The sequence below is a fragment of the Odocoileus virginianus genome, unplaced genomic scaffold (genome assembly GCF_023699985.2).
Source record: "Odocoileus virginianus isolate 20LAN1187 ecotype Illinois unplaced genomic scaffold, Ovbor_1.2 Unplaced_Scaffold_1, whole genome shotgun sequence".
Classification (NCBI taxonomy): domain Eukaryota; kingdom Metazoa; phylum Chordata; class Mammalia; order Artiodactyla; family Cervidae; genus Odocoileus; species Odocoileus virginianus.
Genome location: NW_027224263.1, coordinates 4,878,522 through 6,031,954, shown reverse-complemented (window position 1 = coordinate 6,031,954; position 1,153,433 = coordinate 4,878,522). Strand labels below are relative to the sequence as shown.

Sequence of the window (1,153,433 nt, the reverse complement as noted above, 5' to 3'; positions counted from 1 at the left end):
TATTTATTTAGTTAGTGAAGGCTGCACTGAGTCTTTGTTGCTGTGCATGGGCTTTCTCCAGTTGAGGAAAGTGGGGACTAGTCTCTAGTTGTGGTGCATGGGCTTCTCATTGGGGTGGCTTCTCTTGTTGTGGAGCGTGGGCTCTGGGCATGTGGGCTTCAGTAGTTGCAGTGCGTGGGCTCAGTAGTTGTGGCACAGGGGATTAGTTGCTCTGCAGCATGTGGAATCCTCCAGACCATGGATTGAACCCACATTCCCTGCACTGGCACGTGGATTCTTAACCACTGGACCACCAGGGAAGTCCCAGGGCAGGGCATATTTGAAGAACAGTGTCCAAAGCAGAGAGCTTCACAGGTGGCTCAGTGGTAAAGAATCCACCTGCCAATGCAGGAGATGCAGGAGATGCAGGTTCGATCCCTGGGTTGGCAAGATCCCCTGGAGTAGGAAATGGCAACCCACTCCAGTATTCTTGCCTGGGAAATCCCATGGACAAAAGAGCCTGGTGGACTACAGTCCATGAGGTTGCAAAGAGTCAGACACAACTGAGTACACACACTGGTCCAAAGCAGAAGTCACTTACAGGGAGTCTTACATGCCACACACAGGGATTTAGACTTGACTTTCTGCAGAGTTAGAGGTTTTAAAAGCAGGAAAGGGACAGGACCTGCTCTGCAATTTAGAAAAATAGCTGCGGCAGCAGCCTGGTGGATGGATTGAAAGGGTTAGACTTGAAGCAGATTGTTCCCATAGTTAATTTTTTTCTTTTTTGATGAGTAATAAGTGCCAGAACTAGGGCAAATACTAGAAATATGAATGGAGAGGAGGGGTGGGTTTCAGAGATAATTAGGAGGTGACGTTCATAGGACATGAGGGAGTGATTGACTATGTGGGAGAGGTATAGAGGGAGGAATCTGAGATGAGTCCCAGGTTTTTGGTCTGAGTGTCTTGGGGAACAGAGGTGCCATGCAGTAAGGCACCCCTATTCTTCTACCTTCTTTTCTATAGGAAGAGAAGAAGGTTTGAAGGGAAGGAGTAGAGATAATAGGTCTAACTTGGGACATGTTGATTTGAGGTACCTTTGGGGTATCCTTGCTATGGTGATGATGAATATGAGTCTGAAGATGAATATATGAGTCTGAAGCTCAGGAGAGAGATCTAGACTAAGGATAAAGATTTTTGGATTCATCAGCCTGGATGCTGTATTTAAGGCCACAGGAGTGGTTGAGATTGTGTAGGAAGAGCGCACAGAGTATGAATGGAAAAGGAGCAAGAAAGAATTTGAGGTCACAGCAGCATGTCAAGGGTGGGCATAAGAAAAAGGGTTCATCATGGAACCTGGGATAGAACAGACCAAGAGAAAGAAAGAGAATGAAGAGAGAAGGTTTCTGTTAGGAATTGGGGTGAAATTTTGTTCATATTTAAATGGCACATGTCTATAGTACCTGCGAATGTTGAAATTTCTTTGTTGCCAATTAGCCTTTATCCTCATGAGATTTCCCAGGGAAAGATCTGCAAGAACAGTAGCCAAATGGGGAACAAAACATCACTTTAATAAAAAGGCTTAAAATTCACTGCTTGGTTCTCTAGGAAAGTTGGGTTGAATGACATAGCTTAGGTCAGAGGTTTAACTAGGGCTTCCAACTCCTTCTGGGATCCCCAAGTGGCTTAGTGGTCAAGAATTCGCCTGCCAATGCAGGAGACATAAGAGATGCAGGTTCAATCCCTGAGTCAGGAAGATCCCCTGGAGGAGGAAATGACAACCCACTCCAGTGTTCTTGCCTGAAGAATCCCATGGACAGAGGAACCTGGTGGGCTACCATCCATGGGGTTGCAAATAGTCGGACATGATTGAGCATGCACGCAAATGCAACAAAAAAAAAAAAAAAAGAAGAAAGAAGGAAATTCAACCCCTTTTAGAACCTATCCCTCTCTTGGTAGAACCTGAAGGATGCTGCAAGAACAGAGCCAAGGGCAGATTCTGTGACCCAGATGCCTAAAAGAGTGGCGATAGGAGAGAGAGGACCCCGGTTTAATGGGAGAGAGAAAATGGACGAGAGAAGAGGAGCCAGAGAAAGAAACAGTAAAACAGGCCAGTGATAGAGGAGGAAGTGTGGAGAGTTCCAAGAAAAGAATGGTCGCCAATGTTTAAGGCCACCAGAGAAGTCACATAAATAAGGCAGTAGAAGGATGTGCTGGACTTCTCTCCTTGTTTTCATTTCTAGTCCTCACCCTTAAGTCCTGCAGCATGTGCAATGGAGCAGGCTATCACTATGAGCTCACTTGTCCTTTGCCTGCATCCTTGGTTTGCAAGGATGGTGGAAATGTGGGGCTCTGACTTTTACAACCTGAACTTGCATGTTAGAAGTCCTAAAAGGAGTTGTAAACTGGTAGCTGGAAGATAGGATATATTTGACCTGAGCAGTGTTTGTCAACATAAACCAGGAGAGTTCACATAAAAATCTGGATTTTCTGTCTTCTCTTGAAAACTTAAAAACTTTGGCAAAGCTGAGTCTGCACCATAAATGATCGCAAGCCTGGTTGTCACCTTGACATAGACACTGTGCTCTCAACCTTCTCTATTGCTTGATGTCCAGGCAAGTTCATTCTTTTATCTCAATAGCCTGGCACTTGCCAGGTATAGAATTTGGGGATAACACTAACAATTAATAGATGGGAATGCATTATAGCAAGGGGTGGCAAATGTTTCTCTACAGGGACAGATAGTAAATATTTTAGGCTTTGCAAGCCATGCAGTCTCTGTATCAATTACCCAACTGCCACCATGTGCTCTGCACCATGAGTGCAAAAGCATTCATGTAAACTAATGGGTATGGTTGTGTTCCAATAAAATTTTATATATGGACTCTAAAATTGGAATGTCATATAATTTTTATGGTTATGAAATATTGTTCTTTTTATTTTTTAAACATTAGGAAATATTTTTAAAAATTTGTAGTTCACCGGCCACACAAAAACAGGCTGCTTTAGCAGATTAGACTTAAATGCTGTAGTCTGCCAGCCCTTGGCCTAAGGAATCAATGTTTAACATGATAGGTAGCATGTGGATCAGAGGCCCCCTTCCCCCAGTCAGAACATGTAATCATGCAAATCAGCTGGGAAAATATGGTTATGGCCATAAGAAAGACAAGACTGGCTTGGAGACATAATTTTGGATGGATAGAGGTGGGGTTTTACTTGGACCTGGCTTTATAAATAGCCTCCACTCTATGAAGTCCCCAAAGTAAGGCAAGCATAAAGAACCCAGAAAGAGATATCCATCTGAAACCACTCAGGAAGAAGAAAGCTGGTGGCAGACAACGACTCAAATTGGGCAGATTCTCTTGTTAACTTCTTTGGTTTTCCTCCTCCTGATCAATGGCATGACTCTTCTCCAAGTCTTGTGTGCATACGTGCTAAGTCGCTTCAGTCACATCCAACTTTTTTGCAACGCCATGGACTGTAGCCCACCAAGTTCCTCTGTCCATGGGATTCTCCAGGCAAGAATACTGGAGTGGGTTGCCATGCCCTCCTCCAGGGGATCTTCACAACCCAGGGATTGAACTTGCATCTCTTATGTCTCCTGCATTGCAGGCAGGTTCTTTATCACTCATACCACCTGGGAAGCCCTTCCCTAGGTCTTAGGGGACTTCAAGTGGACAAGCATATGAGAGAGAGAGATGCCACCCAACCCTTATTAAAATTATACAAAGAATGAAAAAGCTGTTAAAATGATTAAGTAGTCAACCTGACTAATCTAAACTAGAATAAGTCTGAAGGGTAGGTATGTGTGGAGCCAGGGATGGGAAGGAAAAGGCTTTCTGAGGAAGGCATGATTCAACCAGGGCTGGGGCTTATAAAATAGTTACATGACAGAGCATACTATATGGCTAGCAATGCATCCTGGGGAACTTGAGAGAATGCTCTAGGATATCAAGTGGAGGAAAGTATGAGCAAGTACCAAGAAATGTCCCTATACTTCCATGTGGAGATGAAAATGACAATCCTTCCCAATTTAGAGTAAATGTGTGCATCCCTTCAAAATTCATATGTTGGGACTTCCTAGTGGTCCAGCAGCTAAAACTCGGTGCACCTAATGCAAGGACCCCGGGTTCAATCCCTGTTCAAGGAACTAGATCCCAGATGCCACAACTAAAGAACCCCAGTGCCACAACTAATACCTGATATAGCCAAATAAATAGATATTTTTAAAAAAAAAATTCATATGTTGAAATCCTACCCCCACCCCACGTGATGGTATTAGGAATTGAAGCCCTTGGGAAGTGATAAAGTCATGAGGGTGGAGCACTCGTGAATAGGATTAATGCCTTATAAAAGAGACCTCAAAGAGAGCCCTGGTCCCTTCCACCATGTGGTGGAAGACACAGAGAGAAGGCACTGTCTTTTGAACTACAAAGTAGGCCCTCACCAGACACTGAATCTGCCAGCACCTTGATCTTGGACTTCCCAGCCTCCAGAACTGTGAGTAATACATTTCTGTTGTTTACAAGCTACCCAGTCCATGGTATGTTGTTATAACAGCCCAAATAAATGAAGATATTTTCCTTCTATCTGATTTTAGGTCTTAATTATCAAAATAATATAAACTCCCTATAGAAATGTAATAAGCATAATATAGAAAAGTGTTTCAAAGCAGATAAAAAACATTCTGATTATTCCTCCACCTAGATGTAGACATTGTTCCTGCTTTAGTCCAGTGCCTTTAAAACACCTCTAGATAACTGGGAATTGTATATGTAACTTTTACCTTGCTTTTCTCTCCACTTGATCTTAAAATTTTCTCTAAATCATTTTGAAAACTTCAGCAGGATTCAGCGTTTAGACATTCTTAAAGGTTTCCTATTATGACTACTGTTCCAACTGATATTTTTATTCGTAAAAATCTAGATTTAAAATACTTTCCTTAGGGGAAAAAAAAAACAGCTAAGAGGTGGCAGTATAGGGTTGAATGGTATGCTATTTTCAAGTTCTTGCTACATATTTTTGCCTGATTTTTAAGATCTATGTGAGGATCTTCATGACCATGGTCATTATCTCATCTTTTTCATTATCTTTATTATTTAAAAAATATTTACTAGCACTATATGTCAGAGCTCTGAGGTGGATAACAAAGAACTTAAAGAAACAAACTCTGTTCTTTGGAGCTTGCAATTTACCCAAAAACCCAAGATCCAAACACATAAAGGTATACTGAATTCTATTGGTAAGAATCTCCCCTACAGATAGACTGTAAAAAGTTCATTAAAAATATGAAGAAGGATATTCCCTGCAACTTTGTAATTGCAATAAACGCCCCCCAAACACCAACACAAAATCAATCAAAATCAAAATCCCAAAGCAGAATATTACCAAGATGTCCATCAGCAGGGGACTTGATAAGTAAATATTTGTGCAACCATACCTTGGAATATTGGGGGATAAAAAAAAGAATAAGTTAGATCTGTATCAGCTGAAATTTAAAATCCCCTAATATAAGTTATTCAGGAGAAAAGGAGGCAAGGGCAGAATAGTATGTATATAGTACCCTGTGTGTGTGTGTGTGTGTGTGTGTGTGTGTGTTATGAGAGATAGGGAGAGACAGAGAATGAATATGAATATAAAGACAATCCCCAAGACTTCCCTGGTGGTCCAGTGGCTAAGACTCTGTGCTCCCAATGCAGGGGCCTGGGTTCAATCCCTGGTCAGGGAACTAGACCCCACATGCTGCAACTAAGATCCTGTCTGCCACAAGTAAAACCCGGAAAAGAAAGTGAAAGTGAAAGTCGCTCAGTCGTGTCCAACTCTTTGCAACCCCATGGACTATACAGTCCATGGAATTCTCTAGGCCAGAATACTGGAGTGGGTAGCCTTTCCCTTCTCCAGGGGATCTTCCCAACCCAGGGATCAAACCCAGGTCTCCCACATTGCAGGCAGATTCTTTACCAGCTGAGCCACAAGGGAAGCCCAAGAATACTGGAGTGGGTAGCCTATCCCTTCTCCAGCGGATCTTCCCGACCCAGGAATCGAACTGGGGTCTCCTGCATTGCAGGCGGATTCTTTACCAACTGAGCTATGAGGGAAGCCCTAAACTATGAGGGAAGACCCAGTGCCACCAAATTAAAAAAAAAAAGACAATCCTTTATCTGCTTTTCCTTAAGCCTAAAGCCTCTGAAAATAGAACATTCCCCATCATACCCCAAAACTTGGCACAAATTCGTTTGGGATAGAACCTGATATTAACTGACATGGCTATTTGTGATCTTCATTTATCTCAAAATAGTGCGACAAGGCTTCAATGTGTTTAATATTGAACATGTCTAATCTAGGTCTTTGATCTCCCCAACCCCACTGTGGGAGTGACGTGCTAAATGTCGCAAGCACAATCTTACTATGTGAAAAATCTTAAAAATTTTGAATTCCAACATACTTCTGGCCTCCAGGGTTTAGGATAAGGGATTATGCTCTGTAATATAGATATACATATGCATGCTGTATGGGAAGCCTAGTGTACTGCAGTTCATGGGGTTGCAAAGAGTCAGACATGACTTAGCAACTGAACAAAACAAATGGTATATTGCTTTCCTTTTCTTATGAATGATATCATTTGGAATATTTTATAGTGATCTTGGGGAGAGACACCAGGGCAGCTTGGGAGAGGATTTTGCTTTTCATTTGGTAAAACCTTTCCATAGTTTGAATTTTCTAACCTTTATATGGGTACTACTTTTACCAAAAAAAAAATTAACAGATTATGGCTCATTCCTGTTTTCTTCTTTGCATCTCTCCATATTTAAAATCAATATGAAAGTAATGACATTTTAAAAGAGAGTATATTTAAAATTATAAAAGTAAGGGTGGCTAAAATGAAAGAGCAGTCTATGATAAGAATTAAGAGGTGATATCTCAGGAGCCAAGACTTTGTGTTTATGTAGGATTTGGTTGGGCTTCCCTGGTGGCCCAGATGGTAAAGAATCTGCCTGCAATGTGGGAGACCTGGGTTCAATTCCTGAGTTGGGAAGATCCCCTGGAGAAGGGAATGGTTACCCACTCCAGTATCTGGGGAATCCCCATGGACAGAATAGCCTGGCAGGCTATAGTCCACGGGGTTGCAAAAAGTCAGATACGACTGAGTGACTAACATACACACAGGATTTGGTTGGCAGAGATGCTAGGGAATTCAGGTGGGGAAAGTGAACTACATAAAGGCAAGAAAGTTCGTGAGATCTAGAAAGTTTATGAGACTGAGTTCATGCAATCTAGAAATTTGGGAGATTGAGTTAAGTGATAGATACCACCTACCCAGAAGGTACAAAGGATAGAGGAGTGAAGGGCTGGCTCCATTTCCCACTTGTATTTAACTCTGAGTGTTCTTCCACCAAACTAGAGGGTAAAAAGTTATAATCTGTCTCCTACTCTCAGTTGTCCCCAACCCACCACTTACTTCCCTTTTCCCACTCCTTTCACAGACCTTTCATTAAATAACCTCTTTTTAAAATCTCAGGATGCCAGCTGATGCTCTAGAAACAGTTACCACTGACATTTCTGTGCATACTAAGAGATATGCACAGAATCATTTGGGGGGAGAGAAAAACCTTTGGATATCAGCTAGCCCACTCCCCCACCTTGTATACTAGGAAGGGACAATGAGGGGGTCATGGAAGCTGAAACATCTTGCTAAGTTACATAGCCCACTAATGCAGAGTTTCACATAAGGTCTTCCACCTTATAGACCAATTTTAGCTTACTTTTCTTCACTTTGTGTTTGCTGGTGGTACATATGTTTCCCAGACTAGCCCAGACTAGATCTGCTAAGAGTCCAACATGTTATTTACATCCAGAGAAGGTGAAACCAAAATAAAAGCTAGGGAACTGGTGGTCACTAGAGAAGCATCATGCTTGTGTAGATGGAAGCCTGAGTACCAGCAAGTTACCATAGCAACATCTGGGCATGCATTTCAGGCTCAAGGGAGAAGATAGAATTCTCACACACTGCCTGTCCTCATCAAGATGAGATCCAACACTCCAAGAAAATGGGCCTCCAACTGTCAAGTGTTGGGGTGGGGGAGGGCAGGGTTGGGGGGCAATAAGAAGGTGGACACTCTCTTTTCTTCCAGTTTGCAATGTCCTCTGTTTCAAAGGTGAAGGAAGGGAAGGAAGGAAGAAAGAAAGGAAGGGAGGGAGGGGAGAAGCTTCTCTTTTCATTGGCATTTTGCTTGCAATATAAAACACTGTGCTGCCACTAACACTGGACTGGAAAAAGTTGTTCTGGCTGTATCTCCTTCCTTAGAAATCCAACTCTCCTTCCTGTCTCCTGATTCTACCAACAGTCTGACATGACTGATTCACAGGTTTTGTAACAAAAACAACTATTATTTTTCTTAAAGATTCTCCCTACCATGGTCAGCAGTGAAGCAAGAAATTTAAATGATGGCAAGAATAGGGGTGGGGTAATATTCTGGCATGGATTTGAATTGCTTTGGGATCCTAAGGTAGGGAGTAGATCCACTTTAGCTCTGACTTCACAAGGCTGAATCCCCTGACCTGGCCTATACATCTTGCTAAATCTCAGTGGAGCTGCTGAGAAGGAGAGATTTTGGCCTTGGACACTCATGTGGCCATGGATCCCATGGCAGGGGAAGCGAAAGCCTGATCATCTAAAGTGGATAGATGAGGGCAGAAAAGCAAAAGATTGCTGCTTCTGGATTCTGGTGGCTGTTTCAGGACCAAGGCTCAGGTACTCAATCTGTGAGTTGGGAAGGCTAATGCTATCAGCCTGAGTTCCTGTCTTTGTCCATCACTGGCTTCTGGACCAGTCAGAACAGTCTTTTCCCTTTATACATGCCAGGGTCATGTCCACCTTCCATTTCATTGATCTCCTCTACCTGGATTTCTCCCTCCTCTTCCCCTTTGCTTATCTGAATGATCTAGGGATCTGTGATCCAAAATCAGAGTTCTGTCTCCTCCATAGAGCATTCCTTTGTTGCCCCAGCCTGTGACAATCACCCCTTGCACAAATCTCACTTATATTTTATATTACATAGTTATTTCATCTCTCTGTGCTTGGATGGGGTAGGTGAGGACAACAACAGTATCCAGATAATGTTATGTAAAGTGTTTAGGGCAGGGCCTGACATGTAGTAAGTGCCCAGTAAGTCACATCTGTTTCTATTAATGTGGCGGGGCAATGCACAGACCCAAGTTCAGGGCATCACACATTGCACTATATCAGTGGTTCCCAAACTTTTGACACTGGTTTTGGGATTGGTTTTGTGGAAGACAGTTTCCATGGATGGGGGAGGGAGGATGGTTTTGGGATGATTCTCATAAGGAGCACTCAACCTAGTTCCCTTGCATGCGCAGTTCATAGTAGGGTTCACACTCCTATGAGAATCTAACGCTGCCATTGATCCTGACAGGAAGCTGAGCTCAGGTGGTAATGAGAGTGATGGAGAATAGCTGTAAATACAGTTGAAACTTCACTTGTTCTCCTGCTGCTCACCTCCTGCTGTGTGGCCTGAGTGGGAATGGGGGTTGTTGGGGACCCCTGCTCTATATGGTACATAGCAATGGCCTTGAAAGCAGCAGAGAAGGTATCTATTTGTGCTATGGATACACAAGAGGATTATTTGCCTCCCAGAATAGGTAGAGAATAATAGCTAACATTTTGATGAGTGCTAACTATGAGACAGGTGATGTTCTAAGTGCTTTACTTGTGCTAACTCATTGAATCCTTTTAACACCAAGAGTTCAGGGCGATAGTTGCTATCTCCATAGTAACTCTACTATACTTTCTACTGAGGAGGAAAAAGGCCCAGAGACGTTGGATAACTGGCATCAAGCCACACTATTCAGTTAGCAAGCACTAGTAGAGCTGGATATGAAGCTAAACAGCATGGCTCCAGAGCCTGAATTCTTTACCATCATATTCTCCCCTTCCAAACTGGAAGCTGAAACCCTAGGGAAGGCTATGGGGGGCAAGAAGGTCATTTAGAAGAATAAAGGCGATTTAGCTGGACACATCCAGACTTAAAGAGAACACAGGCTTTGTGGGTGGCCCCTCTGTGTGGAGAACGAGCAAGCTTTGTATGTGAAATGGGTGTACTGATGCTCTCCTTGCTGCCTGCTCCAGAGTACTTTCAGTTGCCCTCAGAAAGCCCAGCCTGAGAGTCTGGGGCCTTCATGACTCACCATGAGGAAGGGGACAGGAGGTAGGGAAAGGGAGAGTGACGTTCCAAGGTTGTGGGCACCAGAAGAGCCCTGGAAGACTCTAGGATGGTGGCAGTGAAGCTGGAAGACAGAAGTCTGCCGGCTGCCACCAGGTCACTGCGGGGTATGAGTAGCCTTCAGAAACTCAACTTCATCAGTCAAACCTCACGGTCTTATCTCACCTCTTTTGGGGCTCCTTGTTGGCCACTATCCTGTTGTTTATCTGGAAGGAATTTCAAGTATTGCACAAAGTTAAGCGGGAACATCAATACTTGGTTTCGATGAAATAGTGCTCACAGGGGGATTGGAAATCTCCTCAGAGCCAGGGCTGGGTGGAGGATTTTGGAGAAAGGGAAGCTGTCACAGCTCCCAGACTTTGAACCACAGGAGCTGGCTGGTTAGAAATCCTGGCCTCCCTCAAAATTCACAACTCTGTGGTGAGCTTTCATTCCTAGCTTTGCTTCAGGCTGTTTTCAAATCTTTGGTGACTTCACAAGTACTTGAAATATGAGGTTACACCTGAGGAACTGCTACAGTCCTACAGGTCTTGCAGTAAGACACATGATTTTCAGTCCCTAAATTCCTGGCTGCCTCCATGTCTGTCATCTTACTGTTGGTATTTAACATTTTTGAGTCTTAAAGTTTCTTCCCATCTTCAGGAACACTCATCTAAAAACTAGAAGGGCACCTGGTCAAAGCCAGCTAACCTCTATTTTTTTTTTTTTTATTTAGTAAGTGCTTAGTTCTTCATCTTGAAGAAAGTAACTTCAAGCCTCAATGTCTTACATTCTTAATTATTTGTTCGGCCAATGTGAATTTATTTTTTATTTGTATTTTATTTTATTTAAGTGTGACGACTCTTCGAAACAGGTAGCACATAAATTAACGTGAGGTTTATGACTTCTCTGAATTCCCTGAAATTGTAGGCAAAGCTGCCTGTGCATGTGTGCATATTTTTCCTTTTCCCCTTGAATAGGTCTTATCAGGCCTAAGTGTCAGTTGTGCTGATGCTTGGGTCAGTGTGGCACAGTGGAAGAAGACATGGGCTTGAGAGCCAGCAAGACCTGGCTTTGGGAGAAGGAAATGGCAACCCACTCCAGTATTCTTGCCTGGAAAAGTCCATGGACAGAGGAGCCTGGTGGGCTGCAGTCCATGGGGTTACATGACTGAGCATGTGTGCACGAGGGTGGAGGGAGATGGGTTGGTAGCAATAAACTGGTAGAACTGAAAAAAAAAAAAAACCTGGCTTTGAATCCTGGCTCTACCACTTAAGAGCTGGAAGATCTTGAACAATGGACATACCCACTCTGAGTATCACCTATCTATAAAATGGGGAAAGCACTAGTGCCTAACTTGAGCTGCCAAAATAGGTGCTCAATATTCAATCATTCAACGAATATTTATTGAATGTTTACTCTGTGCCAGTTGCTCTTGTGTGTTCCAGATCTACAGCAGTGAACAAAACTCCCTATTCTCATGATTGTTGTTGTTATTATTGTTTAATTGCTAAGTCATGTCCGACTATTTTATGACCCCATAGACTATAAGCCTGCCAAGGTTCCTCTGTCCATGGGATTTCCCAGGCAAGAATACTGGAGTGGGTTGCCATTTCCTTCTCCAGGGGATCTTCCCGACCCAGGGATTGAACCCACATCTCCTGCATTGGCAGGCAGATTCTTTACCACTGAGCCACCAGGGAAGCTATTCTCATGGTTCTTATGTTAAAACATCAAAGGAGTGTAATAGGGAAAACTATGATAAGGGCCTTGCAGGAAGCAAACAATAGGAACTGAGAGGGAGAAAAATGGGCATGCAGAGAAGAGATTCATTTTTAGTAGGATGGTCGTGCTTTGAATATGCTGACATTTAAGCTGAGATCCAAAAGATGGGAAAGAGACAAGCATGAAAAAGGAGCGATGATGCATTAGTCTTCTATCATTGTTCTAACACATCACCACAAACTTAGCGAATGAAAATAACCCTGATTTATTGTCTCACAATTTTCAGAGGTCAGTGGCTCAGGCAGAGTGTGGCTCAGCTAGGTTCTCTGCCCAGGGTGTCCAAGGCCAAAATAAAGGTGTAGGCTGAACTGCATTCCTTAGTGGAGACTCTGGAGAAGAATCCACTTCCATGCTCATTTCCCTTTCATGTTTCCCACATGGCCCCTCACCATCTTCAAGTCAGTAAATGTGGCTTGAGTCCTTTTCATGCATCCAACTCTCTTTCTTTTCTGCATCTGTCTGCTTTTAGGGTTCAAGTGACCACATTAGGCCTACTTGGATAATTAATCCAGGATAATCTTTCCATCTTAAGGTCAGCTTATTAGTAACCATAATTATATTTGAATAATTTCTCTTGTTATGTAACATTACATAACCACAGATGTGACACCAGGGGCTAAATGGTCTAGGGGCCCAAATTCTACCTACCACAGATAGAAAGGATATTATAGGCAGAGGGAACAGCATGCATAAGTTCAATGAGCTTGGCAATGAGTGTGGCATATTTGAGGAGCTAAAAATCATATATAGCTGGAATAATGTGAGCAAAGAGGACAGTGGGACAAGAAAATAGTGGACAGGTGGGCAGGGGCCAGCTCTCAGTGGGGCCGTGGTCAGGAGGCTGTATTTTAGTCTAAGGGCAATGAGAAGCCATTAAAAAAGTTAAAGCTGGGAAATAACCTTATCTGGTTGACATGTTAGGAACATCATTCTCACTACTTTATGAAGAATGAATTGGAAGGGAGCAAACATGAAAGGGAAAACGTCATCATGCAAAATAAAGACAAGGATCTTAACCTTTAATTTTAGAGCCTCTAAACCTGTTTTAGTGACAGCACTGAAAATTATAGAGCTCTTTGTGGAAAATCCAAAATACTTGTATCTAAATCATAAAATATCTACCAATATAACCCCATGCTACCTTTTATGTTGTAGTACAGGCAACAAGGATGTCAGCAAAATTTATGGGAACATATTCTATCCATCAACTTATTGCTCTTTCTTAAAAAATTTGGGGGAAAGACTATTATTTTTTTTCATCTTCAGTGACACAATACTCTGGTTTTGTCCATAGATAGATTGAAAAACACTGTTAAGAGAAGAGCAGTTTATTGGGGCCTAGATAGACACTGATGCAGGTTAGATTCAAAACCAGGGCTGTTCCTGTGTCCTTTGAGTCTCCTGGGGTTCTCATTGCCAAGACTTTTAGCTAGCTCTTTGAAATGCATTATTACGGTGGGAAGAAATACAAGGTTCAAATGTTAAACATAGCAAAAGCCTAGGTTCACAGTCCAGCTTAACTAATTAGTGGGAAGCCAGATCCTTTCAGCCTGATTCCTAGGTGAGTGCTAGGTCCCATGTTGAAACTGTTCAGAACCTACCTGACAGCCTGTTCATTCCCATGGCCTGTCCTGAAGCTCTTTGAGCACACAAAGCCTCCAGCTTTAAGCAGTTCCCCACCCAGGCTCCTCCCCTGCTCTCTGGCTTTCAAGAATTCTCTGAACTATGCTCCCTGCAGGCACTCAGACTTCTTTCCCCACTTTCTCATGCTGTCTGTCCATTGACACACCTCTCACTGGGTCCTTCAAATGTCCCATTTTTTCTAAATAGCCCTTATGTTTCCTTTCATCATTTCTTGGTCCCCTCCTCCCATCACACATCTGGGGCTCTGAGACTTGTCCATCCTGACTTTGTTCATCTCATCCCTGCTAGGAACATACATTTGCATGTCTAAAAGTCCCATTAACATTATGATTATGCCTTCCTCATTCATCCTGCAGTTCTCTCAACATCACATACATTGAGAAGAGGGAAGGCGTTTCTATAGGAGCCAGGATGCAGGTGTCAGAATTGTGAGTGAGGCCTTAAAGGTGGCACTGTTGGATTCCTGAGAGCCGGGGCTCAAGTAGCTAGGAGTGGGCTGAAGAGGCGCTGGAATGTCCACTTCAGGATTTCTGGGAGATTCTAGGGTCTGAGAAACAAAAGCAACATTGTCATCCTTTTTGGACAAGTCTCTCCTGCTTCAAATGAGACAAGGCCTGTGCACTGTCACATCTTTATATCTCTTTGGAGCACTGGGGACTTCTTTGGTGATGGTGGGGGAGGGGGTGAGCATCAGAGAGCGTGAGAGAGCCTGAGAGGGCACTAGGGCGCGCGCGAGAGGAATTGATAAAAGAAAAACCTTTTTAGTATTTTGAGAAAGCGTTTGAAAAAGCGTGGAGTTTATGGGCTAGTCCAGTTCTGGCAACCACTCTGCATGAGACAAGACGTGTCTGCGAAATATATGGCCCAGGTGGCAGCTCTTTCTTGTTCCGAATTATGAGAGTCATGCTGAACATTTATGGAGTGCCTGTGACTATGTGCCAGGCCCCGCGCCAGGCCTCTGATGTGTTCTTATCCATTTAATCCTCACAATAACATGAGGAGATGGAAGTGATTATTATGTTTACATGACATGAGAGAAAACTGAGGCACAGAGAGGAAGCAAAGAGTTCAAGGACACGTATCTGGTAAGTGGCAGAAGCAAACTTCCAGCCCAGCTTTGGCCAACTTCGGCGTCAATACTTTTCACAACTACACTATCCTGGCTTTGTTGTCCAGTCAGGGAACCACTGCAGAGGCCAGGAAGTCCCTTCTTATCCAGCTCACCTCAGTTTTGAATCTCTCTCCCTTCCTCTGCCCCCAGTCCCAGGATTTTCAATACCTTCTAAGACCACCCCCCACAAAAAGAAAAAAAAAAAAAGCCCCACTGGGAATGGGAAAACCTTGGAGCAGGAGTCGAGTCAGTTCATGGCAGACAAACATCCTTTGGTTTCTGTACTCAGACAAACACTGATGACAAAAGAAATCATAAGCTATCTTCCTGGGAACCAAAGGCCTATTTTGTATTCTTCACAGAGGAAATTAAAAATTTGTACACCCTTCCATGTCTGCTCCAGGTCAAGCATCTGCAGGATGTGTTAAAGCCCAAGACTCCATCTGGATTTCTTCAACTCCTTGTCCTTCACCTTGCCTTCTGCCTCTCTGTTTCTTTATCTGTTTCTGTCTCCCACTTCTCTCACTCCCTTTTCATATTTACTTGCTAAGCCTGTAGCCAGAAGAGAGAGTTGTATTTTTACTCTCCAGGGTGATTTCCTGGCTGGTCACATTCTCCTCTACTGAGGCTCTGATCATCATATTCTCTCAGCAACCACCCAGACATATGTTTAAAATTTAGGAAGTGAAGGGGGCCCATTTCTGATCAGCTGAAAATTAATCTCTTCATTGAAAAATGGTGTGAAGTGCCAATTAAAAATAATGGTGTCACTTTGGTAAAATACTGCTTTCAATTTCTCACAATCTTTCCTCAGTATTTAATATCACAAGGCAGAGTCAAGACTGTGGCCTACAGCACCAACTCTAGAACTTTCTGTTTGTAATACTCTCTCTCTTTCAGGTTATGACTCTGTCAGTGACAAGTATGATTAACCCCATATACCTCCAGGCAGGGGGCGTGCCTACAGTCATACTGCTAGAGAAAGGCAAAGATAGGACTCAGAGATCTCAGACTCAACTTTAGAGATCTTTCCACTCTTCCAAACCCAGTGGGCATATTCCTTCTCCCATGCATTCTGGATTTTGGGAGGTTGTAGTTGGAAGCAGCCCGTAGATGGTACTCTTGAGTGCCAGGAGACAATAATAAAAGCACTAACATTGTCTAGAAGTTTCCTGAACTTTACATGCACTTTTTCCATTTAATTCCTCCCAAACCAGATGTAATAAGTACTACTATTGTTTTATTTTATAGTAGAGAAAACTGGACTATAGAGAGGTTGAGAACAGGGGTACTTAGCAAAAGTACTCCTTGACTAGCTGATACTCCAGAGACCAGAATGCCTTATGGGATGTGTCAATTCCCACTTTACAGACAGAAGTACCCCAGCCCCTCACCTCTCAAAAATCAAATAAGAAAATTTTACTCAGATTGCACATTTCCTCCAGATGAATTGCAGAAACCATGAAGTGTACAGTTTAATAACAATACCAACAGTCTTACCTTATATAATGTAGGAGCTAAAAGCTCTGGAGTCAGTACAGCTGAGTTCAAATTCCTCCACTTATTGGCTGTTTGACCTTAGCAAGTCAATTTGTTTATTGTCTAGTTTCCCGATCTATAAAATGAAACGACAACAATAATGATGATAATCACTTTGAGTTTTGCAGGGATTAATGAGAAAACGTGGGTAAAGCTTCTAGAAGAATGTTAAGGCTACTGTTATGATATCTGTCAGTATATTTTCTCCTGTTACTTCTCTTAAAAATTTCACTGTCCATTTTGTGAGTCAGAAGCTGGGACACAGAGTGAAATGACTTACTCAGGACCACACGTGCATGCATGCTAAGTCGCTTCAGTTGTGTCCAACTCTTTGTGACCCTACGGACTGTGGCCCGCCAGGCTCCTCTATCCATGGGGTTCTCCAGGCAAGAATACTGGAGTGGGCTGCCATTTCCTTCTCCAGGGGATCTTCCTGACCCAGGGATTGAACCTGCATCTCTTATGCTCCTGCATTGGCAGGCAAGTTCTTTACAACTCAGAGTCCTGTATATCCTCCTGACTGACTGGCATTGGCTCTGGGGGCAACAAGAGCTCCACCTCAGGGCTTGGGCTCTCAGCTGCCTGTATATGTTTTAAAGGGCTCCATTGAAAACATATGTACTATGTTCCCCAACCCCCACTCCTTTTTCCTTTCCTTTCCTTTTCTTTTACTCCTTCAGAGAGGAGAAATGAAACCAGATGCTATAAGACCAGGGGAAAAATCCTAGGAAAGTCTTGTTTGCAGTTAATTTTGTATATTTTATTGGCACAGTTTCTGTCTCTCTTCTTCCCCCTTTGCATCTCCATTGCCTTCATGCGCACTTAAATGGCCCAGACCAACAGTGCAGTCAAAAGGCAGTGGGGGTGGGGAGGCCTCCTCTGGGATTCCAGGTCAGGACTGGGATAGATTCTGTGTCCGTGGAGAGCTGCTTTATTTTCTGCGAGGCTTGAAAATCTCTCAGTCTCTTGGGCTTCACAGAGTCTCGGGTTCCTTCCCTCAGATGCTCTGGGACTCCTCTGGGGGCAAAGAACCTGGCCAGCCCCCCTGCCCTGGTCCCCTCTTCCCCTCCCCCAAACACCCACTTCCTTTATAGCAGCTGCAGCTGCGCGGGGTCAGCCTGGGCGCTCCAACCCCTCCCCCACACCCCTTTCCCCCAGGTAAAAATAAATAAAATGTCAGTGAACTGATGGCTTTTTGGATTGCACCTCACCTCTTTCTTCCTGTTTTGAGTTTTCTGGTTTCTTAGTGGGAACTACAAACCTTGCCTGGACTCTGGTGTGGGTGTGATTTCCTCCTTCCAGGCTCTGGTCCCACTCTTCCCCGACTCCCTCCTTTCCTGGCTTGACTCTCTTATCTTTATAATTGGGGTTTCTCACCAGCAAAGGTTTCCATCTTCTCCAAAATTAATAAGTGTCTGGAAGGGACGGCGGAACTAAGTTTTCTGTAACCCAGCAATTGCAGCTAAGAAGTGGAAACTTCTAATTTATCTTTTACCCAAGACTCACTAGTGACAATGAGCTGTTCTCAGTGACAGTGCCATTTGGCTTGTGGAAGGGGATATTAGCCACCCTCGTTACCCCAAATCAGTTTACAGAAAGTGTGCTTGCTTGCTTGACAAATACACCTTCAAGGCAAATCCCTTAATCTTCACTAGCTCCAGCAAGCCCCTTCACAGAACAGTGAACAGAACAGTGTGTACACACACACACACACACACACACACACATATAGGATAATTCCCAGGTGTCTCAGTGGTAAAAAATTTGCCTGCCAATATGATCTGTGGGTTAGGATGATCCCCAGGAAAAGATAATGGCAAGCCACTCCAGTATTCTTGCCTGGGGAATCCCCTGGACAGAGGCGCCTGGCAGGCTACAGTACATGGGGTTGCAAAAGAGTCATGACTTAGCAACTAAACAACAACTATATATATATAAACAACTATATATATATGCATATATGTATATATGGGGGTAGGGGGCCAGCTTCCCTGTGTAGAAATTCTGGAGCCATCACTGGCCATTCACTTTATAAGCTGCTCTCCTTTTTAGGACTGTAAAACCATACCAACATTTAACATCTTTGGAATGGACTGTGATGTTTGTATAGTTTAGCTAGTGTGTATAGGTCCCGGATTGTGGCCCAGACATATCAATCAGGATAACAGCCTCTGTGGTGCATTTGCAGTTCTGTTTGTAATCATTGTAAAACTGTATGCCATAAAACAGTTAACAACCATTGACTGAAATCCTTATGCAGTGTAGAACCCCATTCTATTCACCTGAAGTGCACACGGGACTTCTCAGGTGGATCTGGAATGAATTAAAGGCTTGGAGGCAACCTGAAGGGGCAAAGAGGCAGCTGGAGACAGGCTTAGAAATGTAAAGCACGTTGTTGTTTAAGGTCAACGTGGTGGCTGAATAGCAGGGGGCCACTGATGGAGGCAAGGTAAACTGATGGTTGCTTAAGCAGAGTTGAGGGCCTGAAACTGTGTCCCTCTCTCTCTGGATCAGAACTGAGAAAGTTAGAAATTGTGAGTCTGTTTTTAGTTCCTGTCTTAAAGGAATGTATGTTTAGGAATGGGAAAAGTGTGCACAGGTGTATTGGGTTGGCCAAAACCTTCCTTCAGATTTTTCCATAACCTGTTACAGAAAAACCTAATAACTTTTTGGCCAACCCAACATAATGGTGAAGAGGGGCTTCCCTGGTGGCTCAGAACCCGTCTGTCAGTGCTGGAGATGCAAGTGACTCTGGTTCGATCCCTGGGTCAGGAAGATCTCCTGGAGAAGGAAATGGCAACCTCCTCCAGTATTCTTGCCTAGAGAATCCCATGGACAAAGGAAACATGGGATTGCAAAGGGTTGGACATGACTTAGTGACTAAACAACAACAATATAATGGTTAAGAACATGGCTCTGGTGCCAGGTCACATGAATTCAACCAGATCTTCCACTAATCAGCTGATGACCTTGAGCCAGTCATTGTCTCCTCTGACTATTGTATCCTCATTTAGAATAAGGAGGCGATAGTTGTTATCTACCTCATGAGGACAGTGAGATGAGCTCATGCCTGTAAAGTACCTAGCACACAGTGAGAACTCTACTGATGGCATGTGTGTGCTCAGTCATGTCTGACTCTTTGCAACCTTATGGATTGTAGCCCACCAGGCTCCTCAGTTCATGGGATTCTCCAGGCATGAATAATGGAATGTGTTGTCATTTTCCACTCCAGGGGATCTTCCTGACCCAGGGGTTGACCAGCATCTCTTGTGTTTTCTACCTTGACAGGTGGATTCTTTACCACTGCGCCACCTGATGGCAGCTACTATTTATTCAGTGCTTACTAAGTGCTACACTCTGCACTACATGCTTTCCTTGCATTGTCTCCTTTTAATTCTTACAACTATCCTATAATGCAGAAGCTATTATTATTCCCCAATGCCCAGATGAGGAAACTGAGGCTAAGAGAAGAGGATGATGGTAATTGAGTGTAGCAGGTGCTATAATATGCTAATGCTCAGTTGCTCAGTTGTGTCCAACACTTTGCAACCCGCCAGGCTGTAACCTGCCAGGCTCCTCTGTCCATGGGATTTCCCAGACAAGAACACTGGAGTGGGTTTCCATTTCCTCCTCCAAGGGATCTTCCCGACCCAGGGATTGAAATTGTGTCTCCTGCATTGGCAGGCGGATTCTTTCCCACTAAGCCACCTGGGAAGCAATAGGTAAGTGTGATACGAACACAAAGATGGACCTGTCTAATCCCTCCTGGGGAAATCTGGGGAAAGCATCCCAGAAGAGAGTTTATATAAGATGGGCTCTGAAGACTAAACGAGGATTCACCCAGAGGCGCAGAGTATACAAAGGCAAATGCACGGTAATTGAGCATAGTTGAAGTGCAGATGTGGGCAAGGTGGGTATCAGCAGGAAACAGGCCTGAAGGTTGACTGAGGACCTTTTATGTCTGCCACTCTGAGGAATTTAGACCTCACCCTCGAGAGAATCATCAAAGATGTGGAAAGGCTTCATACAGGGAAGGAGTTCAATTTAGTGATAATGAGGGTCCGTACTAACATAGTAGCAGTGTGAACAGAGATAAGCCCAAGTGCTATGTAGCCTCTATTCTCATCTCAAGGGCCTCACAATATAGTGCAGAAGACAGTTCTCAAATCAAAGGCAAACCAACCGTTCCAATACAATGCAGTATGCTCAGTGGGAGCACCCCACATGCAGGGCGCTGGAGAAGCACAGAGAAAGAACATTCTTCGGGTGTGGAGAGAGGTCAGAAAAAGCTACTCATAAAAGGAACCTCTGGAACTAAGTCTTGAAGGGTGGAAAGAATTATCCAAGCAAAGAAAAGATAAGAGGATTGTCATTCCAGTCATAGGAATAACACAATAAAGGTACAAAGGATTGTCATTCCAGTCATAGGAATAGCACAGTAAAGGCACAGAGCGTTGTCATTCCAATCATAGGAATAACACAGCAAAGGTGTTGAGATAGACAACAGCATGGAATGTGAAGGCCTGCGTGAATTTCAGTAGAGATGGAGCAGAAAGTGCATGAAGGCTAAGGGGCAAGAGGGGTAGGATATGGGGTTAGGAAGACAGGCAGAGGCCAAGTTTAGAAGACTTTATGTGTGCCATGTTAAGAAGTTTCAACTTAATCTAGTAGGTGAATGGGGAGTCATTAAAGTAATTTAAGTAATTTATTTATTCTTTTAAAATCTATTTTATTGAAGTATAGTTGATTTACAATGTTGTGTTAATTTCTGCTGTACAGCAAAGTGATTCAGTTATACATACATATATTTCTTTTTCATATTCTTTTCCATTATGGTTTATTATAGGATATTGAATATAGTTCCCTGTGCTATACAGTAGGTCTTTGTTGTTTATCCATTTTATATATAATAGTGTGCATCTGCTAACCCCAAACTCTCCGTTCATAACTCTTCCTCCCCTCTCCCTCTTGGCAACAAGTCTGTTCTCTATGTCTGTGAGTCTGTTTCTGTTTCACAGATAAGTTCATTTGTGTCATATTTTAGATTTCACATGTAAGTGATATCATATGGTATTTGTCTTTCTGATTTGTTCCACTCAAGTATGATAATCTAGGTCCATCCATGTTGCTGTAAATGACATTATTTCTTCTTTTATTATGACTGAGTAGGATTTCATTGCACATTTATACTACATATTTATCCATTCATCTGTTGATGGATATTTAGGTTGTTTCCATGTCTTGGCTATTGTAAATAGTGCTGCTATGAACATAGTGATGCATATATCTTTTCAAAGTTAAGAGTTTTGTCCAGACATATACCTAGGAATGGGATTGCTGGATAATATGGTAGTTCTATTTTTAGTTTTTAAAGGAACCTCTATACTGTTCTCCATAGTGGCTGTACCAATTTACATCCCCATCAACAGTATAGGAGTGTTCCATTTCACTGAATTCATTTAATTAAAGGCCAACCAGATGTACTGATGCACCTATTAGACTAGTAGTAGTGTAGAGCATGGGATTTGTGGTGGTGAGATTAGAAGAGGCAAGACCAGAAGCAGGAATACCTGGTAGGAAATTACTGTAACAGTTCATGCTAGAGATGATGAATGGCTCAACAAAACCGAGGTAGGTGTGATAGGAGGGGAGTGATGGGGGAATTAAAAGTGGCAGTACTTGGTGACTGATTTGATATGGTGGTTGATGGAAAAGGAATTAAGGAGGACTCTTGGGTTTGGGACCTTAATGATGAGTAAATTTTGGTTTCACCAACCAAGAAGAATAGAGAACAGAATCTGGAAGAAAAATGATGAGTTTAGTTTTGAACATATTGAGTTCCAGATGGTTGTAGGGTATCCAAGTAGAGAGGAGATGTCCACTGGAAATGTTTTGATATATGAGTCTAGAGCTCTAGGGACATGTCCCTGATGGAGATTTAGATTTGGAAAACATCAGAATATGGATGATGGTAAAAATCATTGGAGGAGATGAGATCACCTAGAGAGGATGTATAGTGAGTATAGAGGAGGGCCAAAGAAAAAACCTTTTGGACTATCAATATTCAGTAGGCAGACAGAGCAGAGGGTTCAGGAAGGTTGGTGCTTAGCCTGGACTCTACATTTTAGGAATTGTGGGGTTGAATGAGAAACCCCGACACATAACCCCAATCTTTCCTTCTTGGAACTTCTAAAACCTTTTTGTGGCCTATATAATTGAGGATTTTAAATTTTAGGGCAGCACAGTTTTCAATGTCTATTTTAGTAACTTTTTCTGAATACTGTTGCAAATTGCTTTGCAAAAAAAAAAAGGTTCATTACAAAGTTTTACAAGTTAACTAAAATTCTCTCTAGGCAGAAAAATTGTTTCTATTTCCTTTGTCTCATTTACCTAAAAGCTTTGAAGTAACACATCCCTTTGCCCCAGGAAGAGTTGCTTCCTCTGTTTTAACCTAGGTCAAGCACCAAGCACTGTGCTTAGGAATATAGTAGGTGGCCAAAACGGTTCAAGTGGCATTATCTGTTGTTTTTACCTAAATATGCCTACACTATCCTGTAACTACACACACACACACAACTAAGTTAGGTCTTTGTAAAATAGTGGTGGTTCAGTTTCAATCTTGCCTTTCAGGTTTTTGTTTTAATTTTTTTTTGTACTGAAGGGCAAGTCAGGAAAAAAAAAGTCAGTATGTGGCTTTCAGGGGCTGTTTCCCTTTAGATTATTACAGCATGTTAAAAACTGACCACAGTTGATATACAGCAGCTTGCCTGAGTCTCTGCAACATGCCTCAAATGCAAAAATCCTTCGTGATGGACGATTGTGGGTAAAAACATACATGCATCAGATTTCTCTTCTGATAGCTTCCAGACCTCATTTTAGTGGGTTTGGCTCTTAAGGCAAACTCCACTGGACTACACAGGAGTAGCACTCAGTCATTTCTCCCACACTTGGCCTCCATTCAGTGGGCGGACCTGACTAGCTGCTTATATCCTCTCCCTCCTAAGGGAGAAGGGAAGTTAGAGATCTCCCTGGTGAGTGTTGAGTTGCCATCTGTGCATAGGGTTTTATAGCGGAGAACCAAACACCCTGCTTTCTCTCAACTTCATTGTAATAAATCTTGGCAGAGACTCTTTCAGAGAGAGGAGAGGGAAGGGGGAGTGGAGAGATAAAGAGACAGAAGAAAAAGAAAAAAGAGGAAAAGGAAGAGAGTGTGAGAAAGGGAAGAGAAGGGATACATTGCCATTGCTATGCACTACTTTCCTGTGTGTGCTTTGTACTTGTAATACATGTGTCCTAAATGCCACAAAGCTATTTCCTTACCAATGACTAGTAGTAACAATTTAATCCAAATGCGACCCCTCATTTGTTTATGAGGGGAGCATAGGGTCTTTTGTTTGTTACCTACCTGGTTATTTTTTTAAGTGAATTTTGAGTTAAAAACAACAACAACAACAACAACAACCAAACTCTAGTCAATGTTCCAATAACCTACTCCTTTCTGCCGCCCGCTGCCTTTCGCTGCTCCACAGGTGAGCTGTGCTCTCATCCACAGCGGGGGCTTCCCAAGGCAGGGTCTTCCCTGATGGCTCCGTGGTCAAGAATCCGCCTGCAATGCAGAAAACCTGTGTTCGATCCTTGGGTTGGGAAGATCCCTTGGACAAGTTAATGGCTACACACTCCAGTATTCTTTCTGGGAAAATTCCAAGGACAGAGGAGCCTCACAGGCTACAGTCCAAGGGGTCGCAAAGAGTCAGATACTACCACCGAGCACACACGCACGTACATGCACACATCCAAGGTGGAGCCTTTGTCATCAGTGAGGGTTGTTGTGCCCTGGTCAGGCTATAGTGACCACACAAACAGGTCAGCTTTCATCACCAAGCCTCTCTTGCTGTTGCCACTTTCTTGACCTCCGTCTCCAGCAGATGAAGGTAAGGGAATTTTTTTTCAGCCTTTGGTACAGAAAAGGAATTGTAAGTTAAAGAAAGAAAAGAACAGGAAAAGAGAAAAGGAATATGAAAGAAAAAAATAAGAAAACCCCTGTAACAGTTGTCCCTAGGCTCCATCCCTAGCTCGTGTGAACTTCCCTGCTTCTCTGCTCAGAAATTCATTAAACAAATGATGCTCTGGAGGGAAGATGGGGGCTGACATGTATACACTGCATCACTACCTGCGCATTAAGTCATTTCAGTCATGTCCAACTCTGTGCAACCCTATGAACTGTAGCTTCCAGGCTCCTCTGTCCATGGGATTCTCCAGGCAAGAATACTGGAGTGGGTTGCCATGCCCTCCTCCAGGGGATCTTCCCAACCCAGGGATCGAACCCATGTCTCTTACATCTCCTGCATTGGCAGGCAGGTTCTTTACCACTAGCGCCACCTGGGAAGCCCATGTATACACTACTATGTATAAAATAGATAACTAATAAGAACCTACTGTATAGCACAGGGAACTCTACTCAGTACTCTGTGGTGACCTAAATGGGAAGGAAATCCAAAAAAGAGGAGATATATGGGCTTCCCAGGTGGTGCCAGTGGTAAAGAATCTGCCTGCAATGCAGGAGATGCAAGAGACACAGGTTTGATCCCTGGGTTGGGAAGATTCCCTAGGAGGAAGGCATGGCAACCAGTATTCTTGCCTGGAGAATCCCATGGACAGAGGAGCCTGGCAGGCTACAGTCCATGGGATCACAAAAAGTCTGACACAACTGAGCATGAATGCGTGTACATATGTATACATATAGCTGATTCACTTTGTTGTATAGCAGAAACTAACACAACATTGTGAAGCAAATGTACTTCAATTTTATATTATTATTTGTTCAGATGGTAATACTCTGGATACATTTGATTAAATATTAAATTTCAAAAAAATTAACTTTATTTTTTTTTAAATTTTTTATTTTTTTATTTTTATTTTTTTCCATTTATTTTTATTAGTTGGAGGCTAATTACTTTACAGTATTGTAGTGGTTTTTGTCATACATTGAAATGAATTAGCCATGGATTTACATGTATTCCCCATCCCAGTCCCCCCTCCCACCTCCCTCTCCACCCGATCCCTCTGGGTCTTCCCAGTGCACCAGGCCCGAGCACTTGTCTCATGCACCCAACCTGGGCTGGTGATCTGTTTCACCCTACATAATATACATGTTTCAATGCTGTTCTCTTGAAACATCCCACCCTCGCCTTCTAGTGGACTCTGGGAGAAAAATTAACTTTAAAAATGATGACTTGTTTTGAGGCATAGCCTTTTCATTCCTTACTGTGGTGTCAGGAAAGTATTGATATATGATATGATGGAGAGTGGACAGGCAGTGGAATCAGATCAGCCTGGGTTCTCATTCCAGGACCTAGCCCAGTGTCTGGCCCATAGTGCCAAATCACCTCCCTTTCTTAAGAAGCTTGTATTTGAGTACCCTGTAGCAATGCCACTGTTCCTGGACTGTTCAGAGTGTTCTAGCGCTATGTGATATGCCAGTAACATCTCATTGGGAATCCACTTTTCTCAAAGGTGTTTGGCTATGAGGGAAATAGATTCCCATTAACAGGCAAAGTATGTTGCTTCACATGCACATATGGACACAATTGTACACATTCATTGCGGTAAACAACCCAAACCTAATGAAAGGTATTCTACCCACTATTCTACAAGAAGCCTCAGTTCCTTGTCCAAAGGTAACTGCAGAACCACTGTTAAGTGATCCTTGTCTCACAGGCAAGCTTTATTGTGGAAAGGAGGTGGGTTCAAGTTGCTCCTGGTTTGCACAGGGTGCTGAGGTAGAGGGTCCTCAGTAGTTCAGGGTGGGAGGCATCAGGCCTTGGGCTCTCATGGGGATGATAGCTCTGAAAACAGGTACGAGGAGAGGATGGGAAGCATCACCTGCTTTATTATAGTCTTACCTCTTTTGGGGTGTGACGCGGATCCTGGAATGGAATTGTCCAATGAAAGGAAAATTTGAGGTCCAGAAAGGAAGGTCTTTGTCTGAGGTCACCCCCCCCCAACACACACAACCACACCACACACACATAACCACAATACACACATACACACACACACACACACACACACACACACACACATATCTTTAGAGGCAGAGCTGGAATGCTAGCCCCTTGGTCTCCAGCTTCCCAAGGACAGTGTTCTTAATTTCCTAGCATCTCCACCAGTCGAATGAGCCAGGCTAGGACCTCTGCTCCTGGTACCTTCCACTGCTACTCTATTCCCTGTGTCTGGACTATGAGCCTTCCAGATCTCAAGGATCCCTCGAAGAGAGGATTTTTCCTCTCCTTTTAGTGAAAAGACGATAGGGTTTGGGGGCCTGGAGAGAGAGTTTTTCAAACTGTCAACTGCTCTGAAACACCTGAGGTGATAATCACATCAGTCTTTCCCAGCTGTTTGTTACTGACAAAGTCTACGCTTTTGAGAAAGGTCTACAACTCAGCGGAATTTTCTGTTTACATGATGGCTTTCCTTCCAATGCAGCCCTAAATCCAGAGGGAAAGCACTGTCTTGTTTTTTTTTTCTTATTATAATGTTTCTGTTTTATTATAACTTTCATATACATTCCCTGGCAAAAGTGAATATTGTGGAAGAATATTAGGGAAAATATAAGTGAACAGATGCTGTACTTAAAATAAATATGTATGTATAACCGAATCACTTTGCTGCACTCCTGACACTAACAGAACCTTGTAAGTTGACTATACTTCAATTAAAGTGTTAGTCGCTCAATTGTGTGACTCTCTGTGACCCCATGGACTGTAGCCCGCCAGGCTTTTCTGTCCATGGGATTCTCCAGGCAAGAATACTGGAGTGGGTAACCATTCCCTTCTCCAGGGGATCTTCCCCAACCCAGGGATGGAACCCAGGTCTCCTACATTGCAGGCAGATTCTTTACTGCCACCAGGGAGCCATACTTCATTTAAAGAAAAAGTTAAAAAAACAAAAAAACAAAAAACTTTTGCCAACTGTTAAGAAATCCCTTTTCTAGACACAAGAGGGAGCTTTTACCTAAAATGAAAATAAAAGCAGTTTAATGCAGATTCTACCATTTTTATTTTCTTTTCACTTAAAAAATTAAATTTGTGATCTTGCAAAACACATTTGTTAAATGATTGTGAATACATATAACCCTAGAGATGACAGGCTCCTAACTGCTGTGACCTCTCTTCAGCAGTTGATATGGTTGTCTATTCCTCTCCTTAAAGGTTCTCCTTTCTTGGCTCCTGAGACACAACTCTGGCCCTGGGTCTGCTCATAACTTTTTTGATCATTTCTCTCTCTTCAGTGCGGGTGCTTCCCCGATTCCCCCAGCTCTGTGCCTTCTCATTCTGCAACATCTACACACTTGCCTTGACTGACCTCATCCATGAGCCGTGGTTTCAATCCCCATTATGTGCTGATGAATAAGTCACCACATGTACCTCCTGCTATTAAGTCCATGCTGAGGTCAAGACATGCATATTCATTTACCTACTGAACACATCCAAGAGCACAGAAGCTGCCAGAGGAAAATCGGTTGGCCTGACCCAAGACTACAGAACAGTTTGGTTAGGGAGTCTCTGAGTTTTCAGGGTCCACAGGTCCACCTTGGATAACTGTATGAACAGTGATATTTTTTAAATGGAATAAACAGCAAAACAGCAGCAACAACAGCAACAACAAAAATCCTTTAAATACTTCAGTTCAGTTCAGTCGCTCAGTCGTGTCCAACTCTTTGCGACCCCATGAACCGCAGCACGCCAGGCCTCCCTGTCCATCACTAACTCCCGGAGTCCACCCAAACCCATGTCCATTGTGTCAGTGATGCCATCCAACCATCTCATCCTTTGTCGTCTGCTTCTCTTCCTGCCCTCAATTTTTCCCAGAATCAGGGTCTTTTCAAATGAGTCAGATCTCCGCATCAGGTGGCCAAAGTATTGGAGTTTCAGCCTCAATATCAATCCCTCCAATGAACACCCAGGACTGATCTCCTTTAGGATGGACTGCTTGGATCTCTTGCAGTCCAAGGGACTCTCAAGAGTCTTCTCCAACACCACAGTTCAAAAGCATCAATTCTTCTGCACTCAGCTTTCTTTATAGTCCAACTCTCACATCCATACATGACTACTGGGAAAACCATAGCCTTGACTAGACGGACCTTTGTTGACAAAGTAATGTCTCTGCTTTTTAATATGCTATCTAGGTTGGTCATAACTTTCCTTCCAAGGAGCAAGTGTCTTTTAATTTCATGGCTGCAATCACCATCTGCAGTGATTTTGGAGCCCAGAAAAATAAAGTCAGCCACTGTTTCCACTGTTTCCCCATCTATTTGCCATGAAGTGATGGGACCGGATGCCATGATCTTAGTTTTCTGAATGTTGAGCTTTAAGCCAACTTTTTCACTTTCCTCTTTCACTTTCATCAAGAGGCTCTTTAGTTCTTCTTCACTTTCTGCCATAAGGGTGGTGTCATCTGCATATCTGAGGTTATTGATATTTCTCCCAGCAATCTTGATTCCAGCTTGTGCTTCCTCCAGCCCAGCGTTTCTCATGATATACTCTGCATATAAGTTAAATAAGCAGGGTGACAATATACAGCCTTGATGTACTCCTTTTCCTATTTGGAACCAGTCTGTTGTTCCATGTCCAGTTCTAACTGGTTGTTTCCTGACCTGCATACAGGTTTCTCAAGAGGCAGGTCAGGTGGTCTGGTATTCCCATCTCTTGAAGAATTTTCTACAGTTTATTGTGATCCACATAGTCAAAGGCTTTGGCATAGTCAATAAAGCAGAAATAGGTGTTTTTCTGGAACTCTCTTGCTTTTTCAATGATCCAGAGGATGTTGGCAATTTGATCTCTGGTTCCTCTGCCTTTTCTAAAACCAGCTTGAACATCTGGAAGTTCACGGTTCACATATTGCTGAAGCCTGACTTGGAGAATTTTGAGCATTACTTTACTAGCATGTGAAATGAGTGCAATTGTGTGGTAGTTTGAGCATTCTTTGGCATTGCCTTTCTTGGGGATTGGAATGAAGACTGACCTTTTCCAGTCCTGTGGCCACTGCTGAGTTTTCCAAATTTGCTGACATATTGAGTGCAGCACTTTCACAGCATCATCTTTTAGGATTTGAAATAGCTCAACTGGAATTCCATCACCTCCACTAGCTTTGTTCATAGTGATGCTTCCTAAGGCCCACCTGACTTCACATTCCAGGATGTCCAGCTCTAGGTGAGTGTGAGTGATCACACCTTCATGATTATCTGGGTTGTGAAGATCTTTTTTGTACAGTTCTTCTGTGTATTCTTGCCACCTGTTCTTAATATCTTCTGCTTCTGTTAGGTCCATACCATTTCTGTCCTTTATTGAGCCCATCTTTGCATGAAATGCTAGAACACAACAAAAAGGATTGTAAAAAGCAAAAAGGATGATGTTTCCCATCCTCTTTTTGTACAAATACAAAAAGTATCACTTAAGCTGAGTTGTCCAGTGTAGTAGTCACTAGTTCACAGGTGGCTATTAGGCACCCAAACTGAGGCTGGTTTGAATTGAGATGTAGAGTATATGTAAAATCATATCACATTTAAAAGAAAGCAGAGTATCTCATTAATCTTTTTATTTTAATGTTCATTCTAGAACAGCTCCCGGCTCATATGAAGTGCTCAATAAATGTTAGCTGCTACTATTACTAGACATTAATTCTAATCATTCTAAATTTCTTGATGACACCAAAACCAACCAGGCACTTTGATGCTTCTCTACCTTTTTGACTGCTGTTTCACCTGCCTGGAATCCTCTATCTTAAGTTCTTTTCCTATTAAACTCTTACTCATCTTTCGAGACCTAGCTTCAATGTCTTTCACCCAGTGTTTGAAGCCTTCCTCATTACCAGGGGTCATTTTCTCCTCTGTGGCATAATTTACATGTTGCTATTATTGCACATTATTAGATTACAATTACATTTGTAGTGTAATTGATGTGCCTGTTTCCTCCATTAGACTCTTAAACTCAATAAGCACTGGGGCTTGTTTGCTTTCTCTTGCTATCACCAGAGTCTAGGACATTTGCCATGTAGTAGGTACTCAATGGGCTTCCCTGGTAGCTCAGCTGGTAAAGAATCTGCCAGCAATGCAGGAGATCCCAGTTCAATTCCTGGGTTGGAAAGATCCCCTGGAGAAGGGACAGGCTACCCTCTCCAGTATTCTTGAGCTTCCCTGGTGGCTCAGATGGTAAAGAATCCGCCTCAGACGGTAAAGAATCGAGACCTGGGTTTGATCCCTGGGTTGGGAAGATCCCCTGGAGGAGGGCATGGCAACCCACTCCAGTATCCTTGCCTGGAGAATCCCCATGGACAGAGGAGCCTGGTGGGCTACAGTCCATGGGGTTGCAAAGAGTCGGACATGACTAAGTGACTAAGCACAGCACAGATACTCAATAAATGTTTTCCAAATTGAAAATTAAATTAGCTGATCAAACCATCTGTCTTTACACATGAAAAAACTGTAGTTCAAGGAGGTAGTGCAACATTTTACATGGGTTACACTTTTGATTCCAGTGGACCAGGGGACCTTTCCCCTTGCCTCTGAAAAGAATAGGCAAAAAGTGATCTCAGAATACAAGTGCAGCAAGTAGAACTTTAGATTAACCTAGATCCTTCAGTTTCTCTACCTTTTAAGAATATATCGTATAAAAGAGAATCCAAAACCCTGATACTGAATTGAGCATTTTGTGCTAAGTCGCTTCAGTCATGTCTGACTCTGTGTGACCCTATGGACTATAGCCCCCCAGGCTCCTCTGTCCAAGGGGATTCTCCAGACAACAATCCTGGAGTGGTTGCCATGCCCTTTTCCAGGGAATCTTCCCGACCCAAGGATCAAACCCTCGTCTCTTATGTCTCCTGTGTTGGCAGGCAGTTCTTTACCACTAGTGCCACCTGGGAAGCCCCTGTATCAAAACTCCTACTAGTTTTGGATCTTAGAATATTGATTAAGAGTGTCATTTTCACTTATTATCCCACTTTAGCTGGCTAGTCAGCAAGATCTGCAAGTGATTGAAGAGTGTAGGGTTCAATATTGCTGTGCCCTTGATAGCAAGAATACCATAACCCAAATGGCCTGGATGCTAATTCTTGTTGTGCTGCTAAACTACTTAAACTTTCAGTAACTGTTTTCACATCCATATAAGAGGGTGTTGGGTCAGATGATCTCTAAGGTCTAACAAACTCACCTGTGACTGTGACTATGACATGAGCCTTCATAGACAATGAGAGTTATTTTTAGAGCTTCCTAGAGAAAACATGCATTTCCCTTAGGGATACCTTTAGTTTTCTTACATCTCTGAGGTTAGCAAATAATTATGAAAATACCTGATTGAAATGGCATTTGTAGATTTACTTTCACATGCAACATTTCAGTCTGTAAAACCCCTGTGAGGAAAATAAACTGGTTGTTATACCAATTCTGCAGATAGTGATGGTGATGATGGTGAGGATGATGATGATAAGAGCTAATATTTTTTACTGAGTGTGCTATATGTTGTTTTTAGAATTCTGCATGTATCAATGCTACCATCTTGTTACTCTAGATGAGGATTCTAAAGGTCCATAATATTAAGTAATCAAAATTGGTAGTGACAGAACCAGTACTTGAATCCAAATCGACTATCCTTTCTGTATTCTTATACTAATTACTCATTTTCCTACAGTATACAATTTCACTTTTTTGTACCATTGAAATACATGAGTAAATATCACTTTTCATGATAGCCATTCACAACAGGAGGCTACTGCTCTTTATCCTTTTAACTTTCTCTTCTTTCCTAAATGAATTATATTTCTGGTCACAGAGCTGGAACTGGCTCACCTCGTCTCATGAAAGTTAATTTTGTGGACCTCTTTCTGACTCCCCATTCAGTGATATCACTTTGGTGGCTTGAAATAGGCCATAGTGGGAGATTTTAATACCATGGAAATATATAGATGCTACAAATAGAGACCACTTTCCCCCCTGGAGAGCCAGTTGTTAAAATTTACCAGCACATGTCTGGTTCTAAATGAAAGAGAGAAATGCTTCAACCTTGTTCTGGGTTCCACTGAACAAAGTGGTCATCTGTATTTGAATAAAGATAGCAGTGTAGACTACAGCATCTGTCTTAGTCTGGAGAAAGAGAGGAGTTATTCTTCCTTTGAGATGCCTTCGCTATATTTCCAGATATGTCTAGACTTGAAGAGAGCTAGTAGAGCTCAAGAAACAATTTGCTGCTCTAAATCGTTACTATTCTCCTTTCTGTTGACTCCTAAAAACTGCCAAGGTGGAGGCTCTGATCCACTGTGGAATTGGCAAAGATTTTTAGATAATCTGCTTTAAGCTATTTATATCAATTAGGGTGACACGGTCAGAAAATGGTAATGCTTAGGTTTCTTAATGGCCAGTGTACTTGTACAAGACATGATTTGAAAATATTTCCAATATGTAAGAGGGTTCCCTTTTCTCCACACCCTCTCCAGCATTTATTGCTTGTAGACTTTTGGATAGCAGCCATCCTGACTGGCGTGGACTCTGGGAGAAGGCGAGGGTGGGATGTTTCAAGAGAACAGCATTGAAACATGTATATTATCTAGGGTGAAACAGATCACCAGCCCAGGTTGGGTGCATGAGACAAGTGCTCGGGCCTGGTGCACTGGGAAGACCCAGAGGGATTGGGTGGAGAGGGAGGTGGGAGGGGGGACCGGGATGGGGAATACATGTAAATCCATGGCTAATTCATTTCAATGTATGACAAAAACTACTGTAATGATGTAAAGTAATTAGCCTCCAACTAATAAAAATAAATGGAAAAAAACAACAAAAAAAAAAATCCTCCCTCAAATTAGTCTAGACTTACTCCCTGGAAAGCAAAAGCCCTGGATCCCCCAAGATAGCCTCAATTCCAAAATCTCTGTCTGGCTCTAAGTGCTTACACTGGAAAATAGGCCCTACTTTTTGGTTCATGAAAATACCATCACTGTATGCACTGGGAATGGGACTGTTTTGCTGGAAGAGGAGAAAACTATTCATCATTATTTATATATTTAATTTGGGTATTATTTGGGGGAGCTGGTCTGGATGAGTGGGCAGAGTTTGTGAGCTGGAGAGATAGAGACATGAAGGAAATCAGAAGACAGTCACTTGAGCTCATGCCTCAGGCAGGCCTCTTCTCAGCAGCTCCTCCTCAGAAGCTGGGTCTGTGGCCTCCTCCCCAGGACTTGCATATCTGGCCACATGTGTGTCCCAAGGGGAGGTCTGCCTGTTGAACACAGCGCAGGCAGTATCCATGAGGCCCCTCACTCCAAACCCAACTCTGTTGTTGTAGCCCCTTAGCAGGTTTCCCTTGGGACCTCGTCTGGGCCCAAGGCTCTGAAGAAGAAGCCAGATGACTTAGCCTCTGGAACCATGAGAAGCTTAATCAGGAGTGCTTATGAAGACTTTGTTGTTTAATCACTCAGTTGTGTCCAACTCTTTTGTGACCCCATGGACTGTAGCCTACCAGGCTCCTCTGTCCATGGGATTTCCCAGGCAAGAATATTAGAGTGGGTTGCCATTTCCTTCTCCAGGGAATCTTCCTGATCCAGGGTTCAAACCTGGGGTCTCCCACATTGCAATAAGATTCTTTACCATCTGAGCCATTGAGGAAACCCTTGTGAAGCCTAGTTACAGGAAATATCAGGGGCAGGCTCAGAACATGATTGATGGAATGAGAACTGAGTAGAATTCCCCTCTCTGGGAATTTTTACAAGGGCAGGGGCACGAAGACATTTAGGAAGAAGCAAACAGTGAGGTGGAAGGTCAGATGTGTTTGGATGAAGAATAGCTGAACTAAACCCCTTCTCCCTTGAGTGTTTCTCTGAAGGTGGAGGGATGAGGACCGAACTTTCTGGAAAAGAGCTGTGTGATAAAAGGCAGAACCTATCAGAGGGTTTTCTGATAGAGAGACTGATTATCAAATACACTCATGACTCTCAAGATTATAGAGAGTGGATGAAGTCCTTTTTTATTGAATTTTCTTTTCTACATCAAAGCTGGAATTATTCAGCTCTTTCTAATTGTAAGCCACATTATAGGACCAGCTCGTTTGTACTCTCTTGCTCTCCTACCGCTTGTCCTTTCTCTCTCATTTTACTTCTAAACATGGGCTTTGTATATCCAATCCCAAGGCTAAAATGTGTCAGCCTCAAACACTCCTTAAGCCAAGCAGTCAGGTGATTTATAGATGCCAAGTTGAAGAATCTTATATTCTTATGAGGTGGAGAGGTGTGACATAAAGTGCTAACTAGAGTGAAAAAAGCAAAAACAGCACAAGAAAAAGGCAAGGCTTGAGGTTGGGAATAGGCAAAGAAACAGACAAAACCCCAAAGCCCAGGGGAAAGCTTACGCTGTAGGCAAACACTGAAATTAATTCCATTGATATTTGAGGATGGATGAGATAGCTGTGGGGTCTGGTGAGTGAACTTAAATACTTACCTGAAGGAAGAGAGAATTAGGAAGTTGTTGCCAAAATTACACCCAGCAATGTTTGTTTCTCTCCTTGTTTTCTGATTCATAGAGGTAAATGCTTGTTTGAAGGAAGAGGGAGGAAACCATCATCACCAGAATTAATCCAAGTGATACTGGATTCTGAATGAATTATAGACATGCTATGTTTTATTGTGTTTCACAGATACTATACTTTTCACAATCTGAAGGTTTGTGGCAATCCTACATCAAATAAGTCTATAGGCACCATTTTCCCAACAGCATTTTCTCATTTTGTGTCTCTATGTCACATTTTGGTAATTCTCAAACTTTGTTTCAATTTTCATCATTATTATACTTGTTATGCTGACCTGTAATCAGTGATCTTTTACGTTACTATTGTAATCATTTTGGGGTGCCACAAACTACAGTCATGTAAAACAGCAAACTTAATAAATATTGTGTGTGTTCTATTATCTGAGACTCTGAGTCTGAGACAAAACAATATTGAAAATTAGGCCAATTAATAATTCTAAGTGTTCAAATGAAAGGAAGAGTCATCTGTCTCAAACTTTAAACCAAAAGCTAGAAAAGAAAACTTGATTAAGCTTAGTGAGGAAGGCACGTCAAAAGACAAGATAGACCAAAAGCTAGGGCTCTTGCACAAAACAGTTAGCCAAATTATTAATAACAAAGGAAAAATTCTTGAAGGAAATGGGAAGTGCTACCCCAGTAAACACTTGAATGTTAAGAAAGTGAAATAACCTTCATTGCTGATATGGAGAAAGTTTTAGTGGTCTGGGTGGAAGATCAAACCAGTCAGAATATTCCCTTAAGCCAAAGCCTAATCCAGAGCAAGGCCCTAACTCTCTTTACTTCTGTGAAGGCTGAGAGAGGTAAGGAAGCTGCAGAAGAAAAGTTTGTAGCTAGCAGAGGTTGGTTCATGAGGTTTAAGGAAAGAAAGTGTTTCTGTAACATCAAAGTGCAAGGGTAAGCAGCAAGTGCTGATGTAGAAGCTGCAGCAAGTTATCTAGAAAACCTAACTAAGATAATTCAGGAGGGTAGCTATGCAAAAAACCAGATTTTCAATGTAGATGAAATAACCTTCTATTGGAAGAAGATACCATCTAGGACTTATATAGCTAGAAGGAGAAGTCAGTGCCTGGTTTCAAAGAACAGGTTAACTCTTTTTGGGGGCCAGTGTAGCTGGGGACTTTAAGTTGAAAAGCCAATGCTCATTTACAATTCCACAAATTCTATGCCTTCAGAATTATGCTAAATTGATTCTGCCTGGGACCTATAAATGGAACAAAAAAAGCCATAATGACAGCATGTGTTCAGAGTATGGTTTACTGAATGTTTTAAGCCCGTTGTTGAGACCTATTGCTCAGGGAAAAAAAAAAAAAAGATGCCTTTCAACCTAGTACTCAGTTCAGTTACTCAGTCATATCTAACTCTTTGCAACCCCATGAACCTCAGAATGCCAGGGCCTCCCTGTCCATCACCAACTCCCGGAGCTTACTCAAACTCATGTCCATTGAGTCGGTGATGCCATCCAACCATCTCATCCTCTGTTGTCCCCTTCTCCTCCTGCCTTCAATCTTTCCCAACATCAGGGTCTTTTCAAATGAGTCAGCTCTTCGCATCAGGTGGCCAAAGTATTGGAGCTTCAACTTCAACATCAGTCCTTCCAATGAACACTCAGGACTGATCTCCTTTAGGATGGACTGGTTAGATCTCCTTGCAGTCCAAGGGACTCTCAAGAGTCTTCTCCAACACCACAGTTCAAAGCATCAATTCTTTGGCACTCAGCTTTCTTTTATTTTTCCATTTATTTTTATTAGCTGGAGGCTAAGCACTTTACAATATTGTAGTGGTTTTTGTCATACATTGACATGAATCAGCCATGGATTTACATGTATTCCCCATCCCGATCCCCTCTCCCACCTCCCTCTCTACCCGATCCCTCTGGGTCTTCCCAGTGCACCAGGCCCAAGCACTTGTCTCATGCATCCAATCTGGGCTGGTGATCTGTTTCACCCTAGATAATATATATGTTTTGATGCTGTTCTCTTAAAACATCCCACCCTCACCTTCTCCCACAGAGTCCAAAAGTCTGTTCTGTACATCTGTGTCTCTTTTTCTGTTTTGCATATAGGGTTATCATTACCATCTTTCTAAATTCTATATATATGTGTTAGTATACTGTATTGGTCTTTATCTTTCTGGCTTACTTTGTATAATGGGCTCCAGTTTCATCCATCTCATTAGAACTGATTCAAATTAATTCTTTTTAATGGCCGAGTAATATTCCATGGTGTATATGTACCACAGCTTCCTTATCCATTCGTCTGTCAGCTTTCGTTATAGTCCACCTCTCACATCCATACATGACTACTGGGAAAACCATAGCCTTGACTAGACAGACCTTTGTTGACAAAATAATGTCTCTGCTTTTTAATATGCTATCTAGGTTGGTCATAACTTTCCTTCCAAGGAGCAAGCGTCTTTTAATTTCATGGCTGCAATCACCATCTGCAGTGATTTTGGAGCCCAGAAAAATAAAGTCAGCCACTGTTTCCCCATCTATTTGCCATGAAGTGATGGGACCAGATGCCATGATCTTAGTTTTCTGAATGCTGAGCTTTAAGCCAACTTTTTCACTCTCCTCTTTCACTTTTTTTTCTTTCCTTTCTGCCTAAAGGGTGGTGTCATCTGCATATCTGAGGTTATTGATATTTCTCCCAGCAATCTTGATTCCAGCTTGTGCTTCTTCCAGCCCAGCATTTCTCATGATATACTCTGCATATAAGTTAAATAAGCAGGGTGACAATATACAGCCTTGATGTACTCCTTTTCCTATTTGGGGAACCAGTCTGTTGTTCCATGTCCAGTTCTAACTGTTGCTTCCTGACCTGCTGCATACAGGTTTCTCAAGAGGCAGGTCAGGTGGTCTGGTATTCCCATCTCCTTCAGAATTTTCCACAGTTTATTGTGATCTACACAGTCAAAGGCTTTGGCGTAGTCAATAAAGCAGAAATAGATGTTTTTCTGGAACTCTCTTGCTTTTTTAATGATCCAGCGGATGTTGACAATTTTATCTCTGAATCCTCTGCTTTTTCTAAAACCAGCTTGAACATCTGGAAGTTCATGGTTTATGTATTGCTGAAGCAAGAGAATTTTGAGCATTACTTTACTAGCATGTGAGATGAGTGCAATTGTGTGGTAGTTTGAGCATTCTTTGGCATTGCCTTTCTTTGGGATTGGAATGAAAACTGACCTTTTCCAGTCCTGTGGCCACTGCTGAGTTTTCCAAATTTGCTGGCATATTGAGTGCAGCACTTTCACAGCATCATCTTTTAGGATTTGTCAAATAGCTCAACTGGAATTCCATCACCTCCACTAGCTTTGTTCATAGTGATGCTTCCTAAGGCCCACTTGATTTCACATTATAGGATGTCTGGCTCTAGGTGAGTGATCACACCATTGTGATTATCTGCATCATGAAGATCTTTTTTGTATAGTTCTTCTGTGTATTCTTGCCACCTCTTCTTAATATCTTCTGCTTCTGTTAGGTCCATACCATTTCTATCCTTTATTGAGCCCATATTTGCATGAAATGTTCCCTTGGTATCTCTAATTTTCTTGAAGAGATCTCTAGTCTTTCCCATTCTGTATTTTCCCTCTATTTCTTTACATTGATCACCGAGGAAGGCTTTCTTACCTCTCCTTGCTATTCTTTGGAACTCTGCATTCAGATGGGTATATCTTTCCTTTTTTCCTTTGCTTTTCACTTCCCTTATTTCCACAGCTATTTGTAAGGCCTCCTCAGACAGTCATTTTGCTTTTTTTGCATTTCTTTTTCTTGGGGGATGGTCTTGATTCCTGTCTCCTGTACAATGTCACGAACCTCCATCCATAGTTCATCAGGCACTCTGTCTATCAGATCTAGTCCCTTAAATCTATTTCTCACTTCCACTGTATAATCATAAGGGATTTGATTTAGGTCATACCTGAATGGTCTAGTGGTTTCCCCCACTTTCTTCAATTTAAGTCTGAATTTGGCAATAAAGAGTTCATGATCTGAGCCACAGTCAGCTCCCAGTCTTGTTTTTGTTGACTGTATAGAGCTTCTCCATCTTTGGCTGCAAAGAATATAATCAATCTGATTTCTGGTGATGTCCATGTGTAGAGTCTTCTCTTGTGTTGTTGGAAGAGGGTGTTTGCTATGACTGGTGCATTCTCTTGGCAAAACTCTATTAGCCTTTTCCCTGCTTCATTCTGTACTCCAAGGTCAAATATCCCTGTTACTACAGGTGTTTCTTGACTTCCTACTTTTGCATTCTAGTCCCCTATAATGAAAAAGATATCTTTTTTTGGGTGTTAGTTCCAAAAGGTCTTGTAGGTCTTCGTAGAACTGTTCATCTTCAGCTTCTTCAGTGTTACTGGTCGGGGCATAGACTTGGGCTTACTGTGATGTTGAATGGTTTGCTTTGGAAACGAACAGAGTTCATTCTGTCATTTTTGAGATTGCATCCAAGTACCGCATTTTGAACTTTTTTGTTGACTATGACAGCTACTCCACTTCTTCTAAGGGATTCCTGCCCACAGTAGTAGATATAATGGTCATCTGAGTTAAATTCACCCATACCATCTTAGTTCACTGATTCCTAAAATGTCGACGTTCATTCTTGCCATCTCCTATTTGACCACTTCCAATTTGCCTTGATTCATGGACCTAACATTCCAGGTTCCTATGCAATATTGCTCTTTATAGCATCAGACCTTGCTTCCATCACCAGTCACATCCACAACTGGGTGTTGTTTTTGCTTTGGCTCCATCCCTTCATTCTTTCTGGAGTTGTTTCTCCACTGATCTCCAGTAGCATATTGGGCACCTACCGACCTGGGGAGTTCATCTTTCATTGTCCTATCTTTTTGCCTTTTTATACTGTTCATGGGGTTCTCAAGGCAAGAATACTGGAGTGGTTTGCCATTCCCTTCTCTGGTGGCCCACATCCTATCAGACCTCTCCACCATGACCCGTTTATCTTGGATGGCCCCACACGGAATGGCTTAGTTTCACTGAGTTAGACAAGGCTGTGGTCCATGTGATCAGATTGGCTAGTGATTGTGGTTTCAGTCTGTCTGCCCTCTGATGCACTCTCTCTCAGAGCCTACCATCTTACTTGGGTTTCTCTTACCTTGGATGTGGGGTGTCTCCTCACGGCTGATGCTCCTGACCTTGGACATGGGGTATCTCCTCTCGGCCGCTGCTCCTGACCTTGGATGTGGGGTATCTCCTCTCGGCCACTCCTGCGGCTCCTGCTCCACGTAGCCACAGACCTAATACTGCTTATTAACAGTTCTCCATGGTCACCCAAGAGCTCTGATGGAAATGTACAATGTGATTAATGTTTTCATGCCTGTTAACACATGATTCTGCAGCCCATAGATCAAGGAGTCACTTCAACTTTTAAGTCTTGTTTAAAAATATATATTTGTTAGGCTATAGCTGCCTTAGATAAACTTCCCAGGTAGCACTAGTGGTAAAGAACTGGCCTGCCAGTGCAGGAGACATAAGAGATGTGAGTTTGATCCCTGGGTCAGGAAGATCCCCTGGAGGAGGGCATGACAACCCACTCTAGTATTCTTGCCTGGAGAATCCCATGGACAGAAGAGCCTGGCAGGCTACAGTTCATGGGATCACAAAGAGTCAGACATGACTGAAGCGACTTAGCACAGCACAAACAGCACAGTTGCCATAGACAGTGATTCCTCTGATGCATCTGGTAAAAGTAATTGAAAGCCTTCTGGAAAGGGCTCACTATTCTAGATGCCAGGAAGAGCACTTGTGATTCAAGATAAGAGGTCAAAATATCAAAGTAAACAAGAGTTCGGAAGAAGTTGATACCAACAGCATGAATAAGTTTGAGGGGTTCAAGACTTCAGTGGAGGAAGCAATTGCAGATGTGGTGGAAACAGCAAGAGACCTAGGATTAAGATTGGAGTCTGAAGCTATGACTGTATTGCTGCAATCTCACGAAAAAACTTGAATGGATGAAGAGTTCTTATCTATAAGCAATGCAAGTGGTTCCTTGAGATAGAATCTACTCCTAGCAAAGAGGCTGTGAAGATTTTGAAATGATAAAAAAAAGGATTGAAAATATTATACAGACTTAGTTGGTGAAGTAAGAGCATCTGTTCAGTTCAGTCGCTCAGTTGTGTCTGATTCTTTGTGACCCCACGGACTGTAGCACGCTAGGCTTCCCTGTCCATCACCAACTCCCGGAGCTTACTCAAACTTATGTCCATTGAGTCGGTGATGCTATCCAACCATCTCATCCTCTGTCGTCCCCTTCTCCTCCTGCCTTCAATCTTTCCCAGCATCAGGGTCTTTTCCAATGAGTCAGCTCTTCACATCAGATGGCCAGAGTATTGGAGTTTCAGCTTCAGTATCATTCCTTCCAATGGACACCCAGGATTGATCTTCTTTAGGATGAACTGGTTTGATCTCCATGCAATCCAAGGGACTATGAAGAGTCTTCTCCAACACCACAGTTCAAAAGCATCAATTCTTCTGCACTCAGCTTTCTTTATAGTCCAACTCTCACAACCATACATGACTACTGGGAAAACCATAGCTTTGACTAGACAAACCTTCATTGGCAAAGTAATATCTCTGCTTTTAAACATGCTGTCTAGCTTGGTTATAACTTTTCTTCCAAGTAGCAAGTAAGTGTCTTTTAATTTCATGGCTGAAGTCACCATCTGCAGTGATAAAAAAGTAAAAAAAAAAAAAAAAGTAAAGTGAAGTTGCTCAGTTGTGTCCGACTCTTTGTGACCCCATGGACTGTATGTAGCCTACCAGGCTCCTCCATCCATGGGATTTTCCAGGCAAGAATACTGGAGTGGGTTGCCATTTTCTTCTCCAGATCTTCCTGATCCAGGGATTGAACCTGGGTCTCCTGCATTGTAGGCAGACACTTTACCGTCTGAGCCACCAGGTAAACTTAGTGATTTTAGAGCACCCCCAAATAAAGTCCTGTAACTGTTTCCCCATCTATTTGCCATGAAGTGATGGGACCAGATGCCATGATCTTAGTTTTCTGAATGCTGAGCTTTAAGCCAACTTTTTTACTCTCCTCTCACTTTCATCAAGAGGCTCTTTAATTCTTCACTTTCTGCCATAAGGGTGGTGTCATCTGCATATCTGAGGTTATTGATATTTCTCCTGGCAATCTTGATTCCAGCTTGTGCTTTCTCCAGCCCAGCGTTTCTCATGATGTACTCTGCATATAAGTTAAATAAGCAGGGTGACAATATACAGTCTTGATGTACTCCTTTCCCAATTTGGAACCAGTTCCATGTCCAGTTCTAACTGTTGCTTCCTGACCTGCTGCATACAGGTTTCTCAGGAGGCAGGTCAGGTGATCTGGTATTTCCATCTCTTGACAAATTTTCCACAGTTCGTTGTGGTCCACACAGTCAAAGGCTTTGGCATAGTCTATAAAGCAGAAGTAGATGTAGATGTTTCTCTGGAACTCTTTTGCTTTTTTGATGATCCAGCAGATGTTGGCAATTTGATCTCTGGTTCCTCTGCCTTTTCTAAAACCAGCTTGAACATCTGGAAGTTCATGGTTCATGTACTGTTGAAGCCTAGCTTGGAGAATTTTGAGCATTACTTTGCTAGTATGTGAGATGCATGCAATTGGGCAGTAGTTTGAACATTCTTTGCCATTGCCTTTCTTTGGGATTGGAACGAAAACTGACCTTCTCTAGTCCTGTGACCACTGCTGAGTTTTCCAAATTTGCTGACATATTGAGTGCAGCACTTTCACAGCATCATCTTTTAGGATTTGAAATAGATCAACTGGAATTTCATCACCTTCACTAGCTTTGTTCATAGTGATGCTTCCTAAGGCCCACTTGACTTCGAATTCCAGATTGTCTGGCTCTAGGTGAGTGATAGAATTGACTCGAATTTTGAAAGAAGTTCTACTGTGGGCAAAATACTATCAAACAGCGTTCCATGCTACGTGGAATTCATTCATGGCAGGAAGAATCAATCAGTGCAGAAAACTTCATTGTTGTTCTTTTTTCCTTTCTTCTTTTTTATAGATTAAAATGCCTTATTTTTTCAGAATTTTATTATTTTGTTGAAGTATAGTTCATTTTCTATACCACAAAATTAAAAGACACTTGCTCCTTGGAAGAAAAACTATGACAAACTCAGACAGTGTGTTAAAAAGGAGAGACATCACTTTTGCTGACAAAAGTATTGTTAAAGCTATGGTTTTTCCAGTAGTCATGTACGGATATGAGAGTTGGACCATAAAGAAGGCTGAGTGCCAAAGAATTGATGCTTTTGTACTTGCAGTGCTGGATAAGACTCTTAAGAGTCCCTTGTGCATCAAAGAGATCAAACCACTAAAGGAAATCAACCATGAGTATTCATTGGAAGGACTGATGCTGAAACTGAAACCCAATATTTTGGCCACCTGATGTGAAGAGCCAACTCATTGGAAAAGACCCTGATGCTGGGAAAGATTGAGGACAGGAGGAGAAGAGGGCAACAGAGGATGAGATGGTTGGATGGCATCACTGACTCAATGGACATGAGTTTGAGCAAACTCTGGGAGATAGTGAAGGACAGGGAAGCCTGGTGTGCTGTAGTCCATGGGGTCACCAAGAGTCGGACATGACTGTGTGACTGACCAACAATAGTTGATTTACAATATTATATTAGTTTCAGGTGTACAACATAATGATTTGATATTTTTACAGATTATACTCCATTAAAAGTTATTACAAGATAATGGCCATAATTCCCTGTGCTATACAATATATCCTTGTTACTTATCTATTTCATACATAGTAGTTTGTATCTCTTAATCTCATACCCTTGGTTTGGGATTAACCACTTGTAACCACTGGTTTGTTCTTTATATCTGTGAATCTGTTTTTGTTTTCCTAGATACATCCACTTGCTTTATTTTTTAATATTTCACACATAAGTGATATCATTACAGTATTTGTCTTTTTCTGTCTGACATTTTGCTAGGCAGAATCTCTAAGTCCATCCCTGTTGTTGAACATGGCAGAATTTCATGCTTCTTATGGCTAAGTAACATCCCATTGTGTATGTGTACATCTTTTTTATCCACTCATCTGTTGATTGGCACTTAGATTGCTTCCATTTATCTATTGCAAATAATTCTGCTGTGAAGATTGGGATGCATATATCTTTTTGAATTAGTGTTTTTGTTTTTTCTGGATATATACCTAGGAGTAGAATTACTGGATCATATGATAGTTCTATTTTTAATTTTTTGTGGAACCTCCATACTGTTTTCCATAGTGGCTGCACCAATTTACATTTCCACCAACAATGTACTAGGGTTCCCCTTTCACCACACCTTCCCAAACATTTGTTATTTGTAGACTTTTTGGTGATCACTATTGTGAAAGATGTGAGGTAAATATCTCATTGTGGCTTTTATTTGCATTTCTGTAACAATTAGTGATGTTGAACATCTGAAGAAAGTGGGGGAAATAAAAGATCAGATAAGCAGTATTATCTCCAACTTGCTTATCAAAAAGACTATGTGGATGTGACTGGTATTGTTTTTTGTCCCCAAGTACAATTTTGATGAAGAAAAATAATCAGGAGCATGAAAGAGTCTCCTAATGTGGTAGAAGAAAGCTATAATAGAAATAGTGAAAGTCTTGTCTCAGAGTCAGCAGGACACTCTAGAATCCTGGCAAAACATCATCCTGGGTCATGGTGGAAAAGAAAATAGACAATTATAGTGGGCCAGAGACTCCAGCTACAGTGGTAGTAGACAAGAAATCTGTCAGTGGATAGGGAATTCCAACTACACTAGCAATCAAAACTGGGCAACTACAGAGACAGTGGAAAAGAACATAGGCAACTGGTAGATGGCAGAGAATTCTAGGTAGCTGGAAATCATAGATCTTCAAGTTAGTAGAAATGTGTGCAGAAATAGCTAGCCAGCCATTAAGGTCAGCAACACAGAGGCAGAAATCTGGATGACTGGATCACTGGACTTTTGAGAGAAGTGCCAGTAAGTGGCAGAATCCTCCACCCTCATTCCCAGTTAAGAGCAGCGAGAGAAGAATCAGAATCTGAATTGAAATCTGAAGAATTTATCCAGTTAGGTAAGACATCAAAAAGGAAGTTGAACTTATATTAATTTAGCGAGCATTAGAAGAGAATCAGGAATTGTGTTTTGCTGTTTGGAGTGATGTGATCCCATGAGATGGTAGTTGCAATGCACTAAAGGAGAACATTCAGAGTGAGGTTAATCATGCTCTAGACATTTCTCATAGTGGTAGGATGACAGGTATGGGTTTGGAATGTAATTAATGCCAATTAGTGGTTAATAACCATTCTCAATCCAGAGGTTTTTTTCTTATTAGGAAGAATTTTTGCAATCAGTACGTTTCTAGAACTGACCATGCCCATCATAATTTGAATGTAGACATTATTATTACCAGATGTTAGGATCAGGGTAAAAATCTGGCCCTGAAATTTATCTGAAACAGAATTCTGGCTTAACATGCTTCTTCCCTCCCCATCTCTACTTAGGTGAGTATTTCATTATGTAGCAAGTCAATGCTTTTACAGCTCTTTCGAGACCAATGTGTCTTCAAAACTGTGCTAGAAAAACAATTTTAGAAATAGTGGCTTCTTGTAATACCAGTAATTGTATATTTAACTAAAACTTATATTTTAAAATATTTCTTGAAGTGCTAATATATCTTAAACCTTATTTCTCTTAAAGAAGTTTATAGCTACAGTTAAGCCATTGTGAAGAGCTTTAAAATTTTATCTTCTAACTCCACAGAAAGATACTACTAAAGAATTAATTTATTAAAAATGGATTTAGAGCTTCAAGAAAATTTTGGTATCACTTATCTTCTGAAAAGACGGGCTCAAATTTTAAGTTAGGAAACCAGATCTGAAAGAGACACGTGCACCCCAATGTTCATCGCAGCACTGTTTATAATAGCCAGGACATGGAAGCAACCTAGATGTACATCAGCAGACGAATGGATAAGAAAGCTGTGGTACATATACACCATGGACTATTACTCAGCCATTAAAAAGAATTCATTTGAATCAGTTCTAATGAGGTGGATGAAATTGGAGCCCATTATACAAAGTGAAGTAAGCCAGAAAGATAAAGACCAATACAGTATACTAACGCATATATATGGAATTTAGAAAGATGGTAACAATAACCCTAAATGTAAAACAGAAAAACAGATACAGATTTACAGAACAGACTTTTGGACTCTGTGGGAGAAGGCGAGGGTGGGATGTTTCGAGAGAACAGCATCGAAACATGTATATTATCAAGGGTGAAACAGATCACCAGCCCAGGTTGGATGCATGAGACAAGTGCTCGGGCCTGGTACACTGGGAAGACCCAGAGGGATCGGGTAGAGAGGGAGGTGGGAGAGGGGATCGGGATGGGGAATACATGTAAGTCCATGGCTGATTCATGTCAATGTATGACAAAACCCACTACAATATTGTAAAGTAATTAGCCTCCAACTAATAAAAATAAATGGAAAAAAAATAAAGAATTAGTTACAGATCAAAAAATAAATAAAAATAAAGTGTAGCTGGTCCACAAGTCCATTCTCTACGTCTGCATCTCTATCTTTGCCTGGTAGATAGGTGCATTGGTACGCATTTCTCTAGATTCCATATGTATGCTTTAATATATAGTATTTGTTTTTCTCTTTCTTATTTATTTAACTCTGTATAACAGGCTCTAGTGGGGGAAGGAGAGGGTGGAATGAGTTGAAAGTGTAGGATTGACATATACACACTACCATGTGTAAAATAACTAGCTAGTGGGAAGCTGCTGTTACGGCACCAGGGAGCTCAGCTTGGTGCTCTAAGATGACCTAGAGGGGTGGGATGAGGGGCAGTGGGTGGGAGGGAGTCTCAAGAGGGAGTGGGTATATATATACACACAGCTGATTCACTTTGTTATACAGCAGTAACTAATACAACATTGTAAAGCAATTATACTCCACTTAAAAATTTAAAAAAGGGGGGAGAACAAGATGGCAGAGGAGTAGGTGGACGTGGAGTACATCTCTCTCCACGGATACATCAGGAACACACCTTCAGACACAGAAGTGCATGCAGAACACCAGCTGAGAGCAGACAGGAGTACCTGACCAGTGGAAAAGAATATATAGAACCATGCAAAACTTGGTAGGACGAAGGAACTAGGGGGAAAACAGGAGTGTTAGTAGGACTGGACCTGCCCTTGGCAGGTGGGGGAACTGAAGCAGGGGTCTGATCCCCACATCGGGGCAATTGTCTGAGTCAGAGGAGAAACATTTAAGGCTGAGAGTGAAACAGCTGATCTGTGGCAGCCTAAATGGAATGAGAATCAGACAGTCCTTGCCACAGCCATACATATGCTGGGCAGGAACATGGGTCTCCTGGAAGGGGCAGCGGCTGGGAGCTATATATCTAGATAGAGATATATTACATATTAGAGATCTATTAGAGATTGTGGAGCAATCCCAGGGCAAGGGCTGCTGTTGACTGCAGAGAGGGGATCGAGGGGATGTGAGGGAGGAGATCATGGTGGGAAATGCCTGTGGAGGAAAGCCAGGCAGCCATGGAAGCAAGGCGATACTGCTGAGTCACGCATAGGGGGTGGAGCCATCACCATAGCCTCTCTCTCTCCACACACCAGCATTGGCAGCTGAACAATAGAGAGGCTGGCCCATCAAATGCCTGACACACTGAACTACAGAGTAGGACCCCACCCAGGGTGCCCCTTTAAGTGCCTGATGCGCCAATCTACAGAGTAGGACCCCAGCCAAAGGGGGGCCCCTCTATGTGCCTGATGCATGGAACAACAGAGAAGGACCCCAGGCAAGGGAGCCCTCTAAGTGCCTGAATGGGCAGAGCTATGGAGAAAGACTGGCCAAAGAGGCCTTCTGATCGCCAGCTACAAGAGGCTCAAAAAAAGACTCTGATAGGGCCATAACTCCTGCAGTGGAGGCAGTCTGTGTCCCTGCACACTTGGTGCTGCCAGGGTCCCCGCAAGCCAAGCAGCTGCATTAACTTCACGCTCAACTCTCACTCTCACTGGGGCAGAGCTGCCACAGGCAAAAAAAAAAAAAAAAAAGTCTTGTGTTTATGTGCGCAGGGTCGCTTTGGTCCTGTCTGACTCCTTGCGACCCTGTAGACTGTGGCCTGCCAGGCTTCTCTGTCAGAGAGGGGTTCTCCAGGCAAGAATACTGGAGCATATTGGCCAATACTGGTTGCCATGCCCTTCTAGAGCACTGTATTTCCTGCTGCCCTAGCCGCCAACTCCCCTGAGTACCTGGTGCTGCCAGAACCCCTGTGACCCAAGCAGCTGCACCACCTCCACACCTGGCCCTCACAGGGGCAAACCCAAGCCCTCCAGGGCAGCCTCAGGAGCTAAACCCCAGTGGACGACCCACATGCAGAGGTGGAAATAAAACCACAATTGAAACCCAGGGGCAGTGTGGCTAAGGAAGAAGACCCAAAACCTTCCCACCAGCTATACAAGCTGCAGATTAAATCCACACGATCAACTAGGCAGACTCTGTGTCTATGGAATATATAAAAGGACATTGAGAGCTCCCACAAAAGAAAATGCACTTTCTGATAGCTGTGGACATTGCAGGCAAGAACACACAGGAGTAGGACCAGATTAGAATCTGAGCTGCCCCCACAGCAGGTCCAGAGATCAGCAGTGTTGGAGGGCATCCTAGGGAGGGGAGGTGGACTGACAGCAGTGACTCAAGAAAAACATTTATTATTCTTATTTTTTGACTTGTTCTGTAGATTCTTTTGGATTTTTTATTTTTCTTTTTTTTCCCTTTTCCCCCCTCTGTTGTAGTTGTCAATTTTATTGGCACTAAGAAATCCAATTAAGCTTTTGAGCTTTTTTTTTTTTTCCTCAGTCACATTTTTTATTGTTGTCATAAACCTCTGCCTCTACATTGGGCTTTTGCAGTTCTGTGGAGTTTTCCTCTTTTCTCTCTCTCTCTCTTTTTAATTTTAATTTTTAACTTTTTAAACCTATTATTATTTTTTCTACATTTATTCCTTTGTTTGCTTTCCCTACTGTTCTTTTCCCCTTGCAGTTAATCTTTAATGTATATAAATCTTCTTTATCTACCTCTATTTAACTTTGCATATCTATTCTTTCTTTCTTTCCTTTCCTCTCAACATATTTGTTAGTTTTATTTTCATTGCTTTATTCCCCAATTGGCACCTTGCTTTAGTTTTGTTTTCCAGTTTGTGCTTTAATTAGTTTTGTTCTGGTAGATATAATTTTGGTTTCCTTTGTTCACTGGGTCAATCTATTGTACTTAATTTTTGTTGGACTGTTTTGATTTTGCTTATGGGTGTATATGTATATGTATATATATATTCAGTCACACTTTCTATTTGTTATAAACCTCTGCCTCTACATTGGACTTTTGCAGTTCTGTGGAGTTTTCCTTTTCCCCCCTTTTTTCTTTCTTCTTCTGTTTTTTTTTTCTCTTTTTTTTATAATTTTAATTTTTTTAAACCTATTATATTTTTTCTACATTTATTCCTTTGTTTGCCTTTCCTACTGTTCTTTTCCCCTTGCAGTTAATCTTTAATGTATATAAATCTTCATCTACCTCTATTTAACTTTGCATATCTATTCTTTCTTTTTTTCTTTCTTTCCTTTCCTCTCAACATATTTGTTAGTTTTGTTTTCATTGCTTTATTCCCCACTTGGCACCTTGCTTTAGTTTTGTTTTCCAGTTTGTGCTTAAGTTAGTTTTGTTCTTAACTGGTAAATATAATTTTTTATTTCCTTTGTTCACCAGATCAATCTACTGTACTCTTTTTTGTTGGACTGTTTGTACTTAGCTCATGGGTGCATATATATATTCCATTATTTTAATTATTATTTTCCTGATTTTGTAACTGCTATTGGTTTAGAGTTCAACTTTTGTTTCTCGATTTTAGATATTTATTTTACTCTCCCTTAATGCCATAACAAACCACTTGTGGAGTCTTCATTCCTGACCAGAGATCAAGCCCTGAGCCTTTGGAGTGGGAGCATTGACTCCAAGACCCTAGACTACCAGAGAACTAACCCTAGGGAGTATCAAATAGTGAGAACTCACACAAAGGAAACCACTTGAATACAAGACCCAGCATCACCCAACCACCAGTAGCACCCTGTGCAGGACGCCTCATCTAAACAACAAACAAAACAAAAATACAAACCCAATCATCAGCAGACAGGAGTACCACCTCACTCAGCCTTGCCCATCAGAGGAAAAAAACAAACAAACAAAAACTCAGCACAAATCTCACCCTATATGAAGCTCACACAAACCACTGGACCAACCTTAGGAGGGCAGAAACCAAAAGGAAGAAAGAATTCAACCTTCTTCAAGGAAAGAATTCAACTTTCCTTGAAGCCTGGGAAAAGGAGACCTCAAACACAATAACTTTAAAAAAAAAAAGGCAGAGAAATACTGCACAAATGAAGGAACAAACTAGAAACACAGAAGTCCAAATAAATGAAGAGGAAATAGGAAAATTACCTGAAAAAGAATTCAGAATAATGATAGTAAAGATGATCAAAAACCTTGAAAACAAAATGGAGAAAATGCAAGAATCAATTAACAAAGACCCAGAAAAATTGAAGAATAAATACAGAGATAAACAGCACAATTACTGAAATTAAAAATACTCTAGAAGGAATCCATAGCAGACCATCTGAAGCAGAACAAGTCAGTGAGCTAGAAGATAAAATTGTGGAAATAACTTCTGAAGAGAAGAATAAAGTAAAAAGAATAAAAAGAACTGAGGACAGTCTCAGAGACCTCTGGGACCATATCAAATGCACCAACATTGGGGTCCCAGAAGAAGAAGAGAAAAAGAAAGGGTATGAGAAAATTTTTGAAGAGATTATAGTTGAAAATTTCCCCAACATGGAAAAGGAAATAGCCAATCAAGTCCAAGAGGCACAAAGAGTCCCATACAGGATAAACCCAAGGAGAAACATGCCAAGACACATACTAATCAAACTAACAAAGACTAAACACAAAGAAAGAATATTAAAAGCAGCAAGGGAGAAGCAACAAGTAACATACAAGGGAAACCCCATACACTTAACAGCTGATCTTTCAGCAGAAACTCTGCAGGCCAGAAGGGAATGGCAGGATATATTTAAAATACTGAAAGGGAAAAATCTACAACCAAGATTACTGTACCCAGCAAGGATCTCATTCAAAATTGATGGAGAAATAAAAAGCTTTTCAGACAAGCAAAAGTTAAGAGAATTCAGTACCACCAAACCAGCTTTACAACAAAATGTTAAACAGACTTATATAGTCAAGAAATACAACAGAAGAAAAAAAGATCTACAAAATCAACCCCAAACAATTAGAAAATGGCAATAGGAACATATATATCAATAATTACTTTAAATGTAAATGGATTAAATGCTCCAACCAAAAGACACAGACTGGCTGAATGGATACAAAAACAAGACCCATATATATGCTGTCTACAAGAAACCCACTTCAGACCTCAAGACACATATAGACTGAAAGTGAGAGGATAGAAAAATATATTCCATGCAAATGGGAAGCAAAAGAAAGCTGGAGTAGCAATCCTCATATCAGACAAAATAGATCTTAAAATAAAGATTACAAGAGATAAGGAGGGATGCTACATAATAATCAAGGAATCAATCCAAGAGGAAGATATAATAATTGTAAGTATCTATACACTTAACAAAGGAGCATCTCAATACATAAGACAAATACTAGCAGCCATAAAAGGAGAAATTGACAGTAACACAATAATAGTAGGAGACTTTTAACACCCCACTCACACCAATGGACAGATCATCAAAACAGAAAATTAATAAGGAAACACAAGTCTTAAATGATACATTAGATGAGATGGATCTCACTGATATCTTCAGGACATTCCATCCAAATGCAGAAGAATACACCTTCTTCTCAAGTGCACATGGAACATTCTCCAGGATAGACCACATCTTGGGTCACAAATCAAACCTCAGTAAATTTAAGAAAATTGAAATCATATCAAGCATCTTCTCTGACCACAATGCTATGAGACTAGATATCAATTACAAGAAAAAAAAAAACTGTAAGAAACACAAACACATGGAGATTAAACAACATGTTTCTAAATAACCAACAGGTTACTGAAGAAATCAAAAGGGAAATAAAAAAAATTTCTAGAAACAAATGACAATGAAAACATGACAACTCAAAACCTATGGGATGCAGCAAAAGCAGTTCTAAGAGGGAAGTTTATAGCAATACAGTCCTACCTCAAGAAACAAGAAAAACATTGAATAGACAACCTAACTTTACACCTAAAGCAACTGGAAAAAGAAGAAAAAAACCCCAAAATTAGTAGAAGGAAAGAAATCATAAAGATCTGAGCAGAAATAAATGAAAAAGAAATGAAAGAAATAATAGTAAAGATTAATAAAACTAAAAGCTGGTTCTTTGAGAAGATAAACAAAATTGACAAACCTTTAGCCAGACATCAAGAAAAAAAAAGAAGAATCAAATCAACAAAATTAGAAATGAAAAAAGGAGAGGTTACAACAGACAATGCAGAAATACAAAGGATTATAAGAGACTATTATGAACAACTATATGGCAATAAAATAGATAACCTGGAAGAAATGGACAGATTCTTAGAAAAGTTCAATCTTCCAAGACTGAACCAGGAAGAAATAGAAATTATGAACAACCCAATTACAAGCACTGAAATTGAAGCTGTGATCAAAAATCTCCCAAAAAACAAAAGCCCAGGACCAGATGATGACTTCACAGGAGAATTCTATCAAACATTTAGAGAAGAGCTAATGCCTATCCTTCTAAAACTCTTTCAAAAAATTGCAGAGGAAGGAACACTTCCAAACTCATTCTATGAGGCCACCATCACCCTGATACCAAAACCAAAGACAACACAAAAAAAGAAAACTACAGGCCAATATCACTGATGAACATAGATGCAAAAATCCTCAACAAAATTTTAGCAAACAGAATTCAGCAACACATCAAAAAGCTCATACACCATGATCAAGTTGGGTTTATTCCAGGGATGCAAGGATTCTTCAATATACACAAATCAATCAATGTGATACACCATATTAACAAATTGAAAGATAAAAACCATATGATAATCTCAATAGATGCAGAAAAAGCCTTTGACAAAATTCAGCACCCATTTATGATTAAAACTCTTCAAAAAATGGGCATAGAAGGAATCTACCTCAACATAGTAAAGGCCATATATGATAAGCCTACAGCAAACATTATTCTCAATGGTGAAAAACTGAAAGCATTCCCCCTAAGATCAGGAACAAGACAAGGGTGTCCACTTTTGCCACTATTATTCAACATAGTTCTGGAAGTCCTAGCTACAGCAATCAGAGAAGAAAAAGAAATAAAAGGAATCCAGATTGGAAAAGAAGAAGTAAAGCTCTCACTGTTTGCAGATGACATGATACTGTACATAGAAAACCCTAAAGATAGTATCAGAAAATTACTAGAGCTAATCAGTGAATTTAGCAAAGTTGCAGGATACAAAATCAGTACACAGAAATCACTTGCATTTCTATATACTAACAATGAAAAATCAGAAAGAGAAATTAAGGAATCAATCCCATTCACCATTGCAACAAAAAGAATTAAATATCTAGGAATAAACTTACCTAAGGAGACAAAAGAACTGTACACAGAAAATTATAAGACACTAATGAAAGAAATCAAAGATGACATAAACAGATGGAGAGATAGTCCATGTTCCTGGGTAGAAAGAATCAATATTGTGAAAATGACTATACTACCAAATGCAATCTACAGATTCAATGCAATCCCTATCAAATTACCAATGGCATTTTTCACAGAACTAGAACAAAAAATTTCACAATTCATATGGAAACACAAAAGACCCCAAATAGCCAAAGCAGTCTTGAGAAAGAAGAATGGAGCTGGAGGAATCAAGCTTCCTGACTTCAGGTTATACTACAAAGCTACAGTCATCAAAACAGTATGGTACTGGCACAAAAACAGAAATATAGACCAATGAAACAACATAGACCAGAAACAAACGCATGCACCTATGGGTACCTTATTTTTGACAAAGGAGGCAAGAATATACAATGGGGCAAAGACAGCCTCTTCAATAAATGGTGCTGGGAAAACTGGACAGCTCCATGTAAAAGAATGAAATTAGAACACTTTCTAACACCATACACAAAATAAACTCAAAATGGACTAAAGACCTAAATGTAAGACCAGAAACTATAAAACTCTTAGAGGAAAACATAGGCAGAACATTCGATGACATAAATCAAAGCAAGATCCTCTATGATCCACCTCCTAGAGTAACAGAAATAAAAACAAAATAAACAAGTGGGACCTGATTAAACTTAAAAGCTTTTGCACAGCAAAGGAAACTATAAGCAAGGTGAAAAGAAAACCCTCAGAATGGGAGAAAATAATAGCAAATGAAACAACTGACAAAGGATTAATTTCCAAAATATACAAGCAGCTCATACAACTCAATACCAGAGAAACAAACAACCCAATCAAAAAGTGGGAAGAAGACCTAAATAGACATTTCTCCAAAGAAGACATACAGATGGCTAACAAACACATGAAAAGATGCTCAACATTGTTCATTATTAGAGAAATGCAAATCAAAACTACAGTGAGATATCACCTCACACCGGTCAGAATGGCCATCATCAAAAAGTCTACAAATTCTGGAGAGGGTGTGGAGAAAAGGGAACACTCTTGCACTGTTGGTGGGAATGTAAATTGATATAGCCACTATGGAAGACAGTATGGAGATTCCTTTAAAAACTAGGAATAAAACCACCATATGACTCAGCAATCCCACTCCTAGGCATATACCCTGAGGAAACCAAAATTGAAAGAGACACATGTATCCCACTGTTCACTGCAGCACTATTTACAATAGCTAGAACATGGAAGCAACCTAGATGTCCATCAACAGATGAATGGATAAAGAAGTTGTGGTACATATACACAATGGAATATTACTCAGCCATAAAAAGGAACACATTTGAGTCAGTTCTGATGAGGTGGATGAACCTAGAACCTATTATACAGAGTGAAGTGAGTCAGAAAGAGAAAGATAAATACCGTATTCTAACACATATATATGGAATCTAGAAAAATGTACTGAAGAATTTATTTACAGGGCAACAGTGGAGAAACAGACATAGAGAATAGACTTATGGACATGGGGAGAGGGGAGGAGAGGGTGAGATGTATGGAAAGAGTAACATGGAAACTTACATTACCATATGTAAAATAGATAGCCAACGGGAATTTGCTGTATGGCTCAGGAAACTCAAACAGGGCCTCTGTATCAACCTAGAGGGGTGAGATGGGGAGGGAGATGGGAGGGAGTTTCAAAAGGGAGGGGATATATGTATACCTATGGCTGATTCATGTTGAGGTTTGACAGAAAACAGCAAAATTCTGTAAAGCAATTATCCTTCAATAAAAATAAATTAATTAAAAAAATTTAAAAAAAATGCTAAATTTTAAAAATAAAATGTAGTTGGGCTATTCCAAATCTTGCTTCCAGGTAGATTCTGCTTTCATTATTCATATTGTTGAATATTAAAATACAGTTATAGCATTGTAAACATAAAATTTCATAAGATATAGCTTCCAGACAGAGTTGCTGGTTTTGTTAGCTTTGGTCTTCTATAGGCAACTGTGCTAAGTAGCAGTATTTGCCTAAGTCTTTGTGCACACTGATTTCTTAAACAGTTCTCTGTTGCTTGTTTGTTGTAAACATGAGGAAACTCCACTTACAACAGAAATAATGGAAATGATGAGACTTCTTATAAATAAGAGCAGGACAATGTGTTTTATGGTGTCCTTTCCCCTTTCTGTATCTCCCCTCCTCTCCTTTTGTCTTTTCCTCCTTCCCTCCCTCCCTCCTCCCCCCCATCTCCTCTTCCTGTTCCTTTTTCTCTTCTTCTTTTTGCCTCAGGAGTTTTCACAAACCCTAAGTCATTCATTATCTTCTAAACAACTAAACCTTTCTAGACCTGCCCTGCTGTGTAAAATTCTGTGTATTTGGACTGGCTATTAGTGCATCAATGCTCTAACATAAAAGTATAATCTATATGAAGCAATATATAGTTATTTTTTAAAATAGTTTTTTTTAGTATAATATCTAACGGATATAAGAAATTCCATAGAACAAATGTATAAGTCAACCAGTTTTTGTGAGGCAGACAACTTTAAAACCACCACCTAGGTTAAAAAATAGAGTTTTGCCATCTACCTACCCTACCCACAACCCCTTTCCTCTTCTCAAAAGTAATCACAGTTCTGACCTTCATAGCGATTACTTCTTTCTTTATAAGTGTATCACCCAAATGTTATTCTTGAATTGGGAAGATCCCCTGGAGGAGGAAATGGCAACCCACTCCAGTATTCTTGCTGGGAAATCCCATGGACAGAGGAGCCTGGCAGACTATAGTCTTTGGGGTTGCAAAGTGTCGGACACACAACTGAGTGAAAAACACTTAACTTAAGCACTAGTTTAGTTATACTTCCCTCTCTGCCAGAAGTCTCTCTCTCTCTCTTTTAAAATCTTTATTGAATTTGTTACAATATTGCTTCTGTTTTATGTTTTGGTTTTTTGGCCATGAGGCATGTGGAATCTTAGCTCCCCAACCAGGGATCAAACCCAGGCCTCCTGCAGTGGAAGGCTAAGTCTTAAACACTGGACCACTAGGAAATTCACCATATGCCTCTTTTATTCCAGGGACTATCCTCCTATTATTTTAATTTATTTGTTGAAGAAATGGTGTCCTTTGTCTCTAGAGTTTCCCACAGTCTTGATTTCACTTGATGACATTCTCTGTTGCAGTTTAATATGCTTCACATATTAACTTCACAGACCTGAGTTTCCTGTAGATTAGTAGTTCTACAGGATTATTCAGATTTGGTTTTATTTGTGTTTTTATTTTGGCTTCTTAAGTAGTGGTGTGTTCTATTTGGAGGTACACGATGTGGGTTGTCTCTCTTTTTTGTCATTTTAGCTGCCATTAATGATCAGTGTCATCAGTCTTTAGGTTGATAATATTTCTGGATGTTTTGATTGTTAAAAGATAGTTCTCTAAAATAAGGAGAGAACTGTGGGAACAAGATTTCCTGATTTCTCACATGTTGATAAATTTGTTGCCTTTCTATTTGAAAATCAGACTGGGTATAAAATCTTTGGCTCAGCTTTTCTTTCCTTGAGTATATGAAATATGCTATTCCATTTCCTGCTGGCATAATGATTGTTGTCAAAGTCTGACAACAATCTGGCTTTCTCTCCTTTATGAGCAATTTTGTCCTTTCACTGACTTTTTTCCCCCTTAGAGTCTAGCAATTTTACTTGAATATGTCTCATTGCTTTGACTGGGTCAATTTCCTTTTATAATATGCAGTTTCAAATTCTATTTCAAATACATTTTCATGAACTATACTTTTTTGAAATTGTTCTGTTTCCTTCCTTTGATTGTCTTCTTTGAAGATTGAGAGCCTGTGAAGAATGAAACAATTTTGAACAGCTGCTTGAGGGACATCAACATAGGGGTGAAGAAATAAAGAATTGCCAATCAGTATTTAAGGCTGAACTGAGATTAAATGGCATTCACTTGTAGTGGAGCCAACTTTGTATTGCAGAACTCAGCAGATATAAACAAAACAGATGTTTGGGTATGGTAACAAAGCAGATAGCATGGAAGGATAAGGGATTGAGGGATTCTAGGATGCTACTTAAAGTAGAGCTGGAATTATTACCAACATATTCATTGCACAAATAAATGAAAAAATACACCTAGGTATTTCTGGGAGAGTTTCAACTTACTGCTATTTTACTTTATTTTTTGTTTTCTTAAAATGATTTTCTATATATTATGACTCTGAAATATTTATTTATGGCTACACTGGGTCTTGATTGCAGTGTGTGGGCTTTTCTCTAGTTGTGGAGAGTAGGGGCTACTCTCTAGTTGTGGTGTGCAGGCTTCTTATTGTGGTGGCTTCTCTTGTTGTGGAGCACAGGCTCTAGGCATGCAGATTTCAGTAGTTGTTGTACATGGGCATAGTTGCCCAGCAGCATGTGGGATCTTCCCGGACCAGGGATCAAACCCTGTGTCCCCTGCATTGGCAGGTGGATTCTTTACCACTGGACCACCAGGGAAGTCCACTGTTTTATTTCAAATGAAGGGAACATAAATGTGTGACTCAGTGGGGGTTAATTCTTACTCATTTGTAAGAATGTTCATAATATATCAACAAATCAGAAAAGATAAACTTGATAAACAATCTGGATTTTTTGTTTGAAACAAAAATATTCCATATCTGTATGTTATATCAGCTAGGTCACAAAAACAGTCACACATGGATTTTTGTTAAACAGTAATAATGTCAATGAAAACAGTGCCTGGGAGTCAGGACTTTTTAGTTGAAAATTCCTTCTTATAAGTCACATTGGCAGATGTCTCAACAACATTATTTCTACTAAATTTTAGGTTTGTGGCACCGAAACTATCAGTCACTTAGAAAGTGAGCAAAGTTGATCTTTGTTCATAGGCTACACTTCTGAAGTACGAATTCTTCCGTTTCTGGTTATTTCCTACATTTACACTTACCTTGAAGTAATACTAGACATAATTGTAATGTTAGAAGTGTATTACTTTTTGGCCTCTCTTTTCCTCATAGTAGTGGTAAAAGGGCTCCTTGGTCAAATACCTTTTCACTCTCCTGTAAGACTACCGGTGTTCCTCTTGTCACATCTGCACAATAAGCACCATTGATGCTTATTGGTTGGCTTTCTTTACCACTTTCCCCTAGGTGCCTGTTAAATAAGAGTTAAGATACTGATGTCATCTCAGATAAAAATGTTTATGTCCACATGGTCTTGCCCTGCATGGCAGAGGAGGGAGGAGCAAGCTAGATATACATCAAACATATATCCAAAGGAATTCTGCAAGCAAGTTTAGAATCTCACATGAAGTTACTTCCAACCACAAACTGTTGTTCTTTCCATACCTACAAAGTCTATTCTTTCTTGATGCCCTCTCTTGCAGTTGTCCAGGCAGTAGCCTTTTCTTGCTTGCTTTGACAAGGATGGTGAAATGCAGTTAGGATGCTTCGCAGTGAGCTGAATAGGATCTTAAAGTGAGCTTCTTGACTAATTTGCTCAGCCTGCAACAATCTCCTTCTAAAAGATCTCAACCCATTTCTGTCCCTATTCATTGTTAAGATGCATTTTGTGGCTACTCTCCACAGATGGCTTCAGGATGCAGATACTTTCACCAGGAACACCAGTGCCTAAACTCTTTGTTGGACCAAGGTGACATTGTAGATGCTGAATTCTTTGTTGTGACAACCTGAAGATACTTGCACTTAGAGTACTGACACTGTATCAGAGGTCGTGCATCATGTTGCTGCCAAAGCTGTTGGCACCAATGCTATTGATTCTTTTGTTTTCAATGTCCTATGGAGATTTACTGCAGTAAATCAGCCTCTTTGCTAAAGGGTTCAGACTTTAGTCTCCAAGACCTCGCCTAAAATACAATCTGATATACACCATGCTATAGTTAAAGTCCACCTCTCCTCATCCTCAGATACTAATTTATTTCTGTTGAGTCAGATTTGCTCACTTTCCCATACAACTGTTTCCCAGAAGAATCCTTAGGTCCTAGAACAATATTTTTTCCAGCCTCACCAATGATCCTGATAATGCTCAGATTGTATCTGGAGTCCCTGTTAACATTCTTCCCCTTCCCATTAACCCCAGTAAAAAGTTTGCTGTCTTTATTTAGAGTCTAACACCACCCAATAACCAGCCTGAGAAATTGACACTCCTTCCAGTGAGAGCTTACACAACACTAAGTCATTGAGAAGAGAGAAAAGTGGAGCCATCTGGTCTTGTTTATTAGCTCACACAAGTTGCCACAGCCCTGTTGATACGGTCCCTGTCTGATGACTCATGGGACCCAGCAGGAAGCTGCTATTCAGTGCCTGCTTGGGACATGGTAATCTTTCTGTTGGGACATTGGTATATTTTATGAGATGTCTAATGGTCCTATCTTAGACGCACATCCCATATCCATTTCCTTTTCGGAGTCATGAGACCTCACTATCCACATTGCCAAGAATCAGGATGCAGGCCTTTGTTTGTGTTATCCACATACCTCTTGCTTTTTATTTCCATTGTCTCTTAGCTCAAGGAACTATCCAGACTATAGGAAAAAACCCAATGGCCCCACCATTCACAAGCCTTACAAATTAATTTAACATACTTCTCCCATGTAGTTTAGCTAGGGTCAGGGTAGGGTGAGGCTCACAGGAACATTTTAAATATCTGTTAGAAAGAACTAAAGAGCCTCTTGATGAAAGTGAAAGAGGAGAGTGAAAAAGTTGGCTTAAAACTCAATATTCAGAAAATTAAGATCATGGCATCCAGTCCCATCACTTCATGGCAAATAGATGGAGAAAGAGTGGAAATGGTGTCAGACTTTTTTGGGGTGCTTCGAAGTCACTGCAGATGGTGACTGCAGCCATGAAATTAAAAGACACTTGCTCTTTGGAAGAAAAGTTATGACCAACCTAGACAGCATATTAAAAAGCAGAGACATTACTTTACTAACAAAGGTCCATCTAGTCAAAGCTATGGCTTTTCCAGTAGTCATGTATGGATGTGAGAATTGGACTATAAAGAAAGCTGAGTGCCGAAGAATTGATGCTTTTGAACTATGGTGTTGGAGAAGACTCTTGAAAGTCCCTTGGACTGCAAGGAGATCCAACCAGTCCATCCTAAAGGAGATCAGTCCTGAATATTCATTGGAAGGACTGATGCTGAAGCTGAAACTCCAATACTTTGGCCACCTGATGTGAAGAACTAACTCATTTGAAAAGACCCTGATGCTGGGAAAGATTGAAGGTGGAGGAGAAGGGGACGACAGAGGATGAGATGGTTGGATGGCATCACTGACTCAATGGACATGAGTTTGAGTAAACTCCAGGAGTTGGTGATGGACAGGGAAGCCTGGCGTGCTGCAGTCCATGGGGTCACAAAGAGTTGGACATGACTGAGTGAACTGAACTGAACTGAGAAAGCCTTGGAATAGGTATCTAGCATCTGCTTGAAGTTTTTTTTTTTTCCTTCTTTTTTTTGTATGTATGGATAGGTAGCTCCTCTGGTGGCTCAGATGGTAGAGTCTGCCTGCAATGCAGGAGACCCATGTTTGATCCCTGGGTTGGGAAGATCCCCTGAAGAAGGAAATGGCTACCCACTCCAGTATTCTTGCCTGGAGAACTCCATGGACAGAGGAGTCTGGTGGGCTATGGGGCCGCAAAGAGTTGGACATGACTGCGCGACTAACACTTTCAGTTCACTCTTACTATCTTCAGCTTTGAGATTTTTAATTGAAATTGTGACCAAAAATTCCCATTTGTAAGCCTGTAAATTTTCTCTCAGTAAATGTCAATCTTCCCCCTGAGTATAGCAAAGTGCAGGTACTTCCCTAACTCTTACCTGTTCTCTTAGTAATAGTCCTCTTCCAAGGCTGGAGAGGGCCCTCTCTAGCATCCTGAAATGCAGGCACACTTAATGTGCTGGGGATGGAGAGCATTGTGGGACTACCTCAAGGGGAGTGCTGGTCAGAGATAATGAGAAAAATAAAATAAGGAAGCATTTTATTTATTGTATCATAGGACAAACCAAGGCTATGTACTTTAATTGCTCTCATTTACATATTTACTAATTAGTATAAATAAGTCAATTTTTAACATAAAATTCCAGGGGAGATAGCAAGCTCCTATATCCCAGGGATGAAAACACCTTATTTAATATCTTGCGAGGGATAGGTAAAGAAGGGCATGAGACTGGCACTGTGGGGAATACAGGCAATAGAGTGCTTTGTAAATAGCAAGTTACTGCAGCAGGCTACCTTGCTCATTATATATTACTAGATAGAGACCATGCTCAGTCCAACTTTGGGATGCTATGAAGCACAAAGTTCATAGAAATTATGGGAATTAAAAGATTTGAAATGTGTGTAACAGACTTTATGGGTAAGATCCAATGACAGGTGTGTATGTGTATGTGGCAGTTTTGCAAATTTTTGAAATTTTACAAGAAGACAAAGGTGTCTGATAAACACTCAGAGAGGAGATGGTGTGAAGAGGTGTACTTTCTCAAATGTAAGGTGACCATCTTATTATCGATCGATTGATTGATCAATTGGCAGACTTTCCTTTTCTCCAGCATCACCTAATGCTGTATGGTAACCCAGGGTGGAGACTCCCTGACTGATGTCTAACTGTGCTGCAATCTTTTAATGACAGTGCCCTCCAGCCCTTCAGCCCAGATGACTGTCTCCTTTGGACAGTCTCCTCAGTTTTTGGAACAAAACCAAAGGAAGCAAACCCCAGGGTTTTCAGGGAACCCTTTGGTTCATTCAACCAGGAAGCCCCACACCAGGACAGTTTCCAGGTGTCACACATGTGATATGGTCACAGCATTCAGGGCAAAGCCAAGAACACATTTAATCAGAAGGACAAGTGAAACATGGATTCAGTGGAAGGAATAAGCCAAGACATTGAAACAAGGCTGTGGAGTGCACATCTATCAGTGAGGAAACATTTAAACCTTCCAATGATGTATGATGGGTGTTTGGTCTAATGAACTATGAGACATTATTCTCTGTTAAACAATAGGAATTCTTTCCACTTAGTAAGAAAAGGAGGAAAATAAAAACAAGTTTCCACATGAATCACTCCCAGCTGTATATGGTGCCTTGTAAATGTCTAGTTAGGTAGTTCCCTGAGGATTCATGGGGATTTTTCCTCTTAAGGTGAGATCTTCTTAATTAGGTGGCCTAAGAGTGTGAAGGTTACCAGGAGGAGAGTCAGTAGTCTTGATCAAGGGAGTAATAAGACAGATGATAGAAAAGAAGTTTCTGACTTTTCAGGATCCACAGGGGATCGATCACCTTGGCTGAACTCATGACGTGCTGCTGTCCAAATTGAAGGAACAACAAAGCAAAAAATAACTGTGAAAACTAAATAACAGGCTAATGGTGTCAAAAATGGCAAAGGACATTTGAGAATTCTCTCTTCCACAAAAGCAAAGAGAAAACAGGTAAAATGTGTCAGAATCAACTTTTTCAGAGCTCTGGAAATTAACAAAAATTTATGGCAATTTTGGAAATGTTTATTTAAGAAAAGTGGCTAAATCTTGATTAAAACAGTGAGCTTGTGGTGTTTTAACATCTCTTATTTACACTGCATTCTTTCCAGCTCTGTGGTAGTCTTGAAAACCAGTAGTTCATAATCACAATAAAAACCAACATAATGGGAGCACTGGAGGGAGCAGGACAGTTTTGGAGCTCCTTCAAAGCCTCACTCCAAGAGAACTGCTTTTATTTGACTGATCCTGGAATGCTCCTACTTGCAAGGACATAGTCAGAGCTCACATAGTCCTAAAAGCCTTTTTCTTGAGGATATTTGTCAAAAAAATATACAAGCATTATTTAACTTCAGTATTGCCTTAAGTGGTGGATAATAGTTAGGTCGAAAAAAAAAAAAAAATAGGCTAACCAAAATCTTAAAATGAAAAGCTGGGGAATGAGATGTCCAATGGACTTTAGAAAGCTCTTATGTATTCCTGAGAGTCTAGATGGCCAAACACATTTTTAGACTGTGAGCAGCTCATCAAAGGACTGAGAAAGCCCTAAATACTGAAAAAGGTAACTATATAGGTAAATATAACAGATAATTAAATATATTTTTGTTTATAATTTTTCTATATACTTTGAGACATTTATAAATCAGTTATTATAAATCTGTGTTGATGGGCATACCATCAGTTCAGTTCAGTCATTCAGTTGTGTCCGACTCTTTGCAACCCCATGGACTGCAGCACACCAGGCTTCCCTGTCCATTGCCAACTCCCAGAGCTTGCTCAAACTCATGTCTGTCAAGTTGGTAATGCCATCCAACCATCTCATCCTCTGTCATCCTCTTTTCCTCCTTAGATCTTTCCCGGCATCAGGGTCTTTTCAAATGAATCAGTTCTTTACATCAGGTGGCCAAAGTATTGGAGTTTCAGCTTCAGCATCAGTCCTTCCAATGAATATTCAGGACTGATCTCCTTTAGGATGGACTGGTTGGATCTCCTTGCAGTCCAAGGGACTCTCAAGAGTCTTCTCCAACACCACAGTTCAAAAGCATCAATTCTTCAGTGCTCAGCTTTCTTTATGGTCCAACTCTCACATCCATACATGACTACTGGAAAAACCATAGCTTTGACTAGATGGACCTTTGTTGGCAAAGTAATGTCTCTGCTTTTTAATATGCTGTCTAGGTTTGTCATAGCTACCCAGAACAAATGAGAACATATGTCCATATAAGAACTTGTACACAAATGTTCATGACAACATTATTCAATAGCCAGAGAATGGAAGCAACTCAAAAGTCTATTAACCAATAAATGGATACAACAAAATGTGATATATCCATACAATGGAATATTTTTCATCCACAAAAAAGAGTGAGCTTCTGAGACAAGCTAAAATATGGGTAAACCTTGAAAACATTATGCTAAATTATAGAAGCCAGACACAAAAGTCCACGTATTATATTTCATTTACCTGAAGTGTCCAGAATGCAAATTCATAGAGAGAGAAAGTAGATTAGTGGTAGCCAGGGGCTTGGACAGGACAGAGAGGTGTGCGTGCTAGTGGGTGAAAGGTTTTTTTTTTGCATAAATGAAAATGTTCTGAAATTAGTCACTCTTTCACAACTATAAATGGAGTATAACCTTAAAAATTTTGAATCATTGTATTGTATATCTTTAAATTATATAATGTGGTGGTGGTTTAGTCACTAAGTCGAGTCCAACTCTTGCAATGCCATGGACTATAGCCTTCCAGGCTCTTCTGTCCATGGGATTCTCCAGGCAAGAGTACTGTAGTGGGTTGCCATTTCCTTCTCCAGGGGATCTTCCCAATCCAGGAATCAAACCTGGTCTCCTGCATTGCAAGCAGATTCTTTACCTACAGAGCTATGAGGGAAGCCCAAATTATATAATATTGTACATCAACTATATATCACTTTAAAAAATAAAAACAAATCAAACAAAAGTAAAGGTGATAGAATAGGTAGGTAGACATTAATGAGGGTGAATCTTTTAGGACAAATGATTTCACCTTGGCTAGCCACATGACTGAGGTTCTGATAGTTAAAAAGTATAACACTTGAAAAATATAGTAACTATTAGTATCCCTTCATGGGATAACACCTGAAGGGCACCATTCCTCTGTGTGGTGCCAGGACACTCAGAATAAGATTTTATGGCTTAAGTGGATAATGGAGTGATAATCCTGATTTTTGTGGGGGTACTAGGAAGAGGTTTACCAAAATTCTGGCTTCCAGTCAGAAAAAAAAAAAAAAAAAAGCCAGAATGCAGAGAGCCTTCTGGAAAGGTAAACTCCTTGTTTAGAGGTACCATTGGCTAGACCTGAAGTTAGGGTTCAAGAGGAAGCAGAATGCTCAGATTAAAACATTTTGGGACTCCAGAGTATATAATCATAAGAGGAAATCTCTAGGTCTTCATGAGAAAATCTCTCAATGCATAGTGCACATTTCCTTTAGTTAACTACGTGGTACTATTCTCTGTCTTAAAGATAAGAAAATTCATCCCTTTGCCGAAAGGGGGAAGAATTAAGACAGAGGAATCTACCACATTGAGATCCCCAGTTGTTCATAATCTAAATTGCGAAGCCCAAATGCCAAGTCTGCTCCTAAGGGAATCACTTGGTCTGACCTAGGGGGTACAGTATGCTATTGAGTGATAGTTGCTCAGTCATGCCTGACTCTTTGCAACCCCATGGACTGTAGCCTGCCAGGCTCCTCTGTCCATGGAATTCTCCAGGCAAGATTACTGGAGTGGGTTGCCATTTCCTTCTCCAGGGGATCTTCCTGACCCAGGGATTCTGCATTTTTTAAACATTAAAGAATAGGTAGACACTGGTGAGAAAATCTTTTAAGTTTTTAGGACCCACCTTGGCAGATGAAACAGAATTTTTTGAAATAGAAGAAAACAACCATTTTCAAAACTGAAAAGTAGCAACAAAAGTATTGATTTCAGGGAACACACAAGAAGGCCACCACTCCTTTGTGTGATGCTAGGACCTATAAGAGAAAACTTTATGGTTTACATGTTTTACATAGTGAGGTCTGAGGAGTATTGATTACTGTGTGTATGTGGGAGGGAAGGGGGTTGATGAAATGAAAATCAGCTAATAAGCTAGCAAAACTCAAGACACAGAAGACCTCCTGGGAAGGCCAACTTCATATTAGAGGATCCATTGGCTAGACCCAAGGACAAGGTGAGCAGAGGGCCTGGAATAGGTAGTCACCAGTGATACAGTTTTTTCATCTTTCTGATCTGTCCTGAATGTTTGCTTTAGCAAAGCTGAAGTGGTCATCTTTTATTAAAAGATAATCATATCTTCCTCTCACTAAAAAAGAAAAATAAAAATGTAATTGAGCAACAAAACAAAAAACACATGCACAAACACTGCACACTACTAAAAACTCACTAAAATGGGGGCTTCCACACTGAAACCTACCAAAGATGTTTTTATCTCCTTAAGATGTGGTTAGTTTGTCTCCTGTGGAAAGCCTAACAAAACTTAGTTTTCAGTGATAGTGTTTTTATTGAAGGCTCCCTTTATTCCCAAGGGGAAACATTGGGAAGTATTCCTTACCCCTGCCTCCCTGGTGGTCCAGTGGCTAAGGCTCCATGCTCTTAATGCAGGGAACCCAGGTTCAATTCCTGATCAGGGAACTAGATCCCACATACTGCAACTAAGAGTTTGCATACTGCAACTAAAAATATCCTGTGTGCTGCAACTAAGACCCAGCGTAGCCAAATAAATAAATAAAAAATAAATATAAAAAGTAAAAGACAGTAAGAAGAGCTAGGGGAAAAACCGTGAGCTTATACACAATGGTTCAATAAACTATAATTTGTATGTACTCTACACTTTTTAATACTTTGATGTATACATTGAAAGGTCAATTTTTATGGAAATTACATAGAGTAAGAAAAAGAACACCTGGAGCCTCCATATGTGGTAATTTCACAAAGGGAAAATCATGTTAAATGCATCAAATATCAGTTGCCTTCTTAGGAATAATGAAAAAAAACTGATGCAAGCTTCAGTTAAAAGTACAATCTATGTGTGGTTCAAAAATTTGATTGTCTTCTCTTATTCTGAGCTAAAATGGAAGCTCTGAAGAGGCAGCTGTTGCTTTGTGTAACAACCCACATTTTAATAATTTCTAGCCAAGCTTGGACCAGATGACCTTCAGGACAATTGGCCCATTAATCAGCAGGATGCCTCATGATTATTTGATGTCATTCAGCTCTCTATTTTCACACAAAACTCTATTATTAGCCTTATTTCTTTCAAAGAGCCACAGGCACAAAGCCAGCTACGGTCAACCTGAATATTTGCATTTACAGGAAGATGTTGTTCTGCAAAGGATGGAAGTCAGTGAGAACTGAAGCTGGCTGTGGTATGGGAGATAAAAGTGCAAGTGCATGTCATTGGTAGACTTATTGCTGCAATACCTAGTTTTCTTGCCATTGCACTGGCTTGTAAGTGGTCTTCCCTTTAGGTAGTCCTCTCAGAGATTACTTTGAAGGGTTCCACTCAATAAAAGGACTCAGGAGCAGTCTTAGAAACTAAGTACTCAGATGTGGACAACAAGGTTCACTCTGAAAGCAGAGAGTTATGTTAGTTCAGAGAACCTGAATTTCAAAAAAGTTAATTACAGACATAACAAGAATTCTCATTTTTGTACTTTTCATTTTCCCTCACAGAAAAGACTTCAAAGGCCTCCATAAGCCTTGAAAACAGCCAACTCTGGATTTTAAGGTCACAGAACACTCTTGGCAAAAGATGAGATGAAGGAGGCTCAAAGGGCTGAAGTTCCTTTATGCTCCATTCTATTTCAGTGGTAAGCAATATCACAGACCCTCACAAAAGGACTTGAGTTGCTGAAGTACCGTCTCATTGGTCAGAGGTGATTACATAGGAGCAGTGGGAGATTTTAGAGAAATGAACTCGTGAATGTACAGGCAAGACTCTCTAGTACTCTACCAACCTCCTCTGAGGGGGGCTAGTCAGACCCATGGATGATTATAGAACTTGCTCTTTATTTTTTTTTTCTTTTTTATTTTTTTTTTTTTTTCCCATTTATTTTTATTAGTTGGAGGCTAATTACTTTACAACATTGCAGTGGTTTTTGTCATACATTGAAATGAATTAGCCATGGATTTACATGTATTCCCCATCCCGGTCCCCCCTCCCACCTCCCTCTCCACCCGATCCCTCTGGGTCTTGCTCTTTAGTCCATTCATTTATGGGAAAAATAACAAAATAGCTTAGTAGCACACACCTAACTTCTAGGAGGAATTCAGGTCATCCTCTCTCACTCCACAAGAGGATACCTGAAGGGAGACAATGGAGTGTAGGGTGGGGTGGATTGGGGTGTGGCCAAAAGAAAGGGCTATGATGCAAAAGGTAAGCTAAAGAGATCAGGGATGGCTATACTAATATCAGACAATAGACTAAGTCAAAAGCTCTTACAAGAGACAAAGAAGGACATTGTATAATGCTAAATGGGTCAATTCACCAAGAAGATATAGAAATTATAAATATTCATGCACCAACCTCAGAGCTTCTAAATATATGAAGTAAATTTTGACAGAATTGAAGATAGAAATAGATAATAGCACAATAATAGATTTGAATACCCCACTTTCAATAATGTAAAGTACAATCAGGAGATGAGTAAGGAAATACAGGACTTGACTAACACCAAAGACCAATTAATTGATCTAACAGACATGATCAGAACATTTCATCCAACTTAGCAGAATATACATTCTTTTCAAGTACGGATGGAACATACTCTGGGATAAATCATAACTTAGGCTGCAAAACAAGTCTTAACAATCAGAAAGAATGAAATCTTACAAAGTATCTTTTCTGATCATGATGGAATGAAAATAGGAACCAAGAGTGTAAGAAGAACTGGGAAATCCACAAATATGTGGACATTAAGCAACACATTCTTAAACAACCAATAGGTCAAAGAAGGAGTCACAAGGGAAGTTAGAAAATATCTTGAGACAAGTGAAATGAAAACACAACATACCAAAATTTATATGACACAGCAAAAGTAATAAGAGAAGTTTAAAGCTATAAACTTCATGTATAAAGGTGTACATGAAAAAGAAAGATCTCAAAATAACAATCTAACTTTACATATTGAGAAATTAGAAAAACAAGAGCAAACTAAGCCCAAAGCTAGCAGAAGGAAGATAATAATAACATTAGAGACAAAATAGAGAACAAAACATAGTAGAAAAACAATGAAATGAAGTTTGTTTTTTGAAAAGATCAACAAAATTGACTAAACCTTACCTGATTTAACTTAGAAACAAAGAGGGAAGATTCAACTAACTAAAATCAGAAATGAGAGAGGAGATATTAGAGATGATGGCAGAGAAATAAAGAAAAGTTTATAAAAGAATACTCTGAAAATTATGTACCGAAAAGTTGGATAACTTAGAAAAAATGGATAAATTCCTAGAAGCACTCGACCTACCAGGACTGAGTTATTAAAAAATAGCAAATCTGAACTCATTGATAACAAGTTAGAATATAGAATCCATAGTCAAAAACTTCCTAACCAAAAAAGTCCAAGACCAGATGGCTTCACTGCAAATTCTTACCAAATATTTAAAGAAGAATTAATACCAATCTTCCCAAAACTCTTCTGAAAAACAGAAGCAGAGGGAACACTTCTAAGCTCATTCTATGAAGTCAGCATTACCTTTATACCAAAGCCAAAGACAATACAAGAAAGAAAACAGATCATTTCTGATGAATATTGATGCAAGAATTCTCAACAAAATACTAGCAAACCAAATTCCACAGCACATTAAAAGAATTATACATCATAATAAGGTGAAATTTATTCTTCGAACACAAGGATGGCTCAACATACAAAAATCAATAAATGTAATAAAACACATTAGCATTATGAGTGACAACTACATGATCATCTGAATTAAGGCAGAAAAAACACTAGACAAGAACCAACATCGTTTTATGACAAAAAAATACTCAACAAACCAGGAATAGAAGTAAATTACCTCAGCATAATAAAGACTATATATGAAAAACTCTTAGCTAACATCATACTTAATTGTGAAAAACAGAAAGGTTTCCTTCTAAGATCAGGAAAAAGGCACAGATGTTCACTCTTATCACTTCTATTCAACATAGTACTGGAAGTTCTAGCCAGAGCAATTAGGCAAGAAAAATAAGTAAAATTCATCCAAATTCGAAGAGAGAAGTAAAATAATCCCTGTTTGTAGATGATATTTTGAATGTAGAAAATCCTAAAGATTAAACACAAACACACACACACACACACACACACAGACACACACACACAAACTGTTAGAGCTAATAAACTATTTCAGCAAAGTTGTTGGATATCAACTCAACATTCAAAAATATGTTTCATTTCTGTACATTAACAATCCAAAAAAGCAATTAAGGAAATAATTCCACTCAGAAATAATAAAATAATTTAAGAATAAACCTAACCATGGAATTGAAAGACTTATATACTGTAAACTACAAAACCATGATGAAAGAAATTTCAAAAGGCACAAATAAATGAGAAGACAGCCATGTTCATGGATTATGAGACTTATTATTGTTATGATGTCCATACTACCCAAAGCAATCTACAGATTCTATGCAATTGTTATCAAAATCCCCATAGCAAATTTCCAGGAAAGGAGTCAAAGGAGTTCATTACATATTATAGTTATTAACTCTTTATCACATATATGATTTGCAAATATTTCTCCCATTTTAGAGGTTGCCTTTTCACCCTGTTGTTTTACAAAAGTTGCTAAGTTTGATGTCCCATTTGTCTATATTTGTAGAAAAAAAAAAAGTTATCCTAAAATTCATGTGGAATTTCAAGGGATCCCAAACAGCAAAACAATTCTGAAAAGAACAAAGCTGGAGACCTCACAATTCCTGATTTTAAAACATATTACAAAGCCACAACAATCAAAAGTGTTACTGACATAAAGACAGGCATATAGATAAATGGAATAAAATATAGAGCCTAGAAATAAATCCTCATGTATATGGTGAAATAACCTTTGACTAGGGTGCCAAGACTATTCAATGGGGAAAGGATAGTCTCCAAACCATATTTGGAAAACTGAGTATCCACATGAAAAAGAAGAAAGTTGTACACTTATCTTACACTATATACAAAAATTAATTCAAAAGTAGATTAAAGATGTAAACATAAAATCCAAAACTATAAAGCTTCTAGAATAAAACATAGGGGGAAATCTTCATGACATTGGATTTGGCAATGATTTATTATATAAGATACTAAAAGCAAAATAGTCAAATTGGGCTACACCAAACTTAACTTTTATACATCAAAGCACACAATCAGAGTGAAAAATCAATGTATGGGATGGCAGAAAATATTTGAAAATTGTATGTCTGCTAAGGGGTTAATATATATAATATATAATTAACTACTGCAATTCAAAAATATCAAATAACCTAATTTTAAAAATGAGCAAAGTACTTGAATAGACAATCGTCCAGTGATGATGTACAAATATCCAACAAGCATACAAAAAGATGGTCAACATTTCTTTTTCTTTTCTTTTTATTAATGTAGGTATTTTTTTCTTCTTTTTTGTCCTTTTTCTTTTTTTTTTTTTTCATTTATTTTTATTACCTGGAGGCTAATTACTTTACAATATTGTAGTGGTTTTTGCCATACACTGACATAAATCAGCCATGGATTTATAAGTATTCCCCATCCCGATCCCCCCTCCCGCTTCCCTCCCCATCCCATCCCTCTGGGTCTTCCCAGTGCACCAGCCCTGAGCACTTGTCTCATGCATCCAACCTGGGCTGGTGGTCTGTTTCACCCTTGATAGTATACCTGTTTCAATGCTGTTCTCTCTGAGCATCCCACTCTCGCCTTCTCCCACTGAGTCCCAAAGTCTGTTCTGTACATCTGTGTCTCTTTTCCTGTTTTGCATATAGGGTTATCGTTGCCATCTTCTTAAATTCCATATATTGTATTGGTGTTTATCTTTCTGGCTTACTTCACTCTGTATAATGGGCTCAAGTTTCATCCATCTCATTAGAACTGATTCAAAATGAATTCTTTTTAATGACTGAGTAATATTCCATTGTATATATGTACCACAGCTTCCTTATCCATTCATCTGCTGATGGGCATCTAGGTTGCTTCCATGTCCTGGCTATTATAAACAGTGCTGAAATGAACATTGGGGTGCATGTGTCTCTTTCAGATCTGGTTTCCTCGGTGTGTATGCCCAGGAGTGGGATTGCTGGGTCATATGGCAGTTCTATTTCCAGTTTTTTAAGGAATCTCCACACTGTTCTCCATAGCAGCTGTACTAGTTTGCATTCCCACCAACAGTGTAAGAGGGTTCCCTTTTCTCCACACCCTCTCCAGCATTTATTGCTTGTAGACTTTTGGATAGCAGCCATCCTGACTGGCGTGTAATGGTACCGCATTGTGGTTTTGATTTGCATTTCTCTGATAATGAGTGATGTTGAGCATCTTTTCATGTGTTTGTTAGCCATCTGTATGTCTTCCTTGGAGAAATGTCTGTTTAGTTCTTTGGCCCATTTTTTGATTGGGTCATTTATTTTTCTGGAATTGAGCTTCAGGAGTTACTTGTATATTTTTGAGATTAATCCTTTGTCTGTTGCTTCGTTTTCTATTATTTTCTCCCATTCTGAGGACTGTCTTTTCACCTTGTTTATAGTTTCCTTTGTTGTGCAAAAGCTTTTAAGTTTCACTAGGTCCCATTTGTTTATTTTTGCTTTTATTTCCAATATTCTGGGAGGTGGGTCATAGAGGATCCTGCTGTGATCAACATTTCTAATTATCAGAGAAATGCAGTGCAAATCAAAACCACAATGACATTGCAATCATTAGGATGGTCACTATTATGAAAACAAAACCACTTTTCCAAAGAAAAGTACAGATAGCCAATAAACACATGAAAAGATGCTTCATATCACTAATTAGTAGAGAAATGCAAATCAAAACTACATTGAGATATCACCTCAAGCCAGTCACTATGTCCATCATAAAAAACTCTACAAGCAATAAATTCTGGAGAGGATATCCCTTGCATTCCTATACACTAACAATGAGAAAACAGAGAAATTAAGGAAACAATACCATTCACCATTGCAACAAAAAGAATAAAATACTTAGGAATATATCTACCTAAAGAAACAAAAGACCTATACATAGAAAACTATAAAACACTGATGAAAGAAATCAAAGAGGACACAAACAGATGAGAAATATACCATGTTCTAGATTGGAAGAATCAATATTGTCAAAATGACTATACTACCCAAAGCAATCTACAGATGCAATGCAATCCCTATCAAACTACCAACGGTATTTTTCACAGAACTAGAACAAATAATTTCACAATTTGTATGGAAATACAAAAAACCTCGAATAGCCAAATAATCTTGAGAAAGAAGAATGGAACTGGAGGAATCAACCTGCCTGACTTCAGACTATACTACAAAGCCACAGTCATCAAGACAGTATGGTACTGGCACAAAGACAGAAATATAGATCAATGGAGCAAAATAGAAAGCCCAGAGATAAATCCACGAACCTATGGTCACCTTATCTTCGACAAAGGAGGCAAGGATATACAATGGAAAAAAGACAACCTCTTTAACAAGTGGTGCTGGGAAAACTGGTCAACCACTTGTAAAAGAATGAAACGGGAACACTTTCTTACACCATACACAAAAATAAACTCAAAATGGATTAAAGATCTAAATGTAAGACCAGAAACTATAAAAGTCCTAGAGGAGAACATAGGCAAAACACTCTCTGACATAAATCACAGCAGGATCCTCTATGACCCACCTCCCAGAATATTGGAAATAAAAGCAAAAATAAACAAATGGGACCTAATGAAACTTAAAAGCATTTGCACAACAAAGGAAACTATATGCAAGGTGAAAAGACAGACCTCAGATTGGGAGAAAATAATAGCAAACAAAGCAACAGACAAAGGATTAATCTCAAAAATATACAAGCAACTCCTGCAGCTCAATTCCAGAAAAATAAATGACCCAATCAAAAAATGCGCCAAAGATCTAAACAGACATTTCTCCAAAGAAGACATACAGATGGCTAACAAACACATGAAAAGATGCTCAACATCACTCATTATCAGAGAAATGCAAATCAAAACCACAATGTGGTACCATTACACGCCAGTCTGGATGGCTGCTATCCAAAAGTCTACAAGCAATAAATGCTGGAGAAGGTGTGGAGAAAGGGAACCCTCTTACACTGTTGGTGGGAATGCAAACTAGTACAGCTGCTATGGAGAACAGTGTGGAGATTTCTTAAAAACTGGAAATAGAACTGCCATATGACCCAGCAATCCCACTGCTGGGCATACACACTGAGGAAACCAGATCTGAAAGAGACACATGCACCCCAATGTTCATCGCAGCACTGTTTATAATAGCCAGGACATGGAAGCAACCTAGATGCCCATCAGCAGATGAATAGATAAGGAAGCTGTGGTACATATACACCATGGAATATTACTCAGTCATTAAAAAGAATTCATTTTGAATCAGTTCTAATGAGATGGATGAAACTGGAGCCCATTATACAGAGCGAAGTAAGCCAGAAAGATAAAGACCAATACAGTATACTAACACATATATGGAATTTAGAAAAATGGTAACGATAACCCTATATGCAAAACAGAAAAAGAGACACAGATGTACAGAACAGAATTTTGGACTCTGTGGGAGAAGGCGAGGGTGGGATATTTCGAGAGAACAGCATCAAAACATGTATATTATCTAGGGTGAAACAGATCACCAGCCCAGGCTGGATGCATGAGACAAGTGCTCAGGTCTGGTGCACTGGGAAGACCCAAAGGAATCGGGTGGAGAGGGAGGTGGGAGGGGGGTCGGGATGGGGAATACTTATAAGTCCATGGCTGATTCATGTCAATGTATGACAAAAACCACTACAATATTGTAAAGTAATTAGCCTCCAACTAATAAAAATAAATGAAAAAAAATCTACAAACAATAAATTCTGGAGAGGATACGGAGAAAAGGGACCCCTCTTGCAATGTTGGTGGGAATTTTTTTATTTGTGCATCATTTATTTTTTTTAATTAATCTATTTTTTATTGAAGGATAATTGCTTTACAGAATTTTGATGTTTTCTGATATAGCCACTATGGAGAATAGTATGGAGATTCCTTAAAAAACTAGGAATAAAACTACCATATGACTCAACAATCCCACTACTGGGCATATACCCTGAGAAAACCATAACTGAAAAAGACACATGTACTGGAGTTTTCATGGCAGCACTATTTACAATAGCTAGGACATGGAAGCAACCTAGATGTCCATCAACAGATGAATGGATAAAGAAGATGTAGTACATATATACAATGGAATATTACTCAGCCATAAAAAGAATGAATTTGAGTCAGTTCTAGTGAGGTAGATGAACCTGTTATACAGAGTGAAGTAAGTCAGAGAAAAACAAATGTATTAATACATATATATATGGAATCTAGAAAGATGGTATTGATGAACCTATTTGCAGGGAAGGAATGGAGACTCAGATATAGAGAATGGACTTGTGGACACAGTGGGGGAAGGAAAGAGTGGGATGAACAGAGAAAGTAGCATTGACATATAAACACTACCATGTGTAAAATAGATAGCTGGTGAGAAATTGCTATATAACACAGGAAGCTCCATGTGGCACTCTATGATGACCTAGAGGAGTGGGATATGGAGAAATCTGGACCCTTGTGCACTGTTGGTGGGACTGTAAAATGTTGAAGCCACTATGAAAAAACATTATGGAGTTATAGAATTTCAATTTTTCAAAATGAAAATGTTCTGGAGATCTTTTGTACAGCAATGTGAAAATATTTAGCACTGTTAATATTAGTCACACATTCATGTCTTTTTGTGATGCTGTGGACTGTAGCCTGCCAGACTCCTCTGTCCATGGAATTTTCCAGGCAAGAATACTGGAGTGGATTACCATTTCCTTCTCCAGGGAAATCTTCCCAATCCAAGAATCAAACCCAGTCTCCCTCATTGCAGGCCGATTCTTTACCATATGAGCCACCAGGGAAGCCCCTTTTAACACTGTTAAGAAGTGAAGTTGCTCAGTTGTGTCCGACTCTTTGCGACCCCATGAACTGTAGCCTGCCAGGCTCCTCTGTCCATGGGATTCTCCAGGCAAGAATACCAGAATGGGCTGCCATTTCCTTCTCCAAACACTGTTAAGATGTACACTTAAAAATGGTTAAGATGGAAAATTTGATTTATGTTTTTCTTACCAAAATTTCTTAAAAAAACTAGAAAATCAAGGGCTCTGAGATCTGACTGACTGAAAACTGGCCATTGGTTTGAGTATGTTCATGAGCTGAGAGATCTATGACGAGTATGTTATAGTTGTGTTTCAGTATTTCCAATTATTAAGAAAGAAAATAATGTAGTACCTCCTACACAAGGTTGCTGTCAGAAGCAAATGAGATAAACTATGTCAAAGCACTTAACCACGGTACTTACTAACTAGTAAATGCTTAGTATTTGTTAGCAATGGTTGCTAGTTCAGGACACCTTTAGGCTACAATTCTAGAGTAAGGGTTTTTATGTGATGAGGGAAGCAAAGTCTGAACTCTGATGACCAATGTACTCTTTTCACACAGGCCTTAGGTGAGTCAGAGAAGCAGGGTCATGCAGGTGCACAGATAGGATATTTCTGATACTCTGCCTATCTCCTTTAAGGCAGCCAGCTACATCTCTGGTTGGCCAAAACTTTATCTGTTTAATCCTCTGAATTTACCAGAGAAAGAATAAAAGGTTTTAGGAGCATACCCCTAACTTTTAGAAGGATCTCAATGCTCCCTCTTCTGCCTGCAATGCGGGAGACCCAGGTTCGATTCCTGGGTTGGGAAGATCCCCTGGAGAAGGAAATGGCAACTCACTCCAGTATTTTTGCCTGGAGAATTCCATGAACAGAGGAGCCTGGTGGGCTACAGTCCGTGGGGTTGCAAAGAGTCAGACATGACTGAGCGGGTTTCACTTCACTTCTAACTCCACAAAGAGAAGCACTCCTGAGGGTCAGATGAGACAGGGAGTATGGTGTGGAGCTTAAGAGCAAGTTTAGATTGACAGAACTTGGGTACTGCCCCTTATCTATGAGATCTTAGGCAAGATTTTAACCCAGCTATGCCTCAATTTCCTCACTTGTTGAACTGGTGTTACAAATGTGTGAAATCCTCACTAGATTGTTGTGTGGTTCAAATGAGATAACCTATGTAACACCTAGCATAATGCCTGGCACAGATAAGCATTTAATAAAATGTAGCTGTTAATGTTAGCAAGGTGATCCTTGGGCCACAGTTCTGGATAGTAGAACTTTTGATGTTATGTACTTGGAACCATTGAACTTCCATGTCCTTGGAACAAGGATATCGTATCCTCACTCCATTGCGTCCTTAGTTGTATTCATGTCTCTGGAGCATTTAGTGGGGATTGGATGGAAACTCATACCCTGAACAGGACTAGAGAGAGTAGTTGGACTACCTCTGCTCTAGATGCAAGGAAAAGTACTTTCTTTCCCTGAGTTAGAGGGTTCCCTGATCTTTGATTTTAGAGGCCCTGGGCCTAGCACAAAGAGGCCAAGAAAGCTGCTTAGCATATATTTAACATTATAAGCCTTAGATCTACAAGGAGCCTTAAGAAGATGGTATCCTTAGGTAATTTCCATCTTTGCCCTTCTATTACTTTCCCTCTTTATTTTCCTATGAGATTAGTCTGCTTTTTTGTGATTACAACTTTGGTTGGTTAGTTGGCTGCTAAGTCGTGTCTGACTCTGCGACCCCCATGGATTGTAGCCCACCAGGTTTCTCTGTCCATGGGATTTTCCAGGCAAGAATGCTGGAGTAGGTTGCCATTTCCTTCTCCAGGGGATCTTCCCAACCCAGGGATTGAACCCAGGTCTCCTGCATTGGCAGGTGGATTCTTTACCACTGAGCCTTATTGACATATAATTCAGATATCATTCAATTTACCCATTTATTTTTTTTTAATCAGTAAAATCCTTCCCCTCTCAGCTTAATTGAGATATATAAATTCACCCATTGAAAATGATTTTCAGTATAATCACAAAGTTGTGAAACCTCACCATTATCTAATTTGTAATATTTTCATCATTCCTAAAGAAAACACTGTACCTATTGAGCAATCCTCTATCCCTCCCCTTCAGCCCCTAGCAAACAATAATCTTTCTGTCTCTGTAAATTTGACTATACTAGATATTTCATGAAAATTAAATTATGATATATGGCTTTTTGTGTCTGGCTTATCTTATTTACCATGTTTTCAAGGTTCATCCATGTGTCAGAATTTCATTCCTTTTATATGGCTATACTATAACTTGTTTATCTGTTTCATCAATTGATGGATATTTGGGTTGTTTAAAGCTTTTGGCAATTATGAAAAGTGCTTCTGTGAATTTTCATGCACAAATTTATAGTACTTGTTTTTATTTTTGGGGAGAGGGCATACAGGTAGGATTATAGACTTGCTGGATCATATGGTAACTTTATGTTTAACTTTTTTGGGGAATTGCCAAGCTGTTTCCCACAGCAGCTGCATGATTCTATGTTCACACCAGCTTATTGATCATTTACATATCTTCTTTGGAGAAATAGTCACTTAAATCCTTTGCCCATTTTAAAACTGGGTCATGTGTCTTTTTTCCCTTGAGTTGTAAATGTTCTTTATATATTCTGGATACTAGGCCCTTACCAGATATATAATCTGTAAACATTCCCTTCCATTCTATGCGTTGTCTTCTCACTAACTTGATAGTATCTTTTGATGCACAAAAGTTTTTAATTATGGTGAAGTCCAGTTTGTATATTTTTCTTTTGTTTCTTGCTTATGCTTTTGTTGTCATGTCTAAAACACACTGCATAATCCAGAGTCATGAAGATGTATCTTTAAGTATTGTTCTATGAACTTTATGTTCTTTAGCTCTTATATTTAGATATTTAATGCATTTTGGGTTCATTTTTGAACATGGTGTGGAGTGAAGTAGGGGTTCAACTTCTCTCTTCTACTCTTGGACATTCAGTTGTTCTTAACCCACTTTTAATTCCTTAAACATTCTAAACATTTTTATGCCTCTTAATTTTCTATGTCTTCTGCCTCTGCTTTCCCTATGGGGAAGTTTCTTACCGTGGTTCTTTGCATGCCTGGATCCTTCTGATCTTTTAGGTCTCATGTCAAATATCACCTCAGAGCCTCTCTGAACTACATCTAATCTAAAGTTGCCCTTATTCATACCTCAACACCTTATCTTATGACCAAATTTTATTTTTGTTTTAGACATTGTCATTCTATTTTATTAGTTGTTCACTTTTTTTAAAAAATTTCTTCTTCACTAGGATGTGAGCTTGGTGAGAGCAAGGATCTTGGATTTCTGATACACAACACATGGTCAATGCTTCATTGTAGAATGAACAAAATGGTCCCATCAGTAGTATAATACTGACAACTATGCCCTCTAGGTAATTTTGGAACTTAATAAGTGATCTGTTCCCACTGTGTATGAGGCTGGTTTTTAATTTTCTAAAATCTTTCCCTAGATAGGAAAAGTAAGTTCTGGGAAGGATGTAAGTGACTCCCCAAGGTCGAACAGAGAGTCTTTCATTTGTGGAGTGATTCCCACAGCATTAATTTAGCTTGTGGTATCCCACAAGAATAGAGGAGGAAGGCACAGGAGAGACTGTTCAAGGCCAAATCCAAGGTGCTTGAACCTGCTTTCAGCCTCCCTGCTGTTCCTTGAAATTTTTCTAAACTCAAGGAAGAAAACCAGGTGGTACCGGAGTTCATGACTCTTTGCCAAGCACAGCAAGCATCAGCTACTGAGTGGCCCCTTAAAACTCATTAAACATGAAAGAGACTTGTTAAACAACCTGGAAATACTGTAGTGAGATTGGTTTCTCACAGCTCATCCCTGGTTACCTCAGGACAGTGGTTGATCAATAAAGCACTTAACACTGAAAGATTTTTAACCACTCTGCTGCCTCAGCCTCCATATCCCCACATCCTTCCTGAGCCAGTTCTTCCTGAGCCAGCTCTGCTCTTGAGAGGTTGTGGTGTGTGGGAAGCAGGATGGTAAGGGGAGGACTGAGCAATTTGTGTCTCCTTCATAGGTCCTTGTCTCTTTGTGTGCGTTCTCAGTCGCTCAGTCCCGTTTGACTCTTGTGACCCCATGGACTGTAGCCTGCCAGGCTTCTTTGTCTATCGATTTCTCCTGGCAAGAATACTGGAATGGATTGCCATGTGCTTCTCCAGGGCATCTTCCTGACTGAGGGATCAAACCTGCATCTCCTGCATTGCAGGCAGATTCTTCTTTACCACTGAGCCACCTGGGAAGTGCTCCCCGCCACCTTCTCTCTTTGTGAAAGTTACTCAGTTGTGTCCAACTGTATACAACCCCATTGACTGTATTGTCTCTTTACCCATTCTTTTAATGTGGAGATAAACTTTATCAGGGTTATTCATGTCCTCGGCCCTCCTATTTGACAAACACCTTGGTCTTATAATCTACTCTTGGGACTTCTGTCTTCCACATTTGAACTTTCAGTATAGACTTGCCTCTGAGCTTCAGGCTCATATAAACTATTTACTATGGACCAGTATACTCCAGAGATGCTTTGAACAGCCAAGATGAACTCAGTTATTTCCAGTTATTCACTATCCATCACCAAAGAGAAAGGATGTAGGGAGGTCACAGTGCAATCTGCCTTCATCCTTATTTTAATGAAGGATGTCTCCATGCACCTGGTTTCTCAAAGCAGAAATGTAGGGTTCATGCCATGCTTCTCCCTTTCTCTCATACTCCTTTTGACCTATCCCCTCTGTTCCCACACAACCTGTCTTCTGTATCCAAGTCTTTTTCTGAATATACTACTTAAGAGCTCCCTGGCTTTGGGAAAGTCATTTAACTTTTATTTTTTTAAATATTTTATTTATTTATTTGGCTGGGCTGGGTCTTAGTTGCAGCACATGGAATCTTTGATCTTAATTGTGAGATCTTTAGTTGCCACATGTGAAATCATTTTAGTTGTGGCATGTAAACTCTTAATTGTGGCCTGTGGGATCTAGTTGCCTGACAAGGGATCAAATCCAGGCCCCCCGCATTGTGAGCATGGAGCCTTAGACACTGGATCACCAGGGAAATCTCCCCCATTTAACTGTTCTAAGTTCCAGTTTTCTGCCCTGAAAATGGAGGTAATGTCTACTTTATAAGGCTGCTGTGAGGAACAACTTTACTATTCAAATTTAAGGGTCAATTACTAAGTAAAAGGCAAGTTCTTCTTGTGAAGATGAGGCAATGTCTGCCCCTAATTCCCAGCAAATATCCATGATGACAGCCTTGGAGGCAGGTTTTCTAGATAGAAGGCATTTTAGTTTTAATTAAGTTTTTTTTTTTTTTGTAGTTCTTCTTTACCTGGTGGTTCAGTGGTAAAGAATCTGCCTGCGATGCAGAAGATGCAGGAGACCCAGGTTTGATCCTGGGTGGGAAGATCCCCTGGAGAAGGGCGTGGCAACCCACTCCAGTATTCTTGCCTGGAGAATCCCATGAACAGAGGAGCTTGGCGGGCTATAGTCCATGGGGTCGCAAAGAGTCGGACATGACTGAAGTGACTAAGTACACACATGTGGATAAAATTTTATTTTCATATTTAAAAGATATTATTTTATCCTTAATAATAAAGCTCTTTTTTCTGATTTTATTTATTTTTTTAATTGAAGGATAATTGCTTTACAGAATTTTGTTGTTTTCTGCCAAATAGATGAGTCTATGATGTCCCCAGAAAGCAGATACATTCCAGGAAGAGAATGAGCAAAGTTTTTTGGCTGCCAATTGTGTTTTACCCACAACTGTCAGGAAAACATGGTATATACTGCAAGTCTCTAGGCAACTGCCCAAATATGCCCTCAGGTGGTCTTACCCCAGCACCCAAACACTCACCCAGAGAACAAAGCCAAGGTTCATAGAGCAGGGCCTTTCTTATTGTGTGGTCCTTCCTTCCTGCAGCTGTTGCTTCATGGGATTTTGTGGGCAAGTAGATTGGCTCGTAGCACTGTCTCTGCTGGCCAGCCACTAGCCCTATCAGACTACCCCTATGGAAAATGCTGTCATATATTTCCTGAGCTCTACATCTCATTTCCTGAGTATTTGGGGGTTATCCTGTAACCCTCACTTTCCCTGCAGCCTTTAAGACTGTACTGAACTGGCAGGCGGCACACTCATTGTTTCAGTTCTTTTCATGTCCTTTTGGAGTATGATAGCCCAGGTGTTTTGGAGCAGTCTGGCTGGCTACACCGGTCAGCAAAGCCAGGGAAGTGTAATAATGCTGCGATAACCAATGGGATGTCCAGAAACTAATCTTGGGAGTGAGGTTCCCAAATTGCCAAAGCTCCGTGACTTGCTTCAGGGATCAGAGACAAGGATAATAAGGATTTCTTGGTTCTGGAATGCTGCTTCTCTTGTTTCATCAAAACTCTTATACCTCAGATCTGGGAAATGAATCAGGGTAGTTAGAAAATCAGTTATGCTATCAGAAGACACTCCCCACAAGGTTTGGCTGTCTATGAAGACAGGGGTTTACACTGATGGCTTTGCAGTGAGAGGTGAGATAGAGAAGAAGGACAGAGGAAATATTGTCGAGAGACTTGGAAGAAGACTTTCTTTCTTTCTTTTAAACTGTGTTAGAACATTGCCCTAGGAATAGAATTCTAGTCACTTTTTGATTGACTGATGCATGAGAGTAGACCTTCTGTTCCTAGGCAAGACAATTTCATAATTAGTCAGCATTGGGGTACCTTGAATGCAGAGGCTCAAAGGGAAAAGAAAAGTGAAGTTTGATGATTATAAATGTAAGATGATTACCTAGAACAGATGAAAGCTTTGAGAAAGACCTGGACTGCAAGGAGATCCAACCAGTCCATCCTAAAGGAAATCAATCCTGAATGTTCATTGGAAGGACTGATGTTGAAGCTGCAACTCCAATACTTTGGCCACCTGATGCGAAGAGTTGACTCATTTGAAAAGACTGTGATGCTGGGAAAGATTGAAGGCAGGAGGAGAAGGGGACGACAGAGGATGAGATGGTTAGATGGCATCACCGACTCAATGGACATGAGTTTGAGTAAACTCCGGGAGCTGGTGATGGACAGGGAAGCCTGGCATGCTGCAGTCCATGGGGTCGCAAAGAGTTGGACATGACTGAGGGACTGAACTGAACTAGAAATGCTAATATTGCATTTTTTTTTTAAGGAGAAGACAGTTTTCAAATATAAATCAGATAATTGCTTAAACCAGGAAGTGTATTCTCATTGGTCTGATCTGACCAGACCAGAAAATCAGGTCAAGGGTCAAAGACTGATGAAGATAATGACTTAGACTAGGTCAAGGCAGACTAAGTGATAAAGTACTAAACCTCTGTTTACTGCTAATAATCTGTGACTAGTAGTACCTCAGAAGCCCTGAGATAAAAATAAAATGATGGTTACCATTTCCTTGTAGCTGCTCCTGTTTTTACAACAGTACATATGAAGTTGTGTGGTCTTAGAGACCTACTGGGCTTCCCTGGTGGCTCAGCTGGTAAAGAATCCACCTGTGATGCGGGAGACCTGGGTTTGATCCCTGGGTTGGAAAGATCCCCTGGAGAAGGGCATGGCTACCCACTCCAGTATTCTGGCCTGGAAAATTCCATGGACTATAAAGTCCATGGGGTCACAAAGACAGACACAACTGAGTAACTTTCACTTTCACTTTAAGCTTCCCTGGTGGCTCAGATGGTAAAGAAACTGCCTGCAATGTAGGAGACCTGAGTTTGATCCCTGAGTCAGGAAGATCCCCTGGAGTAGGAAATGACAACCCACTCCAGTATTCTTGCCTGGAGAATTCCGTGGACAGAGGAGCCTGGCAGGCTACAGTCCATGGGATCGCAAAGAGTCAGACACAATTGAGTGACTAACACTTTCACACTTGCACATAAATCCTTGCAGCATCTGCCCTCTGCTCACCTCTCCACCCTTACCTGGTACCACTCCTGCTGGGTTCATTATGTTCCAGTGCCATTGGCCTTTCTGTTCCTTAACATGCCAAGATCCTTCCGCAGAGCCTTTCCATTTACAATCTTCACTCAATTTCTTCCACCTCTTCTCTTACTTCTCATTCTTAAGCTTGTATGCTCCAAGCCACATGAGAGAAGCTTTCCATGATTCCTCTATTTAAAGTAGGTCTCCCTCATTTATTCTTTGTAGATTTTTTGATGATGGCCATTCTGACCAGTGTGAGGTGATATCTCATTGTAGTTTTGATTTGCATTTCTCTAATAATTAGTGATGTTGAGCATCTTTTCATGTGCCTCTTGGCCATCTGTATGTCTTCTTTGGAGAAATGTCTATTTAGGTCTTCTGCCCATTTTTTGATTGGGTTGTTTGTTTTGATGATGTTAAGCTTCATGAGCTGTTTGTAAATTTTGGAGACTAATCCCTTGTCAGTCACATCATTTGCAAATATTTTCTCCCAATGGTTGAGTCCCTTTGCTATCCACCTGAAATTATCACAACATTGTTAATCAGCTATTCTCCAATACAAAAAGTTCAAAAAAAAAACTAGATCTCCCTCAACCTCATTACTCTTTCAGTATAACTACTTTTTAAATTACTCAATATTCATCACTGTTTATTATTATCATGTTTTTTTCCACTTGAAACTATCACATTGTTAGTCAGCTATACTCCAAAACAAAGTAAAAAGTTAAAAAAAAACAAAAATAAAGTAGGTCTTCCTCAACCTCATTACTCTATCAGTATCACTATTTTTAAATTACTCAGTATTCATCACTATCTATTATTATCATGTTTGTTTGCTTGTTTAATCTTTCGCATCTCTTTGAGTCGAGTGTAAACATCACAAGGGACCCTGTCTATCTTTAACTCTGTGTTTCCAGCACTTAACACAGAGTCTGGCACACATGAGTGATTAGGAAGTAACTGTCAGGTAGCCTTTCTCCAAGAGGGAAACAACAGCATGAGTGATGGATCTCCCCACCTAATATATAGGACTTTTTAAGAATTTTGTTTGCTGACATTTTCCATATTTTTTTCTTTTTAAAAATTAATTTCCACATAAACACGCTTACAGAAAGATACTCATAGTAGTCAATATAATACAGTTTAGTTTAATTTATACTGCACAAGATGGACTAAAAACATTGTACATTATTTAAGCTTTTTAAAAAAGGATTGCAATCTGTTTTTAAAAAATTTATTATAAATATAGCAAAGATTCTCTCTCAGAAGTTGTTAAAGCAGTCAGTAAGATCCATAAACAATTTATCTTTGGCTTACTTCTTACTAATACACCCATTGCACTCCAAAGGCTCTAAGTTGGCACAGTAAAAATTTTTGATATGCTTCAGTGTTGGCTGAATAGTGTGTTGAGAGTGGGGAGACGTCTGTGTGCAACACATAAGCAACTATGGTAGCTATTGTATTTTGGTTAATATTGTTACAGCTTATAAATCTACACAAAACAAGACTGAAGTAATTCCCTGAATCTGAATTCCAGTAATGTGTGGGAATTGGATTGTACCAGCTCATGAGAGTAGACTGTGTATGTATCTTTCCAACTCCACTTTCATTGACTTCAAGTTGGTAGCTTGAAATTGGCCATGGTGGGAGTATTTACACCATGGAGATCAGCAAATGCCACCAATCAGGGCTCTCTTGCTCCCCTGACACCCAAAACCAGTTATTAGATTAAGTATTTACCTGCCCAGCACATCACTCAGTTCAGTTCAGTCACTCAGTCATGTCCGACTCTTTGCGACCCCATGAATCGCAGCATGCCAGGCCTCCCTGTCCATCACCAACTCCCGGAGTCCACCCAAACCCATGTCCATCAAGTCGGTGATGCCATCCAACCATCTCATCCTCTGTCGTCCCCATTCTCCTCCTGCCCTCAATCTTTCCCAGCATCAGGGTCTTTTCAAATGAGTCAGCTCTCTGCATCAGGTGGCCAAAGTATTGGAGTTTCAGCTTCAACATCAGTCCCTCCAATGAACACTCAGGACTGCTCTCCTTTAGGATGGACTGGTTGGATCTCCTTGCAGTCCAAGGGACTTTCAAGAGTCTTCCAACACCACAGTTTTGGTTAACACTAATAAGGTAATCATCTGAGGGTAATAAGAAAGTTCATCAAAGAGTTGTTAGTTCTAATTTTTATGCAAAAAGAAATATAAGTTTCATCCACACTGTGAAAACTCCACTAATAGTTGAATGAATAAAGAAGATGTACGTGTTTATATACAATGGAATATTACTCAGCCATTTAAAAAATGAAAGCTTGCAATTTGGGACATCTTGAACAGATCTAAACAGTGCTATGCTAAGTGAAATAAGTCAGATAGAGAAAGACAAATACTATATGATTTCACTTATATGTGGAATCTAAAAACTAAATCAAATAAGCATACAAAACAAAACAGAAACATACTCAGAAAGAACAAGCTGGTGGTTGATAGAGGGGTGGGAGAAGGGGTAAGTGTTGGATGAAATAGGTGAAGAGAATTAAGTGGTACAAGGGTAGGTAATATACAGCATAAGGAATATATAAATAATACTATAATAACTTTGTATGGTGATGAATGTTTGCAAGACTTATGGTGATCATTTTGTATTAGATTTAAGTGTCAAATCAATATATTGTACACCTGAACCTAATATGACACTGTACATTAACTATACTTCAATAAATTTTTAATCTCTTGGTAATGTAAAAAAAAAGAAATATAAATTTCATTTCTAGGTTTTCAGTCTAGAACTGAAAATATAGTATAAACAAGATGTAGCTACCATATCCAACCTGCATGAGTGACAGGTCATAGAGTCTATGTGGTTTTAAATTTGTATTCACATAATGCAAATTCTCCCAAGTTCAAAGGCAATGGGACTCTGGAAATAAATGGTCCCTTCAAGTAAGACTAGAACAGAGCATAGAACCAGAGTAAGAAGAAAGTTTATTTAAAACTTTTAAAAAAGTAGCCCCTAAAGAAAAAGCAGCTCTGACAAAAGAGGAAAAATAATTTAAGTTATATGCTAGTAATTATATGGTTTGGTTTTGGGGTGGTTAAAATATTCTGGAATTATATTGCAGTGATGGAGTGTACAATTTTGTGAATATACTAAGAAAACCATATTCTATACTATTAAAGGGTGAACCTCATGGTATGTGACATATGTCTATAAAATTGTCAGTTAAAGACTTAAAGCATATTGGAGAAGCACGTAAACGCAGGTTCAAAGAGTAGCCAGTTAACAGAGAAATACATTTTTGTAGACTTAGCGAATATTTGACTTATACTGATCTCTAGTGCATTCTTAACTTCACAGATTGATTCTAAAGAACTGGCGAGGGTTGACTGGCCACCTTCACAAAGCTGAAAGCAAGCAATGCTTCTCTTAATTTCACTTTCCCTCCCTCTTTTTTCAACACCTTTCTTATAACAATTAACATAATGTCTCTGCTATAATCTATTGGTGTGGATTTAAACCAGTAGTCAGAATTTTTTTTTAAATAGCCAGAGCGTAAATATTTTAGGCTTTGTGGACTGTGAGATCTTTGTCACAACTACTCAACTCTTCAGTTGTAACATGAAAACAGCCATAGATGATACATAAATGAATAAGTTATGTCTGTGTGCCAATAAAACTACAAAAACAGGCAGCCTATTGAATTTGGTGCATGGCACAGGCTCCAGCTTGCTGACCCCTTGTCTAGACTGCAAAATGTTGTGGGAGTGTTGATTCTGCTTGGGAAATTCTATTGTACAGAGCAGTGTTTTGCAAACTAAGAATGGGGGTGGAGTGGTGCTATGTATCAGAATCACCTGTCACCATATCTTATCTTTGCAGGATCTCTTGTTTCATACTGATCAAAGGCAGAATGTAGGTATTCCCCAGGTCCCTGACCAATACCCATTTTAGTAGTATTAAAATATTACATATCACCCTGTCCCCTAAATGACTAATAGGATGTGTTCCCTTCTCAACCCTTCCCATATGATATTATGGAAGCGGGGCTGAAAAGCCTTTTCAGATGTAAATTTACCAAGAGCTGCAAGATGCCAGCAAATTTTTTTTCCAAGGTCACTGCTGCTGCTGCTGCTGCTAAGTTGCATCAGTCGTGTCCGACTCTGTGTGACCCCATAGATGGCAGCCCACCAGGCTCCGCCATCCCTGGGATTCTCCAGGCAAGAACACTGGAGTGGGTTGCCATTTCCTTCTCCAATGCATGAAAGTGAAAAGTGAAAGTGAAGTCGCTCAGTCATGTCTGACTCAGCGACCCCATGGACTGCAGCCTACCAGGCTCCTCTGTCCATGGGATTTTCCAGGCAAGAGTGCTGGAGTGGGGTGCCATTGCCTTCTCCTTCCAAGGTCACTATCAATTGTTAAATTAAGAACAGGAAACAAAACTTTACCCAATAAATTTGATTGTTATTTAGCATACATTTAAGTTTCCATGGTATTCCACTCATGGGAACTGGAGGCACAGGAAAAAGAGGATTAAAAAAAGGTAAGTAAAAATTAGCTCTTAGAATTGCAAATAGTGATGTTATCCAAATGTCAGGTGTAGCCGCTAAGCAAAAGGCAACCTTTATCAATGCATAGCACAAAATCACTATCTTTCTGATGTCAAAATTTTCAGCCACATCTCACACACAGTGTCTGTTAATATGTACTTATTTTTAATGAGAAAGGGTCAGCATTTTTCTTTATATAGTCCCATATCTGAAGCAGTAGTGCTTAAGAGGACATGAACAGGAAGATTATAAAACTTATCTTGGGAGTTTATACTGCTAAAAGTCTGACATTCAACCTATGGGGTCACCCCTTCCTCCCCCAGTAACTGCCTTAGTAAGCCATTATTACAGATGGGAATGTGGTTTATCAGTGTGCTGGAGAAGGAAAAAAAATGGTTAGAAAGTGCTGGTGGGAAGTAGCAAGATAGACAGAGGCATACATTCATGAATATAAGGCTATATCACTGATGAAAGACAGGAATGCCCACGGGAAAAATTTCAACAACTTCATTAAATACTCAGGCTACAATGAATGTGCTAAACTGCTAGTTCATTTGCTCTCATATTCTGAATCATAACAGGCCTGATAACCTCCATAGCATTCTGAGAAGGTAAGTGGGACATTATGGAAGGCAAGTTTCTTTGGATCAGTCTAGTATGCTCTGTTAGGGCTTCTCTGGTAGCCCAGATGGTAAAGAACCCACCTTCAATGCAGAAAACCCCAGTTTGATCCCTGGTTCAAGAAGATCCCCTGGAGAAGGGAATGGCTACCCACTCCAGTATTCTTGCCTGGAGAATTCCATGGACAGAGGAGCCTGGCAGGCTACAGTCTATGGGGTTGCAAAGAGTCAGACACGACTGAGCAACTAACACACAACAACACAACAGTATGCTTTATTAAGTTTAACTAGTTACCATTCCTTCTTCTAACTCATTTTGTTCAGCCAAGTTCCCTGTTCACAAGGCAACTCAGAGGTGAAAGGAGACATATATGCAAAAAGTTGATACAAGGTAGAAGGTAACAAATTTCCTGAAATAAATATAGAGTGCCAGGGACATTAGAGGTGGGAGAAATGACATCAGCTGGAGCAGAGTGTCAGGCAAAGCTTCATGAATCTCCAGACTTCTCAACTCTTTGCTCAAACATAAGAACAGTTATTGGTGCTTTGGGATATTAAACATTTACTTTTGGTAGTGCTGCTATTATTTTTTGATAGTACTGTTATCTTTTAAAAGAGTATTATTTAGCCTTTTCAATGTGTGATTTTAAGTTTTTCAGTGTAAACTTGCGACACCTTGGAGTCATCATATAATGGAAATCAGTTTGGGGAAGAGTTTATTCTGTCCTACTCCCTTCAGGCATGTGTCTACTGAGTTATTTCCAACCACGTAAATCTGCTATGTAATATACATGGTGAGATTACTTAGGGTTTGGGAAGTTGGGGAGAACCTCTATTCCTCGGCAGGCATTTGGGCAGCAGGTGAGGAAGTGAGACAGCTATGCAGTTCAAGTGTGGTCATACCTGCACACGCTCACACACACACACACACACACACACACACGCACACACTCTCACTTACTCACGCACAGCTGACTTGGCATCTGTGAGGATGGATGTGGGGAATGCTGTGCCCGCTACGCTACTTCAAGTGCCTGCATGTCTGAGGCTGACTTTGCAGCCTCCAGCGTGTTTGGAGTTAATTCCCATTAGGTTAGACTCCGCCTCTCTCTACCAAAGGTAAAGCAAGTTTTTTTCAGGCATCACTGCAAAGAGCAGCTGGAATTCCCATCCCCTCTGACAAGCTGTGAGGAGAAGTTGTTTCTCAGATGTGAGTCCGAAGAGAGGGAACAAGTCAATCAGCCTTCGTGGTCAGAAGGTAAATTTGCAACTTGGGCCAAATACAATTGAAACAGCTGGATAAGAAACTGTTTGCTCTCCCTTTGCTCAACCCCCCTTCTCCCCTTCCTTTCTCAGGCTTCCTGCCCTTTCATCTGACAGCTCAGAGAAGCTGTTTTCTTCCCAAAGGCAAACTGGTTCATTTTTACTTCCTCAAGTCTGTTGTTTACACAGAGGCTAAGAGGAATCGGGGCTGGATTCCTGTTTCGTGTTGACACGGTGTGAAGACCTAAGAGTTAAATGCTGGTTGGTTTCCCCAGGAGAATTGGTAACTTGAGTAGAGGAAGTCCGGGTCTCTGGGAGTGGAGGGAAGGATTTTGTTCTGACCTGTCTATAGAAATAAAAGTGGATCGGGTTTGCTGATGTGCTGGGTTGACTTCTTAGACTTGCCAAAATTGGAGTTATGGTTCTGAATTGGGGTGCTGGGGTTAAACTGAAATGCAGATGTTGAGGTGAGTTGGACTGGAAGTAAAAGATTGCATTTGCTCAGTAAATATTTGAGTTCCTACTGTGTGCCAAAGCATGATGATTTCCAGAAAAACCTGAAATAGTTTAGCTATAAATCCATTCTTGAAAGGAACACTGGGCCAAATGATTCTGTTTCATGGTAGGAAACAAAGCAGAAAGAAGTCTCATGGTGAGGAGAAATCACTGAGAGACTGGTTAGGGGAGAAAAGGGAAGAGAAATAATATTCCCCTTCTTGAGTGACTCTGAGTCTTCTCTATTACTTAATGGGACGATATTGTCTTCTCTAGTAGGTGGGAGAATTACCTATCCTGTTGTTAGGATAACATAGCACAGATGATACTTCACTTGAACTCTGTGTTCCATCATCTTCATTTTATAGAGGAAACTCAAACTCAGAGGTTTTGAGTGAGGCTTTCAAGTTCATCTAACTTGTAAGGGGCAGACCTCAGGACCCTATTCCAGATCTGGATTCCAAAATCTGGACTCTTGTCCATGAAGATGCTATTTCTCAATCATTAGTTTCCATCAGAATCAACTGAGGATTTTTGAAAAATGCAAATTCCATAGATTCTAATTCAGTGAATTAGAGGTCGTAGTCTACATTTTCGACAAGTACTGATGGTGATTCTGATGCAGAGGTGTTAGGGGACCCCATTTGAAAAACACTCTTCACATGCCAGACTGCCTCTCATGTCTGCTGAAGTAGTAGAAGCATTCAGTGCACCTTCTTCCTACACTGGCTAGATTCACTGAATGGAGGAGGTCAGCTGTGGTGGCATTTTATTCATTACTGGAGGTCATGGGTAGAGGGAGTACTGGGCAACAATAGCAGGGCTGGGACTATTAACTTAAGGTTGTAGGGAAATGCTTTACCAGTTAATCCATTGTTGATAGAACTTAATGGTGTCTTGCCAGAGCAGGCTGGTTGGAGTAGTTCCTAACCGGTGGAAGGTATGAGATAGGTCTCCTAGCCAACCAATTGAACCAAAGGTGGTGGCACTGGTCCAGGCAGAATAAGACCTGGGGTGAAGATCTCTGATTGATACCCCACTTTCCAAAGCAAAAGACAGACAGGGAGCTCAATGAGCAGTATTTTATTTTATTTTTACAAAGAAGGGAGAAGCTCATATAAAATTTAGGAAATCATTCCAATTTTCACCTTTCTAATCTCAGACTCAGGAGAAAGGGAATAGCCCAGGACGTAACATGGAGGTTCTTTTTATAGGCTTTCCCTGTCTCTCCATGGCCAACTTGATTATTTAGAATTGACCTGCTAGGTTATTGATGACTTGGTTGGTCTTCTGCACTAACTCCCTGGCTTCCTGCCTTCCAATATCTTACCTCCTAGTGAACATCTTCACTTCAGGATGGAGAAATGCAAATAAATGAACAAACAAACCCAACACAGCTACTTTTGCTAGTCTTTCTACCCCAGATTAGAAGAGGATGAGAGGAGGGAGAAGGCTTAGAAAGACAATCCACAAGCAAGAAAGCTGAGAATTTGAAAGACAAGATTTAGACCTAAAGTGAGGTCTTTATAAGCATAGAGTAGAATGGTGGTTGCCAGAGGCTGGAGGAAGGGGGAATGTGGAGCTGTTTCTCAGTAGGCATAAAGTTTCAGTTACACAAGATGAATAAGTTGTAGAGATATTCTGTACAGCTTTGTGCCTGTGGTTAACGATATGGTGTTGTGCACTTCAAAAATGCATTGCAAGGATAGACCTTATGTTAAGTTTTTTTAACACACACAAACCCACAAAACAATACAAGGAACTTGTTTTTTCAATTTGTTTATTTATTTTTAATTGGAGGATAATTGCTTTACAATGTTGTGTTGGTTTCTGCTGTATAACAACATGAATCAGCTATAAGTATACATGTCTCCTCCCTCTCCAAACTCCCTCCTACCCCCACCCCATACCACCCGTTTAGGTTGTCACAGAGCACTGGGTTGAGCTGCCTGTGTTATACAGCAACTTCCCGTTAGCTATCTGTTTTACATATGGTAGTTTATGTTTCAGTGCTACTCTCTCAATTCGTTCCACCTCTCCTTACCCTCTATGTCCACAAGTCCATTCTCTAGGTCTGCATCTCTATTCCTGCCCTGCAAATAAGTTCATCAGTACCATTTTTCTAGATTCCATATATATGGGTTAATACATGATATTTTTCTCTTTCTGACTTACTTCACCCTGTATAAGAGGCTCTAGGTTCATCCACCTCACTAGAACTGACTCAAATTCATTATAAGGAACTTTTTGAAGATTATGAATATATTCAGTGCCTTGACTGTGGTGATGGTGTTACAGATGTAGGCATGTGTCCAAACTCATAAAGATATATACATTGAATATGTGCAGATTTTCATATACCACGTGTACCTCAATAAACCTTACAAAAAGTGAGGTCTTCTTCAAGTTACCATGATATGAATGGGAAACAAACACAATTCTGGGGGTAGATAAGTCATGAGATGATTTCAGGCATAGGAGAATCTGGAGAGATGCCCATTGTGGAGATGTATAGAGGAGGAAATTCTGGGGGAACTCAGGTGGCAGAAAATAAGGCGAGAAATACTTGGAAAGTGGTTATAAATTCTTTTTGAGGCTGTGTCTGAAGCAGATGGCACTTGTGATAAAGAATCCACCTGCAGTGCAGGAGACCAAGTTTCCAACCCCGGGTCGGGAAGATCCCCTGGAGAAGAAAATGGCTACCCACTCCAGTATTCTTGCCTGGAGAATCCCATGGACAGAGGAGCCTGGCGGGCTACAGTTCATAGGGTTGCACAGAGTTGGACACGACTGAAGTGATTTAGCATGCACTGAAGCAGAAAGATCTAGAATGGTCAGGTTGCTTATATACCCAATTCAATACAAGAGCAAGAAATTTTTCTGGAGTAGGACTCTATTTACCCACTGAAGCCATATGCCTATGCCTATTAATTATTTCTTAAAGTCTCAACACTGAGTATGATGAGTGAAGTGAAGTGAAGTGAAGTGAAGTCGCTCAGTCATGTCCGACTCTTTGCGACCCCATGGACTGTAGCCTACCAGGCTCCTCAGTCCATGGAATTTTTCAGGCAAGAGTACTGGAGTGGGTTGCCATTTCCTTCTCCAGGGGATCTTCCTGACCCAGGGATCAAACCCGGGTCTCCCGCATTGCAGGCAGACGCTTTACCGTCTGAGCCACCAGGGAAGCCTGACTATGATAAATAGGGTTGGCCAAAAAGTTCTTCCAGGTTTTTCTGTAAGCTGTTATGGAAAAAGCTGAACAAACTTTTTGGCCAACCCACTATTTGTTAAAGGGTTGGCTAGTAGGCTATGCACACTGTCTGGGGGTGTGAGGAGAAAGGCCTATTCATATTCCCTTGCCAATAACAGTGCCAACAAAGCTGCTTCTCGCAAACCAGTCCAAAACCAGTAGTGTTTTGAGTCCTTTTCCATGGAAACTGGGGAGGAGATAAGGTGTTGGAAGAATTTGCTTTGTTTTTCTCCACCAAGAAAAATACAAGAGCAATGTTTCCAGTTTCATTAATACTAAGTAAGTGCTCACATATAAGTAGGGATACGCAGGAGTGAAAAGTTGAGAACAAATGATCACAGGCTTGGGAAGGAGACACCACAGGGAGAGGTAGAGTGCTCATTTGGGGAGGGAAAAGTCCAAAGGTAAGGTACCAGCAGGGCTTCTCCTGTGGCTCAGATGGTAAAGAATCCTCCTGCCAATGCAGGAGATGCAAGAGACACAGGTTCAATCCCTGGGTAGGGAAGATCCCCTGGAGGAGGGCATGGCAACCCACTCTAGTGTTCTTGCCTGGAGAATCCCATGCATAGCAAAGCCTGGTGGTCTACGATCCATGGGGTCACAAGAGTTTGACACAACTGAGCAACTAAGCACAAGATACCAGCAATCTGAGTTAATCTGTGTTGATGAAGGGCTCTTGTCAGGATGACAGTGGCCAATCTGTCCTCCATTTCCTCTGAGGACCTGACCAAAGGAATTGACCTTAAGTTGGTAGTTGGTGATGGACAGGGAGGCCTGGAGTGCTGCGGTTCATGGGGTCATAAAGAGTCGGACACGACTGAGCGACTGAACTGAACTGAACTGTATCAGAAAAAAGTTTAAAATGAGACATAAATTATTTATTGACAGTGAGAGTCATCAAGCTACTGAGAAAAACTGTTGAGTCCTCTTTCCTCTAGAGTTCTTTAAAAGCAGTGTAGATAATCATTTGATGTGTATGGCTTAGGAGGGTTTCCTGCATCTTATAGGTTGAAATGACCTCTATCCATCAGTCTATGTTAGAATGACCACTGTATCCTTACTACTAGTCTCTAGTAAGGACAATAAATTTAGGGCAGCCTTCATGCTTCCACCCTGGTCATTATAACTTTCTAGCCACATTCACTGCATCTCATACAGCCACTCTCAGAAACAGGCATGTAATCCACTGAGGAGATAGAGCAACGAAGGGGGAGAGACCATGTGATAAACAAAGAGAGAGTGGCAGTAGCCAACCTAGCAATACCTGGTTACTGGACCATTTAGCAGGAGCACCAGGGTGAGTTCTTGGTTTCTGAAATCCAGTGTGGCTGTGTGGTGAGGCCTTCCAGGACAGGGAAACAAAGTGATTGCTACATGAAATATACAAGAGAAGTAAAGTGAAGTATAGCATTGTGTGTGACTTTTATTTATGTGAATGTAAAAGAGATTGGCTAGCTCCTGGGAATGAACTTGATTGCTTTGGAGGGCTATCATGAAGGGAGGTTACTTCATGACAGCTGGTGCAGTAACTCAAAGCACTTGGTTGAATGCATTTCTCTGTGTGAAGGTAGAACAGTGTACATGCAGACCCCACATGGCTGATTGCCATAGGAGAAGCTGGACTGGAGCTTATTTTGTGCTCAGAAAATATTGAGCAATGGGATCTCTGACCTCCCTTTCTTGACTGCATGAGGTCAAGCCTATGATTCAGAAAGATTTTACCTTCAGGATATAAAGATTTCATCTCTCCATTATTTAATTCCATGGTCGCTTTTCACTTCATATTGTTTGAGTCCTAGAGAGAGAGCAAGAGAAAATTATCTGTGGCAGTGATTCTCAACCTGCTGTCCATGGATTGTGCTGGCTCACCACACTTCTAGTCCTAGATAGAGTGACTAACTCATCCATTTTGGGACTTTGTTATTTATAGTTTCATCCCTGACAATCCCACATCCCTTAGTCCCAAGTTAACTAGCATGGTTGGACATCCTAGTTCTAAATGAGATAAGGAGAACGAGTTTTCCCTGAAGTTGAAAGTATTTAAATTCTGAAAGCCAATGAGTTTTTCTAAAGCTAAACATATTTAAACTGAATTTTGTGATTCCACCTTCCTATCTCTTGGCTTCAAAATGGCATCTTTAAAATGAAATGATGGTAACAGTGGTTGGTAGTCTTATAGTTTTTTAAACAGCCTAACTTGGCACAGATGGTGATTACCTTACATCAGAAGCCCTCCTCCTATTTTAGTATAGTCTAGGTACCACTCACCAATTTAGTCCCTTTCTCTGCCTTATACTCTCTGCCCTTCTACTGGATTTTGTACTGAGACTTGATCTCAAGATGATAAACATTCATGGTGGACATATGGGGTTAGTTCTGACTACAAACTTGAAATAGCTAATGCCTTGGTCTTGATGGTGACATGCTGGGTAGAGAAAGTCACCTTCCTCCTGCCTTGCTTGTCCTTCCTGTCTGATTTTTTTCATCATCCTTAAACAGATTTGCCATTGTGGGTGGGAAACCATGGAGGCTTTTCATCAAAACACTTGGTGTGATGAGGAAGAATATGGGGAAGGTGAAGTGAGAGGTGAGAAATGATGGTGCTGCTATTTGAATTACTGTGTAAATTTGGGCAAGTTCCTTAGCTTTCTTTTTTAAATTTATTTTTAATTGGAGAAAAATTGCTTTACAATGTTGGTTTCTGACATACAAAATGCAAACCAGCAGTAATTATACATATATCCCCTCCCTCTTCAGCCTACCTCCCCTTCCCCATCTCACCCTTCTGGGTCATCACAGAGGACCAGGCTGGGCTACAATAGCTTCCCACTAATTATCTACTTTACACATGATAGTGTATATATGTCAGTGCTACTTTCTCCATTCATCCTGCTCTCCTTCCCCCACTGTGTCCACAAGTCCACTCTCTACATCTGCATCTCCATTCCTTCCCTGCAAATAGGTTCATCAGTACCATTTTTCTAGATTCCATATTTGCTCATTTGTAAACCAGGGGTACTACCTTTCTTACCAATCTGAGGAGATTGTTTGGCAGAGCACATGAAATAATGGTCTTGGAAGGGGATATGATGGTGCACCCAGCAGTTGTTTATCAGCTTGTTTCCTCTCATCCTCTGGCCTGGGCTTCTTCACCAGGAAGTGAGCTCATAAAAGAGAGCTGCTTGCATTTTCCATAATCTTACATGCTTTAATATAGCAAGCAGAGGCATTACCTCATTGCGGCCAAGCATACCTGCTTTCTAACAGCAATTACTCAAGACTAGTTTCACTTCTCCTGTTGGCTTTCAACCCTGAGTCACATCTTTCTTTCATTCCCCCAACTCTCAGGCACAAAGCCTCATTCCCTGGGGCCCAGCTCAGGGCACTTTCTTCCCAAGCCCTAACATTCCAAAGTAAACACCTGCAATTTATAGTCTCTGCTCCCTTCCTGCGCAAAACACACAGCACACAATATATCTGTATTGGGAGGGGAATTGTGGTGGAGCAAGAAAAGAGCATTATACTAAGAATTGGATAACTGGACTCTGATCCAGCCAGGGTACTTCACTAGTTCTTTACCCTTGAGGAAATCATTTCCTCTCTGTATTCCCATCTGTAAAGTGATAGAGGAGGAGGGTGGTTCACACTGTGGAGTACAAAAGTACTGGCCTAGGCATCTGTAGATTGGGTTTCTTATTCCAGTCTGGCTGCTCGCTAACTTCTCTGTGATTTGGGGGAAATCACTACCCACTTACAGGGCCACACCTCCCCATATGTAAAAAAAAAGTTTGAATTAGGTGATTCATCAAGATTTCTGCCAGGCTAGAAATTGGATGCTTCTCTAGAATGGGTTTCATTAAACATACATGGATGGCAGTGCCTGCTTCATGCCAGACATTGTTTGATGATAGTTGTGACAGGGCTCATGGCTGGGCAAGGTCCTTGAGACCCTGAGTACAACTGCTACTTGTTGCTGGCCATGTCTCAACTGGCAAGGTGGTGACCCCATGGACAGTTCCTATAATTCCCCTGCCTTTGGTCTCCTACCCCCTCTCCCCTTTCCCACCACCTGTAACTTTAAGCAGTGGTGATGAATCATGGAGTTTCTGAAACAGATTCCACCATCTGTTTGCTGGAGATGTTCACAGGGCTGTCAGCAGGCTGCAGTGTGGTCTCTGGCTGCCTTCATTGAGAAACAGGCCAGAATGCAATGGCAGATTAATGTAGTTGGGAGGGAAGCAGTTGATTTTTGACAGTGGGGTCTGTGAAAGCCATTTGTGAGCTGGGCTGAGGAGATTAGATCTAAAAAGGCACTCAGCATCTTGAATCTGAGACGACTTGTTCCAAAAGGCATCTTGAAAGGCCCTTACAGCTCGAGATCTATGTTCCTGCAGCCAGGCAGGGGGAACCGGATCTGTTTCAGAGAGAGGAGAAGTTTTCATGATTATATTCAGCAAAGGACTGGGCAGTTTTTCTTAGTAAACAGTTTAGTGTTAAACAACCCTCACTGCTTGGGAAGGTGCCTCCCATTTTGTTCTTGGGGAAAAGTGACTGAACAGAGCTTGCTCAGTGATGAACATAGGGAATGAGACTAGGTGCCCCTTATTTTATTTACCCATTTAAACCTAACTGATGCAATACTGGGAAAGCCCAAGTTAATGCTCTATTGGATATCCTACTAAGGTCAAATAGGCACTCCACTGTGAGCGCTCCTTCCCTCTTCTCCCTTGGAGTGTGGGCAGGCCCTGTGAGTGATCTTCCTTCTTCCTTCACTCTCTGAAATCACCTTGGTTCCTGGCCCTCTTGAGGCAGTACCTCCTTCTAGGCCTCAGGCAAACAGGTTTTTCCGTTGGAAATTGGGGGCTCTCTGGAGAGCCTAGGTTTGATTCAGGCCTCCCTCCTACCCGTTGTTCCATGCTAGATGTCAAGAACTAAAAGTTGTCTGTTTGGGTTGCATTGGGCTTCCCAGGTGGTGCTAGTGGTAAAGAATCTGCCTGCCAATGCAGGAGATGTAAGAGATGTGGGTTCAATCCCTGGATTGGGAAGATCCCCTGGAGAAGGGCATGGCAACCCACTCCAGTATTCTTGCTTGGAGAATCCCATGAACAGAGGAGCCTGGTGGGCTATAGTCCATAGGGTCACAAAGAGTTGGACACAACTGAAGTGACTTAGCATGCACACACTCAGGCAGGCTGCACTGGAGTAGATGGAACAGTCACTAATTCACTTCTGTGGTTCTTCCATTGCAGCCTAGAGACCATAGAAGTCTGAACCAGGTGGAAGGAAGGGAAGATGGGAAAAGTGGTGGAGAGCAGAATCCCATAGGGACCCAAATGGTCCTCGAGACAATAACCTTATCCAGAAGTAAGGGCCAAGAAGCACATGACTGAGCCCTGGGGCTGGCCAGGCAGATGAAAACTAGGCTGGTGGAGCCTACATGACAACTTTCTGCATTTGGTGCTGTGAACCGACTCATCTCCCCATCCCCGCCAAGAAACCTGGGACCATGAGGAGCAGCCTGACCCTGGTGGGGACCCTCTGGGCCTTTCTGTCCCTTGTTACCGCTGTGGCCAGTTCTACCAGTTACTTCCTGCCTTATTGGCTCTTTGGATCTCAGCTGGGGAAGCCAGTGTCATTCAGCACATTCCGGAGGTGCAATTACCCTGTGAGGGGAGAGGGGCAGAGTCTGATCATGGTTGAAGAGTGTGGGCGCTATGCCAGCTTCAGTGCCATCCCCAGCCTGGCCTGGCAGATGTGCACAGTGGTGACAGGTGCTGGCTGTGCTCTGCTGCTCCTGGTGGCACTGGCTGCTGTCCTGGGCTGCTGCATGGAAGAACTCATCTCCAGAATGATGGGACGTTGCATGGGAGCTGCACAGTTCGTGGGAGGTAAGACTGTGTGGCTGAGATTGGGGAGGTTGGGGAGCTTTGCAGGAGTGGGCATAGAGGGCATATTGCCTTACAGGGAAATCCACTCTCAGCTTCTCTTTGTCCAACTCTAAGGCTGTGAATGGGCTTCCCTGGTGACTCAGATGGTAAAGAATCTGCCTGCCAATGCAGGAGACGCAGGTTCGATCCCTGAGTCAGGAAGATCCCCTGGAGAAGGAAATGGCAGCCCACTCCAGTATTCTTTCCTGGGGAAATCCCATGGACAGAGGAGCCTGGGGGGGCTACAGTCCATGGGGTCACAAAGAGTTGGACATGACTTGGCAACTGAACAACAGCAACAAGGCTCTGAATGGGGGATCCTTTGAGATACCTGGTCTGGGACTCCCCAAAGTGCAATCTACATCAGGGTTTTATTCACAGCAAGACTGGCTAGTAGGCAGAGTTGATATCTGTTTTTTTGGCCCTGATTTTCATCACATTCTTTTTCCTGCAGAGTGCCCATTTAACATATTATCCAGGTCTGCTTTGCAGAGGAAGCAACTCTAGTATACTACTAGTATGGTATACAACTCTATACTCCACTATCGCTACTGCTGCTAAGTCACTTCAGTCGTGTCCGACTCTGTGCAACCCCATAGACGGCAGCCCACCAGGCTCCCCTGTCCCTGGGATTCTCCAGGCAAGAACACTGGAGTGGGTTGCCATTTCCTTCTCCAGCGCATGAAAGTGAAAAGTGAAAGTGAAGTCGCTCAGTCGTGTCCAACTCTTAGCGACCCATGGACTGCAGCCTACCAGGCTCCTCCACCCATGGGATTTTCCAGGCAAGAGTACTGGAGTGGGGTGCCATTGCCTTCTCCGATACTCCAGTATTACAGTTCCCAAATAAACTTGACCTCTAAGATCCCTGATCGCTGGTAGTTATCTGAGGACCGTGATCTGATTACCACATACACGAAGGTTCTAATTACTAAATGAGGTTAATATGCAGTCCTCACCAAAAAAATACATCTCTAATAGTGAAATGCTAGCTACCAGGCAGACTGCAGTTGACCACTTATCTGGCAACATCTAAGGCTAGCCCTGACTGGTAGCCATCAACAGTCTATTCAGGTTTCCTCTGGCCCCGACTCACTCTACTTATCTTTTCTCTCATTCAGTCTGCCTCTAAATTTAGTGCAGGAGACCTGGGATGCTGGCAGTGTATGGATGGGCTAGGAAAGGACAAAATGCAAAAATGGCAGACAGTAGGAAAGCAATGGGAGTGGTTTCATTTGAACTGAGAGGAAAAAGGCAAGTTTAGACACACAGGCAAATATATGTGTGAATGTATGAGCTATTTTTTACACCTGGATGGGGAAATGGAAAAAAGTGCTGGTAGAATCAACGGCTGAAGTTTGTTGTTGTTCCTGAAAAGTTTTAGAATTCCTATTCATTATCACTGTCATCTGCATTAGCAGCACAGTGTGGGTGACTGGGGCCAGGAAACTTTGATCCCACTTCTGGCTCTTTTGCTAAGTTGCCCTGTGGCTGTAAGCAAATGACTGACCTCTCTCAGGTTCACTTCCCTTCTTTCCTTGAATTGGTTCATTGGCAAGATAGCCCAGATCCTCATTTTCTTCTTCTCTCCGATGACTGCATTCAAGTAGCCTTGGGGTGCAATGGTACTGATGACCTAAGACAGTGCTTCTCATCAGGGACTGATTTTTTACACCCCTCACCCCCCCCCACCAGAGGACATTTGGTAAAGTCTTTGAGACATTTTTGGTTATCACAAATTGGGGAGGGTGCTACTGACAATCAGTGGATAAAGATGAGGGATGCTGTTAAATATACCACAACGCATAAGAATAAAACAGTTGCCTACTCCCCAAAACAAAGAAATATCTGGTCCCAAATGTCAATAGTGTCAAGATTGAGAAACCCTAAGCTAAGATATGATTTCCTTGCCTTCTTATGAAACGTACCGGATTCTCTTTTTGTGCCAGTTAAGGTGATGTTAAGATGTTTCCCTCTTTCCTTAGACTCATTGTAAAAATTTTAAATTTGAATTAACATACTAATCTCCCTTATGTGTGAACTTTCCCATTACTAATGATTTTCTGGCCACATTGGAAAGTCATTACATTAATTTCTCTCTTCCCCTTGAAAACCCTGGTACAGAGCTAACAGGTTACTAAGGCTGGTCTAAACCAATGACTTTAGCCCCCCTTTGTGGGCTTCACAGATATTACAAATGAATCTTAAGTAGGCTCACCTTTCACCTGCTTTCTTGGGCTTACTATGACTAGCTTGTACTTCTATGGGCTCATTAATTCAGGAAGTGATACTTAGCTGGCAGAGAAAGGAGTGCTTCTTACGACTCATATTTATAGCCCAGGGCCCAGCTCAGCACCTGGCATATAGCAGGTATTCAGTAATGGTAGAAAGAATGAACATATGGCTAAGGCAATGTCTGGTATATTTTGGGATAAGTTGGTCACATGAGAGCTGGCTTCATTCACATCCTTTCCTTTCTTCCAGGCTTTCATTCAAGGGTATTAGCACCCTGAATTCTCTTCTCTTCTGACTTGAGAGTGACAACTTAGCTTCATTTGCTTTTCTAAGAGTTTCCAGCAGAGAGTGAGGAGGGGCTAACTGGTAGGAATAAGAAAGACAGTAGCAACAGTCTACATCTGACTCTAAGAATTAACATTGGCTCCTACAGCCACCTTGCCTCCTACCTTGGGCTTGAGTGAGACTTTCACAAAACCTCTGTGGGTCTCCATATAATACATTTTGGTTGATCTCACCTTAGAGGTCCAGAAACTCAAAGGACATTGTTGAAGGAAGATGTGACTAGGTAATGGAGACTTGAGCTTTCTAGGTGGTGCTGGTGGTAAAGAATCTGCCTGCCAATGTAGGAGACACAAGAGATGCAGGTTCAGTCTGTGGGTCGGGATGATACCCTAGAGAAGGAAATGGCAAGCTACTCCAGTATTCTTGCCTGCAGAATTCCATGGACAGAGGAGCCTGGAAGGCCATGGTCCATAGGGTCACAAAGAGTCAGACATAACTGAAGTGACTTAACATGCACATGCATGCAATGGAGACTTAGACACCCATGAACTGAGTGGGGAAGAACTTTAACTGAGTGGCAGATGTCATGCAGAGGCAGCAGAAACATCAGTATCGTTTTCATCTCATATGATTCTGCCATTTTATATTCCCCATTGGCTATTGCTCATAGGAACATAGTCACAGTGTTTATGCTTAGATGAGGGTCTTTAAAACTCAAGAATAAAATGCCATTTGACAGTAGTCATGGAAAGAGTTAAGACCCAAGGTGTGCTACAAGGTTTATCCCTGGGCAAGGGAATAATACTGGACAGATGGCTGAATTTCCACAACTTCCCCATCTGTAATACCAGCCAACTAAGAGTCATTTTCATTTACTTTTTAGAAACTGGAGCCTGTCAAGATTATGTCAGATGTGAAGGAATGGTAAAACCTGCTTGAATGTATCATATTTTCTAGGCACCCCTTGGCATACAACCATTATCCAAGGTTCTTCAGAGATCTTGTGCCTCACTCCTCAGAGATGGACTCTGTTAGTGGCAGGAAGCCAAACCTGAAGAGCATTTTGAGCTGCACGGATAAAAGACATATGAGAAAGAGCTGTGGGGGTTAAGTTGAAGCCTGTTGTTCAACCGAGGGAAATTGATTTCATTGCTCCAGGCCAGACTGCTTCTCAGAGCTAGTGCATTAACCAAAATATATCAGGGGGAGGAACCCATTTGTTTCAGGTTTGGTTTATCTCTGCCAGACCCCAAACCACTGAAGAGATGGAGTATCCATTAAGAACTACTCCCTCCCCTCTGCCTGACTTTTGTTCCCCAGTTTGGCGGCTGTCCACAGAGATGAGCGGTGGGAAGTGGGAGAGACAGGAAGAAATAAAGAACTGCTGGCCTGAGTCAGATTCAGCAAGGTGACCTGATGGGGCCCTTGGGTCCTATTTGCTCCACCTGCAGCCGATCCAGCTGGACAAGTATAGGGTCCAGAGAGCCTTCCACTGGGACCTTCATGCCCTCCTCTAACCGGGGAAGGAAACATCTGGTCAGGAGATTATTTCAGCCCCGGGGATGCTGAGGTTTCCAGCCAGCTGGCCCCTGATCCCTGAGAACAAGGTCATTATTTACATTCCCCTGTGTATACACATGCAACATGCTTGTGAGTTATCCTCTACCTTCAGTGAGGGCTAACCGAAGAAGAAATAGGTGAGAAGTAAATATAAAGAACTCCTGGCAGGAAAATGTGTAAGATCTTGGATCAGGTTACTTGAGGGAGGCCAAGAATCTTTCTAGAGCAGGGAATGTATCAGAATCACCTGGAGTGCTTAAAAAAGTGGTCTCTCTCCCTCTTTCTCATACTAATATACATAGCAACAGGTGGAAGGCTACATGTTTTTAAAAATCTCCCCAGTGACTCTGATGTGTGTGCTGTGTTCCCTTTCTCCAACCCAAGTAAGAACTACCACTCTGGACTTTTTTTGTTTTGGTTTAGTTAAGCAGATAGAATTCAACACATCCAGACAGGCACTAATGTTTTGCTCCACCTAAGGTCCTAATGCTACATGCTTCAAGCTGAATGAAAATTGCCATTGGAGACAGATCACTGAGAATGTGATTCAAGGAAAGGGTGGTGTTTTTTTTTAAAACCATTATCTTCTCCGCAAACCAAGCATTTCCTGGAAAGTCTTCCAAAGTGTCGTCAGTCATCATTTAACTTATCTTTACCATGTTGAGCAAGGATTATAAAAGTGGCTTTCTGTTTGGGAAATGGTGTTTAAAGGAGTTAACCTATTAACAAAGACTCATGTAGAAGATTTGAAGCAGAGCAGAGAATATGGTAGAGGCCCTCTGACTCTCAGCCTCGGGCTTTATGCACTGGTGTCATTGATTTTTCTTTATCTCTTTAGAGAGGAAGTTCTATCATAGTGTTTCTCAGAGTGGTCCATGAAGCACTTATATAAGAATTTCCTGGTGTGCTTATTAAATGCAGATTCCTTAGTGCCTTCCTAAACCTCCCGAATAAGAGCTGATGCCTGGCACTCTGGATTCTACATAGCCTCTCAGGCTGACTGATTTATTTTTGAAAGTATAGTATGAAATATTTCAGATATATGCATCCTAAGGCTTAAGGAATAGACTATTACTGATGTTGAAGTCTTCATACCCTGATCGTATTCCCTTGTCTCCACAGCAAAGGTAACTACTGTCTTGGATTTGTTATCTATTTGTTATTTTCCCATCATGATTCCAATACCCACTAACATTTGAGAACCTCTGCTCAGTTTCACTCACAGTGTTGCTTTTTTCTGGAATTCCCTTTTCTTCCATCTCTGCCTGCAAATATCTGTCTATGTCTAAAAGGCCAGGTCAAGTACAGCCTCTCTATGAAGCTTCCCTGATCTATTTTAAAAATCTCTAGGAGAGGTGAACTGTCTTATAACTTGGAGAGAGAATATGCAGTGAAATGAATGGGAGAGTTGAGTGGGGGAGTTCCCTGGGAAGGGAAAGCTGAGATATAGTTGGACGGCAAACATAAATTTTCCACTATGTTTGAGCCGAAGTTGCTACAAGAGCCATAAATTGAACAAATTAATAACAAATTAACCCAGACTAGACTTCTGCTCAAGGTAGTAAATTCAAACTACCAAATAGCCATATTTGGACAGATATTTGAGAGTGGAGTGTGAAGTGTAACAAAATGACTGCTCACCCGATAGTTGCACTTGTGATTGGGAGGGATGATGGGCAAAGGGGGTTCATAACAGCCAGTTGAGGAGGCTTTCTCTGCCCAGAGACAAAGACTAGGCATCCACCTAATTGAGAATGTCCAGTTGGGAGGGGATTACACAGCTGTTGAAATATGGGGAAGTTGTAATTCTGGCAGCAGGGGAAGGTTCAGGACAGCTAGGATTGCAGCAGAAGAGAGGGTTCTGAGGTCTGTCCGAGATAATATGCACAAACATTTGTATTGGCGTTGAGATTCCACAAGGGCTGAAGTCAAGTAAAGTGTCTAATTCCAGACCTCGGCTTGGTCAGAGCAATGATTGAAAACTATAGCAACCATGTTTGGGGAGGACACTTGGTACATTTTGTGATGGGATTCTTGTGGAAGGAGCTGTTGAAGAAGGGAAACAAGATGGCCACCCACTGGTCATCTGCACATGAGCTGTGGGGGAGTAAGGACAGTAACACACTCTAAAGGGCTTTCCCTTTCTAGAAATAGGTGAGAATAGGGAAGTACCCAGCTGAGCATGTGCAGTTGGGACAGACTTCTCCAAGGGGCATACGTGGCTGGAGGAGCAGTAAATCCTTAGTTAGGAATGACACACAGAAAAGTAGGAGCCAGGGCTACAGCTCATACATGGCAGGGCTGAGATTTAAACTAATTTTCTCTACCACCAGAGCTCCTGCTTTTCATATTTTTAGTGGTGTTTTTCTCAAATGTTGGTACCAGAGCCTGAGGCATCAGCATCATGAGGGTGCTTTTGAAATGCATATTCCTGGGCTACAGTTACTGAATCAAATACCTGAGGGTGAAGTTCAAGAATCTATATTTTTAGTAAGCGCCCAGTCTTCCAGAAGGTGGCAGGGCTTGTCACTGGAAAATGACTTCTATGTTACTATTTGAAGCACATCTTCACATCCCAAATTGATTATAACTGTTGGAGACAAGTATGTGTTTAGTCACTAAGTTATGTCTGACTTTGCAACACCATGGACTGTAGCCTGCCAGGCTCCTCTGTCCATGGGATTTCCCAGGTGAAAATATTGGAATGGGTTGCCATTTCCTTCTCCAGAGGACAGGTATTCAGTTCAGTTCAGTTGCTCAGTTGTGTCCGACTCTTTGCAACCCCATGGACTGCAGCATGCCTATCCATGGATAGGCCTCCCTATCCATCGCCAACTCTCGGAGTTTACTCAAACTCATGACCATGAGGTCGGTGATGCCATCCAACCATCTCATCCTCTGTCCTTCTCCCCCAGCCTTCAATCTTTCCCAGCATCGGAGTCTTTTCAAATGAGTCAGTTCTTCCCATCAAGTGGCCAAAGTATTGGAGTTTCAGCTTCAGCATCAGTCCTTCCAATGAACACTCAGGACTGTTTCCTTTAGGATGGACTGGTTGATCTCCTTGCAGTCCAAATGATTCTCAAGAGTATTCTCCAACACCACAGTTCAAAAGCATCAATTCTTCAGCTTTCTTTATAGTCTGACTCTCACATCCATATATGACTACAGGAAAAACAATAGCTTTGACTAGATGGACCTTTGTTGGCAAAGTAATGTCTCTGCTTTTTAATATGCTGTCTAGGTTGGTCATAGCTATTCTTCCAAGGAGCAAGCATCTTTTAATTTCATAACTGCAGTCACCATCTGCAGTGATTTTGGAGCCCCCCAAAATAAAGTCCCTCACTGTCTCCATTGTTTCCCCATCTATTTGCCATGAAATGATGGGACTGTTGGAGAAGGAAATGGCAACCCACTCCAGTATTCTTGCCTGGAGAATCCTGTGGATGGAGGAGCCTGGTGGGCTGCTGTCCATAGGGTCGCACAGAGTCAGACACGACTGAAGTGACTTAGCATGCATGCATGCATGGTGGGACTGGATGCCATGATCTTAGTTTTCTGAATGTTGAACTTTAAACCAGCTTTTTCACTCTGCTCTTTCACTTTCATCAAGAGGCTCTTTAGTTCTTCTTCACTTTCTGCCATAAGGATGGTGTCATCTGCATATCTGAGGTTATTGATATTTCTGCCGGCAATCTTGATTCCAGCTTGTGCTTCATCTAGCCCAGCATTTCACATGATGTACTCTGCATAGAAGTTAAATAAGCAGGGTGACAATATACAGCCTTGACGTACTCCTTTCCCAATTTGGAACCAGTCTGTTGTTCCATGTCCAGTTCTAACTGTTGCTTCTTGATCTGCATACAGATTTCTCAGGAGGCAGGTCAGGTGGTCTGGTATTCCCATCTCTTTAAGAATTTTCCAGTTTGTTGTGATTCACACAGTCAAAGGCTTTGGTGTAGTCAATAAAGCAGAAATAGATGTTTTTCTGGAACTCTCTTGCTTTTTTGATGATCCAATGGATGTTGGCAATTTGATCTCTGGTTCCTCTGCCTTTTCTAAATCCAGCTTGAACATCTGGAAGTTCACGGTTCACATACTGTTGAAGCCTGGCTTGGAGAATTTTGAGCATTACTTTGCTAGCGTGTGAGATGAGTGCAATTGTGTGGTAGTTTGAACATTCTTTGGCATTGCCTTTCTTTGGGATTGGAATGAAAATTGATCTTTTCCAGTCCTGTGGCCACTGCTGAGTTTTCCAAATTTGCTGGCATATTGAGTGCAGCACTTTCACAACATCATCTTTTAGGATTTGAAATACTTCAACTGGAATTCCATCACCTCCACTAGCTTTGTTCATAATGATGCTTCCTAAGCCCACTTGACTTCACATTCCAGGATGTCTGGCTCTAGGTGAGTGATCACACCATCATGGTTATCTGAGTCATGAAGATCTTTTTTGTACAGTTCTTCTGTGTATTCTTGCCACCTCTTCTTAATATCTTCTGCTTCTGTTAGGTCCATACCATTTCTGTCCTTTATTGTGCTCATCTTTGCATGAAATGTTCCCTTGGTATCTCTAATTTTCTTGAAGAGATCTCTAGTCTTTCCCATTCTATTGTTTCCTCTATTTCTTTGCATTGATCACTGAGGAAGGCTTTCTTATCTCTCCTTGCTGTTCTTTGGAACTCTGCATTCAGATGGGTATATCTTTCCTTTTCTCCTTTGCCTTTCACTTCCTCTTCTTTTCTCAGCTATTTGTAAGGCCTCCTCAGACAACCATTTTGCCTTTTTGCATTTCTTTTTCTTGGGGATGATTTTGATCCCTGCCTCCTGTACAATGTCATGAACCTCCGTCCATAATTCTTCAGGCACTCTGTCTATCAGATCTAATCCTTTGAATCTACTTGTCACTTCCACTGTATAATCGTAAGGGATTTGATTTAGGTCATACCTGAGTGGCTTATTGGCTTTCCCTACTTTCTTCAGTTTAATTCTGAATTTGGCAATAAGGAGTTCATCATCAGAATCACAGTCAGCTCCCAGTCTTGTTTTTGCTGACTGTATAGAGCTTCTCCATCTTTGGCTGCAAGGAATATAATCAATCTGATTTCAATATTGACCATCTGGTGATGTCCATGTGTAGAGTCTTCTCTTGTGTTGTTGGAAGAGGGTGTTTGCTATGACCAGTGCATTCTCTTGGCAAAACTCTGTTAGCCTTTGACCTGCTTCATTTTGTACTCCAAGGCCAAATTTGCCTGTTACTCCAGGTATCTCTTGACTTCCTACTTTTGCATTCCAGTCCCCTATAATGAAAAGGACATCTTTTTTGAGTGTTAGTTCTAGAAGGTCTTGTAGGTCTTCACAGAACCGTTCAATAATGAGGATAAATTACCTTGTGACTTTGTTTTTAAAATAATAAGTCTCCTTGGAAATCTTTATCTATCTATGATCAAATGTGATATAATCCTCTGTTACAAGTGCAGTAAGGTATGCACTTGTATGTTACAAGTCCATGAAGTATGTTTATAACCTATGGTGTTCACCTGTATGAAAGGCATGAGGGAGAATGGGGGATGGGAGGGGTGGTAGGGCAGGTTGAGAAGAGCATGTGGCCACCTACACTGGGGCAGAACACATACCTGGCAGATTCCTACTTTCTGGCTTGGTGACTGAGAAAAATTGCAAGAAAACCACTCCAAGCAGGTGACTTTAAAACCAAGCCTTGTTCAGCTTTTGACTTTTCAGCTGTTATGAGGACAAAAATGTGAGGAAGAAATTACCATGGAGAATATAAGTAGAAAGGGAAGAGCCAGAGGAAGAGGCTGATGTTTAATAATAGTAATAAATCTTTATTGAGCACATTCTGTGTGCCTGGAAACTTTATAAGTACTACTTTTTGAAACAGCCCTGTAAGTTACAGTACTATTATTCCCATTTTAAAGATGAGGTGACTGAGGCACAGAGAGATTAAGTAACTTGCCCAAGTCACACAGTCTCTAGGGGGCAGAGCTGGAATTTGAAATTAGGTCTAGGGACTACAGAACCCAATCTCTTTCTCTCTCTCTTTTTCCCCAGCTTCATTGAATACAATTGACATAACATTGTGTAAGTGTAAGGTGTACAATACACTGATTTGATGTACTTGTACATTGTGAAAGGATTATCACGATAAGGTTAGAGAACACATAAATCGCCTTACATAATTATTTTGTGGTGAGAACATTTAAGATCTACTCTCTTAGCAACTTTCAAGTATATAATATTGTATTGTTCTCTTAAGCCATCGTGCTGTTTCTCTGACTCTTAATGCCCATAATATTCCTAGTGCCTACTATAGATACTGTTGCCAAAAAGTGATCATTTCTGGACACCTGCCTCTAGAAGAACAGCACTTCTAAGGATCTCTCTTATTGGTAAGAAAAGCATTGCCAGCAACTGGCTTTGCGACCTTGAGTAAATTGCTTTCCCTCTCTGGGTCTCAGCACCCACATCTGTAATGGAGAAGGGTTGGAGTAGGTACTCTCCAAAGGCCTTTCCTTCTCTAAAATTCTGTACCTGTATTGAGTGTCTAGGATGACCTCTCATCTCTACCATGGAGATCCTTTCAGAAGGCTCCCCCCTTGGGAAGTGGGAGCAAAAGAAGCTGTCTGTTAGATAGGCAGAGCATACTCTGACACAGGTACAGTTATTGAGCACTTATTACATACCAGGTAATAAGAAGGTAACAAGGATACATAGTTGAAGATAAATATGGTACCTGCCTTCAAGGAATGCACAGTCCAGTAATGAAAGCAGGCAGCAGTTTTAAAGGCTTATATCACAGAATATTCTGATCACAGAAGTAAGCACAGGGTATTTCTGGAGCAGAGGAAAGGAATATGTAACTTTGCTTGGGGTAGGCACTGGGGATGGTGAGGAAAGGTTTCCTGGAAAAGGTGATCTGTGACTTGAACTTCTCAGCATGGTAAGGTCTAAGGAGCAGGAGGGCTGAAGAAGGTGGAAGGTTCCTCCTGCCATGTCAGGAAAGGCATTTAGCTAACACACACCCCTGCTTGAAAAGTCAGAGCTCATGCCTGTCCCAGAGATCTGAGTGTAGAGGCTGGAATACAGAACTGCTGTTCTTTTATAAACATGTGTTTTTTTCTTCCTACTCTGTGTGGAAAACCTGATTTTTTATTAACTCTTCTCTCAAAGGGTAGACTCTGAAAGCAGGAAAAGGCTGAGGTTTCGTTTCCAATTCTGTCCTTAACACATTGTGTATACTCTGGGATCACATACTTTGGTGCATACCGCTTCGTATCATATCATTTCAGTTTATCTGTGGTAAGAAAAAAATGAGTGCTGTTCCATTGCCACTGGATAAATTCCAGAGCCTAGAAAAGTCTTTTGAGTGACCAGTTTCATTTCCTGTAAGACTATCAGACAGATAAGAATGTCTTCTAGTTTTAAGCATTCCACTGAAGGGAATTTCTAACCTTAATTGGTCATTCTTTTTAGTTTCTAAACCCTCTCTCACCATCAGAAAGTTCCTCCTGTTTAGCTCATATTGCCATGTTGCCAACAAGCTTAGCGAGTATGTTAAGACCTTCTTTGAAAAGGCTTCAGGTGAAGGCAAAGTGGGCTTATTAGCTTCTCAGAGTGTACATAGAATCTTCCTCAGCGAAGAGAGAAGCAAAAGTGAGGCTAGCAGTCCCTGGAGCAGCCTGCCTTTCACTGTCTGGAACCTTTCTGGAACCTCTAGATATGCCAGTCAGTCACCCTTAATCAAATATCTGCTTTGTGGGGGCTCTATACTATGCTAGGTTCTGCATCCACACGCGTGGTAGGTGACCGTCCCATGACCTGTGATGTAGCACTCAAGTATAGTGTTCTTGTAGTTAGACTCTCTTGGTTGTAAGTAGCAGAGACTTGAGTTCTCCAATGAAAAGGAATTTATTATAACATAAGAAAAGTGGAACTGGAAAGCCATTAACAAGGACTGAATTCCCTAACTCTTTCAGGAGCAGTATGGAGTTTCCCTTCATGGTGTACCTGATTTCTGCCACTGTGTTCTCTTCTTTTACCAATCAGTTTGCTCAGCTTACCCAGAACTGACGTCTATTCATAACTTTGGGTTGAACTTGGCTTCAGCTTGACACAGACTTGATTTTACCTCCTGGTGTTTTTTTCCTATCTTCTGCTCCATCTGCTAACTAGCACAACGTTTCTGTATTCCTTGATTAAAATTTCCAGAAACAAGAATCTGGCCCAGCTACTCTCTTCAGAGCATGCTATATCACCCATTACTGGCCAGCCAACGAATTTGGTTGCTCTTGTGTCAGATGCCAATGCTTAGTCCAATTCATGATCGCCAAAGGCAAGGGCGAGTGGGTCACAGGTTACAAAATGTAAACCTAGGCAGCAAATAAGAGCTGTAGTTGACGCAAATGTCCTTAAAAGGCAGTGCCAGCAAGTAGACCCAGATTTATATCTCTAAGTCAGAAGAGTAAGGTTATCACTAAGATCGCACAGAGTTGCCCTCTAATAATTAAATGACCTCAACAAAATGAGATGAAGGCAAGGGGCACAGTGGAAGGTTTTGAAAGCTAAAGAAAGTAGGAATGCTTAGCATGAAGCTGGAATGTTCTCTCAGAAGTGTTTCTGGAGGAGGGAGTGTGGTCCCCTGCTCACCAGTAGATGCCTACATAATGTGTATGCTTTGTGTAGATCTCAGTCTGGCAACTGACTTCAAGTTACAGAAATCATGACCTATCTTCAACTAGTAGAGACTGACCTGACTCTAGAAAAGGCTGAATTGTAGGGACAAGTACCTGTCTCTACCTTGTTGCTCTTTGTAAATCAGACCAAGATAGAAGAGGAATCTGGTTGGAGAGGCCAACTCAGCTTTGTGAATCATTGGCAAAAACATTTTGGCTGTAAAAAGTACATTGGTTGGTCTCAATCCCTAATACTGTCCTTTTTTTAATGAGTTGGCCCCTTTACTATCTGTTGCAGCTCATCACCCATGACACAGTAAAGACATCCTGTTGAGTTGATAGTGTCATAGATATCTAGGATAAAAGAGAAAAGGTAAACTCTGAATGGAAGAGGCAGAATTTGAGCTGAGCTAATCCAGAGGGGATGTTGGGATGACAGAGGCCTGTTATATTTTTTTCTGCCTGTATGTATTTTTTTTTTCCAGGACTGCTGATAAGCTCAGGCTGTGCATTATACCCCTTAGGATGGAATAGCCCGGAGATAATGCAAACGTGTGGGAATGTCTCCAATCAATTTCAGTTAGGTAAGATGGCTTGTGCAAGATGGCAGTGATGGGGAATCAGTTTCTCAAAGTGCTCTTAGAGGGGTCTGTACTTGCTAGTGGTGCTTGCCTGACCCTTTCATTGTGCTAGCTTGTGGGAAGTGGTATCTTGGTTAGTCTCATGTGGCCTTGCTAATTTACAAGGATTGAACATAAATTCTGCTTCTTTAACGATGTCTTACCACACCCTTATGTACTTTTACCCAGAGTTCTGTGACCGATTTAGGGCAACCCTGTCTACAGAGAGCTTCCCTGGTGGCTCAGATGGTAAAGAATCTGCCTATAATGCAGGAGACCTGGGTTTGATCCCTGGGTCCAGAAGATCCCCTGGAGAAGGAAATGGCAGCCCACTCCAGTCCAGAGAATCCCATGGACAGAGGAGCTTAGTGGGCTACAGTCCATGGGTTTGCAAGGAGTTGGACATGACTGAGCGGCTAACAGTTTCAGTTTTATCTACAGAGAGATTCTAAATGCTTAGAGGCTGCAGATCTGTCATCCTTTGAATAAGTCCTAGACTCTATTAGTATTTCTTTCTAGGCAGCTATTTTCCAAATACAAATCAATAGTAGCTCTTCTCACTCTCCACTGAGCATAAAGCAAGAGATAATTTGTTTTATATCATGCATTAGGAACCTAAGTTAAACATTGGGAATTGTTACTGGCATTTTTACATTGTTACTGGCATGTTAATGACAAGAGGTGTTAAATATTAAAATGGGTGACAGAAATAACTTTGGACTCTTCTGTGGTTGCCAACTTCTTTGAGAATGACTTAAGTTCATTATTGTGAATTAGGAATAGATTAGACTCTACATGGAAGATCTCAAAATACTTGTCCAAACTACCAGGATGGAATGTCTAGGTTTCCTTGAGTATTTTCAATTGTAGTAGAGGATTTTGGAACAATGAGGACACCCATTCACTGGAGCTTATGCTCCCATACTTCCCTTTTCTCTCTATTACCTCAGACTGTTTTTTGAGCCTTACCTGACTCATTTTCGGAGGGAGTTGTTTACTGTACAAACATAATATAAGGAAAGGACTGTAGAGAAGATGTGACAAAATGAAGACCCTAGCATGTCCAGTGTTCCTGGCTCAGGGTGGGGCTGACTGTTAAACACAATGATTCTACCATAGGTGAAGGAAGGAGTAAAGAAATTCAAAAAGAAACTTTGGGGGCAGGGACTGAAGAAAAAAGAAGCAAGACACTGGTGCTGCTAACCAGGGTAGAGAAAGCTGAAGATTTAGCACACATCTCTTACTGGGTTCTTACTCCTATAATTCTACTTAAAAAAAAAAAAATAACGGCTTTAACAGAGCATTTTTAGGGCAGTGAAACTGTTCTGTCAGACTCAGTATCTACTATAATGGTGGACACACCCAGGTGGCTCAGTGGTAAAGAATCCACCTGCCAATGCAGGAGACGCAGGTTCAATCCCTGGGTCGGGAAGATCCCTTGGAGAAGGAAATGGCAACCCACTCCAGTATTCTTTCCTGGAGAATCCCATGGACAGAGGAGCCTGGTGGGCTAAAGTCCATGGGATTGCAAAGAGTTGGACACAACTGAGTGACTAAGCACCTTTGTCCAAGCATATTGAATGTATGATACCATGAGTGATTTGTAATATACCCTATGGACTTTGAGTGGTTATGATGTGTCAGTGTTGATTCATCAACCATAAAAAATTTTCCACTCCACTGTGGGATGTTGACAGTGAGGGTGGTCATGGTTGTGGTGGACAGGGTGCAGAGGAGAAATCTCTGTAACTGTCTGCTCAACTTTGCTGTGAACCTAAGACTGCTCTAAAAAGTAAAGTTTATTTTTTTTAACTGAAAAAAGTAACAGTTTTATTGATATAAAATTTGCATAGTATAAAATTTGCCTTTTAAAGTGTACAGTTAGTGGGTTTTACTATATTCACATGGTTGTACAATCACTACTATCCAATTTCAGAATATTTTCAAAACCCCCAAAAGAAACCCCTTACCCATTAGCAGCCACTTCTTATTCCTCCCTGTGCCCAGCCCCTGGCAACCACTGTCAATTTAGATTTGCCTGTTCTGAACATTTCAGATAAATGGAATCATATAACATGTGGCTTTGTGGGTCTGACTCCTTTTACTTAGCATAATGTTTTCAAGGTTCATCCATGTTGTAACTTGTATCAGTACTTCTGCCTTTCATAGATGAATAATATAACATTGTATAGATATATTTTATTTATCCACTTATCAGTTGATGTATGGAGAAGGAAATGGCAACCCACTCCAGTATTCTTGCCTAGAGAATCCCGTGGACAGAGGAGCCTGGTGGGCTGCTGTCCATAGGGTCACACAGAGTCAGACACGACTGAAGCAACTTAGCATGCATGCATGCATTGGAGAAGGAAATGGCAACCCACTCCAGTGTTCTTGCCTGGAGAATCCCAGGGACAGAGGGGTAGCCTGGTGGGCTGCCGTCTATGGGGTCACACAGAGTTGGACACGACTGAAGCGACTTAGCAGCAGCAGCAGCAGCAAATCCTTTGCCAATTTTTAACTGGGTTATTTGCCTTTTTTTGTTGAGTTGTAAGAGTTCTTAATGTATTCTGGACACTAGACCCCTTTCAGAAATATGATTTGCAAGTACTTTCCCTCATTCTGTAGACTGTATTTTCACTTTCTTGATGACATCCTTTGAAATACAAAATTATTTAATTTTAATGAAATCTGCTTTTATCTAATTTTTCTCTTGTGGCTTGTATTTTTGGTGTCATATCTAAGAATACAATTAGTGGTCCCAAATCTAAAATTATGAAGATTGTTTTGGCTACTTTGGCCCCCTTGTGTTTCCCTGTGAATTTTAGGTTCAACTTTTCAATTTCTGCCAAAAAAAAAGTGAGCTGGGATTTTGATAGAGATTGGATTGAATCTATACATCAGTTTGGAGTGTATAACCTCTTTAGTCATTTTAAGTTTCCCAACCCATGAACACAAGATGATGTTCCTGTGAATCAGGTTATCTTAAATCTCTTTTGATGATATTTTTTAGTTTTCAGTATACAAGTCTTACAATTTGTTTGGTGACATGTATCCCTAGGTATTTTGTTGTTTTTGATGATATTGTAAATGGAATTGTTGTCTTAATTTTATTTTTGGATTGCTCATTGTTAGTGTATGTGTGTGTGCTAAGTCACTTCAGTCATATCTGACTCTTTGCAACCCTATGGACTGTTGCCCACCAGGCTCCTCTGTCCATGGGATTCTCCAGGCAAGAATACTGGAGTGGGTTGCCATGCCCTCCTCCAGGGGATCTTTCCAATCCAGGGATCAAACCTGGGTCTCTTGCATCTCCTGCATTGGCAGGTGGGTTCTTCACCACTAGTGCCACCTGGGAAGCCCATGTTAGTGTATAGAAATACAAATGACTTTTCTGGATTGACCTTGTATCCTGCAAGCTTGTAGAACACCTTTGCTAATTCTAATGATTTTTTAGTCGATTGCTTAGGATTTATTATATACCTGATCATGTCATCTGAGAAGAGAGAAGTTTTACATCTTCCTTTCCAATCTTTTCTTTGTGTAATTGCCCTGGCTCGAACCTCCAGGACAATGTTGAATAGAACTTGTGACAGTGAACATCCTTATCTGTGATCTTAGGGGTAAATCATCCAGTTTTTCACCACTAAGTATTGATGTTGACTAGGCTATTTTTGGACTTTCCCAGTGTCTCACCAGTAAAGAATCTGCCTGCAATGCAGGAGACACAGAAGACATGGGTTTGATCCCTGGGTTGGAAAGATCCCCTGGAGGAGGGCATGGAAAACCACTCCAGTATTCTTGCCTGGAGAATCCGATGGACTGAGGAGCCTGATGGGCTACTGTCCATAGGGTTGCAAAGAGTTGGTCACGACTGAAGTGACTGAGCATGGAAGGATAGGCTATTTTCATAGATGGCATTTATTGGGTTGAAAAAGTTTCCTTTTATCTATTCCTAGTGTTGTGTTTTCATCATGAAAAGGTGCTGAATTTTGTCAAGTGATTTTTCTACACCTACTGAGATAATCATATGTTTTTATTGATTGATTTTCATATATTAAACCAACCTTGAATTGGTTTAATTCAAGGAATTAAATTGGGAATTGAATTGAATTTCTGGGACAAATCCTAATTGATCATGGTGTGTAATCCATTTTATATGTTGCTGGATTTGGTTTGCTCATATTTTGCTAAGGATTTTTGCATCTATATTTGTTAACCTGTAGATGTCTTTCTTGAGATGTTGACTGGATTTTTGTATGGGCGTAATATTATTCTAATAGAGTCAGTTGCTGCTTTGATTAAAGTAGCAATAAAATGCCAGAGAGAAAACTGGAGATGTGAGTTGCATGTAATCATTTGGCAATTTTCTGCACCAATCACCACTAAGGACTTAGTTCCCAAAAGGGCAACTTTGTTTATGGCTGTCTCTTTCCCAAGTTGACGGCCTTCAATTGTTTACCATAGGATCATGACTTTTCTCATCTCGTTTATTTACCCTTCTCTCATGCACCATATATTTGCCTAAAGACAATAGTGCCCCTCTTCTTAGTGCACTAAACACTGTGCTCTGTGAATCCATAGGGATGAAGGAATTACAGAATTTTGCTTGAGTCAAGTCCTCCTAGTTCCTTTTTGATTCACTGTTTCATTCTTCCAATTGCTCATGTCTCTTATTCTTCTGAGGCTTGCATTTGCCGCCCATATTCTTCAATAACATGCCCCTATATTAGGACCTTCCTTCAGTTCAGTTCAGTTCAGTCACTCAGTCGTGTCCGACTCTTTGTGACCCCATGGACCACAGCACGCCAGGCCTCCCTGTCCATCACCAACTCCCAGAGTTTACCCAAACTCATGTCCATTGAGTCGGTGATGCCATCCAACCATCTCATCCTCTGTCGTCCCCTTCTCCTCCTGCCTTTAATCTTTCCCAGCATCAGGGTCTTTTCAAATGAGTCAGCTCTTTGCATCAGGTGGACAAAGTATTGGAGTTTAAACTTCAATATCAGTCCTTCCAGTGAACACTCCTTTAGGATTGACTGGTTGGATCTCCTTGCAGTCCAAGGGACTCTCAAAAGTCTTCTCCAACACCACAGTTAAAAGCATCAATTCTTCAGCACTCAGCTTTCTTTATAGTCCAACCTCACATTCATACATGACTACTGGAAAAACCATAGCCTTGACTAGACAGACCTTTGTTGGCAAAGTAGTGCTTTTTAATATGCTGTCTAGGTTGGTCATAACTTTCCTTCCAAGGAGTAAGTGTCTTTTAATTTCATGGCTGCAGTCACCATCTGCAGTGATTTTGGAGCCCCCCAAAATAAAGTCAGCCACTGTTTCCACTGTTTTCCCATCTATTTGCCATGAAGTGATGGGACCAGATGCCATGATCTTAGTTTTCTGAATGTTGAGCTTTAAGCCAACTTTTTCACTCTCCTCTTTCACTTTCATCAAGAGGCTTTTTAGTTCTTCTTCACTTTATGCAATTTGGTGTCATCTGCATATCTGAGGTTATTGATCCCGACAATCTTGATTCTAGCTTGTGCTTCCTCCAGCCCAGCATTTCTCATGATGTACTCTGCATATAATTTAAAAAGCAGGGTGATAATATACAGCTTCCTGGTTAATACTAAAAACATGAGATAACCTGTGCCATTCTTGACACATTTCTAGTCAACTGGCCAAGCATACATGACAATGACAATTCTATTAGCAGTTGTTCCCTTGTAATACAGAGGTGCCAGGAGCAATGGTAAAATATGTAATAGAATTTAAAAGAAATATTTTATGATGTGATGGGAATGCCAAGCTTGGGAATGCCAATGCTAGAAGTATAGCCTTTTTTCTTAGACCTTTCTTTAATACTCTGGAAATTCAGATAGTGTGGAAGCATCCTCACATACCTTAGATATTGTGAGGGTGGATGATAAACTAGAAGAAAAGTACCCTGAGTGTCCAGTCTCCAGGCTTTTGTTCTCTTTTCCTCCAGAGGAAGCGTGGTATACTGGAAGATCATAGAGTTTGAAGTCAAACGACTTGGTTGGTATCCAGGCTCTGCTACCTATGGGGTAAAGTCAGTTGATGTTTGTGTCTCAGTTTTCTTCTCTGTGAAACGGGGGATACTAATGATACCATGGGGTTTTCCATGTGGCTCAGCGGTAAAGAATCTGCCTGCCAATGCAGGAGATGCAGGAGATGTGGGTTTGAGCCCTGGGTTGGGAAGATCCCCAGGAGAAGGAAATGGCAACCCACTCCAGTATTCTTGCCTGGAAATTTCCATGGACAGAGGAGCCTGGTGGGCTAATCATGGAGTGTCGTTGTTGCAATGAAATAAGAAAAAGTGTATTGAAGGACCTAGAACAGTATTTGACTTAAAATAGGTGATGGGTTTCCTTACAAAGTAGAATGTGCTGGGGAGTAGAGAGTCAAATGATGGCATTACATTGATTCTGCTCTAGGCTCTGCACCCTACTATGTGCTCTGTATTTTGGGAAGGGAAAGACTCAGAGACAAGAAAGACATGGACCCTACCCAAGGAACAAAACTTCTTACCCTGACTGGTTTGAGAGAGATGAAGGGGATAGGAAGGACAATAGAAGCAGAGATTTCAGTTGATCTCAACTGATGTCCTAATATACATACTTCAGCTTTGCTGTGATATTCAAATCCTCTTAGAGCTACAGAACTATTATGGGATTCCTTCATACCCAATGGCCTATAAGTATTGGGTACACAAATGAGTCCCATTGAGAATTTAGAGAAGCTAGATACTTCTAAGGTCAGATCACTGTTTTCAAGCAAGTTTATAAAACCATTGTGTTATCTGCAGCATGTGATTCTAAGGTAAGGTCTCTTTGTACTTTATGTACAAAGGTCTTTTTGTACTTTATGAATGGATCACATCTGCAATGTGTTCTCATAAATATGAGCTAATCTGATCCTCAAAAGTGCATGCACAGAAAATGGCAATATGCCTATTTTATAATGAGGAAATCCTGAGATATAGAGAGGTATGGCAATTTGTATAAGGTCACACAGCAAGTTAAAGTCAGAACTATGAGTGGAGCCTGTCTCCTGATTCAATTTCCTGGGTGTACTACATTGACTCTCCCCCTCTCTATTGGTGAGTGTGTGTTTTGAGTCATTTGAGATTTTTCCCCCTTAAAATACACTTTAGCTCTATTGTTTTCAGAAACAAATGTCAGAAACACCATGGAAAATACCCAGTATTTCATCCTGTCTCCTCCACCCCCACCACCTGGACTCAGCCTGAGTTCCCTATCGATATTTTAGTGTAACCAGAGTACAAATAAATAAGGCAGTGACTGGACCTGATGGAATTCTCAAAAGAGTTTCAGTGGAATGAGTATTCATGGGAAATTTTAAAGTGCCTTTGAGTTTGACTTGCATTCATAAAGGCACCTAAATGGTCCTGTAAAACTTGATCATAGAAGAAAGGTATAAAGATACATAGAAAAGTTTTTGTGTTCCAAATTCTAAGATCACATGCAGTCTACCTAAGCCCTCTATCTGGTCTTCTAGGATATCTACTCCTTATGTGTGTTTTATCTTCTTGAGGGAAAGAGATTGTGTGTGTGTGTGTGTGTGTGTGTGAGATAAACAATCTGAGGCAGAGAGGGAAGATATAGGTCTCAAAATAAAAACTTACAGTTGCAAAAAATATCTCAAACCCCTTGCCTTCCAAAAGTTTGAACTCTTTTTTTCCAACCTTCTCCTGTTTCTAGGATCTGCTCTCCTATTTCTCAGTCCATCTTCCAGGTGTCCTGGGGTCCCAGTCCTCCCCTAGTGACTGCTCTACCCCCCTGGAAAATCACTTACCTGGCTCTTACCCACCAGTCAAGCTTAGGGGATTGACTCTCTTCTTCTTCTTCATTTAAAGAAAAAAATAACTTGTATGGAACCACATGACACCCTGAATAGCCAAAGCAATCTTGAGAAAGAAGAACAAAGCTAGAGGCACCATGCACCCTGATTTTGAACTATATTACAAAGTTATAGTAGTCAAAAGCAGTATACTGTTGGTGTAAAAACAGACACATAGATCAATGGAAGAGAACACAGAGCTCAGAAATAAACCCACATGGGTCAGTTAATCTGTGATAATGGAAACAAGAATATGCAATGGGAAAAGGGTAGTCTCTTTAATAAATGGTATCAGGAAATCTTGATGTCCACATGCAAAAGAATGAAACTGGACCACATCTTACACCATACATAAAGAGTAACTCAAACTGGGTTAAAGACTTTAACATAAGACCTGAAACCATAAAACTCCCAGCAGAAGAACGTAGGCAGTAGACTCCCTGACATGGATCTTGGCAATGATTTTCTTGGATTTTACCCCAGACACAAAGGCAACAAAAGCAAAATTAAACAAGTGGAACTACATCAAACTGAACAATGTGTGTACAGCAAAGGAAACCATCAACAAAATGAAAAGGTAACCTACCAAATGGAAGAAAATATTTGCAAGTCAGATATCTGATAAGCTGCTAGAGAGAGAGAAGTCATATAAATCAATAATTTAAAAAATCTAATTTAAATATGGTCAAAGGATATGAATAGACATTTTTCAAAAAAAGATATGCAGATGACTGATGTCCAATAGGTACACAGAAATGTGCTCAACATCACGAATCATCAAGGAAATGCAAATAAAATCCACAGTGAGATGTCACCTCACACCTGTCAGAATGGCTATCATCAAAAAATACAGGAAATAACAAGTGTTGGTGAGGATGCAGAGAAAAGGGAACATTTGTACACTGTTGGTGGGAATGTAAATTGGTATAGCCACTATGGAAAACAGTATGGAGGTTCCTCAAAAAATTAAAAATAGAACTACCATATGATCTAGCAATTCCACTTCTGGGTATTTATTCAAAGGAAACAAAAACTTACTTGAAAAGATATTTGCACCCCTATGTTCATTGCAGAATTATTTACAATAGACATGACATAGAAACAACCTTACCATGTCCACCAATGAATGAATATATAAAGAAAATGTATACAATGGAATATTATTCAGCCTTGGAAAGCAGAGCCTTAGAAAGCAAGGAAATCTTGACATTTGCAACAACATGGATGGACCTTGAGGCCATTATGCTAAGTGAAATATCAGTAAGTCAGACAGACAAATACAAGTACTGTGTGATCTGAAAAAAACAACCAATGACAAAAGATAAAAATAAATTCTTAGATACCAAAAATAGGTTGGTCATTGCCAAAGGCCAGGAGTGGGCACTGGGTGAAATGGGTAAATGGAGTCAAAAGGTATAAACTTCTGTTTATAAAATGTGTAAGTACTAGCCATGTAATGTATGCATGGTTATTATAGTTAATGATGTCTGCTTAGTCACGTCTGACTCTATGACCCCATGGACTGTAGCCCACCAGGCTCCTCTCTCCATGGGATTTCCAGGCAAGAATCCTGAGTGGGTAGCCATTTCCTTCTCCAGGGGATCTTCCTGATCCAGGGATCAAACCTGGGTTTCCTGCACTGCAGGCAGATTCTTTGCCACCTGAGCCATCAGGGAAGTCATATTTTATGATACGATATTGTATATTTGAAAGTTGCTAAAAGAGTAGATCTTAACATTTCTCATCATAAGAAAAAAATATGTGGTGATGGATGTTAACTAGACTTACTGTGGTGATTATTTCATAATATATGCATATAGTGAATCATTATGTTGTACGTCTGAAACTAATATAATTTTATATGTCAATTGTATCTCAATAAAAATAAATTAATAAATCATATTTTAAATAGAAAAAAAGAATCATGAGCTTGAACTGAAACTTACAAGGAGAGGGACCGTGCAGATCAATCAGTGGTCTCATTTATAGCTAATAAGATCCAATAAGCACAGTGACTTTCTCAAGTCCTCACTAGGGATTTGAGACTAGTTCACTGACCCTCATATATACTACTAAGATGTTGCTCAATGGCAATCCAATATCTGTTTGTTAAATGTATCACCTATTCAGTAAGAAGGGAAAAGTCAGACAACGGCTGCCAGCAATAGCCAAGTGCAAATTTCCTCACACTTAAATTTGACTAAGTAAATGAAAGATATAAGCTGAGAAAGGTGTTTTGATGGTTTTTAATTGAACTCTAGATATCAAATAAAGATTTCATGGACTTGATCCATACAAATGAATCTATCTTGGTTCAACTTTAGCTTTGATGCATTTAATGCCGTCTTCACCAAGCCTTTAATTGGCTTCACCAAGAGTAGGAGCCAGAGAAGAACCCATGAGAGGATTGCCTACTGGTAAAAGTGGGCTTTATCATCACTACACCCTTAGTTCTGTGATCTTGGGCAAATCTTTTAGCATTTGGGAGCTTATTGCTACTTCCTGGGGTTGTTGTGAGGATCAAATGACGTTACACATGCAAAACACCTAGCACAGGGTTTTGAATATAGTAACCTGTCAATAGTTGTTGTCTGGTATCATCATCATCATCATTATAATGATACCAGTTGTTGAAATGAAAAGGTTCCCAGTACTTTAGTTTTCAGAAAAAGCCTCTATTACAGCAAGGAGCCACTTGTACAAAGCATGATAAATAACAACACAGGCTAATAGTATAAAGACCTGGATTCAAATGTGAGCCCTGCCACTTAAATAGTTGTGCATCTCTGGGTGCACTACTCAACCTCTCTGCATTTCCATTAATGGAGATGGATAAAAATATGTTTTTTCCTAAGGTTATTGAGAAGGTTAAGTGAAGTAAAACATGCATAAAAACATTTAGTACACTCAGTCAGTCAGTTCAGTCACTCAATCATGTCTGACTCTTTGCGACCCCATGGACTGCAGCACACCAGGCTTCCCTGTCCTTCACCAACTCCCGGAGCTTACTCAAATTCATGTCCATCGAGTTGGTGATGCCATCCAACCTCTGTCGTCCCCTTCTCCTCCTGCCTTTAATCTTTCCCAGCATCAGGATCTTTTCCAATGAGTCAGTTGTTTGCATCAGGCAGCCAAAGTATTGGAATTTCAGCCTTCAGTACTTCCAATGAATATTCAGGACTGATTTCCTTTAGGATGGACTGGTTGCTCTCCTTGCAGTCCAAGGGATTCTCAAGAGTCTTCAACAACACCACAGTTCAAAAGCATCAATTCTTCGGCGCTCAGCTTTCTTTATAATCCAACTCTCACATCCATACATGACTACTGGAAAAACCATAGCTTTGACTAGACAGACCTTTGTTGGCAAAGTAATGTCTCTGCTTTTTAATATGCTGTCTAGGTTAGTCATAGCTTTTCTTCCAAGGAGTAAGTGTCTTTTAATTTCATGGCTGCAATCACCATCTGCAGTGATTTTGGAGCCCCCCAAAATAAAGTCTCTCACTGTTTCCATTGTTTCCCCATCTATTTGCCATGAAGTGATGGGACCGGATGCCATGATCTTAGTTTTCTGAATGTTGAGATTTAAGCCAACTTTTTCACTGTCTTCTTTCACTTTTATCAAGAGGCTCTTTAGTTCTTTGCTTAGGTTGCACTAAATATAACCTGCTATTAGTAGGTGATCAGCCCATTTCTCAAGAGCCTCTTTGGAGAGGATGTCCCAGGCTTGACTTCTGGGAGAGCGAGTGGGAGGGACCCAGTCAGCTTGATAAAGACCCACAACAGAGGCTACCTAAAGGCCTTGTGTATGCTCCCTGTTTCCTCTCTAGAGGCCCATTTCCTCTATTTTCCCATCATTTCCTGTCATTCTTGCCAGTTCAAAGCCTTTTACGGTGACTCGGAGTTTAGCTTTTATGGTTTCAGTTTACAGGGATTTCCTGTTACCTTTCCTCTCTGCCAGTTTCCTTCTTTAGGAACGGAGTTTTCTGGTGCTCACCAGAGCACAATAGAACAGCTTAATACATGCTCATTGTCCACAGAGGGGCAGCAGAGTGTGGTGGAAATAGCCCTTGCCTGGGTATCAGAACAGTTGGGTTTTAATTTCCTGAGCTTGCTTGGGCATGTCACTTTCCCATCCTGAGCCTTGGTTTCCCTGTTTTGACATAGAGAGCCTTGGACTAGCTGAAGAACAACCAGAGGCCCCAAATACCTACTGAGTTCCTTGTCATGACCCGCCTACCTTTTTTTTTTTTAATCTTCTATTTTATGTATTTTTAAAAAATGTTACATGACATTATTACATGCTTTTATAAAAAAGAAAACCCACAATTGTACATATAGCTGCTGATGTAAAGAATCAATTATCCTGCTTCACACATGCTTCATGTGGGATGAATTTGACGAGTTAAATAATATGTTTTTATTTTTTTATCTAAACCTTCCTGCCAGCCAGACACACTCCCTGTTTTTCTAAACAGTTTCTCACTTTCACATGAGCATTAGCACAATCCACAAACCTTCATGGCATATGGGTGCAATTATCTTTTCTCCTGAGGAGGTAAGTCAACCGATTTGGAGAAGTGTTTCCCTAGGCCTCCAATGGCGTCAGCCACGGGAATGGTGTCTTAGGGTTTCAGTCATGCAGTGCTGGCTATCCCACCTACATTTGTGTGGAGACACTTGATCCAATTTCATATTTACTTTGTTCTTAAAAAACCAGAAAGATAGTGATGAAATAAGCCAATCTACTTAAGGCAACCCTCCTAGAAGAGAGGAACTTTAGTATCAGTCACCCATGGCATCACCAATTTCAATGGACATGAATTTGAGCAAACTCTGGGAGATAGTGGAGGACAGGGAAGCCTGGTGTGCTGCAATCCATGGGGTCACAAAGAGTCAGACATGACTTAGCAACTGAACAACAACATGGGGGTGGAGTCCAAGGATTGGCCAAAGGCATTGCCAAAAGCATCTCATTGATGAGCAGCATCAACTAGAATGCCCTGGGCAACCAGTCCTTCCAGAAAACTTGTGGTTCAGGTGTTGCTTAAGGTTTTTCAGTTGCCCTCCTAGTTCACCCAGAGAGGAGTCTCCACCCAGAGAGGAGTCTCTACCCAGAGAGGAGTCTCCACCCAGAGAGGTAGCTGAGCTAAGCTGGGGGAGGAAGGAGGGAATCAGTGGATGAGGGAGAAACTTAATTCAACTGTGGATCCCTGGTACCTGGCACGCTCTTGGCACTCTCTAAATGTTGCATTGAGTAGAATGAACAAATTGTAGAGTGGTTCTGTTGCCATCTTACTGTGTGACCATAGCCAAGTGATTTAGTTCTTTATTTTTTGGGTGTTTCAATTGAAATACATTTAGTATATAACATTGTATAAATATAAGCTGTACAACATGTTAGTTTAATACATTTATATATTATAATATGATTGGCATTGTAGTGATCACTAGCACCTATATTACATTGTGTAATTATAATTTCTTTGTAGTGGTTGTAATAATTATGTTCTGGTCTCTTGGCAAGTTTGGTGACCATAATACAGTATTGTTTTCTATATTCACTGTACTGTGTATTAGATCTCAAGGTCTTATTTAATATTTGTTGCAAGTTTGTATCCTTAATATCTGTCCTCTTCTCTCACCCCCAGCCCCTGGTAACCATTTTATTCTCTTTTTTTTTTTTATGATTTTGGCTTTTATAGAGTCCACATACAGAGTTCAGTTCTTTACACCTATTTCCCTATGGCTGAAGTGAGGATAATTTTATCTACTTTCAGAGATGGTTTTGTTCATGAAATGACAAAGTCTACCTGAACCTGATTTATGAAAACAATGCCCAAGTGTAAGTGATAAAACATGAGAAAGCTGCTTTGTTAACTTCTTCCTCCCTCTCATTTCAGTAGCTAAAATTCAGGGCAAGTTTTTTCACTGACCATCTTCTATTAAAAATAGAGACAAACTTGAAGTAATGAGGTTCTACACATCTCATGGAATGCTAAGCTATTTCCATTTTGAATTTAATAGAAAAAATAATGGTTCTTATAGACATTTCTGTCTTTCCTGAAATTCCCCATATGAGAGGAGGGTGCTTACCCCTGGAGTAGTTAATCTCTAGAGTGATGTCTAACCTGGTGACTCCAGAGTGAGTGTCATATGTGCTAAGTCACTTCAGTCGTGTCTGATTCTTTGCGACCCCATGGACTGTAGCCCACCAGGCTCCTCTGTCCATGGGATTCTCCAGGCAAGAATACTGGAGTGGGTTGTCATGCCCTCCTCCAGGGGATCTTCCTAACCCAGGGATTGAACCTGTGTCTCTTATGTCTCCTGCATTGGCAGGTGAGTTCTTTACCACTAGCGCCACCTGGAGGGAGACAAGCTCTAAAAAGGCCCCAAGGGCAGGTCCTCAGCTTCACTTGGCTTTATTTCCTTACCCAGTGTCCTGCAGAGGGTCTAGTAGGCTCACGGAAACAATTATGAACCAGTTGTCTATACATCAGACCACCATGAGGTGGCAGTAAAGTCAGGCGGATTTCTTCTGTTCTCTGCCGCTTTCCCGGTCCTGCCTCTGGTCCTCCGGTCAAAGAATATTATTCACGCTTCATTTCTTTGTTCCTGTTTTCCTCCACTTGATTTCCCTTTATAAACCTCAACATTGGCTTTCTTTGTTCCCCTCACCTTTAATGAGTGTTGTCTTTCCCTGCTACTCAAGGATTATACTGTATCCTAAACCTTTGTTTTAAAATCAGAAACCATTTTTTAATTCAGTTCAGTTCAGTTCAGTCGCTCAGTCGTGTCCGACTCCTTGTGACCCCATGGACTGCAGCACGCCAGGCCTCCCTATCCATCACCAACTCCCGGAGCTTACTCAAACTTATGTCCATTGAGTCGGTGATGCCATCCAACCATTTCATCCTCTGTCGTCCCCTTCTCCTCCTGCCTCAATCTTTCCCAGCATCAGGGTCTTTTCAAATGAGTCAGTTCTTCCCATCAAGTGGCCAAAGTATTGGAGTTTCAGCTTCAGCATCAGTCCTTCCAATGAATATTTAGGACTGATTTCCTTTAGGATGGACTGGTTGCTCTCCTTGCAGTCCAAGGGACTTTCAAGAGTCTTTCTCCAACACCACAGTTCAAAAGCATCAATTCTTTGGTGCTCAGCTTTCTTTATAGTCCAACTCTCACATCCATACATGACTACTGGAAAAACCATAGCTTTGACTAGACAGATCTTTTTTGGCAAAGTAATGTCTCTGCTTTAAAATGCTGTATAGGTTGGTCATAATTTTTCTTCTAAGGAGCAAGCGTCTTTTCATTTCATGGCTGCAATCACCATCTGCAGTGATTTTGGAGCCCCAAAATATAAAGTCTATCACAATTTACACTGTTTCGCCATCTACTGGCCATGAAGTGATGGGACCAAATGCCATGATCTTAGTTTTCTGAATGTTGAACTTTAAGCCAACTTTTTCACTCTCTTCTTTCACCTTCATCAAGAGGCTCTTTAGTTCCTCTTCACTTTCTGCCATAAGGGTGATGTCATCTGCATATCTGAGGTTATTGATATTTCTCCTGGAAATCTTGATTCCAGCTTATGCTTCATCCAGCCCAGCATTTCTCATGATATACTCTGCATATAAGTTAAATAAGCAGGGTGACAATATACAGCCTTGATGTACTCCTTTCCTGATTTGGAACCAGTCTGTTGTTCCATGTCCAGTTCTAACTGTTGCTTCCTGACCTGTATACAGATTTCTTAAGAGGCAGGTTAGGTGGTCAGATGGTATAATTTTTAAATTAGGGGTGTTAATACTGCAGCAACCATTTCACTGGATTCTTGTGATAAAATGAAATTATATACCTAAAACATTTAGTACAGTGCCTCCACTCATTAGGCTGACCCAGAAGGAATTTTTTTTAAGTAAAATGAAATGTGTTTTAAAGGTGGGAACCAGAAAGAAAACTGGGGACAACTTCTGCACATGCTAAAATAAATTCTCTGGCAAAGTTAATGATACAGGGGTGAAAATATATGTCTGTGTATTGTGTCATATGACTTTTCCAAACTATCTTCTCCAAGCCCCATCCAGGTGAACTGGAAAGAATTGTGTACAAATATATCTTTCAAATGAAAGCCCCTACCACTGCACTGAGCATACCGTAGATTCTCAATAAATGTTGATTCTCTCCTACTTTTTACCTAAAAGCTCTTAATATGATCTGGTTCAGGTGGTTCCCCAGTGCACTGTACATAACAATCATTTGGGCCCTCTCCCCAAAGATAACAATTCTGTACATCTGGAGTGGAGCCTAGGAATCTGTGTTGTAAAGCTCTTTTGTAAAGCTCTTCCTGGACACTTTTGGGAACTAGTGAATTAGTTGAAAAGTGTTTAGCTGAGAGAAAACAGAGCTGAGAAGTATTGATCATTCTAGGTGCCATGCTAAGTGCTTTGTATGTGTCATCTCATTTGATCTTCACAGCTGCTCTGAGAGGTAGGTGGTGTCACTTCTATTTTCCCCATGGGGGACCTGAAACTCGGAAAGGTTAAATGCCTTGCCTAGAGATTCAGCAAATGACAGGGCATGGTTTCAAACACAGTTACTCGTAATCCTCATTCCAGGTCCTTCTCCCTGTACCACAGACTTTCCAAGCACACGTGGGCCTGGTCCTGTCTCTACCCTCTGACCAAGTGAAAATCTTGGTCAAACACTTCACCTGGCTGCTCATTTCCTTCCTTGATAACACTATTCTTGCCTCTGACTTGGACTTGATGAATGAATAAAACAAAAGAAAGAGAATTAAATGAGATAATGAATGGAAAAACTAGTTTGTAAAGTGCTATACACATATTGTATTATTTGTGGCATTGGTTATTATTTAATCTCTAAGTCATGTCAAACTCTTTTGCAACTCCATGAACTGTAGTCTACCAGGCTCTGCTGTCCATGGAATTTCCCAGGCAAGAATACTGGACTGGGTTGCCATTTCCTCCTTCAGGGGATCTTCCCAAACCAGGGATCGAACCTGTGTCTCCTGCATTAGTAGGCAGATTCTTTACCACTGAGCCACCTGGGAGATAAGGCATTGGTTATTGCTTAGGGATCCTGGATCTCAGGAAAGTGCATATGGCCTATATCTATTGACCAATGGAACCTGGAAGGAAATAGCTGAAACACAAAGCTGGCATTGCTGGTATGGCATGAAGTCAATAGCTGGAATGAGGGTGCATTCACTCCTGAGTTCTGAGGTAGGTCAGCTTGCCAGGTCTAGCTTTTTAGCACTTATAAGTATTTGAATATTATGTCAAAAATAGATAACAGTCACTCAATAAGCATATTCTGGACACTTACTGTATACAAGATGCTGAATGGAGCGCTGTACATAATTCACAGAACTCAGGATTACAGTCTTCAAGGAGCTTGTAGTTTATTTGAGGAGACATGATATATATATATAAAACAATGGCTATCTAATGAATGTGACCATAGTAATATCAACCCCAAACTATAAGGATGCTGGTCATCAGAAGGAATAAATAGTGCTAACAAAGGCATACAGTGAGAACCCCATAATCTATCTTCTTTCCCTTAGTATCAGTTCTTATCTGGATTACAGAAAATAGCCCCTGACTTTCTCTCTCTCTCTATTCCTCAAGATACTACACATGACTGCCCTGATCTGTCTCCCATTCTGTGTCCAAAAGTGATGTTTCAAAACTGCAAATCTGATGTCATTCTCACTATTTGGCAATGGTTTCCCCACTGCCTTAAGGATAAACCCCAGACTCCCTTACATGGTCCACAGGGACCCCGACCATCATTTCCATCACCACCCAAGCTTATCTTGCCCAGCCACCCTGAAAATATCGTGTTCTTTCAAACTTTGGCAACCTTGCATGTGTTCTGCCCGTTGTTCAAAAGTACCCTTCTCACCTTCCTCACCTTGTTGTTGTTGTTGATCAGTCACTCAGTCGTATCAGTCTTTGTGACCCCATGGACTGCAGCATGCCAGGCTTCCCTGCCCTTCACCATCTCCCAGAACTTGCTCAACTTATGTCCATTGAGTTGATGATGCCATCCAACCATCTCATCCTCTGTCATCCCCTTCTCCTCCTGCTCTTTTATCTTTCCCAGCATCAGGGTCTTTTCCAGTGAGTCGGCTCTTTGCACTCAGGTGGCTAAAGTATTGGAGCTTCAGCTTCAGCATTAGTCCTTCCAATTAATATTCAGGGTTGATTTCCTTTAAGATTGACTAGTTTGATCTCCTTGCAATCCAAGGGACTCTCAAGAGTCTTCTCCAGCACCACAGTTTGAAAGCATTAATTCTTCAGTGCTCAGCCTTCTTTATGGTCCAACTCTCACATCCATACATGACTACTGGAAAAACCATAGCTTTGACTATACAGACCTTTGTTGGCAAAGTAATATCTCTGCTTTTTAATATGCTGTCTAGGTTGTCATAGCTTTTCTTCCAAGGAGCAAGCATCTTTTAATTTCATGGCTGCAGTCACCATCTGCAGTGATTTTGGAGCAGCCCCCAAAAATAAAGTCTCTCACTGTTTCCATTGTTTCCCCATCTATTTGCCATAAAGTGATTGGACCAGATGCCATGATATTTGTTTTTTAAATGTTGAGTTTTAAGTGAGCCTTTTCACTCTTGACTTGTTCACCTTCATCAAGAGGCTCTTTAGTTCCTCTTTGCTTTCTGCCATAAGGGTGGTATCATCTGCATATCTGAAGTTATTGATATTTCTCCCAACAATTTTGATTCTGGCTTGAGCTTCATCTAGCCCGGCATTTAGTATGATATAGTCTGCATATAAGTTAAATAAACAGGGTGACAATATACAGCCTTGATATACTCCTTTCCCAATTTGGAATCAGTCCGTTGTTCCATGTCTGGTTCTAACTATTGCTTCTTGACCTGCATACAGATTTCTCAGGAGGCAGGTAAGGTGGTCTGGTATTCCCATCTCTTTAAGAATTTTCCACAGTTTTTTTTGTGATCCACACAATCAAAGGCTTTAGTGTAGTCAATGAAGCAGAAGTGGATGTTTTTCTGGAATTCTCTTGCTTTTTCTATGATCCAATGGATGTTGGCAATTTGATCTCTGGTTCCTCTGCCTTTTCTAAATCCAGCTTGAACATCTGGAAGTTTCCAGTTCATATACTGTTGAAGCCAACTTGGAGAATTTTTAGCATGACCTTTCTAAATGTGAAATGAGTGCATGTGAAATGAGTGCAATTGTGTAGTAGTGAAAAATTCTTTGGCATTGCCTTTCTTTGGGATTGGAATGAAAACTGACCTTATCCAGTCCTGCGACCACTACTGAGTTTTTCAAATTGCTGGCATATTGAGTGCAGCACTTTCACACAGTATCATCTTTTAGGATTTGAAATAGCTCAGCTATAATTCCATCACCTCCACTAGCTTTGTTTGTAGTGATGCTTCCAAAGGCCCACTTGACTTCACATTTCAGGATGTCTGGCTCTAGGTGAATGATCATACCATCGTGGGTTATCCAGGTCATTAAGATCTCTTTTGTATAGCTCTTCTGTGTATTCTTGCCACCTCTTCTTAATCTCTTCTGCTTCTGTTAGGTCCATACATTTCTGTTGTTTATTGTGCCCATCTTTGCATGAAATGTTCCCTTGATATCTCTAATTTTCTTGAAGACATCTCTAGTTTTTCCCATTCTCTATTTCCTTGCATAGTTCACTTAGGAAGGCTTTCTTATTTCTCCTTGCTATTCTTTAGAACTCTGTATTCAATGAGTATATCTTTTCTTTTCTCCTTTGCCTTTCATTTCTCTTCTTTTCTCAGCTTTTTGTAAGGCCTCCTCAGTCATCCATTTGCCTTTTTGAATTTCTTTTTGGGGATTATTTTCATCACTGCCTCCTGAACAATGTTATGAACTTCTGTCCACAGTTCTTCAGGTACTCTGTCAGATCTAATCTCTTGAATCTATTTGTCACTTCCACTGTATAATCATAAGGGATTTGATATAGGTCATACCTGAATGGCCTAGTGGTTTTCCCTACTTTTTTCAATTTAAATCTGAATTTTGCAATAAAGGGTTCATGATCTGAGCCACTGTCAGCTCCTGGTCTTCCTCACCTACCTTATTTTTCTTGAAAACACCCTGCCCCATTCAAACTGTATTTGACCCCCCTCATCTGTACCCTTTTGTCATTCTACGTCATAACACTCATCACATTAATACTGTATTTCTTTGTTCTGCATCTGTCTCTGGTACCCTTTTACTCATCCGATTTGTTGATCTTGCATATGTGAGAACAACATGTTTAAAGAGCTTAACGCAGTGCCTGGCACATGGAGGCATTTGACCAATATTAGCTATTTCTATTCCAGTTACAGACCTAATTAGCTGAGAAACTTCAGGTGAATGCAAGAAGAGGTCTATTGAGCAGATGTTAGAGAAGAGGAGCTATTTTTTAAATTTATAGATGTCAAATATCCTAGAGAGCTCATACTGAGTCAGAGGTCCAACACTTTCTTAGCTGTTTTTTTTTTAAACCTGTCTCTTGGGGAGAGTACGTGTCTAGGCTCTTTGGGCTGCGATGAGAGATACCAAAGACTGGGTAGCTTATAAACAACAGAATGTTTTTCTCTCAGTTCTGGAGGTTGGCCAGTTCAGGATCAATGTGTCAGCAGATTCAGTGTCTGGTAAGGAAATGCTTCCTTATTTGGTACATTACCATCCTCTTACTGTATTTCACATGGCAGAAGGGGGCAAGGGAACTCTCCTCCTTTATAAGAAGACTAATTCCATTCATTAAGGCTCTGTCCTCATGACCTGATCACCTCCCAAAGGCTCCACCTTCAAAGGCCATCACACTGAGCATTAGCATTTAACTTAGGAATTTGGGGGACACAGACTTTTAGTCTACAGTAATTCCCAAAGTTCTTGTGAGGAGGTGCTCCAAGTGTCCTGTGTGTGCTCGATTGTTTCAGTCATGTCCAACTCTTTGCAGCCCCATGGACTGTAGCCTGTCAGGCTCTCTGTCCATGAAAATTCCCAGGTAAGAATAATGGCATGGGTTGCTATGTCCATCTCAAGGGGATCTTCCTGACCCAGGGATCAAACCTGAGTCTCCTGCAGTTCCTGCATTGGCAGGGAATTTTTTACCACTGAGCCTCCAGTGAACCCTAAGTGTAGTTGATGGAGTATACAAAGGACAACACAGAGTGACATGGAGGTCTTTTTAGGGGTAAGTAGGGGGTCAATCTTGGTAAAGACCCAGTAGCATAATTTATATTGGTCTGAGACATAATTCCTTCTCCTCACTCCCGGTGGAATAAAAAACATGAGCAGAGTAGCTGGACCTCAGGCTAGTGATGCAAGAAATGATATAAATAGGAAAAGCAGGTTGGCAAAGTATGAGGATAGATGAGAATCAAATGCTCAGTAGTGGTGGGGCAGATTTCAATAGAACTCAATTTGTTTAGCAGAAGTTTGTGTAAAAGCAAGAAAACAATCAACCAAATGAGGACATCTCTGTCACCATGAGGACTTGATTCTACAGAGTGCTACCCTGACTTTCTAGAAAGCACTCTGGTCTTCCCTTGCTTTTTAGAACATCAGGTTGGACAAAGATGGGGTTGGCAGCTCAGAATGTCCTATCTCCCTGGCAGACCTGACTGAGCCAGCCAAATAGTGGCTACTAGCAATAATATGGTTACCTGAACTACTGAAGTTTTCAGAAGTTTTCTTGTTTGTTTGCTTTGCCTTCCTCTCTAACAAGGGAGCCTGAGAGGCTCCTGGAATCTTCCATAGGCTTCCAATCTAAGCTCCTACTGATACTCATATTCAGTGAAGCAAGTGAGAAGAGAGCTATTCTCATGGCTTGGGTGTCTTCACTGGGGGCTGTGGTGGGTGTGGTTACCTTTGAATTCACTTGGCTTTGCTTTATCTTTGACAATTATGCATCTGTACTGAATCTAGCAGAGAAGGTTCTCTACTCATTTAACTTGGCTTTGGCAGCATTAAAAATGTTTTTATGCTGCTACCTATGGCCTTCCCTGGTGGCTCAGATGGGAAAGAATCTGCCTGCAATGCAGGAGACCTGGGTTCAATCCCTGGGTCAGGAAATCCCCTGCATAGGGAATGGGTATCCACTGCAGTATTCTTGCCTGGGGGATCCCACGGACAGAGGAGACTGGCAGGCTACAGTCCATGGGATCATAAAGAGTCAGGCATAACTGAGCGACTAACACTTTCACTTTCATGGAGACCCTGAAGTCAGCAGTATGCTTAGCACTAAATTCAGGTCCCCACGGAAAAAAAAATTTGTTGAGTAAGCAAGTAACAACCTGCCCTCTTCCTCACCGCCTTCCTAGTCCACCAACCGCACACACTAAGCAGCGACTGGGGCAGTGGGTTGGAGATTTGGTCTCATAAGCTTAGAGGGTTCTGCAGTGATGGAGGGAGTACCTGTTTTTCCTGGGCTGAGTCTGCTTTAGAAAAAAAGGACCCTCGTGAGGAAGAGGTCTGTTGAAGATCTCAACTCAGTGTGCATTGTATTCTCAAGGGTTCTGATCTTCTCCTAATGTTCTCTCAACAAACTCCCCCTGCCTTTCTTCTCATGCTCTTTCACCTTCCCCTTAAGTCTCATTGTCGTATTTAGTCTCACTGTCTCCTTTGATCTCTCTCTAGTCCTTCCCCTCTCAATCTACTCCTTGGAATTCCATAGGAAATTTAGGTATCTCTCTGTAGCTGAGGGTCTTTCACTCAGGGCCAGTGTTGGCAGCCTGATTTGATATGATGAAGGCTATGAAAGCCCCAGACAGACATCCTGCGTAGTTCATATCTATGCCACCCCTCTACTCTGGGTACTGAGGTTGATAGCACTATGCTGGTTCCCATTGCAGGCCCTTCTACATCCTGCAGTCACTCCTTCCCTTATTTTGCCTACCTAAGGCTTGAGCAGTGTTTTTCAAATTTCCTGGTTATTGGACTAAATTAGACCAGAAAAAAAAAAAAAGAATATGGTTCTCTTTGCATTCTTCATCAACCACCTCCCAACATTCTGACTCCATGAGTTGCTGGAATTTGTATTTTCTCAGTCCTCTCTCTACACCCCTGAGCTGCTTATATTCTCAAAGCAAATTTATTCCTTCTTGCCCTACCTCAAGGCTTGCCTCCATCAGCCTCTCCTCTACCACACTAATATCTAGGTCTTCTTCCCACTGATCTCAAGTCACAAGCAAGTCTTTTTCTGAAGTATTAGCTCTCAGAACTTGACTTTTGCCAACTCTTGTGTCAAATCAAGGGCTTCCCATGTGGCTCTAGTCATAAAGAACCCGACCTGTCAATGTAGGAGACATGAGATGTGGGTTCAATCCCTGGGTTAGGAAGATCCCCTGGAGTAGGAAATGGCACCCCACTCCAGTATTCTTGCCTGGAAAATTCCATAGGCAGAGGAGCCTGGTGAGCTACAGTCTATGGGGTTGTAAAGAGTTGGATACGACTGAGTGATTGAGCACATATGCATGTGTGAAATAAAAACTTAATTTATCTCTAAATTCCATTACATTTCATTTAGCCCTCATCAGTTTTCAAGGTGTTAGTGGTTGCTGTATTCTTTCTATATCTCTGCTTCTCTGTCTCCTCCTCCAGCCTTTCAGGAGCCTAGCATCTCATCAAATGATTCTAAAGTGGAAGACTTGAAAAACTGAAAAGACAGACTTCCCTCAGTCTTTCTCTCTCATTTTATTAAGACTTTAATAAAGAAGTTTTAGTTCACAGCAACACTGAGGGGAAGGTACAGAAATTTTCCACATACTATCTGCTCCCACACATCCATAGTCTTCCGCCATTATCAACACCCCTACCAGAGTAGTACATTTGTTACAACTGATGAAGCTACATTGACACAACACAATCACCCAGAGTCCATAGTTTACCTTATGCTTCATTACTAGTGTTGTACATTCTATACATTTAGGCAAATGTATAATGATGTGCATCCATCATTATTTTGGGTTGGACAAAAAGTTCATTTGGGAAAACATCTTCTAGAAAAAAAAAAAAAACCCAAACGGAATATTTGGCCAACCCAATAGTATCTTACAGAATATTTCACTGCTCTAACTATCTTCTGTTATTAAAAACAGCAGAGACAGTACGGTACCGACAAAGGTCTGTCTATCAAAGCTATGGTTTTTCCAGTAGTCATGTATGGATGTGAAAGTTGGACTATAAAGAAAGCTGAGCACTGAAGAATTGATGCTTTTGAACTGTGGTGTTGGAGAAGACTCTTGAGAGTCCCTTGGACTGCAAGGAGATCCAACCAGTCCATCCTAAAGGAAATCAGTCCTAAATATTCATTGGAAGGACTGATGCTGAAGCTGAAACTCCAATACTTTGGCCACCTGATGCGAAGAACTGACTCATTTGAAAAGACCCTGATGCTGGGAAAGATTGAAGGCGGGAGGAGAAGGGGACGACAGAGGATGAGATGGTTGGATGGCATCACCAACTCAATGGACATGAGTTTGAGTAAGCTCCGGGAGTTGGTGATGGACAGGGAAGCCTGGCGTGCTGTGGTCCATGGGGTTGCAAAGAGTCGGACATGACTGACTGAACTGAACTGAACTAAACAATCCTCTGTGCTCTGCCTAGTCATTCCCACACTCCTGCAACTCATGGCAACCACTGATCCTTTTACTGTCTCCATCTTTTTTCCTTTTCCAGAAGGTCATATAATTGGAAATGTATACTATGTAGTCTTTGGGGAATGGCTTCTTTCACTTAGTGATATGCATTTTTTAAGGTTTTCCCATGTATTTTCATGGCTTGATAGCTCATTTCTTTTCAGCACTGAATAATATTCCATTGTCTGGATGTACCACAGTTTATTTATCTATTTACCTACTGAAGGACATCTGGGTTGCTTCCAAGTTTTGGCAATGATAGATAAAGTTGCTGTTTGCAGGTTCTTCTGTGTCTGTAAGTTTTCAACTCCTTTGGGTAAATACCAAGGAGTGTGATTGCTGGATCATATGGTAAGAAACTGTCTTCCAAAGTGGGCACACTCTCTTTTTATGCCTTTCTTCTCTTCCTCCAAGGAGGACACTTTTCTTTGGATTACTTCACTGGCATTATTGGCTTCCAAGCTGGAACTACAACCATGCCCCCTGCAGAGAAATATTCTCCATCAGACTCATTCCTACTCTTATTCCCAACTCTGACACCCACACCACTGTTGGGCCTCATGGAAAACATTAGCTTGTGGCTAACCCTTCCTATTTGCTCATCATGAACCATTGACATTTGGCCTGACAACAAGTCCCTGAAGAGCATAGGACTAGATCTCTAGGGAGCAGGGTCAGTTTAAGTAGCAGACAGTGATAATTTGTTCTCTAAACAGTGGAGATGTAATAACATAACTTAATGCTGAATCAAAGGAAATAGAGTCAAACTCCAAACCAATTTGATTTGCAGCTTGAAATAAAAGGCAACATGTCTTGATTTAAATGTCAGGCCCACTGCTGAGTGATGATTTAATAACTCTTATGAGGGATCTTGTCACAGCAAATGCAACACTGGAATAGAATGACTCAGAGATAGAGTGTTAGAAATGATACAGAAGAGCACTAAAAGAAACAGGCTTATCTCAAGGCTTATCTAGAAGCTTTGCATAAAGCTAATTTGCAGTTAGGACCTCTTCTTTCACCCTATCTTGCCACCCAGTCTGTCTTGTCACAGATAACTATGCATGTATGTAGACACAATCCCCAGGTGTGATGTCAGCTCACTGCAGTATTTTCTGGGGACACAGGTCCTTGAACAATTCCAGCATGCAGGTTCAGTCCATGCATTCAGTCTGAAAGGCTAGGCACCTATGAGCCTGGCTATTTCTGAAGGGGATCTCAAAAATTCATCCTATTGCTCTATCTTTACAAAGGTACTTAATTATTTTATCCCATTTTAAGGGTGAGAGAGTTGAGATCCTGTAGGGTTAAGAGATTTCTTCAAAGACTCCAGTTTCTTGACTCTCAGGGAATCAGTAGTTCCTTCTCAATACGTTATGAGATCTCTCTCCTTGACCTTCCCCATCTTCCCTGGGCTAGCACACTAGAATGCTCAAGGCTGACCAGGCCCCAGCTTCAGCCAGTTTGCCAGGTCAGTGAGGAACCATGCATAGCTGTTCTTAAGGAAGAAGAATCCATTCTGCTGGGGTAATCTTTCAGTCATCAAGATTCATTTTGGAGACAATGCAAAGTATATATATGTGGTGTTTGCCTCAATGACAGTTTCTCAATCTTGAAAATATGAACATTTTTGTCCAGATCATTTTTTTGTGGTGGGAAGCTGCTTTGCATATTGTTGGATGTGTCACAACATCTGTGGCCTCTGGTTAACTGGTCTCTGCCTATAGCACAGGAACTTCCGATCCCTTTTACATAGAGCTTTTAGGTTAATCTCCCAAACTGTACTTCTAACTCAGTGGTTCTTAATACCTCCACCCTGGGGACATAGCCAAGTCCGTCAATATTTTTGTTTTTCACAGTTCAGTGGAGCAGGGATGAGTTGTAGACATCTAGTAGGTAGAGGCCAGAGTGTTACAATTCACAGAACAACACTACCCACCCCCATTACGACAAAGAATTCTTTGGCCTAAACTGTCAATATTGCCAAGGATGAGAAACTTTGTTCTATCATATCATTATCTGATCAGAAATTGCCATTGTTCTCCACTCCTGGTGGGAAAGATGACAGAGTCATGATCCTTCCTTGTCTAGATTCAGCTCATTATTTGCCATCTACAGTTTCTTTTCTGAAATGACTCTGAATGGAGTGCTGTTTCTGAACCATGTGGTTTGCATTCTCACTTGTATAACTTTGCCCACACCAACCTCTCCCCCTACCCAGAATGCCCCCTTCCCATGACTAAAGTCTGGTTGAAATGCTAGCTACTCTATAAAACCCTACTTGAACCTAAATCCTCTCAGTTACAAGCAATTCTTTCCCTGGATATTACATACATTTTTTACTTGTATGTCTCTCAAAGCATTTATCATATTCATAATAGAATGGAAAATTTGAATTGAAAGCTGCCTTTATAGAAATGTCTTTAGTAAAATTCCCTTCACTTTAGAAAAAGGAAATTGAGACCAAGAACAAGTGAATTAACTAGGTGAAGGTATCATGCATGTGTGCGTGCTAAGTTGCTTCAGTTGTGTCCGACTCTTTGTGACCCTATGGACCACAGCCCGCCAGGCTCCTCTGTCCATGGGATTCTCCAGGCAAGAATACTGGAGTGGGTTGCCATGCTCTCCTCCAGGGGATCTTCCTGACTCAGGGATTGAACCTGAGTCTCTTATCTCCTGCATTGGCAGGTGGGTTCTTTACCACTAGCACCACCTGGGAAGCCCAAAGGTATCATACTTTCTCATAAAACTTGGACCGTAATAACTTGTATTGTTGATTCCACTCTCCTGGCCTGGTTGAAATGGATAACCATGGACTTAGTCCTGGCATTCAAATTTCAACTCTGACACTTGTAAGTTGGTAAAATAATTAAGTTTCTGAGATTACTAAATCTTCAGCTCTAAATGGAAATAATCATGGCTGTTGTGAGAATCAAATGAGGTGATGTATTCAAAATGTATGGCACATAGTAGATACTTGATAAATATTTGTCAGATGAATAGAAGGATCAACTGTATTTCAAGAAATAGAATTTAGGGATTGGTGATGTTCCATGGGGCTTCACTAAAAGGTGATTGGTGGTAAAGTGTGGTAGCTTATTCCCATGGCTTCCTACTTTTGCATCCTTCCACAGAAAACACGAGTTCCTCTGTAGGCCATGAGACCAGTGTCCAAGCTTTCTGTGGAATACGTGAATAATGACAGTAGCTCTCAACTTGGAAATGTAATTCTTAAAAGGTTTGCTCTTTTCCCCCATTTGCAATGCTAATGTTGTAACCTCTCTGTTCTCTCAGGTAGATAACAGGTAGGGTTGGGGAAGAGGATTGGATAGGAGATATATTTCCTCTATTTCTCTTTGATTTCCTGTGTGATAGCAGCCTTGGGCTTAGATGCTGTTCAGCGGCTTAACTGGCATCTCTGTGAGAGGAAATTCTGCACTTCGGGTGGCAATGGGGGCACTTTGGTGTTGGCTTTTAGCCCAGGGATACCTGGCTCTAACTTGGCTTCAATAAGGTTTATTAAGACCTTTCTAGCTAGCTCTTCACTCTGAAGCTGCCCACTGTCAGCTTTCTTCCTGCTTAGGGCTTTGGAGTAATGGCATGCTATGCATTTATTCCTTTCATTTACAGAAACAAGTCTTTCCCTGGCCCCAGGGTGCATGTACCTAATAGAAAAAGCTCTGCCCCTCCAGTTGGGGTGGGGGTGACCAGACAGGAAACTGAAGCAGCAGCTTGGGACTTCTGATGCCTTTCTAGACTAGATTGGGAGCATTGCAGAGAGGAGGAAAGTTTCCAACAGTGGCCCCTCCCCACAAAGCTGGCTCCTGCCTACTCTGTCATGTGAGCACAGGAGATTTTCATTTGAGGGGTTAGGAAAGAAGCTCTGGTGAGTGAGTCTATTGCAAATTGACACAGGATCCCCCTCTGTAGGGCTTACAGATTAAGGGTCCTGTAAGAGGCAAATGGCTTTGGGAGGATAAGAAAAACAGTAGAGGGCAGAGAACCAGATTGAAAGTAAAGATACTTGATCTGGATCCCTGCCTGTATCTGCTGCTTCTGAGAGAGTTTCTTAAGGCTTTAAACTGAGCCTCACATTCCTGTCTGTGAAGTAGGTACAATATAGCCTATAGCCTTCCTTGTAAGGATGGCAAAACTGGAAGGTTTGCCCTTCTCTAGAATTTTCACTCTGTGAAACCCAAAGCATATAAAACCTCCTACTTTTACTGAGTGACTGAAAAAGTGAATGTCTAAAGGAAGGTGTGACAAGGTTGGAGTGGGGGATCCAGATCTATTGTCTGCTTGCCTCAAGATGGTATTTTTCACTTTACTCTTCCCAGAGTTCTACTGTCATTGTTCATGTTGCAGTTACTCAAGAAGTTGGATTCCTTTCTTCTATTTCATATCCAGAGTTGAGCTCTGAAGAATGGTTGAACATTGACTACACAGAGTAGTGCGAAGTATATATGTATGTATGCACATGCAATAAGCATTTTAGGCAAAAGGAACAGAATACGCATATGCCTTATAGCACATTCCAGAAACAAATAGAATAGCTGGTTTTGTCATTTTAATTCAAAATTTAAGTCATAGTTTTGGGTGTTGAGGGTTGAAAATGCAAATATATCTATCTTTGAAGTATTGTTAGGCTAAATCATACTGAGCATCCACTGTTGACAGAGCATGGGGGGCATTATCAAAAAAGAAACAAATACATTTACTCTATTGAGCCAACAATCTGGAAGGAGGTAAAGAGTAAATGAAAAATACATGATATGAAAATCTTCATTCCAACATTTTGTCTAACAGGTACACTCATGTAAGTGGTATATAGATAAATTCCTGGAGGGCTACTTGGTTGAGGTGACTTGAGTTCACTGGGGTTAGCCAGGGAAGATTTCTTGGAGGTGCTGAATCCTGAAGAGTATTCTTAGGAAGATATGAATTGGTGAATAAAAGGAAAAGCTATTTATAGCAAGAGAGACAGCATGAGTGATGCCTTGGTGGTAGAAAGATTATTTCTAAGGTGTGAAATTAGGGATAAATTAGCCTGGCCCTAATGGAAAAGCAAAGCAGCCTAACTTGGGGGCATCTTAGACTCTTTATATATATGCCAACCAGACAATTAAAACAAGGAAAATTAAGGGTCAGTGGGAACCATGTGAAGAGAAATAATTGGTTATGAAAAATAAATTGTCATGAGGGGAGAGCGATCAAGACGGTGGAGTGAGAGGACTTGGGGACCACATCCTCACCACACAAACATCAAAAATGTATCTATGTGTGGAACAAGTCTCACTGAAAGTCTTCTGGAAACTGGCAGAAGGACTCCTGCACAAGCAAGTCTATATGAAAGATACATATGTAATTTGATAGGAAAGAAGAAAAGGGGACTCATAGGAAAAGGGACAATGCAAGGATGGAGACAGTGAGAGTTATAGATTGGGTCCCCAGTCCTGGGGTCCTATGTATAGGAGACAAGCCATTTTGGCTGGTTGGAATACCACAGGGATTATCGGGCGGTGGTGGAGTGGGGCTGTGGGAAGCCTGGACTCTGCTCATGTGCTTGTGTACACATGCTTGCTTGCCCCCTAGGCAGGGCATAGAGAGCTCTTTTCTGGTGACTGCCCAGTTTCCCATGACTGCCTTGCTGTGCCCCAGCCCAAACCAAGCAAATGCTCCAGTCCTACTCACTCCATATCACAATGCAGCACTGAATCTGGGGCAGCCACAACCAAGGAGAAGACTCAACCACGGGATACAGAGGTGATCAGGTCCTTGGGCAAAGTCTCGGTAGAATAGCAGTGGCTATCATGGGTGCTTATTCAAGCAGTGTATCAGAAACAGCCTAGACCTCTGAGGGTAGCCATTCCACTATAGCTCAATCCCCAATTTACGTGAGAGTTCACATGGGCCCTGCCTGCCTTGTGATGTGGCATGGTAGCATGGGTGGCAGAGGCTTGAGCAATAGTCAGCTATGAGGAACAAAGGGAACTTGTATCTGAGGCTTTGAGCAGAGAGGAAACAGTTGCAGGCACCCGTATTGGCAGTTTATTGGAGACAGTCTGGATCACTGTCTGCAGCTAACTTGGGCAGAGAGCCTGCATGAGTCCCCCTTACTTTAGCACTCCCCATCTCTGGGACAAGGGTCCTGGTTTAGGGAGAAGGGAAAATACATGCATAAAGGCAACAGAGCCAACTTGAACTCAGACTTCAGAGCTTTTTCTCCAGCAACATGGGATCAGATCCAGTCTGTGATAGGGTGGTCACAGCCACTGAGCAGAAGTCCCACCTCACACTGGCTCCAGCTCTAGCCCCTCCATTTCCATCCCAAACAAATGGAAGTGAAACAACATGCTACTAAAAAATCAATGAATCAATGAAGAAACCAAAGAGGAAATCAGAAAATACTTGAGACAAATGGAAATTGAAACATAACACATAGAAATCTATGAGACTCAGCAAAGGCAGTTATAAGAGGGAAGTTTATAACAACAAAAGCCTTCCTCAAGAAAAAAAAAATCTTGAATAAACAACCTAACCTACCACCTAAAGGAATTAGAAAACAAAGAACAAAATAACCAAAGTCAGTAGAAGAAAGAAAATAATAAAGATCAGAGAGGAAATAAAGATAAAAAAATAAAAGATCAATGAAACCAAGAGCTGTTTTTTTAAAAAGATAAACAAAATTGATAAACTTTCACCCAGCATCACCAATAAGAAAAGAGAGAAGGGCCAAATAAGCAAAATAAGAAATGAAAGAGGAGAAATAACAACTGCTACATCAGAGATACAAAAAATAATGAGAACACTAGGAATAGTTATATGCCAACAAATCAGGCAGATTAGAAGAAAGAAAATTTCTAGAAACATACACTCTGCCAAGATTGCATCAAGGAGAAATAGATAATTTGAACCAACTGATCACTAGTAGTGAAATTGAATTTGTAATTTAAAAAAATCTCAGCAAACAAAAGTCCAGAACTAGATGGCTTCACAGGGGAATTCTATCAAACATATGAAGATAAGGTGATACTTACCCTTCTGAAACTATTAAACAAATGAAGAGAAGGGAACACTCCCAGATTTATTCTATGAGGCCACCATTACTCTTCCCTGGTGGCTCAGATGGTAAAGAATCCGCCTGCAATGCAAGAGATGCAGGTTTGATCTCTGGGTCAAGAAGATCCCCTAGAGAAGGGAATGGCTACCTACTCCAGTATTCTTGCTGGAGAATTCCATGGATAGAGGAGCCTGGCGGGCTACAGTCCATGGGGTTGCAAAGAGTCAGACAACTGAACAACTAACACTTTCACTTTACCATTACTCTTATACCAAAAGCAAAAAACGATACTGCAAAAACAGAAAATTACGGGCCAATATGTTGGATGAATATAGATGTAAATATCCTCAACAAAATATTAGCAAACCATATTCAACAAAATTAAAAAGATCATATACCATGATCAAGTGGGATTTATTCCAGGGATGCAAGAATGCTTCAGTATTTACAAATCAATCAATGTGATACACAGATTAATAAAAGGAAGGATAAAAAGCACATGATTGTCACATGATTAATAGATGAAGGAAAAAATTTTTGACAAAGTTCAATATCCATTCATAATAAAAACCCTTATCACAGTGGGTGTAGAGTGAATGTATCTGAGTATAATAAAGACCGGTTAGAGCAAACCCACGGCTAACTTATGCTCACTCAACAGTGAAAAGCTGAAATCCTTTCCTCTAAATTCAGGAAGATGACAGTGATGCCCAATCTTGCCATTTTTATTTAACATATTGAATATTGGAAGTATTAGCTATAGTAATCAGACAAGAGAAAGAAAAAGCATCCAAATTGAAATGAAGAAGTAAAACTGTCACTTTTTACAGATGACACAATACAACATATAAATAAACCTAAAGTATTCACCAGAAAACTATTAGAACTAATAAATGAATTCTGTAACATTGCAGGATATAAGATTAATATATGGAAGTCTGTTGCCTTCCTATACATTGTTAATGAACTATCAGAAAAATAAACTTAAAAAATCCATTTTAAAATTGCATCAAAAAGAATAAAATTCTTAGTAACAGACTTAACCAAAGGTGAAAAACCTATATTCTGAAAGCTGTAAAACACTGATGAGGGAAACTGAAGATTATACAAAGAAATGGAAAAGCTAGCTCATACTCTTGGATTAGGAGACTTAATATTGCTAAAACAACTATACAAAAGAAAGAAAGAAATCTACAGATTTAATGTAATCCCTATTAAAATACTAAATATTAAAACCCTAGCCCTAATAAAATACTCATAATGTTTGTCACCAAGCTAGAACACATAATCCTAAAATTCGTGTAGAACCACAAAATACTCAAAATTGCCAAAGCAATCTTGAGAAAAAAAGAACAACTGGAAAAAAAAAGAAAAAAAAAAAAAAGAACAACTGGAGATATAACCCTCCCAGATTTCAGACTATACTACAAAGCTACATTAATCAAAACAGCATGGTACTGGCACAAAAACAGACACACAGATTAATAGAACAAAATAGAGTGCCCAGAAATAAACCTACACACTATAGTCAATTAATCTATGACAAAGAAAGCAAGAATATACAATGGAGAAAAAAGTCTTTCCAATAAGTGATGCTGGAAAAATTGGACAGCTACATATAAAACCATAAGATTTCCTCATACCACATACAAAAATAAACTCAAAATGACTGTATCTTACTGGCACAAAGACAGAAATATAGATCAATGGAACAAAATAGAAAGTCCAGAGATAAATCCACGTACCTACAGACACCTTATTTTCGACAAAGGAGGCAAGGATATACAATGGAAAAAAGACAACCTCTTTAACAAGTGGTGCTGGGAAAACTGGTCAACCACTTGTAAAAGAATGGAACTAGAACACTTTCTAACACCATACACAAAAATAAATTCAAAATGGATTGAAGATCTAAATATAAGACCAGAAACTATAAAACTCCTAGAGGATTTTGTCATACATTGACATGAATCAGCCATGGAGTTACATGTATTCCCCATCCCGATCCCCCCTCCCACCTCCCTCTCCACCCAATTCCTCCAGGTCTTCCCAGTGCACCAGGCCCGAGCACTTGTCTCATGCATCCCACCTGGGCTGGTGATCTCTTTCACTATATGACAAAACCCACTGCAATGTTGTGAAGTAATTAGCCTCCAACTAATAAAAATAAATGAAAAAATATAAAAATAAATAAATAAATAAATAAATAAAACTCCCAGAGGAGAACATAGGCAAAACACTCTGACATAAATCACAGCAAGATCCTCTATGACTCACCTCCCAGAATATTGGAAATAAAAGCAAAAATAAACAAATGGGACCTAATGAAACTTAAAAGCTTTTGCACAACAAAGGAAACTATAAGCAAGGTGAAAAGACAGCTTTCAGAATGGGAGAAAATAATAGCAAATGAAGAAATAGATAAAGAATTAATCTCAAAAGTATACAAGCAACTCCTGTAGCTAATAAATGACCCAATCAAAAAATGGGCCAAAAAACTAAACAGACATTTCTCCAAAGAAGACATACAGATGGCTAACAAACACATGAAAAGATGCTCAACATCACTCATTATCAGAGAAATGCAAATCAAAACCTCAATGAGGTACCATTACACGCCAGTCAGAATGGCTGCTATCCAAAAGTCTACAAGCAATAAATGCTGGAGAGGGTGTGGAGAAAAGGGAACCCTCTTACACTGTTGGTGGGAATGCAAACTAGTACAGCCACTATGGAGAACAGTGTGGAGATTCCTTAAAAAGCTGGAAATAGAACTGCCATATGACCCAGCAATCCCACTCCTGGGCATACACACCGAGGAAACCAGATCTGAAAGAGACACGTGCACCCCAATGTTCATCACAGCACTGTTTTATAATAGCCAGGACATGGAAACAACCTAGATGCCCATCAGCACCCAAATGGATAAGGAAACTGTGGTACATATACACTATGGAATATTACTCAGCCATTAAAAAGAATTCATTTGAATCAGTTCTAATGAGATGGATGAAACTGGAGCCCATTATATAGAGTGAAGTAAGCCAGAAAGATAAACACCAATACAGTATACTGATGCATATACATGGAATTTAGAAAGATGGTAACGATAACCCTATATGCAAAACAGAAAAAGAGACACAGATGTACAGAACAGACTTTTAGACTCTGTCAGAGAAGGTGAGGGTGGGATGTTCAGAGAGAACAGCATTGAAACAAGTATACCATCAAGGGTGAAACAGATCACCAGCCCAGGTTGGATGCATAAGACAAGTGCTCAGGCTGGTGCACTGGGAAGACCCAAAGGGATGGGATGGAGAGGGAGGCGGGAGGGGGGATCGGGATGGGGAATACTTATAAATCCATGGCTGATTCATGTCAATGTATGGCAAAAACCACTACAATATTGTAAAGTAATTAGCCTCCAACTAATAAAAATAAATGGAAAAAAAAATAAAAAAATAAAACAAAATGGATCAAGAATCTAAATGCAAGACCTGAAACCACAAAATTCCTAGTAAAGAACATCAGCAGAACACTCTTTGACATAAATTGTAGCAATGCCTGTTTTGGGTATCTGTCTTCCAAGGCAAAAGAAATAAAAGCAAAAATAAGCAAATGGAACCTAATTAAATTAAAAGCTTTTGCACAGCAAAGGAAACTATCAACAAAATAAAAATAGAACCTGTGAAATAAAGGAAAATGCTTGCAAATAACATGACCTACTGTGATTAATACCCAAAATATTAAAAAAAAAATAGCTCATACAACTTAATACTGTTAAAAAAAACCAATTTAAAATTGGACAGAAGATAGGAATAGACATTTTCCCAAAGAAGATATACAGATGGCCAATAGGTACATGAAGAGGTACTCAATATTACCAATTATCAGAAATTCAAGTCAAACCAATGAGATATCACCTCACACTTGTCAGAATGGCTATCATCAAAAAGTCTACAAATAACAAATGTTGGTGAGGATGTGGAGAAAAGGGAACACTTGTACACTGTTGGTGGGAATACCAGTTGCTGTAGACACTATGGAAAACTGTTTGGAGAGTCCTCAGAAAATGACTGTATGATCTAACAATTCCACTCCTGGGTATATATCTGAAAAACATGAAAACACTAATTCAAAAAGATACATGCACCCCAATGTTCATAGCAGCACTATTTACAATAGACAAGATATGAAAGCAACCCAAGTGTCCATCAACAGATGAATGGATAAAGAAGATGTGGTATATATATATTTGTGGAGAGGAGTGGTTTGCCAAAAAGTTTGTTCAGGTTGTTCCATATGATGTTATGGAAAAACTCAAACAAACATTTTGGCCAACCCAATGCAATGGACTATTACTCTGTCATAAAAATATTGATAATGTAATTCTGCCATTTGCAGCTATATGAATGATCTAGAGAATATTATGCTTAGTGATTTGTCAAACAGAAAGACAAATATGGCATGATATCACTTATATGTGGAATTTAAAAATATAATACAAATGAATGTATATGGCGAAATAGAAACAGATTCACAGATATGGAATAGAAACTTCATTACCAGTGGGACTAGGAAAGGGGGGAGTGACAAGATAGGGGTATGGGATTAAGAGATACACACTACTGTGTATAAAATAGAGAAGTAACAAGGATATATTGTATAGCACAGTGAGTTATAGCCATTGCCTTATAATAACTTTTAATGGAAGTATAATCTGTAAGAGCTTCCCTGGCTCAGGTGGTAAAGAATCTGCCTGCAATGCGGGCGATCTGGGATCAATCCCTGGGTTTGGGTTCAATCCCTGAGTTGGGAAGATCCCCTGGAGAAGGGAATGGCAACCCACTCCAGTATTCTTGCCTGGAGAATTTACCATGGACAGAGAAGCCTGATGGGCTACAGTCCATGGGGTCTCAAAGAGTTGGACATGACTGAGTGACTAACACTATAATTTGTAAAAGTACCGAATCATAATGCTGTACATGTAAAACTAATATAATCTTGTAAATCAACTATACTTCAATTAAAAAATGTAAATTGCCCTGAAGATCAGTCTTGACATCACCACTGACTGACTATAGTCAGGACTTGCTTTCTATAGGACTGTGATGTACGTGAAAGCCACTTTGTTTCTCAGGATTCCTCTGCCATTTTGTATCACTGGGCATCTACTCCAATTTCTGGAGTCCTATTCGCTTAAGGACTTGATTTCAGCAGTTATTTATTACTCTGATCCCTTGTAATATAATAGCTCTGTTTCATTGGGCATTGACTTTTTCTGATGGATCTCTGAAAAAACTCAAAAACTTTAAAGGAAAGAATCTACCTGTGCTAGAATAAATGATGGGTGGGGTGGATGTTTGTGAACAGGTGACTTTTCCCATTATCTTTCAGACTGAAACTACCCCTTAGAAGCTTGGCCTTGATTCCAGTGCATATTTCTTCCCTGGATGTTGAAAGATTAGGTAGAATAGAGACACATGGCATGGAGCAAGTAATTTGATTTTGCCTGCAAATTTCCCCATGATACAGGATATAGTTCTTTGAAAACAGTTCATGCAGTGTAGTCTATCAGTGTGGTTAAAAGTGCAGAGCTACAGATTTAGGATGAGCAAGTGTTTATATCCTGATTCTACCACTTCCTATCTGTGTGATTTTCCACAAACCTGTGCCTAGGTTGCCTCTTCTTGTATAAAATAGGTAGGGATAATAAGAGTAACTAACTCCTATAGTTACTATAATGATCAGTGAGATATATGTCTAAAGAATTTAACATAGTTCTTGACACTTGATCAAGTTGTTCTTGTCATCACTATCATTAGCATCACCACCACTGCCACTACCCACACCACCGCCATTCTGTTACAGATGTGTAACAGAATAGCATTCCTCTTGCTAAAGCTAATACCAGCCATCAGCAAAGGAAGAAAGAGAAAAGAGTGAGCCCAGTCTCATTCACTGTTTCCTACTCTCACTTTAACTCTAACATCTCCAAGAGAATGTATGAGAAGACAATCTAACCCTTATGTCTCTATCCCTGTTTCCACAGGCACCTGTCAGCTTGGCTGGGCCTATTACTGTGCTGGAGGTGGCGCAGCTGCAGCCATGTTGATTTGCACCTGGCTCTCTTGCTTTGCTGGAAGAAACCCCAAGCCTGTCATGTTGGTGGAAAGCATCATGAAGAACACCAATTCTTATACCATGGAGTTTGACCACTGCCTCAAACCTTGAGATTTGGCAGAATTGGAGAGGGTGGGAAAGAGGAGGGAAGGGAGCCTTGAAAAGAAGTACTAAGACTAGGCCAGTTGCTACCCACTTGCCAGTCATGTAACCCAGTGTTTGTATGCTTTTTAACTCATCATTCATTTTCACTTTGCCTTAAACCAGTGGGTCAGTGGCTATTTACAAAATTCACCAAGGACAATAATTCTATCAAATGTTTATCTAGCTGGCGAGTACCCACTAGCCTCCAAGTCCCAAAGTGCCCTTTCATACAAAATAATAAGAAAGATCCTCAGTTGAAAGCTGTACAGTCAAGCAGTTCTTCAGAATTCTGCATCTCCTGTCACTTACCCCAAAGCTTAAAGGTTGGGTAAAAACACTTATGGGCTTTCCAGGTGGCTCAGCAGTAAAGAATCCGCCTGCAATGCAGGAGTCAATCCTGAAATGGGAAGATTCCTCTGGAGAAGGGCATGGCAACCAACTCCAGTATTCTTGCCTGGGAAATCCCATGGACAGAGGAGGCTGGCAGGCTACAGTCCATAGGGTCACAAAAGAGTCAGACACAACTTAGTGACTAAACAACAGCATCAGCAGCAACAACAAAAACACTAGTGCAGGGAAGAGCCATGAGATGAGCAGGGCTGGTTCCTACTGCTCCATTCCTTTGGTCCTCCCCTGATATTTGTTGCCATCTGCAAACATCTATGAAGTGCCCCTGCCCATTTTTTTAATGCCTCTCTCATGATTGTGCCTTGACTCTTCCTCTTTTTCCTGCTTCTCTTCCTTTCTGGTTGTGACGAAGCTTGTGGGGAGAGTGACTGCCAGTGGAAAAAACAGTAATCAAGGGTGCTTGCGTGTAGTCTAAGACTCCTTCCTCATTATGCTTTAGAAAATATTCATAAGAGTTCATTTTGTGTTCTGGCTGGGTGACTGGCATTAAAATAGTGGCAAGTATTCCCTCATCCCTTATAGTACAGGAATGGTTTTCATCAGATGTTCTGAGCAGAGACTAGCATTTGTTGTGTGCTCAATAAATACTAATTCAAAATGATGATGACAAGGATGTTTCTGCTGGTTCCTTATTGAAATTCTTACTAGAGTTCATTTTCACTGACAAGGAAATCCACAGTGGCCTTTTGCCCCTATAGTCATTCCCAGCATGATACATGTTTCTCTGCCTGTTTCAAAGACTTTCAAGTGCTTTCCCTTCCATCTGGGGTGAATTAGACATAAAAGAACACAGTCCTGATGTCACCTAGGGCTGATGTATTTTTAGGCCTGGCCTCCATCCCATCTGTGCTCAAGGCTGATGGATGGTTAAGAACTTGGTGTTTCTCAGGAACAGAATTTATCTCCCCTACTTTTTCTTAATTAATTCAGGCTAGCTCTATTGTTCCATAAGTACAGCTTTAGGGACTAGGGATGGCCTGTGACTCAAAAGGCCAGTTCATCTCTTTCTATTCTTAATCACTCCAGTGTGGTTTCTATACAGCCCAGTATAGCCCTACCTGGAAGGAGAGAAATGGCAAAAAGTGTTCTTATTAGTTACAGGCCATCCTAAGAAGGGCCAATCAGGGTCCATATATTGGCCTTGTGGAGGTAAGTGAATTTAAGCATATACTCCATTTATGAGCTCATTCATTCATTTAATCACTCATTCAGGACACACTTTTTGAATATCCATCTATATGCCACTTTCTATGTACTGGGGGAATAAAGATAAAGATACAGTTACCCTAAAAGTGATAGGATATTGACAGACATATAAATAAATAATTGTCAAACCGTGTGTTAAGTGCTAATAAGTGAAGGGGTGGGGGTTAAAGGTTCACACAGAGGGGCTGTTATACCAATTTGGGGGTGAAGGAGTTCATGGGAAAGATTTCTAGAAAAGATGATGTCTAAGAAGAGTCTGAGAGATGAATAGGGAGAGTTAGCAAAAGCTAAGTGTGTACCATACAAGGGAACATGGAAAGCAGGGCATGGAGACTTGACAAGACATGGCTCCATCACAAGAATGATGAACAAAGGTGTGAAAAGGGAGGTGGCAAAAGCTGAGGCTGCAAAGGGAAATACTAATGGGATCTTCTAAACCAGGATAAGGAGCTTGGATTTTATCCTAAAGGAGGGCCATTGAAAGGGAAGTGATGTGAACGTATTTGTGTTTTTCAAAGATCAGTTTGACTAATGTGGGGAGAATGGAAGAAAATGGGGAGAGACTATAGATATTTCAATAATCTAGGTGTAAGATGATCAGGTTCTGACTGTGGAGCTGGAGCATATGGACTTATTTGGATGAAGATATTTAGAATATTTTATTACATACCAGAATTAAAATACCTTATTAATAATTTTATACTGATAAGAACAGATACTATATTTGATTTTAGACAAAAGGCCAAGTAATGTTGAAATAATAATACTTGGGGAATATTGGGTTAAATAGAATATATTAAAATTTTATAAAGATATCTAGGAAATAGATCCCATAACACTTGATGTCTAGTGGTTTTGTGACGATGAGGACAAGTGAAAATTTTAGTATGATCACTCTGGGATGTAGGCTTTCATCAAGATGGAGAATAACATAGGAATACCAGATAGTAGGGAACTGATATTTGAATTAATGGCAAGCATTTTCCCTATGAAACTGAATTAAGTGTTTAAGGTAAAGAAAGTTGGGCATACCTCACTGGGAGGAAAACAATGTAATTAGGTTTGTAGCACTCCCTTACCCCAAGAAAGATGACTAAGAACAGGTGAAATAAAAATGGAACTGGCTCAAACTTCATTTCTATTGTGTAAGCACAATAATGCAACCTTAATTTAGGAGAGCTTGGTGTATGGAGAATATGTCTGTCAATTGAGAAAATGCAGATCAGTTTCTTTAGAAAAGGCAGTTGGATCAAGTAATCTTTCTTCTCAGAAGTCTAGGGAACCTTTTGGAATTCTGCAGGATAAAATTTGTGAAAGTGATATAAGTGCTTAAGTTAGGGTATTGGCGGGAAACAGATGGTACACTCAAGGAGTTTTCCTAGCTGAGCTTAATAAAGGGGCTATTTATGGTGGTAAGGGTAGAATTCAGGGAATCTACCGTGATGGTGGGGCATGCAGAGGCAATGAATGGTGGAGAGCTGATATCACCCCAAAGACTGAAGGGACAAGGGGAAGAAACTGTTATTAGAACCCAGCCAGAACTCTAGTGGTGCAAGAGGGGTTACCTGATAGGAACTGTGTCTTTAGGTAGAAAAGTTGAGTGACAAAAAATGTTAATCTCTCAGTCATGTCTGACTGTCTGTGACTCCAGGGACTGTACCCCACCAGCCTCCTCTGTCCATGGGATTCTCCAGGCAAGAATACTGGGTTGCCATGCCCTTCTCCAGGGGATCTTCCCCACCCAGGGATTGGATCCTGGGACTCCTGCATTGGAAGGCAGATTCTTTACTGTCTGAGCCACCAGGGAAGCCCACTGCTTAAATGTAACACACCTGGGAGGGAGGCAGGGGCACAAAATCTTTATTTCCCTCTCTTCCTGCTCTCCGATCTCCTACTGTTGCCCACCATTAGCCAGCCCCAGCCAGATGCCAGCTGACAAAAAAGCCTGTTGCTACAGTCCATTGAGGTCAGCCTCCTTTGGCACAGAGCATGGCAGAGAAGGTTAGAGCATGGACCTTGGGGATTTGAGAGGCAAAAGGAAAATAACAGCTCAGTGAGTGTTCTCAGCTCCCGATTTCCTTCCACATTGCTTCCCCAATGTCTCGCTGCCCTCAGTGGCTCAGATACCTGAACACACTGTGAAGTAGCTATACCCTAGAGAGGAGACTGAGCAGAAAGGGGTTAATTCAAAAGAACCATTTAAAATGACTGTCATCTTGTATAAGGTATTAGTTTGTTGGCCAGTTTCCTCTTCTTTTCCAGGGAAAGGGGATAGGATTTAAAGGCGATTTTTTTTTCCTGTGAAGAAACCAGGCCCACAGGGGCTTATATTAAAAGAGGGATCCAGCCCCTTGTTCAATGTGAATTTAAATTCCTCACTGCCAGTGTCTGGTTTCTTTCCTGCCAAGCCTTGTTTTTTGCATAGAATAGACATCTGCCTAGCCTGCTTGTTGTTTTCCCCCTGTGGCCTAGAGCAGACTCTGGATGCTAAGCCAGCCTTGTCTGTCCCTGTTCGGTAGAGAGGAAGGTGAGCCCATGGATTAGGGGAGGGTTGAAAGAGCAAAGGGATGATCTGAGAGACAGGGGTCTGTCCCACGCCTGGCTGGCTAACATGCTCCCTTCCTGTGCATACAAATCGAGTGCCTAACCATGAATCCTCTCTGACTCTCAGAACCACTTAGATCTTGTGTGTAGAGGGGTGATGGGTGGCAGGCTAGCTCAAAACCACCTGAGTATTTCTCAAGAGTCTACTTAGCAGGATATTCCTTCAAGAAGGAGTGTCAGATTGACAGCACCTACCCAATTGACATGTCTGTTCGGTTCAGTTCAGTCGTTCAGTCGTGTCCGACTCTTTGCCACCCCATGGACTGTAGCACTCCAGGCTTCCCTGTCCATCACCAACTCTAGGAGCTTACTCAAACTCATGTCCATCAAGTTGGTGATGCCATCCAACCATCTCATCCTCTGTCCCCTTCTCCTCCTGCCTTCAATCTTTTCCCAGCATCAGGGTCTTTTCCAATGAGTCAGTTCTTCGCATCAGGTGGCCAAAGTATTGGAGTTTCAGCTTCAGCATCAGTCCTTCCAATGAATATTCAGGGTTGATTTCCTTTAGGATTGACTGGTTGGATCTCCTTGCAGTCCAAGGGACTCTCAAGAGTCTTCTCCAACACCACAGTTCAAAAGCATCAATTCTTTGGCACTCAGCTTTCTTTACAGTCCAACTCTCACATCCATACATGACTACTGGAAAAACCATAGCTTTGAATAAACAGACCTTTGTTGGCAAAGCCTTTTAATATGCTGTCTAAGTTGGTCATAGTTTTTCTTCCAAGGAGCAAGTGTCTTAATTTCATGGATGCAGTCACCATCTGCAGTGATTTTAAAGTCCAAGAAAATAAAGTCTGTCACTGTTTCCATTGTTTCCCCATCTATTTGCCATGAAGGATGGATGCCATGAGCTTACTTTTCTGAATGTTGAGTTTTAAGCCAAGTTTTTCACTCTCTTCTTTTACTTGCTATAGGGTTATAATTTCTCCACCTTAGGTGTTCCTCAGTATACTGCAAGTGTCAAGTCACTCAGGCCTGTCTTGAATAATCCTTCTCCCAAATGTCACCTCTCATTATACCAGTCCCAGGGGAGTAGCTGCCTCCATTGATTTTCTGATGCTGGTGACTTCCAGGCAGTGGGTCCCCACCTTACAGGAGTATGTGCCCTGAACCAAGATGGACCAGCTCTGGTTTATGAGTTTCTGCATGAGCAGGTTTCTGCATATGAGGTTTGGGTTGGATGAGGAGAAAACCTGGGAAGATGAAGGCATGAGGAAGCTGCTGGCAAGCAGAGATTTTATAAACTGTCCAACAGTTTGCACTAAGGCAGAGGTCTGGCCCCTTCAAAATGTGATAAGGACACTTTCTTCAATCAGGTATTCACTCTTGGTAGAAATACTAGTGTGGAGAAGCTTCTGGATTGTATTTAGTCCCAGGAAGTCTGTTGGTGAGAAAAAAAATGGAAGTTTCCAGAAAACTAATGATGCATGCATTTTGTAAAAGATGGAAGGTAGCACGCTCGGTGGCCCTAGAGGAAAGTTGTATGGTTTCTAGAACTCACAGTCAATCTCCAACCAGACCTAGTAAAGCTGTTTTAGCTAGGAGACGGAAGGAGTCATCTCCTTACAAGGAGTCATCTCCGCTGTGTGTCACTGATGTAAAAGCATTTTTCTGAGCCGGAGAGGGGCTGAATTGAAAAATATTTATTGCTGGCCTTTCTTTCAGATATGCAGGGGTGCATTTTTGGCTTTGCTTTTCATTTTGTCTACTTATGAGATTAGACTCTCCCAGTGTTGATCTCTTCTCTAAATGTATCAAACCCCTACTGTGTCCTCAAAGCTAACAGCAAATAAACAGTTGCTATGTGTGCACACAAATGATTTAGAATTTCATTACACAGACCTGCTGCTATGTCAGGAGGCAGAAGTAGTGGGAGACAGAATGCCTGGTTTTGACTGCAGCACTGTATCCTGCTTCTTCCTCCCTCTCCAGAAAGGAGGCTCCAGGGCACAGTACTTGGGGAAGGAGGACATCAAAGCTGGCTGGCCTCCATGAGGGCAGCCTGCAATGTTGGCTCCTTTTCACGTAGTGCCTCCACTTCTGAAAGAGCTAGTGGCAACTACAGAAAGGAAACAAAGCTAATGGAAAGATCAAAGGGAAGAAAGAGGGGTAGATGGAGAGATAGACATGGGGATCATTCCAGAGACACAGTGCCTCTTGCCAGTATGGACTATTAGAATCTCATTTGAGGAAACATTGCATTTTCCCCCCTGAGATATCTCTATGTATATTGTCAGTTAAAATACTGACCCCCTACACAGCATGGTAAAGTGAAGACAGTTCAGGTTTTGGAGTCAGATAATGGTTGGGTCTTTTCCTCTCTTTTTTGGCCACACTGTACAGCATGTGGAATCTTGTTACCCGACCAGGGATCGAAACTGCATCCCTTGCATTGGAAGCATGGAGTCTTAACCGCTGGACCACCAGGGAAGTTCCCAGACCGATCAAGGTTTGAATCCCAGCCCAAATATTTGTGAGATGCGTGTTCTTGGGCAAGTTACTTCTCTGAGTTTACAAAGCTTTCTGAGACAGCCTCTCCTATCTGCCTCTCAGTGTCCAGGAGCTATAGGAGGCACTTACTATCCAGTGGCCCCATACTTTTCAGTTTGTACTGATTAACAGTAATTTTGAATCCTGGTTCACGTTGGAATTGGGCTTCCCTAGTAGCTCAGATGGTAAAGAGTCTGCCTGCAATGCAGGAGACCTGGGTTCAGTCCCTGGGTTGGGAAGATCCCCTGGAGAAGGGAATGGCTACCCACTCCAGTACTCTTGCTTGGAAAATCCCATGGATGGAGGAGCCTGGTGGGCTGCAGTCCATGGGGTCTCTAAGAGTCGGACACGACTGAGCGACTTTCACTTTTCACTTTCATGCATTGGAGAAGGAAATGGCAACCCACTCCAGTATTCTTGCCTGGAGAATCTCAGGGATGGGGGAGCCTGGTGGGCTGCCGTCTATGGGGTCGCAGAGTTGGATACGACTGAAGCAACTTAGCAGCAGCAGCAGCAGCAGCTCAGATGGTAAAGAGTCTGCCTGAAATGCAGGAGACCTGGGTTCAGTCCCTGAGTTGGGAAGATCCCTGGAGAAGGGAATGGCTACCCACTCCAGTATTCTTGCTTGGAGAATTCCACGGACAGAGGAGCCTGGTGGGTTATAGTCCATGGAGTTGCAAAGAGTTGGACACAACTGAGTGACTAACACTTTGTTTCATACTGTTGCTACTCAATGTGTAAGCTTTAATCCAAAAACTTGGGTGGGCATTAGAGATTCAGAATCTTGGGCCCCACCTCAGGCCTACTGAATCATAATCTGCATTTTAGTAAAGTCCCCAGGTGACTCTTATTCATTAAAGTTTGAGAAGCACTGTTCTATGCCAGTTGGTCTCAGCTTTGATTGCAAATTGGAATCAGCTGAAGAGTTTAAACTCTGCAAATGCCTAGGCCCACTTTCAGAGGTTCTAATTTAATTGGTCTAGGGTAGGGCCTTGACATATGCAAGTTTTGTAAGTCACCGTGTGATTTTACTGTGCAGCTATGATGGAGAATCACTGATTTAAACATTGATGACTCCCAGAGCAGTATCTTTAGGCTAGTGCTGACTCACTAGTGGGTGAAGTCCATGTCAAGAAGAGTTTGGCGCTGTTCCCCACCCACTGGTGGATGAAGCCAGGTCCTGTGGTTAGTGCTAGACTACTAGCAAGCAGAACTGGGTCCTAGAATCTGGTTGCAGGACCCAGGGTAACCAGAGTAGGTGTCAGATCGCTGGTGGTGGGGAATGGGCAGTTCTTGACACAGCTGGGTTTGGGGTCTGGAGTGTCCCAAAGCCTGTACTGGCTTGCTAGTGAGCAGGGCCAGGACCCAGCTGATCTAAGAGAAGGGTCTGGCCTACTGATAAGTAGGCTGGGTCCACAGGCTGCAGGGCTGTGGTTTTCTTGGCATCTGATATCTGCCCCCTGGTGGGTGGAGCTGGTTCAGAGGCTAAAACAAGCTTCTTGGAAGGCAGGGCTGGGGCCCAGGGCATTCTGGGGCTGGTGGGTGGAGCTGGGCCCCCTGGTGTACAGGGCCTTGTCCAGAGGCAGCTGTGGGCTCAGAGGGTCTAGGCAACCTGTGTGCTGCCTAGTGGGGCTGTGTCTCTGGCGAGCTAGTTGGTTGGTCTAAGGTGCCCCAGCAGTGGCAACTGCAGGCTGTTAGGCCAGGGCAGGACTGGGTCCTGGGGTTAATAAGCTAGAGGGGGGAGCAGCAGTATCCCTGTGGTAGAAGGAGATCCCCAAATGGCTGCCGCCAGTGTCTGTGATTTCAGAGTGAGCTGCACTTGCCTCCTGCCTCTTGGGGAGACCCTCCAAGACCAGCAGGTGGGTCTTACTCAAGCTCCTACTCAATTATGGCTTTTGCCCTGGCTCCCAGAGCCTGTGAGATTCTGTGTGCACCCTTTTAGTGAAGTCTCTATTTTCCCCAATCTAATGCCATGTTTCTGTCTCCACTTCCTTGCCCCTGCCCCCAAATGCAAAACCCCTTTTGGCTGAACTTTATATGCTTCATCTCTCTTTTCTAGGTCAGACTTGCCCTCATTATTTATACAAAATTCTGACTCAGTAGTAGCATTCCAGGATCCTGAACCAAACTCTAAACTCTGGAATATAACCTAGGAAAAAGGACCTATTTCATTATTATGTGAGCTTTAAGCTCTTTCACAGTTTTGCTTTCTCAGCCAGGGCCAGCTCATTTCTACACCATCCTTTTAGGTCTGAGTCAGCAGTAGTGTAGAACATTAACTCATTAACAATGAAATCCTCTTTCCTAACTCTTGCCAGGCTAAGGTTGTTTTCAATTAGCAAATTTGGAGAGAGAGGTTCCCCCCACCCCTTTATTGCATAGCCCTTCCTTTTACAGGGTAACTGGAAACTCTGAACTCTACCACAACCACACAAGCACGGAAGAGAGTCCTGGGCTTCCACACGAAAATGCAGCTCAGCTGACAGCTTAGAAGACCCTGAGTGGAGGTTCCTATTACACCATGATGCATTTGTGACCTACAAAACTGTGAATGAATAAATGGGCAATATTTTAAGCCACAAAGCTGATGGTAATTTGTTAGGCAGCCAGAAAAACTAATACATTACTGAATTAATTCTGTCCCAAGATCATGAAGCTCCTGAAAGCGTGGATCATGTCATCTTCATTGAAAAGGCCCACAGTCCCTAATGCAAAGTCTTGTGTCCAGCAAGTATTCCAGAACTGCTCACTGATGATAGATCAGCTCACTAGTCCAGGTGCAATTGCTCAATCTGCTCACAGGACTTAGAGTATCATTGAGCTGCTTCTCTGATGCCCTGCCACTATTAAAATACTGGCTGGAAGACGAGGGCCAGAGAACCAAGTTACTCAGCTTCGGTTCTCTCTTCCTCTACAACAGATAGGAAGAGTCCTTCAGGCACACATGAGTTTAATGACAATGTTGTGTGGTCTTAAATAAGACAGGCTGGGCCCCTCTGGGATCTGGGAGGTGATGGGAGTGGCTTATAAAAATAAACCACGAGGCAATTGCTGCCCTCATTCTTGGGCTGATGAGCCTGATGATGAAGTTACACTTTAAACATGATCATGAGAATGGACCACTCATCTTTCAGTTCCCATTAGGGTCTTTGTCCAGAAAAAGTTTGTCTATGTAGAGGTGCTTTGCAAAATGTGAGGAGGGTATAGCAACCCACTCCAGTATTCTTGCCTGGAGAATCTCATAGACAGAGGAGCCTGTTGGGGCTACAATCCATAGGGTTGCAAAGAGACAAACTACTGAAGCAATTCATTAGGCATGCATGCATGCAAAATGCAGCTCTCTTCCTGTTCCTGGCAGGAAGGGCAGCATGGTGCTAGAAAGGCTTGGCTTTGCCTTCCACCTTCATTGCTTTCTTTGCTTCCTTCTTCCTTCCTTTCCCCTGCCCCCTATTCCTAATTTCACTTTTTGCTATTGAGGTGTTTGGTGGGGAGAGTGAGAGCCCCAGAGCTGCAGCAGGCAAAAACAAACAAATAAACAAACAAACAAAACCACAAAAAGACCTCAGCCTCTCAGAGTGAGATAAATGTCCTTTATTCTTATTTGAGTTTCTCACTGCCTAGAGTGTAAGGATAGAAAATAGAACTGTCTAACAGAAGCAGAGAGCAAGACCTTTTCCATGGCGTTTGGAAAAGACTGAAACAGGGAGCAGAAAGGAGGATGAGGTGACCCTGTTTCTGTCCCTCGGCAGTCAGTCAACATTTCTGGAGTGCTGTGACATTTACTGTCATTTCACGTAATGTCATTAAATAGGGCATAACGTGGTTTTAGTACATGTGTCCCCTGTGTGCCCAGACGTTTGCTACCTGTTCTGGTACTCCTAAAGAAAAAGACGATTTGGGCTATGCCCTTGAGGAGCTAATAGGGTTTCTTGAGAGCATAGAACCCATGGATGAAAAACACATGCAGAAGATAAAGATAGCCTCAGGACCAGGCCACAAAACCGGGGACAGGTTGTTTGGGGGCTGGAGTAGAAGGGATGTGACTTGAGGAAGCAGTAGTGATGGTTATAGAGATGTGTGGGAAGGGTCTTTGTGGAATGGGGTTGGGAACGAAGATGGAAATGCAGTTGCATAGAGGCAGGGAGTGACTTAGCAGCAGCAGCAGCAGGGTGAATGAGGATAAACATTCTTTGTACCCAGTTGTTACAGTTTTCATGTTCTTTTGGACTGATCTTGTTGTTGTTCAGTTGTGTCCAACTCTTGCAACACCATGGACTGCAGCACACCAGGCCTCCCTGTCCATCACCAACTCCCAGAGCTTGCTCAAACTCATGTCCATTGAGTTGGTGATGCCATCCAATCATCTCATCCTTTGTCATCCCCTTCTCTTCCTGCCTTCAATCTTTACCAGGATCAGGGTCTTTTCCATGAGTCAGTCTTTGCATCAGGTGGCTGAAGTATTGGAGCTTCAACGCCAATACTTTGGACTGATCTCTGTTCCCTCAAATATGTTGAAGCCCTAACTCCCAATGTGACACTCTCTGGAGACAGGGCATTTAGAGAGTTGTGTGGGTGCTAATCACTTCAGTTGTGTCTGACTCTTTGTGACCCTATGAACTTTAGCCCAACAGGCTCCTCTGTCAGTGGGATTTCCCAGGCAAGAATTCTGGAGTGGGCTGCCATTTCCTTCTCCAGGAGATCTTCCCAATTCAGGGATCAAACCTGCATCTTCCATGTCTCCTGCATTGGCAGGTGTGTTCTTTACCATTAGCACCACCTGGGAAGCCCTCTAGAGAGGTAACTGAATAAATAAGGCCAGGAGATGGGACCTGAATCCAATAGTATTAGTGTGTGTACAAAAAACAAACAAACAACAGACACCAGGAGGCATGTGCATAAAATAATAGGCTATGTAAGAACAGAGCAAAACATGGTCATCTGCAAGCTAAGGAGAGGGGCCTCAGGAGATCAATCCCACTGATGTCTTCATCTTGGGCTTCTAGCCTCCATAATTGATAAAATAAATTACTATTGTTTAAGCCACCCAGTCAGTGGTATTTTGTTTTGGGAGCCCAAGCAGACTCATACATATATGAAGGAAGATTGTTTGCAATCCCCTGTTCTCAGGGCTGGATGCCAGTTGCTGTAAGTCACTTATTCTCATGATCAAACATTTAAGAGGGCCAACAGTGATGGCTATGTAAGCACTTGAAGAGACAGGCAGCTTCTGGCATGGTTCTCAGCTAAGTGACCTTTTGTAGGTCATGTTACTTATCTGGGCCATTTTTGTCTCTTCAGTGAATTAGGAAATTAATAAGAGTAACTTGCTAATGCATGGATATAAAGTTAAAGGTAAGGATCATAATAACCTTGGCATATTTTTCATAATAGTCATGCTCTACTGCTTGGCTCCCTGTTCCTACTGAGAATCCTACTGGTTTTGATATTACAGGTCAGTAAAGTTTGCAGTCTTACCCATACATCCCTACTTCTTGTAATTGATAAGTTCTTCGAATCTTAAGAGAACCAGTATCATCTGCCTTTTCTCTGGGTAGAGTCAAGAACTTAATCCATCCTATGGTACCACCATTAGGTGCTAAGAGTGAGGAAAATGCCTCTTCTGAGGTGAAGGTTGAGGGGAACCTGAGAGTGGTGAATCAGGGCTTGGGAGCTCTCAAATGGTCAAATAAGTGTGACTCAGGTTAGGAAACACCAAAGCCTTCACCTCCTGCTTTATGTTCACTCTTAGAAATAGTGTCTCCAGCTCTGGAGGAGGTGGCATAAAGTAGTATGACTTCTCATGGGCAGAGAGGAGCCCCCCATCCTTAGCAACCTTTGCTTCCCACTCACCAGGCATGTCTTAGCTGTAGTTCTCATTCAAACAACCTGAATATAGGTCTGTTCACAGAGACCAGGGGCCTGGGTACAAGAATGAAGCTTTGAACCACAGGCACAGACCGCCTGGTTCTCCCCTGCCACTAAAACTAGGAACCTCTCCCACTGTGTTTGAACCTCCACTTCTCATATACACCTGCCACCCCTCTGAACTTGGGAGGACCAAAGTCTCCTGAAGCCCATGCTAGAAATTCTGAGTGCAACTGAGTAAGTGCCAGAATGAGTGAACATCTTTTCCTTCAGCTTTGATGAGCTTCTAACCCAGGCAGGAGATTTATTTCTGTTGTCAATGTTATTTCAGGGCTCAGGAACTAGTTGTCTACCTGGCTCCTCAGCCAGTCACAGGCAGTGGTAAAGAGAATGGCAGGCAGCAAGGTCTGCTGGGGATAGTGCAGGTTATTTTAAGCTTATCTTATTCTTAGCCAGCAGCCTGGGGTGTTGGTGTCTGCACATGATTCAGTTTTGCCTGGTGGCGGTGGCAGCAGGACACTTTGCTTCAGGTGACTGGTGTGCAGGATTACAGAGATGAATTATGGGTAAAGCAGTTTCCTGATGCCAACTCAGTCTCCCGGTAGACCTAGAGGGTCAGGAGGAAGATTTCAGGCAGGCAGCCTGCTATGTGAACAGACGCAGAAATGCCAGTGCCCACAGGGGAGCCTGGTGCTTAAAACAGAAAACAACCAATTTGGCACCACAATCTGTCTGGCCTGATTCTGAGATGCAAGAAACCAAGGCCCTCATTATTCTGATGTGGCAAGACTGGCAAGGGACTGGGCAATAGGAGAGGGGCTGGTAAAATGCACAAGGAAAGGGATGCCTTATTCTTTGTGTTCCTCCCTCTTTGGGAACAGGATGGACAATTAATACCCATGTCTTCTCAATACATAAAATACTAGGTGATGAGTTACTCTGGTTCCCAGAAAGTCCCTCCCTATGGCCTTAGATTTCCAAATCCTTGGTGTGCAGAATCCATTAATAACTCCCAACTCTTTCCTAATTGCACATAGAAATGCTTAGCATAGTGCTGGCCACATTTGCCTTCATTCAACACATTCAATAAATGGTCTCTTTTGGTGGTTTTCATACTTAAAAAGTTGACAGAACCCTGTTTTCCAAATATAATCTTACTCTGAAACTGAATACACAGAATGGATAAAGGAGAACCACACTATTATACTGGTCCTGGGGGAAGGGGAGGGGCAGAGCTATGCCTCTGTCTTCCCTTCACTGTTTTCTATGGGACAGAGTCAAGAATGCTGATTCCCTCAGTGAGGATTCATTAAGTATCTATGGCTTTCTCAGCCTCATATGCATTCTGGAAGATTTAAAATGAGTAGAAAACTTTACTATGGATAGGACACAGTTTAAGATGAACGATAAGCAGATGTTAGATGCTGTTATTAGCAAGCCTCATTTTACAGCAGCACTGGACACTGAAAATAGTAGAAGAAATCAGAGACGTTAGGGTAGATGTGTTGAGGGGATGTAGAAAGGGCCCCTATTAGAAGTAATAAAAGTGTTACTAAAATGGAAAAACTGACAATAAAATGTATACATGAAAGATATATGGGGTAACCAGAGAAACATGAGGAAGGAAATTCATGGGCTGGATTCCACAGAAAAGCTTGTCTTTAACTTAGGCCCTAAAAGAAATGAAAGGTTTCAGTTTATACCAACAGGGGAAAGTGCTGCAGATTGAGGCTACAGGGCAAGCAAAGACACAGCAGTGGGAATGAGCATAACAATGGCACCAGGATGGAAGAAAGGGACTGATAGTGGAGCAGCCTGACTAAGTAAGTGGAAGAGATATGTGTGTGGTGGGTGTGATGTTGTATTCAGAAGGATAGGATTTACTAGGCATCAAAGTGGAGTCAGATGATGGTGGTCTTTTAAAAAAATTTTGTTTTATTATTTTTAAATATTTATTTTAATAGGAGGATAGTTACAATATCATGATGGTTTTTGCCTACATCAAAGTGAATCTGCCACACATATGCATGTGCCCCCCACATCCTGAACCCCCCTTCCATCTCCCTCCCCACCCCATCCCTCTAGGTTGTCCCAGAGCACCAGCTTTGGGTGCCCTGCTTTATGCATCGAACTTGCATCTTATTTTTTAAATTTGTCTTTCAGTTGGAGGAAAATTGTTTTACAATGTTGTGATGTTTTCTGCGGTACAACAACACAAATCAGCCATAATTATACATATATTCCCTCTCTCTCAAGCCTCCTTCCCCTCCCCTCACCCACCCCTCTAGGTCATCACAGAGTGCCAGACTGGGCTCCCTGTGTTATATAGCAACTTCTCACCAGCTATCTATTTTACACATGGTGGTGTATACATGTCTATTATGCTTTCTCCAGTCATCCCATTCTCTCCTTTCCCTACTGTGTCTGGAATATTACTCAGCCATGAAAAGAATGCTTTTGAGTCAGTTCTAATGAGGTGAATGAACCTAGAACCTGTTATACAAAGTGAAGTAAGTCAGAAAAACAAATATCATATATTAACATATATATATATATATGGAATCTAGAAAAATGGTATTGATGAACCTATTTGCAGGGAAGGAATGGAGATACAGGTGTGTATATACATACATATATATATATGTTTATTTTTGGCTGTGCTAGGTCTTCATTGCTGTGTAGAGTTTTCTCTAGTTGTGGCGAGCAGCAGGGCTACTCTCTAGTTGCAGTGCACGGGCTTCTCATTGCAGTGGCTTCTCTTGTTGTGGAGCATGGGCTTCAGAAGTTATGGCTCCTGGACTCTAGATCACAGGCTCAATAGTTGTGGTGCATGGACTTAGTTGCTCCACAGCATGTTGGATCTTCCTGGATCAGGGATGGAACCTGTGTCTCCTGCATTGGCAGGTGGATTCTTTACCACTGAGCCACCACGGAAGCCCAATGGTGGTCTTGAAAGGCTGCCAGAGGAATTTAGGAGCTGGTAGGCTATGAGGAAGCTATGGGAGGTATTTAAGCATGTGACTAGCTCAGTAAGAAATTTCTCTAATAGTAATCTAGAGAACACATGCATGGAAGAGATGAAAGTCCACAAGTTCATTTAAGAAGTGATTGCATTAACCTAGGTCAGAGGCATGTCTCCTTCTTTTTCTGTTTAATATGACTTAGTCCCTGTTGAGTTGGGTCAGACCAACTGATCTAGAAGATGACTATTTGCATTCCACTTCAGGCTATATGGCCTGCTAAAGTGATATCCATTTTTAAAGCAAATAATGTCCTTAGTCTACAACAAACTGGTTATCTGAATGTTTCAGATTGTTCAGTGAGTTTCTGAACAAGAGAAATAACCCAGGGAAAGTAGCTTCTAATGACATTGTCTTGAACCAACACAGGTCTACTTTGAAGCATTAAATTAATGTCACATCATGTTGGATGGCACTCAGATTGGACACGCAATGAGGATTTGTTTTGAAAGTATCTGGAGAAAATTACACAGTACAATTGGATTACAAGCAGCCTGGGAATATTTATGGAGTTACAAGTTCTAGATAATACATTTAAGCAGCCCAGTCTATGCACAAGCAGTGAGTTGGATTTGCCTAGAGGAGTGTGACAAAATGAGGCACTAGTGCATTTATCCCCTTTTACCTCTCCAGGCAGACTTTGCCACTTCTCAACCCAACCTCAAGTCAGATACTCCCATGAGAATTTCAATTGTACAAGTCCTCTCTAAGTTTGGATAATAGGGTAAAGAAGTGGAAATGGTGGTAAGTAAAAAAGTCACAAGGCCTACCTAGGCAAAAGAAACCCATAGAGAAGGAAACATCAGGAGAGGCAGATGTGACCAGATAATTACTTTCCCTGGAACTTGGAGATGCGATGGCAGTTGTTATGAGTGACTAATGCTCCTCATAAGAAAACAAAGAATAAAAAAAATACTGAATGGGAGAAGGTATTTCCAAATCATATATTTGATAAGGGGTTAATATCCAAAATATGTAAAGAACTCATACAACACAACAATGAAAAAAATCAAATGACCTGATTAAAAAATGGGCAGAGGACCTGAATAGTACTTTTCCTAAAGAAGACATACAGATAGGCAATAGGTATATGAAAAGAAGCTCAACATCACTAATTATCAGGGAAATGCAAATCAATACCACAAAGAGATATCACCTCACCCCTATCAGAATGGCTATTGTAAAAATACACAAGAAATAACAAATGTTGGATGTGCTGAAAAGGGAACCCTAAGCACTTTTTGTGGGAATGTGAAATGCTGTGGCCACTATGGAAACAGTATGGATACTCCTCAAAAGATTAGGAATAAAACTACCACATGACCCAATTATTCTACTTTTGGATATTTACCCAAAGAAAACAAAAACACTAATTCGAAAAGATATTTACCCTTATATTCACTGCAGCATTGTTTGCAATAGGCAAAACATGGAGACAACCTAAGTGTCCATTGATGGATGAATGGATAATGAAGACACAATATATGTACACAGTGAAATGCTACTTGATCATAAAAAAGAAAGAATTCGACCATTTTTGACAACATAGGTGGACTTTAAAAATATTATGCTAAGTGAAATAAGTCAAATGAAGAGATACAAATGCTGTATAACTTCATGCATATATGGAATCTAAACAGAGCAAATGAACAAGTAAACTCAAAACGGATTAGCAGTTACCAGAGGGGAAGGGAGTTGGAGATAGGGGAAATAGGTGGTGGATGATAACTATACTTGTGGTGGTGATCACTTTGTAGTGTATACAGATGCCAAATTATAATGCTGTTACCTGAAACTTATATAGTAAAAAAAAAAAGAAAGAAAGAAACAAGGAATAGGAGGCTAGAGTAGGCCCAAGTGTCACCTATTGAGAGGTACTGATCGGGTAGAGAGGGAGGTGGGAGGGGGGATCAGGATGGGAAATACATGTAAATCGTGGCAGATTCATGTCAATGTATGACAAAACCCACTACAATATTGTAAGGTAATTAGCCTCCAACTAATAAAAATAAATGAAAAAAAATAATTCATTTTGTATGTTCAATGAATTTTTAATAAGTGAACAAATATAGGCACTAAAGAATCACCAGTAAATAGAAATACCTGCCTCCATGGAGCTTACATTCTAATGTGGGACTAGAGTAGGCAAGAGACAAAATAAACAGACTCCCTAGATGATTTCATCCAGATTCATGGTTTTATTTACCATCTATATTTTGATTCCTAAATGTACATATCTAGCCCTGATGTCTTCCCGGGACTCCAGATTTATTTACTTGATTGCCAATTCAGTGTCTTCACTTAGGTCTTATAGGCCTATCAAGTAGAATATGACCAAAACAGAATTCTTGTATCCATCCCCCCCAACATCTGTTTCTCCTATCACATACTCCATCTTGATAAATGATGTCCTTCAGTTGCTCAGATCAAGACCTGAGAGTCATTCTTGATTGTTAACTTTTCTTCACCCTCCAGTCTATCAGCAAATCTTGTAAGTTCCACCATCAAAATACATGTTGGATCTCTCCATTTCTTGCCACCTCCATGACTATCATCCTATCAAGCTGTTATCTCTCACCTGAAAAACTGCAAGCCTAAAAAACTTACTACTTGGTCACTCTTCCTCCACTTTTTTCTTCTTATAATTTATTTTCCACACAATAGTCAAAATGATCTTACATACAAAGAATTATATCACATCACTCCAGCACTTAGAAACTAAAGTATTCCCATGAATTTGAGAAGTAAACAAAAATACTTTTTCAAGGCCTCCAACAGAGTCTGGTCAAGATCTGGCCCCAGCATCCTTCTACAGCCTCATCTCCTAGTAGTCTCTCTTACTGTTTTGATCAGTAAGCTCAAAGTACTCCGGTCACCTTTCTTCTTCTTCTTTTTTAATTGAAGTATAGTTGATTTACAATATTGTGTTAGTTTCAGGTATACAGCAAAATATTCAATTTATACATACACATATTTACAAATATGTATTTCACATTATACATATAATCCCAAAGAAAGTCAATCCCGAAGAATGCTCAAACTACCACACAATTGCACTCATCTCACACGCTAGTAAAGTAATGCTCAAAATTCTCCAAGCCAGGCCTCAGCAACATGTGAACCATGAACTTCCAGATATTCAAGCTGGATTTAGAAAAGGCAGAGGAACCAGAGATCAAATTGCCAACATCTGCTGGATCATCAAAAAAGCAAGAGAGTTCCAGAAAAACATCTATTTCTGCTTTATTGACTATGCCAAAGCCTTTGACTGTGTGGATCACAATAAACTGGAAAATTCTGAAAGAGATGGGAATACCAGACCACCTGACCTGCCTCTTGAGAAACCTGTATGCAGGTCAGGAAGCAACAGTTAGAACTGGACATGGCCCAGGAATCCCGCTGCTGGGCATACACACTGAGGAAACCAGAATTGAAAGAGACACATGTACCCAATGTTCATCACAGCACTGTTTATAATAGCAAGGACATGGAAGCAACCTAGATGCCCATCAGCAGACGAATGGATAAGAAAGCTGTGGTAAATGGTACATATACACACTGGAATATCACTCAGCCATTAAAAAGAATACATTTGAATCAGTTCTAATGAAGTGGATGAAACTGGAGCCAATTATACAGAGTGAAGTAAGCCAGAAAGAAAAACACCAATACAGTATACTAATGCATATATATGGAATTTAGAAAGATGGTAATGATAACCCTGTATGTGAGACAGCAAGAGAGACACAGATGTATTGAATAGTCTTTTGAACTCTGTGGGAGAGGGCGAGGGTAGGATGATATGGGAGAATGGCATTGAAACATGTAAATTATCATATGTGAAATGAATCGCCAGTCCAGGTTTGATGCATGACACAGGATTCTCATTGCTGGTGCACTGGGATGAAGCAGAGGGATGGGATGGGGAGGGAGTTGGGAGGGGGGTTCAGGATGGGGAACGCATGGACACCCATGGTGGATTCAAGTAAATGTATGGCAAAACCAATACAATATTGTAAAGTAAAATAAATAAAAAATTTAAATTAAAAAAAAGAATGATCAAAAAAAAAAAAAAAAGAACTGAACATGGAATAACAGACTGGTTCCAAATAGGAAAAGGAGTACGTCAAGGCTATATATTGTCACCCTGCTTATTTACCTTATAGGCAGCGTACATCATGAGAAATACTGTGCTGGAAGAAGCACAAGCTGGAATCAAGATTGCTAGGAGAAATATTAATAACCTCAGATATGCAGATGACACCACCCTTATGGCAGAAAGTGAAGAGGAACTAAAAAGCCTCTTGATGAAAGTGAAAGAGGAGAGTGAAAAAGTTGGCTTAAAGGTCAACATTCAGAAAACTAAGATCATGGCATCTGGTCCCATCACCTCATGGGAAATAGATGGGCAAACAGTGGAAACAGTGTCAGACTTTATTTTTGGGGCTCCAAAATCACTGCAGATGGTGACTGCAGCCATGAAATTAAAAGACGCTTACTTCTTGGAAGGAAAGTTATGACCAACCTAGATAGCATGTTAAAAAGCAGAGACATTATTTTGCCAACAAAGGTCCATCTAGTCAAGGCTATGGTTTTTCCAGTGGTCATGTACGGATGTGAGAGTTGGACTGTGAAGAAAGCTGAGCGCCGAAAAATTGATGTTTTTGAACTGCGGTGTTGGAGAAGACTCTTGAGAGTCCCTTGGACTGCAAGGAGATCCAACCAGTCCATCCTGAAGGAGGTAAGTCCTGGGTGTTCATTGGAAGGACTGATGCTGAAGCTGAAACTCCAATACTTTGGCCACCTGATGCGAAGAGTTGACTCATTGGAAAAGATCCTGATGCTGGGAGGGATTGGGGGCAGGAGGAGAAGGGGACGACAGAGGATGAGATGGCTGGATGGCATCACCGACTCGATGGGCATGAGTTTGAGTATACTCCAGGAGTTTGTGATGGACAGGGTGTCCTGGCGTGCTGCGATGCATGGGGTCTGAAAGAGTCGGACATGACTGAGCGACTGAACTGAACTGAACTGAGTTCACTGCTCTGAACTTTCATATTATCATATTTAAATGGAAAAATGACACCTGTCCCATAAGGTAGTAATCGTTAAATACCAGAAACACATATTCTATTTTTTAGAAATGTGAAATTCAATGAGTATCATTAACACAGCACTGAGCACAGTGTCTGACATAAGCTGATTATTCATTCCTTTTCTCTAGATGCACACAAAGCCAGATTTTATGCCCAAAGGGATGAATCTTCTACTCATAGGAAAGCTTAAATTCTACAGGGTTTTCCTTGTGAAAGTAAATGAGGTGGCTGGAATGCAGTCATAGTTGGCTTATCACTGAGATGGAGATACAACAGAACCAGTTCCATGTGAGGTGTGTACCAGAAATCAGTGAGCAGGAAGCGGGTTCTAACAGACTGCAGAATAAAGTCAAAATCAGAAGCAATTCCAATGATTTAGTGCATGACTATTCAAAATTATAGAGGCAATCAATGACTGGAAAGTGTGGTCCAGATACCAAGTTAGTTCTGCTGATTCTACTAAATGGTATAACTCACTTCCAGGACTTTTGCTTGTAAAGTATGGGCAGTGACCTTTGTACAAAGGTGACACTGAAGATTCATGACGCAATAATCCATTGAATGTTATTCCATTTTCCTGGCCAGATGAAGCCTGAATATTCACAGTGAGGGAAGGAAGCATGAGAAGGCTTTACAACGGAGAAGGCTTTGCAAATGCAACACGTGCTTCCAGAGCTCTCCCAAGGGCATGAGGTGTTAGATTTTGCCAAGATGCTGATATATCTTAAATTCTCTATTTTGTTTCAGCGATGTCTGTCATGGTCATAGACAAGATGGTGCTGGTGAAGACATTCCAGAGCCCACAAAAAGGGTGACATTTGCTTTAAACATCATGCATAGAGGGGAAGGCAGTGACATAGGTCTCATGTGTTGCAAACTGAACAGAATGGAGGTGGGTGAGAATTAGGTCAATCATACCATCTTCTCTTTCTAAAGGTGTACATCAGGGTCTCATGCCTACAGTCATGTGTTGTGTCTTCATCCAGGGCAGTATACTCTGATGGTTACAATTAACTATGTGGTATTAAAAGAAGCTATTACTTATGCTATGTACCATGGTACTGGGTATGAGTGGAAGGAAGTACAGGAAATGAAAATCATAGGTCTTTAGAAATGTTATTAGAGTTGTGGACAAACGAGAGAGAGAGAGAAACAGGGAGACTTTTGAGACAAGGTTCCAGGGAGGACAATCTTCAGTGAATTCACTGCAGTTCACACTGTGACTTCTGACATTGCATGGTGAGAGTCTTATTTTGTTTCCAGTGTGCTCAGAGGTGATTAGGGTCTGGAGGGTGGATGATATTAAAACCACAGAAACTGAGGTATAAACCAAACACCTATTTAATCACTTATAATGAGAATTAACTGCAAAGGAGGCTAGAATACTTCATGTCAACTAGTTAGCAAGTTTCCTCCCTGTAACTAAGTTTATGTGGGAAAGTAATTATAATCAGGTTAATTCTTAGAGCATGGAGTCAGTTAGGTTCAGTTCAGTTGCTCAGTCATGTCCGACTCTTTGTGACCCCATGGACTGCAGCACACCAGGTCTCCCTGTCCATCACCAACTCCCGGAGTTTACTCAAACTCATGTCCATTGAGTCAGTGATGCCATCCAATCATCTCATCCTCTGTCGTCCCCTTCTCCTCTCGCCTTCAATCTTTCCCAGTGTCAGGGTCTTTTCAAATGAGTCAGCTCTTCGCATCAGGTGGCCAAAGTATTGGAGTTTCAGCTTCAGCATCAGTCCTTCCAATGAACATTCAGGACTGATCTCCTTTAGGATGGACTGGTTGGATCTCCTTGCAGTCCAAGGGACTCTCAAGAGTCTTCTCCAACACCACAGTTCAAAAGCATCAATTCTTTGGCACTCAGCTTTCTTCACCATCCAACTCTCACATCCATACATGGTTAGTGAAAAAGCCATAGCCTTGACTAGATGGACCTTTGTTGGCAAAGTAAGGTCTCTGCTTTTTAATATGGAGTCATGGAGTGTTAGTTGACAATCTTAATGGCTTAGCAACCTAATGCCATTAGGCACAAAGTGGGATGACCGGTGCCTCTATCCCATTGTATATGGACCTGCCAAATTGCCTGTGGGTTAGTGTTCCCTCTCTGACACGAGAGATTACTTATATCCTATGGCTCTTTAATTACTCCCTCCTACTTCTATATCCCATGCAAACCATTCTCTTGTTAACAATTCCTTCTTCATACTTGTAAAATGATTAGATTATTTCTTGCTTGCTTGCATCAACCATGTAGCACATTTGCCCCCCTCTGAAACTACAACCTTGATTGGACCTCGGGGTTCCCCAAGCCTTTGCAATTGCAGACTGAATCTTTGAGTAGGGTACATGTCATTTGCTCTCTGTAGATTTTAATTAGTTTCACTCTGAGATAAATTCACTTAGGTATAGGAATCATCCATGTAACTTTATGCTAACTCATTCTAATTGAAGAGGATGGTATCACTACCACAGCTTGTTTAAGTGGCAAACAAAATGGTCACTAGCTAGTGGGCAGGAAAGCATTGACCTAGCATCCTCTTCATATGCTCAGTCTGGCTGTTGGATTACCTCACACAGAGTACAAGAAGTCCCTGATTGGGAAATTCTCAACAAGTGGCTTCTAGGAGTAGGAGGTGAACTGAACTTCATAGCCCACAGGTAACTGTCTGTTCTTAGAGGCTATGAAATCTGGAGAAGAAGGTAATGTTGCTGCAGAAGGAAAGTCTTCTGCATAAAATAAAGTGTGTGTGTGCTAAGTCGCTTCAGTCATCTCTGAATGTTTGTGACCCAGTGTACTCTAGCCCACCAGGTTCCTGTGTCCAGGCAAGAATCTTCCAGGCAAGAGTACTGGAGTATGTTGCCTTTTCCTCTCCAGGGGATCTTCCTGACCCAAGGATCAAACTCACATCTATTGGCTCCTGCATTGGCAGCCAGGATCTTTACCACTAGTGCCACCTGGAAAGTCTGCATAACATAAAGGGACATTTTATATGTCAAAAGTACATGTACATAAAAATTAATGATAAATTGTGGTTGTCAATGTTTAGTTGTTAAATCATGTCCACCTCTTTGTGACCCCATGGACTGTAGCCCACCAGGTTCCTATATCCTTGGGATTTTGCAGGCAAGAATACTGAAGTGGGATGTCATTTCTTTCTCAGTGGATCTTCCTGACCCAGGGATTGAACCCATGTCTCCTACTTGGTAGGCAGATTCTCTACCACGGAGATACCTGGGAAGTCTGTGATAAACTGTGGCACTAAGATAAAGAAAGATTGGTGGTTAAGTCAATTGAATGCTCCTATCAACATACCAGGACCACACTGGAGTCAGTAAGGAAAGAGACTGGAGGCCATTGGGTTAGTCCTTTATGACAGAATTGGTGGTGCTAGATCAGGATACCTGCAGGTAATGCCAGAATCACTTAAATTTCAAATAGAGCTACCTGTTAGAGTCTCTCAAATAATCCCAACACTTGTGGGAATTTCTCAGCACAGGGGAACTATGTGCATTCAGGTCTCCTTGTTGTGAGAACATATGCAGTAAGGTGGATATATAGCAAGCTATTGGTAAAGCAGACTCCGTGCAAATACAAATAAGAATTGCCACAGTGGTTAGTAAGGCGCTGATAAGTGAAAATATCTGTTTGCTAGTGCTTTAAGCTAAGGGTAATAAGGTCCTAGTTGGATCTAGGTACTGTTAAACCACAATTTTCTAGGACAAGCTACAGCGATGCTTCAAGTTCTGAGTGGCCTTGCTGGATGCTAGGAAATACTGATTAACTAGTATTACATCAAGGAATCCATTATGGGAACATACTCTAGCATGAAGAATCAGGGAACAAAGAGCAGATCACTACCAGAATACACCAATTATCACTGCATAACCTTAACATCTTCAGGGATTTTTCCTTTTCAGCCTAGCCCTGCTTTTGTTCAGTAGCATTAGGAATCCATACACAGAGTGGAGCTATGCCAAAAACACAGTACAAACAATCGCACCCTCATTTCATGGGTTTTATGGACAGATGGTGTTGATGTATGTGTGCTGTATGCTTAGTTGTGTCCAACTCTTTGTGACCCCATGGTCTGTAGCCCCCAGGCTCCTCCATTTATGGAAATTCTCCAGGGAAGAATACTGGAGTGGATTGCCATGCCCTCCTCCAGGGGAACTTCCCAACCCAGGGATTGAACCCGGATCTCCCACATTGCAAGAAGATTCTTTACTGTCTGAGCCAACAGGGAAGCCCATTGATGTATATACCCCAGGATCTTAAACATGAGATGGTTCAGAAAATTGTCTGCCATTAACTACTCTTTAAGATCCTCAACTAGTTAAGGGGTCCCCAGAGGTTATCTATAGGGGTAGAGCTTAGCATCAAGGGGCAGAGATCCTAGATCATGCTGAGGCCTCTAGAGTCAGAAACTACTGAAGCGCCTGATCCTCAGTGTTTAGTGAGATTTAGTCAGCCAGGTCCCCTATATCCGGAAGCAAGGACATGCTTCAGACATAGTCATTATGATGTAACACATTCTCCAACTCTCACTAAATAGTTATGAGAGGTCATCATCCCAGAGCATTTTGACTTGGACATAAGGCATGCTGGAACCTGAAGTAGGTTTGAAGCAAAAGGGAGGCAGCTAGGGCTTGGCTAAAAACATGCACCAACCTGAAGGGCTAATTCTCAAAGAAGTGTACCCAAAGTTCCAAGCAGAGAACTTGGAGGTCAATACCATCAAGTCTGTCAATAGCAAAAGTTTCAGGTGGTTGGGCAAGCAGAAGCATTTAAATAGTAATAAAATAAATTATCATATGAAATGGTGGCAGAACTGTGTTTCCATGACAGTTGGTTTATTTTAAGGTATAACCTAGTCAACAGGTGGATCAGGATTCAGCTTCTAGTAGAAAATGTTGGTAGGATATGGAAATGCAACTGGGACTTCAGCCAAGAGTCCTAAAAAAAAACAAACAGGGAACTAGCATACAGACCCATGAGAGTGAGGGTGAGAGGCTTCGGGCCAAGTGTAGGCATAAAGACTAGGGCCACAAAACTCAACCCTGGTGTCTATTACCCATTGGTGAGGATGAAGTTTTCCAATGCATTGCCAGAGTGGTTTCCATTGGGTCCGAATGAGCAGACTTTTTCCTTCAGGCTTTCAGTACTCTTGGAAAGTTAGTCCCAGGTGCAGAAAGTGCATGGAAGTTGTTTTCATCATTGTTGGATCAGGTCTGGTGATGGGTCAGCAAATGAAAAAGATCTGGTTGTTGAAATTCTCAGAAGCATGAATTTCCGACTGTCTGTAAAGTGGTATCAGTTCCCCACCTGTATTTTAAACGTTAATGCAGGCTATCAAACAGTAAGGCTGGAGGTGAGAGAGTATGTTAACAATGTGACTTGCCTGGGTTCCTCTTACTGATGAGTTGGGTTGCTTATCTTTGCTGGGGCTTGAGAACTTTCGGCAAGGCAATCAGTTGTGAACTGGCCACTGTGGCTGCAGTAGAGGCATGGCTGAACTTTTTGCAGGCGGGCTCTTTTGATTGGAATGACAGGTGTCTCACTTCCTTGCAGCTGTGTAGGGTCTTCGTTGGATGCTGGCTGTGTGTGGTTGGAGAAGCTTGGTAGAAGATCTGGCTGGTCACTACATTTCTTGCTGAACTGAATACACTGAGTCATGACATGTTTTGGGAGATTGCCCATCAGATCTGCGTCACTAACTTCATCCTGAATGGAGTCAGCTAGTTCTTCTTGGAAATGATCCCTCTGACTGGATTCATCATATCTTAGATTCTCAGGAAGGAGCTGAAAAGTTGTGTCATCCTGCTGAGAAACGTTGTCTTCTTTGTCAACCTTTGTATTCACCAGGGGGTTCATTTTCTCTTCTGTGGGCTCACCAAATGACTGCTGGAACTCAAGAAGAAAGTTCTCATACTACTTCAACAGCAATAGGGTAGGAGGTGATTCTGAGTAACTCTCTATTGCATCTTCTGGAATAAAATGGGACTAGGCAGAATTGAGTACCAGAACTGGATACCAGTGGCAGACAGAGGTTTTGCTCTGTGATCAGAGGGACAGCGTCACGAGCAAGTAGCCAAAGCTGTTAGCTGTTAGGTCACAAAGGTATGTTGAGAGTTCAGAAAAGTTCAAAACTGTTATCCACTGTTCAATGTTGCCTCTTCTTTAGAAAAATGCCAATATTATCCCCATTTAGAAGAAATAAATTACCTGAAGGCACACAGAAGATTTGGAATTAAGAAGATAAAGGAAACAGATATAGTAGATTACTTTCATCATTCCTTTGATAATATAGGGGCATTTTGCCCTCAGACTAAGCCTTTGGTTCTACATTTTCCTTCTTTATAAGAGAATCAAACAAGTTTACAACCCAAACTGATCTTAGAAATCATCCAGACTACATTCATAATTTCACAGAGAAGAAAAACAGACTCAGAGAGGTAAAAATATTTATCCAAGGACACACAACCAGCTAATATCAGAGATGTCATGTTCATCAGGACTGCTGTCCAAAACAGCACTTCCTCTGGGACTCCAAATGAAGTCGTGCTTACATTACTTTGGCATAATGACAGTTCTTGGCCCTGGTCATGCCATAAACTCCCAGGGAACCAGTAGCTTTGGCATCTCTAGGGAGGTTGTTGGAAATATAGACCCTAAGACCCCATCCCAGACCTACTGGATGAGTATTCCATTTTAACAAGATTCTCTAGGTGATTTGAGTATTCACTGAAGTTTGAGAAGTGCTGCTCTAGAGAACAGTCAGTCAGAAATGGAATACTTACTGGTTGAACTTGATCCTCAGTGCTCCAACCATAGTCTGCAGTTCTGAGGGGATCTGGTTGCTGTACTGGTTGTTAATTTTTTCTGGCTTTCTAGTCTGTCTCTGAGGTCACATGGTTGCCATGGAGATGATTAAGACATCACAGGCAAGGTGAAGAGGTGAGATTGAGAACCTAGGCAACAAGAACAAAATATTCTTAAAGTATAAAGTTCACAATGCTTAGTCTTCCCTGCATTGATAACAAGAGTTAAGAAACCAGGAGGCACTTAAAACACACCCCAATCATTTGTATATTGGTTGAACTTTTCTGATACATATTGAATTCCCTTTATTGTCCTTTCCTTGTGCCATGTAGCATTTAAATTGTCCCTTTGTGGGCAAAAAATGTGTATCACTGAATGCAAGATTTGATTCCCTAGGTTTTATGTGATGGCACCTTGTCTCTAGACCTGTGGAAGATATTATTGGAAGAATTAATTAGTTAAACAATCCTGGCAGAAACTTGGGCTGGAAACTTACCCAAATCATCAGCTGGATGATTTGATTGAAGACTTGTTTGCCACTCAATTTTCTCTTTCATGTATTAAGAATGACTATTTTGTCTACCTAAAAGGGGTGTTACGATGAAACAATGACTGTTGTTGTTAATGAAACAACAATGGTGTTGTTAATGAAACAATAGATAGGTGCTCTGAGTAGCAGCAAAAAATGAGTGATTTGCTTTCAAGTTTGTTCCAATGTATGTGTACAATGACAATGGTGAGGATCTTCCCTCATTGCATAATACTGAAGTAGGAAGAAACTGTCATACATCCTTTCTTCTTTTCCATATCTCACCTACCTATTTTCTTATTTACCTTTGAGAGATCTTTCACTTTCCAGGGCCATCCACGAGTTTATTACTGCCTACCCAGCTAGGTATCAACAAATAAAAGATGTTAATTAATTATCGAAGGTTAATGATTGACCTTTATCAAGGCATTCCATTTGTGTGTGTGTGTGTGTGCAATTTTATTCTGGTGAGGGTACAGTGGTAGCTCATTGTGGTTTCCTTTACATTTATCTGATTATTAGTGAAGTTAAGACTTTTTTCATGTTATTGGCTATTTTTTGGAATGTCTATTCAAGCCTCATGTCTAATATTCTGTTGATTTATTTGTGTCTCTTTCTTTTTGAACTCGGTTGTTGTTGCTTAGTTCCTAAGACATGTCTGACTCTTGTGTAAACCTTATCAATTCTAGATACAATTCCCTTATGAGTTATATGAAATGAAAATATCTTCTTCCACTGTAGGGTTTTCATTTCCTTAAAGATGTTTTTTGATGAGCAGAGTTTTAAAATTTTAGTATAACTCATTTAATCAGCCTTTCCTTTAACAGTTGATTGGTTTCTTCTGCATTTTCTTTAAGAAGTCTTTGCCTGCCCCAAGATTATGAAAATGTTTTTTTTCTAAGTTATCTTCTAAAACCTTTCTTATTTTTAAACTTAGCTTTATAAAATGCTTGGAGTTGCTATGTGAATATGGTTTAGAGTACAAGTTAAAGTTCATTTTTGTTCTATATAAATATCCAGCTGACTGAAGATTATTCACTGAAAAGAGAGTCCATTTTTCATTGCTCTGGGGTGCCACCTATATGATGCATCAAGAAAAAAAACTATCCCTTGGAGCTCCAGTTATATATTTTAAAAATATTCTGTATATCTTTTATGGTGTTTTCTGTAATTTCTGCCCACTGTGTTTGTGTCCTTCATTTATTTTCTTCTGAGTTATCTTCTGCCTTATTATTTCTCTCTTCAACTGTGTCTAATCTGCTATTAAACTTACTCATTGGGATTATTTCTGTTATTATATTTTTTATTGCTACTTTCCATTCGGTTCTCCTTTACATTTTCAACTTCCCTGACCAAATTCTCTATCTCGTTATACAAATCCTTTCACATATCAGCTATTTAACAACCACAAGACATTCCATTTTTTCTCTCAAATTTAATGTGTATAAGAATCCTCTTGATCCCAGTCTATAGCAACTTATTTTTCATTTATTTTTATTAGTTGGAGGCTGATTACTTTACAATATTGTAGTGGGTTTTGTCATACATTGACATGAATCAGCCACAGATTTACATGTATTTCCCATCCCGATCCCCCCCTCCCACCTCCCTCTCTACCTGATCCCTCTGGGTCTTCCCAGTGACAAAATGCAAAGGAGAAAAGGAAAGGTGTTCCCATTTGAATGCAGATTTCCAAAGAATAGCCAGGAGATATAAGAAAGCCTTCCTCAGCGATCAATGCAAAGAAATAGAGGATAACAATAGAATAGGAAATACTAGAGATCTGTTCAAGAAAATTTGAGATACCAAGGGAAGATTTCATGCAAAGATGGGCTCAATAAAGGACAGAAGTGGTATGGACCTAACAGAAGCAGAAGATATTAAGAAGAGGTGGCAAGAATACACAGAAGAACTGTACAAAAAAATCTTCATGACCCAGATAATCACAATGGTGTGATCACTGACCTAGAGCCAGACATCCTGGAATGTGAAGTCAAGTGGGCCTTAGAAAGCATCACTATGAACAAAGCTAGTGGAGGTGATGGAATTCCAGTTGAGCTATTTCAAATCCTGAAAGATGATGCTGTGAAAGTGCTGCACTCAATATGCCAGCAAATTTGGAAAACTCAGCAGTGACCACAGGATTGGAAAAGTTCCATTTTCATTCCAATCCCTAAGAAAGGCAATCCCAAAGAATGCTCAGACTACCACACAATTGCTCTCATCTCACACACTAGTAAAGTAATGCTCAAAATTCTCCAAGCCAGGCTTCAGCAATATGTGAACTGAGAACTTCCAGATGTTCAAGCTGGTTTTAGAAAAGGCAGAGGAACAAGAGATCGAATTGCCAATATCTGCTGGATCATCAAAAAAGCAAGAGTTACAGAAAAACATCTACTTCTGCTTTATTGACTATGCCGAAGCCTTCGACTGTGTGGATCTCAATAAACTGTGGAACATTTTGAAGGAGATGGGAATACCAGACCATCTGACTTGCCTCTTGAGAAACCTGTATTCTGATCAGGAAGCAACAATTAGAACTGGTCATGGAACAACAGACTGGTTCCAAATAGGAAAAGGAGTACCTCAAGGCCGTCTATTGTCACCCTGCTTATTTAACTTATAGGCAGAGTACATCATGAGGAGTGCTGGGCTGGAAGAAACACAAGCTGGAATCAAGATTGCCAGGGGAAATATCAATAACCTCAGATATGCAGATGACACCACTTTTATGGCAGAAAGTGAAGAGGAATTAAAAGCCTCTTGATGAAGGTGAAAGAGGAGAGTGAAAAAGTTGGCTTAAAGCTCAACATTCAGAAAACTAAGATCATGGCATCTGGTCCCATCACCTCATGGAAAATATATGGGGAAACAGCGGAAACAGTGTCAGACTTTATTTTTTTGGTCTCCAAAATCACTGCAAATGGTGATTGCAGCCATGAAATTAAAAGACGCTTAGTCCTTGGAAGGAAAGTTATAACCAACCTAGACAGCATATTGAGAAGCAGAGACATTACTTTGCCAACAAAGGTATGTCTGGTCAAGGCTATGGTTTTTCCAGTGGTCAGGTATGGATGTGAAAGTTGGACTGTGAAGAAAGCTGAGCGCCAAAAAATTCATGCTTTTGAACTGTGGTGTTGGAGAAGACTCTTGAGAGTCCCTTGGACTGCAAGGAGATCCAACCAGTCCATCCTGAAGGAGATCAGTCCTGGGTGTTCGTTGGAAGGACTGATGCTGAAGCTGAAACTCCAGTATTTTGGCCACCTCTTGCGAAGAGTTGACTCATTGGAAAAGTCCCTGATGCTGGGAGGGATTGGGGGTAGGAGGAGAAGGGGACGGCAGAAGATGAGATGGCTGGATGGCACCACTGACTCAATGGACATGAGTTTGAGTAAACTCCGGGAGTTTGTGATGGACAGGGAGGCCTGGCGTGCTGTGATTCTTGGGTCGCAAAGAGTCGGACACGACTGAGTGACTGAACTGAACTGAACTGGGTATAATTCTCCGTACTATACAGTAATTCCTCGATGCTTGGCTATTTTATGTATAGTAATTTGTATCTGTTAACCTCATATTCATAATTTATCCCTTACCCCTGCTCCCTTTCCCCTTTGATAACCATAATTTTTTTTTCTGTATCTGAAGTGTGTTTGTGTTTTGTATATAGATTCATTTGTATTATTTTTTAGATTCCACATGTAAATGATATCATATAATTGTCTTTTTCTGTCTGACTTACTCAGTATGATCTTCTCTATGTCCATCTATGTTACTAATTAATTATTTTATTTTTTGTTTTTATGACTGAGTAATATTCCATTGTATGTATATAGCACATCTTCATAAGCCAATCATCTATTGGTGGGCAGTGGGGTTGATTCCATGTCTTAGCTATCATAAATAATGCTGCTATGAGAATTGGGTTGTGTGTATCTCACCAAGTTAGAGTTTTCATCTTTTCTGGATATATGGATCATGGTAGCTCAAATTTTAGCTTTTTTAAACAATCACCAGATTGTTTTCCATAATGGCTATACCAATTTATTTTCCTATCATCAGTGTAGGAGGGTTCACTTTTTCCATACTCTGTTCAGAATTTATTATCTAAAGACATTTTGATGATGGCCATTCTGATCAGTGTGAGGTGATACCTCATTGTGGTTTTGATTTGTATTTCTCTAATAATTAGAAATATTGAACATCTTTTCATGTGCCTGTCTGTCTTCTTTGGAGAAATGTCCATTTCAATTTTCTGTGCATATTTTGATTGGGTTATTCAGGGATTTTTTTGATATTGAGTTGTATGAGCTGTTTGTATATTTTTGAAATTAAGCCCTTGTCAGTTGCATTGTTTCCAAATATTTTCTCCCAGTCTGTAGGTTGTCTTTTTATTTTGTTGATAGCTTCCTTTGCTCTGAAAAAGCTTATACATTTTATTAAGTTCCATTTGTTTGCTTTTGCTTTAATTTCTTTTGCCATGGAAGACTGGTGTAAGAAAGTATCACCATGATTTACATACAAGCCTATTTTACCCATGTTCTTTTCTAGGGGTTTTTTAGTGTCATGTCTTATATTTAGGTCTTGAACCACTGAGTGTATTTTTGTATTTGGTGTGAAGAAGTGTTCTGATTTCATTGAGTTACATGTAGCTGTCCAGCTTCCCCTACACTGCTTATTGAAAAGACTGTCTTTTCTCCATTATATACTCTGCCTCCTTTGTTGTAGATTAATTGACCTTAGGTGTGTGGTTTATTTCTGGGTTCTCTATTCTGTTCCATTGATCTATATATCTATTTTTGTGCCAGTATCATGCTATTCTGATTTCTATAGCTTTGTAGTATAATCTGAAGTCTGGGAGATCGTACCTCCAGTTTTGTTCTTTTTTCCTCAGAATTGCCTTGAAAGTTCTGGGTTTTTTATGGTTCCATACACATTTTAGGATTATTTGTTGTAGCTCTGGTTAAAATGTTATGGGTATTTTGATAGGGATGACTAACTTTGTAGATTCCTTCAGGTAGCATGGCCATTTTAACATTAATTCTTCCAAATCAAGAGCATGAGATGTTTTTCCATTTCTTTGAATCATCTACAGTTTTCTTTATCAGTATTTTATACATTTCAGCATATAGGTCTTTCACTTCCTTAGTTTATTCCTAGGGGTTTTTTTTTAACTCAATTTTAAGTGAGACTTTTAAAAATGTTATGATATTTCATTGTTAGTATAAAGAAATGAAACAGATTTTTATATATTAATCTTATATCCTACTATCTTATTAAATTGATTTAATCTAATAATTTTGTGCAGAGACTTTAGAGTTCTCTATATACAGTCTTCTGAAAATAGTGACAGTTTAATCTCTTCCTTTCCAATTTGGATGCCTTTCTTTTTCTTGTCTGATTGCTGTGGTTAGGACTTCCAATACTATGTTGAATAGAAATTATGAGAATTGGCATCCTTGTCATATTCCTGAATTTAACGGGAAGGCTTTCAGCTTTTCACTTTTGAGTATGATGTTGAGTATGGGTTTATTGTAAATGGCTTTTATTATGTTGAGATATATTCCCTCTATACCCACTTTGGTGAGAGTTTTTATCATGAATGAATATTGAATTTTGTCAAATGCTTCTTCTGCATCTATTGAGATGACCATGGATTTTGTCTTTCCTTTTGTTCTCATAGTGTATGACATTGATTTTCTGTGTGTTAAACTATACTTGCAACCCTGCAATGGCTCCAAAGTTTCTTGGTGTATGATCCTTTTCATATATGGTTGGATTTGTCTTGCCAATATTTTGTTAAGGGTTTTTATATCTATATTCATCATAGATATTGCCCCATAATTTTCTTTTTTTGTATTGTATTTTCTGGTTTAGGTATCAAGGTGATGGTGACTTTATAGCATGAATTTGGCAGTGTTTCCTCATCTTCTGTCTTTTGGAATATTTTGAGAAGGACAGATATAAGTTCTCTGTCTGTTGGGTAGAATTCTCCAGTAAATCTCTCTGGTCCTGGACTTTTGTTCGCAGGGAGCCTTTTTTTTTTTTTTTTTTTGACAGAGTCTATTTCACTTTTGGTGCTCTGTTTGTTCAAAGTATCTGTTTCTTTTTGGCTCAGTTTTGGCAAGCTGTATGTTTCTAGAAACTTGTTCATTTCTTTAGGTTGTCCAATTTAGCTGTTCACACTATTGTTTTTTTTTTTTTAATTTCTGTCTTATCAGTTATTTCTCCTGTTTCATCTCTTATCTTGTTTATTTTGCTCCTCTCTCTTTTCTTCTTTGTGAACCTGGCTAGAGTTTTGCAAATTTTGTTTATCTTAACAAAAAACCAGATCTTGGCTTCATTGATTTTTTTCCCTATTTTTAAATTTCCATTTAATTTTTTTCTTCTCCATTTATTTTCTTCCTTTTTCTGAGTTTGGGTTTTGTTTTTTTTTCTAACTTTTTAGCTGGTAGATTAGGTTGTTCATTTGAGGGATTTTGTGTGTGTGTGTGTGTGTGTGAGTGTGTAAAGCCTTTGCTGCTGTGGAATTCCCTCTTAGAACTGCTTTAGATGCATCCAGTAGATTTTGTAAGGTTGTGTTTTCATTGCCATTTTTCATGAGGTTTTTTCTGATTTCTACATCATTTTCCTATTGGCTTTTTAAATAGAATATTTTTCAGTTTCCATTTGCTTGTTCTTTTCCCATTTTTATTCCTGTGTTTAATTTCTAGTTTCATATCATTGTGGTCAGAAAATATGCTTGAAATAGTTTCTATCTTCTTAAATATATTGAGGCTTGTTTTGTGACTTAGTATGTATTTTTTGGAGAGGAGAGGATGTAGTGCCCTGTAGATGTGAATTGAATTCAACTGGTCTATTGTGTCATTTAGGACCTCTGTTGCCTTATTGATTTTCTGTTTGTAAGATCCATCCATTGATCTCAGTGGGGGTATTAAAGCCTCTTACTATTCATAGTTTTGTATTTCTGTCAGTTTCATCCTTTATGTCTGTTCGTATTTATTTTATATGTTTAGGTGCTCCTATGTTGGTTATATATATGTTAACAAGTGTAATATCCTCTTCTTGAATTGATCCTTTTATCATTATATAGTTCTTCTTTGTCTTTCTTTATGGACTTTGTTTTAAAGTCTATTTTGTCTGATATGACTATTGCTATCCCTGCTTTCTTGCCATTTCCATTTGCAGAAAATATCTGTTTCCAAATCCTCACTTTCAGTCTGTGTCTTTGACACTGAAGTGGATCTCTTGTAGGCAGCATACTGCAGGTTCTTTTTCTTTTTTAAAATCCAATCTGCCTATATATTTTGATCAGAGCCCTTAGTCCCTTGAAGTAAACTGAGTTCCTTTCTTTTTGGTTTTTGTGAATCTATTGTGTGTTTTTGATTTTCAGCTACCATGGAGTTTAAGTATGTTGACTCATAATTATATCTACTCCCTTAATTGATAGTCATTCAAATTTGAACACATTAAAAAGATTTTTAAATTCCCTCTCCCATATTTTGTGATTTTGATGTCCTATCTTACATCTTCACACTTTTTTCCACTGTTTATTGCATTAATAGTTAAAATAGTTTTTACAATATTTTATTCTTTTTTTAATCTGTGTACTGGCTTTGTATTTAAGTGATCTTCTGTTCTTTTATACATTTGACTTTCCTATTATGATTTTCTTTTTTCTAAAGTTGTAGCTTCTTTTCTATTTATAAAATAACCTTTAATATTTCTTTTAGGGTAGGTTTAGTATTGCTGTATTCTTTTAGTTTTTGCTTGTCTGAGAAATTCTTTATCTCTCCTTCTATTCTAAATGATAATTTTGCTGGATTGAATACCCTAGATTGCATGTTTTTCCCTTCAGAACTTAGAATATATTTTGCCATTCCCTTTTGGCCTGCAAAGTTTCTGTAGAGGAATCAGTTTATGGAGTTTCCCTTGTAAATGACTCTTTGTTTTTCTCTTGCTGTCTTTAAATTCTCTGTTTAACTTTTGCCATTTTAATTATGATATGTCTTGGTGTGGGTCTGTTTGGGTTCATCTTGTTTGGGACCCTCTGTGCTTCCTGTACCTGGATATTTGTTTCCTTCTTTAGTTTTGTGAAGTTTTCAGTCATAACTTCTTCAGATACATTTTCAATCCCCTTTTCTCTCTTTTCTTTCTAGGACCCCTATTATGTGTAGGTTGGCATACTTTATATTATCCCATAAATTTCATATGTTTATTCCTTTATTATTTTTTTTTCTATTTGTTTTTTGTCTGCTGTTTTGATTGGGTGGTTTCCATTATTCTATCATCCAGGCCACTTATTCATTCTTCTGTATTATTTAATCTGTTATTCATTGCTTCTAGATTGGTTTTTATCTCAGCAATTGAGTTGGCTAATTTTTATTGGTTCCTGTTTATAGTATCTAGTGCCTTGTTACAGTGATCTGCATTTCTATTGAGAATCTTTCTTAATTCCTTTCACATTTTTACTACCTCCTTTTTGAACTTGGGGTCTGTTTCATTATTTGTTCTTTCATGGGATTTCTCATGTTCTTTTAATTAGGAGTAGTTCTTCTGCTTTTTAATATTACTTAAATCTATCCCCGTGAATTTAGGAGAAACAGCTATCTACTGGGATAATTTTATGTGGGAATGTCTCTGTGTAGATTGTGTGAGTCCAATATTATTGGTGCTGCTTTCTGTGTGGATGCCAACCATGTCTTTCCTGAGAGTCTGCTGACCATTTAACCTTGATAGGTGATGTGATTGATGTTGTGGTGTCCAGAGCCTACACTGGATGTTGACCAAGGCTTCCTCATTGCTTCATGACTGTCACAGCCTTGTCAGGGACAGGGTCTGCTCCCCAGCTATTGGAATAGAAGCACTGATGTTCAGTTTTGATCAGTCTACATTGCCCTCTTGTGCATGCCCTGCCCCAACAGAGGTGACTGCTGAAGCAAGTGAATCCCACCCATATGGTCACAGCCAACCTATTCACTGCCTGTGCAGACATCCGCAGGTCTGCCCAGAAGCAGCCCAAGGTCATGTCCCTTTCTCTGTTATGTTCATCTCAGACCTAGCACTAGGCTATAGTGTGGAATGGGCTGGTATTGGGGGCCCGGGTGCTGGCTACAGGAGCTTAGGTACTTGTGCTGCTGCCTGGGACCTGGGTTGCCTCTGGGGCAGACCTCTCTCAGAATCTGTCCACCCCAGATCCAGCTCTAAGCTGCCATGTAGTCAGGGCAGAGCCGGAGTGCTCCTGCCAGGAAATGAACCACTATGTATTTTCTCCAAGGGCTGTCCACCTGAAAGTTGTGTTTCTGTGATGCCACTTGTGTGCACACCAAAGTCTACTCCAGCCAGACCAGTCCCTGCCATGAGTTGATTAATAGTGAGCTCCACAGTCAGACCCACCCCCACCATGTACACACTGACAAAGGGCTCCATGGTTCTGGCTGGACCAAACCCCAGGTCTTCCATGCTGTCCCCATGTAGCTAGATGAGTCCTTTCCTAGGGCCTGTCAGTCTGAGATTTAGTGCTTAGCAGCTCCGCATAGTTGTGGCCCCACTTAGTGTGCCCTTCAGATTGGGAAGTGGGGGAAAGTGGTAGCTGGTGCTGGTATCTCTCTGCCCTGATTGTTACAAACCCAGCATGTGCACACTCACAAGTAGATTTTGGGCTACTCCAGCCCCTCTATTTGGCCCAATGGATTTCTTAGGAGGCAAGGAAACTCCCAAGGGTCAGGTTATGCCCCTATAGATTTTCTGCTCTTTACAGATACTTCCCAGGGGCACTGATCCTGTCCTGATGACTTTTTTTCCTCTGTCCTACTTGGTTATAGGAAGATGTTTCTTGCAGGTTGGTTGTTTAGGAGATCATGTGCCAGTTTCCAGTTGGTTTTCTGTGACGTTCCACATGTAGATGTATTTTTGATGTGTTTGTGGGAGAAGGTGAGCTCCATATTCTTCTACCCCTCCATCTCAATCCCCCTCCTGCCTCACTCCACACTGGTCTCCTTTCTATTGCTGAACTATCCAAACCCTTTCCTCCTGCCCATTGCCATTTCTCTTCCCTGTGTCTGCTGTGCTCTTTCTCTGGCTCTTCACACGACTAGATCCTTTCTCTTTCCAGCTTACTACCTCAGAGTGACCTTCCTTGACAATCTAAAATAGACCCACTTCTGTTTTTCTCTGGCAATAGCTCCCTATTTGTTTCCTTCATCATACTTATTACTTGTATAAGCGCATGTGCACATGTGAGTGTTGTCTGCCTCTCCCATTAGGCTGCAAGCTTCATTAATGTCAGGGTAATGGCCATCTAGGGCCCAGCTCAGTAAAAATGTTTTGAATAAATGAATGGGTGGAGAAGGGTTTTTGGATATAAGCATCATGAAGGTCCGAAGAAACCAAAACTATGAATGTTCTGGGTTCTAGATCTTCATACCAAAGACTCTTGGGATTAGGCACAAACTTTCAGGATAGGGTCAAAGCCAGAGATTATCATGGCTAGGGTGCATGATGTGGAGGTCGGAACAGTGATTGTATCTATACTAGGTCAATAATACTGAAATAACAAATTCATGTGTAGTGTGAATCTGCCCTGATAACTTGTGTCCCAGGGACACAGAACTTTCTTTCATCAGAGGCAGAATATTACTTAGAAGAAATAAATACTTTGGCATCAGATAGGCCTGGGTTTAAATATCTTCCCAGCCATTGACAAGCTGGGTGACTTTGGGCAATTTATTTAACCCATCCAGGCATAAGTTATCTCATTTTCAAAATGGATATGATAACACAGTTACTTCATGGAATTATTGTAAGGACTAATGAGTTAAAATGTAGAATAGGACCTAGAGCATAATACAAACTAGCAATGAATAAGAGAGGAAGAAGAAGGAGAAGAAGAAAAAGAAGAAATGAGTTCTCACAAGATTATACAGTACTTGGATTCTCTCTGTCTATATCATTGGTTGGCCTGGGATCTCAGGAAAGTGACTGTGATGATCTGGGCATGATTGCATGGGTTATAATCTTGAGGGCTATGGTCATAGCTCCATAACTGTACCAAAACCCAGTCAATTAAATCAGGAAAAATTAGAATCATTCAAGCTATTATAATTGTATGTCCCAGGGCTCAGACTATGGGCCATCAGTGGTTTACTAGCCCAACAGTTCCATGCCACCTGTATCCATATGGGTCCCTATAGACTGACTCCTCCTTGTACTTTGAGGTAGAGATGTACTGATGTAGCATGGAGTTACAGATGGCCAGGGAGCCAGGAAAAGCTTCAGTATGACTTCCTTCAAAGAATGCCACAATGCAATACAATAAAAAGAAGTCACTTATCTCCTGAATGAGGGCATACATTCTGAGAAGTAATACTTCTAGTTGTTATTGGTGCACAAAATAGAAGCAGCAATAAATTGTCAATCCTAAAATTAGAAAGGAATATTTTCTATGAATATTTGTAGTTAATTATTGACTTTTGAGGCTCATTATATGGGAAGTAAAATATGGAATTTTGTGATTACTTTGTATAATTATGTATAGACAGAGGGAGCCAAACTCCCTTTAAAGTCAGTGGGAGATATGCATAAAGAATGAGAGCTAAAATTGGCCCCTCTGTATCTTTCAATTTTGCTGGATGTAGAATTCAATGTTTTAAAATGAAAAAAGATTCATCTTGTTTTCAAATTGACTATAAAGCACAATAACAATAATTTATTTACATAGCTGTGTTCTAGGAGCTTATAGCATTTTGCAGCTGTTCTCTTAGTTATTTTCATAATGGAAAGAGTAAGAACTCTAAATCTTTGCTTTTTTCCAGCTATGGAAACTGAGTCAGAGAGTTTCCAAGTCATTTACTAGTAATAGCACAGTAGATTGTTGATACTTTTAGAATGAGAGTAACAATAATGCCCACCCTATCTTATAGTGCTGCTATAAGGGCATGTATAGGGCACTTTTTGTGTAGTATCAAATCATCTCGACCTTACCTCCTACCCTAGCCACTCCTGCATTGTTTATTTCCTCATAGACTTTCAATTTGACACTGCTTCACATTGGACCCACTGCTCCTGTCTATTGTTCCCTACTCTGGTTTTGAGGACATCTTGGAATTGAATGTTCTTGGAACCGCCCTTGACCAATGGAAGTCATAGTTTATAGATAAATGCTTCCCTGGTGGCTTAGACAGTAAAGAATCTGCTTGCAGTGCAGGAGACCTGGGTTTGATCCCTGGATCAGGGATCAAGAAGGGAATGGTTACCTGTTCCAGTATTCTTGGTGATAATAGCTACCCACTCCAGTGTTCTTGCCTGGGAAATCCTATGGACAGAGGAGCCTGGCGGCTACAGTCCATGGGGTCCAAAGAGTTGGACACAACTGAGCAACTAACACTTTCACTATCTTTTGCTCATTTTCCTCTGGGCTAGTAGTTCTGAGACACCCTCTTTGAGTTTCCTCAGCTTCCCAATTATTCATGAGGATAGTCAGTTCAAGAATGTATCATTTTTCTCTCCTTTCCCATTTCACTACCCTCTCTCTCTCCTTCGAATTGTTTCTGTAATATACTACCTGCACCCAAACCTTTCCCTTAGTCTCTGTTTACAGATTAACTAAGGCCAAAAAGAATGACATGAAACAGTAACATATATGAGAAAACTTGAAAACCCCAAAATGCTATGTAATATAAACTATTACTCTGACATATAATAGTAGTAATATTTGTACATATTATAGTCATTATAATTAATTTTCAATTTGAAGCTATGGAAATAATGAAGCAAAAATTGTCAGGTCTTTCTGAAACCCTGGAATCATCATAAAAAATTAAGCAGTATTCCTTTCTTGGTGGGGGGAGGGGCACAAGGACCTCCGAAGGGATACACAGACAAAAGAAGTATTGAGAATCAATTTTCAGCATCATTTCAACTTCCATACATATAATTCTTAAAATGAATCTGGGGGGAGGAGCCAAGATGGCGGAGGAATAGGACGGGGAGACCACTTTCTCCCCTACAAATTCATCGAAAGAACATTTGAACGCTGAGCAAATTTCACAAAACAACCGTTCTGATCGCTAGCAGAGGACATCAGGCGCCCAGAAAAGCAGCCCATTGTCTTCAAAGGGAGGTAGGACAAAATACAAAAGATAAAAAGGGAGACAAAAGAGCTACGGACGGTGACCCGTCCTGGGAAGGGAGTCTTAATAGAGGAAGTTTCCAATCACCAGGAAACCCTCGCACTGGTGGGACTGGGGGAAGTTTTCGGTAATCTAACTGGGAGGAAAAATTAAATAAGGCCCACAGATTACGTGCCTAAAAGCAACTCCCAGCAGAAAAGTACCCCAGACGACCGCACCCGCCAGCAACAAGCGGGGGCGGCATTGCTTAGGGTAAGGACCGGCCTGAAGACCCTGAGAGCAATTGGAGGGAGATTTTTTTTAAACGGTGGGACAAAATTAACCGGCCGGAACACACTGCCTGCGGTTCGCGAAGCAAAGGGACTGAGAAAGTCCAGAAAAGAGCCGGCCCATCCCCGCCGGAGGCAGGAGGCAGGGGGAAGGGGAAAAGGGCAAACTCAGCCCCTGAGAAGCCGCCCCTGAGAAGCCACCCCCTCCCACATTGCAAACAGGCCCCTGGTTCCTATTTAAAGACTTCCTGAGATCCGACTGGCGGCGCGCGCTGGGGTCGCGGAGGGGAAAAGCGCGCCATACCAGGAGAGAGGGCGCCCAAGCCTCTGGCTGCCTGGGCCGCTCAGGCCAGGAAAGGCACAAAACGCAGGCGCAACCGAATCCTCGCTTTTGTGGAGTACCAGAAAATTGGAACTGCGCTCAACGCAGGGCCCGCTCCATATAGAGCAGCCGGGAGCCTGAGCAGTGTAGACGGGGAAAGCACTGACACCCGTGAGCGGGGCAAACCCAGGGTGGCCGGTGAGTGCTAGCCACACGGAGCGGTATCTGTCTGCAGCGCCCCGCCCTCCCCGTAGCAGGACTGAACTGAACTAGCGAACCTAAATAAGAGATCACCTCCGCCCGCCTGTGTCAGGGCGGAAATTAGACACCGAAGAGAAGCCAAAATAAACAAAGGGAACCGCTTCAGAAAGGACCGGTGCAACAGATTAAAATCCCTGAAGGTAACACCGACTACACCGGAAGGGGCCTATAGATATCTAGAAGTGTAAGCTGGAAAGAGGAGCTATCTGAAATTGAACTGAACCTACACTGACCGCAACAACTCCAGAGGAATTCCTAGATATATATGTATTTTTTTTTTAATTTATAAAATAAAAAAAAATTTTTTTCTTTCCCTTTTTTTTATTTTTTATTTTTTCTCTTTTATTTTCTTTTAAAATTCCCTATTACTCCCCCATTACTCCTCAACTTTCATTTTCATATATTTATATGATTTTTTTAATTAGGAAAAAAAAATTTTTTTTCTTTCCTTTTTTTTTTTTTAATTTTTTCTCTTTTATTTTCTTTTAAAATTCCCTATTACTCCCCCATTACTCTTCAACTTTCATTTTCATGTATTTTTACGATTTGTTTAATTAGGAAAAATAAAATTTTTTTTTTCTTTTTCTTGTTTTTCTCTTCTATTTCCTTTTAAAGTCCTCTAATACTCCTCTATTATTCCTTAATTTTCATTTTCATTTCACTATAACCTTGCCAAAAAAAAGAGAGAGAGAGAAACCCTATTTTTAAACCAAACTTCATATACATTTCTAATTTTTTTTGTGTGTTTTTGTTTTTGTTTTTAAATATTGTATTTCAAAGAGTCTAACCTCTACACTAGATTTTTAATCTTTGTTTTTCAGTATGTGATATAAATTTTGGACATTTAAGAATCAAATATTCAGTTCCCATTTCTATACAGGAGTGTGGTGATTACTCTCCCACTTTTGACTCTCTGTTTTCTACCTCAGAACACCTCTATTTCCTCCTTTCCCCTTCTCTTCCCAATCCAATTCTGTGAATCTTTGTGGGTGTCTGGGCTACAGAGAACACTTTGGGAACAGATAACTGTGTAGATCTGTCTCTCTCCTCTTGAGTCCCCTTTTTCTCCTCCTGCTCACCTCTATCTCCTTCCTCCTCTCATATTCTTCATGTAACTCTGTGAATCTCTCTGGTTGTCTCTCACAGTGGAGAATCTTTTCACCATTAACCTAGAAGTTTTATTATCAGTGCTGTATAGTTGGAGAAGTCTTGAGACTATTGGAAGAATAAAACTGAAATCCAGAGGCAGGAGACTTAAGCCCAAAACCTGAGAAAACCAGAAAACTCCTGACTACACGGAACATTAAGGAATAAGAGACCATCCAAAAACCTCCATACCTACACCAAAACCAACCGCCACCCAAGAGCCAATAAGCTCTAGTGCAAGACATACCACGCAAATTCTATAGCAACGCAGGAACATAGACCTAAGTGTCAACATACAGGCTGTCCAAAGTCACACCTAACACAAAGACCCATCGCAAAACTCATTACTGGACACTCCACTGCACTCCAGAGAGAAGAAATCCAATTCCACGCACCAGAACGCTGACACAAGCTTCCCTAACCAGGAAACCTTGACAAACCAATCGTCCAACCCCACCCACTGGGTGAAACCTCCACAATAAAAAGGAACCACAGACCTCCAGAATACAGAAAGCCCACTCCAGACACAGCAATCTAAACAAGATGAAAAGGCAGAGAAATACCCAACAGGTAAAGGAACATGAAAAAAGCCCACCAAGTCAAACAAAAGAGGAGGAAATAGGGAATCTACCTGAAAAAGAATTTAGAATAATGATAATAAAAATGATCCAAAATCTTGAAAACAAAATGGAGTTACAAATAAATAGCCTGGAGACAAAGATTGAGAAGATGCAAGAAAGGTTTAACAAGGACCTAGAAGAAATAAAAAAGAGTCAGCTAAAAATTAATAATGAAATAAATGAGATCAAAAACACTCTGGAGGGAACCATGAGTAGAATAACAGAGACAGAAGATAGGATAAGTGAGTTAGAAGATAAAATGGTGGAAATAAATGAAGCAGAGAGGAAAAAAGAAAAAAGAATCAAAAGAAATGAGGACAACCTCAGGGACCTCTGGGACAATGTGAAACGCCCCAACATTCGAATCATAGGAGTCCCAGAAGAAGAAGACAAAAAGAAAGGCCATGAGAAGTTACTCGAGGAGATAATAGCTGAAAACTTCCCTAAAATGGGAAAGGAAATAGCCACCCAAGTCCAAGAAACCCAGAGAGTCCCAAACAGGATAAACCCAAGGCAAAACACCCCAAGACACATATTAATCAAATTAACAAAGATCAAACACAAAGAACAAATATTAAAAGCAGCAAGGGAGAAACAACAAATAACACACAAAGGGATTCCCATAAGGATAACAGCTGATCTATCAATAGAAACCCTTCAGGCCAGAAGTGAATGGCAGGGCATACTTAAAGTAATGAAAGAGAATAACCTACAACCTAGATTACTCTACCCAGCAAGGATCTCATTCAGATATGAAGGAGAACTCAAAAGCTTTACAGACAAACAAAAGCTGAGAGAATTCAGCATCACCAAACCACCTCTTCAACAAATACTAAAGGATCTTCTCTAGACAGGAAGCACAGAAAGGTGGTGTAAACGTGAACCCCAAACAACAAAATAAATGGCAACGGGACCATACCTATCAATAATTACCTTAAATGTAATTACCTTAAATTCAATTACCTTGAATGCCCCAACCAAAAGACAAAGGCTGGCTGAATGGATACAAAAGCAAGACCCCTGTATATGCTGTCTACAAGAGACCCACCTCAAAGCAAGGGACACATACAGACTAAAAGTGAAGGGCTGGAAAAAAATATTCCACGCAAACAGAGACCAAAAGAAAGCAGGAGTCGCAATACTCATATCAGATAAAATAGACTTTCAAATAAAGGCTGTGAAAAGAGACAAAGATGGACACTACATAATGATCAAAGGATCAATCCAAGAAGAAGATATAACAATTATAAATATATATGCACCCAACATAGGAGCACCGCAATATGTAAGGCAAACACTAACGAGTATGAAAGAGGAAATTAATAGTAACACAATAATAGTAGGAGACTTTAATACCCCACTCACAACTATGGATAGATCAACTAAACAGAAAATGAACAAGGAAACACAAACTTTAAAGGACACAAGGGACCAGCTAGACCTTATTGACATCTATAGGATGTTTCACCCCAAAACAATCAACTTCACCTTTTTCTCAAGTGCACACGGAACCTTCTCCAGAATAGATCACATCCTGGGCCATAAATCTAGTCTTGGTAAATTCAAAAAAATTGAAATCATTCCAGTCATCTTTTCTGACCACAGTGCAGTAATACTAGAACTCAACTACAGGAAAAAAATTACTAAAAATTCAAACATACGGAGGCTAAACAACACGCTTCTGAATAACCAACAAATCATAGAAGAAATCAAAAAAGAAATCAAAATATGCATAGAAATGAATGAAAATGAAAACACAACAACCCAAAACCTATGGGACACTGTAAAAGGAGTGCTAAGGGGAAGATTCATAGCATTACAGGCCTACCTCAAGAAACAAGAAAAAAGTCAAATAAATAACCTAACTCTACCCCTAAAGCAACTAGAGAAGGAAGAAATGAAGAACCCCAGGGTTAGTAGAAGGAAAGAAATCTTAAAAATTAGGGCAGAAATAAATGCAAAAGAAACTAAAGAGACCATAGCAAAAATCAACAAAGCTAAAAGCTGGTTTTTTGAAAAAATAAACAAAATTGACAAACCATTAGCAAGACTCATTAAGAAACAAAGTGAGAAGAACCAAATTAACAAAATTAGAAACGAAAATGGAGAGATCACAACAGACAACACTGAAATACAAAGGATCATCAGAGACTACTACCAGCAGCTCTATGCCAATAAAATGGACAACTTGGAAGAAATGGACAAGTTCTTAGAGAAGTATAACTTTCCAAAACTGAATCAGGAGGAAATAGAAGATCTTAACAAACCCATCACAAGGAAGGAAATCGAAACTGTAATCAGAAATCTTTCCAGCAAACAAAAGCCCAGGACCAGATGGCTTCACAGCTGAATTCTACCAAAAATTTAGAGAAGAGCTAACACCTATCTTACTCAAACTCTTCCAGAAAATTGCAGAAGAAGGTAAACTTCCAAACTCATTCTATGAGGCCACCATCACCCTAATTCCAAAACCAGACAAAGATGCCACAAAAAAAGAAAACTACATGTCAATATCACTGATGAACATAGATGCAAAAATCCTTAACAAAGTTCTAGCAAACAGAATCCAACAACATATTAAAAAAATCATACACCATGATCAAGTGGGCTTTATCCCAGGAATGCAAGGATTCTTTAATATCCGCAAGTCAATCAATGTAATACACCACATTAACAAATTGAAAGATAAAAACCGTATGATTATATCAATAGATGCAGAAAAACCCTTTAACAAAATTCAACATCCATTTATGATTAAAACTCTCCAGAAAGCAGGAATAGAAGGAACATACCTCAACATACTAAAAGCTATATATGACAAACCCACAGCAAGCATCACCCTCAATGGTGAAAAATTGAAAGCATTTCCCCTGAAATCAGGAACAAGACAAGGGTGCCCACTCTCACCAGTACTATTCAACATAGTTTTGGAAGTGTTGGCCACAGCAATCAGGGCAGAAAAAGAAGTAAAAGGAATCCAGATAGGAAAAGAAGAAGTGAAACTCTCACTGTTTGCAGATGACATGATCCTCTACATAGAAAACCCTAAAGACTCTACCAGAAAATTACTAGAGCTAATCAATGAATATAGTAAAGTTGCAGGATATAAAATTAACACACAGAAATCTCTTGCATTCCTATACACTAACAATGAGAAAACAGAAAGAGAAATTAAGGAAATGATACCATTCACCATTGCAACAAAAAGAATAAAATACTTAGGAGTATATCTACCTAAAGAAACAAAAGACCTATACATAGAAAACTATAAAACACTGATGAAAGAAATCAAAGAGGACACAAACAGATGGAGAAATATACCGTGTTCATGGATTGGAAGAATCAATATTGTCAAAATGGCTATACTACCCAAAGCAATCTATAGATTCAATGCAATCCCTATCAAGCTGCCAACGGTATTTTTCACAGAACTAGAACAAATAGTTTCACAATTTGTATGGAAATACAAAAAACCTCGAATAGCCAAAGTAACCTTGAGAAAGAAGAATGGAACTGGAGGAATCAACCTGCCTGACTTCAGACTATACTACAAAGCCACAGTCATCAAGACAGTATGGTACTGGCACAAAGACAGAAATATAGATCAATGGAACAGAATAGAAAGCCCAGAGATAAATCCACGAACCTATGGCCACCTTATCTTCGACAAAGGAGGCAAGGATATACAATGGAAAAAAGACAACCTCTTTAACAAGTGGTGCTGGGAAAACTGGTCAACCACCTGTAGAAGAATGAAACTAGAACACTTTCTAACACCATACACAAAAATAAACTCAAAATGGATTAAAGATCTAAATGTAAGACCAGAAACTATAAAACTCCTAGAGGAGAACATAGGCAAAACACTCTCAGACATAAATCACAGCAAGATCCTCTATGACCCACATCCCAGAATTTTAGAAACAAAAGCAAAAGTAAACAAATGGGACCTAATGAAACTTAAAAGCTTTTGCACAACAAAGGAAACTATAAGCAAGGTGAAAAGACAGCCCTCAGATTGGGAGAAAATAATAGCAAATGAAGCAACAGACAAAGGATTAATCTCAAAAATATATAAGCAACTCCTCCAGCTCAATTCCAGAAAAATAAATGACCCAATCAAAAAATGGGCCAAAGAACTAAACAGACATTTCTCCAAGGAAGACATACGGATGGCAAAAAAACACATGAAAAGATGCTCAACATCACTCATTATCAGAGAAATGCAAATCAAAACCACAATGAGGTACCATTACACGCCAGTCAGGATGGCGGCTATCCAAAAGTCTACAAGCAATAAATGCTGGAGAGGGTGTGGAGAAAAGGGAACCCTCTTACACTGTTGGTGGGAATGCAAATTAGTACAGCCACTATGGAAAACAGTGTGGAGATTCCTTAAAAAGCTGGAAATAGATCTGCCATATGACCCAGCAATACCACTTCTAGGCATACACACCAAGGAAACCAGATTCGAAAGGGACACATGCACCCTGATGTTCATCGCAGCACTGTTTATAATAGCCAGGACATGGAAGCAACCTAGATGCCCATCAGCAGAAGAATGGATGAGGAAGCTGTGGTACATATACACCATGGAATATTACTCAGCCATTAAAAAGAATTCATTTGAATCAGTTCTAATGAGATGGGTGAAACTGGAGCCCATTATACAGAGCGAAGTAAGCCAGAAAGATAAAGACCATTACAGTATACTAACACATATATATGGAATTTAGAAAGATGGGAATGATAACCCTATATCCAAAAAAAGAAAAAGAGACTCAGATGTATAGAACAGACTGGTGGACTCTGTGGGAGAAGGCGAGGGTGGGATGTTTCAAGAGAACAGCATCGAAACATGTATATCTAGGGTGAAACAGATCACCAGCCCAGGTTGGATGCATGAGACAAGTGCTCAGGCCTGGTGCACTGGGAAGACCCAGAGGGATGGGGTGGAGAGGGAGGTGGGAGGGGGTACCGGGATGGGGAATACATGTAAATCCATGGCTAATTCATTTCAATGTATGACAAAAACCACTGCAATGTTGTAAAGTAATTAGCCTCCAACTAATAAAAATAAATGGGAAAAAAAATAAAATAAAATTAATCTGCCTGAGAATGTGCCTGCAGTTAAGGTGTCCTACTAAGATTTTTTTTCCCACCCGTCCTTTCAGAGTTGTCCTCCTACTACACAAAATAAAGGTAGAACATGCATCCTGAAACTTCTGATCATATAATTCATCTTCTGACTACTGCTTAGAAACAATAGCAACATTCCTGAGGAAGAGTCCTGTGAGAGAAGACCAAAGAGAGCACAGGTAAGAAATATCTTTTGTCAACCTCTTCTTGTTTTTAAAATTTATTTTATTGAAGTATAGTTGACTTAAAATGTTGTGTTAATTTCTACTGTACAACAAAGTGATTTTTATACATGCATACAAATGTATATTGTTTCTCATATTCTTTTCCATTATGGTTCATTGTAGGATATTTTTATAACATTTATTTTCCTTATTATAGAATACTGAATATAATTTGCTGTGCTATACAGTAGGACTTGTTGTTTATCCATATATATAATAGTTTGCATCTGCTAATCCAAAACTCCCAAACCATCCCCCCCTCACCTTCTCCTCTCCCTTGGCAATCACAAACCTGTTCTCTATGTCTGTGAGTTTGTTTCTGTTTTGTAGATAAGTTCATTTGTGTCATATTTTAGATTCTGTATGTAAGTGATATCATATGGTATTTGTCTTTCTCTTTCTGATTTACTTCACTTAGTATGATAATCTCTAGGTCTATCCATGTTTGCTGCAAATGGCATTATTTTATTCTTTTTTATGGCTGAATAGTATTCCATTGTATATATGTACCATTCTCTTTATCCATTCATCTGTCAATGGACATTTAGGTTGTTTCCATGTCTTGGCTATTGTAAATAGTGCTGCTATGAACACTGGGGTGCATGTATCTTTTTGAATTATAGTTTTGTCCAGATATATGCCCAGGAGTGGGATTGCTGGATCATATGGCAACTCTATTTTTAGTTTTTTGAGGAAATTCCGTACCGTTTTCCATAGTGACTGTATCAATTTACATTCTCACCAACAATGTAGGAGGGTTCCCTTTTCTCCATAGCTTCTCCAGCATTTATTGTTTGTAGATTTTTTAAATGATAGCCATTCCGACTGGTGTGAGGTGGTACCTCGTATTCATGTACCTGTTGGCCATCTGTACGTCTTCTTGGGAGAAATGTCTATTTAGGTCTTCTGCCCATTTTTGATTGAGTTGTTTGGTTTTTTGAGATTGTATGAGCTGTTTGTATATTTTGGAAATTAAGCCCTTGTCAGTTGCATCATTTGCAGATATTTTCTCCCAGTCTGTGGGTTGTCTTTTCATTTTGTTTATGGCTTCCTTTACTTGTGAGCTTGATTAGATTGTGGACCTCTCACTTCTTAATGGTTCTATAACGTTTCTTTCATGTGCTGTTAATTTCTATGTGTAGATTAAAATTGCCCTTATAAAAGTGAGCATTTGCCTCTGTACAAGTGTAGGACAAAAGATTTCTAAAATGCTTTAGAATGTGATAGCCAGGACTTTAGGAAACCAGTTGCATTTAATTAGGAAAAAAAAACTCTTTTCTCAGCTTATATATGTCTTTCTGATTGTCAAGTGAATAATTTTAAGTAATAATTTCAACAATAAAATTACTAATCTATATATAAAATTCTTAAGTATCTTTCTCTCTGTCTACCAATTTTAAAGGCATTTCTAGGATAGCTTGATTATCCTAGAACTGAAGTAGAGCATACAAAATATGTATGTATATGTTTATGTGTTTGTAGCCCATGAGACAAATCTTAAAAGTACACAGTTTCCAAAAATTTATTTTAAACTTTTTACGTTGAAATAATTTTAGATGTTCCCTTTGTAGTTAATACATATCTTGGGAGAGATACTTTGAGACTGCAAATGTCTAGGTCCTCCTTAAACTTTTGCCCACTATTTTTAGCATCCATTGGTAGATGTTGTCTGTTACAGTTTAGTGTACTAATAATGTTTTTATATTTCCCATATTCCTTCTATATTTATTACCTGGAATTCTTTCTTTCTTTCTATCAATATGGGCTTAACAGATATTTCTTGTATTCAATGGGCTATAATCCTGCACCATTATTTATTTTCCTCAAATTTTTCTAGCTTTGACCATTGGGATTTCCAAAAATTGGGAAGGAAATCTGTTTGTAAGTCAGATGGTTTAAATTATTTACTTTCAGCAAAATGGAAGGATTAGTTAGTTTATGAGCTGATTGATCATTAAAAGGAATGTTGATAGAACACTGTGAAATTTAAGTCTTTTTTGAACTTTAAAAAAAGCAGTTGCACAGTTTTATAGGTTACTTTCCATTTATCATTATTGCAAAATATTGACTCTATTCCTTGGGTCTGTATAATACACCCATGAACCTTACACCTAGTAGGTTGTTCCTCCCACTCTCAGAACCCTGTATTGCCCCACCCTCTATTCCCTTCTGGTAACCACTAGGTGAACATGGTGAAACTTTTTACATGTAATACAGACAAGCTTCAAACAATTAAGTGACACTGTAATAAGGAACCTTTATTCCCGTATGCCTATCCTGTGGCCCAGAAGTTCCAGTCTTCAGTATTTTTTCAAGAGAAATGAGCACATATAGTTACCCAGACTTATAGCAAGTGTTCATAACCATTTTGTTCATAAGAGCCACAAACTGGAAACAACCCAAATATCCCTGAATAATAGAATAGATAATGAAATAGTAGTCTTTTCATAAGGTGGAGTAAAAGACAGTCCTTTTTTGTAAAGAACAAACTGCCTATATACCCCAAAACATTGGTGAATGTCAAATACATTATATAAAGTGAAAGAAGTAACACAAAAGAGTATACACTGAATGTTTTCATTTATATGGAACTCAAGAACATGTTAAATTACATTTAGGGTGATAGAAGTGAGAACCATCTTGGGGGCAGTATTGTTTGGGGAAGAGCACAAGGGAAACTTCTGGTGTGCTGTAAATGTCCTCTATCTTGATCAGGGTGGTGGTCACAAGAGTGCACACTTTTATCAAAACTCAGGTTTTGTTTACTTTTTTGGTTTATAAATTAATCCCTCAATGAAAATAATAGTGTGTGAAAAATATCAACTGAGAAAAAAATGTTTGATGCATATAGGATACAAAGGGGCTATATGCAAGACATCTAAAGAGCTCCTGAAAAAAAAAGTGTCCAGTGAAAAAGTGGCTAAAAGCTAGAAATAGGCCAGTCACCGAAAAGGAATTGTATGTCATCAAAATGCCTATGAAAAAATTCACTAGTAATCAGATATATGCCAAATAAAACACAAAACTATACAACTCTATTTTTAACCCCAAACTGGTAACTTTGTTGGGAGGATAGTAGGGGACTGTAAACAAATTCTCCCTTCTCTCTCTCCCGGAGAATTATTACAATGTTATAAATAGTATTTAATAAGCACTTACTATGAGCACTATAATAAATGATAATAGAATATATAACAAAATTGTTTTGACCTAAGCTTCAGTCATTAAGAGCTGAAATTGGGTCACAATTCTTGAATCCATATAGGACACAAGATAATCTCAGTTTTCTAAATCCAAATATCTTATTGGGCCTTTGACAGTGGGGTGGTTTTCACATGTAGATGACATAACTTACCTGACATCCCTGCACTGGTTTGGAGAGCAGGAAGAAAGCATGTACCAAGCCTTCTTGGTTAAAGCTGCATGGTACAGGTAAACAAGAAACCCAAACTCGTTGGTCCCTGAGCTGATATATTTTGTTTGGCTTTCACAGTGTGCTGGTTTTACTTGAGACCAACATTTAAAAATTTAAGAAGTTAACAAAAATCATTCATATTTATCTAAATCAGCTAGAGCTGTGTAGCAGTCGACTCCCCAGTCAATGTGTTCTCCAGTTTACCACAACGCCCATGGCCATATTTTGTGCTCTGACATAGAGGCTGGTGGCAGGTTTTCTGGTGTCAGACCTATATTACTTGTTTATGTTACCCATCTTGTCCATATAGGTAACTGAGTTTGTGACCTGATGTAAAATACCATGGAGAAGCAATAACAGATTTTAAGTTTTAAAGACTATCATTTATTAATAATGGACATGAATGAGAGAGAGAGAGAATGAATGAATGAATGAATGAAGTCCTCAGATGGACTGATTTACTTAGCTATTTAACACCTTTAAGTTACAAATGTCCTTCTATACAACTTTACATGGAATAAATATGCAGGTATGCAAAACTGTCTTTAGAAAATTTAACAGTCTGAAAGAGGACCATGTCCCTTTCCCATTCACTGTTATTCTTTTATATTTGGGGGCAGGAATGCATTGTGACATGGAGTTTTCAAGAAGATTTTCATGTAACATAGGGGAATCTGTGGGTGCTTCTGGCAAGAGAGGTATGAGTGTAGTCTTTTTAAAAAGTACATGGATTTTACTCTTGGGATTCACTGTCAAAGGGTTTCAGCCCTTTCTTGACCCAGTTAAAAGTGGCTTATCTCCTCTGTCAGCGTGGCTGAGCTGGCACCCTTCTTAAATGTGGAGGAGATCTACAGTAGTTCAGTGTCCCTGAAGTACATAGATGTCAGGTTAAAACTGAAATAGCTGGCCTCATCCCCAGAGTTTATACTCAGTAGGTCTGGAGTGGAGCCCAAGAGTTTGTATCTATAACAAGTTCCTATTGGCTTCCCTGGTAGCTCAGCTGGTCTTCTGCCTGCAATGCAAGAGACATGAGTTCGATCCCTGGGTCAGGAAGATCCCCTGGAGAAGGGAATGGCAACCTGCTCTAGTATTCTTGCCTGGAGAATCCAATGGACAGAGGAGCCTGGTGGGCTACAGTACATGGGGTTGCAAAGAGTTGGACACAACTGAGTGACTAAACAATAACAACAAGTTCTCAGGCCATGCTGATGCAACTGGTTAGGAAACTACACTTTAAGACTCCCTGGTGAAGTCTTCAACCTCTGATAAAGAGCGATAACTCCTGGAAGTCTGTATGAATGATTTATGCTCAGGAAGATCAGACATAAATGATAACCCAGTAGATTTAACTGCATGTTCTTTTTAAAATTTTTTATTAATTTTTGGCTGTGCTGAGTCTTCATTGCTGTGTGGGCTTTTCTCTAGTTGCAGCGAGTGGGGGCTACTCTCTAGTTGTGATGTGAGGGTTTCTCATTGCAGTGGCTTCTCTTGTGGAGCCCGGGCTCTAAGGCACATGGGCTTCAGTACTAGGGGCACATGAGCTCAGTAGTTGTGACTCCTGGGCTCTAGAGCACGTGATCAATAGTTGTGGCACACGGTCTTAGTTGCTCCACAGCATATGGGATCTTCCCGGATCAGGGATGGAACCCGTGTCTCCTGCACGGGCAGGAGGCAGTAGGCAGATACTTTTACCACTGAGACACTGCGGAAGGCCTAATTGCATGCTCTTAATACATGTTTCCTGTTACTAATTGCCCTCATTTTTTCTTGCAAAGATTTCAGGAAATGGAATTATTTAATTGTGAGATTGTTTTTGGAGGCATCAAAGCCATCAGTGGAGAATTGATTCAGTTAAACCCGAGATCTGAGTCCTTCATTTCTCCCTGAATATTTCCTCCAATGGGCAGCCATAAACACACTGCCCTGTGGTTTTGTTGCTGACAATTGGAAGTTTTCACGATAGATCAGGAAGTGCTGGGCTTGCATGGCATCGAAAGAGAAGACCATTAAACAACATGACCAGGCAAACTTGAAAACTAAAACTGGCATGCTGGGAAAGTAACTAAAGGAATGATTTCTCTCCTGATGTGTTTAAAGGTAGAATCAGATGTTCTGGCAGTTATTGGTTCAAAAGCCTCTCCCCTAAGGCATGCTCTCTTTCTCCCTGTCTTTCTCTCTGTCTCCTGTCTTTATTGCAGCCAACCATTCCAAGAGAAGCAATACACTTTTTTTTTCTTTTTGCTTGTGTGTGTTCATGCAGAATCTGTGTGGCTTTCTGATATACATAAATATTGTTCTGGGGCTTCCATTTGGCTCAGCTGGTAAAGAACCTGCCTGCCAATGCAGGAGACACTGGAGATGTTGGTTTTGATCGCTGGGTCAGGAAGATCCCCTGGAGAAGGAAATGGGCAAACCACTGTAGTATTCTTGCCTGAAGAATCCTGTGAACAGAGGAGCCTGGAGGGCTACAGTCCATGGGGTCGCAAATAATCAAACATGACTGAGTGTGCACACACAAAAATGTTCTAAATCTCACTGCTGCCTGCAGCTTTTCCCACTCAACTATAGTATTTTTTGATTCATCTATGTTGCCAGTAAGTGAAAGTCGCTCAGTCATGTCTGACTCTTTGCGATCCCATGGACTATACAGTCCATGGAATTCTCTAGGCCAGAATACTGGAGTGGGTAGTCTTTCCCTTTCCAGGGATCTTCCCAACCCAGGGATCGAACCCAGATCTCCCACGTTGCAGGTGAATTCTTTACCAGCTGAGTTCAGCAGGCATCAAAGTTATCAGATGATGTTAAAATAGAGATTGCCATGTTCCAATCCAAGAGATTCTTGTTCAAGAGGCCTTAGGTGATGCCCAGGAATCTGCATGGAAACAAATGTATTGTGGTATAATTTATTTACCATAAAATTCACCTATTTAATACATTCAATTTTTAGGAAATGTGTAGAGTTGTATAATCACTTCACACAATCCGGTTAGAAATGTGCATTTTAATAGGCTCCCTGGGAGTTTCCAACACAGCAGGGCCCCAGACTGCACTTTCAGCATGGCAGAGATTAAGAGTAGATTTTCTGGGACTCCAACAGCTCTGTCACTTTTTGCCCAGCCTTTTCATGGCCCCCACCTCTCTCATGTTCTTACCCCTCTCACTCCTGATGGCCCTTCAGGCTGTCCTTTGATATGATGTGAGCTGTAGTCCTGTCTCCCACCCCTCCTGTTTATCCTTGCCCTTTTCACACACACTGATATTTTTCTGTAGAGGATTCCCGTCTGAAAGGCCTATGTTAACTCAGGTTATTCTTCAGGCAAGAATACCCAGTGGGTTATATGTGTACATGTATCCCCTCCCCCATGAGCCACCCTCCCACCCCACCCCTCTAGGTCAGTGACTGAGCACTGAGCTGAGCTCCCTATACTATACTGTAGCTTGTCACTAGCTATCTATTTTACACATGGTAGTGTATATAGGTCAGCACTACTCTCTCAATTTGTCTCACCCTCTCCTTCCCCCACTGTGTCCACAGATCCATTCTCTATGTCTGTATCTCTGTTCCTGCTCTGCAAATAGGTTCATCAGTACCATTTTTCTAGATTCCATATATATATATATATGCATTAATATACAATTTGTTTTTCTCTTTCTGTCTTCGCTTTGTGTAACAGTCTCTGGGTTCACTACAACTGACTCAAATCCATTCCTTTTTATGGCTGAGTAATATTCCATTGTATATATGGAATACATATATAGGTATCACAACTTCTTTATCTGTTCATCTGTTGATGGATATCTAGGTTGCTTCCGTGTTCTACCTCTTGTAAATAGTGCTACCAGGAATGTTGGGGTGTGTGTGTCTTTTCAAGTTATGGTTTTCTTAGGGTATATGCCCAGTAGTGGGGTTGCTGGGTCGTATGATAGATTTATTCCTAGTTTTTAAGGAATCTCCATACTGTTTTCCATACAGGTTGTATCAATTTACAATCCCAGCAACAATGAAAGGGGGTTCCCTTTTCTCCACACCCTCTCCAGCACTTATTGTTTGTGGATTTTTTGATGATGGCCATTCTGATTGGTATGAGGTGATACCTCATTGTAGTTTTGATTTGCATTTCTCTAATGAGTGATGTTGAGCATCTTTTCATGTGTTATTGGCCATCTGTATATCTTCTTTAGAGAAATATCTGTCTAGGCCTAAAACTATGCAGAATATTATATGAAGATCCTAGGAACTTCATGTTACAAGGCAGATCCATCAACCAGGTAAAAAGATGTTGCTTGGCTGCAGAAGATGGTGTTTCTCTATGTAAAGCAAATAAGGATGCCCCAAAGAATGCAATGACCAGAATCAATTTTGAGGAAGAGGCTGCCATAAGTCTTAGTCAGTCACCTACTATCCTCAAGGATGAGAAAGCAGTAGGATCAATAATTAGGATTTTGTGATTTCATATGTAAAATGCCACTTGTCAAGACAGAAGCAATAGCAAGCACATCAAGTTTTCTGGAGCCTAAACAGGGAATGAAACCCAAACATCACTGTTTCCAGCATTGAAATAGATCTTAGAGATGAACATCACTAGTAGGTACATCACACTCTGGGTCTATATGCAGAACTCAAAGTTCCACATGACTATAAAATGCAACCTAATAAACTACTGAAAATTATCTAGAGTTTTCCATTCAAGGAATATTTATTGAGCAAATATAATGCCCCAGGCACATTAGTTTCTGGGTCACTGGTGCATATAATTAAATTCACCAGTGAAGATGGCAAAAATATAATACAAATATTCTGACCTTGGTCTTGAAGCTCTGATTCAGTAAGTTTGAGGTGAGACTATAGCCATTGCTGAGGAGAGACTGCGTTGAAAATCAGGACTGTACATGTATTCCCCATCCCCATACATCCATGGCTGATTCATGTCAATGTATGACAAAACCACTACAATATTGTAAAGTAATTAGCCTCCAACTAATAAAAAATTTTTAAAAAAAAGAAAGAAAATCAGGACTGTAGAAAAGGGGCTCTGAAACTTCTCTTTTCTCAATGTCAAAACCACAATGCAGAAATGCTGGTTGCTCTTCACTTAATACTAAACTTACCCTTGCTTATTAATGTAGGATGTTAGTTTTTACTCCTTTTCCTTCAAGTCCCCTGTTATGGCATGACCACCAATCTTACTCCCTGGAATAGGTGTTGTATGATTGGAATTCAGTATTCTGATAAATATGAGGTCCCAGAGGCCCCTGTGTGTTATGTTGTTTTGGGTACTCTCAATACAAAATTGAGGGTACCTGTGTTTTTCAAAAAGGTGATATAGATGACTTGTAGAGTAGGCAGAATTCTGAGATGGCTCCTGGTATGGGCAGAATTCTGTCCCTTCCTGCCCCAAATTCATATGTTGAAGTTCTAATGTCTAGTATCTAGCTATGGTACAGTATTTGGGGGAAAGTTTTTTATAGTGGTGGTTAAATTAAAATAAACACATTAGGGTGGGACCCCTAATCCAGTATGACTGGTGTCCTTGTAAAAAGAGAAAGAGACATCAAGGGTGCACACAGATTAAAGTCTGTATGTAGAGCAACCAAGAGGTCAGCCATCTGCAAGCCAGGAGAGAGGTCTCAGAGGAAACCAAACCTACTGATACCTTGATCTTGGACTTAACAGCCTCCAGAACTGTGACAAAATAAATTTATGTTATTTAAAACACCCATTTTATGGTATTTCATTATGGTAGCCCTAGAAAACTAATATAGCTCTCAAAATTTCTATCCTCTGGTATAAAACACCTCCCGGTTATGTAATCAAACACAAACCTAGGTACTGCTATGACTTTGCTGATGCAGTTAAAATCTCAAGTCAGGACTGTGCGCGATCCTTCAGCCCAGATGGGAAGGGAGATGCTGTGAGCTCCTGGATAAGGGTGAGGGTTATTTTGCAAAACTCTCTTGGTCTTGTGCTGGTGGAGTATTGCAGGCAGTCAGTGAGAACTCAAAATTAAATTCATCGCTCAGCTGTCACTGCCACTGCTTTTTCTCTCATCACATCTCATCTAGAATGCCTTGGCTGCCTTCTAACTAGTGTCTGCTCTGGTTTCTTCCACCCTCAAACCTGCCTTCTGAGGGATGTTTCTGGAATACAGAGCAGTGTGGATGGAGAAGTCTTGAGGCTACTGTAAGAATAAGGCTGAAAGCCAGAGGCAGGAGGCTTAAATAGCAAACCTGAGAACACTAGAAAACTGCTGACTCCAGGGAACATTAATCAACAAGAGCTCATCCAAAAGCCTCCACACCTACACTGAAACCAAGCTCCACCCAAGAGCCAACAAGTTTCAGAGCAAGACATACCATGCTAATTCTCCAACAATGCAGGAACATAACCCAGCATTAAAATACAGGTGGTCAAAAGTCACACTAAACCCACAGACACCTCAAAACCACTACAATATTGTAAACTAATTAGCCTCCAACTAAGAAAAAAACAAACAAACAAACAAAAAAAAAACGCCTCACTACTGGACACTTCATTGCACTCCAGAGAGAAGAGATCCAGCTCCACCCACCAGAACACAGATGCAAGCTTCCCTAACCAGGAAACCTTGACAAGCCACTCATCCAACCCCACCCACAGGGAGCAACCTCCACAATAAAGAGGAACCACAAACTTCCAGCATACAGAAAGGCCACCCCAAACACAGCAATCTAAACAAGATGAAAAGGCAGAGAAATATTCAGCAGGTAAAGGAACATGATAAATGCCCACCAAACCAAACAAAAGAGGAGGAGATAGGGAGTCTACCTGAAAAAGAATTCAGAATAATGATAGTAAAAATGATCCAAAATCTTGAAAACAAAATGGAGTTACAGATAAATAGTCTTGAGACAAGGATTGAGAAGGTGCAAGCAATGTTCAACAAGGGCCTAGAAGAAATAAAAAAGAGTTAATCAATAATGAATAATGCAATAATTGAGATCAAAAGCACTCTGGAGGGAACCAACAGTAGAATAACTGAGGCAGAAGATAGGATAAGTGAGATGGGGGATAGAATGGTGGAAATAAATGAATAAGAGAGGAAAAAAGAAAACAGAATTAAATGAGGACTTCCTCAGAGACCTCTGGGACAATGTCAAATGCCCCAACATTTGAATCATAGGTGTCCCAGAAGAAGAAGACAAAAAGAAAGGCCATGAGAAAATACTTGAGGAGATAATAGTTGAAAACTTCCCTAAAATTGAGAAGGAAATGGCACCCAAGTCCAAGAAACCCATAGGGTCTCAAGGCAAAACACCCCAAGACACATATTAATCAAATTAACAAAGATCAAAAACAAAGAACAAATATTAAAAGCAGCAAAGGCAAAACAACAAATAACACACAAGGGGATTCCCATAAGGATAACAGCTGATCTTTCAATAGAAACTCTTCAGGCCAGAAGGGAATGGCAGGATATACTTAAAGTGATGAAAGAGAAAAACTTACAACCCAGATTACTGTACCCAGCAAGGATCTCATTCAAATATGAAGGAGAAATCAAAAGCTTTACAGACAAACAAAAGCTGAGAGAATTCAGCACCACCAAACCAGCTCTTCAACAAATGTTAAAGGATCTTCTCTAGACAGGAAACAGAAAAGGTGTGTTTTCTGAAAGATCCAGGCTGAAGGATCACACACATTCCTGACTTGAGATTTTAATTGCATCAGCAAATTAAACGGCAATGGGATCATACTTATCAATAATTACCTTAAATGTAAATAGGCTGAATGCCCCAACCAATATACAAAGACTGGCTGAATGGATACAAAAACAAAACCCCTATATATGCTGTCTACAAGAGACCCACGCTGAAACAAGGGACACATACAGACTGAAAGTGAAGGGCTGGAAAAAGTTATTTCACACAACTGGAGATGAAAAGAAAGCAGCAGTAGTAATACTCATATCAGATAAAGTAGACTTTGAAATACAGCTGTGAAAAGAGACAAAGAAGGACCCTACATAATGATCAAAGTATCAATCCAAGAAGAAGATATAACAATTATAAATATATATGCACCCAATGTAGGAGCACTGCAATATGTAAGGTAAATGCTAACAAGTATGAAAGGGGAAATTAACAGTAGCACAATAAAAGTGGGAGACTTTAATACCTCACTCACACCTATGGATAGATCAACTAAACAGAAAATTAGCAAGGAAACACAAACTTTAAATGATACAATGGACCAGTTAGACCTAATTGATATCTATAGGACATTTCACCCCAAAACAATGAATTTCACCTTTTTCTCAAGTGCACACAGAACATTCTCCAGGATAGATCACATCCTGGGCCATAAATCTAGCCTTGGTAAATTTTTAAAAATTGAAATCATTTCAAGCATCTTTTCTGATCAATGTGGTAAGATTAGATGTCAACTACAGGAAAAAAAATGATTATGAATACAAACATATGGAGGTGAACAACATGCTTCTGATGAACCAACAAATCACAGAGAAAAACAAGAAAGAAATCAAAATATGCATAGAAATGAATGAAAATGAAAACACAACAACCGAAAACCTATGGGATTCAGTAAAAGCAGTGCTAAGGGGAAGGTTCATAGCAATACAAGCTTACCTCAAGAAACAAGATAAAAATCAAATAAATAACCTAACTTTACACCTAAAGCAACTAGAAAAAGAAGAAATGAACCCCAGGGTTAGTAGAAGGAAAGAAATCATAAAAATTAAGCCAAAAATAAATTAAAGAGAAACAAAGGAGACCATAGCAAAAATCAACAAAGCTAATACCTGGTTCTTTGAGAAGATAAATAAAATAGACAAACCATTAGCCAGACTCATCAATAAAAATAGGGAAAAGAGTTAAACAACAAAATTAGAAATGAAAATGGAGAAATCACAACAGACAACACAGAAATACAAAAGATCATAAGAGACTACTATCAGCAACTATATGCCAATAAAATGGACAACTTGGAAGAAATGGACAAATTCTTAGAAAAGTATAACCTTCCAAAACTGAACCAGGAAGAAATAGAAAATCTGAACAGACCCATCACAAGCACAGAAATCAAAACTATAATCAGAATGCTTCCAGCAAACAAAAGCCCAGGACCAGATGGCTTCACAGCTGAATTCTACCAAAAATTTAGAAAAGAGATAACACCTATCCTACTCAAACTCTTCCAGAAAATTGCAGAGGAAGGTAAACTTCCAAACTCACTATGAGGCCACCATCACCCTAAATCAAAACCAGATAAAGATGCCACAAAAAACAAAACTACAGGCCAATATCACTGATGAACATAGATGCAAAAATCCTTAACAAAATTCTAGCAAACAGAATCCAACAACATATTAAAAAGATCATACATCATGACCAAGTGGGCTTTATCCCAGGGATGCAAGGATTCTTCAATATTCACAAATCAATCAATGTGATACACCATATTAACAAATTGAAAGATAAAAACCATATGATTATCTCAATAGATGCAGAGAAAACCTTTGACAAAATTCAACACCCATTTATGACAAAACACTTCCAGAAAGCAGGTATAGAAGGAACATACCTCAACATAATAAAAACTATATACAATAAACCCACAGCAAACATTATCCTCAATGGTGAAAAACTGAAAGCATTTCCCTAAAGTCAGGAACAAGACAAGGGTGCCCACTCTCACCATGACTATTCAACATAGTTTTGGAAGTTTTAGCCACAGCAATCAGAGCAGAAAAAGAAATAAAAGGAATCCAGATTGGAAAAGAAGAAGTAAAACTCTCACTGTTTGCAGATGACATGATCCTCTACATAGAAAACCCTAAAGACTCCACCAGAAAATTACTAGAGCTAATCAATGAATATAGTAAAGTTGCAGGATATAAAATTAACACACAGAAATCCCTTGTGTTCCTTACAATAACAATGAGAAAACTGAAAGGGAAATTAAGGAAACAATTCCATTCATCATTGCAACGAAAAGAATAAAATACTTAGGAATAAATCTACCTAAAGAAACAAAAGACCTATACATAGAAAACTATAAAACACTGATGAAAGAAATCAAAGATGACACAAATAGATGGAGAAATATACCATGTCCATGGATTGGAAGAATCAATATAGTGAAAATGAGTATACTACCCAAAGCAACCTATAGATTCAATGCAATCCCTATCAAGCTACCAATGATATTTTTTAGAGCACTAGAACAAATAATTTCACAATCTTTATGGAAATACAAAAACCCTCAAATAGCCAAAGCTATCTTGAGAAAGAAGAATGGAACTGGAGGAATCAGCCTGCCTGACTTCAGGTTATACTATAAAGCTACAGTCATCAAGACAGTATGGTACTGGCATAAAGACAGAAATATAGATCAATGGAACAAAATAGAAAGCCTACAGGTAAATCCACGCACCTGTGGACACCTTATCTTTGACAAAGGAGGCAAGAATGTACAATGGAAAAAAGACAATCTCTTTAACAAGTGGTGCTGGGAAAACTGGTCAACCACTTCTAAAAGAATGAAACTTGAACACTTTCTAGCACCGTAGACAAAAATAAACTCAAAATGGATAAAGATCTAAATGTAAGACCAGAAACTATAAAATTCCTAGAGGAAAACATAGGCAAAACACTCTATGACTTAAATCACAGCAGTATCTTCTATGACCCGCCTCCCAGAGTAATGGAAATAAAAGCAAAAATACACAAATGGGACCTAATTAAACTTAAATGCTTTTGCACAATGAAGGAAACTATAAGCAAGGTGAAAAGACAGCCTTCAGAATGGGAGAAAATAATAGCAAATTAAGCAACTGACAAAGAACTGATCTCAAAAATATACAAACAACACCTGCAGCTCACTTCCAGAAAAATAAAAGACCCAATCAAAAATAGGCCAAAGAACTAAACAGACATTCCTCCAGAGAAGACATATAGATGGCTAACAAACACATGAAAAGATGCTCAACATCACTCATCATCAGAGAAATGAAAATTAAAACCACAAAGAGGTACCATCTCACGTCATTCGGAATGGCTGCTATAAAATTGTAAACAAACAATAAATGATAGAGTGTAGATAAAAGGGAACCCTCTTACACTGTTGGTGGGAATGCAAACAAGTACAGCCACTATGGAGAACAGTGTGGAGATTCCTTAAAAACCTGGAAATAGAATTGCCATATGACCCAGCAATCCCACTCCGGGGCATACACACCGAGGAAACCAGAATTGAAAGAGACACATGTACCCCAATGTTCATCGCAGCACTGTTTACAATAGCTAGGACATGAAAGCAACCTAGATGTCCACAGGCAGACAAATGGATAAGAAAGTTGTGGTACATACACACAATGGAATATTACTCAGCTATTAAAAAATGCATTTGAATCAGTTCTAATGAGATGGATGAAACTGGAGCCTATTATGCAGAGTGAAGTAAGTCAGAAAGAGAAACACCAATATAGTATATTAACACATATATATGGAATTCAGAAAGATGTAACAATGACCCTCTATGTGAGACAGCAAAAGAGACACAGATGTATTGAACAGTCTTTTGGACTCTGTGGGAGAAGGTGAGGGTGGGATGAGCTGAGAGAATAGCACTGAAACATGTATATTATCATATGTGAAATAGATTGCCAGTCCAGGTTCGATGCATGAGACAGGGTGCTCAGGGCTGCTGCACTGGGATGACCCTGAGGAATGTGAGGGGAGGGGGAAGGGCAGTTCAGGATGGGGAACAAATGTACATCCATGGCTGATTCATGTGAATGTATGGCTGATTCATGTGAATGTATGGCAAAAATCACTACAATATTGTAAAATAATTAGCCTCCAATTAAAATAAATAAAATAATTGTAAACAATTAATAATAAATCTCAAGTCAATTTTCTTTAATTGAGGTTATTTTCAGTGAGCCTGACCTAATAAGGTGACCCTGTAAAAGGCTCTTCCTAGAAAAAGTGATTTCAAGTGTAAGAGCAATTCAACTTGACAGAGATTTTCTGCTGCTGGAATAGGTTATGTAGTCAGGAATGTGGGTGGCCTATAGTAGTTAAGAGCAGACTCCAAATGACAGCAAGGAAATGGAGACTGCAGTCCTGCAACCATAAAGAACCAAATTCTGATACAATCACACAAACTTGGAATAGGAGTCTGAGCTCCAGATGAGAAAGCAGCCTAGCTAACACCTTGATTTTAGTCTTGGTAGACCTTGAACAGAGAACCCAATCACATTGTGCCTGGACTTCTGATCTACAGAAATGTGACCTAATAAATGAATGTTATTTTAAGCCACTACTAATTATGTAGTAATTTGTTATGCAGCAATAGAAAATGAATTAACATTTTTTATGGACAAATTCTCTTTAGTGTTTCTAAAACTCAAGTATTCATTAGAATCTACCTGGAAGGTGATATTCCTGGGCTCCACCCCAGAGAATCTGATACATATGTCTGGAATGGGTCCTAGGAATCAGTCTATTTAATAAACTATCCAGGTGATATTGATACTGTTGAGTTGTGAACCATGATGTGAGAAACAGACTGATCCTTTGGTGTCCACATACTACTGAGATGCCTCATGGACTCCTTAGAAGTAGGAGAGATTTGGGTGGGGGGAGGGTCAATAGAATACTAGAGTAGAGTTACTAGGTTCATACTCTTGAGTTCAATCAGAAAATTCTTTTCCCGTACTTTACTTTTTATATATTAGTGTTTACTTTCTTCCCAAGCCCTCTTTCATTTGTTTGATATATTAGGCTTTCATGCAAGATTTCTTTTTGAAGAGTTTCATTATTTAGAAAAGAATTGAGAAAAACTTCTAAGTCAATTATTTCATTTATTTGCTAAGAGCTATCTTTGTGTGAGGCACTGTGTTGGATATAAAGCAGGAGACACACAGATATAGACAGTGCCTCTTATTTTTCTTGCTCACCATTGTATACCCAGTACCTAGCACAGAGCTTGGCTCATTAAATGTTTGTTGGAAAAAATGAATGAACAAATAAATAAATAACACTAGTTATACTGAACTGTAATTATCCATTTATCTGCTTGATTTCCCCATTAGACGGTGAGCACATCAACAGCAGAAACTATGTTTTATTCATCACTGCATCAATGGAACCTCCTACATAACCCGATGCATTGTAGGCATTTAATGTTTGTTGAATGAATGAATACATAGCAGGTGTAAAATCTTGGCCATGACAACAAAACATAGTGTATCTTTAAATAGAACTGACAGTTACTGTTTTTTTATCTCATACATACTGTACAAAACCATGAGGCCCCCTCTAAGAAGAATAAGACATTTTCAGTATTTGGGGACTGGCCAGAGTGGTGAGCTACAGCAACTACCTTCAGACTGTGATTTTATCCTTGCCCGTCTTGCCTCTTTGGCAAGTTTTATTGTCAGGGCTGCAGAAGAATTTGCTAGGCTGCTGTTTTCTACTTAGCAAGCAGTCAGAGGAAATGGAATTGTAGCTTGCATCTGAAAGGGACCCTGAAAAGGCCCTATCCTTCTCTCCAGATGCAAATATCACTGGAAAGGTGATGTCTCAAGTCACCATTTCTCCACTCACAATGAGTAACTTAGATAATTAGGTACCTTTCACCTGCTACCTGGTTTTACCTTGCTTTCATTGGAGACCAGGATTTGATTGAATTGTCACTTGTTGCAGAGGTAGGTGGGAAAACAAGGGACAATGGGCAACAGGAGCAGAGTCGGGGTCCAGAGGCAGTGCTAAGGAGGGCTTCACATAAAAGGTACCAGTTCTGAATCCAAGCTTCTGTTACTTCACGTTTTACCAAGAGTCTATGTGGACTCAATCAGTACCTCAGCATGCCAATTTTCTCATCCAGGCTTTGACTGCCCTGATTGAAGCTACAAAGATAAAAGGCAAGACTCTACTATCTCTACACTTTCTCATCATTTTAACCTACAGAAGATTTTCCCACTCTTTGGGGTTTGGGGTTTGTATGAATCTAGCTCCGGAATCAAAGGGCTAAGCATTGAACTGTATGTAGCTGACCCTGTTAACTTTATGCTGATTATTTGTCACATTAGAATTGAACATCTGTCCTATGTATAATGGGGAAAGCAGAGAAGTGCAATTGGGGAAAACACAAGATTAGAAAACAGGAACCTGAAATCAGCCATTTATTAGCCTCAGGAAAAATAACCCTTTTTGGCCTCAGTTTTCTCATCTGTTAAAAGGGCAAAGACACCCATTTTACCCATCTTATAAAATTGCTTTAAATATTAATAGAGATAATGGATGACAAAATCTACTGAAAATTATAGTGAACTATAAAAATACAAGTTATTTCTCTTTAAAGTAATGAACTTGATAGAATGACCATGTAGTTTACTCTCTGAATCAAATAAATTTGGAAGTGAAATAATTAACTGTTACTAGTCTACAACAGGCATAAAATGAGATTCTCTTAGACATGTCTCCAGAATATGGTCATCCTTACATTGACTTTTATTTCATCTTGTCCACCCTTCCCACCTCTTCACTTGGCTCCTCTCCCACCCCTTCATTCTAAAGTGCTCTGTTTTATCTTCTAGTACAGACATCCTATTCAAGGAGAGCAAGAAATTGTATATGCATGATTGTGTGTGTTCTTTGAAATATCTGACCTAGAAAAAAGTTGAATAAACACATTGTTATTACAACCTAAAGAGTCCCATATAAATAACTTCAATGCTTAGCTTCAGCCGATGATTGATTACTCAAATGGTTTCCAATTTTTCCATGGGCTCTTTTTGTTTCCTCCTCTCTAGTACTGTATATATACAGTATATACTTGCCTCTGACACATTGCTAAGTATAGTACAAAGCAGAACCACTCAGACTGGCCTGGACAGCCTCCCCAGCTGAGCAACCAGGGATAGTGGCCTGGAGCACATCTTGGGTTGGGTACTCAGTGAAGAAGCTAAGAAGAACTTTGCTTCCTGGAACAGAATAAGCAGGTGGACAGCTTTGCTCAGGCTCTTGGCTTATGGGGTGGCCTTGTCCTTTCCTGATGGGATCTACTTTAAAATTTCCATCCAGGACAAAGAAAAAAGCTCACCTCCCTTTGGGGATTATAAAAAGCTATGCTCAAACAGAAATGGGTGAGATAAAGTCAAAAATAAAAAATAAAGTCAAAAGCCAAATGGCTGGCCAAGTTTCTCCACTCTCCCTTTTTCATCATAATGAGCAACATATCCAGAAGACAATTCATTGGTTAAATTGAACTAGAATTTACAGCGTAATTAATCTGATACATATTTAACAGTGAATGGTTATTATGCTGCTGACTTCATTCACAGAAATGAACATAACTGGAATTGCTTTAGACAGTAATATCTGTTTCTAACCTATTTCTGAGGTCAGCTAGAGACATCTGTCTCTTATTCTGCTTTAAAAAAAAAAAAAAAAACCTCAAGACTCTTAATTTGATCACATATTATGGCAGCACAGACTAGTATAACAACCACTTGAAAGTGAAAGTGTTAGTCACTCAGTCATGTCTGACTCTGTGACTTCATGGACTGTAGCCTGCCAGGCTCCTCTGTCCATGGAATTCTCCAGGCAAGAATACTGGAGTGGGTTGCCACTTCCTTCTCCAGGGGATCTTCCCAACCCAGGGATTGAACCTGGGTCTTCCACATTGTGGGCAGACTCTTTACTGACTGAGCCATCAAGGAAGATGTTGTGGCATATTATGGCAATCTAGACTAGTAAAACAATCACTTAGCTGGTCTCTTTGCTGAATTGTTCCTATCTTCCATGGTACTTAAATTGTAATACTCTTTTACTCAAAGACTGTGAATGGCTTCCCTGTGTCTTCTAAAATCTGACCCCATCTGATGTTTCCTGCCTAATCTCTTTTTTTGGTAAATTTATTTTTAATTGGAATATATTTGCTTTCAATGTTGTGTTGGTTTCTGCCATACAACAATGTGAATTAGCCATAATTATACATATACTCCTCTCCCACTTGAGCCTCCCTTCTACCTTCTCCCACCCCTCTAGGTCAACACAGAGCACTGAGCTGAGCTCCCTATGTTATACAGCAGCTTCCCACTAGCTATCGGTTTTATGCATGGTAGTGTACATGTGTCAGTGCTAATTTGCCCCACCCTCTCTTTCCCCCACTGTGTCCACAAGCCCATTCTCTATACCTCCTACCTGATCTCTTACCATCTCCCTGCTGACACCCTTTCCTCTATACACATAGACAGATTATTATTTTATAAGCATATTTTTATTTTTCCAAATTTTGCATAGTATATCTGTGCACCCACCTAGAATCCCAAAGTGCAGATCCAAAAGCCTCCCTATAAAGTGGAAAGAATTCTAGGCCAGCAGGTAGTAGGTTTGGATATTGGTTGTAGTTCTGCCATTAACTTGCCATGTGTAAGCCAATTCACTTCTCTGAGACTTACCTTTCTAGGTCTCTAAGTTTCTTTCCAATTTGAAAAGTTAAAAAAAAAAATCATTGAGTAACAAATATAATCATACCTGTTTTCAAGGTCTAGTTCAAGCTCATGACTTATAATAGGCTCTCCCTGATCTGAACTCCCACAGTTCTTCCTTGCCCTCATAATTACGAGATGGCTGTTTACCTCTAGTCTCACCTGCCCTGCCAAAGGAAGAAGAGTAATCTTTGTCTCAGCATTCCCAGTAAGTCCTGAGATTTGCTCTGATTGTACCAACCACTGAACCAATAACTTTGGTCAGGGGAGTATGAGGAACTTCTTGGCTTCAACCCTGGTCACAGGTTTGACCCTTTAAGGCTACATGTGAGCTGAAGTTGAGAAGCTTTGCCAGAAGCTTTGCCAGTAGAAGTACCATTGCCAGAAGAAGGGCAAATGGATCCTGGAGAGGCAAATGTCCACAATTCTATCCCATTATATTTGTTCCACACTGCATTGTATAGTGGTTACTTGTGTGTGTGTGCCTTATCATCTCATCTCATTCATTCAGCACATATTTTTGAGCAACTATTGTATGTCAGAGCCTCCCTGGTGGCTCAGTTGGTAAAGAATCTGCCTGCAATGCAGGAAACCTGGGTTTGATCCCTGGGTTGGGAAGATCCCCTGGAGAAGGAAATGGAAACCCACTCCAGTATTCTTGCCTGGAGAATTCCATGGACAGAGGAGTCTGGCAGGGCTACAGTCCATAGGGCACAAAGAATCAGACACGACTGAGCAACTAACACACACAAACTTTGTACGCCAGGCATGGCATTGTTAGGGATTTGATGGTGAAAAAGACTCAGTGCCTAACCCTGTGGCATTTACACTGCAGTGGGGAAAACAAGCAGACAATAAATTAAACAGTCGTCAGTTGTAATAAGTTCTCTGTGTTCTGCCTGTAGTCCGAGTCCCCGGTCGGGAAAGAAGACTCCTCGAAACAATGCAACTTGCAATAGGGGAATTTATTACTGACTCGAGCCAGGGCCTCCCGCCCTCACCAAGGGTGTGAGGACGAAAGGCCCCGAGCCCCAGTTCTCTCGGGTATTTATTAGGTCAAAAAAAGCAGCAGGTAGTTGGCGCAAGCGGATTGGTTACACAGCAGGTAGTTGGCGCAAGCGGATTGGTTACACAGTTGCAAGGCAATTTTTGTTGGTTAAACATGGGACTTTCAGCTTTCCTTTGATAGGTTCCCTTTTTTCTTGCTAGGCATATGTTGATTGGCTAGCTCCAGGAGGCCTGATAATTATGTTACCCCGGGAAACCAGGCCTACTCCTAATCTAGGCTGCCTGTCATGGCGTTAGCCGTGACAGCCTCACATTTCCCCCCTGTCTTTGTACTTTTGTAGAGGAATCTTTCTCTTCACCCTGTGAAATTGACTGATATTGTTGTCTCAATACCATAATTTGGATGGTATTTAGGCGCTCTCTAATAAATGAGACCAGACGGTTTAAAATGCATGGACCAAAGGTCAGTAACAATATTAATATTATGAGTGGACCCAGGAGGGTGGAAATCAAAGTGGTCAACCAGGGGGAGCGCTGAAACCAAGATTCAAACCAGCCTTGTTGGGCTTCTCGTTTTCTCTTCCGCTGGGCTAGTCTCTCTCTTACTTTCTGGAGAGATTTTTGTAAAAGAGTCAACTCTCCCACATTTTTCAATTTGGTTCTGATCCTTTCTTCCCCCCGGGCAGACATAGACAGGCACCTGTTCGTAGTACTGTGGGCCTTTTCGCTCACAGTTACGGGTGAACAGACTGAAAGAGCCGTGGGCAAAGAACTTGGTCAGTTGGTGGGGACCAAACCCATTACCGTCAGCCGCCAGCACGCACAAATCAAAGGTCAGTACTGGCCACCATGTCCCTTTGGGGGCCACGTTGGAGCTCGAATTAAGCACTTCTCCAGTCTCAGGATTGTAGATCACCCAAGTCAGGTTAGCCGGCTGATGGGGGTTGTGGCTGGTTGCTCCTGGGCCGATGAAAACTGTTATCAGCAGGAGAGTTAAGAGGGCTCTCGTCGTACGAGTTTCAGTTTTAAAGGATTTGACGGGTGAGGTCTTGCCTCCCATTCTGCTTGCGCCTTCTCCTGTTCTTCCGGGGTGGCTTGCCGCACGTGATTGCAGTGAACCTAGGGCCCGATCCCGTCGACCTTAACAGCAGTAGGAGTGGTAAGGAGAACAACATAAGGGCCTTTCCATCTAGGTTCTAATGCTTTAGATTGGTGTCGTTTTACCCAAACCCAATCACCCGGGCCAATATTATGTGAGGGGATGGTCCCCTTGCTTGTTCCCTTGTAACAAAATGGAATCTAAGAGGTCAATGAGGCCTTGGGGTTTCTCCGAAAAAGGAGGATTTTGGGTTTTCCAATTATACAGATCACTCGTGGAAAAGGGCCAGTACTGATAGGTTCGCTCTCCGTCCGGGTTAGCTGGTCCCACTCGGACGGGGAGTGCCTGTACAGTAGATGAAGGTAACTCTGGGTCCCCATGATCTTGCTCACTCCTATTTCCTCTATTCCTTCTCCGGGGTCGGGGTTCCCTTATCCCTTCTGATTCATCAGGGGGCGCTCTTCCCCCTGGGGGAACTTGCAACGGAGGAGGGGCATATGGCGGAGGCCTAATTTCCGTCTCCAAGTCAATCAGGTTCCGGTTCGAGGATTCCTGCAAGACCGGTTTTGGGCCCTTATTCTTCTTGGCTTCCTCTGGGGGAGTGGGGGTTTCCATAACCAGGGCCTGTACATTAGGAGAATCAGGGAGTTTGTGAACAAAAGGTTTTAACCATTTGGGCGGATCTTCTATTAGATCTTGCCAGACCATAACATATGGGACTTGGCTCGGGTGGCCCCAGGGATCAGGAGCCATAACTTTCTCTTTCACCGCCCGAATAATAGAAGGTTGAAAAGTTCCCTCTGGAGGCCATCCAACTTGGAAGGTGGGCCACTCTGCAGAGCAAAAGGTTATTAATTTACTCTTTGTAACCAGTAGCGACAGATCATACGCTCTAGCCCTGACATCCGAGAAATGATCAGTCATGAGAGAGAGTGGGGTAGATTCTCCTTGCCCCATAGCGAGAGTCAGAAGAAGGTCACCGAGAATTACCACCAAAAAATCCTATCGGGAGTGGTGGCGGCCAGGAGGTTGGGCTTGTGGTATGCTTCGTGGAACTATTTGAGTGCCTTAGTCGTTGCACGGAAGTTTTCTTGTTGGGGGCGGGCACCCTAAGGGTTTCTAGCCCGTTCCGTGACCCCCTTATCCTTTCACGGGAGTCTTCCAGTGGCAGGCGCCCTATCGGCTCTTAAGTGCCTGTCCCGTGCCCACACAGACGGGTTTTTATTTGGCCAGATTCTCGGTTTAGAATACGAGAAAAAAGAAAAGAGTTTCACCCTCTCGGGCTCCCGTTACTGGGGCTGACTTGTTGGGAGGCCTTCAGAATCCGCCAGGGAGTAGCCCTGGCCGGGACTCGTCAGTTGCCCCGACAACTGTCTGCCTGTTCACTGAAACTCTCAGAAACAGAAATGAGGCTCCAAGGCTTTATAGGAGGAAGTAGACAACGACACACCAGAGAACAACGAGACAGGAGACAATGCCGGCAGTTATACAGACGCGAAAGAGCATAAAAAAACACATAGACACACATCGGCCGACAACACAGAACTGGGGGGCGGGACCCCCTGAGTTTTCTCACCAGATAGAAAGCTTTCTCCTGCGCCAGACACCTTCCTGCTTCACAGCAGGGCCCCGGATTTACACTGGACTTCCTGCGCCAGACACCTTCCTGCTTCACAGCAGGGCCCCGGATTTACACTGGACTTTCTGTGCCAGACACCTTCCTGCTTCACAGCAGGGCCCCGGATTTACACTGGACTTTCTGCGCCAGACACCTTCCTGCTTCACAGCAGGGCCCCGGATTTACACTGGACTTTTCCAGACCTGCCTGAGCACCGGTGCTATTACCTGTCCTTTTTCCCCTTTGTTCCAAAGAGCGTTCTTCCCCGGTCAAGGGATCCCGGACGAGCCCCCAAATGTTCTGCCCGTAGTCCGAGTCCCCGGTCGGGAAAGAAGACTCCTCGAAACAATGCAACTTGCAATAGGGGAATTTATTACTGACTCGAGCCAGGGCCTCCCGCCCTCACCAAGGGTGTGAGGACGAAAGGCCCCGAGCCCCAGTTCTCTCGGGTATTTATTAGGTCAAAAAAAGCAGCAGGTAGTTGGCGCAAGCGGATTGGTTACACAGCGGGTAGTTGGCGCAAGCGGATTGGTTACACAGTTGCAAGGCAATTTTTGTTGGCCCAACGTGGGGCTTTCAGCTTTCCCCTGATAGGTTCCCTTTTTTCTTGCTAGGCATATGTTGATTGGCTAGCTCCAGGAGGCCTGATAATTATGTTACCCCGGGAAACCAGGCCTGCTCCTAATCTAGGCTGCCTGTCATAGCGTTAGCTGTGACAGCCTCACTCACATCTGAAGAAAACAAAACAGGATGCTGAGAAAAAGAATAAAGGAAAGATTAAGTAGGAGGCTCAAGGTCTTTCTGAACTAATAATAATGAGAAGGAGCCATCTAGAGAAAGACTGGAGTTAACGGCATTCCAGGCAAAGGGAAAGGAAGGCAAAGGGAAGGGAAAATGCAAAGGAAAGAACAGGTTTGGTGTGTTGAATGAATAGAAAGAAGATGGGATTGCCAGTGTACAGTGACAAGACTGGCCCAAAATGAGTTGGGAGAGGCAAGCCAAGTAATGTAAAGCCTTAGGGGCCATGGGATGTCCACTGGTCTGCCAACATCTTGAGAACAAGAAGATGTCTTATTTATTTCGGTAACTCACAACCCCCTTTTCAGTGCTTGGTATGTATAAGTGTTTCTTAAAGGCTTATTGCAAACCAGAGTGAATGTTGTTTGGGACTTTTTTCTCTGTGTGGTTTGAAATAGGGGTGTTTGTTTCTTATTGTAAATCCTCAAGCAAGAAACACTTTAAGTTATTTACCTTGGCTATTGCTTGGAAAGAAGCTACTTTTCAGTCTTCTCTATCATGGTCTCCATGCTCTTGGCTCTTCCAAAAGTCTCCCCAGTCAGTACTCTGTTTCTTGGGAATCGTGTTTTGCTCTTGGAGGTTTTAACCATGAAAGTCTTTGATAAAGTATCATTGGCATTTTGGTGTTAAGAAGTAGCCAGTGATACAATCAGATAAGAAATACTGTGGTAGTTTAAAAAATACCAAGGGAAACATTTAAGACAGAACATAAACTAGTGAGGATAGGGATGTTCGAGAAAGCAGGCTTGAGAAAATTCCCATGAGCTTGAGTAACCAGGGTGGCATACGTTCCTTCATGCGAGTCCTTCAGAAAAAGAATACTCAGTGCAGGTAACATTCCAGAAATCATTCAGAAAAGCTGTAGTTGCTCTCTGCTCAGGGAAGTTCAGCTCTGGTAAGGACATCTGAAAGCAGCCATGGTAGCATGGCTCTTAATTGATGCCTATGTGGAATTAGGAAATTGAATTTCACAGTTTCTCAGGCACAACCTGACTTATATTTTCTTCTATAACATTGTAGCTTTAACTCTCTTTTGTGTCTCTGGCTAGGGGTATTTTCTCATCCTTGTTTGGTGGAAAAGACTAGGTTTCTCCTTAACCTGGAAATTAGATGCATATATATTTCTCCTTGTCATTTACACATAGGTATTTCTAAAAAGAAGCTCTTTTTTAAAAATTCAGGAGTCCCTCCAAATTATAAAGGCCTTCCCTTGAATTGCGATCTGTGCTCCCAAATTAGGAATTCAAAAATGTGGTATCTGTAGTTTGTGAGTTTGGGGGTATGTGGGTGTGTGGGGAGGGAGAAAGAAAGGCTGTAAGAAGGAGTTCATAGAAGAAGCAGATCCATTCTCTAGCCCTTTCTATCACCTATATGCTCCCGAGAAGAAATTATACAGCAAATGAGGAGGTGGCCGTAGAGGTTCCTTCAAACATTTCCTCTAATCATCAAATGTTCCTTGAGTGCCTACTATGGGTCTTCAAATGAAAAAAAACAGAGAGGATTTGTATGAGCAGCAGGAAATATTTACCTACTGAGAGAAAAAAGTTGATGTCAAGTTGTTAATGTAGCTAAATAAAAAATGGCACCCTATTTGATTCTACTTGGAAGGTTCCTATTGTGATGTATGCTTGACAAAGCATACTCTCAAACAGTCGATCTGGAGCTATTGTTAGCCATATCCCCACATATGCATCCAACCAGCTAGATGTGGAGAATATATTGTAATATTTCAGAAGAATTGCCAGCATAAATGGGCCTCCTTACCAAGCTCAACTCTAAGGGATTCCACCAGCAGTGCATGTAATCATGGATGGATGGTTACTAAAAGGCCCAGATGAAGTCAAAGGGATAAAGCTCTACCCAAAGCTCTGGAGATAGAGCTCTTCCAAGATTTGCGGTGTCTCTTTGGAGATGGGAGTAGTGACTGCAGAAGAAATGGACCTGGTCCTACCCAGCCACAGGAAGGCTGCAGCTGAGCTATATTATTTCATTCATTCATTTCACATAAATTGGTCACTCATTATATGCCAAGCACTGGGCTAGGTGCTAGGAATGCAGAAATGGATAGACATGCTACACTTACAAATGCACTTGGGAGAAATGGTTACTTGAATACATCATTGCAATGTGATATGTCAAAAAGTCAAAGACCAGTGACAATAGGAGTAGGGAAAAGGTGCAAGGATGAGATGAGGAAAATGACCAAATACAGTGGTGATTTAGCTCTGTGAGGAAAGAAAGGAGTCCAGTTCTGTTTTATTCACCATTGTACCTCTGTCAATTTCCAAGAATGATGTTGAACTCCTCTGTAGTTTATTCATTCACTTATCCATCCATCTGGCCTATTCTGTGCCAAACTCTACACAAGGTATGAGTGATTTAAAGATAAATATAGTCTCTGCCTTTGGAGAACTCAGAGTATAATGAGAAAGAAAAGCTACTGAACAAATATTTAGACAGATCATTGAGATAGTATTGTAGATAATGAACTACAGACATACCTCTGGAGATGATTACAGCAGGTGAAAGATGCTAATGTCCTAAACCTAGGCAGAATATTAAGAATGAGTATAAGGGAAAGATAAACAAGATTCTTAGAACATATAATTGATGTGGTGAAATGAATGATTGGAGTAGTTGTAGGGGATGGTGAGAAGGAAAAAAACTGAGGTTGAATGAATTCTAGGTTTCTAGCTTGGGTGACTGGATATTGTTATTAATATAGAGAGAAATTATTATAAAGGAAAAACAGACTGGATCAAGAGATAGGAGAGAATGTTAACAGTTCAATTACAGATTTTGATGTTTTCATAGGATAACTAGGTGTGCTGCCCACTAAGCTTTTAGATATTTGAGTCTCAATCTGAGGAAATGCATCTGAACTAGGGATAAAGATATAGGAATATTTAGCCTACGTGTTATAGTTAAAGCTGTTGGTGTGAATGAGATCACCCAAGAAGGTTAGGTAGCATGAGAAGGAAACCTAAGGAAATAAATAGCAACACATAAATGTTGAGAAAAAGGGAGGACACTAAGAAAATCTCCATATTCAATACTCTCCACAAAATGTTTTTTTCACTCTGGAAAAAAGAGATAAGGTAGTATAGCTAGTGGGAGCCATTGATTTTCTGCATAACTTGGGATTCAGCATTGCTGCTAATGTGCAGCTCATACCTCAGTGTATGCCCAGTGCTTCAGTCCTCCCTCATAGTCCACCATGACTGACTCTGACTCCCAGCATCATAAATTTTGTGGGGAGGCTGGTTGAACCTGGCGTCCAGCCCTGAAAATTTTTCATATTGAAGGTTTCTTTTTTCATGCCACAAATGTTGTTTTCCCCCGGAAAATAAATCTCAAAAGGGAGATGATGGAAAGAAGAAACCATGACTCTAGCAGAAGAGGGATGGGGCTGGGTGAAAGGTAGGAGTCATCTGGATGTCTGGGAAAAAAACACTTTAATAATTCAAAGCCTGAATTACACAGGTTTTGGTTGCAAAAACTCTAGTGAACATGTAAACAATCAGATGTGATATAATCATTTCATGCATTTCTATCCTCTCTCTGAATAATTGATCACTTCAGTTCAGTACTCAGTCATGTTTGACTATTTGCAATCCCATGGACTGCAGCACGCCAGGCTTCCCTGTCCATCACCAACTCCTGGAACTTGCTCAAACTCATATCCATTGAGTCAGTGATGCCATCCAACCGTCTTATCCTCTGTCGTCTCCTTCTCCTCCTGCCTTCAATCTTTCCCAGTATCAGGGTCTTTTCTAATGAGTCAGTTCTTTGCATCAGATGGCCAGAGTATTGGAGCTTCAACTTCAGTATCAGTCCTTCCAATGAGTATTCAGGACTGATTTCCTTTAGGACTGACTGGTTTGATCTTGCAGTCCAAGGGACTCTCAAGAGTCTTCTCCAGCACCACAGTTCAAAAGCATCAATTCTTTGGTGCTCAGCCTTCTTTATGGTCCAACTCTTACATCCATACATGACTACTGGAAAAACCATAGCTTTGACTATATGGACCTTTGTCAGCAAAGTAATAATGTCTCTGCTTTTTAATATGCTGTCTAGGTTGGTCATAGCTTTTCTTCCAAGGAGCAAGCATCTTTTAATTTCATGGCTGCAGTCACCACCTGCAGTGATTTTGGAGCCCAAGAAAATAAAGTCTGCCACTGTTTCCATTGTTTCCCTGTCTATTTGCCATGAAGTGATGGGACTAGATGCCATGATCTTCATTTTTTGAATGTTGAGTTTTAAGCCAGCTTTTTCACTCTCCTCTTTCACTTTCATCAAGAGGCTCTTTAGTTCCTCTTCACTTTCTGCCATAAGGATGGTGTCATCTGCATATTTGAGGTTATTGATATTTCTCCCAGCAATCTTGATTTCATCCAGCCTGATATTTCACATGATGTACTCTGCATCTAAGCAGGGTGACAATATACAGCCTTTATGTGTTCATTTCCTAAATTGGAACCAGTCTGTTGTTCCATGTCTGGTTCTCACTGTTGCTTCTTGACCTGCATACAGATTTCTCAGGAGGCAGGTAAGGTGGTCTGGTATTCCATCTCTTTAAGAATTTTCCACAGTTTGTTGTGATCCACACAGTCAAAGACTTTAGCATAGTCAATGAAGCAGAAGTAGATGTTTTTCTGGAATTCTCTTGCTTTTTCTATGATCCAATGAATGTTGGCAATTTGATCTCTGGTTCTCTTTAGCAAACTTGGGTCTTTCCCAAGTGAAATTTTTCCATTGCAATTTCAGTAGAACATGGTTATATTCACATCCTTTTCTTCAGGAAGGTAGTATGGGTTGAGACAAATCATTTGAATGTATTTGTTTTAACTTATTGAGGTATACTGTATACATGATAAAATGCACAATCCTTAAGTGTCAGCTCAAAGAGTTTTGACAATTGTGTATACCCAGGCTGGATGAACTTTATCACCTGCTCCCATTTCCCTGAGGTATCTTTGCATAGGGCTCCAAGGACCATTCTTCACTAATTAAAGTCTTCCCATTGGCTTGAATCTTTGACTCAGTTCTCCAAAATGCAGAGGTCAGGCTGTGCCTAGTACTTGACGCATCCTCTTCTAGACTGTGTGCCTGGATTACCTAATCTTAATGAGTTCAGTTGTCAGCCTTGCCCCACTACAGCCTTTGTAATTCTGCCCACAGCAACCACAGTGCTTTTTTAAAAAAATTGTGTATGTGGCTTGCATACTATTTCTATCATCATGCTTCTATGTAAGATAGGTAGTCCTTTCTTTTTCTCTTTCATAACACCCTGTCTCTTTTCTTCATAGCATTTAACACCACTTAAAATTATCTTGTTTATCTTTGTGTATCTAACACCTAGCACAGTGGCTATCACACAAGAGTCTTTAAATAATTACTTGCTGACTGAACACATGAATTCAATAATTATTTCATTAACAAGTTGACCTGTCTGTATCAACTCTTGCCCTCCTCCTAGCCAGTCTCGACCCTGCAGTCAGAGTGATCTTTGAAAAATGTGTAGTTTATCCTGTTACTTATCCTGTCAAAATCCTTCAGTAGTTCTATGTTTTAACAAACTTCAAATATGTTAATATTACTGCTTTACTTAGGGTAGATCATTGCATTGTTGTTGTTGTTCAGCCGCTAAGTTGTGTCCAACTCTTTGTGACCCCATGAATTGCAGCACACCAGACTTCTGTGTCCATCACTATCTCCCTGAGTTTCCTCAGATTCATGTATATTGAGTTAATGATGCCATCCAACCATCTCATCCTCTGTTACCCCCTTCTCCTCTTGCCTTCAATTTTCCCAGCATCAGGGTCTTTTCCAATGAGTCAGCTCTTTGCATTAGGTGGCCAAAGTATTGGAGCTTCAGTATCAGTCCTTTCAATGAATATTCAGGACTGATTTCCTTTAGATTGACTGGTTTGATCTCCTTACAGTCCAAGAGACTCTCAAGAGTCTTCTCCAGCACCACAGTTTGAAAGCATCAAATTCTTTGGTGCTCAGCCTTTTTTATGATCCAACTCTCACATCCATATGTGACTACTGGAAAAACCATGACTTTGACTATATGGACCTTTGTCTGCAAAGTGATGTCTCTGCTTTTTAAACACTGTCTAGGTTTGACATAGCTATTCTTCCAAGGAGCAAGCGTCTTTTAATTTTGTGGCTGCAGTCACTGTCTGCATTGATTTTGGAGCCCAAGAAAATGAAATCTGACACTGTTTCCACATTTCCCCCATCTATTTGCCATGAAATGATGGAACTGGATGCCTTGATCTTAGTTTTTTGAATGTTGAGGGTTTTTTTTTTTCCATTTATTTTTATTAGTTGGAGGCCAATTACTTTACAATATTGTAGTGGTTTTTGTCATACATTGACATGAATCAGCCATAGATTTACATGTGAATGTTGAGTTTTTTTTTTTTCCCATTTTTATTAGTTGGAGGCTAATTACTTTACAGCATTGCAGTGGTTTTTGTCATACATTGAATTAGCCATGGATTTACATGTATTCCCCATCCCTATCCCCCCTCCCACCTCCCTCTCCACCCCATCCCTCTGGGTCCTCCCAGTGCACCAGGCCTAAGCCAGCTTTTTCACTCTTCTCTTTTACCTTCATCAAGAGGCTCTTTAGTTCCTCTTCACTTTCTGTCATTAAAGTGGTATCATCTGCATATCTGAGGTTGTTGATATTTCCCCCGGCAATCTTGATTCCAGTTTGTGCTTCATAGAGCCAGTTAAATAAGCAGGGTGACAATATACAGCCTTGATGTACTCCTTTCCCAATTTGGAACCAGTCCATTGTTCCATGTCTGGTTCTAACTGTTGCTTCTTGACCTGCATACAGGTTTCTCAGGAGGCAGGTAAGGTGGTCTGGTATTCCCATCTCTTTAAGAATTTTCCATAGTTTGTTGTGATCCACACAGTCAAAGGCTTTAGCATAGTCAATGAAGCAGAAGTAGATGTTTTTGGAATTCCTTTGCTTTTTCTATGATCCAGTGTATGTTGGCAATTTGATCTCTGGTTCCTCTGCCTTTTCTAAATCCAGCTTGTACATCTGGAAGTTCTCAGTTTACATACTGCTGAAGCCTAGCTTGAAGGATTTTGAGCATAATCTTGCTGGCATGTGAAATGAGTGCAATTGTATGGTAATTTGAACATTCTTTGGCATTGCTTTTCTTTGGGATTGGAGTGAAAACTGACCTTTTCCAGTCCTGTGGCCACTGCTGAGTTTTCCAAATTTGTTGGCATAATGAGTACAGCACTTTAACAGCATCATCTTTTTAGGATTTGAAATAGCTCAACTGGAATTCCATCACTTCCACTAGCTTTGTTTGTAGTGATGCTTCCTAAGGCCCACTTGACTTCACACTCCAGGATGTCTGGCTCTAGGTGAGTGACACATCATTGTGGTTAACTGGGTCATTAAGAGCTTTTTTGTACAGTTCTTCTGTGTATTCTTGCCACCTTTTCTTAATCTCTTCTGCTTCTGTTAGGTCCTTGCTATTTTTGTCCTTTATTGTGCCTATCTTTGTATGAAATGTTCCCTTGGTAACTCCAATTTTCTTAAAGAGATCTCTAGTCTTTCCCATTCTATTGTTTTCCTCTATTTCTTTGCATTGGTCACTTAAGAAGGCTTTCTTATCTCTCCTTGCTATTTTCTGGAACTCTGCATTCTGTTGCACTGTGGTAGCAGATTAACCCCAGTTCTCAACAGTAACCTATTTATTGATCACTCTATGTTTCTGTTGTAGGTTTGGGAAAAGAGAAAGAGGCACATGTCATATCACACAATCATTCAGGGAGCCAGGAGGCTGGAGGCATCATCTTATAGCTGAACCATCTAGAGTATAAATATATTATATTTCAGATACTTCATCTGTTCTTCATAAATAGTTTCTCTACTACTGGCCTTTAGTAACCCTCAGGCAACTAAGCAGTAATGCCCCAAGGTAATGGTTGAGTATATAATCTATTAACTTCTTTTATATAATTTTATTTTTTTAAATTTTTATTTACTGGTTGCACTGGGTCTTCTTTGCTGTGCATAGGCTTCCTCTAGTTATGGCGAGTGCAGTCTTCTCATTGCAGTGGCTTCTCTTATTGCAGAGCATGGGCTCTAGGGCATGTGGCTTCAGTAGTTTCAATGTGTGAGCTCAGTAGCTGTGGCTCCTGGGCTCTAGAGCACAGGCTCAGTAGTCGTGGTGACAGGACTTAGTTGCTCCATGGCATGTGGGATCTTCCTGGACCAGGGATCAAACCTGTGTCCCTTGCATTGGCAGATGCGGACTCCTATCCATGGTGCCACCAGGGAAGTCCAATAATCCATTACCTTCTATGCATCTATAAAAATGTTATGTACCATCATTGGGAGAACTGAAAAAAGAAACATGCAAATCTTCTTTTGTGATCTGTGGTTCAGGTAAGGAATGTTGGTTAAGAAAAGCTGAAGTCTAGGAGTATTCCTGGCACATAATATGTGGTGGATCTATGTTTATGCCTTTTTAAAATAAAGGTTAGATCTACAAGAGATCTGATATGAATAGATTTTTGAATCTAATGGTTCTTAACCCTGGCTATGCATCAGAATCATTTGAAGAACTTCTTAAATTGTTAGCTTCTTGAAGTCTATCTCTAGAAATTCTGATTTAATACATCTACCTAGGAGTGGGGAGGTGGGGGTATATGTATTTTTAAACAACACCTTCAGGTGATTTAGATGCAGCCATTTAATTACTGCTTTGGCTGATGGGCAGGCATCTGAGTGTCACATTTCATTTTCATGTGGCGCAACTTTGTCCCTTAAATGCCGAACACAATTCAGAAGTTCCCTCACCCCTCGAAGTGCAAACACTCTTACCCTTTTGTTTTAAAAACAATTCATACTGAAATTAAATTGAGTCGTAAGGAGGCTAAATGTTTTGTAAGGCCTTTGGCTTTAATATTCTGGAATTTTGTACTTTTAAACCAGCATTACTTTCAAGCAAAGGAAAGCAATAGGGCAATTGCTCTTAGGAATTATAATCTTTTCAAAATAGAGGAGACTAAGAGCAAGACTAAAGTTGGCTGCATTGAAAAACACTGTATTATTATGTTTATTTCCAAACTCAGATGAAGCAAGAGTCCTGGAAAATACATGGAAGCCCTTCAGAAGTCACCAAGACAGCATATTCATGTAATGGTCTCTTCAATATGACCAGATCAACTGTAAAATTCTTGGGTTTTAAGGCTATATTCCTTGGCCTAAGACTGGTCTCTTATTTATGCTTATGTCTTTCAAAACACACCAAGTCCAGAACTTTAGCTGTGTTCTAAAGCTTCCTGGGCTATTTGGCTTAATAACAAAGCATAATCTGTAGTTGTTTAGGGACATTACACAGGGTTTAGAATGCATGCTGGGGTAGTTAGGTGCCAGCTTGATGGAGAGTTTAAGTGTTTGGCTCACTTTTTCAAACTTCATTCCACTCCATTTCACCAGTAGTTAGGGAAAAAGTCTTTTCCTTGCTATTGGAAGAAAAACACACATTTCCCACACAGTTGCAATGGGCAATTCCTTCCACCAGTCCTTGCACACTACAGCTTTGACAAATTCTACATATGTTTGGTACAATATTTTTCTCCTTTGCTTCAGTTTCCAAGATTGAAGGCACATCTATTAATATAATAAGTTTATAAAGCACATTTTATTTAGTTCATAGACCAAAAGTTCCCCAATGGTACTCTGATGTACACTAGTCCCTCAAGATGCTCTGAGAAAAGCAGATTCCATCATAAAATAAATTTGGTATGGCTGCATATTTTAAATCTTATCTTGCATATTCACTTTGTATATAATCTTACTAAAGGCTCAGAGAAGTTCTATAGTTACAAAACCCATTTATCTTTGTTAAACCCATCATACCCTTATATAAGCATGACATCTTTTCTTTGAGGAACACCTTATGATATATAACAGATCACCATTTGAAAAATGTTTCAAAAGACTGAGAGACATCAATGAAGAAACTTCTGGAAGTCATCCAATGCAACACCAAAGCTGCATTTAGGGCTTATTTGTACTTTATACTTGTAACCATTTCTGCCATTCTGTAGGTCAGTAAGGGAAAACAAACCTTTCATTATTTAAAGTGTCATTACAGCTATACAGGAATGAACATTGACATTTTTGTAACACTTTTCAAGTTATTTCTGAAGCAACATGAAATTGTTTTTTTTTAAAGGTAGTGGACTGGGAGTCCAAAGACCTGGTTTCTCTACCAACTCTGCCACTAACTAGTTTTGTGCCTTTATACCAGCTGGTTAACTTCCCTGCGTATAACTTTCTTTATCCATACAATAGGAATAACAATACCTGTCTTAATCACCTCAGAGGGTTGTTATGAGGATCAAATAACCAAATACAATGGGATAATTATTTCTAAACATTGTGGCAGAACACACATGACAGTGGGGCAAGGCAACTAAGGTGAGAGGTAGGACCAAGAGAACACCAGCATTGTATCAGGGTCTGTGATGATGTACATAGAGCACAGAGCCATCATTACTCCAGAAAGACTGGAAGTCAGAAACAAGGGTGAAGAAATGCATAATTTCAGGCTTGAGTTTTTAAAATCCCTTTCACTGTCTCCCTATTTTGTTTTAATTGGAGTATAATTGCTTTATAATGCTGAGTTAATTTCTGCTGTACAACAATGTGAATCAGCTATATGTATACATATATCCCCTCCCTCTTGAGCCTCCTTCCCACTCCTGCATCTCATCCCTCTAGGTCATCATAGAGCACCAGGCTGAGCTCCCTGTGCTGTATAGCAGCATCCCACTAGCTGTTTTCTACATGGTAGTATGTATATGTTGATGCTACTCTATCAATCCATCTCACCTATCCTCACTCAGAAATGTCAGAACTGAGGATAGCTGGAGCACTGGTAATGGAAGCACATGGGTGATGTCTTAGCTCTGACTTTCATCCTGCCTCATATCACCTCACAACCTCTGTCCCAGAAAACAATGAAGCAGTTTCAGTGGCTATTTGTAGGTGACTCTTCCTTCCTCTCACCATCCTGCTCAGGTTAATAGTCCCCCTTCCACCTTGCAGTTGATTTAGGTCTCTGATAAAGATAGATGCCTGGGCTGACTAGACCATGAGAGTGACCTGGTGTCAATTCTTTTGGGCTTCTGAACTCTGGCTCTTACTTGAAACTTCCTTTTCTGAGTCCTTGATTCTGCTTCTATTATGTGTCACTGGTAACAGTAGGACAGGGGGACTTGGATATTATTTTTCAAATAGTTCCTTCTCCTGCTGCCTTGTAATAATCAGTACAGTGACTTAATGTTTGTTGTTGTTGATCAGTCGCCCAGTCGTGTCCAACTCTGTGACTCCATGAACTGCAGCATACCAGGCTTCCCTGTCTTTCACCATCTCCCAGAGTTTGCTCAAACTCATGTCCATTGAGTCAGTGATGCCATCCAACCATCTCATCCTCTGTTGCCCCCTTCTACCTCCTGCCCTCAATCTTTCCCAGCATCAGGGTCTTTTCCAATGAGTTGGCTTTTTGCATCAAGTGGCCAAAATATTGGAGCTTCATGTTCAGTACCAGTCCTTCCAATGAGTATTCAGGACTGATTTCCTTTAGGATTGACTGGTTTGATCTCCTTGAAGTCCAAGGGACTCAAGAGTCTTCTCCAGCACCACAGTTCAAAAGCATCAATTCTTTGGTGCTCAGCCTTCTTTATGGTCCAACTCTCACATCCATACATGACTACTGGAAAAACCATAGCTTTGACTATACAGACCTTTGTCAGCAAAGTAATGTCTCTCTGCTTTTTAATATGCTGTCTAGGTTGGTCATAGCTTTTCTTCCAAGGAGCAAACATCTTTCACATGGCTGCAATCACCATTTGCATTGATTTTGGAGCCCCCCAAAATAAAGTCTGCCACTGTTTCCATTTTGTCTCCATCTATCTAATGTTTGATGCCACTTATATTCTCAAAATGTTATAGAGCCCACTTCATCTTTCGCCTTTTGATGCATGAGCTCAGAAGCTGCTTTCCCTGTTGTATTAGTTATTCATTGCTGCATAACAAATGACTCCAAATGTTAGCAGCTTACAATGTCACACATTTATTACTCCAAGCTGTCTGTGGGTCAGGAATCTATGGATAATTTAGCTTGGCTCTCTGGCTCAGAGTATCTTACAAGTCAGCAAACAAGGTGACTTGTCCCCAAGGTCAAAGTCACCTCTAGGTTCCACTGGGACAGGATGTATTTCCAGGCTTACCTAGAAGTTGTTGGCAGGTTTCAGCTAATTAAGGACTATTGGACTAAAGGCCTCAGTTCCTCACTAGCTGTTGACCAGAGGATGCTCTCTCCTCCTTGCCACATGGGCTTCTCCATAGACCAGCTCACAATATGGAAGCTGGCTGGCTTCATCAAAGTGAGCAAGTGAAAGAGAGCAAGAGATATGGAGTGTGTAAACACAATAGAAGTCACAGTGTTTTATGACCTAATCTCAGAAGTGACATTTCTTTTTTTGCTTGTTTTCTGTTGGTTAGAAGCAGATACCAGATCCAGTCCACAAACTAAGGGAGTAGAATATACAAGGGAAGGAGATTCCACAAGATTATGAATACCAGAAAGTAGTTATCATTGGAGAGAGTGGGGGAAATCTTACAAGGCTACCTACCACAACTGTCCTGTAATGGGTATGTAGAAAATTCTGGGTTTTGGGCTCTCTTCCTGAAACATCCCAACTCAGTGTAGTTTCTGCTCATTGTCTCTTAAGACTTCTGTTTCTTCTCGACCATCAATTTCCTCTTTAGGTCAATAATACAACAGCTCAACTCATCCCATCCCCAGATGTCTTAGGTTCTTAAATCTGGCAGGATTTCTGATCCTTCTCTTCACAACTTTTATTTTCTGGTCTCCAATTCCCTTGCAGGATTTCTTCTATCCCCACTTTTGATCAATTGCTCTCTTAGAATGACCTACTCCCTTTACTTGCCACCTTTTAGTACTTTATCCCTCTATGGCCTCTGACTGTTCTTTGAAATAAGCCAGATTTCTCTTATTATTGTTTAGCAACCAAAGAACATTGGATCTAAAGTTCCTTTGTAACTTTTAATCCTTTTCTCTTGATTAAAGAGAAAACACAAACCATTAGTCATCTCACTGAGGAGCTTTATGTCATTTATTCCAATTTCCTGCAATAGAGGTAGGTACACTTTCTGTTCTTTAATCATAACAGACTTGCTGTTCCACCAGGCAGTGAAACACAATCTCCAAAGGGAAACATGCCCATTTGGCATGAGATGGACCTAACTTCATATTTAATGAAGCCAAATGAAATCTGTTTCTACAGGAGAGGGACCGTCTCCAGTTTTCTGCAGGATTTGTTTTCTATTCACCATAAAGCAGGCAATCAACGAACATTTATTAAGTGTCTATCACGGGTCCAACATTATTCTAAGTACTGAGAGGATCCAGAAGGAAAACATAAGACTTGGTGATTGCCATAAGCGAGCGATACCTGTGGTTACCCCAAAGTAGGTCTCATTTGGATTGAGACCAGGCACATGACATGAATTTCAACTATTTTGTGGAGATATGTGGAACTGGGCCTTAGAATATGGATAGAATTTCATAGGCAGTGGGAAGTAAGAGGGGAAAACAGCATGAAAGCATATGCAGAACCAAGCAAGGGGTGAGATGATATCTTCCTTTTCATTGTGTTTATCTTCAAGAATGTCTTCCCATTAAAAAAAAAAAAAAACTCATTGGTAGGCCACAGGAGTGGTTTGCATTTTCTTATGATTCTTACTGGGTGGGGCAAGACCACTTTCAACTCATATGCTGGGCAAAGCTGTAGTTTGCCCATTTTTATAGTTTTTTATTTCCATTTGTTCTACTGTACAACTGCTTTTGTCTAGTTTGGGCTCAATTGCTGATGGCAACCCCATGGACTGTAGCCCACCAGGCTCCTCTGTCCATGGAATTCTCCAGGCCAAGAAAGCTGAAGTGAGTAGCCATTGCCTTCTCCAGGGGATCGTCCCAGATCAGGGATTGAAACTGGGTCTTGTGCATTACAGGCAGATTCTTTACCATCTGAGCCCCCAGGGAAGCCCTCAACTGCTGATATTTGGTCCCAGTTTGAAAGTTCTCCTACATCCCTCTTCTGTTGCTCATCTTTCTGTATTCTACTGTAAACCAGGCTTTGTGCTATGTGCTACAAGTAAATAACAGAAATGAATAAGACATGGCCCCTAGACTCCAGGAGCTCTTAGTCCAGTGGAATATGGGGACAGCTAAGATGACACCAATGACTCTCAGTAAAGACAAATTGTCCAGTGCTATTGGAAATGCTAAAGCACTTTACTATGAGGAATGTGAGTTCTGACTTCCTCAAATATGTTATTTGTTGTCACTTATGCATTTGTAGACCTCAATTCTGCCACATGCTTTGAAATACAAAGTATATGTGTGTGCTTTTTTCCTGAATGGCTATTGTGTGGTCTCCATTGTCTCCTACCAGCAGCCAATTCATCTTTGGAAGGGCTGGAATGTCATTTCATAATAAACTGAAGCTAAACACTCTGGTTGATTCTCCTTCAAAGGGTTTTGCTGGTTCTGGGAGCAGGGGAGGAGGGAGGAAGTGGAAACAAAGCTGTTCTTCTTGCCCAGGAAGCATCCCTTTGACACTGCGCCTGGGATTGGTGGGAGGAATTAGCAAATGAACCGAGACATTGGCAGCCGCTTTCAGTCAGGCCTTCCCATACAAAGGTGTCCCTTTCATCCTTGCAGAACTGAGAACTAGTCTCATCAGAATAAGTAGTTTCTGACATTTGGGTCAGAAAGAAAGTGAGATAAGGCAGGAGGTAGTCTGGCTGTGCTGCCCTGATAACAGTCCTGAGCAAAGACTGCTGTGTGGCTCTGGAAAACAAGACCTGTAAACACAGCTCACGTTTGACATGATGGCAGTAGGGGAATTTTCAGAATATGTTCCTGTTAGGAAAACTGACATGGCTTTCCACCCAGTCTCCTCAGAGTGGGAAGCATTATTGCACATTAGTGCCTACTGAGGCCTTGCCAATGGCCACAGTGGTGCAAGGGTTTATAGAGTCGCTTACTTACCATTGATGCAAATGGAGGGAAGAGCCTATAGGAGAGGAGTGGAAAGAGGCTGGCTGGGTTGTAGTGAAGAAACCTATTATCTGCTGAATCAAAACCTATTATCTGCTGAATCAGGATAGAGACAACAAGAAACAGTAGCGACATTTTATAATGGCCTATCTTTCTGTTTTATTTGCAGTTTGAAATTCTGTGATAGTACTTCCCATTATGAGGGTGAAGGGGGCTAGAGTAGGCCACTCCCAAATATGCCACTTTGTATAAGGATTATTTTGAGCTGAAGGCAGTTAAGAAGCAGCAAACATAGGAAAAGTTCTTTACCTTCCCCCACCTGCCTAAAAGAAGGACATCAATGTCCCTTTATGAAGGGGTTCCTCTTCCCTCTTCCATACTAGTAGAACAAACCTCATCACCAGAGACTTTAACAAAGAAATTGCTAAAAAATCCTTTGTCTTCCATTAGTGTCTCCCAGGCTTCCCTGGTGGCTCAGATGGTACAGAATCTGCCTGCAATGATGAGAGACCTGGGTTCGATCACTGGGTCAGGAAGATCCCCTGGAGAAGGGAATGGCTATCTACTCCAGTATTCTTGCCTGGAGAATCCCATGGACAGAGCAGCATCTTCCATGTATTGGATTAGTCAAAAAGTTCATTTGGGAGTTAAAAAAAAAATGTTTGGCCAACCCAATATATACCTTCCCAAATTTCCCATGCCTGGAAGCCCAACTCTTTGACCTTTGTCTTGTCACTTCTTCACAATTTGCAGGCTCAGGTACAGAATCTAAAAGAGTAGAGGAAAAGATTTTTCCCTCCCCTAAAGGGGCAAGGAAGTGGTATTGGAGATAAATTCAGATGCTTTGGAAAGTCATTCACCCCCGACTTTCTACCAATGAGCACCATTGCTCTAGGAAAACCCCAAAACCTGGGGCCAATTTAGAGTCTTGGTTGAATGACTGAAGTCACTTGCCTTAGTCTTCCTGACTGACCCTGCTTCTGCCCCAGTGCTAGTGCATTAGGCACTCAGTTTTTTCTCTTTGACCAATCCTCTGCTTCATACCCCTGTTTCAGTAACTGGGTTCTTTCACAATATCCCTGATATAAGCTCTTGGAAAAACTTCCCAGAACCCACATTTCTCTAAAGGATGGGTCCTCTAATTTTAGAGTATATTGGAATTAGGTATATACTCTGCCAGACAAAATTCAGATTTCAGATAAACAGCAAACAACTTTCAGTGTGTGTTGTATGCAGTATTGAGGATGTATTTGTAAGAAAAATGATTTGCTGTTGATTGGAACTTCAAATTTCACTGGGCTTCCTGCATTTTTATTTTCTAAATCTGACAATTAATAATAATCTGGGAACTTTGTTAAAGTGTAGATTTCTGGTTCCCACTCCCAGAATTCTAATTTGACATGACTGTGGTAGGGAATTTATTAACAGGGCCATTAAGAAAGGTAGTCAAAGAACACACGTTCTGAAACCCTAACCTGTACTACAGATCTGTGTGCAGCCCCTGAAAAAAAAAAGTGAAAGTGAAAGTTAGTTGCTCAATCATGTCCGACTCTTTGTGACCTCATAGACTGTAGCCCACCAGGCTCCTCTGTCCATGGTAAGAATACTGGAGTGGGTTGCCAATTCTTTCTCCAGGGGATCTTGCCCCTGTTCCCCGGTTAATTCTGGAACCTGGATTCTTTCCCCATGGCCTGAGTCCTGTACCTGAGTCCTGCTTCAATTCCAGACAGCACAAATGCCTAGCATTGTTGAAAGTGTGTCAGCCGCTCAGTCATGTCTGACTTTACGACCCCATGGACTGTAGCCTGTCAGGCTCCTCTATCCATGGGATTTTCCCAGGCAAGAATACTGGAGTGGGTTGCCATTCCTCTTCTCCAGAGGATCTTCCCAACTCAGGGGTCGAACTTGGATCTCTTGCATTGTAGGCAGATTCTTTACCATCTGAACCATGGGGCTTTGCATTGTTATGTTTATGCAAAGAAGCAACTTATTACAGAAACAGTTCTCAAAGCCCATGGCTCTGGGGTGTAGAGAGGAATAGTGAGCATGATTCAGAATACTCTCAACTGAAAGTAATAATTATAGAAATAACAGCAACAATATCTATCACTTATACAGCACCTACTATGTGCCAGATGCTATTTTAAGTGCTTTTACATGAGGTAACTCTTTTAATCCTCACAACAACTCAATAACATAGGGAATATTATTATCCCCATTTTAAGATGAAGAAACTGAAATACAGAGATTGTAAGTGACATGCCCAAGGTCTCACAGCAATTAAGTGACAGAGGCAGGCAGTTGGATCTATGTGAAGTCACCTTAAATCAAATTCTTCGAGGGCAGTATGGGTGGTCTGTTTCCTTACCCCCACCTCTCTTCTGGTCACCTTTTCCCAGTCCCTAGTCATTTTTCATTTTTGTATGTTCTCTAATTTCCTCTTCATGTCCAACAACCTAACTCAGCTCTCTGTTTTCCCCAAGCATCACTAAAAAAAAAAAGAAAGAAAAAGAAAAAAAAAAGAGGAAATATTTACTAATAAGGCTGTTTTTTAATCTGAAAACTACTGCAACAATGACACCTTCCTGAGCAATAGATAGGGAAGGGGAGCAGGAAGGGGGGTCTGTGTTCACAGCAGTTTGAGAGGTTGTACCCAAGTAAAAGTTTCTAGGTAAATGTAGGCAAAAAAAGAATAAGAATGACCTTTTACATCTGAAATATTAAGAACTGATGCATTGTCTTTTTGACATGATCTTTGACACAGTGACCCATGTTCCTGTGAATTCTTTGCTGTGGCCATCTTTGGAAATCATTAGCTTCCGGTGTGGGTGAAGAATTCTGAAGGGTGGTTGCTCCAGATTTCAGTCCTTGAGTTTCAATAGCATTATTCTTTTGAACTGAGATCTCTTCATTTCAGCAGGAATTTTCTGCTGTGTCAGAAATACGGTAGAAGTGGCAGATATGCTCTTGAGCAAATACTTACCATTTCATTATTTAAAGTTTAGCTACATAAACACACAAATATTTGTTGAATGAATGAAATTTGAAGCATGAAATCAACTGAATGTATTAACCATGGTCTTGAAAGGACAGATCTTTTCTTAAGGCAAAATGGCGGAAGGATCTTCTTTCTTTCTCCCAGTGAGAGAATAGAGTGTGGTGGACTCACCCTTGATAGAGATAGGTTGGTCACTTAGAAATGAATCAGGGACCATGGGGAAGAGATGGTTGCACTATAAAATACCAATGTGAGGCTCCTTGTTCAAAAGGCAAGAACAAAGGGCACTAAAGGTAGTAAAATATAGAATGTTTTCCTTTCAAAAAAATAAATGTAGGCAGCTCTAAGTAAATTCGTTGTTCAGTTATTATTGTCACAGTGAAGTACCTCTGACCGCTAAGTGGAGTAAACATGAGGCTTGTCCCTTTTTAAAAAATGGAGGTAAAATTGCCTGTTGACTATAGAATCAAGCCTGATGCTATTAAACTGAACTATATCTCTTCTTGTGTCGCTGGAAACAGTCCCTGATGCAGAGAAAACCTGCCCTGTTAACTGCAGATCTCTGAATGGAATATATCCTGTCTGTGTCCTAATTAATACCTCAGTTCTGCAGAGTGTAATTGGCCTGGAATGTAGAGCTGTGTTCAGTGTCTCTTGGGCTGGTTGCACAATAGGAGTTGAACTGAAGCTACAGAAGAACTTGTCAGCAGCAAGCTGGGAGCCTAGGAAATGAAGCTATTTCACAAAGGGTAAGAGAGCAATAGAGTACTTTTGGAAAAGGCAGAGCAAGAGAAAAATTAATTTGGTGAAGCTAGGCAAGTTTTGTTTTTTATTTTTTGTCTTTTTCCAGAAGGAGAGAGTGTTGGAAAAGTTTAATTAATTTATTCATCCACGTATTCAGCCATTCATTCAACAAATATTTAATATGGGTCTACTTCCCTGGTGGCTCAGATGGTAAAGCGTCTGCCTACAATGTGGGAGACCTGGGTTCGATCCCTGGGTCAGGAAGATCCCCTGGAGAAGGAAATTCCAGTATTCTTGCCTTGGAGTAATTCCACTCCAGTATTCTTGCCTGGAAAATCCCATGGACAGAGGAGCCTGGTAGGCTACAGTCCACAGAGTCACAAAGAGTTGGACACAACTGAACGGCTTCACTTTCATGTTTCAATATGCATTAACCACCATTTAACAAACTAGTGATACAAGCTTGAAAAAGAAAAATTTCCAGCTTTTATGGAGCTTACATTCTAGTGATGAAAGATCTAGTGCAGAATTCTGCAGTTTGGATTCAGTAACATGGATCAAGATGATGACCTATTGATTCATTGAGGTTACCACAAGCAGTGAGCCTATGGTCATGACTGGCTAAAGTTCTAAACTAGGAGGTTAAGCTGTCATCATTTGGATGTCCTTCTCCCTCATTGCTTCTGGATCATCCTTCTCCACAGGATCTTCCCCGCCCAGGGATTGAACCCACGTCTCATGTCTCCTGCACTGACAGGCAGATTCATTAGCACCACCTAGGACCCCCTCTATAATGACAACAGTCCACAATAGTCTCCTTTCCTTGCTTTCCACATCTGCATTCTTATACTTGATTATGCAAAGTCCATTTCCTAGCCACTTTTTGTGTGTTCTTACCTTGCTGGTGGTAGGCGTAGGGTGATGGAGTTGTAGCTAATAAAAAAAGACAGAGCCTGATTCTTCCCCACGGGGATCCAGGATCCCTCAAAGTCTTCTCTGTCAGCTTCCCGGCAGTATCGAGGGAGTCAGAAAGACAATCCACTCTTCCAAAGGAGCCAGGAATTTCTTATAAAGTCTTGTTTTCTTTCTGTCCCAATGGGAGGTACTAATCTCTGTAGTCCTGGGAACTGGGGAGAGGGGCAGAGGATATGCACATCAGTTGGGGTTCTTAGTTGTAAAGAGCTAAAACCTAAATGTGACTACTTTAGGCAAGGAAAACTTACTTGAGGCTTGTTAGAAGCTTATACAATCCCAAAGAAAGCCAGAGAGCCAACTTGGAGGCAAGGGAGTAAAAAAATAACACTCAAAATCATAAAGCAAAAATGGAGATCCCCCTGCCACTGCTGCTCGGTACAAATACCATAGTTTGAATTGTGAGAAAGAGAAAGGCAGACCTTGATGTGAAGGAGCTGGCCTGATGCTCTCTCCCAGGCCTTGGTGTTGCTAGGAGCTGGTCTGGCACTCACAGTTGGGTCTTGGTATTCTCCTGTTAAACATCAATTTCACAAGACAGGCACATCAGACAGGTTCACCCTGTGATGGTGATGGCTCAAGACATAAATGTAAACATTGCCCAAAACACAGAAGTGACCAGACATCCCTCCCCCCTCCACTGGCTAGTGGAATGACTGCTGTTTCTTTACCAATTACAGCTTTAGCTTTGGGACAGCACTCCCTCCTCCTAGGTAAGATTTATTAAGATACCCAATCATGGAATTACATCTGCTTCCTAATAGCATCCAATTCAGAACAAAGTCCCACTTCCTCAACAAGCCCCCACCTCAAATCACCTAGCATAGTGTTAGTCGCTCAGTCATGTCCAACTCTTTGTGACCCCATGGACTGTAGCTCACCAGGCTCCTCTGTCCATGAAATTCTCCAGGCAAGAATACTGGAGTGGGTTGCCATTCCCTTCTTCAGGGGATCTTCCTGACCCAGGGATCAAATCCAGGTCTTGTGCATTGCAGGCAGATTCTTTGCCACTGAACCACTGAATCACATAACACAAATCCAAATCCTAAAATGCTGCTGCTGCTAAGTCACTTCAGTCATGTCCAACTCTGTGCAATCCCATAGATGGCAGCCCACCAGGCTCCTCTGTCCCTGGGATTCTCCAAGCAAAAATACTAGAGTGGGTTGCCATTTCCTTCTCCAATGCATGCATGCATGCTAAGTCGCTTCAGTCATGTCCGATTCTGTGCAACCCTATGGACAGCAGCCCACCAGGCTCTTCTGTCCATGGGATTCTCCAGGCAAGAATACTGGAGTGGGTTGCCATTTCCTTCTCCAGTAAATCCTAAAATATGTCCTCTCTAATATCCTCCCTGTGGTATGCATTTTCTCTTTTGACAATGAGTGATAAACTCTACTTGCTAAACTATGAGATGTGCTCCTGGTAGTCTTTGTCTGGAGGACATTGACAACTGCCAGTATCATTCACTGCTGGCACCAGACACTTCTCTTGGAACCTTTGCAACTGCTGCCTCTGAAAATGAAATGGAACTGCCCTTGCCTTAACCAGAATGCAGTCAATATAATATCCGCTGCTTTGCATCACTAGCTTTCAATTCTAGGTCTGAGTAGGAAAATGTGCCTTTAAAGAGCCTAAGTCACATGCCTTTACTGGAGCAGTAAGGAGGCTTAGAAAGCAAGTGTCTTCTTTGGGGGAGTCTGGGACTTCTAAGGTGAGGAATTCTCAAAACATAAAAAGGGTGTTCAAAAGTGGTGACTAGTTGTTGCAGACACTGTAAGTTCTCCATTCAGATCCCCAGGGATTATTTTTGATGGTTTGGTGCATCCATGCCCTGGCTACTATGAGTGCTGCTGCAAGCTCACATGTATAACCTTCTCTGTGGGACTGCTCTTGGGCAACCAAAACCACCTCACCTAGGAGTTCTCTGTCTTCTAAGACTGATCATAGCCAATGACTGATTGAGGTAGCAGCAGTGAGAAATCGCTACCCACTTTGTCTCAAGGTAGAAAGGACCCTTTTGAGCCATTTATACATACCCAGAGCTACCTGTGTGACCAGGTAATGGTAGATTTCATGTGAAGTAACATCCTTGCTTAGCTTTATTCCTCACTCTCCCCTTTTCCCTTCACAGTTTTCTCCCGAAAACATTCTCCTAAAAATATCACTTGCACAGGAATCCATTCTGTGGAATCAATTTTAAAATGACATCTAATGTCCATACCTTTGGCTGCCCAATATCAACATATATCCTTTTCCATACATAAACTTCACAACAACAAAAGCCTCTGTGTAATAGGACTATTTTTGATATAAATGAAAGCATGACAAGGAGTGGCATCTCAAACTCTGATTAGTTACTGTATATTCAGTTCTCGATCCAGGGTCTTTGGGTGATGTGCATTTATCCTCTGGTTCCGTCACACCTTGATATTCTACAAACGAGGGACTCTATAATATTAACCACTATGTGTAGGAGAATTGGAGGGGTGATGAAATATGTCACCTGAAGGAAGAAACTCTGGGTAGATATTACAGTCTACTTTCTGAAACTTTACCTGTTATACTCAGTCTATATTTCTTTTTGCCCCTCCTTAGTCAGCAGTTAAGTTGATAAAGTTTCTTTACCTCATGACCTAGACCTTCATTGCTGAGGCGTTATGGTTTTTTGGGGCCTGCCTGTATGTGGTTGTTTAAGTCTCCCTTTTTAACTTTGGCACTGAAATGGCAGCAGGAGTGCCTCAAAGGATCCTCTGTGTGTCCCAGAGATACTCCTACCCACTTTCACTCTATAGTGGCAAACCTACATCATACTATCTAGCTCTGAAACTCCCATCTTAGGTGTTATTCTGGTGACCCAAACAGCCCAAAATATCCAGATGGCTGTCTCTTCTTTTATGTAACAGACACGCCATTGTGTGTCTGTCTAGAAGAACTATATCTTTCTCAAGTTCTGAAACTTCTAAACCAGCAGAACCATACAATTTTGTGAGGAGGGTAGCAGATGTCATGGTGGGATGAGCCACTCCAACTTCCAGCCCTTGGTTCCTAGGGTACTGGATCTAACAGCAGCACTGTCTACTGGTCACTAGTTCAGAGTATATGCCACATCCTATAGGATAACATATCCAGTGTTCCAATCTTGCCCAGTATTCACAGATCCTGTGATTGAGTTTTTAATAGACCTCTGCACCAGTCTACCAGGATAACTGCTCCTGGCTTGTGGTGTTTGTGGTAAGATCAATGAGTCTTGTATTAGTCCATTACTTTCACTCTTTCTCCATAAAATGAGTTTCTTGTGAGCAATGCAATGGCAGTGAAAAGAACATTCAATAAATCTATTAGTAGTAGAGCTGGCCGAACCATTGCCAGCTGGAAAAGCACATCCATGTCACAGTAAGTATCATTTCCAGACAGGATAAACAGCTTTCTCTTCCCTAATGGAGGAAAGCAAAAGTAACCTACCTGCTACCAGATCTCTTTGTGGAATGGGACCCAGTCAGGCACTTAGCCTGGGCCTCTGCTGCTGACAGTTTGGGTACTCAGCAGATACAGTAGCCCAGTGAGCGTTGGTGATGGGGAATCCATGGGATTGATGCCATGTATCACCTCTATCTCTGCCTTCATGGAGCTCACCACTTTATGTGAGTCCTGGAGGGACAGGGAAAAGAGGCTGACTGACATCCCTATGATAGGAACGTTTTGTTCACTTGATCATTGAGAGATTTCCGTAGAGTGGTGGCCTTTTGGTAAGCCATCATATAGGATGTAAATACTCATGAACTAGAACTTATACCGGTCCTGTAAAGTTGAGATGATGCTGGGGGTCAGGAGGCACAAAATAAAACAGTGCAGGGGAAGCCTCCAAGTGAATTTTAAAGTATGGTTAGGACATCTGTACTCAGCTCCTTACAAATGGTTAAGCCAGGAAGCTTTCAAGTGGTGAGTGAGGCCTAACACCTGCCTGATGAAGTTATACCTCTGAAGAGAGGAAGCTTCTGAGAGGCATTTCATTGACAGAGAGGTAGAAAGAGCCTAGGACTTAGAATCTGAAAACCTGACCTTGACTTTCAGCTCTGTCATTTAAGCTGTATGACCATGGGCAACATGCTTTGCCTCTCTTGGTTTAACCTTCCTTTTCTATAAAACAGGGTTAATAATAGTTTCTTTGCCAACCTCATGGAATTTTAAGGTCCAAAATGTGATGATTCATTTGGAAGTACTTAACAAACTATGAAGTTCCATAAAAGTATAAAACAAATTTTTCCCATAAAGGAAGGACTTCCACAAATTCTGTTGAACTTGGAGGAGAAAGCACAAGGACAAGGTCAGATGCTGTGACTTCCTGGGAGCATGGGCCAGGATGATGGACAGGTCCATAATTGCCAATCCCATTGGCCCTCTGCTTTAGACCAAGAGGCCTGTGGAGCAGGCAGACGTACTATAATCTGGAAGAGCCCATCTGAGAGATGGCTTAAAGTAGTAAGCCAGAAAGACCAATACAGTACACTAATGCATATATATGGAATTTAGAAAGATGGTAATGATAACCCTATATGCAAAACAGAAAAAGAGACACAGATGTACAGAACAGAATTTTGGACTCTGTGGGAGAAGGTGAGGGTGGGATGTTTCGAGAGAACAGCATCGAAACATGTATATTATCTAGGGTGAAACAGATCACCAGCCCAGGCTGGATGCATGAGACAAGTGCTCGGGCCTGGTGCACTGGGAAGACCCAGAGGAATCGGTGGAGAGGGAGATGGGAGGGGGGATCCGGATGGGGAATACATGTAAATCCATGGCTGATTCATGTCAATGTATGACAAAAACCACTACAATATTGTAAAGTAATTAGCCTCCAACTAATAAAAATAAATGGAAAAAAATAAATAAATAAAATTGCAAAAAAAAAAAAAAAAAGTCGATTTCCAGCTGTGCCTTTTGAATCAGTCTCAGAAACAGAGAAAATCAGCATGTATGCACATGTTCTAGGCTAATAACTCCCTCGATGGTTGATTTTGAAAACCATGGGATCAGATAATAAGGAAGCCACAGAGAGTTTTTATTGGCTCAGGAGCCAAAGGAATTACTTCTGGGGAAAAAAAGCAAAAAACAAAACAGTGATGTTCTGAAACAAACCCCCTTTCTTTCCTACCTAAACCTTGGAATATTCCTCCAGAGTACAGAATGAAATGGATAAATGATGAGTCTGTTTCCTTAGATTCATGTAGATGATCAATTTAAATAATCCTCAAAAATAGTCCACTTTGGGGCTCAGTGTATGCGTATGTGTTTGTAAGTAATCCACACTTTGTGTGCATTCCCCATCCCTAAAACAAAACAGACTGCTATACCCTTGTCGTGCAACGTTAATTGTTAGATGAGAAAGCAGAAGGCTCCAGGGAACAATGGGAATGAATGATCCTGCAGAAGAAGGGAGGCTTGATCAGAGATGCATAGAGCCTATAATGTGTTAGTCACTCAGTCGCGTCTGACTCTTTGTGACTCCATGGACTGTAGTCCTCCAGGCTCCCCTGTCCATGGGATTCTCCAGGCAAGGATACTGGAGTGAGTTGCCGTTTCCTTCTCCAGGAGATCTTCCCAACCCAGGGATTGAACCCACATCTCTTATGTCTCCTGCATTGGTAGGCAGGTTCTTTACCACTAAGGACTTCCCTGGTGGCTCAGATGGTAAAGCGTCTGCCTACAATGCGGGAGACCCAGGTTCAATCCCTGGGTTGGGAAGATCTCCTGGAGAAGGAAATGGCAACCCACTCCAGTATTCTTGCCTGGAAAATCCCATGGACGGAGAAGCTAGTAGGTAGCTTCTGTAGCTGGAGGCTACAGTCCATGGGGTTACAAGAGTCAGATACGACTGAGCGACTTCACTTTCACTTTCACTTTATCACTAGTGCTACCTGGAAAACCCTGGATGAGCCTAAAGGACAAAAATACCTTTGGCTAAGACTGCAGGTTTGCTGTTATGTTGGTAGCTATAGGTAATCTTCCTAATAATACAATGCTGAATTCTGCACAACTACAAAGTGTGAGGGGAGAACACTTGTTTTGGCACTTTATCACATGTCCTTGACATGCCTTTTTCAAGGTCGTGGCTCCCTGGCAGCTTACAGTGAGAGCAGCAGATGACATTGTCATACATCTCAGATAATAGAGGCTATTGAGCCAAAGCCCTCTGTGTTCCTAATGTCAGCATCTGCTTTCTGATTCTTCACTTCTTCTTTCCAAAAAGAGATCACATAATTATTAAGTGGCAGAGCTAGGATTCACACACTGGCTGACTAGTTCCAGAACTTGAATTTAGATGATGACACACTCTCTGCTCGCTGGGATTGCTGACACGGTATGGACTGGCAACCTCCTCCATTTGGCAAACCTCTCCACCCAGGCTTATTAAAAAGCCTGAAACATATTTTTTCTTAAATAGACCATCCCTTATTACTTAGCCCCAACCAACCCTATTCCCTCCCATTTCCTATACCCATTTCCTGACTCCTATATCCAGATCCTGAGGTGTTTCCATCATTTTTTAAACTCTTGGAATTACATTTCAGAGAATCAGTACCTTGTACATCTAGCTAAGGGTCATTGGAGTCTAGATGTGCAGGTTTTGTGTGCAGAAGATTGAATTCTCAATTACATTCTGTTCCCTGAATACTGGAGAATCATGAAGCATAGGCCATGAAGCAAGCCACAGAGCTCCTGGGGATTTGGTTATTAGTTGTCAGGGCTGGAAGCTTTAATATGACTCTCTGTAGAGCAATGGGAGGTGATGAAGACCTTAAGTTATTTTAAAAGGTGCTAAGGATTCTTTCTGACTTCCATTGCCTGATAGCGTGCAGTTTCAATACAAAAGGATTGGTTTGGCTAGTACTCTGTGCCCAGCAACATGCTAGATGTTATGAGAGATTGAAAGCCCAAGAAATGGTTCCTGTTCCTAGGACCTTTCAATCTAGTTGAGAACATGATACATACTTAACAGATCAATACATAACTTTGTATAATTATGTTAAAAATTACATGTAATCTAGTACCAGTATGAAAAGTGAAAGTACCAGTTGCTCAGTCATGTCTGACTTTTTGCAACCCCTTGGACTCTATTCATCCAGGCTCCTATGTCCATGGGATTCTCCAGGCAAGAATGCTAGAGTAGGTAGCCATTCTCCTCCAGGGGATCTTCCCAAGCCAGGAATCAAACCTGGGTATGAAAGGTGTTACAGAAAGTCAGAAAAAAAGTGAAACAAATAATATAATAATACCACCTAGTATTTTATTGAGCACTAAATATGTGACAAGTATTTCCTAAGTACTTAAAAGAATTTTATGCAAGTCAGGTAACTTGCTCATGGTCACACAGCTAGTGAGTGGCAGACCTGCGTTTCAACCCAGGTGGTATGGAACCACTGTTACCTAGTGCTCTATTCTGCCAACATTTCAGTTATTGGAATAGTATTTATGAATGCTGTGAGACTGACTTTTAGCTCTAAAATCTACACTGTGGCAAGGCTTGAGGGATGATGTAGCTTTGGAAGATCATGGAGTATACTACAGTTTAAAAATAGTATAATGCCATCACATTGGTTGTAACTTTTCATTGAGCACCTATTTGACAGTTTTCTTTTACAGTGCAGTGGATTGCTTGTATGTTCAGAATCCTATAGTGATAGTATGGCATAATAAGAGGAACATGGGCTTTGGAGTCAGACAAACCTGAATTTCGGTCTTGGATCTGTCTGTACTAGCTGTGTAACTGCAGCTTAGTTTCTTTCTTTCTTTTTTTTCCCAGTTTTATTTATTTATTTTTTTACTTTACAATATTGTATTGGTTTTGCCATATATTGACATGAATCTGCCATGGGTGTACATGTGTTCCCCATCCTGAACCAGCTTAGTGCTTAGTTTCTTAACCTCTCTGAGTTAAATACAGAATCACATTGGTTTTTCTTTTCTGTCTCCATTTATCTTAAAAAACTTTTTACTAGGCATTGGGGTATGGGCTTCCCTGGTGGCTCAGATGTTAAAGAATCTGCCTGCAATGCAGGAGACCCAGGTTCAATTCCTGGGTTGGGAAGATTCCCTGGAGAAAGGAAAGGCTACCCACTTCAGTATTCAGTATTCTTGCCTGGAGAATTACATGAACAGAGGAGCCTGGTGGGCTTCAGTCCATGGGGTCACAAAGAGTCAGACACCACTGAGCAACTAGCACACATACACATAGCTGATTAATAGACCATGTTGTGATAGTTTCAGATAAACAGCGACAGACTCAGCCATACATATACATGTATCTATTCTCTCCTCAACTCCCCTCCCATCCAGGTCACATGACATTGAGCAGAGTTCCAGAAAATCATACTGGTTCTAACCAGCTCTCTTTCATTGCACACTTAATAGAGACCATGATCTTTATATGCATAACCTCATTTAGCCCTCATGGCAACTCCATGAGCTAGGAATTACTATCCTGATTTTACAGATGAAGGAACTGTCCTAGGTCAACTGATTAGTAAATAGTAGCATAAGGATTCCAGTCCTGGCTTGTGATTATGTTCTGTAACTGCCACCACTACAGACTAGGCCATGATTTTAGCTGGATGTCCTAAGTTAAGACTCAATTTAAACATGCAGAACATTGAAACATATTCTTAGCTGATCCCCCAGTGCTTGGCCATTTTATTGCAATCTCACACAAATTAAAAGAACATCAAGAACATGATACTCATTAAAGGTTCTTAAGTACTTAAATATTGTGAAAGTGTTAGTTGCTCAGTCGTGCCTGACTCTTTGCAACCCCATGGACTGTATGGACTGTAGCCTGCGAGATTCTTCTGTCCGTGGAATTCTCCAGGCAAGAATACTGGAATGGGTAGCCATTTCCTTCTCCAGGGGATCTTCCCAATCCAGGGATTGAACCAGGGTCTCCTGCATTGCAGGCAGATTCTTTACCGTCTGAGCCATCAGAGAAGCCCTCTTAAATATTAAATAACCTTATTGGTGGCTCAGATGGCAGTGTCTGCCTGCAATGTCGGAGACCCAGGTTCAATCCCTGGATCGGGAAAAATCCCCTGGAGAAGGAAATGGCAACCCAATCCAGTACTGTTGCCTGGAAAATTCCATGGACAGAGGAGCCTGGTAGGCAGTCCACAGGGTCATAAAGAGTCGGACGTGACTAAGCGACTTCACTTTCACTTTCATGCATATAATTATTAATTTGCAAGAATAAACAGGTGATAATGCAGTGACAGAGATGAGGGAGAAGAGTAGTGAGAAGCAGCCTGTTCTACCAGATATTAAAACAGATGTTGTAAGGTGACAAGAGTTATGTGAGAGAATAAGCAAATCAACAATAACAAAAATACATAACACTTGAATAGGTCCTTGTAGAAAAATTACTAGATATATGATCGTAGATATATGCTGAGATATTCAACAACTGTCTATTGAACGAATGAATGAATGAAGCATTGCCAATCAGTGAGGTGTTAAATGCCTCCATGAAAACTTCATTGTATGTGTTGAGCATCTTTACACGTATTATTGCCCATAAATTTCACAACAAACCTGTGAAATAGATAACACTTTCACTGTGTGGATGAGGAAACAGAGGCAAAGAGGTGTTAAGAAAAAATAAAGGCCAAATTCACACAGCCTATGAATAACAAACCAGTACATGAACCCAAGTTTATCTGATCCCATATCCCATTTTCCTCTATTACATCTCACTGTTTCAAAATTAGTAGTAGTGTTCATGTAACGGAGGTTGCCTTATGGATTTTAATTTGGAGTTTTTTGCTATTGCCTATATATGTAATTAAAACATCTGTTGTATACAAAATAATAAAGAGACAACCAAGGTGACAGAAAGAGAATGTTTTCCATCTATAAGAAAGGTTCTCAAGGACTATAACCATGCCTCACTAAGCTGATACGTTAAACTTGATTATTGGAATCTCAACCTTAGGGCAACAGAGCTTGCATTGAAAGTGAAAGTGAAAGTTGCTCAGTTGTATCCAACTCTTTGACCCCATGGATTATACAGTCCATGGAATTCTCCAGGACAGAATACTGGAATGGAGAAGCCATTTTCTTTCTTTTTTTTTTTTTTCTTTTTTAAATTTTTATTAGTTGGAGGCTAATTACTTTAAAATATTGTAGTGGTTTTTGCCATACATTGACATGAATCAGCCATGGATTTACATGTGTTCCCCATCCCGATCCCCCCTCCCACCTCCCTCCCCACCTGATCCCTCTGGGTCTTCCCAGTGCACCAGCCTTAAGCACTTGTCTCATGCATCCAACCTGGGCTGGTGATCTGTTTCACCCTTGATAGTATACTTGTTTCAATGCTATTCTCTCAGAACATCCCACCCTCGCCTGGAGAAGCCATTCTCTTCTCCAGGGGATCTTCCCAACCCAGGGATCAAACCCAGGTCTCCCACATTGCAGGCAGATTCTTTACCAGCTGAGCCACAGGGAAGCCCAAGAATGCTGGAGTGGGTAGCCTATCCCTTCTCCAGCAGATCTTCCTGACCCAGGAATCAAACTGGAGTCTCCTGCATTGCAGGTGGATTCTTTACCAGCTGAGCTACCATAATGAGTGGTTAAAGGAGCCTATTTAAGGTAGCCTAACCTTGCTTTGTTCACTGCCCAGACAAGAGTCTCAGGATTTTACTCAGAGCCTGGAAAGATGACAGTATGTACCCCAGCTAACAGCACACCTATTCATGAGTTAATGAACCAACTTTTTCAAGTATGCCATCAGAAACAAGTTTAATAATGCCCCTTGGCCATAATCCCTCAGAAGGGACACTGGGAGGTAGTTTATCCTACACACACATTCTAAAATAGCAGGCCAAGATTTATATGCTCACTCTGCATGGTGAAAATGTAGTCTGGTTCAAATAATTGATTGGTTGGTAATTTTCAGCATAAAAGACCAATACAGACCTTCTTCAAAGCAAATCATCTTAATGTTAGCATCAGCAGCAGCATAAACATATGTTGAGTAGGTAATTTACATGTCATTTAAGCATTACAACAAATCTTGTAATGTCAATACTATTATTATCATCCTCATTGTACAGAGGAGGAAGTTGAAAAACCAAGGAACTTGTCAAGGGCACACAACCTCTTAGTAAGTGTAGAGAAATTCCTCCTTCTACCTTGATCACTGATAAAGATTATTTATTACCTTACTGCATCTGAATTAAATTTGAGAGGAGGATTTCCCTCCTCCTCACTAGTCCAAGCCTGTAGAATTGCATCTTATCTGCAAAGAAATGGTGGAAAAAGGTATGAGGACTTAAGATTTAGACTATTGAGTATTAGCTGGTCATTCTTGTTTGTGCTGTGTGCTTAGTCGCTCAGTCATGTCTGACTCTTTGCAACACCATGGACTGTAGCCCACCAGGCTCCTCCATCCATGGGGATTCTCCAGGCAAGAATACTGGAGTGGGTTGCCATGCCCTCCTCCAGGGGATCTTTCCAACCCAGGGATTGAACCCAGGTCTCCCGCATTGCAGGCAGATTCTTTACTGTCTGAGCCACCAGGGAAGCCCAAGAATACTGGAGTGGGTAGCCACTCCAGTAGTTACCTTCTCCAGGGTAACTTCCCGACTCAGGAATTGAACTGGGGTCTCCTGCATTGGAGGCAGATTCTTAACCAGCTGAGATGTCCGGGAAGCACCTTCTTGTCTGATCCATGTCTAAATTGATGCTACCTGCATACTTCCTACCTGGCTCGTGGGGATGTTCTTCCACAGATGGTTCTCTGCATATATCATAGTCTATTTCATCTCTTGAAAAGACTAATTATCGGTTATGATCACTGCCCTTGAGATGCTTACCATCTATACAAATGATAATGTTGTGTGTGGGTAGCGTCACTGCTGGTTTGGTTAAAATTTTTGAAAATGGCACACAGATTCAATCCTAAATGCTTTGTAGCAAAGAAGGAACATTTTACGTAAATCAAAAGCTTTGTGGGAGTGAGTGTGAAGGGGGTTTAATCTGTTTGTAAAGTACTCAAGAAGATTTTGCACTAACTTTTGACTGCATGGAGGTCAATTGTAGGAGCTATTTGGAAAATAGGAATGGATGGGGGTGAACATGGTGCATAAAGGTATAAGAGAAAAGCTTGATATTGGTAATGTTGAGAGAAGGCTTGAAAGTAGAAATGGAAAGTCTGGCTCTGGGAGTATTCAGGGGAGAACACATATAGCTCTGAATTCACTGGATAAGTAAGAACTTAGGTTTATGTAAGAGAGAGAGCAGATAGAAAGTGAGGAACAGTTATATTTCTCCTACTCAGGCTGGGAGGTAACTATGGATATTGGATATTTTATAATAGAAAGAAACTAATGTGGCTCTCTGGACTGAACAGATCAGTGGTATTATTGCCTCTGAGTTCTTCTTGCAGGTTAAGGCCAGCTTCTTGTACTGAACATAACTAGCATGTATTGTCTACTTTTCATGTGCCAGAATCTGGCTAAGCCCTTCACATATATTATCTCCTGTCATCCTCAGAACAACTTCACAAAGTACAGTCCCTAACAGATGGGAAATGTAAGGCCCATGGAGATGAAGTGACAAGTCCAAGTTCACACAGATTGTAAGTGGCTCAGCTCAGGCCTGCTTGACTCCAAACCACACGTGCTTCCCCAGATGCTCCATCTTGGGCAGTGTACCAATCTTTTCATCCTTTACAATATGGGACAAAACTCAAGAAACTAGCATGGCTGGCAGGCAGACTAGTAGCTCTCTGATGAGTTGTCTCGTAAAGGACATATGCAGTCATTTGTGATTCCACCTGCCTCTATTGAAATCTACACATAATATGAAGTAACAATGTTATTCTCCTCTCTCCACTATTAAATTTCTTGCCAGGCTGATTGATAAGGGATAATCAGTTATCAGTGTCAGTTCAGTCATATCCAACTCTTTGTGACTACGTGGACTGCAGCATGCCAGGCTTCCCTGTCCATCACCAACTCCTGGAGCTTGCTCAAACTCATGTCCATTGAGTCGGTGATGCCATCCAACCATCTCATCCTCTGTTGTCCCCTTCTCCTCCCACCTTCAATCTTTCCCAGCATCAGGGTCTTTTCCAATGAGTCAGTTCTTCGGCATCAGGTGGCCAAATTATTGGAGCTTCAGCCTCAGTCCTTCCAATGAGTGTTCAGGACTGATTTCTTAGGATTGACTGGTTTGATCTCCTTGCAGTCGAAGGGACTCTCAAAAGTCTTCTCCAACACCACAGTTCAAAAGCATCAGTTCTTCAGCACTCAGCTTTCTTTATGGTCCAACTCTCACATCCATACATGACTACTGGAAAACCATAGCTTTGACTAGATGGATCTTTGTCAGCAAAGTAATGTCTCTGTTTTTAATATGCTCTCAAGGTTATTCATAGTTTTTCTTCTAAGGATCAAGTATCTTTTCATTTCATGGCTGCAGTCACCATCTGCAGTGATTTTGGAACCCAAGAAAATAAAGTCTGTCACTGTTTCCATTGTTTCATAAGGGATAATAGTGGATAAGGGATAATAGTGATCAATTTTTGCTTATCATTTCTCTTGGTGGAAGAATATCTGTGCAGTAAATCAGTCGATAAACAGAAAACAGGAAGAAGGGAGGCAAATAAAGAGTCCATCCCGCCATTAACGTTCCATTAAGCAGTTAACACATAAATTCATCCATGGCTCCCCATTAACTACAGGAAAATATAAATATAGATCTAGAAAATTTGGGGTACTTCCTGGTCCCAGGTAACATTAGTAACATGGGGTGAGACAACTGACTTTTCTTCTAAGAGATTATATCACAAGGTTTTTTTTTTTTCTTTAAGTAAACATGTTTTTAAAAATATATAAATCTGTAGTAGTGCCAGAATCTCTAGGATTCCACCCCTCAGATCCCATATATTTATATGTTGTTCAAATGTGGTGAAAACACATAGCATAGAATGTACTGTCTTAACCATGTTAAGTATACAGTACTGTAATGTTAACTATATTCACACTGCTGTACATCAGATCTCTGGAACTTTTTTATTTTGCAAAACCAAAACTTTGTATGCACTAAACAACAATTCCATATTTCCCCTCCCCCAGCCTGTGGTAATCCCCAATCTACTTTGTGTCTCGATGTGTTAGACTAGTTAAGATACTTCATATAAGTGGCATCATACAGTTCTTGTCTTTTTGTGACTGGTTAACATCACTTCCCTGGTGGCTCAGAGGGTAAAGCGTCTGCCTGCAATGTGGGAGACCTCGGTTCAATCCCTGGGTCAGGAAGATCCCCTGAAGAAGGAAATAGCAACCCACTCCAGTATTCTTGCCTGGGAATCCCATGGACAGAGGAGCCTGGTAGGCTATAGTCCACGGGATCGCAAAGAGTTGGACACGACTGAGTGAATTCACTTTTTTTTTTCCACGTCACTTGGCATAATATCATCAAGGTTCATTTAGATCCTATATTAAAACTTCTTGAAAGCCAACCTTGTATAAGTGAGAGTTACTACTTTTTTTCATTGTAGTGAAATACATATAAAATTTAACTTTAGTGACATTTAGTATATTCACAACATTGTGCAATTATTACCACTTTCTACTCCCAGAACATTTCACTACCTCCAAAGAAAACCCCATTACTATTAAGCAGTCAGTCTCCATTCCTCCCCCACTCTAACTTCTGGCAACCACTAAACTGGCTTTCTGTTTATATGGATTTACCTATTTAGGATATTTTGTATAAACAGAATCATATGATATGTGGCCTTTGGGGTCTAGTTTCTTTTACTTAGCATAATGTTTTTAATTTTCAGCCATATTTTAGCATGTGTCAGAATTTCCTTCCTTTTTATGGTTATTAATATTCCATTGTATGGTTATATTACATTTTGTTTATTGACTTATCATTTGGACATTTGGGTTGTTTCTACCTTTGAGCTATTTTATTTTTAAATTTATTTATTTATTATAACTGAAGACTAATTACTTTACAATATTGTGGTGGTTTTGCCATACATTGACATGAATCGATCATGGGTGTACATGTGTACCCCCGTCCCGAAACCCTCTCCCACCTCCCTCCCCATCCCATGCCTCTGGGTTGTCCCATTTCATTGATTTTGAGTGCCCAGTTTCATGCATCGAACTTGGACTGGTCATCTATTTCACATATGGTAATATACATGTTTCAATGCTGTTCTCTCAAATCATCCCACCCTCGCCTTCTCCCACAGAGTTCAAAAGTCTGTTCTTCATCTATATCTCTTTTGATGTCTCACATATAGAGTCATCATTACCATCTTTCAAAATTCCATATATATGCTTTAGTATACTGTATTGGTGTTTATCTTTCTGGCTTACTTCACTCTGTATAGTGGGCTCCAGTTTCATCCATCTCATTAGAACTGATTCAAATGAATTCTTTTTAATGGCTGAGTAATATTCCATTGTATATATGTACCATAGCTTCCTTATTCATTCGTCTGCTGATGGGCATCTAGGTTGTTTCCATGTCCTTGCTATTATAAACAGTGCTATGATGAACATTGGGGTGCACATGTCTCTTTCAGATCTGGTTTCCTTGGTGTGTATGCCCAAGAGTGGGATTGCTAGGTCATATGGCAGTTCTAATTCCAGTTTTTTAAGGAATCTCCACACTGTTCTCCATAGTGGCTGTACCAGTTTACATTCCCACCAACAGTGTAAGAGGGTTCCCTTTTCTCCACACTCTCTCCAGCATTTATTGTTTGTAGACTTTTTGATTGCAGCCATTCTGACCAGCATGAGATGACCTCATTGTGGTTTTGATTTGCATTTCTCTGATAATGAGTGATGTTGAGCATCTTTTCATGTGTTTGTTAGCCATCTGTATGTATTTTTGGAGAAATATCTGTTTATTTCTTTGGCCCACTTTTTTTTTCACTTTATTTTTTTTTAAATTTTTTTTCCATTTATTTTTATTAGTTGGAGGCTAATTACTTTACATCATTACAGTAGTTTTCGTCATACATTGAAATGAATTAGCCATGGATTTACATGTATTCCCCATCCCAGTCCCCCCTCCCACCTCCCTCTCCACCCGATCCCTCTGGGTCTTCCCAGTGCACCAGGCCCGAGCACTTGTCTCATGTATTCAACCTGGGCTGGTGATCTGTTTCACCCTAGATAATATACATGTTTCAATGCTGTTCTCTTGAAACATCCCACCCTCGCCTTCTCCCAGAGTCCACAAGTCTGTTCTATACATCTGATACAGAGCGAAGTAAGCCAGAAAGATAAAGACCATTACAGTATACTAACACATATATATGGAATTTAGAAAGATGGTAACGATAACCCTATATGGCCCACTTTTTGATTGGGTTGTTCTGGTATTGAGCTGCATGAGCTGCTTGTATATTTTTGAGATTAATTCTTTGTCAGTTGCTTTGTTTGCTATTATTTTCTCCCATTCTGAAGACTGTCTTTTCACCTTGCTTATAGTTTCCTTTGCTGTGCAAAAGCTTTTAAGTTTAATTAGGTCCCGTTTGTTTACTTTTGTTTTTATTTCCATTATTCTGTGAGGTGGGTCATAGATCTTGCTGTGATTTATGTCAGAGAGTGTTCTGCCTATGTTTTCCTCTAGGAGTTTTATAGTTTCTGGTCTTACATTTAGATCTTTAATCCATTTTGAGTTTATTTTTGTGTATGATGTTAGAAAATGTTCTAGTTTCATTCTTTTATAAGTGGCTGACCAGTTTTTCCATCACCACTTGTTAAAGAGATTGTATTTTCTCCATTGTATATTTTTGCCTCCTTTGTCAAAGATAAGGTGCCACATGTGCATGGATTTATCTCTGGGCTTTCTATCTTGTTCCATTGATCTGTATTTCTGTCTTTGTGCCAGTACCATACTGTCTTGATGACTGTAGCTTTGTAGTATAGTCTGAAGTCAGGAAGGTTGATTCCTCCAGTGCCATTCTTCTTTCTCAAGATTGCTTTGGCTATTCAAGAGTTTTTGTATTTCTATGCAAATTGTGAAATTTTGTTCTAGTTCTGTGAAAAATACCGTTGGTAGCTTGATAGAGATTGCATTGAATCTATAGATTGCTTTGGGTAGTATACTCATTATTCACTATATTGATTCTTCTGATCCATGAACATGGTATATTTCTCCATCTATTTGTGTCATCTTTGATTTCTTTCATCAGTGGTGTATAGTTTTGTGTGTATAGGTCTTTTGTTTCTTTAGGTAGATTTATTCCTAAGTAGTTTATTCTTTTCATTGCAATGGTGAATGGAATTGTTTCCTTAATTTCTCTTTCGGCTTTCTCATTGTTAGTGTATAGGAATGCAAGGGATTTCTGTGTGTTAATTTTATATCCTGCAACTTTACTATATTCATTGATTAGCTCTAGTAATTTTCTGGTGGTGTCTTTAGGGTTTTCTATGTAGAGGATCATGTCATCTGCAAACAGTGAGTTTTACTTCTTCTTTTCAATCTGGATTCCTTTTATTTCTTTTTCTTCTCTGATTGCTGTGGCTAAAACTTCCAAAACTATGTTGAATAGTAGTGGTGAGAGTGGGCACCCTTGTCTTGTTCCTGACTTTAGGGAAATGCTTTCAATTTTTCACCATTGACGATAATGTTTGCTGTGGGTTTATAATATATGGCTTTTATTTTGTTGAGGTATGTTCCTTCTATGCCTGCTTTCTGGAGGGTTTTTGTCATAAATTAATGTTGAATTTGGTCAAAGGCTTCCCCTGAATCTATTGAGATAATCATATGGTTTTTATCTTTCAATTTGTTAATGTGGTGTATCACATTAATTGATTTGTGAGATATTGAAGAATCCTTGCATCCTTGGGATAAAGCCAACTTGGTCATGATGTATGATCTTTTTAATATGTTGTTGGATTCTGTTTGCTAGGATTTTGTTGAGGATTTTTGCATCTATGTTCATCAGTGATATTGGCCTGTAGTTTTCTTTTTTTGGGGGGGCATCTTTGTCTGGTTTTGGTATTAGGGTGATGTGGCCTCATAGAATGAGTTTGGAAGTTTACCTTCCTCTACAATTTTCTGGAAGAGTTTGAGTAGGATAGGTGTTAGCTCTTCTCTAAATTTTTGGTTAGAATTCAGCTGTGAAGCCATCTGGTCCTGGGCTTTTGTTTGTTGGAAGATTTTTGATTACAGTTTTGATTTCTGTGCTTGTGATGGGTCTGTTAAGATTTTCTATTTCTTCCTGGTTCAGTTTTGGAAGGTTATACTTTTCTAAGAATTTGTCCATTTCTTCCAAGTTGTCCATTTTATTGGCATATAGTTGCTGATAGTAGTCTCTTATGATCCTTTGTATTTCTGTGTTGTCTGTTGTGATTTCTCCATTTTCATTTCTAATTTTGTTGATTTGATTCTTCTCCATTTTTTTCTTGATGAGTCTGGCTAATGGTTTGTCTATTTTATTTATCTTCTCAAAGAACCAGCTTTTAGTTTTGTTGATTTTTGCTATAGTCTCCTTTGTTTCTTTTTCATTTATTTCTGCTCTAATTTTTATGATTTCTTTCCTTCTACTAATTTTGGGGTTCTTCATTTCTTCTTTCTCTAGTTGCTTTAGGTGTAAAATTAGGTTATTTATTTTATTTTTCTCTTGTTTATTGAGGTAAGCTTATAATGATATGAACCTTTCTCTTAGCACAGTTTACTGAATCCCATAGGTTTTGGGTTGTCATGTTTTCATTTTCATTTGTTTCTATGCATATTTTGATTTCCTTTTTGATTTCTTCCATGATTTGTTGGTTATTCAGAAGCATGTTGTTTAGCCTCCATATGTTTGTATTTTTAATAGTTTTTTTTTTAATGTACAAAGAAGGACACTACATAATGATCAAAGGATCAATCCAAGAGGAAGCATAACAATTATAAATATATATGCACCTAACATAGGAGCACCTCAATACATAAGGCAAATGTTAACAAGTATGAAAGGGGAAATTAACAGTAACACAATAATAGTAGGAGACTTTAATACCCCACTCACACCTATGGATAGATCAACCAAACAGAAAATTAGCAAGGAAACACAAGCTTTAAATGATACAATGGACCAGTTAGACCTAGTTGATATCTACAGGACATTTCACCCTTTTCACTATTTTAAATAGTGTTGCTGTGAACATCTGTGTACAAGTGTTTGTATGAACACCTTTTTTTCAATTCTTTATTGTATATACCTGACGGTTATGACATTTTGTTAGGAGATATTTTTTTCCTGACTGCCTTGTCAGAAAACTGTATAACTTTCTATATCCTTTCACTCTCAAGATAGTTGTTTATATGTCCCTAAGGGGATACTCCAGCATATGGTTTTAAGAAGGTAATTCTATAAGCCAATTTAGAACAATACTAAAACTATAATAATCATAACTACAGATTATCTAACAATTAGATAATCAACTAATAACTATGATAATCAGTGATAACTTCTGTTGTTTACGGGGTCACAAAGAGTTGGACATGACTGAGCGACTGAACTGAACTGATAGATCATCTAAATATTAGATAATTAATAATGATGATAACAAATACCTACTACCTCTTAAATACTATTCTTAGCAGTTCCATGAATCCTCCTCCCATAGTACTAACGTAACATCCTGTACATTCTTATGCCTAAACATAGTGTATCATATCATATGTGGATACCTAACTTTTGAAACTAGAAGCCAATCAATTCCTTCCATAGCCAGAATTAATTATCTTATCTCTCATATGTCCTCAGATGCACATAGACTAGTATCTTGCTCAAAATATTATGTAAGAACATGAGTTTCTATCCCAACTTCATCACTCACTAGCTGTGTGACCTTGAGCAAATTTTTGCTTAACCCATCTGAGTCTTGGTTTCTTCGTCTATAAACTGAGGATAATATTAGCATCTATCTCATTGGGGTTTTTGTGAGAACAAATGACTTAATGCAAAAAAGCTGGACATGACTGAGAGACTGAACAACAACAAAAGTTCTTTAGAATAATACCTGGGTCATGGTAAGTGATCAGCAAACATTAGGTTTTATTATTATTAGTAGTAGTAGTATTTAGAGTCAGGTGGGACTGAGTTAAAAATCTCACTTTTGTCAGTGATTAATGCTATGTATGACTCCCACTTGCATACTCTGTCATTGCAAGCTCGTTGGTTACAGTACACATATGTCTATACTAGTGCAGGCTCCTGTGTTACATCTCTGTGACAGAGACATGCTAATTTGTCACCAGCTGTCATCTGTATTTTCTCTTGTAAGACTGAATCGATAGCTCAGTTGGTAAAGAATCTGCCTGCAATGCAGAAGACCCCAGTTGGGCGATTCCTGGGTTGGGAAGATCCCCTGGAGAAGGGATAGGCTATCCACTCCAGTATTCTTGGGCTTCCCTTGTGGCTCAGCTGGTAAAGAATCTGCCTGCAATGTGAGAGACCTGGGTTCGATCCCTGGGTTGGGAAGATCCCCTGGAGAAGGGAAAGGCTACCCGCTCCAGTATTCTGGCCTGGAGAATTCCATGGGCTAGTCCATGGGGTCACAAAGAGTTAGACATGACTGAGTGACTTTCACATCACTTTAAGACTGAATTGTATTCTGTCCGATGGAATGTGGAGAGAAGTTGTGTATATGATTTACAGGTCTAGCCCATAAAATTTCCCCTGAAATCCTCACATTCCTCTCCCTTTATCTCCTGGTTGAATGTGGAGTCTATAGCAGGGGACGCTAAGCCACTAGAAGATGATGGGAGGATATTGGGTCTATCTGCAAAACACATTATTGGATTATAGAGTGAGTGAGAAATAAACTCTTTTACTATGTCAAGTCACAAAGATGTTGATGTTCTTTGTTACAGCAATTAACCTCTAAGACAAATATAGCAATCCTCTACTTTGCATGCTCAATACTCAACTAGATTAAAATGATAGCAACCTCAACAGAAGTGCGCAAACTCAGGTGTAAAATTCATTTCCAACCTATGGCCTTTTCTCCAGTTCTGCACAGACTAATTTATCCAAGTTGGACTATATTGATGAAGAAGCAAGTGGGTTGCCCAGGGCTCACACTTTAAGAAAGCTCTCACTGCTAGCATTGTGCAAGTGCAGAGTCCTCACTTAAGAGTGGTGCCTCCTTAAAGTTGGCACCCTAGGCACCTCACTTGCCTCACTTGAATCTTGATTCTGCATCCCAGTCCAGTACCACTAGTAATGATGTCACCCTATATTCTGCTCCACTTCCTACCACTGATTCTAAGCCAGGCATCTTACTGAAAGCTGAATTGGCCACTAATTTACTGTTACTGAAAACAAGTTAATTGACTTCTCTGGGCCTCAATTTCCTCTTCTGAAAAGAACACCTGGTTCATAGTGTACAATAAGTGGTACAATTGATACTACTGTGGGGTTTTTTTAATGTAGTACATATTCATTGAAAAAAAATGCATGTAAAGTGGACCAGTACAGCTCAAACCTGTAGTTTTCAAGGGTCAACTGTAGTTTACTTGTGATGCACTAGTTTTCTTCTGAGTCTTGTTTTGTAGGAACAGTTCCAGATTACATCTGTTTTGTGGTATATGGAATGTATGTTTTGGACTTTGAGGATATTCTTAGGTAGTCTGTGGCTTCGACTCTTTGTAGTTATTGGCTATTGCCTCATTATTTTTGAACATTATCCTGCTTGAAATACAGTCATTCTTGGTTCACTGCTATCTTCCTGGTCCAAAGAAAACTGAACATTCTGTTCAATTTTGATCTAATGCAAAGATTTGTAAACCCCAAATGATATGACATTGAGAAGGCACAGAGGGCTTTCATTTTCTCTTTTAGAAAATAAGATACACACCTGCATAGATGTTTAGAGAAACCCGAGGCTATGACAGATTCTGAGAATCCCAAGATGAATTAGTACTATTTCAGAGTGGAGAAGCATCAGGCAGCTTATGGATGCATTTTCTCCTGGGTAGCTTCTCCAAGTTACAGAAGTGCACACATTAAAGATGAGCATTTATGTATAGGCTATGTTGCCAGTTTGGGTACTAGTAGAATCCTAAGCCTGAATTTAATTCCCCCTTTTCTTTTTCACTATTAGTATTGTTATCCTCACAATTGCTGAGGAGAATGAGTGAATTCCTTTGCTCACATCTTCAGTAATTCTCTGCTCCCACGACTGCTTCCCTCTGGCTCTTCTGGTCATCCCTTGGCATCTAAGTGAGCTAGGACACATATGCCCATGGATTCCTTAAATGGGAGAGCCATGGCTACAAATCCAAAGAAACGTTGTTTGGAAACCCATGTGATTTTCAGGGCTAACCAGACAAAAGAAGCTTGCTAAGCAAACAAAAGCAGCCCACGTGTTTCCGTCTCCACCAGCTGCTTTCCTTTGCTTAGCTGGCTGAGCTGTCCTGACCTCTCCATGAAGATAGTCTGCCATGATTCCTTTGCGGAATTAACTTGCCCTTTGCTGTGGTTCACTGGCTGTCTCTGTCTCACGGACATGCGTCTCAGGACGTGTGTGTCTCAGGGACCCAATTTGACCTTGGAACGGGCTCCACATCCAGCCTTTCAGGACTGGTGATAAAGCAAACATAGGGAGCTGTAGTCGTCTAGTACTCTCCACCCACCACATGGCCCCAACCCACCCCTCTACACATAGTGCTTCATGTGCCTGTTGCCAAAATGTAACCTGCACAGGATTCCAATAGGAGGTACTTCCTAGATTAACTCTTGCAACTCCCCCACCTCATATTAGTAGTCTAAGGGATTGGGTTCCCATCCATCCTAATTTGAAATAAGAGAAACTAGAAATGGGGAAGAGGAGAGAAAGCATGGAGGATGGTGATGCTCTGCTACTAAAAAATAATGTTAATTATGAGAGAGAGAGAGACAGAGAATGGGAAAGAGAAGAAAGAGACACTGTTATGCCAGGGGATATGAAATCCATGGTATCAATAGAAAGGAATGGGAGATACTACAGTGGATGAGAACAGAAGGAGAAAAGGAAAGAAAAACTTTGTGACACAAAAAGAAAGGGAAACATAAATAGAGATATTAGAAGGAAGAAATTTGAAAAGTAGCAATTGGGGAATAAGAAGGTGACAACCCAGGAGCCAGTGGGGTGAGGGTGGGGAGAGCGGTGGCAGAGTTCATGCCTCAAAGAGCCCAGATAGTGCCAGAGGAGAAAGGCCAGTTCTGCCATGGTGAGCCTTAGTGTAAACTTAGTGTAAACCCTGGTCTTACCACTTACTGGCTCTGAGTCTGTTTCTTTGGCTATACCATGGGCACAGCAGTACATACTTCATTAGTTTGGGAGCCTGCTCTAAGGCTATGGTGACCCACCTGGGACCATTTCTTAAGTGTTCTCAGATATTTTAAAGGCCCCATAACAAGCTTGATACAGCTTTATCTCACTCAATATCTGTCATGGGTGCTAGTTCAAATGAGCAAATAAGGAAAACAAGTGTCCCTCACTGCTGCTCTCCCACAGTCTTTGCTTCAGGCGCTTGAGATTTTAGACTCTAGTCTCATGACAATAGTGCATGAAAGGAGGGAACTATGAAAGAAGTTAATGGCTACAGAAGGTGTTCTGGGTCAAATTGCCATCCATTTCAATGCCTCCTTTGTTGCTCCAAGGGATTCATGTAACTGATCATTTAGGACAAAAGCATAGCATGAAGAAGAGAGGAAAATAGAGCCAGGACACCACGGGGAGCCATATTACCCTCCCCTTCTGGACCTCCTCTTGGTGATGCTGGAGGCAAAGAGGAAGAACGTGTTGGTTTGGAAAGCCTGAGAGACTCCTCTTCTGCCTTGGCCAAAGCCTGCAGCCTCCCAGTGTTGATGCCAACTCCTCAAGGCACAAGGGTCTCCCAAAAACATAAAGCCTGACCAAGCTGCTGATAATCCTATTTTCAGGGTGACTGTGTAGAACAGGTAGGGCTGGTGAAGAGTTGTTGGGGACCAAGGGTGAGTGGGGAGCATTGTAAGGTAAATAACAACCCCTAAATCTCCCCACTTCTTCAACATTTTCTGTCTCCCTCCCTATCCCTCTTCCTCTTTTTTCTTTCTTTTCTTTTTTTTTTTTTACATTTGGTACAGTTGGATTACTTATATATTCCTTGGTTCATGATATATTACCATCATTGGTACTCACATGACTTCATATATTATTTGTAGATTTTTTGATGATGGCCATTCTGACTGGTGTGAGGTGATACCTCATTGTAGTTTTGATTTGCATTTCTCTAATAATTAGTGATGTTGAGCATCTTTTCATGTGCCTCTTGGCCATCTGTATGTCTTCTTTGGAGAAATGTCTATTTATATTTTCTAAATGTCTCCATTTTTAATTGGGTTGTTAGTTCTTCTTAACATTGAGTTGTATGAGCTATTTGTATATTTTGGATATTAACTGTTTGTCTGTCACATCCTTTGCAAATATTTTCTCCCATTCTGTAGATTATCTTTTTGTTTTGTTGATGGTTTCCTTTGCTGTGCAAAAGCTTTCAAGTTTGATTAGATTCCATTTGCTTTATTTTTCATTTTATCTCTTTTGCCTTGGGAGACTGACCAAAGAAAATATTGCTATGATTTATGTCTGAGAATATTTTGCATTTGTTGTTCTCTTCTAGGAGTTTTATAGGGTTATGTCTTATTACTATATAACTGTCTTGTATTCTGTTTATTGTTTCCATGATTTCATGATTTCCATTTTCATATATATATGTGAGTGTGTGTATACATATGTATAGAGAGTATTTATGTTTATATGTATGTATATGTGTGTGTGTTTATATATATATATATATATATATATATATATAGAGAGAGAGAGAGAGAGAGAGAGAGCACATTATGTGACCAAGCTGTGTGACCTAAGGCAAGTTTCTCAATGTCTTTAGGTTTCAGTTCTCTCTTGCATACAACAACAATAATAATATCTAACTTGGAGGGTTGTTGTGAAAATTCAGTGCCTTAATGTATACAAAACTCCTAGAGAAGCACTTGAAATATGATATGCTTATGGGTAGTGGGGGTGGTAGTAGTAGTAGTAATAATGGTAGTAATGCTCTTTACTCCTTTGCTAGCTCATGTGCCACCCCCTCTAGGAAGACTAACCTGATTTCCTCTGTTGAAAGCAATTATTTTTTTCTACATTTCAACAGTACCTATTCACACCTTTATTCTGGCCCATGTTTTATACTAGGTCTATTAGTAAGTCTGTTTCCCCTTAAAGCAGCCATTCTTAATATTATCAGTACATTAAAAACATCTGGGAACTTTTAAAGAGTCATGATCTAAGGCCTATGCCAGACCAGTTTAAGGATTTCTGAGGATGTGGTGCAGATGTTAGCATTTTTTAAAGCTCTCCAGGTGATTGTAATGTATAGCCAAGGTTAAATTCCACTCTTTAAGGCAAGAGTTGGCACACTCTGGCCCACAGGTCAAATCCAGATCACTGCCTATTTCTGTAAATAAAGTTTTATTGGTCTATTTGCTTCTGTTATCTATGGCTAATTTCACACTATAGTAGGAGAGTTGAGTAGTTACAACAGAGGTCCTCAAAGCCTAAATCAGGTACTATCTGGATCATTGCAGAAAGTTTGTTGATCCCTGCCTTTAGAAAATAATCTCACTGAGTATAGGGATCATGTCTTATTCATCTCTCCTTTGTCTACATATGCCTAGCACAGTGCTTTGCCCATAGTCACTTAATAAGTGATTGTCCAAGGAATAGATAGAAATAAGGTGGGAGGTTCTGTCTGCCAAATTCTAGCCTGAGTTTTATTGGGTTGGCCAAAGAGTTTGTTTGGGTTTTTCTGTAATGAACTTTTTGGCCAACCCAATATTTTTCTAGTAGCACTGACATTAGCCTGTGCAATTGTCCCTCAGTATCTACAGGGGATTGGTTTCAGGGGCCCCTGCATATACCCAAATCCACGGATCCTCGAGTCCCATAGTGGGCCCTCACATCCATGGTTCCACCTCCACAGATTCACTGAGCTACACATGGTGTAGTACTGAATGTATTTATTGAAGAAAATCCATGTATAATTGAACCCATGCAGTTCAAACCACTGTTGTTCAAAGGGCAACTGTATTTGAAGGATGTGAATTCCAGTCTTCTTTGAGGTAGGGAGAAGATGACCTGGAGAGAGCACTAGAAACAGAAAGTTAGGAAAGCTAGCTTGCTTTGGTCCCTGCATGGATTCTAGCATAGCACTGGCCTCCTGGTCATAAGCCTATTTCATTTCTAGAATCTCTAATTGGTTTCCATCTCTCCCAAGTCCCTTTAGGTTGAGAAACACTTGAATTGATTGACTTTTGGAGATCTCTTCCAAATATGTCTTATGGGATGTCTTGTGGTTTAATTGTTTAGGTCACAGTGGTTAAAAGTTGGGGCTTTAGAGTCAGGCACAGTCGGGTGTGAGTCTTGGCTTTGTGACCCTGGTCTTAACTGCTTACCGGCTCTGAGCCTCTTTTTCTGCAGGTATAAAATGGCACAGCTGTACATACCTCATAGGGTTCTTGGAGTAAATGAGTTAATGCCTGTAAAACTCTAAGCATAGTATTGGGCAAACACTATGCACTCAGTTAAAGGGTAGCTATTGCCATTTTCATCACAGCTGTCATCACCAAACAGAGGTCTCATCGGCCCTGCCATGTTACAAAACCCCCTTGTAGGAAAGGGCCATATCCTAACTGATTCTGTATTTCTGCCACACCTGGTACATACACAGTGGGTTCTCAGTGCGCATCAGTTGTTTGAATTGTATTCTAACTGTCAACCCCAAATAAGACTTGTGGCAATGATGCAGATGACAAACTCCACCTTACCTCACACTCTGCACTGCCTTCATCCCTAGGTATCTGTGTACTAATCAAGGCCATATATCAAAAATAGGCACTGATACATGTGGTAATTTTACCAGCCTTGAGGCTATCAAAAATCCATTTGTCTACATTCTCCAAATGAACAGTAACTTTATTAAAATTCCCACCTATAAACAACACATAGCACATTCAGTTCAGTTCAGTACAGTCGCTCAGTCCTGTCTGACTCTGCGAACCCATGAACCGCAGCACGCCAGGCCTCCCTGTCCATCACCAACTCCTGGAGTCCACCCAAACCCATGTCCATTGAGTCGGTGATGCCATCCAACCATCTCATCCTCTGTCGTCCCCTTCTCCTCCTGCTCTCAATCTTTCCCAGCATCAGGGTCTTTTCAAATGAGTCAGCTCTTTGCATGAGGTGGCCAAAGTATTGGAGTTTCAGCTTCAACATCAGTCCTTCCAATGAACACCCAGGACTGATCTCCTTTAGGATGGACTGGTTGGATCTCCTTGCAGTCCAAGAGATTCTCAAGAGTCTTCTCCAACACCACAGTTCAAAAGCATCAATTCTTCTGTGCTTATAGCACATTAATTTTTCTTTAAGAAAGGAACTGCTGTTGGGATGGTGTCATCAAAATACTTGTCTCAACAAGTCTAAATTGCTAAGATAGTGCTTATATTCAAAACTCAAGGACATATAAAGGGCCAGATTCTCCATCTTTGACAGGACAAAAGTAGAAAAGCGTTTTAAAGCTGGAGACCATTTTTCCTGCCTCAACACCAAATTGGGCTCAGGGACTGCTATGTTAGCCTGGGAATAATGCGCTATGTTTTGGAAATGTAATTGTTTGTATTAACAAAATGCCACTGAACAGATTCTCCCAGGCCAGCATGTCTGAACTTGGCCATTTCCATTGATTTATTTAAGGCTGTCCCCAAGAGGATAAGTGGGGCAGACACCTCAGCCAGTGAGAGATCGCTGTGGGGCAGCATCAAAACACTTGTCAGTTCAACAGCAAAAAGCGCAAGATCTGGGGTCTTCATTAAAGGTCAAGCCTCTGGGTACTCAGGGCCAACAGCAAAACCCATGGGGTGGGGATAGGGGAGTTCATTTTTCCTAGCCCCTGCCTCCTTTTTCTGTGCCCTTTGTCTGACTACCACCCCAATTCCACAGCAGATGGTACATTTCTTTACACTCAGTCTTATATTAATGGCAATTTTTTAATGTGGCCCCTTCCCAGGGGGGTTGCATTTGTACAGAGGTCAATGAACTCAAAAGAATAACATGCTAGTAGTAAATAAACCTAAAGAGAGGCATGCCAAGACACATCTTAGTCACATTTCTGAAAACTGAAGTCAGAAAAAAAATAATGAAAGTGATGAGAGAAATATTTTGCCTAGAGTGGGAAAACATAATTCAAGTTACAGTGGATTTTTAAAATCAAAACCTATGCAGGCCAGAAAGATGTGGCACAAGATTGTTAGAGTGTCAAAAAAAAGAGAACTGTCAACCATAAATCCCACCTCCAGCAAAAATATCCTTCAAGGAATTAAGGGGCAATGAAGACATTTGTCCCCCATGGGTAGGTTATTTTATTTAATTATTGTTTTTAATTCTTTTAAGTGATTTTTGAAATTTTATTTTATTAACATATAGTTGATTTACAATGTTGTGTTTCTGGTGTATAGCGAAGTGTTTCATATGTGTATATATATATTCATATTGTTTTCCATTATGGTTTATTACAGGATATTGAATATAGTTTTCTGTGCTATACAGTAGGATCTTGTTTATTTTATATATAATAGCTTGCATCTGTGAATCCCAAACTTCCAATCCTTCCCTTCCCTACCCACACTCCCCCTTGGTGACCTCAAGTCTGTTCTCTATGTCTGTAAGTCTGTTTCTGTTTTATAGATAAATTCATTTGTATCATATTTTAGATTCCACATAAAAGGAATATCATATGGTATGTGTTTCTCTCTCTCTCTCTTTTTTTATCTGCACCTTTGTCATGCAGATTAGTTCCCTGACCACGGATCGAACTCATGTTCCCTGCAGTGTAAGCGAGGAATCTTAACCACTGGACCATGAAGGAAGTTCCTGTCTTTCTCTTCTGACTTACTCCACTTAGTATGATAATCTCTAGGCCCATCCATGTTGCTGCAAATGGCATTATTTTATTCTTTTTATGGCTGAGTAATATTCCATTGTATATATGTATCACATCTTCTTTATCTATTCATCTGTTGATGGACATTTAGGTTGTTTCCATGTCTTGGCTATTGTAAATATTGTAAATAGTGCTGCTATGAGCAATGGGGTGCATGTATCTTTTTGAATTATAGTTTTCTCAGGGTATATCCCTAATAAGTGGGATCACTGAGTCATATGACAAACAAGACAGTCTTAGATGAAGGCAAACTAAGAACACTCACTGCCAGCAGACAGTGAATGTCTACTACCTTAGAAGAGAGTTAAAGAAGTTCTTGTAGGAGAAAGGAAATGATAAAAGAAAGAATTTTGGAACATCTGGAAGGAAGAAAGTTGACATCACATTCGACAGTAAAAACATCCTTGATTCTATAGTGAAAGGAAATGGGGAGAGGAGAGAGAAGGAAAGCCTGGAAATGACTCTTTATAGAATAATGCTAACTAATAAATATAGAAGGAATGGTAGAATTAGTGAGCCACCATTTTACATCCTCCAGTGTAATAACAAGTGCAAACATAGATCATTATTGGAGAGTAGAACAATTGGGTAAAAAGTTTTTGGGAGCTGATAGTCAAAAGGACTCAGGATATCACTGTATAGTTAACTTTAACTATGAAGGAAAAAAGGTACATTTACAGTGTGGAGAGCTGATAGCCCCCTAAGGTGACCATAAGATTAAACCCAGCATCATCAATAGAGGGACAAATTAACATGCCTGCTGAGGTTGTGCATTGGGAAGTCTACAACATCATCTAAGTGGTGTTTTTTTTTTTTCAAAACGTTTAATCAGAATATAATGATGGAATATCAGAAAACTCCAGAATGTGGGAAACTCTATATGACAGAACTGACCTGGACTCTTTGAAACTCTCAGTGTCATGAAGAAGAAACCACTAGCAACAGAATAGCAAGGAACTATTCAAACTATTCAATATTAAAAGAAACTAAAGAGATGTTACAACCCAAACATAATAGAGGACCTTGCTTGAATTCTCAGTCATAAATAAAGCTTTGCAAGACAATTTTAGGAGAAATGGAAGAATTAAATATGGACTACATACTATATGATACTATTGAATTCATGTTAAAATTTCTAAGTGTCATGTATAATGTTTTATTTTCTTTATTTCAAGAGATGGCTGCTGAAGTATTTAGAGCTAAGTGCCATGCTATTTGCAATTTAGATAGAAAGAGGGAGGGGGAAAGGGAGAGAGGGAATGACGGAGAAAGGAAGAGGATGACAGAGAAAGAAAAGCTGATGAAATATTTAAAATTGGTTAAAGGGTTGTAGTTGATTTAATAGTGCACCCTCACAAATTATGTCCAAGCCCAAATTCCTGATACATGTGAATGTGAGCTTATTTGGAAAATACAGTGTTCACAAATATACTTAGGTCAAGACTTGCAAGGTGATAACTTACTAGGTTAGTGTGGGCCCTAAACCCAATGACTCATGCCTTTGTAAGAGAAATGAGAGGACATAGGGGTACAAAGAATAAATGCCTGTAAACTGGAAGTGTTACTAGCACAGTAGTGTTTGATTTATTGTGATTCAAGGACCATAGCCCTCTAGGCTGCTCTATCCTTGGAATTCTTTAGGCAAGAATACTGGAGTGGGTTGCCATGCCCTCCTCTGGGGGATCTTCCTGATCCAGGGATCAAACCTGCATCTCCTGCATTGCAGGCAGAGTTTTATTATCTGAGCTACCAGGGAAGCCAGTCCTGTAAAGATGGAGGCAGATACTAGAGTTACCACAAGCTAAGAGTCCCCAGGAGCCACCAGAATCTGAAAGTGGCAAAGATTCTTCTAGAGAGGGTGCTTGGCCCAGGCACCACATTGACTTCAGATTTTTAGCCTCTGGAATTGTGAGAGAATAAACTTCTGCTGTTTTAAGCCATCCAGTTTGTGATCATTTGTTTCAGCAGCCCCAGGAAATTAATACAAGGGTGTTCAGTTTTGCATCATGCTTTCTTTCAGGTTTTCTGTAGGTTTTAAATTTTTCAAAAGAAAAAAAAATTAAAATACCATCCTGACAGATCAAGAGAGACTGCACAGGAAAGAGAAAGTGTGATATATAATACCTTTCACGACACTTTCCTGCGTTTTAAACCAGAGGCTTCACATCTTCATTCTGTAGTTTGCCACAAATTCTATAGCTAGTCCTGCTGTTGAATAAACTCTGGGGTTAAAATAGATCTTCTTAAACCATTCCTGTCATGGTGGTCAGTTCACTAATGCCAGGCTGAATTTGCGAGGGCAAGGAACCCCAATAGGAGGAGGGCCAAGGGCTGCAGTGCCTGGGAACTGAACAAGGCCTGACAAGGGACTGTGACAGCCTTGAAAGATTAGAACCAAATCAGCAATCCTGTGCATTGTCTGCTTTATTTCCTACTTATCACCTCAACAAGACTTTAAGATATTCAAGTGCCAAGACCTCTCCTTCTGCTTCTTTGAATCACTTACACCTCATGGCATTGTTTTAGGTCAGAGTTAGTTAGATCTTCAATGATTACTCGAATTGGGATTTGTGGTAACCTAAAGGAAGTTTGGGGCTTTGCTAAGTGTCCATAAAAATGAATGGATAAAGATGTGGTATAATCTATAATGGAATATTAGCCATAAAACAGAATGAAATGTTTTTCCATTTGTAACAACATGGTTGGACCTGGATGGTATTATGCTTAGTGAAAGAAGTCAGGCAAAGACAAATACTATATGTTATCACTTATATGTAGAATCTAAAAAATAAAACAAATGAATATAACAAAATAGAAACAGACTCACAGATACAGAGAACAAACTAGTGGTTACCAGTGGGGAGAGGGAAAGTGGGGGGGGTGCTTAAGATAGGGGTATAGGATTAAGAGGTACCAACTACTGTGGATAAATTAAATAAACTATAAGAATGTAATGTACAGCACAGGGAAATATATTGAGTTAGTCAAAATGACCATTTGGGTTTTTCTGTAATGTTGTATAACCCAAATAAACTTATTGGCCAACCCAATAACTTACTTTGTAATAAATTTAAGTGGAGTATAATCTATAAAATATTAAATCACTGTGTCATCTATCCAGTCATATAAAGCAGACACAGTGTAGGTCAGATTTCTCAAGGAATTTTCTACAACTATTAGAAACACAAATGAAATCTCAAAGTTCTGGAAAGGCATTGATTTGCTATGTGCTTCTTTTATAGACTGTAGTCCAGAACATGTATTTCAATCAGTTGCTATGTGAATACCAGTTACTAGAATGGCCTTTCTCTACTGAGTGGCTTTGGGAGGTGTAATAGGGTCAGTTAGGCTGGTCATGAAGGGTGTGACTTAACAGAGCTTCCCTGCTCTATCAAAGATCAGCTCTGCCATTAGCAAGATACTGCTTTCAAATCCTAGCCCTGCCACTTACTAGCTATGTGTGAATTTAGGGCAGATAAGTTAACTGATCCAAACTTTCATGTCATCATCTTTAAACTGAATAATAACACCTGCCCCATAATGTAGTTAGCATTAAATGCCAGAAATGAATATTCTATTTTTTAGTAATGTGAAATCCAATGAGTATCATTAACAAAACCTGAGCACAGTGTCTGGCATAAACCAATTATTAATTCCCTTTCTTTAGATGCACACAAAGCATCCCTTTGGACATTTAAAAATGTCCAAAAGGATGAGTCTTCTACTCATAGGTAAAACTGAAATTCTACGGGGCTTTTCATGTGAAAGTAAATGGGGTGGGTGGAATGCAGTCACTGTTGGCTTATCAGTGAGGTGTAGATAGAAGAAAACAAGTGCCATGTAATGTATATACTAAAAATCACTGAGCAAGAAGGAGGACTGCAGAATCAAAGCCAATACCAGGGAGTAATACCAATAATTTAGTGCATGAGTACTAAAAGTTATAGAGGCAATCAATGACTGGAAAGTGTGGTCCAGATACCAAGACAGCTGTATTGATTCTACTAAATGGTGTAACTCACTTCTAGGACTTTTGCTTGTGAAGTGTGGGCAGTGACTCTTGCACAAAGGTGACACTGAAAATTCATGACAGTATAGTCTGTTGAATGCTTTTCTATTTTCCTGGCCAAGTGAGACCTAAAGATTCATAGTGAGGTAAGAAAGCATGGCCATCAATGTAGAAGGCTTTACAGATGTATCAAGCTTCCAGAGCTCTCCCAAGAGCATGAGGTGTTAGATTTTGCCAAGATGCTGATATATCTTAAATTCTATATTTTGTTTCAGCAATAACTATATGGTCATAGGCTACATGGTGCTGGATGAAGATGTTCCAGAATCCCCCAAAAAGGTTGATATTTGTTTTAACCATCATGGATACCGGTGAAGGCAATGACATAAGTCTCATGTGTTGCCAAATGAACAGAATGGAGGTGGTGAGAATTAGGTCAATCATACACTCTTGTCTCTCTAAAGGTGTGTGTCAGGGGCTCATGTCTACAGTTATGTCTTGTGTCTTCATCCAGGGCAGTATACTCTGACGGTTAGGTTATACTCTACCTGGTATTATAAGAGCAATTATTTATGCCAGGTACCATGGTGCTGGATATGAGTGGAAGTAAGTGCAGGAAGTAAAAAACCATAGGTATTCAGAAATATTGTTAGAGTTGTAGACAAATGAGAAAGAGAGAAACAGGGAGACTTTTGAGCAAGGCTCCCAGGCAGGACAATCTTCAGTAAATTCACAGTAGTTCATACTGTGAATCTGCATGGTGAGAATCTTATTTTGTCACCAGTGTGCTCAGAGTTGATTAGGGTCTGGAGGGTTGATGCTATTAGAACCACAGAAGTTGATGTATAAGCCAAGCTACAATTTATTCTCTTTTAATGAAAATTAACTGCCAAGAAGGCCAGAACATTTTATGTCAATTTGTTAGCAAATTTTCTCCCCATAACAAAGTTTATATAGGAAAGTAATTAAAATCAGATTATATCTGAGAACATGGACTCATAACAAGGGGGTTAGGTAGCAATCTTAATGGCTAATGGTGCAAATTGAGATGACCCGGGGCCTCTGTCCCACTGTAGATGGACCTGCAAAATCATCTGCTGGTCAGTATCCTCTGTCTGATTCTGGAGAGATTACTGATGCCCTATGGCTCTTTAACTGCTCCCCCCACTACATCTAGATCCCAATCAAATGATTCTTATGTTAACAATTCCTTCTTCAGACTTGTAAAATGATTAGATTCTTTCTTGCTTGGTGGCATCAACCATGTAGCAGATATGCCCCTCTAAACTACAACCTTGGTTGGACCTGAGGATTCCCCAAGCCTTTTCAACTATAGACTGCATCTTTGAGTAGGATACATGACACTTGTTCTCTAGAGATTTTAGTTTCACTCTCAGAGAAATTGACTTAGGTTTAGGACTCATCCATGTAACTCTCTTTATGCTAAGTAATTAACTGATTCTAATTGAAGAGGATGATGTCACTATAACAAAATGTTGAAGTAGTAAACAAACTGCTTGCTAGCTAGTAGGCAGTAAAGCATTGTCCCAGCATTCTTTTCATACACTCATTCTGGCTGTTGGATGGTGCAAGACAGAGTACAAGAGATCCCTGACTGGAAATTTCTCAACAAGGGACTTCTAGAAGTAGGAGGTGAACAGAATTTCATAGTCCAGGTTTAATTATCTGCTCTGAGAGGTGATAAAGTCTGGGGAAGAAGGTAATATTGCTGCAGAGAGAAAGTTTTCCTCATAACATAGAGTGTGTGCATGCTAAGTCACTTTAGTCATGTCTGACTCTTTGCGACCCTATGGACTGTAGCCTGCCAGGCTCCTTTGTCCACTGAATCTTCCAGGCAAGAATACTGGAATAGGATGCCTTATTCTACTGCAGGGGATCTTCCCCACCTAGGGATCAAACCTGAGTCTCACGTCTCCTGCATTGGCAGGTGGGTTCTTTACTACTAGTACCACCTGGGAAGTCTGCATAAAATAGTGAAATTTTTATATGTTAAAGATATATGTACATAAAGTGTACATAATGATAAATTGTTGTCATTGTTTAATTGCTAAGTTGTGTCCGACTCTTTTCAACCCCATGGACTACAGCCCACTATGTTCCTACTCCATGGGATTTCCCAGGCAAGAATACTGGAGTTGGTTGCCATTTCTTTCTCCAGGGCATCTTCCTGACCCAGGAATGGAACCCATGTCTCCTACTTGGCAGGTGGATTATTTACTATTGAGCCACCTGGGAAGCCCATGATAAATTGTGGCCCTAAGATAAAATTGATGGTTAAGTCAATTGAATGCTCCTATCAACATACCAGGACCACACTGAAGTCAGTAACAAAAGTGACTGGAGTCCATTGGGTTAGTCCTTTATGACAGAATTGGTGGTGCTAGATTAGGATACCTGCAGGTAATGCCATAGTCACTTAAATTTCAAGTAGAGCTACCTGTTAGAGGCTCTCATACAATCCCAGTACACTAGTGGGCATTTCTCAGCACAATGGGAATTTGTGCATTCAGGTCTCCTTGTTGTAAGAGCATATGCAATAAGGTGGATATATGGCAAGCTATTGATAAAAGAAACTCCTTGCAAATACAAATCAGAACTGGCACATTGGTTAGTGTGGCGCTGGTGGGTGAAAAGTGCTGTTGTTAGTGCTATAGGCTAAGACTTATTAGTCCTTATTAAGTCCTAGCTGGGCCTAGGTAGGGTCAAAGCATAATTTTCTAGGACAAACTACAGTGGTGCTTCATGTTCTGAGAGGCCTTGGTGGCTGCTAGGAAATACTGATTTAATGATTTTACTTCAGGGAATTCATTACAGGGACATACTTCAGCCCCAAGAAGCAGGGAACTAGGAGCAAATAGTTACCAGAAAACACCAATTATCCCTGCATAGCCTTAACGTTTTAGGGATTTTTACCTTTCAACATAGCCCTAGTTTTGTTCAGTAGCATTAGGAATCCATACACAGAGTGGAGGCATGCCAAAAGCATAGCACAAGCAATGATACCCCCATTTCGTGATTTTTTGTAAAGATGATGTTAATGTATATACCCCAGGATTTTAAACATGAGATGGTTTAGAAAATTATCATTAACTGCTCTTTAAGAAACTCAACTAGGTAAGAGTCCCCAGAGGTGATCTATAGGGGTAGAGCTTAGCATCAATGGACGGAGATCCTAGATGGTGACCATGCTTAGGCCTTTAGAGTCAGAAACTACTGAAGGACCTGATTCTCAGTCTACAGTGGAGGTTTAGTCAGCCACCGCCGCCCCTCCTCCCCCATCTAAGGTAGCAATGACATGCTTCAGACATAGTCATTATAATGTAACATATTCTCCAAATCTCACTAAATAGTTATCAGAGGTCATTATCCTAGAGCATTTTGAATTGTCCCAAGACATGCTGGAACCTGAAGTAGGTTTGGAGCAAAATGGAGGAGACTAGGGCTTGGCTAAAAACATGTTCCTGCCTGAAGGGCTAATTTTAAAAGAAGTGGACCCAAAGTTGCAAGCAGAGAGCTTGGACGTCCATACCATCTAGTTTGTCAATAGCAAAAGATCCAGGTAGTTGGGCAAGTAGAAGCATTTAAATAGTAATAAAATAAATAACCATGAAACGGTGGCAGTGCTGTAGTTCCATGAAAGTCGGTTTATTTTAAGATAAACTCTAGTCAATAGATGGAACATGAGTCAGCTTCTAGGATAAAATGTTGGTAGGATATGGAAATGCAACTGGGACTTCAGTTAAGAGTCCTAAACCCACAGGGAACTAGCATACAGACCAGTGAGAGTGAAGATGAAAGGCTTGGGCCCAAATGTAGGCACAGAGACTTGGGCCACAACTCTCAACCTAGGTGTCTCTTACCCATTGGTGATGATGGAGTTTTCCAAGGTATTGCCAGGGTGGATTCCATTGGGTCTGAAAGGGCAGAGTTTTGCCTGCGGGCTTTCAGTACTCTTGGAAAATTAGTCCCAGGTGCAGAAAGTGCCTGGAAGTTGTTTTCATCATTGTTGGATCAGGTTTGGTGATGAGTCACCTAATGAACAAGACCTGGTTGTTGAAATTCTCAGAAGCATGAATTTATGACTGTCTATAAAATGGTATCACAGTTCCCCATCTGTGTTTTAAATGTTAATGCAGGATATAAATCAGTAAGGCTGGAGGTGAGAGGGGTATGTTAACAATGTGATTTGTCTGGGCTCCTCTTATTGATGAGTTGGGTTATTTATCCTTGCTTGGGCTTGAGAACTTTTGGCAAGGCAATCTATTGTGAACTGACCAGCGTGGCTGCAGTAGAGGCATGCCTGAATTTTTTGCTGGTGCGCTCATTTGACTGGAGTGAGAGGTGGCTCACTTGCTTGCAGCTGTATAGGGTCTTCTTTGGGTGCTGGCTCTGTAGAGTTGGAGAAGATTGGTAGAAGCTCTTGCTGGTCACTATGCTTCTTGCCCAACTGAATACACTGAGTTATGAAAAGTTCTGGGAGATTGTCCATCAGATCTGGGCCACTAACTTCATCCTGAATGGAGTCAGCTAGTTCTTCTTGGAAATGATCACTCTGATTGGATTCATCATATCTCAGATTCTTAGGAAGGAGCTGAAGAGTAGTGGCATCCTGCTGAGAGAAGTTGGCTTCTCTGTCAAACTTAGTATTCACCAGGGGGTTCATTTTCTGTTTTGTGAGCTCACCAAATGACTATGGACCTCAAGAAGAAATCTCTCATACTGCTTCAACAGAGCACTCTGGCAGGTGATGATTCTGTATAATTGTCTATTGTATCTTCTGGAATCAAATAAGACTAGGCAGAATTGAGTACCAGGACTGGATACCAGTGGGCAGACAGTGATTTTGCTCTGTCTTCAGAAGGACAGAGTCATGAGCAAGAGGCCAAATCTATTAGCTATGAGGTCACAAAGGTATGCTAAGAGCTCATAGATGCTCAAAACTGTTGTTCACCATTCAATGTTGCCTATTCTTCATGAAAAATGCCAATGTTTTGCATATTCAGAGGAAATGAATTACTTTAGGATACATAGAAGATTTGGAATTAAGATAAAAGAAAAGTTATAGTAGATTACTTTCTCCACTCCCCTTCTTGATAATACAGGGGCATTTGCCCTCAGACTAAGCCTTTGGTTATAAAGTTTCTTTCTTTATAAGATAATCCATCACTTTTGTAGTCCAAAGTGATCTTAGAAATCATCCAGGCCACATTCATAATTTCACAGAGGAGAAAAACAGACCCAGAGAGATAAACATGTTTACCCAAGGTCACATGACTAGTTAATATCAGAGGTGGCATGTTCAGCAGGAATGCTGTCCAAAACAGCACTTCCTCCAGGACTACAAATGTGCTTAAACTACTTGGGCATAATGACAGTTCTTGACCCTTGCTACTCCAAAAGCTCTCAGGGAACCATCAGCTTGGGCATCAACAGAGAGGTTGTTAGATATATGGACTCTAAGGCCCCATCCCAGACCTACTGGAACAGTATTCCATTTTAACAGGATTCTTTAGGTTATTTGAGTGTTCACTGAAGTTTGAGAAGTGCTGCTCTAGAGGATACTTAGCCAGAATTGGAATACTTAGGGGTTGAACTCGATTCTCAGTGCATATCCTGCAGTGCTCTGGGGATCTGATTGCTGTGCTGGTTGTTAATGTACTTTTTCTGGCTTTCTAGTCTGTATTTGAGGTCACATGGTTGCCATGGAGATGATTAAGCCATCACAGACAAAATGAAGAGGTGAGATTGACAACCTAGGAAACAAGAACAAAATATATACTTAAAAGTACAAAGATCAAAATCGTCAGTCTCCCCTGCATTGATAACACAAATTAAGAAGCCAGGTAAAGTTTAAAAGACATCCAAACATTTTATATTGGTTGAACTCTTCTGTTACATATTTAATTCCTCTTATTGTCCTTTACTTGTGCAGTAAATTGGCCCTTTGAGGGCAAAAAAAAAAAAAAATGTGTATCACTGAGTGTAAGAGTTGATTCTCTAGGTTTTATTTGATGACACCTCCTCTCTAGACCTATGAAAAATATTATTGGAAGAATGAAATTGTTTAAGCTTGGAGGCAGAAACTTGGGCTGGAAACTTACCCAAATCACCAGTTGGATGATTTGATTGAAGAACTTGTTTTCTTCTTAATTTCCTCTTTTATAATGAGGATGAGTATACTGACAAAAGGGTGTTGTGAATATCAATGAAACAATAGATAGGTGCTCTGAGTAGCAGCAAAAAATGAGTGATTTCCTTCCAATATTTTTCCAATGCAGCTGAACAATTCCAATGTTGAGACTCTACCCTTATCGCATAATACCAAAGTAGGAAGATCCTGCCATAAATCCTTTCTTCTTTTCTATATCTCATCTATATATTTTACTATTTACCTTTCAGCGATCTTTTACTTTCCAAGGCCCATCCATGAGTTTATTCCTGCCTATTCAGCTCGGTGTCAACTGATATAAGATATTAATTAAGTTTTGAAGGTAAATGATTGGCCTTTCTCAGGGCATTCATTTTTCCTCCCTCAAACTTTATTGTGTATGAGTCTGCTTGGTCCCAGTCTCTAGCAATTTTGGTTCAGTATGTCTGGAGTGGATACCAGGAACCTGTACCAGTTAACTAGGAGATTTCTTTTGATGATGGTCCTTGTGAGAAAAGCCATACACAAACATCATGGAATAAAGCCATATTAGTTACATCTCACATTAGGGATGGGGAGGTGAAATTTGTAGGTAGGAGGTTGACCCTCACATGACATACAATAGATGGTAGCCTATTCTACCTTCATATAAAGCCCACAAAGAGCCCTCACTGTCCTTAACAACTGTTCATCTCTTTCTGGTAGTAGAAAGCAAGAGTTCAGCATGTTCTAGAGTCATATTAATCTGGGTCCAAACCTTGGCTTGCCAAATGCCGTGTGACTCTGGACAAGTTATTTAACCTCTGTGATAATCAGTTCCAAACTTTAAAATGGAGATGATTTTAATACCTACCTCATGGTATCATTAGGATTAAATGAGATGAAAAGAGATTATTAGTAAAGCTCCATGTAGATGGCAAATGCTTCATAAATGTTAGTTATCATTATTCTAGGTCCATAGTCTATGTTTTAAAATTTAAATTATTTTCAGGTTTTAGACTGTAACACAGAATATGTACTGTTTATTACATAACACCCCCAAAAGTGTCTGGGAAAACATCCCATAATTTATTCATTAACATTTCTGCAGGAAAAAATGTCTAAATATTCAAAGACTAAGTTCATGTCAGTTTAGGCCAGGTTTTTGTGCCAAATAAATTTTGGCACCAAATTAATAAAAAAAAAATAGCTTCTGTTGTATACAGCATTTTAATTTCAAAATTGAATATAAGAGTTTGTGCATCTCTATCAAATTCTTTTGGGGGAGATGTGCAATTATAACTTTTCCTTCTCTGTCCCTGCTTTCTGCCCTTTCTCTCTACCATCAGAAGTTTCAGAGTATCTGTTAAGTTCTCCTGTTTATTTACAGAATTATGTATTCAAAATGGCAGATCAGTTACTTTTTCTAATTAATGTGGCACTGGTGAAATGCTTGCTAAAATTATAAGCCTTAGCCCAAGTGCAAATCACACAGTGGCACTGTTGTCAATGGCAATTGCTTAATCGCTCAAAGAAAATCTACCTTACCTTATTATTTTGGAAATTTCTCTTCCTCTAGATGTCAATGGCCTTCTATTTGATTGTCCCAGCAGATCCTTTTGGGCCAGGCTGACAGTCTGGAGGAGTTCCAGACAACACTCTTTTTGAGATGAAGTAGAAAAAGAACTCATAACTCAAATGAACAGGCTTGAGAGATCCAACTTGTGAGCCTAGACTAGGTGTGATAGAAAACTGCATGTGTTTAAACTTTTCCTTAAAGACCCTGATGCTGTGAGGGATTGGGGGCAGGAGGAGAAGGGGACGACAGAGGATGAGATGGCTGGATGGCATCACCGACTTGATGGGCATGAGTTTGAGTAAACTCTGGGAGTTGGTGATGGACAGGGAGGCCTGGCGTGCTGCGATTCATGGGGTCGCAGAGTCAGACACGACTGAGCGAGTAAACTGAACTGAACTGATGAGTTTCAACTGTGAAAACAACAGCATGAGAATAGGCTCCGTGAATTATTAAAGGTTACTTGGATATTTGTGTTCAGTTCAATTCAAAGTGATAGTTAAGAGTTTGCCCAGATATATAATTACTCCACTCTGGGGTTCCCTGTGATTTATTTGGAGAAGAGCCCGTCATACCCTGCTGCTTATAAGAGAGCTTTGATACCTTACCCTACTTTATTTTCAGGCTGTTCTACATAACCCATTGGTAGTTGCATTCTTATTCTTGGTCTCCAGATCTTATAAGGGATGATACTAATGGGAGATAAACGTGTATGTGTTAGTCGTTCAGTCATGTCCAGCTCTTTGCTACCCCATGGGCTATAGTCTGCCAGCCTCCTCTGTCCATGGAGTTCTCAAGGCAAGAATGCTGGAGTGCTTACCCATTCACATCTCCAGAGGACCTTCCTGACCCAGGGATTGAACCTGGGTCTCCTAATTGCAGACAGATTGTTTAAGGTCTGGGCTACCAGGGAAGTCCATAGGAGCTAAACTGATACACAGATAACCCTCATAAAGTGAGCACAGGGCATACCGTTAGGACCTATCTGAAGACTTGGCTGTGACCCCCAGCTCTGCCACCATCTATATTTATAACGTTGAGCAAGTCACTTCCTCTCTCTGGGTCAGTTTCTAAATCTGTATAATGAAAGGATAGGGTTTTTCTCAAAGTTTATCAAGAAAAGAAATCATGATTCAGAAGGGTTAGCAAGAGACCTCAGAATCTGAACTTTTATGTTTGGCTACCCCAAAATTATTCTGTATCAAGAATTCTTCACATTTTACCTTTGGAATATTGGGTGACTGATTACTGCAAAATTCAGACTTAAATTGAAGAAAGTAGGGAAAACTGCTGGACCATTCAGGTATGACCGAAATCAAATCCCTTACAATTATACAGTGGAAGTGACAAATAGATTCAAGGGATTAGATTTGATACACAGAGTGAAAGAAGAATGATGGACAGAGGTTTGTGACATTTTACAGGAGGTGGTGATCAAATTCATCCCCGAGAAAAACAAATTCAAAAAGGCAAAAGGGTTTTCTGAGGAGGCCTTACAGTTAGCTAGGAAAGGAAGGAAGCTAAAAGGCAAGTGAGAAAGGAAAGATATACCCATCTGAATGCAGTGTTCCAAAGAATAGCAAGGAGAGATAAGAGAAAGCCTTCCTAAGTGAACAATGCAAAGAAATAGAGGAAAACAATAGAATGGGAAAGATTAAAGGCCTCTTCAAGAAAATTAGAGAACCAGTGGAACATTTCATGCAAAGATGGGCACAATAAAGGACAGAAACAGTATGGACCTAACAGAAGCAAAAGATATTAAGAAGAGGTGGCAAGAACACACAGAAGAACATATAAAAAAGATCTTAATGACCCAGATAACCATGATGCTGTGACCACTCACCTAGAGCCAGACATCCTGGAATGCAAGGCAAGTGGGCCTTAGGAAGCATCACTAGGAACTAAGCTAGTGGAGGTAATGGAATTCCAGCAGAGCTATTTCAAATTCAAACAGATGATGCTGTGAAAGTGATGCACTCAATATGCCAGCAAATTTGGAAAACTCATGGTGGCCACAGGACTGGAAAAGGTCAGTGTTCATTCCAATCCCAAAGAAAGACAATGCCAAAGGATGCTCAAACTATGGCCAAGTTGCATTCATCTCATGTGCTAGCAAAGTAATGCTCAAAATTCTCCAAGCAAGGTTTCAACAGTACGTGAACTGAGAACTTCCAGATATTCAAACTGGATTTAGAAAAGGCAGAGGAACCATAGATCAAATTGCCAACATCTGTTGGATCATAGAAAAAGCAAGGGAGTTCCAGAAGAACATTAACTTCTGCCTCATTGACTATCCAAATCCTTTCATTTTGGGGGTCACAATGAACTGTACAAAATTCTTAAAGAGTTGGGAATACCAGACCACCTTACTTGCCTCCTGAAAATCTGTGTGCAGGTCAAGAAGCAAAAGTTAGAACCAGACATGGAACAACAGACTGGTTCCAAACTGGAAAAGGAGTACATGTCAAGTCTGTATATTGTCACCCTGCTTATTTAACTTATATGGAGAGCACATGAGAAATGCCAGGCTGGATGAAGCACAAGCTGGAATCAAAATTGTTGGGAGAAATATCAATAACCTCAGATATGCAGATGACACCACCCTTATGACAGGATGTGAACAGGAACTAAAGAGCCTCTTGATGAAAATGAAAGAAGAGAGTGAAAAATCTGGCTTAAAATTCAACATTCAAAAAATGAAGATCATGGCATCCTGTCCCATCTCTTCATGGCAAATAGATGGGGAAACAAAGAAAACAGTGACAGACAATTTTTTGGGCTCCAAATTCACTGAAGATGGTGACTGCAGCCATGAAATTAAAAGATGCTTCCTCTTCGGGAAAAAATCCATGACAAACCTAGACAGCATATTAAAGAGCAGAGACATTACTTTGCCAACAAAGATCCATCTAGTCAAAGCTATGGTTTTTCCAGTAGTCATGTATGGATATGAGAGTTAGACCATAAAGAAAGCTGAGCACCAAAGAATTGATACTTTTGAACTGTATAGTTGGAGAAGACTCTTGAGAGTCCCTTGAACTGCAAGGAGTTCAAACCAGTCAGTCCTAAAAGAAATCAGTCCTGAATATTCATTGGAGGAAGAACTGATGCTAAAGCTGAAGCTCCAATACTTTGGCCACCTGATGCGAAGAACTGACTCACTGGAAAAGACCCTGATGCTGGGAAAGATTGAAGGCACTAAGGGAAGGGTACAACAGGGGATAAGTTGGTTGGATGGCATCACCTACTCGATCAACATGAGTTTGAGCAAGCTCTGGGAGTTGGTGATGGACAGGGAAGCCTGGTGTGCTGCAGTCCATAGGGTCGCAGAGAGTCAGACATGACTGAGCGACTGAACTGAACTGCATACACAAAAACTCCTATATTTATTAGAGTTTTTCAAATTTCAGGATATATCAGAATCCCCAGGAATTTTTAAATTCACGTTTTTTTTTTTTTTTTTTTTTGTCTCATCCCTTGGCAATGTGATTTAATGGGTCTAGGATGCAGATAATTTGCATTCCAATCAAAGTCCATAGATAATGTTGCCATGGAAGTTTCCCCATAAACACTTTCTACTTTGGCACTCTTTTCATTTTTGACTGTAGAAAGTATTGGGCTCCAAAAGTAGCTCCTGACATGTGTGAGATGTGGATTGTTTCGTTCCTGGACTCTGCTTGAGGCTGCATGGTCACCTTTAAACAGTGGGCTAGAACAGACCTGGCTCAGGCTTGGGACATGTAGCTGACTCAGAGGCAAGAGAGGATAGCAATTGAGTTAATTCTGTTCTCAGGACCCTCCAATTTCTACTGGGTGTTATGCAGTATCTTACTCTGCTCTGTCAATGAGTGAGGTAGAAAAAGCATCCACATATACCCATGTAAGAGACAGAATAGTCCAGCTGGGATCAATTTGCCTATTGCTATGACTCAGATCAGGACAGAGAAGGCAATGGCAACCCACTCCAGTACTCTTGTCTGGAAAATCCCATGGATGGAGGAGCCTGGTAGGCTGCAGTCCATGGGGTCGCTAAGAGTCAGACATGACTGAGTGACTTCACTTTCACTTTTCACTTTCATGCATTGGAGAAGGAAATGGCAACCCACTCCAGTGTTCTTGCCTGGAGAATCCCAGGGATGGGGGAGCCTGGTGGGCTGCTGTCTATGGGGTCGCAGAGTTGGATACGACTGAAGTGACTTAGCAGCAGCAGCAGCAGCAGCAGCAGCAGTAAATCAGACCACAAAACCTCCTTTAAGCTTAAACCTTCCTCTGGCTCAGTTGGACCCATGGCCTAGCTGCATATGAAGTTCAACATATCATGAACACTCTACATGTATTCATTGTCAGTTTCCCAATTTTCCTTTCTAATGTGCACAGCACTATTATGGAGCCTCAGCAGCTTTCCTGCTCAATGGCCCTATTTAACAATCCTCTTAAGGTCGTGTTTCTCAGTCTCCTCCATCGCTTAGCTTCTCACCTTTGCCTACTCTCTGCTGGCAGCCACATCACATGTCTGAATGATTATACTCAGTCACCAGCCAGGATAAGATTATCCCTGGAATACATGTCCAATAACATGGTCCTCTCAATACATGACCCACTTGCACTGTTCTTTTCTCTCTGCCCAACAAAGAGAAGCCCTAGAAGCAATGGGAGAGTTTTTCTAGGTAGACAAGGATCTGGATGTCTAATTAGATCCAGATAGGATCTGCCTAATGGCAGATTAGGCAGACATCATATCACTAGGGTTGAACATAGAGCATTACATGGTGTCAAGAAGAAACCCTAAGACAGACTCTATTGCTTCTTGGTTGTCTTTGCCTATTTGATTCAGGCCCTGAAGGATTCCAACATTTCTATGGGTGGTAAATGAAAACATTAGGGAAAGTAGCCATGTTCTTGAGGTTTTTCCCCTCCTAAAGATCAAGGGTGCTTCTACTTACAGCTCATAAGAGATGCTACAACATATGACAGATAACCTTTGTAGCAGGATTGGGTCTCAGTCTTATGGCAGATCTTCAAGGGCTGAAGACGAGGCAGGCCTCTGACACACTGTAAATACAGAGACTTTCACTTGTATTTGCAAGAATAGGAAGGACAATTTCTGCACTCTTTCAGTTGTACCCAACATTTCATGGGCCTCAGGGGTTATAACACTTATGACTTCTTGAGTACCTAATTTATGCCAACCGCATGCTCCAGTTGGTACTGGCTGCCTGGAGCTGTATAGAAGAGAATTCTGGGCCTGTGACTGGCCTCACTGGTAAAATGTTGTAAAGGACTGTCAGTGTCTGCCACGGGCTCTGGAGGAATAATGATACCATGCTGAATATGTATTTGTTACCTCTCTCTTAGACCTTATAATCCTCACAGTGGTCTTACAAAGTAGGTATGATTATTTGCATTCTACATTTAAAGAAACCAAGCCCCTACCTCAGAACCAAGCCCCAACTTCAGAACATGTAGTCATGCCCACTCCTGCTTTTAATCTCTCTCTCCCCTCAACTAAAAGCCCTTTTCTTCCCATGTTCACTTTAAGCCTCCTCAATAGTCTCCTCTGACTACACATGGGCTTCCCCAGTGGCTCAGTTGTTAAAAATACCTTGCAATGCAAGCAACACAGGTGACCTGGCCTCAATCCCTAGATCTGGAAGATCCCCTAGATGAAGAAGTGGCAACCCATTCCAACATTCTTGCCTGGAGAATCCCAGGCAGAGAGGACCCTGGCGGCCTACAGTCCATGGGGTCACAAAAAGTCAGACATGACAAAGCGTGCAGAGCGAGTTTAGGGAATGTGGGAGAGAGCAGAAGAAATTTGAATATCTTGAACCTGGTTTTTCCTAGGTTACCAAAATGAAGCAGAAGTACACCTCTGAAATTGACTTGTGTCATTTTGGGGATTAGGTAATGGGAGAGAAGCATAAAGGCTTCACTAGTTGGGAAAGGGAAAGACTATATATGTTGAGCTCACTATTGACTTCTGTCCATATATAGCTTTCAACCAAGACATATCTGCAATTGTCCCAATGGGAAAAAAAAAAAGAATTCAAGATATGGGATTGTGAGTAGCATAGGATACAATAACCTATCCTATGTATCAGATTTAAAGACCTTTTCTCATCCAGTGATATCTGTGTTGTGTTTCCATCATGTATCATATTGGTTTGGGACCATGTATTATTTGACAGATCATCTGAAGATATCTCAAATGTTTTTAGAACTTATATACTGTTTATTCATTTTTGTAGCAATACTTCTATAGTGGTTATTTTGTGTGTGTTAGTTGCTCACTTGTGTCTGACTCTTTGCAACCCCATGGACTGTATCCCACCAGGCTTTTCTGTTCATGGGATTTTCCAGGCAAGAACACTGGAGTGGGTTGCCATTCCCTTCTCCAGGGGATCTTCCCGACCCAGGGACTGAACCCAGGTCTCCTGCATTGCAGGCGGATTCTTTAACATCTGAGCCACCAGGGAAGCCCAGTTATTGCACACAAGGTACTATTTTAAATTTTTTATAAATATTAATTTAGATTTATAATCCTATGAGTTTGTTAGTTGCTCAGTTGTGACTTTCTTTTTGACTGTAGCCTGCCAGTTTTACCTCTGTCCATGGACTTCTCCAGGCAAGAATACTGGAGTGGATTGCCATTCCCTTGTCCAGGGGATCTTCCTGACCTGGATCTGCTGCATTGTAGGCAGATTCTTTACTGTCTGAATCACTATGGAAACCCTCATAATCCTATACAAAGTAGGAAATTGAGGCACAGAGAGGTTACAGAAATTGCAAAAGTTCATCTGGTTAGTGAGAGATAGAGTCTAGCATTTGAACACAAGCAGAGATCCTCCCTCTTAACCCACAGTACTTTACTGTCTTGCTTTGTACACGGCAAAGGTGCAGGTGTTGATGATGGGATAAGAAGTCCTAGGCCACAACCTGTCCCCCAAATGTTAAGCAACCATCTCAAATTTAAGTAATGACTGAACCTTGGAACAGCAGTTTGTACTTGGGAAGATGATGGGTTTACACAGAATGAGTCTGCATGTGCCCTGTAGGCCAGGCAAAACTCATGAATCCTTCACCATCTCCCGAAGCTTGCTTTAAACTCATGTCCATTGAGTTGGTGATGTCATCCAATCATCTCGTCCTCTGTTGTCCCCTTCTCCTCCTGCCTTCAATCTTTCTCAGCATTAAGGTCTTTTCTAAAGAGTTTGCTCTTCACAAAAGGTGGCCAAATTATTGGAGCTTCAGCTTCAGCATCAGTCTTTCAAGTGAACTTTAAGGATTGATTTTCTTTATGATTGACTAGTTTTATCTCCTTTCAGTCAAAGGGACTCTCATGAGTCTTCTCCAACACCACAGTTAAAATCATCAATTCTTTGGTGCTCAGCCTTCTTTATGGTCCAACACTCACATCCATACATGACTACTGGAGAAACCATAGCTTTGACTAGATGACCTTTGTCAGTAATCTAACGTCTCTGCTTTTTAATATGCTGTCTAACTTATATATAGAGTACATCATGAGAAATGCTGGGGTGGAAGAAGCACAAGCTGCAATCAAGATTGCCGGGAGAAATATCAATAACCTCAGATATGCAGGTGACACCACCCTTATGGCAGAAGGTGAAGATGAACTAAAAAGCCTCTTGATGAGAAAGAGTGAAAGAGAAGAGTGAAAAAGTTGGCTTAAAGCTCAACATTCAGAAAAATAAGATCATGGCATCTGGTCCCATCACTTCATGGGAAATAGATGGGGAGACAGTGGAAACAGTGTCAGACTTCATTTTTTTGGGCTCCAAAATCACTGTAGATGGTGACTGCAGCCATGAAATTAAAAGACACTTACTCCTTGGAAGGAAAGTTATGACCAACCTAGGCAGCATATTAAAAAGCAGAGACATTACATTGCCAACAAAGGTCCATCTGGTCAAGGCTATGTTTTTCCTGTGGTCATGTATGGATGTGAGAGTTGGACTGTGAAGAAAGCTGAGTGCCGAAGAATTGATACTTTTGAACTGCGGTGTTGGAGAAGACTCTTGAGAGTCCCTTGGACTGCAAGGAGATCCAACCAGTCCATCCTAAAGGAGATCAGTCCTGGGTGTTCATTGGAAGGACTGATGCTGAAGCTGAAACTCCAATACTTTGGCCACCTGATGCGAAGAGTTGACTCATTGGAAAAGACCCTGATGCTGGGAGGGATTGGGGGCAGGAGGAGAAGGGGATGACAGAGGATGAGATGGCTGGATGGCATCACCGACTCGATGGACATGAGTTTGAGTAAACTCCGGGAGTTTGTGATGGACAGGGAGGCCTGGCGTGCTGCGATTCATGGGGTTGCAAAGAGTTGGACATGACTGAGCGACTGAACTGAACTGACTGAGATTTGTCATAGCTTTTCTTCCAAGGAGCAAGTGTCTTTTCATTTCATGGCTGCAGTCACAATCTGCAGTGATTTTCAGGCCCAAGAAAATAGTCTGTCACTGTTTCCATTGTTTCCCCATCTATTTGTCATGAAGTGATGAGACCAGATGCCATGATCTTAGTTTTTTGAATGTTGAGTTTTAAGCCAGCTTTTCACTCTCCTCTTTCACCTTCATCAAGAGGCTCTTTAGTTCCTCTTCACTTTCTGCCATTAGAATGGTATCATCTGCATATCTGAGGTTGTTGATATTTCTCCTGGCAATCTTGATTCCAGCTTGTGCTTCATCCAGCTTGGTATTTCTTATGAGGTATCCTTCATGTAATTTAAATAGCAGAGTGGCAATATACAGCCTTGACATACTCTTTTCCCAATATGGAACCAGTCCATTGTTCCATGTCCTTTTCTGAGTGTTGTGTCCTACCCGTATGCAGGTTTCACGAGAGGCAGATAAGACAGTCTGGTATTCCCATCTCTTAAGAATTTTACACAGTTTATAGTGATTCACATAGTCAAAGTTTTATTGTAGTCAATGAAGTAGAAGTAGATGTTTCTCTGTAATTCTCTTGCTTTTTCTATGATCCAACGGACGCTGGCAATTTGATCTGTTGCCTTTTCAATTTGTTCTTCTGCCTTGTCTAAATCCAGCTTATACATCTGGAAGTTCCTGGTTCAGGTACTGGTGAAGCCTAGCTGGAGAATTTTGAGCATTACTTTACTAGCATGTGAAATGAGTGCAATTGTGTGGTATTTTGAACATTCTTTGGCATTACCCTTCTTTGAGATTGGAATGAAAACTGAGCTTTACAACTGCTGAGTTTTCCAAATTTGCTGGCATATTGAGGGCAGCACTTTAACAGCGTCATCTTTTAGGATTTGAAATAGTCTGCTGGAATTCCATCACCTCCATTAGCTTTGTTTGTAGTGATGCTTCCTAAGGCCTACTTGACTTCACACTCCAAGATGTCTGGTTCTAGGTGAGTGATCACACCATCATGGTTATCTGGGTCATTAAGATCTTTTTTGTATAGTTCTGTGTATTCTTGCCACCTCTCAGAGCTATCCCCAAAGCATGAGGTGTTAGATTTTTACCTAGATGCTGGTGTGTCTTAAATTCTCTGTTTGGTTTCAGTGATGACTATTATGGTCACGTGCAAGATGGTGCTGGGAGAATATGTTCCAGAGTCCCAAAAATAGGGTGATATTTGTCTTAGCCATCATGGATGGAGGTGAAGACAGTGATATAAGTCTCATGTGTTACCAGCTGAACAGAATGGAGGTGGTGAGAATTGGGTCAATCATATACTCTTCTCTCTCTAAAGGTGTGTGTCAGGGGCTCATGTCTACAGTTACGTGTTGTGTCTTCATCCAGAGCAGTATATTCTGATGGTTAGATTGAACTATGTGGTATTATAAGAAGCAATTTCTTATGCCAGGTCCCATGGTACTAGGTATAAGTGGAAGTAAGTATAGAAAGTGAAAACCATAGGTGTTTAGAAATGTTATAAGAGTTGTAAACAAATGAGGTAGAAATAGGGAGGCAAGGGAATAAATAGAAATGTTGAGGCAAAGCTCCCAAGCAGAACAATCTTCAGTGAATTAACTATAGTTCACACTGTGAATGCTGACGTTGCATGGTAAGAATCTTATTTTGTTTCCAGCGTGCTCAGAGGTGATTAGGGTCTAGAGGATTGATGCTATTAAAGCCACAGAAATTGATGTATAAGCCAAACACTAATTTATTCACTTAGAATTAACCGCCAAGCAGGCTAGAACACTTCACATTAAGTTGTTAACAAAATTTCTCCCCATAACAAAGTTTATATGGGAAAGTAATTAAAATCAGATTATATCTTAGATCATGGAGTCAGAGGATGGGGATTTAGGTGACAATCATAATGGCTAATGGCAAACATTGGGATGACCCATTGCCTCTATCTTACTGTAGATGCTCCTGCCAAATTGTCTGCTGGTCAGCATCCTCTCTGTGGAGAGATTACTGATGCCCTATGGCTCTTTAATTGCTCCCACTCCCAATTCTATATCTGATTCAAACCATTGTCTTGTTAACAAATTCTATAAAATTTGAAGATCTCAAAAAAAATCCATTGTCCATCTCTGAGTAGAGTACATATCATTTGTTTTCTACAGATTTTAATTAGGTTCACTCTCTGAGAAATTCACTGAGGTATAAGACTCATCTATGTAACTCTCTTTATGCTAAGTAATTAACTCAATCTAATTGAAGAAGATGGTGTCACTATAACAACGTGTTCAAGTGGTAAACAAAATGGTTACTAGCAAGAAGGCAGTAAAGCACTGACCTAGCATCCTATTCATATGCTCAGTCTGGCTGTTGGATTGCGCTACATAGAGTACAAGAGGTCCCTGATTGGGGATTTCTCAACAAGGGGCTTCTAGAAGTAGAAGGTGAACTGAACTTCACAGCCCACATTTAATTATCACTTCTGAGAGGCAATGAAATCTGGGGAAGAAGGTAATTTTGCTGCAGAGGGAGTCTTCTGCATAAAATAATGTATGTACTAAGTTGCTTCAGTCATCTCCAATTCTTTGTGATCCCAAAGACTGTAGCCCGACAGGCTCCTCTGTCCATCTATCTTCCATGCAAGAATATCAGAGTGGGTAGCCTTTTCCTATTCCAGGGATCTTCTTGACCCAGGGATGAAATCTGCATCTCACATCTCCTGCATTGGTAGGCAGGCTGTTAACCACTAGTGTCACCTGGAAGTCTGCATAAAATAAAATGACATTTTTATATGTAAAAATTACATAAAGAATACACAATGATAAACTGTTGTTGGAATTTTTTATTTGCTAAGTCTTGTCCAAATATTTGCAACTCCATGGACTATAGCCCACCAAGTTCTTCTGTCCTTGGGATTTCCCAGAAAAGAATACTGGATTGAGTTGCCATTTCCTTCTCCAGGGGATCTTCCTGATCTAGGGGTTGAACCCATGTTTCATGCTTGGCAGGCAGATTGTTTACCACTGAGCTACCTGGGAAGCCCATGACAAATTGTGGCCCTAAGATGAGGAAATTGGTGGTTAAGTCAATTGAATGCTCCTATCAACATACCAGGACCAACTGAAGTCAGTAAGGAAAGTGATTGGAGCCCATTGGGTTAGTCCTTTATGACAGAATGGTGGTGCTAATCAAGATACCTGCAATTAATGCCAGAGTCACTTAAATTTCAAGTAGAGCTATCTGTTTAAGGCTCTCATACAATCTAGTGGTAATTTCTCACACTAGTGGTAATTTCTCACCACAATGGAAATATGTGCATTCAGGTCTTCTTGTTGTGAGAGTGTGTGGAGTAAGGTGAATATATAGCAAGTTATTGATAAAGGAGACTCCTTGCAAATACAAATAAGAACTGGCACAGGGGTTAACGAGACACTGATGGGTGAAAGATCTGTTTGTTAGTGCTATAGGATAAGATAATATGGTCTTATCTGGGTTTGGGTATTGTCAAAGCATAATTTTCAGGACAGACTACAACTGTGCTTCATGTTCTGAGAGGCCTTGGTGGCTGCTATGGACATACTGATTTACTGAGTTTACTTCAGGAAACCATTCTGGAGACATATCAGCACTAAGAAGCAGAGAACAAAGAGCAGATAATTACCAGAAAATACTGGTTATCACTGTATAGTCTTAATATATTAGGGAATTTTACCTTTTCAGCAAAGCCCTATTTTGTTCAGAAGCATTAGGAAGCCACACACAGAGTGGAGGAATGCCAAAAGCTAGCACAAGCAAGCATACTGCCACTTCATGAGTCTTATGCACATACGATGATCGTGTATATGCCCCAGGATTTTAAACATGAGATGGTTCAGAAAATTGTCTGCCATTAATTGCTCTTTAAGATCCTCAACTAGGTAAGGGGTCCCCAGAGGTGATCTATAGGGGTAGAACTTAGCATCGATGGGAAAAGATCCTAGATGGTGACCGTGCTTAGGCCTCTAGAGTCAGAAACAACTGAAGGCACAATCCTCAGTCTTCAGTGGAGATTTAGTCAGCCAACTCCTCTATCTAAGGCAGCAAGTACAAGATTCAGACATGGTCAATATGATGTAACACATTCCCCAACTCTCACTAAATATTTATCAAAGATCATTATCCTAGAGCATTTGGACTTGGCCATAAGACATGCTTGAACTTGAAGTAGGTTTGGAGCAAAATGGAGGGTGCTAGGATTTGGCTAAAAACATGAACTTGCCTGAAGGGCTAATTCTCAAAGAAGTGTACCCAAATTTCCAAGCAGAGAGCTTGGAAATCCATACAATCTAGTTTGTCAATAGCCAAAAGATCCAGTTGATTGGGCAGGAAGAAGCCTTTAAATAGTAATAAAAGAAATAATCATAACAAACGGTGGCAGAGCTGTGTTTTCATGAACATAGGTTTATTTTATTGGTCTTTAGGTGGAAGAGGATTCAGCTTTTAGTAGGAAAAGTTGGTAGGATATGGAAATACAATCAGGACTTCAACCAAGAGTCTTACAACCACAGAGAACTAGCATACAGACCACTGACAGTGAGGGTGAAAGACTTGGGCCTAATTGTATGTACAAAGACTTGGTCCAACAAAGTCAGCCCAGGTATCTATTACCCACTGGTATGGATGAGTTTCAACACACTTCTGAATAACCAACAAGATCACAGAAGAAATAAAAAAGAAATCAAAATATGCATAGAAACGAGTGAAAATGAAAGCACAACAACCTAAAACCAATGGAATTCAGTGAAAGCAGTGCTAAGAGGAAGGTTCATAGCAATATAAGTCTAACTCAAGAAACAGGAGAGAAATCAAACATATAACCTAACTCTACACCTAGGCAACTAGGAAAAGAAGAAATGAAGTACCCCAGAGTTAGTAGAAGGGAAGAAATCGTAAAAATTAGGGCAGAAATAAATGCAAAAGAAACAAAGGAGACCATAGCCAAAATCAACAAAGCTAAAAGCTTGTTCTTTGAGAAGATAAATAAAATAGACAAACCATTAGCCAGACTCATCAAGAAAAAAAGGGAGAAGAATCAAATCAACAAAATTAGAAATGAAAATGGAGAAATCACAACAGACAACACAGAAATACAAAGGATCATAAGAGACTACTATCAGCAACTATATGCCAATAAAATGAACAACTTGGAAGAAAATGGACAAATTCTTAGAAAAGTATAACTTTCCAAAACTGAACCAGGAAGAAATAGAAAATCTTAACAGACCCATCACAAGCACAGAAATTGAAACTGTAATCAGAAATCTTCCAACAAACAAAAGCCAGGACCAGATGGCTTCACAGCTGAATTCTACCAAAAGTTTAGAGAAGAGCTAACACCTATCCTACTCAAACTCTTCCAGAAAATTGCAGAGGAAGGTAAACTTCCAAACTCATTCTACGAGGCCACCATCACCCTAATACCAAAAGCAGACAAAGATGCCCCCAAAACAGAAAATGACAGGCCAATATTGCTGATGAACATAGATGCAAAAATCCTTAATAAAATTCTGGCAAAAAGAATCCAACAACATATTAAAAAAATCATACATCATGACCAAGTGGGCTTTATCCCAGGGATGCAAGGATTCTTCAATATTTGCAAATCAATGTGATACACCACATAACAAATTGAAAGATAAAAACCATATGATTATCTCAATAGATGCAGAGAAATCCTTTGACAAACTTCAACATCCATTTGTGACAAAAACCCTCCCGAAAGCAGGCATAGAAAGAACATGCTGCTGCTGCTAAGTCACTTCAGTCGTGTCCAACTCTGTGCGACCCCATAGATGGCAGCCCACCAGGCTCCCCCGTCCTTGGGATTCTCCAGGCAAGAATACTGGAGTGGGTTGCCATTTCCTTCTCCAATGCATGAAAGTGAAAAATGAAAGTGAAGTCGCTCAGTCGTGTCCGACTCTTAGCGACCCCATGGACTGCAGCCTACCAGGTTCCTCCATCCATGGGATTTTCCAGGCAAGAGTACTGGAGTGGGGTGCCATTGCCTTCTCCATAGAAGGAACATAACTCAACATTAAAAGCCATATATGATAAACCCACAGCAAACAGTATCCTCAATGGTGAAAAATTGAAAGCATTTCCCCTAAAGTCAGGAACAAGACAAGGATGCCCACTCTCACCACGACTATTCAACATAGTTTTGGAAGTTTTAACCGCAGCAATCAGGGAAGAAAAAGAAGTAAAAGGAATCCAGTTAGGAAAAGAAGAAGTGAAACTCTCTCTGTTTGCAGATGACATGATCCTCTACATAGAAAACCCTAAAGACACCACCAGAAAATTACTAGAGCTAATCAATGGATATAGAGAAGTTGCAGGATATAAAATTAACACACAGAAATCCCTTGCATTCTTATACACTAACAATGCAAAACAGAAATAGAAATTAAGGAAACAATTACATTCACCATCGCAATGAAAAGAATAAAATTTTTGGAATAAATTTACCTAACAAAACAAAAGATCTATATATAGAAAACTATAAAACACTGATGAAAGAAATCAAAGATGACACAAATAGATGGAGAAATATACCATGTTCATGGATCAGAAGAATCAATATAGTGAAAATGAGTATACTACCCAAAGCAATCTATAGATTCAATGCAATCCCTATCAAGCTACCAACGGTATTTTTCAGAGAACTAGAACAAATAATTTCACAATTTGTATGGAGATACAAAAAACTTCAAATAGCAAAGCAATCTTGAGAAATAAGAATGACACTGGAGCAATCAACCTGTCTGACTTCAGGCTATACTAAAAAGCAACAGTTATCAAGACAGTATGGTACTGGCACAAAGACAGAAATATAAATCAATGGAACAAAATAGAAAGCCCAGAGATAAATCCACACACATACGGACACCTTATCTTTGACAAAGGAGGCAAGAATATACAAAGGGAAAAAGACGATCTCTTTAACAAGTGGTGCTGGGAAAACTGGTTAACCACCTGTAAAAGAATGAAACTACAACACTTTTTCACACCATCCACACATAAAAAAACTCAAAATGGATTAAAGATCTAAATGTAAGACTAGAAAACTCCTAGAGGAAAACATAAGCAAAACACTTTCTGATATAAATCATAGCAGGATCCTCCATGACCACCTCCCAGAGTAATGGAAATAAAAGCAAAAATAAACAAATGGGACCTAATTAAACTTAAAAGCTTTTGCACAATGAAGGAAACTATAAACAAGGTGAAAAGACAGCCTTCAGAATGGGAGAAAATAATAGCAAATGAAGCAACTGACAAAGAATTAATCTCAAAAATATACAAGCAACTCCTGCAGCTCAATTCCAGAAAAATAAGCGACCCAATCAAAAAATGGGCCAAAGAACTAAACAGACATTTCTCCAAAGAAAACATACAGATGGCTAACAAACACATGAAAAGATGCTCAACATCACTCATTATCAGAGAAATGCAAATCAAAACCACAATGAGGTACCATTACACGCCAGTCAGGATGGCTGCTATCGAAAAGTCTACAAGCAATAAATGCTGGAGAGGGTGTGGAGAAAAGGGAACCCTCTTACACTGTTGGTGGGAATGCAAACTAGTACAGCCACTATGGAAAACAGTGTGGAGATTTCTTAAAAAGCTGGAAATAGAACTGCCATATGACCCAGCAATCCCACTGCTGGGCATACACACCAAGGAAACCAGATCTGAAAGAGCCACATGCACCCCAATGTTCATCGCAGCACTGTTTATAATAGCCAGGACATGGAAGCAACCCAGATGCCCATCAGCAGATGAATGGATGAGGAAGCTGTGGTACATATACACCATGGAATATTACTCAGCCATTAAAAAGAATTCATTTGAATCAGTTCTAATGAGATGGATGAAACTGGAGCCCATTATACAGAGCGAAGTAAGCCAGAAAGATAAAGACCATTACAGTATACTAACACATATATATGGACTTTAGAAAGATGGTAACGATAACCCTATATGCAAAACAGAAAAAGAGACTCAGATGTATGGAACAGACTTGTGGACTCTGGGAGAAGGAGAGGGTGGGATGTTTCAGGAGAACAGCATTGAAACATGTATATTATCTAGGGTGAAACAGATAACCAGCCCAGGTTGGGTACATGAGACAAGTGCTCGGGCCTGGTGCACTGGGAAGACCCAGAGGGATGGGGTGGAGAGGGAGGTGGGAGGGGGGACTGGGATGGGGAATACATGTAAATCCATGGCTAATTCGTATCAATGTATAACAAAAACTACTGTAATGATGTAAAGTAATTAGCCTCCAACTAATAAAAATATAAAAAAAAAAAATAAAAAAAAATACAAAAAAAAAAAAAAAAAAAGAAAACTGTGGTACATATACACAATGGAATATTGCTCAGCTATTGAATGCATTTGAATCAGTTCTAATGAGGTGGATGAAACTGGAGCCTATTATACAGAGTGAAGTAAGTCAGAAAGAAAAACACCAATACAGTATATTAACGCATATATATGGAATTTAGAAAGATGGTAATGATGACCCTATATGTGAGACAGCAAAAGAGACACAGATGTAAAGAACAGTCTTTTGGACTCTGTGGGAGAAGGCAAGGGTGGGATGATTTGAGAGAATAGCATTGAAACATGTATATTATCATATGTGAAATAGATTAGCCAGTCCAGGTTCGATGCATGAGACAGGGTGCTCAGGGCCAGTGCACTGGGATGACCCTGAGGGATGGGATGGGGAGGGAGGTGGGAGGGGGTTCAGGATGGGGAACACATGTACACCCATGGCTGATTCATGTGAATGTATGGCAAAAACCACCACAATATTGTAAAGTAATTAGCCTCCAATTAAAATAAATTAAAAAAAAATAGAAGGGTGGGTGGAGGGAAGAACTGTTTATCTCTCCCTGGTAGTAGAGACCAAGAGTTCAGCGTGGATGTTCTAGAGTCATACTGACCTGGGTCTAAACCCTGTCTTGGGCAAAAGCTATGTGACTCTGGACAAGCTATTTAAGCTCTATGAGAATTAGTTCCAAACTTTAAATGGAGATGATTTAATATCTCCCTCATGGTATCATTAGGATTAAATGAGATGAAAAGAGATTAGCACAACTCCATGCAGATGGCTGGAGAAGGAAATGGCAACCCACTCCAGTACTCTTGCCTGGAAAATCCCATGGACAGAGGAGCCTGGTAGGCTACAGTCCATGGGGTCGCAAAGAGTCAGACATGACTGAGCGACTTCACTTCACTCACTTCACTACTTTATCACTGGAGAAGGAAATGGCACCCACTCCAGTACTCTTGCCTGGAGAATCTCATGGACAGAAGAACCTGGAGGGCCATGGTCCATGGGGTCACAGAGAGTTGGACACGACTGAAGTGACTGAGCATGCACGCATGCATGCAGGCAGCAATTGCTCCATAAATGTTAGCTATGATTATTCTAGGTCTATAATCTATATTTTAGAATTTATATTATTTTCAGATTTTAGAAATGTAATCCAGAGTATGTACTGTTTATTAAATAACAGTCCCAATAGTGTCTGGGAAAATATCCCATAATTTAGCTACTAACATTTCTGCAGGAAAAAATGTGTGAATTTTAAAGACTAAGTTCATGTCAGTTCAGGTCAGGTTTTTGTGCCAAATGAATTTTGGCACCAAATTAATTAAAAGAAAAAAAACAACTTCTGTTGTATACAGCATTTTCATTTCAGTATTGAATATAAGGGATGGTGCACCTCTAACAAAGTCTTTGGAGGGATATGTGCGATTATAAGTTTTCCTTCTTTGTCCTTGCTTTCTGCCATTTCCCTCTATGCTCAGAAGTTCCAGATATCTGTTAAGGTCTCCTGTTTCTTTACAGAATTATGCATTCAAAGTGGCAGATCATTTAATTTTTTCTAATTAATGTAGCACTGGTGAAACAGTTGCTAAAATTATAGGCCTTAGCCAAAATGCAAATCATACAATGGCACTCTTTCAATGGTAGTTGCTTAATCCCTTAAAGAAAATCTACTTGCCATATCATTTTGGAAATTTCTCTCCTTTTAGAAGTCAGTGGCCTTCTATTGGATTGTCCCAGCAGTTCCTGGGGGCCATGCTGACAGTCTGAAGGAATTCCAGAATACAATCTTTTGGAAATGAATTAGAAACAGAGCTCATAACTCAAATGCACAGGTTTGAGGGATACAACTTATGAGCCTGGATCAGGTCTGATGGAAAACGGCATATGCTTAAACTTTTCCTTAATCAGTTTGAGTTTCAACTGCGAAAACAGCAGCAAAAAATTAGATTTAGTAAGCTATTGCAGGTCACTTTGATATCTGTGTTCAGTTTGACTCAAAGCCATAGTTAAGTTTCACCAGATATATAATTACTCCCCTCTGGGTTTCCTGAGACTCCATTTGGAGAAGTGCCCGTCATACCCTGCTGCTTGTAAGAGAGCTTTGATACCTTACCCTGCCTTATTTTCAAGCTGCTCTATATAACCTATTGGAGGAAATGCTTTAAACTAGGGTTATGCAACTCCCTAGCGTAGTTGCATTCTCACTCTTGGTCTCCAGATCTTCTAGTAAGTCAGTAAGTTCAGTCGCTCGTTCATATCCAACTCTTTGTGACCCATGGACTGCAGCATGCCAGGCTTCCCTGTCCATCACCAACTCCCAGAGCTTGTTCAAATTCATATCCATTGAGTCAGTGATGCCATCCAACCATCTCATCCTCTGTCAGCCCCTTCTCCTCCTGCCTTCAATCTTTCCCAGCATCAGGGTCTTTTCCAATGAGTCAGTTCTTCTAATCAGGTAGCCAAAGTATTGAAGTTTCAGCTTCAGCATCAGTCCTTCCAATGAATATCCAGGACTGATTTCCTTTAGAATTGAATGGTTGGATCTCCTTGCAGTCCAAGGGACTCTCAAGAGTCTTCTCCAGCACCACAGTTCAAAAGCATCAATTCTTTGGTGCTCAGCTTTCTTTATAGTCCAACTCTCACATCCGTACATGACCACTGGAAAAACTATAGCTTTGACTAGACGGACCTTTGTTGGCAAAGTAATGTCTCTGCTTTTTAATACACCGTCTAGGTTTGTCATAGCTTTTCTTCCAAGGAGTAAGCATCTTTTAATTTCATGGCTGCAGTTACCATCTTCAGTGATTTTGGAGCCCCCCAAAATAAAGTTTCTCACTGTTTCCATTGTTTCCCATCTGTTTGCCATGAAGTGATGGGACCAGATTCCATGATCTTCATTTTTTGAATGTTGAATTTTAAGCCAGCTTTTTCACTTTCCTCTTTCACTTTCATCAAGAGGCTCTTTAGTTCTTCACTTTCTCTCCATAAGGTGGTGTCATCTATATATCTGAGGTTATTGTTATTTCTCCTGGCAATCTTGATTCCAGCTTGTTCTTCATCCAGCCCAGCATTTCACATGATGTACTCTGCATATAAGTTAAAAAAGCAGGGTGACAATATACAGCCTTGATGTACTCCTTTCCCTATTTGGAACCAGTCTGTTGTTCCATATCCAATTCTAATTGCTGCTTCTTGACATGCATACATATTTCTGAGCAGACAGGTAAGATGGTCTGGTATTCTCATCTCTTAAAGAATTTTCCACAGTTTGTTGTGATCCACACAGTCAAAGGCTTTGGTGTAGTCAATAAAGCAGAAGTAGATGTTTTTCTGGAACTCTCTTTTTTTTCTATGATCCAGCAGATGTTGGCAGTTTGATCTCTGGTTCCTCTTCCTTTTCTAAATCCAGTTTGAACATCTGGAAGTTCATGGTTCACATACTACTGAAGCCCCACTTGGAAAATTTTAAGCATTATGTTGCTAGCATGTGAGATGAGTCCAATAGTGCAGTAGCTTGCACATTCTTTGCCATTGCCTTTCTTTGGGATTGGAATGAAAACTGAGCTTTTTCAGTCCTGTGGCCACTGCTGAGTTTTCCAAATTTGCTGGCATACTGAATACAGCAGATTTTCTAAGGGATGCTAATATAGGAGCTAAATGTGTAAATGTTAGTCGCTGAGTCCTGTCTGATTCTGCAATCCCATGGGGTGTAGTCTTCCAAGCTTCTCTGTCCATGGAGGTCTCCAAGCAAGAATAATGGAGTGGATAACCATTCCTTATTGTAGGGGATCTTCCAGATCTAGTGATCAAATGCAAGTCTCCTACATTGCAGGCAGATTCGTTACCATCTGGGCCTCTAGGGAAGCCAGTAGCAACTAAACAGATACACAGATAACCCTCATAAGGTGACCACAGGGCATACTGCTAGGACTTATCTGAGGATTTGGCTGTGACTCCAGCTCTACCACCATCTATACTGACAACCTTGGGCATGTCACTTCCTCTCTCTGGGCCACTTTCTGAATCTGTATAATGAAAGGATTGAGTTTCTTAAGGCTTATTAAGATAAGAAATTATTATTCAGACAGGTTAGCAGGAGGCCTGGGAATCTGAATTTTTGTGTGCGAGTACCCCCTATTGTTTAACTTATATGCAGAGTACATAATGAGAAACCCTGGGCTGGAAGAAACACAAGCTGGAATCAAGATTTCCAGGAGAAATATCAATAACCTCAGATATGCAGATGACACCACCCTTATGGCAGAAAGTGAAGAAGAACTAAAGAACCTCTTGATGAAAATGAAAGAGGAGAGTGAAAAAGTTGGCTTAAAGCTCAACATTCAGAAAACTAAGATCATGGCATCTGGTCCCATCACTTCATGGCAAATAGATGGGGAAACAGTGGAAACAGTGTCAGACTTTTTTGGGGGGGGGGGCTCCAAAATCACTGCAGATGGTGATTGCAGCCATGAAATTAAAAGACACTTACTCCTTGGAAGGAAAGTTATGACCAACCTAGACAGCATATTAAAAAGCAGAGATATTACATTGCCAACAAAGGTCCGTCTAGTCAAAGCTATGGTTTTTCCAGTGGTCATGTATGGATGTGAGAGTTGGACTGTGAAGAAAGCTGAGTGCCGAAAAATTGATGCTTTTGAACTGTGGTGTTGAAGACTCTTGAGAGTCCCTTGGACTGCAAGGAGATCCAACCAGTCCATCCTGAAGGAGGTAAGTCCTGGGTGTTCATTGGAAGGACTGATGCTGAATTTGAAACTCCAATACTTCATGCGAAGAGTTGACTCATTGGAAAAGACCCTGATGCTGGGAGGGATTGGGGGCAGGAGGAGAAGGGGACGACAGAGGATGAGATGGCTGGATGGCATCACCAACTCAATGGACATGAGTTTGGGTAGACTCCGGGAGTTGGTGATGGACAGGGAGGCCTGGCGTGCTGTGATTCATGGGGTCACAAAGAGTCAGACACCACTGAGCAACTGAACTGAACTGAACCCCCTATTATTCTGTGTTAAGAGGTCTTCAGATTTTACCTTGGGAATATTGGGTTACTGCCCACACAAAACTCTTCTATTTATCAGAATTTTTCAAATTTCATGATACATCAGAATCCTATGGAATTTTAGCATTCAAATGTTTGAGCCTCATGCCTATACAGTGTGATTCAGTGGGTCTGGGATGAGATCACATTCTTTTCGAGATCCATGGATAATGTTGATGTGGAAGTTTCCCCATCAACACTTTCCAAAAAACTCTAGGCTGAATAGTCTGAGGCACTTTCTGCTTCAGCACTGTCTACATTTTTGAACATAGAAAATATTTTACTCCAAAAGTGAACCCTGAAGTGTGTTCGATGTCGATTGCTTCCTTCCTAGACCCTGCTTGGGGCTGCTTAGTCAACTCTAAACAGAGGGCTAGAACATACCTGGCTCAGTCATGGGACATTCAGCTGGCTTGGAGGCAGGAGAGAGGATAGCAGTTGAGTTGACCCTTCTCTCAGGACTTTGTAGTTCCTGCTGGGAGTAATACAGTAATTCACTCTGCTCTGTCAGAAAATGAGGTAGAAATACTGTCCTCATATCCCCATATCCAAGACAGAGCAGCCCAACTGGGATCAATTTACCCATTGTTATGACTCAGATAAGACCTCACAACTTCCTTTAAGCTTCAACCTTCCTCTGGCTCAGTTGGACCCATGGCTAGCTGCTTATGGAGTTCAATATGTCATGAATACTCTCTCCAATATTCCCTGTCAGTTTTACTTCCTATTGTATACAGGACTATTAAGGAGTCTCATCAGACTTCCTGCTCCATGATTCTCTTTAATATTCCTCTTAAGGTCATATTTCCCAGTCTCCTCCATCACCTACCTACTCTCCTTTGCCTAATCTATGCTGGAAGCCATACCACATGTCTGAATGATTCTGCTCAGTGACCATCCAGAATAACATTGTCCCTGGTATACACATCCAATAACACAGGCCCCTCAGTACATGACCCATTTGCCCTGTTCTTTACTCTCAGTCCAACACAGAAGAAGGCCTAGAAACAATATGAGAGTTTTCTAGGTAGACAAGGATCTGGATGCTGGATGGAAAGCAAGATGGTCTGCCATTAGGCAGACATCATATTACTAGGGTTGAACATAGAGCATTACATGGACTCAAGAAGAAACCCCAAAGACAGACTCTATTTCTTCTTGGTTGTACTTGCCAATTTGATCCAGGCCCTGAGAGATTCCCCCATTTCTGTGAGAGGTAAATGAAAACATTAGGGAAAGTAGCAATATTCTGGAGGGTTTTCAGCTCCTAAGGTCAAGTCTGCTGCTACTTACAGGTCATAAGAGATGTTACAACATATGGCAGATAACCTTTGAAGCAGAATTAGGTCTGAGTCTCATGTCAGACCTTCAGGTGTTGAAGACATGACAGGCTTCTGACACACTGGACTTCCTTGTCTGGCTAAGATGGTAAATAATCTGCTTGCAATGCAGAAGACCCGGGTTCAGTCCTTTGGTTGGGAAGATCCCCTGGAGAAGGAAATAGAAACCCACTCCAGTATTCTTGCCTTGAATATCCCATGGACAGCAGAGCCTGGTAGGCTGTAGTCCATGAGGTCGCAAAGAGTCACATATGAGTGAGCAACTAACACTTTCACTTCACTTTCTGACACACTGTAAATGCTGAGACTTTCACTTGTGTTTGATAAGAAGAGGAAAGACAAGTTCTGTGGTCCTTCAGTTGTACCCAGCATTTTGTGGGTCTTTGCAGGAAATAACACTTATGACTTTTTGAGTACCTAATTTATGACAACGACATACTATGATTGGTACTGGCTGCCCGGTGCTGTTTGTAACAGAGTTCTGGGCCTGTGACTAGCCTTGCTGGTAGAATGTTATGAAGGATTTCCAATATCTGTCATGGGCTCTGGAGGAAAAACTGCACCATACTGAATATGTATTGTTACCTCTCTCCTAGACCTTATAATCCTCACAGGAGTGTTACAAAGTAGGTATGATTATTTTCATTCTACATGTATCTAAACCAAGCCCTTACCTCCACTTCAGACCATGTAGTCATGCCCATTCCTGCTTTTAATCTCTCTCTTCCCTCATCTAAAAGCCCTCTTCTTCCTATGCTCAGTTTAAGTTAAGCTTCCTCAATGCAGTCTCCTCTGACTACACAGGGGCTTCCCAAATTGCTCAGTGGTTAAAAATCCCCATGCAGTGCAAGACACAGTAGACCCAGGCTCAATCCCTGGGTCTGGAAAATCCCTTGGAGGAGGAAATGGCAACCCACTGCAGTATTTTTTCCTCAGAAATTCCATGGACAGAGGAAACTGGTGGGCTACAGTCCATGTGGTCTCAAAGAGTCAGATACGACTGAGCCACTAACACTAATACTACTAGAGTGAAAGTGTTAGTCACTCAGTCATGTCTGACTCTTTGTGACCCCATGGACTGTAAGTCTGCCAGGCTCCTCTGTCCATGAGATTCTCCAGGCAAGAATACTGGAGTGGGTTGCCATTTCCTTCTCCAGGGGATCTTTCCAACCCAGGGATCAAACCTGGGTCTTCAGAATTGTGGGTATATTCTTTACCAACTGAGCAATGAGGAAAGCCTGTCCTGTAAAGATGGAGGCAGAGATTGGAGTTACTTCAAGTTAAGGGTCCTCAGGAACCACCAGAAGGCTGAAAAGGCAAGCAAAGATTCTTCTGCAGAGGATGCTTGGTCTGGCCACCACATTGATTTCAGGTTTTTAACCTCTGAATTGTGAGAGAATAAACTTCTACTGTTTTAAGCCACCCAGTTTTTGATCATCAGTTGCAGCAGCCCCAGAAAATTAATACAAGGGTGTCCAGTTTTGCACCATGCTTTCTTTCAGGTTTTCTGTAGGTTTAAAATTTTTCAAAAAAAAAAAATTAAAATACCGTATTTATAGATCAAAAGAGACTGTACAAGAAACAGAAAGTGTGATATTTTAGTACCTTTCATGACAGTTTTCTGCGTTTTAAACCAGAGGCTTCACATCTTTGTTTTGCACTGTTTGCCACAAATTCCATAGCTAGTCCTGCTGTTGAATAAATTCTGGGGTTAAAATAGATTTTCTTAAACCGTTCCTCTCATGGTGGTCAGTTCACTAGTGCCAGCCTGAATTTATGAGGGCAAGGGAACCCAACAGGAGGAGGGCCAAGGGCTGCAGTGCCTGGGAACTGAGCAAGGCCTGAGAAGGGACTTTGACAGCCTTGAAAGATTAGAACCAAATCAGCAATCCTTTGCATTGTTTGCTTTGTTTCTTATTTATCTCCTCAACAACATTTTAAGATTTTAAGTGCCAAGACCTTGCTTTCTGCTTTTTCAAATCAGTTACACCTCATGGCATTGTGTTAGATCAGAGTTAGTTAGGTCTTCAATGATTATTTGAATTGGGATTTGTGGTAGGCTAAAAGAAGTTTCCTTGCAGAAGGAAATAACAATCAACTCCAGTTATTGTTGCTTGGAGAATCCCATGGACAGAGGAGCCTGGTTCATAGCAGATCATAGCAGTCCATGGGGTTGCAAAGAGTTGGGCATGACTGAGCAACTAACACTTTTAAAGGGAGTTTGGGGCTTTACCAATGACTCAGTGGTAAAGAATCTGCCTGAAATCGAGGAGACACAGGTTCACTTCCTGGTTCAAGAAGATGGCCTGGAGAAAAAAAAAATGGCAACCCACTCCAGTATTCTTGCCTGGGAAATACCATGAACAGAGGAGCCTGGTGAGCTATAGTTCATGTGGTCACAAAGAGTCAGACATGACTGACCATGCAAGGGAATTTAGAGAATGTGGGAGACTGCAGAGAAATTTGAGAATCTTGAACCTAGTCTTTCTTAGGTTACTAAACTGAAACAAAAACACATCTCTGGCATAAACTTGTGTTGCTTTGGAGATGAGTTAAAGGGAGAAAAATACAAATGCTTCCCTAGGTGAAAAAGGGTAAGACTGTGTTGAGTTCCCTATTAACATCTGTCCATATATAACTTTTAAACAAGACCACAGCTACAATTGTCACAATGGATTAACAAAGAATTCATGATAGGAGATTATGAGTAGGATATGATAGAATAATGGATTCTATAAATAAGATTTACATATCTGTTCTCATCCAAAGATATTTATGTTATTCTTTCCATCATGTATTATATTGGTTTGGAACCATATATTTTTTGACAGATCTTCTTTTGGATCTCTTTTGACAGATCCTCTTTCAAATGTTTGTAGTACTTGTATGCTATTTATTCATTTTTTTTTTGTTATAACAAATATTTCTATAGTGGTTATTGTGTATCAGGTGCTATATTTGTTTTTAAAAAATATTAATTTAGTCCTCATAATCCTATACAAAGTAGCATACTGAGGCACAGAGAGGTTAAGGAAACTGAGAAATTTCATCTAATTAGTGAGAGATACAGTCCAGTATTTGAACCTCACTTTTTAAAATTAATTTATTTATTTTAATTGGAGGCTAATTACTTTACAATATTGTAGTGGTTTTTGCCATACATTGACATGAATCAGCCATGGGTGTACATGTGTCCCCCATCCTGAACTCCCCTTCCCACCTCACTCCCCATCCCATCCCTCAGGGTCATCCCAGTGCACCAGCCCTGAGTGCCCTGTCTCATGCATCAAACCTGGACTGGCGATCTATTTCACATATGGTAATATACATGTTTCAATGCTATTCTCTCAAATCATCCCACCCTTGCCTTCTCCCACAGAGTCCAAAAGTCTGTTCTTTATATCTGTGTCTCTTTTGCTGTCTTGCATATAGGGTCATCGTTACCATCTTTCTAAATTCCATATATATGCATTAATATACTGTATTGGTGTTTTTCTTTCTGACTTACTTTGCTCTGTATAATAGGCTCCAGTTTCATCCACCTCATTAGAACTGATTCAAATGCATTCTTTTTAATAGCTGAGTAATATTCCATTGTGTATATGTACCACAGCTTTCTTATCCATTCATCTGCCAGTGGACATCTAGGTTGCTTCCATGTCCTGGCTATTATAAACAGTGCTGTGATGAACATTGGGGTACACGTGTCTCTTTCAATTCTGGTTTCCTCGGTATGTATGCCCAGTAGTGGGATTGCTGGGTCATATGGCAGTTCTATTTCCAGTTTTTTAAGGAATCTCCACACTGTTCTCCATAGTGGCTCTACTAGTTTGCAAACCCACCAAGAGTGTAAGGGGTTCCTTTTTCTCCACACCCTCTCCAGCAATTATTGTTTGTAGACATTTTGATAGCAGCCATTCCGACCGGTATGAGATGGTAACTTATTGTAGTTTTGATTTGCATTTTTGTGATAATCAGTGATGTTCAGCATCTGTTCGTGTGCTTGTTGCCATCTGTATGTCTTCTTTGGAGTAATGTCTCTTTAGTCCTTTGGCCCATTTTTTGATTGGGTCGCTTATTTTTCTGGAATTGAGCTGCAGGAGTTGCTTGTATACTTTTGAGATCAATTCTTGTCAGTTGCTTCATTTGCTATTATTTTCTCCCATTCTGAAGGCTGTCTTTTCACCTTGCAGGTTGATTCCTCCAGTTCCACTCATCTTTCACAAGATTGTTTTGGCTATTCGAGGTTTTTTGTATTTCCATACAAATTGTGAAATTATTTGTTCTAGTTCTCTGAAAAATACCGTTGGTAGCTTGATAGGGATTGCATTGAATCTATAGATCACTTTGGGTAGTATACTCATTTTCACTATATTGATTCTTCTGATCCATGAACATGGTATATTTCTCCATCTATTTGTGTCCTCTTTGATTTCTTTCACCAGTATTTTATAGTTTTCTATATATAAATCTTTTGTTTCTTTAGGTAGATATATTCCTAAGTATTTTATTTTTTTCTTTGCAATGGTGAATGGAATTGTTTCCTTAATTCTCTTTCTGTTTTCTCATTGTTAGTGTATAGGAATGCAAGGGATTTCTGTGTGTTAATTTTATATCCTGCAACTTTGCTATATTCATTGATTAGCTCTAGTAATTTTCTGGTGGAGTCTTTAAGGTTTTCTATATAGAGGATCATGTCATCTGCAAACAGTGAAAGTTTTACTTCTTCTTTTCTAATCTGGATTCATTTTATGTCCTTTTCTTCTCTGATTGCCATGGCCAAAAATTCCAAAACTATGTTGAATAGTAGTGGTGAGAGTGGGCACCCTTGTCTTGTTCCTGACTTTAGGGGAAATGCTTTCAGTTTTTCACCATTGAGGATAATGTTTGCTGAGGGTTTGTCATATATAGCTTTTATTATGTTGAGGTATGTTCCTTCTATTCCTGCTTTCTGGAGGGTTTTTATCATAAATGGATGTTGAATTTTGTCAAAGGCTTTCTCTGCATCTATTGAGATAATCATATGGCTTTTATTTTTCAATTTGTTAATGTGGTGTATTACATTGATTGATTTGCAGATATTGAAGAATCCTTGCATCCCTGGGATAAAGCCCACTTGGTCATGATGTATGATCTTTTTAATATGTTGTTGGATTCTGTTTGCTAGAATTTTGTTAAGGATTTTTGCATCTATGTTCATCAGTGATATTGGCCTGTAGTTTTCCTTTTTGTGGCATCTTTGTCTGGTTTTGGTATTAGGGTGATGGTGGCCTCATAAAATGAGTTTGGAAGTTTACCCTCCTCTGCAATTTTCTGGAAGAATTTGAGTAGGATAGGTATTAGCTCTTCTCTAAACTTTTGGTAGAATTCAGCTGTGAAGCCATCTGGTCCTGGGCTTTTGTTTGCTTGAAGATTCCTGATGACAGTTTCAATTTCTGTGCTTGTAATGGGTCTGTTAAGATCTTCTATTTCTTCCTGGTTCAGTTTTGGAAAGTTATACTTTTCTAAGAATTTGTCCATTTCTTCCAAGTTATTCATTTTATTTGCATATAGTTGCTGATAATAGTCTCTTATGATCCTTTGTATTTATGTGTTGTCTGTTGTGATTTCTCCATTTTCATTTCTAACTTTGTTGATTTGATTTTTCTCCCTTTGTTTCTTGATGAGTCTGGCTAATGGCTTGTCAATTTTATTTATCTTCTCAAAGAACCAGCTTTTGGTTTTGTTGATTTTTGCTATGGTCTCTTTTGTTTCTTTTGCATTTATTTCTGCCCTAATTTTTAAGATTTCTTTTCTTCTGCTAACCCTGGGGTTCATAATTTCTTCCTTTCCAAGTTGCTTTATGTGTAGAATTAGGTTATTTATTTGCTTTTTTTCTTGTTTCTTGAGGTAAGCTTGTATTGCTATGAACCTTCCCCTTAGCACTGCTTTCACTGAATCCCATAGGTTTGGGGTTGTCGTGTTTTCATTTTCATTCGTTTCTATGCATATTTTGATTTCTTTTTTTATTTCTTCTGTGATTTGATGGTTATTCAGTAGCGTGTTGTTCAGCCTCCATATGTTTGAATTTTTTAATAGCTATCCTCCTGTAATTGAGATCTAATTTTACTGCATTGTGGTCAGAAAAGATGCTGGGAATGATTTCATTTTTTTTTTTTTAATTTACCAAGGCTAGATTTATGGCCCAGGATGTGATCTATCCTGGAGAAGGTTCCATGTGAGCTTGAGAAAAAGGTGAAATTCATTGTTTTGAGGTGAAATGTCCTGTACATATCAATTAAGTCTAACTGGTCTATTGTATCATTTAAAGTTTGTGTTACCTTGTTAATTTTCTGTTTAGTTGCTCTATCCATAGGTGTGAGTGGGGTATTAAAGTCTCCCACAATTATTGTGTTATTGTCAATTTCCCCTTTCATACTTGTTAGAATTTGTCTTACTTATTGAGGTGCTCCTATGTTGGGGACATATACATTTACAATTGTTATATCTTCTTCTTGGATTGATCCTTTGATCATTATGTAGTGTCTATCTTTGTCACTTTTCACAGCCTTTGTTTTAAAGTCTGTTTTATCTGATATGAGTATTGCTACTCCTGTTTTCTTTTGGTCTCTATTTGCATGGAATATCTTTTTCCAGCCCTTCACTTTCAGTCTGTATGTGTCCCTTGTTTCGAGGTGGGTCTCTTGTAGACAACATATATAGGGGTCTTGTTTTGTATCCATTCAGCCAGTCTTTGTCTTTTGGTTGGGGCATTCAACCTATTTACATTTAAGGTAATTATTGATAAGTATGATCCTGTTGCCATTTACTTTGTTGTTTTAGGTTCACGTTAATGCACCCTTTCTGTGTTTCCTGTATAGAGCAGATCCTTTAGTATTGTTGGAGAGCTGGTTTGGTGGTGCTGCATTTTCTCAGCTTTTGCTTGTCTGTAAATGTTTTGATTTCTACTTCATATTTGAAAGAGATCCTCCTGGGTACAGTCATCTGGGCTGTAGGTTATTTTCTTTGATCACTTTGAGTATGTTCCGCCATTCCCTTCTGGCCTGAAGAGTGTCTATGGAAAGATCAGCTGTTATCCTTATGGGAATCCCCTTGTGTGTTATTTGTTGTTTCTCCCTTGCTGCTTTTAATATTGTTGTTTGAGAGGTAAATGGGTTTGGTTGACTTTAGTCAGCCTGTATATTGAGGCTCAGGGTTATGTTCCTGTGTTGCTGGAGAATTTGTGTGGTATGTCTTGCTCTGGAGCTTGTTGGCCCTTGGGTGGTACTTGGTTTCAGTGTAGGTATGGAGGCATTTGATGAGCTCCTATTGATTAATGTTCCCTGGATTCAGGAGTTCTCTGGTGTTCTCAGGATTTAGACTTAAGCCTCCTGCCTGTGGTTTTCAATCTTATAGTAGCCTCAAGATTTCTTCATCTATACAGCACCAATGATAAAACATCTAAGTTAATGATGGAAAGTTTCTCCACAATGAGGGACACCCGGAGAGGTACAGAGTTACATGGAGAAGGGAAGAGGGAGGAAGGAGATAGAGATGACCAGGAGGAGAAGAGGGGGAATCAAAAGGGGAGAGAGCAAGCTAGCCAGTAATCACTTCCCTGTGTACTTTCCACAGTCTGGATCCCTCAGAGATGTTCATGGAGTTACACAGAGAAGAGAAGAGGGAGGAAGGAGACAGAGGTGGCCAGGAGGATAAAAGGGGGAATCAAAAGGAGAGAGACAGATCCAGCCAGTAATCAGTTCCCTAAGTGTTCTCCACAGCCCAGAACACACAAAGAGATTCACCGAGTTTAGCAGAGAAGAAATGGGGGAGGGGGAGATAGAGGCAACCTGGTGGAGAAAAAGGAGAGTCAAAAGGGGAAGAGAGCAATCAGGCCAGTGATCTCACTCCCAAGTAAAAATGGGTACTGAAGATTGGGTTCTTAAAGGTACAAAGTTGATAACAAATACCAAAAAGCAAAGATTAAAAATCTAGAGTAGAGGTTAGATTCTCAAAAATACAATATTAAAAACAACAACAACAACAAAAAAAACAAACAACAACAAAAAAAAAACAAAGTCACAAAAATTATAATATATATATATATATATGAAGTTTGCCTTAAAAATAGGGTCTTTTAAATCAAAAAGGACACAAACAGATGGAGAAATATACCATGTTCATGGATTGGAAGAATCAATATTGTCAAAATGACTATACTACCCAAAGCAATCTACAGATTCAATGCAATCCCTATCAAGCTACCAATGGTATTTTTCACAGAACTAGAACAAATAATTTCACAATTTGTATGGAAATACAAAAAACCTCAAATAGCCAAAGTAATCTTGAGAAAGAAGAATGAACTGGAGGAATCAACCTGCCTGACTTCAGACTACACTACAAAGCCACAGTCATCAAGACAGTATGATACTGGCACAAAGACAGAAATATAGATCAATGGAACAGAATAGAAAGCCCAGAGATAAATCCATGCACCTATGGATACCTTATCTTCGACAAAGGAGCAACAATATACAATGGAAAAAAGACAACCTCTTTAACAAGTGGTGCTGGGTCAACCACTTGTAAAAGAAAGAAACTAGAACACTTTCTAACACCATCCACAAAAATAAACTCAAAATGGATTAAATATCTAAATGCAAGACCAGAAACTATAAAACTCCTAGAGGAGAACATAGGCAAAACACTCTCCAACATAAATCACAGCAGGATCCTCTATGACCCACCTCCCAGAATATTGGAAATAAAAGCAAAAATAAACAAATGGGACCTAATGAAACTTAAAAGCTTTTGCACAACAAAGGAAACTATAAGCACGGTGAAAAGACAGCCCTCAGATTGGGAGAAAATAATAGCAAATGAAGCAATAGACAAAGGATTAATCTCAAAAACATACAAGCAACCCCTGCAGCTCAATTCCTGAGAAAAATAAATGACCCAATCAAAAAATGGGCCAAAGAACTAAACAGACATTTCTCCAAAGAAGACATACAGATGGCTAACAAACACATGAAAAGATGCTCAACATCACTCATTATCAGAGAAATGCAAATCAAAACCACAATGAGGTACCATTACACGCCAGTCAGGACAGCTGCTATCCAAATGTCTACAAGCAATAAATGCTGGAGAGTGTGTGGAGAAAAGGGAACCCTCTTACACTATTGGTGGGAATGTAAATTAGTACAGCCGCTATGGAGAACAGTGTGGAGATTTCTTAAGAAACTGGAAACAGAACTGCCATATGACCCAGCAATCCCACTGCTGGGCATACACACCGAGGAAACCAGATCTGAAAGACACGTGCACCCCAATATTCATCACAGCACTGTTTATATTAGCCAAGACATGGAAGCAACCTAGATGCCCATCAGCAGATGAATGGATGAGGAAGCTGTGGTACATATACACCATGGAATATTACTTCAGCCATTAAAAAGAATTCATTTGAATCAGTTCTAATGAGATGGATGAAACTGGAGCCCATTATACAGAGTGAAGTAAGCCAGAAAGATAAAGACCAATACAGTATACTAATGCATATATATGGAATTTAGAAAGATGGTAACGATAACCCTATATGCAAAACAGAAAAAGAGACACAGATGTACAGAACAGACTTTTGGACTCTGTGGGAGAAGGTGAGGGTGGGATGTTTCGAGAGAACAGCATCGAAACATGTATATTATCTAGGGTGAAACAGATCATCAGCCCAGGTTGGATGCATGAGACAAGTGCTCAGGGCTGGTGCACTGGGAAGACCCAGAGGGATCGGGTGGAGAGGGAGGTGGGAGGGGGGATAGGGATGGGGAATACATGTAAATCCATGGCTGATTCATGTCCATGTATGGCAAAAACCACTACAATATTGTAAAGTAATTAGCCTCCAACTAATCAAAATAAATGAAAAAATAAAAACAAATTTAAAAATTAAAAAAATAATAATAAAATAAATAAATAAAAATAGGGTCTTTTTTTGCAAAGTAATAGTAGGTTATAAAAATGAAAATTAAAGAAGTAATGGGGACTTAAAAATTTTAAAAAATTAAATTAAATTAAAAAAATTTTTAATTTAAAAATGATAATAGAAAAAATATATCTAAGACTTTCTCTGGAGCTGTTGTGGACAGTGTGGGCTCAGTTCATTTTCAGATAGTTCCTTGGTCCAGCTTGTACTTCTCAAGGTCTATAGGCCCCTTCCTATGTAGTTGGTGCTAACTACAGGGTTTTAATCTATCGCACCTGTCACTTCCAAAGCTGTTCCCTCTGTTGATTTTAGCTTCTTCTGTGCTGGTCTCTTCAGTGTCTAATTCCGCTCTGACACAAGGGGCGCAATGATGGTCACTTTTTTTTTAGGCTCACTTGTTCAGTCGTGCTTTGGGGAGGGAGGAACACTGCGAACAAATATCACTGGCGTGTGCTCACAGTGATTCAGCCACACTGGGTTTGCCCCCGCTCACGGCGTGTGTGCTTTCCCAGTCTACACTGCTCAGACTCTAGGTTGCTCTGCTGGGAACTGTCTGATGCAGGCCCTGGTTTGCATGCACTTCCCAGGTCTAAGCCACTCAGGTTCAGGTTCTCGGGTACTCCACAAAGGTGCAGACTTGGTTGGGCCTGCGTTTTGCACCTTTCCCAGGTCTGAGCAGCTCAGGTGACTAGGTGCTTGGCGCGCGCAGTCACCCCCAGTTGAAGGCTGTGGCTTATCCACTCCCCTGTCTCAGCCGCTAGGTTTTCTGGGTGTACAATGGGCATGTGTGTTTCTTCTGGGAAGCTGATCTCTGGCTGCGACCTCCCGGAGGATGTCAACCATCCAGAATCCCAAGAAGTCTTGGTTAGCAACGAAGTCTGCTTGCAGTTTGGTATCGGATGCCTCTCTGGGGCCGCGATTGCCCCCTTCCGGCTCTGGCTGCCCTCGCCTGCCTGTCTCCGGTGGGGGATGGGCCAGTCTGCAGCCAGCTAGCTCTGCTCAGTCCTTTGTTCTGTGAGCGTGCCTGGCGGTGTCTTAGGTTAGGGCTTTTCATTGGATAGCTATCCCACAGTCTGGGTTGCTATCTCAAGCTAGTTCCCTCAGATTGCCCTCAGGGCATTCAGGCCCAGTCCTTACCCTAAGCAGTGCAGCCTGCTCCTCCCTCCTCCCTCCCCCACTTGCTAGTGGGGGATGCGAGCGTCTGGGCTGCTGCTCCTCTGGGAGTTGCTGTTAGGCACGTAATCTGTGAGTTTTAATTATTTATTTATTTTTCCTCCTGGTTATTTTGCCCTCTGAGATTCCAAGGCTCGCCACAGACCTGCCGGAGAGAGTGTTTCCTGGTGTTTGGAAACTTCTCTCTTTTTTAAGACTCCCTTCCTGGGATGGATCTCTGTCCTACCTCTTTTGTCTCTCTTTTTATCTTTTATATTTTGTCCTACCTCCTTTCAAAGACAATGGGCTGCCTTTCTGGGTGTCTGATGTCCTCTGCCACCATTCAGAGGTTGTTCTGTGGAATTTGCTTCCATTCAAATGTTCTTTCAATGAATTTGTGGGGGAGAAAGTGGTCTCCCCATCCTATTCCTCTGTCATCATAGGATCGCCTCTGTTTGTATTTCTAATAGTTTTTTTTTTTTTTTTTCCCGTAGTTGACATCTATCTTACTGCATTGTGGATCAGAAAGGATGCTTGGAATGATTTCAATTTTTTTTTAATTTACCAAGGCTAGATTTATGGCCCAGGATGTGATCTATCCTGGAGAATGTTCCATGTGCACTTGAGAAAAAGGTGAAATTCATTGTTTTGGGGTGAAATGTCCTATAGATATCAATTAGGTCTAACTGGTCCATTGTATCATTTAAAGTTTGTATTTCCTTGCTAATTTTCTGTTTAGTTGATCTATCCATAGGTGTGAGTGGGGTATTAAAGTCTCCTACTATTATTCAGTTCAGTTCAGTTGCTCAGTCATGTCTGACTCTTTGTGACCCCATGAACTGCAGCACACCAGGCCTCCCTGTCCATCACCAACTCCCAGAGTCTACCCAAACTCATGTCCATTGAGTCGGTGATGCCATCCAACCATCTCATCCTCTATTGTCCCCTTCTCCTCCTGCCCTCAATCTTTCCCAGCATCAGGGTCTTTTCAAATAAGTCAGCTCTTCACATCAGGTGGCCAAAGTATTGGAGTTTCAGCTTCAACATCAGTCCTTCCAATGAACACCCAGGACTGATCTCCTTTAGGATGGACTGGTTGGATCTCCTTGCAGTCCAAGGGACTCTCAAGAGTCTTCTCCAACACCACAGTTCAAAAGCATCACTTCTTCAGTGCTGAGCTTTCTTTATAGTCCAACTCTCACATCTATACATGACTACTGGAAAAACCATAGCCTTGACTAGACAGACCTTTGTTGGCAAAGTAATGTATGGGCTTTTTAATATGCTATCTAGGTTAGTCATAACTTTCCTTCCAAGGAGAAAGCGTCTTTTAATTTCATGGCTGCAATCACCATCTGCAGTGATTTTGGAGCCCCCCACAATAAATTCAGCCACTGTGTCCACTGTTTCCCCATCTATTTGCTGTGAAATTATGGGACTGGGTGTCATGATCTTAGTTTTCTGAATCTTGATGTTTAAACCAACTTTTTCAATCTCCTCTTTCACTTTCATCAAGAGGCTTTTTAGCTCTTCTTCACTTTCTGCCATAAGGGTGGTGTCATCTGAATATCTGAGGTTATTGATATTTCTCCCAACAATCTTGATTCCAGCTTGTGCTTCATCCATCCAGCGTTTCTCATGATGTACTCTGCATATAAGTTAAATAAGGAGGGTGACAATATACTGTCTCAACACAGTCCTTTCCCAATTTGGAACCAGTCTGTTGTTCCATGTCCAGGTCTAACTGTTGCTTCCTGACCTGCATACAGGTTTCTCAAGAGGCAGGCCAGGTGGTCTGGTATTCCCATTTCTTTCAGAATTTTCCACAGTCTTTTGCAATCCACACAGCCAAAGGCTTTGGCATAGTTGATAAAGCAGAAATAGATATGTTAGTGTTAATTTCCCCTTTCATACCTGTTAGCATTTTCCTTACATATTGTGGTGCTCCTATCTCGGGTGCATATATATTTTTAATTGTTATATCTTCTTCTTGGATTGATCCTTTGATCATTATGTATTGTCCTTCTTTGTCTCTTTTCATGGACTTTTTTATCTCATATGAGTATTGCTACTCCTGCTTTCTTTTCGTCTCCATTTGTGTGAAATATCTTTTTCCAGCCCTTCATTTTCAGTCTGTATGTGTCCCTTGTTTTGAGGTGGGTCGCTTGGTTGACAGCATATATAGGGGTCTTGTTTTTGTATCCATTCAGCCAGTCTTTATCTTTTGGCTGGGGCATTCAATCCATTTACATTTAAGATAATTATTGATAAATATGATCCCATTGCCATTTACTTTTTTTTTTTTTTTTTGGTTTGAGTGAATAAAACTTTTCTGTGTTTCCCATCTAGAGAAGATCCTTTAGCATTTGTTGAAGAGCTGGTTTGGTGGTACTGAATTCTCTGAGCTTTTGTTTGTCTGTAAAGCTTTTGATTTCTCCTTCATATTTGAATGAGATCCTTGCTGGGTACAGTAATCTGAGTTGTAGGTTTTTCTCTTCCATCACTTTAAGTATGTCCTGCCATTCCCTTCCTGCCTGAAGAATTTCTATTGAAAGATCAGCTGTTATCCTTATGGGATATCCTTGTATGTTATTTGTTGCTTTTCCCTTACTGCTTTTAGTATTTGCTCTTTGTGTTTGATTTTTGTTAATTTTATTAGTATGTGTCTTGGGGTGTTTCGCCTTGGGTTTATCCCGTTTTGGACTCTCTGGGTTTCTTGAAATTGGGTGGCTATTTTCTTCCCCATTTTAGGGAATTTTTCAACTATTATCTCCTCAAGTATTTTCTCATGCCCTTTCTTTTTGTCTTCTTCTTCTGGGACTCCTATGATTCGAATGTTGGGGCAATGAACATTGACCCAGAGGTCTCTGACGTTGTCCTCATTTCTCTTAATTCTTTTATCTTTTCCTCTCTGCTTCATTTATTTCTACAATTCTATCTTCCACCTTACTTATTCTATCTTCTGCCTCAGTTATTCTACTGTTGGTTCCCTCTAGAGTGCTTTCGATCTCAGTTATTGCATTATTCATTATTAATTGACTTTAAAAAATTTTTCCAGGTCCTTGTTAAATATTTCTTGCATCTTCTCAATCCTTGTCTCTAATGTACTTATCTGTGACTCCATTTTTTTTTTCAAGATTTTGGGTAATCTTTCCTATCATTATTCTGAATTCATTTTCAGGTAGACTCCCTATCTCCTCCTCTTTTGTTTGGTTTGGTGGGCATTTATCATGTTCCTTTACCTGCTGAATATTTCTCTGCCTTTTCATCTTGTTTAGATTGCTGTGTTTGGGGTGGCCTTTACTGTAGGCTGGAAGTTTGTGGTTCCTCTTTATTGTGGAGGTTCCTCCCTGTGGGTGGGGTTGGACTAGTGGCTTGTCAAGGTTTCCTGGTTAGGGAAGCTTGCATCAGTGTTCTGGTGAGCATAGCTGGATCTCTTCTGTCTGGAATGCAATGAAGTGTCCAGTAGTGAGTTTTGAGGTGTCTGTGGGTTTGGTGTGACTTTGGGCAGCCTGTATTTTAATGCTCAGGGCTATGTTCCTGTGTTGCTGGAGAATTAGCATGGTATGTCTTGCTCTGAACTTGTTGGCTCTTGGGTGGAGCTTGGTTTCAGTGTAGGTATGGAGGTTTTTGGACGAGCTCTTGTTGATTAATGCTCCCTGGAGTCAGGAGTTTTCTGGTGTTCTCACATTTTGGATTTAATCCTCCTGCCTCTGCTTTCAGTCTTATTCTTACAGTAGCCTCAAGACTTCTCCATCCATACAGCACCAATGATAAAACATCTAGGTTAATGGTGAAAAGATTCTCCACAGTGAGGGACACCCAGAGAGGTTCACAGAGTTACATAGAGAAGAGAAGAGGGAGGAAGGAGATAGAGGTGACCAGGAGGAGAAGAGGGGGAGTCAAAAGGGGAGAGACCAATCTAGCCAGTAATCAGTTCCCTAAGTGTTCTCCACAGCCCAGAACACCCAGAGAGATTCACAGAGTTAAGTAGAGAAGAGAAGGGGGAGGGAGGAGATAGAGGTGACCTGGGGGAGAAAAGGGAGAGTCAAAAGGGGAGAGAGCAATCAAGCCAGTAATCACACCCCTAAGTGAAAATGGATACTGAAGATTAGATTCTTAAAGGTACAAAATTGATAACAAATACCAAAATCAAAAATTAAAAATCTAGAGTAGAGGTTACTGCTGCTACTGCTAAGTCACTTCAGTCGTGTCCGACTCTGTGCGACCCCATTCCTGGGATTCTCCAGGCAAGAACACTGGAGTGGGTTGCCATTTCCTTCTCCAATGCATAAAAGTGAAAAGTGAAAGTGAAGTCGTTCAGTCATGTCTGACTCTCGTGACCCCATGGACTGCAGCCTAACAGGTTCCTCCGTAGAGGTTAGACTCTCAAAAATACAATATTAAAAATACAAAACAAAATCAATCACAAAAATTATAAAAAATATATATATGAAATTTGCTTTAAAAATAGGGTCTTTTTTGCAAGGTAATAATAGTAGGTTATAAAAATGAAAATTAAAGGAGTAATAAAGAACTTTTTAAAAATTTAAAAAATGATAATAGTAAAAATATATCTAGAAATTTCTCTGGAGCTGTTGAGGGCAGTGTGGGTCAGTTCAGTTTCAGATAGTTCCTGTTCCAGCTTATACTTCTTCTCAAGGTCTATAGGCCCCTTCCAATGCTTAGTCAATGCTAACTACAGGGTTTTAATCTGTTGCACCTATCACTTCCAGAGCAGTTCTTTGTTTAATTTGGCTTCCTGCGTCTGCAAGTCTCTTCAGTGTCTAATTTCCACCCTGACACAAGGGGGCAAAGGTGGTCACTTATTTAGGCTCACTTGTTCAGTTGTGTTGTGGGGAGGGAGGAACACTGCAAAGAAATATCACTGGCGTGTGTGGGGAGTGCTCACAGTGTATGGACCACACTGGGTTTGCCCCAGTGTTGGTCCTTTAATGGACCAGAACCTGGTGGTCTGGAGTCGATGATAAGAAAGTAAGAGAGAGAAAGAGGCTGATAGCGCTTGTTGGTCCTTTAATGGACCGGAACCTGGTGGTTCCGAGAGTAAGAGAGAGAAAGAGGCTGATACCCCCTGGTTTACGCAGAAAGCCAATAGAGTCCTGTTCTTAGGGCTCGCGCTGCTGCACGGAGGCACCGGGCGCCCTCTCGAGTGGGTGAAGGCGCAGTGCACCTTCTCGAGAGGGTCTTAGAAGCCCAGGCAAGAAAGTGAGCTCAGCGGGCCTCCGCGCTCCAAGGAATTAGCCAGAAATAGAGAGAGAGAGAAAGAGAGAAGGAATAGAAAGAAAGAAAGAAAGAGACACGGGGACCAAAGCTCTGATGGAGCAAAGGTGTTTTAATCAACATGGTGTGGGCATATATACTGTCTTACAAGGTGGTTATTCTCAGCAAAGATAAAGATTAAAATTCCAGACTTACAAAACATAAGACGATCCCTATCAAAGAGAGAGAGTTGCAAACAATCACCTTTTACCGTATGGCTCATAAAAAGGAAGAGGGTACTTATCACTGTAATGAGAAATGCCTGGATTCCTCAGCCCCGGGAAAGGCGTGCCTCTCCTCTTAATTCCTGAATATTCAGGAATCAATAAGGGCCAGAGGGTTCCTGACAGATCCAAAACAGCACACAGGAAGCCTCTTGTTAAATGCTTCCTGACACCCCAGCTCACAGCACATGTGCTTTCCCAGTCTACACTGTTCAGGCTCCAGGTTGCTTTGCAGGGAAACTGTCCAAAGCAGGCCCTGTGTTGCTTGCACTTCCCAGGTCTAAGCTGCTCAGGTTCAGGTTTCTCGGGTACTCCACAAAGGCACAGACTTGGTTGGGCATGCGTTTTGTGCCCTTCCCAGGTCCAAGCAGCTCAGGCGACCAGGTGCTTGGCAAGTGCACTGTCCCAGGTGGGCTGTGCGTCTTAATCACCTCCCTGGTCCCAGCCGCTTGGTTTCCTGGGTGCACCGCAAGAGTGCCATCTCAGGTGTGCCGTGTGTCTCCTCTGGGGAGCTGATCTCTGGCTGCGACCCTCCTGGCAGATGTCAACTGTCCAGGATCCCAGGAAGACTTGGTTAGCAACTGGGAGCCTGCTCACAGTTTGGTGGAGGATGCCATCTCTGGGGCCAAGATTGCCCCTTGCCTTCTGGCTCTGGCTGTCGTCCTCCTGCCTCTCTGCCTCTGGCAGGGCGATGGGCTGGTCTGCAGCTAGCTAGCTCTCCTTTGGTATTTGCTCAATCCTTTGTTCTGTGAGCAGGCCAGGCTGCACCTTAGGTTAGAGCTTTTCTCAGCTCCCTCACAGTTCTCACTCCCTCTCTCTCTCTCTTCTTTTTCTCTCTCTCTGGCTATCCCACAGTTTGTGTTGCTATTTCATAGCTCCCTTAGATTGTCCTCAAGACATTCAGGCCCAGTCCTCACCCTAAACATGCAACCCACACCTTTCTGTTCAGCCACCACTCGCTGGTGGCAGATGCAAGCGTCTGGGCTACTTCTCTGCTGGGAGTTGTGGTTAGGAGCATATTCTGTGGGATTTTTTTTTTTTCCTCCCAGTTATGTTGCCCACTGAGATTCCAAAACTCCCCACAGACCTACTGGTGAGAAGGTTTGCTGGAGTTTGGAAACTTCTCCTTCACGGCCTCCCTCCCCAGGATGGGTCTCCATCCCTAACTCTTTTGTCTCTCTTTTTGTCTTTCATATTTTGTCCTACCTCCTTTTGAAGAGAATGGGCTGCCTTTCTGGGTGCCTGGTGTCCTCTGCCAGTGTTCAGAAAATGTTTTGTGGAAGTTGCTCAGAATTTAAATGATCTTTTGATGAATTTGTCAGGGAGAAAGTGGTCTCCCTGACCTATTGCTCCACCATCTTAGGACTGTCCCGAGTTCCCCACTCTTAACCCACTAAACTTTGCTGTCTTACTTTCTACTTGGCAAAGGTGCAGGTGTTTATGATGGAAAAAGGAATCTAGACCACAATCTGTTCCCTAAATCTTAAGCAACCATTTCATGTGTGTTTAAGTAATGGCAGAACTTTGGGGCTGAATTTTGTATTCTTTTTGGAAGGTGATAGGTTTACACAGGATTAGTCTGTATCTGTCCAGTAGGCCAAATGAAACTCATGAATCTGGAAAGCTCTACAAAGCTTCTGCTATCAGAAAGGCTGGGACTTTGTATATTAAGGGGTTAAACTTGGGACAGAGTATATAAGTCTGTTCTTTTCCCAGTACCACCACTGCAATATAGAAACTTTTTTTTTTATGTTACTAGGCATTGACTCCTCAAAATGATATAAGAGACTGAGCTAAAAATAGCATAGTTTTGTTGGGAAAATCATTGTATCAGAACTCTTTGTGCTTCTGTAAAATGATTTTATTAGCTTCAAGGCTAAACACCTTCAAGCTTAAGTGGATTTAGTGAATCAAAAGCTATTATCACATGCAGGCACCCAAGTGTTCATAGCAGCATTATTTACAATAGCCAAGATACAGAAGCAACCTAAGTGTCCATCAAGAGATGAATGGATAAAGATAAGGTATAATATATAATGGAATATCCATCACCCATAGAACAGAATGAAATGCTTTGCCATTTGTAGCAATATGGATGGACCTGGGCAATATTATGCTTAGTGAAAGAAGTCAGACAAAGACAAACACTATATGTCATCACTTACATGTAGAATCTAAATAATAAACTAAATGAATATAACAAAACAGAAACACATGCACATATATAGAGAATAAATTAGTGGTTAACAGCGGGGAGAGGGGAAATTGGGGGGTTAAATAGGGGTATAGGATTAGAGGTACCAAGTATTACATATAAAATAAAAAAAAAAAACCAAACTACAATTATGTAATATAAAATACAAGGAAATAAATTGAGTTGGTCAAAAGGTCCATTTAGGTTTTTCTGTAACATTTTAAAACCCAAATAAAATTATTGGTCAACCCAATAACTTATTTTGTAATAACTTTAAGTGGAGTATAATCTGTAAATATATGGAATAACTATGTTATCACTTAAAACTAATATCATAAATGAACTACATTTCAATAAAAATTCATACTTAAAAATCATAAGGAATTTGTTTCTTCCTCTCTGCCTATAAAGTCTATTTCCCAGGAAGCCTCCACTCTTAAATGATCTCTCCTCTGTTTGTCAGAAGGGCTGTCAGCAATCATCAGGTCTCTATCCGTTTACATCTGATTCCTGTGGGGAGAGAAATAGAATACTTTTCTAACATTTCTAAGAAAGTCATAAAATTCACTCTTTTTAGATACATTTAAGATAAAAGCACACACCTGAAACAGATAGAGTAGCCAGGTAAATGCCATGGGATTATTGGTTTAGGCATGGGACTAATGCTCCGAGGTGGAATGCCACCCAGGAAGGTACTCTGAAGTGGGAAGGAGTTGTATCTATACATGAAAATAAGAGACCATTGCCAAAAGTAAAATGGCTGCAGGCAGGGCATGTGGCTGGGAAGGGCCAGAGGCAAACAGTAAATGTCCCATATAATCACACATGGACAGCCTATTAGAGTTGTTTGATGCCTAAAGTAAACATTTGATAATGGATCACCAGTGAAATTTACGTAGGCTACTAAAAACATCATATGTTCAGTTCAGTCACTCAGTCATGTCTTTGTGACCCCATGGACTGCAGCATGCCAGGCTTCCCTGTCCATAACCAACTCCTGGAGCTTGCTCAAACTCATATCCATCAAGTCAGTGATGCCATCCAACCATCTCATCTGTGTCGTTCCCTTCTCCTCCTGCCTTCAATCTTTTCCACCATCAGGGTCTTTTCCAGTGAGTCAGTTCTTCGTATCAAGTGGCCAAAGTATTGGAGTTTCAGCTTCAACATCAGTCCTTCCAATGAATATTCAGGACTGATTTCCTTTAGGATGGACTGGTTTGATTTCCTTGCAGTCCAAGGGACTCTCAAGAGTCTTCTCCAACATCACAGTTCAAAAGCATCAATTTTTCGGTGCTCTTTCTTTATAGTCGAACTTTCTTTATAGTCGAACTCTCATATCCATACATGACCACTGGAAAAAGCATAGGTTTGACTAGATGGACCTTTGTCGGTAAAGTAATGTCTCTGCTTTTTAATATGCTGTCTAGGTTGCTCATAGCTTTTCTTCCAAGGAGCAAGCGTCTTTTAATTTCATGGCTGCAGTCACCATCTGCAGTGATTTTGGAGTCCCCCAAAATAAAACCTCTCACTGTTTCCATTGTTTCCCCATCTGTTTCTACATGAAGGGATGGGACCAGATGCCGTGATCTTCATCTTTTGAATGTTGGGTTTTAAAGCAGCTTTTTCACTCTCCTTTTTCACTTTCATCAGGAGGATTTTATTTCATCTTTGCTTTCTGCCATAAGGGTGGTATCATCTGTGTATCTGAGGTTATTGATATTTCTCCCAGTAATCTTGATTCCAGCTTGTGCTTCATCCAGCCCAGCATTTTGCATGATGTACTCTGCATATAAGTTAAATAAGCAAAGTGACAATATACAGCCTTGATATACTCCTTTCCCAATTATGAACAAAGCTGTTGGAGATGATGTGATTCCAGTTGAGCTATTTCAAATCCTAAAAGATTATGCTGTTAAAGTGTTGAACTCAATCTGCCAGCTAATTTGAAAAACTCAGCAGTGGCCACAGGACTGGAATTGATCAGCTTTCATTCTAATCCCAGAGAAAGGCAATGCTAAAGAATGTTCAAACTACTGCACAATTGGACTCATCTCACACTCTAGCAAAGTAATGCTCAAAATTCTCCAAGTGAGGCTTCAATAGTACATGAACTGTGAACTTCCAGATGTTCAAGCTGGATTTAGAAAAGGCAGAGGAACCAGAGATCAAGTTGCCAACATCCATTGGATCATAGAAAAAGCAAAAGAGTTCCAGAAAAACATCTACTTCTGCTTTATTGACTACACCAAAGTCTTTGACTGTGTAGATCACAACAAACTGTAGAAAATTCTTAAAGAGATGGGAATACCAGACCACCTTACCTGCCTCCTGAGAAATCTGTATGCAGATCAAGAAGCAACAGTTAGAATGGACATGGAACAAAAGACTGGTTCCAAATTGGGAAAGGAGTACCTCAAGGCTGTATATTGTCACCCTGCTTATTTAACTCATGTGCAGAGTACATCATGCAAAATGCCGGGCTGGATGAAGCACAAGCTGGAATCAAATTTGCCAGGAGAAATATCAATAACCTCAGATATGCAGATGACATGGTCCTTATGCAGAAAGCAAAGAAGAACTAAAGATCCTCTTGATGAAAGTGAAAGAGCAGAGTGAAAAAGTTGGCTTAAAATTAAACATGCAAAAGACGAAGATCATGGCATCCGGTCCCATCACTTCATGGAAAATAGATGGGGAAACAATGGAAACAGTGACAGACTTTATTTTGGGGGACTCCAAAATCACTGCAGATGGTGACTGCAGCCATGAAATTAAAAGACGCTTGCTCCTTGGAAGAAAAGCTATGACCAACCTGCTGCTGCTGCTGCTGCTAAGTCGCCTCAGTCGTGTCCGACTCTGTGCGACCCCATAGACGGCAGCCCACCAGGTTCCCCATCCCTGGGATTCTCCAGGCAAGAACACTGGAGTGGGTTGCCATTTCCTTCTCCAATGAGTAACCTAGACAGCATATTAAAAAGAAGAGACACTACTTTACCTATGGTAAAAACATTACTTTACCATAGTCAGAGCTATGTTTTTTCCAGTAGTCATGTATAGATGTGAGAGTTGAACTATGAAGAAAGCTGAGCAGTGAAAAATTGATGGTTTTGAACTATGGTGTTGGAGAAGACTCTTGAGAGTCCCTTGAACTGCAAGGAGATCAAACCAGTCAATCTAAAGGAAATCAGTCCTGAATACTCATTGGAAGGACTGATGCTGAAGCTGAAGCTCCAATACTTTGGTCACCTGATGTGAACAGCTGACTCATTGGAAAAGACCCTGATGCTGGGAAAGATTGAAGGTGGGAGGAGAAGGGAACGACAGAGGATGAGATGGTTGGATGGCATCACCAACTCAATGGACTTGAGTTTGAGTAAGCTCCAGGAGTTGGTGATGGGCAGGGAAGCCTGGCGTGCTGCAGTCCATGGGGTCACAAAGAGTCCAACATGACTGAGTGACTGAACTGAACTGAATTGAACTGAAGTTGTGTCATCAATTACTTCTCAGGAAAGAGAATAGAAGCTTTTAGAGAAAGGTCTACAATGACTCTCTCCTCAAGATACTGATGAAACTCCAAAAGGTAAAAAGTTACTGGATATGATTTTTAAGATTTAGTAATAAAAAAGAAAATGCTGTTCAGATTTATTTTGTGTCCACCCAATGGATTCTGGGTAAGTGTGGAATTATTATTTTTTACTGGAGAGTAGGGATAGAGATTATTTGGATTGGGTGTGCCCAAGAGATTACTGGCCTGTGTAAAAGATGAAGACTTGCCAGGCTGCGATGTCAATGTGAGAGGAACATGTAGCATAGTGGTCAAGTAGATGTCCTCTTCTGTTTCATAGACCTGGAGATGAATCCTGGCTCCATGACTTATTAGACTCATCTTGGGACAAATTTCTTAAACCTTATGAGTCTACATGTTTTCACCTGTAAAATGCAAATACTGATAGTGCTACTGTAAGGATTATATCAATAAATCTTGTACTCAGCACATAGTAAGCATTCAGTGACTGACTATTATTTGAAGCCTCTAAAATCATGTGTGAAGTGATCAGCATCAAGACAGACTCTTTCATATCCTTAAACAATTTAATATTTAAGGGAATGTCTTTAAATTATACCTAGATGAAGCTAATGCAAGTAACGGGAATTCTGACATAAATGAAAGGTAGTAAGCCAATGGTATCTATTGCCCCATGAAGCATTAGAGACAAGGACTGGGAACATATTTAATAAAGGATACATATATGACACCACCCTTATGGCAGGAAGTGAAGAGGAACTGAAGAGCCTCTTGATGAAAGTGAAAGAGGAGAGTGAAAAAGCTGGCTTAAAACTCAACATTCAAAAAACTAAGATCATGGCATCCAGTCCCATCACTTCATGGCAAATAGATGGGGAAACAGTGGAAACAGTGGCTGACTTTATTTTGGGGGCCCCAAAATCTCTGCAGATGGTGACTGCAGCCATGAAGTGAAAAGATGCTTGCTCCTTAGAAGAGAAGCTATGACCAAACTAGACAGCATATTAAAAAGCAGAGGCATTACTTTGTCAAAAAAGGTCCATCTAGTCAAGGGATGTTTTTTCCAGTAGTCGTGTATAGATGTGAGAATTGGACCATAAAGGAAGCTGAGTGATGAAGAATTGATGCTTTTGAACTGTGCTGTTGAAGACTCTTGAGAGTCCCTTGGACTTCAAGATCAAACCAGTCAATCCTGAAGATATGTCTTGAATATTCACTGGAAGGACTGATGCTGAGCTTCACTCCAATACTTTGGCCACCTGATGGGAAGAACTAACTCATTGGAAAAGACACTGATGGTGGGAAAGATTGAAGGCAGGAGGAGAAGGGGATGACAAAAGGATGAGATGGTTGGATGGCATCACTGACTCGATGGACATGAATTTGAGCAAGCTCTGGGAGTTGGTGATGGACAGGGAAGCATGGCATGCTGTAGTCCATGGGGTTGCATGGGGTCAGACATGACTGAGAAACTGAACTGAACTGACATACATGATAGACTTATTATGAGAAACTAAGGGAACAATGTTTGATAATTCTTACTACTGTGTGTTTGTTCAGTGGTGTTTGACACTTTCAAACCCCATGGACTGTGTGTGCCAGGCTCCTCTGTCCATGGGATTTTCCACGCAAGAATACCAGAGTGGGCTGCCATTTCTTACTCCAAGAGATCTTCCCCTGGTGGCTCAGTGGTAAAGAATCTGCCTGTAATGCAGAAGATGTGGGTTTGATTCCTGGGTTAAAAAGATTCCCTGAAAGAGGAGCTAGCAACCCACTCCAGTTCTTGCTAACTTCAAGGTTAATATAAAAGATAACATGGTTATTCCCACAAATGCTACTTAGAGAGAGATTGTTTAACTTGAAATTCCCTGTGGTTGATATTTTGGGAGCAGAACTCAAAATTAAATGGCCAACTAACTACTGTCAAAAGTAATCAAACTCTTGTTTTAATTTTGACGTTATGATGACAGTAACAGATAGCAGTTATCAGAAAACTTCAAAGTCCTTATTGTCTCTTGGCATTGTAAAAACACTATAAACATCATTGAACTATTATTCAAAAAGACTCTATAGCTTTGAATGAAAATCTATAGAAATACAAAGGTGTTGTGATAGCCAGAAACTTTTGTTAGAAACCTGATTCAAGAAGCAAGAGCCTATCCCATCAAATGAAGCAGCACAGTGTATATTCAGGATTCCTCAAAACACAAATGAAATCACCAAGTTCTGAAAGGCATTGATTTGCTATGTGCTTCTTTTGTAGACTCTAGTCCAGAAGATGTATTTCAACCTGTTGCAATGTGAATACCAGTTAGTAGAATTGCCTTTCTCTACTGAGTGCCTTTGGGAGGTGTAATAGGGTCAGTTAGGCTGGTCATGAAGGGTATGACTTAACAGAGTTTCTCTCCTCTATCAGAGATCAGCCCTGGTATTAGCAAGTTACTAGTTTCAATCCTAACCCTGCTACTTACTAGCTATGTGTGAATTTAGGGCAGATAAGTTAACTGATCTGAAATTTCATGTCATCATCTTTAAATTGAATAATAACACCTACCCCATAATGTAGCAAGCATTAAGTAAGTAAGTAAAGTCCCTCAGTCGTGTCTGACTCTTTGCAACCCCATGGACTGTAGCCTACCAGGCTTCTCCCATGGGATTTTTCCAGGCAAGAGTACTAGAGAGGGTTGCCATTTTCTTCTCCAGAGGATCTTCCCCACCCAAGGATCAAACCCAGGTCTTCCACATTGTAGGCAGATGCTTTACCTTCTGAGCCACCAAAGAAATCCATAGTAAGCATTAAATACCAATAATGGATATCTTACATTTAAATAATGTGAAATTAAATGAGTATCATTAACAAAGCACTGAGTAAGTGTCTGGCATAAACCAATGATTAATTCCCTTTATCAAGATGAGCACAAAGCCAGATTATTTGTCCAAAGGGATGAGTCTTCTACTCATAGGGAAAACTGAAATTCTATGGTGTTTTCGATGGGAAAATAAATGGGATGGGTGGAATCCAGTCACAGTTGGCTTATCACTGAGATGGAGATATAAGAGAACCAGTGCCATGAAAGGTATGTAGTAGAACTCTCTCAGGAAAGAGCAGGTTGAAATAGACTACAGAATCAGAGCCGATACCAGGAAGTAAAAACAATAATTTAGTGCATGACTACTCAAAGTTATAGAGGCAATCAATGACTGGAACGTGTGGTCCTGTAGTTCTACTGATTCTACTAAATGGTGTAACTCACTTACCAAACTTTTGTCTGTAAAGTGTGGGTAGTGACTCTTGCACAAAAGTGACACTGAAGATTCATGACACTATAGCCTATGAATGTTTCTCCATTTTCCTGGCCAAGTGACACCTGAAGATTCATAATGAGGTAAGAAAGTATGATAATCAATGTAGAAGGCTTTACAGATGTAACATGAGCTTCCAGAGCTCTCCCAAGGGCATGAAGTGTTGGATTTTGGCAAGACACTAGTATATCTTAAATTCTTTATTCTGTTTCAGCGATGACTTTTATGGTCATAGGCAAGGTGATGCTGGGTGAAGATGTTCCAGTGTCCCAAGAAAGGGTGATATTTGTTTTAACCATCATGGATAGAGGTGAAGGCAGTGACAGAGAACTCATGTGTTGCCAACCGAACAGAACAGAGGTGGTGAGAATTAGACCAGTCATACACTCTTCTCTCTTTAAAGATGTATGTCAGGGGCTCATGTCTACAGTCATGTGTTATGTCTTCATCCAGGGCAGTATACACTGATTATACTGAACTACACGGTATTATATGAAGCAATTACTTATGCCAGGTACCATAGTGTTAGATATGAGTGGAAGTAAGTGCAGGAAATGAAATCCATAGGTTATTAGAAATTTTATTAGAGTTGTAGGCTCTAATATGAGAAATGAGAGAGAAACAGGGAGATTGTTGAGGCAAGGCTCCCAGGGTGGACAATCTTCAGTGAATTCACTATAGCTCACAATGTGAATTCTGACTTTCATGGTGAAAATCTTATTTTGTTCCCAGTGTGCTCAGCAGTGATTAGGGTCAGGTGGATTGATGCTCTTAAAACCACAGAAATTGATGTATAAGTGAAACACTAATTTATTCACTTATAATGAGAATTAACTGCCAAGAAGGCTAGAATGCTTTATGTCAAGTTGTTAGCAAAATTTTTCCCCATAACACAGTTTATGTGGGAAAGTAATTAAAATCAGATTGTATCTTACAGCATGGAGTCAGAACATGGGGAGTAGGTGACAATCTTAATGGCTAATGGCACAAATTGGGATGACCTCTATTGTTGCCTCTATCTTACTGTAAATGGAGCTGCCAAATTAACTGCTGGTTAACATATCTTCTCTGACTCTGGAGAGATTACTGATGCTCTATGGCTCTTTAATTGCTCCCCCACACTTCTAGATCCCATGCAAACCATTCTCTAGTTAACAAATCCTTTTCAGACTTTGAAGATCTCAAAGATTGCAGTCTGCATCTTTGAGTAGGGTGCATGTCATTTGTTCTCTGTAGATTTTACTTAGTTTCACTCTCAGAGAAATTCACTTAAGTATAGAGCTCATTATGTAACTGTCTTTATGCTAAGTAGTTAACTCATTCTAATTGAATAAGATGGTATCAATATAATAACATGTGGCAGTGGTAAACAAATGGTTGCTAGTTAGTAGGCAGTTCAGCATTGTCCATATTCATACACTCAGTCTGGTTGTTGGATTGCATCACATAGAGTTTAAGAGGACTCTGACTGGGAATTTCTCAACAAGTGGCTTCTAGAAGTAGGAGGTTAACTGAACTTCATAGCACAGGTTTAATTATACCTGTTTAATAATCTGAGCAAGAAGGTACTGTTACTGTGGAGGGAGTCTTCTGCATAAAATAGAGTGGGTTCCTGCTAAGTAGCTTCAGTTGTCTCTGACTTTTTGCAACCCCATGAACTGTAGCCCACCAGGCTCCTCTGTCCATCAAATCATCCAAGGAGGAATACTGGAGTGTGCTGCCCTTTCCTACTCGGGTATCTTCCTGACCAAGGGATCAAACCTGTGTCTCATGTCTTCTGCATTGGCAGGTGGGTTCTTTACCACTAGTGCCATCTGGGAAGTCTACATAAAATAAAGTGACACTTTTATGTGTAAAAAGTACATGTACATAAAGAGTACACAGTGATAAATTGTTGTCATTGTTTAGTTCCTAAGTTGTGTCCGACTTTTTGTGGCCCCTTGGACTGTAGTCCTCTGTCCATGGGTTTTCCCAGGCAAAAATACTGGAGTGTGTTGGCATTTCCTTGTCCAGGGGATCTTCCTGTACAAGGGATTGAGCCCATGTTTCTTGCTTGGCAGGCAGATTCTTTACAACTGAGCCACCTAGGAAGCGCATGATAAATTGCAGCCCTCAGATGAAGAAAGCCTGATGGTTAAATCAATTAAATACTCTAATCTGCATACCAGGACCACACTGGAGTCAGTAAGGAGAGTGACTGGAGGCCATTGGGTTAGTCCTTTATGACAGAATTGGTGGTGCTAGATCAGGATACCTGCAGGTAATGCCAGAGTCATTTAAATTTCAAGTAGAGCTACCTGTTAGAGGCTCTCATACAATCTGAGTACACTAGTGAGAAGTTTTCAGCATGATGGAAACATGTGTATTCGGGTCTCCTTGTTGCAAGGGCATGTGGAGTAAGGTGGATATAAGATGCAATTGATAAAGGAGACTACTTGCAAATACAAATAAGAATTGGCACAGTGGTTATTGAGGCACTGATGGGTGAAAAGATCTGTTTGTTTGTACTACAAACTGAGACTAATAAGGTCCAAGGTGATTTTAGTTATTGTCAAAGCATTATTCTCTGGGAGAAACTACAGTGGTGCTTCATGTTCTGAGTGGCCTTGATGGCTGCTAGGAAATACTGATTTACTGATTTTACTTCAGGGAATACATTATGGGAACATATTTCAGCACCAAGAAGCAGGGAATAAAGAGCAGATTATTACTAGAAAACACCAATTATCACTGCATATCCTTAACATTTTAGGGATTTTTACCTTTTCAGCATAGCCCTACTTTTGTTCAGAAGCATTAGGAATCCATACAAAGAGTGGAGGAATACCAAAAGCATAGCACAAGCAATCATACCCTCATTTTGTGAGTTTTATGTACAGATGGTTTTGATGTATATACCCCAGAATTTTAAACAAGATGGTTCAGAAGATTGTCTGCCATTAATGGCTCTTTAAGATCCTCAAGTAGGTAAGTGTCACCAGAGGTGATCTATAAGGGTACAGCTTAACATCAATGGGAAGAGATCCTAGATGGTGACCATGCTGAGACCTCTAGAGTCAGAAACTACTGAAGGGCCTGATTCTCAGTATTCAGTGGAGATTTAGTCAGACAAGTCCCTTATCTAAGGCAGCAAGGACATGCTTCAGATATAGGCATTATGATGTAACATATTCACCAACTGTCACTAAATAGTTATCAGAGGTTATTATCCTAGAGCATTTTGACTTGACCATAAGACATGCTGGAAATTTAACTAGGTTTTGGAGTAAAAGGAAGGAAGTTAGGGCTTGGCTAAAAATATGTACTTGCCTGAAGGACTAATTCAACAAGAGGTGGACCCAGACTTCCAAGCAGAGAGCTTTGGGTCCATGCCATCTAGTTTGTCAATAGCCAAGAGATCCAGTTGATTGGGCAAGCAGAAGTCTTTAAATATTAATACAATCAATCACCATAGGAAACGGTGGCAGAGGTTTGTTCCCATGGACATTGGCTTATTTTAAGCTTGACTCTGGTCAATAGGTGGAACAGGATTCAGCTTCTAGTAGGAAAATGTTGGTAGGATGTGGAAATACAACTGGGATGTCAGCCAAGAGTCCTAAACCCACAGGGAACTAGCATGCTGACCTCTGAGAGTGAGGGTGAAAGACTTGGGTCCAACCGTAGACACAAAGATTTGGGCCACAAAACTCAACCCAGGTGTCTCTTACCTATTGGTATGGATGAGCTTTCTGAGGCATTGCCAGGGTGGTTTCCATTGGGTCAGACTGAGCAGAGTTTTGCCTGTGGGCTTTCAGTAATCTTGGAAAATTAGTCCCAGCTGCAGAAAGTACATGGAAGTTGTTTTCATCATTGCTGGATCAGGTTTGGTGTTTTGTCACCTAATGAACAAGATCTGGTTGTTGAAATTCTCAGAAGCATGAATTTCTGACTGTCTGTAAAGTAGTATCAGTTCCCCACCTGTATTTTAAATGTTAATGCAGATTATAAATCAGTAACACTTCAGGTGAGAGGGGTATATTTACAATGTGATTGCCTGGACTCCTCTTACTGATGAGTTGGGTTTTTTTCATCCTTGCTGGGTCTTGAGAACGTTTGGCAAGGCAAAATATTGTGAACTGACTGGCGTGGCTGCAGTGAAGGCATGCCTGAATTTTTTGCTGGCAGGCTTGTTTGGCTGGAGTGAGAGATGGCTGGCTTCCTCGCAGCTGTATATGGTCTTCCTTGGGTGCTGGACCTGTGGAGTTGGAGAAGGTTTGGTGGTGGATCCAGGGAGCCAACCATGGGATCTGGACCTCTGACTAGAAAATCTGGCCAGTTACTATGTTTCTTGTCCAACTGAATATACTAAGTGATAAGGTCAGGGAGTTTGTCCATCAGATACGGGCCACTCATTTCATCCTGAATGGAGTCTGCTAATTCTTCTTGGAAATGATCACTCTGATTGTATTCATCACATCACAGATTCTGAGCAAGGAGCTGGAAAGTAGTGACATCCTTCTTAGAGAAGTTGTCCTCTTGGTCAACCTTAGTATTTACGAGGGGGTTCATTTCCTGTTTCGTGGACTTACCAAATGACCACTGGAATTCAAGAAGAAAGTTTTCATACTGCTCTAACAGATAACTCTGGTAGGTGATTTTGCCTAATTCTCAATTTTATCTTCTGGAATATAGTGGGCCTGGGCAGAATTGAATACCAGTACTAGATAACAGTGGGCAGACAGTGGTTTTTGCTCTGTGATTAGAGGGAGAGTGTCATGAGCAAGTAGCCAACACTGTTAGTTATGAGGTCACAAAGGTATACTGAGAGCTGAGAAATGCTTACTGTCCTACATTCAGTTTTGCCTCTTCTTCAGAAAGAATGCTAATGTACTGCACATTCAGAATAAATTACCTTAGGACACATAGAAGCTTTGGAATTAAGAAGATAAATACAGAAGTTTTAGTATATTGCTTTCCCTACTCCCATTCTTTGTAATATAGGGGCAATGTGCCCACAAACTAAGGCTTTGGTTCTAACCTTTCCTTCTTTATCAGAGAATCAAACACTTTTACAATCCAAAGTGATCTTAGAAATCATCAAAGCCACATTCATAATTTCACAGAGGAGAAAAACAGACCCAGAGTGGTAAAAATATTCACCCAAGGTCACACAACTAGTTAATATCAGAGGTGGCATGTTCAGCAGAACTGCTGTCTAAAATAGCACTGCCTCCAGGACTACAAATGTGTTTACACTATTTGGACATAATGACAGTTCTTGGCCCTTGCTACTCCAAAAGCTCTCAGGGAACAATCAGCTTTGGCATCACCAGGGAGGTTGTTGGATATATGGACTCTAAGGTCCCATCCCAGACCTACTGGATGATTATTCCACTTTAACAAGATTCTCTAGGTGATTTGAGTATTCACTGCAGTTTGAGAAGTGCTGCTCTAGAGAATACTTAGCCAGAATTGGAATACTTACTGGCTGAATTTGATCCTCAGTTCTCCAACAGCCTGCAGTGCTGTGGGGATCTGATTGCTGTTATGGTGTTTTATGTATTTTTCTGGCTTTCTAGTCTGTGTCTGAGGTCACATCGGTTGCCATGGAGATGATTAAGCCATCACAGGCAAGATGAAGAGATTAGATTGAGAAACTAGGAAAGAAGAACAGAATATTCTTAAAAATATAAAAATCAAAATGTTCAGTCTTCCTTGCATTGATAACAAGAATTAAGAAACCAGGAACAGTTTGAAAGAAACCCCAAACATATTGTATATTGGTTCAACTATTCTGTTACATATTTAATTCCTCTTATTGTCCTTTCTTTGTGCAATATAGCATTTAAATTAGCCCCCAGTGGGCAAAAAATATATATCACTGAATGCATGTTTTGATTCCCTAGGTTTTATTTGATGGCACCTCCTGTCTAGACCTATAGAAGATATTATTAGAAGAATGAAATAGTGCAAGACGGAGGGCTGGAAATTTGGGCTAGAAGTTTATACAAATCATCAGTTGGATTATTTGTTGGAAGAAAATATTTGCTTCTCGATTTCTTCTTTTATGTAATGAGGATGACTTTCTTGTCTTCCTCAAAAGGGTGTTGTGAGTATTAATGAAACAATAGATAGATGCTCTGAATAGCAGCAAAAAATGAGTGATTTTCTTCCAAGTGTATTCTGATGCAGCTGAACTATTCCAACGGCAAGACTTTCTTCATCACATAATACCAAAGTGGGAAGATACTGTCATGCCTCCTTTCTTCTTTTCCATATTTCACCCACCTATTTTCCAATTTAACATTCAGACATCTATATCTTTCAGACATCTTCTCCCTGCAATACACGTCCAATAACATGGTTCCCTCAATGCATGACCCATTTACACTGTTCTTTACTCTCAGTCCAACAAAGAAGAGTCCTAGAAACAATGGGAGAATTTTTGCAGGTAGACAAGGAACTGGATGCTGGATGGAAGGCAAGGTGATCTGCCATCACGCAGACATCATACCACTAGTGTTGAACATAGAGCATTATATGGACTCAAGAAGAAACCCCAAAGACAGACTCTATTGCTTATTTGTTGTACTTTTTTGTTGTATTTGTAACAAATACTTCTGTTTTGGTTATTGTGTCCAGGTACTATTTTAAGTTTTTTATAAATATTAGTTTAGACTCATAATCCTATGTGTGTTAGTTGCTCAGTTGAGTCTGACTCATTGCAATCCCATTGACTGTAACCCAACAGACTTCTCTGTCCATAAAATTCTCCAGGCAAGAATACTGGAGTGGATTGCCATTCCCTTTTCCAGGGGATCTTCCTGACCCAGGGATCGAACCTATGTCTCCTGCATTGCAGGCAGATTCTTTACTGTGTGAATCACCAGGGAAACCCTCATAATCTATACAAAGTAGGAAATTGAGGCACAGAGAGATTAATGAAACTGAGAAAGTTCACCTAGTTAGTGAGAGGAAGAGTCCAGTATTTGTACCCAGGCAGAGTTCCTCATTCTTAACCCACTATACTTTCCTGTCTTTCTTTGTACTTGGCAAAGATGCAGGTGTTAATGATGGGAAAAAAGTCCTAAGCTACAACCTTTCCCTCAAATGTTAAGAAGCCATATTATATTTGTTTAAGTAATGGCTGAACTTTGGGGTAGAAGTTTGTATTCCTTTTGGAAGGTGATGGGTTTACACAGGATTAGTCTGTATGTGCCCAGTAGGCCAAACAAAATTCATGAATCCTGAAGACTCTACAAAGCTGCTACCAGAAAGGCTGGTACTTTCTGTATTAGAGTGTTAAACTTGGGTCAGGGTACATAAGTCTGTTCTTTTTCCAATACCACCACTGCAATGTAGAAACCTTTCTTTTTTTTTTTTTTTCTGTTACCAAGCATTAACTCCCCAAACTGATATACGAGATTGAGCTAAAAATAGTGTAGTTGTAGAGGAGAGTGAAAAAATTGGCTTAAAGCTCAACATTCAGAAAACAAAGATCATGGCATCTGGTCCCATCACTTCATGGCAAATAGATGGGGAAACAGTGGCAGACTTTATTTTTGGGGGGCTCCAAAATCACTGCAGATGGTGACTGCAGTCATGAAATTAAAAGATGCTTACTCCTTGGAAGAAAAGTTATGACCAACCTATACAGCATATTAAAAAGCAGAGACATTACTTTGTCAACAAAGGTCTGTCTAGTCAAGGCTATGGTTTTTCCAGTAGTCACGTATGGATGTGAGATTTGGACTATAAAGAAAGCTGAGCGCTGAAGAATTGATACTTTGGAACTGTGGTGTTGGAGAAGACTCTTGAGAGTCCCTTGGACTGCAAGGAGATCCAACCAGTTGATCCTAAAGGAAATCAGTCCTGAGTGTTCATTGGAAGGACTGATGTTGAAGCTGAAACTCCAATACTTTGGCCACCTGATGCGAAGAGCTGACTCATTTGAAAAGACCCTGATGCTGGGAAAGATTGAGGGCAGGAGGGGAAGGGGACGACAGAGGATGAGATGGTTGGATGGCATCACTGACTCAATGGACATGAGTTTGAGTAAACTCTGGGAGTTGGTGATGGACAAGGAGGCCTGACATGCTGCAGTCCAAGGGGTCACAAAGAGTTGGACACAACTGAGCGACCGAACTGAACTGAAATAGGGAAAATCATTGTATCAGAATTCTTTGTGCTTCTGTAAAAGGATTTTATTAGTTTCAAGGCTAAACAACTTCAATGATAAGGGGATTTAGTGATTCAAAAGTTTTCATCTCATATGTGCACCCCAATGTTCATAGCATCACTCTTTACAATAGCCAAGATATAGAAGCAAACCATGTGTGCATCAACAGATGTGTGGATAAAGATGTGGTATAATCTATAATGGAATATTTGTCAGCCATAAAACAGAATGAAATGTTTTGAAATTTGTAACAACATGGACAGAACTGGATGGCATTATGCTGAGTGAAAAAAGTCAGACAAAGACAAAGAGTATATGTTATCACTTATATGTAGAATCTAAAATATAAAACAATTAAATGAATAAAAGAAAACAGAATCATACTGACATGTAGAGAACAAACTAGAGGTTACCTTTGGGGAGCAGGAAAGGTAAAGCAGTGAGACAAAAGTATAGGATTAAGAGGTGCCACAGAGAAGGCAATGGCAACCCATTCCAGTACTCTTGCCTGAAAAATCCCATGGATGGAGGAGCCTGGTAGGCTGCAGTCCATGGGGTCGCTAAGAGTCAGACATGACTGAGCGACCTCACTTTCATTTTTCACTTTCATGCAGAGAAGGAAATGGCAACCCATTCCAGTGTTCTTGCCTGGAGAATCCCAGGGACGGGGGAGCCTGGTGGGCTGCCATCTATGGGGTTGCACAGAGTTGGACACGACTGAAGTGACTTAGCAGCAGCAGTAACAACAAGAAGTGCCAACTACTATGTATAAAATAAATAAACTACAAGGACATCATGTACTGCACAGGTAAATATATTGGGTTAGCCAAAAGGTCAGTTTGGGTTTTTCTGCAATATCAAAACCCAAATGAACCCTTTGGTCAACCTAATAACTTATTTTGTAATAACTCTAAGTGAAGTACAATCTATAAAAATGTTGAATTACTATATCATCACTAAAACTAATATTATAAATCAACTATATTTCAATAAATAATTTATACCTAATAATCAGTAGGACCTGATTTTTTCCTCTCTGCCCTTAAATTCTACTTCCCCAGGAACCCTCCACTCTTAAATGGCCTCTCCTGTTTGTCATAAGGGCTATCAGCAATCGTCAGGGCTGTATCCTTCTACATCTGATTCCAGTGGGAGAAAAAATAGGAGTATTTTTCTAACATTTCCTAGAAAGGCCATAACATTCACTCTTTTTAGATACATTTAAGGCACAAACCTACACCTGGAACAGTCACAGTGGCCAGGTTGATGCCGTTAGGTTATTGGTTTAGTCCTAGGTCTCATGCTTGTAAGTGGAATGCCAACCAGGAAGGTACACTGCCCTGGGAAAGAATTTGGATCTCTATATGAAAATTAGGGACCATTGCCAAAAGTATAATGCTTATTGTTGCTGTTAGGTCGCTAAATTGTGTCTGACTCTTTGTAATCCCATGGACTTCAACATGCCAGGCTCCTTTGTCCTTCACTATCTCCTGGAGCTTACTCAGATGCATGTCCCTTGAGTTGTTGATTCTATCTCACTGTATCATCCTCTGCCACCACCTTCAACATTGCTTGGTGGGAAGTGGGGCAAACCTTAAACATGCCCTTCAACCATATCTGGACAATCTATTAGAGTTGTCTCATGCAGAAAGTAGGCATTTGACATGGACAACTGATGAAATTTAATTAGAATATGGAAAACATTCTATGTTAAGCCTCTACAAAAATCCCATTGTTTCATCATGTAGATGAGACTAGCTAGTTTAGAGGCAAGAAACAAATAATAAGGATAAATGGGGCATTTGATACAAAAAATATAAGCAATGAAATGTTCCATGAGCTGGTCTGATTTAATACTTTAATATGTTTAGATCAGGGGTCAAAGTTTCTTCTGAAAAGGAACAGATAGTTAATGCTTTTGACTTTGTGGGCCTTGCATGTCCCCGCATGAAAGCACCCAAAGGCAACATGTAAATGAATGGGTATCACTGAGTTCCAATAAAATTTTATTTTTAGAAACAGGCAGTAGGCTGGATTTGGCCCACAGGTGGCAATTGGTTGACTCTGACTCTAGATGGATAGTAATGTACTGTGTAGGAGTCTGGACTCTGCTATTAGAAGTATATAGATTTGAGTCTTGCCTTTTGCTTACTAGTTCTATGCATAATTTCCTTTACTACTCTAAGCCTCAATTTTCTCATCTGTTTAGTAGGGATAGAAATAACAGGTGTCTATGAGCATTGGTATAAGAATTAAAAGAGAAAATGCACCTAAAGCATGAAGACTGGCATGTAGTAAGTGGTTAGTATTTATATGTGGTAGTATTGTAAAGTCAATGGAGAAAAAACTATTAAAAACTTATGATAGTGAAGAAAGATGAGTTTCAGTTTTGTGAAGAGCTTCAGTGTTGCAAGTGCTCTTTATCTCTAGTGCCACCTGGGAAGCCCAGTGTTAAGGATACCTCTTTATTAAAATGTTCCAACTATGTTTTTAGGGTAGTGGGATTTGTGTCATGAACTACATCTCAGGAAAGAGAATAGCAGCCTTCAGGGAAAGGTCTATAAATGACTATATCCTCAAGACACTGATGAAACTCCAAAAAAAACAAAAAATTACTGGACATTATTTTTATTTTTATTTATTTATTTATTTTGTTGGTTTTTTTTTTTTTTTTTTTTTTTTTGGTTTTATTAGTTGGAGACTAATTACTTTACAATATTGTAGTGGTTTTTGCCATACATTGACATGAATCAGCCATGGATTTTCATGTGTTCCCCATCCCGATCCCCCCTCCCACCTCCCTCTCCATCCCATCCCTCTGGGTCTTCCCAGTGCACCAGCCCTGAGCACTTGTCTCATGCATTCAACCTGGGCTGGTGGTCTGTTTCACCCTTGATAGTATACTTATTTCAATGCTGTTCTCTCAGAACATCCCACCCTCGCCTTCTCCCACAGTCTAAAAGTCTGTTCTGTACATCTGTGTCTCTTTTTCTGTTTTGCATATCGGGTTATTGTTACCATCTTTCTAAATTCCATATATATGAGTTAGTATACTGTATTGGTGTTTATCTTTCTGGCTTACTTCACTCTGTATAATAGGCTCAAGTTTCATCCATCTCATTAGAACTGATTCAAATGAATTCTTTTTAATGGCTGAGTAATATTCCATGGTGTATATGTACCACAGCTTCCTCATCCATTCATCTGCTGATGGGCATCTAGGTTGCTTCCATGTCCTGGCTATTATAAACAGTGCTGTGATGAACATTGGGGTACATATGTCTCTTTCAGATCTGGTTTCCTCGGTGTGTATGCCCAGGAGTGGGATTGTTGGGTCATATGGCAGTTCTATTTCCAGTTTCTTAAGAAATCTCCACACTGTTCTCCATAGTGGCTGTGCTAGTTTGCATTCCCACCAACATAAGAGGGTTCCCTTTGATGTTGTTCAGATTTTTTGTGTGTCCTTACAAGAAATTCTGGAATAAGTGTGGAATAATCATTTTTCACTGAAGACAGAGTGGGGATACAGAAGGTTTGGAAAGGCTGTGCTGAAGAGATTACTGGCCTGCATAAAAGACTAAGACTTTTCAGCTTGGGATGTCAGTGTGGGAAGGACAGGAAGCATAGTGATCAATTATGTGTCATTTTCTGTTAGATCTGGAGGTGAATCCTGGATCCATGACTTATTAGCTTCAGTCTTTGGAGAAATTACTTAAACCTTATGCCTTTACTTGTTTTCATCTATAAAATACAAATACTGTTAGTGCTACTGTAAGGATTATGCCAATAAATCTTTTGTTCAGCACATAGTGAGCACTCAGTGACTTATCATTTGAAGCCTCTAAAATCACGTGTGAAGTGATCAGCATCAAGACAGACTCTTTTATATCCTGGAACTATTCAATGGGGAGGGGAATTCCTTTAAATTGTACCTAGATAAAGCTAATGAAAGTAAGGGAATTCTGTATACACGATAGACTTACCATGGGTTAGTAAGGGAACATGATGTTTTATAGTTCTTGCTAGTGAGTGTGTGCTCATTAGTGTCCGATTCATTGGGACCCCATAGACTGTACCCCATCAGGCTCTTCTGTCAATGGAGTTTTCCAGGCAAAAATACTGGAATGAGTTGCCATTTCCTTCTCCAGGATCTTTCCCTGATGGCTAGGCAGAAGTCTCAGGAAATGGGAGCTCGATCCCTGTGTTGGGGAGATCCCCTAGAGGAGGAAATAGATACCCATTCCAGTTCTTGCTAACCTCATGGTTAACGTAAAAGAGAACATCACTATCTTCCAAGAAATGTTCCTTAGAGAGAGATTGTTTAACTCGAAATTCCCAGAGGTTAACATAGTAGGGGAAGAATTCAAGTTTAAGTGGCATACAAATTACTGTCAGAAGTAATCAAACTCTTGTTTTAATTTTGGTATTCCTATGACAATGGCAGGTATCAACTATCAGAAAACTTCAAAGTCCTTGTTGTCTCTTGGCATTGTAAAAACACCATAAACATCATTGAACTATTATTCAAAAATACTATAGCTTTGGATGAAAATCTACAGAAAAACAGAGGCTTTGTAATAGCCAGAAACTTTTGTTAGAATCCTGAGTCAACAAGCGAGAGCCTATCCCGTCACATAAAACAGACAGTGTATCTCCAGATTTCTCAAGGAATTTTCTACAACTATTAGAAACACAAATGAAATCTCAGCGTTCTGGAAGGCATTTATTTGCTATGTGTCTCTTTTATATTTTGTCTAGAACATGCACCAGTCGCTATGTGAATACCAGTTATTAGAATGGCCTTTCTCTACTGAGTGGCTTTGGGAGGTGTAATCAGATCAGTTAGGCTGGTCATGAAGGGTGTGACTTAAAGAGTTTCCCACCCCACCACCTGCATCAGAGATCAGCTCTGTCATTAGCAAGATACTGGTTTCAAATCCTAGCCCTGTCACTTACTAGCTACCTGTGAATTCAGGGTGGATAAGTTAACTGATCTGAAATTTCATGTCATCATCTTTAAATTGAATAATAACACCTGCCCCATAATGTAGTGAGCATTAAATGCCAGAAATGAATATTCTATTTTTTTAGCGATGTGAAATTAAATGAGTATCATTAACACAGCACTAAGCACAGTGTCTGGCATAAGCCACTTATTAATTCCCTTTCCCTAGATGCACACAAAACCAGATTTTATGCCCAAAGGAATGAGTCTTCCTCTCATAGAGAAAACTGAAATTCTGCAAGGTTTTCCATGTGAAAGTAAATGGGCCGGGTAGAATGCAGACACAGATGCTTTGTCACTGAACTGGAGACATCAGAGAACTAGTGCCATGTAAGGTATATATTAGAAATCAGTGAGAAAGAAGCAGGTTCAAACAGACTGCAGAATCAAAGCCAATACCGGGAAGTAATACCAATAATTTAGTGCATGGAAACTCAAAGTTATAGAGGCAATCAATGACTGGAAAGTGTGCAGATACCAAGATAGTTCTACTGATTCTACTAAATGATGTAACTCACTTCCAGGACTTTTGTTTGTAAAGTGTGGACAGTGACTCTAGCACAAAGATGACACTAAGATTCGTGACAGCCTAGTCCATTGAATGTTTTTACATTTTCCTGGAAAAGTGAGACCTAAAGATTCATAGTTAACTAAGAAAGCATGACCATCAATGTAGAAGCATTTACAGATGTAACATGAGCTTCCAGAGCTCTCCCAAGGGCATTAAGTGTTAGAGTTTGCCAATTCCGGTATATCTTAAGTTCTCAATTTTATTTCAGCAATGAATATTATGGTCAAAGGTGAGATGGTGCTGGTGAAAATGTTCCAGAGTCTCCAAAAAAAAGAGTAATGTTTGTTTTAACTATCATGGATAGAGCTGAAGGCAGTGACATAAATCTCATGTGTTGCCAACTGGACAGAATGGAGGTGGTGAGGATTAGGCCCATCATGCACTCTTCTCTCTCTAAAGGTGTGTGCCAGGGGCTCATGTCTATAGTCATATGCTGTGTCTTCATCCAGGGCAGTATATTCTGATGATTAAATTAGACTATATGGTATTATAAGAAACAACTACTTATGCAAGATACTATGGTACTGGGTCTCAGAGAAGGCAATGGCACCCCAATCCAGTACTCTTGCTTGGACAATCCCATGGACGGAGGAGCCTGGTAGGCTGTAGTCCAAGGGGTCACTAAGAGTTGGACACGACTGAGTGACTTCACTTTCACTTTTCACTTTCATCCATTGGAGAAGGAAATGGCAACCCACTCCAGTGCTCTTGCCTAGAGAACCCCAAGGATGGGGGAGCCTGGTGGGCTTCCATCTATGGGGTCGCACAGAGTTGGACATGACTGAAGTGACTTAGCAGCAGCAGCAGCAGCATGGTACTGGGTATGAGTGGAAGTAAGTACAGGAAGTGAAAACCATAGGTTATTAAAAATGTTATTAGAACCGTAGACATATGAGAGAGAGAAACAGGGAGACTGATGACCCCCCAGGGGGGTCAATCCATCATGCATTCACTACACTTCACACTGGTAATGCTGACCTTGCATGGTAAGAGTCTTATTTGGTTTCCAGTGTGCTCAGAGGTGATTAGGGTCTGGAGAATCGATGCTATTAAAACCACAGAAACTGGGGAGGAGCCAAGATGGTAGAGGAATAGGACGGCGAGACCACTTTCTCCCCTACAAATTCATCAAAAGAACAATTCAACGCAGAGCAAACTTCACAAAACAACTTCTGATCGCTAGCTGAGGACATCAGGCACCCAGAAAAGCAGCCCATTGTCTTCGAAAGGAGTGCTGTATAGTTGGAGAAGTCTTGAGACTACTGGAAGAATAAAACTGAAATCCAGAGGCAGGAGACTTAAGCCCAAAACCTGAGAACACCAGAAAACTCCTGACTACACGGAACATTAAGTAATAAGAGACCATTCAAAAGCCTCCATACCTACACTGAAACCAACCACCACCCAAAAGCCAATAAGTTCCAGAGCAAGACATACCACAAAAATTCTCCAGCAACGCAGTAACATAGCCCTGAGTGTCAACTTGCAGGCTGCCATAGTCACACCTAACACATAGACTCATCTCAAAACTCATTACTGGGCACTCCGTTGCACTTCAGAGAGAAGAAATCCAGTTCCACGCACCAGAACACCGACGAGACCTTCCCTAACCAGGAAACCTTGACAAGCCAATCGTCCAACCCCACCCACTGGGTGAAACCTCCACAATAAAAAGGAACCACAGACCTCCAGAATACAGAAAGCCCACTCCAGACACAGCAATCTAAACAAGATGAAAAGGCAGAGAAATACCCAACAGGTAAAGGAACATGAAAAATGCCCACCAAGCCAAACAAAAGAGGAGGAGATAGGGAATCTACCTGAAAAAGAATTTAGAATAATGATAATAAAAATGATCCAAAATCTTGAAAACAAAATGGAGTTACAGATAAATAGCCTGGAGACAAGGATTGAGAAGATGCAAGAAATGTTTAATAAAGACCTAGAAAAATTAAAGAAGAGTCAATTAGAAATGAATAATGCAATAAATGAGATCAAAAACACTCTGGAGGGAACCGAGATTGGAATAACAGAGACAGAAGATAGGATAAGTGAAGTAGAAGATAAAATGATGGAAATAAATGAAGCAGAGAGGAAAAAAGAAAAAAGAATCAAAAGAAATGAGGACAACCTCAGGGACCTCTGGGACAATGTGAAACGCCCCAACATTCGAATCATAGGAGTCCCAGAAGAAGAAGACAGAAAGAAAGGCCATGAGAAAATACTCGAGGAGATAATAGCTGAAAACTTCCCTAAAACGGGGAAGGAAATAGCCACCCAAGTCCAAGAAACCCAGAGAGTCCCAAACAGGATAAACCCAAGGCAAAACACCCCAAGACACATATTAATCAAATTAACAAAGATCAAACGCAAAGAACAAATATTAAAAGCAGCAAGGGAGAAACAACAAATAACACACAAAGGGATTCCCATAAGGATAACAGCTGATCTATCAATAGAAACCCTCCAGGCCAGAAGGGAATGGCAGGACATACTTAAAGTAATGAAAGAGAATAACCTACAACCTAGATTACTGTACCCAGCAAGGATCTCATTCAGATATGAAGGAGAACTCAAAAGATTTACAGACAAGCAAAAGCTGAGAGAATTCAGCACCACCAAACCAGCTCTTCAACAAATGCTAAAGGATCTTCTCTAGACAGGAAACACAGAAAGGTTGTATAAACGTGAACCCAAAACAACAAAGTAAATGGCAACGGGACCATACCTATCAATAATTACCTTAAATGTAAATGGGCTGAATGCCCCAACCAAAAGACAAAGACTGGCTGAATGGATACAAAAACAAGACCCCTATATATGCTGTCTACAAGAGACCCATCTCAAAACAAGAGACACATACAGACTAAAAGTGAAGGGCTGGAAAAAAATATTTCACGCAAATGGAGAACAAAAGAAAGCAGGAGTCGCAATACTCATATCAGATAAAATAGACTTTCAAATAAAGGCTGTGAAAAGAGACAAAGAAGGACACTACATAATGATCAAAGGATCAATCCAAGAAGAAGATATAACAATTATAAATATATGTGCACCCAACATAGGAGCACTGCAATATGTAAGGCAAATGCTAACAAGTATGAAAGAGGAAATTAATAGTAACACAATAATAGTGGGAGACTTTAATACTCCACTCACAACTATGGATAGATCAACTAAACAGAAAATGAACAAGGAAACACAAACTTTAAAGGACACAATGGACCAGCTAGACCTAATTGACATCTATAGGACGTTTCACCCCAAAACAATCAACTTCACCTTTTTCTCAAGTGCACACGGAACCTTCTCTAGAATAGATCACATCCTGGGCCATAAATCTAGTCTTGGTAAATTCAAAAAAACTGAAATCATCCCAGTCATCTTTTCTGACCATAGTGCACTAAGGTTAGATCTCAATTACAGGAAAAAAATTATTAAAAATTCAAACATATGGAGGCTAAACAACACTCTTCTGAATAACCAACAAATCATAGAAGAAATCAAAAAAGAAATCAAAATATGCATAGAAATGAATGAAAATTAAAACACAACAGCCCAAAACCTATGGGACACTGCAAAAGCAGTGCTAAGGGGAAGGTTCATAGCATTACAGGCTTACCTCAAGAAACAAGAAAAAGTCAAATAAATAACCTAACTCTACACTAAAAGCAACTAGAGAAGGAAGAAATGAAGAACCCCAGGGTTAGTAGAAGGAAAGAAATCTTAAAAATTAGGGCAGAAATAAATGCCAAAGAAACTAAAGAGACCATAGCAAAAATCAACAAAGCTAAAAGCTGGTTTTTAGAAAATATAAACAAAATTGACAAACCATTAGCAAGACTCATAAAGAAACAAAGGGAGAAGAATCAAATTAACAAGATTAGAAATGAAAATGAGAGATCACAACAGACAACACTGAAATACAAAGGATCATAAGAGACTACTACCAGCAGCTCTATGCCAATAAAATGGACAACTTGGAAAAAATGGACAACTTGGAAGAAATGGACAAATTCTTAGAAAAGTATAACTTTCCAAAACTGAACCTGAAAGAAATAGAAGATCTTAACAAACCCATCAGAAGCCAGGAAATCGAAACTGTCATCAGAAATCTTCCAGCAAACAAAAGCCCAGGACCAGATGGCTTCACAGCTGAATTCTACAAAACATTTAGAGAAGAGCTAACACCTATCTTACTCAAACTCTTCCAGAAAATTGCAGAAGAAGGTAAACTTCCAAACTCATTCTATGAGGCCACCATCACCCTAATTCCAAAACCAGACAAAGATGCCACAAAAAAAGAAAACTACAGGTCAATATCACTGATGAACATAGATGCAAAAATCCTTAACAAAGTTCTAGCAAACAGAATTCAACAACATATTAAAAAAAATCATACATCATGACCAAGTGGGCTTTACCCCAGGAATGCAAGGATTCTTTAATATCTGCAAATCAATCAATGTAATACACCACATTAATGAATTGAAAGATAAAAACCATATGATTATCTCAATAGATGCAGAGAAAGCCTTTGACAAAATTCAACACTCATTTATGATTAAAACTCTCCAGAAAGGAATAGAAGGAACATACCTCAACATAATAAAAGCTATATATGACAAACCCACAGCAAGCATTACCCTCAATGGTGAAAAACTGAAAGCATTTCCCCTAAAATCAGGAACAAGACAAGGGTTCCCACTCTCACCACTACTATTCAACATAGTTTTGGAAGTGTTGGCCACAGCAATCAGAGCAGAAAAAGAAGTAAAAGGAATCCAGATAGGAAAAGAAGAAGTGAAACTCTCACTGTTTGCAGATGACATGATCCTCTACATAGAAAACCCTAAAGACTCTACCAGAAAATTACTAGAGCTAATCAACGAATATAATAAAGTTGCAGGATATAAAATTAACACACAGAAATCCCTTGCATTCCTATACACTAACAATGAGAAAACAGAAAGAGAAATTAAGGAAACAATACCATTCACCATTGCAACAAAAAGAATAAAATACTTAGGAGTATATCTACCTAAAGAAACAAAAGACCTACACATAGAAAACTATAAAACACTGATGGAAGAAATCAAAGAGGACACAAACAGATGGAGAAAAATACTGTGTTCATGGATTGGAAGAATCAATATTGTCAAAATGGCTATTCTACCCAAAGCAATCTATAGATTTAATGCAATCCCTATCAAGCTACCAATGGTATTTTTCACAGAACTAGAAAAAATAATCTCTCAATTTGTATGGAAATACAAAAAACCTCGAATAGCCAAAGCAATCTTGAGAAAGAAGAATGGAACTGGAGAAATCAACCTGCCTGACTTCAGGCTCTACTACAAAGCCACAGTCATCAAGACAGTATGGTACTGGCACAAAGACAGAAATGTAGATCAATGGAACAGAATAGAAAGCCCAGAGATAAATCCACGAACCTATGGACATCTTATCTTCGACAAAGGAGGCAAGCATATACAATGGAAAAAAGACAACCTCTTTAACAAGTGGTGCTGGGAAAACTGGTCAACCACCTGTAAAAGAATGAAACTAGAACACTTTCTAACACCATACACAAAAATAAACTCAAAATGGATTAAAGATCTAAATGTAAGACCAGAAACTATAAAACTCCTAGAGGAGAGCATAGGCAAAACACTCTCTGACATATAATCACAACAGGATCCTCTATGACCCACTTCCCAGAATATTGGAAATAAAAGCAAAAATAAGCAAATGGGACCTAATGAAACTTAAAAGCTTTTGCACAACAAAGGAAACTATAAGCAAGGTGAAAAGACAGCCCTCAGATTGGGAGAAAATAATAGCAAACAAAGCAACAGACAAAGGATTAATCTCAAAAATATACAAGCAACTCCTGCAGCTCAATTCCAGAAAAATAAATGACCCAATCAAAAAATGGGCCAAAGAATTAAACAGACATTTCTCCAAGGAAGACATACAGATGGCTAACAAACACATGAAAAGATGCTCAACATCACTCATCATCAGAGAAATGCAAATCAAAACCACAATGAGGTACCATTACACGCCAGTCAGGATGGCTGCTATCCAAAAGTCTACAAGCAATAAATGCTGGAGAGGGTGTGGAGAAAAGGGAACCCTCCTACACTGTTGGTGGGAATGCAAACTAGTACAGCCACTATGGAGAACAGTGTGGAGATTTCTTAAAAAACTGGAAATAGAACTGCCATATGACCCAGCAATACCACTCCTGGGCATACACACTGAGGAAACCAGATCTGAAAGAGACACGTGCACCCCAATGTTCATCACAGCACTGTTTATAATAGCCAAGATATGGAAGCAACCTAAATGCCCATCAGCAGACGAATAGATAAGGAGGCTGTGGTACATATACACAATGGAATATTACTCAGCCATTAAAAAGAATTCATTTGAATCAGTTCTAATGAGATGGATGAAACTTGAGCCTGTTATACAGAGTGAAGTAAGCCAGAAAGATAAAGACCAATACAGTATACTAATGCATATATATGGAATTTAGAAAGATGCTAATGATAACCCTATATGCAAAACAGAAAAAGAGACACAGGTGTACAGAATAGACTTTTGGACTCTGTGGGAGAAGGCGAAGGTGGGATGTTTTGGGAGAACAGCATCAAAACACGTATATTTTCTAGGGTGAAACAGATCACAAGCCCAGGTTGGATGCATGAGACAAGTGCTCGGGCCTGGTGTACTGTGAAGACTCAGAGGGATTGGGTAGTGAGGGATGTGGGAGGGGGAATCGGGATGGGGAATACATGTAAATCCATGGCTGATTCATGTCAATGTATGACAAAAAGCACTACAATATTGTAAAGTAATTAGACTCCAACTAATAAAAATAAATGAAAAAAAAACCCACAGAAATTGATGTATAAGTCAAACCCCACTTTCTCACTTATAGTGAGAAATAACTGCAAAGCAATCTATAACACTTCATGTCAACTTGTTAGCAAATTATCTCCCCATAGCAAAATATATGGGGGAAAGTAATTAATATTAGAATATATTTCAGACCATGGAGTCAGAGCAAGGTGAGTTAGGTGACAATCTTAATGGCTAATGGCACAAATTTCAATGACCTGGTGACTCTACCCCTTGTAAATGGACCTGCCAAATCATCTTATCAACATACCCTCTCTGACTCTGGACAAATTAGTGATGCCTTCAGTTCAGTTCAGTTCAGTCGCTCAGTCGTGTCCAACTCTTTGTGACTCCATGAATCGCAGCATGCCAGGCCTCCCTGTCCATCACAAACTCCCGGAGTTTACTCAAACTCATGCCCATCGAGTTGGTGATGCCATCCAGCCATCTCATCCTCTGTCGTCCCCTTCTCCTCCTGCCCCCAATCCCTCCCAGCATCAGGGTCTTTTCCAACGAGTCAACTCTTCGCATGAGGTGGCCAAAGTATTGGAGTTTCAGCTTCAGCATCAGTCCTTCCAATGAACACCCAGGACTTATCTCCTTCAGGATGGACTGGTTGGATCTCCTTGCAGTCCAAGGGACTCTCAAGAGTCTTCTCGAACACCTCAGGTCAAAAGCATCAATTCTTCGGCACTCAGCTTTCTTCACAGTCCAACTCTCACTTCCATACATGACCACTGGAAAAACCATAGCCTTGACCAGACAGACCTTTGTTGGAAAAGTAATGTCTCTGCTTTTTAATATGCTATATAGGTTGGTCATAACTTTCTTTCCAAGGAGAAAGCATCTTTCTATTTCATGGCTGCAATCACCATCTGTATTGATTTTGGAGCCCAAAAAAATAGTCTGACCCTGTTTCCACTGTCTCTCCATCTATTTCCCATGAGATGATGGGACCAGATGCCATGATCTTCGTTTTCTGAATGTCAAACTTTAAGCCAACTTTTTCACTCTCCTCTTTCACTTTCATCAAGAGGCTTTTTAGTTCCTCTTCACTTTCTTCCATAAGGGTGGTGTCATCTGCATATCTGAGATTATTGATATTTCTCCCGGCAATCTTGATTCCAGCTTGTGCTTCTTCCAGCCCAGCATTTCTCATGATGTACTCTGCCTATAAGTTAAATAAGCAGGGTGACAATATACAGCCTTGACGTGCTCCTTTTCCTATTTGGAACCAGTCTGTTGTTCCATGTCCAGTTCTAACTGTTGCTTCCTGACCTGCATACAGGTTTCTCAAGAGGCAGGTCAGGTGGTCTGGTATTCCCATCTACTTCAGAATTTTCCACAGTTTATTGTGATCCCCGAAATCGAAGGCTTTGGTGTAGTCAATAAAGCAGAAATAGATGTTTTTCTGGAACTCTCTTGCTTTTTCGATGATCCAGCAGATGTTGGCAATTTGATCTCTTGTTTCTCTGCCTTTTCTAAAACCAGCTTGAACATCTGGAAGTTCTCAGTTCATGTATTGCTGAAGCCTGGCTTGGAGAATTTTGGTGATAGTGATGCCCTATGACTCTTTAATTGCTCCCTCTCACTTCTAAATCCCAAGAAAGCCATTCTCTTGTTAACAATTTCTTCTTCAGTCTTGCAAAATCTATCCTATCCTTCTTGCTGGCATCAATCATGTAACAGATCTAGTCCCCTAAAACTACAACCTTGATTTAACCGGAGGATTCCCCAAGCCTTTGCAACTTCAGACTGCATCTTTGAGTAAGGTACATGTCATTTGTTCTCCGTAGATTTTACTTAGCTTCACTGAGAAATTCATTTAGGTATAGGACTCATCCATGTAACTCTCTTTATGCTAAGTAATTAATTCATTCTAATAGAAGAGACTGCTGTCAGTATAACAACATGTTGAAGTGGCAAACAAAATGGCTTCTAGCTAGTAGGCAATAAAGCATTGTCCAAGCATCATATTGATACACTCAGTCTGGCTGTTGGATAGCATCACATAGAGAACAAGAAGTCCTTGTTTGGGAATTTCTCAACAAGTGGCTCCTAGAAGTCTGAGGTGAACTGAACTTCATAGCCCATGTTTAATTGTCTGTTCTAAGAGGTGATGAAATCTAGGGAAGAAGGTAATGTTGCTGCAGAGGGAAACTCTTCTGAATAAAATAAAGTGTATGTGTGTTAGTCATTTCACTCCTCTCCAACACCATGCAACCCCACGGACTGTAGCCCACCATGCTCCCTTGTACATGGACTCTTCCAGGCCAGAGTACTGGAGTGGGTTGCCTTTTTCTACTCTAGGTGATCATCCCAACCCAGGGATCAAACCCATGCCTCTTGTGTCTCCTGCACTGACAGTTGGGTTATATTCCACTAGCACCACCTGAGAAGCCCATATAAAATAAAGCGACATTTTCATATGTTAAGAGTACAAGTACATAAAGAGTCACTTCAGTTTAGTAGCTCAGTCATGTCTGACTCTTTGTGATCCCATGGACTGCAGCACACCAGGCTTCCCTGTCCATCGCCAACTCCTGGAGCTTACTCAAACTCATGTCCATTGATTGGTGATGCCATCCAACCATTTCATCCTCTGTTGTCCCCTTCTTCTGCCTTCAAATCTTTCCCAGCATCAGGGTCTTTTCCAATGAGTCAGTTCTTCACATTAGGTGGCCAAAGTATTGGAGTTTCAGCTTCAGCATCAGTCCTTCCAATGAATATTCAGGACTGATTTCCTGTAGAATTGACTGGTTGGATATCCTTGCAGTCCAAGAGAGTTTCCAGAGTCTTCTCCAACACACAGTTCAAAATCCACACAGCATCAATCCTTTGGTGCTCAGCTTTCTTTATAGTCCAACTCTCACATCCATACATGACCGCTAGAAAAACTGTAACTTTGATAGGACAGACCTTTGTCAGAAAAGTAATGTCTCTGCTTTTTAATATGGTGTCTAGGTCAGTCATAGCTTTTCTTCCAAGGAGAAAATTAAATTTTCTTTTAATTTCATAGCTTCAGTCACCATCTGCAGTGATTTTTGAGCCCCCAAAATAAAGTCTGTCACTGTTTCCATTGTTTCCCCATTTATTTTCCATGAAGTGATGGAACCAGATGCCATGATCTTAGTTTCCTGAATGTTGAGCTTTAAGCCAACTTTTTCACTCTCCTCTTTCACTTTTATCAAGAGGCTCTTTAGTTCTTCTTCACTTTCTGCCATAAGGGTGGTGTCATCTGCATATCTGAGGTTATTGATATTTCTCCTGGCAATCTTGATTCCAGTTTGTGCTTCATCCAGCTCCAGCATTTCACATGATGTACTCTGCATATAAATTAAATAAGCAGGGTGACAATATACAACCTTGATGTACTCCTTCCCAATTTGGAACCAGTCTGTTGTTCCATGTCCCATTCTAACTGTTGCTTCTTGACCTGCATACAGATTTCTCAGGAGGCAGGTCAGATGGTCTGGTATTCCCATCTCTTTAAGAATTTTTCACAGTTTGTTGCAATCCACACAGACAAAGGCTTTGGTGTAGTCAATAAAGAAAAAGTAGATATTTTTCTAAAAATCTCTTACTTTTTTAATGATCCAACAGATGTTGGCGATTTGATTTCTGGTTCCTCTGCCTTTTCTAAACCAGCTTGAACATCTGGAAGTTCTCGGTTCATGTACTGTTGAAGCCTGGCTTGGAGATTTTGAACATTACTTTGCTAGCATGTGAGATGAGTGCAACTGTGCAGTAGTTTGAGCATTCTTTGGCATTGCCTTTCTTTGGGATTGGAATGAAAACTGACCTTTTCCAGTCCTGTGGCCACTGCTGAATTTTCCAGATTTTCTGGCATATTGAGTGCAGTACTTTCACAGCATCATCTTTTAGGGTTTGAAATAGCTCAACTGGAATTCCATCACTGCCACTAGCTTTGTTTGCAGAGATGCTTCCTAAAGCAAACTTGACTTTACATTCCAGGACGTCTGGCTCTAGGTAAGTGATCACACCATCATGGTTACCTAGGTCATGAAGACCTTTTTTGTATAGTTCTTCTGTGTATTCTTGCCACCCCTTCACTCATCTTCGCATGAAATGTTCCCGTGGTATCTCTAACTTTCTTGAAGAGATCTCTAGTCTTTCCCATTCTGTTGTTTTCCTCTATTTCTTTGCATTGATGAGGAGTACAAAAATGATAAAATGTTTCTATCTTTTAGTTGCTTATGGAATGCAACCAGGACTTCAGCCAAGAGTCCTAAACCTCCAGGAAATAGGATACAAAACAGTGAGCATGAGGGTGAAAGGCTTCAGCCCAACTGTAGATACAAAGACTTGGACCAACAAACTCAAGCCAAGATTCTATTACCTATTGGTGCTAATAGGATTTTCCAATGCATTGCCAGGGTGGTTTCCATTGGCTTAGACTAGGCAGAGTTTTGACTGTGGTTTTTCAGTTCTGTTGGAAAATTAGTACCAGCTGCAGAAAATTCCTGGAAATTGTTTTCATCATTGCTGGATCAGGTTTACTGATGGTAGTTGAAATTCTCAGAAGCATGAATTTATGGCTTTCTGTAAAGTGGCATCACAGTTCCCCACCTCTATTTGAAACATTAATGCATGATATAAATCAGTAAGGCTGGAGGTGAAAGGGGTAAACTGACAGTGTGACTTGCCTGGGCTCCTCTTACTGATGAGTTGGGTTATTTATTCTTGCTGGGGCTCAAGAAGATTTGGCAAGTCAATCTATTGTGAAGTGACCAGTCTACCTGCAGTAGAGGCATGCCTGAATTTCTTGCTGGTGAGCTTGTTTGGCTGGAATAAGAGTTGGCTGGCTTCCTCACAGCTGTATAGGGTCTTCCTTTGGTGATGGACCTGTGGGGTTGAAGAAGGCTTGGTGGTGGATTCACAGAGATAAGCTTGGGATCTGGACCTCTGAATGTAGGAGCTTTGGCTGGTCACTACGTTTCTTGTCCAACTGAATACACTGAGTGATAAAGTCTGGGAGATTGTCCAACGTCAGGACCACTTACTTCATCCTGAATGTTGTCAGGTAGTTCTTCTTGGACGTGATGACTCTGATTGGATTCATCATATCTCAGATTCTGAGCAAGGAGGTGGAACATAGTGGCATTATGCTGAGAGAAGTTGTCCTATTTATTGTCCAACCTTAGTATTCACCAGAGGGTTCCCTTTCTGGTTTGTGGGCTCACCAAATGACTGCTGGAACACAAGAAGGAAGCTCTCATACTACTTCAACAGAGTACTCTGGTAGGTGGTGTTTCTGCATAATTGTCTACTGTATCTTCCACAATCAAGTGGGACTAGGCAGAAGTGAGTACCAGTACTGGATACCAGTGGGCAGACAGTGGTTTTACTCCATGAGCAAAGTGATGGCTTCATGAGCAAGTAGCAAATCTGTTAGTTATGAGGTCACTAAAGTATGCTGAGATCTGAGAAATGCTTAAAACTGTTACCACCATTCAATGCTGCAACTTCTTCATGGAGAATGCCAATATTCTGCACATTCGAAAGGAATAAGTTACCTTAGGGACACATAGAAGATTTGGAATTAAGAATATAAATACAAATTTTGAAATTATTTGTTCTAGGTCTGTGAAAATACTGTTGGTATCTTGGTAAGGATTGCATTGACTCTATAGATTGTTTTTGGGTAATATATTCATTAGGGTAATATAATCATTTTCACTATATTGATTCTTCTGATCAATGAACATGGTATATTTCTTCATCTATTTGTGTCATCTTTGATTTCTTTCATCAGTGTTTTATAGTTTTCCATATATAACTCTGTTGTTTCTTTAGACAAATTTATTCCTAAGTATTTTATGCTTTTCATCACAATGGTGAATGGGATTGTTTAACACAAAAACCTCAAATAGCCAAAGAAATCTTAAGAAGAATGGAACTGGAGGAATCAACCTGCCTGATTTCAGACTATACTACAAAGCTACAGTCATCAAGATAGTATGGTACTGGCACAAAGACAGAAATATAGATCAATGGAACAAAATAGAAAGCCCAGAGATAAATCTACATGCCTATGGACACCTTATCTTTGACAGAGAAGGCAAAAATATACAATGGAGAAAAGACAATCTCTTTAACAAGTGGTGCTGGGAAAACTGGTCAACCACCTGTAAAAGAATGAAACTAGAACATTTTCTAAAACTATACACAAAAATAAACTCAAAATGGATTAAAGATCTAAATGTAAGACCAGAAACTATACAACTCCTAGGGGAAAACATAGGCAAAACACTGATGTAAATCACAACAAGATCCTCTATGACCCACCTCCCAGAGTAATGGAAATAAAAGCAAAAATAAACAAATGGGACCTAATTAAACTTAAAAGCTTTTGCACAATGAAGGAAACTATAAGCAAGGTGAAAAGACAGCCTTCAGAATGGGAGAAAATAATAGCAAACAAAGCAACTGACAAAGAATTAATCTCAAAAATATACAAGCAGCTCATGTAGCTCAATACCAGAAAAATAAATGACCCAATTGCTGGTCAGAATGGCTGCTATCAAGGAGCCTACAAGCAATAAATGCTGGAGAGGGTGTGGAGAAAAGGGAACACTCTTACGCTGTTGGTGGGAATGCAAACTAGATACAACCACTATGGAGAACAGTGTGGAGATTCCTTAAAAAACTGGAAATAGAACTGTGATACAACCCAGCAATCTCACTGCTGGGCACACACACCCAGGAAACCAGAATTGAAAGAGACATGTGTACCCCAAAGTTCATCACAGCACTGTTTACAATAGCTAGGACATGGAAGCAACCTAGATGTCCACTGGCAGACAAATGGATAAGAAAGTTGTGGTACATATACACAATGGAATATTACTCAGCTAATGAAAATGACACATCTGAGTCAGTTTGATGAGGTGGATGAAACTGGAACCTATTATTCAGACTGATGTAAGAAAGAAAAACACCAATACAGTATATTAATGCATATATATGGAATTTAGAAAGATGGTAACAATGACCCTATATGCGAGACAGCAAAAGAGACACAGATGTAAAGAACAGACTTTTGGACTCTGTGGGAGAAGGCGAGGGTGGGATGATTTGAGAGAATAGCATTGAAACATGTATATTACTCATATGTGAAAGATGACCAGTCCAAGTTCCATGCATGAAACAGGGCACTTAAAGCCAGTGCACTGGGACAACCCAGAGGGATGGGATGGGGAGTGAGGTAGGAGCGGGGGTTGGGATAGGGAGACACATGTACACCTGTGGTTGATTCATGTCAATGTATGGCAAAAACCACTACAATATTGTAAAGTAATTAGCCTCCAATTATAATAAATAAATTAATTTTAAGAAGAATATAAATACAAAGTTATAGTAGATCGCTTTCTCCACTCCCTTTCTTGGTAATATATGTGCATTTTGCCCTATGTTAATCTTTGATTCTAGTTTCTTTATCAGAGAGTGAGACCCTCAAACAATTTTAGTGATCTAAATATCACAATCAAAGTGATCTTACAAATTATCCAGGCCAAATTTGTAGTTTCACAGAGGAGAAAAACAGAGACCCAGAGACGAAAAATGTTTACCCAAGGTCACACGACTAGTTAATATCAGAGGTGGCATGTTCAGCAGGACTGCTGTCCAAAATAGCACTTCCTCCAGGACTACAAATGTGCTTACACTACTTTGACATAATGACGGTTCTTTGCCCTTGCTACACCAAAACCTATTAGGGAACAGGCAGTTTTGGCATCGCCAGGGGGGTTGTTGGAAATATAGTCTCTAAAGCACAATCCCAGAACTATTGGATCAGTACTCCGTTTTAACAAGGTTTTCCAGGTGATTTGAATGTTCACTGAAGTTTGAGAAGTGCTGTTCTAGAGAATACTTTGACAGAATTGAAATACTTACTGGTTGAACTTGATCCTCAGTGCTCCAATCATAGCCTGCAGTGCTATGGGGATCTTATTGCTGTGGTGGTGGTTAATGTATTTTTTCTGTGTCTGAGGTCACATTGTTTGCCATGGAGATAATTAAAATATCACAGGCAAGATGAAGAGGTGATATTGAGAACCTCAGAGACAAGAACAGAATATTTTTAAAGTATAAAGTTCATAATGTTCAGTCTTCCCTGCAAAAGTAACAAGAATAAAGAATCTAGGAAAAGTTTAAAACGAACCTCAAATATATTGTATATTGGTTGAACTATTATGTTACACATTTAATTCTTCTTATTGTCCTTTGTGCAGTGAGTGAGGTGAAGTCGCTCAGTCATGTCTGACTCTTTGCGATCCTGTGGACTGTAGCCTACCAGGCTCCTCCATCCATGGGATTCTCCAGGCAAGAATAATGGAGTGGGTTGCCATTTCCTTCTCCAGGGGATCTTCCCGACCCAGGGATTGAACCCGGGTCTCCCGCGTTGCAGGATCTTCCTGACCCAGGGATCGAACCCAAGTCTCCCGCATTGCAGGCAGATGCTTTAACCTCTGAGCCATCAGGGAAGCCCTTCTTTGTGCAGTAAAGCATTTAAATTGACCCTCACTGGGCAAAAGAAGTGTATATCACTGAATGTAAGATTTGATTCCCTAGGTTTTATATGATGGTACCTCCTCTCTAGACCTATGGAAGATATTATTGGAAGAGTGAAATAGGGTAAGATTGGGGGCTAGAAATTAACCCAAACACTGTCAGCTGGATTATATGAAGAACTCGTTTGCTTCTCAATTTTCTCTTTTATGTAATAAGGATGACTATCTTGTCTCTCTCAAAAGGCTGTTGTGAGTATCAATGAATCAATAAATAGGTGCTCAGAGTATCAACAAAAAATGAGTGATTTGTTTCCAAGATTGTTCCAATGCAGCTGAACAATTCCAATGATGAGACTCTACCCTCATTGCATACTACCAAAGTAGGAAGATATTGTCATACACCCTTTCTTCTTTTCCATATCTCACCTACCTATTTTTCTATTCACCTTTCAGGCATCTTTCACTATCCAGGGCCCATCCCTAAGTTTATTTCTACAAACACAGCTAGGTGTCAACTGATATAAGATGTTAAATAATTACTGAAGGCTAATTTTTGGCCTTTGCAAAGACATGCAATTTTTTCCCTCAAAAGTTAATGTTTATAAGAATCTGCTTGGTCCCGGTCTCTAGAAATTTTGATTCAGTAAGTCTGGAGTGGATACCAGTTGACTAGCAGATTTATTTTGCTGGTGGTCCTTGTGCGAAAAGCCAGACACACAAACATTATGGAATAAACATATATTAGTTGCATCTCTGAGAAATAGGGATGGGGAGGTGACATTTGGAGGTAGGAGTTTGACCCTGAAATGACACAGAATAGGTGGAAAGTTCTTCTATCTCCATAATAGAGCCCACAAATAGCCCACACTGTCCTTAGCAACTATTCATGTCTGCCAGGTAGTAGAGAGCAAGAGTTCAGCATGGAGGTTCTAGAATCATACTGATCCGGGTCCAAACCCTGGCTCGGCAAAAAGCTGTGTGACTCTGGACAAGTTATTTAAGCTTTGTGAGAATCAGTTACAAACTTTAAACTGGAGATGATTTTAATACCTGCCTCGTGGTATCGTGAGGGTAAATGAGAGAAAAAGAGATTAGCACAGCTTTATGTACCTGAATATTCATTGGAAAGACTGGTGCTGAAGCTGAAACTCAGCTTCATACTTTGGCCACCTGATTTGAGAACTGACTCATTGGAAAAGCTCTGGGAGTTGCTGATGGACAGGGAAGCCTGGCGTGTTACAGTCCATGGGGTCGCAAAGAGTGGGACACGACTGAGTGACTGAACTGTTGTAGATGGCCAATGCACCAAATGTTAGCTATCGTTATTCTAGGTTCACAGTCTGTGTTTTAGAATTTACATTATTTTCAAATTTTAGAAAAGCAACACAGAGTATGTACTGTTTATTACATAACATTCACAGTAGCGTCTGGCAAGATATCACATAATTAAGCCATTAACATTTCTGCAGTAAAAAAAATGTCTGAATATTCAGAGATTAGGTTCATGTCAGTTTGGGCCAGGTTTTTATGCAAAATGAGTTTTGGCATCAAATTAATTAAAAAATTGTTATGTTGTACAGAGATTTTTGATTTCAGAAATGAAGATAAGGGTTTGTGAACCTCTACCAAACTCTTTTGGGGGTTGTCCAGTCGCTCAGTCACATCTGAATCTGTGACTCCATGGACTGCAGCACGCCAGGCTTCCCTATCCTTCACCATCTCCTAGAGTTTGCTCAAACTCATGTCCTTTGAGTTGGTGATGTCATCCAACCATCTCATCCTCTGTCATCCCCTTCTCCTCCCACTTTCAATCTTTCCCAGCATCAGGGTCTTTTCCAATGAGTCAGCTCTTTGCATCAGGTGGCCAAAGTATTGGCATTTCAGCTTTAGTGTCAGTTGTTCTAATGAATATTCAGGAATGATTTCATTTAGGATTGATTGATTTGATCTCCTTGATGTACAAGGGACTCTCAAGAGTCTTCTGCAAAACCAGATTTCGAAAGCATCAGTTTTTTTCACTCTCAGCCTGCTTTATGGTCCAGCCCTCACACCCATGCATGACTAATGGAATAACCATATCTTTGACTACCTGGACATTTGTCAACAGGTAAAGTCTCTACTTTTAAATATGCTGTCTATGTTTGTCATAGCCTTTCTTCCAAGTAGCAAATGTCTTTTAATTTCATGATTGCAGTCACCATCCACAGTGATTTGGAGCCCAGGAAAATAAAGTCTGAAACTGTTTTCACTGCTTACCCATCCATTTGCTGTGAAGTGATGGGACCAGATGCCATGATCTTAGTTTTTTGGATGTTGTGATTTAGGCCAGCTTTTTCACTCTCCTGTTTCACCTTCATCAGTGGCTCCTTAGTTCCTCTTCGCTTTCTGCCTTAAGGGTGGTGTCATCTGCATATCTGTGGCTGTTGACTTTTCTCCCAGAAATCTTGATTCTAGCTTGTGCTTCATCTAGCCCAGCATTTCACATGATGTACTCTGCATATAAGTTAAATAAGCAGGGTGACAATATACAGCCTTGACGTACTCCTTTCCCAATTTGGAACCAGTCTGTTGTTCCATGTCTGGTTCTAGCTGTTGCGTTCTTGACCTGCATACAGGTTTCTCAGGAGGCAAGGTGGTCTGATATTCCTATCTCTTTAAGAATTTTCCACTTTTGTTATGATCCAGAGTCAAAGGCTTTAATGTAGTCAATGAAGCACAAGTAAACATTTTTTCTGGAACTCTCTTGCTTTTTCTATGATCCAACAGATGTTGGCTATTTGGTCTCTGGTTCCTAAACCTCTTCTAAATCCAGCTTGAACATCTGGAATTTCAAAGTTCATGTACTGTTGAAGCCTCGCTTGAAGAAGTTTGAGCATTACTTTGCTAGTGTATGAGATGAGTGCAATCTTGCAGTAGTTTGAACATTCTTTGGCATTGTGCTTCTTTGAGGTTGGATTGAAAACTGACCTTTCCCAGTCCTGTGGACACTGCTGAGTTTTCCAAATTTGCTGGCATATTGAGTGCAGCACTTTCACAGCATTATCTTTTAGGATTTGAAATAGCTCAACTGGAATTCCATTACCTCCATTAGCTTTGTTCATAGTGATGCTTCCTAAGGCCCACTTGACTTCGCATTCCAGGATGTTTGGTTCTAGGTGAGTGATCACACCATCCTGGTTATCTGGGTCATTAAGATCTTTTTTGTATAGTTTTTCTATGTATTCTTGCCACCTCTTCTTAATATCTTCTGCTTCTGTTAGGTCCTTACTGTTTCTGTCCTTTCTGTGCCCATATTTGCATGAAAATTTACCTTGGTATCTCTAACTTGCTTGAAGATACCTCTAGTCTTTCCTATTCTATTGTTATCCTCTATTTCTTTGCATCAATCTCCGAGGGAGGTTTTCTTATCACTCCTTGGTCTTCTTTGGAACTCTGCATTCAGATGGGTATATCTTTCCTTTTCTCTTTTGCTTTTCACTTTTCTTCTTTTCTCAGCTATTTGTAAGGCCTCCTCAGACAACCATTTTGCCTTTTTGCATTTCTTTTTCTTGGGGATGATCTTGATCACTGCCTCCTATATAGTGTCACAAAACTCCATCCATACTTCTCCAGGCACTCTCTCTATCAGATCTAACCCTGTGTGTCTATTTGTTGCTTCCAGTGTATAATCATAAAGGATTCATTTCAGGTCATACCTGAATGGTCTAGTGGTTTTCCCTACTTTCTTCAATTTAAATTTTGACAATGAGTTCATGTATTTTTGACAAGGAGTTCATGAAATCTGAGCCACAGTCAGCTCCAGGTCTTGTTTTTGCTGACTGTACAGTGCTTCTACATCTTCAGCTGCAATGAATATAATGAATCTGATTTGGCTATTGACCATCTGGTGATGTTCATGTGTAAAGTCGTCTCTTTTGCTGTTGGAAGAGTTGTTTGCTATGACCAGTGTGTTCTCTTGGCAAAACTCTATAGGCCTTTGCCCTGGTTTATTTTGTCCTCTATGCCCAAACTTGCCTGTTACTCCAGGTACCTCTTGACTTCCTACTTTTGCATTCCAGTCCCCTCTGATGAAAAGGACTTTTTTTAATTAAGAGACACATATTTATTAAAACATTCCAACTACATTTTTAGGGTAATGGGATTTATGTCATCAGTTATATCTCAGGAAAGAAAACAGCAGCAATAAAGGAAATGTCTATGTCTTAAGATACTGATGAAAGTCCAAAAGACCAAAAGATTACTGGATATTATTTTAAAAGGCTTTAGTAACAAAAACCAAAATGCTGTTCAGGTTTATTTGGTGTCCATACAAGAATTTCTGCATAAGTGTGGAATAATAATTTTTCTCTGAAGCAGTGAGGGTAGAGAAGATTTGGAAGTGGTGTACTGAAGAGATTACTGGCCTGCATAAAAGACTAAGACTTTAGAGCCTGGAATGTAAATGTTGGAGTGACAGGTAGCATAGTGGTTGAAAAGATGTTCTTTTCTGTTAGTTAGACCTAGAGATGAATCCTGGCTCCATGACTTATTAGCTTCAGTCTTTGGACAAATTACTTAAACATCATGAGTTTACTTGTTATCAATCACCTGTAAAATGCAAATACTGCAAGTATTGCTATAGGGATTACACCAATAAATAATGTACTCAGTGATAACAAGCACACAGTGACTATTATTATCTGAAGCCTCTAAAATCATGTGTGAAGTGATCAGCATCAAGACAGACTCTTTCATATCCTAAAACAATTGGATGGGAAGGGGAATGACTTTAATTATACCTAGATGAAGCTAATGGAAGTAAGGGAAATTCTGACATAAATTACAGATAGTAAGCCAGTGGTATCTGTTGCCCCCATGAAGGATTAGAGAGACAGGCTGAAAACATGTGAAAAAGGATACATACATGATAGACTTGTCATGGGTTACTAAGGGAACATGATGTTTGATAGTTTTTGCTAGTATGTGCATGCTCAGTAGTGTTTGACTCTTTGCAACCCCATGGAATGTGCCTGCCAGGCTCCTCTCTCCATAGAGTTCTCCAGGCAAGAATACCAGAGTGCATTGCCATTTCCTACTTTAGGAGATCTTCCTCTGATGGCTCAGTGGTAAAGAATTTGCCTGCAATGCAGAAGACACAGGAGATGTGAGTCAATCCCTGAGTTGAGAAGATTCCCTGAAGGAGGACATGGCAACCCGCACCAGTTCTTGATAACCTCATGGTTAATGTAAAAGAGAACATGGATATCTTCCCACAAATTCTCCTTAGAGAAATATTCCTTAACTGGACATTCCCTGAGGTTCATACAGTGGGGGCAGAACTCAAAATTAAATGGCCAACTAACTAGTGTCAGAAGTAACCAAACTCTTGTTTTAATTTTAATATCCCTATGACAATGGCAGGTAATAACTATCAGAAAATTTCAAAGACCTTGTTCTCTCTTGGCATTGTAGAAACCCTGTAAATATCATTGAACTATTATTCAAAATGGCTGTATAGTTTTGAATGATGTTGTGAAATGACAGTATAGTTTTGAATGATGTTGTGACAGCCAGAAACTTTTTTTTTAATTTACAAACTCCTTTTATTTTTTCCAGCAGTGAAGCCACAACTGCCAACAGAGGCCATTAGTAGCTTTAATGGCTTTAAAACTTGAGGCCTAAGTTAGGAGTTCAGTATTCCCTAACTTAAAAACTTTATTTACTGTGTGTCATCTTTTTTTTTTCTTAAATTTTATTAGTTGGAGGCTAATTACTTTACAATATTATAGTGGTTTTTGTCATACATTGACATGAATCAGCCACGGATTTACATGTATTTCCCATCCCGATCCCCCCTCCCACATCCCTCACTACCTGATCCCTCTGGGTCTTCCCAGTGCACCAGCCCCGAGCACTTGTCTCATGCTTCCAACCTGGGCGGGTGATCTGTTTCACCCTTGATAATATACATGTTTCGATGCTATTCTCTCGAAACATCCCAACCTCGCCATCTCCCACAGAATCAAAAATTCTGTTCTGTACATCTGTGTCTCTTTTTCTGTTTTGCATATAGGGTTATCATTACCATCTTTTGAAATTCCATATACATGTGTTAGTATACTGTAATGGTATTTCTCGTTTTGGCTTACTTCGCTCTGTATAATGCGCTCCAGTTTCATCCATCTCATTGGAACTGATTCAAATGAATTCTTTTTAATGGCTGAGTAATATTCCATGGTGTATATGTACCACTGCTTCCTTATCCATTCGTCTCCTAATGGGCATCTAGGTTGCTTCCATGTCCTGGCTATTATAAACAGTGCTGTGAGAAACATTGGGGTGCACGTGTCTCCTTCAGATCTGGTTTCCTCGGTGTGTATGCCTAGAAGTGGGATTGCTTAGCCAGAAACTTTTGATAAAATTCTGACTGAAAAAGCAAGAGCTTATCCAGTCTGATAAAGCAGACACAGTGTATGTCCAGGTTTCTTGAGGAATTTTCTACAACTATTAGAAACACAAATGAAATCTCCAAGTTCTGGAAGGCATTGACTTCTTATGTGCTTCTTTTACAGACTGTTGTCCAGAAGATGCATTTCAACCAGTCACTGTGTGAATACCAGTTACTGGAGGCCTATCTCTACTGAGTGGACTTGGGAGGGGTAATATCATCAGTTAGGCTGGTCATGAAGGGTGTGACTTAAGAGAGTTTCTCTCCTCTCTAAGAGATCAGTTCTGCCAGTAGCAAAATACTGCTTTCAAGACTAGCCCTGCCATTTACTAGCTATGTGTGAATTTAGGGCAGACTAGTTCGCTGCTCTAATATTGCATAGGAAACTGGAATGTTAGGTCCATGAATCAAGACAAATTGGAAGTGGTCAAACAGGAGATGGCAAGAGTGAATGTCGACATTCTAGGAATCAGCGAACTAAAATGGACTGGAATGGGTGAATTTAACTCAGATGACCATTATATCTACTACTGTGGGCAGGAATCCCTTAGAAGAAATGGAGTAGCCATCATGGTCAACAAAAGAGTCCGAAATGCAGTACTTGGATGCAATCTCAAAAATGACAGAATGATCTCTGTTCGTTTCCAAGGCAAACCATTCAATATCACGGTAATCCAAGTCTATGCCCCAACCAGTAACGCTGAAGAAGCTGAAGTTGAACAGTTCTATGAAGACCTACAAGACCTTTTAGAACTAACACCCAAAAAACATGTCATTTTCATTATAGGGGACTGGAATGCTAAAGTAGGAAGTCAAGAGACACCTGGATTAACAGGCAAATTTGGCCTTGGAGTATGGAATGAAGCAGGGCAAAGGCTAATAGAGTTCTGCCAAGAGAACGCACTGGTCACAGCAAACACCCTCTTCCAGCAACACAAGGGAAGACTCTGCACATGGACATCACCAGATGGCCAACACCAAAATCAGATTGATTATATTCTTTGCAGCCAAAGATGGAAAAGCTCTAACAGTCAGCAGAAACAAGACCGGGAGCTGACTGTGGCTCAGATCTTGAACTCCTTATTGCCAAATTCAGAGTTAAACTGAAGAGAGTAGGGATAACCACTAGACCATTCAGGTATGACCTAAATCAAATCCTTTATGACTATACAGTGGAAGTGAGACATAGATTTAAGGGACTAGATCTGATAGACAGAGAGCCTGATGAACTATGGACGGAGGTTCATGACATTGTACAGGAGACAGGGATCAAGACCATCCCCATGGAAAAGAAATGCAAAAAGGCAAAAGGGTTGTCTGAGGAGGCCTTACAAATAGCTGTGAAAAGAAGAGAAGCAAAAAGCAAAGGAGAAAAGGAAAGATGTTCCCATTTGAGTGCAGAGTTCCAAAGAATAGCCAGGAGAGATAAGAAAGCCTTCCTCGGCGATCAATGCAAAGAAAGAGAGGAAAACAACAGAATGGGAAAGAGTAGAGATCTCTTCGAGAAAATTAAAGATGCCAAGGGAACATTTCATGCAAAGATGGGCTCAGTAAAGGACAGAAATGGTATGGACCTAACAGAAGCAGAAGATATTAAGAGGAGGTGGCAAGAATATACAGAAGAACTGTACAAAAAAGATCTTCATGACCCAGATAATCACAATGGTGTGATCACTGACCTAGAGCCAGACATCCTGGAATGTGAAGTCAAGTGGGCCTTAGAAAGCATCACCATGAACAAAGACAGTGGATGTGATGGAATTCCAGTTGAGCTATTTCAAATCCTGAAAGATGATGCTGTGAAAGTGCTGCACTCAATATGCCAGCAAATTTGGAAAACTCAGCAGTGGCCACAGGACTGGAAAAGGTCAGTTTTCATTCCAATCCCTAAGAAAGGCAATGCCAAAGAATGCTCAGACTACCACACAATTGCACTCATCTCACACGCTAGTAAAGTAATGCTCAAAATTCTCCAAGCCAGGCTTCAGCAATACGTGAACTGAGAACTTCCAGATGTTCAAGCTGGTTTTAGAAAAGGCAGAGGAACCAGAGATCAAATTGCCAATATCTGCTGGATCATCGAAAAAGCAAGAGAGTTCCAGAAAAACATCTATTTCTGCTTTATTGACTACGCCAAATCCTTCGACTATGTGGATCCCAATTAACTGTGGAAAACTCTGAAGGAGATGGGAATACCAGACCACCTGACCTGCCTCTTGAGAAACCTGTATGCAGATCAGGAAGCAACAGTTAGAACTGGACATGGAACAACAGACTGGTTCCAAATAGGAAAAGGAGTACGTCAAGGCTGTATATTGTCACCCTGCTTATTTAACTTATATGCAGAGTACATCATGAGAAACACTGGGCTGGAAGAAGCACAAGCTGGAATTAAGATTGCCGGGAGAAATATCAATAACCTCAGATATGCAGATGACACCACCCTTATGGCAGAAAGTGAAGAGGAACTAAAATGCCTCTTGATGAAAGTGAAAGAGGAGAGTGAAAAAGTTGGCTTAAAGGTCAACATTCAGAAAACTAAGATCATGGCATCTGGTCCCATCACCTCATGGGAAATAGATGGGGAAACAGTGGAAACAGTGTCAGACTTTATTTTGGGGGCTCCAAAATCACTGCAGATGGTGACTGCAGCCATGAAATTAAAAGACGCTTACTTCTTGGAAGGAAAGTTATGACCAACCTAGATAGCATGTTAAAAAGCAGAGACATTACTTTGCCAACAAAGGTCCATCTAGTCAAGGCTATGGTTTTTCCAGTGGTCATGTACAGAAGTGAGAGTTGGACTGTGAAGAAAGCTGAGCGCCGAAAAATTCATGCTTTTGAACTGTGGTGTTGGAGAAGACTCTTGAGAGTCCCTTGGACTGCAAGGAGATCCAACCAGTCCATCCTGAAGGAGGTAAGTCCTGGGTGTTCATTGGAAGGACTGATGCTGAAGCTGAAACTCCAATACTGTGGCCACCTGATGCGAAGAGTTGACTCATTGGAAAAGATCCTGATGCTGGGAGGGATTGGGGGCAGGAGGAAAAGGGGACGACAGAGGATGAGATGGCTGGATGGCATCACGGACTCGATGGGCATGAGTTTGAGTATACTCCAGGAGTTTGTGATGGACAGGGTGTCCTGGCGTGCTGCGATGCATGGGGTCTGAAAGAGTCGGACATGACTGAGCGACTGAACTGAACTGAACTGAGTTCACTGCTCTGAACTTTCATATTATCATCTTTAAATGGAAAAATGACACTTGTCCCATGAGGTAGTAATCGTTAAATACCAGAAACACATATTCTATTTTTTAGAAATGTGAAATTCAATGAGTATCATTAACACAGCACTGAGCACAGTGTCTGACATAAGCTGATTATTCATTCCTTTTCTCTAGATGCACACAAAGCCAGATTTTATGCCCAAAGGGATGAATCTTCTACTCATAGGAAAGCTTAAATTCTACAGGGTTTTCCTTGTGAAAGTAAATGAGGTGGCTGGAATGCAGTCATAGTTGGCTTATCACTGAGATGGAAATACAACAGAACCAGTTCCATGTGAGGTGTGTACCAGAAATCAGTGAGCAGGAAGCGGGTTCTAACAGACTGCAGAATAAAGTCAAAATCAGAAGCAATTCCAATAATTTAGTGCATGACTATTCAAAATTATAGAGGCAATCAATGACTGGAAAGTGTGGTCCAGATACCAAGTTAGTTCTGCTGATTCTACTAAATGGTATAACTCACTTCCAGGACTTTTGCTTGTAAAGTATGGGAAGTGACCTTTGTACAAAGGTGACACTGAAGATTCATGACACTATAATCCATTGAATGTTATTCCATTTTCCTGGCCAGATGAAGCCTGAATATTCACAGTGAGGTAAGGAAGCATGAGAAGGCTTTACAACGGAGAAGCCTTTACAAATGCAGCACGTGCTTCCAGAGCTCTCCCAAGGGCATGAGGTGTTAGATTTTGCCAAGATGCTGATATATCTTACTTAAATTCTCTATTTTATTTCAGTGATGACTGTCATGGTCATAGACAAGATGGTGCTGGTGAAGACATTCCAGAGTCCACAAAAAGGGTGACATTTGCTTTAAACATCATGCATAGAGAGGAAGGCAGTGACATAGGTCTCATGTGTTGCAAACTGAACAGAATGGAGGTGGGTGAGAATTAGATCAATCATACCATCTTCTCTTTCTAAAGGTGTACATCAGGGTCTCATGCCTACAGTCATGTGTTGTGTCTTCATCCAGGGCAGTATACTCTGATGGTTACAATTAACTATGTGGTATTAAAAGAAGCTATTACTTATGCTATGTACCATGGTACTGGGTATGAGTGGAAGGAAGTACAGGAAATGAAAATCATAGGTCTTTAGAAATGTTATTAGAGTTGTGGACAAACGAGAGAGAGAGAAACAGGGAGACTTTTGAGACAAGGTTCCAGGGAGGACAATCTTCAGTGAATTCACTGCAGTTCACACTGTGACTTCTGACATTGCATGGTGAGAGTCTTATTTTGTTTCCAGTGTGCTCAGAGGTGATTAGGGTCTGGAGGGTGGATGATATTAAAACCACAGAAATTGAGGTATAAACCAAACACCTATTTAATCACTTATAATGAGAATTAACTGCAAAGGAGGCTAGAACACTTCATGTCAACTAGTTAGCAAGTTTCCTCCCTGTAACTAAGTTTATGTGGGAAAGTAATTATAATCAGGTTAAACCTTAGAGCATGGAGTCAGTTAGGTTCAGTTCAGTTGCTCAGTCACGTCCGACTCTTTGTGACCCTATGGACTGCAGCACACCAGGTCTCCCTGTCCATCACCAACACCCGGAGTTTACTCAAACTCATGTCCACTGAGTCAGTGATGCCATCCAATCATCTCATCCTCTGTCGTCCCCTTCTCCTCTCACCTTCAATCTTTCCCAGTGTCAGGGTCTTTTCAAATGAGTCAGCTCTTCGCATCAGGTGGCCAAAGTATTGGAGTTTCAGCTTCAGCATCAGTCCTTCCAATGAACATTCAGGACTGATCTCCTTTAGAATGGACTGGTTGGATCTCCTTGCAGTCCAAGGGACTCTCAAGAGTCTTCTCCAACACCACAGTTCAAAAGCATCAATTCTTTGGCACTCAGCTTTCTTCACCATCCAACTCTCACATCCATACATGGTTACTGAAAAAGCCATAGCCTTGACTAGATGGACCTTTGTTGGCAAAGAAAGGTCTCTGCTTTTTAATATGGAGTCATGGGGTGTTAGTTGACAATCTTAATGGCTTAGCAACCTAATGCCATTAGGCACAAATTGGGATGACCGGTGCCTCTATCCCATTGTATATGGACCTGCCAAATTGTCTGTGGGTTAGTGTTCCCTCTCTGACACTAGAGAGATTACTTATATCCTATGGCTCTTTAATTACTCCCTCCTACTTCTACATCCCATGCAAATACATTCTCTTGTTAACAATTCCTTCTTCATACTTGTAAAATGATTAGATTATTTCTTGCTTGCTTGCATCAACCATGTAGCACATTTGCCCCCCTCTGAAACTACAACCTTGATTGGACCTCGGGGTTCCCCAAGCCTTTGCAATTGCAGACTGAATCTTTGAGTAGGGCACATGTCATTTGCTCTCTGTAGATTTTAATTAGTTTCACTCTGAGATAAATTCACTTAGGTATAGGAATCATCCATGTAACTTTATGCTAACTCATTCTAATTGAAGAGGATGGTATCACTACCACAGTTTGTTTAAGTGGCAAACAAAATGGTCACTAGCTAGTGGGCAGGAAAGCATTGACCTAGCATCCTCTTCATATGCTCAGTCTGGCTGTTGGATTACCTCACACAGAGTACAAGAAGTCCCTGATTGGGAAATTCTCAACAAGTGGCTTCTAGGAGTAGGAGGTGAACTGAACTTCATAGCCCACAGGTAACTGTCTGCTCTTAGAGGCTATGAAATCTGGGGAAGAAGGTAATGTTGCTGCAGAAGGAAAGTCTTCTGCATAAAATAAAGTGTGTGTGTGCTAAGTCGCTTCAGTCGTCTCTGAATGCTTGTGACCCAGTGTACTCTAGCCCACCAGGTTCCTGTGTCCGTGGAACCTTCCAGGCAAGAGTACTGGAGTATGTTGCCTTTTCCTCTCCAGGGGATCTTCCTGACCCAAGGATCAAACTCACATCTATTGGCTCCTGCATTGGCAGGCAGGATCTTTACCACTAGTGCCACCTGGAAAGTCTGCATAACATAAAGGGACATTTTATATGTCAAAAGTACATGTACATAAAAATTAATGATAAATTGTGGCTGTCAATGTTTAGTTGCTAAATCATGTCCAGCTCTTTGTGACCCCATGGACTGTAGCCCACCAGGTTCCTATATCCTTGGGATTTCGAGGGCAAGAATACTGAAATGGGATGTCATTTCTTTCTCAGTGGATCTTCCTGACCCAGGGATTGAACCCATGTCTCCTACTTGGTAGGCAGATTCTTTACCACGGAGATACCTGGGAAGTCTGTGATAAATTGTGGCACTAAGATAAAGAAATATTGGTGGTTAAGTCAATTGAATGCTCCTATCAACATACCAGGACCACACTGGAGTCAGTAAGGAAAGTGACTGGAGGCCATTGGGTTAGTCCTTTATGACAGAATTGGTGGTGCTAGATCAGGATACCTGCAGGTAATGCCAGAATCACTTAAATTTCAAATAGAGCTACCTGTTAGAGTCTCTCAAATAATCCCAACACTTGTGGGAATTTCTCAGCACAGGGGAACTGTGTGCATTCAGGTCTCCTTGTTGTGAGAACATATGCAGTAAGGTGGATATATAGCAAGCTATTGGTAAAGCAGACTCCTTGCAAATACAAATAAGAATTGCCACAGTGGTTAGTGAGGCGCTGATAAGTGAAAATATCTGTTTGCTAGTGCTTTAAGCTAAGGGTAATAAGGTCCTAGTTGGGTCTAGGTACTGTTAAACCACAATTTTCTAGGACAAGCTACAGCGATGCTTCAAGTTCTGAGTGGCCTTGCTGGATGCTAGGAAATACTGATTAACTAGTATTACATCAAGGAATCCATTATGGGAACACACTCTAGCATGAAGAATCAGGGAACAAAGAGCAGATCATTACCAGAATACACCAATTATCACTGCATAACCTTAACATCTTCAGGGATTTTTCCTTTTCAGCCTAGCCCTGCTTTTGTTCAGTAGCATTAGGAATCCATACACAGAGTGGAGCTATGCCAAAAACACAGTACAAACAATCGCACCCTCATTTCATGGGTTTTATGGACAGATGGTGTTGATGTATGTGTGCTGTATGCTTAGTTGTGTCCAACTCTTTGTGACCCCATGGTCTGTAGCCCCCAGGCTCCTCCATTTATGGAAATTCTCCAGGGACGAATGCTGGAGTGGATTGCCATGCCCCGCTCCAGGGGAACTTCCCAACCCAGGGATTGAACCAAGATCTCCCACATTGCAAGAAGATTCTTTACTGTCTGAGCCAACAGGGAAGCCCATTGATGTATATACCCCAGGATCTTAAACATGAGATGGTTCAGAAAATTGTCTGCCATTAACTAATCTTTAAGATCCTCAACTAGTTAAGGGGTCCCCAGAGGTTATCTATAGGGGTAGAGCTTAGCATCAAGGGGCAGAGGTCCTAGATCATGCTGAGGCCTCTAGAGTCAGAAACTACTGAAGCGCCTGATCCTCAGTCTTCAGTGAGATTTAGTCAGCCAGGTCCCCTATATCCGGAAGCAAGGACATGCTTCAGACATAGTCATTATGATGTAACACATTCTCCAACTCTCACTAAATAGTTATGAGAGGTCATCATCCTAGAGCATTTTGACTTGGACATAAGGCATGCTGAACCTGAAGTGGGTTTGAAGCAAAAGGGAGGCAGCTAGGGCTTGGCTAAAAACATGCACCAACCTGAAGGGCTAATTCTCAAAGAAGTGTACCCAAAGTTCCAAGCAGAGAACTTGGAGGTCAATACCATCAAGTCTGTCAATAGCAAAAGTTTCAGGTGGTTGGGCAAGCAGAAGCATTTAAATAGTAATAAAATAAATTATCATATGAAATGGTGGCAGAACTGTGTTTCCATGACAGTTGGTTTATTTTAAGGTATAACCTAGTCAACAGGTGGATCAGGATTCAGCTTCTAGTAGAAAATGTTGGTAGGATATGGAAATACAACTGGGACTTCAGCCAAGAGTCCTAAAAAAAAAAAACCAGGGAACTAGCATACAGACCCATGAGAGTGAGGGTGAGAGGCTTGGGACCAAGTGTAGGCATAAAGACTAGGGCCACAAAACTCAACCCTGGTGTCTATTACCCATTGGTGAGGATGAAGTTTTCCAATGCATTGCCAGGGTGGTTTCCATTGGGTCCAAATGAGCAGACTTTTTCCTTCAGGCTTTCAGTATTCTTGGAAAGTTAGTCCCAGGTGCAGAAAGTGCATGGAAGTTGTTTTCATCATTGTTGGATCAGGTCTGGTGATGGGTCAGCAAATGAAAAAGATCTGGTTGTTGATATTCTCAGAAGCATGAAATTACCGACTGTCTGTAAAGTGGTATCAGTTCCCCACCTGTATTGTAAACGTTAATGCAGGCTATCAAACAGTAAGGCTGGAGGTGAGAGAGTATGTTAACAATGTGACTTGCCTGGGTTCCTCTTACTGATGAGTTGGGTTGCTTATCTTTGCTGGGGCTTGAGAACTTTCGGCAAGGCAGTCAGTTGTGAACTGGCCACTGTGGCTGCAGTGGAGGCATGGCTGAACTTTTTGCAGGCGGGCTCTTTTGATTGGAATGACAGGTGTCTCGCTTCCTTGCAGCTGTGTAGGGTCTTCGTTGGATGCTGGCTGTGTGTGGTTGGAGAAGCTTGGTAGAAGATCTGGCTGGTCACTACATTTCTTGCCGAACTGAATACACTGAGTCATGACATGTTTTGGGAGATTGCCCATCAGATCTGGGTCACTAACTTCATCCTGAATGGAGTCAGCTAGTTCTTCTTGGAAATGATCACTCTGACTGGATTCATCATATCTTAGATTCTCAGGAAGGAGCTGAAAAGTTGTGTCATCCTGCTGAGAAACGTTGTCTTCTTTGTCAACCTTAGTATTCACCAGGGGGTTCATTTTCTCTTCTGTGGGCTCACCAAATGACTGCTGGAACTCAAGAAGAAAGTTCTCATACTACTTCAACAGCAATAGGGTAGGAGGTGATTCTGAGTAACTCTCTATTGCATCTTCTGGAATAAAATGGGACTAGGCAGAATTGAGTACCAGAACTGGATACCAGTGGCAGACAGTGGTTTTGCTCTGTGATCAGAGGGACAGCGTCATGAGCAAGTAGCCAAAGCTGTTAGCTATTAGGTCACAAAGGTATGTTGAGAGTTCAGAAATGCTCAAAACTGTTATCCACTGTTCAATGTTGCCTCTTCTTTAGGAAAATGCCAATATTATCCCCATTTAGAAGAAATAAATTACCTGAAGAAACACAGAAGATTTGGAATTAAGAAGATAAAGGAAACAGATATAGTAGATTACTTTCATCGTTCCTTTGATAATATAGGGGCATTTTGCCCTCAGACTAAGCCTTTGGTTCTAAATTTTCCTTCTTTATAAGAGAATCAAACAAGTTTACAACCCAAACTGATCTTAGAAATCATCCAGACTACATTCACAATTTCACAGAGAAGAAAAACAGACTCAGAGAGGTAAAAATATTTATCCAAGGACACACAACCAGCTAATATCAGAGATGTCATGTTCATCAGGACTGCTGTCCAAAACAGCACTTCCTCTGGGACTCCAAATGAAGTCGTGCTTACATTACTTTGGCATAATGACAGTTCTTGGCCCTGGTCATGCCATAAACTCCCAGGGAACCAGTAGCTTTGGCATCTCTAGGGAGGTTGTTGGAAATATAGACCCTAAGACCCCATCCCAGACCTACTGGATGAGTATTCCATTTTAACAAGATTCTCTAGGTGATTTGAGTATTCACTGCAGTTTGAGAAGTGCTGCTCTAGAGAACACTCAGTCAGAAATGGAATACTTACTGGTTGAACTTGATCCTCAGTGCTCCAACCATAGTCTGCAGTTCTGAGGGGATCTGGTTGCTGTACTGGTTGTTAATTTTTTCTGGCTTTCTAGTCTGTCTCTGAGGTCACATGGTTGCCATGGAGATGATTAAGACATCACAGGCAAGGTGAAGAGGTGAGATTGAGAACCTAGGCAACAAGAACAAAATATTCTTAAAGTATAAAGTTCACAATGCTTAGTCTTCCCTGCATTGATAACAAGAGTTAAGAAACCAGGAGGCACTCAAAACACACCCCAATCATTTGTATATTTGTTGAACTTTTCTGATACATATTGAATTCCCTTTATTGTCCTTTCCTTGTGCCATGTAGCATTTAAATTGTCCCTTTGTGGGCAAAAAATGTGTATCACTGAATGCAAGATTTGATTCCCTAGGTTTTATGTGATGGCACCTTGTCTCTAGACCTGTGGAAGATATTATTGGAAGAATTAATTAGTTAAACAATCCTGGCAGAAACTTGGGCTGGAAACTTACCCAAATCATCAGTTGGATGATTTGATTGAAGACTTGTTTGCCACTCAATTTTCTCTTTCATGTATTAAGAATGACTATTTTGTCTACCTAAAAGGGGTGTTACGATGAAACAATGACTGTTGTTGTTAATGAAACAACAATGGTGTTGTTAATGAAACAATAGATAGGTGCTCTGAGTAGCAACAAAAAATGAGTGATTTGCTTCCAAGTTTGTTCCAATGTATGTGTACAATGACGATGGTGAGGATCTTCCCTCATTGCATAATACTGAAGTAGGAAGAAACTGTCATACATCCTTTCTTCTTTTCCATATCTCACCTACCTATTTTCTTATTTACCTTTGAGAGATCTTTCACTTTCCAGGGCCATCCATGAGTTTATTACTGCCTACCCAGCTAGGTATCAACGAATAAAAGATGTTAATTAATTATCGAAGGTTAATGATTGACTTTTATCAAGGCATTCCATTTTGTGTGTGTGTGTGCAATTTTATTCTGGTGAGGGTACAGTGGTAGCTCATTGTGGTTTTCCTTTACATTTATCTGATTATTAGTGAAGTTAAGACTTTTTTCATGTTATTGGCTATTTTTTGGAATGTCTATTCAAGCCTCATGTCTAATATTCTGTTGATTGATTTGTGTCTCTTTCTTTTTGAACTCGGTTGTTGTTGCTTAGTTCCTAAGACATGTCTGACTCTTGTGTAAACCTTATCAATTCTAGATACAATTCCCTTATGAGTTATATGAAATGAAGATATCTTCTTCCACTGTAGGGTTTTCATTTCCTTAAAGATGTTTTTTGATGAGCAGAGTTTTAAAATTTTAGTATAACTCATTTAATCAGCCTTTCCTTTAACAGTTGATTCGGTTCTTCTGTATTTTCTTTAAGAAGTCTTTGCCTACCTCAAGATTATGAAAATTTTTTTTCTAAGTTATCTTCTAAAACCTTTCTTATTTTTAAACTTAGCTTTATAAAATGCTTGGAGTTGCTATGTGAATATGGTGTAGAGTACAAGTTAAAGTTCATTTTTGTTCTGTATAAATATCCAGCTGACTGAAGATTATTCACTGAAAAGAGAGTCCATTTTTCATTGCTCTGGGGTGCCACCTTTGTGATGCATCAAGAGAAAAACTATCTCTTGGAGCTCCAGTTATATATTTTAAAAATATTCTGTATATCTTTTATGGGGTTTTCTGTAATTTCTGCCCACTGTGTTTGTGTCCTTCATTTATTTTCTTCTGAGTTATCTTCTGCCTTATTATTTCTCTCTTCAACTGTGTCTAATCTGCTATTAAACTTACTCATTGGGATTATTTCTGTTATTATATTTTTTATTGCTACTTTCCATTCGGTTCTCCTTTACATTTTCAACTTCCCTGACCAAATTCTCTATCTCGTTATACAAATCCTTTCACATATCAGCTATTTAACAACAAGGCATTCCACTTTTTCTCTCAAATTTAATGTGTATAAGAATCTTCTTGATCCCAGTCTATAGCAACTTTTTTTTCATTTATTTTTATTAGTTGGAGGCTGATTACTTTACAATATTGTAGTGGGTTTTGTCATACATTGACATGAATCAGCCATGGATTTATATGTATTTCCCATCCCGATCCCCCACTCCCACCTCCCTCTCTACCCAATCCCTCTGGGTTTTCCCAGTGCACCAGCCCTGAGCACTTGTCTCAAGCATCCAACCTGGGCTGGTGATCTGTTTCACCCTAGATAATATACATGTTTCGATGCTGTTCTCTTGAAACAACCCACCCTCATCTTCTCCCACAGAGTCCAAAGGTCTGTTCTATACATCTGTGTCTCTTTTTATGTTTTGCATATAGGGATATTGTTACCATGTTTCTAAATTCCATATATATGTGTTAGTATACTGTAATCGTCTTTATCTTTCTGGCTTACTTCACTCTGTATAATGGGCTCCAGTTTCATCCATCTCATTAGAACTGATTCAAGTGAATTCTTTTTAATGGCTGAGTAATATTCCATGGTGTATATGTACCACAGCTTCCTTATCCATTCATCTGCTGATGGGCATCTAGGTTGCTTCCATGTCCTGTGCTATTATAAACAGTGCTGTGATGAATATTGGGGTGCACGTGTCTCTTTCAGATCTGGTTTCCTCGGTGTGTATGCCCAGCAGTGGGATTGCTGGGTCATATGGCAGTTCCCCTGCTGCTTTTAAGAAATATTTGAGAACTTACCCTGCTATATTTTCAAGCTGTTCTACATAACCCATTGGAGGAGATGCTTTGAACTAGGGTTGCACTCTTACTCTTGGTCTCCAGATATTCTAAGGGGTGCCAGTATAGGAACTAAATGTGAATGTTTTATTCATTCAGTTGTGTCCAACTTTTTGCAGTGTCATGGTCTGTAGCCTGCTAGACTCCTCTGTCCATGGAATTCTCCAGGCAAGAATACTAGAGTGGGTAACCATTCCCTTCTCCAGGAGATCTTCCTGACCCAGGATCAAACCTGGGTCTCCTGCCTTCTAGGCAGATGCTTTACCATCTGGGCTACCAGGGAAGCCCATAGGAGCTAAACTGATACACAAATAACCCTTATAAGGTAACCACAGGGGCATACTGTTTGGACTTATCTGAAGACTTGGCTGTGACCCCAGCTCTGCCACCATCTATACTGACAAACTTGGGCAAGTTATTTCGTCTCTTTGGGTCAGTTTCTGAATCTGTATAATGAAAGGACAGGTTTCTCAAGGTTTATCAAGATAAGATATCATGATTCAGAAGGGCTATCAAGAGGCCTAGGAATCTGTATTTTTAGGTTTCTGTTCAGTTAAGTTGCTCAGTTCTGTCCATTTCTTTGTGACCCCATGGACTGCATCATGCCAGGCCTCCCTGTCCATCACCAACTCCCAGAGTTTACTCAAACTCATGTCCATTGAGTCAGTGATGCCATCCAACCATTTCACCCTCTGTTGTCCCCTCTCCTCCCACCTTCAATCTTTCCCAGCATCAGGATCTTTTCAAATGAGTCAGTTCTTCGCATCAGGTGGCCAAAGTACTGGAGTTTCAGCTTCAACATCAGTCCTTCCAATGAACATTCAGGATTGATTTCCTTTAGGATGGACTGGTTGGATCTCCTTGCAGTCCAAGGGACTCTCAAGAGTCTTCTCCAACACCACAGTTCAAAAGCATCAATTCTTCGGTGCTCAGCTTTCTTTATAGTTCAACTCTCAAATCCATACATGACTACTGGAAAAACCATAGCCTTGACTAGACAGACCTTTATTTGCAAAGAAATGTCTCGGCTTTTTATTTTTTTTAATTTATTTATTTTAATTGGAGGCTAATTACTTTACAATATTGTAGTGGTTTTTGCCATACATTGACATGAATCAGCCATGGGTGTACATGTGTTCCTCATCCTGAACTCCCCTCCCACCTCCTTCCCCATCCCATCCCTCTGGGTCATCCCAGTGCACCAGCCCTGAGTACCCTGTCTCATGCATCGAACTTGGACTGGCGATCTGTTTCATGTATGGTAATATACATGTTTCAGTGCTATTCTCTCAAATCATCCCACCCTCACCTTCTCCCACAGATTCCAAAAGACCATTCTGTACGTCTGTGTCTCTTTTGCTGTCTCACATATAGGGTTATCACTATCATCTTTCTAAATTCCATATATATTGTATCTGCTTTTTAATATGCTACCTAGGTTGGTCATAACTTTTCTTCCAAAGAGTAAGCATCTTTGAATTTCATGGCTGCAGTCATGATCTGCAGTGATTTTGGAGACCATAAAAATAATCTGCCACTGTTTCCACTCTTTCTCCATCTGTGCCATGACGTGATGGGACCAGATGCCATGATCTTAGTTTCCTGAATGTTGAGCTTTAAGCCAACTTTTTCACTCTCCTCTTTCACTTTCATCAAGAGGCTTTTTAGTTCTTCTTCACTTTCTGTCATAAGGGTGGTGTCATTTGCATATCTGAGGCTTATTGATATTTCTCCTGGCAATCTTGATTCTAACTTGTGCTTCATCCAGCCCAGTGTTTCTCATGATGTACTCTGCATATAAGTTAAATAAGCAGGGTGACAATATACAGCCTTGACGTACTCCTTTTCCTATTAGGAACCAGTCTGTTTTTCCATCTTCAGTTCTAACTGTTACTTCCTGACCTGCATACAAATTTCTTAAAAAGCAGGTCAGGTGGTCTACTATTCCCATATCTTTAAGAATTTTCCATAGTTTGTGGTGATCCACACAGTCAAAGGCTTTGGAATAATCAAAAAGCAGAAATAGATGTTTTTCTGGAACTCTCTTGATTTTTCAATGATCCAATGGATGTTGGCAATTTGATCTCTGGTTCCTCTGCCTTTTCTAAAACCAGCTTGAACATCTGGAAGTTCATGGTTCACATACTGTTGAAGCCTGGCTTGGAGAATTTTGAGCATTACTTTACTAGTGTGTGAGATGAGTGCAATTGTGTGGTAGTTTGAGCATTCTTTGGCATTGCCTTTCTTTGGGATTGGAATGAAAACTGACCTTTTCCATGTTTATGTTTGTATATTCCCAAATTATTCTGTGATAAGAGGTCTTCAGATTTTACCTTGGGAATATTGGGTAACTGCTTATTGCAAAATTCAGACTTAAATTGAAAAAAGTAGGGAAAACCACTTGACCATTCAAATAGGACCTAATCAAATTCCTTACAGTTATAGAGTAGAAGTGACAAATAGATTCAAGGGATTAGATCTGACAGAGTGGCTGAAGAACTATGGATAGAGGTTCATGTCATTTCATGGAAGGTGGTGATCAGGACATCCACCAAAAGAAGAAATGCAAAAAGGCAAAATGGTTGTCTGAGGAGGCCTTACAAATAGCTGAGAAAAGAAGAGAAGCAAAAGACAAAGGAGAAAGGAAAGATACACCCATCTGAATGCAGAGTTCCAAAGAATAGCAAGCATAGCTAAGAAAGCCTTCCTTAGTGATCAATGCAAAGAAATAAAGGAAAAAAATAGAATGGGAGAGACTAGAGGTCTCTTCAAGAAAAATAGATACAAAGGGAACATTTCATGCAAACATGTACACAAAAAAAAAGCAGACAGTATGAACCTAACAGAAGCAGAAGATACTAAGAAGAGGTGGCAAGAATACACAGAAGAACTATACAATAAAGCTCATAATGACCAGACAACAGCAATGGAGTGACCACTCACCTAAAGCCAGACATCCTGGAATTTGAAGTCAAGTGGGCCTTAGGAAGCAACACTATGAACAACGCTAGTGGAGGTGAAGGAATTCTAGCGGAACTATTTCAAGTCCTACAAGATGATGCTGTGAAAGTGCTGCATTCAATCTGCCAGCAAATTTGGAAAACTCAGCATTGGCCAAAGGACTGGAAAAGGTCAGTTTTCATTCCAATCCCAAAGAAACACAACACCAAAGATTGTTCAAACTACCACACATTTGCATTCATCTCACATGCTGGTAAAGTAATGCTCAAAATTCTCTAAGCGAGGCTTCAATAGTACATGAACCAAGAACTTCCAGATATTCAAGTTGGATTTAGAAAAGGCAGAGGAACCAGAGATCAAATTGCCAACATCTGTTGGATCATAGAAAAGCAACAGAGTTCCAAAAAAAATCTACTTCTGCTTTACTGACTACACCAAAGCCTTTGACTGTGTGGATCACAACAAATTGTGGAAAATTCTTCAAGAGATGATAATACCAGACCACCTTACCTGCCTCCTGAGAAATCTTTATGTAGGTCAAGAAACAACAGTTAGAACTGGACATTGAATAACAGACTGATTCCAAATTGGGAAATGGGTACTGCAAGGCTGTATATTGTCACCCTGCTTATTTAACTTATATGCAGAGTATATCATGTGAAATGCCAGGCTGGATGAAGCACAAGCTGGAATCAAGATTGCCAAGAGAAATATCAATAACCTCAGATATGCAGATGACACCACCCTTATGGCAGAAAGCAAAGAGGAACTAAAGAGCCTCTTGATGAAAGTGAAAGAGGAGAGTGAAAAAGCTGGCTTAAAACTCAATATTCAAAAAACTAAGATCATGGCATCTGGTCCCATTACTTCATGGCAAACAGATGGAGAGAGAATGGAAACAGTGAAAAACTTTATTTTTATGTTCTCCAAAATCACTGCAGATGGTGACTGTAGCCATGAAATTAAAAGATGCTTGCTCCTTGGAAGAAAAGCTATGATAAACCTAGACAGCATGTTAAAAAGCAGAGACATTACTTTGCCAACAAAGGTCCATCTATTCAATCTATGGTTTTTCCTTAGTCATGTATGGATATGAGAGTTGTAACATAAAGAAATCTGAGCACCAAAGAATTTATGCTTTTGAACTGTGGTGTTGGAGAAGACTTGAGAATCCCTTGGACTGCAAGGAGATCAAACCAGTCAATCCTAAAGGAAATCAGTTTAGTTAAGTCACTCAGTCGTGTACAACTCTTTGCGACCCCATAGGCTGCAGCATGCCAGGCTCTCCTCTCCATCACCAACTCCTGGAGTTTACTCAAGCTCATGTCCATTGAGTCAGTGATGCCATCCAACCATCTCATCCTCTATCGTCCCCTTCTCCTCCGGCCTTCAATCTTCCCAACATCAAGTCTTTTCCAATGAGTCAGTTCTTTGCATCAGGTGGCCAAATGTTTGAAATCAATCCTGAATATTCATAGGAAGGACTGATTCTGAGCTGAAACTCCAATACTTTGGCCACCTGATGGGAAGAAGTGACTCATTGGAAAAGACCCTGATGCTGGGAAAGATTGAAGGCAGGAGGAGACATGCATGGCAGAAGATGAGATGGCTATAGAGCATCACCAACTTGATGGACGTGAATTTGAGTCCATGGGGTTGCAAAGAGTTGGACACTTCTGAGAGCCTGAACTAAACTGAACTGCCCACAGAAAACTCCTATATTTATCAGAGTTTCTCAAATTTCAGGATACATCAGAATCCCTGGGAATTTTAACATTCAGATATTTGGGTCTCAACTCTAGGCAGTGTGATTTAATGGATCTAGGATGAGACCAGATAATTTGCATTCCAATCAGATTCCATAGATAATGTTGATGTGGAAGTTTCCCCATCAGCACTTTCCAAAAATCTCTAGGCTGAGAATTCTGAAAAGACCCTTTCAGCTTCGGCACTCTTTTGATTTTTGAATGTAGAATGTATTTGACTCCAAAAGTGGCCCCTGAAATGTGTGAGATGTGGATTTCTTCCTTCCTAGTGTCTGTTTGAGGCTGCATGGTCACTTCTAAACAGTGGGCTAGAACAGACCTGGCTCAGGCTTGGGACATGTAGCTGACTCAGGCAAGAGAGAGGATAGGAGTTGAGTTAACCCTGCTATCAGGACTCGGTAGTTCCTACTTGGAGTTATGCACTATTTTACTCTGCTCTGTAAGTGAATAAGGTAGAAAAACCATCCTGATATCTTCATATCAGATATAGAACAGTCCAGCTGAGATAAATTTGCCCATGCTATGACTCAGATCAGACCTCACAGCTTCCTTTAAGCTTTAACATTCCTCTGGCTCAGTTGGACCCATGGCCTAGTTGCTTATAAAGTTCAACACATCATGAACACTCTCTCTAATATTCCCTTTCAGCTTCCCAGTTTTCCTTCCTAATGTGCACAGCAGTATTAAGGAGCCTTAGCAGCTTTCCTGCTCAATGGACCTGTTTAACATTCCTCTTAATGTCATGTTTCCCAGTCTCCTCCATCACCTACCTTGTCTCCTTTGCCTACTCTTTGGTGGCAGCCACATCACATGTCTAAATGATTCTGCTCAGTCACCATCCAGAATAACATTGTCTTTGCAATACATGTCCAATAACATGGGCCCCACAATACATGACCCGTTTCCACACTGCTCTTTTCTATCAGTCCAACACAGAAGGAGGCCTCGAAACACTGGGAGAGTTTTTTTTTTTTTCACTAAGGCAAGGATCTGGATGATGGATGGATGGCAAGGTGATCTGCCATTAGGCAGACATCATATCACTAGGGTTGAATGCAGAGCATTACATGGAGTCAAGAAGAAATTGCGAAGACAAACTCTATTGCTTCTTGGTTATACTTGCCAATTTGATTCAGGCCCTGAGGGATTCCCACATTCCTATGGGAGGTAAATGAAGACATTAGGGAAAGTAGCCATGTTCTGGAGGGTTTGCAACTCCTAAAGATCAAGTGTGCTGCTACTTATAGCTCATAAGAGATGTTACAACATATGGCAGATAACCTTTGTAGCAGGATTGGGTCTCAGTCTCTTGTCAGACCTTCAAGTGCTAAAGACATGGCAGGCCTCTGACACACTGTAAATGCAGAGTTTCACTTGTATTTGGTAAGATTAGGAAGGACAAGTTCTGCATTCTTTTAGTTGTACCCAACATTTTGTGGGTCTCTGGGGGGGGTGATAACACTTATGATTTCTTGAGTATTTAATTTATACCATCTACATACTCTGATTAGTACTGACTGTCTGGAGCTGTGTGTAAGAGAATTCTGAGTCTGTGCCTTGCCTCTCTGGTAGAATGTTGTGAAGGACTGTTAATGTCTGCTATGGGCTCTGAAGCAATAACTGTACTATGCTGAACATGTATTTGTTACCTCTCTCCTAGACCATATAATCTTCACAGTGGTCTTACAAAGTAGGTATGATTATTTGCATTCTACATGTATGGAAACCAAGCCCCTACCTCCACTTAAGACCATGTAGTCATGCCCACTCCAGCTTTTAATCTCTCTCTCCCTTCACCTAAAAGCCCTCTTCTTCCCATGTTCAGTTTAAGTTCAACCTCTTCAATACAGTCTCATCTGACTCCCCAGGGGCTTCTGCGGTGGCTCAGTGGTTAAAAATCCCCCTGCAGTGCAAGAGAAACAGGAGACCTTGGCTCTATCCCTGGGTCTGGAAGATCCCCTGGAGGAGGAAATGGCAACCCAGTTCAACATTCTTGCATGGAGAATCCCATGGACAGAAGATCCTGGTGGCTTATAGTCCATGGGGTTGCAAAGAGTCAGACATGCCTGAACACACAGAGGGTGTTTAGGGAATGTGGGAGACAGAAGAAATTTGAGAATCTTTGATCCTAAGTCTTTCCTAGGTTAGTAAAATGAAACAAAAGTCTGAAATTCTGTCACTTGGGGATTAGGTAAAGGGAGAGAAGCATAAAGTCTTCCTTAGTGGAAGAAGGTAAAGACTATATGGTGAGTTCACTATTGACTTCTATCCACATATAGCTTTCAACCAAGACTACATCTGCAATTGTCATGATGGATAAAAGAAGAATTCCTGATATAGGACTGTGACTGGATAGGATAGAATGACCTATCTTATGTATCAGATTTAAAGGTCCTTTCTCATCCAGAGATATTTATGTTGTTTTTCCATCATATATTATATTTTTGGGGGGCCCATGGTTTTTTTTTTTTTTTGACAGATCCTCTACAGCTATCTCAAATGGTTGTAGTACTTGTATGCTATTTATTCATTTTTTTTCCACAAACACTTCTATTAGTGGCTATTGTGTACCAGGTACTATTTTAAGTTTTTTTAAAAAATATTAATTTACACTTCATAATCCTATGTGTGTTTGTTGCTCAGTCATGCCTGACTCTCTGCGATCGCATTGACTCTAGCCCACCAGGCTCCTCTGTCCATGGAATTCTCCAGGCAACAATACTGGAGTGGGTTGCCGTTCCCTTCTCCAGGGAAATCTTCCTGACCCAGGGATTGAACCTGGGTCTTCTGCATTGCAGGCAGATTCTTTACTGTCTGAAAGACCATGGAAACCCTCATAATCCTATACAAAGTAGGGAATTGAGGCACAGAGTAGTTAAGGAAGCTGAGAATGTTCATCTAGTTAGTGGGAGGTAGAGTATAGCATTTGAACTCTGTCAGAGTTCCTCACTCTTAATCCACTATACTTTGCTGTGTTGCTTTGTACTTGGCATAGTGCAGGTGTTGATAATGGGAAAAGAAGTCCTATGCCACAACCTGTCCCCAGAATCTTAAGCGGCCATCTCACATTTGTTTAAGTAATGGCAGGACTTCGGGGCAGAAATTTGTACTCCTTTTGGAAGTTGATGCTTTTATGCAGGATTAGTCTGTATCTTCCCAGTAAGCCAAACAAAACTCATGAATCCAGAACACTCTACAAAGTTTTTTGGGGGGTGGGGGGAGCAGAAATGCTGGGATTCTCTGTATTAGAAGGTTAAACTTGGGTCAGAGTACATAAGTCTGTTCTTTGCCCAATACCACCACAGCAATATAATTTTTTTTTTTTGCTGTTAATAGGTATTAACTCCTCAAACTGATATAAGAAATTGAGCTAAAATAGTATAGTTTTTGTGGGGAAAATCATTGTATCAGAACTGTTTGTGCTTTTGTAAAAGAATATAATTAGCTTCAAGGCTAAACACCTTCAAGCATAAGTGGATGTAGTGATTCAAAGATATGATTACTTACATGCACCCCAATGTTCATAGTAGCACTATTTACAATAGTCAAGATATGGAAGCAACCTAAGTGTCTATCAACAGATGAATGGATAAAGATGTGGCATAATCTATAATGGAATATTAGTCAGCCATAAAACAGAATGAAATATTTTGCCATTTGTAACTACATGGATGGACCTGCATGGTATTATGCTTAGTGAAAGAAGTCAAATATAAACACTATATATTATCACTTATATGTAGAATCTAAAAAATAAAACAAATGAATATAACAAAACAGAAACAGACTCATAGAGAACAATCTAGTGGTTCTCAGTGGGGAGAGGGAAAGAGGGAGGGGTAAGATAGGGGTATATCTATGTACTATGTATAAAATAAATAAGCAACAAGAATGTAATGTACATAACTGCTGGCAACCACCATTCTACTCCCTGCTTCAGTATATTTGATTATTTTAGAGTCTTCATATAAATGATATCATGTAGTGTTTGTCCTTCTGTGTCTGATTTATATCACTTAGCATAATGCCCTCCAGGTTCATCCATGACATTACAAATGGCAGTATTTCCTTTTCTTTTAAGGGTGAATAATATTCCATTGTATGTAGATCCAACCAGTCCAGCCTAAAGGAGATCAGTCCTGGGTGTTCTTTGGAAGGACTGATGCTGAAGCTGAAACTTCAGTACTTTGGCCACCTCATGCGAAGAGTTGACTCATTGGAAAAGACCCTGATGCTGGGAGGGATTGGGGGCAGGAAGAGAAGGGGATGACAGAAGATGAGATGGCTGGATGGCATCACTGACTTGATGGACATGAGTTTGAGTAAACTCTGGGAGTTGGTGATGGACAGGGAGGCCTGGCGTGCTGCGATTCATGGGGTCACAAAGAGTCGGACACGACTGAGTGGCTGAACTGAACTGAACTGATGTTTAGATCAGGGGTCAAAGCTTTTTCTGAAAAAGAACAGATAGTTAATGTCTTTAGCTTTGTGGGCCTGCAAGTCCCAGCATGAAAGCACCCACAGACAACATGTAAATGATGGGTATGACTGAGTTCCAATAAAATTTTACTTTTGAAAACAGGGAGTAGGCTGGGTTTGGCCCACAGCTGCCTATTGGTTGACTCTGGTTGTAGATCGATAGTAATGTACTGTGTAGGAGCCTGGAATCTTCTGTTAGAAGTATCTAGATTTGAGTCTTGCTTTTGCTTACTGGGCTTCCCTGGTAACTCAGTTGGTGAAGGATCCACCTACAAAGCAGGAGACCCTGGTTCAATACTTGGTGCAGGAAGATCTGCTGGAGAAGGGATAGGCTATCCACTCCAGTATTCTTGGGTTTCCCTGGTGGCTCAGCTGGTAAAGAATCCGCCTGCACTGTGGGGAGACCTGGGTTCGATCCTTGGGTTGGGAAGATCCCCTGGAGAAGGGAAAGGCTACCCACTCCTGGAGAATTCTATGGAATGTATGGTCCGTGGGGTTGCAAAAACTTGGACACAACTGAGCGACTTTCACTTACACTTTGTTTTTTCACATTTTACTTACTAGTTCTTGCATAATTTCCTTCACCATTCTAAGCCTCAATTTCCTCATATGCATAATAAGGATAATAATAGCAGATGTCTAAGACCATGGTTATAAGAATTAAAAGAGATAATGGACCTAAAACACAATGCCTGGCATGTACTAAGTGGTTAGTCTTGATACCTGGTAGTATTATAATTAAAGTCAACGAAGGAAAAAAAATAACAAAAATGTATGAAAGGGAGAAGATGAGCTTCAGCGCTGTGCATACTCTTTACTGCTAGTGCTACATGGGAAGTCCAGTGTTAAGCATACCCCTTTATTAAAAAGTTCCAACTCTATTTTTAGGGTAGTGGGATTTGTGTCATCAATTACATCTCAGGAAAGAGAATAGAAAACTTCAGGAAAGGGTTTACTCTGACTCTTTCCTCAAGATATGGATAAAACTTTGGGTAGTATAGTCATTTTGACAATATTGATTCTTCCAATCCATGAAACATGGTATATTTCTCCATCTGTTTGTGTCTTCTTTGATTTCTTTCATCAGTGTCTATAGTTTTCTATGTATGGGTCTTTTGTTTTTTTTAGGTAGATATATTCCTAAATATTTTATTCTTTTTGTTGCAATGGTGAATGTTATTGTTTCCTTAATTTCTCTTTCTGTTTTTTCATTGTTAGTGTATGGGAATGCAAGGGATTTCTGTGTGTTAATTTTATATCCTGAAACTTTACTATATTCGTTGATTAGCTCTAGTAATTTTCTGGTAGAGTCTTTAGGGTTTTCTATGTAGAGGATCATGTCATCTGCAAACAGTGAGAGTTTCACTTCTTCTTTTCCTATCTGGATTCCTTTTACTTCTTTTTCTGCTCTGATTGCTGTGGCCAAAACTTCCAAAACTATGTTGAATAGTAGTGGTGAGAGTGGGCACCCTTGTCTTGTTCCTGATTTCAGGGGAAATGCTTTCAATTTTTCACCATTGAGGGTAATGCTTGCTGTGGGTTTGTCATATATAGCTTTTATATGTTGAGGTATGTTCCTTCTATTCCTGCTTTCTGGAGAGTTTTAATCATAAAAGGATGTTGAATTTTGTCAAAGGCTTTTTCTGCATCTATTGAGATAATCATATGGTTTTTATCTTTCAATTTGTTAATGTGGTGTATTACACTGATTGATTTGCTTGAAACTAGAACACTTTCTAACACCATACACAAAAATAAACTCAAAATGGATTAAAGATCTAAATGTAAGACCAGAAACTATAAAACTCCTAGAGGAGAACATAGGCAAAACCCTCTCTGACATAAATCACAGCAGGATCATCTATGACCCACCTCCCAGAATATTGGAAATAAAAGCAAAAATAAACAAATGGGGCCTAATGAAACTTAAAAGCTTTTGCACAACAAAGGAAACTATAAGCAAGGTGAAAAGACAGCCCTCAGGTTGGGAGAAAATAATAGCAAATGAAGCAACAGACAAAGGAAATCTCAAAAATACACAAGCAACTCCTGCAGCTCAATTCCTGAAAAATAAATGACCCAATCAAAAAATGGGCCAAAGAACTAAACAGACATTTCCCCAAAGAAGACATACAGATGGCTAACAAACACATGAAAAGATGCTCAACATCACTCATTATCAGAGAAATGCAAATCAAAACCACAATGAGGTACCATTACATGCCAGTCAGGATGGCTGCTATCCAAAAGTCTACAAGCAATAAATGCTGGAGAGGGTGTGGAGAAAAGGGAACCCTCCTACACTGTTGGTGGGAATGCAAACTAGTACAGCCACTACGGAGAACAGTGTGGAGATGCCTTAAAAAACTGGAAATAGAACTGCCTTATGACCCAGAAATTCCACTCCTTGGCATACATACTGAGGAAACCAGATCTGAAAGAGACACGTGCACCCCAATGTTCATCGCAGCACTGTTTATAATAGCCAGGACATGGAAGCAGCCTAGATGCCCATCAGCAGACGAATGGATAAGGAAGCTGTGGTATGGTATGTATACACCGTGGAATATTACTCAGCCATTAAAAAGAATTCATTTGAATCAGTTCTAATATGAGATGGATGAAACTGGAGCCCATTATACAGAGTGAAGTAAGCCAGAAAGATAAAGATCAATACAGTATACTAATGCATATATATGGAATTTAGAAACATGGTAACAATAACCCTATATGCAAAACAGAAAAATAGACACAGATGTACAGAACAGAATTTTGGACTCTGTGGGAGAAGGTGAAGGTGGGATGTTTGAGAGAACAGCATCAAAACATGTATATTATCTAGGGTGAAACAGATCACCAGCCCAGGGTGGATGCATGAGACAAGTGCTTGGGCCTGGTGCACTGGGAAGACCCAGCGGAATCGGGTAGAGAGGGAGGCGGGAGGGGGCATCGGGATGGGGAATACATGTAAATCCATGGCTGATTCATGTCAATGTATGACAAAAACCACTAAAATATTGTAAAGTAATTAGCCTCCAACTAATAAAAATAAATGGGAAAAAATAAAATAAAAAAATAAAATGAAAATAAAAAGATATGGATAAAACTACAAAAGGCCAAAAATTTACTGGATGATATTTTCAACAGCTTTAGTAACAAAAAAGAAAATGCTTGTTCAGATTGATTTTGTGTCCTCACAAGGAATTCTGGGTAAGTGAGGAATAGTTATTTTTCACTGAAGACAGTATGGGGGTAGGTTTATAAAGGTTTATAAAAGGTGTGCTGAAGAGATTACAGGCCTGCATAAAGACTTACTTTTCAGCCTGGGACGTCAGTGTGGGAGGGACAGGTAGCATTGTGGTCAAGTAGATGTCCTTTTCTATTAGATAGACCTGTGCTTCAGTCTTAGGACAAATTACTTACTCCTTATGAATTTACTTGTTTTCACTTGTAAATGCGAATACTGATAGTATTGGCACAGTTCAGTTCAGTTCAGTTGCTCAGTCATGTCTGACTCTTTGTGACCCCATGAACTGCAGCACGCCAGGCTCCCTGTCCATCACCAACTCCCAGAGCCTACCCAAACTCATGTCCATTGAGTCAGTGATGCCATCCAACCATCTCATCCTCTGTTGTCCCCTTCTCCTCCTGCCCTCAATCTTTCCAGCATCAAGGTCTTTTCAAATGAGTCAACTCTTTGCATCAGGTGGCCAAAGTATTGGAGTTTCAAATTCAACATCAGTCCTTCCAATGAACACCCAGGACTGATCTCCTTTAGGATGGACTGGTTGGATCTCCTTGCAGTCCAAGGGACTCTCAAGAGTCTTCTCCAACACCACAGTTCGAAAGCATCAATTCTTCAGTGCTCAGCTTTCTTTATAGTCCAACTCTCACATCCATACACGACTACTGGAAAAACCATAGCTTTGACTAGACAGACCTTTGTTGGAAAAATATTATCTCTGCTCTTTAATATGCTGTTTAGGTTGGTCATAACGTTCCATCTAAGAAGTAAGCGTCTTTTAATTTCATGACTGCAATCACCATCTGCAGTGATTTTGGAGCCCCAAAAATAAAGTCAGCCACTGTTTCCACTGTTTCCCCATCTATTTCTTCCATGAAGTGATGGGATCAGATACCATGATCTTAGTTTTCTGAATGTTGAGCTTTAAGCCAACTTTTTCACTCTCCTCTTTCACTTTCATCAAGAGGCTCTTTAGTTCTTCTTCACTTTCTGCCATGAAGGTGGTGTTATCTGCATATCTGAGGTTATTGATATTTCTCCTGGCAATCTTGATTCCAGCTTGTGCTTCTTCCAGCCCAGCGTTTCTCATGATGTACTCTGCATATAAGTTAAATAAGCAGTGTGACAATATATGGCCTTGACGTACTCCTTTTCCTATTTGGAACCAGTCTGTTATTCCCTGTCCAGTTCTAACTGTTGCTTCCTGACCTGCATACAGACTTCTCAAGAGGCAGGTCAGGTGGTCTGGTATTCTCATCTCTTTCAGAATTTTCCACAGTTTATTGTGATCCACACAGTCAAAGGCTTTGGCATAGTCAATAAAACAGAAATAGATGTTTTTCTGGAACTCTCTTGCTTTTTCAATGATCCAGCGGATGTTGACAATTTGATCTCTGGTTCCTCTGCCTTTTCTAAAACCAGCTTGAACATCTGGAATTTCCTGGTTTATGTATTGCTGAAGCCTGGCTTGGAGAATTTTGAGCATTACTTTACTAGCATGTGAGATGAGTGCAATTGTGCGGTAGTTTGAGCATTCTTTAGCATTTCCTTTCTTAGGGATTGGAATGAAAACTGACCTTTTCCAGTCCTGTGGCCACTGCTGAGTTTTCCAAATTTGCTGACAAATTTATATAGTATTGGCTACTGTAAGGTTTACGCCAATCCTATACTTGGCACATAGTAAGCACTCAGTGACTTATGATTATTTGAAGCCTTTAAAATCATGTGTGATGTGATCAGCATCAAGACAGACTCTTTTATATCCTGTAACAATTGAATGAGGAGGGGAATGCCTTTATATTATACCTAGATGAATTTAATGGAAGTAAGCAGAATTCTGACATAAATGACAGATAGTAAGCCAGTGGTATCCATCTCACCATAAGGCATTAGAGACCCAGACTGAAAACATATTTAATAAATGATACATACATGATAGACTTATCATGAGTTACTAAGGGAACGTGATGTTTGATAGTTCTTGCCACTGTGTGTATTCATTAGTACCTGACTCTTTGCAACCCCAAGGACTGTGCTGCCAGGATTCTCTGTCCATAGAATTTCTCCAGTTCCTGCTAACCTCATGGTTATTCAAAAAGAGAACATGGTTATCTTCCCGCAAATACTCCTTAGAGAGAGACTGTTTAACTCAAAGTTCCCTAAGGTTGATATAGTGGGGGCAGAACTGAAAATTAAATGGCCAAATGACTACTGTCAGAAGTAATCAAACTCTTGTTTTAATTTTGATATTCCTAGAACAATGGAAGGTAACAACTATCAGAAAACTTCAAAGTGCTTGTTGTCTCTTGGCATTGTAAAAACACTATAAACATCATTGAAATATTATTCAAAAAGACTCTATAGCTTTGAATGAAAATCTGTAGAAATACAGATGTGTTGTGATAGCTGAAACTTTTTTTAGAATCCTGACTCAACAAGCAAGACCCTATTCCATCACATAAAACAGACGCAGTGTATGTCCAGATTTCTCAAGGAATTTTCTACAACTGTTAGAAACACAAATGAAATCTCAAAGTCCTGAAAGGCATTGATTTGCCTGTGCTTCTTCTATAGACTTTTGTCCAGAACATCCATTTCAACCAGTCACTATATGAATACCAGTTACTAGAATGGCCTTTCTCTACTGAGTGGCTTTGGGAGGTATAATCAGATCAGTTAGGCTGGTCATGAAGTTTGTGACTAAAAGAGAGTCTTTCTCCTGTATCAGAGATCAGCTCTGCCATTAGCAAGATACTGCTACAAGATCCTAACCCTACAAATTACTAGCTGTGTGTGAATTCAGGGTGGATAAGATAACCAATCTGAACTTCCATGCCATCATCTTTAAATTGAATAATAACACCTGCCCCATAATGTAGCAAGCATTAAATCCCAAAAATGGATATCCTATTTTTTAGTAATGTGAAATTAAATGAGTTCATTATCGCAGTACTGAGCACAGTGTCTGGCATAAGCCAATTATTAATTCCCTTTCTTAAGATGCACACCAAACCAGATTTTATGCCCAAAGTTACGAGTCTTTTACCCATAGGGAAAAATGAAATTCTATAGGATTTTTCCTGTTAAAGTAAATGGGGTGGGTGGAAGGCAATCACAGTTGGCTTATCACTGAGGTAGAGGTATAAGAGAACCAGTGCAATGTAATATATGTACTAAATCAGTGGGCAATAAGCAGGTTCAAATAGACTGCAGAATCAAAGCTAATACCAGGAAGTAATACCAACAACTTAGTGCACAACTACTCAAAGTTAAAAGTAGGAAGTCAAGAAACACCTGGAGTAACAGGCAAATTTGGCCTTGGAGTACAGAATGAAGCAGGGCAAAGCCTAATACAGTTTTGCCAAGAGAGCATACTGCTCATAGTTAAAACCCTCTTCCAACAACACAAGAGAATACTCTACACATGGACATGACCAGATGGCCAACACTGAAATCAGATTGATTATATTCTTTGCAGCCAAAGATGGAGAAGCTCTATACAGTCAGCAAAAACAAGACTGGGAACTGACTGTGGCTTAAATCATGAACTCCTTATTGCCAAATTCAGACTTAAATTGAAGAAAGTGGGGAAAACCACTAGACCATTCAGATATGACCTATTCAGATAACCATTCAGATAAATCCCTTATTGTAGGAGACAGGAAGAATAAAAGAAAAGCAGGCCCCAGCAAGGGCCACAAAAGAAATTATAATTATTGATAAACTGGATGCTATAAGGCTCTTGGAACAAGTCCAGAGGGAACAGTTCATAATCTTGAAAACAAGATATGATCCTGGGGTCGGAAAACCGACCCCAGACTGTTTCTCAACTGGCATCTCAGAGTCACATGTTTTACATATCTGGTGGAAAATCTATAGATAAGAATATTAGTCTTAGTTACTGATTTGTTATTGATTACTGTTTCCTAATTACTCAATGGTTAATGATCATTTTGTTCTTTGGCCCTGAAGGCCACATGAGTTATAGTTTAACTCCCCGCATATTCTTTCATTCACGGCTGAAAGTATAATAAAGCTGGCTTGGATTCAGTTTCGGCACCTTCACCTTGGAGCGGTGTTGGTCCCCTGATCCTCGCTTTTCTCTGAATTCTTGTGTCTCATTTCTCATTCTCCCACCGTATCGCACTTTCAGAAACCCTGCTGCTGGTCATGACAACTTATGATTATACAGTAGAAGTGAGAAATAGATTTAAGGGACTGGATCTGATAGACAGAGTGCCTGATGAACTATGGATGGAGGTTTGTGACATTGTACAGGAAACAGGGATCAAAGCCATCCCTAAGAAAAAGAAATGCAAACAAGCAAAACAACTGTCTGAGGAGGCCTTACAAATAGCTGTGAAAAGAAGAGAAGCAAAAAAGAGAAGGAGAAAAAGAAAGATATACCCATTTGAGTGCAGAGTTCCAAAGAATAGCAAGGAGAGATAAGAAAGCCTTCCTCAGTGATCAGTGCAAAGAAGTAGAGGAAAATAATAGAATGGGAAAGACTAGAGATCTCTTTAAGATGATTAGAGATACCAAGGGAACATTTCATGCAAATATGGGCACAATGGACAGAAATGGTATGGACTTAACAGAAGCAGAAAATATTAAGAAGAGGTAGCAAGAATACACAGAAGAACTGTACAAAAAAGATCTTCATGACCCAGATAATCATGATGGTGTGATCACTCACCTAGAGCCAGACATCCTGGAATGTGAAGTCAAGTGGGCCTTAGGAAGCATCACTACAAACAAAGCTAGTGGAGGTGATGGAATTCCAGCTGAGCTATTTCAAATCCTAAAAGATAATGCTGTGAAAGTGCTGCACTCAATATGCCAGCAAATTTGGAAAACTCAGCAGTGGCCACAGGACTGGAAAAGGTCAGTTTTCATTTCAATCCCAAAGAAAGGCAATGCCAAAGAATGCTTGAACTACTGCACAATTGCACTCATCTCACACGCTAGTAAAGTAACACTCAAAATACTCCAAGCCAGGCTTCAACAATATGAGAACCGGGAACTTCCAGATGTTCAAGCTGGTTTTAGAAAAGGCAGAGGAACCAGAGATCAAATTGCCAGTATCCGCTGGATCATCAAAACAACAAGAGAGTTCCAGGAAAACATCTATTTCTGCTTTATTGACTATGCTAAAGGCTTTGACAGTGTGGATCAGAATAAACTGTGGAAAATTCTGAAAGAGATGGGAATACTAGACCACCTGACCTGCTTTTTGAGAAACCTGTATGCAGGTCAGGAAGCAGCACTTAGAACTGGACACGGATCAACAGACTGGTTCCAAATTGGGAAAGGAGTACATCAAGGCCATATATTGTCACCCTGCTTATTTAACTTATATGGAGAGTACATCATGAGAAACGCTGGGCTGGAAGAAGCACAAGCTGGAATCAAGATTGCCAGGAGAAATATCAATAACCTCAGATATGCAGATGACACCACCTTTATGGCAGAAAGTGAAGAACTAAAGAGCCTCTTGATGAAAGTGAAAGAGGAGAGTGAAAAAGTTGGCTTAAAGCTCAACATTCAGAAAACTAAGATCATGGCATCTGGTCCCATCACTTCATGGCAAATAGATGGGGAAACAGTGGAAACAGTGGCTGACTTTATTTTTGGGGCTCCAAAATCACTGCAGATGGTGATTGCAGCCATGAAATTAAAAGACGCTTACTCCTTGGAAGGAAAGTTATGACCAACCTAAACAGCATATTAAAAAGCAGAGACATTACTTTGCCAACAAAGGTCCATCTAGTCAAGGCTATGGTTTTTCCAATAGTCATGTATGAATGTGCAAGTTGGACTATAAAGAAAGCTGAGTGCCAAAGAATTGATGCTTTCAAACTATGGTGTTGGAGAAGACTCTTGGACTTGAAAAGGAGAGTCTCTTGTTGGAGAGTTGGAGAGTCCCTTGGACTGCAAGGAGGTCCAACCAGTCCATCCTAAAGGAGATCAGTCCTGAATGTTCATTGGAAGGACTGATGTTGAATTGAAACTCCAATACTTTGGCCACCTGATGCAAAAAGCTGACTCATTTGGAAAAACTCTGATGCTGGGAAAGATTGAAGGTGAGAGGAGAAGGGGACGACAGAGGATGAGATGGTTGGATGGCATCACTGAATTGATGGACATGAGCTTGGGTAAACTCCAGGAGCTGGTGATGGACAGGGAGGCCTGGCATCCTGTGGTCCATGGGGTCACAAAGAGTCGGACACAACTGTGTGACTGAACTGTACTGCACTCAAAGTTATAGAGGCAATCAATGACTTGAAAGTGTGGTCCTCATCCTAAGGTAGTGCTACTGATTCTGCTAAATTCTACTCACTTTCAGGACTTGTTTGTAAAGTATGAGCAGTGGCTCTTGCACAAAGGTAACACTGAATATTCTTGACACTATAATCCATTTAATGTTTGTTCTATTTTCCTGGCCAAGTGAGACCTGAAGATTCATAGTGAGGTAAGAAGGTATGGCCATCAATTTAGGAGGCTTTACAGATGTAACACGAGCTTCCAGAGCTCTCTAAAGGGCATAAGGTGCTATATTTTGCCAAGATGTTTGTGAATCTTAAATTTTATATTTTGTTCAGTGATGACTATTGTGGTCAAAGGCAAGATGGTGCTGGGTGAAGATATTCCAGAGTCCCAAAAATGGGTGATATTTGTTTTAACTGTCATGGATAGAGGTGAAGGCAGCGACATAGGTCTCATATGTTGCCAGGGAACAGAATGGAGGTGATGAGATTTAGGTCAATCATATACTCTTCTCTCTCTCTAAAAGGTGTGTGTCAGGGGCTCATGTCTACAGTTATGTGTTGTATCTTCATCCAGGGCAGTATAATCTGATGGTTAGACTGAACTATGTAGTATTATAAGAAGCAATTACTTATGCCAGGTACCATGGTACAAGGTATGAATGAAAGTAAGTTTAGTAAATGAAAACCATAGGTATTTAGCAATGGTATTAGAGTTTTAGACAAATGAGAGAAAAATAGAGATACTGTTGAAGCAAGACTCCCACAGAGGAAAATCTTCAGGGAATTCACTACAGTTCACACTGTGAACTCTGACTTTGCATGGTGAGAATCTTATTTTATTCCAGTGTGCTCAGAGTTGATTAGGATCTGTAGGATTGATGCTATTAAAACCAAAGAAATTGATGTATAAGCCAAATACCAATTTATTCACTTTTGATGAGAATTAACTGTCAAGCAGGGTAGAACACTTCACATCAGTTGTTAGCAAAGTTCCTCCCTGTAACAAAGTTTATATGGGAAAGTAATTAAAATCAGATTATATCTTAGAGCATGGAGTTAGAGCATAGGGAATTGGTGACAATTTTAATGGCTAATGGCACAAATTGGAATGACCTATTGCCTCTATCACATTGTAGATGGCCCTGCCAAATTGTCTGCTGGTCAGCATCGCCTCTTGGACTCTGGAGAGTTTACTGATGTCCTGTGTGTCTTTAATTGCTACCCCCATATTCTAGAGCCCATGAAAACCATTTTCTTGTTAACAAGTCCTTCTTCAAACATTGAAATCTTAAAAACTACAGTCTTCATCTTTGAGTAGTATACATGCCATTTGTTCTCTGTAGATTTTAATTAGTTTCACTCTCAGAGAAATTCACTTAGGTATAGGACTCATCCATGTAACTGTCTTTATGCTAAGTAATTAACTCATTCTAATTTAAGAGGATGGTGTCACTATAACAACATGCTGAAGTGCTAAACAAAATGGTCACTAGCTAGTAGGCAGTAAAGAATAGACCCAGCATCCTATTCATATGCTCAGGCTGGCTGGTGAATTCTGTCATATAGACTACAAGAGGTCCCTGATTGGGAATTTCTCAACAAGTGGTTTCTAGAAGTAGGAGGTGAACTGAACTTCATAGCCCAGGTTTAATTATCAGTTCTGAGAGGCAATGAAATCTGGGGAAGAGGGTAATTTTGCTGCAGAGGGAAAGTGTTCTGCATAAAATAAAGTCTGTGTGCTAAGTCACTTCAGTTGTCTCTGACTCTGTGACCCCATAGACTATATCCCGCCAGGCTCCTCTGTCCATCTAATCTTCCATGCAAGAATACTGCAGTGGGTAGCCATTTCCTACTCCAGGGAATCTTCCTGACCCAAGGATCAAACTCGCATCTCACATCTCCTGCATTGACAGGTGGGTTCATTTTCCACTAGTGCCACCTGGGAAGTCTGTATAAAATAAAGTGACTTTTTTATATGTAAAAAGTACATGTACATAAAGAGGACACAATGATAAGTTGTTGTTGTCATTGTTGCTAAGTTTTGTCCAATGTTTTTTAACCCCCTGGACTTTAGCCCACTAGGTTCCTCTGTCCATGGGATTTCCCAGGCAAGAACATTGGAGTGGGTTGCCATTTCCTTCTCCAGGGGATCTTCCTGACCCAGGGATTGAACCCATGTCTCCTGCTTGGTAGGAAGAGTCTTTACCACTGAGCCACCTGAGAAGCCCGTGAAAATTGTGGCACTAAGATAAAGAAAGATTGGTGGTTAAGTCAATTGAATGCTCCTATCAACATACCAGGACCACACTGGAGTCAGTAAGAAAAGTGACTGGAGGCCATTGGGTTAGTCCTTTAGGACAGAATTGGTGGTGCTAGATCAGGATACCTGCAGGTAATGCCATAGTCACTTAAATTTCAAATAGAGCTACCTGTTAGAGACTCTCATACAATCCTAGTAGACTAGTGGGAATTTCTCAGCACAATGGAAACATGTGCATTCAGGTCTCTTTGTTGTGAGAGCATAAGCAGTAAGGTGTATATACAGTGAGCTATTGATAAGAGAGACTCCTTGTAAATACAAATAAGAATTGGCAGAGTGGTTAGTGAGGCACTGATGGGTGAAAAGATCTGTTTGTTAGTGTATAGGCTAAGACTAATAAGGTCCTAGCTGGGCTTAGGTATTGTCAAAGCATAATTTTCTAGGGCAAACTACAGTGGTGCTTCAGGTTCTGAGTAGCCTTGGCGGCTGCTTGGAAATACTGATTTACTGATTTTACTTCAGGGAATCCATTATGGGGACATACTTCAGCATCAAGAAGCAGGGAACTAAGACAGATTGTTACCAGGAAACACCAATTATCCCTTCATAGTCTTAACATTTTAGGGATTTTTTCCTTTTCAGCATAGCCCTACTTTTGTTCAGAAGCATTAGGCATCTATACAGAGTGGAGCTGTGCCAAAAGCATAGCACAAGCAAGCATACCCCCATTTCATGATTTTCTGTACATATGGTGTTGATGTATATACCCCATGATTTTAAACATGAGATGGTTCAGAAAATTGTCTACCATTAATTGCTCTTTAAGATGCTCAACTAGGTAAGGGTCACCAGAGGTGATCTATAGGGGTAGAGCTTAGCATCAATGGGCAGAGTTCCTAGATGGTGACCATGCTGAGGACTGTAGAGTCTGAAGCTACTGAAGGGCCTAATTCTCACTCTTCAGTGGAGGTTTAGTCAACCAGGTCCCTATTTAAGGCAGCAAGGACATGTTTCAGACATAGTCATTATGATCCCCCCAAATCTCACTAAATAGTTATCAGAGATCATTACCCTAGAGCATTTTGACTTGTCCATAAGACATGCTGGAACCTGAAGTAGGTTTGGAGGAAAAGGGAGGAGGCTAGGGCCTGGCTAAAAATATGTATCTCCTTGAAGGGCTAATTCTCAAAGAAATGGACACAAAGGTCGAAGCAGAGAGCTTGGACGTCCATACAATCTAGTTTGTCAATAGCAAAAGATTCAGATGGTTGGGCAAGTAGAAGCATTTAAATAGTAATAAAATAAATAATCATGAAACAGTGGCAGTGCTGTGGTTCCATGAAAGTTGTTTTAAGATAAACTTTAGTCAGCACTTGGAACATGAATCAGCTTCTAGTAGAAAATGTTGGTAGGATATGGAAATGCAACTGGGACTTCAGTTAGGAGTCCTAAACCCACAGGGAACTAGCATACAGACCAGTGAGAGTGAAGGTGAAAGGTTTGAGCCCAACTGTATGCACAAAGACTTGGGCCACAACTCTCGACTTAGGTATCTATTACCCATTGGTGAGGATGGAGTTTTCCAAGGCATTGCCAGGGTGGTTTCCATTGGGTCAGACTGGGCAGAGTTTTGCCTGTGGGCTTTCAGTACTCTTGGAAAATTAGTCCCAGCTGCAGAAAGTGCCTGGAAGTTGTTTTCATTATTGCTGAATCAGGTTTGGTGATGGGTCACCAAATGAACAAAATCTGGTTGTTGAAATTCTCAGAAGCATGAATATATGACTGTTTGTAAAGTGGTATCACAATTCCCCATCTGTATTTTAAACATTAATGCATGGTATATATCAGTAAGTCTGGAGATGAGAGAGGTATGTTAACAATGTGATTTGTCTGGGCTCCTCTTACTGATGAGTTAGGTTATTCATCCTTGCTGGGTTATGAGGACCTTAGGGAAGGCAATCTACTGTGAACTGACCAGTTTGGCTGCAGTAGAGGCATGGCTGAATTATTTTACTGGCCAGATATTTTGGCTGGAGTTAGAGGTGGCTGACTTCCTAGCAGTTGTATAGGGCCTTCCTTGCATGCTGGACCTTGGGGTTTGATAAGGCTTGGTGGTGGATCTGAAGAGCCAACTCTGGGATCTCGATCTCTGACTATAGAAGCTCTGGCCAGTCACTTAAGTTTCTTGTCCAGCAAAATACACTGAGTGATAAGGTCTGGGAAATTGTCCATCAGATCTGGGCCACTAACTTCATCCTCAGTGGAGTCTGCTAGTTCTTCTTGGAAATGTTCACTCTGACTGGATTCATCATATCTCAGATTCTGAGCAAGGAGCTGGAAAGTAGTTGAATCCAGCTGAAACAAGTTGTCCTCTTTTTCAACCTTAGTATTCACCAGCAGGTTTATTTCCTGTTGAATGGGCACACCAAACGACTGCTGGAATTCAATAAGAAATTTATATTGCTTCAACAGAGCATTCTGGTAGGTGGTTCAGTTCAGTTCATTCGCTCAGTCATGTTTGACTCTTTGTTACCCCATGGACTGCAGCATGCTAGGCCTTCCTGTCCGTCACAAACTCCCAGAGATTACTCAAACTTAAGCACACTGAGTCAGTGATACCATCCAACCATCTCATCGTCTGTTGGCCCTTCTCCTTCTGCCCTCAAACTTTCCCAGCATCATGGTCTATTCAAACGAGTCAGCTCTTAGCATCAGGTGGCCAAAGCTGGAGTCAGCATCAGTCCTTCCAATGAATATTAAGGATTGATTTCCTTTAGGATGGACTGGTTGGATCTCCTTGCAGTCCAAGGAACTCTCAAGAGTCTTCTCCAACACCACACAGTTCAAAAGCATCAATTCTTTGGTGCTCAGCTTTCTTTACAGTCCAACTCTCACATCCATACATGACTACTGGAAAAACCACAGCCTTGACTAGATGGACCTTTGTTGGCAAAGTAATGTCTCTGCTTTTTAATATGCTGTCTAGGTTGGTCATAACTTTTCTTCCAAGAAGTGTCTTTTAATTTCATGGCTGCAGTCACCATCTGCAGTGACTTCGAAGCACCCCAAAAAAGTCTGACACCATTTCCACTCTTTCTCCATCTATTTGCCATGAAGTGATGGGACCAGATGCCATGATCTTAGTTTTCTGAATGCTGAGCTTCAGGCCAATTTTTTCACTCTCCTCTTTCACTTTCATCATGAGGCTCTTTAGTTCTTCTTCAATTTCTGCCATGAAGGTGGTGTCATCTGCATATCTGAGGTTATTCATATTTCTCCCAGCAATCTTGATTCCAGCTTGTGCTTCTTCCAGCCCAGCGTTTCTCATGATGTTCTCTGCATATAAGTTAAATAAGCAGGGTGACAATATACAGCCTTGACGTACTCCTTTTCCTATTTGGAACCAGTCTGTTGTTCCATCTTCAGTTCTAACTGTTCCTTCCTGACCTGCATACAGACTTCTCAAGAGGCAGGTCAGGTGGTCTGGTATTCCCATCTCTTTCAGAATTTTCCACAGTTTATTGTGATCCACAGAGTCAAAGGCTTTGGTATAGTCAATAAAGCAGAAATAGATGTTTTTCTGGAATTCTCTTGCTTTTTCAATAATCCAGCAGATGTTGGCAATTTGATTTCTGGTTCCTTTGCCTTTTGTAAAAACCAACTTGAACATCTGGAAGTTCTTGGTTCTCGTATTGTTGAAGCCTGGCTTGGAGAATTTTGAGCATTACTTTACTAGCGTGTGAGATGAGGGCAATTGTGCAGTAGTTCAAGCATTCTTTGGCATTTCCTTTCTTTGGGATTGGAATGAAAACTGACCTTTTCCAGTCCTGTGGTCACTGCTGAGTTTTCCAAATTTGTTTGCATATTGAGTGCAGCACTTTCATAGCATCATCTTTTAGGATTTGAAATAGCTCAGCTGGAATTCCATCACCTCCACTAACTTTGTTCTTAGTGATGCTTCCTAAGGCCCACTCGACTTCACATTCCAGGATGTCTGGCTCTAGGTGAGTGATCACACCATCGTGATTATTTGGGTCATGAAGATCTTTTTTGTAAGTTCTTCTGTATATTCTTGCCACCTCTTCTTAATATTTTCTGCTTCTGTCAAGTCCATACCATTTCTGTCCTTTTTTTGTCCCCATATTTGCATGAAATGTTCCCTTGGTATCTCTAATCACCTTGAAGATATCTCTAGTCTTTCCCATTCTATTATTTTCCTCTATTTCTTTGCACTGATTACTGAGGAAGGCTTTCTTATCTCTCCTTGCTATTCTTTGGAACTCAGCATTCAAGTGAATATATCTTTCCTTGTTTCCTTTACTTTTTGCTTCTCTTCTTTTCACAACTATTTGTAAGGCCTCCTCAGACAGCCATTTTGCTTTTTTGCATTTCTTTTTCTTGGGGATGGTCTTGATCCCTGTTTCCTGTACAATGTCATGAACCTCTGTCCATAGTTCATCAGGCACTCTGTCTCTCAGATCCAGTCCCTTAAATCTATTTCTCACTTCCACTGTATAATCATAAAGGATTTGATTTAGGTCATACCTGAATGGTCTAGTGGTTTTCCCTACTTTCTTCAATTTAAGTCTGAATTTGGCAATAAGGAGTTCATGATCTGAGCCACAGTCAGATCCTGGTCTTGTTTTTGCTGACTGTATAGAGCTTCTCCATCTTTGGCTGCAAATAATATAATCAATCTGATTTCTGGTGATGTCCATGTGTAGAGTCTTCTCTTGTGTTGTTGGAAGAGGGTGTTTGCTATGACTGGTGTGTTCTCTTGGCAAAACTCTATTAGCCTTTGCCCTGCTTCATTCTGTACTCCAAGGCCAAATTTGCCTGTTACTCTAGGTGTTTCTTGACTTCCTACTTTTGCATTCAAGTCCCCTATAATGAAAAGGACATCTTTTTTGGGTGTTAGTTCTAGAAGACCTTGTAGGTCTTCATAGAAACATTCAACTTCAGCTTCTTCAGCATTACTGGTCAGGGCATAGACTTGGATTACCGTGATATTGAATGGTTTGCCTTGGAAATGAACAGAGATCATTCTGTCATTTTTGAGAATGCATCCAAGTAGGTGGTAATTCTGCGTAATTCTCTGTTCTATCTTCTGCAATCAAGTGGTACTAGGCAGAATTGAATACCAGTAATGGATATCAGTGGGCAGAGATTGGTTTTGCTTTTGATCAGAGGGACAGTGTCATGAGCAAATAGCCAAATCTGTTAGCTATGAGGCCACAAGTATATGCTGAGAGCTGAGAAATGCTTAAAACTGTTGCCACCATTCAATGTTGCCTCTTCTTCATGAAGAATGCCAATGTTCTGCACATTCAGAAGAAATAAATTGCCTTAGGACTCACAGAAGCTTTGGAGTTAAGAAGACAGATACAAAAGTTATAGTAGATTGCTTTCCCCACTCCCCTTCTTTGTAATATAGGGGCATTTTGCCCTCAGACTAAGACTTTGGTTCTAATGTTTTTTTTTTTTTTCTTTATCAGGGAATCAAACACTTTGACAGTCCAAAGTGATCTTAGTAATTATCAAGGCCACATTCATAATTTCACAGAGGAGAAAAACAGACCCAGAAAAGAAAAAATGTTTACCCAAGTTCACAAAAATAGATAATATCAGAGGTGGCGTATTCATCAAGACTGCTGTCCAAAACAGCACTTCTTCCAGGACTACAAATGTACTTATACTACTTTAGCATAATGATGGTTCTTGGCCCTTGCTACTCCAAAAGCTCTCAGGGAACCAGCAGCTTTGGCGTCACCAGGTAGGTAGTTGAAAACATGGACTCTAAGATTCCATCCCAGTCCTACTGGTTGAGTATTCCATTTCAACAAGATTCTCTAGGTGATTTGAGTGTCCACTGAAGTTTGAGAAGTGATGCTCTAGAGAATATTTAGCCAGGTTGGAATACTTACTGGTTGAAACTGATCCTCAGTTCTCCAACCATAGCCTGCAGTGCTGTGGGGATCTGATTGTTGTGGTTAATGTATTTTTTCTGAGTTTCTAGTCTGTGTCTGAGGTCACATCAGTTGCCATGGAAATGATTAAGATATCAAAGGCAAGATGAAGAGGTGAGATTGAGAACCTAGGAAACAAGAACAGAATGTTCTTAATACGATGATCAAAATATTCAGTCTTCCCTGCATCAGTAACAAGAATTAAGAAACTAGAAATGGTTTTAAAGAAACAGCAAACATATTGTATATTGGTTCAACTATTCTGTTGTATATTTAATTCCTCTTATTGTCCTTTCTTTTTGCAGTATAGCATTTAAATTAGCCGTCAGTGGGCAAAAAAGTGTGTGTCACTGAATGCAAATTTTGATTCCTTAGGTTTTATTTGATGGCACCTCCTATCTAGACCTATGGAAGATGTTATTGGAAGAATGAAGTAGTGTAAGATGGAGGGCTAGAAACTTACCTATAACATCAGCTGGATGATTTGATAGAAGAACTTGTTTGCTTCTCAGTTTCCTCTTATATCTACTGAGGATGACTGTGTTGTCTTCATCAAAGCAGTGTTGTGAATATCAATGAAAAAATAGATAGCTGCTCTGAGTAGCAACATAAAATGAGTGATTTGCCTCCAGACTGTTCCAATGCCACTGACCAATTCCAGTGGTGAGACTCCACCCTCATCACATAATACCAAAGTAGGAAGTTACTGTCATACCTTTCTTCTTTTCCATATCTCGACTACGTATTGTCCTACTTAACTTTAAGACATCTTAATGTTCAAACATCTTGTTCCTGCAATACACATCCAATAACATGGTTCCCTCAATACATGACTCACGTGCACTGTTCTTTTCTCTCAGTCCAACAAAGAAGAAATCCTAGAAGCAATGGGAAAATTTTTCTAGGAAGGCTAGGATCTGGATGCTGGATAGAAGGCAAGGTGATCTGCCATTAGGTAGACATCATATCATTAGGGTTGAACATAGAGCATTACATGGAGTCAAGAAGAAACCCCAAAGACAGACTGTATTGCTTCTTGAATGTACTTGCCAATTTGATTCAGGCCCTGTGGGATTCCAACATTTCTTTGTGTAGTAAATGAAAACATTAGGGGTTCTGGAGGTTTCTCAACTCCTAAAGATCAAGCTGCTACTTATAGCTCATAAAAGATGTTACAACATATGGCAGATAATCTTTGTAGCAGGATTGGGTCTCAGTGTCATGTCAGACCTTCAAGTGCTAAAGACATGGCATGCCTCTGACATACTGAAAATGCACGAACTTTCATTCTATTTGGTAAGAATAATAAAGACAAATTTTGCATTTCTTCGATTGTACCCAACATTTTGTGGGTCCCTGGGGGTAATAGTAGTTATGATTTCTTGAGCACCTAATTTATGCCAACTACGTACTGTGATTGTACTGGCTGCCTGGAGCTGTATGTAAAAGAATTCTGGGCCTGTGACTGGCTTTGCTTGTAGAATGTTGTAAAGGACTGTCAATGTCTACCATGGGCACTGGAGGCATAACTGCCCCAGGCTGAACATGTATTTGTTACCTCTCTCCTAGACCTTATAATCCTCACGGTTTTCTTACAAAGTAGAGTCATTCCCAGTCCTGCTTTTAACCTCTCTTTCCCCTCACCTAAATGCCCTCTTACCATGTTCAGTTTAAATTGAGCCTCCTCAAACAGTCTCCTCTAACTACACAGGGTCTTTCCCAGTGACTCAATGGTTAAAAATTCCCCTCCAGTGCAAGAGACACAGGAGACCCAGGCTGGATCCCTGGGTCTGGAAGATCCCCTGGATGAGGAAATGGCAACCCACTCTAGTATTCTTGCCTGGAGAATCCCATGGACAGAGGGACCTGGTGGGCTACAGTCCATGGGGTTGCAAAGAGTCAGACATGACTGAGCACACAGAGGGAGTTTAGGGAATGTGGGAGATAGCAGAAAAAATTTGAGAATCTGAACCTAGTCTTTCCTAGGTTACTAAAATGAAACAAAAGCACAGCTCTGAAATTGACTTGTATCATTTTGAGGATGAAGTAAGGGGAGAGATGTATAAATTCTTTCCTAGTTCAGAAAGGCAAAGACTATATCTTGAGTTCATATTGACTTCTTTGCATATATAGCTTTTAACCAACACTACATCTGAAATTGTCCCAATGAGAATTCATGATATGGGATTGCGAGTAGAATAGGATAGAATATCCTAACCTATGTTAGGATAGAGATATCTGTGTTGTTTTTCCATCATGTATCCTATTGGTTTGGGACCATGTATTTTTTGATAGATCCTCTGTATATATGTCAAATGTTAGTAGCGCTTGTATGCTATTCATTCATTATCGTAACAAATACTTCCATTGTGGTTATTGTGTGCCAGGTGCTCACAATGTTCATAGCAGCACTATTTACAATAGCCAAGATATAGAAACAACCCAAGTGTCCATCAACAGATGAATGGATGAAGATGTGGTATAATCTATAATGGAATATTATTTTTTATGTTTTTTATAAATATTAATTTAGATTCATAATCCTATGTGTCTGTTAGTTGCCTAGTTGTGCCCTACTTGTTGTGATGCTATTGACAGTAACCTGCCAGGTTCCTCTGTCCATGGGATTCTCCAGGCAAGAATGCTCGAGTGGGTTGCTATTCCCTTCTCCAGTGGATCTTCCTGACCCAGGGATTGAACCTGGGTCTCCTGCATTGAAGGCAGATTCTTTACTGTCTGAATCACCACGAAACCCTCATAATCTATACAAAGTAGAAAATTGAGGCACAGAGAGGTTAAGGAAACTGAGAAAGTTCATCTAGTTAGTGAGAGGAACAGTCCAGTATTTGTACCCAGGCAGAGTTCCTCATTCTTAACCCACTATACTTTCCTGTCTTGCTTTATACTTGGCAAAGATGCAGGTATTAATGATGGGAAAAGAAGTCCTAAGCCAAGACCTGTCCCCCAAATGTTAATGAACCATCTTACATTTAAATAATGGCTAAATTTTGGGGTAGAAGTTTGAATTTCTTTTGGAAAGTGATGGGTTTTCACAGGATTAGTCTGTTTCTACCCAGTAGCCCAAACAAAATTCATGAATCTGGATGATTTTATAAAGCTTCTGCTAGCAGAAATGCTGGGACTTTCTATATTAGAGGGTCAAACCTGGGTCAGAGTACATAAGTCTGTTCTTTGTCCAATACCAGCACTGCAAGGTAGAAACTTTTTTTTCTGTTACTATGCATTGTCTCCTCAAAATAATATAAGCAATTTAGCTAAAAATAGTATAGTTATATCAGGGAAAATCATTGTATCAGAATTCTTTCTGCCTCTGTAAAAGGATTTTAGGCTAAATATCTTCAATGACAAGTGGATTTAGTGATTCAAATGCTATCATCATGTACATGCACCCCAATGTTCATAGCAGCACTATTTACAATAGCCAAGATATAGAAACAACCCAAGTGTCCATCAACAGATGAATGGATAAAGATGTGGTATAATATATAATGGAATACTACTCAGCCATAAAATGAAATGTTTTTCCATTTGTAACAACATGGATGGACCTGGACGGTATTATGCTTAGTTAAAGAAGTCAGACAAAAACAAACAGTATATGTTATCACTTATATGTAGAATCTAAAAAATAAATAAACTAATATAACAAAACAGAAACATACTCAGGTATATAGAGAACAAACTACCAGTTACCAGTGGGGAGTACGAAAGGTGGAGGAGTGAGACAGGAGTATAGGATTACGAAGTGCCAACTACTATGTATAAAATAAATAAACTACAAGGATATATTGTACAGCACAGGTAAATACATTGGGTTGGCCAAAAGGTCCATTTGGGTTTTTCTGTAATATCAAACCCCAAATGAACCCTTTGGCCAACCCAATAACTTATTTTGTAATAACTTTAAATGGAGTATAATCTATAAAAATATTGAATCACTATGTTATATACTTAAAACTAATATTGTAAATCAACTATATTTCAATAAAAAATTTATACCTAAAAATAATCATCAGAACTTGAGTTCTTCCTCTCTGCCCCTAAATTCTACTTTCCCAGGAAGCCTCCACTCTTTTTTTTTTTTCATTTATTTTTATTAGTTGGAGGCTAATTACTTTACATCATTGCAGTGGTTTTTGTCATACATTGAAATGAATTAGCCATGGATTTACATGTATTCCCCTTCCCGGTTCCCCCTCCCACCTCCCTCTCCACCCTATCCCTCTGGGTCTTCCCAGTGCACCAGGCCCGAGCACTTGTCTCATGCACCCAACCTGGGCTGGTGATCTGTTTCACCCTAGATAATATACATGTTTCGATGCTGTTCTCTTGAAACATCCCACCCTTGCCTTCTCCCAGAGTTTACAAGTCTGTTCTAAACATCTGAGTCTCTTTTTCTGTTTTGCATATAGGGTTATCGTTACCATCTTTCTAAATTCCATATATATGTGTTAGTATACTGTAATGGTCTTTATCTTTCTGGCTTACTTCGCTCTGTATAATGGACTCCAGTTTCATCCATCTCATTAGAACTGATTCAAATGAATTCTTTTTAATGGCTGAGTAATATTCCATGGTGTATATGTACCACAGCTTCCTCATCCATTCGTCTGCTGATGGGCATCTAGGTTGCTTCCATGTCCTGGCTATTATAAACAGTGCTGCGATGAACATTGGGGTGCACGTGTCTCTTTCAGATCTGGTTTCCTTGGTGTGTATGCCCAGGAGTGGGATTGCTGGGTCATATGGCAGTTCTATTTCCAGCTTTTTAAGAAATCTCCACACTGTTTTCCATAGTGGGAAGGCTCCACTCTTAAATGGGCTCTCCTGTCTTTGTCAAAAGTGTTGACAGCAATCATCAGGGCTCTATCCTTCTATATCTGATTCTGGTGGGGTGAAAAATAAGAGTAATTTTCTAATATTTCCAAGGAAGGCCATAAAACTCACTCTTTCTAGATACATTTAAGACACAAAGCCATACCTGGAACAGTCACAACGGCCAGGTATTTGCCATCAGGTCATTAGTTTAGGCCTACGTCTCAGACTTTGAGGTGGACTGCCACCCAGAAACGTAGACTGCCCTGGGAAAGAAGTTGAATCTCTATATGAAAATTAGGGACTATTGCCAAAAGTACAATGCTTACTGTTGCTGTCAGGTCGCTAAATTGTGTATGATTGTTTGTAATCCCATGGACTACAACATGCCAGGCTCCTCTGTCCTTCACTATTTCCCAGAGTTTGCTCAGATTCATGTCCATTGAGTTGTTGATTTTATTTCACCGTATGGTCCTCTGCCACTGTCTTCAATAATGCTTGGTGGGTTGGGGGGCAATAGTAAATGTGCACTTCAGCCACACCTGGACAATCTATTAGAGTTGTCTCATGCAGAAAGTGGGCTTCCCTTGTGGTTCAGCTGGTAAAGAATCTGCCTGCAATGTGGGAGACCTGGGTTTGATCCCTGGGTTGGGAAGATCTCCTGGAGAAGAGAAAGGCTACCCACTCCAGTGTTCTGGCCTAGAGAATTCCATGGACTGTATAGTCCATGGGGTCGCAAAGAGTCAGACACAACTGAGTGATTTTCACTTCAGATGCAGAAAGTATACATTTGATAATGGACCACCAAGGAAATTTAATCAGAATACCAAAAACATCCTATGTTCATCCTCTACAAAACTCCTATTATTTCATCATGTAGATGAAACTAATTTAGAGGCAAGAAACAAATAATAGGGATAAATGGGCCATTTGAAATGAGAAATATAAAAAATGAGATGTCCCATGAGCTGGTCTAATTTAATATTTTAATATGTTTAGATCAGGGGTTAAAGCTTTTTCTGTAAAGGAACAGATAGTTAATGCTTTTGGCTGTGTGGGCCATGCATGTCCCAGCTTGAAAGCACCCGAAGACAACATGTAAATGAATGGGTGGATTGAGTTCCAATAAAATTGTATTTTTAAAAACAGGCAGTAGGCTGGATTTGGCCCACAGCTGGCAATTGGTTGACTCTAGCTCTAGATCCATAGTAATGTACCGTGTTGGAGACTGGTCTCTGCTATTAGAAATATCTAGATTTGAGTCTTGTCTTTTACTTACTAGTTCTGTGCATAATTTTCTTTACTATTTTAAATCTCAATTTCCTCATCTGCTTAGTAAGGATATAAATAACAGATGTCTATGAGCACTGGTGTAAGAATTAAGAGAAAAATGCACCTAAAGCACAATTCCTGGTATGTACTAAGCGGTCAGTATTGACCCCTGGTAGTATTGTAAAGTCAATGGAGAAAAAAACTATAAGAAAATCTCATGAGAGGGAAGAAAGATGAGCTTCTGTGTTGTGTGTGCTCTTTATCTCTAGGATCACCTGGGAAGCCCAATGTTAAGGATACCTATTTACTAAACATTCAAACTACATTTTTAGGGTAGTGGGGATTTGTGTCACAAATTACATCTCAGGAAAGAGAATAGCACCCTTCAGGGAAAGGTCTACAATGACTCTTTCCTCAAGATACTGATTAATCTCCAAAAGGCCAAAAAACAACTGGATATTATTTTTTAAATTATTTTTCCATTTATTTTTATTAGTTGGAGGCTAATTACTTTACATCATTGCAGTGGTTTTTGTCATACATTGAAATGAATTAGCCATGGATTGAATATTATTTTTAAAAGCTTTAGTAACAAAAAAGAAAATGCTGTTCAGATTTTTGTGTGTCCACACAAGGAATTCTGGGTAAGTGTGGGTAATTTTTCACTGAAGACAGAGTAGGGATAGAGAAGGTTTGGAAAGTGTGTGCTGAAGAGATTACTTGCCTGCATAGAAGACTAAGACTTTTCAGCCTGGGATGTCAGTGTGGGAGGGACAGGTAGCATAGTGTTCAAGTAGATGTCCTTTTCTGTTAGATAGATCTGGAGATGAATCTTGGCTCCATGACGTATTAGCTTCAATCTTTGGACAAATTACTTAAACCTTATGAGTTTACTTGTTTTCACCTGTTAAAATGCAAATACTGACAGTACTATTGTAAGGATTATGCCCCCAAATCTTTTGTTCAGCACATAGTGAGCACTCAGTGTCAATTTTGAAACCTCTAAAATCATGTGTGAAATGATCAGCATCAAGACAGACTCTTCCATATCCTGGAACAATTGAATGGCGAGGGGAATGCCTTTAAATGATACCTAGATAAAGCTAATGGAATAAGGGGAATGTTGAAATTAATAGCAGACTGTAAGCTAATGGTATCCATTGCCCCCATGAAGTATTAAAGAATGAAAACATATTTAATAAAGGATATATACATGATAGACTTATCATGGGTTAGTAAGGGAACATGATGTTTGACAGTTTTTGCTAATGTGTGCGTGCGCATTAGTGTCTGACTTTTTTGAAACCCCATAGACTGTAGCCCCCCAGGTTCCTCTCTCCATGGAGTTTTCCAGACAAGAATAATAGAGTGAGTTGCCATTTCCTTCTCCAGGATCTTTCCCGGAAGGCTCAGTAGAAGACTCAGGAGATGGGGGTTCGATTTCTGGGTTGGGAACATCCCGTGGAGGAGAAAATGGCAACCCACTCCAGTTCTTGCTAACATCATGGATAACATAAAAGAGAAAATGGCTGGATTCCTAGAAATGCTCCTTAGAGAGATAACTCAGAATTCCTTGAGGTCAATATTGTGGGGCATAACTCAGGTTTAAATGCTCTGCAAACTACTGTCAGAAGTAATCAAACTCTTATTTTAATTTTGGTATTCCTATGACAATGGCAGGTAACAACCATCAGAAAACTTCAGAGTCCTTATTGTCTCTTTTCATTGTAAAAACACTATAAACATTGTTGAACTATTACTCAAAAAGACTAGCTTTGAATTAAAATCTACAGAAAAACAGGCTTTGTGATAGCCAGAAACTTTTGTTAGATCCTGACTCAACAAGCAAGAGCCTATCCTGTCACATAAAACAGACACAGTGTATGTCAAGATATCTCAAGGAATTTTCTGCAACTATTAGAAACACAAATGAAATCTCAAAGTTCTGGAAGGCATTGATTTGCTGTGTTCTTTTATAGACTGTAGTCCAGAACATGCATTTCAACCAGTCACTATATGAATACCAATTATTAGAATGGCTTTCTCGACTGAGTGGCTTTGGGATGTGTAATTGGGTCAGTTAGTCTGGACATGAAGGGTGTGACTTAAGAGAGTTGCCCTCCTCTATGAGAGATAAGTTCTGCCATTAGCAAGATACTGGTTTCAAATCCTAGCTCTGCCACTTACAAGCTACGTGTGAATTTAGGGTGGATAAGTTAACTGATCTGAACTTTCATGTCATCATCTTTAAATTGAATAATAACACCTTGCCCTGTAATGTAGTAAGAATTAGATATCAGAAATGGATATTCTATTTTTTAGTAATGTGAAATTAAATGAGTATCATTAACACAGCACTGAGCACAATGTCTGATATAAACCAATTATTAATTACCTTTCTCTAGATGCACACAAAGCCAGACTTTATGTCCAAAGGGATGTCTTCTACTCATAGGGAAAACTGCAATTCTACAGGGTTTTCCATGTGAAAATAAATGGGATGGGTGGAATGCAATCACAGTTGGCTTATCACTGAGGTGGAGATATAAAAGAACCAGTGCCATGTGAGGTATATACTAGAAATCAGTGAGCAAGAAGCAGGTTCAAACAGACTGCAGAATTAAAGCCAATACCAGGAAGTAATATGAATAATTTAGTGCATGAAAACTCAAAGTTATAGAGGCAATCAATGACTGTAAAGAATGGTCCAGATACTAAGTTATCTGTACTGATTCTATACCTTTTAAGGTATAACTCACTTTTAATACTTTTGTTTGTAAAGTGTGGGCAGTGACTCTCGCACAAAGGTGACAATGAAGACTCATGACACTATAGTCCACTGAATGTTTTTTCCATTTTCTGGAAAAGTGAGACCTGAAGATTGAGGATTCATAGTGAGGTAAGAAAGCCTCGTCATCCTTGGAGAAAGGTTTACAGATGTAACATGAGCTTTCAGGGCTCTCAAAAGGGCATTAGGTGTTAGATTTTGCCAAGATGCTGGTATACCTTAAATTCTTTATTTTGTTTCAGCAATGACTATTATGGTCATAGGCAAGAAGGTTCTGGGTGAATATGTTCCAGAGTCCCCAAAATAGGTGATATTTGTTTTAACCATCATGGATAGTGGTGAAAGCGATGACATAGGTCTCATGTGTTGCCAACTGAACAGAATGGAGGTGGTGAGAATTAGGTCAATCATACACCCTTCTCTCTCTAAAGGCGTGTGCCAGGGGTTCATGTCTACAGTCCTGTGTTGTGTCTTCATCCAGGGTAGTATATTCTGATGATCAGATTAAACTATATGGTATTATAAGAAGCAATTACTTATGCAAGGTACCATGGTACTGGGTATTGAGTAGGAAGTAAGTGCAGGAAGTGAAAACCATAGGTTGTTAGAAATATTATTAGAGTTGTAGACATATGAGAGACAGAAACAGGGATACTGTTGAGGCAAGGCTCCCGGGGGGGGGGGGGTCAGTCTTCCGTGAATTCACTGTAGTTCACACTGGGAATGCTGACTTTGCATGGTGAGAATCTTATTTTGTGTCCAGTGTGCTCAGAGGTGATTAAGAGGTCTGGAGGATCGATGCTATTAAAACCACAGAAACTGTTGGATAAGTAAAACACCAATTTATTCACTTATAATGAGAATTAACTGCAAAGCAGGCTAGAACACTTCATGTCAACTTGTTAGCAAATTTTCTCCCCATGACAAAGTGTATGTGGGAAAGTAATCAATATTAGATTATATCTTAGAGCATGGAGTCAGAGCAAGGTCAGTTAGGTGACAATCTTAAGGGCTAATGGCACAAATTGGGATGACCCGGTGCCTCTATCCCATTGTGTATGGACTTGCCAGTTTGTCTTGTCAATATCTGCTCTGACTTTGGATAAATTAGTGATGCCCTATGGCTCTTTAATTGTTCCCTCCCACTTCTAGATCCCATGAAAACCAACCATTCATTTGTTAACAATTCCTTCTTCAGACTTGTAAAATGATTATATTCTTTCCTTCTTGCTGGCATCAATCATGTAGCAAATTTGCCCCCCTGTAACTACAACCTTGATTGGACCTGGAGGTTCCCCAAGTCTTTGCAATTTCAGACTGCACCTTTGAGTAGGGTACATGTCATTTGTTCTCTGTAGATTTTACTCAGTCTCACTCTCAGAGAAATTGACTTAGGTATAGGACTCATCCATGTAACTCTTCTTTGTGCTAAGTAGTTAACTCATTCTAAATGAAGAGGATGGTGTCACTATAACAACATGTTCATGTGGTAAACAAAATGACTGCTAGCTGATAGGCAGTAAAGCATTGTCCCAGCATCCTATTCATACACTCAGTCTGGCTGTTGGATGGAATCACAAAGAGAACAAGAAGTCTCTGATTGGGAATTTCTCAACAAGTGGCTTCTAGAAGTCTGAGGTGAACTGGACTTTATAGCCCAGGTTTAATTGTCTGTTCTGAGAGGCAATGAAATCTGGGGAAGGAGGTTATGTTGCTGCAGAGGGAAACTCTTCTGAATAAAATAAAGTGTATGTGTATTATATGCTCATCTCAGATTCTTTGTGACCCTGTGGATTGTAGCCCTCCATACTCCCTTGTACATGGAATCTTCCAGGCAAGAATACTGCAGTGGGTTGCCATTTCCTCCTCCAGGGGATCTTCCCAACCCAAGGATTGAACCCACGTCTCTTATGTCTCCTGCATTGGCAGGCAGGGTTCTTTACTACTAGCACCACCTGGGAAGCCCACATTAAAAAAGTGATAGTTTTACTCATTATCAGAGAAATGCAAATCAAAACCACAATGAGGTACCATTACACGCCAGTCAGGATGGCTGCTATCCAAAAGTCTACAAGCAATAAATGCTGGAGAGGGTGTGGAGAAAAGAGAACCCTCTTACACTGTTGGTGGGAATGCAAACTAGTACAGCCGCTATGGAGAACAGTGTGGAGATTTCTTAAAAAACTGGAAATAGAACTGCCATATGACCCAGCAATCCCACTGCTGGGCATACACACCGAGGAAACCAGATCTGAAAGAGACACGTGCACCCCAATGTTCATTGCAGCACTATTTATAATAGCCAGGACATGGAAGCAACCTAGATGTCCATCAGCAGACGAATGGATAAGGAAGCTGTGGTACATATACATCATGGAATATTACTCAGCCATTAAAAATAATTCATTTGAATCAGTTCTAATGAGATGGATGAAACTGGAGCCCATTATACAGAGTGAAGTAAGCCAGAAAGATAAAGACCAATACAGTATACTAATGCATATATATGGAATTTAGAAAGATGGTAACAATAACCCTATATGCAAAACAGAAAAAGAGACACAGATGTACAGAACAGAATTTTGGACTCTGTGGGAGAAGGCGAGGGTGGGATGTTTCAAGAGAACAGCATCGAAACATGTATATTATCTATAGTGAAACAGATCACCAGCCCAGGCTGGATGCATGAGACAAGTGCTCGGGGCTGGTGCACTGGGAAGACCCAGAGGGATCAGGTGGAGAGGGAGGTGGGAGGGGGGATCGGGATGAGGAATACATGTAAATCCACGGCTGATTCATGTCAATGTATGACAAAAACCACTACAATATTGTAAAATAATTAGCCTCCAACTAATAAAAATAAATGAAAAAAAAATTCTACATTGATTTCAAAAAAAGGTGATAGTTTTATATGTAAAATGCACAAGTACATAAGGAGTACACAATGATAACTAGTTATTATTGTTTAGTTGCTAGTGGAAATGCAACCAGGACTTCAGCCAAGAGTTCTAAATCTACAGGAACTAGGTTACAGATCAGTGAGCATGAGGGTAAAATGCTTGGTCCCAACTATAGACACTAAGACTTGGGCCAACAAACTCAGCCCAGGTATCTTTTAACCATTGGTGTGGATGGAGTGTTCCAGTGCATTACCAAATGGTTTCCATTGGGTCAGACTAGGCAGAGTTTTGCCTTTGGGCTTTTCAGTCCTCTTGGAAAATTGGTTCCAGCTTCAGAAATTGCATGGAAGTTGTTTTCATCATTGCTGGATCAGGTTTGGTGATGAACAAGATCTGTTTGTTGAAATTCTCAGAAGCATGAGTTTATGACTGTCCATAAAGTGGTATCATGGTTCTGCACCTGTATTTTAAACATTAATGCACGGTATAAATCAGTAAGTCTGGAGGTGAGAGGGCTATGTTTACAATGTGTCTTGCCTGTGTTCCTCTTACTGATGAGTTGGGTTATTTATCCTTGCTGGGGCTCGAGAACGTTTGGCAAGGCAGTCTAATGTGAGGTGACCAGCCTGGCTGCAGTAGAGGCATGCCTGAACTTCTTGCTGGCGGGCTCGTTTGGCTGGAGTGAGAGGTGGCTGGCTTCCTCGCAGCTGTATAGGGTCTTCCTTGGGTGCTGGACCTGTGGGGCTGGAGAAGGCTTGGTGGTGGATCCAACGAGCCAACACTGGCATCTGGACCTCTGACTCTAGAAGCTCTGGCCAGTCACTATGTTTCTTGTCCAACTGAATACACTGAGTAATAAGGTCTGGGAGATTGTCCAACAGATCTGGACCACTTACTTCATCCTGAGTGGAGTTAGATAGTTCGTCTTGGAAGTGATCACTCTGATTGGATCCATCATATCTCAGATTCTGAGCAAGGAGGTGGAATGTACTGGCATTTTGCTGAGAGAAGTTGTCCTCTTTGTCAACCTTAGTATTTACCAGGCGGTTCATTTCCTGTTTTGTGGGCTCACCAAATGACTGCTGGACCTTGGAAAGAAAGTTTTCATTCTGCTTCAACAATGGTGATAGTTGGTGATTCCATGTAATTGTCTATTGTATCTTCTTCAATCAAGTGGGACTAGACAGAATTGAGTACCAGTACTGGATAGTGGGAAGGCAGTGGATTTACTCTGTGATTAGAGCAATGGCATCATGAGAAAGTAGACAAAGCTGTTAGCTATGAAGTCACAAATGTATGCTGACAGTTGAGAAATGCTCAAAATTGTTGTCCACCATTCAATGTTGAATCTTCTTCATGGAGAATGCCAATATTCTGCACATTCAAAAGAAATAAATTACCTTAAGACACATAGAAGTTTTGGAATTAAGTATATAAAAACAAAAGATAAAGTAGATTGTTTCTCCACTCCCTTTCTTGGTAATATATGTGCATTTTGCCTTATGTTAATCTTTGGTTCTAGTTTCTTTATCAGAGAATCAGAGACTGAAACAATTTTAGTGATCTAAAGATCAAAATCCAAAGTGATCTTACAAATTATCCAGGCCAAATTTGAAATTTCACAGAGGAGAAAAACAGAGACCCAGAGATGAAAAATGTTTACCCAAGGTCACACGACTAGTTAATATCAGAGGTGGCATGTTCAGCAGGACTGCTGTCCAAAATAGCTCTTTCTCCAGGACTACAAATGTGCTTACACTACTTTGGCATAATGACAGTTCTTTGCCCTTGCTACACCAATACCTATTAGGGAACCTGCAGCTTTGGCATCGCCAGGGAGGTTGTTGGAAATATAGTCTCTGAAGGGAATGGCAAACCACTTCAGTATTCTTGCATTGAGAACCCCATGAACAGTATGAGAAGGCAAAATGATAGGATACTGAAAGAGGAACTCCCCAGGTCGGTAGGTGCCCAATATGCTAATGGAGATCAATGGAGAAATAACTCCAGAAAGAATGAAGGGATGGAGCCAAGGCAAAAACAATACCCAGTTATGGATGTGACTGGTGATAGAAGCAAGGTCCGATGCTGTAAAGAGCAATATTGCATAGGAACTTGGAATGTTAGGTCCATGAATCAAGGCAAATTGGAAGTGGTCAAACAGGAGATGGTAAGAGTGAATGTTGACATTCTAGGAATCAGCAAACTAAAATGGTCTGGAATGGGTGAATTTAACTCAGATGACCATTAAATATACTACTGTGGGCAGGAATCCCTTAGAAGAAATGGAGTAGCCATCATGGTCAACAAAAGAGTCCGAAATGCAGTTCTTGGATGCAATCTCAAAAATGGCAGAATGATCTCTGTTCATTTCCAAGGCAAACCATTCAATATCACGGTAATCCAAGCCTATGCCCCAACCAGTAACGCTGAAGAAGCTGAAGTTGAATGGTTCTATGAAGACCTACAAGACCTTTTAGAACTAACACCCAAAAAAGGTGTCCTTTTCATTATAGGGGACTGGAATGCTAAAGTAGGAAGTCAAGAAACATCTGGAGTAACAGGCAAATTTGGCATTGGAGTATGGAATGAAGCAGGACAAAGGCTAACAGAGTTTTGCCAAGAGAACGCACTGGTCATAGCAAACACCCTCTTCCAAGAACACAAGAGAAGACTCTGCACATGGACATCACCAGATGGCCAACACCGAAATCAGATTGATTATATTCTTTGCAGCCAAAGATGGAGAAGCTCTATACAGTCAGCAAAAACAAGACCAGGAGCTGACTGTGGCTCAGATTATGAACTCCTTATTGCCAAATTCAGACTTAAACTGAAGAAAGTAGGGAAAACCACTAGACCATTCAGGTATGACCTAAATCAAATCCTTTATGACTATACAGTGGAAGTGAGAAACAGATTTAAGGGACTAGATCTGATAGACAGAGAGCCTGATGAACTGTGGACGGAGGTTCTTGACATTGTACAGGAGACAGGGATCAAGACCATCCCCATGGAAAAGAAATGCAAAAAGGCAAAAGGGTTGTCTGAGGAGGCCTTACAAATAGCTGTGAAAAGAAGAGAAGCAAAAAGCAAAGGAGAAAAGGAAAGATGTTCCCATTTGAATGCAGAGTTCCAAAGAATAGCCAGGAGAGATAAGAAAGCCTTCCTCAGTGATCAATGCAAAGAAATAGAGGAAAACAACAGAATGGGAAAGACTAGAGATCTCTTCAAGAAAATTAGAGATATCAAGGGAACATTTCAGGCAAAGATGGGTTTGATAAAGGACAGAAATGGTATGGACCTAACAGAAGCAGAAGATATTAAGAGGTGGCAAGAATACACAGAAGAACTGTACAAAAAAGATCTTCATGACCCAGATAATCACAATGGTGTGATCACTGACCTAGAGCCAGACATCCTGGAATGTGAAGTCAAGTGGGCCTTAGAAAGCATCACTATGAACAAAGCTAGTGGATGTGATGGAATTCCAGTTGAGCTACTTCAAATCCTGAAAGATGATGCTGTGAAAGTGCTGCACTCAATATGCCAGCAAATTTGGAGAACTCAGCAGTGGCCACAAGGACTGGAAAAGGTCAGTTTTCATTCCAATCCCTAAGAAAGGTAATCCCAAAGAATGCTCAAACTACTGCACAATTACCCTAATCTCTCACGCTAGTAAAGTAATGCTCAAAATTCTCCAAGCAAGGCTTCAGCAATACATGAACCGAGAACTTCCAGATGTTCAAGCTGGTTTTAGAAAAGGCAGAGGAACCAGAGATCAAATTGCCAATATCTGCTGGATCATCAAAAAAGCAAGAGAGTTCCAGAAAAACATCTATTTCTGCTTTATTGACTACACCACAGTCTTCGACCGTGTGGATCAGAATAAACTGTGGACAATTCTGAAAGAGATGGGAATACCAGACCACCTGACCTGCCTCTTGAGAAACCTGTATGTAGGTCAGGAAGCAACAGTTAGAACTGGACAGGGAACAACAGACTGGTTCCAAATAGGAAAAGGAGTATGTCAAGGCTATATATTGTCACCCTGCTTATTTAACTTCTATGCAGAGTACATCATGAGAAATGCTGGGCTGGAAGAAGCACAAGCTGGAATCAAGATTGCCAGGAGAAATATCAATAACCTCAGATATGCAGATGACACCACCCTTATGGCAGAGAGTGAAGAGGAACCAAAGAGCCTCTTGATGAAAGTGAAAGAGGAGAGTGAAAAAGTTGGCTTAAAGCTTAACATTCAGAAAACTAAGATCATGGCATCTGGTCCCATCATCTCATGGGAAATAGATGGGGAAACAGTGGAAACAGTGTCAGACTTTATTTTTTTTGGGCTCCAAAATCACTGCAGATGGTGATTGCAGCCATGAAATTAAAAGATGCTTACTCCTTGGAAGGAAAGTTATGACCAACCTAGACAACATATTAAAAAGCAGAGACATTACTTTGCCAACAAATGTCCGTCTAGTCAAATCTATGGCTTTTCCAATAGTCATGTATGGATGTGAGAGTTGGACTGTGAAGAAAGCTGGGTGCCGAAAAACTGATGCTTTTGAACTGTGGTATTGGAGAAGACTCTTGGGAGTCCCTTGGACTGCAAGGAGATCCAACCAGTCCATCCTAAAAGAGATCAGTCCTGAGTGTTCTTTGGAAGGACTGATGCTGAAGCTGAAACTCCAGTACTTTGGCCACCTCATGGGAAGAATTGACTCATTGGAAAACACTTTGATGCTGGGAGGGATTGGGGGCAGGAGGAGGAGGGGACAACAAAGGATGAGATGGCAGGATGGCATCACTGACTCGATGGACATGAGTTTGAGTAACTCTGGGAGTTGGTGATGGACAGGGAGGCCTGGCGTGCTGTGATTCATGGGGTCGCAAGGAGTTGGACACGACTGAGCGACTGAACTGGACTGAAGGTCCAATCCCAGAACTACTGGATCAGTACTCCATTTTAACAAGATTCGCCAGGTGATTTGAATGTTTACTAAGGTTTGAGAAGTGCTGTTCTAGAGAATACTTTGACAGAATTGGAATAGTTACTGGTTAAACTTGATCCTCAGTGCTCCAAGCATAGCCTGCAGTGCTATGGGGATTTTATATCTGTGGTGGTGGTTAACGTATTTTTTCTGGCTTCCTAGCCTATGTCTGAGGTCACTTTGTTTGCCATGGAGATGATTAAAATATCACAGGCAAGATGAAGAGGTGAGACTGAGATCCTCAGAGACAAGAACAGAATATTCTTAAAGTATAAAATTCAAAATGTTCAGTCTTCCCTGCAAAGATAACAAGAATAAATAATCCAGGAAAATTTTAAAACAAACCCATATTTTATATTGTTTGAACTATTCTATTACATATTGAATTGCTCTTATTGTTCTTTCTTTGTACAGTACAGCATTTAAATTTGCCCTCACTGGACAAAAGAAATGTATGTCACTGAATGTAAGATTTGATTCCCTAGGTTTTATATGATGGTACCTCCTCTCTAGACCTATGGAAGAGTGAAACAGCATAAGGTTGGGGGCTGTAAACTAACCCAAACACTGTCAGCCATATTATTTGAAGAACTTGTTTGCTTGTCAATTTTCTCTTTTATGTAATGAGGATGACTATCTTGTCTTCTTTAAAAGGCTGTTGTAACAATAATACAATAGATAGGTGCTCTGAGTATCAACACAAAATGAATGATTTGCTTCCAAGATTGTTCCAATGCAGCTGACAATTCCAATGATGAGAATCTACCCTCATCACATGATACCAAAGTAGGAAGTTACTGTCATACATCCTTTCTTGTTTTCCATATCTCACCTACCTATTTTCCTATTCACCTTTCAGACATCTTTCACCCTCCAGGGCCCATCCATAAGTTTATTTCTGCCAACACAACTAGGTGTCAACTGATATAAGATGTTAATTAATTATTGAAGGTTAATAATTGGCCTTTCCCAGGGCATTCATTTTTTTTCCCCTCAACGTGTATAAGAATCTGCTTGGTCACAGTCTCTAGAAATATTGATTCTGTAAGTCTGGATGGATACCAGGAACCTGTACCAGTTGGCTAGCAGATTCCTTTTGCTGGTGGTCCTTGTGAGAAAAGCCAGACACACAAACACCATGGAATAAACCCATATTAGTTGTATCTCTGAGAAGTAGGAATGGGGGGGGTGACATTTGGGCATAGGAAGTTGACCTTGAAATGAAACAGAATAGGTAGTAAGCTCTTCTCTCTCCATAATAAAGCCCACAAATAGTCCACAGTGTCCTTAACAACTGTTCGTGTCTCTCAAGTAGTAGAGAGCAAGAGTTCAGCATGAAGTTTCTAGAATCACACTGATCTGGGTCCAAACCTTGGCTTGGACAAAAGCTGTGTGACTCTGGATGAGTTATTTAAACTCTGTGAGAATCAGCTTTTAAAATGGAGATGATTTTAATACCTGCCTCATGGTGTCATGAGGGTAAATGAGATAAAAAGAGATTAGTACAGCTTCATATAGATGGTGAATGCTCCATAAATGTTAGTTATCATTATTCTAGGTCCACAGTCTGTGTTTTAGAATTTAAATTATGTTCAAATTTTAGAAAGGCAACACAGAATATGTACTGTTTATTAGACAACACTCTCAGTAGTGTCTGGGAAAACATCCCATAATTAAGCCATTAACATTCCTGCAGGAAAAGATGTCTGAATATTCAAAGACTATGAGACTATGTTCATGTGAGTTTGGGTCAGGTTTTTCTGCAAAATGAGTTTTGGCACCAAATTAATAAAAAAAAATCTTATGTTGTACAGAGCTTTTTGATTTCAGAATTGAAAATAAGATTTGTGAAAATCTATCAAACTCTTTTGGGGGTTCAGCCATTCAGTCTTGTCTGACTGTGTGACCCCATAGACTGCAGCATGCCAGGCTTCCCCTGTCCTTTACCATCTTCTGGCACTTTCTCAAGCTCAAGACATCTAACTGTGTCCTTTTTCACCCCCTTTTTCTCCTGTCTTCTATCTTTCCCACCATCAAGGTCTTTTCTAATGAGTCGGTTCTTCTCATCAAGTGGCCAAAGTATTGGAACTTCAGCTTCAGCATCAGTCCTTCTAATGAATATTCAGGATTGATTTCCTTTAGGATTGACTGGTTTGATCTCCTTGCAGTCCAAGGGACTCTCAAGAGTCTTCTCCAACACCACAGTTCAAAAGCATCAATTTTTCAGCACTCAGCCTTCTTTATGGTTCAACTCTCACATCCATACATGACTACTGGAAAAACCATAGCTTTGACTATATGGACCTTTGTTGGCAAAGTAAAGTCTCTGCTTTTAAATGAGTTGTCTACGTTTGTCATAGCTTTACTTCCAAGGAGGAAGCATCTTTTGACTTCATGGATGTAAGTCACCATCTGCAGTGATTTTGGAGCCCAGGAAAATAAAGCCTGCCACTGTTTCCACTGTTTTCCCATCCATTTGCCATGACGTGATGGGACCAGATGCCATGATCTTAGTTTTCTGAATGTTGTGATTTAGGCCAGCTTTTTCACTCTCCTCTTTCACCTTTATCAACAAGATCTTTAGTTCTTTGCTTTCTGCCATAAGGGTGGTGTCACCTGCATATCTGCAGTTGTTGATATTTCTCCCAGCAGTCTTGATTCTATTCATCCAGCCCAGCATTTCACGTGATGTACTCTGCATGTAAATTAAATAAGCAGGGTGACAACATATAGCCTTGACATTCTCCTTTCCCAATTTGGGACCAGTCTGTTGTTCCATGTCTGATTCTAACTTTTGCTTCTTGACCTGCATACAGGTTTCTCAGGAAGGCAGGTAAGGTGGTCTGGTAGTCCCATCTCTTTAAGTGTTTTCCACTTTTATTGTGATCCATACAATCAAAGGTTTTAATGTGGCCAATGAAGCAGAACTAGACATTTTTCTGGAATTCTATTGCTTTTTCTATGATCCAACAGATGTTTGCAATTTGATCTCTGGGTCCTCTGCCTTTTCTAAATCCAACTTGTACATCCATAAGTTCTTGGTTCACATTCTGTTGAAGCCTATCTTGGAGGATTTTGAGCATAACCTTGCTAGGACGTGAAGTGAATGCAATTGTGCAGTTGTTTGAACTTTCTTTGGCAGTGCCCTTTCTTGGTGTTGGAATGAAAGCTGAGTCCAGTCCTATGGCCACTGCTGAGTTTTACAAATTCACTGACACATTGAGTGCAGCACTTTAATAGCATCGTCTTTTAGTATTTGAAATAGCTCAGCCGGAATTCCATCACTTCCACTACCTTTGTTCATTGTGATGCTTCCTAAAGCCATTTGTCTTTACACTCCAAGATGTTGGCTCTAGGTGAAGATTACACCATCATGGTTATCTGGGTCATTAAGATCATCTTTGTACAGTTCTCCTGTATATTGGTGCCACCTCTTCTTACTCTCTTCTGCTTATTTAGGCCCAGACTGTTTCTGTTTATTATTGTGCCCATCTTCACATGAAATGTTCTCTTGGTATCCCTAATTTTCCTGAAGACATCTCTAGTCTTTCCCTTTCTCTTGTTTTCCTTCATTTCTTTGCATTGTTCACTTATGAAGGCTTCTTTATCTTTCTTTGCTATTCTCTGGAACTCTGCATTCACTTTTCCTTCTCTGTCCCTTCTTTCTGCCCTTTCCCTCTACTCTCAGAAGTTCCAGGATATCTGTTAAGGTCTCCTGTCTCTTCACAGAATTATGTATTGAAAGTGGCAGATCATTTAATTTTTTCTAGTTAGTGTAGCACTGGTGAAACCCTTGCTCAAGTTACAGGCCTTAGTCCAAATTCAAATCATGCAATGGCTCTGTTGTCAATGGCAATTGCTTAATCCCTCAATGAAAAGTTACCTTGACATATCGTTTTGGAAATCACTCTCCTTTTTAGAAGTCAATGGCCTTCCTTTGGATTGTCCCAGCAGATTCTGGGGCTGAACTGACAGTCTGGAGGAGTTCCAGACCACAATCTTTTGGAGATGAAGTAGAAACAGAGCTTGTAACGCAAATGAACAATCTCGAGGGGTTCAACTTGTGAGCCTGGACTAGGTCTGATGGAAACGCATATGCTTAAATTTTCCCTTAATCAGTATGAGTTTCAACTATGAAAGCAACAGCACACAAATAGGGCTTAATAAATTATTGCAGGTCACTTTGATATTTGTGTTCAGTTTGATTCAAACCACAGTTAAGAGTTTCCCCAGATATAAAATTACTCCACTTTGGAGTTCCCTGAGACTCCATTTGGAGAAAGACCTGTTGTACCCTGCTGCTTCTAAGAGAGTTTTAAGACCTCACCCTGCTTTATTTTCAAGCTGTTCTACATAACCCATTGGAGGAGACACTTTGAACTAGGGTTATACAACTACCCAGAGTAGTTTCATTCTTACTCTTGGTCTCCTGATCTTCTATGGGATGCTAATATAAGAGCTAAATGTGTATGTGTTAGTTGCTCACTCTTTTCAGAGTCTTTGCGACCTGATGAACTGTAGTCTGTCAGACTCTTCTGTCCTTGGAGTTCTCTAAGGAAGAATACTAGAGTGGGTAACCATTCCCTTCTTTAGGGGGTCTTCCTGACCCAGGGATCAACCTGGGTCTCCTGCCTTCTAGGCAGATGTTTTACAATCTAGACTACTAGGGAAGCCCGCAGGAGCTAAACTGATACACAAGTAACACTCATAAGGTGACCACAGGGGCATACTGTTTGGACTTCTCTGAAGAGTTGCTTCTGACTCCAACTCTGCCACAATGTATAGGTCCTATAGATGGTAACTTTTGGCAAGTCACTTCCTCTTTCTGGGTCATTTTCTGTATCTGTATAATGAAAGGATTGGGTTTCCTAAGGTTTATTAAGATAAGAAATTATGATTCAGAAGGTTAGCAGGAGACCTAGGAATCCAAATTTGTATAGGCACCCCAAATTATCCTCTGTTAAGAAGTCTTCAGATTTACCTTGGGAATATTGTGTGAGTGCCCACACAAAACTCCTATATTTATCAGAGATTTTCAAATATCAACATACATCAGAATCCCCTGAAATTTTAACATACAGATTTTTGGGACTCACCCCTAGATAGTATGGTTCAGTGGGTCTGGGATGAAACCAGATAATTTGAATTCCAATCAAGCTCCATGGATAATACTATTGTGAAACTCTCCAGCAACATTCAAAAAAACTTTAAGTTGAGTAGTCTCAAAATGCCCTTTCTGCTTCGGCACTATCTACATTTTTGAAGGTAGAAAACATTTGACTCCAAAAGTGGCCTCTGAAGTGTGTGAGATGTGGCTTGCTTATTCCTAGACTCTGCTTGGGGCTGCATGGTCACCTCTAAACAGTGGCCTAGAACAGACCTGGCTCAGGCTTGGGACATGTAACACCTCAGAGGAAAGAGAGAGTAACAATTGAGTGGACCCTTCTCTCAGGACTTTGTAGTTCCTGCTGAGAGTTATACTCTATTTTACTCTGCTCTGTAAATGATGTAGAAAAACTGTCCTCATATCCCCATATCAGAGACAGAGCAGTACAGCTAGGATCAATTTACCCATTGCTATAACTCAGGCCTCATAGTTTCCTTTAAGCTTCAACTCTTCTCTGGCTCAGTTGACCCATGGTGTAGCTGCTTTCTAAGTTCAACTGCTTGTGAAGTTCAGCATGTCTCTCCAATATTCCCTGTCAGTTTCCCAGTTTTCCTTCAAAATGTGCACAGCACTATTAAGGAGACTCATCAGCCTCCCTGTTCCATGTAGCTATTTAACATTCCTCTTAAGGTCATGTTTCCCAGTCTCCTCCTTCATCCACCTTCTCTCCTTTGCCTAATATCTGCTGGCAGCCAGATCACATGTTTGCATGATTCTGCTCAGTCACCACCAGAATAACATCTTCCCTGCAATACATGGCCCATTTACACTGATTTTTTCTCTCATTTCAACAAAGAAGAAGGTCTACAAGCATTGGGACAGTTTTTCTGGGAAGGTAAGGATCTGGATGCTGGATGGAAGGCAAGATGATCTGCCAATATGTAGACATCATATCAGATTCCTAGGTGATTTCTAGTGGTAAAACAATAACAACAACAACAACAACAACAACAAAACCTCGCTTGCCAATGCAGGAGATATAAGAGTCACGGGATCAGTCCCTGGGTCTGGAAGATCCCTTGGAGAAGAGCATGGCAACCCATTCCAGTATTCTTGCCTGGAGAATCTCACATACAGAGGAGCCTGGCAGGCTACAGTCCATAGGGTCGCAAGAATCAGACATGACTGAAGCAACTTAGCACGCATGCAGACCTCCTATCACTAGGGCTGAACATAAAGCATTAGATAGAGTCAAGGAAAAAACCCCCAAAACAGATTGTATTGCTTCTTGGCTATACTTTCCAACTTGGTTCAGGCCCTGAGGGTACCAACATTACATAAGTGGTAAATTAAGACATTAGGGAAAGTAGCCATGTTCTGGAGGTTTTTCAGCTCCTAAAGATCAAGTATGCTGCTACTTACAGCTCATAAAAGTTGTCTCTGAGTCTCATGCCAGACCTTCAAGTGCTGAAGACATGGCAGGCCTCTGACACACTGTAAATGCAGGGATTTTTACTTGCATTTGGTAAGATTAGGGAGGACAAATTCGGCATTCCTTCAGCTGTACCCAACATTTTGTGGGTCTTGGGGGGGGGGTAATAAAACTTATGACTTCTTGAGTACCTAATTTATGCCAACTACATACTCTGATTGGTACTGGCTGCCTGGTGCTGTGTGTAAGAGGATTCTGGGCCTGTGACTGGCCTCACTGGTAGAATGTTGTGAAGGACTGTCATGTCTGCCATGGGCTCTGGAGCAATAACTGCACCATGCTGAACACTTGTTGCCTCTCTCCTAGACCTTATAATCCTCACAGTGGTCTTCAATGTAGGTATGATTATATATGCATTCTACATGTAAGGAAACCAAGGCCCTATCTCCACTTAAGAACATGTAGTCATGCCCACTCCTGCTTTTTTTCTGTTTCTCCCCTCATTCAAAAGCTCTCTTCTTCCTATACTCACCTTAAGTTCACCCTCCTCAATACAGTCTTTCTGACTACTCACACCCTTACAACTTATTCAGTCCCTGAAGGACACATGATTGTATGTTCTTTCCTTTAAGCTCCCTCAATACCTTGCACTTCCCAGGTAGTGCCTTCAATACAGGGGATGGAAGAGACATGGGTTTGATCCCTGGGTGAGGAAGATCCCCTGGAAAAGGAAATGGCAACCCACTCCAGTATTCTTGCCTGAAGAATCCCATGGACAGAGGAGCCTAATGGAGTTGCAAAGAGTTAGACATGTCTGAAGCGACTTAACACGAGGTTAAAATTGTGATAAGAAAAATCAGACCTGGGATCCAGCCAGCCATGAAAATCTTGTCAAAATGTTAGGAAGCTGAGTGAGAGCAGGGAATAGCAACTCTGTAGAAGTGATCTGAGCTTGAAGAAAGGACCAGCAGGCATTAGTATCACCAGTTTTGGGCTTTCCATCCACTATTCTTCCCTACTTCCTTAAATCCCATAAATTCAGTGATTTTTATTTTTTGGCAAGGCAAAACAAATGATGATGTCTGACGAAGACTTCTTTACTACTTCTAGGTTCAAGAAAGCAGTCTGGGAGAGTGCTTTGCATAACTGAATGTGTACCTTGTCGTGTTTTATAAGAACAACGAGATAACATTTTTAAATTGGGACCATCTCCGTAAATCTGGGTGGAGCTATCACCACCTATCTAAGCAATACATGATAATATTAAAAGAACAACCCAAAAGGAATGATTAGGTTCTCATCCTCACGGAGCTTCACTCTCTGTGTGTACAGAGATTTAAGTATCTTAAAAATCACTTTACTATTCATTATCACACTCAATTTTGACTCCAGTTTTATCATTTTCCAGGTCAGAAAACTAAGGTACTGAGATGTTAAGCAAAGTCAAGGGTCTAAGGGGAAGATTGATACATGTGTAACTGTCTCTGAAGGGCTCTTGTATGGAATACTTATTCTCAGAGACAAAGGAAGGAGCTACCTGAAGATATATTTGGGAGGGTGGGGGTGGAAACTGGATGATTGCCTGCATGAAGTAATTTATGAGTTTCATACATTGGAAAAATGTAAACAGAGTTAGGATTACTACTCAGAGAGTTATTAGAATGGAGACTCCATGAATCAGATAAAAGGGAGGCACCATGAAGATGCTGTAATCATTTCAAAGCTATAGATTCTATAATTTGCTTGAGCACACAGCTAAAAGACAGGCCATAATTGTATGAGATCTAGAATCTGATCCTCAGATCTACAGCCAACCTGAACCGTACGCATCTTGTCCACCTACCTCACAGCTTCTGTTCCTATAGGAGACTCAGTCACTAAGATACAGCATGTTTTGTTTACCAATTTGAGGACTTAGCTTGGTTCCTCTGTCCATTCCCCATGCCTCCATCATTTTAAAGAGCATATACTGTTTCAAGTAAACAATTAGAGGAAGAATGGAAACATTCTGATCTGCAGATCTCAAATAGTCATAAAATGAGCTCTTTAAATTTGAAGTGAAAGATCTTCTCCTGCATTCATGCTCCCTGCTGACTCTTTCGTCTTTAATTCATTAAGTGCAATTCACTTAGTGCTGACCACCACTTGCAACTGATGAGCTGACAGAGCCAAGCCTACTTAGATTTAAACTTTTTTTTCTTTGTCAGGTCCATGTGGTATGCAGGCAACCTGCAGCCCTGCTCAAGGTGGAGAAAAATTAACATAAGCAACTTAGTACATATCATGTTTTTCAATTATAAAAAGCAACTTTAGAGATGAGGAATTTAAGGATCAGAAATTGGAAAATTATTCAAGTCATGTTATGACTCTCTTTGCTAGGTTCCAATCCCAAACCTTTCCAGTTAGCCTTTCTTTCCTCTCCCAGGCTTGACTATGAATGAACACACAATGCAAGGATTATGAGAGTATGATAGAGGAAACCTTTTAAAGTATTCAATAACTGGTAACATCCCACACAGATGCAGAGCATTTTGTTTGCTCTAAGTCTTCTTCTACTGTCTCATTTATCATCTTTCTAAACTACGAAGTAAGCAAGTCATGTATTCAACACTCCCACCAACAGATAAAAAAGAATTGTCTAAGGATATATAACTATTTATCTTCCCTGGTGGTTCAGATGGTAAAGAATATGCCTTCAATGCAGGAGACTCAGGTTCGATCCCTGGATTGGGAAGATCCCCTGAGAAGGGAACAGCTGCCCACTCCAGTATTCTTGCCTGGAGAATTCCATGGACAGAGGAGCCTAATGGGCTACTGTCTATGGGGTCACAGAGAGTTAGACATGACTGAGTAACTAACACACTTAAACAACTATTTAGTATTAGGTCTTGGACTAGAATCCTCAACTCTTGCTCCTAACAATACTGCATCCTAAAAGTAGTTTGAAACAGTGAAAAATCATGGGCTTGGGAGTTAGAATTTAGATTAAAATCCCAATCTGAATTCAAAGCCAAAGCTTTGAGACCTTGGGCAAGTTGCCTCTCTGAACCTTAGTATCAACATCTGTAAAATCTGTAGTGCAAAGTAGCTGTGATGAGTTGAGATAATGTGTATAAAACTCTTGGCTTTCAGCAGACAGCAATGATAGATACCCCTGACGGCATGTTTTCTGCAGACATTGGAAGGTTACCTTTCAAACATCCCTGTCACCAGCTCCATTGTCCTCACCATCTGGGAGGAAGGTGATTCTTGGTGTCAAGCAAGTGGCTTAAACTAAGTCACTTAGCATAAAAATCTCCCAGTTTTTCTCCTTTGTAGCAGTCATAGCAATTGTAATACTTGTAATTAATTATTACATGCTTGTTTTTCCTACTGGACTATGGGTTAATCAAGATAGGAGTCATACAGTTTCCCTCTGTATCCCTGGGTCCTAGCCTACTTCCTTACAAATAAAGGTATTCAGTAATTCTTTGTTGAATTTATAATATCTGCCCATGGCAGACCTAGTTAAAACCAGATAGTAGCTAATTGGTCTTACTGTTTCCCATTCCTGATATAACTTCTATTATTTGTCCCTGAAGTGACTGAACAAGCTAGCCCTGCTGCAGTGTGTATCATCATGCTTTTGTATTACAGATAACCTGAGTTAACTAGACAGAAATATAGACAAAGAAATACTTGTGGTAGTAAGACTAATGCTCAGGAGGAAGATGTCCCAGCCCTGGACTTATGGTGACCTTAGCCAGGGCAGTGAGAAGCCTTAAAGACCCTTGAGAATATAGCCCATCAGGCTCCTCTAGCCATGGGATTCTCCAGGCAAGAATACTGGAGTGGGTTGCTATGTCCTCCTCCAGGGCGTCTTCCCAGCCCAGGGACTGAACCCAGGTCTCCCACATCGCAGGTGGATTCTTTACCATCTGAGCCACCAGGGAAGTCCTGAGAATGCACTACACTTGGGCAAATGGGTCATTTAGTTTGTGGCTACTCTATGCCTAGGACCTTAGGTCAAAAAAATTATCCATCAGATTTGGAAAGAAAATGAATACAAAATAATCCAGGCAAGAATTATTTAACATCGTATTTTCAACCACCCTTAAGTAAAGACACAATTATTTACCTTTCCCATTTTGTGCCCCAAGCATAGGCAGGTCACAAGCTTCAGCATTGGAGCAGATTCTGGAGTATGGAAAAAGGCCAAATAGGAAGTAGTGGGAATCTTTAGCATCTCAAGTAACAGCAGCAACCTATAGTTCTGTGGTCTGACTGCGAGAGTGCTCCATTTTCACTGACTGACTTTCCCCAATGCCCTGACACTGATTGGGACAGATACCAGGTACAAGGTGGTAGAACTTGGGGCTCTGCCAGCTCAGAGCTCTGTAAACTCAGCAAGTTCATATCCTTGAAGTTCATTTTTTTTTAACAAAAATGTGACCACTAGTATCTACCACAGAGGGCTGTTTGTTTATTTACATAATAAATCTTGCTTGAGTATCTGTAATATTTTAGGTGCTGCGTTGGGAATTGGAAAGCAGTAGTGAGTCCTCATGGAGCACAGGCATTCTAAAATTATTGAAGTAATGTTATGCAAACTGCTTGTCTCAGAACCAGGTTCATAACAACTGTTAATAGTTATTATTTTAACAGCCTGAAATATAAGAATATGATGGTTAAGAGTCCAGGCTCTGGAGTCACACCAGGGTTCCAGTTCTATCAGAATATGAGCTCCTCATATTAGTCAGGAGAACTTGGGCAAGATTTCTTTTAATGTTACATACCTCAATTTCCTAGCCTGTAAAGTAATTAAAAATGATCTTAACTGTTTTATAAGCTCGGGAAGATCATATAAGAGTAATATGAAACTCCCTGCAAGTCTTCTCCCTCTAAGAGGTAATGATTCAGTACTGACACAGGTCTAGTTGGACCGAAAATAAAAGGCCTTTTGAGGAAAGTAGCTCTTGAACTTCTTGAAATTTGTCTGGAGCAAAAAGAAAGGTAAATGGAAGAACTATTGTTAGAGGGGCCAACAACTCTGATGGCACTCTAAGTACAGATATTATGGCAGGGAACTAATTCATAAATGACAAGTAGACAGCTTCCTTCTTCACATCCATCACAGATGAGAAAATGCTGTCATTGGATTTATGGCCTTTGCTCATAATAAACTCAAAATCCCCTCTTTGCAAAGCCCTTCTGTCTTGAGCTCCAGATTTCAGTAAGGTCACATCTACTTCTCCAACTTTTCTCATTGAATCATATTTCCAATAAGACTTAGCTCTTTCCACCTACTTGTGTACCTGTGTTCTTGGTGACCTCTGTATTGAGGATTGGCAGTGTCTGTACTGACACTGGCAAATAGAGTTCCCAGAGAATAACTGTGGATGCAAAGGGACCATCAGTAACATGATTCTGCAGAAAGGTGGGCTCCGCCTGACCTTAAAAAATCTGAAAATGTATTGAGGATATAATTTAAACATAATAAAATTCATCATTTTAGTATGTAGAGTTATTCAGTTTTGACAAATGTGTGTGTGTGTGTGTTTATAAACCACCACATTTGAAATGTAAAATATTTCCATTACTTCAAAATTCTATCACATTCCTTTGCAGTCAGTTTCCCCATCCTTGACCCCAGGTAATCATGAATCTTTCTAGTTGCATAGATTTGCCCTTTCTGGACATTTCATATAAATGTAATCATATAGTATGTGATCTTTTGTGATTGACTTCCTTCACTTGGCATGTTTTTGAGGTATTATATGTTATATAATGTTGTGGCATATATCAGGACCTCATTCCTTTTTATTGCCAAATATATTTTGTGGTATGGATGTAACACATCTTCTTTTGCCTTACTGATGGATATTTAGGTTGTTTCCAGTTTGGGGTCATTAAAAGTAAAGCTGTTATGACCATTTGTGTATAAGTCTGGGTGCATACATATATTTTCATTTATCTTGGGTTAAATACCGAGGTGTAGGTCATGTGGTAAGAATGTTTGACTTCATAAGGTACTGAAAACTATTTCCCAAAGTGACTATACTGTTTTGTATTCTTATCAACAGTATACAAGTATTCCAGCCATACACCCTTGCCAACATTTGCCATTGTCAGTCTTATACATTTTATTTGTATGGGGTTTTAGAGAAGCTCCTAAAGAACATTGAGCCATTAGACCTTTCCCCTATTGGCTGGTCACTATCATCCTACCTTTATGTCCTTTGATAAATGTGGTAAGACGTGGGAGAAGCTTCATTTATTACCTAGGGGTAGGAAATCAGTGGGACTTCCCTGTTGGCTCAGATGGTAGAGAATCTGCCTGCAATGCAGGAGACCTGGGTTCAGTCCTTAGGTCAGGAAGATCCCCTGGAGAAGGGAATGGTTACCCACTCCAGTATTCTTGCCTGGAGAATTCCATGGACAGAGAAGCCTGGAGGGCTACAGTCCACGGAGTCACAAAGAATCGAACGCAACTGAGTAACTAACATACACAAATTGCATGGGAATCAGTAAAGTTGCCTGTACCTATCCAGAGAGCCTTCACAGGAGGCAGTCTATGAAGAACACACAGTAGTAGTATGGAAGATGCAAGGAGGAAAATTTGGGATTTCTATAGCATAGAACTTACTAGATTTTAGAACTGCCTTATAATAGAGTGAGCTTTAATAATTAAAGCCCTTCCTATCACTAGATGTTTTCAAGTAGCAATTGGATGAACATTTCATGGGGATATTCTTAAGCAGATTCATATACCAGGAAAAGGTTAGATGAATATCCTCAGATATTTCTATGACACTGTGAAGCAGATAATATTGAACTTCTGTGCCTTATGATTCTTTGTTCCCATTCTCTGCCCTTTCGCCTGACTTCTGGCTAACCCACAATTCTTAATACCATAGTAGCAGAAATGGCTGGAAATCAATCTTCACTAGAGTAAGCTAGAGATTTCCTTTTTCCAGAGTGTCTGAGTTGTAGTATGTTCCCATATAAGAATCTGATGGTAGAATTTCAGACAAAGCAACAGGCAGTGAGTAAGATGTTTCAGGTAGAATTTCCTGCCTGATGCCACTCACATTAAACATAGTACCTAGATGATCATCTGGCTAATAATGTAGCCCTTGAGGGACGTCAAAGGGAAAGAAATAAAAGCTTCCAAATTTGATTTCCAAATCAGGGCTACTCCTCCTCAGCTTGGTTTTCACATCCATATAGATCTGACTATCAAATTGTTGATCTTCCAATTCTTTTTTGTATCCAACATCTTCTAGCACTGATACGGTACTGTATGTTTTTAGAATACTGCTTACATCAGCTGACAGCTTTTATACACACACACACACACACACCCATCAGGAGTGATGTATCTTTTATTCATCTTCACACTTCAAGTGTCTGTCAGACTGTTAAGTCTTCCTGTCTTCTATAAAAATGTGTCATTATAAAGGAAACTAGTTGTGATCTGCCACCAGGCATCAGGGATTCAGTCTGCAGGGAGACCCTGAGGCAGTGCCAGAGTAAAAAGTTCCCAGTGATATCCCTTGTTATTTGTACTTATTTTACTTATTTGTACGTTAACTCAGTCAAGTTTGGCCAGCATTGCAGAGGATACGAGAATGCTGCAGATTTGCAAATTGGTCATTAACCTCACTATTGACACAGTGCTGCAAAAGCAATATTGCATTTCAGATCCCCATACTCCCTATCTTTGATTTAGTGGTAGTGGTTTAATCATCATAAAACCCTCATGACTCTCTCAGTATTGGTTCAAGAACTAGTGTGAGACAGCAAAAGAGACACAGATATAAAGAACAGACTTTTGGACTCTGTGGGAGAAGTCAAGGGTGGGATGATTTGAGAGAAAAGCATTGAAACATGTATATAACCATATGTGAAATAGAAAGTCCAAGTTTGATGCATGTAACAGGGCTCTCAAAGCTGGTGTATTGGGACAACCCAGAGGGATGGGATGGGGAGGGGAGTTGGAGGTGGGGTTGGGATGGGGCATATGTGACACCCGTGGCTGATTCATGTCAATGTATGGCAAAAACCACTACAATATTGTAAAGTAATTAGCCTCCAATGAAAATAAATAAATTAAATAAATAAAAGGAAGAACAAGTGTAAGTTGAGGCTTACAAGAGAAACCTATAAGGAGATGGAGCTATGAGGAACTGGAGGAAGCTGATAGGTTTACTTTCTTGGTTCTGGGCTCTGTATGGACCTTCCTCACCCCTGAATTTGTTTTATTTATTTTTCATTCTTATTGAAGTATAGTTGATTTACAGTGTTGTGTTAGTTTCAGGTATACAGCAAAGTGAATCAGTTATACATATATAGTTATACATACATACATACATATATATATATGTATATATATATATACAGTGAATCAGTTATACATATATACACATCCATGTTTTTAGACTTTTTCTCATATAGAATGTTCAGTATAAATATTAGAATATTGAGTTAGAATATTCTAATTAGAATATTAGAATAGAGTATAGAATATAGAATATTGAGTATAGTTCCCTGTTATATAGTAGGTCTTTTTTAATTATCTATTTTATACACCACAGTGTGTATATGTCACTCCCAATCTGCTAATTTATTCCTCCTCCTCTTTGCCCCCTGGTAACCATAAGTTTGTTTTCTACATCTGTAACTCTATTTCTGTTTTGTAAATAAGTTCATTTGTACCATTTTTTTAAGATTCCAAATATAAGTGATATCATATGGTATTTGTCTTTTTTGTCTGATTTCTCACAGTATGATAATATCTAGGTCTATCCATTTTGCTGTTAATGGCATTATTTCATTCTTATGGCTGAGTAGTATTCCACTGTATACATGTACCACATCTTTATCCATTCATCTGTGATGAACATTTACATTGTTTCCATGTCTTGGCTATTGTATATATTGCTGTAATGAACATTGTGGTGCCTGTATCTTTTTGGAATTATGATTTTCTCCAGATATATGCCCAGGAGTGGGATTGTAGGATCATATGGTAGATCTTTATAGTTTTTTAAGGAACCTGCATATTGTTCTCCACAGTAGCTGTACAAATTTACATTCCTACCAATGGAGTAGGACAGTTCCCTTTTCTACATACCCTCTCAAGAATTTATTATTTGTCGACTTTTTAATGATGGACATTCTGACTGGAGTGAGGTGATACCTCACTGTAGTTTTGATTTGCATTTCTCTAATAATTAGTGATGTTGAGCATCTTTTCATGTGCCTGTTGGCCATCTGTATGTCTTCTTTGGAGAAATGTCTGTTTAGGTCTTCTGCCCATTTTTTGATTGGGTTGTTTGCTTTTTTTGATATTGAGCTGTATGAGCTATTTGTATATTTTAGAAATTAAGCCCTTGTCAGTAGCATCATTTGCAAATATTTTCTCCTAGTTCATACATTATCTTTTCATTTCAGTTTACTTTGTTGTACAAAAGTTTTTAAGTGTAATCAGGTCCCATTTGTTTATTGTTGTTTTTATTTCCATTACTCTAGGAGATGTATCCAAAAAGATATTGCTGTGATTTATGTCAAAGAATGTTCTGCCTATGTTTTCCTCTAAGAGTTTTATAGTGTCTGGCCTTACATTTAGGTCTTTTTAGTCCATTTTGGGTTTATTTTTCTGTATGAAGTGAAGTCGCTCAGTCGTGTCCAACTCTTTGCGACCCCATGGACTGTAGCTTACCAGGCTCCTCCATCCATGGGATTTTCCAGGCAAGGGTACTGGAGTGGGTTGCCATTTCCTTCTCCAGGGATCTTCCCAACCCAGGGATCAAACCCAGGTTTCCCACATTGTAGGCAGACGCTTTTACCGTCTGAGCCACCAGGGACATCCTATATGGTGTTAGGGAATTCAATTACATGTAGTTGTCCAGTTTTCCCAGCACCACTTATTGAAAAGACTGTCTTTTCTCCATTGTACATTCTTGCCTCCTTTGTCATAGATTAGGTGACCATAGGTGCATGGGTTTATCTCTGGGCTTTCTATCCTGTTCCATTGATCTATATTTCTGTTTTTGTGCCAGTACCATACTGTTTTGATGACTGTAACTTTGTAGTATAGTCTGAAGTCAGGGAGCCTGATTCCTCCAGCTCTGTTTTTCTATCACAAGATTGCTTTGGCTATTCGTGGTCTTTTGTGTTTCCATATAAATTGTAAAATTTTTTTGTTCTAATTTGTGAAAAATGCCATTGGTAATTTAATAGGGATTGCATTGAATCTGTAGATTGCTTTGGGTAGTATAGTCATTTTCACAATATTGATTCTTCCAATTCAAGAACATGGTGTGTCTCTCCATCTGTGTCATCTTTGATCATCATCAGCATCTTATAGTTTTTGGAGTTTTTAGAGCTTTTGTCTCCTTAGGTAGGTTTATCCTTTTTTATGTAATGGTAAATGGGATTGTTTTTGATTTCTCTTTCTGATTGTTATTGTTAGTGTATAAAAATGCAAGAGATTTCTGTGTATTAATTTTGTATCCTGAAACTTTACCAAATTCATTGATGAACTCTAGTAGTTTTCTGGTTTTCTATATATAATAAGTACCATGTCATCTGTAAACGCTGACAGCTTTACTTCTTTTTCAAGCTGGATTCCTTTTTCTTATCTGATTGACACGGCTAAGAGTTCAAAAACTATGTTGAATAAAAGTGGTGAGAGTGGACATCCTTGTCTTGTTCCTGATCTTAGAGGAAATGCTTTTAGTTTTTCACTGTTGATAAAGATAAGTGTTAACTATTCTCAAAATATTTGATAGAATTTGCTAGTGAAGTCATCTAGTCTTGGACTTTTGTTTGTTAGAAGTTTTTAAAATCACAGTTTAAATTTCAGTACTTGTCTGTTCATATTTTCTATTTCTTCTTTGTTCTGTCTTGGAAGCCTTTCTAGTGTTCCATTTCTTCTAGGTTGTCCATTCTATTGGAAAATAGTTGCTTATAGTAGTCTTTAATGAGCCTTTCTGTGGTGTCCATTTTAACATCTCCTCTTTCTTTTCTCATTTTATTGATTTGAGCCCTCTCCCTTTTTATCCTGATGAGTCTGGCTAAAGGTTTATCAATTTTGTTTATCTTTTCAAAGAACCAACTTTTAGTTTCATTGATCTTTGCTATTGTTTTCTTTGTCTCTATTTCATTTATTTCTGCTCTGATCTTTATGATTTCTTTCCTTCTACTAACTTTGGTTTTGTTTGTTCTTCTTTCTCTAGTTGCTTAAGGTGTAAAGTTAGATTGTTTATTTGAGATTTTTTTTTTTATTTCCTGAGGTAAGATTGTAATGCTATAAACTTCCCTCTTAGAACTGCTTTGGCTGCATCCCATAGGTTTTGGATCATAATGTTTTCACTGTCATTTGCCACTAGGTATTCTTTTATTTCCTCTTTGATGTCTTCAGTGCTCCACTGGTTGTTTAGTAACATACTGTTTAGCCTCCATGTGTTAGTTTTTTGGTTTTTAACATGATTTTCCTGTAAGTGATTTATAATATCATATGGTTGTGGCTAGAAAAGATGCTTAATATGATTTCAATTTTCTTAAATTTACTGAGGCTTAATTTGTAGTCCAAGGTGTGATCCATCTTGGAGAATGCTCCATGTACACTAGAAAAGAAAGTCTATTCTGCTGGTTTCAGGTGGAATGCCCTATAAATATCAATAAGTTTGTTTGGTCTATTGTGTCATTTAAGACTATAAATGGAGTGTTAAAGTTCCCCACTATGATTGTGTTACTCTCAATTTACACTCTTACGCTTGTTAGTGTTTGCCTTATGTATTAAGGTGCTCCTATGTGTATACATATGTTAGTCACTCAGTCATGTCCAACTCTTTGCGACCCCACAGACTGTAGCCCACCAGGCTTCTCTGTCCATGGGATTCTCCAGGCAAGAATACTGGAGTGGATTGCCATTCCCTTCTCCAGAGGATCTTCCTGACCCAGGGATCAAACCCTAGTCTCCTGCATCACAGGCAGATTCTTTACCATGCTCCTATGTTCAGTGCATAAGTATTTACATGTATGTCTTCTTCTTGGATTGATCCCTTGATTATTATGTAGTGTCCTTGTTTCTTGTGATAGTATTTTATAGTCTATTTTTTTCTGATGAGTATTGCTACTCTAGTTTTTTAATTTCAATTTTGATGGGTTATCTTTCTCCATTCTCTCACTTTCAATCTATATGCGTCACTAGGTCTAAAGTGGTTCTCCTATAGACAGCACATATATTATCTTGTTTTTGTATCCATTCAGCCAGTCTATTAGAGAAGACAATGGCACCACACTCCAGTACTCTTGCCTGGAGAATCCCAGGGATGGGGGAGCCTGATGGGCTGCTGTCTATGGGGTCACACAGAGTTGGACACGACTGAAGTGACTTAGCAGCAGCAGCCAGTCTATAGCTTGTGCAGGCTTCCTGGTGGGAGGGACTGGTGCCTGCCCTCTGGTGAGAGGAACTGGGGTCTTGGCCCTCTGGTGGGCAGGGTCATGTCAAGGGATGTGTTTTGAGGTGGATGTCAGCTCCATACGCCTTTAGGCAGTCAGTCTGTTGATGGGTGTGCTATGTTCCCATCTTGCTGGTTGTTTGGCCTGAGGCATTCAGCACTGGAGCCTATAGGCCCTTGGGTTGGGACTGAGTCTTAGTGCCAAAATGGGGACCTCTGGGAAAGTTCACACCAGTCAATATTCCTTGAGGCCTCTGCTACCAGTATCCTTGCCCCTTTACCCCATAGTGAATTATAGGTGACCCTCCAAGACCCCTATGTATGTCTAGCCCAGGTTGCTATGGAGGTGCTGCTTTGTATGTGCCCTCCAAGAGTGGAGTCCCATTTCCCCCAGCCCTGTGGAACTACTATACTCAAGCTTCTCTCCCTTTCAAGGCTATATGTTCTGTAGGTTCTTCCTCCCAATACCAGACCCTCAGACTGTCTTGGAGGACTATTTTTATGTGGAAATAGCCCTGTGTAGCCTATGCGGGTATAATATCTTTTGGTGCAAGGGCTGTTTTTACTATGAATATCTGCTGCCTCCTCCCTCAGTGTTTGCTGGCCATTATCCCTTTGATAGGAGGTGTGACTGATTTTGTGGTGACCAGAACCTGCACTGAATATTGAGTGGGGCTTCTCTTTTGCTCTGTGGTTGTCACTGCCCCACTGCCCTGTCAGGGGTGGTGTCTGTTCTGTCATTGTTGTAGAGCCCCCCCACCCCAGATCGGTTTCTTAGCTGTGTTTCTGATATGTAGTGTGAGGTATGTGGGATTGGAGTGCTCCCAGTGGGAGAGAAGTCACTGGGAGAGAAGCCACTGAGTACTCCTCCTCTGGAGCTGTTTACCTGTGGGTGTGCTCTGCTGTGTCACCTTTCACCCATTCTGCAAGCTCACAAATTATACTAATTGTCACTGCTCTTAGCCCCACCATAACCATGGACATGCTGTTAATTGGCTCTGGTATCTTGCAGGCATTATTTTTACCAGGCAATCAGTGTAGATCTACTGAAGTCAAGTCCCAGGACTGCAGCCATCTTGCATCTGGGCCTGCTGTGGGTGCTATAGAGGAAGCTCAGACTCTGGGCTGTAACCAGCCCCCACATGTACATGCCCACAAAGCCACACTTGCAAAAGCTAGACCCACCTCAGCTTCAAGAGCACTCGTGGTCTTTTCAGATGTTCTGTGGGCACTGAGTTCACAAAGCCAACCACAGGGGTGTAAATCCATGGTTCACACAGTCATCATGGGAGATTTCAACTCTTCTTCCTTAGCTGCATGGTCCTGGGGCTCAACTGTGGTTTCAGCCCTACCTCTGTTCATGGGACATCCACTGGCATCTGCTCGTGAGGCTGCCCAGGAGCACACTAGCCTGCCCAGGCGCAAGGGGCTGAGGCAGCCACTATGCTATTCAACAATGGCACTTCATTTCTATGGTGCCCTGGGCTTCCTCACTGAACATTCCTGGTTGCAGAATTCCTCACTCCCATCTTTTCAGGCTGTCTCTTTGCAGCCAGCAGCAGTCCTCTCTCCCAACCCCATGTTCCAGCATCCAGCTCCTGTCCACAGCAGTGGATACACTTCTCACACTGGAGCCATAGGCTATGGCACAGACCATCTGTGAAGGTCTCACTCTGTCTGGCCTACCACAAACTCGTTGCTGGGCTGTTCGCTGAGTCCCCAAAGCTCCCCCACCTTCTGACCCCATTGATCTCCCTGCTGGTGAGGGGGCTTCCCTGGGTGCAGGAACCTCTCCTTCAGCTCCCCTCAAGGGCACAGTTTCCACACTGCTTCCTCTTTTTTTCCCTTCTATCTTTCATCCTACCCAGGTCTCTCTTGCTCTTTTAGGTGTCCGAGGTCCTCTGATAGTGCTCAGTGGGTGCTCTATGAGCAATGATCCATTTGTAGATGTATTCTTGATGTATTTGTGTGGGGAGGTGAATTCTGCATCCTCCTACTCTGCCATTTTGACTCATCCCTTCTAGAATTCATTATTTTAAAGCCTAGTAGCTTCCATAATCTCGCAAGTGACTGAACTTTTCTGGTTTCATGACCCATAGTTTAACACTCCCTCTCACAGGCCTTACCACTTAGTGAAGGATGAGAGGCCTGAAACACAAGGCCTCGGTTCAGTTTGATTGAATGGCTTCTCTATCAGCAGATTAGTTAGAAAAGAACTTTTGCTCAAAGCTCTGGTTAGTTAGTAATGACAACCAGCTAATCATGACTTTTTTTAAAAAATTAATTTATTTTTATTGAAGGATAATTGTTTTACAGAATTTTGCTGTTTTCTGTCAAACCTCAACATGAATCAGCCATAGGTATACATATATCCCTCCCTTTTGAAACTCCCTCCCATCTCCTCCCCATCCCACCCCTCTAGGTTGATACAGAGACCCTGTTTGAGTTTCCTGAGCCATACAGCAAATTCCCGTTGGCTATTTTACATATGGTAATGTAAGTTTCCATGTTACTCTTTCCATACATGTCACCCAACTTTTTGTTGAACCCCTGGCAATTCTCTAGGCTCCAGAGTCATGACCTAAAGTCAACCTGTGTTCATAAAGATGAGTAGAAATTTTACAAGACAAAAATCATCTTTGAAAAATGACAAAAACAGGTATTCAATGGCTTCAGACCAATGGCCTTTTGTATCAGCTTACACAGTATGCACTGAACCTGCCCTCAACAATAATATTAAAAGAAACCAAACATCGGATGGATATGGGTTCCAAAGAAAGACAACAAATATAAACACCACCACCACAAACTCCGCTCGCAGGGTACTGCTTTGGGGCTGCATGCTACACTCCTTTTACATCAGTAATTTCATTTAGTCATGAAAGGAAGCTAGTGACGGCATTCTTAGCTTCATTTTACTGATGAAGAAATTGAACCTGAAAGAGTAGGGGCTTGTCCAAGACCCCACAGTGAGTGAGTGAGTGGTAGAACCAAAATTCAAACCCAAACCTAACACAAAAGCCCTATGTTCTTAATTAATTGTGCTGAACTGTCTGGTAGAGATGACCTGGTAACAAATATGCTGGAGTTGAGAGAAGCATCAGTTCCTTAATTGGTGGAAACCCTTCTGTTCTTATTGCCTCTGCATCCCTCCATCCATTGTTTGCCATTCCATTGTTTCCCAATAATTTCCCCAGGGCAAAGATGTAGAAAGCTATGATAGCTGAGATAAGAAAGTAGGCAGAAGCCCATGTGTAATGTAATTTGGAGGATTTTCTGTGGAATTTGTTCATCTCCATTATAATTAGTATGTGAAAGACATTGATCTTCGTGTTTTATAGATGGAAAATTCAAAGGATAGAGTATCCACTATGGGGCTCAAATACCCTCAACAGCAGTCCAATGTTTCTTGTTTAGTAGGCTATTCTGTGACTTCCACTGGGGCTCCTGGTTGACTGTTGCCTTTGTCTGAATGGTGAGGAAATGGCCCATGCAGAAGAATTAATATTTGTGACCTGTTTTGTGTCTAACATCCTAAAAGGACCGACTGAAAGTTATGCTGAACAACAGAGCTTAGGTTATACTTCTTACTGTGGGGGTGCCAGAGAAGCCAGTGGAAATTTACTCTGGAATTTCCATAATGATAAAATATTCTTCTCCTCTCATAATGGAAGGAAAAGTGACTTATCAGGGACTGCCAAGGAATTATCTGGTTATTCCATATCTCTCATCGATTTCTATAAGTATACGTATAGAACAGAGCAACAAATCATATTTGCTTTCAGAAACACTGCCCTGCATTCACGAGGAGGCTGGTAATTTTATGAGATCTATTGATTTTTCTAAAATAACATGATTTAATCTGAAATGCCCATACTCACAAATGAGGAAATGAGAGCCTTGGCACTTTCAATTATCAAGATTTTTTTTCTTCCATTGTGAGGTAGAGATTAAGATTTTTTCAAATATCTATGGCTTCTCCATTCTACCCATTTTATCCCACTTTCATGTTTCTCATTAAACATCCCTAGCAAATCAATTTTGATAAAGAAGAAGTGAAACAAAGTTAATTTAGGACAAACCTCTGGTATGTTATTTATAATAAAATGAAAACACATGAAAAATTTTTCATTAGAACATGACCAGCTGATAAATATCCTTCTTAAAAAGGTAAAAAAGAAAATAAGATATGTGTGCTTAGATTTAACAGACTATTGAATTATCATATCCTTAATGGAAAAAAGGCTTAAAAAGAAAATTTAAAAACCTTTGTTTATACTTTGTCAATAGTTCTCAACATAATACCCCTTGGCTCATTTTGGATTCTTTCTAGCCTCCGCCTCACACTGAGTTTTCCTTCAGCTTCCTCTCTGGGAACCTTCTGCTTCCCTTCTACCTCCATTACTCCTGCCAAAAATTATCTTTAATCTAAGAGAAGTCAGTTACTAGAGTTGGGCCATGAGGGCATGGGGATTATTTAGCAATCACTTCTTTCAAAATTGTTTCCTTTACAAAATGTATTTCCCTAAAGTTTAAAAAAAAATACTCCCAAAATAATGTAATGCTATTTCATAAAACTCTCAAGGAGATAAGAATAGTAAGTACACAGAAGTTGTATCATAAATTATCGACAATCACACTGAGGCTCCAAACACACGGAACTGTCTTCTTGAGAAAAAAGCAAATGGATACATAGCTGATATTCAGTGTGAGTATGTTTTGAGGAGGAACTCGAACATGTGTAAGGGGTTGTGAGTATTTTGTGACGCTTGGTAGTGCTGGTGGTAGGTGAGTATTGTGGCTTTACTTAGGGATTCACTCACTAACATGGTGCAGGAGATCCATGGTGGATCTGGAAGGCCCAGAATACAGCTAAGAACTTTAGGTACAAACTTATTGCTTTACTTTTGGCTTCTAGTCTGGCATGTAAGGAGTGAAGAAGTTGCCACTCCATTCTAACAAAAGTAAAAAGCTGAAAAAACTGGGGAAAAAAATCAATACTCCTCTTAGGTCTGACAAAGAAGTAAGGTCACAGGGCAAACGACTGCTTCCCAAATTGGAGAGATACATGGGGAATTCAGAGAATCATTATTTATCAGATCAGAAACTCCAAACAGAAACCTCCATGGAAACCAGTTCTGGGTACAAAAGTCTGGACTATAATGACAAATTCCTGGAGGCTCGATGTGAACAACTCTAAGAGTTAAAAACAGGGAGGCCCAACCATAGGGAGAATCACATTTTTTGAGTTTTACCTCCATGAACTCAACTTGGTTCTTATAGTGAATATTGGAGAAAAATCCCTTCATGCTTCCAGCAGGAGGGTAAAAGGAAAAATTATGAAATATGCCAAAACAGTCTGCTTAATACAGTCTACACTCATAAGAAACTATTTTACCAGAACCTAGCCTACTGGGGTTTTATCAGAGCCCAATCAGCTCGGGAGAAGTGAAATAACCATTGCCACCTCCCTCTAGTCTTCCACATGGGGAAAGGAAAATATAAAACTCTCAGTCTCTCTAGCCATCCTATCTCACCTAAGGAGAGAAAGACAGAACTGAGAAGCACTGGTGAATCTCTCAGTCCAGAGACAGAGAGTCCTCAAAAGACTGAAACCTAATCATATGACTATAGAACTCTTCCTCTTGCCCCACAGCTTACCTCTACATTACAAAAAGCCTGTTTACTGCAGATCCTTTTAGACAGTACACCAAGTCTGCTTTTCAACAAAAATTTCAAAGCACACTAAAAAGGTGAGAAACTCAGTGCAAAGACACTGAACAAGCATCACAACCAGAGTCAGGTATGGCAGGAATGTTGGAATTATCAGGAGAGGATTTTTTTTTAAACTATAATTAATATGCTAAGAGCTTTAATGAAAAAAAGAAAAGGTAGACAGCATGCACAAACATGAATAATGTAAGAAGAGAGATGGAAAGTCTAAGAAAGAATCAAATAGAAATGTTAGAGATCAACAGCTCTCTAAAAGGAATGAAGAATATCTTTGATGGGCGCATTAGTAGACTAAACATGGCTGAGGAAAGAATCTTTGAGTTTGAGGATATATCAATAGAAACTTCCAAACTGAAAAGCAAAGGGAAAAAACCTGCAAAAAAACAGAATGTCCAAGAAATGTGGGACAAGTATAAAAGGCATAACAACATATGTAATGGCAATACCAGAAAAAAAAGAAAAAGAGGCATTTGTAGCAATAATGCTTGAGAATTTTCCCAAAATTAACGTTAGATACCACACCAAAAATCCAGGAAACTAAAACATTAAGCAGGATAGTTGCAAACAAAGAAACAAACCCCTATATTTAGACATATTTTCAAACTTCAGAAAATCAGACAAAGTAAAAATCTTGAAAGAAGCCAGAGGAATAAAACACCTTACCAAGAGAGGAGCAACGATAAGAATTATATCCAACTTCTCCTCAGAAACCTTGCAAACTAAAAGAGAGTCGAGTCAGGGATTTCCTCGTGGTCCACTGGTTAAGAATCCATGCTTCTACTGCTGAGGGCATGGGCTCAATCCCTGGTTGGGGAACTAAGACTCCACATGCAGCACAGTGTGGCCAAAAGAGAGAGACTGAGCTATAACGTACTAAGGGAAAACACCAACTTACAATTCTGTACCCTTTGAAATTACACTTCAAAAGTGAAGGAAATATAAAGACTTTCTCAGACAAACAAAAATCGAGGGAATTTATTGCCTGTAGGAGGAGAGCACAGAAACTCACTCCAGTATTCTTGCCTGGAGAATCCCATAGACAGAGGAGCCTGGCAGGCTACAGTCCATAGGGTTGCAAAGAGTTGGACATGACTGAATTAACTAACACACACACATTGCCAGGAGACTTGTCCCCTTACAGATAGAACTATAAGGAAAAGTAGATTAATCCACTATAATGTATGGAAACTTCAACATCACTCTAAGAAACAGACTAATCCAGCAGGCAAAACATCAAAAGTACACAGGTGAACTCAACCACACCATCAATCAACTGGACATAAAGAATCTATAGATTACTTCAACAACAGCAGAATACACATTCTTTTGTGCACATGAAACACTCACCAAGATAGACTATATCCCGGGTCATAAAACACACTTTAAATTCTTTTTAAAAAATAGGACTCAAGTAATATATCCTCTAATCAACAACAAAAAGATAGTTCGAAAATCCCCAAATGCTTGAAGATTAAACAGCATACTTCTAAATAACATATATTAAATATCTTGAGAAATTTTATTACATTTGTAATTAAATTAAGGTGAAAATATAACATAAAAATTCACACAATGCAGCAAAGGCAGTACTAAGAAGGAAGAAACTAAGGCCAAAGCTAGGCAGAATGAAATAATAAGGATTAGAACAAAAATAAATGAAATAGATAATAACAAAACAATAGGACAGATTAATACAATAAAAGTTGGTTCTTTGAAAAGATAAGCAAAATTGATAAACCTTTAGCTAGTCTAATCAAGGAATAAAGAGAGGACCCAAATAAATAGCATTATAAATGAAAGAGGAGACATTGTAACTGATACCCCTGAAATACAAAGGATTATAATACAGTATGATTAACTATACATCATGAATAAATTCCTAGAAAGAAACATAAATATCTACCAAGATGGAAGCATGAAGAAATAGAAAATCTGAACAGACCAATAATGAGTAAGGAGACTGAATCAGTAATCCAAAATCCCCCACCAAAAAAAGTCCACAACTAGATGCTTTCACTGGTGAATTTTTCCAAACATTTAAAGAATTAATACCAGTCCTACTCAAGCTCTTTGAGTTGATGCTTTTGAACTGTGGTGTTGGAGAAGATCTCCTTGGACTGCAAGATCCAACCAGTCCATCCTAAAGGAAATCAGTCCTGGGTGTTCATTGGAAGGACTGATGTTGAAGCTGAAACTCCAATACTTTGGCCACCTAATGTGAAGAGCTGACTCATTTGAAAAGACCCTGATGCTGGGAAAGATTGAAGGTGGGAGGAGAAGGGGACGACAGAGGATGAGATGGTTGGATGGCATCACCAACTCAATGGGCATGAGTTTGAGTAGACTCTGGGAGTTGGTGATGGACAGGGAGGCCTGGCGTGCTGCAGTCCATGGGGTCGCAAAGAATCAGACATGACTGAGTGACTGAACTGAACTGAACTACTCAAACTTTTACAAAAATTTCAAGAAAAAAGAACATTGCAAACTTCTTTTTTCAACAAGGCCAGCACTACTATCATAAAAAAGCCAGACATGGACAACACAAGAAAAAACTACAGGCCAATATTACTAATGAATATAGAGGCAAAAATTCTCAACAAAATAATAGCAAACTTAATTCAACAGGACATTAAAAAACATTATACATCACAGTTAAGTGGGATTCAACCCTGGGATGCAAGGATTGTTCAACATATGCAAATTAAAAATGATAAAAATAAAATGATTTAAATAGATGCAGAAAGAGCATTTGACAAAATTCAACCTGCTAACATAAAAATAATAAAAACTATCAACAAACTGGGTATAGAGGAACAAACTTGAGCATAGTAAGATCATATAAACAAGTCCATAGCTAACATCATATATAACAGTAAAAGGTTGAAATCTTTTTCTCTAAGATCAGAAACAAGACAAGGGTGCTCACTCTCTCCACTCCTATTCAACATAGCACTAGAAGTCCTAGACAGAGCAACTAACAAGGAAAGTAAATAAAAATCATTCAAATCAGAAAGCAATAAGTAAAGCTGTCTGTTTGCAGATGGCATGATTTTATATGCAGAAAATTCTAAAGAATCTACCTAAAAGCTCTTAGATACAATCAAGGAATTCAGTCATGTTTCCGGATACAAAATCAGCATACTAAAATCAGTTGCATTTCTATACAAAAACAGTGAGCTATCTGAGAAAGAAAGAAAACAGTCCCATTTACAATAGTTTCAAAAACAACAAAATACATAGGAATAAACTTGATCAAGGAAATGAAACATCTAGTCACTGAAAACTGCAAGATACTGATGAATGAAATTGAAAACAAATAAATGGAAATATATATCATGTTCATTTTTTTGAAGAATTAATATTGTCATAATGTCCATACTACCCCAAGCCATCTATAGAGTCAATGCAATCTTTACCAAGATTCCAATGGCATTTTCCCCAGAATTTGTTTTTAAATCTTAAAATTAGTTTGGACCCACAAAAGACCCCATGTAGTTATTTAATCCTAAAAAGAAGAATAAAGCTGGAGCCATCACACTCTGATTTCAAACTATATCACAAAGTTATAGTATCGATAATTAAAATGTTATGTTACTGGTATAAAGATGTATAGATCAATGGAACAGAATCAAAAGCCCAGAAATAAGCCCATGTAGATATAGTGAATTAAAATTAATATTTGACAAGAGAGCCAGGAACACTCAAAGAGAAAAGGATAATCTCTTCAACAAACGGTGCTGGGAAAATTTGATATACACAAGCAAAAGAATTAAAGAGGACCTTTACTGTACATGACCCACAAAAATTAACTTGAAATGGATTAAAGACTTAAATATAAGACCTGAAACCATAAAACTCCTAGAAGAAAATATAAAGAAAAAATTTATTGACATTGGTCTTGGCAGTGGCATTTTGGATATGACACCAAATGTACAAGAAACAAAAGGAAAAAATCAACTTCACTTGACTGTGTCAAACTCAAAAGCTTCTGCACCGCCAAATAAATGATTAATACAATGAAAAGGAAACCTATAAATGGGAGAAAATATTTGCAACTCACCTATCTGTTTAGTATTTAATATCCAAAATATAAGGAACTCCTACAACTCAATAGCAAAATAGCAAATAATTCCAATTTCAAAATGACAACGGATCTGAATAGACATTTTTCCAAAGAAGATAACCAAACAGGTTCAGTAAAAGATTTTTCCATATCACTAATCATTAGGGAAATGCAAATCAAAACCTCAGTAAAATGTCACCTCATATCTTTTATCAAAAAGACAAGAGATAAAAAGAAAAGGGAAGCCTGGTGCACTCTTGGTGGGGATGTAAAGTGTTACAGCCACTATGGAAATGAGTATGGAGGTTCCTCAAAAACTAAGAATAAAATGACCATATAAATCCAGCAATCCAACTTCTGGGTATACAATCCAAAGAAGATGAAATCATCATCTCAAAGAGATATCTGCATTCCCATGTTCTTTTAAGCGTTATTCACAATAGCCAAGACATGGAAGTAAACTAAATGTCCATCGACAGATGAATGGATAGAGAAGATGTGGTGTATAATACACACACACACACACACACACACACACGAATATTATTCAGCCATAAAATAGAAAAAAAAAAACCTTACCATTTGAACAACATGGATGGACCTTGAGGGCATCAACTAAGTGAAATAAGTCAGATAGAGAAAGACAAATACTGTGTTTATAAATGTGGAATCTAAAAACACCAAACTCATTGAAACAGAGAAGAGAATGGTGATTGCCAAAGACTGGGGAATGGGAGAAATGGAGACGTGTTTATAGGATAAATGGTTCAATTATAAGATGAATAAATTCAAGGGATCTAATGTATATTGTATATACTGTATATAATCTATATCTAATGTATATTGACTATAGTTATCAATACTCTGTTGTATACTTCAAAGTTGCTATGAGAGTAGTTAATGTTCTCACTGTAACAACAGCAAAATGGTAACTATATGATGTGAGGAATCTGTTAACTAACCATATTGTGATAAATATTTCACTATATATGTATATATGTGTATGTGCATCAACTCATCACACTGTATACCTTAAACTTACATAATATCATATGTCAGTTAAATTCAATAACTTGGGAAAACTAAAAACACATTACCATTTTCACTCAAAGATGAAATAGGTATAAATTTTACAAAATATGTACAATATGTGAAGAGAAACACAAAACTCTGATGGAGGGTATCAAAGAAATAAATACATGGAAAATATTCCATAGTTGTAGACAGGAATACTAAGCACTTTCAAGTTGTCAGTTCTTCCCTACTTGACATACAGATTGAATGCAATCTCTGTGAAAATCATACAAAGTTATTTTGTGGACATTGACAAACTAAACTGACTGATTCTAAAGTTTATATGGAAAGGCAAGCTATTCAGAAAAGCCAACAAAATATTCAAAAAGAAGAACAAAGTAGGAGAATTGATGATACACAGCTTACTGTACACTTACTGTACAGCTACAGTAGTCAAGATATTGTAGTATCACTGAAAGATTAGACAAACAGATCAATGGAAGATAATAGTCCAGAAATAGGCCTGCATAAATATGATCAACTGATCTTTGACAACAAGCAAATAACAAAATAGAGCAAAGCCAGTCTCTTTAATAAATGGTTCTGAGAGCAAAGCCAGTCTCTTTAATAAATGGTTCTGGAACAACTGGACGTGCATATGCAAAAAATGAATATAGACACAGACCTTTCATCCGTCACAAAAATTGACAAAAGATGTATCATAGAACTAAATATAAAACACAAAATTGGAAACCTCCTAGAAGATAATATAGAAGACAACTTCCGTGACCCTTGATGTGGTGATGACTTTTTAGATATAAAAGCAAAAGTATGATATTTTTAAAGAAAGAATTTATAAGTTGTACTTTATTAAAGCTAAAAACTTCTACTCTGTGAATGACAATATCAAGAGAATGGGAAGACAAGCCTAGACTGGGAAAAAAATCTGAAAAGACACATTTGATGGACTATTATCCAAAATATACAAAGAACTCTTAAGACTGTATAATAAGAAAACCACCTGATTACAAAACAGCCTGAAGACATGAACAGATATTTTACCAAATCAGGCATTATAAATGATAATAAGTATATGAATATATATTTAACAGGATATATCATTAAAATTGCAAAATAAAACAATTAGGTACCACTACACACTGATTAGAGTGACCCCAAATCTAAAACACTGACAATAATACCAAATGCTGACAAAGATATGGAGCAACAGGAGCTTTCATTCATCGCTAGTGGGAATGTAAAATGGTACATCTACTTTGGAAAACAGTTTGGCGAGTTCTTACATACTCTTACCATGGTAGTGGTGGTTTAGTCACTAAGTTGTGTCTGACTCTTGCAACCCCATGGACTGTAGCCTGCCAGGCTCCTCTGTCCATGGGATTCTCCAGGCAAGAATACTGGACTGGGTTGCCATTTCCTTCTCCAACTCTTACCATATGATCCAGCAAATGCACTCCTTGGTATTTACCCAAATGAATCTAAAACTTATGTCCATAAAAAACAAAATTATGCACATGGATGTTTATAGCAGCTTTATTCATAGCTGCCAAAACTTGGAAGCAATCAAGATATCCTTCAGTAGGTGAACAAACAGTGGTACATCCAGACAATAGAATATTATCCAGCACTAAAAAGAAATGAACTCTCAGGCCTTGAAAAAATAGGGAGGAAACTTAAATGCATATTATTAAGTGAAAAAAAAAGCCAATCTGAAAAGGCTACATATTGTATTATTCCAACCAACCAGATGGAAAAGGCAAAACTATGAAGACAGTAAAAAGATCAGTGGTTATTAGGGACTAGGAGGAGGGAGAGATAAGCAGAGCACAGAGTAATTTTAGGGAAGTAAAACTGTTTATGATACTCCACTGGTGGGTACATGTCATAATACATTTGTCAAAACCCATCAAATGTACGAGACCAACAGTTATCCTTGATATAAATTATGAACTTTGGGTGATAATGATGTATCATTATAGGTTCATCAGCTGAAACTATACATATATATACATATATATATATACATATATATATGTATATATATAGTTGTATACACACACACACATGCCATATACCATATACCAGTCTGGTTTAGGATGTTGATAGTGTAGGATGTTGTGTGTTAGGGGAGTAGACAAAAGATATATAAGAAATCTCTGTCCATTTCATTCACTTTTGCTGAGAACCTAAACCTGCTCTAAAACTAAAGTATTAATTTAAAATTTCAATAAAAAGTTCCTAGCTTTATATTTTACATACTTGCCCTATACATGGGGAGGAAAAAAAAAACAACCAAGGCCATTGAAAGACCCTTTCCCAGGCATACATGATGACATTAGTGCTTTTAATCTGCTGTTTATATCAGGCTGTTTTATTATACTGCCACCCCACCTACTTCAGATTGGTTGCAACCTTAGCAGAGCCGAGCACATGGAAGATCTGTATCCTGGAACTGAGTTATTAACTGCAACCCCCATATGTAGCAGTTGCCAAAAGATTTTACTTTTCAACCTGCTCACACAATGATAATCAACTTTTGTGTTATCAACCTTTGTGTTTCAACTCAACCCTGAGTATTTTGCAGTGCCTGTTAACTTTTCTGTAATTCAGAGTCCAAAAGATAAATCAGATTGAGTGGAGCTAGACCAAAGAGAATTTTTAATGGAAATAATTCTTTCAAAGTCAAGCTCTCCTAGGATATTAACAAAGTCTATGTATCTGCTGTCTAGTGAATAGTATATAAAAGACATTTCATCTAAACCCTCTATAGCATGTCCTGGGATTGCTGTAACTGTACTTGAGCTAATTTATGTATTTTCACTTATATTAAATATAGAAGTATCAAGTGCCAACTGGAAAGAACTTTCCTTTTGGAATCACATGACTGATTCTCATTAATCCACAAGGGAACTTTGCAAAATCATTCCAGCCATTGTGGGCATGACAGGTTTTAGCAATGGGTACTAAGCATCCAGATTTAGAAAAGGAACCTGGGTAGAAAGAGAAAGCATGGGAAAGTCAAAGCCAAGTATATAAAGGCCCAGTTCTGAGTTTGGGGATAGTAAATAAGGGGAGTATTAGATAAGCATAGCCTTAGAGCCTGAGCAGGATATCAATTAATGAACATACTAGATTGAATCAAAGAGGGATCTGAAGCCAGATAAGATAAACCATGTACTGTATTTTTATAACTTTGTATTCACTCATTCACAGAAAGATCATTTTTAAAAGTATACAAGGAATCCCCTGAGGCACCCCCATGGGGCCCTCTGAAGCTGAAAATTATAGTTTGAAAACCACTGGACTAGATGACCAAGGCACTTTGGGGAGGTGGTGTTGACCAGTAGATTCTAATAAGCTCTGCTTCCTTTCCTGTCAAAGATTGACCACAGGTTTGAACTAAAAACTTGGGCTAGTCAGTAAGTTACTTTGTTTCTATAAATAAGTCTGTGATCCACATCTGTTGACCAAGTCCTGACCAAGTCAGACACAAGACTGTGCAGTTTTTGAATGAGCATGTGAGCGTGCTTAGTCACTCAGTCATGTCTGACTCTTTGCAGCCCTATGGACTGTAGCCTGCCAGGCTCCTCTGTCCATGGGAATTCTCCAGGCAAGAATACTGGAGTGGGTTGCCATGCCTTCCTCCAGGGGATCTTCCCAACTCAGGGATTGAACCCAGGTCTCCCACATTGCAGGTGGATTCTTTACCATCTGAGCCATGAAGGAAGCCCAAATGAGCATGAACCCATGCAAAAAAAATCACCTAATAAGGCTGTTTCACAGAAGAGTCAATTCACTCAGACCATTAGGCTGGGTTGAAAATAGGGATCCTTTCAGGATGGGGAGCACATGTAAATCCATGGCTGATTCATGTCAATGTATGGCAAAAACCACTACAATATTGTAAAGTAATTAGCCTCCAACTAATAAAAATAATTGGGGAAAAAAAAAAGAAAGACTTCTGGCTATCACCTAAAAATAGCCCCTTTACCTTGAGGTAAAGATCTAATCGCAATAAACAATGTTTTGCTGAATCTAAAACTACCATTTAATTTATTCTATTCTATATATTAACACATTTCCTTATATTCAGTGATGTTCAGTCATTACTTACCAAGAGTTCCCAGTGCTTCTAGTGATGCTAAGCACTGTTTTAGATGACACATAAGTAGACAACCAAGTCCCTGAACTTAGGGAGCTTACAGAATTGAAGGCAAGATCATATTCACACACAATACTATGCACAAAGAATGAAAGAGTATATGAAATCTCAAACTGAACATCATCATCAAATATGTGTATTACAGGAAGGAATTAAAGTATGTGCTCCTGAAGGAGTGTCCTTGTGTCATTCAAAGCATCATGTCAGCCCTTACTGTGGCTGCTATCGTTAGTTAGGCTGCTAACCTTCTGTTTTTTCCTTCTGTCCCTATATTTCCCCTCCTCACTTTCCTGTCCCCACTGGTAACCAATCACTAGTTCACATCTGAGTCTTTTTTGTTTTATTCACTAGTTTTTGTATTTTTAGGTTCCACATATAAGTGATATCATACAGTATTTGTCTTTCTCTGTTATTATTTCACTTAGCATAATGCCCTCCAAGTCCATCCATGTTGCTGCAAATGGCAAAATTTCATTCTTTTTTATGGCTGAGTAGTATTTTATGGACATGTAGGCTGCTTCCATATGTTGGCAATTGTAAATAATGCTGCTGTTAACACTGGGGTGCATGTATCTTTAATAACTACTTTAAATTTTAACACTTCCTTTGTACCAGGAAATGTGCTACTTGCTTTAAGTATATAATCTCATTTTCTCCTCGTAAGAGCTGCTTAAGATCAGTATTGTTTTCATCTCATTTTATGATTAGCCGAGAATATAAGTGGCAGAGCCAGGATATAAATCAGGTCTATTTGATGCCACAACCCATGCTCTTAACCACTCTGCAACTAAGATACCCTCCATTCCTCTCATGCCCCATGAATACTTTCACCTTACTCCGTCTCCCTCAGCTCCCTCCTTGACTCTTTAATATTAAAACATCTCTTGACATAGCAACATGTGTTAGAAGAAGCTGCTGGCTACTACTTCATTAGTTCACCAGTTTCAACTGGAAGATTGTGTTGAGAACAGTGGAGATCAGCTTGTCCCGCAAGCCTTAGTACCCCACACCCTACCTGAGTTGGATGTGCCTGAATGTGCTCATGAAGGTGACCTGCCAACTGTTGCACTGGCAAAATGCCCCTGCTTATCCCATATCCACTGGCTGCCTTACCTGAAGCTACCTGGAGATATAACAGGGTTAATCAATTCCTAAACCTTTCTTAGAATTTTATGGAAATTCACAAAGAACTTCAGAAGAAGAAAAGAAATCGCAGCCACCTATCCAGTCTCCTAATGACTGCTTAGCTCTTCCCAGAGAAGAAATTTCCCATTTTCGGCTGTGAATGTAATTTTCTCAGCTTTGGAACCCTACCCTATAACCTAGGGAAGCTGACATTTTCCATTCTGTGATAGGGTAAAGACACTAGTTTGATGAGTTGTTTTGACCAGAAGCTCTTTTTCTTTCGTGGCATATGGTAGACCATGCTGCATCTGCTCTAATTGCCAAGAGTTTCACCATCCTCTGAGGAATCTTTACAAAGACAGTGGGTCTAAAACCATAAGCCATCCTCAAATTCCTCTCATTATAAGAATCTACGACCCTCCGTCTTTCTCTGAGAGTATGCTTGTCACTTGACTGGGGTCACTGATTTGTATACTTGAATAAACATACCTTACCTTACATGTAATTTTGTGCCATTCCATGTAGCTTTATGCTTCCTACTTGGTTAATAAGGTAGCTCGGTGCTGTTCTCTTGAAACATCCCACCCTCGCCTTCTCCCAGAGTCCACAAGTCTGTTCTATACATCTGAGTCTCTTTTTCTGTTTTGCATATAGGGTTGGATCGGGTGGAGAGGGAGGTGGGAGGGGGGACCGGGATGGGGAATACATGTAAATCCATGGCTAATTCATTTCAATGTATGACAAAAACCACTGCAATGATGTAAAGTAATTAGCCTCCAACTAATAAAAATAAATGGAAAAAATAAAAAATAAAAAAAAATAAAGTAGCTCGGTAAATATCATTGTCCTTCAGTATATGAGGAAACTAACGCATAGAAACGTTTAATATTCTTTAAGGGGGAATCCAATTTGGAGCGGAAGCAAAATTAGAATTCTGGTCTCCCTACTCTCAGCATTGTGGAGACTCTGCTACATTGCATTGCTTGAATAAGTCACAAAGAGCTTGTCCTCACCTCCATAGACACTGCAGTGTTAGTATGCTTATGTTTTTTTGTCTATCACTAACAGCCTCTGAGGCTTCTACAGTTCTAGCTGAGGATCTGTAGCCACTTAGAACCAACTGGACTTGGGGAGGCCAAAGGAAGAACTGTTCCAGGGTTCAGGGTACTGGAGTGTACAATGTCAGTGGAGTTAGCTTAAGTGTTGTTAGGTATCTTCTGTGCCATAGTAGTGCATAATACCTAACCCTTATCCGTTGCTTACCATGTGCCAGGCAGAGTGCTGTGTGCTTTGCAGGGATTATCTCATTTACTCCCCATAGCAACCCCACAAGGTAGGTAGTATTTCTAATCCTTATTTCTCTTGCTCTTAACCATTTGAGTCTGCTGCCATCCCAGTATTACAATTTTAGACTTTCTAAGAGTTCAGTGAAAAAGCCTTTATGAAGTTGATTCATCATTTGTGCTTTCCTCTCTGTTGTCTAATTTCTATTTTTAGAAACAATTTTATTGAGATATGTCACACAATATATTTCAGCCATTTAAAGTATAAAATTCAGTGGGTTCTTTTTTAGTATATCAACAAAGTAGTTCAACCATCAATTTTAGAATACTTCTATCACCTCCAAAATAACAAAGCTCTCAATATTGCTGCTATGTTTTGTATTTGTTTTTAGCAGAGAGTTCGATCTGGTCTCATTACAAATCTATCCTGGCCAAAAATGTAGAGCAGGGGTCACAAGGTCAAAAGCTTCAGGGACCAAGTAGAACAACATTAAAATGTGACCCTGCATTAACACTGGTGGGGACCGAAGCAAATCAGGAGCTTGCCTTCTAAAAGGGAACAGCTGCAACTGGGCCATCTTAGAATATGGACTCAATTGCATTTCAAAAATAGGTCAGAAATATGATAACTGAAATTGGAAAAAAATTTATGTGGGAAAAACAAAAACAAAAAATATCTGTGAGTTGGGCTCAAATCCTGGGCTACTGGTTTGCAAACTCTGCATTTGGGAAACAAGGAAATTCCAGTTTCAGTTTTCTTGACCCTATCCCACCACTTGCTCATTTACCAAATTAGAATTAGAGTTCTCTGGCCTTAGGGCTTTGACATGAGTATGGTTTTGCCCTGTAAGGTTATGAACTAGTTTCTTGGAGTGCCCCCAGACACACACACACAAATCTTCCTTTATACTAGTGCATCTTAGATCTGCATTCATCTCTCTGAAAAGAGACCTGAATGGTATATCCCTTGCGATTTTCAACAAAGACTCTTACAGGTTTATCCTTTTGGGGATCCTAACATGATGCCCAGATTCCAGATGTTCCTAGCAGTCATTCAGAAGAAAAATGTGTATAGCTCTTTCAGCCTCTGACTGTGTCCCTAACATCAGGCCAATCTGATTTGCTATAGAGCTTATGGCACTGACGTGTCCTCCTCCTTTGGATCATGTTGCCAACCCTTTCACCATCAGGGTTAATTCTAGCAGATGCACATATATAAATGCCTACCTTAAATTTTATGTTAAGACTTAGAAATAATATTATCCATCAAATCCCTAGGATAGTTTGTGGCCCTTAGCAGGGGCTCATTAAAAAACACAAGTACTGATTACGATCCTGCTGAGGTTTGAGAAAAAACAGGGATTTCCGGTGAGAGGAAAAAATCAGAGCTTTTGGATAGCCTGCCCTGCCAATGATAGAAATGCAATTTCTGAGATGGTGGGGCCCATCTGCAGAAATAAGTAAATAGGTATGACCCTCCCTCAACCTGAGCTTCACCTGGCCCCTATGTTCCTTTTTCCTAGGGCACATGAGAGCACATAGCTCCTATTAGAATACTAGCTAGTGTTATGGATGTTTGGGTTGCTAAGCCAACCAGGTGGAAAGAACATTACCCTGGCACTGAACGCAGCCCAGTCACTGCATCCATCCTCCTGGCAAGTCAAATACAAGTGCTGTTCCTACAGGTACATACCTCACAGGCACCAGCTCTGAAGTTATAAAAGCTGTAATTTTAAACAACAACATGGTATCTTTGTAACCAATCTGTTCAATGCTGAGTTGATTGAAATAAGATACGTGAGAAGGTATTGTGGGTTAGATTTTGTACCCCTACCCCACCTCCCACCCTGGCAAAGATATGCTGAAATCCTAAGCCTTGGTACCTGTGAATACAATCCTATTTGCCAATAGGGTCTTTGAAAATGTAATCAAGTTAAAATGAGGTCATACTGGAGTAGGATGGGCCTTTGATCCAGTATGACTGATGTCCTTGTAAGAAAAGGAGAAGAGACACAGAGACAGAAATGCACAGTTGGAAGAAAGCCCGGTGAAAAGAATGATGCACAGGGGGAAGACTGCATGTGACTATGAATGCAGACATTGGAGTTACGCAGCTACAAGCCAAGGAACACCAAGGACTGTTGGTGACAACCAGAAGCTAGGAGATAGAGCCTGGCCCTATCAATACCTTGACTTTGTACTTGAAGCATCCAGAACTGCAGGAGAGTAAACTTCTTTTGTTTTAAGGCATGCAGTTGGTGGTACCTTGTTTCAACAGCCCTAAGAATCCAATACAGGAGGTATAGTAGAAGCACCATACCCTCGAAAGGCAAATGTGTGTTCAAATTCTGACTGTCATTTTCCAACCATGGATTTGGGCAGATGATTTAACATCTCTGAACCTCTGTTTGAAGGGCTTCCCTGGTGGCTCAGATGGTAAAGAAACTGCCTGCAATGTGGGAGACCTGGGTTTTATCCCTGGGTTGGGAAGATCCCCTGGAGAAGGGAACATCCATTCCAGTATTCTGGCCAGAGAATTCCATGGACAGAGGAGACTGGCAGGCTATAGTCCGTGGGGTCTGAACCTCTGTTTACTCATCATTTAAAAAAAAGAAAAAAGTACCACTACCTCATGGGATTATTATGAGCATTAAATGAAATATTTAAAGTGAAAAGGGTCTATCACTTATGAGTGGTGATTGTTTTCTATCATTATAAATATACATTTCTGGAAAACAATTTGGTATAAAAATACATAAAGCTTCATATGTGCATATTCGAGGATCCACTAATTTCTATGGTATATATACACAACAGTCATTTATTTTTTAGGTATATGCCTGCTCCTAAGCATCTAACCAACAGAAATGCATGCATTAGAGTGTTCATAGCAGCAACATTCATAATTGGGAAAAAAATTTACATGCCCATTAATAGTAAAGTGAATAAGTAAATTGTGGTATATTTCCACATTGAAATACTCTAGAGCAATTAAAATCAATGCTCTATAATTAGAAATATTGCAAAACTGTTGAATGAAAGAGGCAAAAAAAAAGAACTACATACTCTATGATTCCAAATAATTGTTAAATCTGGGAAAACTAATATAGACTGTTAGAACTATGATAGTGCTTACCCTTGGGAGGAAGTAGTGATTCAAAGAAGCAAGAGGGAGGCTTATGAGGTGCTGGTCATATTCTGCTTCTAGATATGGTGGTTGGTTATATGAGTGTTCACTTTGTGAAAATGTGTCAAGTTGTACACTTACAATATGTGCATTTTTCTGTATGTACATTATACTTCAATAAAAATGTTAAAAAATTTTACCATTTGACCTGGTAATTCCACATTTAAAAATATATCCTAAGAGAAAGCCCAATATATGTCTGAGAATAGTCAACATAGTCACACATGTAATAAAGAGTACAGAGGAATTACACTAATATCGAATAGAAGAGTTATGGTTTAAATTTAATCAATCACGATTAAACCCTATAATAGAATATTAGGTGGCAAAGAGTTTTATATCCAGTCTTTCAACAGGGAATTTTTACTTTCTTTAAACAACTTTCACAGGCTGTTGGTTTAAAGAAATTTAAAGATAAGCACAATCTCTTACTTTGGGCCTCTTTTTTTTTTTTTAATTTATAAGGAAAGAAAGTAACTTGTCTAAGAAATGTGTCTCCCCAAGTCGACTTGTATTCAAATCAAAACCAAAAGAAAAATTAAAGTGCAATGAATTAGGATTGGGCTACACACTATCTGGACTTGAAGAAAAATGGAATACTCAGTCATCTGGGAGGTAGTAAGAATTTAACTTACATAGAATAGTCAGTAAGTATTGCTAGAAAAATTGGGTAGCCATTTGGAAAAGAAGTACAAGTAGATGACTATTTTACTTCTTACATCAGAATAAATTCCAGATAGACTAAAGAGGATAACTGTAAAGGCAGTAGGAGAGAACATGGAAGAATTTTAAAAAATAGTTTTGGAATGTGGAAGTGCTGTGTATTCAAGACACAAACCCCTGAAAACCTTAAGGCAAAATACTGATAAATCTGACTATAAAACATTCAAAATTTCTTTCTGGAAAAATTAATATTATGAGAAAAATCCATAGATAAATTAAAATCTGAGGGGAAAAAAAGGTTAGGAAAATATGGTAGAAGACAAAGTACCTTAACAATAAAGAGCTTTTACAAATCCAAAGAAAAATATCACAACCCAATTTTTTTTTAAAGGGAAAGAAAATGAATGAGAAATTCACAGAAAAATACAAATGACAGATTGAAAAAAAGCTAAACTCATACCGAACTTATCAAAGGCCAAATACTATTCTAAGTGATTTACACATCTGAGTCTCATACCAACTCTATAAAGTAGTTACTGACATGATTCTCATAGCCAAGGAAACAGACACAGGGGTTTAGTGACCTGCTCAAGGCCATACAGTTGATAAATAATAGTGCTGGAATTTAAACATATAGTTAATTGTACATACCCATTTACTGTTTCATTTTTTTTTACCATGTGCACATATATATCAGTTTTCAATTAAAAATAATGCCAATAAGGCTTCCCTGGTGGCCCAGTGGTTAAGAATCTGCCTTGTAATGCAGGAGACATGGGTTTGATCCCTGGTTTAGGAAAATCCCACATGCCGTAGGGGAACTAAGCCCATGTGCCACAACGACTGAGCCTGTGCTCTAGAGACCCTGTTTCACAACAAGAGAAGCCACCACAGTGAGAAGCCTAAGCACCACAACTAGAGAGTAGCTCCTGCTCTATGCAACTGGAGAAAGTGCATGCACATCAATGAAGACTCACCACAGCCAGAAATAAAATTAATATTTAAAAATTTAAAAATAATGCCAACAACCAAAAATCACATGGAATATTGAATTATTCAATATGAACTAAATGAATGAGTCCAAATTCAGATTTAACTAATATTTATTACAACACAATATGAACAAGGTTTTGTTCTTACCACTATTTCTATGAACTGACTGGTTAAACTGGGAATGCAGAGACTCAATAAAGTGTGTTTTTCTTTGTTGTCTTTTGCTCAACAACCATAGGAGAAAACTCACACTTAACTTTCTTAATTGCTATTAGATTGCAGAAGTGTTGGTGATAAAATTCTTTGTTGTTGATACAATTCCCTATTTATTTTTTTCTCAACAGTTATAATAGTTGTTATTTACAAAGTTCCTACTTTGTGTCAAATGCTGCAATTTATGATTCCTATCAATACTAACCCTGTGATAGTTGCTCAGTCATGTCCAACTCTGCAACTCATGGACTGTAGTCTGCCATGGAAGTCCCCTCTGTCCATGGAATTCTCCAGGCAAGAATACTGGAGTGGGTAACCATTTCCTTCTCCAAGAGATCTTCCCAACCCAAGGATCAAATCTGGGTCTCCTGCATGGCTGGCAGATTCTTTACCATCTGAGCCACCAGGGAAGTCCAACTATGTTGTGAGGTAGACACTGTTCTAACTTCACTTATAGAAGAGAGATCTAAGCCTCAGAGAAATTAAGTAATTTACTCAAACAGCCCAGGTCTGTTTGTTTATAAACCCCTGATAATAACGACTGTATGATTTTACCTTCCTAATTTTAGGGAAAAGAAAGAAGAGATATAATTTAATGGGAGCCTATTATCTTCTTTGAATGGTGCTAAACACTTTACATGAATTATTGCATTTAATATTCATAACAGCTCCATGAGGTAGCATAACAAATATCATTTTTCTTTTTGACAGATAAACGAACTGAAGCAGAGTGATATATGTACAATTATTTGGCTAATAACTGAAATAACCAAGATTTACAGAGTTATCTGTGTGGCTTAAAGTTTGTGTTCTTTAATCTAAAAGATACAGCCTGGTAGGGTGGCTGAATGAATAATGAAACAAACAACAACAAACTGTATGATGCCTACAAGAGACTCATTTCAGCTTCAAGGACACATGCAGACTCAAAGTAAAGGGATACAAAAAAATATTCCAAACAAACTGAAACCAAAAGAGAGCATCGGTTAAAATAGAGTTTAAATCAAAAACTGTAATGAGATAAAGAAGACCATTATATAATGATAAAGGTAGAAATTCATCAGGAAGACATAATTATAAATATATGCACCCAACATATATTAAGCCTAAATATATTAAGCAAATAATCACATATCTGCAAGAAGTAATAGACAACAATACAGTAATAGTAGGATATTTCAAAACTTCTCTTTCAACAATGGATAGATCATCTAAACAAAAAATCAATAAGAAAACATTAGACTTGAACTATATTTAGACCAAATAGATCTAACAGAGATATAAAGAACATTCCATCCCAGAAGAGCAGAATATACATTCTTCTCAAGGGCAGGTGGAACATTCTCCAGGATAGATATGTTAGGTTACAAAACAAATCTCAGTAAACTTAAAAAATATTTAAACTATCCCAAATATCCTTTCCATCCACAATATTATGAAACTAGAAATCAATACCAGGAAAAAAACTGGTAAGTTTACAATTAGGTGGAAATTAAAATGCCCCTGAACAACCAATAGGTCAAAAAAAAAAAAGGAATCAAAAGATGAAATTTTAAACATATATTGCAACAAACAAAAATGGAAGTGCAAGCCAAAGCATATGGGTTGAAGAAAAAGTGCTCGGGCCTGGTGCACTGGAAAGACCCAGAGGAATCGGGTGGAGAGGGAGGTGGGAGGGGGGATCAGGATGGGGAATACATGTAAATCCATGGCTGATTAGTGTCATTGTATGACAAAAACCACTACAATATTGTAAAGTAATTAGCCTCCAACTAATAAAAGTAAATGGAAAAAAAAGCAGTGTTAAGTTTGAAGTGATAAATATCTACATTTAAAAAAAGAAAGATCTCAAACAACCTAACTTTAAGCCTCAAGAAATTAACAAGAAAAAACTAAGCCCAAAGGTAGCAGAAGGAAGGAGATAAAATAAGAAATTTATTTCAGGCAGAAATAAATGAAGTAGACACTAGAAAAACAATAGAATATATCAACAAAACTAACTGTTGACTTTCTAAGAAGGTAAAATTGACAAACCTTTAGTTAGAATTAGCAAGAGAAAAGAGGCAAATACATAAAATTATAAAAGAAGAATAAAACATTACAACTGATAACCATAGATCATAAAAGACTACTATGAATAATTATCTGCCAACAAATTAAACAGTCTGCAAGAAATGGATATACAATCCTAGAAACATTAAGTGTAGGCATAGAGAAATAAACCAATAACAAGGAGATTAAATCAGTAATCTAAAACCTCCCCCCAAAGATTAGGATCAACTAGCTTAACAAGCAGGCATGTGTGCTAAATTGCTTCAGTTGTGTCTGACTCTGCAATCCCATGGACTGTAGCCTACCAGGCTCCTCTGGCCATGGGATTCTCCAGGCAAGAATACTAGAGTGGGTAGCCATTCCCTTTTCTAGGGGATCTTCTGACCCAGGGATCGAACCTACCTCTCTTATATTTCCTGCACTGGCAGGCAGGTTCTTTACCACCAGTGCCACCTGGGAAGTAGCTAATTCTATTAAACATTTAAAGAATTAATTTCAAATATTCTGAAACTCTTCCAAAAAATTGAAGATGGGGGAATACTCCCAAACTCATTTTACAAGGCCAGCATTACACTGATGTTAAAGATAAGGGTTGTACAAGACAATAAAGTCACAGGCCAATATCTATGATAAATATAGATGCAAAATTACTCAACAAAATGCAAACAAACCAAATTTAACAGAACATTAAAAAGATCATACACTATGAACAAGTGGAATTTATCTCTAAGATGCAAGGGTGGTTCAGTATATGCAATCAATCAATGGAATATAAGATAAAATCATATGATCATCTCAATAGATACAGAACAAACATTTGACAAAATTCAACATCCTTTCATGATTAAAACTCTCAACAAATTTCATACAGAAGGAACATATCTCAATATGATAAAGGTCATATATGAAAAACTCGGAGCTAACATCATACTCAAAATGTTGAAAGTTTTCCCGCTAAAATAAGTAATAAGACAAGGGTCCTGCTTTCACCAAATCTATTTAACATAGTACAAGAATAGCAACTAAGCAAGAAAAATAAGTCAGAGGCATCCAAATAGAAAAGAGAAAGTAAAATGATCTGTTTGCTAATAACATGATCTTCTACATATTAATAAAATATCTTAAAGCCTCCATCAAAGAGCTGTTAGATCTAATTAACAAATTCAGTAAGGTTTCAAGATGCAAAATCAATACCCAGAAATCAGTTGCATTTCTATACACTAATAATGAACTTTTGAAATAGATATAAAGCAATCTCATTTTACAACCTTGTCAAAAACAATACTTATGGATAAAATTAACCAAAGAAGATATGAAAAATCTATACATCAAAACTATAACACATTCATGAAAGAAGAAAGGAGACATGAATAGAAAGTTATCTCATGTTCATTAATCAGAAGAGTTAATATTATTAAAATATTCATCCTACCCAGAGCCATCTATAGATTCAATATGATCTCTATTAACATTCCAATACCTGGTATTCCCTAGTGGTCCAGTGGTTAGGACTCCACACTGTCACTACTGAGGGCCCGGGTCCAACCCCTGGTTGGGGAACTAAGATCCCAAAGCTGCACAGTGTGGCCATAAACAAAAAAACAAAACTCCAATAGCATTTTTCACAGAAGTAGAAAAAAAGAATCATAAAATTTATATGAAAACACAAAGACCCTGAATAGTCAAAGCAATCATGAGAAGGAAGAACAAAGTTGAAGCCATCATACTTCTTGATTTCAAAATATATTACAAAGCTATAGTAATCAAAACAGTGTATATTGGCATAAAAACAGACATGTGGACTAATGGAACAGAATTTAAACACAGAAACACATACAGATATGGTCAACTAATATTTGATGAAGTAGCTAAGAATACTCAATGGGGAACAGATATACTCTTCAATAAATGGTATTGGGTGGACTTAGAGAATGAATTTATGGTTCCTGGGGGGAAAGTGGGAGGAAAGTGATAGGCAGTTTGGAATGGACATGTACACACTGCTTATATTTAAATGGATAACCAACAAGGATCTACTGTATAGCACACGGAACTCTGCTCAATGTTATGTGACAGTCTGGACAGGAGAGAGAGTTTGGGGGAGAGTGCATACATGTATATGTATGCTAAGTCCCTTTGCTGTCCACCTGAAACTATCACACTGTTAATTGGCTATACTCCAATATAAAATAAAAAGTTTAGTAAAAAAGAATATAGAATAAACAAAGGAAAAAATTAAGTTCCATAGAATAAAATAAATATCTATATTAGTCAGAAAAAAATAAATGGTGCTAGCAAAATTGTATATCCACATGCAGGAGAATGAAATCAGACCCCTGTTTTATACCACTCACAAAAATCTGCTCAAAATGGATTAAGAACTGAACCATAAAACTCCAAGAAGAAAATCTAGCGAAAAACATTTGTTTATACTGGCCTTAAAAATGGATTTTTTGATATGACACCAAAGGCACAAATAACAAAAACAAGATTCAATATGGGACTACATCAAACTAAAAGGATCTGCACAGTAAAAGAAACAACACAATGAAAAGACAATTAAGGAATGGAAGCAAATATTTGCAATTTGCATAACTGATACATTATTAATACCCAAAATAAAAGGAGCTCATACAACTCAATAGCAAAACAACAATCTAATTTTAAAATTTGAAAAGGAATTGAATAGATATTTTCTCCAAGAAGATATTCAAATGGCTAATAGGTACATGAAAAGGTGTTCTATATTAATACTAAGTATCAGAGAAATGCAAATCAAAACCACAATGGAATATCACCTTATACTGGTTAGAACGGTTATGATAAAAAAAGACAAGAGATTAAAAAAAAATGCTGCTAAGGATATGGAGAAAAAGAAACCCTGGTTCACTATTTTTTTTCTTCATTTATCTTTATTAGTTGGAGGCTAATTACTTTACAATATTGTAGTGGTTTTTGTTCACTGTTGATAGAAATGTAAATTGACATAGCCACTTAGGAAATAGAGGTGAATGGAGGTCCACCAAAAATTATAAACAGAACTACCACACAGTCCAATCATACTGCTGCTGCTAAGTCACTTCAGTCGCGTCTGACTCTGTTTGACCCCATAGATGGCAGCCCACCAGGTTCCCCTGTCCTTGGGTTTCCCCAGGCAAGAATACTGGAGTGGCTTGCCATTTCCTTCTCCAATGTATGCTTTCATGCTAAGTCGCTTCAGTCGTGTCCGACTCTGTGTGACCCTTTGTATAGCAGCCCTACAGGCTCCTCTGTCCACAGGATTCTCCAGGCAAGAATAATAGAGTGGGTTGCCATTTCCTTCTCCACAATCCAATCATACTTCTGGGTATATTAATATATTCAAAGATGAAAGCACTGTCTCAAAAAAATATCTGCACATCGTGTTCATTGCAGCATTACTCAGAATAGCTAAGACATGAAAATATCCTAAGTATTTAATGGCAGATGAATGGATTTTTTAAAATGTGGTATATAAATGCAATGAAATATTATTCAGCCAGAAAAACAGAAGAAAGTCTCTGCCATTCACAGCAACATGAATGAACCTTGAGAGCATTATGCTAAATAAATTAGACAGAGAAAAGCAAATGCTGTATGATTTCACTTACACATGGAATTTAAACATATGAAATTCATAGAAATAGAGACAAGAGGTGGGGGATATGGGAATATGTTGGTCAAAGTGTACATACTTCCACTTACAAGATGAATAATAAGTGCTTTGGATTTAATGTAAAGCATGGTGACTGTAATTAACAATACTGTATTATACACTTGAAAGTTGCTATGAGGGTAGAGCTTTTATGTTCTCATCATAACAGTAATAATAAAATGGTAATTATAGAGATAAAGGATGTGTTCACTAACTTTATTTTGGAAAGAATTTACAATATATACATGTATCTAATCATCACACTCTATACCTTCAACTTACACAATGTTGTGTTAATTATATCTCAGTAAAGCTAGACGAACTCAATGAACATGAACTTGAGCAAACTCCAGGAGATAGTGGAGGACAGGGAAGCCTGGTGGGCCACAGTCCACGGGGGTCACAAAGAGTCAGACAAGACTGAGCAGCTGAACAACAACAAAGCTGGACAAAATCATACAGCCGATATGGTTCAAGAGAAGGTCCTTTCAAAACTAAGAGTATTTTTCAACATCAAGATCTTTCTCAGCCCTGTATATAGACCTATAGGAAACAAAAGAGAAGGACAAGATATGGACCTAGTAAGGTGGCAGGATGAACTCTTCAAAAAAGGCAACTAACTCTAGAGTGAACTGTGTGCTTGATAGAACTGCAAGGAAGATAGGGAAGTGAGAACTGGAGCGATCACTGGAAGAGGTTACTTTCAAATTGGAATAGGATTTTGTAAGTGGGAGAGAAAGGGAAAATAAAGCATTATAAATGGCTGCACAAAGGCTAGAAGGTAGGACTGAAAGAGTGTTTATGGGTCACATCTTCTCACTAAACTGGGAGAAGTTATTTTCATCAGTTCACAAAAGAGATTCTAGAGGGGCGAGTAAGCTCATTCCAGCACTTTACCCCTAGCCAATAAAGGATGCCATTTATTCTTATCCTAGGGAGGTAGAATAGGGAAGAATAATGTGAGGGGAATTCTTTGAAGAGAATGAGACTACTAGAACATGTTCTAGGCTTAAGTCAGAATTTGTCTGATGGTGAATTCCTAGTGCATCTGGTAAACCTGCCTGTGGTCAAATTATTGTGACCCAATTTAACCACAAGTGAAGACTCTACACATAGACATCACCAGATGGTCAGTACCCAAATCAGATTGATTATATTCTTTGCAGCCAAAGATGGAGAAGCTCTATAGAGTCAGCAGCATTGTACAGGAGGTGGTGATCAAAATCATCCCCAAGAAAAAGAAATGCAAAAAGGCAAAATGGTTGTCTGAGGAGGCCTTACAAATAGCTGAGAAAAGAAGTGAAAGGCAAAGGAGAAAAGGAAAGATATACCCATCTGAATGCAGAATTCCAAAGAATAGCAAGGAGAGATAAGAAAGCCTTCCTCAGTGATCAGTGCAAAGAAATAGAGGAAAACAATAGAATGGGAAAGACCAGAGATCTCTTCAAGAAAATTAGAAATACCAAGGGAACAATTCATGCAAAGATGGGCACGATAAAGGACAGAAATGATATGGACCTAACAGAAGCAGAAGATACTAAGAAGAGGAGGCAAGGATACACAGAAGAACTATACAAAAAAGATCATAATGACCCAGATAACCATGATGGTGTGATCACTCACCTAGAACCAGACATCCTGGAGTGAGAAGTCAAGTGGGCCTTAGGAAGAAGCATCACTACAAACAAAGCTAGTGGAGAGGGTGATGGAATTTCAGCTGAGCTATTTCAAATCCTAAAAAATGATGCTGTTAAAGTGCTGCACTCAATATGCCAGCAAATTTGGAAAACTCAGCAGTGGCCACAGGACTGGAAAAGGTCAGTTTTCATTCTAATCCCAAAGAAAAGCAATGCCAAAGAATGCTCAGACTACCACACAATTACACTCATTCCACATGCTCAAAATTCTGCTCAAAAACCTGGCTTGGAGCCAGGTTTCAACAGTACATGAACCGAGAACTTCCAGATGTTCAAGTGGGATTTTAAAAAGGCAGAGGAACTAGAGATCAAATTGCCAACATCCATTGGATCATAGAAAAAGCAAGAGAATTCCAGAAAAACATCTACTTCTGCTTTATTGACTACACTAAAGCCTTTGACTGTATGGATCACAACAAACTATGGAAAATTCTTAAAGAGATGGGAATACCAGACCACCTTACCCACCTCTGAGAAACCTGTATGCAGGTCAAGAAGCAACAGTTAGAACCCTACATGGAAAAACAGACTGATTCCAAATTGGGAAAGGAGTATGTCAAGGATGCATATTGTTACCCTGCTTATTTAACTTCTATGCAGTGTATATCATGTGAAATGCCATGTTGGATGAAGCACAAGCTGGAATCAAGATTGCCAGGAGAAATATCAATAACCTCAAATATGCAGATGACACCACCCTTATGGCAGAAAGCAAAGAGGAACTAAAGAGCCTCTTGATGAAAGTGAAAGAGGAGAGTGAAAAAGTTGGCTTAAAATTCAACATTCAAAAAACTGAGATCATGGCATCTGGTCCCATCACTTCATGGCAAAAAAGCAGGAAACAATGGAAACAGTGTCAGACTTTATTTTCTTGTGCTCTAAAGTCACTGTAGCCATGAAATTAATAGGCACTGCCTCTTCGGAAGAAAAGCTATGACAGCATATTAAAAAACAGACACATTACTTTGCCATCAAAGATCTGTTTAGTCAAAGCTATGGTTTTTCCAGTAGTCACGTATGGATGTGAATGCCAAAGAATTGATGCTTTTGAACTGTGGTGTTGGAGAAGACTCTTGAGAATCCCTTGGACTGCAAGGAGATCAAACCAGTCAATCCTAAAGGAAATCAATCCTGAATATTCATTGGAAGGACTGATGCTGAAGCTCCAATACTTTGGCCACTTGATGCAAATAGCCAACTCATTAGAAAACACCCTTATGCTGGGAAAGATTGAAGGCTGGAGGAGAAGGGGAAAACAGAGTACAAGATGGTTGGATGGCATCACTGACTCGATGGACATGAGTTTAAACAATCTCCAGGAGTTGGTGATAGACAGGGGAGCCTGATATGGAGTTGCAAAAATCTGGACACGACTGAGCGACTGAACAACTGTCTGAACAACAACCTACTTAATAGAATTATTGAGAGTATTAGGTAAGATAATGCATGTGAGGATGCACAGTAAAGGATAAACTGCTATACAAATTAAAAATAAAAGCATGTACTGTTGGGGGTGGTGGCTGGGAGGGTAGACTATGATACTACCATATGCCTCTGGGTTGTTGCAAAGAAAACATTCTGCAGATGCATGACAACTATAAGAATATGTGTTAGCAATGGACCATAAAGGATTCTAGAAAATGCAATGTGTTTCTGTCATAGTTCAAATCTCTCTGCCACTTATTAGCTCTGAGAGCATAATCAAGTCACTCAACTCTTCTGAACATCAGTATTTTCATCTGTAATATAAGGATATTATACCTGGGAATAATTCTCCACAACCTTCAAAGTGCTCTAAGATTCTTGCATTTTCTATTAAAGAATAGATGAGCTAATTAATATTAGACTTTGATAAGTCAAGAAAAAAACATTGTAATCTTTAGGCAAACCATTAAAACAATATGTAATAACAATGCTAGAGGGGGAAAAAATGGAAAAAAAAATTCTGAAAGAAGATAAAAATCAAGAACAAGAATGAACTTGAAACAGATTAGATATAAGAAGGGAATTTTGACATATTAGATTTATACCCAAATAACAAAAATCATATAAAAATAAATGTAGTATGATCTTATAAAAATATAAGAATTATCAAACTGGATTTGAAAGAAAAAGAAACAAGTTTAAGTTTCTAACAAGAGATTCATCTAAATTATAGTGATACATAAAGGTTAAAAGTTAAATGATGAGACAAGCTATAACTTGCAAAAAACTAACCAAACAAAGGTTGACTAGCTATATTGATGTCACAGAACTAAGTTTTAAGGAAATAAGAATTATTAAATTTGTAACTGCATTTCAAAAGTATAAAAGGTTAATAAAAACCAATTTTTGAAAGAGTTTTAACATACCTCTCCTATAAAATGATAGAACAAGCAAAAAGTCAGCAAAAATTTGAAAGTAAAAATAAAAAATAACAAGGATGTGGACTCTTTGAACACTATTAACCAAATTAATCTGGCAAACTTTAGATCACTACTCATCAACTGCAGAATACAAATTCTTTCCAAGTCCATGTGGGCCATCTACCAAAACTGGTCATATATTGAACCAAAAAGCAAGTCCTAAATATTTCAAAGATTGAAGTCGTACAGGACAGGTTCTGTAGAAATAAGCAATGAAGAGCAAAAAACTCTTTGCGACCCCATGGACTGTAGCCTACCAGGCTTCTCCATCCATGGGATTTTCCAGGCAAGAGTACTGGAGTGGGTTGCCATTTCCTTCTCCAGGGGATCTTCCTGACCCAGGGATCTGTCGCGTTGCAGGCAGATGCTTTATTGTCTCAGCCACCAGGGAAGGAGCAGCAAAAAGAGATCTAGAATGATCCCATATGATAGAAAAGCAAGAAATACACTTCTAAATAACCCAAGGGTCAAAGAAAACACAACAATGAATAGTAGAAGATATTCTGAATTGAATGACTGAAAATTCTACACATCTTAACTACAGGGATGCAGGTAAACCTGTTCTTATAGGAAAAATGTATAGTCTTAGAGAGCATATAAGTATTAAAAAAGAGGAAATATTGAGAATGAGTGATTTAAGTATCTTTGCAAAGGAAGTATAAACCAAATAGTTAGGTCAAAGAAAGAGGAAGGAATAAAAACAAGAGCAAAGATTAAATGAATAAAAAATTATATAATTAAGAGGATAAACAAAGCCCAAAATTTGTTCTTTGAAAAGATGAGCAAAATTGGTATGCATTGGTAATAAGTGCCAAGAAAAAAAAGAGGGAATCTACAAATTACTAGAGTGGCCATACACCCTGGTTTAGCATCCTCTTTCATTTTCAGAAATATTCAATTCTGGATGATAAATTATGATCATCCTGCATATACTCAAATCAGAAATCAAAAGGGTACTTCACTGTGGGACATCCTCTGTAACACTTCCAACCTCTGTCTTCATCTTTCACCAAGACCTATTTATTTTGATATTTCCTTTTCTTTATGTCCACTGTTACAACCTTAACCTAAGTTAATAATTATCTGTCATCTAGTTAGTGCAATCCAGTCTTCTAAAATGTCTCCCTGCCTGCAGCCTTACACCCCTAATCTGTTCTTTACTTGCAACCAAAGTAATCTTTTTAAATGACAAAACTAATCAGGTTGCTCCCAGGATAGTGTTGTTAAATTCCAAAAATAAAAATACAGAGTTCCCAGTTAAATTTGGACTTCAGAAAAACAACAAATAGTGTTTTAGCATATGTAGGTATCATGCAACATTCGGGACATATTTATATTAAAATTTATGTTGTTTTCTGAAATTCAAATATGACTGGATGTTCTATATTTTACCTGGCAATCCTACCCCAAGATGAAAACCCCTCAATGGTTCCCATTGTTCTTTTTAAAAATTTTATTATGGTAAGAACATTTAACAGATTTTATTTCATAGCAAATTTTTAGGTGTACATTCTTGACTATTGGTACAATGTTATAGAGCAAATCTCTCAAGTTTATTCATCCCGCTTAATTTAAACTATATATCCATTGATTAGTAACTCCCCTCTTTCCGCACCTACTTCTGGCCCCTAGCAATCACCATTCTACTCCTTGATTTTGTGAATTTGACTATTTTAGATACTTAATATAAGTGGAATAATGCAATATTTGTCTTTTTGTCTGGCTTATTTCGCTTAGAATAAAGTCCTCAAGGTTTATCCAGGTTGTTGCATGTTGCAGAATATCCTTGTTCTTAAATGCTAAACAGTATTTAATTTTACATATATGCCATGTTTTCCTTATCCATTCATCTATTAATAGACATTTAGATTGTATGGGAATGCAGATATTTCTTTTGATTAATTTTGGATAAATACCCAGAAGTGGGATTGCTGGATCATATGGGAGTTCTAGTATTTTATATTTTTGAGTAACTTCCACACTACTTTTTACAGTGGCTACACTATTTTGCATTACCATCAATGGTGTGCAATGGTTCCAATTCTATATTCTTGCCAACACTTGTTGTCATTTGTCTGCTTTAAAAAAAATAATGGGCATTCTGATATGTGTGAGATAATATTGCATTGTGATTTTGATTTATATTTCCCTGATGATTAGTGACATTGAGCACTTCTTTCATAATCTTTTTGGCCACTTGTATGTCTTTCTTGCAAGGAGATCCAACCAGTCTATCCTAAAGGAAATCAGTCCTGACTGTTCATTGGAAGGACTGATGCTGAAGCTGAAACTCCAATACTTTGACCACCTGATGTGAAGAGCTGACTCACTTGAAAAGACCCTGATGCTGGGAAAGATTGAAGGTGAGAGGAGAAGGGGATGACAGAGGATGAGATGGTTGGATGGCATCACCAACTCAATGAACATGCATTTGAGAAAGCTCCGGGAGATGTTGAAGGACAGGGAAGCCTGGTGTGCTGCAGTCTTTGGGACTGCAAAGAGTTGGACATGACTGAGTGACTGAACTGAACTGAACTGAATGTCTTTCTTGAGAAATGTCTATTTAAGGCTTTCCCCCATTTTAAAATCAGATTATTAGTTTTTTTCTACTGAGTTGCATAAGTTCCTTGTACATTTTGGATATTAACCTCTTTTTTAGACATATGGTTTACAAATTTTTTTTTCCATTGTGTAGGTTGCCTTTCCACTCTGTTGATTATTTCCTTTACTGCATTGATTATTTTCCTTTCCTTTTATTTGATTTGCTTTCTTTTGAAGACACTTTTTAGCTTTACATAGCCACACATTTTTGTTTTTGTTGTTGCCTATGCTTTTAGTGTCATATTCATGAAATCATTACCAAAACCAATGTTATGAATATTTCTTCCTATGTTTTCTTGTAGGAGTTTTACAGTTTTAGGTCTTAGATTTAAGTCTTTCATGGATTTTGAGTTGATTTTTGTGTGTGGTATAAGACAGAGATCCACTTTCATTCTTGTGCATATGAATATCCAGTTTTCCTAATACCATTTGTTGATGAAACTGTCCTTATGAATGAGATATATATTTAAGATATATTTAGCTTAGAACAGAGGTTATAAATACAAAGACCAATAGAGATCAAGAAGGTAAAATAAAACAGTAAATTAGGTGAGACAAAACTGTTGACTCTTCGGCTTAGATGTGCTTTCTTATTTTTGATAGAGATATAGGTACAAAAATGTCAGTTTTTAAAATCTGGTAAAAGAACAACAGCAGTGCAAGTGTGATATTAAGTGGTAACTGACATTCATTCTCAATGCTATAGGAAGTAGAGGGGGCTGCAATAAACTGTAGAGTCAATACTCCACATAAAAGAGTAAACTACCAACACAAGGTATGATAATAGAAGGCAGTTACTCTTGGCCTCAGTGCCAGGAAGACAATGGGAAGAGGGAATGCTGGGGGTGGTAAAGAGAGAGCCCAGCCTAAAAGGGTGTGGCACTCTTTCATACCAACTGATTCATCCCTTGTAGAAATGAGGGGCTCCTGCTTCCTGATATTATGATTCTTTTTGACATGCTGGAAATCTAAAGGTTTTTATGAGGTCCCTAGATTTTCAAATGCTCCTGGTAACTAATACAATTTTGTAAAAACCAAGTACTGAAAAAGAAAAAATAAGTTAGACACTGTTCTGCTCAGACAGATATAATTATAAGCTGGGGTGACCCTTGAGTTATTTGTGACCTGTGAATCAAGTTATACTTAACATATTTCTGGCTTTCATCCATCAGAAAAAAAAAACAAAAACAAAGGAACAAACAAGACCTAGAGGGAAAAAAGCTATTGGTCTAGGAAGTGAGAAAAATTTCTCAGAATCCAAGAGTGGACAGAGCATTAGGAAAAGACATATCAGAAGCACTTCATGAAAGAAAGTAGTCACACATACATCAAACACTACCCCTGAATGGTACTTGAAAGTCTGTATAGTTCAATCTCTTAATTTAACAGATGAAATACCTAATACAGCGGCTAAGTGGGCTGCTGAAAGTCAAACAGCCAGTTACTGCTGTTTGATCTCATAATTCTCATTATAGTACTCTTTCTACTAAACCATGCTTTCTTTAGAGGGTCAGTTCAGTGAACCTTTTAATAAATCAAACTTTGGAAAAGAAATGATGAATATCTCTCAGCAATTCAACTGACATATCTTTGTTTTTCTCCATGTAGATGACTGTGAAACACCTGAATGTGACTGAAGCTTTGTGATCCCTGGGCACAAGAGACAGTGGTAGAGACTGTAGTCTAAAGACAACTTGGTGGGGAAAGTAAATGGAAAAAAAAGTCAATAAGAGCAAAATTCTGAGCATTCAGTTTTGATTGGGAATGGGGTAGTAGTTGCAAAGAAGTGAAATGCATTTATTCCAACTGTATCTATATGGAACCAAGAAGCTGAGTTGCTTCCACTTTGCTACTTCAGAAGCCTAAGAATGAGTTCTGAGTTGAACAGGGTAAAGTGTGATTTCAGAAGTCTTAAAATACTGTTCATGCTGCATGCTAAGTTACTCAAAACAAATTCAAGACGTTTGCTTCTGTGAAATCCTTTCACAGCTCCTTGCTTCCTTTCCTTTATTTAGCACACTTTCATTTCCAAGAAAGCCTGCTGACAAAAATTTTTCTCCACATTTCCTTAAAGCTATCTCATTCTTCAGATCATGGCCACTGTCTTATTGTTTATCCTAGGGGTACCATGACATAGTGCTGTCATCTCTCTCTCTCTCTTTTTTCCTGTTAGTATTAGATATTTATTCTCAAGCCCCTGGAGAAGGAAATGGCAACCCACTCCAGTATTCTTGCCTGGAGAATCCCATGGACAAAGGAGCCTGGTGGGCTATAGTCCATGGGGTTGCAAAGAGTCTGACATGACTGAGTGACTAAGCATGCCTGCACGCATTCTTAAGCCATCAAGGTCTAGAGCTTTGAGCTTCTCTCTTCCTCTTTGTCACAATGATTCACTCACACATTTCCCAACAAAGAGCTGCCAAGTTCACTAAGGGATGGATGATGTGGTGCAAGCATAGCTCCTGCCATCAAGACAGACCTGTATTCCAAAATCCCAGCTCAGAATCATTAACCAAGGACTGACTTGCTTCTGAAAAGTTAGAAATGGACAGTGGTCAGAAAGCACATGCAAATGTCAGCATAAAATGAATAAACATAAGCACAAACTATCTTAGGAGCCAGCACTATTTACACACACCACAGACACAATTATAATTCAGGAAGAAGATGAATTAAACCTCAGTTGAATGGCTTAATCAAACAACAATTTCTTGACAAGTACCATATGTTTGGAAGATATCATACCTAAAAAACAAGAAGGTATGGTTTGTGTCTCTAAAGACCTTAAATTCTGTATGAGAAAACAAAAAATTACTAGGCATGGAATAATCAGATATTTAGCAATTAGACCATGAGGTGTATGTTCTGAGGAAGTAGAAAAGGAGCTTACAAGGTAAAGAGGTCACTGTGTTCTAAAGCAGTAGGGAAAGGCTTCATGGAGGAAGGGAGGCTCGAGCTGGACCTTGAGAGATAGTGAGGACTTGAATGGGTGGAAAAAAGGATACACTAAGCTATGAGAACAGTAGTCATAGGAGGAGGAATAGGAAGATGGAATAAAGAAGAGATCATCCACAGTGAGGCTGAAAGTTCATAAGTAGCAGGACATGAGTGCATAAAAAGGATAAGAATTTTAAAAGTCAGGCAGATGATTGTATTTAATGTGTCAGGCAACAAAGAGTTATTGCAAGTTCTCACAAGAATATGAGTTGATGAGAGTATTTAAGGAATAATATTTTGGCTGTTATGTCCAACAGGTTAGATGGGAAAAAGAAAGTTTGTTAGGAGGCTATGGTATTAAGGCGGATGTGAGGTGAAAGCAATTAGCTTTCAGAAAAAGAAGATAATGAAAATTTAAGTTTTAATCAGAGTTACCTAGAATAAAAGAATATTACAACTAGGAAAAAAGTTCAGAAATTATCTAATCAAGCTTCTTCAATATATACATGATGCAATTAAAGCTGAGAAAGTGTAAGTGATTTCCCTAAGGTTACCTAGTAAGGTAGTGGCAAAGTAAGGACTAGAATTCAGGCTATTTGACACCCTAACAAAACACCAATCTTTTGAATTTTAAATGAGAACAAGACATCTCAGCAGAATTTCCTCTCTAGGCAGTAGTAGATATGATACAGACATTCAAGTAAATAAATATTTAAGATATTATCAGAAGGGATAGTACCTGGACTCAAAACACAGGTGAGCTCTGAGAGGGAGAATGTAAAGACAAGAACAGAGATACCCAAATTAAGAGATGTGTGGGACAAAAGTCGGGGGATAATCAAGAGGAAGCCATGTCACAGGAGCCAAGGAAAAGGAGACTTTTCAAAATAAAGAATGGGAAACTTTCACTTTGGGCAAAAATGAAAAGGAACTGGATTTACTCTCCTGACTGAAACAACTAAATTCATGGACAAAATATATAAAAGAGTTCTCAAGATATTAGACACCAGGGGATAAATTGCAGTGACCACTGAGAGATGGAAGACAAACACAGGAAGGTCTATGATTGCCCTAGCATACTGCCTTTGGAATATTTTCAAGCTGCAGTGCAAGGAACAGGAAGTCAGGCAAAGTCTGAGAGTCTCCTTGATTTTGAAAAGACAGAACTAAAGATATGGGAAGACCAAGGTAACTTGGGTTTGCAGGACAGAGTACCAAAGAGAAAGAGACCTACACATAAAAAGAACCATGCAGATCTGGAGATAGTCTCCTCAAGTGTTCAATTAAGTGCTAATCCAACATATGTCTGCTGAATCATCTGAAATGAATAGTCACAAGAGAACTCAATGCTCAAACAGTCTGAGAATAGTTTCTGTTGCCACTTGTCAGACTACAAAAACTCAGGATTCACAGATAACTGAGTAGAATATACAGAAAATTCTTACCTCAGTAATAGAAATAATTAGCCCTACACTAAGCACAGCTGCACTCCCTACTATGAGACCTCCAAATCAAACCCAAAGGGATTATTCTATTCCAAAGTACATGTCCCAGAACAAAGCTCAAAAATTTTATAGGAATACAAAAACATCCAACTTCAACAAAGTAAAATTCACAATGTTTGTCCTCCAAACAAAAATTGCCAGGCCCACAAAGCAGCAAATAAATATAACTTATAATGAGGAAAAGGAAAAATCAATTAATACAGAAAGAATATAGATGATAGAATTAGTAGACAAGGACATTTAAAATGAACATAATTTCATTTCATATTTCAAAAACTAGAAGATGAAACATGTTAGAAATAAACATGGAATATACGAAAGAACAAAATAAAGTTCTAGATATGAAAACTACAATGGCTAAGGTTTTAAAAAATACACTATACAGGATTAATGGTAGAGTAGATATTACAAAAGAATAGTGAACTTGAATACATAATCATAGAAATGACAAAAAAGAAAACAAATAAAAAATGGGATAAAATAGAACATCAGAGAGACCTACAGGACAACAACAAATGGTTTGATATAAGTATAATTGGGGTCCCTGAAGGAGAAAAGAAAGGGGACAGACAGAAAGTATTTAAAAAATATTGGCCAATTTTTCCAAAATTTGAAGAAAACAATAAACCCACATATCTAAGAAGTTCACACATCTTTAGAAACAGTAAACATGAAGATAATTACAGCAAAGCATGTCAAAATTAACCAGCATGAAACAAGTGATAAAGAAATATTGCAAGCAGGAAAAAAAAGGACACATTACCTAGAGAGGGTCAAAATGAGAATTATAGCAGCTATAGCTTCAAAAAGCAAAAAGCAAAACAGTAGAGTAACATCACTTTAGTATTAGAAGGAAAAAAAATTGTCAAGCTACTAATAGAATACTTTACCCGAAGAAAATATCTTCCAAAAACAAAATAGAAATTGAGATATTTTCAGACACGTAAAAACAAAGAATCTGCAATAAACCCATGCAAAAAGAAATGCAAAGGGAAGTCTTCTGTGTGGGAGAAAAAGGATACTGATGGAAATATAAATTTATACAAATTAATAAATAACCCCAGTAATAGTGATAAGATAGTTAAATATAAAGACATTTTTAAAAATAATTTAAATCATTTTCAAGCATAACCAGCTATTTGAAGCAAAACTAAAAATATGTATTTTGAAGTATATAACACATATGGAAGTAATATATATGACAAAAATAGCAGAAAGATTGGAAGGGCAGAAAATGAAGGATACTGTTAAAAGGTTCTTATACAGGTATGAACTAAATCAAATCCCTTACGATTATACTGTTGAAGTGAGAAATAGATTTAAGGGACTAGATCTGATAGACAGAGTGCCTGATGAACTATGGACAGAGGTTTGTGACATTGTACAGGAGACAGGAATCAAGACCATCCCCAAGAAAAAGAAATGCAAAAAAGCAAAATGGCTGTCTGAGAAGGCCTTACAAATAGCTGTGAAAAGAAGAGAAGCAAAAGCAAAGGAGAAAAGGAAAGATAAACCCATTTGAATGCAGATTTCCAAAGAATAGCAAGGAAAGATAAAAAAAAGAAAGCCTTCCTCAGTGATCAGTGCAAAGAAATAGAGAAAAACAATAGAATGGAAAAGACTAGAGATCTCTTCAAGAAAATTAGAGATACCAAGGGAACATTTCATGCAAAGATGGGCTCAATAAAGGACAGAAATGGTATGGACCTGACAGAAGCAGAAGATATTAAGAAGAGGTGGCAAGAATACACAGAAGAACTGTACAAAAAAGATCTTCATGACCCAGATAATCACAATGGTGTGATCACTCACCTAGAGCCAGACATCTTGGAATGTGAAGTCAAGTGGGCCTTAGGAAGCATCTCTACAAACAAAGCTAGCGGAGGTGATGGAATTCCAGTTGAGCTATTTCAAATCCTGAAAGATGATGCTGTGAAAGTGCTGCACTCAATATGCCAGCAAATTTGGAAAACTCAGCAGTGGCCACAGGACTGGAAAAGGTCAGTTTTCATTTCAATCCCAAAGAAAGGCAATGCCAAAGAATGTTCAAACTACCACACAATTGCACTCATCTCACACGCTAGTAAAGTAATGCTCAAAATTCTCCAAGCCAGGCTTCAGCAATATGTGAACTGTGAACTTCCAGATGTTCAAGCTGGTTTTAGAAAAGGCAGAGGAACCAGAGATCAAATTGCCAACATCCGCTGGATCATCAAAAAAAAACAAGAGAGTTCCAGAAAAACATCTATTTCTGCTTTATTGACTATGCCAAAGCCTTTGACTGTGTGGATCACAATGAACTGTGGAAAATTCTGAAAAAGATGGGAATACCAGACCACCTGACCTGCCTCTTGAGAAATCTGTATGCAGGTCAGGAAGTAACAGTTAGAACTGGACATGGAACAACAGACTGGTTCCAAATAGGAAAAGGAGTACATCAAGGCTGTATATTGTCACCCTGCTTATTTAACTTATATGCAGAGTATGTCATGAGAAACGCTGGGCTGGAAGAATCACAAGCTGGAATCAAGATTGCCAGGATAAATACCAATAACCTCAGATATGCAGATGACACCACCCTTATGGCAGAAAGTGAAGAAGAACTACAGAGCCTCTTGATGAAAGTGAAAGAGGAAAGTGAAAAAGTTGGCTTAAAGCTCAGCATTCAGAAAACTAAGATCATGGCCGAACTAAGATCCAGTCCCATCACTTCATGGCAAATAGATGGGGAAGCAGTGGAAACAGTGGCTGACTTTATTTTCTTGGGCTCCAAAATCACTGCAGATGGTGACTGCAGTCATAAAATTAAAAGATGCTTACTCCTTGGAAGGAAAGTTATGACCAACCTAGACAGCATATTAAAAAGCAGAGACATTACTTTGCCAACAAAGGTCTGTCTAGTCAAGGCTATGGTTTTTCCAGTAGTCATGTATGGATGTGAGAGTTGGACTATAAGGAAAGCTGAGCACTGAAGAACTGATGCTTTTGAACTGTGGTGTTGGAGAAGACTCTTGAGAGTCCCTTGGACTGCAAAGAGATTCAACCAGTCCATCCTAAAGATCAGTCCTGGGTGTTCGTTGGAAGGACTGATGTTGAAGCTGAAACTCCAACACTTTGGCCACCTGATGTGAAGAGCTGACTCATTTGAAAAGACCCTGATGCTGGGAAAGATTGAGGGCAGGAGGAGAAGGGGACAACAGAGGATGAGATGGTTGGATGGTATCACCAACTCAATGGACATGAGTTTGGGTGAACTCTGGGAGTTGGTGATGGACAGGGAGGCCTGGCGTGCTGCTGTTCATGGGGTCGCAGGGAGTCAGACATGTCTGAGCGACTGAACTGACTGATACAAAAACCACATATGAATATATTTGTTGTGGTTTTATTCATAATTACTCCAAACTAGAAGCAATCCAAACTTCTTTCAGTGTCTGCATAGATAAACAAACTGGTTCATCCTTGCAATGGAATACTACTCTGTGACAAAAATTGAAATGAATTGATCTACACAGCATGTATGAATCTCAAACCTGTTGTACTCAGTAAAATGAATCAGGTTTTGAAGGAGTTAGTTTACTCTAACTCCATTTAGATTATATTCTGGAAAATGCAAATATATTGGGACCAAGGACAGATCAGTAACTGTGAGAGGCTGAGATTTGGTGAGGAGTTTAATACAAAGAAGAATATGCAGTAATTTTTTTTCTGGTGATTGAATTGTTCTGTATCTTGATTGATGAAAATTATTGGACTACATGCTTTTGTTGAAAATCATAGAACTGCATTCCAAAAGAATGACAGTTATTATATGTGAATTAAAAATATAATAAAAATAAACATCTCTCCACTGAAAAAAAAACCTGGTTAATATAATTCATCAAATTAATAGTGTGTAGCTCAGTCAGTAAAGAATCTGCCTGCAGTGCAGGAAACCCGGGTTCAATCCCTGGGTTGGGAAGATCCCCTGGAGAAGGAAATGGCAACCCACTCCAGTATCCTTGCCTGGAAAATCTCATGGACAGAGGAGCCTGGTGGGCTGCAGTCCATGGGGTCGCAAAGAGTCGGGCACGACTGAGCGACTAACACTTACTTACTTATAAAGGAAAAATCTTGTGGTCATATCAATAAATAATACATTAAGTATTTGATAGCAATAAACAACTAAACAAAAATGTTAGAAAACTAGAAGTAAATTGAAAGGTCCTTATTCTGATTAAAATATATGCAAAGCACGTACAGCAAACATCATATTCAATGGTGACATTAGAAATAAGAAAAATATGCTTGCTCTTACTACCTCTATTTGACATTGTACTTGCATGTACCAGCTAGTGCAATTAGGCAAGGAAAAGGTAGAAGAATTGAAAAGAATTAAACATGCCATTATTCATAAATCACATGATTATATAGGTAGAGAATAGAAAAAATGACTCTAGAGAAACTACATGAATGCATCAATTTGGCAAGGATACTGGATACAAAGACAATACACAAAAGTGAAATGCACTTATTTGAATCAGTGATAAATGACTATAAAATTAAAAATTAAAATATATCACTCAAAATAGAAGAGAAAATCAAATGCATTGTATCTTAGATTTTCCCTGGGCTATTAAGTAGATGATGGAACTTGACATCCAAGAATTTTATGGGGTTGTGCCCTCAAGATCAGTTCTTGTTGAGGAGTGAAGTTTGTAAGATTGAGAAGAGGGAGAGATGAATTCTCATGTAGCTGCAACAAAGCCCTAGTGGTCTCAGTGGGTACTCTAAAACTATAATGTACTTTCAGGGTCATCCCAGCTGTAGGCAGGGAGGTTGGACCTTTATCCCCCCTACATGGACTGTCCTGGACACGACCTGCTCTTGGAGTTTGGGCATCACTTAGACCAAGATGATTTTCTTCAGTAGAGGGAAATCCTCAGAAAGGGGGTCAGCTGCAAGCACTCAGGTACCAATATTCTTAGTAGCTGGGAGGATGAGTATCTCGGTTCTCGTGGGGATCTGAGTCATGCACAATGGCGCTGACTACATTTCACGATTTTTATCACTTCAATTCATTTACTTAGTAAATTGTAAGGACAGAATATTAGTAGAATTCTATTTGGTCTTATTTTTTTTCCCAACAGGAATTTACAAGGTGAAGGCTAATAGGATAAACTACAGCCCCTGACACAGGATTGATCTCAAGGTACATCTGATATTCACAGTTTAGACTAGATTCTCCTCACCATTGGCTGCTACTTCTGCTGGCCTATATGATTTCTTCGATGTGATGTGATCAAACCCTCTTCCCTGTTTACTGTGCTCTTGTAAGCCCATAACTAATAAAATTTTCTCTTTACCATCAAAGTTAGACAAAGAGTAATGAGACATTCTTTACAGTAAAGTTGCAGGATATAAAATTAACACACAGAAATCTCTTGCATTCCTATACACTAACAATGAGAAAACAGAAAGAGAAATTAAGGAAACAATACCATTCACCATTGCAACAAAAACAATAAAATACTTAGGAGTATATCTACCTAAAGAAACAAAAGACCTATACATAGAAAACTATAAAACACTGATGAAAGAAATCAAAGAGGACACAAACAGATGGAGAAATATACCGTGTTCATGGATTGGAAGAATCAATATTGTCAAAATGGCTATACTACCCAAAGCAATCTATAGATTCAATGCAATCCCTATCAAGCTACCAACGGTATTTTTCACAGAACTAGAACAAATAATCTCACAATTTGTATGGAAATACAAGAAACCTCGAATAGCCAAAGTAACCTTGAGAAAGAAGAATGGAACTGGAGGAATCAATCTGCCTGACTTCAGACTATACTACAAAGCCACAGTCATCAAGACAGTATGGTACTGGCACAAAGACAGAAATATAGATCAATGGAACAGAATAGAAAGCCCAGAGATAAATCCACGAACCTATGGTCACCTTATCTTCGACAAAGGAGGCAAGGATATACAATGGAGAAAAGACAACCTCTTTAACAAGTGGTGCTGGGAAAACTGGTCAACCACCTGTAAAAGAATGAAACTAGAACACTTTCTAACACCATACACAAAAATAAACTCAAAATGGATTAAAGATCTAAATGTAAGACCAGAAACTATCAAACTCCTAGAGGAGAACATAGGCAAAACACTCTCCGACATAAATCACAGCAGGATCCTCTATGACCCACATCCCAGAATTTTAGAAACAAAAGCAAAAATAAACAAATGGGACCTAATGAAACTTAAAAGTTTTTGTACAACAAAGGAAACTATAAGCAAGGTGAAAAGACAGCCCTCAGATTGGGAGAAAATAATAGCAAATGAAGCAACAGACAAAGGATTAATGTCAAAAATATACAAGCAACTCCTCCAGCTCAACTCCAGAAAAATAAATGACCCAATCAAAAAATGGGCCAAAGAACTAAACAGACATTTCTCCAAGGAAGACATATGGATGGCTAAAAAACACATGAAAAGATGCTCAACATCACTCATTATCAGAGAAATGCAAATCAAAACCACAATGAGGTACCATTACACGCCAGTCAGGATGGCTGCTATCCAAAAGTCTACAAGCAATAAATGCTGGAGAGGGTGTGGAGAAAAGGGAACCCTCTTACACTGTTGGTGGGAATGCAAACTAGTACAGCCGCTATGGAAAACAGTGTGGAGATTTCTTAAAAAACTGGAAATAGAACTGCCATATGACCCAGCAATACCACTTCTAGGCATATACACCAAGGAAACCAGATCTGAAAGAGACACGTGCACCCCAATGTTCATCGCAGCACTGTTTATAATTGCCAGGACATGGAAGCAACCTAGATGCCCATCAGCAGATGAATGGATGAGGAAGCTGTGGTACATATACACCATGGAATATTACTCAGCCATTAAAAAGAATTCATTTGAATCAGTTCTAATGAGATGGGTGAAACTGGAGCCCATTATACAGAGCGAAGTAAGCCAGAAAGATAAAGACCATTACAGTATACTAACACATATATATGGAATTTAGAAAGATGGTAACGATAACCCTATATGCAAAAAAAGAAAAAGAGACTCAGATGTATAGAACAGACTTATGGACTCTATGGGAGAACCCGGGGGTGGGATGTTTCAAGAGAACAGCATCGAAACATGTATATCTAGGGTGAAACAGATCACCAGCCCAGGTTGGGTGCATGAGACAAGTGCTCAGGCCTGGTGCACTGGGAGGACCCAGAGGGATGGGGTGGAGAGGGAGGTGGGAGGGGGGACCGGGATGGGGAATACATGTAAATCCATGGCTAATTCAATGTATGACAAAAACCACTGCAATGCTGTAAAGTAATTAGCCTCCAACTAATAAAAATAAATGGGAAAAAAAAAAAAGAGTAATGAGACATTCTAGTAGATGAACTGAGTGTCAAACATTCCTCCCTACCTTCATTGTGTAAAAAAGATTTATCTCCTTCTGATCATCAGAGTAAATCACCCTTGTCAGGATGGTGACTCCTTTCTCTGCCTATCAGAGTGACATGTCTGAAGAACCTGAAGTGTACAAGGACTCTTGCTGTGTCCCCTGATGGAAGCAATCCCTCTCTGGGAGCCAGGACCTCTAAATTCACAGAGCCCAGATTTGTAGGGACAGGAAGTACACATTTTCCAAATGCGTTACTTGGAGCTTATAGTAAGCAAGGATTTTTGTTGCTGTTCAGTTGCTAAGCTGTATCTGACTCTGTGATCCCATGGACTGCAGCATGCTAGACCTCTCTGTCCCTTACCATCTCCTGGAGTTTGTCCAAGTTCATGTCCATTGAATCAGTGATGCTATCCAACCATCTCATCCTCTGCTGCCCTCTTCTCCTTTTGCCTTCAATCTTTCCCAGCATCAGAGTCTTTTCCAATGAGTCAGCTTTTTGTATCACATGGTGAATACTAAAGCACATTGATTTAGTGTGTATACTATATCATGGAGAATGAGACTCCCATCTCACAGGCTACCATCTTCAATATGATGCTTTAGTTGTACTTTCAAAAGGCTGTCCTATTGCTCTATCAGGCCAGCAACTTCTGTGTAATGTGGCTGTGATAGGACTAGCAGATCCCATGGTAATGTGTCCACTGTTTCACCTCCTTTGCTATGAAATATGTTTCTTGATATCAAACATACAATGCTACATGGGATCACATGTCATTGGAACAAACATTCTGTAAACCCTCAGATAGTGGTGATGACTGAGACTCTGACCCAGGATATATGTCAGTTTTAGTCAACAAGAATCACTGCCCTTCCAAGATGGAAAGGATTTGATATAACTAATTTGCCACCAAGAGCCTGGCTAGTCTCTTTGAGGGATGGTACCATATTGGAGATTCAGCTTCTCTCTGTTGCTAACAGGATGGACTTTTGGCAGGGGCAGTAGCTATGTCAGCTTTGTGAGTGGAACTTCATTTTATTTGGCACATACGTAGCCTCCATCTCTGCCACCTGAGATATTATATTTCTGTTCCCATTTTGTCAGCACCAGAGTTGTCTGTGACAGAGGCTAGGCAATGTAAACTAGCCAAATAATCCTGTCTACTTGGTTGTTAGTGCCCCTCTATGGCAGATGATTCTGGTGGGTTTTAACAGGTGGTTCGAAGATGTTCACACCTGGTACATGTGTGTGTGCTGAGTCACTTCAGTCATGTCCGACTCTTTGCGACCCTATGAACTGTAGCCTGCCAGGCTCCTCTGTCCATGGGATTCTCCAGTCAAGAATACTGGAGTGGGTTGCCATGCCCTCTTCCAGGGGATCTTCCCAACCCAGGGATCAAACCCATATCTCCTGTGTCTCCTGCATTGCAGATGGAGTCTTTACTGTTAGAACCACCAGAGAAGCCCTCAAATCTGGTATCTACTCCTATAGGTTTATCCACACTTCCCTAAGTCTATCATTTGCCTCTTTCCTAGACCTTCTTGTCCCTGAACTTTCAATCTTTCACTAAAATAAGTTTCTAAATATTCTCAACTTAGGCCACTTTTTCCCCACAGTAAATGGTCATTTGCACCATCTGAGAATTTCCCTCAAATCTTTCTTTCAGACAGAGTGGATGACTATGTATTTAGCTTACTGCCTTTCTGAGTGGGGCTATAGTATACCAAAAGTCCACTTTTGGCTTTGCACCAACATATTGAACTGGTCAGTTTGTGAATGAAGTTTGGTGTTTTCCCTTGTCCATCAGCTGATTGTAAGGTACACTACAACCATCACCATCACCATCACAAATGTGGGTATAAGTGAAAACTGACAAAAAGGTGCAAATACAACAGTGATGGGTGACGTGAAACTGTGATCCATCTACTCGTGTAGTTTACTCGTACCATCTGGCCCTGCTCATAACCAGCCCTAGATGTACCACTTCATCTTACAGTAAATCACTGCTAGGTCCACGAAACCTTATAACTTAGTCTAGAATCTTTTAGAGCCCAGCTCAATATGGATAGTTCTGGCCATGTGGCCACTTGATGTTCCATGATGGGTCAATCTACTATAGTTCAATAGAATGTCAGTGACTGGTTTTCAAGTGGTATGCAATTTTCCAGTGAAAGTGGCATGACTTTACTCCAGAAAACATTGGTTTACACTGTGATTCCCCTACTAAAACTTATGATAAATTCCATGTGACATCTTTTCCTATTCTCAAAACTTCGAGTACCACGGGGTTTTCTGAGTCACATGACCCAAGCAACAGGGCCACTTATATGGCAGCCTGAACCAGCTACAGAGATTTTCCCTGCTCTGACTCCTACTCAAAGCTGGCATCCTTTCATATCACCAGGTAATATATTGAAGTAATATTCCCAGTGTGGAATATACTACCAACCCCTATCAGGTATTGGTCTCTCTTCTTAGTGATAAGAGAGGTATGATGAAATACATTTTCTTTTACTTTGAAGGAGTTATCCTGGCATACCCTAGACCACTCTAAAACCTTTAATAATGTCATGGGCCTCTGAATCTTTCATAGGTTTTATAGCCTAACTTCTGGTGCTCATGTTTCTTACTAATACCTTCAAATTACCTGCTACTTATTTTTCATCTTGTCTGATTCACACGACATCATTGATATAGCATATCAATGTGATACTATGTAGAATGTTCAGAAAATTCAGAATTGTTGGAACTACATTCAACAGAATAGGTGAATTAATAGTGCTGGTGGAAATAAAGCAAATGTAATCTGTTATCTAGTCTAAGTAAATGCAAACTGCTTCTGATCTTATTCCTTAGTAGGAATGAAAAAGAAGTCACTCATAAGATCAGTGACCATGTACCAAATACCTGAGGCCTTGTTAATCAGCTCTAGCAAAGATACAAATTCTGGTACAGCAGTTACTACTGAGGTGTATGATTTGCTTGAACCCACTGTCATCCTGCAGTAAATGTTTGATTTATCTAAAAGCCAAGCTGGTGAATTAAATAGAGATATAAAGGGTACCACCACCACAAGGATCTTTAAGGAGGGTACTAATCAGTCCCATTTATTTCACTTGGGCTGTATTTGTTTTTCACGTTACTATTTTAGCCTTGGGTTTGGTGGAGAGGTGTTTGAGAGGCTTCTTCCACTGGGCCCTCCCCTATTATGATAGCTCTTATCTTATAGGCCAAATAACTAGAGCAGGATCCTAACAATTACCAATACCTACATTCCAGTTAGACATTTGAGGACTTGGGGAATAACTACTGGCTTGGACTCTGAATATTTTGTAAATTGATCCTGAGTTAGAACTCCATTTATGACCTAGTTCTCATACTTCCCCATTCAAAGAGGAGGTGTTTAATGATGATGATTCCAGTTCTTGAGTGTGTTGACTCAGATCCAATGGTTATTGAAATAGTTGGGTATTTTCCTTTTGCTAGTGTACAGTTATCTGAGTAAATGGCTTTAGGTATCTTTAGGGCAGCATTTCTTAACCTTAGCATGACTGAGATTTGTGGCTGGATGATTCTTTGGTATAGGGGCCTATCCTATGGATCGTAAGATGTATTCTTGGCCACTACTCACTAGATGACAGTAGTATTCCCCCAGTCATGAAAACAAAAAATGTCTCCAGTCATTGTCAAATATACTCTGGGAGGAAAAAAATCACTCCTAGTTGAGAATCAATGTTGTAGAAAAAGACTGAGGAAATCAATATTGTATATATTTTCTATTGTGCTGTAAGTATTTGGGGCCTGATTCATGTCCAGTCCTGAAATTGAGCAAAGGAATGTGACTTTTTGTTTGTGTGACCATATTCAGTCTCTTGATTATCTATCTTTGATTTCCATTCATTATATGAATCTGAGGTTAGCAAATTTTTAGTTTAAATGACTGAACAGCAAACATTTTAGACTTGTAGGGCATTTGGTCTGTCACAACTACCCAGTTTTGCCATTCTGCCATTGTAGTGTGAAAGCAACCACAGACAATATGAAAATAAATGGGCATGGTTGTATTCCTATAAAACTTTATTTATAAAATAGGCTGCTAATCCATGGGTTATAGTTTACTGACCCATAATACAGATTGGGTAATACCTTTTTTTTCCCAATTACCCATTTGACTTGTCTCTAAGGATGCTATGTTTTACTACCTATTATTTGTTTCTAATGGTAAAGCACCACCAGCTAGCCTCCATTATTTCAGGATTATCTTTTCCCTTATGGCTATCAGTGAGCCTGCTTTTGTAATAGTACTTCCATCATACCAATCCAAATAAGGCAGCCCCTCCTAAGTATCTCAACAATTCTGATCCCCCTTCTCACTACCACTTTCATTAATGCTTTGGTTAACTGAGTACCACTGGGTTCTCTCAGAAAAACGTAATCAATTGATGAGTTTTCTAGCCTAATATGGTATACCTACTCTAAAATACACCTTTTTGAGCCTTGCAATCTGTTTGTTTACTGTCTTCTATAGCAATTCTGGCCTATCTACTTCACTTAACATGAGCCATCAATTTCTCTAAATTTCTAAGAGCCATCCTAGCAGCTTCCTAGCATGGATTCCCAAGGTCTTTTCCAGGGTGGTAAAGTCTGGATTAATGGAAAATGCTCCCATACCAATATATTCTCTTTTATTCAATCTTATATCTCCCTTGCCCCTCCACATTGATCCAACACCTTCATGACAGAGTCCCAGATGTACTCTCTTGGCTCCTTTTTCAGTTCAGTTCAGTCGCTCAGTCATGCCCGACTCTTTGCAACCCCATGGACTGCAGTACACCAGGCTTCCCTGTCCATCACCAATTCCTGAAGCTTGCTCAAACTCATGTCCACAGAGTTAGTGATGCCATCCAGTCATCTCATCTGTCGTCCCCTTCTCCTCCTGCCTTCAATCTTTCCCAGCCTTAGGGTCTTTTCCAATGAGTCAGTTCTTCGCATCAGGTGGCCAAAGTATTGGAGCTTCAGCTTCAGCATCAGTCCTTCCAATGAATATTCAGGACTGATTTCCTTTAGGATTGATTGGTTTGATCTCCTTGCTGTCCAAGGGACTCTCAAAAGTCTTCTCCAACACCACAGTTCAAAAGCATCAATTCTTCTAGCACTCAGCTTTCTTTATGGTCCAACTTTCACATCCACACATGACTACTGGAAAAACCATAGCTTTGACTATATGGACCTTTAAAGCAAAGTAATGTCTCTGCTTTTTAATATGTTGTCTAGGTTGGTCATAGCTTTTTTTCCAAGGAGCAAGCATCTTTTAATTTCATGGCTGCAGTTACCATCTGCAGTGATTTTGGAGCCCAAGAAAATAAAGTCTGTCACTGTTTCCATTGTTTCCCCATCTATTTGCCATGAAATGATGGGACCAGATGCCATGATCTTAGTTTTTGAATGTTGAGTTTTAAGCCAGCTTTTTCACTCTCCTCTTTCACTTTCATCAAGAGGCTCTTCAGTTCCTCTTAGCTTTCTGCCATAAGGGCGGCTTCTATTTGCCTGGTCTTCTAGGTGTTTGGGGGTATAGTCCCTTTTCTTCCTTAGAGGTTCAGTTTACATTGGGACTTAGCCCTATTTTGTGGTTTCATGGCCAGTAGGGAAGATAGGAGTAAACTGTGAAGGAATCATGTGTTGCTTTGTAAGGCAGAGTTCTCTGCGTCATCTTCAAGGAAAGGAGGAATGCTAGTCTTTAACAGGGAGGAGTAGACCACTTTCACAGGCCTAGAGGGTTCAAGGGAAACTGGGGTTGCAAGGATTTTTACTTATCTGACTCTGGTGCCCCACTGTAACTCCCATGATTCCTGCACAATAAGGTCTCCAAATCTGACATAGAAGACATTCTGGACTTTCTGTGGCTAGGAAATCAACCTTCTCTGGAGCACTGCTATTCCTATAGTTGAGTCCTGAATCTGGCCTTCAGTTTTCTCTCTCCTTTGCAGGAGATGATGTTTTTATATACTGCCAAATAGACTTTTTGACTTTTATATTTTGTTTTCAGTCAGTGATTAATCACACTCAGCTATTCATAGCTTTTCTCCAATGCACTCGTGGCACTGAACAGCCAACTGATTCCATTTTCTTTACAAATGGGGCTTCTTTAAAAACTCTCAAAATCTTGATTTTACACCAGTCACTGATCAATATATTCTCTTAACTAGTATCCTATCCTGTTTAGGCTTCCCTTTGTGACTCAGCTGGTAAAGAACCCGCCCACAATGCAGGAGACTCTGGGTTCTATCCCTGAGTTGGGAAGATCCCCTGGAGAAGGGAAAGGCTACCCACTCCAGTATTCTGGCCTGGAGAATTCCATGGACACAGTCCATGGGGTCACAAAGAATTGGACACGACTGAGCAACTTTCACTTCACTTCTAATGTGTTTGCCACAAGTGAAAGTGTTAACAGTTGCACTACTAGAGCATGCCAGGTACTCCACCTTACTACTTGTGATCAAATCCTAATTGTCAGAATCCCAGTCAGTGATTCAGGTCCAAAATTCCAGTGTTAGTCTGCATCCTCTGACCACTCATGTGCTGTGTGTGCTCAGTCACTTTAGTTGTGTCTGACTCTTTGTGACTCCATGGACCACAGCCCACCAGGCTCCTCTATCCATGGGATTCTCCTGGCAAGAATACTGGAATGGATTACCATGACCTCCTTCATGGGATCTCCCTGACCAGGGATTGAACCTGGGACTCCTGCATCTCCTGCATTGCAGGCAGATTCTTTACCACTGATTCTTTCCCCACTGGGGAAGCCCGGTGGAAGACCACTCCTCATACTAACTGGCTTAGGTAACAGACTCTGAAACAAATATTTGTATTCCTATAAAATTACTGTGAAGTACCCTCAGTGTCAGCACTTATGGAAGAGTCTAAAAAGTAGAATTATGCAAAGAAAGGAGTTGAAGTGCAATGCAATAGCAACAGTGTATGTGTGCTTAGTCGCTCAGTCATGTCCAACTCTTTGCAACCCCATGGACTGCAGCCTGCCAGGCTCCTCTGTCCATGGGGATTCTCCAGGCAAGAATACTGGAGTGGGTTGTCATGCCCTCCTCCAGGGGATCTTCCCGACCCAGGGATCAAACCCAGGTCTCCCGCATTGCAGGCGGATTCTTTACCATCTGAGCCACCAGGAAAGCCCAGAGCCTCCTCCAAACTCAAGGGACTCTCTGAAGGTGGGATGGCACTTAATTGTTGTCCACACTTGTGTAGCATTGACAGATTTAGTTAAAAACTAAAACAAAACAAAAAGTACACTACTCAGTTAAATTTGAATTTTGTATGAAGACGGGGTAATTTTTTGTAAGTATGTTTAAATGTTGATACAAGAATTCTTATTCATCTGAAATTCAAATTTAACTGGGTATTTGATATTTTATTTGACACTTTACTCTTGCAGAAAGGGAACAAATTCTTATAACTACTCTCTTGTATCAACCAGTCATTGGGAGAGGGGTGAGACAATTAGGTACTACCTCTCTTCAGCTGAGAGTAATTCCTGGGAAAGGACTCAGCCAATAGCCCTCTCAGCCCTCAACATTCCCAGCAGCTAGGGAAATGAGTTCCTTAGTATTGAAGAAGGAAATATGGATAGAACATCACAGTTCCTACTTTACCTAGGAGTAAATCTAGCAGAAGATATGCAAGACATCTACACAGAAAATGTTAGAAAACTTTGGAGATATAATGTAAATGATTTAAATAAACAGAGACATTCCATGTTCATTGACTGGGAGACTCATACTATGAAAATGTTAATTATACATCAGTCTATAAATCAATGAAAACTGCAGCAGATATTTTTGTGGAAAAAAATGACAAGGTAATTCTAAAATGTATATAGAGGTACAAGGGATCAAGAATATGCAAGGAAAATTTGAAGAGGAAAAAAAGTTGGATGACTTAACCTGATTTTTTCAGCTATTCAAATCAAGGCAGTATGCTATTGGCATAAAGACTGAATAGATCAACAGAACAGAATACAGTGTATGCAAACAAACTCAGAGTGTATGCATGGACAACTGATTAATAACCAAGGTGGCATTGAATAAAAACACAGTTTTTTCAAAGAATGGCATTAGGTAATTTAGGTATCTACACTGAATACGAAAACTGACCCCTTCTCAATATAGACACAAAACTTATTCCAGGTAAATTTTTATCTAAATGTGTAAAGGTAAATAGCAAAGCTTCTAGAAGATAACATAGAAAAACATCCTCATGAACTTAGGGTAGGCAAACATTTCTAGACAAAATGGGCTCAAAAACATTAACAATAAAAGAAATGATTGATAAATTGGCTTAATTTATATAAAGAGTATCATAATATACCCATCAAAAGTGAACATTAAACTATTCAGCAATAAAAAGGAACAAACTACTGAAAAAACAACACTGGTGAATCTCAAAAATATTATGTTGAGAAAAAAAGAAACGAAAGATACTAAATTTTTTTTTTATGAGAAATTCTAGAAAAGGTAAATCTAAGGAGACAAATGATTGACAGGAGTCAGTGGTGGGGGATGAGAATAGACTGGGAAGAGGGAGGAGATAAGTTTTTCAGTGATAGAAATATTCTGTACCTTGATTGTGGTGGCGTAATCATTTGTCAGAATTCATTGAATGATAAATTTAAAATGGATACATTTAATTGTATGTATGTATTTTATTTTATTTTTTTTTACATTTAAAGTCACTCAGTCATGTCCAACTCTTTGTGACCCCATGGACTATACAGTCCATGGAATTCTCCAGGCCAGAATATTGGAGTGGGTAGCCTTTCCCTTCTCCAGGGGATCTTCCCAACCCAGGGATTGAATCCAGGTCTTCCCGCATTGCAGGCAGATTCTTTACCAGCTAAACCACCGGGAAGCCCAAGAATACTGGGGTGGGTAGCCTATCCCTTCTCCAGGGAATCTTCCTGACCCAGGAATTAAACTGGATCTCCTGCATTGCAGAGCGATTCTTTACCAACTGAACTATCAGGGAAGCCAAAAATCTGACAGGCAGTTTGTTTCCTCCTGCCGCTTGAGAGAGAAATAAAAAATGTCGGGTGCATGAGACAAGTGCTCGGGCCTGGTGGACTGGGAAGACCCAGAGGGATCGGGTGGAGAGGGAGGTGGGAGGGGGGACCGGGATGGGGAATACATGTAAATCCATGGCTAATTCATTTCAATGTATGACAAAAACTACTGTAATGATGTAAAGTAATTAGCCTCCAACTAATAAAAATAAATGGGGAAAAAAAAATGTTTGACACTTGCAGCCTATTTCCTCCATTTGGAGACCCCTGGCTTTCCTACATTTACCCTCTCATTCCCCCTCCCCTTTTCTTTTAGGAGAATTATGTTGCCTAGGGAAAGGGGTGTCGTCCCTAAATTGGTGAGGCAACATATTCTCCTAACCCTCATATTGAGGGTCTCTGATCCAGGGGCCCCAAGTAGTAGTTGGAGGAAGCTGCCACAGTGGCAGGAGTTTGAGCAACCATTTGTAACTTAAAAGCCTTCATGTGGCTAGAAACAAATCCAGTCACACAGTTACAGATGCAGGGAGCAAACAGCAAAAACAGAACAATCAGCAAAGTTAAAAGTCACATTATGTCCACAGTTAAGGTACAAAGTGTTGCACCAGTCCATTTTAGGATTGTTAGATGTCATCAGATTAAGAAGAGGCATCACATATGATTGTTGTTGTCGAAGGTATTCACAGACTTGGAGAAAGTCCTTTCCTTGAAGTGGAGATGCCCACCATGGGAAGCCTTCCACTGATGAAGAGGGGAGCACTCCACAGACCCAGCAGTTACACCAGTTGTGGAATGTAGTGCAGGAATGAGCCCAGGACAGGACAGTATTTTATCATACTTATTGTATATAAATTACATCTCAGTCAATTTGCTTTTTTAAAAGGCACCATTAAGAGACAAAGAAGCAGGCCACAAAGGGAGAAACAATGTCTGAAACACATATGACTTTTAAGAGCTCATTTCTATGATACAGAAAGAATCCCCAGAAAGGGCAAAAGAAATAAAATTATGCAAATGAAAATGTACTCAATAGAGAAATTAAAATTAAACCATAATGAATTACCTTTATATTCCTATAATAATGGCCCAAATAACAACAAATGGTGATACCAAGTGTTAGCTAGAACTTTTACACACTGCTAGGATTCTGAATTGATAAAACACTTTGGAAGACTGACAGTGTGTACTAAAGTTGAACACATGCATTCATGACTCAAGAATTCTACTCCTAGGTATGTACGCAAGAGAAAGGTATACATGAGTATACCAATGATACGTGTAAGAATGTCCATAGTATTGACATTTGAGAGTTCCACTTATGCTTAGGATATAGAAAGCCACAAGAGGAAACTGCTTCCACTCTCAGTTCAGAGAAGATGGATAATTTACCAAATAACTTTTTTTGAGCCTATCAGAGAGTTGAGGTATCAAAGCAACCAAACAAACATATACCAAAGTGACTAGTGTCTCTAAGGAGAGATGAAACAGAACTTTCCCACTTTTTGGCAGAGCATAAGAGAAAAAAAAATGGCCACCATACAAAATGGTAAGATGCAATCAGTTAGAATTTTATGAAATCCTTAAAGGCAAGAATAGATGACAATCAATTTGGAATAAAAAGAAGTTCTTGACACAAGAAGAGCTCACACTGATTTGCAAGCTCACATCTGTGGAAATCTCCAGGTATTTGTGAAGAACATTGGAGGTAGGGCGGGGGACTGAGAGAGTTCCCCCACTTCCACCTCTTGGTGGTGCAGTATGTAATTAGCTGTTGCTTGACAGTTAAGTAAGATGTCCAGTTGCTTCCCAGCATCCTTCTTTCCTACAAAGTAAAAGTCAAGCTGTTGGTAGAAGAGCAACTAACCCTTTCTCCCATAAAGTACAAGCAAAAATCCATTGGTTCTGGGCCCAAAGCAGAAGAAATTCCTATCTGTTTCTGGATGAGGGGTGGGTAGAAAATCCTCATACTTCTGTCAGCCACAAGTTGGCACTTGCCATGGGCATGCTGCCCATGCCCCTCTACAAGGGTTAAGTCATGTGCTGCTGCAGCCCCTGAAGGAGTTCAGGGTGGAGAGCAGAAATGAGGCACTCTGTGCTCCAGGAAAACTGGCAGGACAGGTCTTCAGATAGTTAGATATTCTCAGGAGCTGATTTTATGAGCCCAATTCTTATATCTCCTCATATCTAGAAAAGCACTAAAATCCTTCATGGTGATGACTGTTTTATTTTTGTTTCTGTTTTTTTTTTTTTTCGTGACTAACAAAAACTTAATGAGACCAGTACAAACTTTTCTATCAAAAATGTGTGCTTGATTGCATGTACTCCCCCTTTACCAAAATCACATATATACTGTCCTTTCCCCCTACATCTTTGGAACAGTTTCTCAGAGCTATCTGAGGTGCTGTCTCCCAGGCTGCAGTCCTCATATTGCCCCAAATAAAACTTAACTCACAACTCTCACAAGAGTAGTAGCATTGCTTTTAATAGCCCCAAACTGGAAACAGTAGAAATGTTGAATGTCCATCAATAGTAGAAAAGATGAATATATTTTGTTATATTCATTTAATAGAATATTATATAGCTATGGAAATAAATGGATACTGCTACACAAAAACACATGGATGAATGCCTCAAATATAACATTGAATAAAAGAAACAAGTCACACTAGAATACATGCTGTATGATTCAACTTAAATAAAAAGTTTTTTTTTTTTAAAAAAAAAACAGATAAATCTATTCTGTTAAAATTCAGGAGTGTGGTTACCTACAGGGAGGAAGAATGAGATAGTGATTGGAAAGCTCAAGGGGCTTTTTGTAGAGCTGAAAATGTTTTCAATTTTTGACTGGTTACATGGCTATATTCACTTTGTGATAATTTATAAAGATGTACATTTATTGGTTGCATACTCCTCTGTATATATTTATGAATTAACAAAAGCAATTTATTTATAAAAATAAAAACATATTAATTATACATATAAGTTTCACTTAGCACATTGTCTATGAAATTAGACAAAATTGGAGAATGAACAACTCAAAATTTAAAAGTGTGCATATATTTTTTCCCATAGGCTGTGAATTAGGATCTAAATATTTAATGTTAAATTTCAATTTCAGATGGTTTTAAAGTGCCTTTCAATGGTATGACAGATGAATAGAGAGACAGATATTTGAGGATTATTATACATAGATAGGTCAATAATTTCATTTCATGACTGAAGACAATTTGACAGAAATAGAACATACCTGAGAGGGAGAAATTAACCCTAATGAAATGAACCTGATATTCTAAAGTTCAAGTCATTACATACTAGACTGTACATCTGGAGAACATTTTTTCCTACTTCTATATATAGGTAGATGTTATGCGTTTAAGACTTTAATGTACTTTGTGGAGATTAACAGCAAGCAGAAGATAGATTTTGGTTAATAGTAAATGAGAACTTACAAAAGTCATCTCTTACCAAGATTCTCTATTTACTCTCACAAGACCCTCTATTCAAAATACTGCATTCCTTAACAACAGTCAGAGGATGGAACAGATCATAATTCAGATGAGTAAGAGGTATGCCTTTCTTATGCAAAGCAGAAGACTGACTTTGAAAGAAGAGGTACAAAAGGAGAACTAGCGTGACTCTCCAACTATACATCTATTTTAGGAAAAAGCACTTATGAAAATTGAGAATCTGGCAGCTGATTGTCTTAAAATTGTGTCTGTGTGTCCCCTAGAAAGTCTTCACGTACCCCCAAGGGTACATTCATCTGGATATGAAAACTGTTACCTTAAACAGCATGTGTGCCCCTGCACCTGGAGTCTGTAATGTCAATGACCATAGTCACCAGAGTCACAGAACTTAGAAATCAAGGTTAATTTACTCTGATTACAATGTGAAATATACCTAAACAGTTTCAAGGGGATTAGAACCAATGCTGGATGCATTCCTATCTGAGAGGCAGGGCAAGGAATATGGTGACCTTAGAGCAATGCTCTAAGCTCTAATGCTCTAAGCAATACTCACCCCAGTACTTGTTGCCTCACCTTTTCTCATTCCTCCTTTATGTTTCTAACTCTGTGTTTGCACTCCAAGAGGAGTTAAGATCAATGCCCTCAAAGGAAGAGAAATGTCCTTTGAAATGATAAACACCAAGCAACGGCTTTGGGAGTGAATCTCCTACCTAAAGTAACACCTACCATAGGGACCTTTCAGCCTGCAAGCAAGAGTGAAGTGAGGCAAATGCTTGCTCTTCTCAGAATTCAGGGGACAATGGTGACTTCCTCTCCACTGCAAAAAGCAAACTGACAGGTGGCAGCTTGCATTTCAAACTGCTTTTCAAAATATTTGCATATGCATTATACAGAGGGAAAAAAAAATCCCCTCACCCTGGTAATGGATTCTTATTCAGCTAGGATTAATAATCATTATATTAGCCTGGAGGGAATGATAAATATTTATAACCAAGTAACCTCTTAAAGGTTTAAACATCACATGGAAGATTTAGCTATTGTTTCTATGAGAGGAGTATGCACAGTAGGACCTAGTGCAGAGAGCTAAGGTTCTAAAGTTCCAAGCCCCATTCTGGAGGCTGCTGGGGGCGGGTTGGCTGCTGCAATGTTCACTCCATGAAAAGTAAACAGGCAAAGTCAGCCCCCACCCCCTGGTCAAATGACAAAGGTCTTAATGTTGAATCTAGATTGTGGTTCTTTTCTCTATCTATACACCCTTCCTTAATAATCTCATCCAGTCTCATGGCTTTCACATCTTCATCTCACACCTCTCTCTAAGCTCGATGATACAATCAGCTGCCTTCTGGACACCTTCACTTAGATGTCTAATACATATCTCAAACTCACTAGTCTAAAACTGAATTTCAATTCATGCACAGCTTTCCTTATCTCAGTGTTGAGAAACTTCATACTTCCTATTGCTCAGGTTAAAAAACTCAAGAGTCATTCTGGAGTGCTCTCTTCTCTTGCAGCCACATTTACTCTGTCAGCAAAACTGTTGGCTCCATCTTCAGAATATATCCAGAATCCACTCATTTCTTACCACATTCACTGCTGCCTTGCTGGTTTTGACCAGCATTATTACCTTGATGTACTCCTTTCCTGACTGGCTTAAAATTGGGAAAGGAGTATGTAAAGGCTGTACATTGTCACTCTGCTTATTTAACTTTTATGCAGAGTACATCATGTGAGATGCTGGGCTGGATGACTCACAAGCTTGAATTAAGATTGCTGGGGAAAATATCAATAACCTCAGATATGCAGATGATACCACTTTAATGGCAGAAAGCAAAGAGGAACTAAAGAGCCTCTTGATGAAGGTGAGAGAGGAGAGTGAAAAAGCTAGCTTAAAACTCAACATTCAAAAAACTAAGATCACAGCATCTGGTCCCATCACTTCATGGCAAATAGAAAGGGAAAAAGTGAAAGCAGTGACAGATTTTATTTTCTTGGGCTCCAATATCACTGTGTGTGGTGACTGTAGCCATAAAATTAAAAGATGCTTGCTCCTTGGAATAAAAGCTATGACAAGCCTAGACAGCATATTAAAAAGCAGAGACATCACTTTGTTGACAAAGGTCCATATAGTCAAAGCTATGGTTTTTCCAGTAGTCATGTATGGATGTGAGAGTTGGACCATAAGGAAGGCTGAGCACTGAAGAATTGATGCTTTCGAACTGTGGTGCTGGAGAAAACTCTTGAGAGTCCCTTGGACAGCAAAGAGATCAAACTAGTCAATCCTAAAGGAAATCAACCCTGGCTATTCATTGGAGGGACTGATACTGAAGATCCAACACTTTGGCCATCTGATGGAAAGAGCTGACTCATTGGAAAAGACCCTGATTCTGGGAAAGACTGAGGGCAAGAAGAGAAGGGGGTGACAGAGGATGAGATGGCTGGATGGCATCACTGATTCAGTGGACATGAGTTTGAGCAAACTCTTGGAGATAGCGAAAGACAGGGAAGCCTGGCGTGCTGCAGTTCATGGGGTCACAAAGAGTCGGACACGACTTAGCGACTGAACAACAGCAACAATTACTTGCCTCTGATTATTGCAACAGACTCCTAGGTGGCCTTCTAGCTTCTGTCTAAAGATATTAAAGCATAAGTCAATGTCTTTGCCCACTTGGGCTGCCATGACAAAAATATCACAAACTATATAGTTTATAAACAACAGAATTTACTTCTCATAGTTCTAGACTCTTGGAAGTCCAAGATAAGAGTTCCAGTAAATTCATTGTCTGGTGAGGACCTAGTTCCTGATTCATAATGCAAAAACCCTAAGTACTTTGAACAGCATTGCCACATAGTGGGCATTCAGTAAATACCTACTAATAGAAAGTAGATTTGTCTGAACTTACTTATAAAACAGAAAGAAATATACAGACTTAGAGAGCAAACTTATGGTTACCAGAGGGAAGGATGTGGGGAAGGGATAGTTAGGGAGTTGGGATGGACATGTACACATTGCTATATTTAAAATGGATAACCAACAAGGACCTACTGTATAGCACATGGAACTCTGCTCAATGTTATGTGCCAGCCTGGATGGGAAGGGAGTTTTGGAAAAAATTTATACATGTATATATATGGCTGAGTCCCTTTGCTATCCACCTGAAACTATCACAACATTGTTAATAAGCTATACTTCAATACAAAATTAAAAGTTAAAAAATAAATTTAACAATTAAAAAAATACATATTTGCCTTTCTCCTTTTTCCCTTTTAAGGGACTGAGAGGTTCCTCTTTGGCCCCCAAAATGTAGGGACCTCATTCACTCACTCAACAAGCATTTATTTATTGAATGCTTACCATGTGTCATGAAGGCCTTGAGTAAAGACTAGGAACTCTATAGCTTCACACAAATGGCCTGAATTTTATAACCTATCTATAAAGAAGCCCCTAAGAGTGGGAGACACACCTTCAGGAAGGGTATTTCTTATACAGAATGGAGGGCAGCACCTGCTATCAAAATGTAAGCTACATCCTAAAGCCAAAAGTTAATAAAATATCTTGGCCTGGGGTAGACACTCTGTGGGGATCCACCTGTAGTCCTATACATGGAGCTAAATGCTGTACATCAGGGTTTCTTACAACAAGGGTGATTCTAGGAGATACACAGTTCAGGCAGGAGCTGCCATTGCCCCATTATCTCTTTCCTATTCCTTTGCACTAAAGTATAAGTGGGCACATTGCATTTGGGGGGAAAAAAAGAATGTAGACAGGAAGCACTCTAGGTCTCTGGAAGACTGGAGTAAGTTTCCAGATAACTCCTAAGTGCCATGTGCACACATACTCCAAATACCTGCAGTACATGATTCACCTAGATCCTCCTGAAAACTGGTGTAGGTTATTGAGATTATATCCACCAATGTCCAGTTATTATCAGTCATATAATTCTAGTAATGCCTCATTTATCCACCTGGTGCACAGAAGAGAGTCTTCCAGAAGAGAGTCACTAAAAGTTGATTCCCTACAGTGTCAAAGTATACACAACTCAAAAGCTTTGACTAGACTTTTGTGTTTATCTAATCCAAATCCTCTCTCCCAGGGCTTCAAAACTTTGGCACTATTTACATTTGGGACCAAATAATTCTTTTCTTTTTCAAACTTTAAAATTTTATTTTGTATTGGGGTATAGCTGATTAACAATGTTGTGGTAGTTTCAGGTGAACAGTGAAGGAACTCAGCCATACATATACATGTATTCATTCTCCCCAAACTCCCCTCCCATCCAGGCTGGCACATAACATTGAGTAGAGTTCCATGCTCTATAGAGTAGGGTACCAAATAATTTTTAGATGAGGTAAAAGGACTCTCCTGTGCACTGTAGGATCTTTAGCAGCATTTCTAACCTCTACTCATTCAATGTCAGTAACACCTCTCCCCCCCCCCCGAATGTGACAGCCAAAATGTCTCCTGCTGCTGCTGCTAAGTCGCTTCAGTCATGTCCAACTCTGTGCGACCCCATAGATGGCAGCCCACCAGGCTCCTCTGTCCCTGGGATTCTCCAGGCAAGAATACTGGAGTGGGTTGCCATTTCCTTCCCCAAAATGTCTCCAGATACTGCCAAATGTATCCTGAGTGAGGGACAAAATCTCCCCTAATGAGACCCAACATGAGTACATGCTCAGTCACTCCGCCGTGTCCAACTTGTTGCAACCCTAGGGACTATAGCCCACCAGGCTCCTCTGTCCATGCAAGAAAACTTTCCTCCAGGCAAGAAAACTGGAGTGGGGTACCATTTTCTTCTCTGGGGGATCTTTCTGACCCAGGGATTGAACCTGTGTTTCCTACACTGGCAGGTGGATTCTTTACCACTGCGCCACCTGGGAATCCCATTGAGAACCAATAATCTAGTCTAAATTACTCATTTTAAAAATGAGGAAGCTGAATTTGATTTCATAGCTAGTGGGTAGCTAAGTAGGGATATTAAGGAAAGTAGCATTGCCACTGTCTACCACCATGCAAGCCATGCAAAAATTGTTTGCATGACACCATACAAAAATTGTTTGCATGCCACCATACAAAAAATTAGACACTATCCTTGACCCCTCTCTTTCTCACACAATACCTATAAGTGCTATTTCTAAGTCTCTTTCAAATCCATCTTCTCTCCATATATACAGACGCTATCTTAGAACAGGCTTCCATTTTCTTTTACCTGGGTTACTAAAACAGCCACCCAACTCTACTCCTTGTCTCTAGCCTTGCTCCCTCAATCTATTAACCACACTGTAGCCAGAGTAAACATTTTAAATTTAAAAAATTGATTCCCGTTATTCTGGAACTTAAAACTCTTCAGTGGCTTCCCATTGTTCTTTATGAAAACATCAAACATCCTAACCTATTTTCTGGTACTTGCCCATCTTTCCCTTCTCACCAGACTACTGGTATTTCCATAAATGAGCCATATTCTCTTTCATTTTCAGCCTATCATATATGATGTTGCCTCTGCATAGAACTGGAGAAGGGCATGACAACCCACTCCAGTATTCTTGCCTAGAGAATCCCATGAACAGAGGAGCCTGGTGGGCTACAGTCCATGGGGTTGCAAAGAATCAGACATGACTGAAGGCAACTTAGCATGCACACACTGCATAGAACTCTTTATCTCCACTTACTTTTGTCTGATTTATTTATTAACTTAGACATCATATCCTCCAGTAAGCTTTCCCTGAATGCTAATGTCCAAGTTAAATGTCCTTCCCAAGTGATCTCTTTTCACGCTGCTTGTTAATCACTTGTTACCTTGTCAGTATTTCCCAATAGAATGTGATCTTCAAGGTGGCATGGGCAATGTCTTGTTCACCATTCTATCCCCTGTGCCTGATACATAGCAGAGTTCTCAATTCATATTTCATGAATGAAAGAATCTATGGAAGAAATGATATTTTTGAATTTCAGGTTTTTTTAATTACATTTTGTCTTCCTTTAAAATTACACACAGAGGCTTGCTGCTGCTGCTAAGTCGCTTCAGTCGTGTCTGACTCTGTGCGACCCCATAGACGGCAGCCCACCAGGCTCCCCCGTCCCTGGGATTCTCCAGGCAAGAACACTGGAGTGGGTTGCCATTTCTCTTCTCCAATGCATGAAAGTGAAAAGTGAAAGTGAAGTCGCTCAGTCGTGTCCGACTCTTCACGACCCCATGGACTGCAGCCCACCAGGCTCCTCCGTCCATGGGATTTTCCAGGCAAGAGTACTGGAGTAGGTTGCCATTGCCTTCTCCGAAATAGAGGTTTATGCTTACTTAAAGAGAAGATATATAATGTAATTTGTTTTTTTTCTTCCTGATGACTTAGTGTCATTAAGCATAATATGGTGCTTTCATGTAATGATGCCTTTAGGGACTCTGAAAACAGGTATTACTATTTTCTTTGGCACTCAAATTTCCCAAACAACTGAAGTTTTCTATTCTTCGGTCTTTTTAGTTACTACTTTCTACTTGTGTGTCACTCTTTGCAGCTGTCAGCATGACTGACATTAATAACCCAGGACTAGGAATGGGGGACTCCTATTCTCTGTTCCTTGTTTTGTGGCTTCTAATCTACTATAGACAGGGGAAGAAAATGTCCAATTCTGCTAGAACTGTATACAGGATAAAATTGTATTGACATAGGCTGAGGATGAAGGCATTTTCTTTCTGTGTAAAGGATATGAATAGTAGGGTATGTAGCAGTTGTTTTGACCACTAGCAGCCCTTTGTACAGCTGCCTTGCTTTTCAATTGTGATCCCGGAAGGGCAAGTGACCTGAAAGGCAACTCTCTAATCATCTTCCTTACCTCCCTAGCTGGGAGCCATACCCTGTTTTTTGGAGTAAGAACAGGCCTCTTAGGATTCCATTTCAGGGCTGGCCAAAGCTGCCTCACAGACCAAAATTCCAGTCTTGCCATTTGACACCTCAGGTCCTCAAGCAAGGAAGAAAGGCTTGTCATTTTGATTCTGTCACTATCAGGGACACACGGAGAAAAAAATACAGGTAAGATTTGTGAATGCTGCAAATGCAAACAGATTTGAAATTTGCACATTGTATGGAGTGTGTATACAAAGAAAAGGGAGGGATGCCTTCAAAAGAATAATTTGGCAGGCAGGGGCGCAGGAAGGTGTACGTCAGCCTGGGAAGGTGGCCTAGCATATTGATGAAATAAGGCACTGAATAAATAGAAACTTAACTCTGGAGTGCAGAACAGTTGTCTGGATGGAGAAGCTTCATTACGTGAGTATATATCCTGCTGTAAATTCCAGGATCACACTTCATCTTTCCTGAGCAGGGAGAGCCTGTGCTATGTTCAGAGCTTATAAGAAGCCACTTGCCAATGCATGTACCTGAGTGTATGACCTGTATTGCATACGTCAGGCCTGTATATGATGACAATGATTATATAATTATTACCTGATCGTTTCTGAATATTGAGCTTTTCAGAGTACTGTCATACTCAAGAGAGAAAAAATAAATAAGTGAATTACAAGATCTCACAGCCAGGGCAGAGAAGAGCAGAACTAAGAGTCAGATCCATTGATGTATGTTTTCTTCTCCTTCAATGACATTACCTCAACGGTCTTAACTTATTTAAATAAGATTATGAAGTGGCCACAAGATAGAAGCCTTTCCAACTCCTCCAGAAAGTTGAAGATGCCTGTGGGTTACTGCAAACCATGGCCCAAAGCAGAATCTAAATTTCCAGGAGTGTATCAGAGGTGAGGGAAATAAAGAGGGTCTGCAAATTCAGTAGATGCTCTGCACCAGAGGAGACAGACCTCCTGAACAACCTGAGGAGCTTAGACAGGAGGACAGACTGCAATCAGAAGAGGCATCTGGCTTGAATAAGCAGGGTAAGGAAGACCTTAATTGGTTTCAAAGATAACTGAGAAGATGGAGTAAGTTGTCTTCCCAAGTTGGATGAAGCTGGGCTTATTGCCCGTGTAGTTGTATCAATAGTTTGTACCTTCCTACTATCCTCACACTTAGGCAGGCACCTGGAGTGACAATGACAAAAAGAGTACAGAGGTGAAAGGTAGAATATCTAGGCCAAAAATCACAGGGAGTCAAGTCAAAAGGGACGTTAGAGTTCAAAGTGTCCTATTTGTGGGTCAGACAGATATCAACATTAAATTCCCTGGGTAATACTTTCTATCTTGAGTCAGATGACCTTACCAGGGAGTCTATAAACTTCTCATGTTAACTTCAACAAGTACCAAAAAGTATTGCACATTGGTGCTTTGAAGATTTTAATCCATGATGGCTAAACCTCTACACAACTGAGTGTCTCCTAGACAGAAGAATGACAACTGGCAAAAATAAGATGGAAGGGCCTGACCCCAGAATATTGGCCTGGGAAGACTGAAATGAAATGACTTTCTATAGCTCTTAAGATAAAGCATAAATAAATTAACATGGCTCTTTCATGATATGACCCCAGCCTTTTTTTCCAATCTAATTTCTCCCCTCCCTCACACTGTGTGTTCCAATCAGGTTCTTCTTAGTTCCCTGAAATACAAATATTTTGCCTCTAGACTTGTGTGTAGGCTATTTCTCCCAACTGGAACTCTCTTTTCATCTCCACCATATCCTCTTGACATACTTCTACTGATTCTTCAGGCATCAGCTTAAAAGTACTTTCCTCTGAGAGGCTTTCCATGCCTCAACACAAGACTGGATTAGGCACCTCCCCACTACTCATTTACACAATGATCTACCCACCATCTTATGTCCCATACCCTGATTGCAATTCCAGGTAACCTTTACCAGAACGGAAGTCCCATGAGTATCTCTGTCATTGCTGTATACCTAGCATAGTGCATGACATAAAGTAGGCAATCAAATTTTAATTGAGTTAATATCAACAACAGTTCAGTCTCAGAAAATGTGTTGTGTCATAAAGCATTCAGGGCAGTAGCCTACTAGTCCATGACAGTAAACCTAGACTTTGTTTAATCCAGTTTTGTTCACTTTTCCCTATCTACTGGCTGTTTTATCATTTATATTTCCTCTTCATGCTCCAACCTCTCTTTTTATATCACTTTCTTCTTTCTACTGCTTCCCAACCTCTGTTTCCATAGCTGCTCAGAGGTGCCTCTGTCATTCCTCATGCCTTTCCTCACAACGATCCATGCTCTGAGACTGAACTTTATGCCTTGTGCTCACACTACCATCTCCCCTCATCAAAAATGATCCATTTTCTTCCCCAAATCTCAGATTTGTATCCAGTTATCATTCTAGAATGTAGTTCAAAGTTATAAACTCATGTCAAGATGCTGATGCCCAATCTAACAATTACTCTAAGTTTTAGGATTTGCAAAGTGATTGTGATTATACACAAATAGTCACTTTCTGAAGCCACAGTGCCATAAGGCACTGATAAATAAATCTGTGATTTTGGAATTTGAGTGGGATTTCAGGTTTGTGAATGGATGCTGGTGGGGAGTGGTGGGTGTGTTGAAGCGGGGGAGGGGGACCCTCACTACCACACAGTGACCCAAGCAATGGTCAGCATGGTCTCACTGTCATTACAGGCTTGGGCTAGGGAAGCCATGAAAGAGAAAATCTAACAACCATATTTACTTCTTTGGGAGGAGCTTAGGGTTATTGTTTAGTCGCTCAGTCGTGTCCCTCTACTTGCGACCCCATGGACTGTAGCCTGCCAGGCTTCTCTGTTCATGGAGATTCTCCAGGCAAGAGTACTGGAGTGGGTAGCCATTCCCTTCTCCAGGGGATCTTCTGGACCCAGGGATCGAACCCTGGTCTCCTGCATTGTAGGCGAATTCTTAACCACTAGCACCACTTGGGAAACCCACAGGGAGGAACTAGAACCTCTGCTAAAAGTAACTGTGCAACTATTGGGTAAAGCAGATTTCCATTATTCATGTTCTTCCTGTTCCATTCAATCCAACCAGTGCTTCTGAGTTCCTGCCTTCAATGCCCATGGTACTAGTAGTTCTAAAACAAAAAGTATTCATATTTCTTTAATGGTTAACTATAGCAAAGCCCCTCACTAATCAGAAATATTCTTACTCCCCTCCCTCCTCATCCACCTTCCCCCAAAATATCCCCCATCAGTGCCTCTGGCTCCCTATCTAGCTCTATGTGTCACTGTGGTCACCTCCTAAATGCCCTGCTTATGGGTCAGTCCTCGAATCGCTGAACAGTTTGTTTAATATGGAGAGTGCATCATATTTAAGGCAATGGTGCTGAAAGTTAATGGTGCTTCAGATAATGAGCTTTATTTTTTAAAAAATGCAACAGCAAAACAGAGGCATTTGAAATTAAAAGGCATTTCACAAAGTGCAATTGAAGAGGGAGTGGGTATCTATTTTTGAAGTGAAATTGTGATTCAACTCCTATCTTTTGCTGTTTATCTTCTGAATTATTACACCCAGGATGCAAATATCAAAGGCTTGCTACTGACTGGTCCTACTCTGGTATAAGTGTGAGTATAGGGCTTCCTGCAACTACAGTCAATTGGCAAACTGCTATAGACTCCTAGAGATGGCACCACAATAAACAGGGAGTTTATCTCACTGGTGACCCCACCATTTCCCAATTCATTCCTTTCTCGCCCTTGATTTAAAAGCAGTTGTCCTCTTGGGATTCATTTCAATGTAGCTAGCACCTTCCTCTGGAGACCCTCCAAGCATTTAATAAGAAGAAATAATGATGTATCTCTTAGGTTTCCCTGCAGATAGAAAGGGTCACAGAATTTTGCAGAGCTGGTTCATTTCCAAGTCATGCTGTCTGGCACTGACTGGGTCTTTGCTGCCAATCTGCAAACTTTTCATTGTTTTCTTTCTTTTCATAGTTTTCTTTGACTTCTAAGTGTTCCCATCACAACGTCTGTTTCAGAGCTGATCTCTTAAGTCTCAAACTCTTTCCTCTCCCACCTCCACCCTTACCCAGACATATAACTTTGCCTCTTCCTTGGGGAGAAAAAATGGGAACTGAGGTTTGAGATAAGAGAATGGAGGAAGGATGGGTTGCAAAGTACACTGTGCCATTATCAGTTAATCTTGGAAAAGAGACAGCTTAGGCCTTGGAAAGGTATTTCTGCATGTTTGACTCAGATATCTCAGATGTGATAGGATGACTAACCATTATGATTTGCTTGAGATGAAGGTGTTTCCTTGGAATTAAGTCAGAAAAACAAATATTGTATATTAATGCATATATATGGAATCTAGAAAAATGGTACTGATGAACCTATTTGCAGGGCAGGAATAGAGACACAGACATAGAGAACAGACTTGTGGACACAGTGGGGAAGGAGAGGGTGGGACAAATTGAGAGAGTAGCATAGATTCTCCAGAGGATTTTCCAAACCCAGGGATCAAAACCAGGTCTCCTGCATTGCAGGTGGATTCTTCCCCATCTGAGCCACCGGGTAAGGGAAGCCAAGAATACTGGTATGGGTAACTTATCCCTTCTCCAGTGGATCTTCCGACCCAGGAATCAAACCAGGTCTCCTTCATTGCAGGCAGATTCTTTACCAGCTGAGCTACCAGGGAAGCCTGCATAGATCCATAAAACAGATAGCTAGTGGGAATTTGCTATATGATGCAGGGAGCTCAACCCAGTGCTCTGTGACAACCTAGAGGGGTGGGATGGGGTGGGAGGTGGGAGGGAGGTTCAAGAGGAGGGGGCATATGTATACCTATGGCTGATTCATGTTGACATATGGCAGAAACCAACACACATTGTAAAGCAATTATCCTCCAATTAAAAATAAAGAAAAAAAAAGTACATGAACCCCCTCCTGCCCACAAAAAAAAAGCAACCCTGGTCTGCACAAACTCGTAAACTATGTAATGTAATAAAGCTTATCCAAAGCTCTCCTTTAGCAGAAGCTTCCCTTGTCTATCTCTGTGATCTCATTTCTTACCACTCTCCCTTTTGCTCATCCTGCTCCAGCCACACTGACTTTCTTTCTGTTTCTTGAACACCTCAAACTTAGCTCATGTTGGGAATGTTCTCTCTTCCTGAAAACAGTCTTTCTCTAGATCTTCACACGGTATGTTCCTTTTCATCTTTCAGGTCTTGACTCAGTTTTCACACCATCAAAGAGACTTTCCTTAACCATTCACTGAAAAGTAGCTCTCTACTTCCGCCCAGTCTCTTATATGTTATCCTTTCTTTCCTTCATAAAGTTTAGCATCACCGCAAATTATCTTCATTAATCTGTTCACTTGTCTATTGTGTATCACCACTAAATGAAGGCTCAAAGATGACAGGAACCATGCCCTTTCTTGGTCACTTTTCTATTACCACCACCTAGAAGAGTAGCAAGAGCTACCTATTTCCTGAATGAATAAAAAAATCCGAGTGCTTGTGCAATGTAAGATCCACATCTCTGCTGGGGACGTTACAGAATTAATAGCTGTATCATATATGGTCATATATGAGTGACTTCTTAGAGGGACATTTACACAAAGAGGATCTGAATATATATGTGTCTTGTAAATATTCTGTGGCTTCTCTGGTGCAGCGGTAAAGAATTTGCCTGCAATACAGGACATGCAGGTTCAATCCTTGGGTCAGGAAGATCCCCTGGAGGAGAGCATGGCAACCCACTCCAGTAATCTTGCCTGGAAAATTCCATGGACAGAGAGCCTGGCAGGCTATGGTCCATGGGATCGAAAAGAGTTGGACACGACTGAAGCAACTGAGCCTACATTGCAGGTATGGAGGATAAAAAAGGAATCTATAGTTATTTGGGAGTGGCACATGTTGGCAGAAGATGGTTGTCAAAGCTGGAAAATAGAGAAAGAAAGTGAATTTAGCCTCGTTGGAGTGAATGGTTCAGCAAAAAGACTGGCCTATCAGTTGGAATTGGTAGTTACCATGAAGAAATGTAAATTCATCAGAATTAAGGATAGAACCTCCTGATACCAGAGATTTCAGTTAACCAAAATAAGACTATACTTAAAGGAGAGAGAGATCAAGAGAAAGAAATCAGGAACTTAACAGGAGGGTTAAGCACATTCAGGTGGCCAGAACACTTATCATGGAAGATATTCCATAAGGCTGCCCAGATTTATCAGAAGAACCTCTCCCCTGGATAGAGAAAGTAGAGTATAAAGGTTGGATTACAAGGCAGGATCAGAAGGAAGTCAAAGGTACTTGGGCTTGCTTATAGGAAACTCGGAGCTGTCTGTGAAGACGGAGCTATCTAACTGGAATAATTATGCAGCCAAGAACACTCAGTAAATAGGATAAAAAGAAAATTATAAAGTTGGGTTTTGAACTTTTTGGAGATTGATACCAATGAGTAAATTATAAAAGTTATCTATCCCTACAAGTAAGATGGGAGTGGGGACAGTGAGAGAGAGAAATAGGGAATGTCTAAAAACAGAGACCCTAGGAGCAAGAAGAGGAGTGTGGAGACTGTTGGTTGATCTTCCAAAGCTATAAACTAAAACGGTTGCCAAATTTGTGTGTGTGTGTGTGTGTGTGTGAATGTATATCACGTCTTATTTTTTTTTCCAATTGAAATAACAGCTTATCTTGTGGAAAACTGTGTCCCTAGAGAAAGAGACCACAATGCAATTGGAAAAACAAGCTCTCAGGCAAATTTTGAAGTGAGTTTTGCGTGAGATTATATGTGTGTGTGTGTTCAAGTGTCGAGAACATTTCCTCATTTTGTTATGTGCTGGCTAATTCAAAGTTAATTTGATTTAGAACAACTAAAGCTTTTCTTTCTTTCCTTTTTTGTTTCTCTAGAACACAGAAAGTACTCTGCCTCCCTAGGACATAAATAACTCCAGGGACATTGGAATAAGACACACTATTATGAATTGGGTTTCATAACTATCTTAAATGACTCATTGTGCCTGTAAGATTTAATGAAATGTTTCTTCACTTTTTATAAGCATAGAGTAGGAGAAATTGCCACAAAATCACCAAGAGAGGGATGGAATGAGGGTACTCACTTACTAGAATATTCTTGTGAACAAAAGGCCAAAGATAAGTATTGAAATGAGTTTAGGAAAGGAAATCAAAGAAGTCAGATATATATAGTAATATGGTATGAGGATGGGGGAGGGAGGACAAAAGTTCAAAGACCTGTCACATGAAGAGAAAAAAAGTCAAAGTAAAAACTTTAACTGAAGGTTTTATGCTCTGAAATATTTCGTCTTAGCACTAATATGATCTAGGTCCTTTCATTTAAAAAAAAAATAGTTGATCGGAGTGTGTGTTGCTGTAGTATTTCTAAAGTTTCTTCTTTATGTTCTGTTACCTTACACTTTATACCCAAAAGAACATACCATTTGTGTGAATCCTTATATTATGGATCTGTGTCTTGATACTGGGTCTATATGGGCTTCCCTGGTAGCTCAGTGGTAAAGAACCCACCTGCCAATGCAGGAGATGCAAAAGATGTGGGTTCGATCCCTGGGTCAGGAAGATCCCCTGGAGCAGGGCATGGCAACCCATTCCAGTATTCTCACCTGGAAAATCCCATGGAAAAGGAAGCCTGGTAGGCAAAAGTCTATAGGGTTGCAAAGAGTTGGACACAACTGAGCACTCACTCATTCACTGGGCCCATAATTAGAATCTAGCACTAGAGAGCGAAAGCAGGGAAGAAGGACTAGGTCTGAAACTTAAGAACACCCTTCTGTTAACAATCCACAACTTGATTAAAATGGGCCCTGAAGTGGATAGGGTAGAGTCTGTATCAAAAGATACAGAGATAGATATAGAAAAGATAATCAGTAGTAGAACTGTACCTGTAAAAGGATGAGCAGTAAGGGATGGGAAACAAGAAAGAAGAGAGAATGCAATTCAGACAGTGAGGCTTAGACAAAAGAGGCTTAATGTATGAAATGCATGTGAAAAACGGGCTAAAACAAGATGCTTATATAACAAATATTTCTTTCTTACAATTGCTATTGTGATAATTCTGTATTAACTCTGCCTAAGATCCCCTGGGCTTTTCTATGTTCCTGCAAGAACTTCACTCTGATTTAGTAAATTACTGCTCCCATTTGAAAAACTGTAGCTTTCAAAATGTGCATTAGTTCTAGTCAGGGGGAGCATGTATTGCCTGCTTCAGGAAACTATGCAATGTTACGGTCTTTACAGAGCTTCAGAGAACACCAAAATATACCTCATTATAGAGCCTGGATTTCAAAGCCTGTCACAAAGACCAGTCAGTGTTAGTCAAGAGAGAATTGTCAGAAGCACCAATTAAGTTAAAACAACAGCAACAACTTCCTTATTCTTCCTTAGTTGCAATCAATTGGAGGATGAAAGAACAGGGGTATAAAAGCCATTAGGAATAGAAAAAGAGAGCTCATTCCCTCTCCCCAGCTGCAGATCCTTGAGCTGGGGAAAGGGAAAACACAGGAAACTGAAGTCTTACTTTATATTGGCTAGAATTTTTATTAACTGGAAAAAGTCTAGGCTTCCCTGGTGGCTCAGTAGTAAAGAATCCACCTGCCAATGCAGGAGACACAGGTTCGATTGTGGATTGAGGAATGTCCTAAATGCTGTGGAGCAACTAAGTCCATGTGCCACAACTGTTGGGCCAGTGCTCTAGAGCTTAGGAGCAACAACTACTGAGCCTCCATGCCCTAGAGCCTGAATTCCACAACAAGAGAAGCCGCTGCAATGAAAAGTCTACACACTGCAACTAGAGAGTAGTCTCTGCTCGCTCCAACTAGAGAAAAGCCCATGCAACAATGAAGACCCAGCACAACCATTTAAAAATTAAATTTTTAAATATAAATAAATAAAAAAGTATAAAAGTTCAAAATAAAGTTGTCCCTGTAATTGAAAGTACCTGAAAAGCTATATACTCTTCCTAGGGATCATTGTGGGACAAGAAAGGGAGAGTCTCAATAGCATAATTTAAAATAATGAGTGAAAATATACAGTGATTTCCTGTTCAGATCTCAAGTCCTGGTACTTGTTTATTAATGAGCCAGTTACAGAATCAAATTATCTTCACAGAAAAATAAGAGATTTCTAATGGTGGCTCAGCAGTAAAGAATCCACCTGCCAATGCAGGAGACACAGGTTCAATCCCTGGGTTGGGAAGATCCCCTGGAGAAGGAAATGGCAACCCACTCTAGTATTCTTTGCCTGGGAAATCCCATGGACAGAGGAGGCTGATGGGTTCATGAGGTCGTGACGAGTCGGACATGACTGAACAAACAATATTTAACTAAAAAGTACAGTTCTGTAGATTTGGTACACTGTAGACTTACTATTTTCATTAGCTAAAAGTAGACATTTGTTGTTTCATCTCCAAAAGCCGTACTCCATTCTTTCAGCAGGGATGCATTGATTCCCCTTTGAGGAATTCAATCCTACTTGACTTTCAGTTAAAACAGTTTAGATGGGGTTGATTCCAGCCTAAAACCAGAGATGTACACAGATTGGTCTAAACGAATCAGCAAATATCCCCTTGGCCAAAGCAATTCATTTAAAGATGAGTACTTGATTTAATTAATATGATTCATGGCGAGTGAGTAGGACTAGTGTAGAAATTACTGGAAGAAATTCTGTCTTCCCCCATGTAGTATAAGGGAAGTGAGAGGTCTGAATTGCAGCAGCCATTTTGCTACCATGAAGTGGGAGAGATTAGAGTTGCCAAGTATCTACCAAATGGAATATGAGGATAAATCCAGTCATGCAGAAATTAGAGTAGAAAGATGTAAGGAATCTGGGTTGTCAGTGACATTGTCTGAGCTGCTGCACTGAGCTTTGATTACCACTGGAATTTTAAGCAATATGAGTCCCCTCCACATATTCCCTTTATTATATAAATTACTTTGAGTTATATTTCAGTCACTTAAAACATCAAGAGTTCTAATGGATAACTTAGTTTTGTCTTGGTTTGTTTTTACAAAATGGGCCAGTTGCCTTTGACCATGTTATATCTGTGATGTAAGTGTGATCAGCTGTTTCAGAGATGCATCCTAGAACTGGATGAAAATGAGTTTGGATGACTCAGTGGAAACCCATTTCTGCAACTACAAAGAAAAATTCAAAGCACAAGGCCTATATTCAAGACATATGAATAGTACTGACAGTATAACTCAAGATATAATTACTTTCTATTATTTTGGATGTCTGGATATAAGGATCAGTTCTTGTTTAAATGCTTACCTAATAGTCTTCTAAGTGCTGTCTGAGCACCAGAAGTTGAGGTGTATGTCAGTGTTTGAAAAGTTCTTAGAAGGGTCTAGTACAAGTACTGTCATTTGCACATGGATAAACTGAAGTCCAGAGAGGTAATTATCCCACAGAGTTAATAGCTAAACATCACACCCTGATTATGTCAGTCTTGTTTATACATCAACATACAACCTCAATGTTGTTTGTATAGCCACACATAAGTTCCTTGTGTATATAGATGTTTTACTAGAAATGTTGCCATCAATGCAACATACATGATGTTTTAACCTACCTGCTGCCCTAGAAGCTAGATGGTTACTGATTTGAGCAAAGTACAGATGAGGTTAAGGGCATCTTTTTAATCCTGTATGTGCCGGTGAGGTAGGCATCAGTCATTTTCACTTACCTGACATCTATTTTTCCTGGCTAAAGAGCCCATCTCTTCCTTTTGGCTTGAACATCCCTCCTAGGTCCAGAAATGGTCAAATAACCTGAGATTAGCCAATAAAAGGACAATATCCTCCTGGCTATAGTGATCAGCTTAAGAGTGAGTGGGTATCCAAACCAGCTGAATCAGAGAAAATCTTGGGACACTTGTGGAAATTATTAGAGATAAGGAGCTTAGTTTTGTTTGGTTTGGATGAAGTTTTTATGCTAGTAGAATGTAAATTTAGAGATGCTGAAGCTCTTCTTTATCAGGTTGTTGGGGATAGCTTCTAGCACAAGGAAAGTCAATCTGAGAGATGATAGAGATATCCAAAGATATCACGTGAATTCGCTGCTCCAGTCAGCCTTATTCTTGAAACTTTCATATACATAACCTAATGAATTTCCCTTTCTTAATTAAACTAGTTTGCACTGTGTGTTCTGTTACCAAAAGAACCCTAACTAATGCAGACTTTCATCTTTCTCACATCAAGAGATAGCATGTATATCCTTTTTTGTAACTGTCTACATAGTGTTAGCCTCAGATAAAAGGTCTTGTTTTAGATGAGGATGAACACCTGATCCAGGAGTTATCAATCCATAAGCTATGTGGAGACAATCATTTGCACACAGTGACTGAATGAATTACCCATGGCCATGTCGATTTGGGCCAGAGCTGGAGCCATGGCAAGACAAAGTCAATTACAAACCATAGTTATGAGAAAACATAGAAACCATGAATCAATAGAGCTAATGTGTAAAGATAAAACACAAGAATAGAGCTAATATACATTTAAAAAAAAAAGACCACATAGCAAAAAGAAAAAAAGAATAAGGGAAGATGGAGCTGCCTGATGATTTTCTACAAATAACATGGCGTTTTTCTTCATGTCACTCCTTCCAGAGCCATGACCCACATTTATCCTTCTAATTTAATGTCCTTTTGTGATTTTAAACTAGCCTGAGTGGGCTTCTATTCTACACAACCAACTGGACCTTTCAGTCACAGATCCTAGCTCTATACCAAAGGTTAAGGAAAGTTCATTACAAACCTACCTGGACTGGAGGAATTATACTGATAGCCAAAAGCAGAAGACTATGGTTTGGTCTAGAGCATGAATTTTGAACATATAGAAGACTGTCTGCTAGGTCTCAATTCTCTGAGTCTCAATTTAAAGCCTAAAATCTGTGGACTGGCTTCCTTGTTTAGGGAACTAGGGAAGATCTCCCCCACAAGTGTTTATAACAATGTTTAAATTATCATCTCAATTACTCTGTGTGTACACATTAATGAGCACTCTGCATATCAATAAATGAACTCTGTGTGTATTCAGAAGGCTACTGTGGTAACAGCAACATGTAGATCCAGTTCTCATTTAACTGGCACCTTCCCAGCTAGTTTTAAATGGCTTAGGGGATTATGTTTGAGATTTAGGGGAGAACAGATGATTCTCATTGTCCTGCATGAGGTAAATTTAAACTTGAAAACGGATGCCCTAAAACGTGTTACTATTCTGTTCCTAGTCTGTTCTCCAGCTGTACAGAATATAAGCAGGCCAAAATGCTTCTAGGAAGAAAAAAAGACCTTGAGGTACCTAGCAAGATGGGATCACAAAGTTTTAGTTCAAAGCAGGCAGTCACCATCTATGGAATTAAGGTTCCCCAACTAGTTCAAGGTCATCCTCTGGGCTACCATAAACATACCCACCAAAATGGGATAAAATAATTCCATCCTAGCACAGAAAAAGCTAAATATAATGGTGCCCTGGCTATCTCTTGTCCATTGTTTCTCTTAAACTATTGTCTGAAGTGGCTCATGGGCCCAGTGAGAGATTATTTGGAAATAATGAAAGGGTTTGATCTCGTGTGGCCTTGGCCAGCAGCGGCTTGAAGCAGGATTTTAGTTCCCAGCCAGAGATCGAGGTCAGGTCACGACAGGGAGAGTGCTGAATCGTAACCACTAGACCATGGGGGCCAGTGGGCAATGACAAGGCTCTGGCCCATCTGCTGTGTAGAAATAAATTTCCATATAGAGACAGAAAGTAGTGAAACAATTAAAGTAATTATTAGGAGGGAAAAGAGTACATGTGGATAGACACACAGGTAGGCTCAGAGAGAGTGTGGAGCCCTCATGGTAGTTTTGTTAGGGGAAGCACACTGATTGAAACCTTCCACCCTGGCCAGGCACCATAGTAACCATTTGCATAAGTTGTTTTATGACAGGAGGTCCTGGTAAGGAACACGGAACTAATAAGCCTCCACCAACCAGGAAGAGTTTGGGAAAGGTCAAAAGGAGACACCACAGGTCCGACCACCTCCCAGAATCCTTCTCTCTGGCATCCATCTTGGCTGAACAAGGCGTGCACCACCAGGAAGGACTCTGAGTCAGAATGATTGGCTAAAGACAACCCAGAAACTAATCCCATCACCATAAAACCCGAGACTGCGAGCCACATGGCAGAGCAGTTCTCCTGGGTTCCCTTACCCTACTGCTCTCCACCCGGGTGCCCTTTCCCAATAAAATCTCTTGCTTTTGTCAGCACATGTGTCTCCTTGGACAATTCATTTCTGAGTGTTAGACAAGAGCCCAGTTTTGGGCCCTGGAAGGGGTCCCCTTTCCTGCAACAGTTTGAATCACTTTTATGGGGCATTTCTTCTGGGTTTCCTTTGGCCAATCATTTTGATTTGCCTGGTTCAGAATCTGTGTTTGGTATATCTCAGGATCCTGAGATGTGTGCACAGGCATCTTGCATCTCTTAGCCAAGATGGATTCTAGTGAAGAAGCCTATGAGTAGCTTGACATCACTTACTATGGGGTGGTGTCCCCTCCATTTTAACCTCCAAGGGGCCATTCTGCACATGTGTAGTCAGGAAGATCTCCTTGATTTGGAGAATGAGGAACATGTGGTCTTTTATTTCTTATCTGGGCAGGGCTCAGCTTCTCTCTCGCTCCTGCTATTTTGGAGTATCTGTCCACAGGGGACAGACTCCAGCTGCTCAGCCTGGGGCCCATCTATCTCCTGCCTCAGGTTTAGTATTGTTGAAAAAAATAATAAAATTCAGGTAAGTAAATTTTAAAGACCTTATTGGCTTTATTCAATGATTCATGAATTGAGCAGCATCCCATCTAACAGATAGAAAGGATCTTCAAAGAGCTGTACAAAATGAAAGACTTTGATAGACAGAAGGGGGCAGGACAAGAAAGGTACACTAGCAAATATCTCATTATCTGTGGCAAGCTCAAACTTCCTTTAGGGGACAGCAGGGGTCTATCAGGCAGATTACCTCACTAGTACTGACTAGTATTAGAGAAGATTCTTGAGAGCCCCTGGCAAGGAGATCAAACCAGTCAATCCCAAAGGAAATCAACTCTGAATATTCATTGGAAGGGCTGATGCTGAAGCTCCAATACTTTGGCCACCTGATGCGAAGAGCCAACTCATTGGAAAAGACCTCTATGCCGGGAAAGATTGAGGGCAGAAGAAGGGGGCAACAGAGGATGAGATGGCTGGATGGCATCACCAACTCAATGGATATGAATTTGAACAAACTCTGGGAGACAGTGAAGGACAGGGAAGCCTGGCATGCTGCAGTTGCAAAGTGTTGGAAATGACTTAGCTACTGAACACCAACACTACTGACTAGGTTATTTCCAGATTTACTAGTAGGAGACGTATTCCATTCCTAGGGGAGGCTGAAACTTAAGTTAGGTATTAAGTCACAGTTGGTGATGAGGGGCTTAGCACAAGAAAGTCTATTTTGGACCTGTTGTCTCTTTTTTAACAGTATATATAGGATTCCCCAGAAGCTCAGTTCTGGGGAAGTAGCAGGAACCTTAAAAGAGTGACATTGGGTGCATGAAAGAAAGCTTCTTGTCCTTCTCTTTGACAGTTTCTCTCTCTCTCTCTCTCTCTCTCTCTCTCTCTCTCTCTCTCTCTCTCTCTCTCTCAAAGAGACAAAGTATAGATAGCCTATATGTTGGTGACATTATTTTCTAGCCTGTGATTCTAATCATTTGGGTGCAGAGTTATCTTCCCTTCCTCACCACTCCTTCCTCCCTCTTTTCCTTTTGTTCTTTCCCTTCTTTGAGCATCCTTTCCTTTTCTCTGATGAGGAGAATGCTTTTTCTTTGATTATTGAAATGAGCCTGTTGTCATTAAAAATGCCTACTCTAACAAGGTTATGTACGGAATTAATAACTATTCAAAGCTCTGTTAAAACAACTTAGAAGCAAAGAAGAAGGAAGTGAATATTTTTTCCCTCATTCTTGGAAAAATAAAACCCAATTTGATTTCTTTTTGTAAAGTCTTAGTTGTTTCCTTCTAGTTTAAGAAAAGAACAAACCAGTTCTCAGACACACAACAGCAGAAGCAGTAGCACCAAACAGGATTTACATGACTTAATTCATGTGATGCATTAGCACAGTTCCTGGCCTACTGTGAGAACTGCAGACAAAAAATTAATCAGTAGATCTAAGAAAGAACTTTAAAATTTTATTCAAATCAAATTAGAGGAGCATAACCCAGAAAAGCATCTCACAAAGCTCTGAGAACCGTTTTGCCCATTAGAAGTCAAGGCATATGTAGAGGATCATGTCTTCTGAAACAGTGAGAGTTTCACTTCTTCTTTTCCTATCTGGATTCCTTTCATTTCTTTTACTGCTCTGATTGCTGTGACCAACACTTCCAAAACTATATTGAATTACTTAGTGGTGAGAGTGGACACCCTTGTCTTGTTCCTGACTTTAAGGGAAATGCTTTCAATTTTTCACCATTGAGGATAATGTTTGCTGTGGGTTTGTCATATATAGCTTTTATTATGTTGAGGTATGTTCCTTCTATTCCTGCTTTCTGGAGAGTTTTAATCATAAATGGATGTTGAATTTTGTCAAAGGCTTTTTCTGCATCTATTGAGATAATCATATGGTTTTTATCTTGTCAAAATGGCTATACCACCCAAAGCAATCTATAGATTCAATGCAATCCCTATTAAGCTACCAACGGTATTTTTCACAGAACTAGAACAAATAGTTTCACCAATTTGTATGGAAATACAAAAAACCTCGAATAGCCAAAGTAACCTTGAGAAAGAAGAATGGAACTGGAGGAATCAACCTGCCTGACTTCAGACTATACTACAAAGCCACAGTCATCAAGACAGTATGGTACTGGCACAAAGACAGAAATATAGATCAATGGAACAGAATAGAAAGCCCAGAGATAAATCCACGAACCTATGGTCACCTCATCTTCGACAAAGGAGGCAAGGATATACAATGGAAAAAAGACAACCTCTTTAACAAGCGGTGCTGGGAAAACTGGTCAAGCACTTGTAAAAGAATGAAACTAGAACACTTTCTAACACCATACACAAAAATAAACTCAAAATGGATTAAAGATCTAAATGTAAGACCAGAAAATATAAAACTCCTAGAGGAGAACATAGGCAAAACACTCTCCGACATAAATCACAGCAGGATCCTCTATGAGTCACATCCCAGAATTTTAGAAACAAAAGCAAAAATAAACAAATGGGACCTAATGAAACTTAAAAGCTTTTGCACAACAAAGGAAACTAAGCAAGGTGAAAAGACAGCCCTCAGATTGGGAGAAAATAATAGCAAACGAAGCAACAAAGGATTAATCTCAAAAATATACAAGCAACTCCTCCAGCTCAACTCCAGAAAAATAAATGACCCAATCAAAAAGTGGGCCAAAGAACTAGACAGACATTTCTCCAAGGAAGACATACAGATGGCAAAAAAACACATGAAAAGATGCTCAACATCACTCATTATCAGAGAAATGCAAATCAAAACCACAATGAGGTACCATTACAAGCCAGTCAGGATGGCTGCTATCCAAAAGTCTACAAGCAATAAATGCTGGAGAGGGCGTGGAGAAAAGGGAACCCTCTTACACTGTTGGTGGGAATGCAAATTAGTACAGCCACTATGGAAAACAGTGTGGAGATTTCTTAAAAAGCTGGAAATAGAACTGCCATATGACCCAGCAATCCCACTTCTGGGCATACACACCGAGGAAACCAGATCTGAAAGAGACACATGCACCCCAATGTTCATCGCAGCACTGTTTATAATAGCCAGGACATGGAAGCAACCTAGATGCCCATCAGCAGACGAATGGATGAGGAAGCTGTGGTACATATACACCATGGAATATTACTCAGCCATTAAAAAGAATTCATTTGAACCAGTTCTAATGAGATGGATGAAACTGGAGCCCATTATACAGAGTGAAGTAAGCCAGAAAGATAAAGACCATTACAGTATACTAACACATATATATGGAATTTAGAAAGATGGTAATGATAACCCTATATGCAAAACAGAAAAAGAGACTCAGATGTACAGAACAGACTTGTGGACTCTGTGGGAGAAGGCAAGGGTGGGATGTTTCAAGAGAACAGCATCGAAACATGTATATTATCTATAGTGAAACAGATCACCAGCCCAGGTTGGATGCATGAGACAAGTGCTCAGGCCTGGTGCACTGGGAAGACCCAGAGGGATCGGGTGGAGAGGGAGGTGGGAGGGGTGGACCGGGATGGGGAATACATGTAAATCCATGGCTAATTCATTTCAATGTATGACAAAAACCACTGCAATGTTGTAAAGTAATTAGCCTCCAACTAATAAAAATAAATGGAAAAAAAAAATAAAGTCATAGGCAGAGGAAGATCTTCAGAGGAAAAAAAAAAAAAAAAAGAAATGGGAATACCAGACCACCTTACCTGCTCCTGAGAAATCTGTATGCAGGTCAAGAAGCAACAGTTAGAAATGGACATGGAACAACGAACTGGTTCAAAATTGGGAAAGGAATGCGTCAAGGCTGTATATTGTCACCCTGCTTATTTAACTTATATGCTGAGTACATCATGCAAAATCCTGGGCTGGATGAAGCACAAGCTGGAATCAAGATTTCCAGGAGAAGTATCAATAACCTCAGATATGCAGATGACACCACCCTTATGGCAGAAAGTGAAGAGGAACTAAAGAGCCTCTTGATGAAAGTGAAAAGAGGAGAGTGAAAAAGCTGGCTTAAAACTCAACATTCAAAAAACTAAGATCATGGCATTTGGTCCCATCATTTCATGGCAAATAGATGGGAAAACAATGGAAACAGTGACTTTCATTTTCTTGGGCTCCAAAATCACTGCAGATGGTGACTGCGTCCATAAAATTAAGATGCTTGCTCCTTGGAAGAAAAGCTATGGCCAACCTGGACAGCCATTAAAAAGCAGAGACATTACTTTGCCAACAAAGTTCATATAGTCAAAGCTATGGTTTTTCCAGTAGTCATGTATGGATGTGAGAGTTGGACCATAAAGAAAGCTGAGCACCAAAGAATTGATGCTTTTGAACTGTGGTGTTGGAGAAGACTCTTGAGAGTCTCTTGGACTGCAAGGAGATCAAACCAGTCAATCCTAAAGGAAACCAGTCCTGAATTTTCATTGAAAGGACTGATGCTGAAGTGGAAGCTCCAATACTTTGGCCACTTGATGGGGAAAAGTGACTTCATTGGAAAAGACCCTGATGCTGGGAAAGATTGAAGACAGGAGGAGAAGGGGACAACAGAGGATGAGATGGTTGGATGGCATCACCGACTCAATGGACATGAGTTTGAGCAAGCTCTGGGAGTTGGTGATGGACAGGGAAGCCTGGCATGCTGCAGTCTATAGGGTTGCAAAGAGTCGGACATGACTGAGTGACTGAACTGACACAGACTGCTTTACATTGATTACAAGTTTGTCCATCCTGAAGATTGTTCTGCAATAAGCTAGTCCTGAGATGCTTCATTTTACAAGATGCTCATGGTCAAATTTGGGGAATGCTACACTTTTCCTCTTGGAGATGTACAATGCATATAAGCATAATAAATTATCTGAAAAATCTTGCAATATGTTGCAATATCTTGCAACAAAATCAGTTCTAATTTTGTTGAATCCAGCATTTCTTAATAAAATTTGACTACTGGAAACTTTGGTTTCAATAAATGCTTATGAACTTTCCATGGCACTAGCATGCTACAGAACACACTATAGAAGATACCACTATAGAAAAACAATTTAAATTCTCTATCAAAATCTCCAAAAATTAGGGATAACGAGAAAGGAAAACAGGCTAAAGCTATCAAGAGTTAAACACCAACTGCTGTCAGTGATGCTTTATTGCGACTGTGCTGCTAAGTATGGTTATCATCTTGATTTTACACACTTTCATCAGCCTTTTTGGAGAAGGAAATGGCAACCCACTCCAGTATTCTTGCCTGGAGAATCCCATGGACAAAGGAGCCTGGTGGGCTACAGTCCATGGGGTCACAAAGAGTCAGACACGACTGAGCAACTAACACACACACACACTCAAGCTGTCATTAAAGGGAGAAAGAGAGAACAGATGAGCACAAAGCTTTTTAAAAGATGGTTTGTCTACAGATTGTTTGGAAGACACTGTTTTAAGTCACTACCCATTTTTAATCCCTTTAGCACTGGCTAAGGCTGCTGTGGGGCACAGGAGGGCTGGGAAGAACTACTCCACGTTCAAGGTCAGGAGGGGCGGCCATGAGAAGATACCCCTCCTCCAAGGTAAGGAGCAGCAGCTGCGCTTTGCTGGAGCAGCTGTGAAGAGATACCCCACGTCCAAGGTAAGAGAAACCCAAGTAAGATGGTAGGTGTTGCCAGAGGGCATCAGAGGGCAGACACACTAAAACCATAATCACAGAAAACTAGCCAATCTGATCACAGGACCACAGTCCTGTCTAACTCAATGAAACTAAGCCATGCCGTGTGGGGCCACCCAAGATGGTAGGGTCATGGTGGAGAGGTCTGACAGAATGTGGTCCACTGGAGAAGGGAATGGCAAACCACTTCAGTATTCTTGTTTTGAGAACCCCATGAACAGCATGAGAAGGCAAAATGATAGGATACTGAAAGAGGAACTGCCCAGGTCGGTAGGTGCCCAATATGCTAATGGAGATCAATGGAGAAATAACTCCAGAAAGAATGAAGAGATGGAGCCAAGGCAAAAACAATACCCAGTTATGGATGTGACTGGTGATAGAAGCAAGGTCCAATGCTGTAAAGAGCAATATTGCATAGGAACCTAGAATGTTAGGTCCATGAATCAAGGCAAATTGGAAGTGGTCAAACAGGAGATGGCAAGAGTGAATGTCTACATTCTAGGAATTAGCAAACTAAAATGGACGAGAATGGGTGAATTTAACTCAGATGACCATTATATCTACTACTGTGGGCAGGAATCCCTTAGAAGAAATGGAGTAGCCATCATGGTCAACAAAAGAGTCTGAAATGCAGTATTTGGATACAGTCTCAAAAATGACAGAATGATCTCTGTTCATTTCCAAGGCAAACCATTCAATATCACGGTAATCCAAGCCTATGCCCCAACCAGTAATGCTGAAGAAGCTGAAGTTGAATGGTTCTATGAAGACCTACAAGACCTTTTAGAACTAACACCCCAAAAAGATGTCCTTTTCATTATAGGGGACTGGAATGGAATGCAAAAGGTAGGAAGTCAAGAAACACCTGGAGTAACAGGCAAATTTGGCCTTGGAGTATGGAATGACTAATAGAGTTTTGCCAAGAGAATGCACTGGTCATAGCAAACACCCTCTTCCAACAACACAAGAGAAGACTCTACACATGGACATCACCAGATGGTCAACACCGAAATCAGATTGATTATATTCTTTGCAGCCAAAGATGGAAAAGCTCTATACAGTCAGCAAAAACAAGACCAGGAGCCAACTGTGGCTCAGATCATGAACTCCTTATTGCCAAATTCAGACTTAAACTGAAGAAAGTAGGGAAAACCACTAGACCATTCAGGTATGACCTAAATCAAATCCCTTATGACTATACAGTGGAAGTGAGAAATAGATTTAAAGGACTAGATCTGATAGACAGAGAGCCTGATGAACTATGGACAGAGGTTCGTGACATTGTACAGGAGACAGGAATCAAGACCATCCCCATGGAAAAGAAATGCAAAAAGGCAAAATGGTTGTCTGAGGCGGCCTTACAAATAGCTGTGAGAAGAAGAGAAGTGAAAAGCAAAGGAGAAAAGGAAAGATATTCCCATTTGAATGCAGAGTTCCAAAGAATAGCCAGGAGAGATAAGAAAGCCTTCCTCAGCGATCAATGCAAAGAAATTGAGGAAAACAACAGAATGGGAAAGACTAGAGATCTCTTCAAGAAAATTAGAGATACCAAGGGAACATTTCAGGCAAAGATGGGTTCGATAAAGGACAGAAATGGTATGGACCTAACAGAAGCAGAAGATATTAAGAAGAGGTGGCAAGAATACACAGAAGAGCTGTACAAAAAAGATCTTCATGACCCAGATAATCACAATGGTGTGATCATTCACCTAGAGCCAGACATCCTGAAATGTGAAGTCAAGTGGGCCTTAGAAAGCATCACTATGAACAAAGACAGTGGATGTGGTGGAATTCCAGTTGAGCTATTTCAAATCCTGAAAGATGATGCTGTGAAAGTGCTGAACTCAATATGCCAGCAAATTTGGAGAACTCAGCAGTGGCCACAGGACTGGAAAAGGTGTTTTCATTCCAATCCCTAAGAAAGGCAATCCCAAAGAATGCTCAAACTACCGCAAAGTTGCACTCATCTCTCATGCTAGTAAAGTAATGCTCAAAATTCTCCAAGCCAGGCTTCAGCAATTCGTGAAGTTCTTGAACTTCCAGATGTTCAAGCTGGTTTTAGAAAAGGCAGAGGAACCAGAGATCAAATTGCCAATATCCGCTGGATCATCGAAAAAGCAAGAGAGTTCCAGAAAAACATCTATTTCTGCTTTATTGACTACGCCAAAGCCTTCGACTGTGTGGATCACAATAAACTGTGGAAAATTCTGAAAGAGATGGGAATACCAGACCATCTGACCTGCCTCTTGAGAAACCTGTATGCAGGTCAGGAAGCAACAGTTAGAACTGGACATGGAACAACAGACTGGTTCCCAATAGGAAAAGGAGTATGTCAAGGCTGTATATTTTGTCACCCTGCTTATTTAACTTATATGCAGAGTACATCATGAGAAACACTGGGCTGGAAGAAGCACAAGCTGGAATCAAGATTGCCAGAAGAAATATCAATAACCTCAGATATGCAGATGACACCACCCTTATGGCAGAAAGTGAAGAGGAACTAAAAGCCTCTTGATGAAAGTGAAAGAGGAGAGTGAAAAAGTTGGCTTAAAACTTAGCATTCAGAAAACTAAGATCATGGCATCTGGTCCCATCACCTCATGGAAAATAGAATGGGAGACAGTGGAAATAGTGTTAGACTTTTTATTTTGGGGGGCTCCAAAATCACTGCAGACGGTGATTGCAGCCATGAAATTAAAAGAAGCTTACTCCTTGGAAGGAAAGTGATGACCAACCTAGATAGCATATTAAAAAGCAGAGACATTACTTTGCCAACAAAGGTCCATCTAGTCAAGGCTATGGTTTTTCCAGAGGTCATGTATGGATGTGAGAGTTGGACTGTGAAGAAAGCAGAGCGCTGAAAAATTGATGGTTTTGAACTGTGGTGTTGGAGAAGATCTTGAGAGTCCCTTGGACTGCAAGGAGATCCAACCAGTCCATCCTAAAGGAGATCAGTCCTGGGTGTTCATTGGAAGGACTGATACTGAAGCTGAAACTCCAGTACTTTGGCCACCTCATGGGAAGAGTTGACTCATTGGAAAAGACCCTGATGCTGGGAGGGATTGGGGGCAGGAGGAAGAGGGGACGACAGGGAATGAGATGGCTGGATGGCATCACCGACTCGATGGGCATGAGTTTGAGTAAACTCTGGGAGTTTGTGATGGACAGGGAGGCCTGGCGTGCTGCAATTCATGGGGTCGCAAAGAGTCGGACACGACTGAGCAACTGAACTGAACTGACTGAAGACGCATGACATTTGAACTTGTTAGGTTTGATGAACAAATAACCATTTCCGCCGCAGGGTGAGAATAGGCAAACATGAAATTACATTTTTATTGGACCCCCTGATGTTCAAGCACTCCTATTGTGTTTTTTTGTTTGTTTGTTTGTTTTGTTTTTCTGGTAAGTGTGATTTTGTTGTGAGATTAGCTCTGAATTTGAGTCCTGGTTACTAAGGACTGTGGAATGTCATTGGCCTTAGAAAATAGAGGCATTCCCATAGTTTCTCTTGCTTGTACAGCCAGTACCTTGGCTGTAGTTGATGAAAGAATTATGTTCAGAGATGGGGAACTACTTAAACTTTCCCTGGAGATGTGTAACCTGAGGTTAGTAGTCACTTGACAAGATTGTCAAGAGGTAGAGATTGATCTTTATGACTTAAAAGGGCTCTTCTAACCCTAAGAGTGTAAGATTAGGTGGAAGGTTTGGGAAATCTCTTTGCACATAAATATCTTCTGGGAAGCTTTTTGAAAATTCCACTGGCTTGGCTTTACTCCAGACCAGTAAAATCACAATCTGAAGACATAGGTTCCAGGTATCTTATTTTTTAAGGGCCGCAAAATGATTCTGGTATGTACCCAGATTTGACACTAGCTGGGTTAGATCATTTTAACCCTTTATTAAAAGAGTTGACTCTAACATAGTAGACCATGATTCCATTATTCCATGCTGGATATATATTCAATAGGAGTAGGTGTCTGCCAAGATGAGATAACTCAAGAGGCACTAGGTCAATTTACCTCTCTTCAGTCCCCACATTCCCTTCAGGCTATCCACTATGCTAGTCATGTTTCCTATTAGAAAGTGAAAGTCTCTCAGTCGTATCTGACTCTTTGCAACCTCGTGGACTATACAGTCCATGGAATTCTCCAGGCCAGAATACTGGAGTGGGTAGCCTTTCCCTTCTCCAGGGAATCTTCCCAGCCCAGGGATCGAACCCAGGTCTCCACTGCAGGCAGATTCTTTACCAGCTGAGCCACAAGGGAAGCCATTTCCTATTAGAGATGTGTTCTTTTATATTAGGCCTCCAGGGTCCCTCTTAAAATGCAAATAATCTCTGAAGAAGGAGTACATTAAAGCTATTATTAGTCACTGGCACTGTGTCATTTAAAAGATCAGTTTGTCACCTAACAAGGCCAGGCGGGAGTAGGGAGGGTACAGGAAGAGAAGCATTACTTACTCAGAGAGTGTGCCAAGAATGGTATCCAAAGTTTACTGTCTTCCTCCCCTGTACTCTTCCAATGCCCTACACTTTCAGTTTTAAGATTACTCATCTGACTCTCTGTATTTACATCCTGTGAACTAACTGTGAGTCATTTTTTACCTATTTTGTCTCTGTTGTTGAGAGAATATATGGTATCCTTTAAAGAACTGGTATAAGGGAGCTACATTTTTTATGTTAACAATTTCTTTCTCCTACTCTAAACAATGCAGTCAGAATAGCAAGTAATGTTGGTAGTGTCTATGCAGGCCATCAAATCACCCAATTACCAAACTGATTGCATGGTCAGCCAATTTAATGAAATCAACCTGGTGAATATTATCAAAAAGGAAAAAGTTTGCAATTTCATCCCTTAGCCCCACTCACAAAAGGAGGAGCAATTTGAGGGAGGGACCTGACCAAACTGACTATAAGTTCTAGACTATGTTGGTATAATTTCATTGACATTTCCTCAATCTTTTTTGCTTGACTACTGACTAAACCACTGGATGGAGAGTTGACATTCTAACTTCTTACTGGACAGCTTTAGGTTTCCAGTGGATACAGGTTAGACAGAGGTGGATCAATAAACTGTTTTTTCTTTACATTTTGGCTGTGCTTAGTCTTCGCTGTGGCACAGGGGCCTTCTCTATTAATAGTTGTGGCACGTGGGAGCTTCTTTCTAGTTGAGGTTGCCCCATAGCAAATGGGATGTTAGTTCCCTGACCAAGGATCAAACCTGTGTCCTCTTTATTGGAAAGTGGATTCTTAACCACTTGGTCACCAGGCAATTTCCAATCAATAGATTTATTTTATTGCCAGAGTCTACTGCGTCACTCCTTCCTCCTACCCCTAACTGTATCAGCAACACTTGGCTGTCATTAGACAATTGAATTTTTTGCACACAATCATATCTCAATAACAGTATCTCTTTCTGATCTCTAAATACCTCCATTTGCCCACATCAATTATTTTATAATATCAGTCTTTTATTTATTTTAATTCATATAACACAATGCTCAATTAAGGGCATTTAAAGTATTCTGTTTTTTTTTTTTTTAGTTGATCCTTTACTAAAAGTTTTCTGTCACCCTCAAGAAGACTGAATTACTATTCTCCAAAGTCTTTGTTTCAAAGGTGCTCTAGCTTCTCAGGTCTTTCATCCACCTTCTCTGTCTAAATTTTGGTACTTGATAATCCTTCAGCATATGACTCATTCAGTTTGTAGCCATGTCTTCAGAATCTTCATTGGATTCATAATACAATTTAGTGAAAACTTTAGTCAACCTGGTGATTGAGTTCACTGGTTGCTTTTATTCATTCAATTCCTTTGGTCTGTACATAGGCACATACTCTCTGAAGGTTAGGACTTTGTTCATGGACAGAAAACAAAAGGGAGAAGCGAGCTGGATATTACACATAAAAACACTTTATCCTCAATTATTTGACTCTTTCCGTCTGCTAAAGATAGATTTTTTTACCCAAATTATCTAGACAACTAACTATTTAATATTTTTGATCATTTTCACAAAAGTGAAAATATTAATCACTCAGTAATGTCTGACTCTGTGGACTTTGTGACCCTATGGACTGTAGCCCGCCAGGCTCCTCTGTCCATGGAATTCTCCAGGCAAGAATGGAGTGGGTTGCCATTTCTTATACATATATATATATACATACATATATATATATGTATTTAATTATGATTCCCTCTATTACAAACCTAGCCCAAGCTAAGGGCCTGATATACTGCAACTGTCATTTAACCAGTCTCTCTACCTTTAGTTCAAAGATTGGAGAACTATAGCCCACAGGCCAGATCCATCCCAATCTCTGTTTCTGTAAGTGACATTTTATTCACAAACAGCCACACTTATATGTTTATATATTAACTAAAGTTGATTTCAGACTACAATGGCAGGATTGAATAGTTGCAACAGAGACCATGTAGTCTAAAATATATACTACCTAATCATTCACAAAACACATTTGCTGGTCCCTGCTTTCTTCCTTGTTGATCCTGCACATTACTGTTACTTTCATTTTTCCAACACATCAATTTCATCATGTCATTCTCTTGCCCCACATGTCAAAGGCACAATTGCTATTCATCTGGTATGCACTGTTTTTACCTTCTTTGTCTCATCATTAGTGTTCATGTCACGCTGCTTGTTAAATATTTTGAAACTGGAGCCCATTATACAGAGTGAAGTAAGCCAGAAAGATAAAGACCATTACAGTATACTAACACATATATATGGTATTTAGAAAGATGGTAATGATAACCCTATATGCAAAACAGAAAAAGAGACACGGATGTATAGAACAGACTTGTGGACTCTGTGGGAGAAGGCGAGGGTGGGATGTTTCAAGAGAACAGCATCGAAACATGTGTATTATCTAGGGTGAAACAGATCACCTGCCCAGGTTGGATGCATGAGACAAGTGCTCGGACCTGGTGCACTGGGAAGACCCAGAGGGTGGAGAGGGAGGGGGGCGGGGGGACTGGGATGGGGAATACATGTAAATCCATGGCTGATTCATGTCAATGTATGACAAAAACCACTACAATATTGTAAAGTAATTAACCTCCAACTAATAAAAATAAATGAAAAAAAAAAAAGAAAATCACATTTGCTCAAATGGTTCTTATTTTCACGGAATAAAATCAAGCTCCTAAGTCTATCATTCAAGGCCCTCTTCAATCCTCTTTTTTACTTGTGCCTTGTACAAACCATCTTTCTATTTTAATCTAGAACACACCCAGTTCATTCTTATCTTTGTCTTTTCCTTTAAACTATCCCCTTCATTTAGAGTGCTCTGAACCCCTGCTTTCTCTTTCTATGAGTATGAGGAACATTTGTCCACATTTACCTCAGAAAATCTCCGTGTATACTGATTATCCTGATATTATAATTAAAGGTGCCTCCTTTCACTCTCAAAATGTCCTGGAGACAACATATTATATAGTTATCGTATCTATGAATTATCTTCTTCCCTTGAGAATGACTTCAAACTCTACTGTTCCCATGAGGCCTTTGATGTCTTCAACTCACAGAGCTCTTTCTCTTTCATGATCTCTCCATATCTAGAACACTGATATGTTACTTATAGTATGAAGTCTTAAACTAGACATTTTTTTTCTTTAACAACATTGACTTTCAATTAGAATATAAGCTCTCAGGAGTCATGACATATATATGTGTGTGTGTGTATTTTTTTTATCATTTGCATGTTTATTGAGTATTTTCTGTGTGTCCACAGGTGGGAACTGCTCCCAGGAAAAAGCAGGAATTGAATCCTATTTATGCGTTCAACAGACAGTTGATGAGCAGTCCTTGCATTCCCGTCATTGGAGCTGTACAAAAAAGTTCAGCCCTCCCCCCAAAGAGCCAAGAAGATAAAGTGAGTACATACCCTCATAGCTGATGGGGGAGCCAGTGATAAGCCATGTGGGGTGGGAGAAGATCTCACTGCTTACTTCCAGCAGAGGAAAATCAGAGAGAGCATCCTGAAAGAAGGGTCAGCTGGATACAGATGCAGCTTCTAGGCCCCCTTTGCTTTGTCATGGTTGTTCAGCTGCCTTGTGGTCATCTTATATATTTTGTACCTGTTCAGCTCCTAGACTATCTCTCACATACATAAATTGGCTTACAATTATATAATGATTTATTGGTTGATTTATAGATAATCATATACAATCCTGACATGGGAAGCATATCTTGGAAGAAAGAGCTATATTCTTTAAAATCTAAAATGATAATAACAGATAATCCTATTAACCCTTCCCTGCCATTACCAGAATCACTGTATTGACAAATTTTTAATTTTCAGATGATTTTGAGGCTCACTAATTTGGCTAAAGCAGCTTGAAAGTTTTCATTCTCAGAGGTATATAATAAAAAGGACATTACAATAGCAACCATGGGATTGAGGTTTCTCCTTGTGGCTCCATCACAATCATTTAAACTCTTTAGGTCTCAGTTTTCTCATTTGCCAAAGAAATAAGATTGGACTTGTTTAGCCACTAGGTCATATCCGACTCTTTTGTGATCCCATGGACTGTAACTCACCAGGTTCCTCTGTTCATGGGATTTCCCAGGCAAGAATACTGGAGCATGTTGCCATTTCCTTCTCCAGGGGATCTTTCCGACCCAGGGATGGAACCCAATCTCCTGCATTGGCAGGAAGGTTCTTTACCACTGAGCCACCAGGGAAGCTCAAGATTGGACTAGATGATGTCTAATAGCTAACATTCTATTACAGTAAAAAAAAAATTAATGAAATCAACAGATGATTTGTACAACATCAATTAGGATAAGCTAAGTACTATATTTCATATATCATCTGAATTCATCTTAATCAAGTTCTCAACATAAACTGACTTTCTGTTAGGCATGTTTAGTTTAATTACTTCTAATTGTGTTCTTGAGACAGAGAAGCATTTCATTTAGAGTGTAGTGACTGTGTTATAGTAAAACACAGATGTTCTAATAACAAACTGATCTGCTTAAGTTTTAGTAGAGGGGGACTCTGGGAACAAAGTGAACTAAATGTACAGCACCTTTCTCCTTAATTCTTAACTATAAGCTATACACTTCTTCTGAACAAAAATGGGTACCATAGGCAGCTGGGTATTAGTAAGGCCTTCTTAGGTGCTAGTGAGAAAACTGATATAGGACTTTCTCCTTCCCCTGAATAATATATAAGTGTATGAAGACCAGCATTATGGATCCTCTAAGGTGAAGGCTGTAAATTGTTACATCTTGATTTTTACAGAGCTCTGAATCCTTGTTGAGAGGGCTAGTGTTGGCCTTACATGAGAACGGCAGGCCACCCTGCCTCCAAAAAATCCAACAAGAAACTGAAGAAGTAATCCATGTCCTTCCTTTCCTCCTGAGTCTAGGAGGGCATGAAGACACAAGAGAGCAAACAGAATTCTTCCAAGTGCCTCAGTAAACACTTCTATACTCCCTACCTACTCCTCTACTCCTGGCTTACAGGCACAGAGAGCACTTTGCCTTCACTGCAGGACTGATGACACGTAGGACATGCTGCCTTCCAAAATCCCAAAGAAATGACAGTGAAAAGTAACAACCACATTCCAGCAGCTAGACAGGGGAAGATCAAGTGGAACAAACTGAATATATGCTCAGTGAAATAGAGTTGTTGGAAGGGACAGATGAAAACTTAAATGAAAACTAAGAGCTTGGAGGATGTTCACACGCAGTACAGAAAACAATTTCGGGACTAAAAAAGAACAATTTTCCATCTATACAATTCTGTAAATAAACTGAAACAAAAGATGGTCATTATTAAAAGATGAATTGGTATACATACATTAAGATAGATGGCCTGGGACTGTTTAAGATGTTTAATAAAGAGTCAACCTAAAAGGGACACACTCTAAGAGAGTCTACAGCAGGGGCTGGCAAACTATAGCCCACAAGTCATATCTGACCTGCCATATATTTTTGTATAGACTGTGTGGTTAGAATGATTGTTATATTCTTAAATTTCTGAAAAATATCAAAATAAGAAAATTTCATGATTTGTGAAAATTATAGGAAATTAAGTTTTAGTATCCATAAATAAAGTTTTTTTGCAATACAGCCATACTCATTCATTTATGTATTATCTCTGATTTATAGGAAAAGCAGACCTGGATAGTTACAATAAAGACAAGAAGACCTGTCAAGTCTAACATGCTTACTATCTTGCCCTTTATAGGCTTCCCTGACAGCTCAGTTGGTAAAGAATCCGCCTGCAATGCAGGAGACCCCAGTTCAACTTCCTGGGTTGGGAAGATCCCTGGAGAAAGGGAAAGGCTACCCACTCCAGTATTCTTGCTTGGACAGAAATTCTGCCAATCCCTGATCAAGAGCAGTGCTACCCAACAGAACTTCTGTGATGAGAAAATTCTCCACATATGTGCTGTTCAATACAGTAGCCATTAGCTGTATGTGTCTATTCAGTGCTTGGTGTGTGGCTAAAACAAGTGAGTTACTAAATTTTTATTTTTATTTACTTTTACTATGTCAAATTTAAATGGTCACATATGGCTTTTGGCTAGTGGCTAATATATTGTGCAACAGAAGTTTAGAACAAAAACACTAAATAATTTCAGCAAAATCTATGAGTTATGGTAGAAGTGGTGGTAGTGATAAAATGAAAAAGCAGGACTGGCAATCATGATGCCAAAGGGAATGTAAGGTTTAATGTACAAGATGGAATGAGAGGGATATTAAAGCAATGCTAAAAATCATATGCTTGTATATACAAAACTACCCACAATAATAACTATTAGAGATAAAAGGAAAACTTTATAAAATAAAACTATAGTTGGAGATCATTTATACTTTTCTCAGATCAGAATACTATAGTAAACAAAGAAATAATATAGAAAAATAGAAGGAAACAATCAACCAAACTTAATTAACTATATATAGGAACCTACATTCCTCAGAGGACATATATTCTTTGTTATGTCCATGGAACATTAACAAAATTAATCAGGTACTTGGCCGCAAGGAAAACCATAAAAAATGAAAAATAAGGATATTACTGGTTGAGGTCTTTGATAATAATTCAAAAATAAGATAAGAAATTGGACATAAAAATCTTAATGATTTGGAAACTAAATTAAGAAACATTCCTAGGTAACCCTTGGATCAAAGATGATATAAAAGGAAATTATAAAATACCTAGAAGGCATGGAAAGGAAAACACTTTTTACTGCAGTTTATGAGACACTGAAAACTGCAATCATAGGAAAACATGTAGTATAGTCTTCATCATAGATGAAGAAGAGAGAAATTTACTCATCTTCAAAATGTAGAAAAACAACAAATTTAAGAAAACAGGAAGAAATAAAAGCTATTAATAAAAATGAATGAAGATTTTTAATTGAAAGAGCAAATAAATCCAAAAGTGGTATTTTGGGTGGGGGAAATGAATTTTTGTTGTTTCTGTTTCAGGAAGAGAGAGAACCAAAAAAGGCACATGTAGAAATAAGAAATAAACAATCATAGAAAGAGAAATGATGAAATTCTATGACACAACATTGAAAATCTTTCCAAAACTGACCTAAAAAGAAGTGAGAAACTTGAATAGATCAAATATCAGAGAAGAATATTAGAAAGAAATTACCATTAAAGAAAGTTGAGCACCAAAGAATTGATGCTTTTGAACTGTGGTGTTGGAAAAGACTCTTGAGAGTCCCTTGGAGTGCAAGGAGATCAAACCAGTCAATCCTAAAGGAAATCAGTCCTGAATATTCATTGGAAGGACTGATGCTGAAGCTGAAGCTCCAATACTTTGGCCACCTGATGCGAAGAACTGACTCCTTGGAAAAGACCCTGATGCTGGGATAAGATTGAAGGCAGGAGGAGAAGGGGATGACAGAGGATGAGATGGTTGAATGGCATCACTGACTTGATGGACATGAGTTTGAGCAAACTCTGGGAGTTGGTGATGAACAGGGAAACCTGGCATGCTGCAGTCCATGGGGTCACAAAGAGTTGGACTTGACTGAGTGACTGAACTGACTGAAATGTCTTAAAAACACATGAAGTTGAAAACAACTTCATCCAGGAAACAGGGGCTACAACCAAGTTTAATATGATCTTAAAAATGAAACATTCCTATGTAATGTAAATGATTCCAGGCCAAAGAAAACAATAATAGGCTCTCTAAACCATTTTCATAATATCAGCAAAATTTTAAATAAAATAGTATTCATAAATATTTTGCATACAATTGAAGCCAAGTTGATAGTAAAAATCCAATCAGAATTCTTGTGATTTAATGTAACTGTGGAATTTCTAAGAAAATAACTCAAAAATATGCTAAAATAAGTGACAAGGCAATTAAAATAATACACTAGAAAATATCAATTTAACACAAAAGTGAGTATTCATAGAGAAATATAGGAACAAAAAAGATGAGAAATAAAAGGAATCCAGATTGGAAAGGAAGAAGTGAAACTATTGCTATTTGCAGATGACATCATCTTATATGTAGAAAGTTCTAAAGAATTCACAAAATAATACTAAAGCTAATAATAAATTCAGCAAAGTTGTAAGATACAAGTTCCACACACAAAAAAATCATTTTATACACTAGAAATAGGCAACCCAAAAATGGAAGTAAGAAAACAATTTCACTTACAGTGGCATCAAAAATAAAATATTTAGTAATAAATGTAACCAAAGATATACAAGATTTGTACACTGAAAATGACAAAATATTGTTGAAAGAAATTAAAGAAGATTTAAATAAATGGAAAGATATTCCACGTTCATGAATTAGAACATAATATTAGTAAGATGGCAATGCTACCAACTTTATCTACAGATTTAAACTTAATACCTTCCAAAGTTCTTTGCCTGTTTTTGTAGAAATTAACAAGCTGATCTTAAAATTCATACATATGAGGCCCAGAATAGCCAAAGCTGGAGAACTCAGTGCAAAGCTACTTCTGTATTTGGAAGTTTACTATAAAGCTAAAGTGATTAAGACGGTATGGCTTGACATAGAAGAGACATACAAATGAAAGGAATATATTTTTAAAAGTCTAGAAATAAACTCTAACATCTAACATCAATTGGTTTTGACATGGATACCAAACTACTCAGTGGAAGAAAGATTAGTCCTTTCAACAAATGATGCTGGGACAATAGCAGGAATACAATAGCAGAATGACTGAGGCAGAATAATGGATAAGTGAGCTGGAGGATAGCATGTTTGAAATAACTGCTGAAGAGCAGAACAAAGTAAAAAGAATGAAAAGAACTGAGGATAGTCTCAGAGACCTCTGGGACAATATTAAATGCACCAACATTCAAATTACAGGGGTCCAGAAGAAGAAGAGAAAAAGAAAGGGTATGAGAAAATTTTTGAAAAGATTATAGTTGAAAATTTCCCCAACATGGAAAAAGGAAATAATCAATCAAATCCAAGAGGCACAGAGTCCCGTACAGAATAAACCCAAGAAGAAACACACCAAAACACATACTAATCAAACTAACAAAGATTAAACACAAAGAAAGAACATTAAAAGCAGCAAGGGAAAAGGAGCAAGTAACATACAAGGGAAATACCATACGTTTAACAGCTGATCTTTCAGCAGAAACTCTGCAGGCCAGAAGGGAATGGCAGAATATATTTAAAGTACTGAAAGGGAAAAATCTACAACCAAGATTACTCTACCCAGCAAGGATCTCATTCAAAATTGATGGAGAAATAAAAAGCTTTTCAGACAAGCAAAAGTTAAGAAAATTCAGTAGCACCAAACCAGCTTTACAACAAATGTTAAAGGGACTTATATAGTCAGGAAATACAAGAGAAGAAAAAGATCTACAAAAACAAACTCCCAAACAATTAAGAAAATGGCAATAAGAACATATATATCAATAATTACTTTAAATGTAAATGGATTAAATGCTCCAACCAAAAGACACAGACTGACTGAATGGATACAAAAACAAGACCCATATATATGCTGTCTACAAGAAACCCACTTCAGACCTAAAGACACTGAAAGTGAGAGGATGGAAAAATATATTCCATGCAAATGGGAAGCAAAAGAAAGCTGGAGTAGCAATCTCATATCAGACAAAATAGACCTTAAAATAAAGAATATTACAAGAGATAAGGAAGGACACTACATAATGATCAAGGGATCAATCCAAGAGAGAGACATAGCAACTGTAAATATCTATGCACCCAACAAAGGAGCACCTCAATACATAACAAAAACACTAACAGACATAAAAGGAGAAATTGACAGTAGCACAATAATAGTAGGAGACTTTAACACCCCACTCACACCAATGGACAGATCATCAAAACAGAAAATTAATAAGGAAACACAAGTCTTAAATGATACATTAGATGAGATGGATCTCATTGATATCTTCAGGACATTCCATCCAAATGCAGAAGAATACACCTTCTTCTCAAGTGCACATGGGAACATTCTCCAGGATAGACTACATCTTGGGTCACAAATCAAACCTCAGTAAATTTAAGAAAATTGAAATCATATCAAGCATCTTTTCTTGATGAGAATATGAGCTATGAGACTAGATATTAATTACAAGGAAAAAAACTGTAGAAATACATTTCTAAATAATGACAGGTTACTGAAGAAATCAAAAGGGAAATAAAAAAATTCCTAGAAACAAATGACAATGAAAACACAACTCAAAACCTATGGGATGCAGCAAAAGCAGTTCTAAGAGGAAAGTTTATAGCAATACAATCCTACCTCAAGAAACAAGAAAAACATCGAATAGACAACCTAACTTTACACCTAAAACAACTGGAAAAAGAACAAAAAAAAATCCCAAAATTAGCAGAAGGAAAGAAATCATAAAGATCAGAGCAGAAATAAATGAAAAAGAAATGAAAGAAACAATAGTAAAGATTAATAAAACTAAAAGCTGGTTCTTTGAGAAGATAAACAAAATTGACAAACCTTTAGCCAGACTCATCAAGAAAAAAAAAAAGAAGAATCAAATCAACAAAATTAGAAATGAAAAAGGAGAGATTACAACAGACAATGCAGAAATACAAAGGATTATAAGAGACTATTATGAAAAATTGTATGGCAATAAACTGGATAATCTGGAAGAAGCGGACCTGGAAGATAACCTGAAAGATTCTTAGAAAAGTTCAATCTTCCAAGACTGAATCAGGAAGAAATAGAAATTATGAACAACTCAATTACAAGCACTGAAATTGAAACTATGATTTTAAAAATCCCAACAAACAAAGGCCCAGGACAGATGGCTTCATGAATTCTATCAAACGTTTAGAGAAAAGCTATCCTTCCAAAACTCTTTCAAAAAATTGCAGAGGAAAGAACACTTCCAAACTCATTCTACGAGGTCCCCATCACCCTGCTACCAAAACCAGACAAGTAAAAGTGAAGTGAAAGTCACTCAGTCGTGTCCGACTCTTTGTGACCCCATGGACTGTATAGTCCATGGAATTCTCCAGGCCAGAATACTGGAATGGGTAGCCTTTCCCTTCTCTGGGGGATCTTCCCAACCCAGGGATCAAACCCAGGTCTCCTGCACTGCAGGTGGATTCTTTACCAGGTGAGCCACAAGGGAAGCCCCCAAACCAGACAAAAACAACACTTTAAAAAAAGGAAACTATAAGCCAATATCACTGATGAACATAGATACAAAAATCCTCAACAAAATTCTAGCAAACAGACTTCAACAACATATTAAAAAGCTCACACACAATGATTAAGTTGGGTTTATTCCAGGGGTCAAGGATTCTTCAATATATGCAAATAAATTAATGTGATACAGCAAACTAACAAATTGAAAGATAAAAATCACATGACAATCTCAACAGATGCAGAAAAAGCCTTTGACAAAATTCAGCACCCATATATGATTAAAATTCTCCCAAAAATGGACGTAGAAGGAACCTACCTCAACATAGTAAAGGCCACAGCAAACATTCTCAATGGTGAAAAACTGAAAGCATTCCCCCTAAGATCAGAAACAAGACAAGGATGCCACTCTCAACACTTTTATTCAACATAGTTTTGGAAGTCCTAGTCACAGCAATCAGAGAAGAAAAAGAAATAAAAAGAATCCAGATCAGAAAAGAAGAGTAAAGCTCTCACTGTTTGCAGATGACATGATACTTACATGGAAAACCCTAAAGATACTATCAGAAAATTACTAGAGCTAATCAGTGAATTTAGCAAAGTTGCAGGATACAAAATCAATACACAGAAATCACTTGCATTTCTATATACTAACAATGAAAAATCAGAAAGAGAAATTAAGGAATCAATCCCATTCACCATTGCAACAAAAAGAATAAAATATCTAGGAATAAACCTATAGCCTAAGGAGACAAAAGAACTGTATACAGAAAATTATAAGACACTGATGAAAGAAATCAAAGATGACATAAACAGATGGAGAGATATTCCATGTTCCTGGGTAGGAAGAATCAATATTGTGAAAATGACTATACTACCAAATGCAATCTACAGATTCAGTGTGATCCCTATCAAATTACCAATGGCATTTTTTTTTTTACAGAACTAGAACAAAAAAATTCACAATTCATATGGAAACGCAAAAGACCCCGAATAGCCAAAGCAGTCTTAAGAAAGAAGAATGGAGCTAGAGGAATCAACCTCCCTGACTTCAGATTATACTACAAGCTGACAGTCATCAAGACAGTATGGTACTGGCACAAAACCAGAAATATAGACCAATGGAACAAAGATAGAAAGCCCAGAAATAAACCTATGCATAACTTATTTTTGGCCAACGAGGCAAGAATACACAATGGGGCAAAGACAGCATCTTCAATAAGTAGTGCTAGGAAAATTGGACAGCTACATGTATGTAAAAGAATGAAATTAGAACACTTCCTAATACCATACACAAAGACAAACTCAAAATGGATTAAAGACCTAAATGTAAGACTAGAAACTATAAAACTCTTAGAGGAAAACACAGGCAGAACACTTGATGACATAAATCAAAGCAAGATCCTCTATGACCCACCTCCTAGAGTAATGGAAATAAAAACAAAAGTAAACAAGTGGGACCTGATTAAACTTAAAAGCTTTTGCACAGCAAAGGAAACTATAAGCAAGATGAAAAGACAACCCTCAGAATGGGAGAAAATAATAGCAAATGAAACAATTGACAAGGGATTGATTTCCAAAATATACAAGCAACTCATATAACTAAATGCCAGAACTGAAAGAGACACATGTACCCCAGTGTTCATTGCAGCACTGTTTACAATAGCTAGGACATGGAAGCAACCTAGATGTCCATCGACAGATGAATGGATAAGGAAGTTGTGGTACATATACACAATGGAATATTACTCAGCCATAAAAAGAATGCATTTGAGTCAGTTCTAATGAGGTGGATGAACCTAGAGCCTATTATACAGAGTGAAGTAAGTCAGAAAGAGAAAGATAAATATCATATACTAATGCATATATATGGAATCTAGAAAGATGGTACTGAAGAATTTATTTGCAGGGCAGCAATGGAGAAACAGACATAGAGAACAGACTTATGGACATGGGAGAAGGGGAGGAGAGGGTGAGATGTATGGAGAGAGTAACATGGAAATTTATATTACCATATGTAAAAGAGATAGCCAATGGGAATTTGCTGTATGTCTCAGGGAACTCAAACATGGGGTTCTGTATCAACCTAGAGGGGTGGGATGGCAAGGGAGATAGGAGGGAGTCTCAAAAGGGAGGGGACATAGGTGTAGTTACGGCTGATTCATGTTGAGGTTTGACAGAAAACAACAAAATTATGTAAAGCAATTATCCTTCAATTAAAAAATAAACAAAAATATGGTCAAAGGATTTGAATAGACATTAATCCAAAGAAAATGCAGAAAGACCACAAACACATGAAAAGATGCTCAATATCATCTGTCCAGGGAAATGAAAATCAAAATCACAATGAAATGCCACTTCATATCCATTAGCTGTGCCTGTCAAAAAGACAGACAATAACAAATGTTGACAAACATGTGAAGAAATTGGAACCTTTGTGCACTGCTGATGGGTGGCAATATATACCCTGCTGCTTTAGAAAACCACTTTACAATTCCTCCAAATATGATGGTTAAGAGTTACCATATGACCTAGTATACCCAACAAAATGGAAAATATGTTCACTGAAAAACTTGTATGCATATATTAGCAAAATCCATACAGTGGAATATTAATTCAGCCATAAAAAGGAATGAGCTACAATATAGATGAACTTTGAAAACATTGTATGTATACAGTTTAAAAGAATTTTATGGAATGTGAATTTTATCACAATAAAATAGTAACTACAATAATACAATCAAAATCTTGTGGGAAAGCTAGGCTAATGTATGTTACAATCTACAGAATAGATGGGAAACCTAGGAAAGCTAAAAATTTCAGATCAAAAATAGAAATATTTAATCATTTAAAATTAAAGTTTCTATATAGCAAAATATAAACAAAAAATACAAACTAAAACTACTGATGAACAGATAACAATTGATAAAAAACAGCTCTTTTAAATTGGATGAAAAATGACAAATGGAAAAACAAGCAATGGTAATGAAAAATCAACTCATGGAAGAGTAAAGACAAAAAAGTTCACTAGCAGTCAGGGACATTCAAATTAAGTAAAAATGAGATAATTTAAATCTCTCATACTGGCAAAATGTAAAGACCAATAATACTCATATATTGCTGTTGGAAATGTGAAGGGTTACAACTACTTTAGAAAGTAATCTAGAGACATCTATTGAAAGAAAACATTATTCCTTAACTCAGCAGCCTCAGTCCCTACAGATTATTCCACTGTCAGTTCAGTTCAGTCACTCAGTTGTGTCTGGCTCTTTGCGACCCCATGAACTGCAGCACACCAGGCCTCCCTGTCCATCACCAACTCCCGGAGTTCACCCAAACCCATGTCCATTGAGTCGGTGATGCCATCCAACCATCTCATCCTCTGTCATCCCCTTCTCCTCCTGCCCTCAATCTTTCCCAGCATCAGGGTCTTTTCAAATGAGTCAGCTCTTCACATCAGATGGCCAAAGTATTGGAATTTCAGCTTCAGCATCAGTCCTTCCAATGAACACCCAGGACTGATACTCAAACTCATGTCCATTGAGTCGGTGATGACATCCAACCATCTCATCCTCTATGTACAAAGTGTTGGACATGACTTAGTGACTAAACAACAATAAGCATGTTTATTGCAGCATTGTTCATACAGACAAAAATTTGTTAAAAAGGTAGAGAATTCCCCCTACTATAGGGAAGGCTGAATAAAGTATCACATGTCCACTCCACAGAATAATATATAACAAGTAAAACTAATATAGTAATGTTATCCCAGATGACTGGCAGAGAGTTCCAAAAAGTATCTTTCATTAGAAAAGCAAGATGCAAAGAAGTGTGTGCAATGTGATCCCATAAATAATGGCAAACTCCTATACATATATGTGTGTGTATACATATAAGAGCAAGAGAAAACATGGAATGATATATTCTAAGGATAACATGGATTATGTAATGGAAAGGGAAAAAGAGAAGGTAGAACTAAGTGAAAAGAAACAAGGGAAAATAAACTTGCAGATTATGATCACATCTATAAAAATGATATATTGGATCTATACATATATTAAATTATCCAAAGACATTAACAAATCAAATTAAAAATTAAATTTTTAAAAAATTTTGAGATCAAAATTAATCTCAGTTGAGCTCAATTTTGATTCTCAAAAATTGAGAATCAAATTAGGCAATAAGAAGATCTTACTAAAATTTTATGTATACCCTCCTGTCTTAGCAGGAGCTTCCTGGATGGTACTAGTGGTAAAGAACCTGCCTGTCAATGCAGGAGACATGAAAGATGCAGGTTTGATCCCTGGGTCTGGAAGATCCCCTGGAGACAGGAATGGCAACCCACTCCAGTTCCATGGACAAAGGAGCCTGGGTGTCGCACAGAGTCGGACATAACTGACGTGACTTAACACGCACACATACCCTGTTTTAGCAAGCATTCAATGTGTTAGGAGTGTAGTTGCAAATACTGGTTAAGAGTTTGGGTGTTATAATCAGTTTCCCTGGGTTGAAATCCAGCAACTACTACTCATTTGCTATGTGATCATAACTAAGTTCCTTATCCTCTCTGTGCCTTAGTTGTTGCAGATAAAAATACCTCATATAATTGTTTTGAGGATTAAATCAGACACCACACATATATTGCTAAGAAAAAACTGCCAAGTATATAGTTAGCCCTCAACACACATCAGCTATCATTTTCTGTAGAGTCTTCATTTTCTAATATGTGGTAGGAGAAACATACCAAGAGACTGTTATCAGATCATTTGACTGTTACCTTGGGCAAATCACCTATTCACCACAACTGGCTTAAAGGTCAAATGAGAAAGCTAATTTGAATGTACTTTGCTTTGTGAACTGAAAATATCATAAAAATAAAAATAAATTAGATAAGACTATAAAACTCTAGTAATAGGAAATAGGAATATATATATAACCATTCTAAGAAACCTCCTACACCATAACACTGAAAACACCTTAACTTCAGGCAAGTCATTAATGAAAATGTTATGTCCTTATTTTACTTTGATGTATAATATTGAAATTGGTTGGGGAAAGATGGTTTTGATTAGGTGGGATTATAGAGACAAGAAGCAGCTTCATATAGGATTCACCTAGCAAACTGAGACTTATTTAGTCACCACAAATGCCACAAAGCTATTAATTAGGTAGAAAAAGCTATACTTTCAAGATCTTTTGATTCCAAACTACTTGGCTATCCCCAGAATCATGCATATGCCTGTAAAATTAAGGGTTGGAAGAAGTAGTATAGTCTAAGATATAAGAAAAAACATGGTTGGATTAAAGTCATTGATAATTTGGTACACACTGTGGCTTGGAGTTTTTATTCATCTAAATAATGTTGTAAATGTTCAATTTTATTGAAACATATGATTTGCAAGGGAGTATATGGGAAAAATAATGTGGAACTTAGAATCAAAAGACCTGGATTCACTCCCAATTCTGATATTACCTACACATTTGACTTTAAGCCAGTTACTAGTCTCTCTGTGAATTTCCTCATTCAAAAATGGGCCTAATAGCATCTTCTAGAGTTATGGGAGAATTAAATAAGATGCCATTTATATAAAATTAGGTAGCCCAATACCTTTCTTTTTATAGGCATTCAATAAAAATTAGTTTCCTTTAATATTTTAATAAAAATGCTATCTGGAGGTAAGAGGTTCAGAAGAAACAGGTGAGTGGCAAAGCACACTAATCATTTTTTTTTTCTTATACCGAGGAAATCTTCCATATTCAGTTTGTGAGTCTATATATAACCCCAGAAAATACCATCCAGCAAATGGTCATCATGGTACATAGAGAGAAGCAATAGCTCCTTGAAAGTAGGTCTTACAAACCCAAGATGTTGAATTTGGACAATGAGGTGCGTGTTATTTTGATAGCAACCTCAATATTCCTTGGACTTCTCTGGTGGCTCAGATGGTAAAGAATATGCCTGCAATGCTGGAGACCTGGGTTCAATCCTTGGGTTGGGAAGATGCCCTGGAAAAGGGAATGGCTACCTGCTCCAGTATTCTTGCCTGGAGAATCCCATAGACAGAGGAGCCTGGTGGGCTACAGTCCATAAAGTCTCAAAGACTTGGACACGACTCAGTGACTAACACAGTACACTCAGTCCTTATTATTCAATGTGTCTAATAACCATTATCTTTCCTTGACTGCACTCATGGTAATACTTTCCACCCCTTTTTAGAAACAGTGGTAAATTATTTCCTATGCAGTTAAATACTGAGATGTTTATAGTCAAGAACATGTGAGAAGATTTTATTTTCATTAATAGTATGTTAGGGGGTAGGTGAGAAAACCGAAATGTAAGACAACTGCATTAATGTGAGCTTTTTTCTCTTGGGCTGATTATAATTGTATTAAGTTCATTCAGTTCCCTATTTATAGGTTCTTATGAAATCTGGCTGTCAGTAATCAATAACCCAAGGCTTGAAAGTTTCTGAAATATCTTTTGTAGATATTAAAAGGTGAGCTTTTTATAAAGAGTAATTAAGGTAACATCTGAGTTGTGGGGTGGGGGGATGTTGAGATCCCATCAGTTATAATGAGTACACCATGTAATTCAAGTGTCTTACTTAGAGAAGTTGGTAAGTGAAAAGCCATATAGAGAATAAGTAGAAACTGCAGAATTGGTACTTAAGTAAGAAAAAAAAATAGCTCCTAGCAAAAGTGATCTGACATTATTACAAATATTATATAATAACCCAATCATACATATTTTGTTTCAGTCATCAAAATGATGATAGCATAATAAACAGGCAAACATAATCTCCTTCAACTGTGGAAACTATTTCCTCAATCACTCAACAAATACTGAACACCTACTGTGTGCCAGGGATTGTTCCAGATAGTTGGGAATATGTGTTGAACAAAATAGACTTTAAACAAGTCTGATGGTGATAAATGCAATGAAGAAAATCAAGATAGGGGACAGGAAGTGACAGGGACTTCTACACTGGATCAGGTGGTTAAGGAAGGGTTCTATGATGAAGTGACATTTGGCCCTGGGGTAAGAATGTTCCAGAAAGAGACAGAGTAAGTCCCAAGTCTCTGAGATATAGGGTTGAGAAAGATTGTGATAGGTTCTGGAATACATGGCAGAAGGCAACCTGGGAGGTAGTGACCAAATGAAACCCAAGTCAAAAGGCTATTTGTAAATGAGGGCTGCTTATAGCAGTGTTGGTGGTAATACTTTGCTTGATATACACAGATGCTCAATAAATATTTGTAAGGTAAGTGCTGCATGTAATTACAATGAGAACCAATGGTTAGCTGATTCAGGTACAAGAGCTCCTGCCTTTTAGCAATTTCCAATGTTATTGTTGAAGTATGATCCACAAATAAAGTTGTTAGAAATTATTCAAGATCATAATAAAAAGCAGAACAAAACATCAGAAAGATCAGCTTTGGAGTCAGACAAACCTGAGTTTGAGTCTCAATGTTCCCACTTACTAGCTGTGTGACCTTTAGCAAGTTATTTAAACTCCGTGCCTGAGCCTCATTTATACAATGGATATAAAAGTGATTTTCTCAGGCATTTGTGAAGATTAGAATAGATTGTGTATGTGAAATGCTGAGCGCCATGTCTGACACATACTTAACAAATAGATACTCCTCCCCATTCCTTGCACTTGCCTTGTGACTTTAAAACTAGATAAAAAGATGGACTTATTTACAAAACAGAAATAGTCTCAAAGTCAAAGAAAATAAAGTTATGGTTACCAAAGAGGGAAGGGTGGGGGGAGGGATAAATTTAGGAGTTTGGGATTAACAGATATAAACTACTGTATGTAAAATAGGTAAACAAGAAAGTCCTACTGTATAGCATGGGGAACTCAGTATCTTGTAATAACCTATAATGGAAAATAATTTGAAAAAGAATACATATATATGCATAGCTGAATCACTTTCCTTATACTTGAAACTAACACAACACTGTAAATTAACAAGTTTTGTTACTGTTGTTCGGTTGCTAAGTCTCTGTCCAACTTTTTTGACCCCATGGACTGCAGCATGCCAGGCTTCCCATCCTTCACTATCTCCCACCATTTGCTCAAATTCATGTCCACTGAGTCAGTGATGCGAGATAAACCAATTTACCTAACACTATCACATTTGATCCACACAAGAGCCCTGGAGGCAGGATTACAGTGAGTGACATTGAAAATACTCAAAATATTCTTGGAAAGGGAGAGCCCATGGTCTAACTGGAAGAAGAATTCCCAGTGCAGTCATTCAACATCAAGAAAGCAACAGTTTGCTCTGTTGATGCCGTGTCTACCAGGTAAAGAATATATGGCAGTCTTACTTGGAAAAGAGTGAGAGTAGTATTAAAGAAGTCATTGATAATGACCCTCTGGAACTTTTAAGAGACTTTTTGACTATGTCACATCTACTAGGTTGAACCATATGAATTTGCTGATATTTAACTGTTTTTTCTTTTACCTACAAAAAGTGTAATGTCATATGGTTCAATCTAATATTTCATTACTGTACTTTATGGATATTTTGTCCCCTTCTTTTTGATTTATTTTTAATTGAAGGATAATTGCTTTATAATATTGCGTTGGTTTCTACCAAACATCAACATGAATCAACCACAGGTTTACCCATGTCCCCTCCCACTTGAACATGGAAACATATATTACCATATGTAAGGTAGACAGCCAACAGGAATTTGCTATATGACTCAGAGAACTCAAAATGAGACTCAGTAACAACCTAGATGGGTGGGATGGGGAGGGAGGTGGGAAGGAAGTTCGTTGCTGTATTTTAAAGAGAATTTGTTTAAATGTTTTAAAATTTTCTTTCTCTGAATCAGGGAAGGCTTAGAAATGACTTGTTTCTCCTCACCCCCTAGCAAAATAGGGGCATAAACAGCATTTATTTTGTGCCAAGAATGATGAGTACCATGGGACTGCCAGCTTATCATATCATATTATTAGCCCGCTTTGCATTTCATATTTACAGAGGCATGTGGCTAAGCTCAAGTCTCTCTTTTAATCTTCCCCTTGTTCTGACTGGGGGCAGCCAAGTTTGATAGGTTCACAATTTGGGCAAATGATGTGCAGGAGAATAAAGAACAGCAGGAACAAATTGGTGTCATTCTGTTCCAGGCTAGCAAGAAAGTGTAAAGAGGCAGTTTATTTCCCTGGTTGGGAGAAGTGGGAGGGAAAAATATGGACTGTTAGTGGAAAATCAATTGCTGACACATAGAAAATAAACTGAATGGATTTTTTCTTTTATTTTTGGTTGAGGGAGCATTTAATACAGAAGGGGTAATGCAATGTTTGATGGTTCAAGATGACATCATTCAAATCACAAATGTTAGATCTTGAAGGACTCTGTGTGATTATCTGGTCTAGTCTTCCTTTATAGAGGAAGTAGAGATCAGAGAAAGAAGGCAGCTTTCCCAAGATCACACAGCTAGTAACTGTACTCTCCCAAATGATATGTGCCTAACCCAGGAAGCAGATCCAGGTGTGTGAATGGAACTTGGAAACAAGAGTAACTCAACCCTTCTTGATTCTTGGTGCATCAACTTTACTATGGATTGGTCATTTAATATAAACCTGAATCATTCATAATCAGAAATATGCAAATCAAAATATTCCTTGGACTATCACAAATTTTGGGCTGACAAAAATCAGAAATTTGGATACTGCTAAAGGGTTGGAAGGCTTCCCAGGTGGTGCTAGTGGTAAAGAACCCACCTGGCCAATGCAGGAGATGTGGGTTCAATCCCTGAATTGGGAAGATCCCCTGGAGGAGGGCATGGCAACCCTCTCCAGTATTCTTGCCTGGAGAATCTCATGGACAGGGGAGCCTGGTGGGCTACAGTCCATAGAGTCACAGAGTCAGATAAAACTGAAGGGACTGAGCATGCACACAAAGGGTGGGAAAGGTTGAGGGAAAAGACTTCCACACTCCTCCAGTGCTGGTGGGAGTAAAAGTTGGTGTAGCCATTCTGAAGAGCAATCTGGCATAACATAGTCTAGTGAAGAAAACACATATTCTATGGGCCAGCAATTCTCTTCTTGGTATATAACCCCCAATAAATTATCATATGAGTCCTTATGGGGACATGCACAAAGATGTTCCCTGCATCGATGCCTGGGGAGGTAGTGAGTTGTCAGCTATCTGAGTGTTCATCTCTGGGAAAGTTCAGTTCAGTTCAGTTCAGTCACTCAGTCGTGTCCAACTCTTTGCGACCCCATGAACCACAGCACGCCAGGCCTCCCTGTCCATCACCAACTCCCGGAGTTCACCCAAACCCATGTCCATTGAGTCGGTGATGTCATCCAACCATCTCATCCTCTGTCGTCCCCTTCTCCTCCTGCCCTCAATCTTTCCCAGCATCAGGGTCTTTTCAAATGAGTCAGCTCTTCGCATCAGGTGGCCAAAGTATTGGAGTTTCAGCTTCAGCATCAGTCCTTCCAGTGAATATTCAGGACTGATTTCTTTTAGGATGGACTGGTTGGATCTCCTTGCAGTCCAAGGGACTCTCAAGAGTCTTCTCCAATACCACAGTTCAAAAGCATCAGTTCTTCGGTGCTCAGCTTTCTTTATAGTCCAACTCTACATCCATACATGACCACTGGAGAAACCATAGCCTTGATTACATGGATCTTTGTTGACAAAGTAATGTCTCTGTTTCTCAATATGTTGTTCAGGTTGGTCATAATTTTCCTTCCAAGGAGTAAGCGTCTTTTAATTTCATGGCTGCAATCACCATCTGCAGTGATTTTGGAGCCCAGAAAAATAAAGTCAGCCACCGTTTCCCCATCTATTTGCCATGAAGTGATGGGACCAGATGCCATGATCTTAGTTTTCTGAATGCTAAGTTTTAAGCCAACTTTTTCACTCTCCTCTTTCATCTTCATCAAGAGGCTTTTTAGTTCTTCACTTTCTGCCATGAGGGTGGTGTCATCTGCATATCTGAGGTTATTGATATTTCTCCTGGCAATCTTGATTCCAGCTTGTGCTTCTTCCAGCCCAGCATTTCTTATGATGTACTCTGCATATAAGTTAAATAAGCAGGGTGACAATATACAGCCTTGACATACTCCTTTTCCTATTTGGAACCAGTCTGTTGTTCCATGTCCAGTTCTAACTGTTGCTTTCTGACCTGCATACAGATTTCTCAAGAAGCAGGTCAGGTGGTCTGGTGTTCCCATCTCTTTCAGAATTTTCCACAGTTTATTGTGATCCACACAGATCAAAGCCTTTGGCATAGTCAATAAAGCAGAAATAGATGTTTTTCTGGAACTCTCTTGCTTTTTTGATGATCCAGTGGATGTTGGCAATTTGATCTCTGGTTCCTCTGCCTTTTCTAAAACCACCTTGAACATCTGGAATTTCATGGTTCATGTATTGCCGAAGCCTGGCTTGGAGAATTTTGAGCATTACTTTGATAGCATGTGAGATGAGTGCAATTGTGTGGTAGTTTGAGCATTCTTTGGCACTGCCTTTCTTTAGGATTGGAATGAAAACTGACCTTTTCCAGTCCTGTGGCCACTGCTGAGTTTTCCAAATTTGCTGGCATATTGAGTGCAGCACTTTCACAGCATCATCTTTCAGGATTTGAAATAGCTCGACTGGAATTCCATCACCTCCACTAGCTTTGTTCTTAGTGATGCTTCCTAAGGCCCATTTGACTTCACATTTCAGGATGTCTGGTTCTAGGAGAGTATGAGTGATCACACAATCGTGATTATCTGGGTCATGAGAATCTTTTTTGTACAGTTCTTCTGTGTATTCTTGCCACCTCTTCTTAATATCTTCTGCTTCTGTTAGGTACCTACCATTTCTGTCCTTTATTGAGCCCATCTTTGCATGAAATATTCCCATGGTATCTCTAATTTTCTTGAAGAGATCTCTAGTCTTTCCCATTTTATTGTTTTCCTCTATTTCTTTGCGCTGATGGCTGAGGAAGACTTTCTTATCTGTGCTGGCTATTCTTTGGAACTCTGCATTCAAATGGGTTTATCTTTCCTTTTCTCCTTTGCTTTTCACTTCCCTTCTTTTCACAGCTATTTGTAAGTCCTCCTCAGACAGCTCTTTTGCTTTTTTGCATTTCTTTTTCTTGGGAATGGTCTTGATTCCTGTCTCCTGTACAATGTCATGAACCTCCATTCATAGTTCATCAGGCACTCTGTCTATCAGATCTAGTCCCTTAAATCTATTTCTCACTTTCACTGTATAGTCATAAGGGATTTGATTTAGGTCATACCTGAATGGTCTAGTGATTTTCTCCACTTTCTTCAACTTCAGTCTGAATTTGGCAATAAGGAGTTCATGATCTGAGCCACAGTCAGCTCCCGGTCTTGTTTTTGCTGACTGTATAGAGTTTCTCCATTTTTGTCTGGGAAAGTAGACATGTAAAGTGTGGTGGATACACACACTAGATATACACACTGTAATGCCTCAGTGAGTAGTGTCAGGTTAGATGTATACACAGAGCACAGGTTGTTCTTACATATACAATCCTGGGAAATAAAAATGTAAGAACTGAGAAGAGGTATGTAATAAACATCATTTTCATAAATTACAATGCATGCACATAAAACAATACATTTTGGAACAATTCAAAGAAAAAGATACACCAAAACACACGAACATGGTTGCTTATGTTGGGGAAAGGAAATGGGAAGGAGGGTAAAAGGTTAAAGGGGAATAAGATTAAAATGAAATAAACAAGAGAGGGAATGCCAGATTCACATGTATTTTTAAAAGAAAACAGTAGATTTCAAATAAATTTTCTATTTGAGACTGGCTTTGGATTTTGTCCCTAATCTTGCAGAGTGTAGTGGTGGGGGAGGGGTGGGGAAATCTACTGGTTCTGCCCTTAGGGTACTGAGGTGGAAGAATTTGAGAGGCCCTGAACCATTCAGGGTAGCCAAGGGCTTCATTTAAGGATCAAACTGTTCCATCCTGGCCCCTTCACTGTAACCATCTCTTCAGTATGCCCTGAAGAGATATCTAGGTTAAAGGAACATGCTGGACTTACTTTGTACCATTTTTCATCCTCAATTCTTAGTCAAATGGTTCCTGAAAGAAGAGTTCCCTGCCTTGATTACCTTTGCCTGCACCCCTGTCCTGACTTCTGGGACTTTCTCACCTCAGCATAAGGAAGTCTGCTTTCCAGCTAGTTTCTCTCAGGAGGGTTTGCTGTAAGGGCTGCTACTCCATATTTACTTTCCAGGCAACAGAAAACACATATTACAGCCAGTGATAACCCACGATTATTTTTCAACTTCTAAGTTTCACAATAAAAAGAAATGTTCTGAAGACTGCACAGCCCAGAATCCTAGGAGCATGGGATTAAAAGTCTGAAGGTGCACAAGGAAGATAGGAGAAACAAGGACTCACCTCTTTTAAGGTCACCCTAAGGAGCCTGGTCAGAAATGGAGTGTGCATGGAATAGGAGAAAAACTTGGGGAGTTTAGCTGGTGACTCAGTGGTAAAGTTTCCGCCTGCCAATGCAGGAGACTCAGGTTTGATCCCTGATTTTGGAAGTTCCCACATGCTGTGGAACAACTAAACCTTTGTGCCACAACTGTTGACACTGCTCTAGAGCCCAGGAGCTGCAACTATTGAGCCCATGTGTCCTAGAGCCCATGATCCACAACAGGAAAAGCCACTTCAATGAGAAGCCTGAGCACCCCAAGAAAGCCCATGTTCAGCAATGAAGATCCGATCCAGTGCAGCCAAAAATAATAAATAAATAAAAATCATGAAGCAAAATTTTTTTTTTTAAAAAAATAAAAACTTGGGAAGGCCTGAAGATTTGTAGACTGTGAGAAAAAGTGGGCTGATGGGACAGATTCCTTAGGAATAATGTCTTATGCTTATAAAGAGCACACTGAAGAGGAAAACAAAAGAACAAATTGTGAGGCTCCAATGAAAGAGCAGATGTGGAAGTAGTATAATGCTTCAAACTGACTGTATCATTTAAGTATTTTCACATTAACAATATGCCTAAATGCCAAATCTCATAAACTTTCCAATATACACATCCTATTAGTTTGCCAATGACACAAGAATCTCAGAAGTCCTTTATATACTCTTCACCTGGATCACCTTGCTCATCACTGCTGAATCATCTACTTCTGTGTTCCTTTTGCACATTTTATAGATGTCAGCATCCATGCTGCTCCACATTATTTATCCTAAATTCCAAAAAAGAAGTGAAGGGAGATGAGCTCTTGCCAACCAGGACCAAAAAAATCCCCATCACTAGGATTACATATGGTGTAGGGTGTTGTACATAACTTCAGGAAAACTAGTGTTGGGAATGGCTTGATTGGTTTTATCTTATTTCTCAACTTATAAACTTCCCAGTGTGGTATTGGAAAGTGGGTCTTAGCACCAATTAAACTTGGGTTCAAGGCTCTAGTGTGGATTAATAAATTATCTAATCTCTCCAAGTCTCAGTTTTTTGACCATAGCCAGTGCTTGGCATTTTCATGTCTGAAGAATTGAAAGCAAATCTATAAAATGATGATGAACTTCTTTTTTACAAGGCTGTTGAGAGATGAGCAATATGTAGTAAGCTATTAGCATGATATAAGCTTTACTTATTTATTTGCCCAATTTCCTTTTGATATTTCTTTCCTTTCTAAATTCCATACTGAGAATACTCACCTATTCAGCCTCTCTGCTCTATCTCATTGGTACTGTCAAATTTCCCATTGGAATCTATTTTTATTTTGTAGGGGAGGGGAATGATGAAAAAGACAAATTCAATATAGTGTTTATTTCTAAAATGGCATCAGGATTACACAGGGACTTCAAATGTATTGTTAATGTTTAACATCTTGCACTAAGTGGTGGATACATAAATTATTATTATTGTGGCATCCATCTTTGACTTTGTCATTTGAATGACCTTTGCTAGTTCCTATGTATCTTAATCAATCTCTTCCTCCTCCAGTTCTTGCCAGACTTAAGTCATCTTCAAGCTCTATAACTGGGTTTGGCCTTCATATTACCATACCTATTTTCAGTCTACTTATCTCAGATTGGATATGCATTTTCTATGGAAGGGGGGGGATTGAGAGAGAGAGAGAGAGAGATGTAGGGAGAGGATGGAGGAACTATATGGGTAACTTTGCTTTGTTCTTCTTGTCACTTTGGAGTCATACAACTCTGGGACCAAGCTCAAACATTTTTTTTTAATATTTAAATATTTTTTAATTTATTTTAATTGGAGGCTAACTTACTTTACAATATTGTGGTAGTTTTTGCCATACATTCACATGAATCAGCCATGGACTTACATGTGTTGCCCATCCTGACCCTCTCTCCCACCTTCCTCCCATCCCATCCCTCAGGGTCATCCCAGTGCACCAGCCCTGAGCACCCTGTCTCATGCATCAAACCTGACTGGCGATCTATTTCACATATGATAATATACATGTTTCAATGCTATTCTCTCAAATCATCCCACCCTTGCCTTCTCCCAGAGTCCAAAAGACTGTTCTTTACATCTGTGTCTCTTTTGCTGTCTCGCATATAGGGTCATCGTTACCATCTTTCTAAATTCCATATATATGTGTTAATATATTGTATTGGTGTTTTTCTTTCTGACTTACTTCACTCTGTGTAATAGGCTCCAGTTTCATCCACCTCATTAGAACTGATTCAAATGCATTCTTTTTAATAGCTGAGTAATATTCCATTGTGTATATGTACCACAGCTTTCTTATCCATTCATCTGCCGATGGACATCTAGGTTGCTTCCATGTCCTGGCTATTATAAACAGTGCTGCAATGAACATTGGGGTACACGTGTCTCTTTCAATTCTGGTTTCCTCGGTGTGTATACCTAACAGTGGGATTGCTGGGTCATATGGCAGTTCTATTTCCAGTTTTTTAAGGACTCTCCACACTGTTCTCCATAGTGGCTGTACTAGTTTGCATTCCCACCAACAGTGTAAGAGGGTTCCTTTTTCTCTGCACCTTCTCCAGCATTTATTGTTTGTAGACTTTTGGATAGCAGCCATTCTGACTGGCGTGAGATGGTACCTCATTGTGGTTTTGATTTGCATTTCTCTGATAATGAGTGATGTTGAGCATCTTTTCATGTGTTTGTTAGCCATCTGTATGTCTTCTTTGGAGAAATTTCTGTTTACTTCTTTGGCCCATTTTTTAATTGGGTCTCTTATTTTTCTGGAATTGAGCTGCAGGAGTTGCTTGTATATTTTTGAGATTAATTCTTTGTCAGTTGCTTCATTTGCTATTATTTTCTCCCATTCTGAAGGCTGTATTTTCACCTTCCTTATAGTTTCCTTCATTGTGCAAAAGCTTTTAAGTTTAATTAGATCCCACCAAGCCCCAACTTTATCACTTGTAAACCAAGTGACATTAGGCAGCATACTTCCTTTATTTCTGTAAGTCTCTATTTCCTTACCTGCAGGATGGCAATAATGGCATCCACCTCATGGGGAGTTTTGAGGACTAAATGAGATGATGTGTATTTTGGGAAGCACCAAATCAAAGGTTTACCTACTTCTCACCACTCAAAGTCCATCTTATTATTTTCCCCAACCACCACAGCTGGGTTTTGAGATTTTTTTTTTACTAAAATATATATAACATTTTTTTTTCCTGAAAAACATAAATAGCCACCAATCTCAAATCATAATCTCAAACTTTGGTATCATATCTGTGAAATGCTAAATTCCCATCTGAAAGAGGAAAAAGGTGCTTTTAAGAGCCATATCTTTAGTAAGTATAAAATTTCAATTGACTTAAATTGCTCCAACTCTAGAAGCCATTAAATGATAAGTGTTTGCAATCTACCTCCCAATCTAAACTTCCCCCCACCCTCCCCTCACACAAACCCCCACTCCCTGGCTGTGGTCAGGCCATCAAGAGCATCATCTCAGCTGTCCTTTTTAATGTAAAATATATGTAAATGGAATTACAAAATAAAGAGCTGATCTAGGGGAAAGGGGTAGAGGAGGAGACAAAGACACAAATCTCCTTAGAATCCATTTGTGAGAAAGGTTTAGGGAGACAGTGTGTGCATGCTCAGTCATAACCAACTCTGCGACGCTATGGATGGTAGCCCACCAGGCTCCTCTGTCCATGGGATTCTCCAGGTGAGAATACTGGAGTGGGTTGCCATTTCCTTCTCCAGGGGATCTTCCTGACCCAGGGATCAAACCTGTCTCTCGTGTCTCCTGCATTGGTAGGCAGATTCTTTACTGCTGAGCCACATGGGAAGCCAGAGTTGGGGAGAAATGGGAACTGGAGGCAGCTGCTGTGTGTGGAAAAAAGTGAGAGTATAGGAAATGGCAAAGGGGATTTTGAAGAACTCCCTCTGTTCCCTGTGAGGTCTTAGGCACTTTAGAAAGAGCTTGTTGTGAAGATTTTAATTGTGCTTTGATTAGTTTGGATGTGGGACTTGCTTTCCTTTGATCATAACACTGTGATAGGTGGGGCTCTGACACAAGTGGGCTTTATTCAAATTATACAGCAAGAACTCTTAAACCAGGTCAAATTATTTTCTAAACCCAGTGCTTCATTCCTTAAAGGAAAGAACACAGACTTTAACTGTGAATCTTTCCATAGTTCTCCCAGGAGTCCTGAAGTATTCTCTCCAAAATACATTAACTTCTTTAAATGGCTGAAAGTCAAGCTCTGCTCCTTATTTGGCAGGATCTGTATCATTTCTAATCCGAATCTTAGATTTTTAATGACAGCTTGTCATTTATTGAACATTTACTCTGTTCATACTTTACAGATACCATCTCATTTAGTTCTTATAATAACTATGTTAAATGGGAATTATTGTCCTTGTTTTACAGATAAAGAAACAGATCAAGAGAGATGAGTGACTTTTTCAAAGTCAACCAGCAGGGCCATAATTTAAACCCACATTGGTCCAATGCCATGACGTGTGCCTTCAGTGATCATACTTTCCTTCCTGGAAAGAGGCTAAGCAGTTACCTATCCCAGGAGTTTAAACCTTTTAATTTCATATCCAAGGAATGACTCTATACCAAGTTAGCAGCAGAGATATTTTTTAATAGGGGACTATCTCTAGCAGAAACTTAGGCCGGTCTGTTCTTCTGGGCCTTGGTTTCCTCAGCTCTAAAATGAGAACATTCACACCTGCCACATAAGGTTGTTTGCAAGATTAAATATGAAAAGAAATATAACACAAGTGCTCATTGAATGGCAGCTGTCATTGCTATTGTTAACATTATTGCCAAGAGAATGGATTTTTATAAAGGAAGCAGTTCTTTCAAGTGAACTAAGGTAGCCTTAGTTGTGGGCAGGATACCATATGTCTAGTGTCAATTATTTTAAGTGAATGAAATGAATAAGAAACAGTGGTTTAGGTTGGAAAGGTCGGAGCAAACATTCTGATGTGAATGAGAGACCTTTCTAAGTGCACAGGGGACCAAAGGGGCAGGTGTCTGTGAAAGTAGAGAAAGGGGCAAAGGAACTGAAGGGAAGTGGATGTGAAAACTGGATAAATCAAGAAGCAGCATGAGTTAGGCAGGCCAGAGCACCTACGAGGAAGATTTTAAAGCAAAGCTTCAGGAAATCCTAAATACACTACTAGGTGGAAGATACCATTTAAGTTGCATTTAATTCTGAGTTACATTATGTAAAGGAAGGAATGTGTGCTCCCTGGATACTGTTTACTAAATACAGGTTGGAGAAGGGGACTTTCCAGTCTCAGTGATCTTGGCCATGTGTGCTTTGTAGAAAGTTTCAAGATTATTACATCAGGATTCTTGTCCAATATCCCTCATTTCCAGCCCCAGAAATAAAACCTGTTGGGATCCAGTGATTAACCATTTCCCCTAGGACTCATCTGAGAACCTTCTTAGAAGTACAGCTGAAATTATCAGGAAATTAGATGGGAAAGAGGTCCCAGGAAGGCTAGTCCTCCCCCAAACAAACTGAAACTGGGAAAAAAAATGACCAAGAGCCCTATCTTCTCAGTTCTTCACTTTCTCCCTCAGTGTTTTCCTGTTTCCAGTCTTATGAAATCTGCTTCTACTCATGGTCACCAAAGTTTCCTCTCAGATATTTTATTCACATCCACTTATAAACTATTCCCAACAGTTTCATAAGGCTTAAGGCTTCTTCAGGGTACAACACCAAGTGGAATCACTCATATTGGAGCAGCTTTTGCAACCCTGACTGCTTCTTAAATTTCACCTCAAGCATCAGTAGGCAGAAGAAAAGGAAAGAATATCAACCCTGACTGCTTCTTAAATTTCACCTCAAGCATCAGTAGGCAGAAGAAAAGGAAAGAATATCCCCCATGACATTAGAAGTATAACCCAAAGTGATCTGTTGCAAAACTGTAACTATTTTTCTTTTCTCCTGTTATTGTAAAACAAAAGAAAAACATGTGACTTTCACAGTTTATTCTACTAGATATTGTTGTGGACTAAATTGTGTCCACCCCTCAAATTCATATATCGAAGCCCTAATCCCCAGTGTGATAGTATTGGACATGGGGTTGTATGGGTTCATGAGGGTAGGGCTCTTGTGAAGGGATTAGTACCCTCATAAGAAGAAAGCTTGCTTTCTCTCTCTGCTATGTGAGGACACAGTGAGAAGGTAGTCATTCATAAATCTGGAAGAGAGTCCTCACTGAGGAACCAAACTGGCCAGAACATTGATCTTGGACTTCTCAGCTGTGACAAATGAATTTCTGTTGTTGAAGCCACCCAGTCTATAGTATTTTGTTACGGCTGCCCGAGCTCAATCATATACATACTAATACTTGCTTCAATGTATAAATGATGGTTTAAATTATCTAAAGTTTCCTAACTTCCCATCTCTCAAATCTTGGAGTAAAAACGGACCCTCCAGGAAGATGTGGCTTATTTATCCTCTGGCTTTGAGTGCACCCTGCTTATGAGGCCAATTTGAGAAGCATAGGCAGGGAAGGCTCTCTGGTCCACATTTTGCATCTCACCCAGGGGTATTTGCATTTCAGCAGGAAGCAAGTCCTTATTTGAAAGGTACTAATAGGAAGAAGTTTTATTTTTAGTTTATTAGAATCATCTTAACTCCCCTGCCTTTCCACATCATGTGAAGTTGTTTACTCCATCTAGGGTTTGAGCATTATTGGCTCTAAAGTGTCCCTGATAAGTACAGCATAGGCTAACACATGGAATGATTATCCAGAAAAAGCAATCAACACACAGCATCCACTCATCCACCTAGACAGCCATTGTTTACTAAACCTTTGCTACCTCCCAAGCAATAGAACAAGTATGTACAGAGAGGATTCCAACAAAATCTTGAATGGAGAAATCTAACCAGGAAGGTGTGTCTGGTATCTAGGAGAAAATGAAAGACACTCTTTTTTTCCTCCTAGGTGCAACCTGCTCTCAAATTTCCTACTTACTAACCCTTTATCATGGCTCCCCTGGTGGCTCAGAGGTAAAGAATCCACTTGCAATGCAGGAGATGAGGGTTCAATCTCTGGGTCAGGAAGACCCCCTGGAGGAGGAAATGGCAACCCACTCAAGTATTCTTGCCTGGGAAATCCCATGGACAGAGGAGCCTGGTGGGCTATAATCCATCAGGTTGCCAAAGTCAGACATGACTGAGTGAATAAGCATGCATGCTAACCCTTTATCAACTCAGAGAATTAAAATCGTTACTTCTAGAATATTGTGAAGTTAAGTACTGAGGAAAACATGGGGCTTTCCCCTAAACAGCTCATTCTTCACAAAACCAATGTCTACATATCATTAGTTGTGTGTTTTCCTTTGACATTTGTGTTCATTGGGGTATCAGGATGATCCAGCCCAGGAATAAAATCATTTTGTAAAAAGCTACCAACTCACATCCTGGTTTTGTCTCAGAGTGGCAGGTGATTTACTTTGGTATATTTAAATATTGCCTAAAGTCACAAACTCGTCTTCTCCCTGTTGATTAGCATATTTGAGGCCTGTTAGAGGCCTCTAACTCAGTTTACCCCATTCTAGTGCTGGTGCTTTAGCAAAAACACTGAGAAAATGGTGTGATTTTTAAGTCAAAATTCTATTTTAGAAGCCCCCACATATCTCAGGCACTCTCAACACTTACTTTTGCTTGAAACTAATAGTACTAGGGAAGACCTTCCACTTGAAACAGAGATTGTGTGAGCCCTTGAAGGTCATTCAAGCTGTTTGATCCTCAGTTTTCTCATCTATCCATTGGGGCCAACATAAGTGGTGCTGCCAGCCTTGCAAGGATAGCATGACAGCAAGTGAGTCCCTCCTGTGAGTGAGTAGCCACCAGGAAGAGAAGCTGGTAAGAGAACTGTAAGGGCAGATGCCAGGCAGTTCTGGTTGAGAGAGAAAAAATATCAAAGAGCAACAGAAAGACTATCAGGACAAGATTAAGTAAACTTAGTGGCACTCAGTTTGAATTAACCAAGCTAGGGCATAGTAAGGATCACATGTGAGTGTAAACTCTGGAGGCACTTGGGAAAATGTGCTACATTTGGATGACATGAGTTGAAAGGAAGAAATGGAGGGGGAAAAATGAGCTTTTTTTTTAATCTTGAGGAATCATATCTTGTGTATCCCTTTTAGGAAAGTAACACGAACTAGGCAGATGGGGTCCAGGTTATTGACATAGTATTTCTGAGGTAATATAAGCTAGCAGACATGGACATGACATGGGTGTGGTGTTAGAAAGACCTGGATGTGAGTCTTTCTCTACCACTTACTGATTGGTTGACCGTGGACAAGGTAAACTCTCTGAACTTGAGTGACTTTCACTGTCAAGTGGACATAATAAGAGTGCCTGCCCATAGAACTGTAAGAATTAAATGAGATGCATGTGCATATGTGCTCAGTTGTGTCTGACTCTTTGCAACCCCATGGACTGTAGCCTGTCAGGCTCCTCTGTCCATGGGATTTCCCAGGCAAGGATACTGGAGTAGGTTGCCATTTCCTTCTCCAGGGGATCTTCCCCAGTCAGTGTTCAGTTCAGAGTCTCCTGTGTCTCTTGCATTGGAAGGTGGATTCTTTACCATTGTGCCACCTGTAAAGCCCTATTAAATGATATACTGCATGCAAATACTTGAAAGCAGAGCCCCACACATTGAACATGATTCATACATGTTAGAGACTGCTATTATCACTACAGTCAATGACAGAAGTAGGATCAGAGATTTTAACTAGAATAATTAGGATGGAAAGATCTATTGAAGATGGCCAGTGGATGTGTTGAGAGTCAGCATCAAGGGACCTGGCAGCCCAGACAAAGCATACGCACACAAAGTTCCTGATAGATACCAAGAAGAGAGGGACAAGTACACTGAAAGGAGGACAGAAAGTGTCAATGACAAGCCCTCGTCTTTCAGGGTTTAGCTCTCGGCCAGTCCCCGATGGCTCAGTGGGTAAAGAATCTGCCTGCCAATGCAGGAGATGCAGGTTCAATCCCTGGGTCAGGAAGATCCCCTGGAGGAGGAAATGGCAACCCACTCCAGTATTCTTGCCTGGAGAATCCCATGGACAGAGGAGCCTGGCAGCAGCTACAGTCCATGGAGTTGCAAAGAGTCAGACACAACTGAGCAACTAAATACAGGAAGCACGCACAAATCCTCTATACAGACAGCACTGGGACAAGCTTCCTGATGTGGCCATTGCACAGGCCCTTCCCCTTAGCTCCCACCAGTCACCCAGAGAATAGCATTTCCCACAGAGGTGACAGAGTGCCAAATCCTGGTGGGGGTGGTGTTGAGTAGGAACCCTGGTCTCCACTGCATCCAGTGCTTCTACATAAAGCCGGTGAATGAAAGAGAATGTTTGCCAAGCCTGGGGCTCACTAGGTCTGGGCTGTGTTTCTCTCCTTCCATCCCTCCCCTCTCTATAATTGATGACTTTCCAAGGTATCTGTTTTATCCAGTTAAAGGAAAAGCAGACCAGTTAAGAGCTCTGGAGTCAGCCTGGCTGGGTTTGAAAGCTGGCTCCTCCAGTTACCTGTGTGGAATTGGGTAGGTCATGGCATCTCTTTCTCCAAGACTTGGCTTTCTTCCTTGTAAAATGGGGATAATTCGAATTGCCCTATCTTACACAATTGTTGTGAGGCTTAAGTGAGAGAACACATGCTACATTCTCCTAGAGCCCTGCCTATGTCTAAATTCTAGATGAGGGATTGCTACGGTTATTTGATTGTCACATGTTGTTCTCTTTGGGAACATGGTATCGCCCATGCCAGGTAAATATCACACATTGTTCTCCTGACTAGCACACCACAGCTTACTCCAAGAATGTAAATGGCACCTGAAAAATGCACTTCACCTGAAAAATGCTGGAATTGGGGGGAGGGGAGCAAGATTTGGAGATTGACACAAACTCCCACCCACAATCAGCTCCAACTTACAAGTCTGCCCATCTCCCCCCTCACAAGTAACATTTGGCAAAGGGCCAGTGAAAACCAGAAATAGGTTTTGAGGGAAATATCTCCTCTCCCACCTCACCCTAAGCCACCTCCAAGGGACAGCAACCCTGTCAGATCAATCACAGAATTTCAGACCAGGAAGGGATGGGCCACTCCCAGGTTATCTAATGAATCCTCCTCTAAGGCCCAGAGAGGGCAAGTGGCTTGCTCAAGTTTCCATAGCAAGTCTGTAGTGGAGCTGACAGTAGAAAACAAACCTAATTCTTATGCAGCTTCCCAAGGGAGGCCTTACGTGGTGAAATCTGAAAATTGCACAATGTCCCTCTGAGAGTACAGCACTGGCTGTACAATGGCATATATTATACAGGGAAAAACAATTGTGTTTCTTCTCACCCTGCTGAGCTGTGTTTGGCAAGTTGTTGGTACTGAAAAAGGTGTAGCTGTAATTCACTATGATCACTCCCCATCCCTTCCATGAACATGCCATGTGTTCAGCCATTTGCTCGCATGTAGATTACTTACATTATCTGGAATCTGCATATTCACCCAGTCCAGATCTATGAGCTACTGACAGCTCCTGAGGGGAAGGGACAGAGCATATTTTTTTTAACCTTTTGACAGCCCTCAGCATCATTTCAGTGCATAGGGGACTACTGAAATGCTTTTGGTAATGATCAGATATCTTAATCATGTGTCAATAAATATGGAAGAGACGAGAGGCAAGATAGGAAAGGAGAGATGGAAGAATGGGATGGGAAGAGAGAAGCAGAAGGAAAGATGGGTGGGAGGCAGTAGGAGGATGATGGGTGGGGCAGGAAGTGTCTTAGCATTTGTTATACCTCATTCTACAACAATAGACAAGAGGGTTTCTCAAAACACGTGTTGTGGAATAGTGTTCAGTGGGCTGCCATACAAAAGAGATTTCTGTGAGGCAAGAACAAAAGCATGGGGAGATTCTGGTACATGAAGAGTAATCAATTTCTTTACTGCAGGCTTACTTGGAGCCTTTTATATATTAACCATATCCACAGGAGATAGTGCATACAGTGTTCCCACAAACTTCATTGATTTGGGAATGTGCTCTTCTTTCACCAGAAACAGGTCCTTTCAAAATATTTTTAATCAGTAATAAAACTAGAATTCCATTCGACATCTACCTATTCAGGTACTCATCAATATTTGCCACAACAACTATGTGTCTTTGCAATACCCTAGGGCAGGGGTCCCCAAGCCCCAGGATCTAATGCCTGATGATCTGAGGTAGAGCTGATGTAATAACAATAGAAATAAAGTAGTACAATAAATGTAATGTGCTTGAATCATTCTGAAACCATCTCCCCCCCCCCACCCCAGTCTGTGGAAAAATTGTCTTCCATGAAACTGGTCCCTGATGCCATAAAAGTTGGGGATCACTGTTCTAGGGGACAACATGTTTAGACACACAAGTGCACGTGCATGTGCACACATGCACACACACACACACACACAGCAGGCAGCAGCCGGTGCCTTGGAGAAGGTCATCCTAGCCACCTTTCCATGTGAAATCTCCTTCCTCATTGCCAAGATCTTTGGCTCTGGGGGTTGCTGACTTCCTTGCTTAGCCTCAGAGCCACCAAAAGATATGACTGGAATTGTACCCTTCATCCTTAAGCAACCTTCCTCGGTCATCAGCCACGAAAAGGTCAGTAAGGTTCTGGTCATTTACCTTAAGGACTAGAATCCACCCCCAATCACATGACCATACTCAAAGAACAGAGAAAGGGCAACATTAGCTTCTGCAAATACTGAAAATGTAATGCTGGGGTCAGTAGTTGGTGGAAGCTGCTGCTGCTGCTGCTGCTGCTGCTGCTGCTGCTAGGTCACTTCAGTTGTGTCCGACTCTGTGCGACCCCATAGATGGCAGACTACCAGGCTCTTCCATCTCTGGGATTCTCCAGGCAAGAACACTGGAGTGGGCTGCCATTTCCTTCTCCAATGCATGAAAGTGAAAAGTGAAAGTGAAGTCGCTCAGTCGTGTCCGACTCTTTGCAACCCCATGGACTGCAGCCCACCAGGCTCCTCTGCCCATGGGGTTTTCCAGGCAAGAGTACTGGAGTGGGTTGCCATTGCCTTCTCCGATGGTGGAAGCTAGTCGATAACAATTATTAGTTTGCAAGCACTAGATAGTGGGTGGAAGTAATATTGTAGTAGTGGTTCTAGTACAGGTGCCTCTGCATATTGAAATATAAAACATTACTGAGAATATGTTATATAGTGAAGTAACATAAAATGGAAGCCTATATTCCATTCATTTGAATGAGAAAAATAATAAAATACATACACAAACTCCAACAAATTTTTCTAGATATTACTAAAACCCTCTTAAACAACTATATACATCAACCACAAAGTTATTAGTGTTATTCATAACACAAAGCATTTAAAATGTCAATATCTAATAATTTAACACTTAAGGAACTCACCAATTGGTAGTTTTATGTTTGTGCTGTGCTGAGTCCTCAGTCGTGTCCAACTCTTTGGGACCCCATGGACTGTTTAGGATACAATAATTTATATCCCCAGAAACAAATTATATTTCATTCCTAAACTTCACGAACATACCCTGAAACATAAAATAGAAGTGAAGGGTTAATTGCTCAGTTGTGTCCATCTCTTTGTGACCCCATGGACTGTAGCCCACCAGGTTCTTCTGTCCATGAGATTTTTCTGGCAAGAATACTAGAGTGGGTTGCTATTTCCTATTCAGGGAATCTCTCCGACCCACGGATTGAACCTGGGTCTCCTGCACTGTAGGCAGACTCTTTACCATCTGAGCTACCAGGGAAGCCTGTAATATAAATAAACAATGAAATAAAAAATTAGAAAGTCTCAAGATGTTGTTCACATGGGCCTTGGTTGATAATGCCGCCAGGCACTTGCAATAAGCAAACATTGTGACTCACGAAAGGCTAAACTCTTAAGGGAAATGGTGGGGGAGATGATAGTGATGATATACAATGCTTTTAATCAGTTGGAACTCAAGATGCTGTCCTATCTAGAGAGGGGTGCATTCTACATCCTCTGGAGGGGATGCCCATGCAACTCAACTGTTTCCATCTGAAGGATTTCAATTTTTGAATAGTGCATTTGGGATAAATCTTTTTTTAAAAAGTTATTATAATGAATATCTAGATCGTGAGACTTCTGATAGTGAGGAATATCTGTATAGCCTTAGTAGCAGCAGTAGTGGTAGTTCTCATTTACTGAAAAGTTTACTTAAAAGAAAGGTCCTAATTTGTCTCATTTACCGCCAACATATTCCCAGCATGTGAGTACAAAGTTCAGCATGTTGTAGGTGCTCAACAAACATTGGTTAAATGAATGAACTGAGTATAAATTGAGTACAAGACACTAAGCAATGTATGTGTGTTATCTCATTTTATCTTAATGTTAACAATGTTTATAATAGCCAGGACATGGAAGCAACCTAGATGCCCATCAGCAGACGAATGGATGAGGAAGCTGTGATACATATACACCATGGAATATTACTCAGCCATTAAAAAGAATTCATTTGAATCAGTTCTAATGAGATGGATGAAACTGGAGCCCATTATATAGAGCGAAGTAAGCCAGAAAGATAAAGACCATTACAGTATACTAACACATATATATGGAATTTAGAAAGATGGTAACGATAACCCTATATGCAAAACAGAAAAAGAGACTCAGATGTATAGAACAGACTTGTGGACTCTGTGGGAGAAGGCGAGGGTGGGATGTTTCAAGAGAACAGCATCAAAACATGTATATTATCTAGGGTGAAACAGATCACCAGCCCAGGTTGGATGCATGAGACAAGTGCTTGGGCCTGGTGCACTGGGAAGATCTAGAGGGATTGGGTGGAGAGGGAGGTGGGCGGGGGGACCGGGATGGGGAATACATGTAAATCCATGGCTAATTCATTTCAATGTATGACAAAAACCACTGCAATGTTGTAAAGTAATTAGCCTCCAACTAATAAGAATAAATGGAAAAAAAATGTTAACAATGCTATGTGGTAGATAGTGTCATTACTCCCACTTTCAGATGAGGAAACTGAGGCCTAGAGGAACTTAACCAACGTTACACAGTGCATGTGTCAGAGCCAGAAAGTTGAACCTTGTCTTCTGGAATTCAGAAGCAATGTTTTTATCCACCATCCTGTATATGATTCACTTCTCTCACTTGGAAATCCAGACATTTGTTTGGGTTCTATAGGCTATAGAATTTTCTGGTACCTCATATCAGAGACCTTGAAAAAAACCACTTACTTCTAAGAATTATGAATCTCCTACACATGATTTCATTAGTATTATCTTTAAGTCTTATGACATATTTTATTTTTATTAGTATTAATAATAATTATAGCTACTATAGATTAAGCCTTTACTATATGTCAATCAGGCACTGGGCTATGTTGTATTATATCCAGTATTTCAGTTAACCTTCACAGTAACCTAATGAGGTAGATACTGTTATAATTTTCATTTTATAGACAAAGAAACTGGGGTTTGGAAAAATTAAGTAACTTCCCCAGGCAAATATCCAGTAAATGACAGGACTGAAACCTGAACTCACATGTGTCAGAACAAAGCAAATGATCTCAGTCACTCACCACATTTCTTTGGTGATCAGCTGACCAATCAGCTGATGTGACAAAATAGCAGTCCTTACTGCTGCTGCCTTATCAACTATTGCCAGGGCTTGAAGGAATCCTACCCTCCTCTTCTTGACCTTTGTATATACTACTGTTCCTCTGTCCTGTCCTTTCAATTTCTACTTCCTCCATGAAGCCTTCTCTGATACTGCTCTTTCACTCCTCAGGGATTGCTCCCTCTGCTTGGTCCCCCTCAGCACTCCATGTGTAAGCCTCCATGTCATTTACTTGGTCTTCCCTGGTGGTCCAGTGGTTAAGAATCAGCCTTGCAGTAAAGGAGAGGTAGTTTTGATGCCTGATTGGGGAGCGAAGATCTCATGTGCTGTGGAACAAGTAAGCACCACAACAAAGATCCCACTTGCTGCAGCTAAGACCCAACACAGTCAAATAAATAAATATTTTTTAAAAGAGTGGTCAGTTCCTAGTTCCCTGCACTGGTCTGTGGCCTCTTTGCTGTAGCTGTCCTCACTGGACTGGGAGCTCACATAGTGAGGGCCAGGTTCCTTGTGAAGGGGACCAGAATGTGTCACCTGAAAATGTGTCTTTGGCATAAGGATTATCCTAAGATGATTATTTTTAGAAAACAGCAGACATGGGAAAATCTTTGAAAACTGAATAGAAGTTAACCTTTTGTGAGGGACATTTACATTATACATATATATTTTTAATTAATTTTAATTGGAGAATAATTACTTTACAATATTGTGGTAGATTTTCCCATGCATCAGCATGAATCATCCTATAGGAAATCTCCATTTGTAAGGGTATCTCCTTCTCTGCATCAAGAAGAGGTGGATGAACCAATCTCTAGCAACTCTTCTTTCTCTGGAATGAAGGCAACGACAGCTGGAGATGCTATTTAAGGAGTTTGCTGGAGATGTTTTGGAGAGTTACTCAGTTTTCTTAGGTCTCACATATATACAGGAGGTATACATGTTATTGGGCTTCCCAGGTGGCACAGAGGTAAAGAATCCACTTGCCAATGCAGGAGATGCAAGAGACACGAGTTCAATCCCTGGGTTGGGAAGATCCCCTGGAGAAGGAAATGGCAACCACTCCAGTATTCTTGCCTGAGAAATCCCACGGGCAGAGGAGCCTGGCGGGCTACAGTCCATAGGGTTGCAAAGAGTCAGAAACAACTTAGCGACTTAACAACAACAACAAATACATGATATTAAATTTCTGTTTGTTTTTCTCCCATCAATGTCTCCTATTAAAGGAGGAATCTCAGCCAAGAACCTAGAAGGTTCTTGGAGGCACTGCCTGACTGGATCCTCAGTGTGAAGAGTGGGCTGCTGATGACTGTATGTCCAGCTGTGCACCTGCGTCCCACCTACAACCCCAATACATCTTCTCAGAAGGGTCAGTTCAGTTCAGTTCAGTCCCTCAGTCATGACCGACTCTTTGCTACACCATGGACTGCAGAATGCCAGGCCTCCCTATCCATCACAAACTCCTGGAGTTTCCTCAAACTCATGTCCATTGAGTCAGTGATGCTATCCAACCATCTCATCCTCTGTTGTCCCCTTCTCCTCCCACCTTCAGTCTTTCCCAGCATCAGGGTCTTTTCAAATGAGTCAGTTCTTTGCATCAGATGGCCAAAGTATTGGAGTTTCAGCTTCAGCATCAGTCCTTCCAATGAACATTCAGGACTGATTTCCTTTAGGATGGACTGGTTGGATCTCCTTGCTGTCCAAGGGACTCTCAAGAGTCTTCTCCAACACCACAGTTCAAAAGCATCAATTCTTTGGTGCTCAGCTTTCTTTATAGTCCAACTTGTATATCCATACATGACCACTGGAAAAACCATAGCTTTGACTAGATGGACCTTTGTTGGCAAAGTAATGTCTCTGCTTTTTAATATGCTATATAGGTTTGTCATAGCTTTTCTTCCAAGGAGCAAGTCTCTTTTAATTTCATGGCTGCAGTCACCATCTGCAGTGATTTTGGAGCTCAGAAAAATAGTTTGTCACTGTTTCCACTGTTTCCCCATCTATTTGCCATGAAGTGATGGGACCAGATGCCATGATCTTCGTTTTTTGAATGCTGAGTTTTAAGCCAACTTTTTCACTCTCCTCTTTCACTGTCATCAAGAGGCTCTTTAATTCTTCTTCACTTTCTGCCATAAGTTTGGTGTCATCTGCATATCTAGGGTTACTGATATTTCTCCCGGCAAACTTGATTCCAGCTTGTGCTTCATCCAGTCAGGCAATGCTCATGAGGTACTCTGCATATAAGTTAAATAAGCAGCGTGACTATATACAGCCTTGAGGTGCTCCTTTCCCTATTTCAAACCAGTCTATTGTTCCATATCCAGTTCTAATTGTTGCTTCCTGCATACAGATTTCTCAAGAGGCAGGTCAGGTGGTCTGGTATTCCCATCTCTTTCAGAATTTTCCACAGTTTGTTGTGATCCACACAGTCAAAGGCTTTGGCATAGTCAATAAAACAGAAGTAGATGTTTTTCTGGAACTCTCTTGCTTTTTTGATGATCCAACAGATGTTGGCAATTTGATCTCTGGTTCTTCTGCCTTTTCTAAATCTAGCTTGAACATCTGGAAGTTCATGGTTCACGTACTGCTGAAGCCTGGCTTGGAGAATTTTAAGCATTACTTTGATAGCATGTGAGATGAGTGCAATTGTGCGACAGTTTGAGTGTTCTTTGGCATTGCTTTTCTTTGGGATTGGAATAAAAACTGACCTTTTCCAGTCCTGTGGCCACTGCTGAGTTTTCCAAATTTGCTGGTATATTGAGTGCAGCACTTTCACAGCATCATCATTTGAAACAGCTCAATTGGAATTCCATCATTGCCACTAGCTTTGTTGGTAGAGATGCTTCCTAAGGCCCACTTGACTTCCCATTCCAGGATGTCTGGCTCTAGGTGAGTGATCACACCATTGTGATTATCTGGGTCATGAAGATCTTTTTGTACAGCTCTTCTGTGTATTCTTGCCACCTCTTCTTAATATCTTCTGTTTCTGTTAGGTCCCTACTGTTTTTGTCCTTTATTGAGCCCATCTTTGCATGAAATGTTCCCTTGATATCTCTCATTTTCTTGAAGAGATCTCTAGTCTTTCCCATTCTATTGTTTTCCTCTATATCTTTGCACTGATGGCTGAGGAAGGCTTTCTTATCTCTCCTTGCTATTCTTTGGAACTCTGCATTCAAATGGGTATATCTTTCCTTTTCTCCTTTGCTTTTCACTTCCCTTCTTTTCACAGCTATTTGTAAGGCCTCCTCAGACAGCCATTTTGCTTTTTTGCATTTCTTTTTCTTGGGGATGGTCTTGATTCCTGTCTCCTGTACAATGTCATGAACCTCCGTCCATAGTTCATCACTCTGTCTATCAGATCTAGTCCCTTAAATCTATTTCTCACTTCCACTGTATAGTCATAAGGGATTTGATTTAGGTCATACCTGAATGGTCTAGTGGTTTTCCCTACTTTCTTCAGTTTAATTCTGAATTTGGCAATAAGGAGTTCATGATCTGAGCCACAGTTGGCTCCCGGTTTTGTTTTTGCTGACTGTATAGAGCTTCTCCATCTTTGGCTGCAAAGAATATAATCAATCTGATTTCGGTGTTGGCCATCTGGTGATGTCCATGTGTAGAGTCTTCTCTTGTGTTGTTGGAAGAGGGTGTTTGCTCTGACCAGTGCATTCTCTTGGCAAACTCTGTTAGCATTTGCCCTGCTTCATTCTTTACTCCAAGGCCAAATTTGCCTGTTATTTCAGGTGTTTCTTGACTTCCTACTTTTGCATGTCAGTCCCCTATAGTGAAAAGGACATCTTCTTTTGGTGTTAGTTCTAGAACGTCTTGTAGGTCTTCATAGAACTTCAGCTTCTTCAGCATTACTGGTCGGGGAATAGGCTTGGATTACTGTGAAACTGAATGGTTTGCCTCAGAAACAAACAGAGATCATTCTTTCATTTTTGAGATTGCATCCAAGTACTGCATTTTGGACTCTTTTGTTGACTATGATGGCTACTCCATTTCTTCTAAGGGATTCCTGCCCACAGTAGTAGATATAATGGTCATCTGAGTTAAATTCACTCATTCCAGTCCATTTTAGTTTGCTGATTCCTAAAATGTTGACATTCACTCTTGCCATCTCCTGTTTGACCACTTCCAATTTGCCTTGATTCATGGACCTAACATTCCAGGTTCCCTATGTAATATTGCTCTTTACAGCATTGGACTTTACTTCCATCACCAGTCACATCCACAATTGGTTGTTGTTTTTGCTTGGCTCCATCTCTTCATTCTTTCTGGAATTAGTTCTCCACTGATTTCCAGTAGCATATTGGGCATCTATTGACCTGGGGAGTTCATGTTTTAGTTTCCTATCTTTTTGCCTTTTCATGCTGTTCATAGGGTTCTCAAGACAAGAATAATGAAGTGGTTTGCCATTCCTTCTCCAGTGGACCACATTTTGTCAGAACTCTCCACCATGACCCGTCCGTCTTGGGTGGCCCTACATGGCATGGCTCATAGTTTCATTGAGTGAGACAAGGCTGTGGTCCATGTGATCAGATTGGTTAGTTTTCTGTGATTGTGGTTTTCAGTCTGTCTGCCCTCTGATGGAGAAGGATAAGAGGCTTATGGAATCTTCCTGATGGGAGAGACTGACTGAGGGGGAACTGGGTCTTGTTCTGATGGGTGGGGTCATGCTCAATAAATCTTTAATCCAGTTTTCTGTTGAAGGGCGGGGCTGTGTTCCCTCCCTGTTATTTGACCTGAGGCCAAACTATGGTGGAGGTAATGAAGATAATGGCGACCTCCTTCAAAAGGCCCCATGCACACACTGCTACACTCAGTGCCCCAACCCTGCAGCAGGCCACCACCAACCCACACCTCTGCCAAAGACTCCTGGACACTCACGGGTATGTCTGCGTCAGTCTCTTTTGGGGTCACTGCTCTTTTCTCCTGGGTCCTGGTGTGCACAAGTTTCTGTTTGTGCCCTCCAAGAGTCTGTTTCCCCAGTCCTGTGTAAGTTCTGGTGGCTCTATGGTGGGGTTATGGCAACCCTCCAAGAGGGCTTATGCCATACCCAGGTCTACTGCACCCAGAGCCCCTGCCCCTGCAGCAGTCCACTGCTGACCTGTACCTCTGCAGGAGACACCCAAACACAGTTCTGTCTCAGTCTCTGTGGGGTCTCTGGGTCCTGGTGTGCACACAAGGTGTGTTTGAGCCCTCTGAGCATCTCTGGCAGGTATGGGGTTTGATTCTAAACGTGATTTCACCCCTCCTACCATCTTTCTGGGGCTTCTCCTTTGCCCTTGGACATGGGGTATCTCCTCAAAGTTGCTCCAGCATTGCACAGCTGCAGCTTCAGCACCACTCCAGTGCTGTGTATCCACAGCTCTACCCAGAAGGGTAGAAGGAAGATCATTTCCCCTCCACACACACTTGGTTTGGCTGCCTATTTCCCCACCATAAGTACAGTAGGGACAGGAGAGTGTGGCTGCCAGAGTATATGTGCACATGAATTTTTCTTTTTAGAAAATTAATTTTTATTGTACTATTTCTATTATTAAAGCAATTTACATTTATTTTTGAGAATTTAGAAAATATACATAAGCAAAATGATGAAATAGACTTAAGCCTCTATTATCCAACCACCTAGAGAGAAGCTTTGTTAAAAGTTTAACAATTTAGTACACATATGTTATACCTAGTTCATAAATGACTGCTCCAATTTTTTTTAAAACTCATCAGGACTCAACTATTCTGACTAACTTGTAACCTGTTTTTCCTATAAAAAGAAATAAGGAACACTTTACTATAGTGTTGAATGTGATTTGACATCATGTTTAAAAGACTACACTGTAAGACTTCCCTGGTGGTCCAGTGGTTAAGAATCTGTCTGCCAATGCAGGGGACATGGGTTTGATCCCTGATCTGGGAAGATCCCACATGCTGTGGAGCAATAAGCCTATATGCCACAACTATTGAGATTGTGGTCTAGAGCCTGGGAGCCATAACTACTGGGACCACACATGCCAGAACCTGTGTTCTGCAACTAGAGAAGCAACTGCAATGTGAAGCTCACGCACTGCAACTAGAGAGTAGCCTCCACTTGCTACAACTGGAGAAAAGCTTGTGACGCAACAAAGATTGAGCACAGCCAAAAATAAATAAATAAATAAAATTATAAAAAAGAGACTATGCTGTAATATAGCATGTATCAATAGAATTGATTTAATGAATTCCTTGATATTGAACATTTAGATTTTTTCAAGTGCTTTGCTCTTCAGACACGTTGGAAGCAAGCTAAATATTATCACTAAAGGAGTAATGAAATAAAATATGGTACAATCATTCAATAGAATACTATACAGATGTTTTAAAGCTTGATGTAAAATATTAAGTAATGACATGGGGTGATTACTAAGATATGTTATTAAGTAAAATGGGAAAAGTACAAAATTACATGTGTAAAATGGCCCAGTATATTACATATGGATAATTCTGTATGCAAACATTTTTCTGGAAGGACATACAGGTACAAAAAATACAAAACTTGCAATAAAAATATAAAAATACCAAAAAAATAGAAAAATCAGAAAAACTCAAATCAAAACCCCAATGAGATATCACTTCACACCTGCCAGAATGGCTATTATCAAGAAAACCACAAACATTTAATAACAAATGTTGGTGAGGATGTAGATAAAATGGGATCCTTCTACTCTGTTGGTGGAAATATAAATTGGTGTAGCCACTATGGAAAACAGTATGGGGTTCCTCAAAAACTAAAAACAGAACTACCATATGATCCAGCAATTCCATTTCTGGGTATTTATTGAAAGAAAACAAAAACACTCACTCAAAAAGATACTTGCACCCCAATGTTCATAGTTATGTAACTGAAATATGGAAGCAACCTAAGTGTCCATCAATGAATGAATGGATAAAGAAGATGTGATATATATATAAAATAAAATACTATTCAGCTGTTGGAAAAAATGAAATTTTGCCATTTGCAACAACATAGATGGACTTGGAGGATATTCTAGTGAAAGGAGTCAGAGAAAGACAAACACTGCATATTATCACTTACATGCAGAATCAAAAAAATAATAGAAATGAATGTATATAGCAAAATAGAAATAGACTCACAGATAGGGAGAACAAACCAGTAGCTACCACCAGGGAGGGAAGAAATAGGGGTAGAGGATTAAGAGATACAAACTACTATGTATAAAATAAATAAGCTACAAGGATATATTGTATAGCACAGGGAATATAGCCAATATTTTATAATAACTTTAAATGGAATATAATCTATAAAAATTTGAATCACTATGCTGTACACCTGAAACTAATATAATCTTTAAATCAACTATACCTCAATAAAAAAATTACAAAACTGCCAGCAATGGTTTTACCTGGGAGATGTGGGACTAAAAGTGGGGCAGGAAGAGGTTTTCTTTTTATTTTATACCCTTCAGAAAAGGACTGAATATTTCATCTAGGTAATATGCACATATATATAGAATACAGAGATGAAAAGTCTTCTCAATAAATATTTATATATGTTTATGACAGATGATTTTTCAATGTGCTGGTAAAGGGAAAGGCAGGGACAAGTTATACTGGCACTGAGTGCCGAGGAGGTTAATAGAGGACACACTCTCAGGAAAAGTCAACATGTCCTGTGGGAAGGCCCAGGAGGCCCTCGGCCCCATTGTAGGGTTGCTGAAGCCTGGCTTCCACAGAGCGATGCACTGTCTGCACACGTCAGAGCCCATGGGAGAGTGAGGCTTCCAATGCTTGCTCTAAAGCAGTGCTTTCTCAGCTGTGTTCCCTTAAGCCCTCAGACTCTGCTGATAGGGATGCCAAGCTTCCAGGCCCTAGCTGCCATTTTACCCAAAGCAGATTCATTTAAAAAAAATAAATATTTTTAGGGCTTCCCTGGTGGCTCAGTGGTGGGAAGTTCACCTGCCAATGCAGGAGACATGGGTTTGATCCCTGGTCCAGGAAGATCCCACATGCCATGGAGCAACTAAGCCCATGTGCCACAACTATTGAGCCTGTGCTCTGTGCTGTGCTTAGTCACTCAGTCATGTCCAACTCTTTGCAACCCTATGGACTGTAGCCAGCCAGGCTCCTCTATCTTTGGGGATTTTCCAGGAAAGCAGAAATTGCAGCTACTGAGCCCATGCACCACAACTACTGAAGCCTGTGTGCTAGAGCCTGTGCTCTGCAACAAGAGAAGCCACCACAATGAGAAGCCCACACACTGCAACTAGAGAGTAGCCCCTGCTCGCCACAACACAACTAGAGAAAAGCCTGTGCAGCAATGAAGACCCAGCACAGCTATAAATAAATAAATAAATTGTTACAAGTTTTAAATAAAATTGTAGCAAAATACACATACCATAAAACTTAACATCTTAAACATTTTAAAGCATACAGTTCAGTGGTATTAAGCAAGCAGATTTCCTTTTAACCTGACTCGTATACTGTGGCTCCAAGGTTAAAAGACATTCGATAACTAACACTCTAAACATAATACTTCTTGATTTTTCTAGAGCACAAGCCAGGTGGAAAATGACATTTCTATGGCACATCAAAGTGGAATGACAAGTTTATTCATAGCCAGAGGCAAAAACTGCCGATGGGTTCTAGTTGCCTATCTACAAGGCCTCCTGGAAGGACCAATAGCTCAGCACAACTGTAACTCACTCAGGGTACATCAGGATGCCTCAGCTCACCAGTTGGAAAGCATTGTTCAAAGGACTGAGGGAAATAAACTCTCAAAACTCAGAGTTAAAGCTAAATGCCAGTGTTGAATGGTCTTTGGCAAGAACAGCCTGCAAAGGGGAGAAGAACACAAAGGATCTTGGGAACTGACTAGCTCCAAGACAGTTGAGCCCACTTAAGCAACTCAGTCAGAACAGAGTATCATGGGCAACAGGCAGTTTTACAAATAGTTGGTGAATCCAGCAAGTCAGTTTAAGTAAAGGTCAGTTCAAGAGCTTCTTCTGTCATTGGTACCATGCACCTGAGGAAAAGTAAGAGTTCACCTTGCTTCTGGGGTCGAGCAGAGAAATGGGTCCTTGAAGAACCCTAATGCCCCTCAAGAAGGATCTATGTTCAGTCACTGGTGCCACAACAGCTGGACTTATCCAAGTCAGGCAAAGTCTGGGGTCAGGAACATGAAACTAACTAGTAAGCAGAGAAACAATTATTAAGACCTTGACTACCCATCCGTCTGCCCCAATACTACCTCAAGTTCCTGGGGAATAAGGAATATAGGGAGATCCTCTAGAAAGAAAACCCAAGAATAATAACTTAAGACTTGTATTTTAGGGGTAGAATTTCACAGCCACACCCAACACCCAGGCTGTTTCTTTTTGGTAATAACTAACCTTCATGAGCATTTATGGAAGAACAGACTATTGTTCAAAATTGGGAAAGGAGTACGTCAAGGCTGTATTTTGTCATCTTGCTTATTTAACTTATATGCAGAGTACATCATGTGAAATGCCAGACTGGATGAAGCACAAGCTGGAATCAAGATTGCAGGGAGAAATATCAATAACCTCAGATATGCAGATAACACCACCCTTATGCAGAAAGTGAAGAGGAACTAAAGAGCCTCTTGATGAGGATGAAAGAGGAGAGTAAAAAAGCTGGCTTAAAACTCAACATTCAAAAAACGAAGATCATGGCATCTGGTCACATCACTTCATGACAAATAGATGGGGAAACAACGGAAACAGTGACAGACTTTATTTTCTTGGGCTCCAAAATCACTGTGGACAGTGACTGCAGTCATGAAATTAAAAGATGCTTGCTCCTTGGAAGAAAAGAGTTGACAAACTAGACAGCATATTAAAAAGCAGAGATGTTACTTTGCCTACAAAGGTCCATATAGTCAAAGCTATGGTTTTTCCAGTAGTCATGTATGGATGTGAGAGCTGGACAATAAAAAAGGCTGAGCACCGAAGAATTGATGCCTTCAAACTGTGGTGCTGGAGAAGACTCTTGAGAGTCCCTTGGACTGCAAGGAGATCAAACCAGTCAATCTAAAGGAAATCAACCCTGAATATTCATTAGAAGGACTGATGCTAAAGCTGAAGCTCCAATATTTTGGCCACCTGATGCAAGAGCTGACTCACTGGAAAAGACCCTGATGCTGGGAAAGATTGAAGGCAGGAGGGAGAAGGGGATGACAGAGGATGAGATGGTTGGATGGCATCACCAACTCAATGGACATGAGTTTGAGCAAGCTCTGGGAGATGGTGAAGGACAGGGAAGCCTGGCATGCTGCAGTCCATGGGGTCGCAAAGAGTTGGACACAACTGAGCGACTGAACAACAGAAATGAACATTTCCTCTATGCTACAAAGCTTACATGATTTATTTCATTTAATCCTCACAGGAAATTTTAAATGAGTTAATCCATGTAAAGCAGTGATGACAGTGTCTAGCATATAATAGACACTCAATAAATCTGAGCTAAAACAAAACGTGCTCTGAGGTGAATATATTATCCATTCTTAATATTTGAAGCAACTCACATCCAAAGACTTGCCCAAGGCCAAGTCAAAAGTAAATGGCAAATAGGGGATTCTCATTCTAAACTACTATACTATTATCCCATCTACCCATCCAGCCAGTCAGGCAGTGAACCAACACGTTTCTAGAAACACATTCAGTCACACATACTTTGGATACAGATTAAGGCCTAGGCTTGGTCCTAAAGAAATCCTAACTCTAATAAATAGAGGAGTTATCAGCCAGCTCTCAGTTGTGAGAAAAGACAGAGTTACAGCTAGAACTTCCCTGAAATGAATATCCCAGAATCCTCAGTCTATCTTTCCTATAATATCCAAGCAAAACAGGCCCAGGAGAAATCTAAGGTAAATGAACAAATGTATCACATTAAAAAAAAAGTTGGAATCCACTATCTGGTGGGGAGACAGACCAAGAAACCAGTAACTGCAATATGGCCTCTGTACCATGCTATAGACATTTGGGGCTGACAAAAGAGAGAAAATGGGGATGGGTAGCATGGACAGCATTAGATTCTCTTCTACAGTCTTCTGGTAGGTGAGATAGAGCTCACTGGGACACAGGAGAAGGCAGTCAGAAGTGGGAAAAGGACAAAGATAGACACAATTGGTCTTTCCATTTCTCCTAACTCTTATCTTTAAAGTTTTTTCCCCTGAAGAAAACAGGCCAAGAAAAAGATGGCAAAGAAAAGGGATTCTTTTTCCCCTCCCCTCCCCCATCTCACCCCTCTAATGAATGGAGATGTAAATGTAGAGGAAATGGATTCTTAAGAGAGGAAAACTCAGAGGGAAGGCAAAACTAGAGACTGGCAGTATACTCTGAGGTTATACTGAGAGCTGGGGTGGGGTGGGGAATAGGGAAGGGGATTCCCGATCACAGATGTCTTTGAGTTTGGGGGAGAAGTGAAATACAGAGTGTAGTACAGTTAAAGGGGACTTACTTTAAAAAAAGGGTGGGGGGACTTACTTAATTCTGCAATAGCTCCTAAGATGCACCCAGGGATTCTAGAGTGGAACCCACATTTGGGCTGAGTCTTAAAATATCCGTAGGACTTAGCCAGGTAAAGGGGGGGGGAAGAGACAATAGAATGACCTAAGGCACTAAGGCAACCCAGAGAATAGTTGTTCAGTTATCCAGTCGTGTCTGACTCTTTGTAACCCCATGAACTGCAGCACACCAGGCTTCCCAGTCCTTCACCATCTCCTAGAATTTGCCCAAGTTCATGTCCATTACATCAGAGGAAGGAATGGCAAACCACCCTAGTATGCTTGCTGTGAGAATCTCATGAATCGCATTTAAAAGAAAAAAAAAAAGAGAATGTTAGGGCTGGTGAACTCCAGGTTTTTTGGTGTGAGCAGAGTTTTAGGGGCAAGTGATGAGAGAGGAAGCTAGATAGAGAAGAAAGCCTAAGGGCAAGTGATAAAGGATTTTGCATACTTTAAGGTAGACCTTGGAAGCTGTTCCCACAGAACCTTGACTTCTCTGGAAGAAAAGCAGTTTTGATCCTTCCACCCCTCTGTCATGTGGTAAAGGACATGCAAAGAAACGGCCAGAGAGTTCATTCCAGTATCAAGGAATATATTTCAGCAGTATATTTTTTTAGCAGTATTTTTCAGTAATATATTTCAGCAACATAAAATACAACTGATTATTGTCACTAACCTGATTTTGGAATTGAGACATTTGGGTACAATCTTCATGTACTTCAATATAAAAACCCACTATACAAATTGAACAGTAATTCCAATGGGAAAGAAAAAAGAAATGCAAACTTAAGGAGCTCTACTTAGTGTGTTTGATGAAGTTGGCATCAGAGACGAGGTTGGGAATGGTAAGAGCCCCATTAAGCTCATATTTTTCTGGGACACTTTCCATCAGCTACAGCTGAAAATGATTGGCCATAACACCCCAGAAGCTCCAGGCACTTAATTTGACTCTGAGGCTTAGAGTCTCAGAAGGGTAAGAGGAAAAAGGGTGGGGAGAAGGCCCTGGTATGTGCCACTGGCATAGTTCATGGATGGGCTGTCCCTGCAGCCCTGATCTGCACTGGCAGGACCTGTAGTGAAGACCAGTGAGGCACTTATCCTTTGAGGATAAGGGCTTATTGGAACCACTTGTGGGCAACAAGGGAAGAAAAGAGAAGCAGCGGACACTTCAACTGGACATGAAGAAAGGAAGTTCATGGCAAATAGCAAAAAGCATAATGCCCTGGAAGTCAGGGAGAAAAGGAGATAGAGAAGACAACAATATCAAAAGAAAAGCAGAAGGTGTCAGTAGCAGGAGACTATGAGAAGTGAGATGAAAAAACACACCAGCTTTTGTCTTGGAGAGGTTTCACTCAAGGACGCAATGAGAAAAAAACTTCTGTTGGATGCACTTAAAAGTACCAAAATCATTTTCAAAAATCAAGTAGCTCTTACATTGCCTCCATAACATCTTCTAGAGTGGAGCATAAACATATGGAAACTCATGGACATGCTATGAGTCAAAAGCCCTTAGTTTTTGGGAGCAGGCCTTAGAGACAAAGAGAAAGAGTGTTGTACAGTTAAATTATAAGAAAACACATTTACAGCAATATCTAATTACAGTATAATAATTCTGAGCAAGGCCTGCTCAGAAATTGGTCTCTCCTGTCCTTGAATGGTACACTGATGGGTATATTAGAAGGTATAGTGCTCAGTCACTCAGTTGTGTCTGACTCTGAGACTGCATGGACTGTAGCCCACCAGGCTCTTCTGTCCATGGAATTTCCCAGGCAAGAATACAGGTTGCCATTTCCTTCTCTAGGGGATCTTACTGACCCAGGGATTGAACCCAGGTCTCTGCATTGGCAGACAGATTCTTTATCACTGAGCCACCTGGAAAGCCCAAAGTACACGGAGCATTAAAAGAGGTCATCTTTTATTCATAGTTAGATCAGGTATTGAGCTTGCTAATTACTATTGAAATGAATTCCTAGGATATTGACTATGCAAAAACACCAGAGAAGTTACAAAAATTATGCTATATATTCCCCAAAGAGTAAGACTGAGTCAAAGTATTGGGGTTAGAAGTAGTGTGAGATGCAAACTATGTAACAGATACAGAAAAGTTCTGAAGGACAAACAGTTTTATTTTGAATAGCCCTAGTAGCTCAGATGGTAAAGAATCCACCTGCAATGCAGGAGACCTAGATTCAATTCCTGGGTAGGAAAATCCCCTGGAGGAGGGCATGGCAAACCACTCTAGTATTCTTGCCTGGAGAATCCTCATGGACAGAAGAGCCTAGCAGGCGACAACCCAGGGGTCCACAAAGAGTCAAACATGACCAAGCAACTAAGCACAACAAAGGACTCACTGAAAACATTTGATCTACTGCCCTCATCAACCAAAGCTCTGCCTATGCTGTGGGTCCAAAGACTGCTTAGACTTCCCCACTCAGCAACTTAGTGTAATATTTACCTAGAACAGGATTTATAAGATCAGTGTACCTCCCATAATTATCAACAAAATATGTGCATATAGGTATTTCTCTGGAGAGAATAAATGGCTTTCATCTGATTTCCAAAGTCATCAAAGATCCCCTAAGAAATGAAGAACCATTTCTAGACATGTTTTATTTATTAAGAACAGTCCCAGTGAAGTTTCCTAGGTATTAGCAGTTGCTTTTTTATATCTATCAACCAGTTCTAGATTCTGCTGCTGCTGCTGCTGCTAAGTCGCTTCAGTTGTGTCTGACTCTGTGCAACCCCATAGATGGCAGCCCACCAGGCTCCACCGTCCCTGGGATTCTCCAGGCAAGAACACTAGAGTGGGTTGTCATTTCCTTCTCCAATGCATGAAAGTGAAAAGTGAAAGTGAAGTCACTCAGTCATGTCCAACTCTTTGCGACCCCATGGACTGCAGCCTACCAGGCTCCTCTGCCCATGGGATTTTCCAGACAAGAGTACTGGAGTGGGTTGCCATTGTCTTCTCTGTCTAGATTCTAGACACTAGCCAATAATTAGAAGGACTGATGCTGAAGCTCCAATACTTTGGCCACCTGATGCAAAGAGCTGACTCATTAGAAAAGACCCTGATGCTGGGAAAGATTGAGGGCAGGAGGAGAAGGGGGTGACAGAGGATGAGATGGTCAGATGCATCACCAACTCAATGGACATGAATTTGAGCAAACTCCGGGAGATGGTGAAGGACAAGGAAGCCTGGTGTGCTGCAGTCTATGGGGTTGCAAAGAGTTGGACACAACTGAGCGACTAAACAACAACAAGCCAGTCAAGCAACACATCTGGAAATCTACTTTAGTGTGTGAAAACCTCCAAACTGTTAAAACTGCTGTAGAGTTAGGGAATTTGGCCAAGTCACAATTTTGCTTGTTGTCTAATATTCTGAACAGCCACCAACTTCACTGTAGGCACTACATCCATGTCCCAAAACTGGGATGTTGTCTTGCAGACATTATAACCTTAGCAATGGTTTTGTAACCATGAACTATTACTCTGTGTGTGTGTGTGTGTGTGTGTGTGTTACAATGTCAGTTGTATTTTTAATTATATTTCTTTTAGTGCCAGAAAGGGGAATAATCTTAACCAAGAACCATCTCAATTCCCTTTATTCGGTCCCATGGTAAGTAGACATCCTGCTATTCATGTGACAGCATAGAGACTGGTATCCCATTCTTCATTTTAAGATTATCAAAGTTATTAGCAGATAATTTTCAGGTAATATTAGCAGATAACCATAGCATTCCAAAAACTCATTGGAAGTGTATGCTTCATTTAAAAAACTGAATGGATAATAGATATTGTGTTCTGTATAGAGCTAGCAGCTAAAGAACAACACAAAAGAAACAAATTGAGGAAAACGTATCTATTACTGGGATTCAGGCTTTCAGACTGGGTTTATGTCTACAAATGGGGGCATTTAACGCAGGCCCTCTCTGACTCAGTCAGCCATGGAAGAAAGACAAAAGTTCTCTTAACAGAGATGATGGCTTGTCACATGTATCTCTTCAGCCTTCTCACCTACATGGAGAATAATGACCATTCCTGGCATTACCTTTGAGTTAGAGAACAAGTCATAAGAAGAAGATCAAAGAGTGAATGGAGGTCCAGACTGGCTTGTCCTTTGATTCTCCATAGGCTGCCTGCATTACCATTAGCAATTCTTAGGAGAGAAGCTTTCAAAAGCACAGTAGGAAGGGCAAAGGTGCCCTTTTTACACAGTAGATGTGTTCTTGGGTACTAAAGTGGAACTTGAGGACTGAAAGTCAATGAACAGTTCCATAAAAAGAAGGTTTCAAGTTTCTAGTATGGTCCTTACTTCAAAAAAAAAAGACATATATGCACACACACATATGTAACATATTAATGTATTTTTCTTTAGCTTAGTTCAGTAATATTTTAAAAAATACTGAGGTGCAGTTAGGTTCTGGGTTTAGCAAACCAGAATTTTCTAAAAGTTTAAGTTCATGGAATTTTTTGTTTAATTGGTTTTGTAAACTAGATCCTATATTAAATGGCTATTTAAAGGGAATGTCTGGGTAAGGAATCATCTTTTGACAATTGTGATGCTAAGCACCCAAATTTCTTTGTACTGTATATTCAGCTTTTGCTTATGAGGTGGTCTTGGAAATTGAAGTACATGGGTATTCAATGTGGGGAACAGGATTCAGAGACCCTTACATTGCTAGTCATTCTCCAGCAGCACTCAGTTCTCCTAATTTGGAGAGAGCAAGAAGAGTTGACTCATTGGAAAAGACCCTGATGCTGGGAGGGATTGGGGGCAGGAGGAGAAGGGGACAACAGAGGATGAGATGGCTGGATGGCATCACCGAGTCGATGGACATGAGTTTGAGTAAATTCCGGGAGTTTGTGATAGACAGGGAGGCCTGGTGTGCTGCGATTCATGGGGTTGCAGAGAGTCAGACACGACTGAGTGAATGAACTGAACTGAGCTACAGAGAGATACCTGACCACAGGTAGTGATTCATTCTCAAATAGCAAAGAACAAGAAAAAAAAAAAAGCAAAGGGCAATGAAAGGTCTTTTGTTTTCTATCTCCTTCCTTGGCCAGGAAAATAATTCTTCTCTGGGCTCCCTGCTGGCTTTCAGCTCTGGAGGTGGGGGGTGGGGGTTGGTGAGAGCATCAGAAGTAGCAAACACATTTGGATACTTTCTGAAACTTGAACAGAGGCAAAAATTTGGAGAATACAGAAAATGCACATTCACTCAAGAGGTTATTGACAAGATTAATTACCTTATAACTGCTTTAATAAAATGACTCCAAGCATATTGCAACTATAATTATCCATAAAAATCCTAATGAATTCAATTTCTCCACATATCACCATGCTGCAACTGGTGTGTGTAGGAGAAGGAAGGGGAGGATGCAGTCCAGTGCTTAGGGAGAGAAAGATACAGGGAGATAGTTGATGGAACTAGATGGTGTCTATTTAGGTCAAGTACATAGGGACGAATGGTGTTTATTCTGGCTTTTGCCTTGTGATGTTTTGTACGGATGTATGGACCTCATGTTTAAATGCCAGTGTTTCTGTTGAAAATAAACTCAAACACTCTTTCCCGTTTCTCCCATCACCCCATCATTGTGTGCATATGCATACATGTGCCCATATACACACATATATATTCATGAATCTGGCTCAAATTCTCTTTGCAAAATGCACATTCTTAGAGACAGGGTCAATGCTCATCCTGGTCAAACTGATCCTGGTCAAACTCAGAGGGAAGGAACATTGGTCAGTGGTGCTCTCCACAATTTCTGTATCCTGCTACCAATTTAGGTACGTTATCCCACCCATAGGACCTTCAGGCTGCCTCCAGGCTACTTACAGCTCTTTTCCAATCCCCTTCTCCCATGCAAAGACCCACTCAGACATGGTCCTGCCCCTCTTTTTCTTACACAAAGTGTTCCTATCTTGGGTCCTGCTCCCACAAAATCACAGTGTCCTCTAATTGTCTTTGTTGCTGTTCAGTCCCTAAACTGTGTCTGACTCTGTGCCCCCATGGACTGCAGCACACTAGGCTTCCCTGTCCTTCACCATCTCCCAGAGTTTGCTCAAACTCATGTCCATTGAGTCAGTGATGCTATCCAACCATCTCATCCTCTGCCGCCCCCTTCTCCTTTTGCCTTCAGTCTTTCCCAGCATCAGGGTCTTTTCCAATGAGTCAGCTCTTTGCATCAGGTGGCCAAAGTATTGGAACTTCAGCATCAGCATCAGTCCTTCCAATGAATATTCAGGACTGATTTCCTTTAGGATTGACTGGTTTGATCTCCTCACAGTCCAAAGGACTCTCAAGAGTATAGTGACTGTCTTACTGGACATGTAATGACAAGGGATTTATTTTAGACTGAAAGTCAAAATGACCCCAAACTACCAAATGGCCATGTAGTTTGTGGAGCAAATCACTTCATTTGTCTAAATTTCAGTTTCTCTGAATCTCAGTTTCTTTTTCTTGGGGAAAAAATTGTTCAGTAATGAGACACTACCCACTTCACATGAGGATCCAATGAGATATAGAAAAAGGAGCATTTGAGGAGTCCTTTCACTATTTTCGGGCTTCCCTGGTTGCTCAGATGGTAAAGAATCTGCCTGCAATGCGGGAGACCTGGGTTTGATCCCTGGGTTGGGAAGATCCCCTGGAGAATGGGAACAGCTACACACTCCAGTATTCTGGCCTGGAGAATTCCATGGACTGTATAGTCCATGGTGTCACAAAGGGTCAGACACGACTGAGCAACTTTCACTTCACTTTGCTATTTTCATAGCTACTGTATAAATTATTTCCTAAAACAACTCTGCTAAATATCGCATTCTTATATTCACATTAGAAATGGGGAAATTGAGAATTAGAAAAGGTCAGCCAATTGCCCAATGTTATCCAGTTAGTATGTGACAGCAGTGGTGTGTGAACTTGGGTCTATAGACTCAGTCCAGTGCTCTTTCTACCACAGAGAACTAAGCTGTACAAAGGGGACTGTGCAATACTCAGGAAAAGTAATAGTGCCACTGTCCTTATTTTATTATTATGGTATCAATTTGTATCATGATTCTTTAAGAAAATCCCTCCTCTTCAGTCAGGACTGCCTGTCTTGTTTGTCATCACCTCTCCACACACCGTGCTCTTTGGCTCATTTTTCTATCTGAAAATTTCAAGTCTTCCGATTCTGCTTTTCTCATGAAGCTGTCTTTATTTCACCCTAATTCAGCAGCTTCCCTCTTTAAAGACCTACAACTTTTATATCTCTGCCAATAAATACAAGCCTTTGTTTATGAATACTCTCAAACCTTTCTCAGGTTATTTATTACAATTAATAATAGCCACCGTTTTTTGTCTTTAATATATTTGAAGACAACGATCTCAATAATCAAAATTTGTCTACTTTCAAAACTCTACAATATTACCGTGACCTACTTCCTGCTCTGTAGGCTGTTGCTGTCTGACATATACGCTTATGCCACGTGTGATTTTTTTCTTAATGTTCTCTGCATGTTCCATGCTGACCTCCAGCATAGCATAGTGATTAAGAGTACAGCCACTAGGACCAGGCTGTTTGACTTCACAAGTCAGCTCCCACTTACTAGCTATATATCTTGGGTAAACTATATAATCTCTCTGTGCCTCAGCTTTCTTATTTATAAAATGGGGCTAATAATAGTATCTAAATCAGCCACTTCACAGGGCTGTATTAAAGATTAAAGGATTACACACATACATACACCACCACCACCATCATCTTGGAATGAGCTGTGAAACACATGCACACAGAGAACTTAGAACTGTACAATCACTTAGTAGGTGTTGAGTAAATATTAGCTATTATTTCCATCCTGCTTACTCTGTGCTAGGATTGTGACACACATTATCCCCTTTAATATGCATTAACAGCCCTGTGACATAGGCTCTGCCATTAACCTCACTTCACAGATGAGTAAAATAACACCCAGGAATGTTAAAACACATTTCCGAAATCACACAAAAGAAAATGTTAGATCCAGAATTCAAATCCAGATTGACCTTGCTCCAAGTCAATGTTCTTTCCATTACATAGTGTTTATTCAAGTTGTTTTTATTACATATGCCTTGTCTTCCCAATAGGACTATAAACTTCCAAGCACAGAATCTATGTCTTTTAATACTCATAGATAGATGCCCTGCTCTCTCCATTGTAATCCTTAGTTTTAATTTTCCATGGAGTTGGCTTCTAATAAACACTTACTGACTTGGGGAGCACTTTTGGAATCAAGCCTAGAAATTATAATCCCTTGGGCACAGGCGTATCACTTCTCTTATTGACAAACTCATGAAAAGGGTTTCTTTTCTAGGACTTATCAGTCTCCCATTGGTAAGTGGGATCACATTGGTAAGTGATCATTACTTACCAATCCTGCCTGTAAGTTTCTTATAACTTTGTATTTATCAAGCTGGATAATCCATAGTTCAAGACATGAAATGAAGAGATGCTAGGGACTTGAAGTGTCTTTCACATTCAGGTTTAAATTTCATTCATTCATTCAACAAATCTATATGGAGCAAACACCAACTATGTGCCAAGTACCTTCCTAGGTACCAGGGCTACAGACAAGACTGTCCAGATAGGCAATGTACGCCCTGTGTTAATGTTCACTAACATTAGGATCACCTCCCTGTGGAGGGATAATACTTCCCACCCCCTGGAAGTCAGGGCTTGGGCATCTGGTTTGTTTGGGTCAGTATAATGAGACACATACCACTTTTGGGCAAAAGTTTTAACACTGCATGTTTGGTTACCTGCTGTTTTTACTCCCTACAGCAGTATTACAGATGGTGGCTATTCCTTTAGCCTGGGTCCCAGAATAAAGACAATACAGAGAAGAGCCCCAGGAAGTCCACAAGGGGAATGAAAAGCAAACTTCTGCCAATTAAAGTCAAGAAAAGCTATGACAAACCAAGGTAGTGTATTAAGAAGCAGAGATACCACTTTGCCAACAAAGGTTCATATAGTCAAAGCTATGATTTTTCCAGTAGTCATGTACATATGTGAGAGTTGGACCATAAAGAAGGCTGAGCTCTGAAGAACTGATGCTTTCAAACTGTGGTGCTGCAGAAGACTCTTGAGAGTCCCTTGGACTGCAAGGAGATCAAACCAGCCATTCCTAAAGGAAAGAAACCTTGAATATTCATTGGAATGACTGATGCTGAAGTTGAAGCTCCAATACTTTGGCCACCTGATATGAAGAGCTGACTCATTGGAAAAGACCCTGATGCTGGGAAAGATTGAGGACAGGAGGAGAAGGGGGTGACAGAGGATGAGATGGTTGGAAGGCATCATTGACTCAATGGACATGAGTTTGAGCAAACTTGGGGAGATAGTGAAGGACAGGGAAGCCTGGCCTGCTGCAGTGCATGGGGTCACAAAGAGTTGGACACGACTTAGTGACTGAACAACAACAATTCAAGTTGCTGTAATTTATCAGATTATTTCTTACTGCTGCATAATCTAGAATACCATAATTGATACAAAGTAAAATGACAAAAATAAAGAAAGTAGGATCCCACTCACCTTTGCAGCTGTTTCAATGGATTTACCAATAGCTGTCTCATTGACTAATGGTGTTTAGAAGGCTGAATATGAGCATATTTAGAAGGCTGAACTTGAAGGGAAACAATGCTATAAGTCAGTCATGGCTATGGAAATACCCTCACTAAAGTTGTAGGCACCTTTCTTATAGAGTGTCAATAAAAACAAAGACCAGCACAATGAAACTGAATACATCTAACTGCATGGATCTGCTGAACATATAAACCAGGAATGCTAAGCTTGAGTGCTTCTCTCACTAGCAACCTGGTAGTCAATTTCTTATGTTTCACTATTTCAGTTGACTGTTTTCCATAAAAGTACATGTCTAATGTTCTCCCTGGTAAACTATTTATGATATATCCTCAAAGTAGATATTTGTAGTTTGCATAAGTTGTCATAACTTCATAAAGGGCTGTGGTGGCCATAAGGATGAGTCTTTTACACCCTCCCCTCCCACCAACTACAATGAGCATAACTGACCAGGGGCCACAGGTACTGCGCTCTGAAATCCATCATATCATCTGCTCCCAAATCACATTTCTAAGTACAGAGAAATGAAGGAAGCCCCATTCCTGGAAGACACAAGACTTCTCTGATGGCTGACTTCTCAAGGCCCAACTAAACATTCTGTAGACTGTTCGGGAGTCTAGGGCACTTTGCTGGACTTTCCTCCCCTCTCTCTTTTACTGAAGGTCAGGCTTAACTTCTGTTATGATAGTTCTCCCAGCCTTTACAGGTGCTCGCCCCGCTTCCTCTCACAGGTGTTTACCCTAATAAAATCCATAGACATTAAATTCCATCTTGGTATCTCTTTCTCAGAGAACCTTGACAACCACATGGACCAATTTGTTGAAATTCCTTAAGATGTCACACTTAAGGCCTAGACCTGGAAATAGGAAATTATGTCTACTTATACTCTGTGTATCTCTCAAATGAATGCCCTTACTAGTATGCAGACACTTGAGTACGGAATGTAAATCGATGTTGAGGCCACAGTGCCCAGCCCATCGCCTAGTATAGACTAGGCACTCAATACAGTTTTGTCAAATCAACAAGTCAGTGAATGCTCTTTAGATTCATGGATTGTCAATTATACTTCTCAGAATCTTAAAATTCTAGAAGGAAATTAAGAGACCATTTAGGCCATTTGGAAACAAACCCTTTTATATCCAGTACCTAGAAGTCTCTTATTTGCTGGATATAAGAAATGAGATGCTATTACTCTTAGGTTCATTCTGGGATTTAAAAATATTTTGGTCAAGATGTTTTATTTTTTCCTTATGCCTAACTTCATTCTTTGTCATGCTCTAAGTCATTTGTAGAAGATCATCAGCATTCTCTTTAGAATAACGTTTTTATGTTTATATTCACTCAGTTATTCATTTATAAAAACACTGAGTGCATTCCATGAACCATGTACTAGGCACTAGAGATATAAAATAAGATTTGGTCCCTGCATGAACCTCACTTTCAGCCTAGTGAGATTAAACCAACATTAAATAAGCAAATGAATAAGTATGTACCCACAACTTGTGACAAATACCATTATGGAAAATAACAAGGAATTGTGGGAGCATTAAATGGGGTTAACATAATTTAGGTTGAGGGAGGAGTCAGACAAGGTTATTTCTTGTACCAATATTTAAACTTGGATGATGTTTCTTCAAATAGTTTCCTTGGGAAATAGTCTGTGGTCTAGCTGATCCTACTATGCATTTTATTTCATTCCACATGCCTCTCTTTCTGCCAGAAATGCCCTTCTTTCCAGTCTTCACTTGAGGAGAATCAACAGACTCTCGCAATGGATTATAGGTGGGGGTGCATGTGAAGTAAAAGGAAAGGGTCAAGAATGACTCCTAGTTTTCTGGCTTGCAGACTGGATGGATGGTTGTCGTGCCATTCCCTCAGACAGACAAATCCATTAGCTCTACATACAAAATACAGAGTGCATCTAAACACATCTTAGTATATGCATTGCTTTCACCTGAGTGCACCTACCATCTTCTCTTTCTTGGACTTTTGCAATAGCATCCTGACAGGTCTCCTTGCTTCAACTCAGGCCCTCTGCAGTCTACTCCCATCACAACGACTAGAGATCTTTTCAAAATCTAAATCCAGTCATGCAACTTCTCTCCTCAGAAACCTGCAATGGCTTTTTATCACACTTGAACAAAAATCAAATCAGAACAAAAATCCAATTCTCCTCATAGTGGCCTATAAGCACATATATGATCTGACTCCTGGCTACCTATTTGACTCCATTTCCTAAAATTTTTCTTTTCACTTACTGCTTTCCAGCTAATAGGCTTTTTCTCAAACACACCAAGCATCTTCACATCTCAGGGTACTTGCACTCTCTGTTTCCACCAGGTGAAATGTTCCCCCAGATATTTGCAAGATATATTATTAATACCTCTTTTTGTTCAGGTTTTCCTTAATGTGTCTTCACAGAGAGAGAACTTCATTAATCACTCCTATCAAATACATTATCTTCCCCATCATTATCTCCTTAGCATACTTTGCTTTAATATTCTCTCTCTCTATATATATATATATATATCTATATGTGTGTGTGTGTGCATACACACCCATTATTTACTTGTTTGTTTGGTTTTCATTATTACTCTTTACCACTAAAATGTAAATTCTGGAAGTCAGAACCCTGTTTATTGCTATATCTCAAGTACCCAGAATTGTGTTTGTTACCCAATAAGTAGGAGCAGTGGCAGGAGAAGACAAGGAGTTTAGTTTTGGATGTGTTGATTTGGAGATGTTTCACAGACATTCAAATTAGGATGCCTAGTAGGCAGTTGCATAGTGGAGTCTGGAACTCAGACCAAGTTGGAGATAGAAATTTGAGAGCCATAAACATGGAGATGGTATTTCAAGCCATGAGATTGAGTGAGGACAAGGTAAACTGGAGAGGAGTATACAGTGAAAAGAGGAAAGGACTCAGGACTGGGTCATGGCAACCAACAATAGTAAAGACCAAGATGATGAAGAGCATCCTTAATTTTTTTTTTCCTTCAGCCTCTCTCAATTATCCCTTTGATCTTAAATGTCCATTTCCAGCAGGTTTGTCTTGATTTGACAGGATGCTGGGTTAAAAAAGAGACAAATACTTCTACAGATACAAAATAAAACCCACTCTCAGAGGGTAGTATTTTTCTGATTCTTCTAAGGGGTGACTCATATTTCGGAAGGATCCACCCATTAAAAATATGCCTGAATAATGTTTATTAAGGTTCACAATTTAGAGCTACTTAAGAAATCTTTTAAGACAACAATTATTGAAAATTTCATCAATATTAAAACTTAAGCCCATGTTGCTATAACTACTAGAATATCCTTGGCATTCATTTAATTTACTTCCTGTGCTTGTCCCTCCTTCTTTTTAACTAAAGCACAGTTAAAACACTTTAAAAGAAGGTGAACCAACTCTCATTCTTCAGTGTCAGGAGCCCAGCTGAAGGCAGACCCAAAGATACAGGCTCCTCAAAATGGGTTTTCAACTTTGATAAGCAAATACATTCTGATCACCTAGCATGTACACGGAGCCATTGTTTTTAGAGGAACTGAAGCATCAATATTGGTCATTTAGCTAGTTTGGCTTAGGTTGTAGGAGAAATGAAAAATCAGGAGCCTTCAATTCTGCTGGATGGTTTGAGAAAATGTCCTTTAAGTTCTTCAGGGTCCATTTGTCTCCATCTGAGAATGTGCAATGTGTCAGATTAATTTTCAACAGTTAGCATTTAGGGTTCAGGAGTGACTCTGTGATCAGAGTGGGCAACTGAAACATGCTAAATTGATGATGCCCAGAACAATATGGCTCTTTTGTGTCAGAGGTACAGTGAGCTGTCAGGAATTAAGCAGTGTAAGCATAGGCATCATAGAGGCCTGGATACCAAGTGTTTGTGAGCCATGCCCTAAAGGAAAGAAGGAAGGAAGGTGTTTCCTATTAAATACTGATTACAGCCTGACCCAGGCAAAGATTCCTGTGGGCCATATATAACCATCCAAGGCCATAGAATGGTACTTGGGCTTTTCATAGTTTAAAGAAACTTGCCTGCTTACCCCTAAATTTAGTATAGGCAGAGGACAGAGGTTTGTGGAAGGTTCCAACCATCTGCAATACTGGCATAAGAAGGTTCAGGGAGAATGCAAAAATAATATCCCCTTACCTTTGAATTCTCCTTTTTTCATAATCTATAGTATATTTTGGTTGGTAAACTGAGACTCAGCAAGAAGTAACTTACCCACTGTAGTCATACAACCATGACCAGTAAGTGAAAACACCTGAAATTTGAATCCAAATAATACTTTTTATATTTATCAAGTCAGAAACATTCCAATTTAATTAAATTTTTAAAGAAGAACTTCTCCCAAAGTTTTGTGCAAAAGCCATGTGTGTGTGTGTGTATTTTTTCCCCCAGGCAAGAACACTGGAGTAAGTGGCCATTTCCTTCTCCAGGGTATATTTCCAAGCCAGGGAATCAAACCCATATCTCCTGTGTCTCCTGCATTGCAAGTGGATTCTTTACTGCTTGAGCCGTTGGGGAAGTCCCTATGTATATCTATATTCTCTTTAAAAGTGAAGGATACCTGGAGTGCTGTGAACTAGGCCTCAATCCTGCCCCTCAGTCCCCACTGCAGCCACCTTTTGGATCCTGAGACATCACTCTGAACCTAGTGTTTTCAATATATAGAAAACAAAATCATGGTATGGTTTCATTTGAGAATGTGCCCACCATTTTGAGATGTGTACTAGCTTGGTAAAGAATTAAAATTAGAAATTAAAGCCAAGTTCTAGATAAAAACAATATGGTCACAGGAACAGGTTATGAGATACCTAAAGGGCAGGGTGATGAAAGAATAGTCAGAGTAGGGTTGGTAAGACAAGAAGATAAATTGCATTTTAGGACAAAAGCACGGTTTGAGAAAGGCATAGAGAAAACACACACAGAAAAAAACTCATTGATTAGAGACAAAACAAAAAGAGCATTAAAAAAAAAAAAAACCAATTTGGAGATAACTGTCGTCTGGAGAGCTCTGCTGCTCAGTGGAGCCTATGGAATCTTAAAGGGCAATTGGCTTGCTATGGAAGCTTTGTGTCTCCTCAACAGCTATATCCTTAACTATTCAAGTAGCTTCTCATCCTGTTGGGAATACTATTCGGCTGGCCAAAGAGTTCATTCAGGTTTCCTGTACCATCTCACAGTAAACCTCAAATGAACATTTTGGCCAACCCAATACATCCCTGGGAGTGGGTTTAAGTCTTCTCTGGAGGGTTAAGGTTCTGTTCCAACTCATAATGGGCTATCCACCAGTATTCTTTGTTGCCCCTTCATCAACCTTTTTCTCTAAGAGTTCCAGATTCCTCTGACATAGGAATCAAGGTTCTGGAGGAGAGAACTCTGAACCCACTGCGTGTAGTAGACATAAATTCTCTACATTCATCTGACAGCTGAGGAAATGTCTGTTCAAAGAAGGTGAATGACTTGCTCAACATAATATAGCACTCAGTGGCAGAACAGATACTCATTAAAATCTCCTGATCCAGGAACCCAAACCAGGGATCTGTGACAACCTAGAGGGATGGGATGGGGTGGGAGGTGGGAGAGAGGTTCAAGAGGGAGGGGACATATGTATACCTATGGCTGATTCATGTTGATGTATGACAGAAACCAACACAATATTGTAAAGCAATTATCCTTTGATTAAAAATAAACTTAAAAAAATCTCCTGATTCTTAAGTACTCATTACCTAAGGAAGCACTACCTCAAAACAATTCCATTTTGTTCATATATGATAAAAAATAATTTAAGCATTTTAGGAGCCAAAATAGGTTCTATGAAACAGAAAACTCTTTCTACACTGTTCTTCTGAATTAAGTCTGTAAGCTACCAAAATATGAACTTCAACCTGAACCAAGCACTTAACTTTCCAAACTCTAGTATTTTTTCCTAAACCATGACATGTAAAAATGATTATTTCTTCTCTTTTTTAAAACTTTTTAGGGGCGGTCCTAAGATGGCAGAGGGACAGGAAGGTGAGACCACTCTCTCCCCCACAAATTCATCAAAAGAACATTTGAACGCTGAGCAAATTCCACAAAACAACTTTTGAATGCTGGCAGAGGACATCAGGCACCCAGAAAGGCAAACCATTGTCTTTGAAAGGAGATAGGAAAAAATATAAAAGATAAAAAGAGACACAAAAGAGGTAGGGATGGAGATCCGTCCTGGGAAGGGAGTCTTAAAAAAGAAGTTTCCAAACACCAAGAAACACTCTCACCGGCGAGTCTCACCGGCGAGTCTGTGGTGAGCCTTGGAACCTCAGAGGGTAACTGGGAGGAAAAAAAATAATAATAATTAAAACCCACAGATTATGTGCCTAATGGCAAATCCCAACAGAGAAACCGCCCAGACACTCGCATTCACCACTACCAAGCAGGGACTGGACAGGGAGGCGTGGGCTACATTGCTTCAGGTAAGGACCAGGCATTAATGCCCTGAGGGCAATCTGAGGGAACTAACTTGAGATAGCAACCCAGACTGTGGGATAGCTATCCCAGGAAAAGCCCTAACCTAAGACACTGCCAGGCCTGCTCACAGAACAAAGGACTGAGCAGAGCTAGCTGGCTGTGGACCGGCCCATCCCCCGCCAGAGACAGGCAGGTGAGGGCAGCCAGAGCCGGAAGGGGGCAATCGCGGCCCCAGAGAGGCATCCTCTACCAAACTGCAAGCAGGCTTCATTGCTAACCAAGACTTCTTGGGATTCTGGACAGTCGACATCTGCCAGGAGGGTCGCAGCCAGAGATCAGCTCCCCAGAAGAGACACATGGCACACCTGAGAAGGCGCGCCCATTGTACACCCAGAAAACCCAGCGGCTGGGACAGGGGAGGCGATAAGACGCAGCCCCCACCTGGGGGCGACTGCGCTCACCAAGCACCTGGTCACCTGAGCTGCTTGGACCTGGGAAGGGCACAAAACACAGGCCCAACCAAGTCTGTGCCTTTGTGGAATACCTGAGAACCTGAACTTCAGCAGCTTAGACCTGGGAAGTGCATGCAACCCAGGACCCACCTCAGACAGTTCCCGGAAGGGCAACCTAGAGCCTGAACAGTGTAGACTGGGAAAGCACACACGCCGTGAGCGGGGCAAACCCAGTGTGGCCGAGACACTGCGAGCACTCCCCACACATGCCAGTGATATTTGTTTGCAGTGTTCCTCCCTCCCCACAGCACCACTGAATGCTGCTGCTAAGTCACTTCAGTCGTGTCTGACTCTGTGCAACCCCATAGATGGCAGCCCACCAGGCTCCCCCGTCCCTGGGATTCTCCAGGCAAGAATACTGGAGTGGGTTGCCATTTCCTTCTCCAATGCATGAAAGTGAAAAATGAAAGTGAAGTCACTCAGTTGTGTCCGACTCTTAGCGACCCCATGGACTGCAGCCTACCAGGCTCCTCCATCCATGGGATTTTCCAGGCAAGACTGCTGGAGTGGGTTACCATTGCCTTCTCCACACCACTGAATAAGTGAGCCTAAAAAAGTGACCACCACCGCCCCCTTGTGTCAGGGCGGAAATTAGACACTGAAGAGACCAGCAAACAGAAGAAGCTAAAATAAACAGAGGGAACCACTTTGGAAGTGACAGGTACAATAGATTAAAACCCTGCAGTTAGCACCGACTACATAGGAAGGGGCCTATAGATCTTGAGAAGTATAAGCCAGATCAAGGAACTATCTGAAAATGAACTGACCCCACACTGTCCACAACAACACCAGAGAAAGTCCTAGATATATTTTTACTATTATCATTTTTTAAATTAAAATTTTTTTTTTTAAGTCCTCTATTACTCCTTTAATTTTCATTTTTATAACCTACTATTACTTTGCAAAAAAAGACCCTATTTTTTTTTGTTTAGTATCTTTTTTTTTCATTTATTTTTATTAGTAGGAGGCTAATTACTTTACAATATTGTAGTGGTTTTTGCCATACACTGACATGAATCGGCCATGGACTTACATGTGTTCCCAAACCCGATTCCCCCTCCCACCTCCCTCTCCACCCCATCCCTCTGGGTCTTCCCAGTACACCAGCCCTGAGCACTTGTCTCATGCATCCAACCTGGGCTGGTGATCTGTTTCACCCTTGATAGTATACTTGTTTCAATGCTGTTCTCTCAGAACATCCCACCCTCAGCTTCTCCTATGGAGTCCCAAAGTCTGTTCTGTACATCTGTGACTCTTTTTCTGTTTTGCATATATGGTTATCATTACCATCTTTTTAAATTCCATATATATGCTTTAGTACACTGTATTGGTCTTTATCTTTCTGGCTTACTTCACTCTGTATAATGGGCTCCAGTTTCATCCATCTCATTAGAACTGATTCAAATGAATTCTTTTTAATGGCTGAGCAATATTCCATTGTGTATATGTACCATAGCTTCCTCTATTACTCCTTCAATTTTCATTTTTATAACCTACTATTACTTTGCAAAAAAAACCCTATTTTTAAAGCAAACTTCATATATATATATTTTTTATAATTTTTGTGACTTTGTTTTTTTTCTTTAATATTGTATTTTTGAGAATCTAACCTCTACTCTAGATTTTTAATCTTTGCTTTTTGGTATTTGTTATCAATTTTGTACCTTTAAGAACCCAATCTTCAGTACCCATTTTTACTTGGGAGTGAGATCACTGGCCTGATTGCTCTCTCCCCCTTTAGACTCTCCTTTTTCTCCACCAGGTTGCCTCTATCTCCCCCCTCCCCCTTCTCTTCTCTACCCAACTCTGTGAATGTCTTTGTGTGTTCCGGGTTGTGGAGAACATTTAGGGAACTGATTACTGGCTAGATCTGTCTCTCTCCTTTTGTTTCCCCCCTTTATCCTCCTGGCCACCTCTGTCTCCTTCCTCCCTCTTCTCTTCTCTGTGTAACTCCGTGAACATCTCTGAGGGATCCAGACTGTGGAGAGCACATAGGGAAGTGATTACTGGCTAGCTTGCTCTCTCCCCTTTTGATTCCCCCTCTTCTCCTCCTGGTCACCTCTATCTCCCTCCTCCCTCTTCTCTTCCATGCAACTCTGTGTACCTCTCTGGGTGTCCCTCACTGTGGAGAAACTTTTCATCATTAACCTAGATGTTTTATCATTGGTGCTGTATAGATGGAGAAGTCTTGAGGCTACTGTAAGAATAAGACTGAAAACCAGAGGCAGGAGGCTTAAGTCCAAATCCTGAGAACACCAGAGAACTCCTGAATCCAGGGAACATTAATTGATAGGAGCTCATCAAATGCCTCCATACCTACACTGAAACCAAGCACCACCCAAGGGCCAACAAGTTCCAGAGCAAGACATACCACGAAAATTCTCCAGCAACACAGGAACATAGCCCTGAGCTTCAATATACAGGCTGCCCAAAGTCACACCAAAACCATTGACATCTCAAAACTCATTACTGGACACTTCATTGCACTCCAGAGAGAAGAAATCCAGCTCCACCCACCAGAACACCGACACAAGCTTCCCTAACCAGAAAACCTTGACAAGCCACCTGTCCAACCCCACCCACAGTGAGGAACCTCCACAATAAAGAGGAACCACAAACTGCCAGAATACAGAAAGGCCACCCCAAACACAGCAATATAAACAAGATGAAAAGGCAAGAAATAACCAGCAGGTAAAGGAACAGGATAAATGCCCACCAAACCAAACAAAAGAGGAAGAGATAGGGAATCTACCTGATAAAGAATTCCAAATAATGATAGTGAAAATGATCCAAAGTCTTGAAAACAAATTGGAGTTACAGATAAATAGTCTGGAGACAAGGATCGAGAAGATGCAAAAAAGGTTTAACAACACCTAGAAGAAATAAAAAAAGAGCCAATATATAATGAATAATGCAAAATATGAGATCAAAAACACTCTGAAGGAACCAACAGTAGAATAACGGAGGCAGAAGATAGGATAAGTGAGGTAGAAGATAGAATGGTAGAAATAAATGAAACAGAGAGGAAAAAAGAAAAAAGAATTAAAAGAAATGAGGACAACCTCAGAGACCTCTGGGACAATGTTAAACACCCCCCCAACATTCGAATCATAGGAGTCCCAGAAGAAGAAGACAAAAAGAAAGACCATGAGAAAATACTTGAGGAGATAATAGTTGAAAACTTCCCTAAAATGGGGAAGGAAATAATCACCCAAGTCCAAGAAACCCAGAGAGTCCCAAACAGGATAAACCCAAGGTGAAACACCCCAAGACACATATTAATCGAATTGTCAAAAATCAAACTCAAAGAACAAATATTAAAAGCACCAAGAGAAAAACAACAAATAACACCAAGGGGATTACCATAAGGATAACAGTTGATCTTTTGATAGAAACTCTTCAGGCCAGAAGGGATTGGCAGGACATACTTAAAGTGATAAATGAAAAAAAACCTACAGCCCATATTACTGTGCCCAGCAAGGATATCATTCAAATATGAGGGAGAAATCAAAAGCTTTACAGACAAGCAAAAGCTGAGAGAATTCAGCACCACCAAACCAGCTCTCCAACAAATGCTAAAGGATCTTCTCTAGACAGGAAACACAGAAAGGGTGTATAAATGTGAACCTAAAACAACAAAGTAAATGGCAACAGGATCATACTTATCAATAATTACCTTAAATGTAAATGGGTTGAATGCCCCAACCAAAAGACAAAGACTGGCTGAATGAATACAAAAACAAGACCCCTATATATGCTGTCTACAAGAGACCCACCTTGAAACAAGGGACACATACAGACTGAAAGTGAAGGGCTGGAAAAAGATATTCCATGCAAATAGAGACCAAAAGAAAGCAGGAGTAGCAATACTCATATCAGATAAAATAGACTTTAAAACAAAGGCTGTGAAAAGAGACAAAGAAGGACACTACATAATGATCAAAGGATCAGTCCAAGAAGAAGATATAACAATTATAAATATACATGCACCCAACATAGGAGCACTGCAATATGTAAGGCAAATGCTAACAAGTATGAAAGGGGAAATTAACAGTAACACAGTAATAGTGGGAGACTTTAATACCACACTCACACCTATGGATAGATCAACTAAACAAAAATTAACAAGGAAACACAAACTTTAAATGATACAATAGACCAGTTAGACCTAATTGATATCTATAGGACATTTCACCCCAAAACAATGAATTTCACCTTTTTTTCAAGTGCACATGGAACCTTCCCCAAGATAGATCACATCCTGGGTCATAAATCTAGCCTTGGTAAATTTAAAAAAAAAAATTGAAATTATTCCAAGCATCTTTTCTGACCACAATGCAGTAAGATTAGATGTCAATTACAGGAGAAAAACTATTAAAAATTTCAACATATGGAGGCTGAACAACATGCTGCTGAATAACCAACAAATCACAGAAGAAATCAAAAAAGAAATCAGAATACACATAGAAATGAATGAAAATGAAAACACAACAACCCCAAACCTATGGGACACTGTAAAAGCAGTGCTAAGGCGAAGGTTCACAGCAATACAGGCTTACGTCAAGAGACAAGAAAAAAGTCAAATAAATAACCTTACTCTACACCTAAAGCAACTAGGAAAGGAGGAAATGAAGAATCCCAGGGTTAGTAGAAGGCAAGAAATTTTAAAAATTAGGGCAGAAATAAATGCAAAAGAAACAAAAGAGACCATAGCAAAAATCAACAAAGCCAAAAGCTGGTTCTTTGAGAAGATAAATAAAATTGACAAACCATTAGCCAGACTCATCAAGAAACAAAGGGAGAAAAATCAAATCAACAAAATTAGAAATGAAAATGGAGAGATCACAACAGACAACATAGAAATACAAAGGATCATAAGAGACTACTATCAGCAACTATATGCCAATAAAATGGACAACTTGGAAGAAATGGACAAATTCTTAGAAAAGTATAACTTTCCAAAACTGAACCAGGAAGAAATAGAAAATCTTAACAGACCCATCACAAGCACAGAAATTGAAACTGTAATCAGAAATCTTCCAGCAAACAAAAGCCCAGGACCAGACGGCTTCACAGCTGAATTCTACCAAAAATTTAGAGAAGAGCTAACACTTATCTTACTCAAACTCTTCCCAAAAATTGCAGAGGAAGGTAAAATTCCAAACTCATTTTATGAGGCCACCATCATCCTAATACCAAAGCCTGACAAAAATACCACAAAAAAAGAAAACTACAGGCCACTATCACTGATGAACATAGATGCAAAAATCCGTAACAAAATCGTAGCAAACAGAATCAAACAGCATATTAAAAAAGATTATAAATCATGACCAAGTGGGTTTTATCCCAGATTGCAAGGATTCTTCAATATCTCCAAATCAATCAACATAATACACCACATTAACAAATGGAAAAAAATAAAAACTGTATGATTATCTCAAGAGATGCAGAGAAAGCCTTTGAGAAAGTTCAACATCCATTTATGATAAAAACCCTCCAGAAAGCAGGAATAGAAGGAACATACCTCAACATAATAAAAGCTATATATGACAAACCCACAGCAAGCATTATCCTCAATGGTGAAAAATTGAAAGCATTTCCCCTAAAGTCAGGAACAAAACAAGGGTGCCCACTCTCACCACTACTATTCAACATAGTTTTGGAAGTTTTGACCACTGCAATCAGAGCAGAAAAAGAAATAAAAAGAATCCAGATAGGAAAAGAAGAAGTAAAACTCTCACTATTTGCAGATGACATGATCCTCTACATAGAAAACCCTAAAGACTCCACCAGAAAATTACTAGAGCTAATCAATGAATATAGTAAAGTTGCAGGATATAAAATCAACACACAGAAATCCCTTGCATTCTTATACACTAACAATGAGAAAACAGAAAGAGAAATTAAGGAAACAATTCCATTCACCATTGCAATCTGGGCATACACACCGAGAAAACCAGATCTGAAAGAGACACGTGCACCCCAATGTTCATCGCAGCACTGTTTATAATAGCCAGGACATGGAAGCAACCTAGATGCCCATCAGCAGACGAATGGATAAGAAGCTGTGGTACATATACACCAGGGAATATTACTCAGCCATTAAAAAGAATTCATTTGAATCAGTTCTAATGAGATGGATGAAACTGGAGCCCATTATACAGAGCGAAGTAAGCCAGAAAGATAAAGACCATTACAGTATAATAACACATATATATGGAATTTAGAAAGATGGTAACGATAACCCTATATGCAAAACAGAAAAAGTGACACAGATGTACAAAACAGACTTGTGGACTCTGTGGGAGAAGGCGAGGATGGGATGTTTCGAGAGAACAGCATTGAAACATGTATATTATCTATAGTGAAACAGATCACCAGCCCAGGTTGGATGCATGAGACAAGTGCTCGGGCCTGGTGCACTGGGAAGACCCAGAGGGATTGGGTAGAGAGGGAGGTGGGAGGGGGGATCGGGATGGGGAATACATGTAAATCCGTGGTTGATTCATGTCAATGTATGACAAAACCCACTACAATATTGTAAAGTAATTAGTCTCCAACTAATAAAAATAATTTTAAAAAAAAGAATAAAATACTTAGGAATATATCTACCTAAAGAAACAAAAGACCTATATATAGAAAATTATAAAACACCAGTGAAAGAAATCAAAGAGGACACAAATAGATGAAGAAATATACCGTGTTCATAGATTGGAAGAATCAATATAGTGAAAATGAGTATACTACCCAAAGAGATCTATAGATTCCATGCAATCCCTATCAAGCTACCAATGGTATTTTTCAGAGAACTAGAACAAATAATTTCACAATTTGTATGGAAATACAAAAACCCTCGAATAGCCAAAGCAATCTTGAGAAAGAAAAATGGAACTGGAGGAATCAACCTGCTTGACTTCAGGCTCTACTACAAAGCCACAGTCATCAAGAGAGTATGATATTGGCACAAAGACAGAAATATAGATCAATAGAACAAAATAGAACGCCCAGAGATAAATCCACGAACCTATGGACACCTTATCTTTGACAAAGGAGGCAAGAATGTACAACGGAAAAAAGACAATCTCTTTAACAAGTGGTGCTGGGAAAACTGGTCAGCCACTTGTAAAAAATGACACTAGAACACTTGCTAACACCACACATAAAAATAAACTCAAAATGGATTAAAGACCTAAACATAAGACCAGAAACTAGAAAACTCCTAGAGGAAAACATAAGCAAAACACTCTCCGACATAAATCGCAGCAGGATATTCTATGACCCACCTCCCAGAATAATGGAAATAAAAGGAAAAATAAACAAATGGGACCTAATTAGAATTAAAAGCTTTTGCACAACGAAGGAAACTATAAGAAAGGTGAAAAGACAGCCTTCAGAATCAGAGAAAATAATAGCAAGCAAAGCAACGGACAAAGAATTAATCTCAAAAATATTCAAGCAACTCCTGAAGCTCAACTCCAGAAAAATAAACGACCCAATCCACAAATGGGCCAAAGACCTAAACAGACATTTCTCCAAAGAAGACATACAGATGGCTAACAAACACATGAAAAGATGCTCAACATCACTCATTATTCAGTTCAGTTCAGTTCAGTCGCTCAGTCGTGTCCAACTCTTTGCGACCCCATGAATCGCAGCACGCCAGGCCTCCCTGTCCATCATGAACTCCTGGAGTTTACTCAAACTCATGTCCATCGAGTTGATGATGCCATCCAGCCATCTCATCCTCTGTCATCCCCTTCTCCTCCTGCTCCCAATCCCTCCCAGCATCAGGGTCTTTTCCAATGAGTCAACTCTTTGCATGAGGTGGCCAAAGTATTGGAGTTTCAGCTTCAGCATCAGTCCTTCCAATGAACACCCAGGACTGATCTCCTTTAGGATGGACTGGTTGGATCTCCTCGCAGTCCAAGGGACTCTCAAGAGTCTTCTCCAACACCACAGTTCAAAAGCATCAATTTTTTGGCCCTCAGCTTTCTTCACAGTCCAACTCTCACATCCATACATGATCACTGGAAAAACCATAGCCTTGAGAAATGCAAATCAATACCACAATGAGGTACCATTTCACGGCAGTCAGAATGGCTGCTATTCAAAAGTCTACAAGCAATAAATGCTGGAAAGGGTATGGAGAGAAGGGGACCCTCTTACACTGTTGGTGGGAATGCAAACTAGTACAGCCACTATGGAAAACAGTGTGGAGATTCCTTCAAAAACTGGAAATAGAACTGCCATATGACCCAGCAATCCCACTGCTGGGTATACACACCGAGGAAACCAGAATTGAAAGAGACACATGTACTCCAATGTTCATTGCAGCACTGTTTATAGTAGCCAGGACATGGAAGCAACCTAGATGTCCATCGGCAGATGAATGGATAAGAAAGCTGTGGTACATATACACAGTGGAATATTACTCAGCCATTAAAAAGAATATATTTGAATCAGTTCTAATGAGGTGGATGAAACTGGAGCCTATTATACAGAGTGAAGTAAGCCAGAAAGAAAAACACCAATACAGTATACTAATGCATACATATGGAATTAGAAAATGGTAATGATGACCCTATATGTGAGATCAGCAAAAGAGACACAGATGTATAGAACAGTCTTTTGGACTCTGTGGGAGAGGGCAAGGGTGGGATGATTTGGGAGAATGGCATTGAAACATGTATATTATCATATGTGAAACGAATCACCAGTCCAGGTTCAATGCATGATACAGGGTGCTCAGGGCTGGTGCACTGGGATGACCCAGAGGGATGGGATGGGGAGGGAGGTGGGAGGGGGATTCAGGATGGGGAACACATGTACACCTGTGGCAGATTCATGTCAATGTATGGCAAAACCACTACAATACTGTAAAGTAATTAGCCTCCAATTAAAATAAATAAATTTATATTAAAAATAAATTATAAAAACTTTTTAAAAATGAAAAGAAAAATTTTTTAAAAATAAAAGTCACACATTAACCTATTGTAATAAGTCTACTAATCCTTAAAATTTGTTATGCCAGACAACAGTCCCTATTCTTCCCTCACTCCATTTTTTCCTTTCCATTATGAAAACATTTCAATTCTTTTCACTGATTCTTTTCCTGCAAATCTTAATATCTCTAAATTTATATGCTTGTATTGCTAACTCATGAAATTTCAGTTTCAGACATATCTATCAAAGTGCCTGTTTGGAAGATGAAAGTTTGGTACTCTTTTTCTTACCTACCACAAATAACAGGTGCCCTCCATCCTTCCAAACTCCCAAGATAATTATATTTAGTCCAGATCAGAGTTTACATTATTATAACAATACAGTAATCTTTATTATTTTTCCTTTGCTATTTAACTTTTTATGTTCTCTGAAATTAATCATCAGGTTTCACTTACTCCTTGCAAGGAAAGTTATGACCAACCTAGATAGCATATTTAAAAACAGAGACATTACTTTGCCAACAAAGGTCCATCTAGTCAAGGCTATGGTTTTTCTAGTAGTCATGTATGGATGTGAGAGTTGGACTATAAAGAAAGCTGAATGCCGAAGAATTGATGCTTTTGAACTGTGGTGTTGGAGAAGACTCTTGAGAGTCTGCAGCAATCCCACTTGAAGACTCTTGGACTGCAGGGAGATCCAACCAGTCCACCCAGGAGATCAGTCCTGGGTGTTCAATGGAAAGACTGATGTTGAAGCTGAAACTCCGATCCTTTGGCCACCTGATGTGAAGAGCTGATTCATTTGAAAAGACCTGATGCTGGGGATGATTGAGGGTGGGAGGAGAAGGGGACGACGGAGGATGAGATGGTTGGATAGCATCACTGACTCAGTGGACATGAATTTGAGTAAGCTCTGGGAGTCGATGATGGGACAGGGAGGTCTGGAGTGCTGTGGTCCATGGGGTCACGAAGAGTTGGACATGACTGAGTGACTGAATTGAACTGAAGTGAGCAATATTTTTTTCTTCAGACTTTCAAAGGATGGCTTTGTTACTTTCTGGTTTCCTATTTTATTTTTAGAAAGTCCAAAGTCTTTCTTGATTTTTTTTTGAGTTTTCTCTACTACATTCCAAATATTTGCAAACAATGGGATCAGCAAGGGCTTAATTTTCAAAGTATAAGAGCTCATACAACTCAACAACAAAAAAACAACCCAATCCAAAAATGGGAAGAAGACCTAAACAGACATTTCTCCAAAGAAAACATACAGATGGCCAATAGGCACATGAAAAGATACTCAACATCACTAATTATTAGAGAAATGCAAATCAAAACTACAATGAGGTACCACCTCACATTGGTCAGAATGGCCATCATTAAAAAGTCTACAAATAACAAATGCTGGAGAGGGTATGGAGAAAAGGGAACCCTCCTACACTGATGGTGGAAATGTAAATTGGTGCAGCCACTATGGAGGACAGTATAGGAGTTCCTCAAAAACTGAAAATAGAGTTTCCATATGATTCAGCAATTCCATTGCTGGGCATATATCAAGGAAAAAAAATACAGTTTGAAAAGATACATGTATCCCTATGTTCATAGCAGCACTATTTACAATAGCCAAGACATGGAAGCAACCTAAATATCCATCAACAGATGAATGGATAAAGAAGATGTGGTGTGTGTGTACATAAATAATGGAATATTATTTAAACATAAAAAAGAATGAAATAATGTCATTTACAGCAACATGGATGCAACTAGAGATTATCATCATACTAAGTGAAGTAAGTCAGAAAGAGAAAGACAAATACCATATGATATCACTTATATGTGGAATCTAAAATATGGCACAAATGAACCTATCTACAAAACAGAAACAGACTCACAGACATAGAGAACAGACTTGTGGCCAAGGGAGGGGATAAAAAATAAAGCCTCCTCTTACTCTCAAAAATTCTATTTTAAGATGATAAAATATATGGTAAAAACAGGGAGATCTGACTGGGTCATTTGCTAGGAAACCAGAAGTAAGTATCTTTAAGTCTTTAATCTTTGGTTAGGCAAATTTCCAGGGAATACTCTCATTTACCCACCTAGAGGTAAAGGTCTGCTTGCTAGCATTTGAGAAACTGCCAAAATAAAATGTTAAAAAATTTTTTTAAATGACTTTCATTCAAATCTAGGGTTGAGCAGATTCAACAAATATTTTGAGGGACTAGGCATTCTACTTATAGTCCTTTAAGGAGGAAATGTAGAGTATGATTGCTAGATAAGACACAATGGATTAACGTACAATGAGCAATGAAAACTATAATTTTGAAGTTATCTTTTTTCTGGACAAAAAGTATTTGTATTTCTACTGGGTAAAATCTGCAAGTTAACATAAAAATACACAGAGAATCTGAACCCTTGATATAAATAGCAGTCAGATGTAGGTATATTTCCCTAGATAATTAAATCATCATTTGGTGGGCTTATTAAACAATGCTTCACATAACATCAAAAGAATACGCTGTATTCTTTTACCCTTCTTTCCAACTTTTGCATAATTTTTTTGAACAAACCTAAAGGGGGGGAAAGCCCGGGAGTTTAGCATTCAGGATTATTTCCACATAATAACATGTTACTTATGATACTCAAGCCATCAGCTATTCATCTTATCATACAGTCCAGAGGCTAAATAAAGCAGGGCAGGGGCTAGCAGAGTTTTGCCAAGTTTTACCAATGCACAAGCAAACACCCTCTTCCAACAACACAAGAAAAGACTCTACACATGGACATCACCAGATGGACAATTTGGAAATCAGATTGATTATATTCTTTGCTGCCAAACGTGGAAAAGCTCTGCACAGTCAGCAAAAATAAGATGTGGAGCTGACTGTGGCTCAGATCACTAGCTCCTTATTGCAAACTTCAGGCTTAAACTGAAGAAAGCAGGGGAAGCACTAGGCCTTTCAGTTTTAACCTAAAACAAATCCCTTATGATCATAGAGTGTAGTGACAAATAGATTCAAGGGATTAGATCTTGTAGAAAAACTATGGACAGAGGTTTGTAACACTGTACAGGAGGCAGTGACCAAAATCATTTCAAAGAAAAAGAAATGCAAGAAGGCAAAGTGGTTGTCTGAGGAGGCCTTACAAATAGCTGAGAAAAGAAGTGAAGAAGTGAAAGGGAAAGATATACCCAACTGAATGCAGAGTTCCAGAGAATAGCAAGGAGAGATAAGAAAGCCTTCTTAAGTGAACAATGCAAAGGAATAGAGGAAAACAATAGAATGGGAAAGACTAAGAATCTCTTCAAGAAAATTGGAGATACCAAAGGAATATTTCATGCAAAGATGGGCACAATAAAGGACAGAAATGGCAAGGGCCTAACAGAGCAGAAGAGATTAAGAAGAGGTGGCAAGAATACACAGAAGAACTATACAAAAAAGGTCTTAATGACCCAGATAACCACGATGGTGTGGTCACTCACCTAGAGCCAGACATCCTGGAGTGTGAAGTCAAGTGGGCCTTAGGAAGCATTACTATGAACAAAGCTAGTGGAGGTGACAGAATTCCAGCTGAGCTGTTTCAAATCCTAAAGGATGATGCTGTGAAAGGGCTGCACTCAATATGCCAGCAATTTTGGAAAACTCAGCAACAGCCAAAAGACTGGAAAAGGTTAGTTTTCATTCCAATCCCAAAGAAAGGCAATACCAAAGAATGTTCAAACTACTGTACAATTGCACTCATTTCACATGCTAGCAAGGTAATGCTCAAAATCCTTCAAGCTAGGCTTCAATAGTACATGAACAGAGAACTTCCAGATGTACAAGCTGGATTTAGAAAAGGCAGAGAAACCAGAGATCAAACTGCCAACATCCATTTGGATCATAGAAAAAGCAAAAGAATTCCAGAAAAACATCTATTTCTGCTTCACTGACTATGCTAAAGCCTTTGTGTGGAACACAAAATGGAAATGTGGAAAATTCTTAGAGATGGGAACACCAGACCACCTTTCCTGCCTCTTGAGAAACTTATATGCAGGTAAAGAAGCAAGCTAGAACTGGACATGGAAAACAGACTTGTTCAAAATTGGGAAAGGAGTACATCAAGGCTGTATATTGTCACCCTGTTTATTTAACTTCTATGCAGAGTGTTCAGTTGTTCAGTCACTCAGTTGTGTCCAACTCTTTGCAACCCCATGGACTGCAGCATGCCAGGCTTCCCTGTCCTTCACCATCTCCCAGAGCTTGCTCAAACTCATGTCCATTGAGTCAGTGATGCCATCCAACCATCTTGTCCTCTGTCATCCTGTTCTCCTCCTGCCTTCAATTTTTCCCAGCATCAGGGTCTTTTCTAATGAATCAGCTCTTCACATCAGGTGGCCAAAGTATTGGAGCTTCAGTTTCAGCATCAGTCCTTCTAATGAATATTCAGGATTGATTTCCTTTAGGATTGACTGGCTTGATCTCCTTGCAGTCCAAGGGACTCTCAAGTCTTTTCCAACACCACAGTTCAAAAGCATCAATTCTTAGGCATTCAGCCTTCTTTATGGTCCAACTCTATGCAGGTACATCATGCAAAATACCAGACTGCATGAATCACAGGCTGGAATCAAGATTGCTGGGAGAAATATCAACAACCTCAGATATGCAGATGATACCATTCTAATGGCAGAAAGTGAAGAGGAATTAAAGAGTCTCTTGATGAGGGTGAAAGAGGAGAGTGAAAAGGCTGGCTTAAAACTCAACATTCAAAAAACTAAGATCATGGCATCTGGTCCCATGACTTCATGGCAAATAGATGAGGAAAAAGTGGAAACAGTGGCAGACTTTATTTTCTTGGGCTCCAGAATCACTGTGAACATTAACTGCAGCCACAAAAGTAAAAGACCCTTGCTCCTTAGAAGAAAAGCTATGACAAACCTAGACAGCATATTAAAAAGCAGAGATATTACTTTGCTGACAAAGGTCCATATAGTCAAAGCTATGGTTTTTTCAGTAGTCATGTATGGATGTCAGAGTTGGACCATAAAGAAGGCTGGGCACTGAAGAATTGATGCTTTTGAATTGTAGTGCTGGAGAAGACTCTTGAGAGTCCCTTGGATTGCAAGGAGATCAAACCAGTCCATCCTAAAGGAAATCAGTCCTGAATATTCATTGAAAGGACTGATGCTGAAGCTGAAGCTCCAATACTTTGGCCACCTGATGCGAAGAACTGACTCATTAGAAAAGACTGTGATGTTGGAAAAGATCAAGGGCAGGAGCAGAAGGGGGCAAAAGAAGATGAGATGGTTGGATGGCATCACTGACTCAATGGACATGAGTTTGAGCAAACTCCGGGAGATGGTGAAGGGCAGGGAAGCCTGGCATGCTGCAGTCCATGGGGTTGTAAAGAGTCAGACATGACTTAGCGACTGAACAACAACAGCAGTCCAGATACTCAAAGTTTTACAATCTCTAGAGAATAATTCTCTAGTTTTATGCTGAGGTAGAGGAGGAGAAGTAGCCTAGAAGTTTGGAGTTGAGGGAAGGGATCTTGGAGTCTATTTCTTATTTTTTTTTTTTTTAATTAAGAATTTTTTTTCATTTTTTTTCTTTTTTTTTCCATTTATTTTTATTAGTTGGAGGCTAATTACTTTACAACATTGCAGTGGTTTTTGTCACACATTGACATGAATCAACCACGGATTTACATGTATTCCCCATCCCGGTCCCCCCTCCCACCTCCCTCTCCACCCGATCCCTCTGGGTCTTCCCAGTGCACCAGGCCCGAGCACTTGTCTCATGCATCCAACCTGGGCTGGTGATCTGTTTCACCCTAGATAATATACATGTTTCGATGCTGTTCTCTTGAAACATCCCACCCTTGCCTTCTCCCACAGAGTCCACAAGTCTGTTCTATACATCTGAGTCTCTTTTTCTTTTTTTGCATATAGGGTTATCGTTACCATCTTTCTAAATTCCATATATATGTGTTAGTATACTGTAATGGTCTTTATCTTTCTGGCTTACTTCACTCTGTATAATGGGCTCCAGTTTCATCCATTTCATTAGAACTGGTTCAAATGAATTCTTTTTAATGGCTGAGTAATATTCCATGGTGTATATGTACCACAGCTTCCTCATCCATTCGTCTGCTGATGGGCATCTAGGTTGCTTCCATGTCCTGGCTATTATAAACAGTGATGCGATGAACATTGGGGTGCACGTGTCTCTTTCAGATCTGGTTTCCTCAGTGTGTATGCCCAGAAGTGGGATTGCTGGGTCATATGGCAGTTCTATTTCCAGCTTTTTAAGAAATCTCCACACTGTTTTCCATAGTGGCTGTACTAATTTGCATTCCCACCAACAGTGTAAGAGGGTTCCCTTTTCTTCACACCCTCTCCAGTATTTATTACTTGTAGACTTTTGGATAGCAACCATCCAGACTGGCGTGTAATGGTACGCTCATTGTGGTTTTGATATGCATTTCTCTGATAATGAGTGATGTTGAGCATCTTTTCATGTGTTTGTTAGTCATCTGTATGTCTTCTTTGGAGAAATGTCTGTTTAGTTCTTTGGCCCACTTTTTGATTGGGTCATTTATTTTTCTGGAATTGAGCTGCAGGAGTTGCTTGTATATTTTTGAGATTAATCCTTTGTCTGTTGCTTCATTTGCTATTATTTTCTCCCAATCTGAGGGCTGTCTTTTCACCTTGCTTATAGTTTCCTTTGTTGTGCAAAAGCTTTTAAGTTTCATTAGGTCCCATTTGTTTATTTTTGCTTTTATTTCCAATATTCTGGGAGGTGGGTCATAGAGGATTCTGCTGTGATTTATGTCGGAGAGTGTTTTGCCTATGTTCTCCTCTAGGAGTTTTATAGTTTCTGGTCTTACATTTAGATCTTTAATCCATTTTGAGTTTATTTTGGTGTATGGTGTTAGAAAGTGTTCTAGTTTCATTCTTTTACAAGTGGTTGACCAGTTTTCCCAGCACCACTTGTTAAAGAGGTTGTCTTTTTTCCATTGTATATCCTTGCCTCCTTTGTCGAAGATAAGGTGTCCATAGGTATGTGGATTTATCTCTGGGCTTTCTATTCTGTTCCATTGATCTATATTTCTGTCTTTGTGCCAGTACCATACTGTCTTGATGACTGTGGCTTTGTAGTAGAGCCTGAAGTCAGGCAGGTTGATTCCTCCAGTTCCATTCTTCTTTCTCAAGATTACTTAGGCTATTGGAGGTTTTTTGTATTTCCATACAAATTGTGAAATTATTTCTTCTAGTTCTGTTAAAAATGCCATAATCAGAAATCTTCCAGCAAACAAAAGCCCAGGACCAGATGGCTTCACAGCTGAATTCTACCAAAAATTTAAAGAAGAGCTAACACCTATCTTACTCAAACTCTTCCAGAAAATTGCAGAAGAAGGTAAACTTCCAAACTCATTCTATGAGGCCACCATCACCCTAAATTCCAAAACCAGACAAAGATGCCACAAAAAAAGAAAACTACAGGCCAGTATCACTGATGAACATAGATGCAAAAATCCTTAACAAAATTCTAGCAAACAGAATCCAACAACATATTAAAAAAATCATACACCATGACCAAGTGGGCTTTATCCCAGGAATGCAAGGATTCTTTAATATCTGCAAATCAATCAATGTAATATACCACATTAATGAATTGAAAGATAAAAACCATATGATTATCTCAATAGATGCAGAAAAAGCCTTTGACAAAATTCAACACTCATTTATGATTAAAACTCTCCAGAAAGCAGGAATAGAAGGAACATACCTCAACATAATAAAAGCTATATATGACAAACCCACAGCAAGCATTACCCTCAATGGAGAAAAATTGAAAGCTTTTCCCCTGAAATCAGGAACAAGACAAGGGTGCCCACTCTCACCACTACTATTCAACATAGTTTTGGAAGTTTTGGCCACAGCAATCAGAGCAGAAAAAGAAGTAAAAGGAATCCAGACAGGAAAAGAAGAAGTGAAACTCTCACTGTTTGCAGATGACATGATCCTCTACACAGAAAACCCTAAAGACTCCACCAGAAAATTACTACAGCTAATCAATGAATACAGTAAAGTTGCAGGATATAAAATTAACACACAGAAATCCCTTGCATTCCTATACACTAACAATGAGAAAACAGAAAGAGAAATTAAGGAAACAATACCATTCACCATTGCAACAAAAAGAATAAAATACTTAGGAATATATCTACCTAAAGAAACAAAAGACCTATACATAGAAAACTATAAAACACTGATGAAAGAAATCAAAGAGGACACAAACAGATGGAGAAATATACCGTGTTCATGGATTGGAAGAATCAGTATTGTCAAAATGGCTATTCTACCCAAAGCAATCTATAGATTCAACACAATCCCTATCAAGCTACCAATGGAGTCTATTTCTTTAGAAATCCTCTTTTAATAGTTTCTACTTTATGTCCAGTCCAGAGCTACATGGTGCCTCCAACTGTAATCATTTTGATGATTCTTCAGGGTAAACCAGGTTGACTCTCCGCTTTCGCCACTGCTAGTCCAGAATTTATCTTGCTCAGATTTGCTAATTTAGTTCACCTCAATCTGTTTTCTATCTTCCAAAATATTATTGTCTTCCTCTATTTCTGTCTATCCCTCTAGGCTTTACACATCTAAAAGATTATTCTTTTATTGTAGTTTAGAGGCTTCTTTCAGGAGGTCTGATGAACTTTCTAATGTCAGTATCTTTGGGTCATACTTCCTAAGGTGCTAAGATTTCCAAGCAAATATCATTCTAATCTCCTGTTTGTAGAGGAAAGATCTGGCTGCTAACATTTTTAAAAGTTGAGTAGAGGGAGAGGGCAGGAGGATAGTACACATAGATTCACTCAATTCCCCCCCCCCCTTTTTTTTATTCAGCACTCTCACCCTTGTCTGAATTACACCAGAAGTTTTCACTGGACCCAAGAAATGATGAAAACTCTTGGAGTGAAATTAAATGCATGTTTTCAGTCCACCAGCAGCTTAACATGCAAAGTCTGATCATTTATTTCCTTTTTATTTAAATCTATACAGATGTTATAAATAAGAAAATTTTAGGCATTCCAGCCATTGACTTAGTACAAAACCAAATATGTGTTTTGTAAACTGAACATTTTATTCACTTCCCTACCACAAAATATGCAAAACTAAGGCTGTATTAAGTATATATATAAACAATAGTGCAGTGCCTAGCACTCAATGTGCCAATTATGTTACTATAATCTGAGGGGGGGGGGAAGGATAAATTGGGAGATTGGGATTGACACATACACACCACTATAATAAGGACCTACTATATAGCACAGGGAACTCTACTCAATACTCTATAATGACCTATATGGGAAAAGAATCTAAAAAAGAACAGATATATATATATATATATATTATATATATGTATGTATTTTTGTTGTTTGTCAGTTGCCAAGTTGTGTCCAACTCTGCAGCCCTATGGACCGCAGCACACCAGCCTTCCCTGTCCTTCACTATTTCCCAGAGTTTGCTCAAACTCATGTCCACTGAGTCAGTGATGCCATCCAACCATTTTATCCTCTGTCATCCCCTTCTCCTCCTGCTCTCGATCTTTCCCAGCATCAGGGTCCAGTGAATTGGCTTTTTCCTTCAGCTGATTCACTTTGCCATATAGCAGAATGTAAAGCAACATTGTATATTAACTATACTCTGATAAAAATTTTTAAATGTTACTATCATCTGAAAATAACTAGTGTAATAGCCAAATTTTAATGAACTAATGAGCTATATCAACAGCCCCATATCCTATGAATTAAGACACCCATCTATTTTCCTTTACTTTTCACTGTACATTTAAAAACCCATATGGTTCAAGCATCTTAATTCAGTCTATGAGTCTTTCTGCCCTATGACCTCTAGGATAGTTTGCTTGATAGCATACTTGGAGATGACCGTTGCATAAAGATAATTTCCCACTCTGAAAGTTTCTGAGGTCAAATTAATTTTTAAGTGTTGGATAAGGCAAGGTTAAACAGATTTAATGATTATAAAATTATTTAGAGCTTTTAACAGACTAGTGTGAAGTATGGTTCTCTGAGAAGAAGATATAGTATGCTCTGTTTTTGACAATGTAAATCTTTTATTCCCCCAGGCGCATCTCAGACTAATGTTCCACAGACCATAGTTTGGAAAAGGCTTCATTAAGAACATAGATCCTGCCATCTTGGTGCCTTTTCAACATCGATCTCTTGTTCATGTTTCCTTTCACTCCTGCCCCTGAGCAAAATGATTGGATTTACTGACACAGTTTAGCAAAGAACATGGTTGAGGCTGCCAAAGGGTTGACTGGTTTAAATAAATGCCCTCTTCCTTTAAACTGAAAGCCAAATGTAGGGGAAAGAAAATCCATGGAGACTAATGAATGAAGACCTCAGAGACCTCCTGAAAGACAACCGAAAAAGGCAAAAATGGCTGGTAAGTCAGGCTCAGAAATGAACTAAGGCTCCCAAAAGTTCCCCAAAGGGAATAACAGCCAAGTGAACTGAGTGCTTACTCTTTTTTTTTGAAAACATTGATCATTTCATTTTTCCTTCTAACAATCATGTGAGATTGTTCCTAGTTTTCTCCTAACTTACCGGAGTTATTGACAGACAGAAAACTTAATTTACATAAGATCACATGGCTGGCAAATTTTTGAGCCTATATCTGGGAGACAGTGATGGACAGAGAAGCCTGGTATGCTGCAGTCCATGGGGTCACAAAGAGTCAGACACGACTTAGCGACTGAACAATGCGTGGTGCTTTTAAACACCATATTGGATTCTCTCACTGAAGAGGCTACTAAAAGAGTGTATCATGACAATGCCAGGGGAAGGGCCACAATTAACTTTAGGGCTAGTCCAAGGCTTCTCTACTAGCACACTCACATCTTTAACCACAACACATCCTCCCCTGGAGGGAAGACCAGAACTTTTTTATTCTGCTCTGTGACTGGTTCCCACATGTGAATTCAGTGACTTTGAGAATTTTATCTCCCTTGCTCTTCGTCAGTGATCACACTGGTAAAAAAGCAGAAAAACTAGACCAAACTGAAGTGTTAGTAGCAAACAATGGCCCAATGAAGCAGTATAATGTGAAGTACCACAAATCTGCTAAAGTATTTACAGCATGGACTCAGAACAGACTGCTTACTTCTAAAGGGGACACATCTTGCTACAGAAAATAGCAAGACATACTTCTCTAAAGTCCACTCCAGCCTTGCAGATTTGATGATTCTCACATCAAATTTGCTTTCCTGCCAGACTAGTCTCCCTCCATTCCCACTGGCCCCTAGAATACCACATCTAAACTGTTCCTGAAAGAAGTAAGTCTTACTATGAAATAGTGGTTAACAGGCTTACAGGGCTGTAGAGTCAGACAGACCTGCATATGAGTTATTTGCAAGTGGTGTGACTTTTGACCCATTGCTAACTATAATTCACCTAAGCATCAATTTCCTTTTATATGAAATGGGGATAATAGTATCTAGCTCCTTCTAAGGCAACTGAGGATTACATGAGATGAAGCATGTAAAACCTTTAGCATAGCACGTGGCACATAATAGTAGCTAACATTTATTGAGGTTTGCTATGTGCCAGGTGGGGGCTTCCCTGGTGGCATAGTCAGTAAAGAATCTGCCTGCAATGCAGGAGACCCAGGTTCGATCTCTGGGTCAGGAAGATCCCCTGGAGGAGGAAATGGCAACTTACTCCAGTATTCTTGCCTGGAGAATCCCATGGACAGAGGAAACTGGTGGGCTACAGTCCATGGGGTCGCAAGAGTTGGACATGACTTAGTGACTAAACCACCACCACCATGTGCCAGGTAGTATTCTAGCACTTTTTACATATATTTACTTACTCAATCCTCACAGTTCTGTGGTGTAGTTACCATTATTACCCTCATTTTGTGGATGAGAAGATTCAGGCAGAGAAAGTTTAAGTTACTTGCAGAAGATCACAAAACAGAACTGGTGCTCAAGTCAAGGCAGCTTAGCTCCAGAAGTCATACTCTTATCTTAACCACCCCACTCTTGCACCTTCCATGCTGTATGCACTCAAAACTCTTGGCAACTCTTTCAACCAATGATGACACTTACTGAATGCTATGTGCCAGAGACTCTGTACTGAAAGTTTTTCACGGAACCTTTTGAGATATGGATGCTTGTTTCCATTCTATAGATGAAGAAACTGAGGCTCAAAGACGTGAAGAAACCTACTTAAAGTGACACAGCTAGGAAGTGACAGAGTCAGATTCTAATCCCAGATCTATGTGGCTTTAAAAACCCTGAACTCCTAGGCACTGCTATTAACCTTCCTGAAAGCTCTTTTCTCATATGAAAGGGGAAAAGAGTATTCCTGTCTTCAAGGTTATTGTGCAGTTTGTTATAACCAGATGGTGATTGCCTATAGATGTTGATAAAGGTTTGCTAAAGAGAAGTGTTCTTTTGTCATGAGATTTCACCTGGGTGTAAATTTACAGAGAAGAAATGGAGACACAGACATAGAGAATGGACTTGTGGACACAGCAGGGGAAGGAGAGGGTAGGACAAATTGAGAAAGTAGCATTGACATATATACACTATCATGTGTAAAATAGATAACTAGCAGGAAGCTGCTATATAACACAGGGAGCCCATTCTGGCACCTTGTGACCACCTAGAATGGTAGAATGGGGGAGGGGACACAGGCTCAAGAGGGACAGGATATATATACAATTATGACTGAGTCGTGTTGATGTATGGCAGAGACCACCACTACATTGTAAAGCAATTATCCTCCAAAAACAACAAAAAATACCAGGGTGGCACACTTCAGTTTGGGAGAGTACCCCATCTAATGCCTTCAACTGGGAATATTAATTTTAGGCTTTAAATAGCCACGAGGATCCTGGAAAAGTCTAGGAAACAGTTCTTAATACCTTATTATTTAATTATTTCAGCCTCAAGTGCACTCTTTTCAAAAATACTGTTAAGTGACCAAAGAAGAAAGTAGAAGTGATCCTGCCATTCTTCTACTCAAAAGCCCTATAGAATTCAAATGAATATTCAGGTTGATGTTCAATAGACTTTACATTAACAGCCTACCTTACCTCTTCAACATGAAAACTAGATTTTAATCAAACCCTTCTATTTACTGCTACCAAGTATACCTTTGCAGTCCTTGCATCTGGGTCTGTGCCTATCACTTTTCCCTTCCTCCATGGTCCTTCATCCAGGCTCAGTTTAACATCCACCTCCTAGATGAACTCCAACTGACAACAACCACTTTGGTTCTAAATTTACAGTTCAGAGTCAATTTCCCTACAGAAAATAATGGTAGACATCATCATTCATTCAGGACCAGCACACCAAAAGAACTATTTAACTCACAAATTTTTAATTTCTTGACTTCTTTCAAGAATATGTCAGGATCATCATGATTTAGAAATTGTTTATTGAGTGAAAATCCTGTCCCCCAAACAATATCATAAAGTCCTCATGGGCAGGAAACATGTATGTCTTTATTTTTTTTCAGTGCTCATGCATGAAACATGTATGTCTTCAATCAATTTTTTCAGTGCTCATAGCTTCAACATCAGTTCTAGGTACACAAGAAGTTTTTTTATTAAATGCTTAATGAATAAATGAATGAAACAAAACACTGCTATGTACAAACATCTAAAAAGCACAGTCAAAAGCAATTAATCATACAGATGAGTAATCTCAGAACAAACACAGTAAATGAAGCGGTTAGCTGGGGGCAATTTGGTCTGTACCAATTCCTGCCAAACCTTCAAATTGTTCAAACTTGTAAGGATTTATTTTCTTATCTTTCTCCTTTCAAAATTGATCTCAAAACAGCTCAGGCTTCTGACAATTTTTTAGTCATTGCTAATCTCATGATTTGTCTTATATAGGAATCACTCAATTATTCCACCTTATCCTTTTGTGTCTGAAAACACTGCTTGTTCTCCTTAATCCCATCAGAGAGTATCCAGTTAGTTCCCATTGTGCTGTTCTTATCTCTTTTCTGCAAACTCTAACTGATGTAGAGGACTGTTGTTCTATTCTGGTTTTTGCTCTCTCTAGGACCAAATATTTTACAGCAGTTCCACAGCTTAGAGTGGGTGCCTCATTGATTCTTGACTCTCATTGATTCTCATTGATTCTTTAACCCTGAGGAACCATGATCACTGATAGACACAGCTGGCCAATGCATCAGTTACCTCTGTGTTATAGAAGGGCCTTTTTAAAAAAGTTCACTGCCCTTCAAATGCTCCTTCCTTACAGCCTGGGATACAAAAAGGAAGTGGCATTTCACATTACTCACTTCTCTAAGTTTAGCCTTGACAGAGTCCCATTCTCTTCAGGTATATCTTTCTTCCTCCAAACATAACTCTTTTCCTGTCCAGGCACCCAACACATCATCATGCCACCACCTAATTGCCAGCTCACTTTCTCGTCAAAGAAGAGCACAGACCTATCCGCTAACTGTCTAGATAAGAAGGACTTAGCTTGGAAAGACAGAAAAAATAATTAAATAATAGGCTAATTCAGTTATAGCAACTGGAACCATTGCCCAAACTCTATAAACCCCTTTCTTCCCATCAAAATTTACCTGTTCTATGTCTTCCTCCACAGGAGTCCTGTTGGATAATGCTGCTGTCATAAAAATTAATCTGCAAAAATGACTAGTATTATCTTAACATACTCTACTCCTGTTTATGTTTATCAAAATAGTGATTATGTTTTCAACAGAATTGAAACACAGAACTACAGATATGTAACTATACTTTTAAACTAGTAAATGTTTTGTGGTTTCACAGTATTGTAGGTATTGTAGGAAAAAGCCCCAGTCTATCATTTGTAATCACCCAAACCAGTCATGGCACCTCAGGAGATTCCAAAATGCCTAGTCAACAAGTTGATTCTTTCAACTTCTAACTAGTAGATGTGATCCCAATGGATGTGGTTACACTTTCTCACCTAAAGGTGGACTTTCCCAACAGAGTTTTTCCAGAGTATCAGAAAAAGGAGTCTCAATTCAAGCAGAGAGAAAGGAATGGGTCCTCTCTAAGAATGCTGCCAAGAATTTGACTGAAAGATGTTATAAATGATGCCATCTAACAGTCTAAGTATCCTTCTCCATAATTAATCCTGCTAATGCCACAAAACTATGTACAACTATGTTTTTCCCTGGAGGAACACCATGCTTCAAAATTATTGTAATATGTAGTTAGAAGTGAACTGGACAATAAGAGGGAGAGAAAAGAGAACCCCAGAGTTCAAGTGATTATAAATGATGCTTAGATGATTGATTCAGTGCACTCAGTTTGAAAATAAATTGCCTTGCCACTTGGGATTAAAGTAAGGCAACTAAGTGAAAAACATCACAGGAGCAAATTATATGTCTGTAACTGGGAGACAGGCTTTCAAGGCAAAGAGACCTGAGGTCATGCCCAGTCTTTATCGAGTGTATGGCCTTAAATTCTTTATTTAACTTAATTGAACCTCAGCTTTTTCAACTGAAAAACAGGCATAATAGTCCCTACTTCACAGAGTTATTTAGTATTACTGAGTATTAAATTGCATAATGGTTATAATAAGTCTGGTACTTAAAGGGAGGTATAATCCCCCTCTTTATTATTATAATTCCCCTAATTAATAAGGGTTAATCCCCCTCTTTTTCCCTGATGTTAAGTGTGTGTTTCAGCAAAAGTCTTAGAAACTTGGGCTGTTAGATCAAGGGGAAATTTAAAGTTCATCTTATTTAATTACCTCATTTTTAGCAGATGAGAAAACAAAAGTTCAGAACATTGGAGTGTGCCATACTGGATTGTATTATAAAATAGGAATGGGGCTACAAATTCCTACCTCAATATTCTGAGTAAGTCTATAATTCATTCTGCATTACCCATTCCTATCCAGATGAGGAACATGGAAAGGAAGTATTCTCCAAATTTTTCTAGATTTTCTACTTAAACCAGCTTTATAGTTGAAATGGATAATTACCCATCTGCAGCTCACAAATTCCATAGCTATTTGCTGAGTGAATTTCCTAAACAGCTCTCAGAATTACTTAGGATGGGATTAGAGTCGAATGGATACAATGAGGTCTCAGGATTTCAAAGACAAGAAATGTCATGAAAATGGAACTGACAGAACCTGAAACGCTGCTTTCAAGTGGCAGAAGGTAGTGGGAGGAAGATGTCTGAGGTTTTGAGCTTAAATGACTGGGAAAATGATGATGCTACTAACAGACATTTGGAAGTTGAGAACAGGAGTGGATTCACAGTAGAGATAGAGAAGATGAGTTCATTTTTGGACATATTGTGTTTGAGATGCCAGTGGAACATTCAGGCCGTGATGCCTGGGAGGCAGAGTTTCAGCTAGTCTTTTTGTAGCTGTCGTGTGAATATTTAACAAGATGACCTCTCCAAGTAGACAGTTCTGAGCACAAGACTTGGTCAATAGACAGTTAGCACCTTCATGTGAACAAAAAACACTCCTTTCCTCTGCCTAATGAAGCCTAGTACAGGATGTGGTGAGCAGAACATCAGCTAAATTAAGGCCCCCACTTCCTCCAGAACCATTTGCAGTCACCCTGCTGGTAGCCAACTGCAGGTGTGGGTCTGGAGGTCAGGGAACTATCTGGGCTGGATATAAAGATTTGGGAGTCATGACCTTATAGGGGCTTCCCCTGTGGCTCAGTGGTAAAGAATCTGCCTGCAGTGCAGGAGACTCGGGTTCAATCCCTGGGTCAGGAAGATCCCCTGGAGAAGGAATGGCAACCCACTCCAGTACTCTTGCCTGGAGAATTCCATGGACAGAGTAGCCTCACAGGCTACAGTCCATGGGGCTGCAGAGTTGAACATGACTGAATGACTAACAAGGCCAGGACCTTATAGGTGAGAGTTGAAGCTGCTCAGAGAGAGTATATATAAAGATGAATAATGGCCTTGTGGGCTTGGGTGTATGAGGGCTTCAGAAGGTTGTTTAGCATTCACTAATTGTTTTGGTTATTTCATTCACTGACAGAACAAGTTATGTGGATACACGGGGGAAATTCCCCCAGGCAGAAGTAACAACAAGGAAAAAGACCCATAAGCAGAAATATAACTGGCATGTTCTAAAAAGAGTCAGGACACTAGTGTGGCTAGAGCAAAGTCAAACAAAAGGGGAGAGTGGCTGGAGATGAGATCAGAGTAGGAAAGGATGGGGATCACTGCCATAGTAGATTACGGGCCATTATAAGAATGTTGCTTTTCCTCTAAGTAAAATGTAAGCCATTGGAGGATATTGGGTGGATTAGTGACATGACTTGACTTAGGCCTCAAAGGTTCACTCATAATTCTGTGTGGAAAATAAAATGCAGGGATAAAGGGCAAAAACAGGGAGTCTAGTTAGATGAGGCTTCTGTAATGATCCTGACTTGAAATCAAGTTGCCTGGACCAGGGTGGCAACAGAAATGGTGAGGTGTTGAATTCAGGATATGTTCTGAAGGTAATGCTAACATGGTTTCCTTAAATATTGCATGTAGAAGGAGAACAAGAGAGAAAGAGAGAGGAGATTTGAGGACAGAGTTGACATTTACTGAGATGAAAATGACAATGGGAGAAACACATTTGGAGGTGAAGGTCAGGAATTCTGTTTGGGAAGTATGACTCTTCAAGTTAGAGAAGAGGTCTGGGCTGGGGATATCAAATTGGAGTTCATCATTTTATACTTAGATTTTAAAGCCTTAAATCTGGATGAGATCACTAAAGGAATGAGTAGAGATAGAAAAGAGTTGTGAGATGTAACCCTAGGGATCACAGAGATTGAGGAAACAGGGAGGAAGAGGAATTAGTAAAAGAGGCAGAGAAGTAGTAGTCAGTGAAATAGGAGGAGAACCAGAAGAGTGTCAAATCCTGGAAGTCAAGTAAAGACAATATTTTAAGGAACTAGATAAAAAAGTGCAAATAAAATCCAAAGTTAATAGAAGGAAAGAAATCATAAAGATCAGAAAGAAATAAATGAAACAGAGACTAAAAAATAATAGCAAAGATCAATGAAACTAAAAGCTAGTTCTTTGAAAAGATAAACAAAAACTGATAAATCTTTTAGCCAGACTTATCAAGAAAAAAGGGAGAGGGCCCAAATCAATAAAATCAGAAACAAAAAAGAAGTTACAATTGACACTACAGAAATACAAAGAATCATGAGAGACAACTATGATCAACTATGGGCCAATAAAATGTACAACCTAGAAGAAATGGGCAAGTTATAAGGTGCAATCTCCCAAGACTGAACCAGGAAGAAATATAAAATATGAACAGATCAATTACAGTACTGAAATTGAATCAGTAGTTTAAAAACTCCCAACAAACAGAAGTCTAGGACCAGATGTTTTTACAAGTGAATTCCACCAAACAATTAAAGAGTTAACACCTATTCTTCTAAAATTATTCCAAAAAATATTGCAAAGAGGATCACTTCCCTACTCATTCTATGAGGCCACCATCACCCTGATACCAAAACCAGACAAAGATATCACAGAAAAAGAAAATTATAGGCCAATATCACTGATGAACATAGATGCAAAAATCCTCAACAAAATACTAACAAACCAAATCCAACAATACATTAAAAGGATCATACACCATGATCAAGTGGGATTTATCCTAAAGATGCAAGAATTTTTTTTTCCATTTATTTTTATTAGTTGGAGGCTAATTACTTTACAATATTGCAGTGACTTGTGGACATTAAAAAATTCTTGCTAAAGATGCAAGAATTTTTTAATATCCACAAATCAGTGTGATACACCACATTAACAAACTGAATAAAAACCATATGATCATCTCAATGGATGCAGAAAAATCTTTCAACAAAATTCAACATCCACTTATGATAAAAAACAAAACAAACAAAAAAAGCTCTCCAGAAAGTGGACATAGAAGGAAGTACCTCAACATAATAAAGGCCACATATGACACAGTTTGCATCATATTTAGTGGTAAAAAGCTGAAAGCTTTTCTCTAAGATCAGAAACAAGACAAGGATGCCTACTCTTATTATTTTTAGTCAATAAAATATTGGAAGTCCTAGCCACAGCAATCAGACAAGAGAAAGAAATAAAAGGAATCCAAATTGGAAAGGAAAAAATAAAATTATCACTCTTTGCAGATGACATCATATCATATATAGAAAATTCTAAAGACACCACCAGAAAACTACTAGAGCTCAATGAATTTAATGAACTTTCAGGATACAAAATTAATATATAAAATCTGTTGCATTTCTATATACTAACAATGAACTATCAGAAAGAGAAATTAAGGAAACAATCCCATTTACCATCACATCAAAAAGAATAAAATACCTAGGAATAAACCTACTTAAGGAAGTTAAACTCTTGTAGTTCAAAAACTAAGATATCAATGAAACAAATTGATCAGCCAAATAGCTAATAGATAAAATAATCTTTAAAAAGAAGAAGCAAGCTGGAGGAATCAGGCTCCCTGACTTCAGATTATACTACAATAATCAAATCAGTGTGGTCCTGGAACAAAACAAAAATATAGATCAATGGAACAGGAGAGCCCAGAAATAAACCTATGCACTTATGGCCAATTAATCTATGACAAAGGAGGCAAGAATATACAATGAAGAAAAGACATCTCTTCAATAAGTGGTGCCATGAAAATTGAACAATTACATATGAAAGAATAAAATTAGAATATTCTCTAATACCATGTACAAAAATAAACCCCCAAAAGATTAAAGTCCTAAATGTAAGACCAGAAACCATTAAACTCCTACAGGAAAACATAGACAGAACACTCTTTGACATAAACCATAGCAATATTTTTTTAGGTTAATCTCCCATGGAAAAGTAAATAAAAGCAAAAATAAGCAATTGGGACAAAATTAAACTTAAAAATTTCTGCACAGGAAAGGAAACCACTGACAGAACAAAATGACACCTACTGAATGGGAAAAAAATATTTGCAAATCATATGACCAATAAGAGTTTAGTATCCAAAATATATTGATATAAACAGCTCATACAACTCAACATCAAAACAAACAAACTTGATTAAAAATTGGGCAGAAGATCTGAATAGACAGTTTTCCAAAGAGAAATTCAATGGCCAACAAGTACATGAAAAGCTCAATATTGTTGATCATCATGGAAATGCAAGTGAAAACCACAGTGAGGTATCATCTCATACCTGTCAGAATAGTTATTATCAAGAAGAACACAAATAACAAATGTTGGTAAGGATGTGGAGAAAGGGAACCCTAGTACATAGTTGGTGGGAATGTTGGTGTAGCCACTATGGAAAATTTGGAGGTTTCCAAAATAACTAAGAAGAGAACTACCACATGATCCAGCATTTCTACTCCTGCATACACATCCGAAGTAAAAACACTAATTCAAAAATACACATGTACTCCCATGTTCATAGCAGTATTATTTACAATTATGAAGATAATGGAAGCAATATAAGTTCCCATCAACAGAAGAATAGATAAAGAAGATGTGATATACACACACACACAATGGAATACTACTCAGCCATAAAAAGAATGAAATTTTGCCATTTGCAACAACATGGATGGACTTGGAGAGCATTATGCTAAGTGAAATAAGTCAAAGACAAATACTATATGATATCACTTATATGTGGAATCTAAAAAATACAACAAACTAGTGAATATAATAATAAAAAAATAGACTCACAGATATAGAGAACAAAATAGTGATTACCAGTGGGGAGAGGGAAAGGAGAGGGGCAAAATAGTGGTGGAGTGAGAGGTAAAATTACTATGTATAAAATAAATAAGTTACAAGGATATATTGTACAGCACAGGGAATATAGCTAATATGTCACATAACTATAAATGGAATATAACCTTCAAAAATTGTGAATCAGATCAATGGAACAGAATAGAAAGCCCAGAGATAAGTCCACGAACCTATGGTCACCTTATCTTCGACAAAGGAGGCAAGGATATACAATGGAAAAAAGACAACCTCTTTAACAAGTGGTGCTGGGAAAACTGGTCAACCACCTGTAAAAGAATGAAACTAGAACACTTTATAACACCATACACAAAAATAAACTCAAAATGGATTAAAGATCTAAATGTAAGACCAGAAACTATCAAACTCCTAGAGGAGAACATAGGCAAAACACTCTCCGACATAAATCACAGCAAGATCCTCTATGACCCACATCCCAGAATTTCAGAAATAAAAGCAAAAATAAACAAATGGGACCTAATGAAACTTAAAAGCTTTTGCACAACAAAGGAAACTATAAGCAAGGTGAAAAGACAGCCCTCAGATTGGGAGAAAATAATAGCAAACGAAGCAACAGACAAAGGATTAATCTCAAAAATATACAAGCAACTCCTCCAGCTCAACTCCAGAAAAATAAATGACCCAATCAAAAAATGGGCCAAAGAACTCAACAGACATTTCTCCAAGGAAGACATACAGATGGCTAACAAACACATGAAAAGATGCTCAACATCACTCATTATCAGAGAAATGCAAATCAAAACCACAATGAGGTACCATTATACGCCAGTCAGGATGGCTGCTATCCAAAAGTCTACAAGCAATAAATGCTGGAGAGGGTGTGGAGAAAAGGGAACCCTCTTACACTGTTGGTGGGAATGCAAATTAGTACAGCCACTATGGAAAACAGTGTGGAGATTTCTTAAAAAGCTGGAAATAGAACTGCCGTATGACCCAGCAATCCCATTTCTGGGCATACACACCAAGGAAACCAGATCTGAAAGAGACACATGCACCCCAATGTTCATCGCAGCACTGTTTATAATAGCCAGGACATGGAAGCAACCCAGATGCCCATCAGCAGACGAATGGATGAGGAAGCTGTGGTACATATACACCATGGAATATTACTCAGCCAATTAAAAAGAATTCATTTGAATCAGTTCTAATGAGATGGATGAAACTGGAGCCCATTATACAGAGCGAAGTAAGCCAGAAAGATAAAGACCATTACAGTATACTAACGCATATATATGAAATTTAGAAAGATGGTAACGATAACCCTATATGCAAAACAGAAAAAGAGACTCAGATGTATGGAACAGACTTGTGGACTCTGGGAGAAGGCGAGGGTGGGATGTTTCAGGAGAACAGCATTGAAACATGTATATTATCTAGGGTGAAACGGATAACCAGCTCAGGTTGGGTACATGAGACAAGTGCTCGGGCCTGGTGCACTGGGAAGACCCAGAGGGATCGGGTGGAGAGGGAGGTGGGAGGGGGGACTGTGATGGGGAGTACATGTAAATCCATGGCTAATTCATATCAATGTATAACAAAAACTACTGTAATGATGTAAAGTAATTAGCCTCCGACTAATAAAAATTAAAAAAAATAAAAAAAAAATTGGGAATCATTATCTTGTATACCTATAATTTATGTAATTTTATATTGACTCTACTTCAATAAAAATAAGTTAAAAATAAATATATCAATTATACTTCTTTTTTTTTTAAAGAAAGCATTTCAGGAGGCAAATTTATAGTATTAATTGCTGCTGATAGGTCTAGCAAGGTAAGGAATAAAAACTGTCATTTACGTAACAAAGTGAAGGTCACTTTTACAAAGAACAATTTCGGTAGAGTGATGGAGGCAGAAGCCTGACTGGAGTGACCTCAAAAGAGAATTGCAGACAACTGTTTTGAAGAGTTTTGCTAAGAAGTTGGGCTGAAAAATGAGGCCATAGGTATAGAGGCAAGTGGAGTCAAGAGGAGAGTTTGCTTTGTTTTGCTTGTTTTAAGACATGAGCAGTAACTGTATGAAATACAGTGGTAGGAATGAACCAGTAGTGAGCGAAAACAAGGGGTACAGAAGACCGAGGGAGAAATGCTAGGGCAACACAACAGCCTTGAGTACCCGAGAGGTGTTGGGATATAGCATAGAGATGGGGGGCTTGGCCTTAGATAGGAACAGAAGTGGTTCTTCCATACGATCAATAGAGAAGAGAAAGAATATGTGCGTGTTTGCAGGTAGGTAGGTAGATGTGGGAGTCTGTGGGAGTTCTCTTTTCACTGCTTCAGAAGGTCAGCTGTTTTGAAGAGCCTGGAGGGATGGAGTGTTGGAGCTTTGAGGAAGAAGGAAAAGTATAGAGGGAGAGAGTGAATGAACTAAGGAAATGTATGTAGTAGCATCCAGTACCAGGGGCCCAGTTGAGATGAATGGTGGTGAACATGAAGTGAAATCAGTTAACACAAAGCTTCCTCTGACTCCATCCACCTCTCTTGTCTTCACCCTTATTCCTCTCTCTTCAGCCTCCCCTGGTGGCTCAGATGGTAAAGTGTCTGCCTACAATGTGGAAGACCCAGGTTCCATCCTTGGGTTGGGAAGATCCCCTGGAGAAGGAAATGGCAACCCACTCTAGTATTCTTTCCTGGAAAATCCTATGGACGGAGAAGCCTGGTAGGCTACAGTCCATGGGGTCGCAAAGAGTTGGACATGACTGAGCAACTTCACTTTCTTTCTTTCAGCCTCTCAAGATAGAGGCCTGGATCATATCCTCAAATCCAAACCTCTTCTGTCTCTTTGGTTATCTCTCCTGCATAGCTCGAGCTGAAGGGGAAGCAGCAGGTTGGAAGTGGGAAGTTAGATTGTGGAGAGGGTGAATCTGGGACACCTCTAGGATGCCCAAGTAGGTTCAGATCTAGAGCTTGGGTCAGAGCTTGAGGCTGCAGGCACAGATTTGGGAAGTAGCACTCAAGGCTGAGAGAGAACAGATGAGGTTATGTGTGGGGAGAAGGAAAGATAAAGGAAGGAGAAAGTGTTCAGATGAGAGTTGTGGGGCCTGACCACCCTTTAAGAGCATGCAGGGGCAAGGAGAAGAAGGTTTACCAAGGCAATGAATGGAGGACAATCTCTCTGCCTTTCCCCTGACTGCTGTTAGTCAGGCAAGGCTTCAAGAAGCACAAGGAGAACTCCACCATAGCTCATCTATTTTTCACTCTGCCCTGAGCTGGCTGCTGTCTCAGTGCTTGACAAATTCCCCTGTCCCTAAGGATCTCAAAGGACAGAGTGTTCCACACACAGTACCAGCTTGCATCACGGATGTTGGGTAAAGAGAAGGAAAACAAATTAAAGCCCCCATATGCCCGGGTTATGAAGGAACACTTCCTTTCTGTCTTCTTCTGAGTCAAGGTCTGGCCCTGGGAATTAATATCCCTTCGCATCTGCACGCTTTTCAATTTGCAAAGAGCTTTCATGATTGTCAGGCAAATTGTTCTTTAGGGAACATCCGTGAAGGAGGCAGAGCAACACTTAGGACCTTCACTCCACAGGTGAGGACCCCAAGGCTGAGGCAAGCAGGGAGATTGGTGCAGTTGGTGGCAGAGCTGCGTCTTGGATGCAGGTAGCCTCTCCCTGGCAGGGCGCTGCCAAGAGGGTGGCCCTGGCTGCTGCTCTCTGTGCTCCTGAGAATCTGGGAATCATGACTCCAAGACCGGCCTCAGCAACTGATGAAAACTAGGACTTCTGAGGCTGAGCCCAGACTAAGAACTTATTTAGAGCCTGCCGTATGCCCACCACTGAGCCGGTGCTTAATGCAGCTTCAAACAGGGGCCCATGCCCTTAAAGAGATGACAACCTGAATGAAGAGACTGAGCTTAGACACCAAGTCCAAAGGGAATCGCAAGGGCTTCCCTCTTTTCTGCTAACCAGTCTGCTACCAAGGACCATGACTCAGAGACCCCTGCACTCACCTCCCTCCTGACCCAGCCCTGTGGAATGATGGGTAGCAAGAGCTAAGGGTGAAGGATAATGAATTTGGGGGAAGAAAGGAAAAATTAGGGTTCCTGCTAAGTGTCAGGCATAAAGTAGAATATATGTGTTATAGATATGTCAGCTATATAATGTTTATTTTATACACACACACACACACACACACACACACACACATGCAGTCTCCATGGATTAATTTACTTAGCTAACTTTCATCCATGTAAAGAGCTTAAAACAGTGTCTGGCACTTAGGAAACACTAGATGAATGTTAAAACCATTCTTCCTTATCATCATCATTATTATCTTCAGTGATACTTCAAAGTTTGGGGACCTGTGGTGTGTATAGAGCTATCTACAGAGGTAGACAGAAAGGATCTGAACATGAATTTGACCTACCTCAATAACCCAGCTAGGACCTGGAGATAAAGAAATTGTTGAGCTTTGCTTGGTGATAGTGCATCTCTCTACATACTAGCCTAAAAATTCGAAACTGTTAGGGTTGTTGAATTTTCAAATATTTAATAGTAGTGGTAATAGTTTCCCCCATACTCTCTCATGGACACCATAGTTTCAGCCAGACACCTGACAGTCATAAATCTTACTCTGCCACCTTTCACATCACTATCTACAGATGCTCGACCCTCTTGCTTCACTGAGAAAGTCAAGGCCACCAAGGGAGCCTTTTCCTATCCAGCAACCAGCCCAACTCCTTTTCTCTAGTCTCAAGGAGTGAGCTATCACTCCTACGGTTCAAGTGCAACTCATCCATTTGAATCCTATCACTTCCTATTCTCAGGGGACACGGCTGTTTAAATCAATCCCTCCTTCTCCTCATCCTCAACCTCACTTTCTTCTGCTGATTCTTTTTCCACAGCACAGGAACATACTCAAAGATCTCCCACATAAACCAAATTAAAAACACTCTTTAATTTACAGTCCTTTCTAGATGAAAACCTCTTATTCCTTTTCCTTCTCAGCTAAATTCTTTGAAATGATCACCTGCACTCACCATTTTAATTCTGATCTCTCATTACTACCTCTACATGCCCAGTCACTAAGTCATGTCTGACCCGGTGACCCCATGGCAGATGGTCCTCATCTCTCGTATTTCACTAAAACTGCTCTCCCTGAAGTTGCTAATGATATCCATAATTCCAAATCCAGTGGATACTCTTCTGTCAGTTTCTTAAATTGATCTCTCTGTTCCATTTGACATTACTGCCTACTCCCTAGTTAAATTTCTGACTTCTTTGAAATTACTCTCTCCTCATTTCTTTGCTTTTCTTGCCACTCACCCCGGATCTCCCACTCTGAACTCTCTTTCTCTGCCCAAACTTCAAATATTGTTGTGCTCCAAGATTTCCACTTTACCATTCCTTGGGTGATCACCTCTGAACCCAACTCCTCAGACTATATCTCTATACCACTGCATTTAGCCCCATCTTCCTATTCATCAGAAATCTTCCTGAGAGCAGAGCCTATTCCCTGTTCATTCTTGTACCCTTGGTGTTCTGCACAGTGCCTGCTATCTTATGGACATTCCATTCCTATTTGTTTCATAAATTAATTAAACCTAAGGTTAGTTACACCTTATCAAATTGTAAGTCTCCCAGGATCAGTTGCCAGGGTTACCACTTATATTTTAGATCAAGTAACCACTCAATATTCTGAATGAGGCTATATAAATCCATTAGCCTGCCCATGCCCAAAGGCAAAATTCTTTATCTAAAAGTAGCTATTCATGGGGTTCTTCATGCTTCTGAGGCCCAAATCTGAAAAAGCTTTCGGGGACTGTGCTTAGACTCACTATAATGTAAGTAAGATAATATATATGTATAGTTGGATTGAGGCAAGAAAGATGGGGCTTAGATAAAGGGGAAAGGTGAATCCTTGGTATAGATGCTCATTTCCTTCAGTCTTGCAGATAGTTGTTTGGCTGGATATATAAAGCTAGTAATATTGATGACAGGGTATAAGAAGGATGGTGATTTGTTAATTTGGCTATTAGTGTATTCAAGTTTGGCATTAAGGAAATTTGCCTTTAGAAGACTGACTTCTCCCTTTCAGAACCACTATCAATACTCTGTAGTAACACTTCGCCCATGTAATACCCACTTCTCCAGACATTCAAGGTCTCTGTGGGAGAAGGCAAGGGTGGGATGATCTGAGAGAATAGCATCGAAATATGTATACTATCAACTGTGAAACAGATCACCAGTCCAGGTTGGATGCATGAGACAAGGTCTCAGGGTTGGTGAACTAGAATGACCCAGAGGGATGGGATGGGGAGGGAGGTGGGAGGGGGGTTCAGGATGGGGAACACATGTAAATCCATGGCTGATTCATGTCTATGTATAGCAAAAACCACTACAACATTGTAAAGTAATTAGACTCCAACTAATAAAAATAAATGAAATAAATAAATAAAATTTAGCCAGCCAACAAAAGTTTCCTTTTGAATTAATCACCTGTTACTGCAATACTTTTTCTGTGGACCTATTTCTCAATTGTAGAATAAACAGTCACCATGATATGACAGAGAGGAATTCCAAAGGGTAATGGGACCTGCTTTTGTGTGTGTATGTATGTGTGTACTTGGTAGCTCAGAACTGTGTCCAATACTTTGCAATCCCAGGGAATGTAGCCCACCAGGCTCCTCTGTCCATGGAATTTTCCAGGCAAGAATACTGGAGTGGGTTGCCATTTCCTCCTCCAGAGGATCTTCCTGACCCAGAGATTGAACCCACATCCTCTTGAGTCTCCTGCATTGGCAGGCAGATTCTTTACCACTGCACACCTGGGAAAAGCATAAATCATAGAACATGTAACAGTCTTGAAGGCTTTATTTGCTTCAAAGAGCCAGATCCATTTCCTTTAAGGGACTCCTAGAGCTGGTGCTGATATGCATAAATAGGTTAGATACTGCAACCAACAGTCCTAGACAAATTGTTCTTCCTTCCATCCAATTATGATTTTGTATCCTACTATAAAAGCCCCAGAGCTTTCCTTTCAGGTGGGTCAAAACATGAAGTTTTTCTCTATCTCAAATTTGAAGAATTGGCTTCATTAGAACCAAAATTTCAGACCACTAGGAATAATTGACAAGGTCTTCCAAGGCAGAAAGCATCTGTCCAGTTCATCAAAATTCCTTTCATCGCCATCTAATGCTAACTACACTAAAATGTTTCCCAACCATAGCTATAGATTCCACATTATTATCTTCCTGGTAATCAGGGAAGTTTGAGATGGGTATGGAGAAAATATACTAGATCTGGTATTTTATTAGGCACTCAGGACAGAAAGATAGAAACACATAGGAGAGAATTCTTGAAATTTGTTTTGATTACTGGTTAGAGAATTAGCCATTCTCATCACTAGCCACCACTTATTGAAATGGAGATTGAAATTGCTTGTCCCAATTTCCAATGGGGATACTAAGGCATACAGAGTCTAGATACAATAATAAGGAAGTAGATATCTGAGTAGCACTGTATTGCATATCCCCCAGTAGGTTCATTACATAATGTCAAGGAATAAACTGTCTAAAAATATTGAGTGGTTATCATGTGTCAGTCACCATGCAAAGTGCTTTAAATATATTGTTTCCTTCAATCATTGTAATGCTTCAGAAAGTAGCACCTAGTATTATCAACACCAGTTTACAAATTAAGAAACCAGTAACTTTCATACCATGAGAAATTCTAAATAGAATAAATCAATAACCTCAGATATGCAGATGACACCACCCTTATGGCAGAAAGCAAAGAAGAACTAAAGAGCCTCTTGATGAAAGTGAAAGAGGAGAGTGAAAAAGTTGGCTTAAAACTCAACATTCAGAAAATGAAGATCATGGCATCCGGTCCCATCACTTCATGGCAAATAGATGGGGAAACAGTGGAAACAGTGACAGACTTTTTTTTTTTTTTTTTTGGGGGGGGGTGCTCCAAAATCACTGCAGATGGTGACTGCAGCCATGAAATTAAAAGATGCTTGCTCCTTGGAAGAAAATTTATGACCAACCTAGACAAAATATTAAAAAAGCAGAGACATTACTTTGCCAACAAAGGTCCATCTAGTCAAAGCTATGGTTTTTTCCAGTAGTCATGCATGGATGTGAGAATTGGACTATAAAGAAAGCTGAGCACCGAAGAATTGTTGCTTTTGAACTGTGGTGTTGGAGAAAACTCTTGAGAGTCCCTTGGACTGCAAGGAGATCCAACCAGTCCATCCTAAAGGAAATCAGTCCTGAATATTCATTGGAAGAACTGATGCTAAAGCTGAAACTCCAATATTTGGCCACCTGATACAAAGAGCTGACTCATTGGAAAAGACCCTGATGCTGGGAAAGATTGAAGGCAGGAGGAGAAGGGGACGACAGAGGATGAGATGCTTGGATGGCATCACCTACTCAATGGACATGAGTTTGAGAAAATTCCAGGAGTTGGTGATGGACAGGGAGGCCTGGTGTGCTGCAATCCATGGGGTCGCAGAGAGTCGGACACGAGTGAGTGACTGAACTGAACTGAAATAGAATAAATATTCCATTTAGAACATATTAAAGAAAAGCATAAAACATTTCTATGAAGATCACATTAGAGTATTACTGACAGAATTAAAACAAACTTTGCACAAATAGACACATTGTTCTTGAATATAAAAACTCAATATTGTAAGATAACAATTTACATATTAGTTTAAAATTTATTCTATTAATTTAAATGTGATGCAAATGAAAATACCAACAGGACATTTTAGATTTAGACAAGAATTTAAATGTGATGCAAATGAAAATACCAACAGGACATTTTAGATTTAGACAAGAAGGTATCAAGTTCATGGGGAAAAATAAACATTCAAGACTAGCCAGAAAAGAAATGGAGAAAATATTATAAAACTATGGTAGTTACAACAATACAGGATTGGCTAATAAGAAAACAAGCTGGTCAAAGTAATAGAACAGTGGGTCCAGAAAGAGTCCCTATACACATAGGAGATTTATACTCTATAGATGGTACTTAAAATCTGTCAGCAAGTGAATTATTCAATAACTGATGTTATTGAATGGATAATTTATTGATAACTCATATTATCCATTATTATTAAAATGACTCTCCCTAACCAAAAATACATTCCAGAGAATAAAAGCTTTAAATATAAAAAAATAAAATAATAAGGATAATAAATGGAAATATGTCAGAGCATTTATAAAATAATTAATATTGAATAAGGCTTTTCTAAGCAAAACAGAGAACCTAAGAATCATGTAGTAAAAGACTGATAGACTTGAATACAGAAAAATTTTGAACTTCTGACAGGAAACCTATCCTAGACTTCAAAAGAAAAATGAAACAGTATTTACAATATAGGTAAAGGCCTAATTCCATTTATATATAAAGAGTTCTAAAGGAATTCCCTGGTGGTCCAGCAGTTAGGATTCTGTGCTTCCAATGCAAGGGGCATGGGTTCAATCCCTGGTCAGGGAACTAAGATCTCGCCCGTCATGCAGTGCAACAACAACAACAAAAAAATAAATTCTGAGAAATCTGTCAGAAAACACAGACAATTCCATTAACAATGGACAAACCACATGGACATGCAGTTCACAAAAATATTTAAAGTGGCTTTTGAATATATAAATGCTTAATTTCACCCATAATTAAATGCATAACATATTTTATTTTCAGAGAAATTTTATGATCACAGCAAAACTGAATAAAAGGTACAGAGAGTTCCCATATACCTCCTGTCTCCCCACACATACACAGCCTCCCCCACTACTAACATCCCCCACTGGAGTGGCACATTAGTGACAATCAATGAGACTACATTGAGCCATCATAATTGCTCAAAGTCCATAGCTTACATTAGTTGTCACTCTTCCTGTTGTACAATCTATGTGCTTGAATAAATGATAATGACCATGTATCCATCATTATGGTATCATAGAGAGTATTTTCACTGTCCTAAAAATTCTCTTTGCTCTGCCTGGTCATCCTTACCCCACCCCCTCCCCAGGTCCTGGTAACCACTGAACTTTTTACTGTCTCCAAAACTTGGCATTTTTCATTAAACAGAATGCCTTTGCAATAAACAGATGTATAATGACAGGTACCCAGCATTGTAATTGAATGCATTTTTTTAGTGAGAATAGTTTTAACTGTCAAAAGAGAGGACTATGAAGAACTGTATGCTAATAAAACTAAACTCAAGGAAAATTCTCTTCAAACTGACCCATAGAGAAACAGGAAATCTGACAAGCTCTACAATTTTTGTTTGAAACTTGAATAAATAGTTAAAAATCTACTCCAACCAAATTTCAAAATACAAACTTTCAAAGAACACATAATCTCTAATTTACATAAATGTTCCAGAAAAAGTATTCAATTCTCTGAAGAGCCTAATTTAGCTTTGACATCAAAAGCAGAAAAGGAGAGAAGGAATGTGAACAATTATAAGCCAAACTGAATTATGAACATAGACACATAAATACTAAATAAAATATTACAAAATGAATCCATCTGTGTATTACATCATGACCAAGTGTGGCATATCTGAAAACAGAAAGAAGGGTTTAACATTCAAGAAGAAAAAAAGAGGTATTTAATGTTTTTTAATGCTATAGGATCAAACAAAAACAATTTGATGAAATGCAGGAAAAGTCATTGATAAATATCAACGCACTTTCAGCATAAAAACACTCAGAAAACTGAAAATAAAAACTAACTTCCTCAAAGTAAAAACTATGGAGACCAAATTATCAGTGATTGCCAGTAGTGATAGGGATGAACAGGGAGAGAAGAGAGGATTTTTAAGGTGGTGAAAATACTCTGTATATTACAATGATAAATATATGTCACTGTGCATTTGTCCAAATCCATAAAATGTATAACACTAAGAGTGAATTCTAAGGTAGACTGTGGACTTTGGATAATTACAATGTGCAGAGGTAAGTCCATCCTTGCTTAAAAAAAATATACCATTCTGGTGAATGATATTGATAATAGGGGAGGCTATGTATGTGTGGGGGCTGAGAGTATATCTCTATATCTCCCTCTCAATTTTGCTGTTAATTTAAAACTACTCTAGAAAAATATTCTTTTAAAAAGTTAATTTGCTTAACTTGATAAAAGTAAGCTTTTGGAAAACATATAAGAACTATAATTGGTGATACTTTTGAAATACTTATTTGCCTAAAAGCCAAGAATAAATAAAGAATTCCTGCTAGCATGGATTTATTCAGTATTATATTGGAAGACATGTCCAACACAACTACACAAGGAAAAATATTTATTATTTCAGTATAGAAAACAAAAAATAAAACATGTTATTTGGAGATAATGTGATCGTCTACACAGAAAACCCAAGGAAAAACTACAAGCTTTTAAAACTAAAATATTAAATATACAATTAATGTACAAAGATTGTTTTTGTATCTCAGCAACAAATAGTTTAAAAGAAAAATAACAAAAATGGACACTATTTACAGTAGAAAAAGAAGGCAACAAGTATTAATAAATCTCACAATAGAAGTATAACACTTGAACTCTCAAACACAATCACAGTAACATCTTTTTTGATCCATCTCCCAGAATAATGGAAATAAAAGCAAAAATAAACAAATGGGACCTACTTAAACTCAAAAGCTTTTGCACAGCAGGAAGGAAACAATAAACAAAACAAAAAGACAACCCACAGATTGGGAGAAAATATTTGCAAATGATGTGACCAATAAGGGATTAGTCTCCAAAATTTACAAACAGCTTATGAACACAATAACAACCCACTCAAAAATGGGCAGAAGACCTGAATAGACATTTCTCCAAAGAGGACATACAGATGGCCAATAGGCACATGAAAAGATGTTCAACATTGCTAGTTATTAGAGAAATGCAAATCAAAACTACAATGAGATATCACCTCACACCAGTCAGAATGGCTATCATCAAAAAATCCACAAACAACAAATGCTGGAGAGGGTGTGGAGAGAAGGGAATCATCCTGCACTATTGGTAGGAATGTAAATTGGTACAGCCACTATGGAGAACAGTATGGAGGTTCCTTAAAAAACTAAAAATAGAGCTACCATATGACCCTGCAATCCCATCCTGGGCATATATCTGGAGAAAAACATGGCCTGAAAAGATACATGCACCCCAATGTTCATTGCAGCACTGTTTACAATAGCCAAGACATGGAAGCAACCTAAATATCCATCAACAGAGGAATGGATAAAGAAGATGTGCTACATATATACAATGGAATATTACTCAGCCATTAAAAGGATGAAATAATGCCATTTGCAGCAACATGGATGGACCTAGAGAGTGTCATACTGAGTGAAGTAAGTCAGACAGAGAAGGAAAATATCATATGACATCCCTTATATGTGGAATCTAAAAAGAAATGATACAAATGAACTTACTTACAAAACAGAGACTCACAGACTTAGAAAACAACTTATGGTTGCCAGGGGGAAGGGATAGTTAGGGACTTTGGGAAGGTCATGTACACACTGCTATATTTAAAATGGATAACCAACAAATATCTATTGTATAGCACACAGAACTCTGCTCAATACTATATACCAGCCTGGATGGGAGGGGAGTCTGGGGGAGAATGGATACATGTTTATGTATGACTGAGTCCCTTTGCTATTCACCTGAAACTACCACAACATTGTTAATTGGCTATACCCCAATACAAAATGTTCTTGGTGTTAAAATTTTTTTTTTAATTTTTAAAAAGGAAAAAATATTATAAAATATATTTTAAAAGAAGTATAAGACTTTTATGAAGAAAATCATAAAATATTGTTAAAATCATAAAATACATATAAATAGATGGAGAATTTTAAATGTTCATGTGCCATGTTCACAGATGGGAAAATATCATGAAGATTGTAATTTCCATCAAATTAATCTATAAATCCAAAGTATAATTAAAACAAAATTTTTCCTTCAAAAGTTTGTCCTGAAATTTATATTAAAAAATAGTGAAAGGCCAAGAGCAGTCAGGATAACACTCAGTGGTGATGATGATGATGATAACAATAATAAGAAATAGAGGACTTACCTACCATGAAATCAAGATTATAAAGCAGTTTTGTATAGCAGTTGCCCTTCATTTGTGGGGGATAGGTTCTAGGACCCCCAGGGGAAGCATTAAACTGTGGATAATACTGAATTCCACGTATATATGATTGTTTTCCTATAATATAGACCTGTGTTAAAGTTTATTTATAAATTAGAGATTGCAAGAGATTAACAACAATAACATAATAAAATAGAACAATTATAACAAAAACCCTCATTTTTTATGTGTAGTTTTGGTGTAAGGATGGACTAATAGAATGTAAGAGAAAACACAGAAACATACCCACTTTATATGAGCTTTATTTATGAATATATTCCATTATAAATCAATTAAGAAAAATGGGATGAACTATTGAATAAATTTATTTGGGGCAACTAGCTATCTATATGAAAGAAAGACAAAATTAGATTCCTACTTCATCCTGCTGAATTAAAGAGGTAAGTAAGAAAAGTAAAACTTTCAGAAGGAAAGAGGGGAGAAGAGCTTTGATAGTGGGGTTGAAAAAATGTTTTAAATAAAACACACTGAAGAGCACAGATTAGAAATGAAGAGATGGATGACTTTGATCACATTAAAATTATATTACAAACTTCTATTTGACTAAAACACACCATAAAGCAAATGAAGAGCCCAGATACAGATTGAGAGAAGATATATGTAATGCATATAGCTAACAAAGATTTTTTTTTTAATGCAGAACATGTATATGCATGCATGTGAATGGATTCTAAGTTGCTTTAGTTGTGTCTGACTCTGTGCAACCCTATGGACTGCAGCTGATCAGGCTCCTCGTCCATGGGATTCTCCAGGCAAGAACACGGGAGGGGATTGCCGTACCCTTCCTCCAGGGGATCGTCCCAACCCAGGGATAGAACTTGTGTCTCTTACATCTACCTGCATTGGCAGGCAGGTTATTTACCACTAGTGCCACCTGGGAAGCCCAGCAGAATATGTATATATTCTATAAATTAATAAAGAGAAGGAAAACTACACAATAGAAAATTGATTAGAGGATATGTAGAGCTACTTCGGAGAATAAACCTAGATGGTGAAATAAACATAAGAAAACATACTGAGTTCACTAATAATCAGGCAAGTGCAAGTTAGGATAATGAAGGTCCATTTTGTATCTATTAAAATGGTGAAAAGGAATAAATTCACTAACATTGAACAGGGTAGGAGGTAAGTGAGGCACTCTCTCCTCAGGCACAAAATGTAAGGGAGCACCAAAAAACTCAGTCAACATAAACAATATTTTAAAAACTTAAAATTTATGCAAAAAATCCATGATGAACAAAGTATCAAATTTTTAAGCAAAGATAGAATCTCACCATGCACTTGCATGACTCCTCTTTTTTGTCGTAATTCTAATTGGGATCTTTTGGATCAAAGGGCTGGTGAGGGTTTGGGGAAATTAAATCTTTTATGCATTTCTGGTAGGAATATAAGAAAATTACAGCTATTTTGGACAGTCATTTGATAATACTGAAGATGCCATACCTTACATCACAGTAATTCCAGTTCTAGGATCCTATCTTTTTTTTTTTCCTTTTCTTGGAGGATAGTGGAGGTTTCTGGTGCAGAATGGAAAGCCTTCAAGATAAATTCTAAAAGATTCTGTCTTAAAGAAAACCTTACACTAGTGCAAAAGTGTACAAGGGTTTGCTTTCCCACACTCTTCTAGCAAAATAGGAGGCAATCATTGACAAAGATTCTCTCCTTGACCAAACTCTAATCAGGCTCCTTTGAGCTCTTTCTTGACTAGACCTCAATCTTGGCCTATAAAGAATTGAAGAAAACATTAACATCATTTCTAACAGCACAAAGTCACATTCTTAGGATGATCCTAGATCCCCTTACAGTGCCTGCCTGAGAAAACCCAAGTCTGCCGAAAGAATCCACAGTTTGTTCCAGCAACATCTGAAGATAGCACCCCTGTCCCCCAGTCTCTGCAGGGGCAAGAGAAACCTAACTTCAATAAGGGCCAGTTAGCAAAACCAGATGGGTTTCTCATGGACCAAGAGTCTCTTCTGACTTTTTGTAATTTTTCACTTCCCTGACTCTGCTGAGCCCTTAGTCACTCCCCTCCCTATTCCCTCATTCTCCCTTTAAAACTCTCAGTCACCCAGTGCACCAGGCCATGCATGACAAAAACCACTACAATATTGTAAAGTAATTAGCCTCCAACTAATAAAAATAAATGGAAAAAAAACTCTCAGTCACTTCTGTATAAATCAAAGTTGAGTTCAGTTTACACTGGATTCTTATCCCTGTTGCAATAGTATATTACTGATTCAAGTCTGTCTTTGCCATTTTAATTAGTAACCAGCTGGGTTGACCTTTGGCATCTTCTAACTGTTCCAGAGGAGGGGAATGGATAATTAAACTATGGCTTCTTTGTACAATGGTACAATACATAATAAGTAAAATGAATGAACTTGATCGACATATATCCTTATAAATCTCAAACATGATTTTGAATGAATAAAAGCAAGTTGTATAAACCTTAAAAGTAATTTGAACTAAAAAAGCAAGTTGCAGAAAGACAGTATAATACCACTATGTAAAGCTTAAAAACACAGAGAGATGTGTGTGTATACATATTACATATATACATACACACATATTGATAAAATGGCATGTATTACATAATTTATATATTATTGCATACCACTATCCATATACATATTTGTCATATATTATATAATACATGTGCATATATGTAGTGATACACTTCAACTTCAAGGTAGAAGTTACTTCTGAGGATTGAGGGAGAGGTTTTGAAAGGGTAGAAAGTGGGACTCTAGCTATATCAATAGCTTCATTTTCTCTTTTTAAAAAAGGAGAGATGTACAGCACATAAAGTAAAATATTAGCATCTATTTAATTTTTGCTATGTTTGCTATACTATTTTCTGGGCTTTTTGTATGTTTGAATGATTTTAAAAATGAAAATGAATGATCATCTAGTTTTTGCCTCCTAAGTCAGCAAAAATAAAAACTTAACAATGCATACAGCATTGAGAGAGAGAGTACAGAAGCAGGCAATGTCATACACTGGAGGTGGGAACACAAATTAATGCAATCTCTTGAGATGGCAACTGTGCAGTATGTGTTTAATTAAGAATGCCTGTGCTCCCACTATGGAGAACATTATGGAGATTTCTTTAAAAACTAGGAATAAAACTACCATATGACCCAGCAATCCCACTACTGGGCATATACCCTGAGAAAACCATAATTCAAAAAGATACATATACCCTAATGTTCACTGTAGCACCATTTACTAATCTCCAGGACACAGAAGCAACTTAAATGTTCATCCACAGATGAATGGATAAAGAAGTTGTGGTACATATACACAATGGAATATTACTCAGTCATAAAAAGAATGAATTTGAGTCAGTTCTAGTGAGGTGGATGAACCTAGAGCCTGTTATACAGAGTGAAGTAAGTCAGAAAGAGAAAAACAAATATTTGTATATTAATGCATATATATGGAATCTAGAAAAATGGTACTGATGAACCTATTTGCAGGGCAGGAATAGAGATGCAGACATAGAGAATCAGACTTGTGGACACAGCAGGGGAAGGAAGGAGGTGGGGCAAAGTTAGAAAGTACATTGAAAAATATACATTATCATATGTAAAACAGATAGCTAGTGGGAATTTGCTGTGTAACACAGGGAGCTCAACTTGGTCTTTAGTGACAACCTACAGGGGTGGGATGAGAAAGGGGGTGGGAGGGAAGTTCAAGAGGAAGAAGATATATGCATATTTATTGCTGATTCATGTTGTTATATGGCAGAAACCAATGCAATATTGTAAAGCAATTTTCCTCCAATTATAAAAAAAATTTGAAAAGAATGCCTATTCACTTTTACTAGGCCATTAGGTACACAAACAAAAAAGTTTCTCATTGAAACATAGTGACAGCATTGATTATAACAGCAATAGATGAACATAAATGGGTTCTCATTAATGAATGTATAGTATATTCATGATGGAATAGTATGCAAGTATGAAAAAGGATAGACTGATTTGTATATACCAGGGGCCATGTAACTATAGCCCACAGAACAAATTTAGCTCACCATTTATTTTATTTTTTTTTTTAATAAAATTTTATTGAAGCACAGTCACACCTATTTGGTTATGTGTTATCTATGACCATTTGAGTAATTGTGATGAACATATGGCCTGAAAAGCTCAAAATATTTACTATCTGTTCCTATATAGAAAATGTTTGCTAATCCCAGGTACATGCTGATATGGAAAAATCTCTAAATATATCATTCAGCATTCTAAAAATATTTATGAAGTCTCTGGTACAGGTCATATTTTTCTAGATATTCTGAAAACAAACAAAATCTTGCCTTCCTAGAGTTTATATTCTATTGGAATTATTAAATGTAAAGGACAAAGTGCAGACTAGTGTGTATAGTATGCTGCCTTTAATATTTTTAGTTGCACAATTACTTGTAGAGAAATAGAATATTTTTTAATTAATTAATTTATTTTAATTGGAGGCTAATTACTTTACAATATTGTAGTGGTTTTTGCCATACATTGGACATGAATCAGCCATGGGTGTACATGTGTTCCCCATCCCTCAGGGTCATCCCAGTGCATCAGCCTGAGCACCCTCTCTCATGCATTGAACCTGGGCTAGTGATCTGTTTCACATATGATAATATACATGTTTCAATGCTATTCTCTCAAATCATCCCACCCTCACCTTCTCCCACAGAGTCCAAAAGACTGTTCATTACATCTATGTCTCTTTTGATGTCTCACATACAGGGTCATTGTTACCATCTTTCTAAATTCCATATATATGCATTAGTATACTGTATTGGTGTTTTTCTTTCTGACTTACTTCACTCTGCATAATAGGCTCCAGTTTCATCCACCTTATTAGAACTGATTCAAATGCATTATTTTTAATGGCTGAGTAATATTCCATTGTGTATATGTACCACAGCTTCCTTATCCATTCGTCTGCTGATGGGCATCTAGGTTGCTTCCTGGCTATTGTAAACAGTGCTTCAATGAACATTGGAGAGCACGTGTCTCTTTCAGATCTGGTTTCCTCGGTGTGTATGCCCAGGAGTGGGATTGCTGGGTCATATGGCAGTTCTATTTCCAGTTTTTTAAGGAATCTCCACACTGTTCTCCATAGTGGCTGTACTAGTTTGCATTCCCACCCACAGTGTAAGAGGGTTCCCATTTCTCCACACCCTCTTCAGCATTTATTGCTTGTAGACTTTTTGACACCATCCATTCTGACTGGCGTGAGATGGTACCTCATTGTGGCTTTGATTTGCATTTCTCTGATAATGAGTGATGTTGAGCATCTTTTCATGTGTTTGTTAGCCATCTGTATGTCTTCTTTGGAGAAATGTCTGTTTAGATCTTTGGCCCATTTTTTGATTGGGTCATTTATTTTTCTGGAGTTGAGCTGCAGGAGCTGCTTGTATATTTTTGAGATTAACTCTGTCAGTTGCTTCGTTTGCTATTATTTTCTCCCATTCTGAAGGCTGTCTTTTCACCTTGCTTATAGTTTCCTTCATTTGTGCAAAAACTTTTAAGTTTAATTAGGTCCCATTTGCTTGTTTTTGCTTTTATTTCCATTACTCTGGGAGGTGGGTCATAGAGGATCCTGCTGTGATTTATGTCAGAGTGTTTGCCTATGTTTTCCTCTAGGAGTTTTATAGTTTCTGGTCTTACATTTAGATCTTTAAACCATTTTGAGCTTATTTTTGTGTATGGTATTACAAAGTGTTCTAGTTTCATACTTTTACAAGTGGTTGACCAGTTTTCCCAGAACCACTTGTTAAAGAGGTTGTCTTTTTTCCATTGTATATTCTTGCCTCCTATGTCAGAGATAAAGTGTCCATAGGTGTGTGGATTTATCTCTGCTTTCTATTTTGTTCCATTGATCTATATTTCTGTCTTTGTGCCAGTACCATGCTGTCTTGATGACTGTGGCTTTGTAGTATAGTCTGAAGTCAGGCAGGTTGATTCCTCCAGTTCCATTCTTCTTTCTCAAGATTGCTTTGGCTATTCGAGGTGTTTTGTATTTCCATACAAATTGTGAAATTATTTGTTTTAGTTCTCTGAAAAATACCATTGGTAGCTTGATAGAGATTGCATTGAATCTATATATTGCTTTGGTAGTATACTCATTTTCACTATATTGATTTTTCTGATCCATGAACATAGTATATCTCTCCATCTATTTGTGTCATCTTTGATTTCTTTCATCAGTGTTTTACAGTTTTCTATATATAGGTCTTTTGTTTCCCTAGGGAGATTTATTCCTAAGTATTTTCTTCTTTTCATTTCAATGCTGAATGGAATTTTTTTCCTTAATTTCTCTGTTTTCTCATTGTTAGTATATAGGAATGCAAGGGATTTCTCTGTGTTAATTTTATATCCTGCAAATTTACTACATTCATTGATTAGCTCTAGTAATTTTCTGGTGGACTCTTTAAGGTTTTCTATGTAGAAGATCATGTCATCTGCAAACAGTGAGAGTTTTACTTTTACTTCTCTGATTGCTGTGGCCTAAAACTTCCAAAACTATGTTGAATAGTAGTGGTAAGAGTGGGCACCCTTTTCTTGTTCCTGACTTAAGGGGAAATGTTTTCAATTTTTCACCATTGAGGATAATGTTTGCTGTGGGTTTATCATATATGGCTTTTATTATGTTGAGGTATGTTCCTTCTATTCCTGCTTTCTGGAGGATTTTTATCATAAATGGATGTTGAATTTTGTCAAAGGCTTTCTCTGCATCTATTGAGATAATCATATGGTTTTTATCTTTCAATTTGTTAATGTGGTGTATCACATTGATTGATTTGCAAATATTGAAGAATCCTTGCATCCCTGGGATAAAGCCCACTTGGTCATGATGTATGATCTTTTTAATATGTTGTTGGATTCTGTTTGCTAGAATTTTGTTAAGGATTTTTGCATCTATGTTCATCAGTGATATTGGCCTGTAATTTTCTTTTTTTGTGTGTGGCATCTTTGTCTGGTTTTGGTATCAGGGTGATGGTGGCCTCATAGAATGAGTTTGGAAGTTTTTCTTCCTCTGCAATTTTTGGGAACAGTTTCAGAAGGATAGGTGTTAACTCTTCTCCAAATTTTTGGTAATATTCAGCTTTGAAGCTGTTTGGCCCTGGGCTTTTGCTTGCTGGAAAAGTTCTGATTACAGTTTTGATTTCCATGCTTGTGGTGGGTCTGTTAAGATTTTCTGAGAACTAGAATATTTTTGAAAGGATTTACAAGAAAATGTCAACATGTTTGCTTCGAGGGAAGAATAAGGGACAGTATATCAATGGAGGGAAATTTAGTGCTCATTGCTATACAATTCTGTGATGTTTGAATGTATATATGTCATATATATATAATCACACATACCTATATACATATGCTAGAAGGCTACTTCAAGATAAACAAAAATGAAATTTAGTGGGTGAAACAAAACCCTGTCTGTAAGTTTAAAATGATGTTGAGTATATTATGAATAAAGAAAAACTCACTTAAACAACTGTTCATATGAAAAATAAAAATATCTGGACATTTTAGTTAACTGTGGGCTAAAAATGAATCAATAGTATGACATGGTTGCTTAAAAAGGCTAATGCAATTTTAGGGACTATAACAGACTTTCATTATCCAGATCTAGAAAACTGATTGTTCCACTTTACTATGTGCTATCTCAAGCATACCTTGAGTATTATGTTAATTTCATCTCTGCATGACATGAATTAGGAGAGATAGTTACCAATGTAAGGGAGACTATCAGAGAGAGACAGAAAAACTATGTAGTAGCTGAAAAAGATTTGTTTTAAAAAAGAAGACTTAAGGGAAATAAGAAATTTATCTTCAAATAGGTAAAGGCAAGAAGGGTTAGAATTAATTTATATCCTTCCAAACAGCACTACCAGGACTTCCACAATCACAAGGGCTAAGAGAAACAAGTTTCAGCTCATTATAAAAATGTTCCGACAATTCGGATGTGGAGTAGGAGCAGAGTAGAAGGAAATCAATATTTACTGTCTATAACATGCCAAACCCATTACATACCTCACAGCAATACTGCAAGGAAGATATTATTCTTCATTTTCCAGAGGAGTAAATGGAATCTCAGAAAGGTTGGGTAACTTCCCCTAAGATTCTACAGCAAGTAGAAGCAGAGCAAGGAATATGAATCCAGTTTACAATAGGCTCATAACTTGATTTTCATACATCCAGTACTGTCCCTCCAATACCAGTGTAGCCAGAATGGTCTTTTTAAAGCACAAATTTGATCATGTTACTTCTCTGCTTAAGGTTTTATGAAGCCTTTCATGATGTGGCCATTGCCTACTTCTCTGTAACCATGCACCTCTAGGAATGATACGGGGGCCACACTGAATATCTTCAAATTACTCAGATACACACAGAAAAAAATTGTGTTTCAATGGAAAACTATGCATTCTCTTAGCCTACTTTTCTAGGATATCAGATTCTATCTGCTTGTTGTTTATGAGCCATTTTACAGTTCTTTGTAAGTTGTAGATAACTGAGAGGCACATAAGTTATGTCCTACCCAACAGTGATTTAGTTGATTCTTTCTAAATCTTGTGGAAAAACCAGTTATGTCTTCATCTGCAATTCATCTTAATATTCCCTTACTCCACATAAATCTGCGCTATTTTGACTTTTGAACCAGTTATAACATCTGCCTGGTTCATTTCTATCTTATGAGTAAAATAAATACTTAAACACATATTCATTTTTATAAATGTATAAGCATTATGATTGTACCTCTTTCTGAAAATTGTTTTTTAACCTATACCATGCAATCTTCTTTCTAGCCTATTTCTTCCCTCTTGGCCTTGACATAACCCATTTCTTCTATCTAGAACAGATTCCTTATGCAATCTTCCCCTATTGCCAGGAAAGGGTTTACAAAATGTTTGTTGAATTAAAGTAAAAGGAAGGTTAGAAGGAAGAAATCAACCAACCAAATCAAGTCTGCCTGACACCAAAGCCTATGCTCTTTCCAATAAGTTGCTGCCTTTTACATTTTTAACATCATCTAAACAAGAGAATGGTCTACCTGAGGGAAATTAACTTTCTGTCATTGGAAGTATTCAAGAAGAGCCTGGGTTATCTTCCCATTAGGAATGCAGTAAGGTGGGATTCTGACATTGGGAATGTTAAAAAAAATATTTTGACACTTATTTAAACAATAAGGCAAACTTTACTCAAAAACTGCTGCAGTAGAGGTATTGCAATGGGAGAGAGAGATTGGGCTCATCTCTGAGGAAGACAAGGACTCCTGGGAATTTATAGTCAATGCATAGAGTGAAGAGGGCAATGGATGGAAAATTACTAAGAGGAAATATCAACAGTAGGGGGCATCCTTACTAAACTGACCTAATAAGATTCTTGCTTTGGACTTCCTTGGTGGTGTAGGGGTTAAGACTCTGAGCTTCCAGGGGACACAGGTTCCATCCTTAGTCAGGGAGCTAAGATCCCAAATGCCTTGCAGCATGGCCAAAAAAAAAAAAAAAGATTCTTGCTAATAGCAGTAAAAGCAGGCCAAAGTCTTAGACATCAAAGATGGGGGAATGAGGAAACTGATCATATATCAATGGTGAGTAGGTATCAAGAGGGAGGTAACAAATGATTCTTAGCAGAATCTTTTGCTAAGACTGGACTAGGCAGGCCAAAGAGAGGATAGGGACCAAGATCAAGGTCTAGGCAAGAAGAGGGCTCCAAGTATCCTGACTAAAGATTGGTCAAGGGAACAATCTTCATCAATAGGTCTGTGCGTACTAAGTTGGTTCAGTTGTGTCTAACTCTTTGCAACCCTATGGACTGTAGCCTTCTAGGCTCCTCTGTCCATGGGATTCTCCAGGCAAGAATACTGGAGTGGGTTGTCATGCCCTCCTCCAGGGATCTTCCCAACCCAGGGATCGAACCTGTGTCTCTTACATCTCCTGCATTGGCAGGCAGGTTCTTTACCACTAGCACCACCAGAAAGCTCTTGTTAAGAGGTAGGTTGTAATAAATCATCTCTATGGTTATCTCCCACTCTATGATCATTGAAATGTAGTATATTAGAGCCAAAGTCTGCATTATACATCTGTGAAGTCTTCAAGAGAAAGAGAGCATAGGACAAAAAGAGTTCTACATCTGTGTGTCACCCACAGGCCCCTGATACCAGCCCACATGGCCTTTTTTTTTTTTTTTGGCATATAAAATACCAACTAGAATCTAGGAAGCAAAGCATAAAGATGGTTGTGATTTCTAGACTGTTCCTGGATGGCTTCCCACTGTGAAATTCTTAGGGAACAGCCCCATGCATGTTTAATTGGAGCTGCTTCTTTCTATTTATGTGGGCAAGTCATATCAGTGGTTTGAAAAAGAGAATGAAAATGAGTCAACGGAATGGTGAAAGCAGCTTGCAACAGACTCATCTCTTCCCAGGAGTCACTTCTTTGACATCCATCAGAGAAGGTACCAGAGGCAGCTCCTACAGCAAACAGCATAACAGCAACCAGCTAGGATGCCATGATCACCTATAAGGGCCCATGCTTTGCACCTCAGTAGACAGGAGCCAAATCAGTAGCATAAAAGAGGGAAATGCTTCCCACTGAAAACCTCAAAATGGCTCAAAACCTTATCTTATTGCTCCGCACCAACCACAGAGTAACTCCACCATTAGAGTCAAACCTCTGAGCTGAAGCACTAACTCCAGGAGCTGACACGCTGACACTTAAAATAAGACATGGGAAGGGTAACCTGTTAGTGCTCAGTAATCAGCTGTGTGACTTTTGTTGAGGTCATTTCCATCTCTGGGCTCCAGGATCACCAAGGTAAAAATGAGGGGCTTAGACCAAGTCTCATCCAGTTCCGATTTTCTATGCTTCTGTATTTTTTCAGCCCAGAAGGGCAGTCATTATCAGTTAGTAAGTGCTACCTAATTAGCAAGTTTCAGAATAGACAAATTATGAGAGAGAACATGAAGAGAGAGATGTATAGGTCAGGAGTTACTGCATGGGGCCAAGTAGATGTACTACAGCCAGGGGGCATGAGGGGCAGGGGTGGGGGGCTTGGGCAGCTATGGGACAGAGACAGCAGGAAAACTGGGGCACCCACAGTTGTTGGAGCACAGAGTTTACTAAACCACAAAATTTACTTGCTTCATGATTTTTCAGTGCTCAAGCCCAAACCTCCATATTCACAAACAGACCCATTTATATACACACATACACAGTTACTCTCTCACACACACTCTGTCTCTCCAAATACAATAGCTCACAGTCGATTCTATATTTATTTCAGCAACCAAGCTGGCAATGGAAGTCATAAAACAAATACTTCCCAAGCTCATGTTATCACAGCAGTACCTGTTAGGAGACTGGGCTTAGTGAAAATATGAGCTCATAGCTTAGGAGAAGGGCTTTTTAAAACAAAAATTGCTTCATTTTATTTAATAATGTGACTCCTATAATAAGACATCTGAAATAATTTAGGCTAAGTAAGAAGATATGAACCAGTTTACTTTAAACTCAGTTCATTTTAGGTAAATTTCATTGTACCTGAAGATGCTGTTTATGTATCTTTTAGGATGAACAGGGCAGCAGCTGATAGTATGGGAAAAGTTCCACTTAAATCATCTCCCAGAGCTCTGATGGCAGAGAGCTCAAAGATGGATCTTTTTCTCTCTGTGCTCTTTGGTTTACACTCACTTACCATGCTTCAGTGTATCTCATTTTCATGAGATTCAAAGACACATTTTTTTTTATTAAAATGCAAACAACTTCACAAAGTAAATCCTTTGAAACCAAAGTGCACCTGTTTTTCTCTTAGGCATGGGGCATTTAAAAAAAATAAATGCAATCCCTATCAAGCTACCAATGGTATTTTTCACAGAACTAGAACAAATAATTTCACAATTTGTATGGAAATACAAAACACCTCGAATAGCCAAAGCAATCTTGAGAAAGAAGAATGGAACTGGAGGAATCAACCTGCCTGACTTCAGATTATACTACAAAGCCACAGTCATCAAGACAGCATGGTACTGGCACAAAGATAGAAATATAGATCAATGGAACAGAATAGAAAGCCCAGAGATAAATCCACATACCTATGGACACCTTATCTTCAACAAAGGAGGCAAGAATATACAATGGAAAAAAGACAACCTCTTTAACAAGTGGTGCTGGGAAAACTGGTCAACCACTTGTAAAAGAATGAAACTAGAACACTTTCTAACACCATACATAAAAATAAACTCAAAATGGATTAAAGATCTAAATGTAAGACCAGAAACTATCAAACTCCTAGAGGAGAACATAGGCAAAACACTCTCCGACATAAATCACAGCAGGATCCTCTATGACCCACATCCCAGAATTTTAGAAATAAAAGCAAAAATAAGCAAATGGGACCTAATTAAACTTAAAAGATTTTGCACAATGAAGGAAACTATAAGCAAGGTGAAAAGACAGCCTTCAGAATGGGAGAAAATAATAGCAAATGAAGCAACAGACAAAGGATTAATCTCAAAAACATACAAGCAACTCTGCAACTCAATTCCAGAAAAATAAATGACCCAATCAAAAAATGGGCCAAAGAACTAAACAGACATTTCTCCAAAGAAGACATACAGATGGCTAACAAACACATGAAAAGATGCTCAACATCACTCATTATCAGAGAAATGCAAATCAAAACCACAATGAGGTACCATTACACGCCAGTCAGGATGGCTGCTATCCAAAAGTCTACAAGCAATAAATGCTGGAGAGGGTGTGGAGAAAAGGGAACCCTCTTACACTGTGGGTGGGAATGCAAACTAGTACAGCCACTATGGAGAACAGTGTGGAGATTTCTTAAGAAACTGGAAATAGAACTGCCATATGACTCAGCAATCCCACTCCTGGGCATACACACCGAGGAAACCAGATCTGAAAGAGACACGTGCACCCCAATGTTCATCGCAGCACTGTTTATCATAGCCAGGACATGGAAGCAACCTAGATGCCCATCAGCAGACGAATGGATAAGAAAGCTGTGGTACATATACACCATGGAATATTACTCAGCCATTAAAAAGAATTCATTTGAATCAGTTCTAATGAGATGGATGAAACTGGAGCCCATTATACAGAGTGAAGAAGCCAGAAAGATAAAGAACATTACAGCATACTAACACATATATATGGAATTTAGAAAGATGGTAGTGATAACCTTATATGCAAAACAGAAAAAGAGACACAGATGTACAGAACAGACTTTTGGACTCTGTGGGAGAAGGCGAGGGTGGGATGTTCTGAGAGAATAGCATTGAAACAAGTGTACTATCAAGGGTGAAACAGATCACCAGCCCAGGTTGGATGCATGAGACAAGTGCTCAGGGCTGGTGCACTGGGAAGACCCAGAGGGATGGGATGGGGAGGGAGGTGGGAGGGGGATCGGGATGGGGAACACATGTAAATCCATGGCTGATTCATGTCAATGTATGGCAAAAACCACTACAATATTATAAAGTAATTAGCCTCCAACTAATAAAAATAAATGAAAAATTAAAAATAAAGCTGTATATCTACTTTAAAATGAAAAACTATTTCATCCTGGCTTGTCATCACCAGTATTTGAGGGCTAGGGACTGGGAGTTATGGCTGTAAATCTTTTACAAGTAGAGTGCCAGCCTGCAAGGTCAATATGGAGTCATTTCTAATCCTTTATCCTCAATTCTAACAAATACACCCACACACATAATATATATTGTCTATGTAACTGTCAAAAATAGTCAAAACTAATCTGATATATAACTTGGTTGGATCAAGACTTAATTTACTCTGAACATTGGAAAATGCCCTTAGTAATCCAGAAATTTTCACATGGCCTAATGTGTAGTGTTACAGTTTGCAGTATATAAACAGGGCCCACAAGAAATAATGTCTTATCTTTCTATAGATGGCCACTGAAGGAAGGAAAGATGGAAGGAAGGAGCAGAGGGGAGAAGGCAAGGACAGAAAAGACAGAAAGAGCTTAATATTGGTCAAAGTGTTAAGAAACAAAGATCTAACACATTGACTTATTTAAAGAAAATAATACAGTCTCAACATTACAGTCATCATTATTGTCCTTGCATTTTTGTCAAGATAAAATCCTGCAGGGAAAACCATTCCTCTCTTATTATGCTTTAAATACATCCACAAAATACTTTAAATGTCATGTTTACCTTCCCAACTACACACATTAAAGGAATCATCTCCTAAAGTCTGACCTGTGGGCTAAATGAAACTAAGCTACATATCTGATCTTCTCCCTCTGAGGGCTAAATATTCCCCACTTCTGATCACAATGAAACATTTTGAAAACCAGTTGCATTTTTCTTTTGCGACTTTAAATATTTTTTTGTTACATAGACATAACAGTGCTTCTGGTTAGTTATTGTATCATCAAGTAACTAGTGAAGCCTCCATCTGAATGTGGCACTACTTTAGTCATTGTACACAAAAAACAGCAATGCAGTCTCCACCCAGTGAACACTTAGAGAAGTAACACGCTCAGGCATAAGTGATGTACAGTCTGAGTCTACTTACCATTTCCATTTGGCCAGTCATTTCAGTCAGAAGGGCTGATCCCATACAGTCATAGCTAGACAGTTAAGTAAGCACAAGATTGAATAAACCAACAGTCAGTCAACTTTGTCTCAGGTCTCAAAATTTGAAGTCTATACGTGGGTCTCTGGGATTATATGGAAGAAGATGGTTGTGGGTTTGGGCAGGAGAGAATTATTTCTTCCTCCTTTAAAACAGTTAAAGAACATTCCTCTCTGTTATCCAAAGAAGGTCACCTGTGGGAAAATTGGACTGATCATATGTGAAGCCTGGGGCAAGCAATGGGAATTTTGGTACTGTATTAAGGTTCTCCATATAAACAGAACCAATGGGGTGGGTGTGTGTCGGTGGGGGGGGGGTGTGTATACAAGAGACAGAGAGAGAAAGATTGATTGGTTTTAAGAAATTGATTTATACTACTATGGAAACTGAGGAATCCAGACCTGGGAAAGCCAAGTCTGAAGACAGAAGAAGACCAAAGTCCAGCTTGAAGACAATGAGGCAGAGAGAAAATATTCTCTTACTCAACCCAGCCACATTGAGAAGGACAATCTGCTTTACTCAGTCTACTGATTCAAATATTAATCTCATCCAAAACACCCTCATAGACACGACCAGAAACAGCATTTAATCAAATATCTAGGCACCCTATGACCCAGTCAAGTTGACACATAAAATTAACCATCACAGGATCTAAGGGTTGATCAGGATGGTCAGATGAAAGAGTAAACTCCTCACATACTGATCTCCATTTCCTGTTTCCCCAAATCTTTATTCATTGGCCCCAGTATAAACTAGGGTTTGCTAACCATCAACACTTTGTTTTCCCCAGTAGGTGTCCATAAATAGATTATTTAAGGTTATGAGGGTAAGAAGATAAGACTGTTTACTTAACCCACTCACTAACCTCACCCTGACTGACTGCATTGAAAGCTACTGAATATCTCAACTTTGTTTGTCTTCCCAGCCACTTGATAATACTGGGCTCTGATTAATGCTCCAAAGACAAACAGCAGTTCAGCCTATATGGGATGCTCCAAAGACTTTAAAAATAAGCCTGTGCCAGCAATAGGCTCACAGGAAGTAAAAAATTTAGACTGGCTTTATCTCATTCTCCAGGACAGTTCTATAGCTACCTTTATAGTTAACCTAGGTCCTTATTCATGATTCCACCTCTGATATTAACTCTACACAGTTAAAAATATCCTCCTGACCTGCAATGAATTGCTTTGAAGGGCAAATAAAATTAAGCACCAAGATAAACACTCATTGGTGTTTGGTCGTTAAACTCTCCATTTTTTCCTTGTGCTTTTTCTCTTTTTTTAAAAATTATCAAAGATTATAATTGTACAATATTGAGAAGTATAGAACAAAATACAATTATTGGAGGACAATTGCTCTACAATATTGTGTTGGCCTCTGCCACACAGCAACATGAATCAGCCACAGGTATACATATGTCCCCTCCTCCTGAACCCACCTCCCATCTCCCTCCCCATCCCACCCATCTAGGTTGTCAGAGCCCTGTTTGAGTTCCCTGAGTCATACAGCAAATTCCACTGGCTATCTATTTTACATATGGTAATGTATATGTTTCCATGCTACTCTCAATTCATCCCACCCTCTCCTCTGCCACTATGTCCACAAGCTTGTTCTCTACGCCTGAACCTAGAGCAAATCTAGAGCAAAGTGAAGTCAGAAAGACAAATATTGTACATTAATGCATGCATATGGATCTAGAAAGACAGTACTGATGAACCTATAAACTCTATTTTTAACATCACTCCACATATTTGAAGAATGGGCTACTGTGAAAGTTATCCCACTATAGCAGGGAAACTTTATAGAAATATGTTCTTCTTTCTCCTTCTTCTCTTTCCCAATGCCAGGATTCCTTCTCCAAACAGCCTGGCTCCTCCAGGAGCTATAAGAATGATAGGGTGTATGAAATACTGTGTTCAAAATAGGCACTTTCCTAACAGATGGTGTAGAATGGTGAGTTGAAAGGAGAAAGTCATTGTTAGGCAACATTTCAAACAACAAAAATAAGTTGTGGGGGCTTGGGGAGGAAATTGTGTTTTGGTTCAAAGCAGCAAATTACCTGGATGGCTTACAGTATCTGACAATCTAAGAATATCAAATTATCCACTGAAAATCTGGCTACCTAAGCTGCTTTTCCCAACTGCACATTATTTGCTCAACAAATTTTCTGCTCACAAGTCTCTGAGAGGAAATTTCAAAATGCTCTTTTCACCACTAAAAAAGATATTTTTAAGTGACTATAGAAAGGATCTAGAGAATGAAATACCAAATTTCCCTGAAACTTGCAAGTTTCACTTGAAAATAATTATAGCTATCTGTAGCAAACAATGTCTTCCTCTTATATTGATTAAGCATGATAATCTAGATAAATAAGTACGCACAATAGTATAAAATAAATATATATTACTTCATCTAAAACCTCAAAGATTTAAAGATGTTTATCCCTTTGTATAGCCTTCTTTTGTTATCATTTTATTTCTGTTTAGAAAACTTTCCTTAGCCATTCTTTAAGGGTAGATGTGCTGGTAACAAATTCTTAGTTTTTCTTAATTTGAGACTGTTTTATTTCCCCTTTATTGCAGAAGGGTATTTTTTCTCTAAATAGAATTTGGTTTTGACAATTCCTTCAGTGCCACTCTGGCTTCCATGGCTTTAGGTGATAAATTCACTGATATTTGTATCATTGGTCCCCTAGAGATAGTTTGTTACTTCACTCCAGCCTTTTTCAATATTTTTTCTTGTCTTCAGTTTTCAGAATTTTGATGATCATGGAACCTTGGCTTGGGTTTCTCTGGGTTTATCATGTTTGTGATTCACTTAGCTTCTTAAATCTAGAAGTTTGTGTCTTTTGCCAAATATGTGAAGTTTATGGCCATTATTTCTTCAAGTGTTTTTTCAGTCCTATTCTTTCTTCTTTCCCAGACTCTGATAACACAAATGATAATTTTTTTGTTACTGTCCATGATCCCTGAAGCTCTGTTCATTATTTTGTCAGCCTATTTTCTCTCTGTTGTTCACATTGGGTAACTTCTATCTTCAAGTTCACTGATTCTTTCCTCTGTCATCTGTGATCTACTATTGAGCCTGCATAGGAAGTTTTTATTTTTAAATTCCGTTATTATATTTTTCAGTTCTATAATAATCCTTTCTTTATAGTTTCAATTGCTTTACTGAGATATTTAATTTTTCATTTAAGTGTGTTACTGCTGTTTTAAAATGTCAGATAATTCTTAAAGCTGAGCCATCTCATTGTCAAAGTTTTTTAATTATCTTTTCTTATTCAAGTTATAGCTTTCTTGATTTTTGTTGTATTCTAGAAAATCTGGAAATCATGTTGTGAGTCTCTGGATCCTATTTAAACCTTCCTTATTGCAGGCAGTCACCATGTTTAATCATAATTTGTGGGCATGGACAGAAGTGGGTATTCAGCTTCTGTCTTGGTCTGTTAATACCACCTTGGCAAAAGTGGACACTAAATCATACTCTCCCATTGCAGATGGTGGAGTGGAAGTTTAGTTTCCTTTTTTGCCACTGTCTCAGTGAATGTGGGGTACCACCTCACACCAAGTGGGAGTATAAGCTCAGCACCTCTCTGGGTGTACTGACACCAAAGATGGGGGAAGAAACAGAGGGTCAACTCTCACCACCTTGGACAGTCGTGTTCCACCTAGTTGCTGCTATGTGTGTGTGGAAGTTCAGCTCTCAGGTCCCCTCTGAGCCAAGCTGACACCAAGAAGGGGAAAAGCAGAGTGTTCATTTGCCCTGCCTTATGCCCTATCATTCAGTCTCATTGCTGATGAGTGGGGAAACTCAGCTCTGTGCTGGTCTGCCTACTGTGCTGTGCTGACATTGGGGCAGGGGAAAGTGTAGTGGTGGTGGTGGTAATGTCTACCCTACTAGCTCCATCTTGCTCTGCTTCATCCTACCTTATTGATGTTGGGCAGGAGTGGAAGCCTACCTCCTCACTGAGCTCCACTGACTCTCAAGCTAAGAACTGTTGTGTATTACCTGCTCCTGCCAGGTAGCAGAATATAAAATCAGCTCCATACTGCTCAACCCTGCCAAATACCACCCCAGGAAAGGAATCAGAATATCACCTACTTCCATGGAACAGGAGGTAATGGAGGAAAGGAGTAGAAGAATAGAAGTTCAGCTCCCTACTCTGTCTATCAACACCGCCTGGGGGAGGTACTCAGGGTACCACCATCTGCTTTCAGCAGGTGGTGACAGGGTGGGAGATCTGCTTCCCGGTGGGGAAATTAGAGTATAGTCACCTATTCCTGCAAGACGGGTGGGTGGGGGTGGAAATGGCACAGTTTTTCCATTGATGTTTATCTAGGGTAGGACAGGTATTGCCAAGAAGATTTCATGTTGCTAAGTCACTCTTTTCACAGTGCTTTGGATAGGAGTAACAGGTTTTTTTGGCTATGCCTGTTAGTTCCAGGTTGGAGGCTACTCCAGTACCCTGTCTGGGATAGAGGAGAGGTTAAAAAAAAAAAAAAAAGAAAGCCCAGCAGAATTACTGCTGTGTTGTTCCTCAAGTCCCAAGGTTTCTAAACCAGTCTGCCTTTTTGTCTCATCCTTTTGGATATTTCTTATTTGTTTAATGTAGTCAGACCATGTTTTGTTTTTTGTAACAACTTAGTTATTTGTAAGAGAGAGAAAATAAGAGGAATGAGGCTGCTCTATCTTGTCTGCAAAAGAAAGTTATTCCAGTGCCCTCTGTGATATCAGTAAGAGTGAAATAAGGAAGAAAACTGAAGGAAATAAAACAAAATGCTAAGAGTTAATTACAAGACTAGGGTCAGGGATATGGGTAATGTTTTTCTTTGCACTTTTCTGTATTTTAATATGTCTCAATGGAAGGCAAAGGACACATTTGCTTTGTTGTAGGAGCCATGTTAGGGAAATAAGACTTCTTCTGAAGTGGTTACTATGAGTCTCTAGTGGGCCCACCTTCCTTACTCTAGAAAAGCACGATATACTCCTTTAATAGATCATGGCTTTTAGCCTTTCTCATGTCCCAAACTCACTGAAACCAACTCAGCACCATTTGACTCTCAGAACAAACTGTTCTTGCATTCATTCAAGTAATGTAGTAAGTGCCCCCCTCTATGCTAAGTGTTGAGCTTATACTGGTGAGTAAGACACAGGCAGTGTTTAGAAATAAAATATATAAGAGCTATAATATAAATGTACACAGATTATTTCCATTACAGCAATGTTCAGACTAATTTTCCCTTAGACTTTGGTAAGATATAATAATTGAGCTTTAAAGTCTTGGAGAGAGGAAAAATCTGTTTCCCTCCCTTATTTTGTATTTAAAGTAGTGCAGTGTTGGAACTAATCCCTAGAGAATTTGCCAGTTAGCAAAGAGTAGCCATCTGTCCCACTGCTGGCTGCAATTATTCCCTTATGAATTTGCTCTTTGGAGGCCACTTCAAGAGAGATCAAGTTGGAGGTCACTACATTGGTCTTCAGGGAATTTCCAGGCAAAAACCCAGCCCCCGTGAAATTGTATGAGTGGAGTAGCTATGTAGCAAACCATTCTACTCCCATAGACTGCTAATTGTCCTACTTCCTCAATAAAACCACACAAGTCTTCCCTCCACAATTCTAATATGAATTCTTATGAGCAAGGCAGCCCTTTTAGATGCCCGTAAAATAAAACCATTGGCAGCTGACCTCATGCTATAGAAAGTTAGTCCTGATCAAAAGAAGAGGACTGTCCAGAAATCTAGGATTATTTGATAGAGACCACTTAATTCTGGGATTCTTTGGGAGCATCTCTTTTCTTAATGTTTCCACCCTTTAGGGGATGCCCACTTCTCTTGGATCATCAGCCCCTTCCATTTCACAGCCAACAATGGCATCACTCCAACCTCTGCTTCTATTATCATACTGTCTTCCTGTGCCTTTGAATCTCTGGCTCTCTCTTATAAGAACATTTGTAATTATATTGGTTCAAGCCAGATAATCCAGGATAATGTCCCCATCTCAAGATCCTTAATTTAATCACATGTGTAAAGTCCCCTTTTCCAGGTAAAGTAACTCATTTATGGATTCCATGGATTAGGATGTGGATAACTTTGGTTGGGGTGGGGTATTATTCTGCTTTGCTCCTTTATTCACCTCATGGTCTGGACTCCTAATGCAAAATTTGTCTCTGGTGTTTGCTGATTTCTAGTAATGACCCTGGCTTGAGTCGTGACAATGTGAATTTCTCTATCTTTTGGTTACTCTGAAACGATAACAAATATAAGTGTATACCTGGGAAAATGAGGAACAGGTTCTATACCATGTAGAGGGGAAGGAAAGGACATTTAATACTCATAATGAACCTATAAGGTAGATATTATTTTCCCCATTTGTAAATGAGAAAAGAGGTTCATAGAGGTTATGTCACCAATTTAGATCACACAGATAGGAAATGGCAAGCTACAGTTGAGAGAATACTGTGGTGACACCAGAGTTCCCTGAACCAATCCATCAAACGTAGGCAAAAATAACCTGATAGGTAAGCTGCTAGGTTCATTCAAACCATTCTCTTCCCATCCATGGCACTTGGGCCAACATTGCAGTATAAACTGTTTCACACTTTCCCTCCTCTCTTCATTTCTTTCCATTCTGCCTCCAAAGTAATAGCTTTCTCTACTGCCAAAAACATTTGGTACAGCCTGGGATACATAACTCCATATGAGTACTTCTAAGGAGCTACTTCCACAAACATTTACAGCTTTAAAATGGATCATTTCCTCAGCCTTACTCATGAGTAGACTCTCATATTGAGATTTCCCAATATGTTCCTGATAAAATTTCTCCAGCCAAGGACAGGGTGGGAGCAAGTCAGAATTCTTGCCTCTGGAATGGTTCTTTCCTTGATGCATCAATAAAGCCAGCCACTTGACCTTCTGGGAAGGATGCCAGGTCCAACTTTTCAACGAGAACTTGGCTAGACCTTATGGAGTTCTGAATTGGCTTGGCATTTTTGTTGGCTACAACTATTATTTCTACTTTTAAGTCACCACAACTAAAAAGATATTGTCTAATAATTACAGAAGAAATGTTTTAGAGCTCTGGAACTCAATTCTATGACAGGCTGTGTGGCCAAACCCTGACTTCACAAAAGACACAGTCAGGCACACAATCTGCCTGTAAAGCAAAAAATGGTCCTGGCAGTGAAGTCAATTACAGGGATTGCTTTGGGCCAAGACCAAAGGAGCATAACTGTTATGAAGCATAAAGTCATTCTGGGAACTTATCAGAGCTATCCTAAAACTTCAGATCTAGATACTGAAATACACTTTCCTTTATCATATAGGCTGCAGGCTCAGGTTTGACTCACATTTGGGATACAGTCATGTCACTTTCACTTGCTGCTAAGAAGACTGTCTTCTGGTGTAGAGTAGCTATTTGTCATTTGTCTTTGACTGAGTCTGAAATGGAGCAGGACCCTATGGTACTTGCCCTCCATTTCCTTACCTGCCTTTTGTCTGTGGAAAAACTTTAGCCAAAGAATAAGTTTAATCAGAGAAGTGAGAAAATGCAGAAACAAAGGAAAACAGTCAAGGAGACCAAATAATAATAGTTTAGTCGCTAAGCAGAGTCAAGAATGTTTTAGATAATAGTCTGAGGCATATCCTGTGAGCTGTCTTGCAGATCCCCTACCAGGTAGAGGACGTTAACTACATGATGATGACCAGACTATAGCCATGACATTAGCTGCCACAATTCCTGAGAACTGGCCTCAAAGAAATGGGAACAAACTGACCCTGGAACTAAAGATTAACTGTACTTAAAACAATCAAGATGATGCTGTCAGACCACTGATGACCAATTTCAAGATGACCGTCAGAGTTGACTGGACTTTCTGAATGTGGCCCCCTCCCTCAGCCTATAAAAGCTATTGCCCACTGGCCAGGGATGAGGGGTGGGTGGGGAGTCAGCTTTTTGGACAACTGTCTGCACTCCTCCCTGGTTGCTGGCATCCAAAATAAAGTAAATTTTCCCTTCCACCAACCTTGTCTCTTTATTGGCTTTTGAGCGATGAGCAGTCAGCCGGACCCCACTTTCAATTACAAGCCCACTATATAAGTTGGCTGTGGGGGGCAAGCAGTAGGTTTTAAAGACGCCAAAATTGAGCATGTATTTATTCAAGTCTGGTATCATTTGTGGAAAATAATTCTATAAACATACCTTGATAATATTTCTCATTTTTTTCTCCCAGAAACAACTTGGAGTAGAAAAAGGGACGGAAAGGTACCTGGATCCTGAAAATATGCAAGTGTGAATCATAAATTCCAAAGGCAGAAGCACCAAACACATATAAGAAGCCAAGCCTACCCTCCCACTTGATAAATACTAGCCAAATTCAAGGCCAAGGTGAATATAATCAGCCAACAGTTCAGAATCATAAAACTCTGAGTATTAACCCCTCTTTTTTGCTCCTTTAAGCATAAAGTGATTGCAATGAAATTGAGAGAGATAAGTCAAGCTATCCATGTTTATATTTACTGGGGCAGTGATGTTTACCCTACTTGCTTGCAATAGCGATTCAAAATCAGATTTTTCTGGAGTGCAAAATGGAGCTCATCAACCTGGCTTCTCTATAGCCACTCATTTGCTCTGGCATTGGCAAAGGAAAAGGAGGGGTGAGTACAGGTGGGTGGGTGGGATTCAAGAATGACTCATGGCTTGCAGCCTTTGCCCCAAGTGCAGCCTGTGGAAATCACAAATGTTGCCAGGTTGATCACTAGTTCTGGAGCTGACTGTAACCATAGAGATAGCACTTCTATATTTTGATCAAGGACCCAAGGGCTCCCAGTCCCTAGAATATATGGCGGTAATGATGGTGACACTGCAGTGGAGGACCCCAGGAAAGTCAACTATTACATCAACCTAGGTTAGGTTTCCAGACATACTGGTTTCTCTTTTCCACGGCTATGTCCTATTTGTTCAGGGCTAATGACCCAACAGAAGGAACAATAGGATAAGTATATACAAGGTGACACTCTGGCCCTTAAGTTCCAGAAGGTTAAGAGTTTATTGGTTAACAAACCTACCACTTACGATTTGTTACAGAAAGTTTTTGTTTTTAAGGCAAATCAGTACCCATGTCTCCTTGCCAAATGGTGCCAAAATAATGAAGGCCATGAAATTGGCCCTTGACAGGTGGCTCAGTGGTAAAGAATCTGCATGCCAATGCAGGAGACACAGGTTTGATCCTTGGGTCTGGAAGATCCCCTGGAGAAAGAAATGGCAACCCACTCCAGTATTCTTGCCTAGAGAATCCCATGGACAGAGGAACCTAGCGGGCTACAGTCCATGGGGTCACAGAAGAGTTGAGTGAGCATGTAGTAGAACTCAGCTCCAACATCAGTTGACTCTGGGCCACAACAATGTGTTTTGGCTTCTTCTGAGCTCTCCCCAGCATGAAAAAATCACAGCCCCAAAGACACATTCAACTCATTTATAGCCACAGGATAAATCAACTAACCAGTCTGAAGGAGGTGGATGTTGCTGGCTGTTTCTTGAGCTTTCTTTCTGCCATGTGTTCCCCTATGCCCACTGTGACCTTTCTATGAGTTCACATTCTGTTGGCAGTTATGTGGTTGGTGAGTGACTGAGATGACCGGTGAGGAGTTAAGCCTGCTCTCTTCTCTGTGCCTACCAAGATGAATTAATGTTCTTTGGAGCAAAATGTGTGATTCAATCCTACTACACTGTTACTACTTCTTGATCCCAAGGAAGCTGAGGACCGTATGAGTGGCTGACCATCCTTCCTGCTGTTTTATAATGTAATGTAATGTAATTTATAATATAATGTAATGGTGGTTGTAATAACACCCACAACCCCCTTTTCCTGGGAATCTGGTCCAAGATGGGGAATATATTTTAAGCCTTTACTCAGTTCCTCTCAAAAATTAAGAAGGTGGGGATGAGGATGACAGATTAAGACATAGAGAAAATTCCTAGTCTCCTATTTTTTTTTTTCTGACATGAACTATATTAAAAATCTTTACTAAATTTGCTACAATAGTGTTTCTGGGGTTTTTTTTAAATGCTTTGGTTTTTTAACTGCGGGGCATGTGGGATCTTAGGTCCCCAACCAGGGATTGAACCTGCACCCCCTGCATTGGAAGGCAAAGTCTTAACCACTGGACCACCAGGGAAGTCCTGCTAGTCTCCTACAATTTGTAACCTGGATGGGGAGGCAGGAAAAACCCAGCTAATGGTTCAAGAAACAAAGAAGTGTGTGTGGGGGTATTTTCTATCAAATTCAGGAAAGCACATTCCAGTGACCTCCACCTTAACCAAATGAGCAAGTTGAAAAACTAAAAACTTGATAGCAAAAGTGACTAGAAATCAGCTTGGGCCCGGGCAAGATAACTCAGTGTGAGATCTCTGGGTAACACCTGTGGAATAACAGTTGACTTTTACCTTTAAATATGTCTAAAAGCAATTGGAAGGTTCATTTGGATAAGTTAATCACCAAGAGTCAAATAAATTCAGATGATGCCTACATGATGCAAAGACACAGAAAAATGGACCTAATTAAAATGAATTTAACAGAAATTAAAACATTTGATTTGTCTTGGGTGTCTATTATTTTGTTTTATCCTCACACTATCTCTGTTAGATAGACAGAGTGCATGCTCAGTTGTGTCTGACTCTTTGTGACTCCATGGACTGTAGCCCACCAGGCTCCTCTGTCCTTGGGATTCTCCAGGCAAGAATACTGGAGTGGGTTGCCATTTCCTTCTCCAGGGGATCTTTCTGACCCAGGGATTGAACCCACATCTGCATTGCAGGCAGATTCTTTACCACTGAGCCACTTGGGAATCCATAAGATAAAGAGTAGGGACTCTAATTTGAACTTTACTGATGGAAAAACTGAGGCTTAAAGAGACCTAATTTGCCTACTATCACTCTGAGAGGTAATGGTAGGGCTCAGACTAGAGTAAAAATCTTCAGACTTTTGTGGAGAAAAAAAAGAGGCAATCCCTCTGCTGAGTGCATTTGTGCTACTATCTGCCATAGCTGACACTTCCGGGCTTTATCTCCTGTAGCTGAACCTAAATTTCCTGTTTGTTGTTCCTTGTAACCTTGTTGGTATTCCATTGGTCCACCTGAATTACAATGCCTGCCAATTCCAAGTTATCTCCTGGACACTTAGTTCTAGTTTTTCCTGTCTTATTGCCACTGAGATGTCTCCTTAACCTTTTTATCTCCATTCAGTAATCAGAGATTGCTTTCAAGGAGGCAGTAGAACATAGCAGTTAAGTGCATGCACTCTGGAGTCTGACTACCAAGGCTTAATCTTGGTCCTACTACTTATTTCTCACATGAACTCAGGCAAGTTACATAATCCCACTCAATCTGTCTTTTCATCTGTAAAATGGGACTAATAGCAACTCTTGTATGGTTTTGTATCACATGAGATAAGGCAAAGACCTTACCTTATACATGATAGAATAAAAGCTTTGTCTCCTAAATAAGAGAAAACTAAGTTTAAAGTTTTACTTCTACCACTTGTTACCATGAACTAGTTGCTCAACCTGTCTGTGCATCAGTTTGCTCATCTGTAAAATGGCAATGATAATAATAACTATATACTAGAGCAACTGGGAGAATTCAAGAGAAAATGCTTCTAAAGTATCTGGTATACATTCAGTACTCAGTAAATGGTAAATATTGTAAATTATTTATATTTTCAGCCTCAATGCCTGGCATGGTGCCTGATACACAATAGACACTCAATAAATATTTATGGAGTGGAAATGAACACCCTAACATCTGCAACAGGAAGTACGAAACAAGCAGTACATCAACCCTTAAGAGACTGGATAGGAGTGGACAAGATAATGAGTGGGCTGAATGAGGATTAATGATGTCGAATCCTTGTGGAGGGACTTTTTCCCATAGAGGGGACATCTTTTTCAGCATAAATGTCAAGCATCGTTCATTGCATAGAGGGTTTGGGTGTCTGGTATTTTGTCTTTATTAGGAAGTCAGTGAGGAATGACTGAGCGTGGTTGCTTGGTTTTAGTAAATTGATTTGAAATTTTCTTCCAAGATAATTTCCAGCTAATCAGATCTTGTTGAGACAAAGTTAGAAATATATGGAAAAGAACTCCACATCCCTCACAGAACTGACTATTACAATTAAAATGAAAATGGTGCCTTTGACCATGTGGGTATGGCAGGGAACGAGTCAAACCAAAGCCAGTCATGATCCTGAGCTATTGTCCTCACTGGCTACCACTCTCCTAAACTAGGACTCTTCCAAGAAATGTGATCAGTGCTGACAAACCTCAGCGTTCTTCAAATCCTTACTTCTAACCCAGTGAGGTTCCTGTAGGATCTCTGTATCCAAAGGTAGGGAGAGTTAGCAGTGAAAAAAAGCTGTTGAAATACAGCTCTGCAACCCCTGAGTCCCTGTGCTGTCAGCAAGTGTATACAGGTACGTCCAAGTATCATCACTGCATCATCTACTGTTTCTCAGTGTAGAATAACAGGGAGTGGATTCACCTCCCGCTTGGCAATTCAAGAAGATGCTCTAAGTCTGGGATCCAGAATCAAGATGGCAGTCTGGCAAGTTTGTCTCTTGAGCCACAAAGCTCCCATTTCTGAACGGCCAAGTTTACTTTCAAAACTGCACTAATAATTCCCCTCCTCTCACAATCTACTCTTCAATAGCTCTGTTAACCCTTGCCCAGTTCTGAGAGCAAATCAGTCATTCCTGGCCACAATTTTGCCTGAATCTCACTCAGCATTACTGAATGACTGACTAAGCTGATAAACTGATTTCTGCACAGGTATCCACAGCAGACAGTGACCCCACTCACAGTTATAACACTTTGAAAGCAGCCTTCAATAATGCCTTTAAAGAAGAATATTCTAGAAAGTCTTTAGACCCCAAAGTTATGTAGAGTTGAATATGCTCTAGCACACCAGGCTGGCAGCAATTATCCTGTAAGATCCAGGCCTAGGCTTGTGAACTCCAAACACATCTGACTCTCTCCTGCCTGCAGGCCAAAGGCTGAGTTGATGGATTGGTACTGGCTGTTTCTTTGACAACCACTTCATCAGCACACTGGGCCTGGTGCCACTCAAGAAGCGTATGGAGAGTGGGTTCTCATACACTGGTACTGTAGTACTTGGCCCTATCTCAACTCCAACTTTATCCCTCCTGACTTGCTCATAGCCCTGAAAACCATAAAGAAGATGAGTCAGGAGGGGACAAGTGGATATCAGGCAAGCCAGCCATTTACATGTGCAAGGCAACTAACAACATAGCTTCTTCATGGGTTGGCAGATGTGACCAAAGCTCAGGGTGAGGTTGAGTCACCAAAGACAATCTCAAACACTATTCTTTTTGTTGGGTGGGTTGGAGAGTAGTATTCACAGTTGATCAAGGGAAAGCTACACTGAAGGCTATGCCTTTGGTATCAAATAATTGAAGATGAAAAGCCAGGAATAATATTTGTTGGTAGAGTACAAATACATGAGTACTAATAGCCACAATGTATAAGTGCTTCCCATAAATTATCACCATTATTTACAATGACCCTGCAGGGTCACTCTTATTCCTATTTTACATCTATTGAAACTGAGGCTTAGAGAGGTGAATAATATATTGGAGCTGGGGTTTGAGTTCATGTATGTCTAGCCACCAAATCCATGCTCTTGTCATTCTATCCCATTGTTTTCCTGCACCATGCTGCTTTGTTTAATCAGGGTGGGTTGGCTCCAAGAGCAAGCCTTCAATAAAGACATCTTTCCATTAACCAGCCCACGGCAATGGGGGAGGACACATCTGTTGGGAGTGAGGAGATAATACAGAGATTCAAGGAGAAGGCTGCAACTGAACTGGGCCTTGAAGGGTGGGTGGAATTTTCATAGACAGAGCTGGAGGGAAAGAATATTCCTGAAACTGGTTATAGTGTGCACAAAGGCATAGAAAATGGAGGAGTTAAAGGCATGGACTTTCAAGTGAGAAAGAGGTGGATCTAAAACCGAGGTCTGCCATCTACGAGCCACAGCTTTTTTTTTTTTTAAACTGTTTTCTGAGTTTTAATATTTGTGTTTACACTATATAACCAACATCTGGAAGAAAAGCTATGACAAACTGACAAACCTAGACAGCATATTAAAAAGCAGAGATATCACTTTGCTGACAAAGGTCCGTATAGTCAAAGCTATGGTTTTTCCAGTAGTCATGTATGGATGTGAGAGTTGGACCATAAAAAAGGCTGAGTGCTGAAGAATTGATGCTTTTGAACTGTGGTGCTGGAGAAGACTCTTGAGAGTCCCTTGGACTACAAGGAGATCAAACCAGTCAATCTTAAAGGAAATCAGTCCTGAATATTCATTGGAAAGACTGATTGCTGAAGTTGAAGCTCCAATACTTTGGCCACCTGATGCGAAGAATTGACTCATTGGAAAAGACCCTGATGCTGGGAAAGACTGAAGGCAGGAGGAGAAGGGGATGACAGAGGATGAGATGGTTGGATGGCACCACTGACTTGATGGACATGAGTTTGAGCAAGCTCTGAGAGATAGTGAAGGACAGGGAAGCCTGGTGTGCTGCAGCTCATGGGGTCATAAAGAGTTGGACATGACTTAGTGACTGAACAACAACCAATATCTGAGTTAATGTATAGAAACATTTATCACCCCAGAAAGTTCCCTCTTGCCTCTTAGAGTTAATTTCCCACCCTTCCCAGGAGCAACAACTGTTTTAGTTTCGCCTTTTCTAGAAATTCATATAAATGAAATCATATACTGTGCTCTCTTCTGCATATGGTTTCTTTTGACTAGCTGCATTTAATAACATTGGCCTCTCTATGTTACTACAAACTTCCTACTCACACCCTCTCACATTTGCCCATCCAGTGTGCAGATGCCAGCTTTCTATGGCTTACAGGAACCAATTATACACATGCTTTCCCAAGTCTGAGGCCAGTGACCCCACATACGTAGCTGGAAATAAATCACGGTGGGAATATTCACACTGTGGAAGTTGACAAAGGCTACAAGTCAGATTTTTTTTCTTTTAGAGAGATGATTGTCAAACATTAACTAGCACACTCCAGGGGTAGAGACAGGGGATTTGCCTTTTCTCAGAAGCTCCACATTAGTTCTGCAGCTTCTTGGGGTGGTGGATCTCAACCTTACATATACATCAGAATCACTAAAGGGGGAGCTTGCTGCTATATGTGCTATTCCTGGATCACCTTCCTAATTCAGTAGGTCGAGTGAAACCCAGGAATTTGTCCTTCAACAAGATTTCCCACTCCGCATGATTCTGTTGGAGGTGATCTAGAGCAGGTGTCCCCAACTCCTGGGCCATGGACTGGTATCAGTCTGTGGCCTATTAGGAACTGGGCCACATAGCAGGAGGTGAGCAGCAGGAGGAAGCAAGTGAAGCTTCCAGTATTTACAGCCACTCCACTTAGCTCACACCCTTCCCGGCCCATGGAAATACTGTCTTCCATGAAACTAGTCCCTAGTGCCAAAAAGGTTGAGGACCGCTCATCTAGGGCATTATGTTTCACCTCAAGTTTACAGACATTGCAGGCAATAGATGAAAAACGAGCAAAATACCGGGCTCTCAGCCTGCGCCCATCACAGACATCTGAGAAATGCAGAGAATCACCCAAATTTCTCACCAGGTTTTCCATTCTGACCATTGAGAAAGCAATTGATTAAGCAGCTGGAGAGAAAACTTTCATCATAATGAAGGTAAAAAAATAAAAGTACAAGGACAAAATGTACAAAGTAAAAGAGAACTTACCATTTAGACAGAGTGATTTGTCTCAGCTATCTCTCTCCCCCAATTCATGCACTATGTACATAAAGTTCCTGAGAAAATTACTGGAAAAATTAGTGTTTAGGAGAGATCAAAGTCTCATCTTGGAAAAGGGATGAGGCTTGGAGGGTGGAATAAAGAGTCAAAGAGGCAGAGAGAGACAGTGGGTAAGCAGGCAGTTTCCGGAATCTAACTGCTTGGGTTTAAATCTGTCCTGCCGTTTATTCATGGTGTGACCTCAAGTTATTTATTAACTCTGGGCCACACATTCCTTATGTGTAAAATGAGGTTATTGTTAGTAACTGCCTCCTGGGGTTGTCATGAAGATTACATGAATTAGTATTTGTAAAGTGCTTAGAACACTGCCTGGCACAGAAGAAGCACAATATGTGTTTATTAAACAAATAAATGGCCAATCAGAAAGGAACATGTTCCTTAGGGCTATGAGCCAGACATTGTTTTCATGGCTGAATTAAGAGTCTGAAATGGGTGGGAAGTGCAACATGGATCCCCTCCACTAAACTCTCACCTGCCTGGGAATGGAAACCACTGGGGTTGTTTTATGGGAGCAATGTGAGAGCTGGCCTGACATTGAGGTGACATGTGAGTGAGTAGGAGACACAAACACCTATGCTCTGCCTGGCTAAACTATTTTTTTCTGAAAGAATCTGGAAGATATGTAATTACTTTCATTATTCACAATAGATATAAGGCAGTTCTCTAGGCTCATTTGGTGTTACCTAAAACACAAAGTTGCACAATTACACTTTGTGGGCCACATCTCTCCTGGACTGATTCTTAGTCAGATTACTTATCCCTGATTTCACAGCCATCTCAGTCTACACCTATTCTGGTTGTAACAATAGGGGTCAATTCTGAGCTCCACAAATTCAGCACCTGTGGGAGACCCAGGTGGGAATCCAAGGAGAGCAGATAGCTAGTAAACAGATATTCAAAACTGAGGCCTAAAAGAAAAAAAAAGGCAATGAAACAACTTCATAAGGGCAGATCAAAGAGTTACTTGACTGTGGTTTCTAGGAACCATAGGGCATGGCTACATGAAGAGGAAGATGGTATTGTAAATCTTCATTAAGGAAAATGAGCACTGATTTCCACTGTCAGTAACTTAGATCAGATATAAAGAAGAACTTCCTGAGAGAAAAGGGTAATGGATACTTCTGTGGATTAATGGGTAGGGCCTAGAAAAGCTGAAGGACCTCGCTCAAGCAGTTTCTAACAGGGTCTCCTGTAATAGTCCCAATGTAATTCCTCCTAGAGTAGGGGAAATGAACTAAATGTTGCCTCAAGAATTCCTCCTATGAGTATAATAACTGGAAACTTCCATGGGAATATCCTGAAGCCAATATCCCTAGGTATATGAGGGTGCAGAGCTAGGGCTGTAGCCTCTTTATTTACCCAGACTACACAGAAGATGTGGTCTAATGGGGGAGGCAAAGGAAACAAACACCTTAGTCCATCCCCAGTCCATCCTTTTGTCTTTAAACTATCTGTCTCATTTAAGATAGTCAGGTCCAAGTTAAAGTAGATTACAGCAAGGAAATAGGATTCTTTTAAGTAGATAATATAAAACATGTCTAAGGAAACTCAATGGTAATTGCATTACCTCTGGCATGCTGTCAGGGAATTATCTGTATTGTATTAGGTGGTGGAAGGATGCCCAAAAGCTGTTTAGAATGCAAACCCAGTTGTGCTAGTCAATCAGTCATTGGTTACAAATGAATTAAAAGCTGGAAGGTTTCATATTCATAATTCCAGTTGCCCTTCTTTACCAACAGTGACAAGAGCTGAATACAATCAACAAGTGACAGCTTGAACTGGCAGAAAAAAGTCCTTGTGATGATAATCTCATTTCCTGACCCTTCTTCCTCTTTCTCGCACCCAGTTGAGGCTGTTTGCAAAATGTCATCCAAAGGAGCAGTGTTCAGCATCCTGTGCACACTTCAGTACCTGCTGAGAATTGTCAATAATTCTGTTTTCATGATACATTAACACTTGTATCATAATATGTTCAACCTGGACTAAATGAGGGTGAAAACACTGGTAATGATTTCCCTCTTCCAACACTCACTTCTTCTACTGGTGACTAGCTGGAAAGCCCCAGAGAAGGCAATGGCACCCCACTCCAGTACTCTTGCCTGGAAAATCCCATGGACAGAGGAGCCTGGTAGGCTGCAGTCCATGAGGTCGCTAAGAGTCGGACACGACTGAGCAACTTCACTTTCACTTTTCACTTTCATGTGCTGGAGAAGGAAATGGCAACCCACTCCAGTGTTCTTGCCTGGAGAATCCCAGGGACGGGGGAGCCTGGTGGGCTGCCGTCTATGGGGTTGCACAGAGTCGGACACAACTGAAGTGACTTAGCAGCAGCAGCTGGAAAGCCCAAGACACGTGTCACTAGAATACTAGGGCCAGGGGACCTTCATGTCAATTTCTTGGCATCAGCCCCATTCAACATTTCTTTGACTGGATCCTACTTAAGGACAGGAAAATCTTTACTATTAAAGATTACTTTAAAAGCTCACTGGCTGGGCTAGTAAAGCTGGGCCTATTTCTGCAGTACTAGCCAGTCTTCTAGACTTTAGAATGAATTTCCTGTCCCCCACTGTAAAAGAACCTACTGTAATGGGTGGGGTGGGAGGACAGATGGGAATTTCTGGAGAAATGGTAAAAATATTATTTTTTGTCTCCAAGACAACATAAGGAGTATTGTCTTCCCATATCTTTTTTTTCCGGCCATGACTACAGATCTCATGGGTTTGATGAGCCTCTACATATTCAAGAAAAAAAGGTTTTAAGTCCTTGACTTCTTAAGATTCTATACAGTTGCCACAGTGATAATCTTAGAACTCACCCTCCATTCTGAGAAATGAGCTCTTTCCTTTAATATCTATCTTGTAAAGAATAAGAGAATGAGGAATACAGAATGAACACAAGACAAACTCAAGTTGTTCTACTGTTCCACATTCATTTTATCTGTTGTCTAGGACACAATGGAAGCAAGAAGAGCTAGGCTTTATTTTCATCAAAAGCCCAGAATCTCACTGGAAACAGGACCATCTGAACAATGAAAGCAATTGACCAGCTCCAAAGGAGTCACATTCAGACCAAGAGATGCCATAATAAGAAAGTTAAATCTTTATGCTTTTGATAGGCCACTGCTCCTCCTTTGGCAGTACCCTAGGTCTCCTTCAGAAAACAACTCCTTCACCACTCTCAGTTCATATGGCTGATCCCACCCCCTTGATTTCATAGAAAAGCAGGTGAGTCAGTCCTGGCCAATAAGAGTAACTGAAATTATTGGAAAAGAAGATTTTCCTACTAGGATTAATAAGCTAGTAGGATGTAAATCTAGACTTGTTGGTATCTATCTTGACTGAGAATAACACCAGCTTAGAGAAAAGCAAAACCAAGAGATAGAAACAGACTCTTTATGACTTGGCTGCAATACTTTGATCCAACTATGCTTGGTGCTAAATATCTCTCTGGATTGTTTACTTACATGAGTCAGTTTTTCTTCCAAAACCACTTTCAGTTATTTCCTTTCTTACACACAACTGAAAAAGTCCTGATTTATGTACAATCAAATTATGCTGTTACTTGGAGAGTGCTTTGGATTTCCTGGGAATCCTATTAATTGAATGATTATTGGCTTCACTGTTAACAGTATCACTCTTCCTCCAATTGTGCCATCACTTGAACTTGACTAGAGTCTTTTAAAAAATTATACAGTGAGCCCACAAGAATAAATATCCTTCTATTCAGCAAATACAATCTAGACTAGCAAAACATCTTGACCTTATACTTAGTTTAAGAAGTCACTATTTTTATAGGATTATTTAAAAATCCAATTATGTTCTAGGAAAAGGGGCAGAGTTTCTTCATAAACAAATATGAGTGTCAAGAGCCAGGCTATAAATCTGCTATGAGAAGCTTTAAATGAGTAAACATAACTGATTATATAGAGAGGGAATTATTGATTTGACAGTACAGGCGGGGGTAGGGATAGGAATATTGGAACGATTTAGATTTAAGAAACTGGGGAAACAATAAGAAAGGGAGGAGGTAGAGTAAAGGCTAAGGAAGAGGGGAGAAAAAGTGTGGAGAAATAAGCATTTTTCTCCCCTAAGTTATCCTTAGCATTAGTTCTCCAATAACCTAACCAGAGGGGCTTCCTTGGTGGCTCAGTGGTAAAGAGTCTGCCTGCAATGCAGGAGATCCAGGTTTGATCCCTGGGTTGGGAAGATCCCCTGGAGAAGGAAATGGCAACCCACTCCAGTATTCTTGCCTGGGGAATCCCATGGACAGAGGAGCCTGGTAGGCTACAGTTCATGGGGTCACAAAGAGTTGGACATGACTTAGCAACTAAACAACAACCATCTAACTAGAGCCATACCTAGCATAACAGCAGAGATCGTGTACCACATTATAAAATATTTTTGGATAAAATGGCTAAATATAGCTAAATTTAATTATTTATAAATTATGTACATGATCCATTGTAATTCACCAATAACTCAAGGCAAAATACACATTTAGGATGAAATATGATCATTAATAATACTGGACATAATGATTTTTCTTAAATAACCTTCTCAATAAATTTGTTTTGTTCTGCTTGGAAACTGCTTTTCTAAACTAATTATATAACCCCTGGCTTTACCTTTATAATAGCTGATGAATAGCTCATACCATAAAAGAGAAGAGGTACTAGTTCTGCCATTTGATTGTTGTTCATTTGTGCTTACATGATGAGTATGATATTCAATCCACAGTTTCTTTAAAGAAATATTTATTAAGCCACATGTTCATTTTGTGAGAGTTTACTTAAAATCAGATAATATGATTCATAAATTCACTGATCTGGAACACACAAACTACAATGCATTGCAATGTTCTGAAGGCAGATCAATGAGTTTCTAGTTGTGAAATTCTTCCCGTTCCCTCAGGATATCTTGTGAATCCAAAAGGCAAGAGACCCTCTGAGATTAAGGGTACAAATGTAAATCTGAATATCAAATGTAAGTATATCCTAACTCCTTTCATATAAGGAAAGTTAAGATAACACTAGAATTTCTAATGTTTTCTTCCAGAATGCCATTTTGGAGACTACCACTCTAGAACCCTCTTCAGCACAACACATAGACATGGCCATCATAAAAGGCCTAAATCAAGTTTCATTTCCTATCCATTGGTTGGGTCTTATGTAGTATCAGGAGCTACCCCACCTGCATTTTAGAGTCAAAATCACCCTTTAGTATTTGTCACTCCTAAAATGAATTTCAAAAAGAAAAATTATAGTCTTTTTAATTGTTGATAAAGGGCTTAAAATGCAAATGCTGGTAGAAGCAAAATAAATTTCAGACACTATCAGCCTTCATCAACTGACCACGGAAATTTCCAACCCTGACTATGGCAATTTCCAATATCAGAGCTGACAGCCAAGCAGCACAGAGCTGACAGCCAAGCACAACATAATGGTGGCTACTTAAGTTACTGGTAGAATATCTGATCAGAAACCAATGGCCCCATGGACATTGTATTACCAACCAAGAACTAGAAAGTGCTAATCATACCATACCCAGAGTTGTGTATGAGTGTGTGGTGGGGGAAAAAAGTAGTAGGAAAATTTTGCTCAGGACTTAAACTACTTGATCTTCATCTGAGGGATACCAAATTGGGTATAGAAGGACTGGGAATGCAACCTGCCAGTAGGTAGACAGTGGAAAACAGGAAGGAGTAAAGGACAACAACATTCACAGAGAGACACCCTATGGCGTAAGCTCTTGGACTTCACAACGTGATCCTGGGACAACTACCTCCTTCTTTGCACAGGTGGAGAAATGTGAAAAAGTGCCTGTCTTCAGTATCAGCTAGCGACACATAGCCTGTCTGGTTGGGAGTTCAGTAGATGACCTGATGCAGATTAGCATCACAGAGACAGGGAAACTGAGACACTGAGAGGTTAGTTCATCTTAGCCAAGAAACAGTCGGAGGTTGTATCCCTTGCTTATATACAGTCTGTTGTTTAGTTTGATCCCTACCAAAATTACCACCTTTGCTAAGTATCCTGAACTCCTGATGAACTACTGGGCAAATTGTACCATTTGTAATATTGGGTTTTAGTACCCCCCAATTCCCTGGTGGCTCAGATGGTAAAGCATCTGCCTGCAATGCAGGAGACCTGAGTTCAATCCCTGGGTTGGGAAGATCCCCTGGAGAAGGAAATGGCACCCCACTCCAGTACTCTTGCCTGGAAAATCCCATGGATGGAGGAGCCTGGTAGGCTACAGTCCATGGGGTCACAAAGAGTCGGACACGACTGAGCGACTTCACTCACTTTAATTCTCTTTTAGTTTCTTTTGCCCCTTTTTTTGGTACTCCTGATTTCCCCTACACTTAACCTAGATGTTCTCAAAAAAACTAGTTCTGGTTGTCTATCAAATGAATTTTCAATAAAAATTTTTGACGAATTGTCTACTAATGGCTTCCGGTATTCCCTTTCACAGAGGTTCCCCCCCCCACCGCCCGTTTTTTTCCCAGTTTTGCAGAGGACACTACTGAGGACCAGAAAGTCTTCCATAGACAAGTAAATTAAATCTTAAATGAAATTTCAGATGCCATGATAGGGAATGGAGATATCTCATATAAGGAGTTCACCCAACAATTTTTAGTCATACTACCTAGGCTCCTTCAAGGCCAACTCTGTGTTAAGCAGAGCAGTTAGATGTTTATTGTGTATATACTATTGGCAGGAAATATTACTGGCATATTCTTTTCTCCTTAGCCAACATCTGGTTGCTTGGTGTGTTCATGACCACACTTGATACTCAAAACAATTATATGTGGCCTGTGCTATTCTGACTTCTTCCATTAATAGATGAGTACATTAAAATCTGAAGAGGTTCAGGAATTAAGATGAAATCAGACAGACAGCAACTGGCAGAGCTGACCTTGAAACCCAGGTTGTCTCTGGAGTTTGTATTCTTAAAACTACAATCTACTGCCTGTTGAGAATCAGAAATGAAAGAGTTGTGAGTGTTGTTGACATCAAGCCACTTAAAATGGAAAAGACAGGGTCCTTCTTGGGTTCATGAAGTATTATGCTTCCTTTGGTCACCATCTCCTGTATTCATATGCCCCATGGACATAGGGTACCATACATCTTACTTTCTAAGAATACTCAGGACATTGCCTACTGTCACTGTTCCAGACCCTTGCAGAAGGGAAGGAAGGATCTGCAGGGTTAGCGCCTATATTGCCCAGCTTCCCTGGGATCACAAGCAATGAGAATTTTGTTTCTATTCTCCTCTCTCTCCCCAACTCATTCTCTAATCTCCTTTCACGCATGGTAGCATTGACCAGTGCTAATCTCTGGTGGAAGAATGTCAATTTTTCTGATGTTATGAGAGCTATCAATTTCAAGGCTCATAAAGTCCTGGAGGATCCCTGTTGTCAAAAATGGATCATTAACTCTTCGCACATCTAGTGAAGGGCTGCTAGATTAAATTTCCCATTAAATATGCAGAGGCCAAAGATTTTGGAATAAGTAACAAGATGACCTCAATTTATGGATAGATGCTAATGGGCTCCCCCATTGCCACTAGGGGAAGTGGACCAATATCTCATCCTACAGATGCTGGAGAGGATTTCTTATCCCCTTTGTACTAAAAGAAACATAACTCAAAAACTCTATCCCAATTCCCTTTAAGTCAGTCATACTTTCCATCTTTACAAGTCCATTAAAAATGTGGGCCATCCATCATTGTAGGAAAGTTATTTATGGAGAAGCAGAGGAAGTAGAGGAAGTGGAGAATACAGATTTCAGATTAACCTAGAATTTTAGATAGGTTTCATAAAAGCTCCTGCAACCAGAACTTATATAGACAAAATAAGTAATGGGGTAAGGCAGGCAAAGTATTCATCTGATCCCAGATCCTAATACCCAAAAGCTCTTCCTTTAGAGATAGATTCATTTTGGGGGGTTGAAGACTACAGCAGCTATTAAAATACAAATATCCTATGGTTAGGTGCATGGTGATTATAAAGTCATGATGTTTTAAAGCATTCATGGAGATAACACCTGTTGTGTAATTGTAGTATTTAATATGGTGGAATATTTGATGTGGACAAGTCCAAAGAGGCCTTCAATTTCAAACTTTCACTCAGATCACCAATTTCCTCTACCACGTCTCTGACAGATAAGGTGCCAAGAGATGACTGGGAACTCTTTATTTTCCAAGGTAGCCCATTATGTCACAGGGGTTTCAGATTGAGTCCAGACTGACGTCCTTAGAACCTCTACTCCTTATCTTTGGTGTCTAGACTCTCAATCTGGAATTAAGACAAATAACACCTCCTCTCCCTAGCCTTTGACATAAAGGAAAGGCTTGTTGACAGATGTAAAATCTCCTGACTTCTAAGTGTTGGCAACTAATTTGAAAGCCCCAAGATTACTCAGTGGAGAGAAATTGGAATACTATGCATTTCTTGTAATGGTGTAAAATGGTACAGCCACTGTGTAAACTATATAGCAACTCCTCAAAAACTTAGCACAAAATTACAATATGATCCAGCAATTCTACCTCTAGGTATATACTCAAAGGAATTTAGAGCAGGGACTCAAAGAAATATTTCTACACCCATGGTCACGGGAGCACTATTTACAATATCCAAAAGGTGGAAACAACCCAAATGTTCATCAAGATTTGAGCAGATAAATAAAATGTGGTATACCCAAACAATGGAACATTAATCAGCCTTAAAAGGGAAGGAAATACTAACAGATACTACAACACAGATGAACTTTGAAAACATTAAACTAAGTGAAATATACCAGACACAAAATGACAAGTATTTTATTATATCACTTATATGAGGTACCTAGAGTGATCAAGGGCTTCCCTGGTGGCTCAGCAGTAAAGAACCCACCTGCCAATGCAGGAGACACTTGTTTGATCCTGAGTCAGGAAATGGCAACCCACTCCAGTATTCTTGCCTGGGAAATCCCATGGACAGAGGAACCTGGCGGGCTACAGTTCATGGGGTTACAAAGAGTTGGACATGACTTAGCAACTAAACAGCAGCAGTAGCAGAGTAATCAAATCCATAGATACAGATAGCAGAATGTTTGCTGCCAGAGGCTGTAAAGAATGGGGAATGTAGAGTTATTTTTTCTGATGGGTACAGAGTTTCACTTTTGGAGGATTAGAAAACTCTGGAGATGGATGGTGGTGATGGTTGCCCAACAATGTGAATATCCTTAATGTCACTGAAAAGTGAAAGTGAAAGTCGCTCAGTCGTGTCTGACTCTTTGTGACCCCATGGACTATACAGTCCATGGAATTCTCCAGGCCAGAATACTGGAGTGGGCAGCCTTTCCCTTCTCCAGGGGATCTTTCCAACCCAGGGATTGAACCCAGGTCTCCCACATTGCAGGCAGATTCTTTACCAGCTGAGCCACAAGGGAAGCACTGAAGTATATACTTAAAAATGGTTAAAATGGTAAATTTTATGTTATTTATATTTACCATTTTAAAAAATGGTTAAATCTGAACAAACATGGAGCTTAATTAATAGTGAAAAAATACCCAATGGTACAAATAAAACGTGTCCACATGGCACCAAGAACTGGACCCAAGAGTCTAACTGAGGTCTAGTCAGCACCATGCACAATAGACTTTATCACCTCTCTTGATCTAGCTCAGGGATTTTAATAAGCACAGACATTCTCATACTAAGATAATGACACTTTCTCAATGTGTGCTTACACTATGAAAAGAATTGCTTCAAGCACCATTCAGTTATTAACTCATTTAATCCTCCCCACAATCCTGTGAAGTAATTGGTATTAGCCTTATTTAACTAAGAAACTGAAGCCTGCCAACATCATGATGTGGCTTCCTAAAGCATTTAATACATAGTCAGATTGCTGTAGACTCCAAACTTTCAGTTACTTTTTTCATTTCCATGTATTGTTGCCTTGTCATTTCTCTCCCATTGCCATGATTTTTCTGTTTTCTGTTTTACTGACTATTCCTCCTAACTTGGAATAAAGACAGAAGTGAGCTTATCAGGTTTTCCAATAGGACAAACATATTGAAGATAACGAATATCACATAGTAAATATACACCCACTCCAGGGTCATTTGGCACCCAAAGCCACCATCGGGGTAGGGACTGGGGTGGGGTCAGCGAGTTGAAACCCACATTAAAGGCCAAATTATTCATTTGTGTGTGTGTGTACTCAGTTGTGTCCAACTCTTTGTGACCCTATGGACTGTAGCCCACCAGGCTCCTCTGTCCATGGAATTTTCCAGACAAGAATACTAGAGTGAGTTGCCATTTCCTTCTCCAGGAGATCTTCCAAACCCAGGGATCAAACCTGCATCTCCTTTATTGGCAGGCAGATTCTTTACTGCTGCACCACCTGGGTTATACATCACTGTAATTAAATGCAGCAGCTCCTATGTAAACAGATTCCAGTAGGGAGAGATAATCTCGATTGAACTTGAGAAGGAAAATGTCCACTGATCAAATGAGGGACACTGAAAGAAGACTAGTGGAAATACTGAATACCTACTATGTTGCTAGCTATTCTGCCTCAGCCCCTCCCCCGTGCCTTGCCAATATGCTTGCACTTCAACTTTGCCACTAGCAACCATCTCTCAGAACCTCACTTGAGTATTCTCCCAGTGATAGTTTATGAGATTATTCAAAACCACAGTCTCAATGTCTGGAAAAAAGAACCAAAACAGCAAGAGATCAAGAAAGCATTTTAGAGGAAGAATGACCAAAGGACTTGGGATGTTGGTTTGGAGAAGAGACAGTTTAGTGTCACTAGCCCTTGTTTATAATAGAACAGCCATAACGATGGTTGTTATGGCCAAAAGTGACCTTAAGCACGGGCCATATATCACTTCTTTTAATGTTCACAAAAACCCCATAAAGAAAGTTCTGCTGTTATCCCTGGGCTTCCCCTGTGGCTCTACAGTAAAAAGAATCCACCTGCCAGTGCAGGGGACATGGTTTCGATCCCTGGGTCGGGAAGATTTCCCTGGAGAAGGAAATGGCAATCCACTCCAGTATTCTTGCCTGGAGAATTCCATGGACAGAGGAGCCTAGCAGGCTACAGTCCATGGAGTTGCAAGAGTCGGACATGACTGAGTGAACAGACAACAAAACCATTGTTATCCCTAGTTTACAGATGAGATAAATTTTAGGTTAAGAAAGGGAAAATTGACACAGTTTAGATAGTAAAATTTACCACACTACCTGATTATACACTCCCTGTTCATCACATCACCAAACCTTGTATGTTTCTTCCAGAGTAATTCCTACAATTTGTAGGTATTTTTTGTTGCTGTTCATTCCCTAACTGGATGCTAAACTTTAAAGGGACAAGAGCCATATCTAGTATTGTTCCACATTGTATCTCCGCCTAGCATAGTGCCTATATGTTAGTTAGCACTTAATAAACACTTACAGGAGGGAGGTAAGCAAAGAACAGAGAATGTAAAACCCAGGCAGATTTACCTCCAGAGCCTGTGTTCTTAACTACTAAATGAGGCTGCTAAATTGTTGCAGGCTGCCAGCGCCAAATTTTGGCCAATACTCTGGTTCAGTCATCTGCAAAGTTCACAATAAACCCAGATCCATGTGCCATTTCAAAGCGGCCAAATTAACAGCAGGCACAGCTCCTCAGACAGTCTATTAAATGCTGTCTTCCTCTGCTTGCCACCCCCATGGTCCAATTCTAGGCAGCACTGTTCTAATTGGAATACACATTCTAACAAAGCGTCCTACCATGTACGGTTGACCTGGGATGTGGTTCACATAAGCAGGTCCATGATTTTCTTGAGAAGGAAATATGCCAATGCATTTTTCTTGCATTGCAGCATCCTTGGTATAAGAATCATCATTTTACCCTCTGTCCCTCTGTTTTAATTAGTCCTCTCTCTAAGCTCCTCGGTGGCTTTGCTATGAAAAACTGTTAAAATTAAAAGAACGCTTTCCTGATTAAATCCCCTCCCTGCACTTCCAAACCTTCAGTTGTCTATTTATGACTGTGAGCTTCATTTTACCAAGTTCTATTTCTAGGCCACTAATATCATCTCATGCAGAGAGAAAGATGTATTCAGCATTCCATGTGGTGTCATTTTCTGAAGGGGGTGAAGTCTCGTCTCCAAGGCCTTCCTATTCCTTTTTTACAGAGAGTTTTAGAATACATAAACCAACTGTTTTGAAGAAATAGCTTCCTTATGTCCTTGCCATTCCTATTACTGGATTCTAATGGTGAAAAGTGAATACATATCCCATGACACAGTGAAGACAGTTCTTAAGGCAAAATAGCTCTCTTTCAGGGAAAACTTGATGTTCTCTAGGACTTGGTGAAACCCAAGCTAAAATGTAAAATGTTTTCTCAAATTCTCCCATGAGCTGAAAAACCTAAGACCTGCAACCAAGAGGCTTTTTTCTTCTTGGATGTGATACCCTGAAACCCATTTGAAAATGTTAATTAAGACTTTAATGAATGCAAATCAACTGGCTAGATCACTGGTTTGTGTTGCTCTTTGTGGAGTCCCCACTGGCTTAGGAGACCTTAGTTGAATTTGGGAAGAAAAGATACAGGGATTTCAGATCTTTAGGAAAGTTATTAATGTGAATTTGAGATAAGAGAGAATGACGACATAGTAATGTATAAGAAACTAAAATATTAGCTCTATATGTCAATATCTTCAATGTTATTGTTACGGCTGAACTAACTCATTCAGAATCTGTCAAGACTGCATGTTTGTAACAATCCAACTTAGGTCATATTCTGTAGCTTATCTATAATAAAAGCTATCATTAAGAAAGCACTTAATATACGTTGGGCACTATGCCTTGTTTTTTCTTTTTTTTTTTTTTTGTTCAGCATTTTATTTATTTATTTTTCCATTTATTTTTATTAGTTGGAGGCTAATTACTTTACATCATTGCAGTAGTTTTTGTTATACATTGAAATGAATTAGCCATGGATTTACATGTATTCCCCATCCCGGTCCCCCCTCCCACCTCCCTCTCCACCCGATCCCTCTGGGTCTTCCCAGTGCACCAGGCCCGAGCACTTGTCTCATGCACCCAACCATTTGAATCAGTTCTAATGAGATGGATGAAACTGGAGCCCATTATGCCTTGTTTTTTCATTCAAGGGAAGCCTGGAATGCTGCAGTCCATGGGGTCACAAAAAGTTGGACGTGGTTGAGCGACTGAACTGAATGGATACAACACAAAAACTACTACTCTTCTCATTTTATAGAAGGGGAAACTGAGGTGCAAAGAAGTAAATAACTTTCCCCATGATTTCAGAGCGCGTAACTGACAGAGCAGAGATAAAAACACAGGTCTCCAAATACCAGTCTCTTAGCCACCTATAATGCCTCTCAGATAAGACAAGCAGTAGGTAAATTGAAGAGGACTAGGTAAAAAAATAATAGCATGAAACAATCATGATTGGGCTCTTTCTACAGTGGAACAAACTCTAAGCGTCTACTTATTCTATGCAAGATTTGAAAGGAAACTGGATATTATTCTCACATCTAGGAAAACACCTTTGGAAAATATAATGTAGTTCACAAAGTAAGAATTTCTAGAGTAGGCAAATCTATAGAAACAGAAGTAGTTGGGGCTGAGGGAAGGGGAGTCACTGTGAACAAGTGTGGGGTTTCTTTTAGGGGAGGTGAAAATGTTCTGAAATTAGATAGTGGTGATGGTTGCACAACTCTGTGAATATACTAAAACCACTGAATTGTATACTTTAAAGGGGCAAATTTTATGGTGTGTGAATTGTGTATCAGTGAAGTTATCAGGCTTCCTAGGTGGCTCAGTGGTGAAGAATCTGCCTGCCAATGCAGGAGACTTGGGTTCAATCCCTGGAAGAACAACTCTCTGAAGGTCCCTGGAGGAGGAAATGGCAACCCACTCTAGTATTCTTGCCTGGGAAATCCCATGGACAGAAGAGCCTGGTGGGCTACAGTCCATGGGGTCACAAAAGAGTCAGACATGACCAAGCGACTTAGCACAAAAGTTATTTGGGGGGGGGGGAAACCAAGAACTTAGATTAGAATGAAATCAGAAGGTTTAAGAACCTGTTGGCAGAAACTTATTTCAGAAATAGAAATCTAAAAAAAGGGCTGAAAGTTCAGTTGTGATCTACTTCTCTGAAGACACCGGGGGCCCCGTTCTCAAGCTTTCCAGGACACCTAGATGACAGCAGCACTGGTTGGCCACACTACTGTCTCTCCTTCTGGGCATCTGTGTGTGGTGGTAGGAGTGGTGGGAAAGGGTACACAATTACATTGAACCTTCATTCTTTAGGTGCATTTTGGTAAACAGGTTGATCCTATTTCTAACCCAATCCTGTTGATGGAGAATTGATTGATGTACCAATCTGAAAGTTTATGTTGTCATCATTGAAAGTGAAAGTGTTAGTCACTCAGTCAAGTCCGACTCTTTGCGACCCCATGGACTGTAGCCCACCAGGCTCCTCTGTCCATGGGATTTTCCAGGCAAGAATACTAGAGTGGGTTGCCATTTCCTTCTCCAGGGGATCTTCCTGACCCAAGGATCAAACCTGGGTCTCCTGCATTGTGGGCAGATTCTTTACCATCTGAACCACCCAGGTCATCACTAGGAACCCAAGAAATGTGTTCTGTGAATTGATAACGAAAGGATTTAACATAGATAAACCACAGTACAGTCCTCAGTCTGTCACATCACATTGAGGCCCAAGGAGAAAGGCAGTTGAACTGTGCTCTTTAGGTCAGTTTCTAGCCTAAAATTGGACAGAGTATCTATGGGTCTTCTTTGGTTGTGTCTCCACACACACACCCAGGATCTCTGATAATTTAACCTGGTTTTAAGCAGCTTAAAACTGCTTTTTAAAAAGCAGCTGTCTTTATCTAGCAAGCAGATATTGAAATTGACTTTCTCTTTTGATTAAAATCCTAGCTTAATTGGGCCATAGATAGATGATAGCTATATTGACATTTTCATTCTCTCCAAATGGCCTTTGCTATTGAAATCATTCTAGTTCCTGGAAATAATCTTAGTGATGTGATCTTATTTTTGTAATTGATTACCAGAAGAATACTGATAAACTCTTGCCAAGTTACCTGTTGGTCACAGAACCACTCACTATTATAAGGAAATTATCCTGCAGGCAAAACAGTATCTGGGTTTGATTACTGATGGTAAGGACTCTCAGATGAAGCATGTCTCCTGAGCTGTCCACTCCCACAAGGTTCTATTTCCCAACACTACAGAATGCCACAGTTTGTAACAACACCAATGACTTATAAAGAAACAGGAGAAACATGAACATTTTCTCTATGCAAACAATTATTCGGTGATCTCAGCTGAACTCCTCTTCAACTACTAGCAGTTTGGAATCATCCATTAATCTTAAGGGTAATTTCCCCAGCATTGCACTGGGTGCTCAGATTTAATCTTTGACTTCAGTGCCACAAATCCCTGATCCTAGCAAAATGAACCATGTCCTGGCCTAATATCTGCTAAATAGGATATGTTCTCTGGCCATGAACTGCATAGAGTCAATTTGTACAGGGTCTCTGATTTCCATTAATACTGCTAAATATATATTTACAAAGACCTTAAGTTAGAGGGGTAGGGCTTAGTTTTGTTACCTTATATTGCACTCTATTAAATGTCTAAACCAATGTTTCAAGCCATCATGGTCTAGAGCCACACGATCGCATAGTGGTGGTTAGGGCCCTCTAGAGAAGCTTCAGGGTTAAAGACCAACTGAGCAGGCTCAGTATACCAACCTCAGTCAGTTCAGTTCAGTTCAGTCATTCAGTCGTGTCTGAGTCTTTTGCAACCCCATGGCCTGCAGCACACCAGGTTTCCCTGTCCATCACCAACTCCCGGAGCTTACTCAAACTCAGTTCCATTGAATCTGTGATGCTAACCAACCATCTCATCCTCTGTTATCCCCTTCTCCTCCTGCCTTCAATCTTTCCCAGCATCAGGGTCTTTTCCAATGAGTCAGTTCTATCATATCAGGTGGCCAAAGTACTGGAGTTTCAGCTTCAGCATCAGTCCTTCCAATGAATATTCAGGACTGATTTCCTTTAGGATGGACTGGTTGGATCTTCTTGCTGTCCAAGGGACTCTCAAGAGTCTTCTCCAACACCACAGTTCAAAAGCATCAATTCTTCCTCTGCTTTACCAGGTGATTCCATTTTTATCTCTTTGATTCATTGGGGTTCTACAGACGATTTCATTTGAAAAAGTGATGCTACTGGTAAAAATATTTATTACCTTTACAAGCCTTTGCTGCAATCAGTTCAGACATGATTGGTCATGACCATGGATGTAGTCTCCAAGTAGTTAAATTGGAGGTCATGAAAAGCTCCCTATTCAAAACTATGTGTTTAAGTTTGCCATCCATTATATCACATCCATTTTGGAAGTGAATTTTTCAGCTGAAACTACAGTCATATTCAAACTATTGCACAATTACAATCTCACACACTAGCAAAGTAATGCTCAAAATTCTCCAAGCCAGGCTTCAACAGTATGTGAACTGAGAACTTCCAGATGTTCAAGCTGGATTTAGAAAAGGCAGAGGAACCAGAGATCAAATTGCCAACATCCATTGGATCATAGAAAAAGCAAGAGAATTCCAGAAAAACATCTACTTCTGCTTCATTGACTACACTAAAGCCTTTGACTGTGTGGATCACAACAAACTGGAAAATTCTTAAAGAGATGGGAATACCAGACCACCTTACCTACCTCCTGAGAAAACTAGACAGCATACTAAAAAGAAGAAACATTACTTTGCCAACAAAGGTTCATCTAGTCAAAGCTATGGTTTTTCCAGTAGTCATGTATGAATGTGAGAGTTGGACCATAAAGAAAGCTGAGTGCCAAATTGATGCTTTTGAACTGTGGTGTTGGAGAAGACTCCTGAGAGTCCCTTGGACAGCAAGGAGATCAAACCAGTCAATCCTAAAGGAAATCAGTCCTGAATATTCATTGGAAGGACTGATTGCTGAAGCTGAAACTCCAATACTTTGGCCACCTGATGCGAAGAACTGACTCATTGGAAAAAGACCCTGATGCTGGGAAAGATTGAAGGCAGGAGGAGAAGGGGATGACAGAGGATGAGATGGTTGGATGGCATCACTGACTTGATGGACATGAGTTTGAGTAAGCTCCGGGAGTTGGTGATGGACAGGGAAGCCTGGCATGCTATAGTCCATGGGGTCACAAAGAGTTGGACATGACAGAGTGACTGAGCTGGACTGAAAATACAGTCAAGTACTTTCAGATAGGCGTTAGTACAAAGAAAATAAAACAGGGTGATGGGATAGGTTGACTAGTGGTGGATGAAGGAACTATTTAGATAAGATGAGGGTCAAGGAACACCTATGGGATATGACTTTTGGGATGAAGTGGTTTGGAGAAAAAAACAATTCCACTAGAACTTAGTAAACCATTGCATTCTATGTAGTGTCACTCCAGTTGAGACCAGAGAGGTAGTTTATGTAACCACCAAATGAGTCTAAGAATGGATTTATTAACATTTGGGAAAGAGTAGTCCTGGGGTTGGTTGTAGAGGAGGGCAAACAGTATTAAGGAGCCTATTATAATAATCCAGTTGAGCAATGATGATTACTAACTAGGGTGCTAACAGGAAAGATTGAGAAACTTAGGTATATGTAGTATATACTTTTAGAGGTAAAACTGGGAGCATTTGATGATGAATTGAACGTGAGTAATGAGAGCAAATGAGAAATCAAGGATGATTCTTGTGTTTTACGGTTAAACATTTGGGTGACTTGTACTACCATTCAGATGAAAAATACTATGTAATGAACAGATAGGTTGACCAGAGCAGAGGAGGGAACTAGGGGACAGAATCAACTGGTTTATGTTTTTAGCACATATTTGCTATACTCATTAGACATCCATAAATGTCAAGAACCCAATTGGAGATGGGTGTCTGAACTACTAAGGAGATAGAACTTTGGGAGTCATCAGCACAGAGACAATATAGGAGCCATAAAACTAAATGAGATTTGAACTTAATAAATATACATAGAAAAGAAAAGCCATGACAAAAATAAATTCTGGGGAACCCCCATTTTAGAATACAGAGGAAAAAGCGGCCAATAAAGTAACAAAAGAAACACTCCATCGGGTAAGGGAAAAACCAGGAGAGTGGTATCATATAAGTTTGGAAGAACACCCCACCATTTCTGAAATACTGTCACTTGGCTAGCTGCCTACTTTGTAATGGTATAAGAACAGCCATGGGCAGTAGAAGACTGCATAAAAGAACTAGAGAGGAAATTATCAAGAGAAACTATTGCAAACAAGTATCTTCTTGCCAATTGTTACTTAAAATTGTCACTGGGAATGAGATCTAGCCCAGTAAAATTTAACAGATCAAGTCTGATTTGTTGGGAGTGGGGTGGTAAAGGCAATAACATAACTACAGATGTGTTTAGAGAAAGAAGTACTTCCTTTGCCACCCAAGGAGAAAACCAAGAGTCAATAAAGAGATATACCAAATATGCACAGGGCACTGCCAATATCAACCCTGTGCAAACAACATTTAAATTATTTCGGAAGAAAGATGTGCAAGGAATTTAAAGCCACTATCTAAATTTAAAGAAGATATCACACAAGCCCCAGTCTGTAAAGAATATTGCAACATATAACTATCAAGTCGTACTTTGAAACACTTCCTATCTTGCTGGTCCATGTTTAACTAGCTTTTTCCCCATTGATGTGGCTGTTTCCCCAGTATATATCTTTTAATACATGATAGAGATAGGACTTCTGACTCAAACTGATAAAATAGTTAGAATCATTCATTACCACTAGGATTCAATATTGGCTAGCTTAAAAATAAATGATCCTTCTAAAACTGTTGATATAAGTCCCTCATATTAAAGTTAATGCAGATCAATTCACTCTTTGCAATGTGGAGGGATTTCACAGATGTGTGTGTGTGTGTGTGTGTGTGTGAACATGTGCATCTGTGGATCTAAGCACATCATATATTTGAGAAATGAGTTACTCAGGATGAACAATTCCATTGCGTTTATCTCTATTAAAGAACCTAGAATGTGATTTGAGCTTTATTTTGTAAAACATCTTTTGAAAATTATCTCATATGTTTTATTTTTTAAAGTAAAATACATTTCTATAGTTTCAACATTTTCCTTAACTATTATATATTAAAAACAGCATTTTATGATCTCTTAGGTCATATACAGCCTCTTAAGGACCACTTAGGTCATCAAGGACTCAGTTTCACAAGTATGTTTTGAGGGAGTGTAATCTGTATGCCCCTTTGCCAAATGGCCCTTACATCCCTGTGCTTTGGGAGTCCTTATAAGCCTACCTAATTAAATTGCATCCCTCCTCCCCTCATGTCAACTTTCATAGTGTAGCGCTGTAAGTGCATCTGTCTGAAGCAATCCCTCTCCCTCCTATGTAGTAGCAATCTTGGAAACCAGGTTCGACTATGAGAAGAAGAAAAGTAAATAAATATCAGCAAGTTTGCTGAATACAAGAGCAATATAGGAAAGTCCATCACATTTTCTACACTAACAATGAAAACATAAAAACTAAAATTAAAACACAATGCCATTTACCATTGCTCCAGGGAAAATGAAATATTAAGATATATGCCTTAAAATATACGTATCTGATTTGCACACAAAAATTTACAAAATGCTGATGAAAACTCAAAGAAAATCTACTAAATGGAAAGATACCATGTTCATGGATTATAAGACTCAACATAGTAAAGATTTTCCTCAAATTAACTTGGAGTTAAGCAATTCTTATCAAAATCATAGCAAGTTTATCTAAGACATAGATAAGGTTATTCTAAAATTTCTATGGAAAGGCAGAAGCCCTAGTATGGCTCAAACAACCTTGACAAAGAAGCGTAAAGTAGGAGAAATCATTCTACCTGATATAAAAGTTTGTTGTTATTGTGCTCAGTCATGTCCGACTCTTTGAGACCCCATGAGACTGTAGTCTGCCAGGTTCCTCTGCCCATGGAATTTTCCAGGCAAGAATACTGGGGTGGGTTGCCATTTCCTTCTCCAGGGGATCTTCCCAACCAAGGGATCAAACCCATGTCTCCTGCACTCCTGCATTAGCAGGCAGATTCTCTACCACTGAGCCACATAGGAAGCCCCGTAATGTCACTGCTGCTAAGTCACTTCAGTCGTGTCTGACTCTGTGTGACCCCATAGATGGCAGCCCACCAGGCTCCCCTGTCCCTGGGATTCTCCAGGCAAGAACACTGGAGTGGGTTGCCATTTCCTTCTCCAATGCATGAAAGTGAAAAGTGAAAGTGAAGTTGCTCAGTCGTGTCCGACTCTTTGCGACCCCATGGACTGCAGCCCACCAGGCTCCTCCATCCATGGGATTTTCCAGGCAAGAGTACTGGAGTGGGCTGCCATTGCCTTCTCCTGTAATGTCACTAACTCTCGTCAAATCTATGAAAGGCTGAAAGAGGTGAGAAAGCTGCAGAAGAAAAGTTTGTAGCTAGCAGAAGTTGAGTCATGAGGTTTGAGGAAAGAAGGTGTTTCCATAACATAAAAGTGCAAGGTGAAGCAGCAAGTACTGATGTAGAAGCTGTAGTACGTTTATCCAGAAGACCTAGCTAAAAAAATTATGAATATGGCTACAATAAACAACAGGTTTTTCATGTAGATGAAACAGTCTAGTATTGGAAGAGGATACCACACCAATTTTCATAGTTGAGAGAAGTCAATGCCTGGCTTCAAAGTTTCAAAGGACAGGCCTGTTAGGGGCTAATGCAGGTGGGGACTTAAAGTTGAAAAGCCAATGCTCATTCACCATTCTGAAAATCCTAGGGCTATCAAAAATTATGCTACATCTACTCTGCCCATGCTCTACAAATGGAACAACATAGCCTGGATTAGAGCACATCTGTTTACAACACAATTTATCAAATATTTTAAGCCCACTGTTGAGAAACACTGCTCAGAACAAAAAGATTCCTTTCAAAATATTACTGCTATTGACAATGCACCAGGTTATCCAAGAGCTCTGATGGAGACATGCAATGAGATTAATATTGTTTTGCAGCCTGCTAACACAGTATCCATTCTGTACACCATGGATCAAGGGGTCATTTCAACTTTCAAGTCTTATTATTTGAAAAATGCATTTCATAAGGTCATAGCTGCCATAGATAGTGATTCCTCTGAGGCATCTAGGCAAAGCAAATTAAAATTTCTGAAAAGGACTCACCATTCCAGATGCCATTAAGAATTTGGTGATTCATGGGAAGAGGTCAAAATATCAACATTAATAGGAATTTGGAAGAAGTTGATTCCAACCCTCATGGATGACTTTGAGGGGTTCAAGACTTCAGTGGAGGAAGTAACTGCAGATGTGGTGGAAATAGCAAGAGAACTAGAATTAGAAGGGCAACCTGAAGATGTGATTGAACAGCTGCAATTTTATGATAAAATTTCAATAGAATGAAGAAACAGACAAAGGATTAATCTCAAAAATATACAAGCAACTCCTGCAGCTCAACTCCAGAAAAATAAATGACTCAATCAAAAAATGGCCAAAGATCTAAACAGACATTTCTCCAAAGAAGACATACAGATGGCTAACAAATACATGAAAAGATGCTCAACGTCACTCATTATCAGAGAAATGCAAATCAAAACCACAATGAGGTACCATTACACGCCAGTCAGAATGGCTGCTATCTAAAAGTCTACAAGCAATAAATGCTGGAGAGGCTGTGGAGAAAAGGGAACCTTCTTACACTGTTGGTGGGAATGCAAACTAGTACAGCCACTATGGAGAACAGTGTGGAGATTTCTTAAAAAACTGGAAATAGAACTGCCATATGACCCAGCAATCCCACTCCTGGGCATACACACCAAGGAAACCAGATCTGAAAGAGACACGTGTACCCCAATATTCATTGCAGCACTGTTTATAATAGCCAGGACATGGAAGCAACCTAGATGCCCATCAGGAGACGAATGGATAAGAAAGCTGTGGTACATATACACCATGGAATATTACTCAGCCATTAAAAAGAATTCATTTGAATCAGTTCTAATGAGATGGATGAAACTGGAGCCCATTATACAGAGTGAAGTAAGCCAGAAAGATAAAGACCAATACAGTATACTAACGCATATATATGAAATTTAGAAAGATAGTAACGATAACCCTATATGCAAAACAGAAAAAGAGACACAGATGTATAGAACACTTTTGGACTCTATGGGAGAAGGCGAGGGCGGGATGATCTGAGAGAACAGCACTGAAACATGTATATTATCAAGTGAAACAGATCGCCAGTCCAGGTTGGATGCATGAGACAAGTGCTCAGGGCTGGTGCACTGGGATGACCCAGAGGGATGGGATGGGGAGGGAGGTGGGAGGGGGGTTCAGGATGGGGAATACATGTAAATCCATGGCTGATTCATGTCAATGTATGGCAAAAACCACTACAATATTGTAAAAGTAATTAGCCTCCAACTAATAAAAATAAATGGAAAAAAAATTCAATTGATGAGGAGCTGCTTCTTATGGATGAGCAAAGAAAGTGGTTTCTTGAGATGGAATCTACTCCTGGTGAAGATGCTGTGAAGACTGTTGAAATGACAACAAAGATTTAGAATATTACATAAACTAAGTTGGCAAAGGTAGCAGCAGAGTTTGAAAGGACTGACTCTAATTTTGAAAGTTCTACTGTGGGTAACATACTAGTAAACAGTATTGCATACTACAGAGAAATCATTCATGAAAGGAAGAGTCAATCAATGTGGCAAACTTCATTGTTGTCTTATTTTAAGACAAATAAAATACGGGTGTCCACAGCCACCCCGCCCTTTAGCAACCACCATCCTGATCAGTCAGCAGCTATCAATATAGAGGCAAGACCTTCCACCAGAAAAAAACACTATGACTATTGAAGGCACATATGACGGTTATCAATTTTTAGCAATAAAGTCTTTTGGGGTATGTACATTGTTTTAGACATAATCTTGTTGCACACTCAGTAGACTACAATACAGCAAATATAACTTTTATATGCATTGGGAAACCAAAAAAATCATGTGACTCACTTTATTGCAATATTTGCTTTATTGTGGTGGTCTGGAACCAAACCTGCAGTATATCTGAGATATGCCTATATTTAGACAAAAATTAAAACCACAATGATATATTACTACACACTTACTAGAAATGCTAAAATAAAAAATAGTGACAACACCAAATGGTGGAAAGTATGCAGAGGAATAAGATCATTCACTTATAATCACTGGGAATGTAAATGTTACAGCCACTCTGGAGAAAAGTTGAGCAGTTTTTGTTTTTGTATAGAATTAAACATGCAACTACCTTATGACCCCAGCAGTTGCACTCTTGAGCATTTATCCCAGAGAACTAAAACTTTCATGTGTACACAAAAACATATACACAGATGGCAATAGCAGCTTTATTCACATTTGCCAAAAAGTGGATTCATCACAGAGGTCCTCGAACAGTAAATAATTAAACAAACTATATAACATCTATAGCATGGAAAACCATTCAGCAATAAAAAGGAACAAACCATTGATAGATAGAAGCAATGACTTGGATGAATCACCAGAAAATTATGATGAGTGGGAAAAAAGGCAAACACAAAAGGTTAACATACTGTATGATTTCATCTATATAGCTTTTAAAAATGATAAAATGATAAAGTTACAGAAATGGAGAGTAAATTTGTGATTGCTAGGGGTTAAGGACAGGTTTAGGGAATGCTATAGGGAGGTGAATTTGCTTTTAAAGGGCAACACAGAGGGCCCTGTGGTTACTGAATGTTTCTGTATCATGGTTGTGATGGTGGTCACACAAATCTACTCACGTGACAACATTGCATAGAAGTAAACACACACATACAACCAGTAAAACTGGGGAAATCTGAATATGATAATAGGGTTGTAGCAATATTAATTTCTTAGTGTGATATGTTCTATAGGCACATATAGCTGTTATCACCAGGAGAACCTAGGTACAGCATACTTAAGATATCACTGTGTTATTTTCTACAACTTCATGTAATAAAATTACCTCAAAATATTTTAAAAGTCAATGCACACTTTAAAAAGTGAATAGATAACGCAAAATCAATGTCCTAAAATGAATGCATTTCTCACACACAAGGAGGCTCTCCTACAGGCTCTTGTTTCAACCTAATTTGATTTTTCAGAGACTCTTTTTCGCCTTATTAGCTGGATCTTAACTGTGTTCCCAATGGGTTAGGTGCTCTTCAGTTTCCTCTCCTTCCTGCTGTGTATTACTTGTATTTCTCTGGTCCTTGACATGTTTTGAGTGCATTTTAACCACTGATGAAAGGCTCTTACTCTCTTAAAGATGCTTGTGGGAAGCAGATGAGTAGAGAATTCCTTTTGAGGAATCTGGGACTGCATGCAAGTGGTTTTTACAAAAAAGTAGAAATAGTACAATGGTACAACAAAGAGGGTTGTTGTTTAGTCTCTAAGCCATGTCCAGCTCTCTTGTGGCCCCATAGGCTGTAGTCTGCCAGCCTCCTTTGTCCTTGGGATTTCCCAGGCAAGAATACTGGAATGGAGTGCCATTCCCTTCTCCAGGGGATCTTCCTGACCCAGGAATCAGCACCAGGTCTCCAGCATTGCAGGTAGATTCTAACCATCTGAACCACCGAGGAACTTAACAAAGAGGGGATGAAACTCAAATAATAATAATAGAAGAGATCCTTCTTCATTATGCCTCTTCTTTCTTTTGCTTTGTATACTCCCTCTATTCTACCACTCTTGATTCTCCATGCTGTTCCTGAAAAATGCAAAAGGCTACCTTTAAGTTGGGTGGTTTGGTGGGAGAGGAGACACCCAGCTTTCAAAGAGAACATGTGTTCCAACCATCAGAGCCAATCAGAACTTTATTTATAGACTCATAAATGATGTCCCCACCCCAATTTCTGGTTTGTTCCTATTGCCTTTTGACTCAGGATCACCCCACCAACTTTGGTGCCCAAGTGGGTAACTGAACCCTATATCTCAGCTTGTCCTTCTCTCCAATTCCTAATTCACTAACTGGATTCTGGTGTCTGTTGGCTCCTACTGTTTTTGATTCCTTAATATCTTAGCACTGGCAGCTCATGTTGGCTTACCTCATTATACAGCAAAACAGTTGAATGGCCAAACCCTGGAGTTATACTGCTTAGGTTTGAATTGTTAACTCCATGCTTACTAACTGGGGGACCTTGAATGGCAAACTTACTGCTCTAGATTTTAGTTTCATCTGTAAAATGGGTATAATAATGGTTCTTAACTCTAGGTTGTGGTGAGGATTCAGTGAGTTATGCAAAGCACTTAAAATAGTGCTTGGCACGTAATAAATGAAATAATCCATGGAAAGTCATTACTAACGTGCCTGACATCAGTAAACACCCCATAAATTTTAGTTATTACAACTACTATTACATTATCATTCTTCTTATAATAAGAAAGGAAAATTTTTTAAAAATTTGAGGAAAGATGATCTGAATAGAAACTTTTCCGTGCAATGTGATTAATAGCCACTTCTGGGAAGTATATAACGTTTATTTTAAAATGTTTGAGCAAATTTTTGGTAGACTTTGATGAGCCTAAGGGCTCTTCTGGGAAGTGAGTTTCATCCAAATGGCCTTATGAGCAGTGACACACACACATGAGACACAGTAGTCAGTCTCATGGCAAGTCTAATAATTTTAACTAGATGATTACTTTCTTGACTCTAATCTAAAAATGTTATTTACTACTTGCTCATTCTATAAAAGTCTCCAAGAAAGAAATATAAATATAGAGAGGGAAGCTAAGAGGAGATTAATGGGGCCGCCTCTGTTCACCATTCCATCTATTCTTCCTCAAGGAGCTGAAAGGAAAGACAAGATAAATACATAGCTGATCTCCTAACACTCTTTTAAGGATTTACATGTACCTATCTGCTTCTTGAATTTTATCTCATACACGTCCTGCTCTTAGCTCACTAAACACCTCCACGAACAGCTCTTTCTTTCCCTTACACAGGTAAAGCTCTTTTCTGCCTCAGAGCTTTTGTATCTATTGATCCTTCTAGTGATAATGCTCTACCCACTTCTGCAACCCCACTGCTCTCACCTGGTCTCAGCACAGAGCTCTGCCTAGCCCCTTAGCTTACAGGTTATTTATAGTTATATATTCCATGGTACCCCACAGTTATCCATAGTAACACTCTGTATAATTTAGTTACCTACTTCACCTCTGCCATAAATCCTTGAAGTCCTCATCACACAAGTATTCAAGAAATATTGGATGGATAGATGGAAGAATGAAGAGGGGGTGATGAATGAGTTAATGAGAAAAAAGATGAATGAATATTATAGAAAAATATAAATATTCACAGAACTACTGAATAACAGAGTACAAAGAACCCAAATGATCTTTTAATGTAATCTTCATCTTTCATAAACTTAGAAACTGAGTCCAAAAAAAGGAATGGGGCCTGGTTAAGATCTCTAGTTAGTGGCAAAGTCAGGACCAGAATCTAGGTCTCCCAACTGCAAGTTATTCATTCATTCAACAAATATTTGCTGAGAGCCAGTACATGAGATACACCATTCTAGGCTCCAAGGATATATTAGTAAACAAATCAGGCAAAAATTCCTACCTTCTTGGAGCTTATATACTTGTGGGGAGAGAGACACTATAAATAAGGTAAGTAAATTTTGTGTGAGAAAGTAGCACATCCATATCTGATCCTTAAACATACACTGAGCTTATTCTTGATTCATTTGCTATTCTTTAAGAATTAAAAAGAAAAGAAAGTAGCATATCCAAGGTTCTTTCCTTCTGCCCTATTTGTCCACACATGCACACATCTTCTTCAGAGCATGCTACCTCTCCTGTGGACCATCACAACACTAGATCTCTTTAGTATTCCATTTTCTGACAAACCTCATTTTTCACTGAGTCCTAATCAACCACCATGTGCCCCGTATCAAACCCTCAGATAGGGCCTTTTGTTTTTAAATTCTCTTTTTCTGCTTCTCTGTACCATAGAAAGCCAGTCAGGGATTAGCTATTTATGAGGCTGTGGAGAGAAACGGTCATAAAATTGACATTTACAAAAACCAATTTGGGACTTCTGCTTCCAGGAATATGTGATAGACATACTTCTCCTTATTTCCTCCACTAAGGACAACTAAAATAATGAAAATTACATTGAAAAACAAACATAAAGAGATACTGAAGGATGAAGAGGAGAAAAAAAAAAGCACACCAGCTAGGGACCTCAGGACCCAGGGAACAATGTAGACATGAGGTTCCTTTGTTTCTGTTTTGCCTCCTACAACTCAGACTTATAGCTGAATAAGTGATCTGGAATACCGAATAATGGAAATGACCCAATCTAAAGAGCAGATAGAAAGACAAATGAAAAAAAATGAAAGCAACATAAGAGAGCTATGGGATAATATAGAATGTTCCAATCTATCCATAATAGGGGTTCTGGAAGGGGAAGAGAGAGAAGGGGATAAAAATGTGTTTGAAGAAATTACAACTGAAAGCTTCCCAAATCTAAAGAAGAAAACAGATATTTCGGTATAGGAAACATAGAGGGTCCCAAATAATATAAACCAAAACAGATCCACACCAAGACATATTATAATTAAAATGGCAAAAGTTAAAGATAAAGAGAGGATTCTAAAGGCAACAAGAGAAAAACAAAGAGTTAATTACAAGGGAACCCCCATAAGGCTATCAGTTGATTTCCTTACAGAAACTTTGTAGGCCAAAAGGAAGTGACATGATAAATTCAAAGATCTGAAAGAGAAAAACCTGAAACCAAGGATACCCTACCTAGCAAGACAATCATTTAGAGTAAGGAGGAGATATAAAGAATCTCTCAGACAAAGAGAAACTAAAAGAATTCAGCAATGCTAAACATAACATTTCTCTATATTGAATGGTATTCTCTAAGTAAAAATGAAGCAACACTCTATAGGAAAGGGAAAATCACAATAGGAAAGGTAAATATATGAAAGGATTGAAATCAGTTAAATAAGTCAGTATGTAAATTTAAAAATAATAAAAGTGCTGTAAGAGCAATTATAACTACAATAAACAGTAAAAATATAAGCACAAAAATGTAAGATTGGACACCAAAATCATAAAATATGGGGGAGGGGAGTATAAAAATTTAGATCTTTTTTAATGTTTGAGTTTGTATGACTCAGTTTACAGGAAGGATAGTCATGGGTTAACATTCTTGAACTCCATGGTAATCACAAATCAAAAACATACAATAGGTTCAAAAAATAAAAAAGAAAGGAACTCAAGCATACTACAAAGAAAATCATCAAACCAAACACACACACACACACAAATAAATAAATAGAAGAAATGAACAAAGACAAACCACACATGCAAACAAACTCGAAAATGGCAATAGGTACATCATACACACAAACTAGGACATGGCAACAGGTATATACCTATCCATAATAACTTTAAATGTCAACAGACAAATGCTCTGATCAAAAGATACAGGCAGACTGGATTTTTTAAAAAAAGAAGAACCTACAAAATGCTGCCTACAAGAGGCTCACTTCAGGGTCAAAGACACACAGATAGAAAATGAGGGGTTGAAAAAATATATTTCATGCAAATACAATGACAAGAAAGAGTGGGTATTGATATTCATATTAGACAAAATAGACTTGGAAATAGGCCATAAAGAAAGACAACAGAGGGCATAATATAAAGACAAACAGATCAACAGAAGATATACCCCTTAACCAATATTCACCCAATACAGGAGCACCTAAATATATAAAATAAATACTAACAGACATAAAGGGAGAAACTGACAGGAATACAATAATAGTATGAGATTTTTACACCAACTGACACCACAGGAAAGATCTTTCAGATAGAAAATCAATAAGGCAACACAGGTCCTAAATGACACATTAGACCAGTTGGACTTAATTAACATCTACAAGACACTACATCCAAAAACAAACAAACAAACAAAAAAACCAGAGTACAAATTCTTTTCAAGTGCAAATACAATGAGCTCTAGGATAGACCACATGTTAGGTCAGAAAACAAGCCTCAAAAAATTTAAGAGGATGGAAATTACTTCAAGCATTTTGCTGACAACATTGGTATGAAACCAGGAATCAACTAGGAATAGAAAAATGGGAAAAGAATGAACATGTAAGACAAGACAACGTGCTACTAAAAAATCAATGGGTCAATGATGAAATCAAAGAAGAAATCAGAAAATACTTCAGGACAAATGAAAATGAAAACACAATCTCATAAAATCTGTGTGATACAACAAAAACAGTTCTAGGAGGGAAGTTAATAGTGATATAGACCTTCTTCAAGAAACAAGAAAAAAGAAATCACTAACAATCTAACCTACCACCTAAAGGAATTAGAAAAAGAAGAACAAACAAAACAAAAAGTCATTAGAAAGTGATAATGAAGATCCAAGAGATAATCAACAAATAAAATATAGATTAAAATAACAGAAAAGATGAATTAAACCAGGAGCTTCTTTTTTTTAATAGACAAAACAACAAACCTCTAGCCAGGCTCACCAAAACAGCAGGAAGCTGCTGTGTAGCATAGGAAACTCTGCTCAGTGCTCTGTGATGAACTAGATAGGTGGAATGGGGGTGAGGTGGGAGGGAGGCTCAAAAGGGAGAGGATATATGTATACATAAGGCTGATTCATGATGTTGTAAAGCAGAAACTAACACAAAATTCTAATTCCAATAAAAAATGATGGACACTAAATAAGGCCTATAGTCTAGTTAATAATGTTGCAACAATATCAGTGTGCTGGTCTTGACATTGTACTACAGATGTCAAAATGTTACCATGCGGAAGTTGGGGGACTTTATTACTCTTGAGTTTATAGTTACTGTGAGACTATACATTGAAATAAAAATGTTTAAAAGAGAGAGAGAGAACTCAAACAAAATAAGAAATAAAGAGAAATAACTTATACCACAGAAATATTAAAAAAAAAATCACACCGGAATACTATAAATGGTTATACACCAACAAAATGAACAACCTAGAAGAAATGGAAAAGTTTCTTGAAACATACAGCCTGCCAAAACTGAATTTAGAAGAAGCAGTAATTTGAACAGAACAGACTGATGACCAACAGTTAAATAGAATCTATAATTTAAAAAATCCTTGCAAACAAAAGTCCAGGACCAGGTGGCTTTACTGGGGAATTCTACCAAACATATAAAGAAGAACTAATATACATTCTTCTCAAACTCTTCCAAAAGACTGAATAGGAGGGAACATCCCCAGGAACATCCTTGAAGGGACACCATCCCAATACCAAAACCCTTTGAAAAGACAATACACACAAAAAAATTACAGGCTAATTCACTTTATGAATATAGATGCAAAAATCCTTAAAAATATTATGAAACAGAATCCAACAATATTTAAAAAGGATCATACACCATGACCAAGTTGGATTCATCCCAGGTTCACAAGAATGGTTCAACATACACAAATCAATCAATGTGGTACACCGCATTAACAAAAGGAAAGAGAAAAACCATAGGGTCGTCTTTATAGACACAGAGAAAGTGTTTGATAAAATTCAACATTCATTCATAATAAAAACCCTCACCAATGTGAGTATAAGGGGAACCACACCTCAACATAATAAAGGTCAGTTATTACAAACCCATAGCAAATATAAAGCTGAAAACCTTCAAACTAAATTCAGGAAAAAGACAATGGTATCATCTTTTAACACCTTTATCCCCAGTGGCTCAGGTGGTAAAGAATCTGACTGCAATGCGAGAGACCAGATTTCAATTCCTGGATCAGGAAGATCCCCTGGAGAAGGGAATGGTAACCCATGGCAAAATTCTTGCCTGGAGGATTCCCTGGCAGGCTACGATCCATAGGATCACAAAGAGTCAGACATGACAGAGTGACTAACACTATACTATACTATACTATTCAACATATTATTGGAAATCCTAGACACAGCAATCAGAAAAGAGTTATCCAAATCTGAAAGGAAGATGTAGAACTGCCACTATTTGCAGATGACATGCTACTTTATATAGAGAATCCTAAAGTCTTCAAAGAAAACTATTATTAATATTTAATATACATGAATCTACTGTGTATCTTTATACTAATAATGAAATATCACAAAGAGAAAGTAAAAAAAAAATCCCATTTAAAATTATATCAAAAATAACTAGAATAAACTTAGCCAAGGAAGTAAAAGGCCTATATGCTGAAAACTATAAAGCATTCATAAATGAAATGGAAGATGATTCAAAGAAATATATATCCAGCACCCTTGGATTAGATGAATTCATATTGTTAAAATGTCTATACTACCTAAAGCAGTACAGGTTTAATAGGATCCTTATCAAATTACCCATGATGCTTTTCACAGAACTAAAACAAATAATCCTAAACTTTATATGGAACTACAAAAGACGCAGAATTGTCAAAAAAATCCTGAGGACAGCATAATAAAAGTCACATATGACAAAACCACAGCAAACATTATCCTCAATGGAAAAAATTGAAAACTTTTCCTCTAAAATCAGGAACAAGACAAGGGTGCCACTCTCACCACTACTATTCAACATACATCTGGAAGTCCTAGACAGAACAATCAGAGAAAAAAAAAGAAATAAAAGGACTCTAGATTGGAAAATAAGAAGTAAAACTCTCACTGTTTGCAGATGACATGAGCCTCTACATAGAAAACCCTAAGGATACCAAGAGAAAATGGCTAGAATTAATCAATGAATATAGTAAAGTTGCAGGATATAAAATTAATACACAGATATCCCTTGCATTCTTATATCTGAACAATGAAAAAACAGAAAGAGAAATTAAGGAAACAATCCATTCACCATTGCAATGAAAAGAATAAAATACTTAGGAATAAATTTACCTTTAAAGAAACAAAAGACCTATATATAGAAAACTATAAAACACTGATGAAAGAAATCAAAGATGACACAAATAGATGGAGAAATATACCATGTTTGTGGATTGGAAGAATCAACACAATAAAATGAATGTACTACCAAAAGCAATCTATAGATTCAATGCAATCCCTATCAAGATACCAATGGTATTCTTCACAGAACTAGAACAATTTCACAATTTGTATGGAAATAACAACAAAAAAAGACTTCAAATAGCCAAAGCAATCTTGAGAAACAGAAGTGGAACTGGAGGAATCAACCTTCCTGACTTCATACTACACTACAAAGCTACAGTCATCAAGACAGTATGGTACTGGCACAAGGACAGAAATATAGATCAATGGAACAAATAGAAGACCCAGAGATAAATCCATGCACCTATGGACACCTTATCTTTGACAAAGGAGGCAAAAATATACAATGGAGAAAAGACAATCTCTTTAACAAGTGGTGCTGGGAAAACTGGTCAATCACCTGCAAAAGAATGAAACCAGAACACTTTCTAACACCATATACAAAAATAAACTCAAAATGGATTAAAGACCTAAATGTAAGACCAGACACTATAAAACTCCTAGAGGAAAACATAGGCAGAACATTCTCTGACATAAATCACAGCAAGATCCTCTATGACCCACCTCCCAGAGTAATGGAAATAAAAACAAAAATAAACAAATGGGACCTAATTAAACTTAAAAGCTTTTGTACAACAAAGGAAACTATAAGCAAGGTGAAAAGACAGCCCTCAGATTGGGAGAAAATAATAGCAAATGAAGAAACAGACAAAGGATTAATCTCAAAAATATACAAGCAACTCCTGCAGCTCAATTCCAGAAAAATAAATGACCCAATCAAAAAATGGGCCAAAGATCTAAACAGACATTTCTCCAAAGAAGACATACAGATGGCTAACAAACACATGAAAAGATGCTCAGCATCACTCATTATCAGAGAAATGCAAATCAAAACCACAATAAGGTACCATTACACACCAGTCAGGATGGCTGCTATCCCAAAGTCTACAAGCAATAAATGCTGGAGAGGGTGTGGAGAAAAGGGAACCCTCTTACACTGTGGGTGGGAATGCAAACTAGTACAGCCACTATGGAGAACAGTGTGGAGATTTCTTAAGAAACTGGAAATAGAACTGCCATATGACCCAGCAATCCCACTCCTGGGCATACACACTGAGGAAACCAGATCTAAAAAAGACATGTGTACCCCAATGTTCATTGCAGCACTGTTTATAATTGCCAGGACATGGAAGCAACCTAGATGCCCATCAGCAGATGAACGGATAAGGAAGCTGTGGTACATATACACCATAGAATATTACTCAGAATTCATTTGAATCAGTTCTAATGAGATGGATGAAACTGGAGCCCATTATACAGAGTGAGGTAAGCCAGACAGATAAAGACCAATACAGTATACTAACGCATATATATGGAATTTAGAAAGATGGTAACGATAACCCTATATGCAAAACAGAAAAAGAGACACAGATGTACAGAACATACTTTTGGACTCTGTGAGAGAAGGCGTGGGTGGGATGTTTCGAGAGAATAGCATCGAAACGTGTATATTATCAAGGGTGAAACAGATCACCAGCCCAGGTCGGAAGCATGAGACAAGTGCTCGGGGCTGGTGCACTGGGAAGACCCAGAGGGATCGGGTGGAGAGGGAGGTGGGAGGGGGGATCGGGATGGGGAATACATGTAAATTCATGGCTGATTCATGTCAATGTATGGCAAAAACCACTACAATATTGTAAAGTAATTAGCCTCCAACTAATAAAAATAAATGGAAAAAAAATTTTTTTTAATAAAATAAATATTTATAAAAATAAACAAGCTATTACCAAAACAAATGAGACAAGAACAAACAGTATCAAGAAAAACATTAAGGTTTCCTTCCATATGTCATCTATGATTAAAATCACAAAAAAGGGGGAAGGGTTAGATATGTACAATTATTTTGAAAATGGAATTATTTTGTAAATGAACTAGTAAATGGAGAAGAATTGAGTTAAACTTGGCAACTTCTGCCATATCTGATTGCACATAGATACCATAGTTATGTCAGTATAGCATTCCTTTCATTTGTGCAATTTTTTTTAATACAACAACTACTTCTTTTTAATAGAACGACTAATTTCATTTTGCTTAGGAAAACAACCACCTAAAGACCCATTCTTATTTTCTTTTTTAAAATATTTTCTTCATTGCGGCATACAAGATCTTTAGTTTTGGTATTCTAAATCTTAGTTGAAGCATGTGGGATCTAGTTCCCTGACCAGGGATTGAACCTGGGCTCCCTGCATTGGGAGCACAGAGTCTTAGCCACTGGACCACCAGAGAAGTACCCCCCAATTCTTCTTTTCTTCTTTTCTTATATGATTTTGTTTCAACTTTGTCCTTGTGAATTTTTAATAATAACAAAATGGTGAACTATTAGCAAAGTGAATAGATAAACATGCCTTATGTATCTCTTAACTCTGAATAAGTCGAATGTTTATATCATCCAATGCTGTAGTGAGTGAAAATTGGTCTTCAGTAAAAATGTCAGTGCAAATAATGGAGCTAGTCTTTAAAGTCATGTTCTTAAAGTTGTCTCACATTCTGGAGACTAGAGAAATGAGGTTTTTCTTATTACATTTCTTTTTTTTTAGGGATGAAATTTTAATGGTTCTTCTGTATCGCAAGAGCTTCTCTAGTATCTCAGTCATTAAAGAGGCTGCCTGCAATGCAGGAGAGCCAGGTTTGATCCCTGGATTGGGAAGATCCCCTGTAGAAGGAAATGGCAACCCACTCCAGTATTCTTGCCTGGAGAATTCCATGGACAGAGGAACCTGGTGAGCTACAGTCCACAGGGTCACAGTCAACACAACTGAGTAACTAACACTTTCACTGCATAGCAAGAAATAAGCCAACACTTGACAAACTTAAGAAATACACAAGGCTTGTCCTTCCAAAACCAGGATCCCCCACGTGTGTTTTCTTTGTGTGTGTGTGTGTGTGTGTGTGTGTGTGTGTGTGTATTTTCAATACTATGGAACATCTTGAATTCTAGGCCTATACACTCTACTCAAAACCATCTCCCCCACATTTTTCTTGGTGTCTTATTCCCTTTGGATATTATTTTCTACTAGAAAATTACCAAATTCATAGGTTCAGTTAAGAATTGCAAGGATATAATCCAGAAAAATGACTAATGAGCTTTTTGGTATGCAAAACTAACAGTGGGAAAATGGGCTTCTTCTGAGCAGTTCCAGAGTTAATCCTGAATAAGATACATTGTCATTTTTTAAAATTACTGTGCAATTTTTCTATTACTTAAAGCATCCAATAAGAAGTATGCAAAAAGACTAAGACCTCATGCATTTCAGGAAAGTCTTTATTTCTAAACTCAAACTTAAGATTCTACCAAGAGATACCCATCAGTGAAAAAAAAAACTGCCATCAATACAATGGTTAAGATTGCAAATAAAAAGTTTAAAAAAAAACAAAGAATAAACATTATAAATCAACTATACTTCAACTTTAAAAAAGAAGATTGTATGCAAAGTACATAAAAGGATGCATATTTTGAGGATATGGCTAAAACCTCACCATATGTACTTTAAGCAATGCCTGACTAATAACAAGATATAATTCTGGGCATGACATTCTCAATATCAATTTCACACAGTCTTAGATTTCCTATATTAGTGACAAAACTGAAAAACAGAACAAGTAAGTGTTCATTTTGATTCCATCTATCTTTAGTTAATTGAGTTCTTTCTCTCTCTGCCTGTTTTTTCTCCATAACCTTCAGTGATTAGATGATATTTTGCTTCTTTGCTTATTGTTTATCTCTACCTAACTTGGGAATAAAGTATAAATTTGTGAGGACAAGGAAATTTTTTTTACCACTGTATCTTCAGTGCCTGAAACACTCTGACACAGAGTAGGTGCTTAACAAACATCTGATGTATGAAAGAGAATGATACCACTATATTAAGAGACATAACAAACACAGATTCTATTATAATGGAACAACATAAAAGGAGATGAATGATTGATACAAATGCCATAATATGCTTTTATCTATATTTGTATATGTATTTATATGCCTTCATGTGAAAGAGCAATGCTGAGTTAATTTCAGCCATTTCAAATAATGACTACTATTTATATTGATAAAGCTAGTATACTGTGAAGTAGAATAATATTTTGCCTCATTCTCAATGTTTTTTAGTTTATATTGCTATTTTTGTCTTCTGATAAAGTTTATTTTCTTTTTTAAATTTTTTATTTAATACTGGGGTTTAATTGGTTAACAATGTTGTGTTAGTTTCAGGTGTAAAGCAAAGTGATTCAGTTATACATACATGTATCTATTCTTTTTCAAATTCTTTTCCCATTTAGGTTGTTACAGATATTGAGCAGAGTTCCCTGTGCTATACAGTAGGTCCTTGTTGGCTTATCCATTTTGAATATAGCAGTGTGTACATGTCAATCCCAAATATATTTCTTTTTTATCATAAATCACTTTAAATCAGTGTTGGAAGTAAACAGAATGTACATTTTACTAATGATAACATATTAATTTGAAAAAATTCATTAGGCACAGTACCAGACACTTGAAAACAAGTGTCTTGTTTAAGATTTCTGTTCTCTTGAAAATCAAAAGCATAGGAAAATATTGATTAAAACTGTCTTCCTCCAAAGAGAACTAGCACATTCTTTTTACTGACAGAAAAACAAGAATGTTGATAACTGTAACAAGACTCTAAGTTAAACTAGTTAAAACCAAACATTAGATTTTCCATAAATCTATGGTTGACTGGTGGTTTGGTGGTTTAGTTGCTAAGTTGTGTCTGGCTCTTGTGACCCCCATGGACTGTAGCCAGCCTGGCTCCTCTGTCCTTGGGATTTCCCGGGTAACAATACTGGAGTGGGTTATCATTTCCTTCTTCAGGGATATTCTCCAACCCAGGGATCAAACTCATGTCTCCTGCATTGCAGGTGGATTCTTGACCAACTGAGCTATCAGGGAAACTGTTTGATTGAGGTGCTTACTTATTTACCTGGTCTGTTTATAAACTATATGTAAGAGCATCTGGACATTCATAGTTACAAAACACACTGAGAGAAAATTAGTTTTGCTAGCAAATATTTTGTTACTGTTATTTTTAAAATATATTTTCTTCAGTAACTATATCAACACATTTTATGATTACTCCCTCTTTCTAACATTATATAAATGGATTCATTTGAATCTCAATGGAGATGAGGCAGACTATAAAAATACTTGAATAATGAGCATATAGTTTTTCAAAACCATGGAAGACACATAATAAAGTCAAGATTCTGATAAAATATATATATATGCTTGTAAGTAAAACTTCAGAGTTAATGTACAACTGCAAATGGTACTAATACAGATTTGGTTAACATCTAGTATGTATATAAGAAAATCAAAACAAACAAAAAAGGGGAGAAGTTCATGCTGAACTTAAACTTTTGTGTGGAGGCATTAAACATTAGTGGTCAAAGCAATACTCAGGAACAGAAAATGTGGTCAGTGTTGTTCAATTAAAGATAAATTTGTTCCAATATACATGATCTCAAGTTATCAGTCCTTCATGAAAAAATTATTCAACAACTAACTTAGCAAAGTAATAACTGATGGTATAAACACCAGCAGAAGTTTTGCTGAGCAGCAGATCTATTTAAACCTCAGATTAAAGATAAAACACCCGAGGAATCTATGGCAATAAAACACAATGGAAATGCAACAATGGAAATATGGAAATAAGATAGCTGTTTAAAGTAGACTGATGAAATTAAAACAATGAGATACCATTACACACTCATTGTAAAGGTCAAATACAAAAATCTGACAATACCAATTACTGGCAAAGATGAGGAACAACAGGAATTCTCATTCATTGTTAGTGGGAATGCAAATGGTACAGTCACTTTGGAAGCAATTTCTTATATAGCTAAACACTGTCATACCACATGATCTAGTAATTATGCTCCTAGATAGGTAACCAAATGATTCAAAAGCTAATGCCCACACAAAAACATGAACATGAATTTTATAACAGCTTAATTCATTCTCTCTCTCTCTCTCATACACACACACACAAACACACAAATTGGAAGCAACAAAAGTGTCCTTTAATAGATGAATGGATAAACAAACTATGGTACATCAACATAACAAAATACTACTCAAGAATAAAAAGAAATAAGCTATCAGATCACAAAAGTAAATGGATGAAACCTGAATGAATATTATTAAGTAAAATAAGCTAGTCTGGAAAGGTTATACACTGCATGATGCCAATTATATGACATTCTGGAAAAGGTAAAACTGTACAGCAAATAAAAAAATATCAGAGGCTTTTTCTTTTGCTTCAGAATAGTTTTATTAGTTTGGATACAGTTTGTTGGCACTCCACTATGCCTCTTCTACTTTGACACACAAATCCATTTAATCCGAGTCATTGTTGTCACCACATACCTCATATATTGTAATGTTATTGTGTGTGTCTGCAGGAACCTCTATATATGGACGTTTGTGGTTACCAGTGGTTGCAGCAGCAAGTTTCAGATTCCGCACCCTGGACACAAAGTTCACAAGGTCCCTCTCAAGCTGGGTTAAGGTACCAAACATATAGTCTTTGTCGGGGGAAAGCCTTTTTCTTCTGTCCTGGAGAACCAAATGAACAGCCCTGATGGGCATGACGAGTGCACACCTTACCCTTGTCACTGTCTCCTGGAAACTTCAGTATCACCAACACCACAGGGAGGAAAAAAACCCAGTGTGACTTGCTCCCAAGCCAGCCTTGGGCATGCTCTGTTTGATTCTGCCGAATTCAAAAGTGCCTTCCACAGGGCACCTTCCCCGGGAGATCTACAGCTTCATCTCTCAGAACATAAAACACATAGGCACAGAAAAAGGGCACACACGATCACAGATCACCAGCCCAGGTTGGATGCATGAGACAAGTGCTCGGACCTGGTGCACTGGGAAGAACCAGAGGGATCGGGCGGAGAGGGAGGTGGGAGGGGGGATCGGGATGGGGAACACATGTAAATCCATGGCTGATTCATGTCAATGTATGACAAAACCCACTACAATATTGTAAAGTAATTAGCCTCCAACTAATTAAAAAAAAAAAAAGGGCACACATGTAGGCCAGAAAAAGAACCATATTACAGACCGCATAGTGAGCTGAAAGGAAGTGGCTCGTGGTGTGCTGGTCTGCCCTTGAACTTGGAGACTAAGGACCAAGCAGGGCTAGGCCTTTGGTGATGTCACAGAGGGCCCCACCCTGGCCAGAGTCCATCTGGCCATTGTGATGACTTCAAGGCAGAGGATAAGGAGGCTTGTGGGGGTGGGGGGTGGTCAACTGGGAGTAGGGCTTAAAGGGACATTTCCAGTGGGCAATTGAAAAAGAGGCAGGGAGTGACAGAATGTCATTTCCTTGTCAGTGTATTCTTTCTAAACCTGGTGCTCTACTGGGAGAGGGGCTCATCTTCTATTTTTATTTTTCCATTTGTTGAATCCAGACACTGTGGTGAGCAGAGCAGACCCAGGGGCATGTGCCCTTGTGGAGCAGAGAGCAAAGGGGGAAGGAAAGATATTAAACCAGAGGCCACAAACTAGGAGCCACTGGTGTGTTTTGTGTGGCCTACACCGTTCCTAAAGATGATCGTGCTCAGTGAAACTATTCTGTATGATGTTATGGTAAATACATGACACTACATATTTATCAAGACCCAAAGAAACTTACAGCACAAAAAGTGAAATAATGTATGCATATTTAAAAAAAAACAAGATTTTGACATCAAGAATGGAATGCAGAATTTGACTAAATAATCTAATTATATTACAACTGTATGAAACCACCTCACTAAGATTCCCTGACTTAAATAACTTTAGAAATCTAGTTTGCAAGACTAAAAGCAAAAGATAAAAGCACTGTAATCTAGTTGATAGTATTCTTTCTTGTAGGGGTACAGGTCAACAATCCTGAAACTGTTATACATGTCTATTTGTATTAATCAAATGGATGGCACGTGAGTATACACACTATTTCTTTGTTCTGTTAGCTGAAAAGGTCTAAAAGAAATGATACTCCTGAAATCTGAAATAAAATATGACATAAATCTTTGATGTAAATCCATAAATCTTTGATTAGAAGAGCTTGTTATGCATGTTCTGAACCAGGGAATGGAAATACTAAGTCCTGAAGACCCACTCAGCCTCCAAAGATGGGAATGCCTACCATTTCTCTGTCTAGCCTTGACCTCGACCCTCTGCATTTCTCCTTCCTCCAGCAAATCCCTCAATACACTAAGAACAACTTTAGAAAGCTCTGACCTGAGAGAAATATGCCAAACATATTATATATCAATTCATGGGTTCATATATCAATTCATGGGTTCTTCATTTTTTAATTTTTAATTTTGTAATTATTATTTGGCTACATCACGTGGCATGTAGGATCTTAGTTCCCTGACCAGGGATCAAACTCATGCCTCCTGCAGTAGACACGTAGAGTCTTAACCAGTAGGCCACCAGGGAAGTCCTACCATTGGGGTTTTAATGTGGGGTTTTAATGTCTAACAAGTATAGGTCTACATTAAGGAAATGGTGGTGAATCCTAGGACTGATTACAAGTGATAGTAGAGGATGGTATTCTAGTTTACATCTCAGTTTATCTTCTTTTCTCCTTTGAGAGACAGATGATCAGCGCCAATGACAGTCAAAGCTGCAGTTAATATGCCCATGGACTAATTATTTTAATCTTTTTCATTCTAGAATATTGCAATATATTAGTGTTTCTCAAACTGAATGTGCAAATGAATCATTTGGGGATGACGTTAAAGTGCAGACTGCTAACTGAGTAGGTCTGGGATGGAGTCTGAGATTTTTCATTTATTCTAATAAGTTCCCAGGAAATCCCCACTCTATGGTCTGTGGACGACAGAGCAGAACCATTATGAATAATATTAGATACTGATCTAAAAATTGACTGTAATAATAATCTGTAGTAATAGTAATAATCTGTAGATCATTACTCTCTAAATTTTAAAATAACTGTATATACCTAGGTCATGACATCTTCTACTAGAATTTTACTGTCAATTAGTCTGAAGTTTGCATGTACCTTTAAAAAGCTTCTTACTGATTTCAGAGGCTTGTGTTTTTTGGCCTCTGAACTAATAAAAAAAAAAAATCACACCATCAGAAATCAGGAAATGCTGCCTGCCAACTAGCATAGGAAACTCTCAAACGTCTATAGTTTGTAACATCTGAATATTCCAAATATGATCTCTCATCATTTCATAAGTTTCAGCCTTTTACACACTTCATACTTCCACCTTTTCATGAAATGGGTAGCACACATTTAGAATATGAATGTATTTAAAACTTCTTGCTTCTTACTAATCCTCTCCACAGGTTATTTTAAAGCCAAACAACCTCATTCATGGTGAATACTTTCATCCAAAGTGCAACTAAACAACAAAAAAAAACTAGAATCTCATCTTCCAGATTTGACAATATTTCTATGACTCAGTGCAAGTGTCAAAATCACTTTGTTTTATGAATACATCACAGATTAGATTCTGACACATCCCTTGACTTTTCTATATGTAGCACTCTCATGTTGGATTGTGGAGAAGACAATGGCACCCCACTCCAGTACTCTTGCCTGGAAAATCCCATGGATGGAGGAGCCTGGTAGGCTACGGTCCATGGGGTCGCTAAGAGTCGGACAGGACTGAGCGACTTCACTTTCACTTTTCACTTTCACTCATTGGAGAAGGAAATGGCAACCCACTCCAGTGTTCTTGCCTGGAGAATCCCAGGGACAGGGGAGCCTGGTGGGCTGCCATCTATGGGGTCACACAGAGTTGGACACGACTGAAGTGACTTAGCAGCAGCAGCAGCATGTTGGATTGAGGAATGTTAAAGAGAAAATTACAGGCCTAAAATGGAACAACTTGTGCTAAAGCCCATGATACCAAATGTAGATTAAACAACTAACATAATTGCAGCTTTGACCTTCACCAGAACGTATTCTTAACCAACCAGTCTAGAATTTTCTGGTCAGCACCAGTGAGGTCCCCTGTCACATGGGCCCTCTACACCCCTCAGAGGAAGAAGAGGCAATCTGCATGATTAAACCCCTTATTTCCCTCCCCTCCCCCTCAAAAAAGATGTTTTGGCCTAAAACAAATTTTTTTCTTTTGCTAATAGGTTCCTCTTGTCATCCTTCTTTCTATAAAAACCTTCTATCTTGTAAAACCCTTGAAAGCACCAGTTGCTAGGTGGGATGCAGTCTGACTCGTGAAGAGCCTAATAAAACCAATTAGAACTTCAATTTGATTGGCTGAACATTTTTTTTTTACCTCACCACCAAGCATGAGAGACCTTAGTTCCCTTACCAGGGATTGAACCCCACAGTGGAAGAGCAGAATCATAACTATTGAATTGACAGGGAAGTGTCTGAACTTTGTTTTTTAATAAGAATAAAATCTGTTATAAAACCCCCAAAATTTGCTACTAGTTGAGGATTTCAATAATGGAATGTATATATAAGACAAAAGCAGAAGATATTAAGAAGAGGTGGCAAGAATACACAGAAGAACTATACAAAAAGATCTTCACGACCAGATAATCACAGTGGTGTGATCACTCACCTAGAGCCAGATATCCTGGAATGCGAAGTTAAGTGGGTCTTAGGAAGCATCACTACAAACAAAGCTAGTGGAGGTGATGGAATTCCAGTTGAGCTATTTCAAATCCTGAAAGATGATGCTGTGTAAGTGCTGCACTCAATAGACCAGCAAATTTGGAAAACTCAGCAGTGGCCACAGGACTGGAAAAGGTCAGTTTTCATTCCAACCCCAAAGAAAGGCAATGACAAAGAATGTTCAAACTACCACACAGTTGCACTCATCTCACATGCTAGCAAAGTAATGCTCAAAATTCTCCAAGCTAGGCTTCAACAGTATGTGAACTGAGAATTTCCAGATGTTCAAGCTGGATTTAGAAAAGGCAGAGGAACCAGAGATCAAATTGCCAACATCTGTTGGATCATAGAAAAAGCAAGAGAGTTCCAGAAAAACACCTACTTCTGTTTCATTGACTACACTAAAGCCTTTGACTGTGTGGATCACAACAAACTGTGAAAATTCTTAAAGAGATGGGAATACCAGACCATCTTATCTGCTTCCTGAGAAATCTGCATGCAGGTCAAGAAGCAACAGTTAGAACCAGACAAGGAACAATGGACTGGTTCAAAATTGGGAAAGAGATATGTAAAGGCTGTATGTTGTCACTCTGCTTATTTAACTTATATGCAGAGTACATCATGTGAAATGCCAGGCTGGATGAAGCACAAGTTGGAATCAAGATTTCCAGGAGAAATATCAATAACTTCAGATATGCAGATAACACCACCCTTATGACATAAAGTGAAGAGGAACTAAAGAGCCTCTTGATGAGGCTGAAAGAGGAGAGTGAAAAAAGCCAGCTTAAAACTCAGTATTAAATAAACAAATGTCATGGCATCCAATACTACCACTTCATGGCAAATAGATGGGGAAACAATGGAAACAGTGAGAGACTTTATTTTCTTGGGCTCCAAAATCATTGCAGATGGTGACTGCAGCCATGAAATTAAAAGATGCTTGCTCCTTGGAAGAAAAGCTATGACCAACCTAGATAGCATATTAAAAAGCAGAGACATTACTTTGCTGACAAAGGTCCATCTAGTCAAAGCTATGGTTTTTCCAGTAGTTGTGTATGGATGTGAGAGTTGGACCATAAAGAAGGCTGAGCACTGAGGAATTGATGCTTTTGAACTGAGGTGTTGGAGAAGACTCTTGAGACTCCCTTGGAGTGCAAAGAGATCAGTCCTAAAGGAAATCAGTCCTGAATAGTCACTAGAAGGACTGATGCTGAAGCTGAAGCTCTAATACTTTGGCCACATGATTCGAAGAGTTGACTCATTAGAAAAGACCCCAATGCCAGGAAAGACTGAAGGCAGGAGAAGGTGGTGAGAGGATGAGATGGTTGGATGGCATCACCGACTCAACAGACATGAGTTTGAGCAAACTATGGGAGATGTTGAAGGACAGGGAAGCCTGGTGTGCTGCAGTCTTTGGGGCTGCAAAGAGTAGGACATGACTGAGGGACTGAACAACACAACAATTTAAGGAAAACAATCAATTCAAAGTAAAATTTATTCAACATTTAAAGAAAAATTCAATTTGATAAGACTCATATCTTACATTGGGCTTCCCTTGTAGCTCTACTGGAAAAGAATCCACCTGTAATGCAGGAGACTGGGTTCAGTCCCTGGGTTGGGAAGATCCCCTGAAGAAGGGAAAGGCTACCCACTCCAGTATTTTGGCCTAGAGAATTCCATGGACTGTCCATGGAGTCACAAGAGAGTTGGACACAAGTGAGTGACTTTCACTTTCACTTCCATATCTAATATTTGGCCATAAGACTGGGATTTATTGAGTCAATAGAGTGAATCTTGATTAGAAAGGGCTTCTTTTTTTGCATGAATAATCTGAAATTAAGAAAGAGCTCCATTATTAAGTCATTAATAAAACAAACTATTTGACTTAGATTAATAACTCAGAAATAGACAAAAAAAACACTCAGCAGAAAACTAAAGCAAAACATTTCATACACATTCACATTTCTCTTTATCTTTTAAAAACTTGGCATTATGGTATTTTTTCTCTAAGTCAAATTTTCTTTAGAGCTCACCAAAGATACAGTGGTCCCTCTAGCTTCTGAAATTCCACAGCATTATCTGTATAACTCAAATAGCAATCAGCTAAAATCAGCTCATAATACAGGTTATATTTTTTGTATAGATTCTATAGTACAACTAGCAGAACTGGAGTGAGAGCTCTCGGAGGTTACACACCAAGTTTTTAAATTTGTGTGATCTTTCTCCTGTGGCACACTAGTAATATATATATCAGTCTGTCCATTTTAAGTCACTCCTTCCTTTTCCCAATCCTGTTTTTCTCCTGTAATTCTCATGTTTTTCTCTAATCTAGAGGTAAATAGCATTTCATGTTCTAAAGCATTATTCTTATATTTCATCAAAAGTAAGTCCACCCCCAAAATGTAGCTTTTTAGGGTTAACTTTTTTAATTACTGTGCATTCTGAAGACATCATCATAGTTTACACAACATCATTGCACACTCACAGTGTACAGGCAAAATTATGAAATGTAGGACCATCAGTTCTAAATGCAAAATATTTTTTATCTACTACCTCAGACTAAACATGGTAATGTTATACTACTTACCATTTTTAGCAAATTTCTTTGCTTATACTAAAGTAGACAAGTTATGGCGGCAGTCCCAAGATGGTAGAAAAGTAGGGCAGGAAGACAACTTTCTCCCCCACAAATTCATCAAAAGATCATTTGAATGTTGAGCAACTTCCACAAAACAACTTCTGAATGCTGACGGAGGACACCAGGCACCCAGAAAGGCAGCCCAATCTCTTCAAAAGGAGGTAGGACAAAATATAAAAGACAAAAACAGAGACAAAAGATTTAGGGATGCAGACATGTCCCAGGGAAGGAGTCGTGAAGGAGAAGAAGTTTCCACACAACAGAAAACCCTCTCATAAGCATGTCTGTGGGGAGCTTTGGAACCTCTGAGGGCAACATAACTGGGGGAAAAAAACTACAGAATATGTACCTAACTGCAACTGACAGGGGAGAAGTGGCCCAGACGCTGCATATCTGCCAGCAGCGAGTGGGGGCTGGGCAGGGAGGTGCAGGCTGCATCATTGATACTTATGGTAAGGACCAGCCTTGAGTGACCTGAGGACAATCTGAGGAAGCTAATGTGACATAGAAACCCAAACCATGAGATCACACACACAAAAAAAGGACCTTTCCCATGAAAGACTCTGACCCGCATGGTGACCACTGGCGCACTCACAAAACAATGGATTTTGCCCTTAGTGAATACCAAAGGAGAGCAAGCCAGCTGCCATTTAGGGCCCTCCCTCCCCAGAGGCAGAGAGGCAGGTGTGTGACAGCCAGAGCCAGAAGGCAAGGGGCTGCTGCAATCTCGGCCCCAGAGACTGCATCTTCCACCAAACTGTGAGCAGGCTGCCAGCTCCAAACTACATCTTCCTAGGATCCTGGGTAGTTCATATATGAAGCAGTGTCACAGTCTGAGATCAGCTCTCCAGAGGAGACATACGGCACACCTGGGACTGTGACTTTGTGGCCACCCAGGAAACCAAGTGGCTGGGACCAGGGTTGTGCATCAGACACACGGCCCACCTGGGACAGTGTACTTACCAAGCACCCAGTCACCTGAGTGGCTTGGACCTGGGAAGGGAGCAAAACACACAGCCCATCTGGGTCTGTGCCATGGCAGAACACCCGAGAACCTGGGAGCCTAGAGAGCCTAGACCTGGGAAGTGCACAAAACGCAGGGCCCACTTGGGACAGTGCTCTTGCAGAGCACCCTGAGGCCTGCGCAGTGTGAATCCGGGATGAAGAAGCTGCCTTGGGCTGTGGTAAATCAAGTGTTGTCCATCCACTGCAGGCACTTCCCACACATGCCAGCGGTATTGGTTTGCAGTGTCCTTCCCTCTCCACTGGACAACTGAACAAGTGAGTCTAAATAAGTGGCCACCTTCACCCCCTTGTGTCAGGGTGGAAATTAGACACTGAAGAGACTTGCAAACAGAGGAAGCCAAAATAAACAAAGAAGGGGAAACCTCTGGAAGTGACAGGTGCAACAGATTAAAACCCTGCAGTTAATGCTGAGACTGTGCAAAGCTATGGTTTTTCAAGCAGTCACGTATGGATGTGAGACTTGGACCATAAAGAAAGCTAAGCACTGAAGAACTGACGCTTTTGAATTATGGTGTTGGAGAAAATTTTTGAGTCCCTTGGACTGCAAGGAGATCCAGCCAGTACATCCTAAAGGAAATCAGTCTTGAATATTCATTGGAAGGACTGATGCTGAAGCTGAAACTCCAATATTTTGGCCACCTGATGTGAAGAACTGACTCCTTGGAAAAGACCTTGATGCTGGGAAAGATTGAAGGCAGGAGGAAAAGGGGATGACAGAGAATGAGGTGGTTGGATGGCATCACTGACTCGATGGACATGAGTTTGAGCAAGCTTCAGGAGTTGGTGATGGACAGGGAAGCCAAAGAGTCAGACATGACTGAGTGATTGAACTGAACTGTGCATTTGAAGGGCACCTATAGACCTTGAGAACAAGTACAAGCTGGAACAAGGGACTATCTGACACTGAACTGACCCCACACTGCCCACAACAGCTCCAGAGAAATTCCTAGATATATTTTTACTATTATCACTTTTCATTTTTTTAAAACTTTTAGTCCCTTATTACTCCTTTACTTTTATTTGCATATCCTACTATTACCTTTCAAAAAAAACCTATTTTTTAAAAATCAAATTCTATATACATGTAGTTAATTTTAATGATCAATTCTGTTATGTATTTTTTATATTATATTTTTGAGAGTCTAACCTCTATTCTAGGTTTTTAATCTTTGCTTTTGATATTTGTTATCAATTTTGTACCTTTAAGAATCTAATCTTCAATATCCATTTTCACTTAGGGATTTGATTACTGGCTTGATTGCTCTCTCCCCTTTTGACTCTCCCTTTTCTCCTCTGGTCACCTCTATCTTCTTCCTCCCTCTTCTCTTCTAAGTTCTATCCCACCAGAACACAGATACAAGTTTCCCCAGCCAGGAAACCTTGACAAGCCACTGGTCCAACCCCACCCACAGGGAGCAGACTCCACAATTAAGAGGAACCACAAACTTCCAGCCTGCAGAAAGGGCACCCCAAACACAGCAATCTAAACAAAATGAAAAGGCAGAGAAATATTCAGCAGGTGAAGGAACATGATAAAAACCCACCAAACCAAACAAAAGAGGAGGAGATAGGGAGTCTACCTGAAAAAGAATTCAGAATAATGATAGTAAAGATGATCCAAAAGTTTAAAAAAATGGACTTACAGATAGACTAGAGACAAGCACTAAGAAGATGTAGTAAATGTTTAACAAGGACCTAGAAGAAATAAAGAAGAGTCAATCAATAATGAACAATGAAATAACTGAGATTAAAAACACTCTGTAGGGAACAAACAGTAGAATAACTGTGGCAGAAAAGGGTATAAGTGAGGTGGAAGTTAGAATGCTGGAAATAAATTAAGCAGAGAGGAAAAAGGAAAAAAGAAGAGAAATTACAACCTCAGAGACCTCTGGAACAATGTTAAATGCCCCAACATTTGAATCATAGGTGTCCCAGAAGAAGAAGACAGAAAGAAAGGGCATGAGAAAATACTCAAGGAAACAATAATTGAAAATTTCCCTAAAATGAGGAAGGAAGTAGCAATCCATGTCTAAGAATCCCAGAGAGTCCCAAACAGGATAAATCCAAGGTGAAACACCCCAAGACACATATTAATCAAACTAACAAAAATTAAACACAAAGAGCAAATATTAAAAGCAGCAAGGGAAAAGCAACAAATAACACACAAAGGGATCCCCATAAGGATAACAGCTGATCTTTCAATAGAAACTCTTCAGGCCAGAAGGGAATGGCAGGATACAATTAAAGTGATGAAAGAGAAAAACCTACAACCAAAATTACTCTACCCAGCAAGGATCTCATTCAGATATGAAGAAGAAATCAAAACTTTTACAGACAAGCAAAAGCTGAGAGAATTCAGCACCACCAAACCAGTTATTCAACAAATGCTAAAGGATCTTTAGACAGGAAACACAGAAAGGTTTATGAAAACGAACTCACAACAACAAAGTGAATGGTAACAGAATCATACTTATCAATAATTACCTTAAATGTAAATGGGTTAAATGCTCCAACCAAAAGACAAAGACTGGCTAAATGGATACAAAAACAAGACCCCTATATATGCTGTCTACAAGAGACCCACCTCAAACCTAGGGACACATACAGACTGAAAGTGAAGGGCTGGAAAAAGATATTTCACACAAATGGAGACCAAAAGAAAGCAGGAGTAGCAATACTCATATCAGATAAAATAGACTTTGAAATAAAGACCATGATAAGAGACAAAGAAAGACACTACAAAATGATTAAAAGACCTATCTGAGAAGATATAACAATTATAAATACATATGCACCCAACATAGGAGCACCTCAATACATAAGGCAAATGCTAACAAGTATGAAAGGGAAAATTAACAGTAACACAATAATAGTGGGGGACTTTAATACCCCACTCACACCTATGGATAGATCAACCAAACAGAAAATTAGCCAAGGAAACACAAACTTTAAATGATACAATGGACCAGTTAGACCTAATTGATATCTACAGGGCATTTCACCCAAAAACAATGGATTTCACCTTTTTCTCAAGTGCACACTGAACATTCTCCAGGATAGATCACATCCTGGGCCATAAACCTAGCCTTGGTAAATCTAAGAAAGTTGAAATCATTTCAAGGGTCTTTTCTGATCACAATGTGGTAAGATTAAATGTCAACTACAGGGGGGAAAAAACTATGAAAAAGTACAAACATATGGCTGAACAACACACTTCTGAATAACCAACAAATCATGGAAGAAATAAAAAAGGAAATCAAAATATGCATAGAAAGAAATGAAAATGAAAAGACAACACAAACCTATGGGATTCAGTAAAAGCAGTGCTAAGAGGGAGATTCATAGCAATACAAGCCTACCTCAAGAAACAAGAGAAACATCAAATAAACAACCTAACTTTACATCTAAAGCAACTAGAAAAAGAACAGAAGAACTCCAAAATTAGTATAAGGAAAGAAATCATAAAAATTGGGCAGAAATAAATGAAAAAGAAATGAAGGAGACTGTAGCAAAGATCAACAAAACTAAAACTGGTTCTTTGAGAAGATAAATAAAATAGACAAACCATTAGCCAGACTCATCAAGAAAAAAAGGGAGAAGAATCAAATCAACAAAATTAGAAATAAAAAGGAGAATTCACAACAGACAACACAAAAATACAAAGGATCATAAGAGACCACTATGAGGAATTAGATGCAAAAAAAATGGACAACATAAAAGAAATGGACAAATTCTCAGAAAAGTATAACTTTCCAAAACTGAACCAGGAAGAAATGGAAAATCTGGCCAGACCCATCACAAGCATGAAAACAAAAGTGTAATAAGAAATCTTAAAACAAACAAAAGCCCAGGACCAGATGGTTTCACAGGTGAATTCTACCAAAAATTTAGAGAAGAGCTAACACCTATCCTACTCAAACTCTTCCAGAAAACTGCAGAGGAAGGTAAACTTCCAAACTCATTCTATGAGGCCATCATCACCCTTATACCAAAACGAGACAAAGATGCTACATAAAAGAAAACCACAGGCCAATATCACTGATGAACATAAATGCAAAAATCCTCAACAAAATTTTAGAGAACAGAATCCAACAACATATTAAAAAGATCACACATCATGATCAAGTGTGCCTTATTCCAAGGATGCAAAGATTAATCAATATTTGCAAATCAATCAATGTGATACACCATATTAACAAATTGAAAGATAAAAACCATATGATTATCTCAATAGATGCAGAGAAATCCTTTGACAAAATTCAACACTCATTTATGATAAAAAAAAAACTCTCCAGAAACAGGCATAGAAGGAACATACCTCAAAATAGTAAAATCCATATACAACAAACCCAGAGCAAATGAAAAAAAAAAATGAAAAGAATTATCCTCAATGTAAAAAATTGAAAGCATTTCCTCTAAAATCAGGAACAAGACAAGGGTTTCCATTCTCACCACTACTATTCAACATAGTTTTGGAAGTCCTAGCTACAGCAATCAAAGAAGAAAAAGAAATAAAAGGAATCCAGATTGGAAAAGAAGTAAAACTTTCACTGTTTGCAGATGACATGATCCTCTACATAGAAAACCCTAAAGACTCCATGAGAAAATTGCTAGAACTAATCAATGAATATAGTAAAGTTGCAGGATATAAAATTAACACACAGAAATCCCTTGCATTTCTATACACTAACTGAAAAAACAGAAGCTGAAATTAAAGAAACAATCCCATTCACCACTGCAATGAAAAGAATAAGATACTTAGGAATAAATTTACCTAAAGAAACAAAATACCTATATATTGAAAATGATAAACCGTTGATGAAAGAAATCAATGATGGCACAAGTAGATGAAGAAATATACCACGTCCATGGATTGGAAGAATCAGCATAGTGAAAATGAGTATACTACCCAAAGCAATCTATGGATTTAACGCAATCCCTATCATCAAGATACCAATGTTATTCTTCACAGAACTAGAACAAATAATTTCACAATTTCTAAGGAAACACAAAAAAACTCAAACAGCCAAAGCAATCTTGAGAAACAAAAATGGAGCTAGAGGAATCAACCTTTCTGACTTCATACTACACTACAAAGCTACATACTACACTACAAGACAGTATGGTACTGGCACAAAGACAGAAATATAGATCAATAGAACAAAAGAGAAAGCCCAGAGATTAAATTCACGCACCTACGGACACCTTATCTTTGACAAACGAGGCAAAAATATACAATGGAGAAAAGACAATTTCTTTAACAAGTGGTGCTGGGAAAACTGGTCAACCATCTGCAAAAGAATAAAACTAGAATAATTTGTAACACCATACACAAAAATAAACTCTAAGTGGATTAAAGATTTAAATGTAAGACCAGACATTATAAAACTCTTAGAGGAAAACATAGGCAGAACATTCTCTGATATAAATCACAGCAAGATCTTCTATGATCCATTCCCAGAGTAATAGAAGGAAAAACAAAAATAAACAAATGGGACCTTGTTAAACTTAAAAGCTTTTGCACAGTGAAGGAAACTATAAGTAGGTGAAAAGGCAGTTTTCAGAATGGGAGAAAATAATAGCAAAAAAAAAAAAAAAAAACAACTGACAAAGGATTAATCTGCAAAATATACAAGCAGCTCACACAGCTCAATACCGGAAAAATGAAGAACCCAATCAAGAAGTGGCCTGAAGAACTAAACAGACATTTCTCCAAAGAAGACATACAGAGGACTAATAAACACATGAAAAGATGCTCAACATCACTTACTTATTAGAGAAATGCAAATCAAAACAACAATGAGGTATCATCTCACACCAGTCAGAATGGCCACCATCAAAAAGTCTACAAACAATAAATGCTGGAGAGGATGTGGTGAAAAGGAAACCCTCTTACACTGCTCATGGAAATGCAAACTAATATAGCCACTGTGCAGAACAGTGTGGAGACTCCTTAAAAAACTGGAAATAGAATTGCCATACAACCCAGCAATTCCACTGCTGTGCACACACACCAAGGAAACCAGAATTGAAAGAGACACATGTACCCCAGTGTTCACTGCAGCACTGTTTACAACAGCTAGGACATGGAAGCAACCTAGATGTCCATCAGCAGACGAATGGATAAGGAAGTTGTGGTACATATACACAATGGAATATTACTCAGCTATAAAAAAGAATGCATTTGAGTCAGTTCTAATGAGGTGGATGAAATGGGAGCCTATTATACAGAGTGAATTATGTTAAGAAGAGAAACACCAATACAGTATATTAATGCATATATATGGAATTTAGAAAGACAGTAATGATGATCCTATATGCAAGGCAGCAAAAGAGACACAGATGTAAAGAACAGACTTTTGGACTATGTGGGAGAAGGTGAGGGTGGGATGATTTGAGAGAATAGCATTGAAACATGCATTTGACCATATGTAATATAGATTACCAGTTCAAGTTCAATGCATGAAGCAGGGCATTCAATGCCCATGCTCTGGGACAACTCAGAGGGGTGGGGTGGGGAGTGAGGTGAGAGGGAGTTTTGGGATGGGGGGGACATATATGTATCTGTGAGTGATTCATGCCAATGTATGGTAAAAACCACCACAATGTTGCAAAGTAATTATCCCCCAGTTAAAATTAATTAATTAAAAAAAAACAGGGGAAAAAATCCTGAGGAAAAAGAACAAAGCTGGAGTATAAGCCTTCCAGTCTTCAGACTATACTACAAAGATATAGCAATCAAAACACTGTGGTACTGGCACAAAAACAAACATATAGATCAATTGAACAGAACAGAGTTAAAAATAAATCATCCCTCCTACAGTCAACTAATCTGCAACAAAGGAGGCAAAAATACAATGGAGAAAAGACAATCTCTTCAACAAACGGCACTGGAAAATCTGAATGGCTACATGGATACCAATGTAATTAGAATACTCCCACACACTGCATACAAAAATAAGCCCCAAATTGCTTAAAGACCTAAATATAAGACTTGACACCATAAAATTCCTAGAAGAGAACACAAGCAAGACATTTTCTGACATGCTGCTGCTGCTGCTGCTAAGTTGCTTCAGTCGTGTCCGACTCTGTGTGACCCCACAGACAGCAGCCCACCAGGCTCCCCCATCCCTGGGATTCTCCAGGCAAGAACACTGGAGTGGGTTGCCATTTCCTTCTCCAATGCATGAAAGTGAAAAGTGAAAGTGAAGTCGCTCAGTCGTGTCCGACTCTTAGTGACCCCATGGACCGCAGCCCACCAGGCTCCTCTGTCCATGGGATTTTCCAGGCAAGAGTACTGGAGTGGGGTGCCATTGCCTTCTCTGTTTTCTGACGTTAATGATAGCAATATTTTCTTAGATCACTCTCTCAAGGCAAAAGAAATAAACGCAAAAATAAACACATGTGACCTAACCAAACTTAGAAGTTTTGCACAGGGAAGGAAAAAAATCAAGAAAATGAAAAGTTAACCTACAGAACGGGACAAAATATTCACAAACAATACAAACAACAAGGGATTGAAATAAAAAATATGCAAATAGCTCATACAACTCAATATTGAAAAAAAATAGACAATCCAATCGAGAAATGGGCAGCAGATCTACATAGACATTTTTCCAAAGAAAATATACAGATGGCAAAGAAGCATTGAAAAGATGCTCAAAATTGCTATTCAAATCAAACCACAATGTGGTATCACCTCACACTAGCCAGAATGGCTATCATCAAAAAGTATACAATAATAATTGCTGACAAGTATGTGCAAAAAAAGAGAACCTTCATGCACTATTGGTGGGAATGTAACTTGGTACAGCTACTGTGGAAAACATCATGGAGGCTCCTTAAAAAATTACAAATAGAGCTACCATATAATCCAACAATTCCAGTCCTGGTTAAATATCCTGAAAAAATGAAATGCTAATTCAAAAGGATACTCCAACATTCACAGTAGAACTATTTATAATAGCCAAGACATGGAAACAACCCAAGTGCCCATCAGTGGATGAGTGGTTTAAGAGGATGCGGAATATACATACATATGCAATTATGTACACACACAAGAATATTACTCAGTCTTACAAAATGAAATATTGTCACTTGCAGCAACATGGATAGACATTGAAATATTATACTTAGTGAAGTATGTCAGAGAAAGAAAAATAGTATAAGATACAAGTAAAATCTAAGAATATAATACAAATGAATCTATACATTGTACAAAGCAGAAACAGACTCACAGCCAGAACAAACTTATGGTTACCATATGGGAGAGGGAAAGGGGAGGGACACATTAGGAGTATGGGATTAACAAATATGAATTACTATATATAAAATAGATAAGCAACAAGGATTTACCTTATAGCACAGAGAACTATAATCAATATTATATAATAATCTACAATGGAATATAATCAGAAAAAATAACTGAATCACTATGCTGTATACCTGAAAATAGCATAGTATTTTAAATCAAGAATACTTCAATATTTTTTTAAAGAAGCAGACTGCATTGCTAGGGGCCGGGGCCAAAGGAGGATGGGTATCAGTCAGTTCAGTTCAATCACTCAGTCATGTCCGACTTTTTGTGACCCCATGGACTGCAGCATGCCAGGCTTCCCTGTCCATCACCAACTTCTGGAGCTTGCTCAAACTCATGTCCATTGAGTCGGTGATGCCATCCAACAATCTCATCCTCTGTCGTCCCCTTCTCCTCCTGCCTTCAACCTTTCCCAGCATCAGGGTCTTTTCCAATGAGTCAGTTCTTCACATCAGGTGGCCAAAGTATTGGAGCTTCAGCTCCAGCATCAGTCCTTCCAATGAATATTCAGGACTGATCTCCTTTAGGATTGGCTGGTTTGATCTCCTTGCTGTTAAAGGGACTCAGGAGTCTTCTCCAACACCACAGTTCAAAAGCATCAATTCAGTGCTCAGCTTTCTTTATGGTCCAACTCTCACATCCATACAAGACTACTGGAAAAACCATAGCTTTGACTAGATGGACCTTTGTCAGCAAAGTAATGTCTCTGCTTTTTAATATGCTGTCTAGGTTTGTCATAGCTTTTCTTCCAAGCAGCAAGCATCTTCTAATTTCATGGCTGCAGTCACCATCTGCAGTGATTTTGGAACCCAAAAAAGTAAAGTCTCTCACTGTTTCCATTGTTTCCCCATCTATTTGCCATGAAGTGATGGGACTGGATGCCATGATCTTAGTTTTTTGAATGTTGAATTTTAAGCCAGCTTTTTCACTCTCCTCTTTCACTTTCATCAAGAGGCTCTTTAGTTTCTCTTCGCTTTCTGCCATAAGGGTGGTGTCATCTGCATATCTGAGGTTATTGATATTTCTCCCAGCAATCTTGATTCCAGCTTGTGCTTCATCCAGCCTGGCATTTTGCATGATGTACTCTGCATATAAGTTAAATAAGCAGGGTGACAATACACAGCCTTGACATACTCCTTTCCCAATTTGGAACTAGTGCATTGTGCCATGTCCGGTTCTATTTGCTTCTTCTTGATCTGCATCCAGATTTCTCAGGAGGCAGGTAAGGCTGTCTGGTATTCCCATCTCTTAAAAATTTTCCACAGTTTGTTGTGATCCACAGAGTCATAGGCTTTGGCACAGTTAATAAAGCAGAAGTAGATATTTTTCTGGAACTCTCTTGCTTTTTTTATGATCCAATGGATGTTGGCAATTTGATCTCTGGTTCCTCTGCCTTTTTTAAATCCAGCTTGAACATCTGGAAGTTCTTGGTTCATGTATTGTTGAAGCCTGGCTTGGAGAATTTTGAGCATTACTTTGCTAGTGTGTGAGATGAGTGCAATTGTGTGGTAGTTTAAACATTCTTTGGCATTGCCTTTCTTTGGGATTGGAATGAAAACTGAGAATGGGTAATTACTACTTAGTGTGTGTGGGATTTATTTGGGGCTTGGTTAATATATTCTGGAATTAGATAGTGGTGATGATTGCACAACATTGTGAATATACTGAAAGGCACTGAGTAGTACACCTTAAAATGGTGAAATTTATTGTATGTGAATTATATGTGAATTAAAAAAAATCTAAATTGCCTCATTTTGTGGCTTTATGATCTTTGACAAATTATTAAACTGTCTCTAGTTTGTTTCCTCATGTATAAAACAGTGATAATAGAGAATTCCCTGGTGGTCCAGTGATTAGGACTCCATGCTTCCACTGCAGGGGGCACAGGTTCGATCCCTGGTCAGGGAACTAAGATCCTGCATGCCATATGGCAAGCTCAAAAAAATTATACACACACACACACACACACACACACATATATATATATGTACAGTAATAGTAGTATAAATGAGAATAAAAATATAATTCCTCTAACATAGTGCCTGATTTAGAGTGATCATCCAATGTGTTACTACTATTATCATAATAATTATTATTATTGTTGTTTGCTAGCAGAATGAGGATAAGTTTTATCCCACCCCCAAGTTTAAGAGGTTGTGATCTGTATTTGGCCCACCTTGATGAGTATTTCCTCTCTTCTTTTTCTCCCTGAAGGGTATGTTTCTAACTTTCTAACACTCTGTATTTTCTTATCCATGAATGTGGCTGCTCACCAACAGCCTGCTTTCTTATTTTCCTTTCTCCATTTGACTGGTAATGCTGGTTTCATTTTTTACTTCTTCTTATCAATTTAAGTTGAATATTTGGGAAGACATACATGAAGCTAAACAATATCTCTAATACCAAAACCTATGGAGCACTCAGCACCTTCTTTCTCTTTCCTCATGAGAGGAGAAGGCAATGAGCAACAGCTCTATGCCACAAGATGCCAAAAACTATTCAAAAATCATTTGATAAGATCACTGATGATAGCATGACTGAATTAGAGATGAAGGTCACATTTGCAGGTTTACCCCTCCCTTTGGTCTTTTAAATTGCCTATGCCCCTTTTCTTTGTTGATAGGAGGAAAAAGCTGAATTGGAAGGAGATCCTGAAAAATCTTAAACAGTGGTGGTAAAAGAAAGATTATAAAACACAGCCACTTTGATTTCTTTCATCAGTGTTTTATAGTTTTCTATGTATAGGTCTTTTGTTTTTTTAAGTAGATATACTCCTAAGTATTTTATTCTTTTTGTTGCAATGGTGAATGGTATTGTTTCCTTAATTTCTCTTTCTGTTTTCTCATTGTTAGTGTATAGGAATGCAAGGGATTTCTGTGTGTTAATTTTATATCCTGCAACTTTACTATATTTGTTGATTAGCTCTAGTAATTTTCTGGTAGAGTCTTTAGGGTTTTCTATGTAGAGGATCATGTCATCTGCAAACAGCGAGAGTTTCACTTCTTCTTTTCCTATCTGGATTCCTTTTACTTCTTTTTCTGCTCTGATTGCTGTGGCCAAAACTTCCATAACTATGTTGAATAGTAGTGGTGAGAGTGGGCACCCTTGTCTTTTTCCTGATTTCAGGGGAAATGCTTTCAATTTTTCACCATTGAGGATAATGCTTGCTGTGGGTTTGTCATATATAGCTTTTATTATGTTGAGGTATGTTCCTTCTATTCCTGCTTTCTGGAGAGTTTTAATCATAAATGGATGTTGAATTTTGTCAAAGGCTTTTTCTGAATCTATTGAGATAATCATGTGGTTTTTATCTTTCAATTTGTTAATGTGGTGTACTACATTGATTGATTTACGGATATTAAAGAATCCTTGCATTCCTGGGATAAAGCCCACTTGATCATGGTGTATGATTTTTTTAATATGTTGTTGGATTCTGTTTGCTAGAATTTTGTTAAGGATTTTTGCATCTATGTTCATCAGTGATATTGGCCTGTAGTTTTCTTTTTTAGTGGCATCTTTGTCTGGTTTTGGAATTAAGGTGATGGTGGCCTCATAGAATGAGTTTGGAAGTTTACCTTCTTCTGTAATTTTCTGGAAGAGTTTGAGTAAGATAGGTGTTAGCTCTTCTCTAAATTTTTGGTAGAATTCAGCTGTGAAGCCATCTGGTCCTGGGCTTTTGTTTCCTAGAAGGTTTCTGATTACAGTTTCGATTTCCTTGCTTGTGATGGGTCTGTTAAGATCTTCTATTTCTTTCTGGTTCAGTTTTGGAAAGTTATACTTTTCTAAGAATTTTTCCATTTCTTCCAAGTTGTCCATTTTATTGGCATAGAGCTGCTGGTAGTAGTCTCTTATGATCCTTTGTATTTCAGTGTTGTCTGTTGTGATCTCTCCATTTTCATTTCTAATTTTGTTAATTTGGTTCTTCTCCCTTTGTTTCTTAATGAGTCTTGCTAACAGTTTGTCAATTTTGTTTATTTTTTTCAAAAAACCAGCTTTTAGCTTTGTTGATTTTTGCTATGGTCTCTTTAGTTTCTTTTGCATTTATTTCTGCCCTAATTTTTAAGATTTCTTTCCTTCTACTAACCCTGGGGTTCTTCATTTCTTCCTTCTGTAGTTGCTTTAGGTGTAGAGTTAGGTTATTTATTTGACTTTTTTCTTGTTTCTTGAGGTAGGCCTGTAATGCTATGAATCTTCCTCTTAGCACTGCTTTTACAGTGTCCCATAGGTTTTGGGTTGTTGTGTTTTCATTTTCATTCATTTCTATGCACATTTTGATTTCTTTTTTGATTTCTTCTATGATTTGTTGGTTATTCAGAAGCGTGTTATTTAGCCTCCATATGTTTGAATTTTTAATAGTTTTTCTCATGTAATTGAGATCTAATCTTACTGCACTGTGGTCAGAAAAGATGACTGGGATGATTTCAATTTTTTTGAATTTACCAAGGCTAGATTTATGGCCAAAGATGTGATCTATTCTGGAAAAGGTTCCGTGTGCACTTGAGAAAAAGGTGAAGTTATAAAACACTGATGAAAGAAATCAAAGAGGACACAAACAGATGGAGAAATATACCTTGTTCATGGATTGGAAGAATCAATATTGTCAAAATGGCTACACTACCCAAAGCAATCTATAGATTCAATGCAATCCCTATCAAGCTACCAACGGTATTTTTCACAGAACTAGAAAAAAATTTCACAATTTGTATGGAAATACAAAACACCTCGAAAGGCCAAATTAATTATGAGAAAGAAGAATGGAACTGGAGGAATCAACCTGCCTGACTTCAGACTACACTACAAAGCCACAGTCATCAAGACAGTATGGTACTGGCACAAAGACAGAAATATAGATCAATGGAACAGAATAGAAAGCCCAGAGATAAATCCACATACCTATGGACACCTTATCTTCAACAAAAGAGGCAAGACTATACAATGGAAAAAAGACAATCTCTTTAACAAGTGGTGCTGGGAAAACTGGTCAACCACTTGTAAAAGAATGAAACTAGAACACTTTTGAACACCATACACAAAAATAAACTCAAAATGGATTAAAGATCTAAATGTAAGACCAGACACTATAAAACTCCTAGAGGAGAACATAGGCAAAACAATCTCCAACATAAAGCACAGCAGGATCCTCTCTGACCCACCTCCCAGAATATTGGAAATAAAAGCAAAAATAAACAAATGGAACCTAATTAAACCTAAAAGCTTTTGCACAACAAAGGAAACTATAAGCAAGGTGAAAAGACAGCCCTCAGATTGGGAGAAAATAATAGCAAACAAAGCAACAGACAAATGATTAATCTCAAAAATATACAAGCAACTCCTCCAGCTCAATTCCAGAAAAATAAATGACCCAATCAAAAAATGGGCCAAAGATCTAAACAGACATTTCTCCAAAGAAGACATACAGATGGCTAACAAATACATGAAAAGACGCTCAACATCACTCATTATCAGAGAAATGCAAATCAAAACCACAATGAGGTACCATTACATGCCAGTCAGGATGGCTGCTATCCAAAAGTCTACAAGCAATAAATGCTGGAGAGGGTGTGGAGAAAAGGGAACCCTCTTACACTGTTGGTGGGAATGCAAACTAGTACAGCCACTATGGAGAACAGTGTGGAGATTCCTTAAAAAGCTGGAAATAGAACTTCCATATGACCCAGCAATCCCACTTCTGGGCATACACACTGAGGAAACCAGATCTGAAAGAGACACGTGCACCCCGATGTTCATCGCAGCACTGTTTATAATTGCCAGGACATGGAAGCAACCTAGATGCCCATCAGCAGACGAATGGATAAGGAAGCTGTGGTATATATACACCATGGAATATTACTCAGCCATTAAAAATAATTCATTTGAATCATTTCTAATGAGATGTATGAAACTGGAGCCCATTATACAGAGTGAAGTAAGCCAGAAAAATAAAGACCAATACAGTGTACTAACGTATATATATGGAATTTAGAAAGATGGTAACGATAACCCTATATGCAAAACAGAAAAAGAGATACAGATGTACAGAACAGACTTTTGGACTCTGTGGGAGAAGGCGAGGGTGGGATGTTTCGAGAGAACAGCATCAAAACATGTATATTATCTAGGGTGAAACAGATCACCAGCCCAGGCTGGATGCATGAGACAAGTGCTCGGGCCTGGTGCACTGGGAAGACCCAGAGGAATCAGGTGGAGAGGGAGGTGGGAGGGGGGATTGGGATGGGGAATACATGTAAATCCATGGCTGATTCATGTCAATGTATGACAAAAACCACTACAATATAAAAAATAAAATAAAATAAATATTATACTTTATAAATTAAAAAAAATGATGCTTTAAAAAAAAGAAAAAGGAAACACAGCTAAAGAGGTCTACTTTGATTTATGTTTAAGATATCTTGAGATCCTGGTGGCTCAGACAGTAAAGAATCCACCTACAATGCAGGAGACCCAGGTTTGATCCCTGGGTCAGGAAGATCCCCTGGAGAAGGGAATGACAACCCACTCCAGTATTCTTGCCTGGAGAATTCCATGGACAGAGAAGCCTGGTGGACTACAGTCCATGGGGTCTCAAAGAGTTGAACACAACAGAGTGACTAACAACACTAAGATAATTTGATGCTTAATCCCATGGCGACAGCAAGCATGAAATCTACAATGTTTCTCAAATTATTTCAATCAAAATTGGTCTAGGCTTTTCTTTATGATACCCTCAAATTCTAGGATGGCCACATATGCCAAGAATGGTGAGAGGAAAGGGAGAGAGAGGAAGGGAAGAATAGTATTTTTAATGGCCATATAATTTACCAGACTTAATAAAGTTATTAAATAACCTAGATATGCTGAATCCAAGTCCATTGCTCTTTCCACAGCATTTATATGCCTTCTAATGTGAACATATCAGAGATCAAGACTATTTTGAGGAGAAAGAAGTATTAGGAAAAGACACATGCAGTTTTCTAATAGAATAGTTGAAGATGGGGCACTTGGAGACTAAATAGAGGTTACAAGGAGGCAGAAACAGCAGTCAGAGCATGAAACCTATATTTCACTTTTTTTGGCAATTTTTCTATTTACTGGTTCATCATCATGAACTATACCTACCTTGAAAGATACCCCCTGCCCATTCGAGGGACTGAGCATTACGGCATTGTGCCTACCCTGCTCCTGGTGATCTCACCAGCACATTCTTAGAGTATGGAGAAAGGGATTTCTCTACTTCGGTAGAAGGTGAGTTGTGACCCTCTAGCTTAGGAATCTTGTCTGAAAATCAATGCATAAATACCACAGCCACGGCACTGAGTTACCCATCATCAATGACCATATCAAAGGGACTAACCACATAGAGAAAGTTAATCTCAAAAAGGGAAGAGAGTTCCTCCCACAAGATGCAGCTATTTCATTTCCAAAGCCTCTGGCAGAGCTTCTAAACCACTTTCAGACTTGCTGGCCCCAGGAAAAGATAAATACACTGATATTGTATCTAATTATAGATCCTGATGAGAAAATACAGAGAAGTTGAGTTGTAGTGTTAACATTCATGAATTTCTCACATGAAAGAAAAAATATGGAGAAGCTCTTGTGGCATGTAATTTATGAGAATGAATCTCCAATGAGACTTTACCAACTCTTACCTCCCAAAGAAAAAATTGAAATTAGGCTTTGTTAGGAAGTTTGTTTCTGGAGGGGGCTGCTCCCTGGTGGTGGCTCAGACAGTAAAGAATTTGCCTGTAATGCAGGAAACCTGGAGAAGGGAATGTCTACCCACTCCAGTATTCTTGCCTGGAGAATTCCATGGACAGAGAAGCCTGGCAGGCTACAGTTCATGGGATCACAAAGAGTCGGACACGACTGAGTGACTAACACACTTGTTTCTAGAGGAGATTTTCTAAGGATTAGATAATCTCCTTTGGTGACCTGGGCCTGTTTGATAAGCCTTTTGCCTAATGAGAAGACTGAACTGGCCTTTCCACTGGACCAAGATGAAATTAAAATGGGAAAGACAATTTTAATCTGACCCAATACCTCAGACCTGTGAGAGATTTGTTTTGCTCCAACTGTGGTCAATGGGGAAAAAAAGTTTTAATAACAATCATTCACAGAGAACCCATTGTATGTCACATAGCTTAAGCATAAAAAAAAATACAGAATGCATTACTTTCTTCAGGAGCTTACATGCTAACTGTTAAAAAAATAAACCAGGAATAGACAGCAAAAAGAATCAGGAAGTGGTGACTGACCAAGAGGCTAGGAGACACAGGTTCTAGTCCTGGCTCTAACATTAACTTATTTTGTGACTATGAGCAAGTCCTTTCTGCTCTATAGGCCTTGGTTTTCCCATGTGTAAGCTGAAGAGAGTAGACTAGATCCTCAAGGCTCTTCCTAACTCAGACATTTATTGAAAATAACAAGTAAAGGGGACTTCCCTGGCAGTCCAATGGTTAGGACTCTGTGCTTTCACTGCAGGGGCCCAGGTTCAATCCCTGGTTGGGAACTAATATTGCCAAACTGGGAAGCCAAAAAATAGATAAGTAGGAAATGGGGAGATGGGAAGGAGGTTCAAGAGAGAGGGGACATATGTACACCTATGGCTGATTCATGTTGATGTTTGACAGAAAACAACAAAATTCTGTAAAGCAATCATCCTTCAATTAAAAATAAATGAATAAATAAAAAGAAATACCAAATGAGCATATGAAAGTGGGGAGAAAATAATTGAACATCCCATGATAATGAAGGTTCAGTTTTTCAGATGAGTTTCTCTCCTCTTCTAAAAGCACCAGGTATCTTCCCAAAGCTTTGGTGGTCACTGGAAGCCAAGGTTCATAAATGTCCTTTGACAGAGCTAGATAATATTTCCTCTCCAAGGATTAGTAAATGCAATCAGGAAAGTTGGTAACTCATCCTAAGGCCTTCTCAGGGAAACTGTAGAGGGAAATTCCAAAGTCAACTTCAAAGTTTCCAGACTCTCCTTTCTCATCATCTATTGCCCAAATGCAGGAGGATTGGATGAAGATTTCTATCAGGGCCATTACTTTGGCAGAGAGCCCAGTATCTCCCTGAGAACAGAGGCAGTTTTTGGTGCTCATGAATAAAGCTGGTATCCTTTGTAATATTGCTGAGGGGGCAATGCCAACTTCAGGATAAAAAGGCCACAGGTAGATGAGATGAGATGAGAAAACAGCAGAATTGGAAATGGAGACAGTCTATTAACAAGATTTTAAGCCCAGAGTTTGGAGTCATTCAATCCTAGGCTCAACTCTAGCTTTAGCACTTTGAGTAAAATGTTCAACCTTTTTTGAGGCTCAGTTACTTCATGTGTAAAACAAGGATAATATTAATAATACGGAGTATATAAGAATTATTTTAAAGATTAAATAATATATTGTATATAAAGGGTGGGGCATGTGCCTGACACCTACAATGTGCTTAATAAATGACAAATGTTATCAACACCACTATCAATCTCTCTCCATATTGCCAGTAAAGACATCCCTAAATCATTAACATGACAATTTACTTTTCAAAAGTTGACCTTTGAAAAAGCTAAATGCTAAAAAGCTATCAATGGCTCATTATCTACTACAGTTTCAAATCCAAACTTCTTTGTTTGGCACTAATGCCCTCCACAATTTGGCCTCATCTAACTCACAGTTTGCCCTCTCCTATTTCACTGTCTTTGAAACTATTTACTATTTACTGTCAACTCTAGGCCTGCTTTGCAACCCTATGGACTGTAGACTGCCAGGCTTCTCTGTCCATGGGATTCTCCAGGCAAGAATACTGGAGTGGGTTGCTATGCCTTCCTCTAGGGGATCTTCCTGACCCTGGGTTTGAACCCGCGTCTCCTGTGACTCCTGCATTGCAGTAGATTCTTTACCGCTGAGCCACCAGGAAGACCCTAGGTCTGCTAGATTACCCTACAACTCCTAACTATGGCTGGGAGCATATTGGGAACTTTATCTCCTCTGATGGGCAGGGTTGACCTTAGTTGTTCTGCCCCATGTATGGTATCCAAAGAGCCCAGAGTGGCTCCTGGAATCACATTCCTGTGACATGCCTGCTCCTTATTTCATGATGATTCAATTTAGATAACTGAGCTTCTGCCTTAGTTTCCTGGTAAGAGTATATTTATCTTGTCTGTCCACCTAGATCTAACAGTTCTTTCTGAGGAAGTTGGTTCTGTATCATGGCACCTTCAGCTATACTGGGGTTCTCACTACCCTAACTAAGAACTGGGATGTTGCTCCACAACAGACTATGAGTGTTGTCTGGCAACTAGACCCTGTTGTTCCCATGCTTCACAAACCTCAGTACTTCTTTGTGTACTGTATTGTACTGATGATGTTTCAATGAGGGTTATAGAAGGAAACATAAGGCACATTCTGAAGAGTATTTGAGAAGAGTTTAATGAAGGGGCTACTTCAGTGGTGTGGGAAAGGTTAAAGGAAACCAACAAAGGATGATGAGGCACCCTAAAGTTAACAATAGCAGTGGAGCCTTTACCACATCTAGGCCTACAGGGACAAGTAGAAGGAGCAGTTACTAGAACCTAGAGAGACTCACAGCTGTGCCTGTCGGAGATTGGAGCCCCTCCCCAGTAAACTGCAGCCTTTGAGGGAAGAATTCAGTCAGTGTGTCAGCACACATTTTTAACACTCTGAAGGTCACTGTGGGGCCATGAGCTGTTTCAGTTCACAATCATGGTTGCTGATCCACTGGCCTATCTCACTGGCATAGAACAGGAAGCAGACCTACAGCTCCTCTGAATTCTGGAGCAGGTAAGTGTGCAGCAACATGGTGAAGAGCACCAGCTTCTCCTGCAGGTTACTCACATTACCAAGGCTGGATGAAGTGAAAGCTAGTCACAGTTTCCAGACTGTCCTGCAGGACTGATGATGTTCTTTTAGGTTCCAATTTGTCTTTGTTCTCCCACTTGTCCTGCTGACTTTAGGCTCAACGTCAAATGCTGAAATGAGCCTTATGGAAACTAATTAGCTCTTAAAGTTGCATCACAGCTAATCCTTATAACAAAATCCCTTATTCTCTATCACCTCTAGTGGTTCTGCTTCTCTGATTGAACCTTTCTGGAGACTGAGATGGGTACCGTTGTTATCTCTATTTTGAAGATGATGACACTAAAGAATGAAGACATTAAGCTTATTGCCCAAAGTCAAACAGTTAAATTGGGGGAGACATGTTTTGAACCCAAGCAGTTAGGCTTAAGAGTGTGTATGTGGTTAACCATCACACAATCTGCCTCTCAAACCTCAGTCTGAAATTAGACACACAGAGATATATAAATACTATGATAAAAAGAACACAGTTCTATGATAGCAGGTAACAAAAGAGCCTGAAATTATCTGTTTACTCATCAATGTGAGATATCTACTGAGGAAAATATGTATATTTAACAAAATAGCTGATGCCAGATGGAAGGTGACTAACATTTGGGCAAAGGTGAAGAAAAGGCAATATTACTTTCCTTCTCCTAATACCACCAATGGGATACAGTCATCAACCACACAGAGAGAAAGTAGTCTGCCAGGAATATAACCATGCTGAAGATATTTACGCACTGAAGAATTGATGCTTTTGAACTGTGGTGTTGGAGAAGACTCTTGAGAGTCCCTTGGACTGCAAGGAGATCCAACCAGTCCATCCTAAAGGAAATCAGTTCTGAATATTCATTAGAAGGACTGATGCTGAAGCTGAAGCTCCAATACTTTGGCCACCTGATGTGAAGAACTGACTCATTGGAAAAGACCCTGATGCTGGGAAAGATTGAAGGCAGGAGGAGAAGGGGACGACAGAGGATGAGATGGTTGGATGGCATCACCGACTTGATGGACATGAGTTTGAGTAAGCTCCAGGAGTTGGTGATGGACAGGGAAGCCTGGTGTGCTGCAGTCCATGGGGTCGCAGAGTCAGACACAACTGAGTGACTGAACTGAACTGAACCAATGAAAGCATAGTTTAAAGTGTACTAGATTGGGACTCAAGAAAATTGCCTTATAATCCCAGGTATACCACTGATTTGTTGTGCAAGCTACTTCCCTGCTGAGTCTGTTTCCCCTCTCTTAGATGATACGGTTGGACTTTATAATCTCTAAGATCTCTTCGAGTTCTAGGTTTCTATAACCACTAGCCTATAAAATTAGAGTCTGTCCAGGTATTCATCACAGTTAAGAAAGCACTTGGGTAGTGAACGTGGGATTCACAAGTGATTATTTGCAGGCTCTTAATCGAAAACAAGATAGTTAACAGATAGTTTCGCTTGAGCGAAAGATGAGAAAGAAGGGATGGCTTGGCATAAATCAGTCTTGCAGTCACTGGCTATAGTCTGTAAGCTATTTCTCTCATCAGGATCTCAGATGAATTCTTGTGTTGCAATAAAAAAAAAAAAAGTTGAACACATTCATTCTGGAGAGGTGATCTCTTTATCCAAAAAGTCTCCAGGGAAACTTTTGCCAAATAGCTGAATGTGAAAGCAAAGCATGATTCAAGGAGACCTCGTGAACTTCTGCCCAGAGAATGATGAATATTTTCTGCCTTGGCCAGGAAGGAAAATATGAACTAGAATTGATTTGCTCTCTTCTCTTGGGATAAAGCAGGAATGAGGGCATTAGAAATTCCATTTTGAAGAGTCTGGATTCAAATCTTTGTATCTTCTTGATATATGCACGTAAAGAGAGAGAAAATACTTGTCCTGTTCAATTATGTTTGTTGTTCTGCAATTTGGACAGAATACATTTTTCTGATTAAATTTTAAAATAATAGCATTTTTAAGTAAATGAGCAGTTCAAGTACCATGGCTAAGATTATAATTTGAGCAGTCATCTAGTAAAGGGAGAAAGAATTCTGAGGCATCTAAATCGGATAACTGAAAAACTGGTGGGGAGGGGGGCGGGGGCGAATGTCTTCTGCTTATCCTAAAAGAGAATGAGGTGATTTTAAAAGATTGCTCTTAGGTCTATGAACACCAAGGTCCTGAAATGATGTAGATGCAATGAGATCACACTGTTTTGACCTATAAGTACATAAGATACATTAACTAGTTCTTTTTTTTTTCCATTTATTTTTATTAGTTGGAGGCTGATTACTTTACATCATTGCAGTGGTTTTTGTCATACATTGAAATGAATTAGCCATGGATTTACATGTATTCCCCATCCCGGTCCCCCCTCCCACCTCCCTCTCCACCCGATCCCTCTGGGTCTTTAAGTGAGAGAAATGAACTGACCCCATTTAATTAGCATGCAGTGACTTTTAAGGAAAAAAGAGGTTTCATTCAGTTCAGTTCAGTTCAGTCGCTCACTCATGTCCAACTCTTTGCAACCCCATGAATCACAGCACGCCAGGCCTCCCTGTCCATCACCAACTCCCGGAGTTTACTCAAACTCATGCCCATTGAGTCGGTGATGCCATCCAGCCATCTCATCCTCTGTCGTCCCCTTCTCCTCCTGCTCCCAATCCCTCCCAGCATCAGGGTCTTTTCCAATGAGTCAACTCTTCGCATGAGGTGGCCAAAGTATTGGAGTTTCAGCTTCAGCATCAGTCCTTCCAATGAACACCCAGGACTTATCTCCTTCAGGATGGACTGGTTGGATCTCCTTGCAGTCCAAGGGACTCTCAAGAGTCTTCTCCAACACCACAGTTCAAAAGTATCAATTTTTCAGCGCTCAGCTTTCTTCACAGTCCAACTCTCACATCCATACATGACCACTGGAAAAACCATAGCCTTAACTGCTTGTAAATGGCCTTATTTCAAAAGATGCAAATCCACAGTGGGAATTTACATTTGGAGAAAAAATCTAACTCCTATCACAGAAAGCCATTTTTTAAAAAATTTTGCTTCGAGTTTCTCCTGTGTGGCATTTGTTTAATTCATTCAATCATACATTCAAATATCTACTAAACACAGATTTTAATCAAGTATGGTATTAGGGATTGTCATATTTTTTGGCTTTTAAGAACTTCTTAGATATTAAGCCTCCAGGGCCGAAATTTTAACACTAACTTTAAGATTTTCCATTTGGCTTTGGAAAATTCCTCCCTTTCTGGTTTAACTCCAACACACACCCCTTTAATCCAAGCTGTAGGCTATGAAGAAAGTAGAAGTGCATGTGATTTGCAAGACAGCATAAGTACAAGTCACAGTTGGCATATAAAGGAAAGTTTCCAAATGTCAAGATATTTCAATGAGCATATATAAAACTCTACGCCACTCTCAATCGGAGGCAAGATATGCCCCTGTTCTTTAGACTCCTTTAGGATTCTGATCAATACTTATGGGCTGAAGTCCACCACATCCAACAAAGGACAGGCCAAAGTAGAGAAAAAATACTTCTGTCCAAGTGTTAGCATCACTTGTTCACTGGTGTTGGCTTGCTGCTACACTGGTGTTTTCAGCTTCTATATCAATGCTCCTCTAGCTCTGAGACAGCACCCACTTGTTTCATTATCACTATTCCCTTATCCTGATTGTTTTTAGTTACATAGGACTTACTTCCTCTTAACATATATATTTGTTTACAAGCCTTAAGAAGACTGAATTTTGTCTGTTCCCTCAGTGCCTAGAATAGTGCCTGGTTCACAGTTGAGCACCCCAAAAAATGTGTTGAATTAACCAACGAATGAGTGATAGTTGCCTCTTCCTTTTTGCCATACCTGACTCTCTGGGCCTCAATCTCCACATCTTAGATCTTCTGCATCAACCTAATTTTCCTGTCCCTAGGGCATCAAATCTTTGCTTATACTACCCAACAAACAGATGGTGAACTAGACCTACATTTAACCCAAGGAAGAAAACAGCTAAATCAAAGCATCTTTGCATATAAAAGGGCCCAACCACAAAACAATCCATTTATGTATTTTTCCTTAAAGCTATTTTTATATTATTGTACATGGGAGTACTTAAAATAGTTTTGACCAAAACATATGAAGCAGAAACATAACTACCCACCACAGCTTCCCTGTGGGTCCTCATACTTCATTCAGGCACTGTTCAGTTTTACTTGACTTATACCCCTAAATAAGCAACATTTGCATTTTAATAGGGAACATTAAAGCCCTAGGCCTAGCTCATAGGAATGAAGAACTCTGGGCCACATTAATTAGGGGGCAACAGAAACTGCAGACCTTTTTAACCTCCTGTCAAGTCAATCTATCTGGCCCCCTTTTCCACTGGCCCATTGAATAGGCAGTCCTTGAAAAAGAATTTAGGAAACACTGAATATTAGGAATCTATTCCCTAACAAGGGATCAACCCAACAAACTAATTTTTTCTTTGCCCACTGTTACAGTTTAAGTTCCCTAGACCAAAAACCCAAAAGGATTCTTTTTTCTATTGACAGTTCAAGAGACTCTTCACACTCTTTGCTCTCACTGTGTGTTAAGGATCTGTTTTTGAAGAAGTATGTGGCCAGAGGAGAGAAGTATGAAAGAAGTGCATTCATATCTAGTCCAGAAGTGTCCTTAGTCTATGTCATTCCAGGGAAGCAATGTAGAGGGTGGGGCAGAGGGAGTCCTTTGCAGCTGCTATCACAGATAAAGATTGTCATCATACCTAGCAATGAAGTAGGAGGAGTGAGGGTAAGAGATCAGTTAGCTCAGTTCAGTTGCTCGGTCATGTCCAACTCTTTGCAATCCCATGGACTGCAGCACACCAGGCTTCCCTGTCCATCACCAACTCAAACTCATGTCCATCGTGTGTCAGTGATGCCATCCAACCATCTCATCCTCTGTCATCCCCTTCTCCTCCTGCCTTCAATCTTTCCCAGCATCAGGGTCTTTTCAAATGAGTCAGTTCTTCACTTCAGGTGGCCAAAGTATTGGAGCGTCAGCATTAGTCCTTCTAATGAATATTCAGGACTGATTTCCTTTAGGATTGACTGGTTGGATCTCCTTGCAGTCCAAGGGACTCTCAAGAGTCTTCTCCAACACCACAGTTCAAAAGCATCAATTCTTCGGCACTCAGCTTTCTTTATAGTCCAACTCTCACATCCATACATGACTACTGGAAAACCATAGCCTTGACTAAACGGACCCTTGTTGGTAAAGTAATGTCTCTCGCTTTTTAATATGCTATTTAGGTTGGTCATAGTTTTTTTTCCAAGGAGCAAGAGTCTTCTAATTTCATGGCTGCAGTCACCATCTGCAGTGATTTTAGAGCCCCCCAAAATAAAGTCTCTCACTGTTTCCATTGTTTTCTTCCATCTATTTGCCATGAAGTGATGGGACCAGGTGCCATGATCTTTGTTTTCTGAATGTTGAGTTTTAAGCCAACTTTTTCACTCTTCTCTTTCACTTTCATCAAGAAGCTCTTTAATTCTTCTTCACTTTCTGCCATAAGGATGGTGTCGTCTGTGTATCTAAGGTTATGGATATTTCTCCCGGCACTCTTGATTCCAGCTTGTGCTTCATCCAGCCCAGCGTTTCACATGATGATGCATATAAGTTAAATAAGCAGGGTGACAATATACAGCCTTGACATACTCCTTTTCCTATTTGGAACCAGTCTGTTGTTCCGTGTCCAGTTCTAACTATTGCTTCCTGACCTGCATACAGACTTCTCAAGAGGCAGGTCAGGTGGTCTGATATTCCCATCTCTTTCAGAATTTTCCACAGTTTGTTGTGATCCACACAGATCAGTTAAGCAGGCAGTATTTTAAAATATATATATACTCTGTATTTTGGGATAATTTTAGATTCACAGAAAAGTTGCAGAGAGAGTACAGAAAGCTCCCAGATACTCTATACTCAGTTTCCCCTTATGTCAATATCTTATGTAGCCATAGTACCTTTATCAAAAGGAAGAAATTAACACTGGTTTACTCCTCAGACTTAGAGAATGAATTTATGGTTGCCAGGGGGAAGGGATAGTTAGGGAGTTTGGGATGGACATGTACACACTGCTATATTTAAAATGGATAACCAACAAGGACCTACTATATAGCACAGGGAACTCTGCTCAATGTTATGTGGCAGCCTGGATGGAGGGGAGTTTGAGGGGAGAATGGATACATGTGTATGTATGGCTGAATCCCTCTGTTGTCTGCCTGAAATTATCACTACATGTATACTCCAACATAAAATAAGCTTAAAAAATTGGTGTATTCCTATTAACTAAATTACTGGATTTCATCATTTTTTTCCACTAATGCCCTTTTACTGTTTCAGGATCTAATCAAGGATTTCACATTTAACAGATGTCTTTTTGGTACATTTTGAGAAGATCTAATCAAGAGGCCAAACCTAGGCCAAGCTCATTAAGGGAAAACTGCTCACTCAGGCCTCTCTTTTTCTGACTACAAATCCTGGTTAACCTGTACCGTGGGGTAAAGTCAAGGGAATCTTGGCTAAACAGTAAAATCAAAAAGCATATTACAAGGGGAAGGTCCTCTTTCAGATAATGGAAAAGCATGAAGGAAAAGAAAGAAAACAACATCAGGTGCCAAGTAGAGACTAGGTGGACAAAAAGGAATTTGATGGCCATTTACCAAGAGACTCCAACGTCACTCATCAGAGTTCCTGAAAATGCAGCCTGGAGAAGAAACCCCAAGAATTCAGTGGACCCCCATGTTGACCACAGTGGCAGAGACATGCTCAGGGGTAAAAGGGAAATAATGGTCAGGTATTCAGGCTGACTATTATTCAGAGGGTGACAGAGGATAAGATGGTTGGATGGCATCATTGATTCAATGGACATGACTGCATGCTGCAGTCCATGGGGTCGCAAAGAATCAGACATAACTAATTGAATGAAGAAATGATGATTCAGACTGATACACTGAATGAATTCCCTGTCTTTGACTCTGTTAAGAATGGCAAAGCTGGGGGCTTGCCTGATGGCCCAGTGGTTAAGGTGGCTCAGATGGTAAAGAATCTGCCTGCAATACAGGAGACCCAGGTTTGATCCCTGGGTCAGGAAGATCCCCTGGAGAAGGAAATGGCAACCCACTCCAGTATCTTGCCTGGAGAACTCCATGGACAGAGGAGCATGATGGGCTATAGTATATGTGGTCATAAAGAGTTGGACACAACCAAGCGACTAACACTCTCACTTTCCAGTGGTTAAGAATCCGCCTTGCAATGCAGGGGATGTGGGTTCAACCCCTGGTCAGGGAACTAAGATCCCACATATGCTGTGGAGCAACCAAGCCCAAGCACCTCAACTACTGAGCCTGTGTGCCACATCTAGAGAGTCCATGTGCTACAACAAAAGATCCCACATGACACAACAAATATCCTGTGAGACACAACTAAGACCAGAGGAGGCCAAATAAATAAATATTAAAAAAAAAGAATGGCAAACCTGTATGATCAAGTAGCCATGTTATGGTTATGAAATCAAAGTGTGCAAACATATGGAACTTTCCAGATGTTGCAAACTTCCACCCTGCCAGCCAAATCTGCTGCTTGTTTTTGTCAATATCATTTTATTGGAATGCTTAGTCATTTATCATTTGTTTAAGTATTGTCTATAGCTGCTTTTGCACTACAAAGACAGTGTTGATTAGTAGTGATAGAGACTCTATGGCCCACAGAGCCTAAAAGATTTACTTTGTTGTTGTGTTTAGCTGCTAAGTCCTGTCCAACTCTTTTGTGACCCCATGGACCTGCTAGGCTCCTCTGTCCATGGGATTCTCCAGGGAAAAATACTGGAGTGGGTTGCCATTTCCTTCTCCAGGGGATCTTCCCAACCCAGGGATCTAAACTCACATCTCCTGCATTGGCAGGTGGATTCTTTACCACTGAGCCACCAGAGAAGCCCAAAATATTTACTATCTGGCCCATTATAGAAAGTGATCTAGATTTAATCAACAGGGAGAGAAATAAGAGCCTGAATGGTCTCTACCAAGTGGAAGGGCAGATATTAGCCAAAATGCACAACTTATATCAGAGGTCTAGTGTGTGGCCAGGGGCATATTCAGCAACAAGTGAGGCTTCCCTGGAGACTCTGGGAACATCAGACTTCTGAGCCTGGCTTTTACTCCAGGCCCCAGTTGCTGGAAACTCTAATGAAGTATAGATCGCAGAAAAGCTGGAACGGCATGGTAGCAGGAAGAGGGAAATCACTCCTGACCAATGCATTGGGAGATCTTGGCAGAAGTACAGTGATATTGAGAAATAGCAATAAGGGAAACCCTTGGGTAGAATCTATTTAAATATTATAATGCTTTCCTTTGACAAGGTTGTACCTTCTGGATGACCTTAAACCTTTAGATTATCATCAGATAAGAGAATATTTTTTAAAAAAATTGGATGTGGACCATTTTTTAAAGACTTTATTGAATTTGTTACAATATTGCTTCTGTTTTATGTTTTGGTTTTTGGCCATGAGGCATGTGGGATCTTAGGAAGATCCCCTGGAGAAGAAAATGGCAACCCACTCCAGTATTCTTGTCTGGAGAATTCCATGGACAGAGGAGCCTGGTGGGCTGCAGTCTATGGGGTCACAAAGAGTCAGACATGACTGAAGCAACTTAGCATGCATGTGGGATCTTAGCTTCCTGACCAGGGATAGAACCCATGCCCCCTGCATTGGAAGGCAAAGTCTTAATCACTGGGCCACCAAAGAATTTCCAGATGAGAATATTTCTATCATTCAAGTCTTTCTTAAATACTTATTGTGTGGCCTGTGGGACTACCAAGAGGAGTTATCCCCCTTAGGATTTTAGCGAGGAAGAAAAGACATTCACCCAACCACCTCTCATAAAAAGTACAATAGAAAAAGGATCAAAATGTCTGAATGTCCTGATTAAGTCCAAATTCCCTTTCACTTCTAGGACTTCTCTGTTCTTCCTTTCCCTATATCATCTGTCCAAGCTTTTCCACTGTGCTTTCTGGAATCAGCATTGCAAGGTAGGCAAATTCTCCAACATGCCAAACTTCTTCACAGAACACTTCTTTCTTTAACTGAAATCTGGCTCTACCACCAGTCCCCTGGCTTCTGCTCAGGCTCTCTCAAGAGCATGCTGCTCATTCTCCAATACGAAAACTGAGGCCAAGTAATGAGCCCCACATCACACAGACAGGAAGTGACAGAACTGGGATCAGAACCCAGCTTGAAATGATTGAAGCAGCACACTCTTTACCACCACACTAGACAGCCTTTCACATCCTCTGTAATCCTCCATCATCCCTTGTTGCTAAAAGTGAAATATCAGAAAAACAAGAGACTTTATTATGTTTGGATCAGGTTCTTTTCTAGAGTACCTGATGCATTGCCTCATGTTTCTGTAGGGATTTCACAGACTCACTTTATATTCTGGCAGCGCCTGTTACTCACCCACTCTTCTTTCTTGGAGACAAAGCATTGTCACCAGCAATCTAATTATAGTCTATAAGCCAATTCTTATCTGATAGAATATCTGCCAGAAGCCATGAGGAAGTTGGAACCAGGAGAGGCCAATGGAGATAGAACCAGGAGAGCTATGTGAGGAGAGGTGGACAGAATGTTATTAACTAACAGTGCTTCCTAATCAATCTGCCCCAGCACTGTGTGTTTAGTTGCTCAATCATGTCTAACTTTTGCGACCCCATGGACTATAGCCCGCCAGACTCCTCTGTCCATGGGATTCTCCAGGCAAGAATACTGGAGTGGGTTGCCATTTCCTCCTCCAGCCCTAGCACTCTGGTATGCTGCAAAAGAGTTACAAGTCTGTCTATGCACTGATGATATATTGACCCCTTAGTCTCAAAGTCCCAATACTGATCACCTCTGGGAGCTACAATCTCAACTTTTTACACCAGGGTTCCATAGAAATGTTGTCAACTTATGTCACAGTTACAATGCAGGGGGTTGGAAAGCACTGACCTTGAAGATGATGAAAATTGACATTCGGGTCACCAAAGATTTCACGCCTTATACCCACCCAATGTGTAACCCCTTCTTTTCTCCTGGTCTGCTATGATGTCAAAGATTCACAGTGCCTTTCAGAGAAATTGGGAGAGTGGGCTATGAGAGGAAGTGTGGAAGAGAAGCAGAGTCCATTCAGAGTGAGGGGGGCTCATGGCATTCAAGGGGAACTGGTGTCTAACTTTTTAGAGCGATTCCAACTTTCTTGATAAACCTTCTGCTTTGCATGTCCAGCATGCAAGATAGATGCACAAGCAGAAGTGGACCAATTGACAAATAGGGGAACTTTCTACAATACTTGTGTCAGTCAGATCAGCCCTGATTAGCGACGGACTGCTATCTTAGAGGTTCTTCAAATACAGATGAAGTGATGGAGAAAGAGATATGTTCACTTCTATGTGGAATCTAAAATATGACACAAATGAACTTATTTAACAAACAGAAATAGACTCAAAGGCAAAGCAAACAAATTTTGTTACCAAAGCAGAAAGGGAAGAGGAGGGGATAAATCAGAAGTATGGGATTAGCAGATACAAACAATATACATAAAATAGAGAAACAAGAAGATCCTACTGTGTAGCATAGAGAACTATATTCAATATCTTGTAGTAAACCATAATCTAAAAGAAAAAAGAAGAAATAGCTATGGATAAAGAGAAATAGTCTTTAAAGGCTATATACCAAAATGTTTATAGTGGTTATTTTTCCATTTCCTTAGGCATTTCTGTATATTTTCATTTATTTCAATACCATGTATGAGTTTTCTCCTACAGTAAAAATGATAGCAATAAATCTATTTCCATTTTGGAAAATGTCACAACAAATAAAGTAGTACATGACCTCAGATACCTCCAACCTCACTTAAACTCAGTTCCCGTATAAAACAAGGATAACACCAGTGTGTTACAGGCTGTTACAATGATCAAAAGAAACAGTAAGACATGTCCAGGAACTCAATACATATTTCTTTAAAAAAACAAACAAGCCTTCTGAAAGGAGGGTGCCAGTGATAAAAATATGAGGTTAATTCTGCAAAAAGGAAAACAACAGAAGCCTTTGAATTCAGGGTAAACTGCTAAGTGTTTGCGCCTCTAGGGGTCAGGAAAAAGCAACACATGAAGCATGTTAAGTAGAATGAAGAACCTTATTGCCAAGGGGGAAACTTAACCAAACTCTACTAATTTGCTGTGCCATTGTTCACTCCAGTCTTGGTTTAACTCCCCTGTTTTTCCTTTCCCTGGTGATATTAAAGACTCAACAAACCAAAGAGGGTCCCCAAGTATGTCACTGGAAAATATATCTTGTTAGATGTAGCTCGAACACACAGATGCAAATCTGTCCTTTCTGTCATTGACCATAATGATCTGAGACTTTCTAAATGGACAAATGATTTGGCTCAAGCCAATCTTACCTACTGCACCTGCAAACTCAGGGTCTAGGTACAGTTTTTTGCTTTAAAGACGCTTTTGTCTCATCTCATTGTTTCCTATTAGGTACACACAGATAGAGACTTTCAGTGTGTTTGTCTTTGAACAGAAGTAATCAAGTAAGATAACAGAGTAGGAACTGCCTGTCAAGCCAAAAGCTAAAGATGGGCAGTTGGAGCACAAGGGGATTATGGTTTATTACAAACCATCCTAAACCAAAAATCGTACTCAAAATTACTTAGGTAGTACTATCATCAAGGCCCTATTCTTAATACTTTGCATACACCAACTCATTTAATCTTCACACAACCTCATGAGGTAGGTACCTTTACTAACCCATTTTATAGATAAAGAAATTGAGACACAGACTCACTCAGGTTACCCAGGTAATAAATGGTAGAATCAGCCTGACTCTCAAGTCTCTGCTTGTAAACACAGTGCCATGTTGTTCCGATAGGAAGGAAAACACTCTTAAGCACAGGCTGCAGTTAACCCCTAAGTGCTCCTTCTCCATTTTTCTAGATAGCTTTTCTTTTCAAAAATTCATCTTTATCCCTACTGACTTACCTCCTCCAACCTGCAGTCATGTCACCCACACTTATTGACAACTGAGATCTTCAAAAAGATACTGCAGTAAGACATTGTCTTCACCAGGTTCTGAAAATTAACCCCTTACCTCTTCCCTGGCTTTTCATTCATCTGAACTCACTGGATCTTGTCCCCTTGGTAGTTGCCAACGTATGAAAAATGATCGTCTACTGCACACTTAACTACTCTCCCTCCTCCTGCCAATTCAGGTCATTCAAAAGACGTGGTCTTTTATAGGAAATGAGAAAGGCAACTGAAAGAATTAAATGCCCAAAGAATGCACTGCACCCTATCTTCATATTTCCAATTAGCAGACCCAGCAGCTCCCCTGGCACTTGGAATGTTTTTGTTGGACACAGCCTCTGAAAGACATTGCTGAATAATATGGATCTGCAAGCCATTACTAATCAGCACTTTTGTCAAGAACACCATATTAATTACCCTTTAGAGCTTTTAAGAAAGGCCTGATCTTTTGGATGGAGGGATTTTAACAAAGTCAATTATTCCTCGGGTTGCAAATATGCTTAATTTCCTTCTTTGTGAAGAGGGCTGTATTTTTCTGTATGAATTGATTTTTACGAACATATTTCCCATTTCTAAAGAACATGTTCTCCATTAACGGCATTTGAGTGGAAAGCAAAGTGCTACAATGCTGGCCAGAATGGAAACCTGAGGAGGTCCCCGATAATACACCTGCAGGACCCCACCAACTTGGGGCTGGAAGGGCATCTAAAAGCCAAGAAAGGAAATAGTTACAGTGATAGCTCATTCACAGTGCTCTCTGAAAGGCCTTTCTTTGTTGCTACCTGACTGTGGAGGAGGGGTGATATGAACACAAAGCCAAAGTAATGAAAAGTGCAGAAAATAAACTAGAGTCAACAATATTAAAAACAAAAGAGAACAGATTTAAGCCAGTGAGCTCTGTGTGCAGGGAATACAACTTCGTACTGGTCTTGGCCCAGCAGGAGACAGATGATTCAAACTGATTGGATTCAATCAGTCCAATTCTCCAAGGATTTTCTGAGACCCTACTGTATGCCTGGCTTTGTGCTCAGAACAAGGATAGACAGGAAAAGTGAAGATGGATCTGGTGGGAGGATTTTAAAAATAAGATAAAATAAGAAGTCCTTTCCTCCAGTGCATGGACAACTTAGTTGGGGAAGCAAGACAGAGTCACAGGAGACAGAGGGTAGTTCCCCCAATCTATGAGCAAGTGTTGGATAACATTGTACAAGCACCATATTTTCTCAAGGCTATGGCCCATGTGTTTCTTTTGGCATTTTAATGGTTCTGAAAACGAAGCTGTCTTATACTTGTCATGTACATTTCATATAGTGCTTCACTGTTTCATTTTACTTTCTGAAAAGTTGTTTTGAAAAATAAATCCTGCCTCTTAGAATGATGGAAATATGCTTTATGAGCTCTGATTGTCTGAAATGGGAACCATCTCTCTGATCCCACTATTAAGGATAGTCACTATCCATGAGGCAGTATCTGATCAGGATGCAATGGAATTAGACAGGAAGAGAGAAGGCACTCCTGGTGTCAGTAATGGTAAGGGACAGAGAAATAGTATGAACAGTGCCAGGGACAGGAATGAGTGTGTCCTGGAAATAGGTAGGGAAGCCTGGCTTGAGATGAAGTTATTTACATGAATAGTAGAAGATCAGGCAAGAGAAGCAGATAGGTCTTGCTCTTTTGGGGAGGCCTACACTATGAGGTTTGTCATAGCTTTCCTTTCAAGGAGCAAGCATCTTTTAATTTCATGGCTGCAGTCACCATCCGCAGTGATTTTGGAGCCCAGGAAAATAAAATCTGTCACTGCTTCCACTTTGTTCCCCTTCTATTTGCCATGAAGTGATGGGACTGGATGCCATGATCTTAGTTTTTTGAATGTTGAGTTTCAAGCCAGCTTTTTCACTCTCCTCTTTCACCCTCATCAAGAGACTCTTTAGTTCCTCTTCATTTTCTGCCATTAGAGTGGTATCATCTGCATATCTGAGGTTGTTGATATTTCTCCCACCGATCTTGATTCTAACTTGTCATATAGTCAAAGCTATGGTTTTTCCAGTAGTCGTGTACAGATGTGAGAGCTGGACCATAAAGAAAACTGAGCACCAGAAGAATTGATGTCTTTGAATTGTGGTGCTGGAGAAGACTCTTGAGAGTCCTTTGACTTCAAGGAGATCAAACCAGTCAATCCTAAAATAAATCAACCCTGAATATTCATTGGAAGGCCTGATGCTGAAACGGAAGCCCCAATACTTTGGCCATTTGATGCGAACAGCCGACTCATTGGAAAAGACCCTGATGCTGGGAAAGATTGAAGGCAAAAGGAGAAGAGGGAAGCAGAGGATGAAATGGTTAGATAGCATCACTGACTCAATGGACATGAATTTGAGCAAACTCCAGGAAATGGTGAAGGACAGATGAGCCTAGCATGCTACAGTACCTGCACTGGCAAAGAGTCAGACACGACCTAGCAACTGAACAACAACAACACACAATGAGGTATCCTACACCTGAATAGTCATGGTCAGGAAATGAGCTGTTTGATGAAGGCGCTCTGAGATGATGAGTCAGATGGGTGAGCCTTTGAAGGATAGCTGTACAAGAAGCCAGGAAACAGGCCAGAATCAGAGACAAGGGGTTCTGTACCAACAAGAAAGGGCAGGCTAGAAGCAGGTGATAGACGGGTTCTCAAATTTAGATGGGTAAAGATATTGAGACTCAGTCTCCCCTGGGCAACAGACACAACCAGCAGCACTACTACAGTGACATGCCCACTCCATGCCATGCTGGGTCATCTGTGAGGAGTCAAAGGCTAGCAAGTGAGAGAAGAAACCAGAGAGAAACAGGACTCACCTATCAACCCATTCCTCCATGGTCTTAGCAACTGACCAGAGCAGATTTTATTTCCCTACTACTTTATTCCAGAGAAGAGTTTTATTTTTTCCTCAGCCAAAATCTTAGCAGTCATTGGGAGCTTCAGCAGGATGATTTTGGAGGAAATGACAGTTAAGGTGCCACTACCATTTTCAGCAAGCACCCTCATTAGTGAATAGACGTGGGGGCCAGGGGCTGGGATGCCTGCCATGCACTCCCTGCCCCATCACCTGCCACAAGTAGTATCCTGAGACTCTAGCTATGTGCTTGGCATCAGTGGAAACCACACAGGCTTTGGGGTTAGACTGCCTGCATTTAGTCTCAGCTCTGCTGCTAAGTCACTTCAGTCATGTCCGACTCTGTGCGACCCCATAGACGGCAGCCCACCAGGCTCCACCGTCCCTGGGATTCTCCAGGCAAGAATACTGGAGTGGGCTGCCATTTCCTTCTCCATATGCATGAAAGTGAAAAGTGAAAGTGAAGTCGCTCAGTCATGTCCGACTCTTCATGACCCCATGGACTGCAGCCCACCAGGCTCCTCTGCCCATGGGATTTTCCAGGCAAGAATACTGGAGTGGGTTGCCATTGCCTTCTCCAGGGTTGCCACTGCCTTCTCCTTTTGGCTCACATGGACAACCCGCTTCCCCTGTTCTGGACTTGAGTTTTCTTAACTTAAAAAATTAGCTCAATTTTACTGATGAGGTGTAGCTGAGGTTTCTAAAGGATGTATGTAGGGTTTTTAGGCCCTTCATCAAAGCCTCTCCCCCTGATTGCAGAGACAGAAAACTAACTGCCAAATTCCCATAGGTTCATGCAATTCTTGCCTACCTTAAGGTAAGAGATTAAAACTTAAGAGTGGGAGAGCATTGTGGACATACCCTATACTCCCCTGTTTCCCAAAGGAAGTGCCATTTAGTGAGTCCACTGTCTGTTAGGTACTCAGAAGACATCATCTCATTCAAACCTCCTCAGTCCAGTTGCTCAGTAGTGTCCAACTCTTTGTGACTCCACGGACTGCAGCACGCCAGGCTTCCCTGTCCTTCACCATCTCCCGAAGCTTGCTCAAACTCATGTCCATCAAGTAGGTGATGTCATCCAAACATCTCATCTTCTGTTGACCCCTTCTCCTCCTACCTTCAATCTTTACCATCCAACTGTCTCGCCCTCTGTCTTCCCCTTCTCCTGCCCTCAATCTTTCCCAGCATCAGGGTCTTTTCTAATGAGCCAGTTCTTCACATCAGGTGGCCAAAATATTGGAACTTTAGCTTCAGCATCAGTCCTTCCAATGAATATTTAGGATTGATTTCCTTTAGGATGGACTGGTTGGATCTCTTGCAGTCCAAGGGACTCTCAAGAGTCTTCTCCAATACCACAGTTCAAAAACATCAATTCTTTGGCACTCAGCTTTCTTTATGGTCCAGCTCTCATATCCATACATGATTACTGTAAAAACCATAGCTCAAACCTTCTAGCAACCCTATTAAAGCACATACCACTACTCATCTCCACTTTACAGTTAAAGAAATGGATGCTCAGAGAGTTTAGGCATCACTTCCAAGATCACACAGTAACTAAATGGGTCTGGCTCCAGAGTTCATGTACACACTTTCCACTCTGCATGGGACCACCATTTGAAGCAAATCTCTGTAAATGAAAGGTTTAATCCTCCAGTAAAATAAATGTAGGGCTAAAGAGTTCCACGGTAGAAGCATTGAGAGGTACTTCATGAAGCAAGGAGGATGCTGCCCACTATAGCTATAGTAAGGACTGTCCTTGGCCTTCAGCATGCAGAAACACCACATTTTGCAGAACTCTGGTGGTGATGGTTTAGTCACTAACTCTTGTGACCCCATGGACTGTAGCCCACCAAGCTCCTCTGTCCATGGGATTTCCCAGGCAAGAATGCTGGAGTGGGTTGTCATTTCCTTCTCCAGGGGAGCAAACCTGCATCTCCTGCATTGTATGTGGGTTCTTTTATCACTACGCCACCAAGGAAGCCCTTGCAGAACTCTAGCCCAACCAATAACACATTGGAACCTCATATCAACTCTCTAAGTAATTATAGGACAGCTTTTATCACTCCCATTTTAGAGTTAAGGACAGTGAATCTCAGGAAAGTTAAGTAATTTGCACAAGGTCACCAAACTTTGGTGAAGTTCAAATGCTGGATTTCTGGTCAGATTCTACACACTTATGCTCTTTCTACAATTCCATGCTATGTTTTGTACAGTTCCCCATGTGGTATGGACACTCAACAAATAATGCCATCTACTGCCTGGCTCTCAATGCAGAGTAAAACACTGTGAAAATGGGCTCTGTGTATCCTTAAGCACTAGAATATGAAGAATAGATAAATGAAGAGAAGTGCAAAGTGTGTGCCAAGTGCTTAGTATTCATCATTTAGCATCAGCAGCAAGCATCAACATTGAGTCAATTCTATTTTCAGACACTGCTAAATAAATTCATCTCCTTTCCCTGGTATGACAATAATAGTAATAAATTCTCCTAACTTTTCAAGATACAACTTTATCTCCTTAGGATCCTGCTGAGCAGAAAATACTGAGCAAACAAATCGGTAGTAGAAATTCCTGAAGAAACTACATTTAGGGGAGGTTTGTCTTCTTTAGACGGCAAAGGAGATGAAATTAACCTATGAATTTCTGAGATGGGGTCAATGAAAACCATAATAAAGGTCTCCCAGTGGCTTAGTGCTAAAGTCACTTTCTGCCCTGTGGGTTACCCTCTCCCATATAATTTTTTCTGAAGAACTGTTTCAGGGCAGGGAAGGTCTACTAGGAAATGTATTATAGTAGAAAATATCATGGGCAGGAGGTTCTCAAACAAATTTCAAGCAAATCACTTCTCTTTTTATTAGCGGAAATATGTACAAGGCTAATATCTTCTCAACTGTAAAATGAATATCACAGTTTTTGTTAGTTTTATTACCAACCATGCAAACACTGTCCCTACAACATCCATATCAAAAACCAATCTACCAATGAGAAGAGTAAGAAAAAATATGGAGAGTTTTCCTACATTTTACAAGCAGAAAACATGCCTCCCTGGAAGCCAAGTTTTTGACTCACAAAGATTCTCTTCACTCAGGACTGACTCTAAGTGAAATAAACGTTTCATGCAATTTTATTGTTAATTTTTGTTATCATTATTATTAAACCAGGTTGATTTGTTTAACCATGAACCCCATGCCCATACTCCTTGTGATACAATTGTCAAAGATTTCTTTCTAAAGCCCTCCTTAATGCAATTATGTTTAATTAGAAGAAATGTACATTATTTTAAAAAATCTATCCTGTTGAAGCCAGTTATAAAAGTTGCTATTTATAAGGACATGGTCTTTCCTCTGGCAAATCATGGTTTGCATGTGGAAACAAGGTTGTATTGATCAGAAAGGCAAGGAGACATTAAATAGACTTTTCCTCTAAATAAAAAAGAAACAAGAGCTACATGAAAGACTAGTCCTGGCAAGAACAATGCCTGATGGTGCTCTGAGCCACCATCTCCTGTGCTCTGCCTTCTTTCCCACATAACGAGGAGAGAAATGAAAGGTGAAGAGTTACAGGGAATATGTTTGATAACAAACCGTGTGATGATTCCTTAGGCTGAAGTACTCTAGTTGGCAACTATAAAACTCTAAAATGGATCTGAAACTCAACTGTTATAAGTCCCCAGTACTGCAGTTCCAACAATCTTTCATGTTATTTAACATGAAGATAGAATTTAGGTTAGCTTCTAAATTGAATTAAAGGACTAGGGCAAAGTTCATGGTAGATTAAACTGTAACTAACTAACTATGGTGAAGGGTTAAAGAGAAAGTTACCATATTGTATCTACATGTTTATTTCCTTCAAAACTTGCTCAGAAAAAAATATCTACTAATTTGCTTTATATTATTTTAAGATCCAGAGGTACAACAGATAGGACATAGCTATAGATATTGCAAAAGGAAGCTACAACAAATAATACCTATAACTGGACCTCAGAGAACACATGACTGTTGTTCAAATATTATAGACCAATGATTCAAAATGTGTATTAGCTACCTAAAGTCAGAATATTTAAGTTTCAAGGTCAGATTTAGAGAGGTGGATAACCTTTTTAATATTCAAATTTTCAAGCTTTAGATGAAAACAGAAATGCCATGTTCACAATTTGTATTTATTCTCTAAATCACAATTTGTGTTTTATTCTCTAAATCAAAAATATAAAAATCAATTGAACTGATTATAAGATTGCATTGTAAACTATTAACAAAATGCTTGCTATATGATCAAAAGTGAGGAGCTTGTATTCTGCTTCTTTTGTTCTCCCCAGTAGTGATTAGCATGATGTTGTAGTAGAGGGAAGTCTTAGCTTTGCTGCTTGGCTGCTTGGTTTATACATGTCTGCTCTTTAGAACCTGCTCTCTCTCCATGAAAGTGATTAAGTGAACATCAAAAGGAGACCAAAAATGTGCAATTGATAGTAGAGACCAGGCAAGGATGAGGTTTGACAAGTAAACCAAGAATGTGGATTTTAGTTTCTGTTGGGATTTACATAAGGGGAGTCACATTGGAGGGTTATCTTTGGCTCTTGGGTCCAGTATACTGAGCATATATCACTGTCACCTTAAACTCAGGGTATTAAGTCATCATAACCTTCCCTTAGGTGTCTCCCTCAGTCCTTGTACTCCATTATTCTGGTTCTCAAGGCTGAAAACCATGGTGACCAGAAAATTTATCATCCAAATCAAGATACTTGAAGGAAAAAAGGCAGCTATTATATAAGGATAACTGATTTAAACCAAAATAGCTGGTCACCCTTGTCTCACACACATGACTTTTCCTCATCCTTATCCAGTTAGTAAATCATGTCACTTTTTCCTTCCATATTTCTTACATCTATGCTCCTGACTCTAGGTCAGTCCAACCCAAATTCATTGTACCAGACTGATATTTCTAAAGACACTGATTTAACATGTTATTTCTCTGTGAAAATCACCAGGACTTACTGCCAGGAATATTACATATAAATGGGTCTGCATAGTCTTCAATAGCCATCATAATTTGGCTCCTTTTTATTTTCCCAACCATGTTGCATGGATAACTGCCATATTAATTTATGAAGAGCTTCACAGTGTCTGAATACACCAGGCTTTTTCTTACACAGCTTTGTGTGCTTTCACTCACAATAATCTCTGCAGTTGCAAACTTCTCCCTCCCAGCCAATCTACTCTTTCTCACAGCTCTACACCCCCATGAACTCCGTCCTCCTAGAAAAAGAAAGTGAGATAGGTCTCATCTTGCACACCATTTCTCATTAGTAGTGACTGACTGGAGATATGTGCTAAGAAGGATTCTGAATCTGAGTCCAGGCTTCATAGAATCAGATTCACTTTATGAATGAAGTGATAGTCTACCAATACCTAGCAATGGGCATAAGAGAGTAGAGTGGAGACATACAAGCTATATGTACAAAGTCCCTGCACTAGAGCCTTTCTACTACTTCATATGGATTGGTCTTATCTCTCCTATCAGACCATAAATTTATTTTTTATTGTTACTTTTATTTATTTTATTGTAGTATAGTTGTATCACAATGTTGTATTAGTTTCTGCTGTACAGTGAATGATTCAGTTATACATATACATATATCCTCTCCCTCTTGCACCTTCCTAGAACATGAATTTCTGTACAGCCTAACACTGTTTGGGAATATAAGTGAAGCTTAGTAAGTACTTATTGATGAAAAGTCCCCAGAATAAATGAGTGCAATTTCAATTTGACGTTTCCTTCAGAAAAATTTCTTTGGGGGATATAATGTTGCTGTTGTTACTGAAAACAAGCTCTAGAGTCAGGGAGTTCTGGCTTCATGCCAGGGTTCTGGGTTGGCCCATTTGAAGCCATATATCCTGAGCAAGTGACACAACTTTTCTATGTGCCTGACTTTCTTCATCTGTAAAACGGGAATAATGTTCAGACCCATATTGCACTGTGTGTGTTTATGTGTGCGGTTTTAAAGAATAAGACAAAATATTTCCACTTAGCACAGCTCCTGGCACATAGCAGGTGCTCAGCAAATTCAAGTTGCTGTGGTTTCAGTATGTGTGTTTGAGTTTCTGTCCATTTCTACTTCTATGGCAGGAAGAGTTCTATATTCTCTGCCCTCTAGGGCTCTCTCCCCTCATGGGGTTCTCTGCTGCCCCCACAGGGATTGCTACAGAGAATGGCACATGCGAGATCACTGAGGGGGCCAATCTGAGTGGAATGGATTTGGGGAGAGAGAAGAGCATGGAATTGTATAGAAGCAATTACTAAGAGTCTTAGATGCCAAGCTGGGGAGTCTGAACGTGCCTGGAGAGAATGGAGAGCCACCAGAGGTTTATGTGATGAGGAATAAAGTGGTCAGAACAATGCAGTGATAAAATGTTTGCTTTACCTTGCCCAGTCAATTATTAAATAGTCTGTGTAAAGCAGCTTCTGGATTTATTTGAATCTGAATACATTGGCGTTAAAAGAAGTTTTTTCACTATTTCCCTTCTGGATCTCTTTGTAACATGAGATTAGTCATTTAACACGAGACTGCTTGGGAAGTTGGGCATTGCATCTCAGATCAGCCACTGAACCTCAGAGTGGTACTGGGTAAGCCACTGAACCTCTCTGGGACTTACTTTCATGTTCCCAAACATGTCTATCTCGCCTAAGGGATTCAGCCCTGACTTACAGTGATACTGAAATAATAAATGAGCAAAAGATTCTATTCCTACCTATAACTAAAATTGTCTAGGAAGGCTGCACTGAAACCACTTCACATCTCTGCTTGAAAATAATGTCATTAGAAGATGTGACAAACACATTAATAGAAACATGGGCAGAGGACACAAAAAGGCAATTCATAGAAAAAGAAATACAAATGGCCAAGAAGGATATGCCAAAATAAATATCTTGATGATAATCAAAGAATGCAAATTAAATAAGAATTAAATAATATTTTTCTAACAAATTGTCCAATATTTAAGATAGGTTATATCCAGTTTGACAAGAAATTCCAGAAAGAGATTTTCTTTTACATGCTCATTACAGTATATCTTTGTGCAAACTTTTTGAAAGCCAGCCAACCTATATATTTCAAATGCCTTCAAAATATGCATTCTCTTTTACCCAGTGTTTCTAAAGACTGATCTTCAGAAAATGATCAAATAATGACATAAAGATTTAGCAACAGAGAGATTAATTAGCAAAAATAACTTCCAACAATTTATATGTATAACAATTAAAGAATGGTTAAATTTTATCTTAGTACATCCATAATAGAATACTGGAGGGGGTTGCTATTTCCTACTCTGCAATAGACACTGTGCAGCCATTAAAAATGATATGATATCATTAAGTGGGAAAACATCATGTACAATCTAATCATGTTTGGATAAAAAAAAGTCCCAATTCTGTGTCTATAGATGCATGTGTATATTGTGTGTGTATACACATATGTGTGGATATACACATATATATGTGCATATATATGTACATATGGGCTTCCCAGATGGCTCAGTGTGTAAAGAATCCCCCTGCAATACAGGAAACATAGGACACACAGGTTTGATCCCTGGGTTGGTAAGATACCCTGGAGGAGGTCAAAGCAACCCACTCCAGAATCCTTGCCTGGAGAATCCCGCAGACAGAGTAGCCTGGTGAGCTCCAGTCCATAGGGTCGCAAAGAGCCAGACACAATGTAGGGTAAGGGAGTTAGAGAAGGCGAGGTTCAGAAAAAGAACGAGACCGGCACTTTACAGGAACAGATCACCTTTAATGAGGTGAGAAGGGGCAGCAGTCAGATTAGTGAGCTGCTGCACTAACCCAAGAAAAGAGTAAGTATATATAGGCATATATGTGGAAATCTACTGTCTTAAGGGGGCCTGTTCTTCTCCAAGGTTGTTCGGAGTAGTTATCTCTTAAATGGCTGGGGCAAGGAATTCTGGAGATCAGCCAGAGGCTGGACCGGCTGGGAGCTGGGCATAATCAACCTTAATGTCCATTTTTTTCTTCGGGTGAGAGAGTTCTTTGTTTTGCATAGAATGGTGGGGAGGACCTGGAGGGGAGTTTTAACTCCAGGCTATTTTGAGCCATGTAACTTTCCTTCACATGACAAGTGACTGAGCATGCACACACACATATGTATATATACACACATAATAGCTCTCATATATATGTGAAGAGAGACAGTCAAAAGGATATGCACCAACATGTTAGTATTCACATTGTTTTAATTGCAAGTACTTTATTATCTTCTTTTTGCTTGTCTGTATTCTATATTTTACATAATAAACATTACTTTTATATTTTTAAAAGATTATTTTAAAGTCACTTTAGTTGTCTACTAGTTTATAAAAATGGCTTATTATTGAAAAGATGTTCACTTGTTTAGAAGAGTTTCTGGTCTAAGCTGATTGCTACGATGCCTTGTTTTATCAAAGGCAGGCAGGCAGTTTGCTTTCAGCCTTGGAGGCTGGAACCAAATGACATTCAAATTGCCTTTCCAGGCAGCCACCTACGAAGCAACGGATCAGGGCAGGTGGGGCCAGGCCAGTGTAGCAAAGGCAAGAGAGGTCACAAGAACAGTGGTGTCCCAAGGAGGCAAGGGCAGGGTCCGTGACTGTCCACAGCGTCCCACGGATCCGGAGACAACAGGCTAAAGGCGAGACATCAGCCAGTGGGCCTGGCAAAGGTCAGTTTTTACAGCGTCAAACTGGGCTGAAGTGCATGGGTGGGAGCAAGATCCGCCTTTTATAGGAAGACCAGGGCCGAAGCTTCAAATCAATCAAAATGAAATAGCTAAAGAACAGGGACTAGTCAGAACAAGACAGCCACTCAGGAAGCACAGGAGGCTGTGAGCACTGAGGCTCTCTGTGTTGAACATGAGCATGCCCCCCTCCCCTATCCTTCATACACAGAAAGAGACTGCCAGCCGTGCACTTCTTGAGGACTGCTGCACTCACTGTGTATGTGTGGAAGGTCATAGCTGCGTAGACAAACACATGGCACCTGTCCACCATTACCCACCTGTGCTATACCAGCTAAGGCACTGATCACACGGAGGGTGGAGAATAAAAGAGAGCAGAACAACTGAAAAGCTGAAGGTGGGGTGGGAGGACATTATAGGTTTTTCTTAAATTCAGAGACCTTTAGACTGCTGCTATATGACTTTTCCCTTTATTTGGATATCTGCCTTGTGGAAAACATTCCAATCTCACAGAACATCAGAGCAAGAACTATACTTAGAGGTCATTTAGCCCAACCTCCTTTGATTTATAAATGAGGAAATTCAGCTCTAAGAAAAATAGAAGGGATATGCTTCAGGCTTCACTTTAAAAACAAAACAAAACACAAAACAGAGAAAGGAATCAAGTTCATTCAATAGCCCCATGATTTGAATTCAGGGTTCAAAGATATTTTAAAAATATTTTCAGTGAGAAATCGAGGTCAATTTATTAAGCTAATATTCTGGGATATCTTTTGTATTATTAAAGCATAGAGAAAAGTATGTAAAACAATATAACAGACAGCAATAATCCCACCATCCAGATCTAACAAATTCTAATATCCTGCTCTAGATCTTTTTAAGAAACCCAGCTTTACATAGACAGTTGAAATTCATATCTATGCTTCTCCAATTTCACTGCATTCTTACATGACCCTACAAGAGGTGACAATGCTTTTAAATTCGTATGATCATTCAAAAAGATGTCTTTATACTTTTCATCTTCCTATGTGTTTATACACAATATGGTATCATTTTATATGTTCAAAATATTTTTATAAATGGTCTCACACAGTACATATCATTCTTATGCGAATATAGTGTTTCCACTACACATTTTGTGACATTTTGATATTAGTAGGTCTACTTCATTGTATTTATTTTGGTGGTTTCTCATTTCACTCTTATAAGTAAAGCTACCACAAATATTTTTTTTAATATCCCCTTGCATACACGTGTGATTGTTTCTTTAGTTCACATATATAAAAGTAGAATGATGGCTATTGGGTTTTGACGAGATTTCAATAAACAGCATCTCTATTCCTCAGGTTATCAATTGAGAAGTTTGGTTTAAGAATAAGGAAGATGGATTTAACAAATAAAGCTGACATTAGAGAATGTGGTTATATCTGCAGCCAGGTATACTTTCTAATTCTAAAAACAAATTTACTCCACTCAAGTCACAGGCATCTTTGGCATTAAACCACAGAGTAGTATAGGAGAAACAGGTGCTCAGCATGATCCTAGCCTCCCAAGAGGAAGGAAAGATGGAAGGGCTGGGCTCCACAGACTCAATTCCTCCTTCCAAATTCACCAATAAAAATCAGTTACTTAAATTGGGAGACTGTGATTGATATATACACATTACTGTATTTAAAATAGATAATAAGGACCTACTATATAGCACAGGGAACTCTACTCAGTGCTCTGTTCAGTTCAGTTCAGTTGCTCAGTCATGTCCAACTCTTTGCAACCCCATGGACTGCAGCACGCCAGGCCTCCCTGTCCATCACCAACTCCTGGAGTTTACTCAAACTCATGTCCATTGAGTTGGTGATGCCATCCAACCATCTCATCCTCTGTCGTCCCCTTCTCCTCCTGCCTTCAATCTTTCCCAGCATCAGGGTCTTTTCAAATGAGTCAGCTCTTCGCATCAGGTGGCCAAAGTATTGGAGTTTCAGCTTCAACATCAGTCCTTCCAATGAATATTCAGGGCTGATTTTCTTTAGGATGGACTGGTTGGATCTTCTTGCAGTCCAAGGGACTCTCAAGAGTCTTCTCCAACACCACAGTTCAAAAGCATCAATTCTTTGGTGCCCAATTCTTCGGGGAATCTTTATATGATTATTAAGAAATGAGATGAATGAAACAGACATTGATGGGGTTGGAACAAAGGTTTTAATACAGCACTATAAGCACCAAAGAGATCTCCTTGCAGTCCAAGGGACTCTCAAGAGTCTTCTCCAACACCACAGTTTAAAAGCATCAATTCTTCGGCACTCAGCTTTCTTTATAGTCCAACTCTCACATCCATACATGACTACTGGAAAAATCATAGCCTTGACTAGACGGACCTTTGTTGGCAAAGTAATGTCTCTGCTTTTTAATATGCTGTCTAGGTTTGTCATAGCTTTCCTTCCAAGGAGCAAGCATCTTTTAATTTCATGGCTGCAGTCACTGTCCACAGTGATTTTGGAGCCCAAGAAAATAAAATCTGTCACTGTTTCCACTTTTTCCCCATCTATTTGCCATGAAGTGATGGAGCCAGATGCCATGATCTTAGTTTTTGAATGTTGAGTTTTAAGCCAGCTTTTTCACTTTCCTCTTTCACCTTCATCAAGAGGCTTTTTAGATCCTCTTCACTTTCTGCCATAAGGGTGGTGTCATCTGCATATCTGAGGTTATTGATATTTCTCCCAGCAACCTTGATTCCAGCTTGTGCTTCATCCAGCCCATCATTTCATGGTGTCACCTGTATATCTAAGGGCCTCTAAAAAGTTAGTCCCCCATAAAACCAATAAGAACAATGGCCAAAAATGGCAAAATAAACTTTTTCAGAGCTGTGGAAATTAATTATAGAATTACAACAATCTGAACAATATTTATTTAAAAAAAACTGTTGAATCTTGGAAAAAACATTGAGCTTTGTGATATTGTGCTTGCCCTTTTCATAACCTCCATTTCCCAAATAACCTTAAAAACCAAGAGCTTCACAATAATGGTGAAAACCAACAGAAATTGTTTTGGAGCATTCCAAAGCTATTTGCAACACTGTCATTATTTGACCAGTCTTGTGGTTCCATTAAAACCTTAATTCACAGTGCCTGTCTTGATTTGATCTCAGACATTTCTCAGTGTGAACAGCCTTTACCCTAGAGTTTTGAAATCAATCACTGGCAGTCATTTAATATCATATATGCCTAAGAAACCAATAAAATTTGGAGCAAATAAGATAACTTAAAAACTTACAAGGAAAAACTAGGGGATGAGATGCACACAGAGGGGGTTGCAAAGCTCAAACACGTTTCTCGGGATCTAAAAAGTCATGCAAAAGGGTAGGATTGTGCACTTGCTCAGGAAAGACTTAAGAAGGTTCTAAATCTCACCTCTAGATGACCTTCAGGTTCTACATTTGCAAACAGGCAGTAAAAGATAAGGCAGAGTTAAACTGCTGGAGGGCTGAAGGCATGCCTCAACAATCACACAGAGACCCTCTGCAAAAGGTGAACAACTTTGTGGTTCAAATCATTTAAGGAAATTTTGTCCAATAATTAGCTGACCACTAGGAAAACCAAGCAGAGACTTCAGTGACCATACATGACAAAAAATACACTTTACAGAGTTAATCCAAGAGAGTAATTAAATAAGCAAACTAAAACAACATGGCCACAACAAAACATATGGCAACAATAAACCCTGGGACAGTGGGAATCTGATGTCCAAATGTGACACAGTTTTCAATAAAAATTTATAATACGTGCAAACGAACAAGTAACTATAACTTACTCATAGGAAAAGCAGCAGTTGGTAAAAACTATTCCTGAGGAAGCTCAGGTGTTAGCTTTACTAGAAAAGACTTTAAATCCACTAATTTAAATATGTTTAAATAAACTTTAAAAAATCTAGAAGACTAAAGCAAAGTATGAGAATGATGTCTTATCAAAGAGAGAACATCAATAAAGAGTTAGACCAAATAGAAATTCTGGAATTTAAAAGTATCATAATTAAAATGAGGCATTCACTAAAAGGACTTTCTGAGAAGGCAGAAAGAGTCAGCAACCTAATAGGTTAGTTGAGATTATCCAATCTGAGGAACAGAGAAAGAAGAAAGAAAAGTGAATGGAGCCTCAAGATCTATGGACATAATTATGTATACCAAAATATACCTAATAAGAGTTCTGGGAGAAGAGAAAGAAACAGGGGCAGAAAAAATATTTGAAGAAGTAATGGCTCAAATTTTGCAAAATTGTATGAAAAGCCTTAATCTACACATACTAAAAGCTCAATTAATTCTAAGTAGGGTAAACTTTAAAAGATCCATAATTAGACATTATTAAAATTAAATAGAAAATGGAGATTGAATTTGAAAATTCCCTGAACAGACAAAACCACTTAAGTCACATAGGTGAAACTTAACTTGGGCTACTTCTCATAAATACCTCTGATAATCATAAAAGTTTAAACAACTTGGTCATTTACACTTTATAAGCCCATCCTATAACATCATGCCCCTGACCTTTGTATCAGTTTTTTAATTTAAAATCTCCCAGTTTGTGAACTGTTCATACATGCACAATAAACATTTAACAAATACTACTTACTAATTTGGTGGTTTTAATTTTTATTTTGCTGGATTTGTGACAATACATCATAATCAAATTGTTTGAAAGTCAAAGAAAGTGAGAAAATCTGTTTTCTCAATTATTTACTTTTAACTTTTTTTTTTTTATCATCTGAGGCATGGCCTTAAAATCTCCCTTTTGGAACAAAGTTACAATATTAATTTTAAGAAAGAAAAAAAACAGACAAGTACATAAATCAATAATCTGGAGGATTCTACTCTTTCACCTAAAGATTTAATCCTTGTGAAACTAAAACTTCCTTTGGGAGAGAAAGATGATATTTTAAGTGGTGTTCAGTGATTTTCACTTTAGTGTAAACAGGTACTTGGATCTTTCTTAAGAATAGATTTTGCTAGAGGATAAAAAGTGAGATTTTCCCCTTTTTCTGAGAAGCAAATATGCCAGAATGTTTATTATTCTGATTCTGGTCCAAGAACAGGAGTGTTCTACCAATGAAACCAAATGCTGAAATCTTAAATATGATTTCTCTTCCACAAAATAGACGATGGATATATCTCAGCATTTAATTTTTGAAAGAAAAAAGAGAATCTTGAAAGTATGGTACTTAGTTGTCTCTATTTTTTATTTTAAAATGTATGGTTTAGGACTATCTATGTCACCCTATATTCAAATAGCCAAACACATGCATTAGATATTTATTTTTATGAAAATGAATACTTGTATGGGAAATTATACTATTTTCTGTTGTTACATTAGCTTACAGAATGTCTGATTGCTTGGATCTAGGATCCATAATCAAAATTCTTACAGGGAAATTATCTCTGAGGGGAGAAAAAACCTTGATTATTAAATAAATCAAAATATAAAACCATTACAGAAATATCTCAACAATCAACTTTCATTTATTCAGTTTGATTAGAGAAATGGCATATTTCTTAATTCATCACTCTGAGCAACTAAAAGTTGTCAGCCCTCTCTACTTTACATAAATTGCTATCTTTCAAATAATCAGGACATAAAAATATGAAAAACAGAAAATATACTCTAGTGAGAATTACCATTTTTTCTTTAGTGATTGAACCTTGTTTATAGCTCTAATGTCCCCATGGAAAATATGATTTCTCATCATCCAGTACTAGAGATATAACTGGTTTTAGAAACTTGGGTTGATTATGGACCATGTCCTAACCAGTTCTTGTACACTGCTTTAAAAACATATTTATTTTTTATGTTGGTTTGTTTACTCTTTCTCATCAAAGTAGTGGGCAGAAAATGGCAAAGAAATCTGTTTATTTGATCTTCTCCATAGTCTGGACTTCAGATATATAAATAATTTTTGTATCTGACTATAAATTAAGTACCCTGGAAGCTATTGAATGCTTTTGGAAGACTGGGACAATGTATAGTAAGCTTTTTCATAGGATCTTTAAGGATTTCTAAGTCCAGGAATAAGAATCCAACTTCCTAAAGTATCTTTCTTAAAGCCAGTAAGACTTTGATGTAACAAAATAATATGTCTCAAACAGTTTGAAAGGACTATGAACTTTATTGAAGGGAAAAAAAACAACTGAAGTCTTGTTTTCATTGATTCTAACTCTCTAGTGGAGATAAGATCAGTATAAACCTGTTGGGAAAAGACTTCAGAAAGTTTACAGGACATGAAAGGTGGTAGAGGCTACTTCTTCTGGCCTTCTTTCACAAGCCTGCTACCTAGCTGGGTTAATCTACAGTACCTTTCTTCCCTAAAGGAGATAAAGTCAAGTTGCTACTAGGGCAATAAGTCATTCATTCATCCATTCAACGAATATATAACAGAAAGGTATCATGGGCCAAGCACTGTACTAGGCCCTGGAGATACAATAGTGAAATAAACGGGCACAGTTCTCACTCTTACAGAAGTTACAGTCAGGCGAGGAATAATTTTTCTTCTCCAAGTCCCCAACTATATAAACTTCCATCAAGAATCCCTCAATGCCTTTAAAGTCCACTCCAAATCTATGTTAGCCATCAATTAGTAAACTCTGAGACCAAGAATGAAGTGAAGCATTTTTTAGCATGTCCCAAATGTCAGAACATAGGGCATAAATTAGAAACCTCTACCCCTACCCAGGGGCTTCCCTGGTGGCTCAGTGGTGGATCCACCTGCCAGTTGAGGCAACGCGAGTTCAATCCCTGGGTTGGGAAGATGCCCTAGAGAAGGAAATGGCAACCCACTCCAGTATTCTTGCCTGGGAAATCTCATGGACAGAGGAGCCTGGCAGGCTACAGCCTATGAGGTCACAAAGAGTCAGGCATGACTTAGCAACTAGACAACAAATCCCTACCCATGCCCCATTTACAACCCTAAAGACCATGGTACTATCTCCTGCAAAGCTGTTAGGGGAAACTATAGCCTTTTCTGTCATGTTTGTTCTTCTGAGGCCCAGTCTGAAGATAGCATTCTCATTCCAAATAAAATAGAAAGTGCCCTGAGCAAGATACTATAACCTTATCCCCTTGTCTCTAACTGATCCTTGGAAGGCTAGAGGTCTGACAGGAAGAACAACTCTCTCCCAAATGGTGTTTCATTTTATGGATTTAATCAAATGCTCAATAAGCACATTAGAAATCGTGTTGACCCACAGGATCTACTTCCTTCTTCTTTGTTTCCTTCCAACATCCCATTTGGAAACCTGCATGGATGTTCACATGGTGATTTTGTGATCAGAGACGTGATGGGGTCAGGGCTTAGAACAGAATTGCTGCAAAATAGTTTGATTAGTCATTGCTCTGAATGGATTAAAGCAGCATGAACACCTGCCTTGCTGAGGAGGACAAAAGGTGAGATTGTAGAAATGAATTAAACTCATTTTGCTTCCAGGGAACCGTATAGGGCATACTGAATACCATCAAATCTGTTTCTTCCTTTCCCCAGCAGCTAATGAAAGAAAGGAAATAGTGAAAATACATTCAGCATTGGCATGAAATCATCGGACTTCTAACTAACTTCGGTGGTGGTAAAGTAGCATAAATGGCTTCATTACTGATATTTCTCTACATAATGTAGAACTGATAAAGGGAAACTTTGGTAATGAGTCAAAATAAACTGAACAGACAGTCCACACCAGGTTGTGGGGTGGGGTCGGAGAGAGTGGTGAAGAAGAAAGGAAAACAAGCATCTCCAAATAATTACCACTTGTCAGTCTCCAACTCTATAAGCACTTCATAATTGCCTTTGGCTCAGCCCTGAGCTTTTTTCCATTGAATATTTGCTGAGAGGCTTTAAACATCAGGCACAAAAAAGGAAGCTTCCAGAAAAAGAGAAAAATATCCCCAATGGGACAAATCTCTGTGAGACCACGCACTGACATCAGCATTCACAGCCAGCCTAAACCTGGTTGAAAAGGACATGCTTTCTTTTGGAAGGAGAAAATGAAAGGAGATTTGGACTCCTTAATGTACCCTGACTGTACTCCTCTATCTCCTATTTTAGACAATGTGATCAGAACCCTCTCCCATGAAAGAGTGAAAAAGCAAAGGATACTCAGAAGTCCCTGCCTGATGTCCCTCTGAAACCCCGGTGTCAACCAGATGGTCAGTACCAAGAAGGGCAGAAACAGAGTGTTTTACAGAAGCAGAGAATATGGGTAGGTGGGAAAATAATCTCAATTAATGCTATCAGAGTAATGATTCTCCAGCATTCCCTCTCATAATCCTCCACATCCCATCCCACATTTGCCTTTCTTAAAGAAAAAGCCCTGGTTGACCTCTTAGCACAGTTATTTAACTTGAACTCCATGTTTCCCAAGAGCATCCACAGATGGTCATCAGGGAGCCCAGGAGCCTATGGAAATAGACAAAAATTCACATTCATGTGTCCATACAGCTTTCTGAAAAGGTATTTCATAGCTTTTATCATATTATCATGGGATCTTTTGCTCTTTTCTTTCCTTGACTGCCTTGGGCCTTAGTTGTGTGGCACACATGCTTGATTCTTAGATCTTAGAAGATCTTAGATCTTCCTGGCATCATATGGCATCTTTCATTGCAGTGCACATACTCTCTAGCTGTGGTACTCAGAACCTGGAGCATGCAGGCTCAGTAGTTGCCGCACGCAAGGCTTACTTGTTCCGAGGCATGTGGGATCTTAGTTCCCCCACCAGGGGTCAAACTCATGTCCTCTGCATTGTAAGATGGATTCTTAACCACTGGGCCACCAGGGAAGTCCCATGGGATCTTTTACTCAAAAAAGTTAAACACCACTGTTTTGTATGCTGCCACTTCTGAACATCTATATGTCTTCCCTCTCGAATTCAGCAGATTCAAAGGGAAGAGAGAGGTAAACGCAAAGTGGCCAAGTCTGGACAGGAGGGAAGGGGCAGAACATCTCAGTCAGGAGCCACTGGTTGGAAGAGCTAAAAGGAGCTCCACTGCTCTGCCCACGTCCTATAATCTCTTTAAGATTATACCTGCCTTCTCCATGCCATCTGCTCCTTCCAGAAGTGAAGAAACTTCAAACTCCTATCTGAAAAATGCTACCTGATTAAAAAAAATCTCTTCTAAGAATGTCATCCTGGGCCCAAAGTTTGTTTTACTCATATACAATGACACTGTTCACACTTGGAATTCTTCCCATCATATGGTCTTTGTATTCTTTTTCATGTACCAAATTGAAATTTCCATTTCTAAGAAAAGCTAGCAGCCTATCTTCTGACAACTTCTAAAACATGGATGACTAACTTAGTGCTGCCGAGCATCATTCTAGCTTCCTAGGCAGTGCACATACCCTTTCATACGGACAGAAGAATGGTCCTGCCAAGTTTGAGAGATAGTATTTTCTTAAAGGATCACCATCATTTCTTTCAAGCAGATAAATAAAAACCGAAAGTCTAACAACAGACTACAAAGTTTCCATGATTGCATCGACCCAATCCATCCACCCTGCCATCAATCTCACTATTTTTTCTGACATCATCTGCCATTCTCCTCCTCTCTCATGCTGCTCCAGCCATACTGGCCTCCTCACATTCCTCAAACACACAAGCACACTCTAGCCTCAAATCCTGTGCACTGGTTGTTCACTGAATCTAGAAATGATCTTCCACTAGAAACCACCAAATCCAACTCCATTGCTTTACTCAGGTCTGTACTCAGATATCACCTAATCAGAAAGGTCTTTCCTGACCACCTAATTTGAAAGAGTGACTCACTCCCCTTCATCTTTCTCATTTCCCTTTACTCTGTTTTATTTTTGTTAGTATATCTCACTATCTGACATATATTTATTTTCTCCCCCCACCGTTTGACTGTAAGCTCCACAAAGGCAAAAACTCTATCTTGCTGCCTACACCTTATCCAGGAACCTAGACAATGTCTAATGCACAGTATCTACTGAGTGAACAATGAGCAGTGAAGGATAAGCCGAAAGCTCAATATCAAAGTTCCCATGCTGAGTTTCTGATTGGGAATTTAGGTAAAAAAAAAAAATCTATATTAACCATGCACTTCATTTCTATCTGAAAGTCAGATGAGACCTTGAAGTATAAGTTTCACTGCCAAGAACTTCAATCTAAATTACAATGCTCATTATTCTTTGTCAAAGCTCCCTGTCCTTTTCTTTCATAGCATTATTCAACATGTATAATGATCATGTATTTATTTTTCAAAGATGTTTAACATATGCTTCCTTTCACTAGAAGGAAAGCTGGTGAGGGGTCCTAGAACTGCTCAGCCTTGCTGGCTACTTGTATTGTTAGCATTGATGGGGACCTGGCAGACTCTCAATAAATTAGTTGAACAAGTAAACGAACAAATGAGAAGATCTTTATAGAAGTTAAATTCTCTTTTTTTAGCTATCCCTTCTCTTTTTTTAGCTATCCCAATTCCAATTCCAATGATGGGGATGCACTTTAAAAATAAATGGGTAACTCCCCCAAAACCATTGTTTGAGGATTTGAAGAAGTAGGGACATTTAGGAAAGTAAACCTCCAATTAACATGAATATTTTACTTTCCATTTTTGACATTGTGTGGTCAATATTCATATGGTGTCTGACCACAGATTCTGAGAAAATTGGTGAACAGGAAGAAGTGGGAAAAGGATGCTTTCTCATACTTGGTTTAGCACAGAAGATAAGTATCACCTATAATTGCTAGTATTCTACTCTCCAGATCCATGAGAGAAGCAGACATGTAGTACAGTCTCTAATTTGTTTTGATTTGACAATTTGGCTGAATGATTTGGCTCTTCAAATCACTCAAGGTTCATTGAAACTCCATTTTCACATACAGACCTGATGTATGAGAACAAGGATAAAACTTGCTCTCATTGTTTTCCTGAGTTTTCTTTGGAGCTACCATCAAACAAAACCTCACATTTGCAGAGCTAGTCACAGCTTAGCATTTTTATTTATGTGGATTATTTCATTTAATGCTCAACTACTCTGGGAGATGGGTACTATTAATAGCACCATTTTCCACACAAGTAAGCTATGACCTTGGCAGAAGCAATGACATTTCCCAGATTACACAGCTGGTACATGACAGAGTCAGGATTTTAACCTAGATTTTAACTTCAAGTCCAGTCTTCCTTCCATGACATCCTTATGTTTCTGCATTCTGCCCCCAGGAAAGCTTGGCTGTCCAGGGTGACAAACCTGTCCTGGTTTGCCAAGGTCTTTTTCTTTTAGCACTGAAAGCTCTGTGTCCCAGAAACCCTCTCATGCATGCATGCTAAGTCACTTTAGTCATGCCCAACTCTTCGCAACCCTATGGACTGTAGCCCACCAGGCTCCTCTGTCCATGGAATTCTCCAGGCAAAAACACTGGAGTGGGTTGCCATGCCCTCTTTCAGCAGATCTTCCCAACCCAGGGATCAAATCCACATCTTCTGCATTGGCAGGCAGATTCTTTACCACTGAGCAACCTGGGAAGTCCATACTTCAACCCAAATTTTATGTCACCAAATTTGATATTTGGAGAAGGAAATGGCAACCCATTCCAGTATCATTTCCTGGGAAATCCCATGAACATAGGAGCCTAGCAGTCTACAGTCCATAGGGTCGCAAAGAGTCAGACATGATTTAACAACTAAACAACAACAACACCAAGGCTGTTATTTATTTTATCTCTGAGCTCTTATTTGTCACATGAGAACAAAGATATAGAGAAAACAAACCTATGTACTTTTTTGGTTTCATGCCTAACATAGCATCCAGTGTAAATAAGCACTTAATGAAGTCTGATTAATAATTCTGTGGCAGGCACTGTGATTCACATTCAGGTAGGAGCAATAAAGACAGATACAAGATATGGGTCTGTGCTTTGGCTATAGACAAAAGCCTTTCCCTCTTCTGGATCTCAATTTCCTCATCTGAAAATGGGTCTAATAATCCCTGCCTTGCCCATCCTATAATAATGAAATAAGATACATGTGAAAATAACCTGAAAAGAGCTAGGCATATTAGTGATGTTGTGTCAGAAAAGCTGGAGGCAGATGATGAGTCTAGCATCATGGTATCGTGCGGTGAAACAGCCTGATTCTTGTCAGTCGTCTTTGTACTCAGTGCTGTGCCAGGAGGCAAGCAGGGCAACATTAAAGTGGTGGAAATCAACAGATTAGCTCTGCCACAATCACATCATTCAGCCTTAGCATTTCCCTCATTATGGCCACCTGATGGCTAAAAACATAGCCCTCTTTCATCCTTCTTGGAGCCTATTTACTTATTTGCTAAATTTGCCAAATGCGTTCTCTGCCTCTGGGTTCAATTAGCAACAGGCAGGATGTGACAATCTGCCATCAGAACCTGGACCACTTCTCGGATGACAGGAAAGTTAGAAATAGCCCCATGCTCACATTCAAAGTAAATGTAATTTAAGACAAGTGACACTACTAAAGCCTTGAACCTTGGAGAGCATGTCACCCATGATTTCCTCATCCAAAGGAAATGACATATGTAACTACCTTCTCTGTTCTCTCAGATACCCAGTAGCTTATACTAAGGAAACTGGTGATGAGTGCCTGGCAAAGATCCAAGATTAAACCTGAGGGGGGAAAACATGATGAAAAAGAAACATATCAAGGAAGAGGCGTTTGCAGCTTGGCATTGTACCAGGAGTTTGGGCCTTTATCCACAGCCAGAATCAGACCCAAGATGAGGCTGTTGTCACAGTGACCGTGACAGCTGAGCAGAGGCAAAGAGTGAACCTGAGAGAGGTCAAGGAGACCTCTCCACACACCATGGCCAGGAAAAACCAGATAATAGAAAAACTGGGAGTTGGATATGTTTCTACACTCCTTTTTCATGCTCCCCAGCTACATCAGTGGTTGTTTCAGATTGACTGACAAGCCAGTGGCCTGCTCCAAGAAAAGCTTTCTCTTTATACCACTTTCTTTTCTTTATAAGTAAATAAGTAAGTGTTAGTTGCTCAGTCGTGCCCGACTCTTTGCGACCCCATGGACTGCAGCCCACCAGGCTCCTCTGTCCATGAGATTTTCCAGGCAAGGATACTGGAGTGGGTTGCCATTTCCTTCTCCAGGGGATTTTCCCAACCCAGGGATCGAACCCAGGTCTCTGCACTGCAGGCAGATTCTTTACCGACTGAGCTACAAGGGAAGCCCATAGTGGGTAAAATGGGCAATAACTTCCCAAGTTGATATCCTGCCCTGATTTCTGCCCCCTCACAGAAGTCTAATCCAAGCAGAGTAACCAGAGAGATCCTTCTAAATTCTCCATCAGTCTCCAACTCATATTGAATAAAAGGCAAAATACAAGACCCTTGCCATCTGCCCTCCATTACCTATTTACCTTTCTGGCCTCATTTCCTATGACTGTTCTTCTGGGTCACTCAACTCCTGCCACTCTGGCCCCTTTGCCACCTTGTGTCCACATCAGCCATTCCCATGCTCAAGAGCCTGGGCACTTGTCCTGTACCCTCTGCCTAGAGTGCTCTTCCCAGATTTTTTGTTTCTTCAGTTCTTTACACAAGGTCACCTTCTCAGTGATCTTTCCCTGGTTTCTCTCTCAAACTAAAACTCTGTCACTTAGGATCCTTTTAATACTTCTTATCACCTTCTCCTGCTGTATTTATCTTCCTGGTACTTAGCATTATCTAACATACAATGACATAGTTTACTTCACTCTTTTATTGTCTGTCTCCCTCAGAAAGATTTTAAACTTTCTGAAAAGGAGGATTTCTGTCTGTTTTGTATCACTAGCACCTATGAAAGCACCTCACTCCTAGCAGGCACTTGTTAAATATCTGTTAAAGAATTGTAAATGAGGGACTTCTCTGGTGGTCCAGTGGTTAAGAATTCACCTCCAAGGCAGGGGATGAGGGTTCAATCCCTGGTCAGGGAACTAAGACCCCACATGTCATGGAGCAACTAAGCCATCATGTGGTAACAACTGAGCCCGCTCACTCTGGAAAATCCATGCCCCACAACGAGGTTCCCACATGTCGCAGCTGAGACCCAAAGCAAACAAAGAAATATTTTTTTAAAATCACACAAAAAAGAATTAGTGAATGAATGAAAGAAAAAGATTGATCTTCTAAGGTAAACTGTGCAATCATCAGCTGAGGATTTTTTTTTCTTTCCAGGAGTAAAGAATAACTGGCTTAAATATGAAAATACACACGCTTCCACTTGCAGACAGATGACAGAAATACTGAGATACTTAAAGGCAGGGAGACTGACTACCCTACCTGCCCTCAGAGGTGCCTTATCACTCCCCTCCCTACATGAGGTCCTTAAAGGACAAGACACATCAGTAGGATGAGATGTAATAATAATTTCTGGTATAAATAAAACTTGGCTAATTTTTAAGCTACTAGATATTGAGAATTTGCTCTGTGTCAGGACCTTTATATAACCACCTAAAATCCTTAACACAAATGTATTCAAGTATATACCATTATCCCTCTTTTACAGAAGAGGAAGCTAAGACTACAAGAAATTGAGTAACTTGTCAATGTCAAATGACTAGAAATATACAGAACTGGTTTTCCAAGCCAGGTCAATAGCATGCAGAGACTCTGTTCTTTCTGCACTATGTACTACAGTAGTTGAGGAGAGGGAATACACCCTCCCCCAAGTTTTCATTCTGTCAAACAAGTCAAAACCCTCAGACTTGAAATGACTTGGCACTTGCAATATTTTCCATTCCCAGCTACAAAAGGCCTCTGCACTGACAGGAATGAGATTGCTGTCCTGTCCTACTCCCTGGAGCACATCACAACAAATATCAATCTTCTCCCTTGCAGTCTGTTGACTGTATTTGCCTGTATTTCCCTGACTATATTTCATTTCCATTAGCAGACCTGGAGCTGGAAGACCAAAACCAGAATTTTGCTTGGTAATTGTCACATGGCAGTCTGATCATATGTGATCACTGATCACATGTAGTTGTCCTTGTTTATGGAATGTTAATAGGCTTTAAGGAATTTCAAGCCTATATCATGTATAGAGCAAGCTCCCAGAGACAAAACATTCAACTGAACACCAGATGAGCAGAAGGCAGCAGACTCCCCTGCCAAACGATTTTCTTCCATTTCTTACAGCCACCCTTTCCCCAAAAGGAGAGTCTGTTTTTCACTCAATGTATATTAGATGAGCACAGGCCAGACCCTATGTGAGGTGCAAAGGACAGAAAGGTGACTGTGATTCCATCTAGCAGGGGAGAGAGAGATGTAATCAGATGATAGATGACCACCCAATGTAACAAAGACTATAATGAGGGGTAGGAAGAGGTTACGGGAAGCACATAAAGAGGCAGTAAATCTGACTTTTACTAGAGAATGTAGAGAAAGGTTTTCCTAACAAGATAACAAAGTATCACTCAGTTAATTCTTTTTTAAATCAGCCACTCATTGAACAACAAACTTTTTCAAGATATGGTGTTAAGACTTAACCATCCAGATGTTTACATCTGTAAGGTAAGTGAGGAACTTTCATCATGGTCAGTTCACTGAAGTGCAAGAGGTCATGACTTCATCTCACGTGTACTGACGTCTCTGTGGTATGTAGTCCAGAGCCACAGAATTCCCTAACAGTGACCAATAGACCTGTAAGGCCAGCTCTTGGTCACAAGGGGGACAGGTGAGCATATGAGTTCTAGAGTTTTAAAATCCATCCTCTTGAGTGGTTTGTAACCACAGGGCAGAAAATAGGGCAGAAACCCAGGGTATGGGGCAACAGACTACATGCAAGCTTGAAACAATGCAACTATGCTGTTTTATATATTGAGTTTCTGTGTCTGCTTTTGAGATGAGAGTCCTGTTGCTGAAAATAATTTAAACTGATGCACTCACTCCACAGAAGAGGGAAACTGAGGCTCAAAGAAGGAAAATAATTCACCCCAATGACTTTGTATGACATTGATCAAGTGATTTTACTTCTACAAGACTCAGTTCCTCCACCTGTGAAATGGGAATGATTATAACATATACCTGGTTATACATGGTTATACACTTCCCTGGTGGCTCAGATGGTAAATAATCTGCCTGCAATGTGGGAGACCTGGGTTTGATCCCTGGGTTGGGAAATCCCCTGGAGAAGGAACTGGCAACCCACTCCAGTATTCTTGCTGGAGAATCCCATGGACAGAGGAGCCTGGTGGGCTAGAGTCCATGGGGTCACAAAGAGTCACACATAACTGAACGACTGAAAGACAGATACATATGATTACACATAGTTATACATATACACACACACACAAATATATACACGTGTATACACACACACACACATGATAATATATGGTTATACATGGTTAGATAGCATCACCGACTCAATGGACATGAATTTGAGCAAACTCTGGGAGATGGTGAAGGACAGAGAAGTCTGGCGTGGGGTTGCAAAGAGTCCGACATGCCTTAGTGACTGAACAACAATAACATATGTTTGCTTGAAAGCTTCATTGAGCTAATGCATTCAAATACTTACGCCAGTACCTCAAACATACTAGATATAGGCTAAAATATTGATTATTACTACTAATAATGTGATGATAATGCAATCAGTTTCAGTTAATTTTTTAAATATCAAGTTCTCTGCTTTACAAACTGGCATTCCATTCTCTACATCACACTACCTCAGGACAGGCATTGGCCAGTGTGGCTTGACGTCACTGACCACTCTTCCCTCCTGGATTCATTTTTTTCATCTGGATTTCTGGGAAAGGCACTCACTCACCAGGTTTACCGTCCTATCTCACTAGCTGATCCTTCTTAGCCTCCTCTGCTGCTGCCTAATTTTTCTCACCATTAACCTTTAGACTGCCTTGACACTTAGCCTTCAAATATCTTTTCTGTCTTCTACACTCATACATCTGTACACCACGTCTCATTAAGGCCCAGGGCTTTAAATGCCCTCTGTATGTTGATGGCTTTCAGATTCATATCTCCAGCTCAGATCTCTCTCCCCTGGGGTCCAGAGTCAAGATACCAATCTAGTGTCTCCATTTCAATATAGACAGTTCAAATATGCCCAATATAGAATTCTTATTTTCCTCCCAGGTTTGCTCCTATTTCCATAGTTCCCCATTTCAGTGAATGCCCCCAATACCCTCCCAGTACTTTCAATCAAAAACCCAGACACCTCCTCTCTTTGCCTCCCTTTACGTATCTCAGCCAATGACAAGTACTGTTGGCTATGCCTCTGAAATTCATGAGATTCATGATATTCACAAATTCACTTACTTTTCAACCCTGTGTTACTAAAATCCTAGGCTAAGCTACCATTATCTTTGTCCTAAATTACTGCAAAACCCTCCAATCTGATTTCCCTGCATTCACTCTTGCTTCCTTATAGACCATTCTCTATGTAGCAGCCAGAGTGAGCATTTGAAAATCATTATTCAGATAATGCAATTCCTCTGCTTAAAACTTCTTGCAGTGACTTCTTATTGGATATCCCTGGATAAGCAGGGATATCTTATATATAACTCTGCCCTCATTGCCCAGGGCACTTTCTATCCTGCTCTCCCACTTCTTTCCTTCACAACAATTTTCACTATTTGAAACTATATGTATGTATATATATTTTTACTTGTTTAGCATTTGAAATATCTTACACACACACAGAGTGTCATTTCTACGAGGCAGGAACTTTACCTTGCCCACTGCTCTCTCCTCAGCACTTAAGAGTGCCTGTCACAGTAGGCCCTCAGCAAATATTTGTGCTGTGCTGTGCTGTGCTTAGTCATTCAGTCGTGTCCGACTCTTTGTGACCCCATGGACTGTAACCTGCCAGGCTCCTCTGTCCATGGGGATTCTCCAGGCAAGAATACTGGAGTGGGTTGCCATGCCCTCCTCCAGGGGATCTTCCCAACCCAGGGATCGAACCCAGGTCTCCCACATTGCAGGTGGATTCTTTACCATCTGAGTCACTAGGGAAACCCAAAATATTTTTATAGTACATGAATAATAGAAATTTAACTAGAGGCTCAACTTGACTGAGTCTCAACCCGCACTGCCTGTCTCTGTGAAGTCTCCTTCCAAAATGAAGTCCACATGCTAGATAAGACCATAACGAGTCTGGGAAGAAACTGCTTTTCACTCCAACTCGACCCTGACAGGTGAATTAAGCATCCTTATAGCTCTCTGAAAGTCTTATTTTCATGACAAAACTATGATTTCTCCAGTCTACAATATTTTAATGAGAAAAGATCCATCATGATCAAAAGTACTATTCCTAACTATGATTGTGATGGATGTACAATAATTAAGATATCCCAACTAGTGCCACTTGCCTGGCACATTCCAATTAAGAAGGATGCTATAAATAAAAAGGTTAAAACATCACCTGTTGCAAACACTGTATGGGAGAAGAGATTCTGCACAGAACCCTTCAGGATGATAGTTCTGATGATGAATGACTTGCTGCTACAGAAAGATACTAATGTGTAGAACCACAGACACAGAGGAGGAGGGGAAGAGCATGCTGATGTGCAAAGTCACTCCAAGCCAGCATCGGGAGCCCTGAAAACAGGTCAAAGGTGAGATTAAAAACCAATGGCCCTGCTCAACATTGTACAATGAGAGAAGTTGTCCAATGAAGGTAGTAATAAGAGTAAGGGGGATTTTCACTATCTCCGTTCATTATTCAACTACATAGAAGGAGAGAAGTGAAGGAAAGAAGGGAATTTGGTCTGTATTTTGAACTTCCCAGGTGGCGCAGTGGTAAAGAATCTGCCTGCCAAAGCAGGAGACACAGGAGACGCGGGTTCGATCCCTGGGTCAGGAAGATCCCCTGGAGAAGGGAATGGCTACCCACTCCAGTATTCTTGCCTGGAAAATTCCACGGACAGAGGAGCCTGGCAGGCCCCAGTCCACGGGGTTTCAAAGAGTCGGACACAACTGAGTGAGTGAGCACTCTCACACACACTTGTAGCACTGTGCGCTGCGACACTGAATTCACATTTAGAATCAACTGTGAATATTAAGACACACCTAGGCATCACTCCAGAATTCTTATTTAATTAATCTGGAGTATGCTTCAGGCACTAGTATGTTATTTAAGCTTCCCAGGTGATTCCAATGTGCAGTGAGGTTTGAGAACCATTTTTAGCTGATCCAAATCCTAAGCCTGTTTCTCTTAATTCAGCTGTTCTCAAAGTGTGGTCACTAGACCTGTGGCAACAGTATCAGCTAGGAACCTGTTAGAAATGCAAATCATAGAGCCCAACCTCAGACCTAATAAATCAGAAGCTCTGGGAGTGGGACTCAGTGATGTGTGGTTTAACAAGCCCTCCAAGTGACATATTGAGAAAAGTAAATATATCCCTCTGACTATGACAGTTAAACAGCTGGAGATGCAGGAAGCAAACTAGATATACTTTGAATCCAATCCAAAGCAAACTAGATATACTTTGAATCCAAAAAACTAAAGCTGGAACTGTTTTTGTAGGACTCCCACCCCCGAGAGATGTTAGTGACTTAAACACAAGCACTGAAGCAAAATGCAAAAATAAAATGCAAATATAAGATTAAATTCAAGGTTAGAAGATTCTATATCCGGAAACATTTAAGGATTAACAATAAAGGGGATGATGTGTACTTAGGGGAGTCTCTCTTTTAAAGAATACTAATTTTGTAGAAGTTCTTTAAAAAAATTATTAGTGTGCCACAGAAACCTCTGGGCAGCTTTTTAAAAGTGTAGATTCCTGAGTCCCACACCCAGAGATTTTGATTCAGTAGGTATAGAGTGAGGCCTATAAATTTACATCTTTAGTTAGATTTTCAGATAATTCTGAGGCTGACAGCCTCTTGAGTGCTGAATACACACACAGATTTACAAAGTAACAGCAGAAAGGCTTGGAGGAGAGAAATGGAAGTAAACTGGGGTAAGACTCCTACACTACACAGGAAGTAGTATAATATTACTTGAAAACAGACTGTGATTAGTTAAAGATGTATACTATAAACACCAAAGCAACAAATAAAATTACAAAACAAAGAGTTAAAATGAGCCAATAAAGAAGGTTAAATTGAATTTTAAAATTTCAAGTAATTCGAAAGAAAACAAACAAAAAAAATAGACAGGAAAGAGAAAAAAGAATACATGGTGCACTGGGATGACCCAGAGGGATGGGATGGGGAGGGAGGTGGGAGGGGGGTTCAGGATGGGAAACACATGTAAATCCATGGCTGATTCATGTCAATGTATGGCAAAAACCACTACAATATTGTAAAGTAATTAGCCTCCAACTAATAAAAATAATTGGGAAAAAAAAAGAATACATGGGACAAATGAAAAACATAACAGGAGAGATTTAAACTTAGCCATATCAATAATCACATTAAATGTACACTGTCTAAGCAGTCTGATTAACAAGCAAAGATTATTATATTGGCTAAAGTAACAAGATCCAACTGTATGCTGTCTTCAAGAGACATTCTTCAAATAGAAACCCTACAAATAAAAGTACAATGATGGGAAAAGATCCACCTTGTTAACAATAATCAAAGTCTGAGTGGCTAAATCAGACAAAGCAAAAAAAACAAAACTATATAGATCATCTTAATCAATGCAAAAAAATTATAAAATTTTAACATCTACACTGAGGAAAAGTCTCGACAAGTGCAGAATAAAAGAAAAAATTCCCAACTCAACTTGATAAGGACATAAATGTAAAACTTACAGCTAATGCTCAGTCATTTCCCACTTTTTGCGACCCCATGGACCGTAGCCTGCCAGGCTTCTCTGTCCATGGAATTCTCCAAGCAATAATACTGGAGTGGGTTGCCATTCCCTTTTCCAGGGGATCTTCCTGACCCAGGGATCAAATTCAGGTCTCCTGCATTGCAGGCAGATTCTTTAACATCTGAGCCACCAGGGAAGCCCAGCTAACATCATACTTAATGGTAAATGACTGATGCTTTTTTCCTGAGATCAGGAATAAACAAAGCATATTCATATTTTCTTTTTTTTCCATTTATTTTTATTAGTTGGAGGCTAATTGCTTTACAATATTGTAGTGGTTTTTGTCATATATTGACATGAATCTGCTTCTTTTAAACATTGCACTGAAGGTTTTATTAACTACAATTAGAAAAAAGATGCAATAATTGTCAAGATTGGAAAGAAAGATAGAAAACTATTATTTTTGAATGACTGGATTATCTATGTAGATATTTTGATAGATTCTATGTAGAATCTGCAAAAAAAACTACTGGAACCAATATGTGGGTTTAGTAAGATTGCAAATAAAATATCAATATAGATATTATCTTTTTATAGATTAACAATGAACATTCAGAAATTGAAATAAAAGTAGAAATAGCATTTGCAAAAGTATCAAAACATATTAAAATATTTAGGGATAAATCTGACAATGTATATGCAAGAGTTGTACACAGAAAACTGCAAAACATTGCTGAGAGAAAATAAAGACCTGAATAAATAGAAACATATGCTCTGTATATGGGTTAGAAGATTCAATATTTAGATGTTGACTCTCCCTAGATTGATCTATAGAACACATGTAATCATAATCAAAAACCCCAGTATGAGATTGCAGGTGTGGAGAAAGAATTTACTACAAAGACACAACACTGTGCTATGACTGTTCTGTATCATACTGTGGTAGTGGAAAAGTATGCATTTGTCAAACCTCATTGAACTGTACATTATAAAGAGTGAATTTTACTTATGCAAATTTTGTAATGGGTTACTGTGCAGACACACAAAAATTCCACTCATAAATGCTAAATTAGTGAGTAAAACTTTAAGGATAAACAAGTTATTTAAATGACCTTTCAAGTAAAATTAATTAATTACTGTTGGTCTTAACATATACCCATAATTTTTGATACTCCTCCCTCCTGGAGATGGAAGGAGCTTAATTCCTATCCTGTTGAGTGTTGGCTAGACTTAATATTTTTCTTTTAATGAAAAAAAGTATGGAAACAGAAATATAGTTTCAATGGAGAAATCTATCAGATACCTCTTTACCCAAATGATCAAGGTTAACATTACCAATGATAAGTTATCTTGATATTATGCAACCCTTGACATTGTGTGATGAGAAAAACCCTTAACCTCTGTTGTATTCTTTCCCCAAATCTATTAACTTCATCTAATAATAAGAAAATATCATACAAACTAAACTGAGGGGAATTTAACAGAATACTTGAGAAGTTCTCTTCAAAAATGTGAAGGCCATATGCGACAAGAAAGACTGTCTCTTTTCCAGTGATTAGAAAGACAACCAAATGCAATGATATCCTGGTTTGGATTCTGAAATAATAAATGGACATTAGTAGAAAACAGGATAAATTTGAATAAAGTCTATAGTTAATAGTATTGTACTCATGTTAATTTCTTAGTTTTGACCCTTGTATCATGGTTATATAAGATATTAGGAGAACCTGGGCAAAGAATAAATGGGTGTGTTATGAGCTATTTTTGCAACTTTTAGTAAGTGTAGAAGTATTTTTTAAATAGTTAGAAAATTCTTTCAATATTTATTATAGATGGAGCAATTCTAAAGCTAATTTGCAAATGAAATTAACAGAGTAACAAAACAATGTTGGAAAAAAATAACCTAGTTGGAGGCAAACACTGTGTAATTGTAAGATATTTTATAAAGTAACAAAGACAGTGTGATATTAATGTAAGAATGCATAAATGGGTCAATAGAGCAAAATATAAAACCAAGAAATAGGCCCACATGTATATGTTCAGTTGGTTTTTGACAAAAATTCAAGAGCAATTCAAAGGAGAAATGACAGTGTCTTCAGTAAATGGTTATCAAATAATTGGAGGTCCATATGCAAAGGAAGGAACATCAATCATCCTATACCACTTCTAAAAATTAACTCAAAATGGATCATAGACTTAAATGTAAAATAAAACTTTATAACTTCTAGAAAAAACATAGAAGAATATATTTTTGACCATGGGTTAGGCAAAATTTTTTTATTTTTTTTAAATTTATTTATTTTTAATTGAAGGATAATTGCTTTACAGAATTTTGTTCTTTTCTGTCAAACCTCAACATGAATCAGCCATATATATATATATATATATATATATATATATATATATGTCTCCTCCCTCTTGAACCTCCCTCCCATCTCCCTCCCCATCCCACCCCTCTAGGTTGATACAGAGCCCCTGTTTGAGTTCCCTGAGACATACAGCAAATTCCCATTGGCTATCTATTTTACATATGGTAATGTAAGTTTCCATGTTACTCTCTCCATACATCTCACCCTCTCCTCCCCTTCTCCCTGTGTCCATAAGTCTGTTCTCTATGTTCTCTCCACTGCTGCCTTGCAAATAAATTCATTGGTACCACCTTTCTAGATTCCATATATATGTGTTAGTATATGATATTTATCTTTCTCTTTCTGACTTACTTCACTTTGTATAATAGGCTCTAGGTTCATCCACCTCATTAGAACTGACTCAGATGTGTTCCTTTTTATGGCTGAGTAATATTCCATTGTGTATATGTACCACAACTTCTTTATCCATTCATCTGTCAATGGACATCTAGGTTACTTCCATGTTCTAGCTATTGTAAATAGTGCTGCAATGAACAATGGGGTACATGTGTCTTTTTCAGTTTTGGTTTCCTCAAGGTATATGCTTAAGAATGGGATTGCTGGATCATACTGTGGTTTTATCCCTAGTTTTATAGGGAATCTTCATACCATCTTCTATAGTGGCTGTATCAGTTTACATTACCACCAACAATGCAAGAGGGTTCCCTTTTCTCCACACCATCTCCAGTATTTATTGTTTGTAGATTTTTTATGATGGCCATTCTGACTGGTGTGAGGTGGTATACCTCATTGTAGTTTTGATTTGCATTTCTCTAATAATGAGTGATGTTGAGCATCTTTTCATGTGTTTGTTAGCCATCTGTATGTCTTCTTTAGAGAAGTGTCTTTTTAGGTCTTTCCCCCACTTTTTGATTGGGTTATTTGTTTTCCTGGTATTGAGTTGTATGAGCTGCTTATATATTTTGGAAATGAATCCTTTGTCAGTTGTTTCATTTGCTATTATTTTCTCCCATTCTGAGAGTTGTCTTTTCACCTTGTTTATAGTTTCCTTTGCTGTGCAAAAGTTTTTAAGTTTAATTAGGTCCCACTTGTTTACTTTTGCTTTTATTTCCATTACTCTAGGAGGTGGGTCATAGAGGATCTTGCTTTGATTTATGTCATCAAGTGTTCTGCCTATGTTTTCCTCTAGGAGTTTTATAGTTTCTGGTCTTACATTTAGGTCTTTAATACATTTTGAATTTATCTTTGTTTAAGATGTTAGGAAGTGTTCTAACTTCATTCTTTGTTCTTGCTTTTTAAGATGCTGTTTATTCAAGGGAAATTGATTTACAATGCCATGAAATATATGTGGTAAGGAGGTTTTGCATGTATGTGCTTATGTACAGTCTTTTGAAGAGGCCCATAGCTTATATCAGCTTCTTTTTTTAATTAATTTATTTTTTTATTGACGGATAAATACTTTACAGTATTTTGTTGTTTTCTGCAATACCAAAAGGATAGCCCACACTAAACAACTGATAGATTGGATTTCATCAAAATTATACCTCCCTTTCTTTAAAAGATACTGGTAAGGGACTGAAAAGACAAGCTATAGACTGACAGAAAATCACTGCAAAGCATATTTTATAAATAGCCCTCAAAAGTCAATAATAAGGAAAACATTGACTCAATTTTTTAAATGAACAAAAAATTAATTTGAACAGGCACTTCAACAAAGAAAACATACAAATGACCAATAAGCATATAAAAAGATGCTCAACAACATTAATTACTGGAGAAATACAATTACACACATATTAGAATGCTTAAAGTAAAAAAGTTTGACCTTACTATGTACTGGTGAGGATTTCAAATAATTGGAAGTCTCATACATTGTTGCAGGAAATTTAAAGTGTTAAGACCACTTTTGAAGATAGTTTGGCAATTTCTTAAAATGTTAAAAGTTAAATATGTAACTGTGATATCATTCAGCCATTTTACTCCCAGGTATTTATCCAAGAGAAATGACAGCACGTGTGCATATAAAAACTTGTATATAAATCCTCATAACAACTGTATTTGAAATAGTTAAATAGTGGAAATGATGCAACTGTCCATCAGCATGTGAATGGATTAACAAACTGTGGTATAGCCACACCATGGCTCATAAGTAATGGCTCATAAATTGGTATTACACATTCAACATGTAAATGTATCTCAAAATAATGACATTGAGTTAAAGAATCTAGATGCTCCCCCAAAGAAGAGTACATATTGTATGATCCCATTTATATAAAAATTTAGGAAATGTAAGCTAATGTACATTGACCAAAACCAGTATCCAGGGGCTGAGACGGTATTCTGAAGGGGCCTACTGAAACTTTGGGAAATGATGGATATGTTCACTATCACTAGTAATGGTTTCATGAGTATAGTCAGATGTGAGAACATAATTAAATTGTACACTCTTAACATACACAGTTTATTGTATGTCACTTATACCTCCACAAATCTGTTTTCAGTTTTTAAAATACTATGGGAGTTCAGAGTAAGCAGGCTCAAGACAGATCATAGTAGTAGGACAGGGAGCCCTAACTTTCTCATTCAATGGGTGTAAATTTTCTGTATTGTAGGGGATCTGTATTTTCCTTGAAATGACGGGAATATGAAAAATCTCAAATTGTGTGTCCAAGTCTAAAAAATTTAGTTCCAGGGAACCTAAGTTTTGGACAAGTTTTAGGGGTCAGCAGTTTTCAAACATTGCTCTATAGGACACTGGAGTTCCTCTAAGTTCCCCAGTGTATGTGTATATGAGGGGGATGCTGTTGTCAGGTTTGAGAAGACATAGAAGGTAATACTCCTGCTTCCATTCTGCTTCAAAGTAGTTTCATTCTTATCTGCTACATACTGAATTCTCAGAGTAATATTTCACTTGTAAAAATGAAAGCACTCCAGAACTGAAAAGAAAAAAATGGAAAATCTACAGGTGTAGCTCGTGTTGCTATGTGACTAATTTTTCACTATATCCATTTATTATAGTTATTATACTGTAGCTAAAATATTAGAGAAATTGAGAAGTCCTTTTTACCAATGTAGTTACATCAGCTCTAGCAAGTAATAGGAAGAAAGGAGTTACTGAGCAAGAGAGCAAAATGGGAAAGTTGGATGATCTAATTTTTCGTGAACCACATCTTTCTTTAAAATCGTATAGATCAATACCATGTGCCAGGTAACAGACTAGTTATTTTACATGTATTAACTCATTAAATCTTCACAGCTTCCCTATGGGATGAGAACTATTTATCATCCTCATTTGTCAGACAAGGAAACTGGGGCATACAGAGCTTAAGTGGTCTATTTAAGTGGTGAAGTCCATACTGGAACCTACATATGCTTGACTCCAAAGCACACACTCTTGACCATCGCATGCTGTTGCTCTCTAGATGAAATGTTTTCAAACTATACTCTGTGGAAGTGTTTCATAGATGTGTTGGTGATGTAGAGGGAGGGTGAGAAGGTAGAAGGGAGTTTGACCCCTCTTCATCACAATCTTCACTTTTTTGATCACAGCAGGTCTTTTGTTTATATATCCATATTCCATACAAGATTTCAATACAAAAAAACTCACTAACAAAAAAAAATTAAGAAGTTTGAAAAGCTCTGATAACAGTACAGTCTCTTAATGTTACAGATGAAAATACTGAGAACACACGGGGAACGTGCTTTTCCTTCAGTAGAAATAACAGCAAGTCAGTGGCAGGTCATGACTCTTTGTCTAGTATTCTTTCCTGCAGGCCACTTTTTTTTACCATGAACCCCAAAAAGACCTCATCAAAATTTTAGTAGAATACATGACTTTTGAAAAATCAAAATTAAAAGTAAGCAACACCTAGAGAGAAGAAACTATTATTCTGAAACTCAGAGTGACCTATCCTCCCCCAGGAAGTAATAGCTATCTTCAATATTCAAATACTCAAGACAAAAGATTTTCCCTTGACCACCAGTGGACACTAGAGTGTACAAAAATTTAATTCCATGATAGAACTTATTTTTCTTAGTGCAAATCAGGTAGGAATCTAGGTAGGAATTTAAGCTTGAGTTTCTTGCATCAAATATTTCATAGGAAAATGCCTTAAAATGGAAGATAAAACAACCATAGGAAACCCTGTATTTGAAAAGGACTCATCAATTTTCTTTCAGAGCCAGGGTTCTAGGCTTTGTGCTTACCCTCTGTCTCAGATTTCACTGTCACTTTCTTTGCATTTTTATCTCAGATGCAAATCTAAGAACTTTGAAGTATGTGCAGATTTTTGGAGAGGGAGTCTAGCTTTCTTCAGAAGAAAAGGAGCTCACAACCCCCGTAAGGTTAGGAAACTCTGGTTTGGACCAAGGTTTTATGACTGAACTGGGCATTAGGCCATTTCTGAGATCAGAGGGAGGTAAGCTGTCTGCTTGACCGGAAAGCCCCAGTAAAAGTGACCAGTGCAAGTTTGATGCATGAAGCAGGGCACTCAAAGCCAGCCAGTGCTCTGGGACAACCCAGAGGGATGGGGTGGGGAGGGAGGTGGGAGGGGGGTTCAGGATGGGGGGACACATGTACACCCATGGCTGATTCATGTCGATGTATGGCAAAAACCACCACAGTATTGTAAAGTAATTAGCCTCCAATTAAAAAATATAAATTAACTTTTTAAAGTGACAACTGAAGCTAGGGCTTTATTATTTTGCCTGCTGATCTTAAAGGGAGCATGAGGACAGGTAATAAAGAGAAAGAAGTTAGGTATTTTGTGCTGTGTGTTCTCTTTAAATGATGCCAAATAACTTGTTGAATGTAACTTTTTGCATTTTAACCTATTTCATATAGAAGTAGCCTGATATAGTAGGGGAAAGCACTGGTTCTAGGGACAAACAGACCTGGATTCAAATCCAGACTCTACCACTTTGGGGCAAGTTACTAAACTTGTCCAAGGCTCTCTTATCTCATTTATAAAATGGAAATAACAGTAGCTACTTCATAATATTGTTGGATAGATTAAATGATATAGGCAAGGTGCCTGACAAATAAAAAGGGAATAATAAAAACTAGAAATTCATATGAGAATTCACTATTATCATCATAGTCAGTCTTCTTACTCTTGTTTTTAAAATTCTCTCTACTTATTTTTCTCTCTGTCTTATATAATTTTCTTTCTGGTTGTCCCCTTTTTTTTCTTTCTTCCCACTCTATTTTTCAATTTCTTTTACTTTTCCTCTCTTTAATGCCTCTCTTTATCTCACTCTATACCTGTCTTCCCTGCTATTCACTTGTCAGAAAACAGGGAAACATGAACAAACTTAATAAGATTCTAAGACATGAATAGTCCATGGAAAATAAAAACCATTTGGTAAGTCAAATTTCAAGGAATACCATATCTCATTATTGAGTTACTGCATCTTCACCAGAAATCTCATATATAAACACATGATTACATATAAACATACCCTATCCCCTTGAATGGCTCAGCCAAAATCAATGTCAGATTTCCTGCTGTACTCTGTGCTGCAAACAAGTCCCTATGTGCCATGGAAATTTGAAGTTCTCCCCAAGCTCTTAAGCTTTTACTTAAATGAAAACCCAAACATCCAAACAATTTTTACCCAAGGTCTTTTTTGCTACAATAATTAATTAAAATATGGAACAAGTCTTTCAATCAATGTAAGAGAGGCAAGTAGATGTTTGACTAATTTAAAAATCTCCTTCAAAGCAGAAAATAAAAATTACATGTATACTTAATTTTAACATAAAACAAAAATGTTTATTCATTTTCTAATGTTTTGATGCAAGATCAAGGCTTATATTATCATTTAATTTTATAAAACTTACACATAAGAATCAATGACTTTTAGTTTCAGTCTCATTAACATGGAGTTTAAGAACCAACAAACAATTATAAAGCATATTAAATAAAGAATCCTTCCAGATTTTATGATCTAATTCTCATTTATATATAGTTGTCATAATCCCAACTAGGTTGACAGCAATGTTTCTAGTAACACAGATTTACTGAATCTTTTAAAATTTTAGTATTTTAAATTTTTATTATTAAATATGTCATACAAAATTATATACAGTGTGTATATGTAAGATATAAAGTGTAAAAAAAAAGAGCATCAATGTGCTTACAATCCAGTTTAAGAAAGTTATCACTACAGATAACTTTAAAGCCCTTTTGTCAAGAACTGTGAAGCATCTGAGATTGTATCCTACTTGCAAGCTGACAAGTTGGTCTGCCAGTTTCATGGAGGCTGACAAAAGTCAATCTAGTTATCTATCTTTATGCCAATACCACACTGTTTTGATTACTATAGCATTATAATAAGACTTGAAAATCAGCTAGTACAAGTCCTCCAAATTTGGTCTTTTTTGGACTTGTTTTGGCTGATCCAGTTTCTTTATATTTCCATGTAAATTTGAGAATTGGCTAATTAATTTCAAAAAAATAATCATACCAGCATTTCGATTGGGATTGTGTAGAATCTGTAGATAGAACTGAGGAGGGAAGAGATCAAGACAGTAGAGTAGGACACTGAGCTCAAATATCCGCCATGAACATATCAGAAATACATCAACATGTGAAGCAAATCTACTAAAAATAAACTGGAGACTGCCAGAAAAACTCTTATACAACCAAGACTGCAAAGAAAGACACATAGAATCTGGTAGAATGGGAAGACAACTGATCACCTCAGGACCTATGTCCATAGGCAAGGACACAGAAGAGAAGGGGGATTACACAGGCTCAGATATCCTCCCTGGAGAATAAGCAGTTCAAACCATGTATTGGGCACTCTAGTCCTGGAATCTGACACTAGGAAGATGAGTACCCTTAGCTGGTTTAAAAATCAGTAGAACTTACAGGATGGCTGTAAGAAACCTAGATTCCACTTGTGAAGATCACATGCATAATTGCTAACTCCCGGGAACAAGGAGGAAGAAATGCATGGAACTGCCTGGAGCTCTGGTCAGGATACAGTGACCATCCCAGCACACAACCCAGTCCATGCCCAGTACCCAATTCAGCATCTCTAGCTACTGACCAGCTCCACATAGAGAGAAGGCTGTCATTGCTGAGGAGAGAGTGTACTTGTGGTGGGAGGAGAGTGTATTAGAGTCAGTTCTGACCCAGGATGGCATCCAAATGGGGCAAAGGCAGCCATTAAGAGTGTTCATGAAGGTGAGACATGGTGTGTAGTCTGGAACTCTAACTGGTGTGCTGGAATCACCCCCAACACATGCCTCAACCTGTGACGAGTGCCTACTCTGACCCCATCTTGATCCAGAGCTCCTAATCTCTGGAGTAAAGAAGAGAGAGAGCACACTTAGAAGAAAGAGAACAAGCTCAAATCAGACCCTCAAAGATTCTGCTCCAGCATCCTGGGACCAGAACTCATCCTCGATAGGGCAGAGACAGCCACTGAGCATAGGAGAAATCTCAGCTCATACCTGGCTATGGTTCCTCCATCTCCATCCCACTAAGAAGATAGATGTAAGCACACATTGACAAAGATGAGAACCTTGCTCACTTCAGACCTGGCTCTCCCACCAAAGCCAACAGATCCAAGAGGACTGTATAAAGATGGACACTCCTTTAAGATTGAGACAAGTAACTTCTTCACTTAATGTTATAGTGAAAAAGAAAGTTAAACAAAATGAGAAGACAAAGGAAATTGTTGCAAACTAAGAACAAGAAAATTCTTGTGGAAAATTTTGTGGAAAATTCTGTGGAAAATTCTGAAAGAGATGGGAATACCAGACCACCTGACCTGCCTCTTGAGAAACCTGTATGCAGGTCAAGAAGCAACAGTTAGAACTGGACATGGAACAACAGACTGGCTCCAAATAGGAAAAGGAGTACGTCAAGGCTATATATTGTCACCCTGCTTATTTAACTTATATGCAGAGTACATCATGAGAAATGCTGGGCTGGATGAAGCACAAGCTGGAATCAAGATTGCTGGGAGAAATATCAATAACCTCAGATATGCAGATGACATCACCCTTATGGCAGAAAGTGAAGAAGAACTAAAGAGCCTCTTGATGAAAATGAAAAAGGAGAGTGAAAAAGTTGGCTTAAAGCTCAACATTCAGAAAACTAAGATCATGGCATCTGGTCCCATCACTTCATGGCAAATAGATGGGGAAACAGTGGCTGACTTTATTTTTTGGGGGCTCCAAAATCACTGCAGATGGTGACTGCAGCCATGAAATTAAAAGACACTTACTCCTTGGAAGGAAAGTTATGACCAACCTAGACAGCATATTAAAAAGCAGAGACATTACTTTGTCAACAAAGGTCCATCTAGTCAAGGCTATGGTTTTTCCAGTAGTCATGTATGGATGTGAGAGTTGGACTATAAAGAAAGCTGAGTGCCAAAGAATTGATGCTTTTGAACTGTGGTGTTGGAGAAGACTCTTGAGAGTCCCTTGGACTGCAAGGAGATCCAACCAGTCCATCCTAAAGGAAATCAGTCCTGGGTATTCATTGGAAGGACTGATGTTGAAGCTGAAACTCCAGTATTTTGGCCATCTGATGCGAAGAGCTGACTCATTTGAAAAGACCCTGATGTTGGGAAAGATTGAAGGCAGGAGGAGAAGGGGATGACAGAGGATGAGATGGTTGGATGGTATCACCAACTCAATGGACATGGGTTTGGGTAGATCCCGGGAGTTGGTGATGGACAGGGAGGCCTGGCATGCTGTAGTCCATGGGGTCGCAAAGAGTAGGACACAACTGAGTGACTGAACTGAACTGAAAAACAAGAAAGAAAGAAAGAAAAAAACTCTGCCAAAATGACTAATGAAACAGAATTAAATAATATATCAGAAAACAAGTTAAAAGTATTAGGAATAAGAATGATAACTAGATTTGGGAAAAGAATAGATGAACACAGTGAAAAATTTTACAAAGAACTAAAAATATAAAAAAGAACAAGTCATCGCTGAAGAATACAATAACCAAAATGAAGACCAAACTAGTAGGAATTAAGAGCAGACTAGGTGATACAGAGGAAAGCATAAGTGATGTGAAAAATAGAATAATGAAAAATGAATCAGAAGAGCAAAAAGAAGAACAATTTTTTTAAAAAAACAGAATAGTTTAAGGGACTTTGGGGCCAATATGAAGTGTATTAACATTTGCATTGTAGAAGTCCCAGAATGAGAACAGAGAGATAAAGGGGTAGAAATAAGCTTGATGAAATCATGGCTGAAAACATACTAAACAAGAAAAGAGATATTTAGGAATAAGAATCAGAAAATCCCCCCAAAAGATGAACCCAAAAAGATTCACATCTAGATATACAACATTTGAAATAGTAAAAGTTAAAGAGAGAATTGTAAAGGCAGCAAGAAAACAACAAAGACTCAGATACAAGGGACCCCATAAGGCTATCAACTGATTTTTTCTGCCAAAAATTTGCAAGAAAGAATGGAGTGGCATGATATATTAAAAGTGCTGAATGTGAAAAACCTTCAACCTAAGATATTTTACCTAGCAAGACTAACATTTAGAATAACAGGAAGACTAGGAAGAAAAGACTAGGAAGAGATGTAACAACTTATAGAAGAGGAAAAGTCCCATTAATAAAGAAAAATATATGATAGAGGCAATGGTGTTAACCACCTAAATAAGCTTGTACAAAGATTAAAAGACAAAATTGTAGAATTGATAACTATAATAAATAATAAAGGGATAAACATGAAGATGTAAAATGTGACATAAAAAACACAAAATGTGAGGAGGGGGTGAAAATGTAGATCTTTTAGAATGTTTTTGACTTAAATGAATATCAGTTTAAAATAAGTACATATAGTTATAAATCAACATATATGAAGACCCTAGTGACCACAAGTCAGAAACCTAAAATAAAGATAAGAAAAACTAGAGAGAAAGGAACACAACTGTAACACTAAAGAAAATTATCAAACCACAAAAAGAAAAAAAGAATGAAGAACTACAAAAGTTACCAGGAAAAAAAACTGGAAATAAGTACATATGTATCAATAACCACTTTAATGTCAGTGGATTAAATGCTCTGATCAAAAGACAAAGTGTAGCTGATTGGACTAGAAAAAAAAAAAGACCCATCAATATGGTGGTGGTTAAAAAGAGAGTCACTTGAGAGCTAAAGACACACACAGACTGAAAGTGAGGAGATGGAAAAAGATATTTCATGCAAATAGAAATTAAAAGAAAGATGGGGTAGCAACACTCATATCAGACAAAGTAGACTTTAAAACAAAGTTTATAGTCAAAGACAAAGATAATATTATTATTATATAATGATAAAGGGATCAATAAAGAAGAGAATATAATATTTGTTAACATATATACATCTAATATTCAAGCACCTAAATATATAAAACAATTATTAACAATTATAATACAAAAGGAAAAATTGACAGTGATACAGGAATAGTAGGGGACTTTAATACTCCACTTTTATCTGTGGATAGATCATCCAGACATAAAATCGAAAAGGGGAAAAAAAAAAGGTCTTAAATAACACATTAGACTTGTTGGGTTTATTATATGTCTACAAGATTCCATGCATATACAGCAGAATGTGTCTCCTTTTTAAGTATACAATGAACAGTCTCTTAGAGAGATCACATGCTAGGCCACAAAACAAGTCTCTACAAATTTAAGAGGACACAACTTGTATCAAGCATTTTTTCCAATCGTATGGTATGAGAGTAGAAACCAATCAGAAGAAAAATGGGAAAAATACAAACACGTGGAGACTAAATATCATCATACTAAAGTGCAACTGGTTCAATGAATGAATCCAAGTGGAAATCAGAAAATAGCTCCATTTCCTCATGATCCTAATTCAATCATCTTGGCATCTTCTCAGCTCTAAAAAAAGAAAAAAGAAAAGAAAAGAAAAAATAGCTCAAGATAAATGAAACTAAAAGCTTAACTTTCTAAAATCTATAAAATGCTTAAAAGCATTTCCAAGAGGGAAGCTTATAGTAATACAAGTATTCCTCAAGGAAACAGAAAAATCTCAAACAACCTAATCTACCATCTAAAGGAATTAGAAAAAGAACAAAGTAAGCAGAAGAAATTAAATAATAAAGATCAAGAAATAAATTTTAAAAACATGAAAAACTAGAAAAGATGGATGAAGCCAAGATCTAGTTTTTTTAAAAGATAAAATTGATATGCCTTTAGCAAGGCTCATCAAGAAAAAAAGAGTGGACTGAAACAAAATAAGAAATGAAAAAGAAGAAATAATAATAACACAGAGATATAAAAATCATAAGCAAATACTAGGAACAGTTATATGAAAATAAATTGGGCAGCCTAGGAGAAATGGATAAATTTCTATAAACATACAATTTTCCAAGATTGAATCAGGAAGAAACAGACTGAATAAACTAGCCACTGGTAGTAAAATGAATTGGTAATCAAAAACCCCCAGACATAATACTGATTCTTATAAACTATTCCAAAAATTGAAATAAATGAAACAAATTCATTCTACAAGGCCACCTACCTATACCCTGATACCAGGACAAAGACACTACCAAAAGAAAATTACAGGACATATCTCTGATGAGTATAGATGTAAAAATCCTCAAAAAAATTTTACCAAGCCAAATTCAACAACATATAAAAAGGATCATACACCATGATCAAGTCAGATTTATTCCAGGGACACAAGAATGGTGCAATATTCATAAATAAATCAATGTGATACACCATATAAACAAAAGGAAGGATAAAAACCACATGATCATCTCAATAAATGCAGAAGAAGCATTTGACAAAACTCAACATACATCAAGGAAAACAATTCTCACCAAAATGAGTATAGAGGGAACACCTCTCAACATTATAAAGGGCATTTATGACTAGCCCATAGCTAACACAATATTCAATGGTGAAAAGCTAAAACCATTTCCTTTAAAATCAAGAACAAGACAAGGGTGTCCACTCTTGTTGCTTCCAGTTAACACTGTACTAGGAATCTTAACCACAGCAATCAAACAAGAAAAAGGGAAGAAAACATCATCCAAATGGGGGGAAAGAAGTAAAACTGTCACTATTTGCAGATGATGTGATATTATATGTAACTCTAAAATCTTTGCCTAAAAGCTATTTAAAAAATTCAGTAAAGTTTCAGGACAGATTAATACATAGCAATCTGTTGTTTTTCTATATACTAATACTGAAATGTTAGTATATAAAACATTTATAGTAACTACTAAAATCAGAAAGAGAAAGAAAGATTCTTAACAATCACAGTTAAATTGCATCAAAAAGAATAAAAGGAAAGAGATCAAGATGGTGGTGGAGTGGAGGGATGTGAAGCTCACCTCCTGCCACAAATACATCAAAAATGCATCTACATGTGGAATGATTCTCACAGAATACTGACTGAAAGCTTGCAGAGCTTTCAGAGGAACAGCTCCAGAGTACAACAGAGAGGGACAGCCCATAGAAGACATAACCTGAAAGCAATGCCAGACACAAGGATCTTTGTGGGTGTGTACACCAAGTGAAAGGCAGCATCACATGTCAGTGGACAGGTCCTGGAGAAGAAAATACAGTGGCTCCTTTCCCAGAGGGAGTACTGCAGTCCTGCTTACCTCACATTATAGCTTGGAACTGGATCTAGGGGCTTCAACTCCAACAACTGGGAAGTAGATCTTGCCCCTGACAGTTTTGTGACAGCCACAGAGCAAAGGGGAGGCTCCACCCAATATCCAGTGCCAGCTCATGTCACCACAATACCAAACACATCCCTATCAAAAGGATAATGGCCACCATACCCTGAGGAAAGATGTGATAAGCATCCATACAAAAACCAACCCTCACACCAAAAATATTGGACTCAAAGAGTCTAAACAGGGTTTCTCCCACAATAAAAACAGCCCCTTAAGACAATAAATAACTTTTTCCTAAATTCATAGGGTCCGAGACATGTAAGATATATAAGTAAAACAAAAAGGCAAAGGAGTTACTCCCTCATAAAAGGACAAGACAAATCCCCTGAAAAAAACAAACAGACTTCTCCAGTCTACCAGACTCTGATTTCAAAAAGGAGGTAATGAAAACACTAAAGGAATTCGGGGAGACTATTGATGGAAATTCAGATCTCCGGAACGAGGAACTAGAAACAATAAAGAAGAACAAATCAAAATTAGACAATTCAATTGCCAAGAGAAAAACCAAGCTAGGACAATATATGGCAAACAAAATAATATAGGAGAATGAATGAGTGAACTGGAAATTAGAATAACGTAAATCAGCTGATTAGAACAGAAGACAGAAAGACAAATGAAAAAGATGAAAATAACACGAGATGTATTGAATTTCTAAGAATTGGTGTGTATGAGGGGACAAACATTCAATCAACGGCACTCTCTTATTAGGTAAAAAGACATTTAGGTTTATGTTTCCCTGGTGAGTTAACACCATTATCACTTATGAAATTACTTTCCTGATAATATCATTTGTTCTGAAATCTACTTGTATGTTATTAATATAGCCAGTCCTACTTTCCTTTAAGTAGTACTAAAACATATCTTTTCCCAAGCTTCTACTTTAAAAGTACATGTATATCTTTATTAAAGTGGGTTTCTTGTAGGCAGCAAATAGTTGAGTCCTGTTGTTTTTATCCAAGCATTAATCTCTCCCTTTTAATTGTGATGTTCAGGTAATTTACATTTAATGCAATATTTCTACATTATAGGATTCCAAGTTCATACATTTTTTCCAACACTTTCAGGATGTGGTTCTACTGCTATCTTGTTTGTATTTTTTCTGATAAGAAATCTTTGTCATCCTTTCTTTGTTCTCTGTAAGTAATGTCTCTCTTTTCCTATTGCTACTTTTAAAATTTTCTCCTTATAATATCACTGGTTTAAACAAGTAATTTTAATATGGTTCTGTGTATTACTTATTATTACATAAAAATTACCACCCAAACTCAGGGACTAAAAAATAATTTATTATTTCATGATTTCTGTGTACCAGGAATTTGGATATTCTTGCCTGCATCTGTGTCTCAGTCAATTGCTCCCCAAACTACAATGAAGTTGTTAGTTGGTGCCATGGTCATCTCAAGGTTCTTTTCTTGTGGGCAAAGTTCTGATTCCAAGATCACTTAGTAATTCTTGCCAGGATTCATATCCTTGTTGGCTATGAGGCTGAGGGCTCCAGTTCCTCACTGCTTGTTGGTCAGAAGACAAGTTCCTGGGCATATGGGTATCTCTATAGGGCAGTTCACAACATTGCATCTGGTTTCATCAATGTAAGCAGGAGAGTACCAGCAAGATGGCTGATTCAAGTAAATTAACCCTTCCTACTCCCAGATATAAAAATGTCATATAATAATACATAAGCATAAAATCTGAGAAAAGTGACACAAAGTCATAGCATCTTAGAAAAAGATTATAGTTTGTTCCTTTTAAATCTTTGTAAGTTCTATTTCTTTAACTTGTCTCAGCCTTCTGGCTTAGATATTTTATAATAATAATAAATAATTTATAAATAATAAATATAAATGATGTTCATAGGTACCCCTATGTCTAATTTCAAAGGAATGCTTTTAAAAATTCAACCTTAAGTATGATGTTTGCATTAGGACACTTTTAGGTCTTCTTTATCAAATTAATTTCCATCTATCACTAATTTGCTAAGTGTTTATATTTATTATGAATATATGTTAAAAAAAATTTATCAAATTCTTTTCCTGTATCCAAAGAGACATATTAATGTGGTGAATTACATCAATCAATTTTCTAATCTATTATTACTTAAGAATTCTCGCAGAGGAACCTAAAGTTTATTTTCATAGCATTTCTTAAATAAACTCTTATATGTCTGAAATAAATCCATCTGGATCTTAATGAACTGTTTTTAAATATTGCCAGAATAAATTTTTAAATATGTTTACTAAGATTTTGTATCTATATTCATGAGTGAATTTGACTTCAAATTCTCCTTCCACATATTATCATTTTCTGGTTTGGTATAATATATACTCACCTGATAAAATAATTTAAAGTTATTTCCTTTTTCTCCCCTAAAATGTTTTGTGTAAGATGGTAAAACTATCTGGGCCTGGTGTTTACCTTACAGGGAGATTTTCAAATGCTGAGTAAGTTCCCTGAATGTTATTAAAGTTAATTAAGGCATTTCTTTTGTTTTATTGAGTCACCTTCAGTAATTTATATTTTTCTAGAAATATATTCATTTCATCTAATTCTTCAACAATATTAGCACAAAGTACATTAGATTATTCTTATTAATCTGTTATATCTCTAATTCTAGTTAAGTCCCTTGCTTTATTCCTAATGTTGTTCAGTCAACTTGGTTTTTATAGAAAAAATAACTATTTTGGGGGTCATGTTTCAATTGGTTGTCATAATATTAAAGTTAAATTATGGAATTACAATAGCAAGTTCAATGGGTCTAAACAAGTATGAAAACAAATACAACCCTGTCTTGACTCATGCTTCTCAACTGTTGGCAGCAAGAGTATTCTGACTTAACAAAGAAGATATGGTACATATATACAATGGAATATTACTCAGCCACAAAAAGGAACAAATTGAGTCAGTTGTAGTGAAGTGGATGAACCTAGAGCCTGTTATACAGAGTGAAGTCAGAAAGAAAAACAAATATCATATATTAATGTATATATATATATATATATATATATATGGAATCTAGGAAAAATAGTACTGATGAACTTATTTGCAGAGAAGAAATGGAGATGCAGAGAGAAGGGACTTGTGGACAACCTGGAGGAAGAAGAGGGTAAGGCAAATTGAGAAAGTAGCATCAACAAATAAACACTACCATGTGTAAAATATCTAGCAGGAAGGTGCTATGTAACTCGGAGATCCCAGCCTGTGGCAGTCAGTTGACAACCTAGGGGGGTGGAATGGGGGGGAGATAGGCTCAAGAGGGAGGATATATATATGACTGATTCATGTTGATATATGGCAGAGACCACCACAATATTCTAAAGCAATTATCTTCCAATTAAAAAAAACAGAGGAGCCTACTAGCTGCAAGCATTCAGTGAGTCCTAGACATCAAGTCGACAGGTTTTTACAGAGGAACTGGAATTTCAATATAATTTTTGTGTATATCAAATTCTCTGTCTAAGGGATGAAAAGAGTTACATTTCAATTTGCTGAAAGGTGTTTTTAATGTACCTTTCAGCTTCTATGCTCAGGTACATAGAGTTTTTTGTGTTCTCCAGTAAATGGGGATTTGGAGGTTTTCTTCAGAAAAAGGAAAGCTGCTAACACTTGAGGGCTTCTCTTAAATGTTAATGAGCTGTTGAGTTCTAAAACCCAAAGCTTTATGTACCTATGTGCAAACTCTTGACCTATGTAAATTTTCTACCTAAAAATAATACATATTACCTACATAAATTCATATTACCTACATCTGTGCAAAGATCACACTTTGATGACCATAGCTATTTCAAAAAGAAGACCAAAATTTTGGTTTGGCCCATAGAGACTGATAACTGTCATCCTAAAACTGAAGCTAGCTACATCATGGGATTTCTGTAAACATAATTCAAGGAAGATAACTTAACAAGAAGTAAGGAGAAATGCTGTGAACACATCTTACATTAACTCACTATTTTTAAGAAAGATATAAACTATGTCAGAGGCTGGTCAATAATGTGTGCGACATAAGAAGATATATATTTGGTCTCTGCCCCTGTTTCTGACACAGAGCTCCAGAAACTTGTAATTTCCTGACTGATAGAGGTGATAGGAGCATCTTACAAAGCGCTCTTAAATCCCTTGGAATTTCCTGAGTGATAGGAGCATTTTGTTGTTGTTCTAAAAAGGAGACTTTTTGTAGTAGTCAGAATGAGGACTGATCACCAGAAAGACTAAGCCATAATTAGAAACATGCAACTTTCAGCTCCATCCTCATCCTCTTGGGAATGGAGAAGGCACACAGATTAGGTTAATAACTGATCATGCCTACAAGATGAAGTCTTAACAAAAATCCCTAAACTATGGGGTTTGGAGAGTTTCCAGGTCGGTGAACACATCCATGTGCCAAGAGTATGGTAAACTCTCCTGGAGACAGAAGCTTCTGCATTCAAGGCCCTTCTAGACCTTGGCCTACATACCTCTCTATTTGGTTGTCCATCTGCATCCTTTATAATCAACCAGTAGATGTAAATATTTCCCTGAGTTTTGTAAGCCATTCCACAAATTATCAAATCTGAGGAGGGTTGTGTGAGAACCCCCAACTTGGTACCCAAGTCAAACACAAGTGCGGGTACCATGAACACCAACATTACTTGTCAATGGCATCTGAAGTGAGGGCATTCTTATGAATGAACTGTTCATTCTTATGAACTGAACACAAATATATGAAGACTAACAGTAACTCTGGATAATTAGAATTGATTAACTCAGAACTGAGTTAAATTATAGGACATTCACTTAGTGTCCAAAGAGTTGGAAAATTGGTTGATGTCAGAGAAAAAGCCCTATATTTGGTGCCAGAAGTATTGTGAGTATAGAAACATTTTCCTGTAACATGAAAGGCAGCAAGTATTTTAATGACAAACATATAAACTTTATTACATATAAACACAGTAACACCATTCCCTGTGTTTAAAGATGATACAAGAGACCACAGATACTATCATCTGGGCTCTCAAGCTTTCTCCACAATCCTTTCCCTGGTTGACACTTTACCACTCCAAACAACAGATGTTTTAAACTTGCACGACCCTCTCCAGGCCTTTTACCCTATCACAGTCAGATTCAGTAGAATATCTTGCTGCCTTTCTCAGAGGAATAAAAACAACCATTTAAGTGTGAACTCTAGTGAATTTCCTGCATTAGTATTCTAGTTTTTTTCTAACAATGGCACCCATATTTTCCTCCTCTCATATTTCAGAGGTCGATGTTTTCCCACTCCAACTCAAGGATAACTATTCTTACTCAAAGCTAACATATCTTGTCCAAGGTTTACACATTCTCATGCCCAAGACCAGCTCATTCACATATCTAGACTTCATTTATCATTCACTGTGATTATGACAACAACCTCCATCTCCACACTGTAGTGCACTTCCTTCCACAACCTCTAAAACTTCATCAATAGTCTTTTCTCTCTCCTGTGCCTCTGATCTTGACCTCTCCCTCCAGATTCTTCCTCTCAGTCTACAAACATATTTTCTTTCCTATTTTTTAAAAAACCAATAGCCACATTTGAAGAGACTTGAGCAAAAGCAAGGGGTAGGAAGCAAAAGCAGGGTATGGCGCATGCCCTCTGCACAGAACACCACCTAAGGGGTGGGCAAAACACCTAAGCCACCCCTCTGGCCCAACTCCTGGACATACCCCTACCCTTACCCCACATAAGAACAGGCTTGCTCCCTCTCCCCATCAGGAGTGAGCAAGCAAGGGAAACTGTTTTTGTTCTCACTGCCCCCTGCTGCCACAGGGGCCCCAATAAAGCCTTGCCCCGAAAAAAAAAACACATTCCTCAATTACACCTATTCTTAAAACTAAACTCATCTCTTTACCTTAAGTTAACTATCAAAATTCTTGAAGGAATAGTACACTTTCTTCATTTCCTCAATTCCCATTCAATTCCTTTAATAAACTATATTGATTGGTTTCTGATTTTATCAAACATCAGCAACTGAGTTCCCCATAAAAATTTCAAAATAGATAAAGAAAAAGAAATTTTTAACAGTCATAATCTCACCACCCAGAGATACACATTCTCAGTACTTTGATGGCTATGTTTTTCCTCTATATCTCCCTATACACAAATATATGCATATTTATTGAGCATATTCGCTGTTGGAGCCAGCTTCCAAAATGGTCCCCAATGATTCCCACACCTCCTGGTATTCACACCCTGCGTAGCTCCTTCCCACATTAACAGAGTTGGTCTATGTGACAAATATCAGATGGCAGAAGTGATGGTATGACATTTCTGAAATTAGGTTACAGAAGACTGTGGCTTCCTTCTTTGTCTCTGCTCTGTTTTGAATCACTTGCTCTAGCAGAAGCCAGCTGTCATGTCAGGAGGACACTCAGGCAGCCTATTTGTTTGGCCATATGATGAGAAAAAGGCCTCTGGCAAACTACCAAGGAGAAACTGAGGCATGCCAAAAACATGTGAATAAATCTGGAAGTGAATTCTGCAATCCCAGGCAAGCCTTGAGAAGACCACAGTCCTGGCCAATGTACTGTCAGCAAACGCATAAGGACTCTGACTCAAAACCACCCAGAGAAGCCACCCCCAGATTTCTGACTCTCAAAAACACTTATTATTCCTGATACGATGAAAGGTTGCTGTTTAAAACTGCTAAATTTTGGTGTAGTTTGTTATATAGCACTAAATAATTAACACAATATTGTTCTGGAACCAGCTTCTCTCAAGAATATACAGTCAACACTTGAACAGTGTAAGCTTGAATTGTGCAGGTACACTTATACTTGGATATTTTTCAATAGTAAGTAAGTAAGTAAGTAAGTACCACACAGTCCATGGTCAGTTAATCCATGAATGCAGAGAACCCACAGATACTGAAGGCTGACTATAAATTATGCATAAATTAACCCCTGTGCTGTTCAAGAGTAATGTGTATTTCCATATATGACAAGACCACAGCCAACATTATACTCAATGATGAACAACTGAAAACTTTTTTTCTAAGATCTAGAGAAGACAAGGATGCCCACTCTCACCACCCTTATTCAACACAGTACTGAAAGCCTGAGCTAGAGAAATTGGTAAGAAAAAGAAATAAAAGGCATCCAAATAAGGAAAGAAAAAAGTTAAATTGTCTCAATTTGCAGTGACATGATATTATCTATAGAAAACCTAAAGACTCCATCAAAAGTAAAATGAATTTGGCAAAGTTCAGGGTAAAAATCAATATACAAAACTAGCTATGTCTCTATACACTAACAATAGACTATAGAAAAAAATAAATGAATACAATTCCACTTACAATAGCACCAACAAGATTAAAATACTCAGGAATATATTTAATCAATGAAGTGAAAGAAGTATACACTGAAAACTATAAGACAGTGATGAAAAAAGTTGAAGAAAAATAAGAGGAAAGATAGCCTGTGTTCAAGGGTTGAAAGAATTAACACTGTGAAAATGTTCATACTACCCTAAGCTATATACAGATTCAACTCAATCCCTACCAAAATCTCAGTGGCATTTTTTCACATACAAAAAAAGTACTAAAATTCTTATAGAATCATAAAAGACCTGAAACAGCCAAAGAAATTTAGAGGGGAAAAAAAAAAAACAAGCTAAAGGTATCACAATTCCTAACTTCAAAGTATATTGCAAGGCTACAGTAATCAAAACTGTATGGCACTGACAAAGCAGACACAGAACAATGGTACAGAAGAGAGACCCCAGGAATAAACTGACATATATATATATATATATATATATATATATATATATATATATATATATATATATAAATTTAAAAGGCTAAAATGTAAGACCTGAAACCATAAAACTCCCTGAAGACAGAAAATATAGGGAAAAGCTCCCTGACATTGCTCTTGGCAGTGATTTTTTTGGATATGACAGCAAAAGCAGAGGCAACAAAAGCAAAAATCAACAAGAGAAACTACATCACTCTGTACAGCAAAAGAAACAGTAAATAGAATGAAATGGCAGCAAAGAGAATGGGTGAAAATTGTTTCAAACCATTGATCTAATAACAGTTAATATCTAAAATATATAAGGAACTCATACAATTTAATAGCAGAAAAATCACCTGATTTTAAATTGGGCTAATGACATGAAAAGACAACTTTCTGAAGAAGACATACAGATGGCCAACAGGTACATGAAAAGGTGCTCAACATCACTAATTATCAGGAAAATGCAAATCAAGGCCACAATGGTATACCACTTTACACCTGTTAAGATGACTATCATCAAAAAGACAAGGAATAAATGTTGGCAAGGGCATGGAGAAAAGAGAACCCTTGTATACTGTTGGGGGGACTGTAAACTTGTACAATCATAGAAACCAGTATGGAGGTCCCTTTAAATTTTAAAAGTAGAACTACCATATGATCCAGCAATCCCACTTCTGAATACACACACACACATATATATATGCACATATCCAAACAATATTAAATCACTATCCTGAAGAGATAACTGACTCCCATGTTCATTGTGTTATTCACAATACTTAAGATATTTAAACAACTAAAGTATCTGCCAATGGATGAATAAGGAAAATGTGATATAGATACATGCAATGAAAAGAAGGAAATCTTGACATTTGGAAAAACATGGTTGAGCTTCAAGGATATTATAAGTAAAATGAGCCAGACACAGAAAGACAAATATTGTAGATCTCACTTATATGTGGAATCTAAAAAAGTCAAACTCATAGATACAGAGACAAAACTGCTGGTTTCCAAGGGCTGTGAGGAGTAGGGGGAAGAGTTAGATGTTGGTCAAAGGATACAAACTTTCAGTTACAAGATAGCCCAAACATATATATTTTTTGTCAATCATACTTCAATAAAGCTAGGGGAAATTTTTAAAAGAATATACTTCCATGTCCATAATTATAAGCCATACATTATTCTTAATAACCGTTATATTTTAAAGATAAACCATAATTTACCAGTTAATCCTCTATTATTATACACTTAGGTTGTTTCCAAATTACAAGACTATTAAAATTGATGTACCTATACATCAAACATTGTAGACTTATAGTATTATTTCCCTGGAATAAATTACCAGAAGTATAATATCCCATTTAAAGCCTATAAATGTTTTTAAACTTTTAAAATACATAGGCAAATTACCTTCCACAAACCCTTTCTTCAATGTTTTAAAGAACTCACCTGTGGAACTTCAAATGGTATTATTTCTGCTTGTTTTTTGTTGTCTATTTTGGGGTGGAAAAGTTGATATTCAATGATACTTTCCATGGTTATTAATTTTCTATTCTTTTTGGGTTGATTTTTGTTGATGTTTGATTTTGTTTATGTTGATGCTGATGGTTGATGTTTGATTTTAAATGTTTAATTCTCTCTTTCAATCTACTACGTCTATACTATGTCTGAGAAAAAGCTAATTGTACTAATTTAGACCACAGGTTCTGAAATCTATCTCTCTAGGTTTGAATACTTTACTTGAGCAAATTACTTAAACTCTTAGTATTTGTAAAATAGCACCTATTTCACTAGGCATTGTATAGATTAAATGAGTTAATAGGTGTAAAAATGTAAAATATTTAGAACATATATAATCTATTACTTAGCTCTCAGTTTTTAAAACTTTTTATCCATATTATTTTCCTAGGGCTGCCACAACAAAGTACCACAAATTTGGAGGCTTAAAACAACTAAACTTTATTCTCTCACAGTTTTAGAAGTCAAATTCTAAAATCAAGGTGTCTACAGGGCTCTACTTTCTCCAAGGGCTTCCTAGGTGGCTCAGTGGTAAAGAATCCGCCTGCCAAGCAGGAGATGTGAGTTCGATCCCTGGGTGGGAAGATCCAAAGGAAGTGAAACCCACTCCCTTGCCTGGGAAGCCCCATGGACAGAAGAGCCTGGCAGTCTATAGTCCATGGGGTCACAAAAGAGTTGGACACAACTTAATGACTAAACAACTCTCTCCAAAATTCCTAAGGGGAGAATCCTTCCTTGCCTCTTCTAGATTCTGGGGGCTACTAATACATTTTGGCTTATGTCAGCATAATTCCATCTTCAGGGCCTTCTCCCTGTGTCTATGTTTTCTTGTGTGCTCATCCAAATAACTGTGTGTGTCAGTGTGCCCCCTCTTCTGTGTGTTTACCAGTCACTGAATTTAGGGTTCATGCTAATCTAGTATGACTTTATCTTAGACCCTATTTCCAGTAAGGTTACATTCTGATCATCTGGATGGCCATGAATTAGGGAGGAGAGGGGACATTCTTCAACCAACTACGTAACATTTCTAATGTTGTGATTTCTTTTTCTTCACTCTTCTTTTCCTCTTATGTTCTTGATTATTCTTGCCAGGGATTTGTCACTTGTGTGTCATTTCAAAATCTGGCTTTTAGATTTACTTATCAGTTTCCCTGAGTGTGTTTTCTGTCTTGTTTCTTCTTTTTTTTTTTTGTTTCTTCTTTCATCTATAGTAATAAATTACTCATGTACTTGTAATTTAATTTTATCTTCCTTTTCTAGTTTCATGATCTAGTTTCCTCCTTTCCTGTTTGACAAAAAATTATGCAGATTTTCCTCTGAATAAAGTGTTATATGTGTTCTCTAAATTGTTAATGTTACATTCATCATTATTATGTAAATAATATGTAATTGAAGTTTTGGTTTTAATCTTTGATTCAAAAATTATTAAGGTTTTTTTAATATCCTGTTGTTTTGATGTTATTTATTTACCATTGTGTTTTAATATCTAGGCACATTGAGTTGTGAGCAGAGTAAAAGATTATAGCCTAAGCCACCCTTGTTTTTGTAATACATTGAGGTTTCTTTTTTGACCTTAAAAATTAACATATTTTTTGTAAATGCTTCATGAACATGTAGTAAAACTATGTGTTCTGTTGAGGGCACAAAGTTGTAGATACAGATACACGTATAAAATTAAACTTATTAATTATATGATTTAATTTGTTGGTTCTCTTTCCTTTCTGGGTTCGATCCCTGGGTAGGGAAGATCCCCTGGAGAAGGGAAAGGCTACCCACTCCAGTATTCTGGCTTAGAGAATTCCAAGGACTGTATAGGCCATGGGGCTGCAAAGAGTTGGATTTGACTGAGCAATTTTCACTTTCTTTCTTTCCTTTCTGACTATTTGATCTGTCACAGACTGAGTTATAATGCAGACTGCTACTTGCCACCCCAACATTCATTTCTTCTTTCTTCTCTGTAGCAGAGGCCTGTCTGACTTTTAGCTAGGAGTATTGCCACTCAGGGGCTTCCCTGGTGGCTCAGATGGTAAAGAACCTGCTTCTGCAATGCAGGAGATGCAGGTTTGATCCCTGGGTCGGGAAGATCCCCTGGAGAAGGAAACGGCAACCCACTCCAGTATTCTTGCCTGGAGAATCCCATGGACAGAGGAGCCTGGCAGGTTACAGTCCATAGGGTCACAAAGAGTCGGACACGACTGAAGCGACTTAGCATGCATGCACACATTGCCACTCAGGATAGAAAACCACATTTTCCAGCCCCCTTCATAGTGCTCATCTAAGTGCTGGCTACTGTGATTTATGTGTGTTGAGGGCAGCTCCTATCATTCTCCCTTGCTCCTACATGGAATATAAATAAGATAGCTAGATTTCAAGAAGTCATTTTGGACAATAAGGCAATATGCTAATAATGAGAGAACAGCAAGATATAAGCCCTAGAATATCTACACCTAGACTTCTCCACAAGGGATAAGTAAACCTCTATCCAGTTTAAGCCCTTGCTATTCTGTTTTTCCTTGCATACAGCCAAAACTAATTCTAACTAATACAGATACGTTAATACCTCCCACTAGGATTATAATTTTGTCAATTTCTCCTTATTATAGTCTTTGTTTTACAAACTGCCATGCTACATTACTTGGTGTATGAAAGTTCATGATTCATATGTTTACTGTAGATTATAGCTTTTGTCCATAAAGAATAGTGTTTTTTTCCCTTAATTAATACTTTATGCCTTGCTCTTCATTTGACATGAATTTTACTCTATTTCTTAATTCTTTGACAATCTCTTTCTTTCTAACTTTTCTCAATTAAACTTTAAATCAATGCAATATCATTCTGGCCCCCACAACACTAAGGGACTTCCAGGGACTTCCCTTGTGTCTCATCTGGTAAAGAATTTGCCTACAATGCGGGAGACCTGGGTTCGATCCCTGGGTTGGGAAGATGCCCTGGAGAAGGAAAAGACTATTCACTCCAGTATTCTGGCCTAAAGAATTCCATGGACTGTATAGTCCATGGGGTCTCAAAGAGTCAGACACGACTGAGCGACTTTAACACACATGCACACAACACTAAAACCGCTCTTGTTAAGGTCCATTTATTGCTAAATTCCTGTGGCCTACTTTTCTTTTTATTATTTATTTACTCATTATTTTTAATTTTTATTCAAATATAGTTGATGTACAATATTATATAAGTTACAGGTGTATAATATAGCAATTCATAAATTTTAAAGGTTATATTTCATTTGTAGTTATTACAAACTATTGGTTACATTCCTCATGTTGTACAATATATCCTTATAGCTTATGTATAATAGTTTGTATCTTAATCCCCTACCCCTATATTGCTTCTGCCTCCCTTCCCTTTCCCCACTTGTAACAACTAGTTCTCTATATCTGTGAGTCTACTTCTTTTTTGTTATATTCACTAGTTTGCTGTATTTTTTAGATTTTTTATGACCTATTTTTCATCTCCACTTTATCTTTTTGGAAAATTTCACACTTTTTTTTGCAGGATAATTTTTTCTTTAGATTTTCTTCCTGAAGCCCAGAGCCATATTTCTGACTACCTAGCTGAATGCCCTACAACCATCTCAAAACTAAATTAGTCTTATTCTCCCTTAAGCCTACTTCCTTCAGTATACCTCATTTTGGTTAATATCTATACATGTGTGTACTAAGTCACTTCAATTATGTCTGACTCTTGGCGACCCTATGGACTATAACCCTCCAGGCTCCTCTGTCCATGGAATTCTTTGGGCAAGAATACTGGAGGGAGTTGCCATGCCCTCCTCCAGGGGATCCTCCTGACCCAGGGATTGAACCTGGGTCTCTTAAGTCTCCTGCATTGGTAGGCAGGTTCTTTACAGCCAGCCTTAATATGATCCTTCACTCTTCCTTCTGCCTCACTATGTATTTCCAATTAATTATCAAATCTTATCATTTTAATTCAGAAATATTTCTTCAATTCTCTGCATAACAGACACAGCTTTAGTTGAGATGCTCACTGTCTCTTGCTTGGACTATTCCAACAGTGTTCTAGCTCTCTGCTCCTCTAGTCTCACCTTCATTTTCCATAAAGCTACCAAAATCTCATTATCTAAAAAATAAAAATAAACTTCCTTAGCAATTTGTGACACTCCTTCTTCCACTTCACCTCCTGCCACACCTTCCCCACACACTTTCTAGCTATAGTAGAGTTTTCACACCACTAGAAAATATGCTTTTAGTAAATCCTTTCATGAATCCATATTTTTGCACATGTTTTTCTCTCTGCATAGTGTATGTTCCTTTCCCTGTAGTCTTCCTCCAGCACATTCATTCATCCTTCAAGTCCTAGTTAAAAATATCACCTTTTCCATGAAATCTTCCCTGAGTCCCACAGAGAGGGTTAGGAATTAGTCACTCTTTCTCCTGTAGATTGCCATTTTGCCCATGCCACTGATACAGTACTAATCATGTTGTGATTATGTTTTACAGTGTCTGTTTCTCTCCTATGGATCTTGAGATTTTTTAAAATCAAGAACTATCTTGTTCAGATTTAACATCTAGCACATATAGGGTTATCATTACCATCTTTCTAAATTCCATATATATGTGTTAGTATGCTGTAATGTTCTTTATCTTTCTGGCTTACTTCACTCTGTATAATGGGCTCCAGTTTCATCCATCTCATTAGAACTGATTCAAATGAATTCTTTTTAACGGCTGAGTAATATTCCATGGTGTATATGTACCACAGCTTCCTTATCCATTCGTCTGCTGATAGGCATCTAGGTTGCTTCCATGTCCTGGCTATTATAAACAGTGCTGTAATGAACATTGTGGTGCACGTGTCTCTTTCAGATCTGGTTTCCTCAGTGTGTATGCCCAGAAGTGGTATTGCTGGGTCATGTGGCAGTGGAATTTAGAAAGATGGTAATGATAACCCTATATGCAAAATAGAAAAAGAGACACAGATGTTCAGAACAGATTTTTGGACTCTGTGGGAGAAGGCGAGGGTGGGATGTTTCGAGAGAACAGCATATATATTATCTATAGTGAAACAGATCACCAGCCCAGGTGGGATGCATGAGACAAGTGCTTGGGCCTGGTGCACTGGGAAGACCCAGAGGAATAGGGTGGAGAGGGAGGTGGGAGGGGGGATCGGGATGGGGAGTACATGTAACTCCATGGCTGATTCATGTCAATGTATGACAAAACCCACTGCAATGTTGTGAAGTAATTAGCCTCCAACTAATAAAAATAAATGAAAAAATTAAAAAAAAAAAGATCTAGCACAGTGTATCTCTCAAAAAAGGGGCCAATAGTCAGGGTCAGATCAAAGAGAAGGTTCCTGGTCCTCAAAACACCTACCCCCTTCCAGCTCACTAATGCCTAAAATTATACCTTTCAACCTGTGACCTAAGACATCCATCATTGTACAATTTGTCTCTTGCATGGATCATAAGTTTTCATTATCATTTTATCAGATCTTTTCCAGAGAACACATTGTGATAGAGGGGGTGTACAGAGTACATTTTCAGCACTAGGCACTTACTGCGGAAGTAGAGGAAAACAGAAAACATGCAAAACTATCTACCCTCTTACCTCCCTACCCAACATCCTTTCCTTGTTATGTCACGTAAGGTTCTCATAGTGTGAGACTGGCTGTGGTTTCCAAATAGGAAAATGGTTACTGGGAATGGTTACTCCATATTGTTTAATGTGACTCTAAAGGTGCTGATGAAGCTCCTGCCAGGTCACTCTGCTTTTAAGAACTCTACTGTCACTCACTACTGATACAGTACTGATACAGTCTTCCAGAGTACTGCTAATATATTTCCCATCAGTCTTTTTCTCAACAAATTAGGCTTCAGAAGGCACGGCTTCCGGGCTGATGACCCTGCTGAGCTGGAGAACCTCACTACTGACATACTCAGCATAGCCCTGGTAAGAAGGTCACAGATGACAGGAATAAAAAACCCCTAAGCTGATAAATGGGATAGCTGGTTGAGATGTTACTTCTGAATATAATCAGAGATGGGCACCCAGTCTTCTGTAAAGAAGAACACTACATAAAAATTAACACATAATATCAATTACTATGGACCAGATGCTGTTCTAAATAATCTTAACAAACCTATGAGGCAGGTATTATTATTGTATCCATTTTACAGATAAAAAACTGGGGCACAGAGGTTAAGTAACTTAACAGTCATTACTTGGTGAAATCAGAATTCAAGCTCAGGCAGTGTGACTCTGGATTCCACATAATCCCTGCTACTTTAAAGTTAACACCATTCAGCTAGATAGTCTTATTTCTAATCATTCTTATTATCAGGCACCAACTTTCCAGCCGGGCTTTTCAAGTGGCTCAGTGGTAAAGAATCCACCTGCCAATGCAGGAGACATGTGTTTGATCCCTGGGTTGGGAAGATCCCCTGGAGAAGGAAATGGCAACACACTCCAGTATTCTTGCCTGGGAAATCCCATGGACAGAGGAGCCTGGCGGCTATAGTCCACAGGGTCTCAAAGGAGTCAGGTACAATTTAGTGACTAAACAACAATAATTTTTCAGTAACTTTCTCACCACCACCCTCCACATCTCTACCCTCTGCCATTCATTGAAAACTTTAGGTCCTCAACTTCCTCTACATACCAACTCCTGCCATAGCCTAGGGTGACATCCAAGGTGTTTGGATGATCCAAACAGCACCCTAACCCTTCAGTTCTATTTCCAGTTATCTCTCAGATAATTATCTTCTCAGCCATCCACACTCATGGCCACATCCCTGACACTGTCAGTACCAGAAACTGCTCATTCTGTAAAATGACAATTTCTGACCCCACTCTCTTACCAAAAGTTTGTGTCCTTCTGCTGCATGGACACTATAATTCTCAACAAAATGAGGTTCTTCAACTTCACTGGGACCATCTGGACATTGAACCCTCCATTTGCCTTCATTTTTACCTATCCATACCCTCCACTTGCCTTCATTTTTGTCTATCTCAAGCTTGGATTCAGTGACCAATCATATCTCCAGCTCTCTGGATCCACTGAACTTCTATCACACCACTTGGGAAAACCCTGGATAAGTGAACCATCTCCTTTCTGCACATCTGCACTCAGTCTGCTGAGCAGTGTTAGAAAACCACCAACCTGCTCTCAACACTACCTGGTAATTTTAGTTTATTTACTTAGCTAGACCTCCCATTCTCAAAATTATTTTCTCCGCTCTCCTCTAACTTCCAGGTTCTCATAACTTGAACCCCTTCTCTCAGCAAATGGTTTCATTTCCTAAAACTCCAAAGAAAATATGTCGGAAGGAAACCATCACACCTTTATACCATGAAATCTACAAACGTATTTGAGTCTACACTGATACTTTTGCTCCACCATTCATGTTACAGTGAAAATGATGTCCCTCTCCTTTCTAAGGCCAATCCTGCTCCTTTTAGGGAACCCTGCCATAATTATTACCCTCCTTTCTCTTTCTTTCCTTTCCTGTTGGTTGTTTCTAGGCAGTATCTAAACATATCAAAGCCTCTCCTATTTTGAAAAAGAAATCCAACCTCACTTGATGCCACATGCCTCACGAACTAGTTGTTCCTTTCATTTCCTCTTTTCTTCCACATGTCTTGAACAAGTTTTCTGTATTCATTATTTCCATCTCCTCATCTCTCTCTCATTCCTCAGTCCAGTCTGTTCTAACTAAAATCAAGGAATCCATGATCATGTCATTAATGCCCCTAGTCACTTTTTGTCTTTCACAGCAGTATCAGATAATGTTGATTACTCCCATTTGAAATATTTATCCCTTGGCCACCATCATCAGCTGTTTGGAATACAATATTATTCTTAGTTTTCTTCTTTCTCTCTAGTACTCTCAGTCTTCTTTGATGGCCTTGACTTCACTTCCTGATACATAAATTTTGGAGTACTCACAGCTTAACCCTCTACTCTCTTCTATTTATACTCTCTCCTAGGTGATATCATTCAGTCACTTTTTTTTCTCTTTTAACTATTTACTCATGAATTCAAGAAACTTTCTTTTTAAAAACTAGCTATTTGGTTGTGCCAACTCAGTTGCAGCACGTGGGATCATTGATCCTGGATGGGACATATGGGATCTTTTAGTTGTGGCATGTAGAATCTAGAATCTAGGGATTGAACCTGGACCACCTGCACCAGGAGCTCAGTCTTAGCCACTGGACCACCAGGTAAGTCCACGTGTTTTAAAATATCATCTACATGCTGACAACTTACAAATCTTGTCACCAACCTTGAACTCTCTTTTGACCTCCAGATTTACATGACCAACTCTAACATCTCCTCTTAGATGATCTTAGATCTCCTCCTCACAGGCCTCTTATACTCTTCCTTTTCTACCTGAACTCATTCTTCTCATCAAATATGCATAGTCTTCATTTTCCCCATTTCAGTAAAATGGTGTCACTATTCACCTACTTGTTCAATCCAGAAACTTGGAAGTTATCTTAGGTACATCTCTCTCATCAACCACACTCAATCTATCCCTGTGCTGTGCTTAGTCACTCAGTCATGTCCGCCTCTTTGCAACCCCATGGACTGTAACCCATCAGCTCCTCTGTCCATGGGGATTCTCAGGCAAGAATACTAGAGTGGATTGCCATGGTTTCCTCCAGGGGATTTTCCCAATACAGGGATTGAACCCAGGTCTCCTGCACTGCAGGTGATTCTTTACCATCTGAGCCCCCAGGGAAATCCCAATCTTTCACTAAGTCTCATTAATTATATTTCTTAACTATCTTATACTTCTGTCCTTTTTTTCTGCATCCTTACTGTGACTACCTTATTCAATGCCACCATCACTTCTTTCTTATATTATTTCAACACCCTCTTAGCTCATCTCCCGGCTTCTAGTCTTCCTCCCGTCTAACCCATTCTACATAGACAGAGTAATCCTTCTAACATGGATTGCTGGTCATGTAATTCTCCTTCTTCAGTGGCTTCTCATTTTCTATAGGATGAAATTCAAAGTCCCTAGCATGAGAAGTCCTCACATGATTTTATATGATTGCATAACGTAGTCCCTGAATATTCTTGCCATTCTTTCTCCTTGGAATCTATATGATAGTAGTTTTATTTTATTTCACTTCCTTGAACATAGCATGCTTTTCCAAGGAGTCTTTACATACTATTACTTTTGTCTGGAATTTTGCCCTCAAAACATCCCAAATTCAAGTGACAAGGAGAAATTGCTAATAAAAGAAAAAAAACAAAAACCTTAGTGATTTTATGGAAGTAGGGGAATAAGCGAGAGGGAAGAAGCCAAGATAAACTTACATCTAGGAGACTGGGATGATAAAAGTTCTGATTATATTTTACTTATTAAAACAAAATGGATTTTGTGGGGAGAGGTAGTCAACTTCAGAACCACTGAGTTTGAATTGATGGTTGAATATTTAAGTGTATAGGTATGACAGTGAGTGGTAGGGACCAGAGAGGCTCATTTGCATGCCTATGAGAGAAGGTGTAGAAGTTGATATAGGAGGTGAGAGTGTGCTATTTCACAGTTACTGAACAAATGTAGAAGAATAAGTGTATACTTTCCTATATCAGTCCTATATAAGGAAGAATCCCAAAGCTGAAGGGGAAGTCAGTCAAACAAAAAATAAGATTGAAATAGAGGAACTGGGGTACAAAAAAATATATGATGTATAGGAAAAGAATAGCTACAGGGCAGAAGTAAGTTCCTCCTTATCAGTAATGACTTGAAATGTAAATGATTGAAATTTCTAATTAAAAGACAAAGATAGGCATAACAGATTTAACAAAAAACACGATTTAAGTACCCTGTCTACAACCGACTCATTTTAGATTCAAATATACAAATGGGTTGAAAGTAAAAGGATGGAAAAGATATTTGATGCAAATAGTTGCCAAAAGAGAGTTGGTGTGAATATACTTATATCAGGAAAAAAATAGACTTTTAAGACAAAAATTGTTATAAGGGACAAAGAAGGATATTACATACTGATAAAAGGGCCAATTCATCAAGAAGATATAACCATATAAACATATATATGCCAAACAACAGAGATCCAAAATATATTATTTAAGAATTGAAGGGAGATGTAGATAGTTTTACAATAATAGTTGGAAGCTTCAATATCCAACTTTCGATAATGAATAGAACAATGAGACAGAAAAAGTTAACAAAACAGAGGACCTGAATACACTATAAGCCAACTAGATGTAACAGATATATGCCAAACATGCTTGTATTGCATGCAAAGTTGCTTCAGTGGTGTCTGACTGTATGTGACCCTATGGACTGTAGCCCATCAGGTTCCTCTGTCCATGGGATTCTCCAGGTAAGAATACTGGAGTGGGTTGCCATGCCCTCCTCCAGGGGATCTTCCTGACCCAGGGATCAAATCCATGTCTCTTATGTCTCCTGCATTGGCAGGCAGGATCTTTACCACTAGCACCACCTGGGAAGCCCGTATGCCAAACACTCCATTCCAAAACAGCAAAATTAAACATTATTTTCAAGTGCACAAGGAAACTTCTTCAGAACATACTATAGTTTAGGTCACAAAACAATTCTCAATAAGTTTTATTTATCTTATTTTAATTCTTTATTTTTTGGCCATGCTGCTTGGTATGTGGGATCTTAGTTTCCCAACCAGGGATAAACCCATGACCCCTGCAGTGGAAGCATGGAGTCTTAACCACTGGACCACCAGTAAAGCCCCTCAATAAATTTTAAAATACTAAAATCATACAAAGTATCTTCACCAAGCACAATGGAGAGGGGCTAAGAATAGACATCAATAACAGAAAGAAATTTTGTAAACAGTAACTAAACAGCAAACCCTTAAACAACAAAATTCTCAAAGAAGAAATCATAAGAGAAAAAATTTAAATACTTTAAGAATGAAAATGCATCATACCAAAACTTAAGTGATGCAGTGAATGAAGGGCTCTAAGGTACATTTATATTGTAAACACCTATGTTAAAATATAACTCAAATCAATAACCTAACTTTATACTTTGAAGAACTAGAAAAAGAACAAACTAAACCCAAATCTAGTAGAAAGAAAGAAATGATAAAGATTAGAGTCAAGATACATAAATCAAAGATAGAAAAAAAAGATATCAATCAAATAAAGTTATGTTTTGGGAAAGATTAACCAAGATTAACAACACTGATTTAGATTGACTAAGAAGGAATAAAATAAAAGCTCTTACTAAAGTCAAAAATGAAAGTGGGGACATTACTACTAATACAACAGAAACTTAAAAGACCATAAGAAAAAAGAAACAGTTGTATATCAAGATATTAGAAAACCAAGATAAAATAGAAAAATTCCTAGAACACACAAACTACCAAATGACTCAAGAAGAAACAGAAATTTTGAACAGACCTATAACAGATAAAGGGATTGAATCAGTAATCAAAAATGTCCCAAAGAAAAACTCCATATGGATGATTTCACTGGTGAATTCTATGACTGTTTAAAGGATGAAAACCAATCCTTGTTAAACTCTCCCCAAAAAACAGAGTTTTGGAAGTCTTTCCTAACTCATTCTATGAGGCCAGCATTACTCTGATACCAAAGCCAGACCAAGACATAAAAACCAAGCTACAAACCAATATCCCCTTTAAATATAAATGCAAAAAGTATCAGCAATATACTAGTAAACTGAATCCAGCAGTATATTTAAGGACTATATAACATGACTAAGTAGGAAATCACTGCAAATGGTGACTGCAGCCATGAAATTAAAAGACACTTGCTCCTTAGAAGAAAAGCTATGACCAACCTAGACAGCATATTAAAAAGCAGAGATGTTACTTTGCCAACAAAGGTCCGTCTAGTCAAAGCTATGGTTTTTCCAGTAGTCATGTATGGATGTGAGAGTTGGACTGTAAAGAAAGCCAAAGAACTGATGCTTTTGAACTGTGATGTTGGAGAAGACTCTTGAGAGTCCCTTGGACTGCAAGGAGATCCAACCAGTCCATCCTAAAGGAAATCAGTCCCAAATATTCATTGGAAGGACACATGCTGAAGCTGAAACTCCAATACTTTGGCCAGCTTATGGGAAGAACTGGCTCATTGGAAAAGACCCTCCTTCTGGGAAAGATTGAAGGAGGGAGGAGAAGGGGACGACAGAGGGTGAGATGGTTGGATGGCATCACCGACTCGATGGACATGAGTTTGAGTAAGCTCTCCGGGAGTTGGTGATGGACAGGGAAGCCTGGCATGCTGCAGTCCATGGGGTCGCAAAGAGTCAGACACGACTGAGCGATTGAACTGAACTGAACTAAGGAGGAAATATCCCAAGAATGTAAGGCTGGTTCAAGAAAATCATCCATGTAATACATCAAATTAATAGAATGGAGGAAAAACTACACAGTTATCTCTATTAATGAAGAAAAAGAGCATTTGCCAAATCTCAACATCTTTTCATGATAAAAATCACTCAACATACTAGAAATAGAAAGGAATTTCATCAACCTGATAAGGGAGATTTATGACATACCCACAGGTAACATTATACTTAATTATGTAAAACTGAATGCTTTCCTCTTATGATCAGAAACAAGATAAAGATGTCATGGTTTTTCACTTCTATTCAACATTGGAATAAAAGTTTTAGCCATACTAATTAGGCAAGAAAAGAAATAAAAAGCATACAAATAGGAAAGGAAGAAGTAAAACTATCTCTATTCACAGATGACATGATCTTATTTATATACAGAAAAAAATCCTAAAGAATACACAAAACAACCATCAGGGTCAATGGATGAATTTGACAAGTTGCATGTTATACAATATCAATATGCAAAATCATTCACATTTCTATAGATTAGGAATGAGTAATGCAAAAATAAAATTAAGAAAACAATTTAATTTTCAACAGCATCAAAAAGATTAAAATACTTTGGAATAAATTTAACCAAAGTATAAGATTTACACACCAAAAACTACAAAACAGTGCTGAAGGAAATAAAAAAAAAAAAAAAACCTCAATGAAAAGAAAAACATCACGTGTCATAGACTGGAAGACAATATTATTAAGATGGAAATACTCCCCAAAGTGATTTACAGATTCAATATAATCACTATCAAAAGCCTAAAAGCCTTTTTTAAAGAAATGGAAATACTAGCCTGTTTTGAAAAAATGGAAATGGAAATTTATGTGGAATTTGTGGACCCTGAATAGCCAAATTAATCTTGAAAAAGAAGAGAATGTTAGAAGACTCATACTTTGCTATATGAAAACTAAATACAAAGCTACAGTAATCAAAAGAATGTGACACTGGCACATAGATAAATTATACCAGTGGAATAGAATTGAGGGTCCAGAAATAAAGCCATACCTCTAGGGCAAATTGATTTTTGACAGGGTGCCAAGACCATCCCATGGAGAAAGAAGAGTCTCTTCAAGAAATGGTGCTGGATCAACTAGATATTCATATGCAAAAAATGAAATTGGACCTGTATCTCACATAATAAACAAAAATTAACTCAAAATAAATCAAAGACCTAAACACAAAAGCTAAAACCATAAATTGTCTAGAAGATAATATGGGGGAAATCTTCATGACCTTAAACTATGTGATTGATAGTTTCTTAAATATGACACCTAAAACACAAGCAACAACACAAAAATAGATAAACTGGACTCAATCAAAATTAAAACATTTTGTATATCAGAGAATATTACTGAGAAAGTAAAAAGACAAACTACAGAATGAGATAAAATATTCACAAATCATATATTTCATAAGGATTTAGTATCTAGAATATATAAAGAAACCTTACAACTCAACAAATAACAGGAAATTGACTCAATTTAAAAATGGCTAAAGGATAAATAGACATTTCTCCAAAAAAGACATATATTAAATTAAAAATTTTTTTTAATTAAGAAAAGATATATACATTGGCTGACAAGTACATGCAAAGATGTTCAGCATCACTAATCATTATGGAAATTCAAATAAAAATCTAAATAAAACACTACTTCACACACACTAGGATGGCTGTAATAAAAAAAAAAAAAAAGAACAAGTGTTGACAAGGATGTGGAGAAATTGGAACCTTTGTACACTATTGGTGGGAATGTAAAATGGTGCAACCACTGTGGAAAACAATTTGGTTGTTTCTCAAACAGTTAAACATAGAATTACCATATGACATAGCAATTCTACTCCTAGATATGTATGTACCAAAAATAATTGAAAACAGATATCCAAACAAATATTTGTACACAAAAGTTCAGAGCAGCATTACTGAAAATAGTCAAAAGGTAGAAACAACTAAATGTCCATCACTTGATGAGTAGATAAAATATAGTTGCTATGGACTGAATTTTGTATCCCTCCTAAATTCATCCCCAATTTAATGGTAGACAATTTAAGATGGTCAATTTTATGTTATATGTGTCACCCCAATACAAAAAAAGCAGAGGGGAAAAGAAAAGAAACTAGCAATTGTTGAGTTACTACCATATATTAGGCTCTGTGCTAAGCTTATGTATTATTCAATTAAAGCCACTAAACAATACCGTGGGTCATTATTGATATTTCATAGATCAGCAAACCAAGGTCCATGTAACTTAATTTTCATAACTAATAATACATGGAGCTGTAATTCAAACCCAGGTCTGACTCCAAAGTCTACACTCTGTAGCAATAACTCACTCTCCAAGAAGCTTCCATAGCTAGCCCCTCATCATTCTATCCATAAGGACCTGTGTCACTGATCAAAAATAAAGCACAGTTCACCAGATATTCCTTCACACCAACAAACCCTCTAGAGAAAAAAAATCTCAAATTAAAATTTTATATTTATACCAAGCCCTCCCTGAAATTGGGGCTTCCCTGATAGCTCAGACAGTAAAGAATCTGCCTGCAATGCAGGAGACCTGCGTTTGATCCCTGGGTTGGGAGATCCCCTGGAGGAGGGCATGGCAACCCACTCCAGCATCCTTGCCTGGGAAATCCCATGGACAGAGGAGCCTGTCAGGCTACAGTCCACGGGGTCACAAGGAGTCAGACACAACTTAGCGACTAAGCACACTCTCTGAAAAAAAAAAAAAAAGCCCATTCTTGCATAGGCAGGAAAAACAAACAGCCTTCATAGATTCACAAGGCCTGATCTATAAGTGGGGTGATTTGGTGGGCTTAATAAGTCTTTATCACAAAGATATACCTGCCTCCTCATGCTTGAACTCTCTTTACTAAGGAGATAAGAATCTTTGGTTCACAACTGGAAAAAAGGCTGAAGACAAAACTATTCCTGGGAGAGAAAACACACTGGTATTTGGATTAGGGAAGATCACATCACTTCACAAAGGCAGATTTTAATAAGCTGAGGATGGAGCAGACAGAGTAAAAACTAAACCTACCCTTTCTGAGACCACACATAGTCAGTTACAGACTCGTCTCTGTCGCTAACTATCATGGAACCTCAAACGAGGTCCTTCTCACTAGCCCAATGTTTTCTAATCTGTGATTCTGAAATTGTACTTAATAAATTTGCCCAGGGTCAGTCCCCTTTGTATTCTTATTAGTGGCAAGCACAGCAAAGTCCTTAACTAATCCATGATGTGAGTCTCTGTACTTATTTTATTAAGATTAATTGCTATTTAAGACCTTATGCCTTGATTACAGGGATCCTTTTGCTATATAAAAACCTAAACACACTTTTGAAATGTGAGACATGTTTTCAGTTACTGAGACCCACTCATGGTCCCAATTCATACAAACTTTTATTTAAATGAGTAATTAGTCTTGACAAGAGAATCAAAAGTTATGAATACACAAAGTTTGAATATACTGATTGTTGGTCCCTGCACTGGACTTGATAAGTGGCATGTTACTATATATGTATGCATGGTGCTGGGTTAGAAGTTATTCAAAGTAAATGACACTGATATAAGTTTGGCTCACTGGTAACTTATTTTCAAGGCAGCAGCTTACTCAGCTGTTCTTTGAAGGACTATTCCACACTTCCTCCACATTTTCCTTTGCTATATCCCTGATTTGGACCCCACAACTCACATCAGCATTGTTTGACTTCCTGAGGCAGAGATACTGCTGAGTGTTAAAAACCACAATCACACCAAGACATTTTTTCAACACTTCACTGTATTTTAAGAATCATCTCTTCTTCCTTTCCATTTCCATTGTTGAGTATTTCTCTAACAAGCTAGTGACTTTGTACTGTGAATGAAAAATGTGGCCTGCCATATCAGCAAACAAAGAATGCTGAGGCCGTTAAGACATCAGCCACTACCACAGTCCCAAAGGTAAGCCCTGAAGGAACTTAGGATGGAGACAAACTTGGAGGGGGGTGCTCAGGATGGGGAGGGGGGGCTTAGGATGGGAAGGCACAGGATATTGGCCCTAAATAGCTAAGGTGCGTATCCAAGGAATGATTTCTATGAGCCCAGAGTCTTGTATCTTCCCAAATATAGAAAAGCTGCTAAATTCATTAACTAGAGATATCTGGTTTTCCATAATTAACAGTGGCAATCTTTTTTTTTTCATTTATTTTTATTAGTTGGAGGCTAATTAATTTACAATAATGTAGTGGTTTTTGCCATACATTGACATGAATCAGCCATGGATTTACATGTGTTCCCCATCCAGATCCCCCCTCCCGCCTCCAATCTTTTGATGTTCCAACTACCTGGTCTTTGTTACAAAGGCCCCCATATATCCTGGCTCCTCCCTTACTCTTCGGAGCACTTCCTCACAGCTATCTGAGAGGTTACCTTCCAGCCTTAAACCCTCAGAAAGTCTGCCAAATAAAACATAATTCTCAACTTTTAGGTTGTGCATTTTTTTTTCAGTCAATAGGAAATAATAACCTGCCTTCAAACTGCTCAATTTGCTAAAGGCTTTGTGATGTTGTGGTCATGTCAATGCTGAACACACTATTAGAGTTTGAGTGTCTTACATAGGGAAGTCACAAAAAAAATTCAACAGAGAACTATGGTAATTAGCAAGACAAAGAGCAATCTACCTAAGGCAGAGCCTTAAAGAATAAGTCACTGTTTGGGGACAAAAGTGAAATAAGAGGTAGAAAGTCAGGTTGGATTCAATTCTGAAACTACCTTTCCATGAAAATCTGTAAACCTTTCCCTTAGGGGATGAAATAGTCAACAGTTTCTAAATGTATTGAAAGCTGGGATTAGGCCTTATACATCTTTGCTATAATCAACACCCTACTCTTAGTAAGTAGGGCTTCCCAGGTGACACTAGTGGTCAAGAACCTGCCTGCCAATGCAGATGTAAGAGATGTGGGTTCAATCCCTGGGTCATGAAGATCCCCTGGAGAAGGGAATGGCAACCCACTCCAGTATTCTTGCCTGGAGAATCCCAGGGACAGAGGAGCCTAGAGGGCTACAGTCCACAGGGTCACAGAGTCAGACACGACTGAAGCAACTTAGCACGCACACTCATGGTGAGTGCTCAACGAAAGTTAGATGGTGATGGGGAGGTAGAAATGCTTATAAGAATGAATTCAATCATTTGTCAAAATCTGTTAATTCGTGAGGACTCCTTTTCCCATTGTTTCCTCACAAAATATTTCATATTTTTTGAGATTCCATTTGTTCCATACAAGATCTGGACAAGCCCATGTGGATAAAATGAAGGTAAAAATCCCATCTTTGAAATGGGATGCTACATTAAATGGCAGCGGTTCACAATAGGGAGGATGATTTTGCATAGGGGATATTTAGCAAAGTCTGGCATTTTTGGTTATCACAAGATGGAGGTGAAACTGAGTAGCATGCTGTGGGGCCCTCCCAGGTACAAATCCTTTCTTTGCTCCCCTCCTGCCATCCCCGCACCCACACCACCACACCCTCAGTTTCTTGTTTGGAAAAATAGGCTTCATTCAGCCTTGGAGAACTTCCTGATTTCCACAGGGTAGATTCAAACAGTTGCTAAGCAGGGAAGGAACAGGGATGCGGAAACAAAGGAGGAACTATCAAGGAACTATAGCATAGCCTTGGAGCAGACTCCTGGCTCCTCCTGAAGGAATATATAACTGTATCTTTGAGTTCTTCTGCCGGAAATAAGGTCCACACCCAGGTGGAGGAAGGTAATTTCAGGCACATTTTTTATGCTCCAAACCGGGATACTGCAATTGTTTGGCCTCACTGTGCAATGGGCACATGACCTTTAGATCTGTAACATGGGGTATTACTGGCATTTGGTGAATAGAGGCCAGGGATGTTGCTAAACATCCTACAATGCACAGGACAGCCTCCCACAATAAGGAATCATCTGGTTCAAAATGTCAATAGTGCCCAGATTGAAAATTTCAGCTTAATCAGAAGAACAAAATGCCTTTACTCTGTAGGTTTCTCATATCAGTCTCTCTGTGCCTATTACACTCCATTTCAGTCTACACATCCCATTTACTACTCTGGTCAAGGCTATAAGAAGAGCAGAGAAGAGAGAGGGCCCTTGAATGTTTCTGTCTCAATGCACTTTAACAGTCATATCTGGATGGTGCTTAGATAGGCCCAGCCATGTGAATAAAGGTTGCCTAGAAGCCAGATAGATCTGGGCTTAAATTATCCACAGTCACTTCCATTTTTGGCTTTGAACCACTCTTGCAAATGTGGCCTCTGGTTGCAATCTGCCCTGGGAGAGTTCAAACAAATATATATTTTCAAGTCACCAAGTAGAAAACCTGAATTTCTTCATATACCCAGAGAAGATGAGTTCCCCCAGCCCCCAAGTCTAACAAGCATCCTAGGCAAGCTTAGGCTCCTACCCAGGTCAGCTTCTTAATTGCACTAGGAGATCCACAAGCAGGTTTGTCCTGGTATAGTAATGCCTGACTTTTGCATGGTGCTTTTAATTTTGGAAAGGGTTTTCCTTTGTATATCCTCAAGCTCTTAAAGAGGTTAACAGGGTAGAGCAGGAACAAGTAGGGAAAAAAATGAGTCTTATCTACCATATACTTGGAAAGCCCCCAAATTTAACACTACCCAGAATCCCCCTATGTTAAAGATGATTGCACTGTATACACAGGGCCTTTGAAAGAGACAGCTCACAAGAATGGAACTTTCTTTCCTTCTCCCTGGACACTGCTCCTGATTGCACCCTAGGTTTGAAGTAGAAGCCTCAACTGAATTGTAGTTTGGTCTGAGAAAGGGAGATGCCCCAAAGTCTTGCCCAGAGCCTCATTTCCTCCTTGCTCCCCGACAAATGAAGGACCAGCTTAATCACAAAATAGACCTCTTTTGTTTGGAAGGCTGTATATTCAAGGTGGCTGACCACACCAAAACTGCCTTTGAATGGGAGAAAAGCAGCAGAGTTCCAGAATTGAGTGCTTTAAAAAAAAAATCAACATCATAGGCCAATCTTTAGAAACACTTGAAGTTGTTGAAAGAGTATATAAAGGGTGGCTCCACCCCCCATCCCTACCTTCCCCTGTCCCACTCACAGAAACATAAACTCTTCATCCCCCAAAGCAATACATTTATCTAATGCCTCGCTCCCACACAAAAGCTTAATATTCTCCAGAATATTGGGCCACCTGGAGGCTAAGGGAACCGATGACAATGTAAAAACTTGTCTTGCTCTGTGCCCCAAGGGACTTTCTCTGGGTAACCTAGGAGAGTTGCTAGGGCTCCCTCTCAACATAAATATGCCAGTTCACCAGCACAGCAATGGGAACATTCGGCCATTTAGGCAAGGCAGACTGTTCTTTCTGGAGCTCTACTCAAGCTTGCAGTGTGTGCTCAGGGGTTTAAGGCGACAGCGAGAAGCACAGCGGAGCTTTCTCTGAGATCTAGGTTGTTCTAAGAATGGACAAGGAAATGGGTTTCAGGTATCAGCCCAGCGGCCAGAAAGGCAGAGCCCAGGCACCCGCCTTTCTGGAGAGAGGTAGTGAGGGAGATAAAAGACAAAGCAGAGCTGTGGGGTTGTGCGGGCCAAACCAGGAGATGCTGCCAGCTAGCGGACCTAATCGCCTGCAGGTTGCAGGTATAAGTCTCAGGCTTGTGGTGGGGGCAGGGCCATTTCTGCCCTTCCAGGAAGATTTAAGAGGGCCGCCAGTGTTTCTGGGCACCAGAGTGGTGGGGGTGGAAAGGTGTCTCACATGACCCAAAAGTGCAAAGACCAAAGAGTGGTCCGAGTGTCCAGTGACACCCTCCCCTCCACACACACACAGAGAAACCGCGGCCACCACTAAGCAACTTAACTCTCTCATGCTACAATACCACTAACCATCCCCTCTCCCCTTCAATCTAGGTTGGCGCTGGGAAGACCGACTCTAACCTACGGGTGAGAGGGGCAAGGATGTGAGAACTGGGCTGTGCTGCCAGGCTGCCTGCACTGGGTTACACTAGACCCGTTAGGGAGAGAAGACCCCCAGGTCAGCTCCTGGCTACCCAGGGTCCTGCTCTCCACCCGCGCTCGCCCGCGTTCTCCCGGGCTCACCTCCCCTTCCTCCGGGATGACCCGTGGCTGCCCGCGCAGCCCCACCACCGCCTGCCGGCTCAGAGCCCAGATTGAGCGGGGTAGGGGTTGGGGGTCACAGTCCAAAGTCGGGGCACTCAGGACAAGAGGGCAAAGAGAGACTCTGCCAGTCAGGCGCTCTGAGGTGCCCCAGTCCAGTCCCCTCTCCCCGAAACCACCACGCTCAGCCGCCCAGACTCTGCCACCACCCAGGGGAGGGGGAGGCCCGGGGAAGAGCAAACGAAGGAAACAGAAAATTCCGTACCGAGGGGGGAGAGATGAGACGGTGGGACAGGGCAGCGCCGGGGCTGCCTTGGGGTTTCGGCTGCGGCTTCCTTCCACCCCTGGCTACCGAGTTGCAGAGAAGCAGGAGCTGCTGCCCCTGCAGGCTGCCCCATCCTCCCTCTCCCTCCTTCCCTCTCCCCTGCCCGCTTCCCCCGCCCCTCCCCGCCCGCCCCTGCCTTGAGCTCAGACTCTGTGAGGCTCCAGGTCCGGACTGGGGGAGGTGAGAGGTGCTTTCGCCGACAGCGGCAGTCTCCCCCACCCCACCCCCACCCCCCCAACCCCCAATCGCGACGGGTTCTTCCAGCTTGCAGCCACCCAAAGGAGACGAAAAAGAGAAAAGGAGCAGAGGAAAGCCAGGAGCAGATAGAAGGGAAGGAAGAGCTCAGGGTTGGACATTTTTGGAGCTAGAGTGGGGAGGAGAACAGGAGCGCGCCTCCTCGATTTTACCTCCCCACCCCTCTTTGCTTCTCTCTCGCCCCCTTCGTTGTATAGCATTTTTCAGAAGCGGCAGCAGAAGGGGACAGAAACCTCTATCTAGTCCAGAAAGATTTGGAAGGGTGACCGGGGCTCCCGCCAGCCGCTACCTAGCAGCTGGCGCAGGAGTACGCGTTTGTGCATGTCAGAGTGCGAATGCTGGTCTGTCTCTCCCCGTGTCTTCTGTCGCCCTCACACTCCCGCCTCAGCTACCTCTGGCAGTTTCCCGTGTCCGTTCCTTCCCGTGCTCTTGCTGTGTGGTACGCTGCGTGCAGCGGGTGCGTGTGTTTGAAGGCGCCCAGGTTGGGGCAGCGAGCCGGGAGAAGCCAGCGGGAACGAGGCAGGGGCGCGGGTAGAGCAAAGAGTTTCGGGGTGCTGACGAAGGCGAAAGGTGAGCAGAGATGGCCAGCCACGGGGAAGTTTGGGAATGACTAAAAAGCGAAGGGAGAAACCACGCTAGGAGCGGGCACTTGCGCGCGTCGCCACACCCCGCCCCTTTCCCTGTGCTCATCCGCCCACCCGCCGAGCAGCCTCGAGGCCGGGCTGGGCTGTCCCAGGCGGCTGCTGTTGGCGCGCCGTGGGAGAACCGGCAAGGTGGCCGCACCGAGCTCCTTGGCTCCCAGAAGCCAGACGACGCGGATCTGAGCAAACCACTTGGCCTGGGGTAAGTCAACAGGCAGCCCAGAGCCTTCCGGAGCGCTGCCAAAAGGCAGCGAGGTGCGGGATTGAGTGAAGGTGCAGGGATGCTGAGGGCTGGGAGGTGCTAGCTGGCTGTGGGCTGGGGTGGTGGGGGGCAGAGCGAAGCCAGCAACAGATTGTTTTCGGACACAGGGAGAAAGATATGGTGCGACTCTAGAGGTGTTAGGACAAGGTGGCTCTTGGCAGTGACCAAAAACGTTGTTTTTATTTGGGATGTTCCTATAAATCAGCTTGTCTTTACCCCGGACAGTGATCTGAGATCAGTATCGACCGGAGAGACAGGAATGGAATAAAGACACTGGCCCTTTTGCCAAAAGCCACTTTAAAATGTGGAAAGCCAGGGGTGAGCTCATGAGGGCTCAGGAATCAGAGCCCCCATTCACCTTCTTTCTGTTTTGTAGCCATCAAACTTACTTACGAAATGGCCAGATTCGTTTTCCTGGCTCCTTAAAGGAATCAGGAAATACAAATGGGGAGACATCAGTCAGATCTCTGCTCAAAGTAGACACCCCCTCCCCCCAAACACACATTGACTTGGACAAACAGTCATGATCTCCAACACACACATAGGTACTGAGCTGTATTCACAGATCCTGATCTTTCTCCATGGTCTCTAAGAATGAAACTGGGAGAAGGGCTTTCTCCCCTTTGCCAACCTGGGGTCTTCTGGTCATAACCAAGTATGTGGTGATGGCTACCAAGGTTATTACTCCCTTGTGAAAAGCCTGGAGCTAGGAAACCAGTTGGGAAGACAGGATCGCTGAACTTTACCTGAGTTTATCATATGAGTAGAAGAGACAGGCTAATCAATAATGCTCCCCTTAAAGACTGTGTGTGTCAGCCCTGGCTTCAAATGAGAAATATTTACTCCACTGACATGGCACGCAGATTCACTTGTCTATTTCTACACATTTATTTTCATGGCATTTAGCAAATATGTAAAGTTTATATATTAGAATTCATCCTTGTCTATTGTCAGTTTCAGGTTTTTTTTTTTTTTTTTTTTGGTGTTTTATAGATGTTGGTGTTTGGTATTATATCATGTTTCCTTTCTTATAGACTCCTAAAAAGCTGTGATATAAATGATGTTAAGTGGTACCTTTCACCCAGTCTTTAACATTTGCTTATTCTAAATCAAAAGGCATGGAAATGCATTCACACAGTACCAAGTTGGTCTCAAAGCAAATGTTTAGCCTAGGATAAAGAAAACCCACAAGGTTTCTCTATTTGCAAGGTTGAAGGAAAAACTGAATGCCACATGAAATCTGTTTGGTTCCTGGAAGATGCTGTTTTCACGAAGTTTTGGCATAGATAGATAAATAGATAGATATAATGTGTGTGGCGCTGCTTTCATAAAGTTGTAATACATATGGTATGTGTGTATTTTTTCAAGGACTCAGATCAACCCCATACAATCTGGGTTCTGTGCTGCTGTAGCCGAGGGGGGAGTACTTGAATTTGTGCTTCCAAAGCATCCAGGCTCTTCTGTTAAACTTTCTATTTATTATTATGTTACCGGAATACAATGAATTACCTCTTTCCAACTCAGCAAATGAGAGAAACAGATTTTGCATTAAGTGGAACTGTTTATGATGCATCAGGCAATTTGTTCTAATGCTCACTGCTGAGAGAGAGAACAGAACAAGGATTACTCAAGTAGGATCTGAAAAGGTGCCCATTCTGTTACTTTTTTAGGCCATCATAAGCAAATATCTTTTTAGGTTAAAATTACACTTTCCCATAAATAGCAAAGACCAGGTTGCAGACAGGTAGGAAAGAATCAGCAGCTTCCTACTAGGGAAAGAACTGAAAGTGTCAACAGGGATGACACCTAAGGTGTGGGTCTTTCTTGGTTGAAAATCTGGCTGCTGCAGTGGATCCTGATCCATGGTTCCTCATAGCATAAGGGGGTGGGAAGTGTGGGGATCCAGAACCAGGCAGTCCTCAGCTGTGTTGACAGACATTCACCTGGCTGTAGTGTATGCACTAATATAGAGACCTGGACTAGATAACATCTGCCATTTCTACCAGCATTGAGAACTATATTCCTACAATTCTATTCTTTCTAGAATTAACAACCAGAACCAGAATGACACACAGAACCACAGTGCTTAGAGAAGGCCAGGCCAGAAAATGACAGATGCAGTGGGGATGAAGAGGAAAAGGATAGGACAGAACCCAAAGATGTTTTGAAACATGGAAAGAAAACCATCCAGATGTTTGCTTTCTTTTGCTTTGGTGGGGGATGGGATTAGTCCAAAAAACTGCTTAGGAAGTGAAGCACCCTAACATTGCTTAGCCTATGGTTTACCTTGTAAACACTGTGTAAAACAGAGAATTACATAGAACCCGAGAACGGAAGCCCTGGAATAAATTTACACTTTTACCCTCTCATTCCACCCCTTAGCATGTTAAATTCCAATCTTTGAGCCATTCAGGTGCTTAATTATTGAATGGATAAGTTCGAACATGTCATGCTATTGCCCGTCAGTCTGCTTCCAAATATTTTAAGTTGTCTTTGACCATGGCTCCATCACTGAAACAGAGGGACCAAAACATTTCTGTCTGCTTTACTTCTGCCAAAGCTTCTTGTTTTCAGCTAAGTACACAAAAACCATTCAGAAGTTTTCTGGGAGCTGGTGGGGAATATGAGGGACAGGACCTTTCTCCCCAAAGTGCCCTGTGCCTTGAGATGCCACCAACCTAATCTGCCCTGGTTAGTTTCCAGGTTTCTAGGGAGAGATGTGACAAAGTTTGCAGCCTGCAGACAGAAATGATGCCTAGTCCTAGGCAGAAGTTGTAGCTAATCAGCCCCAGACCAAGGCTAAGTTGAGGCTAGCCACTGAGTCCAGAGCTCAGTGGCTGTGATTTCCATAGTACTATCCTTTCTAAGCTCACATAGCAGTCCTTCTGCTGACGGGTCTCTCAAACCCTTTGTCCATCCCAATAGCAAGGGATGAATCCTAAATGACTCAGCTATGATCTCATAAACAAACATGTACACCATACTTAATTGAGCAAAAATAGATGATTTCAAAAACTAATGATAATAAAAGCTGGTGGGGCAAAGCAAAAATTGCAGTTCACTTGGTCAGGGAACTTTGCAAGCTCCCTAGGTTTGGTTGTCCATCATTCACTGTGGAGTTGATGCTAGTAGGCCATGAAATTGCCCCAGCTTTTTGCCTTAGTAAAGGCAAAGACAGAGCTGATGGTGGGAAATAAGCAGTGATCTTGGCAGGGTCCAATCCCCTCATTTCTCCTATAAATAAATAGAGGCCCAGAAAGTAGAAATGACTTCCCCAAATCAGAGAACTAGCTAGTGACACAAGCAAAACCAAAACTCAGGACTGCCTGCTAGTATTGAATATATTTCCTAAAGCCCTTTGGATATCTTTCCAAAAAATTAAGAGGTAACAAAGGCCAAGTTTACTAGGATCACAGCCCTTTACTTCCATGCCATATTTATACTTAAAAGTTTATTGCCATATCTTTGTGGCTTGCCTTCTCACCCACTATCTTCCCCCAACACACACACACACACACACACACACACACACACACACACCCCTATCTTGCTGGCTAAGAAAACATGACATATGCCTACAGCCAGTATATTCATGTGGAGGGCAGAATTAAACATGACAAAGATTTAGTTGCTCACACTTATCTGATTGATCTGGCTCACACCACCAACAGCAAGGCATCTAGTACACCCAGTCTCTGCTACTCCCTACTAGTTTTGCGGAATGGAAGCTGGTTGAATCTGGTAACTATAGTTTAGACTTTGTACACTCAGAATCAGCACCCATTAATGTGCATGCATACACAAACACATGCACACACTTTCTGAAAAATTAAAACAAAGGAAATAGAAAAGACAAGACTTATGGTTTTTATAGTAGAGTATGAGAAGAAGGAAGGTTTGCAGGGAGGGTGTTGTTTCCTTCCTCCATTCTTTAGCCCTAATGCCTGATTTCCATGATTCCCAACCTAGTTTCTTTTAGGATTGGAGAAAATCCATCGATAAAACATGTCTATTACAGCCCATAAGGAAGACATGAAGAATTTCTACATTATAATATCACTAGGAAAGAGAGGTTAGAATGGAGTAAGCTAAGGCCTTGCTACTCCATGTATGGTCCTCACACCAGTAGCAGCATCCACCCCCGCCACCCCCGCCACCCCCCCCCCCCACCGTGGATGTTTATAAATACAGAATCTCAGACCCTTCCGCAGACCTACCAAATCAGAATCTGACATTTAAGAATATCCCCCAGTGATTTTTTGGTATGCTAAAGTTTGAGAAGCTAGAGCTTATCCCAAAAAGCATTGGAAAGTCATTTGAAAATAAACAATTACCTACTGGGCATGTAGGGACAATTCATGCAGTATATAATACACACACACACACACACACACACACACACAAACTTTTTTCCCAGGTCCACTTCTCTTTGTATTCAGTATAAAAGCCTTAAGTGTGGGCAAAAGAGTTGATTGAAAGGAAGTCAGGCCATAGGATTGTACTGTTTACCTGGGTTTGGAGACTCACACAAACCTGAGTTCAAATTCTGGCCCTACCCCTCAGTCTCTGGGGTAGGAGCCCTGAGTCCAGAATGCTGGGATGCCAGAGAATTCCCGGGCCCACAGAATATTAATCAGCATGCAATCTCCTAGAGGTGTCTATCTGGACACCAAGACCTGGCTCCACCTCACTACTTCCAGGCTCCAGTGAGAGACACCTCATACCAAACAACCAGCAAGACAGGAACACAGCCCCACTCATCAGCAGACAGGCTGTCTAAAGTCATTACTAAGCTCACAGACACCCCATGACAGACTACCTGTTGTGACACTGCCCATCAGAGGGAAAAGATTCAGCACCACCCACCAGAGCACAGGTACCAGTCTCTCCCACCAGGAAGCCTACACAAGCCCCTGGACCAACCTCAGCCACCATAGGGCAGACAACAGAAGCAAGAGGGACTATGATCCTGTAACCTGCATAAACACAATAGGTTAGAAAAATGAGGTGACAGAGAAATATGTTGCAGATGAAGGAGCAAGATAAAAACCTACAAGACCAAATAAATGAAGAGGAAATAGGCAATCTACCTGAAAAAGAATTCAGAGTAATGATAGTAAAGATGATCCAAGATCTCAGAAATAGAATAGAGGCACAGATTGAGATGATACAAGAAATGTTTAACAAGGACCTAGAAGAACTAAAGCAAACAAACAGTGATGAACAACAGAATAACTGAAATGAAAAATACACTAGAAGGAACCAATAGCAGAATAACTGAGGCAGAAGAACAGATAAGTGAGCTGGAAGATAGAATGGTGGAAATAACTGAAGCAGAGCAGAATAAAGAAAAAAGAATGAAAAGAAATGAGGACAGTCTCAGAGACCTCTGGGACAACATTAAATGCACCAACATTCAAATTATAGGGGTCCCAGAAGAAGAAGAGAAAGAGAAAGGGTCTGAGAAAATATTTGAAGAGATTATAGTCAAAAACTTCCCTAACATGGGAAAGGAAATAGTCAATCAAGTCCAGGAAGTGCAGAGTCCCATACAGGATAAGCCCAAGGAGAAACATGTTGAGACACATTAATAAAACTAATGAAAATCAAATACACAGAAAAAGTATTCAAGGCAGCAAGGGAAAAGTGACAAATAACATAACATAAAAGAGAATCCTGATGAGATTATCAGCTGATTTTTCAGCAGAAACTCTGCAGACCAGAAGGGAGTGGCAGAATATATTTAAAGTGATGAAAGGGAAAAACCTACAACCAAGAATACTCACCCAGTGAGGTTCTCGTTTATATGTGACAGAGAAATCAAAAGCCTTACAGACAAGCGAAAGTTAAACCAAACCAGCTTTACAACAAATGCTGTAGGAATTCCTTACATGGGCAACACAAGAGAAGGAAAAGACCTACAAAAACATATCCAAAATAAATAAGAATATGACCCAGCAATCCCACTCCTGGGCATACAAACCGAGGAAACCAGAACTGAAAGAGGCACCTGTACCCCAATGTTCATCGCAGCACTGTTTATCATAGCCAGGACATGGAAGCAACCTAGATGCCCATCAGCAGACGAATGGATTAGAAAGCTACGAATGGTACAGAAAGTACATATACACAATGGAATATTACTCAGCCATTAAAAAGAATACATTTGAATCAGTTCTAATGAGATGGATGAAACTGGAGCCCATTATACAGAGTGAAGTAAGCCAGAAAGATAAACACCAATACAGTATACTAACGCATATATATGGAATTTAGAAAGATGGTAACGATAACCCTATATGCAAGACAGAAAAAGAGACACAGATGTATAGAACAGACTTTTGGACTCTATGGGAGAAGGCAAGGGTGGGATGATCTGAGAGAATAGCATCGAAACATGTATATTATCAAGTGTGAAACAGATCGCCAGTCCAGGTTGGATGCATGAGACAAGTGCTCAGGGCTGGTGCACTAGGATGACTCAGAGGGATGGGATGGGGAGGGAGGTGGGAGGGGGGTTCAGGATGGGGACCATCATGTAAATCCATGGCTGAATCATGTCAATGTATGGCAAAAAACCACTACAATATTTCAAAGTAATTAGCCTCCAACTAATAAAAAGAAATGAAAAAAAAAAAAAAGAAAATGGTAAAAGGAACATACATATTGATAGTTACCTTAAATGTAATGGATTAAGTGCTCCAACCAAAAGACACAGACTGGCTGAATGGATACAAAAACAAAACCCATATATATGCTGTCTACAAGAGACCCACTTCAGACTTAGGGACACATACAGGCTGAAGATGAGGGGATACAAAAAAATATTCCAAGAAAATGGAAATCAAAAGAAAGTTGGAACATCAATACTCATATCAGACAAAATGTTCTCTAAAATAAAGACTATTACAAGAGACAAGGAAGGACACTACATAATGATCAAGAGATCAACCCAAGAAGACATAAACAAATGCAAACATTTACACACCAAACATAGGAGCACCTCAACACATAACGTAAGGGCTAAAAGTCATCAATGGGCTTCCCTGATAGCTCAGTTGGTAAAGAATCTGCCTGCAATGCAGGGAGACCCCGGTTCAATTCCTGGGTTGGGAAGATCTGCTGGAGAAGGGATAGGCTACCCACTCCAGTATTCTTGGGCTTCCCTTGTGGCTCAGCTGGTAAAGAATCCACTTGCAATGTGGGAGACCTGGGTTCGATCCCTGGGTTGGGAAGATCTCCTGGAGAAGGGAAAGGCTACCCACTCCAGTATTCTGGCCTGGAGAATTCCATGAACTGTATAGTCCATGGGGTCACAAAGAGTTGGACACGACTGAGCGACTTTCACTTCACTTCACTTCAAAAGCCATCAATGGGGAGATTGACAATAACACCACAATACTTGGGGACTTTAACACTTCACTTAGACCAATGGATAGTTCATCCAGACAGGAAATTAATAAGAAAACACAGCCTTAAATGAAACATTAGACCAGAGAGACTTAACTGATATTTATAGGACATTTCATCCAAAAGCAGCAGAATACACTTTATTCTTCTCAAGTGCACAAGGAACATTTCCCAGGTTGATCACATCTTGGGTCACAAATCAAACCTGGTAAATTTAAGAAAATTGAAATTATGTCAAGAATCTTTTCTAACCACAATCTATGAGATTAGAGATAAAATTACAGAAAAAAAGCATAAAAAAACACAAACACATGGAGGCTAAACAATATGCTACTAAATAACCAAGAGATCACTGAAGAAATCAAAGAGGAAATTTTAAAAATACACAGAAACAAATGACAACAAAACCACAATGACCCAAAACCTATGGGACACAGTAAAAGCAGTTCTAAGAGGGAAGTTTATAGCAATACAGTCTTACCTCAGGAAACAAGAAAAATCTCAAATAAACAACCTAATCTTACACCTAAAGCAACTAGACAAAAAAAACCATAACCCAAAATTAATAAAAGAAATCATAAAGATCAGAGCAGAAATGAATGAAATTTGATGAAGAAAATAATAGCAAAGATCAGTGAAACTAAAAGCTGGTTCTTTGAGAAGATAAAATTGATAAACCTTTAGCCACTACAACACACTGGTGTACTGTGAATAATCAATACATTGAAGGTATAATATTATTTAATTAATAAGATTTGACCAATCATTTTAGTTTACTAGAAAATTAGCTATTTGATGTTATGCCTTGAGGCATGTAACATCTATTTCTAATTGGTGCAAGTCATGTTGGGCTTTCCACAGATAGAACACCGAGAAATACACGCAAGGTAAAATATATTTGAGGCTTCGAAACAAATATTATTCAGAAAGAATTACAGTTCATAGAGTAAGGCTGAAATCAGAAGCAGCCTTATTTTATATGGTATGTCTCAAAATTAGGAAGTTAGAAAGTTAGTGAGACTCTCTATGCATTTTTTGTGCATATATGCAACAGGCAGACATATGCACACACACAAAGAGAAACACGCACACACACACACACACACCCTTCAGTGGAGCAACTGTGAAAAAAATCAAGGCTGAAATAGCATTCTAGGGGCAGAACGAAATATTACAATACTTCTGGCCTGATGATAATCTATAAAATGGGTGAATAATACCTCTTACCTCATAGGAAGGATGTGAGATGGTATGGGTAAAAGAAAGGATGCAAGTAAAAGCATAGCAGAAAACTCAAATTATTAAAATCCAAGACTACGAAAGAGACAAAAATATTATACTTAAATCGTGAGCTAAACTGCAATAATTTTCCCTCAGCAAGTAATGACTTGATGCTAGGTAAGAAATAATTTACCATATCAACACACATCTTACAAAGGTCAGCTCAACAATAACAGTTGAGGCCTAGACAGTGCTTAGTCATGTGCCAAGCATTTCACATGTAGTATCTCATTTAAACTTCCACAACTCTATGAAAAGGTACATTATCATGTTTATTTTACAGATAAAACTAAAGCTCAAAGGAATTAATTAAATTGCTTATTTTATAATTTGCTGACATAGGTAAATACTATACCTATCACTATTTCACAGATTAAAAAAATAAGCAACTCCTATCTCCTCCCAGCCCATGATGCTTCCTAGCTCCTCAACTTTCACACCTGTAAAATATGATAGGTAGAGTACCTATGGATTTCAGTAATTCTGTAAGTTACAATAAGTTTTATAAATTCCAGTAAAATCACTAAGCACTTGATTCATCTAAAGACTTATTGGTGGCCAGATAGCTTAATGGCAAAGACAGAGAGACAGACACCACAACTTCTGGGCCCCAGTCCTTTGGTTTAAGGTTTGAGACATCCAGTTTCTACTGGATCTGAGGTTGCCCAACATCCATTGATTTTCAAGAGGATCAGATTAGTATGGCATCAATAATCTTATAACATAAAATATAGATCATTAATTTTTAAGATTTCTGTGATCACCCTTAATTAACAACAGCAGTTGATATCAATTATTGAAAATCTTTGTATGAGTTCTCTACTGTGGCTATAATAACCACAAATTGAGCAGTTTAAAACAACACAAATTTATTATTGTTATTGTTCTAGGGTCAGAAGTCTGACATAGGGATCAGTGGGCTAATATCAAAGTGTCGGCAGGACTGTATTCTCTACTGGATGTTCTAGGAAAGAATCTATCTCCAACCTTACTTCAGGTTGTTGGCATAATTCACTTCCTTGCAGTTGTAGAACTGAAGTCCAATTTTTTTTTTTCTTGGCCATCAATTCAATGCCATTCCTAGCTTCTACAGGCCCCTACATTCTTTGGTCTGTGGCCCCATAGCTCCAATTTCAAAGCCAACCAGGGTAGGTTGAGCCCCTCTCACAATTTGAATTTCCCCTGCCTCTTCTTCCATTGCATCTTTGTTTGCCTTCCTCTGCTGTTTTTAAGAACCCACATGATCACAATGGGCCTGCCTGGATCATCCAGGATAATCTCCCAATTTTAAGATTTCATCTGAATTACCAACCTTAGCTCCATCTGAAAAATCCTTTTGCCATGCAACCTAACACACTGACATGTTCTGGAGATGTGCTGACATATTTACAGGGCCATTATGTTGCCTACCATAATCTCTTATTTGTGGAGTGCTACAAATACATTATCTGAAATAATCTTTAATCTCTAAATAATAGGTATTAATATTACTGCCCCCATTTCACAGATGAGGAAATAGGATCAGGCAAGTTAACTTGTGTGCCTGATATTGTACAGTAAATGGTGGAGGCAGGGTGAGACACAGGTCTCTTCCTCCAAATCTCACATTTTCCCCTTGGCTTGCATTATAATGCCTCCTCATTATCAGAAAATTCTTTCGATTGTTATCTTTGTTTTCCTTGTTTGTTTTTTGTGTGTGTGTTTGCTGTTTTTTATTTATATTTGTGAATAGGTGATTTATGTCCATTGTTTGAAAATCAAAATGTATAAAAAGCTATTCAGTCAAAAGCCTTGCTTTCACTGTTTCCCAGCTGCTTGGTTACCACCACCCCTGCCCCATTTTATTTTTTTCCCCTCTAGAACTTCTGAATGAAAATACAAGAAACTATGAATTGATGTGTGGAAAGATTTTTACATCATAACAAAATCTCTCAAGCTACAGTTCAAATTCCTTTTGTCCTTTTGCTGCATTCTTAGTACAACTCCACTTTGGAAGAACTAACATCTGTATTAAGGGACAAATCTTTGGGCTGATCAATTATGCAAGTAATTAGTGACTACACCCACTTTCTAAAATGTTTTCATAGCACCCATTCACCCCATGGTGCTCACCTGAATACTCTATACATCATACAACTCAAATGCCTCAATATTCTTACATATCACACCCATTTTATCTGAACATTCCAGAATCCTAGAATTCCAGGAAGCACAAACACAAGAGGGGAGGGGTAGGGAGAGAGGGAGGGAGAGAAATGCCCACACTGCACACAGCGGGGGGGAGGGGGCATTAAAAATTTATGAAATAGAGTTATAATTATCCCATAGAGTAACAAGGTGATCATATTTTAGTATCAATAAGCCCAATATCTTATTTGTAAATAACCTTTTCAGAATTGACACAACTTTCCATCTAACTTGCAAAAAAACATGGAACTCTTGCATAATTGTAAAGATTGAAACAGACTACTATATAGTTGAGTAGCCTGTAATATGTCAACAGGCAGAGCACAAAAGATGACAAATTTGTTTTACACAAAAAATTGAATAAAACTGATAACAAAATCAATACACCACAGTTAATTATTTCTGTTATCCCAGACATGGATTTTGTAACTTAAGAACTGCTTATTCTCAGCATATCAGTTGCATGCAGTATATATACTTGCCTTCTCATAACACAAAACAGAACATCTTACCATTCTTTTTTTGTTTGTTTCCATCTTTTAACCCAGTGTTTTCAATATGAAAGCAATGATTCATTAATGTACTGTGAAATCAGTTTAGTAGTTCACCACCATTTTTAAATGAAATAGATTAAAAGAGAAAAATATGAATCACATGTAGTAAGAGTAAACATTGTTTCATGAAACTTTCGTTCAGTAGTGTATGTGTATGAGTCTGAGTGTGAGAGTGTGGTGAATGTATGTGTGTGTGTGTGTGTGTGTGCATGTGCACATATTTGTGTGTATGTTGGATTTAATGTAAATTTTTTTTGCTGTGGGTTATTGTCAAAAAGTTTGATAAATATTGCTTTGAATTATTGGAACCACTGACCAGATGTTATAAATAATCATAAATAAATGAATCTGCCTAAATAAAAAAGGGCTTCCCAAGTGGCTCAGTGTAAAGAATCCTCCTGCCTTGCCTGGAGAATCCCAGAGGAGCCTGGCGGGCTACAGTCCACAGGGTTGCAAAGAGTCAGACACAACTTATTGACGAAACAACAACAAAAATACATCAAAACCTTGGTTTCCCTGAACTATTAGGGAATTCTATGATATCCTTTGGCATTGTGGTACCTCATCTGTGGCAATGCCCAGAAAGCAGTAAGGATCCAAAGAAAAACTTAAAAATCCAATAAAAATGGAAATGTGTTCTCTCTGTGACTCAAGAACATCTGGGGATTTATGACATCTGGATTTGGAACTGACCTTCGCAGCTGTCACTTCCATTGCCATCTCTTGGGTACAGTGGCTCAGGGGCCTTGGCCAGTGCTGAACATTGCCTGAAAGTCTGTGGCTTAAATAAAATAAAGAGTCAGTTCATGCTGTAGACTGTGCTGTCATCTTCACACAATGGTCATCCCTAGAAACTTTTCCCAGATTGGTAACATTTAGTCTAATAAATACCAAGCGATGAAGAAAGATTTATAGGAAGGTGTGTGTAGTAAGTGTGTGCGTGTTCAGCCACTGTCATATCCAACTCTTTGTGACTCTTTAGACTGTAAGTCCATGGGATTTTTCAGGCAAGAAAAAAAAAAAGTGGGTTGCCATTTCCTCCTCCAGGTGATCTTCCCAACCCAGGGATGAACGAGTGTCCTCCTGCTTTGGCAGGTGGATTCTTTTCCACTGAGCAAAATGGAGAGCCCCTGTAGGAAGGTATGTTTGGGGATAAATCAAGGAAAGAACTGATGAAGTGGTGTAGGATTGCAGCAAAGGAGGTCTTCACATTTTCATAAGATAATTATAGCAGAGAAGAGAAAAATGAGAGGGCTCATGGGGAGGAAAGAAAAAGGAGCATGTTAAGTACTAATTAAACAATCTAATTTTCTTAGTGTTACCTGAGCCCCTACTGTCAATTACTTGACAGATATTCACTGAGAGCAGACTAGGTACAAGGCCCTGAGGGGCACCAAAATTCAGGCCCATCCCTTCCCTCCAGTAGCTCACAAGATGATCAAGAGTGAACTGGATAAAGTAAAACTGTTGTATGGCTGAATAGGACACTGTGGTTTATTCCATTCATGGAAATCTATGCAGGCCCATCTAATGGAGCTGGAAAATTAGGTTGTGGTTAAATTGTGAAGGGCTTTATATGTTAGGATGTGGTTTAATCCATTCATGTAAATCTATGCAGACCCATCTAAGAGAGAGAGCTGGGAAGTTAGGTTGTGGTAAAATTGCGAAGGGCTTTATATGTTAGGATATGGCTAGATTTAATTTAATGTATGGAACAATGATAGAAATGGATTTTGAGATAAATAATGATAGCAATGTCTGGGATGATTATCCTGGAAATGGTATGTAGGATACCAAGGACTGATGGAGGAGCAAGCAATGGCAGATATACCAGTTAAGAAGCAGTTACAGAAATCTAGGAATGAGGAGTAAGTGGCACCATGGTTAAGTATGAAATGTGAGTCCAAATCCATTTTGGTGTGATTCTAGCTCTCCCACACTGAACCTTAGTTTTTTTGTCTATGAAAAGAGGTTACTAAGAAGACCTACCTCATAGGAATGATATGAGGATAAATGAGTCAATACATATAAAGCACTTAGCCCAGTACCTGGCCATAAGAAGCACTGATCCACATTTAACAGCTATAGTTTTTATTATTATTGTTACTATAGTGGTGGGGCAGAAAAGGATGGGGTATAAGAGACACCATAAGGAACAGTGGATATATGATGGTAAATCCCTGTGTATGTATGATGAAGGTAGTCAAAGATGACTTCAAGTTTTGTGTAACAGAATGATGGTGCCATAAGGCATGTGAAGGTGGGATGAGATGGGAGGATGATGAGCTGAGATTTTGATAGACAGGTTTGAAGTCAGGCAAACATCCTCATGAAAATGTCCACCAAGAAATTTATATGTAGGAGTGGAGCTCAGTAAAGAGGTTAGGAAATGAGATTAAAATTTGGGAAGTCATAGATATACACATAAAAGTTTTATCTCTAAAAAATAGATTGAAAATCTCTAAGGAAGAAACTCAGAAGGTGGGGGTGGGGAGATAAAATAGAACCTTGTGGTCCATGTTAATTGTAGGGAGAGGAGCCAGAGAAAGAGTGATGGAAGACATAAGGAGAACTGTGCAAGGCATAGTGGAGAACTCAGAGGAGGAACATTCTATGCCTTGTGAACTTAAGATGCAATAATCCCATTGAAACAATATGACTTTGAGACTTGTGACAGAGAACATTATAAAGTATGGAATACGTAATACTGACATTCAATTTAAAAACATAGAGTCCTTGGTTCCAAAATATGCCTTATTTTATTGAACAGAGATGTGAAGAAGGTGTCATGAGTGTTTTAGCCCTTGAATGATAGATGCCATTTGAAGATATATGGGGGGATGCATTTCAGATGAGAGGAGCCATGTGATCAAAGGTGAGGAGTTAGAAACGGGCACACTGAGTTTAAGGGAGAGAGAGGAGATCCATCTGATAGAAGCAAAGGGAAGGAGATTAGGAAAGGGAAGAGAGGGAAAATTTTTTCACATCAACCATGTAGTGACTCTCCAGTCCCAAGTGAGGAGAGATTTAAAATGTTCAGTTTCATCTTCACTTTAAAGCTGGATGTTTCATGTCATTTTTTTTTTCTAACATAAAACTGGCCTTCCAGTTTTCTCAGTTCAATGAGTGAACAGTGTCGCTGTTAACAAGAACAAGGAATGGTGGGGGCAAAAGATCAAGTATGGGTAAGGGGATACAAGAGTGGGAGAGAGATGATGAGTTAGGTGTGGGACAAGCTGAGGTCAAGCTGCCAGTGGACACCTAAGTACAGATGTTAAATAGGCCGATATGTGGGGCTCGGACTCAAAATAGAAGTCTGAGCTGGAGGCATAGATTAGGAAATCAACATCCCATCATAGTAACACAATAATAACAATGGTGATGACAACTATTTTATTAAAAATACACTACATTAAAGGCATGATTGGGAGAGTTTTCCAAGTAGTAAATCATGCAACCTTCACAACAACCCTGTAAGTTCACACAAGTAGTATCTATTGGAGCTAGGATTTAAACCCAGGCAAGTAAAACTCCAAAGCCCTGTGCTGAGCTATTACATTAACAAACAAGAGTAAACAAAGGAAGAAGTCAACTCCTGATCCTTGGAAATGCCAAACGTTTGAGAGGTAGATGGGAAAAAGGAAGCTTTGAGCAGAGGCTAAGGCAGAAGGAAAACTGGAAGTAAGTGTGGCCTTCAGAATAATGGGGAGAGAACAAAAGAGAGTGTGTATCATCAGCCTGGAGAGCTGTAGCCATTGGATTTGACAGTTTGAGGAGCCTTGAATAATGTGATGGCTAGAGTCAAGGTCAGCAAACCACAACAAATATGGCCCGCCACTTGTTTATATGTATGGACTGCAAGCTAAAAATGATTTTCATATTTTTAAATGCCTGGGGAAAAAAGTCAAAAGAAGAAGAATATTTTGACAGGCAAAATTATATGAAACTCATTTTCAGTGTCCATAAATCAAGTTTTATTGCAATGCAGTCGCTCTTATTCATTTATATACCCTCTGTCACTGCTTTCAGACCACAATGGCAGAGCTGAGCAGTAACATCAGAAACTGTATGGCATGCAAAGCTGAAAATTTTTATTATGTGCTCTAATGTCAAATCGCTTCTGTTCAAATCCTAACTCTACCACTCACTAGGCTGTGTGACCTTGAACAAGTCACTTTGAAAGCTCTAACTGGCACTGTCTGTAAAATGGAGATTATGATAGTACTCACCTCATAGGGTTGTTGTGAGGATTGAATAAGACAACTTGTACAAAGTACCTAACACAGTGCCTGGTTCATATTAAGAACTTAATGTGAGCTGCTGTTAATACACTGATGTAGAAATGAGTCATGGAGACAGAAGCCAAACTGTCATAGGTGGCAAAAGGAATAGGAGATGAAGGCTAAACAACTGGAAACTATCCTTTTGAGAATTTTCACAGCAGAGTTGAAAATGGGGAAGGAATTAGCTTGGCGGGGGGGAGTCTTATTTTTGATGGAGAGACGCAAACACATTCAAGGGCTGAGAAGGGGAGAATTGGGTGAAGAAGACTGAGCATATGGGAGAAGAGAACTGGAGCAACACACTGCAGAGGTAGGTGGTGGAGGATCAAGAGCAGAGGTGGGGAGACCAGCCTTAGAAAGGAGTGGAAACAGCTCAAAACAGAAAATAAAGTCGGATACAAATAGAAGATTTGCCATGGGGTGGAGGAAGTTCATATCTCAAAGAACCTTCTTTCTGTGAGGCAGGAGAGAAGGCCTTCTGTAGTGAGGCAGGGGTCAGAGGGACAGGCTGGATCCCCGACACCAGGACTTTCAAAAGGAAGTAGAGCAGACTTCCCCTGGTGGTCCAGTGGCTAAGACTCTGCACTCCCAATGCAGGGGGCCCAGGTTCGATCCCTGGTCAGAGAACTAGATCCCACATGCTGCAAACAAAGATCCCACATACCGCAACTAAGACCCAGCACTGCCAAGTTATTTAATTTATTATTTTAAAAGGAAGTCTACCTAAGAGAAGGAAATGGCTACCCACTCCAATATTCTTGCCTGGAGAATTCCATGGACAGAGGAGCCTGGCAGGCTATAGTCCACAGGGCTGCAAAGAGTCGAACACAACTGAGCAACTAACAGGGTTCCCTGCTGGCTCAGGGGTAAAAGAATCTGTCTACAATGCAGGAGACATGGAAGACATGGGTTTGATGCCTGGGTTGGGAAGATCCCCTGGAGAAGGAAATGGCAACACACTTCAGTAAACTTGCCAGGAAATCCCATGGACAGAGGAGTCTGGCGGGCTACAGTTCATGGGGTCGCAAAGAGTTGGACACGACTTAGCAAATGAGCACAGCACAGACCAAAGAGATACAAAAAGGAGGTATATGTGGAATATGGGGGCTTGGCCAAGCTTGGAGAATAGCTTGGCGGCACCAATCTGCATAGTCACGTAACTTTCTCTAGAGGTACTCGAAAGCCTGGGAGAAGATACCTAGGAAAGGGAAAGTTGAGTTGAGTCAAGACCTGCAGATGGGTTGAAAGACTTGGCAAATGCAACACCACCATTGGCAACCACTTGATCCCACACCAGCCTGTGCTTGGAACCACTGTCTTGTCAGCAGGCCCTGCAGCTCATTCATCTTTATCCTCTCTGGTGTGGCATTGAATTTGCATGATGGCACAGCCTCCCCAGACATTTCTAGATTTCTTCCCCTGAGAACTCTTTTCAACATGATAACAGACAGATGATAGGCTGGAAACTCAGAGGAGGAATGTAGACTGTGACTTTTATGAAGAGAGAGTGATCCATGAGCCCAGCTAGCACCAGAGCTGGCTTGAGTATTATGGGACTCCATGAGCCCAGCTATGAAATCCCTTTCAATTTGCAAGAGGCAAGATGCAAGCTTTATGATGTCCTGATATAGATTGAAATAAAATGCTACAACAGGTAGTATGTTAGGTTTGGCTCCCTCAAGACGCCAGAGGTAAAATGACAGGGCCAACAGGCCAACTCCCATCTGGACAAACTGAAGACAGAGTGGGATTTGGGGAACAGGATGTATGTCATTAGTTGCTGGAGAGGCAGGGAATAATAGTTTAGCCAGGAGTCAAGGTGGCAAGGAAGAAATGGAACAATATGTGCTCCCAAACAGGTGCCCACTAGGCCCCCTGGAGATGGGCAGTCAGCTGACGCTACAGCAGGGTAGTTCTGAAGACTCTGTACTATAGTACCTTCAGAGAGCTTGAGCCTGGAGAAAGTGGGTCTCCTGAAGCCATGCCCCCATCCCACCTTGACCTTCTGGCCTGGGGCCCAGACAAGTGTGTTCCCCTTAGAGGCTGCCAGGTGCATCAGTGGGTCTGATACAATGATGGAGAGGACCAGCTTGCCTTCAGACAGCACCGCACATTCCCAAAGCACTTTCTCATCAAGCCTTTTAAGCAGACTAGTACAGTGTCAAGAGCACCACTCCAGGAGTCAGGAGTCCTGGATTTAAGTGCTAGCTCTGCCACTTACCAGGACTGTGACCTTAAGGAAGACACTTAACCTCTCTGAACCTCAGCTTCCAGCATTTCTAAAATGAAGATGATAATAACAGTACTGTTCTTAGAGTTGTTGTGAGGACTAAGCAACAGTGCTTAGCACAGAGCCTGACTTGTGACAAGCATTCATTAGCTGCTTTCTTCCTCCTCCTCTCCTTCCTCCTCCTCGTCTCTTCTTCTTCATCATCGTCATCCTCATTACCATTTAACATAAAAATCTTGAAGTGAGACTTGCAACAGAATTAAGTATGCATCTTGGCTCTGTACTTATTGGTCATGAGACCTTGGGCAAGTCACTTGCCTCCCTGAGCCTCCTTCATCCTCAGTTTAAAGCAGACTTGCTGATGAAAACAAGATACCATGTGTGTGAAGTGGACAGTACTAGTCAGATGCTCATTTTGTATTTAAAAGGGCATCACCTTGCCTTTACACACAGGAAAAGGGACCTGAGAGGTAAAGGGATCTACCCAATGAAGCAAGGGCCAACCAGGGAGGAGAACCCAAGAACCTCTCTGCTCCCAGCCCAGGACTCTTCTCACTCATGCTCTCCAGCAGCGGGTGGTTCTCCACCCAGAAGAGAGGGTCCCATCTGGTCCCAGCAGTGGAGGCTCTGCTGATGTGCATGCTTTTCTGCTGCTCACCAGCCAGAAAGGAAGCAGCATGGACCAAGTCCCTTTCAGGCAGAATTAGGTCAGAAGCAAGAAGCTCACAGACTTCTCTGAGCTCCTGAAGTCACCGAACAGTATTTGCAAATAGAGAGCTCCAGGTCTCTTTATACTCAAAATGCTGCCCTTTTCCTACTCCCAGCCGACCTTGGCGTCTGAACCTCCAGCAGGTAGGCACTGTTCCTTTAAGCCTCAATCCTTAGTCAAAGGATGAACTCCCCAGGACCTGCATACAAGGCCTGCTACCAAGGATTAGTCATCAGCTCAGTAGTAGGAATCAGATTCTTCAGCTCTTTTACTCTCTGGGAGGGGAAAGGAGAGAGATTTAAAGTATAGGAGACTGCTCAGGCCTCCTGTACAGCCAGAGAATAGTGGAAACAGCAGAGAAGACATTATAAATAGAGGGAGGGATGCAAAACCAGTAGACTGAAAAAGCAGCTCATCTGTACCCTCTCTGGGGATGGAGGGACAGGAAGGACTGAAGAGACATCCATGGAAGGTTAAAAGGAATGTGGGCTTGAATGCAAAGGTCAGGGTTCCCATGCTGTGAGCAAATTTTGTAACCTCTCTAAGCCTCAAGTTTTTCACCTATAAAACAAGGTGATAATATCACCTACCTCATCAGATTATTTTATGAGTAAGAAGAAATAATGTTTTGAACCTGCTTATAAATCCCTGCGCACATATAAGGGATTATTAGGGCTCCAACACCAAGGCACCTGGTGAACTTCCTAAGAGAGGCTCAGAGGTAGTGACCTTGACAGCTTATGACCAGGTGAGATGCACATGGCATCCCCCCAGCCCCATCTAACATTAAGCAGAGCATATCTTGCACCTGTCATGCTTCATCTCTCAGTCTACCTCCCTCCCCATCTCTGGCAAAAGGGGAGTTTCTCAGCTCTCCCCAGGACCAACAGTAGGGCTTAAGAGCTCTGACCCCAGAGCAGAGGAGGTGGGCAGTGAACAGAGGGCAAGATACTTAGGACTATATTTCTTTCCAGCCACAACCTCCAGGCAGACAAAACACCCCTTGGCACAAGCTGGGGAGGCAGAAACAATTAGAATGACCTCTCAGGGACATGGCTCTGGAGTCATTAAAGCAGTGACATAATTGGCCTGCCAGATCTGAGACGGCAGACACACATTCCAGCAATATGGCAAAACAGTTGTCTCAGGAAATAAATAAAGCAATATATAAATAATTACTGAAGCTATTAGCTATTTTCTCTCTCTGCCTTTCCCATCCTTGACACTACTGGGATCAGAGGCCCCACAAGGGCAGCAATCAGAGGAAGAGATGGCAGGGGAAAGAATGGCTGGGCCCAGGGACCCCATATGGCCAGAGGTTGTTGAAGGCCCTGCAGAAATGTGTGCCTGCAACTCCCAAGGGGCCCCACAGTCTTCCCTGAGAGTAGAGCAGACAGGGAGGGGCTAAGAGCAACCCCCAGGGGGGGACAGAAGAGAGATGAGACTGGTGAAAGGACAGAGAATACCTAAGGCTCACCTGTCAGGGCTTATGACTCAGCCCCAGAGAGGTGACTGGCTCCGAGCAAGGCTGAGCTTCCGGGTATGTGAAGTGCGGAATGAGAGAGAATGTGGCAGGAGGCTGGGCTGTGCCTTCCACCCTGCACGCACATTCCCATGCACTCCCATACCTTCCTCTTTTCCCAAATAAGCCCTGCACCTAAAGTGACAGAAATGAAGAAGGTCATTATACAGAGGTAGAATCACAGTTGGTAAAAAAGGGAACAAGAGCAGTCACAGTAGCCCTCAAACCAGGCCATTTTAACTTCTTTGTACTTTCCACTAGATTGTGTCTATTTTATTAAACCCTTGCTATATGCCCAATACTGTTATACAAATAGTAACTCCTATAATCTTCATTACAGCCATATAATTTATAGACTATAATAATTCCCATGTTACAGATGATAAAATAAGGACATAGGAACATTAGATAAATTGCCTAAAGCAACACAACTAGCAAATGGTGAAATCAGAATTTGAACCCAAGACCATGCTCTTGACCCCCGTATCGTGCCTCCTGACAGTTGATATTCAAACTGCATATCTGCTATGTTTTATTGGAATTCTACAGTTGTTTGTGGGCATCCTCCACCAGTCTAAGCATTGCTGGTGGGCTCCGTGAATGCCTGCACCAGGCCTTGGTGGGTCACTGCCAAATTCCCAGGGTCTAATGTAGGGACTCAATGATTAAATGAAGCTATTCATGAATTAAAGATTCAGTAAGTATTTGCTGAAAATCAACTAAGTACCAAACACTATGCAGATGTTTAGGATGGTGGAGAAATGGATCAGACCCATCTCCTTACCCTCAAGCTTGTTTTATTTGTGAAAAAACAAATAATTACAATACTTTTGAGACAGGAGCTATTTTCAATGTATGGACAGAATTACAGGCAACTCTGAGACAAGGGAAGCACAGAAGCAGGACTGTTTGGTTCTGCCTGGTGAAGTTAGGGAGAGCTACCAAGAGGGGAAGTAACATTTAAGCTGTGACTTGAAAAAGTAGGTATTCACGAGCGAGAACAGGTGTCAGGTGGAAGCATCTCAGGCAAAAAGAAAAGCACAAGGGAAGTCAGAGGTATGCTGGGGACAGGTAGTCTGATGTGGGTGGAGTCCAGGTTATAGGAGTGGGAAGAGAAGAAGAGGCCTTTGGAGAGATAGGTAGGGGCCTACTGCTCAATTCAAACTTGATCCTGTAACCCAAGGAAAATCATCAGCAAACTCTTAAGCAGGGGAAAGATATGGTCGAATTTGTGTTCTGAAAATTTCAGCATCGTTGAGTGAATGACAGAGGAGAGCATGAAGTCAGGGAGATCACACAATAGGCAGTTACAGTAGTCCAACAGAATGATGGCAGCATCCCAAACCCAGACAACAACTATAGGAAAAGAGAAAAGTCAATGGAGGTGAAAGATGTTTTTGAAGCTGTATTGATAGCACTTGGTGATGGGATGCGGGAGAGTGAAGGCAAAGGGGGATTCAAAGATGCCTCCCCACAGACATAGAGAACAAACATATGGATACCAAGAGGGGATGGAGGGAGGTGGGATGGATTGGGAAATTGAGATTGGCATTTATACACTACTATGGATAAAATAGGTAACTAATAAGAACCTACTGTATAGCACAGGGAATTCTACTCAATGCTCTGTGGTGACCTAAATGAGAAGGAAATCCAGAAAAGAGGGAGATATATGGATGGCTGATTCATTTTGCTGTACAGCAGAAACTGACACAGCAGTATAAAGCAACTATACTCCAATTCAATTAAAAAAAAAAAAAAGCGACTCCCACTTTCCTGGCCTGGAAAACTAGAGAGATGGCATTGCCAAAGACAAATATAAAATATGTGTGGTATATTAAGATGGGAGTGATAATGAATTTGGTATTAGATCTGTTGTGTTTGAGGTACATGTAGAGGGATTACATACCAGTGGTGATGCCCAGTAGGCAGTTTGACACATAAGCTCAGGAGAGGGAGGTAGAGAGAGAGATTAGATTTGCTATCACTGTACAAATCAGTCATGGAAACCATGTGGGATTGATCTTTTTAAAATGACCAAGACCATGACTTGATCCATTCTATGTTGAAAGAGAACTCTCCAGGTCTTCAGATAAAAAGAGATAGCTTGCTTTTCTATGACGCCACTACCTAAACTTTTCCCATACAACATTTCGAGATGATTAAGGCAAATCAGTCACTGATACAGACAAGACAGAGGGTTGGCTCTCATTCTGAGGGCATTGAACCAGAGACCCTGGTGCTTCCTTCCCATTTTCAAAGCTAGCTGTCTGAGGTGTGTGGGCTGCAACAGTGAACAGCAGCTCCATGGTCTCTACATTACAGAAGGGCCTTCATCTCTCTTCTACTTGTTCCCCTCCCCCCCACCCCCACCCTGATGACTCATTGACTAGAGGCCCAGAGCAAAGCTTGGCAATAGCCTTTTCTCTTCTGAGAAAAGTAAAGTAGAAGAAAAAGAAAGGGCATCGATGCTAAATTGCTTGGTGCCTTTGAGTGAGCAATTTATCCTCTCTGTTGCTTAGGAAATAATGCTATTTAGCTGATCTACCTCACCAGAAAGCTTTGAGAATCAAATGAACCAAGGAGTCAGAAAATGCCTTTTAAAATATATGGTAGGTGAAATATATCATAATTTCAAGCACCAAGATCCTTGGACTCTACTTTTCAATCTATCATTGTTGTAATCAAGAGTGATATTGTACTCAGCCTCCATTTACTTTCCTATATATGATAGAAGTGACCATAGAACTTTGTTATTTTGGAGTGTTTGTATGTTTGGGGTGGGATGGGGAATGTGTTGGCTTGTAGACAAACTCAGTTTTTATAAATGGCTTTGGCATAAGTAAGCACTTAAAATGCTAAGTGTATTTTTATACACTACCTGACATTATTCTTTTAATCTTTCATATATCTTCCTCCAGCATCTCTGTTGCTACAAGGAATTCATTCAAGCATGCACTACTGAACCCAAACCCCTGTAAGGAAAGGAGAAAAAAAAAAAAACCTTCCTGTGCCTCTGTGCTTGCTCTGTAGGCAGAAGGCTCCTTTATTTAAATTAATAAAATAAAAATGAAGGCATCATTAGTTTTGTAGGACTGGTGCTTTCAATTGCATTAAAAAAAAAAGCAGCAAGTGTCAATCCCTGAGATGTTTAGAGCTCTCAGAAGCCAAAACTGAGCATGAAGACTTGCGCTCATATGAAGCAGAGACAGCGCTGCCCGGGGCAGGAGGAAGACATACGGGCGAATAAGCTGTTCAGTCCCTAAATGGCTTGGCCATCGCAGGGAAGCCTAGAAAAAGCCCACAGACTTGCATTCTGAATGAAATAGCTCAAGAGGTGTATCAGGACACAGTGAAATTAATGTCACAATTTGGGTTGGTCCCGCATACAGTTCAGAGTTCAAATATGCTAGTCTAGAACCTCTAGGTCTCTTCAAGTCCCAAGATACAACACAATGAAATGGATTTGAACAGCCTGAGGCTCGTCCTCTCGCAAACTAGTTTAAGACAGCAGTAAACAGCTTCTTAACAGAGAAATCATTTCTGGTGACACCTCCGTTCTTCAGCCTCGTGGACTAAAAACCTGAGTCATCTTACCTTCCACCTTTCCTCTGCCCCACATAATGAAATCGAGTCACTAAACCCTGTGTATCTTCTATGTGTTGTTACTGCATACCTTACTGCACTTTTCCACTGTGTTAGCCTAGGTACGGCCCTTATCACTTCCTGTCCAGATCACTACAGTAGCCTCCTGGCTGGTCCAACTGCCTCCAGTTTCTCCCTGTCAAACCATCCTGCAAACTGTTACCAGATTCATTCTCCTTCAACATTATCCTTTGCTCAAAACTTCCAGTGGTTCCCCACTACATACAGGATAAAGCTCAAATTCCTTTCCCATGCCTCCTAGGCCTTCCCTTAGCTGGACCTAACCACATTTCCAGTGTTATTATCTCCTTCCATAAACCCTTCACTCTAGAAAAACTGCTACTTGCTGTGTCCCCTGGCACAATCTGTTATGCTCCCCCCATATTTGCCTATGCTCAGTCACTAAGTTGTGTCCGACTCTCTGCGACCCCATGGACTGTAGCTCGCCAGGCTCCTCTGTCCATGGGATTTTCCAGGCAAGAATACTGGAATGGATTGCCATTTCCTCCTCCAGGGGATCTTCCTGACCCAGGGATGGAACCCATGTCTCCTGCATCTCCTGCATCAGTAGGCAGATTCTTTACCACTGAGCCACCTGGGAAACACCCACATTTGTCTGTAACATGTATTGAATCAAGTATGTAGTTCCTCTTCTTAATGACTTCTGTCAATAGTACCCACCCTTCGAGATTTAGCTCAAATTCTATGTCACCCGGACTTCCCTGGTGATCCAGTGGTTAAGCCTCAGTGCAGGGAGTGCGGGTTCAATACCTGGTCAGGGAACAAGGATCTCACATGTTGAGGGTGCAAGAAAACAAACAAACAAAAACTACCTCACCCAAGAAACCTATATTGCATGTCTATTATGTACCAGACATTATAAAGCCTCTGCTAGCCCGCCTAGTCTTTGATGATTGCTCCCTCCTCTGAGTTTATAGGGTAATGTTTAAATTTCAGAATTGCCCTTCTAAATAATTCCTTTATGTTACTATAAGCCATAGTTTTCTGTCTATACATTTTCTCTTCCCAAGCAGATTAAGCTCCTCGAGAGCAGGAACTTGGTTCTATATTTCTTTCTAGCCACCCCTCATTCCACACCCTGCAGATAACACACTGCCTTGTATATGATAGGAAAGCAATAAATATTTTTTCAATTATTTTTATAACAGCATATTTACAATCAGAAATCTTATTACTCTGGGAGAGAGTTACTGTCAGGCAGCATTGAAGCAGTCTAAATGAAGCAGGGCAAAAGTAAAATCAGTTATCTTGGGCACAATGCAATTGAATTCCAAATCTAGAAGGCAAATATATCTTGCTGATTAAATGGAATAGCCTGGAGATATAAAGAAGGCCCATATCACATAGGAGAAAGAGAAAGATGGCTGTAATGTAGAAAGGAAAATCAAACCATTATGTCATTGGGATAAACAGTTCCTGGTTTTAGTCAGGAGAACTAATTCAAAACTGCCAGTAACTTCTAGTTAGGAGTTAGTTTTAGGCTTCCTTACAGATTGTGATTTAGTATAAAGAAAGAGCAAAAAGATGAGCCAGCACAAGAACTTGCTTTTGAACTTTTTCCTTTACTTGCTCTTTCCCTCCCTCTCCTGCTGTTTCTGACCTGCTGGGGTCTCAACCACCGCTGGAAGCTGTGCATGTACACACGTGCATACACACACACACACACACTCACATATTCAAGTTTTGAACATTATAAGTATGTGAGTATGTGAGTGTGTGTGAGAGCGAGAGCAAGAGAGCTCAAGAGCATACCATTTATTAGGCTTCCCAGGTGGCACAGTGGTAAAGAATCTGCCTGCCAATGCAGGAGACACAAGAGATGCAGGTTTGATCCCTGGGTTGGGAAGATCCCCTGGAGGAGGGCATGGCAACCCACTCCAGTATTCTTGCCTGGAGAATTCCATGGACAGAGGAGCCTGGCGGGCTACAGTCCATGGGATCGCAAAGAGTCGGACATGACTGAGCATGTATACTTTGATGAAGATTACTGCTTCCTGGGCCTCCTTGATAAAGATTAAGTCCTAACCCCACGCCAAATGCCAGAGACGTGGAAGATTGCTTCCTGACCCACTCTGCCTTACTCAATTTTGCCCCTTCTGCTTCAGCTCTGATTTCAGGCCCCACACTCATCTCAGATCTGAATACTAACATCGTCCTCAGTTTTCCCCCCTCAGCACTCCTCCTCAAACATGCCTTTCCCTTCTCTCAACTTGTGCCTGGCTTCCCATCGAAACCAGACTGCTCTAATACCCAGGGACGAGCCCCAGGTATTCCTTTGGGGCTTGCACACCATGAGGAGTCTGACAGATTTGAGCACCAGTTTTCCGTAGGAAATGAAAATACCATCTGTCAACTCTTTTCCTTGTTTTTCCACCTGCCCTGTAGCCTTCAGTATAGATTTAATCAAAATTGAACTTGGCCATACTAGAGTCCAAGAAACCCTGTGGGTGCTTAATTAATAAAACAGTCATAGAGCAACTTTGATGGCTTACAAGCTGAATCAGACACAAATCAGGATGGAGTCAACCCAGGAAGTGCTCTCCTCACCAATGAAAGGAGGTTTCTAAAGAAAAAGTAGAATATTAAGGTCTGGGAAATGGTCAATTGCTGGAGAGTCCAGGGAAAATCAAGATTAAGTCATGAGGCATCTTCATCTGAGCCCAAAGTAAGAAAACCAAGAAAGACAGGTTTTTATCTTCCCCACTTCACAGGGAATCAGAGGCATGAGTATAGAGAGAAAGAAAATTTCAGCTAACAAACTCACTCTTTCTTGGGAAGCCTTTCAAAATAGGCATTGTCACTGATTCCCAACCACTTTTTTATCCCTACACCATTCATACAAACAACATCCTCCAGTCAGCAACACATCTCAGTTCACAGCATAATTTACTGTAGGAGCTTCCCTTGGGAAGTTCTAGTATGTTTATGGGCACCCCCCGTGGAGAACCACTGAGCTAACCTAAGTTGATCAAATTCAACTAAACCCAGGAATCAGAAAGCACCAATATCTTTGACACAGGGCCTCAGATAAGGTTCTTTATTTCAAATGTATTAATGTCCAAGTAATTTATTCTGCTAAATATATTACACTGATAGGAACACTCTCAGTGTATCAGCATTGGAAAATATTAGATCTTAAATCCTTCAGAAGACATATTACTAGTATTATTCACAACCTCGCTTGAATTTCTAAGAGTAATATCTTTTATTCCCTTTTGCTTCCAGTGCTGAATGCTTGTATATGGCTCTGGGTGGACACCCCTCCCTATGCAGTATATAATTTCATCACTCTGAAATAGTGTGGCAGGGGTTGTAAGTTTAAATGTCTTGGGGCCAGAGGGAGATAACATAAATGTGTGGAGTGGTTAGATACAAGACAGTAGTAGTGGTGAGAACCATAGTGATCAGGAAAGGATGTGCTCAGTCAAAGGACTTAAATTCAAAACTTCTGAAAACCACACACTGGCCAAACATAGGTCTCTAAGTTTTGGACTTAACTTTTGGGCACCTCATTTTCTGCCCCGAGTTAGGACTAGAAGGGAAATGGGATGGATTTGATGAGTCCTTAGTGTCTTTCAAATAGAACATTTGGTCATATTGTAAATCACCCAGAACTACCTAAGGATCAGATTCTAAATGAGGTTCAGTAAAAATCAATTTTTAATACCACTTTCATTATTCTATCCTCTGCAACAAAAGCTTTGCATGCTTCTCCTTTGACTGAAATATCTCCATAACGTTTCTTTCATTCACCATCAGCATTGCCCCTACCTATTCTCCGGGAGAGCTACTCTGGTATTTTGGAGAGTATAGAGCTGATGCCCTAGCTTGGCCCTGTTCTGAGATCAACACCGGTGAAAACTCCAAGAAACAGACACTTCAGGCTTAGTTCCTGAGGTAGGGATGGGCATGGAGTTTCAGAGTTAGCAGAAAAGCACTGGCTTGGTTGCAGGCTCTCTTTTTCTCATCTTCTTAACCTTCCTTCCTTTAAACTGCAACATGAGATCATTCAGAAGCTTAGCTACCTTGTCCACTGAGTGAATGCTCTGAACTACAGTCTTTAAATGAGGTTTACATCACTAATTTGCACAGTTTTAGAAATGGAATTGCATCATGTGTCAGAGACTGTAGCAACTAAAATAACAGTACAGAATGAGAAGCTGTTCTGCCCATGGCAGCTGCAGAGATGTTTTAGATGTAAAGTTTCTTAGAGGGCAGGGCTTCCCTGGTGGCTCAGTGGTCAAGAATCCACCTGCCAGTGCAGGAGATATGGGTTTGATCCCTGGTCTGGGAAGATACCACATGCTGCAGGGCAACTAAACCCATGCACCACAACTATTTAGCCAGTGCTCTTGAGCCTGGGAGTCGCAACTACTGAAGCCCATGTGCCCTACAAGCCATGCTGCACAACAAGAGAAGCCACCACAGTGAGAAGCTGGTGCACCACAACTAGAGAGTGGTCCCTGCTCACTGCGACTAGAGGAAAGCCCACTCAACAACGAAGACCCAACACAGTCAAAAATAAATTTTAAAAAATTTTAAGCTTCTTAGAGGGCAGAGATCATTCCAGGTGTTGTGCATGGACTAGTACCAATTACATTTTAGTAATGCTAAAAACAAAAATGACTGCCCGGAAACATAATGGGTTTGTGAGATGGCATAAGAATCCATGAGTAGTGGTGCAAGGTATGGTTGGCAAGTTGGGGTTCTCCTTTCATAATGGTTGGAATTCCATAAACAACAGTGACACTAGTCAAGATTCAGTATTATTGTTGCAAGCAGAATCCAATGTGCGTTTTGAGCAGGGAATTCGCAGGATGGAGAGAGTCTGATGAAGATTATTTTGGTAAACCTACCCCTTGTGTTTGAGAGGCAGGATGTACACTGGTTAAAGCTCATGGGTTCTATCTAGAGTCAGACTCTCTGCAGTCTAATCCCAACTCCAAAGCTATCTGTGAGGCAGTTTGCTTAATTTCCCTGTGCCTAGTTCCTTCACCTATAAAATTAGGGTGGTAATAATACTATCTACCCTACAGTGTTGCTGTGGGGATTAAACATGAAGCACATAGAATATGTGATGAATACTCAAATTGATTAGCTATTATTAATATACTTTCCTTTAAAAGTCAGCAAGAATTGAAATCAGTGCTCACTACTTAAAGGTTTGAAGAGATCTTAAACAGATCATGTCTGCTCTCTAGATCTTAGTTGGCTCATTTGTAAAATGAGGTGGTGGGACTACAGCATAGCTTTTTCAAGCATCTTTTTGATAGCACAATTTTTATTCAAGATCAGTTGGTGCTTCTTTTTACCTAAATCTTGCTCTAAAGGAGTGGTATCCAACATATGCCATAAGTCTTCTCAGTCCTCAAGACTAAGAGTAGTCCTTTCCACGCTGTCTTAACCCCTAACTCCTTGAGACCAGAGCGGTAGAATCAGAGGCTCTGCTCATAGCAGCTGCTGGAGGACAATAGAGATCATCCTTTGGCAGTGAAAGTTACAGCAAGCATCTGAAGGCAACATGTTGTTTGTCAGTGGTTTCATTTTGTTCCCAATCAAATCTAACGCTTGTCCGTGGAATTACCCAGACCAGCTAATCAGTAAAAGGACAGGTTATTGCTTTGGTTTGCTTTCCATCCTGGCCTGTCCTCATGCTGAATGGCAGAGTAAAACTGTACTAAGAAGTCTAGCCTAAGAGATCAACTCTAACCTGGGAGTGGAAAATCCAATATTATTCCTTTTCTACTGAGTGGGGGCTCTGGAAGAGTCACTTCACTTCTTTGAAACTGAAGAATATAGAATTTGCAATCACTGCCCCTGCTTCTCACAAAGGCACTGCATGGGAACCAGAAACAAGATAGGCCAGGGGCTAGAGAAATGGCAAACAGGGATTGCCATTAGGCGATGGCCTCTCTCCATTACCATCTTTCAAGTGAAGTATTTCTCCAGTTTTGGACCACTGGTCACTTGTAGTAAAATTATCTGGAGTGCTTGTTAAAGTATTAGATTCCTATGTCTACTCAAACCCACTGGAGTTGAATCTGTGGTGGTGGGGCCCAGGAATTTGAATTTTAATAAGCTCTCCAAGTGATTTAATTGTCCACTATGAAACATGCTTAAAAACCACTAGTCTAACCAATCACTAAAGCCCTGAATCCAACTTGAAACGCTGATTAGCTATTTGGGATCTCAGTCATGGACAAGTTAGTTATTGACCACAAATGGCACTAATTGTTGCTGAAGGAAAATTGAGTTTCTGGCAATGTGGTTAGGCATATAGGAATATGGAACCAATAGAAGGTGTGGAACAAATAACATGTCTAGGTTTGCTAGTTCAGGGAAAAGCTTGAACTAAATGAAGCCTGAATTACCTGAAGAGAGGCTCATGTTTCTGTCTCCAGGAATAATAATAAAAGGGTAAGTGAAAAAAAATTCCTCTAATTGTGCTCTGTACATTTGAGCTCCTTGAACCCAAATGAACTTATTTTACAACTAAGGAAACTGAGGCTTAGAGATTGGAAGTCATTTGTCCAAGATTTCATAATTAGTTAGTTGGTTATAAGTATTAAATGTCACTGATGGTCAGATCAAACTTACTTGGTTTGTTTGCCTATCTGCTCACATTTCCCTCCCCTTCCCCAGTTTTGAGAAGAAAACACCATTTCTCCCACTACATTTTTACCTTCCAATTAGGATTTATTGCTTGTCTGCTGAAGCAGAAGCTCTTCTGAGAATTTGCACAGAGCATCTAAAGGAGATCTAATGATGTTTTGTGACTAAAACAGAAAAAATTAAAAAAAACACTGTTCACAGATCTTTAGCTGCTCTGATCAAGTTTCCAAATTGTTGAAGTTGGACCTTTGGTTTCACAACTATCTACTAGAGCAGGCAGGAAAGAAGGGTTTTTAAATAAATTACAAGATACATGAGTAAATACGGTGTTCAACTAAGCCTATAGTTATATGAAGGATAATCAAACAATTGTGGTTGCCACTCCAGTTGGCTGTAAATGCTGTCTGTATGCAACCCCATGTTAGAGATGCCTGCTAGACACTGGCAAGAGGATGACAGTGCAGTTAATGGTAAAAATGGCCCCTCTCTAAAAACAAAGCTAGAGTGAACATATGCCTTCAACTCTCTCAGGAAAATGAGCCAAAATCAGCCAGTAAAATGTAGCTGCACAGGCTGCCTGGCAGGGAATTTTCATACATCGATAAGCAGCAAAATGCATTGAACATACGGTGCTATGGCTGGAAAGGACCTTCTAGATCATCTACCTCAAATCCTTTCATTTTATAACTGAAGAAACTGAGGCTCAGAGAAGGAAAGTCATTAAACCAGGGGCACACAGCTAGATCAATGGTTATAAACACTCCTTAAATCAAACTCATTGGTGGGAAAGCAGGTTTAGTGAGATGTCAGAATTATAGACCAGTTCTTAAAATGCATTTCTCTTATGAATTCTATAAAGTTTACAGAATAAATAAGCAAATATAGTATTATGTAGACTAGTAGCTCCTAGCTCTGGTCAGCAGAATCACTTGGGGAGAATCTTGTGCATATATCCAGAGAAAACCCAAATTCAAAAAGATACATGCACCCAGTGTTCATAGTAGCACTATTTATAATAGCCAAGACATGGAAACAACCTAAATGTCCATCAACAGATGAATGGATAAAGAAGATGTGGTACATATATACAATGGAATATTACTCAGCCATTAAAAAGAATGAAATAATGTCCATTTGCAGCAACATGGATGGACCTAGAGATTATCATACTAAGTGAAGTAAGTCAGACAGAGAAAGACAAATATCATATGATATCACTTATACATAGAATCTAAAAAAATTATACAAATGAACTTATTTATAAAATGGAAACAGACTCACAGACATGGAAAACAAACTTATGGTTACAAAAGGAGAAAGGCTGGGGTGGGATAAATTAGTAGTTTGGAATTAGCAAATACAAATTACTATATATAATATAAATAAAAATATAAATAAACAAAAAGGTCCTACTATATAGCATAGGGAACTATATTCAATATCTTGTAATAAACTATAATGAAAAAGAATATGAAAATATATATGCATGTATATATATATATATATATATATATTATATATATATATATATATATATATTTATATATATGTATATATATATATATATATATAACTGAATCACTTTGCTGGGTACCAGAAACTAACACAATACTGTTAAATCAGCTGTATATCAATAAAAAATAAAAATAAAAGGTTCACTTGGGGAGGGCTTTTTAAGTGAATCTGCCACTTATGGCATATTCTCATGCGGGGCCACTGCATACAGTTGTGCAGGTTATACACTGCACGAGAGTGCCAACCAATGGGAGTGAATGTGGGGGATCAACTTGAGATAGTGCATAGTCTTACCAAGCTATGAACCCTGGTGTGGGGCTACATCTGCTGGGAGGAAGGTGTGCCTTTTTCTAAAATTGATACAAAGGCACAATATGGATTAGCTCAGCCCCATCTCCGTGGCTTCCACTTCTCACAGGTATCACTACTACTCCCTCTCCTACCCCCGCTATACCCCAAGATTCTTTGAACCCTCTCCCAATCCTAAAACAGGCTCAATTTGGTGATTGTCTCTTCTCCGTCTCTGGGCAGAAAAATCTCTTTCAATGGGTAGTATCCTTTCCCCTTCCTCCCCACTGAAACTATGTAGTTGCTTAATGCAATGGTTTTCAAGTTTTACTTATAATTAAATGTGCTATGCTACTAATACATTGCAAGTCTTATAAAACAAACACAAAAGAAATTTGAAAGTGTACACAATTCATCATATTTTAAAATAATGTATAAATATGCTCCAAAATCCCTTTGCTTTCACTAAAAATAGTAAAATCATGTCTTTAGAGAGAACAAGTGATTTTATAAACTTTGTTAAATTTTAGTTTGATTCTTCATTCTAAAGCAATCTGAAGTTCCAATTCTAAGTTCATTAATTTCAATTCTCGGTATTAATGGCTGTCACAGATACTTCACAAAGACCTTTGGCAAATGTTGGGGGGCCCACTTTTTATCAGTTTATTAATTAGATACTGTTTTGACTTGGTGATCTGACTGACAACAAGCTTGTTCTAGGAACAGAACCTTCTAGGAGCAGAATGGCATTAGTGCTGCCATTTTCTTATTGGGTGTACTGTATGTTTCTCCTCAGTATGTTTCTCTCTTGGGTGTACAGTATGTTTCTCCTCAACCCCTGGTTTGTTTGCAGGAAAAAAATTAAACTATTTTCTCTTTGTGTATTATGTTAATTAAACTAGAAAATACAATCTGTAATTCCACATAAGTAGACACACACAAGCTCCAATACGTTTCAATAATGTGAAGAATAAGTGAAGCAATGAGGATGACATCAACCTCTTCTTGTTCTGTAATTTCCATCCTGCCCTTCAGATTCTTCCCTTATTTATCATGGCCTGTGATTGGCTGAGTTCCTCTAAATTCCTTCCGAAATCTAGTCCTATGGTCTCTTCATATCCTTTCTCACACTGACTACAAGAGAGGTCACAGCAGCTGGAAGAGAGATATGGACCAGGGAGGGCTTCCCAGGAGAAGCTAAAGCTGTACCTTGAATAACAGGCAGAATTTTCAAGGAGATGGAGAGAAAAGGTATCCCAGGAAGAGGCAACAATATGAGAACTGTCAAAAGAGTGATGGTTATGTTCATAGACTTGGGCGACAAACAGGTTTTGGATTTGTATCCCTAATTCTGGCCACGATCCTCATTCCTCTCACAAGGCACCATTGACTCCCTATGCCCACCTCTCTTATACTCACCACTTGAATCATAATCTTTGGGGATGTCACCTGTATTTTTCAAGCTGGGTTTGAGACTCACCAAAGCAAACTATGATCATGATCATATGATATTTTTACCCACATCCTGTCACTCCCTATTGCAATATTCATAGTAGCTCTTTATTGCCTCCCAAATTAAATCCATGTGCCTTAATCCAGTCACTAGCACCCTTACCTTCCCCACCTCATCTTGGTGTGCTAAGACATTTTCTTAAGCCTTTCAACCCAAACACACCTCCCATTATCATCATTTAATGTGACATCCCTCTCCCTTGATGATTCATTCACCATCACTCTCTTCAAGGCCAAGGTCAAAAGACATTGCCTCCAGGAGGCATTCCTCATATTCCTCTAACCCACCCTGCTTACTTTATAGTCCCACATCACCTCTAGCTATTGTAATTTCTTTGTACCACAGTTAAACTTCATCAATTTTAAATCAGTTGAGCATCCCAATGAATGACATAAAATATCACATTTGAAGAATGTGGAATTTGTAATACTTTCTAAGTGCATAAATCCACCAAAATTGTTTAGTCATAGAGTACTACCAAACAGCAGCTGGGCTAGGTCTGCTTTATTAAGATTTGTGCAGCATTATAACTAATACAATAATTAGATACATTATGTTATATACATGTGAGCTAATTCAATACATATGAGCTAGGGGTTACTTAAAAACAGTTTCATTAACTACATTAAGCACTCTCACATATGCAAAGACACCTACCTAGTGCCATGTACCATTCTCTGCCATCTCCTCTCTCCAACCTCAGGGAAAGTGTACACTGAAAGTGCTCCCCCAATTCTTCTTCACTTAGTCACACCAGGAAATTTTTTATACACACATATATTATCTTCCATTCTCTTCCTATATCTCCTCTCTAGGCCAGCTCTTGATTAAACCAGGAAAAAACTTTCTACCACTCACCCATAGAGTTCTAACTAGTCATTCCACTAATAACTTTAAATAATGGGGTCAGGAGATCGGGCTGTTGATTTTCCAGCATCAGAACTGGTGCCATTAACCTTTAATGCTCTTTAAATGTAAGGGAACAGTTCCCTGGTGGCTCAGATAGTAAAGTGTCTGCTTACAATGCGGGAGACCCGGGTTCAATCCCTGGGTTAGGAAGATCTCCTGGAGAAAGAAATGGCAACCCACTCCAGTATTCTTGCCTGGAAAATCCCATGGACAGAGGAACCTGGTAGGCTACAGTCCATGGGGTCGCAGAGTCAGACACAACTGAGCGACTTCACTTCACTTCACTTTACTTTATGGACCAAATACTCTTGATAGGTGCTAAGTGTATAGAACTTTATTTAATCTCCCCAAACATAGGTATTGCTATAAATTAATGAGGAAATTAAACTCAAAATATCCAAGTCATGCAAGCCAGAAATAAGCAGACCTACCTGACCTCAAAATCTTTTATCACTCTGCTCCATAATCTTAGAAGGTTCCTTCAGGCTCTCTAAGTCTTCACCAATCTCTTCTTTGATCCTTGAACTCATTTTGTTTTCACTCCAGGACTGCCTTCAAAATATATCAAACAAAATATTATATTCATTCACTGTCTTTCAGAGTAAAATGGTATTCCAGCCCCTGTATTTCTTATCACTAATAGCCACTGTTTCAAGTGTGTGTGTGTGTGTGTGTGTGTGCATGCACATGCACTCAGTCATGTCTGACTCTGCAACACTATGAACTATATATAGACAACCAGGCTCCTCTGTCCATGAAATTCTCCAGGCAAGAATACTGGAGCAAGTTGCTCTTTCCTACTCCAGGCAATCTTCTCAACCCAGGGATCAAACCTGCCGTCTCTTGTGTCTCCTGCACTGGCAGGTGGACCTTTTTTACACTGTGCCACCTGAGAAGCCCATATAAAACATACCTTTGAAACCCATTTCAAACAAACCATACCAATTTAAATACCTTAAATTGTCTTTTATAATATGACTTTAGAAGGAAGGCATAATGTATGCCTTTTTCTGTAGGAAAATGCAAACCAAATTTCCAAAGTTGTTGTCAGCTTCTGGAATTTGAACTTTTAAAGGATTTGTACCCCATGAGTGAGCTCGTTTGTAAAGTTGTCCATTTTGTTTTTCCAGTTATAGTGCTTTCTCCTTGTACATTACTGGTAACTTTGCCGTTAACTGACAGGTTTTCTTCACATTGCATGGTACGATATTTCCACCTGATTCCTTCCCTGATTCTGTTGCTGCTACCCCACCCTATAACTCAATGGGTGAGGGGAGCCATCACCATACTAAAAAAGTGAAAATTATTTAGAGCCCTTTGTAAAAGTTTCCCTGGCACATAAAGACATAGACCAGATGAATAAAATAGAAAGCCCAGAGATAAACTTTCATATATATGCTCAAATGATTTTCAACAAGATGTCAAGACCATTCAATGGGGAAAGGACAGTCTTTCAACAAGTGGCACTGAGAAAACTCAATATCAACATGCAAAAATTGAAACTGAAACCTTACCTTATGCTGTATACAAAAATTAACTCAAAATGAATCAAAGACCTAAGCATATAAGAGTTAAAACTATAAAACTCCTATTAAACTCATGACGTTGGATTTGGCCATGATTCCTTAAATATGACACCAAGAGCACAAGCAACAAAAGTAGAAAGAGGTAAACAATCAACAGTGAAAAGGCAGCCTACAGAATGGGAGAGAATATTTGCAAGTTATATATCTGATAATGGATTAATATGTAAGATGTTATGGAAAAACCCAAGCTTTTTGGCCAACCCAATATGCTGAATGAATATAAAACTTCTATAATTCAATGATAAAAATAAGCAATCCTATTAAAAATTGGGCAAAAGATTTGAACAGACATTTCTCTAAAAATAAACAAATGACCAACAAGCACATTCAAAGATGCAGAACATCGCTAATTATCAGGGAAATATTCATCAAAACCACCATGAGTTACCACCTCACACCCATTAGGGTGACTGTTATCAAATAAATACATATATACATAACAAGTATTGGAAAGGATGTGGTGAAACTATAATCCTTGTAAAATGTTGGTGGGAATATAAAATGGTGCAGTCACTGTGGAATATAAAATGTGGGAATATAAAATGGTGCAGTCACTGTGGAAAACAATATGTCCTCAAAAAATTAAAAATAGAATTAGTATATGACCCAGAAAGTACACTTCTGGGTATATTCCCAAAAGAATTAAAAACAGAGTATTGAAGATATTTGTTCATCCATGTTCATAGCAACATTACTCATAACAGCTAAAAGGTGGAAACACCCAAATGTCCATCAACAGATAAATATGTAATGAAAATATGATATATACATACAATGGAATATTACTCAGCCTTAAAAAAGGAAACTGACAGATACAACAACATTGAAAAACCTTGAAGACAATTATGCTAAGTGAAATGAGCCAGATACAAAAAGGACAAATATGGTATGATTCCACTTGTAAGACGTAGTGAAATTTGTGGAGACAACAAAATGGTGGGATTGCCATAGGCTGAGGGAGAGAAAAATGGGAAGTTGTTTGATGAGTGTAGAGTTTTGGTACAAGGTGTAAAGAGTTTTGGAGATTGGTTACATAACAAGGTTGAAGTGAAAGTCGCTCAGTAGTGTCCAACTCTTTGCAACCCCATGGACTATACAGTCCATGGAATTCTCCAGGCCAGAATACTGGAGTGGGTAGCCTTTCCCTTCTCCAGAGGATCTTCCCAACCCAGGGATTGAACCCAGGTCTCCCACATTGCAGGCGGATTCTTTACCAGCTGAGCCACAAGGGAAGCCCAACTATGCACCTAAAACGTTTGATATGGAAAATTTTGTTACATGTATTTTGCCACAGTTAAAAAAAAAAATGCTTCCCTGGCCAAGATCAGATGGAGCAATGCAAAGGCATACATTCTCATGAGTGTTCAGTTTCTGTGTCTATTTCTATCGACTCTGGAGCAGATGAAACATTGTTTTGGAAAATATCTCTAATCCTTGCTCCCACCTTACTGAGGCAGAAGGTGGAAGGGAAAGCAGTGGATGTTGAGTTGACAAGAGACACTGTATCAGTCAGAGTCTCAGCAGGAAATAGAATTCACCTCATTCAAAGAAAGTCTAATAAATAGAGTGGCTAAGATGATGGGGAAGCACCCAGAGACTAGCAACACCAGGACCCCACTGTCACCCCTAAAGGTGAAGGAATAAGAGGTGGAAATATTAAGGACTGGAAACTTGAAGGGGGAGCTGCCTGGCAGAAGCTGGAGTCGTGGCATTAAGAAAATGGCACCAGAAGAGGAAGCAGAGAAGGAATATCCTGAGCTGTATTTCCTCTCACCCTTAAGTATTCTGCAGCAAACTCTCATTGGCTGATCCCAACTGGAAACCAGCCAGCAAAGGACCAAGGTTATATATTCCTCTGGAGTTAGTCTCTGTATGCACAGAGCAGGGATATAAGGTCTATGGATATAGGGTCTATGTGTTGGAGTGGCAAACTGAACAAGCAGCCTACTTGGATTCTAGTCCTAGGCCTGTGACTAACTGTGGTATCTTAGGCAAGTCAGTTCACCTATTCAGATTTCTGACCTACTTAGAAATCTGTACATTGTAACCCCTGTCCTATTTCCCTAATGGGGGGGGGGCTCTATGAAACTCAAATAACAAATGACAGTCTTTTTTACCCTACAAAGTGCTGTTAAACATGAAAAAAATAATGTTTCTTCCACTCTTTCTTTAACCCTTCTTTACCTGGGAACATCAGAAAGCAATATGGTATAGTAGGAAAAAGTAAACTGGTAGGTGGGATACATGTTGGTCTCAAGCAAGTGACTTTTCCTCTCTGGTTTCAGTTTTCACATGTACAAATATCTGAACTAGATGCTCTTATCAATGCTCCTTCTAATTCCAGAGATTTTTCTGTAAGATGTACAAATACACATGCATGGTCCTTCTTTTCCCTCTGCCTCAATTCACACACATACATCTGCTCAGAAATAGTAATTCATTTTTGCTTTCATCAAAACAGTATTGCCATCCATGAGAGTGAAAGCCAGGGCATTAATTATTATTTTGTTCCTTTTACATCATATCATAATGGGAGACCAACTATCCCTGGGATAATCAGTTAAGGCAATATTCCCTGGCATGTATTCATCCAGAATGTTAACAAGTGTTACAAGGGTTGGAAAAAAGTCAAAGTTGTCTGGAAAATGTTGGGATAAACAAAGATAAACAGGAACTTTTACTATAGGACTTCTCATAGCCTTTCATGTTTGAATATATATTATGAATTTTTGAGTATTCTAATAGTAAAGTATGTGGCATTTCCCTTTTTCTTTTGTTAAAAAAAAACACCCCACAACCATTGTGCCCACAGCATCTCAAGTTCTTTGGAATGATCTGAAGCTAAGTCATATATCCAAACAGACTTTCTGCACATTTATGCCTCAGTCTCCAATAATGCTATAGTAACAACCAAAACTGTATTTTAGCCCATAACATATGCTCTCTCAATTCCTACTCTGGTGACCCCTGCAGTTGGTGGTGCTTCCAGATAGATTTTTGCAGGGTTTGGGGGCATCAAGAGGCATAATTTCTCTTTGTTTTGTTTTTTCAAGATATATACATTATTTATTCTTTTTTCTTTATTGAAGTATGGTTGATTTACAGTATTTTTTTGCAAGTATACAACATAGTGATTGAATATTCCTATAGATTACACACCATGCAAAAAATAAAAAGCATAATTTCTAATCCAACTCAGAAAAAGCGCTCCAGAATGATATTAATACAAGGCAGTCCCTTGGTACTTGGCACTATTTAGGCAAGATGAAATGTGGTTGCTGTATGTGTGCTAATAATAACAATTCACATTCAAAGAGCAGCTTACATGCACCATGCCATTTCTAAATAACTGAGGTAGGTATGACCATCTCCATTTTACAAATGAAAGACAAGATGATGTCTATCTTCCAAAGTTACTGAGCAGAGCTAGGACTCAAAAGCAAGTTAAGACATTTCGAATCCAGGGCTTGTTTTAACGCCTCAAGGCTGGAGGCAAAAAAGAGTCCCTCAGCTTAGCAATGACCCAAACTCATCAGGTGCTCGGTGCTAAGCATTCCACTGCCAGGACAGGAGGCAGGGGTGTTGGTGTCCTCCTCTCTGATTAATCTTCAAAGAGGGAAGGATAAGAAGAGTGTCTTTAAAAGAGGTTTTCTTTTATTGTAAAAGTTAACTATGTTCATTACAGAAAGGTCAGAAGTTGCAAATTAGCAAAAAGAAGGAAAAAATCAAAATACTAGTAATAAATTCCAATAACTAGTTTTATAGTCACTAAGTCGTGTCCAGCTCTTTGCGATCCCATGGATTGTAGCCCACCAGGCTCTTCTGTCCATGAGATTTCCCAAGCAGGAATACTGGAGTGGTTTGCCATTTCCTTCTCCAGGAGATCTTCCTGACCCAGGGATCAAATCCATGTCTCTTGTGTCTCCTATATTGGCAAGCAGGTTCTTTACTGTCTTAGCCATCAGGAAAGGCAGGAAAGTGAAGGGATGCCCTAGCTCGTATTCTTTTTTTTGGCCATACCAAGGAGCTTGCAGGATCCTAGTTCCCCGAGGGATTGACCTGGGATAGAATCTGGGCCCCAGCCATGAAAGTGCTGAGTCCTAACCACTGGACCTCCAGGGAATTCCCCTAGCTTGCACCTGTTTTTTGAATTCTTGACGATCAGTGAAAATGAAGCAATGACAATATAAGCACATTCTGGTTAGGATGGGGGAGCCAAAAGTGGAAAGAGAGACATAGACACAGTTGGTCCATCCAACTTGGTCCTGCCCAAACTCCTTTACAGACTGCTCGACCACAGAAGTAAACTCTAGATGGGAGAAATGCCCAGGTTCTACACAGTTCTCATTATCTACATTATATCTCTAAATTGCCTGCATCTTTTCCCTTTTCTAGGCAGGACAGCCATGACTTCTTTGGGTTCCTAAAGTGTGCCCCCAAGGATTTGCAGTTCTTTGCTAATATGATACATAGAGTCACCTTGACTTTGTATTTATCTGGCTTATGTAAGCCACAACCTTTTACTGCAGTGCAACAGAAATGCCAGATCCATTTTGTCTAGGCACATAAACAAACATTCTGATTCTAAATAATAGATGGGGGACCCTGGTGACTGAGGGCATGATCACCTGCAAGGGGTCGGGAATTAAGCTACTGATCCAAGCCCTGATATGTAGGGAAATACCAGGCTCTGGCTCAGTCTTCTTCCCAGGAGAACTGCTCATTGCAGTAAGAGCTTTGCAAAGAGCTCCAAAACTTTTCCTTCTCCTGACTGTAAACCAACGAAGCCATCCAGAGAAGGGGTCTGATGAGCTCCATATCCCATCAAATCCCATAGCTTTGAACAAACTTTTTTTTAACTTTTTATCTTGTATTAAGCTGTTTAACAGGCTTCCCCGGTAGTTCAGCTGGTAAAGAATCTGCCTACAATGCAGGAGACCCCGGTTCGATTCCTGGGTCAGGAAGATCCTCTGGAGAAGGGAATGGTTACCCACTCCAGTATTCTTGGTCTTCCCTGGTGGCTCAGATGGTAAAGAATCCACCTGCAATGTGGGAGACCTGGGTTCAGTCCCTGGGTTGGGAAGATCCCCTGGAGGAGGGCATGGCAACCCACTCCAGTATTCTTGCCTGGAGAATCCCCATGGACAGAGGAGCCTGGCGGGCTACAGTCCCTGGGGTCACAAAGAGTCAGACACGACTGAGCGACTAAGCACAGCAAGTAGCTGATTAACAACATTGTGATAGTTTCAGGTGAAAGCAAAGGGACTCAGCCATACATATACCTGTGTCCATTCTCGCCGAAACCCTAGTTCCCATCCAGGCTGCCACATAACACTGAGCAGAGTTCCATGTGCTATACAGTAGGTCCTTGTTGGTTGTCCATTTTAAATATAGCAGTGTGTACATGTCCATCCCAAACTCCCTAACTATCCCTTTCCCCCAGCAACCATAAGCTCATTCTCTAAGTCTGTGAGTCTGTTTCTGTTTTGTAAGTTCATTTGTATCATTTCTTTTTAGATTCCACATATAAGGGATGTCATATGATATTTCTCCTTCTCTGTCTGACTCACTTTACTTAGTTTTAAAATTCCTCTCTTCTAATCCCGAAGAAATCAATTGAAAAACAGAATGAGTTAGGCTGCTACTAGTTTTTTCTCTGTCTAGAGCACTCTTGATGTCTTAGGTCAGAAAAGTATTTGCCGTGGGACTGTCTTGTACATTGTAAGATGTTTAGCACATCCCTGGCCTCCACCTACTAGACGCCAATAGCTTCCCTCACCCAAACTGTGACAGTCAAAAATATTTTGAGATATCACCAATAGTCCCTGAGTAGGGGGAGGCTGCGAAAAAATCACCTCCTATTGAGAACCACCACCCTAGAAATAAGAGCACTTAGATATCCTGGACATTAACTCTTAGGAGACCACACAGACTTTATTTTTCAAGATTAATGGATTGGATCAGTATAAAAATAGAGGACACCATTCCATAATTTGAATAGTTAACTCTTTTCTACCTGTATTTTCTCAGATGCCTTCACTGAATTTAAACAACCCAACATCATTGGAGTAATATTTTTATTCACTAAAGATAAATTCCTGAGGGTTAACATTTAGGGGACCCAAAATCAAATTATGATGACTACTCCTTACAAATGTATGGCATTTTATTATTTTCCACATCTGTCACCTTATTTGACTTCAGTTCATTGTTCATTGGTTGTTTTCTATGCACCAGGAACTCTTAATCTTCATACCACCTGTATTAGTTTATTGTAGCAGCTATAACAAATTACCCCTTACTTGGTGATTTAAAACAACATAAAAAATTTATCCTGAGTTCTGGAAACCAAAAGTCTGAAATGAACTTCACTTGGCCAAAATCAAACTGTTGACAGGATTACACTTCCCCTAGAGGGCGTAAGGGAGAATCTTCTATCTCTTGACTGTTGCAGCTTCTGGCGGCTGCCAGAATTCCCTGACATCACTTTAATCTCTGCTTCTGTGGTCACATTACCTCTTCTTTTTCTCTTTCCTCTGTGTCATTAAATCTCTTTATTCCTCTTATAAGGATATGTATGATTACATTTAGGGCCAATCAAATAATCCAGGATAGTTTCCTCATCTTAAAATCCATAATTAGATCATATCTGATTCTTTTTGTTGTTTTTTGTTGTTGTTTGGTTTTTTGGCTATAAAGGTAATATTCACAGGTTCCAGAGATTAGAATATGGATATTCTGGGGGAAGGGCTATTATCAACCTACCACATCACCCCTGTAAAGCAGGTAAAGACGATTATTTTCATTTTATAGATGATGAAAATACTGGCATAAAGAAGCTAAATCCCTTATAAGAGGTTGCATGGTGAGAGATGCGGCATGGCAGGGCTGGGGCAAGAATCCAGATCTCCAAACTCCTCTTTTTAATTAACTATGGCCTGGAAGGGTATATATCTATTTCCCCTTCCTCTATAAAGTGTAAGATCCTGTGGAGCTTGTATAATCATGAGGGGTTAGGTGCAGTTTCTAGGTTAGGGAGGAGTCTGGAAAAATCTCATATCATGCTGAAGTGTTTGGGGGGTCAGGAAACACATAGAATCTCTCAAGATACTGGGAACAGCACAAGGGAAACAAAAGGAGACTTAACCCAGCATGAGAAGGCAAACTGTAGCCTTTTAATCATTGAACTCATGACAACATTCTGTTTCACCTGCTATTCAGCATTTCACATAAGCAGCACTGAGTAGGCATATGCTATATACAATTTTATAAAACTTTCTCACACAATAGTCTGCAACTGGATTCTTACAACACCTCTGTACAGACAGGCATTATCATCATTTCATTTTACAGATGAGGAAACTGAAGTTTGAGAAGTGATTTTCCCAAGTTGGGTACAATCTAAGCCTTCATCCTCTTACCATAATTGCCTCTTCTAAATATTATCTCACTTGAGAATTATATATCCAGACATCTTATAAATTATGACCCATAGAGACTGAGATATTGATATAGATGGCCAGTGTCACTTCACATGTAATTATGTAGTCAACCCTCAAGAGACTCAAATATCCTTCAGGCACTTTTCATGTAATTCAGATACATGGACAACAGGTGGCAGTAAGTCCCTGGGGTAAGTGATTTGAATGACCAAATTTAAACTGGTAGGTATGCTTACCTTAGACTACCACAAAAATTGTGGATTTCTAAGACTTTATATTTTAGAAAGAATATTGCACTTTACTGGTCTTATTTTAAGTAATATGTTTTAGGTGTACTTAAAAATCAGGTACACAAAATCATTTGAAGAAAATGAAAAATACCTATATATATATATATATATATATATATATATATATATATATGTAATTTTTTATCTTTTGAAACAATCCCTGTTATCAACTACATTTTAACTAAAGTTTGGTTTTACTCTCAGACATGATTAGAATTTTCTATTTTACTTCACTCTAAATTTTTATTTTTAGATCAAATTTCCTTCTTGACTAGTACACGGATTCAGGATTTCTCTTTGCCTTACCAACAAAAGAGCTATGGGCTCTGTTTCTTGGGTGGAAACAGCTTTTATTCTTCCCCAGTTTCTAGAATTTCAGGGAAAGAACTTATTGAATAAGAAAAACGTAGGCAAGACAGTTTCTCCTTTTGAGTTTCCTATCTCTATCTTTTCTGCTTCTTCTCAGCATAAAAATGCTGTTTCAAGTGGGGAAGAGAATGAAAGGAAAAGTATTCTTGCCTCTTGGAGCAAGTGAGCATGGCCCATCAATAATATCAGAGTACCCAGGTCCAGTGTGGCACCTTCTATTTTTCCTTTGAATGTTCAATGCCATTTAACTTCCCTCCCCATGGATCATGTATTTAATGGCTGTCACATCATTTGGGAAACTTGATTGCAGCACTCATTTCATGGGCACCAGTAAGAAGGCTTATACCAAAGTCCTTGCAGAAGATAATTTTGAGGTAAGATATGCACTTTCATATCTACAGTGAGTATCTGTTGGCTTCATCATAGGCTGCACACAGAGAATTATTTTCTAATCCTTAACATTCTGGTTTCCCCATGCTGCTTCTCCTGAGTGGATTGAGACATGCAAATTAAGTTTAGTTTATTTGATTGCATTTGAGTCATCACCCCACTGTCCATAAAGTGAAAGGTGAAACAAAAAAGTATTTTCCAAATTGGTCAGCTTGCCTAAGACTGTTGAGAACTAAGGAGTCAAGCTATAAAATATATTCTCGCAATGAGAGCCATGTTCATAAAACATGTTGATTTCTTTCCCTCTACAGAGCTATATGCAATATAACCTGTAAAAAATAGATCAGAGATTTCTGTCATTTTCAAGGCACTGGTCCAGAAACCAGCAAACAGAACTTCAGCAACTTTAAGAGATCTTAAATCTGCTTTACCAGCTGAGACACTTGGTTATAAATGAAAAATTAAAGGAGACAGTATCTTCAAGGTCACCAAAGAGGCTGCTCTGCCTCTTATCCCAAGGGTTGTAGGTAGGATATAGTGGTTTTAAGAGTATGTAGTTCCTAGCTTGACTGCCAGGGTTCAAATTCCAGGTCTGTAATTTAATCGCTCTGTGATCTTGAGCGAGTTATGTCAGCTGTCTGAATTTAAATGGAGATAATAACAGTATTTAGCTCATAAAGAAGATGAAATGAATCAATGTATTTAAAACACATATCATGGTATCTGACACAGTATTCTATAGATGTTATGATTATAACTATTTCCATTTTTTCCAGCCATATAACTTTTTGTCATCAGTTTCATAAGTATTAACAGGTAGCTAGAATTGTAATGCTTACAATTATTAAGAACTTTTATTTATACAAAATACATTCACTTATGCATGCATGCATGTGTGCTCAGTTGTGTCCAACTCTTTGCAGCCCCATGGACTGTAGCCCACAAGTCTCCTCTGTCCATGGATTTTTCAGGCAAGAATACTGGAGTGGGTTGCCATTTCCTGCTCCAGGGGATCTTCCTGATCCAGGGATCGAACCCAGGTCTCTTACATCTCCTGCAGTGGCAAGCAGAATCTTGCCACTAAGCCACCTGAGAAGCCCATATTCACTTATACCCTTGTATCAAATGTAGCAGATTCTATTATGCCTATACTTTACTCTTACAACTTCAGAGCATGCTGCCCCAAGTCCCCACTGTCAGCACACACATTTCTTTCACATACATTTTCTCTGTATACTGAAGCCTGTGTTGTCAGGTTGGATGTGCTGAGATATTAACCACCCTCCACCATAGACATCAAGAGTTGGTGTCGCCTCACCCCTCAGGTGGGGTCACTCTGAAGCTGATGTCTTACACTGTCTCGCAGACTTCCCCCTCAAAGTTAAAGCCCCAGTCACCCACCATGGTAGCTATTTTGATAAGGCTACCTTTAATCCCTTCTTTCTTCCCTTCCTTGTTTCACCATCCCATTCTTCTAATCTCAAACTACTTACACATGACTCTTTCTTAAGCTTGGGAGCCCAAACTAAGTTCTTCTCATAAACCTTTGAGATAGGTAAGAGTAGACACCATAATTTTGCGTAAGTAAACTGAGTTCTGACTCATATATGTATTTAACAGAAGAGAAGGGCCTGGAACCCAAGTCTCTTGTTATCACATATATATATTTTTCTGTTACCAGAGTATATATCATAGCTTTTTCCAGCAGCACACGGACTAATAATGTCAGTAATTCCCCATTTCCTCCTCCTTAGCGCATGTTAGTTGATCTCCCAAAAAAGTATGTCTGGACAAGTCAAGAAAGGGTCACATTCCAACTGATTGATATCATTGAGCTTTACCATGTGTGACATGAATATTTATCAGTTTATTCTTTAAGTGTATGATCTTAACTAGCCATCTACCTAATAAAAACAGAATTATCTGTCAGAGTCTGGAAATGAATTGTTCTCGTTCAAAGAGTCTAGCTAATAAAGTTGTGAATTAGCTGAAACTGATTTGTTTTTAAGTAACATTTAGCATAGTTGTTATACTAAATGCAAAGTAAACTTCCTTTGATGATTTTATGGGAAACTGGGGAGCCAAAGTTCCCTCAGGATCATGTGTGTCCATATCAATATGTATCAATTCTCATTACACTGGAAGACATACAAAAGAGATGGGTGCTGATGGTTCCTTAGTCGATGCACCACTGGGTAGTAAGGATTTATTTAAGCGATGTGCCATCTTTTCTGGGCTGTCTCTCTGTTCTGTATCTCCTACCCAAAAGGGAAGTACTCTGTAACCCTGGACATTATAACTGAAGTTAGTTAGACTGAGCATCTGCTAGATGTAGAGCACAAGAAGGTTCTGTACATTGGGGTCTCTTATTTGGAGAGCCTTCTTAATTAATGACCATCTGGTCCCCCATGAAGGACTGCAATTACGAGCAGTGTATGAGCAGGTACATAAGTGACAGTCTTGCCTGTGCTTGCCTTGCCTCCAAGATACTCAGTACTCAGGTGAATGCCAAGGTCACATTGGGCTATTTTTATTTTTCATAAAAAATGATTTGGGTCTAGAGGTTGGGATGAAATAAATCACTGATTGAATTAAGTGGCAGACACAGGACTTACTAACATCTGAGTGCTCTTTACCAATGATTCAGCACAGATCTGTTGTTTTCATTGCCCCTGTTTTTTCCAGTTGCTTTTCTACCTGACAGTAATAGAGGCTCCCCACAGCTTCTGGATAGATGAAAGAACTGAACAAGCCCCTTGGCTTTGTCAAAAGGATCTACACATGTCTTTTGCACTGCAAACATAAGTGAAAACTCCTATCACAGTTATTCCTTAAGAGAATAATAAAAGGAGTATTCTTCATCCAAACTCCCAAAGAGGATTTGCCGAGTTAGAAATCATCTCTGTTGCAATGTTCAAACCCATGGATGTGATCAAATCAGAAGTTTCTCTTTTCATGCAAAAGTAAAAATAAATAATAAAAGGGACTCTACCCTGACCCTTGCTATCTGCCTTAACTCCTTCATCTGCAGGATTCATGGGTGAAAGCCTTCAGAGTCCTGGGCATTCGGTATAAGGTGTTCATGAGATTGGACACTGAGGTTGCAAATATGAGGTACAACCCAATGATATGCGTAAGTTATGGACTGCAGCTGTAGCTTTAACATAGTTCTCTGAAAGGTGCGATAACAGGGATACCTTTTACAACAGTGGAGTGCAACAGGAAGCACACTGTCAACTACCTCCTAGCTTTGAAGTAACTTGAATGTTACTATAAATAGTGACCCTTCACCTTTCCCAACCTCACCTTACAACCTCAGCAATATCACTTACCTATAACATAGCTAAGAGCCAGGAGCAAAGCAAAGAGGTTATCTTAGCACCACATCCATGCATTTTAATATACGTTTCCCTCAAGGTTCACCTAGATAGGATTTGATTTGGCATCTGTACACCTCTATTTTTTGTATTATTCTAACCAAGTTTGGATATTTCCAATCCTACCAAAGATTAGGAACATTGGGTCAAATGCTAGACAGTGGATGTTAAAACAATGACAAGGAAATACTTACAGCAAGGGAAAAGAGAGGGAAAAAACTAGGAAAAGCTGACAAAATAATTCTCTGCAGTCTGGGAACATTTAGTGTTGGAGCAAATATTCTTATAATCTGTAATAGGCCCTGAGGGCATCACTGGATACAGCACAGTGAGACTATAAAAATCATAGCATGGGCCCTGAGTCACTGAATTATATTCAATATATCCTGCTTCAGGAGGCAAAGAAGCATGCAATACATGTTAGAAAGTGTTTTATCTGAAATTATTAAATTAAAAATCATTAAAATGCAAAGGGGTAAATTTGAACTCAAGAAAATACTGCTACCCAGAAGATTTCTCCTTTAAGAGCTTCTTGCATTGTTGTAGTTTCACTCTACATCATTCTGACCTCATCTTTTACAGCCTTGGTCATCTCTTGGTGAAAGAAGATGATGATTTTGCATCTTATGCTCCTTTTTGCAGTGGAAAAATACATGTTCCTAGTTTTGCCAAGTTTTTCAACTCTTGGAAGGAAAGGGGGATCTTTTATTCTTAACTGCATATTTTATATGCTTCTAAGGGGTCATAAAGTGTCCTCATTCTTATACTAGCAGTGAATTTCCAGTAAAAAAAAAAATTGGTTCAAATATAAATGCTCCACTTCCAAAGTAAAAATAAATAATAATAACCCACAATGCATCTTTGCAGTGGACTGGTCATTCAATTAGACTGCAAGGTAGTTAGTGTGATTTCTCATCTATATTCTCAGTACTTAGTTTCCATTTCATCTGCAGCAACTGCAGCTATGACAGCTTCTCTGACAGGTCCACAGCCTACATTTTCTGAGAATGCCAGAAAAACATAAACTACCTATGTTTGTAAGGTATAGTTCAGAGATTTTGGAAAAGGTTAAGAATAATGGGTCCAGAGCAGAGTGAGAAAATTGAGATGAAGAGGAAATTGTATGGCTGAGTTATAAGAGCTACTATAAAGACTGAAAAAGTACCTCTAATTGAGGGCTATGCTTCAGGAAGAAATTAGGGGGGGGAATGATAAGGTCAAGATGACAAAAGAAAATTGACATGCATTTCTAAATAAGTAAAAAGGTCAGATTCTAGAGGAAGGGCCAGCCAGATACAACAAATCTGATTTTTTTTTACTCTGCCTTTGGTGACAGAGGTGGATCCGGGTCTTTAGTATTAAGGGGTCCAGATAGGAAAGGTAGATGAACTGCAGAAGGTAATACTGTGGACTGAGAGAAGAGGGCCAATAAGGTAGACCTAGATACCAGAGGTATTATCTGGCATGGTGGGAATCCATCAACAATCAAGTGTTCATGAGTATTCTCTAGGCCTAAGTCTAAGCATTAAGTCCTATGTGGGGAAAACATAGAGATCAGGGTTCTTTTTAAGGGTCTCTGGAGAGAAGAGTCACAAGCCAAGCTTGGTGAGAGTGACATCAGCCACGTGTCAGAGTAGGCAGCTCCAAACTCCCATCCCTTCTCAAAAACATTGAAAACAAGCAGAAACAGTCAGAATCAACTTTGTCAGAAATCTGAAAAACAGTCAATGATTTACAGAAACGAAGAAAATCAAGAAAAAAATCAACCTCCACATGGTAGGAAAGCTATGTGGCACTTTTACCTGCCCTTGCTCCACCCCCGTCCCAAGCTCAGCAGTGGTTTTGAAGACAGCAACTTCCATTCCTTGTGTGATATCCTAATCCTTGATTCAGAAGAAGCAGAGCAGATCTTATCTGAGACTTACTGTGTTTGTTCTAAACTGTCTGTGGGCTTCCTAAAAAGACTGAAGGCAAGACATTCATTTCAGAAATCACCCAGGGCAGTAAAGTGGACTTTGCTCAAAAACATTGTAAGTCAAACGAAAAACATGCACCTACCTGGGGCAAAAGATTGTGGTTGTGGCAAAAGATAGACTGCCTAAAGCCTGAAAAGATATTTTGGGAGAGAGAGGTTTTTGGAAAGTAGGAATTCAAAAGCACCCATGTATACTAGGGAATTTAGAAAGCCATATACATTCTCAGGGCAGGACATAAATTCAGAAAAGACCTCAGAAGACCCTAAGCTTTCACCTCTGGCTGATCTCTGAGCTCAGTGTAAGCAGGGAAGTTAAGGCTAAACCAGAGTTATTAACAGTGCAGCTAAGTTTTGAAACAGTGTTTCAGCATAGAAGCAATTTGCAAAGCCTAGTAAAGGTAGATTTTTGACTTTTTAAAATTTTGGGTGAGTGTGTATATTCTGGAGTTCAACAAAATCTGTCAAAATATTAGTTGAACACTAACTGAAGGAACAGAGACTTCACTGAACACATGCAACAAGGAATACAGTTTTTGCAAAAATAGTTGGAAAAGTCATTAAACAAATGGACAACTACAGCCTTCCACAGTCAAAAAGCAAATCCTGGAGAAGGGGAATAATTTGAATTTGAGACATAACATTAAAATATTCAGTGTCCAATCTTCAACAAAAAGTCACAAGGCACAAAAAGAAATAGGAAAGTATGGCCCACTCACAGGAGAAAAGAAGTAGGCAGAAACCACCTCTGAGGGAATCTGTTAAGAGAGAAATTCGCAGTTCTAAGCTCCTACATTTTAAAAAAGGAAAACTCTCTAATCAACAACATAACTTTATACCTTAAAGAACTAGAAAAATAACAGCAAGACAAATGCCTATCTGGCAGGGAAAAGGAAATAATAATGATTAGAGATAAACAAAATAAAGAACAAAAAAAAAAAAATAGAGTCAAAGAGCCCAAAAGTTGGTTCTTTGAAAAGAACAATATTGACAAAACTTTAGGTGGGTTAACAAAGAAAAAATGAGAAAATGCAAAGAACTAAAATCAGAAATAAAAATGGTGACATTACTACCAACCTTACAGAAATAAAAAGGATTATCAGAGAATGCCATGAGCAACTATATCACAGCTAATATTAATAAGATAAGCTGGATGAAATGAACAAATTTCTAGAATTCTGCAGATTACCAAAACTGACTGGAGAAAAAATAGGAATTCTGAACAGTAAATACATTGAATTTCTAACAAAATAAGACAAAGCAAAGCAACTCAGCAAAGAAAAATTTGGGACCTCATAGCTTTGCTGGTGAACTCTGCCAAACATTTAGAAAGTAATTAACACTAATTCAAACTTCTCAAAAAAATAGAGAAAACCTAACTCACTGTATGAGGCTAGTGTTACTCTGATAAAGACACCACAAGAAAACTACATAACAACATACTGTATGAATATACATTCAAAAATCCTCAACAAAATACTAGCCAACTGAATACAACACGATAATAAAAGGATTATATACCATGACAAGATGGGATTTATCCCAGAAATGCTAAAATGGTTGACATGAGAAAATCCATCAGTATAAAATATAACAGTAAAAGAAAGAAGAACCACATCATTTCAATTGATGTAGAAAAAGCTAATTGGAGAAGGCAATGGCAATCCACTCCAGTACTCTCGCCTGGAAAATCCCATGGACAGAGGAGCCTGGTGGGCTGCAGTCCATGGGGTTGCAAAGAATCAGACACAACTGAGCGACTTCACTTTCACTTTTTACTTCCATGCATCGGAGAAGGAAATGGCAACCCACTCCAGTGTTCTTGCCTGGAGAATCCCAGGGACGGCAGAGCCTGGAGGGCTGCCGTCTATGGGGCTGCACAGAGTCGGACACGACTGAAGCGACTTAGCAGCAACAGCAGCAGAAAGAGCTAATGTTGAAATTAAGTAAAATTTCAGGGTGCAAAAATCAACATAAAAACATCAGTTGTGTTTCTGTATACTGACAATGAAGAATCCAAAAAGGAAATTGTTAAATCTCATTTACCATATTGGTCAAAATGAGAAAGTGTCCAGGAATAAATTTAATCAAGGAAGTGAAAAACATATATACTAAAAACTTTTTTAAATGCTGAAAGAAATTAAAAGAAACTTCAATAAATGGGAAGATAGTCTATACATGCTGTGTATATGGTTTGCTAGATTTAATATTGTTAAGATGTCAGTTCTGCCTTAAAGACACACAGATTCAATGCAATCTTGATCAGAATTCCAACCACCTTTTTTTTTTTTTGCAGAAATGGAAAAGCCACTTCTCAAGTTCTTGTGGACTTGCTAGGGGTGCTAAATAGCCAAAACAACCTTGAAAAGGAAAAACAAATAAGACTCACACTTATGATTTCAAAACTTCCTACAAAGCTACAGTAAATGATATAGCATGTTACTGGCCTAAGAACTAACATATAAATCAGTGGAACTGAATTAAGAGTCCAGAATAGATCATCTAGACTTTGAGATCAAGATTGGAGTAATAGGAGGATGCTGGACTCACCTCCCTCATAAAGACATGAAAATTACAACTATGTGTAGAGTGACTCTCACTGAAACAGACCTGGCTATTAGCAGTATGCTGCTGCTGCTGCTGCTGAGTCGCTTCAGTCGTGTCCGACTCTGCAACCCCATAGACGGCAGCCCACCAGGCTCTGCCATCCCTGGGATTCTCCAGGCAAGAACACTGGAGTGGGTTGCCATTTCCTTCTCCAATGCATGAAAGTGAAAAGTGAAAGTGAAGTCGCTCAGTTGTGTCTGACTCTTTGCGACCCCATGAACTGCAACCTACCAGGCTCCTCCGTCATGGAATTTTCCAGGCAAGAGTACTGGAGTGGGGTGCCATTGCCTTCTCCAACTAGCAGTATGCCTTTTCTAAAATCAAGGCTGTGAAGAAATACACACATGGAGCCTGGTAGGAAGCAGTGATCTGGTCAGGGCCCACAACCCTCATAGGGGACCAAGAAAAGGAAAGAGATATATCACAGACTCAAGAATCCTCCCTGCAGAATGAGAGATTCAGTCCATATATTGGGAATCCCAATCCTGGAGTCCAACATTGGGAAGACAAGCCCCTTAACAGGTTTGAAAATGAATGGGGCTTCTAGTGTGCACAGTCACTTCAGTTGTATCTGACTCTTTGTGACCCCATGGACCGCAGGCCACCAGGCTCCTCTATCCATGGGATTTTCCAGGCAAGAATACCGGAGTGGGTTGCCATGCCTTTTCTCCATGAGATCTTCCCAACTTAGGTACCGTATCTGTGTCCCCTGAATTGCAGGCAGTTTCTTTACCACTGAGTGGGGCTTCTTAGGTGACTGTAAAAAACTGAAATTCCACTCTTGAGTATACACACAACTTTCACACTCCAAGTCGCAGCACAGAGGCTACAATAGATTGAAAACTGTCTGGCATTCTGCTCAGTTTGCCAGGACTGCCCCAGCACACCAACAGACTTCAGGCTCCTGTTCCAATTCCTCTTCCTCTGACAATTCTCCCCACAAAGGAAGAGATTGTTGTCAGTGAGAGTGTGAACACTTGGAGGGAATAGAGGCAGGTGAGACCCTAGCCTTGCCCCTAACCAGGGTGGAGGCAGCCATTGCCAACACCTGCATCAGTGCACACACTTGGATGAAGCAAAACTAGCTCCAGGGTGAAGACTGCCATCTCCAGAGCACAAGTCCCTGCACACACTCAGGAGGTGGAACAAAATCAGCTCAATAGTATGGTCCCAATGCCTCTGGCCCTGACCCAGCCTCTAACCAAAGCATGCATACCATGGAAGAAAAGTGAAACCAGCACACAGGAATGCAGCTCCAAGCCCTCAGGCCCCAGCCATGCTCCTAATTTCAAGACTTCCCTCTCATCCTGCATAAACCCAACTCCCTAAGGACTTCTGCACCAGTTGCTCAGGCCCAGACAGCCACTGAGCATAGAATCTATAGCTTGTACTTGGCTCTGACTCTAGCCCATCAAACTCAAGCCCTATCTCACACCAGTGGCTGCCAGTACACTTGGGGGGAAAACACAGCCTGTGCTCACTTCAGATCCAGCTCCCCCACCAAAGCCGCCGGGTACATGCAGACTGCATAGGGATGCTTCCGCACAATGACACACCTTTAAGACCAGGATAGGTAATTATTTCACCTGAATTTGTAAAAAGAAAGTTAAACAAAATAAGACAGAGGAATATGCCTCAAATGAAATAAGAAAAACTTTAAGAAAACCATAATAAAACAGATAAATAATTGACTAAATAAAGAATTCAAAACAAATAGTAATAAGGATGTTATAATAGATGGACACAGTGAGAATTTTAACAAAGAACTAGAAAATACAAAAAAGAAATCAGTCAGAGCTGAAGAACACAATAAATTAAAAGAAAAATACATGAGAGGGAACAGAAGATTAGATGATACAGAATAAAACGTGATCTGAAGCATAGAACAGTGTAAATCAGAAGGGCAAAAAGAAAAATTTTGAAAAAATGAGAATAGTTTAAAGGAGTACTGAGACAACATTAAGTGTACCAATGTTTGCATTATAGGGGTCCCAGAAAGAGAAGAGTGAAAGGGGCAGAAAATATATTTGAGGAAATGATGGCTAAAATTTTCTTGAACCAGATACCTAGGTATAGGAAACACAGTGAATCTTAAAGATGAACCCAAAGAGACATTATTAAGATTGCAAAAGCTAAAGAAAGAATTCTGAAGGCAGTAAGAAAAAAGCAAAGACACATATAACGGAAACCCCTCTGCGGGGGTGGGCAATTAGACTATCAGATGACTGTTCAGTAGAAACTCTGCAGGTTACAATGTCATGACATTTAAAGCACTGAAAGGGAAAAAAATCCTATAAGCTACTCTACAGAGCAAAGTTATCATTCAGAATTAAAGGAAATATAAAGATACAAAACCTACCTTAAAGTAATGTTTCAGGCATTTCTCAAGTGAAAAAGAAGTAAAAATAAGTAGGAAAGGGAAAATTCTACTGTGAAAGGTAAATACACAGTAAGGACTGAGTACCAACCACTTAACTAAGCCAGCATGAAGATTAAAATTTAAAAATTATAAAAGCAACTACACCTACAATAAACAATGAAGAGCTAAACGTGAAGATGTAAAATACACATCAAAAATACAAAATGTGTGGAAGGGGAGTAAAAAACTGTACATCTTTTAGAATGTGTTTGAACTTTAATGACCATTTTAAAACAAGTAGATATAGTTATAGGCAAACATATATGAACCCCATGGTAACTACAAATCAAAAACATATGATAGATACACAAAAACTAAAAAATAAGGAACACAAGCATACTACAAAAGAAAGTTATCAAGCCACAAGGGAAGAAAAAAAACAGAAGAAATGAGCAGACAACTACTCAAACAACCTGAAAACATCTTACAGAAAAACTCAAATTAACTTTTTGGCCAACCCAACACATACCTATCAATAATTATTATTATTTTTCATTTATTTTTATTAGTTGGAGGCTAATTACTTTACAATATTGTAGTGGGTTTTGTCATACATTGACATGAATCAGCCATGGATTTACATGTATTCCCCATCCCGATCCCCCCTCCCACCTCCCTCTCCACCCGATCCCTCTGGGTCTTCCCAGTGCACCAGGCCCAAGCACTTGTCTCATGCATCCAACCTGGGCTGGTGATCTGTTTCACACTTGATAATATACATGTTTTGATGCTGTTCTCTCGAAACATCCCACCCTCGCCTTCTCCCACAGAGTCCAAAAGTCTGTTCTATACATCTGTGTCTCTTTTTCTGTTTTGCATATAGGGTATCATTACCATCTTTCTAAATTCCATATATATGTGTTAGTATGCTGTAATGTTCTTTATCTTTCTGGCTTACTTCACTCTGTATAATGGGCTCCAGTTTCATCCATCTCATTAGAACTGATACAAATGAATTCTTTTTAATGGCTGAGTAATATTCCATGGTGTATATGTACCACAGCTTCCTTATCCATTCGTCTGCTGATGGGCATCTAGGTTGCTTACATGTCCTGGCAATTATAAACAGTGCTGCGATGAACATTGGGGTGCATGTGTCTCTTTCAGATCTGGTTTCCTCGGTGTGTATGCCCAGGAGTGGGATTGCTGGGTCATATGGCAGTTCTATTTCCAGTTTTTTTAAGGAATCTCCACGCTGTTCTCCATAGTGGCTGTACTAATTTGCATTCCCACCAACAGTGTAAGAGGGTTCCCTTTTCTCCACACCCTCTCCAGCATTTACTGCTTGTAGACTTTTGGATAGCAGCCATCCTGACTGGCATGTAATGGTACCTCATTGTGGTTTTGATTTGCATTTCTCTGATAATGAGTGATGTTGAGCATCTTTCATATGTTTGTTAGCCATCTGTATGTCTTCTTTGGAGAAATGTCTGTTTAGTTCTTTGGCCCATTTTGTTGATTGGGTTGCTTATTTTTCTGGAATTGAGCTGGAGGAGTTGCTTGTATATTTTTGAGATTAATCCTTTGTCTGTTGCTTCGTTTGCTATTATTTTCTCCCAATCTGAGGGCTGTCTTTTCACCTTGCTTATAGTTTCCTTTGTTGTGCAAAAACTTTTAAGTTTCATTAGGTCCCATTTGTTTATTTTTGCTTTTATTTCCAATATTCTGGGAGGTGGGTCATAGAGTATCCTGCTGTGATTTATGTCGGAGAGGGTCTTGCCTATGTTCTCCTCTAGGAGTTTTATAGTGTCTGGTCTTACATTTAGATATTTAATCCATTTTGAGTTTATTTTTGTGTATGGTGTTAGAAAGTGTTCTAGTTTCATTCTTTTACAAGTGGTTGACCAGTTTTCCCAGCACCACTTGTTAAAAAGGTTGTCTTTTTTCCATTGTATCTCCTTGCCTCCTTTGTCGAAATTAAGGTGTCCATAGGTTCGTGGATTTATCTCAGGGCTTTCTATTCTGTTCCATTGATCTATATTTCTGTCTTTGTGCCAGTACCATACTGTCTTGATGACTGTGGCTTTGTAGTATAGTCTGAAGTCAGGCAGGTTGATTCCTCTAGTTCCATTCTTCTTTCTCAAGATTGCTTTGGCTATTCGAGGTTTTTTGTATTTCCATACAAATTGTGAAATTATTTGTTCTAGTTCTGTGAAAAATACAGTTGGTAGCTTGATAGGGATTGCATTGAATCTATAACATAAGACCTATACATAGAGAACTATAAAACACTGATGAAAGAAATCAAAGAGGACACAAGCAGATGGAGAAATATACCGTGTTCATGGATTGGAAGAATCAATATTGTCAAAATGGCTATACTACCCAAAGCTATCAATAATTACTTTAAATGTCAATGGACTAAATGCTCCAATCAAAAGACATAGGGTGGCTGATTGGATTAAAAAACAAGAATCATCTATATGCTGTCTATAAGAGACATCACTTAAAGACACACACAGACTGAAAGTGAGGATATGGCAAAATATATTCCATATAAATGGAAATGTAAAGAAAGCTGGGTTAGTAATATTCACATCAAAGGGGACTCAAAACAAAATCTTTAATAACAGACAAAGAAGGGCATTATATAGTGATAAAGGGATCAATGTCAGAAGATATATTTGTTAAAATATATGCACCTAATATAGGAGCACCTAAGATATAAGGCAAGTGTTAACAGATATAAAGGGGAACTTGACAATAATACAATAATAGTAGGATGCTTTAATACCCCCACTTATATCAATGGAGAAATAATCCAGAGAAAAATCAATAAGAAAATAGTGTCTTTAAATGACATATTAGACTAGCTGCACCTAATAGATAACTACAGGACATTTCATTCAAAAATAGTGGGATACACATTCTTTCAAGTGCACATGGAATGTTCTCCAGGATAGATCACATGCTAGGCCACAAAACAAGTCTCAACAAATTTAAGAGGATAGAAATTACAACAAGCATCTTTTCAAACCTCAACAATATAAAACTAGACAATTTTTTTGTTGTTGTATGTGCTCAGTCATGTTTTGTGACAGTAGACTCTTTGTAACCCCATGGCTATAGCCCACCAGGCTCCTCTGTCCATGGAATTTTCCAGAGAATACTGGAGTGAGTTGCCATTTCAGGAAGAAAACTGAGAAAAACACAAATATGTGGACACTAAACAACATGCTACCCAAAAAAGTGGGTAAAAGAATAAATCAAAGAGGAAATCAGAAAATACCTGAGACAAATGAAAATGAAAACAGTACTTTCAAAAAAAAAATCTATGGGATGCCACAAAAACCAGTTCTAACAGGGTCATTTATATTGATGCCAGACCTTCCTTAAGGAGAAAAATATCAAATAAACAACCTTACCTATCCACTGAATGAATTAGAAAAAAGAATTTTAAAAGCCCAAAGTCATCAAAAGAAAGGAAATAATAAAGATCAGAGAGGAAATAAATAAAAGAGAGACCAAATAAATGTTAAAGATAAGTGAAACCAAGAGCTAAGTTTTTGAAAAGATAAATAAGATTGATAAGCCTTTAGCCAGGCTCATTAAGAAGAAAATAGAGAGGCCCCAAATAAGATAAGAGATGAAAGAAGAGAGAGAAAGTTGATGCTACGGAAATACCAAAAATTCATGAGAATACTATGAATAATTATATGCCAAGAAATTGAATGACCTATAAGAAATGAATAAATTCCTAGAAACATGCAGTCTACCAAGAATAAGTCACAAAGAAATAGACATTCTGAACAAACCAATTGCTAGTAGTGAAACTGAACCAGTAATCAAAAACAAACAAAAAAAAATAGACAGAAGTCTAGGATTGGTTGTCTTCACAGGGGAATTCTACCAAACATAAAGAAAAGTAAATACCCATCCTTCTCAAAATATTCCAAAAACTGAAGAGGAGGGAACACTCCAAAATTCATTCTATGAGGCCGCCATTATCCTGATAGCAAAACCAGACAAAGACACTACAAAAAATAAAATTCCAGGTCAAAATTTTTGATAAATTGTAAAAATCTTTAACAAAATATTAGTAAATCAAATTCATTAATATATAAAAAAGGATAATACACCATGATCAAATGGGACTTATTCCAGAGATAAAAGGATGTTTCAATGCCAACAAATCAATGTAACAACCCACATAAACAAAAGGAAGGATAAAAATTACATGATTATCTCAATAGATGCAGAAAAAGCATTTAACAAAATTCACTACCCATTCATGAAAAAAACTTTAAACAAAATAGGTATAGGTTGAACATATCTCAACAGAATAAAGGCCATTTGTGACAAAGCACAACTAACATCATACCCAAGGGTGAAAAGCTGAAAGCATTTCCTGTAAAATTAAGAACAAGGATGCCTATTCTCACCATTTCTATTTTACAGAGTATTGGAAGTCCTGTGCTGTGCTATGCTAAGTCACTTCAGTTGTGTCCAACAGATTATTGGAAATCCTAGTCCGAGCAATCAAACAAGAAATAAAAGATAAAAAACATCTAAATTAGAGGGGAAAAATAAAAGTGTCACTATTTGCAGATGACATGATACTGATTTTATATAAATATATATATAAAACTAAAGTGTCCAAAGAAAATATTAGAATAAATGAATTCAGTAAAGTTGCAGGATACAAGGTTATGCAGAAATCTGCTGCTCTCTTTCAGTAATATTTAACTATCAGAAAGATAATGAAAGAAAACAGTCCCATTTGCAATCCTGTCAAAAAGAATAAAATACTTTGGAATTAACTTAACCAATGAGCTGAAAGACCTATGCTTCAAAAACTAAAAGATACTGATGAAGTAAATGGAAGATGATCTATAATAAATGGAGAGATATTCCATATTCATCGATTGGAAGAATTAATATTGTTAATACTATTCAAAGACTGAAGCGACTTAGCAGCAGCAGCAGCAACAATATACAAAGTTAATGCAACCCCTATCAAAGCATCCATACAATTTTACACAGAACTAGAACAAATAATCCTAAAATTTGTATGAAATCACTGAAGACTGAGAATAACCAAAGCAATCTTGAGGGAAAAAAAAAAAGCAACAAGGCTGGAGACATCATGCGCCCTGACTTCAAACTATACTACAAAGCTACAGTAATCAAAACAGTGTGCAACTGGCACAGAAACTGACACATAGGTCAAGGAAACAAAATAGAGAGCCTAGAAATAACCTCCTTACATATTATCAATTAATCTGTGACAGAATATACAAGAATATACAGTTGGGAAAAAGTCTCTTCAAAATGTGTGTTGAGAAACATGGACGACTACATGCAATAAGATGAAATTAGGACATTTTCTCATACCGTATACAAAAATAAACTCAAAATACATCAAATACCTATATGTTGAAGAAAACATATGCAATACACTGTTTGACTTAAGTCTTTTCAATATTTTTTGAATCTATTGCCTCAGGCAAGGGAAACTGAAGCAAAAATAAATAAATGGGACCTAATTTAGACTTAAAAGCTTTGCACAGTGAAGAAAATGATCAACAAAATAAAAGACAACCAAGTGAACAAGAGAAGATATTTCCCAATGATATCTGATAAGGGGTTAATAGCCAAAATTACAAAGAGCACACAGAACTCTATCAATAAAAACAAACAACCCAATGAAAAACCAGACAAAAGACCTGAATAGACTTTTTTTTTCTAAAGAATATATACAGATAGCCAACAGGCACATGAAATGATGTTCAACATCACTAATCATCAGGGAAAGGCAAATCAAAACCATGATGAGATATTACCTCACAACTTTCAGAATGGCTGTTATAAAAAATGGCACTTCCCTGGTGGCTCAGATAGTAAAGAGTATGCCTGCAGTGCAGGAGACCCATATTTGATCCTGGGTTGGGAAGATCACCTGGAGAAGGAAATGGCAACTCACTCCAGTATTCTTGCCTGGAAAATCCCACAGATGGAGGAGCCTGGCAGGCTATAGTCCATGGGGTCACAAAGAGTAGGACGTGATTGAGCAACTTCACTTGATTATCAAAAATAAAATATAATAAATATTAGTGAGAAAGTAGAGAAAGAGGAACATTAGTTCACTGTTGGTTGGAACATAAATTGGTACAGCCACTGAAGAAAACAGTATAGAGGTTTCTCAAAAAATTAAAAATAAAACTATATATGATCCAGCAATTCCACTCCTGGGTGTGTATCTGAACAAAATGAAAACTCTAATTCGAAAAGATATGCAGCTCAATGTTCATAGCATAATTATTTATAATAGCTAAGATATGGCAGCAAACTAAATATCTATCAATAGGTGAATGGATAAAAAAATAGGTGAATGATAAAGAAAATGTGATTGACATATAATACATTCATTTATACCTACACATATACACACAATGGAACATTATTCAGCCATAAATAATGAAACACTGCCATTTCCAACATGTATGTACATGTTTCATGCTTAGTGAAGTAAGTTAGAGAATGACAAATACCGTGTTTCACTTACATGTGAAATCTAAAAAATAAAACAAATGAATGAATATAACAAAGCAGAAACAGATTCACAGATACAGAGAATAAACTAGTGGTTTCCAGTGGAGAGTGTGGCAAGAAGAGGGTGATAGGGGAAGGGGATTATGAGGTACAAACTACTAAATATAAATAAGATACAAAGATGTCATGTACAGCACAAGGACTACATCTAATATTCTATAATAGCTTTAAATAGAATATAATCTATTAAAATATTGAATCACTGTGTTGTACACCTAAAACTAATATAACATTGTAAATCAACTATACTTCAATAAAAATGCAAGAATGCAAATTAAAAGAATATTGTACTACTTCATGGATATTTACTTTTATTTTTTGGCTGTGCTGGGTCTTCCTTCAATGCTGCTCAGGCTTTTCTCCAGTTGCAGTGAGTGGGGTCTACTCTCTACTTGCGGTGTGCGGGTTTCTCTTTGCGATGGCTTCTCTTGTTGCGGAACATGGGCTCTAGGGCAAGAGGGATATGCCGCTTCAGTAGTTGCAGCATATCCATGGGGCTTCCCAGGTGGCACTAGGGGTAAAGAGTCCATCTGCCAATTCAGATTAGGTGTAAGAGATGTGGGTTCATTCCCTGAGTCAGGAAGCTCTCCTGGAGAAGGAAATGGCAACCCACTCCAGTATTCTTGCCTGGAAAATCCCAAGGACAGAGGAACCTGACATCCTACAGCCCAAAGTGTCGCCAAGAATCAGACACAACTGAATGACTAAGCACACACACAGTGAGAACAAACTAGTGGTTAGCAGTGGAAAAGATTCCATATGCTGTGAGGCAACTAAGTTCACGTGCCAGAACTACTGAAGCCCACGTGCCTGGAGTCTGTGCTCTGCAACAAGAGAATCCACCATGATGAGAAGCCTTCACACCATAAGAAAGAGTAGCCCCTACTCACCACAACCAGAGAAAGCCTGCACACAGCAATGAAGACCCAGCATAGCTAAAAAGAAATTTAAGAAAAATAAAAAAGAGCTTAAATTATAAAAATTCATATATAATATCAGTAGATCTTCATGACCTTGATTTTCACAATGATTTCATAGATATGATACAAAAATATAGGCAACAAAAGAAAAATATGGATAAATTGAATTTCATTAAAATTAAAGACTTGTAGTCAAAGGTCATTATTTTAAAAATTAACAAGATAACCTACAAAATTAGAGAAAGTATTTGCAAATCATACATCAAATAAGGGTTTGTATCCAGAATATATAAAGAACTTTTACAACTCAACAACAAAAAGATAAAAATCCAATTAAAAATAAGCAAAGGACTTGAATATATACATTTCTCCAAAGAAGATAAACAAATATACAACAAGCACATGAAAAGATGCTTAACATCACTAGTCATTAGAGAAATGAAATTCAAAATCACAATATAGGACTTCACAGCCACTAGGATATCTCATAATATAAAAAGAAGAATCACAAGTGTTGGCAAATGTGGGGAAACTGGAACTCTTGTATATTGCTGATGAGAATGTAAAATGGTTCAGCTGTTGGTTTGGTGGTTTGTTAAAAAGAGAATCAAATGCAATAGAAACCTACATTCCCCCCCCAAAAAAAAAAACTACATTCCATTCTTACGTATATACCTAAAATAATACACTCATTATCAGAGAAATGCACATCAAAACCACAATGAGGTACCATTACACGCCAGTCAGGATGGCTGCTATCCAAAAGTCTACAAGCAGTAAATGCTGGAGAGGGTGTGGAGAAAAGGGAACCCTCTTACACTGTTGGTGAGAATGCAAACTAGTACAGCCACTATGGAGAACAGTGTGGAGATTCCTTAAAAAAAACTGGAAATAGAACTGCCATATGACCCAGCAATCCCACTTCTGGGCATACACACTGAGGAAACCAGATCTGAAAGAGACACGTGCACCCCAATGTTCATCGCAGCACTGTTTATAATAGCTAGGACATGGAAGCAACCTAGATGCCCATCAGCAGACGAATGGATAAGGAAGCTGTGGTACATATACACAATGGAATATTACTCAGCCATTAAAAAGAATACATTTGAATCAGTTCTAATGAGATGGATGAAACTGGAGCCCATTATACAGAGTGAAGTAAGCCAGAAAGATAAACACCAATACAGTATACTAATGCATATATATATGGAATTTAGAAAGATGGTAACAATAACCCTATATGCAAGACAGAAAAAGAGACACAGATGTTTAGAACAGACTTTTGGACTCTATGGGAGAAGGCAAGGGTGGGATGGTCTAAGAGAATAGCATCAAAACATGTATATATCAAGTGACAGATCGCCAGTCCAGGTTGGATGCATGAGACAAGTGCTCAGGGCTGGTGCACTGGGATGACCCAGAGGGATGGGATGGGGAGGGAGGGGGAGGGGGTTCAGGATGAGGAACACATGTAAATCCATGGCTGATTCATGTCAATGTATGGCAAAAACCACTACAATATTGTAAAGTAATTAGCCTCCAACTAATAAAAATTAATGAAAAAATAAATAAATAAAAAGAAAACAGGTCCCAAAGCAAGTATATGTATGCACATGTTCATGACAGCACTATTTACAACAGTCAGAAGGTGTTAACAGTCCAAATTTCCATCAACATATTTTATGAATAAAGAAATTATGTGATATACATACAGTAGAATATCACTTGTCCATAGAAAAGCAATGAAGTACTTTTAATAATAAAATACTACAATATGGATAAACCTTGAAAACATTATGCTAGTGAAAGAAGCCAGGCAAATTAAAGTCACATATTTTATGATTCTATTTGTATGAAATATTCAGAATACCTAATCCATTGAAACAGAATGGATATTAGTGTTTTCCAGGGGCTGAGGTGGGGGTGCAAATGAGGGGAAATTACTTCATGGATTAGGGGTTTTATTCTGTAGTAATGGAAATGTTTCAGAAGTAGGTAGAACTGTTAGTTGTCCAACCTTGAGGATGTGTTAAATGCCACTGAATTGCTGGCTTTAAAATCGTTAATTTTATGTTATGTGAATTTTACCTAAAAATTTTTTTTAAAACTTTGCTGGTGCCCAGTACATGTTTTAAATGTTAATCTTCTAAATATTTTACCTCTATTAACATAATTGAGAATAAACAAGCTTCAAACTGAAAACAAAATTAGCCAATTAGCAGGTGCAGAAATTAGAAACAGGAGGTTAGAGGAAATGCTTGCAGTTAGAATGACAATAAAAACACTGTCCAACTTTCGTAGCCAAGATGACATTCCCAATTGCCTGTCCTTGACTTGACTAGGAATAGGAGAGGTATATCTAGACCTTTCATTCAAGACAAGGGGAAGAAATAGGAAATAATCCTTCCAATCCATGTCTCAGGGAGATGTGCTTTCTGCACTTTTTTCTTTCCAAAAAGAAGATGGCAGATAGCGTTATTTCTGTGTGTGTGTGTACATGAGCACTCAGTCATATCCGACTTTTTGCAACCCCATGGACTGTAGCCCACCAAGTTCCTCTGTCCATGGAATTTCCCAGGCAAGAATACTGGAGTGGGTTGCCGTTTCCTTCTCCAGGGGATCTTCCCAACCCAGGGATCGAACCCATGTCTCCTGCATCTCCTGCATTAGCAGGCAGGTTCTTTACCAGTTGAGCCACCAGGGAAGCGTCATTCTACAGTAGGGAAATTTTCAGAGACAGGGAGCCAGGACTGAGGGATAATTGAGCAAGACCAAGATTTCTCAGTTTGCCTAGGTACTTGTAGAAGGTGATAACTGTGTCTTAAATGAAGGCTGAGTATTAAGTAGAATAGACCTTGGATCTTAGAGAAAACTACACCTGAGTTCAAATTGCAGCTCTGTCCCTTAATAGCCCTGTGACTGCATGTTATTTACTTAGCCATTTCAAACCTCAGTTTTCACTTCTCTTAAATGTGAAAGATTTTTGTGAAGTTAAAGTGAGATAGATACAAAATCTACTTGTGCTGGCACACCATGGTAGTTATTCTTCTGCAGTCAAATTACAGATGCCTTCTCCCTCCCACTGGACTCCCCTCCAAAAATAAGTAGAGTTGGTTGATGAAGAAGGATAATAAACCCAAAAACTACAATTACAAAAAAATGCCAAAACAGTTACACTGAATGATGAAGGCAAGTATCCAAAGCATTTCTTTTTAACCTGGTAAAATAACCTGAATGAGGAAGGATAAAAGCAGATTCCTCGAAGAAAGGTCAGCAGTATGACAGAAAGAGGATGCTGTACAATTTCATCCCAGAATCCTTACCTTTTCTATTGTCCCCATAAGAAACCAGAGGTATCCACATCCCATGAGCAAGAAGGAAGCTCAGCTAATGGATGAATGACAATGAAAGAAGAGTAATTGCTTTCTTATCCATGTCAGGAGTCTCTAGGATTTAGAATGCTATAGTGACTAACAGGAATGTGGGTATAGATCCATACAGATGTTGATTCAATTCCAAGATCTCCCACTCACTAGCTATGGACCTTAGGCAAGTCACTTTCCTTCTCTGAGACTTGGAATTTTCATTTATAATGAATAATATTTACCTTGTAGGGTTGTTAATGTGTACTGTGCAAGATAAAACATGTAAAGTGCTTAGCACTATGCCAAGCACATGGTCAATAACCCATAAATGTTCATCCCTTCCCTCTTCCTATCACATAAAAGTCTACCTTATTTTACAGAGATTCCTCTTAAAGATGAGGCTGTCATAAAAATGAATCATTATCTCTACCTTTCTTTTCATTCAAATTACCACTTAAGGGTCCCCTACATCATGTTACGTAGGTTCCTATCAATTTGGTTCAATTTAAAAGTTGAAAGACAAGAGGCTTTTGTCAGTGGAAAATACAACAAATTAAAAGTTAGAAGCATTGAGTTTAGCCCTAGCTTTTCTGCTAACGAGCACACCATCTTTCTGGGCCTGTTTCCATATAGTGAATGAGTAGTGTGGGCTCAAGTATTCCTTCCAGTTTTAAACTCACATGAAATTAATCACTAAAGCTGAAGGACAAGTCAAAGCCTTTGCTAGTAAGAAGAGTCATGGCCATGTGGCTATCTGAGAGATTTCAAGAGGTCAACTAGCTTGTTTAATGTTAGAATGACTTAAGCCCAGCACCTAGGATGGAGATCCTATATAATTCCTTGCTGACATTTTCTAAGGTTTATTCTCTGTGAAAGTAAGCCTCTGTAATTTTATATGCATAGAATAAATAGAGTATGCAAATAACATGGGTATATAATAGTCATATGTTGATGTAATGAATCAACCTATATTCAGAGATATGATGATGAATTCTTTGGTATGGAGTATTTTTAAGTAATCATAAAACAGGACCTAAAAAAGAATTTTGTTATTTGGTCTGAAATATCAACACAGTCTACTTTCAGGGCTGAGGGCATTTTCTCCTATTTTCAAAGCTACTTACTTAAGCTTTGATCCCTGTACTTTGAAAGATGAAACATAACAAGACTTACAAAACTTCACAAATATGTATGTGTGCAGCACATGTCTCTGGAGAAGGAAATGGCAACTCACTCCAGTATTTTTGCCTAGAGAATCCTGTGGACAGAGGAGCCTGGTGGGCTGCTGTCCATAGGGTCACACAGAGTTGGACACGACTGAAGCAACTTAGCATGCATGCATGCATGCATTGGAGAAGGAAATGGCAACCCACTCCAGTATTCTTGCCTGGAGAATCCCAGGGACAGAGGAGCCTGGTGGGCTGCCATCTATGGGGTCACACAGAGTCGGACACAACTGAAGTGACTTAGCAGCAGCAGCAGCGGCACATGTACACACATACACTCCTCTTCTCCCAAAGGAGATAAGATCTATTTCTCAAATTATTAATAAGTCAGTTAGATGTGATTCCAAGGAGACTTGAACTGTCTTTACCTAATAAATCAAGCAATCTACCAATACTACCATGGGAGGAGCTTCTAGGGTGCCAAAACTTAGCGAATGTTATTTAAACGACAAATTCAAAGTCTCCAGGTTAAGGACGGGATGTGGTAACTTGTTGAGTCCATCTCCCTAGTCCAAGAAAGAAGCAAAAACTTCTTCAGACCTTGAACAGAAAACCAAATGCCACCGGGGCACTCATGTTCCTCCTGGCTTACATATCTTAATGTAGCACCTTCTCTCCACAGACAATACGAAATCTACAGACCCAGTGTCATACGTGATCACTGCCCTCAAGATGCTTGCAATCCAGCCAACACTCCACGTGTACACACAGAAGCACAGACTACAGAGGCTGAAAAGGGTCTTTAGAGATTGTCCAGTCCAGTGTTTTTCACACTCTTTCATAGATCTTTCAAGGGCTTCCTAGAAGGCCCTCAAACTGACATTAAGAAGGACCCTAGGGAAATTTTTTTTTTCCACAGCCTTATTTTTTTTTGAAACTCCCTTCTTTGTATTTTGTATTTTTTTATTTACTTTCGTTAGAGGATAATTACAACATTGTGATGGTTTATGCCATATCACAGTATAAATCGGCCATTGGTATACATGTGTCCCCTCCCTCCTGAAACCCCCCTTATCTTCCTCCCCACCCCATCCCTCCAGGTTGTCACAGAGCAGCCGGCTTTGGGTTCCTGAGTCATACATCAAACTCCCACTGGCTATCTATTTTACATATGGTAATGTATATGTTTCAATGCTATTCTCTCAAATCATCCTACCCTCGCCTTCTCCCACTGAGTCCAAAAGTCTGTTCTTTATGTGTGTCTTCTTTGCTGCCCTGTACATAGGATCATTGGTACCATTTTTCTAGATTCCATATATATGCATTAATATATGGTATTTGTCTTTCTCTTTCTGACTTACTTCACTCTGTATAATAGGCTCTGCTGCTGCTACTGCTAAGGCTCTTCAGTCGTGTCCAACTCTGTGCGACCCCATAGACGTAATAGGCTCTAGGTTCATCCAAATATTGGAGTTCTACAGATTGTCAGTAGAACGGGTTTCCTAACTAAAAGAAAGACTGAAAACCACACCTCAGATCCAAATTTTTCATTTCAAAGATGAAGAGATGGAGGTTTGGATATGTCCAGCAATCCATCCAGTGATTTGCTCCAAATGTTTTGCCAAGTCACGAAGTGTTGATGAGAGAATACATTTTGCTTTGTGGTATTACTGCTGCTGCCAAATGCCAGATAGGAACTGAAGACAAATGATATGGGTGGGTGCAATCACCAGGACTGCTCCCTAGGGGAGGTTGGACTTAAACTGGGTTATGGCCTGTGGGGAAGGTTTCAAGGGTTGGAAGGAGGAGGGTATCCTGGCAGAGGTACAGTCTAAGTAGAGGTGCAGGGACATGGATGCATCGAGAATGTTTTCCCAGCCATTCCTTGTGGATCTATATCTCCTACCCACAAAACTTTACTCCTATTCTGACAAAATCTTTTCCTATTGACCCTTTCATAGTGGTGTCAGCACTGGAGGATTCAGCTTTGATATGAGCCCTTATGAGCTTCAGTTTCAACAGTTGGCACAATCAGCTAATTCTTGGCTTTTACCTCCAACAGCAAGCTTGGAAATAAAATATCCAAATCTTATCCTATATACTGATATGCCATAATTTACAGGGCTTTTTGATTATGTGTGACTAGACTTTTTTTCATTATATCTTGGTACCCATTTCCTGCCCATAATTTTGTTGAATTGTCATGATCACAAAAACCATTCTTCCCAGGAGATACTGTATCTCTATTTTTACTTAAAGGACACAAAGAAAGCAAGGAGTTCATGTTGCCTTTGGTGTAATTAGCATCAGAGAAGATTATAATAAATTGTTCTGTTACAAGTAAAAAAAAATGCTGGGAGCTGATATTATTGCTCATTAACAATTATTAAGTTGCTTGATGTTTTATGGCATAACCATGACCATAGATATGAGGTGAGCATTTATTACAACCACCTATGGCTAACACAAAATTAGCCATCACAGCAGGTATAGAGTGTATGTTCATTACAACAGTTTATTTCACTATAAAATGGGAGTAATACAGGGGAGATGACTCACTGAAAGTCATGCCGCAATTAAATCATTGAATCAGGATTACAACTTCAGTCTCTTAATTCTTAATAAGGCGTCCTTTCTCCCAAGGCACCATAATCTGAAATATTTTCTCAAGTATAATAAGACTGCTTGAAATTTGTCTTCATCTTTTCTCTTGCTCTTCATGGAATAGCCAGTTTGGAAGGGCAGGTGTATTAGTCAGGTTCTCCAGAGGGGAAAAAACCATAAGATAATAGGGTGGGGTATGTATGTCTAAAGAGAGAGGGAGAGAAAGCAAGAGAGACAAACAGACTGATTGATTATGAGGGACTGACTCACATAATTATAGAAGCTGACAAATCCCTAGATCTGCAGGGTGAGTCAGCAAGCTGGAACCCTAGGAGAGCCAATAGTATAGTCCCAATCCAAGTCCAAAGGCCTGAGAACCAGAAGAGCCAATGATATAAGTTCTGGTCCAAAAACTGGGCAGTCTTACGACACAAGAAGAGCCAATGTTTCCGTTTAAGTCTAAAGACCTATGTCCAGCTCAGGTAGTTGGGCAGGGGGGAATTCACTCTTACTCAGGGATGGGTCAGCCTTTTTATTCTGTTCGGGCCTTCAACTGATTGGATGAGGGCCACTCACATTAGGGAGGGCGATCTTCTTTACTCAGCCTACCAAATCAAATGTTAATCTCATTCAAAAATACTCTTACACATTCAGAATAATATTTGATCAAATATCTGGGGATCCATGGTCCAGTCAAGTTGATACAAAATTAACCATCACAGCAGGGGTGGGGTAAACTCTTACCTCTTTCCCAGGAAAAAGAAAACTTGGGGATTCATCTGTTTTCTCTCTTTCTGCTCAGAGATGGATCAGCATCTCCAAGAAAGTAGGGCTTATTTTTAAGAATTTCTAGACTGAATTAAGTTTCCAAAACTAGAGTTCCTATAGAAGAGATTTCTATAGAGAAATCTATAAAGAGACTGAGGAAACCATGTCCCTGGCTCTATAAATAGAGGAAAGATTACTAGTTGAACCTGCCCTCACTCCCTTTGCAAATTGTCTTTTATTTGGACTGGTCCTACCTTTGCATTTTCCCCTCTGTTGGAGCTTAGGCAGGGTTTGGAGCATCAAGGGATATCAGGCAAAGGAGCCATGCACTAGAGGAAAACATGGAACTATAGCTGTAGGTAAAGGTAGATTACAGAACCAAAATATAGGAACACATCAAGAAAATTGTCCAGTTCCAGGAAGTTTTAAGGAAATTGAGGGTCAGAAGAAAATAATCAGAGCCAGGAGAGCAATCAGTAGAAGACTCCAGAAGCTAGATGGCAAGACAAGTCCAAGGAAAGAGTCAGAATAGTAGAGGAACCAAAAGAAACCAAACAGCTTCTGTCTGACAGGAAACGTTTTAGACTTTTTCACAGGATCCTAGGACCTCCTCGCCAGGATCTGGCTGTTCTAATACCAGTACTGCTGCATGTCACAGAACCAGGATCTTTGTCAGAAGGATCTGCCAAGGACTGTGAGAGATCCACCAGAGGCTGGAGGTTAGGAACAGATTTCAGTGACAGGTAGGAGAACTTTAAAGACAAAGCCAAGAAGAAAGGAGACACTAAAGAATTTTAAAGTATCTAAGTCCTGTTTGTAACTAACCTTTCTCAACCCCCAAGGATGGGTTTCATGGAGGACTTCACTGTGTCAAAATCAGGCTAGACAACTGGTAGAAAATGCTAGTCATGCTGCTGGTAAATTTCATATTTAATGTTGCTCCAGTGAAATATTACTTGCAGTAAATCCCATGACAATAAACTTTTTTTTTCCCTGAAGACTTGAGGTAAGTTAGAAAGCCTTACCAACCTAATTTTCTGTTTTGTGATTATAATTTCGGGACTACCATAAACTCTTTCTCATCCCCATGCCTTTTCTAGATTCCACACCCCTACTCCATGACAGTTACAATGCAAAACAATATATGGGTATTGGTTACAATGTCCTATCTTGAATGATAAATGAGAGAGTACTTATTCATCCATTCAACACATGTATTGAGTTCCTACTATGTGCCAGGCATTTTTCTAGGCACTAGCGATATGGCAGTGAGAAAACCTCACAAAAATCCCTTCTCTCTCATAAAGTGTGTATTCTTGGGAGCTTCCTAATGTGCTGGCTAGAGGACCTGTTAACTAGGAATTTTGATCTTTCCTTATACACCCATGAAAAAAAAATCAGCTTTTCACTGTAACCAGCTCTTTCTTCTCTGCCTGTACATTAAGAGTTTAATGGAGTATTTGAATCCTAGGAAAGTATTCCTATTCACCATCAAATATGACAGAGGATTGGGATAAATGTAAATGTGAGTGTGGCTTAGGACATCTGATTCTTACAGTATAAATACAGTATCTTCCCTCACTATTTCCTTGAACTTCTATCTACTCCAAAATGTACTCGCTGTCTTTAGTTGCTAAGTTGTGTCTGACTCTTTGCAACCCCGTGGACTGGACTGTAGCCCACCAGTCTCCTCTGTCCATGGGATTCTTCAGGCAAGAATACTGGAGTGGGTTGCCATTTCCTTCTCCAGGGGACCTTCCTGACCCAGGGATCAAACCTGCATCTCTGGCATTGGCAGGCAGATTCTTTCCTGACACCTAAGCCCTATTTATCAAGCTCTCGGGCTGCTTAAAGCCACACCCCTTAGGGCCACACCCCTTAGGGCCACCGTTCAGAATCTCTGCATATTTATTGTGTAGCTATTAAGTTCCAGGTATGCTCACATAATTATTTCACTTAATCCTCACAATAATCCTGTAGGAGATGCAGAATAGGCATTCCTAACATTCCTAGACTTCAGTTTTCTCTGCAAGATATGTCTGAGCTAGTAAGTAGTTCTTTAAAATAAGAAAATTATTCTCTTGACTCCATGGCCCTTCTCCCCTAGTGTCCTTATGGGGGACTCTTTGTCATCCTGTGTACATGAAAAATGGTCACAAGCATAGCATATATAGTAGCCTTAGTGCTTGGAGCATGCTGTATGTGCTAAGTCACTTCAGTCGTGCCTGACTCTTTGTGACCCTATGGACCGTAGCCCTCCAGGCTCCTCTGTCCATGGGATTCTCCAGGCAAGAATGCTGGATTGGGTTGCCATGCCCTCCTCCAGGGGATCTTCCCGAGCCAGGGATTGAATCTGCATCTCTTGAGTCTCTTGCATTGGTAGGTGGGTGCTTTAGTATTAGTGCCACCTGGGAAGACTTGGAGCAGGTATATTCAATGATCTTGAGTTTTCAGTAGCTCTTATTCTCTTTATATTCCATATTTGCAAGGAGACACCAAGCCCTCATCCTCACAGGAGGATGGTGGTGGAATGAAAGATTCGCTCGCCAGCATATGACTGAGACTCTGCACTTCTATCTCTTCTCAGTTTGGGATTGGGAAATCTGAGGTCTGGGCAGTTTCACAAGAGAGATTAATATAAAATCATTAATTCAAAAAAGATTAATGTAAAAATCATTCATATCTGTGTGAATGGAGAAATTTATGAATATTCTACTTTACTATTGGTTGGTGGAGAAAAGCTTTCTGTTTTGACTTGGCTATAAGTTATTAATTAGATAGAAGCACCTATACTGATCACCTGGAGGTTTTTCAGTGTTGTTTTTTTCTTTTCTTCTTCTTATCTTTTCCCTGCCTATCACATTTACTATCTGGGTTGGCACAGTGAACACCATTTAATATTGCAAATCCAAAGGATTTTTTGGAGTGTCAAGTCAGTTCTCAGTTACATGCAAGGATGGGGCAGGCAGGCAGAAGAAGAGAAAGGGAGAAGTGACAGATAATTCCCCATAGACCAGTAGAATCAATACTTTCTTTCTACCCTAACTCCTACTAGTCCTTTCCTTAAAGCTTCAAACATAAAGAAAGTAAACTGATTTTCTGCCAGTTCCTTCTATCTACTTATGACCCTGTGGTATAGGTGGTAATAAGGAGGATAAAGACCCCAAAGGCTGGAAGCCAGTGGAAATCATCATGCAAGTAACCCAAAACATCAGGCAGCTAGATATATATCCCCAGGAGAGTTGAGAATTGACTGCTATTATGAGTGGGAAAAGACAGCTGCAGTCAGGTTATTGATTATTTTGCAGTAGAAAAATTATCCTCAGTGCCTGAACCCCTGGAAATATGAACTATGAGAAGAAAACATTTTCAATAAATAACATAAGCTGATTTGACAGGGATCTGAATCGGGCTCCAGCCCAAATCCAAAAGTAAGAAATGAAGGAGGCAGCTGTACCTTTAAATTTGGATCATGGCCAACGCCAGGCCCCAGAGACTCAATTTTTATTTTTTTCTGCCTCTACAAAAAATACTTGTTCATCTCATCACATTGATAGTGTACTGTCAGCACTGGAGGAACAAAATGTATGGGTGTATTTTTAAAATTGGGGCCTAAGAATGTCACTCGGGTGATGTTCCTTTGAAATTCCAGGGCATTAGATTCCCTTCTGTGTTCTCCATCAGTTCCTTTGGCTGGGGGCCAGGGTAGTTGGGGGAGGACTGAACAGAGGACTTTTCAGGCTTAAAGGTTGTCAAGACTTTTTTGTTAAGACCAAATCTGTCAAGACTTCTGACCATCAATGGCCCAGAGCCTCTGAATCCCTCCCCTTGGAATTCCCAGCAGGTCCAGTGGTTAGGACTCTGAGCTTCCACTGCAGGGGGCCCTGACCCGGGAAATAAGATCCCACAAGACGCATGGTGTGGCCAAAAAAAGAGAGAAGAAATTCCTCCCCTCAAAGTCTGTTCTCAAATAATTCCTTCACTGTATATTGTCATGAATGAGAAATAGAATCACTTCTTTGCCCAAGTTCTTCATCTCTTAAACAATTGGTTTAAATAAAAATATACATCTGAAAATCAGGAAATTTAACACAATTCATAATATTAACAATCAGTACATTCATTGTTAGATATGAATGAGAGAACTTCATTGTTAAATACAAACCAAGCCTATTTATCTAAAACCCAAATAAAACAAGTGTTTTTAGGCTGTAAGGTGTTTCAGAATACAGGTTGTCATGGGACAAGTGAACAAGTTAGTTTGGATGAGAGGTTTCAGTCTTATCAGACTTCAAATGTTCCATCTGCCAGCCCCTCAATGGTCAACAGATTCTGTAGACGGAACATGAGGTGGCTGCAGTGACTACTCCCAGAAGGCTTCCACTGTCTGGGCCTCTGTATCCTCAATGGTAAAACTGGACGGTTATTTTCAATTATCTTCAACATGCCTTCCAATGCTGACTTTTCCTTACTTCAGGGTCCCTTCCACAGGTCCTGTGTCCACCTCCTAAGTAGGCCTTCTCCAGCTCCAATGGTATTGGCTTCTTCTGTAGACTCAAAAGTTTCTACTCCTAATTTTATTCTCACTGAAACTGGAGGAGCTGGTCTGAGGTCTTGTGGTCAGCCCGATTCTAAAATGAGCTTCCAGGATTCCCAGCCACTGGTTCATACACACCTTTTCTCAGTTATTCAATGAAACACTCACCTAGGTACTTTTGTAAAGGTATTTGCAGAAGTAATTAAGTTCCCAAATCAGCTGACCCTAACAGATGGTACTGATTTAATTGCATGAGCCCTTTAAAAGTACAGAGTTGTTTGTTTTTCTAACTGATGAGAAAGAAATCAGGGAGATGTGCTCCAGCTGGCCTAGAAGAAAGCAAACGTTCATCTTGGGAACTGCCTTTAGGAGCCACATGGCAAGGAATTATGGATAGCTCTAGAAACTGAGAGCAGTCTCCAGCCAGCGACAGCTAGAAGAACCAAATTCTCTAACAAACCTCAGTGAAATTAGAAGAGGCCCTGAGCTCCAGTAAGAAAAGCAGCTCTGACTGAACACCTTGATTTCAGGGCAGTGAAATCCAGAGCAGAGAACCCAGGCATGCTGTGCCCAGGCTTTTGACCCACAAAACTGTGGCATAATAAATTTATGGGGCTTCTCAGGTGGTGCAGTGGTAAAGAATCCACCTGCAATGCAGGAGATACGGGTTTGATCCCTGGAGAAGGAAATGGCAACCCACTCCAGTATTCTTGCCTGGAAAATCCCATGGACAGAGGAGCCTGGTGGGCTACAGTCCATGGGGTTGCAGAGAGTCAGACACAACTGAGCAACTGAGCACACTTAGCCACAGCTACAACTCCCTGTCGTTAGTGAAATTAAAGATGTAAAGTCCAGTAATGTGAATTAAATACCTAGTCACCCAGAGGAATGGGAAAATAAATCTTAAGTTGATTCCATGCATCTAGCCAGGGTTCAGTGCACATGCAGATACAAGATAAATTCCTTTATTTGGTTATTTAGAAATATTTAAGGAGCATGCCTCTGTGGCAGGCAGCAGGGTAAGCAAAACAGACAAGGCGTCTGCCCTCATGGACCTGATGGTTCAGGGTAGGGTGGTCCAACAGAAGCATAACATGAGCCACATTTGTCATCTTAAATTTTCTAGTATCCATCTTTAGAAAAGCAAATAAGACACCGATGGAATGAATTTCAATATATTTTATTTGTCCCAGTGTATCCAAGATAAGATTTCAACTTGTAATCAATATACAGAATTATTAATGGCTTGTATTTTACACTTACAATGTATCTCATTTCAGACTAGCCACATTTCAAGTGCTCAGTAAGCACATGTGGCTCATGGGTACTGTACTGGGCAGCACATCTATTTGATACTACAATGCCCTGTAATAATTTGTTAGACTGTGGAAAAGTGAAGGCAAGAAGGTATTGAACTTGGATTGGGAAAGGGGGAAGACAAGGGAGGCTTAATAATGTCAACCAGGTGAACAGTGGGTACAAGGTATCCAGGATGAGAGAATAGCATAAGGAAACAGTTGGAAGTGAGAAAAGGATGAGTATGCTCAAAGGCCAGAGGGAGAAAAGTGGACCATTCCCAGAGAACTGCAAGTATTTCAGACACTTTTGGAGTGGGGGTGGGGAAGAAGAAACATCCAATGCCCCCTCCCCACCATGGAATTAGATTCAGTATCTAATGATCCATTCTGTCAGCTCTGCCTCTTCCTACTTAGGGTCACTCTTAAGCAAATCCTGCCCAACCCTTTCTCTGCTTGGAATCACTACTTTCTAAACTTTTCCCAAGAGCATGTTACACTTCAGACTGTTAAATAGTCAGCTTGATTTGGCCATGGTGTTAATAGCAATCACCCAAAAAAAGCTATCCTGGGTCGAGAGGCAAAATCGTGATTTTCACAACACCCCAGACATTTAGGCCATGTTGTCAACTACTGTGGGGTTCTCTGCTTGCCCCAGAAGTCTCTCTGTGCTTCTATAAAATTCATGACTATGATAACAACAGCTGATATGCATTAAGTCCTTATAACATGCTGAGCTAAGTGTTTTTACATGAATTGTTTCTTAGCTCTCAAAACAACTCTCTATATTAGACTCTTTGGGTTATAACCCTTGCTTACTGGTAAGAACTGAGGCTCAGAGTTGTAAAGTGATTTGTTCAAGGTAATACAGCTAATAGAATGTACAGGTGGCATTTAAATCCAAGGAGTCTGAGTTTGAATGGTCAACAAGCTGTAATACAAACTTCACCACCCTCTCCCCGCCCCCCCCCCCCCACACACACTGACACACGTGCACACACAGCAAAAGAAATCTTGGGATTGGCCAAAAAGGTCCACCCGGGTGGACCTTTTTGGCCAACCCAATACATGGTTTGGTTGGACTAAGCGCTCAAGAAGGTGAACTGATGATCATTCTGAGGGAAAGGACCAGAGAGGATGGTGAGCATTCTGCTTCTTGTGTTACTGGGATGTGGAGCCAGGAAGAGGAAAGGTATTAGGACTGACCTGCCAATGCTGACTTCTGACCACCCATAGCCAGGCCAGCAGTTATGCCAGTTCATCCCCACTCTGATCTGTTCAAGAGAAAAATCAGTAAGAAAGACTCAATATCTAACAGAGTTGTTATTGTTGGGGAACACACACATTCTCCAACCTCCCAGAGGGGCTTATCCACAAAGAATAATGTAATTGGTATCTCGAGGCTGCTGGACTAATTTATTGCTTCTGTTCTTGCCTTTGATCCAGGAGAGAAGAGGGAGTGGATGGCAATGCAGGAGCCGTGTTGCCAGTTATTCTGAGCCAACAGAATGACTAAACCAATTCCCTCCCAACCTCATCCCTAGCTAGCTACCCCTCCCTCCACCCTTCATCTTTGTGGTGAATAATTAAGCTTGCAAGCACTGGGCAGTGTTTGCTAAAGCTGACTGTGACATTCAAAAACAACCCCAAACACTCTTCTTTCTGGTATGCTGCCCTGGATTAGGTATGACTTATGATTTGTTTTGTTCTGGCTTTCTTACTGCCTGTTATCTCTAGTTTACCCTTGTGCTTTAACAGTGAACCTGTTTCTCTTTAAATGGTAGAAGACAGTTCTAACCATGGCAGGTGGAGGTAGAGGCAGAGATGCCTGAGTCCTACAGAGGCTGAATCAAGATAAACAACCTAATAATTTCAACTCTTTCCTCAGCTGCTGGTTGCCTCCCATTACCAAGGAGAACATGCGCTTAGTTCCCCTAATGGCGTCCTTTTGTCTTTCACTTATCTTTCCAAATGGACACTTGGTAACTCTCATGTCACACTCTGCAACACACCTGTGTGAGAGTTCACACCCTTACAGTGCTGGAAAATTATCATGGAGATTGAGGGTAAAAAAAAAAAAAAATCACACATCTCAACTGTCTTGTTGTTGTTTAGTCACTAAGTCGTGTCCAACTCTTGTGACCCCCATGGACTGTAGCCCTCCAAGCTCCTCTGTCCATGGGATTCTCCAGGCAAGAATACTGGAGTGGGTTGCCATTTCCTCTTCCAGGGGATCTTCCCCACCCAGGGATTGAACCCACATCTCCTGCATTGCACTGGCAAGCAGATTCTTTACCACCGAGCCACCTGGGAAGCCCAACTGTCTTATAAGGGGTATTAGATGAAGAGAACTGTGTCCCATCCCTCAACTGCAGCATCCACACCACCTGGTAACTTATTAGAAATCCAGATTCCCAGGCTTAATCCCAGTGTTACAGAATCAGAAGCTCTCAGAATGAGGCCTGAAGTCTGTGTGACTCAAGTGATTCTAATACCCATTGTTGTTCCAGGACCACGGCTTTTCTGAATCCCTTCCGAAACTCTGCTTTAGAAGGCAAGAAAGCGGAGTAAAGGGAAAAGTGTCTTTGGTTTTAACAGCAGTTCAGAGCCTTGGATGCACATTAGAATCATTTGGAAAGCTTTAAGGGCTTCCCTGGTGGCTCAGACAGTAGAGAATCTGCCTGCAATGCAGGAGGCCTGGGTTGGGAAGATTCCCCTGGAGAAGGGAATGGCAACCCACTCCAGTATTCTTCCCTGGAGAATCCTATAGACAGATAAGCCTGGTGGGAGCTCTAAAAATATTGATGCCTGGGCCTTGCATGCAGAGGTTGGAATTCAGTCTGATATGGGGCCCAGGCACTGTGTTTTAAAAGTTACCCAGGTGATACTAATGTGCAACCAGGGCCAAGAACCACCATTTATAGAAATATGTGGTAGGCTGTCATCTAGAGGACTTTCCCTTTTCTTATCTCCTGGTCAACACCCTGGTTTGGAGCAGACGGATGCCAGGATGGCTCTTGTGTAATAGGGAAGTGTTACTAGTTCATAAGCAAGGAAGCTAGCATACATTGAGTGCTGCTATGACCAAGCTCTACAACAGACATTAGGCCCACACAGCCTGAGCAGGTAAATTTCCTGGGAGCAATCACTGGGGAACCTCCAACGGGAGAAGTTAGGATAAAGAGATGATTAGTTCACAGAACCAAACAGAGAACGTGCGGCTCATAATCCTTCAAGGAATAAATAAACAAAAGAAGTGGGAAGATTGAAACTTATATTTGGATTGGGTTAGGAACATCCTTGTAGTGTTGGAGAAGACTCTTGAGGATCCCTTGGACAGCAAGGAGATCAAACCAGTCAATCCTAAAGGAAATCAACACTGAATATTCACTGGAAGGACTGATGCTGAAGCTGAAGCTCCAATACTTTGGCCACCTGATGCGAAGAGCCGACTTGTTGGAAAAGACCCTGATGCTGAGAAAAATTGAGGGCATGAGGAGAAGGGGGTGACAGAGAATGAGGTGGTTGGATGGCATCACTGACTCAATGGACATGAGTTTGAGCAAACTCTGGGAGATGGTGAAGGATAGGGAAGCCTGGTGTGCTGCAGTCCATGGGGTCTCAAAGAGTTGGATACAACTGAGCAACTGAACAACAACAAGGTACATCCCAGCTTAGATGCAGCTATGTTTCTTCCACAGTGCTCTGAGAAAGCATAAGGGCAGATATGATTTGGAAGTTGTTTCTGCACATTAACAATGATAGAGAAAACTGATGTATTATGTCTAAAACCATTCTCACCTAAAACTTGGAGATGACTCTGGCAACCTTCAGGAGGAACAAAGTCAAGTATTATCATACCCATGTTATAGACTAGTGATTCTTAATCTGCGATCCATAAAACTTGCTAGAAAATTAATTCTCAGGCCCCACCCCAGTCCTACTAAAGCAGCAACTCTGGGGGTGGGGCCTTACAATCTGTGTTTTAACAAGCTCTCCAGGTAACCCTGATGCCTGCTCAAGTGTGAGATGCACAGCTATAGTGAGTTCATTCAACTGATCCTCAAAAGAAGAGTTGACTTTTCCTCTTTTTCACATCAGTAAGTGTTGGGTATGGCAACCCACTCCAGTATTCTTGCCTGGAGAATCCCATGGACAGAGGAGCCTGGCGGGCTACAGTTCATGGGATCACAAAGAGTTGGACATGACTGAAGCAACTTAGCACAGCAGAAGTGTTCACCAAAGAGCCTGTCTATCTAGCCCTTGATCACAGCCTTTTTAGAACCGCACTGGAAAATGCTATGGTGCAGGACTATAATGAGAGCTGGCACTGTGGCTGAGAGGAAACACTGGAGATTGGACCTCTAAACCCTGACAGGTGCTTGCAGTATGACCCTACAGAAGTCACCTGACATCCCTGATTCAGAATCTGGCATACAGCAGGTGCTTAATAAATATTTATCTCAATAAATACTAACCAAGGGTTCTAATGCTGAAGGAGGGAGGCTGCTGTGAAGGGAGCAGAAGTCAGACGTTTATCTGCGTTTGGGCCCTGACCTGCCTTTAAGCTAGACTCCTGACCTGGAGCCAAGCATTTCCCACTTCAGTTTCAGGTTTCTCAGCTACAAAATGAAAGAGAAGGATTCTGATTACAAGCTCTCCAAAGGTTCTGATGACATCTAAAATATTTTGTTCAAAGATCTGCACTTTGATACTGAGAAAGTTTAGTGACCCAGACATATTCTATAAAGATAGAGACATAGAAACACAAAATCTTCTGTAGCCTCTATATAGTGATCAATTTCAAATACCCGGTAAATAACTACTTCTACTATTACTAATAGTACTAATACACTACTAATACTACTACCATTACCACCACTGGGATTCCCTGATAGCTCAGTTGGTAAAGAATCTGCCTGCAATGCAGGAGAACCCGGTTCAATTCCTGGATTGGGAAGATCCGCTGGAGGAGGGATAGGCTACCCACTCCAGTATTCTTGGGCTTCCCTGATGGCTCAGCTGGTAAAGAATCCATCTGCAGTGCAGGAGACCTGGGTTTGATCCCTGGTTTGGGAAGATCCCCTGGAGAAGGGAAAGGCTACCCACTCCAGTATTCTGGCCTGGAGAATTCCATGGACTATATAGTTCGTGGGCTCACAAAGAGTCAGACATTGCTGAGTGACTTTCACTTTCAGTACCACCACTGCTACTATAGGGGGTGGCAGGCAACCACCCCATTAAACACTGTCCTGACCCATTTATTGTTTTCCATTTTCTGAGTAGTGCACAGGGGTCTCTGGCAGAAAGCTGTTTGGAGTAGCTGGGAGACCTCCTGTGCAAATGCCTGGGAAGCTGCTGTGCTCATTAGGCATGCAGGGCTGGGTAAACCCATCAATGGCCCTTAAACATTAGAAGACCCTTAAACGTAACAACGACTCAAGGAAAACAGATCATCAGGAAGGAAGAAAAATAGTGAAGGGAGCTAGGGCCATGGGAAGAGGCTGGCCTGGATGCGAATCCAGCTCCACAATAGCTGTGTCAGCTTGGGCCATTTACCATCTCTGAGCCACTGACTCATCTGGGACAAAAAGATTAACACCGGCTTCTTAAGGTTGTTCTCTGCATTAAATAGGACAATGGACTATGTAAACCACCCGGTTTTGAACCCAGCACAATCTTAAGTCCTCAATCAATGATAGAGGATGCTGTTATCCTGAATTACCTTTGCATGTGAAAGTCAAGGGCATTGTGAGATCCTGGCAGCCTGCAAATTAAACAAACCAACAAAAAAATGGGTCTGACAAGTACCCACTACATACAGAGCTCTGTATAGCACTGTTGTTGTTGTTTAGTTGCTAAGTCATGTCTGGCTCTTTGCAACCCCATGGACTGTAGCCCACCAGGCTCCTCTCTCCATGGGATTTCCCAGGCAAGAATACTGGAGTGGGTTGCCATTTCCTCCTCCAGGGGATCTTCCAGACCCAGGGATCAAACTGGTGTCTCCTGCATTGGCAGGCAGGCTCTTTACCACTGAGCCACCTGGGAAGCCCTCAGGATAGAGGATAGGATACAGTGAGGTATAACCAAGAAATGGCAGGAGGAATCATACAAAATTGCAACATTTGACCATTTTACCAATTAACCTACCAAAGTTATATGATTCAACCTAATATATAAACCTGTGCTCATTTCATGGAAAGTCTGGAACTGTGGAGAAAAGATTGATTTGCACAGGAAAACAATAGCAGTCCCCAAATATTTAAACAAGTCCTCAATTGGATATAATGTAAGATATGCATTGTGGGGAGGCAGAGTTGGTGGCCCTAGAGGTGGCCAATGAGCTCTTTTTCTCTCTGCTTGATCTACTGAGATCCCCACACTTTCTGAATTGCTTTTTCAAAATACCACCCACGTGGCTCCACTCTCTTCCTTCCAGCCCGCTCAGGGATAAGAGGCCAGTGGTGCACTCACACTCAGCCCCCATTGGAGGAGCCTGGTGTGCTGAAGGCTGGGGCCAGGAGCTCCCCTGTGCCAGGCAAAGGAGCTCAGCTCAGCTAAAGTGAGGCTAACATGGGGAGCAGTCTTTGCTTCTTGAGAGTCCAGGAGCCTCCAACCAACGGGAACAGGCTGTTTCACAGAGCCGATCTCTGCTGAGAAGAGGAAGCAGAAGCAGATGACTCCTACAAGTCATCACAATCATCTTGATGCTTGTGACCCTTTCACTATAAAAATATATGCATATCCCACAGAGCCCAACCACTTCCACCTTCCTGGAGTGGCTGCTGGGTTTCACACCCACCAGATTAGATAGATTCTGACTTGTTCAGACACCAGCAATTTCAGTCCCTTGACCATGAAAGCCAAGGGGATTGTTGCTGTTGTTGTTTAGTTGCTAATTCATTTCCAACTTTTGTGACCCCATGGACTGTAGCCCCCCAGGTTCCTCTGTCCATGGAATCCTCCAGGCAAGAATACTGGAGTGGGTTGCTATTTCCTTCTTTAGGGTGATCTTCCTGACCCAGGGATCAAACCTCCATCTCCTGCATTGGCAGGCAAGTTCTTTACTACTGAACCACCAAGGACACCCATCAAGGGGACTGAGGGCTGCTAAATCAAAGGAGAAGTGACAGTCACTTTCCCAGGTGGAGGTTTCCCAAAGGCAGCTCAGCTGATAGAATCAGACATAATTTTCCTCACACTGCATCCTTAGGTGGAGCCTCTCACCCTTGTCAGATTGGGGAGGGGGTACCTTCCTGCTGTTGAGGACTAAGGCCATTCCATTTCCAGCCTGGACACTCCTCATGCTCTCCCCTGAAGGAAGTGGGTGGCTGGTTGGCCCTCTCCCAGGCAGGAACTTTAGCTGCCAGGCATCTGCGGTTCCACATTTATTTCACAAACATTTATGTAACACTCACCATGTGGCAGGCGCTGTTCTAGGCACTATATACACAGTGACTCACCTAGTATTCTCATAACAACCCTGTGCAATCAGTATAGTCATTAAACCCATCTTACAGATGAGGACCCTGAGGCACAGAAAGATGATGTAATCCACCCAAGGTCAAAGAGCTGGTAACTGAAAGAGCTAAGATTCAATCAGGCAGTCTGGCTCCAGAGCCTGTTCTCTGAACTAGAATACCATGCCTCTTAAAGTGAGGCCTTTCTCAGGGGTAAACTGGGGGCAGAGGGAAGGTCAGAGGTCTTACTTAGCAGTCCAGCTACTTGCATTAAGGCTTGAATTGGGGGCCACTGAAGACATCAGGCTTCCCAGGGGCACTAGTGGTAAGGAACCTACCTGCCAACTCAGGAGATGCAGGAGACCTGGGTTTGATCCCTAGGTCAGGAAGATCCCCTGGAGGAGGGCACAGCAACCCACTCCAGTATTCTTGTCTGAAGAATCCCATGGACAGAGGAGCCTGGCAGGCTACAGTCCATGAGGTCGCAAAGAGTTGGACATGACTGAAGCGATTTAACACACAGACACACAAAATCATCTGCTCTAAAATGTGTCCCCCTTGCCCTGCTGAGTCAGAGTTCACACTCTGCTCCCTCTTCTGAGGCATCCAAGGCACTTCTTGAGTTGTGACTAAAACTTGGCAGGAGTCCTACAGTCATTATGGGTCATGAACACCCAGGCCCAGAGCATGTCATCATAGTCATAGCAGAGTCCTGAGAGTTGAGCTTCCTAAACATGCAAGATGTGAAGATGAGGAAGGGAGTTGAGGAAATATCTGTGGCTGCCAGAGTTGCCCAGGAGAGACAGACCTGAGAATGACCATGAGGAAGATCCTAAGGAACCAGGGATTTCATGTGAAAATACTGCCACCTGGGAGGCAAGGCCCCAAAAGGACAAATAGACTACACTGAAGACAGCTGTTACCTGCTCCCTGGTTTGGGCCCCAATCTGACTTTTTCTTTGCATTTAGATTGGAGGCTAATTGCTTTACAATCAGTTGGTTTCTGCTGTACAACAGCATGAATCAGCTATAAGTATACATATAACCCCTCTCTCTTGAACCTTCCTCCCACCTCTCTAGGTTGTCACAGAGCACCGAGCTGAGCTCCCTGTGCTATACAGCAGGTTCCCACTAGCTATCTATTTTACACATGGTAGTGTGTATATGTCAATGCTACTCTCCCAATTTGTCTCACCCTCTCCTTCCCCTGCTGCTAAACTGACTTCTTAAATGAACCCAAGTCAAAGGTGATGGGTAGCAGCAGGGGCCTCTTCTGAAAGAGCAGGGGCTCCAACATTAATGAATAAGGGCCCTGGTGAGTGGGTGTCCAGACTTAAAGTTACCCCCATTGTGACTGTGATACCAGGCAGTGAAGTCTGTCCCCAGCTCACCCAGCTTGGGGCATCATTTGAGAGGACAAAGTGACAGCAAAGCATCCACATTGGAAGGCACAAAAAAAACCCTTTAATGGTCTGAATGAGCCAAGGTTATTGACTGTGGCAGTAACAGGCAGGTGCCCTGGGAAGGCTAACAACTCAGACTCAGCTTGTGGTGGCTGCACAACACACGCACCCTAACTGCTCAGCTTCTGTCATCACTAACATGAAGATGACTCACCCCTTCATCAAATATCTCATTTGTGCCAGATACTGTTATAGGTGTTTTACATGTATTAACTCATTTAATCTTTCAGTAACTTTATTAAGTAGTTATTATTTTAAAGAAGAAAACTGAGGCTCCAAGAAGTTAAATAACTGGTTAAAAATCACATAGCTACTAAGTGGCAAATGGGGACTCTATCCCCAAAGCTACCCTCTCTGTATCTAAAATACCATGGGATCCATGCAAAAGGAGGTGATTTCTGCATGAGTCTCCATCGATCTTTTACCTCTCATTTGAAAATATGCAGAAAGGATTCTGAGTTCCTTGGCAGTCCAAGGACCTAGCAGATTGGGGATTAGGGAGGAGGCAGGCCACTGCCACTCACATCATCCACCAATGCAGCCATCTCCTCACCTGTGTTCAACCCAGGTGCTCCTCATCAGGGTAACTCATAAAGGAACACATGTTTGATGGGTTCCACCTTGGGTAGAGTAGAGGGCCTCCGTTCTTTGTAGGGTGCCATTTGCTGGAGATTTCATGAGACAGGCAGGGAATCAGTAGTAAGACATGAACTGGCTATTTGATAAAATTCCTCTCCCCTTAGATCCACATACCAACCAGATGGTTAAGCCATGTGAAGTGGACTCCTCCATTCTGGTTCTTTAATGTAGTCCTTCTGATCAAGAAGTAGATTTGCTAGGCTTCACTGGGACTAAAACCTCTCCCATTTCTGTGGGTCCAAACTGTCCTTTGGTCAGAGCGACTTGATTGGAGATCAAGGTTACCTGCTATGGAGCCATTCAAAGGCTTCCATTTTGGACAAGGATTACCTAGAGTGCCTCTGGGTCCTAAGGGGCAGAGAACGGGGAACAGGGTCAAGGAAGTACTGACAATACAGGAGATGCTGTACATAAAGGTCATGAATCTGTTGCACTGCCTCATCTCCTGGTACCTGGAGTGAGCTTCAGGATTCACACAGACTCTTAGGCATGGAAGCTGGGAGGTTCTGCTGTGTACCCTCTACTTCTAATCCACATAGGAACTCCCTTTCTAGTCCTAAGAAACAGCAGTCCTCAACCTTTTTAGTGCCAGGGACCAGTTTCATGGAAAACAATTTTTCCATGGACCGGGATGGGGAGGGGGGTGTGGTTTCAGGATAATTCAAGCACATTACATGTACTGTGTACTTTATGTGTGTGTTAGTCACTCAGTCGTGTCTGACTCTTTGCAACCCCATGGACTGTAGCCCACCAGGCTCCTCTGTCCGTGGAATTTTCCAGCAAGAATATTGGAGTGGGTTGCCATTTCCTCCTCCAGGGGATCTTCCCAACTCAGGGATCAAACCTGGGTCTCCTGCATTGCACTCAATATGCCAGCAAATTTGGAGAACTCAGCAATGGCCACATGACTGAAAAAGGTCAGTTTTCATTCCAATCCCAAAAAGGCAATGTCAAAGAATGTTCAAACTACTGCACAATTACACTCATCTCACATGCTAGCAAAGTAATGCTCAAAATTCTCCAAGCCAGGCTTCAATAGTATGTGAACTGTGAACTTCCAGATGTTCAAACTGGATTTAGAAAAGCAGAGGAACCAGAGATCAAATTGCCAACATCTGCTGGATCATCGAAAAAGCAAGAGAGTTCCAGAAAAACATCTACTTCTGCTTTATTGACTATGCCAAAGCCTTTGACTGTGTGGATCACAACAAACTGTGGAAAATTCTTAAAGAGATGTGAATACCAGATCACCTTACCTGCCTCCTGAGAAATCTGTATGCAGGTCAGGAAGCAACAGTTAGAACTGGACATGGAACAATAGACTGGTTCCAAATTGGGAAAGGAGTACATCAAGGCTGTATATTGTCACCCTGCTTATTTAACTTATATGCAGAGTACATCATGCAAAATGCTGGCTGGATGAAGCACAAGCTGGAATCAAGATTGCTGGGAAAAATATCAATAACCTCAGATACACAGATGACACCACCCTTATGGCAGAAAGTGAAGAACTAAAGAGCCTCTTGATGAAAGTGAAAGAGGAGAGTGAAAAAGTTGGCTTAAAACTCAACATTCAGAAAACTAAGATCATGGCATCCAGTCTCATCACTTCATGGCAAATAGATGGGGAAACAATGGAAACAGTGACAGACTTTATTTTGGGGGGCTCCAAAATCACTGCAGATGGTGATTGCAGCCATGAAATTAAGACACTTGCTCCTTGGAAGAAAAGCTATGACCAACCTAGACAGCATATTAAAAAGCAGAGACATTACTTTGCCAACAAAGATCCATCTAGTCAAAGCTATGGTTTTTCCAGTAGTCATGTATGGATGTGAAAGTTGGACTATAAAGAAAGCTGAGCACCAAAGAATTGATGCTTTTGAACTGTAGTGTTGGAGAAGACTCTTGAGAGTCCCTTGGACTGCAAGGAGATCCAACCAGTCCATCCTAAAGGAGATCAGTCCTGAATATTCATTGGAAGGACTGATGCTGAAGCTGAAACTCCAATACTTTGGCCACCTGATGCAAAGAACTGACTCACTGGAAAAGACCCTGATGCTGGGAAAGATTGAAGGCAGGAGGAGAAGGGGATGACAGAGGATGAGATGGTTGAATGTTCACTGACTCTATGGACATGAGTTTGAGCAAGCTCCAGGAGTTGGTGATAGACAGGGAAGCCTGGCATGCTGCAGTCCATGGGGTTGCAAAGAGTCAGAGATGACTGAGCGACTGAACTGAACTGAAATGATGGGAGGTGAAAAAGAGAGGACCACTCGTGGAATTGTGTTGCTTCTCCTTGCCAATGAGACTTGCACTCATCCTTTTCTTTCTAGCTGCACCACTGCCACCTCAGCCCCCTCTGCTATGTATTACCATCTTGATTATCTTCCTAACTCCAGGGCTGGTCTCCTGAGCATGCTATTTGTGCATTTTCACAGGGACTCACACTTGCTTTAACACTCCACTGCCACTGTCTTAAAAGCTTTAATAATTTTTGAACAAAAGATCCTGTGCTTTCATTTTGCAGTTGGCCCACAAATTATGTGGGGCTTCCCAGGTGACTCAGTAGTAAAGAATCCACTTGCCAGTGAAAGAGATGCAGGAAACTTAGGTTCGATCCCTGAGTTAGGAAGATGCCCTGGAGTAGGAAATTGCAACTCACTCCAGTATCCTTTCCTGGAAAATTCCATGGACAATGGAACCTGATGGACTGCAGTCCATGGGGCCACAAAGAGTTGGACATGACTGAGTGACTGAGAACCCACACATGCACAAATTATGCAGTCATCCCTGCCTGTCTTTCCCCATCAAGATGCATCTTACACATAACATTCATTGCCAGAACTTTTTTTTTGCTAATATCAGTTATATTGCCTTGTCTGTCCATGAAATTCTCCAGGCAAGAATACTGGAGTGGGTTGCCATTCCCTTCTCCAGGGGATCATTCCCAACCCAGGGATCAAACCTGGGTCTCCTTCATTGCAGGCAGATTCTTTACCATCTGAGCCACCAGGGAAGCCCCAATAATGCTTTAATGTCTCTAATGATTTTCCAGTGCTTCTATAATCAGATCCAAACTCCTCAGCCTGACATTCTGTTATCTGGCCTCCATTTAAGCTTCTGTACATCCCACACAGATTCAACCCATTCCAGAATTGGGGATGGTTTTGCTATTAACTCACTATAGCAGAATGGTTAGCATCTCACATTTTGGAGTCACATAGACCTGGCTTAGTGTCCTAGTTCCATACTTACTGGCTGTATGACTTTGGGCAAATGTCTTAACCTCTCTGAACCTCAGCATCCTCATCTATAAAGAGGAAATACCAACAGTGCCTGTCTCATAAGGTCAGAGTAAGAATTAAATGAGATGATAAAAACCAATCTCTAAGCACAGTGCCAGGCCCCTAATAAACTCTCAGTGAACACTAGCTACTAATATTATTGTTTGTTGTTGTCATTACTACAGAGCTGAGTGGTTCTAAAAGTCAGCATGCTGCAAAAACCACTACAATATTGTAAAGTAATTAGCCTCCAATTAAAATAAATTAATTAATTTTAAAAAATAAAAGTCACCATGCATTTGTTCCAGTCTACTCAGCCATATTGCTGGCTGGATTTCAAGTATCTCACAGTAACCTGCTATGTTCTTGTTCTCTCTTATGTACACTTTATCTACCCTCCTCTGGATATGCTGTTGTGGTTTAGTCACTAAGTTGCGCTTGACTCTTTTGTGACCCCATGGACTGTAGCCCATCAAGCTCCTCTGTCTGTGGGATCTCCCAGGCAAGAATACTGGAGTGGGTTGCCATTTCCTTCTCCAGGGGGATCTTCCTGACCCAGGAATTGAACCCACATCTCCTGCATTGGCAGGCAGGATTATTTACCACTGAGCCACCAGGGAAGCCCCTTCTGGATATAGATCATCATCATTTGCATGCTGTTGAGTCACTAAACTCTGATGCTACATTTTCTCATCTGTAATATAAGGATCTCATAATACTTTGCATGGTTATCACAAAGAATGAAATAAAATGATGTATGTAAATCATAAACCTGGTATATATTAAGTATTTAAGAAATAGTTGCTAGTACAGATGCATTCAAGCTTTACTATTAGTATCTGGTGAGATCTTGCCCAGTTATCCCCTCTGCCACCTACTCCAAGGCAGCCTCTGGATTCTAACAACCTTATAATGGAGGGTCTCTGGGGAAACCCTCCATTATTTGCACATCAGTAAGAATAATTTTTTTAAAGGGAATGACTTTCTCCTTTTTAATTCCAAGAGTATATACGGAAATATAGTGAAGGAGATAGTAAAGGACAGAGGAGCCTGGCATGCTGCAGTCTATGGGGTTGCAAAGAGTTGGACATGACTTAGCAACTGAACAACAAAGCCAATGCACCTCCATTGAGAAACACCTCTATGGAACCCTCCAGATTTATCTCCCAATTCTCCCTTGCAGTCTAGATTCCAGCTATCCTGGCTTCATTTCTATTCCTCCACAGCACCTGGGGTCTGATATCCTTTCTATTGGAATATAATTTTTTTCTGTCTCATTCATGCCCACTGACCCTTCAAATCTCAGTTTAAGCTCTATTTCTTCATGGAGGCCTTCATCAACTCTCTGCTATAGTTTACATTTCCTTAGAACTGTGTTCCTATCCTTCAGAATATTTATCTTGGTTTATAATTATATACTCATTGATGTAATTACTTAATTAATGTCTGTCTCACCCATGAGATCAGAAGCTCCAAGAAAGCAGGCCTCACATCTGGTTTTGCTCACCATTATATACCCAGCATCTTGCCCAGTGCTTGCTAGACTAGTAGTGGGCACCCACACACTCTATGAAATGAATGCCCACATCATTAGTCTGTAGTCTTACTTAAGTCCAAGGGAGAAGGAATAGCTATCAACATCCTCTGTTTACAGGGCTCTTAGAGCAACTCCCACTGAACTCTTCTCCCCACCCCCTACGTTGGTGTATAATATATATTTTAACACAAAAAGCTTCATAAAAGTTGCAAGAGGGAAAAGAACCTTATTTTCCTGATCCTTTTGAGTGTAAATTGCCACCACAGTGCTCACTACTCATGAATTATTTGCATTTCCTGCAAACCAGGACATCCCTCTACATAATCACAATACAACCAACAAATCAGGAAATGAACATTGGTACCAACTAAATGCTTAAAGCTCCCAATCAAATTTTGCCAACTGCTCTATTAATGTCCTTTTGAGAAAAAGTATTCAGTTCAGAATCATGAGTTGCATTTAGTTGTTATGCCTCTTTAGTTCCTTGCAGTTAGCAATGGTTCCTCAGTCTTGCCTTCATTTGACCTTCAATGACCTTGATCTATTTGAAGGTTATAGACCAGTTATTTTGTATCCTACTGAACTCTTTGAGGTGAAGAAGGAAGTGGAAATGGTAGAAAGGTTCTTTAATTACTTTACTTGCATTCAAGCTGACTAGCTTGGAGTCACAGTGGTTCTGTTTCCAAATTCTTTCTGCTTCCAAAATGCTACACATAGGTACTCTGACTGCTTCTGGATCCCAAACCTGATTATATTAAAACAAATGAAGGAGTGTTTAAAGCATGCTGTCTATTCACATGTATAAGACATGCCGTGTACCTGTCCAATTTGGGGAAAATTTGAAAAACACTATGACAAGAGTCTAAGAGTCTTGAAACATGGTACTGCAAGTGGTGGAGCCACATACACCTCAACTCTCTAATGACATCTGCGTTGAACATCAAAACCACAGGAGGCTTCACATATAAGTGGCTTGGATTGGTTAGTTTGTCCTTTTAGTTCCACAATCTAGGCAATCAGAAAGAGCAGGAGGTATATATGGGTGAAAAATTGGAAAGGAGCTGCTGAGAAGAGCAGAGACACACTCTGTAGGCACTAGGCTCAAGGAACAGTGGTGCCATTCAGAGGAGAAAGTGGTGACATAAGGTGCACTTGTGTCCCACCAAGAGGGTCTCACCCGGATAGTCTTGCCGGATGCAGGGGAAGCTGCGTCTGTGTTATGGGATGTCTGCTACTCGAGGACATTTCCTAGACATCTAGGAAGTAGCATTCCGGTGAGGTTAGGTTTAGAAGACGGTGGCCCCGGGCTTCCCTGGCAGCTGAGTGGTAAAGAAGGTGCCTGAAGGTACAGGAAACACAGATTCAATCCCTGATCCAGGAGTATCCCACATGCCTCCGAGTAACTAAGCCCATGTGCCACAACTACCGAGCCCATGCTCTAGAGCCCATAGGCCTAAAGTACTGAAGCCTGCACACCCTAGAGCCCACACCCCACAACAAGAGAGGCCACTGCAATGAGGCCCACGCACCACTAGAGAGTAGCCCCCACTCACCACAACTAGAGAAAAGCCCACACAGCAACAAAGACCCAGCACAGCCAAAAATAAATAAATAAAATTTTTAAAAAACTTTCTCTAGAAAACAATGGCCCTACTTGCTTTCCCCTTCCTCATACCCAATCCTGAGTTCTGGGCAACTGCCTTGCCTCTCCTCCCTGGTAATTATAATTTGGGTCAAAAGCAAAGAAGGTGAAGACTGCCCTGAATTGTTCAGTCTGGCAGTGTAGCTCTGCTTCCTGACTGTTAGCCACTGTGTGCAAAACCCCAGGAAGCAGCTCAGAGAGTCCTAGTTGACTTGTGCTTTGTAAAAGCAAAGAGCTTCCCCCACCCCACCCAAAGCTCATTGTGACTCATCTGGTTATATGGATTTAACAGAGACGGGAAGACCAGAGTCTTCCTAATATTTGAATCCTCTCTTCTTCAGAGGAGAAACTCATAGCCCCAAGCCAAGATCTATGAATCAAACATTTTATTTGGAGTTTAAACAAACTTTAATCCCAAGCCTCAATAACCTTGTCAATAGCTTTTAGGTTTGTAAAAAATTTTCCTATCATTTGCCCACTATAAAGTTTTTTTTTTAAGTTAGAATGTCATCAATTTTTTTAAAATAGAGTTGTCATTAATTATTTTCCAAGGTTTTTACTTCCAAAGGGAAAAAGTCAGGATAGAGAAAGCATTCTTATTTTAAAAGTTAATTGTTGCTCTATGTAATTAATATTATATAAACATCTACTTGTCTCTTCCCTTGCCCCCATCCTCCTCTGCCAAAATAAAATACATTTTTCCAGAAAATACTGTTAAAAGTTTGAGTCTTTTGAAAGATGTTATTTTATAAAAATAATGGAACACATTCTTCAGAATGATTTTTAAATGCAGCCAAAGGGAGCTGACCCTCAGTACTTATGGCCTCAGGATGGCAAGATTTTAACTAGCCTCACAGTACAGAGGAGTGATGCCATAGTAGGACCCTTGCCCCTCCAAATTTTCATCCTCAAGGACTTTTGTTAATATCTCTCCCCATGAACCTTATATTTTCCTGTAGTTTGCCTATCAAACTGATTTTATCAAGGAAAAATTATTTATTTTTTCCACTCTCCAGTAATCAAAGTCAAATATAGCTGGCCCTGGAATGAGGTTATATAGAGTATAAGCTGTTCCTTAGAGTAAGAAAACTTTAGTGAAGGGCATTACTTTCAAAAGACCATTGATACATTCATTCAGCAAATATTTACTGAAGAATCAAAATAATCCAGGTACTGGTGATGCAGCAGTGAACAAACCTGCCCAAGTACCTGCCCTATTAGAGATGCCATTTTGGAAAGGTAAGACAGTCACTAATCAACAAATACTCAGTAGGTCAGGTGATGATAAGTGCTATGGAGAAAACTAAATCAGAGTAAGGTGGCTAGGGCATAGTAGGGACTGGGATGCTGTTTTACATAGGATGATCAGAAATGGTCTCTCCAGTAGCAATATTTAAGCAGAGGGTTGAAGGAAGTGAGGAAGTGACCTAAGGGCATATCTGGGGAGAAGAGCATTCACGGCAGAAGAAAAAGCAAGTATGAGGAAGCTGAGGTAGGAGTATGTGCCTGGTGTGTTACAGAAATTCTGTTCTGTTCCAGTGTGGCTGGAATGCAACAAACCAAAGGGAAAGTACTAAAAGATGAGATCAGAGGGTAGATAAGAACAGATCAGGTAAAGATTTTTCCCTTTGCTGTGAATGAGCTGGGAGTCATGGGAGGGTTTTGAGTAGAGGAACAGCATAATCTTACATATGTTTAAAAAGGATCATTCATAGTGTTGTTCAAAGACAATACTCTGGGCAGGGAGAAGGAAGCAGGTTTTCAGAGGAAAAAGGAAAATAATAGTAAGGCCAGTTAGAATACAGTTGTGAATATTGTAAAGTAATTAGCTTCCAATTAAAATAAATTTATTTATATTTAAAAAATAAAATAAAAAAAAATACTGTTGTGGATCATTCAGCTGAAAGGAGATGGAGGATATTGACCAGATGGTAGTGAAGGCAGTGAAAACTGGTCAAAATTGTAGCTCTATTTTGAAAGTAGAACTGATAGATTGAATATGAGGTTCAAAAGAGAGAAAGGAATTAGAAGTCATTCATTTATTCAACAAATATTTCCTGAGCACCTTCTATGTACCAGGTGCTAGTCTGTGTGCTTGAGACAGGGCAGTGAGCAAAGCAAACAAAAATCCCCATCTTCATGGAGGCTGCTTTCTAATGGATGAGAACAGCTGACAATAATGAACACTTCCTAGGTTCTAAGCTCTTCACTTTCTTAACTCATTGAATCTCACCACAACCCTATAAGGTACGTTTGTATGGTATTATCTCCATCCTGCAGATGAGGAAACCAAGTCAAAGAAAGGATAATTAACTTCTTTGAAGTCTCACAGCTGATAAGTAGCAAAGCTATATTTCAAACTCAGGAAGTTCTGCTCAAGAATCTGAGTTCAAACTGCCCCACTCCACCGCCTTTCTGTTGTTGTTTAGTGACTAAGTTGTGTCCAACTCTTTTGCGACCCCGCAGACTATAGCCTGCCAGATGCCTCTGTCCATGGGATTCTCTAGGCAAGAATACTGGAGTGGGTTGCCATTTCCTTCTCCAGGGGATCCTCCTGACCCAGGGATCAAACCCACATCTCCTGCATTGGCAGGCGGACTCTTAACCACTGAGCCACCAGGGGAGCACAGTCTTGTGATTATTTGTTGCCACTGTTGTTGTTTAGTTATTTCAGTTGTGTCTGACTCTTTGCGACCCTAAGGACTATAGCCCACCAGGATCCTCTGTCTGTGGAATTTCCCAGGCAAGAAAGCCAGAAGCGGAGGGCCCACTTTTTACCGGGCCAGTATTCCAACACCAAGAGTAAAAGCTGGACCACATGTATGCAAAGCAGGAATCCTAACTGCTAGGTAACTCAAAGTTTGGAGCCTAAAAGACTACAAAATTGTTCTTTTCATTTACTTGATACTGAGCATAAATTGGCAGCCTGGTGCTATGGATGGAATTGTGTCCCCCTTGCCCAAATTCATATATTGAAGTTGAAACTCCCAATATGATGATAATTGGAGATTAGGCCTTTAGGGAGTGATTAGGGTTAGATGAGGTTATGAAGGTGGAGCCCTCATGACAGGACTATACTTATGTGTGCATGCTCAGTCATGTCCAACTTTTTGTCACCCTATGGACTGTAGCCCACCAGGCTCCTCTATCCATGGGATTTTCCAGGCAAGAATACTGGAGTGGGTAGCCATTTTCTTCTCCAGGGGATCTTCCTGACTCAGGGATGAAAGTGAAAGTGAAAGTGTTAGTTGCTCAGTTGTGTCTGACTCTGTGACCCCATGGACTGTAGCCTGCCAGGCTCCTCTGTCCATGGAATTCTCCAGGCAAGAATACAGGAGTGTATTCCCTTCTCCAGAGGATCTTCCTGATCCAGGGAAGCATCTCTTGTGCCTGATCCAGGGAAGCATCCTGCATCTCTTGTGTCTCCTGCATTGGCAGGTGGATTCTTTACCACTGCACCACCTGGGAAGCCCTGTGATAGGACTAGTGTCCTTATAAGAGAAGATACCAGAGAGTCTGCTTCCTCTCCCCATCATGTGAGGACCCAGTGAGAAGGTGACCGCCTAGGAAACCAGGGAGAGGGTCCTCACCAGGAACTGAATGAGCCAGCAGCTTGATCTTGGACTTCTAGCCTCCAGAAACATGAAAGAGTAAAGGTCTGTTGTTTAGGCCTCCCAGTCTATGGTATTTTGTTACGGCAGCCCAAGCTGATTAATACACCCAGGCACAGCAAGATTTGGGGGCAGTGAGTAGTCTCTAAAATGTCCTACATTGTTTGACCAAAAATATTGTGTCATAGAACCATGTAAGTGTTAGCTCTAATTACCGGCTAGAATGGTTAAATGGAATTCAAAAGGGCAGAAATCATAAGGACTGCTGAGAACCTGCAACACTGCAGGCACATCAGGAATGCTTTGGTTAGTGAAATTGCCTAGGATTCTTCTGTGGAAACCTCCCATCTATATGGTGGCAAAAAATGTGGTGGAATAAAAGTGAAAAAGAACCCTGAGATTTGGAGATATAATGATGAACTTGCTCACATTTTGTTAAATGCTTTGCTTACTATATTGTAGGCTCTGTGCCAAGTGCTAAAAATGTATTACCTAATCTAATCTTCACCACAATCTTAAGGAAGAAGACATTAGTATCTCCATGTACGAAACTGAGATTCAGGAAGCTGCAGTTACTCACTTGGTCTCTCCCAGCTAAGCAGTAAGGGTGGGACTCAAACCCCCCATCTGTTTGACTACAAAGCCCACACTGTTCCTCAGTAGGGTGAACTCTCATTCTGCACTCCCCAGGAAGCCCTGCCCACACCCTCCCCTCACTATTACTTGCATCAACTCTACTACTCACATCGGGACATCTTTGTATATTTCTGTACATACTTTGGTACAATCTCATTCAAACACATGTCCCATCTCTCCCATTCAACTTATTAGCTCAGTGTGGTTGGAGGTGTAGGGTCTGATTTTCTTACCTTTTTACTTCCCAGTGGGTTCCCTGGTGGCTCAGGCAGTAAAGAATCTGCCTGCAATGCAGGAGACATGGGTTTGATCCCTGGGTCAGGAAGATCCCCTGGAGAAGAGAATGGCAACCCACTTTCAGTTATGCAGTGCATGCATGCTCAGTTGCTTCTGTCATATCTGCCTCTGTGACCCTATCAACTGTAGCCCACAGGCTCCTCTGTCCATGGGATTTCCCAGGCAAGAGTGAGTTGCCATTCCTTCTTCCAGGGGATCTTCCCAATTCAGGGATTAAACCAATCTCTTGCATCTCTTGCATTGGCAGGCAGGTTCTTTACCACTAGTGCCACCTGGGAAGCCCCATCAGTTATGTGGATCTGCCCACAAAATGAGGATTTAATAAAGGTAGCTGACTGACTGCTTTTGGAATCTGCCAGTGATTTTGTATGTTCTCAGCCGAGATTAATATCACATTTACAGGTAAAATAATTACTGTCACTTCTTTAAGGCTTAATTACTGCTCAATACTGTACTAAATGTTTTCCATGCATTATCTCATTTAATCATGAAAATATGAATTAAGTGCTCTATTACAATCTGTATTTTTAGATGGGAAACTGTGACTCAGAAGTCATTCAGCTAATAAATGACAAAACCACAGGTCTCTCCAACTCCAAAGTCAATTTTATTAACCATAGGGGTTAAGGTGAAAATTATACCTTATGAGGATTTGTCTCAATGAGTGAATGCAATGTTTTTAAAATTTAAATCAAGTTATTTTCAACAGTTTCATTGAAGTATAATTAGAATATAGTAAATGCCACATATTTAAAGTGTACAGCTTGATGGTTTTGACATAAATGTACACTTGTAAAACCATCACCACAATCAAGATAATGAACATATCCATCACCCCCTAAAGTTTTCATGCCCTTTTGTAAGCCCTCATTCCAACTTCTATCTGCCCCCACCCCATCCTCAAGCATAACTTATGTTTTGAATGTTCAAGGTAGTAACTTAGGAAAGGCTCTGCTTGCCCAATGATCATACTATCTCTGCCCCTAATACACTAGGTTCATTTGATTACTGTGAGAATTTGCTGAGCTATGACTTGGGATTCTCCATGCTCAACTTCAACTTCAGGCTGACATCCAGGGTGACTAAACTAAGAAGACTGATGATAAATTCTGAGTTATAAAGCTAATCTAAGTTATCAGCTGTACTGATTGATTTCTGCTTTTTTAAACACAAAAGATGCAGATTATTCATCACATAGACTGAAATTCTAACTATCCTTTTGGGCTTCTGTGTATTAGGAAAAAGAAGTTTGGCATTTATAAGCTTTTGAAAAATCTGTAATTTACCCAGTAGAGACATTCCCAGGCTATGACAAAGGTAGCAGAACCAGTCAGCAGCTAAATTCATTTTTTAATAAAACCTACCCAACCTATTTATTTGATGAATGAATCTAGAAGTGATAGATTGCCACCAAGTTCTTAGAAAATGATGCATAGGAACCCTAAAGGGCTTTTCTTTATAAGCTTGATTTATCTATCAGCTTTGCTCATTTGCTCATGTGTGTCTTCCACCCACACATTAACCTAACATTCTCACTCTAAACGGGGAGAAGAAACTAAGAGTGATGAAAGATTATGTGAACATCTGGGCTCTAATAGACCACTGCCCTTGGCCACCATCACCCATCCATCTAATTCCCAGCCTTATTTATGAAATGGGATGATGAAAAAAGACGATTAATATTGTTTAAATGGTGAGATAATTCAAAACATTGTAACATAAGGATTCTCTATATGGTATAGCTATTATGCCATAGTAGTTCAGGGAAGAGAGGTCAAGGTGCACTGGGATGGTCAGGAAAGGCTTTTTGAAGGAATAACTGGGCTTAGGCCCAGAGGAGAAGTATTCCAAATGCATCATGACTGCTACTTTAGAGGCAGGAATGAATGTAGCAAATTAAGGGGGAAAGGGAGCATCCTCAGTGTTCAGGATTGAAGGTATCTAACAGCCCTGCATTGCTGACCTAGAAGAGATGGAGACACAGGAGGAAAGAGACAGACAACTAGTGAGGGTGAGAGAGTAGTTGGCAATTAGTTCTTTTTACCACAGTAAATGGCAATCAGATGTCTGGGTCTTTTAATTTCAGACAAGGCCTTGTCTACTCATCAAAGATAAAGAAATTCAGCTTAATCAGCTATTAGCAGCAACAGTTAGTGTAAAAGAAAAAGTAAGCAAGGGAAGAAAGTTCCGTGGGGAAAACACGTTCTCTTGATTTTCCTGTCAAAAGAAGGATTCCATGGTGGAAGTATCCAAATCAATCTGACCTCTCTGTAGCAGGACATCTGGCAGTCGAGCACTTCTGATCCTCAACTCCTACATTAAACACAGGACAGGGTTTAAGTAGGAGTTCAGAAAGCAATGAATCATTCAAGAGAGCTGAGTCCATCTTCACTTGTTTTCATAGATACTCAGTGTTGGAATCGGAGAAGGAAATGGCAACCCACTCCAGTGTTCTTGCCTGGAGAATCCCAGGGACAGAGGAGCCTGGTGGGCTGCCATCTATGGGGTCACACAGTCGGACATGACTGAAGCGACTTAGCATGCATGCATGCATTGGAGAAGGAAATGGCAACCCACTCCAGTGTTCTTGCCTGGAGAATCCCAGGGACAGAGGAGCCTGGTGGGCTGCCATCCATGGGGTCGCACAGAGTCGGACACAACTGAAGCGACTTAGCAGCAGCAGCAAAGGCAGTGTTGGAATAGATCTTAAAGGTGGTCTGCTCTGATCTCCCAGGGGAAAAGTTAGCCAAAGTGAGGCCCTGGAGGTCCTGTTGTTCATCCCCTGTCTCAGGGCCATTTAAACATAAACCACTTATCCCAGAGAAAACTCTGAAGCCCCCTCCCAAGAGAATATTGAGAGTGTTGTGACCTTCCACTACTGAATTCCTCCTTTTGTCTTAGAATTGTAGATTTTAGAGCTCAAATGGATCTTAGGGACTACCGAGTCTAACCCTCTCTATTTAACAAAAATAATATATTTTTTTAATTTCAGAAAGCTATTTGCCAAACATAAAAAATGGAAATTAAAATTGTTTTAAATTTAGAACAGAACATTGCATATAAAGCTGATGGCCTCTGCTCAATCTAGGACACCTCCGTGTGCCCTTCTTTTCCCCTCAGAGGAAAGAACTATTATCAGTTTGCTGATTTTCCTTTCAGGCCATTTTTGATACTTCTACATACTTAAAAACATGTAGTATTATTTTTGTGTGTTTTAACTTTTTTAAAAGGTATCACAAAGTTTGCATCTGTATGCTTTCTTCATTCAGCCTTGTTTTGAGATCTGTATCATTCCTCTTGCAGTTCAATATTCCATTGTGTGACAGTACCTCATGTTCTTTTTCTAATTCCCTCCTGATGAACATTTAAAAGTCTTTGAGAACTGAGAGTCAGAGAAGTTACAGGATTGTCCCAAGGTATGTTTTTGGACAACTGGAACCAGAATCCATGTCTAGGTGAGGGGCAGATGAATTTCTCAACAGTTGGTTGTCCAGGCTCATTGATGAAAGTCTTAGTTTGGGTACTTTTATTGCTGTATATTCAAGTTAACTAACATTTTCTTCATCTAATCTCTTCTTTTTCACCATTTATCTCATACAGTGTAGTACTCACCAAAGATACTGTATTTCTTGTCTCTAGTAGAAATTAAATTTGCTTCTTTTTTATATCTTCAATGTCTATGCTTAACCTGCATCTTAAAATAGCTTCATTGAGATATAATTCTATATGATATGCATACAAATCAATTCATTGTTTTTTTTAATATATTCACAAATACATGCAACCATCACTACAGTAAATTTTAGAACATTTTCTTCACCTCAAAAATAATCATCTGCCAAGTCCCCCATCTCTCAGCCCTAAGCAACCATGAATCTACTTTCTGCCTCTATGGATTTACCTCTTCTGAACATGTCATTAAAATGGAGTCATATATTATGTGGTATTTTCTGACTGAGTTCTTTTACTTGGCATAATGTTCTCAAGGTTAATTCATGTTGTTGAAAGTATAAGCACTTCATTCATTTTATGGCTAAATAATATTTTATAGTATGGATATAACCATATTTTGTTTATATACTCATTAGTTGATGGACAAGTGGGTGGTTTCCACACTTCAGCTATGAATAATGCTGCTATGAACATTCATGTACAAGTTTTTGTGTGAACATATGTTTTCATTTCTTGGACATATACCTAGGAGTAGAATTGCTAGGTCATATGGTAACTCTATATTTAACCATTTGAGGAACTGTCACTGTTTTCCAAAGTGGCTACTCCACTTTACATGCCCAACAGCAGTGTATGAAGATTCTGATTTTTCTGCATCCTCATCAACACCTGTTATTATCTTTACTTTTTGATTATAGCTAACAGAGTGGGAGGAAAGTGGTATTTCATTGTTGTTTAGACTTGCATTACCTGATGATTAATGATGTTGAAGATCTATTCATGTACTTACTGGCCATTTGTATATTCTCTTTGAAGAAATGTCTATTTAAGTCTTTTGCCCATTCTTTAAATAGGTTATTTGTCTTTTTATTAGTGAGTTTTATGTTCTATATATTTTAGGTACAAATCCCTTATCAGATATATGATTTGCAAATATTTTCTCCATTCTGTGGGTTATCTTTTCACTTTCTTGGTAGCAACTTTTGAAGCATAGACATTTTCAACTTTCACAAACTCTAATTTATCTACTTTTCTTGCTGTTGCTTATTCTGCAATCCTTTGCCAAATTCAAGGCTGTGTAGATTTACCCCTATTTTTTATTCTATGAGTTTTATGGTTTTAGCACTTACATTTAGGTCTTTGATTCATTTTGAGTTATTTTTTAAAAATTTTTTCAGTTGTCCCAGATTCATTTATAAAAAGACTATTCTATCCATATTGAATGGTCTTGACATCCCTGTTAAAAAATAACTTGCCAGAGACACATGGTTTATTTCTGGACTTCCAACTCTATTCCGTTGATTTATATGTCCATCCTTTTGGCAGTGCCACACTGTTCTAATCATTGTTTCCTGGTAATAAGTTTTGAAATAAAGAACAGTGAGTCCTCAAACTTTGTTCTTCTTTTTCAAAATGTTTTTGAGTATTCTAGGTCTCCTGCAATTCCACATAAACTTTAGGATGAGTTCATCAGTTTCTATGAAGAGCCAACTGGGATTGGATAAGCATTGCATTGAAACTGTTGATCAATTTGGGAAGCATTAGCATCTTAATATTAAGTTTTCTTATCTATGAACATGGGATATATTTCTTTTTATGTAGATCTTTAATTTCTTTCAGAGGTTTTTTTAGTTCACTTTTCCACATGTTTTATGTTCTTTCTGTTCTCCATAATGGATAATTTCAATTGACCTAGGTTCAAGTTCACTGATTCTTCTTTGGTCAGGTCAAAATCTGCCAAGCCCCTCTAGTGAACTTTTCATTTTAGTTACTATACTTTTCAACTTCAAATTTTCTGTTTTTTTTTAAATTTATATCTCTTCCTATATTGTTTGGTAAGACAGTCTTATCATAATTTTCTTTAATTCTTTAGACATGGTTTCCTTTCATTTACTTAACATATTTATAATAGCCAACTTAAGTCTTTGTCTAGGGGTCCAGTTATAGGACTTCCTTTGGGCCATTTTCTATTGATTTTTTTTCCCTGTATATGTGTTATACTGCCATGTTCTTGTGTGTGTCTAGGAATTTTTGTTGAAAACAGGACATTTCAAATAATATTTTGTGGCAGCTGTGAAAATTATATTACTCTCCTATTCAGTGTTTGATGTTGTTGCTATTTGTTGTTGTTTTCGTTGCTGCTGTTTATTTGGTGAATTTCCTGTAAAGTTTGTATTCTATGTTGTATGTGGCCACCGAACTCTATGCTCAGTTAGCTTAGTGCTACTAATTATCCCAGCTTTTGCCATAGGGCTCTGTGTGTGTTGGGGAAAGCTTTCAATGCCATGGGAGGCAGTTAACAATTATGCCTTAAACTACTTCGTGATTTTTCAGAGCCTCAAGGTCAGTCTTTTGTGAGAGATTAGATTTTTCTCAGGTCTTTTCTGTGCATACACACAACATTGAATATATGCATCACCTTTTAGATTCTGAGGAAATTTTCAGAGATCTTCAAAGACGCCTATGGATATCTCATTTCCTATAATTTAGTTTTTGACCAGTCATTTGTTTGCCCTAACTAACTCAAGGAACTATCGTGCTAAATCATGCTAATTCACTTCAGTCATGTTCCACTCTTTGTGACTCTATGGACCATAGCCCGCCAGGCTCCTCTGTTCATAGGATTCTCCAGGCAAGAATACTGGAGTGAGTGGGTTGCCATGCCCTCCTCCAGGGGATATTCTCAACCCAGGGATTGAACCTGCATGTCTTAGGTCTCCTGCATCGGCAGGTGGGTTCTTTACCACTAACACCACCTAGGAAGTCTAAGGAACTATAGTGTTAAACAATTGCAGCTGATTTTTTGCCAATCTGGGGATGGGACTTTCTTCACAGAGCAAGCTCTGAAGTAAAGTCAGATAAAGACAAACCCTAAGAATGGAGGTTTCTAGAGATTTGCCAGGCAGATCAAATAGTGACAAATCTGTAGGAATGGGCATTTGGTGAATTCAAAATCCATTCTGTCATCTATAAATGACTACTAGACTGCTGACTTTTTCAGTCACTGTGGTTCTGAGGTTGCAGGTTTTCAAGGCTACCATAAATCTGGAATCAAGATTGCTGGGAGAAATATCAATAACCTCAGATATGCAGATGACACCACCCTTATGGCAGAAAGTGAAGAAGAACTAAAGAGCCTCTTGATGAAAGTGAAAGAGGAGACTGAAAAAGTTGGCTTAAAGCTCAACATTCAGAAAATTAAGATCATGGCATCCGGTCCCATCACTTCATGGCAAATAGATGGGGAAACAGTACAAACAGTGGTTGACTTTATTTTGGGGGGCTCCAAAATCACATCAGATGGTGATTGCAGTCATGAAACTAAAAGACACATACTCCTTGGAAGAAAAGATATGATAAACCTAGACAACATATTAAAAAGCAGAGACATTACTTTGTCAACAAAGATCTGTCTAGTCAAGTCTATGGTTTTTCCAGTAGTCATGTATGGATGTGAGAGTTGGACTATAAAGAAAGCTGAGCACCGAAGGATTGATGCTTTTGAACTGTGGTGTTGGAGAAGACTCTTGAGAGTCCCTTGGACTACAAGGAGATCCAACCAGTCCATCCTAAAGGAGATCAGTCCTGGGTGTTCATTGAAAGGACTGATGCTGAAGCTGAAACTCCAATACTTTGGCCACCTGATGTGAAGAGCTGACTCATTTGAAAAGACCTTGATGCTGGGAAAGATTGAGGGCAGGAGGAGAAGGGGATGACAGAGGATGAGATGGTTGGATGGCATCACCGACTCAATGGACACATGGGTTTGGGTAGACTCCGGCAGTTGGTGATGGATAGGGAGGCCTGGCATGCTGCAGTTCATGGGGTCGCAAAGAGTCAGATATGACTGAGTGACTGAACTGAACTGAACTGATAAATCTAGAAAGTGGGAAGTGGAACTAGAGCAAGTAAAATGCTCTCTGGTCCTGTCAAGATTTAGCTATTTTTCTGGAATAAATGCTCCTCAAATTATTGCAAGCCTTGTATCAATTTCCAGAGCTCTTGAAGATGTCAGTTTTAACATTTTTTGCCAGTGTTTTCATTGATTTTATGGAGGATCATATTTTCAGAGGTTCTTATACCATCATGCAGAAGTGCTTTCTCCCATGTTAGATATTGCCATACTCCTATAAATATTCTTCAGCTTTGTTAGGATACTTGGAAACAGAATGATCCTTTCCAGTCTTACTTTTACAATTTGTTATATGGTTCCAGAGACTTGTTTAGTCTAGGGCTAATTATTTCTCACTACCAAGGTAAAACCTTTCTCCCCAGTGCCCCATGATATATGAAGGTTTCCAGTCTGGCTAGTAGCAGTAGAATCTATTCCCCTTTCTGTGTGAACACCAGTTAATGTTCTCTCAACCTTTCAGGTGATTCTTTCTCTGGCCTTCAATTGTCTTCTTATATACATGTACTGATCTGTGTTCCCCTTAATACCTGTGGAGAACCCTATGCATATATTTGGAGCTCTCTCTCTCTGGAACTCTCTCTCTTACACAATACTCTATCCTGTTATTTCTAGCTGCCTTGCTTTCCCTGTACTCTGAGCTCTATCTCCTCATCACAGGGAGTCTACCAGACTCTGCCTCAGTTTCCTCTCCCTGTTATATGGCTTGGAAACCCTCTAAAGGCAGTAATCTCAGGAAGTCATAGAATTCTCCTCACTTATTTCCTATCCTCAGAGATAATTGTCCCTCATTGGCTAGCGTCCAGAGTCCTGAAAACCATTGTGTCATATGTTTTGCCTCATCTTTTGGTTGTTTCAAGTGCAAGGTCAAATTCAGTCTCTGTTATTCCATTTTGGCCAGAAGCAAATGTCCCTATATAACATACTTTGATGTTTAATCTGCATTACTAACATTTTCTCCATCATTTTGTTTTTTCCAGTTTTTTGAAGTATGATTGGCTCTCTGTCATTTAAATTTAGACCGTCAGCAAAATAATAAATCTATCGTTGACATATAACATTTTGCCAATTTGTGTGATGGTGTAAATACTCTCTCTATGATCAATTTTAAGCTACTAACATGTGTAATATGCCTACCATAGAGATTAAATAGGTATAAATATCCTCAAGAGTATAGATTACAGTAAAATGTAGTAAAATAATTATGAAGTGATGAGTTTTAAGTATTACTTTTCAAAACATAATTTAATTGTAAGTTGATATAAGTTAACTTTTAATAATAGCTATATTTTAAAATCAGCTTTAAAAATTCCTGGTAATTTAACAACCTGCTCTAGTGTGATAATATGAGCCATCTGTAGCACACTACTGTCTCTCTCTCTGGAGATTAGAATCACTGTGAAAGCATCACTATAAAGCAGTGTTGTGCAAGGAGTAGAATCCATCTACACAGGGAAAGGTATGCAGGCTCCCTGCTCACAAAGGGTGTTAAGCCACCCTAACAAATACATAAAATAAACCTTTTCCTCTCAAGAGTAAAAATAGCTATCCTCAAAATTATATCATTAAGAATTCATTAGTGTGGATCTTGAAGTCTTTTCAATTTCTAAGAATCCTCTTTTAAAATGGCAAGGTATTTCCTGTGAGTGATAATATTCTAAGCCTTTTAATCAGCTAACACATTTATGAATGTCAGGCAGTTAAGTAAGAAAAAGGTGCAGTGTCATTGGCCCATAGGGCTCCGTGCTTTGCACAGGTAATAGGGGGTAGATTTTGGAGGGAAATAAAACAGGGAAAGTATAAATATGCCCCTCAAAACTGCCTTTTTCAGTCTTTCAGGAGGTCAGTTCTAGTGTATCTGCATGTGGGACTGTATAAAAGACTAACAAATGACTTCTCCTATCTCAGACTGACTACCTACTGACAAGGAACACTATATGAGCTGCCGACCATTCTGTATTGCCCATTCCCTCGAGAAGATTCTTATACTGTGGAAAAATGAAAACAAAATCATCCATAAACTTCAAAGGTTTAAAATACCTTTACAAAATAAATTAAAATACCCTTACTATAGTAGCCAGGCCATAATATAAAAAACTAGGAATGCTGAGCAATTCATGTAAGAAAAGGATAACTATAATGAGAAATGAGAGAAAACTGAGGAAGAAAAATTTACTATCAAACACCAGGTTTGTCTTGAAATTGTCAATTTTTTTGGAGTTGAAAATAATCTTTTTGCTCAGGATGAAAAAACAAAATGATAAATGATTGATGTACACTAGCCCACTAATATGTATAATATATGCAATTTTTAAACACTTTGGAGGAAAAAGAGTACTAAGAGCAGAAAATCAATCAAGATGGCAGAGTAAGAGGATATGGAGCTTGAATGTATAAAAAATACATCTACATGTGGGACATTCCCACTGAGAGCTAACTGGGAACTGCAGAAACACTTCTGAACAACCAAAACTGTAAGAAACAATCCACATGTAACTTGGTAGGAAGGAAAGAAGAGCAATAGGGTAGGGACCTCTGCCCAGGGGAGAGGACTCAGAGAAAGAGAATTCATGGGGAGAGATCCACCGTGGGAAGTGAGCAGTGAAAGCCACAGACTGGGTGTTCCAGTCCTGGGATCCTGCACAAGGACAAGCCCCTTTGGCTGGTTGGAGGACCATGGGGACTAACAGGAGGGCTGTAGGAAGCCTAGACTCTGCTCCTGAGGAGTGCATGCACTGACTTGGTCGTGAACCAAAGCCAAGAGGGTGGAGAGGGGATTGCTCTTAGTGGCTGCTAGGTTTCCCACAACTACCTCAGCACACATCCCAGCCTGAGCGAAGTGAACACTACAGCTCCTCTTACTCCATGTCAATGTGTTACTGGATCTAGAGCAGCCATAACTAGGGAGAAAATTATGTTGTGGACACAGAGGTGACCCAGTCCCAAAGGAGAGCCTGGGTGGAACTGTGGTAGCCATTGTTGGCCATTATTCAAGCAATACATCAGAAGCAGCCCAGAACTCTGATGATGGCCCTCTATGCAGCTCACACCCTGATATTTACCAAGCGTCCATGTGGGCCCCACCTGATCCACTGTGTGGCTCCACAGCAGGACAGAGGCAGCAAAAGCTGAGGGCAGTGAACAGCTATAAGGAACAAAGGGACTGGAACCTGAGGCTTCATCTGAGCAGCACAAGGGGGAAATGTGGGGGTGCCTGCATAGGCAGTGCATCAGAGATGGCTCGGATCTCTGTCTATAGCCAACATGAGACAAGAACCCGCACAGGCACCCCATGTTTCAGCTCAGATCTCTGTCTATAGCCAACATGAGCCAAGAACCTCACACAGGCACCCCATGCTTCAGCACTCCTCCCTTCTAGGGCAAGGGTCCTAGTGCTAGGAGAGAGAAAAAGACACACTTAAATGGAACAGAGAAAGCTCAGGGCCAACCCTCAGGGCTTCTGTTCCAGCAACTTGGTATCAGATTCTGCCCCCACCCCCAATTGGGCAGGAAAAAGCACTGAGCAAAGAAGTCTCACTTCACACCCACCTCCAGCTCTAGGCCCTCCATCTCCAGCCACATCCATTCCCAAGATGACAGTGGCCAGTCCATGCTGAGGAAAGATGTGACTTGCATCCACATCAAATCCAGCTCTCCCACCAAAGGCATCGGGCACACACAGCCTGTATAGAGAAGGTCCCACATAAGAACACCACTTCAGGACTACAATAGGTTTTACCTAAATTCAAAGAGGCAGACACAGTGAAGCAAAATGAAAAGACAGAAGAACTGCTCTTCACTGAAAGAGCAAGAGAAACCCCCTGAAAATATAAATAATGAAACAGAAACAAATAATTTACCTGATAAAAAATTCAAAGCATTGGTAATATGAATGTTAACTAAATTAGGAAAAAGAATAGATGTACCATGAGAATTTTAACAAGAAACTAGAAAATATAAAAAAGATCCAATCAGAAATGAAGGACTCAGTAACTAAAAGAAAAAACACACTAAAAGGAATGAAGAGCAGAATAAGTGATATAGAAGAAGACTTAAGTGATCTGGAAGATAGAATGTTGGAAATCACCCAATCAGAACAGCAAAATAGAAAAACAAATCTTAAAAAAGTGAAAACAGTTTAAGAAATCTCTGGGAAAAAAATTTGAGAGTACTAACATTCACATTATAGGGATCCCAAAGGAAAAGAGAGAGAGAGGCAGGGATTAAGATGTATTTGAGGAAATTATGGCTGAATACTCCCCAAACTTGAAGAAGGAAACAGATATCCAGGTACAGGAATGACAAAAGAGTTCCAGATAAGATGAACCCAACCAAACATAGCATAATTAAAATGGCAAAATAAACACAGGATTCTAAAAACAGCAGGAGAAAAACAGTCATATGGAAGGGCACCCCCTTGAGGATTATGCAGCTGATTTCTCTGCAGAAGCTTTGCAGGCCAGAAGGAAATGGCATAATATATTTAAAGTGTTGAAAGGGATAAACCTGCAACTTAGGGATCGACTCAACATGATTATAATTTACAACTGAAAGAGAGATAAAGGACTTCTCAGACAATCAAAACCTAAATTAATCAATACTATTAACCTACCCTAAAAGAAATGTTAGAGTCTTTACTACATGGGGAAAAAGGCTATAACAAGAAGTAAGAGACTATAGAAAAGGAAAAATCCCACTCATAAAAATAAAGGCTGAGGATCAACTAAACTATGGTAGTACAAAGATTAAAGGAAAAAGTATAAAGCATCTATAACTACAATAAAGAGTGAAGGAATAAACATGGAGATGTAAACTGTGATACCAAAAACAGACTGAAATGCTGAGACTCTAGAAGACAACACAGGCAGTACACCTTTAACATAAATTGTAGCAATATTTTTTTTGTATCTGTCGCCTAAGGCAAAAGAAATAAAATGACCAAATAAGGGGTTAATATCCAAAATATAGAAACAGCTCATACAATTCAACATTAAGAAAATCAGTTCAGTTCAGTTCAGTTCAGTCGCTCAGTCATGTCCGACTCTTTGCGACCCCATGAATCGCAGCATGCCAGGCCTCCCTGTCCATCACCAACTCCCAGAGTTTACTCAAACTCATGCCCATCGAGTCGGTGATGCCATCCAGCCATCTCATCCTCTGTCGTCCCCTTCTCCTCCTGCCCCCAATCCCTCCCAGCATCAGGGTCTTTTCCAATGAGTCAACTCTTCGCATGAGGTGGCCAAAGTATTGGAGTTTCAGCTTCAGCATCAGTCCTTCCAATGAAAACCCAGGACTGATCTCCTTTAGGGTGGACTGGTTGGATCTCCTTGCAGTCCAAGGGACTCTCAAGAGTCTCTTCTCCAACACCATAGTTCAAAAGCATCAATTTTTCAGCACTCAGCTTTCCTCACAGTCCAACTCTCACATCCATACATGACCACTGGAAAAACCATAGCCTTGACCAGATGGACCTTTGTTGGCAAAGTAATGTCTCTGCTTTTTAATATGCTATCTAGGTTGGTCATAACTTTCCTTCCAAAGAGTAAGCGTCTTTTAATTTCATGGCTGCAGTCACCATCTGCAGTGATTTTGGAGCCCCAAAAATAAAGTCTGACACTGTTTCCACTGTCTCCCCATCTATTTCCCATGAAGTGATGGAACCAGATGCCATGATCTTAGTTTTCTGAATGTTGAGCTTTAAGCCAACTTTTTTACTCTCCTCTTTCACTTTCATCAAGAGGCTTTTTAGTTCATCTTCACTTTCTGCCATAAGGGTGGTGTCATCTGCATATCTGAGGTTATTGATATTTCTCCTGACAATCTTGATTCCAGCTTGTGCTTCATCCAGTCCAGCATTTCTCATGATGTACTCTGCATATAAGTTAAATAAGCAGGGTGACAATATACAGCCTTGACATACTCCTTTCCCTATTTGAAACCAGTCCGTTGTTCCATGTCCAGTTCTAACTGTTGCTTCCTGACCTGCATACAGATTTCTCAAGAGGCAGGTCAGGTGGTCTGGTATTCCCATCTCTTTCAGAATTTTCCACAGTTTATTGTGATCCACACAGTCAAAGGCTTTGGTGTAGTCAATAAAGCAGAAATAGATGTTTTTCTGGAACTCTCTTGCTTTTTCTATGATCCAACGGATGTTGGCAATTTGATCTCTGGTTCCTCTGCCTTTTCTAACACCAGCTTGAACATCTGGAAGTTCACAGTTCACGTATTGCTGAAGCCTGGCTTGGAGAATTTTGAGCACTACTTTACTAGCATGTGAGATGAGTGCAATTGTGCGGTAGTTTGAGCATTCTTTGGGATTGCCTTTCTTAGCGATTGGAATGAAAACGGACATTTTCCAGTCCTGTGGCCACTGCTGAGTTCTCCAAATTTGCTGGCATATTGAGTGCCGCACTTTCACAGCATCATCTTTCAGGATTTGAAATAGCTCAACTGGAATTCCATCACATCCACTAGCTTTGTTTGTAGTGATGCTTTCTAAGGCCCACTTGACTTCACATTCCAGGATGTCTGGCTCTAGGTGAGTGATCACACCATTGTGATTATCTGGGTCATGAAGATCTTTTTTGTGCAGTTCTTCTGTGTATTCTTGCCATCTCTTCTTAATATCTTCTGCTTCTGTTAGGTCCATACCATTTCTATCCTTTAGCAAACCCATCTTTTCGTGAAATGTTCCCTTGGTATCTCTAATTTTCTTGAAGAGATCTCTAGTCTTTTCCATTCTGTTGTTTTCCTCTATTTCTTTGCATTGATCGCTGAGGAAGGCTTTCTTATCTCTCCTGGCTATTCTTTGGAACTCTGCATTCAAATGGGAATATCTTTCCTTTTCTCCTTTGCTTTTTGCTTCTCTTCTTTTCACAGCTATTTTAAGGCCTCCTCAGGCAAACATTTTGCCTTTTTGCATTTCTTTTCCATGGTGATGGTCTTGATCCCTGTCTCCTGTACAGTGTCACGAACCTCTATCAATAGTTCATCAGGCTCTCTATCAGATCTAGTCCCTTAAATCTATTTCTCACTTCCACTGTATCATCATAAGGGATTTGATTTAGGTCATAACTGAATGGTCTAGTGGTTTTCCCTACTTTCTTCAGTAAGTCTGAATTTGGCAATAAGGAGTTCATGATCTGAGCCACAGTCAGCTCCCGGTCTTGTTTTTGCTGACTGTATAGAGCTTCTCCATCTTTGGCTGCAAAGAATGTAATCAATCTGATTTCAGTGTCAACCATCTGGTGATGTCCATGTGTAGAGTCTTCTTTTGTGTTGTTGGAAGAGGGTGTTTGCTATGACCAGTGCATTCTCTTGGCAAAACTCTATTAGCCTTTGCCCTGCTTCATTTGCTGTACTCCAAGGCCAAATTTGCCTGTTACTCCAGGTGTTTCTTGACTTCCTACTTTTGCATTCCAGTCCCCTATAATGAGAAGGACATCTTTTTTGGGTGTTAGTTCTAAAAGGTCTTGTAGGTCTTCATAGAACCGTTCAACTTCAGCTTCTTCAGCGTTACTGGTCAGGGCATAGACTTGGATTACCGTGATATTGAATGGTTTGCCTTGGAAATGAACAGAGATCATTCTGTCATTTTTGAGACTGCATCCAAGTACTGCATTTCAGACTCTTTTGTTGACCATGATGGCTACTCCATTTCTTCTAAGGGATTCCTGCCCACAGTAGTAGATATAATGGTCATCTGAGTTAAATTCACCATTCCAGTCCATTTTAGTTCACTGATTCCTAGAATGTCAACATTCACTCTTGCCATCTCCTGTTTGACCACTTCCAATTTGCCTTGATTCATGGACCTAACATTCCAGGTTCCTATGCAATATTGCTCTTTACAGCAATTGGACCTTGCTTCTATCACCAGTCACATCCACAACTGGGTATTGTTTTTGCTTTGGCTCCATCCCTTCATTCTTTCTGGAGTTATTTCTCCACTGATCTCCAGTAGCATATTGGGCACCTACTGACCTGGGGAGTTCCTCTTTCAGTATCCTATCAACTTGCCTTTTCCTACTGTTCATGGGGTTCTCAAAGCAAGAATTCTGAAGTGGTTTGCCATTCCCTTCTCCAGTGGACCACATTCTGTCAGACCTCTCCACCATGACCCGACCATCTTGGGTGGCCCCACATGGCATGGCTTAGTTTCACTGAGTTAGACACGACTGTGGTCCTGTGATCAGATTGGCTAGTTTTCTGTGATTATGGTTTCAGTGTGTCTGCCCTCTGATGCCCTCTTGCAACACCTACCGTCTTACTTGGGTTTCTCTTACCTTGGACGTGGGGTATCTCTTCACGGCTGCTCCAGCAAAGCACAGCTGCTGCTCCTTACCTTGGACGAGGAGGTATCTCCTCACGGCTGCCCCTCCTGACCTTGAACGTGGAGTAGCTCCTCTCAGCCCTCCTGCGCCTGCGCAGCAGCCGCTCCTTGGAGGTGGGGTTGCTCCTCTTGGCTGCCGCCCCTGACCTCGGGCATGGGGTAGCTCCTCTCGGCCGCGGCCCCTGACCTCGGGCGTGGGGTAGTTCCTCTCGGCCGCCGCCCCTAACATCGGGCGTGTGGTAGCTCTTCTCGGCCGCAGCCCCTGACCTGGGCGTGTGGTAGCTCCTCTCGGCCGCCGCCCCTGACCTCGGACGTGGGGAAGCTCCTCTGCGCCGCTCCTGCGCTGTCGCAGCCTGGCGCTCTCGGTCGCCACCCCTGACCTTGGGCGAAGGGTAGCTCCTCACGGCCACGCTTCTGCGCGGTCCCTCACAGCCCCCCCCCCCCAATTAAAAAAATGGGCAGAAAACCTTAATAGACATTTTTCCAAAGAATGCATACAATATGGCCAACATGTACATGAAAAGATGTTCAACATCACTATTAATCAGAGAAATGCAAATTAAACTCACAATGATACCACCTCACACCTGTCAGAATGGCAATCAAAAAAACGATCACAAATAACAAATGTCAGTGATGATGTGGAGAATACAAAACCCTTGTACACTGTTCGAAGGAATGTAAAGTGGTGCTGCCAATGTGAAAACAGTATGGAATGCCTAAAGAAACTAAAAATAGAACTACCATATTATCTAGCAATTCCATTCCTGGGTATATATCCAAAGAAAACAAAAACATTAACTCAAAAGGGTATATGTACCCAATGTTCACAGCAGCACTATTTATAATAGCCAAGATATGGAAGCAACCCAAGTGCCCATCAATAGATGAATGAATAAAGAAGATGTGGTATATATACATGAAAGTGAAGTGAAAATCACTCAGTTGTGTCCAACTCTTTGTGACCCCATGGACTATACAGTCCATGGAATTCTCCAGGCCAGAATACTGGAGTGGGTAGCCTATTCCCTTCTCCAGGGGATCTTCCCAACCCAGGAATTGAACCAGGGTCTCCTGCACTGCAGGTGGATTCTTTACCAGCTGAGCTATCAGGGAAGCCCACTATATATAGATAGATAGATATACACAATGGAATATTGATCAGCCATAAAAATAATGAAATGTGCCATTTGCAGCAACATGGATGGACCTAGAGAATATTATGCTTAGTGAAGTAAGTCAGAGAAAGACAAATACTGTATGCTATCACTTATATGTGGAATCTAAAAATAAAAAATAAACAAATGTATATAGGAAACAGAAACAGACTCACAGGTATAGAAAACAAACTGGAGGTTATAATTGGAGAAAGGGAAAGGAAGAGGAGCAAGCAAGGGTATGGGATTAAGAGATACACTGTTATGTATAAGAAAGATGAGCAACAAGGTTTTCTACAGCACAAGGAATTATATCATCATTCTGTAATAATAACATAATGGAGTATAATCTATAAAAATACTGAATCACTATGCTGTACCTGAAGCTAATACAATATTGTAATGCAACTATACAACTTTTTTTAAAAAGTGCTAAAATCAAGATCAAGCCCTTCTCACTATAAATCAACAATTCCTGTACAAAGGTATTAGGCTTATTTACCAAGCAGCTCTTGCAAATTCCCAGTCAGCTACATGGAGTTTCAAGGGACAGACAGTACTAACTCTGTCCCATAATTTAAAAAATTGTATCATTCCCCCAAGTCACCCAGTACAGCCTCCTCACTTCCTCCTATTCCCACACCTAGGGCAACCTCTCAGTGACTACCATGAGTGGAGTTTAATATTAGATGCATCATTGCAGAAAGAAATATGAAGAATCTGCCTATCTTCATCTACACAGCTATTGGAATGTGAATATCTTTTTCAGACTTTTAAATTTTACAAGGTAAGAAGAAAGCTAAAGTGGATGCCTTAGTCAGCTCAGGCTGCCATAACAAAATATGACAGAGTGGGTGACTTAAATAACAGACATTTATTTCTCACAACCTGGAGGCTGAGAAGTCCAAGATCAAGGGGTTGGCGAATTGGGTGCCTGGAAAGAGCATTCTTTTTGTCTCACAGGTGGTACCTTCTCACTGTGACCTGACAGTGGGGCGAGCAAGTCAACTCCCTGATGTCTCTTCTTATAAGGGCACTAATCCTATTAGGGGCCCACCCTCATGACCCCATTTAGCCTGAATTACTTCCTTACTCCAGATGCAATCACCTTAGGGGACACAGCTTCAACATATGAATTTGGGTGAACACAATTCACTGCATAGCAAAGAGGAAGGTTTCTGTCACTTAAGTTCACTTCAGTTCAGTTCAGTTCCTCAGTCATATCTGACTCTTTGCGACCCCATGAACTGCAGCATGCCAGGCCTCCCTGTCCATCACCAACTCCTGGAGTCCACCCAAACTCATGTCCATTGAGTCAGTGATGCCATCAACCATCTCATCCTCTGTCATCCCCTTCTCCTCCTAGCCCTCAATCTTTCCCAGCATCAGGGTCTTTTCAAATGAGTCAGCTCTTTGCATCAGGTGGCCAAAGTATTGGAGTTTCAGCTTCAGCATCAGTCCTTCCAATGAACACCCAGGACTGATCTCCTTTAGGATGGACTGGTTGGATCTCCTTGCAGTCCAAGGGACTCTCAAGAGTCTTTTCCAACACCACAGTTCAAAAGCATCAATTCTTCGGCGCTCAGCTTTCTTTATAGTCCAACTCTCATATCCATACATGACTACTGGAAAAACCATAGCCTTGACTAGATGGATCTTTGTTGACAAAGTAATGTCTGCTTTTTAATATGCTGTCTAGGTTTGTCATAGCTTTTCTTCCAAGGAGTAAGTGTCTTTTAATTTCATGGCTGCAATCACCATCTGCAGTGATTTTGGAGCCCAGAAAAATAAAGTCAGCCACTGTTTCCACTGTTTCCCCATCTATTTGCCATGAAGTGATGGGACCAGATGCCATGATCTTAGTTTTTCTGAATGTTGAGCTTTAAGTCAACTTTTTCACTCTCCTCTTTCACTTTCATCAAGAGGCCCTTTCGTTCTTCCTCACTTTCTGCCATAAGGGTGGTGTCATTTGCATATCTGAGGTTTTCCTGGCAATCTTGATTCCAGCTTGTGCTTCTTCCAGCTCAGCATTTCTCATGATGTACTCTGCATATAAGTTAAATAAGCAGGGTGACAATATACAGCCTTGACATACTCCTTTTCCTATTTGGAACCAGTCTGTTGTTCCATATCCAGTTCTAACTGTTGCTTCCTGACCTGCATACAGGTTTCTCAGGAGGCAGGTCAGGTGGTCTGGTGTTCCCATCTCTTTCAGAATTTTCCACAGTTTATTGTGATCCACACAGTCAAAGGCTTTGGCATAGTCAATAAAGCAGAAATAGATGTTTTCCTGGAACTCTCTTGCTTTTTCTATGATCCAACGGATGTTGGCAATTTGATCTCTGGTTCCTCTACCTTTTCTAAATCCAGCTTGAATATCTGGAAGTTCACAGTTCACATATTGCTGAAGCCTGGCTTGGAGAATTTTGAACATTACTTTACTAGCATGTGAGATAAGTGCAACTGTGTGGTAGTTTGAGCATTCTTTGTCATTGCCTTTCTTAGGGACTGGAATGGAAACTGACCTTTTCCAGTCCTGTGGCCACTGCTGAGTTTTCCAAATTTGCTGACATATTGAGTGCAGCACTTTCAGAGCATCATCTTTTAGGATTTGAAATAGCTCAACTGGAATTCCATCACCTCCACTAACTTCGTTTGTTAGTGGCTCTAGGTGAGTGATCACACCATCCTGATTATCTGGGTTGTGAAGATCTTTTTTGTACAGTTCTTCTGTGTATTCTTGCCACCTTTTCTTAATATCTTCTGCTTTTGTTAGGTCCATACCATTTCTGTCCTTTATCAAGCCCATCTTTGCATGAAATATTCCCTTGGTATCTCTAATTTTCTTGAAGAGCTCTCTAGTCTTTTCCATTCTGTTGTTTTCCTCTATTTCTTTGCATTGATCACTGAGGAAGGCTTTCTTATCTCTTAAAAGGATCATAAACATGGTTCAACTTGATCAAGGCCCAAGGACAGAATCCTTCTTGGAGCTCCGCTGAAACACAGTAGCTCTGTTCTCAACAGCAACGTTAAGTACAGCCCTGGGATGGGTGCAGAGGAAAAATTCACAGGAAGTGTCTTGCTTTAATCAATGTATTTTATACAGTAGTCCTTCCCTTCACCATTTATACTGAATGGACCAAGAAGTGGGAAAAGCATGGAACATGGTGTCAGAAGACTTGGATTATAATCCTGACTCTGCCATTTACTCACCCTTGGGTTTTAGAGAAAATTATTAATTTCTGTGATGTTGGAAAATATCCATCTAGATAAAAAGGTAAATGATAACAGTTCTGTGAAATAGGCAAAAGTAAGTGAAAGCAGTGAATGAGATAATGTATGTAAAAATACTTTGTAATCATAAAGTCTTAGATAGATATCAGTGACCATTAAACTGACGCAGAGACACATTTCATCTGAGAGAGATAATGGCCAAGAGGGACCTTTTTAATCAGGATACTAGTATTAGAGGAAATTGGAGATAAATAAAAGTCCCACATTGCACAGTAAGTTGTAAATATAACTTACAAAACTGCTTACTATAAGTAGGACAGCATGACTAGTTACATAAATAACACTGAAAAGTATTCTGATCAACTGATATTCATCACAGTATGGTTCCACAAATCACAGATGTTCTTTAGGTTGCACCAAGGTGTTCTGCTACGAAAATCAATCTGCAGTAGTCATTGATTTCTGGGAACAATTTAATCCAGGGGAGAATTTTCTCTGTGGCAGGTTTTTCAGCTACAAATTCCTCTTAAGTCCTTTAGTGACTGCTGGCAGAGAGCAACACAAATAAACCTGCAGCAAAGGAACACCTAGGAAAAGCATATCACATGTCATCAATGGCTTACCTTTATCCATTTGTGGTCACAGACAGGTCTGCATTTAAACTGCTAGCAAAAATTCCCTGTAGTCATGTGATGGTATAAAACACACTGTCTCAATCCTACCTGTAAGAGCCACTTTAACACTAGGGAGAGAAGTTGGGGGGAAAGGGCAGGAGATGCAAGACAGGGCAATGGTAACCTGAGGCAGTCTTAGAGGCAAAAAATTTCTGAAAAGAAGCCAGAGTTGGCAGCCAAAAAGAGCACAGCTCACTTTAGCATTTAATCCAGAGAGCGAGCTGTGGATAGGATGGGTATCTGGGAGAACAGACGGCATGAGAGAACAGGGCTTGAGCAGAGCCTTTGAATGTGTTATTATGCCCCTCTATTTACATGTTGCTCAGAGCATCTTGAGGGAATGGATACAAATACTTTAAAAAGATTAAATTTATGGCAATATTTTATAGGGTTCACAGAGAGCATCTTGATTTCCAGATGATCTGCTATCCAGATCTGAGGAGCACTAAGTTTAAGTTGTAAAGGACAGAGCCATAGGGGATCATTAATAGGCAATAGACATACTCTGGTGATACACTCTCATACTCACACTCTTAATTCTTGGAAGGGGCACAATGGAGTTAAACCCTCTTCTAACAACATACTCTTTGGAGTCTTTATTAGAGGAAAGATCTCAGGCTGTTTCCCCTTATGATAGAGATCACAAGGACTCATTAAGATAGTGCTGATAAGTATGACTGCTATTTCTGGGACTCAGGAGGCTGTGGCCATACACCTCAGAAAACCAGGGCAAACACATCTTTAGGTCCTATTCTAGTCTACCTTATTCATACAGACTATTATATTGGACTTTCCCCAGTGTCAAAGGGAGAGATGATTTAATCTGGATTATAGACTTTATTTCATCTATAAAAATAGCCCAAACCAGTAACTTTCTCAAACTTTCTTTCCTTTTAAAAAAATAATTTACTTATTTTAATTGGAGGCTAATTACTTTACAATATTGTAGTGATTTTTGCCATACACAGCCATGAATCAGCCTCGGGTGCACATGTGTTCCCCCTCCCACCTCCTTCCCCATCCTAACCCCAGGGTCATCCCAGTGTACCAGCCCTGAGCACCCTGTCTCACTCATTGAACCTGGGCCGGTGATCCATCAAACTTCCTTTCTTTTAGCCTGAATCATCCTCTTGTCTTGTCTTTATGAAGTAAACACATGGCTCACTGAAAAATGTGTCCCTCACTTGATGCTGTATCTAACCCAGTGGTCTCTAAGTATCATAGATGTTGCTAATATATATGTACATATTTATTGTTTTAATACACAGTTGATTTAAGAGCTGGCATTGATCTTAGCAATCACCTTTTTTGTTTCCCTTATTTCACAGAAAAGGTAACAAACACAGAGACAAATAAATGTAACTTGTTCAAGTTCATACTTCAAATTAGTGAAAGAGCTGAGGTTAGAATCCAGGTCTCCTAATTCTTTACACTGCACCATTTTAAACATAGAGGTATGTACCATTATTTCCAGTAAGTCCATGACAGCTTTTATTTTTTGTTTTGAAACTGAACTCTTGTAATATTTCAAGTTCTAATCTTGCATGTTGGCATAATCAGGGAGGTGGAGAACTAATCAAATTTGCAGGAAATAGATCGTTGTGCAAGAGTAAAACCCTCTCAGTAACAACAAGGGTAATTTGATTTTATGGATCCCAATATGCAAAAGGAGAAAGTAACAAAACAGTCACACTGAAGGAGATTGCGTTGTAAGGGGATACTCAACAGAACTTCTTGAGTGCGTTTAAGCCTTTAAGATTATTACTTGTCAGAACCCTCTGGGGCAGAGAAAGTTAAAATGTTAAGAGCCCGTGGCAGATGAAGATGAAGGAAAAATAAGCATCTTTGAAGTAAAATGGAAGTCATGAAGAAATAGGGTCTGTTTGACAGAAACTTGGTTTACCATGAAAATATCATGGCCCTAGTAACCAGTCTAGTGAAGAGCTCGCCTCAATCACATGGAGAGAAGCACTGCCACTTTTTCTAGTCACTTGGGCTTAAACTTGGATATTATCAAGGTTCTTTCTACCTAACCTCCTATAGTCTATCTACTACCAAGTCCTGTTTTTTCTTCCTTTGAAAGAATTCTAACATTCTTCTCTTCTCCATTTGACTGCCAACAATCTACGGTTGTTTCTAACTCTTTGCAGTCCTATGGACTGTAGCCCACCAGGCTCCTCTGTCCATGGGATTCTCCAGGCAAGAATACTGGAGTGGGTTGCCATGCCCTCCTCCAGGGGATCTTCCTGACCCAGGGATCGAACCCACATCTCTTACATCTCCTGCATTGGCAGGCAGGTTCTTTACCACTAGTGCCACCTGGGAAGCCCATCAATCTACATGGAGCACCATTTTCTTATGGAAGTAGTCCCATTCTCTGCTTCTCTAATTTACCATCTGTACAGCCATAAGAGTCACCTTACAAAATACAGCTTTCTTGATCATGTTCTGTTTAAAAAACCATGACGAACTACTCAATGCCTATAAGATCAAGTCCTAGCTTCTCAACCATATGCTCAATATCCCCCAACAACCAAGTCCAGTTTTCCTACTCTACATACTTCTTTCTCATCCTAAATACTGCGATGCCTAAGACAGTGCCACTTCCCACCCTTGGCTTCTATGTCCATCCCACAAGTAAAAGAGGTATTCTCCCAACTCCTGCATCTGCCTATCTAAATCCCACCCAGCTTTTAAGATCAGCTCAGGTTCTACCTCTTATACATACCTTTCCTAACCACCTCACAATAATTCCAGCTACTCTTGATATTTACAATTTTAATTAGCACCAGCTATACTCAAGGCACTGATCTCACTTCTCTAGAAATGGAGAAAACTAATAGGTAAAATTTGAACCCATTTAATAAAATCCTACTCTGAAACAGAGAGAGGGACAAATGTTCATATAGCTTCTGATGTCTGTTACTGTGGAGAATGCCAAACTATCAGTTGAAGAGTTCACCAAGCTTTCTTCCTCCCAAGATGAAAGTAACATCTATTGGAACATCTGAAATGCATTCTATTCATGTCACATTACCCATTTGCTACACTACAGAATTTTAGAATATGTGAGAGGTAAAAGACTTTGGATCATCAAATATACATTATATCTGAGAAAACTGAGATCTATTTCTATCCCTTGGGCTTTCTGATGTTTTCTTTCCCTTTAGAAATCCCTTTAGAAATCCCTTTAGAAATTGATAAAAAATCAATGAAACAATTTTAGAAAGTTCAGCAGTATGTATCTTTAAAAATGCTCCTGGTTTTTTGACCCATTAATTTGACTTCTGAGAAGTTGAACAAATAACCTTGAATATACATATATACATATGTGTGTGTGTGTGTGTGTGTGTGTGTGTGTGTGTGTGTGTATATATATATATATATATATATATGCTGTGCTATGCTTAGTCGCTCAGTCATGTCCAACTCTTTGTGACCCCATGGACTGTAGCCCACCAGGCTCCTCTGTCCATGGGAATTCTCCAGGCAAGAATACTGGAGTAGGTTGCCATGCCCTCCTCCAGGGGGATCTTCCCAACCCAGGGATTGAACCCAGGTCTCCCTCATTGCAGGCAGATTCTTTACTGTCTGAGCCACCAGGAAAGTCCAAGAATACTGGAGTGGGTAGCCTATCCCTTCTCCAGGGCATCTTCCTGACCCAGGAATCAAACTGGGGTCTCCTGCATTGCAGGCAGATTCTTTACCAACTAAGCTACCAGGGAAGACTATTTTTTGTATGTTTGTGTACCAAAAAAAATCTATCACAACCTTATTTCTAATAGTAGAAATAAATGGAAGAAAGCCTAAATATTCCCAAACTGGAGACTGTGGTGTACCTGATTTGATCTAATAAAATATTATGTAGCTATTTAACTAGATATTTTAACATATGATGGCATGAAACATATTGTGTCAGTGTCACCTAGCAGATCCACTTCCCCACCAGGGAAACTGGTGGTGGGAAGGGCAGATTTAAAATCATGTGAGTGTATGGCAAAAACCACCATAATATTGTAAAGTTGTAAAGTAATTAGCCTCCAATTAAGATTTAAAAAAAATAAAAGGAAGAAAGTTTAAAAAAAGTGTTATTACAAATAATGATGTGTAGGAAATTCTTACAAAATATTAACTGAAGAAAATTGGATAGAAAATATATATAAAACACAAATCATTTCAAATGCATGAAGGTAAAAGATGAAATTTTTCATTCTTTTTAAGCCAGATTGTTTGATTTTTTTTATGAGAATTCATGATTTGCTAGTTTAAGTAATTTTTTTTGCAATTTTTATTTTAAAATAATTTCAGACACATAGAAAAGCTGTACAAACAGTACAATGAGCTCCTGTGTACTCTTCACCCAGATTCCCTAATTGTTAGCATAAAAAACTTCTTTAAAACGTCCCTCTGTCCCATTTAAAGAGGCTTTGTTCAATAAGTTCCTATGTACGTTGTCACTTTGGATTCTACAGTGAAAGGGAAACAGCAAGGGGACAAACACTCATTTCTGACAGCCTATGGGATCTAGAATGAAAGCCAACCCCAAGACTAATAATCAGATGCAAGACTTTTAACCAATTACACTGTGTATAATTTGCTATAATCAGTGTCATCCCATCCTGCCTTTCCCTTGACTACTTCAAGGAACATCAGGCAGACAATGTGATAATGAGTGTTGAACAACAGATTTAAACTCTCCCATGCAGCTGAGTGACTTGAGAAAGACAAATATATATTTTTCACTTGTGTCTTCACTCTAGAGAAAATGAAAAGCATTGATTTAATCCAGCTGCCAGTGGTTCTACATAACTTGCCTGGACTTCAAAGAGAAGTGAAAAAGAGTTGAAGACCTTACAAAAATAAAAACACCATGTGTCCATAGCCATGAAAATGCATTATGCAAATGAAAGTACCCATATTTTAGCATAGATACTGTATATTTCTACCCTGAATTTGGAAGAATTCTCCACATTACAGACAGTTTAGAGGTGGAAGAGACATTTGGGTTATCCAGCACTGTCCAATAGAACTTTCTGTAATGATTAAAATATTTTGTATTTGTGCTGTCCAATAAGGTAGTCATGAGTCATCTGTGGTTATTAAGTGCTTGAAATGTACCTGATGCAACTGCAGAACTGAATTTTGGTTTTTTTTTTGAATTTTGTTTTATTTCATTTTAATTCATCTAAATTGAAAGAGCCACATGTGGCTAGTGGTTACTATACTGGACAGTGGAGATGTAGACCCTTTATCACTCTAAGCAGTTCCCCTGATCTTTTTGCACTCTCCCTGATAATCACATCCACTCCTAACAGCTCCAGTTACCACTTATGATGATGGTACTCAATCTTGGCTGCATGTTACATTCACCTGGGGAACTGTTTTTAAATGTCAGTGTGCATGTGGGGAGAGGTGGGAGGTACTGTGACCAAGCATGAGTGGTTTTTAAAAACTCTACAAGTGACTCTAATATGCAGTCAAGGGTCGAGAACCTTCAATCAATATGTCGATGACTTCCAATTCTGTATCATTAGATCTCAATGCTGAACTCCACATGCTGACTGGATCTTTCCTTCCAGACGTCTATAGAAATAAAAAAAAAACACCTCAGATATCAACATATCAAAATGGGACATCATTATCTCCATTGCCTTTACCCTAATCCTTCAAACTATAATTACTTGACTTCTGTCATTTTGCTGTTTTCTATATGCTATATATATATATATATATATAATATATATTTATATTTATATATATTTGTTCCCCAGTTCATTCATTATGCCCTTCTTTTGTGTCTGATTTTTTTCTGTAGTGTATAATTTTTATTTACTTTTCATTTCTCATTCTATATATGCTTTTAGTTATTTTCTTAGTGGTTACCCTGAGGATTACAACTAACATCTTCAGTTTATAGCAAGCTAATTTGAATTGATAACTTAGCTTCAATAGTCTAAAAAATTCTTTTCCTATGCAGCTCCATCCCTCCTCCTCTATGTTGTTATTATCACAACTTACATGTCTATATATTGTATGCCCACTAACATAGAATTATAATTTTTGTTCTATGCATTTGTATTCTAAATCATATAGACAAAAGCTTACAAACCATAAGTACAATAATTGTGGCTTTTATATTTATCTATATAGTTACCTTCACCCATATTCTTTATTTCTTCATATGACTTTGAATTACTATCTAGCCTGAAGGACTCCCTTTATGATTTCTTATAAGGCAGGTTTACCGGCAATGAAGTTGCTCAATTGTTGTTTATTTGGGAATGTTTTAAGTTTACCTTAATTTTCAAAGGGTAGTTTTGCAGAATATCAAATTTTGATTGAGATGGGTTTTATTTCTTTCAGCACTTCATATTTATCAACCCACTGCCTCCTGGCCTCCATGGTTTCTGAAGAGAAATTGGCTGTTAATTTTTATTGAGGATCCCTTGTCTGTGACAAGTTGCTTTTCTGCTTTCCTGATTTCCTCTTTATCTTTGTCTTTTGACAGTTTGATTATGTGTCTCAGTGTGGAATCTCTTTGAGTTTAGCCTTCTTGGAGCTTGTTCACCTTCTTGGATATGCAGATTCATGCATTTCCTCAAATTTTTTTGGCCATTATTTCCTCAAATGTACTTTCCACCACTTTCTCTTTCCTCTCCTTCTAGGACTACCAATATGTATCTTTTGGTACACTTGTTAGTGTCTCACATACCTCTGATGCCCTATTCATTCCTCTTCATTGTTTTTTATTTTCTACCTCTTAGACTAGATAATTTCTTTTTTTTTAATTTAGATTTTGATTTTTTTTTACTGAAGTATAGTTGACTTACAATGTTGTATTAGTTTCTGGTATACAGCAAAGTAATTCAGTTATATGCATTTATTTTTCATATTCTTTTCCATTATGGTTTATTACAGGATATTGAATATGGTTCCCTGTGCTATACAGTAGGACCTTGTTGTTCATCTATTTTATATATAGTAGTGTGTATCTGCTAATCCCAAACTCCGAATTTATCCCTCTCCCACCCCCTTTCCCCTTTGGTAACCATAACTTTGTTCTCTGTGACTGTGAGACAGACTAGATGATTTCAATGTATATATTTTCTGTCTCAGCAGTTCTTTTTTCTATCTTCTCAAATCTGCTGTTTCACATTTGGCTAACACTGCTAGGGAGGCTAACTCCAACCCTGAGAAAATTCCAAGGTGGGTTTTAAAAAAAGGCAATCGATCCTCTGTGCTGATTCCTCTTTATCATGAAGAAATTTAATATCTATGTATTGACCAGTCAAAACATATAATCACAATTCTTTGAGAACAAAATTCACATTTCCCCCTTCCCAGCATCAGCAAGCCACACTAACTAGCAATATGAGTTACAGTCCCCATGGCTATCTCCAAGCTAAGAAGTTGGGGCTTGTAAGCAGTTCAGTAAAAATTCCACAAAACGCTCTTACCAAAATTTAATAGCTTATTTCTTCATTAAGAACTATTTTGATCAGTGTTTTTATTAGAGTCCAGAGTTCAGAAAAGATTGATTTGAACTGATGGATGTTGCTAGGTTAAATCATTGCATTAGTGCAGAGATGGATTTTTGAAGTTCCCTACTCTGCCAATTTTTATGTCCTTTTTTTAATCAAAAATTTTGTGGAATTTTAATACATTTATCATTTCATTTAACTTTAATTTTCCCAGGTCTATATAAAACTCAAAAGACATACTTTTTGTAATTTACATCTTAATTTGGGAGAAGTTGTATTTTTATTAGGTTCTTTCTATTCAGCAACATAGTTTGCTTCCCTGTTCTCTCTGTCTTATTTTAACCCCATCAGTAACTTCTCTTACATGAATCCTGTTCCTTTCTAGGTAAATTTATTCCTGGATGTCTTCAGATGTTATCACTATTCTGCATTGAATTTTTCCTTTATAATTTCTGAGTGATGATGATTATTACTGATATAAATTTTTAAAGCTATTGATAACTGTATTTTTTTCTTACATTCTGTCACCTTACCAAAGTTTCTTGTCAGCTTTTTAACAGATTTTTGAAAAGTTTCTTGGATATTCTATTATACCATTATATGCCTATAAAGGTAATTTGTTAAATATTTGTAATATTTTCACATCCTTCTCTTATTGCATTAAAATTGAATAATAGAGCTGATAATGGCATTCTTGATTTTAATGACAATGGGTCCAGTATTTCACAATTTATTATGATATTTATTACTGATTTGAGGTAAATAATTTTTTTGTGTGTATATAGGTAATTTATTTCTGTTCCAGTTTTACTTCATTTTTTAAATAAATAGGTTCTGAGTTAATACCAATTTTTTCATCTATTGATATAATCATGTCTTCTTTCCTTTAAGTGGTTGACAGTTACTTACTAATTGTATTGAAATTTTTCTCATATTGAACCCTGCTTGCTCTTAGGATAAGTTCCACTTGGTCATAATGTATTATTCTTCAAATTCACTTCTGGTTTTCATTTGCTAATATTTTATTTAGAGTTTTTTAGAATGATTTTCATGGTTGAAATTGGTCTATAGTTTTCATTTTAGAGCAGCATTATCAGGTTTTGGCATTAAGATTATGCTAGCTTTGTAGAATGAATTCATGAGTGTTCTTCCTTGATCTATAATCTGAAAATAATTTTAATATCAAGATAACCATCTGCATTTTTTAAGTTCTATTGATATACACAAATGTGAAACCACTTGAGCCGAGTGACTTTTAATTGGTAGACATTTCAAACTATTTTAATTTCCTCTATGATTATTAAGCTGCTCAAGTTTTCTATTTGTTTGTGGTTTAATTTTGCTAATTTTCCCAAAAATGCTATCACTTAGGATGTCTTCAACTTTTTTTTTTGTCTTCAGCTTCTTATAACAGAGAAGCATGCCTAAAAGTAGGTTAACAAAAAGTAACTTTTCATCTCACACAACTAGAAGTCTAGAGGTAGAGCAGCTTCCAGATTAATTAATTCAATGGCTCAGAGACATCATAAAGGACCCAGTTTATGCCATCCTTAGCATGGAAGCTGAGTCTTTTAGGCTGGCTCTCTTCATAGTCTCAAAAAGGCTACCAAAGTTTGGTGTCATATGCAAATGACATCATTCAGAGGCAAAAACGGGGAAATATTTCTTATTTTTACATCTCTTTTTAAGAACAAAGAAACTTTTCCCAGAAGCCCTCTAGCACATCTCACTGGGCAGAACTGTACCAAATGCTCAAATCTAGGCCAATCAAAGAAATGGAATTACCAATATTTACTCGAAAAGAAAGTGAAGTCGTTCAGTCGTGTCCGACTCTTTGTGACCCTGTGGACTGTAGCCTACCAGGCTCCTCCATCCATGGGATTTTCCAAGCAAGAATACTGGAGTGGGTTGCCATTTCCTTCTCCAGGGGATCTTCCTGACCCAGGGATTGAACCCAGGTCTCCCACATTGTAGGCAGATGCTTTACCATTTGAGCCACCTTAGACTAATTAAGACTCTTTTTTTTTTTTTTTTTTTTTTTGGTAAAAGGGAGGCTTCTTGCTTAAGCACTTAGCTGCATGAAGAGGAGGCGGTTAAACACACAAGAAAAAAGCATAGCTCTACTCACAGAGCATCCCTCCATCTCTACCCCTACCACTATTTCATGTAGCAATTTAATACATATCTACTGAGAACCTACTATGTGCCAGGTTGTGGATATAGGGTAGTAAACATGACAGATGTTTTTGCTATTATGGAGTTTACAGTCTGTTTGGGGGAGCTAGGTATTAAAATACTAAACAAAAATATGAACATTTCAAGTAGTAATAAGTTCTTCAAGAAAAGCAACTCTGGATAATGAGATAGAGTGTGACACAAAGGAGCTTGCTCCATTGGAAATGTGTTCTTGGGAGGCTTACTGAAGAGATGACATTTGATCTGAAATTTACATCATAAGAAGAAAACTGATGATCTTGTAGAATAGGATTATAGGCAGTGAACCACATGTAATAAGATCCCAAGGTGGTCACATGCTTGAGAAGTTTGAAGAATAGGAAGAGTGCTAATGTTCTCTAAAATACCACTATGATTTATATACCCACACCTGAGCACCTGCTGTGTTCCTTATCTAGAATGATCATACCTACATTGCTGTCTAACAAACTCTTCAGTTCAGTTCAATTGCTTAGTCATGTCCGACTCTTTGTGACCCCATGAACCGCAGCATGCCAGGCCTCCCTGTCCATCACCAACTCCCGGAGTCTACCCAAACCCATGTCCATTGAGTCGGTGATGCCATCCAACCATCTCATCCTCTGTCATCCCCTTCTCCTCCTGCCCTCAATCTTTCCCAGCATCAGGGTCTTTTCAAATGAGTCAGCTCTTCACATCAGGTGGCCAAAGTATTGGAGTTTCAGATTCAACATCAGTCCTTCCAATGAACACCCAGGACTGATCTCCTTTAGGATGGACTGGTTGGATCTCCTTGCAGTCCTAGGGACTCTCAAGAGTCTTTTCCAACACCACAGTTCAAAAGCATCAATTCTTCAGCTCTCAGCTTTCTTTATAATCCAACTCTCACATCCATACACGACTACTGGAAAAACCATAGCCTTGACTAAACGAATCTTTGTTGACAAAGTAATGTCTCTGCTTTTTAATATGCTGTCTAGGTTGGTCATAGCTTTTCTTCCAAGGAGTAAGCATCTTTTAATTTCATGGTTGCAATCACCATCTGCAATGATTTTGGAGCCCAGAAAAATAAAGTCAGCCACTGTTTCCACTGTTTCCCCATCTATTTGCCATGAAGTGGTGGGACTGGATGCCATGATCTTAGTTTTCTGAATGTTGAGCTTTAAGTCAACTTTTTCACTCTCCTCTTTCACTTTCATCAAGAGGCCCTTTAGTTCTTCTTCACTTTCTGCCATAAGGGTGGTGTCATTTGCATATCTGAGGTTTTCCTGGCAATCTTGATTCCAGCTTGTGCTTCTTCCAGGCCAGCATTTCTCATGACGTACTCTGCATATAAGTTAACTAAGCAGGGTGACAATATACAGCCTTGACATACTCCTTTTCCTATTTGGAACCAGTCTGTTGTTCCATGTCCAGTTCTGTTGCTTCCTGACCTGCATACAGGTTTCTCAGGAGGCAGGTCAGGTGGTCTGGTATTCCCATCTCTTTCAGAATTTTCCACAGTTTATTGTGATCCACACAGTCAAAGGCTTTGGCATAGTCAATAAAGCAGAAATAGATGTTTTTTTTGGAACTCTCTTGTTTTTTCTATGATCCAACGGATGTTGGCAATTTGATCTCTGGTTCCTCTACCTTTTCTAAAACCAGCTTGAACATCTGGAAGTTCACAGTTCATGTATTGCTGAAGCCTGGCTTGGAGAATTTTGAGCATTACTTTACTAGTGTGTGAGATGAGTGCAATTGTGCAGTAGTTTGAGTGTTCTTTGTTCTTGCATTTCTTTGGGATTGGAATGAAAACTGACCTTTTCCAGTCCTGTGGCCACTGCTGAGTTTTCCAAATTTGCTGACATATTGAGTGCAGCACTTTCACAGCATCATCTTTTAGGATTTGAAATAGCTCAACTGGAATTCCATCACCTCCACTAACTTTGTTTGTAGTGATGCTTCCTAAGGCCCACTTGACTTCACATTCCAGAATGTCTGGCTCTAGGTGAATGATCACACCATCATGATAAGACATAGCTCAAGGAGGGAGGAGCCAAGATGGCGGAGGAATAGGACGGAGAGACCACTTTCTCTCCTACAAATTCATCGAAAGAACATTTGAATGCTGAGCAAATTTCACAAAACAACTTCTGATCGCTAGCAGAGGACATCAGGTGCCCAGAAAAGCAGCCCATTGTCTTCGAAGGGAGGTAGGACAAAATATAAACGATAATAAGGGAGTCAAAAGAGCTACGGATGGAGACCCGTCCCGGGAAGGGAGTCTTAATAGAGGAAGTTTCCAATCACCAGGAAACCCTCTCACTGGCGGGACTGGGGGAAGTTTTCTGCATTCTAACTGGGAGGAAAAATTAAACAAGGCCCACAGATTACGTGCCTAAAAGCAACTCCCAGCAGAAAAGTACCCCAGACGCCCGTACCTGCCAGCAACAAGCGGGGCGGACCGGAGAGGAGCGGGCGGCATTGCTTAGGGTGAGGACCGGCCCGAAGACCCTGAGAGCAATTGGAGGGAGCTTTTTTAAACTGTGGGATAGCAAGGGACAAAATTAGCTGGCCCAAACACACTGCCGGTGGTTCACAAAACAAAGGGACTGAGAATCTCCAGAGAAGAGCCGGCCCATCCCCGCTGGAGGTAGGAGGCAGGGGGGAGGGGAAAAGGGCAAACTCAGCCCCTGAGAAGCCACCCCCTCCCACACTGCAAACAGGCCTCCGGTTCCTATCTAAAGACTTCCTGAGACCCGACTGGCGGTGCGTGCTGGGGCCGCGGAGGGAAAAAGCGCGCCGTACCCGGGGAGATTGCGCCCAAGCCTCTGGCTGCCTGAACCGCTCAGGCTGGGGAAGGCACAAAACGCAGGCGCAACTGAATCTGCGCTTTTGTGGAGTACCCGAAAACTGGAACCGCAGGGCCCGCTCCATATAGAGCAGCCGGGAGCCTGAGCAGTGTAGACGGCGAAAGCACTGACACCCGTGAGTGGGGCAAACCCAGTGTGACCGGAACACGGTGAGTGCTATCCACACAGAGCGGTATCTGTCTGCAGCGCCCCGCCCTCCCCGTAGCAGGACTGAACTGAACTAGAGAACCTAAATAAGAGATCACCTCCGCCCGCCTGTGTCAGGGCGGAAATTAGACACCAAAGAGACGGCAAACAGAAGCCAAATAAACAAAGGGAACCGCTTCAGAAAGGACCGGTGCAACAGATTAAAATCCCTGAAGGTAACACCGACTACACGGGAAGGGGCCTACAGATATCGAGAAGTGTAAGCTGGAAAGAGGAGCTATCTGAAATTGAACTGAACCTACGCTGACCGCAACAACCCCAGAGAAATTCCTAGATATATATGTATATTTTTTTTAATTAAAAAAAAATTTTTTTTTCTTTTTTATTTTTTCTCTTTTATTTTCTTTTAAAATTCCCTATTACTCCCCCATTACTCCTCAACTTTCATTTTCATATATTTTTACAATTTTTTTAATTAGGGGAAAAAAATTTTTTTTTCTTTTTCTTGTTTTTCTCTCCTATTTCCTTTTAAAGTCCTCTAATACTCCTCTATTATTCCTTAACTTTCATTTTCATTTCACTATAACCTTGCCAAAAAAAAAAAAAGAGAGAGAGAGACCCTATTTTTAAACTGAACTTCATATACAGTTCTAAATTTTTTGTGTGTTTTTGTTTTTGTTTTTAAATATTGTATTTCAAAGAGTCTAACCTCTACACTAGATTTTCAATCTTTGTTTTTCAGTAGTATGTGATATAAATTTTGGTCATTTAAGAATCCAATATTCAGTTCCCATTTCTATTCAGGAGTGTGGTGATACTCTCCCACTTTTGACTCTCTGTTTTCTACCTCAGAACACCTCTATTTCCTCCATTCCCCTTCTCTTCCCAATCCAACTCTGTGAATCTTTGTGGGTGTCTGGGCTACGGAGAACACTTTGGGAACAGATAACTGCGTAGATCTGTCTCTCTCCTCTTGAGTCCCCTTTTTCTCCTCCTGCTCACCTCTGTCTCCTTCCTCCCTCTCCTATTCTTCATGTAACTCTGTGAACCTCTCTGGTTGTACGATATAACAATTATAAATATATATGCACCCAACATAGGAGCACCGCAATATGTAAGGCAAACGCTAACGAGTATGAAAGAGGAAATTAATAGTAACACAATAATAGTAGGAGACTTTAATACCCCACTCACAACTATGGATAGATCAACTAAACAGAAAATGAACAAGGAAACACAAACTTTAACGGACACAGTGGACCAGCTAGACCTAATTGACATCTATAGGACATTTCACCCCAAAACAATCAGCTTCACCTTTTTCTCAAGTGCACACAGAACCTTCTCCAGAAGAGATCACATCCTGGGCCATAAATCTAGTCTGGGTAAATTCAAAAAGATTGAAATCATTCCAGTCATCTTTTCTGACCACAGTGCACTAAGATTAGATCTCAATTACAGGAAAAAAATTATTAAAAATTCAAACATATGGAGGCTAAATAACATGCTTCTGAATAACCAACAAATCATAGAAGAAATCAAAAAAGAAATCAAAATATGCATAGAAATGAATGAAAATGAAAACACAACAACCCAAAACCTATGGGACACTGTAAAAGCAGTGCTAAGGGGAAGATTCATAGCATTACAGGCCTACCTCAAGAAACAAGAAAAAAGTCAAATAAATAACCTAACTCTACACCTAAAGCAACTAGAGGAAGAAGAAATGAAGAACCCCAGGGTTAGTAGAAGGAAAGAAATCTTAAAAATTAGGGCAGAAATAAATGCAAAAGAAACTAAAGAGATCATAGCAAAAATTAACAAAGCTAAAAGCTGGTTTTTTGAAAAAATAAACAAAATTGACAAATGATTAGCAAGACTCATTAAGAAACAAAGGGAGAAGAACCAAATTAACAAAATTAGAAATGAAAATGGAGAGATCACAACAGACAACACTGAAATACAAAGGATCATAAGAGACTACTACCGGCAGCTCTATGCCAATAAAATGGACAACTTGGAAGAAATGGACAAGTTCTTAGAGAAGTATAACTTTCCAAAACTGAATCAGGAAGAAATAGAAGATCTTAACAAAACGATCACAAGCAAGGAAATCGAAACTGTAATCAGAAATCTTCCAGCAAACAAAAGCCCAGGACCAGATGGCTTCACAGCTGAATTCTACCAAAAATTTAGAGAAGAGCTAACACCTATCTTACTCAAACTCTTCCAGAAAATTGCAGAAGAAGGTAAACTTCCAAACTCATTCTATGAGGCCACCATCACCCTAATTCCAAAACCAGACAAAGATGCCACAAAAAAAGAAAACTACAGGCCAATATCACTGATGAACATAGATGCAAAAATCCTTAACAAAATTCTAGCAAACAGAATCCAACAACATATTAAAAAAATCACTCATCATGACCAAGTGGGCTTTATCCCAGGAATGCAAGGATTCTTTAATATCCGCAAGTCAATCAATGTAATACACCACATTAACAAATTGAAAGATAAAAACCATATGATTATCTCAATAGATGCAGAAAAAGCCTTTGACAAAATTCAACATCCATTTATGATTAAAACTCTCCAGAAAGCAGGAATAGAAGGAGCATACCTCAACATAATAAAAGCTATATATGACAAACCCACAGCAAGCATCACCCTCAATGGTGAAAAATTGAAAGCATTTCCCCTGAAATCAGGAACAAGACAAGGGTGCCCACTCTCACCACTACTATTCAACATAGTTTTGGAAGTGTTGGCCACAGCAATCAGGGCAGAAAAAGAAGTAAAAGGAATCCAGATAGGAAAAGAAGAAGTGAAACTCTCTCTGTTTGCAGATGACATGATCCTCTACATAGAAAACCCTAAAGACTCTACCAGAAAATTACTAGAGCTAATTAATGAATACAGTCAAGTTGCAGGATATAAAATTAACACACAGAAATCTCTTGCATTCCTATACACTAACAATGAGAAAACAGAAAGAGAAATTAAGGAAACAATACCATTCGCCATTGCAACAAAAAGAATAAAATACTTAGGAGTATATCTACCTAAAGAAACAAAAGACCTATACATAGAAAACTATAAAACACTGATGAAAGAAATCAAAGAGGACACAAACAGATGGAGAAATATACCGTGTTCATGGATTGGAAGAATCAATATTGTCAAAATGGCTATACTACCCAAAGCAATCTATAGATTCAATGCAATCCCTATCAAACTACCAACGGTATTTTTCACAGAACTAGAACAAATAATTTCACAATTTGTATGGAAATACAAAAAACCTCGAATAGCCAAAGTAATCCTGAGAAAGAAGAATGGAACTGGAGGAATCAACCTGCCTGACTTCAGACTCTACTACAAAGCCACATTCATCAAGACAGTATGGTACTGGCACAAGGACAGAAATATAGATCAATGGAACAGAATAGAAAGCCCAGAGATATATCCACGAACCTATGGTCACCTTATCTTCGACAAAGGATGCAAGGATATACAATGGGAAAAAGATAACCTCTTTAACAAGTGATGCTGGGAAAACTGGTCAACCACCTGTAAAAGAATGAAACTAGAACACTTTCTAACACCATACACAAAAATAAACTCAAAATGGATTAAAGATCTAAATGTAAGACCAGAAACTATCAAACTCCTAGAGGAGAACATAGGCAAAACACTCTCCGACATAAATCACAGCAGGATCCTCTATGACCCACATCCCAGAATTTTAGAAATAAAAGCAAAAATAAACAAATGGGACCTAATGAAACTTAAAAGCTTTTGCACAACAAAGGAAACTATAAGCAAGGTGAAAAGACAGCCCTCAGATTGGGAGAAAATAATAGCAAATGAAGCAACAGACAAAGGATTAATCTCAAAAATATACAAGCAACTCCTCCAGCTCAACTCCAGAAAAATAAATGACCCAGTCAAAAAATGGGCCAAAGAACTCAACAGACATTTCTCCAAGGAAGACATACAGATGGCTAACAAACACATGAAAAGATGCTCAACATCACTCATGATCAGAGAAATGCAAATCAAAACCACAATGAGGTACCATTATACGCCAGTCAGGATGGCTGCTATCCAAAAGTCTACAAGCAATAAATGCTGGAGAGGGTGTGGAGAAGAGGGAACCCTCTTACACTGTTGGTGGGAATGCAAATTAGGACAGCCACTATGGAAAACAGTGTGGAGATTTCTTAAAAAGCTGGAAATAGAACTGCCATATGACCCAGCAATCCCACTTCTGGGCATACACACCAAGGAAACCAGATCTGAAAGAGACACGTGCACCCCAATGTTCATCGCAGCACTGTTTATAATAGCCAGGACATGGAAGCAACCCAGATGCCCATCAGCAGACGCATGGATGAGGAAGCTGTGGTACATATACACCATGGAATATTACTCAGCCATTAAAGAGAATTCATTTGAATCAGTTCTAATGAGATGGATGAAACTGGAGCCCATTATACAGAGCGAAGTAAGCCAGAAAGATAAAGACCATTACAGTATACTAACACATATATATGGACTTTAGAAAGATGGGAACAATAGCCCTATATGGAAAACAGAAAAAGAGACTCAGATGTATAGAACAGACTTGTGGACTCTGGGAGAAGGCGAGGGTGGGATGTTTCAAGAGAACAGCATTGAAACATGTATATTATCTAGGGTGAAACAGATAACCAGCTCAGGTTGGGTACATGAGACAAGTGCTCGGGCCTGGTGCACTGGGAAGACCCAGAGGGATTGGGTGGAGAGGGAGGTGGGAGGGGGGACTGTGATGGGGAATACATGTAAATCCATGGCTAATTCATTTCAATGTATAACAAAAACTACTGTAATGATGTAAAGTAATTAGCCTCCAACTAATAAAAATAAATGGAAAAAAAATGGATAACCAGCAAGAACCTACTGTATAGCACATGAAACTCTGCTCTGTGTTATGTGGCAGCCTGGATGAGACAGGGATTTGAGGGAGAGTGGATACATGTATATGTATGGCTGAATTCCTTTGCTATTCACTTGAAACTATGACAACATCATTTAACTGGATATACCCTAATAAACAATAAAAAGTTTTTCTAAAAAAAAAAAAAAAAGACATAGCTCAAGTATTGCTTTCTTTTCAATTATCTCCCCAAGTAGAGTTAAACACTTCCTCCCTTTGTCCCTATTATATATTAGACTCTATATCAGACTGTAGTAAATTTAACTTATTTTAATTTTTTTCTCTCTCTGGACCTGGAATTGTTTGAAGACAAGAGCTATGTCATTTATATACGTATATTTGTATTCCCTACCGCCAAATGTCCTGGCCATGACAAATACTAGGTACATAACAAGTACTGAATTGCAGCACTGTGTCTAGCACTATTATAGGCATTATGGAGCTTACAAAAGAATCTACTTTCATTGAAGTAGTTCAAAATGTAGACTCTAGCGTCAGAGCTTGACTCTTACCCCATTCCCACCACTGTGTGTGAACTTAAGCAAATTACTTAACCTCTCTGTGTCTCAGGTTCCTTATCTGGGAGGAGAGAGATGCTAATCATAACTGTCTGAAAGTAAAGAATAATTTAAATAATGTATGTGAAGCATTTAGCATATACAGTATCTGGCACATAAGTGCTTAATGTTAATTTATTACTATTTATAAATCAATGAAATTGTTGGATTGGTATGATTTGTACAAATGAAAAGCATAATGTACAACTATGCAGGATGGTCTAAAGTACTTTTTGAGACAAGACAGTATGGTGTCTTGACCCCAGCAAAGCATTGCTGAATGAGAAATGAAGAATAAATAGCCATGGTGTAACCTGTGCTGGCCTGACCATTCTAGAGAATGTGTTCACTTCTGAACAGAATACTTTAAGAAAAACAAAGTATAGTATAACTAGAAGCAGACCACTAGAATGCTCATAATTCTACAGAAAGAGAGACTCCTGGGGCAGAGAGAGACACAAGAACTGAAATCAAATACATGAAGGGTTGTCATGCAGGACAAAAGACATATTTGCTTGATACTGCTCTATAGAGCAGAACTGGGGCCATGGAATAGAAGCTGGAAACAGGTGATTTTGGATAGACATAGAGACACCTTTGCTGAATATCAGCACTCACCATAAAGGTGAGAAAGGGGTGAGGTTTTCATCAGTGGAGGTGCTCATTAACTGAACAATCACTTAACAAGGATATTGTCAGGGAGTCTTTTTCACTGAGCAGGGGGTTATGCTAGATGAATTTTGATGTCCCTTGTAGGAGGGACTTTTCTGGGAAAGATTAGTGTAACTAGGTTAAAATTAGGAAGTTCTATAAGCAGTTCTCTTAAAGGAGTCAAAATGCTCTCAAAATCAACAAGCACACACACACACACGCGTATGTACATATACATGTACACACACACAAGCTTCCTCTGACTAGCTCACCTCTGTGGCTATGTACATGAAATTTCCATTCTAGTCACTCATTGGATTGGGCATTCAAGGTTCCTGTTCAAATGCAATTTTTCTCTAGATGAGGTATGGCTTTAAGCCACTCAGCTGTTACAATCAGCTTCTATCACAGTGCCTGGTACATATTCATTGAATGTATTTATTATCTACCATTTACCCTTGAGGTTGTATAAGTTTATCAAATTAAACCTACTTTACTTAAAGGGCTCTGAAAAGATGGACAGCTAGACAGATAAGGAGAAGGGTAAGAGGTCACAAGGATTTCACCATTCAAGCCCAATACTTATGGCACAGAGTGCAAGCCACACACAGATACCCTGTCCCCCCAAAGACACTATATTTTAGTGAGATGGAAAGCTTTCCTCCTCACAAAGGCCTGAGCTGGGCAATGATCTGGGCTGGGATTTGGTGAGACCACTTTGTGTCCTGCTCTTCTGCCCAGCCCATTGATTTAGCTCTTTAAATTGCATCATTTGAACCCACAAATGTCACAGATTCCTTTAGACAAACTCCTCTGGCTAAGCAGTACCAGCAAGAGGGAACATGATAAGCCCCCTGAGACAGCCTGATTGACCATTCCTAATCTTTCATGCTTGGGAGACTACAGTGGGAGTTCACTTGTAGAATAGGATGAAGTGCTGGCTGGTTTTATTTCATTCAGTTAAGGATACACCTCAAGACCAGTGCCTAATAATGGGAACACAAACCTCACTTCCTGGCTTAGGTTAGTAGCAAATGAGTACAATCTGCCAAGCATAACTATAAAAGTGAAGGGTTATGGAAAGGAACCTTCCCTATAATCCATCTTCAAGAGATGCCAGAAATTCCATCATTAGTTACTTATTCCCAGAATAATGGCAGAGTAGGACTAACAGCAAGCATATGGAGAAAGAATTGATCTCAGAGTTTAGAGTGAGAATGAAACTAAAAGCTGTCAATGAGGGTCAAATGGCACCAGCTTTGAGGACTGGCAGAGGGCAGTGAACTAGGAAAGTCATTAGATATATTATAAGCTTACAGGTAGACACACAACATGTTGTTCAGTTGCTAAGTCATGTCCAACTCTGTGACCCCATGGACTGTAGCACACCAGGTTCCTCTGTCCTCTGCTATCTCCTGGAGTTTGCTCAAACTCATGTCCATTGAGTCAGTGATGCCATCCAACCATCTCATCCTCTGCCGCCCCCTTCTCCTCTTGCCCTCAATCTTTCCCAGCATCAGGGTCTTTTCCAGTGAGTTGGCTCTTCGCATCAGGTGGCCAAAGTATTGGAGCTTCAGCATCAGTCCTTCCCAATGAATACTCAGGGTTGATTTCCTTTAGGATTAATAATAATGAAGGATAAATAATAATAATTAATTAATAATAACTGGTTTAATCCCCTTGCTTTTCAAGGGACTCTCAAGAGTCTTCTCCAGCACTACCATTCAAAAGCATCAATTTTTCAGACTATATGGGGAACCCATTTTATATCCTGTGTAGTATAGAGGTGGGCATGGGTACATAAAAGAGACATCCAGGCCTCTTCTTTCCCCTACATCACATCTTCCCTGTCCTTCTAAACATACATCTCTTTACTCCCAAGGCCACAGCAACTTTCCTAATCAAGGAATTCACCTTAAAGTGTTACTGGCTATTGGCCATGTAATTTATTATCCCTTCCAGGGGTAGTTTTTAAGAATAGAGTGCCTTAAAGTGAAGGAATCACCCTCTAGTAGTATTTCTCAGGCAACCTCTGGAGGAGAGGTTTTTTTCTCTACAGGGGAATACCACAAAGCTTCTTATAACACAGCCCACTGGAAATGCAATAGACCAGATTAATTTCAAACGCAAGAGATGAAAAGTAACACTAGACTCTGAATTGACTATAGATCATCCAATTATACTTACTTCAAGTTGCAAATTGACCATGATTGTACTGTCCTCTCTCTTTACTACTATAACTCACACATCTGGCATAGAGTGAGAGTTCAGTGAATGTACTTCTTGTTGCTTTCATTGTTATTAATACTAGAAGCAGGAGTAGTATTAATGCTGCCCCAGTACCTGGCACAGTGCCCAGGACATATGAATTATCCCCAAAGTGGAACAATTTATCACTCTGGCTCCTGGCATAGTGCCTGGCACTCAACAGGGCTTTGACTGAATTAGTTCCCTGTGTTCTCACCTTTTCCTGGGACACATTTGTCTTCAGTTTCCCTTAAAGCTGTGTCTTGCTAACGTGGACACAGACCTTCCTGTGGCAGTAATACTTAGTCCAGAACCACCAGCCACACCATCTGAAAAGACATCTAGCCTTTTCTTCCATAGTAGTCTCTTAAGGAGTTTTCCTGGTGGCTCAGATGGTAGAATCCACCTGCAATGCAGGAGATCTGGGTTTGATCCCTGGGTTGGGAAGATCCCCTGGAGGAGGGCATGGCAACCCACTCTAGTATTCTTGCCTAGAGAATCCCCATGGACAGAGGAGCCTGATGGGCTACAGTCTATGGGGTCACAAAGAGTCAGACACAACTGAGCAACTAAGCACATGATAGCACAGCCTCTTAAGTGGCAAATGGGCAGCAAGTGGATTTTCTTTTTTTTGGTTTGTGTGTGTGTGTGTTTGTTTGTTTGAGTATAATTGCTTTACAATGTTGTATTAACTTCTGCTGTATACTGAAATGAATCAGCTATATGTATACATATATCCCCTCACTCTTGGACCTCCCTCCCACCCCCCCCTCATCCCACCCCTCTAGGTCATCACAGAGCACCAAGCTGAGCTCCCTGTGCTATACAGCAGCTTCCCACATAGCTATCTATTTTACACATGGTAGTGTATATATGTCAAGTGTTTAAGATCATTTTAATATAGTCAAACAAGTTTTGAGCTGTTGCCTTATAATTTTAGTTTATCTCTTATCCCTGTATTCTATTATAGCCTTAAAAATATGCCCCCAACACTATCCCAACTAGACTATGATCAAGCCCACCACATTTGTTCTTGTGATACCTGAATTACCCTAATATTTTCACACTAAATTAATTCTTCAAGGACTGGATAACAGCTATCTTCTCCATGAAACCTCTGAGACTTCAGCCTCACAGAGCCCTTTCTGAAAACCCCAAGCATCAAATCAGTACCACAAAATCTAGTACTCATTTGTGACTGTGCTGACCCCCTCAGCTAGATTGTATTTGTTCATTAAACATCTATTTGTTGAGCACTCGTCATGTTTCTGACCCTGTGTAAGTGCTAGGAAGGCAAGAATCAAGGTATCCCTACACAAACAGCAGGAAGACAAAGATGTAGTTGAGTGATGTAGAACAAATGTGATCTGAGTGCCAGTGGGGAACCCAGGGGGAGATTCTGAGGGCATCAGGGGAAGGCTTCACAGAGAAGGGTGGGACCTATGAGCAAGGTGCTGAAGTAGAGAGGAATTTGTTAAATGGAAAAAGTAGGATGGAGCCATGTGCAAACACATGATCGTGAAAAGGTAACTCAGAGAACATGGCTCAGTAGGCTAGAACTTGGGGTGAGAAGGAGAGAGATGAGAGAATATCATGGAAGGTTTACTCATTCATTCATCACACATATATCCAGCATCCACGGTATGCCAGGAACTGGGCTTGGATGAATGCTAGAAAAACAGGACAGATGCAACCTCTGCACTTGAGCTTTAAAGCAAATTGGACTGAACAGACGATTACTCAGGAAGACAAAGACATATGTCTGTGTTACTAGAAATTTTGATTAATGTCAAGAAAGAAGAGAAAAGGCTATGGCTATGATGGAGAGAAGAATATGAAGGAACTACTTTATAGAGAGCAGTTGGTGAGGGCATCTCTGAAGAGGTGACATTTAGTTGAGGCTTGAAAAATGAAGAGTTGGAGGAGAGTGTTCCAGGAGATGATCGAAGGTCTTGAGGTAGGAAAAAACTTGGCATGTTGGAAGAATCAAACGAAGTTTTACAGGACTAAAGAACAGTGGATGAAGGTGAGAGAGTGCTTTCAAATGACATTAGAGAGGTAAACAAACACAAGCCAAGACCTAGTAAGTAGATCTCAGAAAGGAGTGTTGATTTCATTACAAAAGCAGCAGGATACTAACCAAGGAGAGTGAAATAGGATCAGCTTTATGTTTCACAGGATAACTTGGGGATGGTATGGAAGACATTCTGGAAGGGGAGAGAATGGAGTCAGGATGACTCATTATAAGTGTGTGGAATGGTCCAAATGGGAGATGATGAAGGCAGGGACCTTTTTCTTTCTTCTGTTCCAAAAATGACTAGCACAGTGCTAGGCATGCTGAAGGCTTCCAGTGTGTTCATGTTGATTAATTAAAAAATGTAAACTGAATTGGGCTGTTGAGTCTCTTTTGAAGAGATCTCACTCTCTTCTTTCTCCTCCCTTTTTTCTTTATAATGGAGACAGAGAGTCAGGGAGGCGTTCTACAATTAGTATTATTAAAGTAATTTGCTGTTTAGTGACAAATGCTTCCTCTAAATGCCACTTTTCTTTAGTCATTGCTGAGTTACTTGAAAGTAGCACAAGAAAATATCAGTGCTTCTCAAGACAGCCAAGCAGCAGTCTGCTCTCCTGAGATTTGGATGCAGAGAGAAATTTGTCATCTGGGCCTGTTCAGGGCAAGAGGCAACACTAACCTTCAAACACTAACTTCCCAGAAGATCACAAACGCATGAATTGCAAATACCACTTGGTATAAAATATGCCGCTCACTCTGCCAAAGCAGAGATGTAATTACCTGGAAGAGTAAGGCAAATGTTTGTGGAAGCCACATGTCTTCATCATCTCTTACATCCAGAAGATGAGACAAGAGGCCCTTTATCACATTTCCATTTCTTTTTTGCTGGCAAAACATTTCAGTAATGAAAGACACTTAAATAAGTTCATCCAACCTCAGCCTCCAGAGTCTTGGAGGTCCCAGGGATAGTAGGGAAAGGGGAGTCAGTCACCTCATGGATCTGAGCCTCATCTGCCCTGGGGAGGATAGGCATTCCCATCTCATAGGGCTAGTACAAGAGTCAATGAGAAATGTGCATGAATTCAGTCTGTAAACTACAAGGCAGAGCTCTATATTGTGATTCATTCTATGCAATTAAAAGCAAAGATTATCTTTTATTCTTGTTCTCCCAGAGAAAGTTAAACATATTGTAAGAACTCAATAGGTTTTGCTTTGAAATCACTTCTATTACAATCAGGCTTTAGATGTAGTGCATGTAAAGCAGACCAGTCACTTCTCAGAATTGAACCAGATAGATTCTCAGATATGTCAGCTGCTTGGTTTAGGTGGTGGAGGAAAAACATCAGGAGGGGCTAGAGGCGGTACATGACTGTAGTCTGTTGGAGTCAGTACCCCCTTCCCCAGTGAGCAGCAGTCAGAAGGCGGCTTCAGTTAGCACTCTGACAGGATTTCAATCCAGGATCTGCATCCAGGGCAGCTGCAAATGTAATCCTACAAATTATCAGAGGCCCACGGTCCAGATAAAAGTAGCCAAAAATGAGATCCAACTTTGCATCAGCAATCAGAAGTATTATCATGAGTATCTCCAGACAGCAGAAGGGAAGGAAAAAACTAACTTGTGCCATGTCTCAGGAGGTTTGCTCTTTACCAGTTACTGTGATCAGTCATTATCTCATTTAACTCTCACAATAGCTTTATGAGATAGGAATTAGTCTTTAGCGTGGGGCCTGCTGCTGTTAATGCTATTAATATTGATAAGCTTAACAGGGCTTCCCTAATGGCTCAGACGGTAAAGAGTCTGCCTGCAATGCAGAAGACCCAGTTCAAGTCCCTGGGTCAGGAGGATCCCCTGGAGGAGGGCAAGGCAGCCCACTCCAGTATTCTTGCCTGGGGAATTATTTCCCACCAGGATACAGTCCATGGGGTTGCAAAGAGTTGGACACAACTGAGTGACTTACACAAACAAGCTTAATAATAAGAAACTGAAGCACAGTGAGCTTGAGTAACTTCTCTAAGGTCACAGACCTGGTAAAGCCAGAGATTGAACCCAGGTCTTTCTGACCCAAAAGCCCGGCTCTTTCTTCTATATACTCCTTTGCAAGAGGAGAAAGATTGTAGCTTTAAAACAGCTAAGGATTTTTCAAGTCCCTAGCAAGGCTGCCTCCATAACTGACCACTTGAGAGCTGCAGGTATCTAACAATATCTTTGATCTCCCTCTGTCTCCTCATTTAGGTTTCAAAATTGCTATGAACCATGGCACAACTGTACTACAAAAAGGTCAACTACTCACCATACAGAGACCGCATCCCCCTACAGATTGTGAGGGCAGAGACAGAGCTCTCTGCTGAGGAGAAGGCCTTCCTCAATGCTGTGGAGAAGGGGGACTACGCCACTGTGAAGCAGGCCCTCCAGGAGGCTGAGATCTACTACAATGTCAACATCAACTGCATGGACCCACTGGGCCGGAGCGCCCTGCTCATTGCCATTGAGAATGAGAACTTGGAGATCATGGAGCTCCTGCTGAACCACAGCGTGTACGTCGGTGATGCACTGCTCTACGCCATCCGCAAGGAAGTTGTGGGTGCTGTGGAGCTCCTGCTCAGCTACAGGCGGCCCAGTGGAGAGAAGCAGGTAAGAATTCCCTACAGCCTGGGAAATAACCAGGGACAACATAGCATCACAGGGTCAGAAGCCATGAAACTAAGGAAGGTTAGGTAGGCTGGAGTTGAGAAGCCCTATAATGGCAACCCTCTCCTCTCCAAAATAGCACCAGTGATCTCACGTGGGATCCTAGAGCTACCCTGCATGGCCCATACTGAGCTTTACTCATTTGCTTTTTCCTTATTAACATTTGCTGACATATATTCAATGCTCAGGCTTCCCAGGTAGCATAGTGGTAAAGAATCTGCCTGCCAGTGCTTGAGATGCAAGATACATGGGTTTGATCCCTGTAGGGAAGGGTAGGGAAGAGCCCCTGGAGGAGGAAATGGCAACCCACTCCAGTATTCATGCCTGGGAAATCCCATGGAGAGGAGCCTGGTGGGCTACAGTCCTTGGGGTCACAAAGAGTAGGACAGGACTGAGCAACTAAGTGTCCACACAACCTAAAATTGTGCTCTCCATTTCCAGAATATTCTAACTCTTTCTATGCTCCCTACCTCCTGCTCTATATCTTCATTTCCTTTGTCTACTCAAAGGTCACTTTTGAGAGAAGGGGAGATGAAACACAGACCTGAGTTTTCTCCTCACCTGCTCTTTCCTGAAGGACAGGAGGCCTTTAAACTTTAGTGCTGTGGCACAGATGCAGATGGATCCAGGAACTTACACATATCTCTTAGTTTCATTCATGTGACTACATTCCACCCCTAGATGTTTGGAGTTTTGCCTCTGCGTTTCTCCTATCTTCCGAGGAACCAAAGTTTAATACTCAGGAGTTATCTTTGAGTTCTTCCTTTCCCTTGTCTTCATGTTCAATCCCCAAGCCCAGTGAGTTTTTCCTTCCCAATATCTTTTATGTGCTTTTTTTCCTCTCTAACCCATCTCCTGCCACTCTGCCTCAGGTTCTCATCATCTCTCTCCTAGATGAGTAATTCCCCAAGTGTGCTTCCGGGACCATCAGCATTAGCATCACCAGGGGAACTTGTTAGAAAATGCAAATGTGAAAGCCTCCAGATCAGACTGGATCTGGATCAGACTGGATCAGACACTCTGGGGATGGGGCCCAGCAAGCCCTCCAGGGGACTGCGATGCCGCTCATGTTTGAGAATCCCTGCACTCGACTAGCATGAAAGCTTCTATCTGGACTCCCTGCTTCTACTCTCTTTCTTCCTCTCAAACTGTCCTCAGCAATGACATGGCTTATTCTTCCCCAAATAACATAACAATCTTCTCATTCCTTTTCATCCTTTCAGTGACTCCAATGGCTCTTCCCTAGAAGAGACGCCAACCCATAAAGCCTAGCACTCAGTACCCTTCATTAATGAGCTTTTCTAGTCTTGCTTCCCTCTGGGCCCTTCTAAACCCCACAAGTCAGGAAGGTCTCCACTGTCTCTCTTCTTTCAGAGCATAGTAGGGGTATGCAGTGGACTTCCCAGGTGGCACAGTTGTAAAGAATCCATCTGCCAATGCAGAAGACCTGGGTCGGTCCCTGGTCGATCCCTGGGTCAGGAAGATCCCCTGGAGGAGGAAATGGCAACCCACTCCAGTATTCTTGCCTGGATAATCCCATGGACAGAGGAGCCTGGCGGGCTACAGTCCATGGGATTGCAAAGAGCTGGACATGACTGAGCACATATGTACATAGAGGCATGTAGTAGGAACAAAGAGAATACAGAGTCATCAACATGGAATACCACAATACACTAAAAAGTACAAATAGCACAAACCGAAACCCAACTTGCAAGGTGCTTAAAAAATACTGATAATGAAAAGACTTAACATCAAATCTTATGGGACATGACCAAAGCTGAGTTTAAAGGGAATTCATAGCTTTAATACTTGCCTAGTTAAACAAAAAGGAATGAAAATAAGCTAACTGATAACTCACAGACCAGGAATTGGAACTGACAGAGCAGAAAACAAGATACTAGATTAAAAGTTCCTTGGGTAAAGGGCCTGAATCAACATTTAATACGGTGCCAAGAGAGAAGGGGCCTTATCTCTCTTCTCCACTGCTGTATCCCAGCACTGGGAGAGTGCCTGCAATATCAAAGGCACTCAATAAATATTTATTTTATGAATGAATCACATGCAACTGCACTGTGCTAAGCATCTCACACCATTTAATCCTCCCAGCTACTCTGGGAGGCAGGCACTATTCAGATTGCCCCCATGATACTGATGAGAAAAATTGAGCCACAGGATGGTATAAATGTCAGAGCCAGCATTCAAACCCAGGCTGCCTGGCCCCTAAAACCACCCTCTTAAGCACTAGGCTATACTGCTCCCCTGGCTGTCTGAGTGAAATCTGAGAACTCCCAGCACAGGATCTTTGAGACAAAGGAAATGGCAATCCACTCCAGTATTCTTGCCTTGAGAATCCTATGGACAGAGGAGTCCATGGGGTCTCAAAGAGTCAGACACAACTGAGTGACTAACACACACACACACACACACACCCACCTCTGGGATGATATAGCCATTGACTCTACCCTTCACTTGACACCAAGCACATAGTAAATATGTAAGGTCAGCCTTATTTGTGGAAAGAAGCTAGCCTTACTAGACTTTGTAATTATATGATTTCTTAAATGGGAAGCATAATCTAATGCCCCACTTTTCATGTTTTCATGTATCTGCCATCTGCACCTGACCTGGTGCCTAGTATATAATGGGTGACAGATAAATACTTGCGATGAGTAAGAAGGGCTTGTGTGTATCTCTTGGAAAAGCACATAGCTAGCTGCTTGAACAAGACATCCTGGACTTTCATATTCAATCCCATTTAGCATCATAACTGTTTTGAAAGAGTGCAGAGCACAGAAGAGTTTCCAAAGAGGACACTACCAATAGCAGCCCTATTCCTGAGTTTGGAAAGTAGGTCAAATCTTTACTTGATGTACTCCTCTTCATCCTGGTGGCTCAGATGGTAAAGAATCCACCTGCCAGTGCATGAGGCCTGGGTTCGATCCCTGGATTGAGAAGATCCCCTAGAGAAGGGAATGGCAACCCACTCCAGTATTCTTGCCTGAAGAATTCCATGGACAGAGGAGCCTGGTGGGCTACAGTTCATAGGGTCACAGAGAGTCAGACATGACTGAGAGATTAACACTTTCACTTTCCCTTTTCCCATCTGTCCCCATTGCTCTAGAAAACCTGAGGAAGAAAGGCACCTGGCAAACTCATTCTGAAGTATTGGGTTAGCCAAAAAGTTCATTAGTTTTAAGTTAAAATAAAAGACATATTTTCCTTTTCAAGAAATGTATTGAACAATGTATTCATTGAACAAACAAACATTTTGACCAACCCAATACAATTTAAGAGGCATGATCTTCCCCTTCATAAAAGCAGTGCTTAACTCACAGGAATGAAGCATTGCTGGTGGAATGTCAGGGATATGAAACCTAGATGAAGCTATTTGAGATGGGCTGATTTTCACCAAGGTTCTTCCCGACTCACTGAGAATATAAGACCTCCTTTGTCCACACTCGAATATCATACCATATATATAAACCCACAAAGCCAGCTCCCTCCCCAGGTCTCTTGAGCAGCTTTCTCTTCCCTCTCTCTTCTCGCACAACCCCTACGAGCAGCTGGTGCTAAATTGCATTTTATTCCATCGCTCTGACAATTGCTGCGATAAGTCATATATCAGTAACTATAACAACAGCCTGCCACAGTGCTGGAGCTCTGCCTTTCTGGGAGACAGAAAGAAGATTTGTTTACCTGGGAGCAGTCAGGGATGTGAGCAAACACAGAACTCCTGAAGGGCCTCAGGTCCAGCTGGGCAGGCGACTCTCAGGAAGGCACTTCTCCTATACACAGAATCCAAACACCTGACCCAGAGGCCCTCCCCTAGCTCACTAAAGGACTGGGAACAGCTGAGCTCCCTCAGTCTTGGCTGGATAAACTAGTGCCCTCTATGGATTTACTGACAAAGAAGTTTGCCTTCAGGCTGGCAACCAGACCCCCTTTGCTCAGCCCTAGCCCCAGACCATCATGCTCTTCTTCCTCTTCTAGCTTATCAAAAACTGCTCTCAAATAAAGACCAGAGGCTGGGAGTAAATGGCTGATACTGGCTTCACATATTGACACTCACATGGACACCTGCATCTTTAATAAGGACTAAATCTTAAAGTTAAAATGGTAATGCTCTATCAGATAGAATTTCCTGAAGCAGACAATAAGTAGAAGACTCTGTGTGTGTGTCTGTGTGTGTGTGTGTGTGTGTGTGTCTGTGTGTGTGTGTGTGTGTGTGTGTGTGTGTGCGTGTGTAACAGAAGGTTTAATCCAACCTATTTCTTGTCCATCAAACCTGCTCCCTTTACCCACTGAATCTTGGAACCAACAGGGGAGCATCATCAGCAGGGGAAGCCAATCCAGTTCCAGTCCCAAGAGGAGCCTTGAATCTGTCTATGGTTAAAACTGGCTCAAAGATCAAACTTTGTGCATATGGAAAATGTCAAAGTGAAGATGCCTAAGCCCTGTTGCATAAATACAGAATCATAATCTTGGGGTTTTGGGCCTGGAATCAGCATTTTTAACTTTTTATTTTGTATTGGGGTATAGCTGATTAACAAACAATGTTGTGATAGTTTCAGGTGGACAGCAAAGGGACTCAGCCATACATATACATGTATCCATTCTCCCCCAAACTCCCCTCCCATCCAGGCTGCCACATAACATTGAGCAGAGTTCCCTGTGCTATACAGTAGGTCCTTGTTGGTTATCCATTTTAAATATAGCAGTGTGTACATGTCCATCCCAAACTCCCCTAACTATCCCTTCCCCCTCTGCAAAGACCCTTTTTTCCATAGAAGGTCACATTCACAGGTGCCAGGTATTAAGACTCAAACATATCTTTTGAGGGGGATACAATCCAACCCACTACACTTTCAATGAGAAATATTAGTCTAGACAAGTGGCTTTCAAACATTTTCAGTAGCAGAGTCTTTCATTAAATGAAATCCTGCCCAGATGTAAAACAGACCTAAGCAGAGTACAGGTCAGGGCCCCAAAGCCCATTTGTTCACACACACATTCTCCCTCCCCCCTCCCCCTCCCCCTCTCGCTCTCTCCCCCGTAACTCCTTGGCCCTGAAGATCAAGCATAACTAGAAAACCACTGCTCTAGAAGACAGAATAACAGATTCTATTCCTGAGTTTGAGATGTTAGCCAGCTTATACCTAACAGATTGACTGACCTTGGGCAAGTCCTAAGGTCTTTTCCAAGTGTCCAGTTACGGAAACACTCTATAGCTCAATTTCCTCATCTATAAAATGAAGCTAATAATATCCATGCCTACTTAATATAGGGGCCTGTTGTGAGGAAGAAATAAGATAAAGATACATTAAAGCTTTTTGAAACAAAATTTCATGCTAGATAGAGCTCAGTGACTATTATTTCCAGCTTCACTCCATCAGTTTGACTTAGCCTGTGATGTTGTGTGGAGAGACCAGCTGGCAAGTGGCATTCACCACTAGGCACTGCCAGTACTACAGCGAAAAGGAGAGGCTGGTGAGCGAGCTGGCCCAGCTCACAGATTACCTCCTTCTGCCTGGCCTTGATGACAGTGGTCTCCCTTCTGCTGCCATGACCTCACAGTCATCACTCCTCATTCACTGGAGTCTATGGGTTTGAGCTGCTGTCCTCTGCCTCAACAGTCCACCCAAGTCATTTTCTTTCTTGGTCACTTGCGTCAATGCAGGCAGGTGGAAAGAGGCCAAGCCAACCTTCTCCCCATGGCCCACCCCTCTGGGCTCTGCCATAATTACTCATTTGTCTGTGGCAGATGGCTTCAAATTAAAATTGGTCTCACAGATGAGTTAGCAAGATTAAGTCTCAACAACATGATAAGTTGTTTGTGTTGAGACTGTAGAAAATCAGCAACAAAGCACTCCGCTTCTCCCTTCCCCTATCTGACCCTTGGTCCCATGGAGAGATCGCAGAGCGTAGAAAGGACACTGAGGGCCTGGGAAAAGGTGACTGATGCATAGAGAGGGGCCCTACAGTTTCTGACCTATAAATCTCAACACTCAATATGAGAGAAGAAAGGAAAGGAGAAAATGGCAAATGTCACCCTGCTATTTACAGGCAGCTTGGAGTGGTAGAAGGATCAGAAGCTTTGGAGTCTTAGTTGTTTTAGTAGGTGTGCTTCCTTGGACAAGTTGCTTAATCTCACCAAATCTCAGTTTCTTCATCTGTAAATGGGAACGATGATGGAGCCTACTTCATAGAGTTCTAGTGAAAACTAAAGGAAATAATCCATGTATATTACTTAGAACAATGTTTGACATAGTGAATACTCAATATATGGGCAGTTGTACTATTCCTATTCCTACTAGTTGAAACTATGCTGATATTTTCTACTGGCTAATATCATTTATTCATTTTTAATATTTATTTATTTTGCTGCTCCATGTCTTAGTTGTGGCATGCAAACTCTTAGTTGTGGCATGTGGGATCTAGTTCCCTGATCAGGGATCTTACCCAGGCCCCCTGCATTTGGAGTGTAGAGTCTCAGACACTGGATCACCAGGGAAGTGCCTCATTTATTCATTTTTAAATATATATAAAGCACATATGAGCACACAGTGGCTAAAAGTTCAGACTGCAAGACTTTAGGAAAGTTGCTTGGCCTAATCAAGCATGTTTCCTTATCTGTGTAATGAGATTAATATTACCTACCTTATCAGTTGTTGTAAGATTTAAATGAGAATTATTTTTTAACATCTGATACACTTTGTGGCACATAGCATTCAATAATGATACTCATATCATTAGAATTAATACAAAATATTATTAACCCTTTGGTACCTGAATTGCCCAATATAATAGTAGGTATTTATCACTATAATAATCTGAGTTACAGCTTTAATTCTGTGAGTCTCATTCCAGGGTCAAAGAGCTAGGCCAGAAACCTGGGTTTTGTCAATCAAGTCAAGAAAATAAATCAGCCACTTCATTGGAAGAAAATGTCAGAATGACCGCATGGCAGCATATTAACCAAACTGATGAAGTGAATTCTCTCCTCTCCCATATCTGTGCTGACTTACTCACAGAGCAGAATCATAGAGTTTAGAGATCATTTGGTCTGAAGTGATGTGCCCAGGGTCCCTCAGCTGAGCCAAAACTGGCACAAAAGCTTCCTGTCTCCCAAGCCACTATTTCTACTCCCCCATGCTACCACCAAGGAATGATCAGAAACAGTAACATTTACAACAAAGCTGAAAATCACCAAAACAGCTGCACGTAGTGTCTATCTAAAACAACTCATTCATGACAGAATTCCAGCGAATGATTCATTCTCTTTAGTTCGATTCAAGTTTCTAAGTATGTCTGAGTACTAATCATATGCCTCACCATAAAACTGAAAGACACAGTGAGTGCACTCAAGAAATGGATAGTCTCATGGGGAGAAAAGATATGCACAGGCTGTCCAACCCATCCACCCCTCCCAGTGGGCCTGGCCTCCTGTGTTCCAAGGGACACAAAAGACTTAATCTAGTGATCAGAAAGAAAAATGTAATTAAACTTGGTCCCAAGTAAGCCAAGGGAGCTAGCTTCACAAGGAAGAACTTTGAAAGTATCTCAAGAGCAAGTCACTAAATAAAAACACATGAGGTTTTTTTAGCCATGACTAACACCCCCTGTCCCATCCTTTTCAGGGTTCCCACCAACTCAGGTCTTCGTTCTGTAGCCTCAAGCTCATGGTTGTATGTGGCCCACATACACATGTCTAATTAGGGACTTTCCTGTTCTCCTCTGTCCCTGGGCTGTGTCTCATACATGTGTAATATTATCCCGCACCTCCTCCTTCATATCACATGCACAGTTATCTAGAGGACAGCCATCTTCTGTCTCCTTTGCACCCCAGGTTCCTCACTGTTATTCATTTTTTTCAACTTATGGTTCTTGTCACAAATGCAGTTCAAGTGTGAAATATCAGCACAAAACTCAGCACTCTCCTCCCAGCTATCCTATCCCAGAGCACCGAACATTGCATTGTACTGATTCCTTTCCATACGCCAACAACAAACATGGCACAGAAATAGAATGGGGCAAGTAAACGTGTGTTACATTATCTAAAATGTGTGATGTGGATGACACGGAAGGCCAATCTGGTTACAAGTAGACAGAGAGGTTTCAGGGGAGGAGCACTTCAGAAAATAAATAGGCTTTAAGCTGGAAAGGAAGAAAGAAGGGGATGGGATACTTGTCAAAGAAGTGAATGAGCAATGACGTGAGTAGTGGGAATGATGCTGGCCAGTTCACAGTGGGTTCTGGAGTGAAGGGCTGGTGATGAAAGCCATGCCTGGGTCTCCCGTTAACCTCATGAGATTAACCTCATGGGGGAAGGCCCCAGATACCTCACTCAGAGTCAGGACACTTGGCCAGGTGGGTCTTCAATCTTATCAGATATGGTAGTTCTTGATTCCTGTTCATCTACCCTCCTTCTTTATCCTCTGATCCTAGTTGTAGTCAAGGAGAATGAGTCTATGGCCCCCCAGGGGCCTTTTGGACAGGGCTGCCCCTCAACAAATATTTGTGAGGAGCTGGCTATACTGATCTTTAGCTCTCTTCTTTTATCTTCTTCCCCAAATGGCACTCTCTCCCTCCTCTCTTCCAAACCCTCCCTGTACTTGCAGGTCCAATGTCTATGTCCCACTTTAATCTCTTAGCTTGACAACTCTCTTGGTTTCCAGGATAGAATGCCTACCTGATTCCCCCTCCCTCTCTGACCACTGTCATTCAGTCTCTTTTACAAAATCCTTCTTTTTATCCCTTTGATATCGATGCTGTCCACAGTTCTGTGACTTTTCCCTTTCTAGCTCATTATCTATTAGGAGACCTGTAATTTATTTTCCAAATTTCAGTATACATTTTAAATGTACCACAAACATTTAAATACCCTATATCAAATAATAAAATAAAAACACTAATTTAGCACTTACTATGTGCCAGGCATGAATCTAAGTACATAACCTACATTAACTTATTCAATACAACCATCCTGTGGTACAGGATAATACTATTATCCATTCTTACAAATGGGGATATCAAGGCATAAAGAAGTTAAATGACTTTCCCAAGTTCATACAGCTAGTAAGTGCAAACCAGGATTCAAACCTAGGCAGTCTGGCAGCAGACCCTGTGTTCTTAATCCTTGACCAGCCTCATTTTGCCCTCCAAATCCTCTTCCTCATTCAGTGTATCCTTTCTGGATGGAACCTTTACCCTTCCATTTATCCATTCAATTATCTAGATTTGAAATGTGCAAATGTCTTCATTCTCTCCTTCAGCCATCCACACACAGTTGGTTATAAAGTCCCTTCGAATAACTTAATTGCAGTGAGGAGGCAAACATATAAACAATGAGTCAAAGTACTGGGTTGGCCAAAAAAGTTATTTCAGGTTTTTCGGAAAGATGTTAAGGGAAACCTTGAAAGAACTTTTTGGCCAATGCAACATCATGCTGTGAGAGAGAAGAAAGTGCTGTATATGAGGGAATAGAGGTATCTAATCACCTCACTCAAATGACCACACTTGCTCTTTATTTCCTGTAGAATAAAGTTCAAAATACAGGCACAGGGTTGATAGCTTAAGAAAAGAGGGCTGGTTAATGACCCTCTCACACCATGCCGAATTATCACTGATAAATTGAGCCCTAGGCTTGGAAGGATAGTGAAGCCACCAGACAAAACAGGATAAGGAAAATGGTTTTTTGTATCAGCAGAAAGCCTCTGGAGTCAGAAGAAGAGTCACCTCAGTGATTCAGGTGATTCATCCCAGATTCAGGGACGTAGCGATAAATGCACACTTCGTGACCTCTGGCAGGATTAAGTGACCCCAATCTAGCAGTTGGTCTCTATTCTAAGAAGTATGTCAGCCCTTTGAAGTCCTTGGTAGACGGAAGGTAATCAGCACATGATTACCAGGAGCTTGGATGAGGGAAATCTTCCTGGTTCCCCTCGCTATCAAGTAAATTGTTATTACCTGTCCCTTAGTAAAGGAGGGCTGCAAGCCAGATGAGAAAAAGGCATTGAAAGAACCTTCCAAAGAAAGTCAGATCAGAGAGGGAGAAGAAGTTGGTCCCACTTTCACCTGTTCCCCAAGAAAAGAAAGAAAAAAGAAAAGAAAAATATGTTATGACCCATAACAAACACCTCTGAAGCTGGAGGGTGTAATTTCTAAGTCCCGTTCTGATCTTCAAGGACAACCTGGAGTGATTTGATGTCTGTAACTCCATCAGCTCCATCTTCCATAATGGAATAGTGGATAGAATTGGGGGGCTAGAAACGACCTCTCCCGATGTTCCAATCCATCCTGTTGCCATCAAATAGGCAGATTGTTGTCTCCCTTCCTTCCAGTGGGCCTGCACGGGGAAGGCTTCTGACCCTGCTGAGACAGCTGGTGTTTAAGACAGTTTAGGCTTTGTCTACCCAACCTTTTCTATAAAAGTAATAATGTAAGAATTAGAACAGTATAAAAACATGTGAAGGAAAACATCCCATTTCCCACTCTCACAAGTCCACTATGAATGATATAGCTGTGTCCTCCTAGGTATTTGTGCATATTAAGCAGAAACAAATATACACAAACACACACAGACTTCTCTTCACAAATGTTGTGCAATTGGTTTCTTTTTCCTTAACAATACATTGTGGCATCATTTCCTATGAGGATGTTTATCTTTATTGTATTCTTTTAATGACAATATTATATTATACGGGCTTCCCTGGTGGCTCAGACTTCCCTGGTGGCTCAGACGGTAAAGCATCTGCCTACAATGCTGGGAGACCTGGGTTCAATCCCTGGGTCGGGAAGATCTCCTGGAGAAGGAAATGGCAACCCACTCCAGTATTCTTGCCTGAAAAATCCTATGGACAGAGGAGCCTGGTAGGCTACAATCCATGGGGTTGCAAAGAGTTGGACATAACTGAGCAACTTCACTTTCACTTCTCTGGTGGCTCAGCTGGTAAAGAATCCTCCTGCAATGCAGGAGACCTGGGTTCAATGCCTGGGTTGGGAAGATCCCCTGGAGAAGGGAAAGGCTACCCACCCCAGTATTCTGGCCTGGAGAATTCCATGGACTGTATAGTCCATAGGGTCACAAAGAGTGGGACATGACTGAGCGACTTTCACTTTCAATACAAAGTTGCCTTATTGGGAACTCCTGGGTGGTTCAGTGGTTAGAGCTTGATTCTTTCACTACTGAGGGTGAAGGTTCAACCCCTGGTTGGGGACCTAAGGTCTTATAAGCCATGTGACTGGCCAAAAAAAAATGTACCTTATTTATTTAAACAGTCCTTTCTTAATGAACATTTAAATTGTTTCAAGGGTATTTAGGTTTTGGTTTTTACTTTTCTAAACAATGCTGTAACGAATATCCTCTCTATGTGTTTGTGTTGTGTGATTATATCTGTAAATTCATAGTAATAAGATTTTGGAATCACAGAGTATGTGCATTATTTAATTTTATACATATTGCCAAACTGCTCTCCTACCAACATCATGTGAAAGTGCTTGGTTTGCACATCCTTACAATCACAGACTGAAAAAAAAATCAAAGATTTTAAAAAATCTTTGCTAATCTGACAGGTAAAAACTACTATCTCATTACTATTTTACTTTGGAATTTCTTTTTCAAGTAAGTGGTGTTTTATATCCTTTCATATGATAAGAAATTTGTATTCTGTGAATCAACTGTTAATATTTTTTAGCCCATTCTTCTACTAGAGTCATTTTTTTCTTACTGTTTTTATCTAAACTCTTTGTATATTAAGGTCATTAGCAATTTATTCATTCTTCAAAAATGTTCACCTTGATTTATTAAAAAACAATCTACCCTGAGTTTTACAGCAACTCTGGAGCAAAGAGCAGAGCTTGTTTCTACTCTCAATTTAACTTTTCTGCATAGAAGTATAGGGTTGTTTTAAGTGATGCTTTAAATGTCTTAGTGTCTGTCTCTGTTGTAAGAGAGCTTGTATGAAAGGGTATTTATGCTTCATCACTTTTATTCATAAGTTTCCAGTTTAGTGCTTAAGTATCTTTGTTCAAAGGAAGAAAAGTCTATATGGCTGTTTTAGCTAGAGTTTGACAAGTTGGAGGCACAGAAAAGAATGAGATAGGCCTACACTTTATGTACAAGAGAAGTAGAAAGGTGACAGAAACAGGAAGAGGGGTTGGTCTTTAGCAGAGGAGTGAGTTCTATTATCGAGACAATGGCAAAAATCCATAAAATTCATCCTTTGCCCTGACTTTGTTGGCAGCAAAGTTGTTACTTCAGAAAAGATGGCAAGTATCAAATTATATGGCAAATCATTTTCCTAGATTACCTTAGTAGGGAGGAAACATATAAGAGGGAGGAAATGTGACATGACAAGTCTATATATACTCCTTCTGATCTAAACTCTCCAAATTGTCTACATTGATCTGATACATAGGATATTTTCCAAACACTTAACTTGGTTTGACATTGTGCTAACATAATCCTCTAGATTGAGAATGTGTTTGGGATGCTGAGAGAGTAGTCTAAGACCAGTGTCAAGTAGGATGATCAGACAGCCCTGACTGATATGCCAGAAAGATTCTTGATAATGCAGAGGCTTTTAGTGTCTTCTTGTCCAGCACCCAATAAAATGGCATTAAGCCTTGGAATAGAACAGCCTTAACAAGCTCAAAGAGGATATGCCTTCTCTTATCAATTGCCTGTTTAGGTTATTTTTTCCCGCTTTGATTTGAGAAGGGCTGATCATTTGGAGAATTCACAAAAAGGATAAATCAAGCTTTCCTCTGTTTGAAGTAGGTGAACTGCAATTAGAGACTCATAATGTTTAAAGGAGGCTAAATGAATAGAGGAAACCATGAGATGTCCATGAGAAGAGACTTCAAGCCTTGAATCATTCCAGACCACCCTAGAATATGACCACATCTCACCACCACCACCTCTCATCATCACCATCTCCCCCTAGTCAAAGCCACAGTTACCTCTTACCCAGATGATTGTAGCTGCCTTCTAACTGATCTCCCATATAATCTAGTATTTTAACAGCCAGAGTCATTCTTTTAAAACCTAAGATCATGGCATCCAGTCCCATCACTTCATGGCAAATAGATGGGGAAACAATGGAAACAGTGACAGACTTTATTTTTGGGGGGCTCCAAAATCACTGCAGATGGTGACTGCAGCCATGAAATTAAAAGACACTTGCTCCTTGGAAGAAAAGCTATGACAAACCTAGACAGCATATTAAAAAGCAGAGACATTACTTTACCAACAAAGGTCTGTCTAGTCAAAGCTATGGTTTTTCCAGTATGTATGAGAGTTGGAGAGTTGGACTATAAAGAAAGCTGAGCACCGAAGAATTGATGCTTTTGAACTGTGGTGTTGGAGAAGACTCTTGAGAGTTCCTTGGACTGCAAGGAGATCCAACCAGTCCATCCTAAAGGAAATCAGTCCTGAATATTCATTGGAAGGACTGATGCTGAAGCTGAAACTCCAATACTTTGGCCACCTGATGTGAAGAACTGACTCATTTGAAAAGACCCTGATGCTGGGAAAGATTGAAGGCAGGAGGAGAAGGGGATGACAGGGGATGAGATGGTTGGATGGCATCACCGATACAATGGACATGAGTTTGAGTAGGCTCCAGGAGTTGGTGATGAACAAGGAAGCCTGGTGTGCTGCTGTCCATGGGGTCGCAGAGTCGGACACAACTGAGCAACTGAACTGAACTGAACAGCCAGAGTCACTCTTTTAAAACCTAAGTCAGACCATGTCAACCTGCCCAAAGCCCTCCAAAACCCCTTTCCAAAGCCTTCAAGGCCCTGTATGACCTAGGCTCCTGTTCTTTCCCCTCATCTACCTCTCTCACCTCACTCGATTGCTCCAGCCACACTCACCTCTTACAGGAATGATCTAGCCTCAGTGCTTTTGCCTGAAATATTCCTCATTCAAGCATTGGGTTGGCCAAAATGGAAAAATCCAAATGAACTTTTTGGTCAACCCAAAGCTGCATGCCTGGCTCCCTTCCTTCCTTTAGCTATCTGCTTCAATGCTACCTTATCAGGCAGGTCTTCTTGATCACTCTGTATAAAAATAGTTCCTCCACATTGCTCCCTACCTCTTGCTGAGCATCAAGATTCTTCATAGCACTGAGCACCTCCTGACATATATGTTTGTTGTCTGTGTCACCTCTCCACAGGACTTTGCCTTTTTTACTCATTTTTGAATCCTCACAACAGCTTTTGGAACACAGTAGGTACCCTGTAATTTTATTGAGATATGATTGATTTATAATAATGTATTAGTTTCAGGTACAGAAAACAGTGATTTGTTATTTGTATACATTGTGAAATGATCGCCACAGTTAGTCTAGTTAACACCCATCACCACACATAATTATATGCAATTGTTTTTCTTTCTTGTGATGAAAATTTTAAGATCTACTCTAACAACTTTCAAATATTCAACACAATATTATCTTTGTGACCCTATGGACTGTAGCCTGAAGTCCACCAGGCTCCTCTGTCCGTGGGATTCTCCCAGCAAGAATTCTGGAGTGGGTTGCTATGCCAGCCTCTGGGGGAATCTTCCTGATCCAGGGATCAAACCTGCATCTTCTGTGTCTTCTGCATTGGCAGGTGGTTCTTTACCACTAGCGCTACCTGGGAAGCCCCAATTTATCCATCACCACACATAATTATATACAATTGCTTTTCTTTCTGTGATGAAAAATTTAAGACTACTCTCTTAACAACTTTCAAATATTCAACACAATATTATTAACTGTTATATAATAATCATGTTGTACATTCCATCCCCAGGACCTATTTATTTTATACCTGGAAGTTTGTACCCTTTGACCCTCTTCACTTTTCCCCCTTATTCCCCTACTTCCACCTCTGGCATCCACCAATCCAGTCTCTGTATTATGAAGTTGAGTTTTGTTTTTTTTTCATTCCACTTATAAGTGAGATCACACAATATTTGTTTTTTCTGTCTGATTTATTTCACTTAGCATAACGTCCTCAAGGTCCAGCCAGCCAGGCTGTCACATGAATAAGTGAAATTCACAGAATGTCAAACCTGAAAAGATTGTCTACTCCATTTCCTCCCAATTTATAGATGGGGACAGTGAGACTCACAAAGGGGAAGTGATTTGTCCAGGCTCAATGGAGTGACTTTTACAGCAGAGCCAACTTCTGACTTTCAGTTGTCACTTCTACTATCAATACATTAAAATTTAGTTCTTCTGTCTTGAAAGCCACACAGAGTGAATTCTGTGACAACCCATAGTCACCCATTCTGAACTGTTTTCCTTGCATCTAACCTAAATCTTGCATGTTATAGACTAAATAATTACCTCTACTTCAGCTCTTAGTAGAGAGGAAAGACAGTCTAAAGATTTACAAACCTTCTTTCAATCAAATATTGTCTACTTTAAGGAGCTGATATTTGCTCTAAACAAAAACCCAGGCAAGGTTTCTGATCCAAGGGGCCCCAAAAGACTTCCATCACTACCCCATGAAACACGTCTCTCTTTTTAGATGACAGGGATCTAGAGATTCAAGGTAGGAAGGTCACATGAGTGTCTAAGTGACAATATCTTCGACTCCAGGTTAGTGCACCATAGACAGGAGAACATTAAAATGTCTTCTATAAATGAAACACATGTGTCTAAAAACCAAACCTATTTAGTTTGTAACTAACACCCTCTAACTATTATTATGTGGTTATAGTTCACAGCTTTCACTAGCCAAATAGCCTTATCTTGGACTTCTGAGGAGGTACACAGTGGTGAGCCCTGACTTGTCCCTGGTGTCATTATTTTTCTGCCGTCCCTATTGGGAACCTGATTTCTTTCCTCCAGTATTAAAGTCCCCATCATTTTATATAATAAGAGACTGCTGATTTCTAAATTAGCTGGTTCCCACTGGCAAACCAGTAATTTCAACAAGGTGGGCTTGCATATTCTGCTCTCAGTGTCACATTCTGCTTGTCTGGGTAATAGCTTGTCAGATTAGAACAGGAAGTGTTCTCTGGATCCCTGAACTTGCTTAGGAGATAATACCATAGGTCTTGTTTGGAAGGAGATACTTGAATGAGCTAAGCTGTCTTTAACTGGAGATCATTATTTGGTCATTTCCACTACTTTGTATTTAAACTACCTAGGAGGAAGCCTGAATAAATTCAACTAAACAGTTCAGGTGGTAGCCTTGGTCTTCCAAGGCATTTCCATGCCCCGTGGTCTTCAGGATTAGAGATCTGGCAACCAGACAGAAAACTGTGGTGTAATGAGAACACTGAGATAGCCCTCTCAATCCTGAACTGCTTCTTTAAAACCAGATTGAAATATATCTTGAAAGACCCTTGAGCCTGCTATCCATAAGTTGGCCAGATGAGTGAGGAGCCACCTTGTAACTAGAGGGAATGAACTGTAAGATAGTAAAGCATTTTTTTAAACAGACCAAGTGGCTTTATTGTGCTCCCCAAGTGATGCTAGTGGTAAAGAACCTACCTGCCAATGTAGGAGACACAGGAGATACAGGTTCAATCCCTGGGTCAGGAAGATCCCCAGAGGAGGAAATGGCAACCCACTCCAATATTCTTGCCTAGAGAATCCCATGGACAGAGGAGCCTGGCGGGCTACAGTCCATAGGGTCACAAAGAGTCAGACATGACTGAAGTGACTTAGCAGGCATCAAGTGACTTTATTAGAAAAAAAAAAAAACAGTATCACAAAGGATTTAAGAGTTAAAATTGGCACGCTTCTTCTTGCCCAAAATGGGTACAACATTCATGAAGTGACAGTTGTCCTACATCTGCCACTTAACTCAGCCATCAGTGTCTCCTCCTCCTCTCACTACCCCTCCTTTTCATACTTTCTGGCCACTTTGAGAGTCTGTATTCCCAGCAAACAGGAATATACAGTACAATGGACTTTACCTCCAAGCATGTGGCCAGCTACTTCCAGAGTGGTCAAGGTCTTCACCCCACACTGGCCAAGAGTCGCCTCCATAGGCATGCCTGCCGGGAGCACTGCTTGATTTTCCAGGGAGTTGCCCTCCAGTGGGCAACAGTGAGGCCTCCAGGAGGCTCCAGTGAGCCTCCACAAGCTTTGATCTGAGTAACTGTCTCCTGGCCAGTCCACTCTAGGGCATGTAGCTCCTGGACATGGACAGAGAACTGTATACTGGTTACTGAAACCACTGCAGCCACCACTACTGCTGCCACAAAGATGGAGTCATAAATAGGAAGGAGTACATCTTTACAGCTTGCTGTGAGCCATGCCACTACCTAGGAAAGCATTCTTAATAAAGAATTCGGAGAGGGAGGTGGGAGGGGGGACCAGGATGGGGAATACATGTAAATCCATGGCTAATTCATTTCAATGTATGACAAAAACCACTGCAATGATGTAAAGTAATTAGCCTCCAACTAATAAAAATAAATGGAAAAAAAAAAAAAAAAAATGAGAGCAGAGTTCTCATGTTAATTGCTCAGTCATATCTGACTCTGCAACCCTGTGGACTGTAGCCCACCAAGCTCCTCTGTCCATGGAATTCTCCAGGCAAGAATACTGGAGTGGGTTGCCATTCCCTTCTCCAGGAGATCTTCCTGACCCAGGGATCAAACCCAGGTCTCCTGCATTGCAGGCAGATTCTTTACCATCTGAGTCACCAGGGAAGCCCCAACTGTTATGTAGCCTTAGGCAAATTACTCAACATCTTCATAGTTTAGCCTTTTACCATTGAAAAGCAAAAGGATAATGCTAAATAATCTCACAGGGATGCTCTAAAGAAACGAAAAGTATTTTTAAATTATTCAAAAACTACATTACAAAACCACATTAAATAGGTACGGTATCTGACCCTAAATGGTTTAGTAGAGAGGCAAGAATACAAAGCCCCAGTATATATAAAAACCACAGAGGAGTTCACTAATAACTCCACAGGGAGTGATGCCATTGATGCATTTCTAGAAGAAAAAAAAAACCTCTGGAGTTCTGGTGGATATCTGTTTGGCTGTGGTCCACTTAATCATAGAATCCTCAGGATTAAATGCAACACAGTGGCAATCTAGTCATTCTTTTGTCACTGCAACCAATCCAAAGCATAGTAACCTCTAGGCTTCAAAAGAGTTAAACATCCCTATGTTAATTTGATGGAACAGAACCTTGGTTTTGAAAGGTCTGAAAGAAGTCCCAACACAATTCTGTGCAAGTGTCAGTTGCCCCAAATTCTCAAATATGTTTCTGGAGCCTCCAGGGAGTCTCGAGTTTACGAACAAATGATGTTATGAGAGACCACAGGTAAAGGAGAGTTTGCTGAAAGCTAAGCCTCCTCCTTGCATACCTGATCACCTTTGCTGCTCTTTTCTGACAATAGACAAACAATCCTCCAGGTCTATGGAGCCCTCCAAGAGCTGGGTCCTGTTTCCTCCCAACTGGAAAGTGGTGGTAGAATCAGCAAGCATCTGTGAACCTCGAACACTACCACTCTTGCAACTTTTCATCACTCCAAGACTCTCAGTCCCTGTTGATTGAATATGAAAGCGAAAACTAAGCAGTAGCAAATTTAGTTTGGAACACTGTCCCTTCTAAGGCCTCCTTTCCATTAGCCCTGGCCTGCATTCCTGAAAAAGTGCTACAGAGTAAAAGACTTCATTGAAACACTAAAGTAATCTGGTTATGTGTGTCTTTCAAAGAGAGGGCGATGTTTGGCAAGTGATTGAAAGGTCATCCTGCCATGGAAAATGTCTTTGCCTTTCCAAGTTTCAGATTTGGGGCATGTTTGACTTTAGGAAAATAAGGACAAGACAGCTGATGTTTTGCTAATTCAGCAGTGAGCAGCATACAGCTCACTCTTCTCGAGGGAAGATAACAGCCCACACTCAGCCTGTGCGCATACTTGGAAGAATGAGAGGCAAGAGGCAGTAGCAGTAGGGTTAGAAACCCAAAGTAGGGACTTCCCTGGCAATCCAGTGGTTAAGACTCCCCTTTCAAATGCAGGGGTTGCAGGTTCAGTCCCTGGTCAGAGAACTAATATTCCACATGCCAAATGGCTAAAAAACCAAAACCTAAAACAAGCAATATTATAACAAATTAAATAAAGCCTTTAAAAATCATCCACATCAAAAAAATCTTTTAAAAAAAGGATCCCAAAGTAGCTCTCCCTTCTCCCATTTCCAGCTGGAGGCAACCAGGCTCCTGCTCCTTCTTTTTAACACTTGGTCTGTTCTGATAAGAACAAAAGGCATTCCACTTGAGAAGACACAATTGACAATGCAGCTGCCAGTTCAAAGCAAAACAATTCAAAGAAATGTCTGAAAGAGGGAGAAATTATGGTGGGGGGTGGCATTTTTCTTAAGTTTTTTCCTCTCAAAATGTAATAGAGGGGAAATATATGAATAAACGCACTACATTGTATGGGCATTAAACTTCACTCATCAAAGACTGTATTTGGAAAAAACTTCCTTGCAATTGATGATATTCACATGCTAGATATAGGTTCAATCACAAAATGATCTAAGCTACTTTTCCTGTCAATTGAAAGTTATGTATTTTTTTAATATGCCCCATTTATTATTATGACCCAGGAATTTATTCCTGGCCATTGAATACTGAAAAATCAACTGCTCGTTATGAAGTGTGCTATCAAGGTGCCTGTTTTTCTGCTAAATAAGAAAGACTTCCTAGTGAGATGTCTGTGCTAGTTGATCTTAAGCTTCTTGGCACTGTCTGGTCTCAAGCTTCTTTTTCTCAAAGGCTTCCCAACTCTAGTCAAGTCCTTTTACAGAGCAAGAGGCTCCTTGTTGCATGGGTTTCTCTTAGAGAAACCACTCAGAAATTCCAAGTAGAGAGTTCAAGAAGAAGGAACTTAAATACAAAGTCCCTCCAAGGTGCCTCTAGCAGTGCCAACCAATAAAACATGTTTCCTGCCATGAGTGGTCATGGTAGATGTCTCATATTTGCCCAAAACATCCATAACTCATAGAATTTGCATTCTGATGATAACCAAGGGAACTGTGTTACTTCCATGAGGTGCACATGCCTTGACTCCTTTTCAGTGGGATTGAAAATAACAGAATAATAGCACCATACCATGGGAAGGTCATCTCCATGAAGACCTGCCCAGTTTCCTGCCACTGTAGCCATTCAGTACAGCCACCCCCAGATGAAGACCCTTCATTCCCATGGGATGACTCTTCTAGTTCTGGCTCTGGGACTAATCCTGTTCCTAGTCACAGGGACTCTCAGAACTGGAGGCCAGCAGCTCAGCACTTCAGTATCCAGTCCGCCAAGCTGCTGGTCCCCTCTGAGTCTTGCATGTTGGTAGTTATGCCTAAACCCCTGACTTGTTGCCATGTATCCAAACCTCTGCTTTACATTCTAGTGTAATGGTTCTAAATTTTGCACCCCAGGGGAATCATTTGGCAATGTCTAGGGATGTTTTTGGCTGTCACACTTCTGGAGGGGGTGCTACCTGTATTAGGCAGGTAGAGATCAGAAATAATGTTAAACATCCTACAATGAACAGGATAGTCCCCCACAACAACAACGACAACAACAAATCATCTGGGCCAAAATATCAAGAGTGCCAAGGTTGAGATATCCTAGACTAATTCCAGTAACTGAGTCCCTGTCTTATATCCTGCCCAGCATCCCTATTCAGTTTGCCAAACCTCTACCTGCTTTCTAGACCTCTGTACATCCACCTTCTCCAGATACTGTGTTCTACCCACACATTAAGAAACTTCTCTCTTATCCACTAGCAGCATGTCTAAGCTGATTCTGATGCCAGAAAGCCATAATTCCACCTGACCACTTGAGTCCATACCACATGCTCGTTAACAAACCCAAGATCTGGATCCAAAGTGCTTGCATAAAAGTCCTGGCTCCTCCATTTGGTAGCAGTGTAACCTTAGACAAGTTACTTTACCTTTCTGAGCCTCAGTTTTCTTATCTATAAAATACAAATAGTGGCATTTCCTACCTCATATATGAAAGTGTTGTTGTTATTCAGTCACTGGACTCTTTGCAACCCCATGGACTGCAGCACACCAGGCCTCCCTGTCCCTCACCATCTCCCAAAGTTTGCCCAAGTTCATGTTCATTGCATTGGTGATGCCATCCAGCCATCTCATCCTCTGATGCCCTCTTCTCCTTCTGCCCTCAATCTTTCCCAGCATCAGGGACTTTTCCAATGAGTCATCTATGTGCATCAGATGACTAACTTGATGTTTCTCCTACCTATGTCAACCAACTTGATGACCATATTGGAACTTCAGCTTCAGTGCCAATCATCCCAGTGAATATTCAGGGTTGATCTCCCTTAAGATTGACTGGTTTGATCTCCATGCTATCCAAGGGACTTTCAGGAGTCTTCTCCAGCACCACAGTTCAGTCTGCCTTCTTTACAGTCCAGCTCTCACAACCGTACATGACCACTGGGAAGACCACAGCCTTGACTATACGGACCTTTGTCAGCAGAGTAATGTCTCTGCTTTTCAACACACTGTCTAGGTTTGTCATCACTTTCCTGCCAAGAAGCAATCATCTTCTGATTTCATGGCTGCAGTCACCATCCACAGTGATTTTGGAGCCCAAGAAGAGGAAATCTGTCACTACTTCCACCTTTTCCCCTTCTATTTGCCATGCAGTAATGGGGCCAGATGCCATGATCTTAGTTTTTTTTTTTTTTTTTTTAATATTTAGTCTTAAGCCAGCTCTTTCACTCTCCTCCTTCACCCTCATCAAGAGGCTCTTTAGTTCCTCTTTGCTTTCTGCCATTAGAGTGGTATCATCCACATATCTGAGGTTGTTGATGTTTCTCCCACCTATCTTGATTCACTTCAGTTCAGTCGCTCAGTCGTGTCTGACTCTTTGCAACCCCATGGACCACAGCACACCAGGCTTCCCTGTCCATCACCAACTCCTGGAGCCTACTCAAACTCATGTCCATTGATCAGTGATGCCATCCAACCATCTCATCCTCTGTCATCCCCTTCTCCTCCTGCCTTCAATCTTTCCAGCATCAGGGTCTTTTCAAATGAGTTGGTTCTTCACATCAGGTGGCCAAAGTATTGGAGTTTCAGTTTCAGCATCAGTCCTTCCAATGAATATTCAGGACTGATTTCCTTTAGGACTGACTGGTTTGATCTCCTTTCAGTCCAAGGACTCTTCTCCAACATCACAGTTCAAAAGCATCAATTCTTCGGCACTCAGCTTTCTTTACAGTCCAACTCTCACATCCATACATGACTACTGAAAAAACCATAGCTTTGACTATACAGACCTTTGTTGGCAAAGTAATGTCTCTGTTTTTTAATATGCTCTCTAGGTTTGTCATAGCTTTTCTTCCAAGGAGCAAGCGTCTTTTAATTTCATGTGCAGTCACCATTTGCAGTGATTTTGGAGCTCCCCCCCCCCACCAAAAAAATAAAGTCTCTCACTGTTTCCATTGTTTCTCCATCTATTTGCAATGAAGTGATGGGACTGGATGCCATGATCTTAGTTTTTTGAATGTTGAATTTTAAGCCAACTTTTTCACTCTCCTCTTTCACTTTCATCAAGAGGCTCTTCAGTTCCTCTTCACTTTCTGCTGTAAGGGTGGTGTCATCTACGTATCTGAGGTTATTGATATTTCTCCCAGCAATCTTGATTCCAGCTTGTACTTCATCCAGCCCAGCATTTCGCATGATGTACTCTGTATGTAAGTTAAATAAGCAGGGTGATAATATACAGTCTTGACGTACTCCTTTCCCAATTTGGAACCAGTCTGTTGTTCCATGTCCAATTCAATTCTTGCTTTTTCACCTGCATACAGATTTCTCAGGAGGTAGGTAAGGTGGTCTGGTATTCCCATCTCTTTAAGAATTTTCCACAGTTTGTTGTGATCTACACAGTCAAAGTCTTTGGCATAATCAATAAAGCAGAAGTAGATGTTTTTCTGGAATTCTCTTGCTTTTTCTATATAGATCCAACAGATGTTGGCAATTTGATCTCTGGTTCCTCTGCCTTTTCTAAATCCAGCTTGAACATCTGGAAGTTCTTGGTTCATGTACTGTTGAAGCCTCAGTTGGAGAATTTTGAGCATTACTTTGCTAGCATGTGAAATGAGTCCAGTTGTGTGGTAGTTTGAACATTCTTTGGCATTGCCGTTCTTTGGGATTGGAATGAAAACTGGCTTTTTCCAGTCCTGTGGCCACTGCTAAGTTTTCCAGATTTGCTGGCATACTTTCACAGCATCATCTTTTAGGATTTGAAATAGCTCAGCTGGAATTCCATCACCTCCATTAGCTTTGTTCATAGTGATGCTTCCTAAGGCCCACTTGACTTCACACTTCTAGGATGTCTGGCTCTAGGTGAGTGATCACATAATCGTGATTATCTGGGTCATGACGATGTTTTTTGTATAGTTCTTCTGAGTATTCTTGCCACCACTTCTTAATCTCTTCTGCCTCTGTTAGGTTCATAACATTTCTGTCCTTTATTGTGCCCATCTTTACATGAAATGTTCCCTTGGTATCTCTAATTTCCTTGAAGAGATTTCTAGTCTTTCTCAGTCTATTGTTTTCCTCTATTTCTTTGCATTGATCACTGAGGAAGGCTTTCTTATCTCTCCTTGCTATTCTTTGGAACTCTGCATTCAGATGGGTATATCTTTCCTTTTCTCCTTTGCCTTTAGCTTCTCTTCTTTTCTCAGCTATTTGTAAGGCCTCCTCAGACAACCATTTTGCTTTTTTGCATTTCTTTTTCTTGGGGATGTCTTGATCACTGCCTCCTGAACAATGTCACGAACCTCCATCCATAGTTCTTCAGGCACTCTATCAGATCTAATCCCTTGAATCTGTCACTTCTACTGTATAATTGTAAGGGATTTGATTTAGGTCATACCTGAATGATCTAGTGGTTTTCCCTACTTTCTTCAATTTAAATCTGAATTTGGCAATAAGGAGTTCATGATCTGAGCCACAGATCAGCTCCCAGTCTTGTTTTTGCTGACTGTATAGAGCTTCTCTATCTTTGGCTGCAAGGAATATAATCAATCTGATTTCAGTGTTGACCATCTGGTGATGTCCATGTGTAGAGTCTTCTCTTGTGTTGAAGAGGGTGTTTGCTATGACCAGTGCATTCTCTTGGCAAAACTCTGTTAGCCTTTGCCCTGCTTCATTTTGTACTCCAAGGCCAAATTTGCCTGTTACTCCAGGTATCTCTTGACTTCCTACTTTTGCATTCCAGTCCCCTATGATGAAAAGGACATCTTTTTTTTTGTGTTAGTTCTAGAAGGTCTTGTAGGTCTTCATAGAACCATTCAACTTCAGCTTCTTCAGCATTAGTGGTTGGGGCATAGACTTGGATTACTGTGATATTGAATGGTTTGCCTTGGAAACAAACAGAGATCATTCTGTCATTTTTGAGATTGCACCCAAGTACTGCATTTTGGACTCTTTTGTTGACTATGAGGGCTACTACTCCATTTCTTCTAAGGGATTCTTGCCCACAGTAGTAGATACAATGGTCATCTGAGTTAAATTCATCCATTCCAGTCCATTTTAGTTCACTGATTCCTAAAATGTCAATGTTCACTCTTGCCATCTCCTATTTGACCACTTCTAATTTACCTTGATTCATGGACCTAACATTCCAGGTTCCTATGCAGTATTGTTCTTTACAGCATTGGACTTTACTTCCATCACCAGTCACCTTCACATCTGGGCATTGTTTTCTCTTTGCTCCGTCTCCTCATTCTTTCTGGAATTATTTCTCCATTCTTCTCCATTAGCATATTGGGCACCTACTGATGTGGGGAGTTCATCTTTCAGTGTCCTATCTTTTTGCCTTTTCATACTGTTCATGGGGTTCTCAAGGCAAGAATATTGAAGTGGTTTGCCATTCCCTTCTCCAGTGGACCACTTTTTGTCAGAACTCTCCACCATGATTCAACCATTGTGGGTGGCCCTACATTGTTTCATTGAGTTAGACAAGGCTGTGGTCCATGTGATCAGTTTGATTAGTTTTCTGTGATTGTGGTTTTCATTCTGTCTGCCCTCTGATGGATAAGGATAAGAGGCTTATGGAAGCTTCCTGATGGGAGAGACTGACTGTGGGGGAAACTGGGTCTTGTTCTGATGGGCAGGGCCATGCTCAGTAAATCTTTAATCCAATTTTCTGTTGATGGGTGGGGCTGTGTTCCCTCCCTGTTGTTTGACCTGAGACCAAACTATGGTGGAGGTAATGAAGATAATGGTGACCTCCTTCAAAAGGTCCCATGCATGCACTGCTGCACTCAGTGCCCCCAACCCTGCAGCAGGCCACTGCCAACCCACACCTCCACCAGAGACTCCTGGACACTCACAGGCAAGTCTGGGTCAGTCTCTTGTGGGGTCACTGCTCCTTTCTCCTGGGTCCTGGTGTGCACAAGGTTTTGTTTGTGCCCTCCAAGAGTCTGTTTCCCCAGTCCTGTGTAAGTTCTGTAATCAAATCCCACTGGCCTCCAAAGTCAAATTCCCTGGGGGTTCTCAGTCCCTTTGCCAGATCCCCAGGTTGGGAAATCCTAGAACTTTCTTAACAGTGTGAGAATTTCTTTGGTATAATTGTTCTGCAGTTTGTGGGTTGTCTGCTTGGCAGCTCTATGATGGAATGATGGGCTCTCTTCCAAGAGCCCTTATGCCACATCCAAGTCTGCTGCACCCAGAGCCCCTGCCCCTGCGGCAGGCCACTGCTGACCCATACCTCTGCAGGAGACACTCAAACACTCAAAGGCAGGTCTGGCTCAGTCTCTGTGGGGTCTCTGGGTCCTGGTGCACACAAGGTTTTGTTTGAGCCCTCCAAGCATCTCTGGCGGGTATGGGGTTTGATTCTAAACATGATTTCACCCCTCCTACTGTCTTGCTGGGGCTTCTCCTTTGCCCTTGGATGTGGGGTATCTTTTTTTGGTGGGATCCAACATTCTCCTGTTGATGGTTGTCAGCAGCAAGTTGTAATTTTGGAGTTCTTGCAGGAGAAGATGAGCACACATCCTTCTACTCTGCCATCTTGATTCCGGCTTGTAACTCATCCAGCCCAGCATTTCTCATGTACTCATCATATAGGTTAAGCAAACAAGGTGATAGCAGACAGCCCTGTCATACTCCTTTCTCCATCTTGAACTAATGATTGTTCCATACAGGGTTCTAACTGTTGCCAAAATCAAATTGATTACATTCTTTGTAGCCGAAGATGGAGAAGCTGTATACGGTCAGCAAAAACAATATCTGCAGCTGCCTGTGGCTCAGATCATTAGCTTCTCATAGCAAAAATCAGGATTAAACTAAAGAAAACCAGAAAAACACTAGGCCAGCCAGGTATGACTTAAATCAAATCCTGTATGAATTTGCAGTAGAGGTAACAAATAGATTCAAGGGACTAGATCTAGTAACAGTGTGCCTGAAGAACTATGGACAGAGGTCTGTAATATTGTACAGGAGGCAGCAAACAAAACCATCCCCAAAGAAAAAGAAAAGCAAGAAGGCAAAGTGGTTATCTGAGGAGGCTTTACAAATAGCAGAAGAATGAAGAGAAGTGAAAAGCAAGGGAGAGAGGGAAAGGTACATCCAATTAAATGCAGAGTTTCAAAGAATAGCTAGAAGAGACAAGAAGGCCTTCTTCAATGAACAGTGCTTAATAATAGAAGAAAACAACAAAAGGGGAAAGACTAGAGATCTCTTCAGGAAAATTGGAAACATCAAGGGAGCATTCTGCCCAAAGATGGGCACAATAAAGGATAAAAATGGTAGAGACCTAGTAGACACTGAAGAGATCAAGAAGAGATGGAAAGAAAACAAGAGATAATACATGTCAAATGCTTAGCAAAGTTCCTAGCACATTTTAAAGTATTTGGCAAATGTTAACTATTACCCACTGCTAAGGCATCTCGAGAGACTTCAGTGGGGATCTCTTGTACAGTGATTATCAACCTCCTAGAGCAGCACTATCCAACAGGACTTTCTGCCATAATGGAAATGTTTTCTATCTATACCATCCAATAAGGTAGCCATCATATGGCTAGGGAGTAGTTGAAATGTAGACAGACAGAGTGACTGAGGAACTGAATTTTTAAATATCATTTAACTTTAATCATAAAATAAATTTAAAAAATAAAATAAATGTTTAAAACAAATAGCCAAATGGGGACTTCCCTGGTGGTCCAGTGGCTAAGACTCTGTGCTCCCAATGCAGGGGCCCTGGGTTTGATCCCTGGTCAGGGAACTAAATCCCACATGCCACAACTAAGAGTTCACATGCTGCAACTAAAAATCCTGCATGCTGCAACCAAGAATCAGCACAGCCAAATGAATAAATGAATAGTTTTAATAAATAAATACAAATTAAATAATTAAATATGGTTATTAGTTCTTATAATTCAGAATTCTAGACTTGCTAAAAATTAATACTTCAACAAAAATTCAATATCAATACACTCTCCTGGGGAAAGGAAGAGCATTTCTACTCCTTCCCTTCCAGAGGTTGAGAATCATTGTCCCTGTGGGTCAGTGTACTGATGGGATTGTGTCACAATCCCCAGGTAGAAGACAAGCCTAAAACAGGCACAACTAACTCTAGCTACTTCTGTCTCTCCTTGCTCCAGTCTACCCACTGCCATACAAGCCTCATATCCCCAGGGGACATTTGGCAATGTCTGGAGATATTTTTGGTTGTGAAAACTGTGGAAAGGGAGAGCTAATAGGTGCTGCTAAACATGCTACAGTGCACAGGTTAGCACCCCACAATAAAGAATTATCTGGCCCCAAATGTCGAGAGATTCTGCCCTGGAGGGATTCTTAAACAATGTTAGACAAGGAAGCATCTGTCATGCTCTTTGTTGTTCAGTCACTCAGTCATGTCTGACTCTTTGTGACCCCATGGACTGCAGCATGCCAGGCTTCCCTGTCCTTCACTATCTCCCAGGGTTTGCTCAAACTCATGTTCATTGAGTTGGTGATGCTATCCAACCATCTCATCCTCTGTCACCCCCTTACAAGCCTCCAAATGCAGAGAGTCTCTAACCTCCCTGAAGAATTCAGTACAATGTTTACACTACCCCCAGTTTACTCCCTTTAAATCACCTGGAAGGAAACAGTTCATTTCCAAATTTGGGATAGAATTTTTTAAGACAAGTTTTTACTCTGGAAAAAAAATGCAAAGAAGAGAAATCTCTAAGATGATGTAGGCTCCATAGAAGGAGAACTAGATCTAGTTCACCAATTGCTAGGATGTCTGAAAGAAGAGTCTTTGAAACTGCCCAAGTTTTAGGATGAATGATAGGTTATGATTTCCACAGAGTATAATAAAGTAGCTGACCTCATTATCCCTAAAGGTGGTACAGTGTAAAAACTAAAGGCATTCTCAAAAGGAATTAAATTTAGGTGTGTATACAGCTTCCAAAACCATAAGGACTATTTAGAAGAGCCAGAAATATTAGGGCCATGCTTCTTTGAAATCGATAGCATGGAAGGAACTCATGTTCTCCCCCAACCACACTTCCTGAGCCTCAGAGACAGAAATATGGGCTGTGAGGCCCATAGGCCTGAGTCAGTCACTGGGCTAGAGCTTGTATTTTATATTTCAGGTCTCCTAAAATTTCTCAGTGCTGCAATTTTGGTACATTTTCTTATGTCTTGTCTTCGGGAGAAAAGATGAAAATCCAATCTGGTCATTCCAGAAATCCAAACTGGAAAATTCAGATCCTAAACCAATATCCCTTCTCCTAACTCTGAGCTTGGGAAAACTCTAAAGAGCCTACATAATGAACCCCTACTTTTCACTGCCCTTTGTCTGACTATTCACCAAGTGCCCCTATGTAGCAGCAAACAGCAGGACCAGACATGCAAAATTCAGCTCTGCAGATAGATGATTGAAGGCAGAAGGAGAAGGGGTCGACAGAGGATGAAATTGTTGGATGACATCACCAACTCAATGGACATGAGTTTGAGCAAGCTTCAGGAATTGGTGAATGGACAGGGAATCCTGGCATGCTGCAGTCCATGGGGTCACAAAGAGTCAGACACGACTGAGTGACTGAACTGAACTGATATATGATTTACCCCTATCTGGAGATTTGGAAAATGGAAGATAGTTGATGACCTTATACTGTTTCCTTTGCTGAAAAGATCAAGGATACTCATGTAAAGAAAAATTAACTTCCTCCCTCCTCAGGGACTATGCTCACAGTTTAAATAGCTGTTGAGTAGTAGCAGTCTACTTCTGGAGGCTGGTGCCAGCCACTTGGCTTGCCGAGGGTATGGATAACTGAGAGAAGCAGGAAGGCAGGGCTCAATAACTGCTTTATGAATATGACACAATCTCCTCCCTCAAGCCTCATCCTGCAGTCATATAACCCTTCAGTCCGACACTTGCATATGAGCTGAGCAACTTTAAAACAAAGCAACATTTGGCATGTGTATGGAGCGTGAAATGAAAATCATGATGAGCAAAGGAAATACTCGACATTGTTTAATTCTGCTTCTAGATTTCTGGTCTGGTTTTCTTTATGTCTTTTTAAAAGGTCTCTCACCTACTACTAGCTAACTTTAGGTCATTTTATTTATTCAAGATTATCTCACTCAGCTTTTGAGAATAATGGTGAGAATTACCCTTTTCTAACTTTCCTTTAACACTGAGAACCAGGTGAGCTTAATTTTTATCACTCAAGCTCTTCTAGACCTAAACCGAGACTCATGGTAATACCTATCAATTTTTAATTTATGGCAATGAATATAGTTTTCAATTGAAAAATATGAACTTTCATTGGACTATGGCTATGAACTACTTAAAACAGAGGTTCTCAACTCCTCTTTTTACATGAAAGATCCTCTTTTTGCTCCTTCTGATTTTGTGTTGCTGGAAAATGTGCTCCTAGCAAGATTGTTACCCACTAGAAAAAGTATACAATAATAAGACTTCATTTTTATTGAATCCCACAATAGATTTGATGTCAGTCTGGTCACCCTAGCCCTCACATGGTCCTGTGCCCCGGTTGGATCAATGTGGTTTCTGCATATGTGTTCTTAGCCCTTTCCATAAATCTTTATTGAACTCCCCCTAGTCATGTGATGAACAATGACATGGAAAACTGCAAACCAGCTTGGCAGCATCCTCTTTTCAGTAAAGCCATCTATAAGAGAAATTTAATTTAAAAATTACATGATGACCTATATTAAAAAAAAAGAAGCAAGAACAATAGCTTTCTTAAAGTGTTTTATATTTCAAGTTCCACCAGGGGGCTACCTGCAAAGCTAACTACACTCAAACTGGCACATTGGGGCTCCATTCCTCTCTGTAGCCCTACAGACACAAGGACCAGAACTTTAATTCTGACATTTTCCCACCTCCATAATAACCCATATCTTCATGTTTAAGTATAGCTGATTCACTTTGCTGTAGAGCAGAAACTAACACAACATTGTAAAGCAACTACACCCCAATTTAAAAAATAATATTCCATATCCTCTGGTTTACTTGATTTTCAAACCATTACATCATTTTCACAATTTCTTACATATCTTCACTGTATAAATGCTGAAGCTGAAGCTCCAATACTTTGGCCACCTGATGCAAAGAGCTGACTCACTGGAAAAGATCCTGATGCTGGGAAAGATTGAGGGCAGGAGGAGAAGAGGGTGACAGAGGATAAGATGGTTAGATAGCATCACCGACTCAATGGACATGAGTTTGAGCAAACTCCAGGAGATAGTGAAGGACAGGGAACTCTGGTGTGCTGCAGTTCATGGGGTCACAAAGAGTAGGACACAACTTAGCGACTGAACAACAACAAACCTTGAGCAGTACTATATGATGTTTATCTGGGTTTAAGGTAGAAAATTGGGCTTCCCAGGTGGTGCTAGTGGTAAAGAACCTGACTGCCAATGCAGGAGACATAAGAGACTCCAGTTCAATCCCTGGGTCAGGAAGATCCCCTGGAGGAGGGCATGGCAAACCCACTCCAGTATTCTTGTCCTGGAGAATCCCATGGACAGAGGAGCCTGGCGGGCTATAGTCCACAGGGTCACAAAGAGTTGGACACAACTGAAGTGACTTAGCACGTAAACAAGGTAGAACATTAGTTGATGAGGTTAATTAATATCCAATAAAACCTGCAATTTTATGTGTCTGAATATGCAGTGTTGGGATTGTAGATTTGTTTATTGATGTAATAAATGGTATTTTGCTGGTTGGAGGTCAAGTAGTATAATAGTTAACAGTACAGGCTTTGGAGCCAAACTGCCTGTGTTCAAGTTCTGGTCACCCTACTTCCTAGATATGTGACCTTGGACAAGGTACTTAGCTTCACCAAGGCTATTTCCTCAGGTGTAAAATGAGGATAATTATTATGCCTATAGCATAGAGCCATGCATGCATGTTGTTGCTCAGTCCAGTCCAACTCTGTGAAACCCCATAGATTGCAGCCCACCAGGCTCTTCTGTCCACAGGATTTTCCAGGCAAGAATACTGGAGAAGGGTTGCCATGCCCTCCTCCAGGGGATCTTCCTGACCCAGGGATCGAACCTGCATCTCATGTCTCCTGCATTGGCAGATGGGTTCTTTACCACTAGCGCCACCTGGGAAGCCCACAGCATAGAGCCATGGTGAGGACTAAATGAGATACTCCAGCATGATGCCTAGCATATGAAAAGTGCTCAGTAACTAATAGCCATTAGAATTTATCTAAATTTAGCCATTTAGAATCATCAGGCTAATGCTGGCCATTTTTATATATATTATTTATTTTTACATATAAATATTGACTTTTTAAAAAACATTAGGTGGATTCTGTGACATTGTCCCCAAATAAGTTTTGTCCATTTTAGCCTTCCAATCTATATACACTTTGGCCTTGAAATCAGCTGAGATGATACACTTTGGCCTTGAAATCAGCTGAGATGATCCAGAAAATTCCAATTATAATGGTTCTGTTTTTACCACAGTCTGGGAAACAAATTGTTTCTCATCTGATGCCAATGGCTGCTCCAAAGTAGCTCATGCATCACCACTACTTAGCTAACTGACCTTGTAGGTACAGCAGAGTGGGCAGCTGGTAATGTGACGTGATTAAATGCTAGTGTTCTTCATTTCTGAGTAATACAAGGAAACGAAATTCATTTTCAACAGTCCCTTGGACCGAAAAAGACTGAACATTGATTTTTAACTGGCATGTTAGGGTGAGGAGGAGACCTAGCAGGTGGAAGAGAAGTATTGCAGTTTCACTAAATCCTGGCACAAGATGGGAGATTCATTTCCAACATGATGCTATCAGGCCAGCAGTGTGAGGAAGTGCCAATTTAAGAGGTTCAGCCTATGACCAGACAGCACTGTAGGTATGAATGAGGTGGCTCCTGATAAGGGTCTGCCCATTAATTACAAATGGGGGGTTTAATTTCAGAAGCCTGTGATAAACTCCAGCAAGGGCTCCCGCTTAAAGCTGGTAACAATAGGAATCAGAAATTCCAATTAGCAGATTGTGTCCAGTGATGAGGTTAATGGAAATGAATGTATCATTTGGGTCCCTTGAGAACAATAACCTTGCAAAAGTCCTAGCCAGTCCTGGGAGTGGGTAAAGTAGAGCATCAGCTGTTTCTCTGTTGTGTCCTCTGGCAATGGAATTTAGCTGAAAATATAAAGAAGCTGGCTTTTTCTCAGTGTGCACTGCACACTGCAAGTGTTTTGTGTGATGAGCTCTGAGCCGAGTGACTCTGTCTCATGCTCATTAATCCAGAAGGGTCCTAGACTATAACATCAGCTTCTCAACTGGAAGACCTAGGGCAAATCCAGGAGCAAACTCATTAGGGCGTGAAGGTAAAGCCCCAGGGAGATGCAGGCAATGTAACTGCTTTAGTGGCCATGCCCTAAGCCCACATCATTACAAATTTAAAAATTCAATCCAGTCAGTTCATGTACCAGGTTTCATTAGAAGTACAGTTGTAGATAATATGAACCAAATCTAATTTCTTGGTGTGTTAATGTCCTTCTTCTTTCTCCCCCCACCCCTGCCCTTCTTCACCTTGTTAAAAAATACATGATTTTTAATGGGAAGCTCAAGATCATTCAGTATAATTTTGGAGTTCATAGCAAAGGCAAAACTTGATAAGAATAAAATTCAATTTTCCACCTGACCTCAATCTGAACACAAAATGACTGTTAAAGGATAATTTAAAAATACAAAAAGTTAAATCATGATCCTCATACAAATTTAAAGGTAACACAAGTGGACACATGTCTAAGATTTTATTTAATTCATTAATTAGTGAGGAAACCAGGAATTCAGGAGTCTGCAAACTATGCCCTGCAAGATAAATCCAACCTGTCACCTGTTTTAGTGAGTTAATTTTATGGAGTACAGCTACACCCATTAATTTGCATATTGCCTTTGGTTGGCAGAGTTGTAAGGTCCACAGACCCTAACATATTTACTATCTGGTTTTTTTACTGAGAAAAGTCACCCCGGATATAAGCCATTGGGAATGCTGAAAGAAATTTATAAACAGATGCAAAGAAATTTGCATATAGATGTACAGGTCAATTGCATTTTGCCAGGCAAAAATTATTTTCATTACAATTTACAGAGTTGTAAAATAAGTCAAAAACAACACAGATAATCCAGAAAATATAGTAGACCTGAGCTATTAGGTCAGTTATATAAACAGAAACTCAAGACTAGGGATCTAGGGAGAAATCTTGTTTTATGAACAGGTAGAGAAGAAACTGGAAATCAGAAACTATCCAGAAAGGGAAAGTACCCTAGTGCAGAGCCTTAAAGATTGGCAGTTGGAATGGAGGCGGCTGAGGTTGGTTACTTGGAAGCTTCCGATCTTAGGCCTTGGTTGCTCTGGAAACTGGGGCAGGGCTGAAACTTGGGGAAGACCAATGGGCTCAGGTGTAAATGAGCCAAGGTGGGCAGAGGTCAACCCCCACACTCTTGGTTTCAACTACTATTATAGGCTGAAAACTGTCACATCTACATTTTCAGCCCTGACCTTTTTCCTTCAACATTCATGCTACAGTTATACAATTCCCTGCAACTCTCCCAATAGGTATTTCATACTGAACATGTCTAAAACTGAACTTTCTTTAAACCTTAAACCTGTTTTTCTTCCTGTATTCACTATCTCCAATGGTGACACCACCATTCAATCAGGCACGCAATGCTGAACCGGACATCCTTGATTTCTGCTCCCTGCAGTATTGCCTGACACATCCAATGAATGTCTTAAAATCTCTTCTATCTCTGGAATCACGGTCTAGTTTAAAATCTTGCCATCTTTTCACCTGGTCTGTGGATATCTTTTAACTAGTCCTATCTTTCTGAAACTTATCCAATGATTTGCTGGAGCTGGCTTATACCAGCTGGTAAGAATTGGTTGTGTGCATCTCTTCCCAACTCTATTTTCCAGGATGTCATATTGGTGGCTTGAAATTGGCCACAGTGGGAGTATTTACACCACAAAAATTGGCAAACACTATAAATCAAGATTTTTTAAAGTAGAAAGCTACTTGTTAAACATTTATCAGCACAGACACCTCTGCCAATTTCCCACACTTTAGCCAAACTGATCTTTGTAAAACACTTGTTCAACCATGCTACTTTCCTGATTAAAACTCTTCAATGGCTCCCTATTGTCAACAGATCACATTAAGTTCCTTCTCATAGCATATGAGGCCTTTTTCTCTCCCATCCCTCCTTAGTCTCATAACTTCTCTGCTAGCTTAAAGGTCATACACTGGCTCACTCTGGCCTAAATTGCCTCATACATGTATTTTGTTTGGCCTGAACACTATCTTTAACTTTTTTGAGCTAACATTGAACACTATAGGAAAAGCTACCTCCAAATCCACATTTCTGACTTCTCTTGAAAAATTACACCAGCCCTTCATTCATGCATATGGGAGCAAGGAACGGAGCAGCAGATGCCCCCTTTGAGAGGGCACGTGCACCACAGCTCACCCATTTCTACCATTCACTCACACAAATTATGCACCTGCACCCTCACTTAGCTCTTAATTCTGTTACCTGTTATCTCTTTGGCCCTTGTTGCAGACCATATTACAAAGTCCTGATTATTATCAGAAACCTCTGATCCTAATTATAGACTCTCTCTACGTGGTTGTCCTGGTGATAATCCATGGTCCCTGCACAGTCTAGAGAGGGACGAGTAGCAGAATGAGAAGACGCAGAGGGGGGAAGAGGAGTAGAAATCTGTAGTCTTTGGATCAGAGGCTCCATCTTAAAGTAATAGCATTGTGAAAATGACAAGTGGGGATTGTCCTAGGTGTTTGTAACCTCAGGGTATTCATATAGAAAGTCATGGACTCATCCATATAGAGCCTATCTACTAACCTTCCTTAGAGTCTTGAAATATCTTCCTTCTTAGCTGAACATAGAAAGAAAAGACCCAAGGACACTAGCTCACTTTGATTCCAATTGTGGGAGCCAGGCTTATAAACAAAAGTCGGCTTCTTAATTTGAGAATAGGATTCTGAGTTTCCTTTTAGCTGAGTGCCTGCTGTATGTCTAGTACTGTTCTAGATGCTATGGGAAAAACAAGAGCAGACTAAGATAGCTCTGCCTTTGGAGACCTCACAACCTTATTGAGGAAGCAAGAAACACATATATGAAATAAAGACAAATATAAGCCCACCTCAGAAGAGTGGTATCTTGGATGTAACCTAGTGTCCACAACATCTGGGTGGTCAATGAGGGATGGGATCAAGTTAAGGGGGAGATCTATGGAAGAAGTTAGGGCTTACAATGGCCCTTCACTAGCAGAGAAGTGGGGATCCACACAGGGGATCCCCCAAGGATATGGGTATGGCAATCTGTGAATGATAAGGCTGACTGGAGGAGAAAAGGCATTCTTGGTAGGAGGACATGGTTGGCCACTGCAGACCAATTTCTTTTGAAAAAACTTACTCTCTGGTGTTTTGTACCCAGAGAGACAAATGGATAATCAGAGGCTCTTTGTTGAGTGCCCAGTCAAAGACAATGGATTCAGATGGCTCTGGAAAGCACATCATACTCTAGGCATAGACAGCAACCTTTCAGCTCCATGACACAAATGGGGCTAAGCATTATTCACAAGTACCATTGTGTGTCTTGGACAGGTCTGTCAGCATTGACATAAAGGAGAAGAAGGAACAAGATTAAGAAAAGAAAGAGCAAGGAAGTGGGTAGAGGGAGTGGATAGGAAGAATATTGTGAGAAGGAATAGACTCGTACCTCCAGTCTAACCCAGGGAATCCTGTGCTGCCAGCCATCTTCCCTCCACCCCCAACCTCCAGCCTTGAGATGATGAAAGAGATTAAGAAATTCCCCTGTGCACCAAGGAGGGACAGATTCTGGGTCTGAGTTCCTTTCTTCCCCGGCAGTCTATGATACATGGCTCACTTGTCATCTCGCCCAATTCTAGGCTTTATGCGGTTGTTTGTGTTTACGTTCATTACTAGGCCCACTCAGACCTACTTCTTCCTTAGCCTGCAGGCTTATGTTAATTTCTGAGATTATTCTTTCCTGTGTCCAATTTACTTTATGAGCCAGTTGCTCACTTCCTGCTGTCTTGTTGGTAGCTGCTCCCTCTAAATGTTTAACAATGTTTACTTGCTGCTCTATCCAAGCAATTGATGACCAATGTGCAGCCAATTCTTGACTATTCAAAGGCTGATGCAACCACCCCATGAAGGAAACAGATTCCTGGCAAACTTCTCCACCACCTTTCTCCCACTCCCAGGTTTCTGGCCGCTGCCCTGTTTGGGAAAGCCTCATCCAAGGTGGGAAGGAGGCAAAGATGATGAAACTTACAACTCATCTTTTTGTCAGTTTGCCAGCAACCATGGGTTTCCAAAATTATTTTTTTAAGAGTCAAAAGAAACTAGCAATTAAAATAGTATCTGTCTATTCTGTGAGAATCTCCATTATCCACATTCTTTTGTTCTCCGCAGTTAAACTGAGTATTTGGAGCTTTGCTTTTTTAAAAAAAAATGTATTCAGATCAGTATTTTATAATCTCCTGGTATTTTATCCATGCTTTGCATCCTCAGACCCTCCACCCCTCCATGAAATGTTCTCAGACTATTCCAGTCCTCCTCATGATCTAGATCCAGATTCTACCACACTGAGACTCTTCTGTTGGGTGTAGCATATCCCAAAAGGCACATTTTCAAGTTGAAAGATTTTTTTTAATTCACTGATTGGGATCTGTACACTCACCCAGAAGTATATGATCATGAATACCCAAAGAACCCCATGCCTTTCACCTATAGCTGCTATTTACACCAAGCATCACATCATGGACATACCAATTTTATCAGATGTCTTTTTGCTCTTGGTAACTCATCCCTCAGATGGTAAAGAATCTGCCTGCAATGCAGGAGGCCCAGGTTCAATCCCTGGGTTGGGAAGATCCCCTGGAGAAGGAAATGGGAATGGCGACCCATTCCAGTACTCTTGCCTGAAAAAGTCCATGGACAGAGGCAGCCTGGAGGGCTACAGTCCATGGGGTAGCAAAGAATCAGACACGACTGTGCGGCTTTCACTTTCATCCCATCCCTCGAGCCTAGACGCCCTCATTTACAGAGTAAGTAATTCTTCCTGATAATAACAGATTCTCTCTATTCTGCTGGGATCTACAGGAAGCTGGAGGAACACTGTCTGGCCTTGGTCTTTGATCCACTCAAAGACCAGGGACACAAAGTCAGGGACACAATTTGGGATGTCTTCTCTTCAGCCCCCAGGGCTTGATTTAGTGGCATAGTCTTTAAGATCACTGGTTGTCATTAACCTTTCAAACAAATATTTCTGCAGTCTCTACTGCTCATTTGGAATGAACACATACTCTTCCTTACCAATTTATGTAAGTCTGATCTACCTAACCAAGTTCCAAGAAAAATGTCCTTCACTTCTCTGCGCATGCATGTGTATGCTAAATCACATCAGTCATGTCCAACTCTTTGTGACTCCATGGACACCATAAACCACCAGGCTCCTCTGTCCATGAGATTCTCCAGGCAAGAATACTGGAGTGGGTTGCCATGCCCTCCTCCAGGGGATCTTCCCAACCCAGGGATTGAACCCACGTCTCTTACATCTCCTGCATTGGCAGGTGGGTTCTTTACCACTAGTGCCACCTGAGAAACCCCACTTCTCTGTACCATCTCTCATTGTGCCTCAGACAGAACTGGCATATTTTAAGAGCCAAGCTCTAGGATCATATTGTCTGAGGTTGAATCCTGGCTCTACATGTAAAGCTGAATAACCTTAGGTATGTTCTTTAAACTCTGTGTGCCTCAAACTTTTCATTTGGGGAGAATATTTACCTCATAAGGTTGTTGTGGGGATTAAATTAGTAAATATACGCAAAGTATGCCTGGCATGTGTGTGTGTGTTAGTCACTCAGTTGTGTCCAACTCTTTGCGACCCTATGGACTGTAGCCTGCCAGGCTCATCTGTCTGTGGAATTCATAGACAAGAATACTGGAGTGGGTTGCCATTCCCTTCTCCAGGGGATCTTCCCAGCCCAGGGGTCGAACCCAGGTCTCCTGCATTACAGGCAGATTCTTTACCATCTGAGCCACCAGGTAAGGATTTCACAACTAGCTATTATAAGAAGAACTGTCCGAAAAACTGATGACCCCAGTTCCTGAATCATTAACATTTGATGGGCTCTATGCTCCAAGCTTTAATCTTACATGTTTATGTGGTTTTTTTTTTCATTTTCATGTACCTAGGTCCCCACTCTTATGATGGACACTCAATTCTCTGAGTTCACACCAGACATTACTCCCATCATGCTGGCTGCCCACACCAACAACTATGAAATCATCAAACTGCTTGTCCAAAAACGGGTCACTATTCCCCGGCCCCACCAGATTCGCTGCAACTGTGTGGAGTGTGTGTCCAGTTCAGAGGTAGACAGCCTGCGCCACTCCCGCTCCCGACTGAACATCTATAAAGCCCTGGCAAGTCCCTCACTCATCGCCTTATCAAGCGAGGACCCCATCCTAACTGCCTTCCGCCTGGGCTGGGAGCTCAAGGAGCTTAGCAAGGTGGAGAATGAGTTCAAGGCTGAGTACGAGGAGCTCTCCCAGCAGTGCAAGCTCTTTGCCAAAGACCTGCTGGACCAGGCTCGGAGCTCCCGGGAACTGGAGATCATCCTCAACCATCGAGATGACCACAGTGAAGAGCTTGACCCTCAAAAGTACCATGACCTAGCCAAACTGAAGGTGGCCATCAAATACCACCAGAAAGAGGTAAGCTGAGCTCTTCTCTGCTTTTGGAGAAGCTTAAGTTCTCCAGAGTTCAGAGTGGCAGAGAAAGAATAAGCATTGTCCTATCGCTTTGCTCTCCACCAAACAAATGGTTAGACAGGCTTCAAAAACAGTGAGGTCCATATTTATCCAAGGCACATACAATCTCTGAGTATTTTCTTTATGACCAGATAATTAGGGGAAAATCTGATTCTATGATGGGAAAGCACTCATTCATTCAACAAATAGTTATTCAGCACTATTTTAGGGGTTCAGGATACAGAAAACAAGCACAACCCTACCTTCATAGAACTTACAAGCTAGCAGTAGACAGTATGTAAATGATCATGTTAGTGAATATATAATTACAAACTAACATAAGGGCTCTGAGGAAGAACTTCTGAGAACACACAAAAAGGACCCTACCCTATATACTGGGACCAGGGCAACAGTCATCACAGAGGGCTCACTGTCTGCATGCTGCTAGTTGTTAACAGAACTAAGTCCTTGGCAGCCCTTTGGCAAGAAAACTGAGATCCACATTTGAAAGATGAAGTCACACTCAGAATGTGTGGTTCTACAAAAGGCTGAGTGCCATCTGTGATGGTGTGACATCCAAACTGTTAGGGTTGACCTCTTTGAGGCAGGTCAGGTCAAGCAGATCACATCAGGAGATGCTTTGCTTTCCAGCTTGGCCACATTCACAGTCAAGCCAGTGCGGATCTTTGCCATCTTATCAAACAATTTGGGGAAGACTTCTAGCAGGCTTCATTTAGCTCTTTAAGGAGGAAGCATGGTAGAAAGAGCAGGGACTTTGTAACCAGAGCAGCTGAGGATGGAGTGGCCTTCAGCTCTATGACCTGAAGAAAGTCTTTCAAATTTCAGGACATTAGTTTTCTAGTAAAATGGAGGTGACGATTGTTCCTCCATTTCACAGGGCTATTGTGAAAATAAATCTACTTTAATGTCCAGTTCTCTCTCTCTTCCAATGGTTCCTGGAGTCATATTCAACTGGGTTGAACCAAGAAGTGCTTATCTGAAGGGCAGTCAGTAGAGCCATCCCTTCATGTGTCTGGGCTTTGAGGCAAATTACATGTGTGCTCACTTGGTCCCTTTCTCTCAGACAAGAAAAAAAGATACTCTCCCTCTGAAATGAGGCAGAGTACCAGGGTGATCTTGAAGGGAATAAGATATGACAAAAGAGCAACATGGAGATTGACAGCTGCACTGGGGGGGATAGTAAATGGGATAGACCCACCCTGAGTCTCCTTATCCTGTTTTTGCAACTACTTGCTTTAAGTTATTTCGTTAAGCCTGAAGTGACTCAACCTCACTTTTCTCTTCCGAAAAACAGGATAATAGATTACTTACCTCCCTGGAGAAATATAAAGTTTAAGTAAAATAAAACAGGTAATGTACTCATGCATAGTACAAAATTCAGTATATATTAGGCATTCAATAAATATTATTATTAATTTTCATTGTTACACACTGTGTACCCATGGTATATGATCTGATTCTATGTACTAAAATTGTAGGTAATAGATATAGCAATGGCCATCCTCTCCCTTACCCCTCCCTCTCATTGCCCTACTATTGATATGAAATAGCAGTTGTCTGCTGTAAGGTCTAATTGGCTTTTCTTCACTTTTATATATGTTTTTCCATTAATGATGTACATTACGGTTTCAGTGTAGTTTTCACTTTACATAAATTGCTATAATACTTTAAGAAGAAAAACCACAAGTACTTTTGGAGTATGAATTGCTTCCAGATAGCAAAAGGGATAGTGGGAATAGAAGTATTAAAAACGGATATTGCAGAATATACCTAAAGTTTGCACTCCTTACCTCACTAGATAACAGATAAACTTCATAATTTTAGGCCCTCATATGCCTGAAAATTGACAAAGCATTTTCAGTTTCATTACAACATTTTATCAATTTTGTATTGGTAGATCATCTCCCAACTATTTTATCACTTGATCCATTCTGCTCATATAATTATCTTCATTGCCAATTTTAGTTACTGCTCTATTTGGAAACCATTGTGATGAGTTCCTCACTCTTCTGGGGATCTTCTTAGCATATGCCCATGGAATCACCCTTGGGTTCTACATTCACTGTCCTCCAGTCCTTATTAACCTTCTCATCATTTTTTCCCTCATGTTTTAGTCCTTTTTCTTTTCTAAAACTTTGTCCCCTATATCCCTTATTTCATAATTTCGCTTATTACTATTAAATTACTACAGAATACCTCCATGTTTCTATACATTCATATGATATATTTCTCAACTATCTTTATACCAACCTGAATATGACAAAAGGTTACATTTCTTTTCACTCTCTCAGTTAAGCATCAGAGAACCCAGAATTGTTCGCAGGGTCTATTTGCTATGTACATTAAAGTAGAAAGTATCATTTGTTTACTGTGGTAAAATATCCATAACAAAATTTACCACTTTAACAAGTTTTTAACTTTACAGTTCAGTGACATTAAGTACATTCAGGTTGTTGTGCAATCATGACCATTACAAGTCAGTTTTTGAAGATGGACAAGTTTAGGGGTGTCTACTTTTTCTTTCGATAGTGAGCCCATACAGAGTTTCATATTTTGCAGACCACATTAGTTTTCATTCATAACACTGGCAAAGTAGCATCTTTTAGCTATTAAAATTATGGATATTCAGCAGTAATACAAAGGTAATCCAAAAAGCACTGTATTTTTGCAAAGATAAACAATTTTAGGTCTGGTGATACTCGCTCATCATTGTGAATCAAATCAGTGAGAACTTTGGAATTTGATAGACTGAACTATATCAGTCAGAACACGTCAAACCCCAATTCCAGGCTTGTGGCAAATAAAGCAAGGATAGTGAGTGACTCTCAACTTCAATGTCAATGATATCATGAAAAATATACCCTCATAGAGTCATATAAACTCAAATATAGCCCAAAATTTAGTCCCATGGCCAGAGACTTCAGAATTTAGAATTTATATACTTGGCTCCACATTTTCAAAGGTAAGTTATCTTAACAATGGTCATAGATAAGTTTTACTTTAGTTTCTTTTCAAACTAAGTTACAAAAGCAGGGTAAGCTTGAGAATTCAGATATATTTTAAGGTTTGCACTCTAAAGACACTGCTTCCAGAATGTAAAACATGATTTATACTCATCAAAATCTAGAAACCTCTTCTGAGTTGTGATTTCCACTAAACAACTCCATAATCCTTCCCAATCTGTGAAATAAAGTTTTTTTTTCTTAATCTGCAGTTCCATTGAGCCTCAAGTGAGTATAGTCTCTAATTGTTTTCTATTCAAATCCAATGTCTATTTTAAGACTGTATACTCTCACCTTGAACAAATCAGCAATGGCTTTATTTTTGGGGTGTTTTTATAATTTCAAGTTTAGTGTGTTTCATAAGGAACACAGACCTGGTGAGCTACTGAGGTTCTAATAATTCAGGTGTCAGTGAGCACTACATTCTTAAAAGCTCTTGATCTAAGGAAGAAGACTGATAAATTGGTTCAATAAATATCCATAATCTAGTCATTACAACAGTGAAACATACAGTGCTTAAGGCCGCAAGCATAAAAAAGGTCATGGTCTTGATAATTTATCACATTATACACTACACTTGATCACCAATTTTCATCATACAAATTCTCCTTATGCAGAATGCGATGGACATAAACGAATGTAAACTTTACCCTTCTATTATATCTATAGCAAATGAAAATTCAGCTTTTTTAGGTTGTATAAAATTCCTCAAATTCCTTGGAGGCATACAGTTTATATATGCTTACTCATCAAGAAGAAAAATATATTCATATCTTAAGTGAGTCACCCTCCAGGGTCTGATGGAACACATTCAATTTGAGAGTTGCATGTTGCAAGTCCCCAAACAAATTGACATTTTTTTAAAGACCAGTTTTTTCAAAAAAAATAAAAATAAAAATAAAGACCAGTTTTTTGAGATGACCTTGAGGCTCTGAAGAAGGCTAGACAAGAATTATCTCCCAGGACCAGAATTATTCAAAGGAGAGACAACCTCTAAATGGGAATGGGACAACTGAGCTAAAAGAGAAATTTTGTCTTCTTTTTCATACTTGATTCCATGCTTGACTCCAGTTGGACCATGGGGAGTCTAAGAACAGGTAGGTTACTTCTCAGTCTCTATATTCAAGCGTAGGAAAAAGCAGATCTACCACTTCTCCACTTTGTAGTGTCATGCCTGCTGACACCTTGTTCAGTCTTCTTTCAAAGCATGCTGTGGTTCCAAGAGGGCAGAAATTCCCAGTATTAATGGAAATTTTCTCAACACGTAGAGGTATGATAAGGGAGTCGTATCAGAGACTCATGTACCAGGAAAAAGTACCCAAAGATAAGCCTGCTCACATCAAAAGTTTCAAACAGAAAATATGTTTCTATGTCTCTTAAACCTGGAGCCAAAAAAGCTTTATTTAAAAAAAATTATTTTTTCTCTATAAAATAAGGTGTAACACAACTGATTTTCCAAAACCGGAAGTTAGGAGTTGCCAACGGTAAAAATTGAGAAGATAATGGTTTCAAGAAAGGCCAGTTTCCCCAAGTTTAACTAAGAATAAAACTATTTAAAAATGATTAGTATTACCAGAATTTATCTAGAGACATGTGTATTCATGTGTTTTAAACAACACATTTTGTCAATGGCATCTTTGATTAAAGGAATCTGAAACACTGAAGTTGTGTTTCCTGTGACTGCCTGGTCTACTTTATATGAATACTTGTGTTAAACTAAACAATACTTCTGGAGATGCTTTCAGCATTTTACTAGGGTCATTAAGATGGAACTGTGACAAGCGGTAGAGAGTTCAGTGGTTTTCCTTACCTTGCTAAAATGCAGTTTCATTCTTCAGGGGTATAAATGGAGATCACCTTCAAAAACTATTACCCTGAAGAGATTTGACCCTTGAGACCAACAGTTGTATATCTGTCAATACAAATAACTCCCAAGTAATGTCAGGAACTAGAGGTTATTTTTTCTTTTTGGACAATTTTGTTGGTTGGTTGGTTGGTTGGTTTGTGAGCTAAGGGTTATTGTTAGGAGAAAAACAAGTTTTAAATGTGATCTGGAGGAATGTGCTGTGCTGTGCTTAGTCACTCAGTCGTGTCCGACTCTTTGTGACCCCATGGACTGTAGCCCGCCAGGCTCCTCTGTCCATGGGGATTCTCCAGGCAAGAATACTGGAGTGGGTTGCCATGCCCTCCTCCAGGGCACCTGGAGGGATAGGAGCCTTGAGAAAATAAGAAGTATACCCTAGAGAAAATGGCTAAATATCTCTAGTGTATAAAGATTGTCCATACAAGAATAGTCAGCTTTGATGTAAAAAATGAATCTAGTTGGGACAGTAGTGGGTTAATAATGCGCAGAGTTACATAACTCCCTTGGGAACAAAATCTTAGCCTTAAATGGAATATAATTCACTATTTCTTGAAAGGCTGCTTTTTCATTGTTGTTTTTTCCCTCATTACTATTCCTAGCAGCACTGAGTAGACTCCCAAGAAGAATTTAATTTGGTGAAGAAAAAGCTCAAAAAACTGAAACAAAAACTTATTCCAACTATAACAGTATATTTACTGACGTCCAGTGAAATGAGACAGAGAAGGCAATGGCACCCCACTCCAGTACTCTTGCCTGGAAAATCCCATGGATGGAGGAGCCTGGTAGGCTGCAGTCCACAGGGGTCGCTAAGAGTCAGGCACGACTGAGCGACTTCACTTTCACTTTTCACTTTCATGCATTGGAGAATGAAATGGCAACCCACTCCAGTGTTCTTGCCTGGAGAATCCCAGGGACAGAGGAGCCTGGTGGGCTACAGTCCATAGTGTTGCAGAGTCGGACACGACTGAAGCGACTTAGCAGCAGCAGCAGTGAAATGAGAAAGCTCTAATCTCTTTGAAAATTTGAATGTAAAACTATTGGATAATCTTTACATATCACATAGACTTTTAGGTATTTTCATATAGACATTTTGTAACTCTTCCTAAAAAGTCCTTTCCCATTGTCAGATATATCAACCAAAACTTTGAAAAATGTATCATTTTATGTGTTCCTTATTATCATTGAAGGTAGGCAAAAAAGTTATTACAACTATCATTTCACAAACAAGAATGGACTATATTTCAGAGATTTGTTGAGGACTATCTGACAAAGCCACCATAAACTGCTGCATGCATGCTAAGCTGCTTCAGTCGTGTCCAACCCTGCAACACTATGAACTGTACCGCACCAGGCTCCTCTGTCCATGGGATTCTCCAGGCAAAAATACTGGAGCAGGTTGCCATTTCCTTCTCCAGGGGATCTTCCCAACCCAGGGATTGAACCCGTATCTCTTGTGTCTCCTGCATTGCAGGCAGGTTCTTTACTACTAGCACCACCTGGGAAGCCCAAAGAGCTGCATAACTGTTGACAACTTGTTACTTATTCTCTCTCCCGAAAATATCTTCCCTACTAGTTCTTATTCTTAAGTGTGTTCTTACTTCTTACTCACTTCTTATCACTATTAACTTTAATTCTAATTCTGCCCCATAAGAGCAAACATACTTAATACAACAATCCATTGCTTGGAGCAGGGTTGAAAAAAAAGTGAGTCTCTTAGTTGTGTCCAATTCTTTGTGACCCCATGGAGCCTGCCAGGTTCCTCTGTTCATGGAATTCTCCAAACTAGAATACTGGAGTGGGTAGCCGTTGCCTCATCCAAGGGATCTTCCGAACACAGGGATTCAACTCAGGTCTTTCGTATTGCATGCGGATTCTTTACCGTCTTGAGCCACCAGGGAAGCCCACATCTTAACACATATAATCACACAACCAAAGCAAACATTGCAGTATATTTTAATCTAATCTTGAGGTGCCATTGTGGTATAATCTTTACAGGTGACCCATGTAGCCAGGAGGCTAGACAGTTCCACATATTACAAGGTTGTAGCAACTTCTTGTTTGACACTTAAGGACCATGTTTGACTATTGTTTTATAGGCTGGTTCAAGGTTTATCTTGTTTCAATGTCTGGAGTAGTCTCATAGATTTCACTTGATGTATTTTGATGACTTGCCTGAGTAAGTATGCTTGATTGTGTTCTTTCATTACAACTAACAATTTTAACAGACTTACACTAATCTGCTGTGGAATCATCATAAAGTTCATATTCCAAAGTTCTACTTGGAAGAATAGCTACCCTTCAGTATCGATCATACTTGAGGAGCACCAGGTCTTTCCATTTATAGTTAAATTGCTCACCAAATATAATTCATAGCAGATTGATGGTCTCTCCTTGGATATGTTTCCTGATCTTGTGCAAGTATTCATGCCTTAAGATTTACTGTGACACAAAATTATAGCCCAATTTTCTAAAGTCGAAATTTCTAGTGGAGAGTGTATCTCTTCCCTGACTGTTTCTAAGTCTTTTATTAAAGCATAGATTCTATCTTTTAGCTTCTATTCAGTTCCTCTCTTATTCTTCTTCTTGGTTGCTACATATATAGATTTCTTTATTTAACTCTAATCACTAATTTTTCCTTATAAAACTGCTCTTATTGGAATGGTGGGGATAAATGGCTACTTCTTGCTTTCCCACTGTTCTGTTTAGGTTAATGTGGCAGAATGCCATTGCACTGCATCTGTTATTTACCATGTTGCATACAGTGTATAGAGTCACCTACTCCGGGTAAGTAAGGCTCAGTTTGTCCAGTTATTGCAACAGAATAGCCCCTCAATCTGCTGTCTGATATGGTTTGTAATTATCCCCAGTAATTGCTTGTAATATAACTTTTATTTCTCCTCTTTTTGTCTTTTATCACCCCTCTAAGTCTCCTGGATCCTTATTTACTCTATCAATCTTTCCACATAGCAGTCTACTGTGAAACTTTCTCTTTCTCATACTGTTATATTTCATTAGCTCCCTAGTTCTTCTAATTTTCAAAATAGTTTCTAAAAAAATACAACAAGCTTGTGGATATTAAAAAAAAAAACAGAAGTAGACTCATAAATATAGAATGGTTACCAGTGGGGAGACAGGGGAAGGGAGGGGCAAGATAGGGGCAGAGGAGTAATATGTACAAACTATTAGGAATAAGATAAGCTACAAGCATATATTGTAGAACACGAGGAATATAGCCAGTATTTTATAATAATTATAAGATGGAGTGTGTGTATGTGTGTATGTGTTCAGTCACTCAGTCATGTCTCAACTCTTTGCAACCCCATGGACTGTAGCCTGCCAGGCTCCTTTGTCCATGGAATTTTCCAGGCAAGAATACTGGAGCAGGTTGCCATTTCCTACTCCAGAGGATCTTCCTGACCCAGGGATCAAACCCAGGTCTCCTACACTGGAAGGCAGATTTTTTACCATGGCACTACCTAGGATACCCTAAATGGAGCATAAGTTTTAAAAATTGGGAATCACTATATTGTATACCTATAGGTGTACATTTTGTTTATTATTTGCTCCCATTTCTCAGTAAATGTTTCCATGTCAAAGTTGCAGCAGTTTCCCTTATAATAACCCTATCAGCTATTCATTATAAATGCAGTTATATCCAAGAAAGTACACTTTATCCGCTTCTACTTATGGACCATCATCTCTAAACCTATGCCACAAGTGTTTGACTTTTCCATAGGTGAACACTCCTCATTAGGGCTTTAACCAGCCCTTCTAGTACTAGTACTTCTCTCTTGTTATTTGGTGTAACTTGACATTTCCATTTGAGGAACAGTGTTGCAGAGTAGTTGTGATGTGGGTCAGCATTTGAGGGAACAGTCAGTACTGCATTGGAACTTCCTGGCCTCAGCTTTTTCAAAGGTGTCTTCCTGGCAAGAGTCATCTGTAAACCTTTCTGAAGTTTTATTCTCTGTTAGATAGCTATTTTCTCAGAGTTTTTTTCTCCCAAGCCGGTATAACATCCTTTAGCTAACACATTCTGTCTGAATGGCCTAGGAAGTAGTTATATTTTTTCAAGTAAAAGTGCCACAATACTGGGATTCCCTGATAGCTCAGTTAGTAAAGAATCCGCCTGCAATGCAGGAGACCCTGGTTCGATTCCTGGGTCGGGAAGATCCACTGGAGAAGGGATAGGCTACCCACTCCAGTATTCTTGGGCTTCCCTTGTGGCTTCCCTTGGGCTTCTCAGCTGATAAAGAATCTGCCTGCAATGCGGATGAACTGGGTTCGATCCCTGAGTTGGGAAGATCCCCTGAAGAAGGGAACAGCTACCCACTCCAATATTCTGACCTGGAGAATTCCATGGACTGGGGTCGCAAAGAGTCGGACACAACTGAGTGACTTTCACTCATTCATTGTCTTGTTAGTGTGAATACATTAACTGTAATGCCACCCTGGGGAATATTCCTTTTAGTTTCCATTCATTGTAGAAAGTGGGTCCCAAGATGTGAGAGAGTTCATCAGGTCTTCACTCTATTGTTACATAAGGGGATTCTTTTCTTTGCTGTTGTTTGCTCCTATTATCAGGAACCCAAGCAAGAGAACAAGTAAAGACAGAGCCACAAGCTAAAGTCAGAGCTTTTTACACAAATACAAAGAGAAAAGAGACCACCCTCTGCCGGAAGTAAATAAAATATTAACTTGTGCTATAAAAGATTAGTAATGAAACTGCAGAACTAGGAGAAAAACTTTTATTGCTAACATTCATAAAACTCTGAATATATTTAAAACAGATAAATGAACAGTTCTCACATGTTGGTGGGGGTACATGAGGTCTTAGCCATTTCTGAACTCGTCATTAACACTACTGAGTTGTTGTTCATATAATTCACTCATTTCTAACATAACTTGATCTACATCAAAGAGTAGGTCTTCATCTTCTCTTGGTGTCAGTATTGATTCTAAGTCTGGGAGATTAGCAAGGTCTGGTAGTGGAGGTTCCTCAGAAACAAAAGCATCTTCTGTTTCTTCTGCTTTATCATTTTGCTCCGTACAAGGAACCTGTACTTGTGAGATCAACCGTAAAAGCTCTTCAGCTATTCGTACTAACTGGGCTACACAGTCAATAAGTCCACCAATAACAGGGGCTGACGCAGACTCCATGCCTCTACGCTTTCTTAAGTAAAATATTACTAAAAGCTATAGTAAATGGGTTCTTGGTGACAATGGATCCTGTGGGGCTGGCAGTGGTTGGTTTGGTTGAGAAATGAAGCTGTTGATATGATTATAATGATGCAATGAGGCCAGTGGTCCTACAGTACTTTCTGATAAAGTTGGTGAACCTCCCACAAGATTTACGTATGGTACTTTGTCTATATCAGTAGTGAACTGCTATTATAATGACCATAAGACAGATTGTCACAGCCAAGAGAAAACAGCAAAGCAGATCTAGTAATAGAAAAGAGAAATATAAAGTTAGTATCCTTGAGTTTTTATCTATCATACAGGTTCTGGCTATAGGATAAGGTTGAAAGGGTGCCGCTAGCTATTGTTCCTCCTTTTTGGATGGCCTTACGAGGCTCTACTACTCATAGTCCCCTTTATACTTTTCATGGTTGTTACTGCTTCTTATGGGATATGAGAACAAAGTGAGAACAGGCAGTCTATCTTTCTTGAACATCTCTATTGAGGAAGATACATATACTAAGTCTTTTAATTAATTATGTTTTTCTTAGTACTTTTTCTCTTATTGCCATTTATATCTGGTGCTGCTAAATTCTGTGTTTTTAATAATCCATTCATTAAGGTTTTTGATTGCCCCTGTAGTCTGAGGAATTTATGGCAAATTGAAGTCCCACATTCTCTGTCTTTTTCCAAATTTTATGTAACTTCTGTTATAAGATTTGTTCTTTGGTCATTTCCTATCACTGCCACTATTCCATATCTAGCTGTTATTTCTCCCAAATTTATCTAAAGCCATGGTCATACTATTCTCATCTGTATGTCTTATATACTCTACAAACCCTATTCCTAAGTTTATACTTCTTCAAGGTAATATTCTTTGTTTAGAAATCTAGAGAACAGCCCAATATAATCTACCTATCACATTTGTCTGACTCTTTGCGACCCCATGGACTGTAGTCTGCCAGGCTCTTCTGTCCATGGAATTCTCCAGGCCAGAATACTAGAGTGGGGAGCTATTTCTTTCTTCAGGGGATCTTCCCAACCCAGGATCGAACCCAGGTCTCCTGCACTGCAGGCAGATTCTCTACCGTCTGAGCCACCAGGGAAGCCCTTACCAACCTCTGCTCCCCTTAAAAATGAGTTTGTTGAGAATGCAACAAACAAATTTAGTAATTTGACATAGCTCATATTGCTTATGCGTTTGTTTGATTCATAGGTTGTTTTTTTTTTAACACTCTCTCCTCTGCCTACTTAGAATATTCATGTCCACATGCCCAATCTGCAACCTTAAATTGAACTGACAAGGGGCCTGATTTGAGATTTGGGGTTCCCAAGACTGTAGAATCTGTATTAGTTTTTTTCTTTGGGGGGGGCAGTCAGATTGTCTCCTCTCTCATTCTAAGTAAATTATTCTGTCTTTCCATTCTGATGAGCTGGCACATGCCCTACATGAATTGATAAATTCCTTTCATTGATTTATTTTCATATCTCCTTTCACCAGATTGTTTTTCCTGCAGTAGGAAAGTCTGTAATTTTCTATTAGAATATGTATCTCCAGTCCACAGCTGATCAGTATAGCTATGTACTTTTGGCCAGTTGTTTTCTTGGGCATATATACATATTAAATTTCTAGCTACCAGTCCTGCAAATTGGTCTTGTTTCCTCTCTCCAGCCTCAGTCAAGTTTTTTTCTAGTGGAGAATATTAGGAAGCAGCCATCCATGTCACTCTTTTAGGATACTGCATAATCTGTCTTTGCCCTGTTTCCAGCAGTTCTGACCACAGTGGAGCCCAGCAAGCCTCAGACTTTACCCCAGCTACTTGAACTCCTAAAGCCTTCCTTTACTGAAGTAAAGCAAGTTATCAGCCTTGCAAGTCATCACAGCCTCACAGGTCTGTGAATTTCACATGGAGCTTGCTGGTTTCCACAGTGCATGGTTTGACCTACTCAATTACACAGTATCTTCACCTAGCATAAGTCCTGTCAGAACCACACATTTTTTTTAATCCAAAATCCTGATAGTAGCCATAGGGTTTTCCCTGGTGATGAGGGTCTTCACTGTGATACCCAGAAGACACTATTTTTGTTGGAGGCAACTTTCCATCTGAAGTAGGGGAGAATGGGTATTAGACACATGGCAGTTTAACTCACAAGAAATCTCTGCTTTGTGAAAGGAAATAATGGGAAAAATCATAAAAGTAATTTGGTATAAGTGTAGAGCATGAATCAGGTCATGAGAAGAAAGATACAGAAATAAAGTGTATTAAATACTACTAGAGAGCCCCATCACGTTTTTCAAAGAAAGCAATAACCTACTATGGTGCCCATAGCCCAAGGGCACAAGAGGGTGATAAAAACGTACTCACACAAAACCTATTTAATGCCTGGCTTCCCTTTCACCCAGTTTCTTTTCTCAGCTTCTTTACCTCCCCCTAGGACTCTTTTTAAATCAATGCTCTTAGCCAACACACCTCATTTAATCACCTATGTGTTTCATTCTATTTCATTCTCTCTGTATTGCCATCTTTCACTATTCCTTCACATCTTTTCTTCCATCTATCTTGAAACTGGTCAAAATTTAGAAACAAAGTATAGTCAATTTATCAAATAGGCATCCTGTTCATAGAGTTTTTTATGACACAATGTAAGTGTAAAAAGCAGAGGTAGAACTTTTCATATGTTGCTATTTTATAAAGACAAATGAAAAGTGAAAGTGTTAGTCACTCAGTCATGTCCAATTCTGTGACCCCATGGGCTGTACCCACAAGGCTCCTCTGTCCATGGGATTCTCCAGGCAAGAATACTGGAGTGGGTTGCCATGCCCTCCTCCAGGGGATCTTCTCAACCCAGGGATTGAACCTGCATCTCTTATGTCTCCTGCATTGGCAGGTGGGTTCTTTACCACTAGTGCCACCTGGGAAGCCACCTCCAGAAGAATACTGGAGTGGGTTGCCATTTCCTTCTCCAGGGGCTCTTTCCAACCCAGGGATTGAATACAGCCCTCCCACATTGCAGGCAGACTCTACCATCTGAGCCACCAGGGAAGCCCTTTTATAAACTATCTGGGATTCTCCAGGCCAGAATACTGGAGTGGGTAGCTGTTCCCTTCTCCAGGGGATCTGTCCCAACCCAGGGATCAAACCCAGGTCTCCCACATTGCAGGCAGATTCTTTACCAGCTGAGCCACCAGGGAAGCCCAAGAATACTGGAGTGGGTAGCCTATCCCTTCTCCAGTGGATCTTCCTGACCCAGGAATCAAACTGGGGTCTCCTGCATTGCAGGCAGATTCTTTACCAGCTGAGCTACCAGGGAAGCCCAAAGACAAATGAAGTTACCTATTATTTATGTAACCCTTGATTTATTTTTTCTGTCTCATGGTTACCTTTGATGGGAAAAAATTTCCTGACCTAGCCTTAATCCTGTTGACCACTATGTTAGCTAATCCACAATTTCTATATTCAAAGCATCTTGGAACCTAGAAGCTGGGGATGTGGGGAGGAAGGGCAGGGAGGGTGTTGAGAAATTGCCAAATACTGCAGTGCTAAGAGTAGTAACAGTATAGCATCAGCTTATTCCAGTTATGATAATTTCTAAAGCGACCCCTGACCCTAAGGTGTTTGCCTAACAGTGTATTTTGGATAGTTTGCACCTAGTCCCAACTCATTGTAAGGACCATCTTAATAGCTGTTACTTCTGCCTAGAATCCCATTCCCTTAGAAAAAAATGATTTCTTGTCATTCTGGTTTCAGTTTAAATATCATATCTAATTTCTGACCCTCCAACCTGAAAAAGCCTCTTAACCATCCCTTTCTCATTATGCATACAGCACATTTTTATATTCTAGCGCCTATAATCACTTCAAATTTTCTTGTTTATTCATTTGTTTTTCTGTCTCTCACCCCTTCCCACATTTAGACTAAAATGGAGTTTCATGAAATTAGGAAGTTTGACTCTTCTGTTTTCTGCAAACTAGAAAGAGTGGCTGCCACATAGGTAACCAGTAAGTGTTGTCAAAGAAAGGAGAGGAAGAAGGGAGGGAGGGACAACTTTTAACTCTTTCATTAGATATTATCAAGTTTCAAATATGTAAGAATAGCAGGGGTACAAAGATAAACCAATTCATCAAAACACATGGTTAATAAAATGAGCAAGCAATGCACAGACTGAAAATATTCACAAAACATATATCTGACAAAGAACTTGTAACCATGACATATAAAGAGCTTCAACAATTCAAAAATAAAAAGACATGTATGACAAAAACCACTACATTATTGTAAAGTAATTAGCCTCCAACTAATAAAAATAAATGAAAAAAAGAAAAAAAAGAAAGACAATTTTTAAAATGGGCAAGAGAGTTTAACAAACATTTCACAAAGGAAGAAAAATAAACAGCTAATAAGCACAAGAAAATATATTCCATATCTTAGTCATCAGGGAAATGCAAATTAACATCACAATGAAATACCACAACACACTCACTAGACTAGCTACAATCAAAGACTGATAACACCAAATGTTGACGGAGATGTAGAGCAACTGGAATTCTCACCCACTGCTTGTGGGAATGTGAAAGGATACAACCCCTTTGAAAACGTCTTGCAGTTTCTTATAAAACTAGGCAAGCATGTATCCAATCCCAGCAATTCCATTCTGAGGTATTTATCCAAGAGAAATGAAAGTTCACAAAAAGACTTTTTAAAAGAATGGAAATAGCCAGCTTTATGCATGGTAACCAAAAAAATTGGAAAGAACCCAGATGTCAATCAAAAGGAGAATGGATCAACTGTGGTTTATTCATACAACATTATACTAATCAGCAATAAAAGGAAAGCCACTGCTGCTAGGGATAAAAATATTGATGGATATCAAAAAAAATCATACTTTATGAAAGAAGCCAGACCCAAAAGAATATATATTGTATGATTCTATTCATATGCAATTCTAGAAAATGCAAAACGATCTATGGTGGAAAAATAAAAATAGCAATTGCATCTGGGGAGTGGAAACTGACTGGAAGAAGCTAAAGAGAACTTTTTGAGGTGATGGGTTATATAACATTATGCATTTTTCAAAACTCACTGAATGGTACTCTTAATATTTGTACATGTCACTATATGTAAATTTTACTTGCCCCAAAAAAGTAATCAAGCATAATCCCCAATCTCAAAAACTATATATCAGATGAGATGGCATGCCCATAAATATTCTAATAAATGTTCACATTTATTTTTTTTTTGAAACAAGATTATTTATATTTATTTATTTTTTTAATGTTTTTTTTCCATTTATTTTTATTAGTTGGAGGCTAATTACTGTTCATATTTATTAAAGACCTATTATACTTCAGGTACTTTTTTTTTCTATTAGTACATTTAATCCTCTCAGTAACTCTGTGAAGTTACAGATGGAAAAACTGAGGAACAGAGAAATCAAGTAACTTGCCCACAGTCACATGGTAAGTAAAGATACTGAATTGGAAGTCAGTCCAGGTCTGATTCCTAAAGTCTCATGCCAGAGAGTACAAATTCAGGTGCCTACAGGAGGAAAATGCACCTTATTCTGACACCTTATCGATGTCAGATCCAGCACTGACATCTCATTCTAAGCAGGAATAGAACTCGGAGAGGATGTTAATCTCATTTCCCATCCCTGGAAACTGGCTGAATTCCAAGTTGACTGTGAGTTCCAAGGCAGAAGGATGGAGAGAGCCACATCAGTCCACAGCAATCCCCATTATCTGTGACAGGAATGCTATGTCCATTTTATTAATACCTGCCCTTCCACTCACCTACTGAATTGGCCCACTCATAAACTACTCACCCGTGATTCAGTCAAGATGGGTGAGAGGGTCAAGGTTATGCCAACCAAATGTTCACTGGACTTTCACGTTCAAGTGGGATGTGAATGCTCTCGCCACAACTAAAAACAACGACAACAACAACAAAAGATAAACTGTAAAATTAATAAGTTTTTTCAAATACCTGAAATCTATAGAAAAAAGGACAAGATGAACTAAAATTTCAGAGGTAAAGAGTCGTTCCTAAGTGAGCGATAATCACCGACTTTTTTTCTTCACTGAGACATTCGCTAATTCCGTGTACAAGTCAAAGATGAGGCTTGGCACCAAGGCAGAGGGATTCTACTGAGGAAAATGAGAAATATGCATAAATTTGGAGGCTAACATACTGGATTGGAAATTTGAGAAACCTGAAATGCTGGGCTAATCTTCCTTACCTGAGTTAACCGAGTTTGGTGGCCGTCGCGCGAAGTAAAACCTCCCAAGTCTCGCGGTACTTCGGTGGCAAATTATCGCGAGAAGGGAGGCGCCTCCCACAGGTAACTCTACTGGTCTCCGCCTCAAATGTTACGTAGATTTTGAAGTTGTGAGGGCATGGGGAGGCTCACTTGAGTTAATAAGCTCAAAACCATCCCAAGAAGGCACAAAGTGATTCTAAAATGTATAAGGATATATAAAGGGCTTGAAGTGAAGTAAAGTCGCTCAGTCATGACTGACTCTTTGTGACCCCATCAGCTGTAGTCTACCAGGCTTCTCCATCCATGGGATTTTCCAGGCAAGAGTACTGGAGTGGGTTGCCATTTCCTTCTCCAGGGGATCTTCCCTGACCCAGGGATCGAACCCAGGTCTCCTGCATTGCAGGCAGACGCTTTACTCTCTGAGCCACCAGGGAAGCCATAAAGGGCTTAGTATAGCCAAAACATCTTAAAGCAGAACAAAATTGGAGGACATATACTGCATATACTATCAGATACTAAAGTTAGCTAGCTATGCAGCTCCAGTTATTTGACAGCATGGTACTAATATAAGAACAAACAAATCAATGTAACATGACTGTTACCTCACACTGGACATATGACTACTAACAATAATTTGAAACAGACTATAGACCTAATTGGGACTTCCCTGGTGGCTCAGATGGTAAAGTGTCTGCCTACAATGTGGGAGACCCAGGTTCGATCCCTGGGTCAGGAAGATCCTCTGGAGAAGGAAATGGCAACCCACTCCAGTACTCTTGCCTGGAAAATCCCGTGGATGGAGGAGCCTGGTAGTCTACAATCCATGGGGTCGCAAAGAGTTGGACACGACTGATCGACTAAGCTTTCAGTCTTTCATAGACCTAAATGTGAAAGGTAAATCTTCTAGATCAAGCCATTGACAAATATCTTCATGATCTTCAGTAAAGATTTCTTACTCTATACAAAAATCATTAACTAGGAAAGAAGATTGATCAATGGTTTTCATTAAAATTAAGACTTCCCAGTGGCGCTAGTGGTAAAGAACCCGCCTGCCAACGCAGGAGACATAAGAGACATGGGTTCGATCCCTGGGTTGGGAAGATCCCCTGGAGAAGGAAATGGCAACCCACTCCACTATTCTTGCCTGGAGAATCCCACGGACAGAGGAGCCTGGCAGGTTACAGTCCAGTCCGTGGGGTCGCAAAGAGTCAGATGCAATTGAAGCGACTTAGCACGCACAAGAACTTCCATTTATCAAAGTGAAAGTGAAAGTCGATCAGTCGTGTCCGACTCTTTGTGACCCATTTATCAAAAGACCCTTTTGACGGTGAAAAGGCTAACCACAGACTGGGAGAGAATATTCACAAGACATATATTTAACAAGGGACTTGTATCAAGTATAAACATTTATTTTAAACTTCTTCAAATCAATAGTAAAAAAAAAAAAACCGACAACACAATTTTTAAAAATGTTAAAAATGGAACAAAGAATTGAATGGCACTTCACAGATGAGAACTTTTTAAATGGCCTTCAAGCATATTAATAGATTTTCATCATTATTGGATATTCAGAAAATGCAAATTAAACTGACAGCCAAGACACACAAATCCCCACCAGAATACCTAAAATTGAAAAACAACAACAAAAACTGACAATACTAAGCATTGAGAAGAACATGGAGCAACTAGAACTCTCATACATTGTTGGTGAAAATGTTAACTTGTACAACTTCCTTGGAACTGTTGGGCAGTATCTATTAAAACTAAACATGCCTCTCTTGAACAACCTTGTCATTCTACTCCTAAATATATAAAATAAAAGATTACTACTGTCCACAAAAATGCATGAACAAGAAAGTTGAAAGAAGTCAGATGCCTTAAAGTACATACTGTATAATTCCATTTACATGAACTTTAAGAACAGGCAAATGAATCTGTAGAACAAAAGTGAATGTAGTGGCTACCTCTGAATGGGGGTGGGCTTTTGACTGGGAAGAAATATGGGGAAGCCTTCTGCAATGCTGGAAATGTTCTGTTGATAAAAGCATTCAGCTGTACAAAATAATTGATGCACTTCACCTTATATATGCTATATTTTACAAAATTGTTATTTTAAATTTAGGATTTCCTTCCTATAAAATCAGTAAAGACAGCAAGACAGTGATGAGAGTCTTGCCAGGATTCGGAGAGCCAGTCATCATAGCCAATAGAAATGGAATGAAGGGGCTCCCCAAGTGGCTCAGTGGCAAAGAATCTGACTGCCAATGCAGGGGACACAGGTTTAACTGGGAAGATCCCACATACCATGGAGCAACTAGGCCTGAGTGCAGCAAATATTGAGCCTGGGTTCTAGGGCCTGGGAACCACAACCACTGAGACCACGTGCTGCAACTATATCCATACACACTAGAGCCTGCACTCCACAACAAGAGAAGTCACCACAATGAGAAGCCTGCGCACTGCAACTAGAGATTAGCCCCTGCTCACCACAATTAGAGAAAAGCCTCCATAGCAATGAAGACCCAGCACAGCCCAAAATAATGAATAAATAAATAAATAAGAAATGGAATGAAGTCTGAAGGTACAGAGAAGGATCCTTGGCCTACTTCATGGCAGGGCTAAGTAAAGCAAGAGACCTGTATAGCTGGATGGAATTGCAAATTGACAGACGATGAAATAACCCATATCTTACAAAAAGTTCAGAAAGACAGCTGGGACAGGCCATGATGTCCATCTGATAATGAGAATCTTTAACCCCATAGATTTTATTAATCTCATTCTTGTGATAGTTTTGTCAGCATAACTAATCAAAAGCCACCATTTTTCCTTTAGCTGATAGTCCTACCCTGCTATTTTGTGATGCTCATAGCTGGCAAACTGCCAGTAAGCATCTAACAGTAGGATGGAAAAGGAGCATAGGCATCCAGGTCCTCTGGATCTGTGTTTATAGTCATTAAATTTTTCTGCATCAGGCAAGGTCAATTAGTTCACATCCAACAGGAACAGAGGCAGTTATGTGAGAGAGATTGAAACATACCTTTATAGGGACTTCCCTGGCAGTCCAGTGGTTAAGACTCCATGCTTCCAATTCAGGGGATGCAGGTTCAATCCCTGGTCGGGGAGCTAAGATCCTGGATGCCATGTGGCCCAGACTCCTCAAAAATGTTCCTTTTGGGAGTATAGGTGCCAGTTTCCTATTTATAAACAGTAAATGTTCTAATAATGCTCCCTTTTCTACTGCTGCAGTGCCAGCAGTAGAATTTGGATACATGCATTTAACATAGTTTTTTAAATAACACCCCCATACACTACCTCTAGAGCTTCCATGATAGCTCAGTTGGTAAAGAATCTGCCTGCAATGCAGGAGATCCTGGTTCAATTCCTGGGTTGGGAAGATCCACTGGAGAAGGGATAGGCTACCCACTCCAGTATTCTTGGGCTTCCCTGGTGGCTCAGGTGGTAAAGAATCTGCCTGCAATGTGGGAGACCTGGGTTTGATCCCTGGGTTGGGAAGATCCCCTGGAGAAGGGAAAGGCTACCCACTCCAGTGTTCTGACCTGGAGAATTCCATGGATTGTATAGTCCATGGGGTTGCAAAGAGCTGGACATGACTGAGCAACTTTCACTTTCACACTACTTGTCATTGCCCTCCCCACCCCTGAGGAAACATCAAGACGTCTTCATTCCCAAAAGGCAAATTTTAAAATTTTGACATAGCAGGAGCTCTCTGAGGGGCTACAATGAAGAAAGCAATAGGATCTGCCCTTCAAACTTTTTTTAAGAAAAAATAAAGCTACAAACCTTTACATTAAAAAAAAACAAACCTGTGTGCAATAAGGCATTTGCCTGTTATAGGATCTGACATTTAAAATCCCCATGAACCATCTTTAATTTATCAAGAAAAAAAGGAAAGAATTGTGTCGCTAAAGAGCTAAACATGGTAACTTCTTCAAAATATATGAAAAATTCAAAACAGAAACTGAAAAAATTGAGGGTAGGAAATGTCCTTATGGTCAATTTAAACCAAATTCTACTGAATTTCTTTCTTCTTCCTCCAAATTTGTTCACTGCAGCAGAGAGAATCACAGATTCTTGCTTACCTTTCAGAAAAACAACTTTGTCAGTGGAGAAAAACAACCACTTTTGAAAATATATATCTCTTGGTTATTTTCCTAGACAGACAAATAGTTTCCTCAGAACACTCTTCAAACATGAGGACAGAAACCCCATCTTGACTTGGTGAAACACTGCAGAGGCTTGTCCCTGAATCCTGACTGTTATGAGAAGCCCACAGGCACCCAGAGAGCCTGAAAAGAGCTGTAATAACTTCTAGAGAGATTCTTGGCTTTTAAATATTACCAGTGCAAATGATGAGGTCTAAAATAAGAGAAATAAAAACAGAATTTGGAGGTAATAGGATAAGGGATTTTATTCCCAAATATTCCGTCAGCTTTCTGAGAGGGAAAAAAGAAAAATATTTTTGTTTGTGCATTTTCTTTAAGAGAGACAGTAAAATGATGTAAGTGGTTGTAATAGTAGGATCTGTGGCAAACAAATCTATATTTGAATTACAACTTTTTCACATACTAACTAGAAGTCTGCCAAACTACTCTGCCTGTTTCCTCATCTGTAAAATGAAGATAATAACAATTGTGAGAATTACATAAGTTAACATATACAATGAGTTTAGAATGGTCCCTAGTATATAGTAAGCTCTTAATAAATGCTATCTAATATAATTGTTCTGAAGAAAATTCAGGGATCCAGGAAGCAGTGTGTGATGCATCCTGGGTACTGACTAGTGATCCTGGAAGGTAGTAAGGGAGACACCTGCAGGCATTACAAAAACTGGAAGGGAGTACCTGAGATATACTTCATCTCATGGTTAGAACCAACATAACTTTGGACTAGGATGAAGATGTCAGGGACCACAATTCAAAAGGATACACATTCCCCAATGTTCACTGCAGCACTGTTTATGATAGCCAGGACATGGAAGAAACCTAGATGTCCATCAACAGATGAATGGATAAAGAAGTTGTGGTACATATATACAATGGAAAGTTACTTTGCCATAAGAAGGGAATGAATTTGATCAGTTGTAGTGAGGTGGATGAACCTAGAGCCTGTTATACAGAGAGAAGTCAGAAAGAGAAAAACAAATATCATATATTAATGCATATATATGGAATCTAGAAAAATAGTACTGATGAACCTATTTACAGGGAAGAAATGGAGACACAGACTTAGAGAATGGACTTGTGGACACAGTGGGAAAAGAGAAGGTAGGACTAATTGAGAAAGTAGCATTGACATATACACTATCATGTGTAAAATAGGTAACTAGCAGGAAGCTGCTGTATAACACAGGGAGCCCAGTCTGGTGCTCTGGGATGATCTAGAGGGATGGGCCAGGAGTGGGGAGAGAGGCTCAAGAGGGAGTTGTTGTTCAGTCACTAAGTCATGTCCAACTCTTTGTGACCCCATAGACTGTAGCATGCCAGGCTTTCCTGTCCTTCACTGTCTCCTGGAGTTTGCTCAAACTCATGTTCATTGAGTCGGTGATGCCATCCAACCATCTCATCCTCTGTCGCCCCCTTCTCCTCCTGCCCTCAATCTTTCCCAGCATCAGGGTCTTTTCCAATGAGTTGGCTCTTCGCATCAGGTGGCCAAAGTATTGGAGCTTCAGCATCAGTCCTTCCAATGAATATTCAGTGTTGATTTCCTTTAGGATTGACTGATTTGATCTCCTTGCTGTCCAAGGGACTCTCAAGAGTCTTCTCCAGCACTACAGTTCAAAAGCATCAATTCTTTAGGGCTCTTCTGGTGGCTCATGGTAAAGTATCTGCCTGCAATGCAGGAAACCTGGGTTCAATCCCTGGAGAATCCCATGGACAAAGGAGTCTGGCAGGCTACAGTCCATGGGGTTACAAAGAGTCAGACATGACTGAGCAACTAATACTTTCTTTTGAGGGGGCTTCCCAGGTGGCACTAGTGGTAAAGAATCCACCTGCCAGTGTAGGAGATGTGGGTTTGATCCCTGGTCAGGAAGATCCCCTGGAGTAGGAAATGACAACCCACTCCAATATTCTTGCCTGGAAATTTCCATGGACAGAGGAGCCTAGCAGGCTACAGTCCATGGTGCTGTAAAGACTGTGCAGGAGAGAGGGGATATGATTTGAATTGTAATGCAGAAACCAGCACAACATTGTAAAACAATTATCCTCCAATTAAAAAAAAAGATGGCAGGAGTTGGACTGTGTTGTGGCTCTAGTTCACACATAACCCTTTCAGAAGACCTAAGACCAGTCATGTAGGGAATCCTTGAGTATTAGTGCATCTTCCTGGCCTAATTCACTCTTGCATTTGAAGGCCTTGCTCACTCTGGCAGGTGAAAAATGACTGCACTTTGGGCTGCCCATTGGTTATTCCTCTAACACATTGCAAGCTGCATGGAGAATGCCCTCTACTTGGTATTATGGCAATGAATCTTTCAAGATTTAAAGCATTAACTAGCTGTTCCCTGGAAATATCTCCCATTGACCCTTGAATAACCCAGGGGGGGGGGGGTAGCTCCAAAATCACTGCAGATGGTGACTGTAGCCATGAAATTAAAAAATGCTTGCTCCTTGGAAGAAAAGTTATGACAAACCTAGACAGCATATTAAAAAGCAGAGACATTACTTTGCCAACAAAGGTCCATCTAGTCAAAGCTATGGTTTTTCTAGTAGTCATGTATGGATGTGAGAGTTGGACCATAAAGAAAGCTGAATGCTGAAGAATTGATGCTTTTGAACTGTGGTGTTAGAGAAGACTCTTGAGAGTCCCTTGGACTGCAAGGAGATCAAACCAGTCAATCCTAAAGCTGAAATCAGTCCTGAATATTCATTGGAAGAACTGATGCTGAAGCTGAAGCTCCAATACTTTGGCCACCTGATGCAAAGAACTGACTCATTGAAAAAACCCTGATGCTGGGAAATATTGAGTGCAGAAGGACAAAGGGATGACAGAGGATGAGATGGTTGGATGGCATCACTGACTCGATGGACATGAGTTTGAGCAAGCTCCGGGAATTGGTGATGGACAGGGAAGCCTGGCATGTTGCAGTCCATGGGGTCACAAACAGTCGGACACAACTGAGCAATGAACTGAACTGAATCCCCTTATAACTTAGAGTAGGCCCGCCACATCCATGACTCCTCCATATGCACCATTTCAACCAACCACAGACCATGTAGTTTTGTAGTTATTTACTATTGAAAAAAATCTGCATGTAAGTGGACTGTGTTCAAACCCACCTTGTGTTGACCCTTGTGTTCAAGGGTCAGCAGTACCAGGGAAGTAATTGGCATAATAATGAAGGCCATTACTCTGTGACTAGAATGACTTCACCTAAACCAACCCAGATTCTCAGATCTTTCTATGTGAATCATTTGGGTAAGAAAGGAAGCATCATACAAATATCATTGTACACTTTGTGCCCAGATGTAGAAGTGAGCTTTAAGAACACCACTCAGAAATTTGACAAAAGCCATACAAACACCAGTAGTAGCCTCCTCTCTGTTTTTGTGGCAAATGCCAGCTTGCCAGGAGAGACCCAATTCCTTTATTTTACCACCTGGAAAGATCAGAAGTCATAGAGCTCTTCCTCTGCCTGCAAATGTACTTACTGCTTATCCACCAAAGGAAAACTACTTCTGTTTTTAATGTCTCCGAATAAGATTCCATAACCTCCCTTGGTAACTCATTCCATTGTTTTATAGTTTCCTCCTTCTGCTAATTATATCCTCAAGTACCTTCACAGACATTAACTTATTTAATCCTATAACAATCCTGCTCAGCAAGGATTATCCCTATTTTACAACTGAGGAAGTGAAGACCCAAAGAGGATAAGGGATGTGCCAAGATTACCTACTTGGTTAGTAGCAGAGCAAGAGTAAGAACATGATTCTTCAGCCAGAGGTCCCCAACCTCTGGAATCTAATGCCTGATGATCTGAGGTGGAGCTGATATAATAATAATAGAAATAAAGTGCACAATAAATGTAATGCACTTGAATCATCCCAAAACCATTCACTCTGCCCCCTGGTCCAAGGAAAAATCGTCTTCCACAAAACCAGTCCCTGGCGCCAAAAATGTTGAGGACTACTGCTTAAAGCCTCTGTGTATTCCTTACACTGTGGTCTACCTAGTGATGCTCTGAAAGTTAAAGTGTTAGTCACTTAGTCAAGTCCAGCTCTCTGCAATCCTATGGACTATAAGCCCAGCAAGTTTCTCTGTCCATGGAAATCTCCAGGCAAGATGAGGAGCTCCAAATAACCAGCAGAATAAGATGCAGTGGTAAGATGTCAACAAGAACACAATACAACTGTGCTGAGTGGCTTACCAAGTGGATCATAGGCCACAGGTCCCCTCAAGGATAACTATTTCATTGTCCTCCTCCCTACATACTACTGTTCTCAAGGTTAGAAGGTTCTAGTAAAAAGAAAAGATACCAAATACCTCAGTGAACATTTAAATCACCTTAAGACCATACACTGATCTATGAAAATTAAAAATAAGAGTACTTGGTCTCCTGTTTTCAGACTTCTCCATTTTTGATCTCTGACATAACATAATCAGAATAAATTGGAGAAACTGAGACAGAAAAAAATCTGTCCTGACATCCTAAAAAGGAAAATGCTTTGCCCTTTGCCATGAATTTGCTTCCTTTCCCTCTGAAGACTTCATTCCTTTACCTCTCAATGTTCATAAAGAAGCCAACAGTTAACATTTTAAGCATAGGTAAAGAATGAATCCCAGACTTCCCTGGTGGTCCAGTGGCTAAGAGTCTGCCTGAAAAAAAAAGCCTTCCTGTCAATGCTGGGGACACAAGTTCGATCCCTGGTCCAGGAAGATTCCACATGCTGTGGAGCAACTAAGCCCATGCACCACAACTACTGAAGCCTGTGCTCTAGAGCCTGTGCTCCAAAGCAAGAGAAGCCACCACAATGAGAAGCCCATCCACTGCAACTGGAGACTAGCCCTGACTCCCTGCAACTAGAGAAGGCCTGTACACAGCAGTGAAGGCATGACACAGCCAAAAAGCTAAATAAATTTTTAAAAAGAATGAATCCCATCTCCTATATGCTTGGCACTTAGAAAAGCACACTAAGGCTTTAAAAAATTTTTTTGTTGTTTCTGCCTGGAATGTCCTTTACTCAGATATCTGAATGGCTAAATCCGTCCCCAATTTCAAACTCTTACTTATATCTTGACTTTTCATTGAGAGCTACACTTAAGTGTTAGTCACTCAGTTGTGTCTGACACTTTGCAACCCCATGGACTGTAGCCCAACAGGCTCCTCTGTCTGTGGAGATTCTCCAGGCAAGAATACTGGAGTGAGTTGCCGTTCCCTTCAGGGGATCTTCCCAACCTAGCGATCAAACCTGGGTCTCCTGCACTGCAGGTTGGTTGTTTTTTTCTTCTCTTTAATTTGGAGGCTAATTACTTTACAATATTGTGGTGGTTTTTGCCATATATCAACATGAATCAGCCATGGGTGTACATGTGTCCCACCATCCTGAACCCCCTCCCACCTCCCTCCCCACCCCATCCCTCTGGGTTGTCCCAGAGCACCAGCTTTGAGTGCCCTGCTTCATGCATTGAACTTGCACTGGTCATCTATTTTACATATGGTAATATACATGTTTCAGTGCTATCTTATATCATCCCACCCTTGCCTTCCATTTTTGGTCCCCCACAGAGTCCAAAAGTCTGTTCTTTACATCTGTGTCTCTTTTGCTGTCTTGCATATAGGGTCATCATTACTGTCTTTCTAAATTCCATATATATGCATTAATATACTGTATTGGTGTTTCTCTTTCTGGCTTACTTCACTCTGTATAATAGGCTCCAGTTTCATCCACCTCATTAGAACTGACTCAAATGTGTTCTTTTTTATAGCTGAGTAATATTCCATTGTGTATATGTACCACAACTTCCTTATCCATTCATCTGCCAATGGACATCTAGGTTGCTTCCATGTCCTAACTATGTAAACATTGCTACAATGAACATTGGGGTACATGTGTCTCTTTCATTTCCAGTTTTCAGGTTGATTCTTTACTGCCTAAGCTACCAGGGAAGCCCAGAACTACTCTTACCACCCTCTTAAAAACTGAACCTCCCCCTCCCAACCTGGCACTCCTAGGACTTTTCTTATTCTTCTCTACTTTTTAAATTTTCTTATAACTTATCACCTTCTTTATGTATTAGATGATTTACTTGTTTATTATGATGATTATTTATTTTATGGCTCTCCTATCTAGAAAGTAAGCTCCATGAAGACAGTGATCTCTGTTTAGTTCAAGTTTAAGAACAGTGTCTGGGATGTAATAAGTAATAAACTTCTATTGAATGAATAACAACACTAATAACTTCTTACATTTTTTGCTTATTACATTTTTACAGTGCTTTATATTAATACTTAAATGTTTTCACATTGTACCTCATCTGATCTTCACAATTACCACATAACCTGGGTAGGGCAACCCAGAGTTCATTATCTCCATTCTACATTTAGGACAATTGACATCTCAAAAGGCAGAAAGATCTACCCAAAGTCACACAGGGGGAATGTGGTAGAACCAGGAGCCTAGTTCTGTGCGTTCTTGTTAGAGTGTCCAACATTATACTGCAAAGCCCACAGTCCTTGAGGAAAGACCTTCCAGATTGTTTTGTTAGGACAGAGACATGCTTTGCTCATGCCATTAACCCAGTGCCTTGAAACTGAATGTGTTGCACCCGCTCATGGGAATACAAACACGTGAAGTTATCTAAAGACCTGGGTTTATGTGGGGAACAGCCATGTGAATGTCAGAGAAAATGATTCCATTCCCAAATGGTGCTCTCCAAGAAAGCAAGCAACATTTGACTATACCAGCTGCTCAGTGGAATAAATCATTTGTTTCTTCCTAACCAGCTCTGCCTTCCTCCTTCATTACACATTAAACCAAGCAGTTCTCCAAAGCAGCTTAGCAGCACAAAGGAGGAAATCACAGTCTAAAAGGCATCTGCTACAGAAAGTGCCTCCTACCGGCCTCTTCTGCCATGCCACCATCTAAGCTGCTGACTGCCCATGGCGAGAGCTCTCCCCCACTGCTGTTGCCACACAAGACAAGTGCAGGCTGTCTCTTTAAATGCCCCACTGAAGAGGAAGCTGGTGTTTATTTGGCAGGAGAGGAACAGGATAGTTCATGCTTGGCATACTGCTACTGTTGGCATCCAGTCCAGAGGCTGCTACATTTTGCAGGGGCGGCAACTATTTTGTCCTTGGGATAACATAGTGGAAGATACAGCTATATTTACATACAGGCTTTTTAACAGAGATGCCTGTCACCCTTGGTAAGCTCACAGGAGGCAACAGAAATGGCACAGCCAGGAAAAGGCAAGCCAAATCCTCAGTGTCTTCTGGCAGCTGAACACACAGTACCAGAGAGGGAGGCCTGGTCATTATGACAGGGATGTATGTATCCTGTAACCCTCCCAAGAATTACTAAGGAGCTCAATTTTGTCTTCTGTGCCATTTTCCTTTGATCACAGCAAATTAAGAGGCTGAGGCTTGACCCTACGACCAAGTACGCTATGCTACCAGCCTCAACAAACATCTCCTAACAAAACAGCAACCATGAACATAGAAACCTCAGGCTGAAAACAGAAGCATCTATGCAAATATAGTCTACCTAATGCTGGATGGATGTCAGATAATACATGGACACAAGCATCACTGAAATATGAAAGCATACAACAATCTCAACCACACAGATAGGTACTGAAGTATTTGACACTGAGAAAGTATAAGGATGCAGGAAAGAGTTTATTTTTAAGGGGAAAAATATAAGATTTGGAGGCAGAGAAATCTGGCTTCAAGTCTACAAGTTTTCTTACCTTGAGCAGTTCACTTAAGCTCATTGCAACTCACTTTTCTGATCTGAAAATAGATTAATTATCATTTCTTAAGCAAGTATTACTTTTCTGATTTAGACAACATTTAATTAAGGGGAGATGCTTATTTACATGCAAAAATAAGAGTATGGCTTCTGGATTCAAACACAGATATAAACTCTACCTCTGATACTTACTAACCATAGGGCATTGAGGAAGGTGCTTATTCTCTCTAAACCTGAGTTTATTCATCTGTATATTGGAGATGATCCTGACTGACACCTGTCTCAAATAGATGCTATAATAATCAAATCAAATACTGTTGAAATAGTGTTTTATAAACCATAAACCCCAAGGCAAAAACTTTTCCTTTAAAAGTTGCAGTGACCAACTAATCTGGTTTGCCAGGGGCCAAGGGATTGTCTAAGGCCCAGCACTTTCAGCACCAAATATAGAAAATGTGGGGCAAATTTTAAAGAGCTGTTTACCTTAGTCTCAATTGGCCCTTAACAAAGTCAGGACCCTGAATAGGCCTTAACAAGGAACACTATGACTTAACTAGATTTAGGCTCTGACTTAGCCTCACCTAACACTCTAACTAGGCATTAAGTAGGACTAAGAACTGGCTGCTGCTGTTGCTGCATCACTTCAGTCGTGTCCGACTCTGTGTGACCCCATAGACGGCAGCCCACCAGGCTCCCCCATCCATGGGATTTTCCAGGCAAGAGTACTGGAGTGGGTTGCCATTGCCTTCTCCGAAAAACTGGCTAGGCCTTAATTTTACTCTGACTAGGACATAACTAAGTTTAGCTCCCTTTGGGACTAGTTAAGTAGGGCTAAATAGACTTTTAAAAGGTACAGTCCCTTGCTGTGCTTTAAATGAGACTCTGACTAGGTCTTCTCTAGGCTAAGATCCTGGCTAGATCTTAAATAGACTCTAAATAGATGTAAAGTAGGCTTAGTCCCTGACTAAGTTAAATGGGCTGTGACTAGGATTTAACTAAGCTTACAGTTAACAAGACCTTAAATTGACTGGCTAAACCTTAAGTAGCTTAATAAGCTTAATAAGTAGTAACCTTAATAATCTCTGACTAGGCTCTAATAAACTTAGGCCCTGGATTCTATCCCAACTAGTTTCTGACTAAACCTTAAGTAGATTTAGGTGCTGAGTTCTGACTACACATATACTAGGTTTGGGCTGTGGCTAGTTCTTAACATACTGTGAGGTGATCTTAACCATGTTGGTTAGCTTAACTGGGCTTAAGGCCTAACTATACCTTAATAAGACTGGCTAAGCCCTAACTCAGCTCTGACTGGGCTTTAAAATGCTTAGGTTCCAGATTCTACCTCAGCAGTTTCTGACTAAAACTTTGGTAGATTTAGGCCCTAACTAGGCTCTAACTAAACATAAGCTAAGTTTGGGCCATGGATAGTCCTTAACATACTCTGAGGAGATTTTTAAGCATGTTGGCTAACTTTAAACTTGTCTTAGGCCCTGGCTATACATGGACCACAGCCTTGTCTAACTCAATGAAACTGTGAGCCATGCCGTGTAGGGCCACCCAAGACGGACGGGTCATGGTGGAGAGTTCTGACAAAATGTGGTCCACTGGAGAAGAGAATGGCAAACCACTTCAGTATTCTTTGCCTTGAGAACCCCATGAACAGTATGAAAAGACAAAAAGATAGGACACTGAAAGATGAACTCCCCAGATTGGTAGATATGCTACTGGAGATTAGTGGAGAAATAACTCCAGAAAGAATGAAGAGATGGAGCCAAAGCAAAAACTATACCCAGTTGTGGATGTGACTGGGATGGAAGCAAAGTTCAATGCTCTAAGAGCAGTGTTTCATAGGGACCTGGAATGTTAGGTCCATGAATCAAGGCAAATTGGAAGTGGTCAAACAGGAGATGGCAAGAGTGAACATCGACATTTTAGGAGAATCAGCAAACTAAAATGGACTGGAATGGGTGAATTTAACTCAGATGACCATTATATCTACTACTGTGGGCAAGAATCCCTTAGAAGAAATGGAGTAGCCATCATAGTCAACAAAAGAGTCCAAAATGCAGTACTTGGATGCAGTCTCAAAAATGACAGAATGATCTCTGTTTGTTTCCAAGGCAAACCATTCAATATCACAGTAATCCAAGTCTATGCCCTGACCAGTAATGCTGAAGAAGCTGAAGTTGAATGGTTCTATGAAGACCTACAAGACCTTCTAGAATTAACACCCAAAAAAAGATGTCCTTTTCATTATAGGGGACTGGAATGCAAAAGTAGGAAGTCAAGAAACACCTGGAGTAACAGGCAAATTTGGCCTTGGAGTACAAATGAAGCAGGGCAAAGGCTAATAGAGTTCTGCCAAGAGAATGCACTGGTCATAGCAAACACCCTCTTCCAGCAACACAAGAGAAGACTCTACACATGGACATCACCAGATGGTCAACACCAAATCAGATTGATTATATTCTTTGCAGCCAAAGTTGGAGAAGCTCTATGCCGTCAACAAAAACAAGACCAGGAGCTGACTGCAGCTCAGATCATGAACTCCTTTTGCCAAATTCAGACTTAAATTGAAGAAAGTAGGGAAAACCACTAGACCATTCAGGTATGACCTAAATCAAATCCCTAATGATTACACAGTGGAAGTGAGAAATAGATTTAAGGGACTAGATCTGATAGACAGAGTGCCTGATGAACTATGGACGGAGGTTTGTGACATTATACAGGAGACAGGGATCAAGACCATCCCCAAGAAAAAGAAATGCAAAAAAGCAAAATGGCTGTCTGAGGAGGCCTTACAAATAGCTGTGAAAAGAAGAGAAGCCAAAAGCAAAGGAGAAAAGGAAAGATATACCCATTTGAATGCAGAGTTCCAAAGAATAGCCAGGAGAGATAAGAAAGCCTTCCTCAGTGATCAATGAATGCAAAGAAAGAGGAAAACAATAGAATGGGAAAGACTAGAGAGCTCTTCAAGAAAATTAGAGATGCCAAGGGAACATTTCATGCAAAGATGGGCTCAATAAAGGACAGAAATGTTATGGACTAACAAAAGCAGAAGATATTAAGAAGAGGTGGCAAGAATATACAGAAGAACTGTACAAAAAAGATCTTCGTGACCCAGATAATCACGATGATGTGATCACTCACTTAGAGCCAGACATCTGGGAATGCAAAGTCAAGTGGGCCTTAGGAAGCATCACTACGAACAAATCTAGTGGAGGTGATGGAATTTCAGTTGAGCTATTTCAAATCCTGAAAGATGATGCTGTGAAAGTGTTGCACTCAATATGCCAGCAAATTTGGAACACTCAGCAGTGGCCACAGGACTGGAAAAGGTCAGTTTTCATTCCAATCCAAAGAAAGGCAATGCCAAAGAATGCTCAGACTACCGCACAATTGCATTCATCTCACATGCTAGCAAAGTAATGCTCAAAATTCTCCAAGCCAGGCTTCAACAATACATGAACCATGAACTTCCAGATGTTCAAGCTGGTTTTAGAAAAAGCAGAGGAATCAGAGATCAAATTGCCAACATCTGCTGGATCATCGAAAAAGCAAGAGAGTTCCAGAAAAATATCTATTTCTGTTTTATTGACTATGCCAAAGCCTTTGACTGTGTGGATCACAACAAACTATGGGAAATTTCTGTATGCAGGTCAGGAAGCAAGAGTTAGAACTGGACATGGAACAACAGACTGGTTCCAAATAGGAAAAGAAGAACATCAAGGCTGTACATTGTCACCCTGCTTATTTAACTTATATGCAGTGTACATCATGAGAAACACTGAGCTGGATGAAGAACAAGCTGGAACATCTTGTGCTGGGAGAAATATCAATAACCTCAGATATGGAGATGACACCACCCTTATGGCAGAAAGTGAAGAAGAACTAAAGAGCCTCTTGATGAAAGTGAAAGAGGAGAGTGAAAAAGTTGGCTTAAAATGCAACATTCAGAAAACTAAGATCATGGCATCTGGTCCCATCACTTCATGGCAAATAGATGGAGAAACAGTGGAAACAGTGGCAGACTATTTTTTAGGCTCCAAAATCACTTCAAATGGTGACTGCAGCCACGAAATAAAAAGACTCTTACCCCTTGGAAGGAAAGTTATGACGAACCTAGACAGCATATTAAAAAGCAGAGACATTACTTTGCCAACAAAAGTCCATCTAGTCAAGGCTATGGTTTTTCCAGTAGTCATGTATGGATGTGAGAGTTGGACTATAAAGAAAGCTGAGCACCAAAGAATTGATGCTTTTGAACTGTGGTGCTGGAGAAGACTCTTGAGAGTCCCTTGGACTGCAAGGAGATCCAACCAGTCCATCCTAAAGGAAATCAGTCCTGAATATTCATTGGAAGGACTGATGTTGAAGCTGAAACTCCAATACTTTGGTCACCTGATGCGAAGAACTGATTCATTTGAAAAGACCCTTGATGCTGGGAAAGATTGAAGGCAGGAGGAGAAGGGGACAACAGAAGATGAGATGGTTGGATGGCATCACCAACTGAATGGACATGAGTTTGAGTAATCTCCGGGAATTGGTGATAGACAGGGAGGACTGCCTGCTGCAGTCCATGGGGTTGCAGAGTCGGACACCACTGAGCGACTGAACTGAACTGAGGCCCTGGCTATAGCTTAACAAGACTCTGACTCTGGTTGCCTCTCACTAGGTTCTAATAAGCATAGGCCCTGGTTTCTACCTCAGCTATTTTCTGACTACAACTTAGGTAGATTTAGGCTCTACCTGGCTTCTGAATAACTAGGCTTAAAATGTTTAGGCCCTAGATTCTACCTCAGCTAGTTTCTGACTAACACCTAAGTGAATTTAGACCTTGCTTGGCTTCTGAGTACCTAGGCTTTAAAATGGTTAAGCCCTAGATTCTACCTCAGCTACTTTCTGACAAGAATGTAAGGGGATTTAGGCCCTATCTGTGGAGAAGGAAATGGCAGCCCACTCCAGTGTTCTTGCCAGGAGAACCCCAGGGATGTGGGAACCTGGTGGGCTTCTGTCTATGGGGTCGCACAGAGTCGGACGTGACTGAAGCAACTTACAGCAGTAGCAGCAGGCCCTATCTGGCTTCTGAATAAACATAAATTAGGTTAGGGCCATGGCTGGTCCTTAATATACTCTGAGGAGATTTTTAACCATTTGGGGTAGTTTAACTGGGCTTAGAGCCTGACTATACCCCAACAAGACTCTAGCTAAGCCTTAACTCTGCTTTGACTAGGTTTTAATAAGCTTAGGCCCTGGATTCTATCTCAACTGATTTCTGACTAAAACAAGTAGATTTAGGCCCTAACTGGGCTCTGACTAAACATAAGCTAGGCTCAGGCTATGACTAGGTGTTCACTGAGTTCTAACACTTAACTAGGGTGAGTTTCTGACATGACCCTAACTAGACTTCAATTGCATTTTAACTAGGCTTAAGCCATAAATTTTAACTAAGCTCTGACTAGGACTAAACTGTTTTATCCTCTTGTTAGGACTTCACTAGACTATAACTGGTACTTAAGTAGGCTTTGGCCCTATCTAGAGCTTAACTGAGCTCTAACTTTACCTAAAATGTTCTGTGGCACTGGCTATGCTTTAAAAGTACCCTCAGGAAAGCTTAACCAAGCTAACTAGGTTTTAACTAGGCTTAGGTCTTAGGTATACCTTAATAAGTTTCTGGCTAGACCTAACCATGTTCTTGCTAGTACTTAACTACACTTAGGCCCTGCCTATACCTTAACTAGACTCTGACTAGACCTTAACTATCTTTAGACCTTAGCTGGCCTGATCAGGGTTATCTAGACTTTAACTGGGCAACTAGGCTATACGTAGACTCTGGCTGCATCTTAACTGGGCTTACTAGCCCTTAACTGGAATGACTAAGCCTTAACTAGGCTTTGAACCTGTCTACACACTAGTTAGGTCTAACTGTGCCAATGCCATGGCTAGAACTTGACTGAGCTTAAGCCCCAGCTACGCCTTATCTAGCCTGAGATCCTGGATAGACCCTGGCCTTGCCTTAACTGTTATTTAGGGCTTGGCTAAATCTCAGTTACTCTCTCAATCATATGCTCCTTTCAGCCTTTACCCCCCTTAGTTTGCATCTGCTATTACCTCACATTTCCTATAGTTTCAGGCTTCCCTTTGAGTCATCAAAAGGAAATAGACATATCCCCACTTACCCCCACTACAATAGGAAATAGACTATTCTAGCTTCATTGCAACCAGAGGTATTTACAGTGTAACACAGGAACCAATCACTGAATTCTCACCCCTGAAGAAACCAGGGGATACTCTTTTAGGTAACATACCACCCGGAAGTACATTTCCTTTTCACTCAGTCAAAATGGTTTATATAACTCCTTCCAGGACACCTGTATCTTGTAACAAGTTTTCAGAAGATAGTGTTGCCAAATACAGGAGCTGCATCCACTGCTCTTGCCTATAATGTGCAATTGGCAGTTAAGAAAAGAGAGAGCTGACATTACAGTTGCAGTAAAGGAAGTCAAGCTTCACAAGACTGAACTCTGAGCATTTGTAGGCCCTGTGAACTCTCCGCAGTTAGCTTATCAGGGGTAATGTGAAGAAGTAGCCAGATTGATATATACTGACTTGGACTATTAAAGGATACTGAAGTCCTTAGCTGATGATGAGAACAGGATGATGAATGCAGCTCAGAGCATTAACCATAAATTCCTATCCAATGGTTTCATCAATACCCTAGCAACAAGAGACAAGTAAATGGTTCCAAAACCATGCTATATTATTTGGTTTGGGAGTATATATTTGTATAATTCAATTTTTAGTAAAATACTTTTGATTCCTTCTTCATTGGGAGGTCATTCCAGCTCAACTAATCATTTTTGTCATCCTTATCAGGTTGTAAGTTAAACTTAAATAGGCCTGTATAGTCCTAATGGGCTTCCCTAGTGGCTCAGTGGTAAAGAATCCGCCTGCCAGTGCCTGCAGGAGACGAGGGTTTGATCCCTGGGCTGGGAAGATCCCCTGGGGGAGGAAACAGCAACCCACTCCAGTATTCTTGCCTGTATAGGCAAGAATGGACTGTAGCATTCCATGAACAGGGGAGCCTGGCATGCTACAGTCCATGGGGTCACAAAGAGTTGCACACAACTGAGTGACTGAGCACACATAGTCCTGTTAATCCCTTCAGTATAGGGTGACTCAGTATCAGCCCTGAATGAACCAACTGAAATGTGTAGGTACAATCCAGAGTAAAGCAGGTAAGTAGCCCCGCTCAATGGATAGTGCTTGAACAGGATCTATTCCTGCAGGATATAACCATTCCTTACATCAGGCTGTGTGCAGCAGTATGGCAATGGGACTGATCTGGGCACCAGGACTAGGGAGTTTATGCATTCATTCATTCATCCCACAAATTTCATTTATCACCTACTATGTGCCAGATGTGGTCCTAGGTACTGGAAATATGATAGCAAGCACAAATAATCATAGCCCTTGCCCCCATGGAGTTTTCATTCCACAAAAAAGACCAAGATAGGGTCTGCACAGTCATGAATTGAAGCCTAGGTTACAACAATCTATACCCTATGGAGATCACAGGGCAAAGTCAAATATGATGGACGAAGCTCAAAAGGACAGAACAGCTTAGGAAGTAGGGGGAAAGACCTAAGCAAATGACCATGAGATCAGAAAAACAGCAGCAACGAATGAGTTATTATCCTCACTTTATGGAAATAGAGACTTGATGAAGATCACCTGGCTAAACTAATTGACTCCAGAAACCACTATGCTTTCCAGAACCACTACACTATAGAACTGATTCCTGGCCCTAAAAAATCTCAGGAAATGAAGCACAGAGCTTTACGCAATCTCAGATTCCTTTACTAAAACCACTTATCATCAGCTCAGTCCTTATTTCTCAGTTCTGCCTACTTCTCAACAATGCTCCAATAATTAAAAACAAATCAGAAAAAAAAAACAGAGCAGGCATATGGTTTTAAAAATCTGGTGACAGTCTCCATAAATTTGGCATGGGCAATGGCTAAAAAGAAAGAGATGGTTACAATTGTACAAAACCTCTGGGCTATGACCAATTTTGTGGGAAAACAAAAAGGGCTACTTCATCAGCATTATTTTACAGTAAACTATTGAGAGGGGGTGAAAATAACCAGGAGTAGTTTATGACTTATCCAATGTAACAAAACTGTGAGGATTTATAGTAATCCCTGGGGTTGTAAGGAGTGCTAATGCTTAATAGTCTATATTCTGTGAACAAAACAGTGAATACTTGCATGTAAATACACTGTCTATATCAAGCAAAAGTAAAAATTAGTCTCTTGGAATCAAGAGACTAGCCCCATCCCTCTGATTAGTCACCTTGATCCAGTGATGGGAGGGAGTTCATTGTACAGGGGTATCTAGGGGAAGTCTAGTTGAGAATAGAAAGCCCACCTGCTTCAAGCCCAAGGAACTCCCAACGTTGTTCAGTACTGCTGCCATCACACCGTTAAATCTTGGGAAATGCCAGTTGATTCTGCATCTCTTCTCATACTCCTCCTCAAGGTGTCTCAGAAACAACTCAGTAATGCTACAGAAAACTTTTTTGTGGCAGCTGGATTCTCTAGCTGAGTTTCCTGGTCAAAGTGTATATATTCTTTGGTCTCCTCAAATCTCCCTGGAACATCCGACAGGGATGCAACACTTGAAGCCTGCTCGCAGGCTAAGTATAGCTAATGACCTCCAGTGTCCATTGGGAAAGAAAATAGCTCCATTGCTTGTCAGTACCACAGGATTCAGAAATTCAGTTTCACACAATTCATGAAAGACTGCCTTTTCTAGTTCTTTAATTATTTTGCAGAATGAGAGGTGTCTTATCTTCTGAACTAGAAAGAATGTGGTAGAGAGAAAAAACACTTCCTTCCAGGATAAGGGAAAAAACTGTATTTTCTAGCTTCTTTTTCTGCTTCTTACCCCTATCATCATCACCACCACCACCATATGCCACCATAAGCAAGTCGTTTATATTTTCTGATCTTCAGTTCTTCCTTCTATAAGATGAAATAGATTACCCACTTGAAAATAAATGGAGAAAGTAGATTAGGTAAGTGAGTCATATCAGCATAGTGGATAACAGCAAAAGCTTTGGAGTTATACAGATCAGAGTTTGAATCACAGCTCTGTCACTTTGTTGCTGTAAGCCCTCAGCATGTCATCTAACTGCACTGAGCCTCACATTTTTTTCTCCGTAAAAAGAGAGTGTTATGCTGGGCTTAGTTGCTCAGTCGTATCCAACTCTTTGCGACCCCATGGACTGTAGCCCACCAGGCTCCTCTGTCCATGGGATTCTCCAGGCAGGAATACTGGAATGGATTGCCATGCCCTCCTCCAGGGGATCTTCCCAACCCAGGGATCAAACCCAGGTCTCCTGCGTTGCAGGCAGATTCTTAACTGTCTGAGCCACCAGAGAATCCCCCAAAATAGAGTGGATACTAATAATACGTATTTCACAGGCTGTTGTGGAGCCAAATTCCAAGACTACTTGGAAGATGTTTAGTTCAATAAATAAACATGACCATTGTGCAACCTCACTCCTTTTAATCTCATCACTTTTGGTATCTTAAGACTATCAGGCACTTCAATAAAATGTACTGACTGGTTTATTGAACTTGCCCATAGGACAGTAGGGAGATTCATAGGGTACCACCAAGCAACCTTAGAAGCCTGGAACAGGGTGATAGAATGGGACAAGATATTAGTGTTTTTGTTTTTGTTTTTGTTTTTTTAATCTTTACCCCCAGTCGAGCTCAACCTACATCTAGTCATTCTTCTGAACCGTAACACAGAAGTGTCTTCCTGGAACAACTGGCCCCAGTGGGATGATACATAAAAGTGTCAGGGAGACACTTTGGGTTTAGCCTAAATAATGAAACCCAAGGACTCCTGCGTTCTCTGCTCTGCTGGGGCACTGAAATCTTCTGTACCTTTATTTTATATATTTCCTCTTTCTCTGACTTCCCCAACCTCTGGCCAATCTCTCAGGAGCCTATGAGCAAAGTCACAATATATTTGAAAGATACTTTGAAAAGGAAAATATTATTAACTACTAGTTGGACTTTGTGAACAAATTAATAAATGCTTCCCTTAACAGTTGCAGAAACATTATAAACCACTGCTGTAATTAGATCTCTTTCCAACTTGGCTTTGATATTCAGGATCATAACAGAAGTATGTTGGCAGCATTTCAGTACTTTGTGTTTTAGTCCAAGTACTGAGCCATTCATTCACTTCAGGAAAGAGACAGATAAAAGAATGCGTTTAAACATTTCAGAACTGAAAGCAAGTAACCAAGGAAGATCATCTGTCCCTTTCTGGAGGCTGTGAACTGGACACCAATATAGCTCAATGGGAAATGGCTTTGGATTGTCCCTGCTGAAGTACAGGGGAAAAAATGTGCTAGGCCCAACTCACCTAGAGCAATGGGTTTCAGCTGAGTCAGTTTCCCCCTCAGGGGACATTTGTCACTATCTGGAAATACTTTTGGTTGTCGCAACTTTGGGAGGCAGGAAGGGAGGTGCCACTGGCAATTAGTAGGTATAAACAAGGATACCCCTAAACATCCTACAATGCACAGGACAGTCTCCCAGAACAAAGACTTACCCGACCCAAAATGTAAATAATATTGAGATTGAGAAAATTTGCCCTAGAGAATCTTGCTATCCTTCCTATCCTAACAACTAGCAAATACTCCTGAAAGCCTTTCTTGGCACTGTGGGAGATATAAACCATGGTCTCTGCCCTAAGGAAGCTTAGACTCACATAGGGAGACCAACCAAGTACACTGAAGCTACCAGAAACTAAAGAAGTATATCATATAGCTTTTTTTTTCCAACATAGTATGGATGAGACCCTGGGTACTATAGGAACTTTCAGGAGGAGAACAGAAGGCATGGCTATCACTCAGGAAAATGTAAAAGAGTTGGATCTTGAGTTGGTATTCAGTAGAGAAAATTACTCATTGTTAGGCAAAAGATGAATCTATGCTCACTACCTGTACTACCTTTCTTCCCATTCTCTACTTAATCAGCATCTTGTAAACTAATTTCAAGACTTCACAAACTGGAGGACACCACACCAAATGTTCTCTTGTAGGTGACCAATGGCATGTTAATCTGTGAATCACTAGAGCTCAATACTCCTTAGCTCCCACCTTTTTAAAATTTGTCTTCCTCCTTGACTTTTAGGCAATCCTCTTGTTCCCTTTAGATCTCTTTATTTCTCTAGCTAACCCCAACAGGTTGGAGGGCCTCAAACTCCATCCTGCTCTCTTTTCCTCACTCACTTTTCCCCCTTAATTATTTTACTCATTCATTTATATCCACAAGGACATAGATATACTTCCACAAGGATCTGAGGTAGTTACAATCTCATGCTATGACTCTCTGCTATAATCTAATGCATGACTGTGTGCTAAGTCACTTCAGTTGTCTATGACTCTGTGCAACCCTATAGATGGTAGCATGCCAGGCTCCTCTGTCCATGGGATTCTCCAGGCAACAGCACTGGCGTGAGCTGCCATGTCCTACTCCAGGGGATCTTCCCGACCCAGGGGTTGAACTCACATCTCTTACATCTTCTGTGTGGCAGGCAGGTTCTTTACCACTAGCACCACCTGAGAAGCCCCTCATACTATGTATTTTTCCTTAATTCTCATACCCACTCCTATGGTTTTACCCATCATCTCAACATCAGCAACTCTCCAAGCTACACCTCTGACTCTGACATCCTTTTGACACACCATTCCTCCATCCCCGACCACCTGCTGGCCACTGTCCACAGATTCCTCAAATCCAGCATGTCCTAAGTTTAGGGTAACCAACTTGTCCTGGTTTTTCTGGAACTTTACCAGTGTTAGAACTGAAATCCCCATGTCCTGAGAGTGGCCTCAGTTAGCTGACCAATCAGGACATATCTGAAATGAATTCATCACTGTCTGTCCCAAACCCAATCCTCCTCCTGACCTCCTGATTTCCCTATACCATTTACTAGCAGAGCATTCTCAACCCCTCTTTACCTCCCACCCTGACGTGCAGTTGGTTACTGAATATTGCCAGTTCTATCTTCAAAATATCTCTATCACCATCACCTCTTTTCAGCTGCCACTGCTTGAATTCAGGCCCTTATAACCTCTCATCTGGGAAGTTACAATAGACTCCTAACCAGTCCCCAGCCTCCATCCCATTCCTATCCCCTTCACCAATTCACCTTCCATTCAGCCAAGATGAATCATTCTGAAACACATATCTGATCATGCATATGTAATCATCTCATCAGCATGGAAGTCTTGCCACCTGAACCCCAAGAACAGTATTAAACCTAGGCTCCCAGGTATTCAGGCATGACAACTACACAGTGAAAGACCTTAGACATGTTGCCATGACTGACTAAAATGCACCAAGTAATGATATGAGCTATAAGTGAAAGGGAAAAGCAAAACAAAACAAAACCAACCACCATATTCTTGAGAAGCCAGGAATTTTGAGTCTGTCGATTACCGTTTTGCATCCTCTCTTTTTTTTCAGAAAATATATGACAACCACAGTTTAAGTAAGTATAGCCAGGGAATTTCAGGTAGTATAGATCAGTTATGGCCTTGATATTCATCTGAAATAGAACCAACTGGAAGTTACACTGTGCAGAAACTAAGATAGTCTGAGAGAGAATACCCTTGCTCCCTTAGGCTAAGTCTTAACTTGCCTGTGGCCCGACTTTCAAATCACCCCCAATGCAAGAGGCACAGGCTTTCCATCCAAACTGGTGAGAAAAAGGAGCATTTGCTTGTCTGATGTGTATATCAGTGTCAGGAAACATATCCCATTTGAATAATGGTGGTGGTGGCAGGAACCAAGTTTAGATTATGAGAAGTGAAAACTGCCAGATGAAAGCCTAATGTTTTCCCCAGAGGGGAAAGAGAGCTCATCCCTCCCTCCCTCAGCAAAACTTAACAGTCCTCAGTCTCCTCTCCGACACTCATAAGTGGTAAAGGAACTCACCTTGGGAGTGAGAAGTTGACCTCCACAAGGGCATTAGAAAAAGATGACTATCTAAAAAAAAAAAAGCAGTGCCATAACCCATTGGTTTACCTCTCTAATATAGGCATTTCTATCCCATTGTAGGTAACCTCCTCACCCATCTAGGTAAGTCAGAGATGTAGCCGGCCCACAGAAGGCTCCCCCAGTTAGGTTCCTGCCTTTCTTTTTTTTTTCTGTTTGTTTTGTTTTGGCCACATTCATTTTCTAGTTTTTCTGTCACTTTAAGGGGATGTTGAAACATTCACCTGTTTCATTTATCTCCCAAAGACCTTGGTTCTGAAATTCATTCTGCCTTCTCTATCAGGGACCTTCCTAATCAGGCACACATGCTCACACATCACAAACAAATATATGTCCCTTCATTGTTTAATAGCAGTGACACCAAACTTCTCAACCAGGGAGATGTAAGCCAAGGTCTCTGCCCTACAGAAGTTTAGAGTCTAATCAGGGAGACCAACAAACACAATTGAGAAAAGGAAGATTGCATAATCATTTTTTGTCTATAATTGCTATAGGAACTTGGAGAATGAAGGGGTCAGCAGACACCAGAATCTTTAAGAAAACTTCAAAAAAAAAAAAAGAAGGGGCATGACAAAACAATTTGGGCCATGAAAACAAACTCATTAAACTACACTCATGGATCTGTACACTTAAAATAGTTGCCTCCTTATTGTAAATTTTACCTCTATAAAGTTTATTTTTAAAGTACAAAAAAAAAAAGAAAACTTCAAAATTTCAAAGAACGAAATTATAGTTCATTCAGGTGTAACAGAGGGAGAGGGATTTTGAAGATGGAAAAAAGTCACAGAATTGAGATTTGCTTTCTCTCTCTCTGTCTCACTCTCTTTCACACACACATGCGCATGCACACCCCCTCCCCTCATTTTTGTCATATAATATGGTTCAGGCTTATTTAGGCTTAAAGCATTAAACAACTTGTTCCAGAGTAAATCCTCTGCTATCAGTTCCCCTCTAGGCCAAAACCACTGTGTTCACAGCCCTGCTGATCCCTGCACCTGTACCTCCAGCTCTAAACTTCAGTCTTTTCTCCAGCACTCCAAAGCCTTTGAAAATAAGCAAGAATAAGACACTATGACTATTTGGTATTTAAGTGAACACTAACTATGTGCCAGGCACAGAGCTAACTTTTGTCTGTCAGTGGTCATCAATACTCCAAATAATCCAGCTATCACTTTTTTAAGAGTTGACTATGTGCAAGGCATCTAGACACTATGCTAAGGACTTTTCATGCAGAGTATCTCATTTAGCCCTCCAACAGTCCTAGGAGACAGGCAATATTATTATTTGCACTTACAGATAAGGAAACTGAGAATTAAAAGGACTTGTCCAAGGGCACACTGTGAATAAATGGCCTAGCCAGAGTTTGACCTGAGCTCTGACTCCAAAGTCTGAAACCAGAAACTGTGTCATATGATGGTTAGAGCTGCAGGTCAGAAAGCTTTTTCAGTAAAGGACCAGATAGCAAATCTTTTAGGCATCCTAGGTCATAGATCTCTGATGTAAGTAGTTAACTCTGCAAATGTAAAAAATGAGTGTGGCTATATTGCAATAAAATATAATTTATGCAAACAGGAACTAGGCTGCATTTGGCTCCCAGGTTGTAGTTTGATGACCCTGGGGTCAGAGCATCAGTGGTGTATACAGACCTGGGCTCAAGACTGGGGTTCAAGAGACTAAAGACTAGTTAGTCTCAGAACATTCAGAGGAGTTGATCATGGAAGCAGTGCTGATGTATGCCAACTGTCTAGCCAAAGACTGTGTCAGGTCATACACAGAGTCACTTCAAGACTGTCCATCCATGAAGTCACAGTTCTCCATCTCATAATAATAGCAATAGCCATAATGTTGAAAACAGCCTCTCTGTGTCTTAGATTCTTCATCCTTAGTATAGTAATAATACATCCCTCATACAGTCATCATGAGGATTAAGGATTAAAGGAATGAACAGGTGAAAGTAACACATAGTCGAGGAACTCAACAGCAAGTCATTATTTAAAGCCCACAACAAGGCTGGCCCCTAGAAGGAAATAGATTAGGAAAGGCACCGCTCTCTTTAAAATCAGACCACCAAGGTCCAATAGTCTTGATACTCTGCAGCAACAATTACTCCCTCAGGATGCCAGCTAATTCCGTTCTCCTTTCAGCTATACAAACCTTGTTCTTTTTTGAGTCTACATTTCTGTTTTAGTCATTAGTGAGAGAGTCTCCTGGTTTCAAGAGAGGACAGGAATATGAGTCATTATCTATGAAGTGTTTCCTTCAGGATTGAGGTTCTGGCTGCTGGAGTCATGTCTGTCCAAGTACCTGACACAGGGCATGGCACAGAGTAAGTGCTCAGGAAATGTTGCTGGTCTGATTGGTTTTGGAGTGTTCCTGCCTGGAAGCAGGAGGAAAGTGACTTTTTAAAAAAAGAAAACTAAGTTATTTCTCTTTCTCTGGCAGTGATAACATGTCTCATGCCAATTGTTTTTAATATTTATTTTATTTCTTTATTTGACTGTACTGGGTCTTAGTTGCTGCATGTGGGATCTAATTCCCTGACCAGGACTCAAACCCAGGCCCCCTGCATTGGGAGCACTGTGTTAGCCACTGGACCACCAGGAAAGTCTGGAAAGTGACTTCTTAAAGGCCATCAGAGCACTGTGGGTTCATGTTTTCTTTGCCCATAAGCAAGAGAGAGAGGCACAGAGACAGAGAGCTTGCTCCTGAATAATCATGCAGTGAAAGCCACTCAGATAAAGTGTTTTTTTTTCCTTTGAGCCAAAAACATACTCATGGAATCTTCTGTCTTGGCTGTAAAGAACCCCCTGAGATATTGTAGCTTGTCAGCCAGCTCTGCAAAAGCCATCCTTGCAATCCTGACTTGCCAATCTTTCTCAATGAAAAAAATTCTCTCCGTTATCTACCAAGTTGTCGCTCGTCCTCTAAAATGTGTCTTGCATAATAATACAGTTTTCATTCTGGAATTTGTTACAGCTATTTATAGGCTCTGACTATACAATGAGGACTGTACTGACTCCAACTGGATGTATTTCTCCAATGCACTATTTCTCCCTGCCTCCCCATCCTTCATCCTGCTACTGCTGCCATCAGTCTCCTTTTCAGAATTCCAAGTCAGTAACTGGTATGGCAGAACACACTCTCAGAACATTCAGAGGAGTTGATCATGGAAGCAGTGCTGATGTGTGCCAACTGTCTAGCCAAAGACTGTGTCAGGTCATATACAGAGTCACTTCAAGACTGTCCATCCAAGAAGTCACAGTTCTCCATCTCATAATAATAGCAATAGCCGTAATGTTGAAAATAGCTAACATTTATTGAACGCTGCCTCATCTAATTCTCATAATGGTTTAGTCCTGCTCTGCTGATATTTTTATTCCTTGAGGCATTTTCCTCCCAGTCTCTTGATTTAAACCAGTAGGATCACAACTTCCAGCTGACCTAACCACATCCTGTCTGACTTTTTTTTTTTTTTTTTTACTGAGGTATAGTTTTTTTTTGTGGGCTTCCCAGGTGGTGCTAGTGGTAAAGAACCCACCTGCCAATGCAGGAGACTTAAGAGACATGGGTTCGATCCCTGGGTTGGAAAGATCCCCTGGAGAAGGGCATGGCAACCCACTCCAGTATTCTTGCCTGGAAAATCCCATGGACTGAGGAGCCTGGTGGGCTACAGTTCATAGGGTTGCAAAGAATCGGACACGACTGAAGCAACTTAGCACGGCAGGGCACATAGTTGATTTACAGGCTTTCCTGGTGGCTCAGTGGTTTAAAAAAATCCACCTGCCAATGCAGGAGACGCAGGTTCGATTCCTGGGTCAGGAAGATCCCCTGGAGAAGGAAATGGCAACCCATTCCAGTATTCTTGCCTAGGAAATCCCATGGACAGAGGAGCCTGGGGGGCTACAGTCCATGGGGTTGCAAAGAGAGTCAGGACGACTTAGCAACTAAACAACAACAACAACAACAACAACAAATAGTTGATTTACACTGCTAGGTCATTTTCTGTGGTACAGCAAAGTGGATCAGCTCTATGTATACATATATCCACTCTTTTTGAGATTCTTTTCCTATTGAGGTCATTGCAGAGTATTGAGTAGACTTCCCTGTGCTATACAGTACTGTCTGACTTATTTTGTTTTTGTGGATTTCCAGGCTCCATTCATCAATTGCCCTGACATGCTAGGTCACTTGCTCCCTTTCAGGTGAGCCTTACCCAATGCAGGCTCCCCTTCTAGAACTTTCAGGTAGGAAGTGAGCACCCATCACCCTCTGCTGCCATCTCTTGGCTAGAACAAGCCATTGCATTGGACTTAATTCCACTGCACTAGATGTTTTCAGAGCCCATTACCTTCAACACAGGAGAATTATAACATCTGCCAGGGAACCCCATTTAGTTAATTCTGACTACTGGGTATACTTGCAAATGGAAAATGATATATTTTTAAAATACATGTTCTAAAACAGAATTTTCAGCATCTAGTTCACTTTTCTCCATTTAGTTCAAATCAGTGAAGCTGAGCAATAGTTTGAAATTAGAGGTATGACTGCCAGTTGACTTATTTTGTGTCTGCTCCTGTGTTGCCATCACTATCGGTAGCCCAGCTCAGGAAGAGGAACCAGCCAGCCGAGTCCCAAATGGCTCAGTAATCCTTGGGTAAGCATACATCTTTTGTCAGAAAAAAAAATTCACAAAGTATTAGTGATCTGAGCAAGTAAATAGCAAATTGTGTTAGACAAAGACTATATGTAAAATGTAGGTGCCATTTCCCACCATAATCTGGACCTAAACTTCTTGCCGAAACCTATTTCTTCGTCTCAAATTTCTGCTGCAGTGGTAAAAAGCAGAACCGTTTAATGAAAGCACGACTCAGCAAGCTCCTGCCATGGTGAGGGAAGGAAGGGTTTCTGAGCATTTCTCCCTCTTTGGGAAAGCTTACATTGCCACCAGTTTCCTTTCTGAGCATTTTTCTCCTCAACAGAACCCAGCTTGATTGGCAGCTACAAAACAAACCAACAAAACTTGTTCTGTCTCAGATCATTTCTGCTGACTTTTTAAATACACTTTTATACACAACTAGACTATTTTCTGAAGAACTGACATCTGAGGCAATGAAAGTTTGGTCTATTCCAATCGCATCCATTCACTGAGGGAGCAGAAGAAGGTTCTCAAAGATCAGTAGACTTTTTCAAACTACCAAGAAAAGCCTTTTCATCTCAGATCCTGCCACAGCCAGGATTTTTCTTCCCAAGCCTCACCTTCTCCCCTGGGTTGGGGGTGGGGGCAGCTGCTCATTCTCACCCTTCAGATTTCTTTTCCTCCAAATGAACTAAAGGAAGAAGTGTTTGCAGCTGTCAATCTCCTAGCTTGAAGTCAGCTGATCTCCTTTAGGAAACACAAAGATAACTCACTGCCAATTACTTAGGAGAACAATAGGCCTATACTACCTTCTGAACCTCTGAATGTGAAGCATATGTCAAGGTGACCTTCCTTCTAGTCTCACCTATTGCATTTTTGTACACACCCAACAATTTAAAATCATCTGCAAATAACCAATTAGGGAACTCCACATGGTACTGACCTGTTTAATCCTGATCTAATTTTTTCTTACTGACAGCCTCCATGGCAGGGAACAAGCTAGATGGTGGGAGTTAAGAAAGACTTCTATAGTCCGACAACTGCCTGTTCCTAATGGAACCAATATAAGCTCAGTGCTACTAGCTTTTTTCTCTTCCTCATAGTCTAGCTTACTTCTCAAGAGCCCATCTGTCCCCCTCAACACACACCCCACAGCCTCTGCTCCTACCAGGGGACTTTCCCTCATTTTCCATTATCTCTGCAGAATGGGGACTCAATCAATAACCAGGAAAGTCTGTTCCTAGCTCTTTACTCTTTTTTTTGGTAGCTCTTTACTCTTAAATAAGGACTAACTACAGTTTTTGACACACAGCAGGCACTCAGATGTTAATTTCTGTTATTACTATTTAACCTCTCTGAGTCTCAGTTTTCTAACCTGTAAAATGGGTGTAAATATGGTACCAACCTCCTGGATTTACTCAAAACATAGAAAATGCTTTTAAAAATTATCCAAAACATAGGAAGCTCTGTATACATCTAATCTGTGACTGTTACGACTATTACTAGAAAAATGCCTGAGAGCATACAGAATATGAAATTAAAAGAGAAACGTTTGTGAGCAAGTGTGTGTGTGGGTATGTTTGGGAGTACTTTTGGGGGAAAAAGTTCTGTTTGGGTTATGCATTTGAAATGCCCACTGGACAGTCGAACATTTAGGTCTGAAGTTTAGCAGGGTGGCAGAGAGGACATTTTCTCACCTTAACAAATAAGAGTAAATGCCTGTAAAGCCCCTGAGATGTGAAATGTTACACAACATACACATACCCAATTGTTCCTCCCCTTTATAGGCTGAGTCAAAGGTTCTACATGTAAGTGGTATAAGTGTAACATGGAGTAGGCTCCAAGAGATACCACAAGGAAGAAGCAAGGTGGTCTGAGCTCAAGAAGGAGGTATCGCCTCTGGCTGAGGCAATCAGGGAAGGCTTCCAAAAGGAGGTGAGGTTTAATCATTTTAATCATGATTTAATCATTATCTGCAGTCTTCCCTAATGAATCTAAGTGCCTGCTGATTTGTCCCATCTCTGAATGCCCTGAATTCCTAGGTTGCGGTGCCTCATTACAAAGTAGTGAGCTTTTCTTAACACTAATTGGATCCAATTTGAATGACTAGACTTTATGCTGACCTTTCTTTTTATAAAATGATGGTAACTGGAGATCAAAAAGGCATAGTTTTTTTTGTCTTTTCATGTCCTTACTTGAAAAAATGTTCTCTGGATTTGGAAGGGAGTAACCTTCACTGGTCTGTTGAGAGCCAGCCATCTGGGAACCTGCCACTTTTACCATCTGTAGTGCTTGTGCAGGCATCTAAACATAAACCTTATTGTCCCATTACTTGTTTCATGTGACTTTGACTGGACTCTCAGTGAGATCCTGCAGGCAGAATCACTGGACTCTCAGTGAGATCCTGCAGGCAGAATCACTGTCACTGTCTCTTGTTGGGACCCTCTCCCCACATGCACCACGAAGAACTGGGCACAGCAGGTGTACAGAGCTACTTGTTGAAATGCATGAACTGAATCATGTGGACCTTGCATTCCGTTGGCTATAAGCAAGTCAGATTCTGCTCTGCCTTGGGTTCAGTTTGGGAATCAGGCATTAAAGTCACGTGGTTTCTACAGCTGTAGGAATAAAAGTCACTGATAATAGACTGGTGAGGAACTAGGGAGATAATTCTCACTGAATGAATGAAGTCCGTTTTCATCTGCTGAGGTGAAATCAAAGCGATTTTGCTAGATGTCTGGGGGAGAGATGAGATCTTTCCAGTAGAATCTAACAATATTGCTCTCAAGAATTATTCTTTGGAGAGGCAAAGAGCCCTTGCCTGGGAGCATTGGAGAAATGAAGCATTTCAGAAGGAAAAAAAAAAAACTGCAGTGAAGTCCCTAGAAGATTTAAGAAGAAAAGATTTAGACAGGTTGAAAATGTGGGTCCAGTACAATTTTTCCTGGGGTTAAATCAGGAAGCTGAGACCTTCACTGTCTCCCCCATGTCCTTAGTTATGTGTGACTCTTCCAGCCTCTTGTAGATGCCACTTAGGAGCCCAGACTCAGGGAGCACCCCATCATTTCTAGTCTTTGCTGGCAGGTAGGTCCCTTATATTAATAGCTAGATAACTAATATGAAGTACTCACTTTAAACTGTTAAGGGTAGTTAGTTGTTTTCTATATTACCACTTCTACAAACATGAATATAACTTCAAGGCCTCAACCCAAAGTAATAAATGATGTGGGCATTTCAATCACTGTGGCAAGGCCAATAGAGAAGATACTGGAAAATTCAGCTTTCTGCAGGTCTCAAATCATACCATCCAGAGATTGACAGAGTAGTTATTAGTCTATGGTCAGCCAAGCTAGGGCTCCAGTCCTGGCTCTACTATTAGCAAGAATGTGAGCTTGGGCTTAGTTTCATCATCTTAAAGTGAGTATGATACTGATAATCTGCCTTTAGGGTTGCTGTGAGATAATCCATGTGAAAATCTGGTACAGTGTCTGGCATACTATAAGAGCTCATTGTGGTGGTGGTGGTGGTAGTGTAGTCGCTAAGTCAAGTCCAACTCTTTGTGACCCTATGGACTGTAACCCACCAGGCTCCTCTGTCCATAGGATTCTGTAGCCAAGAATAGTGGAGTTGGTTGCTATGCCCACTCCAGGGGATCTTCCCAACCCAGGGATCAAACCCACATCTCCTGCTTGGCAGGCAGATTCTTTACCACTGAGCAATCTGGGAAGCCCAGAAAAACTCATTATATGGTAGCTAATCTGACTATGTTAAGAATAGCTCCTAGTTGCAACTCCTAAGAAATCTGACTTACCTACCATATTTCACCCCCTACATACATTAAGGAAAGAAGACTTCGGAAAGAGAGTGTTCCACCAAGTTTCTAAATCACTCATTCAACACGTGTTTATTCAGTGTTTACCTTGTACCAGGCACTTAACAAAATATTGTTAACATAGTGGAGACTAAGACATGCTCCCAGGCCTCGAGCAACACCCAGTCTTCTGACTTTTAAGAAGTTACTATATTGCTAAACTTTGTTTCTTTGAAGCCCGCTAAAGAGGGAATTAGAAAAGGACTCTATCATTTGGACTAACTCACACATAAATACTACATCACTTTCCATGAAAAGTTAAAAATTCGAGAGGGAAAGCACTTCCAGAGTGGTGGTGTTAGGGACTTCTGAAAATCCACTCTAAAAAAGCAACAAGACATTGGAAAACTTCAAATTCAACTTCTTTACCATTCTTGAATTTAACCAAAGGCTTGCAACAGAGGAGCATTTATTCAAGAAAAACAGCTGAATCTCAGTAAGAACAGCAAGTTTTGTGGTAGTTTAGCTTGCCCTCTTCCTATCTAGCCAGCTCCACAGTCACCTTGAAAACCAAAAGTCTTGAAATTCTAGTAACTGTGAGAAGGAGCAGTTTGGCAGCCCGTGGGCAGGAAAAGGACTAAGTTTTGAGCTCTTCAAAAAGATCCATTCCCAGAGAACTGTCATTATATGACCCATCTGGCAAGTCTCTAGAAAAGCTCCATTTAAAGGGTTTATCTTTGTGTCATCTGACTCAAGACCAACAGACCTTTCCCTAGGGGCACTTTTTGAAAAAAAAATCAGCAGCAATTATTTTTTTTTTCATCTTATTTATTTATTTTTTCCATTTATTTTTATTCATTGGAGGCTAATTACTTTACAATATTGTAGTGGTTTTTGCCATACATTGACATGAATCAGCCATGGATTTACATGTGTTCCCCATCCCGATCCCCTCTCCTGCCTCCCTCTCCATCCCATCCCTCTGGGTCTTCCCAGTGCACCAGCCCTGAGCACCCATCTCATGCATCCAACCTGGGCTGGTGATCTGTTTCACCCTTGATAGTATACTTGTTTCAATGCTGTTCTCTCTGAACATCCCACCCTCACCTTCTCCCACAGAGTCTAAAAGTCTGTTCTGTACATCTGTGTCTCTTTTTCTGTTTTGCATATAGGGTTATCGTTACCATCTTTTTAAATTCCATATATATGCGTTAGTATACTGTATTGGTCTTTATCTTTCTGGCTTACTTCACTCTGTATAATGGGCTCCAGTTTCATCCATCTCATTAGAACTGATTCAAATGAATTCTTTTTAATGGCTGAGTAATATTCCATAGTGTATATGTACCACAGCTTTCTTATCCATTTGTCTGCTGATGGGCATCTAGGTTGCTTCCATGTCCTGGCTATTATAAACAGTGAGCAGTGATTATTTAATAGCATGTCTGCCTGAGGTAATGGCTAACAGTTGAGGCAAACAATAGGCTTAACAAAAAGCAATCTGATTCCAGCAATAAAAAAAAAAGGATTATACACCATTATAGCTGGAATGCAAGAGTAGGTCAACATAACAATCAATATAATACACTACAGTATTAGAAGGAAGGAAAAAAAAAAACATAACCAACCGAATTGACACAGAAAAGTACTTAACAAAATCCAACACCCTATCATCATTAAAAAAAAAACTCAGAAAACTGTAGTAGAACTTCCTCAATCTGATGAAGGCCATGTATGAAAAACTTATAGGTAATACTACACCATCATCCACTCAATGGACATGAATTTGAGCAAACTCCAGGATATAGTAGAGGACAGAGGAGCCTGGCAAGCTACAGTCCATGGGGTCGCAGAGTTGGACATGACTTAGCGACTGAACAACAATACCCCACTTAATGAAAAATGACTGAAAGCTTTCCCCCTAAAATCAGGAACAAGACAAGGATGTCCACTCTCACCATTTTATTCATCACTGTACTGGAGTTTCTAGCCACACCAATTAGGTAATAAAAAGAAATAAAAAGCATTTAGTTTGTGAAGGAAGAAGTAAAACCATCTTTATTCACAGATGCCATGTTCTTGAATATAGAAAATCATAAGGAACCAACAAAAAAAGCTCTTAGGGCTAATAAATATGTTCAGCAAGTTTGCAGGATACAAAATCAATACACAAAAGCAATTGTTTCTATATACCTGCAATGAACAACCCAAAAATGAAATTAAGGGGGAAAACTCCATTTCTAATAGCATCAAAAAGAATAAAATACTAAAGAATGAGTTTAGCAAAAGTGTAAGAGTTGTACAGCAAAAACTATAAAAGACTTGTTAACTGAAGAAAAACTACACAATCTAAAAGTTGAGATTTTGTTTTATTTGGCAGATTTTCTAAGGACTTAAGGCTGGGCCACAGCCTCTCAGATAGCTCTGAGAAACTGCTCTGAAGTGATAAGGGAGGAACCAGGATATATAGGAGCTTTTGCAATGAAAACAAAGTAGTCAGAACTTCAAAAGATTACTGTTAATTAAAGAAAACCAGATATCAAATTAAAGAATTTAGCACTTTTCTATGTATGGGAAGATGCAAGAATCTGGGCTCACTGAAATCATTTTTTTGATATGCACCTCAGCTACCTGAGACCAGTATCCAGCTCTTCTCCATCTTGAATCCCCATCAGGGTACACAGTTGAAGGAAACTGTAGTAGCTGAGGGATTGGCAGCCAGCAGAGTCCTTTTGTCTCCATCCTGAATTCCCTCAGGGCTCACCATCAGGGGTGGCTGTAGTGGTTTAATCGCTGTAACATCTTTTGTTTTACTGATATGGCAGGCCATATTTGTTTTCATTGACACACTGGTGAAAGAAGCTAAAGAAGACCTGAACAAATGGAAAGACATTAAAAACTCATAAATTGGAAAACAGTATTGTTATGATGGCAAACTCCCCAAATTGTTCTGTAGGTTCAAGGCAATACCTATTAAAAACCCAGGTTCCTTTTTTGTGTGTGTAAGTTGACAAGAAGATCATAAAATTCATACGAAATGCAATGGAGAGGCAGTGTAGTCAAAACAATTTTGAAAAAGAACAATGAATTTAGAAGACTCGTGCTTCTCAATTTCAAAACTTACTACCAAGCTACTGTTATCAAGACAGTGGGGTACTGGCATAAGGATAAACATCAATAAATGGAATAGAGTTGCGAATCTAAAACAAATCCTTATATTTAGGTTAGTTGATTTTCAACAAGGGTACCAAGATGATTTAATGGCAAAATGGTAGTCTTTTCAAAAAATGGGGTTGATCTCGGGTGGCCTTGGTCTGTAGTGGCTTGAAATAGGATTTTGGTTGCCTAGCCAGAGGTGTGTGAGGCAGTGAGAATGCTAAATGCTAAACACTAGACCACAGGGACAAGGCTTTGGCCTGTCAGCTGTGTAGAAATAAATTTCCACAAAGAGATAGAAAGTAGTGAAACAAGTGTATATTAGAAGAAAGAGTATGTGCAGATAGACACGTGGGCAGGCTCAGAGAGTTGCACTCTAGTGGTAGTTGGAATCACTTATATGGGGATTTCTTCTGGCCAATCATCTTGCATTGCCTGGGTCTGAGTCCATAGTTTGTTTATCTCAGGGTCCTGCTGTGTGTGCATGTCATCTCTTAGCCAAGATGGATTTTAGTGAAGAGGCCTATGGGTAGGTTGATTTCACTTGACATTACTGTGGGGTGCAGCCCCCTCCCTTTTTGACCCCCTGAGGAGCCTTACTGTGCATATGTAGTTGGGAAGGTCTCTCTGACCTCAAGACTGGGAAATATGTGGTCTCTTTATCTCTTATCTGGGCAGGATTCAACTCCTCTATGCTCCTTGTCTGTTTCCTTGTCTTGGAGTATCTGTCCAGAGGGGACGGACTCCAGCAGGTCATCCTAGGGCCCATCTATCTGCTGCCTCAAGAAAAGTGAATATCCTTATGCAAATAAATGAAGTTGGACCCTTTCCTCCCACAATACGCAAAACTTAATTTGAAATGGATCAAAGAACTAAGTATAAGAGATAAAGTGATCAAATTCAGAGACAGACCCATGAAAGTAAATCGTGGTGGCCTTGGATTGAGTGATGGTTGCAACAGCACAAGCAACAAGAAAATATAAAACGGACTTCATCAAAACTAAAAACTACTGCTCAAGGCTCTGTACATTTTGGCCTTCAGTGTACTCAAGCATACAACACATACACACTGTGGTTTTTATTGCAATCTCTCTTTCAGAGGCATTCTCAAAATCAACTAGAGATTTATTAAATAACCTGTCAAACTGGAACTTCAATATACAAGCAGGAATTAGAACTTTGCTTTCAAAGCTCATAAACCTGTTTGGATTAGATACTACATGGTGGCTTAAGACAAGTTTGTTTTATAACATTCTAATTGCAGTTTGTTCTGCCAGAGTCCACACTACCCTATACTACTCTTGTCACATACAAAAATAGAAAATAAAAACCTGTCCAACTTTAAAATTATCAACTTCAGCCAAAGTGAAAATCAGAGCAGAGGCATTGAAAATAAAGATTGGACAGTCATCAGGCAGTTCAGTCGCTCAGTCATGTCCAACTCTTTGTGACCCCATGGACTGCAGCATGACAGGCTTCCCTGTCCATCACCAACTCCCGGAGCTTGCTCAAACTCATGTCCATCAAGTCGGTGATGCCATCCAACCATCTCATCCTCTGTCGTCCCCTTCTCCTCCTGCCTTCAATCTTTCCCAGCATCAGGGTCTTTTCCAATGAGTCAGTTCTTTGCATCAGGTGGCCAAAGTATTGGAGTTTCAGCTTCAGCATCAGTCCTTCCAATGAATATTCAGGACTGACTGATTTCCTTTGGATTGACTGGTTTGAATGGGATCAACTGTATTCCAAGGGACTCTCACTAGTTTTCTCCACCACTACTATTCAAAAGGATCAATTCTTCAGCGCTCAGCTTTCTTTATGGTCCAATTCTCACATCCATACATGACCACTGGAAAAACCATAGCTTTGACTAGATGGACCTTTGTCAGCAAAGTAATGTCTCTGCTTTTTAATATGCTGTCTAGGTTGGTCATAGCTTTTCTTCCAAGGAGCAAGCATCTTTTAATTTCATGGCTGCAGTCACCATCTGCAGTGATTTTGGAGCCCAAGAAAATAAAATCTGTCACTGTTTCCATTGTTTCCCCATCTATTTGCCATGAAGTGATGGGACCAGATGCCATGATCTTAGTTTTTTGAATGTTGAGTTTTAAGCCAACTTTTTCACTCTCCTCTTTCACTTTCATCAAGAGGTTCTTTAGTTCTTCTTCACTTTCTGCCATAAAGGTGGTGTCATCTGCATATCTGAAGTTATTGATATTTCTCCTGGCAATCTTGATTCTAGCTTGTGCTTCATCCAGCCCAGCATTTCACATGATGTATTCTGCATATAAGTTAAATAAGCAGGGTGACAATATACAGCCTTGACATATTCCTTTCCCAATTTGGAACCAGTCTGTTGTTCCATGTCCAGTTCTAACTGTTGCTTCTTGACCTGCATACAGATTTCTCAGGAAGCAGATAAGGTGGTCTGGTATTCCCACATCTTTAAGAATTTTCCACAGTTTGTTGTGATCCACACAGTCAAAGGCTTTGGTGTAGTCAATAAAGCAGAAGTAGATATTTTCTGGAACTTTCTTGCTTTTTCTATGATCCAGTGGATGTTGGCAATTTGATCTCTGGTTCCTCTGCCTTTTCTAAATCCAGCTTGAACATCTGGAAGTTCATGGTTCATGTACTGTTGAAGCCTGTCATAATGTCCATATGAAGTGGACAGTTGTTATATCCACTTTTTAAAGAAGCTTCACATCTGTATTTTTGCTTTGCTCCTGCTCAGTCACTTCAGTCATGTCCAACTCTGTGACTCTATGGACTCTAGTCCTGCCAGGCTCCTTTTCCATGGCATTTCTCCGGCAAGAATACTTGAGTGGGTTGCCATTCCCTTCTCCAGGGGATCTTCCCCACCCAGGGATCGAACCTGCATCTCCTGTGTCTCCTGCATTGCAGGTGGATTTTTTACTGCTGAAGCCTTTCCAGATAGCACTGTGGTAAAGAATCTGCCTGACAATGCCTGACAATGCAAGAGATGTGGGTTCAATCCCTGGATCCAGAATATCCCCTGCAGAAGGAAATGGGAACCAGCTCCAATATTCTTGCCTATGAAATCCCACAGATAGAGGAACCTGGAGGGCTACAGTTCATGAAGTCCCAAAAGAGTCAAACACGACTTAGCGATTAAACAACAACAACAAATTTTTGCTTTAGGAAAGAGCTATTTATTGGGTCAGAGTTCTTGGGGATGCACAACAGAAAGAAGTCCTAGGAGATCATAAAGACTATGGAGAAGTGGTCCAAATGTCTGGTATGGCAGCAGCAGGATGCAGTACTATAGAATAGGAAACTACAAATTGTTGCCTGTTTTGTGAATAAAGTTTTATTGCCACACAGCTAAACCTATTCATTTACATATTATCTATTGCTGAGCTTGTCTGAACCAGCTGAGTCTTTGCAAAAGGGATGATGTGGTCTTCAAAGTTCCAAATACTTACTGTCTGGCCATTTACAGAAAAAGTTTGCTGTCCCCTGTGTAACATCAGTACTTCAGTCTGGATATCTCCATCTAGATGTTCCACAGGCAAATCTAACTCATCAGGTATAAAAACGCATGCATAAACTTGTTCCAGCTTCAATGTTCCCACTCTTAGTTAATGGCACTACTGCCTACCAATACACCCACAAAAGAAGCCTCTCTCCCTTTTGCCCTCTCACCCTATATATTACTTCACATCTCATCCATCACCACATCCTGCCAATTCCACCTCTTCACTATATTTTGAACCTGAGCACATCTCTTCATTTCTACTGCTATTAACTTAGTCTGAGTCATGATCATTTCATACAAGATTAACAACAGCTTTCTAACTTGTCTTCCTGCCCTTAGTTTGTTTTTTCTTTTGGAGGTATAAATAAGATTTATTGATTAATTGATACTGCAGAAATATCAAATGGTATAGTAATCTCTAAGAACAGTATTTGGAGGCAATATTGACAGTGAGGAAACTGTAAGCAGAGGAGGGTGACATAATCTGATTTTGACTCATTACATTTCATTTGTTGATAAGTCATTTGTAGTAAAAATATCATTCATCTCCAAGCTCCTTGAGAATGGAGAACATATCTAATTCATCTTTGCATCACCACAGGTAGTTATCAAAAGGCATGACATATACCAGGCATTATAATTATTAAATAAATACAATAAAACAAATTATACAGATGAATATTTTTGACCTTAAGTGAAAATCTCCTTCAATTTTATTTTGCCAGAGCAAAACTATTCCAACAATTTAATAAACAGGCTTTCCCATTGCTTTTTTCCCTAGGGTTATGTTTATATCCTTCTATATTTCTGCATATTGACATATAACAATTTTCACCTTATTTTTACTGACTGGTTGGTATTCATTTGAATGTATTTCTCTATTGTTGAATATTTAGTTTTATTTTTCCAATTTTCCTACCCTTAATTTTGCCCACCCTCTGCCCCCAAGCCATTTTCTACTCAATAACCAGAAGGATCTTTCTAATATCTAAACCTGATTCCAGCACATCCATAATGACATATGCAGCCAAGATTTAGTGAGCCCTTACTATGTGCTGGGCTTCCCTGGTGGCTCAGAGGTTAAAGTGTCTGCCCACAATGCGGGAGACCCGGGTTCGATCCCTGGGTTTGGAAGATACCCTGGAGATGGCAACCCACTCCAGTATTCTTGCCTGGAGAATCCCATGGATGGAGGAGCCTGATAGGCTACAGTCCACAGGGTCTCAAAGAGTTGGACATGACTGAGTGACTTCACTCACTCACTCACTTTGCTATGTGCTAGACATAGTTCTAAGTGTTTCCTGTGTGGTAACTGATCTTAGTCCTCACATGAATCCTCTATTGCTGATGTTGTTATTAACTCCATTCTTTAGGTGAAGACTTTTAGGAACAGAGAGAATCAATGCAATCTAGCTCAAGTGTCTATAGTTTAAACTACTCTACTGCTCTACACACACACACACACACACACACACACACACACACACACCCCTATCATTCATGGCTTCCCATTGCTCTTAAAATAAGTCATACTCTTTATAATGGCTGAAGACCATCATTTTGATCTTCTGTAACCCTTGTCTACCTCTCCAGCCTCATCTCTTGCCATCCAGAGCCTTGCAGTTAAGCAGCAGCCTCCCCAGACTGCTATAGCTCCCTGTACCAGTCATGCTCATTTTCACCTCTATGCCTTCAGTCATGTTATCCCCTCCACTTCAGTCGTTTTCTCCCTTCCTCTCTCCTCCCTTACAAGCAGCCAGCTTCTACACATCCTTTAATGCTCCATTCCGGTATTGCCTCCTCCAGGAAGCCTTTGCTGAGCAGATTTGCACTACCTCTGTGTTCCCATTATGCCTTGTTTTCCATCCATTTACATGGCCTTAATGTACTGTTTCATAATTTCATAACTACCTTTTTATATATCTGTCTCCCTCACCAGACCATGTGCTCCCAGTGGTTTTCCCATTGCACTCAAATATTTTGCTTTACCCTTCTACTTTTTTGTACCCTTTTCTAGGACCTTTTCATCCCAGGCTTTGGCATAGGCTATAATGCCAAGAAGAGTAGAAAGGGACTGTATAGGATTTTGTCATTTTGTGTGTGATTGTGTGAAAAGGAGATGTGAGGATATAAGGGGGATCATGAACATCTTTTGAGAAAATGAGACCTCATGATAAAAAGACTTTAGAGTTTATTTTTTGTCATTTTGCAATAGTAAACTGCTTTAGGGTGGGCTAAACCCAAAAATGGAGAATGGCTCAAAGAGAATTATCTCAGTTATGTAACTGTCCAAGACAGATACTCTTGGTCAGAAAGATAGTTCTCCACATGGTCATTGAAGGACAGAGGCTAACAGAAGCCCCTGGACCACCCTGAGTTACCAGATCCCAGTCAGCAAGAAGGGGGAGGGAACATAGGGGACTTCCATAGGTCAGGCCTGGTGATGCCACTCATCATTTCTCCTCACATTCCATTACTGAGAACTTGGTCATGTGGCCATGCCTCACTGCAAGGGAGCCTGGGAAATGTAATCCACCCTGTGCTTAAGGAAGGGAAGAATGGTTTTGGTGGGAAGCCGGTGACCTTCACAGATATACTAACAATAAAATTGGGCTAGTTTACCTTGAGTGTCAGGTAAATGATGGAAGAATTTTATTTCCTTTGTACCAGAAAACTATGTGGTACAGCTCCATTTAACCTTTCCCATGGGAAGCTGCAGCAATCAGATGAAGGCAATATTTAAAATGATTGCTGACAGTTGAGCTCCCTGTTGAATTGCTTACTAGGAAGTAGCAGCCAGAGGGTGACTTGCAATGCTGATAATCTCTTAACTATTAATCACTGACACGTTGTAGATTGCCTCTAAGTAAAATCCCAGCTGAGTTAGGTACCATCTTATAATATTGGCCCCCAAAATATATTTTACTCCTTTGCATGTCTGGATTAGAGAAGGTATTAAATGGCAAAGCAGCAACCTGATTCTTTGCTAGCTAAGAGGTGCTCAGAACCAAAAGGAGGGAAAAAAAATCTTCAAAAAGGGAACTCATTTCCATTCCAAACCATAGCCACAGGCATGAGCTTATTCACTGCCAGTTTGTGTTTGCCCAAAGTACACACTTGTTGATGGTCTCATGCAAGCTGGGGGAATAAGTAAAAGTGAATCCACTTGAAATGAAACATCCCCATGATTCTCTGCTAACAGGCAGATACATTCCCAGGAGAGCTTTGTAGAACAGTTGCCCAGGTTCTACTCCCCAGAGGAGGCTCATTTAGTCAGTCTAGGGTGTGACTTGGGAATCAGGAATTTTTTCATGTTCACTGGATGATTCTGATACTGAGCCAAGTTTGAGGCAGCATCTCTCTAATACGATGAAAGTGGGGAGTAGGGGGGAAAATGCTCCAAAGCACAGACCAGAGCGATTTTGTTTAACGTAGGAAACAAATCATCAACCCTAAGTTTCCTAGCTTGACATGTAGAGTTGGCTCTGAGGTTAGACCCACCTGTGGGACTCTGGAAATCAGGCCTCCTCTGGGAGTGGGCCATGAGCTGGCTGTAAACTAGGAGAGCGATTATGAAGGTAGACTTCCTCCCAGCCATCCCAGATGCCTGACTTGTTCTCTTCTTTTCCCAGTTTGTGGCCCAGCCCAATTGCCAACAGTTGCTTGCCACTCTGTGGTACGACGGCTTCCCTGGATGGCGGCGGAAACACTGGGTCGTCAAGCTTCTGACGTGCATGACCATTGGGTTCCTGTTTCCCATGCTGTCTATTGCTTATCTCATCTCACCCAGGAGCAACCTTGGGCTGTTCATCAAGAAACCCTTCATCAAGTTTATCTGCCACACAGCGTCATATCTGACCTTCCTCTTCATGCTTCTCCTGGCTTCTCAGCACATCGTCAGGACAGACCTCCACGTACAAGGACCTCCCCCGACTGTCGTGGAGTGGATGATACTGCCTTGGGTTCTCGGTGAGTCACAGGGACCAGAAGCTATGGCCAGACTGCCTGCTGGTCTTGTCTAAAGAAACTACTGGAATTAGCAGTTGTACTGGCCCTGAACTAAGGCACCTTCCTCTGTGCAGTGGGGTAGTTGTTGGGAATCTCAGAAACGTGGTTCCTTTCCCCCTGGGCCTGGGTCACTTGCTGTCACAGGGCTTGCCATGAGATTGGCAGTGTACCCAGGGCTTGTTTCAACTAACCTAACTTCGTCAATGACAAGGAAGTTGTCTATCAGTGGGTTTAGAGGGAAAGCCAAGTGTTAGTCAGGGCAGGATCAGGTAAGCTGGGCAAGGCAAGTGCTGAACAGTCTATTCGATGCCTTCTTTCCCATCACTAGGGCTGAGAGGATGCCACCCAAATCTGCTGCTTTCCTATGACTATGCTAAATGATCCCTGTACTTATCCAGGGTCCACATCCTATTTGGATACTGATTTCACAACCAGGAGGGAAACCTAGGAAATTCACACAATTCATGGTAAAAAAGCAGCCTTAGCCAGAAGTCTCCAGGCATAATTACATTGCATTGGACCCTCCAGTGCATTGCCACCCTCCAGGTCCTTGATACTTAAACTGAGGTCCCCAAACCAGCAATGTCAGCATTAACTTGTTAGACATACAGAATTGGGAGTCTCACTCTGGGTCTGTGAAATCAGAATCTACATAATCCCCATGTAATTCACATGTATTTTAAAGCAGGGGTCCCCAACCTCCAGGATCTAATGCCTGATGATCTGAGATGGAACTGATGTAATAAAAATAGAAATAAAGTACACAATAAATGTAATGTACTTGAATCACCCCGAAACCATCTCTTACCCACCCTACCACAATCCTGGTCTGTGGAAAAAGTGTCTTCCACAAAACTGGTCCCTGTTGCCAACAAGTTTGGGGACCGCTGTTTCAAAGTCTGAGATGTACTACCTTAGACCACAGCCACTCCTTTTACTGCTTTCCACATACCAAGGCTAAAGAAATGTCTATTAATATGTCATCAGGCAGAATTCCATGAAACCCACACACAATGAGAGGAGAGAAGAGAAAGGAGGATTCTAAATTATTCTGGTCCCCATTGCCTAGCTTCAGCCTCAACATCCAGTGCTTTGGACCATGGCCTGCTTGCACACTTCAAAAGTCATTGAGAAGTTTTCCCTCTCAGACATATGTAGTGAGAACTAAGGACTATATGGGATAATATTGATACTTAATTAATTCATTGATTAAATTACTCCCACTCTAAAATGGGAAGAGCGTAGAATCAGACACCCTAAATTGCAGCAGCATTCCAGTAACTATAGGAACAATATAAAAGTGAGTAGCATCCAGAAAACTATAACATACAGGCATCTTTAGGTAGTGTATCCAGTTTGGTAAGTTCAAGACAGAGTGGTGAGATAGCAAAGAAAGAAGAGAGTACTACCATCCCTAGGGGCTCCACTGACTCCCAATTCATTCATTGATTTCCTCTTTCTTCATTTGGTGAATCCTACTATGATGACTAGTTTGATGCTGTGAAGCAATAAACCTTTTGCCTCCATTCTTCAGGTTTCATTTGGGGGGAGATAAAGGAAATGTGGGATGGTGGATTTACTGAATATATCCATGACTGGTGGAACCTGATGGATTTTGCAATGAACTCACTCTACCTGGCAACTATTTCCTTGAAGATTGTAGCCTATGTCAAGGTAACTTGGAATATTTGCTATTTTTCTTAATCATTTTGTTTACAGTGAGCTTTAGCTATGGGAGCACAAAGAGTTTAGGGGGCAAGTGCTAACAACCGTTCAATTCAATCCATGTGGAAAGGTACCATAAAATAGGTATTTTTTCAATGGCTTGTAAGCAGTGTCCACCTAACCAGACAGTGGAGAATGGAGCAATTTGCAAATGAATTCTTAGCTTCTTCAACTCTGACAGTAAAAGGTCTGCAGCTGCCCACCCACTCAGTCAGTGTTTACATCCTCTCTCAGTATCCTCGCTAAGAGGATAGCCCACTGATGTTTGCATGAGGCAAAGACAAGACATTCACTGAATTTCCAAAAGCCTCTCTTAACTCTTGTTACTTCATTAAAAAGTGCTACTTTATATTTTTCTAATATTATTCTTCCTGTGACACATCCATTAGTAATCCTTCCTCACCATGGGGTCAAACAGAACAAAGATGTTCTTTCTCCAAAAAGTGCTTCAGATATGAAGTTATCTCTCCCTAGCCTACTGAGCTGTCTCTTCTCAAAACCAAATATTCACACTTCCCTCAAGTGTTCTTCATAGGATAGGTAGCAGAACCCTAGAAACTTCACTGTGTGAGACATAGATCTTTAATAGTCTTTGCCTGCTGTATCACTTCCATCACCAGGATGATCATTCAAGCTGCTATGAATCCAGCTTTTTGAGTATCACCCACTCTATGTCTCTACTAATCCAGATAACACATACACACACACACACACACCCCACCTTGATGTTTTTTCCTGCATAATGTACAGCCTGCATTATCCTGAGAAATAGCTTCATGTCCAGCACCTCACGCTGGATAGTCACAGACTCTGAGTTCAGGTTTGGTGCTCATTAGATACTGGAATGGCTGCACTGTCTCTACCCTGAAGTGAACTTCTCCATCATGAGGAAAAGCTGACAACTCCATCTCCAAGACTGTCTAGTCAGTCATGCTTTTTGGCATGAAATCCCACATGAAGGAGTTTTAGAATGAGAATATGGCTGTCCCCCAAATCGCCAACAACTTAGTTTATTTTTACATCTCTAATATGCATATTGCATAAATTTTAAGACCTTGGGAGTTAGTTACATGGAGCGTGAATATTGAATGCAGTCCTGAAACATTTTTGAAAGGAGCTGAAGAGTATGCTTATACTTGTGGTGATTGTTCAACACATACTTACAACTTCCTTACAAGAAAAAGCTGGTAAGGAAAATGTTTGAATCTCTGGTTAATGTGCCTGGATGAAATCCATGTCATTCTGGCACTCAGCTGACTAAGTAACACTGTTTGCCAAAAAAAAAAAAATTCTTCCTTTGGAAGTGGTATTTATACACTGGAGGGACAATACATTATCAATCTAGAAACTGGTGAGTTCTGCTTAAACAGGGAAGTGTAGAATAAACGATCAAAAGGATTAACACTTGGGGATGTGAAATTGTGTCAGCAGATGCCCAACATTAATCACATACCCTGTCCACCTTCACTGGCAAGCCTTCCAAGGACGAGATTCTTCCTCACCATGGAGTGTAAGGATAAATCAGCTTACTAAGCTGAGTAAATGCCCCTCAACTGACAAATACTTAACTCAAATAAAGACATTTGCCAAGAAGTCGGAGTCCTTTGCAACAAAGAATTTATAAATAAGAGATGCCATATGCAGACTGGATTTACAATGAGAAATTGTCAGTGGGCAGCCGGGTTCACTCGTGCAGGCAGGCGCAGCATTCTGAAATGAACTCCACCAAGTAGGCTGAGCCAACTTCCATGAAGTAAAGACACAATGCTGGTCCCAGGCCCTTTTAAAAATTTCAGATCATCATTGCACCGAGGTAGTACGACACACCATGACAGAAACTGGCCTTGAGAAGATCCTTTATTAGAGTGAAAAACTAGTCAACTATATGTGTATATACACTCTACCTCACATGGCCTACAACACCAAGAAGCAAAAGGCACATACCAAAGTACTCAAAAGGAACAAACATACCTAATGTTAGCCCTCAGTGCCCCCAAGATAACACTAAAAATGGAGAGTAATTGTCTTTGTGTCTTCTAGGATAGCACCACCTAGATTTATCCCATCACTCCCTTACTCCATATGTACAGACTAAACTGAACTTTGATACCCATTGAGTTGTGACCCTTTCTCCAGCCAATGCTTGGATGAAGACACACCTCCCCATCTTTATTACTATTGGGTTCCCACATTTGGCCAACCCTTTTCATATTCTGCTTTTGAGTTCACACCCTTTTGAAAGGCATAGAGGCCAATTTTCAAGCAGCATTCTATCTCCGAGAATATAAGAAAAACCATTTGTCTCCCAATATCACTCACTCAAGAGTCAGGTAACCCAAGGTAATCCCTGCTCTGATATTTACAAGCTGGATTACCACAGGCCATCCTTCTACCTCTAGGAGCTTCAGACACCACCTCTGAAAAATAAGATGGAACTAGATCAATCGGTTTCAACCTTTTAATTTTTTCCCATGGAACCACATCTTAAAGTTAAAACTTATGCAGAATTTCAATGCACTAAGGAGCTCAAAGGAATGAGTTTGGATTGAGAAATGACTCTTCCTACCCTCCTCTCTGGTTTCCACAGTGACCACCAGATGCTTCTCTTGAACCCTCAGGCTGGAAGGAACACAATTTGATTTGAAAACCATTTGGGCTCAGTCAGACTTCAGCAAACTGTGGGCTGCCGGCCAAGCTGGGGCCACTGTTTGTTTATATATTGTCTGTTATTATAGTTCTAGAAGGACTTCCCTGGTGCTTAGTCGCTCAGTTGTGTCTGATACTTTTGTGACCCCATGGACTGTAGCCCACTAGGTTCCTCTGTCCATGGAATTTCCCAGGCAAGAATACTGGAGTGGGTTGCCATTTCCTTCTCCAGGGGATCTTCTCACCCAGGGATCAAACCTGGGTCTCCTGCATTGCAGGTGGATTCTTTACCCTCTGAGTCACCGGTCCAGTGGCTAAAATTCCAAGCTCCCAACACAGGGGGCCGTGGTTTGATCCCTGAGCCGTGAACTAGATCTCATGTGCTATAACTAAGAACTGGTATAGCAAAATAAAAAAATATATAGTTCTAGAGAAAAAAGTTGAGTAGTTGCACAATAACCATGTAGCCCACAAAGCCAAAAATATATACTATCTGGCCCTTGACACAAAAAGTTTGCTGACCTCTATGCTAAATGAGATCCAAGTTTACTCTCTGCTATCACATTCTATAGTATTTTTCTCTAAAAATACATACACGAAGCATAGATTTGCCATGAGAATCATCTTTCACACTTGTGACTGTTCTGCAATGCAAACTCATGGACAGTAGACTTCCCTGTGGTTATGGGTGTGACTGTGGAGTGAGAAAACCCTAAATGATGAGCTATGCATGTTCCAGTTGACAATCCCTAGTTTTAAAATGTAGGTCTGTTTTGTTATCAACAAAGAATCTACATCATTCACATAGACCTCCAAATCTATAAAGGCCTATCTAATAAATTCGCTGTGATATCGACTATTATAGAAGTAACATTTCATAGACATAGTGCTATACTGAGTGTTTAGAGGCCTGAGTTTTTAGTCCTGGCTCCGCTACCAACTTGCTGTGTGACCTTAAGCAGCTCCCTCTGCCTCTGGATTTCAGTTCCTCCACTTGTAAAACAGGCATAATAATGTCCACCTCTCACAACTATGCAGCAAATGTTTCCTTTGGAAACAAAAATGGAGAGATACAAGATTTGGCCAAAAGTGTATAAAACCAATTGGCCATCTCAAGTCTACTTGAAATAGAAGCACACATGTGGCAAGTTTTCTCCAAACTCCTCTGACAGTGAGGAATATTGGATACACACAAATGATTTTAACAATACCAGTTTCCTCAGTTGTTGGAAGTGAGGCACATTTTAGAAATGCTAACAATATAATTTGGCCCCCAATGCAACATTTTCTCAGGAAAGTTGTTTACATTTAGTCCTGAGAAATTGTGATATTTAGATGAGCGTTCAAGGCAATATGCTTCAGATTGTATTCCAGGCAAAATCTACTTCTGTCTTGGGGAAGGTAAAAAGCAATTTCTTGTATTTCCATAACATCTCTCCTTATGGAGTACACAGACTTTCACATATGGGTACATAATCAGACATGTGCAGTGGGTAGGAGTAGATATTATCCTCATTTTCTGGTGAAATGAGAGAAAGAGGGGCAGTTTTAAGTGACAAAGGCTAAATTGGAGCTCAGGTCTCACAATGAAGCCATCTCTCCACGAGGTGACTTCCAATGTTCTAGGAGCTGAAAGCTCAGGGAAGACTGGAACATGGGCAGCCAACCCCAGAAATCCTGGCTCCTCCTCCTCGTTCAACCCCCTGGTCCATCATTTGTGCTAAAGGAACATTCCAACTTGTAAGACTATCAAAGCAACAATAAAATACATCCATACACCACTTGGTGAGCAGCACTAAATTCATTGCCTTGGAGGCTGACATGACATTTGTAATTGCATAGAAGAAAAGACTATCGGCAGAAAACTCTGAGTAATGACCCTCTAAGGATGCTCAGTCAGCCCCAAACTGAAGCCAGCAGGGAAGTCAAGGTGAACACTGCACACTGAGGAGGCTGAACCTACCCCATGTCCTCCAGTAACTGCAAGTTGTGCGTGTTGCTCAGCACAAAACAGGGCTTGGGCAGAAAAGCTGGTTCGCAATCTCATTAGGAAGCAGAATACTTTGGCCCCACAACCTCGGGCACACCTGTGGCTCTGTTCTAGGGCCACTCCCCAACAATCTGGTCAACTCACACTTTGAAAATGTCTGTTGATAAACCACAGGTTGTTACTCCAGATGATTGCTCTGAAATTCATGTTTCTACATCTATGCACTGAGTATATATTTGGATAGGAGTGGAAGGAAGAGCGTTATTAGCATCATGTATTGATTGGGTGGGACAAAAAAAGACCAATACTGCCAATCACGGGGGCCTGTTGTATAAATGAATGCTTGATGCTTACTTTGATGCTTTTATTTGGGTGCAGAAGGGAGGAAAGAGGGGAAAGTTTTCTAAATGCTCGCTGTACCTCTCATATTGTGCACTTGTTGTTTCTTTCAGTATAATGGTTCCCGTCCAAGGGAAGAATGGGAAATGTGGCACCCGACTCTGATTGCAGAAGCTCTCTTTGCGATATCCAACATTTTAAGTTCGTTGCGTCTCATATCCCTGTTCACAGCCAACTCCCACTTAGGGCCTCTGCAGATCTCTTTGGGGCGCATGTTGCTCGATATCCTCAAATTCCTCTTTATCTACTGCCTGGTACTGCTAGCTTTTGCCAATGGATTGAACCAGCTTTACTTTTATTATGAGACCAGAGCAATCGATGAGCCCAACAACTGCAAGGGGATCCGATGCGAGAAACAGAACAATGCCTTCTCCACGTAAGACTCCCCCCTCTCCTCTTTTGCCTTTTGTCTGCTTTCTCTTTCTTTGCCCTATTTCCAGTCCGTATCTTTGCCATTGCCCCTTGACAGTGCATACAGAGCTCACTTATTGATCACTCTAGGAGACTAGGAGAGGAAGTAGAGTTAGGTGAGGGAGGAAAGAGACAAACACACACGGGCTCCCAGGAACTCATCTAAAGAGTTACTTCTGAATTATTTTGGTCACATCTAATATTTTTAAAGGAATTCATGAAAATGAAAGTGTTAGTTACTTAGTCGGGTCTGACTCTTTGCGACCCCATGAACTGTAGCCCGCCAGGCTCCTCTGTCCATGGAATTCTCCAGGCAAGAATACTGGAGTGGGCTGCCACGCCCTCCTCCAGGAGATCTGGCTGGGTCTCCTGCACTGCAGGCAGATTCTTTGCCATCTCAGCCACCAGGGAAGCCCCAAGGAATTTATGGGAAGGGAGTAAATAATCCCTCACTCAGAAAAACACTGCTAACCAAGGAAATGAAAGAGCAAGGCTATACCTCTCAACAAGTAATTACTGAAGCTAATGTAACTGTTCTGAATCAAGAACAAAGAAAAAGGAAGGATGAAAAATTACCTGAATGCATCTTGTGATACTGTGATTTATAATAATAAATATATATTTGTTCTTTGTCCCCATTTCTGGCACAGAACTTCTAAAACCCTTGGTATTTCCTAAGTGATGAGAACCACAAAGGTGTCTCTGGTTGTGTTAACAAAGTGACTTTTGGACCTCACCTAGGATGGGAGCCAGTTATCACCATGTGATTAGATGGTTGGAACTTCGAATCTCACCCCCTCAAACCTTCCTTTCAGGGAGGGGAGAAGGACTGGAAATTGATTTCAATCACCAAAGGCTAAGTACAGGAGATGCGGGTTCAATCCCTGGGTTGGAAAGATCCCCTAGAGGAGAGCATGGCAACCCACTCCTGTATTCTTGCTTGGAGTGCACAGAATTCTGGCAGGTTACAGTCCATAGGGTCACAAAGAGTCGGACATGACTGAAGTGACTTAGCATGCATGCACACACCAATGGCTAATGATATAATCAACGGTGACTGTGTAATGGGGGCTTCCCAGGTGGCACTGGTGGTAAAGAACCTGCCTGTCAATGCAGGAGATGTAAGAGATGTGGGTTCAATCCCTGGGTTGGAAAGATCCCCTGGAGGAGGGCATGGCAACACACTATTCTTGCCTGAGGAATCCCATGGACAGACGAGCCTGGTGGGCTATAATCCATGGGGTCACAAAGAGTCAGACACAACTGAAGTGACTTCGCACAACTGTGTAATGAACTCTCCATAAAAACCCAAAAGGACAGGGTTTGGAGAGCCTTCAGGTTGGTGAGCATGTGGAGATTTGGGGAGAGTGGGTGATCAGAGAATGCAGGGAAGCCTGCCCCCCCATACCTTGCCCTGTGCATATTCTATCTGGCTGTTCCTGAGTTGTATCTTTTTATAATAGGCCAGTAATCTAGTCATTTCAATGTTTCTCTGAGTTTTGTCAGGCACTCCAGCAAATTAATCAAATCCAAGGAGAGGATTGTGGGGAGCTCCACCTAGAGCCAGCTGGTCAGAAGAATGGGGGACATCTGGGAAAACCAGAAAGGGGAGCAGTCTTGTGGGACTGGTCTCTTAATCTGTGGAATCTGATGTTATACCCCAGGAGTGTCAGAACTGACTGAGCTGGCTTGTAGGGCATCCAACTGGTGTCGAAGAATTGGTAGTATGAGGGGAAAATATCTCCTCATTCCCACAGATGGGAATTCAGTTAAGAACCCCTTAGGTGGTGTCAGAGAAATGGGATTTGCTCAAACAGCCCTGGCTCATGGAAACATGGAGTTTGGGAAGAGAAAATATTAATAACTAAAAGGGTGGGTGGATGGTGAATTTTTGATTCCTAGATGGAGAGGAGACAGGCAAAGAGTAAGATGAGAGTCAACTCAACTTCTGGGGTTACTTTAAGGTTTCAGATGTACCAAGGCACCAAGCAGTGATTGGAAATATCTCCTATTCCCACTCGGGACATAGAAGACAGATAATGACTCTCTGTCCACGAGTCCACTGCCTCCAGTATGGAACCCCTGTGCCTTTTCTTTATAAACTCAACACCTACTTCTCTAGGACCTTTAAGCCTCCAGAATGGCTTTTATTTTCTGAAACATCACTGTTAGGGGAAGCAGACAAGAGAAAGAAAATAAGCACATATCAGGAAACGTGTTAGGTTCTAGGAGCAATTCTGAGCTTACGCCAGACTCATGATCCTACACCTTGTCTATCTCTAGCCCCTGTTCTGGAGAGTGCCAGTCATCTGGTAATCATAGTCATGACCCCAAGGTCAGGAGGGATTCCTAGTTATTAAGTTAATATACAATTTTCCCCCTTAACTCTATAAACTAGGGCAGATCAATGGACTCAGACATTCTAGAAATGTGTTAAATAACAAAGGCCAAGGGGGGAAAAAGGTTTCTGCTTGGCCCCAAGTTGTACCAATAGAGAAAGGGAAAAAACAGTGCTATGTAGCCAACCCTTATCATTGATCTTTAGCAACATTTCCTAAAATGGATGACAAATAACCGTTCACATTCATGGGGATATGAATAGACATGAAAGCAGGATTTCTGATTGCATGAGGTTTGGAAATGCTAGGAAAAATTAAGTGAAAACTGAAAGTGTTGGTTACTCAGTTGTGTTGATTCTTTGTGATCCCATGGACTGTAGCCTGCCAGGCTCCTCTGTCCATGGAATTCTCCAGGCAAGAATACTGGAGTGGGTTGCCATTCCCTTCTCCAGGGGATCTTCCCAACCCAGGGATCAAACCCAGGTCTCCCACATTGCAGGCAGATTCTTTACCTTCTGAGCCACCAGGGAAGTCCCTAGGACAAGTTTAAGAAGGGCTTAAGCCACTGCAGGGCTTCTCAGAGACTTTCCATTGTGAATCTACAGCAAAGGGAGAGGTTTTCCCAAATCTATTTACCAACATGCTGTTCCAGTGAACAAAGTTTGGAAAATTTTGGCTTGTCCTATCACCCATTTTCCAGCACCCACCCCCTCCACTAGGCCACACTCCCTGCGTCTCCTCCCAGAACTCAGGGCAAAATCTTGGATGGGGAAACCAGACTTATGTGAAAGGGAAAAAGAAGCCAAAATGGGATGACAGATAGCGCCATTTTGGTGAAGCCAACCAAGAGTGAACAAAGGCAACTGTTCACCTCTCTAGTGCCTCTTGACTAGGAACTACTTCTTTTCCTGCATTACTCTAGAGATATAACTCACATCACCCTGTTTTCAATACAAAGAATCATTTTATAGTAGCTTGAGCACCAGGAGATGGTATCTGTTCCCATCAAAGCTTTCGACAGAGATGCACACGTGAATGCAAGGTGCATTCCAGGAGGCTAGGTCCCTGCCAATTACCCTCTCATGGGAACTCTGCTGAGGAAGTTTATGAAATGTCTCCTTATAAGTCAGCAGTGATTATTAACACCCCTGTTGCCAACTGACATTTTGCTCCCATAACTTTCCCAGCAGGGATGATTGACAAGAATGGACACCTGTCATACACAAAATTATATCTTGGGGTGTCAGGTATGAAGAAGCATTGTCATGCTGGGACCAAAGCAGCAGTAATGCTACCTCAACTTCCCTTCTAGGTGTTGGTTTTTTTCCCCCTCACAGAGCTCTGACTTCTGTTTTCCTTTAAATGCCTCAACTCAGGCATTTATAATACCTGCTAAAATACATGCTACTTATACTGTCAGAAAGACTCCATTTTTAGAGAAGGGGAAAAGAGCCTGTGAACAGACCTGATGTAAACTATGGCATCTGCTTGTTGTCACCCTTTTCGTTCTGATTCTCTAGAGATATTATTGTTATTCTTCAGCTTAAAAAAGAAAAGAACTTTCCTGGGTGCACAATTTAGGGGGACCTGGTTGTCCTTGGTGACAACTGCTTGACAGTACAGTTGGTGGTTTGAGTTCAGTATTCAATACTGGGGGTACCTGGCCTTCATCCACTGTTGAGAGCAATTGGGAAGGTACCCTCTGAGGGCATGGGACTTGGGAGGGAAACAGGATGGAAGTGGCAAGAAGCTGACTTGGTGGTCCTCTTGTCCTTGTGAGGTCCTGGCCCTCAACTCTGGATGCCTCCCGAACACACCTGGCTGTTCCATACTGTTCCACAGGCCTCTCAAACACAACGTTCACAGATAAATTCCTTAGCTCTATGTCCCCACACCAAACCCATCTCCCTTTTAACTCCTCATCTCATTAAAGGGTACTAGATAGACTCCTAGGAGTCATCTAAGACTCTTCCTGTCTCTCTCAAGCAACACATCCGGTCTCACACGCAGCTTTGTCTACTTCCTAAATATCTCTTCAATCCATTCTCTATGTAGACACACACACACACACACACACACTACTGTCTTCTTTCAGGCCTACATCATCTGTCCCCCAAATTGCTACACACTTAATTGGTCTCCCTGCCTCCAGTCTTGTGTCCCCTCAATTTCCCACCTGCTACACAGAAGTCTCTAAGTGCCAGTCTTATCTCATCACCCTCTGGTCTCTTGCCCACCTGGTATCAGTATCCTCTCCACTAAAAAATTCACCTCTTTCCTATAGTGCACAGGGCCCTGGAATCTGGATCCCACCTCTCCAGCCTTTCATTCCTCTCCTCCATAGTCAACATCTTGCTCTTCCCAACTTCAGGAGAGCATCTTGGTCCTACAGTTCTTTGTACTTCGCACACCATCCTCTTTGCCTGGAATGTCCATCCCTACCTGGCCAGCCTGAACAACTCTCCCTGCCCCTTCAAGTGTCTGTCAAAGTCTGACCTGCTCTTTTAAGGCTGTTCTTACCCATTTCAACCCCACTCTCAGTTACAGGCTCCTTCTGTGTTTCCCATGGCATTCTAAGGACATCTCCATTTTAAAAGCTAACTTATAATAATAAAGGTAATAGTAATAATAATAATGTAATAAATACTATATTTTAGTTGTTTGTTGCCTCTCTCACCCACCAGACTGAGACTCCCACTTTACAGGCCTTGCTTCTACCACAGAGGGGCCTAAGACATAAAGGAGTTCAACATGCCCATTGAACAACTGAGTGAAAGAATGAATTCTAGTAGCAACCCTATCTTTAATTCTAGAAGATTCACTTTTCCTTCTGCCCTCCCTCGCATGGCTGAAGTATTTGGCCAGTTCTGTCACTCTGCTGATCCACTTTGAACTTGCTGTCAGCGACAACCCTTGGCCTTTCTCCTCCCTTCTCATCCTGTATGTGGACACTTGGCCAGAGAACAAACTTCTACATTGATCCCTATTAAACATCATCTTGTTAGTTCTAGCTCCTTGCTCCAAGCCATTGAAATCTTTCTGAATCTTGTTTCTGTCATCCAATTAGCTATCCTTCCCAATCTTGTGTCTTCTGAAGACCTAAGAAGCTTGCCACCTATTCTCATCCAAAGCATTGATAAAACTGTCATTCGGGCTTGGTATTCACTGGGTAGAATATTGGGTGGCTCTTAAAATTACATTTATGAAAAGTGTGGTTTTTAAAGACATAAAAATTATGTCCACTATGATTGCAACTAACATAGTTGTAACTAGATGTGAAAATGAATGATAATCTATGAAGACAAGAGAGAAACATGAAACAACAAGGTTGTATTTAGGTGGAAGGTTGATAATAGTCTTAAAAGTAGCATATTTACTGAGTGCTGGGTCCAGGCACTATTACAAAATGAGTTTGATATGAATTAATTCATTTAATCCTCACAATCCTCATAGTGCTATGAGGTAGGCACTACTATTATTATCCATTTTACAGATCAAGAAATTAGGGTACAAGGAAGTTAATCAGACTGCCCAGTCACACAGGTCGTAGTGGTGGAATCAGAACTTTAATCCAGGCATACAAGTTCCAGGTTGTGCTTTTATCCAAGGGTGTGGGTGTAAGACTGAGTTTGTAAAGTTGTGTAAAATTAGTTGTATAAAGTTGCAATAATCATGGATACATGTAAAGCTAAAGAGGCCAGAACCATGACCTAGCAGGTCACTTAGGACCTCCTTGTAGATCATCATCATTCATTTGTAGCTATTCCTACTTAATAAGTGGTGATTTCTTTACCCAAATTCAGTCCATATATTCCCTTCTTATTTATTTGGATACAAACTCAGTCCCCATCAAAGGCTCTTTTGTTGTTGTTGTTGTTGTTGTTCCGACCAGGTTTTAAAGGTCCTTATTGAGTATCTTCAACTTTTTCTCCTAAATTCAATTCATAACCTTTCTACTGTTATCACAAGATGGTGTGCCACTCATTCATACTTTCCTTACTTATGTGCTTCTATAATCTTTTATAGATTTACCTAACATATATTCAGCAACTCCTACCTGCCAGGCAATAAGGATACTGATCAAATGGCATCCTTGTCATCCAGAAGCACATAGTCCATCAGAGAACACAAATAAACAATTAGAATAGCTGCATTTTTAATGCTTTTGCTATGCCAAGCACTTTGCCAGAACCTTACATGATAGAATAAGATGGTTAAATGTTTTGACTCCAGAGTCAAAAGAGCTAGGTACAAATACTACCTCTGCCACTTTCTGCCTGTGTGACCACTTTGTGCCTCAATTTCTTATCTTAAAAAAAAGAATAGTAGCTACTTCATAGAGTTATTTTGAGAATCAAGTATTACAAAGCATGAGAAGCCTTTAGCACAGTGCCTGGCACACAGAGCACAATAAAAGTTAGCAGTTAGTACTTATCCTACCAATGGCCATTTTAGAGATGAGGAAAATTGAAATTTAAAGAAGTCATGTGACTTTACCAAATTTTATAGTTAATATGTTTGTTTAGTGGCTAAGTTGTGTCTAACTCTTTTGCAACCCCCATGGACTGTAGCCCATCAGGCTCCTCTGTCCGTGGGATTTCCAGGCAAGAATACTGGAGGGGGTTGCCATTTCCTTCTTCAGGGTATCTTCCCAACCTAGGGATTGAACCCACATCTCCTGTATTGGACAGGTGGGTTCTTTACCACTGAGTCACCAGGGAAGCCCAATTAATACATACAGAAGTGTAAAGTTTGCTCTTAGCCACTCCCCTCTCCTATCTCTACAGTGTGATATGTGCCTCTATGTAGTAAGGCTAGGCTGCTATGAGAGAACAGAAGAGGAGCATCTGACCCCACCTTGTAGGAAAGGAATCAGGGGAGGCCTTTAGAGGAGCTGGGGCTTTAGCGAGGCTGGCAGGTCAAACAAGAGTTGGGTAGAGAAGAAGACAGGATGGAAGTGGAGGCTATAGGTTGGGAGCATGGTAGGAGCATTCCAACCAGAGTCAGAAACTTGTCAAAGGTAGGTTGAAATAAGAAATTGCCAAGTCCAATGAACTTCAAAATGGTAGGGATGACCAAGAGATGACTATGCCTTTGTTCCCTGTGGGTTATCAGCACAACTTGGCACTGCATTTTCCCAAGGAGCATTTCTTTTCCAATACATCCTCCACTTCTTCAGTGGTCAGAGTGAAATGCAGAGGGGTCAATCTTTACACTCCTTCTACCTTTGGAAAGATGAACTCATCTCAAAGATGAGACTTTCAGCAAGTGTCATGAGGACCATAGTTCTTATCTCTGTTCTACCAAGTCTTTGCTTCATGATCTATTAATATTTGTGGATGGCCCCCAATATGCACAAATCCCCTCTTATCTGGCTGGTAGGGATTTGTCTTGCAAGCAGTTAATATCAAGTCTTCTTGAATCTCTGTATCTTCACTTTGTGCCCCTTGTTGAGTCAGCAAGTTCTATATACTTGTTGACTCTCTGCTAAATGAAAATGAACTCACTGTTTTCTCTGAAATCATCACCTTTAATATAAAAATAGTATTCCTTTGGCATTTAGGATTCTGGGGTTTGGTCAACAAGTCTTTCCATCCCTGTGATGATTGTGTTATGAACCTGACCACCACGTAATGGTCCCCTAGGTCATGAATTCAATTGAGTTTAAAAGCCATGGAACTTCCTATCGATCTCTCACCAGAATGTTCTTTTCTACCCCAAATGTCAATCACCCATTTTACCTGGGCATGCCTTTCAATAAGACATATTCTCCTAATGGCCAGATTGTATCATGACATTTTGTGCCCCATGTCAAGGGCATTTTCACTAACAACCACCAAAACCTGAGGAACAATCTTGTCCCTTTTCCTTATCTGTTAAACAATCATACCTCTAGGGTCTCCCTGACTAGAATATCACCACAGTTTAGGACAGATTTTAAATGCCTGGACTTCCACTTTTAGGAATCTTTGTATCAGTCATTGGAATGACTAGTAGTAAGCATTAACCATCACAATTTTAATTGTTATGGGGCTGGGGGTGGAGGAGAGTAACATCATCCATTCTGGAGAAGCAACCAATGAATTAAGACTTTGCCAGCATATTGATGACATATTTGCCCTGGCTTGTGGCCTTGTTGTCAGTCATTCAATCAACAAACACTTTGTGAATGCTTTCTATATTCAAGGATACTCAACTTCCAGAGATTCTGGTTCTTCAGTGTCATTCCTATTTGCTGCAGCTGTTCCTGTTTGTCTAAGCCCTATATTCCCTGGCTTTTGTTATCCAGCTGCTGGGCTAGCTTCTTATGCCATTGCTGGCTTCCTGCCTGCCCTGACTTCTAATGGACACTGCTAGGTCCTAGATAGGCCTTCATAGCAGAACCAGATTCCTGCATCCTGTGTCTTTTCCATTTCTGACACTCTGTCTGGCTATGTGACACATTGTATTGCCTGGCCCTGACTTGTAGAGTCTCCTGAAGATTCAGATCCTGTAATAGATCTGACTTGCCATATTCTAGTTCTTGTTATCTGGCCCCTGAAGTCCAGACTCTCATCTTACTGTTGATTTTCAAATGTTTCACCATCTGGCACTTACTTTCATCAAACAAAAAAAGATTTCTTCCTTCTTGGCTAGCTCTCAAGTAATATGATGCTGAAAGGATAGTGGGAGCTATCCACTGTGATTAGAAAAGAGCCATTTAACAGATGAAAAAGGGCCACACGCATGTCCCAAAGGAGGTCACCTGAGAATCAGGCCAGTGCAGAGTACAAGCTTCATCAAAATGAACTAACCCTCACTGTGAAACCCTCACCTACTGAACATGCAATTATTAACAAGTTTGGAGTCTTATACACTTTTAATCTAGTTATAACAGTAGTTGTATTATTATGTCTTCAATCTTGTGTTCAACAGATACAGTGCTGCTCAGTAGCTTGAGTTGTGTTTGACTCTTTGCAATCCCGTGGACTGTAGCTTGCCAGGCTCCTCTGTCCATGGGATTTTCTAGGCAAGAATATGGAGTGGGTTGCTATGCCCTACTCCAGGGGATCTTCCCGACCCAGGGATCAAACCCACATCTCTTACATCCCCTGCATTGGCAGGCAAGTTCCTTACCACTAGCGCCACATGGGAAGCCTATTATATGTCAGGTACATAGTAGCTATATGCCTGTCTCTTTTCTCATAGAGCTTACTTTCTAGTGGAGATGAATAGAAAATCAACATAGAAACAGAATTTACTTAATAACATAATTTTAGAGAGTTTTAAATGCTACCAAAACCTGAAACAAGACAATAGGATATAGAGTAACTGGTGGGCCTACTTTAGGTGGAGTGACACCGGGGAGTCTGTCTAAGGAAGTGACGATTGAGTTGAGACCTCAGTGATGGCAAGGAGACAGCCATGCAGAGATGGGGGGAAGAGCACTCCCAGACAGAGGAAACCTTTAAGACATTGCCCACGTATAACCCCCAAATGAACCCAAGAACCTGTCTCTAAGCTGCTCAAAATACACTGGGCTATAAAAATAACACGTTTTGAGCCTTTCAAGAATTGAAAAGTTACATTCATTCTCAAAGTTTTATTTCTTGACTTCTCTGCCTCTTTCATGTGCTGGAGAAATGATTGGTTAGTGCCCGCCCAGGAGCTGGCTGCTTTGTATTGCTATATGCACAAATTTCTGAACATGATGCAAAAGAAAACCTGGACCCCCAAAATGTATCCTTGCAAAAGTCACATATTAATATTTGGATGTGGAGACTATGAGAAGAAACAGTAATTTATGAAGCTATCCAATATAGAATAATGCAGTGGCTTGGGGAGGTCAGAAGTACCTGGATTTGAATTCTGGCTCAGCACTTAGAGCTTGGTCAAATTATTCAATCTATGAACCTCTCTTTTCTCAGCAGTAACAATATCAGTCTTATAGGAATCATAATATTGATATATGTAAAATGTCTAGTATGCTTTTATGGTTCTTCCCTGGTGGATCAGATGGTAAAGAATCTGCCTGCAATGCAGGAGACCCAGTTTGATCCCTGGGTCAGGAAGATCCCCTGGAGAAGGGAATGGCTACCACTCCAGTATTCTTGCCTGAAGAATTCCATGGACAGAGGAGCCTGGCAGGCTACAGTCCATGGGGTTACAAAGAGTCAGACACAACTGAGCGACTAACACAACACAAATGCTTTTATAGTAAATTCTCAGTAATTGTTAGCCAGTATATCATTAAAAACAATTCATATAAATTTTCATTCAAGAATCCTTAAGCTACTCTACTGAGCTTAACACCATTCTGGGCCCTGTGGGAACCACAAAAGAAGTATCAGAAATGGTTTACATTGCTCATGTTCACTTAGCTGGCAAGTGTCAGAGCTGTTTTTAACCCAGGGAAGTCTAACCCAAGTACCATATTCTTAGCCATTGCACTCCTGCCTCTATGTAATTAGAAAGTGGTAAGTCACATGGTCTGAAGATAAAGGAGAAAGTTTGGTGGAGGAAGTAGTGCTTGAAATAAGTCTTGGAAAATTAAAGGTTCTATGTAGACTGAGAAGAAGGAGATGATATTCCAGGTGGAAGGGCAAGGCATAAGACATAGAAGTGGGAACAAACAGACTTGGGTGGATTGTGCTGGAGAAGAGACCAAAATACATGAGATCATCACTCTACCTGCTGGGATGCAACCTCCTTATTAATTAATTATTAATTAATTAATTAAGCACGTTTTTGCTTTTTCTTGCTCCTCCTCGAGAACTAACCTTCTCTTTGATCTCTTTTAGGCTCTTTGAAACCCTTCAGTCCCTCTTCTGGTCTGTATTCGGCCTTTTAAATCTTTATGTCACCAATGTGAAAGCCAGACATGAATTCACAGAGTTTGTGGGAGCGACCATGTTTGGTACATACAATGTCATCTCCTTGGTAGTGCTGCTGAACATGCTGATCGCCATGATGAACAACTCCTACCAGCTTATTGCTGTAAGTCATTTTGCTCTACAAGGTGGTGGGTAGGGGGCTGGGTACCTTGGTTTCAGGAGTGGTCACAGTGGGCTGGAGCCCATTGGAAACTCAAGGAAACACTCCATCTGCCTTAGTTATTTTACACTAGCTTTTCTAGTTATTAGATTGAATTATTTCTTTCTAAGGCAACTCAGTTTGGACTGTTAGTCCTTTGCATCTTAGTAATCTATAAGATGTTCTAATGAATAAGAGTTTCTGGTTACCTGCTAAAATTATGTTTAAATCTCTGAATCCATTTTCTTGCCTTGGTAAGAAGAGCTCAGGAGGTATGAGCGGTTTGGCTACAACATGTACCCTCACTAATCTCTAGGGTTGATTGAGCTAACCCATTTCTCAGGCAGGAGGGATGGTCTTATCTCCATCTTCACTGTAGACATCTTTCTCCCAAAACTGAGCAGTCTATTTATTGCCAAGGACAACTTTCTCAGAGGGTGGTATTTTTTTTTTATCAAAAATATATGAGTGACTACAGTCCACTGTGAGATACTCTGAAGTAGAGTTCTATGGCTGAATCTTTTTTTGACCATTATATTATCATTTGGATCAGTAGTGTTCATTACTCTAAACTAAAAATGGTGAAGGTATAGGATGTGGGATCAGTGTAAGCCCTGTCTTGGTTTTTAATGTCAAAATAAATATCTAACCTTAGCTTATTTTCTTATGATTTCTAAAAATGCAAGTGTTAGCAAGAAATTCTGGCTACTTGAGGTCCTTTTTAATTAGATATCAGTGAATTTGGATGTTTAGTTGTATATATAAATACCACATTTTCTTTATTCATCCACATATCAATGGATGGCACAGTGATAAAGAATGTATCTGCCAATACAGGAGATGTGGGTTTGATCCCTGGTCAGGAAGACCCCCTGGAGGAGGAAATGGCAACCCACTCCAGTATTCTTGCCTGGGAAATCCCATGGACAGAGGAGCTTGGTGGGTTACAGTCCATGGGGTCGCAAAAGAGTCAGATATGACTTAGCAACTAAACAACAACAACATCAATGGACACCTAGGTTGTTTCCATATCTTGGCTATAGTGAATAATGTTGCAGTGAACATGGAGGTGCAGATATCCCTTCAAGATAGTGATTTCATTTCCTTCGGATAAATACACAGAAGTGCAATTTCCAGATCATATGGCACTTCTAATTTTTTGAGGAAACTCCATGCTGTTTTCCATAGTGGCTATGACAATTTACATTTCCATCAACTGAACACCAGGGTCCCCTTTTCTCCATTCTCTCACCACTACTTGTTATTTTTATTTTTATAATAGCCATCCTAACTGATATGAGGTGATATCTCACTGTTGGTCTTGATTTATATTTCCCTGATGAAGAATGATGTTGAGCAACTTTTTATGTACCTGTTGGCCATTTGCATGTCTGACTCAATGGTCTTTAATATCCCTGCCAGCTCTGATATTCTATGAGTCTGAGTGTCTATAGATGAACAGCTCTCAAGGTCCTTTCTAGCTTGAAATTCTCTCCATCTGTTGCTTTTGAAATGAAATATAGTTTGTTTTCTCTCTCTCCCCCCTCCAAACCCAACTAGACCAACAACTCTGAAACACTCTATGCTCACTCCTAACCTGTCTCTATGAGAGAGAAAGGCATATAGAATCTCAAGGGTTAATTTTTCCACCACTATGCCTATTATCCAAACCCCCTACCCCTACCAAAGATGGCAATATTTGTGCTGAGGCATTTGTCATTTTCTCCCTGGGCGTCCTACAGCTGATTGCTCCTAATGGCAGAGAAAAAGGGAGATATTTTCTTGTCACCTAATGCAGGGCTGTGATGTTTTCCACTGAGTTTGGTGACATTTTGCTAGGACGGGTAGAAATCTTCAACTTCAGCTCTCTTGTCAGCACCTGCTGGTAGTAAGTTGTGTTTCAGTGCCGCCTACTGCTGCACCTGAAGAAAACACCTCAGCTTGAGAGAGAGCTGGGGGTAGGGCTTGCAGGGAGATGTCCTTAATAGGGTCTATACCATCTCACACATCTACAGTCATAGTCAACCACCCTGAATACTACCTGCTGCTTTGATATACTCTGTAAATGTGTCTTTACCATTTAGAACTGACTCCAATGGGATCCTGATTCCAAAGATATCTGGTTCTGTTTACATGGTAAAGACCAGCAAGTAGATTTGATTCCACTTGCCATATCTCCACTTCAGCAGTGAATGCAGTCTTTAGAAAGGCCTAGACATGGGGGAAAGGTTATAAGAAAGAAAGCCACTGAAGACAAATCTCTCCTACTTCAAAAGGTGGCACGGTGCTTTCCTAGTTGTCCAGTGGTTAAGAATCCACCTGCCAATACAGGGGACATGGGTTCAATCCCTGGTCCAGGAAGATCCCACATGCCACAAGGCAACTAAGCCCATGCACCACAACTACTGAGCTTATGCCTAGAGCCGGTGAGTCACAACTACTGAAGCCCATGCACCCTAGAGCCCGTGCTCCACAAGAGAAGCCACCACAATGAGAAGCCTGTGCACTGCAACAAAGAGTAGCCCCTGCTTGCCACAACTAGAGAAAGAAGCCTCCTTGCAGCAATGAAGACTCAGCACAGCAAAAAACAAACAAACAAACAAACAAACAAACACAAGGAAGCACAGGCTGACTCAGTCTAAGTAGACACTCAGTTGTTGACACAGATTCACTGTGAATCTGTGACGCATGAGCACCACAGCACACCATAGCTGTGCTCTGTGGTCTCAGCCAACATCAGCAAGTGAAGCTGGCCATGTTGTATATTATTATTATTAGTGTTGTTTGCAATCAGCAGTGATTTACTTTCCTCCCTTTATTCTTATCTCTCCTCGAGCCACTCATTTTCCTCTGTGACACTTCCTTCAACACACCTACCTTGTCACTGCTGTGCCTGATGTGTATGCTCACAATTCCATCAAGTGAAGCTGTCCTTGATACCTTTTTCATCAAATTCACCCATATAAAAATATTAGGTGGGAGAAACAGCCAAAGTCATTTAACTTAGGCCCTCTTCCTACCCCAACTCACCCACAGGAGTCATGTCTATTGCCTCACCAACATGAGGCTCATGATGAGCTGTGATCAAGCTTTGCTTGGCAAGTTAAGAAGAAGCCTGGGTTTCTTTGGCTGCTGTGAAATGTGCAGGCTAATGGTGAGAGCAAGTCCACAGCACTTGCTTCACTGAGCCACATCTGCTGTGGATTGGTTATCTGCCTTGGAGTGGCAGTGCTTGGAGGCTCAGGTGATGGATGAACTCTCCCACTGCATAAGACAGCCGTGCAAATGGAGACATTCATCAGAAAAAAAACAAACAGAAAAACAAATGTGGTGGCACAGAAACAGCAGGCAAGGCTGGAAGGGGCCACTGCACACCACGGAAGTATGCAGGAAGGCAGGTGGTGTCCCCACCTTCCCCTGGTCATCCGAGACCAACCTCAGACTCTCTGAGCTCAGAAAAGAAGGCAGCACTTCACACATTATGGAGCAGATAAACAACTGCTAGGCACGGATATGCTATCCCCACTTGTTAAAATATTAAAGAATTTTCATACCAGTTGGTAAATAGCTACAACTCCGGCTATTGTCTCTGGGATGCCTCCAGGCCACTCCACAATCCTACAAGTAAAGGGTAACACCTGGAGCAGCAGGTATTCTCCACGCCCCTGCTCCAGGGCTTTTGTTGGCATACATTCTGATTGGTTAATTTCTCAAACAGCTGATTATTGTGGAGGGGGGCACAAGGCTAAAATGCTGCCTCAAGATTTCCCACCCTAATCATTAGGACTATGATTATGATGAGATAGCATACCTGTGATTACATTGCATTACATGGCAAAAGGGGATTTGCAGATATAATTAAGGTTACCACACAGGAAGAGTATCCAGGTGGGCCTAATCTGACCTCATGAGTGTTTTAAAAGAAGAAGAGAATGCCAGAGGTCTGAAGCACATGGAGGATTTGGTGTGTCATTGCTGGCTTGAAGATTGGGGGAACCATGTAGTAAAAAATATGGGCGGTGTTTAGGAGATGAATATGGCCCCCACTTGACAGCCTGCATGGAAATGGGGACCACAGTCCTCATACCACAAGGAAATAAATTCTTCCAACAACATAAATGAATTTGAGATAGATTCATCTCCAGAGTCTCCAGATAACAGCTGAGCTATGCTGACACCTTGATTTCAGCCTTGGGAAGGCCAGTGTGACGGGAGTGGAATACACAAAGGGGAGACAAGTTGGAGATGAGGTCATGGAGGTGAAGGGCAGATCAGGCAGGGCCTGATCAACCTTTGTGAAGACTTTGGATTCTTCTCTGAGTGAAATGGGGAGCTCTGGGAGGGTTTTAAACAGAGTAGATACATGATGGGAGTTGGACCATAAAGAAGGCTGAGCTCTGAAGAACTGATGCTTTTGAATTGTGGTGCTGGAGAAGATGCTTGAAACTCCCTTGGGCTACAAGGAGATCAAACCAATCAATCTTTTTTTTTTTTTCCATTTATTTTTATTAGTTGGAGGCTAATTACTTTACATCATTGCAGTGGTTTTTGTCATACATTGAAATGAATTAGCCATGGATTTACATGTATTCCCCATCCCAGTCCCCCCTCCCACCTCCCTCTCCACCCGATCCCTCTGGGTCTTCCCAGTGCACCAGGCCCGAGCACTTGTCTCATGCACCCAACCTGGTTTGGTGATCTGTTTCACCCTAGATAATATACATGTTTCGATGCTGTTCTCTTGAAACATCCCACCCTCGCCTTCTCCCAGAGTCCACAAGTCTGTTCTATACATCTGAGTCTCTTTTTCTGTTTTGCATATAGGGTTATCATTACCATCTTTCTAAATTCCATATATATGTGTTAGTATACTGTAATGGTCTTTATCTTTCTGGCTTACTTCACTCTGTATAATGGGCTCCAGTTTCACCCATCTCATTAGAATTGATTCAAATGAATTCTTTTTAATGGCTGAGTAATATTCCATGGTGTATATGTACCACAGCTTCCTCATCCATTCATCTGCTGATGGGCATCTAGGTTGCTTCCATGTCCTGGCTATTATAAACAGTGCTGCGATGAACATTGGGGTGCACGTGTCTCTTTCAGATCTGGTTTCCTTGGTGTGTATGCCCAGAAGTGGGATTGCTGGGTCATATGGCAGTTCTATTTCCAGCTTTATAAGAAATCTCCACACTGTTTTCCATAGCGGCTGTACTAGTTTGCATTCCCACCAACAGTGTAAGAGGGTTCCCTTTTCTCCACACCCTCTCCAGCATTTATTGCTTGTAGACTTTTGGATAGCAGCCATCCTGACTGGCGTATAATGGTACCTCATTGTGGTTTTGATTTGCATTTCTCTGATAATGAGTGATGTTGAGCATCTTTTCATGTGTTTGTTAGCCATCTGTATGTCTTCTTTGGAGAAATGTCTGTTTAGTTCTTTGGCCCATTTTTTGATTGGGTCATTTATTTTTCTGGAGTTGAGCTGGAGGAGTTGCTTGTATATTTTTGAGATTAATCCTTTGTCTGTTGCTTCATTTGCTATTATTTTCTCCCAATCTGAGGGCTGTCTTTTCACCTTGCTTATAGTTTCCTTTGTTGTGCAAAAGCTTTTAAGTTTCATTAGGTCCCATTTGTTTATTTTTGCTTTTATTTCTAAAATTCTGGGATGTGGGTCATAGAGGATCCTGCTGTGATTTATGTAGGAGAGTGTTTTGCCTATGTTCTCCTCTAGGAGTTTGATAGTTTCTGGTCTTACATTTAGATCTTTAATCCATTTTGAGTTTATTTTTGTGTATGGTGTTAGAAAGTGTTCTAGTTTCATTCTTTTACAGGTGGTTGACCAGTTTTCCCAGCACCACTTGTTAAAGAGGTTATCTTTTTTCCATTGTATATCCTTGCCTCCTTTGTCAAAGATAAGGTGTCCATAGGTATGTGGATTTATCTCTGGGCTTTCTATTCTGTTCCACTGATCTATATTTCTGTCTTTGTGCCAGTACCATACTGTCTTGATGACTGTGGCTTTGTAGTATAGTCTGAAGTCAGGCAGGTTGATTCCTCCAGTTCCATTCTTCTTTCTCAAGATTACTTTGGCTATTCGAGGTTTTTTGTATTTCCATACAAATTGTGAAATTACTTGTTCTAGTTCTGTGAAAAATACCGTTGGTAGTTTGATAGGGATTGCATTGAATCTATAGATTGCTTTGGGTAGTATAGCCATTTTGACAATATTGATTCTTCCAATCCATGAACACGGTATATTTCTCCATCTGTTTGTGTTCTCTTTGATTTCTTTCATCAGCGTTTTATAGTTTTCTATGTATAGGTCTTTTGTTTCTTCAGGTAGATATACTCCTAAGTATTTTATTCTTTTTGTTGCAATGGTGAATGGTATTGTTTCCTTAATTTCTCTTTCTGTTTTCTCATTGTTAGTGTATAGGAATGCAAGAGATTTCTGTGTGTTAATTTTATATCCTGCAACTTGACTGTATTCATTAATTAGCTCTAGTAATTTTCTGGTAGAGTCTTTAGGGTTTTCTATGTAGAGGATCATGTCATCTGCAAACAGTGAGAGTTTCACTTCTTCTTTTCCTATCTGGATTCCTTTTACTTCTTTTTCTGCCCTGATTGCTGTGGCTAAACTTTCAAAACTATGTTGAATAGTAGTGGTGAGAGTGGACACCCTTGTCTTGTTCCTGATTTCAGGGGAAATGTTTTTAACTTTTCACCATTGAGGGTGATGCTTGCTGTGGGTTTGTCATATATAGCTTTTATTAAACCAATCAATCCTAAAGGAAATCAGTCCTGAATATTCATTGGAAGGACTGATGCTGAAGCTCCAATACTTTGGCCACCTGACATGAAGAGCTGACTCACTGGAAAAGACCCTGATGCTGGGAAAGATTGAGGGCAGGAGGAGAAGTGGGCAACAGAGGATGAGATGGTTGGATGGCATCACCAACTCAATGAACATGAATTTGAGCAAACTCTGAGAGATAGTGAAGGACAAGCAAACCTGGCATCCTGCAGCCTATGGGGTCACAAAGAGTCAGACACAAGTTAGTGACTGAACAACAACATTGTGATCTAACTGGCATTTTAATAAGATTGCTGTGGCTGATTGAGAAGAGGTGGAATGGTACAGGGACAGAGACAAATTATGAGACCATTGCATTGACCACATAAGAGCTGTTGGTGGCTTAGACAAGGGTGGTCATAATGGACACAATGAGAAGTGATACTTCAACATAACTGTGTACTCTTAGTACCCAAGAACTGTTCAGAAAACCGAATAAAACAGCAACACTGCCAGCCAAGTCACCTAAAGGATGGTATATCCTCTTCCCAGGTGAAGAAGCTGCTCAATTCAAGTTGTAGAAATTTTATAACATTGGAGTCAAATTTTTATAACTGTCTGTTCCCTTTGGGATGCCCTCAAGCAATCTAGATACCAATTTTTCTCCTTGCTGCTTAGACTTTTCCCTGTTGCTAAACCATTGTCTGGAATCTGATCAGAAATTGCTACATTTAATTAACAAGAAAACATTCAGAATGGCAGAGGACATTTTCACAATACCCACCCCGGACCCAAACCTATGAAAACCTCCTGATCATCCCATTTCAGTCAACAATCTACATCTGCTGGAAGGTTCTGAAAAATCCACAAAGGCTACATGCTATAAATGATATAAATATAAAGACACAGTAGATGCCTTTGGAGAGCTTTAAATCCAGAGGGAAATGTCTGACGAGTTAGGTTGGGTGCATGAGACAAGTGATCGGGCCTGGTGAACTGGGAAGACCCAGAGGGATCGGGTGGAGAGGGAGGTGGGAGGGGGGACTGGGATGGGGAATACATGTAAATCCATGGCTAATTCATTTCAATGTATGACAGAAACTACTGTAATGATGTAAAGTAATTAGCCTCCAACTAATAAAAATAAATGGAAAAAAAAATAACAATACCGCTATTACCCTGAACATATAATAGTAGTGATTACAGAGAGCATGGACTCAGGAGTAGTCAGCCTGCCTGGATTTGAAACCTGGATTCTGCCACTTAGTGTAGTTGGGGTTACTTAATCTCTTTCTGCCTCATTTGACTCCTCTGTAAAATGGGGGTGGATAATTAGGCTTTTCATCTGCTGCTCACCCTCAGATCCACTCCCTGTTCATTTCCTGCATTGGTCTGTATCAGGGAACTACATTTCCCATAGCCCTCTGCCATTTGCTTCTGTGTGGGTTTGACCAACCAGAAGGTAGGAAGAAGAGAGAAGCTAGGATATTTCTTCCCCATGTCCAACCTTACTTTTTGTGGCACTTCCAGCAGCAGCTGTTTCCTACAGGGCTCACCTCTGGTAGCTCCAGCTACCACCAGGCATCCCCTTCTCCTTGGTACCAGCTTCTGCAAGGCAGCCCCATCTTGGCTCTAGTTCCCACCAGATAGCCCCAGTCTCCAAGCTCTGGCAACACCTCTCACCATGTCTTCATGCTGTCCCTCTAACTCCAGGGATAAGAGGGGCTTCCTGTTGTTGCTAATCTCTGAGTTGCCTCAGTGCCCCGTCTTTGGTTCTCAACTCTTCCATCCCCTGTGACTAATCTGTATTAAATCTCCTATGTTTGAAAGGCTTAAAGTGATTTCTGTTTTTCTGGCTACCTCCCAACCAATACCTATTTGATTGGGTTGTTGTGAGGCTGATTTAGGAAGTACACATTGAGTTGAGCATTGGAGGTCAAATCTGGGAAGACAGAATAGTGGGGGCAGCTTTTAGATCTCAATCCCTGGGGGCTTCCCTTGTGGCTCAGCTGGTAAAGAATCCGCCTGCAATGCAGGAGACCTGGGTTCAATCCCTGGGTTGGGAAGGTCCCCTGGAGAAGGGAAAGGCTACCCACTCCAGTATCCTGGCCTGGAGAATTCCATGGACTCTATAGTCCATAGGGTTGCAAAGTGTCAGACACAACTGAGTGGCTTTCACTTCACACTGGCAGAGAAATAGCTGGCATGTGCTGTGTGTGCTAAGTCGCTTCAGTCGTGTCTGACTCTTTGCGACCCTATGGATTGTAACCCACCAGGCTCCTCTGTCCATGGGATTCTCCAGGCAAGAACACTGGAGCAGGTTGCCATGTCCTCCTCCAGGGGATCTTCCTGACCCAGGGATCGAACCTGCGTCTCTTACATCCCCTGCATTGGCAGGCAGATTCTTTACCATTAGCACAACCTGGGAAGCCCAATAGCAGGCATACCAGTAAGGATTGGCTTGGTGTTGATTGGGGGGTGGGGGCAGTGCTGTAAAGAGTGTAGAAGCTTGCCTCACTCCTTTTTACCTCTCATCCTTATTCCCCATGAAAATATCTTCAAATGGGAAAGAAGTCCCTTTTGAAAGGACTATGTTCCTGCAAGGAGGGGAAGCATGTCTACAAGTCACATCTCTAGAAGCTGGATGACAAAGTTTAGAGCCTGCTTTTAGAAAAATAGTTTTTAAAGATGAGGTCTGCTTTTGTGGCTTCCCACATCCCCATGCTGAGTCCTCATGTTGCTGTCTACTTGGCTTAGCACAGCACCTGGGGTTAACTGCCTTACCTTACCTGGACCTTACCTAGACAAGCCCGTGGCCTGGCCTCCACCTCTAGTCTCAAGCTGAAGTCTTTCTCATTTTCCTAAAGCTTAGAGAAATCAGAAATAAGAATAAAGTGAATAATCTGGCATAGACACAAGCCTTTATTAAATCCCAGGCACTTTCTATCTAGTATCATACAGCACTTCCCTGGTGGCTCAGTGGTAAAGAACCCACCTGCCAATGCAGGAGATGTGGGTTCAATCCCTGGATCAGGAAGATCCCCTGGAGAAGGAAATGGCAACCCACTCTAGTATTCTTGCCTGGGAAATCCCACGGACAGAAGAGCCTGGGAGGCTATAGTCCATGGGGTGGCAAGTAAAGACTTTAGCAACTAAACAACAAGAGCAATCATTATAAGTACTATCAGTAAACCTACTGGGGACTTCCCTGGTGGTTCAGTGGTTAAGAATCTGCCTTGCAATGCAGGGGATGCAGGTTTGATCCCTGTTGGGGAACTAAGATCCCACATGCCACAGGGCAACTAGGCCCACACACCACAACTAGAGAGAAGGCAGCCAAATAAATAAATATTTTTAAAAATAAATAAATAATAAAACTACCACTTATTGAGCACTTATAATGTGCCAGACACTATACAAAGCACTTCTCATGTATATTTTCTCATTAAATCCTTACAACTACCTGAGGTAGGTACTATTATCGATTCAATTTTATAGGTGAGGAAACTGAGGCACAGAGCTAAAGTGACTGGCCCAAGGGCACACCCTTCATAAGGGCACCAGCAGGTCTGTCTGATCCAAACTGATAATTACACCACACACCTTCTTTCCTGCATGAACCCAAGCCCCCAGGCCCTCGTGTACACCATCCACCCTCCACTCCACCCTACCCAATGGCAGACTCCCCCCAGCTTTGCCTCTCCACTTGGTTCACTGACTCACTGACTTTCCCTTAGGTTCTAACCAGAGGGATCTTCTAAGGAGTCTTCTTTGGTTCCAGAGACTAAGTGACTTATTCTGTTTTCCTGAGGTCAGATCCCCTGACCACTAACTTCCCAACACACATACACACACACACAAACTCTCTTTTTCCTTTTTTTTGCCCACCAGACTTCAAACTTCTGGTTTCTTGGTAGTTCTGCCCCTAATATCCCCAGCCTCCCCAAACAATCACAAAACCCACCTGAAATCATCATACCCACAGAAGGTAAAAAGTTCAGAGCTACTAAGCTTATTTCCATGACAAGAACTCCTCATTCAACATACACATGCTGTCTTGGGATCTCTCAGCCCTTTTCCTTCTCAAACAGTTCTTGGTTACTTTAAATTCTCTTGAACCTATATCCACAACAGCAAATGGACTGACTATCCACCCTCCAGCTGCAGTTGGGGAGAGAGGAGCATTCTCTCGGCACACGTTGCAGGGGTCACCAAAAGCTGACTTTTCAGACTGCTAGCCCTTCCTGGGCCCGGCCCTCCCTCTGGTAGTCTAACACAGGAATGGATTTCTCTGTCATTCTGCATCCATGCCCATGCATGGTTTTGTCTGAGAGCCCATTTCTACTGGGGATGAGAGAGCTTTGCTTCAAAACACTGAGCCTTCAATGCCTCCTGCTGCCTGGTAATGATTTTGGTGACTGACAAAGATTCAAGTGGGAATGGGAAGTGGACAAATGAGGAAAGTGAGTTTCCTTACCCTGTGCTAAAGGTCAACCCAACAGGGCAGATGCCTGAGCTCCTTCTGGCACCCCAGACTCCCTTGTACTTGATGTTCATCAGGAACATCAGTAGGTACCATGGAGACTCCATCTTGGGTAACTCAAATAGAAACATGATCAACTATGTGAGTGATGGAAAGGGCTTGATGCCCAAAATATACCTCTTCCCTTCTGCCAGCTGGTATCTTTTACTTTTTCATACATTCACTTAACAATAAATATCTCCTGGATGTATAAATGAATGAATTTAACAAATGCTTATTGAGAGACTACTATATACCCTATGCTGGGGATACAGTAGGTAACAGAAGCAAGAAAGATGTGGTCCCTGTTCTCATGGGGTTGACAGTCATAGAACTACAGTTTCAATTTCCACTATTTGCATTTCATTTCTTTACCTTAAGACTGCACCTTTTTTGAGTCATGAATTGTTTTGATGAAGCAAAAATGCATGTGTGTGCGTGCTGGGGTCACTTCAGGCATGTCCAACTCTTTGCAATTCCATGGACTGTAGCCCACCAGGCTCCTCTGTTCATGGGATTCTCCAGGCAAGAATACTGGAGTGGGTTGCCATGCCCTCCTCCAGGGGATCTTCCCGACTCAGGGATCAAACCTGCATCTCTTACATCTCCTGCATTGGCAGGCAGGTTCTTTACCACTAGTGACACCTGGGAAGCCCATGCATGCATACAGTTTAGTATAAAATCTCAGAGGATTCAGAGACATTCTACCATTATCCTAAAATCCCTCACTTTGGGACCTTGTCCTCACTTATAATGTAAATAGGTTTTAAGCTGTTAGTAGGTGACTTATGACTCCTTGTGAGTTCAATCCCCTACTAAGATCAGGTTTTCATGGGGAATCAAGCAAGTGAGGGAAGTATACCTGAAGAAGGGGCTGACAACAATAAGAGAAAGAGATTAGAAACACTGAAGGAAAATGTCGCCATCATCACAATTTGCAAAGGATCAGATCTTTTGTCCCCAACATTCAGAAAATGAAGATCATGGCATCCGTCCCATCACTTCATGGGAAATATATGGGGAAACAGTGGAAACAGTGGCTGACTTTATTTTTGGGGGCTCCAAAATCACTGCAGATGGTGATTGTAGCCATGAAATTAAAAGATGCTTACTCCTTGGAAGGAAAGTTATGATCAACCTAGACAGCATATTAAAAAGCAGAGACATTACTTTATCAACAAAGGTCCATCTAGTCAAGGCTATGGTTTTTTTCAGTAGTCATGTATGGATGTGAGAATTGGACTATAAAGAAAGCTGAGTGCAGAAGAATTGATGCTTTTGAACTGTGGTGTTGGAGAAGACTCTTGAGAGTCCCTTGGACTGCAAGGAGATCCAACCAGTCCATCCTAAAGGAAATCAGTCCTGGGTGTTCATTGGAAGGACTGATGTTGAAGCTGAAATTCCAATATTTTGGCCACCTGATGTGAAGAGCTGACTCATTTGAAAAGACCCTGATACTGGGAAAGATTGAAGGCAGGAGGAGAAGGGGACGACAGAGGATGAGATGGTTAGATGGCATCATTGACTCAATGGACATGAGTTTGGGTGAACTCTGGGAGTTAGTGACAGACAGGGAGGCCTGGCGTGCCATGGTTCATGGGGTCGCAAAGAGTCAGACATGACTGAGAGACTGAACTGACTGAAGTCAAAGGTGACTTCAGCCTCTACATAAAGTAACAACTATTGATGGACAATCTGGAGGGAAGCAGAGATGACCTGGCCTTCCTATGGATTGGCCTCTGAATATGCTCTTCATAGGCTAAAAATAATTTTGGTGGAAATGTCAAATGCCCATGGCCCACAGGCCATGTACACAAATGTGTACTTGGCTTCTGCCTTTAGTCTTGTCCTGGGCATCAAGAATCAGTTGACTAGAAAACTATCTGATGCAAATGTTCTTTAATTTCTGAGGAACTTGAGGTTTAAAAACTAAAATGTGAGACTGGCTGATTAATATTAATAAGTTCTCTCCCTTGCTGTGGTCACTGGAGCCCTACATGTAGGTTGGCTCATCATGGAGACAGCCTGGGCCAGGAGGTGGCCTGTAGCTACAACACAGAAGCCAAAATACCCCAGAAGGAGCCTCAGAAGTTATGACCTACTGCAATACTCTGCTTTTTACTTGCAATCTGACAGCAAAGTTACATTATCTTAGCTGTCAAGGTATACCCGACTTTGTTTAAAAGAGGATAATAGAAATGACCTAAGAGTAAAAAATTGGTGGGAGGAGGTAATTGTATTTCTCCCCTTCTTATTCTCCATTCTTCCGTCATGGGATTTTGCTTTCCCTCTGTTCTCTTTCCCAATTTTCCCTGTATGTTTGAACTTTTAGAAGTACCTGTGCATATCAAATTGTAAGGTAATCACAAAGGCTTGATGAGAAACAGAATTATCTCAAAGCTGCTCTTAATAAATGTGACATGTCAGGAATCACCCAGAGTGAAAGAAAAGAAAGTATGATAGGCCTTCTCATTCATTAGAAAATCAACACCAATTACTAAAGAAGGCTTGGATAGGTGGAACCAGAATCCTCTCATTGACTTCATCAAAGTTCCCATTGGCCTAGGCCTCCAGATTTTTGCAGGCACAGAGAAGTTTGCATCGCCCAGTGAATCCTCAAGGAAGTTATTCCATAGTGTGTTTCTCTTAATACTAATGCAGAGACACTTTATACCCAAGTCCCTCCATCCTTAACCAGGATACACTGTATGACACATAGTGAATAAGTGAAAGTGTTGTTTGTTCAGTTGTGTCCGACTCTTTGCAGCCCCATGGGTCACGAAGAGTCAGACACGACTGAGCAACTAAACAGCAACAACAACAAAGAGTCAGAAGACGTGGATTCTAGAGCTGCTTTGTGTGGTGTGTGTGGTCAGTCATACAGTTGTGCTATTCCTTCTGACTTTGCATAGACCAGGGTATTCTGTTCCCAACTTTGTTCTTCATGCTATTCCTCAATCAAAACTTACCCATCTTATGTTCTACTCCAATGAGGCTTACCTTCCTCATATCCTCATATAACAATGGAAAGTACTGGTGTCTACTGGGAGAGCATCACATTTTTAAATTTATTGAATTGGCATAAAAGAAGTTTGTACAGGTTTTCCATAACATCTTATAGAAAAACCTGCACGAAATTTTTGGCCAACCCAATATATCATCCAGGCCTCCCTGGTGGCTCAACAATAAAGAATCTGGCTGTGATGCGGGAGACCTGGGTTCAATCCTGGGTTGGGAAGATCTCCTGGAGGAGGAATGGCAACCCACTCTAGTATTCTTGCCTGGAGAATCCCATGGACAGAGGAGCCTGGCGGGCTACAGTCCATGGGGTCACAAAGAGTTGGACACAACTGAGGGACTAAGAACACACAGAATATATCATCTAATCTCCCTGAGACTTTTTTCTTCTCTTCACACCCCTCAGCCCATCTTGTGGTAAGAGAGTGAGGACAAGAAGAGAAAAATAGAAACTATTCAGATGACTACAGACAAGTTAGTGAGGGATTGAAGAAGCTGTGTGATCCTGCTAGTTGATTTCCTGAGAAATTATGAATTAAAAACTTCCCAAATTTCATTCTGGCTCAGAAAATAGATGATTTATTTGAAGGCAACAGAGTAAGTCGGAGGTGGAATGTGGAAGAGAGAATTCTGGGGATCCAGTGCCCTCATTTTATTTGCCACTTTTTCTTCAGCATCCCTGGGACTCAGAGAGGAAAAAATAAATAAGCTCCATTATTTATGACCTGTGTTGTTTTTATGAGTGTGCTTGTGTTTCATATACCAAGTGGTCTCTGAAGAAAACCCAGTCTGCTTGTGAGGAACTTGCAGAACTATTCTAGGAGATGGAAAGCAGATCTTTTTGGGTCTCAGGGACCTAACACACTGGATCAATTTGCAGTTGTCTTTTGTTCTGCCACTTTTATTGTCCTTAGTATGAGACAGTCTGCTACCTTCTTATTAGAAAGACAATATACAGGGACCTTGAGGGTATTAAACTGAGTGAAATAAATCAGAGGAAGACAAATACTGTATGATCTCAATTATATGCAGAATCTTAAAAAAAAAACCTCATAGAAAAAGAGACCAGATTTGTGGTTATCAGAAGCAGGGGGTGTGGAGGTGGGGAAATTGGATGAAGGTGGTCCAAAAATACAAACTTCCTGTTATAAGATAAACAAGTCCTGGGGATGTCATGTACAACATGATGACTGTAATTAACACCACTGTATGGTATATTTGACAACTGCTAAGAGAGTAGATCCTAAAAAGTTCTCATCACAAGGATAAAACCTTTTAATCCTTTTTTGTATCTATATGAGATGATAGATGTTCACTGAACTTACTGTGGTAACCACTTCACAATATATGTAAGTCACATCACTATGCTATACTCCTTAAACTTATGCAGTGCTTTATGCCAATTATATCTCAGTAAGATTGAAAGGAAAAGTAATAAATTCTGCAGAGAATGTTAAATAAACATGATCAACACATACACCCCCGCCAAAGAAAGACCAGAGAGTGCCAAGCCTGAGTAAGCAACAAATATCCATTTTCTCCCTGGCCCCATCCCCACCCATTCATTAGTTGAAAGGGTATCTCTTTGACTGAATAATGCACACATTAAGAAACCCTGGGGATATATGTATGTATGTATATATATAGCTGATTCACTTTGCTGTACAGCAGAAACTAATGCAACATTGTAAAGCAACTATACTCCAATAAGAAACAAAAATGCCTGGGGAGACTGCTGCATGAGTGCTCAGTCACTTCAGTCATGTCCAACTCTTTGCGATCCCATGGACTGTAGCCCACCAGGCTCCTCTGTCCATGGGATTATCCAGGCAAGAATACTGGAGTGGTTTGCCATGACCTTCTCCAGATCTTCCCAACCCAGGTATCGAGCATGCATCTCCTGTGTCTCCTGCATTGTCATGCAGGCTCTTTACTGCTAGCACCACCTGGGAAGCCCATATCAGTTATTAATTCTGACTTTTTCCCTCCTTCCTTCCCATGCCTTTTCTCCAGAGTAGCTGGATAAGTCAGTTTTTTTCATATTGTTGGGCAGCAAGATAGCATTATCTTTGGAGGTGCACAAATTATACCTACTACCCACTGTCCCATCAACAGAGGGACAAAAGGCAGTGGCCATGGGAAGTCAGGGACATGTAGGAAGGTGGAAGAGCTGCTGTTCTGCTGCTCTAGCCTGCTGAATACACCTGGACAAGTGGGCAGAATCCAAAAATTAGTGCTTCTGAAAAGATGTTCAAGAATCACTTGTGTCAAAATCACCCAAAGAAGCTTGTGAAACAATGCAGATTCTAGAAGCGCCTCCCTCCCAATCCCAAAGTTCAGTTCAGTCACTCAGTCATGTCCGACTCTTTGTGACCCCATGGACTGCAGCATGCCAGGCTTCCCTGTCCATCACCAACTCCCAGAGCTTGCTCAAACTCATGTCCATCGAGTTGGTGATGCCATCCAACCATCTCATCCTCTGTCGTCCCCTTCTCCTCCTGCCTTCAATCTTTCCCAGTATCAGGGTCTTTTCCAATGAGTCAGTTCTTTGCATCAGATGGCCAAAGTATTGGAGTTTCAGCTTCAGCATCAGTCCTTCCAATGAATATTCAGGACTGATTTCCTTTAGAATTGACTGGTTGGATCTCCTTACAGTCCAAGGGACTCTCAAGAGTCTTCTCCAACACCACAGTTCAAAAGCATCAATTCTTTGACACTCAGCTTTCTTTATAGTCCAACTCTCACATCCATACATGACTACTGAAAAAACCATAGCTTTGACTAGACAGACCTTTGTTGGTAAAGTAATGTCTCTGCTTTTTAATATACTGTCTAGGTTTGTCATAGCTTTTCTTCCAAGGAGTAAGAGTCTTTTAATTTTACATGGCTGCAGTCACTATCTGCAGTGATTTTGGAGCCCCCCCAAAATAAAGTCTCTATCCATTTTTTCAAGTCTGAAGTGAGACCCAGGCATCAGCATTATGACACACCAGGCAAGTCTAATAAGACCTTGAAGTTTGAGAACCTCTGATGTAAACAAATCTTAAGTAGTTCCCTGGACATCATTGCCCATGCTCAACCTCTCTACTCTTCCTGATTGTTCTTACTGTTGCCTCTTTCTGGAAAGTTCTTTCCCTCCATCTCTGCCTGGAGAAATCCTGCCAATCTCTCAAGGCCCAGTTCAAATACAACCTCTTTTGTCGCTCCTTCCCTGCTTCCTGGTCCCCAGCTGCACACAGCTGGGGATTGCTCGTGAAGCAACAAGACAGGGGACTGGTTGGTATCAGTAATGGAATGTGAGGGGAGTTGAGAGCATGAGCATGAGAGATCTGGATGGAGCCAGAGCCTGGGTTGTGAGCTTTGTCCTGATGTTTAGCACTGAAATTTGTCCACTCAAGCTGTGGTTGTTTCAGGGACTGGAAACTTGCATAACCAGTAAAAAAGTAACACTCATGAAGTCCTTGAGAGGTCAAAGCAGCAGTTTCCCCCACCTAGCAACATAATCAGTGGAGGAATTAGTAGTCCTTTAATCCCTGGGAATGGAAGTGGGTGAGGTGGCAGACCTAATGGCTGCTCAACGGACAACTGCCAAGTGTTCAGTGGGAAGGAAGACCTGTTTGTAACACCCACTGAGGGGGCTCTTGCAGTCTGGGGCTATTGGGGGGCATCAGTACTAGGGTACAGGGAGTGCTGGGGGCAATGGATGGGCAAGGAGCAGAAGTGGAGGGAGAGCTCTCTGTTTGGCCTTGATGTTTTGGGCTGAGTTTGTTCTCTTGGATTGAAGTTACCATAAAGGCTCTAAACTACACAAACCAGCATCAAAGTCTTTCCTGGCAGGCCTCAAAATGATTAAAATTGGCTCCTCTCTAGACCACTGCGCATGCACACAAAGTTGGAGGTGAGGGCCTGGCGGAGGATGGTGATACTCACTGAGGGCACTTTCTCTACTTCAGTGCCTCTGAGAGATTGTGGCAGGTATGGCCCCTTCCATATTTTGAAGATGCCTGTGTATTTTTTAAATGAATGAAGACAAAAATGGAGTTATAAAAATGATGATATATTTCAAATGCTTACATTCTTTAAAAATTGCCCTGAGGCAAAACCACAATACAATGTATGATGCCTGCTGAGGTCCAGAAATCTGCATTTTTAACAAATGCCCCATATGATTCTGATGCATACCAACATTTGAGAAGCATGCTCTGAATTTTACCAGAAGAAAGCAGTCCAAAGTGAGGAAGACTTCCCTTGAAATGCCAGGGAAACTAATTGTCCCACCTTGACAATTGTGCATTTCATGGCAATTTGTATTGCCATGGGGCCCAAGACGCCTGGAAGTAGTTGTTCTCCTTAAAGGCTATGATTAGTTCTGCTCTGTCATGTCTGTGCATGCTATTCTCCCTTTGCATTATGTTGTAAAGCTTTCTAGTTTGTGAGGGCAAGATGGTTGCTGGCAGGAGAGCTGAGAGAGTGCCTAAGAATTTATAAAAAACTGGTAAAAAATCAGTATTGTGGTTTGATTGCAAGAAAAATAACCTTGTGCTTAGATTTGTTGAGAAATGTGAAAATGAACAGACACATTCCTTTGACATAGCTGCAGTCATGTGTTCCAAATCTGAGCAAGTCAACAATGTTTGAGAGTATGATCTATATTACACTGGCAGTGAGAAAGGAGCTAATTAGAAGTCCTCACCTGCTTGCTTTATAGTGGCTGATGATATCAAAGACAATGAAGGCCATGATTACATGAGTAGAACACATGTGTAAGGATGTGTATCACTACAATCACATTAAGGTAGCACAAAAGTCCTGAAAATTTTGGAAAGTTGGAAGAGGAAGGACCACAGCATATGATTGTGTAGGTTTTGTCTTATACAAAAGCACCCAGCAAGGGGATGATCTTGGAGAATATTGAAAAGTCATAGTTGGGTAGAGACAGTAGGGCAAAGTATGGGAAAGGGCATCATCACCCCACATTGAAAAATTTAAAAAGTCTGTGTCTGATTTGTCTCTCACATAAGGTGAAAGGCCAGCTCATACAAGGTGAATGAAAATCTCTTGGGCATCATACATTTACGGAAATTCAGACAAATATGACTACAAAAACCACGTCTGTAATCATGCAATTCAAACCAGATCAAGGATTGAAAACAAATTTCCACATGCCAAATTATAATGTTGTCCATATTGTTCATTGCTAAAATCCCAGCTCCTCACACCTAGCAGGCAGTCAGTATATACTGGTTGAATGAATGAACATCTGGATGAATAAGTACCTTACTCATTACTTTACAGCTCATACTGTTTAACCAATCCTCCCAGGTGGTCTGCTGTGTCCCAGTCTTCATGATTCGGGTGCCACCTCTGTATTCTGTGTTCTGTGTGGCATTCATACCACCATTAGAGGATAGTCATCTTGCTATACCCAGCATTTATCAGAATACCTGGAATATAGTAGTTGTTCAAAATAAGAATAAAAAAAATGAATGATGGAAATGTAAATTGGTACAGCCACTATGGAGAACAGTTGGAGGTTCTTTCAGAAACTAAAAACAGAGCTACCGTATGACCCTGCAATCCCACTCCTGGGCATATATCTGGAGAAAATGAAAGCTCTAATTTGAAAAGATATATGCACCCCAATGTTCATTGAAGCACTATTCACAATAGCCAAGACATGGGAGCAACCTAAATGTCCATTGACAGAGGAATGAATAAAGAAGATGTGGTATATACATACAATGGAATATTACTCAGTTGTAAAAAACAAATGAAATGTCATTTGCAGCAACATGGATGGACTTAGAGATTATCATATTAAGTGAAGTAAGTCAGAGAAAGACAAATATTATATATCACTTATATGTGGAATCTAAAAAATAGTACAAATGAACTTATTTACAAAACAGAAACAGACTCATGGACATAGAAAACAAACATGGTTACCAAAGGAGGGGAGGGATAAATTAGGAGTATGGAATTAACAGATACATACTACTATATATAAAATAGATAACAAGGACCTACTGTATAGTTCAGAGAACTATGTAATATCTGGTATGAAACTATAGTGGAAAAGAATATATATATTCTTATGTATGTATACATATATATACACACATATATACATAAGTATAACCAAACCACTTTGCTGTATACCTGAACAATAATATTGTAAATCAATGATACTTTAATAAAATAAAAATTAATTTTAAAAAATGAATGAATAGGTATACAATGAATTTATATGTGATAAATGAGTGGGAAAAGATCAACGAGAGGACAATTTGCAATAACTTCTCTGACAAATTATTTCATAGTAAATCCCAATGTGAGGTCACCCGAGCACAAGGGGAATGAAATGGTATCAACTGGGGTCCTTGAGCTGTTTTTAAAACATTTAGAAAAAATTATATCCTCACCTAATTGGAGTAGGTACAATGAGTGGGCACCAGAAAGATTCTTAAGCTAAAATAAAAATGCCTGTGGTTTACAACTCGGCCCATTGCTTGCTTTTATTCTTTGTCGAAATCATTAGACATTTAGAAAAAACTATTTTTTAAAAGACATAACTGCTTTTGGTTAAAACAAATACAAACAAAAAGCTAGCCCACACAGGGATTTAAAAAAATTAATAGTAGTAAAGCCATTGCCCAGATACCAGGACATTCAGCTCAGTTTATTAGAAAATAGCCAAATACCCATAGGAGCTATATCATCATTCTCCCTTTTCAAATGTGTCTAGAGATGACAAGAACCTAGAGACCCTGTGTTAAAAAAAATGTGACTCACTTCATTTTACAAAGTTCTTATTGAATATCTACTGTATTTTAAGAGCTACAGAAATATTCCACAGATAAAAGACTGCCTATTCTGGGCTATCAAAGGGTAAAATGAAAAGTCAAAGTTTGTTTTTGGTATTATAGGCTCAGAAATGTGGAAGAAGGAATGAACGGTTATATAGTTCTTACTACATACCAGGCAGTAGCCTAGGCATTTCATACTGACTTCTGCAGCAATTGGGCTTCCCTTGTGGCTCAGCTGGTAAAAAATCTGCCTGCAATGTGGGAAACCTGGGTTTGATTCCTGGGTTGGGAAGATCCCCTGGAGAAGGGAAAGGCTACCCACTCCAGTATTCTGGCCTGGAGAATTCCATGGACTATAGAGTCCATGGGATTGTAAAGAGTCGGACGTGATTGGATGATTTTCACTTCACTTTTTCTACAGTAATTCAATATGGTAGGGACTTTTACCCTACAGATTACAGTCATTCAGTTTCTCAATTTCTGGTAAGTAATACTGTGGCAGCTTCTGAGATGGCCCCCAGTGATACCCACTTCCTGTTATTTGAATCCATATTCAACCTTTTTTTCTTGAGTATGAGCTGGACCTATGGACTCTTAACAAATAGATTATGGCAAAAGTGATGTCACTTCAGAGATTAGGTTATAAAAAGACCATGGCTTTTCTCTCACGCACCCTCTGGGGGAAACCTGCTGTCATTTTATAAGCTGGTATGGAGAGGCCCACTCTGGAAAGAACTGAGAGAGATCTCTGACCAATAGCCAGCAAAAGACTAATATCTTCAGTCCAGCAGCCCACAAGGAACCGAATCCTGTCAACAACCATACAACCAGCTTGGAAGAAAATGCCCCTCAGTTCAGGCTTCAGTCGTAACCCTACCTCCAGCCAACAACTGGATTATACCATTGTAACAGATCTTGAGCCAGAGGCCAACAACTTGCCGCACCCAGATTCCTGACCCACAGAAACTTTACAATAATAAATATTTGTTGTTTTAAGCCACTAAATTTGGAGACCTTACTAAAACTTATCAAATAATTATTAAATGTACCAGTTACTGTCTTATATAGAGGCACTTTGCTTAACCCAATTATTCTAAACAAGTTCTTGAAATGGAAAATAGAAATGTTATTAACTTTAATGCAGCTTAACCATTTCTTTATGAATGCTTTCTTCTCATCATATGTTTTAAATATAATTTTACCAACATTTTCAAGTTTCAGATTCAGCAATTCATTGAAAAAAATATCTGTCAGAGAGCCTAACTAGCAAAGCCAGTCTCATTTCCGAATCAATTTGCTAAATCATATTTCTTTTGTCTCAAAAAGGATGACTTCATTTTTTTCAACTCAATAAATATATCAATACTTAACCCTGTGATGATCATTTCACTTGTAAATCCTAATACCAGAATGGATGAATTAAAAGATAGATAGCTTGAGCATGCAGGATTGTTATAAGTTTGTTATCTGGATGAAATAAAGTGAGTTCAATAATTTTTTTAGCACTTTTTGTTTTGCTTTTACAGAACTCTGAGTGAATTTTTTTGTCTGTAATAATAGTTAGGGAATGGAGAGTTGAGGTGGTTAAAACTGTCATCATTCATGCCATCCACTATGCTGCTGTGCTGTGCTTAGTCGCTCAACTGTGTCTGACTCTTTGTGACTCCATGGACTGTGGCCCACCAGGCTCCTCTGTCCATGGGGATTCCCCAGGCAAGAATACTGGAGTGGGTAGCCTATCCCTTCTCCAGGGGATCTTCCCAACCCAGGAATTGAACCAGGGTCTCCTGCATTGCAGGCAGATTCTTTACCAGCTGAGCTACTAGGAAAGAACTGCCATCCACTATAAATTATCTCAAAACCCCAGCATCAGACTGTTTCTCATGCCAAATTTCATCCTTAATTCTTAAATAAGCAAAATATATGAATCAACATTTCTCCAAATAAGATACACAGATTGCTGATGAGCACATGATAACATGCTCAACATCATTCAGCATTAAGGAAACATAAATCAAAACCAGAATGAGATACCACTTCACACCCACTAGCATGTTATGATAAAAAAAAAAAAAAACATGGACTGTGGCAAACTTTGGTGAGGATGTAGAAAAATCAGAACTCATACATTGATGGTGGGAATGTACAATGGTACAACCACTTTAATAAATAGTATGACAGTTTCTCATAAAGTTAAACATAGGATTACTGTATAACTGGACAATTCCATTCCTAGGTATGTCCCCAAGAGAATTAAAAAAAACATATATCTACACAAAGACTTGCACATAAATATTCACAGCAACATAATTCACTAATATTAATAGCAAAGTAGAAACAACACAAACAACCATCAGCTGATGAAGAGATAAACAAAGATGTAGTATGTCCATACAATGAAATGTAGTATTATTCAGCCATAGGAAGGAATGAAGTATTGATAGTTGCTACAACATAGATGGGGGGTTTCCCAGGTGGCACAGTGGTAAAAAATCTACCTGCCAGTGCAGGAGATGCAAGAGACATGGGTTTGATCCCTGGTCAGGAAGATCCCCTGGAGGAGGAAATGGCAACCTGCTCCAGTATTCTTGCCTGGAAAATCCCATGAACAGAGGAGTCTGGTGGGCTACAGTCCATGGAGTCACAAAGAGTCAGACATAACTGAGCAACTGAGCACACACAACATGGGTGAACCTTGAGAACATGCTAAGTGAAAGAATCTACACACAAAGGACCAATATTATATAATCCATTGATATGAAATGTTCAAAATAGACAAATCCATGGAAACAAATGTAGATTATGGGCTGATAGGGGCTTTGGGGAGGGCACCAAGTGCTGGGAATTGACTGCTAATGGATACAGGGGATTTTTAGGAGTGATGAAAATCTTCTAGAATAGATAGTGGTGATGGTTGCTCAACTCTGTAAATCTATTAAAAACTACTGAATTGTACAGTTTAAAAGATGAGGAGAGCAGCATTGCTATCTGTGAAATCTAAGAAATCACTGCCTAACATAAAGTCATGAAAAGTATTCCTATGTTTTCTTCTCAGTTTATTTTTTGGTAACAGCTTCATTGAGATATAATCCAGATACCATAAAATTCATTTTTGGAAGTGTACAATTCACATTGCCTAAAGGTACAAACTTGCAACTAGTAGTATGTCCTGGAGATATAATGCACAATATAGTGACTAGGGACAATAATATCATACTGTAATCATCAAAATTGCTAAGACACTAGATCTTAATTACTCCAGCCACCTAAAAACAATAATTATGTGATGTAATAGAGCATATACATGGCATATCACCATGTATAAGTGTATCAAATCAACAATGTTGTACACCTTAATGTTATATGACAAATATATTTACATTTTTAAAAAGATTAGAACAGCAAAAGCATGTATATCAAAAGAAAAAACACACAAATTGAGCTACATGAAAACAAAATATATGCAATTACCATAGAAAGAAATTCTATTACAGTAGCTATCAAAATAGTTTTAAAACATGGTAATATATGTGCTTCTTTATTAGCTCATGAAATAAAATTTAGCAGTGGGTTTAATAAGTACCTTAAATTTAATCTAGGGCTTTGTTTCCCCTTTGAACCGATTGCTCACTTAACCCAAAGCCACTTATTCCCTCCTAGAGAACATAGAAGTATCTCTGATTTATCCATTAAGAGCTGGTTAGCACTGTTCAGATACAGGCAATAGGCATCTCAGAAATCAACAGAATCCTCTATCCTCTACTTCAGTAGTTCTGAACCATTTAGGGGAGGGCAGACTTCTTTGAGAATATGATGAAAGCCCAGGAAAATTTAAAAACCCCAATATTTTATATACAATTTTAATAGACTCACTGAGTCCATTACCTTCTTTCATAGAACCAGGTTTACAAATCTCTATTCTGCTTGATGTCATTTTTGATCTGCTAATCCTTTAATATCATAGCTAAGCACTACTACCTTGGAGAGCAAAGTGCAAACCTTTGTGAAATATCTGAAAGACCAAGGAGCAAATTCTAGTTATCACTGACAGACTGAATGTTCACTCAAAAACCACCCTAAGACAAACAGTGTAAGACATAGGTCTCCTTTTAAAGATTTCATGTACTAATAAAAAAGATTTTTCTCTCCCTTACACTGTACACTTTTGACAATGGAGACTATATTGTATAACCATCTTATTCAGCATTAAGTTAAAAGTTTGTGGATATAAGTCACAATTTAATGTGGCCTCTGAAACAAAGCTCTTACCACTGTATATATATGATGGGGCCCAAGGACATTTTAAAAGATATTTGAAAGTAAATTGCCAATATCACATTTCATTTCAAATACTGTCATATATATTTAACTATATTATCACAATTCCATACCTCACTCAAGAAATTTAACACTTAAACACTATAATTACTAATTTGGGAGCCCATATGTAAATTTCCCTTATTGTCTCAAACATGTCATTTACAGATGATAAACTGCAAGAACATTGAAGATGTGTCACTATGCAAATACAGAGCCACAAGCAAAATGTGAGAAACTTATTGATTCAAGGCAGTTAATGAAATCCCTGTGCAATCATTATCTGATCACTAGGCTAAGTGAGCAGACTTCAATGACTGCCCATGACAAAGAATACAGATTTTATAGAATCAGTCAAAGAAAGTCATATAAAACAATAAAAATGAAAGTCTGGAAGAAGGGGATCAGATTTCCAGAATTATCATATTAAATTGCTTAAAATGTCCAGTTTCAGCAAAAAATTACAAAACATACACACTCACACACACACACAAAGAAGGTATGGTTTATACATAGGAAAAAAGATGTCATAGAAATTGTCCTTGAGGACAAGCCCAAATGTTGGTTTTATTAAATACTGAACTAGCTATTTTAAATATCTTCAAATAACTAAGGAAACCATCTAAATAATTAAAGAAAAGTTATGAGAACATTGTCTCATCAAATAGAGAATATTAATAAAGTGATAGAAATTGTTTTTTAAAAGGATCAGATTGAATTTCTGGATTTGAAAAGTGTTGTAAGAGAATGAAAAATTCACTAGATGGGCTCAACAGCAGATTTCAGCTGGCAGGAAGAAGTAGCAAATTTGAAGATAATTCAGTTACCATTGTCTAGACTGACGATCAGAAAGTAAAACAGAATCAATAAAAACAAACAGAACTTCAGAGAATTTAATGGTGAGACACCATTAAATGCCCAATATACACATAATGGGAGTCCCAGAAAAAGAAGAGAGTAAATAAAAGAACTGGAAGGATATTTAAAGAAATAATGAATAAATACTTCTCAAAAATAGTTACACATCCACAAACTCATATATTTCCTAGTAAGATAAACACACAGAAAACGCCACATCTTAGTCAAACTCTCAAAGACCAAGAAAAAATCTTGAAAGGAGGAAAAGATAGCTGATTTCCATCCAAAACAATGGGCACTAGAAGTCAGTGTGATGACATATACAAAATGTTTAAAGCAAAAGACTGCCAACCAAGAATTTTCTATTCAGCAAAAGTATCCTTAAATGAAGGAAAAATGAAGACATTTGTCAAGTACACAAAGACTGAGAGAATTAATGGCCAGAAGGCACATCCTATAAGAAATGCTAAAGAGAATTCTTCAGGCTGAAATGAAAGGACACTAGACAATACAAAAAACAAAAACAAAAACCCAAACCAACCCTCTCCTTAAAAAAAAAACCCACAAAGAAGTAAAGAGCACCAGAAAAGGTAATTAAAGGTAATTGTATAGATAAATACAATACAAATCTTATGGGGGGGGGGGGATTTTTTCCTATCTACTTTGAAAGATAACTGCATAATTCAATAATTACACAGGAGTGTTCATAGGCTTATAATCTTTAAATGTGCCATATATAAAGTAATAATTTGTGTATCAGTAGTAGCACAAATGAGGGAAGGAATGGAACAGCACAGTTTTTGCTATGATTTGAATCAGGTTTGTATTAATCCAAAGTAAATTGTATTTTAAGAAGTTAATTGTAATCCCTGGGGCAAGCACTAAGAAAATAAGTTTTTAATATAGTAAAAGAAACAAGGGAATTAAAAGATATATTAGAAAACATCTATTTAACATAAATAAATCAACAATGGAGAAATAGAGGAACAAAAAAGATATGCAACATACAGAAAATGGAAAAATGGCAGATGTAAATACTACTTTATCAGTAATTACTATAAATGTAACTAGATTAAGAAAACCAGTTAATTGGCAAAGATTGCCAGACTTTTAAGAAACACACATGATCCAACTATATTCTGTCTAGAAGAGATATACTTTAGATTCAAAGATACAAGTAGATTGTAAGTAAAAGAAAGATTTTTTGGCTGTGCCATGTGGCATGTGGGATCTTATTTCCCTGACCATGCTCCCTGCCCACCAGGGAAGCCCAACTGTAAGTAAAAGACTGGGAAAAGATATATGGTGCAAACGGTAATCAAAAGAGAGCTAAGTGGCTATACTAATTATCAGACAAAATAGAATTTAAGATAAAATTTGTTATTAGAGAAAACAAAGGACATTTTTTATGATTAAAGAATGTATTTATCATGAAGATTTAACAATTATAAACACATTTCCACCTATCTACAGATCTGCAAAATACATGAAGCAAAAACTGACAGAACTGAAGGGAGAAATAGAAATTCAGTAATAACCATTGGGGCATTTATTACCCCACTTTCAGCAACAAACAGAAGTAGACAAATGACCAAAAAGGAAATAGAATACTTGAACAACATTATAAGCCAACTAAACTTAATGGACATCTATCTATACAACATACCATACAACAATAGCAGAATATATGCTCTTCTGAACTGCACATGGAACATTCTCCAGGACAGATTATATGTTAGTCCATAAAATGTCTAATTTTTTTAAAGGACTGAAATAATAAAAAATATATTCTGCAAATATTAGATATCAATAACATAATAAAATTTGGGATATTCACATATAAATGGATAGCAGAGAAGATACTGCAAAATAACTACTGGTTCAAAGAGGAAATCACAAAGGAAATTAGAAGATACTTTGAGATGAATTAAAGGGAGAGTACAGTATATCCTAAATATCCTCAGAAAGAAATTTATAATTGTAAAAGTTTATATTAAAAAATATTTCAAATCAATAACTTAAATTTCCACCTTTATGAAACTAGAAAAATACAGTAAACTAAACCCAAAGCAAGCAGAAAGAAAAAAACATAGCAAATTGTTTATTAGTAAAATATTTATAGATTTAGCCCTCCCATAACTTTGAGTTACAACTCATTTTGAGTTAATTTTTGTATATGGTGTGAAGTAAGGATCAAGATTCTTTATTTTTTCCTTCTGGAAGTCCAACTATTCCAAAGTAATTTGTTGAAAAGATTATCATTTCCAAGTTGAATTGCCTTGACACCTTTCTTAAAAGTCAATTGCATATATGCCTGTAATTATGCATATGCACACATTTATTTTTGGACTTTCTTGTTTTGTTCCATTGATCTTCAATGCCAATTTGTTCTTTTTCAAAATTAACTACATCTTTTAGTTACATCTTTCACATCTTTTGTATTTATATATAAACTTGAAAGCAGTTTGTCAGTTTCTTCAAAAATGCCAACTGAGATTTGACTGAAATTGTATTGAATCTATAATCAATTTGGAAAGAATTGCCATCCTAATTATATTTAGTCTTTCATGAATATGCCATTTCTTTACATTTATTTAAGTCTTCTTTAATTTATGTCAGTAATCTTTCACAGTTTCCAATGTTAAAAAACACATATTTTTGTCATATTTATTCCTAAGGATTTTATATTTTAAATGATACTTTTAAAAAATTAATATTTTACTGTTCATTGCCAATATAGAATACAACTGATTTGTATCTGGTTCTGTTTAATAAATTTTTCTTCATTATGTATCAATTTTCCTGTTTCTTGGCATTGTGATAAGTTTGTATTGGATGTCAGACATAATGAATTTTACCTTGTTGGATGCTGGATATTTTTGTATTGTTTTAAATACACTTGAGCTTTATTCTGGAAATAGTTTGACCTCTGAGGCTTGCTTTTAAGCCTTGTTGCTGCTGCTGCTAAGTCACTTCAGTCATGTTAAGCAGGACTAAATACACCATTAGTCTAGGGAAGTTCTGTACAATAAAAATTTTATGCAAGTCACAAATATGTGCCACATATGTTACATTGTCTAGTAGCCACATTAAAATATAGTGATAAGAAATTGGTAAAATTAATTCTAATTACATATAAATATATTACATATATAATGTACTCTATTGATACCCAAACCAGGAAAAAAGTACAGAAAATTTAAAAAATAAGCCTGTAGACCAATATCCTTTATGAACATAGACAGGGAAATCCTCAACAGAGCATTAACATATTTGAATCCAGCAATATATAAAAAGAACATACCATAACCAAATAGAATTTACTCCAGAAATGCAAAGTAATTCATTATATTAATTATCTAAAAAAGAAAAATCCTATGGTCATATCAATTTATATGACCAGAAAAGGTGTTTGACAAACTTCTACTCTGATGATTTTTTTTTTTAATGTCTTAGCAAAACTGGAAAAGAATGTAATATGCACAACCTGAACCACAAAACCTATAGCTAACTAAGTGGTAGAAGACAGAAGACTTCCTAAGATCAGTAACAAGGTATATCTGCTTTAAGTACTTCTATTCCATTTTGTACTAGAGATCATAGATAGTGCAGTAAGGAAAAACATTGAAGACGTACAGATTGGAAAAGAAGAAATGAAACTGTCTCGTGATTCTGCATAAAGTAAACCCTAAATAATCTATTTTAAAAATTTCATAGAATAAAAAAATGAATTTAACAAGGCCACAAAATACAAAGTCAATACACAAAAATCAACCATATACTAGCAATGAACAATTAGAAACTGAAATTTTAAAAGACAGTGCCATTGTAAATTGTTGTAAGTAAAATGAAATACTTAGGCATAAGCTTTCATTTTAGGCAAAAGGTTAACAAAACATGTATAGATAGGACTTACACATTGAAAACTACAAAACATGGATGAAAGAAATGACATACCGGTGTTCATGGACTGGAAGACTCAGCAGAATATACTTTTTTTTTTTTGTATGTGCCTCAGTCCCTAATGACTGCATTTTATTTTTTTTTTCATTTATTTTTATTAGTTGGAGGCTAATTACTTTACAATATTGTAGTGGTTTTTGTCATACATTGACATGAATTAGCCATGGATTTACATGTATTCCCCATCCCGATCCCCCCTCCCACCTCCCTCTCGACCCGATCCCTTTGGCTCTTCCCAGTGCACCAGGTCCGAGCACTTGTCTCATGCATCCAACCTGGGCTGGTGATCTGTTTCACCCTAGATAATATACATGTTTCGATGCCGTTCTCTTGAAACATCCCACCCTTGCCTTCTCCCACAGAGTCCAAAAGTCTGTTCTATACATCTGTGTCTCTTTTTCTGTTTTGCATATAGGGTTATCGTTACCATCTTTCTAAATTCCATCCATATATATGTGTTAGTATACTGTAATGGTCTTTATCTTTCTGGCTTACTTCGCTCTATATAATGGGCTCCAGTTTCATCCATCTCATTAGAACTGATTCAAATGAATTCTTTTTAATGGCTGAGTAATATTCCATGGTGTATATGTACCACAGCTTCCTTATCCATTCGTCTGCTGATGGCATCTAGGTTGCTTCCATGTCCTGGCTATTATAAACAGTGCTGCGATGAACATTGGGGTGCACGTGTCTCTTTCAGATCTGGTTTCCTTGGTGTGTATGCCCAGAAGTGGGATTGCTGGGTCATATGGCAGTTCTATTTCCAGTTTTTTAAGAAATCTCCACACTGTTCTCCATAGTGGCTGTACTAGTTTGCATTCCCACCAACAGTGTAAGAGGGTTCCCTTTTCTCCACACCCTCTCCAGCATTTATTGCTTGTAGACTTTTGGATAGCAGCCATTCTGACTGGTGTGTAATGGTACCTCATTGTGGTTTTGATTTTGCATTTCTCTGATAATGAGTGATGTTGAGCATCTTTTCATGTGTTTGTTAGCCATCTGTATGTCTTCTTTGGAGAAATGTCTGTTTAGTTCTTTGGCCCATTTTTTGATTGGGTCATTTATTTTTCTGGAGTTGAGCTGGAGGAGTTGCTTGTGTCTTTTTGAGATTAATCCTTTATCTGTTGCTTCGTTTGCTATTATTTTCTCCCAATCTGAGGGCTGTCTTTTCACCTTGCTTATAGTTTTCTTTGTCGTGCAAAAGCTTTTAAGTTTCATTAGGTCCCATTTGTTTATTTTTGTTTTTGTTTCTAATACTCTGGGATGTGGGTCATAGAGGATCCTTCAGCAGAATATACTTTGATTCAGCAGAATATACTTTCAGCATAAGATTTTCAAGTTTCATCCATGTTGCCTTATGTATCAAAACTTCATTCCTTTTAAAGACTGGATAATAATGATAGTATACCACATTTTGTTTATCCATTTATTGACGGATGGACATTTAGGTTGTTTCTACTCTTTAGCTATTATGAAAAATGCTGCTGAACATTTGTGTACACGTTTTTGTGTAGAATGTGCTTTCGTTTCTCTTGGTTATGTAGCTAGGAGTGAAATTGCTGGATTGTATGGTAACTCTATGTTTAACTATTCGAGAAAATGCCATATGGTTTTCCAAAGTAGCTGCACCATTTCATGTTCCCACCAGTGGTGTGTGAGGGGTGCAAATTCTCCAGATTCTAACCTACACTAGCTATTCTTCTATGAAAAATAGTTATAGCTATCCTAGTGGGTTTAAAGTCGTATCTCATTGCAGTTTCAATTTGAATACTCTTAATGACCAACAATGTTGGTCATTTGTGTCTTTCTGCAAATGTCTATTCAAGTGCTTTCCCCTTTTTCAAATTGATTTGTCTTTTTATTATTGAATTGTTATCATTCTTTATATAGTCTGGATACAAGTCCCTTATCAGATATATGATATTTCATTACTTTCTTTTGTTCTGTGGGTTGTCTTTTCATTTTCTTTATGGTGTCTTTGACATACAGTTTTAAACTTTGATCAAGTCCAATTTACCTATTTTGTTCTCTTGTTCCTTGGCCTTTGGTGTCTTCTCTAAGAAACCATTGTTTTATCCAGGGTTATAAATATTTACTCCTAAATTTTCTTCTTAGAGTTTTATACTTTTTATCTATTAAATTTAGTTCTGTGATTCATTTTGAGTTGAATGTTGTAGGTGGTGTGAGGTAGGAATCCAACTTTATTCTTTTGAATGTGAATAGCCAGTAGTCCCAGCATGCACAACTGATTGACAAAGGTGCAAAAGCAATTCAATGGAAGAACAATAGCCTTTTCAGCAAATTGCAAATGAGCATCGACAGGCAAAAACAAAACAAGAAAAAAAAAAAACCCTCAATGTAAACTTCACCCCTTAAGGAAAAATGAACTCAAAATTGATCATAGAGCAAAACGTAAATGTTGCAACTAGAAAACATGTAGAGGAAAACACTAGAGGGTAAGGTCAGTGTAAATTGAATTTTTATAGCTACTGACATATTTCCCTCTGTAGAAGCAAGTAGAACTTTTAGAATGAGTCATGGGTGCATTTTGTATTTTCCTATCCCCCATCTTTGAACTTGTCTTTCACAGGATCATGCTGATATTGAGTGGAAGTTTGCAAGGACGAAGCTCTGGATGAGTTACTTTGACGAAGGTGGCACCTTGCCACCTCCTTTCAACATTATCCCCAGCCCCAAGTCATTTCTATACCTTGGCAACTGGTTCAACAACACCTTCTGCCCTAAAAGAGACCCTGATGGTAGACGAAGAAGGCACAACTTGAGAAGCTTCACAGTAAGGCCTTTAAAAATTGTCTCTTTGTAAACACAAATGTTTTCTCCTTTCCCTCCTTTGTGACATTCCCTATTTTGAACATCATAAAACTACTCCAACCTACAGATGCTTTGGGGGTTTGTCAAGCAGCAGCTCCTGTGTCATGTTCCAGTCCTAATATTTAAAAATATATTTGAGTGGATGGGCTGCTGGGACACTGCTGATATAAGCTCTCTGTCCATTTTCAATGACAGGAACGCCATGCTGACAGCCTGATACAGAACCAACATTACCAGGTAAAGCTTCTTTATATGAACTAAGCACAATAGTTCTTGGTCAGTTGTGTGACCTTGGATAAGTCTCTTGCCTTCCATGAGCCTCAGTTTCCTCATCTGTAAAACAGGGATGATTAAACTTAACTCAAAGTGTAGTTGTGAGAATTGAGTGGTGAGTATGTATGTATTTGTGTGTGCATGTGTGTCCTGGCAGTGTCTGACATATTGCATTAAGTGGTAGCTATCATCATCACTGGTTCTAACACAAAGCTGAGTGACTATATGTATACCATTCCCAGGAGGCTAAGTTAAAAGAGGCCATCCCTGTAAAGGAGAAGAACAGATTGACTTTAATAAAAAATATCTTGACTGTATAATTAGTGGACATCGAGATCAGCAGATTTTGTGACACTGAAGAATGTCAACTTTATAAAAGGAAGAAAAACTCTCATCTTACTAGGAGGGTTAAAGTTTAATCCAGCCTGAAGGGAAAGGATATTGACTGTGACCATTCAAGGATTACTCTACTCTGATTATTCTATTAATGTGAATCATGTTTACCTTATGCCTGGGTGGAAAAATTTTCTTTTGGGTGAATTTGATCTCACTGGCCCACTCTGCCACCAAATTTGGACACATAGTAATTCTTCATTTAGCCAGTGGACTTAACTGGGGGTTTTGTAGAAAATGGTTGGATCCTGTGAGAATTTTCCATTGCAAAGACAGTCTAGGCATATTTTTTTTCTTGTATATGTTCCTTATTGTACTAAGAGTCCAAGAAGGAAACTGAATGCCATTTCATGTTTTTGTTTAAATTCCAGGAAGTTATCAGGAATTTAGTCAAAAGATATGTGGCAGCTATGATAAGAAATTCCAAAACAAATGAGGGACTAACAGAAGAAAATTTTAAGGTAATTTGGTCATAAAGTGGTTTAATTTCTCATTTCATATTTCTTAAGCATCATTTAATCTTCACAGTGTTTGAAGTTTCTGGTGATGGAATTTCAACTGCCTATAATACAGTAAAACTAGTTACTGTTCTTCCAATAGATGAAGATATTTTACCAATGTTTGTCACACCACCACAGTCAGCTTTATGAATAATAAAAAATACACAGTCTTTTAATAGTCTGAGTGTTTCTCAGTGTGGGAATGGAATGCTTCAAACGATGTGGCAAGGATGTGTAAGATTTAAAGGTCTTTACTTAAAAGATATGATAAAGACAAAAAAATCTATTATTAAAACTTAACATTTATGATATCCTATCATTACACATTTTTGCTTGTCACACTGGAATGCTATTGGCATCTAGTGAGTAGAGACCAGGGTTGTTGCTAAAAATCCTACAATCCACAGGACAGATCCCCTTAACAAAGAATTGCCACACTCAACATGTCAACTGGTTGAGAAACCCTATCCTAGAACACATATACATTTTCTAAGGAGTACATGAAGGCTGTTATCCTAATCTAGACATAACTCACCAGTTGAGGGCCTGCCACATGCCAAACACTCTGCCAGGTAGTTGGAGCACAGTGATGAGCAAGATATAAGCAGCCCCTACTCTCTCATGGAGTGATACACAATAAAGATAGAGGGTGATGAATGACGGAGTATTCGAACAGGAACAACACAAGGTACTGTGGAGACATAGAAATGGGGGGACACCCAGATGGGACCTGGGGATTTGAGGTAGGCTTTTCAAAGGAAGCCATGTTCAAGCTGAGGTCTGAAGGAGAAGCTAGTTGGGTAGAAGAGTGTTCCAGAGAGAACAGCAAATGCAAAGACTCAGAGGCAAGAGAATATGTCCATACAGGTGGACAGTGGCAAGCCTGGGGAAAGAGTAGAAAGATATGAAATGGGAGAGATGAACACATACCAGGCCTTGAAAAACCTTGTAGTCTGTAATATGGCACTTTTCCTTTTTCATAAGGTCAGTGACAAGTTACTAAAAAGTGTTAAGCAAAAGAATGAAATCATCGGATGTAAGCTTTTCAAAGATAGTTTTTAGAAGAGCAATCTAGTATCTAGGCAGCCAGTGAGAGGAGAAGACAATTCACAGGGACTTAGATAAACAGGGTCCCCTGTCCCAAAATGGGGCTTCCCAGGTGACTCAATGGTAAAGAATTGCCTGCAATGCAGGAGACGTGGGTTTGATTCCTGGGTTGGGAAGATCCTCTGGAGGAGGAAATGGCAACCAACTCCAGTATTCTTGCCTGGGAAATCCCATGGACAGAGGAGCCTGGCCGGTTACAGTCCACGGGGTCACAGAGTGGGACACAACTGAGCACTAGTCTCAAAACAGTAGTCTCATCACCTGACATTCCACTTTCCTAGTTTTATTCCTGAGTCCTAAAGCTTTTCCTCTTCTGTATCTTTCTCTATGCAGATGTCGATGACAGCCAATACCCTATACTCTAATACCTTCATTGTTGGTTAACATTTCAGTCTGTTGGTGTACTCCTGATATGGAGGTTCTGAAATCACTTTACCAATTGCACATTTTTTTCCAATGGCCAGCCCTGCCCACAGATTTGTTACTGTTTTTCTTGTGGTGGAATGATGTGACATGTTTCTGGTAGTTCATACACCTTGTGATTTTCTATGAGACAAAAATCTGGAACATTCCAAAGTTTCTTAACATAACGTGTCATCTCTCTTGCCCTAGGAATTAAAGCAGGATATCTCCAGCTTTCGATATGAAGTGCTTGACCTCTTGGGGAACAGGAAGCACCAAAGGAGAAGTTTTTCCACTAGCAGCACTGAACTCTCTCAGAGGGATGATACCAATGATGGCAGTGGTGGGGCTCGGGCCAAATCCAAGAGTGTCTCTTTCAATGTAGGCTGCAAGAAAAAAGCCTGCCATGGGCCACCTCTCATCAGGACTATGCCAAGAGTTGGTGGTGCCCAAGGCAAGTCAAAAGCTGAGTCATCAAGCAAACGATCCTTCATGGGTCCCTCTCTCAAGAAACTGGGTCTCCTATTCTCCAAGTTTAATGGTCATATGTCTGAACCCAGTTCAGAGCCAATGTACACAATCTCTGATGGAATTGTTCAGCCACACTATATGTGGCAGGACATCAGATATTCTCAGATGGAGAAAGGGAAAGCAGAGGCCTGTTCTCAAAGTGAAATTAACCTCAGTGAGGTAGAATTAGGTGAAGCCCGGGGCACTGCTCAGAGCACTGAATGCCCTCTAGCCTGTTCCAGCTCTCTTCACTGCGTTTCCAGCATCTGTTCCTCAAATTCTAAACTTTTAGACTCCTCAGAGGATGTATTTGAAACGTGGGGAGAGGCCTGTGACCTGCTCATGCACAAATGGGGTGATGGACAGGAAGAACAAGTTACAACTCGGCTCTAAGTCAAGCCGTTATCATGTGTCCTGGAACTCAGAAAATTTCTCATTTTTTGCTCTCAGAGGTGACATAGAATATGATTCCCTCACTGCCCCCTCCCACTAGACAGGAGAGTGAAACTCCTATTTCTTTCACCATCTTTTATAGCTACATTAATTTTTTTTGTTATTGTTATTAGTATTACTATTATTTGCCTTTTTATACCTATAAAACACTAAGTCCATTTCACAACCAACTGAAGGGGTGTTTGCCCCTAATCAGCAGAGGTGCAGTCGGGTGCTTAACCCTTTGGCTTTGCTTTTCTTACCCTTGCTTCCTTGAAGCTCCAGGTGCCACTTTGCTACTGTCGCTGCCGCACAGATTCCTGACCTTCCTTGGGATCTCACACCATTTCCCCACAGGGCTGAGGGCTGTGCTCAGCAGTCCCCACCAGCTATCAGATGAGGCAAACTCACCTGCCTATGTTTGTTGCCCTTCAGTGCTCCACGCTGCTCATTCTGGTTCAATGAACAGCATCAAAGGGAGACTGAATAGACTCCAAAGAATTGTTAGCTTGTGGTTTCTAGGTATAACTGGCTTTCGTGTTTTTGTTTTAAACACTGCAACTTCTCCTTATTGTGGGGGCTGTTGAGTTTTTTGTTTCTTAAAGATTTGTGAGTTTCCTAATGTATGCCAGTGACTATTTACCCCCATAGTATATGTCATATCTAATAAGTTAGTGAATTCCTTTCCTGTGTTTGTGTATTTCAGTTAGCTTACTACATCTTAAAATTTGATAATATCAAGATTAGTATTTAGGATGTGGACTCTTTTTAAAAACGTTTCCTGCACTCTAACCAATAGTCACTACATCTCATACATTGGTAAGAAAAAATAATTAGCTGGCATATTTATAGGATCCTATCTACTGTTGATAGTTTTAATCATTATTGCTATCAAAAGTATTTCTAAGATAAAAACCTGGATTTGAAAATATTTTATCAGAAAAATGACACCTTGCTGAGGTATCAGAATCTGAAAACAACTTCATTTTAGTCAATTGCTCTCTGATAAAACAACAACAAAACAATTTTAGGTTTAGATAACTTGATTCAAGTTGCAGTTTTAATGCTCAGTGGGGGCAGTGGAATTGCATGTGTAAACTGGTGTTAAATATATAACATAACAACCCTAGTGAATTCATGGAACTACAAACATGATCCAAATTCTACTGTCTTTAAAGAAAACTGCATTATACACCAAAACAAATTATTTTCCACAGCTTAAGAGTACCTCATCAGACAACATAGGTGAAGGTTAAAAAATGAAACCCATAATGCATATGGTCATCATGTTAGACCTGGTAACCAGTGACTGATTACTTGCTAAACAAGGGTGGTTCTTACCAACATTAGCACAAAGGTATCCCCAACTTACACTCTTAACACATGACCTAAAATAGCTCAAGGTCTGAGTCCTGGTGATTAACACATAGCTCAAAAACTTAAGAAACTTAATTGGTTGTCACCCCGTTCTTGTAAGGGTCAACAGTAATACGAAACCATCGAAATTTATGTGTATGCTTTCTGGCAAAATTGAGATAAATGCAGCATTCTCAGTGCAAATATGCCGCCAAAATGGTTTTTGACAGTGTAGTTTCTGTTATTTGAATTGATTCCTATTCCAGTCCTAGCTTCAGTGATTGACAAAATATTCTGCAGGAAAAAGCCACAAACTGGGGATAAGGGGGAAACAAGAGGAGGTGTTGAAGAACAAAGTTCAGATCCAGGAAAAAGTGACCAAGAGAACAAGCTGCATCAAGATCCATTTGGCAAGAGACTATCACAAAATAATTCCTTGATCATACCTGAAGCAATCATTTACTCAAACCTCCTGCTTCCTAAGTGGGACTACTCTAAGTGGCTCTGACATCAGTAACAGGTTACTTTCCAGAAGGAAGTTTTCTAAAGTTACAGATTCAACTTTCCCAGTTTCCAAATTCACTTTTTTTTTTCATTTATTTTTATTAGTTGGAGGTTAATTACAATATTGTAGTGGGTTTCTGCCATACATTGACATGAATCAGCCATGGATTTACATGTGTTCCCCATCCCAATACCCCCTCCCGCCTCCCTTCCCATCCCATCCCTCTGGGTCTTCCCAGTGCACCAGCCCTGAGCACTTGTCTCATGCATCCAACCTGGGCTGGCGATCTGTTTCACACTTGATAGTATACTTGTTTCAATGCCATTCTCTCAGAACATCCCACCCTCGCCTTCTCCCAGAGTCCACAAGTCTGTTCTATACATCTGAGTCTCTTTTTCTGTCTTGCATATAGGGTTATCATTATCTTTTTAAATTCCATATATATGTGTTAGTATACTGTATTGGTGTTTATCTTTCTGGCTTACTTCACTCTGTATAATGGGCTTTAGTTTCATCCATCTCATTAGAACTGATTCAAATGCATTCTTTTTAATGGCTGAGTAATATTCCATAGTGTATATGTACCACAGCTTCCTTATCCATTTGCCTGCTGATGAGTATCTAGGTTGCTTCCATGTCCTGGCTATTATAAACACTGCTGCGATGAACACTGGGGTGCATGTATCTCTTTTAGATCTGGTTTCCTTTGTGTGTATGCCCAGGAGTGGGATTGCTGGGTCACATGGCAGTTCTATTTCCAGTTTTTTAAGGAATCTCCACACTGTTCTCCATAGTGGCTGTACTAGTTTGCATTCCTACCAACAGTGTAAGAGGGTTCCCTTTTCTCCACACCCTCTCCAGCACTTACTGCTTGTAGACTTTTGGATAGCAGCCATTCTGACTGGTGTGTAATGGTACCTCATTGTGGTTTTGATTTGCATTTCTCTGATAATGAGTGATGTTGAGCATCTTTTCATGTGTTTGTTAGCCATGTGTATGTCTTCTTTGGAGAAATGTCTGTTTAGTTCTTTGGCCCATTTTTTGATTGGGTCATTTATTTTTCTGGAATTGAGCTGCAGGAGTTGCTTGTATATTTTTGAGATTAGTCCTTTGTCTGTTACTTCACTTGCTATTAAGTTTCTCCCATTCTGAAGGCTGTCTTTTCACCTTGCTTATAGTTTCCTTTGTTGAGCATAAGTTTTTAAGTTTAATTAGGTCCCATTTATTTATTTTTGCTTTTATTTCCAATATTCTGGGAGGTGGGTCATAGAGGATCCTGCTGTGATTATGTCAGAGAGTTTTTGCCTGTATTCTCCTCTAGGAGTTTTATAGTTTCTGGTCTTACATTTAGATCTTTAATTCATTTTATTTTTGTGTATGATGTTTGAAAGTGTTCTAGTTTCATTCTTTTACAAGTGGTTGACCAGTTTTCCCAGCACCACTTGTTAGAGGTTGTCTTTTTTCCATAGTATATCCTTGCCTCCTTTGCCGAAGATAAGGTGTCCATAGGTACATGGATTTATCTCTGGGCTTTCTATTCTGTTCCATTGATCTATATTTCTGTCTTTGTGCCACTAAATTCACTTTGAATAATAAACAGCACCTAGGCTACATTTCTTTTCATATGGATGGCACCAGAAACCAATAGATGGCCCTATTTCATCTCTCTTACAAATGCATGTACTTATGATAACCTAGGCTTAATTGTTCCAGCAGTTACTTTATCAATTTGTCAGAAAATAAGGATAGCCAGGGATAGATCCATGGTCCAAAATACAGTCTTCTCTCAGTTATGTGGCAAAGAGAGAATATGTATAAATCATAGTAGCAATTTCTACTACTGAAAGAAACCAGTGTCATATTTCATTCCTTTTCAGATCGTCTAAGGGTTATTGTCTTTATGACGTGGGCTTAAGATTTCAGCAGCTATGCTGAGGCCTAGCTATGTTGGGGATTGAAGCCAATTAGCTGTTAAAGCTAATCAGTTATTGCCTTAACTTCTATGATGGTGACACCAACATTTTTAATAACTCTAATTCCAGTAGAAAGTAGGAAAGAGACTTGTGTTAACTCTGGATCAGCTACTATCAAGAAAGACATTTCAAATCAAAGGTTTAAGTATGTTCTCTGACCCCAGAGAAGGTATAAGTCAACTTGAGAGTAAATTTATAAACATAAAAGTTAGAAGTAAAAGAGAAACTTAGTGGGGATCTACTCAATTCTAAATTCTTATTTTACAAATAGAAAGAAAAAAAAGAGGCCCAGAAAAGGGTAATGACTTGCTCAAGGTCAGAAAGCCAGTCAATAAAACTACTCTTCTAGATCATAGAAACAAGACATTTACTATTAAGCATATATATACACAAAGGAGATGTGGAAATGGATTGGCCACTGTACCTTTTTGTTCATTTGCCCAAAATGTCATGAACTCCATAATTTAAGACTGACATATTTATATGTAAAGTTAAATTTATATGTACTCCAAAGTCAAATATAATAATAAATGATTCAAGAATCACTTTTTGTCTAAGTATACCACGGTTCACCTCCATAACAGGTGAATTTCTTATCATTTCTGGACACCTATATTTGTTTGATTCCATCATAATTATATTAACATCTCCTTCATAATAACCCACTCCAGTACTCTTGCCTGGAAAATTCCATGGACAGAGGAGCCTGGTAGGCTACAGTCCATGGGGTCGCAAAGAGTCAGACACGACTGAGCAACTTCACTTCACTTCATAATTAGTAAGGGCAAAATTGTTTACAAAGAAAATATCTGAAGTATATTAAAAAATGGCCATTGTTGAAGTAGGTCCTCCACTTACAGCTTTAAATCCAGTGGAGTATAAAGAAAAAGGAATGATTCCAAATTCAAAATCATTATTTTTGGAAGATGTCAAATTATAGGGATATAAATCTCCAAGTTATACTCCTGTCCACTTACATAGGCATACTGGAAAATTTCCTGGTTCTTTTTGCCTCTCATAGTCATTTTTCATTCCACTCTGACCTAATTTAGGGCATTTCGGCTAAGTTCAAAACATCTAAACATTTGTCTGCACTTGATTAAAGACACACACACACACACACATCAAACCCACCCGCCCGCCCCCATGGCCTCTACCTTCTGAATGACTTAAAATGAGTTGATAGCTTAGCTAGGAAATATAAATAACCATTTGACATTCATACTGCCTTGTGCTGAGACTGAAGGGGTGTTTTAACTAACAGTTTAAATGGCCCAGATCTTGGTTTGTTCAACCATCAGGAAAAAGGACTCGAAGTGAGTCAGGCGTTCTTTCCTGTTGAAAAAGTACACAAGAAAAATTGATCATGTTATTTTGGTAATCACATTTCAAAACAGTAAACAGATTGCTTGTACACACACAGCTAATATAAGCTGATGTAGTTATCTGAATCACTCAAATAACCTTTCCATATATACTTGTCAGCTCCCTTCAACCCCAAACCCTATGGCTTTGCTACAAATTTGCTACAAATCTGTGTAGATTGTTTGACATGCTTTATCTAGCTAACTGTCCCAAATATATGCTTTGTTGGTGTAGAATTAGTCATTGGGAACGGAGTACCCAAGCATTACTTTAGTACAGAGAAATGTTATTTCTACTGTATTTCCAAAGACCCTTCCCATCGCTTTTTCCAACAGATGTGGGTCATGGCTTGCACTTTTTGGGGATGTTTGTAAAAGTCTTATCTGTGCGCGTGCACACACACACACACGCAATGAAACTTAATAGCATTTGATTGTTCTGGCTTGGCCCTTCATCCCTTTTGGTAATTACTAAATCATTTTGAAGGGAGGGGAACAGGAATAGGCTCAATGGAAAGAAACTGCCTGAGATATGATGAGGAATTGCTAAAATGAACAGCCAAGGCAGCATCCACTGTAGTACAGCTATTCAGACAGCGCTCAGGATTTGGGGTTTCTAGTTTGAAGGAAAACCAAAGCTTGTCAGTCAGAAGAGAGAACCTACCTATAAAAAAACCAAATATATATTTTTTGTGAATTAAAGTCTGCATAATTCAGATTTACTGTATACTTGAGATATTACTATTCATGTTGATATGTGGCCTAGGATTTTCATCTATATACTGCATGGTGGTCCAGAGAAGGTGCTGGTAGGCGGTTTTGAGAGCTTTACTTTAAGAAAATGAATGTTTATTAAGAAACAAAGGAGTTAATTACTGGAATGATACAGGCAGCTGGCCAGGATGCGCTAGTATTTTTTTTTTCTAGTATTTTTAAGCTCTAGAGTGGATCTCTTTCTTATACTTGTTACTTTATTGGATCTGAGTTGTGGTCTTTTTCTAAAGACATACCATGAGTGTTTGTGGTACCTGAGAGACATGTACATATTAAGAATTATTAATGTTTAAATATAAAATCAAGCAGAATGCCCTTATGCCAAAAGTTCATCTGATGTGAAAATTGTGAAAGTTCTGTAGCAACTTCTCTTTACTATCCAAATGAAAGACCATTTCCATAGTAACAAAAAGAACCTGCAAATTTTGGTCATTGTAATCAACCTTCATCAATCCATGACTATAGCACACATTTGACCAAACATCATCCCTCACCCTCAAAAAAAAAAAAAAAAAACCTCCTGACAACTCCAAATGACTTGATAGAACCAAAACAGACTAAATAAAAGAATGACCTGCAGTGTGAATGCCATTTTCAGCAATGTGCAGGGTATTTTCCTCTTTGACTTTGTCTATGAGCAAGTTCCAGAGCCACCTAATACCCCAGGAGCTGCACTGCAAAACAGGCATACCCTTCTCAACACCTTGTCAACCCTTGACAACCTTGATGTCAACACGAGACATCACCCTTGGAGGCAGTGTGACTTTTATTTTAGCCTATGATAACCAACCATTTGCAAGTACATTTAAGCTAGGTTTGGCCATTTTGTCTTGTCCCACAATGTTCAATATATCCCACAATAATCATTGTGACTCATCACCTTCTAACCTAGTAACCCTCTTGACAATTCTCTGGTCTTATACAACCCTTAAAACTGGCCCTTTGGTGACAAGACAAAAAGGAGGCTTTGGACTTTTATGGGGAGTGCTTGAGGTACTTGGTGTGGTAAAGAGATAATCGGAAAAGCTTTCAAAGTAAGGACTAGTATAGATAAGCACTTTAAAATGTAGTGCTAAATCATCACACCGTCAAACTTTTCCAATAACCAAACTGAGGTGGCGCTCCTTGATTTTTAAAATATGTAGTTTCTGGATTAAAACATTAACATCATCATTTTCTCCCTTAACACAACCCAGAAGTGCAACAGTATATGAAAACTATCTCTGAAAAAGCTGCCAATCTTTTTTCAAATGTTGAGTTATATATATCGAGGTTGAATTTCAGATCACGGCACATTCTCACCTTGTGATCACTGTATTCCTAAATTTAACATATCTGACTCATAGTAAGGTTACATTTTAAATTGTACAATATCACTGTCTTTTATAAACATGCACATATGACCACTTACTGAAAGGAATGATTTCCCCAAATTTTATCTAAGAAATAAAATTAATTTACCAAAACTCTACAGAAAAGAGAAATAAAAGGTAAAAGTGGGAAAGGGTAGTATGGAAGAAAGCTAGATTCTATATCTGATGTCATAGTTTGAAAATGAAAGTTGCTCAGTCGTGTCCGACTCTTTGAGACCCCATGGACTATACAGTCCATGGAATTTTCCAGGCCAGAATACTGGAGTGGGTAGCCTTTCCCTTCTCCAGGGGATCTTCCCAACCCAGGGATCAAACCCAGGTCTCCTACATTGCAGGTGGATTCTTTACCAGCTGAGCCACAAGGGAAGCCCAAGAATACTGGAGTGGGTAGCCTATCCCTTCTCCAGCAGATCTTCCCAACCCAGGAATCGAACCAGGGTCTCCTGCATTGCAGGTGAATTCTTTACCAACTGAGCTATCAGGGAAGCCCCTGTCATAGTTTGGCCTCATAATTTAGGATAAACATATAAAGTAAGATTATAAAATGAGACTGGTATTTTCATAAACATGGCAATTAATATGCCCAAATTAATGTTGTTCTTTAAAATTCTTCAAAGTAGCCACCTTAAGCTGTACCCATATTCGAAAGCTGACATTACTCAAACCATCATGGACGACTGCTTCTGGGAGGATGTTCAAAACACACAATACAATGTCTGAATACCCTCAATGGTAGAAAATCATAATCTTATAAAATTAATTCTAAGAAACAGTCAAAATTAATTTTAGGTTCATACTTGATAAAAATTTGGACAACTGAGGTTAGTTCTACTTTTTCTAGTAAAAAATAATTTTCACCTGCTGTCACACAATATGAACTTTGATAGGCACAATTATAAAACAAGTTTCTTGTGGGGTTTGTAAAGTAACATGAAACTGTTCTTTGAATCTAGTTTTTTCCTTATCAGCTCTGAGGAATAATTGTGTACAACTACCTGCATCCATTTAAAGTGTACAATTCAGTGAGTTTTCACAGTTGTGTATACCCCTAGAATCATCACCACCAAAATCAAGATACAAAAATGTCCATCAGCCCCAAAAGAAGCCTCATTCCTCTTTCAAGTCTGGAATCTAGTTTCAAACACGCTTGGAACAGTGCCAGCCTTACTGGAATAAGTTTATAGCTTCCCAAGGAGGAAACATTAAAGAATACCATGTTTAGATATAGAACCATCATTGATTTGAGAACCTTAATGACTTAGCTCTTGAAATATTTGCATTTAAACAGTAAAACACATTCCAATTTCCAATGGCTTATGTTGTAAACAAACTCAGAATTGGCTTCCCAAACCTTATTTGATCCATAAGAAATAATACTTTATAATACAGAGGCTCTGACAGCTAGGCTGTTAGCAGGAAGAAAAAGCAGTAAAGAAAAGCCCTAGCCGCCCCAGAAAATTGAGGGGAGGGTTTTGGATTCAGAAGGTGCTCTAGTAACAGAAATAGGGGGCAGTGCTAAAGGGAGGATGGCAACAGCTAGCTGAATTTTCAGGTCATTTGAAAATCACATGTTCACACTAGGTATTTCCTATATAAAATATAGTCATATTATTTGAAGTAGCAGGTTCATCCATTTTTGGTCTCATCTTGTAGGACTTCCTTCTATAATATGTATTAAGCAATCGGTTTAAATAACCAAAGTAATGTAGCCTGTGGTCCAATAAGCAGAGTGGTAACTGTGCTTCGTATATACTTGGGCAGGAGAAGCAGTCAGAATCCTTGAGTGTCTAGTAGGAATCATTGAAACCAATTGCACTAAAATGAATGTTGCATGAGCTCAAGGAAACCTAGAAACCCAAGGGGTTAATACATTAGTCTGTAGTTTTCTTAATGTTAAAGACAATCCAATAAATTATTAACCTAAAAACTTTTAACTGTTCAAATTACTCTTCTAACATAGCAAAAGTAAACCCATATGTTCTCCAGTGAAAACATTTTGTCTGTTTTTTTTAATTTTATTTATTTTTTCCATTTATTTTTATTAGTTGGAGGCTAATTACTTTACATCATTACAGTAGTTTTTGTCATACGTTGAAATGAATTAGCCATGGATTTACATGTATTCCCCATCCTGGTCCCCCCTCCCACCCTCCCTCTCCACCCGATCCCTCTGGGTCCTCCCAGTGCACCAGGCCCGAGCACTTGTCTCATGCACCCAACCTGGGCTGGTGATCTGTTTCACCCTAGATAATATACATGTTTCAATGCTGTTCTCTTGAAACATCCCACCCTCGCCTTCTCCCAGAGTCCACAAGTCTGTTCTATACAGCTGTGGTACATATACACTATGGAATATTACTCAGCCATTAAAAAGAATTCATTTGAATCAGTTCTAATGAGATGGATGAAACTGGAGCCCATTATACAGAGCGAAGTAAGCCAGAAAGATAAAGACCATTACAGTATACTAACACATATATATGGAATTTAGAAAGATGGTAACGAATTTGTCTGTTTCTTATAACATACAAATGCATACCAGTGGTAGGATTCAAGAAAATATCACTATTTAAACTCCTCACAGGATTCAAAATTTCTCAAAAACAGGTTGAACCTGAGGATGAAGAATTTCTTCCTATTCAAAACAATGAATGTAGTTTGGAACCAACATTTGAGGAAGATAAAGAATACTTTTAGTAAACACAGGCAGTGTTTAATTAACTTTCTTAGCCTAGTTGGAGGCCCTAATCACACATCACACCATACAGAAAATGTATGCATCAAACTTCAGGTTAAAATTGTATCTCCTGAGCTTAATCATGAAAAAGGAAAATTCCAAATGTGTTTGTGTAAATGGCATTTTGGCTTTACAGACTACTATTTTAAAAGCTAAAAACTTGAGAAAACTATTACTTTTATTTAAATATTTTCTGTAGGAAGCGCAAAGCTGTCATCCTTAAATGTGTTAAAATGTATCTTGTACAATAAAAAGATTTTGTGTGTTTTTAGCTTCAGTATAAGCAAAAATAAAGCATTTACTTTTTCCTCTGAAATACATGGCTGCTCAGATTTAAGGTGTTCTTTTCCTCCCTTTTGCAACATAATCATTTCTAGCCACCTATTATTAATAAACATTTGTGAACAACAATGGATTTTACACTATAATTTAACCAGCATACACACTTAAGGGAGACCTCCACCATCCAATATATTTTTAAAAAGTAGATGATTAAGAATAAACATTATAACTTTTATACTTCCCATTAAATAAAGTTGTGTTAAATATTTAGAAAACTGTAAGCATTCATAAACAACTCTGAGATGATGAATGAAGGGACCAGAACAGCTACAGCTTACAACACCGACAAAACTAAGTATCCAAAGAATGATACTTGTAGAGAGCTATTTCAACCTGTGGATCAGTGAGAAGAATCATAAACTGAGGTTAAGCTGGTCATTATTAAGCTAGTATAATCTGAGTACATTTGGGTAATATTTTCTGAAGCTATCAGTTGACATTACTTTGCAAGTTTTTTTTTCTGTAGTCATGGACTTTTTAGCAATTAGCTTTCCCCTAATTAATTCAGATTCCTGAAATTTTGTCTTTTATTTTACATAATTAACTTTTAGGCCATCAGACCACTGGTTAGGATATCAGACCAGCTTAATGTTCAGTCTAATAATTCATTGCAAGTGCTGGCCTAATTATTTTAAGTGTAACTGGGTATATAACATTTATACATTGGTTAGATAAGACAATTAAAAAAGCAGTAACATATCTGGAAAAGATGTGCAACCACTATATGCAAACTCCAACAACTCAGTAACAAAAACACAAACAATTTGAACAATTTCAAAAAGAAATATATATGCCAAGTGAAGAAGCACATGGAAAAGTGTTAAACATAATTACAGGGAAATGCAAATTAAAACCACGAGATAACGCTTACTACCAAACCCATCAGAATGGCTAAAATCACAAAGAGCAATACCACCAAATGTTGATGAGGATGAAAACCAACTGGAATTCTCATATGTTGCTGATGAGAGTACAAAATGGTACAATCATTTCAGGAAATGCAGGAATTTCTGTACTAGTCATATACATAACTTATGATCCAGTAATTCCAGGAAAAATGAAAACAAATGCTCACAAGACGACTTGTACAAAAATGTTCATAGCAACTTCATTCACATCTAAAAACTGGAAATGGCCCAGGAGAATGAATAAATAAACATTATTTATTTATAATAATAATAAATATTAATAAATAATAAACAAATAAAATAAACAAACATTCTCCACCAAAAGGAGAATGAATAAATAAACAATGGTTTTTGTTGTACAATGAAATGCTGCTCAGCAATAAAAAGAACTATACACACACACATTGGACGAATTCCAAATACCTACGCTAAAGAAGTCTTACACAAAGGAGTGCATGCTCTGGTTCATTTACATACACTTTGAAAAACAAACTATGATAAGAGAAAAATCAGACTGGGATGGGAGAAGCAGGGATTGACTGGGAAGGAGCATGAGAGAATTTTCTGGAGTGATGAAAATATTATCTTGATAAAGGCCTGGATTTCAAGGATGTGTGATTTGTAAAAAGTTTATTGTATCAAACACTTCAGATTTGTGCATTTCATCACATGTAAACTTTTTTTTCTGAAAAGAACCTTAAAAAAAATGAACCTTTAATACATACTAAACTGTAGTTAACAATACATATACTTAAATGTTTAGTGGGGAAATGTATTTAAGTCTGCAATTTTCTTTGTAATCATCAAAAATAGGATTTATAGATGGGTATGTAAAAAGGTAAGTGTAGTAAAATGTTAATTATATAATCTAGGTGGTGGATATATAGATGTACACTGCACAATTATTTCAACTTTTCTGTCTAAAATTATCATTAACAAAATGCTGGAAAAAAATAAGCAGCAATTAAAGAAAAGAACTAGGTCAACAAAAGGCAAATCTACACCATGCTTCAAAACATTCAAAACAATTAGGAGGAAGAAAACTTCTTGAATAATTGAAGCTATTTGAGCAAAGTTAAGAGAGAAAAAGAAAACTTAAAGTTCAATTGCTGATGCAACCAAAACAACTGAATAGAAGTTGTTTTGTACAAAAAAACAAACTTCTATTCTTGTAAATTGATTAGCCTCCAACTAATAAAAATAAATGAAAAAATAAATAAAGATGATGAAAATAAAAAAAAAAACACATACCATGAAATATCCCCCTTAGTATTTTTAAGTGTACAATAGTTTTGTCATCTATAGGCAAATGTTGTAGAGCAGATCTCTGGAACTTATCTTGCATTACTGAAATTTAGCAAGAAAAAAAGTTACTTGGATCTGGTTAATACACTAGCAAGGAAATAAAACACTTTAAGTCAAGAAATTTAATACCTTAGTATTATGGTAGAATTTTCTTCTATGATTCTGCAAATTATTTGAAAAACCTGTATTAAATTATTTCGAAAAAGCCGTAAGATTTGCAAGAAAATGTTTACTAGCTGATTAGGAAAAGGGGCTGAACACCCATGTAACACCTATTATTAATGTTCAGCACAAGAAAAAGAAATGCAAAAAGGCAAAATGGTTGTCTGAGGAAGCCTTACAAATAGCTGAGAAAAGAAAAGATGAAAAGGCAAAGGAGAAAAGGAAAGATATATCCATTTGAATGCAGAGTTCCAAAGAATAACAAGGAGAGATAAGAAAGCCTTCCTCAGTGATCAATACAAAGAAATAGAGGAAAACAGAGATACCAGGGCAACATTTCATGCAAAGATGGGCACAATAAAGGACAGAAATGGTATGGACCTAACAGAAGCAGAAGATATTAAGAAGAGGTGGCAAGAATACACAGAAGAACTATACAAAAAAGATCTTAATGACCCAGATAACCACGATGGTGTGGTCACTCACCTAGAGCCAGATATCCTGGAATGTGAAGTCAAGCAGGCCTTAGGAAGCATCACTACAAAGTTAGTGGAGGTGATGGAATTCCAGTTGAGCTATTTCAAATCCTAAAAGATGATGCTGTGAAAGTGCTGCACTCAGTATGCTAGCAAATTTGAAAAACTCAGCAGTAGCCACAGGACTGGAAAAGGTGTTTTTCATTCCAATCCCAAAGAAAGGGCAATGCCAAAGAATGTTCAAATTACCACACAATTGCACTCATCTCACACACTAGCAAAGTAATGCTCAAAGTTCTCCAAGCCAGGCTTCAACAGTATGTGAACAGTGAATTTCCAGATGTTCAAGCTGGATTTAGAGAAGGCAGAGGAACCAGAGATCAAATTGCCAACATCCATTGGATCACAGAAAAAGCAAGAGAGTTCCAGGAAAACATCTACTTCTGCTTTATTGACTACACCAAAGCCTTTGACTGTGTGGATCACAACAAACTGGAAAATTCTGAAAGAGATGGGAATACCAGACCACCTTATCTGCTCCTGAGAAATCTAGTATGCAGGTCAAGAAGCAACAGTTAGAACTAGACATGGAACAACAGACTGGTTCCAAATTGGGAAAGGAGTATATCAAAGCTGTATACTGTCACTCTGCTTATTTATCTTATATGTAGAACACATCACGCAAAATGTCGGGTTGGATGAAGCACAAGCTGGAATCCAGACTGCCAGGAGAAATATCAATAACCTCAGATATGCAGATGACACCACCCTTATGGCAGAAAGCAAAGAACTAAAGAGCCTCTTGATGAAAGTGAAAGAGAAGAGTGAAAAAGATGACTTAAAACTCAACATTCAAAAAACTAAGATCATGGCCTCCGATCCCTTCACCTCATGGCAAACAGACCAGGAAACAATGGAAACAAAAACTTTATTGTGGGGGGCTCCAAAATCACTGCAGATGGTGACTGCAGCCACGAAATTAAAAGATGCTTGCTCCTTGGAAGAAAAACTATGACAAATCTAGACAACATATTAAAAAGCAGAGACATTATTTTGCCGACAAAGGTCCATCTAGTCAAAGCTGTGGTTTTTCCAGTAGTCATGTATGGATGTGAGAGCTGAACTATAAAGAAAGCTGAGCACTGAAGAATTGATGCTTTTGAACTGTGGTGTTGAAGAAGACTCTTGAGAGTCCCTTGGACTGCAAGATCAAACCAGTCAATCCTAAAGGAAATTAACCCTGAATATTCATTGGAAGGACTGATGCTGAAGGTGAAATTCCAATACTTTGGCCACCTGACACAAAGTATTGGAAAAGACGCTCATGCTGGGAAAGATTTAAGGCAGGAGAAGGGGACAACAGGATGAGATGGTTGGATGGGATCACTGACTCGATGGACATGAGGTTGAGCAAGTTCCAAGAGTTGGTGATGGCCAGGGAAGCCTTGCATGCTGCAGTCCATGGGGTTACAAAGAGTCAGACGCGACTGAGCAACTGAACTACTATGAACCTTATGTGACAGCATCTCTAAAATCTTGTATTTCTTTTCAGGACTCAAGGCAAAATATTTAAAACTTTGAACTTTGACTAACTTTATAATCATTCACTCTCTAGATGGTCAGTTTCCAGGGCAGTTTTTCTTCAACTATTATGAAAGATTTCAAACACAAAAGTAGAAAGAATAGAACAATGAACTCAAGTTTCAATAGTCATAAATGTGCAGCTTACCTTTCATCTTTAAACCCCATTCCCCAGATTATTTTGATGTGATACCCAAAATACTCTAAAGCAGTTACACTTTTATAGATCTTAAAGCTTTTTTATACTCCAAAGCAGTTTTAGTTACATGGTAGGTAGTTACCTAATCTCAGATTCATCCTTTCCTCAAGTTTTATCTCCCCATACACAGACACCCTACACATCCCTGAAAATTGCTTTGATAACTGAGGCAGGAGAGAAGACAAGTGTTCTAAATCAAGTTGCTCAAACTGAAATTTAATATTCTAGGTAAGATGGGCAAAACAAGAGGTTGCCTTTTGCTGTATGAGTTCTCCTGAATTCTCATTATAAATGGAAATATAAACGGTTTCAAAGAGGTTTCTTGTAAAATGGACTAAGTTTGCCCCAGATTTAGAAAAATCTAGGTTAAGTTCACCCTCCTCCAATGGACCATTTCATTATTCATGGAGATTTATGTCTGAATTAAGTTCTGAATATATGCTGTTTGCATAAAAATCATAATGTCTGTTTATATCTTTATTTCCAAAGCTAATTAAAAGGTTATGCCTTGTTTTAGGCTCTAAGGAAATGAAAGATGTTTTAAATTCACAAGTCTTGAATTTCAACAGCAAAACAGATTCAATCTTTTTATCTGCTCTTAATCAAGGCAGAAACCCACAATTAGTTTTAAGAATAAATACACACTGCATAAAAATGAATTCTAAAGGTTTTTCCTCACTATGGAAGTGATCCACCTTTCTACTTCTGATATAAATCAAATTTATCTCAGGAAAGGGGTGAAAGTAAAGGGTCCAGAACAAACCACAGTGCCTTCATATCCTCCTTCCCCTAATAATTCTAAATGGATGAAATCTGGGTATAACAGCTGATAAAAGACAGGATGCCTTTTGTAACATTAATCGTAACTAAAGAGGCGATATATAAAAAGTCTACCACAGTAGTAGACCTATGTTGAATATATACTTATAAGTCTACAACTTACGTTGTATATACTTATATATACTATATATATATATATACACTATATATAATACATTATATATATACCCTATATAATATATATACTTATATATACTATATACTTATATGTTGATCAAACATACATCTTTTGTTGTTGTTCAGTTGCTCAGTCATGTCCAACTCTTTGCAACCCCATGGACTGCAGCACGCCAGGCTTCCCTGTCCTTCACTGTCTCCCAGAGTTTGCTCAAACTCATGTCCATTGAGTCAGTGATGCCATCCAACCATCTCATCCTCTGTTGCCCCCTTTTCCTCCTGCCTTCAATCTTTCCCAGCATCAGGGTCTTTTCCAATGAGTCAGTTCTTCACATCAGGTGGCCAAAGTATTGGAGTTTCAGCTTCAGCATCAGTCCTTCCAATGAATATTCAGGGTTGATTTCCTTTAGGATTGACTGGTTTGATCTTGCAGTCCAAGGGACTCTCAAGAGTCTTCTCCAGCACCACAGTTTGAAAGCATCAATGTCTTCAGTGCTCAGTCTTCTTTATGGTCCAACTCTCACACACAACTCACACACGGTCCAACTCATACATGACTACTGGAAAAACCATAGCTTTGACTATACACACCTTTGTTGGCAAAATGATGTCTCTGCTTTTTAATACGCTGTCTAGGTTTATCACTGCTTTTCTTCCAAGGAGCAAGTGTCTTTTAATTTCATGGCTGCAGTCACCGTCCACAGTGATTTTGGAGCCCAAGAAAATAAAGTCTGTCACTGTTTCCATTGTTTCCCCATCTATTTGCCATAAAGTGATGGGACCGGATGCCACAATCTTAGTTTTTGAATGTTGAGTTTTAAGCCAGCTTTTTCACTCTCCTCTTTCACTTTCATCAAGAGGCTTTTTAGACCCTCTTCACTTTCTGCCACTAGGGTTGTGTCATCTGCATATTAGAGGTTATAGGTATTTCTCCCACCAATCTTGATTCCAGCTTGTGCTTTATCCAGTCCAGCATTTCACATGTAATTTGCATATGTTAAATAAGCAGGGTGACAATATACAGTCTTGATGTACTCCTTTCCCGATTCTGAATCAGTCTATAGGTCTTAATATACTCCTTTCCCAATTTTGAGCCCGTATGTTGTTCCATATTCAGTTCCAACTTTTGCTTCTTGACCTACATACAGGCTTCTCAGGAAGCAGGTAAGGTGGTCTGGTATTCCTATCTCTTCAAGAATTTTTTTTTACAATTTGTTGTAATCCACACAGTTAAAAGTTTTAGCATACTCAGTGGGTCTGGTATTCCTATCTCTTCAAGAATTTTTTTACAATTTGTTGTAATCCACACAGTTAAAGTTTTAGAATACTCAGTGAAGCAGATGTTTTTCTAGAATTCTGGTTTTTTTCCTATGATCCAATGAATGTTGGCAATTTGATCTCTGGTTCCTCTGCCTTTTCTAAATCCAGATTGTACATCAGGAAATTTTTAGTTCATGCACTATTGAAGCCTAGTTTGAAGGATTTTGAGCATAAACTTATGAGTCTGTGAAATGAACACAATTGTACAGTAGTCTGGACATTCTTTGGCATTGCCCTTCTTTAGGACTGGAATGAAAACTGACCCTTTCCAGTCCTGTAGTCACTGCTGAGTTTTCCAATTTTGCTGGCATACTGAGTGCAGCACTTTAACGGCATCATCTTTTAGGATTTGAAATAGCTCAGCAGGAATTCCATCACCTCCACTAACTTTGTTTGCAGTAATACTTCCTAAGGTCCACTTGACTTCACATTCCAGGATGTCTGGCTCTAGTGAGTGGTCACACCATCATGGTTTTCCAGGATAAGATTTTTTTTTGTACAGTTCTTCTGTGTATTCTTGCCACCTCTTCTTAATTTCTTCTGCTTCTGTTAGGTCTATATTATTTTCTGTCCTTTATTGTGCCCATCTTTGTATGAAATGTTCCCTTGGTATCTCTGATTTTCTTGAAGAGATCTCTAATCTTTCCCATTCTATTGTTTTCCTCTATTTCTTTGCATTGTTTACTTAAGAAGGCTTTCTTATCTCTCCTTGCTATTCTTTGGAACCGTATTCAGATGGGTAAACCTTTCCCTTTCGCTTCTTTTCTCAGCTATTTTTAAGACCTCTTCAGACAACCATTTTGCCTTTTTGCATTTCTTTCTCTTGGGGATAGTTTTGATCACCACTTGCCTCCTGTACAATGTTATGAACCTCCATCCATAGTTCTTCAGGTACTCTATCAGATCTAATCTCTTGAATCTATTTGTCACTTACACTGTATAATTTGATTGAGGTCATACCTGAATGGCCTAGTGGTTTCCCTACTTTCTTCAATTTAAGTCTGAATTTTGCAATAAGAAGCTGACGATCTGAGCCACAGTCAGCTCTAGATCTTGTTTTTGATGACTGTATAGAACTTCTCCATCTTCAGCCGCAAAGAATATAATCAATCCGTTTCCAGTATTGACCATTTGGTGATACCTATGTGTAGAATTGTCTCTTGTGTTGTTGGAAGGGGTTGTTTACTATGACCAATGAGTTCTCTTGGCAAAACTGTTAGCCTTTGCCCTGCCTCATTTTGTGCTCCAGGTCTTAGGTTTGGAGTTTTTTTTTATTATTATTACCAGAAAGACCTCTTCCTTTTTACCTGGAAACTGCCTTCAAAACCTACTGCTGATTTCTGCAGCAGTACAGGTTACCTTCATTTCCCTGGTGGCTCAGATGGTAAAGAATCTGCCTGCAATGCAGGAGACCCAGGTTCAATCCTTGGGTCAGGAAGGAAATGGCTACCCACTCCAGTATTCTTGCAGTCCATGGGGTCACAAAGAGTGAGTGACTTTCACTTCATAGGTTACCTTCACTGTTCCAACTCCCAAAACAGTATAGGAGGGTCAAGGCACACTCCTTGATTATTTCATAGGGAAGTCTGAATGCAAAGCATAAACAAGTGGACTATACTTATATGACTTATAAACAGAGTATACATACCACTGATATCAATTCTGATAAAAACAATTAGGTTGATCTTGGGTTTCTAAGTTAATAACAAGTATTTCATTAAATTGCATTAAATTAGTAATGGAAATCAAGGCAAGGCAACAACCTACAAGTTTAAAATATAAACAAATTAACTGGAAGCCTAAGGCAAACATACTTATCTCAAAGCTACATAATTTCCAGACCCGCATTCTCAAGATACACTACAACCTTCTAAAACACTGTTTAGAAGCTAATTAGTGAATCATTGACAGTTGAAGATATAGGACAATCACTTACTATGAGTTATATACATTTCAGAAATGCTGCATATTTGAAAAACACTGGAGAGGGGTTGTTCTAGATTTGAAGCTTGACTGAAATAAACATTTACTTAAAACAATCTGTAGGCTGCACAAATTGTGAACCCAGGAGGTTAGTAGAGAAAAAGCTGATCAGGCACTACTGTCCATCTTTCTTTATTAAAGTTGTTAGATGCCAAATTGTATAGAAAGAATTTCTAAAGATTAAGGATGCAAAACCAAAACACTACCATTCCATGTCTATCATGAAGTAGAAGCTTTAACTAGTACACTGATTGATTTGACACTATTATCAATCATCTCAAGAATAGTATATTGAAGACAGGATATCCTCTTTGAAATGAATTCCATTCTAGTTTTTTCAATTGTTCAAGCCCTGAATCTCAAATGGTTCTTCTTCCCTGGGGTATGGCTTAAAGTAGAAAAGAATAGAATGATTCACAAGCATAAATAACTTTTAAAGGAGGCAATATTAATAAGTTTTGTGGCAACCAAATAGCCATTTGTAGGTGAGATAGAGCATAGCATTGTGATGAATTATACTGCAGAAAACTAATGAATACAGAAAATTTTGTGGTCTTTGGGTAGGTGAAAGGGAGAAGGCAGAAAGGCTGATAAAATAAGTCTCACAGAAAGCTGAAGATAACGTAGGCCTGGGGAAATACGAGGTAAATCTAAACAACTTAAAGATTCAACAGGGATGTTCCTAAGATGGTGGAGGAATAGGACAGGGAGACCACTTTCTCCCCTACAAATTCATCAAAAGATCATTTGAATGCTGAGCAAATTCCACAAAACAACTTCTGAATGCTGGTGGAGGACACCAGGCACCCAGAAAGGCAGCCCATTCTCTTCAAAAGGAGGTAGGACAAAATATAAAAGACAAAAAGAGAGACAAAAGAGTTAGGGATGGAGACCCATCCCAGGGAGGGAGTCGTGAAGGAGGAGAAGTTTCCAAACACCAGGAAACCCTCTCACCAGCAGGTCTGTGGGGAGTTTTGGAATCTCAGAGGGCAACATAACCGGGAGGAAAAAAAAAAACCCCACAGATTATGTGCCTAACTGCAACTCCCAGCAGAGAAGTAGCCCAGATGCTCACGTCCACCAGCAGCCAGCGGGGGCTGAACAGGGAGGCATGGGTTGCATGCTTAGGGTAAGGACCGGGCCTGAATGCCCTGAGGACAATCTGAGGGAGCTAACATGAGATAGCAACCCAAACTGTGGGATAGTCAGAGAGAGAAAAATAAAAGAAAAAGAAAACGTTCCTGTGAAAAGCTCTAACCTAAAGCACACCTTGGTCTGCTCACAGAACAAAGGACTGAGTGAATACCAGAGGAGAGCCAGCCAGCTGCAGATGGGCCCATTCCTCTGCCAGAGGCAGAGAAGCAGGGGGGGCGACAGCCAGAGCCGGAAGGAAAGGTGCAATCTCAGCCCCAGAGATGCATCCTCCACCAAACTGTGAGCAGGCTCCCAGTTGCTAACCAAGTCTTCCTGGGATCCTGGACGGTTGACATCTACCAGGAGGGTCACAGCCTGAGATCAGCTCCCCAGAGGAGACACATGGCACACCTGAGACAGTTCTCTCGCTGCGCACCCAGGAAACTGAGCAGCTGGGACCCGGGAGGTGATAAGACATACCACCACCTGGGACAGTGCACTCGCCAAGCACCTGGTTGTCTGAGCTGCTCAGACCTGGGAAGGGCACAAAACACAGGCCCAACCAAGTCTGTGCCTTTGTGGAGTACCTGAGAACCTGAACCTGAGCAGCTTAGACCTGAGAAGTGGGACAATGACAAATGCCCCAAAATTTGAATCACAGCAGAAGACAAAAAGAAAGGCCATGAGAAAATACTTGAGAGATAATAGTTGAAAACTTCCCTAAAATGGGGAAGGAAATAGTCACCCAAGTCCAAGAAATACAGAGAATCCCACACAGGATAAACCAAAGGCGAAACACCCCAAGACACATATTAAACAAATTAACAAAGATCAAACACAAAGAACAAATATTAAAAGCAGCAAGGGAAAAGCAACAAATAACACACAAGGGGATCCCCATAAGGATAACAGCTGATCTTTCAATAGAAACTCTTCAGGCCAGAGGGAATGGCAGGACATACTTAAAGTGATGAAAACAGAAAAATCTACAACCCAGACTACTATACCCAGCAAGATCTCATTCAAATATGGAGGAGAAATAAAAAGCTTTACAGACAAGCAAAAGCTGAGAGAATTCAGCACCACCAAACCAGCTCTTCAACAAATGCTAAAGGATCTTCTCTAGACAGGGAAACACAGAAAAGGTATATAAACTCGAACCCAAAACAACAAACTAAATGACAATGGGATCATACCTATTAATAATTACCTTAAATGTAAATGGGTTGAATGCCCCAACAAAAAGATAACGACTGGCTGAATGGATACAAAAAAAAGACCCCTATATATGCTATCTACAAGAGACCCACCTCAAAACAAGGGACACATACAGACTGAAAGTGAAGGGATGGAAAAAGATATTTCACACAAATGGAGACCAAAAGAAAGCAGGAGTAGCAATAC

At 39.9% G+C, this 1,153,433-nt stretch overlaps 4 protein-coding genes, 2 long non-coding RNA genes and 2 other non-coding genes across 11 annotated transcripts; 4 read left to right on the top strand and 4 right to left on the bottom strand.

The window, feature by feature from the left end:
- The first annotated feature begins 99,674 nt into the window (after positions 1-99,674).
- LHFPL1 (LHFPL tetraspan subfamily member 1) lies at positions 99,675-151,570 on the top strand. Its single transcript, XM_020882807.2, has 3 exons — positions 99,675-100,291; positions 113,586-113,684; positions 151,389-151,570. The coding sequence occupies exons 1-3, from the start codon at positions 99,841-99,843 to the stop codon at positions 151,568-151,570; spliced, it is 732 nt and encodes a 243-aa protein (XP_020738466.2). The 5' UTR covers positions 99,675-99,840.
- Positions 151,571-177,119: 25,549 nt separating this feature from the next.
- Positions 177,120-179,264, bottom strand: LOC139033281 (uncharacterized). Its single transcript, XR_011485885.1, has 2 exons — positions 179,100-179,264; positions 177,120-178,524 (listed from the first exon to the last, which is right to left on the bottom strand). It is a non-coding gene; the product is annotated as an uncharacterized lncRNA (long non-coding RNA).
- Positions 179,265-250,729: 71,465 nt separating this feature from the next.
- On the top strand, positions 250,730-250,801 carry TRNAC-ACA (transfer RNA cysteine (anticodon ACA)). The gene has a single exon. It is a non-coding gene; the product is annotated as a tRNA-Cys (tRNA).
- Positions 250,802-378,517: 127,716 nt separating this feature from the next.
- LOC110130650 (uncharacterized) lies at positions 378,518-832,455 on the bottom strand. 4 transcript variants are annotated; one of them, XR_011485895.1, is made up of 6 exons: positions 831,661-831,791; positions 721,966-722,165; positions 572,896-573,035; positions 410,030-410,199; positions 380,351-380,521; positions 378,518-379,775 (listed from the first exon to the last, which is right to left on the bottom strand). It is a non-coding gene; the product is annotated as an uncharacterized lncRNA (long non-coding RNA). The 4 variants fall into 4 exon arrangements; XR_011485897.1 differs by lacking the exons at positions 721,966-722,165; positions 831,661-831,791 and adding an exon at positions 832,368-832,455 and having other exon boundaries at positions 378,520-379,775; XR_011485896.1 differs by lacking the exon at positions 721,966-722,165 and having other exon boundaries at positions 378,520-379,775.
- Positions 421,854-446,593, bottom strand: RTL4 (retrotransposon Gag like 4). The gene is made up of 2 exons (XM_070462216.1): positions 446,321-446,593; positions 421,854-423,018 (listed from the first exon to the last, which is right to left on the bottom strand). Exons 1-2 carry the CDS (start codon positions 446,591-446,593, stop codon positions 422,416-422,418), a joined length of 876 nt encoding a protein of 291 aa, XP_070318317.1. The 3' UTR covers positions 421,854-422,415.
- Positions 832,456-832,562: 107 nt separating the features above from the next.
- TRPC5 (transient receptor potential cation channel subfamily C member 5) lies at positions 832,563-1,141,978 on the top strand. The gene is made up of 11 exons (XM_020881534.2): positions 832,563-832,818; positions 976,127-976,525; positions 1,015,315-1,015,836; positions 1,075,948-1,076,284; positions 1,077,858-1,077,997; positions 1,083,137-1,083,459; positions 1,094,614-1,094,809; positions 1,127,722-1,127,925; positions 1,128,159-1,128,200; positions 1,129,001-1,129,090; positions 1,130,849-1,141,978. The coding sequence occupies exons 2-11, from the start codon at positions 976,148-976,150 to the stop codon at positions 1,131,539-1,131,541; spliced, it is 2,925 nt and encodes a 974-aa protein (XP_020737193.1). The 5' UTR covers positions 832,563-832,818; positions 976,127-976,147; the 3' UTR covers positions 1,131,542-1,141,978.
- Positions 849,147-849,220, top strand: TRNAG-CCC (transfer RNA glycine (anticodon CCC)). Its single transcript has one exon. It is a non-coding gene; the product is annotated as a tRNA-Gly (tRNA).
- Positions 1,025,591-1,031,849, bottom strand: TRPC5OS (TRPC5 opposite strand). The gene is made up of 2 exons (XM_020881535.2): positions 1,031,764-1,031,849; positions 1,025,591-1,026,204 (listed from the first exon to the last, which is right to left on the bottom strand). Exon 2 carries the CDS (start codon positions 1,025,917-1,025,919, stop codon positions 1,025,593-1,025,595), a length of 327 nt encoding a protein of 108 aa, XP_020737194.1. The 5' UTR covers positions 1,025,920-1,026,204; positions 1,031,764-1,031,849; the 3' UTR covers positions 1,025,591-1,025,592.
- Positions 1,141,979-1,153,433: the final 11,455 nt, after the last annotated feature.

What these genes read in the sequence shown, in the direction of transcription:
- TRPC5 (XM_020881534.2), top strand. Translation starts at nt 976,148, where the DNA reads ATGGCACAACTGTACTACAAAAAGGTCAACTACTCACCATACAGAGAC. An exon ending in CAGAACAATGCCTTCTCCAC is followed by an intron (nt 1,083,460 to 1,094,613) that starts GTAAGACTCCCC and finishes GATCTCTTTTAG; the next exon opens with GCTCTTTGAAACCCTTCAGT. An exon ending in ACAACTTGAGAAGCTTCACA is followed by an intron (nt 1,127,926 to 1,128,158) that starts GTAAGGCCTTTA and finishes TTTCAATGACAG; the next exon opens with GAACGCCATGCTGACAGCCT.
- RTL4 (XM_070462216.1), bottom strand. Translation starts at nt 446,593, where the DNA reads ATGACAGAACAGACACCACCCCTGACAGGGCAGTGGGGCAGTGACAAC. An exon ending in CAAGACAGTCTGAGGGTCTG is followed by an intron (nt 423,019 to 446,320) that starts GTATTGGGAGGA and finishes AAGATACAATAG; the next exon opens with ACAATTACATGGAATCACCA.
- TRPC5OS (XM_020881535.2), bottom strand. Translation starts at nt 1,025,919, where the DNA reads ATGGAGTCTGCGTCAGCCCCTGTTATTGGTGGACTTATTGACTGTGTA.
- LHFPL1 (XM_020882807.2), top strand. Translation starts at nt 99,841, where the DNA reads ATGACAACTTTCTGCATTTGGTGCTGTGAACCGACTCATCTCCCCATC. An exon ending in AGCTGCACAGTTCGTGGGAG is followed by an intron (nt 100,292 to 113,585) that starts GTAAGACTGTGT and finishes TTTTTTTTCCAG; the next exon opens with GACTGCTGATAAGCTCAGGC. An exon ending in CTCCAATCAATTTCAGTTAG is followed by an intron (nt 113,685 to 151,388) that starts GTAAGATGGCTT and finishes CTGTTTCCACAG; the next exon opens with GCACCTGTCAGCTTGGCTGG.